This window comes from Prionailurus viverrinus, chromosome B1 (genome assembly GCF_022837055.1).
Source record: "Prionailurus viverrinus isolate Anna chromosome B1, UM_Priviv_1.0, whole genome shotgun sequence".
NCBI classification, from domain to species: Eukaryota; Metazoa; Chordata; class Mammalia; order Carnivora; family Felidae; genus Prionailurus; species Prionailurus viverrinus.
Window position 1 is genome coordinate 123,877,904 of NC_062564.1, and position 1,153,433 is coordinate 125,031,336.

The 1,153,433-nt window shown below is 35.5% G+C and overlaps 1 protein-coding gene, 3 non-coding genes and 6 pseudogenes across 4 annotated transcripts; 4 read left to right on the plus strand and 6 right to left on the minus strand.

Moving 5' to 3' along the window:
- Positions 1 to 60,144: 60,144 nt before the first annotated feature.
- On the minus strand, positions 60,145 to 60,933 carry LOC125164833 (cytochrome c oxidase assembly factor 8-like; annotated as a pseudogene).
- A 14,976-nt stretch (positions 60,934 to 75,909) lies between these two features.
- On the minus strand, positions 75,910 to 76,014 carry LOC125165033 (U6 spliceosomal RNA). The gene has a single exon (XR_007151940.1). It is a non-coding gene; the product is annotated as a U6 spliceosomal RNA (small nuclear RNA).
- An 11,116-nt stretch (positions 76,015 to 87,130) lies between these two features.
- Positions 87,131 to 636,530, plus strand: STPG2 (sperm tail PG-rich repeat containing 2). Its single transcript, XM_047857630.1, has 15 exons — positions 87,131 to 87,214; positions 87,340 to 87,486; positions 96,639 to 96,751; positions 102,788 to 102,946; positions 105,747 to 105,911; positions 118,052 to 118,164; positions 121,851 to 121,962; positions 216,423 to 216,530; positions 234,271 to 234,430; positions 242,616 to 242,776; positions 249,934 to 250,026; positions 318,564 to 318,723; positions 400,979 to 401,094; positions 632,219 to 632,367; positions 636,178 to 636,530. Coding segments are annotated over exons 2-15 (1,719 nt in total). The 5' UTR covers positions 87,131 to 87,214; positions 87,340 to 87,377; the 3' UTR covers positions 636,179 to 636,530.
- LOC125164927 (dnaJ homolog subfamily A member 1-like) lies at positions 93,744 to 95,244 on the minus strand (annotated as a pseudogene).
- Positions 126,076 to 126,369, minus strand: LOC125164928 (60S ribosomal protein L37-like; annotated as a pseudogene).
- Positions 245,606 to 245,705, minus strand: LOC125165052 (uncharacterized; annotated as a pseudogene).
- LOC125165003 (U6 spliceosomal RNA) lies at positions 251,850 to 251,957 on the plus strand. Its single transcript, XR_007151912.1, has one exon. It is a non-coding gene; the product is annotated as a U6 spliceosomal RNA (small nuclear RNA).
- LOC125163749 (60S ribosomal protein L7a-like) lies at positions 587,308 to 588,579 on the minus strand (annotated as a pseudogene).
- Positions 636,531 to 880,742: 244,212 nt separating the features above from the next.
- LOC125164834 (josephin-1-like) lies at positions 880,743 to 883,202 on the plus strand (annotated as a pseudogene).
- A 130,720-nt stretch (positions 883,203 to 1,013,922) lies between these two features.
- LOC125165046 (U6 spliceosomal RNA) lies at positions 1,013,923 to 1,014,027 on the plus strand. Its single transcript, XR_007151948.1, has one exon. It is a non-coding gene; the product is annotated as a U6 spliceosomal RNA (small nuclear RNA).
- The last annotated feature ends 139,406 nt before the right edge of the window (positions 1,014,028 to 1,153,433 follow it).

Below are 1,153,433 nucleotides of genomic sequence, written 5' to 3' on the forward strand. Positions count from 1 at the left end.
TAAAACCCAAGTGGAGTAACACAGCAGGGGATACCAATATAGAGGAGATAAGATTGTGGAAATGAGCCAATTCATTTGTTCAGCTGATTATGCTAGAAGGATTAGGAGAATAGTACACAGAGATAGTATTAAAATAGAAATTAAAGGAAAAATACAGGTTAGAGACTAATAGAATTCAAATCAATCACATAAGCAGAGATCAGTCCCTATAAACCTGATTCATGCCTTCAAAAACATTTATAAAATAAAGGTGGAAGCAAACAAATATGCAGTTAAATGGAATCCAAGGTCAGCTTGGACTTACCTCATGTACTCCTTCAGGCCAGGCCACTCAGTTTTAGCCCTTAAATAAATCCAACTGTGTAGAGTATTATTTAGAAAAATAGACTTAGTAAAGATTTAATGAGAAAACAGAGGAAGGAGTCATACAGCAAAACAGCTCAAAACCCTGCTCTTTCTGCAAAGTTTCTCTTTCTTATAATTGCCTTATTATTTCCTCAGAATCTCCTTGGTCCCCTTTGTACCCTTCCCTCTTCTTCAGCCAGCTTGCATTAGGTTCTTAGTAAACCAAAATGGAATTGTCAGCCAAACTACGACCACCTATTTTTTTCTCAAGTGCTTAGGAAAGTCTGTGAAGGAGTGTGGGTGGGAAGAATGGCTCAACTCTTATGCCACATATATTTGGAAAATGGAAAATAATCAAATGTTATTATACTTAAATTTAAGAGGGTATTTAAGTGGAAATAAATCTGACAAGACAGGACACTCAGGGCATAATCAACCTTGAATGCCACTCTAAAACTTTTGCTTTGGGAGTTATGGGGGGTGGATCTTGAAGGTTTTTGAACAGAGATGTTTCATGATCAGATTCATATTATAATAAGTCTGAGAATAATATGAGTGATCAATTAGAGAAATAGTCAATTGAAACCAGGAACATAGGTTGCTACTATTTTAAAGTTATTTGATGATGAGAATATAAAATAGGGTAATAAAAATGATATGGGGACACCTGGGTGGCTTAGTTGGTTGTGCATCTAACTCTTGATTTCAGCTGAGGTCATGACCTGGGGGTTGTGGGATTGAGCCCCGCGTTGGGTTCTGTGCAGACTGTGGAGGCTGCTTAAGATTCTCTCTGTCCCTTTGCCCCTCTCCAGCTTGCACTCTCTCTCTCTCTTTAAAAAATAAAATGTAAAGAATACAATTCCCGAATACATTTTAATTTCAAGACTCTTCAGAATTTTAGGTTTGGTTCGATGTAGATGGTTGAGAAGGTTCCCTTGTTTCTAGCTTTGGCAACCAGTAAGAGAGTGGTGCATTTAATTGCGTTAGGGAATGTAAACAATGAATAGCTGTGCTATTTTTGTGTGTATTTTATGATTTGTTTTTTTGTGCATAGAGACAATGATTTAGATGTCAAACCAGACAAGTGTGAGTAGGAAAGCAACACGCCCACATGAAGATGTACATTTGGAAATGCAGGTGTGAGGTTTAAAGGAAAGGTCAAAGCAAGAGGGAATTAAGCCATACAGAATGATGATGAAGTCTACGGAGACAGATAAATGATTCATGAACAAGTGTGGAGCTGGGAGAAAATGTTACTAAGAACATGTACATTAGGAAGTATTACATTTAAGATATTTGTGAAAAAATAAGAGCAGAGAAATAGATTGATGAAGGATTGTTAGAAGAAGGAGTATTAGCAAAAAGGAGACCATTATTTTTTTGCAAGTAAGAACAATGTGAAAGCTAGGAAAAATAATTAGGTGAATTAACAAGTGGACATGGAATTCTGATACACCATATGTTTTTAATCACAAATTTTAATTATGACAAACTGTTGATAGTTGTAAGCCCTAACTATAAGGAAAAGGTGAGATGGAGAGGGGAGGAGATGAGGGAGAAACTTTAGTTCTGACAATAGGATAGAAAGAATTCCCATTTTGGGGCGCCTGGGTGGCGCAGTCGGTTAAGCGTCCGACTTCAGCCAGGTCACGATCTCACAGTCCGTGAGTTCGAGCCCCGCGTCGGGCTCTGGGCTGATGGCTCAGAGCCTGGAGCCTGTTTCCGATTCTGTGTCTCTCTCTCTCTCTGCCCCTTCCCCCGTTCATGCTCTGTCTCTCTCTGTCCCCAAAATAAATAAATGTTGAAAAAAAAAAAAAAAAGAATTCCCATTTTCAAGGCTCCTTGTACAAGTTCAAAAATCTAAATTAGACCTGTCTGCTTTCTTCATATATTCATATATTCTTGATCAGGGATCAACAAACTTCTTCTGTAAAGATCCAGATAGTAAATATTTTAGGCTATTTGTGGGCCACATTACATCTATCTCAACTCAACTTCTCTATTATAGAGCAAATGCAGCCTTGGACAATACATTTACAAATGGGTACAACTGTGTTACAATAAAATTTTATTTCCAAAACAGATGAGAGGCTGGACTTGGTCCACAGACTAAAGTCTTCTGACCCCTATTCCTGGTCGATGAATGTCCATGAGATTGATATCTGATAGGTTGAGGCAAGTTTGATCTTGGTATAAATATTATTTAACTATAAACCTCCAGTGGAGCTGGGTTTGCTTTTGTATAGGTGAAAATTGCTTTCATCTTCAGATTTGATCTAGATGTGGTAATCAGTCTGTGATCTCTGAAGTTCCAAAAAATGAGATGGTATTGTTAAACCAGCAAGGTACTTTTGGTTTTGTTGAGGTAAAGACCTGTATGATTAACTGAATATCCACTGGACTTTTGATGTTCTTTGGGATCTTGACAACTGCATACAGTTTTTATAGTTCCTTCATTATCTTTTTACTCCCTAATTTAATTGATAAATCAACATATGTTAACAAATAGACCAACCCCATTGATACGTTTGCATTACTTTACAATTTGCTGACATGCCATTATTAATCACTATAATTACAATGGACTCAAAACAGTCAAAATGAATTACTGTTCTTTTTTCCCTATCAACCAAAATTTCCTGTGTGCTTTATTTGATTAGGTGCTCTCCTTTAGTGGTAGTTAAAAATAAAATATGTATTTATTCATTCATTGAAATCTCATTGAATGCCATTCTGCTTGCAGAATGCAATGTACTGGCAATACAAAGATTATCTGCTCAATCTCTGCCCTCAAAATTCTCTCTGTCAAGAGACTATAGAGCTTCAAGAAGGATGGAATTGTCAACAGTGTCAGATATAGCCAAAATATCAAACTTGAGAAGAAAATGCATTGGATATAACAGTAACAAAATCATAGGTGACCTCAGACAGAAGTTTCAGTAGAGTTTTAGTGGAATTTGGCATACTCTTAGATTCTTCAAACTTTGACCTAATGTCATGAGGCCCAGATTCCCAACAATACAGCCCAAGGGCACAGTCTTTGTTTCTCAACAGAGTTTATATGATGAACTCTTCCCTTACTTTCCAGGTAGATTGGACCTCAGAGCTGTATCAGTTTAGGTTTTCAGCTATAAGCAATAAAAACAGTTCTGCTAGGCATCAACAGAAAAGGATTATGGTAAAGACTACTGGATATTTCTCAGAATCTCTGGGAAGAAAGGGGAATCAATCTTGGAAGCTACACATATAGGAACTAAGTTGGAAGTCTGAAGCCAAGCTAGTCTTATAAAGACACCACTGCCCAAATAGTGCATCTTTTTTATTTTTAAAGACTTAATTTTTTAAGAGATGTTTCAGGTTTACAACAAAATTGAGAGGAAGGCATAGATATTTCTCATATTCCCTTTTCCCTTCATGTACATAGCCCCTCCCCCATCATCAGATCACTCACCAGAATACTTTTTTTTTTAACCAAAGATGAAACTTTGCATCACATCAAAATCACCCAAAGTCCCTAGTTTAACTTAAATGTCACTCTTGGTGTTGTAAATTCTGTGGGTTTGGACAAATGTATAATATATAATGTATAATAGACATATATTCATCATTATTAAATCATAGAGTATTTTCATTACCCTAAAATTTTTCTGTGCTCTGCTTCTTCACCTCTGCCTCCTCCGACTTCTGGCACTCACTGACCTTTTTATTGTCTCTATGTTTTTGCCTTTTTGAGAAAGTCATAAAACACTAACCATATAGTATGTAACGTTATTAGATTATTTTCTTTCACTTAGTAACATGAATTTAAGATTCCTCCATGTTTTTTCATAGCTTGATAGCTCATTTCTTTTTAGTGCTGAGTAATATTCCATTGTCTGGACATATCACAGTTTATCCATTTACCTACTGGGGAACATCTTTGTTCCAAAATTTGGCAATTATAAATAAATCTACTATAAGTATCTGTGTGTCAATTTTTGTGCGGTCATAAGTGTTTAACTTCTTTGGATAGATGCCGAAAAGCACAATGGCTGGGGCGTTAGGCAAGAATATGTATAGCCTCCTAAGAAATTGCCAAACTTCCAAAAGTCTTCCAGAGAGCTATACCATTTTGCATTCCCACTAGGGATGTATGCGAATGCCTGTTGCTTCACATCCCCTCCAGCATTTGGTGTTGTCACCGTTTTAGATTTTGGCCATTCTAATAGATATGTAATAGTATCTCATTATTGTTTTAATTTGTATTTCCTTAATAACATATGATATGGTACATCTTTATATATGCATATTTGTTATCTGTATATCTTCTTTGGTGAGATGTCTGTTGAAGTCTTTTGCCCATTGTTTTAATCAGGCTGTTTTCTTATTGTTGAGATTTATTTAAAACATTTTTTAAATGTTTATTCATTTTTGAGAGAGAGAGAGAGTAAGAGAGAATGAGAATGAGTGGGGGAGGGGTAGAGAGAGAAGGAGACACAATCTGAAGCAGGCTCCAGGCTCCAAGCTGTTAGCACAGAGCCCAACTTGGAACTTAAACTCATGAACCATGAGATCATGACCTAAGCCAAAGTTGGAGGCTTAACTCACTGAGTCACCCAGGTGCCCCTTATTGTTGAGTTTTAAGAGTTCTTTGTAAATTTTGGATAACAAACCTTGATCAGATGTGTCTTTTGCAAACATTTTCTCCTTGTCTATGATTTGTTATCTCATTCTTTTGAGTTAGTCTTTTTTATTGATCCCATGAACCCTAAGATCATGGCCTAGGCTGAAACCAAGAGTTGGGATGCTCAACCGACTGAGCCACTCGGGAACCCCTTTTTTAATTTGATTTTTTTCAAATATTATATTGCTAAAATAACTTTCTTTGGCTAGTATTTGCATAAGATATATTTTGTTTTTTATTTTCAGCTGTTGTGTGTGGTCTTTAGGTTTAGTGTATTGTTAGCAGCATACAGCAATTTTTTTGTTTTATCCAACATAATAATCTCAATTATTAATATTTCTGATATGGCTGCACTTATTTTTACTAAGTTATTTTATATTTTATGCCTACAATTCTTTTTTTGGTTACTTAAAAATTTTTTTCTGACTTATTACAAAAATTTTCTATTCTCCACTTTATATCTGCTGAGTCATTTATTGTTGATTTTATATTTTGTCTTTTAGTTGTAATCTTTATTTTTTTGGCATAATATTTAACTATAGATTTTTCTCACAGACTTTAAATTATTTGGTGTTTCCATTCTTTTTCAAACATAAAAATGATCTTAGCATGTTTTAATGATCCATTATTATCCTCTTAAGTCTTAGAATTGCTTGACTTTTTAAAATGTGAAAGCAGTGAATTGTCTTACCCTCAGTACTAATTAAATTTATTTTCGTTGAGTTTTATACACCATTAAAATAAAATCTTCATATGTCCCTACTGGTTTTATTTTAGTTACTGCTGAAAGACATTTTTTATTAGTTCTTTTCGTCAGAATCCATAAGCAGTAACTTCTTTTAGCTTTTATATATCTGAAAATATAATTGCCTAATTCTTTTTTTTTAAGTTTATTGATTTATTTTGAGAGAGAAAGAGAGCATGAGTGAGGTAGGGGCAGAGAGAGAATCCCAAGCAGACTCTGCACTAAGCTGGACACAGGGCTCCATCACAGGACTGTGAGATCGTGACCTGAGCTGAAATCAAGAGTCAGATGCTTAACCAACTGGGCTACCCTGGTGCCCCTGCCTCATTCTTGAATGATAGTTTGACTGGATATAAAAGATCAGGTTTATATATTTTTTTTTCCTCGTTGCTTTAAATCTAATAATTTATTGCCTTCTGTTGCCTTTTATTTTTCAAGGAGAAGTCTTAAAATGTGTTCCTTTTCTCTCTCTGATAGCTTTTAATATTTTTCTTCATTCTTTTTTTTTTTTCAACGTTTTTTATTTATTTTTGGGACAGAGAGAGACAGAGCATGAACGGGGGAGGGACAGAGAGAGAGGGAGACACAGAATCGGAAACAGGCTCCAGGCTCCGAGCCATCAGCCCAGAGCCTGACGCGGGGCTCAAACTCATGGACCGCGAGATCGTGACCTGGCTGAAGTCGGACACTTAACCGACTGTGCAACCCAGGCGCCCCTCATTCTTTCTTAAAAATTCAGGTTCATTGAGGTGTATTTTACATAAGTGAAATCCACTTTTTTCATGTGTATAGCTCAATATATAGAACATTGCCATCAACCCCCAAATTCTTTCATGTCCCTTGTTATTCAACCCTTCACCTATCTCCAGTCTCTGACAATGATCTTATTAATATTTCTATGGATTTGCCATTTTCAGAATGCTACATAAATGGGGTCATATAAGATTTTGTGTTTAATTTCTATCTTAGCTTTGGAGATTTATTAATATTTTTATATGCATTATACTTTGTGTCTTTTTATTGCTAAGTTGCATTCCACTGTACAGATGTTCCACAATTTTTTTTATCTACTCACTTTTCACCAGTTGATGAATTTTTGAGTTCCAGTTTGGAGGCTATTATAAATAGATCTTCTATAAACCTTCTCCTACAGATATTTTTATAGACATATGCTTTTGTTTCTCTTAGGTCAATACTAGGGATGTGATTTCTGGTTCATACAGAAGTTTATTTGTTTGTTTGTTTTTTATAAGAAATAACAAAGATATTTTTGAAAGTGGTTGTCTGATTTTATATTCCTACCAACAATGTAGGGAAGTTCTAGTTGCTCCTTGTGCTTTAGCTGTTCTAGTAGTGTGTAGATGTATCTCATCGTATTTTTAATCTTTATTCTTAATGTTATATACATTCAGTAGGATACACCTCATATGAATTTAGTTTCATTTTTTTACATGATGTTTAGAGTGTTCTTGATCTGAACATTTATGTCTGTCTTGAGTTTGGAAATTTCTCAGGTACTATTTTTTCAATAATTGTTTCTCTACTATTCCTCCATTATCTCCTGTTAGAATACTTATTGGACACATAATAAAGCTTTGCAGTCTGTCATCTGCTCTTTTTCAATAAATATCAACCCTTAAATCCTCTATTTATCTTCTTTATAATAAATCTCTGTTTCTAAGTTCTACTTTTGGGGTAAATTTCTTGATATTATCTTTAAGTGTACTAATTCTCTTTTTTGTATCTATTATGTCTTATTGTAAATTTTATTCAATTTATTGTGTTTTTAAAAATAACTTCGTTTTTAATTTCTGTAAGTTCTGTGATTCTCATATTTACCTGTTTTTTTTTCTTTTATTTCTGTCTCCTTTTGTTCAGATTTCTTTTTCTTTTCCTTTTTTATCTTTATCTTTTATTTGGCTACAGTGTTTACATATCAGAAGACATTAAAGGAACAGCAATTGTCAGCTTTATGACACAAAATTTAAGTACTGTATTACTGGGACAAATTTTTCTTTCTCTTTTTATGTTTACTACAAGCCCATAGAAAGTACAAACACCCAAAGATGGCAAAACCAGGTAGGTTTGCATAAGTTAATTTATGTATCAGTTAAGATATTTTCAAACAAGTACTTATTCTAGTATTAATGAAACTATACTGCTGAGGATATATGTACTTTAAGAAACTAAAAATGAACTTGATAATGACCATTGAAAATGGTCACTCCTGGGGCGCCTGGGTGGCGCAGTCGGTTAAGCGTCCGACTTCAGCCAGGTCACGATCTCGCGGTCCTTGAGTTCGAGCCCCGCGTCAGGCTCTGGGCTGATGGCTCGGAGCCTGGAGCCTGTTTCCGATTCTGTGTCTCCCTCTCTCTCTGCCCCTCCCCCATTCGTGCTCTGTCTCTCTCTGTCCCAAAAATAAATAAACATTGAAAAAAAAAATTAAAAAAAAGAAAATGGTCACTCCTATCCACTAGTCTAAATCAATATTTGAAAATTTTCAGCTCTTTTTCTTCTTTAAAGAAAACTATGTCTTCATTTATATCAATGAACTTGCTAAATACCTATCTAAATATCTTTGTTAGACTGTTCTCTAAGTTAATTTCATCTGGGATGGATTCGTTTAATTGTTGACTTTATTGTTGTTGTTCTTGGATACACACAGGCACACACACACACACACACACAAGTGTATGTATTTTGAAATTTTACTTTGCATTTCTATCTCACTCTACTTCTGTGCTCACCTCTGCTTAGCTGGTGGTCGTATGGTTGCCTCTTCCAAATCTCTAGGCTAAAATAGAGTTTTATAATAGAACTTGGAGTCATCAGTACATGTTGATTTGACGGTACTGCAGATCTGTTCCTCAAGCCACCTAATAACTTGCTTTTTTTCCACAGTCAAGGAGCTGTGCCTCTCTGCTTAGGCCTGAAGCTCCATATGCACTGTGACCAAAGCAGCAGATACAACAGTGTTTTTTCATTTTCCTTTTAGGAGGTGAGTTCCACCCCAGGCCCTAGCCTTGATCAGTGGATGTCATTTCAGTTCTCCATCTTGCGTGCCATATTGTTGTCTCTGTTAGCCTTCAGAAACAAAATCCTAGCTACTAGTGCTTACTTTTGGATTTAGAGTCTAGCAGAACTTCTGGCATTTCTCTTCTGTTTCTCATCCATGGAGACCTATCTCATGTTTGAGTTTGACTACATCTTTTTGGTTTTCTCTTCTAATGTTTTTACGTATTATTGATTCATTTTTGGTGCTACAGGGGTACACAAAAGCCTACATTTACAGTGTTACCTTGACTGTAAATCTCTGAACATTCTTTCAAAGCCTAGTGCTTCATGCTTGCTCTACACCTGAAAAATGCATGAGAAAGCACACTTGGAAAGATTGTCTCTGCTTACATGACACTTTCAACTAATAGGAAAAGTTTTTCTGTCCAACCTTTATGTGGAAAGGAGATCATACATTGAGTAGAAAGGTAAGGTTGCATAATATTTCAAAGTTTTCCTTGTTCTCAGTAAAAGTTTTATTTTATGGCATCATTATTGTGGCCATTCATTTGTGTAGCTCTGGAAATTCTAAAAATGTCAGGTATGTTCATAGAAAATTATACTCTAAAGTTAAAGGAACTGATTATCCAATCCTCAGGGTAATCTACTATAGGTCTCCATAGTAATGTTGAACTGCACAGTAGTTACCTCCTATTTTTTTTTTTCAGTATACTTATAGTTCAACCCTTCAATTATTTGTGCTATATTTTTAAGTTCTATTTTTTTCTCTTTCTTTTACTAATTTTTTATTATTTGTAAATATAAGAAGTTTAGCTTGTGGGCCTAAAAATAAGGATCCCTTTATATTAACCAAAATGTGCCATTAATTGGGAAATTAATGTCACTTTAATTCTCATTTTCTCATGCGTAAAATAAGACATACTGGTTTTCTATTACTGCTGTAACAAACTATCACAAACATACTGCCTTAAAACAACACAAATTTATTATTTTTACAGTTCTGGAAGTCTAAGTCCAAAATGGGTCTGACCGGGCTAAGGTGTTAGCATGACCATATTCCTTCTGGAGGCTCTACAGGACATTTTCTTGCCTTTCCATCTTCTAGAAGCTGCCTGCATTATTTGGAGTCCCTTCCTCCATTTTCAAAACCAGCAGCATAATATTTTCAAATCTTTCTGTGATTCCATCTTTTCTATCTCCCTCTTCCACTTACAAGCATTCTCATGATTACATTGGACCCACCTAGATCATGCAGGATAATCTCCACACCACAAGTTCATCTGAATAGTAACCTTAATTCCATCTGCAACCTTAATTCCTCTTAGCCACATAACCTAATTTATTCACAGGTTCTGAGGATTAGGATATGGAGTTCTTTGGGGAAGCATTATTTTGTTAATCACAGAAAGTATTATTTCAAGTCAGAGGGAAAATAAATTATAGATGATATTGAAATAAGTGGGCTAGCTACTTGAAAAATCAGAAATAGGGCTATTCATTTTACTCTTAAAATCAAAATAGCTAAATCAAAGGCTTAAGTTTTATTAAACAAAATCATAAGTGTATAAGAAGAAAACATGAGTGAGTGAGGTAGATATTTTAAAGAATATCATGAAAATTAGAAGTCACTAAATGAGCAAATTTAAAGTTACTGTATAAGCATGTATATAGAAAAATTGTCTTAGATACACTAAATAGTAGTAGGCAATATCTGGAAAAAATTTTGTGACACATTCTCTAACTGAAGGGCCAGTCTCTGATATAAAAAGAGCCCTTAAATCAATGGGAAAAGGGCAAACAACCCACAAAAAAAACAGAAGTGGACAAATACATAGAAGAATCAATAGAAATATGAATAGATACCAAACATATAATTTTTTCTTTTACATTGAATATGTTTGATTTTATAATTCAGAAACAAATTTTTAATGTAGGTTTTATACTAATCCTGTTCTATCAAAGATTCTAAATTTTGTAAGTGCTTTGTGAGATTGCTATTCATATCAGTATAAAACAATAGTATGTAAGTACTGAACAATGCATAAGAAGCTTAACTACAGGGGCGCCTGGGTGGCGCAGTCGGTTAAGCGTCCAACTTCAGCCAGGTCACGATCTAGGGTCCGTGAGTTCAAGCCCCACATCAGGCTCTGGGCTGATGGCTCAGAGCCTGGAGCCTGTTTCCGATTCTGTGTCTCCCTCTCTCTCTGCCCCTCCCCCATTCATGTGCTGTCTCTCTCTGTCCCAAAAATAAATAAACGTTGGAAAAAAAAAAATTAAAAAAAAAAAAGCTTAACTACAAAAATTATTGGAAGTTTTTGTATCTTGCCAAAGTTACAGAACTATTTTTTTTCCATTGGATACATTAAAATATAAAAACAACTATCCCAGTGATTACTTTCCACTAGTAATTCAGAAGGTAGCCTCATTATCATATATTAACATTTTAAACTGTAACCCAGGATTAGAGTGAGGCTTTTTTTATACTTTTAGAAAACTACTTAAAATTAAAAATTAATTTTTTTTTCCTTGTTAGCTAGTCAATGAGAATATTATCACAATGGTTTTGTAGGTACTCAATTGTTAACATTTGGTGAAATACTTTTGATTAAGTTCTCTGTACCTTATTTGCAATTTGCTTTGTTTTTTATGCAGTGAAAAAACACAAATGTTTCTCATGGGAACTTTCATATTCAAGGTCATAAAAATATTCTCAGATCCTATGAGATTTATTGTGAACATTAAACTTCTCTTAATTTTATCATGTTTGTGTGGTCAAAGTGGGATCTATTTAAATAATTCCATGCTTTTGACAAGGGAGTTTATAGTTTTATTACTTTTACCAAGTCAAATGCTATCATAAAAGTAATAGCTTTTTTTTTTTTTTAACCAAGACAGATAAAACAATAATAGCTTTCAGGTTTCCTATAAGGAATATATTCTTGAAAGTAATTACTTCAGTTCCAAAACAGAGAGAATGATCTAAAATGATAATGCAAAATAATTTTATTTTCATGATCCTATATTGCTCTTTTATCATTACCATTTTGGTTTAAATTCTTGAACACAATTCATTTGATATGCTTGTTTTGTAGATGTTTTTCCCTCTGGAGGATTTTTCAGAATATTGCATCAGCTTGTGTTTTGCAGTTCTCACATCTGAATTTGAAAAGAGGTTCCCAAAGAGATTATAGCTAAGGGACACCTCATTATTTATGCATACTTGGTTTGAATATATGCCCTAGGATTGAATGTATTTATCATCATCCCTTTTCTGACCCCTAGTTATTAAGATAGGTTGGTATTTTCCACAGTCATCATTTTTAGTTACTGAAAGAGAAATCATACATATATTTTTTAAAGGTACACCTATCATATCAGAAATGCAATTGATTCTATCTTCATTGAAACTGTAATTAAAAGAGAATAGTAGTGTGACTTGTGCTTACATATTTATACAATCACACACACACTATATTATTTCTTTTTTTTTTTTAATGTTTATCTTTATTTTTTGAGACAGAGAGAGACAGAGCATGAGCAGAGGAGAAGCAGAGAGAGAGGGAGACACAGAATCTGAAGCAGGCTCCAGGCTCTGAGCTGTCAGCACAGAGCCTGATGTGGGGCTCGAACTCCTCAACTGCGAGATCATGACCCGAACTGAAGTCAGACGCTCAACTGACTGAGCCACCCAGGCGCCCCTATATTATTTCTATTTCTTAAAAATAGCTGGAGTATTTTAGTACATAGCTTTTCACAATTTTCTAATTAGACATCAACACAGATGAATTACTCTTCTGTAGATGTTGCATAGATCCTATCTGCTCTACAAACAGATGTCTGTGTCTATAGTCTTCAAATTGTCAATGATAATAGTAAAATAGCATATTACAGATGCAAAACATATTACAGACGTCCTCTTTGCCTCTGGAAACACCTCATTTTTTTTTGTTTTCTTATAGTTTTTTTTTGAAACACCTCTTTTTTTAAAAGATTATTTTATTTTGTTTTTGAGAGAGAGAGAAAGAGAGCATGCACATGGGAGGGGGAGAGAGAGAGAAAATCGCAAGTAGGCTCCACACTGTCAGTGCGGAGCCAATGCAGGGCTTGAACTCATGAATCATGAGATCACGACCTGAGCCAAAATCAAGAGTTAGAGGCTTAAGTGACTGAGCCACCCAGGCACCCCCTGGAAACACCTCTATTTAATTATTTAATATTCCATAAACCTTCTAATCATCTAGGTTTTCTCAACTGATCTAAATGTGTTTGGAGGATGGTCGGGGCTTTACGAATTAATGATCTTTTAGGTGTTTTAAAAGCTGTTTCTATTTCTATTTAATAGATATTTCTGTTTTCACTGTAGCCTGGCTTATATTTTATATTTGTTCTATTAAAAAAAAAGTTGTGTGTGTGTGTGTGTGTGTGTGTGTGTGTGTGTGTGTTAGTGTTAACTATGGTTTAGGTCCAGAGGCAAAATTCAGAAGTTCACACAAATATTGATTTTTCAAACTATGAGTTACATTGTAGTAGTCACTTATTCATGAAAATTACATTTAAAAGAGTTTTGCAGTGAAAACTACAAAGTAGAAAATCTTCCACATTTTCCCTGGCCAGTTCAATACTGAGTGATTTGAACACAGATGTTTTAAATATCAGTTGGTCAGATTCTAATAGGGAACTTATTTCATCTACAGTCTTATAACTCACCAAAGTCCACTTTATATAACACTTTCCCCTCTTATTCTGATAATAACTAAAGCTTTCTCTCATTTGAGAAATTGCTGCACCAGTTTTTCTTCACAACGTGTAAGTAAGGAGGGATTCCTGTGGGACCAAGTCTCCTTTGGTATATGGGAAGTGTCAGGTAATTCTGGCTGAGGATCTGCTGATTTTGCTGGAACTGCTCTGCAGTTTTAGATTGGCTTTTTGCCTTACTAGTCTCCTCAAGACTGCTGGTCTAAGACAATTTTTGAAAGAACCAGCTTTCTTGTAGGCTGCCCATATAAATCAGGAAAGTGGAGGTGGAGTTTTATAGACATAGTGGGAGAAGTGACATTGAAAGACAAGTAGACATTTCCAGGTATACCTGAAAATTCTCTGGCATAGGGTCACCGGTATGAATATCTAGCTCTATGGATATATATGAGACTTCAAAAGGTCAGTTGCTGTCACAACTCTACCAAGAGGTAGAGGCGTTTGGTGAGAAAAAGTCTGGTTAGGGAAAAATGATTTATTTTATTTTTTTCCTAATGAATTCACTTTGTATCCATGAAAGATTTAACAGCTCTTTTGTCACTTGAAAGCCATGATAGATAATAAAGGTTGCAGGCCTGTCTCAGAGACCACAAAAAGATGATGGCTAAGGAAATTGAACAATAGGTCATCTCAATGATTCTCAACTAATGTGAAATCCTAGCAGTGCAGAGTGATGTAGAGAAGTATAGCTGAGAAACTGGGGGCCATAAATGTTCCTGGAGCCTCTCAGGCAGGACACATCTCCTTGCTGCCCAGACTAATTAGGCCAACTTTTCATTGGATGCCAAAGTCTTTACTGCATTTATCATAACTGTGCTAACTACTATTATAATTAAATAAATGCGATGCATTTCTTTCTTATTAGATAGTAAATTCCTTGAGGGCAGAGAATATGATTGTCTTACTGCTACAAACCCAGTGGCAGGCAAATAGTTGAGTCAATATATTCTTTTTTAATGAATTAGTCATAGTAAAATGGATGGAAACAAAACTGTCCTGCAGCTTCTTCAAGTCTTTCTTGAAGTGGAATATAACTTATTTTCTACCCTCTTGTCCTCCAAATCTGCTTTTCTTCTTATATTCATTAATACAGTGAATGACATTATCACTTCTCCCAAATTAGAAAATACAGAGCCATCTCACATTCCTCTCTCTTCCTGAATCTATGTATAATGGACTTTCTGATTTTTTCATTTTGTTAAGGCTGTGTCTAGATTATGATTCTCCTCCCTTCATAATGCCATGATCTTGATCTAGGTTTTTATTTTCTATTATCTGAAATATTGCAAAGACCACCTAATGGAACTCTAAGCCACTGATTTCCACCATTTAAATCTATACAATACCATTGGTGGTATCTTCCAAAACACCGGTGTGTGAACACCTTTCTGCTTATAATTTCTCATTGGCTCTATATTAACTAAAAAATTATCTGATGTTACTTAAAGAGAAGTCTTCAATGGGAGTAATACTACTCCCTATATCTGCAAACTTATGAATGCCTTTTTGGTTGTCACATGATTTGGGAGTAGTATTAACTTTTATCGGGCCAGGGAAGCTAAATGGCCTATAGTGCATGGACACTCTTGCTTAATGAAAAATTATTTCATATCTTGCACAGTGTTTCCAGAGAAATTCATGTAAGTACAAAGCCTGTTTAGGCATCTAAAAAGTGGTTTTACAGAAATGGAAGTATTGTGCAAATTGAGGGAAGTATGTACTTAGGTTTTGTTCAGAACCTTACAAAAGTTGTTTGCCATTTTGGAGAATCGTGTTATTGATGGCGGATGCTGTTTGGGTATTTGAGTTGCCAAAAATGCATCCACATTTCTGGCTGTCACATTTATGGTGAGTCTATATATAGATGCAAGCATCTGACTACTTCATATTTTCTAGTGTAGTCGTGTCTGAGCACTGACATATTGAAATACATATTATTTTATTATAAATTACTTTCCTTTTATTTCCTTTATATATGACATTAAAATATTATATTGACTTTTTTGAACTATGTGTAGGTTGGTAAGAATTATTTGGTTTAAAGTTATATATGAAGCAAGATCTCAGATTTATTCCCACTATGCTCAGGTAATCAAAGAAAATGGAATTTCTTTACTTTGTTTAGGGCTGATTTGATAAGCCCTCACTTACTGTGTGGTGGGTAAGAGAAAATCTAAATTTTAATCTAAACCTGTAAATGTAATCCAGCAAAATAATTTTAAACATCCCTTTGGATAAAATGTGTAGTGTTTTGTAGAGTGCTTCGTCTCTGAGATTTCTTCTCCCTCCACCATTACTCTCTAAGAGTATCTAGGCTGGGAAGAAAGGGTGGTGCAGCTCACAGGACTTCTCGGTGGTGAGGGGGGTTCCTTGTTCCCTATCTAGATGACCTCATCCTGCCTGTTGGCTTTTAATACGATCTATATGCGACAGATAATCTGTAGACTGACCTCTCATCTCCAACCCTATATTGTCCTGCTCTGAACTTGTATATCTATCTCCCAACTTTGTATCTCCACTTGGATGTCTAACTGGTATCTCAAACTTAACACTGCCAGGACAAGACTCTTGATTCCACCTCTCCCCAAATTCACTCATCTCCCACCAAATCTTCCCACCAAGTAATGGCCACTGTGCCTTAGTTGATCAATCCAACAGCCTCCATTCCTCTTTGCCTCACATCCTAGTCAGATTCATCAGCAAGACTTATTGGCTCTACTTCCAAAATCTATGCCAAATCCAACAATGTTTACTGTCTCTGCTGTTATAAGTATGCTTTTGTCATCTCTCACTTGAAATACTAAAATTGCTTCCTGACCCACCTCCCTGTTTTCACTTTTGTCCCTTACAGTCTGCCCTTTATATGGCACCCAGAATGATCTTTTTTTTTTAAGTTTATTTATTTTGAGAGAGACAGGGAGAGAAAGAGAGAGAGACAGACAGAGACAGAGAGAGACAGAGAGAGAGATTGAGAGATAGAGACAACAGGGGAAGGGCAGAGAGAGAGGGAAAGAGAGAATCCCAAGCAGGCTCTGCACTGTCACTGCGGGCTTGAATTCACTAACTGTGAGATCGTGATTTGAGCCGAAATCAAGAGTTGGATGCTTAATCCACTGAGCCACCCAGACACCCACAGAAGGATCTTTCTAATGGGTAAATCTGATCATGTCACTCCCCTTCATGCAACTCTTCATGATTCCCCACTGTAATCAGAATAAAATCCAAACTGTCTACCATGGCCGGCAAGGCTCTGTATCTTCTGCTTCTGCGCGTCTTTCTCTGACTCTAGCCTCTGCCATTGTCCTCCTCATTCACAGTGCCCTAGCTCACTTCAGATCTTCCCCCAGATCTGCATGTGCTGCCTTCTTCTCACCAATCAGGGCTCAAGTCAAATATCACTTCTTCACAAAGTTCTGCCTGTCTCCTTCATCTCTGTATCCCCACAGCAAAGAATACAGCTGCTCAAAAAATATATGTTACTTGGCTGATGGGCTAACCTTTACAGTGAAAAGGCTGAATGAGTATTCTCCTTGGACTGGTGAACATCGAGGTGCAGCTTTTGGGAGGATGGGATGGCACTCACTATTGAAGCCTGGCCATTTGCTCTGGGACTTTAAGTTCTCTCACAGAGTGTCCTTTCTATGACCCCAGGCTAGGCTGGTCTACTGGCATTCTCAGCACTTTCAGCTTCCCTCTCAAAAGCATTCAGGAACTTCTGAGATTCCTGTAGGACATGCATAAGCCATGAGCAGCCAGGAGATGTGCTGCAGGTCTGTTTATGTGGCCATCATTTATCCCCACCTCCACATCATGGTTCCTATGCCGTGTTGAACGTTGCACTGAGTGAAGGGTGGGGTTTGTCTAGGCCTATGGCCTCCCCAGCACTACTCTTAAGGAGTGAGTCCCTAGGTCCAAAGCCCTCCATCTTGCTAATTTCACTTTTTGACATTTCTAAATGTTTTTCCCTCTCATGCCTCACCCTCCACCTGCAACCCTACTGCTTTCAAAGCAGGAAGTAGGAGGAGAGAGGAAACATGACCCTGGTTTCACTCTTCCTGTCTCATCTTTCTGTTTAATGAACAAGACTGAAAGAAGCAGACTCTTCCCACATAACCTTCCTTTCTGGATTGCCTTTCCCTTATACAAACTATTTAGGCTAGCTTTTGAAATATTAGGGGGAGAGATCAAGGAATTTAGTAAATCCTTTTTCCTCCCTTCTAAAACCTGACTCTCTCAATTACTATCTTCCTAAAGAAGTCAAAAAAAAGTCTGCTTTGAGACTTAAAGCTAATCAAAGGCCGCCTTATCTTATGGTATCTCCCATACTTTGGTATGATAAGCCTCATGGCTTGACTTTGGAAGTGCAAGCATGCAAAGGAATATGCTTTAATGGAGACATTAAAGTGCACTGATGTAGTGTTTGTAAAATATTATACCTACCGCATGGACAAAGCACATCATAACCTGATCTTAATCTGCTTTATCATTTTATCCTTGTTTCCTGCCATGTTCCATCTGGCACACAAACCCTATTCTTTAGATACAATAATTGTCTTAACATTTTCTGAACACAATACAATTCACAAATTGGCATAGCTCTTTGTTTTGCCTAGAGCATCCTTCTCCAACTTATTCTCTGCCTGGCAAAGTCTTTCTTATCCTTCCAGATTTAGCTCAAATGCCATCTCCCGGGGAAGCCTTTTTCTGACCAACTTAACTCCTATAATGTCATAGCAATACGTAAATATCACCACTGAAGCATGTATCACATTATAATTATTTCTTTACCACTAATTTGTTTAGCACTTCAATAGCAGGGGCACAGTTTCACTCATCTCTTTATCATCAGCCTCTATTATTCTGGCTAGCCATATTTCTTCTGTTTTTATTTAATTCAGACAGGAGGACAAATTTAGTCTTATCTAGGAAAAGCTTACTGAATTCCTACAGTGAGGTAATTCTTCCTTTCATTTGCTGTATAAGAATGTGAAAGCAACAATAAGAAAGAAGATAGTTTTATAAATCTAATATCTTTTCTCATATTACCTCTTACTGATTTTTTATGCAAATTATATTCATGTTCAGAAAAAAAATTGTGATGAGTTTTTAAAAAGTCACAATTTTACACAAACTTCAAAAAGAATTACAAACTAGTATTTTTAAAAAATCCCACACATTCTATTCTACATGACTAAACAATCAGAGTGTTTTAGATAAAATAAAATATTACAATTGGGCTTCAATGGATGAATATGCTAAACTAGAGAATGAAAGGAAAGATGAAGATAGCATTAAATGTACAATTTAAACATCAATTGACAAAATAAAAGGGTTTTGTTTAATGAAAAGAAAGTCCGATAACAAGCCTGCGGAATATGTCCTATCTTCTTTCCTTCATTTCCTTCTTTCATAGTGAAATAAAGGCAGAATGTGTCTATCACAAGTAGGGAAAGGTGTGTGTATAAAAGCCAGCACTCATGGGAAGGCTGTGTTCTCAAGAATTTAAACCTGGAGTTTGGAAACTGTGCCTTTTCTTTAATGCCCTGTGTTGCTGTGTTCAATCAAAACATTTTTGCTTTAACCTACTCCCAATGTAGCCTTGTGGCTATTTTTTCCTTTGATCTTTAGATTCAGAACTTATTCCTTTTTTACCTTTGCATAACTCAGCAACTGTAAAAAGGCAACATTTTTCTTTACAAGATGTGGGAGCATGCCTGGGACATGTTTAGGTTTTTACTTAGGTATCTATAGTGGGTTAAACAGTGTTTCCCCAAAATCTCTGTCCACCCAGAACCTCAGAAATGTAACCTTATTCAGAAATAGAGTCTTTTCAGATGTAATTACTTAAGGGTCTTGAGACAAGGTTATATTGAATTAAAGCAGGCCCTAAATCCAATGACAGGTGTCTCCTTATATAAGAAGAGGTGAAGACACACAGATACGTGTAGAAAGCCGTGTGAAGACAGAAGCAGAGATTGGAATGAAGCAGGACTATGAACCAAGGAATACCAAGGATTACCAGGAGTCACCAGAATCTGGAATAGGCAAACAAGGATTCTTCCTCAGACCTTTCATGCTTCAGAGGGAGCATGACCCTATAAACACCATAAACAGTCTTCTGACCCCCAAACTGGTGAAAGATAAGATTTCTGTTATTTTAAGCCAGTAAATTTATGGTGATGTTTTTACAGCAGCCCTAGGAAACTAAGATTGTATGGTAGATAATTCTTAGTTCCCCTTCATCTAAGAAAGCAAGGACACCAGGGATTTGGTGGGGAGAAGAGTTCTTCCTTCTGTGAACTTTCTCATCACTGTTGGTAACAATGTAACACTCCTGTTTCTCTTCATCCAGTTGGTAGCCAATCTATGGATGACTGGCCTCTGGGGAATTAAGGAGTTCATGCAAAGCATCTTTGAAGCCATTCTGAGCTAGATAGTATCTGAGAACTGAATAAATAGGTTTCCTCATGTTTTGCTCAACTGCTTCCAAAGATTGTAGATGTTATAGTCACAGCCACTGGTAGGTAGCATTCATCTCAACATCAACGTTCAGAAGAACCCAACAGTGCACAATATGAACACACATATGGCTGTTGTGATTCATAAAATATAGTTTCATCTAAAAGCATTATGTGAGTTAATGGCACTTGTTTGTTAGTATGTGTTTCTCTCTTTGTCACTGGATTTTTATTTTTATTTATTTTTTAAAGACTTTATTTTTTTAATTTTTAAATTTTTATTTATTTTTGAAAAAGAGAAGGAAGGAGAGAGAACATGCAGGGGAGAGTCAGAGAGAGAGAGGGAGAGACAGAGAATCCCCAGCAGGGTTTGCACTGTCAGCACAGAGCCCAACGCGAGGCTCAAAACCATGAACTGTGAGATCATTACCTGAGCCAAAATCAAGAATCGGACACTTAACTGAATGAGCCAACCAAGCGCCCCAAAAGATTTTATTTTTTAAGCAATCTCTATACCCAATATGGGGCTCAAACTCACAACCCCAAGATCAAGAGTTGCATGCTTTACTGACTAAGCCAGGCAGGCATGCCTGTCATCGAATTTTTATTTTTATTTATTTTTAACTTTGTTATGTTTATTTTTTTACTTTTTGAGAGAGAGAAAGAGAGAGCGAGCGAGCGAGCCAGGGAGGGACAGAGAGAGAGAGAGAGGGAGAGAGAAATCCCAAGCAGGCTCTGCACTGTCAGCACAAAGCCCAATGAGGGGCTCAAACTCACAAACTGAGATCATGACCTGAGCCCAAAACAAGAGCCCGATGCTCAACCAACTGAGCCATCCAGGCGCCCCAGGATTTTTAAATTATAGCTGGTATCCTGTTGGTAGCTATGACAGTCTTCAAAAGATGTCCTTACCAAAACAAATAACTTTGCTGCAACATAAACGTATTGCCTGAGAGTTGCTTTTATCTTTCCCTCTCATTTGTTACCTATACCAATTAGTCCCAAAGCTCTACCCATTTCTTCTTCACAATATTTCTTATACACTCTCTGCCTCTGCATAAGAACTACTTTACTCCAGGCAGTCAGGACCTCTGTACTATAACAGATTCCTGTATCATTTTGTTTCTCTTCTTGTTAATTTGTTGCAGATTAATCTTTGCAAAGATAATTTTTATTATGTCAATACCCTGATCAGGAAATTTTACTGGCTTCTTTTCTCATCCATTCATCAAATCTCTGTTTACTTATTCTCTCTGATCTCTTTTCTCACCACTTCCTATCTGTTCTTTTAAAGTTGGTGAATTGACTTATAATATTAAATAACTGCAGTGAAATTTTGATTTCTCTTTATTGTTTCCCTCTTCCATCTTTTGGCCTGTCATCACTTCAAAAGAAGTTCTAGAAGGAGAATATACATGAGTCATATACAGGAAAAAGATCTGGGTCAAAATTATGTTTTTGCTTTTGTTTTGAACTTTAGAAACTCTGTTTCATAAAGGTACTTGAAAAGAAAAAACTAAATATAATAATTGTAAGTAATTATTCTTTGTGAGAGCTGGTAATACAATATAACTATTAAATAAGTAAAAATTGATGAGTTACCTATTTATTAGTAATCATCAGTTATTATATATGGTCACAAAACACACAAGTTTCAAAGCAGGTAATTAAAATTAGATTTCAAGAAACCTTCCATTCATATTGCAAATGCATGTATCTTAAATTTAAGAACCTATTTTTAAAACATTAAAACATTTTAATTTCTCATAAAATATATTTTTGAAAGACTTACACAACATTATTATCACTTCCCAATAATTATTATGATGGCAAGTAAAATTTCAGTTTTTTCCTTTTATATCTCAGATAAAATAGATATTCACATACAAAGTGGTAGCAGTTCTTTTGAGGCTGGTTGAATATAAATTAAAGTTCTATTGATTATATCTCATACTTTCTACATTAGTAGTGAGGTTTACTATGTGTATATATATATATATATATATATACATATGTATATATGTACATATATATGTGTATCTATGTGTATATATGTGTATATATGTATATATATGTATATATGTGTATATATGTGTATGTATATATATACTATGTATATGTATATGTTTACTATGTATATATATACACATGTATATATATACATATATATATAAGTATATATATATATAATTCATAGCAGATCTCAACCATTATTCAGTATGTAAAACTTAAAACTTACAAAATTGATACAATAGGGAATTAAACTAACATCATTTAAAGTTAAAAAATTTTCCCAAGGAATATACCATGTGCTAGTTATGTATCTGTGTAGGTCCATAAGCACATTTTAAAAACATAGGAGGTAGGAGAATTTTATGTAGAATGTGGACACGCCCTGGTAAAAGAGAAATTCCTAAGGTTTTGTAATGGAAGGAAAATGAAAGGTAGATCATGAAGGAGGGAAGGCACTGCTAAGATCTGTCCAAATGTCCAAAACCTGGAGGCAGAAAGAGCTGATCTCTAGGTGCAATGATAATCCGGAGTGCTATTATCTGACAGTGCCAGCAAACCACATTAATGACCACCACAGCAATCTTTTCTTTCCTGAAAGCTTTTCACTCGGCAATTGGAGAATTTGTTTTTCATGGTAATAATATCCCCAATACTGTAATTAAAATACCAAGTAGGATTTCATCAAATTAGTTTTTCAGACAGTTATATAGAATCTCATCTGTCCTTAAAGAGTAGGGTACCTGAATAATCATTTTAATACTGTCTTAATGTAATTCCTGGAAAAAATAATAACTGTTTTTTGGCTTCAGTAAACCACATTTATTAATTAGGATTGCAATACCACTACTGGCATTGGCAGAGTAGGAAAAAAAACATATGCTATTTACTCTGGTTCTGAGCATCTGTGTTTTTTCCCCCTTTAGTGTTTATTCACTTGGAGCTGAAGAAAGTTTAAAGGCCAAATGGGAATCTGACAGTTATTTAGCCAGAAGATGTCAACAAATCAGGAAGTTTTTAACTAGAAAACTCTGCTCAGAAATAGATGTTAGACACTAGGCAAAAAATAAAGGTTAGAAAAAGCATGAAATAAGTTTGGACAACAAAAAAGTGACATGTACACCTATGTACATTGTTTTATTCCTTGTGAAAATGTCAGGAACGCCATTATTTATTATTGGCTACATGTTAGCAACTCAGGGTAACCTGTCATAATAGCAGAGATGAAAAGTACTCAACCTACACGTGAGAAGTAGGAGTAATGGCCAGAAAGTGGTATTTAAGAATCTTGACAGGAAACTAACCATGGGGTGTGGGGTGGGTAACAGACAGATAAGTTTTCCCTTGCAAACTACATGTGGCCCCAAGGCAATCTGAAACAGTATTCCTACAGATTCTGTGGCCTGTGTGGCACCAAAAATGAGCCTGTTGAGTGCCAGTAAGAAAGCAATTACCCAACTTCGTCTACTATTTTGTAATGACTGTGTTTGTATATGGTGTGGGTACCACTTCTGAGCGAGGCATGCCCACAGCCCTAAACCATATAAGCCATTCATTATAACCTACAACTTTATAATAAAAGCATGGCAACAACGACCAGTTTTTATCTTCAACTTGAATACAATATAGTTAATGAGCACCTTTATGAAGTCAATTTGTATTAAATATCACTATTTCTTTGCAATCACTTTCCCTAAGTGATACTGTTGCTTGTACTTGGAAGTTAATGAAACTCTGGTCTGGCCCGCTTTCATGGAAGACCAGTGGGTGCCAGTTAAGCACACAGATGGATCACAGGTGAAATCACATGAGGTGGTTACCTGGAGCACTAGGAGGAATGGAAGCCAGACCAAATGCAAATGGAGTTCAGAGAATTGAGCATAAAAACCAGGAAAACCAAATTTGTTATTATTTCCAAGAAGTAATCCTAGACCAGGAATAAGAGGCCCAGAAGACAGGAGTTCAAAGCCACTGGTATAGAGACTGTTCATGGAATAGCACTAGTATTCCAGAAGATTGTTTTCTTTTAATTTGAAGTATTATTGATACTGTAGAAAATATGAGTATTTGGAGGTATAAAATGAAATATAAAATTTCCTACTCCATCCACTTCTGGTTCCATTCTCCAGAGATAATCATTGTTAACATTTCTCTATGTACCTCTCCAAGAATATTCTAACCATATACTAGTTCATCAGGTTTTAATTGTAGAATTATTATATTTACTATGAAATTATATTAAAATATAAATGTAAAAATGTAATACCTTAAAAAGCAGAGTCCCCCAAAATAAATCTACAAAGTAAACAAAATTCTAAAAATCAAGCGTGCAAACAAAAGGAACTATTCATTAGTAATCATCTTGTATTGTGTTTAATGAAAAGCATAGGGAACAAATCAGTTAATTGAAATCAGATATAAAGAAAATGAGTATCCTTAAGGCAAAACACATACACCTTTTTAATCCTTTTAAATAACAATGGAATTATACGATAAGCTGCTTTGTATTTAGCTTTATTTTTTTTTGAATGAGCAATATATTTTGAAGATCTTTCCATATCAGCCGATGTAGATTTACCTTAAACTTTTTGATTACTGCACAACTTCTATTATATAGATTTGCTGTAATTTATATAACCAGTCCAATATTAGTGAACACTGAGCAAAATGCTGAATTCCTAATATTTCAAACAATGCCCCTGAAATAATTTTATGTTTTTGTACATTTGTGGAGTACATCTGTATGTTAAGTTCCTTTTAAATGCAGTTACTGCATCAATTTTTAAATTTTAATAGGTGTTGACAAATTGTCCTCCAAAGAAGTTGTACCAGTTTACATCCATTAAAAGCAGAGGAATGTGCTTATTTCCCTAAAGATTCGGCATCACTGAATGTTTCAACTTTGTAATCTTTGCTAATATCCTAGGTGAAAAAAAATTATACATCAATTTTTTAAAGTCCTTTGAATTAATTACAACTGAAGTTGATTATTTTTTCATAGATTCATAGCTATTTTTACTCCTTTTTTTTCTGTTAAAATAAGATGGATCATATCAATCTTCTCTCAAAACTGTCCTGTGGTTTTCCATTTTATCCAAAGTAAAATTTGAGGTTCTTTCCCAAGCCTGGAATACCGTAAAAGATCTGACTCTTGGAGTCTTCTCTGACCTCATTTATCAATCCCTCTCTCACTCTGCTCCAACTAGTGTGGCTTTCTCACTATTCCTCAACCATGCCAGACCTGCTCATGTTTCAGTCTTTGCTCTTGCTCTTTCCTCTGCTTGGAATCCTCTTCCCTCTCTCACACTTAAAGGGAGTTCACTCACTTTAAAGTTGCTGCTCAAATGTCATCTTTTCATAGAGTGTTTACCTGACCGCCCTACTGAAAGTAGCATATGGCCTCCCTCCATTCTGTCACTCCCCACCCACCTTTATTTTCCTTTATAACACTTTATAATGCTCTACCTGGCATATTATATGTATTAGTCGTTCTCAACAGTGGGAGGGGCATTTGACAATGTTTAGAGACCATTTTGATTTTCCTGAGGTGGATGAGCTGCTACTACTGGCATGTAGTGAGTTAGAGGCCAGAGATGTTGTTAAACATCCTACAATGTACAGAACAGCCCCCAACATAAAGAACTATTCAGCTCAAAATATCAGTAGTGAAGAGGTTGAGAAACTCTGGTATATATATATTTTTGGTTTATTGTCTGTTAATCCTGTACTAGCAGGGATGATATTGAAAATATTTAACAACAGGGAAGGGTATGGGCACTAATCAATCGGATTGGGCATAAGTCATAATAGCAACTAGTGTGGTTGTACAAAACTTACCAGCTGATTATCAGCCCTGCCTACTAGAATTAAGACTCACGAAAGAGACTTTGTTTTGTGCCTGCATCATTTCTTTCTTAAAGAAAATATTTTAAGTGTATTTCCAAGTCTATATCCTAGGTCAATTTTTATCTATTCGGTTGCTTTTTTTCTTATTGATTAACAAATGTTGTTTGTATATTAAAAAAATTAGAACTTAATTGTCATGTGTTACAAATTGTTTTTTCTCCAGCTAGTTGGTTGGTTGTGTTTTGTCTTTATTTGTAATATTTATTGTTGTCTTGTAGGAGCTCTTAGTTTTTGTTTAGTCATATGTATGACTCTATTTCTTAATGACTTCTGGATTTTCAATCTTCCTATAAAAAGTCTCCTACTCTAAGATTGTAAAAAAAAAAAAAAAGGTCTCATCTTTTCTTTTAGTTCTTTTATGTTTTTATTTTCACAATTAAATATTACTTATCTGGAATTTATTGTGAGATCGTTCTTAAATTGCTACCCTGTTGTTCCAGTATCATTTATTGAATAATCCATTCACCCCTAAAAGACTCAAAAAGATATATTTACTATGTGGTAAATTCCTATATATTTGGGGGTTTATTTCTGAATTATCTTGTTTCACAGATTTGTCTGTTCTTTGCTAGTAATCATATTCTGTAATGTTGAAGATTTACATATAGTAACATCTGGTAGGTATTTTCCCTTCATATTAATATTCTTTTTCAGAAGTATTCTGGCTCTACACTAATACATTTATTTTTATAGGTGAACTCCAGAATTATTTTTGCAAGTCCAAAAAGAAAAAAGGAAGCTTTTTTGGAATTTTTTTTGGGATGACATTGATTTAACCCATTAAGCTTTGGGAAAATTCTCATGTTTATATTATTAAGTCATTCTATACAAAGTATATCTCCATTTCCCATTTTTTCCCAAGTAAATCTTATACTTTTATTTTTAAGATTATTACTAAGTACCTTATTTTTAAAATCTGATTTTATTTCTTTCATTAAAAAATTTTTTAAATATGTATTTATTTTTGAAGGAGAGAGAGAGACAGAGTGTGAGTGGGGGAGGGGCAGACAGAGAGGGAGACACAGAATCTGAAGCAGGCTCCAGGCTCTGAGCTGTCAGTACAGAGCCCCACGCGGGGCTGGAACTCACAAACCTGATCCATAAAATCATGACCTGACCCAAAGTTGGACACTTAACTGACTGAGCTACCCAGGTGCCTTAACCGACTGAGCCACCCAGGTACCCCTCTTTCATTTTGTTTTCTAACATATTTTTTTCCAAAGTTCTGTTTCTTTATTGGGTGCCAGCTATATAAGGAATGGGAGTGTGAATCGGGTTTTAAAGTACAGAGTTAAGACAAACAATGTAAATTTCTTGGCTATATTTGGTCTTGTTTTCATCTAGGTCTTCTACTTGCCACCTATTCATTCTAACACAGAATAGTCTTCTCTTATCATTCAATCAATCTGTATCTCAGGATCTTTCTCAGTTAGCCAGCTCCCTACTGTTCACTTAAATACTGAGATTTGTGAAAAAGTGTATTATAAATCTATACACTATTTTCTTGTTCTTAAAAATTTTCTTAACATTTTGACTTAAGTTGATATTTAAAAAGTAAATTTATCAACTATGTTTTCCTGCTCAGTTATTACACTCCCATTGAAGAAATAGAACTGTGATCTAAGTTTCACAATATATATGGCTTATACCCAAAGATATAAGAATAGAGGGAGGCTTCAAAACTCTAAAAGTAAATAGAGCTGGAAACCACAACTGAGTTTATCAGCCTGACATATCTCATTCTCAAATTTGCAGAAACACCAATGTCTGCCTACTGTGATCTTCCCATAACAAGTCGTTCACAATGGTCAGTTCAGCTTTCAGAAAGAAGCTAGAGGAGAGATCCAAAAAGTCTATCAGGTCTTTTAACACCAGAGGTGTTCCGCTTTTGTACTTGGTATCTCTACTAAGCACCTGTTCTACACAGTCTCAGGAACACTTATCCACTGCTACAAGGATATCCTTTACTTGGCCAGATCCCTTAGCCCTCTACAGTTATAGCATAGTTAATTTTCAAATTTATACTTGCACACATTCAGCCATTGGTCCCCAAAGAACCAATGCTAGGCCATTACCGGAAGCTACTGGAGTATTTTCATGCATCCCATGTGCTTATTTTAGACATCTAGGTCTTGAGTTGGCTGAGTCTTAAAGACAAATCACTGAGGGAGAGTTCTACTTCAGAGTCCTTGGTGCTACTTTCCGATGAAAAATCTTGGACTGAACCACCTCAATCTGTCAGAAAATTTCTAACAATGTTAAATATCAAAAAGGAAGTTGTTCAGATCTTGATTCATTTTTTTTTTCTCAAATGGCATCTTCATCAGTATGCAAATTTCCCCATACCTTCCACTAAAAGCATGCTCTGTATATCAAGAAGTCTTTAGGAAAAACATGAGGTTATGAGACTCGCCCCCATGAGAACAGGTGCCTGACCATCTTACATAAGTGAGAGCAAAACAGACATCTCCAAGGGGACTTGCTACAGGAAACTAACCCAAGAAATGTTGCCAGTTTGTCATTCAATATTTTTTTTAAGTTTATTTATTTATTTTGGGAGAGAGAGCACACACAGGGGAGTGGCAGAAAGAGAGAATCTCAAGTAGGCTCTGCACTGACAGTGTAGAGTCCTGAAGTGGGGCTCAAACTCACAAACCTTGAGATCATGGCCTGAGCTGAAATCAAGAGTAGGCCACTTAACTAACTGAGCCATCCAGCCACTGTTCTCAATTCAGCCCCACCTGAAACCTTATTACACATACAGGCTATCAAAAGCCAAAGCAGGCCAGAAGGAGGTATAAGTTTTGGGGGAGAGAAATGGGAAAGTGTGGAGGCAATTGCCTAAAACTTTCAGTGCTTTCAGTCTGTCTTTATGGTGTGTGGGTGGCTCAGCCAGGTGTAAAAGACTAGAGACAGAAGGGACACTATATAAATGTAATGAGTCTAGTATGCAAGTTGTTAAAACAGTCCACATAAGCTCTGTTATGCTTAGAATACAAATGCCACATCTTTTCAACATTAGCAGAATTCTATTCTATCCCCATACGTTGCTTTAGGCATCTTATTTGCCAACACATTTGGACATCAGATAGGTATAAATTAAAGTATATAATTTATAGTGCATAAAAATCACAGAAATGCTTATTGATTCCTAAATTAGGATAATATATTTTAGCTGGTGCAGTCTTTTATCAATAAATCTTAATTGAATTTTCAAGTTATAGCCTGCAGGGAAAATGTGCTCTAGTTTTCTTTTTAGGTTTCCAGAAACACTGAACTCAAACATTGTGAATGTTCCCTGACTAAATGTAACTAGATTGCTTTGCAACAAAGATGAATCAATTCTCTTAATTTGTTCAAATGAAAATCATTCACATATTCTAGGTCTAAGGTTTTCAACTATTCTGTGAAAGTAATTAGATTTCTTGTAAAATACATCCCAACCAGTAGAATATTACTGCATGTTAGTCTTCTTCTTTTAAGTACATTCTCAAATTTCAGCACTATTTTCAGTGCAAACACATATGAAACCTTTTACTTCTGGGATAAACACAGAGATAACTTGATATATTAAAAATACTATTCCCTTTAGAGAATTTTGTCAACATTTCTGTGGAAAATAAATAATCTATGCCAGATACCTTAATGGCATAGAAAGTCATGGGAATCATTCCAAAATTTTAAAAATAAAATTCCATGTTCAAGCAATTTGACTTGAAGAAAAGAATGATTGGGGCATTCACTTTGGAATTTTAGTTTCAAATGCCTCTTTTTATCTGAAATGTTCAAAGTCAATGTTTACTGTTTTCTTGGGATTGCGCTTCCTTTAACGTGGTCTGTCCTCCTTGGGTTCCCTCAAAAGCCGACCCTGAAACAAGAGCTTGGGCACAGATAGTGTATTTGGGAGATGATCCCAAGTGGCAGGCAAATTAAAGAAGCCCAATTATGTGACAATACTTTATTTTGTTTAATTATACACCAACCCTGAGGTAGATCTATCAGTCATCACTCTTAATTTCAAGCAACTGAAGCTAATTCTCTTTAGCTAATTAAGCAGAGAAGGGAGTTTATTACAAGGATATTCATTGGCTTGCAGAATTGTTAGAAGGCCTAGAGAACTGGACTTTCAACTTATACTCCTAGAAACAATTCTCAACACCATATGGTACAGTTGGACTAAAGAGGAAACCACTACTTCTCTTGCTGTCCTACAGAGCATTAGGGAAGGTGGTGCCAATTCCCAGCTCCTCCCCAAGCCCCCATGCCACTTATGTGCCAGGAAGTTGACCATCAAACCACTGAGAAACTGCATACACTATTGCTGCTACCATCAAAAGAAGCAGCAAAAATGCATTCAGACTGTAGATTCCTACTTGTTGCTCACTGATGCAAATTCCGGGGCATATAAGTCTGAATAGAGAAGCTGAGTCACGGTCATAGCCTCAGGTCTAGATGCAAGAGAGGCTGGGGATTTAATTTTCTTTTTTCTTTTTTTTTCTTGAGAGAGAGAGGGAGAGGGTGCAAGTGAGTGAGGGGCAGAGAGAGAGAGAGAGAGAGAGAGAGAGAGAGTGTGTGTGTGTGTGTGTGTGTGTGAGAGAGAGAGAGAGAGAGAGAGAGAGAAGTGGGGGTCAACTGAAGCAGGGCTCAAGCTCACCCAGTGTGGGACTTGAACTCACAAACCATGAGATCATGACCTGAGCTGAAGTCAGATGCTTAATTGACTGAGCCACCCATGCGCCCCAGGGAATTTAGTTTTCTGTATTCTACCCTGTGGAAGCAGCACTCTTAAGACTGAGAATATTCCACTATAAATATCTTTTTAAAAAAATGTTTATTCATTTTTGAGAGACAGAGAATGAGTGGGAAAGGGGCACAGAGACAGAGGGAGACACAGACTCTGCCCGACACGGGGCTCGAACTCACAAACTGTAAGATCATGACCTAAGCCGCAGTCAGATGCTTAACCAACTGAGCCACCCAGGTGCCCCAGGAATATTCCACTATAATAAAGATATTTTCAAATGTACTGGGTTGGAAACATGACAAATATCCATGTGCAATATAGTAAGCGACTTTATTTTACCTGTGAGGAAACTGAAAATCAAGAAATTTCAATAATATGTCAAATGTTATATGCAGCCAGAAAGGGTAGAGTCAAACTATAAATTCAGGTTGGTTTACCTCTAAATCCCATGCCCTTATTCAAGTCTTTTTTGTTGTTGTTGTTGTTCCAGACTGAAAACATACAGACAAGTGCACAGTCTCACACATAGAATTTTTAAATAAGAAGAGTTCTACTATTGTTGCCAAAGAGCATTCAGATATGTACTGGGCATCTGCTGGGGTTTTTTTGTTTGTTTGTTTTTGTCTAACCACCATCCCTCTTCTCTTCTGGTAACGCAACATTTCTTTTGGGGAGCCTTTCCACTCCAAATTCCTATAAACCTAATTGGACCATGGTTACAACATTTTCATTCCATCCCTCAGGACTAGGCATGCAAATTAGGCTGACTAATCCTTGACATTCCTTTGGCCATGATGTTTGACTTAGGGATGTACATGTTTCCTAAACTGGGCCAATTAGAGTTCTCCCTAGGATTTCTCTGCTAGAATTGGTGAACACGACATCCTCTCTGGTTGGATGAATAATGGCCCTCCAAAGATGTTGACATTTGAAACTCTAGAGAACCTGTGAATATGTTACAGGGTAAAAGAGATTTTAAAGATATGATTAAATTAATATTTGAGATGAGCAGATTATCCTGGATTATCTGGATATTTCATTTTGGGTGTGTTTGATGTAATCCCAAGAGTCCTTATAAGAGGGAGCAGGAAAGCAGAGTGAGGAGAAAACAAAATGACCATAAAGGCAGAGAGTTAGAGTGATGTGGCCACAAACCAGGAATGCTGGCAACTTCCAAAGGCTTGAGGAGGCAAGTACATTGGTTTGGGTTCTCCAGAGAAACAGAAAAAAAACCATAAAGAGATTTATTATAAGGTATTGGCTCATGTGGTTATGGAGGCTGAGAAGTCCCAAGATCTTTAGTCAGCAAGCTAGAGAGACCTAGGAGAACAATGGTGAAGTTCCAGTTTGAGTCTGAAGGCAGATAACTGATGTCCCATATCCAAAACAAGCAGAGAGAGCAAATTCTTCCTTACTCTGCCCTTTTTGTTCTATCCAGATCATCCATGGATTGGATGAGGCCCACACACAATCTGCTTTACTTAGCCTGCAGATTCAAATGTTTAGTATCACCCCAAAACACCCTCATAGACACACCCAGAATAATATTTAAACCAAATATCTGGATACCATGTGGCCCAGTCAAGTTGGCACATTAAAATTAACCATCATAGCAAGGGACAGATTCTATCCTGGAACTTCTGGAGAGAATGATTCCTGTCCACACCTTGATTTTAGCCCTACAAGACTTATTTTGGACTTCTTTCAGAACTTGAAGAGACTAAATCTTACATTGTTTTAAGCCATCAAGTTTGTGATAATTTGTTAAAGCAGCAAAAGAAAACCAATACACATATTTTTCCAGAGAGATAAGAGATATGAGAGAAATAGAGCAAGAGACATACAGACTTCAGTGAAGGCTTCAATAGTGATGAAGGTTGTGATGATGCAGTTTGAAACCCTTGATTTATTTATGTCTAAGCCAGCGCCATTCCTGTGCATTGCAGTTACTTGCCTACACATTTGTTTTGAGTACCAAATAATTTGTATTGTTTCTGCTACCTAAAGCTGAAAGACTCTTAAGAATACATTGTAGCTGCCTCATTTTTAACATTTCTGACTTGTAAAATATGGAAAATGAGAGAATAGAGTCAACAAGTTTCTTCTCTTCCATGCACCCAGGTAAAGTGGCTTTCTTGAAGAAAGAAGAATGTTTTCTTAATGCATTAGTGCATTTTAACTAAGCACATTCAAGTGGAGACAGTATTAGAGGTAAAAAAAAAATGTTGAAAAAAGATCTCTGAAGGCAAAAGAAAGTAAAGTCAATACAGTTAGTGCTGAATATAAATTTGCTTATTATCTTTGGATAAATAGCAAGTATTTAGCTTTCAATCATTAAAATTTGTTGGTTTCAAGAGTGAAGCTATCATCTTGGCCAAATACAAATTTTGTTCTTGGTTTAGGAGAAATAATTCCCGAGGAGAATTCCAATCACATGAAATTTTAACAGGAGCAGTAACTAGATCTTTTGACAGTATGATTGATTGAGGCCCAATACCTGATAAATATAGCATATACCTTTGCATGAGCCAATAACCCTTCCCTCTAGTTTGGAAGGCATATATTACAATTACCTCCATTACATATACAAAGGCAATTAAAGGAAGGAACATGGTCATTCACATGCTTTGACAAAAAGATGGTCATTCTATGTAGGAAGTTCATCTTTATTTTCATTTTAGGGGACAACATAGCAAAAAGGAAATATTCAAAGTTTGATTCGTTTTGGTAATCAAAGGGGTGAAAAACATTGCAATTAAGTTCCCCTGGCATTTGGACATAGGTAAAATGTGTTTTAAGCTTGAATCCAACCGTGGTGTAAATGTTCACACCAATTTTACCTTTATATAATTTAATTGGTCTGAAGTTATATACCTTCCCATATTTATGTATAGTTTATTATATACCTGACACTGTGCTAAACACTTTACACACATTCTTTCGTTTTGCTGTAATAGCAACCTAATGGGGTAAGTACTGCTATTATTTTTATTTCATCAATAAGAAAACTGAGGCTTTGAGAAATTAAGCATCTTTCCCAAAGTCACACAACTAGTAAGTGGAAGAGTCAGGATGCGAATTTGGCATTCCGATTTTACAACCTATAGTCTTACTTTAGAAAGTATTCTCTCTCTTTTTTAAGTTTATTTATTTTGATAGAGAGAGAGTGTGTGTGTGCAAGTGGGGGAGGGGCTGAGAGAGAGGGAGAGAGAATCCCAAGTAGGCTTCATGATGTCAGCATAGAGCCCAATATGGGGCTTGATCCCACAAACTGTGAGATCATGACCTGAGCTGGAATCAAGAGGTGGATACTTAACTGACTGAGCCACATAGGTGCCCCAAGAGCCTATTCTCTAAACCTGTAATACCAGATCAACCCCAGCTTGAATTTATTCATGTTACCTTTGTTTCCTTTATCATTCTGGTGTTTGTGTCTTGTTCCAGATTCATAAATCTTTATGGAAATACATGATAACAGTTTTACTATGGGCTTACTAAAATGCTAGCTTTGTTAACTTAGAACTACACAAAGATTTTTCACAGAATAACTGAAAAAAAGGGATTGATGGTTTTTGTTTAGACTGCTGAACTATTTTTGTATATAATTAATTGATATTGCTTCTAAACATTTATTTGCCTCCTTTATCTTTTTTTTTTCTCGTTTGTTTATTTTTTGGGGGACAGAGAGAGACAGAGCATGAACGGGGGAGGGGCAGAGAGAGAGGGAGACACAGAATCGGAAACAGGCTCCAGGCTCTGAGCCATCAGCCCAGAGCCTGACGCGGGGCTCGAACTCACGGACCGAGAGATCGTGACCTGGCTGAAGTCGGACGCTTAACCGACTGCGCCACCCAGGCGCCCCAGCATCCTTTATCTTAATTATCCAGGTTTTCCAGGGTTATGTCCTAAGCCTTGTTCACTTATTCTGCATATAGAACTTTACCTGCATAATTGCAGGCCCAACACCTGATAAATATAGCATATAGTTTTGCATGCATCATAATTTTAACCACCACTTATATTTCAGGTAACTACACATTTGTATCAATAGTCCAAACCTCTTTTCCCAAATCTAGCTGTTTAGTGGCTATTTCTGTTTAACACGTCCACACACACCTTGAACATAATCAAAGCAGAATTTATTATCTCTTCTTTTTGACCACATCCCTTTCCATTGTGACCCCCTCAATCCTGTTTTATCTCGTGTACCCTGTTCAGTTAGTGGCACCACTATCCATCATCTAAGCATGCTTGGTTCTTTTTGTCTCTTCTGAATCTTTTTTTTTTTACATATCTGATCACATCTGATCCCTAAATTCTAGTAATTTTCACTTTTCAATATACTTTTTGTCTCTTTGTCTTAATCTCAGATTGAAGTTCAATACTTCAGATTGTTATTATCTTCCTACTGGTCTTTCTCCTCCATTTTTTCTTTTTCACGGACATAATCCACAGAGACAGATTTAGACGATTTTTACTTCTGTATAGATGGACCGGCTTATATCATAATTACTTACTTTCCAACAACAACTTTAACAGAGCTGAATGAAGTAAAAAATTGGTTTTGAAGCAACTAGGAAAAGAAACCCTGAACCCAGGATTTTGGAAAAAGAGGTATATAAATTGAGATGATCCCAACAATCTGTGCTGCTTATCCCCTCCAGGCATGTACTAATTGTACACTAATTGTGTACAATTGTGGGGGATTAGCTATCAGATAGAAAGCAGTGGCCAAGAGGTTGATTAACTGCACAGGGGTTTCATTTCTCATGATGCTGGGGAGATAAAATTTGAGTTCAGAGACCATCAAAGGAAAGAGGATTTGGTAAACACTCTAGACTCTCAGTTGAGGCCCACTAGAAATGGTACAAATAAAAGATATAAAGTTATCACAAAGACCAAAACTTTGAATTGGTATAGCCCCAGAGCGTGTTCAGGTGATTATCCCTATTCTAACGTTTCAAAAATAAATACATAAATAAAGAAGTAAGTCTTCTCTGGAGAAAGAAAGCATCAGAGATTCAAGTTATCACTACAAATTTTTATACATAACTTCCAGTATTTTGTGGAAAGTTATAGATATTCCAGGATGAGACCACAACATGAGAGAAAAAAAACAAAACAGATAAAGTAAATAAATCCATAGAGATCCATATATTGTATTTATTGCACATGAAATTTAGAGTAATTGTCAATACATTCAAGGAAAAAGATAAAAGAAATTTCAACAGAAATTTTGACAAATTTTTGAAAATTAAAAAGCTTAAAATTATGGTAACTCAAATAAGAACTTAATGAGCTTAATAGCAGATTAGACATGACTGAAGAAAGGATTGATAAATGAGAAAAAAAAAGATTAGAAAAGATTATCCAGATTGAATTAGAATAAGAAAAAGAGATAGGAAATGGAAAAAAAAGCATAAGAGAATTTTGGGGCATGATGACATATTCTAAGGTACATGTAATTTGAGCTCTGGAAGGCGAGGAGAGAGAATGAGCAGAAGTAATATTTGAAGAGATGATGACCTAGATTTTCTAAAATTTACGAAAGATATCAAGTCATAGAATCTGGAAGCTTTATGAACTCCAAGCAGGATAATTAAAATCATATGTAGGTACATTAATAGCTGAACTGCTAAAAGTGATTACAAAGAGAACATTTTATAAGCAGCTGGAAGGAAAAAACTCTTTAAAGAAGTACGATGAGATTTCTCAACAGCAATGATGGAAATACCAAACAATACAATAATTTCTGTAATCAAATGAAAACAAATGCCTTATAATAACAAACCTGCAAATATATCCTTCAAAAGTTATAATAATTTGGGGTGCCTGGGTGGCTCAGTAGGTTGAGCATCCGACTCTTGATTTTAGCTCGTGTCGCGATTCCAGGGTTATGGGATTGAGCCCCATATTGGGCTCTGTGCTGAGCATGGAGCCTGGTTAAGATTCTCTCTCTTTCTCTCCTTGTGCCCCACACCCCAACTCATGTTTTTTCTCTCTCTCCAAAAACATTTATAATAATTTAAGATGGATCATAGAACTAGATGTGAATGTTAAATAATAAAACTTCTAGACTAAATAATAAGAAAGTATCTTCATATTTTTGGAATAAGCAATTATCCTTAAAATCAATCATAATAACCATCATAGAGAACAAAATTGGACTTCACTAAAACTAAAAATTTATGTCCATAGAAAGACATCATTAAGAGGCGAAAAGGGAAGCCAAAGGTCAGAATATATTCATAAGACTTCTGTATACTCAAAGCCCGATATCCACCAGAAAGGCTAAGAATAAAAAGATGAACTATACCAAGGGGTTAGTGAGGATGTGAAGAAATGAACTCTCATAGTGTTAATTGTTGATAGGAAGGATGATTGGTATAGCTACTTTGGAAATTTGTTTGGCAGTTATCTGTTAAACAGTCTACAATTTCATTCCTAGTACAGTGAATACTGTGTTTACCAAATACATGTACAAGGATGGTTATAGCAGCTTTATTCATAATCTCAATCATCTGGAAGCAACTCAAATCTACATCAATATAATAATGGATAAATCAACTATGGTATAGTCATGCAATGGAATATTATTCATAAAACTGCCACATGCAATCAAATAGATAAATCTCATGAATACAATTTTGTGCAAAAGAAACCAGGCCCAAAGTAGCACATATTGTGTAAGTCCAGTTATATGAAGTTCAAGAGCAGGCAAACTAATTTATAGTTGTAAAGGTCAGGATAGTATTACCTTTGGGGAAATATTGATTAGGAGAGGCATAATGGAACCTCCTAGACTGGTGGAAATGCTTCTAGAATGCTTGATCTAGGTTGTGGTGACATAAATGTACATATATATAATAATTCATTTACCTGAAATGAAAGACATTTTCAGAAAAACAAAAATTGAAAGAATTAATCAATAGTAGGTGTGCGTTAAAAGAAACAAAAAAGGGAGTGCATCAGCCAGAAAGAAATGATTCCAAATGGAAGCATGGAAATGCAGGAAGCAGCAAATAGTAACAGAAAGTGTCAAATGTGGGTTAGCATTAACTGTATAAGACAATAATAGTAATGGCAAATGACATTTATAATATCTTGAGTTAAAATACTTGACAGCAATAACACAAAAGGAGAGAAGGAGTAATTAATAGTGTGAAAGTGTTCTAAAGTCACAGGACGGCAGAATAAGAGGATCCTAAACTCATCTTATACAACTAGATCTTATACAACTGGATAACACTCACATCAGTGAAATAACCCAGAAAATGGCCCAAAGATGGGCAGAACAAACTCCACAACTAAAGATAGAGAAGAGGGTAGGAAGGTTGGAGATACGGTGGGGAGGAAAACCATGGCCATCTATGGAGGGGTGGTTAGGAAGCCATGGGCATGAAGGGCAAGAAATAGACTGTCACACCAGGGAGTCTGCATGGGGAAGACAAATCCTCATAACATTTGGTTTTGTACACTAGAGGGGCCGAATTCTTACAACCAAGTCTTAAAAGACTTAAAGGCTGGAATTTTAAAAATCTGAGGGCTCGGCTCTGGGAAAACCTAGAGCAGATAGGAAGCCGAGTCCCTGCCCTTAAAGAGACAGTACAACAAACAGCCCAAGGAGTTACAACACAGAATCTGCAGTGTGTAAAATGCCTGGGGCAAATGGGAGGGAGAGTTACCTAGCATTTCAGAGTATATCCCAGAAGGGGCAGTGTTCCCAGAGGGACTTCTCCAGGAACAAAGAAGCCGGCAGGCATCTTCTACCTCCCTTGCTACCCAGCTAAAACAGATGGCAACCAGTGGGAACCAGCACACATTCACTACCAAACTTGCTTACACCAAGCCCTGTCCGCCTGTGCTTTAGGGAATCCACCCTTCCTAGTCACATTTGCCTCAATCTGGGCACTGTGGATCCCTACCCCAGAAGGCTGGCACAAACCTTCCTAACACTGTGTCTCCCATTTCCTGACCAGCATGCTTTGTGGGGCCTTGGTCCCAGTGGGTGGCAGCAGGTCTCATTTTGCAAATAGACGGGGCACACGTTGTTATAACTGTGTGCCCCACCATGGCTGGGGAGCAAACATTGCCCACAATGAGCAAAGAAAGCCTCTGCAGATAATGGAACTGAAGGAAAAGGTAGCCAACAGGAAAAGGGCACAACAGCTGGGCACACAGAACACACATAGCGGACATCCCTGAAGTGCCAGATACTGGTGAACCAGGGAGAAACTTCACTGCAGGGTACTATAGGAAGTTTTCTTCATGAGGCCATTTCTTTTAAGCGCAGGAGATGTATCTCACCTCCTTGACACACAGAAATAGACAGAGAGGCAGATAAATTGAGGAGAGAGAGGAATATGTTCTAAATGAAAGAAATGGACAAAATCACAGCAAGATACCAAAGTGAAACATATATAAGTAATATGTCTGATAGAGAATTTAAAGTAATGGTAATAAAGGCACTCGCTGGATTTGAGAAAACAGTGGAGGACATCAGTGAGACCCTTACTAAAGAGACAGAAGCCACAGAAAAGAGCCAATCAGAGATGAAGAACACAATAGATGAAATTAAAAATAACTAATGAAATAAACAGCAGGCTATAGAAAGAGAAGAATGAAATAGAAACTCAGAGGACACAGTATTGGAAAGTAATCAAGCTGAGCAGGTGAGAAAAAAAAATTGTGCAAAATGATAATAGACTGAGGGAACTCAGTGACTCTATCAAGTATAATAACATTTCTCATTGTTGGAATCCCAGAAAAAGAGAGATAAAAGGGGGCAGAGATGTATTTGAAGAAATAATAGCTGAAAATTTCCTGAATCTGAGGAAGGAAACAAATATCCAGATAAAGAAGGCACAGAGATTCCCCAACAAAATCAACCAAGGAGGTCCACACCAAGTCACATAGTAATTAAAATGGCAAAAAGTTGTGATAGAGAATTTTATAAGCAGCACAAGAAAAGAAGACAATTACATATGAAGGAAACCCCCATTAGGCTATCACAAGTTTTTCAGCAGAATCATTGCAGGCCAGAAGGGAGTGGCATGATACGTTCAAAGTGCTTAAAGAAAAAAAAAATCTGTAGCCAACAATACTCTATCGAGCAAAGCTATCACTCAGAATAAAAGGAGAGATAGAATTTCCCAGACCAACAAAAGCTAAAGTAGTTCATGATTGTGAGACCAGCCCTACAAGAAATGTTAAAGGGCACTGTGAGTGGAAAGGAAAAATTATAAGAGTAAGAAAAATACAAAGCACAAAGGCAGTAAAATAGGTACATCTGTAAAAATCAGTGCGAGGACTCGCAAAATAAAAGGGTGTAAAGTATGACAGCATACACCTGCAATGTGGAGACAGAGGAGTACAGAACAGACTCAAACTTAAGTGACCGTCAACTCAATATAGATTGCTATACACAGAAGATGTTAAATACGAACCTAATAGTAACCACAAATCAAAAACTAGTAATAGATACACAAAAAATAAAGAAAAAGGAATCGAAGTATATCACTAAAGTAAGCCAGCAAACCATGAGAGAAGAGAGCAAGAGAAGAAACAATCATGGAAGAACTACAAAAACAACCACAAAACAAGTAACAAAATGACAAGAAATACATACTTACCAATGATTTCTTTAAATGTAAATGGAATAAGGGCTCCAATCAAAAGACATAGGGAGACAGAATGGATTAAAAAACAAACAAACAAAAAAAAGACTCATCTATATGCTGCCTATAAGAGACTCATTGCAGACCTAAAGACACCTGCAGATTGAAAGTGAGGGGATGGAAAAACATTGTCATGCAAATGGGTGTCAAAAGAAGGCCAGAGTAACAATACTTACATAGGACAAAATAGACTAACACAAAGACTGTAAAAAAGAGATGAAAAAGGACACTATATAACAATAAAGGGGACAATCCAACAAGAAAGTATAACACTTGTAGATATTTATGCACCCAACATGAAACACCCAAATACATAAAACAGTTAATAACAAAGAAATTAATCAGTAGTAATACAGTAACAGTAGGGGCTATAACACCCCACTTACATCATTGGACAGATCATCCAAATAGAAAATCAATAAGGAAACTGACTTTCAATGACACACTAGACCAGATAGATCTAACACATAAATTCAGAGCATTCCATCCTAAAAGAAGAGAATATACATGTTTTTTTCTCAAGCACACAGGGAACACTTTCCAGAATAGATCACATATTAGGCCACAAGTTCAAAAAGAGTGAAGTCAAACCATGAATCTTTTCTGACCACAACGTTATGAAACTAGAAATAAATCACAAGAAAAAAATCTGGAAAGACCACAAATACATGGAGGTTAAATAACATGCTACTAAACAATGAATGGGTCAACCAAGAAATCAAAGAAGAAATCAAAAATTATGTGGAGAAAAATGAAAATGAAAATGAAGGGGCGCCTGGGTGGCGCAGTCGGTTAAGTGTCCGACTTCAGCCAGGTCACGATCTCGTGGTCCGTGAGTTCGAGCCCCGCGTCAGGCTCTGGGCTGATGGCTCAGAGCCTGGAGCCTGCTTCCGATTCTGTGTCTCCCTCTCTCTCTGCCCCTCCCCCATTCATGCTCTGTCTCTCTCTGTCTCAAAAATAAATAAAACGTTAAAAAAAAAATTTAGAAAATGAAAACACAACAGTGCAGAATCTTTGGGATTCAGCAAAAGCTGTTTTAAGAGGAAATTATAGCAATAGAGGCCTACATCAATGAGTAGGAAAAAATCTCAAACAACCTAACCTTACGCATAAAGGAGATACAAAAAAAAAAAAAAACAACATGAAAAAGAAAAATAAAAGAAAAAGAATATTTGGGTTCTTTCTCTCTTTCTCTTTTTTTTAAATGAGTCTGGCTAGAGGTTCATCAATTTTGTTGATCATTTCACATGCTCACATGTGGCCACTAGCTAACATATTGGACAGTCTGGGTCTAGAGCAGTGGTTCTCGTGAGGAGAGATTTTGCCTCACAGGAGATATTTGTCAATGTCTGAAAACAATATTTGATTGTCTTGTTTGTAAGAGGGTCATTGGTATTCTTGGTATGTAGGGGGTAGAAGTTATGTATGCTGCTAAACATCCTATAATATACACAGAACAGCACCTCACCTTCCCCATAAGGAATTATTCAATGCAAATGTTAGTCATAACATGGTTGAGAAACCTTGCTCTAGAGCAACTCCTAAAATAAAAGTTAAAATGTTTGTACTAATAAGCTAATGGTGGAGAGAAGGAGAATGAATGGTAAAAATTATTTGACTAATTCAAAAGAGTGAAAAAAAAAAGGAATATAAAACAGATGGGACAATTAGAAAGCAAATAGTTTTATTAGTAAAATTGTATTAAATATAAATGGGTTAATATTCTAAATAGTCTCAATAAAGACTATTGTCAAAGGGGGAGAAGTTCTTTCCTATATGTTCAAAGGAAACATTTTAAATAAAAGGATGCAGAAAATTTAAAGAATTAAAAATTCCAGACCATTCAAACTCTAACCAAAGTAAAACTGGTATAGATATACTAATATCAAAACAGTTTTATTTTAAGTTTATTTATTTTGAGAGAGAGCGAGAGAGAAAGGAGTGGGAGGGGCAGAGAGAGAGGGAGAGAGAATCTCAAGCAAGCCCCACACTGTCAGCACGGAGCCTGATGCAGGGCTCGAACCCACAAACCATGAGATCATGACCTGAGCTGAAACCAAGAGTCATATGCTCAACTGACTAAGCCACTCAGGCTCCCTTCAATACAGTTTTTAATGCAAGATATGGTTTTAGAAGCAAAGAGAGATGTTTCATGATACAAGAGTCTTCATGAAAGTGATGAAAGTGATTGATTTAAAACTCCAGATAACCATATTACCTCACTGATATAAATCTTTCAATGTTTCCCCAGTGACCTTGGATAAAGCTCAAACTACAATTAGGGCAGATAAGATCCTCCATTAATCACCTGCTTTATCATTAAATCTCATATTACTTTCCTAAAACTTCATGTTTAGGAGTGTTGAAAAGCATGCAATTACTCAAACTACCCTACTGTTTTATACACTCTGCTTTTGCTCATATTAGTCCTTCTGCCTGGAATGCTTTTCTTCATTGAAATCATCCAAAGAAGTTTTCTATTTATCTTTTAAAGATGCATTCTGTTATATTCTATCTGAAGCTTTTCTGACTGAGCTCCACGTAAAATCCTTTCCTCTTCTGTGAACCTCTGTGCTTCATAAGCACTTTAAAAAATCATTTCTTAGACTCTTCTGCCTTTTCTGGTAATCAGCAAGAAGATATTAGGCACTCATTAACTTTTACTGAACTTAATTTATTTGTGTTGGTAAATGCAGTTAGCCTTGTAGTGATAATACTAAAAAATTGTCTAAATTTTTTTACCAATGTATTTTGCTAATTAATATAGTCCTTTTAGATTCAGCTAAGATAATTTGTAAATTGTTTGTATAGTGATTTCACTTAGTATTTTTAAATATAATAATCCATTATTCTCTTCTCATTTTATTAATTTCATACTTATGAGTGGACTCTTTTTGGCAGTTAATACAATCAGTTATGTAAGTAAAATATCTGAAAAAGAATATCTATATTTATTACTCTTTGTTACAGATTGCTGATTCTTTTTCACAGTGTTGTTAGTCTTCCAGATTGATGTAGCCAAACTGTAAACCAGTACATGAATTATCTTGAAAATTTTACATTTTGATATATTTGGCTGAGAATTTATAGTAGAATTTTCAGAAATTATTCAATACAGCACTTTCAACCAGGGTGATATCATGAGGAAAAATTGCAATGACAAGTTTTAAATTTTTGAATATTATTCAAGATGTATTCAGTTGATTCTACAGTTCTTTTTGTTAGATTCAGAAATTAAAATAATGAGTAATATCTCAGAAGAATTGATTTATAACCAGGCTAATGATGTTTTTATAATTTTTAAATTGAGGCATTTTAGATTTGTGTTTTGGTAGACTATTTAAGGATGAACACTTTGGGTCATACCTCCTGGATCAAAATGTTTTGCCATATCCTAGCTATATAACCCTGGACAATTTCCTTAACTTCTCTAAGCTGCAGGGTTTTTTTTTTGTCTGTAAAATAAATAATAATCCTACCTACTTCATGAGTCATTTTGAGGTTGAAATGATTTAATATAGGCAAGACACTTAGCATGGTTCCTGTTACCTAGTAAATGCCTGGTAGAAATGAGCTAATGTAAAAGATATAGCTAAGTAAAATACATAAATTATATAGTTAATTAAAAGGGTTATTTTATATTATCTACCATTTATGCAAGCACTAATAAATAAAAGCTGTCATTTGGTGACAACTATGCTATATATTTTGTATACATTAATTATTTTATTAAAGTTTTTTATTACATTTTATTTATTTTTGATAGACATAGAGAGACAGAGCACATGTCGAGGAGGGGCAGAGAGAGAGAAGGAGACACAGAATCTGAAGCACGCTCCAGGCTCCAAGCTGTCAGCCCAGAGTCCCGTGCGGGGCTCAAATTCACAAACTGCGAGATCATGACCTGAGCCAAAGTTGGACGCTCAACCGACTGAGCCACCCAGGTGCCCCTATTTTGTATACATTATTTAATTTAAAATTTACAATAACTTTGAGAGTTGACTGTAGTGTCTTTATTTTATGGATAAGTTAACTAAGATTCAAAGAGTATAACCAAAGTTATATATTCAGTAAAAGTATTTTGTTTTTAAATTAGTTTAATATTTTATTTTATTTATCATGTAAAGTAAACTTTATTTGTAGCAAATAATGGAGGTCATGAGGAATAACTTCCAAAGCCATGACTCTCCATGAGAGGGGCAAGTAAAACTATTTTGACATGATTATTTGAAACAGACATTTTAATGTCAGGGGTATTTTGGTACAGCCTGCAAAAAAAAAATCTTCAAACTTTCTGTTTTCTCCTTCAGAATGAATATAGCTTTGTTGTGTTTTCTTTTCCAGTTAAAAGAAAACAACACCATGTTGAAAACAATTCAGGCAATACAAAAGGTATAGGACTCATCTATAATTTCACCACTCAAAGGTAGCCATTGTTAAAATATTTTGTGACCAAAATAGGAGACACGAGTAGCTGCCTGCAAAATATTCATTCTCCCCCTTATTTGTTAATAACAGATCCAAATTTTTGTTTGAATCAAGTGCAAATACTTATCTCCCCAGACAGTGGTGGACCTGTGAACCAGTTCTAGCCAAGAAGATAGAAGCAAAAATCACTTCGTAGACACTGTTTGAAAGGTGGCCAACTTGCCTGGCAATCATCTTCTGCGTTTTTCCCTTTTTCTCCCTCTTTTTCCTGCATAGAGTACAAACATGCTAGGAGAACAACAGACATTTTATGGTCCAAAGAAAGAAAGTTGCATGAGGTCTGGCAGAATAAAGCTTGAGTTTCTGGTGACATCATGAAACCATTTTATCAGTTTTTGAGACTGCCTATTTTGGGAATTCTTGTTACTAAAACAACAACAACAACAACAAAAAATGCAGCAAAAAACAACAACAAAAAAACCCTTTTTGGTAATCCATTTTAGTCTTGTTTCTGTTTCATTCAGCTAAAAGCAACATTAAGGGATACACCATCATTCTGGAATTTTTTTTTCCTATTCAGTTGCATTAAAATTTAAAAGGTAACCTTATTAATTTGCAGATGACATGATACTGTATATAAAAAACCCTAATGACTCCACCAAAAGCTACTAGAACTGATAAATGAGTTCAATAAAGATATAGAATACAAAATCAATATACAGAAAGTCATAGGATTTCTGTACACTAATAATGAAGCAGCAAAAAGAGAAATTGTGAAAACAATTCCATTTACAACTACACCAAAAATAATAAAATACCTAGGAATAAACTTAACAAAAATTAACAAACTATACTCTGAAAACTGTAAAATTGATGAAAGAAACTGAAGACGACACAAACAAATGGAAAGACATTCCATGCTCATGAATTGGAAGAACTAATATTGTTAAAATGTCTATACTACCCAAAGCAACCTGCATATTTAATGCAATCACTATCAAAATACCAATAGTATTTTTCACAGAACTAGAACAACCCTAATATTTGTATGAAACCACAAAAAACCCTGAATAGTCAAAGCAATCTTGAAAAAGAAAAGCAGAACTGGAGGTATCAAAATCCCAGACATTCAAGTTATATTACAAAGCTGTAGTAATCAAAATAGTATGGTACAGGCAAAAAAAAAAAAAAAAAAAAAAAAAAAAAAAAAAAGGAAAGAAAAGAAAAGAAAAGAAAGAAAGAAAGAAAGAAGGAAGGAAGGAAACATATAGATCAATGGAACATAATGAATAGCCCAGGAGTAAACCCATTAATATGGTCAATTAAACTTTGACAATGAGGCAAGAATATCCAATGGGAAATATAGTCTCTTCAACATGTGGTGTTGGGAAAACTGGACAGCTACATGCAAAAGAATGAAACTGGACCACTTTCTTTTACCATACACAAAAGTAAACTCAAACTTGAATAAAGATCTAAATGTGAGATCTGAAACCATAAAAATCCTAGAAGAGAGCATAGGTTGTAATTTCTTCGATTTCAGCCATAGAACATTTTTTTTTTTTTTAGATATGTCTCTTGAGGCATGGGAAACAAAAGCAAAAACAATCTATTGGGACTACATCAAAATAGAAATTTCTACACAGCAAAGGGAACCACCAACAAAACTAAAAGACATTCTACTGAATGGGAGATATGCAAAGGGCATATCTGATTAAGGGCTAGTATCCAAAATATATTAAGAACTTATACAACTCAATACCAAAAAAAACCCCAAATAATCCAATTTAAAAATGGGCAGAAGACATGAACAGACATTTCTCCAAAGAAGACATACAGATGTCCAACGGACACATGAAAAGATGCTCAACATCGTTCATCATCCGGGAAATGCAAATCAAAACCACAATGAGATATCATCTCACACCTGTCAGAAGGGCTAAAATCTAATACTCAAGTAACAAGTGTTACTAAGGATGTGGAGAAAAAGGAACCTCATTTATTGTTGGTAGGAATGCAAACTGGCATAGCCACTGTGGAAGACAGTATGGAAGTTTCTCAGAAAATTAAAATAGAAAACTACCACATGATCCAGTAATCGCACTATGGGCTATTTACTCAAAGAGTATGAAAACAATAATTTGAAGGGATATATGCACCCCTATGTTTATTGCAGCATTATTTACAATAGTCAATATATGAAAGCAGCCCAGGTTTCCACTGATATATAAATGGATTAAGAAGAAGTGGTATATATATATAATGGAATATTACTCAGCCACAAAAAAGAATGAAAATTTGAAATTTTGCCATTTGCAACAACATGGATGTCAGTGAAATATGCAAGTCAGGAAAAGACAAATACCATATGATTTCACTTGTATGTGAAATTTAAGAAACAAAACAAATGAATAAAGAAAAAAAGAGAAACAAAAAAATGAAGTCTTAAAATATAGAGAACAAACAGGTAGTTACCAAAGGGGAGATGGGTGGGGGAATGGGTGTAATAAGTAAAGGGGATTAAGAGTACACTTATCATGATGAGCACTGAATAATGTATAGAATTGTTGAATCACTGTATTGTACATTTGAAATTAATACAACACTGTAGGCTAATTATACTAGAATTAAAATGTTTAAAAAGGTAACCTTATTATAATGCTTACTATAGAAAGGTAAATTTACTATAATTATAAAAGGTGACCTTATTATTTATCATAAATTTACAATTAGGAATATTTATTTAACTATCAGGTAGGAAGACATCATGTCTCCTAATTCTTAGTTAAAAAAAATCCAATTTTGTTTAGATGGCATTGTGTCCAATCCCTGGCATAAACCTTGATTGGTACATATGCTTATTATGTTATTCATTCCCCTTTGCCAGTAATTTATGTAGAAATGACAGTGTGAAGCCATTCTGGCCAATGAGACCTCAGAAGAAGTCCACTGTAGACATTTGGGAAACAGTTAGCATCCTGAAAAAAAAAAACAAGTAAGAAGATATTCTTCTTCTGTTATAATTTCTTCTGCTTTCTATTGTATAAAGACATAATGTTTGCAGCTACAGCAACCAACTTGCTAAAATAGGGGAAGATATCATTGGCACCTTGATAATGACAATGCAGAGAATCGTGGCATGAACCAGGTTTTCCTATAATATAAACAATAAATGTATTTAGGCTTTAATCTACTGTTAATTGTTTTATTTGTAAACAAAAGCATTCCTAAATGTCACATTTATTCAACATTTATTGTGACATATTCCATATGTCCGGCACCACTTTATGCACGTGAGAATATATCAGTGAACAGAATAGATTCTTTTGCCTTCATAGAGCTGACTTTCAAAGGGAGAGCCATATTAAGTAAATAAAGTTGTGCTCATACATTTATAACAATATATGTGTAATTTTATTTTAAATGAAATTCATTTTATTTCTCTTCTGTATTATAGATAGGGCTTATATAGCCCTTTTTTTGGCCAAAATTATTTGTTTGTTGGTTATGTCACCAAATAATTACATTTTGGATGGTGAAGTGGTCATTTGAAAGTATTTGCTCTAAGAGAAAGTGTTGTATCTAACAGCCATAAAACCTACTGGTTTGAAGGAATGTTTTTCTTGTCTCCATCAAGAGTTCTCAATAGTCATAGTGTCAATTTTCAACCTACGATTACCTTATCACAGATGTAAGACATCTTAAGAAATTTCCAAGGTAAAACAAATACATGGAACATTAGAGAATAGTCAGACACTCATGATGAGATAGTGACCAATGCTTTCGTTGGTTTTGTTTTAAATACATGGGCAGATAACCCTGCAATCTGAACAACAAATGCCTACAACCAAGATTTCAGTACTAAGCATCATAAGCACATAAAATTTGCAAAAGGGTCCAGTCCAAGGTGGTGACACCTCATTTCACAGACATACTGAATCTATAGCTCCACACAAAGCAATTCCTTCCAGTAAAATCCAGAAAGTGTTTGAGTGACTCCTACACATTGGGTGAAGAAGAAAATACCCATGTGGAAATGGGTAGGAAGGGCTGTTAACCTCACCCCGGCATAGCAACATGCAATCCAGAGGGAACTTACAACTGCCAGCTTCTTCCTGTGGAGTGAAGGGTTTGGACCCAACATTTAGTGCCCCAAATTTTAAAACTTCCATCTGGGTGACAGTCCCTCAGAACACCTCGCTCTGAAAGCCAGTGGAGCTCGCATCCATGTGACCCATAGGGCTATAGCCAACCAAGAGATAGTTCTCGGCCTCCTCACAAAGACTCACAGTGGCTATCTGCCTAGAGTTCATTGCAGAAGAAACAAACAGAAATCCCTTTCTCCCAGTCTTTCCCTGTCCCTGAAAGAGGCCTTTTTGTATACTTTAAAAGCTGTTGTCTAAAGGTCAGCATTCTAAGTTAGCACACATCTGGGGTGACTATGATTCTTCCCAGGCCAGGAGGCCTGAAGGTGCTATCACTACATCCCTCTTGCTTGTTCCACGGGATCGTTGTCCACCTAGAAGAAGCTTATGCACACATCTGGCACCCTGGCTTTTGTGGATGCCACCTAGGGGACACATCCCTTGATCACCTGGCTCTGGTGGCCAGTGGGACTTATATTAGTGGGTACCCACAGGATTGTAGCAATCGAAGAAAAAGTTCGTAACTGGCTCTCCTCCCAGGGCCCAGCACAGAGAGCAAACAAAAATACCCATCTCCCAGGTTTTCCCAGAAAGAGGCCTATTTGGATACTTTAAAAAATCACAGGTGTAAGATATCTTAAGAAATTTCCAAGGTAATACAAATACATGGAACATTAGAGAACAGTTAGGTATTCATGATGAGATACTGATCAATGCTTTCTTTGTTTTTGTTTTTGTTTTTTTTATACATGGGCAGATGACCATGCAATATTAACAACAAATGCTGACAAACAAGATTTCAAAACTAAGCATCAGAAACACATAGAATTTGCAAAAGGGTCCAGTCCAAGACGGTGACACCTCATCTTGGGTTTGGCATCCAAACAGCCAGAGTCTAGGTGCTGACTGAGATCCTCCCCTTTGGGATACCAACAGATCTTGGTACATCTTCAGCTACTAGGAGTCGTTAAAAAAAAAAAAAAGAAGGTGGATTGTGCAATCATAGCAGTTTGAGAGACAAGTAAGAGCTCAGGGTGAGCTGAACGAATATGTTCATCATTTACATAAGAGTATTCCATGAAGACTGGGAGAGGTGGCTGTTTTATGTAATCCACAGATGTCAACACAGAGTCAATGAAGAAAAAGAGGAATGTGTTGCAAACAAAAGAACAAGATAAAACTCCAGAAATAGTTCTTAATGAAATGGACATGAGAATACTATGAACAATGGTATACCAACAAGTTGGATAGCATGGAAGAAATGGATAAATTCCTAGGAACATGGAACCTGCTAGAACTGAACCATGAAGAAATAGAAAATCTGAATGGGCCAATTACTGGTAGGAAGACTGAATCAGTAATCAAACACCTTCCAAAAAAGACCAGATGGCTTCACTGATGAGTTCTACCAAACACTGAAAGAAGAATTAATATCAGTCCTTATCAAACTCTTTCAAAAAACAGAGGAAGAGGAAACACTTCTGAGCTCATTTTATGAGGCTAGCATTATGGATAGCAGAAAAGGACAAGGACAAAAACCAGACAAAGACACCACAAGAAAGGAAAATTATAGGCCAATACCTCCTTGAGGGGTGGGGAAAGTGGATGAAGGTGATCAAAAGGTATAAGCTTCCAGTTATAAGATGAGTAAATCTTGGGGAAGTAATGTACAGCATGGTGATTATAGTTAACAATATTGTGTTGTATATTTGAAAGTTGAAAGTTGCTATGAGAGTAGATCTTTTTTTTTTTTTTTATTTTTTTTTTTAAATTTTTTTTTTTTTTTCAACGTTTATTTATTTTTGGGACAGAGAGAGACAGAGCATGAACGGGGGAGGGGCAGAGAGAGAGGGAGTCACAGAATCGGAAACAGGCTCCAGGCTCTGAGCCATCAACCCAGAGCCCGACGCGGGGCTCGAACTCACGGACCGCGAGATCGTGACCTGGCTGAAGTCGGACGCTTAACCGACTGCGCCACCCAGGCGCCCCGAGAGTAGTAGATCTTAAAAGTTCTCATCACAAGAAAAAAGACTAGTAACTGTGTAAGGTGATGGATGTTAACTAAACTATTGTTGTGATCATTTTGCAATACTGTTGAGCCTTGAACAATGTGGTGCCCCAACCCTTGCATAGTTGAAAATCTGCATATAACTTTTTACTCTCCCAAGCTTAGCTACACATAGCCTATTATTGATTGGAAGCCTTACTGATAGCATAAACAGTTGATTAACACATATTTTGTATAAGTATTATATACTGTATTCTTGTAATAAAGAAAGCTAGAAAAAAAGAAAATTTCATTAAGAAAATCCTAAGAAAGAGAAAATACATTTACAGTACTGTACTGTCATTTGTCGAAAAAAATCTGTCCTATAGTTCAAATTTGTGTTGTTCAAGGGTCAACTGTATATACATACAGCAAATCATTATATTGTACACCTTTAATACAATAGTATAGGTCAATTACATCTCAATAAAACTGGATAAATTTGCAAAATAAATTAAAACATAATTTAAAAAAAATTTTTTTTTCAACGTTTATTTATTTTTGGGACAGAGAGAGACAGAGCATGAACGGGGGAGGGGCAGAGAGAGAGGGAGACACAGAATCGGAAACAGGCTCCAGGCTCTGAGTCATCAGCCCGGAGCCCGACGCGGGGCTCGAACTCACAGACCGCGAGATCGTGACCTGGCTGAAGTCGGACGCTTAACCGCTGCGCCACCCAGGCACCCCGATACATAATTTTTAAAGTTTATTTATTTATTTATTGAGAGAGAGAGAGAGAGAGAGAGAGAGAGAGAGAGAGAGTAGGTGAGGGGCAGAGAGAGAGGGAGACAATCCCAAGCAGGCTCCACGCTGTCAGCACAGAGCCCGATGTGAGGCTCAAACTCACAAACTGTGAGTTCATGACCTGAGTTGAAACCAAGAGGCAGATGTTTAACCCACTGAGCCACCCAGGCACTCCAGTAAATTTGATACATAATTAATGATAATGCATAATTGTTATTGTCCTGAATGATAATTAGGAATCTGCTGTAAATAATTCTTTAATGAGTACAGTTATATTACTGTTAGGGTGTCAAACTGTTTCCCCTCTTTTTAAAAATTAATTTCCTTGATTTTTCTAAATAAAATGAGAACAATTTTTTCTCAATAAATATAATAATGATAAATATTAATATCTATTCTGATCCTATAGCAGTTTAAATTTATCACACTCATGCTGACTGATTTACATGTTTAAAGATCCAAAATCTTGGATATTCCTACTTCACAGACTTATGGGGATTAAATGGTTCAAGTTTATGTTGTTGAAGACAGATTGTATGCCTCAAACCCCTTCCCCTAATATCCAGTTAAGAGTCAGGGCAGATAAGACCACTCTTCTTACCTATATTCCCTGACCCTGATTACATGAAGGAAAGAAGTAAGGTGAACAAAGTGGGTAGTAGGAAAGGTCTAAGAAATAATGCATTCAGAATTTTCGTTCATTTTTTCATTCACAAATATTTGGGTCCCATTCTTCGGGCTAGTGTTCCAGCATTTGGACAACATGTCTGTTCTCTCTTTCCTTAAGGGCTTGCCTGAGAGTACAAGGCAGTACAGATGGGGCTCTGAAACAGTGGATATATGCCCAGAGTTGGGAAATAAATCTTACTCAACTTTTCACAAAATGCAAGAGGTAGCTACTGTTTATAGCTGCCAAGTACACCAGTCAGATCACTGACTTCTTCTAGTGATAAAGCTTCTATCTCTAGGTGTGTGGTTAAAACCAGGTCAGTCTGAATACTTCTCACTCTGTGAGGTAAGTCATATGATCCGAGTCACATTATCATGATCAGGATTGTTCTAGATAGAGATAGCAAGGAAGGAAGAAGGCCTTGCTTTTAAACAAGAGTTTAAAGTTAGAAGTCTTTGAAAGTCTGTGAAAGTCTGTGAAAACAGATGCCATTGGTCCTATTTCTTGTCTTATGGAGAATGGCTGTTTGCCGTAAGAGATAATGAAACCACTGGAGGGATAGCAGAGTTAGAGATGCAGAGAGAGAGGGGAGAGAGAGAGAGAGACAGAGAAGGAGACAGAGAGAGAGACAGAGAGAGAGACAGAGAGAGACCAGGAAACATTGAATGCTGTTTCCAGGTCTGAGATTCTAAAAGCTGACATTCCTCTGGGTGTTAGTTGATGAAAGATTCTGGGCAGAGGAGGCTGCCTCCTCAACTCTGTATCACATTTCACCATCTGGAGCTGAAAACTGCTGTTCCTGCCCAGGGCTCACAATGTGTCTTATATAAAGAGTTCCTTCAACCTCTGGCCCCCAGGTCCTTATCTTCTACCAATAATGTCCTCAACTCACATCTCCCAAGAAAAAGCAACCCTTTTCAGGTATAAAGGAATCTTAATCTCAGGGGAGACATTCACTCAAGGGAATCAAATCTGGAAATTCAACTCTTCTCTACCAAGTGAACAATCTTTTGCATAATTAAACAAAACCCTTCTTTTTTTTTTTTAAACTGTAGTCTTTGCTCTGTATTTACATAACAAAAAAAATTCAATAGGTTTAATCAGGACAAAGGGATTGTTTCTCCCAAATATGTCATCATATTTTTCTGAAACAAAAAACCATTGGCAGCTTTGAAATGGCGATTTTCTTCAGCTCCTAGTCATCTAAACCAAGGTGTCAAGATTCTGTGGAGCTTAGTTGCCCTACACCTTTCTTCCTCCTGGTAATCCATCCAAGAAACTTTTCACAGCTTATATCCTACAAATTGGAATTTAACCCACTGGGATGGGTAGTAGTGCAGGTGACTTTATTTTCCATTTTGCTTCAGATATCACTATAATGTTCTTGTGCACATTGTACACAACTGAGTAGGGTTATTCTGTGAGTAGTTAGAAATGTAGGACTGAAATAAAGTGAAATGCCAAGGAAATAAATAGAAATTTAGGAGAAACTATAGCGAAGGTATTTAGCTGAATTAATCTGCCCTATGGTGAGTTCAGAGTGATGTGGCATATTCTTGGGGGCAGGGCCAGAAGCCTTCAAAAGAGACCAGGTTAGAGTATAATGCAGTCCTCATAGCTTTATTTGGGTGTAGTGCAAGCCCTCCTGACTTCTTGCCCTGCCTCTTTACCTTGTTGCCAAATAACAGCTACAATCTTGATCACTTCCTTTCAGCTTAAATTTTCACACTAGCCCTCTCTTCAGTCTCGATGTTTTTGTCACTTGGCTGGGTTCCTGACCTGGCCCCACTCCTCTTTCTGCTTTTGCTATTCATATTAATAGCATCAAAGGAATTTTGACCTATATATGACATGAGATATGACACAAGACAGATTTGGTATTATTTTCAATCTCATGAAGAAAAGGGATGGCCATTTTAAAAGAAAGCCCACAATAACCACAACTAGGATTGTGTTTGAAAATTGGAGCTACAACAAGGGTCAGATTTCAACTGGAGAGTGAGAATAATTGTATTAGCCTCATTCTTCCTTCAGCATCATTCTGATGTTCAATAAGAGGCTAGAAGTACACACTGGGGAAGATTCAGGTTTGGGTGAGATACCATACGTCTAGAGTATTAAACTTCCGCTAGAGATGGTTATATTAAATATTGTCATCTTAGAAACTTGCTGTGTCAGTATGGAGGTTTCTCAAACAATTAAAAATAGAATTACCCTAGAAACTTGGTGTGTCAGATATTATAGATTGATGGGCTCACATAACACCCATTCCACCAACCTCCCCCCCTTTTTCTTATTTGACTCTATTACAGCAGCTGTAAAACCTAAAAATTCCATTCCTCAGACTCTATTGACACTAAAGTGTCCATGTGACTTGGTTCTGGCCAATGAGGTATAAGATGTGATCTGGTGTCACTACCCCCCCCCCCCTTTTCTTTTCTTCTTCTTCTTCTTCTTCTTCTTCTTCTTCTTCTTCTTTTATTTGTCCTGGTTTGTGGTTTTGAGGCCTGGAGGAACTGATGCCATGTGGTACTGTGAGGCAACAATTAAGAAGACAAATGAGGGGCGCCTGGGTGGCGCAGTCGGTTAAGCGTCCGACTTCAGCCGGGTCAAGATCTCGCAGTCCGTGAGTTCGAGCCCCGCGTCAGGCTCTGGGCTGATGGCTCGGAGCCTGGAGCCTGTTTCCGATTCTGTGTCTCCCTCTCTCTCTGCCCCTCCCCCGTTCATGCTCTGTCTCTCTCTGTCCCAAAAATAAATAAAAACGTTGAAAAAAAATTTTTTTTAAAAATAATTAAAAAAAAAAAAAAAAAAGAAGACAAATGATAGTATGATAAGGATGGTAGACCAAGAAAGTAGAAAGAGCCTGGGTGTCCAATGGCATTGTGGAACCACGGCACCACTCTGGAACTGCCTCTCCCAACATTCATGTCAGGTGAGACAGTAAACCTCTATTCCTTTAAGCCAGTCCTTCCCATCCATTTCCATGTCTTGGCACACAAAGAAATGAACATATTCATATGCTGCTACATGAAGGTAGATGGGCAAAGCTGCTTAGGAGATAATCTTTCACATCTTTGTCCACTCCAAAGATTAAATGACCACACTCAGCTTACTTTTAAACATTTGCAACTCTGAAAGAATTCTGATTCCAGCCACTTTTAGTTGTACTTTCTCTTCCCTAAAGCTGAACATATCCCTGAACACATTGAGTTTGAAGAGAGTCTTGGGAAGCAAGGAGGTCCTTTTTAACTTGAGAAAGACAGAATGGTTAGGTAACTGAAAGTCATAATGAAGGTACAAAGTAAGTTAGCTTCTATAACATGCAAACATAAATGTGACATTCAAAAAAGAAATTCTGTTACAAGAGAGGGATTTCTGATTTAAAGAATCTGAGGGTTCTCAGATTCTCAGATTTCTTGTGATGAGAAGATCAAAGTAAAGTTTCTGTAAATGCCTGGCTGATAGAATGGAGATGAGAGGTCTATAGAGTCAAGGAAAAAAAGAAATATGAACTAAAGGAACTGGAGCTGTTAAATTACCTTAGAATGTCAAGGATATTGGTGTAGAGGAAGGATGGATGGTTCTAGGCTGGAGGCACTGATGAAGGAAGATGTCTCTGCTAGATGAGAGCTGTGATGCTATGAAGTAGGGGTAGGGGATTTGGTCTGAGGATACACATTTCAAATGATGAGATTGGAAGGAAATTGCTCACTCTGTTGTCTAGAAGTAGGATTGGGAATCTAGGAGAATACCACTTCTTTTCTCAGTTTTGATATTTCCTCTGTACCTCCCCTCTTGACATTTTCCTGCTGTTCTTCTGGGAACTTTAGGTCAGATTGCCACACAGCAATACAATATATAGATGGGATTTTTTCCAGACCCCTTTCCTGATGCCAAAGATTTTTTTCCTTGATCAAACTCTACTTGAGTTCACTTGAACTCTTTTTCAACTAGGCTTGACTTTTGGACTCCAGTGACCCTCTCAGCATTGTTCACTTTTATTAAGAGTCTTGATAAGTTGCTGTAACTAAAATCTCCCATCTTCCATATCTGATCACCCTCAATATCTAATTGGGCTCCTCATCTGCCACCATTCCCCCAGGTGATGTCTGAACATCGTGGCCTGCCTTCAGCGAGAACCCTATTGGGTCGGTTTAGCCAGAATCCCATCCCTCCCCCTCTTACCCCTAATGTTTCCTCTTAGTAATGACCCCCATCCCAGTTGCCCATGCTATATTGGGAGTTGAGTCCAATCTCTCTCCCCTACTGTGAGACCCACTGCATTATCCCTATAACACTGCAATGGTCCACTTGGAATTAGGTCTGCCTTACTATCTTAAACAAGTATCATGAATAATTTTTCTTTAACAATTTGAAAAATAGTTTTTTGCTAACATTGATTAGGAATTAACATCAATTAAATAATGATGATAGTAATAGATAATACAGGTAATACAGATAATACAGGTAATACAGATAATACATTGTTGAACACATACTAGATTTCTGACATCATTTAAAATGTTACACAAATACTAAATCATTTAATTCTCATAAAAACCCAGTGAAGTTTGTGTTAAGGTAGCACTGAGCATTATGATTTGGTGTGTAAAATACAAATTTTACTGGACAGTTCAAGAGACGATTGCATATGCATGATTGCATTAGAGAGAAAATTTATTAATGACGAATATCTCAAAGAAAAAGGGGGAGTCTGGGGCTTTATAATGGTAGGTAAACAAATTAGTCATCTGCAATATGGGAGTTATGAGGAAGGATGAAGTCATCTTGGAATATGTGAGGCCAAGTTTGTGCTTTGAGGACAGTCATTTCCTGGAACACAAAAGGGTACAAGGATTTCTTAACCATCGCTGCTCAAAACACAGGGCTCAGGTGAAAGTTCCACACTGTCAGGTGAGGGAAGAATGAGAGAAGTATGTGAATGTAGCGAATAATTTAATGACAACTTTCAAATTCTATGCCCCTAATTCAAACTCTTTAACATGAATTAACGGCAATGCTTATTCTACACGTTATCTAAAGTTATCTACTGTTAAATTTAAGAAGAATAGAAAAGTTAGGATCATCCTCACTGCTATATTTTAAGAAAAGCCAATATATGATAGATAATTGGGAAGTTATTATTTATTATATTAAATGATTATTTAAAGTTTTAATAAACTTCCCAATGATCTATTTTTGGGAATAGTGACAACAGTGAGAAACTACCCAAGAACTTAACAATAAGAAAAAGTAAGATTGCTCCCTGGGAAAACTACTTTTATAGCATTTTTCAAAAAACAGAAATAGTGTCTGTCTAGGCCATAGGTTATTTCCAGAACATCAAAAAGTGCTTGGCATAGAATAGGTACTCAAACATTTGCTTAAATTAGTGACTTCGTAGTAAAAAACCTGGGGACTGTATAGAACTCTAGGACTAAAGGGTTTGGGAATACCTCCAACCCTAATCAAAATAATCTTGAGGAGCAAGTCTGGGAAGTGATTAAACTTTAATAAATAAAACCCTAAGCAGTGGTATTATACCTTTTTTAGAGAGATAATGTAAATGAAGGTTTTCAGAACATGCCATCCCAACATATGCTGACTTGGTATATTGACTATTTTGAGCTAAAGTTACTTGAAAAACAATAGGTGCAAGAAAGGCGCTATGACCTTTCCTTCTCTCCCCAAAAACAAGAGAGAAAACTCCCATGCAAAAGAAGCCCTTTCCTGCACCTGGAGGGAAAGAAAATTCTCATCTCCAGAGAGGGAGCTCAAGGCTGAGAAGAATCTGTACAAACAAATCTTGTTGAAATAACCCTCATCTTCCTTTAGTTTCCCCATATATTTTAGATAGTTTTCCATAATTACTATACAATAAAACCTTGGATTACAAGTAACTTGTTCTGTGAGTGTTCCACAAGACAAGCAAACATTTCTAATAAATTTTAACTTGAAAATAAGCAATGTCTTATAATACAAGTAGTATGTGATGCTGAGCATCACATGACCACAGCTGAGCCAATGGCTCTTGACATTGGCTTTGATCTATATGTGCTTTGGATTACAATCATGCTTCTGGAATGAATTATGCTCACAAACCAAGGTTTCACTGTACTTTGTTCAATCAACCTGGTATGTAAGCACCCAGGCTTAACAGCTTTTTGTGTTTTAATTTTCCAACGAAGACTAAGTACCATGTACATATGAAAATATGCATGAAATTTTGTATGCTTTTCTCTGTTAATCTGTCTTCTGTCAGTTTATGTCAGGCCCAGTTGGAGACCCTAAGAGGGTAGAGAAAAAGTTTTTCCTCCCCTACAAAAATAGAAAGGTAAGTTCTTTTTGGAGTACAAGATATGGAACCCCAAAATGAAAAGTTGCACATATCCCTATGAAGCACTGTCCAGGCAGAGAATCTCCTACTGATGAAAATGGCTAGAAAGGTGAAAGCTCCAAGCTTTTTAAACTTGTTTCCTTTAACCATTTGAATTGTACAACTCAGGTCCCTATTCTAATTCCAGGCTTACTATGCAAACATTATAATTCTAATTTGGCTTCCTGTGGGTATCAGAGGAACAAATCTTAGATTTAGTGAGTTTTTTATTGTCTGTACTAACCATGGCAAAATTGAACTGCAACCACACATTTAGCAATTTCTCTACAGATGCTGTACGTCATTAACTATTCCACCCTGGAAACTGAGAGGCTGAGAAACACATGCAATGATATGGTTAGATTTATATTTTAAATAGATTTATCAAGCTGCAGTGTGGAGCCTGGACTTAAGAAATCCAAGACTGGGATCAGGCAGACAATTTAGAAGGGAATTACTGAGATTGTTCCAGCAGGAGATAATGAGGACCTGAATTAGGAGGCCGTAGAGATGTGGAGCCAAAATAGGAAACATTTCTCTGTACTGTTACTGGTACTGAGCATTATTTTCTAAATCTGCTTACTTGATAGGTGAGCAAAATCATTTCATTGTTAATTGGATTTCAATGTCTTTCATTACTAATGAAGATGAAAATTTATCACTGGATTAATTCTTGTGTTTCACTCCTGTTTAATTTTTAAAATGTAATTTTTCTTTCATAAAATGTTTTATACATAAAATGTACAAGAGATTCAAGCTACCTAGAATTAAACAGTGGTAGTAGGGACATTTAAACACACAAAACCAAATGGCGTCAATTGAAATGCAAAGCAATCCTATTTTACTTTAATGTAATGCATTAATTTTGGTCTGACCTTCAGCTTTGATTTACACAAAGTTGCCTGGGAAACAGAATTTACTGATTCAGCATAGACCAAAAGATTTGCATTGTAAAAAGAGTCCAAAAAATTAATTCTAAGTAATGGAGTAAGTTTATTCAGAATTCAATTAGTTCCGAGGCTTAGGAAAATAATTTTTTTAATGAGGCTAGAAGAGCAATTCACAAGCAAATTCCATAGAAGTATTTTTCTCCCTGATGTTTATTTATTAAAAATAACCATGATAATAGCGACAAATTACTTTTATTTATTTACTTATTTATTTTTACACAGTGCTTGGGTTTTATTTGATATCATGTCTGTGACCCAGGACCAGCTTGGAATCCACAGTGGGGACAGAGTCACATGGCCCCCTGCTTACCAGGACTCCTCTTCCAGTCCACCCTGTGCTGACATAAGCCAAGGGGCCCCCATAAAAAAGGTGTAGGACTCAGTTCCCTAACAGGTTTTTAGAGCCCTTGTAAATGAACTCCCAAAATAGCTGCTTCTCCTGGAAACTTGGACACCGGTGGGTGGTTCAGGGTAGGCTTCTAAGTGCTGGTTTTCTTTTGTTTGGTGTAAGATTGTTCCAAACCCTCTCCAGGGCCACTTTTCCCATGAAGAAGGTGATAGCAAAATCATACTTCTACCAGTCTCTTTTTCCTGTGAACTGGTATTAAGTTTGGAGGTCTCACTAGATTTCACTCCATTTTTTTGGTAAGAATACCTCACAGGTGCTGTACAACTCAGCACCTCCTCCTGCATCTGGCAGAGGCACACAGTGACGGTTGCTCCACTGTTATAATACATGTGCTTCTGAAAATTTTTACTTAAAAATTCCTTGTAAAAGTCAGCCATTTTTTCTGGTCAAATGTTGCATTTTGACCTGATCTGGCTCTCAGTTCCAGGCCTTTAACTTTCAGTCTTGAGCAAATAAATTCTTCTGTTTCCTTACGAAATGTCAAATTCTGGTTTTCCCAGAACTCTTGGTTCCATTCTTGTGTTTCTTGTCTTAATTCTCTTAGCTTTTGTTCTAATGGTGATTCATTTTTGAAGACGTAATAGTGAACAGGTTGAAGGTTTGCAATGTTTACCCCAGGGGTCCTGTCCAATCATGGAAGGATTTTCTTGAAGGTCAGAATCCTGAGACCCAGCTTGGTGCCCCATCCCTGCACTCCACCTTGGGCTCGGTGGGGGGGGGGGGCGGGGGCGGGGGGGGGAGCTGACAGCTGAGGCCAGGGAAGGCTCCCAGAGCTGAGGGAGAAGAGGCCTCCTTCCACCGCCACAAGGCCACCCTGACTTGCCTGATCGGCTGCCTGTGGCCCATGGCAGTGATTTTTATTTGTTAAAAGAAAGTGAAATCATACACAATCCCATTACTGTAGCACGTCTTATTTTAATTTTTGCATTCTTTTGTTTTTATATCTGTGTAGTTACTCCCAGTTTGATGAATTCCATCCCTGTTAAATGCCTTTACTGTAGAGAAGCTACTGAGTGTTCTACAGCAATAATAACTAGACATAACTATTAGTATTTAATAGCTATTAGTACTATTGCAGTGGTGTATGGAACAATTTCTTTTCATGAACTGAAAGTTCTTACAACCAAAACTCAAATTTAAAAGTTGTACAAAAAGCATTTTAAAGTCACTTTATAAATTATTTTGACCTCAGTCATTTCCTTTTCTTGGTTGTTCTCAAACAGATACCTGCTAGTATAAGAGTAATACATAAGCACTGTAGCACTGTGAAAAGGATTCTAGATTCAGAACTGGGCTTTTATCTTAGCCCTGTAACTTATAAGTCACTCAATCTTTTTGAACTTTAGTTTTCTCTTTTGTAAATAAAACCATACATGATTCTTCTAAAGATATATAGTGCTAACTCATAGATTATGCACTCTATGATTGTTAATTCTCATTCTACAAATTGTTTTTAAATATAATACTCCTTTATACTGGATTATGAGTTGACTTTATGGGTTTAGTCAAAAAGATCAATGCAGAAAACTCTTGCTTATTTGAGCTCTCCCGAGCACATGTGAGGGTGTCCTTTGATTGATGGCTCTGAACGATATCTGAAATACTTTACTTTTTTTACTCCCTAGCACTGCCTCCAACTCTTAAGAGTGCTTGACTAATGACAAGGTCTGAAAAACCAAACCAAAACAAAACAAGACAACCTAAGCCTTTTAATAAGCAATGAAGAATTTATGAAGTTATGAAACTTCTTTAAAACTTTGAGTTAATTGCATCAAAAATTTTAACCAGAGAAATTAGGCAAGAAAAAGTAATACAAGGCACCCAAATTGAAAAGGAAGAAGTAAAATTATCTCTGTTTGCAGATGATATGATCATATGTGTGGAAAACTCTAAAGATTCTACAAAAAAACCCGTTAGAACTAATAAATTCTACAAAGTAGCAGGATACAATGTCAACACATAAAAATAAGATGCATTTCTATACATTAACAATGAACAATCTGAAAAGGAAATTATGCAAGCAATTTCATTTATAATAACACCAAAAAGAATAAAACACTTAGGAATCAACCAAGAACATGAAAGATTTGTACAATGACAACTATAAAACATTGCCGAAAGAAATTAAGGAGACATAAATAAATGGAAACACATCCCATGTTCATGGATTGGAGGATTTATTTTGTTAAGATGTAAATACCACCCAAAGAAATCTACAGATTCAATGCAATCCCTATCAATATCCTAGCAATGTTTTTTTCAGAAATAGAAAAACCCATCCTAAAATTCATATCAAATCTCAAGGGATCCCAAGTAGCCAAAACAATCTTGAAAAAGGAGAACAAAGCTAGAGGACTCACATTTCTTGACTTCAACACTTATTATAAAGCAACAGTAATCCAAGCAGCATGGTACTGGCATAAAGACAGACATAATTATCAATGAAATAGAATTGATAGCCCAGAAATAAACCTTCTTATATATGGTTCACTGACTCTTGACAAGGGTACCAAGACCATTCAACGGAAGGACAATCTTTCCAACAAATGGTGTTGGTAAAACTGGATATCCGTATGCAAAAGAATGAAGTTGGACGCTTACCCAACCATATACAAAATGTAATTGAAAATGGATCAAAGATCTAAATGTAAAACTGAAAACTAAAAAACTTTCAGAAGAAAACAGGGCAAAAGCTTCGCGATATTAGATTTGGCAATGATTTCTTGGATATGACACCAAGATCACAAAACATAAAAAAAAAAAGACAAATTGAACTTTGTAAAATTTTTAAAAATAATGCATCAAAAGACAATATTAACAGAGTAAAAAGGCAACACACAGAATGGGAGAAAATATTTAGCAATCGTATCTGATAAACGATTAATATCCAGACGACACTGAGAACTCCTGAAACTCAGTAAATAGCAAACCAAACAATGCAATGCAAAAATGAGTGAAGAATTTGAATAGACATCTCTCCAAGAAAGATTACAAATGGACAATAAGCATATGAAAAGATGCTCAACATAATCAATCATTAGGTAAATGCAAATCAAAACTATAATGAAATCCTATCTCATATCCATTATGATGGCTGTTAAGATTTGAAGAAATTAGAACCCTGGTACATTATTGGTAGAAGTCTAAAATGGGACAACTTCTGTGGAAACAGTATGATGGTTTCTCAAAAAGTTAAAAATAGAATTACTATATGATCCAGCAATTCTACTTCTATGTATATATCCAAAAGAATTGGAAGCAGAATCTCAGAGATATTTGTATACCCATGTATGATGCAGCATTATTCGCAATAGCTAAAATGTGGAAGCAATCCACGTGCTCATCAACTGATGAATGGATAAGCAAAATGTTGTACACATATACAATGAAATATTATTCAGCCTTAAAAAGTAAGGAGATTTTGACACATGCTACAACATGGATTAACCTTGAGTACATTATACTAAATAAAATAGGCCAGTCACAAAAAGACAGTACTATATGATTTCACTTACATAAAATACTTAGAGTAGTCAAAGCCATTGTACAGAAAGTAGAATGGTGATTTCCAGCGGCTAGGGGAAGGGGCGAATGAAGAGTTTTGTTTTTGTTTGTTTGTTTGTTTGTGTTTGTTTTTGTTTTTAATGAGTATAGAGTTTCAGGTTTACAAAATAAAAAGAGTTATAGAGATAGTGGTGATGGCTGCACAACAAATATTTTGAATGTATCTAATACCATTGAACTGTACATTTAATAATTATCAAGATGGTAAATTTTACATCATATGTATTTTACCACAATAAAAACAAATCGAAAAAAATTGAATAATATTTATCCCTAAAATTTCTCAAGGTCATCTCATTTGTGTCAATCCTTTATAGTTTTCCAGCATCATGCTTTGCCTAAAATACTGGGTATGACCTGAAGAAGCCTTGTAGGCATGTTCTTTGCTACCCATCTCATGGAGGGAAAGAGTAAAGAACATCGAACTCTATTTGCAAAACTAGGTTCTGGCAGCTTGAGATGGATTCTCTTCCCACTACTGCAGGAACCAGTAGAATTCCTAGTCCCTTATAAATATTGAGGAGTATCCAAATATGCCACCACAAAATACACCTCTTTGGCATATGGATTATTTTGAAGTAAAGACCATTGAAAACTAGCAGATGCAGGAAAAGCCCTAAAAACAGGACACAAGTTTTATTATTGTAAAGGAAATTACATTGATAAAGGACATTCTTTTCTTTTAAGTTTTTATTTTAATTCCAGTTGGTTAACATACCATGCTATATAAAGGAAATGTTTATTTCTAGAGATGTCCTCAATCTCTCCTACCAGTAAGAGGAGGACCTTTAACAACTGGCCATTTGAGAAGGCACCAATTTTAATCTGCATAACAAATCTCATCCAACAATCCCTGTGTACCATACTTTTCTTAGTCACTTTCACATAACTGGCCTCCCCTTCTCAAATGCCCCAAACTCCTTTTTCTTGGGTGGTATTTAAACTCAAGTTCCAACCAATCATTTGGGGTTTACCCATCACTGAGTACTCCCCTGGGTATATGCACAATGCACATGTTAATAACCTTGTTTTTCTCTTATTAATCTGTTTTTGATCAGTCTAATTTGTAGGACCATAGCTAGAAAAACTAAGATGGGTAGAAGAAAAGATTTTCCCTCACCTACAACATCCTCCTTTTCTTTCTGAGCACAAACCATGGATAAGCCCCTTCTCAATCTGAGTTAAATTCATGCTGATCCTATAACTGTGTCACTTTGTTTTTGATAAAGTTTAAGACAAAAAGCATCTTAAGTTAAATGTTTGGTCCTAATATTTCTTTCTGTTTTCTTTGATTTGCCTGAGAAATCCACAAGTCAGGGATATATGCGTAAGTTTTCCTTTCAAGTAGAGCTTAACTATTTAATGAATCATTCTAAACTAGTATGCGGGCCTCTTCTCATTAATGGCTGTGATAGCTATAATAGCAGCAGGTTCTAATACATTTGACATATCTGCTTCCTTTTAAGTCTCCAACTTAATTCTCATTTTTGGTCTAAAAGGTACCTGAAGTTTTTAGTTCAACTGTCTGTCAGGGGCAGATGATACTATGAGTTTAAGGAGTCTGCCCATTGCCTTTTTGACTATTCCTCTCCAATGGGTAGTAAACAATCTATTATTAGGTGACAACTGATTCAGGTATGAATCAACAATGGGTACTGAAACTATCCCATTGATAAAGAATAGGATATCTACATGGTCTTAAAGTTTCTAATGACAAATTACTAATTAATAACAGAAAGAAAACTAGTATGTTTATAATGAAGAAACTTGGCAAACGTCACCTTAACTGAGCAATCAAAGTTAACATTACCAGGGTGTCTGGGTGGCTCAGTCAGTTAAGTGTCTGACCGTGGCTCAGTCATGATCTCACAGTTTTTGGGTTCGAGCCCTGCATTGGGCTCTGTGTTGACAGCTCAGAGCCCAGAGCCTGCTTCAGATTCTATGTCTCCCTCTGTCTCTCTCTTCTCCTCTCTAGTTTGTGCTCTCTCAAAAATAAATAAACATTTAAAAAGTTAACATCATAAATAGTGGGAAAAGTCAACATCATGTGCCTTGTGATGTGAAATACTGGTAAGAACATAGGATCACATTCATAGTATTCCTGCCAAAAATGCATACCCTGAATCTAATCATTAGATGAACTGAAAGTGAGGATGTATAACTGGTCTATATACTCTTAAAAAAATATCAATATCATGAAAAACTAATGACTTATTTAAAAAACTTTAATATTTATTTATTTTTGAGAGAGAGAGAGAGAGAGAGAGAGAGAGAGAGAGAGAGAGTGAGTAGGAGAGGGGCAGAGAGAGATGGAGACATAGAATCTGTAGCCGGCTCCAGGCTCTGAGCTGTCAGCACAAAGCCTGATGTGGGGCTCAGACCCACAACCTGTGAGATCATGACCTGAGCTGAAGTTGGACACTTAACTGACTGAGCCACCCAGGCTCCCTGAGTAATGAATTATTTTAGGGTAAAGAAGAGACAAAAGAGACATAAACACTAAATGTAAAGTGTAATCCAGACTGGATTCTGCACCAGATTTTTTTTTTTATATATAAATGAAATAAGAACATAAGAACTGGTAAAATTTCAATTTAAATAATATTGTTCAAGGTTAAATGCCCTGATTTTGATCATTTTATTATGGTTATGTGAGTGAATTCCCTTGTTAGAAAATATATACTGAAGGATTTAGGGGTTAAGGGGAATGATGTCTGCAACTTCTTTCAAATAGTTTAGAAAAATTGTAATATATATATATATATATATATATATATATATATATATATATAGTTTTGAAGGCTATATGGCTTGTTTTTGCAACTATCTAGCTCTGTTGTAGCTGGAAAGCATTCATCAATAATATGAAAATGAATGTGTGACTGTTACAATAAAACTTTATTGTAAAAACAGGCAGTGAATGGAGTATGGAATATGGGCTGTAGTTCACTTATCTCTGCATTAGACTGTCATGTCCTTGACACTAAGGATAATGTGTTCTTATGTCTCTGTTTCTGTAGTGCCTAGATCAAGACCTAGCATTCAGCAGATCCGTAACAAATATTTGGTACATGAAGATTGTCCTGTCCTATCTTTGTGGTGGGTCTTTGATCTCACAGGTTGCATAACTTTGGCTTAATTACTTGCCACTTCTTTTCACGGCCTCAAGATATCAACTGTAAGTAGCTCTGTGTACTTTGTAAACCTGCTCTGGAAATCAGAAGTAAGCTTCTTCTCCTTCTCCTTCTCCTTCTCCTTCTTCTACTTTTTTTCCCAGTAAACTTTACATCCAATGTGGGGCTTGAACTCATAAACCTGAGATGAGAGTTACATACTCTACCCACTGGGCCAGCCAGCACCCCAGAAGTAAGAGCTTTGATACTATTCCATATGAGGTGCCAAGTTGACAGAAATTCCCATGAGGTCATTGGAAAGAGTATATTCTACATATTTGCTGGCAAACCTGTAGGAGTTTAGTTGTAATCCTACTCTAGAGCAAGTGGTGTTGAGATTTTGTTTTGTTTTGTTTTTTGTTTTTTGTTTTGCGATCTATGAGTCCCTGACCAGAACGAACTTGGTAACTTGGTTGAGAAAATAAAACACAGAAATGAAAAAATTATAGAACAATAGCAAATTCTTCCATATTCCTGACATTTCATTCTTCCCTGCTTCAGTCTTCATATATCACTGATCAATTAGAAGTCATCTCCTTTCCTCTTAATTACCATGGTACTCTATCTATAGGTTGAATTATAATAATTTTTGTGCATATATTTTCTCTATTGGTCTTCCCACCAGGAATAGCCTGGCCAGCAAGACAAAAATATTCATCTCTGTATTAGGGTGGCTTTGCCTGAGTGATTTGCTTTTTATTTCCTTCCATAGCCAATCAATACTTCCTTCCCTTTTTTATGGATACATTCTTTCATTAGTATGTTAATATATTCAATAAGTTACCTCAAATATTACAGGCTTGACTTGGCAAGGATTCTTTCAGGTGACTTTGCCTATAAATGAATTATATGTAAGTACATAGTTTTATTCTTTGAAGACAATCTTATTTAACTCATATCCAAATTCTTTAGAGAACACCCCCAGTAGCATTCTGTACTGACAATTGCAGAAAGTAAATTAATGTTTTACTTATAGCTACACTGAGGTTGGTATCATATTCTGGACATCGATAACTATTCTGATTGTGTAAGATGGTGTTTTAGGAAATCTTTTGAGCATTGTTCTCCTTGTAATTACTTCACTTGAGCTTAGGTACCCTGCTGTTGTATTATTTCCATGTGCCTTCATTTGCATATTTCCATTGTGATAAACATCTGCATTGATCCTTATTTCCTTCCCTCCAGTCTCAGGAGATGAAGTGTCCCTCCCACTGCTCAACTCACAGCAATCTGGCTTCTGCTTATCCCCCACCTTCTTCACCCCATGACTGAGATTATTTGTACTGAAATAAATAATGCATTAAAAATGCCAAATTCAGACAATCCACTTCAATCTTTATCTTACTGAATCTCTCTTCTACTTCTGATTGTTGGACAAACAGTTCTCAAAGCTCCATCCTCTATGCTTTTAGCTTTCCTGACATTATTTATTCTGATTCTAATCACATATGCCTAACCAATATTATTATTTTCATTCACAGGATCCTCCTCTTTTGCCTACAGGTCTTTAATCTTAGTTGTGTCTGAGGGTTCTTCCTATCTTCAGGCACTGTTTGTCTCTTTTTGTCTTATGTTGGGTGACCATTAATCTCTCTTCCCTTTTTTTTTAAAGTTTATTTTGAGGGAAAAAAAGCATGAGTGGGGAAGGGGCAGAGAGAGAGGTGAGAGAGAGAATCTCAAGCAGGCTCTGTGCTACCAGTGCAGAGGCTAACGTGTGGCTTGAACTCATAAACTGTGAGATCATGACCTGAGCCAAAGTCAGCCACTCAACTGACTGAGTCACCCAGGCACCTCTCATATGCTGACTTCCAAATCTCTATCCCAATCTCGATACCTCCTTTCATACTTAGATAACTAACTAGTTACAAATGTCTATGTATTGACAATGTTTTGGTATTTCACAACATGGAAATAAAGCATCACTTTTGTTGGCCAAACTTGAAATTTCTTAACAAGCTGTATTGATATTAGGTATAAATTTTTTATGTCATCACAGAAATCTCTTCCATATGATCTTCTTTTCAATGTTTTCTATTTCATTAGATATATAAATTAAAAAGGGGAGAAAATTAAATACTTTCATAAATGTATGAGAAATTAAATAAATACATAACTACAGCTGGATATATGTTATCTCAAGTCTCTCATTTCAGTGTTCTTTTACTTAACACTGGGTCTCCAGATGTAACTATACTAGTTTTATATCAATGTCTTATCAGTTAAAATATTTTGTCCCTAACAGAAATCTTCCCTCCAACTGGCTTAAACAACAAAAAGATTATCTCACATATCTGTTATTCCTGAAGTAGGGTCAGCTCCAAGGTTAGTCTCTTCAGTAGCATGAAGACATAGGTTTACTCTATTTTCTAATATGCTTATGTCCCATACGTTATTATCAAGTACATTTATTCTGTGATTTTAAGGGTGATTTAGTTTTAGGAATTTCAACAACATAATTCTATATATCCACAAGTTAGTTCTGCCCATTAGGTCTGGACATAGTAACATTCAAAAAAAGAAGAGACACCATTTTGTCCTGTGGCTCTCTTGTAGAAATACAATTTCCTCAGAATCACTAGTAGACTATATTTTACAATTCTTTGGCCACTGGATTAATTTGTTATTGCTGTCATAACAAATGGCCACAAACTTAGTAGCTTATAGCAACATTCATTTGTCATCTCATAGTTCTATAGGATAGAAATCTGGGTGGGCTCTACTGGGTTCTGTGTTTAGAAACTCACAAGGCTAATGTCCAGTTTGTAGAGGATGCTGGGCTTCTTTCTGGAAGAGTTGAGGAAAAACTCACTTCCAAGCTCATTCAGATTGTTCACAAAATCTAGTTCCCTGTGGTAATAAGACCAACATCCTCATTTCCTTGCTGGCTATTAGCTAAGGGGTGGATCTGAGTAATTTGGGGATGTCTGCATTCCTCGTCAAGTGGTTCTCTTCTATCCTATTGTTTTGAATCTCTGACTTTCTTTTTAAAAAATTTTTAAATGTTTATTCATTTTTGAGAGAGAGAGAGAGAGCGAGCAGGGAAGGGGCAGAGAGAGAGGGAGACACAGAATCTAAAAGCAGGCTCCAGGCTCTGAGCTGTCAGCATAGAGCCCGATGTGGGGCTTGAACTTGAGATCATGACCTGAACCAAAGTCGGACGCTCAACCAACTGAGCCACCCAGGTGCCCCATCTCTGACTTTTTTTGCTATCATCTGAAGAAACCCCTCTGCTTTTTAGAGCTTGTGTGACTAGATTTTAAGCTTGCCCAGATAATTTCTCTTCCTTAAGACTGTGCCAAAGAAGAGAACACAAGCATGAAAGTGACATCTTACCATGTTCATAGGCTTCAGGGATTAGGGTGAGAAATCTTTAAGGACTCATTTTAGAATTACGCCTACAATAGCCATAGTTGGGTCACAAACCCTTTCTGAATTAATCATTGTCAAAGGGAATGAATTACTATAGTTTACTCAGATAGTTTTCTGCAGTGGAATTGACATGTTGGGGAATAGACAATAATGTCCACTATGTACTCACAGTATAATGCTTCTCTTGAGAAGTGCTAAATGGGCTCATATATTCTCTCTAGTCTCCCTCTCTCTCTCTCCCCCTCTCTCTCTCCCTATATATATACATACATACACACATTTCTTACGAAGAACAGTATATCCTGTTATTACTCTATTTTCCTCCTTATTTATCACAGTGGGTAGTACACATTGGTTACAATATCAGTTAAACATTATTTTAAGGGAAGAGAAAAAAGACTTTTTGAAGTGAAGCCTAGCATTTGAGAACAAAAAGAACAGAATCTATCTTTCCTATCCTATCATGGTAACCGATCTTAAAAAAAGACAGCTGATTAACTTGTTGGGCTGATGGTTGGCAACAGTGTTATGGTTTCGAATTTGGAATTTCTTTCATATCTTTATGTGAAACATGTAGTAGAATTTGGCAGATACTGCTGATATTTGTTCAGCGGTTATAGGGTAAGTCATCTTTGATGTCTGGGAGCAACTTTCTATAAGAAATCATTGTCCACTTAGCATTACCATTGATGAGCTATTCATGGAATCATTAACTTTCAAGGATCTCCAGTATTGCTTCAAGAGGTCCTCTCTAGTAATTATCCAACTTCTTGTTCTCTTACTCCCTCAGGCCATTCACCACACTGCTTTGCCTGGTTTGTTCAAATGTAAGGGCAATTTGGCTATATTTACTCTGTTAATATTTAGAGTAGCCCAGTGTAGCTAACAATGTAGGTGTCATTTTCCCTACTCCTCTTTTCATATGTGATCCTCTAGAAGCTGTTTCTTTTGTCCATGATGATGACTTTCCTCTAAACAGGAGAACTTTTTCATTAGGCAAAAGTAGAGACATTTCCCTATTAGTCTCTTAAATAAGGATTTACCACAGTTGATTGTACCATCTGGTAGAAGTATACACTAGGTAATTAGGCAAGACTCCTCCAAGAACCTGAGCCAGGGTTGGGAGACTGTCCAGGTGAGGTGTACATTGTTTATTTGGCTGATGTGCTGTCCTGTATGTCAAGATACAGTTCAAGAACTGATAAACTTTGTGAAATATAAATAATTCCAGAAAATGAAGTGATAGTGAAAACATTAGGTAGATCTGGGACTTTTGTTCTAAATATGGTACTTTTAGCAGATAAAAGGTCAACTGGCTACTAAATTGAATAGACCTTAGTCATTTTCTATTGTTACTGGATGAATTTATTCATTTTTAACCATGAGGAGACAAGGTTCCTAACTGGATATAATGAGCTTAAGGCAAGCAGTGAAGTAAGAAACATTCACTAGCATCTGGTTTTAAGCATTCAAAGTCAGTGGAATCATCAGTCCACTTTACTATATTATAGTGTTTTATTATATATTAGTAATACTATAAAAATGTACATTTGATAGACATGAATGTTAAACATCCATAGGTTTTTGGTGTATTTCACTATAGAGATGGCTGTTCTCTCTGGGTTACTTAAATTATTCATCCAATGCTAGAATTCTGCTTGCTATGTTCATAAATAAGGCCATAAAACATGGTATATTGGAAATATTATATTGTCAAGAACTTTTCTCTTTATTGTTATACAGGTTTCCTATTATTTACATGTAACTATTTATAAAATGAAATTATTTTATTTGTGAATACGAGGATGAATGACTTTATTAGCATAAATTGGTAAAATTGTGCCATCTAGTGCCCTTTTTGAAAAAACTTGTTTTTAAAAAATTTTTCAGTTTCCAGAATCTTAAATATTACAGATTAAAAAATGAGTCTAGAAATCATTTTCCAACCCCTACATATTACAGATAAAAATGAGTGCAAAAATGAAAATAAATTTAGGACACATGTTACTGGAAGAGTGTACTCCGGGCACAGGAAAGAATTCTAGCAAATACCTAGGAATTGGTGTGGTCATTCCAAGGATTTCCTAAGATATGTTTACCACACCTATTATAACATTCTCTGTGAAGTGTATTAGTGGAGAGTAGGAATAAGAAGAATGACTAAAAGACCACTAGATAATGAGATTCTTGGTAGTTGGTGGCGAATGGGATGACCTTCAAGAATGGGGCCTGAAGATTCTTCTCTCCTTTACTTTTCCTATCTGATTATGTTGCCACCTCAGGCTCTATCCCAAGAACTGGGGTAAGCAGAGTTGTGTGTGGGTTTGTGTGCTTGTGTTTTGATAAGAGGGGAAAAGAGGTGCCTGAGGTATATTAGAATAAACAGGGGGAAATGTGAGGGAGAAGGCAGAAAAATGAAAGATTATATTTTAATGTCCTAGTAGCTGAAATTAATTTGACAGAAAGTTTTGGAGTCACATTTATCCAGGTTTGGGTTTGTGTGAGTTTGGAATTACTGGATTACTTTTGGAGACTTAATTTTCATATGCTAAAAAAAAAAAGTAGAGGAGGAAGCAAAGAAAGATAAATTCAGATACCTTATCAAATAGTTGTATAAAATATGACATAATGAATATTAGTTCCTTTTAACCACAAATATGTTAGGAAAAATGTCTTCAACTCTCTACTGTATATGTGGGACATATGCATATCACTTGTGTTAGTTATTCAGCCAGTTCAATTAGGCTAAAGATTTCTTTTATCTAGTAACCTTCCCTTAACTACTGATCATGCACCATCTTGTGACTTCTATTATTTTCTTGACATTTTTGTATCTTGAATTGCCACTTATTAACGTTTTTAGGATTTGCACCAACTACTGTACCTATATCTATATCCATATCTATATCATCTATCTATGTATCTACAAAAATGTGTTGTATACCTCTCAATATCTTGTTTATAACAAGGAATTAATAAATACTTGTTACCTTATTTACTGGGCTTTAGTAGAATTTTCCTTCACCCAGGTAAAGACATGTTACCAACAAATCCTTTATATTACAACCATGAGAAGAAAGTATATTTCATCAAACACATTTGAAATTTCATAAACACTTGTGTATTTTAAGATCATAACCTTATTTTTTATTTTTAATCATGGTAAAAAAAAACACATAAAAGTTACCATCTTAACTATTTTTTAGTGTTAAATAGTTTAAGTAATGAACTATTGTTCAGTATTAAGTGTATTCATGTTGTCGTGCAAGGTATCTCCAGAGCTTTTTCATCTTTCCAAATGGATCTCTGTATCCATTAAACAACTCCCCATTTCCTCCTTTACCAGCTCCTGGCAGCCACCATTCTTCTTTCTGTTTCTATGAATTTGACTACTTTAGATACCTCATATAAGTGGTATCATATAGTATTTGTCTTTTTGTGACTGTCTTATTTCACTTAGCATAACGTCCTCAAGTTTCATCCATGTCATAAGCGTGTGATAGGGTTTCCTTCCTTTTTAAGGCTGATAATATTTAAGGTAATTATTTTTAGAGTATGAGATTTTAGTCAGAAGACTTAATGAATGAGAACTGCAAATCAATTTAATATGGTCTACATAACAGAAGAATATAGATACATATATTTAGTAAAACACTGTACAATGCTGAAACAGAATTCTAATAATGGAGAATCTTCTAAAACTATAATAAGCTCCTTTGGGACTATTATGCAAGACAGTAGGCTTTTTAAAATGCCATGTAAATATATTCTTAAATTTTTTATCAACAATTTATAAGTTGAGCCAGATGAGATTTGTACCTCACTACCATGTAGTTTCCATTTTTAATGTACTGAATTTAAATGATGAGAAGTGTCAAATTTACTGATTTCTAATCTTTAAAAAGCACACATCACAGTTTAAAAGACTTTTCATTTTGTCTTCATTTTACTTTCTTGAAAAAAAAGTTAAATACCTTGCCATGTTACTCACACTTTTTTAAACAAAAGTATTGCATTTGTTATTTGTGTGCCTTATTTTCTCACCATTAAAAGCATATGATCAGTAAATTGTTAACTGGAACTATCCATTATAGGAGGACCCAACCCAGAGTAACCCATGATAAGGACAGGGAAAGCAATCTAAGGATCAGGTTGCAGCATCTGTCTGGATCTCAAACCCAATTTCCAGAGTAACAACAGAAGAATGAGCAAGCAGTTGCCACTGCTTTTCAGGCAGGTGATTTATTACGCAGACTGATTTTGGACAAAGTTGGTAATAGAAACATGTTATCTGTCCCTTCCTGAGAAACTCCTCAGTATGCAAACTTACTTAACCCATTTTTACATAACTTAATTTCCTTCATGACCCAACATTTTTGTGGTAAAACCTCTCCAACTGCCTCTCCACATCTTTCCCCATGATGGACCTCACAAGACCACATATGGCTCTGCCTCCGATTACTCTTTACCTCATTTGGCATTGGATTTTTCTCATCAAGGTATCATTTGAATCAAGTGGGAAGATACATATTTCTCAAATGAGCCCAAATGGTATATGCATGTGTGTTGCAACCTTTACTGGAAATATGACCTGATTTACCTTTCACCATGTTCTTGCTTTACCTCATTCATGGCATTAAAACAATGTAAACATTTCACAGTTCTGCCTGTTCCCCCCACCCCCTGTTTTGTCTCTTTCAACCAAAGTTTCACATATTAAATTTTATTAAATAATCCTGAAGCATTTCTCTTATTTTATAAACAATGAATAAATGTGATATTTATTCCTTCCTTATTCTTCCCCTCCTTGGCCCACATTTTCTCCCCAACTTAGGTAATCTATTCATGTCCAAATATGCATCCTTTCATATTTACTCCATGCTTAATCATATACATAAATATACAAGCACATATACATTTAACATGTACAGTGGTTTTGGGGGGCGGGGTAATTCTTGGTTTTAGAAAAATGATGTCTCACATTTGTCTGAATCTTGTTCTTCTTAACAATACCTGATGGAAATCATGCCAACTAACTGCAATGACTTTAATTCAATGTTTAAAATGTCTGCATAGTATTTTATGGTGACATGATTCAGTCATTCCCTTCATTAATAGGTATTTCATTTTTTATCGTTGTTTACTTTTTACACAGTACAAAGGTTGTTTAAATATATGGATAAATGTATGTATGTATATCATTTTATGATATAGTATTTAAGTTTTATGGGATATCTATGGCATATTCACAGATAGCTTTACAAAAAAGTAATAGTTCACATTTATCCATTATGAAATTATATTTTCTTGCATCTTCCCAGAAAATATTTCATTGGTCTTTTAAATCTTTGTCATTATGATGACTAAAAAAGTAGTATTTCACTTCATTCTGATATGCATCTCCTTTTAAATTTTGATATTGTCATATAAGGACTATCTTTTCTCTAAGTTTTTGTCTCTAGGGGTTAAGCTCTCCCTTGCCCATACATATAATTTTCTAGATTTTTACACATGAATTTTAATGTTCCATGTTTTACATTTACATCTTAAAAAATCTGGAAATTATTTTTATTTTTTTCTTCTAAGATCTATTTAAATTCAAGTTAGTTAACATATAGCGTGTAGTGTAGCATTGGTTTCAGCAGTAGTATTTAGTGATTTGTCACTTATGTATAACGCCCAGTGCTCATCATAATTAGTGCCCTCCTTAATGGCCCCAAATATGAAATGCTTCATGGATTGTTATGCCATCCTAGCACAGGGGCCATTCAAATCTTCTCTATATTGTTCCAACTGGAAACTATTTTTTAAATGTGAAATATAGGGGTAAATTCTACTGTCGTTTAAATTGGGTAGTCATTTGTGTCAGCAGAATTTATTAAGGAGTTGATTTGTTTCTCACTTAAAATACATTTGTCTTATATTAAATGGCTACATAAATTGGAAAACATTTCTGGAATTTTTCTTTAGTTCTTTTGATCTATTTGTCTATTTTTAGGCCAATAGCCTAATTGATATTTTTATGATATTGTCTTCCCATTTAACTTTGGTATCTTTCCATTGTTTACATCTTCTGTATTTAGGTTCTATGAGTTTCCTATTGCATAATTCTATGTATATAATTTTTTCATTATTGCAAATGATTTTTTTATAATTTCCTTTTTAGTTACTTATTAGTATAGATTAAAAAATTACTGGTTTTTATATATTTAACTTGAACCCGGTCACTTTACTTATTTCTCTTATTAATTCTAGGGTAATTTTAACACATTTTCCTGTGTCATTTTGTTATCTGATCACAACAAAGGCAAAAATATATTTTCCAATTTAATACATTATTTACTTTGTTTTATTGTATTATTAATGATTTTGATAGAAACATGTTTTTTAATTTCAACTGGAATAGTTCTAGTGTTTTGCTATTTAATATTTTCTGTTTCTAATTTTTTTAAGTATTCTTTATTATATTAAAATAATATCCTTCAATTTCCAATACATGAAGAATTTTTATTAGGAATTGTCCTTTGATTTTGTCAAATGCCTTTTTTGCATCTATTGATATGAGCATATACTAATTTCGCTGATAATTTTGCACTGTAAGTGCAGAGCCCGACTTGGGCTCAAATTTATGAACTGTGAGATCATGATGTGAGCTGATATCAAGAGTCAGACGCTTAACCAACTGATCCACCCAGGTGCCCCATTTGCTATTATTTCACTAAAATATTTACATATATATTATAGAGATTACCTATATTATTCTTTTTTTGGTAGAATCTTGATCACCTTTTGATATTAAAGTTATACTGGTTTCATGAAGTAAAATGAGAAGTTCTATCTTTATCTATAATATGGAACATTTTAAGTAATATTGGAATTATCATTTTTTAGGTTACATGAGACTTAGCTATCATTTTCATCTGGTATTTATGCCTGCTTTAAAAAAATATATTTGCTTGTTTGTTTGTTTATTTATTTATTTATTTATTTTTGAGAGAGAGAGAGAGAGAGAGAGAGAGAGAGAGAGAACAGGGGAGAGCAGAGAGAGAGGGAGAGAAATAATCCCAAGCAGACTCTGCACTGTCTGCAGAGTCTGACGTGGGACTTGATCTCATGAACCATGATCGTGACCTGTCTGAAATCAAGAGTCTGATACTTAACCTACTGAGCCACTCAGGTCTCCCGAATAATACTTTTTAAAAAGCAACAGAAACTATCAGCAAATGTGGTTGTCTGTGAAAACTTTTAGGAGATGAATACTTATGATAAACGTGGTCCATTCTTTTTCTCAAGGAGTAGCCATTAATCCTTCGTTGTTTCATAACATTTAAAAATTTTGGTTCTCATTATATTTAAAATACTAAGCTAGTATCAAAGCAATATTTCTTTGCTGGTGTTTCATTTTATATTTTACTATCCTTTTTAAAAAGTTCAACAAATATTAAAAATGTACTCTTTAAAATGTGTTATGTAGCCATGGAGGGTAGGGAGTTGTTTTTGCGGAAAGAGGACAGAGAAAGGGAAAGGGTGTTGAAGAAGGGTACAGATCATCTAAGCAGAAAATCAACAAGGATATAATAGTTGTAAATATTTATGCCCCCAACGTGGAAACGCCCAAATATATAAGTCAATTAATCACAAGAAAACCAGCCCTCAATAGGTACAAAAAGATCTAGATCATACTGTGCATATTTTCGGACAACAATGCTGTGAAACTCAAAATAAGCACAAGAAAACATTTAGAGAGACCATGAATACTTGGAGACTAAAGAACATCCTATTAAAGAATGAATGAGTTAGCCAAAATGTTAAAGGGGAAATTAAAAAGTACATGGCAGCCAATGAAAATGATAACACCACAGCCCCAAACCTCTGGGATGCAGCAAAAGTGGTCATAAGAGGGAAGTATATAGCAATCCAGGCCTTCCTAAAGAAGGAGGAAAGGTCTCAGATACACAACTTAACCTTACACCTTAAAAAGGTGGAAAAAGAACAGCAAATAAAATCCCAAACCAGCAGAAATCAATGCTATTGAAATTAAAAAAACAAAAAACAAAAACAACCCCCCCCCCCAAAAAAAAACCCAAAAAAACGAACAGTAGAACAGATCAATGAAACCAAGAGCTGGCCCTTTGAAAGAATTAACAAAATTTGATCTACCTAGACAGTATGATCAAAAAGAAAAAGTAAAGGACCCAAATAAATAAAATCACTAATGAAAGAGGAGATATCACAACCAACAAACAATAAGAGAATGTTATGAGCAATTATATGCCCACAAATTGGGCAATCTGGAAGAAATGGACACATTCCTAGAAATATATAGACTACCAAAACTGAAACAGGAAGAAATAGAAAATTTGAACACACCCATAACCAGTACAGAAACAGAATTAGTAATCAAAAATCTCGACAAACAAGAGTCCAGGGCCGATGGCTTTCCAGGGAGAATTCTACCAAATATTTAAAGAAGAGTTGACACCTATTTTTTGGAAGTTGTTCCAAAAGATAGAAATGGAAGTAAAACTTCCAAACCCATTCTATGAGGCCAGCATTTACCTTAATTACAAAACCAGACAAAGACCCCAATAAAAATTAAGAGAACAATAGACCAATTTCCCTGATAGAGATGGATGCAAATTCTCAACAAGATACTAGCAAACTGGATCTAACAATACATTAAAAGAATTATTCACCATGATCAAGTGGGATTTATTCCTGGGATGCAGGGCTGGCCCAATATCTGCATATCAATCAATGCGATACATCACAATAAGTATTTGACAAAATACAACATCCTTTCTGGATAAAAACCCTCAAGAAAGTAGGAATAGAAGGATCATACCTCAAGATCATAAAGATCATATATGAAAGACCAACTGCTAATATCATCCTCAATGGGGAAAACCTGAGAGCTTTCCCCCTAAGGTCAGGAACACAATAGGAATGTCCATTCTCACCATTGCTATTCAACATAGTGTTGGAAGTCCTAGCCCCAGCATTCAGACAACACAGAGAAATAAAAGGCATCCAAATCAGCAAGGAGGAAGTCAAACTTTCACTCTTCGCAGACGACATGATATTCCATATGGAAAACCCAAAAGACTCCACCAAAAAACTTTTAGAACTGAGACATGAATTCAGCAAAGTCGCAGGATATAAAATCAATGTACAGAAATTGGTTGCATTTCTATATACCAATAATGAAGCATGAGAAAAAAATTCAGATTTCAATTCCATTTACAATTGCACCAATAACCACAGAATAACTAGGAATAAAACTAAACAAAGAGGTGAAATATCTATATACTGAAAACTATAGAAAGCTTATGAAAGAAATTGAAGAAGCCACAAAGAAACGGAAAAACATTCCATGCTCATTGATTGGAAGAACAAATATTGTTAAAATGTCAATACTACCCAAAGCAATCTACATATTCACTGCAATCCCTATCAAAATAACACAAGCATTCTTCACAGAGTTAGAACAAACAATCCTAAAATTTGTATGGAACCAGAAATGACCTCGAATAGCCAAAGCAATCTTGAGAAAGAAAACCAAAGCTGGAAGCGTCACAATTCCGTACTTCAAGGTGTATTACAAAGCTGTAATCATCAAGACATTAAGGTACTGGCACAAAAGTGACACATAGATCAGTGGAACAGAACAGAGAACCCAGAAATGGACCTACAAACATATGGCCAACTAATCTTTGACAAAGCAGGAAAGAATATCCAATGGAATAAAGACAGTCTCTTCAGTAAATGGTGTTGGGAAAACTGAACAGCAACATGCAGAAGAATGAACCTGGACCACTTTCTTATACCATATACAAAATAAACTCAAAATGGATGAAAGGCCTAAAGGTAAGACAGGAAGCCGTCAAAATCCTAGAGGAGAAAACAGGTAACGACCTCTTTGACCTGGGCCACAGCAACTTCTTACTTGACATGTCTCCAGAGGGAAGGGAAACCAAAAGCAAAAATGAACTATTGGGACCTCATTAAGATAAAAAGCTTCTGCACAGTGAAGGAAACTATCAGCAAAACTAAAAGACAACTGATGGAATGGGAGAAGATATTTGCAAATGACATATCTGATAAAGGGTTAGTATCTAGAATCTATAAAGAACTTATCAAACTCAACACCCAAAAAGCAAATAATCCAGTGAAGAAATGGGCAAAAGACATGAATAGACACTTTTCCAAAGAAGACATCCAGATGGCTAACAGACACGTGAAAAACTGCTCAACATCACTCATCATCAGGGAAATACAAATCAAACCCACAATGAGATACCACCTCACACCTGTCAGAATGGTTAACATTAACAACTCAGGCAACAACAGATGTTGGCGAGGATGAGGAGAAAGAGGATCTCTTTTGCACTGCTTGTGGGAATGCAAACTGGTGCAGCCACTCTGGAAAACAGTATGGAGGGTCTTCAAAAAATTAAAAATATGGGAATGCAAGCTGGTGCAGCCACTCTGGAAAACAGTGTGGAGATTCCTCAAAAAACTAAAAATAGAACTACCCTACAACCCAGCAATTGCATTACTAGGTATTTATCCAAGGGATACAGGTGTGCTGTTTCGAAGGGACACATGCACCACAATGTTTATAGCGGTGCTATAGACAATAGTCAAAGTATGGAAAGAGCCCAAATTTCCATCGATGGATTAATGGATAAAGAAGATGTGGTATATACAGACAATGGAGTATTACTCAGCAATCAAAAAGAATGAAATCTTGCCATTTGCAACTACGTGGATGGAACTGGAGGGTATTATGCTAAGTGAACTTAGAGAAAGACAAATATCATATGACTTCACTCATATGAGGACTTTAAGACACAGAACAGATGAACATAAGGGAAAGGAAGCAAAAATAATATAAAAACAGGGAGGGGACAAAAACATAAGAGACTCATAAATATGGAGAACAAACTGAGGGTTACTGGAGGGGTTGTGGGAAGGGGGTGGGCTAAATAGGTAAGGGGCACTAAGGAATCTACTCCTGAAATCACTGTTGTACTATATGCTAATTTGGATATAAATTAAAAAAAAAATTAAAAATAGAATTACCCTATGAACCAGCAATTACACTACTAGGTATTTATCTAAAGGATACAGGAGTGCTGATTCAAAGGAGCACATGCACCCCAATGTTTACAGCAGCACTCTTGACAAAAGCCAAAGTATGGAAAGAGCCCAAATGTCCATCAACTGATGAATGGATAAAGAAGACGTGGTATATATATACATATACATATACCTATACATATACATATACGTATACGTATACGTATATGTATATATATACACACACATACAATGAAATATTACTCGGCAATCAAAAAGAATAAAATATTGCCATTTGCAACAATGTGGATGGAACTACAGTGTATTATGCTAAACAAAGTAAGTCAGTCAGAGAAAGACAAATCATATTATTTCACTCATATGTGGAATTTAAGATACAAAACAGATGAACATAAGGCAAAGGAAAAATCATATAAAAACAGAGAGGGAGACAAACCATAAGAGACTCTTAAATACAGAGAACAAACTGAGGGTTGCTGGGTAGGTGGAAGGGCTAAAGGGTGAGGGGCATTAAGGAGGACAGAAGTTGGGATGAGCACTGGGTGTTATATGTAAGTGATGAATCACTAAATTCTATTCCTGAAATTATTATTATAGTATATGTTAACTAACTTGGGTATAAATTTAACAAAAAAGAAAAAATGTGCTATCTAAATGTTGTAATTAAAAAGTGATGTTCTCTAGATTTTACCATTCATAGTAAGAAATGAAGGAAGGGCATTTCCAGGCAGGGATAAAGTCCTGAATAGAAGCACAGAGATGAAAAGGGCAAGGTTTGTTGAATATGTAACTTGTATGAATGGGGGATACTGGAAGATAGAGAAATTGAAAGTAGACTGGCTTGTCTGAAACACCCAATGCCAAGCTTACATCATAGCAATAGGAGAGTTTTGAGCATGAGAGTGACATTCTCAAAATTCTACTTAGGAAGATTAATCTAACTATATGTGTGGGATCAATTGCAACAGAGAAATTAGAAAAGGATTCCAGTTGAAATGTTAGAATACAACAAATAAGTAAGAGAGCCTATCAACAAAATAACAGTGAGAATTCAGTGAGGGGTGGATTTCAGAAAGATCACAGAGATGAAAACAATACAACTGGTACTTGTTTGGATGTGGGAGCACAAAGAGAAGTAGTCTAAGAAGTAGTTTAAGGCTCATATGTGGGAAGATACTGCTCTTCTGAGAAAAGAGATTAGGAGGATGATCTGGCATTCCAGAGAAAAAAATGAGTTAAGATTTGAGAAAATTTGAAGTGACGGTGGATCACTTATATTTAAATGTTAAGCAGGCACCTGAAACGCATGAATCTCAAAGAGGATACGTGGTTTGAGAATGGATCATTACCAAGGGAAAAAGAAAAGGATGGGAGAGAAAGAAAGACGAGAGAAAAACAAAAATTAGAGGAGACAGTAGGTGCTCTTACAATAAAGTATAATGAGAACTTGGAAGGTAGGGTACCATGGACATCAAAGGAGGGGAAAGTTCCCCAAGAGGGTGATTGTGGAAAAAACTGAGGCGTTTCTTTTTACATTGACTCCTTTCTCCTGAGAAATACAACCTGGTACCCAGAAATAGGCTACATTTCCCTGTCTCTTTTATATCTACATATGCCTGTTGACATAGTTTGGGCCAGTGAAATGTAAGCACATATTTTCTGCGTTTCTTCTAGGAGGCCTCCTTGAAAGGGAGGGATGTATACTTTTATTTTTTCTTCCTGCTGCTTATAATGGTTGGAACTCCAGCAAATAATTTTTAGACCATGAGCTCATGTCAGACTGGGAGGCATACATCAAGATATGGAACAGCATAATAGAGCATCCTGTTTCCCTGCCATGAAGGAGCCACTATATCACTCCTGATATATCACTATATCATTCTGGACTTTCCTTTTTCAGATTAATAAATAAACATACAGCCAATCTCAAATAAGAATTGAGAAAAAAATTATTGCGTGTGACAGTAGAGCACAGTTGGGGACATTTCCCTCATAATGGCTATGAAAACAGGTCTAGAGTCAAACTCGCTTTAAATCTAGCTCTGTTATCCATTAACCATGTGACATTGGGTGAAAAATGTAATGGTTGTCACCATATTAACAGAGATATTAATAGAACCTACCTCAAGAGTTATATGAGAAATTATTTAGATTGTTTATATCAGGTTCTTCACACAGTGCATGCACATAGTAGGTGCTCAATAAATGTAAGTGAAAAAAATCATGTGATCACTGATAACGTGCTGTAATTTTTAAAACATATTTCATGAAATGTTGTAATTTCAGAATCATATTAAGTCTGCAGTTTAGGGGCACCTGGGTGGCTCAGCTGGTTGAGTGGCTGACTTTGGCTGAGGTCATGATCTCGATGTTCATGAATTCAGCCTCACATTGGACTCACTGCTGTCAGCCTGTCAAGGCAGAGCCCACTTCTGGATCCTCTGTCCCCCTCTTTCTCTGCCCCTCCCCTGCTTGTGCTCTCTCCCCCCGTGCCTCCCCCCAAAGTCTGTAGTTTAGAGAAACACATTTATATTAAAATACTGAACATAAAATATACTTTGTAAGCTTCAGCTTATTATATAAATAAAAAATTTTACCATTTTAACCTGAATGCATACCATTTTACAGCGTGACCTCTCATAACACTGACAAATACATTCAGTTGTATAATACATGCTAAGTGATTATCATTTGATTTTTATTTTTACAAAAAGCAAAACAATGGAAACTAAGTCATAATGGGTTTAAGAAATCAGTTTCAGTTCAGCTTGATAATATTTATAAGGTATTTAAGACTATTTAAGGCAGAATTCCCACACCTATACTCCAGATGTCACCTGTTATCTACTTAATCCTCAAAATCTTATAAGGAAAAATTGGTGACTATGAAGTTCTTCACTGCAGTTAAGATATTTGATAAAGAGTCAACTTTATTTAATAAAGCTTCATTTTAAAGTTTATTCTAGTGGTAGCCAATGTGGAGGAATGGAAAGTCTCCAGATTTTGTAGTCAAGTAAATCTTAGTTCAAATATAGGTTCCATTTCTCATGAACACCATAGAAATAGTTGTATAGGGTAGTAAATTAGCATTAAAAGTATTTTTGCAGAAATTGAGAAATGCTGAGCCAAATTCTTTATTTTGAATTTATATGCAATTATAATTCTGTGTTAATATATTTCTTTTTTGCTGTAGCATATTCATTCTAAACTATTCAGGAAATATTTACCACAATGAGAGATAATGAAAAATATTTACTGTTCTCAATTAAAGATGATTTTCCGTTTTTTAAAAGTTAAAAAAAAATATTTACTTATTCTTGAGAGAGAGAGAGAGAGCTCATGAGCAGGGGATGGATGGGCAGAGACAGAGGGAGAGAACCCCAAGGAGGCTCTGCCTGTCAGCACAGAGCCTGATGCGGTGTTTGAACTCACAAACTGTGAGATCTTGACCTGAGCCAAAATCAAGAGTTGGACGTTTAACCTACTTAGCCACCCAGGCTCTAAAAAGATCTTCCAGTTCTGAAATATGGTGTATCATTTTTGTTATTGAACCATAAGAGGGAAATAATGGCTGGGAAAGGTTGAGAGAACAGCCACAGTGATCAAGGAAATACAGGAAGGATTTTCACACTAAAAAGTTTTTAAAGAAAGACTATGTTAAGAATGTAGATTCTGAGAAACTCCAAGTATTACAAAATTATAAAGAGTGTAGAGGTTGTACCTGCATTTAGATACAGAGGTGTGTTATTTTATAGGATTTGGCCACAAGACCCAGTAACATTAGAGTCGTGCCATTGATCAGCTATCCTTCTATGAGGTCCTTGAGGAACTAACGTATAGTGAGGAGGCAGGAAAGATAGAAAAACACTGTATTCTTAGCTGGTACAAAGGCCTTAAGGTCACAAACTCTCCTTTAGAGATCTGTGAATGAGCTAGGATAGATTCTATGAACTCCTTTTGTCTAAATTAGGTTAGACTCAACTGGCAAAAATCAAATTAGATAGAAAGGAAATAAACCCTGCTTTATCACTTCCATTCCCAATCTCAAACCCAAATCAGTCCAAGGAAAGAGTAAGCTAGGTGATGGTAGACGTGAACAGCCAGAAAGAGGTTGCCAGTCTGCACCATGTCTATGCAAAGATGGCCTAAAATTGAATTTGCTTTCTGGGTTTATATTCTTGTTTGGGTCAAGGGAAAATGATGTCCTTAAGGAATGTCCACCAATAGAAGGCTAATGTAAAAGCACCACTGGATTATCCTCCAAAGCATATAGGTTTTTCTCTTTTTACCTCTGTGACTTTTTTCTTCATACTGTATCATAAAATCTAATAGTAAGTGTATTCTAGATCTCAGTGGGTATCTGGGGAACCTTGGGAAAATAAGGTTTAAATAACTTTTAAAAAACTATGAGGGGGTCTGTAAGCATGCAAGGAGAAAAATGAAGTCAGTGAGAAAGGATCACTGACCAGTATCTAGCTTCTTAGTAGAGAGAGGTGGTTTCCAAAGACCTGCAATATTTTCTTTTTCTGATTTTATACATCTCATCACCTCATATTATGGCTAATACACATCCCTACTCCATTCCATACAGAATCCCAGAGGCTGAACTTTCCTGCATCTTTGTATCCCCAGAGTCCAGCAGAGTACTGAACCTATAGTACATGCCAGTATGTGTTTTTTTTTTTAAGTAAATAAATAATTATTCAGCTAGCTGAGTAGGAAAAAAAAAAAAGAGGTATTACAGATACATCCTTGGGAAGCATCTATCCTTTTATGGAGAGCATTTTGATCTTTCTGGAACAACTGTCATACTAAATGACCCACTGAATTGAACATCAGATCGTGCTCCACAGAATCTAAATACTGTAAAAATTTGTAGTAGGTACAAATTAAAGTTCTGTGTCTCATTTGGGGGCAAGGCGTAGTCAAAGCAGAACTTATTTCAGCCTTTAAGGGTGATCAGAATCTGGAAAGGATTCTTGCTGGGAAAAACGAAAAACAAAAAGCAAAAAACAAACCAAAAACCCCCCAAACCCAGCCTGGGACACCTTATAAGGTGGATTCTGACATAGATTTCTTAAGACATCTGCAGAAGCCAGGTTCTTTCTGCCTAAGCTTAAGCGACTCATTGGTTCAGAGAGGATGGACTGTTTTCTCAAGCCTTTGCTTTACAAATAAGAGTAAGGAGTCAATGTTGCCCTTGCCTGGCACGTGACAACAAAAGCAGCTTTCAGTTACCTGAACTTTGCATTGCTTCAGTTGGTGAGCTTTTCGTTTCCTCCCTGGGTTCCAACCGTTTCTTTTCACCACCACTTCCTGAATATCTCTTCATTGTTTGGATTATCTGTGTGGTAAAGTCAGAGGTGTTTTCCCTCTGCGGGTGCGAATGTATTTGGAATGGGAGTGGGGGCTGAGCGTGCAGAACCCAGGCTCTGCTTCGAGAGAATGGTTTTTTCTTTCATAGTTTTTGGTAGTCTTTTCCCAGACGCCCTAACTGGTTTATAGCGGAAAGGGATCATGGTCAAGTGAGCTCTAACCTAGTCTAACGTGTTTTCCAGAGGACCTGAAACACTTGGCGCCTCAAAAGGAGATCCAAGGTTCCCCCAGCCCTCCGGCTGAGTAGGCGGTGAGCTCCGACGTGAAGGATTGTGGGAGGAGGGGCTCGCGTCTCAGTACGCATGCTTGGAGAGTTCGGCCGCGGAGTTGGAGGAGCGCTTCAACCTCTCTCTCCCAAAGACTTCCGGGGCGGAGAGAAGGCCGGAAGCACACCGAGTGGCGCGTACTTAATCTCCTTTCTTGGCGGAGCGCTTCACCTCTCGCCTGGTGAACTGAAAGATGTTTGTGTAGGATAGCTTATCTCTGGTCGCACTCCACGGGGCTAGAATTTGGCCTAGGGGAAATCTGACCCCAATGAGCAGGTGGGAGATAGCTCCCCACGGCAGCTCGTCCATTTACTCAAGCTCTTCTGTTCCCTCTACAGACTGTCGTAACCTTCCTTTTACTGCACACCTTCTCTAGTCGCCTTGTTTTTATCCCTTTTCAGAGGCAGTTCCTCCCGCCCCGCCCCTCCCTCCTGCAATTATGTATGATCGGGCTCCCCGCTTGCTCAGATTGTCTGAAGGTGGCAGCACTGAGGAGCATGTGGGTCCTGGGTCCTACCAGATACCTTTCCTGAAGCGACAGGCAACAGGTAAGAGGTAGGGAAAGGCAAGCATTCTGTGACAGGCACCTCACTTTCGGCCTGCCCTGCTTCTGTGTGCCTGTTAAACATAATGGTATCACTTCATAAATATAACAAAACATGAACTAGGCAGAGAAAATACTCTCCTTATTTTATAGGCAGTAACTGGTAAAATCATTTATCTTATTTCACAAAGTCAGTAATTGTATGGCTAGGACATAAGATGGTACAATGGTTGTCTCCATCAAACTTTAAATTGTACACGTTAGATCTGGGATTTTGATTTCCTGACTCTTGATGACTATGTGAGTCTCTAAATTCTGTGTTTCTTAATGCCTACTGTTTCTTTTCCTTGTAATCCTGTCTGCCTGACACACATTTGCTACCATTAACCAGAGATACTTTATTTAGTAAGATTTAACTTTTATATTTCTATTTAGCAATATGATTTAAAGTCACCTTTACACCCATCGTGGGGCTGGAACTCAGGACCCTGAGATCAAGAGTTGCATGCTCTTCCAACTGAGCCAGGCAGGAGCCCCCATAACAAATATTCCTAATTTGTTTTCTGCTTTTTTCTAATCTGATGATTTTGCGGAGTTTACTACCATTCAAGCTGTAGTTTTTCCCTTGTTAATCTGCATTTTCTCTGTTGTTGCACTATACATTTTTAAACGAATCTATTACTCTATATGACCGATCAGATTGGGATATTAGGTTGATTTAGGTTTCTTTGGGTGGAGTGCAGGTTTCTCATTTGTCCTTGTTTTAATTTTGAATTTTACTACTTTTCAGCATCTGATACTGTATCAGTCTTCTTGGAGCCTATGTCTGTATTTAATACAGTGGAGTTGTTCTAAGCATTAACTCCCTAGCAATATATTAGCTACCAACCACCACCCAAAACACTTATACCTGTGATGCTTTTCAATCCTTATTTTGACTGTCTTTAAACAGTGCCTGATTCATGGTTAGGACCTAATAAACATTTGTTACACACTGAATCAGGGAATCATTCCCCCCCTCCCCCCCTTGGCAACCAATCCTCCATTGCCCTCTTTAAAGGTTTTTATTTTTCTCAATGCTTTTAAATGTTTATATGGTGTATTTTCCATCCTTTGCTGGTTGCTTTTCTCATGTATACTTTCTCATTCAGATCCATAGCTTGAACTGTCCATATTCTGATTCTGAAGACTTCCAGAAGAAAGTCTTTAGAGATATAGGTGATTTATATCTCTAAGATGAACGTTCTTCTGATCTTAGGGCCTTCTTACTGCTACTAATTTTTTGGACATCTTTATCTGGGTGGTCTGTGATATCTGAAGCTCCACATATTCATCATTTTCTCCGTCGTTTCTAGCGTCTTTGAAAATTTACCTGTCAATAAGTCATAAACCTTAAACTTTGAAATTATTCTAGACTTCTTTGACTGATCATACCCATTGCTCATTAAGGTCTATTGATTCTATCTTCTTGTTGTCTCTCAAGTTAGTCTCCTTTCTTCATTTGACTGCCCTTGACTTTGTTCAGGCCTCATTATTTCTATTTTGAATTAAACCAATAAAATATTGCTGTTTTTTGCTTTATTTCAGTCTCCAACTTTTCTCTTATGGCTAAAATGATCTTTCTAAGATATAGTTATGTTATTTGATAAAAAAAAAAAAAGTTAACACTAAGGTTAAAATCTGATGTACTTAACGTAGTGCATAAGATTCTTCATGGTCTCATCTCTGACCTGGCCTCCCACATTATCTCTCCAGGCACCCACACCCAACACTTGACCTGTATACATATCAGCAGTTCCAACTTTGCATTTTCTATAAATTCATGCTTACTCACCTGCGTGTTTTTGCAGCTGCTGATACCTTTGCCCACTATGCTGTTTCTTCCTTTTTCATTTGACTGAGTCCTACTTTTTCTTTCAGACTCAGGTGAAATGAAATTGTTCTCTGATTACGATTTCTCAGGTCATTCTTTGACTCCTTAATGTCTCCTTCATAGCACTTTGATACTGTATCTTAATTATCTGTTAATTTATGTGGCTGCCACACTAAAATGTGAGCTTCTTGGGGGGCAATAACCATGATCTTTACTGGTACCTCTCAGTTTTTAGCTCAATAGCATAACACATAAAGGCTTAATTAAAAAAAAAAACAATAATTCTTGCAATAAAGTTAGAAAAAAGGTTTAATGAACTACACATAGGAGAGTTAACTCATTACATGACTTGTGTGAACTCTGCTTAGCAGTAAGTGCGGTGTTGCAACAAGGGTCTTCCTTTACTGTTTTGTAGAATTGTGCCTTTCTGACTTGTAAAATAAACTAAGAAATTCTGTGCTTGGCAACTCCGAGCAGCTGCATCCTATTGAGCCCTGTTTTAGCAATACTCAGTGACCACATGCTGATAATCAGTAGGAGGTACAGATATCATTTCTGTACTGGATAATTTCAAAGTAGCTATTATAGGGGTATCTGGGTGGCTCAGTTGGTTAAGCATCTGACTCTTGATTTTGGCTCAGGTCTCACAGATGGGATTGAGCCCTGAGTTGGGCTCTGCACTGACAGTGTGGAACCTGTTTGGGATTCTCTCTCTCTCTCTCTCTCTCTCTCTCTCTCTCTCTCTCCCCTCCCCCCTCCCTCCCCCTTTAAAATAAATAAATAAATGTAAAAAAAAAAGGGGCTATTATCCCTTTCCAAGGTTTATTCTGCCTTACCCCTCTGGGGTAATGCACTGGACTATGCAGAAATATACACAGTTATTTCAATTAAGGGTCATGTAGATTTTATAGAATATTATGTAGGAATATTAGATGTTGGGACTTTATATAACTTGTTACCTTGAATCATAGAAGAGCAGAGGATCTTAGAGTCTTAGATCTTCAAAAGAAAGATGCAAATGCTCTTTATTCCTAACCTTTCTTTCTTCTCTTTAACCCTTCCTCTTACCATAGCCTGCTTGGTCAATGCTCTTGTGTATTATCTTCACGTTTTCCTCAGGAAATTCTTTTCACCCCAGTCTGCAAACTTCATTGCCCCAGCTTTTGGCCATTGAATCAGAAAGACTCTTTCAACCCAGGCTTTACAGCCTAAAAGGGACAGGACTGAGCTGCTCTGATTTCATGAATATGAGAGATAATGGATATTCCAATTCCAGATTAGAGCTATTCCTGATTTTCTCTCATTTCTCTAAGTAGGAAGCATATTTTGTCTCATCAAAGCAAATTTTCCTCAGAGACAACCACCCTAGTAAAATATGATAAAAACATAGTTCTTTTAGTAATGTGACTGCTCCTGGCATTATTGTGTTAAGGAGGATTTAACTGCTTTTTGAACCTGATTTATATAATAAGGGCACCATACGTTAGCTGTGTATTAATTATCTATATTGGTTCTATATCAGTTATCTAAGCTGGATAACGCTGGCTCCCAGATTTCTTCTTTGATGGAGGAGTGGTTAGCTTTACCTGCCACAGAAGCATGAGCTGTGTATGGTTTTGTGCTTATAACTATGTGCTTCTGCCACCAATAATGAGTTATTAGCCAATCAGAATTTAGGGAGACCACCTCAGGAAATGCGATCTGTATTTAAGTTTAAATAAACAATAGGTATACGTTTACTGGATATGTTGATGTTCCTGAAGATGAGTATGTTTCAAAGATCTAGTTATTGCTTGCTTGCTTATTTATTTATTCATTTATTTATTATTTTAGAGAGAGAGAGAGAGCATAAGGAGAGGGATAGAGGGATGGGTGGAGGGAGGGAGGGGGAGAGAGAGAGAGAGAGAGAGAGAGAGAGAGAGAGAGAGAGAGAAAGAAACAGAATTTTAAGCAGGCTGCATGCTCAGCATAGAGCCCAAAGCTGGGCTTGATCCCACGGCCCTGGGATTATGACCTGAGCTGAAATCGAGTCAGGAGTTACTGCTTTTGTGTGAAGAATGACCTTTTGGTTTTGTGGCTGTAGCTGTGGCTATAGAATTTGTCCTTTAATCACATGCTGCCCACCTTATTTCTCAGAACGTACTGACTTTTATTGCTTCATGCCAGTTTGATTTATATTCTGCTGTTGGTGCCTCAAACTCCGTATTTCCCAAACTGAACTTATTTCTTTCTTCTCAAATCTTTCCTTCTTCTATATTCCTAATTTCTTCTTTGTACCTGACAGTTTGATTTATTATTCATAATTGGCACTTCATATGCCAATATATCCATGTCACAAATCAAACCTGTTATCTCACACTCCATCAGCCCTAATTCCCCAGAATCTTCTCCTATATTTTTATATCTTAATTATTGGCAACACTCTTTGTAGTGTAATTATTTATTTGTCTGGCTTTCCTACTTCTTGAGGCCAGGGATTTAATTTATTTGTTATTGTACCCTCACTGCCTCTCCCTGCACACAATAAAGTGTTCACTGTTGAATGAATGAGTAATGGTGTAGTTTAGAATATCACCTATTGAATTCTATATTTATTGATTAATATGCAGGGTGCTATGATAGGGAGACCAACCATCCTGATTTATATGGGAATGTTCTGGTTTTAGCACTAAAAGTCCTATGTCTTGTAAATGTTAAACATTAGGTATATGTAAAAATTAGGTATATAGTTATGAATAAAACAGGAAAGTCCTTTCTTTCATGGAGCTAATTAATATAAACATTTTAATTTTCTTGTGGTTTTACTTGAGCTCAATATTTCATACAAACTTTTAGCCTACTGATTAAAGATTCTATATAATTAATTTTGGAAAACTTCCATGAAGATTTTATGAGTACTGGCTTTCTTCAATATGTGGGGCTATTGTGTGTTTTTTCCCATTTTTATATGAATTTCAATATTTTGCAATTAATTTCACACTTGTTTAGGTAGATTCAGTTAGAATCTCTGCCATGGTGTTAGGACAGCTGCCTCAGAACTAGTCTGAACTTAGCTTTTGTTTTCATACCTATCTCACATTACCGCATGTTTGCATGGAGCTAAGTTAAAAAAAAAAAAAAACAACTTGTGAGATTAAATACTTATGCTGAAAATTGCATAAAAAGTATGGCACAAAAAGTGAATACTCAAGAGATGTAACATTGCCAAATTTCCCTTTCAATTTTATCTCTTTTCCTCTCCCCTACAGGTAAGCACTATTCTGATTTTTATGGCAATCACTTCCTTGCCTTTCTTACAGATTATTAAATCCTGTTGATGAAATGACCCCTTTGTCAGAAAGCAGCATCTCTCTGTAGTTTTCCTTGTTCTAAAATCTGCTCTGTCTGATGTTAATATAGTCCCTCCAGCTTCCTTTGATTCATGGATGCATGGTATATATTTTCCATTTTATTTTTAACTTCTTTACGTTTTTATATTTTATGTTTTATGACTTCTTTATGTTTTATGAGGGTTTTTCGTAGACAGCATGGAGTTAGGTCTTGCTTTTTTATCCAGCTGGCAATCTCTGCCTTTTAAATTGGGGTGTTTAGAACTTTTCTATTTAATTTAATTGTCAACATTATTGTGTTTATATTCATTCTCTTGGTATTTGTTTTCTATTTATCTCATCTGCTCTTTGTTTCTCTTTTCTTTTTTCCCTACCTTCATTGAATGAGTTTATTTTTTAAAAAATAATTTTGTTTTTATCTCCACTATTGCTTTACTAGCTACACTTCTTCTTCTTCTTCTCTTTAAACATTTATTTTTGAGAGAGAGAGAGAGAGAGAGCACAAGCAGAGGAGGGGCAGAGAGAGAGGGAGACACAGAATCCAAAGCAGGCTCCAGGCATTGAGGTGTCAGCACAGAGCCTGACACGGGGCTCGAACCCATGAAACAGAGATTATGACCTAAGCCAAAGTCGGATACTTAACCGACTGAGTCACCCAGGTGCCCCTACTAGCTACACTTCTTTATTTTGTGGCGGTTGCTCTGAGGTTTAAATATATATCTCTAACCTATCACAGTCTACCTTCAAATAATAATGTACCACTTCACATATAGTATATGAATCTTACAACAGTGTGCTTCCATTTCTGCCATCTCATCTTTTGTGCCATTGTGGCCATATATTTTACTTCTATATATATGCTATGTCACAGTAACTTAAATTATTTTTGCTTTATTTATTTTTTTTTAAATTTTTTTCAGAGCTTTTATATTTTTTATTCTTCATTTAACGTTTAAAACACTACTATAGTTGAATATTAAAACAAAAACAATAGCAAGTAGTGAGCTATGATTATAGTCCTTCACTCGTTCACTACAGCATATAAAATGCCAGCAGTGTTATTCACTGGCCCCATTAAGAGGTCTGACACTGAACAGCTCCCCTAGGGTGATGTTCATCATCCTGATATGTTTCTCCATTGTAATGGCACCATCTTTCCTGGTTTGGATCAAAGTCCACCAGTTCTACCTGGTCCATTTCATCAGTCTCTTCTACTTCCTTCTTCTCAGGTAGGAGTTTTTCCATCAAAGAGAGTTTATCAGGAGAGAGAAAGCCATTCTCAGGAAAGTTTACCTTAAATTTGATGATTAAGCAACCTTTTTCATATGGTCTATGATAAATTGGCATGCCTTCATTCAGCACACACTTGATATCTCCATGCTTGACAATCTGACCTGGATGAGAGGTAGTGACAATGGTTCTGTTGTCAAGTGTATATATTGGCTTTTGAAAGCCGCACAGTGCTTCAACCAGCTGTATGTGCATACACATGAAAAGATCCTCTCCTCGCCTAGTAAAAACAGCATGGTCCTTCTGATCTAAAACAATGATAATATCTCCTGGTTCCAGTCCAGGTTCTTGGTCTCCTTCATCATGGAATGTTATCTTCTGGCCATCTTTCATGCCTTTGTCAATATGAACTTCTAGAATCTTCTTTTCTCAAACTATCTTCCTTCCATTGCAGCTTTTACATCTGTCTTTAGGACTGATCCGTTCCCCATGGCCCTGGCACTCCATGCACACAGACTGAATTTGTTGAACCATTCCAGGTCCTATCTGATGAATTCTTATTTGCATTCCAGTACCCGGGCAATTGGGACAACATTCTACCGCTCCTTTCTTACCACCTTGGCTTTCACATTTATTGCAAATCACATTCTTTTGCAGAGCTAGTTTTCTTGTTGCACCATTATATAAATCTTCTAAGGTTATATAAGAGAGCTGATGCACAACATTTTTACCTCTCCTTTCTCTCTGCATCCTTCCTCCTCCTCCAAAAAACATATCAAAGATGTCCGTGGGGGAGCCAAAACCACCACCTGCTCCACCTTCTTTAGTTGCCTGTTCTCCTCCTTTGTCATATAATTCCCTTCTCTTCGCATCAGAGCGCACTTCATAAGCTTGAGAAATCTGTTTAAGCTTCTCTCTTTTATTTGGCTTCTTGTCAGGGTTGTACTTCAAAGCCAATTTCCTGTAAGCCTTTTTTGATTCTTCCTGGGTGGCATTGAGTTTGACCCCCAAAACATCATAGTAAGTAGTTTCTTTTACCTTTTTCTACATCCGGTGAGGGGGCCGAGGCTGGTGTGGGGGAGCGGGAAGGAACGTGTTGCTGGGCGCAGCTGGGCAGCCGCCACTTCTCCGCTTTTCAGTGAGCGTTCTGGAAAGTTCCAAATTATTTTTGCTTTAAATGGTTATTTTTAGGGGCACCTTGGTGGCTTGATGTGTTGAGCATCTGACTTTGGCTTAGGTCATGATCCCACATCTTGGGTTTGAGCCCCCCCATCGGGGTCTGTGCTGACAGCTGGTATTCTGTGTCTCCCTTTTTCTCTGCCCCTCCTCTGCTCACGTTCTCTCTCCAAAAATAAAATAAAACATTAATTTTTTTATTTTTAAAGAGATTAAGAATTGAGAAGAAATGTTGAGAAGAAAATTTGTTGTTAATCCTATGAATGCACTTTTCATTTCAGAAGTTTGATTTGGGTCTTGTTATATCTTCTCTCTTCATCATGTTCATCTTTCTTCTACCTTGTTGAACATATGAAGAATATTTATAATAGATACTTTAATGTTCTTGTGTGTTAATTCCATCTTCTCACGGATAGATCTGTTTCTTTTCAGTGGTTTTCCTCCTGTTTATGGGACTTGTTTTTCTGCCTTTTGGAAGAAATTTTCTGGTATGTGCACTGTTCATGTTTTTATAATCTGTGGCTTGGTTTGTGCGTGCTTATGTGTGTGTTTTGAAGGAAATTTGTATCTTGTTCTCTTTCATGGTTTGCTGCTTTTCTTTAGTGATATAACAAATAATTCTTGATTTCGGTTGCATTTTAATAAATGTGGGCTTTAAAGTAAACACATTATTTCTTGTTTTAAAAATATTTTTCCTTAATCAAGATTAACAAGATTTGAAACTACACTAATTAATACCATGTATTCTCACAGTATTGTACATCTTCCTTTAGTGTTTAAGATTCACACAAATATGAGGCCTCACTTTCATTCTTTTATTACCTGTTGAAGATAGTTGCTCTGTTCTCTTCCATCACTTCTTTAATGTGTGTTGCTTACACTATACTCATTTTCCATTTCTTAAAATTTTTTTATAAATCTTTCGCAGACTATGTGTGTCTACTAAATTTATTAATTTTGTCTAATTTTATGATTGCTTGTTCCAATGAAGTTTGTATCTTAGATTTGTAAATCTTTATTTGGGGTCAGGTAATCAAGAAATATTTACCAAGTACCAACTATGTACCAAAGTAAAGAGACATTATTAATTACTTGCTGTAAACTCACTTTAAATTATTTCGATCTAAGCTGTCTCTGCAACTTTATATATGCTATTTTCTACAAATAGTAGGTGCTATTCCAGAATATGAAACACTGGTCTTCTGTGGATAAAAACATTTTATTAGCTAAGCATAACTGACATTTTCATCTCAACCAGATATACCTAAAAGAAAAAGGACTTTTGTTTTTTATTTCTTTAAGTATTTTTTTCTGTTGTTTAGGAATTCCAGTTCTGTAGGTTCTTTTATTTAATATATATTAATAAACATTCTGCTGTTACACCAGATTTTTAAAAAAATGCAACAACTTCTGAGGGTACCCATTGGTTCTGAAAATGTAGTCTCAACAACTGAAGTTACTAAATGATTTTATATATTTTGGATGTTTTTTCTGTGAAGTCACTGGGACCCTATCTTATCTGCCAGTGATATGATTTTACTTTTATAGGTGGCTATGCACCATTCCTTTCTTTGGCTGCCAGAGACAGTACTTTTAGTGTTGCTTCTAACACTGAGAAAGCTGTTCCAGGTCCAGGACACTATAATGTTTCAGAAGCACAGGTAAATTTGTAATAGTTATAATTGTCTGAGTTAATAAGAATCATACTTTCTTCCTCTAATAGACTAATATGTCATTTATCATATTTTATTTTTCCTTCATATCATCTTCTTTCTCCTTTTAATCTATATTTTGTTATTAGAATAAGAGAAAATAAATGTGTTTAATATTGATTGCCTGGTTGGGTGTTCTCCATTATTCTATATATTCTATAAGACATAAAACATTGTTACATGCTTCATGGTTCTTGAGACTCTTCAATGGGAGAATAAGACTATTGAATGAATTATGGTATGTGAAAGTGGTGTAAATGATCAAGATCTGTAGAAGGAGGGTGGCAGTAGAGTGAAAGAATTAGTTTTGGTGTCATACTCTTAAGCTATAGTATTGCCATTGTCTCATCTTGCACCTATACAGTCTCAAGAGTCTATGACCAGAATATTTTTGATGACCCATTCATGTTCAAAAGCCATGGATGTAACTCCAATATCTTCATAATCATGAATATCATCTTTTACCCTTTTCACATACATTTTGTGTTCATATATAATGACTCCTAGTTGAGCCCAGCAGATCTTTATCTCCTCTGTTGGAGGCCCAGGTGCAGTCATTGATGCCTTAATTGTTGAATTAGACTTCCTAAATTAATAATAGCAACTATTCTATCAGGATTTTTTTGTTGGAAGCAATAAAATAGATTTCTAAGACAGATACTGGATTTACAATAATATTTATAGGAAGAGTATTTGGGTGGCTTATGGACCTGAAGGATGAATTGAACAGTGAGGTCTGAAGGAGGGACAGGACTAAGACGATTCCAGGTATGTCAGAAGTAAGAACTGCAATAGGGAACTGCTATTAGATAACTTAATTCTAGAACTCCGTCTGTTTTTTATGTGTGACTCCACTCAGTGTTAAAATTCCCAGTAGGGAGAACCTGATTGGCCCAATGGTTCCTGGGATAGAGGATCCTGTGTTTGGAACCTCCTTTAAAACCACAAAGTATAGGGAAGATTTCTATCTGCTGGACAGATAGAAAACAATAGATTTACATTACATTTTACCCCTTGACTGTCCAGTTCTCTTCGTTCTAATGTGCACTACACATACACACAATTCTTCTTTCCATATATATAATTTTAAAAATGAAATTATTTTATGTGTAATTTTCAAGTATAACTTCTCTGAAGGAGCCAAACTAGTGTCTAGCTATTGCATTCAGAGATGGTATTACAGTGTGACTATCGAATGGATCTCTATATTAAGGCCATTTTTGCTCTGTTTTTTCATATTCCTTTTCCATTATTCTGCAACTTATAGATTAAATGGTAAGTAAATAGAACATGAGATACTATAAAGAAGTGGTTAGTAGTGTGGACTCTGGAATTAGACTGCCTACATTTGTTTTTCATTTTGTTTTTTAAAAAAAATTTTAATGTTTATTCATTTTAGAGAGAAAGAAACAGAGAGAGCATGATAGGGGGAAGAGCAGATAGAGAGGGAGACACAGAATCTGAAGCAGGCTCCAGGCTCTCAGCTGTCAGCACAGAGCTGCCGCAGGGCTCGAACTGACAAACCACAAGATCATGACCTGAGCTGATGTCAGACGCTTAACCAATAAGCTGCCCAGGTGCCCCTAGACTACCTACGTTTGAAATCTGTCTCTGCCACTTACTAACTGTAAGACTTAATCTTCACTACTTAATCTCTGGGCTTTAGTGTCCTCATCTGTTTAATAGGGATACTAAATTTGTAGGATTTTTCTAAGAATTAAATGTTAGTAAGCATTTAAAAATAGTGCTTGATTATAGGTAGCATTCGATAAATTTTATCCATTATTAGTGCTGCCATTTTACAACAGAAGAGGGAAAGAGAGAGGGGGAAAATGAAAACAAAGTGATGTGGGAAGCAAGGAAATGCAGATGGGATCTGTTAGTTTCTGTAACTGATCATGAAGCTGTAGGTGGCTTAAGATTTTTCCATTACTCATTCTGTGTTCCCTGTCTCTTTAACAGGGACTTTATCTGGTGGAGTTTTTAGCTTGATGTGGTGACTACAGTCTTTTGTTCTAAGAAGTCTGTGCTCTGTTCACAGGCGTCCTTCTCAAATCTTTAAATAAACTTGCTGTTAGCATTTTCACTGGGCATTATAGTTCGAGGAAGCTCTGCAAAGTGTGTCTCTGTGTTCTTCCCACCACAGTGCTGTGGCCCTCATTAGTCCTGTTTTTCAGTCCTGGCCAGTGTTAATCACTTCAGCCAATACACTGACTTCCTTATTTTGTTTTCTGCTTTCTAGCATAAGGAAGCTGGAATGGCCAGGCATGGTTTCAACTTCCAATTCAGTGGGACATTTATGGCTCTTTCCTGTTTTCTTAAAACTTCTAGAATACTAATGCCTAGAGGACAAAAAGCAAAAAAATAGTAGTGGGTCATTACAGTTAATTGGAAATGTCACTCCTATTTCCACTCCATGGCCTATGGCCAGCGTGTTATGGGTCTATTGGTTTGCTAGTTCTACCAGTAGTACTTTATAAAGACCGTAACTCCACTCTTCGAAGAGGGGAATGGAATAAAATATACAATAGATAGATTTCAAACTTGTTAAATATGACAAATATGAGGGTGTTGGGATATTTTATTAATACTGATTTTAGTGAATTCCACATGTAAAATAATGCAAAATGCAATTTAGATCAGACTTTATTTTATTCCAATTTATTTCTTGGATTTCAAGAATAAGGAATTAGAAAACGTAATTTTTTTAATGTAATAGTTGACCTAAAAAAAAAAAGTTCTAGTATTCTCTATTTTTGTTCTTAAAACTGTAAACAAATGCCAAGAGAAGATTGATTTCCTTCATTTAAAAGATGACTATGACTTATTTACTCAATTGTTGTTGATTTTTTTTTTTTTTGGTAGTTTTAGGCTAAATTCCTACAGAACTTTTAGAACTTCAAGAGATGTGAATTTATCACACTGTTTAAAACATAAAGTTCATTATTTTAAATGACTGAATTAGGAAATACGTTTGTGATGTGGCATAGTTAGCATACTAATTCTGTAAATAATTAATATACTGAATAATAATTAAAGGGATAATCTTATTAGAGATTAATGCAAATGATTAATAATTTATTTTAATGCTTTTATTTTGGAAGCATAGGTTGAAATGTTGCTTTCTATTAGCAATTACTTAGTAAATATTATTTGGAGACTTCAAATGAAATTTAATTTAAGTTACTTTATTTTATTAGCCTATTAAGTCATATACCTTATTCTGTTCAGATCCTGTTTCCTAGAATGAAAACCACTCCAAAGGGTCACTTCAGATTTCACTTATGTTTTCCTGGTTCTAATTCTGTTCTAGTTTGTGAGCTGTCTCTGCATGGCAGATACCATCTTGTTTCTTGCTACGTAAGATTGGTTCTAGATGTGGAGATCTCTTCTGTGGATGTAAATAAATAGTTATATTTCATATTTCTCGCTACCTAGGCCTAGTAATAGATGTCCAAATTGTTTTACTTAAAAAAATTTTTTTTAAATGTTTATTCATTTTTGAGAGACAGAGACAGAGTGTGAGGGGGGAGGGGCAAAGAGAGAGAGAGACACGCAGAATCCGAAGTAGGCTGCAGGTTCTGAGCTGTCAGCACAGAGCCCGATGCGGGGCTTGAGCCCGCGAATTGTGAGACCATGACCTGAGGTGAAGTCAGATGCTTAACCGACTGAGTCTCCCAGGCCCCCCTGTTTTACTTTTGATCTGAGAAATACATCTCACTAGAGTTGAATGATAGGATATTGTATGTGATACAGTGCATGGCCTCACCCTTCAGATGAGACTCTGCCTCCTTTATTGTTGGGAGTTTGGTGGCAATATAGTCATTCATCAAGTAACCATAGCATGTAGACAAAAGCACAGTACCCAAGAAGTAGTAAGGCTATTTTTCTCACAGATTTTCATATAAAATATATAGTTACCTCATAATATAATTTTTGGGTTATTTATCTGACATGTAGTTCCTTTTATAAACTCTTGTAAAATCAGTAGAATTGGTAATTATGAAATATGAATAATTGGAAAAAAATTCTTGGTTAATTTCTACCAGTTAAAAAATCAGATTAATTTTACTGTCTTCTGTTGAAGTTCAATATAAATTCAAACTGCAGTGTGAAATGTAAGATCATAGAGACTATAGTAATGGCTTTCAAATAATCAAGTTTTGAGGAGATGGTCTCCTTTCACATGATTTTACTTTTTATCTAACTTGTAATGTTAATGTTTTTGCAAAATCATTAAATTTTATTATAGGTCCAAGCTCTTTTCAACATAGGGATTATGATCTCATTAAAACAGTTATTAAGTAGTGAATTGGTGACCTAAAAATATAATTTTGATTCATTTTTTTAACATAAGATGTCTTTTGTGTATTTCTTTTTTTTTATTTTTTAAGTGTTTATTTATTTTTGAGAGAGACAGACAGACACACAGACACAGACACACACACACACACACACACACACACACACACACACACACACACACAGGGTGAGCAAGGGAGGTGTAGAAGAGAGGGAGACACAGAATCTGAAGCAGGCTCCAGGCTCTGAGCTGTCAGCACAGAGCCTGACACGGGGGTGGAACTCACAAACTGGGAGCTCATGATCTGAGCCGAAGTTGGAGGCTTAACTGACTGAGCCACCCAGGTGCCCCTCTTTTGTGTATTTCTTAAAAGCTCAGGGGCGTTTGGGTAGCTCAGTTGGTTAAGCGTCTGACTGCAGCTCAAGTCATGATCTAGGGGTAGGTGAGTTTGAGCCCCGCATGGGGCTCTGTGCTGACAGCTCAGAACCTGGAGTCTACTTCTGAGTATGTCTCCCACTCTATCTGCCTCTCCCCCACTCATCCCCTCTCTCATTCTTAAAAATGAAAAAAAAATGTTAAAAAAAAAAGCTGAAAGCAGCTGAATAAGATGCAGACTAGAGATAGACTCAATTAATAGTGATTATGAACAACTGACATTTATATACCATGAGTATGTATTGGTAAGTGAATAACTTAAAAAAATCTGATTAATCAAATGCCACTGTTACTATGAACCATTTTTAAATGATTACACTATGACTGTTAATTGAAACTAATATGATGGAATTTTATCTGAATTCACTGACTATTACCGAGTTGATAATTTTCTGATTCCAGAGAATCCAGACATGTGGCATGGAGAGCTGTGGGAGATTCCTCCCTGTACCTATTCTGCAAAAAACAATGTGTAAAACTAATTTGAGATAAAACCAAGCTGTTAAAAAACACAAAAAAACAATCAATCAAACAAAAACCCATGCTGTTGCCAGTAAGCCTACATAAACGTCCCTAGATGTAGCCAAAAAATAATTCATGAAAATAATTAATCCTAAACAAGCTTGGAAGGTTTGATTTTTCCCTGCAGTGTGAATACCAGTTTAAAAAAAAATTTTTTTTAATGTTTATTTATTTTTGAGACAATGCAAGAGACAGAGTGCAAGCAGCAGAGGGGCAGACAGAGGTAGACACAGAATCTGAAGCGGGCTCCAGGCTCTGAGCTGTCAGCCCAGAGCGCAACACGGGGCTCGAACTGATGAACCATGAGATCATGACCTGAGCTGAAATCTGATGCTTAACCGACTGAGCCACTCAGGTGCCCCTGAATACCAGTTTTTTTAAGCTCATTTCAGAGGTGCATATTCTCCAGAGGGCTGTTAGTACATACTCTTCATTCCTGCTGTACAACTTTGAAGATTCCTTTGTCTTGATTCCTGTTATAAAACTGAGTTTTGTATTCTCTTAGAGTGTCCTAAGTAAATTTTAGTTTGAGGTCAGAATTAAAACTATAATTGTCATCCTCTCTTGTTATCCCCTTTTACTAGAACTGTGTCTTTAGTTAAGAGGCTTAACTTTCTCAGGTTGGGTTTTAAAACTGTTCATATTAATATGTAAAATTTACCAAATAGGTATTAATTATAAAATGTTTTTTTTTAAATTATGTCATATTTTTCTCTCTAATTTAGTATAATATAAAAGGAGGCCATAGTCTACAAAACCGGGAAGAGCGTTTTAAGAAGTTTGTTTCAGATAGTCCAGGACCAGCAAGCTATGATCAGTTTTATCATGAAGCATCAGATATCATGAATAGAAAAGCACTACAGGTTAAAGAGCATCTTCAATCAGTATGTTCTATTTTAAATTATGCTTCTGATATTTCTTTTAGTTAAAATAGAAAAGATTTAATGTTTTATGTAGTAAGTGGAGTAAAAAATTTGTGTAGGAGACTAGCGGGTGATATGTTTGAAAAGGTACATTGGTGTTCTGTAATAATTTTTACACCAAAGTCCTACCCCTTTAAAATAAATAATCTAGAAGATTTTGGTCATGGTTTATTTACAGTGGTTGTCTTTCTTCTTTCTCTAACTCCTTCACATAGCTCATATTAATTAAATTTTAATCAGCTTTGTTTAGGGGAACATATTTTAGGGCTAACTATTCAGTTGAATAATGTCAGTGCAATGACAATGATGTTAAAGTTTATATTTATTTATTTATTAAAAATTTTTAACATTTACTTATTTTTGAGAGACAGAGAGAGACAGAGCATGAGCAGAGGAGGGGCAGAGAGAGAGGGAGACACAGAATCCAAAGCAGGCTCCAGGTTCTGAGCTGTCAGCACAGCGCCTAACACGGGGCTTGAACTTACCAACTATGAGATCATGACCTGAGCAGAAGTCGGAAGCTTAACTGACTGAGCCACCCAGGCGCCCCTTTAGGTATATTTAAATATCAGCTATTTTGTGTGTGGGGACAAAGTAAATGTTCATTTACTTATGTAAGGATTTATCATACATTTTTTTTGGGTTTTTTTTTTTGTCTTTTTAAGAAGGAAGTACTTGTCTTATTAGACATTAATCTTTTGCATTTTCTTTGTGACGCTGTGTGATATTTTCTTTTGAAAAGTAGTAAGTCGTTTTTTTCAGACTTATGAATGCTTTTTAACTGACACATTAGGAATTTCTTTCTCTTCTTTTTTGAATCCTTGCAGTTATGAAATAAATAAATCATGGAGATGAAAAGTACAGCATAGGGAATATAGTCAATAACATTGTATAACTTTGTATGGGGACATTTGGTAACTGTACTTATTGTGGTGAGCATTGTGTAATGTATAGAATTGTCAATCAGTGTATTGTGCATTTGAAACTAATATCAGACATTTTTTTCAGTACTATGAATACTAGATATAATGCTAGGCACTGATAATACATAGAAGACAAATCACTGCTCTCTGGGATCTATATTTTAATAGGGAAATAATGAATGTAATTCAGTACAAAACAGTTCATGCATTGCTATTTTAATAAACATATAATAAAATGTCTACTAGTAGCCCAACGTAGAGAGTTTTCGGAGGGAGTAGTCATAGCACAATCTAACTGGATCTTGAAGAATGATTCACTAAATAGGTAAGAAGAATGGGAAAAAACACTCCAGGTAGAGAAAACCACCTGAATAAAGACATTGAGGTATTTAATGGCAAGGTATGTTTGGAAAAGAACAAAGTTCTTTGGAATATTTGTAGTACAGGATATAAGGGAGAATAGTAGGAATAGAGGATGGAGAAGGAGGTAGGGGATACATTTTGGAAAGTCTTGACGTTATGCAAATAATTTTTGAAAGTAGCAGAAGCCATTCAATACCTCCTGTTTTAATTTGATAATCAGTCTCATGAGTGTCACTGAAACTACTTAATAGTTGTCTCTAGCAATAAAAAAAAAAGTAAAATTCTGCCAGTGATAGTATGTTTATAGCATAATTGTCTGTTGGGCATGCATGTACTCAACTATAGCATTTATTTATTCAGAAACAACAAAGGATCAATATATTCTTTAAAAAGTTTTTTTATTATGTTTATTTAGTTTTAAGAGAGAGAGGCAGCAGGGGAGGGGCAGAGAGAGAGAGAGGGAGATAGAGAATCCTAAGCAGGGTCGTCACTGTCAGTACAGAGCCCAGTGTGGTGCTCAAATCCTCGAACCACGAGATCATGCATGACCTGAGCCAAAATCAAGAGTTGGGCACTTAACTGACTGAGCTTCCCAGGTGCCCTATCAATATATTCTTAATAAGTAATTTTCCAGATAACTAAATCATTTAAATGCCAGTATTTTATTTGCTATATTTTATACTAGTATTTCTACTATATGTTACTTCTTTTTGTTTTTATTTAAATTATAAATATACATTATAGGAATTATAAATTTACATTAAAGGAAATTTTGAAAAAAGGATAATCACCCTAAAACTTCTGGCTCTAACTTTGAGAATTCTGTTAATTTTTACATAGCTCCTTTCAGTTTATCATTAAATGCCTTATGTATATTACTATATATACTTATGTATAATTCATATATCATATGTACCTATAGTCATCAAGTCTACTTTCTATTTCCATTTAGTATTATGTCATAGACATTTTCCTTGCTATCTAGTCAGCATAATTAGGATATTTATACAAGGCATAGGTAATATGGAGATAAGTCTGGAACTGGGAAGGAATGAAGCCAGGAAATGTTACAGAAAACTATGAAGTTCATTTTTGCCTGGCAGCTGTTATGATAGCATGGCATAAGTAACCTCTTGGAACTGGTGATTGGGAATGTGACTGTAGGAGTGAATGCCTATTCTAAGCATCAGAAATACTTGTTTACTAAGCAAGATAAATAACTGAGCCGAGTTAGAGGGACTCCTTACCTCTTAACGTGGCTTTAATAGTAATATTATATATTATCTTAATTTGTATGATTAGGTGAAACTTGAATTTACTCCTTTAAATTACTTCCATAGAACAAACCTTTTTGGTTTATATTATGAAACTTATTAAGTCAATATTTAATAATTGCATTTTAGTAATTTTAATATTTGGTTCTTCATTCTTTCTCTTGCTTCCAAGCAAATAATAGAAAATGTTTTTTCTTAAAGAAGTTTTCAAGGTCACCTACAGTTTCCAGAAGTGTTGATGTTCCTTCGATTCCTTCTTGTGGACGGTCATATGGATATGATATTAATGAGGATGGCAGTATTATGAAACATTTTCCACCTACTAGTGACAGCACACTAGGTCCAGCATACTATAAACCTCAATTTGTAAGTATAATGCATTTCCTATTAAAAATTGGAAGGTTGTTTATAATTATGCATCTGTTAATGTAACACTAACTGCAGTAATAAATAGACCCTCAAATGTCAATGGCTTAACTTAACAGAAATTCTTTTTTTCCTCACTCACATGAGTGTTCCTTGTGGACAAGAGACTTTCCTCTATGTAGAGATTCAGGGATGCATGCTTATTCCATTTGTTACTTTCATCATCAAAGGGCTTCGGTTCATCTGTATCCAGCTGGCAGAGGGGAAAATCCCACTGCTAGTGGGAGGATTTTGTGGCCAAATCTGGGTATTAAAGTTCAGTTACATGGCCATACTTAACTTCCAAGGAGGCTGGGATATATAGTCTAACTATATCTAGGAAGAAGAGGAAACAGGTTTCACTTACTAGAAGTCTCTGCTACAATGTATAATCATATGTGATACATAGATATTCTTTTCCTGAATTTGAAAGGGAAATGAGAATTTTTATACTAAAGGAATTTGAATCTGATAGTGTAATCATTATTTATTCCACAAATGGTTGTTAAAAAAGATAAGGAACTTTTCTTTAATTACAAGACTGAAGTACATAGTGCTTTGGACCTGCTGTATTTTTATACTTTTATGAAATCTGTAAGAATAATCCTTATGAGGAAAATGACCAAAATTAAGCATAGACTTGAGGAGAGGCTGAAGAGAGAGACACCTTGGGTGAAGAACGGGTATTCTCAGATTTGGCTTGACTCTTACTCTCAATTCTCTATAGTTTTTTGTTTGTATATGTCTCCATCTTTGGGCTTAGGGCCAAATACATTTAGAAACCATTTGGTTTGTGGCTATACTGGGGCATTTTGGGTCTTAGATACTTTGAATTGTGAAAAGTTTTTTAAAAATATATTAATTATAATTTATATAATTACACACAGAATAGTACAAACATAATAACAGATACCCATGAATGCAAACTGGTGCAGCCACTGTGGAAAACAGTATAGAGGTTCCTCAAAAAGTTAAAAGTAGAATCACCCTATGATCCAGTAATTGCATTAGTAGGTATTTACCCCCAAAATACAAAAACACTAATTCAAAGGGATACATGCACCTCATGTTTATAGCAGCATTACTTACAATAGCCAAATTATGTAAGCAGCCCAAGTATCCATTGACAGATGAATAGATAAAGAAGATATATATATATATATACATATATATATGTATATATATATATATATATATATATATATATATGCAATAGAATAGTATTCAGCTATAAAAAAGAATGTAATCTTGTCATTTGCTGTAACATGGATGGAACTAGAGAGTATAATGCTACATTAAGTAAGCCAGAGAAAGGCAAATACCATATGATTTCACTTGTGGAATTTAAGAAACAAAAAATGAGTGAAGGGGAAAAAAAGAGAGTGATAAACTAAGAAACTGACTCTGCACTTGATCTTAGCCCAAAGACTGAGAAGCAGTGAGAAACAGACTCTGAACTGTAGAGAACAAACTGGTGGTTACCAGAGGGGAGGAGGTCAGTGGGATGATGGGTGAAATTGACAATGGGGATTAAGGAGTGTGCTTGTCACCCTCCTGGGTTGTTTAGTCAGTTAAGCGGCTGACTTCAGTTCAGGTCATGATCTCATGGTTCGTGGGTTCGAGCCCTGTATCAGGCTCTGTGCTGACAGCTCAGAGACTGGAGCCTGCTTCGGATTCTGTGTCTCCCTCTCTCTCTGTCCCTCCCCTTCTCATGCTCTGTCTCTCTCTGTGTCTCAAAAATAAATAAATGTTAAAAAAATTAAAAAAAAAAGGAGTGTACTTGCCATGATGAACAGTGGGTGATGTATGGAATTGTGGAATCACTGTACACCTGAAACTAATATAACACTGTATGTTAATTTTACTGAAACTAAAATGAAGTAAACAAATATAACAGATACTCATGGACCCACCATCACATATAACATAGTAACATTAAACATAATTACCCAGTTTCCCTCCTTCCATTCTTTTTCCTTTGCCAAAGTAAACACTGAATCTATATTACATACATGAATAACAATATATATTGTGTGATTTAAAAATTTTAAGTAAATGGTATCATCTGGTATGTAGGCTGCTTGTTTTTTGACTTAATGTTATTAACCGTGTGGATCTAATTCATTTATTGTTCTCAGTTAGTACTTTTTAAAATGTTTTATTTGGGGGTGGGTAGAGAAGGGCAGAGGGAGAGAGAGAGAGAATGTTAAGCAGTTCCCATGCTCAGTGTGGAGCCTGACATGGGGCTCAATCCCACGACTGTGGGATCATGACTGACCCCAAATCTAGTGTTGAATGCTCAATCAACTGAGCCACCCAGGTGCCCCATTACTTTTCTTTAAAAAAAAAATTAAATTTTGAAATATTTTCAGACTGATAGAAAAGTTACAAGAATAATCCAGAGAATTACCATATAACTTGCTCAGATTCTACAGTTAACATTTTTTTTTTTCAACGTTTATTTATTTTTGGGACAGAGAGAGACAGAGCATGAATGGGGGAGGGGCAGAGAGAGAGGGAGACACAGAATCGGAAACAGGCTCCAGGCTCTGAGCCATCAGCCCAGAGCCTGACGCGGGGCTCGAACTCACGGACCGCGAGATCGTGACCTGGCTGAAGTCGGACGCTTAACCGACTGCGCCACTCAGGCGCCCCATCTGCAGTTAACATTTTATCACATTTGCTTTATCAGTTTTTCTTCCTATATATTTATATTATTATTTTTATCAAAGAATTGGAGGGCACATTTAAGACATGATGTCCCTTTACTCTTAAATACGTCAATGTATATTTCCCAAGAAGAAGACATTCTCTTTTATAACCACAATGTAATTATCAAAAGCAGGAAGTTTTCATTCATATAATACTAATATCTGATCTACAGATTTAAAATAAATGCTAATGATCTCAATGATATCTTTTTTTTTTTAAATAATTTTATTCTGGAGTCAAATCTGGTATTACACATTGCAATTAGTTGTCGTGTCTCTTCAGATTCCTTTAATTTAGCACAGTTCTTTAGTCTTTCTTTGTCAGTTGTAACCTTGAGTTTTTGTAGAGTACAGCCTAGTTATTTTGTAGAATATTTCTTAATTTGGGATTTGTGCATATTCACATGATTAGAGTAAGTTTATATTTTAGAGGAGTACTACAAAAGTGATGTTTCCTTCTCAGGCACAGGATGTCTGCTTATCCCAAGATTGGTGATGTTAACTTGAGGTGATGTCTTTCAGTTTTATCTACTGTAAAGTTACCATTTTTTTTTAAATTATAGATGTTTTGTGGGAGTTACTTTAAGGATAGATATTATTTTCTTCATCACACTCACTAGTTTAATATCCTTTGATGGTGCCTAAATTAATTTTACTTGTGTTTATCAAATGGTGTTTTTTTTTTTTTTTAGTGTTTATTTATTTTTGAGAGAGATGAGAGACAGAGTGTGAGTGGGGGAGGGACAAAGAGAGAGGGAGACACAGAATCTGAAGCAGGCTCCAGGCTCTGAGCTGTCAGCACACAGCTCCATGGGGGGCTGACTCACAAACTGGGAGATCATGACCTGAGCTGAATTTGGATGCTTAACTGACTGAGCCACCCAGGCGCTCTTCAAATCGTGGTTTTATAACTCCATCTTTCCTTTAACATTTATTTGTTGGCACTTTATTATGAAGAAGAGCTTTATCTTTCCCATTTATATTGGTATAGATTAATGAATTCCTGTTTTATTCAAAGAGTTACAATTTATTACTGTCATTATTTATTTTGAGGTTTAAATTACCTCAGATTTGATCCTTAGGAGTCCTTTTAAGCTATTCCTAGTGACTTTTTGACATGTCCTTATCATTCTTTTAGCATTTCTTTACCTTCTGGCACAATAAGACGTTTCAGGTACACTTATTTTTTTTTCCCTGCCCCAGCTTTGGAATCAGACATTTCTTTAAGGAACCCTCGTACTTCCGTAGAGAATGGTATTTCAAAACAAGATCAGTATACTATGTACATGCATTGCTAATGAGGTGTCACTGCTCCAGGCCATCAGTCGATGAGTTAGAGCTTCATACTTACTTTTTATTGATCTTTATATTAAAAACTTTGAGTTTATGCTGATACCTGATTTTGATAACTATGTTGTGGTTATAAAAGAGAATGTTTTGTTCTTAGGAAATTCCAGTCTAGTACCACAGATTTGTTCTAGGCTTTCCTTTTCCATATTTGAGAAACTTATCATTCCATTATTCTCAATATATTTATTTGCTTAATCCTGTAAAACACTCAAAAGAATTTCATAGTTAACCCATCACTGCAAAAACAGAGTTGACAAAGTACAAAGCTCTTACCTGTAGGTGACCTTGAGGCTCTATACAGGCAGGAAGTGAAGACTAAGGCAGACTTGTAAACTGTCTACTTGAACATTGAAGGTGTGCCCCAATGCATGCAAAGAGTACCTCTGCAGAGGTTGGAGACTTATTGGTTCAAGGCATTTAAAGAAATGCCTTGTCCAACCTTGGTCCAACCATTACCTGACCACTCAGCTAACCAGGCTGGGACTTCAGTAGACACATTATGACAAAGAATACAGAATCTGTAGATAGTCTAGGAAAATCACTAGCCAAACAACAACAAACCTTTAGGTGGCAGGGAGAGATTCTGATTTTCAGTGTTGCAATGTTTTATTATCTAAAACATGCAATTTTCAACAAAAAATTCTGAGAGATACAAAGAACAAAAAAATATGGCCCATATGTAGGAAAAGAAGCAATGGATAGAAACTGTTCTTGAGGAAGCCAGTATGTTGGACTTAGTAGACGAAGTTGTTAAATCAGCTATTTTAAATATATTCAAAGAAGTAAAGGAAGGTATGTCTAAAGAACTAAGAACTAAAGGAAAATATAAGAACAGTGTTTCACCAAGTAGAATATATCAATAAAAAGTTAGAAATTATAGAAAGAAATCAAATAGAAATTCTAGAATTGAAAAAGACAGTTACGAAAATGAATATTTGCTAGAGGGATTCAGTAATGGATTTGAACTGACAGAAGAAGGAATTAGCAAACCTGAGGACAAGTCAATTGATACTGTGCAGTCTGACAAGAAAAGAATGAAGAAAGATTAACATAGCCTTAGAGACTTTGGAACACCATCAAGCATAGCAACATATGCCTAATGGAAGTCTCAGGATGAAAGAAGAAAAAGGAGTGGAGAGAATATTTGAAGAAGTAATGACTAAAAACACCCCAAATTCGATGAAAAATATTTATCTACACATACAAGAAGCTCAATGAATTCCAAACAGGATAAATGTAAAGAGATATATTACAGTCTAACTGTTGAAAGCCAAAGACAAAGAGAAATAGTCAAAGGAACAAGAGAAGGGACAAGGAATTCCCCAATAAAATTAACAACTGACTTACTAGAGACTATGGAGGCCAGAAGGCAATGGGATGATAGCCTTAAAGTGCTGAAAAAAAAATCAAGAATTCTATTCTTTGAAACTGAAGGTGAAATTAGGACATTCCCAGACCAACAGGAACTGATAGAATTTCTCTCTGGTATTTCTCCTAAAGAAAATACTAGAGGCAGTCCTTCAGGCTGAAATGAAAGGTTATTAGAGAGTAATTTAAGTCCACACAAAGAAATAACAATGATAATGGTAAATGCATAAGCCAGTATTATTTAATTTTTAGCTTGTGACTCCTCTGATTCCTACTGATTATGGAACATAGTAAAAATGATAACATTTTATATTCAAATATAGATGTTTTAAGACCTCATGGACGGCTTCATGCTTTGGAATGAGGCTACCTCTGGAAATATGGAGAATAAGGACATTGTGAGTTAAAGATGTGTCTCTTATTCTCACCTTGAGATTTCCCATTTATTTCTGACTATGGGTCTTTTGTCCCATGAGTATTTTGCTCTCTCAATGCCACACCTGGTTTTTTAGGCCTTCACTATCCCATCATCCTGTTAATAATGTCAAAATAAGTAGTCTTCATCAACAGGGAGTACCAGTATCTTAGATATTTGAGGAAGATGCTTAGAAGAACAATGGAGATAAATTTTGTAAAAATTGCTGTGAAATTAATGGAAGTCCTGTGGTTTAATAGCAGTATATGCTGTCCAAGGTAAAAAGTTATGAGAGGTAGTGTAATGGAGTATACTGCCTGGGTTTGTTTCTTCACTTTACCACTTAAGAGTTATTTGTTCTTGGCCAGGTTACTTAAACTTTTTTTCACAATAATGATAGATCCTTGGCCTTAGCTTAAACAGTTCTCTGATTTCTGATTACATCTTAAAATGGTTATTCTTTTTTAAAAATTATACTATATATATATATGTATACTATATATATAGTATGTGTATATATATATGATATGTATATATATGGTATGTATACATATATGGTATATATATACGGTATATAGATATATATGGTATGTGTATACACACACACACACACACACACACACACACACACACACTATTTCTTTGTTTTGGAATAATATATCATCTATTCGAAGACCAAAATCATGCCTCCAAGCTTACCTAGATGTACAAAACCTTTTCCACATATGACTAAACATTACTTTTACATGTAAAATTTATTTCTTATTTTTCCTTCAGAAAAAAAAACCCAACATGTTCCTATAGACTACTATGAAATTGATACTGTAGTAATGTTCATTTAGGTCTTACCCGATTTCTGTTAATTCTATATATCTCCTTAGCTACTTTTTGAGATAATATAATATATGGACTCAGTTTCTAGATGTATTAATAGAAAATTAAGAAAATAATCCAATTGATGTGTAATTATTGTGATTCTTCCCTGATGTGGTGAATAACATCTGCTGAAGATATTTTACATAGCATTTAAATAGAGAAGAAACTCTGAAATTAAGAGTTATATAAGATTCTAGCCAACAAATGATACATTTTAGCTGCATATATAATCAGTAAAGAAAAATTCTATGTATAAATTACTTTGTGTAATATTTGAATTATAAAATTTAGGTTCTCTCTCTCTGTCTCTCTCTAACATTTCAATTATAAAATATAGGTTCTCTATTTCTCTCTCCCTTTTTAAGAAAAGTCCAGGTAACCATTAGAAGTCTACTTTCCAGAAGTGGATTTCACAAGCTTGAAATTTCAAACGTTTGTGGTTGGAATTATGGCATTGACATTTGCTAATGATAACATGCTGGGAAATACCTATGTGCTGCCATGCTGGAGAGCAGTCCATTAGTGTTTGAATTGATGCACTTTGGGACTTTTAATTCTTCACAAATCCTATTTCCATACTTAATTATGGAAAAGATGTGGTGGAAAAGTTGCATAGCCCCTTCTTCATACATTTTATTGTCAATGGGAGTGGCAGTTAGTAATTCTTCTTCAAGTTATATTACAACATTCACTTAAAATAATGCAGCTCCATGCTGAGTTTGCTTCAATTAAGTCATATTTTATTTGCTAATGATTTTCCAAGTTGACAATGACCTTGAAATTGGTATTGTCAACACTTCTTGATATAAAGAGAGTATGATTTAGAGTTAAGAGTGCATCAATTTATTTTTCATTTTCTGTGTTGCATTTTTAAGAGGCTTTTAAATTAAATTTCAGATTGAACATTTACCTGAGTAACCTCCACAGTCAGGGGTTAGTGAATTAAGTAGTTGTCAATTCACATGGTTTAGGTGAAATGAATGTTAGTATATACACAGGAGAAGGATTTTGCTAATGTGTTGAATGGTGAATATGCACATGTGTGCATAATCTTCCCTTCTACTGGACAAAATCAGAACAGTGGAAATTAACCTGAAGAAAGCTTCTTAGACATAATTCTGCTCAAGGTTTTGAAGTGCCATGTTAAAAGAATTAATATAAAACTCTAACATGTATTTTTTAGGTTTTAAAAATGTGATGTAAGATGATTTATCAAAATGCTGTCTTACAATATTGATATTTAAAAAATCTATAGGCTTGGGGTGACTCAGTCAGTTAAGCATCCGACTTCGGCTCACGTCATGATCTCGCGGTTTGTGAGTTCGAGCCCTGTGTTGGGCTCTGTGCTGACAGCTCTCTGTGCCTTTGATTCTGTGCCTCCCTCTCTCTCTTTCTGCCCCTCCCCTGCTCATACTCTGTCTCTCTCTGTCTCTCAAAAATGAATAAAAAAAATCTATAGGCTATAGTAAATAAAAATGGATATGCTCCTGCCTGAAATATATAAAACATCTAACATACCTAAAATGGCTATATTATATTAGAACAGAATTCTACATTTGTGTGCTTCACTTCTTATTATGCCAAAAATCTGCACAATTATGAAATTTGACTTAATTTCTAAGTAGAAATAAAGTACAGAACAAATGGAGAAATTACACTTTTTCTGTCTGCAAAACCATATATGTACTTTGAAATTTATGGCAATATTAGGTAATTGCATGTGAAAGATGGTCTAGAACACGTACTTTAGCAAAAGAAAGTGTTGTGTGGCTTGCCATTCTTCCTTTTCCTGAAGCTCTGTAGGGTGCAGCAGTCTTTGGAGTTGTCACTGGCCTGAAGGAACAGGCTGCTTTTCAGTTCCTCTAGGGGATGCCGCAGTTTCTTCCAGCATTCCTCTACTACCATCTGTGGCTCTGCTGGACGTGTTAGTCTGTGCCGTTTTTCTATGCTGTTCTGCTAGGTATTATAGCATTTGTGTCTGCAGCCAGATCCAAAGCCTTTGCATGGTCTGACTGCCTTATTCCCTTTTGTGTTACACTCAGGAGTGCCAAATCAGTGTATACTCTATGTGTTACAGAGATTGGTGGGATAGCTCTTCCCATTTTTATTCATATCTCTGTTCCTTCTAGTACTGACAAAGATCTGGGCTTGAGAATTATGGATCGGCTAGAAAGCATACTTATGACTGTAATAATAGTAATAATATCATCTTACTTTGATTTAGTGCTTTATAGTGTTATAGCTTCATAGCGTGTTAAAGCTGAACATCCATAGTGAAGATGGGAAATCTTTGGATGGTCTGACTGCCTTATTCCCTTTTGTGTTATACTCAGGAGTGCCAAAGCAATATATACTTTCTATATATGTATGTATGTATGTACCCTGTATGTATACCCTCTTCTATTTGTGTTGTAATTCATTAGAAGGGATCTATGCATTAATAATCTAAGTACATTGAGATCAGAATATTTCTTGTGGAAATAAGGATTAATCCTTTTTTATTTATACAACCAGTTTTTCCAGACTTCATTGGATTGTGAATACTAAAGAGAGTCACAGCTTTGCTAATAGCTCAAATATAAGTATGTTGTCTCCTCCTAATGATGGTAGAGGTCCTCTAGCCTTCTGCAAACTTCTCCTTTCCCGGTGTTTCTGGGAGTCCTCAGGAGGCTGTCTGGACCATGCTCCCTGACAAGTCTATTTCCACGGAGACGGCTGCTGTTCCACCAGGCTCTTCAGTCTCTTGCCAGATGGTGCTCTCTGCTGGGCGTTTCTACCATTGTACTTGATCACAGCTAAAGTGCGTGATGAGCTGGGGTGAGGTTGGGGGGATAATGGTTCTTCTGTCTTTGTGTTATACTGTGTTAGAGGGGTCTAAAAGTACCGCTCAGTTTTACCAGTGTTTAATGAAAGAGGTCTTTTAGATTTTTATCATAGCCTCTTTGTACCCCACAGGACACTTGCATAAATCAAGTGGGGACTGTTAGGTGGTGAATTCAGTCAACAGAAAATATTCAGTATTTAGCATTGCTACTCTTTTGACAGTATGAATTTCTTACTGGGTGAGAGTCATTATGATTAGTTACTTCCTATAGGATTTGTTTTCACATTTGCCTTCTGGTTGGTTTGCCCATTCAGTTCACCAGACATTTCAAGACATGTCTGAATCCTACTTAGAAATAATTATTAACTCTGTTTCTTTACCCTTGGCTCCAACATCCTCTACTACCCCCAAGCAAGGAACAGACAAGGGAAATCAAGCAAGGGAAACCTGTAGAGAAACTGTAGTTCAATTTCTCTTTGTGATTGCATCTATAAAAAGAATCAGCAAAGGTCCCATTTCACTTTATAGAAGCATCAAAATTCTGTCAGAGATTGTCTTGGCCCCTATTTTTTAATTCTTGAAGATCTGGTGGGTGTGGAAGGGACAGTTTAGTTTTATTGTGTTTGTATTATACAACATGTGAGGGTTAGTGATTAATGGTAAGTCCTAGGGAGTAAAAGGCATTTTGACATAGTAGGGAATTTTAGTGCTGTACTAGGTTCTTTTTGGATTTTGTTGTGGTGTCCTGAAGCTTTCTGGAGTGGTGCCTCTGTAAATAGAAAGTGTGTCCTCCTTGGAGGCAATGGCTGTGCTTCCAATTTATTTTCAACATGTATGCCAAGAATAGAGTGGGTGTTAACATTGTCTTTCATCACTTCATGTAATGGCCCTGGCACAAATCTCAAAGGGTGCAAGGAATTTTGAGACTTGCTCCCACCACCCAAGTCCATCCTTGTCTCTAGTTTCTGTCTCTTTGGGATCATCAAAAGCCTCAGAGGAGGTTCTTTTCATATACAATAAGTTCCTTTTCTAGTTATAGTCTCTGCTGTGCTATATTTCCCAGAAATTCATTGAAATTTTGGCATGTGAATAACACTTTCTCTTAGTTTCTAGCATTGATAATTTGTGTCTATTTTATGCACTCCTTTTGAAGTTTTACTAGGAGTTGGGCAGATGTGGGGTTTGATTCACCATTTTGAACTGGAATTACACTTTCTATCACTAATAGTGCTATTTATTTCATTAATGATTATTTATGATAATTGACAGAGGTTGGTCTCACTATTCTAGAAGAGTAATAGTCACGTAGAAGGGGTGACACAGTTTTATGCAGTTAACCTACAAGTTTATTATGGGGATTTTATTTTTTTATGTGTATATAAGTTAGAGTATTTATCCAAGCTTATTTTAAAGCTATGTTTTTACAAATATGAATTAAAAAATAGAGTTTACCTTTTACCATTGGTTAAAAAATGATTTAAAAAATTCTTAAGTGATTGCTCAATTTAGAATATATTAGGTCAACAAAAAAGAATTTCTGTAAGAGAGATTACTGTTCTTATGTTATATTTTATTATTTTATTAATTTCTAATGAAAGCAGGTCCTTTAACTTCTCTGAAGTGAACTTTTCAGGGTCATGCTTAATTTTGACATTTATTGGGGCACCTGGTAGCTCACTCGGTTAAGCGTCCGACTTCGGCTCAGGTCATGATCTCCCATTCTTGAGTTCAAGCCCTCTGTAGGGCTCTGTGCTGACAGCTCAGAGCCTGGAGCCTGCTTCAGATTCTGTGTCTCCCTCTCTCTGACCCTCCCCCGCTATGCTCTGTCTCTCTCTGTGTCTCAAAAATAAATAAAAACATTTAAAAAATAAAAAAAATAAAAGTGGCTGTTCGTCAGCTTGATTTTAAAAAATTGACATTACAGGGGATGCAAAGGAAACATGATGGTTGATTTCTCATATCACAAATAATTTCTGTAGTGTTAAAGAACTGATTTGGACCTCAAGCATTGTGAAAATGAACCAGGGGTAGTGTTTAATTTGTTTGTCATGTATTTGTTACTTTATGAAAAGTTTACATGAATAGATTATAGTTTTAAATACCAGGTAATTAGAAGTTCTCTAATATCTGTGATATTTGAATTTGAATTTACTTTCTTGAAATTAATTTCTATTTAATTAAGATCGTTTTTAACAGACTTTCTATTCCCTAAATCATACAGTTCTGCCCCATCCTCACTTTGTTAAACAATGAGAAGCTCATCTTTATTGCCCTTAAGGTTTTAGATTGCTTCCTGCACTGCCAAGACAAAGCCGTTCATATTGATTGAAGATATACTAAAGCTAGACATACTTTTCCCCTAGGGTCTTGGCTGAGTCAGGAGTGGGATGGGGCACAGCGGCAATAACTTAGGTTGAAGGAGACTTTAGCATTTGTTAGTGGAACCCCCTTGACTAAGGCTGTCCTTGTTTTAGATTTAGACCCAAATAAAATGAAACATTGTTTCATGACTCTTTTAAACTATGTCTCATGTTCACCTTTTTAATTTTTTTTTAAGGATTTTTCCAATGCAACTTTGAAATATAAGGGGATACATTTTGGCAACTCTTTGGGAAGACTCCAGTTTCCTATGAAGTCAGGGCCTGGTCCTGGGCAGTATGATATAGTCCAGTAAGTAAAAGAAATATGCTTTTAATGTAGTTCTTGACTGGAAAGTATTCTAATAATTTAGGACAGGCTGTTATGAAAGGACAAATCAGTATGAAAAACTTCAAGAAGTATTATATTTTGGAATAGGCTATATGAAAACTATTGCTTTTTTTGTGAGCCAGATCCTGTGTTACCTGCTTTACATGTATTACCTCATTTAATCATTGCAAGTCTCTGTGTAGTCACTATTGTTATACATATTTATCACTGAAAAATGCAAGGGTCAAAAAATAATTAACATTTAAGATCATGAGGCTGTTAAGTGACAGAGCTAGACTTTAACTGAGGTCTGTTTGTAATTGTACAGCCCATGTGTCTGAGTACTAAAATATGCACAGAAGATCAGAGAAAATATAAAAGAAGATGACTCAGTATTTATCTTGTCCCTGGCTCTGGTGTCCATTCTTCTGACTAAATGATAGATTTATAAACCATTCTCATTGGAGGTGGGGGGTGGCAGGGTCAGAGCCATAGCATCAGATTGAAAGTTATATTTATGAAGTTTAAGAAATGCATTTCCAGACAAATAACTCTTTCTATCTTTATTCTCTCCTCCTACAGTAAGGCCTTAGACATGTGTACATGGAAGGGAAAATTGAGAAACAATACTATGTTGTTCTCAGAACCTGTCACCTGCTTTCATCGTTAAAAACTTTAAACAGGATTCAGCTTATCTGCCTGATTCTTTCTCTAATAGAATGAGTTTTCTTCTAAGAAGTCCCACAGTGATTACCTATCTAATTAGTTTCCTACACAGATTTAGACTCATCTATATGCCAGTGGTGGATGTAGCTTAGGCTCTCTTGCTTGGACTCCCTTGCTAATGTTCATTCATTGAACAGACATTGTTTGAATTCTTGCTATGTGCTAGTACTAAACATAGTAACTGAGAATTAAAAGAATAAAACATGGTTCTTGTTTTGGGGAATTTATACCTGTTCTCTTTTCTTTTTCATTTTTTTCACTCCTAATATAGGAGGTACATCTTGTACTTTTATTCTTTTAGTAGTTACATGAGAACTTTAATATGTACATTTAGCTTAATGGGGTCTAAACTTAATATCTTTGTCATTCTTCCAAACAAAACAAAGTCTGTGAAATGGTTTTACTAACTGTGCTCATCCCCTTGACATATGCTTTTGTTATTCAGTATCCTAATCTTGTCTTTTTTCTTCCATTTTGGCTGATTTGCTTATCTGTCTGTCTGTTTAATCTGTCTGTCTGCCTGCTTGCCTTGCCTACCTTCTCATCAGTTTTATTGAGGTTTAATTAACATGAAGCAAAATTAACTTTTCAAAGGTATGTGTTCTCTGATGATTGCTTTCTTTCCATTTCACTACACTTCTGACTAAATACTTCAGGCATAACCAGGACTCCGTCTAACCGTGTTGCTCTGATTTTGCTTGGTAGTTTTTCCTAAGTTTCTTTTGTTTCTTGAATAATCGCCCACTCCCATTCTAATTACTGGCTTTGTAATGTTACTTTCTCTTTGAGCTTTTTTTATTTCCTGCATTTCTTCTTCCATTCACATTTTTCACTTTTGCTTGTAGGAATGTACTATAGATTGCATTCCAGACTGCTTCAGTTATGTCACCATTTCCATAATTTGTCTGCTCTTTGGTGTTGCTGCCTTCACTGTACCTTTTAGTTGGAATTGTCTTGGTTCCTTCTGATAACTGACATTTCTACCCTTTTTTAACTTTTTTTTTTTTTTTTTACTTTTTTGCTTTATTGATCAAGTGAGAATTGTTCTGGGAGATCTGATATAGTATAAAAGTGGAGATACTTGGTCATTGAATTGTAAATGGAAAGACAAACTTCTAGGTCTCTTTTTGGGAAAGACACCAACCTAAATGATATGTGATCTTTCTGATCTCCCAAATATAAATTTGATTATCCATACAACTATTTGAGGTTTTGAAAACAAGTTAATTTGTTGAATTTCATGTGAAAAGAATCAACAAAGTGAGCATTTACCAGTGAACTGAGATGTTAAATGTATATTTAAATCATAGCAATGTCAAAGAAAATAATTGCAATTATGTGAATTAAACATTTGTTTTTATGTTTTTCTATTAATCTGTTTTTGAAAATGCTTATGTTCAGTATAGTTCATTAGAAATGTTTAATATGAGGTTTTTTGGATGTTCTGTTTAAGAAATGGAGAAAACAGTATAGTCAGTATAGCCTATTAAATAATAATTCTTGTAATAATAATAGCTAATGGCTACTGTGTACTTATGGGCCATGTATGGTATTAAACACTTCACCTATATTATCCACTTTAATCATTACAATCTTGAGAATTGGTTGTTACTATTTCCAATTAGGTGAAGAATCTATTTTGAAGATTAGAAAAGTAAGATGATTTGTGTAAGGTCACACAGCTAATAGATAACAATGCTAGGATTCACATCAGGATGTCTGATTCTGAAGCTTGTGGGCTCCTAATCACTGTTTACTTAGTTTCTTATTCTTTCTTGAGCTTGTGGTTTCAGAGAAAAATCTTCAGAGAAAAATAAAGCTTTCTCTTTTGCTTTCAAAGGTCTTTATGCCTTTTTTTTTGTCTGTGTGTGCTATAAATAGCATAGAACTTTACCCTCTCATTTTAGTTGAGATATCAGGGGATTTGAAATTTGAAAGGTGTTTTCTGTTAAATAGAAATCACAGGAAAAAATTTTTGGTAACTTTTTATTTAAGCTCTGGATAAAAATGAGCAAACAAACCCTAAACCAAACAAACCTCTGGACATAAATCCTACATCCTATTTTTTTATTTGGAGTAATTATTAGTATAGGTTTATTATAATGCTCTGAATTGGAAAATGCGAACTAACCAACATAACCAGATTATCTTTTTTTTTTTTTTTTTTTTTTTTTTTTGAGAGAGAGAGAGAGAGAATGAGCAGGGGAGGGCTAGAGAAAGGAGAGAGAGAATCTCTCCAGGGCTCCATCTCACAACCCTGAGATCATGACCTGAGCTGAAATCAGGAGTCGGACACCTAACTGACTGAGCCACCCAGGCACCCCAATACCCAGATAATCTTATTGCTGCATATGATTTTTAAAAAAATGTTTTTAATGCTTATTTATTTTTGAGAGAGAGAGAGAGAGAGAGACAGAGAGAGAGACAGAGAGAGAGACAGAGAGAGAGAGAGGCGTGAGTGGGAGACGGGCAGAGAGAGAGGGAGACACAGAATCCAAAGTAGGCTCCAGGCTCTGAGCTGTCAGCACAGAGCCTGACTCAGGGCTTGAACTCACAAACCATGAGATCACGACCTGAGCCAAAGTCAGTCGCTTAACTGACTGAGCCACCCAGGCTCCCCCTACGTTTTTAAAAAATGTTTATTTTATTTTTTGAGAGAGAGTGAGAGAGAAAGGGGGAGGGACACAGAGAGAGAGGGACAGGCGGTCTGAAGCGGGTTCTGTGCTGGCAGCAGAGAGCCTGATGCAGGACTTGAACTCATGAACTGCAAGGTCATAATCTGAGTTGAAATTGGGCGCTTAACTGACTGAGCCACCCAGGCTCCTCATTATTGCATACGTTTTAAGCAGGAAACATTAGTGTAAAAGTATTCTCTTTGCTTAAGTAAATAATTATGTATTTGAAATTGAGAGTTCCTCAATTTCTTTTTGACTTTCCTAAAGGAAAAAGACACCTCATTATGAAAATATTAATATCAAGAAAGACCAACAGCAAAATCATTGCTCATATCTCCCACGATTTTATGAAGTAATAATACAGCAGGAGGAAAAAAAGGTAAGTTGAAATGTAGCTAGTTCATCTACTTTCTATGTTTTAACATCATTGACTGTGATAATTACAAGGTTAGAGTAGTCTTTGGATTTATCATGCCTGGTAGTTAGTTGTTATTCAGTGAATATTGCTGAAGGAACTATACTTAAAATCTCCAAGTGATTACCATCTCTGCTTGATCACCTCTTGTGATAAAGAACTCACTAGCCCTAAGGTTTATTGTTTCACTAGTGGACAACTCTGTTTCTTACAATTTCCTTCTTAAACTGACCTAAACTTGCCTGCTTTCTGCCTACTTTTTCTCCCTCTTCCTATGCTTTCTTTTTAGTCTTTTTCTAGTAAGGATAAAAGTTCTAACTACTTTTGACTATTCTTACTATTTAACTTCATGATAGTTTATTTTCCTTTGAAGTTGTCTAGGGATCTTCTTAAAGTAGTTTGTAAGTCTCCTCTCTGTCTCTCTTTTTAATCTGATACTAGAACTAAGCATAATATTCTTGGTATGGTCTGATTTGTACATGGGATTTTCATCCTCCTTCTGGATAGTATATATTTATTAATATAAAACCCAAAATTCCATTAAATTTTTTTTGTAGCTATGCTTCAGTTTACTTATTTAGAAATTGTAGGCAAATAAAGCCCTGGAACTTTTTTTTTCCTCTTCAGTATATTTTTTATATTTAAACATAAAAACTTGAATGATGGACTATTACATAGACATAAAAAAGGATCAGATCTTGCTATTTGCAGCAACCTGGTTGGACATAGAGAATATTCTACTAAGTGAAATAAATCAGACTGAGAGAGAGAAATATTGTGTAATTTCACTCATATGTGAAGTTTAAAAGAACAGAACAAGTGGATAGACAAATAAGCAGAAAGCAGAATCAGACCTATAAATGTGTAGAACAAACTGATGGTTGCCAGAGGAAAGGAGTGGAGGGGGTTGACAGGGAGTGGGAGATACAGGTTTATAGTTATGGAATGAATAAGTCATGAGAATAAAGGGGACAGAAAGGGAGTATAGTTAGTGATATTGTAATAGTGTTGTATGGTGACACATGGTAGCTACACTTGTAGCAAGCATAGCATAAGTATCGAGCAATTGAATCACTATGGTGTACATCTGAAACTAATGTAACATTATGTATTAACTATACTCAAGTAAAAAATTAAAAAAAAAACTTTGAAGAGTATAGAATAAAAATTTTTAAATGAACCCATTTAGAATAAGGATAAATAAATGATTCACAGCTGAAAAATCAATAGCTATTTCAATAAGAATTTTCTCTGCATTTGATTTCCTTAGTCTTCCCCTGAATATCAATCAGCAATGAAAAGTATTGTTTCTAGAAATGAAAAGACACGATAATAGAATAATATAATTGTTTTTATAGGATTACAATTATAAGTCTCTAACAGGATAAAAAGTGTATAATTTGGAATCATGAGAGATAATGGTCTGTAGTTTTCTATATTTGTAATTTTTTTTCTGGTTTTGGTATTAGGGTTATGGTGGTTTCATAGAATGAGAGGAAGTATTCCCTCTGCTTCTATCCTCTGAAAGAGTTTGTGGAGAATTGATCTAAGTTGTTCCTTTAATGTTTGGTAAAATTCACCAGTGAATCCATCTGGGCTTGGTGCTTTCTTTTTTTAGGAAGGTTATTAATTATGGATTCAATTTTTAAAATAGATATACGCCTATTCAGATCATCTATTTTTTCTTGTGTGAGTTTGAAAGCTTGAGTCTTTTCAAGGAATTGGTCCATTTTATCAGGCTTATCAAATGTATGAGCATAGAGTTCATAATGTTCCTTTATTCTTTTAATGTTTGTGAGATCTGTAGTGATGTTCTTTCCTTCATTTCTGATATCAGTAATTTGTGCCCTCTCTCTTTTTTTCTTAGTTTGTCTGGCTAGAGACTTATAGATTTGATTGATATTTTTAAAGACCAACTTTTGTTTTCATTATTTTTCATTTATTTTTAATATTATTGATTTCTGCTCTAATTCTACTTATTTATTTCCTTTTACCTACTTTCAATTTAATTTGTTTTTTTAAGTTTTCCTAAGATGGGAACTTAGATTTCCATATATGCTTTCATTGCTATTAATGATGTCAATTATATCTAGTTTATTGATATTGATGATATTATTGATTGCAACTTATTGATTTTATGCCTGCCTGAGAAAGGGGTGTTGAAGTCTTGAACTGTGATATTTCTATTTGCAGATCTATTGGTTTTTGCCCCATTTAGTTTGCTGCGTTGTTGTTAGACAAATACACGTTAAAAATTGTCTTCTTGGAGAAGTGGCCTCTTTATAATTATGTAATGATCTTCTTTAGCCCTGATAACCTTCCTTGCTTTGAAATCTGTACTGTCTGAAATTACACCTAGTCATGCTTTCCTTTGATTAGTGTTAGCATGGTGTGTTTTTCTCCATTTGGTTTTAATTTATAGATATAGATATAGATATAGATATAGATATATAATATCTGTCTTTTAATTGGTAAATTTAGACCATTGACATTCAAGGATCTTTGATATAGTTGGATTAATATCTACCACATTTGTTACTGTTTTCTATTTGATGCCCTTTTTTTTTGCTCCTATTTTTCTCATTCATTCTTTTTCTGCCTTTTGTGGTTCTCATCTCTTCTTGCCTTCTGTTTTCTTTATTCATTAGAGCCCTTAGCCTAGTAATCCTACTTGTTTTAAGTTTCACATCTGATGATGGTACTCTTCCTGCCATGTCTGGCTCTGATGCTTGCCCTGTTTCTTCTAATTTTTTTTTTTATATTTGTTGTAATTTATTCTTAATAACTAGATGTCTTAGTCTGTTTGGGTTGCTATAATAGAATATCACAGATGGGGTAGCTTATAAATAAGAGAAATTTATTCCTTATAGCTCTGGGAGTCTGGGAAGTCCCAAGATGAAGGTGGCAACAGATTCAGTTCTGTTGAGAGCTCACTTATGGTTCATAGGTCATCTTTTTGCTGTGTCTTTACATGGTGGAAGGGGCAAGGGAGGTATCTTGGGTGACTTTGCTGTTGTTGTTGTTCAAATAAGGACACTAATCTCATTTATCAGAGCTCTGTGCTCATGAGTTAATCACTTCCCAAAGGTGCCACCTCCAAATAACATCACATAGGGGATTAGGTTTAACATGAATTTTGGGGGGATACAAAAATTCTATCTGTATAACTTGACATGATGTATTAGGCAAAGAAACTAAATATGACTTTAGTATGTGAATAGTATTTAGTATTGTAAATTGTAAATTTAGTATTGTAAATATGACTTTAGTAATGTGGTGGTAAGGTATGGGGGAGGGGAAGAGTTTTTAGTTCTGTGATTAGCTCTTAGTATTTTAGTGAGCCCATGCCTCTGCACTGGACTGAATTTCACAAGTCTTTCTCAGTTTTTTCCCCCTCTTAGATGGGTTAGAATGGCTAGTGTGGGTTGGAGTTAGGTATTTCCTTTATCTTGTGTGGAAGGCTAGAGGTAACTGGAGTTGTGCATTTGCATTCTGTAGGTCAATTATGTGCTGATAATGCGCCAGCAAGTTGGGCTCTGGTTAGTTTGATTTTCCAGAGAGCTTATCTTGTTAAGAAAAACAGAATGTTCTGGTATATTTCAAAATGCTGCTTTTCCCTCTTCCCCTGCCAGATGCACAAAAGGGTTTTTCTCCAGTATTTACTATGAGAACCTAGTTGAGTTCCTGGAAGTAAACTAGATTGTGGGGTCCTCCCCTATGACTTGGCCCATGGTGTTTTTACCTCTCAGATTTGTCTTCACTGGGCCTCCAGCAATTCTTCAATTACAGTTTAGGTATTCCTATACAGAGGAAATCTCTGCTCTGGTAAGCTGTGACTCCCTGTATTTGCTTGTCTGTCTCTCCGATCTTGTGGGCAGTGGTTTGCCCTGTGTTTTTTGCTCTTTCATGGATCTAAGAAGAATTTGAGTTTACATTCTGTTCAGGTTTCTACTTGTTGTTAGGGAGGAATGATGATATCCAAGTTCTTATGTGCAGAAATGGAAACTGGAATACAGGAAATTAGTTTTCTTTTTTTTTAAACCAGAACATTTATTGTATGATTACTCACTGAAATCCTTAAGATGAACTGGATGGTGCAACAGTTGCCTTTTTGGGTTTAGGTGTTGTTTCTTCATGAAATCCATGCCTTAATCTGTGGTATACAATTTTTAGAGGCCTCATTAGATCAGTCCCAGTGGTATTTCACCTTTTAGCCTTGGCACTCCAGTTATTCTCTCTTCTGCTTGGCAGGATAGCTACATTTGCCATAGGTCAACTTCTGAAGATGTGGTAGGGCTGAGAGCCATAGTAGTGACATAATGTGTGGTTCTTATTATGATACTTTCCAAATGATGACGTCCCTTTTGTCATCTTGTTTTTGTGGTTGAGACCAAAGAGAGGAAATGAGTCTTTTAAACATAAAATATTTTCTGGAAGTCACATCAAGAAGATGGTGTACTAGGAGTCCCGACACTCATTCCGCTCCCCTCCGCCCCCCAAAAGAAACAAACTATAAACAACTACATACTGATGAAAATAGCTATGGGAGAGCTTAGAGTACAATGAAGAAGCTACATAAACCCTTAGGAGCTCAAACTCAGGATGGCCACATAGAAAAGTATAAGAGGCATTTTATCTGCTTCACACCATCCCTCAGTCCATCATAGTTTGATGCCAAGAAGGATCTCAGTAGTGTAACTTGCTACCATGTGTGAACACAGCAGGAGGACCCTTGCAGCCCTTGTTACCACTATGGATATCTGAAACTTTTGCTACTGAGGATCCCTGCAGTCTTCACTGATGCTTAACCCAGCAGATGGAGCTGTCTGGAGTCCATCCCATTGTGCCTCCATTGGAGAAGGAGACACCAGGGCTGGAGCTGCCATTCATGTCTCATAACCATGTACAAACCCAAGACCCTGACTGGACCCAGCTCTAGGAGGATCCCTTTGGCCATGACTTCCTCCTGTGGGGAAAAGGAGAACAGGGGAATTGCAGTGGCTTTTGACACTGACGACCCAGTAGCCTTCGGTGCTGCCACAGAACCCTGTGGTTTTTGACCATGTTGACCTCAGGTGTCCTAGCTTCATAGAGTGTATACTGCTGCACCCTCCCTGAAGTCAAAACCTCCTTGGTGGTTCCCCTTTCCTTTGGAGTTAGAGCCATTGTGCCCTACTCAGCTGGTGGCCTGACAATAACTCATAGGTCTTTTCCCACTGAAGATAGTCCATAAAATCTAGAAGAGGTTACTGCTCCCTCAAATGTGCAGACATCAATGCAAGGCTATAAGAACCACATAAAAAAAATCAAGGGAACAGGGCACCACTAAAAGAACACTGTATTATAGTAACTGGCTCCGAAGAAAGGGAGATCTGTCAATAAATTCAAAATTATTGTTTTAAGAAAGCTCATTTAGCTACAGGAGAAGAAAGACAACTCAGTGAAATCAAGATAATAATTGAAGAAAATATGAAGTTTAACAGAGAAAGAAATCACAAAAGATAACCAGACAAATTCTGGAGCTAAAGAATACAGTGAATAAAATGAAAAAATGCAATAAAGAGCTTCAATAATAGACTCAATCATGTGAAGAGAGAATCTGTCAACTCAAAGAAAGTTCATTTGAAATTATCCAGTCAAAGGAAAGAAAAAGTAAAAGAATGAAAAAGAGTGAGGAAATCTTACAGGCTTTATAGGACATCATGTGAGAATCAATATATGCACTTTGGGAATCTCAGTAGGAGAAGAGAGAAAAAGGGGCAGAAAGAAATAATGGCTGAAAACTTCCCAAATCTTTGGAAGGACATGGTCATTAGTATTCATGCAGCTCAAAAGTCTTGAAATAGGATCAACCCAAAGGAGATTACACTGAGACACATTATACTTAAATTATGAAAAGTCAACAGCAAAGACGGAATTTTTAATGCAGTAAGAGAAAACTGATTCATCACATATTAGACTCCTCTCCCCCAAACTGTTCCCTAAGAATATACGTTTATTTTTCAGTAGAAACCTTGAGGCCAGTTGAGAGTGAGAGGGTATATTCAAAGTGCTAAGGGAAAAAAACACAGCCAAATAAGAATACTATACCCAGAAACATTCCTTAAAAATAGGGAGGGGCGCCTGGGTGGCGCAGTCGGTTGAGCGTCCGACTTCAGCCAGGTCACGATCTCACGGTTCGTGAGTTCGAGCCCCGTGTCAGGCTCTGGGCTGATGGCTCAGAGCCTGGAGCCTGTTTCCGATTCTGTGTCTCCCTCTCTCTCTGCCCCTCCCCCGTTCATGCTCTGTCTCTCTCTGTCCCAAAAATAAATAAACATTGAAAAAAAAAATAGGGAGATAATGTATTTCCCAGACAAACAATAACTAAGAGAATTTGTCACCCTTAGACCTACTTCATAAGATATGCTTAAGGGATTTCTTAAAACTGAAAACATGCTAAACAGCAGCATGAAAATATAGGACAACATAAATTCCATAGATAAAGGTACATACATAAACACATACAGATTACTATAGTAGTAAAGATAGTACGTAAATTTCTTGAACTCTAAAAATATATATATTTTTAGCTAAAAATATATATTAAAAAAAATTTTTTTTTTTGAGAGAGAGACAGAGACAGAGTTTGAGCCAGGGAGGGGCAGAGAGAGAGACAGAATCCGAAGTAGGTTCTAGGTTCTGAGTTATCAGCACTGAACCTGACACGGGGCTCGAATCCACAAACTGCAAGATCATGACCTGAGCTGAAGTTGGGCACCCAACCGACTGAGCCAGCCAAGCGTCCTGATAAATATATTTTTTAATGGCACGCAATTTAAAAAGAAGCAAAATGTCTATAAGAGCACAAACTATATGCATGTGGAGGTAATAAAAGGTTAGTATTTTTGTATGTGATTAAAGTTAAATTAAAATGGAAGGTCATAATTATAAGATATTTTGTATAACTCTTGAGCTAACCATGAAAAAAACCTATAACAGGTACACAAAATATGAGAAAACAAACAAACAAACAAATCACTACAAAAAATTATCCAGTAAGAAAGGAGCACAAGAAGAGAAAGATAAAACCATTATAAGGCACAAAGAAAATAATTTTTAAAAATGGCAATAATACATTTCTCACTTATCAATAATTACCTTAAATGTAAATACATCAAATTCACCAATTAAAAGGCCTGTAGTGCCTGAATATATTTAAAAAAAAACAAGCAAGATCCAGTGATATGCTGTCTATGAGACACACTTTAGAATTAAAGATACACATAGGCCAAAAGTAAAGGGATGATAAAAGATGTTTCATGCATATAATGATCAAAAGAAAGGGGGGTTCGTTATATGTACGTCAGAAAAAAATAGAATTCAAGTTTCAAACTATCTCTAGTGACAAAGAAGGTCGGTATATAATGATCAAAAGGTCATCTCAACAGGAAGGTATAACGATTATATATGTACTCAATATCAGTGTACCTAAACATATAAAACAAATATTGACATATTTTAAGACAAAAATTGACAGCTATACAAAATAGTAGGAATGAATACAGAAATATTTGACTTGAACAACATTATAGACCAAATAGATTCAACTGACCTATGTAGAAATGTCTACCCAAGAACAGAATATACATTCTACTTAAAGGCACACTGAACATTCTCCAGGATACATATCTTGAAAGGTCACAAAATAAGTCTTAACAAGTTTAAGAACATCAAAATAATTCCAACTATCTTTTCTGACCACAATGGAATAAAAATAGAAATCAACAATAGCAAGAAAATGTATAAATACATTAAAACTAAACAACATTCTCTTAAAAATCATTGGGTCAAACAAGTCTCTGTTGATAGATGAATGGCTAAAAGATAATGTGTTGTGTATATACAATGGAATATTACTCACCCATAAAAAAGAATGAAATCTTGCCATTTGCAAGAGCATAGGTGGAGGTAGAAGGTATATTGCAAGTGAAATTAAGTCAGAGAAAGATAAATACCATATGATTTCAGTTATATGTGGAATTTAAGAAACAAAACAAAAAAAGACAAACAAAAACATACACTCACACTCATATACAGAGAACAAACTGGTGGTTGCCAGAGAGGAGGTGAGTGGGGGAATGGGTGACATGGATAAAGGTGATTAGTAGTACACTTATCTTTAAAATTTTTTAAATGTTTATTTATATTAGACAGAGAGAGAGAGAGAGAGAGAGAGAGAGAGAGAGAGAGAGAAAGAGAGAGAACAAGTGGAGAAGGGCAGAGAGAGAGACAGAGACAGTATCTGAAGCAGACTCCAGTCTCTGAGCCTTCAGCACAGAGCCTGATGTGGGGCTTGAACCCACGAGCTGTGAGATCATGACCTGAGCCGAAGTTGGATGCTTAACTGACCGAGCCACCTAGGCACCCCAGGAGTACACTTATCTTGATGAATGTTGAAAAATGTATAGAATTGTTGGATTACATTGTATCCCTGAAAGTAATTATAACACTGTATGTTAATTATACTTGAATAAAAAAATAGTCATTTAAAAAAATGAGAAGGAAAAATAATAAAAGAAAAAATCATTGGGTTAAAGATGAAATCAAAAGGAAAATTTAAAAGGTATTTTGAAACAAATGAAAACCAAACACCAAAACTATGGGCTGCAGCAAAAGCAGTTCTCAAAGGGATGTTTTAGTGAATAATACTTATATGAGAACAGAAGAAAAATCTCAACCTAACTTTACACCACAGGGAACTAAAAAAATAAGAACAAACTAAGCCAAATTAGCTGAAGGGAGGAAATGATAAAGGTTAGAGCAGAAATGGGTCAAATGGAGAACAACAAACAACAAAAAAGAACAAAACTAAGAGTTGGTGTTTTAAAAGATAAAATTGACGAACTGTTAGAGTAAGAAAAAGACAGAAAAGACTCAAATAAAATCAGTTGAAAGAGTAGATACTACAATAGATGCCTGAGAAATAAAGTGAATTGTAAGGGACTGTTATGAACAACTGTATACCAACAAACTGTACAGCCTAAAAGAAATGAATAAATTCCTAGAAACATACAACCTAGCAAAACTGAATCAGGAGAAAGTAGAAAGTCTGAACAGACCAATAACAAGGAGACTTACTTGGTAATAAAAAAATTTCCCAACAAAGAAAAGCCCAGGACCCATTATCTTGGGTAAATTCTACTACACATTCAAAGAAGAATTAATACCAATCCTTAAAATTTTCCAGAAAATAGAAGTGGGAACATTTCCAAACTCATTTTATGAGGTTAGCATCACTCTGATACCCTAACCAGGAAGACACTCCCAAGAAAAGAAAACTACAAGCCAATATTCCTGATGAACATTGTTGTAAAAATCCTTAATAAAATATCAGCAGTTAAATAAAAAAATTGACAGCACATTTAAAGGATCATATACCATGGCTGAATGTGATTTATCCCAGGGATGCAAAGATGGTTCAACATACACAACATGATAGAACAACTTAAGAAAATGGAAGGAAAAAAACCCATGCGATCATTTCAATAGATATGGAAAAAGCATTTGATAAAGTTCAACACTCATTCATGGTTGAAACTGAACAAAAGCAGTATGGAAGGATCTAACATCAATAGAAAAAATGAAAATGGTAACTATCTTAGATGATGGATATAGATTAATTAGCTTGAATATGGTGATTATTTCACTATATTTATATATCAAATGATCAAATGGTACACCTTAAATATATACCACTATCATTTTTGCTCTTATCTTGTATTTTTCATTTACATGTATTGTAAATTAAATGCCAAAATATTATGTCAGTATTATCCTGTGATACATCACTGTTATTTGCTATACATGGAAAAACTGTAAAAGATAAGGAATGGTTATAGCACAAGTCTTGGTGAGTTGGGGGAGTAGATGGTAGAAGATGTGAACACTATAAAGAGCTGAAGATTTGATTGCTGCTTAGTGTGTCCTTTTCTAGTGAAATCTAATGTATAGTTTAATTTGACCATATTTAAGGGGAAGCTAATTCTAATTATATATACTTGTAAGTACAAATTTTAAACAAAATATTGTGTTCACCTAGGGGCTTATCTGTTCTAACTATATGCAGTTAGCTTCTTTTTCCTTTCAAAATAAACTCTGAAAACAATTTTGATAAAGTAAGAATATTGAGGTATCAAGGGGTATTTATAATGAAAGCAGATAATATGAATGTATTGATATATTCTACATATGTAATATAAAACTAATAAATGTTTTGTTCAAAATAAAGATTTTTTTCTCACAACTTTTTCCATGATAGTATATTGACCTAGATAATAATAATAAAATAATAAAATCTTAAGAATAGCTTTTAATTTATTTGTCCTATAATGGTAAAAAGAATAAGGAATTAAGTTGAAGTAGTTGAAAATAGGATCATAATTGTACTTGACATTTCTCAATGCTTTTTTTTTGTCATAGCAAGTATTTGTTTATGAGATTTGAAAAATATTGTTTCTAAAAAATTTTTAATTTAAGTTATGAGGTAACAAGAGAAGATGGAGTCTTTTCCACTTTTTGAACTCCAATTTTTTTGGCTTACGTAATGCTAAATGGTAATTTTTCAATGATTATTAGGCTGGATTGGGCTCATAGACCATAGTTTGCTGACTCCTGAAAGAAAGATATTGAGGTGCATAGCATATAGACTTACGATTTTATTTAGATGGCTTATATCATTTTGGTGACATATGTAAAACACTCTTTAAAAAAAGTGAGGGAGGTGGGTCTTCAGCACTTGAGAAGAATGAATGCACACTATGGGGGACGTGATAAGGAGTTAAACTGAGGTAAATAAAATAGTTCCAGGTCAACAGAAAAAGATCCCATTTGATACTGGTCAACAAAAGCTTGTTTCTATGGAGGCAAGGGTGGGGATTTGTATTATATGGCTATATGTTGTTGGAGACTATAAATATAGTGACGTGGGGAGAATTTGAGAGAATAAAGATTTTCAAGGCCAGAATGGTTAACCATGGAATCAAGCCTATGTGGAGGGAATAAAAGAAATCAGAAGGGGCTTGATGGACTGTAATAATAAGGCAAAGTTGAGAATTTGGAGATAAAAATGAGGGTAAACAGGAAGTAGGTAGGATAGAGGGAATAGAAGTGAAATGGTAGTTGCCACTGAGGATACAAGAATTCAGTTTTATGGGGAAGAAAACTGACAAAACCTTGAGTGTGTTGTGCTTTTGTGATCTTGTTAAATTACCATTTGTTAAGTAGAGACCTGGGGTGTTGGATGGTGAGCCTGGTTCAACAGAAGACCACAAGGGAACTAAAATCTAACTCTATTACTCACAGGTGGTGGAGGAGTTACAGGGCATGATCTTGTGGGGAGGTCAAGGCAGGGTGCAGGCAGAGAGTGCGGTAGAACTTCTGGGGCATATACCCTTATTAGGGTCCATGTGTGGAGTGCTTTGGGGTTCCTGGGCTACATATGGATTGGTCAATTCAAACCTTAAAAAGTGGAGTTTTAGTAAGCTTCAAGGGAATCTCATCTAAGGGGTAGGCAAAGGGAAGGTATGAGTGAGTGAGTGCTTTTCACAAAGGCTGTTGGGGGAATCATGCCTGGAATTTAAATTTACTTGTGACTCTACAGTCTTTTATCTAGGGCAAGCCCTCAAGGGATGGGCTGGTGTCAGTTCAAAGCCCCTGCAGACTGGCCACAAAAAAATGGATGCTGAATTAGCCATATGGAGTAGTTTAGCTAAACTGTCAATATGTGGATGAAGGTTGGATGAACCCTATGGTTTACCACTTTTTCTAGCTGCCCTCCAGGAAATGATGCATAGGTTTTCTTTGAGTCACAGACCCACCTGGGATTTCTCAGACCTTCCTGCCCTTCAGTTTAGCACTTAGGATGGGGAAGTATAGGGCTTAGGGCCCATTCTCAAGCACACGTATCCACGGTCTTTTGCTTTTCTTTCTATTCCCTTACTCATGAGATCTTTCTCTTAGGCAAGGAGAGAAAAAGCATGGAAAAACAGCCTCTCTGGTTTTTCTTTTTTTGTCTTAATGCTTGATCTCTAACATTAGTTAATTACAGGGAAATGAGTTTTATTCTGTATATGCTTTATAGTCTTAGCTGCCCAAATGCAGATGAATAGAAATGAGAATATGGAGAAGGATTTCAGTAGTGGAGTGCTGCAGGATTTTCAATAGACTGGAGAAATATCTTCATTTTGGGGGCGCAGGGATGGGAAAAAGAACAAGGAGGAGTGACCAGCTTTAAAGATGCTAGGAAATAACAGTTTGGAATACTTCTCCCACATAATAAGAGCAGTTGCAGCAAGTGTAGTATGACTCGGGAAAGTTGGTAAACTTGGTGTGGAATAGGCCGACTAGCTTCATTCCATTTTTTCCTTCTTTAAATTCAGCTGATGCACTGACTCCTACAATAGATGGTACCTACAAATTAATTGTAGGTAGTGATTCCTCAAAACTCTCTCAGAATGCTCTTACATGGAGCCAATTGATCCTTCTCTTGTTCCCCTGGATCTCACTCAGATTTCAGGCTTGTATTTACACATTCATACTCTTCTTTTTGCTTATTAGACTTTGACTTCCCTCTAAGGTTTTTATGTTTTCACATCTTTACAAACTTCTTCCTCTGAACTCTCTGGGTCTGGCTAATCCAGGGCCTTCCCTTCCCTTTACTTCCATGTAAGGGGAAATTAACACACATTCTAGAAGAGGGGTGTAGTCTTATTATATTTGTTTCTCAACATGTTCATCTTTTTCCCCCCATGCTATGTAAAGTTTATTTCAAAATGCATTTCTTTTTAAATTTAGAAGTTTGTTTTGTAGAGACCACTCTTTTGAGACATAATTCATATATCACAATTCATCCATTTAAAGTACATAGTTGAATGGTTTAGTGTATACACAGAGTTGTGCAACCATCATCACAATCAATTTTAGAGTATTTAACTCATCCCAGTTAGCAGTCATTACCATTTTACCGCCGTCCTCCCAGTTGTGGGCAATCTATTTCTGTCTCTGTAGATTTGCCTATCTGGACATTTAATGTAAATAGAATCATACATTATTTGTCCTTTTGTGACTGGTTTCTTGGCATAGTATTTTCCATGTCATAGCATGTATCAATATTTCATTTTTTATAGCTGAATAATATCCCATTACATGGATATACCACATTTTGTTGATGTATTTATCAGCTAATAGACATTTCGGTTGTTTATACTTTTTGGTTAAGAATGGAAATAATAAGTATAATACTATGCTAAATAAAATCATAAGAATGAGCATAAGAAGGATTCTGCTATGAACATTTGTATATAAGTCTTTATGTGGGCATATGTTTTCATTTCTCTGGGATATACACCTGGAAGTGGAATTGTTGGATAATAGCATAATTCTTATGTTTTAGCTTTTTGTGGAACTGTTTTACAAGCAGCAGTACTATTTTACATTAGGGTAAAACTGAAGGTTCAATTTCAACATGTCTTTGCAACACTTGCTTTTGTTTGTCTTTCTGATTGTAGCCATCCTTGTTGGTGTGAAGTGATATATCATTGTGGTTTTGGTTTGCATTTCCCTAAAGACTATTGATGTTGAGTATCTTTTCATGTACTTGTTGGCCATTCATATATCTTCTTCAGAGAAATGTCTCATTAGAGTCTGTGCCCATTTTAAAATGGATTGTCTGTTTTTATTACTGACTTGTAAGAGTTCTGTAAATTTGATTTGCTTTTTTCTGGATTTATGATTAATTTCTTTTTTTCTAATTAAAAATTTTTAACATTTATTTATTTTTGAGACAGAGAGAGACAGAGCATGAACGGGGGAGGGGCAGAGAGAGAGGGAGACACAGAATCTGAAACAGGCTCCAGGCTCTGAGCAGTCAGCACAGAGCCCGATGCGGGGCTCAAACTCACAGACCGTGAGATCGTGACCTGAGCCGGTCAGACGCTTAACCAACTGAGCCACCCAGGCGCCCCATGATTAATTTCAATAACATTATTTCTTATATGTGAAATTGTTAAAAAATGTTTATCTTATGTCCACAATTAAACCATTATTTCTGGAAGATGATAATCTTTCATTCTGCTTGTTTTTTGATATAACTATAGTTAGTGGAGTGAGGTTAATGTTTATTAACACATTTTGAATAAATTGATTACAGATTTGAAAAATGAACAGTTTTATTTAGTTTTAAAAATGTTTGTTTCGGGGCGCCTGGGTGGCTCAGTCGGTTGAGCGTCCAACTTTGGCTCAGGTCATGGTCTCACAGTTTGTGAGTTCGAGCCCCACATCAGGCTCTGTGCTGACCGCTTGCTCAGAGCCTGGAACCTGCTTCAGATTCTGTGTCTCCTTCTCTCTCTGCCCCTCCCCAGTTCAGGCTTTGTCTCACTCTGTTTCTCAAAAAAAATAAATCAATGTAAAAAAAGAAGTTTGTTTCTTTATTTTGAGAGAGTGAGCATGTGCACGTGCATGAGTGGGGAGGGGGGACATAGAGAGAGGGAGAGAGAGAGTCCCAAGCAGGCTTTGCACTGTCAGTGTGGGACTTGGTCCCACTAACCGGGAGATCATGACCTGAGCTAAAATCAAGAGTCAGACTCTCAACCGACTGAGCTACCTAGATGCCCCAAGCAGTTTTATTTAAAATTTGAATTTAGGGAAAGAATTCTTAGGTTTTATCTTTCCTTCCATTTATCCTAATGTTCTGGAAGAATAAATTTAAAGCAATAAAATAATTAAATACTCTAGTGTCTTTGGATTTAAGCATTTTCTTATGGTGCCACAAAATATAATATGAATATAATATTTTAATGAATGATTTGTGAGTTTTTAAAAATTTATCATATCCCTGAGATGTGTTTAATTCTGCTATGTATACAGTGTTGTTTCAGTACATCTTTTGAATATATTATGGTGTCCTACTCTACTGAGAACTTCTGTTAAAAAACACAATATTACCTTTTATTCAACCTGAACATTTTCCACAAGAATCTTTCTTGCTTTTGGCCATGCATCTTCATTAACATCCTTAATGAAGTCCTTGATATAGAAAGACATTAAATAATAGTTTCTATTGACGTTCTTTGATTTGGTAATGCAAAATTTATGAGGTTGCTATAATAACTTCTTATCTGTTAAAAAACTGAGCAAAATTTCACTAGGTGGCGCCAATATTTTGGATTTTATGGACATAAAACTACTTATTCATTTCCCATATTCATTAAAACAAATGTTTAAACAGTATGTGGCAAGATATGAAAATATGCTTTGTAGTTCTCCTGAGCAAACCTAAATTGGAAATTTTAGTTTTTTGTCTGTTCTGCCAAATGGAAATAACTTAGCAGTATGTATTTAAAAATGTTATTTCAATTCTGGTTGCAAAATAAGTTATAGAGCTATCATTCCATTTATCTATATAAAGTTATGAAAACAGAATTTTATTTGTTAAAAATTTTTTTTAATGTTTATTTATTTTTAAGACAGGGAGACAGAGCACGAGTGGGGTAGGGGCAGAGAGAGAGGGAGACACAGAATCTGAAACAGGCTCCGATGAAGGGCTCGAACCCACGAACCGTGAGATCATGACCTGAGCCGAAGTCAGATGCTTAACCGAGTGAGCCACCCAGGTGCCCCAAAACTGTTAGAATTTTAAAAGTTACATTTAAAAGGTATAATTTATAAACTAGGTTTTCCTCTGAATTAATAGATTATTTACGATAATTTATTAATTTTAAGTAAGATCTTAAGTAGATTTCAAGTAGAAAGGTGTAGTTTCAAGTAAGTAAAAATATGCTTATAAACATTAATGATGATGATGATTATTTTTTTTAATTTTTTTTAACGTTTATTTACTTTTGAGACAGAGAGAGACAGATCATGAACAGGGGAGGGTCAGAGAGAGAGAGGGAGACACAGAATCTGAAACAGGCTCCAGGCTCTGATCTGTCAGCACAGAGCCCGATGCGGGGCTCGAACTCACGAGCCGTGAGATCATGACCCGAGCTGAAGTCGGATGCTTAACCGACTGAGCCACCCAGGCGCCCCAATGATAATTATTTTTTGAAGCCTGTCATTATTACTAATGGCTCTCTCTTATGGGTGGATTGTTCCATTGTTTATGATGGAAAGGTTTTACCTTTTCACTTATCATTGCTAGTCTTTAATATTTATTAAATTACCTGATTACTTAGCATTATTAACAGGTATTTGGTATTTTATTGCAGTTAGTAATATGTAGTGGTGGCCTTGAAATAACTTAAATTTGAGGATAAACAAAGATTTAGGAGGACTAAAACACAATTAAATGTGTTTTTCTTTCCTAAACACAAATTAGTGGTTTGTGTAATGGCTGCTGTGTCTAAAAGTTGGAGTGCAAACTTTTTTTATTTTCTAAGTTTTCCAATTTTTAAATCAGGGTTTCAAAGAGGAAAGGAAAGGTGTCAAGATGGGAGAAAAAATTATGTGTGAGAAATGGAGTGAGGAAGAAGTTTGGAAACATTTATTGGTCAGACAGTGGTTATTTATCCTTTGGAAGAGCATCTGATATTTTGAAGCCTAATCATAAAATGATTGGTATTGTTACTCATGACTTTTATATACTGAAGTCATGCTCATTCATGGTAAAATTTTAAGAACTATATAAAATAAATAAAACATTATTGATTTAGTGGTGAAGAGTTCAGGCTTTAGACTCACACTCCAAATTCTTACTCTAGCATATACTAGTTGTATGATCTTGGGCAAGTTATTTTGCCATTTTAAGTCTAAACAGTTTTCCATCTAAATTTCTAAAGTATAAATAATAGTATCTGCAAAAAGGTTGTGAGAATCCAATGAGATGTAATTATATATACACACACACGAATTGCTTAACACAGTGTCTGACATTTGTTAACATGATAAGTGATACATATTACTATTACTCATTTAATGAATATTTTTTGAATAACTACTCCATGTTGTGAATAGAAAGATGATGAATAATACTGAGGCTCTTAAATCAAGGAGTTCACACTTCAATAGAAGCTACAAATATGTACAAAAGTTTTCAATAATATTCAAATCAGTTACAATGGGACTTCAGAAGAGAAACTCATTGGTTCTTCTTGGAGGATGGCAGAAGTCAGGAAAGGATTTCAAAATATGTTTGGGTTGTGTTTTGAAGGATGGGTAGTTATTTGGATGAAATATAACATTGCAGGTAAAGAGAATGTGCAAAGCCATGAACATTTGAGAAAAGCAATCTTTTTTTTATCTAGAGGTGATGATGAACCAGTAAATATTTTAAAGCAGGAAATTCACAACAGCTTTGTGATTTTAGAAAAGTAGGACAGTTAACTGTGAGTCAAATGTATGGGGTGTACATAGTGATTCACGTAGTGAATTCCTTTATTAAGATAGTGAAATGAGGAGCACCTTGTGGCTCAGTCAGTTGAGCATCTGACTCTTGATTTTGGCTCAGGTTGTAATCCGGGGTCTTGGGATCAAGCCCCATGTTGGGCTCTGTGCTAAGCATGGAACCTGCTTAAGATTTCTCTCTCTTTCTTTCTCTCTCTCTCTCTCTCCCTCTCTCCCTCTCTCCCTGATTGCTGTCTCTAAAAAGAAAAAAAAATAAAGATAGTGAGGTAACCCTAGAAATGATGGGAAAGTGACATATATTTGTATGCTAATATTGGTTTTTATCTAGTGATTAATTTGATGTAGGAGGATGAGTGGGAAGTATTGAGGATGACTGCTAGATTTCTCACTTAGAGTACTGTGTGGATACTAGAGAAAGTTGGAGAGAGAGCATACAGAAAGCATGTCATTGTGTGTGTGTGTGTGTGTGTGATGTGTAGTTTTGGGAAATCAGATTATTTTAAGCATCTGTTTGTTATATAGGTAGAAATGTCTTGAAGGTTGTCAGAAAATTGAGAAAAATCTGGATTGGAGATTTAGGAATTAGTCTTAGGGCTAAGTTATATAGTCCATAAGGAATGAGCATTGAACCTGGAGGTTGACAACCTTTAATGAGTAAGTGGAGGATCAGGGGAATCTAAGAAAGAAGCAAAGAAGGAGGATTAAAAATGGTATGAGTAGAATGAGGAAGAAATGATCTCATAGGAGCCAGAGGAGGATTGCGTGTCAAGAAAGTGGTTGCCGTCTGTGTTACATACTTTGGATAGATTAATAAACATAACCCAAGTGGTGCCTGGGTGGCTCAGTTGGTTAAGCATCCAACTCTTGATTTCGGCTCAGGTCACGATCTCACAGTTTGTGAGTTCGAGCCCTGCATTGGGCTCTGCGCTGGCAGTATGAAGCCTGCTTGGGATTCTCTCTCTCCCTCTCTCTCTGCTCCTCCCCTGCTTGCTCTCCTGCTCTCTCTCAAAATAAGTAAATAAAATTAAAAAAAAAAAAACCAAAACATCGTTTAAAAAAATAAAGATAACTGAAAAGAATCCATTGAATGTTGCAGAATTTTAAAATAAATGGTAATTTTAGCAAAACACTCTGATGGACCAGGTTGCAGGCAGCAGATGACAATGGACTTAAGAGTGGATAGACTTGGATTGTGATGCCTCCCACTTTGGTCTTCTTCAATATTACTTTGGCTATTCGGGGTCTTTTGTGGTTCCATACAAAGTTTAGCATTGCTTGTTCTAGCTTTGAGAAGAATGCTGGTACAATTTTGATTGGGATTGCATTGAATGTGTAGATTGCTTTGGGTAGTATTGACATTTTAACAATATTTATTCTTCCAATCCATGAGCATGGAATGTTTTTCCATTTCTTTGTATCTTCTACAATTTCCTTCATAAGCTTTCTGTAGTTTTCAGCATACATATATTTTACATCTTTGGTTAGGTTTATTCCTAGGTATTTTATGCTTCTTGGTGCAGTTGTGAATGGGATCAGTTTCTTTATTTGTCTTTCTGTGGCTTCATTATTAGTGTATAAGAATGCAACTGATTTCTGTACATTAATTTTATATCCTGTGACTTTGCTGAATTCATGTATCAGTTCTAGCAGACTTTTGGTGGAGTCTATCGGGTTGTCCATGTATAATATAATGTCATCTGCAAAAAAGTGAGACCTTGACTTCATCTTTGCCAGTTTTGATGCTTTTGATTTCCTTTTGTTGTCTGATTGCTGATTCTAGCACTTCCAACACTATGTTAAACAACAGTGGTGAGAGTGGATGTCCTTGTCCTGTTCCTGATCTCAGGGGGAAAGCTCTGTTTTTCCCCATTGAGAATGATATTAGCTGTGGGCTTTCATAAATTGCTTTTATGATGTTTAAGTATGTTCCTTCTATCCCAACTTTCTCAAGGGTTTTTATTAAGAAAGGATGCTGAATTTTGTCAAATGCTTTTTCTACAATGATTGACATGATCATATGGTTCTTATCTTTTCTTTTATTAATGTGATGTATCACATTGATCCCAGACTTTAGCCTCTACTACAAAACTGTAATCATCAAGACAGCATGGTATTGGCACAAAAATAGACACACAGACCAATGGAATAGAATAGAGACTCCAGAATTGGACCCAAAAATGTATGGCCAACTAATCTTTGACAAAGCAGGAAAGAATATCCAATGGAAAAAAGTCTCTTTAACAAATGGCTGGGAAAACTGGACAGAAACATGCCGAAGAATGAAACTAGACCACTTTCTTACACCATTCACAAAAATAAACTCAAAATGGATAAAGGACCTGAATGTGAGATAGGAAACCATCAAAACCCTAGAGGAGAAAGCAGGAAAAAAAACCTCTCTGACCTCAGCCACAGCAATTTCTTACTTGACACATCTCCAAAGGCAAAGGAATTAAAAGCAAAAATGAACTATTAGGACCTCATGAGGATAAAAAGCTTCTGCACAGCAAAGGAAACAATCAACAAAACTAAAAGGCAATAGATGGAATTGAAAGAGATATTTGCAAATGACATATTGGACAAAAGGCTAGTATCCAAAATCTATGAAGAACTCACCAAACTCCACACCTGAAAAACAAATGATCCAGTGAAGAAATGGGCAGAAAACATGAATAGACACTTCTCTAAAGAAAACATCCATATGGCCAACAGGCACATGAAAAGATGCTCAACGTCGCTCCTCATCAGGGAAATGCAATCAAAACCACACTGAGATATCACTTCATGCCAGTCAGAGTGGCTAAAATGAACAAATCAGGAGACTATAGATGCTGGCGAGGATGTGAGAAACGGGAACCCTCTTGCACTGTTGGTCGGAATGCAAACTGGTGCAGCCGCTCTGGAAAACAGTTTGGAGGTTCCTCAAAAAATTAAAAATAGATCTACCCTATGACCCAACAATAGCACTGCTAGGAATTTACCCAAGGGATACAGGAGTACTGATGCACAGGGGCACTTGTACCCCAATGTTTATAGCAGCATTTTCAACAGTAGCCAAATTATGGAAAGAGCCTAAATGTCCATCAACTGATGAATGGATAAAGAAACTGTGGTTTATATATACAATGGAATACTACTTGGCAATGAGAAAGAATGAAATATGGCCATTTGTAGCAACGTGGATGGAACTGGAGAGTGTTATGCTAAGTGAAATAAGTCTTACAGAGAAAGGCAGATACCATATGGTTTCACTCTTATGTGGATCCTGAGAAACTTAACAGAAGACCATGGGGGATGGGAAGGGAAAAGAAAAAAACATTAGAGAGGGAGGAAGCCAAAGCATAAGAGACTCTTAAAAACTGAGAATAAACTGAAGGTTGATGGAGGTGGGAGGGAGGGGAAAGTGGGTGATGGGCATTGAGGAGGGCACGTGTTGGGATGAGCACTGGGTGTTATATGGAAACCAATTTGACAATAAATTTCATATTAAAAAAATAAAGCATTAAAAAAAAGAACAGATAGACTTAAGAAAATCTTGTGAATATAGATTGGTTACTCTTTCAGGGAGTTTGCCTAGCATGGAAGGCCGAGAGATAAGCTCTTATTGAATAGCTATAGGTTTTTTTTTTTTTTTCTTTTCTAGACTTTATAGTTCTTGCCACTATAAATCTCTGCATGTGTTATTTACCTTTTGCTAATTTAGGATTATTGCCAAAATAAAAGCTAGGTTAATGATTTTAAATAACCTGATAATTAAGTTATTAATATTTCAATTCAAAAAGCTTTTATTGAAGTGAGTAATGTTTGGTTAGCATTACACTAGTTGCCATAGGACTTCAGATATTAAAAAAAAAACTTCTTTTCCTTCTAATTGGAGACACAGATCACATATATGAAACAGAAAATACATGGTGTTGCCCCTGACATTTACTGAATGAATGAATGAATGAATGAACAAATGAATGACATAGATCTATGAGGATTAAAAATAGAGTATATGTGCAATATAGGGATATGCTGAATGAAATGGGCTTTAGTAATTCTTATGACATACAAAGCTGTTATAATCTGACCTTTAACTACTTCAAATGCACATTTCACATTTTTTCTCTATGTATCCTATATTTTAGTCATAGTGAACTCCTTTCAGTTTCTTGAGCTTACCATTCTTGTGCCTCATTCCACACCTCTCTTCCTCTGCATAAGCTAGTCTTCCCCTGGAAAGACTTTTTCTTCTTTTTCTTCATGTGGCTGACTTGCACTCATTCTTTGAGATTTAACACCTGATAGTCTACACATACCTCAATCATGGCATTTATCATGCTTTATAATATCATTGTGTATTTCTGCCACCAGACCATGCCATTCTTGAGGTCAGAGATTATGTCTTATTGATTTTAAATCTTTTAAATCCCTAACACATGGTAGATGAAAGGAATTATTGAGTGAAGGAATAAAATCACATTGAGTTTGGCTCTTACAGGAAATGTTGGGCAGAAGATTGGTGGGCAATAGCAAATGAGGACATTTTGGGTAGAAGTAGAAAACATGGCCTGTGTGTAGCTGGCAGAGTAATCTAGCTAGCCAATGAGATTATTTTAGTACTGAGAGAACCCTAAAGATCGAAATAATGAAGGGCTTTTAATGCAAGCTGGAAATGTTCAGATTCCAATGTAAATTGGAATAGTCATTTTTAAGCAGGAGGACGTGGAAACATTTTTCAGGTTGTTTATTTTGATGGTTGTTTATTTTACAGAACTCCCTTGTTTAAATCTCATTCATTCCTGAAAGCATATTGGATAACAAATTTTTGGGTAGCAGGAACCTGTATTCTGTTATTTTAAGGACAAAAAATAATACATCTCTTCTGTGTCTCCCTCTCTCTCTCCCCCTCCCCTGCTCATGTTCTGTCTTCTCTGTCTCCCTCAAAAATAAACATAAAAAAAACTAAAAAAGATAATACATCTGGTTCATGCAAAATGCTACATCGGTTTCCTAAATAAAACACACTTAAACACTTATATAACAATCACACAAGGATTTCTATAAGGCATTTAAAACACCAGTTACTTGGGGCGCCTGGGTGGCGCAGTCGGTTAAGCGTCTGACTTCAGCCAGGTCACGATCTCTCAGTCTGTGAGTTCGAGCCCCGCGTCAGGCTCTGGGCTGATGGCTCAGAGCCTGGAGCCTGTTTCCGATTCTGTGTCTCCCTCTCTCTCTGCCCCTCCCCCGTTCATGCTCTGTCTCTCTCTGTCCAAAAATAAATAAACGTTGAAAAAAAAATTTTAAAAAATAAAACACCAGTTACTTAATTTAAAAAATATATGTATTGAGCTCATTAGTAAGGTTTTATGTAGTCAATAATGATACTGCTGTATATCACATAACTGTTTATTTTGCAAAAAACATGTTCTGTAATGTCAATAAACAGTGAAATAGTATGTTATAGATACTAAAAGTATATAAATTTTCTGGGTTGATTATGTCCTCAGCCAAGTGACAGAAGCAAAATCTGAGATCAGTGAAGTACTAAGCCTGGGCAGCAAGGAAGGCATGGGAGGAAGTGGGAAGATAAGATCATTGCAGTAACGCACTGCACTTTAAACAAAATCAGGAGTGGTCTCATGAGGACAACAGCTGAGATAAAACTGTGGCCCACCCTAAATTCTCTGAACAGATTTGTGCAGGTCACATGTTTTGCTTGTATGCACCTGCAGATTCATTATAGTAAGTTTCTATTTAAGTATTGAATTTTGGGTAAGATGTTTGGCAGGTCATTATTTAAATATTTGGATTCAAGTAATGAGAGCTTGGACAGTGATGCAGATCCATATTTAATTATGTTCTTTTAAAAATGATTGAAATATATTACTTTTATGTGGACTTACAGGTTTTTTGATTTGTTAAATGTGTATATATATATGTATACACACATATACACATAATGTGTATATATGTATACACATATATATGTGTATACACACACACACACACACACACACATACATATGAGTTCTTCCTTGATATTGTGTATTTTTAAAACATGCTTTTTCTGCCCTTTTTTTGGTTTAAAGGAACAAGCACTGAAAAACAATAGCATGGACTTTATGGAAGTCAGACATGATTTGAGTTCTTCTCCAGCGTTTGCTAGTTGTAGACTGTTGAACAAATTGTTTGTTTCAAGGCTTTTATTTAAAATTAAGAGTATCTCAGGGCACGTGGGTAGCTTAGGCGGTTAAGTGTCTGACTTCAGCTCAGGTCATGATGTCATGATTTGTTGGTTTGAGCCCTGCTTCGGGCCCTGTGTTGACAACTGAGTCTGGAGCCTACTTTGGATTCTGTGTCTCCCTCTCTGCTTTTCCCCCACTCGCGCTCTGTCTCTGTCTCTCTCTCTCAAAAATAAACATTAAAAAAATACAATGAAGAGTATCTCATGGTTTGTTGTGAGAATTAATTTCAACAGTGCAGGAGATGTGTTTACTGTAGTGTTTATTATACTGATAAATACATGACACTCAATAATTTATTATTTTCTATGATACTAAAAATATAACAAGTTTAAAGTCACAGTATGTGTAGAATTTTTGTTTTGTTATAGCCTACGAATATACATTCATTTATCTCAAAGTGATATACTTCTGTTCCAACAGTTTTTAAGTTTATTTGTGTTACTTTAAGACATTGCTTACCCTTGCCCCCAAATTATTTTGTCTTTATTTTTTCAAATAATTTTGTCTTTATGCTAAAACAATATATATAAGAGGAACATGAGAACTGTGGTAACCATTGATGATTGGTCCATTTGTGTTGATTTGATAATTTTAATACCTTTATTGAACCCAGGTACAGAATCCTCTTGTTTTCCCCTTTCTTTAATGAAATAAAACATTATGAGTGTCTACAACAAAGCTACTAGAACTAGTGAATGTGCAAGATCATATGATAGAGTCAATATACAAAGATAAATTACATTTCAAATATTAACACATAAAAATTAAAAATTTAGCAGCTCCACATCTAGATATTTACATAATACAAATGAACATATACGCTCAAATACTTACACACATATTTTCATAGCAGATTTATTCATTATTATGAATATTCCCCAAAGTGGAAACAACTCAAATGTTCATCAATAGGTGAATGGAAAATAGGTGGATATTCATGCAATGTAATGCCATTTAGCCATAGAGAGAACAACCTGTAGAATGACTCATTCACAAAACCTCATGGGAAATCTCAGAAACATTCTTCTGAGTGGAAGAAACCCACTATTAATAAAATATTACTGTATGCTTCCATTTATATAAAACTCTAGAAAAGACAAATCCAGTCTGTAATAACTGAAAATAAACTAGCTGTTGCCTGTGGCTTGTGATAGAAAGATTGTTTGGAAAGTAGTGCAAGGAAATTTTGGGGAAACATTCTACATCTTGATTATGGCTTTATGGTTTAATTGTTATAGAATTTTTGGATCTGTAAAAACTCATTAGAATGTATATTTAAAGTGGGTATATTATATTGCTTGTAAATTACTTTGTAGTATATGTAAATTGTATGATATATAGTTTACTGGAAGGTAAGCTGTGAGAGGGCAAGGATTTTTGTTTTTATTGTTCATTGTCTTTTTTTTCAAATTATTTTGTCTATACTGAAACAATATATATAAGGAACATGAGAACTGTGATAACCAGTGATAATGATTGGAACATTTGTGTTGATTTGATTATTTTAATATCTCCACTTCTTGGAACTGTATATGTGATGAATGATTGAAAACTCTGATAGATATTTGAATTAAGCATACTACAAGACATTTGCTTTTCAGTATTATTTTTCCACAATCTTTTTCTACTTGTCAACGTTGGATTTTTTTTTTATAATAAGTGTTATTTCATATTTTCTAAGAATTTATATGAATAAAAAGATTAAACTCCACTAAAGATCATCTGGGCCTGTTTACAGTAAAATGAAAGTTTTATCAGTGTAATATTTACATCAGTGATTTGGAAAAGAATGATTGTGATAGTCTTAAATATTCTGAAATAGTTAATTCTAAAGTATCCTTATACCAGGATTTAAATTCACAGTTTTACTATTTTCCAGTTTTCAGTGTTTAAGAATCACTATTGCATGTGTGAGTTTTCTGAGAAGGGAATGAGAGGAACTTGAAGAAGGCCAGTGGAGTTGGGGTTCAGTGAGAAAGGAGAATGGATGGTACAAGATGTTATTTGGGAGATCCAGAGAGGCCAGATTAGGCAAGTCTTTATAGGCCTTGGTAGGAAGTTTAGATTTTGTTCTTAGGGCAACAAAGTGTTTCATATAGGGGACTAACATGGTATTTCTTCTGGAAGGACCCTAGAAAGGAGAGGGCAAGAGTAGAAGATTATGGTAATAGTGGCTATAGAGATGGAATAGATTTATTCAGGGTACAGTTTAGACTGAGATAGGAGAAAGGCTTTGTAATACCAATCTATGAACTCTGCACTTTTCTATATAGCCAAAAGAAGTCAATGAAGAGCTTATCAGGGAGTTACCTGATTAGATTTGTTATTTAGGAAATGTTTGGCAGTATTAAGGATGGACTTGAATAGGGGACAGATGGGCAGAAGGGAAACCAAGTATAAATTTCTTTAATATACCAGATCGGAAATGCTGGAGTTCTGGGTCTGTGGTAGCAGTTTTCTGATCTTTCCTCTAGGATAAATCATATCTGGAGGCAATCCATCTGCGCAGGAGTTACAAGATGCGGTAGGACTAAATTGAGACTAAATTTGACTTGAGTGCTTACGTTGGGGAGGTTGTTCCTTAACATAAAAAGTGGGTTCAAATTGGAGGGTAGGAAGTAGAAGCTGGAGAAATTTCTGGAGGCACTAGAGTACAATGTAGTTACAGGGATTTAACATTAGGCTCTGGTGGCCTCCTTGGTGGGTGGGAAGTATACTGATAAGGATAGCATAGTTGTCCCTATAATTTTCTCACAGTCTTGTCTCCTCCTATTTGACAGTTCCTTTCAGTTCTTAATGCTTGACTATCTCCCTAGGTAATGGCTTTTTGTACTTACTCTACCAAACTCTTACCATGGCCTCTACTGAACTAAGCTATTTGCTGTGACCCTGCTTGTCAAGTCTTGAACTGAATTAATAACTTCTTTTTACTTCCTACCCTAACCCAATAAAACCCAAGGTATATGCATATTATTAAATATGGGTAGAGTTGACACACAGTGTTACATTAGTTTCAGGTGTGCAACATAGTGATGTCACAAGTTTATACACTGTGCTGTGCTCACTACAAGTGCATCTACCATCTGTCTTCATACAATCCTAATAGAATATCATTGACTATATTCTCTGTGCTGTGCCTCTCCCTGCTCACCCTGTGACTTATTTATTCCATAGCTGGAAGCCTGTATTTGCCTCTCCCATTCACCCATTTTACCCATCACCCCGGACCTTTTTCTTCTCTGGCAACCATCAGTTTGTTCTCTATGTATAGTTCTGATTCTGTATAAAGCCCAAGTTTTGATCCCTACTCAGCCTCCCTTATTTTAATAAATGCTTGTAGCATTTTAGCCATCCTCAAGATTGAAATGTTTTCAAGAACTGAAAACACCAACTTCCAGATGGAGAATGTGGTTCTGTTGGAAATGGGAACACAAGACATGCCCCATGAACACAAGTCATATCCCTAAACAGAATTAAGTGTTTAGGCACATCTTTAGCTTTAGCTTTTAATAAAATGTGATGCCTTGTCAGAGTAATAGACTCCATGAAACTAAGTCAAGTCTATCCAGAAATTCTCATGGTTATTTCCAGTGCTTTGTTCTGAATTTTCATAAATATGGCCTTCCTTCAGATTTTTGTTTTTGAAGAAAGATTGACCAAGTTTTCACAAGAGAACCCTATTACCTTATTGCTCTTATTTTCCCTTGCCTCATGCATATAGTTCTCAAGGAAAGGAAACTAAGTGGATGATAACTATCTCATACTACGAAAAAAGGCTATATCTTCCGGCTTTGAAGAAGTTGTAGTCCTGAGATCACTATCAGAGAAAGGTTCAGTGTATACTGATATTTGAAACTGATCCCACAGGTAAAAGTATAACCAAGAGACTTATAATTTGATCAATATGGTAGTTCCTCCATTTTTTTTTTTAATTTAGTGCCTTTAGTTTTAAATTTGGAAACCCTAATTCCATGTCAACACTTTATCTCAGCAGCCGGAATACCTGAGCATCATTACAGGACACCATCACTTCCATGCATTCTCTGCTTTGAGGACTTTTTAACCACTTAGAACCGAGCTAGAGGGAGCATCTGAAATATAGATAAGGGGGACAGGGAAGGTTCAAAGCTAGCTGATTATCAGGTCTGAAGAGTGGGGTTAGATTATAAGTAGAAGAGAGAGGAAAGAGTCCAGAATCTAGGAAGATCAATATTAGATTAGTAAACATAATAAGAGGCAGCTGATGCAGGGTCAGAACAGAAATCGTGAATAGTGTGAACACATTGAGGCCCATTTTTATGCACTGCTGGCTGCATTTTTAAAAAGTTTATTATTTATTTTAAAAAAGTTTATTTTTGAGAGAGAGAGAGAGCGAGAGAGCACGAGTGGGGGAGGGGCAGAGAGAGAGAGAGAGAGGGAAACAGAGGATCCGAAGTAGATTCCATGCTGACAGCAGAGAGCCCCAAGCAGGGCTCGAACTGCTGAACTGCAAGATCATGACCTGAACTGAAGTTGGATGCTTAACAGACTGAGCCACCCAGGCACCCCAGTTTATTTATGTATTGAAATATATATATAGAGAGAGCGAGAGCAAGCAAGCTTGGGCAGGGGAGGGGCAGAGAGAGGGAGAGGGAGAATCCCAAACAGGTTCTACACTGTCAGCACAGAGCCCAATGTAGGACTCAATCTCATGAATCATGAGATCATGACCTGAGCCAAAATCAAGAGTCAGGTTCTTAACCAACTGAGTCACCCAGGCCCCCCTGGCTTCATGTTTTAAAGATGTGCTGGACTATGTATAGTCTTTCAAGTTAGACTATATATCATTCCGCTGAACTTGTACTTCACCTCCTTTTTTGTACATTGTGTAAACACACTAATGTACTTTATAATGTTTTTAACTCCTGTTTATAATTTGGAATGGGCCTTTGTTTGTTGATAGCCTGGTATACATGCATACATTAGTATTTGTGTACACCTCTGTGCATAAAATCTCTCGGCCGTGATACATCCCTCCTCTTCAGTGAGTAACTGGAAGGTATTTAAGATCTCCTGGGTCCTTTGGGGTTGAAGACAGTCCTAAACTTAGATCCACTGACTTGTCTAGAAATAATGTAACTTATAATGACTTGGGCTTTCTATGGATCATTCTAAGGTTTTCCTAGGAAAACAAAAGGTTTCAATTTTGTTCTGACATTATAGAAGCAAAACGAAAATATCTGCAACTCTTCTGTGTCATTAATGGCTTTGTATTGGCAGTTCCAAGAGAGTATACTTTCCTGGTCTGCAAATCCATCAAATACTCTATTACCCTAAGTCAATTATAGCAGAAATTAATCAGAATATCTGATTGTAATTAAACTGGAATCCCACATCATCAGGATGGACCTTCATTCCTGGTGCACTCTTGATGTTGTATGCACATTCTATCACTAAACCTCATGGAGCTCATGCCCTAGGTAGAGAAGAGGGCAGAGGTTGGTGGTGGCAGAGGGCTGTGGTGTCTAGAGTTAGGAGGCACCTTGCAGTTATTGTAGAGCAAGAGCCAAGACAAGTGTAAGTGGGCCATTCAAAGCAGTTTTAGACCAGAAAGAGACTTTTGTCAGGACTAGATTGCTCTTAGATCTATTCCATTGTGCTGATCTTCAAATACTTTGACTGTTTCTGATACCATCCCCTCTCTACACTTTCTGCATCTACAACATTCTCAACCCTGTCAGTTAGATCACACACTAAACCTGCCAGTAAATTTGTGATTTTTACTAGAGACCCTGCAGGTTCTTGGTTTTCATTCTTTTGAAAGGATTATATATGGTTTAGGTTATTAAAACATTGTTAGGTTAGGAAATACAATATAGATCTCTACTTGCCTGTGAAAAAAACCCGCAATCTTAAATTTTTGCCTGTGAGATATTTCTTATACTTACTCATGGATATATTTTGATTTTCTCTGGTGTTAGACTTTGTTTCATGTATCTGTTATAGTTGAATACAAACCCCTTAGGTAAATGATGTGTTGCTGTAAAACAAGATATGGTTACACTGTAAATCAAGTAGACCTCGTTTTCAACTTTAAAGTGTGGGGAAAAAAAGACGGGATTATGAATTAGAGCATATGAATGTGAAATTTTGCTCCATCTCTCAAGTAACTTAAATTTTCTGAGCCCTTTATTTATAAAATGGGAGTTATGATAATTCCTACTTCACAGGTTATATAAGAAATGAGATAATGCATGTGAAAGCACTTACTGCATTTAAGGTGTTAGATATATTAATTGTTGCTTTTTGAAAAAAAATTCATATTTACTTTTCTAATATAACACTCTTAAGGTTACTTGAGTGAATGAAGCAGCTGTGTGTAATTCATTGTATACTGTTTTGAGGATAGAAATTGTGATAGCTGTCTTTCTCTGTTGTATGGAAACCAATTTGACAATAAACTTCATATTTAAAAAAGAAAAGATTTTCTAATCCTGAGAAACTTAACAGGAGACGATGAGGGAGGGGAAGGAAAAAAAAAGTTAGAGAGGGAGGAAGCCAAACCATAAGAGACTCTTAAAAACTGAGAACAAACTGAGGGTTGATGGGGGTGGGAGGGCGGGGGGTGGGGTGGGTGATGGGTACTGAGGAGGGCACCTGTTGGGATGAGCACTGGGTGTTGTATGGAAACCAATTTGACAATAAATTTCATATTAAAAAAAGAAATTGTGATAGCTATATCACTGCCTTTATATGAATAAAGCTGCTGTATTTCATAATGTGATTATGCTGTTGTATTTAGAATTGTACTTTGACATTGCCTAATTTTACATGTTTGAGTAGTCCTATTATTTTTATTAAAAAACTTCCATTGGATGTTTTACTGAATAATTTAGATTTGTCAGCCTAAAAGGAACACCTCTTCACTCCCAAAGTAGTTATCTGGGTGGTATGTTTGTGTGTATGTATATGTTGTGTGTAGGTGTTCACATTTGAATTGTAATTGAAGAATTGCTAGGTAATCTCAATGAAGCTCAATCATGGTTCTGATACTAGTAAACTGATTTGCTGTAAGAGTAAGTCATCCACTTGTGACTTAAGCAACAACAGATTGTTTTAAACCTCTCTATATAAAGTGAAACAACAATATAGCTTATAAACTATAGGAACTCCGTCAAACTTAAATTTAAACAATTACTTTACACTAAATACTTCTCATAGTTTTATTTATACATAAAATGTACATTTTTAAAAATGGTATGTTTTCACTTTTCGATTGTATATGTTTACTTTTTATATGTAAGAATTTTTCTAACAACCAAGTTATGGATATATTAGATTTTTTAAAAATTAATTCTTTATTTTAGAATAGAATTAGATTTAGAAAAGAGTTGCAAGGATAGTACAGTTTCCCCTCACCCAGTTTCTCCTGTTAACATTTCACATTCCTATGGTGTTTTCAGAACATACACTTTTGATCTTTTCTCTGTTTTCAGAATTTGTAGCAGAGCATCATCATTAACAGTCATTTTTGTTTATTCTTTTTTAAATTAAATGTTTTAATTTCATTCCAGTATAGTTAATATACAGTTATATTAGTTTCAGATGTACAATATAGTGATTCATCAATTCTATACATTACTCAGAGCTCATCATGATAAGCATACCCTTAATCCCTTTTACCTATTTCACCCATCCTGCAACCACCTCTCCTCTGGTAACCATCAGTTTGTTCTCTACAGTTAAGAGTTTATTTCTTTGTTTCTCTCTTTTTTCCTTTAGTCATTTGTTTTATTTCTTAAATTCCATATGAGTGAAATCATATGGTATTTGCCTTTCTTTGGCTGACATATCACTTCGCATTATATTGTCTAGCTCCATCCATGTTTTTGCAGATGGCAAGATTTTATTCTTTTTTATGACTTAATAATAATCCAGAGTATATATTTGCCACATCTTCTTTATCCATTCATCTATTGATGGATACTGGGATTGCTTCCATAATTTGGCTGTTGTAAATAATGCTACAATAAACACATGTATCCCTTTGATTAGTGTTTTTTTGTATTTTGGGGGTAAATACGCGGTAGTGCAATTACTGCATTGAAGGGTGATTCTGTTTTTAACTTTTTGAGGAACCTCCATACTGTTTTCCAGAGTGGCTGCAGCAGTTTGAAATCCCACCAACTGTGCATGAGTGTTCCTTTTTCTCCATATCCTCACCAACACCTGTTGGTTCTTGTGTTGTTGATTTTAGCCATTCTGGCAGCTGTAAGGTGATAATCTCATTGTAGGTTTGATTTGCATTTCCCTGCTGATGAGTGATGTTGAGCATCTTTTCATGTGTCTGTTGGCCATCTGTTTATGTTCTTTGGAGAAATGTCTGTTCATGTCTTCTGCTCATTTTTAAATTGGGTTATTTGTTTTTTGGGTGTTGAGTGTCAGTTTCTTATATATTTTGTAAATGTCTTCTCCCATTCTATAGGTTGCTTTTGAGTTTTGTTGATTATTTCCTGTGCTGTGCAGAAGCTTTTTATTTTGATGAAGTCCCAATAGTTTTTTTTTTTTTTTTTGCTTTTGTTTCCCTTGCCTCAAGAGACATATCTAGAAAAATGTTGCTACAACTGATGTCGGAGAAATCACTGCCTATGTTCTTGTCTAGGATTTTTATGGTTTAGGTCTCACATTTAGGTCTTTAATCCGTTTTCAGTTTATTTTTGTGTGTGGTGTAAGACAGTGGTCCAGTTTCTTTTCTTTCTTTTTTTCTTCTTCCTTTCTTCTTTCCCTCTTTCCTTTCTTCCTTTTATCTTTGACCCTGGATTTATCTTTATTTTTTTTTTCTATTTTGATTTCAAGCATTTAAGTTCAGTTAGTTAAAATATATGGTAAAATTGGTTTCAGATATAGAATTTATTGGTTCATCGCTTACATGTAACAACCAGTGCTCATCACCACAAGTGCCCTCCTTAATACCCATCTCCTATTTAGTCTATCCCCTGCCCACCTCCTTCCATCAACCCTCAGGTTGTTCTCTATAGTTAAGTGTCTTTTACGGTTTACTTCCTTCTCTGTCTTTTTTTTTTACCCTTTCCTTATGTTTATCTGTTTCGTTTCTTAAATTCCACTTATGAGCAAAATCATATGGTATTTGTCTTTGACTGACTTATTTCACTCAGCTTAATACACTCTAGCTCCTTTTTCATTCTTTTTTTGTGGCTGAATAATATTCCATTGCATATATATATATATATATATATATATATTCCATTGCACATGCATATATATATATATATATATATATATATATATCACATCTTCTTTATCCACTTATCAGTAGCATTGTAGACAATGCTGCTATAAACATCAGGGTGCATGTATCCCTTCAAATTAGTATTTTTGTATCCTTTGGGTAAATACCTAGTAGTGCAATTGCTGGATCGTAGGGTAGTTCTATTTTTAACTTTTTGAGGAAGCTCCATACTGTTTTCCAGTGTGGCTGCACCAGTTTGCATTCCCACCAACAGTGTAAGTGGGTTCCCAAAAGAGGTCCAGTTTCATTTTTTACATATAGCTGTCCAGCTTTTCCAACACTATTTGTTGAAGACACTTTTTACCATTGTATATTCTATTCCGCTTTGTCAAAGATTAATTGACTGTATAATTTTTGGTTTATTTCTGGGCTCTCTATTCTGTTCCATTGATGTGTGTGTGTGTGTGTGTGTGTGTGTGTGTGTGTGTGTGTGTGTTTGCCAGTACCGTACTGTTTTGATTACTACAGATTTGTAATACATCTTAAAGTCTGGGATTGTGATACCTCCAGTTTTCTTTTTTTCCCCAAGATTACTTTTGCTATTTGGGTCTTTTGTAGTCTTTTCCATACAAAATTTAGGGTTGTTTGTTTTAGTTCTGTGAAAAATGCTGTTTGTATTTTGGTTGCGATTGCATTAAATCTGTAGGTTGCTTTAGGTAGTATAGACATTTTAAAAATATTTGTTCTTCCAACCCATGAGCATGGAACGTCTTTCCATTTCTTTGTGTCATCTTCAGTTTCTTTCACCAGTGTTTTGTAGTTTTCAGATTATAGGTCTTTACTTCTGTGGTTAAGGTTATTCTTAGGTATCTTATTATTTTGGGTGCTATTGTAAATGGGATTGTTTATTAATTTCTCTGTTTGCTGCTTCTTTATTAGTATATAGAACTGTAACAAATTTCTGTACATTGATTTTATAGTTGGTGAATTTTCTGAATTCATTTATCAGTTCTAATAGTTTTTTGGTATGGAATCTTTAGAATTTTCTATATAGAGTATCATGTCATCTGCAAACAGTGAAAGTTTTACTTTTTTACTTATTTGGATGCATTTTATTTCATTTTGTTTTCTGATTGCTGTGGCTAGGACTTCCACTACTATGTTGGATAAAAATTCTGAGAGTGGATATCCTTGTCTTGTTCTTGACCATAGAGGAAAAGCTCTCAATTTTTCCCCATTGAGTATGATGTTAGTTGTGGGTTGTTCATATAAGGCCTTTATTATGTCTAGATCTGTTTCCTCTACCCCTACTTTGTTGAAGGTTTTTATAATGAATGGATGTTGTACTTTGTCAAATGGTTTTTATGGATCTATTGAATTGATCATTTGGTTTTTATTCTTCTCTTAATGATATAGGTATCACGTTGACTGACACCTAAATATTGAACCACAATTGCATCCTGGGGATAAATCCTACTTGATCGTGGTGAATGATTTTTGTAATGTATTCTTGGATTCAGTGTGCTTGTATTTTTTGAGGAATTTTCCATCTGTGTTCATTGGAGTTATTAGCCTGTAGTTCTCTTTTTGTGATGTCCTTATCTGGTCTTGGAATCAGGGTAATACTGGCCTTATAGAATGGCTGTATTGAATTTTATTTAAGAGTTTAGGTATAATGTAATTCAAATTTTCTTATGAAAAACAATTCCATAAATTATGATTTTTAAATTTCATCCACAGCATCTTTCAGAAAGTGAAATGCCATGTCTACACATTTTTAATGGGTATATAAATCAGGAATTTGTCTCTATAAGTGAACATTCTTCTTGGGATCTGGAATGAAATAATAATTTTATTTCCAAACATATAATGACAGCAGTATTTCTTAAAGTAACATTTTAGAGAAATTGACATTGATGATAAAGTTATATGTAAATTTACCTAAACAGTTTTATGACATAGGAAAATAGTAACTTTTTTGTTTCATATTTTTAGGGTTGTTGTATCACAATATGGAATTAATATTTTGTGAGTTTGTCAGTAGAGAAATTGAGGAGGAATTAACTTTTTAAAAGTGCTAGCAAGGTTATTTTAAAATGTGGGGCCTAATAAATAATAGTAATATTTTGTAAGAATTGATAAAAGAAAATTAGTGAAGAGTGAGTATGTAAGAGAAAGTGAAGGCAGTGTCCTGATCAGACTAATGAGTATGTGAAATATTCCTCTTTGCTTTTCAAACTAAACCTTCTGGGTCATCAATCAGTGAAGAGTGGCAGGTAGTGACCATTAGGTGGATTCATTAACACCCTGCAGCCTGCTTGTACAGGGTGACCCACATCTGTCTTCATTAGAAGTTTTCTAGTTGCCAGTAGTGAACAGATGGGTCATTATTGCCAACATTGCCCTCTGGGCCTACCTGGAGGACATGCAAAGTCATCCTGTACAGGATACATATCCACGTTTACGTAATAGGGTGTGAGCAAAATATTTTGAATAATGGTGATGTAGTAAGATATTTTTAACCAAAAAGCTGCCTGTATTGATTCATATCTGTAAACAGTTTATGCAAAAATGTTATTTTGGAGGAGAGAGAAATTATTTAAATGTGTAATTAAAATATAACTCTTGTGAACATCTGTAAAAGCTAGGATACAATTGAATTGTAAATTAAGCATAAATTGATAAATTTTCATTCATATTATTTGAATCTAATAGTATATTGAAAGACATTAAGAGAAACATAATACATAATAGATACAGTTATTATTGATTGATGCTTTTACATCATGAAGATTTCCTTCCATTTATCTAATAGAATTCAAATAAGATTATACTTGATTACATATAATACTAAATTCCAAATTTAAGATATTAAAATCTTAGAGATCTATATGTTTATCTACCGGTTTAAATAACAGGAAAATAATGTTCATAGCCTTAAAATATGAAGTTTTAGCATTTAACATGTCTTTAAAGAGACGGTTTCCTTCAGTGGCTGCAACACTTTTGTAATGGCAGATTAATTACATTCATTGTAACGTCCTGCGTGTAAATGATGGGAAGATATTGACTGTGCACATTTGTCTTTGTACTCTTGCTTCTCTTTTTTATCTACTGAGATGCCTTTGTTCATTAACATTCAGGGTCACTGCAAATGCAGGCAATCTGTATATACTTAGAACAGTGAATTAGGAAAACTATTTTGTGAAGTGGTTACTCTTCATATAATACTGTGAAGTGGTATTTTAAATCTGGTAGTATTTATTTAGAAATCTGGAAGCTAGGGATTTGGAATACTTACCCATTCTAGGAATTAACTTTTTCCCTAAATCTGAATGGCTAGCTCATGATGACTTGGGTTTCTTTTATGTAAATCTCTAAGAGAAATATATTATGAGAGCTTCTAAGTAATAGTAGTAGTAGTAATAAATTCTGGGCTAGCTTTCCCTTTAGAAGGAAATTCTTAGAAGATATTCTCTGTCTAGGGAGTCAAATGAGGATATACTTAGAAACACAGTGCCCCGCTTTTTGTTAAAAATTAGGCTTTCTTCATGAGTTTTTTTTTTTCTTCACAGTAATTAACTTGCTTTACAATTGGAGAGAGAAACAAAGATTTTTAAGGGTCATATTTGAGATGACCTTTAAGCTCTGCATACGAGATAAAATTTATTTTAGGAAAACTATCATATTAAGTTTTAAATTTTGAAGGGATCAGACAATAAAAGAATTAGGAACACATTGTGGGGTACTTGGACACTGTCTTTCTTCTGCCCTTGTGATTCTCACTGAAATAGCTAAAAGTTACAGAAGGTCACTAGATAATATGAAAAGTTTTAGTCTTGTGTGTTAGTTTGCTAGAGCTGCCATGACAAAATAGTAGAGTGGTTGGCTTAAACAACAGAAATTTATTTCCTCACAGTTTTGGAGACTAGAAGTTGAAAATCAAGGTTTGCTGTCTTCTGAGAGCTCTATCCTTAGCTTATGGATGTTCACGTTCTTGCTGTTGTCCTCACAGAATCTTTTCTTTGTGCATGTTCATCCCTGGTATCTCTTCTTCTTCTTCTAAGGACACCAGTCCTATTGGACTCCCCACTCTTATGACCTTAATTACCTCTTTAAAGTCCCTGTCTCCAAATACAGTCACACTGAGTGTAGGGTTTCAACAAATGAAGTTTGGGGAGGGATATAGTTCATTCTATAACATCCTGTGAGAGTAGGAATATTTAGTTTTGGTGAATTTTGCTGTTTGACTTAAGTTTTATTGTATTTCATTAGTACTCTTCAACGTTGAGGATTTATCAGTACAGCATATAAAATTATTTTTGTACTATTTTTATCTTGTGTGATATTTAAAAAAAGATTCTATAGATATAGCAACACTTTTTTTTCTGATTATTTTCTTTTTTAATTTATCATTTAGGTTGTGGGGCACTGGTTCTCAAACTTTTTGACCTTAGGATCTCTTTATACTCTTAAAATGATTGAGAACTCCGAAGAACTTTATATGAATACATACAATATTATATTAGTTTCAGGTATACAACATAGTAGTTTGACAATAATATACATTATGCAGTGCTCACCATAGTAAGTGTTGTTACCATACAAAGTTACGACAAAATTGTTGACTATATTCCTTATGCTGTACTTTTCATTCTCATGACTTACTCATTTTAAAATTGGAAGTTTGTACCTTTTAATCCCCTTTACCTATTTCATCCAGCCCTCTACCTTCCTCCCTTCTGGCAGCCACCAGTTTGTTCTCTGTATTTATGTGATTGTGTGTGTGTGTGTGTGTGTGTGTGTGTGTGTGTGTGTGTGTGTATGTGTGTTTGCTTGTTTGTTTTGGTTTTTAGATTCCACATATAAGTGAAATCATACAGTGTTTGTCTTTCTCTGTATGAATTATTTCCCTTAGCATAATACCCTCTACGTCTATCCATGTTGTTGCAAATGGCAAAATTTCATTCTTTTTTATGGTTGAGTAATATGCCATTGTGTGTGTGTTATTTATATATACATGCAAATACACTACATCTTCTTTATCCATTCATCTATTGATGAATACTTAGGTTGCTTCCATGTCTTGGCTATTGTAAATAATGATGCAGTAAGCATAGAGGTACATATTATCTTTTGAGTTTTTTTTTCTTTTCTTTTTGGTAAATACCCAGCAGTGGAATTACTAGATTGTATGATATTTCTGTTTTTAATTTTTCAAGGAACCTCTATATACTGTTTTCCACAGTGGCTGCACCAATTTATATGCTTACCAACAGTTGTTGTTTCTTGCGTTTTTGATACTAGCCATTATGACTGGTGTGAGGTGATATCTCATTGTGGTTTTGATTTGATTTTCCCTGATGATTAGTGTTGAGCATCTTTTCATGTGTCTGTTGGCCATCTGTATGTCTTCTTTGGAGAAATATCTGTTCATGTCCTTGGTCCATTTTTTAATTAGGTTATTTGGGGGTGTTTTTGGTGTTGAGTTGTATGAGTTATTTATATGTTTTGGATATTATCCTTATTGGATATATCATTTTCAAATATTTTCTTTCATTCACTAGGTTGCCTTTTTGTTTTGTTGATGGTCTCCTTCACTGTGCAAAAGTACTCCCAATACTTTATTTTTGCTTGTGTTTCCCTTGCCTGCAGAGATACATTCAGAAAAAGTTGCTAAGGCTGATGTCCAAGAAATTACTGCCTATCTTTTCTTTTGCAGGCCTTCTGGCTTCAGGTCTTACATATAAGTCTTTAATCTATTTTGAGTTTGTTTTTGTGTATCATACAGGAAATGGTCCAATTTCATTTTTGCATGTAGGTGTCCAGTTTTCCCAGCACCATTTGTTGAAGAGACTGTATTTTCTCTGTTGATATTTTTGCCTTTTTTTGCAGTAGATTAATTGACTCTCTAAGTGTGGTTTTATTACTGGGCTCTCTATGCCATTCATCTACATGTCTATTTTTGTGTTAGTACCATACTGTTTTGATTACTATAGCTTTGTAGTATATCTTGAAATCAGGAATTGTGATACTTCCAGCTTTTTTCTTTCTGAAGATTGCTTTGGCTATTCAGGGTCTTTTATGGTTCCATACAGATTTTAGGATTATTTGCTAAAGAACTTTTATTTAGGTGGGTTATATTTTTGATACTCATTGTATTTGAAGTTGAACCTGAGAATTATTTAAAACACATATACAAGTGTTCATGAGAGAACAAGAGTCAAATAGGCAAATATAATTTTAATATTTCTAGTATGAATGTGTCTCCCCAATATTCATGTTGATAGATGAAGGTATTTGGAAGGTACCCAACATGAAGGTATTTGGAAGTAGGTCCTGTGGAAGGTGATGAGGATATGAGGGTAGAGTCCTCATGAATGGGATTTGTGACCTTATAAAAGAGACCACGGATAGCTCCTTTGTCCCTTTCACTAAGTGTAGACACAGGGAGAAGATGGTTGTCTATGAACCAGGAAGTCGGCCTTTGCCATACACCAGATCTTGGACTTTTCAGCCTGCAGAACTGTGAGAAATACATTTCTGTTGTTTAAGCTTTCTCCAGTTTATGGTAATTTGTTGCAGTAGCCCAAACAGACTAAGGCAGAATTACTATGAAAACATTTTTGATCTTGAGGATTCCCTGAAAAGATGTGGACTCTCAGGGGTCACAGGAACAAACGAGAACCATATGCTCATGAGAACCATAACTGTAGGGTCTTTGCTGTTATTAATAGCATTATTTTGTTAGTTGATTAACAGCCTAGGTCAGAGACTCTTTAACATGTTAGGAAATGGTTAGTAGCAAAAATTCTATGACTATGTATATTACAAAGTTGTATATTTTAATGTATATGCAGATTTTACTATAAATATTTCTAGCTAATAAAGTACAATTGTATTCTTTCTTTAAACACATAGTGACGTTGTAATTGGGGATGAGAGTAGATTTTCTAACTATACCTGTTAAAATTATAGTGACCTTTTGAGATAATACTGGCATTTGCAACTCTTAAATCAAATGTCTTTCAACATTATACTGCCTATCAGTGAACATGAGGATTGACTAGTTTGAAATGGCAGGCTTGGGCAAAGACATAAACTTTAAAATACCCATAACTCCTTTTAATGTCAAAAATCACACATAGTCAATCTCAACATTTGTTATAGTGGATCTGAAATCTCTACAAATTTTTAAAATTACATTTAAGATTCATCTTCTTACTTGAATTTGCATCAAATATTCATATGAAACAACCCCCCCCCCAACATTTTCAATTGTGATTAAAGGTATGAACTAGAAAACAGTAGCTATTTATGAGATTAAGGTTATATAATTTTAATAAAAATTTTAAAGACCTCTATTTTAGAGATTAAATTCTCTTTTGAGTTTTTCATTCTTACTTTCAATTTTTCATGTTGGATTCTTTGGATGCTTTACTATTCATTTGTTTCTTTAATACCTTTTAAAATTGTGTGGTTTTTCTTATTTGAAGATTTTACAGGTGCCCTCAAGGGTTCCAAACTTTAAACTCTCAAGAAAAATATAAAACTTTATGTGATGTTCTGAAGGATAGAGGGACTTCTTTTCATAATCTACAGAATACATTCCTATTATTGAGGTTGGGTTTTATTATTACATGACTCATTTTTCCTTCTCATTTGATTTTATTCAATCACATACTTCAGTATCTTAAAAAGCATAGTTAAAACTTCTGTTTCTGGCTATACTGCAGTATCTTGTTATCAGACCGAATATCCTGCTGAGAACAATTACAAACTAGATAAATTATATGATTGCCAAATAGCTGAAGGCAGCAGAAAACAACCAAAGGAGGTGGAACTTAAAGGATAAAGATTTCAGAGAGAAAGAGAAATGCATTGAGGTTAACCTGACATTTTCTGGAACTTTTTCCATCAAGGCATCTTTTGATTTGTAAGTGGCATAGGAAGAAAGGCTGAGACATTAAGCAGAAATGGCTGATAAAAATCTTTTATCAGTCTCAAAGGTTGGGGGAATGAAAAATTGAAATTTAGGAATACTAAGGTAGTCAAGACTTGAGAAGCCCAGAATATTGAGCAAAGGGAACTGCAGATAAGCAGTCCTGGCATTCTGTGCTGCTTTTCTCTCTGAGGCATTTGTTGATTTCTAACATGTACAGGCAGGAAACCAAGAATCCATGTAGGAAGTGGCACCTAAAAGGGTAGCCTAGATTTGACATTCTCATGTGCTAGGGAGACAGAAAATAGCAATAAGGCATGTATACTCAGAAGGATTAGTAAGAGGGCTCTGGTAAACACTACAGATTTTCAGAAATAGGGCAAATAGGAGGAAATAGATCAGCTTCCACAAAGATTTAAACACAGCATCAAAATCTCTCAGTCCCTGATTGGCCAAGATGATCTGCCTATTTAACTGCAAGACCCAAGAATAGTAAATCCTCTCTAGCAGAAGATAACATCGTTCAGTTTATACATTTTCCCATAAATAATGACTAGCATTCAATTACAGTCCAACAGGACGTTAGATCCTTTGGTTAATCAAGATATTTGAGTTTTCAGCCTTTGAAATAATTGTGATTAATATGATAAAGAATAAGGAATGAGGTGGAGAATTTAACAGAGAACCAGGTTTGTTAAAAAAAATGGTGATTTTTGTGCTAAATGTACAATACATGAAATTAAGAACTCAATCGATAGGTTTAACAGAAGATTAGAACTGATACCTGTCATTTTATTAATTCTAGAGCAGAAGAGAGGATTAGGAAACTTGGGGGCTAGTTCAGTAGAAAATGTTAAGACTGAAATCAGAATAAAAGGATAGAAGGTACAGAAAAGAGTACAAGAGAAATATGAAACATATGTGTACTTGGAGTTCCAGCAGAGAAAAAGAGAATGGGCAGACCCATTATGTAAAGAGGTATTGCATGAGTATTTTCCAAAAGTGACAAAAGACACCTACAGATTAAAGAATCTCTTCAAACTACAGGGAGGATAAACACAAAGTAAATCACATCAAGGCCAAGTATGTTAAAATTGCTGAAAACTAAATACAAAAGAGGAATTCTTCAAAGTGGTCAGAGAAAAAGACACAGTGCTTTCAAAGGAGCAAAAATAATCTGCAGATGATTATTACAGAAATGATGGCAAGTTAGAAGAAAATGGAATGGTATATTTAAAGTTTGAAAGAAAATAGCTGCCAAGTTAGCAGTTTATACCCACAGAAAATATCCTTCAAAGAATGAAGTTGAAATAAAGATATTTTCATCATCAATTACATTTTATTTTATTTACTTTTAAAAATCGATTACATTTTAATAAAATCTAAAAAGTTATAACAGGCAAAGCTACATCTATGAGTAGGTTACCTTTTGAGTCAGTGATGTTTAGTGGGAGGTGGGAGAAATGAATATTCAGAATACACATACACAGAGTCCTCACACCTGGAAAATAAAAATAAAAATTGTGTAGGTAAGCATATATCTGAGGAGCGGGGATTTACATGGTTTGAAGGAGCTTTGCCATTGATTCTCATATTCCTCTCCTTTGCTTCTACTCTAGGAGTTGATATTCTCTTTTTAGGAAGTGATTTATGTGGTCTCCTTTCAAATTTTATTTGAAATATATTTGCAATGTGCCTATAACAAAGTAACAATGCTTTAGGCTATGCATCTTTGAGTTTTTGTTTTCTATTTTATTCTTAATTTCATTGTTATTTTTATATCATCCAAATTATTGAATTATCAGTGTTAGGAATGTTGCTAGGGTATTTTCAATGAGTACTAAGTATACATTGATACTGTAAAATACGAAAATTCTGGTATAGTGGCTGTCGTGTATGCATGCTCAATACATATGAGTTGAATTCGAATTTGGTATTATATTTTTAATGTATAAGAAAAGACAAATAGAAAAAATTCTACTGCTCCTTGTATCCATCCAATTGTATTAACTGTGGAACATAAAAAGAAATCTGGAAATAAGTATAAAAAGTTTTTTACACAGTACAAATAAGTGAATGAATGAATGAGTAAGTAATGTATATAAAAGTATCAATAGTAACCATCTTTTTTATTTTTTCATTTTTTCTGGCATGGTGACTACCTTCTTTTCATACAGCATTCACTTCACAACAGTCTTTTGAGGTAATCGTTATTATATACACTTTACAAATGAGATCACTTGAGATAGAGAGACATGAATTAGCTTGTCACCATCACGATACTAACAGGGGAACTACTGTCAAGTGATCAAGCAGTTTCTAGGCAGTAGTGTGGTGGCAGCTGCTAGGTTGGCTTGCTACTCCTCCATAGATTAGGCTTCCACAGTGATGAGTAAATGGGTTTACTTTCAATACTTATAGCAATGGTGACATTCTGGCTCTGGTCCCTGATCTCCTGTCCACACAGAATAAAGCTAATATGGCCAAGTGCTGCCTGCACACACAGTGGGGGTTCATTACCCTCTAAAAGTCAGGACAGAAACCCTGACACTGGTAGGCTCTGATCTTATATGAGAGGTGCTGGTAAACCTGCCCCATCCTTACTTCCAGAGGAGACATTGTAGCAGTTCTACCCCAGAAAGGGGAGGTAGGCATTTTGTCTTTATTACCTTGACTATCTCTAGTCAAGTCGGGGGTGTGGGGGGGGGGCAAGGATGTCTCTATATTTAGTATCTGGAAATGTAAATAAGTTTTCTCCAGAAGTTACTGTCTTCATCTTTCCAGGGCTATCTGTGTATGGACGTATGAGAGATTCATGGAGATTCTACCAACAGCTAGAACTCAAACTCTGCTAAACACCAAAATTTTCAGCCACTAAATTCATTGTTGTTGTTTTGGCAAAGAGAGACCCTTAGAACTTACTGCTCTTGCTTTAGGCATCTGCTCACAAACCTTCTGTTACTTTATCCTAGCCCATAGCAAATTGAAAGAACTGATTAGAGGCAAACTGACTAAAGCAAGTCATGATGACAGATAAGAAGGCAAAACTTAATAAATAACATACACAAGAATTATAATAGTTTCGTAGAGCTGTTTATTGTGGCAGGAGCACTGACCTATCAGTTGTTTCTGAATTACTATTCAATAGTTAAAAATACTTAAATTTAAAAAGTTAACTTATTTAAAGAATAATTTTGAATTTTCTGAAAAATTTATATATGTAGGACACTAAATTCTCCTATTATATATTACAATTATTTCAAAAAATGGTGATTGATATACTTACATAAATGACCAGTTACAGTAGAAAGAGCAAATGTTCATATCTTTATACATACGTTCTTTAAAAGTTTAAAAATTTAAAAAAATTAAAAAAAATTACAAGTTTAAATATGTTTGCTGCCTGCTCATATTCTGAAATGTAGTAGCACGCTGAGGTTGTTACTATGCTTAAACACTCTCACACATAATGTTTGGAACTTCTTGTTTGAGTCTGGATCCACAAAACACATACATATTTTAAAGGGAAAAAATGGGTACTTTTCCTTTCTTGACTTTGGCTGGCTTTCATATTACCATGAAACTTAGGAGCCTTTCAGATTAATGGCCATTTCTACATACTTGTGATTCATTTAATAATTTATTCAACATATATTGATTAAGCTTCTACCATATGCTATGTACTTTGCTAACCTCTGAAGATAACAGTCATAAACAAAAGTATGTGTAGTCTGTCTCCTCAAGGATTTTATAGTCAGTCTAGCAAAAAAAGCATCACAGAAACAATGTTAGGGACGAGCAGTACTCAGGATTTTCAGCGTTTAAATGAAGAAATTTGACCTAGTCATTGAAGAAATCAGGAAAGAAGAGCTTTCCTTTAGACACAAGGTTTGAGGTGAGATCTGAAGGAAAACATAAATTAGAGGAGGACGTAAGGGAAGTACATTCTTGCAAAAGGAACATCAAAGGCTCTGTGGTGGTTATGGGCAGAAGTTAGTCAAAGGAGCCCAGCCTAGGTATTTCTTGACATATATACATGCAAGGAAATGTACAAAAGATTATGAGTTACTTTGTAAATTCAGCACATTATTGTGGAATTAAGATTAAATTTAGACAACCTGGGTCTTTTAGAGCATGCCATCAAGAAAATTTTATCAGAGAAGTGAAAATTTTAAAAACACCTTTTGTTTTCTTCTAACTTCAATAATAGATGGCAGATGGGATTTTGGATGTTGATATAAATATAACATCCAAAATCTCATCTGCCATTTATTATTGAAGTATTGAAGTATTTATTTCTTAGTATGTATACATATATACATACATGCATGCATACATAATGGGGTTAGGAACAGAAGGATTCTTTTCTGTAATACCCAATAGAGCATTATTAGCAAGGCTTCAATCTGGAAAACTAAATTGAAAGGTACAGGTTTATCAAGAAACCACTTTTGTTTCAGTGCTCACTGTTGAAAATCTTTCAAAAATGTATTAGCCTTATCTCTCATTTCTTACAGCTTTATGCCTAAATAATGTAGTACAAATAATACATTATCTGGATATGAGTGCTTTCAATATATAAAATAAGTTGTTGAATGCATTTGTTTTATATATTAATAATGCCTCCTTTCTTGCTCCCAAATCTTCATGAAGCAGCTGAATCTTTTCAGTATTACTTAGTGAAAGACAATTTAAGACATTAACTTACTGGGGTGCCCAGGTGCCTCAGTTGGTTAAGCTCTTGACTTCGGCTCAGGTCACTATCTCACAGTTCTTGGGTTGAGCTCTGAGTCAGGCTCTGTGCTGACAGCTCAGAGCCTGGAGCCTGCTTCACTTCTGTGTCTCCCTGTCTCTCTGTCCCTCCCCTGCTCACGCTCTGTCTCTCTCTCTTCTCTCTCTCAAAAATAAATAAACATTAAAAAAAAAAGACATTAACCTCCATTAATAACCAAAGTATAGGCTCTCTGGTTTTAAATGTGTGATAATAAACAACACTATTCAAAGTTTAATAGCTAAATTATTGTGTTTAATCCAATTATTCATTGGATTAAAAATTTCTTTAAAATTGAATATTATAGGAGCAATACCAATAATTCTGCTAAGCTTATTTCAGGTCAAAGCAATTTCTTTAAGTGTTTTCATTGTGGAATTCAGACTTTATGACACATTTGTCTGAGATAGAGTTCCAGACTGCCTTCTGAAAAACCAAACCAAAACAAAACAAAAAACCTAACCCCTCCCTATATGATAATCAAACGAATAATTTTAATGTATTTTATGGGGATTTTTTTTTTTTTTTTTAAATTTTTTTTTTCAATGTTTATTTATTTTTGGGACAGAGAGAGACAGAGCACGAACGGGGGAGGGGCAGAGAGAGAGGGAGACACAGAATCGGAAACAGGCTCCAGGCTCTGAGGCATCAGCCCAGAGCCCGACGCGGGGCTCGAACTCAACGGACCGCGAGATCGTGACCTGGCTGAAGTCGGACGCTTAACCGACTGCGCCACCCAGGCGCCCCCATGGGGATTTTTATATGAGGAGAATGTTTGACTCCACGAAATAGACTGATTGTTTAGGTTCCTAAAATAGAAAGAGGTGAAAAGGAAGCATTTCCTCAATGTGTTGCCATAATTGATGAGGCCATGTTTGAAACTTGAGCCTTCTGACATCCATAAATACTAAATGGTAAAAAAAAGAATGTAATTTCTTCATGTTTCTGAATATATATTATACATTTAATAAAAAGAACCATAACTGATATTGGTTGTCAGAAATAATAAACTTCTGAATAAATAAAGCACTCACTTGTACAGTTAAAGGTAGAGAGAATGAGTTAGGCAATTTGAGTACATGTTATTCACTTAATAGTGAAGGTGATTTATGGATATTACCTCTTCCTGACTCATGAATGGTAACATTAATAGTTGGTTTAGTAGAAAGGGGATATATCTGCTGCCATTTCTGTTGTATTTTATCAGTGTTCCTACAGATTAAGATATATTTTCGTATTAGATATGGATAAAGGAATGTGACATAGCTCTTTTTCAAACAGGGTAAATATTCAAGTGTGGCTTTCTCTTTAAATTTTGACAAATAACTTCTGTATTAAGACATACTATGTATCCATACCCAATTTGCCTTTTGTGAGAGTCAGGTTGGATTACATTTCCCACCAAATTGTGTAAAATTGTTAGCCACTAAAGTCATTTAAATATTTACATAGGTGATGTTTGATTATATTATAAATAATATATTTTTGGTACACAAAACAAACTTTCCTCAGTTTTGATAAATGCATTCAAATCCTCAGACAAATCCATTCAAATGCATATTGTTTTACTTCTAAGTAGTTCAAGACTCTGAGGCATCAAATTTTTAAATTATGTTTTAGTTATAGCATAATCCAGTACAAACATTAAATAAAATGGAAGATATATCCATTTCTCTTTATTCACAAAACATACTATAGTACAGTACTTTTCTAAACTGCAGATAAATATCCAGATTAAAACATTGTTACATGTATTTGTAAATTCACTCATACTGATAATGTTGTAGCTATAAAAAATATACAACTTAAACATATTATCTTGCAGTATAAGTCAATGTCATAACTAATAGTGGTCTTTTTAGTGCATCTGTATTTAAACTCTATTGCCTCATTTTGATTCAGTAGCAGAAATAGCCTAGATAATGGGGGGGGCAGTTGTTTAGGTAAAGTAGCTCAGTGTTGTCAAAATGAAAGATTGATGATGAGTGAGTCTCTTTCTTGTCTATATTGTTAAATGGAATTATTCAAATATATATTTGTTTACTTTGCATAGTCCTTATACATATATGTTTTTATTTTTTTATGTAATTTATTTTTTTAAAAAAAAATTTATTTATTTGTTTTAGAGGGAGAGAGAGTGCAAGCAGGGGAGAGGGGCAGAGGGAGAGAGAGAATCTTAAGCAGCCTCCATGCTCAGCATGAAACTCATGTGGAGCTCATGTGGAGCTCAATCCCACTCCTGGAATCATGACCTTAGCTGAAATCAAGAGTCCGATGTTCAAGTGACTGAGCCTCCCAGGCACCCCAGGTATATACTTTCCCTGAGGTGTATCAGGTGCCAGTGAACTGAGCTCAGTCTGTATTAATTTAAATATAAAGGGAATTTCTTGGTACATTTTGGAGTAGGTGTGTACTGTTTTAGGCTCCAGTGATGTCACCAGCACCTGGTTTCTCTGTTTTACTTCTGGGAGCCTCTTCTGTACTTGTTTTGTTCACAGATAAGATTTTTACTAATAGTGGAAAGATGGCTGTTGCACTAAATAGCCTCACAGTCTCTTGTTCAAGTATAGTGAGAAAAGAGTATCTCTGCTCTTGGATAATTCAAACAAAAGTCCATTTTGAATAATGTACTGGTTTGTGATGTTTATTTATCATTTATTAAAATTTTATATATATTTACAATCAGTTTCTGGGCTATTTATTTTTTAAAGTTTATTTTGAGAGAGAGACAGAGGGAGTGTGCAAATGTGCATGTGCAAGGAGCGGGGAGGGTTAGAGAGAGAGAGAGAGAGAGAGAAAGAATCCCAAGCAGGCTCCATGCTGTCAGCAAGGAGCCTGATACAGGGCTGGAACTCCCCAACCATGAGATCATGGCCTGAGCCAAAACCAAGAGCTGGAATCTTAACTGACTAAGCCGCCCAGGTGCCCCAAATTTCTGGGCTATTTAGATTGTTCATACAGCTAATATAGGGCAGGGATATTGTGGAATAAATATTTTTTCTATTATTATTAGAAATTCTAACTCTGAGAAGAATGTTATTACAGAGATTGAATGTGATAGCTCTTTTGTAATGTCATTAGAGAATCTTTCTTTTATAAACACATGTAGTACTGATGTTTATAAGATTTGTATCTTCTTGGTTTAAATAAAACAGAGCTTCTTTTTTGTTTTTTGTTTTTTTAAGAACTGACTATAACTAGTATAGACAAAAGATTTTATTAAAATAGTTATTCAGTAACTGGACTCCTTACAAAACTTTTTTTCCCATAGTTATAAGAGATTTTTATTTATTTATTTTTATTTTTATTAAAATTTTTTTTAATGTTTATTGCTTTTTGAGAGATAGAAAGAAACAAAGCTTGAGCGGGGAGGGGAAGAGAGCGAGGGAGACACAGAATCCGAAGCAGGCTCCAGGCTCTGAGCCACCAGCACAGAGCTCGACACCTGGCTCGAACCCACCAGCCATGAGATCATGACCTGAGCTGAAGTCAGATGCTTAACCAACAGCCACTCAGTCACCCCTATTTATGTATTTATTTTTTAAAGTTTTATTTACTTATTTTTTTGAGAGAGAGGGAGAGAGAGAGAGAGCATGCAAGTGGCGAAGGGGCAGAAAGGGAGAGGGAGAGGGAGAGGGAGAGAGAGAGAGAGAGAGAGAGAGAGAGAGAGAGAGAGAGAGAATTACAAGCAAGCTCTGCACTCAGTGTGGAGCCCAAAGTGGGGCTCCAACCCACAAACGGAACTGTGCGATCATGACCTGAGCTGATATCGAGAGTTGGATGCAACATCCAACTGAGCCATCCAGGCACCCTAGTTCTAAAAGGTTTTTAAATAATTCTGTTAGCTTTTACACACTTACACACACACACACATACACACACACACACACACACACACACACACACACACACACTTGTCATCAGAATGGTAATTTGGCTTCCACCTTTCTCATCCTTATTTTTGGCTTGCTAGTTTGCTGCTTTGGACAGAAATTATAAGGCAATATTAAATGATAAGGATGGTATGTGGTATCCTATTCTGTTTTTAATGGTAATGCCTTTAGTTTTTTTCCTTTTGCATGGCATCAGCTTCTAGTTTAAAATGAATACTCTTTACCGTTTAAAAAATATCTTTTATTTTTGGTTTTGTAACATTTTTCCATCTGGAAAGTGTGTTTAGTGCTGTTTTTGTGATCTAATGAGGTCATTGTGTGGTGAATCTCACTAAATCTACTGACTTGATAGATCTTTTGAGAGATTTTCTTATATTAAACCACTCTTCAGTTTTGAGTAGACGATTTCCTTAATATAGAGTTGAATCAATTTTGCAAGTATTCGACTATCCCACAGAACATCTCCCTGGTTAATGTTTCCCCAGTAGAGACTGTCCCTTGTTTATGTATATAGTAATGCCATAGGACGCACACCCTTTAAACCCAATACAAAATTTTTAACAAAATGATGTTCAGGAAAAGTCTCTGGGGACATTTTAAACACAATTTTGAAAGAACATAAAATCCATCTGTAGATGTTTTGTAAAGTGCGCTGAGTTATCAGTGAAGGCATAATTCATCTCCAATGTTGCTGGGTTAAGAGAGGCATCATTGTATTTATTCACATGTGTAAAGCAACATTTTGTTAATAGCTAGGTGGATTTTTTGATTATTAGGAAGTTATATTTTAATATTTTACATCTTAAACATTGTTACATATGTAAATATTTTATAGGGTTTTAGTTACTACATAAAACATTGTTAGAGATTTTAGGTTGATGTATAATGCATTGTAATTATTATTTTAGCACAGAAAATTTTATTTTTAAGAAGAAATGATGTTATGCAGTTGATGACTGTGTTTTATCGGGTTTTATTTGGGTTTATTTGGTGAGGTCAGTTGTGATAACAAATATGTCAGATTGTGATATTAGAATTATTTCTCTCATAACACAAATTACATGATTTAATCTTGACATTTTAAAGATCTTGGTAGCAGAATTTTCTAGTCTGGATCATTTTTGAAATAGTAATTAGCTTTTATAATTAAACTTTTATAATTTTTTAAATTAGATTTTTCTACTTAATTTTCAATCAATCGGCTTGAGTCTTTACTATGGTTAGTAGTTCCTACATGCAGATAGGATTTGAAACTCCTGCAGGTACTAAAGGAGGGAGCACCCAGCCATTCTTATCAGTTTGCCAGATGTAGGCAGAAGGGAAGAGGGCGGGGTGAGGTTTTCAAAGCTATCAGCAGTCAAATATCAGACTCTATTTCAGTTGATGTCACAAGAAAGGGTATAATATTAAGTGATCAAATATTAGTTTGTGAAACGTTTACAGTTGAGGAGTGAAGCAGGTGATTTTGGATGGTGTCCTTACAGAAGAAGCCAAAGTCATCTGGCTCTTTATGATATTGCGTCTGATTTGGAACATAGCTGGAACAAGATTTGATAGCAACTACATTTCTACATGCTGGGTTGATTATGATTCTTTTTTCCAGGCAGGATGATTCTAAATGTAGGAAATTTAATTTTTATAATTTTTGTGCGGAATGAAAACTTTCAGCCTACCATTGGACTCTTCAGCCACATTCAAAGTGAGAAAAAGGACATTTTTTGCTATGGTACAGACTTGAATTGAGTATAGATGGGACATGGATAACAGAATCCATTTGTTCTGTTATGTAAATACATTTATATAGTTTAAACCCTCCTATGAAAGGCAACAACTTTGGATTATAATAAAAAACAACATTTTATTTATAAGGGACACACATACACAAAAATATATGAATGACTAAAAGTGAAAGGACAGAGAAGGATATTTCAGACAAATGGAAGTAGAAAATGTGACTTACCAAATTCATTTTGTACAAAGTAATATTCAAGACAAAACATTCAGTGTGGTTATTGAAGCAGATACTTTTCTCTCTGTGGCTGAATCAACAGTAGGGAGTGACAATTGTTATAGTGATTTGAGATTGTATTTGCAGGAAAAGATAGAACTACCTCTCTATGAATGCCAGGAATTTTTTTTTCCATACTGATATCTCCTTTTGTTGTTTGGCTTATAATCAGTTAACTTGGTGGAAAGTTTAAAGGATTTACTTAGGTATATTCTATATGTGAAGAGAAAGAATTTCTTCAGTCAAATATATACATTTGTTATTTTTAATTCTATTCATAATTGCTTTCAGGTTTAAAAAATTTGGAGTCATTTCTCTGATTATCCAATTTTAAGTGTGAAATGGCATTTTTTATTCTATCCAGGAATGAAGAAAATTTAATAACAGTTTTATTAATGTATAAAATATAATGTATGGAATATATGTCAAATGGCAATTTCTGGCATCTATATTTGACAGGGCCTTTAAAACATCTTTACTTGAAGGACCTTTACATCTCAGGATATACCATTCTCTATCCCTGTAATGTACCCTTTTTGATATTTGTTCTCAATGCACAGGGAAAGAGATGTGTAAATGAGCAGGAGAGATGAGGTGGAGTATTTCTCTAGGTTCCTTAAAAAGTAGCACATACTCAGTAGGATTGTTACCTACATTGGCTTATGATTTTTTTGCAAGGGAGGCATAATATTGAAGTCATCCTTTTATTTCTTTCAGGTTTGTTCTGTCTGTGCCTGCAACATGTGGAAATTCCTTATAGATTCTGATTATATATTTTCTCTGAATCCCTACTTTTTTTAAAGATTTTATTTAAATTCCAATTACTTAACATACAATGTAATACTAGTTTCAGATGCACAATTTAGTGATTCGGTACTTACATATAACATCCACTACTCATCACAACAACTCCACTCCTTAATCCCCATCACCTATTTAACCCATCCCCGGCCCCCCTCATAACCATCAGTTTGTTCTCTATAGTTAAGAGTCTGTTTCTTGGTTTGTCTCTCTCTCTTTTTCCCCCTGTGATCTTTTGTTTTATATCCTAAATTCCACATATGAGTGAAATCTTATGGTATTTGTCTTTCTCTGACTGACTTATTTTGCTTAGCATAATCTCTAGCTCCATCCATATCATTGAAATGGCAAGGTTTCATTCTTTTGAAGGGGTGTGTGTGTGTGTGTGTGTGTGTGTGTGTGTGTGTGTGTATGAAGGTGTGTATGTATATGTGTGTGTGTGTGTGTGTATACATACACACACAACTTTATCTATTCATCAGTTGATGGACATTTTGACTGTTTCCGTAAATTGACTATGGTAGGTAATGCTGCTATAAACATCAGAGTGCATGTATCCCTTTAAATTAGTATTTTTGTATTCTTTGGGTAAATACCTAGTAGTTCAATTGCTGGATCATAGGGTAGTTCTATTTTTAACTTTCTGAGGAAACTCCATACTGTTTTCCAGAGTGACTGCTTCAGTCTGCATTCCTGCCAACAGTGTAAGAGGGTTCCCCTTACCCCACATCCTTGCCAACACCTGTTGTTTCTTGTGTTGTTAAGTGTAGCCATTCAGACAGGTGTGAGGTGATAATCTCATTGTAGTTTTGATTTATAGTCCCTGATGATGAGTGATGTTGAGCATTTTGTCATGTGTCTGTTAGCTATCTGTATGTCTTCTTTGGAGAAATGTCTGTTCATGTCTACTGCCCATTTTTAATTGGGTTATTTGTGTTTTGGGTGCTGAATTTTAGAAATTCTTTGTATATTTTGGATGCTAACCCTTTATCAGATATATCATTTGCAAATATCTTCTCCCATTCTATAGGTTGCCTTTAATTTTGTTGATTGTTTCCTTTGCTGTGCAGAAACTATTTATTTATTTATTTATTTATTTATTTATTTAACTTTTAAAATTTATTTTTACTTTTATGTCCCTTGCCTCAGGAGACGTGTCTAATAAGAAGTTTCTATGATGATGTCAAAGAGGTTACTGCCTGTGTTCTCTAGGATTTTAATAGTTTCCTGTCTCACATGAATCCTACTTCTTGATGATGATTTGTTTCCCCCCCTTTTTTTTTGTTTTAATTTGCTTTAGGAAGTATATTATTGTGATGTTATTGGTAACTTTGTTAGGACTAGTAGACAGAGGTAACTTTTTACCCTATGAAGTCTCTGTTTAAATTATCAAAATTAAATGGTTGTGGATACTATTATAATGACTTAATCAGGTTTTAATGGAAGCAGCAAGGTTGTACCTTAATTCTGGTTACTCAAGATGTGAAAAAAGACCCTCTCACCTCTGCCCATTAGTTTTATTTCATTCATTCAAAAGAGAAACAGATATATTTAACCTTTCTTTTTATTAGGGAAGAATTTTTCACAGAAGATTTGTGAATGATAATTTTCCTGTATATAAAATTTTCATATGAACTGTTCCCCACTAAATGGAACATTCCATATAAGATTTAGGCTATTTGTTATAAAAGTATTGCTTGAAATATGGAGGCAACTCTGAAGAATATACCTTGGCAAAATTGTGATAGAAAGTAAACCTGTATTATATAAAATGGTTTGGTTTTTCCATCATTTGAAGATTGTATACATTTCAGTCATTCACATCTGGTGGGTCAAGGATTTTTATCATATGTCCTCCCAAGCCATTTCTGTTTGGGATTTCTTCTTTATGGAGAATTTTGTGGTCCCACAGTGTACCATATTTCTTTAGCAAACAAAGGGGTGAAGGTAAGAGACTGGTAGTGGTGGCATATACTGTTTAACATAGCTATTTATCCTTAGTGAGAGAAATCAGACCCAGTGTCTATTCGCCTATACCTTGGCACTGCCATAGTAGATCATTTGATCTCTTTGAAATACTTACTGTGATAAGCTGAGGCATTTGGTAACTCTGTACCCATGCCACATCTTTAAATATACAGAAATATATGGGATATGTTAGCAATAAAGCAGACATAGAGTTTATAACATCAGAATTTTCTTGGGTTTCTTTTCCATCAGAGTTGTGATTTTAATCTTGTTCTCTAGTGTATGACCTAATAAAGATTATTTATTTACTTCTCTATCTCATCCAGCTCTAGCTTTAGCTATTACTGCCCTGTTATTTTTTTTCATAGCATCTCCAAACATATATCGGATCAAAGGCCTTATGTTGTATCCTAGTTTTGGAGCATTCTCTTTTAGATTCTTCTGATAGAAATCTGTTGTTTGTATACCTCTTGAAGATTGATGGCCCATTAGAGTGGTATCTTGGGCTTTGACTCAACTGCCTTGGTTCAGCTAAACATTTGGACTCCTAAAATTGTCATAGACCATATTTGGAACAGTCTTTTTTGGGTGACATAGGATAGGAAACACAGTTTCCCCATCAAAAGTATCAGGAATTCTTCTACAGGAGTCCTTTTAGTAGTTACACAGAATTATAGCTCACGTGCAAGATTTGATACATGTCAAAAGAGTGTGATATTTTCCCAGGATTGAAAGTCTCATGCCCCATAGCATCCAATATCTCTGGTAACTACTTCATAGGACATAGCTTCCAGGATCCTTCCAGGGACATGCCAGCTACAAATGATAAACAACCAAAGGTATGGTGTCCTATCATGTATTTATAGGTCTCCAGGTACAGTTATATCTTACCAATCAGGAAAATACAACCAAACCAAAGTTTGGTTAACTTTGTTGTCCTTTGTTTAACAACATTCATGTAGAAAAAAGACAATCAGCATGTTTTGTGAACACCAGTATTTGCATTATTCAGTGAGTGGGGCATTGATGTTTGCTTTCTAGTTGATTGGAATAGAATTTTGGCCAATTAGTTTTATATGGCCCACCATATCTTTTAATGCTGTAAATCACAGGTAAATTTACAACAGAAAAACATGACAGTGTTTAGTAAACCAAGAAGTATAGTGATTTTTTAAGTATCCTTTTAATCAAATATGTCTCTTTCATTTTTGGTGGTATATTTAAAAAAATACCACCGGTAAATCTGGAGATCTACACAGTCTGAAATCATAATCAAGATTTTACTTTATTCCCTGGGCTTGGGCTTTTAAAATGCCCAGTTATCATATAAGGGAGTTTATTTTTATTGGTACTTATAACAAGGCAGCAGGAAATGTTGGTCAAGTGTTGCCACCCTTTGATCCTGCCTGGTTTTGCTGGCTAACACAGGCATTTCTTGAGTGTGACACTCTTTCATCAGAGTGGTCACAAAAATGGGTTCATTAGGCTTGTGTGCCCACCTTAGCTCCCTAGCCAGGCATCAGAGTTTAATTTGGTCAGTAGGCATCATTACTTCATGCCCACTTGGGTTTCTGAGTAGTCTGGGAGTGAGCAGTTTTTCCTCTTAGCACAAACCTGAATTTACTCTGACCTGTATTCACTCCCACAAGCACAGAAAATCTTCTATTATGTTTCTTAGAACTTTGCTATGAGTAAGGGTAAATAAGATCCCCTATTCAGGCATCAGTATCTCATTAGCATCTCCCTCCTCCTCCTCCTCCTTCTCCTCCTTCTCCTTCTTCTCCTCTTTCTTCTTCTTTCTCCTTTTTCCTTGTTTCTCCTTCTTCTTCCTTCTTCCTTCTTTTTTTTTTTTTAAAGATCTCTTCTACCTTCCAATCCTGTTCCTCTCATAGTACCTTGGACACTGGGTCAAAGTTCAGAAAAGTCTAGCCCATACTGTCATGCTTTAAATCAGTCTACTTAGACCTAATTATGTCAAGCCATCACTGGTGAACTGAGAAAGATATGAAGTAGCTCAAGCCTTATGTTAGGTATTGTTGTTAAGATGTTAGAATCAAAATCATTTAATGTGTTATAGAAATGTTATTCTGAAAATTCTTGGTCATGCCAGTCCATCATTGTCAAGTTAACTAAAAGTGTGCTCCTCAAATCCCAATTTGATTTATGTAAAAATGCAAACATCTTGAAGTTTCACTTTCTGGTAAATACTTGTAATAATATATAATAAAACAAGCAGGTCATTTTACAAAAATCAGTCTACTTGGAAGAATATAGGACAGAAACCTTAGCTTAGCAGTAGGGCAGCACCAAACATTTGCCTTCTGAGGGAGTTGTGGCAGTCTCCTAACAGTGTAGCTCAGGTGCAGGAGAAGACGCATATAGGGTAGGTGGAGGATACTTTCTGGTTTAAAAGCCTCATGTCGCATTGGAGCTAATATCTCTTGTAACAACTTCATAGCCATGGCTTCCAGAGTCTTCCTGAGAAATACGAAGTTACAGTAGTCATTTAGGGAAGCTCAAAGGAATGGCACCCCCATTAGGTATTTATAGTTCTCTCATTCCAAATACAATGTACCATAAAGTGTAATGTGGCCTACAACAAAGTTGAACTACCCTTACCATGTTACCAGAGCAGTAGAGCCTGGCTTCTGCCATATTTGTACACACCAACAACTCTGTGGTATAGTTCACTTATTCTTACATCCCAGAACCTGTTACACTACCAGTCATAAAGTAAGTACTTTTTGGGGGGGGGGTGTTAAATAGACTTAAAATAAATTTTATTTATTTAAAACAATTTTTTATTGAAGTATAGTTGACATAAAATATTAATTAGTCTCAGGTGAACAACATAGTAATTCAACATTTATATACATTACAAAATGATCACCATGATAAGTCCAGTTACCTCCTGTCACCGTTAAAATCATTATAATATTATTGGCTTTATTTCCTGTGTTGTAGTTTACATCCTTGTGACTTTAAATTTAAAGAGGATATCCTGGCTCATTCTGAATTACTGTAATGATTGTGCAATACATCACCATTTATTTCTGCTCCTTTATCTATTCATACCCACTCTTCCCTTTCTGTGCTCAGCTTGCTTAGTTTGTGCCTTTCCTCTATACCTCTTTCTTAGAAAAGATCTCATTTGGTTTCCTGGTTTTAGATACCATTTATGTGCTGATTACTTGCAAATTTATATGTCAGGTCTCTCACCCATACTGGAGATGTTTTTATTTAACTGCATATTCAACATCTCTACTTGAATAGTTGATAGGCATCTCAAATCACCCATGTGCAAAACAAGACTTTTGATTTCCTCCACTTGCCCTTCCCCTTCATTCGACCTAGCCAGTCATTAAATAGTATCATTTTTTCCAAAAAGACTTACGAGTTTTAATCTCTCTTCATAATCTATCTATAGTCTGTTCTACACATATCATTCAGAGATGATTCTCTAAAATAAAATCAGGTCAAGTACTTCCCTTTCTCAAAACCCTCCATTGGTTTCCACCACCTTAAGAATAAAATTCATGCATTTAATAATACTGTATAAAGTCTTTAATGATAGAGACTCAGCCTACTGCTTCATTTTTATTTTCTGCCACATTTCCCTCTACTTATATATTCTACTATCCTTTTTCAGTTTCTTTGAACATGCCAAACCGGTTCCTATTTTCAACTATTTTGCATTTATTATTCTTTTTGCCTGGAATGTCTTTTCCCTCATTTCATTCAAATTTCTTGTTCAATATACTTCTTCAATATGGTTGTAAGGGCATTCATGTAAATTTAGGTCCCAGAGGAAAAATGATTGGATTATATTGGAATATTCTAAAGGTAGAGCCACAGCAGATGACCCTTTGCTACATAACTGGTATCACATAAAAGCAGGCCTTCAGCTTTCACTTGTCCTTCTTAGCACTTTCTTGTCCTTCATGGACTTAGTCCCATACAATTTACCTGCCCTAACTTGTTGCATGTAATGAACTCTGAGCTGGTCACTGCTTTCAGACTATAATCTTGGCTCTAGGATTCTGCCACCGACTCTTTTAGGTTTCCATGATCTAGTTTTCTCCTGGATCCTTTGTGACGCAGAACAGTCTCAGCTTCTTCTATCCTGACAGAACTCCCGGGAGCAACACTCCCATTAGCCTTGCCCTAGCCCTAGACTCCAGGATTTTTTTTACTGTAGAAAATTTTATGCAGTTATTATAGAATGTATTTATTAAACACTTGCCATGTGTCGGTTACTATCATTGTTAATTCCTTTTGTTATGACTAAATTTTAACTTTATTGAAACATTGTGAAAACAACATCACCAAGGGAAAATTGCAACAGAGTCACTTAATGGTATGTACGAAAGTGTCATTATTTTAATTATTTTCAGAGTTAATGGTTTGGTAATATTTTCAATAATTAGTAGCTTCTGGATAAGCTCCAAAATGGATCTTAGTTTTAAGAATTTCATTTTATAGTAAATGTAAGAGTTATTTTTTTATTTTTATTTTTTTTTATGACATTTATTGACAAATTGGTTTCCATACAACACCCAGTGCTCATCCCAAAAGGTGCCCTCCTCAATACCCATCACCCACCCTCTCCTCCCTCCCACCCCCCATCAACCCTCAGTTTGTTCTCAGTTTTTAACAGTCTCTTATGCTTTGGCTCTCTCCCATTCTAACCTCTTTTTTTTTTTTTCTTTCCCCTCCCCCATGGGTTCCTGTTAAGTTTCTCAGGATCCACATAAGAGTGAAACCATATGGTATCTGTCTTTCTCTGTATGGCTTATTTCACTTAGCATCACACTCTCCAGTTCCATCCACGTTGCTACAAAAGGCCATATTTCATTTTTTCTCATTGCCACGTAATATTCCATTGTGTATATAAACCACAATTTCTTTACCCATTCATCAGTTGATGGACATTTAGGCTCTTTCCATAATTTGGCTATTGTTGAGAGTGCTGCTATGAACATTGGGGTACAAGTGGCCCTATGCATCAGTACTCCTGTATCCCTTGGATAAATTCCTAGCAGTGCTATTGCTGGGTCATAGGGTAGGTCTATTTTTAATTTTCTGAGGAACCTCCACACTGCTTTCCAGAGCGGCTGCACCAATTTGCATTCCCACCAACAGTGCAAGAGGGTTCCCGTTTCTCCACCTCCTCTCCAGCATCTATAGTCTCCTGATTTGTTCATTTTGGCCACTCTGACTGGCGTGAGGTGATACCTGAGTGTGGTTTTGATTTGTATTTCCCTGATAAGGAGCGACACTGAACATCTTTTCATGTGCCTGTTGGCCATCCGGATGTCTTCTTTAGAGAAGTGTCTATTCATGTTTTCTGCCCATTTCTTCACTGGGTTATTTGTTTTTCGGGTGTGGAGTTTGGTGAGCTCTTTATAGATTTTGGATACTAGCCCTTTGTCCGATATGTCATTTGCGAATATCTTTTCCCATTCCGTTGGTTGCCTTTTAGTTTTGTTGGTTGTTTCCTTTGCTGTGCAGAAGCTTTTTATCTTCATAAGGTCCCAGTAATTCACTTTTGCTTTTAATTCTCTTGCCTTTGGGGATGTGTCGAGTAAGAGATTGCTACGGCTGAGGTCAGAGAGGTCTTTTCCTGCTTTCTCCTCTAAGGTTTTGATGGTTTCCTGTCTCACATTTAGGTCCTTTATCCATTTTGAGTTTATTTTTGTGAATGGTGTGAGAAAGTGGTCTAGTTTCAACCTTCTGCATGTTGCTGTCCAGTTCTCCCAGCACCATTTGTTAAAGAGACTGTCTTTTTTCCATTGGATGTTCTTTCCTGCTTTGTCAAAGATGAGTTGGCCATACGTTTGTGGGTCTAGTTCTGGGGTTTCTATTCTATTCCATTGGTCTATGTGTCTGTTTTGGTGCCAATACCATGCTGTCTTGATGATGACAGCTTTGTAGTAGAGGCTAAAGTCTGGGATTGTGATGCCTCCTGCTTTGGTCTTCTTCTTCAAAATTCCTTTGGCTATTCGGGGCCTTTGGTGGTTCCATATGAATTTTAGGATTGCTTGTTCTAGTTTCGAGAAGAATGCTGGTGCAATTTTGATTGGGATTGCATTGAATGTGTAGATAGCTTTGGGTAGTATTGACATTTTGACAATATTTATTTTTCCAATCCATGAGCAGGGAATGTCTTTCCATTTCTTTAAATCTTCTTCAATTTCCTTCATAAGCTTTCTATACTTTTCAGCATACAGATCCTTTACATCTTTGGTTAGATTTATTCCTAGGTATTTTATGCTTCTTGGTGCAATTGTGAATGGGATCAGTTTCTTTATTTGTCTTTCTGTTGCTTCATTGTTAGTGTATAAGAATGCAACTGATTTCTGTACATTGATTTTGTATCCTGCAACTTTGCTGAATTCCTGTATCAGTTCTAGCAGACTTCTGGTGGAGTCTATCGGATTTTCCATGTATAATATCATGTCATCTGCAAAAAGCGAAAGCTTGACTTCATCTTTGCCAATTTTGATGCCTTTGATTTCCTTTTGTTGTCTGATTGCTGATGCTAGAACTTCCAGCACTATGTTAAACAGCAGCAGTGAGAGTGGGCATCCCTGTCGTGTTCCTGATCTCAGGGAAAAAGCTCTCAGTTTTTCCCCGTTGAGGATGATGTTAGCTGTGGGCTTTTCATAAATGGCTTTTATGATCTTTAAGTATGTTCCTTCTATCCCGACTTTCTCAAGGGTTTTTATTAAGAAAGGGTGCTGGATTTTGTCGAAGGCCTTTTCTGCATCGATTGACAGGATCATATGGTTCTTCTCTTTTTTTTTGTTAATGTGATGTATCACGTTGATAGATTTGCGAATGTTGAACCAGCCCTGCATCCCAGGAATGAATCCCACTTGATCATGGTGAATAATTCTTTTTATATGCCGTTGAATTCGATTTGCTAGTATCTTATTGAGAATTTTTGCATCCATATTCATCAGGGATATTGGCCTGTAGTTCTCTTTTTTTACTGGGTCTCTGTCTGGTTTAGGAATCAAAGTAATACTGGCTTCATAGAATGAGTCTGGAAGTTTTCCTTCCCTTTCTATTTCTTGGAATAGCTTGAGAAGGATAGGTATTATCTCTGCTTTAAACGTCTGGTAGAACTCCCCTGGGAAGCCATCTGGTCCTGGACTCTTATTTGTTGGGAGATTTTTGATAACCGATTCAATTTCTTCACTGGTTATGGGTCTGTTCAAGCTTTCTATTTCCTCCTGATTGAGTTTTGGAAGAGTGTGGGTGTTCAGGAATTTTTCCATTTCTTCCAGGTTGTCCAATTTGTTGGCATATAAGTTTTCATAGTATTCCCTGATAATTGTTTGTATCTCTGAGGGATTGGTTGTAATAATTCCATTTTCATTCATGATTTTATCTATTTGGGTCATCTCCCTTTTCTTTTTGAGAAGCCTGGCTAGAGGTTTGTCAATTTTGTTTATTTTTTCAAAAAACCAACTCTTGGTTTCGTTGATCTGCTCTACAGTTTTTTTAGATTCTATATTGTTTATTTCTGCTCTGATCTTTATTATTTCTCTTCTTCTGCTGGGTTTAGGCTGCCTTTGCTGTTCTGCTTCTAGTTCCTTTAGGTGTGCTGTTAGTTTTTGTATTTGGGATTTTTCTTGTTTCTTGAGATAGGCCTGGATTGCAATGTATTTTCCTCTCAGGACTGCCTTTGCTGCGTCCCAAAGCGTTTGGATTGTTGTATTTTCTTTTTCGTTTGTTTCCATATATTTTTTAATTTCTTCTCTAATTGCCTGGTTGACCCACTCATTCGTTAGTAGGGTGTTCTTTAACCTCCATGCTTTTGGAGGTTTTCCAGACTTTTTTCTGTGGTTGATTTCAAGCTTCATAGCATTGTGGTCTGAAAGTAAGCATGGTATAATTTCAATTCTTGTAAACTTATGAAGGGCTGTTTTGTGACCCAGTATATGATCTATCTTGGAGAATGTTCCATGTGCACTCGAGAAGAAAGTATATTCTGTTGCTTTGGGATGCAGAGTTCTAAATATATCTGTCAAGTCCATCTGATCCAATGTCTCATTCAGGGCCCTTGTTTCTTTATTGACCATGTGTCTAGATGATCTATCCATTTCTGTAAGTGGGGTGTTAAAGTCCCCTGCAATTACCACATTCTTATCAATAAGATTGCTTATGTTTATGAGTAATTGTTTTATATATTTGGGGGCTCCAGTATTCGGCGCATAGACATTTATAATTGTTAGCTCTTCCTGATGGATAGACCCTGTAACTATTATATAATGTCCTTCTTCATCTCTTGTTACAGCCTTTAATTTAAAGTCTAGTTTGTCTGATATAAGTATGGTACTCCAGCTTTCTTTTGGCTTCCAGTCGCATGGTAAATAGTTCTCCATCCCCTCACTCTCAATCTAAAGGTGTCCTCAGGTCTAAAATGAGTCTCTTGTAGACAGCAAATAGATGGGTCTTGTTTTTTTATCCATTCTGATACCTTATGTCTTTTGGTTGGCGCATTTAATCCATTTACATTCAGTGTTATTATAGAAAGATACGGGTTTAGAGTCATTGTGATGTCTGTGTGTTTTATGCTTGTAGTGATGTCTCTGGGACTTTGTCTCACAGGGTCCCCCTTAGGATCTCTTGTAGGGCTGGTTTAGTGGTGACAAATTCCTTCACTTTTTGTTTGTTTGGGAAGACCTTTATCTCTCCTTCTATTCTAAATGACAGACTTGCTGGATAAAGGATTCTCGGCTGCATATTTTTTCTGTCTAGCACCCTGAAAATCTCGTGCCAATTCTTTCTGGCCTGCCAAGTTTCAAAAGAGAGATCAGTCACGAGTCTTATAGGTCTCCCTTTATATGTGAGGGCACGTTTACCCCTTGCTGCCTTCAGAATTTTCTCTTTATCCTTGTATTTTGCCAGTTTCACTATGATATGTCGTGCAGAAGATCGATTCAAGTTACGTCTGAAGGGAGTTCTCTGTGCCTCTTGGATTTCAATGCCTTTTTCCTTCCCCAGTTCAGGGAAGTTCTCAGCTATTATTTCTTCAAGTACCCCTTCAGCACCTTTCCCTCTCTCTTCCTCCTCTGGGATACCAATTATGCGTATATTATTTCTTTTTAGTGTATCACTTAGTTCTCTAATTTTCCCCTCATACTCCTGGATTTTTTTATCTCTCTTTTTCTCAGCTTCCTCTTTTTCCATAACTTTATCTTCTAGTTCACCTATTCTCTCCTCTGCCTCTTCAAGCCGAGCTGTGGTGGTTTCCATTTTGTTATGCATTTCGTTTAAAGCATTTTTAGCTCCTTGTGACTGTTCCTTAGTCCCTTGATCTCTGTAGCAAGAGATTCTCTGCTGTCCTGTATACTGTTTTCAAGCCCAGCGATTAATTTTATGACTATTATTCTAAATTCACTTTCTGTTATATTATTTAAATCCTTTTTGATCAGCTCATTAGCTGTTGTTATTTCCTGGAGATTCTTCTGAGGGGAATTCTTCTGCTTGGTCATTTTGGATAGTCCCTGGCATGGTGAGGACCTGCAGGGCACTTCCCCTGTGCTGTGGTGTATAACTGGAGTTGGTGGGCGGGGCCGCAGTCAGACCTGATGTCTGCCCCCAGCCCACCGCTGGGGCCACAGTCAGACTGGTGTGTGCCTTCTCTTCCCCTCTCCTAGGGGCGGGATTCACTGTGGGGTGGTGTGGCCCGTCTGGGCTACTTGCACCCTGCCAGGCTTGTGATGCTGGGGATCTGGCGTATTAGCTGGGGTGGGTAGGCAAGGTGCACGGGGGCAGGAGGGGCAGGCTTAGATTGCTTCTCCTTAGGTGATCCACTTCAGGAGGGGCCCTGTGGCAGCGGGAGGGAGTCAGATCCGCTGCGGAGGTTTGGCTCCGCAGAAGCGCAGAGTTGGGTGTTTGCGCGGAGCGAGCAAGTTCCCTGGCAGGAACTGGTTCTCTTTGGGATTTCGGCTGGGGGATGGGCGGGGGAGATGGCGCTGGCGAGCGCCTTTGTTCCCCACCAAACGGAGCTCTGTCGTCAGGGGGCTCAGCAGCTCTCCTTCCCTTTGTCCTCCAGCCTTCCCGCTTTCCGAGCAGAGCTGTTAATTTATGACCTCCCAGACGCGCTAAGTCGCGCTTGCTGTCGGAACACAGTCCGTCTGGCCCCTCCGCTTTTGCAAGCCAGACTCGGGGGCTCTGCTTGGCCGTGGAGCCGCCCCTCCGCCCCAGCTCCCTCCCGCCAGTCCGTGGTGCGGGAGCGCGCACCGCCTCGGCCGCCCTTCCTACCCTCTTCTGTGGGCCTCTCGTCTGCGTTTGGCTCCGGCGACTCCGTTCTGCTAATCCTCTGGCAGTTTTCTGGGTTATTTAGGCAGGTGTAGATGGAATCTAAGTGATCAGCAGGACGTGTGGTGAGCCCAGCGTCCTCCTAAGCCGCCGTCTTGCCTGTCAATGTAAGAGTTATTAAGATTAGTGAAAAGTTTTAATAAAAATATTGAGTTAAAACTTTTGTTTTAGCTGGTAAAATAAAGATGATTTACTATAAAGAATTTTGAACTCTAAGCATCTAGAGAGATCACATTTAATAATCTTTAATAAAATAAACCCTATGCTGATTAATTTTGCTTGCAATTGTAATCCAAATTGTAGTAATGCAAAGGTTATTTGTTTTCATGTTCATAGTTTTTTAGGGTGTTCCTTTTGAAGAACAATTTTTCTCATTTGTATTTTGGTTCTTTAAATTGTATAAAAATAGGAAGTGCAAAATTAAATATTTTGTAAGTAATACCTGTGCTTTTTATACTCTGTTAAATGGGGTTATGCATTTTGATTTGATTTCCTGCTAAATATCAGCTGTTTTACATGAAACATATGAAAACATAGTGATCATGAAGGAATGGTGAAAAGTAAAAACAGGAACATAACCTAAGCTATTGTCATCTTAAAATTTTATGTCTGGAACTGTGATATATTTTTTTATAGGGAATAAATTTACTTTATAAGGAATATATTAAGATCAGAGAAAGTATTTAGCTACAGGTTAAGAAGCTTCAAGATAAACTAAACAAACGGATAATACATTTTACCCAAAATGAACTTCCTAAATAATTAGCAAAATTGTAAATCATAAGAATGAATGTATACAATCATGATCAAAGCTCAAAATAGAGCTACAAAATTTAGAACTGATTATAAAGTCTTCAGTAGTTCATCTATTGAAGGCATATGAATTTTCAGAGTAAAGAATCTGAAAAATCAGGTATATAGCTATCCTTGCTTACTTTGTAAAATAAGATATATCTAAGATTCGAGTATCTTTACTTTTTGGGGAATGAATAGTGTATTTATCACAAAATGTTGCCCAAAGAAACCAATCAATGCTTCCATGATTATGTCTCAAGAGAATCCATAAAGTTCATGTAAAGGGTAAAGATAAAATTGTTGGTTGTCTAAATTGATATGTAGAAAAAAGTGGGAGGAGAGAGTACATTATGACACAGGTACCCAAGAAAAGCCTAAAGTCATTAAGCGCTTATATTAAATTTACTCCAATTTAGATTTTGTTGTGTTTGCTTTTGTAAATGTCTTAGGGATTGATTCTTAGAGGTTTTATATAACTCTAGTTAATGGCTCATGTAGAGTCAAGTCCCTGCTAGAGGTATCTATGGAAACCAGGATATTAAAGGATTTGGGATGCTGTGTACCTATACTCTAAGCAGAGGATACTCGAAGTGTGATTACACAATGGGTTCTTATGAAGGCTTAAAAGCTGATCTCCAATTGCATGTTCTCATTTGCTTCTCATTAAAATTAGTGACATTTTTGGTACCTATTCCAGTGATATTTAGGTGAACAGAGAATAAGTCCTTTTAATTCTATTAACATACCTGAGTTTTCATACTACTTTAATTACTTTTTCCCAATTCTTTGTTATCATTTTGTATTAAGAAATTAGGAATTTTTGGTATAAATAGGCCTTAGGTCTTTTGTCAGGGAAACTTATCAACCAACTAGCCTTTGAGAACTGATATTTCATTAGTCCTTTTGTATTTCTGAAATCTTGGAAGGTTAAGTATATGTTGGAGAAATCTTTTTCTGATAATAAGACTATGTTGCCCTCCCTCAGTGAAGTTAGGGAGGGTAAAGATTGAATTTAGTCACTAAATATACTAGCTGTCTCCTAATAGGTGTGCCTAGTTATGAGTGTATCAACATAAGATAAAGATTCTTCTCCATAATGTGTTCAACAGTTCAGTGTCTGCTAAGTAATAGTCACTGTGTTAGGTATTTCAAATATGTGATATTATTTAGTTTTTTCTAGTTACCAAATACTTTATTAATTCTCCTAATAACTATATAAGTATAAATTGTTGGCATTTCTTATTTAACTATGTATAAAGATTTATATTTATTAAAATGGAATGCTTGATGTCAAGAACATGTTATTGATTTCTAAAATGCATTAATGAGGGGCGCCTGGGTGGCGCAGTCGGTTAGGCGTCCGACTTCAGCCAGGTCACGATCTCGCGGTCCGTGAGTTCGAGCCCCGCGTCGGGCTCTGGGCTGATGGCTCAGAGCCTGGAGCCTGTTTCCGATTCTGTGTCTCCCTCTCTCTCTGCCCCTCCCCTGTTCATGCTCTGTCTCTCTCTGTCCCAAAAATAAATAAACGTTGAAAAAAAAAATTTAAAATGCATTAATGAAACAGTGAAGCCCATTTAACTTAAAATTGTATTATACATATATATGCTTGGATAGAGGTCTTAAAGGATGTTTACCAAAATGTTAACAGTGGTTACTTATCATTGTGGCTAGGAAGAAGGAGGTGTGAGGATTCATGAATACATACTATTTTTCAAAATTAAAAAAAAAAAAAAGGAAGCACAAAAGACTAAGGCCACTGGACCCATCTTTGACTTGACAAGTTCAAGTATGCTTAAATTCCTTTCCATCAATAGATAAAGAAATAGGAACAGTAAGAAGGTTCTTTTCAAAAAATATACTAAGCAATAAATCACATACCTGTCCAAACAAAGAGCTGCTGGGGGGTGGAGCATCTCAGTCTTTATCAGATACTTGTCTCCTACCTAAGGAGTTTCTGGGAAAGAATAATTTTATAGACCATCCTGCTGGTCACATGTGAATTTGTTTTTCATGTGTACATAATAGCCTGGGTTTCTGTAGCTTTGTGATACTATCAAGCCTCTTGTCCTTTCTTTCTTCTTTTCCTTGACAATCTGCATAACTTCCAAAACCTTTTACCTGGAGATGATTTTCTTCTGTGCTAGAAAATTTTTTTCCCCAAAGAATAATAAGGTAGCATCAACATAGATCAGTTCGATACTCCAGTTTTTGATAGAATCAAATTTAACTTTGGCAGTTTAAAGGGAACTTCCTCCACATGTCTAGCCAGGTGTTTTTGGTGGGATATTTTGTTGATTAGGCAGAGACCTGAGAAGGATTCATTAGTTTCTTCAATCTTCTAAGTAACTGCATACCTTTATTTGTTTTTCTCTGTGAATTGACAAACACCTACAGTGAGCTTTGCAAAAAGGAGGACATGGGGCCAACACTTTACACAGACCAAGAGATACTTGGTCAGTAATGATTCTTTACATGATGCAGTACAGCTTATCATACACGTGGCACTCACAGGGAAGTTTCGTTCACCTAATGGCAAGGGATGGCTAACCTAACTACATCCTTGATGCACTTCCTCCCAATCATTTCCTTTGTGGTCCATTTGCAGTTATAGGTTGTTTAAACTGTGGGCTTTAAACTTACATACTTTATAAGATAATCCTTATGGACTGGTGAATTATGGACATGAACCTAACCATGGCCTATGGGACTGTTACTCTTTTTGTATGGGCCCTTGAGCTTACAATGGGTTTTACATTTTTTATAGGATTGTAAAATAAAACAAAGAGAATAGCAAGAAAGACCGTATATGGTCTGTAAAGCCTAAAATAATCCCTGCCTGGCCCTTTACAGAAAAATTTTGCCAACTACTGATCTATGTGATGTGACCCTGGATTAAACCTCTTAACACAAATTACAATTACATTGGTCTAGCATGTGATCAGGGATACCATCACTGGGAAATGGTACATGTCGTGCTGTGTAGGCTCAAATTATTCCCCATTTTGAATGTTTTTCGATCTTTCAGGCTAGTCCCTGCTTTCTTTTCTTCTGCTATCAGTACATAAGATGAGCTTTCCACATGATGTTGGATTCAACCATATTAGCATCTGTCAGAGCCACCTCATCAAAAACAATTGCCTTTGCATTTTTTTTCATAGTATAATAGTAGTCTCCAAGGCTTAAAGTACATCCCACCTCATTTTTAAAATGTTGCTATGGATTTTTCTGTTTCGTTAGCTTCACTTTTTTGATGATTATCTTTTAGCAGATTTGGCCCAAGATGGAAAGCTTACAGATGAGCTTCTGCAGGAACCCAGGCTCTGCTTTCGGCTCACTGCCTTTTGACTCCTCTGAGGTTGCTGGGAGCTGCAGTGAACTCAGTTGAGGGGTGGTTCCCTGCCAGTAGGCAATTTGGCTAGTGTGAGCAAGGCTTGCCAAGGAAGGGGAGACATAATTCTATTTTTTATTCTAAGAAACTTAATATGAACAATTTCTTTTTCTTTTTTTTTTTTGTTTATTTTCAGAGGGGGGGAGACTGAGAGAGACAGCAAGAGAGAGACAGCAAGACTTGTGTGCAAGTGGGGGAAGGGCAGAGAGAGAGAGAGAGAGAGAGAAGGAGAGAGAGAATCTCAAGCAGGCTCCATGCTAGCCTGATGCAGGACTTGAACTCATGAACCTGTGAGATCATGACTTGAGCCAAAATCCAAAGTCAGATGCTGGGACGCCTGGGTGGCTCAGTTGGTTAAGCATCTGACTTTGGCTCAGGTCCTGATTTCATGGCCCTTGGGTTCAAGCCGCACGTCAGGCTTTGTGCTGACAGCTCAGAGCCTGGACCCTGCCTCGGACTCTGTGTCTCCCTCTCTCTCTGCATCTTCCCTGCTCGCACTCTATCTCTCTCTATCAAAAATAAACATTAAAAAAAATGTCAGATGCTTAATTGATTGAGCCACCCAGGCACCTGTAATATAAACAATTTAAAACCTACTCAAAAGTGGAGAGACTATTATCAGTTCCCATGTACTCATCATCCAGCTTCAGTAATTTTCAGCTCACAATCATGTTTCTCTTTATTCTCTTTCTTGAACTATTTTGTTGCACATCCTAGATATTACATATTTTAATCTGTAAACATTTCAATATGTTTATCTAAAACATAAGCATTATACCTACAAAATGAAAATAGTTTAGTATCCTCAAGTTGCTATTTGCTGTTCAAATTTTCCCAGTTGCCTCATGTTTCTAAAAAATTGTGTTTCAATAAGAATCCAAGTAAGATTCATACATTTGTAATTGGTTGATGTGGCTCTTAGCTTTCTTTTAATACATAGACTTTCTTTCCATCTCTTTATATATTTATTGAAATAAAAACGTTATTGTTCTCTTAAATTTCCCGTGCCTGGCCTTGCTGAGTATTTCCCAGTGGTGTCCTTTAGTATGTTCCTTTGTCTCTTTTACTTCCTGCAAATCACTATATAGATCTAGAGGCTTAATCAGATTAATGTTCCATCTTTTCAGCAAGACCACTTCATACGTGGGATTGTATACTTCCATCAGGAAGTACATGATGTCTGTTTGCTATCTTTTTGTGATATTGGTGGCCATTGATGGTCAGAGTCCACACCCAGTTATTTATTAGGAGTTGAAAAATGATGAACTCCTATAATTTTCCACCTCATTTTTAAGTTGAAATACATACAACTATTTGGTTACACTGTGGTATAGTTCATATAGAAAAATCAAGATAAATGCTCGATTCATTCCTTTTACTTTCCACTTTTCAAAATAATACATTGTTGTTTAGCATTCTCCAGTGGTGACCGATGAGCTTTTAAAAATATTGTTATGAATTAATGGAGTTAAACATATAATTTGTGTTTCAATGAATATTCTTATTACTGTCCTGTCTTCCATTTTTGGCAGTTGGGAGCTTAATTTGACTTAGCGCCTGAGTTCTTTTTATTCAAACCTGGCAGCCTTGATCCCTTTTGTGTTTTCTAGTATAATAAAATGTTCTTAGCTCATCTTTATTAGACACGTATTTAATCATTTCTTAATGGAGCCCTGGTTCCTTTTGTTGTTATTCTTATTTTAATTATTATTATTATTATTTTTTGAGACAGAGAGAGAAGGTGGGGAGGGAGAGAGAGAGAGAGAATGCATGTGTGCACACACTGGGGAGGGGCAGAGGCAGAGGGAGAGTGAGAATCTTAAGCAGGCCCTGTGCTGGGTGTGGAGCTTGATTAAGCCTGATTTGCAGCTTGATTTCACGACTGTGAGATCGTGATCTGAGCCGAAATCAAGAGTCAGACATTTAACCGACTGAACCACACAGGCACCCCATGGTGTTACCTTTATTTTAAAACCAGAGAAACTGAAATGTGGCCAAGGTTTACAGCTAGTAAATGAAGGGCCTGACATTCTGACCCAGAACCATTTTATTCTAAAACTAGTTCAGTATCCGTTGGAGATTCTTCTATGAACTCAATTCTTATTTAGTATTGTTTAGCTAATTTAAGTTTCCATAAATTCTTCTGTAAGAGAAAAAAGAACTCAAAACTTTTTATGTACTCTTTCTTGTGCTTTATATATCAAAAAACCTACATATAACTCTACTTGCTCTTTTCATTTCAAGTTTAAGAGAAAATTTGTTCTTTAGCCAGGATTAATTGCCTTACTGCTATTTCTAATTATATGAACTCTTATCTAAGATATAGTCTTATTATTCTCAAGAATCTAGAGTTCCTCTGTACAATCTTGTACCTATTTTATCTTCTTTTATCTTGTGAGTTAAAAGAGAAAACCAAGAGAAACCAGGCCAGACTATAATATATTGCCTTATACTTTCCAACCTTGAGAGTTACTCCTTTGGTCTGCTTGTTCCCTACATTCCTCAGTGCAGTTCTTAAAGTGGGATGTTTGTTTGAATCCTGCTTTAAAAAAAAAACAAACAAAAAACAAAACATACTTTTATTTCTAGTTTGTGAGTTAATGGGGTTGGTAGAGGGCCTCACTTGTATATTCTTGGAGAGTTTTTCTGGTGAGTCTGATACTACATTTAATTGAGTACTACTGTTTCAGGGACTCTATAACTCTGAGAGAATTTCCTCCTCATCAGGAAAAACATTATCAGCCATATTTACGTATCACTTATACATTTACCTTTAAGGTCAGGCTTAATTTGCACTTCATTAATGTTTTTAAATCTCTGAATGTACTTTTGAAAAGTTTGCGATGAATAAAAATATAAACAATAATGTAACAAATACTTGTGTATTTAAAATATAGAATTTGGTTTTGGTTATTTTAAAAAATATAGGACATAAAGCTGAAGTCCCTATTGTTTTCCATTTCATACCCACTTTTTCCCTTTTTTTATGAAGGCGACTCTCATCATGAATTTAGTGTATATCGTCAGTACTTGTTTTTAGGTTTTTTGGGGGGTATATATTGATCTATAAATGATCTATTTAGAAAATTACATAAATACTATCCTACTTTACACATTTTTCAATACTTTTTCACCCAAATCTTGGAAGATTTACTCACATTTATACAAGGAGATCTGTTTAATTACTTCTACTCTAGTATAGTATTCCATTGTGTGACTAGTAGTTTATTTACCAATGTACATATTGATACATTTAGTTTGATTCTAATTTTTTGCTATTACAAATAATGTTGCACTAAATGTGTTTGCTGATGTGTGTTGGTACACATGGGTGTATAACCAGAGACTGCAGTTTTGATTTATAAAGTATTTTCAACTTTATTGGACATTACCAAATTTCTTTCCAAATGACTATAGTGATTTATCCTTTTAGCTTTGGGATAAGAATTCCTTTTTCACCATTTTCTCACTAATACTTGTATTTTCTGAACTCATTGTGATGGGGATATGAGTCTTTTTAAGTTCTGTTTAAATGGACATATATTCCTATGTTTATTTGTTGTTCCTGTTTACTCTTCTATCAATTTCCTGTTCATATTTTTTGTAGGCTGTTGTTATACATTCTGAACACCAATCCCAATGTGTTTTAGATGTGCTGCAAATATCTTCTAGTCCTTAGCTAGTCCTTTTACCTTGTTCATAGACTTTTCCCATACAGTTACTATTTTTTTCTTTGCTATAGTCATATTTATCAATCTTTTAATTCATACATTGTGGTATTTTGGGTACCTTTTCTAAGAAAACTTTTTCCTATCCTGTTGAAATGGGCTATTGCATATTGTCTTCTGTTACTGTTAAGTCTGCATATTGAGATTTTTAGTTTATTTGTGTGAGGTATCCTTTTTTCATATTTAAAGGTATCTATCAAAATATTGCTGAATTATATGCTCTTTTCTCCATTAGTTTGTATCTGTAGTAGTATGTATATGTTTACTACAGCATATACACATACAAATAAGATCTTCCTTACTGCTCTCACCTTGAATTCTTACATATTAGATTTTCTTTGGATATTTGATTTTCCATACAAATTTGTAATCTATTAAATTCAGACTATTACAACCAAAACAAAACCAAATCTTTATTGGGATCCTAGTTGCACTTAACATTGTGAATAACTGAAGCAGAAAGAAATAAAATATTTGAACATACCAATTACCAGTGATGATATTGAACCAGTAATCAAAAAACTCCAAACAAACAAAAGTCCAGGACCAGATGGCTTCACAGCCAAATATTTAAAGAACAGTTAATACCCAGTCTTCTCAAACTCTTCCAAAAAATAGAAGAGGAAGGAAAAGTCCCAAATTCATTCTATGGGGCCAGCGTTATACTGATACCAAAACTAGGTAAAGATACCACACAAAGAGAGAACTATAGGCTAATATTTCTGAGAACTATAGGCTAATATTTCTAATAAAGATACCACACAAAAAGAGAAATATAGGCAAAAATCCTCAACAAAATACTAGCAAACTGAATCTAAGAATATGTTGAAAAAAATCATTCACCACAATCTAGTGGTATTTATTCCCAGGATGCAACAGTGGTTAAAAATTCAGAAGTCAATCACTGTGATACATCACATCAGTAAGAGAAACTTTATTATGTATCTTTCCATCTAAAACCATGGTACATATTTCCATTTATTTAGTACTACTTTTATGTCCTTTGATAATATTTATTAATTTCTCCATAAACGTCTTCTACATATTTGTTAAATTTATTCCTAGACATCACATAGGCCTTTATTTTATTTGCTATTGCAAATTACATCTTTTTTTTTTTTACTGTGTTTTCTAATGATTTATTGTTGGCATATAGGAGTAATGTTGATTTGTATATTTTATTCTTGGATCAAGCAGCTCTGTTTAATTTGCTTATGTTTTTTCTATGGATAGATTCTCTTCAGTTTTAAAAATACTAACATTGACATATTTTTTCCAGTCCTCCCTCCTTACTCTTTCCCTCCCTACCTCTTTCCTTCCCTCTATTCTTTCCTTCCTTCCTTCCTTCATTTTTTCTTTTTCTTTTATCACATTCACCAAGACATACTATACTGATTAGCATCAGTGAAAGATATCTTCATCTTCCTAATAAATAGAAATGCTTATATAATTTTACTTTTAAGTATGATGTTTGCTGTAGGTTTTGGGAGATAGTTTTTATTAGCTTAGAGTAATATGCTTCTATTCTTATTTTGCTAACTTTATAAAAGATCATGAATGGATATTGAAGTTTATTATATATTATTAGTTTTAAATTTTACTGATATGTTTACTTCTGTGTCATAAGTAGGATTGTTACATGCTTTTCTTTTGCTTTCCTTTTTTGGTTTTTCTATGAAGAATCTACAAGTCCTCTTTTTCTACTCTTTAAAAAAGTTAGCATAAAAAAAAGAAATTTTTCTTCCTTGAGAAGAATCTACAAGTCCTCTTTTTCTACTATTTAAAAAAGTTAGCATAAAAAAAAGAAATTTTTCTTCCTTGAGAGCTTAGTAGAAATTATTTATAAAACAACCTTGGTTTGAGTGTCTCTTTGTAGGGGGAAATTTTTGTATATTAATTGAGTTTCTTTAATCAATATTAACTCATTCAGGTTTTCTAATGTTGAATTAATTATTTTTAATTCCATTTTACATAAAACTGTCTGTTTTAGCTAAATATAAAAACATTTTGCCCTGAAGTTTGCTATCTTCTTTTATGGCTATGGAAACAGTATATTTTTTTATTGCATTGCTTTTTTTATTCTTAAAGTTGTTTATTTCTACCCTTATTCTTTTTTCTTAAGTTATTAAAAGTCAGTCCATTAATATTTCCAAAGAACCAGGTTTTAGGTTTTGAATATCTGAAGTATTTTCTGTTACTTTAATTTCCTTTCTTTTAAACTTTAGGTTCATTATATTATTAATTTTCCTTCTGACTTTTTAATAAAAATAATTGAAGTTAAAAAAATGTTTGAATAAGCAACACGTTTCACATGGTTTAAAATCAGTACATACTTAAAAATTCACGTAGGGAAATGTCTGCTTCCCACCACTTTTCCCTGTGTATCCATATCTCAATATCCACCCCAGCAAATAAATTACATTCATTTATATTACTTCTTGAAACATTTTATGCACATACTAGTAATATACATTTTTACTTTTTTTGTGTTTTTACAGAAAATGGTAGTAGACTCTAGATGCTCTTCTGAAGCTTTTCTTAAAAAGTTAACAGTAAATGTGGATATTTTCATATCTGTTCACAAAGAATATCCCTTTTAAAAAGGGTATATAGCATTGCATCATAGTTATGTATCATGATTTACTTTGACAGTTCCATATGGATGCAAAATCATGTTGTTTGCAGTCTTTTGCTATTTTTCAAACTGTGCTGAAATAAATAGCCTTGTATTTATTCCTTTACACATATGTAATTCTATCCATAGGATGATTCCTAAATTTAGAATTGATGTTTGAAATAATGTGTGCATTTGAAATTGTGCTAGATGTTTCCAACTTACCCTTTCATCATAAACATATGAGTGTTCGTAATTCCCCTATGGTCAGTAAAGTGGTCTGTATCCAAATTTTGGATCTTTTAAAATCTTATATGTGAAAATGGCATCTAGTGCATTTTTCTTATTCTGAGAAATTATGCAGCTTTTCATATGGCTAACAACCATTTGTGCATATTTTTTGGTATTCTGTCTATTTAAAATTAGGTTTCTTCTTTTTACAGTTTTATAGGAACTTTGTATATATTAAAGTTTACCTTTTTGTGATTGGGTTGCAAGTATTAGCTCCCAGTTTGTTATTTGACTTTAGGCTTTGGTTATGGTAATTTTTTTAATACAGAAGTTTTGGATATTTTCATGGTCAAATTTATCAGTGTTCCCTTTTATGACTTTTGAGTTTTACATCATAATTAAAAATTCTATACCATAAGAGACTCTATATACAGCTATATACAGCAACTGAGGGTTGCTGGAGGGGAGGTGGGTAAAGGGGTGGGCTAAATGGGTGATGGGTATTAAGGAGGGCACCTGTTGGGATGAGCACTGGGTGTTACGTGTAAGTGATGAATCACTGGGTTCTACTCCTGAAACCAATACTACACTGTATGTTAACTGACTTGAATTTAAATAAATAAATTAAAAAAAAATGCCTTCTATACTTTCCTGTTCTAAAATACTTCTCACATGGTTTCCTCCAGTATATTTGACTTTATTGAAAAATACATTTTTATTTATTTACAGAAAGACCTACCTTTTTCCTGGAAGGCCACTGATGTACCAACAACAGACATACATTAATCCAATTTTACTCACTATTTTAGATACTACTTTAACATATATTAAATTATTGTAGGCTTTTGGTCTATTTCTAGCATGACCATGAGTCCTGTTTTGCACAGTCCTACTTTGCAAGTGTAATTATGTGTCCTATATATTAATATGAATTTTTTTTAAAGTTTATTTTTGAGAGAGAGCAAGAGTCGGGGAGGGGCAGAGAGAGAGGGGGACAGAGAATCTGAAGTGGCTCTGCACTGACAGCAGCGAGCCCGATGCCAGGCTCAAACCCATAAACTGTGAGATTGGACGCTCAATCAAATGAGCCACCCAGGCGCCCCTTAATATGAGATTTTAAGATTGCATTTTCTTCTAGTTCGGCTTAGCTCTGTACCATAGGTTCTGACAAAAGGTGTTTCATCTCTTGAAGGGAGAATGGTGAATCAAAATATCGTACTACGTTATGATTTGTCTTTGTATCCCAGTAGTTTAGCTCCAAAATAAGGGGTATTCATCAGGCCCCCCATCTTGGCTCCATGTGCTAATCAGTTATTTATTGCCCCATAGCTCCAAATATACCTTTCTCTGCACTGCTTTGTGATACTAGAGTTGGATATGTAAGCATTTCTCCTTTGCCAGCTAGCATAATGTTAGATTGTGTCAATAGATGGTACTAGAGGGACAGAGCAGGAATAGTGGAGGAAGGGGCTTGTCTTCTGGTTCTAGTATGCCTTTTCTTCCTTCTATGTATGGTTTCCAACAGTGTTCAGACTAGTGTCAATTGCTAGCTTCTCAGGCACCTATCAGGCTGAGAACCAGTCTTAGCCTGCTACTGCTATAGGAGACAGCTTCCTGCAGATAACCTTTAGCCCACCCATGCCATGGAGAGTGCTTTCTGGAGGACCATTTCTGGCACACTAGTGCCCTAGTGGTCAACTTCTTATGAATCAGGTCATGCCTTTTGGCACAGCAGCAGACTTCTCCTATCCCCTGAAGTTTGTAGCAGCCACATGGTCTCCAATTAGGTCAGAATTTCAGCCTTAGTTTGTGGGAGTTGCCTTCTTTCATATTCTTCTTTTTAATGTTTATTTATTTATTTATTTATTTATTTATTTATTTATTTATTTAAATTTTTAAAAAAATTTTTTTTTCAACGTTTATTTATTTTTGGGACAGAGAGAGACAGAGCATGAACGGGGGAGGGGCAGAGAGAGAGGGAGACACAGAATCGGAAGCAGGCTCCAGGCTCTGAGCCATCAGCCCAGAGCCTGACGTGGGGCTCGAACTCCCGGACCGCGAGATCGTGACCTGGCTGAAGTCGGACGCTTAACCGACTACGCCACCCAGGCGCCCCTATTTATTTATTTATTTTTGAGAGAGAGAGGGAGCACAAGCAGGAGAGGGGGAGAGACAGAGAGAGAGAGAGAGAGAGAGAGAGAGAGAGAGAGAGAGATACAGAATCTGAAGCAGGATCCAGGTTCTGAGCTATCCAGTGCAGAGCTTGATGCGGGGCTCGAACCCACGAACCACGAGATCATGACCTGAGCCAGTCCAATGCTCAACTGATTGAGCCATCCAGGTGTCCTACCTTCTTCCATATTCTTAGTTTCTTCCATGTTTATCCTCTTTAAGTTCTAGAGGTAGTAAATGTTTCTTCCATTAGCAATTAATGTATTTCTTAGAGTCTTCTTTTACTACTTATAGAGGGTTATTACCTTTTATCTGTTAATAATTCTTTATACTGAGTATTCCCTGTTCAAATTACTATCTTGGCTTCTTTGTCTCAGTTGGCCTCTGACCAATCCAGAAGTTTACTAGGAGGGGAGTCCAAAAAGCTGTACAGTCAAAGATGAGATTTTGGAATTGGTTTGGCCATACTATAAGGTTTGAGCACAAGGTTGATTTCCTTGCAATGGGAAATAGTATACTAGTAATTCATGGCATGAAGTAGTATCACAGTTGAGCTATCACTTGTGGAGGATTATGATGCAGTGTCAACTGAAGCAGAGTTGCCTTTGAGGACCCAGCAATATTGCCACATGTATATTCTATAAATACTTCTTCAAGCCTTCTACAATGGGATCTAGGTTCAATTACTTGAGTAGTCTAGGGCAAAGGAAATTGTGGAGAATACCAGTTGCTGACTTTGAGTTGATACTGATTCTTGGAGACTTAAAATGCCACTGTGGTCCAATAGTCAAAGTGGGGATTATGGTAGTCACTTGATAGATGGGGTCTTAGCTGAAGTTAGACTCGTAGAGGGAAAAGTTTGTCCATAGATTTAGTTTGTATGTAACTCTTGTTCCTGAAAGTGTAACTGGAATAGATATACCTAGAACTGTCAATATCGCCAGAGTGACTCTCTGACATATAGGATGTGGGCCATTATGGTAGAAGGAGTTAAGTGGAAGCCCTTGGAAATTCTCTTACCTGCCAAGGTATTAAGCCTGATGCAGTATTGAAATCTTAGGGAATTACAGATATTAGGGCCACCATCAAAGGACTTTAAAGACTGAGTAGTGCTGATACCTATTACATTTCTATTAACTATCCAGTTTTATTTGTGGAGAAGTCAGATGAATTTTGGGGAATGATTGTGTATCATCATAAACTTAACCAGGTTGTGGTGCAGATTGCAGCTGCTATCCTGGACACAGTCTGTGTAAAATATGTTGTAAAACAACATGGCCCACTATATTGATGGGATTAGGATGATTAGATTTGATGAGCAGGAGGTAGCAAGAACTTTATATGCCTTAGGAAGACATATGCAAGCCAGACAGCAGGAGATAAACCCTATAAAATTTCAGGGGGCTCCTATCTCAGTGAAGTTTCTGGGGTCTAGTGGCTCAGATTATGTCAGGATATCCCCTCCAAAGTGAAAGGCAAGTTCCTAGTCCTTCCACATCCCTACTATGAAAAAAAGTACACTTCTTGGCACACCTTTATGGTTTTTAGGGGGAAATGTATATGACATTTGAGTGTGTTATTGGCTCATCTACTGAGATACAGATAAGTTGGCCAGTTTTTAACTAGAGCAAGAGAAAGTTCTATAGCAAGTCCAGGCTGCATTTCAAGCTACTCTTTCACTTGGGCCTTATAATTCAGAAGATTTGATCATACTTGAAGTGTCTGTTGCAAATTAGAATAGAGTAGAAAGATTCTGGCAAGTACTAATATGAAAATAAGAGTATAAACCTCTAGGATTTTGGAGTACTTCTATGTCCTCTTCTGCAAATAACTGTTTTCTTTGTGAGAAACGGCTCTGATTTGCTACTGGGCCTTGATAGAAACTGAGTATCTAATCATAGCACATCACAGATGACCATTGTAGCCTAAGCTTGCCATCATGAACTAGGTTTTTCTAACCAAATGGCCATAGGGTTTGGAGTGTACAACAATAATGTACAATGAAATGGAAATGGCATATAAAAGATCAGACCCAGGCATGTCCAGAAGATACAATAAATTTACACGTATGCAGACTCCTTTGACACTGACTCCTACTGTACCAGAAATGGTAAATACATAAACCAATATGAATGATGTTTTTAATTTTTTATCTCTTTACAAGATAATTTGTTGTCTAAAGTATAATTAATATATTAATGTCTGGGGGTTTATGACACATGTAGAAGCAAAATGTGAGACAGCAATACCTCAAGGTAAGGTCTGAAGAAAATTGAATACTGATAGAAAATTCTTACACTATACATACGGAAGCATACTATTATTTGAAGGTAGACTGTGATGTTAAAGATATCTAGAGAGGCCACTAAAAAGGAATTAAAAGGAAATTACTAATAAGATAGTAGTGGAGATAAATAAAATCATTAAAAAATATTCAGTTAATCCAAAAGAAGGCTATGACAGAAGAAAAAACCCAAAGGACAGATGGTACAAATGGAGAGTATAAAAAAACTATGCATCTATCAATAATATGTCAACATATCAATAATTACTTTAAATCCAAATTGCCTAAACACTTCAATCAAAATGCAGAGATTATCATGTGGGATTTATTTATTTATTTAAATTAATTTTTTTTAATGTTTATTTTTGAGATAGCGTGAGTGGGGGAGGGGCAGAGAGAGAGAGAGAGACACACACACAGAATCTGAAGCAGGCTCTAGGCTCTGAGCTGTCAACACAGAGCCTGACTCAGGGCTCAAACTCAACGAACTGTGAGATCATGACCTGAGCCAAAGTTTGATGCTTAACCTACTGAGCCACCCAGGCTCCCCTACTAGCTACACTTCTTTATTTTGTAGTGGTTGCTTCGGGGTTTACAATATACATCTCTGGATTTTTAAAGACAATGAAGCTGCAATACAATCGCTTGAGTCTGACATCTGGACTTTTTCCCAGCTCAATGTCTTTTTTAGTTTTTGGAGAAAGAAACTGATGACATATTATTTAACTAATATATAAACCACATCCAAATGCTGCAACAGAGCATGAAGAAATAATTTCCAGAACTGAAAATAAGAGTGAATTAGAAATACATTTACTGTTGTCTTCCAAGTTGAAACATCCAACCTTCCAGCATTTGGCTGTAAAATGTTAGAATTTATCATCTATTAGAGTGCTGAAAGTAGTCTGCAGTGAGCCATCTCTCCATAATTTCTGGGCCATTTGTGTTTAATATGAATATCCAGACTTATCTGGCAAGCACGAAACACTTGGTGACATTTACAATGATCTATGATTGTGAATTTAAGATTTCTAATTTAGTAGAAGCTAGCATGAGAAATCAATTGCAAATGTAACCTAAATTATAAATTAAACTATCTCCCATTGAGTTGCATAGTGCTACTTTGGTGAAAGACTGCAAACAATATTATCCTTCTCATCGAAATAAAACCTATTTTATTGTTAATTTAAAAACATTATGGTTATTTTTTATCAATAAAATTAAGAAACATATTTTCTAAAATTTACCTTAAATTGATGTTATTCATTTACACTAATTGCCCATTAAGGAGTACATAGGTTCCAAACTTTATGAACACTGCAGTTGAAGATATAGGCAAATAATCTCCTTAATCTTGGGTATTAAATGTCTTGTTTCAGTGCTCTTGGGTAATCACAACTATCCTCAATTTAGGAAATTAGAATTACCCTATCGTCTTCTTGACCTTCCCATCCCTATGAAATCCATATTGACATTCCATGACACAGAGTCAGTGCAAGTTCTTATTCTGGTACTTTCATTACTTGATGACTTGATCTACAACCTTATCTGTGCAGGGGGTCTATAAATCTGTCCAACTGAGTCTACTTTCACACTTCATTTTTTGGTTGCCACCAACATATCCCCATACACTTCTTAGAGGAGTATGGAAAGTTCTGATTTATTGTGTTCACTAACTTGTGAATGTCACAGGAAGTTAGATCAACTCTCTCATAGCAATAAGAATTGTGAAGACGAAACAGACTCTTCATGGTATCAGGCAGTGCCTTGATGTGATTCAGTAGTCTGATCACTGCACAGTAATCTAGTGAAAGTAAGTATGAGTAATTGGGTCCCTTCCCTCCACAGCATTTCAGAGATTACTTCAGACCAAGACAATCCTAGTTTCAGAACTATCAATGTGTATAAAGATCCAGTCTCTGCTAATCACTTGTGATTATGAACATTATAATTTCATCCTGATACTGCAACAAGGCATGGAAAAATCCAACTCATTTATCAAACCTTTGATTTTGTGATATTTCAAGGTATATGTAGGAATTTATATAAGGAGGTATATTTTTAATATGTTTAAACTAAGACTAAGCAGAGTGGAATCTAGTAGTCAATGGGTTGAACTTTATTAAGTGGACTGTGGCCAACTTGTAGTTATAAAACAATGGAATTGATTGCCAACATTTGTAACTTGTAGCATTTCATATACAAATCCAGATTTTCAGCTTTTCTTAAAAACAAAAACAAAAACAACCAACAACATCCTAACATCCTAACAACAATCAATTGGAGCTGATTAAATGCTGCCCCTGGGAGTGAGGGTGAGTGATCTCCAGTGTACTATTTTCCATGCAACTCTTATTTGCCTGCCTGGCTCCAAGTAGACATTTGAATTCTTCATCCTTGTTAATGTAATATCAATTAATCTTATGTGGTCCTTTAGTTCCATTTAAGATTTGGAACTTTTAACATTATTTTATTTGGATGTGTTCAGTTTTCTATGTATTATTCATTAAGTGTTATTGTTTCTTTTACCTTTAAAATGAGGAATTTGGGTTTGCAAAGAGCAGGAAGAATATACTCATAATAAGTAACTATTCAGAAGTTCATGTTGCATTGCACTGCAGTAAATGTTAATGAATTCTGAACATTTATATGGCACTAATTTACTAACATAGGCATTATAAATCTTGACTACTACTAGATAATCCATCATATAAGATATAGTAATTATGGGAAAACTATATAATCTATTTGTATATGTTTTCTCTTGGTCAAAGATACTTGAGCACGGCACTCTTACATAATTGTTGGTCATTGTGTAATATTTTTCAGGATAGCCACATTTAGTCACCTTTACTCTAGTTTAGAACTTGGCAGGATAGCTTCAGATTTACCATATTTTGGTAAACACCAAACACCAGTATTGATAGGAACTATTATTTCAGCAGATATATTAAGGAATCTAAGTAGCTTTTCATCAGCCTTGCTCAATTTCATGTTGGAATAATTGAAACTGCATAAAATACCCCATCCTCCAAAGCAACAATATATAGTCAAACCTAGCAGCTTATATTTGAATTCTGCCTCTCCTGATATGCTTTCTAGATATACATGGAAAAGCTATTTTGTTTTTATTTCTGTTACTGAACATATGGTAAGCTAACTAGTTTATGATTTATCCTACAATGTATTTCCTGTCACTTACTTAATTTTCTAATTTCAGTGATGTATAACCAAAGTGTTGTATCTGAGACTCAGTGACACTTACAGTGCTGTTACTGATTAATACAGTTACTTTTCAAATCTATTTTGTTCACTTAGAGTTTTTCATACCATGTTTATTTGATTTGGTTCTGTTTAATTTGTTCTTAAAAATAATCACACATGGGGTGTTTGTTTCCTGATATCAGAAAGAAGGTATTATGCTGTCTAAATGAACCAAAATTTATGTTGCAGTTATGAAAATGGAAATAATAGACACATGTTCCTTTCTATACTCTCAAGTCAGAATTATATATTTCTCTGGCCAATCAGTCATTATAATTAGTCACTTCAAGAGTTAACTATGTCTGGAACATATTTATTCAATATATTTAAATGAAGAGGCTATTTTCTTTTATTTATTTATTTATTTATTTATTTATTTATTAAAAAATTTTTTTTAACGTTTATTTATTTTTGAGACAGAGAGAGACAGAGCATGAACGGGGGAGGGTCAGAGAGAGAGGGAGACACAGAATCTGAAACAGGCTCCAGGCTCTGAGCAGTCAGCACAGAGCCCGACGCGGGGCTCGAACTCACATACTGCGAGATCGTGACCTGAGCCGAAGTCAGACGCTTAACCGACTGAGCCACCCAGGCGCCCCTATTTTCTTTTATTAAGAATATAATGCTAAGTATAATTATATAGCAAAAATGATTGTGATATAAGCATACTGAAAATATTTTAAGTTGCAAACTTTCACTTTAAGTTGCTTATAAATTTGTTTCTCCTTATTATATTGTGTCAAAAATAGAAAAAGGAAACAGAATATAATCTTGTTTTTAGGAATTAGAATAGATACATTTAATTAGCTTTGGAAAATGGGGTAATCATCAATCTTGTCAAAATATTTAGTCTAGTTATTAGCTGAAGAATATGGTAAGTGATTGAAAAATTATCAGAATGAAGTCTGAAGATTAGAATGATTCATTAATTCATATACACCATTAAAAAAGATTAATGGTATTAAGAATATAATATAAAATTTATATAAAATAATAAATGATATAAAATATATAATATAAAATAATCACAAATATTACATAATATTCTTTGCCCTTTCTTTATACAATGTTCCCAGAAGCCACATTTAGTTTCATGGCTTCAGGTACCACATCTACTGATCATTTCCAAATATACAGATTCTTCCAGTATGTATTTATACCCTGAACTCTGCACTGAGCTCTAGTCTTCCATGAATTACTGTATGTATGCATCTCTACCTTGAAGTTTTATAACAACAAGAAAACTAACATTTCAGTATTGAACTTGTCTTTATTCCAGTCCTGCGCTGGCTTCTGTTTTCTCTATTGGACAAGTGCTTACAGTTATTAGCCAGGACTGTGTTGCATGGCCCCATTATCTGGCAGAAGGCTGTGGAAAGGGAGGTTGGAAATTGGGATTGTGGTAGCAACCAATAAGATCTGTCTCAAGTACATAGAAACTCTGTTGCTTTTGGAATTAATTTAATTTCTTTGTGACAGTTTCTGTATCTGTGAATTGAAATAATGCTGGGCAAATAGTAAGTGTTTAGTAAATATTAGTAACATTTCTGTAATTTCTTGCTGCATAACCAGTCACCCTAAAATGTAGTGTCTTAAAATAATAACAATATAACAACAAAAACAATTTATTTTTCATGATTGCACTAATAGTGACACATAGGGTTTGAGTGCTAAAGACTTAGGGCCCAAAATGACAGTGCTTAAAGGTGAAGTCCATTGCAGGAAAAAAATACAAATATCAACAACTTTAAAGTAAGAATATTCTTCATAGTTAAAGGCTGCAAGGGTTCCAGAGAAGTCAAGAGTGAGCTCTAATTATCTTCCTTCTCTAATGCCATATCAGGACATGCATTATGAACGCATTCATGAACAGCTCAGAATCTGGGAGCCCAAAACAGAACCTTTCCACAGTTTCTTATACTCTGTTGGCCACATGGGATATTTTGCTGCATAACCAGTACCAATAGTAAAGCCCTCCAGGAGTCTCACCAAGGCCAGGGGCAAATCATCAATCTCACTGCTATTAATAAACAATGCTAACAAGCTGGTACAAGCCACTCTGAAACTTATGGGAGCCATAATTGCAAAGCAAGACTATTAGTCAGTAGTTTCATATCTTTACCAAAGATCAGTGCCTTGTAGATAATTTAACAAAACAACTCACACTAATTCCAGGTCTACTGGAATTAACCTTCACAAGTACAATGATTCTCTGGTTTTGCTGGACTCAATTGCCTCATTTTTCTAATCCATATGGTATCAGCTGGGATCACTTATCTGGCTGCATTCCAGAATAAATAAAACAGGGCATGTTACTAAATAATATGTTAATAAATATTTTTCAATCATTGTTTTCAATCATTTTTGTCATGATGTCTGCAATATTGCATTTTTGTAATATTTCTTGGGGGAAAAAAAAGAGGGGCTTGTAGTTACTCAGACCTTAGTTTCGTTTGTGTCCCTACTGGTTGTATTTGAAGCTAAGTTATTTAATCTCTCTGGATCTCATTTTTCCTATTGGGCAAACTTGAATTGTGTCTATCTTTCAGGATATTTAAGGATTAAAGGTAACTCAGGAATATATTGGAATAGGAATATATTGGAATACAGCATAGGAATATATATATAGGAATATAACACAGGAATATAGCGCCTGCCACACAGTGGTGCTCAGTAAACATAGGGAATTAAAGTTTCTTCATTTTTTTGTAAGAAGGATCAAAGATAGGGAGAGCTAAAAGCATTAAGAAAATATTGATTGCAGAAGTGAGAGTTTTATAGTCTAAGAAAAGCCTCTAAACTAATAAAACCTTTTTGTGATACCTAGATGGATGCTAGTAAAAAGACATTCAATCCCCCCACCCCACACACCTTTTCTGCAATGTCATGGCATTATAGCAAGGGTATCGGATATGTGATGATAAAACTTTAGAATGAGGCCATTTTCAAAATGGAAGAACAAGCAACAATTAAATTAGATATGAAACTATAGTGTATAGAAACAAATGAAAATATTTAAAAACACTTTTTATGTTTATTTTTGAGAGAGAGAGAGAAAGGAAGAGAGAGAGAGAGAATGAGTAGGGAAGGGCAGAGAGAGAGGAGACACAAAATCCGAAGCAGCCTCCAGGCTCTGAGTTGTCAGCGCAGAGCCTGATGTGGGGCTTGAACTCACAAACTGCGAGATCATGACCTGAGCTGAAGTTGAACACTCAACCGACTAAGCCACCCAGGCTCCCTGAAACAAAGAAAATCTTAAAAATAGAGTTCTCTCTGGATCTTACTGCACCAAAGCTCATTTGGTAATCATAATATTGTCAGTTTGAGTATTTTTTATTTTGAGTTCTATACTGGCATAATTAGTTTAAGTCCATGACATAAGTTCAGACACTACATGCATGCTACTATGTTCTGTGCAAATATCAGAGATCTTGCAAACTATCTTCTGTATTTCAAAGGGAGATGCAGAAAAGTCAAAAGTTATGGATGGTATTCATCCATCTGTAGTTCCATCTATTCAATTAATATTATTGAACTATTAGGTGTCAAAAATTGTAAAGCTAACTTTTTCCTTCTAAGAATTACCATCACCACAACGCTTAGACTTGGCTGGTACCAGTGTTATATTTTCTGCTATATTTCTGGCTTCATGAAATCCTTTATATGTTTAGTTTTTGTGGAATGGGACAGACAGACTTCTGGTTGAACAAGATAGATTGAATCCATGCTTATATCTTAGCTTCCTCTTGTGGTAGCATCCCCTCCCTAAAGGAGAAAAACAAAAATAAAAACAAAAACAAAAGAAAAGCCTCAAGGCAACCTGGCTAAACATGTATGTAACAACATCCCTCGTGACCTTGTGACATGAGACCACTTAATCAGACTTCATGTTTGTGGGTTACCATATATAGGAGACAAAAATATATATATAAAAAACTACACCCCATGGCGATCGGGGCATGGTTCTTTGGGTATAAACCCAGCTGAGTGGTGCCAGCACAAATAAAGTTGCTTCCTGGAAAGAAAATCCTCAGTGTCACCGTCTCTGTGTGAGAATCCTGCTACATTCCCTCTACTAGTTTGGTAGGACTATTATAACTGAGTACCACAGACTGGGAGGCTTAAACAGAAGAAATTTATTTTCTCACAGATCTGGGGGCTAGAAGTGTGAAATCAGGGTGTTGTCAGTGACTTCTGAGATCTCTGCCCTTGGCTTATAAATAGCTATTTTCTTTTTGCATCTTCACGTGATCTTTCCACTGTGCACAGTCATGTCTATATTCAGAATTCCTTTTCTTATGAAGATACCAGTCATATAAGATTAGGGCCAACCCTAAAAAACTTATCTTAACTTATTATATATTTAAAGTCCTTATCTCCAAATACAGTTATATTCTGAAGTACTGGGTGTTAAGACTTCAACATATGAATTTTGGAGGGACAACAGTTTAGCCCATAATACTCCCAAAGCACCATTAAATTAATAAGTAAAAGAATTATGAAAGGTGCAATACTACAAACACAAAAAAAATGAGAGAAGAGATGATAATAGATAAAAGATATGTTCAGTTTTCAAAACTGTAAAGTGGGTGGGCAAATGGTAAATGTAAAAGTTGATGGGTAAATGTAAAATGGTAGAATGGAGGAAGCTACTATGTAAATACCTTCAGAGAGGAATGCCACCACGAAAGCCAATTTACCTTATAGTACCTTTAAAAAGCCCAGGGATATTAATTACATTGGAAGGTGGCAGGTGGGACTGAAAACAGCAGGATTGGTGATAATCTGGATACAAAGCACAATCTCCTATAGCTGGGCAACTTTCTCACCCCCACTGCAGGAGAAGATGTGAGGTCTGTTGGCGGAGAAATCAAATGAGAGCCTCTGGATTTAGGGATATTGAGATAAAAGAGGAAAGGCGTGAGATGATGTAACAAAAATGGAGGGTATTTCTAGACTCCAGATAAAAAGAATGAAAGCTCCTTGGAGAAATGGCTGATTCCAGGTTTGGAGCAGGAATTGTATCTGAAGAACCTAAAGCATATTGTTATACCAGAAAGCAGGGGGGCTATGATAGATTACCCAGGGTCATATCAAAAGGACTCAGGGGCTCATTTAAATAGGTTCCCACCAACCAAATATAGGATGACTTCAGTCTCAACGAGCAATACAACTCCAATGAGTTAAGATAATTCAAATCTTTTTAAATCCATGAGTTTAAAATTAGAATTTTAAAAACTCATTGATTATTATTTGAAGGTGCAAGAGTCTAACTTGGTATTTTGAAACTGGTAAGTAGAAGGAAAGAAAAAAAACAACCAAGCATTTATCTTGCTTTTCCTATATGAACTGTATCTTAGGGTAACTAAATAATTCATGAGAGAAGTCTCTTTTTATAGAAGTATTTCAGGTAAAAAATAAGAAGGAATTATAGAATTATATTATCATTTTAGAATTCCTACTGAATGACTAGATCTAGTCAGTTATCATTAATGGCTGCTAATATTGTAGAATAGATAGAATCAGTTATAATATGTGCCTCCTGGTGGAAGTATACAGGGCTACCAATGAAGTAATCTTGACAAAATATTGAATTCGAATCTGATCAAGCCCTTACAACAAACTGCCAGTTTACAGGAAGTACAAGGGACAGGAGACACATAGATAGTCAAGAAAATACAAACTGTGGGGAATTCTCAGAAATTGGACAAAAACTTAGCTTTTTCACCAAATAAGTTGAAAGAGAATAAAATAAAGTGATGGAGAAGAACCTATAGATTATAAGATGATAAGAGACTTAAAAAAATTGGCCCCTTGTAAGTGTGGACTCTAATTGGGTTCTGATTAAGAGAAACATAAACTTATTTTTATTATTGTTCACATAAATTTGAGGCAGTCACAAAAATTAGAACTCTGAATAAATAATCAAATAATTGTTTTAAGTTGGAAAAATGGTTTTGTGTTTATGTTAAAACGAGTCCCTTATCTTTTAGAAATACATGCTGAAGTATGTATTGATAACATTATATTTTGCATTCTCCTCTACAACATTGGAGTTAGAATTGGGGAAGCTGATAGGATTAAGAAACAAATTTGGACATGAGTTGAGAATATTTATTGACCCTGGGTGAAGGGTATGTAGGAGTTTCTTCAACTGTGCTTTATGTTTTTTTGCATGTTTTTAATTTTGCATAATTATAAGTAAGACAAGAAGAAAATGGAGGGTTTAAGTGGAAGTTTATATGCAGAATGCGAGAGAGTTCCAGGTACCATTCCCACTCACCCAAATTGTCATCAGACTGGAGAAAAGACTGATATTTGGGGACCTGCTAATGAATTATGATTCCATCACAGCATAATGAAGTCCAATAGCTTTCAAGGCAAATCTATCCACATATGAATTTTTCAATCATCTCTTTTAGTGGCTCACTCTTAAATCTGAATGGGGAGCAAGGGATCACCAGACATTTGAGGAAATCCTCCAATGCAAAACACAAGGACAAACAAAAATGCAACATCAATAAAACTCCAAGGAAACAGACAATGAAGAAAGCAGAACTATAAATAAAATTATAATTAATATCCTTGTAAATATGGAGGATAATGCAAGCATGAACAAAGATTTAGAGAATTAGCGAACTTGAGAATTAAAAATATGACTGCAGAAGTTAAAATTATAGAATGCAAGCTGAAAGAAATACCTGGTTACCTGGTCTTACTGTAGTCCTTAATTTACATGAAGGTGCTCTGAAACTCTAGGAAACAGTGGTGGTTACAGAACCATTGGAAAGTGATTGTACCTGGATGAGGCCTACCAATGTGATTTTTAAACTGATTTAGGTCTCCATTCTGGCTGCACATTAGAATCAAATAGATAAACATAGGGGAAGGGAAGGAAAAATAAGATTAAAACAGAGAGGAGGCAACCAGAAGAGACTCTTAAATACAGAGAACAAACTGAGGGTTGCTGGAGGAGTGTCGGGTGGGGATATGGACTAATGGGTGATGGGCATTGAGGAGGGCATTTGTGATAAATCAATCACTAAATTCTACTCCTGAAACCATTATTACACTATATGTTAGATAACTTGGATTTAAATAAAATTAAAAAAGAACATAGGATTCAAGAAAGATTCAAAAAGATTCAAGAAAGATTCAAAATTTAGATTTTAGAAAGATTTAATGGACATTAGAGATTTAGGGTCATTTGTTGTTTTTAATAAAAATCCTTATGTAAGTTGATTTTGCTTATAACAACAACAATAACAAATAAAGTGAAATTTCTGGAGAGACAAGATAAAATAATTCTGTGAAAGCAGAGTCCCAGATTCCCCAAGTCTCTGTAGTAGATGTAGGAGTTGTGTAAAACCATAGAAATAAAGATTTACTTGCAGGGGAAACAAAACAAAACAAAAACAAGACAAAACAAACAAACAAACGAACGAAGGAACAAACAAATGAACCAGAAAGCTTTAAATTAAAAAAAAATGTCTGGGTCTCATTTCGATTGTTTTTAATTTGAATAAAGTGGACTGGGTCGTTATTTTTACAAATCCCCAAAAGATCATCTTGTGCAGCCTAGTTTTAGAGCCATTAACCTAGTGTGAGCTTCTCAAAAGTAGACCCCATGCTTCATTTATTACTATATACCAGTGCTTTTCACATAGTAAACATTTAATGTTTAAAAAAATTTTTTTAATGTTTATTTATTTTTGAAAGAGACAGTGTGAGTGGGGGAGGGGCAGAGAGAGATGGTGACTCAGAATATGAAACAGGCTCCAGGCTCTGAGCTGTCAGCACAGAGCCCAACATGGGGCTCGAACTCATGAACCACGAGGTCATGACCTGATCTAAAGTTGGACACTTAACTGACTGAGCAATCCAGGCGCCCCTAAACTTTTAGGATTTTTAATTAAAAGAATACTCATCTCTGATGGTGACTCCCAAGGTAAAGGAGTAAAGGTAGAAACCGTATGGTTTCTCCCTGTCCCCCTAATCCCTGCATGCCATCTGATTAAATGGATGATTATACTTTATTTAAAAGAAGAGGCCCATTTTTATTAGGTTACACATGAAAAGATGCCATAAACAACCTGCCTTAATAATCTTTAGCTTCCGTTTCCAAGGCAGAATACTCCTTAGATCTAGGACCTCTACCTTGGGATGTATGTGTTTAGCAGAAGATGCTGTAATCCCCTTTTGGACAGAGCTGTGGTTCTTTATTGTACATGAGGATCATCTGTGAGGCTTGTTAGAAGTGTGGATTCCTCTACTCAGTGAGATTCTGCTCACTAGACCTCAGATGAGACACTGTGGTGAAGGGAACTATGTATTTAATAGGTTGATAAAGGGGCGCCTGGGTGGCGCAGTCGGTTAAGCGTCCGACTTCAGCCAGGTCACGATCTCGCGGTCCGTGAGTTCGAGCCCCGCGTCAGGCTCTGGGCTGATGGCTTAGAGCCTGGAGCCTATTTCCGATTCTGTGTCTCCCTCTCTCTCTGCCCCTCCCCCGTTCATGCTCTGTCTCTCTCTGTCCCAAAAATAAATAAACGTTGAAAAAAAAATTTAATAGGTTGATACTAATGTGGGTAGTCTGTTGATAGCATTTTTAAAAAGCAGGATAAATATTACAGCATTTTCAGCCAGTGCCTAGGGTTTGGTCTTCTCAAAGTCTTTTCACCTTTATATTGTCATAAACGGAGGCTTGTCCTGAGTGGCCAGTGTCTCATAGTCCTCTATTTAAAAATTTTTTTAATTGTCCTAAGCCTAGCTTTTTAGAAGCAAGAGCTAATTTTACTACTATATCTTATTTTCATGAAATAAAGTTCAGTAACATTAGGAACTTTATGAAAAAACAGTAAAAAAGGAAAAAGATATTCACTGAAGAGGTCAAGATTTCATTTCTGCTTTTATGCAAAATAAACCCAAGACTAAGTATATTCATTTATCTCATTATTCACACTTAGTCTTTTCCCTGTGATCCATAGTAATGAGCACTTACACAATGTTTATAACAGTAGGAAGGTAATCCCAATTTGTCAGTAGCTGATTATTTTATACTAAGCCTGCCTATATGTAGAAGATGGATATAGCATAATGGTAAAAGTTAAGAAAATAGGTTAATATGGTATATTTCAAGTTATGTTCTCTATATTTCTATATTTGATATGTATCTCATAGGTTTGTATAAACAGAATTATGTAGAAGTTTTTTTTAATTCTAAACTTAACTTCCTATAAGTTTGTAGATATAAAAACAATCTTATTCCATAGCCAAAGTGCATCTTTTCTAGCAGCCACCAAATAATGGCATAGACTTGTTCATTTGAGACAAGATAACATGGACCTTCATACACATTTTTAGATTCAAACTTATTAATAAGAATAGGTACTTGTGTATAAGAATTTATCCTCAATAAAAATTTCCCAGGTGTTATTGTTATTATTTAATATGTAGGCTTTAAGATATTTTACTATGGTTAGAACTAGCTATTGCTCTAATTTGGAGTCACATTATTTCCCAGAGGAACCTATCTCCAAATCCATTATATGATCAGTGAAAATGTAGGATTCAATGCATACATTTATCCTTTCATCCATTCTTCGGGCAAATATTAACTGAGCACCTACTATGCTCCACATAGTCTTCTGTACTCTAAAGATACAGGAGCAAACAAAACAAAAAATAACTGCCCTCTTGGAGCTTACAATATAGCAGAAAATTGTATTTTGGATAGTAAAACATGATAAGGCTAAAAAATAGGTAGGAAAGGGGGTAGGAGTTACTTAGGGGAGGCAATTAAATTGAGATTGGGTGGCCTAGAAATGACTCATTGAGAAGGTAACATTGAATAGTGTTATGATTGAAATGAAGGAGTGAGCCCTCGAGTTATCTAGGAGAACATCTCAAACAGAGTGCAAAGGTCCTGAGATCTTATTGATAAACAGAGTGAATGGAAATGAGAAATAGGGTGCCTGGGTGGTTCAGTTGGTTAAGTGCCTGACTCTTGATTTCAGCTCAAGTCATGATCTCACAGTTTGTGGGACTGAGCCCCAGGTGGGTCTCTGTGATGACAGTATGGAGCCTGCTTGTGATTCTCTTCTTCTGTCTCTGCTTCTCCCCTGCTTGTGCTTGATTTCTCCCTCTCTCTGTCAAAATAAATACAATGAAACGAACAAAAAAAAAAAACAAAAAAAAAAGGGAAATGGGAAAGTAATAGGAGATTAGGTTAGAGTGCTGATAGTGAGTCTGGGGGGTGAAATTCATATCATATTAAGACCTTGATTTTTGCTCAACATGAGATTGGAAGCCACTGGATGGATTCAGGAAGAGGAGTGGTACAGTATGACTCAGGACCTTAACTGGATCCATCACTAGCTGCCATGTTGAGAAATAGACTGAAGGAGGATAAGGGTGGAAGCAGAGGGGGAGTTAGGAAGATTTCACAATAATCCAGGTAAGAGATGGAGGCTTGGATCAGAGTGATGTCTTTGGAGATGGAGAGAAGTGGGGTTGATTTTAGACATATAATGATAGAGATGACAGGATTTCCTGATAGAGTTTTATTATATATCCAAGTATGTAATTCATAAATTAAGGAATAATTCTTTACATTGTAAAAAAGTAGAGGAGGTATATATGAAACAGAAGATTTGAAACTTTTTAATAGTATGAAAAGTATTGTATAAGATTACTAAAATCTTTGATGATTAATATATACTACTTTTTGATATATATTTAAATAACACTTGTATATATTTTATAAATATATATAGTACTGTGTTTAAATTCTTGATATCTATATCATCTATCTATATATATATATATATATCTCAAGTTAAATGTGTTTAAGATAATAGAAAAGTCAGTATGAGTATTTGCTGAATTAAGTTTTATCTATTATAAAGTATCTGGCTAAAACTTAATTTCTTACGTTTTCTAACATTTGTATTTGAAATAAAATATATCCTGAAGCTTATTTGTTGGAAACAAGGTAGTTTATTGATTAATAGAAACTTGAAAATATAGTAAAAATATTTTCTTAGATAAGATTTGGTTGTATACTTTTAAATAGAAGAAATATAGAAACCACTTTTATTCATTGTAATTTTTAATTATGTGAAGTAGATAATTTTTTTCTGAGCTCTATCAGTAGAGGGCAGCAAAGTTTCAAGTAGTATGTTTTCAGGTTTCTAGGGAACTTTGCTAAGGAAAATTTTTTGTTGTTTCTCTTAAGTTTGTTCTGGCTTGCCTTTTAATGAAGTGCTTTAGTAATTTCGTGTAGGAATTTGCTTAAAAACCCTGTAACTTTGGTTCATATATTTAGCCAACTGTTCCCTTAGGTACTATAGACGCTTTCTTAATGAGAACATGTATTTTTTCTTTTGTAATTTAGGGAGTACCGGGGCCTGGAAAATATGACATTAAAAGTCAATTTCAGAAGACTCAAAGTATGATACCAAGCGTAAATGATGCATCACCTGCTTTTCTTTCTCAGTCCCAGGTAATGTTCTACAGTCATTTTCATACATAGAGCATAATAGATACAAGTGAAGCCAGAAACAAATCTGATGGTGTTTTGGGAGATTATAAAAAGAAAAGTTAGAGATGCCTGGGTAGCTGAGGCAGTTAAGTGTCCGACTCTTGATTTTGGCTCAGGTCATGATCTCATGCTTTGTGGGATCAAGCCCTCATTGGGATTCATGCTGACAGTGACAGCATGGAGCCTGCTTGATTTTCTCTCTCTCTTTCTCTCTCTCTTTCTCTCTCTGCTTCTCTCCCCCCCCCCCACCTCTCTGTGTCTTTCTCAAAAACAAATAAATAAAACTTTAAAAAATTATATTCAAGAGGATTTTTTGGGAGTGCTATAATGATTCCAGGAGTAGATTCCAGTGATTCATCTCCTACATATAACACCCAGTACTCATCCCAACAAGTATCCTCCTTAATGCCTCTTGCCCATTTAGCCCATCCCCTTCACAAAACCCCTCCAGCAACCCTCAGTTTGTTCTCTGTATTTAACAGTCTCTTATGTTTTGTCTCCCTCCCTGTTTTTATATTAATTTTTCTTCCTTCCCTTATGTTCATCTGTTTTGTATCTTAAATTCCACATATGAGTGAGGTTACGTGATATTTATCTTTCTCTAATTGACTAATTTGCTTAGCATAATACACTCTTATTCCATCCACATTGTTGCAAATAGCAAGATTTCATTCTTTTTGATTGCTGAGTAGTATTCCATTGTATATATATACCACATATTCTTTATCCATTCATCTGTCAATGGACATTTGGGCCCTTTCCATACTTTGGCTATTGTTGATAGCTCTGCTATAAGCATTGAGGTATATGTGCCCCTTTGAAACAGAACTCCTGTATCCTTAATATAAATACCTGGTAGTGCAATTGCTGGGTCGAAGGGTAGTTATATTTTTAATTTTTTGAAGAACCCCCATACTGTTTTTTAGAGTGGCTGCACCAGTTTGCATTCCCACAAGCAGTGCAAAAGAGATCCTCTTTCTCCTCATCCTCGCCAACATCTGTTGTTGCCTGAGTTGTTCATGTTAGCCATTCTGACAGGTGTGAGGTGGTATCTCATTATGGTTTTGATTTGTCTTTGCTTGATGATGAATGATGTTGAGCATATTTTCATGTGTCTGTTAGCCATCGGATGTCTTCTTTGGAAAACTGTCTATTCATGTGTCTTGCCCATTTCTTCACTGGATTATTTGCTTTTTGGGTGTTGAGTTTGATAAGTTCTTTATAGATTTTGGATGCTGACCCTTTATCTCATATGTCATTTGCAAATATCTTCTCCCATTCTGTCAGTTGCCTTTTAGTTTTACTGATTGTTTCCTTCACTGTACAGAAGCTTTTTATCTTGATGAGGTCCCAATAATTCATTTTTGCTTTTGTTTCCCTTCCCTCTGGAGACATGTCAACTAAGAAGTTGCTGTGGCCCAGGTCAAAGAGGTTGTTACCTGTTTTCTCCTCTAGGACTTTGATGGCTTCCTGTCTTACAGTTAGGTCTTTCATCCATTTTGAGTTTATTTTTGGGTATGGTGTAAGAAAGTGGTCCAGGTTCATTCTTCTGCATGTCGCTGTCCAGTTTTCCCAGCACCACTTGCTGAAGAGACTGTCTTTATTCCGTTGGATATTCTTTTCTAATTTGTCAAAGATTAGTTGGCCATATGTTCGTGGGGCCATTTCTGGGTTCTCTACTCTGTTCCATTGATTTATGTGTCTGTTTTTCTGCCAATACCATACCATCTTGATGATTACAGATTTGTAATACAACTTGAAGTCGGAATTGTAATGCCTTCAGCTTTGGTTTTCTTTTTCTGGATTGCTTTGGCTATTTGGGCCAAATTTTAGAATTGTTTGTTCTGGCTCTGTGAAAAATGCTGGTGTTATTTTGATAGGCATTGCATTTAATATGTAGATTGCTTTAGGTAGTATCAACATTTTAACAATATTTGTTCTTCCAATCCATGAACATGGAATGTTTTTCCATTTTTTTGTGTCTTCTTCAATTTCTTTCATAAACTCTCTATAGTTTTTAGGGTATAGATTTTTCACCTCTTTGGTTAAGTTTATTCCTGGGCATTTTATGTTTCTTGCTGCAGTTGTAAATGGGGTTGATTCCTTGATTTTTCTTTCTGCTGCTTCATTATTGGTGTATAGAAATGCAATGGATTTTTGTGCATTGATTTTATATCCTGTGACTTTGCTGAATTCATGTATCAGTTCTAGCAGTTTTTTGGTAGAATCTTTTGGGTTTCCACATAGATTATCCTGTAGTCTGTGAAGAGTGAGAGTTCGACTTTCTCCTTGCTGATTTGGATGGCTTTTCTTTCTTTGTGTTTTCTGAATGCTGAGTCTAGGACTTCTAACACTATGCTGAATAACAGTGGTGAGAGTGGACATCCTTGTCATGTTCCTGACCTTGGGAGGAATGCTCTCAGTTTTTCCCCATTAAAGATAATATTAGTGGTGGGTATTTTTCTTGAGGATTTTATCAAGAAAGGATGCTGTATTTTGTCAATTGCTATCTCTGCATCTATTGAGAGGTTCATGTGGTTCTTATTCTTTCTTTTTAATGTGATGTATGGTATCGATTGATTTGTGGATATTGAACCAGGCCTGCATCCCAGGAATAAATCCCACTTGGTTGTGGTGAATACTTCTTTTACTGTATTGTTAGATTCAGTTTGCTAGTATCCTGGTGAGAATTTTTGCATCCATGTTCATCAGGAAAATTGGTCTATAGTTATTCTTTTTATTGTGATCTTTGTCTGCTTTTGGAATCAAGGTAATGCTGGACTCATAGCATGATTTTGGAAGTTTTCCTGCCATTTCTATTCTTTGGAACAGCTTCCAAAGAATAAGTATTAACTCTTCTTTAAAATTTTGTAGAATTCCCCTGGAAAGCCATCTGGCCCTGGACTCTTTTTGTTGAAAAATTTTTGATTATGATTATTAATTCAATTAATTTATTGGTTATAGATTTGTTCAAATTTTCTATGACTTCTTGTTTCAGTTTTGGTAGTTTATATGTTTCTAAGAATTTGTCCATTCTTCCAGATTGCCCAATTTATTGGCATATAACTTCTCATAATATTCTCTTATTATTGTTTGTATTTCTGCTCTCTAATCTTTATTATTTCCTGTCTTCTTCTGGTTTTGGGCTTTATTTGCTATTCTTTTTCTAGCTCTTTATGGTGTAAGGTCAGATTGTGTATCTGAGAAATTTCTTCCTTCTTTAGGAAGGCCTGGATTGCTATATACTTCCCTCTTATTACCGTCTTTGCTGCATCCCAGTTGGGACTGTCATGTTTTCATTTTCATTGGCTTCCATGTACTTTTTAACTTACTCTTTAATTTCTTGGTTAACCCATTCATTTTTTAGAAGGATGTTCTTTAATTTCCAAGTGTTCATGGCACTTCCAAAGTTTTTTTTTTGTGGTTGATTTTGAGTATCATAGTGCTGTGGTCTGAAGATATGCAAAGTATGATCTTGATCTTTTTGTACTTGTTGAGGGCTGATTTGTGTCCCAGTATGTGATCTACTCTAGAGAATGTTCCATGTGCACAGGAGAATAATGTGTATTCTGCTGCTTTAAGTTGAAATGTTCTGAATATATCTGTTATGTCCATCCTGTCTAGTGTGTCATTCAAAGCCATTGTTTCCTGGTCAATTTTCTGTTTAGATGATCTGTCCATTGTTGTAAGCGGGGTGTTGAAGTCCCCTACTATTATGGTATTATTATCAATGAACTTCTGTATGTTTGTGATCAATTGATTTATATATTGGTTTCCTTCATGTTGGGGGCATAAATATTTACAATTGTTAGATCTTCTTGGTGGATAGACCCCTTTGATTGTGATATAATGCTCTTCTTCATCTCTTGTTACAGTCTTTATTTTAAAATCTAGACTCACTTCATGCTGATGTAGTTTCATTTCAGGATGAGGGAAGCTGAGAACTTCCATGCTACTCTGTCATCTTGGCCATTTGTCTCTAATTTTTTTTAATGCTTATTTATTTTTTGAGAGAGAGAGAGAGAGAGAGAGCAATAAGGGAAGGGGAAGAGAGAGAGGGAGACACAGAATCTGAAGTAGGCTCCAGGCTCTGAGCTGCCAGCACAGAGCCTGAGGTGGGGCTTGAACCCCCAAACCATGAGAAATGACCTGAAGTTGGACGTTTAACTGATTGAGCCACCCAGATGCCCCAAGAGACTCACTTTAGACCTAAAGACACCTACAGATTGAAAATGAGAGAATGAACCATTTATCATGCTAATGGATGTGAAAAAAACCAGAGTAGCCATATATATATCAGACAAACTAGATTTTAACCCGAAAACAGAGCAAGAGATGAAGAAGGACACTATATCATAAAAAAAGGGTCTATCCAACAAGAAGACCTAACAAATATAATTATTTATGCTTCCATGTGGAAGCAGCCAAATATATAAATCAATTAATAACAAACATAAATTCATCGATTACAATACAATAACAGTAGAGAACATTAACACCCCACTTACACCAATAGACAATTCATCTAAGCATAAAATCAAGGAGGAAACAATGGCTTTGAATGACACACTGTACCCAATGGACTTGATAGATATATTCAGAATATTTCATCATAGAGCAGCAGAATACACATTTAGTTTGAGTCCACAAAGATATTCTGCAGAAAATATCACATATGGGGACAGATTCAGGCTTCAGTATGCACAAAAAGATAGAGATCATAGTATGCATATTTTTCAACCACAAAGCTATGAAAAATGAAGTCAATCACAAGAAAAATAACTGTTAAAACAACAAATACATGGAGGTTAAACACTATCCTACTAAAGAATGAATGAGTTAATCATGAAATTAAAGAGAAATACAAAATATATGGAAGCAAATGAAATTGAAAACGTGACAGTCCAAAACCTTTGGGATGCATCAAAATGGTCATAAGAGGTAAGTATATAGCAATACAGGCTTATCTCAAGAAGCACAACCTCACAACCTCAAATACGCAACCTCACCTTATACCTAAAAAAGCTAGAAAAGGAGCAAAAAATGAAGCCTAAAGCCAGCAGAAGAAGGGAAATAATAAAGATTATAGCAGAAATAAATGATATAGAAACAAACAAACAAAAAACCCCCACCAGTTAACAGATCAATGAAATTAGGAGATGGTTCTTTGAAGAATTAATAAAATTTATAAACACCTAGACAGACTTATCACAAAGAAATGAGAAAGGACCCAAATAAATAAAATCACAAATGAGAGAGGAGAGATCACAACTAACACCCACAGAAATACAAACAGTTATAAGAGAATATTATGAAAAATTATATGCCAACAAATTGAGCAATCTAGAAGAAATGGACAAATCTTAGAAACATATAACCTGCTGAAACTGAAACAGGGAGAAATAGAAAATTTGAACAGACCAATAACAAACAAAAAAATTGAATCAGTAATCAAAAATCTCCCAACAAACAAAAGTCCAGGGCTAGATGACTTCCCAGGTGAATTCTACCAAACATTAAGGAAGATTTAATACCTATTCTCAAATTATTCCAAAAAATATAAATAGAAGGAAAACTTCCAAACTCATTCTATGAGGCCAGCATTACCTTGATTCCAAAACCAGATAAAAACCTCACTAAAGTGAAGAATTATAGGCCAACATCCTTGAGAAAATGGATGTAAAATTCTGAACAAGATACTGGGAAATCAATCCAACGGTATATTAAAAAAGTCATTCACCATGATCAAGTGGGGTTTACTCTGGGGCTGCAATGGTGGTTCAGTATTAACAAATTAATCAACATGATACACTGCATAATTAAAAAAAGGGTAAGAACCATATGATCCTCTCAATAAATGCAGAAATAACATTTGACAGAATACAGTATCCATTCATGATAAAAACCCTCAACAAAGTAGGGATAGAGGGAACATACCTCAACATCATAAAGACAATATACAAAAGACCCATTGCTGATATCATCTTCATTGGGGAAAAACTGAGAGTTCCACGGTTATTCACATAGTACTGGAAGTTCTAGCATCAGCAATCAGACAACACAAAGAAATAAAAGTTATCTGAATCAGCAAGAAAGAATTCAAACTTTCACTGTTTTTAGACAACATGATATTCTATATAGAAAACCTGACAGATTCCACCAAAAAATTGCTAGACCTGATACACGAAATCACTAATGTTGCAGGATAAAAAATCAACATACAGAAATCAGATGCATTTCTTTATACCAATGAGCAGCAGAAAGAGAAATCAATGAATCAGTCATATTTGCAGTTGCACCAAAATCATAAGATACTTTGGAATAAACCTAACCAAAGAGGTAAAAGATCTGTACTCTGAAAACTATAAAACACTTGTGAAACAAATTGACGAGGACACACACACAAAAAAAGAAAAAACATTCCATGCTCATGGATGAGAAGAACAAATATTGTGAAAATGTCTATACTAACCAAAGCAATCTATACATTTAATGCAATTCTTATCAAAATACCACCAACATTTTTCACAGAACTTGAACAAACAATCCTAAAATTTGTATGAAACCACAAAAAATCCTGAATACTCAAAGCAATCTTGAAAAAGAAAACCAAACTGGAGGTGTCACAATTTTGGACTTCAAGCTGTATTATAAAGGTGTAATTAGCAAGACAGTATGGTACTGGCACAAGAACAGACACATATATCAGTGGAACAGAATAGGAAACCCAGAAATGGACCCACAACTATAAGGTCAACTAATCTTCGACAAAGCAGGGAAAAATGTCCAATGGAAAAAAGAGTCTCTTTAACAAGTGGTATTGGGAAAACTGGACAACAACATGCAGAAGAATGAAACTGGACCTCACTCTTACACCATACACAAAAATAAATTCAGCTGGGGGGTGGGAGAGGGAGATGGTGCTTGCCAGCGCCATTGTTCCCTGCCTAGCTGAGCTCTGTCTTACAGGGCTCAACACCTCTCCCTCCCAGTGTCCTCTCGCCCTCCTGCTCTCCAAGCAGAGCTGTTGACTTTTAACTTTCCAGATGTTAAGTTCCGCTGGCTGTCAGAACTCACTGAGTCCGGACCCTCTGCTTTTGCAAGCCAGACTCATGGACTCTACCTTGCCAGGCAGGCTGCCCCTCCACCGCCCTGGCTCCCTCTTGCCAGTCTGTGTAGCGTGCACCGCCTCTCCGACCTTCCTACGCTCTTCCGTGGGCCTCTTGTCTACACTTGGCTCTGGAGAGTCCATTCTACTAGTCTTCTGGCAGTTTTCTGGGTTATTTAGGCAGGTGTGGGTGGAATCTAAGTGATCAGCAGGACGAGGCGAGCCCAGCGCCCTCCTATGCTGCCATCTTCTCCCCCAAAGGGAAGCAGTACCCATCACCAAACTTGCTTGTGCTGCACAAACACCCAACGCTGTGCTTCTGTGGATCCATCCCTCCGACTGGTCTGCCTCCCTCCCGGTGCTGCAGGGCCCCTCCCACAGGGGACCACCAATGGCAAAATGAACTAGGCCTGCCCCTCCCGCCCCTGTGCACCTTGCAGATCCACCCGGGCCGATATACCAGATCCCATCGAAGCAGCACCACAAGCCTGGCAGTGTGCAAGTAATCCAGACAGGGGCCACACCACTCCACAGTGAGTCCTACCCTTGGGAGAGGGGAAGATAAGGTACACCCAGTCTGACTGTGGCCTCAGCGGTGGGCTGGGGGCAGACATGGGGTCTGACTGCAGCCCCACCCACCAACACAAGTTACTCCAGACAGCACAGGGGGGGGTGCCCTGCAGTTTGGCCACCCCAGGGACTATCCAAAATGACAAAATGGAAGAACTCTCCTCAAAAGAAACTTCAGGAAGTAGCCACAGCTAACGAATTGATCAAAAACGACTTAAGCAATATAATGGAACAAGAATCTAGAATAATAGTCATAAAATTAATCGCTGGGCTTGAAAAAAGTAGAGAGGACAGCAGAGAATCTATTGCTCCAGAGATCAAGGGACTAAGAAATAGTCATGAGGAGCTAAAAAATGCTAAAAATGAGGTGCAAAATAAAATGGAGGCGACCACAGCTCAGATTGAAGAGGCAGAGGAGAGAATAGGTGAATTAGAAGATTAAAATATGGAAAAAGAAGAAGCTGAGAAAAAGAGAGATAAAAAAATCCAGGAGTATGAGGGGAGAAATAGACAACTAAGTGATGCAATCAAATGGAACAATATCCGTATAATAGGAATTCCAGAAGAGAAAGAGAGAGAGAAAGGGGCTGAAGGTGTACTTGAACAAATCATAGCTGAGAATTTCCCTGAACTGGGGAAGTAAAAAGGCATTGAAATCCAAGAGACACAAGAACTCCCTTCAGACGTAACTTGAATCGATCTTCTGCATGACATATCATAGTGAAACTGGCAAAATACAAGGATAAAGAGAAAATTCTGAAAGCAGCTAGGGATAAACATGCTCTAACCTATAAAGGGAGACCCATAAGAGTAGTGACAGACCTATCTACTGAAACTTGGCAGGCCAGAAAGGAATGGCAGGAAATCTTCAATGTGATGAACAGAAAAAATATGCAGCCGAGAATACTTTATCCAGCAAGTCTGTCATTCAGAATAGGAGAGATAAAGGTCTTCCAAAACAAACAAAAACTGAAGGAATTCATCACCACTAAACCAGCCCTACAAGATATCCTAAGGGGGATTCTGTGAATAAAATGTTGCATGGACCACAAAGCACCAGAGACATCACTACAAGCATGAAACCTACAGACATCACAATGACTCTAAACCCATATCTTTCTATAATAACACTGAATGTAAATGGACTAAATGCTCCAACCAAAAGACATAGGGTATCAGAATGGATAAAAAAACAAGACCCACCTATTTGCTGTCTACAGGAGACTCATTTTAGACCTGAGGACACCTTCAGATTGAAAGTGAGGGGTTGGAGAACTACCTATCATGCTACTGGAGGTCAAAAGAAAGCTGGAGTAGCCATACTTACATCAGATAAACTAGACTTTAAATTAAATGCTGTAACAAGAGATGAAGAAGGGCATTATATAATAATCACAGGGTCTATCCATCAGGAAGAGCTAACAATTATAAATGTCTATGTGCCAAATACGGGAGCCCCCAAATATATAAAACAATTACTCACAAACATAAGCAACCTTATTGATAAGACTGTGGTAATTGCAGGGGACTTTAATACTCCACTTACAACAATGGATAGATCACCTAGACACAGGATCAATAAAGGAACAAGGGCCCTGAATAATACATTGGATCAGATGGACTTGACAGATATATTTAGAACTCTGCATCCCAAGCAACAGAATATACTTTCTTCTTGAGTGCACATGGAACATTCTCCAAGATAGATCACATACTGGGTCACAAAACAGCCCTTCATAAGTATACAAGAATTGAGATCATACCATGCACACTTTCAGACCACAGTGCTATGAAACTTGAAATCAACCATAGGAAAAAGTCTGGAAAACCTCCAAAAGCATGGAGGTTAAAGAACACCCTACTAACGAATGAGTGGGTCAACCAGGCAATTAGAGAAGAAATTAAAAAATATATGGAAACAAATGAAGATGAAAATACCCCAATGCAAATGCTTTGGGATGCAGCGAAGTCAGTCCTGAGAGGAAAATACATTGCAGTCCAGGACTATCTCAAGAAACAAGAAAAATCCCAAATACAAAATCTAACAGCACACCTAAAGGAAATAGAAGCCGAACAGCAAAGACACCCCAAATCCAGCAGAAGAAGAGAAATTATAAAGACAGAGCAGAAATAAACAATATAGAATCTAAAAAAACTGTAAGGCAGATCAATGAAACTAAGAATTGGTTTTTTGAAAAAATAAACGAAATTGATAAACCTCCAGCCAGGCTTCTCAAAAAGAAAAGGGAGATGACCCAAATAGATAAAATCATGAATGAAAATGTACTTATTACAACCAATCCCTCAGAAATACAAGCAATTATCGAGGAATACTATGAAAGATTATATGCCAACAGACTGGACAACCTGGAAGAAATGGACAAATTCCTAAACACCCACACACTTCCAAAACTCAAACAGGAGGAAGTGGAAAGCTTGAACAGACCCATAACCAGCGAAGAAACTGAATCAGTTATCAAAAATCTCCCAACAAATAGGAGTCCAGGACCAGATGGCTTCCCTGGGGAATTCTACCGGACATTTAAAGCAGAGATAATACCTATCCTTCTCAAGCTATTCCAAAAAATAGAAAGGGAAGGAAAACTTCCAGATTCATTCTATGAAGCCAGTATTACTTTGATTCCTAAACCAGACAGAGACCCAGTAAAAAAAGAGAACTACAGGCCAATATCCCTGATGAATATGGATGCAAAAATTCTCAATAAGATACTAGCAAATAGAATTCAACAGCTTATAAAAATAATTATTTACCATGATCAAGTGGGATTCATTCCTGGGATGCAGGGCTGTTTCAACATTTGCAAATCAATCAACGTGATACATCACATTAATAAAAGAAAAGAACCTTATGATCCTGTCAATTGATGCAGAAAAAGCATTTGACAAAATTCAGCATCCTTTCTTAATAAAAACCCTCGAGAAAGTCCGGTTAGAAGGAACATACTTAAAGATCATAAAAGCCATTTATGAAAAGCCCACAGCTAATATCCTCCTCAATGGGGAAAAACTGAGAGCTTTTTCCCTGAGATCAGGAGCACGACAGGGATGTCCACTCTCACCACTGTTGTTTAACATAGTGTTGGAAGTGCTAGCATCAGCAATCAGACAACAAAAGGAAATCAAAGGCATCAAAATTGGCAAAGATGAAGTCAAGCTTTCGCTTTTTGCAGATGACATGATATTATACATGGACAACCCGATAGACTCCACCAAAAGTCTGCTAGAACTAATACATGAATTCAGCAAAGTCGCAGGATGCAAAATTAATGTACAGAGTCAGTTGCATTCTTATACAGTAACAACGAAGCAACAGAAAAACAAAGAAACTGATCCCATTGACAACTGCACCAGGAAGCATAGAATACCTAGGAATAAACCTAACCAAAGATGTAAAAGATCTGTATGCTGAAAACTACAGAAAGCTTATGAAGGAAATTGAAGAAGATATAAAGAAATGGAAAAACACTCCATGCTCATGGGTTGGAAGAATAAATATTGTCAAAATGTCAATACTACCCAAAGCTATCTACATATTCAATACAATCCCAATCAAAATTGCACCAGCATTCTTCTTGAAGCTAGAATAAGCAAACCTAAAATTTTTATGGAACCACAAAAGGCCCTGAATAGCCGAAGTAATTATGAAGAAGAAGACCAAAGCAGGAGGCATCACAATCCCAGACTTTAGCCTCTGCTACAAAGCTGTAATCATCAAGACAGCATGGTATTGGCACAAAAACAGACACATAGACCAATGGAATAGAATAGAAACTCCAGAACTAGACCCACAAATGTATGGCCAACTAATCTTTGGCAAAGCAGGAAAGAATACTGAATGGAAAAAAGGCAGTCTCTTTAACAAATGATGCTGGGAGAACTGGACAGCAACACGCAGAAGGTTGAAACTAGAACACTTTTTCACACCATTCACAAAAATAAACTCAAAATGGATAAGGGACCTGAATGTGAGACAGGAAACCATCAAAACCCTAGAGGAGTAAGCAGGAAAAAAACCTCTCTGACCTCAGTCAGAGCAATTTCTTACTTGACACATCCCCAAAGGCAAGGAAATTAAAAGCAAAAATGAACAATTGGGTCCTCATAAAGATAAAAAAAGCTTCTGCACTATAAAGGAAACAATCAACATAACTAAAAGGCAGCCAACGGAATGGGAAAAGATATTTGTAAATGACATTTTGGACAAAGGGCTAGTATCCAAAATCAGTAAAGAGCTCACCAAACTCCACACTCAAAAAACAAATAATCCAGTGAAGAATTGGGCAGAAAACATGAATAGACACTTCTCTAAAGAAGACATCCAGATGGCCAATAGGCACATGAAAAGATGCTCAACATCGCTCCTCATTAGGGAAATATAAATCAAAACCACACTGAGATACCACTTCATGCCAGTCAGAGTGGCTAAAATGAACAAGTCAGGAGACTATAGACGCTGGTGAGGATGTGGAGAAATGGGAACCCTCTTGCACTGTTGGTGGGAATGCAAACTGGCGCAGCTGCTCTGGAAAACATTGTGGAGGTTCCTCAAAAAATTAAAAATAGACCTACCCTATGACCCAGCAATAGCACTGCTATAAATTTACCCAAGGGATACAGGAGTACTGATGCATAGGGGCACTTGTACCCCAATGTTTATAGCAGCACTTTCAACAATAGCCAAGTTATGGAAAGAGTCTAAATGTCCATAAACTGATGGATAAAGAAATTATAGTTTATATACACAATGGAATACTACGTGGCAATGAGAAAGAATGAAATATGGCCTTTTGTAGCAACGTGGATGGAACTGGAGAGTGTTATGCTAAGTGAAATAAGCCATACAGAGAAAGACAGATACCATATGCTTTCACTCCTATGTGGATCCTGAGAAATTTAACAGAAGACCATGGAGGAGGGGAAGGAAGAAAGAAAAAGGTTAGAGAGGCAGGGAGCCAAAATGTAAGAGACTGTTAAAAACTGAGAACAAACTGAGGGTTGATGGGGGGTGGGAGGGAGGGGAGGGTGGGTGAAGGGTATTGAGGAGGGCACCTGTTGGGATGAGCACTGGGTGTTGTATGGAAACCAATTTGACAATAAATTTCATATTAAAGAAATAAATTCGAAACAGATAAAAGACCTATATATGAAACAATAAACCACCAAAATCCTGTAGGAGAACATAAGTTTCAAGCTCTGACCTGGAGATTAGGGAGATAAGGGAAACAAAATAAAAAATGAACTATTGGGACTTCATCAATATAAAACTTTCTGCAGTGAAGGAAACAATCAAGAAAACTAAAAGGCAACCTAGAGAATGGGAGAAGACATTTGAAAGTGACATATCAGATAAAGGGTTAGTATCCAAAATCTATAAAAAAATTTCTCAAACTCAACACTCCAAAAATAAATAATTTATTTAAGAAATGGTCAGAAATGAATAGACATTTTTTCCCTAAGAAGACATATGGATAGTTAACAGACACATGAAAAAATACTCAACATCACTCATCATCGAGGAAATACAAAACAAAACTATGAGATATCGCCTCACACCTCTCTTAATGGCTAATACTAACAACACAGGAAACAATAGATGTTGAGGATGTGGAAAAAGGGAAGCCCTCTTACACTGTCGATGGCAATGCAAACTGGTATAGCCACTCTGGAAAATGATATGGAGGTTCCTCCAAATAGAACTACCCTATGATCCAGCAATTGCACTTCTAGGTATTTACCCAAATGATACAAAAGAACTGATTCGAAAGGCGCATACACCCTGATGTTTATAGCAGCATTATCATTAATAGCCACATTATGGAAAGATCCCAAATTTCCATTGACTGATGAATAAAGAATACACACACACACACACACACACACACACACACATACACACATACACACAATGGAATATTACTTAGCCATCACGAAAGTGAAATCTTGAGGCGCCTGAGTGGATCAGTTGGTTGGGCGTCCTACGTCGGCTCAGGTCATGATCTCGCAGTTCATGAGCTCCAGCCCCATGTCGGGCTCTGTGCAGACGGCTCAGAACCTGGAGCCCACTTAGGATTCTGTGACTCCCTCTCTCTGCCCCTCCTCTGCTTGCACTCTGTCTGTCTGTCTGTCTCTCTCTCTCAAAAATAAATGAAACATAAAAAAGTTAAAAAAAAGAAAATAAAATCTTGCCATTTGCAATGATGTGGATGGAGCTAGAGTGTATTATGCTAAGCAAAACAAGTCAGTCAGAGAAAGTCAAATGCCATGTGATTTCACTCATGTGGAATGTAAGAAGCAAAAGAAATAAACATTGGGGAAGTGGGAAAAAAGAAGAGAGAGAGGAAGGCAAACCATAAGAGACTCTTAACTATAGAGAACAAACTGAGGGTTGGTAGAAGGGAGGTGGGTGGAGGACGCACTAGATGGGTAATGGATATTAAGGAGAGCACTTGCTGTGATGAGCACTGGGTGTTATAGGTGATGAATCAATAAATTCTACTCCTGAAACCAATGTTACATAATATGTTAACTAATTAGATTAAATTAAAACTTGAAACAAACAAATAAATAAAGTAGACAAATGGCCAAAAATACCCTGATATCAGATATATAATCCATTTTTATTTTTATAAATCAAAAATTTTGTGTTTTAAGTGTACCTTGTTAATTGCATTATTGCTTTTCCTATCAGTCATTAATGTACCTGTTCATAGTTAACTAAACACTAACACTACCTCTAGCAGTCATTCCTGCTGGTTTTAACTCTTCCATATCTTTCACCCTGGAATGATTATTGCTTTCTTCATCATCCCCTTAAACAAAACAGATATCATATTCTTTTCCATTTCTGAAAATATATTTAAAATATTATGATTGGTGCCAAGTGATATCAAATCAGGGCTACATATTAGAGGAACAGAAATAGCATAAGAACTGAGAATCTAGTTGTAATAATGATATTAAAAAAAAATCAAAGGTACACACACACACACCCACACACAAAGTATCCTGTTCTTACACAATCATTTTGTGTAGTACCTTAAGTGCTATCAAGTTGCTCAAAGGAGAAATCTGGTATTCATTCTTGATTCTTCCTTGCCCCTCACCACAACATTAATTTATTAGAAAGTTGTAATTTATTAAAATTTATTAAAAAGTTGTAATTTATTAAAAAGTTGTGTTAATTGTGTCTCCAAAATATACCTAGAATCCATCTAATTGTCTCTAAGGAGATGCCTCTTAAGTTCCAAAGTAGTAACCTGTAGTCATCTGAAGGTTAATAACATTCCTGAGTTAAGAGAAAATAAATAGAGCTGTACATAATGCAGTTGGATAATTATTACAACTACTTTGATCTGGAAGCTGCCACATTATAAAAGTTTGATAGTATTAAATTGCCATAGAAATATATTAGATATCTTCAAGTTGCCTTAGTGCATACCCTGGAGAATGTGATATGATTACTGTGAAATACACTCTTGCATCACAAATAAAGACCCTAGTGGCAGTGGTAGATATGATCTATCCCCACCCTCCACAGAGAGCGTTCAGAACCTTCTCTGAAAGATATGTGTGTCCTCAAAGATTACATTTTAACACTCCACATATTCATTGGCAAAGTATTATTTATTTATTTACTTATTTATTTTTTTAATTTTTCAATTTTTTAAAGTTTATTTATTTTGAGAGTGTGAGCAGGGTAGGGGCAGAGAGAGAGGGAGGAGGGAGAGAATCCTAAGCAGGCTTCATGCTGTCAGTGCAGAGCCTGATGCGGGCCTTGCACTCAAGAACCCAGATCATGAGCTGAGCTGAAGTCAAAAGAGTTGGACGCTTCACTGACTGACCCACCCAGGCGCCCCGGAAAAATATTTTTTAAAATTCAGACTAAACTGAACTTTCACATATATAAATTTAATAGAAAAATTTTAATGTATGGTTTCAATTCAAATATACACCTTTGGGTGAAGCAGTCATGAAACTTGTTGTATTACAGAGTTGAGCAGAAAAGTCAGTATCGTGAACCAGGGTTTTCAGTTGGAAGAAGGTACATACAAATATGGATTGGGGGAGGTGAGAAAGGACAGATTTTACTTGAAGGTTTAATGTGAACTCATGATTTGTAATACATATATATGTATATGTATGTGCATATATGTGCACATATATGTATATGGGTATATGTATCCCTGAGTATGTGTGTGTGTATAGATCTAGAAATAGGTATAGATAGATATAGATATATAGATATATATTCTAGCTTTGTCTGTTAAATAAGCCAAGAAGCAGGGATTGTGCAAAGTAGGTAGAAGATGAACCTGTAACATCTTCTTATGTCATGAAATTAAAAAAAAGTCTCAAAAGAAAAAAAGATGACGACTTATCATAAGGATGTGTGAGCCAACTTTAATGGCTCCCTACTGGTTAAAAAAACAACAAAACAAAACAAAACAAAACAAAACAAAACAAAAAACAACACCACAGTAGTGAATCGCAATAGTTTTAACTGACATTTATATTTCCACATGGATAGTAAATACATAAATAGATAAAAATAAATGAATAATTGGGGGAGAAGAGAGAGCTCTTGCTTATAGTAGAATGCTGAGTGCTTACTGATAAGTATAGAGAGAGTATTCAATTTTATGAAATTAAAATCACCATTGGCATTCAAGGACATCGTGTACCTCTGGATATGATACTCTCAGAAAGCTACAACATCACCTATTTAGTATGCTATCCAGAAATGTATAACCTGAATATAATCATGAGGAAGCATCACAAAAGCCCCAACTAAGGAAGGTTCTTTTATACAAAAGAGGGGTGCTATATTCTTCCAAAGTCACAAAACACAAGGGAAGGTTTTAGAAATGTTCCTACATTAAAAGAGGCTAAAAGTAATATCTGAACCTAGACTAGATTATATACTGAAGTAGAAAAATGTACTAGAGGTATTATTAGATCAACTGACAGTTTTGAATATTGATAGTTGATTAGATAATAGTATTATATAATTGTACCTATACTGAAGTTGATAATTATACTTCAGATATGTAAAAAAAATCCATATTTGTGGTAAATACATACCAAAGTATTTAGGGGTAAAGGGCCATGACATATATAACTTTCCATTGACTGGTTCTATATATATATATATATATACTGCATGTGTGTGTGTATGTGTGTGCATGCACATAGAGAGACACACAGGGAGACACATAGGGGAAGGAATGGGTGTAGTGAAATAAAGAGAGAGAAACAGAGAGTGTGGGCAAATGAAAACAAATGGCATAACATGTTAACAACGGGTGAATCTGGGTAAACATACATACATGTATTTTCTGCCTTATTTTTATTCATACAATTTTTTTCTGTAAATTTGAAATTTATTTCAAATATTTTGTTAAAAAATAAGATTATACAATGCTATATTTCTTAAGAGTTCAGTTATACATATAGATACATATTATTAAGAAGTTAAATATTATAACTTTATAATAAACTTTTTATGTTTGTAATATAATTTAAAATTATAAGCTAAATTGGATTTATATATCACTTATATTTGAGATTTTTTAAAAAGATATTTAATGATATTGTGTAGTTAAGTGAATATATATGTTGAGGAACTTTGTCAATTGTATAATTTTATTACATAAAATAAATCATGTTAGATCAGATAGATTTTTATTTTTTATCTTATAAATGTGAAGATTGTCCATACATTATCATCTAGAATCTCATGTTGAGATAATTTCCTTCAAAAAAGTCTATTTGGCTTAGTAAAGTACATAATGCATTACTATGTTAATATATATATGATTTTACTAAGAGCTATATATTTTATGCTTTAATAGTTACAAGATCTTAATTAATCTATATTTTCTTCACTCCTTTAAGAATTAATTAAACTCCAGATGTTATATTACTAAGATGGCAGCTTTTAATTTATGAAATATTGAAATATACTATAGTTGCTCATTGGCATATTTTCCTGTTCTTTACCAGAGATTTGTACCTATGAAATCAATCACCCCAGCTCCTGGCACATATAATGAATCTCGAACTGCTTTCAATTCCTTGAAGAAAACACCAGGACTGAAAAATACCCCATTTGGTCAGAGTGCTCCTCGATTCACACAGGACTCCAGGACAGAGGAAATGCCAGGTTAGCAATTAATCCGTGTATTTATATAACTTAATATTCTTAACAAGATGGACGTAACAAGAGAGTACATTTTTTTTGTTCTGTGGTTTGTGCTGTCATTTTAAATCACATTTTTAAAGTATTGGCTATATACTAAACACAGATGAAAAAAAATGTACAATTTTAGTAAGATTTCAATTTAACATGTTACATATCATTATTGTAATTTTCTATGGTTTTTCTTTATTCAGTAAATTTCCTAATTTCTCTTGATGGATGTGCATATATGTCAACTATGTGGTCACTGCCAATAATTTAACTTATGATATGCACTTTTGTTAAAATTTTATTTTAAGGATATTCCATCACATATTCTAGTATTCTCACTGGGTATTCTAGTATACAGAATTAAGAATACAGTACAAAAATAACTTATATAAATGTTAAGATATAATTATGTGTTGCTGCATAACAAACTTAGTGGCTTAAAAACACAGAGTTTTCAATTATATATTATTATTTTGTGGGATGCCTGGGAGGCAGAGCTCAGATGAGACTCATTCAGAGTGCATGCATAACTTCAGCATTGCTGCCCCAGGATAGTTGGTATTTTAATTTGGTAGCTAAGGGCTCCATAGGACCTGGCAGCATTGTACAATGCTTCTTATGACCTAATGTCAGAGAGAGCACATTCTGTTAGTTAATCAAATTACTCAGAGCAACAGAAGAACCTGAAACTTCATCTCTCAATGACAGGAGCAGCAAAGAATTTGTGGCCATCTTTAATTTACTGTAGACTACCCTATGGCCACAAAATATTTACAGTTGTCCTACATGCCTTCTCAAGGCCTCCAAAGTCTCATGAAATTATGAATGTAATCTTGAAGTTCAGGTTTTTGTTATCTAAGGTCCAGTATAGTTATAGGTGAGAATTTGTGGGTTTAGTACTTTATATTAGCTTTTGAGTATGACTTTTCTTTGTGAGAAGAGCTGTGAACTAAAGATACACATTATCTGTCCCACACATTCCAAAACACAGTGATGGGAGAAAGAGGATAATCATACTGGATGCTTCTATTCAGAAAAGAGAAAACTGGAAGCCTATAGTAGTCATAGCCCTATAGCAATTCCAAAATCCAACCAAGTACATTTGTCGTTTTCTTGATTAGAGCCCAGTTTGGCTCAATGGTAATGATTTTCCAAGGTCCTTTGTTTTACCTTTTGGGCTCTTGGTTCTATCTTTCGAATCATACTTTAAAAAAAGTGCTTTTTTATTTATTTTCGAGACAGAGCATGAGTTGGGGAGGGGCAGAGAGAGAGGGAGACACAGAATCCAAAGCAGGGCCCAGGCTCTGAGCTGTCAGCCCAGAGCCCAATATGGGGCTTGAACTCATGAACTGTGAGATCATGACCTGAGCTGATGTCAGACACTCAACCAACTGAGCCACCCAGTTGCTCCACATCCTTTCTCTTCTTTAAGAAATAGGCTGTATTTCTGGCTGCCTAACTTGTTTACACCAAGCCCCACCCCTCATGCTCTGGAGGGACTGCCCTTCTCAGTAAAGGTTGCCTCAGTCCCAGTGTGGCAAGCCCTTCCCTAAGAAGACTAGCAGATGCCCCTGCCCGTACCATGTCTCCTGACTAGAAAGTTCTGCAAGGCCTTAGTTCTGGTGGAGTCGGTGTCAGATCTCATTTCACAATCAGATCAGAGCACACCTAGTTAAAACTCGCCACATTCATACAGGGATCAAATACTGCCCACAGCAGGCAAAGAAAGCCTCTCCAGATGACTGGCCTGAAGGACAGAGCAGCCAAAATGGAATAATAGATCACACACAGGACACACCAGAGACATTCACTGAAGTGCCATGCCACGGACACTACATACCTCTTTTTCATAAGGCTATTACTTTCAGGAGCAGGAGACATAACTGTCTTTTCTAACAGAGAAAAAGGCAGAGACTTATACAAGATGCCAAGATGGAGGAATTATTCCAAATGAAAGAACAAGATAAGGCCACAGCCGGAGATCTAACATATATGTCACACACACACACACACACACACACACACACACACGCCTGATGGAGATTTTAAAGCAACAATTATAAAGATACTCACTGGGCTTGAGAAAAGAATAGAAGACATTAGATAGACCCTTATTACAGTAATAAAAGACTTAAAAAAAGAATGAATACAATAAATGAGATTGGAAATGAGCTTGATGTAATGAATAGCAAGCTGGAAGAAGTAGAAGAATGAATTAGTGACCTAGAAGACAAAATAATAAAAAATAATGAAGCTGAACAAAAGAGAGAAGAATTATGCAACATGAGAATAGACTTAGGGAACTCAGCGACTCCAACAAATATAATAACATTTATATTATAGGAGTCCCAGAAGAAGAAGAAGAGAGAAAAGGGGCCAGAAAATTTATTTCAAGAAATAATCACAGAAAATTTCCCTAATCTGAGGAAGGAAACAGACATCCAGATCCAGAGGGAACAGAAAACCCCCATCAAGATCAACAAAAGCATGCCCACACCAAGATATATTGTGATTAAATTTGCAAAATATAGTGATAAAGAAAAAAAATCTTAAAAGTAGCAAGACAAAAAAAGTCCTTAACCCAAAAGGCTAGCTGGAGATTTCTCAACAGAAATGTGTCAGTCCAAAAGGGAGTGGTATGATACATTCACCGTGCTGAATGGGAAAAATATCCAGCCAGGAATATTCTATCTGGCAAGGCTATCATTCAGAATAGAAGTAGAGATAAAGAGTTTTGCAGACAAACAAAACTAAAGGAATTAATGACCACTAAATCAGCCATATAAGAAATATTAAAGGGAAATTTTTGAGTGCAAAGGAGAGACCAAAAGTGACAAAGACAAGAAAGGATCAGAGAAGATCTCCAGAAACAATGACAAAACAAGTAATAAAATGGCAATAAATACATATCTATCAATAGTTACTTTGAATATAAATGGATTAAATGCTCCAATCAAAGCCATAGGGTGTCAGAATGGATTAAAAAAAAAAAAGTCCCAGGGGCGCCTGGGTGGCTCAGACGGTTAAGCATCTAACTTCAGCTCAGGTCATGATCTTGTGGTCTGTGTATTTCAGCCCCGTGTCAGGCTCTGTGCTGGCAGCTCAGAGCCTGGAGCCTGCTTCTGATTCTGTGTCTCCCTTTCTCTCTGCCCCTCCCCTGCTTGCTCTCTGTCTCTCTCTCTCTCAAATAAACATTAAACAAAAGTCCCATCTATATATGACCTATAAGAGACTCATTTTAGCTCTAAAGACACCTGCAGATTGAAAGTTACAGGGTGAAGAAATATTTACCACACAAATGAATGTCAAAAGAAAGCCAGAATAGCAATACCTGTATCAGACAAACTAGACTTTAAAACAAAGACTTTAGAAAGAGACAAAGAAAGACACTACATAATCATTAGGGGGACAATCCAACAAGAAGATATAACAATTGTAAATGTTCCATGCATCCAACATGGAAGCATCCAAATATATAAAACAATAATAAACAAAAGGAACTAATTTATAATAACCCAATAATAGTAGGGGACTTCAACACCCCATTGACATCAATGGACAGATATCTAAACAGAACATCAACAAGGAAACAATGGCTTTGAATGGCACACTAGATCAGATGGGCTTAACAGATGCATTCAGAACATTCTTTCCTAAAACAGCAGAATACACATTTTTTTCAAGTGCACATGTAACATTATCCAGAATAGATTACATATTAGGTTACAAAACAGGCCTCAACAAATACAAAAATATTGAAATCATACCATGCATTTTTTCTGACCACAACATTATGAAACTCCAAGTCAACCACAAGAAGAAATTTGGGAAGACCATATGGAGGTTAAAACAACATGAATGAATGAACAACATAAAGAATGAATGGGTTAATCAGGAAATCAAAGAAATAAAAAACATGAAAACAAATGAAAATGAAAACACAATGGTCCAAAACCTTTGGGATGCAGCAAAATTGTTCCTAAGAGGGAAGTATATTGCAATACAGGTCTACTTCAAGAAGCAAGAAAAAAAATCCCAAAGAAATAGGCTGTGTTTGTAGTTTGAGCTTTCTCAACCTGCTTCCTGCCTGTAGAAGATTGGGGGTCTATAGCCACTTTTCATTTTGCACTATTGTCTTTTTTTTTCCAAGTTTGTACAATTCCTTATAAAAACTTTGTGAGTATATTATTGAATTGACTTCTAATAAAGTACACTAGACAGAAGCCACATTCAGATGTACTTTTTAGAAAAACCCTTCTCTACTTTGGGTCACCTTTGGTACTGCTCTGTTTCCATTTTCTTAGATTCTTAGGAGCACTATTATTTTAGCCAAGAGGGTCTGTGACATATGGCCTTAAGATTCATAGAAGTCCTTTTCTTTAATTGAGAAATTCTGTGAGGTACCATCTGAAATCTTTCTGAGGTCTTTGCTCTCAGGCCATTTCTTGCTTTGAGAGCTTTTTGCTGTATGGAGAGATGGATGAAGAAGAGTTTTACTTTTAAATCCAGAAAATTTTGATTTATTTTCATTTTCTGTAAATTCCCTTTGAAAACAACAGTTTTAGCCCATCTCTTTCTTTCCATACCTTCTCACACATGGCTGAAAATTGTTACTTGGCACTTGTGATGATATTCAGCCTTCAAACTTTCTTAGCCAGAAACCCCTTATTTACTAGGTATTTTCTTTATTGTCTCAAGCATTAGTATTGTTAAAATCTCTGCCATTACATTATATGCTTTCTTTTTTTCCAGCCTGCAATAACATTTTCCTCCTGTCTTTTAAGCCATCACCAAGTCCTTTGATGGCCCTGTCTCTATGTCTTGAGTTGTTTCAGCTTCTGACCCATCGCCCCTTCCCAAACCATTGCTACAAGTTTTGTTATGGCAATTTGTTATGGTAAGTTTATAGGGGTACAAAATTATTTACTACTCATGCCATTGAGAGGTTGAGTCTCATTCTTCTCCCTTCCAATCTTGGCTAATCTGGTGTCTTTTTTGACAAATGGTATGTGGTAGAAGTGATATCCCAGCACTTCTTTTTTTTTTAATATAATTTATTGTCAAATTGGTTTCCATAGAACACCCAGTGCTCATCCCAATAAGTGCCCTTCTCAATTCCCATCACCCACTTTCTTCTCTCTCCACCCCCATCAACCCTCAGTTTGTTCTCAGTATTTAAGAGTCTCTTAAGGTTTCCAGCACTTCTTAGGCAAAGTTATAAGCTTTACACCATACACTTAGCCCTGTTGAGACAATTGCCCAAAGCCTCTATAAAGTCTGACTGTTCCAAGACTGTAGTTCTGGAGAGGTCATGTGTAAGTGTTCGACACTTCCCCACCTGAGGCTAGCCCAGTGTGTTTATCATCAATTTGAAATCCAAATTATTTCTATAAATGAACTTACTGATTGACCCAACTGCCTTAAGATTGGGTCTTGTTTTCAATTTGATGGCCTAGTATATTATGAATAAAATATAAATTTCCCAAAGGTTAGTTAATTTTTAAAGGATTACATGCAATTTTGATGACCCCCTCCAATCCAATCCCAAGTCTTACATGTTTTAAGAATCAGTGAGAATGGCCTCATGGAACTTTGAGTTTATTTATTTATCTATTTTATTAAAAATTTTTTTTATTGCATGTAGAGATTAGGTACAGTAATGAATTGGACCCATCAGTCATTGGACAGATTTACAGATTACTGTTAGAAGGTAACCCTAAACTAACGTTGGGGTTCCTTGGCATTTCTACACCTACTGAGTGGAAAATGAATATGAAAAACCTCTAATGTGAGTGAATTACATGATCAGGATGGCTTTTCAAATCAGAAGCTTAACAAGGCAGTACTTGTGATGTATACACTGTGAGGTCCCTGTATTTAAGCACTTAAGTTGTAATGTGTTTTATTGTATTCTCATGCCAGAAAAGAGTCAGATCTGACATACTTGTCTTTTAATTACCTGAAATGGTGGTCTAAATAGTTTTTATCACACTTTCCATGTACCTTTCTCCTAAACATTACTAGTGGAGGGAATTATGAAGATGGCAGGAATAAACCATAGTAGCATTTAGGTTTTCTGAGAGTTGGCACAAGAGACTCTTTGGTAGAGACTTTTTAAAAAGTTGTTTGTTTATTTATTTATTTATTTGGAAGAGAGGGAGAGAGAGAGAGAAAGAAAGAGAGAGAGAGAGAGAGAGAGAGAGAGAGAGAGAGAGAGTGAGCGTGAGCAGGGGGGAGGCAGAGAGAGAGGGAGAGAAAGAGAATCCCAAGCAGGCTCTGCACTGTCGGCACAGAGCCTGACATGGAATTCGACCTCACAAACCATGAGATTGTGACCTGAGTAGAAATCAAGACTCAGTTGCTTAACCAGCTGAGCCCCCCAGGCGCTCCTGGGAGAGACTTTTGAGGAAAAGATGTTGGAATTGGAATATTTGAAAAATTGGGAAGATTTTAGGTAGCTTGTTTTAGAAAAATCTTCTATTTTACAATGTATAATGATTTAATCATTTTTAGTCCAGAAAGGACCTAAAGTATCATTAGCCTCATAGTATTCAAAGTGCTCACTTGTCAGCAACTTGTTTCCTACGTACAATGAGAAAGGAGATTGCACCAAAATGTAAATCAACACAGTGCTTCCTTTATGGAGAAAGACTAGTTATAAAATACCTAGGGAATAGTCAATTTACATTTAATTATAAGCTCCTTTTCTGGTAGATTGTTTTTGGATTAGCAACATCCCATAGACCACATTTTGAGTAGTACTGATCTAGTCAGTTTCTGTATCTTCAGACAAAGAACTTGAAGCCCAGAAAAACAAATGAGATTGAAATTACATTTTATATCTATTTAGTTGCAGAGCTAATTTAGAAGAATTCAGGTAACATGAATACAACCAGGTTAAATGTCCTTTCAAGTATATATTGCATTTTATGGATATTGCTGCTTCCTGGAACTGATGTTTTAAAATCACTGAATTATAAAACATATACAAATATTTTTTTCAAATATTTTAATGTTTTGATAAAGCTTTTTCCAATGACATAGAAAGTTTGTATTATTTTGATTGAAAAAGATGTTATTTACTCAGATTTCCACTGTAGAAAATATTTCTGGCTATAAATATGTCCTGAAAGGTAAAAGGCAAAAATAAAATAACTGCTGTGATAGGAATACTGGATGATAGGTGATTTTTTCTCCCAAATTGATTTTTAATGTTGCTACATCAACTTTTCAATATTTTTTGGCATCAAGAATTCCTTTCTTTCGTTTGTTCTTTCTCCTTTCCTTTCCTTTCCTTCCTTTCTCCTTTATTGAGATATAATTTACACATAAAATAATTCATTAAAAAAATTTTTTTTTAACGTTTATTTATTTTGGGGACAGAGAGAGACAGAGCATGAATGGGGGAGGGGCAGAGAGAGAGGGAGACACAGAATTGGAAGCAGGCTCCAGGCTCTGAGCCATCAGCCCAGAGCCTGACGCGGGCTCGAACTTACGGACCGCGAGATCGTGACCTGAGCTGAAGTCGGGCGCTTAACCGACTGAGCCATCCAGGCACCCCTAAAATAATTCATTTTAAGTGTAAAGTATGATGCGGTTTGGTAAATGTATGTGGTCGGGTAATCACCACTACAATTAAGTTTTATAACATTTCCATCATTTTAAAAATGTTTTCTCTTTCCCCTCTGCAGTTAATCTCCACCTTCTCCAGGCTACTGTTACTGTCACTATGATATTGCATTTTCTGGAATTTCATATAAATGGAACATACGTTATTCAGGATTTTGTGTCTATCTTCTTTGACTTGGGATCGTGTTTTTAATGTCCATTCATATTGTTGTATTTATATTTGTTTTTATTGCTGGGTAGTATTTTATTGTTTGAGTATAGAACTTTTTTTTTTCGCTAGCTGATGGACATTTGGGTTGTTTTCATTTTTCTTGGGAAAATACCTGAGGTTAGAAATTCTGGATCATATATTAAGTACATGTTTGGTTTTATGAGAACTTGAAAAATTGTTTCTCAAAATGTCATACCATTTTACATTCTTGCTAGTAATATGTGAGTTCTTTCAAAAAATTACTTTATTTAAAGTTATTCAGTTTAAAAGAATTAAAAGCATATTTATTCTTACATATGATATTCCTCATGATTTTAGGTCCTGGGTTTTATAACATCCTAAACAATACTATGATTGACAACATTAGCAATACCTACTTGAAGAAAAAAAAGAAAAGTGCATTTGGTTCTTCTGTTCCTCGGACTCTCTTGCTGGTTCAGAAAGAAGCTTTTACTTCTCCTGGTCCTGCCGATTATCAGGTAATTTGTGAATACCAAAATAATATTCTTTATATCTAATGCCAAGACTTAGGGTTTATAACAATTACATGTGACATATTTTCCCCATTATTTTAAGCTATACTATTATTATTGAAATCATTTTTATATGGTAACTTATGACATAAGAATAAACATTAATTCGGTTTGCAACTATGTTTGTAATTTCTTTTTTAAAAATGGATCATATTCTTTATTTCTTTATGGATGTAATGTGTATTTGTTTAAATATTTATCTTCATTTTAAAATTGCTCCACTATTTTCGGAGAGTAATTTAAGTTTCCTTTACATGCTCTTTGTGGCTTTATGATTTTTGTGTACAAGTTTTACCCATCTTTATTAGATTTCTTCCTTTGTATTTAGTGTTTCATGTTTTTAAATTCTATTGTAAATGGTACCTTTTAAATATTTTCATTGTTTAGCTTTCTGTTATAGGTATAAAAAATATTATAATCTTTATTGAAGATTGCTTTACCAATGACCCATGTGGCTTGCTAAATTAAATTATTAATTCTACTAATTTATTATTAGTTTTGAAAAAAGTTTCCTCAAGCACATTATGCCACCTGTGAATGATAGTTTATATTTTTTCTCCAAGTGTTTCATCTTTTATATATATTTATTCCTTACTGGACATCTGTATCCCAAAACAAATCTCAAGGAAATTCATAGGAATTAAAAAATATTCAGTGTCCAAGAAAATAAAATTCACAGAGTGTGATATCCAATAAAAAAAATAGGTATGCAAGTAAGCAGGAAAACATAACCTAGAATCAGGGAACAAACCAATAGTAAAAGACAAGAAGTTACACAGATGGTAGAAATAGTAGACAAAGAAATTAAACAGTTATTATAACTACATTTCACATTCAAAAGGTAGAAGAAAGATTGAGTAAATTGAGTAGAGAAATGGCACAAATAAAAAGACACAAATTGAAGTTCCAGAGATGGCAAGTATAATATTTTTAAAAAGTACACTCTCATTAACAACAGTATAGGAGGTTTAGAAGAAAAGATTAGTGAACCTGAAGACACTGATAGAAACTGTCTGAAATGAAACACAGTGAGAAAAAAGACAAAAGTAGTGAATAAAGTATTAGTAAACTATGAGACAATTTGAAGTGGCTTAATATTTGTGTAATTAGAGTCCTTGAAGGAAGGGAAGGAGTATGGGGTCATACAATAATATTTTAAGGAATGATGACTGAAAATTTCCAAATGTTGATTGGAGCTTTATAAAAACTGACATATCCATGAAGCTCAACAAACTTGCAGCAGAAGACATTAAGGAAACTATGCAAAGGCATATTATCACCAAATTGACTAGAATGGTTAAAAAAAATTCTTAAAAGCAGCCGGAGAAAAAGGATATATAGTATTGAGGGGCAAAGTTATCAATGGGAGCATATGTCTTGTGGGAAATGATGTAAGTCAGAAGACATAGTGCAACATTTTTAAGTATTAAAAGAAAACAGTTGTCAAACTATAATTCTATAGCAGGTTAAAACATCTTTCAAAAATTAAAACACTTGGAATATGTGAAATATATGAAATATATGTGTGTGTGTGTGTGTGTGTGTGTGTGTGTGTGTGTGTGAATACATATATATGTATCTATACACAAGCTGAAATAGTCATCCTTCAAAGACCTGCAGTATAAGAAATGTTAAAGTCTTCCAGGCAGAGGAAAATATTACCAGATGGAAGATGGAATCTGGGTCTATATAAAGTAATACAGAGTATCAAAGATGATAACTATGTGAGTAAATATAAAAGGCTATTGTTGTATTTCTCATCTTACTGAAAGCAGACCATCTTACATGTTTTTGATTTACTGATAATTTACTTTCACATAAGGTAGAGGAAGCTATGGGAAGAACACATACTCTAGTTTAATTTTGACTAAATAAAGGAGAACTAATTGAATAGAAGGGAAGAATCATTTCACAAATAGTGATCATATTATTTTACAGTTTAGAATTGTCAAACAAGAGATTCTGGACATTGTTAGGTATGTACAAGGAATTTAGATTATCCCTGTTTCAAAATGATCATCAGGAAACAAGAAATATTCTTAAGATCAGAGACTCTTAAGAGTAAAACTAGCCTGTAAGGATTGACAGGAAGAAAATCTCATGAGTAAAATTCTGACAATGCAGTTTTGATTCACATTAAAATTTTACGAGTACATTTTAAAAGGACATTTTAATATATGTGTATATATTTATTATTTATTCTTTCTCTTTCCTAAAGAATTTGAGAAAGTTTAAAAGAATGTACATATGGAAAAGTAAAAATAGCTAACATTTAGGGTACAAAATATAGAGATAGAACAAATAGATATTTTACAGATAGAAAGTAAATAGAAGTTAAACATTGGGGAAGTTAGAACATAGTTGTCAAATCATAAAAGGACATGTACAGAACACAGGAAACATGGTGTCTGTCCTATAGTTGACACTCAGGAAATTATAATTGAATAAATGAATAAAAGAGGCATAGAACTATAATTAAAGAAGCTTAAAGAGAAAGACAATTTATTGTAAAAAATACTATGGAAAATTAAAATTAGTTTGTATAAGTTTATAAGTGTATAAGTTTGGCCAAAAAGAGTAGCTAGAAAGATAAGAACTCTGTAGGGATAATATACGGATAGTAGAGCCACTGAACTGCTGAATTGGATTTGTCGTTCCTATCAGGAAAAGTATTTTTATTCCAGAAAGAGTGGAACACACATGGTTTATAGGAATGAATCCTAAGATATTTATGGTGGTAATGTAAGAATATCCTAGTGCTTTACAACACTTTTTAAAAATGAAGTGAAATTAAATTTGCATGTCATTTTTGCACAGGGTGCTAATCTTCTCTGTGATGTTCCAGTTTTAGTGTATGTGCTGCCAAAGTTATCACTCTAGTGCCTTAAATTAGTTAAAAGCTTCAGATGTAGCTGAAATAGATCTCATTGTAATGAAAGAACAGCTGTAAATCATTACGGTAATCTCCAAGAGATGCTGAAGATTTGTAGGCATTAAAGAAAAATAAAAGTGAATGAAGGTTTTTCTTATTTAAACAAAAATTAAAGTTTTACAAAGTGAGAAGTTCATGAATTATTACAAAATTTTATTTTATATATATTCTAATGTAAAAAACGTATAACATTAAATTTACTATCTTAACCATGTTTAGCTGCTGATTTAAGTGTATTTTTAGTGCCTTATGAACATTAGTAGTTTTTAGAATATTTTTGTTGTATTTTATTTAAAATGTACTAGAAGTTCATTATTCTAAGTAATCTGACATTTAGATTTAAGAGTTATGAAAATTATTACTTGCAAGAAATTTTTAAAAGGCTCTCATTATAATCTTTATTCTCCACTGCATATGCTGAGACAGTATAGCGCAGTGATTATGAGCATGATCTCTGGTGTCAGAGTACTCAAGACTACTTGGGTATATTTTCTTCTGTCACTGACTTTGTGCAAGTTGTTTAAATTCTTAGTAAGATGGAGATCATAATAGTACACACCTTAAAGCATTATTATGAATACTAAATGAATAAATACTTGTAAAATACTTTAAATAAGTCCTGGCACATAGTAAGAACTTAATAACTTTTGTTACTGTTACTGACGATTAAAAACTACCTATAGGTATAACCCAAACTGTTTTAGTTTACATAAAATTTAATAAACTATAGTCAAGAGTGAAAAATACACCCTAAACCTGAGTTTTAAAAATCCAGTCTGATAAACTGTGTTTAACTGCACAATTAATTCACTTAATATGATTGCTGATAGATTTGTGTGTATAGAAACCAAACTGTTTCATATATTCTATTGGCTCACTTGTTTTAGGATTTTTTCTTACCTCACCTCTTTTGAATTAATCAAATATTTTGTATTATTCGATTTCATCTATTTCCATAACATTTTTAGTTATGTATTGTTTTATAGTGTTTTAGTGGTTGCCACCAAAATTACAATATGCATCTTTTACTTTTTGTACTTTAATAAAAAGGATTATTTTTACCACTTTTCCAATAATGCTATCTTAGAACATTTTAGCTCCATTTTCCTACCTCCTATTTTTGTTTAATTATTGTCATACATTTTAAGTTTACATATATTTTAAATTCTTTGAATATTATTGTTCTGTACAGTTAATATTTATTCATATTTACCCAAATATTTACCCTCTCTGTTGTGTTTTGTTTCTTTCTACATTTCTGTTTTTCTATATCACATTATTTTTCTTCTTCCTGAAAAACTCTCTCTATTGCTTCTTTTGGTCAAGGTCTGTTGATGAATTATTGTATACTTTTGTCTGAACATGTCTTTATTTTGCCATTTTTAATTTTGGGGGGTTGGATTTTTAGGTTGGTAGTTATTTTCTCCCAGCACTTTAAATATGTTATTCCATTGTTTTAGGTCTTTTGTAATTTCTGTTGAAAAGTACATTGTCAAACTTATTGTTCCCCCTTGAAAGCAATTGATCCCCCTCCCCCCCTTTTTTTTGGCCTATGTCTTTGATGTGTCAAAAGTGTGATTTTCTTTATATTTATTTGCCTGAAGTTTGCAGAGCCTCTGGGTTGATGTCTTTAATCACTTTTAAATAATTTTTGATTGTTATATCTTTATATATTTCTTCTGTCACATTCTTTCCTACCTATATTTTTGGGGCTCTAATTAATATATATGTTACACCTATTCATTATGCCTCAAACATCTCTTATAATCCCTATGTATTATTCTCCATTTTTTCTCTTAGTGCTTCAGTTTAGATATGTTCTGCAGACATATCTTTCAATTCATTAATCTTTCTTTAAAAAAACTGTGTTTCAAATGTTATTAAATTGACCTAAATTCTTAATTTCAGATATTCTATTTTTCAGTTCTAGAGTGAATTATATTTAAACCATTCTAAAGATTTCACTTTTAGGAGAAATTCTTCATGTTTTAACTATTATTTTCCATTTTTTTTTCTGTTTTCTTGAACACATTAATTATAGCTATTTTAAAGTTTTGTGTACTAACTCCAACATCTGGATCATCTATTGTCTGTTGTTATTTTCTGTTATTTTTTTGTCTTGAGTTTTGATCATAAATGTCGGTCTTTTGGCATGCTCACGAAGTGTTAATAAAATGCCAGATATTGTATACAATATAGAGACTTTAAATGGTGTTACCTTCTATTTGAGAGAGTTTATACTTTCTTTTGCAAGTCAGGTAGAAGTCAGAGGAGATCACCTTAAAGCAATAATGAATTCTAGTGATTATAGTTTTTTTAGGGCTTAGTTTATTTACCTCTGGTTTGTTCATTTCCTTAAGTGTAGTCTCTCTGGGGATTTCAGTTGTGAGCCTGATGTGTTCAAGACCCCTTGCTTTGTCAGATTCTGAATTGCAATCTTTAATGAATATGTTTTTTAGTATTTTGGTTCAGATTTTTAGCATCACCCCTATCCCTTATCCCCTGGCAAACGTCTTCATGGGGAAAGAGATCATGTGTTTGAAGCTTCTTAAATCTGCAATTTTGCCATTCTGGCTTCACAAGACCAAAATAAGCTTGTTTCTCAATGTTTTAACAGCATCTCTCTGCCAGATCTAAACTCAAATTCTCTGTTGCCTGTTGTGAGCAAATGCTACCAGGGAGAAAGCACCTACAAGGCAATAGCTCACTTTTCAGAGGTTCTACCCTCTTTAGACTCTTTGCCCCTCTTGTCTATGCTGACAACTCAAAGTTAGAATTATCCATGACTCTATTAGGCCTTTAAAAATAGGATTTTCTTATATTTTATCTGGATTTAAATTATTTTTGTGAAAATATGGCCTTCTGCAAACTTATCATTCCCTCTAAAGCCAAAGTCATCCAATGACTGATTCATTTTCTGAACTTCTACCCATAAACAGTAAAAATTGCAAAATACTTTTGACCTTCTTTATGCTATAATTTCTAGCACTATATACATGATAATAATAAAATTATTATAAAAGTAAATTATTTTTTAACTTTAATAAATATAAAACCACACAAAATAATAATGCTGGGTCTGATGTCCTAGATTTGAAGGATTTCACAATTTGTGACTGATTTTTCTGTTTGAAAATGATAAAAATCTATTTTCTTTTGAATGACTAGGTAGGAATAATATTAGGAAAGGAATGGAGAAGCACCAGCTTCAGCATTTAGGGTAAAGAGGCACATAGTTTAAAAGATACATCTTTTAAGGGATAGATTTTATAGTAGATTAATGTTCCTCATAAAGTGTACAGAGAGATCTATTCTAGTAGGTATCAAATTCTGAAGTATTAAACGAGTATATCAGATTCTGAAATAAAAACAGTAAAGTATATAAAAATGGGAAAATGAGAATATTCTCATCCCTTTGTATATACAAAGAATGTTACTATTGGTTAACAGTTTAAAATATTAAATGGATACAAATGGCTAAATTATATGATGAATCAGAAAGAATATAATATCAAAAAGATTAATTAATTGCTAATTAAATTTTTAGGTTACCAGCTTTATGTAACCTATTAATTTACATACTCAATGCATATTAGGAATTGTAGTATTTAAGAGAGTGTAGATGATTTTGCTCAGAAAATTTATTCATCCAGGATTTTCACATAATCAGTGTAAATAGTTATTGTTCATATATTGTTATTTCATGTATTAATAATTAAGTACTAACAAATAATACTATATAATTGGCCAAATATCTTTATATATGTGTGTATGTGTATGTGATGTATGTGTATATATACATGTATATTACTTATATATATATATAATGAAACAACAAGAATTGATGTTTGAATTTGACATTATGGTATAGATAATAACTCACTTGTAATGTATTTAAATGATGTATGTAGATCTATCTTGTTTTTCTAGAGGTCCATATAATCAACTCTTTTTTTCTTCCATTTAATATCTCATTGACTTAAAGTCTTTTGCTTCTATATCACATTTAAAATTAATTTTTAATGAATATGTATCTGTCTCTATTTAGTGACAGAGCAACATTGATGGGCTTCCTTGAAAATTTATTACTTATAGGGCCACTTGAATTGATAAATAGCATTGATACACTCTTTTTTATTTCTTTTTTCAACATGCTTTTTGGAATTCACAGGTTGGTGGAGTTTCTGATGAATTACCTAACTTGACTAACCGATATGCTGCTATTTTGTCAAGACCAGAAAAACCTACTAAACTGTCAGATATGGTAAGAAGACCCCTTTATAACAAAAGTTATTTGTAATCTGGGAATCATGGAGGGACTGTATAACATGAACAGCATATTAGGATATGAGAGAGGTACATGGTAGGCTGTTGGTAACATCTTGGACTAGTATGATACTTCCTTTTTTTTTTTTTTTTTAAGAGAGCATGAATGGGGGAGAGAGGCAGAGGGAGAGAGAGAGACTCATAAGCAGGGTTCATGCCCAGTGCTGTGGGGCACTGTCCTACTACCCTGGAATTGTGACCTGAGCTGAAATCAAGAGTCAGATGCTCAACTGACTGAGCCAACAAGGTACCCCGATACTTCCATTTTTTTAAGTTCACCAAAAGTCTTGAAGCTAAGCAGAGTCCAGCATTGCTCTGTGAGAGGTGATTATATGGAACATCTCCTGTAGGGTCAGAGAACATTTGTTTTTAGAATGTGTAGGAAAACATAATCATGTTGTATATGAAGTGGAAGGCCTACTTAAGGTTCAAAACAGTTTACTTATAAGTGCAAATTTTTTCTTTTAAATTTGAGTCAGTCTTGAAACTTAAGACTCTATAGTGATTTTTTAAATCCATGTTAATCTGTATTTTAAATTGTGTTTTATGATTTTTTTCTAACTAAATTTCCATTTTTTATAAAAAGCTAGTATTGAGTAAATTGAAATACATAAAGCAGATGACATTTAAACATGAATACTTGACTGTTTCATCCAGATTGATTTTACTAAAAGTACATTTTGAAATTTGCAGTTAAAAAGTTAGACTTCTATGTATAGATATTGCTAAAATAAATCTATATAGAAATTAGACTGTCATTATAAGATATTCTTAATAACAAATTATCGAAACAAGCTCATCAACCAGGTTTTAAAACTTGAGAAATAGTATTGCTTGCTGAAATAAAATTATAGTAGGTTCACAGTGCCAAGAGTTGATTAACTCATTAAATTAATACAGTTATAAAGTCTAAAAAATCATACAAATTAGACTAATTTGGTGAGAGGCATCAGGAATAGACTTATTTTTTTCTGAGACATTGGTTGACTGAATGTAGGAGATCAGGTCAAAATTGGCATCAGGTTCTATGACGTTTTTGTACCTATAAGTTCAAAAGACAGTTTAAAATCATCCATCAGTTTTCTTGACATGTAAGAGATTCTCATAATTGTTAAATAAATGTGTTGTTTTAATAGATCATTTCTTTATCTTGAGCAATTTTATGGTTGTGTTGTTTCTCAAGTGAGTCATTGTACACATTGTAGGATCCACTGTGAGGTATGTCAGAAGTAATTTATTACTAGTTTAAAGCTTTCAAGCATAGGAATATTTAGTGGATTCATAGTTATTTCTATCATAATATTATAGTTACTAGGAAAAAAATTCAAATCTCTGAAGGTGCCCCTAGGAATGCATATGTATGTGCTAAATTTGCTTGTAGTAAAAAAAGATGGTGATGTGCCCTAAAGAAAGATTAGTTACTTACCAATTGCTGTTATCTAATTTACATTTTTCTCTTTTACCTTGGTCTCTCACTGGATCTTGAAACTTCTGTTTTTATATTTTTATTTTTTGAGATGACATACTTGCAATGGAAAGTATTGGGTGGGACTTTGCTTACCCAAGTAGCAGAATAGTTTAATCACATAGAATATTTTAGCTTTTGAAACTCTTCTGCAAATGAGATACTCTTCAAACCTGTGGGTGTATAATATATATGTAATGAGAATCCAAATTATTAATTTCATATCAAAATTGATCTTAAATTTATGAAATAATGGGATTAGTTTTATAATTTTCCTTTCAAATAAAAATATTACAGTGCTCACTTCGGCAGTATAACAATTAAAATTGGAATGACACAGAGAAGATTAGCATGGCCCCCTGCACAAGACTGACATGCAAATATGTGAAGTGTTCCATATTTTATTTATTATTTATTTATTTAAGTTTATTTTTATTTATTTTTGAGAGAGAGAGAACACAAGTGGGAGAGGGGCAGATTGGGGGTGGGGTGGGGCAGAAGACATAGAATCTGAAGCAGGCTCCAGGCTCTGAGCTGTCAGCACAGAGCCCAATGTGGGTCTCAAACCCACGGACTATGAGATCATGACCTGAGCCAAAGTTGAACGCTTAACTGACTTAGTTACCCAGGCATCCCTGAAGCATTCCATATTTAAAAAAAAATTAGACAATTTACCTCCTACATATTTAAAATTTATATATAAGGATATACTGCAATCTTAAAGGACACATTGTTTGATTTTCAAAATTTTATATAAGTTTCACATAAAAATATTTAAAAACTCAGGCTTCTGCTTTCATATGAAAGGCATGAACATATATCTCTTTTCTTTTTACATGGTCGCAGTAAAATAAGTTATTTTTAACTACAACATAATATTAGTTTAATATAAAAAGACAGAGTGAATATATGATAAATGGAAGCTAGAAACAAACCAAACATCTGTTTATTAGGCATTCCAAAAGTGGAATGCTAAGATAGTAGTTAGGACCATTTGATGGTAAAAACAAAAAAACAAAAAAACAAAAAACAAAAAAACAAAACAAAAAAAAAACAACAACAACAGAAGGTTTTCCTAAGCTGAATAAAGACACCAGTCTTCAATAAGGAGAAGTCAACAAAATACCAGGAAGGATGAATTTTAAAAGTCAAAAATCATTTTCACATGGTTTTGCATTTTCAGAAGACTAGAAATAAAATACCTTGGAATCTTCCACAGAGAAAAGTAAGTGGGTCACCTACAGAGGGATGAGAAACATACTGATATCAAACACTATCCCAGTAGTATTAGCAATATTTCAGAGCTAGAAAATGATGGATTTCTGAGAGGAAATAATTTTGGATGTAGAATTCTGACTTTATCCAATATAAATCCAATTAAATGAATCAAGAAAATAATGTTCTGACACACAAGAGCCTGGAAAGTGTAGTACCTCTACATTTCCATGTATAAAGATGTTCCAGGAAAATATAAGGAGAGAAATGAGAGAAGAGTGATCTAAACCTAGAGAAGAATAGAAACTAAGCAATTCCTGGATGAAATAAAGTGAAAACAAATTAATAAAGAAGGCATTTTTAGCTCATTCATGGATCATCTTCAAGAGTCAGGGGTTTGGTGACAGAATTTTATTTGCTTCTTTTTGTGTTTGGCCATACTAGTTGGTTTGATAAGCAATAAATATGATATTCTAATTTCTGTTTTAATACTGATTGGTTTTAGATCAATCTATACAAATTGCAGAGATCTTAGTTATAATATAAAATGTAAATATTAGAAAACTTAATATCAATTAAATTTTAATATCAATAAAAATAAAAGACTAAATATTAGAAAACTTAATATAAATAATAATAAAAGAAAGAGGTAAAAGTTTGGGAGGCAGTAAAATATGCTAAATTTCTTATAGTGTGCAGAGTCAACAGATGTCAAAAGTTGACAAATTTCAGTATAAGTCCTTATATTAAGTTTGTAGTGGTAAATAATAATAAAAAATCCCAATCTCTAAGAAACCCAATTACTGTTAAATTATTTCTGGGAATAGAACAGGGAGAGGTCAAGGAGGACAATTTTACTGTTTATTTTAGACTCATCCATGATTTGATTTTTATTATGCTGTGAATGTATTATTTTAAAATAATAATAAAATAAAAATAAAAATAGTACTCATGAGTTAATGGTGAGTATGTGTTTGGAATAGCATTATGATGTACTGGTTCCTGGACTGACCTATTCTCTGCAAACAAGCAAAATTCTAGATAAAATAGAAACAGAATGTTTTCATGAGTGCTTCCAAGAATTAGAAAGAAATGAGTACACAGGCTAAAGACTAAATTTAGGAGGGACCCAGAGTGGCAGTGAAGTTCACTTTTACCCTGAGGACATTTGCCAAACAACTAGATGACTTTGAATTTTAATTGTTACAGCCTTAGAGGCCTCTAGGGAATGAAACAAAGCCTAAGACTCTCTCATAGTGGGTCCTCTCAAAGAAGAGTCATTAATACAGTTACAGCTCCAAAGGGCAAAAAACTATGCAGGTTAGGAGTGAAATGCAGAATGAAATCACCAGAGGATTTGTGAGAAGTTACCAGTGTTGGACTTTTTGGTTTTGAGTGTATGTTAGGGGAATCACCACTGAGAATCTGTTACGTTTTATATTCATTTAATGACATGAATTGTTAAAAACAACAACAACAACAACAAAAGAAATCTGTCACAGATGTTAACTAAATTAATTTTATTAATAAAAATAAGTGCTAATGCTTCTTCTGTACTAGGCACCATTCCAAATGTATAGTAACTCATTTGAGCACTATAATTATGGTCATTTTGAAAAATGAGGAAACTGAGGCACAAGTTTAAAGTTTAAATGACAGAGTCAGAATTCAAATGGAGGCAGTTTAGTAATAGAGTTCAGTCTTTTTGCGCTACTCTTCTCTGGCTTAAAGAATTAGGCTTACATGAAATAAATATGACAGTATAATAAATTACTTTTATGATTTAAAACAAAAGAGATGAGACTGTAAAGATCTCAGACATTATTATAAGGAATAGAAATTTTTCTAAAAAAAAATGTAATTTCTGCCTTCCAGAAACTGATAGAGAATTCAGTATTATGAACAATATTGAAGTTAATAACTTTCCTCTGGTTATTGAGAGACTAAAAATTAACTATGACTATCATTTAGTGGGAAAGTCATTGGAAGAATTTGATATGCTTTCTTAGATCTCTTCATGCCCCATAAAGGGGCATCCTTTGCCTAATGACAACTGGTATCAAAGAGTCACAAAAAATTAGAGCAACTTTTTCTAAAAATTAAGAAATGACCTGAATTTATTACAATTATTTGGTGAGCAGTTTGCACTATAGCTTTAATTACTTGATAAACAGACCTAGAATACAGAGAGTTGAGAATGAAGAGAATATTAAAAATAAATTGTGATTTATATATTTTTTAATTTATAATAATTTAAGTTGTTAAATATTTTGATTACCGTCCCTAAACAGGTTAAAGTTTAAGAGCAAAAGCTTTGGAATCAGAGAAATGCTTTTAAAAATTTTTACTCCCCCTTGTAGATGAATGAGCTTAGGCAACTTCTTTAAATCTCAGTTTCCTCAAACATTAAATAAGGATAGTAAATTAAATAGGGATAGCCCAATAGGATCAAAGTAAGAAGTAAGTGTATTATTGCTTCTAACACTTATTTCATTGCGTTAGTAACCTATGAATAAGTTAGTTATAAAGATTGTAAATGGCAGGGTTATGGCTCAAAGCTAAGTCAGTCCTATTCCAAAGCCTATGCTCTCTTTTCATCATTCTGTAATATTAATGAAGAGTATATATTGAAATATGGTAATGTCTTTTTCTTTTTAACACTTTTTTGAAAGTGAAATTTGCCTTCTTCCACCTGAGGCACCTCTGTCTTGCATGGTATTACTATGTCAGGAATGAAAAGGGAATAAATGTTGAGTTTTTGACTTAGGAAACATTTCTTGAAGTTTACTTCAGAGACAGCAATTGTGGGGACCATGGCTTAATAAAATGAAAAGAAGTTTCTATGTTATTTCTAAAGTGTTTCCTAATTTCAACTTTCCTTTAAATATTGTAGAACTAGAGGTTGGCCAAGAGTTCCAACTTCTGTATTAATTAGCTATTTCTAAATAATATACTCAAAATCTTAGTAGCATAACATGAAAGACATTTATTACGTGCAAGTTTGCAGTTCAGGTAGGGAAGCTTACTTCAGGCTGCAGGTTTTCTGGGGGAAAGTCTACTGCATGCTGCCATTTGACTGGGACCATATTCTCCTCTGGGGCATATGCCCCTCTGGGGCATATTCTCCTCATGGTGATAGCAGAAATCCAATAATTTTACTACAGGAAAGATAATAGGAAAGTTGTAGAATAAGGGAAGCTTCTTGCTATACTGAATGAGAAAGCCTCCCCTGAATTGGAAGAATATGCAAGAATCGAGAAAGACAGCAAAGCAATGGAGTTGATATTTGAATGTGAGGCTTGTTTTATGCTCCTCCACATTCTTTGTGAACTCTGGTAAGATTGAGGGTTGGGTAGTAATGGTGGATAAATGGAGACTGAAGTTAAGAAATCCCAGAGATGAGGGGCACCTGGGTAGTTCAGTCAGCTAAGCCTCTGACTCTTGATTTTGGCTCAGGTCATGATTTTACAGGTTGCAGCCCCTCACTGGGCTCTGCGCTAACAGCACAGCATGGAGCCTGCTTGGAATTCTCTCTCTCCTCTGTCTCTCTGCACCGCCCCCCCCCCCCACATGTCCCCTCGCTCTTTCTCTCACTCAGAGTGAATAAATAAATAAAAAGTTATTAAAAAAGAAATCCAAGAGATGATAAAGCATGAATTCCTCTTAATATCTCAGAGTCTGGAAATGTGCTAGAGTAACACCCTCCTTCCCTCACACTGGGTGGCTGCTGCAGATAGAAAAGTTGTAAAGGTGTATTTAGGCAGAGAGGGGCTATATCAGTCAGGCCATGGTCAGAACATTGAACCTCACTAGTTATTTTGAGATAGAGAATATAAGGAATCGTGTATATTGGAGAACTAAAAAGACAAAGAGGGAATGCTAAAGTATCTTGGACATAGTAACACAGGCAATCAGTGCCACCATGTTTAGGCCTTGGGGGACAAAGGGAATGGGTAGAATTATTAAAACTTGAAAACTCGGAGAGACCTTTAGTTGCTGGGATTTAGCCCTCTGAAGAGGAGGCATAGCTTAGCTGGTGCTAGTGTTTCAGGAACTCACAAGTAAAATCAGACCTGTGGGACCCTAAAGATAGTAAAAATATATCAGAAGTGATTTCAGCTGAACTATTTCACAAGAATTAAAGTTCTTCTGACTAAATCTGTATTACTCTCAGGCTGTTTTGTAATTTCTCATTGGAATATATATAGAAAGTGTTTTAATTTTTGCATAGTTTTTAGACTTTATTTTGTTGGTTAGTTTGCTTATTGGTATCTTATCATTCACCTAACCATTGGTGAAGGAAAGCACATGAAAATGAATTTTCTGAATATAGGCCCATTAATGCAAACAAAGGATTTTAGGCGCATGATTTCTGAAATCATGGAAAGTGAGTTGGTCAGAGTACACTTAGATACTTCCTTGAGTTACATTACATTTTGAAGTCTTTATAACTTTCACTTAATTGTGTAACTTCATTAGTTCAGAAAATGGGTTTGATATGCAAACAGCAAGAACAAGTGCTGCTGGATGCCATCTTCATCAAAGCAGAGAAAGGATAGCGAAGGCAACTGCCGAGCCAGATTCGCTGGGATAAGCCAGATTCTAGTGGCCTGCATTTTGATTGGGTGCAGTTACCTACCAGTACTTACACAGATTATGAGAAGAATGCTTTTCTATAGTTTTAGCTATTTTTGATTGCCCTACCTAGATCTCAGAAGTAAATAATAGCTTCCTGAAGAAAGGATTTTATCTTTACTCTTCAGTTGCTAAAAAATTTTTGCACTTTCATGTGTTTTGAGAATGAAATCTGTCCTAACTTTGAAGGTGTCACGTTTATTTTAAATGAACAATAGTTGGGGTGCTGGGTGGCTCCGGTGCATGGGTGCATCTTGATTCAGGTCTTAATCTCAGAGTCATGAGTTCAAGCCCTGCGTTGGAGCCTACTTAATAAATAAATAAAATGAACAACAGAGGGGTGCCTGGGTGGCTCAGTCGGTTAAGCTCCCAACTTCGGCTGGGGTCATGGTCTCACCGTTTGTGGGTTCGAGCCCCGCTCTGAGCTCCAACACAGAGCCTGGAGCCTGCTTTGGATTCTGTGTCTCTCTTTCTCTGTCCTCTGTCCCTTGCTTACACTCTATCTCTGTCTCTCTCTCTCTCTCTGAAAAATAAACATTAAAAAAATTAACAAAAAAATAAAATGAACAGAAAAATGACTCATATTTTATATATTTTCGGAGGTTTAAATTTTGTGACATTTGTGGCATCCATCCCAATATGATTCTTACATTTTATATCAACCAGTCATTGTTTTACAGCTTATTTGGTTATTAAACAAGAGGAAGTATGTTAACAGTGATATGGAAATGTTTACTCAAGACTATAACTCCATCATTTAAGTCCTAGAAGCCAATATAACCACATGTGCAACCCTACAAATGGTATAACAATGATGGCATTAATACCATTAAGACCTCTTTATAATAAATTCATGACTAATGAAACATGGCATTATGGCATTTAGAAATTGACTTCAAATTTCTAATTATCTTACTTAGGATGCATATATTCATGAGGAGTAAACCTTGTTTCAGTGTGTTTAAATATGTAGGAACTCATATGTCTTTTCAAAATTACCTCCACTGATGAAAAAAGCTATAGCTTGAAATGCTGGATTCATTTACAGATATCTCACTGACATGGTTATCACAGACATCTTTTGGCCATTTGAAAACATTAAACTTTTGGGTACATGGTCATCATTATATACAAAAGTGTGTACTAATTGTCCTTCTGTTGGCACTTTTAGGGACAAACAGTAGTCCCTTTGTATTATTATACAAATTATTATAGATGTCTAAGGGAAAAGGTATTTTTCCATCACATAAGTTTAAAATGTAGTTACTAAGTAAGTTTTATATCATCGTCACAAGTACATAGGGAACAGATATGGAAAACTGTAACAGGTTTATATAAGTTAAAATGACATTGATAGAAAAATAGAAAAAGAGGGTAAAGGGAAGAGTCAGAGCTAAGAGGAGGATAAAGAAAGGATATAATGGGAAGAAGTACTTACATTATAAAGTTTGAGGGGGTACAGAATGACATAAGGAAAACCAAAGCAGGAACTTGTAGGAAAAATTGTAGCTACGTAAATTCAGTTGCTACTATAGGAAGAAATTGCTTTCAAATGAAGAAGCAGATGCATAGGAAGAAATCCCTTCTTTCGTCAGCCTTTCCAGTATCCTCTAGTACTTCCTGTTGGCAAACCCAGCAAAGAGCCATCTGACAAAGCACAAATATGGTTTGAAGATTCTCAGGTTTTGAGTTGAGATAATAAATTGCTTAAAATCTGGTACCTTTCACCCCTTAGACCACTTAGCATCCATATGTGTCTTTCTACTCATGTTTGAATTTCCGCATGATATTCCAAACAACTCTGTGTTTCTGCCTAATACAAACAACTATGCTTTGTATAACATAAGTTTTCTCACTCTCCAACATGAGGAGATACAAGTTTCCAACTGTGTTTATCTTCATTTTTTACCAAATTTAGTCATAGTCCATCTAAATATTTTGTTATCTAAATGCTGTTATACAGTGTTAATGTGCAGTTTGATTGTTACATAAATACTAAATCATACTTTGTTAACTTATAAAACTTTTAGAAAATAAAAAGGAGAAAGAGAAGAAGGAAGATTAAAATAGTTAACACATAGACACATACAAGGGAGAGAAGCGGAGAGAGTGAAGGAAATTTATCTGAAGAGCTGCCACAGTCCTTATTTTTTAAATAGTCCCAAGGCTGTAGATGATATTTCTGACTTCCTTCTATTACTCTCTGCCTTTTTCCTTTGCTCTCAAGAAGAGTGTCAGTTGTTTAGGTAGGGTTCTTTACCTAATAGAAGACCAAACTTTCATTTTTGAAGGATGTGAATCCTTAACAACTCTTCCTTTTTTTGGTTGATGTGCTTTCTAACAATCTTACATTGGAGATAGAAGTATTAGAAGAATTGCAGAGAATGCCCTGATAAAGTTTTTCCTGTCCTCACTGTGTATTAGCAACCCAGATTCCATTTGTTAATTGTGACAAATCACTCCAGTCAGTAAACTCTACCTTGTTTCAGTAGCATCAGTATCCCCAAATGCTAGTTGACACTGAGCTTTCAATTTGTACAATCACAGTTGTGTCTCTAATGGAAACATTCCTCTCTTGAGAAGCAAGACTTATAAATAAGTAGAGCTCAAAGTTATGGAGACAGGAGGCAAACATTTTGCATGTTATTATTGAAATAATGAGAAGAGTTACTTGATATATATTGTATCTTAGCACCATGTATGTTAAAAAAAATTTTTTTTAACATTTATTTATTTTTGAGAGACAGAGAGAGATAAAGCACAAGGGTGGGGGGAGGGCAAAGAATAAAGGAGATGCAGAATCTGAAGCAGGCTCCAGGCTCTGAGCTGTCAGCACACAGCCCGACTCGGGGCTCAAACGCAGAAACCGCGAGATCACGACCTGAGCCGAAGTAGGACGCTCAACTGACTGAGCCACCCTGGCACCCCCACCATGTGTGCTCTCAAGGTCTTCTCTCTCAACTGGCAGGTACCTTAATTGAGTTTTCAACAAGCCCTTCTGATGTTCTTTTAGGTCAGATGATTTTAAGTGCTGAGAGTATGTTAGACCTAGTGAATTGTGTGAGCACAAGCCCGATGCTACGTTTCTTTTACTGCGAAATGAGTTCCTTGATCATGAATAATGTCTAGAATACCATAACAGTAAATAAGCCATTCTCTAAGTCTAAGGAGGGCAGTATTGGTGAAAGAATTATTGGCAGGGAAGACAATTTCTTGTAATGACCTTAAGGATTTTGAGTCAAGCTTATACTGGATTCTTCAAAGAGAGTAAGTGTTCTTTTTCTTCCTAGTCTCTCAAAGAGAATAGTTTATTTTTTGCAAGATTGACTTACTCTTTCTTAAATGTAAGGATTCCCTGTTAAAGCCTTCTAGACCTGAGATTTTACTTGTGGGAAGGTTTTAAAGAAAGGATTCAATTCCCTTATCTATTAACCCTGTGTTTCTGATGATTTGGCCTCTGGGGACCTTGGAGAAACTGCCCCTTCCAGGATTAGCCCGAATGACTCTCCTCCAAATTTCCTTTCTTATGCAAATTTACCAATCCAGAGCTCACCACCAACCCCCTTCTTTATGGAGGCCAATAGGGGCCATTATTCTCCTGCTTTAATCACCCAGGGACAGGTACCAGACAATAAGGGACAGCCCCCTAAGCCCCTGAGCCTTCTGAAATTACTCAAACTAGCCAATCCTAAACCTGCATATCCTTTGTCACCATTCCTACTAGTGGAAACCACAGTAAAAACTCTCATCCATATTTTCCCCTTCCTGCCTCCCCACCAACCTTGGTGCTTCTTTGTGTGACCTCCTGTGGAATTGGGATCTGTGCTTATAACAGACTTTGTTTTCAATGGTGGTCGGCTCTCAATCTGTTTACCTTGACATACCTGAATAATAATAATCGTATTTTTAAACACCTTAATAGATTTTGGACTATGTATATTTTATATTTCTTCTTTTGGTTACTTTTATTAATTCAACTTTTAGAGAAATATATCCATTTCTTCCATATTGTCAAATATATTTGCTTAATCATAATATTGCCTTCTTTTTTATCTGTAGGATTTATAATGATGCTCCTTCCTTTCCCCTTGATATTGGTAATTTGTATTTTCCCCTCTCGCTTCCTTCTTTTCTGTAATAAATCCTATTAAAGGTTTATCAATATTTGTAATCATTTTTTTAAAGAAAAACTTCTGACTTTGTTGATTTTCTCTGTTCTAATACTCTGTTCTCTGTATTTTCTATTTCATTGATTATCTTTATAATTTTTCTTTGTGCTTTCCTTAGGTTTGATTTGTATTTCTTTTTCTAGTGTCTTGAAATGGAAGCTCAGTGATTTTCAGTTACTTTTTGATTATATATATATATGTGTGTGTGTATATATATATATATATATATATATATATAGGCAATAAATTTCCTTCATATACTGCTTAGTTATATGTCACACATTTTATATTGTTTTTAATTTTCACTTAGCTTAAAGTATTAATTCATATTTTAAATTTGATCTGTTTAGAAGAGTACTAATTTCTAATTACTTGTTATTATTTTAAACTTGCTTCCATTATGAAAAATAGAATATACTCAATTATTTCAAAATTAAACATACAAAGGCTTTCTCTATGGATCAGCATGTGATCAACTTTTTGTGTGTGTATGTGGAAGGAATGACACATCATCACTTTGTGATATCTCTAGAGTTCTCCTGAATGCATTAATAATACACACTATTTTATCTGCAGGCTCTCTCAATATCATGAGATAGAATTCATCAGGAGTTGCAGATTTAACTTTATTTGGAACATACTGATTATCTCTGATAATTACTTTTAAGCATTTTGAAATCTATTCTTATGAACCAATATACGAATTTTTAGTTTCAGTAGGAAAGCTATTTTTTGACAGAAAATATGGACATAAAATAGGAGGTTGGTAATTTTTTTCTCAGAGTTCTTTATAGTAAGCCTTTTATGAATATCATTAGTCAAGAATACTTTTTTAAAATCTTAATTTTAATTTGGACCAGTGTCACACATTTATTTAAGACCATTACTATGAGGTTGGTTTTCATTTATCTTAACTTTAAACAGATTATTAATTTCTTAAAGGTAGATATTGTTTCATTGTTGTCCTTCCTGGTTTTATATCATACTGGGTACATACTAGGTTCTCAGCATATAGACATTTAAGGAAGAATATAAATGAGAAGATCTCTTTTCTCTTATGAGCAGTACTTACCTCAAGGGAAGAATAATGTAATTATGAAAAATCTAATGAACCTAAAAAGGAAATGAAATCCTTATCAAAATGATACATAGTCTAAAAGAAACATTTGGTATTGTCTGCATAAAAGTTGAAAAAAGAGAAAGGTGAGAAAATGTACTTATCTTTTATGTTATACCTTGCATGTAGTTTAGTTGTGTTTTTGTGCCTCTGTTTTCTGAAAGCCAAGGCTATTGGAGGTTATTTTATCCTCTGTATCAATATACCTTGTATGAATATAATTTTATTTATTTTATTTTTTAAAGGTTTATTGTTTAACAATTTAAAAAAAAAATTTTTTTTTTCAATGTTTTTTATTTATTTTTGGGACAGAGAGAGACAGAGCATGAACGGGGGAGGGGCAGAGAGAGAGGGAGACACAGAATCGGAAACAGGCTCCAGGCTCCGAGCCATCAGCCCAGAGCCTGACGCGGGCCTCGAACTCACGGACCGCGAGATCGTGACCTGGCTGAAGTCGGACGCTTAACCGACTGCGCCACCCAGGCGCCCCAACAATTTTTTTTTTAAGTAGGCTTCATGCCTAACGTGAGACTTGAACTCATGATGCTGAGACCAAGAGTTGCGTACTCCATTGACTGAGCCTGCCAGGCACCCTAGAATATACTTTATAAATATTAAATTTATTTTATTTATTTTCAAATGCTGCCATGTATCTAAACTTTTCACTCACTACGTTTTGAATTTTTCTTAGTTGGGTGAAATAAGTTAAGTTTACATAAAAATAGAATATATGAAAGTCATTGTTTTCCAGTGTTCATTGTGTGTTCAGATTTTCTCAATTTGTTCTACTTACAAAATCCTTACTTGACCTAGCACTTTATTTTCTTGGTAACCTATCCAATTTTACTTTCTTTAACTTAGTATAGGGTGCTAATTTTTTTTCATAGGGTTGGTGAACCACCATTTCAGTGGTTCTAATTGGGCTTCAGAGAATCATCAGTTTAGTAGTGTTTGCCCTAAATATAATTTCAAGGAATATATGATGAGCATCAGTTTAGCTTGAGATAAGAATTTGCTCTCAGATAGAGATTACTGTGAAAATAACCATATAGGGGGAGGTTTTCTTGTTTGTTGGTATCAATTATTATTTATATTTAGGTTTAGATAATAAATCATTTCAATGAATTATCTTTCATGTGTAGATCCAGATGTTATAACTGTTATAAATTTGGGGGATTTATTTTTAGTAACTGTTCTAAAGTATAGTTGATTTGAGCTTCAATATCCTCAGGATTTGCAATTATAATTTTGTTATTTTTTTTTTAATTTTTTTTTTTTAACGTTTATTTATTTTTGGGACAGAGAGAGACAGAGCAGGAATGGGGGAGGGGCAGAGAGAGAGGGAGACACAGAATCGGAAACAGGCTCCAGGCTCTGAGCCATCAGCCCAGAGCCTGACGCCGGGCTCAAACTCAGGACCGCAAGATCGTGACCTGGCTGAAGCCGGACGCTTAACCGACTGCGCCACCCAGGCGCCCCACAATTTTGTTATTTTTGATTAAAATAAACACAAATCAGGAAGCAAACCTAAAAATTATATTATTGTAAATGTTAAAATTTGTGTTCAACTTGTTCTTTTAAATTTGCCTATTAAATTTAAAATATTCAGACTTAAATTTCAAACTTAGCATGAAATTGTATAGAAAAATTTGGGGTTTGTGTATGCACTAAACATTTTAAAGTTTGAAATCCATTGATTCTGTCTGGTATTTGTTACATTTAAAAACACGATGATGCACCTATATTGAATGAGGATTATTATTTAATCCATCATGTGTAGGTTTATGGTCCAATATTAGTTATGCTTGAGAATAGTAAACACTTGGAATTACCTTTTATATGCATTATAATCTTAATTGAGAGTTTAAAACTATAGTCCCATCATTACAAATATCAAAGAGTAGTAGCTGTTCTATAATTCAAGGACACAGTAGGTCACTTATGTCTGCCTTGACCTCAGATATATGTTCAACTGCCTGTCTGACATTTCCACTTAGATTCTAATTGGTGTTTTTTTATTTTAATGCATCCAAATACAATTAATTCTTGTAACTTCTTCATTTTGCTCTAATTACAGACAGATAGTATATTAAGTATGGTAAAACACAACTCAAGTGATGAAGTTAGGCAGACAAAATTTTTGAAGGAAGTAAACTTTCAGTGGGCTCTTAAAGTTAATTAATTTAGTGGATGAGAGAGATGAAGAAGAAAAGACAAATTTGTTAACTTCCCAGGGCAGCTATTTATTCTCTTTCATTTCGTGTTTCTGTTTTTGTCATGACTATCTGGATTTTCACTGAAGCTTAAATTGCTCAAATTCTCTTAGGATGAAGGTTATTTTTAACATCATTTAAAAATATCTGTTGTGTTGCCAATATTCTTGGAAGGTACATACTAGTGCGAATTTATTTTGCCAAAACAGTTATTATTGGAAGCTATTAGGTCTTTCAAACTTTATTATAAAGGTACCCCTTTCCTCTTTACAATTGTTGGATCATTATTATAACTAGATTTATTCATTTGCTAGTAGATCCAAAATTATGTGCCAACTAGTAAGACCAGTGTTTTTCAGTCCTGGCTTGGAAAGCTTCATAGAATCAGCTAGAGAGCTTTAAAAAAATGCCCATGTCAAGTCCTTGTTTCTAGATATTATGAATTAATAATAATAATTAATTATTAATTGTGGAGTGGGGTTCATGTATCTATATTTTTTAAAGTTCTCAGACAATGTTAAGACAATTACATGTTTGAAAACTGAGTTAGAATGTCCTATAATTAATTTATACTAAGTTTTACTCAATATTAGCTCTCTCTTTCTTTCTAATTAGTTTAATTTCAAGCACTTATCCAGTTGTTCTTTCATTCGTTCATTCATTCATTCATTTAGCATATGCTTACTACGGTTTAACATGTGCAGTTCTAGGTGCTAGGAACATAGTGGTGGAAAAGACATGCAAAATCTTTGTCTTCATAGAAATACTATTTTAGTGCAGAGGGGAAAGGAGGCCATAAGTAAAAAAATTAAATAAACATGACTTTTTTTTCTGTTGGTGTTATGAGTCAGGAAGGAAATATACAAGTTCTGTGAAAGAGAGAAATGACAGAGATATGGGGTGGGTTGATGCTCCCAGAAGTTTACCCTGATAAAATGGCATTAAGATTCTAAATGACAAACCAATGGTGAGAAGAGGCTAAGTAAGATTGATTCAGACAGGAGGAGCTTATAGCACCAGAGCCCTGAGGAGGAAAAGACTTGATGTATTTGAGGAACAGAAAGGAAATGAGATGGATGACTTTCAGATGAGAAAAATCAGTTCTTATTTGAATTGATGTTCCTCTGACGGTAATGTATATTTCTCTCTGATTTATTTCAAGATTTTTTTTGGTTTGTTTTACTTCTCAGCAATTTGATTTTGATGTTTCTGGGTATAGATTTACTTAGGTTTGTCTTGTCTGAGGTTCTTGAATCTGTGGGGTTTATATCTTGTGTCAAATTGGGGGAATTTTTAGCCATTATTTCTTCAAATATATATACATTTTAACCCTATACTCTTTCTTCTTTCCTTTTGAATCGATATAAATTTTAGACTTTTTGGTTTTTTCCCACAGATCCCTAAGGCTCTGTTAATTCTTTTAAAATCTCTTTCCTGTCTGTTCTCATTTGGATAATTTCTACTGATCTATCTTTAAGTTGACTGATTCTTTCTTTTGTCATCTCCATTCTGCCATTTAGCTCATCTAGTGAAATTAAAAAAATTGTTAATTGTATTTTCCATTCTAAAGTTGTCATTTAGTTTTTCTTTGTATACTCTAGATACTAAGAATTTTTAATTTCCATTTGTTTAATAAGACTGTTATAATTGTTTGTTGGTACTTTTGTATGATGTCTGTTTTTAGGTCCCTGTCAGATAATTCCAGCATTTGTTTCATTTTGGTGTTGTCCTCTCTTGATTATTTTTTCTCATTTGAGTTGAGATTTTCTTTTCCTTCATACGATGAGTAATGTTGGATTGTGTCCCGGACATTTGCAGTATTATGTTATGAAATTCTGGTTCCTACTTAAATCTATTTTAACAGATAGTCAATTTATTTGGGTTTAGGGCACACATCCTGGACCATTTTTGTGGGCTATAGTTCAAATGTCAATTTAGTACTTAAAATCTTTGCACTGCTATTTTGTTCTATCTTGTTTGTATGCTACCCAGTGGCCAGTTTGAAACTTGGACAGTATTTCACATGACATTTCAGTTCTCAGAGCTTTTACTTTGTTAATTTGATTCTGGTTTCACCCATGAGCAAGTTGGAGGTATACCAAAAACTTCATATACAGATATAAATAATTCCTTTATTCAGCTTCCTCTTTTCTATAATCTACTCCTCTCCTGACACTCTCTAGCTGGAAGGAGGTAAGGTGCTACCTTTTTGTTGTCATGCTTAGTATAGAGTAGAATTGGGTCAAGGCTCTGCCCTGTAGTTTCTGCATCATCAGGTGGGGAGTGGGAGAGTGCACTTCATTAGTACAGCACATACATGGTTAAGGCTCTGCTCCATAGTGTCCACAACACCTGGTGGTGGAGGAGCAGGGTGCAGGCTTTTTAGCAGTGTTTCTATGGAGTAGGATGACTATAGTCAAAAGTCCTACAGGGATTTCTTCCTGGTTCTTTGGCTAGACAGAACAGGCATTTCTTGAGACTGGTTTTCTTTTCTTTTCTTTTCTTTTCTTTTCTTTTCTTTTCTTTTCTTTTCTTTTCTTTCTTTTCTTCTTTCTCTTCCCTTCCCTTCCCTTCCCCTCCCTTCCCTTCCCTTCCCTTCCCTTCCCTTCCCTTTTATTTTCCTTTCCCTTTTCTTTTTCCTTTTCTCTTTTTCTCCTTTTCCCTTTCCCTTTGCTTTCCTTTGCTTTCCTTTGCTTTCCTTTGCTTTGCTTTGCTTTGCTTTCCTTTGCTTTCCTTTGCTTTCCTTTGCTTTCCTTTGCTTTGCTTTGCTTTCCTTTCCTTTCCTTTCCTTTCCTTTCCTTTCCTTTCCTTTCCTTTCCTTTCCTTTCCTTTCCTTTCCTTTTTCCTGTTTCAATTGCCATTTCCAGGGTGTGGGCTACTCTTGTGTCTAGGCTAGGATGTATAGGAGGAAAAAAAATTTAGGGAGTTAAGTGAATTAATTGTCAGGTCTTCCCTTGAGTCCTGAGGATCTTAGTCTACTCTATTTTCTCTGCTCTTCAGGGGCTTCTGATAGCTATATTTGTTCCAGGATTTTAGTTGAAACTTACAGGATTAGGGTAGAATGTGCTTATGCCATTTTGTCTGGAACTGGAAGTCGCCTACTTAGTTTTCATAGCTTTTAGTTACCTGCTCTATGTATTCTGTCTAGGGTTTTTATTTATTTTTGAAAAAAAATTTTTAACATTTATTCATTTTTGATAGAGACAGAGTGCAAACAGGGGAGAGGCAGAGAGAGAGGGAAACACAGAATCTGAAGCAGACTCCAGGCTCTGAGCTGTTAGCACAGAGCCCAATGTGGGGCCTGAACTCACGAACCATGAGATCATGACCTGAATCCAAGTTGGATGCCTGACCAACTGAACTACCCAGACGCCCCTGTCTAGGGTCTTTAGATGGATTCAGCAGGAGAGGCAGGATGGATTATGTGTTTTCTATTTTTACTGGAGCTAAAACTCCTGTTTTTTTTTTTTAGTGCTAAAATATGTCTCTTTAAAAAATTTATTTTCCAATGATTTGTTCTAATATTTAGAATATATAATGCATACATTGACCTTATATACACTGATTTTGAGAAATTCGCCCATTTATCCTAATAGTTTATAGTATACTTCAGATTATTTACATGCAAAACCATATAATCTATGGAAAATGACTTTGCAATCACTGATGGTGATGATGATAATGATGAAGATGATTATCATGTTTTAGTGACTGGCACTGGTGCCAGCAAATGTTGAATAAAACTGGTGAGAATGAACATCTTTATTTTGTTTCTGGGAGAACATTTCAGTATTTCACTATGTTGTGTAATGTGAACAGTAATTAAAAAATAGTCTTCATCATTTAAAGAAGTCCTGTTTCTGTTTGCTAAGAGTTTATATTGGGAATATGTACTGAATATTATTTTTTACATATATTGGCATATTTATGATATTTCTTCTTTATTCTCTTATTTAGTAAATTACATTGATTACTTTTTGAATATGAAATTAATTTTTGCATATATTGAATTGCTCCATCTGTTTATGATGTAATATCCTTTTTATATGTTATAACACGTTACTTGCTAATATATTTTTTTAGGACTTATGCTTCTGTATCCATGGCTTAAATTAGTATTTGTTTTATTTTTAATGATTTTATTAGGCTTTAATATCATGGTTATGGTTACCTCATAAATTAATTTGGTAACGATTGCCTCATTTCTTATTTCCCAGTTGAATTTGTGTAGGATTGGTATTTTTGCTTAAATATTTCTTGGAATTCAGTGGTGAAACCATCTCAGATTAGAATTTTTTGAGATAGTTTTTAATAACATATTAAATTCCTGTAGTATATTTAGGGACTAGTTTTCTATTTTTTTCCTGCACTGTTTTTTTTCCCCATTATATTGGTTGGTCAGTCTTGCTAGATTTTTAAAATCAATTTTATTGATCTTTTCAAATAACCATTTTGTGACTTTGTTGATTTTCTATTTTGTATTTATTACTCTTGCTGTCTTTTAAAAAACTTTCCACTTTAGGTTTAATTAAGCTGTTTTTTTCCTAGAATTTTAATTGGATGCTTAGATTTTTGATTTTGGTTATTCTCCATAAAGTTCCCTGTAAGCCCCATGTTAGCTGCATTCCACAGATTTTGATACATCATATTTTCATTACCATTTATTTTAAAATATTTTCTTACTTCCATTATAATTTGTTCTTTGACATGTCAACTTGGAAATAAAGAGCCACAAAGAGAGGCAAATGAGCATTTATTTGGTATTAAAGAATTTGAATTTGGGGAGCACATATTTTGATAAAAAACCCAAGTAGTATTTTCTCTTGTAGGGCAAAAGCAAGGGTTTTTTTTTATGAGAAAAAAGAAGGGGAGCCATTACATGGTTTGAAGCAAAGAAAAAAACTTTTTCTATGGGTGTTAAGAAGCTAAACTAGTCTGGGTTATAGATTGGTTGACTAACTGATTGTATCTTCAGAGAGTCCACAACTACCAGTATTGTAATCAGGATGTCCATTATCCTGCTGACTTCTTACAACTGCTTATAACAACTGATGTTTTGACCAATCCAAGGGTTTTGGCCCAATTCAAACAGAGATGAGTGAGGCAGTTTCTCTGCAGTCGTCACTCTGTATCCATTTTAAAATGGCTCCAGTCATGTCAATTTTTCACATATCCAGTGGATTTTTAGAATTGTATTGTTTAATTTCCAAACACTTATGGATTTACTAGATATTATCTTTTTCTGGATTCCTGGCTTATTTCACTGTAGTCAAAAATACAATCTATATAATTTAAATCCTGAAAAAAATTTGACTTGTTTTATAGAATATCATATGGCATATTTTGGTAGCTGTTCCACGTATATTTGAAAAGAATGTATATTCTGCTGTTATTAGGTAAGTGTTCTAGATATGTCAATCACTTGACATTTGTTAATTGTGCTATTCAGCTCTTCCATATTTTTAAGTTTTTTTTCCTGCTTGTTCTATATATACTTATTTAAAACAAAGACAGTTATTTTAAAATCTTGAACTTGCAATGTGGATATTTATTGTTTCTTTTAATATTGCTTGTTTTTGCAGAATCACAGCAAGATGAAGATTATTTTTAATTCTTGATTCATCCTTTAAAAAGTAATTCTCTCCTTTCCTCTTATTTCCCATTACATGAATAATATGTAAAAATGTAATTTGGTTATAAAAATGCCAGCTTTTGCTCACCATTTCTCTTCTACCCCATACTTTTTCTGAACTTTAAAATTTCCATTTATCTGGGGATGCCTGGGTGGCTCAGTTGGTTAAGCATCGGATTCCTGGTTTCAGCTCAGGTCATGATCTCATGGTTTTGTGGGTTCAGCCCACTTCAGGCTCTGAGCTGGCAGCAGGGAACCTGCGAGGGATTCTGTCTTTCCTTCTCGCTCTCTGCCCCTCCCCCACTCATGCAGTTTCTGTCTCTCTTAAAATAAAGTTTAAAAAAATTAAAATTTGCAATTATCTGCATCTTGATAAGTAAAGAATACAGATCATTGCATTCAAGTTGTTCTCAATTTAATAATTGAAGAATTTCATCTGTAACTTAAATTCATGAGTCTCATGAATTCATTAGTCTCATGAAAAACTAAATGCCTTGCCATGGAGATTATATTAAGCAAGGGATAAATGATGGTTTCTATTATTCCTACCTAGTTATGTAATTCTTTTTTGTGAATCAAACAACTGTGGTAGTGTTACCTTATATGAAAACATATCAGTATGTATTGTAAACATTAGAATACAATACTGTTGACATTTACCCAAAGAACATTCACAAAGATTTAGTGATTAAACATTGAATTTTTGGAAAAGAGAAATGTAGAAGTTTAAGTTTTTGAATGAAGTGAAGGATTTTTTTTTGACAGTGAGTTAACAAAACGTACTTTCTTTCTTTTTTCCAAGTTCTTATTTATATTCCAGTTAGTTAACATACAGTGTAATATTAATTTCAGGTATAGAATTTCATGATTCATTACTTATATACAACAAATACCCAGTGCTCATCATAAGTGCCCACCTTAATACCCATCACCTATTTAACCCATCCCTCCTCCTACCTCTCCTCCAGTAACCATCAGTTTGTTCTCTATAGTTAAGTGTCTGTTTCCTGGTTTCTCTCTCTCTCTTTCTCCTTCCCCTATGTTCATTTTTTTGTTTCCTAAATTCCACATGTGAACAAAATCATCTGGTATTTGTCTTTATCTTACTTATTTTGGTTAGTATGATACTCTCTAGCTCCATCCATGTCGTGAAGGATTTGTTTCAAGTTTTCATTTCTCTTAGTATTTCTATTAATTCTGTAATTGAGACAACTTGTTGGTCTAATAATTTTTTTTATTTATAAGAGAAATACATAATTGAAAAAGTTTTTGAAAACAAAAATGGAGAAAAAAGAAAAGTTTATGCAGTCTACCATCTAACAATAGCAACTGTTAATGGTTTGTTGAACTTTTCTTTCATTGTAATAATAATAAAATGATTTTTTTGCAGTTTTCTTCAAGACTATTATAAATATTTTATGATTTAAAGCATTTTGACTACCATTACTTAATGAATAGAAAATGTAGACTCTTTCACTTGTTGTGAGGAATGCATTGCTAAGGATGCCCTATAATTTAAGTCTCATTCAATTAACGATTTTCACATAGGAATAAATATACAGTTATGGGTACATATTCAGGGACCATCCACTGTAACTTAAGAACAGATTACGGGCACTGATTTTGTAGTCATATCACCCACAGGTGGTTGTTTTTGTTTTGTTTTTTAAAATGTTCCATTATTCCTACCTAGTTATGTAACTCTTTTTTGCAGATCAAACATCTACAACATTTGTCTTTGTTTACTTTTGACACTATTTATTTGTGATTTTTCTCTTGTTTTCCATTTGTGTTCTGAGTTATATAGGCATTTGTAAGAGATAATTGACACTTTTGCTTCAATTAGAATGTTCTAGGTTTCATTAGTTCCAGACATAAATTTTTGCATTAATTTTATGTTGCTTGATTTAGGTTAATTATAATTTGCATAATCCTCTCTCTTGTCACAGTGAATAGGTGCTAAGATGGACAAGAGAATAGTCTAGGATTATGTTCTCTGGTTGAAGAAAAAAGAAGCTTTCTCTTCTTCAACTGAATTGTTTAACAGATGGATATAAGGCTGCAGCCATTATTCTATCAAGAAGAAAGCCTGCCTACAGAAGGAATTGACACATAGAAGAGAATAGGGCTTAGAGAATCAAAGAGAAATAGAATTGAAATCCTGTGTAAATGATGTCTGAAACTCACCCTTCTTCTAAAGCAGTGGTGTTTAACCCTGTGCACACGTTGGAAGTTATCTGAGAACATTTTAAAATATTTATAATATATATATAATATATAATATAATAAAATACATATAACATTATATATATACATATATAATATATATTGGTAACTGGTATCATGTATATATGATGGTAATTCATATATATATATATATATATATATATATATATATATATAAAATACGTGTGGGGTACCCAAAATTACTTGTAGCATCATCTCTGGAGAGGAAGCATTGGGATATAGGCAAGGATATTTTTAAAAAGCCTCCCTAGGTTATTTTAAAGTGCTGACAGGGTTGAGAACTATTGCTGTAGAGTTTTCAGTAATATGAGCCAATAATTTTCTTTATTATTTAAGGTAATTTGTGTTTCTTTTTCTGTTATATGCAACTAAAATCGACCTCACTGATAAACCAGGAAAGGAGATTTCATTAGAAAAAAATTTAGGAAGGAAAGTTGGCATGAAAAGCATCAGTACAGAATTTATATGCTAGCATCCTAGAGTCTAGGCTTAGCACTTATTAAAACAATCTAACAACTATTAAGTTCAATTTGTTAGGAAAGTTGGAAAAAAGGGAATGGTGCAAACCACTGCAATGAGGTAAGAACATGTTAAGCCATACTAAGTAGATAGAATTATGGCTTCATGAAAACACTCTATTTCATATTGGATAGTTAATAGAATATAATACAGAATCAGACATATCTGCTCCAATATTTTTTCATTTAGATAGCAAAAAGATACTTTGTCATAAATTTGACTACATCTCTTGAAAGATTGTGTAATCTGGGACACCGGGGTGGCTCAGTTGGTTAAGTGTCTCACTCTTGATTTCTGCTCAGGTCATAAACTTACAGTTTGTGAGTTTGAGCCCATAATGGGCTCCATGCTGATAGTGCAGAGCCTGCTTGGGATTCTCTCTCTCCCTCTCTCTCTGCCCCTCCCCTGCATGCTCTCTCTCTCTCTCTCTCTCTCTCTCTCTCAAAATAAATAAATGAACTTAAAAAAGGAAAGATTGTGTAATCTTAGATTTGATTTATGGTTTTTTCTTTCTATGTTACAGATAAACATTGCATTTTTATTTCTTTGGAGTATTTTAGGTGTAAATTAGGCACTTCAAGGAAGCTATTTTAGTAACAAACTATCTTTCACATTTTACTAGCAGAATGGTACAGCATCTTACTTGTTACTGAGTCATCATTATCAGACTCATTTCAGTTGCTTGACCATGTGTTATAATGTCGTTTTCTTTTGGGATTATACCATGAGCCCAATTTTGATCTGATTTTTAAATAAATAATATATTCTTTTATTTATTTATTTATTTATTTATTTTTGGGACAGAGAGAGACAGAGCATGAACGGGGGAGGGGCAGAGAGAGAGGGAGACACAGAATCGGAAACAGGCTCCAGGCTCCGAGCCATCAGCCTAGAGCCTGATGCGGGGTTCGAACTTGTGGACCGCGAGATCGTGACCTGGCTGAAGTCGGACGCTTAACCGACTGCGCCACCCAGGCGCCCCAATAAATAATATATTCTTATCTTCTGTCTGAGTTAGAGAATTTTCTTTTAGCATTTAGTCGTATTTATTTAAAAAATTCACAGGATGGCTGAAAAACATAAAATTGAGAAATAAAATTGGGAGTGCAAATGACATCAAATATTCTTATTACTTTTTGGATTTTTTTGGCCAGTTGAACTGCAATTATTTTTTTTAAATTAAAAAAATTTTTTTTTTCTTTTGCCAATTTTGAGATCCACTTCTTACTCTTTGTCTGAGCTACTTTTGTTCACCAGCCCCAGGCTGATGGTTACTGTTGAGATGCAGCCTTCTGAGCAGGAATACCAATATTGGAAAATCTGTGCAAGTTTCCTGAATTGGCATTAATTTAGATCAAGGAAGACTTCAGTTCAGACATATAACTTATAGGCATAGAGATAACTAAGGATCACACTGAGCATTAGTTAATGTAAGCTGATAGCTGAACAGTATGGTTAAGACTTGAGTGAAGCAGTTAACTGGGAATCCTGAGGTAAATTAACTCAGGAGAGACATGCCAAGCCCTTTGGAGATGATCAAAAGAAAAGAGGTGCTGCGAGTCAAAATTACAAGCCAAAGTAGACAGGAGGTAATCCTATCTTAGGAAGTAATTATTTTAGAAAATAAGTTTTATTTTTGAAACTAGGAACCAGAAGCAGTTGCTTTGATTTGAATGAGCTGTTTTCTAAATAGTGCAATGAGCAATTATACTAAATTTTATTTTACATTTTATTAACATTCCATGGATGAGTGTTCTGAGAAAAAATGATAATATTTTAGTGAAGGAATTTACCATCTTAAATTCCTTTTTCAAACAAGATGATATAAATATTACAGTAGGTAATTTGTGAATCACTTATATTACAGAAAAGATATATGGAAGGAAATTTAAAACTAAAATAATATTTAAAACTGGATTTATTCATAAAATAACCCTCCTAGAATGTGCTTCATCTTTTATAATTATATAGGCAGGACTTTTAGGAACTCTTGGTTGTCTGCCTTGATCTATTTTACTCATATTTATTTAGATTACCCACATTTTATCCAACTGTATCAATCATTTGTATTTTATCTTACTCCCACTCTAACCGTAACCCTGCTGCTGCTATGGCCTTATGCTGGGGTTTTGTTCACTTATGTCTTCACACACTTTTGTTTTGTTGGTGATAAACTTATAAGCCTTGTCTTCTCATAACCTTTCCTCTTTAGCTCTTCAGAGATGACATATTTCCCAATAAAATTTTCATTGGCTATCTCTCTTTTCCTGATCTTCTCTTTCATGGTCCTTATATCCCTGGGCCTTTGGGATTATTTTTATTTTCAGATCTTTGCTTCGTCACTTCGTATACATTAGGAAAGAAACTATTGTCCACTTGAAATAATTGTTACCCCTATCTTTAACTTCTTATCCTTTCTCTCCAAACAAATGATTTTGATATCCAAGATATATTGTATAGACTTCAGTTGCTGACAGTAAGAAACTACTTTAACTATTTTAAGAAGAAAGGGATTTATGAGGTAGATTAAGTGTCTGAAAATTTACTGGAGGGATTGGAGAAATCACAGATATAACTACCCACTTATTAAGTTGGCTAAAATGAAAAATATTGATTAAGCCAAGTGGTGAGGGTGTGAAGGAGCTGGAAATCCCATATGCTGCTGGTCAGAGTGTAAAATTGTACAACCACTTTGGAAAACAGTTTTGGAGTTCATTAAAAATTGTAATGTGTGATACCGTATCATCCAGCCTTTCCATGTCTGAGTATTTACCCAAGAGAAAAGAAAGCATATATCCATTCAAAGACTTGTACATGAATATATCAATGTTACTTACTAGTCAATCAAAACTTGTAAGCAAACTGAATGTCTATCATTGGTGAGTGGATAAAAACATTGTGGTATATTTATATAATGGAAACATAAATACAGACCAATTTTCCTCAACAATACAAAGGAATGAATTGATACACAAAATAACCTGGATGAATACAATATTTATGCTGAGTGAAAGAATCCAGACAAAAAAATAGTAGTTATTTTACTATGTATACTGTTTGCTTCCATTGATATAAAATTCTAGAAAATGCAAATTAATCTATAATGACAGAAAGTAGATCAGTGGTTGCCCACAGATGAAGACAGTAAGGAAGGATAGGAGGCAAGGATTACAAAGGGCACAGCACAACTTTTGGGGGTGATAGTTATATTTGTTATCTTGATTACTATGATGGTTTCATGAGTGTGTATACATATGTCAAAATTTTCAAGTTGTATTTTTAAAATATGTGCAGTTATTGTATGTCAGTTATACCTCACAACAATTGTGAAAGTAAAAAAAAAGTCCATAAATGAGGTTTCTTTACTTATTCTAAAACTATCACTGAAATCATGTCTGTTTTATCACCTTGTTTTACTCTATCTGATTACCTAAGGGAGACATTTTTTTCTCAAAATCTTTCAGATACTTCCATGGGGATTTCATCCTTTTCTGAAAGGAAAAAAAGAGTATGCTATCTAAGTCAGTAAACTCAGCTCCAGGTTTTACGTGTATTTTAGGTTAATGTTTTTATTTACATTAACCTTGTATTATCCCCTTTTATATTTTTGTTGTTGATTCAATCAGTTTTTCTTAAATGTGTATAGTATCAAAGTATACTATACAGAGACAAACTATTAAAAAATTTAACTTGTGTCTAACAGTTATTTTATATTTTTTATTCTATCTTTTTAAAAATCAGGTTACTTTAAAAACTACTCTTTAAATTAAAAATTTATGTTCCTTCAATATAGCCTAGTTTTACAGGAGAACATACCTATTATTGACCCTCTACTTTTTTTTCTTAAGTTTATTGATTTATTTTGAGAGAGAGTGCATGTACGTACACACAAGTGGCTGAAGGGCAAAGAGAGAATTCCAAGCCCCAATTCAGGCTCCATCCCATGAACTATGAGACCATAACCTGAGCCTAAATCAAGAGTCAGCTGCCCAACCAACTGAGCCACTCAGGTGACCCTCTACTGATTTTTTGAATATAGTTGAATTGGGTGAGAGAATTTAAAGGAAATTGAGTAGAGGGGTGCCTGGGTGGCTCAGTCAGTTAAGTGTCCAACTTAGGCCCGGGTTATGATCTCACAGTTTGTGAGTTTAAGCCCCGCATAGTGCTCTCTGCTATCAGCACAGAGTCTGCTTCAGATCCTTTGTCTCTCTCTTTTTCTCCCCACCCTCAAAAATAAGTAAACATTAAAAAAAATGAATTGAGGGGCGCCTGGGTGGCGCAGTCGGTTAAGCGTCCGACTTCAGCCAGGTCACGATCTCGCGGTCCGTGAGTTCGAGCCCCGCGTCAGGCTCTGGGCTGATGGCTCAGAGCCTGGAGCCTGTTTCCGATTCTGTGTCTCCCTCTCTCTCTGCCCCTCCCCCGTTCATGCTCTGTCTCTCTCTGTCCCAAAAATAAATAAAAAAACGTTGAAAAAAAAATGAATTGAGTAGAGAATGGGAAGGCAAAAATCAGCTTTTTAACTAATACTTAAGTTTTAAATAATTTTAAACATGTTCTTTAGAAATAAGAATTAGTTTTGCCTGTTAACCTTATAGTAGACCCTTAGTTTATGGTAGAGTTGAGATAAAAACTAGTCACAGGCTTTCAAATTTCTTTTCTCAGTATTAGAAAGAGAGGAAATTTGGGGGCTATCATCCTTTCCCCAAACTGCTGCTATAACTCTCTTAGTGCTTCTTAAAATATCCCAAAGTTAGCATGCACTGGCATTTTTTAAAATACAGGAATTGGGGGTGCCTTGGTGGCTCAGTTGGTTAGGCAGTGGTGAGATCAAGCCCCATATCTGGCTGTGCTTAGAGTGGAGCCTGATTAAGATTATCTCTGTCTCTCCCTCTGCCCCTCCCCTGCATGCCTGGGAGTGCATGCCTGCACTCTCTCTTTCAAAAAACAAAACAAAACAAAACAAAATAAAACAAAACATGAACTGTTGTTATCAGTGCTACTACATGTGTTTGCAGGATGTTGCTACTGCAATCACATATTTCCTACACCTCAGTGAGGAGCTGGAGTGGCCTGTTTACCGTCAAGAGGCTCATGTTGCAACTACCAAGGTCAGGCTGATGTTTCTCCATTTGGATGATGACTTTTAACAGTGTACCCCATTGTTATTTTTGAGGAAAGTAGTCTGCATTTGGTCAAGGACTAGATCCTGGGATGTTTTGGTACCTGCACACCCCCAGTTCTACTTTTGTGACTCCGTTATTTTTATCCCATGAGGTAATACATTCCCAGTGAATTTATTCAGTACCTGGATGCAAGATTCTGCTTCCTCCTACCACTCACTTCTGTTGAGTAACCTTTTACTAAGTTCCTCCGGTGGAGTCCATCTTTTATTTTGTGCTTCTATTCTGTGCTTTTTCTGTAATATATTTGGTAAAAGGATATTCTGGGCTTAAAAGTGCTCATCAAGGGGCACCTGGATGACTCAGTTGGTTAAGCATCCAGTTCTTGATCTCAGGTGGGGTTTTGATCTCAGTGTTGTGAGTTCAAGCCCTGCACTGGGTGTGGAGCTTACTTTAAAAAAAAAAAAAGTGCTCATCAAATTATTATTAAATTAAGCAGCTAAAGCTTTTTTTAAAAAAGTTTTTATTTATTTATTAATTTTGAGAGAGAGAGGGAGAGAAAATGGGAGAGGGGCAGAGAGAGAGGTAGAATTGCAAGTAGGTTCTGCACTGTCAATGCAGAACCCCATACAGGGCTCAAACTCACGCACCATGAGATCATGATGCCAAAGTTGGATGCTTTACTGACTGAGCCACCCAGGTGTGTCTAAGCAGCTAAAGCTCTTAATCATGATTTTATAGATTTGACCCAGTTTTTTTTTTTTAAATACAGGTTAATAGCATGCCCATTCATTCATTCATTTATTTGTTTTAGCAAGAGATGTGATGGTAGTTCTATTAAATTAAGTCAATTTCTCAAGCAGGAACTATTTGTCTAATAGTGAGGGTGAAGTTTTAATTTGTTACAACTCATAATATTTGGATATTCCTTTCATGTTGGAAAGAAAGACAAATGTACAGAAAACTGCAATTTTATAGCTGAAAGAAGTTGCATTAAAGAGTTGTGTGAAATATAAATCAACTGAAACAAAAGATACTGTGGAAAAAATTTGTAGGTTGAAATCTAATTGTACTGCACAATTTTCTGTGCAGTTTAAAACTACTTTTTATAGATTGTTCCAACATTTTATATACTTATAATAATATACATACTGTGATTCTAGGTGGTAGGGCACATTTCTGAGATTGAGTGTTAACTTAGATTTTTTTCTTTTTTTGTTTTTACTTTTACTTATGGTGTTTTCATTTGAAATGTGAAAGCATTCTGAACTGAGCTCTTGTTATTCTATTAGTCTATTAGACTATTCTATTAGTCTGTTGGTCATTTAGGCCAATATAAAATGTAGCAAAAATCTTTTATATTAACAGAATAGCATTATATTACTGCTTCTAAGGAATTACCTTTTCAGATAGTTATAATGTAAGACAATCACAGTTTTTAAAAAGTTTAGTTTTGAGAGAGAGAGAGAGAGAGAGAGAGAGAGAGAGAGAGAGAGAGAGAGCACGTGCGTGCACAAGCAGGGGAGGGGCAGAGAGAGAGGGAGCATCTGCAGGCTTCGCACTTTGAGCTCAGAGCCCAATGTGGGGCTTGGATCCACAAACCGTGAAATCATGACCTAAACCAAAACCAAGAGTCGGATGCCTAACCGACTGAGCCACCCAGGTGCCCCAAGATAATAACAGTTTTTGTTACTTCATATTAGGATCTGGAGGAGCCTTGGGGGCTCTCATATTTTATCAATCCACAGAAGCAAACAAGAAAATAGTCAGTATAACACAATGACAAATTTTGGGAATCTTGGGTTTTGAACTTTGTCATCCTGCTTAACTTATTTAACCTCCTACATTATAATTCTGTAATGTTCAAATCATGATCAGCAAAATGTATGTGTTTCTGCTAGTTGAGTTTTGTTACTAAAGCAACATTACAGGCATACCACAAGAGGAACATAGTATATACAATCTGAATTTTTTGAAATGAGAAATTTGGAAACTGAATTTTTCTTACGTTTATCTGCTATTCTGTCATCTTATTTAGTTATGATACTGTACCAATAATACTGCTGATAATAATAGTAATAATAAATACTGTGAAATCTAAAATATTTATACTATATGAAAAGTAATGTAGCATTCAAAAAAAACTATTGTGTTGTTTTTGTTATTATTACTGTTACTTACAGCAACTTGTATAGAACCTTTTTGAGTTAATGTATTGTTTTCAATAGCATATGGTCATAGTTGCTGCCTCTCCTTTCACTGGCTACCTCCAGTGGCCTTAGGTCTTTTGAAGTTATGTTGTTGCAGTTAGTTGTATGCAGTATTAAATAAGAGAAAAACTCTCAGTTCTAAATAATTCCCCAGAACGACCACCACTGTTATCACCTGGCATTACAGATTTATTTTCCTTTGTTCAAACTAAGCTTCTGACTCATATACTACAGGGTACTGAGTACATGCCACCCTCTCTCAAAGTAATGCTACCAAGGTTGCAAGGAATCTCAGTGTCATATAGTTATGATTTCCAGGAAGAGCATTTGATCTCCTTTGGGCTATAGTTCCAGATGTAGGACATTTGCAGAGGTCAAAAGAGCTGGCATTGTAGGGGAAGAATATCTGTCTCCATAAAACTAGGAATTGGTTTTGACAATACAGGGCCAATCTATGTTTGAAGTAGGCAACAATTAGCCAAAACTAATTGAAATAATTTTGAAATTCATTGATTGACCTGGGAGACCTTTCACACACAAACCATAAACATCTAGGATCTCTTGTCCAGAGAAAATATAGCCCAGAATCTCAAAATACATTTGCCATCATTGCCTTGGACCCAGAGCCAGTGCTGCAGCTAGAAATTGAGGGCTAACTTGAGTTATAGATTGTATAAAGTCAGATTGGGCCAGTACATTATTGATTTACCCGTGAAACCACAACCTCTCAGGCTAGAAGTTCAGGAAAGAATGCTGTCATATGCACTTGATGGGAATTAAAATGTTTCCCAGGCCAAATGGCATCATCATGTACTTAAATTGGCCAAGTCTTTATTTAGATGTCTGTCTTCTATTCATTACCTTCTTGGTAGAGGCTGAGTTTGCAAGTATAACTTTATAAAGTGTCAACTAAATAATTTAGATTATGAAAACAGTTTTCTCCTTTTGAGTTTGTGTTGTCTATATTATGTTTCAGTTTTTTATTTTATCAGACCCAGTGTGGATATCAGGTAACTAATCTCCACACTAATTTAGGAAATCTTTAAGGGCTATTCATAAGAAATTGAGATGTCTCACAGTTTGAAAGATGGATAATAGTTTTAACAGATGTCAACTTGTATATGAATTAAATCTCACAGCATTAATAGAGACTTTGTCCAAGTAGTTTTTAAGTTTTGCTGTATTGTTTTAGTTTTCTGAGTCCTCTCAACCAGCTCAACATCGATAAACTTAGTAAAGGTGAAACGGTGCTCTTTGTAAATTAGAAAATTAGGGAACTTTGGGAGTTTGGAAGATTTTGGGATCCATTGTATAATACAGATGAAGAAATTTGACTTCTATAGGTGATTATTTTTGAGTTATCAAATAATACAATCTTGTTTATATGATTAATGTTCTTTAAAAATTGCTTTATTTATAATATTGGTGAAACTATAAACAATTTTCTATTTTATGTAACACATTATCTAAGTTCAAGTATTTTTATGAAAGTATCTTTTTATCATTTTGGGATGAACATTTGCAAAAAAGTATTTTGTACTAGAATCATTGGGTGAGTTTAATTACCTAGACTTTGATTAGTGTCAGTATTAGAAAATAAAAATTAAACATAATGGCTATAAATAGAAGAATCTTTTTAGTCAAATGATTTGAAAGTAGTTTAATATTTCCATGCTGGGCACCCTTTTGCCAAATTTAATGAAAATCAGCATGATAATTAGCAGCTAGTGTTTGAATTCTGCTATTATGTTCACGAGTACTGAAATGACAGAGATTCAACTTGCAACTAACAAGCTAGTCTTATTTGTATCACATTCCTCATGTGAATCAGAAACTGGAATGGGCCTTCAGTAAAACTTCTCTCTTCCTTTGTTTTCTCTGTTCTCTGTGAGAGCACATTGAATTAGAATTGCTAGCTAACAGTTTAGTAGCCTTCTTCCCAATTCAGTGAATATTCAATTCAGTGAATATTAGTGTATAATATTACTCATAGAGATTCAAGACAGAACTCCATGTTTGACTTGCAGCTTTCTGTGATGAGTCTGTGAAGATAGATGTGCCTATATCAATGTTTTTATTCATTGATCTCCATGAATACAATGAAGACAGGGCAATATTAATTTGTTTTTGTATCTTTACATAAGATATTATTTGCCCTTTAAGCTAATTTTATTATTCCTGTTTTAGATTTCTTTATGATATTTAAGGTCAAATATTTTTTCTTTTTTTTTTTTTTTTTTTTAATTTTTTTTTTTCAACGTTTATTTATTTTTGGGACAGAGAGAGAGAGACAGAGCATGAATGGGGGAGGGGCAGAGAGAGAGAGGGAGACACAGAATCAGAAACAGGCTCCAGGCTCTGAGCCATCAGCCCAGAGCCTGACGTGGGGCTCGAACTCACGGACCGCGAGATCGTGACCTGGCTGAAGTCGGACGCTTAACCGACTGCGCCACCCAGGCGCCCCTAAGGTCAAATATTTTTGTTGGCATAGTGTTTGAGAAGACTTGACCTCCAAGAGAATCATAAGGACTTGATCTTTTGCTAGTATGCTTTTTCCTGTTTCAAAAAATAATTAATATATTTTAAAAATTTAGTGTTGACTAATCTTCTGAATGGTAACACTCTATATTGTTCTCTAGTTTTCAGTTATGATAGCATTTTTGCAGACCCTTTTGCAGTGGGTTTACCCATTAATCACTCTCTCAGTGGTCTTGTCATAGCAGTCAGGATGGAGTTTATCTATAGCATGGTGGGAGACATTTAAAGTTACCATGGTGACTCACTGGGAGCACTATGACAGGTTCTTGGGTTGAGAGGCTTTAGAAAAAAATTTAGCTAGAAACAGACTACTCCTTTGAGTAAAATGAAATTTGGTATTTCTGTACTTAGAAAATAATGTCTAACCAAAAAATGATAAATATTTTCTCAGAGATACTCCTAGGGGAAAACAATTTGAAAATAAATTCAAATTTAAAGTAAATTCAGGGACTCCTGGCTGGTTCAATTGGAGGAGCATGCGACTCTTGATCTCAGAACTCATGGGTTTGAGCACCACATTGTGTATAGACATTACTTAAAAAAATAAAATCTTTAGGGGTGCCTGGGTGGTTCAGTAGGATAAAACATCTGACTTCAGCTCAGGTCATGATCTCACGGTTCGCGAGTTCGAGCCCCGTGGTTAGGCTCTGTTCTGACAGCTCAGAGCCTGGATCCTGCTTCGGATTCCGTGTCTCCCTCTCTTTGCCACTCCCCGCTCATGCTCTCTTTCTGTCTCTCAAAAATAAACATTAAAAAAAAATAAAAAATAATAAAGGAGTCACAAGTCATTTTCTAAATAAAAGAAAATAAAATCTTTAAAAAATACAGTAAATTCAAAGTAATTTCAAATTATTAAAAATATGGTATTCCTTTTTCTAATGTTTATTTATTTATTTTGAGAGAGAAAGAGAGAATGTGCATACGAGCAGGGGAGGGGTAGAGAGAGAAAGGGAGAGACAGATAGAATCCCAAAGCAGGCTCTGCCACTGTCAGCACAGAGCCCAACTGGGGCCTCAATCTCACTAACTGTGAGATCATGACCTGAGCTGAAATGAAGAGTCAGCTGTTTTACTGACTGAGCCACCCAGGCACCACCCCCCAAAATATGGTACTCTTAAATGTTACAAAGACAGTAGAAATTATGTCACTAATCTAGAAAAACTAACATTCTGTTTGATAGTTGTTTATTACTTCAACTTTCCTCTTTTAGTCTATTTCAAATCAATAGATTCTTTAACATTCTACCTTCCATTTTTTTTTTTTCATGGCCATCATTACTGAAACTACTTTGAAGAATAAAACATCAAATCTCCTATCTCATACCTTGAAGGTTAGTGAGGGAAATAGAAAGATGAAGGCATTTTTTCGATAAATAATGAGAGACACTCTGATAGGAGTAAATATAGGCAGACTACTTAACCCAGCCTGAGGAGTCAGCTAAGGAGGTTTAGTAATATTTAACCTGAGTCCTTCAGGCTAGAGAGCTGAATGAAAGGAGGGTCTTCCATGTAGTGTTCAGCATGTACAAAGGCTCCTTTGCTCTGCAATTTTTAGGGACAAAATAACTCAGAATATTTACAGCACAGAGTGTGAGGAGATTAGGGTGAGTGAATAGGCTGAAGGAGTAAACAGTTACTGTATCAAACAAGGTTCTCCTATGGCCAAGCACAGGAGTTCGAACTTTATTTAGAAGGCAGTGAGGTTTTAAGTGGTGGTTTTCAGCAGGAGCAAAACAAAAATAGATACAAATTTTAGAAAGATTACTCTGGCAGTCATGTAGAGAATGAATTGGAGTGGGATATATAGGAATCAACAAGACTAGTAAAGAAATGTATTAATTTTCTATAACTGCTATAACAAATTACCTCAAATTCTGCAGCTTAAAACAACATGCATTTATGATCTCACAGTTCGTGTGGATTAGAAGTCCAGCGGCAGTTCAGCTCAGCTGGTTCTTTGTTTAAGGGTCTCATGAGGCCAAAATCAAGCTGTTGGCAGAGTCATGTTCCTTTAGGGGGTTCTGGGGAAGAATCTGTTTCCAAGCTTATTCAGGTTGTTGACAGAATTCAGTTCCTTGCAGGTGTAGGGTGAAGTCCCCATTTCCTTGCTGGCTATTAGCCAGAAGAATCTCTCACAGCTGCTTAAGATCAGCTACATTCCTTCTCATGTGGCCTACTCCATTTTTAAATCAGCAATAGTGTGTTGAATCCTTCTCACGTTTCAAATCTCTGACTTCTGACATCACCCAGAGAAAGGTCTCTGCTTCTAAGAGTTCATGTTATTAGATTAGCCCACTCAATAGTTCAGGATAATGTCCTCATTTTAAAATACATAACCTTAATGAAATCTGCAAAGTCTCTTTTGCTATGTAAGTGACATATTCACAAATTCCAGGGATTAGGGCATGGATATCTTTGGGAAACAATTCTGCCTACCGTAAGAGGTCATTGCTCTAATCCCAGAAAATGATTGTGACCTAAGCCAAATTGTTGGCAGTGGAGGAGGAGAAAAGTAATTAATCTCTCCACTAAAATTATCTTTTAGTTTTCCTTCTTCCAGGAGTATATATTTACAAGTCCCCACCTGTCCATATGTCAATGCCTCTCCATTCATTTTGGCTTTTTGAAGCTCATTTTTCAGTAGATTCATCAGAAAGTGCTCATGGGAACATTATGCCTTTACTTTTCCCTGCTGATAACAAATTTTATGTTACCTTTATACTTGAAAATTGCCTTGGCTACATTTAAAATCTTTTACTCACAAGCTCATTCTTTGACGATCTTAAATATATTACTGTTTTCTGTTGGCATAAAGCACTACTGTTGAAAAGTCTGATAAAAGTCGTATTTTCATTCCCTTTAAAGTTCTTTGTTTTTTTGCCTGGATGCCTAAGGTGTGTGTGTGTGTGTGTGTGTGTGTGTGTGTGTGTGTGTTTAAATAAAATTTAGTAATTTTACTTGATATACTTTGATTTTGTCCCCTCTGGAAAGTGTTTCCCAAGGTAAGTACTGTGCTTTTCATATATGTAGTTTTAAATCTTTTTTTCTCTAAGAAGTTTTTCTTGAATTATAGGCATTAGTGTGTAGTTCTATTCCATTTCTTTGATTGTTTTCTTTATATAATCACATTGATCTTTGACTACTCTATATTTTTGTCATTCTGCGTTGAATACTTTTCTTTTTTCATTTCTTTTTAATTTTTGAAAATCAATCTTATTTTCGTCTTAGGACATCATATATGGTGTTTATTCTCCTGTTCCTTTAAATTTATTCTTCACTTGAGAAATAGCTTTTGATTCTTTTCTATGCTTTCCTGAGGTCTATAACTTCATTTATGAATTTTTTCTAATTATAATTCATATTGTTGTTTAATATCATGACATTTTCTTAATTTTTGGCTTGTTTTGAAATACTACGTGTTCTGGATTTTATGTGGTCAACTGGGTACCACCAATACTTTCTACTAAAGCTGGAAAATACATTTTCCAGAATTCTGTTCTCTGTATGGCTGGCTCCAGGGTAGAGTTTGACAATAAGAGAATCTCACATGATATTTGGAATGTGGAATAAAGCAGAAGTCATTTTTTTTTGGGGATGTCATGATGCCCAGTTGTAGCAGCTTTAGAGATCTTTGCACACATTCCTGTTTTATAGTTGTGGTCCCTGGATGCAGCAGTTTATCAGACTTTTCTGTGAGTGTTGGCTTCTTTGCCAACTCCAGTGTTCTGGGCTAACATTGTGCCTCTTTCTTCAATTCTCTGACTACAGCCTTCCAGATATTTACTCTCTAGGTTCTCTCACATTGATGTAAGCCCCGATTTTCTTATTAAACTTTGTATTTCTGTAATGGTTTTCATAGCTCTCTTTTGTTTACCAAATCCAGAGAGATACGTACTAGACTACAGTTTTTAATTATTTTGTACACATCTCTCTGAGAGTGCTGTCTTGTCTGCTGTCAAATGCTGCTGTGTTCGAGTCCACAGTTTTTCTGTTCTCTTTTGCTTCTTTCCAGACTAAGAGAGCATTGGAATCTCTTTGCAGGAAGCAAATACATTCATAATTCTCATCTGTGTAAAATACAAACTTTTGTGAAATATTATTTAATTAGTAATAATTGAAAGGCAAAATTAGATTTTATGCATTTTATTGTTTTATCTTCTCTTAAAAATCTTTCAAAACTTAAAAAAATAATTACATGTAACTTAAAAGTAACTTTCATACAGTAACGTATCATTAACTTTTAAATATATGTAATGATTAGTATGGAAAAGATGTTCAAAGAAAAGTAAAACATTTCCCTACACAGTGGAAAATAAAGAAAGCAGCATGTAATTTAGTGATAAATATCTCTGAGGACTTTCTAATTTCTTTCTAATATGGCACTTATATTTAGAAAATTAATTTACCTATTTTTATGGTCCCATATCCAATTCTAGAAATATGCTTTTAAGACATCATTGCTTAATTATAAAAGAAGCATTAACAGACTAGATTTTTAAAATTGGAATTTGCACATTTGAGAATTTCACTAGGGTTTAAGACCTTTCCTAGACCTTTGATTTGCTGTATATAAAGAAAAAAATTACATATTAAACATTTGCCAACAATTTCCTAATGTGCATTGTAAATACATGATCACATCTGTTTCTTCATATGAGTCTCACAGTGCACACTTAGGGGGCTTTTCTTCTACTGGAATTCAATTGATTTAATTAGGCAGGTCCCACCAATGTGCTAATTGGAAGACAGATTTTTTAGCATTCGCCTGAGATTAGATTGCATTCACTGAATCATAATTATTTTGATGGCCTGACACAGTGAAGTAGATGAACTATGTACCAACTAAATTTTTAATGAAGTTAACTTTTACTTTTATTCTTATGTAATTTTTCTCTTTCTCTTGTATACAAGGTCATTTCTCAAAGTACCCTTTGTTTTATTTTTTTTCAGTTGTCACTGTCTTTCTAATATGCCACGTCTCAAATATTTTAGTAATGTTTTGTTGTACATTTACAAGACTGTGAAATGAAAGAGGCAAAACAATGTAGATTTGAAAACTTAGTGCTGGGAAATAGCAGTATGAAAAATTATATATTAGAACCCAATTGTGACATAACATTTTATCTTAAGTTATTAATATTTTATATACTTAATATATATATATTATAATGTCTGCTCATTTTCTCTCCTATATTAACTCATCTGAATTCATGATTTTGATTCTGATAAAACACTATTATAACCTTGCTATGTACTATGATAGCAATTGGGATACAAAGATAACTGTGACTTTCCTTTGGAATAATTTCATCCAAAAGTAAGATTAATGCCTTTAAAGAAAAGTTCTGAGGCAATAAGGTTTTTAATGTACTATTTAGATGATTCCTTGTTCCATTAATATGTACATTCAACCTGTAATTTAATGTTATGATGGATTCTCAACTTTTTCTTCATTTTTTTTCTTTAAAATCATTAGGTTCTGATCTTTTTTTCTTAGCCTGGTATTTTGGAGATTTTTAGCATTTAGAGAAAAGTACATAAAGAGATTGATATAATTGAAATATCAGTAAGTATGTGAAGAGAGAATATATATATAACCACTTTGGAAAGCAGTTTGGCAGTTTCTTCAAAAGTTCAAAAGTTTCATGGTACCTAGGTGGCTCAGTTGGCTAAGCTTCCAACTTTCGTCTCAGGTTATGATCTTGCAGTTTTTGAGTTTGAGCCCCGTGTTGGACTCTGGGCTGACAGTTTGGATCACAGGCCTGGAGCCTGTTTGGGATTCTGTGTCTCTTTCTCTCTGCCCCTCCCCCCTCACATTCTGTCTGTCTCTGTCTAAAAAATAAATAAACTTAAAAAAAATTTTTTTAAGTTCAAAAGTTTAAAATTCACCTGCCATTGGCCCTGACATTGCACCCCCAGGTATTTATTCAAGAGAAATGAGAGGCATGTATGTGAATGTTTATGACAGTGTTATTAACCAAAACTACTTATTATTAAACCCAAACTGGAAGCCACCCAAATCTTCATCAGCTAGTGAATAATTAACAGAATAGGATATCCATACAATAGAATGTTACTCAGCAATTTAAATAAATGAAATAGATATACACAAGAATATGGTGAACCTTAAAATCATTGTGCTGAGTGAAGTTAGGAACAAAATATCATGTAATATGTGGTTGCGTTTATGTAAAACTTTAGAAGTGGAAACTAGTGTGTAGTCACAGAAAGAAGATTGGTGTTTACATGTGAAAGTGGGCGGAAGATGGGATGACTTAAAAGGAACACACATACACACACACACGCGCACGCACACACACACAAATTTTGAGAGGGGAAAAATGCTTATTACGTAAGAGTAAAAAAAAATGTTTATTACCTTCATTGGTAATGATTGTTTCATGTGGGTGACATACCAAAACTTACCAAATTGTGCACTTCAAATATGTGAAGTTTACTGTATGTCAAATATATAATAACAAAGTTGCAAAAAAGTTACTTGGGATAAGATGACTTTATATATGTCATAAAAATACAGAGAACACGTTAATGACAAATAAAAATAAGTCATTAAGATGATCATTGTGTGAATTGGTAACCCCAGGGAATAATGGGTTTCATAAAGCATTTCCAATGGAGTTTTGAATAACTAATTTTCATTTTAAAGTTCAAAGTTTTAAAATGATCCTTTATTTTGATTGATGAGAAAATATTTCCTTTTAATATCTTTTACTCTGTTTATGAGGTAAATTTCTTCACTGCAGAACATGTTGGCTACTTCAATATTTAAACTTTTCTTTTGTTATCTACATTTTTGATTATCCATGATTTAATTTTAATTATGTAATTAAAGAAAAATAATTTAGGAAAAAAAGTTGCATTATTATTATTAATTATGATTTTCTTGGCATCCTTCACTAATAGAAACTTTCAGAGACACTGTGAACTTAGTAGAGTCCAAGGTTATTTCTAGACTCAAAGCATCAATGTGTTTAATAGAATTAATGTGTTAAGTTAGTACCTGAAACTTTAATTTTGTAAGAGATGAAAATACCTCTAATTCAATCAAACATGTAATGATATTAGAATTGAATGATTTTATTTTTGTTTTTTGTCCCTGGGAAAATAAATTGGATATAATAATAATAGAATTCTAGTAGTAGGGTGATTTTGAGCAGTTTGAAATGAAAGAAAAGGTATGACAAATTTTTCCTTCTATAGGGTATTGTATTTTTTAGTGTAGTATAACATTATTCCTTAAAAAGAGAGGACACATGTAGAGAAAAATATTCATGTTCAGTAGTGCTTTTTGTTGTTAATTTCTTTGCTTTAAAAAATATTAGTGGGGCACCTGGATGGCTCAGTTAGTTAAGCGTCTGACTCTTACTTTCAGCTCAGGTCATGATCTCTTGGTAGCGGGATCAATCCCCACATTGGACTCTGCACTGAGCATGGAGCCTGCTTGGGATTCTCTCTTCCTCTGTCTCTGTCCCTCTTCCCTGCTTGTGCTTTCTCTCTCTCTCTCTCTCTCTCTCTCTCTCTGTCAATAAATAAATGAACATTTAAGAGATATTATTAGTAATCTAAGTAATTTTTTAAAATTTGATAAGTTCATTTTATTGTTGATGATTTTTCCCCCTTTATTTAGCCCATCTCTCATCCACCTTCTCTCCATTAACCCTCAATTTGTTCCTTACGGTTAATAGTCTCTTATGGTTTGCCTCCTTCTATTTTTTTCCCCCTACTTCTATGTTCACCTGTTTAGTTTCTTAAACCTCACATGAGTAAAATCATATGGTATCTTTCTCTGACTGACTAGTTTTGCTTAGCATAATACACTGTAGCTCCATCCATGTCATTGCAAGATTTAATTCTTTTTTGATGGCTGAGTAATAGTCTATTACACACACACACACACACACACACACACACACACACACACACACAGCTTTATCCATTCAAAGGGCATGTGACCCTTCAAAGCAGTATTTTTGTATCATTTGGGTAAATACTTAATAGTGTAGTTGCTGGATCATAGGGTAGATTTATTTTTAACTTTTTGATACATCTCCATACTGTTTTCCAGAGTGGCTACACCAATTTGCATTCCTACCAACAGTGTAAGAGGGTTACCCTTTATCCACATCCTTGTCAACATCTATTGTTTTTTGTGTTAATTTTAGCCATTCTGACAGGTGTGAGGTGGTATCTCATTGCAGTTTTGATTTGTATTTCTTTGATGATGAGTGATGTTGAGCATCTTTTCAAGTGTCTGTTAGCCATCTGGATGTCTTTGGGAAAAGGTCTATTCATGTCTTCTGCCCATTTCTTCACTAGATTATTTGTTTTTTGGATGTTGAGTTTGATAATGTCTTTATAGAACTTATAACCCTTTATCCAATATATCATTTGCAAATATCTCTTCCCATTCTGTGGGTTGCCTTTTATTTTTGTGATTGTTTCCTTTGCTGTTCAGAAGTTTTCTTTGTGAAGTCCCAGTAATTCATTTTTGCTTTTGTTTCCCTTGCCTCTGGAGAAGTGTCTAGTAAGAAGTTGCTATGGCTGATGTCAAAGAGGTTGCTGGTGTAGAATCTCTATGTTTTTCTGGAAGATTTTGATGGCTTCTTGTCTCACATTGAGGTCTTGTATCCACTTGAATTTATTTTTGTGTATGGTGTAAGAGTATGGTCCAGTTTCATTCTTCTGCTGTCCACTTTTCCCAACACCATTTGTTGAAGAAATTGTCTTTTTTCCATTGGATATTCTTTCCTTCTTTGTTGAAGATTAGTTGACCATATAGTTGTGGCCCATTTCTGGGTTTACTGTTCTGTTCCATTGATCTATGTGTCTGTTTTTGTGCCAGTACCATATTATCTTGATGACTACAACTTTGTAGTAAAGCTGGAAGTCCAGAATTGTGATGCCTCCAGCTTTGTTGTTTTTTTTCCCCCCAAGATTGCTTTGGTTATTTGAGGTCTTTATGGTTCCATACGAATTTTATTCTAGCTCTGTGAAAAATGCTGGTGGTATTTTGATGGGGGTTGCATTAAATGTGTAGATTGCTTTGGGTAGCATTGACATTTTAACAATATATATATTTTTTTCACTCCATAAGTGTGGAATGTTTTCCCATTGTTTGCATCCTCTACAGTTTCTTTCATAAGTGTTCTATAATTTTTAGAGTACGGATCTTTTACGTCTTTGGATAGGTTTATTCCTAGCTATCTTGGTTCTTGGGGAAATTGTAAATGGGATCAATTCCTTGATTTCTCTTCCTGCTGCTTCATTATTAGTGTATAGAAATGCAGCAGATTTCTGTACATTGGTTTCGTATCCTGTGACTTTATTGAATTAGTGTGTCAGTTCTAGAAATTTTTTGGTGAAGTCTTTCAGGTTTTCTACATAGAGTTTCATGTTATCTGGAAAGAGTGAAAGTTTGACTTCTTCCTTGCCAATTTGGATGCCTTTTATTTCTTTTGTTATCTGACTGCTGAGGCTAGGACTTGCAGTACTTGTTGAACAACAGTTGTGAGAGTGGACATCCATGTTGTGTTCCTGATCTTAAGGGGAAAGCTCTCAGTTTTTCCCCATTGAGGATGATATTAGCTGTGGGTCTTTCATGTACAACCTTTATGATGTTGAGGTATGTTACCTCTATCCCTACTTTGTTGAGGATTTTTATCAAGAATGGATGCTGTACTTTGTCAAATGCCTTTACTGCACCTATTGAGAGGATTATATGGCTCTTATCCTTCCTTTTATTAATGGTTAATGATTTATGATTAATGATTTAAAAATTGATTAATTTGTGAATATTGAACCATCATTGCAAGAATAAATCCCACCTGATTGTGGTGAATGATTCTTTCAACGTACTGTTGGATTCAATTTCCTAGTATCTTATTGAGAATTTTTGCATCCGTGTTCATCAGGGATATTAGGCTGTAATTCTTCCTTAGTGGGGTCTTTGTCTGGTTTTGGAATCAAGGTAATGCTGGCTTCAAAGAATGAGTTTGAAAGTTTTCCTACTATTTCCTTTTTTGGGAACAGTTTGAGGGAACTCTTCTTTAAATGTTTGGTAGAATTGTTCTGGGAAGTCATCTGGCCCCAGACTTTTGTTTGTTGGGAGATTTTTGATTACTAATCTAATTTCTTTTCTGGTTATTGGTCTGTCCATATTTTCTATTTCTTCCTGTTTCAGTTTTGGTAGTTTATATGTTTCTAGGAATTTATCTGGTGGCATATAATTCTCGTGGCAAATAAATTCTAGGAATTTATTTGGTGGCATATAATTATTCATAATATTATCTTCTAATTGTTTTTATTTCTGTGGTATTGGTTATGATCTCTCCTCTTTCATTCATTGTTTTATTTATTTTGGGTCCTTTTCTCTTTCCTTTGTAGTAAGTCTGGCTAGGGGTTTATGAATTTTATTAATTCTTTCAAAGAATTTCTAGTTTAGAATCTAGTTTGTCTGATTTAAGTATGGCTACTCTGGCTTTTCTTTTGTCATCCATTAGCATGATTTATGGTTCTCCATCCCCTCACTTTCAGTCTGCACACATCTTTAGGTGTCAAGTGAGTCTCTGGTAGGCAGTGTACAGATGGGTCTTGTTTGTTTTTTTTTCCCCCCCTCCATTCTGTTACCTTATATCTTTTGATTAGAGCATTTCATCCATTTACATACAGAGTGATTATTGATAGATATGAACTTAGTGCCATTGTATTATCTGTAAAGTTGTTGTTTCTGGAGATTTTCTCTGTTCCTTTCTGGTCTCTATTGCTTTGGGTCTTTCTTTCCCACGATCCCCTTTAATATTTCTTGAAGGGTTGGTTTAATGGTCACAAACTCCTTCAGTTTTTATATGTCTCAGAAACTATTTTTCCTATTCTGAATGACAGCCTTGCTTGAGAAAGTATTCTTGGCTGTATATTTTTCTCACTGAGCACATTGAATATATCATGCCACTCCCTTCTCAACTGCAGAGTTTCTGTGGACAGATCTACTGCTAACCTTATTTAACTTTCCCTGTTAGTTAGGCATTTCTTTTCCCTTGCTGCTTTCAGGATTCTTTTCTTATCTCTGTATTTTGCAAATTTATTACCATATTGTCTTACAGTTAATTTTGTTGATTTTGTTGGAAATTCCCTCTGCCTCCTGGATTTATATGTCTATTTCCTTCTCCAGATTAGGGAAGTTTTAGCTATAATTTGCTCAGCTAAACTTTCTGCACCCTTTTCCTTCTTTTCTTCTTCTGAGACTCCTATGATATGGAGGTTATTATGACCATGGATTAGCTGAGTTCCCTAAGTTTGTGTTTGTGATCTATGATTTTTCTTTCCCCTTGTTTTCAGCTTCATTATTTTCCATAATTTTCTTATATATCATGTATTCATTTCTTTGTTTTTTTCCATCATTGTGTTCATACATCCAGTTGGTTTTGCATCTCAGTTATAGATTTTTTTTTCAGCCTGACTAGTTTTTAGGTCTTTTATCTGTGCCTTAAGGGACTCCCTAGTATCTTTTAAGGTTTTGTTAATCCCATCTAGTATTCTTATGATGGTTGTTTTAAATTTTAGATGAGGTATATTACTTGTATCTGTTTCAGTTTGATCCTTGGCCATGACCTTGTTCTTTCTTTTGAGATGAATTCCTCTATCCTGGCATTTTGTCTAGGTCTCTGTCTTCTTCTTTGTGTTAGGAAAGCCTGTTTTGTTTCCTGCCCCCGAAAGTAATGGGTTTATTAAGAAGAGGTCCTATACTGTCCAGGACCTGGTGCCTCATGAAGTGTCTGGTGTATTTTGTGGAGTCTGCTGCTATGTTTTCGTTGCTTTAAGGAAGTGTTTTCCTTGTGCAATCCCCTGTTTGATCCAATCTCTTTTTCTGTCTCTCTAACTGCTCTTTGTGATTAGGGCTCCCCCTTCTCTGTAGCACCTGTGATTCTTTTCTCCCCCAGATCACATCTCTGCCCCTCCTACGTTTCACTATATGGCCCATTCTCTTCCTGTAGTAGTGCAGTGTGTTCTGTCAGTCCTCAGAATGATTTCTTGGGTGTTCAGAATGAGTTGATATTTATCTAGCTGTGTTTGAGGGATGCAGCAAGTATAGAGGCCTTCTACCACTCCACCATCTAAGCTAACCACCCAATTTTCTGCCCTTATGTTAATGCCCTTAACATTGTTTTTTCCTCTGGCCTCTCATGATGTCAATTTATTTATTTAGGAATATTTGTATTTTTGCTATCGTTGTTATTTTTGTACTTAATCATTTTGGAAATTCTCTTAGTCCCATTTCCTTATTTATCCTGTTACCTTCTGATTTATCAGTTTTTAATGGTATCCTTTGATTACCATATACAACTTACATAGCAATTAAGAGCTTTTAAATTATTTCCTGTTCCTCTCTCTTCTCCTGCCATTATTCATTTGCATTATTTTTACTTTGTTTTAGTCTTAGATCTATTATTGCATATACTAAGCATGTTTATAAGTCATTTTGTTAAAGTTTTGCCTATAATATCTTGGTTAGTTGACACCTTTCTTTGTGTAGATTTTTCATAAATATAGTATTACCTGAATTCCTATGCATTTGAATTTTTTCCCCCGAAGTCTTGATACTAATTTAAGGTGGCTTGACTAGATTTATTGTTTCATATTTTCTTTTGTGTGTATTTATTAAAAATAATAGTCTTGTTAGAGCACCTGTATGGCTCAGTCAGTTAAGAATCCAACCCTTGAGGGGCACCTAGGTGGCTCAGTCGGTTAAATGTCCGACTTTGGCTCAGGTCATGATCTCCCAGTTCATAGGTTCAAGCCCCCTATCAGGCTCTGTGCTGACAACTCAGAGCCTGGAGCCTGCTTTGGATTCTGTGTCTTCCTCTCTTTCTGCCCCTCCCCCATTCATGCTCTTTCTCCATCTCTCGCTCAAAAAATGAATGCACAATAATTTTTTTTTTTAGATAAAAAAATAAAAAAAACCAAGAAACCAGCTCTTGATTTTGGCTCAGGTCATGACCTCAGAGTTTGTAAGATCAGGCCATGTGTTGAGCTGACAGCAGGGAGACTGCTTGGGATTCTCTTTCTCCATATCTTTCTGCCCATCCTTCCCACTCTCTCTCTCAAAATAAATAAATAAACATTAGAAATAATAATAGTCTTGTTACCCAACTTGGTATGTTATTTTTGAGAAGTCTGCAGCCTGCATAATTTAATTGCCTTTGCAAGTTTGTTGGTCTTTTGCTTAGAGGTCTTGAAGACTAAGAAAAAAAAATTAAATTCCAGTAGATTTACTGGCACATTTCCAGAATTGAACATTTAAGTTTCAGTTTTCTGAGATATAAATTCATTCCTTTCACTATGTATACTCAAATAGATTTTTTTTCTCAACTTACACAAGTTTGTCCGATGTTATTACTTTAAATATTAGTTCTGTTAAAATTAAATATAAAATAGAGACTGCACTTAAGAATTCTCTGAGTAGAAAAAAATTTACACATGTAAACAGATTAAATCTATCTTATTTTATGAATATAAGTGAAACTTAGATTATTTCTTGTAAATGCCTTTGACAGTCATAAAGAAACTGAAGTCATATTCCTAAAAATGGTATGAGATAATCACTTTTAACCAATTGCCTGCCTTCCAGAAATCCCCATTCTAATAACCAATCATCATAAAGATCAACAGTTTCCTTATTTTTACATTATATGCATCCTGTACCATCATGCCTTTAAGCTTTATACCAGTTTTTATTGTTGGAGACAACTAGTTTGCAACCATCTGTTTATTTTTTTTATTTATTATATTTTAATGTTTATTCATTTTTGAGAGAGAGAGAGAGAGAGAGCTCAAGTGGGGGAAGAGCAGAGAGAGAGAGAGAGAGAATCTGAAACAGGCTCCAGGCTCTGAGCTGTCAGTACAGAGCCTGTCATGGGGCTCGAACTCACGAACTGCAAGATCATGACCTGAGCTGAAGTGGGTCACTTAAGGACTGAGCCACCCAGGCACATCCAGTTGGATGCTTAACCGACTGAGCCACTCAGGTGCCCCATTTTATGAAATTTTTATGTGAACTTATTGTTCCCTGGTTGCCTTGTAACTTAGTCTTGTTTTAGATGATTATATGTTTTTAGTATAAGACAAACTTTTATTTCTTTTATTTTTTGTTCATTTCTGTTTCTAATTTTTAAATTGTATTTAATAATTTTTTTTAATCTCCAAAAGTTTTATTGAAGAAATTTAAGTTGGTTTGTATTTTTGTCTTACAGTTTTCTTCTGGGGTGTGTGTGTGTGTGTGTGTGTGTGTGTGTGTGTGAGAATATGTGTTTGACGTGGGGAGCAAATTAGCTACTGCTTTGATGGTTTTCTCTTCTTTCTGTAGAGATGTAGAGTGATATTCCTTAAGCTGTGAACATTTAATCAAGAACATACATAGTAGTCAATTTTGTGGGGAAAGTCATTCTAATCTTTTAGGATACAGCATGATGATCATAAGAGAATGTGGGACAGAAGATCTTATATTTGATAGATGATAGAATAAATCAGATCACTATGATAATGTAAGTTGGCACAATGAGGAGAAATTATTTTATTCTGGTTGGTTGAGAGAACTTTTAAATGATTGAGGAAGATGTAGTTTATACAGCACTGAACTATATGTGAAAGCTCTGAGTTCTTGTCCTGACTCTGTCACTGATAAACAGCAATGTGAAACAAAAGGATCTTGTTTGTGGACAGGATGACCTATATAACTCAGAGATAAATATCCCAGGGCTTTAGACTATTATTGGATATGAAAAGAAACTAAATACTATATTTATCTGAAATCCTCTGAGGAAATTACTGAATGCTGGTTAATTAGCTTTTTCGTGTTGGAGAGCAAGTCAATACTTCTAAGGGTTATGCTTCTAATAAGAGATGATGACAAAATTGCTTTCTAATATGGCAAGGGCTGATTAACTGTAAGAATTTGGCCTCTGTGTAGAGTTTTGTGAAATTAGAGCCACAGATGAGACATGAAGGCTGAACTGCTAATCAAGTGTTGCCTGTTCCATTCATCTCACAGACTGTGTTCAAACCCTAATCTAAATAATTTTTTAATAATATCTAAATGTATTAAAAATACCTATCTAAATGCCTTAAAATATCTAAACTTGTCTGTTTAAAAATGCATCACAGTGTTTGTCTTCTTGGATCACTAAGTAATTAGTTTATCTGGGCTCCACACAACTCCCTGGACTTTGTAGATATGATGAATGATCACTCCCATGATTAAATTATGATATATGACACTGTAGAACTTAAAATAGGGAGATTCTTCTGAATTATCTAGGTGGACTCAGTGTAATCACATGAGCCCTTAAGTGTGGGGAACTTTCTCTACCTGGGAACAGAAGGGGAGGCCAGAGAAATTAGAATCTGAGAGAGACTGAATAGGTTGTTGCTGCTTTGAAGATAGCAACAGCCACCTGAAAAGAATGTGGACAGTCTTTAGGAACAGAGAGAAGCTCCCAGTCTGCATGGAAATAGGGACTTCAGACCTTAAGCTGCAAGGAACTGGAATTTGCTAACAACCTTCATTAGCTTGGTAGCGTATTCTTCCTCTGACCCTTCAGGTTAAGAGCTCAGCCTGTCTGGTCACCTTGATTTTGGACTTGTGATACCCTGAGAATAGAATCCAGCCATATCCTCTCCAGATTTCTGACCTACAGAACTGTAGGCTAATAAACAAGTATGGTTTTAAGCCACTAAGCTTGTGGCAATTTGTTATACAGCATTAGAAAACTAATACATTAGCAAAGTGAGACCCCTATTTTTTCATACTAAATTCGCTTAATGTCCCTAAGAAATAATTTGACTTAGTCTGTTCATATTAATAAATGTTTTAAATTTAAAAGAGAAAAAGGAGCATGCTTTTTGATTCCAATTCATACTTAATACTTCCCTGATTATCTAAAATGTAATCTGATTTTCTTCTGTATTTCACATATGAATAAAAACGCTGTACATTTATGAGTATTTTTGATGCTTAGGAACATTATTAAATGATGATGTAAGTACTGATTAATGCAACAGCACCATTTGCACTAGATGAATCCTGAAAATGCAGAAATGATCATGAAATGCAGATACTGACAAGCAAATGTATTAATTTTGATTTGAAAAAATCAAAGTGAGAACAATTTTTCAGACTTAATTAAATAGAATAAAGCACATTTATAAAATCAAGAGTAGGAAATATAGTATATTAATTATTAGACTTTTTTAGTAAAATTGTGGGTACTATTTAAGGATGTCACGTTGTGCTTTGTTTGATTAGAGCTTTCTTGAATTTTTAAGTGGCACTGTACATCAACTTTAATTTATATTGTTTATGTTTTAATGGTATACATTAAAAATGGTTAGTATGAAAACATTATTTAATTTGCCTCAAATAATCAAATTTCCATAGATCTTAGATAATATTATATTGTTTGGTCTAAAAGCCTTTCTGAGAGCAGTATGTTTTGTAATATTAGATTAAATATGTTGCTTGGAAAAAGGGAAAGGCAAAGACAGTTTTACTGACTTTTGGAAGAAAGGAGGGGAAGAGTAAAGGAGTAATACAGATATTAAGAGTATTAAAAATTGAGTACCTTCCTTTTGTTTTGAGATAAAATTACATTAGTATACCAAAATTAAGGCTTTAGAAATGTTTTGAAAGCATATCCTCTAAATCCAATGTATTGTTTATAAATATGTTAGTTTTATCAGATACTGTTAGAATCAGACCTATACTCAAAGATCTTTAAAATTCATATTTAATTTTAATAATGAAATCTGATAATAGAATGACCAAGAGTTTCAGAATACATAATTTCTATTTTGAAATGATATTAAATAATAATTTTAAAAAAGCAATTCACTTTGAGTTTTAGTGTTATGTGATGAAATAAAGAATGCAAAATAATGTTTTGTACCCTCACATCTATAGGAATATATTTATACTAGGAATGTGGAGTGGCCTGAAGAGAGAATGTCGGAGAGGTACCCACTCTCTTCCCTGGTTCTGGGGGTAGAATCACAGCCAGTCCCTAATGTCTACTCAATTAGAATCTTGGCTTAATAATGCTCTTCCATGAAAAGATTGGGAGATGGTCAATTTTGCCTACTCCCTCTGTGATGAGTCCTTGATGGCTAGCTGTGGTGAGTTCAATACAGCTGTTAAAAATTGCAGGGTGCCTGGGTGGCTTGGGTCAGTTGAGCATTGGACTTCAGCTCAGGTCATGCTCTCACAGTTTGTGAGTTCAAGCCTCGCGTCAGGCTCTGTGCTGACAGCTCAGAGCCTGGAGCCTGCTTCAGATTCTGTGTCTCCCTCTCTCTCTGCCCTCCCCCACCCCTCAAAAAAATAAATGAACATTAATTTTTTTTAATTGCCTCTTTTTTTCTCTAGTCTTATGGGCCTTGTGGGTACAATCCTATTGTTTTTTAGAGCTAGGCATTTTGGAGCTCTTTCCTCTGGTGGGAATCTATCATTTGGGATGCTACATTTGGGATGTGGAGTGCCAAACCTTTCATTCCTCAGGGAGTGGATAGGAGTTGGGGGTTTCCTCCCGATTGTTTGGCGCTGTGTCAGGAGTGGGGTTTATGGTGAGAGTGTGTCTCAGCCTTTCCTAACCAATTTTGATGTGAGTATTTCTCATTCATCCAATGTGTAAGAGTCACTCAGCTAGTTTCTGTACCTAGTTAAAGGGTCACAGGGAATTGTTGCACGTGTAGCTGTATGTTTAGTACATTTGTGGGAGGAGGGAAGCTCAGGATCCTTCCATGTTGCTTTGTTGGCTGATTCCCAGTAAATATTCAATTTTCATTATTTTGATTATTAGTCATTGATTTTTATTTATTAGCTGACTTTATTTATTAATTTGAAAATCTAACAATCATGTCTTTTTCTATTTTATGTTATAAAATTTATATTTTTCTTATTACTAAGAGATATTCATGTATTATAGAAAAGAACCCATTAGCAACAAGAACTATTACTAGTTATAGTTAATTACTAATTGGAATTTATTTTCTGTAAATTTTTTGCAATAATCTTAAAAATCTTAATTTTTTCACACTTTTATTGATTTTTTTCCTTTGGGTTATTTGTTTTGCAATTATAAGACCCATATCATCTTGAAACGAGCCAAAGAAATTTATATTAATTCTTGTTACGTCCTTTTTTCACACACCATTTTAAATCTTTGGTTTCGGAAATATTTCAAACCTATGGAAAAGGATAGAGAATAACACAACAAAGGTTATCACATTCATTATCCTGCTCTATCAAACTCACATGCTGCCATACATTTTAAACATGCTCAAATAATGATAAGACTATGTAAACCCAGTATTTATCAACATTTGGTGTTTGTGGTTTTCTTCTTAAACCTACTCACTATTGAGTTGAATGATAGTTTATCATCTAATCTACAGCTGCTGTTTAAGTTGATTTGTATATTTTTGATCAATTTTCATTATCTAGTAGGCATTCACCTAGAGCAACTCTGTGGGATTGAGTTTTGCCACCTTCCCCCATCCTCTAAGTTTATTTTCAGCTCTTTTAACCTATGGAGTAAATGGAAAAGTACACTGCAAAGTACTGCTAGCATATCATTTTCTGTCTATCCCTGACTATAATGTTTTGCTTTTTGATGGGTCTTCCTACAATGCTATCTTCTGTGACTAGTTCTCCTATTCTGTGCTGGTAATATTTATATTCTGAGAGTGACAAATTTCAAGTAGCTACAGAAACATAAATTGAATGCTTTTTCTATAAAGCAGATTTTAAATTGAGTAAATATTTAAATGTTAAAGAAAAATTATCCAAAGTAAGAAACTATAAAGGAAACCTCAGGAAAATGTGACTTCATAAAGTTTAACACTTTTCTGTAGCAAAACTAAATAAAGATTACTACAAAATGCCTTATTAAAAATAAACAAAACTGAAAACTTCCAGACCTTAAGACAAATGCCATATATAAAGTCAAAGGAAAAATTATAAACTGGGAATAATATTTTAAATGCATATGAAGACAAAGACTATTTCCTTAGTATATGCAAAGAGATTACAAAACTAGAAAGAAAAAAGATGAACTTAATTAGAAAATGATCCATACAAACCTAGTAAACATGTGAAAAGATGCTTAAATCCACTTGAAATTAAAGAAATGTAGATTTTTAAAAAAGAAAATTTTCTCATTTGGGAGATTTAAACAAGATAATAGTGTTGGCAAAGGTAGGGGAAATAGATATACAGTTGGCCCTCGAACAATGCATGGGCAGAGGACAGCAACTCCTCGCACAGGTGAAAATGTGTGGTGTAGTGGTGCCTGAGTGGCTCACTCAGTTGAGCACTAGACTCGATGCTCATCGAAACTCTGCATTGGGTTCTGTGATGAGTGTGAAGCCTGCTTACGATTCTCTCTCTGTCTTTCTGCCCCCCTCCCCAACTTGCATGCGTACTCTCTCTCTCTCTCTCTAAAAATAAAAAATAAAAAAGAGAAAATCTGTGTATAGCTTTTGAGGTCACCACTTAACTGCTAATAGCCTACTATTGACCAGAAGCCTTACTGATAACATAAGCTCTCAGTTAACACATATTTTGCATTTTATATATATATTATATACTGTATTTTTACAATAATATAAGCTAGAGGAAAGAAAATGTCTAGAAACTCATAAGGAAGAAGAAATATATATACAGTACTGTGCTGTATTTATTGATACTGTTAAGTTTACATTGTTTATAAAAGTGAAGTGTCTGTGCATACATCAATGCTGTCTTATATGATACAAAAATACTATAGCTATTATATGTATTACACTAGATATCAAAAATGAAAAGATAATTTGAAAAACAAATTTATATTTATTTACAGGTATGATAATTCATGCATTGATAATGAAGAAGCAGCAATATGATTGCCTTATGGTAGCCTAGCCACTAATGAATGAATCATAAAATTTTTATGGCATAAAGTATTACAATAATATTCATAATGCAGTATCGGACACATTGTTATTGTTTTAAAAGCCACTTACCTGTGATGATAGTCAGTTTCTCCAGTGATGAGAGAGAGAGAGGCACACTGTACAGTAATGTAATCCTTTGAAAGCAAAGTTATAAGGCAGTGAGAAAATGAGCACCTTACTACTTTTATATTAAATATCACTCATTTTATGCCTATGTGAGGATAGGCTACCACTTCCATACAGGTTTGTGCATGATGTCCCACATGATTAATACTTAACCACTGATGATGATGATGATGACACAAAACCATCTCATATGGTTCTTGTACAGTTATTAGATTTTCACACAAAGACACACAACGCTAAGTTTATTGGCTATATTGATTGGCTATGATGATTATTTACTACTTGTTAAGTGGAAGTGGATCATCATAAAGGCCTTATCCTCATCATTTTCACATGGAGTAGGCTGAGGAGGAGGAGGAAGAATAGAGGTTGGTCTTGATGTCGCAGGGGTGGCAGAGGTAGAAGAGGTGGGGGAGTTGGAAGGAGAGGCAAAAGAGGCAGGCATGCTTGGTGCAACTTTACAGAATATACACATAATTTCTTTCTGACTTTTCTGCTGTTTTCATTTTTCTAACAATGTTGCTGTATGATACCAGTCAGTCCTTCTTCCACCATTTGTTTTAGTTTCAGTGCTGGGTCCATGTCATGAGGGAAGTCAAAAGCAGTCTTAAGTAATTAGAACCCTTCTGTCACATTGACTAATGTCAGTTTATTTTCTGGCACTGCTTCTTCTGTATCTTCTTCCTCATCATCTGGTACTGGTTCAGAAGTACTCCTCTCCATAAAGCTGTCATCTGTTCATTCTTTTGGTGTGGTGTCTATTAGATCTTGAATGTTTCCAAAATACTTATCTTGAAACTGTCTCCTCCCACCTCTTCTGCTGTATCTCCAGTCTTTTGCATGATTTTTTTAAAAAATTACATTTGTTGTAAGTCATATGAAGTAATGCAAAACATTTAGACACATGAATAGACATTTTTACAAAGAGCACAGATGGCCAACAGATGCATGAAAAGATGCTCAACAGCACTGACCATCAGGGAAATACAAATCAAAACTACAATATTGCTGCACACCTGTCAGAGTGGCTAACATTAACAACACAAGAAACAACAGATGTTGGCACAGATGTGGAGAAGGGGGAACCCTCTTGCATTTTTGGTGGGAATGCAAACTGGAGCAGTCCCTATAGAAAACAGGGTGGAGGTTCCTCAAAAAGTTAAAAAGAAAACTATCCAGCAATTGCACTACTAGATATTTACCCAAAGAATACAAAAACACTAATTCGAAGGGATGCATGGACCCTCATGTTTATAGCAGCATTATCTACAGTAGCCAAATTATGGAAATAGCCCAAATGTCCATCAACTGAGGAATGAATAAAGAAGGTGTGATCTATCTTATCAGTTAATCTTAACAATATATTAATCATTGATCAATAGATAGATCACATCTTTATTGATCAATAGGTAGATAGATATAATGGAATATATTACTCAGCCATCAAAAAGAATGAAATCTTGCCATTTTCAATGATGTGGATGTAGCTAGAGAGTATTATGCTAAGTGAAATAAGTCAGAGAAAGAAAAATACCATATGATTTCATTCACATGTGGAATTTAAGAAACAAACAAATATAGGGGGAAAAAAGAGAGGCAAACCAAGAAACAGACTCTTAACTATAGAGAACAAACTGAGGGAAGGTAGGTAGGGGGATGGAGTAATTAGGTGATGGGGATTAAGGCAGGTACTTATGATGAGCGCCGGGTGTTGTATGTAAGTGTTGAATTACTAAATTGTACACTTGAAACTAATATTACACTGTATATTAACTAGAATTTAAGTAAAAACTTAAAAAAGAAAAAAAACTATCTGGACACAGTTTTCTCCAGCAGGAATTTATTGTTTCATACTTGCTGGCTTTCATGGCTGTTTCTATAGCAATGATGGCATCTTCAGTGGTGTAATCCTTCCAGACTTTAATGATGTTCTCTCTGTTGGGGTTTTTTCCATAGGATTGACGGTGCTTTCCATAGAGTACCATGTGTAAGGAGCCTTAAAGGTGTTTTTGATCCCCTGATCTGAAGGCTGAATTAGAGATGTGTTTGAAGGTAGACCATTTTTATGCCTTTGTTGTTGAACTCATGGGGTGGATGGGGGCATTGTCCAGTATCAAAAGAAGGATGCTTTTCTTTTCTCCTTGAGGTACTGATATTGAGCTGAAAAAAAATGGATTTTTGAATGTGGTTTTAATTGCTTTCTACAGTTTTTTTAATTTGGTTTATGGGCTGTTGTAACTGTAATTTTTAATTGCCTTCAAAGAACAAGATTTAAAATAATATTTGCTCTCACTGAACAGGTTAGATATCTCGGTTGCTCTTGGGTCAACTGGCTTATAGACTTTCACACACACACACACACACACACACACACACACACACACACACACACAAGTTTCTTATTAGATTTTGAAATTCTTAACTCGATTCAGCTAATTATGCTTAATACCCAAGATTCATGTTACTGTACTACAGATTTTTTTTCATAGCAATAAATCTTCAGTTCATTATGATTCCACCCAACAAAAGGCCTGCAGAAGTGATTTATTATTTGGGTATTTGGAGATGATACATTTGATGGTTTTTTGGAAAACTTTTTTTTTTCACTCCATACTCAAATGTGCTTTATTGTCAAGTGCATATTTAGATTATCCTCTTGAATTGTAGTGGTGATCTGTTTTTATTGTGTTTAATAAAATTTGACTCAAAATCTTTATTTGGCATTTTTTTAATGAGTTAGCCAGAGAAGTGCTGCTCCTTTTCCATATTAGTCCTTCATTTCTTACCTAAATTGCATTTAGATTAAATTGTTTTTTTTCTCTGATTTATAATACCACAAAAATAACTTCAGAATTGATTAAAGTTGAGTACAACAATTAATGTTTTAATTTCACAGAAGATCTCATTGTGACATTTTTCCTGGTATGTAAAGCAATGCTTTGGTAAAAATGCATATATTTTCCTTCTTATTTGTAAGATTATATTTAGTGATATTATTTTCTTTGATTATCAAAGACTCTCACTGTAGGCAGTGCTATTTCTTATGCCTAAAAATGTTTCTGAAAGTTGCATCATTACTGCTACTTGCCCAGTTGAATGTACAGAAAGTTTCTAGTCTCCTATTCAAGTTAACCTGTATCAAGCACATGTGGATGCTTACTGGTAAGACTGTAGTACAGAATGCATAAAATTTTTCCCCAGGAAATTTGCAGTGAAGCAGATGCTGTATGGATTTTTTTTCTCCCTACTCCATGAGCTCTGTTAATTCTGTCTTCAGTAGGCCTAATGTTTGAATAAACCAGATGTCTACTAAATCATTTTCATGCCAAGAATTTTAGGATTTTGTACCCTAGTATAGCTTGGTCTTATTCCTTACTATAAGGAAGCTTAATAGTACTGTAATTTAAGGTTTTGGTTTTTAAGATAGAATTTGAGTGATTTAATGCATGGGTACCTTTAGAACCTGATAGATAATCCCATTGCCTTTCTTTTTATAATTAAAGAATTCCTAAACACTTTGAAAGAAAGAAAAAAAAAAGGCAGTCCCCTTACTGTCAAGGTACTTCGTGACTTCAGGGACAAAGCACAGATAAAACCAATCCAGAAAAAGGGGTTTTGTCCAAGCCTTCTTGTATAACCACAAGACCGGTAACTGATGTTTTCTCATTTCCCTTCAAGGCTTGGGGGTTAGCAGCTTTATAGGTAATTAGCAGCTTTAGACGTAAGGGCAGTCCTGATCATAAAAGTGACTGCATTTGTACAAACCAGTAGAATTAGCCTATCTCTTCCTGCCTTAAGTCCTGGTGCTTGCTTCTCTTTCTTACCAATAATGTCCTTTGGCATTTTTGTTTTCAGAATGGGGCACTTCCATCTGCATTAAAAACCTATTCAGACAGATATCCTTTCTTTTCAGTGATTTTCTTGGTGGTGTCTGGGAACTTGTCTGCTGCCTGTTGGTTGGGCAGAAGCTGCTTTTCCTGTTATCTTGACATTTTTTAAAGCCACACCTCTTTTGAAAAGCCTCAAATCATCCTTTGCTGGCATTACATTCTCCAGCGTTAGATCCTTTACCTTCTTTTTGGTTTAGGTTGTCCTATAATGACTTCAGATTTCCTTCAATCATATTAGAGTCTATAGGTATGTCTTTTATAGCAATCCTGCACCCACACAAAAAGCTGCATTTTTAATACAAGATAAAAAAGTAGTTCAAAAAAAGTGCAGGGTTTTTGTGCCTGCTGGTGTAGCTACAGTGATGGCTTCCCAAATTGTCTTTTCTTTTTTTACATTGGCCCTTAATGCTGGATTCATTTATTTTGGAATGGCAGGCTGTAGACCTCAATCTATAGTACATTTCAAGCAATTCAACTTTTTCTTACACGGACATGACTTTTTTTCTGTTTCTTAGGAGCACTGCCAGCATCACTAGTGGCACTTTGTATGGGTCCTATGGTGTTATTGAGGGCTAACAGTATTGTATTCAACATGTTGAAAAATATGTGAGCACCACAAGAGATCACTTTTTGCTGTGGTAGGCAATTTAGTGGAGAGAGAAACTGTTCATGAGGAGGAATTAGTGTCACACAGTGTTTGAAGCAGATATTCGCAACACTTGAGCTCACTGCAGCAGTAACAGGAGATGGCTACGAAATTATCACAGTAGTACTGTACATGCTACAGTGAATTTTATACAGTTACGATTCAGAACTACATTTTTATGTGTGTTTACATTTCTCTCATCTGCAAATGGTGCCATGTGCTATCTGTAAGTGTGTGTGTGTGTGTGTGTGTGTGTGTGTGTGTACATTTTGATACATTTTAACTTTGTAAATATTTTATTGTAGTGAATAAAATACTGGCTACATATGTTTTATTCACTCATGATATACCTAACTTTTTCCTAAATTTTTCCATACTTCTAGGCCACACGGTACATATGTGTATTTTTTTCAAATTGCTGCAAATCTCCAAAAAAATTTCCAATATAATTATTAAAAAAATCTGCATGTAAGTGGACCCATGTAATTCAAATTCATGTTGTTCAAGGGCCCCTGTACTATTGGGGGAGTTTACATTGCTAAAACTTTTCTGAGACTACTTGATAATTTCAACCAAAACTTAAATTGCACATATCCCTTGCCTTAACAATTTCATTTTCTAGGAATTTATCTTGGCATTTGCCCAGAAGTACATAGACATATGTGTATATGTTTTAATTTATTATGTAATTGTTTATAACAATGCAAAAGTGGAAATGAGTTAAATGTTCACTAGTGAAGGCTGGTTAAAGTAATAGAGTAGAATAATATTGTACAGTACAATATTGTACAGTAATATTGTACTCAGTGAGTCCAACTGTGCAGGTTGGTAAAAGAGGGATTTTCTTTTTTACTTTGTGTTTTAAATATTTACAGTGAGAATGTAGTGTAGTAATGGGAAGGAAAAATAGAACAATATGTGGTTACATCAAAGGTGATCTATACTGGGCCAGTAATCTATGTGATATAGATCCTAGATCTCTAAGCCAGCAATAGACAGTGGAGACAGGATGCAGTATCTCTTTTTATGCTAATTGATATTATATTTCAGCTAAACAAACAAAATAAATGTTTTATACCAATTTTTGCTTGCCAATCAGGACTATATGATTTAAGTTAGATATCCCTTTTTACTTCTGGTTTGTTAGCTTTTTTTTGTTCATTTCGTTTTGCTGTGTGTGTGTGTGTGTGTGTGTGTGTGTGCGCATGTGCATGTTTCTTTTTAATTTTTCCTATGAGTTCTCTGGCAAATTTGGAGTGAATCCATGAGAGATGTGAATTAGATGCTTTTCTAAGCTGAAACCATGAACTTTCTTTTTTTCTTTCTCTTGCACTTGTCTTTTTTTCCCACATGCTTCTGTGCATGTGAAATTGACTTTGCCTTTTATTATATAGGCATTAATATGGAATATCTTTATAAAGAAATTCACTTTTCTTATGATAGTTGTATCTTTAAGGTGACAAAAGTATCTGTATTCTACAAAACCAGAACCTGGGACTAGAAAATTTACATTTTATTTAATATATTGAAATGTAGATTTCCAATAACTCTAACAAAGTCATTTGAAATTGTTCAGTAAATACTACTTTTTAAAAAGAGTTGATTAATCTTCCTGAAATGTATGGAGAAAAGAGTTTTTTTTTTTTTGGTTTGTTTTTTAGAGCATGACATTTATTTAATAATGTTAGTAAATGATAGAGGACTCTATTCTAAGTTTTGTTTTTTTTTTAATATCTAATGAAGATATTTGTTAAATTATATTTGGCCCATAACCAAGTTACAATTTTATGTCAGTCTTTGTGCTTTTTGTCATTTGAAACAGATATACTGATTTTTTTTTTAAACTGCATTCTCAAAAAAAAAACCTCATGTTTTAAATTAATTTATTTCTGACATTGAAGAATATATTACTTTCAAATAGTACTTGTAGTAGTTATTTGGGGAAAAATCAAGTATCACCCAAATATCAGTATTTATGAGGCATATTAATAACTAAAATTTACACGGTTCTCATAGTGTCACCTAGTACTCTGTGTTGCACATATATTAACTCATTTAATCCTTACAACACACCTCCAAGGTAGGAACTATTATTATTCCCATTTTATAGATGAGGAAATTGAGACATAAGATTTACCCATGGTCATGTGATTAGCAGAAATACTGAGCCAGACCTTGAACCCAGACAACATAGTTTCAGAGTCCACAGTCTTCACTATGGATGGTTACTAGCATCAGTGCTTAGTAAAGAGTCAGTAAATTTTTGTTAGACCAAAACTAAAAGAGTGTAGCATTTAAAAACAGGATCACTTAAGCAGCATTTTGTTTACAGTACAGGGGAAACAATATACCAAACTTTTCAAAAAAAGGGAAAGGAAGAAGTAGGATATTTGCATTATTCTAGATTATCGTTTTCTTGATTCTTTATGAAGTTAAAAGATATTTTGGATGCTTTTAGATGGCTATAACCTTTATATGTATGACACTTAGACACAGTGATAGAACCCTTGAAGCTTTTTCATCTAATGTTTTATTCTGCCTGTTTTGTTTCTTTATCTATTCAATCAAGAAACATTTAGTGTCATTAAAAAATATGCTATTAAATTTGACACCAAGTATAAACTGACTTGAACAATTCTTTAGTGCTATGTGAAACACTATAAATCTGGAAGGAAATGGGATATTTAAAATATATTTCATTCATTAGAAAAGATATTAAGAGGAACATTCAGGGAGAATAATTTGGTTTCCTTCATTTCAAATGTACAGTTTGCCTTTTGCTATTGAGATCTATAAACTATGTGTCATAACATGGAAGACATTATTTGAGTGTATGGTTAACATTACCAGGGATCTTTACCTCTGTGTGTAGGTAGCCTTTGGTTCCTGTTCCCTATCTCCTTTGTCTTAATTACCTTGTTTTCTCTCCTTTTTCATAGTTTATTCCTGTCTGTCATCACCTTTACTCTTCTCTGTCTAGATATAACCATAATTATTTTTATTTCACTTTCTTAAGTTTATTTATTTGTTTTGAGAGAGAGAGAGAGAGAGAGAGAGAGAGAGAGAGAGGCACAGAGAGGGAGAGAGAAAGAATCCCAAGCAGGCCCCACACTGGCACTGCAGAGCCCGACATGGGGCTTGAACTCATAAACTGGGATATCATGACCTGAGCCAATACCAAGAGTAGGACACTTAACCTACTGAGCCACCCAGGCATCCCAGCCATAATTAATTTTTGATGCAGGTAATGGAATGCTAAGATATTTATACCTCACAGAAAGGAAGTCCGGATTATCCTGCCCACTCATAGCTTACTGTGGGAGAGGCAACTTCCAAATATAAATAGTTCTATGACTCATCTCACTACCAATGTCATAGGAAGAAGAGAAGGGAGAAAACACATCCCCTGCACAGTGACCCACAAAATATTTCTGAACATGACCTTCTGCATCATCAGGGTGAGAGGGGCTTGGATGAGTGAGGTTCTTGAAGGCCTGCATGAATGATGCTAATAACAAGGCTATGAATATAACCCAGCAATTCTGACTCTAGGTTCCATGGTATTTCAGTAGCACTACCTTAAAATGATCCTTCTTTTTATATAAGAGGTAATTCTTGCCATACTGAACATAATAGATGACAATAGGGGGTCATTTGATTTCATCCCTCACGAATCACATTCAAAATTTAACTCTATTAAGTTTTCCAAGTTTATCAAGATAATTTTTAGTGCCTTATCTAAATCTGTCCTACTGGTTCTAGGAACAGTTATGGTCTTTAAAAAAATCACTTACATTAACTCTTTGCACTTTCAACTTACAAAAGAATTAACTTCCGGATTTGTATTGAGTTGATGAAACTCTGAAGAAATGTTATCATGTCAGTTAGAACTATCAGGACTGGCAATAATCTATGCTTTTTTTTTTCCTGCCTCAGTAACATTAGCATTTACAGGAAAAGAAAGGTTATATAGGCCATTTCTGTTCATATGTTTTACTTCAATCTGCTGAGATACACATTTTTTTTCTATAAAACCAATGTCAAAGGTGGTCATGAAAAGCTCAAGCCTCAAAAGTAAAAGTCTACTTTTTTGATAGAAAAGAGAAGGAAATGCATCTCACATAAAATATTAATTAACTACCTAACGATTTTGTGGAAGTCAGTCCTTGGTCAGTATGAATAGATGTATGCATATTTCTACATCATTGCTGAGATTGTAAGTTATACCTTTTTTTTTTTTTTTTTTTTTTTTTTTTTTTAGAAACAGGAACATCCCTAACATCTTTAGGGAAAACAGTACTTGAACAATCTTTACATAGCACACATTTAATATAAACTGTTTATATGTGAGACAAATTTAGGCACTCTAGGGGTGAAAATACTTTCAAGGCATTATGGCAACCCTGCTGTTAGGGGGGCGCTCAGTGATAAGGCCACACATGGATGAATGACTTCAAGGTAGATACTAACATTTTCATTCACTCTTTCATTAGCTCGTATAGTTTCTCATTGATTAAAAAATATTCATTGATCACTTAGTGACTGCAAGGCACTTGCCATCACTGAAGATACAATGATCAACAAAATACTTTCTGAACCTTTAAAAGTTTACATATACCTATGCGGATTAATGATATTAAACAAGTAATTGAAGATTTATTTAATGGCAAGTGTAACAACTGTGACAAAGTTAAGAGCGGTGTGTCCTAAACGTGTATCACTGGAGACCTGACAGCTAATGGATTCAGGAAAGGTTGAGACCCACAGGATGAGCAAGAATTAGAGAACAAAGCCCACAAACCTCTAGTCAAAATAGCTCTTGAGTGAGATAGTCTAATATCCTGGATAGTACTCTAGAAGTGAGTTATAGTTTATAATTCTAGTGCCCTCAAAGGCAGAGAGTATTATGACTGAGATAACTAGTTGCCAACCACATATAGATATAAAGATATATTTATCTTTTTCTTCCTTACCAAGAGAATCCAATTTTATTTGAAGAGCAATGTGCCCAGCTAAAACAATTCCTTTTTTCAAGTTCTATTATAGTTATAGGGTAGTTATTTGACATACTTTTAACTAATGCAAAGAAAGCAAAAGTTATGGGACTGGGAAAGTTCTTCAGAGAAAGCTGTTGTGTTATTAAACATATTTTTGCCTTTTGTCCTTTACTTTCATTTCTGAAATGAGAATGTTATGGTTTGGGCTATGGTCAGTATCTTGAGAACATAAGGATGAGCTAGTCTAAGAATAATACAGGAGAGAAATGCCTCGGTGGCTCAGTTGGTTGAATGACTGACTTCCGCTCAGGTCGTGATCTCATGGTTCATGAGTTTGAGCCTCATGTCAGGCTTGCTGCCGTCAGCGCGGGTCCCAGTCAGATCCTTTGTCCCCCTCTTTCTGCCCCTCCCATGCTTGCACTCCCTAAAAAATAAATAAACACTAAAAAAAAAGAATGGTACAGGAGGAAGCATGAAAGGGCCTAAATGTCCAATGCTATTGTGGTGTCCCTATGCTCCTGGATTTTTAATGTCAGCTTTCTTTGAGAGAGTAAAAGGAAAATTAATCTGCAAATATATAAGGTAAATAGAATCTTCTTTGAGGAAGCATCAGATAGCTATATACCTTCTTCCTGCTTTTACATTGATGAAAAAAGAAATATATATTCAAATAAATATATTTGTTTAATGAACTCTTTGTATGTTTATATGTTTACAGATAAGTATACAGTATACTTATATTTATGTGTTTATATAGATAAGTATATTTATATGATAAGGAACAGAAGAATTGAAAAGTGAAGGCTGTCACTTCTAGCTAGGGTGATCAAGAATGGAAGAGGACCTACTTGAACTGGGTTTTACAATTGTAAATTTGCCTTCAAATTTAAGAAGACTTTTACTGCCAAAGATAATTTTCCGAAAAATTTCACATTGCACTCAGGAACCAATGCATGTTTCCCGCAGAATTGTGTCATGTTTTAGTACAATAACTTATTTGCAACTGTGATGCAGATGGTTTGAGACAGAAGACCTAACGTTTAAAGAGACAGTACAGTTGTCAGGTATATTTTAGAGCCCTTAGCAAGATTGTTTTGGTAGTAAAGAAAATAAAAGAAAAGGATAAAGGGAGAGATGTTACAATGGTTATAACTGATGATTTTTAGATATGGGAGAGGAAGGTGAAGAAAAGTAAATGCCAGCTTTCTATTTGCAGACCTGGTTAAATAAGGAGTTATTATAGGTAGGTAAGAAGGATAGAAGGTTGGGTAGTTGGGAAAGGGAAGATAATGAGTTTTACTTTAAGGCTATCTGGGGCTAATGAAGTGGAAATGTCAGCAAACAACTGCAAAATTGTGATTCAAGTATGAATTGTATAATATTACATTAGAGAAAGTAGGTGCAATCAGTGGTTTTATTGTCTACATGATTTTGTCCATCAGCACTTTTTGTTATTCTTTACTGAGCCTGAAGTACCATGGTGTAGCTTACAATTTTAGTTCCTTTCATAAACCAGCATTAGGGTAAAAAGTCTTTTCTGGTGTGCCAGGAGATTATGGCAAATAAAATCAATTTTTTCTATTTTTGCGTATCACAAAACAGTATAATTTCCTATCTATATGAATATTATATATTATTATTTTTTTGTTCTAAAATAACACTTATTCTTTCCTAAGTCAGATATTTAAAGAGGCATGTGTTCAGGATGACAAATGTTAGGAAAGCTGAAAAATGGCAAGGGTAATGTGATTGTAATTATAATTGGCAATACGCAAAACAAAGATAATTTGATTATTATCTGAAATGCCTTTATTCTCTACAAAGCCAAAATGAAGCAACTTGAATAAGCATATTGGTAAATTGCTTTAATCAAAGTTTTCTGCATATTGAGGCAAACTTCACTACATTTATGACCCATATATATATATGTATATACATATATATACACACATATATATATACATATATATATACTATATATACATTTGATTAAAGATTGTGATTCAAAGCTTTGTTTGAAAGTTTCATTGAAGTCTGCTTAAGTCGCTTAACTGATAGGACAAGCTTCATTAGAAAATACATTCTAGTGATTTTTTTAATAATTATATATTTGGGATTTTAAAATAAATTTTTAGACTGGAATACACTCAGGTAGGTAGGAAATAACAGCCAGAACAATCTACCCAAAAGGTGTAATGAAAGCTTATTTCAGCCAAAGCATAGTGATAATTCTTATATTATGCTACCTACCATTGTATTGATATGTTTGTCCCTAGAAACAGAAAAGAAATGAAAATAGATATGAAAGAGCACTTACTGTATAACTTGAAAGGAGTAGTCGTGGTTCAGTTACCCACAGTGTTAAGTCTAGTGCACGGATTTCTGTCATATGGCTCTTGCTGTCAGGTCTGTTGTAGACTGCTGGGGTTCGTCCTTCTAGTGACGCTTTACCTGAGAAGTGCCACAAGACTAAGATTCCATTCTGTCTTTGTGGCTCTGCCCTTGTCACCCTTTTGAGTTTCCGGTTGAAACCCTGAGGGTCTCATTTCTTCCTGCATGTTCTACCCTCTACTCTCAAGTTTCAGCTTTACTCTTCAGCTTTCTACTCTTCCAAGTTCAAAATTTGTCAAATACCTTGAAGAAGAAGCTTGTATTTGGGCATGGAGAATTTTACAGGGGCTTCAACTTGCTTGACAGAATTGAATAAGGTCACAAAGTATGTGAAATAGTTTTTCCAAAACATAAGTGCGGCAACCTGCTTTCCCTTGAAGCTGGTTGAAACTAGTGATGTTTTTTTTAAAACTGCCTGGGACATTGTCTTCTTGTGATTCTCAACAACTTGACTACTTTTCAGTTTTGTTATTGTTGTTTGTTTGGTTCTTAACATACTAGCAGCTTTCCCTTTAAATATCCAGTTGACATCTCTCCAGGCAAGGAAGGTATCTTTGAGGGTTACATGCAGTGTCACACCTAATAGGAATAATAATGCTAATGACAACGATGATGGCAATAGAAGGAAGTTCTAGTGCTTGTTATGTATCGGATACCATTCTAAGATTTTTACATCAATTATTTTAATTCTGTGATTATGTCATTTTTAGATAGGGCCTGAGTTTTCTAGATAAAGTCAGGATACCTTAGATTTACCTCTAATTTGCACTGAGGCATAGCTTTTATTTCATCAGAAATTTTGTGGCATTTTCCCTCAGTCTGTACTTTTGTTGCCTCTGTGAGCTGGACATAGCTTCTAGCATTGCCAGCCCCTCACTAGAATGGAATTTTTAGTGCTGTCTGTTTCTTTGAATAATTGGCTGCCAGTTCAAAGTTTGTCATTTAAGCCTAGGACCTAGATTCATGTCCTAGCTAAAAAATTAGACCAGGAATATGCGAATCAGGCATTTTTAGTTTTTGGACCAGGACTCAGATTCTGCTGGGAAGTATTTTGAATTTTCCAAATACAGGAACAGGATACAAATAACTGGGGTAAAAAAAAAAAGCCATGAGAAATGTTTTTCATATCCACTCACCGTGTGCCTTTCCTATTTTCTGTGATGTATAAAGGATCACCCAGAAAGATTTGATGATCTTAGCTACACATACTGTTTTATCCTGAAATGCTGTTTAGGGTACCATATATACATATTGTTTAAATTATTGCTATTAGACATTGTTTCAGATTTATCTTACCAATCATTTGCCTAGGAAATGGACTTGAAAAATCAGTCTCTTGGTCAGACAAAATGAGAATTGAAGATGAGTAAGAAGAACTTAGAAGCACTGATAAAGGATAAAAGAAGGTAGTATGTTTTCAGAGAAGCGTAAATACGCTGTAAGAACAGGTGATCATGAGCAAGGGTAATATATTTTCACTTAATAAAAGACCCAGTGAATCTATTGAAATTTAGGATAACTAGTGTGATGAATTTTCCTGGGTGGGAACACAGTATTTCTGAAGAAAACTGATCATGGATGCAGTTTCTTATTGTTGCTTCAAGACATTAAAAAAAAAAAAAAAGATTCCTATGTGGCAGGAGCCATAGCCATCAATCATATAGAGGCTGGGCACTGGAAAAAGGAATAGGTGGTGACACCAGGCACGGTGTTCAGGAAGCAGTAACCATAATAATGTCAGATAAGAAAAATAAAGTGTATAGTAGGGACAGTCAAGATCTTTGCAAAGCTTTCCTAAATACCCTTGAGTATGTTGTGTGTATTCACGATTTCTTCGTGCTTTGGCACTCTCTCCCACTTTCCTTCCACATACTACTGAAGCAGCCCCAAAAGATCCAGAAGTCATCTTTGGAGCTACTGCTATTATTGCTTCTCTTCAGCCCACTCTTACTAAATATTCTGTTGATATAGGCCAGAAGAAAACAACTGTTGACCTTTCTTAGTTGACTTTCCGATGTGGCATTTGGTGTTTGACACAGGACTTAAACCAGAAATGTGAGGTTTCGTGTAAGCATCTCTCCCCTAGTCATGTTGAGTACCCTTACCATATTTCGTGATTCTTTGGAAGTAGAAAATAATGTCGTTGGCATGTGCTTGGAGGTGATAACAAGGGTATGAGAAACCAGAGAAAGTATGTTTTATAAAACATAGACTTTAAAAGTCTGATTTTTTTCAATATCCAGATTTGTTTGACTTATTTGAAACATTATAATACTCCCCTATTAGCCCAAACTCTGGTAGTTCTGTCTTGTTTGTGTTGCAATTGGCTTTTGTAGAATAGTTAAGATTAGCTAATGCTTTTATAGAATTAGGTACCAATCTAAGTATTTTACCTGTTTTAATTCATTTAATCCTCACAACAACCCTATGATTTATGATGTAAATATTATTATCTTTCCCACTTACAAATGAGGAAACTGAGAATCACAGAGGTTAAGTGGCTTGCTTAGGGTCTCTAAAGAAGTAAGGCACCGATATTTGAAACCCAAGAAGTCTAGTGCTAGAGTGTACACCATTAGCCACAAGAGTCACCTGTGTACCAGAAAATCATTAAAACTTGAAAAGTTCCATCTTTCTACATCATAGAGATGAACAGATATGTTACATATAACATTTTCTATTTTAAAATAATTTGAGGAAAAGGAGTTACATTTTTTTCATTAAAATAATTAGCTAATAGTTTATAGGCATTAATTGTGCAATGATATTTTATATTTAATTGAGTTTAGAATTATTATTGTAGTTATTAATTTCCATGTGGTTTATGTTGATTAAAAATGTTAATATAACTGTAGAGCATATAAACAGCCGTAAATGATGAAGGGGGAAGGCTTTTAACTTAATTGGAATCTTAAAAATGAAATAAGCAGTCTCATTCATAGAAGAAGTGAAGTATGGTCATGTAGAACAGATATAGCAGGGATAGTTCTGCTGCTTATGTAAACAAAAAAATATTGTTCTCATTCCTGTATGTAATTTGATTTTCAATGTGAAATTTGAAAATGAAAGTTTGATCTATATTATAAAGGCTATTTTTTTTTAAAGAATATGGATCTAAGTTTCTTAATTCTATTTATTTAACCTTAAATTTTGACAAGCAATTTACACTTTTATTAGGAGAGCATAAATTTAGGGATACTCTTTTAAATTTCTTTTTTTAAAAAGTGATTAAGAAAATTTTCATATTTTTCTACTTATGCCATTGTTTAGTGTGAACATCTATGCTACCTAGTCTTAGATATATTCCATATAAGATATGTTTATGCTCATCCATTGAAATCTTTCTAGGACATTCCAGCACCTGGCAGCTATGATGTTCAAAAATCATATGAGATGTCCCAAGTTCAACATAAATACATGCCACCTCGTAGTTTTGCGGCTAAGCTGAAACATACCTCCTTTCTTAGCACAGCTCCTCGGTGCCTGGAGAAAATGACTGATGGGCCAGGTAAGTACAGACTGTGTTTTTAAAGCTATGAGGAAAAAAAAAATTAAGGTTTCCATACTAAAATAGAATATTATAAACATACCTTTATATTTACCATACCCCTCTTTTAAATGTATAAGATGAAAAAAAATCTGCTTTATTCAGTGAAAGATTTTAGATTTTTTTCAGCCATAAGATTTTTTTGAGTTTTATGTCCCTTAATTTTACCAAAGACAATGTTACTCATTTGAACTTAAAACTAATAAAGTCATTTTCTACTAGGGAATAACCCAAAATTCTTAGTATGGTAGAGTTGTTAGAGGAGAAAGGAATTTAACTATGTATAAGACACACATCATGTTAGTGTCATGGAATTATTTTAATTTTTCTCAAGTATCAAGAAAACATCCATATAAAAAGATAAACATTTATTTGGGAAGGTTAAAATTCCCAAAGTAATTTTGATTTTAAAAATTAGGATTAGTTCAGCTACTAATAATAGTTTTCTTAGACTAAAAATGAATACAATAACTTTTCCTGGTAATGAGGATAAATCAGTTAAGTGTGTTATTTCACACAGGAAAACTAGATAGAAAATAGGAACAATCATTTCCAGCAGTAATTTAGAAATGTATTACCACTAAACAACCAAACTGTTGTAGTGACTACTTATGAGAATATGAAGAGAAAAAAAATGAAACAGAATGGAGAAACTCTTTCAAGGGTTTTTGATAAAGAACCAAATTAGGAGACTACAACCTGTCAGCCAATGAGAATACTTAGAGAGCCTACAATCCATAGAGGCTTGCTTTGTTTTTCACCGTTCTTTCAAGAATCAAGTATTTTGCCAACGTAAAGGTCCATTGTAAGTCAAATTTTAACTTTGTGTATTTTCTTTTTTTTTCCTCTGGAGTTTGCTGTACCATTGTTGATTTTGTCAGGTTTCAGCTTTGTTATGAAGTAGAATTCAAACACTGTTAGTGTCCCTGACCACACTCATTATGTGGTCACCCAGAAGTGGAACAGGGGAATTAGTTCTTTGAAATTCTAGTACTATCACGGTCACCATCACCAAGCACAATCAAATAATAAATAAATATCCAGGGGCACCTCGGTGGCTCAGTTGGTTGAGTGTCCGACTTCAGCTCAGGTCATGATCTCACAGTTTGTGGGTTTGAGCCCCATGTTGGGCTCTGTGCTGACAGCCCAGAACCTGGAGCCTGCTTCAGATTCTGTGTGTCCTTCTTTCTCTGCCCCTCCCCTGCTCACACTGTCTCTCTCTCAAAAATCAACATTAAAAAAAAAAATTAAAAATATCTATTTCAGGGTTTCTTGAAGTAAATTATGTTGAACTTCATATTTTCTGAAGATTATTTTTTCTCTCAGCCTTTACTGTTCTCTCCATAAAAATTATTGTAGATGGAATGTATAAGTTTCAATTAAGTGTCAGGATTGGCACTGTGATTTTTCATTGTTTCAGTATTTAGCCTAGGGCAAGTAAATTCACTAATTGTTTTATTAGTTTTATTTTACAAAATTCAGATAATACTTGCTGTCTACTTGGCTCTCATGAGAATATTAAAGATTAATAAGACAATTTCAAAGTCATCTCCAGAAGCTCTGAAGCTCCTTAGAAGTATAAAGCCTTATTATAATATGAAATATATTTCTTCTTGTTGTCAAGCCAGCACTAGCTTCTGAAACAATTTGGGAGAGGGGAGTATCTTCATTATAAAGACAGTTATTATTTGAATTCAAAGACATAATGACTGTCAAAGTCACTACACAACTGTAGAGTAGCCAGCTTGCTAAGTGAAACGAGTTTATCACACTGGTTAAACTAATAATCCATCAAGATTGCCATCCTGCATCTTAAAAGTAGCCTATAATTCAAAGAAATTACAGCAGAAATCCCACATGCCTCTATAATAAACACATTAGAAAAAATGGATTTCTGAAGCTATTACCTGATATCATGATGTATAAAATTTGATTTCCTCTAAAATGTGCAAATATTGTAGTAATTAGAATTGTTCATTGTTTTAAATTTAATCTAGTATTTAAGGTGTACCATCCAAAACATGTTTCTAACATAGATTCAATAGGTGACTGGGGCCAATTCAATTAATATCTGTGCTTCGTTTTGGTAATTGAAAATTAACTTCCATATGTCCTATTCTCTTACATTGATTTAATCAAGGAAAAGATATTCAGGCATCATATTATCAACTCTCTAAATAGATTCCTCATTTTTATTGATTTTTCAGTTAGGCTAGGTTTTTTTTGATGAATATGACAGAGAATTCTTGATTCTTTTTAATATATATATAGTAATATGGTTTTCTGGTCTAAAATGAGAATAGCCCATATCTGTTTATAATTCTTAATACCGTTTAACTTTTCCTGGGAATACCATCTAACTAAATATGTTAAGTCTTGTGATTTATAAAAGGAAAATCATTGTTATAAAATAAGATACAGTGGTAATAGTTCTGTTGGTTATATGCTTTGTGTCAATTTTTATCCTATAGATAATATCATTTCATATCATATCTTAGAATTAGTTAAGAGTGGAATGTTTTTTCAAGAAACAACAGGTGTTGGTGACGATGTGGAGAAAGGAAGCCCTCTTATATTGTTGGTGAGAAGGCAAACTGATGAAGCAACTCTGGGAAACAATATGGGTATTTCCCAAAAAGTCAAAATAGAACTACCTTATGATCCAGTAATTTACCCAAAGAATACAAAAATACGAATTCAAAGGGATACATGAACCCCCATGTTTAATAGCAGCATTATCTGCATTAGCCATATTATGGAAAGAGCCAAAATGTCCATAAACTGATGTATGGATAAATAAGATGTGATATATGTATGTATGTGTATAATGGAATATTCCATAAGTATAATGGAATACTACTCAGCCATCAAAAAGAATAAAATTTTGCCATTTTCAATGACGTAGATGGAGCTAGAGAGTATTATGCTAAGCAAAATAAGTCAGTTGGAGAAATACAATATGATTTCACTCGTCTGTGAAATTTAAAAAACAAAACAAATAATCATAGGGGAAAAAAGAGATAAACCAGAAAACAGTCTCTTAACTATAGAGAACAAACTGATGGTTACCAGAAGGGCGGGGGATGGGTTAAATAGGTGATGGGGATTAAGGAGGGCACTTGTTGTGATGAGCACCAGGTGTATGTAAGTGTCTAATTACTAAATTGTACACCTGAAACTAATATTACACTATATATTAACTAACTGAAATGTAAATAAACACTTTAAAAAAATAAGTATTTTTTAATCCTATTATTTTTCATTTAAACATTGGTATTTTTTCTTTACCTTATTATTAATAGGAAGGACCTATTGTACGTCAAATTCTTTATAAGCCAGATAAAATAATTTTGTGTTGTTATGTGTGTATATACATATACACATAAATGAAACTATAAAATTGAATTTATAGAGCATCTTATCCATATTTGTTCCTTGAGTCATGACATTACTAAGAATTGAGTGGTTTGCCTTACAAAACTTAAAGAATATGCATATTGTTAACTTTCTACCTATAAATAGAATAATTGGCAAATTAAAACTGATTACTGAATATTTTACATTTGTAGTTAAATTGTTAAGAACTGAGGTTGATACATGATATGAGTTATGAGTTTGGTTGATAAATGAATGATATTCTTATGTTATTTACCAACTTACAGGACATTCATTCATTCACTCAGCATTTTATAGTGATGTATTTATTTCAAATTATTTTAGAACTCTTTTTTTTAATGTTTATTTATTTTTGAGACAGAGAGAGACAGAGCATGAGCAGGGAAGGGGCAGAGAGAGAGGGAGACACAGAATGTGAAGCAGGCTCCAGGCTCTGAGCTGTCGGCACATAGCCCGACGCGGGGCTCGAACTCACGAACTGTGAGATCATGACCTGAGCCGAAGTCGGATGCTTAACCAACTGAGTCACCCAGGCGCCCCTATTTTAGAACTCTTATTAACAGCATGGAAGTGGTTTTGTTATATTCATAAATCAAGTTTTTGCATATATTTAAGAGAGATAAAATTTATTTTCATTAGTCTAAATTAAAGAGGGAAGTAGTATATTTGCAATCAGTATAAGACCATTAAATGTTGTGTAACCCATAAAAACACATTACAGAAATTTAATGAAATTATTAAATGAAGTGCATCACATTATAAAGCAACCTACTCTTATTGCATCAAGGTTTAATTCATAGACATGTGAATGGTTTTGTGATTTATCCAGCTCAGGTAAAGTAAAATTTTTGTTAAGTGAAAAAGGGCTTAAACATTACTTTATCACTCTTATTGACCTGGTTTTGGACATTTTTAGAAGAGGGAAAGACTCAGCAAGTTTATTTTTTTTTTTGTTTTTATTAAAATTTTTTTAAATGTTTATTTGTTTTTGAGCAAGCAAGAGAGACAGAGTGCAAGCAGGGTAGGGGCAGAGAGGGAGAGGGAGACACAGAATCTGAAGCAGGCTCCAAGCTGTCAGCACAGAGCCCGACATGGGGCTTGAAACCACAGACTGTGAGATCATGACCTGAGCTGAAGTTGGATGCTTAACCAACTGAGCCACCCAGGTACGCTAACAGCAAGTTTAAAAAGAAAATGAATGAGGGCATCTGGGTGGCTCAGTCGGTTAAGCGCTTGACTTTGGCTTAGGTCATGATTCCCCGGGTACGTGAGTTCAAGTCCTGCATTGGGCTCTGTGCTGACAGTTCAGAGCCTTGAGCCTGCTTTGGATTTTGTGTCTCCCTCTCTCTCTGTTCCTCCCCTGCTCGCTCTCTCTCTCTCTCTCTCTCTCTCTAAAAAATAAGCAAACATTAAAAAAAAAAAGAAAATAAATGAAAATATTGAGTGTGAGAAACTGGGGACTCTTACACAACATGATGGGAGTGTAAATTGATAGCAGTGATTCTCAAAGGCAGGCTGGCACAATGTTTCAAATATATGCCATTTAACCCCAAAATCCTACTTCTGGGATTACCCTAGGGAAATAATAAATGATATGCCCAAAATTTAAGCATCAAGGAGATTCATTAAAGAACACTAGTAATGAAAAGTTTAAAATGTTCTAAAGAAACAAAAATGGGGTTTAGTTAATTCTTATACATCAACTGGATAGAGTCCTATGAAAATTTTTCAAATGGTATATGTATTTAAACCTGGTAACAAGATAAGATTCATTTGATTAATCATTAACAAATATACACTGAGGGACTCTTGTGTATTAACCACTGTTCCAGGGCCTTATGATACAGCAGTGAACAAAATAGAAACATTGTTTCATAGAGTGTAATATGAGATGTAAGAGACATTTAATGGATTAGACATTTAAGAGAATAAATAGATCAATAAATTGATAGATGAAAGAAAGCAAGGAAAAAAACAAAAGAAGAAAGAAAAAAGAATGAATACCAAATCATTATAAATGCTTTGAAGAAAAACAAGAGAGGGAAGGACGAGTAGGAGTTCAGAGTGGGTTAAGCACAGTTTCAAATAATGTTGTCAGGGAAGGCCTTACTTACTGAGAAAACAATATATAAGTAACTACCTTAGATTCACAGAAGATTTTGTTTTGCTTTTCAGTTGTTTCCTCTAATAAAGCACATACATTGCTTTATAGTAAGTAAAACTTATTTTAAGATTTTAGGTGAAAAACAATTGAAGTTTAAAGCACAATGTTTATTAAAATCAAATAGTTAAATAAATGAAAGATTCTGCAACATATGCAGCATAGAACACATTTGAAGGCTGATAGTAACAGGTGCTGAGACTTATTTTATGTAGAAAGTATAGATCATTTCTCATGAAAATAACATTGTGATTTCTGCATCACACTCCCATAGGAAATTATTTCAGAAAAAAACTATAATTTATCTTAGAAGTTAATTGAACATATACCATGTTGGTAGTTTTGTTCACTTTTTCAATAAACATAAGTAATACCTTTGATATAAAAGTCAGTGTAGTGTGAAAACTAATTATTTATTCTATTTTCTCAGTGGTTTGTAATATTACAGCTTTAGAAATGCTATAGGGTTTATCAAAATGCAGTTTATCCCTCTTGGTGAATACTTAACCTACTGCAATAAATATGTAATTTTTGCTGTTGTTTTTCTATAGCTTCCAGAATGCTTCTGGGATGTTAAAATGCAAGGTAATTCTAAGTGTGGGCAAAAATAGATCAGATCAGTATTGAGGATTTGTTGATTCTATATCTTTGTTAAAAATGGTGGAAATATTATTGAAAATGAGCTAATTTTATTCATTTCAACCTCAAGTTAACTTTATTTCATTGGGCAGTTTATATATATTTCAAGTAAGCTATTTATATACAATTTGAACATGATCATATTTATTAATAAGCATATATTATAGGCAAAATTATCCTATGCCTGGTATACTGAGTTTTCAGAGTTATTCACTTTTTTTTGGAGACTTTGGGAAAAGCTTCATTTGAGAAGTAGAGAATAAGTATGTGGGAGTGGGGGTTGGAAGGAACTTGTATACAGTATTTTAGAATATAAAGGATAATATAATCAAAGTCTGACATAGAGTTATAGCCTTAAAGTAGAAAATGATGTAAAAATGTAAGAAATATTTGACACATGTGTATTTTATATAGACAGGTAATATATAGAAGAGATCTGATACATTTTGTGGGTATAGAATTATATAATGGAGTGAATTATAAATCAATAAAACAAAGAGGCCACACTTTAAAAAATTACATTGGCTTGGAACTAAGAAGGATAGACATAGTATATAGAATAAAAAGAAGACTTTGGACTCTCAAATTTCTACAGATAGGAAGTTGGCTAAAAACCACCTCGTTCCAAACATGGGCTACTTCTTGTATAAAAAGAAAGATAACTTAGAAGACAGAACCAGAAGCCCACAGAATGCAGTAATGAAACATACTGAACAACTCCTAGGAATTAGGATTGGAACCCTAATTTAGGAACTGGCAATATGAACTCCACTGGATTTGAAATGCCTTGAGCCTATGACTGCTGTGTCCCTCCTGTTTTTCTACCTTTGAGTAGCTGTATTGATAGCCTTTATCTTATGTCTGTTCTACCATTAGGCTATAGGTTATCTGTGAGCCAGATAAATTGTCTCTTTAGTTCAAGGCCTTTAGATGGAGAGGAACGGTATTCAAAGAGTTGTACGGAAGTACTAAAACAGAGGAGTCTCATCCGCATCTGAATCAGAATTAGATGACAAAATCCTGAGATTCAAGTTAATGCCACAACAGGTTGAAATTTGGGAGTCCTTCACAGGGTGGCCTGTATTTTACATATAGGAGATACAAAATGTAGCCAGAGAATGGACTATGGAAGATTGTGCTTTCCACATTTTTGCCACAATATCTTCTATCCTACATGTTCCTCACACAGTGCAGTGTTGACACTGCTCTCATTGAGTATTGGAGTTTATTTCCAATTCCATGGTGGACTTTTGGTATTTCTTCTATAGAATATGGCAAGAGAATTGCTATGTGACTGCCAAGGCTAAATCATAATAATTTCGTGCACTTCTGGATGGTCCTCTCAGAATGCCTACTCTTGAAACTAGCCATCCTGCAGTGCCTTAACCAAGCGCCTATAAAGAGGTCTGTGAAGAGAAAATGAGGCCCCCAGTTCTAGCTCAGGGACAACCTCTAGCACGGACTAGCCAGCTTTGTAAATGAATGAAAGTACAAGAACCTCCACCCACCAGTCAAGCTGCCCCAGCTGACACCATACCCTGTACTGCTGAGATGAATCTTCTCTTCTGAGTCATGCTTAAATGCATGAATTTTGATCGAAACAAATGATTGTTGTTTAAGCCACTAGTTTTGAGGGGGTAGTTTTTAATGCAGCACTAGATAACAAATTATAAGCAAAGAAAGGGGACAAATGAAGGCAGATAAAGTTAGTTCTAAGTAAAAATATGGAATAATTGATGGATGGGCAAGACAAGGCTTCATTATAGGTCTCAAAGGTGATGTGGTTTAAGAATAAGAAGTTGGTATTCTATGTCATTGTTAAGTTGAAGGTGTGTTCATGCCTACAATTAAAGTTGGATCAAGATTAAGGTTAGAAAGTCCAGGATTGTAAAGGCTATTAATAGTAATATTAAACTATTTTAGAAATATTTAATAGGGTAATGTAATAAGATGATTCATGTTCTGAAATCATCTAAGAAGGTGGGAGAGAACATTAGAGTTGGGTAGATAAAAGCCACAAAGAGGAAGGTGGCTCAGTTAGATAAATTAATGATTAAAATAGACATGTATTATATTTGAATGAAAGTTTTAAGTTTCCCAGGCATTTCACATTCATTACTGGATTATCACAACTACCTTATGAGTTATGATCACCATCCTTATTTATAAAGGAGAAAACTAAAAGGCAGGCAATTAAAAAAAGGAGAAAATTTGGTCATATTAATACAGATAGAAAATAATATAAGCAGAAATAAGACCCAGATAGTTAAATTGTTTTGTTCATTCATTATTTATTAAAAAAATGTTTTTTGAGCACATACTATGTTTCAGGCACTGTGCTATGAATAAAGGAAAATTATTCAATCCTTGTCTTCAAATTCCTGGTATCTAGCAAGGGAGAAAAATGTCCACAGATGATTATAATAAAAGTCAATTTTAGTGTCCCCTATATAACAGTTGTTTCCAAAATCACATATAAATTTACTGCAAATGGATGAGCAGGTCTGTTAAAAATTTTTTTCCCTGAGATATATTTGACATATAACATTATATAAGTTTAAGGTATACAACATAAGGTTGATTTGATACTTTTATATATTGCTATATGATTGCCATTGTAGCATTAACTACCAGCTTTATCAGGTCACATAATCATTTCTTTTTTGTGATGAGAATTATTAAGATCTAGTCACTAAGCAAGTTTCATGTTTATAATACAATATTGTTGCCTATAATCATTATGCTGTGTTATGTCTCCAGGACTTACTTACCTACTAATTATAAGTTTGTACCCATAAACAACATCTCTCCTATCCCCCAGTCTTCAGCCCCTGGCAACCACAATTTTACTCTCTCTCTCTTTTTTTTTATAAGTTCAGCTTTCTTTATATTTTACATGTAATTGATATCATGCAGTATTTATCTTTCTTTTTCTGACTTATCTCACTTAGTATAATGCCTTTTTAAAAAAAGTTTATTTTAAGAGAGAGAGAGGCAGAGAGACAGAGAGACAGAGAGAATCCTAAGCAGACTCTGCACTGTCAGTACAGAGCTCTATGCAGGGCTTGAGTTCATGAACCATAAGATCAAGACCTGAGCAGAAGTCAAGAGTCGAATGCTTAACTTACTGAGCCACCTAAGTGCCCCAGTATAATGTCTTTAAGGTCCATCCATGTTGTTGCAAATGGCAGGATTTCCTTCTTTCTCATGACTGAAAAATATCCCATGTCTCTACATACCACATCTTCTTTATTCATTCATCTGTTGTTGGGCACTTAGGCTTCCATATCTTGGCTCTTGTTAATAATGTTGCAATAAACATGGGTGTGCAGATATCTCCTTGGTAGAGGAACAGCTGTTAATATAAGTTTCTTAAACATAGAAAGAGTAAGGTTACAAACAGTTTATAGTATATTAGTAAGCCAGGAAGGTACACAGTGGCAAATCCTCATTGATTTGTCAAATGATTATGACATATCATGTGAATTTATAATTACATATAAATTTGTAGTAGTTCAAAGTGCTATATCTTTTAAAATTTTTTGACATTTTACCTATGAAAATAATGTTAAAAATAATATTTGCTTATTAAATTTTATGGTAATTTTTCAAAGAGAAAACTGTTTTACAAATGTATGCATTTATAGAATTGACCCCTGAACAATGCAAACATTAGGGATGCTGACCCTCTGTATAGTTGAAAATCCATGCATAAATTTTACTCCCCCCAAACTTAGCTACTAATAGCCTACTGTTGACTGAAAGCTGTACTGGTAACAGACTGTTGATTAACACATATTTTTAATATTATATGTATTATATACTGCATTCTTACCATAAAGTAAGCTAGAGAAAAGAAAATGTTATTAAGTCATAAAGAGAAAATAACATTTATAGTTTTATACTGTAAAAAATCCATGTACAAGTGAACCCACACAGTTCAAACCTGTGTTGTTCAAGGGTAAACTATATAATCCTAGGTTCATTATATAATCCTATAATTCATAAAGAGTACTCTTTGCTTTGATACTGACCTTCAAATGTGAATGAAGCTAATCAAATTAAGTCTTAGCAGGGCACCTGGCTGACTCAGTTGGTAGATCATGCAACTCTTGATCTCAAGGTCATGACTTCAAGCCCCAAGTCATGCATAGACTCTACTTAAAAAAGCGCACACACCAAAAAACAAACAAACAAACAAACAACAAACAAAACACCCAAATTAAGTTTTGTCTAAAATGTATGAAAATTTTGGGAATATAAGAACAACTTAATTGCCTCTTAATGGAGGAACTTGCTTCAAGAGTTAGGAAACTTCTTCAAATATATGAGGTGTAAGTACTATATTTTCACCTGGTCAGGGCTAAATGAATTAAGGGAAATAACTTTTATTGAAATGAGTCAGAAAGTATCAGTTAAACTAGAAACTAACACCTATGAAAGGGAATGATGTAATACATTCATTCCTTCAGCACATATCTCCTGAGCTCTGTACTTTTGTAGGGCAGTGTTAGGCTCATAAAAATATTGGTGACCATGGCAGATATGCTGTCTCATCATAAAGTTATAATTTACTGTGAGAGTCAGATATGAATCTATTACACAAGAACCTTGAACAACAGGTGTTTTGCACATGCATTTAATTTAATATACCAAATTTAACCATATGCTTCAGGGAAACAGAAAAAACTATTTAATTCAAATCCCCTTAAGTTTCTCTTCCAGTAAATAGAAGTTTGGCCTACATGGTTCCAGAGACAGGAAGATCAAAACTCAAAGCCCTAGAGAAATAAAAGAAGTTGATATTTGGCTTCTGAGTGTCTATGTGCCAAGTCTTTGCAATTAATAGCTATTTAATGAATTTTCAATAATAATTTTAAAAGTGAGCCTTCTGTGTTACATCCATACATCAGTATGCAACTTTGAGGTAAGATAAAACACTCCATGATTATAGTTACGAAAGGTTCTTTGAAGAATAAGTCATAGAGAAGGTTATTATAAATGCAAAATGGGCTCATTTTCTGGAGGGGGTGTAGATGGGGATTAGGGAAGGTCTGATAATGTTTGTTGGGTACTAAGGGATGAGGACAGGGATAGGAAAGATATGAAGGACTTAAACATTTTGATGAAAACTTAAGGGACATGGATGTTGGTATACCCAGGAGGAAAAAAGAGAAAACAGAATAGCTGTTTGAACACTGGTTCTCAAAGTTTGGTCCAGGAATCTCTGGAGGTCCTAAAATTCTTACAGGAGTCTGGTAGGGCAAAATTATTTTCGTATGATGTTATTTGTTTTTTCACTCTCATTTACTTGCAATTGACAGTGTTGTTTACCAGAGGCTACTTGATTTACAGTATTGTAAGTGTGAATACAAAAATAAATGTGAAAATCCAGTTATATTTTGTTAAGCCAGATATTACAGGTCTTTGAAAAAATGTAAAACAAGGTCTTTTTTACTGTCCTTATTTTGTAAAATTTATTTTCATAAAACTTTATCACTCATTTTAAAAAATTAAAAAAAATGAATCATAAAAAAAAACAGGAGGCTTCTTGTTAATGGAGTTATGTAAGCATAAGCTGGATGATTTAACTGCTCATAATGCTTTGGGATAGATTTCTGCCAAGAGTGGGAAGCTGGGCTTGGGAAAGTTTAAGCCCTCTACCCATTCTCACCTTGTTAGTCTAATAATTCTCTAGACAATGAGGAGGCAGCCAGTATAAAATATAATGTAATTTGTAATACCACTAGAATGAGATAATTTTTCTATTTATGAAAGAGATTTAGATTTACAGAGAATAATTAAGGGCAAATGACACCATCTCTACTCATTATTCCAAATTTTAGGAACGTTTTTCCTAAACAAAAGCATTAATAATTCTTTTCTTTTTCTTTCTTTTTTTTTTTTTGATTCCACATGTAAATGATATCATATAGTACTTGTCTTTGTCTGACTTGTTTCACTTAACATAATGTCTTCAATGTTGTCACAAATGGTAGGAATTTCTCTTTTTTGTAGATGAATAACATTCTTTTTTTTAAAATTTTTTTAACGTTTATTTATTTTTGAGACAGAGAGACACAGAGCATGAACGGGGGAGGGTCAGAGAGAGGGAGACACAGAATCCAAAACAGGCTCCAAGCTGTCAGCACAGAGCCCGACGCGGGGCTCAGACTCACAGACCATGAGATCATGACCTGAGCCAAAGTCGGCCACTTAACCGACTGAGCCACCCAGGCGGCCCTAGCTGAATAACATTCTATTGCACCTTTACCTTCTGTGTTTATTCATCCATCCATGAATACTTAAGTTGTATCTAGATGTGCTTTTCTGTATATTTATCCTAATAGATTTATATACTGCTTCTTGAGTTTGCCTTGATGTCTTTTTTTTCTTCCCGTTTATGGAAAATTCTGTCATTACATCTTCAAAGATTGCATCTTTTCACTCTTCTTTCTTTTCTCCTTCATATTCCTCCTCCCCCTCGTCCTTCTTTTTCAACTCCAATTAAACATAGCTTCTTTTGTTTTCTTTTACAACCTCTTCTTCCTGTCCCATTCTTTTGTTTCCCCATGCATCATGTAGGTATTTTATTTAGCCTTCTCTTCCAGTTCATTAATTCTTTCTTCTGTGTATAATCTGCTTTTTGTATTTGGGGTGCCTGGGTGGCTCAGTTGGTTAAGCGTTGGACTTCAGTTCAGATCATGATCTCGTGGTCTGTGGGTTCAAGCCCTGCATCGGGCTCTCTGCTGACAGCTCAGAGCCTGGAGCCTGCTTTGGATTCTGTTGTCTCCCTCTCTGCCCCTCCCACACTCACACTCTGTCTCTGTCTCTGTCTTTAAAAAATAAACAGTAAAACAAATGAACAAACAAACAAAAACCCAAACACACACCCCTAACAAAACAAACAAACAAAATAAAAAACACCTCAAAACAAAACAAAAGAAAAACTTGGTTCATGAAATCTTCACCTCAGGTCAGATTTTTATTATTATTAGTTTTTAGAATTTATTATTGATGGAACTAGTTTTTATTAGGAGTGAATGCCCTCAAAGACCTAATCCTTGAGAATGAAAAGCATAATCTCTACAGTTAAAGGCTGCAAAGGATAGGATGACACTGATGCCAAGTGGAGATTTAATGTATTCTTTTTAATGGATTGGAATGTTATTAGTGTACTGGTGTCTAAGTTCTTTTTTGTGTGTAGTAAAATACACATAACATAAAATTGATCATCGTAACCATTTTAAGGGTGCAGTTCAGTCATATTAAATACATCATAATGTTCTGCCACCGTTACCACCATCTATCCTCAGAACTCTTTTCATCTTGTTTAATTGAAACTCTATGCTCATTAAGCAATAACTCCCCATTACCCCTTCACCCCAGACTCTACAAGCCTGGGAGGAATGAAGGGCCTACCATGCTGTGGACAATGTGAAAAAAGAATGAGACAGTCTTCATACTGCCTTCCCCAGTGTATAGTATGGGGAAATGAATCTTAAGGGAGAAAGCAAAAAGAAATTTTGTGGGGGTGGGAGGGTTGATATGAGCTTTATTCTGTTGTAATTTTAATTCTGAATAGCAGCCAGCTGTGTCACTGGCCAAACTTACTACTCTAGATTCCTATCTGGTTACATATTCACCATAGTTTCTAAATTGGTGGTTGAAAGAAATCTAAATGCACCAGGAGTAAGTTGTGCTAGTCCTTGAAATACTGCTCCAGCATTAAAACGTTTTATTGACCATAGCTGTGATATTAGCATTACAGTAGGGGGAGAGGTATAGGAAGAAAAGAAGGAAAGATGGGTGGGAAGGAGGAAGATAGATTTTCTTGACCTGGTTGAATGATAATAAAGTGTAGAAATGTGTGTGTTTGTTGGAGAGGAGATGTTTCTTTTAAGCCCAGGGAATATAATCATAGAAATCAGGAGACTCAAAGGATAAAATGTTATTAACTAAATGACAAGAAGGCAGGATTAAAGAAATAGAGGGAGATAGGAAAAGGGAAGATTGTGATATTCTTGAAGTGGTTCTACTTGTAAATTTTTATGGTTATTTGTTTATTTTTGAGAGAGACAGAGAGAGCATAAGTGGGGGAGGGACAGAGAGAGAGGGAGAGGGAGAATTCCAAGCAGGCTCTGTGCTGACAGCACAGAGCCCGATGCAGGGCATGAACTCAGGAAACCGTGAGAGCATGACCTGAGCCTAAAACTAAGAGTTGGTGCTTAACTGACTGAGTCACCCATACACCCTGAAGTAGTTCTACTTTTTATGTGTAATTATTACAGGTTTTTTTTTGTGGTCAGAAAGTATGGTTTTGCAACTGTTAATTTTACACCCCAGGAATTAGAAAATCTAGTGTCTAACTCTAAGTTTAATCATTTCCATGTAGGTTACAGTTGCAGCTAAATTCATAAAAATATATTTCAATCAGAATATTCTTTTCTAGCAAGCCATGTGTAGAGCCAATCCTCTTTGGAAATGCTACACAACTGTTCTAAAATTAAATTAGAATTCAGACACTTGGAACACAGAAAAACAACTCTTTCTGTAGTAGAAGATATAATAAAAGTTTTTAAATAGTTCAATGTAGGATAACTTTATGTAAAATGTATCTAGACAATGCTATAAATTTATTAAAACTCAACACTGTTATGATAGTTTTATACGGTAGCTTTACAGAAAAATTATATTATCCAATTTGTTATACTTACTAGAACTGCATTTCAATTAAAACACTTAGCAATTTCCTTTTCTTTTTGAAATATTTCGAAACCCATTAGTGTGTCAGTGACTTGGCATTGCTCTCTAATTGCAATAGATTTTCAAGTGATAAAAATTGATTTTTTTGTACCTTACTTTGAAGAGTCAGCATTGGTTACCTGAATACATTACAATTCTCTTAAAACATCATTCCATGTTGTTAAAAGTTTTCATTTCTGAGCTTGAGATTATATGTGCAGACTTTTTCTTTCACTACAGAATGATTTGCATTTTGAGGAAATGTAATGAAATGTGGAATTCTTAGAAATGTTACAGTGTTAAAATATATTTTTTAAAAGTCTACTTTTATATATAAAGCTAAATTATGCCAACATAGGTTCAGTGTATCTATCTCTTAGCATTTTGGGTATCATATGTAATTTTTATTGTAAATATATTACAAAGCAATAACAGAAATATAAAATTTATATTTTCAGGAGACAATGAAGCCTGTGACTTTTACCTCCCAATAAAAATCATTACATTAAAATATTATAGAAAAGTACACAAGTTATTAGTTTATATCTCAGTGCATTTTTATTAATTTAACTGCCCATGTAAGCATTGTCAAATGAAGAAACAAAATATCCTTAACCCCTCCCCCAATTCTCTCCTAGTCACTAACCATTATTCTGGCTTCTGTCACCAGTGGTTTATTTTCACTGTTTTCAACTTATGTGTAAATTGAGTAATAAGGTGTACACTATTTTGTATATGAATTCATTCTCAACTTTGAATGGGCTGTAAACCATATTGTTTCAGGTGGCAGTCATTAGTTCATTCTCATTATGACAATGTATCAGATTTTCTATATCCATCTTGCTATGATGGAAATTTGGGTTGTTTCTAGTTTAGGGCTTTCATGAAAAATGTTATAGTGAATATTCTTGTTGATATATTTTTGGTGTATATAAATATGCATTTCTCTTGATTCATATGCCTGGGAATGGAGTTTCTGGGTCATAGTGTCTGATGTATGTTCAGGTGGATGTTTTAGTTTTTCCAAGGGGATGTAGTGATTTATATTCCCACCAGTAATACATGAGATTTGCACTTGCTCCGCAATTGCACCAACTGTAGTGTTGTCAGTCTTTTTTCTTTTAGCCATTCTGGTTTAGGAGTATTTCACTGAGGCTTTATTCTGCATTTTCCTGATGACTAGTGAAATTTAATCATTTTTCATATGCTCTTTGGCCATTTGGATAATTTTTTTAAGTCCCTTTTCATATCTCTTTTCTATTAATTATTTTTATTATTGATTAGTAGTTCTTAATATATTATGGTTATATTTATTGGTTATACATACTATAAATACTGTGATTTGTTTTCCAGTTTCTTAATGATTTCTATTGATGAACACAACTTCTCAGTTTTAATATTGAATTTATTCATCTTTTCCTTAAAGTCATTGCTTTTGTATCTTGATTAAAAATTATTTCCCTTTTGAGGCACCTGAGTGGCTAAGTTGGTTGAGTGACTCTTGGTCTTGGCTCAGGTCATCATCTCACAGTTCATGAGTTGGAGCTCTGCATTGGGCTCTGTGCTGATGGCACAGAGCCTGCTTGGGATTCTGTCTCTCTTCTCACTGCACCTCCGCCTCTTGTGCTCTCTCTCTCTCTCTGTTTCAAAATAAATAAATAAACCTTAAAAAAAAGAATTATTTTCCTATCATAGTTCTTAAATAATTTTATAGACATTTTGTTGCTTTGTTTTTCACAATTAGATCTACAATATTATCTCAAGGATTGTTGTACATATATTTAGGAATGAGGTTAGCCTATAATACTACTTTCTTGAAATTTTTTTTATCAATCATTGTTACCAGATTTTTTTGCTCCTTTCTAGCTTCAGGAAGAAAGATTTGGGAAGTTTTTAATTAGCTATTGGTCTATTTGTAAGCAGACAATTTCAAAATCTCTCTGGCTTAAAGCAACCACATTTATTTACTTTTTGCTACTTCCTTTTGCTTACAGTGTTTTAAGTGCCATTCAGTTCTAAATTTATACTAATGTACGTTATCGTATCTCCTTTGACCTATGTTATTTAAAATTGCATTTAAATTTTTCAAATGTTTATAGCCTTATTAAAAACATTTTTGTAATTGTGTGTTAACTAAATTATAAATTTTATAGTCAAGAAATGTTATTTACATATTGTCGGTATTTTGAAATCTCTTAAGACTTGTTCTATAGCCTAATACATAGTATTTTAGTAAATATTTCATTTACAATTGAAAATAATGTGTATTTCCCAGTCATTGGATATAATGCTATAGATGTCAGCTAGATTAAGCTTATTAATTGAATTTTTCATATCTTCTATATCTTTAAAATTTTTTAAGTTTATTTATTTATTTGTTCATTTATTTATTTTTTAAGAGACAGAGTGAGGAAGCAGGTGAGGGGCAGAGAGAGAGAGAGAGAGAGAGAGAGAGAATCCTAAGCAGGCTCTGCAGTGTCAACACGGAACCTGATGTGGGTCTTGAACTCACGAACCATGAGGTCATGACCTGAGGCAAAATCAAGAGTCAGATGCTTAACTGATTGAACCACCCAGGCACCTCAATATATCTTCTATATCTTGCTTAATGTATTAATTACCCTGAGTGGTGTGTCAAAAAACTCCATTATAATGATATATTTTACAATTACTCCTAATGGTCTGTTTAATTTTCAGTTACTAATTTTTGAATCAATACTATTAGGTGACTACACATTATAGCCTTCTGTTGAGCTGAACGTTTTATCATGTTATATTGCCCCTCTTTATCTTTACTCATACTTTTAGCTATATCAGCCTTTTGTTTTTGTTAGAATTTGTCTAGCATATTATTCTTCATCCTTTTACTTCCAACTATTTTTTTAGTGAGAACCCTTTCCTATTCAGGAAAGAGGTAGATTTTGTTTTGATAACCAGGTGACAAAATCTCTATTTTTCTGTTCTCTACTTTCTGTATTTCTTGTCTTTTTTTTTCTTTGAAATGATTTAGGGCCTCCACCATCCTCTACCACCACCCTGTTTCATTTGTTTTTCCTACTAATTTGGAACCATATACCCTTAATTTCTCTTTTTTAGTAAATGTCCTTGGTATTGCTACATGCACACTTAATAAAGTTTACGTGTCATCAAGATCTTTGTTTTCTTTAACGTGACGAATTGTTTTCTGCAATAAAGTGCTATTCAGATTCACCCATATTTATAATTTTTTTTTCATCTCCTTTTAATTTCAGACATTCCTTATACGGTCATTTTTCTTCTTCTTGGAGTATATCTTTTAGAAATTCCTTTAGTTATAGACTTTAGTGATAAGTGCTTCCATTCATTCATTTGTTCATTCAGTTCAGTACATATTGTGTAGTTGGCATAAAGTATATACATACAAAAATCCCTGCTCTCATGACACTAAAATTCTAGGGAGGAAGACAGGCAATAAGCATGATAAAATATAAAATATATAGTTGTGTTTTATCTTATATTCTGACGCAGAAAAAATAAAGCAAAAATATATGACATAAAATTTTAGATCAGGTAAAGGAATCCTTACTGGGAAGGTGACTTTTGAATCAAGACCAGAAAGAACTGATGGAATATGAAAGTGTCTAATGAAAATGCATTGAAGATAAATGGAATATATTTTACAGGAGGGACTAGCAAGTTCAAGATACAGCAAGGAAGCCAGTAAGGCTATAGCAGAAAGAATTATTTGGAGATTAGTAGATGTACCCAGAGATGTCATGTATATCCAGATGATACATGGTTTGGTAGGTCATGCTTCATGGTGAGATGGAAGGCTATTAGAGGGTTTTGAATGGACTGTTGATGTGATTTGTTTTAACAAGTCTACTCTGTATATTATAGACTGGAGGGGAGCAAGAGAGGAAGCAGTTAATAGGCTATTGCTGTATCAATGAGAGATGATAGTGGCTTGGAGCAGAGTACTGGCTGTCATGGTGGTGCTAAGTGTCACAGTCTAGATATTTTTTGAAGGCAAACATGATAGAATATGCCACTGGTTCTGATATAGGCTGTGAGACAAAGAGAAGCCAAAGGTGACTTAGAGGTTTAGGTCTAAGCAACTATCGGGAGATTTTCCATTAACTGAGATGGAGACAAATCTAAGAGGTGATGATTTTGGAAAGACCATCAGGAGTTTAATTTTGAACAAATTAACTTTAAAAATATAAAAATGTCTTAATGTCATCCTTATTTTTTTAATATTGCCCTACTGGCTGTATCATTCTGCTTGATATCTAATTTCCTTAGCACTTGAAAGTGTCATTCCACCGAATTCAAACTTCCATTGTCACTGCTGACAGTTCAGTCCTCAAATTGTTATCTCTTTATTGGGAATCTGTCATCTCTACCTGTTTATGAGATCTCTTTGTGTCTCATATTATTTAGTGGTCTTCTTGTGTCTCATACTGGTACTGAACATTCTTTTGTCAATGTAATTTTCTTCCTTTTGTTCCAATCATATGGGAGTTGAGTTTTTTTTTCTTTTTTTTTTGGTCTTTAATTGTCATTAACTTGGATAGATATAAGAGTTTTATTTGTTTGTTTGTTTTATTTATTCTGCTTGGATCTAGCTGAACCCTCTCAGTCTGAGCTCATATGATTTCTTCTCATTCTCAGAAACTACAAGTAATTATTTCTTCTCATATTGTCTCACCAACCTTCTTTAGTATTTTATTTACTTTATTATATCTTGAATTTTCTAGCATTTTACATGTGTTCATTTACCTGTCTTAAGGCATTAAATATTCTGATATAAAATTATGATTCTGAATGACCTTTCACTTTGTTTCTTTGGTTATGAGTTTTTTTTTAATGTTTATTTATTTTTGAGAGACAGAGAGAGACAGAGTGTGAGCCAGAGGGGTGGGGTTCAGAGAGAGAGAGAAAGACACAGAATCTGAAGAGGCTCCAGGCTCTGAGCTGTCAGCACAGAGCCTGACGCAGGGCTCCATCTCACAAGCCGTGAGATCATGACCTGAGCTGAAATCGGATGTTTAACCGACTGAGCCACCCAGGTGCCCTGAGGTTATGAGGTTTTTTAAAAATATCCCTTTAATTGAGTTGTCTTTCCTTAAATGTTTGTCAGTACTTGGTTTTGTGCTCATCTTCAAAGTTGAGATTACTTGCTAGATAGTTTACATGATATTATGCTCAAATTTGGCTGCTGTTTTCAAAATAAATGCTGAATTGAATGAGACACAAGAACTATAGGCATAGACCAAAGTCCTGGGAAAACCAGAGCATATGGTCACATAATTGTTAGAGTCTAGAATGCATGTGTTGGTGTAGCCCACTTGGGGCAGGGGAAGTTGCTGTTAGGGTTTGCTCTCTAAACTGTTTCCAGTAAGAAGAAAAGATAGCTAATCTGTAACAATCAATGGGAGTACTTTAACATTTCTTCAGGTACTGTGTTTCACTGGCCATCTGAGACACTCCCCTTATGTCCCTGTCCTGGCTGTTCCACTTAATCTCTCTGTTCTAGGCACCTTTCCACATCTGCCTCTGGCTAAATACAGGACAGAGACTTATGTGGCTTCTTGGAAGAGGTACGTGATAGTGCCTAATTGTTCTTGCTCAAGTACCTCAAGTGACCCTGGCCTTTCTCTCTAAGTTCTGTCCTGCATGCTTCTTTCTCCTTCAGTGCATGCCCTGGACTGAAGTTTTCTTCAATGTTACCTACTTTCAGTCTCTCAGAAATTTTTCATGGTCCCTGATTTGTGATGGTTTGACTTAACGATTTTTTGACTTTACAGTGGTGTGAAAGTGTTACACATTTGATAGAAAATGTACTTTGAATTTTGAATTTTGATCTTTCCCCAGGCTAGCGATATGCCTTAGGAAACTCTCTCGTGATGCTGGGTGGTGGCAGCAGCTATAGCTCCCAGTCAACTTACGCCATCACAAGGGTAAACAACTGATATTCTTACAACCACTTTGTTCCCTTGCAGCCATTCTGTTTTTCACTTTCAGTACAGTATTCAATAAATTACATCAGATAATCAATACTTTTATAAAATAAGCTTTGTGTTAGATGATTTTACCCAACTGTAGGCTAATGAAAATGTCCTGAGTGCATTTACGGTAGGCTAGGCTAAGGTATGATGTTCATAGGCTACATGTATTAAATGCATTTGCAACTTAATATTTTCAACTTAGATGGGTTGATCAAGATAGAAACCCTTGTAAGTCAAGGAAGATCTATATATATACCTTTCATTTCTAGAGTCTACATGTTAAACCTGAAAGTCACTAAATCCGTTGTTACTGTTGTTTAGGATAGTCCCAGCTTTTAGTAACCCTATCGTTTGATACCCTATCCTTTCTCACTATGAGAGTACAGAAGTGGCTGCCTCCCATCTGCAGTTTCCCTTTCCAAGATTTCCATTACTGGCTGTCAGCTGTGGTTGGGAAGCAGATGGTCCTCCTTTCGATGTATAGTTACAAGGTCAGTGTTAAACTAATGTTACATCAATGCTCATCACTCACCTCACTTTAGATCTCACCACATAGGCATTTTATCATCTTATATCATCACAAGAATAAGAAAAGTGAATACAGTACAATAATGTGTGTAATAATATACTATATATACATATGAGTTTTTATTTAAATTCCAGTTAGTTAACATACAGTGTAGTATTAGTTTCAAATGTACAATTAGTGATTCAACACTTCCATACAACACCCAGTACTCATCGCAAGTGCACTTCTTATTCCCCATCATGTATTTAACCCATCCCCCTGCCCACCTCCGGTCCAGTTTGTTCACTATACTTAAGAGTCTGTTTTATGGTTTTCCTTTCTCTTTAATGTATTTTGAGAGAGAGAGAGAGAGAGAGAGAGAGAGAGAGAGATCACATTTATGTAACTTTTATTAAGTATATATTTTTAATTTTACTATTAGTTATTATTAATCTCTTACTGTGCCTAATTTATAAATTAAACTTTATCGTATGTATGTCTGTTATGTATAGGGAAAAACATGGTATATATAAGGTTCAGTATTATCTGTACTTTCAGGCATCTGTTGGAGGTATTGGAATGTACCCCCAACAGACAAGTGAGAGGACTACTATATTGTGAGCTATTCATTACTGCTATAATGTTTCTGGACTAGTTGAATTTTATGACTTACACATTTCACACAATTAGCAAAGTAATCTTCTTCCTAGAAGTGTGCAGTATGAATTTAGTTTTATTTTTAAAGATTAGTATCACTAAACAAAGTTGTAGATTTGGTATATATGTATATTTATATCTTAAAAAGTAATTCATACTATTATTTGTAAGGTGTATCACAATATGCATATTTGAAGAAAAAGAGAACAGGTTGCTGCATATTGAGGTCACCTTGCAAAAATAGTTTTTTATGTGATTACTGTCTTGATAATGTCACATCAGTTCTATTTATGTGACTCATAATCCTGATAATAGTAGAGGTATTGAAGTTTGACTAATCTTTCCTAATTGACTATAATAAAAAATAAGACTGTAGGTTTGTAAAATTATTAGAAGGAAAATATCATCTTGAGATTCAGTGTGATATAAACTATTTCATAGAGATTATTTGTATTCTAAAGTATTTTTGACTTTGACAACTTTAAAATTGCATTCAGTGCTAGGCAGAAAAATGGAGTTACATAAAATCATAACATCAGTGTAGTGTATGGAGTAGAGATAATAGTTGTACTCTTAGCCATTTTATTTTGCTATAAATGAAATTCATTGTTCAGCATGGCCTTCTGAACTGTGTTTTCCAGTCAAGTTATTTTGTAAAGATTAAATTAAATTCATTGCAGGGTACATGCTTTCAGAGATTGTAACAATTCCTATCTGTTTGAACTATACTGTGATTTTTTTTTTAGTGTAGGAAAAAGTTCAGAAAGACAGTTTTCCATCTCACTGCACTTTTTCAGAATGGTTCTCATATCTCAACTGCAAGGTTTTATTAAATACAAATTGAAGTGAACTTATATCAGTAAGAAATAATGAAAACACACCTTCCAACGGTCTCCTTTGCTTTTACAGAGTACAAGCATAAATTGTACTTCAGGTTATTTAGAAATTATGCAAAAGTTTGGTGGAATTTGAGTAACCGCTATGTTTAGGATGTTATGAATGCTAAATAACTAATTGTCATAATTGTAGGCTTAGTGAACAGAATAATGCCATCCTACCTCACCCTCCCCTTCAAGATACCTATGCCTTAATCTCCAGAGCCTTTGAATATATGTTTATGTTACATGGCAAAGGGATTTTACAGATGGAAGTAAATGCTGTTCCTCAGGTGGGTCCAATCTAATCACGTTGGCCTTTAAAATTGGAAAAAGAAGGCATAAGAGTCAGTGAGAGATGCAGCAGAAGAAAGAGGAAGAAGAGTGATTTAAAATGTGAGAAGGATTCTACTTTTCCCTACTTGCATTGAAGATGGAGGAGGAGGGCTTTGAGTGAAGCAATACGTGCAGGTTCAGGAAGCTGAGAATAGTCACCAGCCAGCAGGGAAATGGGGCTCTTACATTTGTATGGAACTTAATTCTGGCAAAAATCTGAATGTTTTCTGAAACAGATTCTCCTCTAGAGACTTCAGAAAGTACTGCATCTCTGCAGGCACTTTTATTCTGGTCTTTGTGAGGTAGATGCAATGAAATAATCCAACCCCACCAGACTGATCTAAAGAAGTGTGAGATAATATTTTTGTATTATTTTAAACCACCAAATTTGTGGTAACTTCGTACAGCAGCGATAGAAAACTAATACAATTGGCAATATTTTTATTCTAAAATAGGAGACCTCTCACAGAAATCTCATCATATAAAATACGTTGAAATGATAGGGGAAATATCTTCCTCTTTCTGAATTTTATGACTGTATCCCTTTCTATTTCTTTACATTCATTATATTTGTAACTTTTTCTTTCTTTCTTAAAACAATGACTGCGGTTGAAGAAGGTCATAGTCTAGGATGCGTAGTGAACTTACAAGCACTGGAAAACTTGGTTTAAAAAATTAAACAAAGTCTTATCCAAAAAAGAAATCAAGAAAACAATCTCATTTACAATAGCATAAACAAAATCCTAAGGAATTAATTTAACCAAGAAGGTGAAAAATATATACACTGAAAACTGTAAGACACTGATGAATTAAATGGAAGAAAACAGAAATAAGTGGAAAGATATGGAAGAATGATATGATAGCCAAAACAATTTTGAGAACAAAATGGAGGCATCACACGTCTTGGTCTCAAACCATTCCAAAGCTACAGTAATAAGAAGAGTATGGTACTGGCATAAAAACAGATATATAGTCCAAAGGAACAGAATAGAGGGCCCATAAATAAACCCACATACAAATAGTCAACTAATCTATGACAGGGGTACCAAGAATACCCAATGGAGAAAAGAAAGCCTCTGTAGTAAATGGTGCTGGGAAAATTGGATATCTAAATGCAAAAGAATGAAATTTGATCACTATCTTATACCATACACAAAAATTAACTCAGAATGGATTAAAGACTTGATTGTAAGACCTAAAACCATAAAATATTAGACGAAAACATAGGTAAGGATCTCCTTGACATTCATCTTGGCAATGATTTTTTGGATATGACACCAAAAGCACAGGCAACAAAAACAAAAATAAACAAGTTGGTACTACCTCAAACAAAGATGCTTTATTCAGCACAGCAGAAACCAATCCACAAAATGAAAAGGCAGGCTATGGAATTGGGAGTCAATATTTGAGAACAATGTATCTGATAAGAGGTTAACATTTAAAATATATAAGGACCTTTTTTTCCTACAACTCATCAGCAAAAAACTAATAACCCAAAGAACCTGAATGGCCAAAGAACCTAAACAGACATTTTTCCAAAGAAGATATACAAATGGTCAACACACACATGAAAACATGCTCAACATCACTAATCACTAGGGAAATGCAAATCAAACCACAATGAGATATTACTTTGTACCTGTTAGGATGCTTTTTATCAAAAAGACAAGAAGATAACAAATGTTAGCAAGGGTTTAGAGAAAAGGAACCCTGTTTACTGCTGGTGGGACTGTAAATTTAACTATGATGGAAAAACAGTGTAGAGGTTTCTAAAAAAAATTAAAAATAGAACTGTAGTATCATCCAGCAATCTCACTGCTGGATATGTATCTAAAGGAAATGAAATTAGTGTCTCAAAGAGATATGTATACTCCCATGTCAATCAGCATTATTCACAATAACCAAGATAATGGAAACAACCTAAATAAATGTCCATTGACAGATGAATGGGTAAAGAATATGTGGGATACATATATAATAGGATATTATTCAGCTATTAAGAAAGAAGTAAATCCTGACATTTGCAATGACATAGATGAACTTTGAGGACATTATGCAAGTGAACTAAGCCAGACAGTGAAAGAAAAAACTATATGATGTTGCTTATATGTGAAATCCTAAAAAGTCAAACTCATAGAACCAGATTATAGAATGATGGTTGTTAGGTGCTGGAGGGCGGGGCAAAATGGGAGAGGCTGGTCAAAAGGTATGAACTTTTGGTTATAAGATGAATAAGTTCTGGGAATCTAATGTACAGCATGGTGACTATATTTAATAATATTGTATTGTATACTTGATATTTGCTAAGAGTGAATCTTAAATGTTCTTATCATACCAAAAAAAAAAGTAACTATGTGAGGTGATGTATGTGTTAATTAGCTTGATTATGGTAGTCCTTTCACAATACATACATGTATCTAACCATCATGTTGTACCTTAATTATATATAATTTTTATTTGTTGATTATACCTCAATAAAGCAAAAAAAAAATAGATAATACAATTTCTGCAGCAATAAGCCTGAGGGAATCTAACTGCTGAGGAAACATAGCACATTTGATTGAAGTCTGGTGCTAATGAGCCCCAAGTCACCTGCTAAATTCTTTTGAAGTTCAGTTCCTTTTTTCATAGATGAAAATTTAGTTCCTTGAATACAATAGATCCTATCTCTGCTTCCACTAAACTTTCTCTGGGTATAAAAATTGAGTATCTAGGGGGCTGGGTACCTAATACTGGGCTGGAATCTGGGGAAAGCAATGTAAACCATCAGTTTTTGAAAGCCAGCAAAAAATATACCCTACTGCAGAGAGGTTAGTGATACTCTTACCTAAGTGAAACTTCATGGGGCATTCACAGTATGGAGTGCCACACACTAGCACAGAATGTATTTAGAAATATATGTAGAAACAAAGCAAACTTGGAAGTTTTAATTCATTAAGAATCTTCATTCCCTAATGTCTTGGCTCACTTTGTCACTTCAGTTTTTATGCTGTACAGATTAAAATTACAGCCATATTCTCCAAAGTTTAAAACATCCTCTTAACTCCAGTTATGATCTGTCATGTTATATATCAGGAGTATCAGAGAGAGAAGTTTACTTAATCTAATTGCTAGTTACATAGCACTGTGCATCTTGAGACCTGCATCTCTGAGGATATCCAGTATTCAGTCCTCTTTGTGTATTTCTATAGTTACCTGTCCTCTACCCTTTGCTGTGGAATAGTTTACATACCTAGTCAGAAAACTGTAGGAGTTAGAGATAAGAAAACAAAAAATGGGATCTTTTTATACCTTGTTACATCATAAGAATTTCTTATTAGCTACATGTTTTGTCGAAGTCTGCAAAGTAGCTTAATCAAACTACCTGGATGAAAAGTTCTGTTTTTGTTGTTGTTTGTTTGTTTTGTTTTTATCTATTTATTTTTGAAGAGGCTTCTCAGTTTTCCTAGAGAAAAGTGAATTTAGAGGAGATTTTACTTTTTTTTCCTCCCATAATTGCTTATATTGGGGAGAGAGGGAGAGAGAGTCATACTCATTAATTTTAGTTGATTAATCAATTCATTTATCTTACAAATGCATTGAACACTTTGTTCTTGGTGAGCTTTGTTAGGTACTAGAATATAATGATGAGCAAAAGTAGACAAAATTCCTGCCTACATGGGGTTTAAATTCTAGTGGGAGCAATAGAAACTAAACAAATCATCAAAGAAATAAATGTAAAGTCATAAGTTATTATAAAGCCTGACAACTTTTTTCTTTTCTTTCTTTTTTTTTTTAATTTTCCTTTTTAAACTTTTCACTTAAGCCTGACTTTCATGGTTAGGATTCTGTTACTTAAGTGGGTGATCACTCATTTCTTAGAGGTCTGAAATTTTTACATATTTGGAATTAAGAGAAGACTACCTAAAAGAAAACTGAAAGAAAGGAATGAGAAGAAAATAGTCTGTTGTCCTTGCAAAGTCCATTGTCTCAGTGTAATGGGCATAGACTCAGCCTGTTTCACCCAGGTAGTCATAGATTGGCTAACAATTTAGGCATTAATCTTGTTTAGTAGGGGTTCAAAAGAAAAACATGTTTGGGATACAGTTAAAATCCTTTGAAAAATTACATAAAACTTTTTATTAATTCACCAGAAAATTGTGAGACTTAGTTTTATTTTTGTATTATAGTTCTTATATAATTATCCATACTTTGAGAATTTGAAAATGGATAAAATTTGAATAGGGCGATTATATAGTGCTTATATTTGATCCTGACAGATGTAGTGATAGCATGGACTGTGGATTAAATAAAAGAGTATAACCATCGTATAATGATTTTAACTAGCTAATGGAAAACCATAGTCTTAAAAGAGGAGACTGAAATTATCCTTAATTTTTTTTAATGCTTTGGAAAATTTTATGCTTTAGTTGATGAAACACTTGTATATTGGGAATGCTATATGAGTTATTATATATTTTTTCATTATGTTTTAGTTACCATAAAATTAAGATAATTGATACATGAATATTTTAGTTTTAGGTGTGACATTTTATTTGTACAACATAATAAAAATATCTAAGAAGTTGGGTATGCATATTTTCTCTTAATTCTCTCCCTTACTCTGTGAAACAGGTATCATTTTCTCCATTTTAGTAACAAAATAAAAAAATAGTAGCATGGCTAGTGACTAGCAGCATCGAGATTAGAACCCAGGTCTACCTTGACTCCAAAATCAGTGATTTTTCTCATATGCCATACTGCACTGAGCTGTTCTTAATGTTTATATTAGAGAAGAAAGTTTTGAAACTTAAATGAAGCAAAATATAATGGATAATGAAAAAAAAACTTGTTATTCTAAAAATGCCAATAAGATCAGGAGTGGCTGGGGGGCTCAGTTGATTAAGCATCCAACTCTTGGTTTGGCTGACAGCATGAAGCCTGCTTGGGATTCTCTCTCTCCCTCTCTCTCTGCCCCTCTCCCCTCTCAAAATAAATAAATAAACTTAAAAAAAGTTAATCAGATTGGTAAACCATTAAGTAGACTAACCAGATAAAGATGATATACATTAGAAAGATATAAGGGATATATACAACAAAATCTAACCACCTATATACTTGCAATAAAAATGTTTTAATTGAATTCTCTGTGCAACGTGAGAGATTAAAAAGTGGCCATTTTACATATTCTCCACACATTAAAGGAATAATAATAAAACATTATGGAAAACACTGTGCCAAAGAACTTGACATTATAGATGAAATGGACAAATTTCTGAAAAGACAGAAATTACCAAAATTGTCTCAAGAAAAAGGAATCTGAATAGTTCAGTTCTGTTTACTAAAGAAATTTAATTTTTAATTAAAAATTTTTGACAAGAAAATTTAAGGCACAAACATTTAAGGAACAAAAAATTGTGATCCTACAGAAACTTTCCTAGAAAATGGAAAAGGTAGGAATATTATTTATCTTTTCTATGAGGCCAGCATATCCTGGATAACAAAGGCATACAGATACATTTCAATAAGAAAACAACAAATCAGTATCCCTCATGAATACAGACACGGAAACATTTAAGAAAATATTATTAAATTACATTTTGCTGTGTGTTTTATTATCTTCATAAAGACTATGTCCCTTGAATTTTCTCTTCCCGTCTCCAATCAGCTAATCAAGGTATTTTTCCAGTCTAAACCATTTCTTTTCCTAAGAGAAGTTGGTGCCAGGTGGGGAAAAATGCTTTTTTTTTTTTTTTTTGCTGTTGTGTTTTATTTTTCTCTTAACCCTGATGCATATATTTTGCTTTTGCCCTTCTCCCATTTTCTCCTTCACATTTATCTTTCTGTCACAACCACCATAACATCTGAACACAGATTTTATTTTTTTTTTTTATTTTTTTAAAAATATTTATTTATTTTTGAGACAGAGAGAGACAGAGCATGAACGGGGGAGGGGCAGAGAGAGAGGGAGACACAGAATCGGAAACAGGCTCCAGGCTCTGAGCCATCAGCCCAGAGCCCGACGCGGGGCTCGAACTCACAGACCGCGAGATCGTGACCTGGCTGAAGTCGGACGCTTAACCGACTGCGCCACCCAGGCGCCCCCTGAACACAGATTTTAAAAAAGAGATCTATTTTCTTATTCTAGTCATCAATTATTCATTTGAATGAACGCAAACCTATAAAAATAATATTTATTATAAATTATATTATTACTTGAAATGGAAAATGCTTGGAAAACCTTACACAATGACTTAAAATCATTCTTTTCATGGTGGTAAGAGTAATCTGTAGTTGTATACTTCAAGGAGAAACTTTTTCATCATTTACATGATGTTTTAATGTATTAAATGTTTATATTTAAGATAAGATATAAATGGCTTGGAATTGCCTTTCACAATAGCTTTTGTTTAGGGTGGTATACACTTCTAGATGAACAGTTTTTGAATATATGCTAAGTTTTGTTTTCATCAAATTACCATTAATTTAAAAAAACTCTTGGAAAAATATTATAGGATTTAACACAACAATTATAATTTAAAGACTAGTAAAATTATGCTGCTTGTATTTATTTTAAAATATATGTATATATATTTGTTATCTAGGCCAGTTACAGCAGAATATAAGACCTTTGTAGTGCCTTTATTATTTTTTTCATGCAAAATATTTTTTTGATCTTTGATCAGAAAATTCAAAAGCATTTCAGGCAGAGTTCATTGAAAAACACTTTTACAGATGATTATCCTTTTGAAGTGATATAGAAAAATTACATTAGAATAATTTTGTCAGAATTTATAGATGTAATTCACATAAGACTTCTCATTCATTTCCCCTTTGTTGTTTAGCAATGATATTTATGGGTTTAAAAAATAGCATATTATTCTCCCTGATAATGTTATCTTATGTTTCAGTAGTTTTTTTAACTGATTGAATGAAATGACGTGATGAAGAGCACAATTTCCCTATCTTGCATATCTTTTTGTTATTTATAGAGATAAATACTGTAAATATCATCATTGAACTATCTTCACTGTTTTCTGTGGGGGGGAGTAAAGTCAACTATAAGCATCTAGGGAGAAGAAGAAAGTTAATCATTCCTGTTTGGAAAATAGTTTTCTAGTGTACGACTGAGAGAAAAGTTGGTTGAGTGCATTCCTTCAAATGTGTTATTAGAAATATTTATAAAATTAGCTCACATATTATAGGACAATATTTCTAAGGCCCATATATATTATTGAGTTAAAATTATGAACAGAGATGGGGTAGAATGAACTATAACAAAATTTCATTCATGAGAACTTGATGATAGTTAAGAATGCAACTGGTGAACTGTTAAATCAGAAGTTGTATTTGATAGGCACCTAGGTCAGAGTTGATGGAATGCCTTGTCATGAGGAAGAATTGAACAAATTGCTTTTATCAGTTTTAGTCACCTTTGATCCAAGTGAAAGAAAAAGAGAGCTGATTCTTGTGAATTTTATCTATGCAGGATAAAGGCTTTGGACACATCTTGAAATTATATTTCATGGAATTGTAGAATCCTTAAGGTAGACAGGACTGTATATATCATCTGATCCAATCTCTGCTTACAAATCAGGAATGTGAGGCCAAGAGTTAAGGGATGTTCAACCATTAAAAAGCCTATGAGAAAAAGAGCCAAGACTAAAATGTAGGTTTCTCAGTATTTAGTCTAATGGCATTTCTTCCCACTATGGACTTTCTGGGGGAAAAATTATATTTATAAAATAATAAACATGTTAATATATATTCTCCTCTTTCTCAGTAGCTATATTATGGATATAGATACAAACAATATAGTAGGATATATAATTATTTAATTTTTACTCTAAGGAAATATAATTAAATAATCATATACATGAAGCAATCAACAAGGATACATTTATAGATTATTTGTGGACTCATTGTATAATTCTCTTTAATTCCTGCCAATTAATTATATAAGTCCAAATTACTTGAGCTAGAGAAAATGTTATTTCCTGTGTTAATTTTTAGTATTTTTTCTTTAAAACATCAATATAATGTTAAGTAACATAAATCATTGAATAATAAGGCAAGAAGAGATTGTAGGGCCAAGATTCTGCTATATTCCTACTGATTCAATATAGAACTGCATTTAAATTATTTGTAGTTGGTTTATACGGGGCAGAAAAATATTTAGTGATTGTAACTTAAAACTTTATTGGCAATGCATTTTGATGTCTTAATTTCTCTAGTGATTTTTTCTTATATTCAATATCACATCCCTGTAGCAACATAAACATCATTATTTAAATCCCTAGTAGTGAAATGTTATTATCAGACATAATTGGCAGAGGCAATTTGATAGTGAATCAAGAAAATTTGGTTCAGAAAAGTAGCAGATAGTACTTTAGTAAAAAATGGAATTTCTGGCACAGAAAATTACCCAAACTATTGAGGTATTCTACCATGATTTTATGCAATTAAATTTTAATTTTACAAATAAGGAATAGACCATAGAGAGAGCATATAATTAATCCTCATCTTTGATAGCTTCTAAAAGTAGAAAATTGATAGATTGAGGCTGAATATCAGAGGCATAATATGAGAAATAAGGAGAATGGTTAATCCACCATGAATAACAATTGAAGAGAGATAATTTCTATTCTAGTTAAAGCAAGTGTTAGGGTCAATATTATTTAGTCCAAAATAATGAAAGGTAGAGTAGCGAAATTAACTAATATCTCTTTTTAGTTAACAAAATGGTAGGGGTTAACATTATATTTTATATTTGACTGTGAAACCTTCCACGGAGTAGGTGTTACATACAGAATTTAAGAAACTGAAAACTTTTCATTGATTTTACAATCCTTTCTGTGGGTCCCTCTCCCTCTGTCTCTCCCCTGCTTATATTCTCTCCTTCTCAAAGTAAGTAATTAACTAAGCAAGGAAGGAAGGAAGGAAAGAAAGAAAGAAAGAAAGAAAGAAAGAAAGAAAGAAAAGAAAAGAAAGAAAAGAAAAGAAGTGACTAGTTTGTGATAAAATTTTGGCTAAAAATTGTCAGGGAGAAAAACTGACAAACTATATAGGCAGTTGTTGAAACTTAAATGTAAACTGAAGTTGACAATATTTCCCCTTTGACTAAATGGGAACATGTATTTCTGCATTTTTTGTGAAGTTATTACTGGATCAGTTCTCTTGTGTGAAGTGCGTTGTGATCATCCTCTAAGTTTTATTTACTGAGCTCTGTATAATGATGGTGATTAAGCATAATGACCTAACCTATTTTTAACAATACTTAATAGTTTTTAAAGCACTGAAGAAAAGCCCTTATAATTCTTAAACTTGTGAGGTAGGCAGCATAGATTGAACACTATTCTCTTATTATTCTGAAAATTAACAAACTGAAAGCACCAGCACCAAATTCTAGGATTTTTGGCATGCACTCCAGTGATTTTTTTTTGTCTCACAATGTTGCCTCTCCAAATCCCACTACTCTGAAAAATAGCAATAATAAATAACATATCTTTTAGAGATATTTCAGAGATCATCTTTTTATGATTGATTGGCCTATTTAATTTTATTAAACTAGTAGATAATGAAGGCTTTAATACTTTTATTATTTATTTTTATTGAAATACAGTTGATACACAATGTTATATCAGTTTCAGGTTTATGGCTTTAATGCTTAAATATACTCTTCTTCCCTATAGGGAAAGTCTTTCTGCCCATATTTCCAACTGAAAATTCTACTCATTATTCCAATAATATATTAAACGCCACTTCTTCTACACACTTGGCAGATCTTGTCTTTGTTCTCCTTGTTCCTCTCTCTAATCCATTCATCTCCCTAAATATTTTGTTCATAAATCAACCTCTTACTGTTGCTGGGGTTAAGGAAAATTTAATGATAACAAAATTAAGATTAATGGGAACAGAAAATAAGGTTAGGTAGACTGAATGAATAAAAATGGAGAGGAAACAATGAATTGGCTAAGGGAACAGATTTTGGAACCAGACTTCCAGAATTGAATCTCAGCTCTGTCACTTACAAGTTATGTGACCATGGGCAGGTTATTGCCCAATAAATTGTTACTCAATTTTCTTATCTGTAAAATGGGATGATAATAATCCTACCAAGTTAACAATTAAACTTAACAATGCTCATAGTAAATAAATTGTATATATACATGTAAAAACACACACATATAAAATATATATGGATGAATGCACACACATACAATATGAATGTATATAATGAAAATCCTTAATTTTTTATTTTTACTTAAATAATAAATGCAGCATCCCTAAATTGAAAACATTAGTGACATTTTGTATATCTTAAAATAGTAATTATCAATACCGATTCCTTTACCATATTGTGCTCATTCGCAATTTTAAACTTCCCTAAAAGTTTAGTGAGACCTTGAGAATTCATTTTGCTTTGTTGTAGATAATATGAATATCAAGGGCCACTTTATTCTTTGTTTGGTCTCCAACCTACTATTTAGAGTCTCTGTGATTTTATTGCTCCCGTAATATCCACTAGAATATGAATTCCATCAAGGCAAGGATTTTATCTCTCTTGTTTGCTATTGTATTCGCAGTATCCCAGTGTAGTTCCTGATATATAACAGGCGAATAAATAAATGATTGCCTTTTGCTTCTGTTTTGTTTTCCTGACTTCATCTCTGTCAATTTCTCTTTAACACTGAAGTGCTGTTCTCCAAGGACCACATTAACTTTACTTCATCCCTTTTTGTTCCCAATAATTCTTCCAGTTTTTTCCTCTATCACATGCTTTATATCCTTTCTATTTATCAGCTTTTCTATTATAGGATGGTAGATAGGATGGACTAGTTACATTTCAGTATTATTTGGAATCTAATTCAATTCAGAACAGTAATGTATCCAGATAAAATACTACAAACCTAGTAGTCCGTTCCAGCTAGGTGTAATCATAAGTTTGGACATCATTGTGTGGGACACGTGGGAAGAGTAGGTAAAGTGGAGACAGACAGGTGATGTCTTTTGCCCCTTCCATTTCATTTTCTCCCTCAGAGCTCTGGTAGCCATTTTCCTCTCTGGAGCAGTATGTAACTTTGAGGTTAAACAATAGGTTCCACGTAGAGTGGGAGAGGATGATAGAAGGAGCTGGGTTCCTCACTAGTGTTGAGTCAACCGTGTGATGATAGCTTGCTGATTTTTCTTTTTTGTGAGAAAGAGATAAAACTCACCTTTCTTTTGGGTTTTCAGTGTATTTAAGAAGAATTACCAAATAGAATTTTTTTCTTTTGAGGTTTATGTCCTGAGTAAAAATTAAATGACTACAAAATACATATATGCAGAAATGGTTATTTTATTTAATGTATGGAGCTAGTATATCAACTATTTTACAAAAGTTATCATTATGATGTAAGCTAATACTCAAAAACTCTTTTCTGATGATTTATTTAAGTTTCTATAAGCATTTATTATTAAAAAGGGATCTATTTTTCCTAACGTTATGTAGCTAACATGTTCTCTGATAAAAGGGATGTTAACTGTCAATCTATTTGCTATTTATTTAGATAGCTGAGAATTATTAATAAGTGTTTTATGTATAACATTTCAAATTACACAATCATCGTTTCCTCCTGCAGCAGCAAACATGCAATTACAACTGAATGATAGATTTGAACATTTAATACACATAGGGAATTTTACTTAAAGTTATTTTTGGAATGCTTGCCTATATTTGAGAGTGACTATCAAGATATTAATAATAAATCTTAATGACATATATGCCAGTTATCTATTTATTGCCTCTCAGCCTCAAATTCACTCTGTAACACTTGCTGCAGCAAATGAATAGAGGAGAATTGCTTTAAGCATTTCTCCTTTTCATTGAATATGATGTTGAACTTTCTCAGTAGAGGGTGCTAAAGGGACATTGTAGGAGGCAGGGGCTCCCCTGCTCTTTCTGGCCACTGCATGCTGAGTCAGCAGTATGGGAGGAAAGCCATCTGGTTATATGCTGCTGCAGCCATCCATCTAGAATGCACAGACCCTCAGTAACTTTGCAGCCCTTGTCCTGGTGACTACTTTCCCATAACCCTCTCAACATGGATACCACATCCTCAAGTTTTCCTGTTCACACTGTCATCCCTATTCCTGCTTGCTCATCATAACCCACCCAGGATTGTTTTTCCATGGTTCTTATGCTATGGCCCTCCAGACATGGACACTCTGTGCCCAGGCCTCCTGCTGGACCAGGGCTCCTGCTCTCTCTGCATGTTCATATGCCCAGCTCCCTGGCTGCAGTTAGTTTCCACCCCTGTCTCTACTCTGCATGTCTGCATGCTGCCTACTGGCAATGGCTCACATATACACTGTGTGCTTCAAGCCCTCTGCTGCATCAGAACCCCAGTTCCCTCTACATGCTCACATGCTTAGCTGTGTTCATCTGTGTCCCACCTGTTCCTCCCTTACTGCCCCATCCTGCCCTCCAGAGGGATGCTTCCTGCTTGTTCATCAACTACAGACCAGCTCTGAGCTGTGAAAACCAGAAGACTTCTTTGTCTCCCAGTAGGTTTCAAAATACTTTGAAATCCAACCTGAGGAAGGAATGGCACCTTTCTATCTTTGTCCTTCCTTAGGCACTCTCCTTTAGCCCTAGGGAAAAATATAGAGTTTTTTTTATATCCTAGTTATAACTCTTTTATCATAGTTAAATAATTCTTTATATTAAACTTTCTCTGTTTAAACCACTGTGTGCTTTCAATCACTCCCGAATGGCCTGACATCGATACAGCATGCTTTGTTCCTATAATAGTTGTGATGCTGGCAGGATCTGATGGTAACAGCCATGATCACAAGTACCAGAAATAACGCCCACAGGCAATATATTCACTTTTCCAAAGTGGAATAACAGAATTTATCTCAAAACCCAACCTAAATCTGAACTTTAGGGCACTCCTACTGTTAGCGTTCAACATTTCTCTCCTGAACTCCATCCAGACTTGCATATCCAAGTGCCTATTAAACATTTCTACTTGGACAGCTAAACAGACTTCTCAAAAACAAATCAAAACACAAACAAAAAGAAGAAATATTGTCCAAAATCAAATGCCTGATCCATCCCACCCCTACCTCCTATAACCTGCTCTTTAACTGCTCTCCCAATCTCAAGAAAGGCAGTTCCATTTTCATGTTTCTTAGACTAGAACCTTATCATTGATTCTTCTGTGCTCTCAATCCCAAATCCAATCTATCAGCAAGTCTTACAGGTTCCGTCTTCAAAATATATCCAAATTCCAATAGCTTCTCCTCTCCTTTAATGCTAATGCTTTGGTTCAAGCTATCTTAGCTGGATCTTTGCAGAAATTTTCCTAACTAATCTTGTTTCTTCTCTTGCCCATACAGTCTATCTTCATGTTGCTCCTCTGTTCAAAATGTCTAGTAGCTGCCAGTATTAATTTGAATAAAAAACAAAGTCCTTATTATGACCTGTAAGAATCTGTAGAATCTGGCTTCCTCTGCCTCTCTGAACTCATCTTCTTCTCTGTCCATTGCTCACCTGTACTCTAGGTATATGACAGTTTTTTGAACTTACCAAGTGAGCTCCATCCTATATTGTTCTTCCTCCCAACACTCACGTGGCTCATTTCTTCACCTTCTTTTGGTCTCTGTTAAGAACTCAGTTTACAATAGGGGCACCTGGGTGGCTCAGTTGGTTAAGCGTCTGACTTAGGCTCAGGTCATGGTCTCGCGGTCTGTCAGTTTGAGCCCTGCCTGGGGCTCTGTGCTAACAGCTGAGCCTGGAGCCTGCTTTGGATTCTGTGTCTCCCTCTCTCTCTGCCCCTTTCCCACTTGTGCTCTCTCTCTCTCTCTCTCTCAAAAATAAATAAACATTAAAAAAAATTAAAAGAATAAAGATCTCAACTTACAATAAAAGTCTTCCTCAACAACCCCACTTAGCACTCATAGGCCCTTTTACCTCATTTTATTTTATCTGTAGTACTTTTTTCATGTCACAAATTCAATTAATATTTACATGTTCATTCCTTATTGTTAGTATGCTACCCCAGAACATCAATTTGCCCAGTTAGTGCCCTGCCATATCCTCGCACCTAAAATGGTGCCTGGCATGTGGTAGATGCTCTGTAACTATTTGTTGAATGAATGAAACAATGAAATAATTAGTGAATAAGTTTGTTCCCTGTAATAGTTCTTTAGTCATCACTATTAATTTTATGGAGTAATATCAAATCCCACTTTATAGATGAAAACTGTACCACAAAAAATTACATTATTTTCCCATGGCAATAATGAATAAACAGCTTATAAAAAATAATAATAATAAATAAGATAGTAATAAATGGTGGAGACAGGATTTGAATCCAAGCCTATTTGTAACCAATGCCCGTACATGATTTTCATATCATCTCTCAGAATTTCTAATATGTATTACAAATAGATATGATCAAATGTATAACAATATAAGAATTTTTTAAAGTATATTTGAAATAAGATTATTTTCTTAGCTGCTTATTTTGTGACAGTAGGCTCCTTTAGTGTTTAAGTGTTATATTAGGTCTCTTTTATTCCATTTAGGGTAACAATTGTCAGAATGTCCAAAATTTGCACCTAATAATTGCAAACTATTTGGTATTATTATTTGTTTTTTACTTTTACTATGTAACAAAGGACCCTAAAATTGGGTGGCAACTGTTTGCTCCTCCAGGAGCATCTAGGGATGACAAGGAGGCTTAACTGATCTTGGCTGGGCTTGTTAGCTACATGTCTGGGAGTCAGATGATTATTGATCTAGAGTGACTTGATCTAGAGTGGCCATTGTTGGGACAACTGGGGCAACTTCGATGTACCCCATGTGACTCTCATTGTCCAGCAGGTTAATCTCGGCATGTTCTGTCACTGGCAAAGTTTGAAGAGAGCAAACCTCATTGTGCACACCCGCTCATTTCAAGCTTCAGTTTGCATTGTGTCTTTAAAACTGTCATTGTGTTAGCGGGTCATCTGTATGTGCCTGGAATCAAAGGGTTGCTTCTATATTTTCCCTTCATTATTTCTGATTTTCTCTTCTCACCACCTGACTCTTTCTTACTCTCTGTTAAATTTCAATCACTTCCTGTTTTCTCTAAAATGCCAGTTTTCTAGGAAAAGGCCAAAGCAAACTAGCTCTTTTGTGGATGTATTATGATAAGGAAAAATGCATATTATGTAAAGCGATTTCCTAATTTTGTAGACAAAGCCAATAATTTTGGGGGGAATTTGATTCAAAAATTGTAATTTTATAAATGTTAAATATGAAAACAAATTGCATGGAAACAAATTATGTAAGGTTTAATTCCTTTTGTAATCCAGTATAGTAAATGCGGTGAAATTCAAACTCTAATAGAAGCTATAGTTTGTTATTGAAACATGCTGTCATGTTTAATTGTCAGAGATACTCAGGATCTTCTAAATTTTTTTTTTCTACCAAATGAATCATTGAGACTGATGATAAAATGATAAATGACAAATGATAAAACTTAAAAAATAACTAGGAGAAAGGAAAATAAAACCAAACTTTCCCTGGTTCATTGCACCCCTTTGTAGTTTTTTATAGGTTAAAAAATGGAAAGACTGATTAAAAGAATGCAAGGTACTTTGTATTTAGTCAAAATTTTAATAGAATAAAAAGGCAAACATAATTGGTAATGGATTAAACACTTTAAAGCCTTTCTCAAATTATCAACAGCTGAGTTTCATTTACATTTTAAGTCATAAAAATCACTGAGCTTCTAAATTTGAGGCTAAAGAAATTTAATGTGTCCAAAAATGTATTACAGTTACTCATGCTAAATATTTTGAGATTTTGGATGTGATAGTGAGATATTTTTTATACTGTTAAAATATTGATTTTATAGTTATTTTGAATTTATTATTGACATTTAATGAATATTAAGTGACTGTGTAGTACCTATTTGAAAAAAATTACAATGTATGATAAAATTGAACATTCCTCTATGATAACTAAAATTAAATATAAGAGAACTAATTAGAAGGAATAGAAGAAACAGATGTTGGCAGCCACAATTTAACATGTTAATTATTTAAGATGGCATTGACTTTATTTGTATGCCAAAAATAAGTACTAAAAGAGAACTTACTTGATAGTTATTTTTCTTGTAAAAGCAAGCATGAACATTCTTCTGAAGATGTAATTCATTAATTTTTAAATATAAAGTTGATTGGTTCATTTCGATATTACATTCTTTCATTCAACAAATTCTATATTGGATGGGTAAATTAAAATAATCAAATGTCCTATTAGTTGTCACACTAATGATTATAAATACACCATAGACTCATAAATGAAGGAGAAAGCATATTCTGCGTATAGAAAATGGAGCATTATTTTATAAATCTCTGTGCACTCATTAGTTAGTCTTATTTTTGAATAATATTTAGAACCAAAAGCAATTTTGTATTTGTAGTTTCCTATTTTAATTTAAAATTCAGTTACTTTATTTTAAATATTTAAATCTTTGTGAATGGTATTACTGTCTCATATATGACTGCTATATCCGATCTTAGACTGTTAAGTTTGGAAGCATATGATTTATTTAAAAGAAATCTTTTCTTCTTTACCAATTATTGTTTATAATGTTTAAACAAGAACAGAATGAAAGGAAGAAAGCCAATGTATACTGGACAATGAATGTTTGGAGAAAAGTGGGTTCAAGTCTTCTGTATTTTGTTATAAATTTTGCATTTTGGTTTATGAAGAGTCTATATAGTCTATGGAGCCAACCAACATTTGAATCTTTTTAAAATACCCCAACTAAATGTACTGAGCTATTTGAACTTCCCAATGCCAGGAAACTTTACAAGCATTCTAAAACTGCCAATTTCGTTTTTGACTACCTGTGCAAGTAGGAAATTCTAATACTGAGCTGAAATGGGTTTCCCTAAAGCTCCCAGTTATTGGTCCTAACTTGACCCATGAAGAATACTCAGACCAGTTCTACTACGCTCGTATTTGACCACTCATTAAAAGTGCTCCCTCATCTATAGTGCTACAATGTCCCTATACATTTTTTTTTTCTTCAATAAATGGAACATCTCAGTGTCTTGAACTATTCCTTATATGAAATGGTCTCACAGTTTTTAATTATTTTGTTTGACACTGTTAATTAACTTTCTCTGGGCTTTGCTGTGGTAAAAAACAATCCTATGATTTTAGTGGTTACAACAATGTTTATTACTCACTCACATAATAGGTCAGCTATGTATTTGCTGAAGTTCTTCTTCATTTTAGAACCTTGGGTGAGGGAGCAGCCTCTAAGTTTTGCCAATCTTTTAATAGAGGAAAAAGGTGCAATGTTTACTCAGAAGTGGCATATATCTTTTTATTCATATTTTACATATACAGTTTACTTTTACTCATTTTTTTAAATTTTAGCTAAAGCAAGTCACACATCCAATTGTAACATTAATGGGGTAGGAAATTTTATATCTCTCACTGGGAGACACTTTAAGTCACGTAGCAAAGGGCAGGGATTTACAAGCCTCTTACAGGAAGGACAACAAACAGTTAAGAATGATAACACAATCATGAACAGTCTCAAACCATGTCCTGTCTTTCTCAGTATGTCACTTAAAGTGAAGTTCCCAAGATTAGACAGTATACCAGGAGTATTCTGAGCAGTTTTGAATAGTCTTATTGTTGTCCTTACTGTAGATTCTACATTGTTAATTCCGTCCCATATTGCAACATCTGTTTAGCAATCTTATTTTTTTTTTTTTTTTTTAATTTTTTTTTTTTCAACGTTTATTTATTTTTGGGACAGAGAGAGACAGAGCATGAACGGGGGAGGGTCAGAGAGAGAGGGAGACACAGAATCGGAAACAGGCTCCAGGCTCTGAGCCATCAGCCCAGAGCCCGACGCGGGGCTCGAACTCACGGGCCGCGAGATCGTGACCTGGCTGAAGTCGGACGCTTAACCGACTGCGCCACCCAGGCGCCCCTTAGCAATCTTATTGAGTAGACTTCTGTTATTTATTTATCATGACTAGTTCTTATGACCATTCTAAAAAATTCCTGGGCTATGTACCATGTGACTAAATGTTAACTATATTCTCTATGCTTACTCAATTGAACACAAATGTAGGATGAAATCTAAGAATTATAACAGAGTATCAGCACTTAAAATAATAAAACTAATTTGGAGACTGTGACAAGGTCCTTCATAGGCTTACTGTGTGGAGGATAGGTGATATATTTAAATTTATCATTTACTACTTATCATCTAGCACCCCTGGGTCTGACTGTCGCTTACCTTTCCAGTTTGCCAAGATTATTTTGGGTACTGATTCTCTCCTTTAACGTATTCTTTATCTTTCCAGCCTTGTATTCTTTAATCTATAAAAGAACAATTATTTATGTTGTGTTTTCTCTGTAGTAGGCCACTGTGCTGAATATGGCAGATCCAATAGGGTATAAAATTCATACCGCATAATATGTCTTAAAATCTGGAGGCGGGAGATCATCAGCTATTATACAAATACTTTATAATTGCAAACTGAAGTAAATGCTACAAAATAAAGGATTCTGTGGGAGTGTATAAAGAAGGGTTCTGTTCTACAGATTAAGGACGGCCACCACCAGGTAAGTACCAATTAAGCTGAGGTCTATAAAAGTTTAATCTAAGTGTATGTGTGCAATATGTTTTGGAGGCTGAATTTGAAGGGTGTCCCAGGAAGAGGTACCATTATGTTCTATGACTCCTAGCATAGCACATTCAAAGAACTGAAAAAAAAAAAAAAGGAAAAGAAAAAAAGGAAAAAAAAGGGAAGTATAGCTAAAGGGAGAGTAGATAAGTGTTGTACAAATTAAGGGTTGGTCAGTGGGCTTGGGCCAAATCATGTAGGCCTTGCAGACCATCTTAAAAATGTTTAATCTCAATTATTATGCAATGAAAAATGTGACTTCATCTTCATGAAAAATGTATCATCATCTAAGATAAAGATAAAAACAGGGTTGAACACAATTTTAAGAAAGTCAACAGAACTATCCATTCTGATTGATGCTGATAATGGATCAGTAACATTTATGTAATATCATACAGAACAAATACCCTGTTCCGGTTGGGTTGGTCTTGAGTTTATTCCGTGGGACTAGAGGTGGTAGAGGGAGTGGCTCTCTCTAGAATGTTAGAAATAACTATATTAGGGGAAACAAGACCATGAAATGAGTTTTGAGGCTGATTTCAATAAGCCGTAAAAGTAAAGATCAAATGAACCTAAAGAAATTTTGATTCCTAAGGACATTAAAAAACAAACAAACAAAACAACAACTGAGGTCAGAGTGAGGGCTGACTGTTGAATATAAAGCGATTGTGTGGAATGATATGCTTTTGTCTGCTTTGATTCTTATAGGAGGTACAGTGTAGTATATAGAGTAGCTGAATGTGAAGTAGGTATATTCAGATAAAAAAATATACTTTTTGTGCATTTATATAATGAAAGACATTATTAAATACCTTGATAAAGTCTAGATAGGCTATATTTATGGCTCACTGTTCTACAGAGTAGCAAAACTGAAGAACACTGATCTGTTGTTTATAGAATTTACCCTCTTCCAACTAGAAAAAAAAAGGGAATTGCTTTAAACCTTCCTTCTCCTCCAACTCTCACACTCTTTACATTTCCTCATAAAGGTAAGGTAGGTGCATCACAATGTGGATTTCTATTCCACTTCTAAGCAGGTAGGTGCATCACAATGTGGATTTCTATTCCACTTATTATCAACCCTTTCTTGCCTTTCAATTACCTGAAATATACCAGGCTGAGATAAGAAAGCTAGCTTCGAGTTGGAGCCAACTTCCTGAAGAGGACTCTGCTACTATTTCGTTGTAATATATTAGCAATAAATTACTAGATGAAGGGGCACCTGGGTGACTCTGTTGGTTAAGTGTATGACTTCAGCTTAGGTCATGATCTCACAGTTTGTGAGTTTGAGCCCTGCCTCAGGCTCTGTGCTGACAGCTTGGAGTCTGGAGCCTGCTTCAGATTCTGTTTCCCTTTCTCTCTGCCCCTCCCCCGCTCATGCTCTGTCTCTCTCTCTCTCTCTCCCTCTCCCTCTCAAAAATAAATAAACATTAAAAAAAGTTAAATAAATTACTAGATGTAAATAATGTGTCTATAGTATATATATATTTTTAATTTTTAAATTATAAACATAATTTAAAACATTTTTACAAGGTACAACTTTAGAAGATAATTACAGGCTTAGTCATCCTGATTTAATTGTTTGGGTAGAGTGATCTACTAAGAGGACTTTGAGAGTGAAAAGGGCTCTTTTTTTTTTTTTTTTTTTGGTTTGCATCTACATGGAATACTTTATTTATATCTTGTATTTTTAAATTTAAATTTAATTTAAAAGTTAATTTTTAAATTTAAATTTAGATTTAATTTTTTTTTTAATTTTTAAAATTAAGTAAATATAGTGTAGTATTAGTTTCGGGTGTATAATATAGAACTTCAGCAATTCCGTATATTACTCAGTGCTCATCAAGAGAAGTATACTCTTAATCCCCTTCACTTGCTTCACCCATCCACCCACCCTCCTCCTCTCTGATATCCCTTCGTTTGTTCTCTATAGTTAAGACTGTTTTTTTGTTTGGGTGTCTCTCTTTTCCTTGGTTCATTTGTTTTGTTTCTTAAATTCTACATATGAGTGAGATCATACAGTATTTTTCTTAATCTGACTGGTTTATTTTGCTTAACATTGTACTCTCTAGATCCATTCATGTCTTTGCAAATGGAAGGATTTGTCATTGTATATATTCCATTGTATATGTTTGTGTGTGTGTGTGTGTGTTTGTGTGTGTGTGTGTGTGTGTGTGTGTGTATTTCCTTGATGATGAATGGTATTGAGCATCTTTTTATGTGTCTGTTGGCCATATGTATATCTTCATTTGAACAATATGTCTTCTTCCTATTTTTTAATTGAATTATTTGTTTTTTGGGTTGTTAACTTGTATCAGTTCTTTATATATTTTGGATACTAAACCTTTATCAGATGTGTCATTTGCAAATATCTTCTCCCATTCAGAGGTTGTCTTTTAGTTTTATTGATTATTTCCTCTGCTGTGCAGAAGCTTTTTATCTTGATGTAGTCCCAATAGTTTTTTTTGTTTGTTTGTTTCCCTTGTCTCAAGAGACATAGCTAGAAAAACATCACTATGACTGATGCCAGAGACACTGCCTGTGTTCTTTCACAGGATTTTTATGGTTTCAGGTCTCCTATTTAGGCCCTTAATCTCTTTTGAGTTTATTTTTGAATATAGTATAAAGAAAGTGGTCTAGTTTCATTCTTTTGCATGTAGCTGTCCAGTTTTTTCAGCACTATTTGTTGAAGAGACTTTCTTTTTCCCATTGCATATTCTTGCCTCCTTCATTGAAGATTAATTGACTATATTATTGTAGGTTTATTTCTGGGCTTTCTATTCTGTTTCATTCACCTATGTATCTGTTTTTGTGTCAGTACCATACTGTTTTGATTACTATAGCTTTGTAATATAACTTGAAGTCGGGAATTGTGATGTCTCCAGTTTTGTTTTTCTTTTTCAAGATTTCTTTGGCTATTTGGGGTCTTTTGTGGTTCATAAAAATTTTAGGATTATTTTTTCTAGTTCTATGAAAAATTCTGTTGGTATTTGATAGGGATTGCATTAAATGTGTAGATTGCTTTGGGTAGTATAGACACATTAGTAATATTTGCTTTTACAATCTATGAGCATGGGATTTCTTTCCATTTGTTGGTGTCATCTTCAATTTCTTTCATCATCTTTTATGATTTTCAGAGTATTAGTCTTTCACATCTATAGTTAAGTTTATTCCTAGTATTTTATTATTATTGGTACAGTTGTAAATGGGATTGTTTTCTTAATTCCTTTTCCTGCTGCTTCATTATTAGTGTATCGAAATGTAGCAGATTTTTGTACATTAATTTTTGTATCCTGTGACAAAAAGGATTCAATTAAAAATGTTCAGGGGTGCCTGGGTAGCTCAGTCTGTTAAGTGTCAGACTTCGGCTCAGGTCATGATCTTGCGGTTCATGAGTTCAAGCCCCGTGTTGGGCTCCATGCTGACAGCTCAGAGCCTGGAGCCTGCTTTGGATTCTGTGTCTCCCTCTCTCTCTGCCCCTCCTCTACTCATGCTCTGTCTCTGTCTCTTGAAAACGAATAAATGTTAAAAAATTAAAAAAAATATTCAGACAACAGGCATAAAATAAGATTGTCCTGGTAAACAGGGACGTTTGGTCAACCTACTTATAGGGTCCCTATTTATCCTTAGTTCATTCCATCTCATAAAAGCTTTTGCCTAAAATCCAATAAACTGTATAATAGAAATATGTAGAATTAATTGAAACTTAAATATACTTGAAAGCTTTACCTTAAAATCCTTGCCATTGGACTTAAATCATTCTTTGTTTTTGCAGAATTGTAGCCTATCTTTGCACATAAAAGCATTAGTCTCTTGCCTTCTAAAATCCAGGATTCAGGTAATTTAGGGTCCCATGTTTAAATTTCTCACTTAACATCTATATGCTATACAAGTAACTAATAGTATACAGATAACTACATACTGACCTTTATTTTCTTCTTGTGATAGAGGGCTCTTATTTTCTTTTTCTTTAAATTTTTTTTAATGTTCATTTATTTTTTGAGAAAGAGATACAGTGCAAGCAGGGGAGGGGCAGAGAGAGAGGGAGACACAGAAGCCGAAGCAGGCTCCAGGCTCTGAGCTGTCGACACAGAGTCTGATGTGGGGCTCGAACTCACAAACTGAGATCATGACCTGAGCTGAAGTCAGACCCTTAACTGACTGAGCCACACAGATGCCCCTTATTATTTTCTAGTGTTAAGATTTTTGTCCAATATTTCTTTTTAAAAATATTACATACATTATTATATTTGTAGTTAGGTCCTCTGAGAGTCAGAATTGAAAGAATGTTAGCAAGATTTAACCAGGATGCTTTGACTATGAGAGAAAGGAAATTATTAACATTTATGCAGAAGCTGGAATGCATTGTTCTTTTTTAGCCATATGATTTTAGGAATAATATATTTTCATAATCTAATAATGAAAGCTAAGGAAATGAAAATATTTCCTAAGAAATTGAAGAGTTCTTGAATGACTTGTTCTGTTGTAGGTTTTTTTGTTTGTTTTTTCTTGGGGTATTTTTTGTTTTCAATTTGGAATACTTCAAATACGTATTTGGTCTTGTATTTAATATAAAATATTTTTCAAATAAGAGAGAGACAGTACCTTTGATTTTTTTTCCCATTGCTCTTGTAAATTAAGATTTTCTTTCCATACTTTTTCTTCCCCTCGGGCATTTTAGCTACATGCTCCTCACAATTGAAATAAGTGTTCATATTTGTTAATGGTATGCAAATCTGTAAGGCAAATGAGATTCATTTTTTTTAGGGAGAAAGCTTTCTATTAGGCCAAAAGCTCTCATTCTTTTACCTGTCCCCATTCACATTCTCCTGTCCCTCCTGTTATTAGCCTCTAGTTATATGGGCAAAATAGGTCTGAACCTGATGTTCCTATAAAGATTGGTCACTAGGGAAGAGCACAGAATGTGTCTTATCTCAAAAGACAAATGTGTTAATCCTACTCTATTAAGGAGAAAGATGAATCTTACAGAATGAAAAAATGCAAAGTATGTCATTTTGCTTTCGTGGGGTTAAAAGATCTTTGGAAATATATACATTTCCAATATAAATATATATATATATATATATATATATATATATATATATATATATATTTATACATTTAAAAATAAGAAAAAAGAATGCAGTCTTATCACCTTCAAAAGGGTTGTTAGATACAAGCTGTGCTGAATACAGATTTAAATGTCTTTAAAAGCCCCAAAGCTCCTGCACACAAAGGAACGGTGAAAAGTCAACCCATGGAATAGGGGAAAATATTTGCAAAGCATATATCTGATAAGATATTAAGTCTCTAAAATATATAAGGAACTCCTACAACTCAATGGCATAAATAAATAAATAAATAAATAGTCTGATTAAAAGTGGGTTAAGGGCTTGAATATACATTGTCCCAAAGAAGACATGCAAATGGCCAATTGTTATATGAAAAAATGTTTAACATCACTAATCATCAAAGAAATGAAAATCAAAACCATAACAAGATACCAACTCATGCCTGTCAGGATGGCTATTATCAAAAAAACTAAGACAACAAATGTTGGTAAGGATGTGGCAAAATCATAACTCTTGCACACTCTTGGTGGGAATGCAAAATGGTATAGCTACTATGTAAAATAATATAGAAATTCCTCAAAAATTAATAATAGAACTACCCTGTGATCCATTAATTCTACTTCTGGGTATTTATCTAAAAAATCTGAAATTGGAATCTTGAAGAGATACTAGAACTTCCATGTTTATTGCATAACTATTCACAACAGCCAAGATGTAGAATCAACCTAAATGTCCAATGACAGATGAATGGATAATGAAAATGTGGTATATACATACAATGGAATACTATTCAGCCTTAAGAAATAAGTTCTGCAATGTGAGACAACATGGATGAACATTGATGGCATTATACTAAGTGAAATAAGCCAGTCACAGAAAGACAGGTACTGAATGTTCTCATTTATATGAGGTATCTCAAATTGCTAAATTCATAGGCTCAGCATGGAATGGTGGTTTCCAGGAAGTGGGGGGGAGGGAAAATGGAGAGTTACTAATCAGTGGCATAAAGTTTCAGTTGAGCAAGATGAATAAGCTCTAGGGATCTCATGTACAACATTGTACCTACTGTCAACAATAACGTACACTTAAAAAAATTTAAGAGAGTAGATGTCATGTTAAGTGTTCTTACCATAATAGAATAGAATTTAAAAAATAACCTCTAAAAATTTAGAGTGGAAACTTTTTTTTTCCTTTTTTTTAAAATAAAACTCGGGGACACTGAGCAGTTACAGATTTTTTTTTCCCCTAGTTTATTTAATCTCTGTCATGGTGACTAGTCTATGTTTTGGCTATTAATTTTTTCTTAAATTTTTTTAATGTTTTTATTTATTTTTGAGACAGAGAAAGACAGAGCATGAGCAGGGTAGGGGCAGAGAGAGGGGGAGACACAGAATCTGAAGCGGGCTCCAGGCTTTGAGCTGTTAGCACAGAGCCCTATGCGGGGCTCGAACTCACAGAGTGTGAGATCATGACCTAAGCTAAAGTCGGACGCTTAACCAACTGAGCCACCCAGGCATCCCATTGGCTATTAATTTTTTATTTAAATTATATGTTTTCCTAAACTGAACCTGAAGTAGCCATTATATTAGAAAAGCACTTAATTCACTTAATACTGAAATCAATAGAAAAAGCAGTGGTTAAAAATTGTTGCTAAGTGACCTGTAATTCTTAATAGAAGTTCCAAGTAGATAAAAGCCTTAGGATACTATGTAAAATAGAAGGGAAAAAAAAGATGATTATTTCCATTTTCCAAAAAGAGATTTATCTTGTTCTTTCTTGATTAGAGGGCAAATGTATTCTATTTTTTATCATTTTCGCACTGACTATGGTTGGCAGAATAATGGCCCCATAAAGATGTCCATGTCCTAATCCTAAGAACCTGTGAATATGTTCTGTTATACAATGCATTACTTTGCTAGGGTTGCCATAACAAAGTACCACAAACTGGCTGGCTTTAAACAACAGAAATGTATTGTTTCACAGCTCTGGAGACAAGGAGTTCCTATGAAGGGAGCAGGGGGCCATGTTCCATTTGAAACCTGTAGAAGAGAATCCTTCTTTGCCTCTTCTAGCTTCTGGTGTTTGCTGGCAATACTTAGCATTCCTTGGCTTGTAGATGAGTCACTCCAATCTCTGCCTATATCATTATATGGCCATTTTCTCTTCATGTGTCTGTCTCCTTTTGTTTATAACAGCTGTCATAATGGATTAAGAGCTCACAGTACTTTAATATGAACTCATTTTAAGTAATCTGCAACAACCCTACTCCCAAATAAGGTCACAATGTGATGTATTGGAAGTTGAAACATCAATATATCTGTTAGGGGGCACAATTCAACCCATAGTATATGGGAGGGGTAATTAGGTGAACATTGCTAACCAATGATTTTGAGATAGGGAGATTATTCTGGATTTTTCAAGAAGGTTCTATGTTCAAAGAATCCTTATAAGTGAAAGAGAAAAAGAGAGTCAGAGTGATGTATTGTGAGAAAGACTCAACCTGCCATTGCTGGCTTTGAAGGTGGAAAGTGTCATGAAGCAAGGAATGTGGGTGACCTCAAATAGCTGGAAAAGGTGATACAATATATTCTCCCCTCATGCCTCCAGACAGGAATGCAGCTCTGCAAACACCTTGGGTTTATACCAGTGAGACACATTTTCAGCTTCTAATCTCCAGAGTTGTAAGAAAATAAATTTGTGTTGTTTTAAGTCACCATGTTCATGGTAGTTTGTTACAATAGTAATAGGAAACTAACAGAGATCCTTGCTAATGAGGTACACACAGAGACACTGAGGACCTGAAGTAGAGTATTTTCTCTTCCAGTATGACCATCTACAGATGCTTAGCATTATATTTTCTTTCTGAATTTCTTTTTCTTCCATTCACGATATATTAATCATAAAATTGTTGACCCACAGGGTTGTAAGAAACTTTGAAGACCATATAGTTCAACTCACTGTTTCAAGCTTGTGTCTTCTTTCCATCATCCTTGAAATGTCATCATATTTTGACATATGTACCATGTAAAATGAAATCACCACCTCCTGAATAATACATGTATTCAGACATGTATACATGTATACTTGCTTTGGCTCATTTACTTTCCAGGGTAGATACTTATAGCACCTTGGTCATTAATTTAAAACCATTTATTGAACACCCATTAGAACTAGGGCTTGGGCAGGTTATAGAGTGTGAGACATAAATCCCAAACCTTAGTTCCTGTCCTTAAGATTTTAGCATGGTGAATGAGTTCAAACTTCAGTAGCTAGGATTTTATTATGGTAAGTTCTTTAATAGAATACATTGGAAACAAAGACTTAGGAATAGTCAATTCTGTTAAGGTATATGAAGGTCAATAGATGAACTTGAAAACAAGTAATATAATGTGGCTGGTGATGGTGAGAGTAGCAGAACTTGAGAATGTAACTATGTTGAGTTAAATCACGAACAATCTTGGTGTGCCATCAGGAGCTGTTAAATAGGGAAGTAACACATCAGATTCATACTTGAGAAAACTTGTGCTAGTGTTGAGAATGGATTGGAAAGAAGAGCAGTGGAAGCAGACTGACAAGTTAAGAGGCTCTTGCAATAGTTCAGATATTTATAATTCCTAGAATATCTGGCATCTCTAAAAACTTTCTGGCTTATTACCTACATAGATAAAGGATTGCAGCATCCCTTCTTGTGACTCATATTTAGATCTCATCTGAAACTCCAGGAAAGAAGTTCCTGAAACTTCAGCAAAACAAATATTTTGCTGGCACCTTAAATATTTTTATATTTTGTTATGGGCACCTGATTTTTCTGGTTTTATTTGAATAGCCCAAATATTAACTACCTAGGAATCAGCAAATTCTCTGATCTTCTTATCCACATGCATTAAAAATACAACCCCTTACTCCCTGACCACGCAGTAGTGCTGAAAATTCTTGGTGACTTCTTTCTGACTACCTCTTGTTTTTATTTCCTCTTTCCACCCAATACTTGATCATGACTTTACATCTCGCCACCTTTCTTCTTCTTTTTTTGCTTCTACTCCATTAATCTAAAACAAAATTCAACTCTTTCCTTCAATTCCCACAAAGTACCGCACTATCTCTTTAACTGTCCAATGTATTTTGTTTGTCTCATCAGTAAACAGTTTAAATGTAAATATAACATACCCATTTTTCTTAAGTCTTTTATAACATCTTTTTCTTATAGGTATATGATTGCCAGCTTTCTGACATCTTGCTAAATCCTTTCCTTGGTTTTCCATCTACAACTTCCTTGTCTCCTTAATTTACTGGGTCCTTCATCTCTTTCCTGTCTAAAATGCCAGAGCAAAATAAAACCAAATATCTTTCATTGTCTCATAGAGTCTTTTAGATCCTTTTTTTTTTTTTTTGTACTTTCTTTGCAGATAGCCCTCTAGGGCCTCCCTATTCTGACACAAATGGCCTTCTAAGAAACTTTGATAAACTAAAGCCATTCTTCCCTGGAAAATATGCCATGCCTGTTAATATACCATTTTAGTTCTCATTAAAAAGATGAAAGGCCAGTAACTCAGAACCCCTAAAGTCTAGACTGACACCATCAGTGTGAAAATAATGACTATAATAATTTTAATTAAAATTATTTAAATATTTACCATTTATCGTGTTTAGCAACATTTACCAACAACTTACAGAATTTTTTTCTTCACTGAAGTATCAGAGAAAATTGTTTCTTGGTCTTAATTTCATATGGTAAGTTGGGTTAGTATAAGACTATTGATGTAGTTGTTAATCTCATAATTTATTAAACTTACTGACTTCTATCTACACCCATATTGAATGTGTACAAGAAAATGACAAGGAAAACACACTGTACTGAAATAGGATGAACTCACTCACCACTAATAATACATTTGTTTGGAAACTTGATAGTTTTGAGTTAGTGGAAATTTCAGTCTCAGTGTGCGTATTGTTAATATTAATCAGAATGCCATCTATTGTTTTGTGTTAGGTATCTATCTATCTATCTATCTATCTATCTATCTATCTATCTAGTTTAGGAGTGAAAACAGAAAAAGAACTCACTGAATGCTGGAAGGTGTTGAGTGTCATGAAGAATATTTCCAGAACTTATTTTGCTAAATGTTAACTTTCTTGTGACCACAAACCTGAGTTAAGCCCATATTACACTTGGGAGTCAATCTCATGGAGCAGAGTATTTACCAACCAGAGGACCTTATTCTAGTGTTAGTGATAATGAGAAAATGCATTTGTGATAGATTAAACTTAATTAGGAGCAGAGCTGCTTGTGATATAATTAAATTCATTTTAGGGGGAGGTCTGGGAGTTTTCAAAGAATATTTTTTTAAGAAGAAAAGATGAAAGGATGAGATAATGAAGAGATGGATTTGAATTATAAATAAAAGAGCTTGTATCAAGTTTTCAACTTCATGGATACTCCATGTGATGTGGCTGTAGTCAGTGTAAATAAAGAAAATATCTGTGAAGTCATGTTTTCTCATATTTTTGATTTGGTGTTTCCACTTCTTGGAGGAAGGTCCAACAGCTTTGAAATGGTAGGGTACATTCTCATAACTTATAAGGCTCTTACAAATCATTGGTTTGGGTTACAGTCAATAGTAATAAGCTTGCTGCTTTGATTATTTTCTAGTCCCTTGCTAGAACAAAGAGGAGTGCATCTACCCAAAGCAGATAGGATAATAGAAGTGGGGGGCAATGTGATAAGCACATTGAAATGTAATCAGATATATGTAAATTTAAAAATATATTTTTAACTTTTTCCTGATGGTCTGCTATGAGTTTTCTTCTACTGAAATTAAAAGGGGGAAAAAAGAAATAGTGGAAATGGTCCTGTGCTTCTTGGTACGAATGGAGGGAACTGGAACAATCTATAAAGAATATAGGAGGGAATACTTCTTTTGTGCTTTTAATAATTTTGTCTATCTAATGATTTCTCAATAATAAAACATCGGAGTATGATAAGGCAGAACGTGAAATCATGTGATTGATTCTAGTGCTTCAACAAGTGGGGAGATTTGAAATAGCTCTTGTGGGGAGAGCAGAATGAGAGAAAGAGCAATTTATTTTATTTTTTAAACAGGGAGAGAAGATAAAGTGAAGAGGCAAAGAGGGAAAAAATGATGATTAGAAGAAATCAGAAATAAACTCAGGCAATGTTGATTGGTTCAATAGGAACCATACATTTGAAGGGCAAACTAATGTCACGGTCAAAGTTTTTATTGTTCATGTGAATTCTGCACCAGGTGTCATGAGTATTTTATATTTGCAGTTATCTCTCACCAAGCTGTGTTCCCTAAGACTTTTATCCAAGGAGTTTATAACATTTAAAACCAAAGAACATAGCATGGAATAGAGATAGGAACCTATAAAAATAGGATGGATATTATACATCTTTCATAGAGAATCATTTTCTAAGAATACAAACTTTAGAGCTTTTGACCAGTCTGCAGCATTTTCAGGCAGCCAGTAAATATAAATTAATATAAAGTTTTAGCTGATCTCTTTGTTTAAGAAAGTATTGGACAGATTTACGTACACATACAGTACCAGTATATTCTTGAAAGCCAAATATTTTATAAACATATCAAATAAAGATGAAGAGAAATGAAGGCAATATAAAGTATATTTATTTTTTTAAGGAAGTAGATAATTTATATTCCTAGAGAAAAGAAAAGGCAGTATGTCTGTGGAAAATAGGCTTATGTCAGAATAAATAAAGATAACTCACTTGTAGAGCAGATATTGATAAATCTTTACAAAAGAAAAGAATAGTAGAGTATGCAATATGAGCACAATTCTCTCCCTTTTAACTCTTAGGTTGCTTTCCACAAACCAGTAATTCAGGTAGAATGTATTTCAGAATTTTATACTTTAAACTGAGTGTAGTTATAAGTATATTGTTAGAGGACATGCTTAAATCACTAATGGACATGGTGTGCCATTTTTTGTTAAATTTTAAGTATATATATGTAGGTAAAGACTTTTTTATTTTACAAATAAAAATTAAAAAAGTTAAATAGTATACCTTTCCCCCTAAAACTTGCCAAAAAAAGAGTATTTTTTGTTTTTGAAGTTTGAAAATAAGCAAAACCTTTAATTAACCTCCCCTCCTTTTTTTCTTTTTTTAACTTGACCTCCTTAACTTTAGTCACCCATTCACCCAGAATGGTGTTTCAAAACTACTGTCAGCAAAACTTGCCACAGGATATTCCTGTGTTATGAATGTGGTAAGTAGATTTCTAAGATGGCCTCAATGATTCTCGCTCTCATGGCTTTCAGTATGGATCTATGGTAACAGACAGGGGAGAGTAGGATGTATATGCAAGATGCTGGTAATTGGGCAGAGAGTAATGGGAGTCCGTGGAAGTCTCCTCTGATTGCTTTGATTTTCTCAGTGAGGTATGGAAAGTACTGTAATTGGCTGAGAGTGAAGATTGAGTGACTAAAAAGAGAGAAGTTATGAAATAGTCATTTTGGAGTGGGAGACTACATAGATCAAACTGAAATATTATGATTGAGTAGTAGCATTAGGAGTCCATAGAGGTTGGAATTATATGCCTAAATCTGGGTGTTGGGAGAGAAGTTGGGATAGATACATAAATTAGGGGATTAAGAACCCATCTGGTAAGGAGTAAAGTCAGGGAAGATAGCAGAGTGCAAAAGGCCAGGGATTTGTCTCTCCTCCTAGAAAACAATTGTACTGGCACAAACTGAAGTGCTTGTTTTGGAACTCTGGAGCCTGTCTGAATACTTCACCAGCTAGTAGAAAGTTTAGCTGGTGAGTTGTTACTATCTGTCCATTTCAACCTTCAGTGTGGTAGTGACTACCCAACCCTCACACCCACCCCGTGGCAGGCAGTTGTGGAAATGGCAACCCCTGTTTCTGGCTTGAGTTGCTGGAACCAGGGTGGGCAATAAGGACCTTGTATTTCAAATGCTGGGGCTCTGTGTTCTAATTGCATATTGCTCTTCCTGATCATTTTGGTGCAAAAGGCAAGTCACAGTTGTTTTAACCTCTACTGGCTACAGCACCTTCCAAGAGATTTAAAAAGACAGTACCTGGTTATCTTTTTAACATTCAAAATTAACCACACATACAGGGAATTTAGTAGGCCACTGGGCATGCCCAGGGAAAGTTTCAGGCTCAGAAAAGACCTGAGAAGACCTTAAGCTTTCACCTGTGTTCATGAATAGGAAGTCCTAATATTGTTATGATGTCAATACTATTAAAAATCATCTATAGACTTGGGGAGCCTCGGTGGCTGAGTTGGTTAAGTGTCTGACTCTTGATTTTGGCTCAGGTCATGATCTTGGTTTGTGAGATCCAGCCCCACATCAGGCTCTGCACTGACAGTATGGAGCCTGTTCGGGATTGTCACTCCCTCTCTTTCTGCCCCTTCCATGCTTGCACTCTCTCTCAAAATAAATAAACATTAAAAATTTTTTAAAAAAACACATACAGACTTAACACAATCTGAATCAAAATTATAACAGCTTTGTCTGCAGAAATGATAAGGCCAATTCTCAAATTCACAAGGAATTTCAAGGGGCCCCAAATAGACAAAACAACCTTGAAAAAGAATAATGTTGGATAATTCACATATCTTCACTTCAAAACTTACAACAAAGCTACAGCAATTAGGGTAGTATGGTACTGGCATATGGAAAGATATTTAGACCAGTGAAATAGCTCAGAAATAAATTCTCACATATATGATTAATTGCTTTTCAACAAGAGTACCAAGACTGTTCAATGAAGGGAAAGGTAGACTTTGCAACAAACAGTGCTAGAATAACTGGACATCCACATGCAAAAGAATGAAATTGGACCCTTACCTTTTGCCATATACAAAAATTAGTTTATAAAATATTAAAGAAGAGCTAAAATTTTATAGAACTCTTGGAAGAAAATTTTAAGAAAAATCTTCATGATGTCAGACCCGGTGATGATGTTATAGATATGACACCAAAAGCACAAATGGTAACAACAAAAAGTAGATAAATAGATTTCATTAAAATTAAGAACTTTTGCGTATCAAAGGATATTATCAAGATGGCAAAAACCCTACTGAATGGAAGAAAATATTTGCAAATCATATATATATATATATATATATACATATGTATATACATATATACATATGTGTGTATATATATATATATATATATGATTTGCAAATCACATATATTATACATAATTTAAAAACTCAACACCAACAAAAATAAGCCACTTTAAAAAATGGGCAAAGTTTTTAGATAGACATTTCTCCAATATAGATATGTAAATGGCCAATAAGCACAAGAAAAGATACTCAACATCGTTCACTAGAGAAATGAAAATCAAAAACACAATGAAATACCACTTCATACCTTCTAGCTTGGCTGTAATCCAAAAAAACAGCTAATACCAAGTGTTGGCAAAGATGTACAGAAATTGGAATCCTGTGTATTAAATGGGAATATAAAATGGTGCAGCTGCTATGGAAAACAGTTTGGTAGTTTTTCAAATGATGAAACATAAAACTAATGTATGACTCAGTAACTTCATTCTTAGGTATATATACAAAATAATTGAACACAGAGACTCGAATGGATATTTGTACACCAATGTTCATAGCCAAAAAGGTGGAAACAACTCAAGTGTCTATCAACAGATGAATAGATAAACAGAATGTGTTATATACATACAATGAAATATAATCCAGCCATAAAAGGGAATGAAATTTTGATGTATGCTACAATATGAATGGACCTTGAAAACATTACATTTTATAAAAAATAAGCCAGACACAGAGGGACAAATACTGTACAATTTCACTTATGTGAAGTACTTAGAATATGCAAATTCACAAAAAATAGAATAGAGATGACCAAAGATGGGGAGATGGGGAAGGGAGAATTATCATGTAATGGATACAGAGTTTTGTTGGGGATGCTGAAAAGTTTTGGTCATATATCATGGTGATGGTTGTACAACATTGTGAATGCATTTAGTGATGCCGAATTGTGCTGTTTCAAACGGTTAAAATTGTTAATATTATGCTATGTATATTTTACTACAATAGAACTTTTTGAAAAAAGGAATCCATCTGAAGTTTGCATTCATGAATTTAAAGCAAGTCTACTCGGTATAGTTGAGTATTTTTCTTTAACATTGCAGGGGTGATTGACATGCCAATGAATAACTGAGATAATTTATATCTAATTGGAGGACAGTCTATTCATATAAAAATAATGTAGAGGACTAAAAATTTAGAGTAAATTATAGTGGTTTGAAAAAGTTTTGTGAAGGGTACAGGATTTGAATAGCGCCCTGCAGGATTTTAGTATTTGGATATGTGAGATAAAAGAAAATTACATCTTGGTGAGGGAAACAAGGTACATAAGTCTTGGATTCTGTGGCTGACATTAACAACTCAGGCAACAACAGATGTTGGTGAAGATGCAGAGAAAGAGGATCTCTTTTGCATTGTTGGTGGCAATGCAAGCTGGTGCAGCTACTCTGGAAAACAGTATGGAGCCTCCTCAAAAAACTAAAAATAGAACTACCCTATGACCCAGCAATTGCACTACTAGGAATTTATCCATGGGATACAGGTGTGCTGTTTTGAAGGGACACATGCACCTCCATGTTTATAGCAGCACTATCAACAATAGCCAAAGTATGGAAAGAGCCCAAATGTCCATCGATGGATGAATAGATAAATAAGATGTGGTATACACACACACACACACGCACACACACACACACAGTGGAGTATTATGCGACAATCAAAAAGAATGAAATGTTGCCATTTGCAACTACGTGGATGGAACTAGAGGGTATTATGCTAAGCAAAATTAGTCAGTTGGAGAAAGACAAATATCATATGACTTCACTCATATGAGGGCTTTAAGACACAGAGCAGATTAACACAAGGGAAGGGAAGCAAAAATAATATAAAAACAGGGAGGGGGACAAAACATAAGAGACTCTTACATATGGAGAACAAACAGAGGGTTACTGGAGGGATTGTGGGAGAGGGGATGGGCTAAATGGATAAGGGGCATTAAGGAATCTACCCCTGAAATCATTATTGCACTATATGCTCACTAACTTGGATGTAAATTAAAAAAAAAAAAAGTCTTGGATCCTGTAATTAGTATGCTATATTCTAGGGTAATATTACAGGTTAAATTTGAGCAGATGTTTAATATAAAGTAGTTTGGGATAGGGAAAATGAAAGTAGTACAAAGCTAGATTTTAAATAATCTAGAAACTAGGGTAAGAGTTTGGATATTTTCCCCTGTGGAGTTGGGAGCCAATGCTATAAAGGAGAGGGGTGATATGATTTAGTCAATATTTTAGGAAGATTAAATGGTCAGCACTATGTTGGGCAGGTTAAAATGAAGTCAGAAAATATTAAACAAGAAATCTGGAGAAATTATTTTTTTTTCCTAAATTTAATGTGACTAACTCTGTGACTTTGGAGAAGTCCCTTAACCTCTCAAAGCTTCAAATTTCTCATCTGAAAAAATGAAGAGATAGACGGTTTCATTGGGATGGAATCTAATAAAGTCATTTAAAGGATATACTTTTACAGCACACCTGGGTGCTTCAATCAGTTAAGTGTCTGGCTCTTGATTCCAGCTGGGGTCATAATCTCATGGTTCATGGTTTTGAGCCTTGCATTGGGCTCTGTGCTGACAGCATGGCACCTGATTGGGATTCTCTCTCTCCCTCACTCTCTCTCTCTGCCTCACCCCCACTTGTGCTCTCTCTCTCCCTCTCTGTCAAAATAAATAAACTTTAAGGAACAAAAAGCACACAGGATCTGCTAAGATACTTTTAGTTAAATATCAATTGGAGAAAAGGAGCATTTAAAAATTTCTATAGGATATGAACTCATTAAAAAAATAAAAACAAAACTGTGTTAATGATGAATGGTATTTACATTAAAATAAATGGAAATAAATGCAGCAAAATAATGAGTTGTGTATAAGAAGTGATTCATTCATTTTATATATATATATATATATATATATATATATATATATATAAAAGTTTGTAGATATAATGAAAGCATGTGCTACTTTTTAGTTAAAATAAGTAATAAAATAGTTCTGATTCTAGATTAGAACTTGGACTTGTAGAGTATTATGCCAATAGTATTATTGGTAAGCTGTTAGGGACCCAAAATGAGAAGACACAATATGCACACCTAGAGAAAAAAATCTGAGGGGATTGGCAGGATTTAGTATTTGAGTGAGAATTTAAAGCCATCCTCAAAATCTGCTTTGTTTTTTTTCAATTTCTTTACTGAGGGCCTCTGGAATAAATTTCCATTTATTGGGCATGTGTGACCCACTCCAAACTGATGCTCATAAATACAATGAAGTCTTGACAGCTATTTGGCATTTCAGTGGAATGTATCTATTTGACTCAATGAATACTCTTCACAGTGGCTGTTCCAAAGTTTTGACTCTCTCCTCAAGGTGTCTAATTCCCTACTGATTTTTGTTCCTCTGTTTTCTCTTATGATAAAAAGTTCTTAATAGAAATGTGCTTGATTTGACCCTTATCATCCATCTTGTACTGTCTGTAACTGTTAACAGTGCCTCATTTCACTGAAAAGTATATCCATTTGGAAACGAGCTTCATGTTCATCATAACTTTTGGAAACATATGAAACTACTTTGTAGTTGTGTTCAAGATCCTTGAGATCACTCACAGGGTTGATGACTCACTAGAACTCCCAAGAATCAGAAAAACTGTTATACTCACAATTACAATTTATTACAATGAAATTATACAGAATAAAGTCAGCAAAGGAAAAAGTTACATGAGATGGAGTCCATGAGAAATCAGACACAAGGTTTCAGGTATCCTATCCCAGTGGGATTGCATGGAATCACCTAATTTTCCCACAGTCATGTGTGGCAGTATGTGAAAAATGTGGACAATCAAGGAAGCTCACCTGAGCATTGGTGTCCAGAGTTTTTATTTGGGGTCATTCACATAAGACAGGCCTTTCTTGGAGATGTGCTGGTTTCATCAACGGAGGCCTGCTGAGTGAACCCTTTCCTGCATGGGAGTTTATATCTGAGAATTCTATTTTCTAAGGTTCTTGCCTTATAGCATCTGACAGTATCTGTATAATTTTCTCATGGAAGAAGGGAAAGGAGTAGAGAAAGTAACTATGATTATTTAGTGTCTACAGAGCACCATGCTTAGGATTACTGTATAAAATTTTAAATCTGTACAATAATTTCATTAATGAAGTATATCCAGCCTTAGGAGGCTACTCTGTGTCTCTGCTTCCAGCTAATTTCTTCAAATAAATAAGGGTATCTTTTTCAGGTGTCACCACCTGAAATGCTACTCTGAACTTACAATCTTAAATTCCTAGCAGACTTATATAAAGCTAATGTCCTTTTTTCTCATGTTTCATCTTATGTTGCTATATCAGTTGGCTGATCAGGTCTTTTTTGAAAATCTCCCCCATTAACTGTGTTCATTCTCTACATTTTCTTCCGACCTCTTTAACTTATTATTTGCTAGTTTTACTCTTTTCTTTCCCACTCACCATTCTATTTGGTTTCCAGAAATATGGAAGATTAGATATTTTGAAAATCCCTACACTGTAAAGAAATGCTGGATAAAATATGGCAAACGTGCTTTAAAATGCAGAGCTAAACTTGAGGAACTCAAGAGCTTTCAAGAGATATTGTTTCTTGAGTAATAAGTTATTACTAATGCTTTTATTGTCTTGCAGAAGGAGAAGAATTAGTATTTTGATACCTACATAGAGGAAAGGATTTAGGTTCAGAACTAGTGAGTAGAAACTTACATCTATATGAAGCCAGGATTTTGTAAAGGCTACACTATCAGGTAAAGAATGGGCTAGAAAAACATATCTAATATCAGCAAAACAAACAAACCTGTAAGAAAGCATTTTGTTCTGGCCTGAATTAAAAAAGTTCTTCCCTGAGACTTAATAATCATAAATTTTTACTCACTTAAGTTTAGTATTTGCTTTATACTACTTTCATAAGTTTGAGAGACTTCAACCTGAGATAGTAACATATAAAGTAGTCTTATGGTGGTACCATCAATAGGGTGCTTGGCAGAGCAGAAACCTCTCTCCTAGTCCTCATGAGATTCTCAGAAATAAATCCTGCCAAACATGAGTTCACAATACACAATTAAAAATTGCACAAATAAATAATATATCATTTTTAAGAAGGAATAAACATCAGAATTAGACCTCTTCCAAGAACTTTAGAAAATAGAATTATCAGATATAGACTACAAAATAGGCTCATGTGTTTCTAAAGTTATGGAAACCATATAATTTCTTTTCCATTTGGATATGCTTTTCAGAATGAAATAGACCACTGTGAATAATTACACACAGGACAAGGGTGCTAATTTGGCACTATTCTGGGCTGAGATGTATGGTCATGCTATTTACAATGAATCACCCCCGAAGGTTTTTACCTAGGCCTACCTATACATCAATGAAATAATAAAATACATTCATTTAAATTATTCTATTTCCTTTATAATTTCATTAATCAGACTGAACTATTTCTTAATTTAAGTTGGTAAATTCTTTTGATATTGCTATTACTCCTGTGGCATAGATATTTTTACTACGATGTTACTTAGGAAAAGACACAAAATGATGAATAATGGGTGAATAGGAGCCACTCATGTAGTGATACTGAATAAGAAATAATGGGAATTTGTATTCTATAACCAGTAAAATAAATAAATACATAAAAGGTAAAGTGGTCCATCTCTTTCAGCTTTACTATGGCTTAAATTTCCAGATTTTTAGGTTTGAGTAAAGTAAGAAAAGATTAGTCTTGGTAAAAAGTATGGAACACCTTTGATTTTCTTTCCATGTGAATATGTGAATCATTTTATTTTTTTTGTTCATAGACACTGATGCACACATTGATTTGAAGTCCCTTGTAAGCAATCTCTGGCAGCTAATTGGGAATGCTTCTTTATATAAGATTCTTCCCTGGAGAACAGAGTAGACACCCAAAATAGAATTTCCTAAAGCCCTGGGAATATGAGAATATATGGGATATATGGAATTAGACTTGTTTCATAATTAGACCATTAGAATTCTTTTTCTTGGGGCGCCTGGGTGGTGCAGTCGGTTAAGCATCCGACTTCAGCCAGGTCACGATCTCGCGGTCCGTGAGTTCGAGCCCCGCGTCGGGTTCTGGGCTGATGGCTCGGAGCCTGGAGCCTGTTTCCGATTCTGTGTCTCCCTCTCTCTCTGCCCCTCCCCCGTTCATGCTCTGTCTCTCTCTGTCCCAAAAATAAATAAAACGTTGAAAAAAAAAGAATTCTTTTTCTTTAGGGTTTGGCAAACTAAGGCCTACAAATGAAATCCAGCTATTTTTGTATGGCCATGATCTTAAAGTCATTTCACATTTTTAGATACTTAAAAAAGAAAAAAGAAAATAAAAATAAGAACACCATTTTGTGCCAAATTATATGAAATTCAAATCTCAGTGTACATAAATAAAAGTTTTATTGGAGCACAGTCATGCTCCTTTGTTTATAAATTGTCTATGGCTAGTTTTGTGCTGCAATGGCTGTGTTGAGTAGCTGCAACAGAGGCCATATATTTAACTTCTAGCCCTTTACAGTAAAAGCTTGTTGCCCCTTGCTTTATGTGATCAGGAAAATAATATGTCCCTCCCCATCCTTCCTTTTTGTTCTCTGACTTTTGTAATCAGAAGTTCTCCAAATTAGTCTTGTGAGAAAAGTGTTAAGTCAGTATTGTAAGTCACTGAGCAATTCAATTTTCTTTCAATGCACTAACCTTTCTATTCTTTCTGTCTTATATCTGACATCCATAGTGTACTTTCATAACTTAATTTCTCACTGAATTGTATGAACAATGGCCAAATAATAGCATTCACATTAAAACTATGAGATATATGTAAACATTTCACATTTGAGAATTTATCTCCCCCCATAATACTCTACGTTTGTGCTTCCAGTTTCAGATAATTTAACAATAAGAATCAAAGATGTAGGTGCTTTCCTTCTTTCTGATCTGTGAATCTCAGAAGCCTTGTACTTCATGGTAGCAAGAGGCTGCAGCAACTCCAAATGTCATGCCCTCACATGACAATGAACCAATGTAGGAATGAAGGACCTAAATGTGAGACAGGAAATATCAAAATCCTAGAGGAGAACACAGGCAGCAACCTCTTCGACATTGGCTATAGCAAAATCTTACTAGATACGTCTCCAGATGGAAGTGAAACAAAAGAAAAAATGAACTATTGGGACCTCATCAAGATAAAAAGCTCCTCACAGTGTAGGAAACAATCAACAAAACTAAAAGGAAGCCTTCAGAATGGGAGAAGCTATTTGCAATCAATGTATCTGATACAGGGTTAGTATCGAAAATCTATAAAGAATTTCTCAAACTCAACACCCAAAAAACAAATGATCCAGTTAAAAAATGGTCAGAAGACATGAATAGACATTTTTCCAAAGAAGACATAGACATGGCTAAGAGACACATGAAAACGTGTGCGACATCACTCATCACCAGGGAAATGCAAATCAAAACTATAATGAGATACTACCTCACACCTGTCAGGATGGCTAAAATTAACAACATAAGAAACAACAGATGTTAGCAAGGATGTGGAGAAAGGGGAACTCTCTTACAATGTTGGTGGGAATGCAAGCTGGTGCAGCCACTCTGGAAAACAGTATGGAGTTTACTCAAAAATTTAAAAATAGAACTACCCTACAATCCAGAAATTGCACTGCTAGAAAATATGGAGTCGAAGGAATACATGCACCCTGATGTTTATAGCAGCACTATCAACAATAATAATCAAATTATGAAAAGAGCCCAAACATCCATTGACTGATGAATGGAAAAGAAGACGTAGGGGTGCCTGGGTGGCTCAGTCGGTTAAGCGCCAGACTTTGGCTCAGGTCATGATCTCACGGTTTGTGGGTTTGAGTCCCACGTTAGGCTCTGTGCTGACAGCTCAGAACCTGGAGCCTGCTTCAGATTCTGTGTCTCCCTCTCTTTCTGCCCCTCCCCTGCTTGCGCTCTGTCTCTCTCTCAAAAAATAAACATTAAAAAAATGAAAAAAATAAAAAAGAAGATGTATATGTATGTATACACATACATACATACTCTGGAGTATTTCTCAGCTATAAAAAAGAATGAAATTTTGCCATTTGCAATGACATGGGTGGAACTAGAGTATTATACTAAGCAAAATAAGTCAGTCAGAGAAAGGCAAATATATGATTTCACCCATATGTGTAATTTAAGAAACGAAACAGATGAACATAGGGAGCAAAAAGAGGGAGAAAGAGGCAAACCATAAAACCGACTCTTAACTATATAGAACAAACTGAGGGTTGCTGGAGGGGAGGGCCGTGGGGGATGGGCTAGATGGGTGATGGGCATTAAGGAGGACATTTGTTGTGATGAGCATTGGGTGTTGTGTGTAAGTGATGAATCACTGAATCCAACTCCTGAAATTAATATTACACTGTATGTAAAACAACTGGAATTTAAATAAAAATGTGAAACTACAAAAAAAAAGTATCTAGTTAGGGATTTGGCAGCATCGATTAAAACTCCAACTTTGCTACTCTTAATAATTATGGGACCTTGAGCAAGTCTCTCAATAACTTTTTGATTTACTCATTCAATAATGGATATAATAAAAGTACCTACTGTGAGGTTTGGAAACTTAGCTGAAATGATGTATTGCAGTGCATCCGAGACTGTTGGTTGGGGTATTTTAGAGCTTATGAATTCTCTATTACTGTGATGATTTGTGAGATGTCTTAGAAGTGTGCAGAAAGTTCGAGTCTGCTGTGCTCATTGCCATGTAAGGGAAACAAATGTTTAAAAAAGATGGCAACAATGCTGTCAGTATAATTTGTTTAGGCTGTTTAAAACCTTTTTTTTTAAATCCCACTACTAGTCATCGATAGCTTTATAATATAGCTGACTAGATTTTGAGTATAATATTATATTACAATATTATCCACTATCTGTTAAATCCTGACACAATCATGAGCCAGGACTTTGGTCTTTTGTATGTGCTATATGCTGAAATAAAGTTACTTTCCAGTAGTTTTCTTTATCAGTAAAGTCTTCTTCCTTCTGTTTATGCCAGTAAGAATTTACTAGAGAAGTTCAGCTAAGTTGGATAACCACATTGCAAGTATACTGCAGAAAGCATTCCATTGGGTAAAGCCTGGAACAAATAATTTCTTAGTACTTTTAGCTTTAAAATCTATGGATTAAAGCATGAATATCATTTCAGCTAAGTTATGATATATAGCATTTCTTTAAAACTGTTTTTATGATGGCCTTTAATTTAGTAAGCTAAAGATGCAAATTGATATGGCTTTATGTGTGTACATTGTAACAGAATATTTTGAAGGCTCAACAATAAATTATTGGTACTGTCTGTAATTCTCATGAGTATATCTGTTTCATAACTTTTTATTCAGCCACACTTCATCTTTCATTATCAAATGACCATCTTTATAAAGAAAATAAAACTAGATATGAAGGTTACAACATTATGCAGAAATGGACAACTAGAACATCCAAGAACTTTTAGAGAAAAAATATGAAGCACTTAAAACCAAAGGATAAGTTATCTCAAATGACTGTCATCTTCTCATACTACATTTTATAATGAAGATTAGAAATCCAGATGTTAAGATTAACTCTTTATTTTTCAAACAAGTATTGAATTGCAATGTAATTTTGAGAACCTTCATTTTGTTACTCTTAACTGCTCTTTAATTGACTCAGAGAAATATTTTGTAAAGATAAAATCATATGCACATATGGTATAAGCTTTTCCCAAGTTTTCATAGCTGCTTTTAATCTAGGTTCACTGAACAACATAGTTCCATATAAATTAGCATAAAATTGTTTTATTCATTCAATTTTTGCTAGGCTCTCATAGCATACATTGTGTTTTCCCATAGATATTAAACAGCTTTTCCTACATTTTATTTATGACAGTCTTAATTCCACTAAAAATCTTTCATGGTAAAAGTGTTTAATGAGATATATCAAACTATGATATTTATAATTATAGCACAGTTTATGGCCTTGTGAGTATATGGGATGATTTCATGAAATCAATGGACTAAAGGGGAAAATGAAGAAGAAAAAATATCTTTAGTTTTTTAAAACATCTTTTGTACAGAGACTAACACATACTTTTATAGATTGATTTAAAAAGGAATAAAATTAAATATGCCATAATTGCTCTTTATTGATGTGAATTTGATATATTGAACCAATTAATGACACTTTTCTATACAATTTTATTCTTATTTTTGTTCAGAGTGCTCTGAAAGAGCAGGTAAGGATGACTTAAATGAGACTGAAAGCAGTTCTGGCATAGGCCCTAGTTTGGAAGTGTCAATATAAGTTCATAAATTACACCATATTGTAGGTACATTTCTTAAACCTCTTCTTAAACCATTGGTTGGTAGTGTGTTTTTAGGTTGAGTGAATAGGCTATTTTATAAGGAACTATTTCTAGAAATACCAGCTCAGCATAACTAAGGGGAGTAGAAATTTCATTGGTAATTGGAGTAACACTTTTAAAAGCGTTGTGTTTGCTCTTTTATGTGAAAAACAGATGGCAAAGAGAAAGGAATTTACTGGAGTCTCCCATTTAAAACTTTGATTTAATTTTCTGAACATAGTAATAATCAGCTCGAAGAATCAAAACTATTATTAAAATTTAAAAATAAACTCCTCTGGTAAATGTTTAATAAAATTAAAACAACATTTGTGGAAATTTAATATACAATAATAAGGAGATAATATTGATCTTCTCAACTCTACTCCCCCAACCTCCAACATTAAAGACCCATTTGATAAGGCCACACAGTAATTACCTAGGTGCTTATTCTTGTCACAGCTATTCTACACTATTTGGAATAGTGAATATTACATAATCTGAGTAGTATAGATAAGATGTTTAGTTTATGGTATAGGAAATAATGTTATGGAAAAAGAAAAAAAAGAATACCATTTTAGAAGTAATTTTCTTTATTATCGTATATATTGGAAAATGAGTGGTTCAAGGTCTCCTAGTATGCAGCTCTGAATTTACCATTTCCAACTTCACCAACAATTCATTGCTGTTGACCATTATATAAGTGCAAAGGCTTCAACTTCTATATTATGATCCCAGACTTTCCATTCTAGTTCTATCTTCTCTATTCTCACCCTCCCACTGTGTTCTTCTACTATATAATCTAGTGAAATTATACTGTTTAGTTTCCAAGCCATGCCTCATGCTCTGCTATATAAAGATTTTGCTTATGCTGTTTCCTTCACCTGGGAATAGCTTGTTACCGTTTAACAAAATTCTACGCATTTTCCAGGCCTATCTCAAGTGTCCCCTTTTATGAAATCTTTCCTGATTCTGCCAACCAGATGAAATCTCTCTCTTTTAGAGCCCTGTAGAACTGATAATACTAATCTTATTCTATTTTACGGTATAGGCATATGTGCATTTGTCTCATCTCCCCTTTCCACTGTACTGGTATATCCTTGAGGTAGGACTTTATTATTTTTCCCCTTTGGATCCCTGAGCACCAAGATGCTAAGTGAATTAGGACGTTATTGAACAGAAGATTTAATAAAATGAGAATCTTTGTTAACATCATTTTGTACAGATCAGAAATGTAAAATGAAATATCACATTATAAAATGAAATATCAACTTTAATAGGTGATTCAAACTCTGAGTAGTTTGGAAACAAATGATCATATCTTTGGTTTACCATAATCTTCCAGAATAATGATGTAAAATTTAGATTTGCTTAGTTGTGTATATAAGATGAAGTCCATGTAAATGAGACAATGGTCAAGATGTAAACATTTCTCTAAAGCTTGGAACTAGGTGTATTTAATCTGATCTCAAAAACAACCACTTTGTGCAATTGCACAATTCTAGATGTGGAAGATAATAAACTAACCTTTTGGGCAGCATCAATCTAAAAGTATGGTTATTGTTCTTAATGCAACCAAAATAGAGTTCTTAGCTCTTGATACTCTTCAATGCATATCTTAAAAATAAATAAAACAATAATACTATACTTTAAAAAAGGGAGTAGCTTTTCTTACTATCTCTCTTTCAATTCATGCCTGAAACAAAAGCCCCTTTAAAAAGAATTGACTTTATGAAGGATGTGTTTCTGGACACTTGTGATAAATCTTATCAGTTTTGGCTGGTCTCTTTCGTACTTTTTACTGTGGCCTTTTACCTAAATTCTTTCTCTGCCATACTCCTTGCAACTGTTTATGATGGTGGAGGCAGCCTGATTTCGAGTCTTCCATCTATGGGCTAAGTCCAGTTTACCTTACCCACCTGTTCAGTATTTCAAGTTCTGGGTTATATAAGAGAGGAAAGGACTTCTCCCCCCAAAATCAGGTTTTGTAAAGTCACAGTATTATCACAAAAAATATATCTAATATCAGTTTCTGACACATTTCTCTTTCAATAATCATTGATAACATTAATCTAATATCGAAATTCCAACTGAATCACCCATCCAGGTAGCATCATCAAGACAAAAGGAACTATAGTCACACAGATTATATTCCATTCTCCAAATTTGCAAAGTAACCAAAGTCATTTATTTTCCCCCATAGTCTACTAGCATCCATCAAATCTTCCTCTGATCTTGGTAACAGGTGCTTTCTTTCCATAAATTAGTCAAAGGCACAAGTCCTTAGAAATGAAATGAGGATTTTAAGGTCTAAAGTCATACACTATTTTCTCTCTGTCTTGGTCTGTCTGTCTGTTTCTCTCTCTCTCTCTCTCTCTCTCTCTCTCTCTCTCACACACACACACACACACACACACACACACACTCACATACACCTTCAACAGATTTCTTTAACACATTCTCCAGAAGATATTTATAGGGATAAGGTATTTTTTTCCTTGCTTGCTTACATTTTGGATATTTTTCTGTAACCTAGCACTGCTGTAATCTTTCCATAGGGTCTGCTGAGAGATTTACTCAGTTTGGTCAAACAGGTTATATCAATCCAATTGAGCTTTTCTCTCATGCAGGTTTCCCCCCTCAGTTCTGGGTGGCTGCTTCAGCAGGTATCCTTAGATTTTCATGTGACTCTGTTTCCTGGGTCAGGTAAGCCTTTCACCAAGATTAGATCCTGAATTTTTCTCTGAGAGGTTCATGAATAAATTACTTTGGCCATATACAAGAGAAAATGAATAAATTGTCAAGATAATGGCAACTTGGAAAATACTTCCACACATAAATTTCTTGAACCTAAAAGCAAATAATTTCTACCTCCTATTTAGGTGACTTTTTTGTGTGTGTATGCCTCTTATGAAATTAAAAAAAATACTAATTAAAGTTAAAATATCACTGATGGACTGGAAGGCCATTTTTAAACCAATATTTATAAATAAGTTAACTTCTTGACCTCAAAGTAGCTCATTTTTCTCATTGTTCATATTTGTGTTTTCTATACCACATAATAATTCTATTGCACAAATTTCAGATAGACTATAGATACTATGTTTCTAATTTTTTTTTTTGATTAGAGGATAGAGAGGTTGAAGAGAATATAAATGAATATATTTCTTGCAGCTGTGGCCAATCATAGAAAATAACCATTCACTATTGATGGAATTCTTTGGTTTATACTCTGTGGTTATCTGAAGATACTACATGCTGAAACTGATGAAGCTATTGTTTGGCTAGATAATACTATGCATTGCTAAAGATGACTGATTATGCAAGCTGAGAAACACAGTTCTGTAATACCCAAAACCAAAGATGATATAAATGGCTTTTAAATGTGAACTATTTAACTGTAATTTACTTTGAATTTTTAATAACAATAGAAAAAAAACGCCCTCAGTGTAATTTTGTCTCGGCTTTCATTTGTGCTTTTAACCAACACTATAGATAAGGTTTAAATTACAGTCTCAGAATTAGTACATTGAAAATGACACTAGAGGGGCGTTGGTTAATCATCCTACTCTTGATTTCGGTTCATGTCATGATATCGCCATTCATGTGTTTGAGCCCCTCATGGGGTCTCTCTCTCTCTCTCTCAAAAATAATAAACTTAAAAACTATTAGACACTATAGACACTAGAAATTTGGAAACCAAGGTGGCTTCCCAGAAATTAAAGTTTTTCTAAGTATGTTTTGCAAACATTAACTCTCTAAGAAGATTGGGAAAAAGAGGGAAATCCATGAGCAAACATATGTGGTAGAAAATGCACACATTATATTGGTCCTTTGTTATGTGTGAATTAGAATATCATAGTCTCTGTCATGACCTGAGATAAAGAAAACTGTTTTAACTTTGTTCAATCCAACTTTCCCCAAATTTATTTGACTAAGGAACACTTTATATGTGCGACATTAACTAAAATTCTGTGAAAACTTTAATTCTGCAGAAAAAAACTGGGGGAATATTTCTCTAATGCTTAGAAAAGCAAGAGTTTCACTAGTTTATTTATTTATTTTAAGGGAGAGAGAGAGAGAGAGAGAGAGAGAGAGAGAGAGAGAGAGAGAGAGACACTGAAACAGCATGAGCGGGGAAGGGCAGAGAAAGGGGGAGAAAGAGAATCTCAAGCGGGCTTTGTATTGTCAGTGCATAGCCTAATGCAAGGCTCCAACTCACAACCCTGAGATAACTATCCAAGCCAAAATGTAGAGTCAGATGCTTAACCAACTGAGGCCCCCAGGTGCCCCAATGGGGGTCCTCTTTCTTTTAGCTCTGCTGATCTATTTTTGTGTGCATTGGTTTTCCTATAAGAAGGATGTATATTATTAGCTCTGGACTTTCATTTTATTGAAATGGTGGCAGGACATTGTATTTCAAAATGTCTTCAGTTTTCTCATACATTGTCTTATTTTGCTTCATTATCTTCTAATATCCAGTTTTGCTGATACAGATAAGGCAAGATGGCATTTTGAGTATTCTTCTCTTTGTAGGGGACTATCTTTTTGTTGAAACATTGAGGATTTTTTTTTAAATCCTCAATGTTTTCTATTTTCTCTTTCTGGAAACTCTGGATGTAGACCTACCAGATTTTTTTAAAATGTCTCTTTAGCTTTCTATCATATTCTCTCTCTCTCTCTTTTTGTCCTTTAGCTCTGTATTCTGCATTGTGTGTTTTTCCCTTTGGCTATTTTCTTATTTCATTGAGTTTTCTATACTAACAGTTATGTGTTCTTAGAATACTTTCTTTTTCTTTGATTGTTCTTTGTTTTATAGATGCAATATCATTATAAATGTGTTTTATCTATTATTTATTGAATTTTTAAAGTTCTATTTTTTCCTAAACAATCTCTTTCTCCTCTAGGGCCTATTATAAAGTTTATTTTGATTTTTGTCTTTCATGCTGCTAGCTCCTGTCATATGCCTGGTGAACTTTGCTGTCCAGTCATACATTACAAAAAAAAAAAAAAAGACTATTTTGGGTATTCTTTGGGTACAGCAGTATAAGTAGTACTATTCTCTTCTTCTCTCTTTTAACAACATTCCTGATTTGAAACTTTGTCTTGTTTGTTAAAGGCAGCAGTATGTTGAATCGTGGGCTTTGCTTTAGGATGAATAAGTAGAACAGCTGACTTCCTTACTACAATAATACCACATCCTCACTGTCATGTGCTCTTGTCTCCTAAATGCCAGCATGAGGCATGGTAGAGGGTAATGGGCAGAACATTTCATCTTAAACTGCTTAGTCATCTAAGAGCAAAGATAAATTAACAAGGCCAGAGACAAGAGAGTTAGCAGTGCATTTCAGGGTGTTTTCATTTTTCTGTATTGTAACATTAAAAAAATACTTTAATAAAGAACCGTAGAACTGATACCTTAGTTAAATTTGCTTAGTGTGCTTATAAAACAAAAACTCAGAAAACTATCATTACAAGTAAGTTTTTTAACTTGATAAAGGTTATAAACTTAAAACCCACACTGTGCATTATTTTAAAGGAAGAAAAGGATACCCACTATTACCAAACTTTCTTAACAAAGTAGGTGGTTCAGACCAATACCTAAGGAGAGAATACCTGAGAACACAGAAGAACTACAGGGATTAAAATAAATAAAATTATCTTTAATTTCAGATTATAGCATCATATAGCAAAACAACTTTTGAAAATACAGAAGCTATTAAAACTAATAAGAAATTTTAGCACACTTGCTTGATATAAGAATGACATAAAAATCAGTAACATTTTTCTATACCAGTAGTGATCATGTATAAAAAAAAATAATAAAAGTAATTACATCTCCCAAAAGGAATAGTTTTGAGGAATTAACTTAGAAGGCAAAAGTTTTCCATAAAGAGGATTTTTAAATTCTGATAATGGACAGAGATAGTGGTCTGAATAAATGAGGAACTAATTCTACTAACTCAAGAGGGTAGCCTCTTGAATGGGATGATTTTATATGATGAAGATACCAGTTTTCTCTATTCTAATGTATTAATGTAATACCATTTAACATTCTATTTGGACTTTTTGAAGAAATGGATAAACACAATAAAGTTTACATAAAAAATAAAATAAGAAACCCATAGAGAAAATAGGCAAAGCATATGAAATTATTTTATAGTCTGCATTGATTATTGCTTGTTTTATTCTTCTCTATAGAAATTCAACTTATTCCAGAAAGACTCATGTTCCTTCTTCTTAAAACTCATTTATTTTTATGTTACTACCATAAGAGTATAAAAATGAATGTTAATGTTTTTAAACCTCAGGGAATAACAATTATTGTAACAGAGCAAAAATAAACTCCCCTAAAAAGTCTGGCAGTTATATGATAAACACATAGGACTTTAACTTCAATGATAAAGTTCTCTTAAAAAGACTCATTGGAGTTACAATTATCAAGTCATTTCTAGGGAAAGAATAAATGCATTTTACAAAACAAATTGGCATGGGAAATAATATAGTATCAGGTTTCATCTAAGTGTAGAACTCACTATTTCCCCTCGAGGCTTAAACAAATATTACATGAATGAGGGCTCTTGTAAAATGTTATGTTTTGAAATAGATTTCATTAATGGTTTCTAGTGATAATTTATTTCTCCCTTTATGCACAAGTCTCTTCTCATACTAATAATGGATAGCTTATTTGCATATAAATAGATTTCAGTATTTGCAGAGGCAGAGACCAAATATGTTTCTTTTTCTCCCTCTGGACATTGTTAAACAGATTTAAAAAAAAGAAGAAGAAGAGGGGAAGGAGGTATTACAATAATTAGCAATGAGGAATTATAATAATTTTCTTGACTAAAATTTTTTTCAGGCAACTTTCTTTGGCACTTTTATTGGTATACTTCATGCCAAAGGTTTAGACCTCCATTAAAATGCAAAAAAAAAGAATCTGCAGAGTTTTTTCTCAGTGATGCTTTTTGGTATACCTATGCCTTGAATGAAAACAACAAAGCAGCTTGATATCGGTTATTGAAATGTTTACTATGGCCCTCTGGGTATCTTCTTCTAATTAGTTTTTACTGTTTCTGATGAGGGAGTATGTTCCATTCTAGATAAGGTAAATGTCACTTCTGTGATAATATTGCTTAATTAAGTAAATTCTTTATTTTTGAGATATAACAAGTTGCATGCTTGTGATTGAGAGATATTTTGTTCCTTTCTGTTAAAAAAATGCACACATGCTAATTTTTTCACTTATCATATGGTTAAAAGTACCAAGTCTTAAAAAAATTCATTGTATAACATATGTCCTTCCTAAATATAATAAGAAGGTCTTTTAAGCCTACTTTCATTACGACTAACAGTAGTCATTAATGAAGAGAGAACAATTAAATCAGTGCTTTTCAAAGATATCCACTTGATATTTGCTTCTTGGCTTTCAGTGTTTGAAATAGGATATGTTCCCATATCATTGTTCTTTAAGTGAGTAAGAAGCATCATCTTATGGTACACTTAGTATTTTTAAGTAATTCCTTCAGGAAATTAAGATAACAGCTGCTTTCTGATAGGCTCGATATCTGTTAATAAGTATGTCTTTCTGACCAGCAGAGGTCACTCAGTTTAAGTGAATAATGACTTTAACTTTCAAAAAAGACAGCAAACATGACCATTCTATTTGAGCAATTGTATTTTACTTGATTTCTGTTACTTGCATAAATAATTATTTTCATCCCTTGTTCTACATGCTTGTGAGTGAGGCAGTTCCTCAGGGTCCAAGACCTTTCCAAACCTGAATCCAAGAATATTCTGAAAGAAGTAGTAAAAATACTGTATTTAAATTTATGAATTTTATACAGATCTTTTCTACTGGTTTAAAAAAAATAAGAGAAAATTGTCCTTCAGAGAACATGACACATTGTATTCTGCCACAGAGAGGCAGCCTTCACCAAAAGATGGCACCGAGGCCTGTTTGATTCTAAGACAACATCATTTAACTCTTGATCTTTAAAAAATTATTGTTTATAACAGGTTTTGAAAGTAGCAGTATGTGGCATCCTTGGCAACTAGCAGTGTCAAGATTGTGGATATATGAAGACAATTTGATTTTTAGAATTGTGATATTTTTGTTTATCTTAAATGTGTGTGTACTTATTATAAGTTTAAAAGTATAGGTGCAAATCAGAATTACACCCACTTGTGGTATGCGAATAATAATCCAGGAGCAAAAATTTCTAAATTTATTATATAAACCTCAATTTGTTCCATCTCCTAGACCTTATTCACCTGTTTGAGAAATACCATGTTCTGGTGAAAGCATATCTTCATTTAATTAAGATGATATTTGTTTGGCAATTTTGATATTTTTGGCAAGTGCTAGAGACAGCTAAAGATTAAGAAGGGAGTGTAAAGTAGTAAAGGAGTTGTTAAAATCATAGAGCCCGTCATAGCTCAGCTATTAAATCAGTTTTCTGTAAAATTTAAATAATTTTATTTTCCTTTCTTTGGGGGAGGTTCCCAAGGACTTAAAGCGGTTGAATGATGTGTCCTTACTTACTGTGTAGCTTTGAGGAATTTTTCTGGACCATTTCAACCCCCTTTTATAAAGGAGGAAACTGAAACTTAAAAAGGTTTAAAGAATTTATTAAGGTCACATGGCTAGTATAAGAAATCTTGAATTAAAATTTAGGTTTGAGATTTATTCCAGAGAATGATAGATTAAAATAGAGATGAGAATATACTTACACTTCACAGAATTTCATCTTCCATGATCATGAAATAAGTTTTGCACACTTGGCCCCAAATTGAAATAGTGTGACATGGCCATAACTGAATTCATAATGTGTTGAAGGATATACACTATAAAGTAAGTTTCTTTTCTATCTTAATACTGCCAGTCTCCTGCTAATCTCTCAGGCAATGATTATTCTGAATGTATTTACAAACATTTATGTGATCTATCATCTAAATGTCATTTTCACAGTATAAATAGAAATAGGATTTTAAGGTATCCATTTTTCCATAGACAATTACTGAAGAAGAAATTAAAATGAAAAGAAAATAATTAGAATGCTTAAAGTCTCAGGAGTAGATTCTGGTTGGCTTATAAACAGACTCTTTCTTTGGCTTGGCCTAATTCAGCTCAGTAGGCCCTGATTGAAGCTCTACCATAAACAGGCGCTGGGCATAAGATTCTGGAGAAAAGATAGTCTCATCCATAATTTCAGAAAGTTTTTGCTCTGGATAACGAATTCTTGAGATTTTTTGAGGGGAAAAAAGAGTTAATGTGTAGATATATTTACTAATAGCAACATATTAAATTATAGTTAAAAGGTCTAAAGCAATGGGCTTTGTTAAAGTTGTGTTTTCTTGGTTCCACTTTCAGAGAGTATGATTTTATGATTTATGAATCTAAGGGAATCTACAGTCTGACACTAATCTGGGTTATTTTGATGGCTGTGGTCCATGAACTACACTTTGGAAAAGATTAATTTAAAATATATAGTGCTGAATATGATTCTCTTTGTTTTTCAGTCTTGTTATTTCAAGCTATAGAACAAGTTCAGCCAGAGGCCAGAGGAGAAACACATCCGAAGCTAGGGAAGGGCTGTGAACAGGTCTGGTGGGTCATGGGCATTGAAGCCAGATGAGGAAACCATTTACTGTTTGGACATAAGTACTGTTAAGATAAACCAATCCCCCTGTTATTTGTCTTGTTTAAAATTAACTAGTGGTAGTTGATGAGAAGGTTTGCAAGGGAAGAATTCTGCTGAATTCTTAGCCTGCTATTATTATTCCATGAAGTTATAGGAACAGCATTAGAGAGTATGTACATTATATCCTGTGATCACAGGAGCGGAGTGAGCAGACAACACTGGTAAGGAGAAGAAAAAAATCTTTTCTAGATTTATATCTAGACATAGATTTAAGTTTATGGAAAAGGAGCAAGAAGTTTTCTAGGATATTCGATGGTTAACCTAATGGTTTTTGTTTAATCTTTGGCGAATGTAACATTTATGCATCAAAGCATGAGAACCATTTTATCTTTTACTTAATCTATAAAATATGTTTGTTTTAAGGTGCAAAAATTTCTTCATTTAGGGTGCCAATGAATATATTAACCTTTGTTTAATTCGCTTGTCTCTATATTAATCATGTAGGCTCTTCTTTCAGAAAATGCTAAACTCTGAGTCTAGCTTTATCATAGCAGAGCTATTCAGAGAAAGTTTCAAATCCAAACACTTAAGAATATAACAATTTTTAGTAAGTTAAAGAAATGTCAAATAGTTACATTTTAAAATGGTAATTATTAGCCATTAAAATGTTTTAAATCATTACGTATTTATTATTTCTTTCTTAAAGAATTTAGCTTGTTTAATATTAATCAAATGTTCAAAATAAATTTAGTGTTTATATTTAAAGAACTCCTCATCACTTAATCTATGACCTAATGTACTTAACAAAGATACATAGCATTATCCTGAGTTTTACATATAATATTCACAGAGATAAGTGCCAGTCTCTGGGGGAATACCTTCCTAATTCAGCTTTAAGTGAGAGTTAAAATAATGATAGTGATATAAAGGGACTTTAAATACATATTGAGACTTTATGTTTTTGCTTAGATAATTTTCTTGGCATTCCTGCTCCAAATGTTTAAATATGAACAGCGGGATATAAAAACCAAAATTCAGTTATGAAAGGAAAATTTGCTACTCTGCCGTGGCAGTTGTGAGATATTTTATTTACTTTGAAAATAACTTTATATTTCATTGATTATTTGATAACTTTGTTCATTTATCATTAAGAATCACTCATGTGTTACATTTTCATATACCACCTACTCAAAGTGGTAGAAGATGAAAGATTATCATCCTTCCTACCAGTTGGCTCCTATAATGCATACAGAAAGTGTATTATACCTACATATTCAAGACTGATGAAAGTCATTCAAATTTGTATAATGTACTTACATTATCAGAGAGTGAAATATTTTTTACAGGATCAGTTCAAAGACTTCATTTGATAGGGCTTATGGATGCACATTTTGGTAAGAATTTTATAAGAATGTATATAGAGATACATGGATAAACAGACTTTTTTTGTCTGAAGATATATTTCAGTCAATCCAAATCTGTCTGATCTTGTATTTACATGCCATAACAGTGACAGTCCTACTGCTTACTCAATGCTAGGAACACATATTTTAACAGGTGGATGATTTAGGTAGACTCCAGTTGATGCAGTACTCAGTCTACTTAGGTTGGAGTTCATTATAAGAGACCATTTCTTAGGGACTGTATTGGCAATAATTCTTAGATACTCTATAGTAATTTTAGAGTATCATTCTTAAGTATTTAAGGTCTTATTTCTGTTTAAAAAATGTTTTTTAACATTTATATATTTTTAAGAGACAGACAGAGCACGAGCCAGGGAAGGGCAGAGAGAAAGAGAGAGGGACACAGAATCTGAAGCAGGCTCCAGGATCTGAGCTGTCAGCACAGAGCCTGACACAGGGCTGAGCCATGGATGCTTAAGTGACTGAGCCAAGCATCCCAAGATCTTATTTCTTAAAGCACATAGTTCCCATTTTGTTTTTGAACAGCGATATTAACAGGATGGTAAAACATACATGGAACTTTGGTTAAAAGTTTATGCATTATTGAGACTCTTATCTGTTTTTTCTCATCACCTATAAGCTCAGTTTAATAGACCACAGTTGTTTGGTAATAATCTGAAGTGCCGTTTAATCAAATCGAGTCTTAGGAAGCAGGAGAAGAGCTTGGTACCTAAATGTGGCTTTGACATTGATGATAATAGTTCCTTGTGTACTAATCTCTTGTTTTAGCTATTATTTCATTTGTAGAGCTAGAGAATAAAATCAGCATGAGAAAACGTGTTCCATAAAACTAAACTCTCTAAATGACATTTTAAAGTCATGTGGTCCATTGTAATGAATAGTTTCCTAGATGCTTTTTAATTCCTAAAGATATGCTCACACATGGATTATTTACTTTTCAGTAGTTTCTTTCAGCTTCATGTGAAAAAACGACTTAGTATTCATAAACAAATTTGAGTGCACGATTTATAAATTTTAGCTTGTTATGAAGACAGCCATTTTTAATCTGAGGTTTGTAGCTTTATTTATAGAAGTAGTTATTTCTGAGTCCACTCTAATGTACCAAAATTATTTTTATTTTAAATTACTCATTGTTCCTGTTCTCTCCCATTTTTGCCCTGTAGCATTGGTTGACATTTCATAGAGACTAAGCTGGCATAGGGCTGGAAAATATGTAATTATAAGAATCACCTGCTCTTGAATTTCCCATTATATAATAGTCATGACTCAGGCAGACTTTTCATAGGTGTTTGATTTGGAATGAGAAGTTTTCTTCTTCCATGACCTGTGATTAAAATGTGGCATTTTGATAAATAAATAGAAGATAATTTCTGCATAATCCAGCCATGAATCAGAGCTGGTGAAGCAATGTAAATCTTTGACCTGTATCACATAAGCAGTAACATATGTAATTGGAAATATATTTTAAGATCAAGTAAAATAGACCCCTTTTTTTTTTAATGCTCTGTAGCTTAAAGCAAGCTAAGTGCTACAATGCAGTAAGATGCATATTGAGAGTTTGACTTTACTTAATGCTTCTCAAAGGAATTCCAATAAGAGGAAATCCACTAAAACTACATTTGAATATTTTATTTTCTTTTAATGAGTTATAACCATAAAGGTAAATATTTATCAGTTGTTGTAGCATGCTGGTAAGGACCGGGAATAGACTATTTCATTTCGTAGTTGAAAATGAAATTTACTGATACAACAGTAAACCAGTGTTTGCTTTATAGTCTTATCTATTGCATTAAACTTTATACATCTTTATGGTTAAAGTTGTAATTTTTAATTAATCAACTGTAGAATCATGCACCCAGTTCCTGATAATAGGTTTGTGTTCTTTTCTTGATACTGCAGTAACTGACACATTTTCCCAGTGTAGTTTAGTTTGTATTTATCTATTTTTAAAGATATTATGTATGTCTATGTACATTGTTTTTCTGCACTATGAATAGAAATTTATTATTCCAAAGTCATGGATGCAAGATGGCACTTGCTACAACACTTTACTTGTCTTTTGGCAGATCAATACACTTTAGCTTCTGTCTTAGTCAATTCTGAGTGCTATAAAAAAAATACCATAGACTGAGTAGTTTAAATAGTACAAGTTTATTTCTCACAGTTGCTGGAGTCTGGGAAATCCAAAATCATAATGCCCAAAGTGACATTTCATTCCTAGTGAGAGCTTTCCTTCTGGTTTGCAGATAGACATCTGCATACACAGCAGAAACAGAGAGAGAAAATAAATTCTCTCATGTCTCTTTTCATAAAACCAGTAATCCCATCATGAGGGCTCCACTCTTGTGACCTAATTACTTTCTGAAGGCCTCATCTCCAAACACCATCACATTGGAGATTGGGGTTTTAACATATGAATGGGGCAGGGAGGCCACAATCATTCAGTTCATACCAGCTTCCCACAAGGACTTTATAATTTTGGATATTTATCCTATGAATTGAATTGACTTTAGAATGATTGAACTAGAGTCAAATGTCATCTCTTATTGTAAATTTTGACGTGTCCTAGTTAATGAAGCTAAAGCCTTAAAAATGTTTCATATGAATTTGTCAATTCTAAAAATATTTTAGATTTGAAAACATCTGGAGGAATCTATTCTTCAAAGTAGGTGATTTTCAGTTGCATGTGTAGTAGGGAGACAGAGGTATTAATTTTGTATTCTATTAATATCTTTATATGTATTTCATTGTTTATGTTCAGTGAACATAATATTCAGTGCTCACGTTTTTGTTTCCTCTCCCCACATTATCTGTTTAATGCCCTCTAATTTGGTTTCATTCATCACCACTTTTCTATATGCTCCACTGTGACCTCTCTTTGAAGTCTCCTCTTAAAACTTTGATGTAGTAGACCTCTAGCACTCTTGGAAATACAGGCTTGACAAATGGCAGACAGTACGTTTTTGTTAACATGTGGATGGAGAAAAGAAAAACTTCTCCCTATGATGTTGTGCTAGCCATATTCTACTCACTAGACTATTTCCTTCTTTGATTCTCCTCCTCTTTTCCTATATGCAGCATCCCCTTGTTTCAGTCCTCAATTATTTAGTTTTCTCTCTCCACGCTCTTTCATTTAGAGATACCTCAACTATTGCCTCTATGTGAATAACTCCTTTCCTTTTCTCCAGGACAGCTTTCTCATGAGCTTCAATTGTGTATCTTCACTTGTCTTCTGAACATTTCTATTGGATATCCTGCTGTCTTTTCAAACATAACTGGTTCAAAACCAAACACATGATGTTCCTCTTCAATGGTATCTTTCTACTGTGTGTTTTTTTTTTTTTTGGTCACAGTATTGCCTTTTTTTTTTTTTTTTTTTTTTTTGCGAGAGAGAGAAAGAAGCAGGGAGAGGGGGATGAAAAGAGGATCCAAAGCGGGCTTTGCATTGACAGCAGAGAACCTGATGTGGAGCTCAAAACCACGAACTGTGAGATCATGACTAGAGCTGAGATCAAGAGTTGAATGCTTAAGCGACTGAGCTACCTAGGTGCCCCACAGTATTGCCTTTTCATTAGCAATTTTTTATTTTTATCTTCTTCCAGCCACTAAACATACTAAATATTTGTTGCATCTATTAGAAAATATTGGAGTTGTTCTTCCTTTCCTTTACCAATGTTAGTAAACTCCTTATTAGTGTCCTTAAAACAAAGCAAGTCGTGTCATCCTATAAAGTACTGCTGAAGTTTATTTGTTAAACTACTTCTTTCTTTATGAATCTCCTTTAGTCTAAAACCTTCAAGAGCTATCCACTACCTGTGGAAGTAGTTTCCAAATGCTTATTTAAAAATATATATATCAGACAATTTTAGTTAATTTTTTTTTTTTAACCTGTGACCCAAACAAAGAAAAGTAAATCTAGAGATGTTTTGAATGAAAATAATTCAGCCTTCTTCTACTTGGACTTCACCTATACAGTGTTCCCTAGGCACTTCTCTGGAATTCTGGGACACTTTGTAATACAGTCTGAAACCTATTGGCTCTAGTACAAAATTCTCATTTAGGATTAGGCCCTATTCCATTCAACCAGTCTGTTTATTATATCTAATTGTTTCATGTGAATTCTGTCTTTGTATCTTGGCTTCCATCATGTTTAGTGCCCAGAATGCTGTTAAACTACCTTTTTGCTTCTTTGAGTCTTATTCATATTTCCAAATGCACTTCAAGCCCTACATCTTCACTGGATGCATTTTTAGAAAATAAAGAAGTCAGGTATTTCTTTTTCATGATGTATATTTATCATGATTTATCATTTTCATGATGTATATTAGGGGGTACTATTTGCTTTTTTGGGAAAATACTTCTATATTACGTTTAATTATTAGATAAGCAAATATCACTTTTTTGTGCTTATTGCATTTCAAAGCCCTAAACTGAATGATTTTAAGCATTCAAAAAGAACGAGTCCAAGATTGTTTGATGCTAAAATTACGTATTAAGAGCATGAATCTAAGAATAGTAATTATATGACCCAAATCAATAATTTTAAAATATTTTATTATTTTCTATACTTGTTTTCTTTTAGGACCTGCAGCATACAATCCTGTTTTAAGGAAATCTTGCTCCATACCCTTATTTGTTAAGGCATCAAAGCGTTTTAAAGATTCCAAAGAGATTACTCCTGGTCCAGCTACATATGAGGTTTGTCAATGATAATTTTCTTTTATCAGTAACAAAAGAATAGAATAATTTCCAGAAAGTACTGAACATGTCTACATTAAAGTCCTTTACATATGTTTTATTCATATTACTAGCTATTAAAATCGAAGGAGGCATTTTTTAAAATACAGTCTGACAGTTTTTAAAGACTGAATTAAGAATTATTTGTCAATTTATCTATAAATGTCCACTAAGCACTGTTATATATATAATTTTTTACATCCCTGAAACTTAAAGACTTAGTTGTTTACATACACAAATGGAAATTTCCAAATATTTATTGCAATCATGGATTTATTAGAAGGCTCAGAAGATAGCCCTGTTGCTCCAGTAAAATCAGGTTTGGATCTTTTATCTTTTTTTAATAAGTATAGATGCTGTAGTCTAGATTCATAATAAATAAAGGACTCTTAAGCTGTGGGCCTTCTGATTACAAGAAGAATGCTTAAGTAAACCTTCAAGTTTTAAAAATTGTGTTCACGATTGGCCTTAATTCCCAATCTAGGATGAATAGGTCCCCCATTTGTACTCTACTCACTATTAAAAGTGAAATATTTTATAGTGGCTTATAGCAAGTAATTTAAGAGTTAATACTTGGGCCAAACCATAGTGAATGTTGTTTTTTGGGTTAGTTAATGACAAGTTCACTTTTATTGAATGTATGCTTTCTACTTATTTAAAATGTCATGATCTAAATAATTTTTAGGCATTCTGTCAAAGCAGATTCATAATGCAACATCAGGGAAAAAAGAAAAAGAAAAGAAAATGAATAATGAAAGAGTTGTTATTTTATTTGTTGGCTGTTGATTCCCCCAGAAGACCACTGCTAATTCCTACTGATTAAGCAATGCTAATTCTATTTACTTTGGAAAGGGAGAATCTGCTAAGCAGTCTTAATAGTGTTTCAGGAGATGCAAATCAAAGGACTTCTGGCGTTTTAGGACCTGAGCTCTGTGACGTAAGACAGGTCTTACAAACGGGAAACTGGCTGGGATTGGGCAAAGTTTATGACTTGTTTACTTTGGGTTATTAGGCACAGTGAGGAAGGGTCTTAAAGTAAGTGTTGATCAGTAAGCTATCAGTCTTGATAAGTTAGATGGTATAGCTGTTCATAGTTTGATATATTATCATATTAAATCTTTAGCTGAATCCTTTTCCCCTACTTTTTAAAACTGATTTTAGTGGTATTTACAAATAATAATGTCAGTAAATGTAATGATACCCTTTTATTTTGTGATGCATTTATCATAGAAAATGTATCTACTAATCTTTCTAGTATTTAAAAATCTTTCTTTTTCTTTCATTAAGATTTTATAAATTATATTTATACTTCTTCATAGTATTTTCTATGCCAAATGAAAACATTTATGGGTTTGATAATGATGTTTTTTCAGGTATTGTTTGAATGTATATATATGTATATATATATACACACACATACTGCACTTCAGGGTAACTTTTCTGTTGAGAACTGAGTGTATAATATTTTTTTGTCTTCCTATTGTTTTCTTTAATAGTTGAAAAGTTTTTTGAAAAAGTATTTTCTTTCAAAGTTTTCCTTCTTTAAAGGAAAAGTTATTTTTAATCTGATAGACCAGTAAATTATAGGTCTATTTATTATTATTTGCTCTTAGTTTTTAATTTGGTACTTCTTTCTTTCTCTATTGACTTTAATAAGTTTCAGTTGGTAACTCTTGAGAACATGTTTGCCTAAATATTTTACTTTTATTTTTTACAGAAAAAGATGATTTTAGAAATTTATAACATTGTTTTAAGATTGCAATATTATGTTATATTTAAAAAACACTTAAATGTGTATGATTTGTGCCATCATTAGTTATAGGTTTTCAGTGTCACATGTTCATGGATCTAACCTATCCAATATAGGTGGTACTAACAATAATATCTATTACAATAGCTCTCTTAAGTTACACAGCCATATTTGCAAAGTCTGCTCACTATTTTTATTCTTGTGTAAACAGTCTCCTGAGTGTCCCAGGCACAATTAGTGTTCTCTCTCTATTTTATTTGCTTATTTTTTGGATGGGGTGTGGTCAGAATTGTCATTGGAACATTACTCACTATATTTCAATTACAAACTAATCTGTGTCATTTTTACTCCTTCTAGTTGTTGATATTTATTGGTTCACTGTCACTGATCCTTTTAAAGATATAATGAAAGCTAGGGACCCTAAAGGGGAAAATTGTGCACGTATGTTCATGTAAAAAAAAATGTATACAATTTTAAATGGTTTGTTAATCCACAAAAACTCACTTATGGCTTCAATCAAGAACTCCCAGTAGCAGATTCTGAACTCTATAAGGACGAGACTTATTTACTTTTATATTATATATATATATATATATATATATATATATATATATATATTATTATATATATACTTTTATATAATACTTTTATATTATATATATATATATATTATTAGGGCTTCAACAACAGAATCTGGCATATAGGAGCATATTAATAAATGCTTATTGTATAAATCAACAAAATGGATAATTCTAAGATTTTCTTCCCATGATTAGATCACTAATCTTTATCCATGAATAAAGACATACTTATTAACTTAGTTTAGTGAGAAGAACATGTACATGCCCTTTCAAAATAGCAGGTTTTATTGACTGATTAATGTTCTCTCGTTGAGTAAGTCTGCTCAGTAAACACGAAAATTTTTAAGGTTTACATGAAGCAACACATTATTTTCTGGAATTTAAAATTGAGACTTATATGAGAATATTTTAAAATAGGATAGAAGAAACTTCAATAAATTTAACTTTTAAAAAATCCTTTATTTAAATATTACAGAAAAATTTAAATATACCTCTCTTTAAAAAAGCAAATTCTACTGAAATTAATTGAAATTTAATAATACAAGTATTTTTAATATGATTTTCTGCTTTGTTCATATATCATTGACATATGTACGTATTATAAGTGATTGCCACAATGAGGTGGCAATAAATGATGCCATTACCTCATGTAGTTACCATTTTTGTGTGTGTGATGATTATGGTTAAGATTTACTCTCTTAGCAGCCTTCAAGTAATCATACTGTATTGTTAACTATAGTCACCATGCAGTATATAAGCTCTCCAGAATTTTTTTCATTTTTTAATAGAAGGTTTATACCTTTTACCCAATTTCTTTCTATGTCTTCTATTCCCCTCTCCCCCCCCACCAAGCCCCTGGCAACCATCATTTTACTCTATCTCAATCAGTTCAGCTGTTTATGATTCCACATGTAAGTGAGAACATACAGTATATATCTTTCTCTGTCTGACTTATTACACTTAACATAATGCTTTCAGGGTCTATCCATGTTTTCAGAAATGGCAGGATTTCCTTCTTTTTTTTAATGGTGGAATAATATTTCATTGTTATGCACACAAACCACAACTTTATCTGTTCTTCCTTTGATAGATACTTGGGTTGTCCTATGTCCTGACTACTGTGAATGATGCCATAGAGACAGTGGAGTACAGATGTCTCTTCAAAGTAGTAATCCATTTCCTTCAGATCTATACCCAGAAGTGGAATTGCTAGATATGGTAGTTCGATTTTTAGTTTTTGAGGAATGTCCATACTCTCTTCCATAAGGCTGTACCAAATTATACCCCCACCAACAGTGCACAGTAATTCCCTTTTATCCACATCTTTACCAACATTTGTTATCTCTTGTCTTTTTGATGTTAGCCATTCTAAGGGATGTGAGGTGATATCTCATTGTGGTTTTGATTTGCATTTCCCTGATAGGGGGGATTGTTGAGCACCTTTTCTACTTGTTCACCATTTGTGTATCTTTTTTGAGAAAATGTGTATTCAAGTCCTCTGCCCATTTTTTACTCAACTTTTTTTTTTCTATTGAGTTGTATGAGTTCCTTATATATTTTTTATATTATCCACTTATTAGATAGATGGTTTGCACATATTTTCTCCCATTCCATTAATTGCCTTTTCATTTTTCTATTGTTTCTTCTCCTGTAAAGAAGCTCTTCAGTTTGATATAGTTCCACTAGTTTATTTTGGTTACATGTGGTGTCATATCTAAAAGAACCATTGCAAAGACTAGTGTCAGAGAGCATGTTCCCTATGATTTAGGAGTTTCATGGTTTTAGGTGTTAGTTTTAAGTCTTCATTTTTGTGTGTGTGTGAGTAGGGTAAGATATGGCTGCAGTTTAATTCTTTTGTATGTACCTATCCAGTTTTCCTAAAATATTTATTAGAAGACAATATGCTTTCCCCATTAAGTGTTGTTGGTGTCCTTATCAAGGATTAGTTGATCATATATGCAAAAGTTCATTACTGGGCTTGCTTTTCTGTTGCCTTTGTCTATATGTCTGTTTGTATACTATAACCATACTGTTCTGATTACTATAGCTTTGTAATATCTTTTGAAATTAGGAAATGTGATGCCTCTAGCTTTGTTGTTCTTTCTCAGGATTTCTTTGGCTACTTGGGGTCTTCCATGGTTCCATGCAAATTTAAGGACTAATTTTTCTATTTTGTGAAAAATGCCTTTGGGATTTGATAAGGATTACATTGAATCAATAGATCACTTTAGGTATAATAGACATTTAAACATTATTAATTTTTCCAATTCATAAACATGGGATATCTTGCTATTTGTTCGTATCTTCTTCAAGTTTTTACATCATTGTCTTATAATTTTCCATGTACAGATCTTTAAACTCCTTGGTTACATTATTCCTAAGTATTTTATTACTTTTTATGCTATTACAAATGGTATTTTTGTGATAGTTTGTTGTTAGTGTGTAAAAACATAACTGATTTTTATATGTTCATTTTTATCCTGTAACTTCACTGAGTTAATTTATTATTTCTAACAGTTTATTTGTGGCGTCTTTAGGACTTTCTATATATAAGATTATATCATCTGCAAACATAATTTTACTGCTTCCTTTCCAATTTGGGTAACATTTATTACTTTTTCTTGCCTGATTGATCTTGATAGGACTTACAGTACTGTTAAATAGGTGTGGGTAGAGTGACACCCTTATCTTGTTCTTGATTTTAGCAAGAAAGCTTTTAACTTTTTATTATTGATTAGGATATTAACTGTGGGCCTGCCACATATACTCTTTATTATATTGAGGTATGTTCAGTCGATACTCAATTTGTTGAGAGTTTTTATCATGAAAGGATGTTGGATTTTGTCAAATGTGGGGTTTTTTTAATGTATTGAGATGATCATATGATTTTTATCTTTTATTCTATTAATGTGTTACATCACATTTATTGATTTGTATATGTTGGACCATCTTTGTATCTCAGTGATAAATCTCACTTGATCATGATGTAAGATCCTTTTTAGGTGCTGTTGAATTTATTGTGCTAGTATTTTGTTGTGCTAGTATTTTGTTGGCCTGTAGTTTTCTCCTCTTGTAGCATCCTTATCTAGCTTTGGTATCAGGATAATACTTGTAAAATGAGTTTGAGAGTGTTATCTGTTCTTCAAAATTTTGGAAGACTCTGAGAAGGATTGGCATTGATTCGTTAAATTTTAAGTAGAATTAACCAAGGAAACAATCTGTACTTTCCTTTGTCGGGAGGTTTTTGATAACTGATCCAATCTTCTTTCTAGTTGTAGATCTACTCAGATTTTCTATTTTTTTAATAATTTGCTGTTGGTAGATTGTATGTTTTAGGAACTTATCCATTTTTTCTAGGTTATGTAGTTTTTGGTGTATAGTTGTTCATAATAGTCTCTCTGATCCTTTGTGTTTCTGTGATGTCAGTTGTAATGTCTTCTTTTTGATCTTTGATTTTAGTTGATGTCTCTTGTTCCTCAGTCTAGCTAAAGATTTGTTAATTTTCTTTATTCCTTTTTGAAAAAAAAACAAATTTGTTGTTTCATTCATTTTTTGTTGTTCTGGTCCTCATATTTATTTCTGTTTGATCTTTGTTACCTTCTTTCTTGTGCTAACTTTGGACTTAATTTGTTCTTTTTTAGTTCCATGAGATGAAAAGTTAGTTTTTTTTTATTTGTGATTATTTTGTTTCTTGATGTAGGCATTTAATGTATAAAATTTCCTCTTAGAACTGTTTCTACTACATCTCATAAGTTTTGGTATGTTGTGTTTCCATTTTTATTTGTTTCAAAATAGTTTTTAACTTCTCATTGGATATCTTCTTTGACCCATTGGTTATTCAAGAGTATGTTGTTTAATTTCTACATATTGTGTAATTTTCAGTTTTTTCCCTTTTATTGATTTCTAGTTTCATACCATTGGGGTTGGAAAAATATCTTTGTGATATTTCAATATCCTTACATTTGTTAAGGCTTGTTTTGTGATCTTTTTATCTGGATAATCTATCCATTTTTAAAAGTGATGATTGAAGTCCTCTGCTATCATTGTATTACCTATTTTTCCCTTCAGATATGTTACTATTTGCTTAATACATTTAAGTACTCTGGTGTTGTGTACATACGTTTTTACAATTGTTATATCCTCTTGATGAATTGACCCTTTATGATTATAAAATGGATTTCTTTGTTTATACAATTTTTGGCTTAAAGTCTATTTTTTATGATATAAGTATACCTATCCTTGCTGTCTTAGTTTCCATCTCCATAGAATATCTTTTTCTGTCCCTTCCCTTTGAATTTGTGTGAATCCTTAGGCCTGAAATACCTATATAGTTGTGTATTTTAAAAAAAAGTCCCTGTAGCCATTCTACTCCTTTAGATGGAAAATTAATCCATTTACTTATACTATAGTTAGTGATAGAGAAGGACTTACAAATGCCACTTTATTAATTATTTTATGGATGTTTTATAGTTTCCTGTTGCCTAGGCGGACATCTTGTTTTTGTGCAGCTGCATAATCCAGAGATGGCTATGGTCCTGTCTCCTAGGGTCTGAAGGTGGCAGGGAGGGATTCAAGTGGCTTGTATCTTACACTTGTCCAACCATAGTACCTTGGATGGTTGCTAGCGTGGTCCTAGACTCTAACAGGGGTGTTTGGGGGAGTGGAGGGAGTGAGAAGAGACTCAAGTGGCTGGCATCAGTGAATTCAAATACCTGTGGCAAGAAAGCTGGTGAGATCTATTGGAGATCCACAGCAAATGTGCTGGCCTTTGGCTTTGCCAGTGGTACAATCTACTGAGTTTATCTGCAGAGTAAGACTTGTGAACTGCAATTGCTTATGCTTATCCTGCATCTATGCTAATAGCCTCTGCTTTTCTTTCTTGTTTCAAGTCAGCACTAGATGTTTTAGTTTTGCTGGTCTGGGTGGGGTGAAACCAAAGCAGGACCCTCCCACAGTACTCCAGGAGGCTGGCAAAGCTGGTCACCCACTCTGCTTGTTCTTGGCAAGTGAAACTCTTTCTTTCTGGGAAGCTGCTTCTTGGAATTGAAAAATGCCACTTGGGGGATATGAAAACTCAGGCAAAATTCAATTGTCTTCTTTCTCTTCTTGTGCTATTATTCTGGTTTTTTTTATTATAATGTTTTGCTAAATTTTCCTAAGTGGACTCTAGACGTTTTTGTTCATGGATAGCTGTCCAATCGTTGATTTTTGTGAGAAAACAGGGAAGCTGTCTTCTCCTACATCACCATTTTCTTCTACTGAAATATCAATAATTTTTTTCTCCTAGCACTTTGAATTTATCATCCCACTCCCTTCTGGCTTGTAAGGTTTCTGTTGAAAAACCTGCTGACAGTTTTGTGAGGGTTCACTTGTATGTGTGACAAGTCATTTTTCTCTTACTGCTTTCAAAATTCTCTTTGTGTTTGACTTTTGACAGTTTGATTATGATGTGTCTTGTGAATGTTTTGGATCCATTTTTTTGGAAGGATCTTTTGGGCTTCCTTAATATGATTTCCATTTCCTTCCCCAGTCTGAGACCTTTTTAGCCACTATTTCTTTGAATAATTATCTGGTCCTTTCTCTGTGTCTTGTGGAACTTTTGTAATGCCTATATTGACTCATTTGCAGATGTTTCATGAGGCCCTTAAACTATCTTCATTATTTTTCCTTTTTCTTTTGCTTCTCTGACTGAATAACTGCCAATGAACTGTCTTTGAGTTTGTATTTCTATCTTCTGCTTGATCTAGTATGATGCTGAAGCCCTCTAATGCATTTTTCAGTTCAATTGTACCTTGAGCCTTTTGATTTCTGTTTGGTGATTTTTAATATTTTCTCTTTGTTGAAATTTTCACTTTGTTCATGCATTGTTTCAACCTTGACGATCATCTTTATGTTGGTTATTTTGAATAGTGTGAAAGGTAAATCATATATCTCTCTTTAATTAGGGTCGGTTTCTGGAGACTTATTTTGTTCCTTTGCTTAGAACATGTTTCTCTGTTTCTTCATTTTCCTTGATTCTCTATTTTGGTGTCTGTACGTTAAACAAAACAGCCATCTCCTAGTCCTCATGCCTGGCCTCATACAGGAGAAGACTCTCACCAATAAATGCAACCAGAGATTCTGAACCTCTTAATTAAACCTCTGTGCTGGTTCAACCTGCTTCCTTTTTCTTAGCAGCCTGCAAACATCTAGAGTATTCTGGATCCTATCAGTGCTCATAGATAAATGAGGCAGATAAAAGTTCCTCAGGCAGCCCCCAGAGAAGTTGAATCATTAGATGTTTGGTCTAACTCTTTCCTTCCTCAGTGATAAATTGGGATCTGAGGTTTTTAGCCTGTTTGCTCTGCACTGAGCTTGGAAGAGAGGCAAGTAGTTGTGTTCTAGATTGAAAGCTGTCTTTGTTTTCAGTAGCTCCTAGGCTTTTTGTATTTTAGTGTCTGTTTGTTTTCATTTACTAATGTAATAAAGAAGAGCAGTTCTCTGGATTTTTCAAAAGGAAGATCAGTACATTGGAAGGGAGATTCAGAAATTTGCCATTTGAGTCTTATAATCATAAGCTGAGCAAGAAGAAATGAAATTTGAGGAAAGATAAATATCTCCAAGTCACTGGATTTTGTTCATTATTACTTGAAAAAATATATGTTAGATATCAATTGTTAGTCTCAGATGAGCTCCATTCAACTTGATAGTAGTATATTTTTTTCTCAGATTCTAACAAATGAGGCTTTTATTGTTATCAGAAATTTCTCAAGTTTTGGTGGGACTTTGTAGATATTATAGAAGAAAATTGAGAAGAAAAGCTTAAATACTGCAATACAGATTATTTTTTAATATTGAAAATTTCCTATACATAATCTTTACAGTAAGTAAAATGGAGTAGGTAGTATAAGATCAGAAATGTTGAAAACAAATTTTCTAGAGCATTAGAGTTTCTATATTCATTCCAAAGGGCCACTTACAACAGATAAAAGGATTCCTAATATATAAGTGTCTAGATCTCCATTATCTGCTTCAATTGGAGTAACTCCATTTTCTATGCTCCATATATTATATATTTGTATAAATTTACATTAGAGAAAGAGTTCCTTCTACTGTCTGAATTTAAGAAAATTTACAGTCACAGTTGTAGAGAAAAGGTAGGTTAATTGTGTTAAGAGGAAACTTGTTCTAAATCTTACTTTAGGGGCACCTGGGTGGTGCAGTTGGTTAAGCTGAGGGTAATGATCAGGTCATGATCTCATGGTTTGTGGGTTTGAGTTCCACATCTGGCTCTGTGCTGACATCTCAGAGCCTGGAGCCTGCTTCACATTCTGTGTCTTCCTCTCTCTCTGCCTCTCCCCTGCTAGTGCTCTTTCATTCTCTCTCAAAAATAAATAAACATTAAAAAAATTTTAAATCTATCTTCAGCCATTTAATAACTCAGATAGAAGGCTAAAAAATCTGCTACAAATACAGTAAAAAATGTGCCAAAAAATGTTTTGATTTTCTTTTTTTTTTGCAGTACTTGACAAACAGCTGGATCCATAAATTGTAGTTATTGTTATATTACTCTCATTTTGTGGTTATACTCATTTATACTTAGTTTGCAAAAATGAACTCAGTATGGTGTAGGCTCTGAGAATACAAAAGTTAAAAAAAAATCTTTGTTCCCAAATACCTAGGAATCTTGAAAGGAGAAAAATATATAACTATTTTAATTACAATAAAATATTTTTTTATTGAAAATAAGTAAAAGATACAAAAATGTGGGGTAAGAAATCTCTAAGTCAACCAAATGAGTCAGGCAAATCTTCAGACAGCATTTTATGTGAACTATGAGAATAATAGAAATTTTCTACTTGGACAATCCTTGCAATATATGCAGACTCCAAGAGACACTGGAGAATAAAATATCCTTGGAAAGCTTTTATTGAGTCAGTTCTGCTATAACATAAAATAGATGGTATGACATTAGACATGTAGACAATGTTAGATTACAAAGTATATTAAATAAAACACAGAGTTTTTGTTTTCTACTCTTTTTTTTTAAATTTTTTTTTCAACGTTTATTTATTTTTGGGACAGAGAGAGACAGAGCATGAATGGGGGAGGGGCAGAGAGAGAGGGAGACACAGAATCGGAAACAGGCTCCAGGCTCCGAGCCATCAGCCCAGAGCCTGACGCGGGGCTCGAACTCACAGACCGCGAGATCGTGACCTGGCTGAAGTCGGACGCTTAACCGACTGCGCCACCCAGGCGCCCCATGTTTTCTACTCTTAACTACAGGTAGATACTAAAGATTCTGTAGACACTAAGATTCTGAGTAGAGGTATACCATTATATATTAATATAAATTAAGCAAAACCCATTTTAAATTTTTTAATACTTCAAAAATATTATTTTTCCCTTTGTTTATGAATAAATTACTAATAAAGGATGGTGAGAGTTGAGTAAATTACATAGTTTTTGGATGAAGTTAGTTCCTAAATTTATTTCCAAATGCTCATATTGTCTTTGTAGAAAATGTTTGTTTATAGTTATAAATTATATTTATTTTAAACTTCTTTTAAAAACCCACTTTTATACTTTAGTTTCAAAGTTTGTAGGATAGTATTTTATATCCTTTGGAAATGTGTTTTGAATTTTTTGCTTTTAGAAGTCAGTTTGCACTTCAATTCTAAAGGTCATGGCACATTATTTAAAACCTCAAAATGAATGCTGAAAAGCTACCTGTCATTTGCCATTCCCAACAAAATTCTCTGATTCTCCATGGACCACATCCTTTGTTTAATTTTCTCCTTTCATTTCTGCTTACAGAACTCTTGATAGTCCTTGGAACTTCCTAACTTAGTAAGTTTGGAGAGACTTGTTAAGGTCTTTCCTGGAAAATCTATTTTAAGTTTATCATATTAGGCCTTGAGATGCCTGTCAGAAGTATGGTCTGCTCTATTATATCTTGATAGAATTCCAGGTTAATTATGTTACTAGTTATTGTATTGGAATCAAGATAAATCTTTGGACTTTAAGGACTGGTTTCAACCTATAAAAATTGTCTGGGTGATTATATACTATGAATCATTTTCATGGAGTTCATAATCCCTTTATTTTTATTTATTAAAAAAATTTTTTTAATGTTTATTTTTGAGTGAGAGGGAGACAGAGAGACAGCATGAGTGGGGGAGGAGCAGAGAGAGAGGGAGACACAGAATCTGAGGCAGGCACCAGGCTCTGAGCTGTCAGCATGGAGCCCAATGCAGGGCTCGAACTCACAAACCGTGAGATCATGACCTCAGCCAAAGTCGTACACTTAACCCACTGAGCCACCCAGGCGCCCCATCCATAATGCCTTTAAGAGAAGCAAAATATTGTGTGCTCTTACATTTGTGTATTTTTCTGTGGATAGTTTCCATAATACTTTCAAAGTAAACTAACTTCCCTCCATCCCCACCAAAAAAAAAAAAAAAAAAGTTTAAGAATCACTGTTTTTTAACAAAAGAATACATTTAGCTATCTATAATTCGGCTAAAGAGCAGAGAATCACAGTTTCTATCCCCTCTAGGGTGATATTGTGAAGAAAAGAATCAAGCTCTGGCTTTACTAATCGCCATGGCTGCAAACCTCTTAGGTACTAAGTCATTTCTTTCCTGTGTATGCAAATTTTATTTAACACAGAAATTACTTATAGAATTACCTATGTAAAATGTTTTTAAAACCAGGAAAATTACATGTGATATTTTACATAGAAAATTGAGTACTATGGTTAAAAAGATGAGTGAAAAATAGGATTTTCACAATGGCATTTGGTGATGATGTGAACATAACAATATAAAAAATAGAGTGGAAAGAAACCAGTTTCATATGCATGTAACCTATTTTTAACTTGAAATAGTGTTATTTTTTGGTGTGTTTCAATATGCTAAAAATTATCTAAGCCATCACTATTTTTATTACCAAAAAGTACTTTTGCCTGAGACATAATTTAAGTTTGATATATAAAGGCAGGAAAAAATCTTGCCAAAATGAAAGTTTTGTATTTTTCTATTCTGTTTTTCTGACTGCAATGTAGAAGTTTTATTATTTGTTCAATGTACTATTTCAACTTTAACTTCTTGATAATTAACCATGTTTATAACCAAGGAAAGGATATTTTATAAATAGTTACCAAACTTTTATTTCTGGTTATCATAATAAATCATATTTTTATTTCCATATTTTCCTAAAATATAAATTTTAGTTTACCAGCCATAGTGTCTTGTTTTTAAGTTGAGGTTTAGTTACAGATTAGAATCATTGTTAGAGGAGAATCAGTAAATTAATATGGAAAGCAGACTTTGAATTCTCAACAATAAAATCATTAGAAATATCAACTGTTTTCTTCTCCAAGAAAGAAACAGTCTCATGATCTCTTTGACAGTCAAAAAGTTTACTGTCAAATGCCAAAGTATACACCCTCTGGCCCTCTTTTTCTCCTGATATCACTCAGTTCCAAGGATGATGCCCCTCAAGGCTCAGTGTGTTCCTTTCCTTGGCCTTGTTGCACTAATTACAGTCTGAGTGGATATTGGCACTTGGTGCGGTAATGTCTTATCTTCACTCATTCTGTCATTGATGTTGACCTAGTCATTCCTGAGGCAATTGATATTGACCTGTTTACGCTCTTGTTCAGTAGTTCTACTCTTGAAAAACAGAGAGTATGACTACAAAAATGTATATCTTTTATTCACAGTTTTCAGAGTCCCAAGTTACATTATTTTCCTTGATGTTTCTTCTTCCTTCTTAGCACCTTTTTTCCTTAGTTCTAGAAGAAGTTGGAAGAAAGAAATATTAAATGAATCATATAAATTAATAGCCACATGTATGAACTAATGCCACCTGTTTATCCAGGGTTGCTTAAACAAGTTGGGGTACCCTAAACTCACTCCTACCTCACTGTGGGTTTTCTGCTCACCAGGTATTTTATGGAGGGATACATGAAATGATTGGTTTCCTCACATAGAATAAAAATGTTGGACCTTCAAACAAACCATTCCTATTAATTTGTATTCTAATTACACATCAGGAATCAAGAATTCTCTTTGATTTTTATATAAATAGGACCACCTATGGACTACTCTTGATGCATCATATATAGTTCTGACTTGCCCAAATAGATTCATATTTTTGCCATGAGGACTAGAATAGGCCACTTTGTGGCTACTTCCTCTATCAATGGTCTTAAAATCTTGTAAAATAGTCCATTTTGTGTCCTGGAAAACATTAATTCCTTTATAATGAGATCTGATGTGGTAGCTCAAACTTAACTACCATGAGTCTGAAATATATTTCTGAGTAGCTGTTGTCTGTAAAATGTAAAAAAAAAAAATCTATAACTCTAATTTACTAGGGAAAAAGGTGATGATAGTATTGACCTTGTAAAAATAAAGTGCTATTTTTGTATTCTTTAATATTGTAAGCTATATTTATAAAATGCTATTCAAGGGGCAGCTGAGTGGCTCAGTCAGCTGAGCATCTGACTTCGGCTCAGGTCATGATCTCACAGCTCGTGGGTTCTAGCCCTGCATTGGGTTCTTTGCTGACGGCTCGCAGCCTGGAGACTGCTTCGGATTCTGTGTCTTCCTCTCTCTCTGCCCCTAACCCACTCGCATTCTGTCTCTGTCTCTCTCAAAAATAAACATTAAAAAAATATTTAAAAATGCTATTCAATATATTGCTTCAGTAACTGCTTTATAGATTTAAATATCCTTGAAGTGTAAAATTAGTTTTAAGCTCCCTCATATCCTGAAATGTTAGTGAAGATTGTAGAGAAAATATTCCTAATTATAAGACAACAGAAAAATTGGAAATTTCTTGTGGGTATTATTTTATGCAAAATAAAAAAAAATTAAGGAGAAAGAAGACATACATAATTTTGGAGTTTTTTTCTCCATGTGAAATTTTAAGGCATTGAAATTGACAATACAAATTCTCTTTTTAATTTATTTTCATGAAAACTGAAGAATTCCTAAGTAAGACTTCCTGAGAGACTTGTGCCTTAAATGGAATTAAATGGTTATAAACTAAACACAGTTCTTTTTTTTTTTTTTTTAATTTTTTTTTCAACGTTTATTTATTTTTGGGACAGAGAGAGACAGAGCATGAACGGGGGAGGGGCAGAGAGAGAGGGAGACACAGAATCGGAAACAGGCTCCAGGCTCTGAGCCATCAGCCCAGAGCCTGACGCGGGGCTCGAACTCACGGACCGCGAGATCGTGACCTGGCTGAAGTCGGACGCTTAACCGACTGCGCCACCCAGGCGCCCCTAAACACAGTTCTTAAAGGTCACTTTGATTAATATTATGAATACTCTTGTTCCATATATTTCTACAATTAAATTATGTTATGATTTAATGTCTGTAATTATGCCATGTATTATTATATTTTCATTTTTTGTTATAAAAAATAAAAAAAAGTATTCCTAAACTTTTCTAACAGATGCACTGTTTATGATTCATATAAACTATTCACTTTTCTGTTTGAAAGTTATGAATTGTTTTTGTACACAAAATAACAAGTATCACTAGCACCTTCAATTATTGCAACACTTTCCCCTTGTAGTAATAAACATATATTTATATTCATATGTAACTGACAGTTTTAAATAGCATATTTTTCTGTCTGATACATACTGCTTTATATTTGCTCAAAATATTTATCAGTTTCTTGATGATAAGAAGATAGGCACGTAACTTGTATGAATACAAAAGTGTCATGTCATTTATCTTAAATTCTCAGATGCTTAGCTCTCAATCTTGTATTATTTCCTTTGTGGTGGCCAAAAGGTCAACTAGGTAAAGTAAAATCAACATTGGGGAGCATATTTAGCTCCCTTTGTGAGTATAGTGTTCAGTGCTGGATGAATAATCAGCCAAGCTTTAAAAACATGTTTTATGGGGCACCTGGGTGGCTCAGTTGCTTAAGCATCAGATTTTGGCTCTGGTTATGGTCTTACAGTTGGCGAGTTTGAGCCCCACACCAGGCTCTGTACTGTCAGTATGGAACCTGCTTTGCATCCTCTGTCCGCCCCTCACTCTGCTCCTTTCCTGCTTGTATTCTCTTGCTTTCTCTTTCTCAAAGTTAAATAAACAGTTTTTAAAAAATAAAATAACATTTTATTTCTGTAGCAGAAAATAGATGAGTTGATAAGATTGATTTCCTTTTCATCAGTCTCTAGGATCTATGTATATTATTTCTGATTTCTGTCCTAAGTAAATGAAAGATCTTAGAGTAGTTTTCCTGGTGTATAATAAATAATTATTATTTGTTAAATTAGTAAATGTGGTTCTAACTTATCCTGTCATATTACATCCTTATTATTTTCACTAATCTATAAGAATATTACTACCTTAATTTCCATATATTTAATAATTTCAATTGACTGCTGAAGATCAGGGACATATGTGACCTGCTTTTTAAAATAATCTGATACCTGTTAGACATACATAAGATCTAATTTTGTCTTATTAAAAACTTAGCATTTTCAAGAAACACTGAATGGTTGTATTTAGAGATTTAGTATTTTTCTATTTATACATGTATTTTCTTAATGTGCACTTGTTCTTTTTTTTGTGATTATTATTTTTTTTTATGAAATTTATTGACAAATTGGTTTCCATACAACACCCAGTGCTCATCCCAAAAGGTGCCCTCCTCAATACCCATCACCCACCCTCTCCTCCCTCCCACCCCCCATCAACCCTCAGTTTGTTCTCAGTTTTTAACAGTCTCTTATGCTTTGGTTCTCTCCCATTCTAACCTCTTTTTTTTTTTTCCTTCCCCTCCCCCATGGGTTCCTGTTAAGTTTCTCAGGGTCCACATAAGAGTGAAACCATATGGTATCTGTCTTTCTCTGTATGGCTTATTTCACTTAGCATCACACTCTCCAGTTCCATCCACGTTGCTACAAAAGGCCATATTTCATTCTTTCTCATTGCCACGTAATATTCCATTGTGTATATAAACCACAATTTCTTTATCCATTCATCAGTTGATGGACATTTAGGCTCTTTCCATAATTTGGCTATTGTTGAGAGTGCTGCTATGAACATTGGGGTACAAGTGGCCCTATGCATCAGTGCTCCTGTATCCCTTGGATAAATTCCTAACAGTGCTATTGCTGGGTCATAGGGTAGGTCTATTTTTAATTTTCTGAGGAACCTCCACACTGCTTTCCAGAGCAGCTGCACCAATTTGCATTCCCACCAATAGTGCAAGAGGGTTCCCATTTCTCCACATCCTCTCCAGCATCTATAGTCTCCTGATTTGTTCATTTTGGCCATTCTGACTGGCGTGAGGTGATACCTGAGTGTGGTTTTGATTTGTATTTCCCTGATAAGGAGCGACGCTGAACATCTTTTCATGTGCCTGTTAGCCATCCGGATGTCTTCTTTAGAGAAGTGTCTATTCATGTTTTCTGCCCATTTCTTCACTGGGTTATTTGTTTTTCGGGTGTGGAGTTTGGTGAGCTCTTTATAGATTTTGGATACTAGCCCTTTGTCCGATATGTCATTTGCGAATATCTTTTCCCATTCCGTTGGTTGCCTTTTAGTTTTGTTGGTTGTTTCCTTGGCTGTGCAGAAGCTTTTTATCTTCATAAGGTCCCAGTGATTCACTTTTGCTTTTAATTCCCTTGCCTTTGGGATGTGTCGAGTAAGAGATTGCTACGGCTGAGGTCAGAGAGGTCTTTTCCTGCTTTCTCCTGTAAGGTTTTGATGGTTTCCTGTCTCACATTTAGGTCCTTTATCCATTTTGAGTTTATTTTTGTGAATGGTGTGAGAAAGTGGTCTAGTTTCAACCTTCTGCATGTTGCTGTCCAGTTCTCCCAGCACCATTTGTTAAAGAGGCTGTCTTTTTTCCATTGGATGTTCTTTCCTGCTTTGTCAAAGATGAGTTGGCCATACGTTTGTGGGTCTAGTTCTGGGGTTTCTATTCTATTCCATTGGTCTATGTGTCTGTTTTGGTGCCAATACCATGCTGTCTTGATGATGACAGCTTTGTAGTAGAGGCTAAAGTCTGGGATTGTGATGCCTCCTGCTTTGGTCTTCTTCTTCAAAATTCCTTTGGCTATTCGGGGCCTTTTGTGGTTCCATATGAATTTTAGGATTGCTTGTTCTAGTTTCGAGAAGAATGCTGGTGCAATTTTGATTGGGATTGCATTGAATGTGTAGATAGCTTTGGGTAGTATTGACATTTTGACAATATTTATTTTTCCAATCCATGAGCAGGGAATGTCTTTCCATTTCTTTAAATCTTCTTCAATTTCCTTCAGAAGCTTTCTATAGTTTTCAGCATACAGATCCTTTACATCTTTGGATAGATTTATTCCTAGGTATTTTATGCTTCTTGGTGCAATTGTGAATGGAATCAGTTTCTTTATTTGTCTTTCTGTTGCTTCATTGTTAGTGTATAGGAATGCAACTGATTTCTGTACATTGATTTTGTATCCTGCAACTTTGCTGAATTCATGTATCAGTTCTAGCAGACTTTTGGTGGAGTCTATCAGATTTTCCATGTATAATATCATGTCATCTGCAAAAAGCGAAAGCTTGACTTCATCTTTGCCAATTTTGATGCCTTTGATTTCCTTTTGTTGTCTGATTGCTGATGCTAGAACTTCCAGCACTATGTTAAACAGCAGCGGTGAGAGTGGGCATCCCTGTCGTGTTCCTGATCTCAGGGAAAAAGCTCTCAGTTTTTCCCCGTTGAGGATGATGTTAGCTGTGGGCTTTTCACAAATGGCTTTTATGATCTTTAAGTATGTTCCTTCTATCCTGACTTTCTCAAGGGTTTTTATTAAGAAAGGGTGCTGGATTTTGTCGAAGGCCTTTTCTGCATCGATTGACAGGATCATATGGTTCTTCTCTTTTTTTTTGTTAATGTGATGTATCACGTTGATTGATTTGCGAATGTTGAACCAGCCCTGCCTCCCAGGAATGAATCCCACTTGATCATGATGAATAATTCTTTTTATATGCCGTTGAATTCGATTTGCTAGTACCTTATTGAGAATTTTTGCATCCATATTCATCAGGGATATTAGCCTGTAGTTCTCTTTTTTTACTGGGTCTCTGTCTGGTTTAGGAATCAAAGTAATACTGGCTTCATAGAATGAGTCTGGAAGTTTTCCTTCCCTTTCTATTTCTTGGAATAGCTTGAGAAGGATAGGTATTATCTCTGCTTTAAACGTCTGGTAGAACTCCCCTGGGAAGCCATCTGGTCCTGGACTCTCATTTGTTGGGAGATTTTTGATAACCGATTCAATTTCTTCACTGGTTATGGGTCTGTTCAAGCTTTCTATTTCCTCCTGATTGAGTTTTGGAAGAGTGTGGTTGTTCAGGAATTTGTCCATTTCTTCCAGGTTGTCCAATTTGTTGGCATATAATTTTTCATAGTATTCCCTGATAATTGTTTGTATCTCTGAGGGATTGGTTGTAATAATTCCATTTTCATTCATGATTTTATCTATTTGGGTCATCTCCCTTTTCTTTTTGAGAAGCCTGGCTAGAGGTTTGTCAATTTTGTTTATTTTTTCAAAAAACCAACTCTTGGTTTCGTTGATCTGCTCTACAGTTTTTTTAGATTCTATATTGTTTATTTCTGCTCTGATCTTTATTATTTCTCTTCTTCTGCTGGGCTTAGGCTGCCTTTGCTGTTCTGCTTCTAGTTCCTTTAGGTGTGCTGTTAGATTTTGTATTTGGGATTTTTCTTGTTTCTTGAGATAGGACTGGATGGCAATGTATTTTCCTCTCAGGACTGCCTTTGCTGCGTCCCAAAGCGTTTGGATTGTTGTATTTTCATTTTCGTTTGTTTCCATATATTTTTTAATTTCTTCTCTAATTGTCTGGTTGACCCACTCATTCGTTTGTAGGGTGTTCTTTAACCTCCATGCTTTTGGAGGTTTTCCAGACTTTTTTCTGTGGTTGATTTCAAGCTTCATAGCATTGTGGTCTGAAAGTAAGCATGGTATAATTTCAATTCTTGTAAACTTATGAAGGGCTGTTTTGTGACCCAGTATATGATCTATCTTGGAGAATGTTCCATGTGCACTCGAGAAGAAAGTATATTCTGTTGCTTTGGGATGCAGAGTTCTAAATATATCTGTCAAGTCCATCTGATCCAATGTCTCATTCAGGACCCTTGTTTCTTTATTGACCGTGTGTCTAGATGATCTATCCTTTTCTGTAAGTGGTGTATTAAAGTCCCCTGCAATTACCACATTCTTATCAATAAGGTTGCTTATGTTTATGAGTAATTGTTTTATATATTTGGGGGCTCCGGTATTCGGCGCATAGACATTTATAATTGTTAGCTCTTCCTGATGGATAGACCCTGTAACTATTATATAATGTCCTTCTTCATCTCTTGTTACAGCCTTTAATTTAAAGTCTAGTTTGTCTGATATAAGTATGGCTACTCCAGCTTTCTTTTGGCTTCCAGTCGCATGATAAATAGTTCTCCATCCCCTCACTCTCAATCTAAAGGTGTCCTCAGGTCTAAAATGAGTCTCTTGTAGACAGCAAATAGATGGGTCTTGTTTTTTTATCCATTCTGATACCCTATGTCTTTTGGTTGGCGCATTTAATCCATTTACATTCAGTGTTATTATAGAAAGATACGGGTTTAGAGTCATTGTGATGTCTGTATGTTTTATGCTTATAGTGATGTCTCTGGGACTTTGTCTCACAGGGTCCCCCTTAGGATCTCTTGTAGGGCTGGTTTAGTGGTGACAAATTCCTTCAGTTTTTGTTTGTTTGGGAAGACCTTTATCTCTCCTTCTATTCTAAATGACAGACTTGCTGGATAAAGGATTCTCAGCTGCATATTTTTTCTGTCTAGCACCCTGAAAATCTCGTGCCAATTCTTTCTGGCCTGCCAAGTTTCAAAAGAGAGATCAGTCACGAGTCTTATAGGTCTCCCTTTATATGTGAGGGCACGTTTACCCCTTGCTGCTTTCAGAATTTTCTCTTTATCCTTGTATTTTGCCAGTTTCACTATGATATGTCGTGCAGAAGATCGATTCAAGTTACGTCTGAAGGGAGTTCTCTGTGCCTCTTGGATTTCAATGCCTTTTTCCTTCCCCAGTTCAGGGAAGTTCTCAGCTATTATTTCTTCAAGTACCCCTTCAGCACCTTTCCCTCTCTCTTCCTCCTCTGGGATACCAATTATGCGTATATTATTTCTTTTTAGTGTATCACTTAATTCTCTAATTTTCCCCTCATACTCCTGGATTTTTTTATCTCTCTTTTTCTCAGCTTCCTCTTTTTCCATAACTTTATCTTCTAGTTCACCAATTCTCTCCTCTGCCTCTTCAAGCCGAGCTGTGGTGGTTTCCATTTTGTTATGCGTTTCGTTTAAAGCGTTTTTCAGCTCCTCGTGACTGTTCCTTAGTCCCTTGATCTCTGTAGCAAGATCTTCTCTGCTGTCCTGTATACTGTTTTCAAGCCCAGCAATTAATTTTATGACTATTATTCTAAATTCACTTTCTGTTATGTTATTTAAGTCCTTTTTGATCAGCTCATTAGCTGTTGTTATTTCCTGGAGATTCTTCTGAGGGGAATTCTTCCGCTTGGTCATTTTGGATAGTCCCTGGCATGGTGAGGACCTGCAGGGCACTTCCCCTGTGCTGTGGTGTATAAGTGGAGTTGGTGGGCGGGGCCGCAGTCAGACCTGATGTCTGCCCCCAGCCCACCGCTGGGGCCACAGTCAGACTGGTGTGTGCCTTCTCTTCCCCTCTCCTAGGGGCTGGATTCACTGTGGGGTGGTGTGGCTCGTCTGGGCTACTTGCACCCTGCCAGGCTTGTGATGCTGGGGATCTGGCGTATTAGCTGGGGTGGGTAGGCAAGGTGCTCGGGGGCAGGAGGGGCAGGCTTAGATCGCTTCTCCTTAGGTGATCCACTTCAGGAGGGGCCCTGTGGCAGCCGGAGGGAGTCAGATCCGCTGCCGGAGGTTTGGCTCCGCAGAAGCGCAGAGTTGGGTGTTTGTGCGGAGCGAGCAAGTTCCCTGGCAGGAAGCAATTCCCTTTGGGATTTCGGCTGGGGGATGGGCGGGGGAGATGGCGCTGGCGAGCGCCTTTGTTCCCCACCAAACTGAGCTCTGTTGTCAGGGGGCTCAGCAGCTCTCCCTCCCTTTGTCCTCCAGCCTTCCCGCTTTCCGAGCAGAGCTGTTAACTTATGACCTCCCAGACGCTAAGTCGCGCTTGTTGTGGGAACACAGTCCGTCAGGCCCCTCCGCTTTTGCAAGCCAGACTCGGGGGCTCTGCTTGGCCGGCGAGCCGCCCCTCCGCCCCGGCTCCCTCCCGCCAGTCCGTGGAGCGCGCACCGCCTCGCCGCCCTTCCTACCCTCTTCTGTGGGCCTCTCGTCTGCGTTTGGCTCCGGCGACTCCGTTCTGCTAATCCTCTGGCGGTTTTCTGGGTTATTTAGGCAGGTGTAGATGGAATCTAAGTGATCAGCAGGACGTGCGGTGAGCCCAGCGTCCTCCTAAGCCGCCATCTTGCCGCTCCCCCCCAATTTGCACTTGTTCTAATTGAACTTAATTATATTTAAGATCTTTTATGACTATTTATAATTCCAATTATATTTTATATATCTTTCTCAATAATTTGGTATAAGTAGCAGATAAGCAAGCAGATTTTCAAAGTTCATAATTATCATAACTTGGCTAAACTAACACTTAGAAATTTATTAAAATTTGTCTTCATTTGGCTCTTAAATGAATATTTGTCCAAATTATATCCTAATATTTGAATAAAAGATTAGAAGTTAAACCAAGAAGGGGCGCCTGGGTGGCACAGTCGGTTAAGCGTCCGACTTCAGCCAGGTCACGATCTCGTGAGTTCGAGCCCTGTGTCGGGGTCTGGGCTGATGGCTCAGAGCCTGGAGCCTGTTTCCGATTCTGTGTCTCCCTCTCTCTCTGCCCCTCCCCCGTTCATGCTCTGTCTCTCTCTCTGTCCCAAAAATAAATAAAACGTTGAAAAAAAAAATTCAAAGTAGCTTTCACAAAGCAGAATTTTAAAATTAATGAAGTCCAGTTTAGAAATTTTTTTCTCATGAATTATTCTATTGATGTTATATCTAAAATCATTGCTGATTCTCTGATTTCTCTTCAGATTGTATAATTCTTTACCTTTTAAAATCATTGCCAAATGTCGGGTCACCTAGATTTTTCTCCTGTATTACCTCCAGAAGTTGTGTGGTTTTGCGTTTTACATGAAGTCTGAGATCGACTTTGAGTTAGTTTTTGTACAAGTTGTAAGACCTCTGTGTGTGTGTATGTACACACACACACACACACACAAATATATTTCAATACATAACATGTATTTATATATTATATATAATATCATATATGTATAGTTTTTTGCATGTTGATGCCCACTTGTTTCAGTATGATTTGGATTGCCTTTGCTCTTTTATCCAAGGTCAATAGACCATATTTGTCTATTTTGAGGCTATGTATTCTGTTTCATTGATCTATTGATTATTTTGCTAATATCATACTGTCTTGATTACTGTAGCATTATAGTTAGTCTTGAAGTCAAGTAGTGCTAATCCTATGATTTTTTTCTTCCATGTTAGATGTATTCTTGATCTTTTGCCTTTCCAAATAAACTTTATCAGTTTTTTGATATCCACAGAGTAACTTTCTGAGATTTGATTGAGAATACATTGAAAATATAAATCATTTTTGGAAGAATTGACATTTTAATAATATCAGGACCTTCTTTTCATTACCTTGGAATATTTCTCCATTTATTTGTATTAATTTTGATTTCTGTCATCACAATTTTATAGTTTTCCTTGTATAGATCTTATACATATATGTTAGATTTATACCTAAGAATTTCATATTTTAAAAATAATTTTTATTGTTTTATTCTTTTAAATGTTTATTTATTTATTTTGAGAGAGAGAGAAAGCAAGTGGGGAAGGGGCAGAGCGAGAGGGAGAGAATCCCAAGCAGGGTCCATGTTGTCAGCGCAGAGCCCAACATGGGGCTCCATCTCATAACTGAGATCATGACCTGAGCTGAAATCAAGAGTTGGATGCTTAACTGACTGAGCCACTCAGGTGCTCCCTAAGTATTTTGTATTTTGGGATGTTTATGTAAATAGGAATGTATCTTTAATTTTTAATTCCAGTTGTTCACTCTTTGTATATAGGAAAGCAATTGGCTTTTGTCTACAAATTTTGTATCTTGCAACTTTGCTATAATCATTTACTAGTTTCAAAAGATTTTTTTTGTTGGTCGTTTTGGATTTTCTACGTAGATAATTTTATTATGTTCCAATACAGACAATGTTGTTCTTTCCTTGCCAGTTGGTATACCTTTATTACTTTTCTTTTTTATTGCATTAGCTAGGACTTCCAGTATAATAATAAGTAAGGGTGGTGAGTGGGGACATTCATGTGTTGCTTCTGATCTTAAGGAAAGTATCTAGTTTCTCACCATTAAGTATGATGTTAACTGTAGGTTTTTTGTAGATGTTCTTTATAAGTTAAGGAATTTCCTATTTATTCCTCATTTGTCAAGAGTTTTTATCATGAATGGATGTTATATTTCATTAAATGTTTTTTCTGTATCTATTAATTATGATGTTAAGATTTTTCTACCGGTCAAATCTCCTTATAAGACATCCTTGCAGTCACACTAGTGGTATTTACCACTGGCAGAGTCTTATCTATGGAATGCTTTTATATAGCAGGATGTACCTGTTCTGTTGAAGTTGCTAATTGCAAATAAGTCTGAAATGTATTGATTTATGAGGCACAATTCTCTGGAAAATGTCACTTAATCTATGCAATTATAAGAGCATAAAATAGAGATCTGTAGTGACTGAATAGGTCCTTTTGTGTAAATAATGTTTTGCATACATCATTTAGAAACCATACATGTTAAATCTGGACCAAAACCGAAAGGGGAAGGACGCAAATATGCTAATGATCTTGCTGCTTGTGCCTCCTTGAGTAGCAAAGTTGTTTTTTTCTGACCCTGAAATCTCATTGCCAACATCATGAAATAGTATATAGTAACTGACTAAGTTTTTAGCTTGTAAGTAGCGTGAGATGAAATCCCAACCTAGTATGTTTCTTCATGGCAGTAGTTGGCTGAATCTACTTAGCAGCTTCCTCTTTCAATGAATCTTTTTCTTTGGTTTGCCATGGTCCCCAGTACTATGGTCACTGTCAGTGCCTCTTTTTATAATTGAGGGTTTTTTTAATTATAAAATTAAGAGATATTATGGAGTCATGATTATCACCAGGGACTCAAACTGATTCCTGTATGCAAATCTGAATGTTTCACTACATAAACCTATATGACTTTAGGCAAATTAGTTTAAGTTTCTGTGCCTCTGTTTTCTCATTTGCTAATGATGATGGACACAATAATAGTGTTGTCTCTATGTTTGTTGTGAAGATTCACTGACATAGTTACTAAATTCTGCAATCTCATTTCACTGAGTTAATATGCTTAAAGTACTTAGGATTGTGCTGAACATTTAAGTGTTAGTACTACTACTAAAAACTATTAAAAGTGAGGTAGTAGAAGAGATATTTGGACCAAAATTGAGAACAGTATATTATTTGTGGAATTTTTCTGTGTGCTTATGCAAAATATATCTGCATTGGACAGTAAGTTTAGTAATACTCTAGGCAGTTATAGGAATCTGGAAGTATTACATGGTTATTTTTGTGATCTAATCTTTGTAATTATTTTAGGTTTTATGGAAGTTTGCATTAAAAATTTTAATTTGGAAGAAACTTAAAGTGTTAGAAACTTAAATCTCAACAATAAGAAAGGTGCATCTTATAGGACATTCTAAGCTTTCTTTGTATAAAAGAGTATCTCTAAATATTATCAGAACATCTGTTGATAATTAAATGATATAAGAATAGTACCAATGTGGGCCATCTAGGTGGCTCAGTCAGTTGAGGGTCCGACTCCTGATTTCAGCTCAGGTCATGATCCCAGGGTCATGGGATCGAGCCTCGCATTGGGCTCCATGCTGAGCATGCAGTGTGCCTAAAATTCTCTCCCTCTTTCCCTTTGCCCCTCTCCCCAGCTTGTGTGCTCTCTCCCTCTCTCTCTTTTAAAAAATAAAAGAATAGTAACAATGCTCAATTACTTGAATTCAGAGTTTAAAATAGAAAATCTAACTATTGTTTGATATTTTATCATGAAAATGATGCTCAAGATAGTTTCCAAGTTTCCATCTGTCACTTCATGGTGATGATAGAGTAAATTAATCATTCAGTTTTTGAGATTATAATCTTGACTCTCTTAGCCACATTCTTTTATAAATGACATATTTTTGAAATTATAGTTCTTTTGAACACCCTGTAGAGATCTCTAGTATGACTTAAATAATTTGTGAAATGTGATAAAATGAACTTTCCTGCATTTAATACTAACCTATAGGAAAAATCCATAAACAGATTATCTACATTAGAAAGATATGGGGGATTTGATCCTGAACATTATGTGTAATATTGTATGAACGAGTTATTTAGAGCAATATTATTTGACTCAAATGGTTCTTGACTCAGTAGTTTGTTGGTTTAAATTAGAAAGTTGAGGGGCGCCTGGGTGGCTTGGTCGGTTAAGCGTTGGACTTCCGCTCAGGTCATGATCTCAGGGTCCATGAGTTTGAGCCCCGCGTCCGGCTCTGTGCAGACTGCTCAGAGCCGGGAGCCTGTTTCAGATTCTGTGTGTCTCTCTCTCTCTGCTCCTCCCCTGTTCATGCTCTGTCTCTCTCTGTCTCAAAAATAAATAAACGTTAAAAAAATTAAAAAAAAAAGAAAGTTGATTTTTATCAGTGCAACCAACACTCTGTAAATGCTAAATTGGTAAAGGTGCTGAAGATCACTATCAGATTGTATTGTTATTTCACAAAAGGAATTAATTAGGGATGTGACCAGAACAAATACATTCAGTAAATAATTTTAGAGCAACTCTACCACACTTAGAATCTCTGTTGAATAATTCTCATATAAGGCTGTTTGAACATGTAGGTTGATTTTCTAAAATGAACATGATAACTAGTAAAGGTCTGGCTTCTGATTTGATTTTTAAAAAGTTATGCCTTTTGTAAAGTGCTGAATTGCTTACACAGTCAGTTGCAATTCACTAGAAACGAAGCAAAGGGATATGTGCTATCATTTTCCATAAAAAGAGGCTAAAAATTTAATGCTAAACTTAGAATGCCAATTTATGAAAATCCAAAGAAACAAGTGACATCAGTCACTTCATTCAAAAAAAGAAAATGTACTGTATTCTGGGCAGCTAAAATGGATATAAAATCAAGCTTCACTGATTCCCAACATAGCATATAATTTCTCCCATAAATGCTATTTTTTCACTGACTAGAATACTTCCTAAAACGTTTTAATACAGTTTTTTGTCTTGTCTCTGTATAAAACATAAACGAACCTATTCACATTAGAATTGAGAACCGTTGCTCTATTCAACATTCTACATATTATCTGAAATTATATTCTTAGTTAAGAATCATTATGTTTTAGACATTTTCACTTCCTTTTTACTTCTGTCTGCATTCATGGGTTTTTCTCGGAGTCTGTATTTCTCCAGGAAATGCAATTATAATAGTTACTGTAGCATTACTGCATATGCAGAGGCAAATAGAAAATAACCAGTTTGAATTGAAATGCAGATGCCAACATCCCAATAATGAGTAATGTAAATATATGTTTGAGCAAAATCACAAATCATAGATTTTTACACATTCTTAAAGTAATTGGAACTTTATATGGTAAATCCATTAAAGCCACATTCCTATTATGTTTTTTTAATTAATTTTTGTAAGTTTATTCATTTATTTTGAGAAAGAGAGAGAGTGCACAAGCTGGGAAGGGGCAGAGAGAGGGAGAGAATCCCAAGCAGGCTCCATGCTGTCAGCGCAGAGCCTGCAGAGATCATGACCTGAGCTGAAATCAAGAGTCGAACACTTAACCAACTGAGCCACCCAGGCATCTCTCTGTTAGTTTTGATTACAGGTACTGTCTATTGGCTAAGTGCAAGATGATCTTGGAGGTGAGGAAGGCATAAAGGGAAAACTGGGAAAACTGTATATATCTTGTTATTGTTGAGGTCTTTGTAGATAGCATAGTTCAGTCATTAGGAGCTCACTTTTCGGATAAGACAGACATAGGAGTTCCACTGGCTCATCTACTCACTCCCTATTTCACTTATCTCCAGAGAATTTGAGAGCTGAGCCACAGATTCACCCTTAAAATGGGGATTATAATAGTATCTATTTGATAAGATATTAAAAGGGTTAAGAAAAAAGTATGTATACTGCCTGGCACACAGTATGTGCTGATTTCATTATTTGTACTTAAAAAATTATTAATAGGTGCCATTAAAAATATTTCTATATATATGACCTAATTGGTTAATAGATAATTTAGTTTGAATTCTTTTTCACTTGCGAATAGATCATTTCAAAATGTTTTTGTGCCAGGGCGCTCAATCGGTTAAGAGTCCAACTTTGGCTCAGGTCATGATCTCACAGTTTGTGAGTTTGAGCCCCACCTCGGGCTCTGTGCTGACAGTTCAGAGCCTGGAGCCTGCTTCAGATTCTGTGTCTCCTCTCTCTCTGCCCCTCCCCTGCTTGTGTTCTCTCTCTCTATGTCTCTCAAAAATAAACAAACATTAAAAAATCTTTTTCAAAATGTTTGTGTGTTGACTTTAATCCTCTTTAGGGGATCTTTCTTTAGTTTTCTCATCTGTAGGTTAGCAGAGGAATCTGTAATGTACAGTCGTTAGTTAGCTCTATATGTTTATTACTGGCATGATTTAATAGTGGTTCCAGTTAGAAAATCGAAAAAAAAGTAATTCATTTTAAGTATGAGGTCCAAACTAGATGTTAAAATATGTAATTAAAATGAACTTTGGATATTTTTGTTGAGGTATATACTTACTGCAATATCTTGCATTTCCATTTCCTTTTTATTTCTCTTAGTATATCTGCGCATAAATCATAATACCCACAAAAATTTAAAGAAGCAGTTATATAGTTTTCCAAGAAACAATATCTAATGGCATATATGTTGATATTTTGTGATTCTTTAAGAAATCTGTGGGTACAATTTTAATGAGAACTAAAATAACCTCCTAATCTTAAAAATACTGATGTTGGTTAGGAGTAGGTTCAGCTGCCTATAAAAGAAAACTCAAAATGATGATAGAAATTTCTTCCTCTCTCATGTAAGAAATAGGCAGTCTGGGTCTCATATAGAGGCTCCATGAGGTTGCCAGGAACATGAACTTCAACCAACTTACCCTTAGCAACCCCTGGCCATGTGGTCTTTACCCTCTGGTTTGAGACAATCATTCCAGATACCACATCCAAGTTCCACATACTGGAGGGAAGAGAAAAGTTTTGAAGGAAATATCCCCACATTTGCCACAAAAGTTACTTTTTGTAATCAGATAGCAATTCTCTTTACTTGGTTAATAGCCAGTACTTACAGATACATGGCCACATCCTGCAGTGAGGGACCCAGCTAAACACTGGGATGTTAAAACCAATTAGCGGCCTCTGCCACACTGTCTTTTGAAGACTATCGGTACACACTCAAAAATGTTAAAGACAACTGTTAAATCTGGCTTTGTAAACTATAGCAAATCGGTCAGGCTATTACAATCTAGTCATCATTTGTTTTTTTCATAATTAAATTGTTATAATAGCTACAATTGGTTCTGCATCATCTGCTAAGAAAACAGTAAAGTTATTAAAAACCAGTGAATGCCATGTCATACTACAACTCTTCAATACATCAAACCATTTTAGAGTTCCTTTAAAGCATTTTCACTAAGTAGGTAACAATCTTCAGTTGCAGAGTGCATTTTATAGTTTATGAGCAGATAGTGCCTGAATGTCTGTTAGGAGTATTGCTTTAGGACATATTTCTATTGACTAAAATGCTTCAGTAATTGACTTCTAGAAAAATAATTTAACTCATACTTTTAATTTTGAAAAAGAACTGCAAAACTAATCTAATTTTTTTAAGGATTTAAATTGAAATAGCTATCACATTCAGAAAGTTGTTCATAGGAGTAATTATCTCTATTCAAAGTATCACTGACTGTTCCTGCTTTCTGATGAAACTACTAAGATATGACAGAAATCATCAGAGAGTTAAAAAATGCAGTTTCTTGTCTATTCTGGTTATAATGGAAGCAAGTCATTTGTTTTAGGATTCAAGATCCTTGTGGCAACACAGCAATTGATTTAACTTTAATTAATTTATCAGGCATAGAATTTTAGAATTTGCAGAAACCTTTTGAGAATAAATCTTTCAGTGCTGTCATTTTATAGTTGAGGCACTAAGGTCTGGAAAGTGTGAGGTCACACTAATGAGCTAGTGGGAGTGCTGAAATCAGGACTCGGGTTTGACTGCGTTTTAAGCTAATGTATTCTATCTCCCTTCTACTTCCCCCCCTCCCTCCTTCTCCTCTTTACTTCCTTCCTTTGTCTCTGTGCTATATATTATTAGTATTAGCATTAAAGTGTTGGTGTATCATACCAGTTCAGTTGTAGAAAAGGGAATCAATTTGTTTTGTCAAAAAAAAATTGATACAGAAAATAAGGTGCTTGTAATGTTGTTGGAAAAGTTGGTGGAGTAAACTCCAATCTGGGCTTCCAGAAATAATTGCAGAAGACCATGGTGCATTCCACCAGATGAGCTGAGACTGCTGCCCTACATTTCTTTCTATATCCATAAAACTAATGACTGGAATCTGTAACGCTGGTAGGTAAACTGCACTAACTCCATAACTGCCACTTGACACATGGAATTGTAGGAATTGTATGAATTGGAATATTGCAGCAGAAAACTTTATATATTAACTGCGTTTTCCAGCAGAGCTAAGGATAAAATAATGGCCTCCACTTGAGTATACCTACCATGTCACATGTGTACTTTTAATTGCTAGGACCCAATCTGTATCCAGAATCCCACTGTAAAGAATTCTGAGAAGTTTGCAGCCTCTATAATACAAAGAAGATATAAGAGGGGTACTTAGAAGGAAACTGTAGATCTATCTATCTATCTATCTATCTATATCCTACTCAAATATAAACAAACAAAACAAAGAAGAAAATTCTACTGTGGCATCAGCTGGAGAGCCTTCCCTTATTTGTAACAAACTCAAGGAGATAGAGCTTTATAAGCCATGTAGGGAAGCACATTCAAATGTAACATAAGTTGCTCCAAAGTCCAAAGAGGCCCACCATGAATGCAAATTGGTGCAGCCACTCTGGAAAACAGTGTGGAGGTTCCTCAAAAAATTAAAAATAGACCTACCCTATGACCCAGCAATAGCACTGCTAGGAATTTACCCAAGGGATACAGGAGTACTGATGCATAGGGGCACTTGTACCCCAATGTTTATAGCAGCACTCTCAACAATAGCCAAATTATGGAAAGAGCCTAAATGTCCATCAACTGATGAATGGATAAAGAAATTGTGATTTATATACACAATGGAGTACTACATGGCAATGAGAAAGAATGAAATATGGCCCTTTGTAGCAACATGGATGGAACTGGAGAGTGTTATGCTAAGTGAAATAAGCCATACAGAGAAAGACAGATACCATATGGTTTCACTCTTATGTGGATCCTGAGAAACTTAACAGAAACCCATAGGGGAGGGGAAGGAAAAAAAAAGAGGTTAGAGTGGAAGAGAGCCAAAGTATAAGAGACTCTTAAAAACTGAAAACAAACTGAGGGTTGATGGGGGGTGGGAGGGAGGGGAGGGTGGGTGATGGGTATTGAGGAGGGCACCATTTGGGATGAGCATTGGGTGTTGTATGGAAACCAATTTGACAATAAACTTCATATACTGAAAAAAAAAAAAAAACAAGAGGCCCACCATAATGTGTATCTCTTTACTAATGACCAAAAGTGTAGAGTTTTAAACTTTTGTTTGACTGTATCGGATCAGTGAAGACCTAGAACTTTTATAAAAGTGGCAGATCTTGAATGTTTGCCAAGTTGCTCCTGGGCTTGTAAATATAATTAATTCATAAAATCATAAACATAGATTTCATAGACCTTGGAGAATGTATACTTGATTGCTATCAATATATAGTTGGAGCAGTTGAGGTCGAAGAGATTGAGTGACTTTACCTTAGATTGTAATGTTTAGTGTCAGTGCTGAGAGTAAAGCTAAAATCTCTTCTGTTTCATGCTATTTTCCCTAAGTGTATTAATTACTATTAATATACTGATAATTTTGTTTTATGTAACATTTTAATTTCAGAATTTAGATTAAAATTATTGGAAAAATGTGTTTTAAACATGAGAGTGAATGAATACCTATTTGGTTAATCTCTCCAAAACTGGCAACAATGGCATTAATAACAACGTGGTGCTTTTCACTTTAAGGCAGACTGTGTTAAAGGGACAGAAATGATCATTTGGAGTTAGGAGAAATTGAGTGTTCACTCATTCTAGAACTCTGGATAGTTTAAGGGATTAATTGCAGAGGATTCAGCACCATCCTTTTCATTATGCTACTCTGTTTAAAGTTTGAAAATCTAAGTTTGGGTCTAGAAAATTGTATGTGGAATAAATATATCCAAGTAAAAAAGCTACTGCTTTAGCAGTTGAGCTATTTTGACCAATTTGCTGCTATATTAATTATACCAGCTCTCCAAAATAACCAGCTAGAGTCCTACTTTCTCACCTTCTAAATATTATGAATCATTTTGAATTTTCAAATCCCAATAATACATTTCTTAAATTTCTGCTTCTGCCCCTCCCTTCTGCTCCTCTTTCTTCTTTTTTTCATTATCATCATTTCTTAAAAATAACATTTCATGAATCTGTTATGTGAATGACCTATTACTGTCTACAACTGGGGATATGAAAAGGTAAGGAACTTTTGCCCACAAAGAACTTACAGTCTGGTTAGCGGGATGAGACCTTTTCTAGCAAAGACTAGTTAACATTAAAGAAAAAAAAAAAGCATTATGATGAGCATTAGAGAAGATCAGGGAAAGGAGAGATCATGAGTGCATGGTTAACTCAATTAACGGAAACTTCAGACAGAAATATTACAATATATATAAATATATATATGCTAAACCCTGTGGGCCAATGTTAGACCCTGATAGACTTTTTGAGTAAATTTGTGATAAACTGCTTGACATTTTTAATTTATGATGAACTAAATCATCTTTCCAATCAAATTTAAATTTCAAATACAAAATGAGAATTTCAATCACATGATAAATCAATTACAAAAAAATATACACTTACATATATGTATGTGTGTGTGTGTGTGTGCGTATATATATATATATATATATATATATATAAAACAACATGCCAGAAATGTTTTATACACTATAGTAAAGAGATAGAATATGATAGAAAAATCATGTATGTTTCTGCATTTTAATTATTTTCATTATAGTTATGGGACCCTGCTAATGTGGAAGGAAAGCAATATAAAGCCTCATATTCTTTAATTTAATTCTGATAGAAAATATAACTGAAACCAGAGGCTATAAGTCTTAGTTGACAGTTTAATGAAGACTCTTGAAAGAATGGGAGACTCCGGGTACTTTAAGACGAGCCCTGAGCAAGTCATTACATCTGTTTAGACAAAGAAAAGATTAGTGAATATTTATATATCAGTTACTAAAATATTGAAATTAAGTATATATTTATTTTTTCTAGTTACCATAAATTTGAATTTTTCTTTAAATCTACTGGCTATGGAGGCCAAAAACCTTTCCAGTAACTGTGAATCATTTATTTCTAAAGTCCCAAGGGCTGTTGACTTATGACTGTGAAGCTATAAATATTCATTATAGAAGACTACATGTTAAAATGTTTATGCTGAAATACCTGCCTTTTTATTTAAAATTGTAAATTCTATTGTTCATTGGAAGCTGACTTTACCCAAGCACACTTGTCATATCAACTGTGAACTCACTGACTTTTTTTCCTATAACTTTCTTATGTAAATAACTTGAGTTTGCTTGTGAGACAGAATGCATTCAGGATTGGTTTTTTCCCCCTACAGGCTTACTTACAATACACCTCTAATCCACTCATTTCTGAAAAGCATCACAAATGTGAGTTTTTCTCAGACATTAGGATGTATTTGTACACAGTGTAGGGTTTTGCTTAGGTTCACGTTCAGGAACTGCTGCAAATATAGAGGTAATAGGGAAGTTCAAAAAGGCAGTGATTTCCTGGATTCAAACACCAGCACATAGAACCCTATTAACAAGCACCGCCCCCACCAATGGATTTTAACATGAATTTTACAGCTTTTTGGTGTCTTACACACACCATTATGTGTGACTAATGAAGAGAGCTCTCTTCACACTCTAGTTGGTGTAAGTGCATACTGACCTCCAACAGAAAAGCTATGTTCTCATGAGATCCACCACTAAAATTCCTTTCCTTTGACTCTGTAAATCTTTGTACCCCTCTTGAAACTTTCATTAAATTATTTCATTGAATTATTATAGTGTCAGAGCTATTTGTGGACATACTTTGTATTGCTTACTCCCTTTTACTATAACGTTCTTACTTGTTAGCAACAGGTTGTATTAATGTTTATATACCCTAGTGTTCGTAATACTGATGCAAAGAGAAGACTTTAGAATTACTAGTTGTGCAAAGAATTTAACTTCTTTGAGTTTCAGGTTCTTACTCTGTAATGTGGAGATAACCATAACCTACTGTTTTCTGTGGCAATTAAAATAATTTAAAGTACCTTCCAGCACCTGGCATGTGGCTATAGAAGTGGCAATGATAGTGGAGGCAGTATGAGCAGCAGCAGTAACTGTTGGAGAGAGTTTTTCTTTTCCCGTGTTATAAAGAATTTCTTTTTCACATTGTTTTCTTTGTTTACAAACATGATTGCTTTAATATTAGGAAGCACTGGTAACATGCACCTCAAAATAAAAAGTGCTACTGATAAATATAAAGCCCACGTATCTAAATTTCTAAGCATATAGAGTGTGTATTTACCATATACCGCTGTTTGCATAATCCACACAACAAATTCAATTTCGTTACTTTTTAGTCACGCTTCCTGTCTAAATATTGGTAGAGACATATGCCATCAACTAGAGGAGCAAATTAAGTGAGATGATATAGAAATCTTTGCCTTTCCAGTGCAATCATTTTGATTGTTTTTCGTCTCAATTGAGCCCATTTTCAGAGCAGCTGAATATAAGAGCTTGGGGGTATGGTGTCTATTGTTTGGTCTTATTACAGTCATTAACTGCAGTCAAGGTGCCTTTCAGGAAGAAAGGATGATAGATAGGCTGCACTGTCACGACCACATTCACTGTCATGGAGAACAAAAGTCAGGAAGGCAGGAGGTAGCAGAAGACAGAGTGCAGTGGGATACAGGTGCACCTTTTCCAGGGAAGAACAAGATGAATGTTCCCATTGTCACTGCTCCCTGCATTTCCTTAGTCATTAGTGTGACAGGTCTATAATTGATGGCATGACATGGGACCTGTTGTGAAGCTTCTTTCCCCTCCTTTGAAACTACTTCTGTGTCCTTTAAACAGTATATGGTTATCTAATGTGTCAGTGCATCTGCCTTTATATCTCAATCTAAGCTATCTCGGTAATGACAGAAAATCACACCACTTGTAACAGGGGAAGATGATATTAAAGTTTCATAGCTGTGTTAACTGCAATTCTCAGCAGTGGTTTCTTATGTAATAATAGGCAAGGTCAAGAATAAATTTATCAGAGTAAGGGAAAATAGCATAATGTGAGCTCTTAATCTGCTGCAGAAGAAAGCGCTGTGGTCTAAAGCTCATTGTTTTACTTGCACGCTTTCTCTAGTTGCACTATTTAAATTAAGAAAGAGCTTAAAAGTTCTGCTTCAAGAAATACTACATTATATGGATCATTCAAATGAATTATTTAAATTAAATACTTGAACAAAACAACTATGTACAAATCATGACTAACCACTTTGATTCCTTTTTAATATTTGTTTGAAAAATACTGAATCTTTCAGGAACTGCTGGGAAACATTTGATTTTAATTATACATTTAGGTTTATTTTATAATTAGTTATTAATCAATACTGTCCATCTGGGAATTTGTTGAGAAAATCACTGTAAAAAACCACAGAGGTGGAACATATGTATGCTTTTAATAAATACATGTTAAAAATGCTCTAAAATGAAGGATCCTTAAGATTAGAACTGTGTTATTCATCAAAAATGTTACCAACAATTTAATGAAGTTTTTTTTGGGGGGGGATGGGTTTGTTTTTTAATATTATAAAGGATATCTGTTTCCCTCTAATTTTTTAGGAATATAGCAATAATAAAAAAGTACTTTCATAGTACTTATCTATGGTGAGTAGCCCTCCACATTGGGAATAAATCTATTTTTTTATATATTAAATTTGGCTACTGCATATGTAGAGTTGCTTTACTATACCTCTTTTAATATTCATGATGTCATCAGCATTATAATGATTTAAGCTTTTAAAGGAAAAGATACAGTGAAAATTAAATCAGTGATGATGCAGGTTAAAACTACATTTTATCAGTACATTTCTGGTTTCTTTATTATTCTCCAAACTATACTCCCTTGTCTGATTCTACAAGTTATATCTTTCAAAAAGCGTTATTAGTCCTAACTTTTAATACATTGCACATGAGACCGTAACCTATGACAATCCTGATGACCGTTAAGAATTCATGAATCAACATACATGTATGTATTTTTGTTAGATGAGAGTTTGTGAAATATTTCTTAACAAAAATCCACTTATATAGCTATCAAAATGTCTGAAAAGATCCTTAAATTACATTTAGCTAGTGTCTTCTATATTTGGCAAACTTACATTTTCTTCCCTTTTTTCTGAATTGACATCCTCCCGGTTTCCTTTCGCCTAGGTAATCTTGCTTTCTTGATTTCTGTCCTTCATGATGTCTCTTCTTCCTTTGCCTGCTGCATAAATGTCAGCCTGCAGATGTTTGCCAGAGTTCTGTCCTATCCTGTTTTCTTCTCAGGTACCATAACTTCATTCTCAAATTTATATCACTTAATTTGTTAGAATCCTTTTTTTCCTATGAGTTTTGGATACATTTATTTCTAATCATCTACTGAGATCAGCTCCTGAAAGATCTTCTGATAATGCAAATTCTGCTTCCCCCGTCAAATCCCTCCCATTATTTCAAAGTAGAAATGTTGATGTTATCTTTTAACCTTTCTTCCTTTCTCATTCTTCAGTTCTGTGAATTTGTAAGCCTATGAATTTGATTTCCACAACTGCTCTGAAATACATGCCACTCTTTCTATTCTCAGAGAGAGTTGCTGATTATCTTTCAAAGTCACCATTATCTTCCTAAAGCATGGATCTGATCATTTCACCCTCCCATTAAGAGGGTGAGAGAGAGAGAGAGAGAGAGAGAGAGCACGCGTACACACATGTGAGCAGGGTGTGGAGCAGAGAGAGAGGGAGAGAGAGAATCCCAAGAAGGCTTGACAGCACAGAACCCAACATTGAGGCTCAATCTCACAAAATGTGAGATCATGACCTGAGGCGAAATCAAGAGTTGATGCTTAACTGGCTGAGTCACCCAGGTGCCCTTCAAGTTTTTATTTAAATTCTACTTAGTTAACATGCAATGTAGCATTGGTTTCAGGAGTAGAATTTAGTGATTCATCACTTACATATTAACACTGAGTGCTCATCACAAGTGCCCTCCTAATACCCATCTGGTCCTCCATTTCTAACATGGTAAAGTCCAAATTCCTTGCCAAGCAGGAAGAATGTTTCACAGTGTGGCCACTGTCTATCTTTCCAGCCTCATTTCCTGATAGTTTCTGATGGAGGACTACTGTCTATCCCCGGAATATGGTAGATATCTTGTGTCTCTCTTCCTTTACTTTGGTTTTGACTGCTGTTTTGAATGCCTTACTCACTTTTTTCTCTTGGTACCCTCTTCCTAATTCTTAAATTCAGTCCCCAAATATTCATTATATGTTGCTCTTTTATATATTTAAATTTTTACATAAATTGACTCAGAGTATGTATAAATATTTGCAGCTGACTGACTCAAATTTTTTGAGATGTGTCAAATGTCAAAAGATGTAGATTTTGTTTATTACTTTTGATTGCTGATAACGTTCTGTTGTGCAAATAAACCACTGTTTTCTTTTAGTAAGGGACAAATAAGTTGTTCTTACCTTTTTTTCCTCTTGGCATAAAAAAATTCTACAGTGAACAATCTTGCCATTGTATCTTTGAACATATGTGCACAATTCATTAAGTAATTAATGAATTAGTTTCAAATGGCTAATCTGGGGACCTGTGGAGAGTAATGAGAGGATAGTGAAATGTAGACACCTGCCATCATTTTCCAAATTTTCTTTACTTGAAATGTCCTTGTATGAAGTATGATAGTGTCAAAATTCCCATGTTATGCTTGGTTTGGCATGTAGTTATATGATGCAAATAAATGTAAGGAATGGAAGGCTTGAAAACAAAATCTATTAGTTCACATTTTTTTTTTCTGTGCCATGTCAAAGTGTGTTCTCTCATTAACATGTCTTAACTGCAAGTGCAAATACAAAATTTTGAAAGTGAGTTTATATTGCCTTGCTTTCTTTTTCCTAAATTATGGAAACATATCAGTACTTTGGCAATCATTTATTCCTTATAAACCTAATTGCTTTCCATACTGTATACTTGCTTGAAAATTATACGAGGTCGTCGTGTACTGTTTCAAATGTCACACAACACAAAAAGGTAAGCAACTGTATCTATGCTTAAAATATTATCTCATTTACACTTCTATTTATATTTTTCCCAGCCTTAAAAATGTGTGTTGACGTATTTTAATAATTGTAATGCTCATAGAAATGGAAGCACTGTTGCATCTTATAGTGGTCCTTTCCTTTTACTTTGTGTAAGAATTACCTGGGGACAGCATCCATATGCACTTTTCCACTATGGGAGATTCTGATTCAGTATATCTGGACTGTCCATTTTGAATTTTAACTCCCTATCCTGATCACAAATACCACCACTCCAACTGTTCTCTGGAAATTGACTTCTTCAGTAACACAGACTGAGGCAAAAGGTGGGGTGGTGGTGGTCGTGGTGATGGTTTGGCGATGGTAGTAGTGATCCAGTGGTGATAACGGTGGTAGGAGTAGTCAGTGGTGGTGGTGATGTTGGAGGTGGTAGTTGGGCTGGGAGTGATGGAATGGAGCTGGCACAATTGAGGCCTTTGCCATCAATAGTCTTGAGTTTGAGTCCCAGCTCTAGACTTACTATTTTTATCATCTTGTTCAGGTCAGTTAACCTCTCTAAATCTCAGGATTCTCATGTATAAAACAGAGATAATAACTTACCTAATTCATCACTTGGTGTGATGAGCAGTGGATGTCATATGGGAGTGTTGAATTACTAAATTCTACCCCTGAAACTAATATTACACTGTATGTTAACTAACTGGAATTTCAATAAAAACATTAAAAAATGAAAAACAAAACAAAACTATAATAATTTACCCAATTCACAAGGCTTAGCACAATGTCTGGCCTGCAGTACTTAGTAAATGCCAACTGTTATATATCCTAAAGTGGCTTTGTTTTATTTCTGATTTTGTGCACAACTTTGTAAGGGTAGATTTTCAATGGAAGAGTAGAAATATATCTAAAATTCAAGATCTCTGAGATTTCTAAACCAAAAGTGGAGGAATATATGGATATCCTATTATTCTCATTTCTGTAAATATTACTTAGTAACATTTTAACAACAGAAAAGTTAAAAGGCATCTCCTCAGGAGATATAATTTAAGTATCCACTTTTTGTCCTGAATGAGAATCAATGAAATGGTCACATGTTAACCTTGAATATTTTGGAGACCAAATTCCTCCCTTCCTTTTCTCTTTTCTTTTCTTTTCTTTTCTTTTCTTTTCTTTTCTTTTCTTTTCCTTTCCTTTCCTTTCCTTTCCTTTCCTTTCCTTTCCTTTCCTTTCTTTTCTCTTTCCTTTCCTTTTCTTCCTTCCTTTCCTTCCTTCTTTCTCTTTCTTTCTTTCTTTCTTTCTTTCTTTCTTTCTTTCTTTCTTTTTTTTTTTTTTTTTGCCAGTCCATGAATATCTCATTTTCTCATGGCAGATACTTAAGTGAAAAACTAGAAACCTTAGAAACCTTCTCATTAGAAATACACACACACAATCTCTGGAGTAAATCACAGGGAAACTTGTTAAAAGTGCCTTGCTACAGATGTATCAAATCTGTATCTCTGGAACTAAAGCTCAAGAATCTACCTTTTTTTTTTAATATTTTTTTTAACATTTATTTATTTTTGAGACAGAGAGAGACAGAGCATGAACGGGGGAGGGTCAGAGAGAGAGGGAGACACAGAATCTGAAACAGGCTCCAGGCTCTGGGAGGTCAGCACAGAGCCTGACGTGGGGCTCGAACTCACGGACCGCGAGATCATGACCTGAGCCGAAGTCGGACGCTCAACCGACTGAGCCACCTAGGCGCCCCAAGAATCTACCTTTTAAAATAGCATCTGGGTGTGGTGCCTGGGTGGTTCGATCAGTTAAGTGACCAACTTCAGCTCAGGTGCAGTTTGTGAGTTTGAGTCCTGTATGGGACTCTGTGCTGACAGTTCAGAGCCTGAAGCCTGCTTCAATTCTGTGTCCCCCTCTCTCCTGCCCCTTCCCCACTTGCACTCCTATACTCTCTCTCTCTCTCTCTGTCTCTCTCTCAAAAATAAAAATGATAAATAAACATAAAAAAATAAAATAGCATCTGGTTACTTTGATGTGGGTGGTCCATAGAATATACTTTGAGAAACACTGGGAAATAGGGAAAGAACTCCGGTACTTTAACACGTAAAAGTAACAACCTCTGTGAATTTCTTCATCTGTAAAAATGAGAAAATCTATGAAGTGCCTGGTACATATTAGATTGTCATTAATTTCATTCTTGTGGAAGGCGACATGGTTAGTGGTTAAAAGTGTGAGCTTTGGAATCAGACCTCAGGGTCAAATCCTAGTTCTTCCGCTGCTTTAGCTGAGTGACTTTAAACAATACTTAAGCTTTCTACATTCAGGTTTCTTATTTGTGAAATGAGAATAATAATTGTAGTCACATTTTAGGGTTTTTATGAGGATTAAATGAGATAAAGGAGGCAAAACAGTTGGAAAAATGACTGCTATAAAGTAGTGCTTAATAAATTATATATATACATATATATAAGTACTATTATTTCCAATTCTCCATCTGAACACACTAAGCCATATGTATATTTACTTACTGTCACATCAAGTATACCTACACATGTACATGTTTATTCAGTTCATGGTATGCTAGTTTAATAACCTCAGGGAATTTTACGTGCAAGATATATTACATTATCAGTAATTAAGACTAGTAATAATATAATGATTTGATTATTAACTTTGGGATTACTGGCAAATTTTAAGAGTACAATTTACCATAGTTCAAAGGTTTCCTTACTGTTTCAGTTTTGTGTCCTTTGGCTGCTGTTTGGAATAGCATCAAATGATACATTCCAGGAATCAGCAGGTTTCCGGGTAAGAAGACTAACACCACTCAGATATAATGAATAGTTTCCAGAAAAGGGCCAATAATACAGAACTGTCTTTGGCATTGACAGGATTTGTATTTTCTTAATGGTGATTATTTTCAATATTAGATTTAAAGACATCATAAGCTTTTTAGCATATTTTCTTTTCTGGAGTTTTTAGTCAGCAATAAAAAGGTCACTTGTAATGGTTGGAGGAAAAAAAGTCCTTCTATGCAATAAAAAGTTTACTTTTCTCATAAAAATGTAATATTTAAAATAGTGACACCATTATTTGCTCTTCCTTCTTATGAAAAATTGAAGGATACATTTGTTGAGTGAACTAATGATTTAAAGTCCAATATTTTAGTTTATTAATATCTGTAATGCTTTCTATATTTTAAGTTTGTTTACTTTTGTGGCTTTTCTTTTTCTTTCTCTGGTATACTATCTCAGATTTTAAAGCCTGGGTTTTTACTTTCAACATGAGCTCATGGTAATGGTAACAATTATGATAATGGATAAAATATACTGAGTATTAAATATTCTTAGACATTAAGCTAAACACTTGAACTACCTTATCTCAGTTTATTCTCCCAATAGTACTATGAGAGTGACACATTTACGATCCATTTGCTATGATTTACAATGGCAGCACATTTATATGAATGCATTCTAAAAATATGACTACATGAAAAGTTAGTAAACCAGAATAGTTTCACTTCCCTGAAGACTTGCACTTTTTATTTTTTTAGTATTTAAAATCTAAACAAGTGGCACCTGGGTGGCTCAGTTGGTTAAGTGTCGGACTCTTGGTTTCTACTCAGCTTATGATCTCACGGTTTGTGAGTTTGAGCCCCACGTTGGACTCTGCACTGACAGCACAGAGCCTGCTTGGGATTCTCTCACTCTGCTCCTCCCATGCTCATGTGCTCTCTCTTTCTCTCCAAATAAATAAATAAACTTTAAAAACCAAATCTAAGCCAAAAATATAAAATAAAATAAAATCTAAATACCGTTCCACTAAAAAGAAAGTAACAATTCAGAATTTGAAAATTAAATGATTATTTAACTTATAAAAAGAAACATTTTTTTTTTTTTTTGCAAATTCATCAAGCATTCTTGATCAGTGATCTGTGAACTTTTCGGAGTCTGAAGTTAAACATGAATGTTACATATTTGAATTTATATTTAGCTTTTATCAAGCTCTAAAATAAACCTATGGACTCAAAATTGTTAAATACTGTTAAGGTAGTAAAATATTTTCCTTGGGGCAGATTTTTTTAAAACTTTTTAATGCTTATTTATTTTTTGAAAGAGACAGAGACAAAGCATGAACAGGGGAGGGGAAGAAAGTGGTGGGGACACAGAATCCGAAGCAGGCTCCAGGCTCTGAGCTGTCAGCACAGAGCCTGACGTGGGGCTCGAACTCACAAGCTGTGAGATCATGACCTGAGCCAGAGTTGGACACTTAACCAACTGACCCACCCAGGCACCCAGGGAAGATATTTTTTTTTAATGAAAATGAAGAAAATCCATTATTCCAATGTTATTATCAGTTTGTTCTTATAAGCTTATCCTATAAAATGATTTTCATTCATTTTCACTGGGGTAATAATTTAAAATCTGTTTTTTTCTTTTATTGGTCATTAGTTAATTTACTTTCTCCTCAGATGTACTGCCTCCTGAAGTTATATTTAGAAATTTTTTTTTATGTTTTTTTTTTTTTTGAGAGACAGAGAAGAGAGAAAGACCACGAAGCGGGGGAGGGGCAGGGAGCCAGGGAGACACAGAATCCGAAGAGAGGCTCCAGACTCTGCCCTGTCAGCACAGAGTCCCGGGGTGGAGTTTGAACTCACCAACCTTGAGATCCTGACCTGGGGTGAAGTCTGACGCTTAAACGACGGAGGCACCCAGGTGCCCCAAAGAAATTTGATAGCTATGTCTTTATTCCTAGATAATTACTTTCTCAATTTTTTAAATGGTTACTTTCTAGTACACCTGGGCTGTGGAATTTCGAAGCCAAGTATTAAGACATATCTTTGACGGCATGCTGGAAGTTAGAGAATCCCTGGGCACGTGGGTGGCTCAGTCAGTTTAGCATCCGACTTTGGCTCAGGTCATGATCTTGTGGTTTGTGGGTTCCAGCCCCTCCCTGTGGGGCTCTGTGTTGACAACTCAGAGCCTGGAGCCTGCTTTGCATACTGTGTCTCTCTTTCTCTCTGTCTCCCCCACCCCCACTCATGTTCACTTGCTCGTGTGCTGCCTCTCAAAAATAAATAAAAGCTTTAAAAAATTAAAAAAAAAAAAAAAAGAGAGAATCCCTGCAATGAGACTATAGAACACTCCTTTTGAAATCATGGTGTGAGGACTCATGGTGGTATGTTAACTAACTTTATTGCCAGTCTGTGACTAGATGAGACCAGAATTTAAGAGCAATTATTTAGAAATTTTAATAGCAATTTGCATTACTTTGAGATCCAAGGGAATTATCATTTTTCTATTAATTCACTTATGTTTTTTGTAAGAATTTTAGTCTGCAAAAGGACTAGAGATTTTAAAACAAGACTCTTCAACCACTGATTGAGGAACAGTGGTGTAGACCTCTTGGCTCACAAACTTCATTTGTCCTGTTACATCAATTAACAGAAGAATAGAAAAGAAGTCATAATTTTCTTCCAGAATTTTAAGTTTTGAAATTTATGAAACTGGGGATGATGTTTTATATTTTCTTATATATTTTGAATTGTTGTAGTGCTTTGCTGGGCAAATTTAGGGTACTGTTAAATTACCAACGTTTAGATAGAGAAAGTATTCTTTTCTTTCTCATTACAAAAACAAACATGCATATAAATTAAGAGCATTAACTTCTCTGAAATATTCTATGGAGAGATGGAGAGAGTTGTGACATGGAAGTGGTAGTCTGAGAATGCATGAGAACATACGAGAAGGAAAGGAAGGCTGACAGCTGAGTTCTGCACGTCATGTCAAGTCCACCAGAGTAAGGATGGGAGAAGTTAAGTCAAGTGAGAAATTTGGAATGCAATAGAATAATTAAAATATTATTTAAATATCTTTATTAATTATAAAAATATTATATTAATATGTTTCATGGAGTGGGAAGGAGAAAAGCAGTATTAAGATGATGGGGTAGTGATCTAAGTAATCAGTGTAGGCCCTTAGGTGAGAATGTAGTGGAAGTTAGTGGAGACACCAAGGCCAATCAAAGTAGAGAACATAAAAAGATGACAGAAAAGTGGGGTTAAAATGCTTAAATTACCTCAGGAAAAATAATAGTTTCCTGAGAAAAAGTAGGCAACGAGCACATCTGGAAGTAATGGTTACTTTTTTCATGATTATGGTAGTGCTTTAGATGTGGTAGAAATTAAGAATTGCCACAGACTCTCTCACATTTATTCAATATGTGAATTTCACATTTATTCAATAAACAGTGACAACTATACTCTTCCCAGTTTGGTGGGTTTACACATTGTTTATGGCCAATAGAATATGGCAGAAACAAAGGTGTGTTACTTCAGAGGCCAAGTCCTCAAAGGTAACCCAGTTTCTACTTTGTTCTCTGGGATATTTGTGTTTGGAGCCCAAAGATTCCATGTAAGAAGTTTGGCTACCTTGAGGCCAACATTCTAGGAGGAAGCCAAACCACATGGAGGAGCCACAAATTGGTGCTCCAGTAAGCAGTCCCAGTTTTTGAGTTGTTCCTATCCAGGTACCAGCTATGAAATGATTTTACATGATACTGCCCTCTGGCTGACACATGAGTCCCAGCTTCAGAATTAACTAGTTGAGCTATGATAGAGACAAATCATCCAGGCCTATATTTGGATCCATAGAACACAGGGAATGAATATTTTATTTTAAATCCCTAAGTTTTGGGTTAATTTGTTACATAGTATTAGAAACTGGAGTAGATGTTAAGTTACATTGGATCCAACTTTTGAGCCAAAGTTAGAGTGAATTTTAGAGAGAGTATTTGTAGTTTATATATTTTAAAATTGACATTATTAATGTATATTATCTAGGTAATTTAAAACAATATTAGGTAGAGAGTACTATGGAATCAATTTGTATAGCTATAAAGAGAGCATTTTAGTATAATACTTTTACATGAGCATTTAATGCATTCCACTTTGTTTTTATTTATGTATTCAGTTTAGATTTCATTCATAGCTCATATTTATCAGCTTTTAAGAAGTATCTACCTTATATGGATAAGAATATCTTAGAATGATGAGAAAACCATGGCTTCTATTCCAAATTTCTAAAATTTTCCTGTTTTTAGTCCTGCATGTCTTGGATCTTCTTCCAAAGGTTTCATTTTTTAGAGCAGCTTTAGGTTCACAGCAAAATTGAGCAGAAAGTTGATATATCTTCCATAGATCTCCTGTCCCCACACATGTATAGCCTCCCTTACTATCAACATACCCCACCAAAGTGGTATACTTTTTTTAATAATTGATGGACTTACATATATTCACATCATTATCACCTGACTCCATAATTTGCATCGGTTCACTTCTGGTGTTGTACTTTCCATGGGTTTGGACAAATTTATCATTAGATGTACCCACCAGTATAGAGTATACTCCTACAGAGTAGTTTCACTGCCCTAAAAATCCTCTGTGGTCTGCCTATTCATTCCTCCTTCCCTCCTAACTCCTGTCAGCTACTGATCTTTTTACTGTTTCTGGAGTTTTGCTTTTACCAGTATGTCAAATGGTTGGAATTGTATAGTATGTAGCCTTTTCAGATTCCCTCTACATTTTTTTTTTTTGGCAGCATCCCATTCACAGTTCTTAAATTAAATATAAGTCCTTTCCTCAAAAAAAGCCCTCCTAAATTTACAATCTGAATCAGATTTTATGTTAATTTTTCACATCGAAGCTTTAATTTTCCTTTGCAGTACTGATATAATTAATATCTATCCCCATGAAATGTGAAATATTTAATCATTGATATCATTCTTCTAACTAACTTAGTGTCTGGTATATTTAGGTACTGAGCAAATATTTGTGGAATTTTTGAAATAAATTAACGAAACTTAGTTGTCACGTGCCAAAATGCATTAAGCATATGAATATAAACCTATGAAGCTGATTCTATAAGCTATGACATGAATTCAAATTTCAATTTCATTGGTTTATCACAACTCGTATATGTCATCTAACAATATATAATTTTGTCTTAATATTTTATTTTGAATCTAGTATAGTTTATTGTATTTTATTTTACAGTTACCTGAAAATTGTTATGAATAAGTGGGTTTGATTTCTATATGCCAAATAATATACTTGTTTGTGGAGAATGTTTTGGAATTCCCTTAAAATGTCTCAGAAATCACTGTTTATCTCCTACTGAAGCCTGTTTGGTGACAGTTACTAAAATTTGTAGTAGTTAATGGATTTCATTTCTAGTAGAGACTGTAGAACTAGTGCAAATAGCCCAAACGCTCATTTTATAAATGAAGAATAATCTCAGAATCCATTGATTTGTCTGGGATTACAGAACTAATCAGGGCTGGAACTTCCTAAACCAACTTTGAATTCAAGGTGTTTTAGTCCCCTACTCTGGGCCACTGCTTCTAAAACTCTTTCTTGGTAGATCAGGGCTAGGAAAACTAGCAGATGATTGGGAAAAACAAAGTCTAGAGCTTAAGCCTAGAATTTAGAAGTTTGGTTTTTTTTCTTTCTTATCCATGTTTTTTTTTAGGCCCCCTATAACATTTTTTCCCATTAGAAGTACATATTATACATACCATTTCTCTCTTAGATATTGAGATTGTGAGAGGTATAGAGAACTTAGCCTTCACTCCTTTCATCTCTGTTATAAAGAACATTTGATAACAGGTACCCTGTGTCTTCTAATTCAGTGTTCTCAAATTATTAAAATCCTGGCTTTTTTATTTTCCTTGCATACAAATTCTCAGCTCCAGACAGTAAATGCCTTACTTGGATATAAGTCACTCTAGGAAATGATACAATGAATAGAGATCGAGGAGTACTCACCATGTCACAGTGGGCTTAGTACATAATCACTAATCCTAATAGCAACCGTACCATTTGGGTACTGGGGTTCTCATTTTATTGATGAGAAAACTAGCCCAGAGAGGTTAAGTAACTTGCCCAAATTTACACAGGTCATAAGCAGCAAAGCCAGGTCTAGCTAGTCTAAGGCCTGTGTTTCTGTTTGTTCTGTCTTGCTTTCACTATACTAAACTCACTCTATTATTATAAATTGCTTTTCTGGTTTGTCAAGGATGAATCCATATTAACTGTGGAATCATTGCTGTATTTGTGCTAGCTATAAGTAGATTTCATCTAGGATTTCTTTTATCATTTTAACAATATCTCGGCATGTTAGTCATTTTTACCTTAATAAAAATATTTTGTAAGTATCAGTTTCAGAGACTAATCTTACCATACAAATGTGTATATTCTTATTTTAAGTAGTTTGGCCAAGTGTGTTTCATATAAACCCCTCCCAACAAATCTCACCAGTTGGAATACAGTTAGTGAATTAATATGTACATTGGTTAATCTATGAAATGATTGTAATTGGAAAAAGTTAATCTAGCTTCTTCCATTTACTAACTTTGTGATCTAGGGAATTTATTTAACCTTTTTGAACCTCCATTTCCTCTCTATAAAATTGAGATGGTGACACTAACCTCCTTACAAGGTTTTTCTGGGGATCACATGAGAAAATGCATGTAAAACACTTGGCATCACGCCAGACCCTGAATAAGTGTACAATAAATCTTTTAACCAGATATTACTTGTCCTGTCTGCAGATTGAACAATTAGACCAGTATCCCCAGATCTGGGAATGTTGCCATTATTTAGTAGATGTATTTCATGAAAAGTATGAATAAAGCACACACTTTTCATCCATGCTGGCGGGTGTTTAAGAAATCCCCGATACCATGTGTCACATTCCTCTTTCATCCCGGTAGGATTGTTGCAGTATTCTAGTTCTGGTAGTTGTATGTGATGAAGTACACAAAGGGTCTCGTCAGGGGTAGGGGGGGTAGGGGGATGGAATCTCAACTATTGCTCAATAGCTACAAGGCAAAATCTAATTTAACAGATCCATCAATATAATATGAAGCCTCATCTACAAATGTTCCTCTCCCTTAGGAGGATCAACTCCAAATTACTGGTCAGAGGCCTAAAGGAACCATATTATGATGAATCGTTGTTGGAATATGATAGATGTGTTCTGTCTCAACAGAACACGCACTAGTATATTTTAGCTTACTTTCCCCATTCTTTTATATGTGTGTCCACTAGTTCAGATAAGCTTTGGTGATTTTCCCTCGACTTACTGTTTATTATGTAACAAAAAGGAGACATGCCCAGTACAGTAGGTAAACTATTCAGAAACCTAAAATAGTTATTGTTATATTACTGAACTGGCATTGAAACCTGTGAGGCACATGTAGTAGGCCAAAGCATTTTTCTTTTTCTCTCCTTGTGGTGCAGATAAAGCTTTGTCTGAAATAGCTACTTCAAAAATAAAAAGGTCATTCATTCCCAAGCTTTCCAGCAAGCTTCATGAACTGACATAAAGCCTGAGAATGTATAAGAACTCACTGTCATGTGAGAGTCATCATATAAAAGGCAACTTTGCTTCTTTTTATGTAGTGTACCCTCTTTAGTTCTGTATGGATCTAAAGTCTACCTTTGTAAATGAAGTAATAAAATCCTTGCATCAAGTTCTAATTCTGTCTTTAAATGGTTTTCAGTAGCTACTTCAGAGCCTGCAGATGTTCAATCCAAACTAAATACCAATTAAAATGTCACATGTATATTGAAGTTATTTTGTTGTTTGTTACACATATATAAATGGTTAGTGAATTTACATTTTTTTGAAGTAACCTCTCTCACAGACCCTTTTCATTCTACCTAAGTGGAGATCTGGAACCAGCTTGGTTACTAGCTGTGATTCTCAAACATTTTGCTCACAGAACCACTTTTCACTCTTAAAAGCTACTGAGGACTTCAAAGAGATTTTATTTTTGTGGGTTATATCTATCAGTACTTACTAGAGAAATTAAAACAGATAACTTTCTTCAGTATTTATCAATTCATTGTTTTACTACTGGGTTGTTCCCCCCGCCCCCCAAGGAACACAGAATATCTAGCCAAATGAGTAAAAGAGCATATGGGACAGAAGACTATAATAGGGAGAGAAAACTGTAGAGTTTGTATTTTTAAAATGTTATTCCTTCAGCATATGTATTTGTTTGTGGATGTTTGTGTATATTCCTTATTACTTCCATTGGCTACAATAGTCCCTGCTATTTTAAAGTTTAAATGTAGTACATATTTCCATACATATATGCTTATTCAATAATATCTGGTCTTGTGATTTTTTAAAGACAGTTTCTTAGGAAAAGCAATTCTCAACACAGTCTACTGTGCAAGTTCTCCTTCAATGCAAGTGTCCCATTAATGTCCATATTCTCTTAGTCAAGCCTGGTAGCCAGGCTCTGTTGGCATTGCTCTTTTTACCCAGGAAATACAACCACTGCTGAGATAATCTTTACTATTGGCCAGTAGTTTTCTCATTGTGTCTTTGATAATAGGGAAATGATAGTCTCTTCAATAAATAGTGGTGGGAAAATATGTACATATGTGACCTAACGTGTGCAGCATGAAATTATTTCTTAAATTTGGCAACTAGATGGACACTGATGCTAGAATTATATAGTTTCATTTTTATAAAAATATTTTAAAATGTTTATTTGATTTTCAGATTATTACATAAAAAGTTTAGCTCTATATATTAAACTTAAAATTTTGGTATTCACTAGTAATGTTGTATTTGTCCTTTAATTTTAATAAATACTATAAATTTTATACAAAAGACAATTATTAATTTTAATAACTTACAAATTTTAGAAGAGACTTTTTTGAAAATATACATAAAAATAATTTTAATCATTTAACCCTTAGTTTAAAATTTTCAACAATTTTTGATATGCTTTTTAATGCAGTTACCATTGTTTTATAATCCTAACTTAAATCATTACTGTCAATAGAGCAAAATTATGTGAAAGATCTTGATTTTCACAACCTAATTAGTAATCTTGCCGAAATGAAAACAAGAAAAACTTAATGGAATAAAGGTGTAGTGATTTTGAATTACATATGTATTTTGTTATTCATGCAGACTCTGCTGGCCAATCATCAGTTCATTCAGATAGGTACCATAATTAAATTATGTTCAGTCACTCTTGTTATATGCCAACTCCAAAATATGAAACAATGTACTTTTCTTAATCTTATGGTTATAAAACTTTCTCTTTTAAGGCAGGATAATAGAACATATTATATTTAAAAGTTTATTAGCCTGATGTATAACTTTAAAATATTTCAAAGTATGGAACTTGGACTTCCATTTGTAGTGTTGCCCTAGGTCCACCTTGAGGAGGTCCCAGGTGGTAAATTTCCTTTGGCTTCATCTCATTCTGTGTTTGCTCAAGAGTCAAAATATGTCTGTGGCCGATGTTGATAGGAGCACATACTGCAAACTTTCATGACATTTGGATGGAGTCACTTTTTATTTTTGAGAACATAGAAAAAGATATGAAATGTTTCCCTGGGGTAAACAGTAGTAGGTCATAAAAGTGGATTTGTAATGTTTGGGTTATAGTGTGCCTGTACTGAGCATTGCATCCCAAGTGACCAGGACATCCATTCATTCTTAAATACATTTATCTTGTGGGTTTGTGAAATACAGGTCCTCAAGGCACAGGGCTTTAGGCAGAGAGCCTTCTTGCTGATTCTATAGGTAGACCTGAGGATTTGTAATACGCAGTTACTGCAATCACCACCTAAAGACAGCTGATGTTATAGTATAATTTAAGATTACATCTGTATAGCTTTTGTGATTGCCACCAAATGAGTCATATGAAAAATACAGAATAAAAATAATTGTTCCTTTATAACTAAAGGAAAGAGTGTATCCTAAATTAAGTTCTAGCTTTGTATAACTACTTGGTCTTAAAACTGTATTGTTTAACTTATTTTTATAAAAACATGACCAGATATTAAGAGACTACATTGACATGAAAAATAAAATAATTTCTGTTTTTTTAAAAAAATCAAAACTATTTTGCAGTATTGCAGCAACATCAGTGATAGATATGCTGTTAAAACCGAAGTAGGAAATAAATAATTCTGCTAGCTGTTTCAAGTGAATACCTAAAATTTCTTGTTTGGTGCTCTAGGCATTACTTAAATACAGTTATAGAGGGCTTTATACATTTTTTTATCTTGATAAACAAAAATAGAAATGTCTTCTTCTCTTGAGATTTTATTTTCCCTATAGCATACAAAATATTAATATAAGAAGTTGACATTAGTGTGAATCAAGATGCTAACTGAAGTAAAAAGTTATGTTTTGGTTCAATAGTTCTATCAGCTCCTCGAAATGGTAAAAGAAAACTTTAATTTGGTGTGTTTTTTTCTACAAAATACACATAAATATATCCCATTAAAGAGCTCTACTTAGGAAAACTAGTTTAGTTCTCATGTTCAGTTCCGCAACTCTCCAATACTAGTCTAGATCCTAGACCAACATGGCAGAGAAGTAGGGGATCCGTACTTCCCGCGTCCCTCAAACAAAGATGTGGAGAAGCCAAAGGACTTGGAACACCAGAGCCTGGGAGGCAAAGAGACTGAATCTACTAGGAAGAAAATGGGAAAGCTGGAAAAAAGATAGGTGGGTAACTGTGAACCAGGAGAGATAAAAACAAAGCCATGTGGGCACAGAGGGGAGGGACCCCCTTCTGCTGAGAGACAAAAGGAAGAGAAAGAACAACTAGGGAAGTGCAGGAACATAGCTAGACTGGAAAAAGACCTCGGACTGAGACCTCGGACTGAGACTGAGAGGGATTCGATCTCTAACTGTGGGGCTTTCTTCTGGGGCCAGCTCCCTATTCCCGCACCTGGGGAGGAGGGGAGCCAGCCCTGGGTGCGGTGGTAGGTCAGAGGCTCAGTCTGCAGCTGGAGAAAGTGGTTCCCTTCCTCCAGCCCTGGAGGGCTGCACAATAGTACAGAACCTGGCAGGATCCACCCCCCCATCCGCCCCCCCAAGCCTGCGAGGTGGCTGGACCAAGGGCGCAGTCTGCAGGAGGAAAAGGCCACTGTTTCCCTGCAGTGCTGTGGGAAAAGACAAAGCCTGCCTGTGTCCACCACCTCGGGGGCTCCAAGTGAGGGTGGAGGCTCAGTCTGCAGTAGGAGAAGGTAGTCCTCCCTGAAGTGAAGGGGCACAGACAAAGCCAGCCAGGAACATGTATCTCCAGACTGAGAGGTGCTTCCCCAGCACCAGAGCCTACAGAGCAGAACTTTGAATCCTAACCAAGTCAAAAGAAAGCTGAAGTAGCCATACTTATATCAGACAAACTAGACTTTAAATTAAAGGCTGTAACAAGAGATGTAGAAGGACATTATATAATAATTATAGGGTCTATCCATCAGGAAGAGCTAATAATTATAAATGTCTATGCACTGAATACGGGAGCCCCCACATATATAAAACAATCACAAACATAAGCAACCTTATTGATAAGACTGTGGTAATTGCAGGGGACTCCACTTACAGCAATGGATAGAACATCTAGACACAGGATCAGTAAAGAAACAAGGGCCATGAATGATACATTGGATCAGATGGACTTGACATATATTTAGAACTCTGCATCCCAAAGCAACAGAATATACTTTCTTCTCACGTGCACATGGAACATGGGTCACAAAACAGCCCTTAATAAGTATAAAAATTGAGATCATACCTTGCACACTTTCAGACCACAATGCTATGAAACTTGAAATCAACCACAGGAAAAAGTCTGGAAAGCCTCCAAAAGCATGGAGTTAAAGAACATCCTACTAAAGAATGAATGGGTCAACCAGGCAATTAGAGAAGAAATTTAAAAATATATGAAAACAAATGAAGATGAAAATACAACAATCCAAACGCTTTGGGATGCAGCACAGGCAGTCCTGAGAGGAAAATACATTGCAATCTAGGCCTATCTCAAGAAATAAGAAAAATCCCAAATACAAAATCTAACAGCACACTTAAAGGAAATAGAAGCAGAACAGCAAAGACACCCCAACCCAACAGAAGAAGAGAAATAATAAAGATCAGAGCAGAAATAAACAATATAGAATCTAAAAAAAATTTTAGAGCAGATCAATGAAACCAAGAGTTGGTTTTTTGAAAAAATAAACAAAATTGATAAACCTCTAGCCAGGCTTCTCAAAAAGAAAAGGGAGAGTACAGAAAGATAAAATGATGAATGAAAATGGAATTATTACAAACAATCCCTCAGAAATACAAGCAATTATCAGGGAATACTATGAAAAATTATATGCCAACAAACTGGACAACCTGGAATAAATGGACAATTCCTAAACACCCACACACTATCAAAACTCAAAAGGGAAAAAATAGAAAATTTTAACAGACCCATAACTAGTGAAGAAATTAAATCAGTCATCAAAAATCTCCCAACAAATAAGAGTCCTGGACCAGATGGTTTCCCTGGGGAAATCGACCAGACATTTAAAGCAGAGATAATACCTATCGTTCTCAAGCTGTTTCAAAAAATAGAAAAGGAAGGAAAACTTCCAGACTTATTCTATGAAGCCAGCATTACTTTGATTCCCAAACCAGACAGAGAACCAGCAAGAAAAGAAAACTACAAGCCAATATCCCTGATGAATATGGATGCAACAAACAGTTCTCAACAAGATACTAGCAAATCGAATTCAACAGCATATGAAAAGAATTGTTCACCATGATCAAGTGGGATTCACTCCTGGGCTGCAGGCCTGCTTCAATATTCGCAAATCAGTGTGATACATCACATTAATAAAAGAAAAGATAAGAACCATATGATCCTGTCAATTGATGTAGAAAAAGCATTTGACAAAATTCAGCATCCTTTCTTAATAAAAGCTCTCGAGAAAGTCGGCATAGAAGGAATATACTTAAACATCATAAAGCCATTTATGAGAAGCCTACAGCTAATATCATCCTCAATGGGGAAAAACTGAGACCTTTTGCCCTGAGATCAGGAACACGACAGGGATGTCCACTCTCACCGCTGTTGTTTAACATAGTGTTGGAAGTTCTAGCATCAGCAATCAGACAACAAAAGGAAATCAAAGGCATCAAAATTGACAAAGATGAAGTCAAGCTTTCACTTTTTGCAGATGACATGATATTATACGTGGACAACCCGACAGACTCCACCAAAAGTCTGCTAGAACTGATACATGCAATCAGCATGTTGCAGGATACAAAATTAATGTACAGAAGTCAGTTGCATTCCTATACAGTAATAATGAAGCAACAGAAAAATAAATAAAAAAACTGATCCCATTCACAATTGCACCAAGAATCATAAAATACCTAGGAATAAACCTAACCAAAGATGTAAAAGATCTGTATGCTGAAAACTATAGAAAGCTTATGAAGAAAATTGAAGAAGATACAAAGAAATGGAAAAACATTCTGTGCTCATGGGTTGGAAGAATAAATATTGTTAAAATGTCAATACTACCCAAAGCTATCTACACATTCAATGCAACCCCAGTCAAAATTGCACCAGCATTCTTCTTGAAGCAAGCAATCCTAAAATTTGTATGGAGCCACAAAAGACCCCGAATAGCTAAATAACGGGAGATATCACAATCCCAGACTTCAACCTCTACTACAAAGCTGTAATCATCAAGGCAGCATGGTATTGACACAAAAACAGACACAGAGACCAATGGAATAGAATAGAGACTCCAGAATTGTACCCACATATGAATGGCCAACTAATCTTTGACAAAGCAGGAAAGAATATCCAATGGAAAAAAGACAAGTCTTTTTAACAAATGGTGCTAGGAGAACTGGACAGCAACATTGCAGAAGAATGAAACTAGACCACTTTCTTACACCATTCACAAAGATCAACTCAAAATGGATGAAGGACCTGAATGTGAGACAGGAAACCATCAAAACCCTAGAGGAGAAAGCAGGAAAAAACATCTCTGACCTCAGCCACAGCAATTTCTTACTTGACACCTCTCCAAAGACAATGGAATTAAAAGCAAAAATGAACTATTGGGATCTCATGAAGATAAAAAGCTTCTGCACTGCAAAGGAAACAGTCAACAAAACTAAAAGGCAATCAACAGAATGGGAAAAGATATTTGCAAATGACATATCGGATAAAGGGCTAGTATCCAAAATCTATAAAGAACTCACCAAACTCCACACCCAAAAAGCAAATAATCCAGTGAAGAAATGGGCAGAACGTGAATAGACACTTCTCCAAAGAAGACATCCAGATGGCCAACAGACACATGAAAAGATGCTCAATGTCCCTACTCATCAGGGAGATACAAATCAAAACCACACTGAGATACCACCTCACTCCGGTCAGAGTGGCTAAAATGAACAAATCAGGACACTATAGATGCTGGAGAGGATATGGAGAAATGGGAACTCTCTTGCACTGTTGGTGGGAAGGCAAACTGGTGCAGCCACTCTGGAAAACAGTGTGGAGGTTCCTCAAAAAATTAAAAATAGACCTACCCTATGACCCAGCAATAGCACTGCTAGGAATTTACCCAAGGGATACAGGAGTGCTGATGTTAGGGGCACTTATACCCCAATGTTTATAGCAGCACTTTCAACAATAGCCAAATTATGGAAAGAGCCTAAATGTCCATCAACTGATGAGTGGATAAAGAAGATGTGGTTTATATATACAATGGATTACTACTTGGCAATGAGAAAGAATGAAATCTGGCCATTTGTAGCAACGTGGATGGAACTAGAGAGTGTTATGCTAAGTGAAATAAGCCATACAGAGAAAGACAGATACCATATGTTTTCACTCATATGTGGATACTGAGCAACTCAACAGAAGACTGGGGTGGGGGGCAAGGGGGAAAAAAGTTACAGAGAGGGAAGGAGGCAAACCATAAGAGACTCTTAAACATTGATAACAGACTGAGGGTCATGGGGGGTGGGGGAAGGGGAAAGTGGGTGATGGGCATTGAGGAGGGCACCTGTTGGGATGAGCACTGGGTGTTTTATGGAAACCAATTTGACAATAAAGTTCATATTAAAAAATTTAAAAAAAAATACTAGTCTAAGTCTAAGTCACATTAAAGAATTTTCAAGTTAGTATCATAAAACAATATGCACAAATGTTTTCGTCATTTTCAAATGCTTGTCTGATGATGGTCAGTTCACAGCACTGAAAGAAATTAAAGATGCAACCGTTTAGCCACTAGAGGCTGTCTATATTAGATTCAATATATTTTTACAATAAAAATATGTTTATAATTCATTATAAGCACATACTATATAAAATTCACAGTATAAAATATTGAAAATCACCAGTGAATGATGAATCAACTTGTGAATTCTATCAGCCAGAGATGAGTTAATATCTTTCTGCATATTATTCCAGATTAGATGTATACTAAATATATATGTTTAGCCAAAATCAAGTCATATTGAATATGCTGTTTGGTAAACTCTTTTGTTACCTTAATGATGTAGAATGCCTATTTTTTCATATCAGAAATACACAGATGCATATTATCATTTTTAACCCATGTAGTATACACATATATTATGTAAAGAGTACCTTCGTTTGGTCACTATGTTATTTCTATTTTTTCACTATTACAAAACAGCATTAAGATAAACTTTATTTGAATGTATTAGTGGTCACTTTTTCCATTGTTGCCTAATGATATATTTATGGAAAATCATTCAACAGATTTTATTGGCTATCTATTTAGTGATAGCTACTCTTCTCAAGTCTAGGTGGCAATGAGTAAAGCAGATAAAATACCCTGTTTTCATGTGGCATATAGTCTAGTGAAGGGAACAAATAATAAAACTAATTTGATAAGTAAAAAAAAATGTCGTTATTAGGTGGTGATAATATACTGTGGAGAAAGCAAAAGCATGAAAGTGCTGAAGTGTCAAAGGATAGAGTTGCAGTTGTAAATAGACTGGCCAGGAAGTGAACTCTTGGATCAATGTACATAAAATATATTGGCTGATTATTTTCCATAAAACTTTTGTCAGTTGCATTCCACCAACATATGAGCAAGTGTTTTTCTGACATTATTTTTTAAAATCTATCTTTTAAAAATATTACTTTAGTTTTTTACATTTGTTCCAGTTTTATTGAGATATAATTGACATATAGCATGGTATAAGTTTAAGATGAACAGCATAATGACTTGATTTACATAAAAATAAAATTTTAATATGCAAAATCCAAATATTATATAATTTGCATTACTTGATTACTAATGAAATTTATCTTTTTCATGATCTTCAAACATTTATGTCTTTTTAATGCAAACTATCAGTTAATTTTACTTATGGAGTTACTGTTATTTGCTTCTCATAGCAGAGGCCCTACAATCTCAGCTATTTCTCTTGAGATTAACAGTTTCAGTGAGTGCCAGCCAAACTTCCACCTGCAGGCATCTGCATCTGTTTTCTTCAGGGAGTTCTCTGAAGTCACAAAGGCCACTTTGACCTCCAACATCTCAACTACAAGTCCCAGAGAATTAATACTTTTTAAGGCAGATTTGTATCAATAGTTGGCGGGAGTTGTTGATATATAACCCACCTTCCTCACCTCTTGCGTTTATAACTATGAGGCCTGTGTTCTACAGTTTCCTCGAGTTTCCCCATAGTTTTCAAACAATTGTTTCCCATAGTGGTAGCTGCTATGATAATGTTCCCCGAACTAGCTGTCTTCTCTTCCCTGTCTCCCTTCTCTCTCCATTGCTGCAGCTTCCAGCACCTCCCACATAACTTACACGTGGCTTTTATTCTTAAAGCCATCTTGGGGACACTGAACAGCATTCTCAGACAAAAGTTGTTCTACTTATCCCTAATTGCTACAGACTTTTTAATTATCATTAATACAAGCATTTTTCAGTTACATAGCTTACAGACGTTTTTCTAGTTTGTACTTTTTTGGTAGTGTTTTCTAAGAAGTTTTGTCTTTTTGTGAGATGAGATGGATCCATTTTTTTCCTTTATGCTCTAATGCTCTCTAGCATTAGCACCATATTTCCCTTTTTTAAGACTTAATTCCAAAGTATAAGACAAAAAAACAAACAACAACAAAAACTCTTGATGCTTTGTTGGCACTCTTAATTAATTAATTAATTTTCATTTGGAATTTTGATAGAAAATGAGAAAGGTGGAGAATCAGAGTTACTTCTTTTTTTTTTTTTTTCGTATCAGTAACTATTTTTCCAGTACTGTTCATTGAGACATTAGATTATTTGAAATCACAACTTGCCTTTAGCTATGTTGTTAAGTAACAAAATTAGATTGTCAAACTTTCTTTTCTTTTCCCATTCTGTGCTACTGTGTGGTTCCCTAATACCTGAGTCAAAGCCTGAATTTAGGGGTGAATCCAATATTAAATACATATATACCACATTGTGATTTAAAATTACTGTATTACCAAGGTCACCACTTTTGCTTACATATTTAAATTTAACTCTTACTATGAAAAACTTTTGGTCTTCTACTAAAGGTATGTGAGGTATCATTGTATATAGTTTGGACAAAAAGTCCTCCCTTAGCACCCAATAAATCATAGCAAGTGATGATCATTTTAGTCCTTCCTGGTTTAAGGACAACCTTAGTAACATCAGTAAAATGAGTTGTTGAATTTTCTGCTTAATTATGACTGATCTCATCTTTGATAATTTTTTTTTTTGCTTTTAAAGTTCTTATGCTCTTATGAAACTTCATTTATTGTCTATATAATTCATTAAAGTTTTAATGATGGAATAATTTCTACCATTATATTTTATTATTTTATATGTACATGCATTATCTTTTCCATAGCCTTCTACTACCCTTTAAGGCATAAATTTAATTTTATTTCTGATTATCTCCCCAATGTACAGAACTGAGAATGAAGTAGGGAAATTAAACTATAATTTTTGGATAAAAGATGTAAATTTAAGAGATTTAAAAGCATTATGTCATTTTAAAAAATATCATACATTCTAATATAATTAGCTTATGGAGAAATATGAAACTATAGCATTTTTTTCTTGTAAGAACATGTATTACTAATTTCTATACTTTTCTCTTTATTTTTTTAATCTTTCAGTGGTCAGAGACAAGTAAAGCTCATGCTGGGGGTACACTCTATATGGAAAAAGACATGGTTTATTTTGTTTATAGTTTCATCAAATTTTTGATTTTCTCCCTTCAAGTTAGAAAATAAATATAAAATGGAATAAGAAAGTTCTACATCCTTTTCTTTTTAAATTTAACTGTAATTCTATCAGTAAGAGACTGATAAATTCACATTTTGTGGGACATGGCAAAGGACATGCTAACAATTTTAAGTCTTTTCTATGCTTTGCTTTCCATTACAATGTGTAAATGGAAATATTTGTCATAAACCCTATAAAACATTTATCATAAATGATATATCGAGCCTTTAGATAAAAACTCTTTCAGCTTGTGCAAATTTGTGATAGTAACCACCATCAGAATATCCATTTATCTGTTCAAGATTATATACTTGTTTTTATTATATATCAGACAATGAAATTCATATTAATAACCATTACCAAAAATTTCATTTGATATTTTTACCATAACTATATTCATAAAATGTGTGCCCTTTCATATGGCAAGAATAATTTCCTATGAATTTACTAGGAGTTAGTGAAGAAACTTCAAAGTATTTCACATTATGTAATTGACCAATGTTTTTAAAATGTGGAGAATTCTTTTCAATGACTTGAACCTGTTTTTAATTTCTTTTTTATTTACTTTTCAGATTCAAATGACTCTTGTAGTTCATGCAGCTTTATCAGTTTCTTGTAATTCTATCTCATCCTTCACTGTTTTATCACCTATCTTCTTTGCTTTCAAGCATTCCCTATAAAATAATAAAAGAGAGAAAAGTGTGCCTTTTTTGCTAGTTAGAAAATAAGGAACTCACCACTAAAATCTAAAATATAAGTTTATCTGATCCAAATGTATTATCATTTGAATTTTTTAAATATTTTTTCATATATTTTTGTATGTAATTTAGGAATCTATATTCAATTCAAATTTTACATTGATGGCTTTAAGTGTTCCAGGAACCCTAATGACATAAATTATAGCAACATAATTTCTGAAAAGTTGCCTCATGATATTAGGTTTGGAGCTATTTTATACACAAGATTGATTTTATAATAGTGATTTCAGCATCTTCTAATAATGCATTATTTTTCATTGATGAGTTTTCTTCACATTAAAAAAAATTAATGTTTATTTTTGAGAAAGACAGAGAGAGAGGGAACATGGGTGGGGGAGGGGCAGAGAAAGAGAGGGGGACACAAAATCTGAAACAGAGACCAGGCTCTGAGCTGTCAGCACAGAGACCCACATGGAGCTTGAATTTAGGAACAGGGAGAGCATGACCTGAGCTGAAGTCAGCCACTTAACGAACTGAGCCACCCAGGCACCCCTATTCACATTTTTAGATTTAGAAATCTTTTTTTTTTTTAATAACTAAGGAGATTTAAACAATAATTTCTACCCTGTATCGGGAAACTGTACTTATGTAACAGCAATCACACATATAGAAGAAAGTTATTGACTTATTCAGGATTTAAAAATCAGAATGGTTCTAAGGTTTCTGAAACTTTACTTTCATTCTTAGGAGGAAACGATGTAAGCATCTAGTGCTTTTTAAATCTTTTTAAACATGTACCATACATACATGGTTTATTTTATTTTCCTTGGTTCTCTAGAAAGGGCATATGACACTGGAATATAACTGAACTGTGCTTTTATAATCATTTGTAATTTCAAATGGTTACCTTGGTTAAGTCCCTATCTTATGACAGAGAACTGAATGTCTCTTTCAAATTATGTACAGAAACATCTACATTACGCTTCTTCACCTCACACTGGTAGCCCATTTGTCTGCAGGCAAAGCCCCCCGACTCCTGCTACTTCCAGCTCCTGCTGGCTAGAAACCAACCTTCTTACTTTGATAACATGTCCCTTTTACGTACCCACAAAGCCCTTAGTCAAATCAAGTTGAATCAAATAAAAAATAAAAAAATTTAAACTATTACTTTTTCCTAAAAGTAGCTTGTGGTAGTTAAGACCTTTTAAAGTTAAAACCAAGGCCAGATCTGGACATAGAGAAATGCTTTACAAACAGTGTTAGAATATCTGTTTTTCTTTTTCCAGCAAGTGTTAATATGATTATAGAACAAAATAACCTTTACCTGAACCTTTTAACCTGGAAACTGGGTTCTCAGGTCCATGGAGTAAAATAATTATCTGAGTTCTAGAGAAATGCTAAGCATAGTTATAAGATGAAAAGTATTAATGCTCTGGTAATAAGAATGGGCAGGATGCTTGACACATCAGCAGGGTATATACCAGAAAGCATATTTTTCCTGTGTATCTAGTCTTTCCTCAAAGCATTTCCTGACAATTAGTGGAGAATTCTTTAATTACATATAGATTTTAGTTAAAAAATAAGTTTGTCAAGTAATGCGTACTGAATTATTGTTGGACCAACAGGCTTGGATTCTAAGTATGCAACAAATTTATAACCTGGATGTGTAAGGTAGAAGAGAAACCAGAATTTAGTTCATTGAAGTCATGAGAGATTGAATGAATATTAAAACTTCCATTCCCAGACAAGGGAAGGCTAACAGTCTAATGCAATATGTTAATAGCAACACCAATGTACAATAGGTACTAGTTATTATTATTTTTGGGGGGCACTAGGTATATTTACTTTATATACATTTCCTTAATTTCCTAATGGCCTTGTAAAGTATATATTATTTATTTTTAATAATGAGAAAATTAGTCTTTTTGTCTCATAATCTCAGAAAGCAGAAATGATTTGTCCATGATCATTAAAGATGGTATAAAACGAAACTGAGATTTGATTATGATGTATTTGACTTCAAGGCCAATGCTCATTTCACTAGTCCTCTATTCACTGTGGATAAGAAAGCATTCGACATACCTCAAACATAAGGTATATTCAAGTAATCTCTGATAGTAAGTGGTTCAAACTTTTCCGAAAGGTAAGACAAGAAAAGATTTCTTTCTATAAGTACATTAATTCATCCAGTCCCTCATTCACTAAATATCTTCTAAAACCAAGTTATATTTGAAAACAGATGCTAGCATTGTGATTCTGTGAGGTTCCAATATGCACTAGAATACTAGCCTATGTCTGAAGGATAGAGGAATCATGGAAATTCCCTTGTTAGTCTAGACTGGACTGATTTTTAGCCAACACACATTGGGGTGGAGTTTTCTGTTGTTGAAACTTGTCTCTTATCTGTTGACAAATAGCCTTTATCTCAAACTCTTCCCTGTCCCAGGGCCTTTGCCATCCAGCTGCACTAGCTCTCTTGGGACCATTTCAGACTTCTCTAGAAACTAAACAATTAAGGTCTGTTTCCATGGAGAGCCTTTAGGACTCTGCTTCTTCTTTAGGGTTGCAGCTGTTATGATTAGTAAGTGCCAATTCTGGCCAAACTCTCAGATCAGCCCTTAGGCAACAATATGGGCTCCACACCTAGTAATGCCCAAGGGACTTCTTTTATCCCATGTCCATCCTGTGTCCCAATGTACAAGGACCTCAAGGTAGGTAACATTTAGAGCCACACTGTCCCCAGTCTGCTAGACTGACAGATGGTTCACTTCACTTACTGCAGCTCTTGAACTGTTTCCCTCTGCCTACAAATACCAAATATCAAAAACTAAGGTGGCATCCTGAGAAGTAGTGCAAGCATCTTGGAGGACAAATGCTTAGAGTCCATCTGTCCCCATGAGGTTGTGGCTATCCAGCACTGGGTCCTACCCCAGCTGTTGCCAAATAGTGCTTGGGTACACTGTAGCCTCCGTAGGACTTTAAGAAGGAAGACAGAGATGGAGAGAGCTGATAAATAGGGAGTAATTGGGCAGCCTCAGGCAAAAACCAGGGGCTTCTGATTCTTCTAGGAGGAAGAAGCAGAAGATGTACAGAGCCTACGGGAGTGCCAAGAGTGCAAATCTTTGTGTTCAGCCTTCTCAGTTAAATATCACCTCTCTTTACTTCACTTCAGAGAGCTAGTCACAAGCATTATCATCAATGTTAAAAATAAATTAGGGCCAGACACCATTCCAACACAATTGAGTCTTACTCATTCAATAGGAAAGGAAACTGAGGCACTAAGAGCTTATTTAGAACTGAAACAGAAGTGCCAGGATTTTAACTCAAGCAGCCTGGCAACGTGCCCATGCTCTTAACCACCACTTTATACCACCTCTCATTTGACCTGAAGGATCAGTTTAATCCTATTAAATATGAGATTCAGATTTATTGTTGTCATGTGTTAGTTGATAATAGAAAACTGAATCTATAAATGTCTCAGACATGGATTAGAAGGTATTTAAATGCATTTACTGTTAATTTAACAGAAGCTGAGGGGAGAGGAAGCACTATAAACAATGTTGATCTGAAGAGAAATTACTTATTAAGATACCTAATGACTGTCAATTAAATGGAAGAAAGTATTATAAAAGTATTAAATGTAGTTCTCTATGCCAAATCATTACATAGAAGCATTACTTAATGATAGTAATATCAAACAGAAGATTGCATCAAACATTTCTAAAATTCAACAAATGATTTTTAAATTATTAGAATAATTTGTACTGTAATATATATCACTTATTAAACAGTTTTATAATGTATATAATTATGTTAATTTAGAGAATAAAAATGTATTTTAAACACTATATGCACATATTGATTTACATAAAGCATCAAAGCCTTTGGAATCTGTGATTGTTTAGGGTGGAAAAATTAGGAAATGCTGATATGAATTGAAATTATGGAGGCATATAGGACATTTCTAAAGGTCCTTACAGTTTTCATTTCCATCGTAGAGCTATGTTTAGGTGATTTTGATATATAATTCAAATTTCATAAGAAGACTAAATTTTCAAATTAATAGAATATATTGCATTACCAACTTCCCCCCATAGAAAAAGACAAAATATAAAAAAAACAAAGTGATCCTTTTGGAACCTTGCTGAGGCTGCTAACAAGAAGATGACATAGACTTTGTTGAGATACAAACGGTAGGTAAAGGGCTAAATATTGTTATAATAAATCTGACTCTTTCCTGCATATAGCCTTGCACTGTGTGCAAATAAAATTTGTTTCTCAGCAAAATTAAAAAATTGCTACTTGTCATGGAACCTCAAGGACTCTCACAAATCTTCAAACCATGCATTTTAATTTGTGAAAACCAAGCAAGGGTCTGCTTCAAGCAGCATAAAGTTTGTGATTGATTACACATAGCAAGACCCACAGAACCATGGATTTTCCAGTGAGAAAGGATCAGATCATTCAGCCCAATGTCTTATTACAAAGGTGAAGCAACTCAGACCCAGGGAGAGTGAAATACATCCCTGGTTCAAGAAGTCTGTTTGTGGCAGGGCTTGGACTGGAATTTATATATAATAGAAACACTTCCCAGTATCCCCTGTTGCCTCCTAACTAAGCCAAATATAGGAGAAAAAAAAGTGATGGTAATTATTTACAGTAATAATTTTTATCTCAATGAAGTTTTCATCAAAATCTAGAAACATTCTATGTACCTATAGCAAATTAAGTAAAACTTCAACTAATTGAACTTCTGCAGGAGTCATGAAGTTGGCCAGAAAGGATTTGAAAGTGTCCTAAAAGGGATGTCTTCCACATAGCAGTTTGGTAGTAGGACATAGCATCTGGCCAGTTTCTCAGAGCCTGGAATGAAAGCAACAAAAGGTTGCCAATGCCCCCCATGATCAGAAATGAGAGTCCCTGACACTGCCTATTAATTATGTCTTAAACCTAACTAAACAAGCCACATTCACATGCCACATGGCAGAGGTTAAAATGCAGCTAGTGAAGCCTAAAGGTTCCAGAGTATTTGAAACTTTGATAGCTGCAGCCCGGTTGGAAATCAGTAGCAAAATTAAAAAAAAAAAAAAGGCTTCTGGATATTATTTTATAAACTGTCTTTAAAACCCAAGTTTCGAGTCCTTCATCTGAAGAAGGCTATAGAGCTGAGCTATTTACATTGTGGTGCTGGTTTCTTTGTTTTTCTAGCAAGATGCTTTTCACTCTCTATTCAACAGCTGCCATCTAGCAGAGGCTTTTTCTTCTGAGTAGGGATTTTTTTTTTAAAAAACCATAGCTATATAAAACAATAGGCCACATTCAGTTCCCCATCTGTCTTTTATGTCTTTCTGGATTGTTTAAAGTGGCAACAGTTTATTTATAAGCCCCATATTATACTCAAAATAATATTTGATGAAAGCTAGTTTTTAAAGTTAGCAGAGAAGTTACATAATTGTACCTTTAGGATATGAGAAAAAGCACAAGGCAGTTCCTTGTAACTTTCCTGACCCTGCTGAGCCATGCAATTTGCTTGTACACTTTATCCAATTTTGAACATGACATGTGGGGAACAAAAGATGACAACAGTTCATCCAAAATCTAGCGTTGTCATTGACAAAACTTTAATACATCTGAATCCGTGCTTGAGAGGAAGGAAGCAAAGTAAATTTATCTATCTTGACCAAAGTTTCAAAATAAACAGGCTTTGGAAAACTAGCATGCTAAAAAATGTATTACTGATCTGTTAATTTTACTCTAGTAAATCACTTTGGTGGCTCTTCTAGTGAGAGGGTATTGAACATCATTGCTCTCTTCCAAGTGAGATCTGCTTAATTGAAAAACAGATCATTGGGGCGCCTGGGTGGCGCAGTCGGTTAAGCGTCCAACTTCAGCCAGGTCACGATCTCGCAGTCCGTGAGTTCGAGCCCCGCGTCGGGCTCTGGGCTGATGGCTCAGAGCCTGGAGCCTGTTTCCGATTCTGTGTCTCCCTCTCTCTCTGCCCCTCCCCCATTCATGCTCTGTCTCTCTCTGTCCCAAAAATAAATAAACGTTGAAAAAAAAATTTTTAAAGAAAAACAGATCATTTTATGCAAAGGGTTCCCAACCTGCTAAGTGTCGCATTTAACCTAGAATATCTCAGGAGTGATTAGAACCATTTGATGTTTGCTTGCTTTCTGATTCTCTTAATTTGGTTTTAAAAGGTAGGTCATATAAAATAATACACATTCCTCCAGCAGACTGTTCAGACAATTCATCAGGGAAAATTATTTGCAGAATGTTCATTTGTTCCTTTTAAAAAGGTGCTTATTTGCTTGGCTGAGGACTAAGGAAAGGTAGTTCTTTTGTCAAAAGCAGTAATGCAGGACAGCCAGAATGCTTATTCATGAATTCTTGTGACAATTTGTGTTTTATTTTCTTTGCAAGGGAAAGGAACTAATGTATCCTGATTCCTTCTATGTTCTAGAAGCTTTAAAAGCATTCTGTCATTTTATTGTCAAGAAAAATATGAGGCAAATACGTCTTTTAAATAATATATACATATACATACCATGTTAAAATGAAAGATTCTATGAAAGTTGTGTTTATTTTTCAAAGGTTTTAGAAAATCCAAAGATCAAAGTTCACATCAAATAAACATTGCATCTTCTTTAAATTTCATTCTCTTAAGTTACAGGATGGCAGGGCATAAACTTTGACATTCCAGCTTGAGTCTAGATTATCAGATTTTAATATTCTTTGAGAAAAATCAAAAACCACTTTTTAAAGATATTCTTCTACAATTTTTGAGGTTAATTCAGTATGTCTCATTTTCAGCCTACAGGTATTGATAGAAAAGTAAATATGGCTGCAAATAAGGAGCTATCTTTGGAATGTAGGAATTCATCTCAGATTCTCTTACACTTTCAGACACTCTTGAAACAAAGTCCCATTGGAAAAGACACATTTTTTTTTATTTAACTTTATTTTTTATTTTTTAAAATTTACATCCAAATTAGTATATAGTGAAGCAATGATTTCAGTAGATTTCTTAATTCCCCTTACCCATTTAGCCCATCCCCCCTCCCACAACCCCTCCAGTAACCTTCAGTTTGTTCTCCATATTTATGAGTCTCTTGTTTTGTCCTCCTCCCTGTTTTTATATTTTTGTTTCCCTTCCCTTATGTTCATCTGTTTTGTCTCTTAAATTACTCATATGAGTGAAGTCATATGATTGTTCTCTTTTTCTGACTAATTTCACTTAGCGTAATACCCTCCAGTTCCATCCACGTGGTTGCAAATGGCAAGATTTCATTCTTTTTGATTGCTGAGTAATATTCCATTGTATATATATACCACTTCTTCTTTATCCATTCATACATCGATGGGCATTTGGGCTCTTTCCATACTTTGGCTATTGTTGATAGTGCTGCTATAAACATGGGGGTGCATGTGTCCCTTCGAAACAGCACACCTGTATCCCTTGGATAAATGCCTAGTAGTGCAATTGCTGGGTCGTAGGGTAGGTCTATTTTTAGTTTTTTGAGGAGGCTCCACACTGTTTTCCAGAGTAGCTGCACCAGCTTGCATTCCCACCAGTAATGCAAAAAGAGATCCTCTTTCTCTGCATCCTCGCCAACATCTGTTGTTGCCTGAGTTGTTAATGTTAGCCATCTGACAGGTGTGAGGTGGTATCTCATTGTGGTTTTGATTTGTATTTCCCTGACGATGAGTGATGTTGAGCATTTTTTCATGTGTCGGTTGATCATCTGGATGTCTTCTTTGGAGAAGTGTCTATTCATGTCTTTTGCCCATTTCTTCACTGGATTATTTGTTTTTTGGGTGTTGAGTTTGATAAGTTCTTTGTAGATTTTGGATACTAACCCTTTATCTGATAGGTCATTTGCAAATATCTATTCCCATTCTGTCGGTTGCCTTTTAGTTTTGCCGATTGTTTCCTTCACTGTGCAGAAGCTTTTTATTTTGATGAGGTCCCAGTAATTCATTTTTGCTTTTGTTTCCCTTGCCTCCGGAGACGTGTTGAGTAAGAAATTGCTGAGGGAAAGTTCAAAGAGGTTTTTGCTTGCTTTCTCCTCGAGGATTTTGATGGTTTCCTGAAAAGACACATTAATCTAATACAGCTTTAATCACTGCTAGATATGTGTGTTCATGGAAGTCAACTGAAAAAGTTTCATAGAAGAAAAGAGGAAAAGAGATTTTACATTAACTAAGTAAATATATCTGGGTATACAGCCTCATAATTATGCATAATGTGGTTGCACACAAACCATTTAAAGTATGAAACTGTTAAAGATAGTTTTATTATTGAGATTAATTTGTAAAGTTCAGAATGAATAAAGAAAGCACTAGTATTTTACTGTGATATACAGATAAGTACATGTGGTTTCAGATAAAATTTGCCATGATAGTATCAAAATTTGATTCAAAAATTGCTGTATTTGAAATTATTTAGGTGGACGTGAGGATAATATGCTCCAGGAAACTTCTGTGACTAAAAATGTGGCTATGCAATGAGAAAGCTACTAATGTCTTGAATGCATGTAAAGAGTTTTAATAAAACTGTTTCATAAAATGTGAGAGCAGAACCAAAGAAATTCTCCATTAATAATTCAAATAACCTTAGTAGAGAATTGAGATAATTTTTGCAATGTCTTTAAAAGCTTAAGTATTGGGGCGCCTGGGTGGCGCAGTCGGTTAAGCGTCCGACTTCAGCCAGGTCACGATCTCGCGGTCCGTGAGTTCTAGCCCCGCGTCAGGCTCTGGGCTGATGGCTCAGAGCCTGGAGCTTGTTTCGGATTCTGTGTCTCCCTCTCTCTCTGCCCCTCCCCCGTTCATGCTCTGTCTCTCTCTCTGTCCCAAAAATAAATAAACGTTGAAAAAAAAAATAAATAAATAAATAAAAAATAAATAAAAGCTTAAGTATTAAAATCAAACTTTCTCTTTTAAAATTTCTAAGAAATAAATATACTAGTATATTTATTATAAAATATGTGACATTAAATATTTTTAATTTTTCATAAGTATTTTTATGGTATATCTTAGATATTAAATATATGAATTATCAAGAATTAGTGTATTACTCTAGAGCATCTCATTCTTATTTTTATTCTGAATTACAGTTTACATTTTTCTAAAAATACTCTAAACAAGTAGATACCAGTTTAAAATCTATGGATCTATTTATGTTGAGCAGTAAAAGTCACAGACATGTCATGTTCATTTGTCAATATTGCCAGTAAAATAATTTGGAGAAAAAACAAGATTGTGGATTATTGACTATAGCATAAATAAATTAAACACCAAATAAAATCTCTTTAAGTTAAATAGTAAGTAAAATGAAAGAGGAAGAATAGGTATTATTATCTTATGAACATAATCATGCCTTGTTTTAAAAGACTATACCTATAACTTTCCTGTGTCATATTAACTCCTACAGGGGTGAAAGTGAATTATAACTAAAGATTTAAAAGAAAGATATGTAGTAGTCATCATTTCATACTTTAACAAACATTGTTGATTTGTGAGGAAAATAAGAAATGAAGCGATATGCATTGTTTAGACGTGAGTTTCGTTTGTTATTATAGTGCTAAATGATATCTGTGTTTGTATTCAAAATCTTTTTCCTTTTTTCTTTTTTTTGTTTTCATTTGGACATATAAAAGAAAGAAGTGAACTTTAGATTTAAAAAAATCTCTTTATGTAACCATTTTGTTATCATAGTGTATCGTAACATGAAATGGATAATAGTAAAAGTTGTAATGAATTAGAAAATTAGCCAAAATTATTTCCTATGTCTTTCCTTCATATTAGTTCCAAGACACTCTGTTCCACACACATAATAGAAATACTAAACTGGAACTGACAGATGATGAACATACATGAATATTAATATGTGTCTGTGTTTATATGTGTGTATATAAACATTCATGTGCAATGATGCATCATGAATATTGAAAAATTGATTCACATAATTAATGTCAATTAGAAGTAGAATTATTTTATTTTTAATTCCTTTCTGATAATACATACAAATATAATCTGTATATGCTTGCAATCTTACTAAATTAACTTACTAGTTCTAGCAGTTGCCTTGTATATTCCTTCGATTTTTATACAATGATAATATTTGCTTAAAAGAGAATTAATTCTTACTTCTCACTTTGAATACATAGCCCTGCCTTTTATTTCTTTTTTTCTTCCATTATTACATTAACTATCACCTCCAGTAGAATATTAAATAGAATGGTGAGAGCTAATATTCTTATCTTTTTCCCAATTTTCCCATCCATCCCAAGGGAAGGATGCCACTTCACTTTATTTATGTATTTTACTTTATTATGATGTAAGTTTTCATAGATGTAGGTTTCACATAGATGTCATATATTCATTATAGGATTATCTCTCTTACAAAACTGAGCTCCTTCGTACTTTAAAATGCCCGTTGCATTACATGATACTTGATCTGGTATTTACACTTGACTTTGTTTTTAAACTATTCTTTCGCTTGTTGCTTCTGCCCAACTTTTACTGTTTATTCTCCCTGTTATTTACTTTACGTATGATCATCTTCACAGGCACAGGGGAAGCATTTGATAAAATTCAACACTTTAATGGTAGAAACTCTCAACAAATTAGATAAAGAAGGAATATACCTCAGCATGATAAAAGCCATATGTAACAACCCTACAGCTAACATCATATTCAATGGTGAAAAGTTAAATGCTTTTCTTCTATGTCTGTTTGCAGATGACGTGATATTATACATAGAAAACCCAACAGACTGCCCAAAAAACTATTAGAACTAATAAACAAATTTGGTAAAGTTGTAGGATACAAAATCAACATTCAAAAATCAGTTGTATTTCTATATACTAACAATGAACTCTCCAAAAAGAAATTAGGAAAATTATCCCATTTACAGTAGCATCCAAAAGAATAAACTTAGGAATAAATTTTTTTTTAATTTTTTTCAATGTTTATTTATTTTTGGGACAGAGAGAGACAGAGCATGAATGGGGGAGGGGCAGAGAGAGAGGGAGACACAGAATTGGAAACAGGCTCCAGGCTCCAAGCCATCAGCCCAGAGCCCGACGCGGGGCTCGAACTCACGGACTGCGAGATCGTGACCTGGCTGAAGTCAGACGCTTAACCGACTGCGCCACCCAGGTGCCCCTGACTTAGGAATAAATTTAATGAAGGAAGTGAAAGATCTGTACACTGAGAACTGTGAGACATTGAGGAAAGAAATTGAAGAAGACACATATAGATGGAGAGATATTCTGTGTTTATGGGTCAGAAGAATTAATAATCCTAAAGTGTCCATAATACAAAAAATGAACTATTGATTCAATGCAATCCCTATCAAAATTCCAATGACATTTGTCAGGGAAATAGAGAAAACAATCTAAAATTTTGTCTGGAGCCACAAAAGACCCCAAACAGCCAAAGCAGTCTTGAGAAAGAGGAACAAAGCTTCAGGCATCACACCACCTGAATTCAAAATATACTACAAAACTGTAACAATCACAACAGTGTTGTACTGGAATAAAAAGAGATTCATAGAACATAATTTACATCCCAGAAATAAATTCCCTCATATGTGAACTAATCTTTGATAAGGGGGTCAAGTATACACAATAGAGAAAAGATAGGTTCTTCAGTAAACGGTGCTGGGGGGGACACAATATTCACATGCAAGAGAATGAAATTGGACTCTTATGTTACACAAGAAAAACAATGAACCCAAATGGGTTAAAAGCTTAAATATAAGACCTGAAACTTATAGTTCCAGGAGTTTACTCCTGGAAAAAAAAAAAAAACAGAGAAAAAAATCTTGTCATTGCCCTTAGCAATGAATTTTTGAACATGACACCAAAAGAAAGCATTGGGAACAAAAGCAAAAATAAATAAGTGAAACTACATCAAACTAAAAAGCTTCTATACAACAAAGGAAACAAAAAGAAAACCCACAGAATGGAAGAAATATTTGTGAACCATATATTTGATGAAAGGTTAATATTAAAAATAGCAAAATACAAAACAACCCAACTTAAAAATTGCCAAAGGACTTGTTTAGACATTTTCCCAAAGAAGGCATACAAATGACAAATAGGTATATGAAAATATACTCAATGTCACCAGTCACCAGAGAAATACAAATCAAAGCCACAAGGAGATACCTGCCACCTCGCACCTATTAGAATGGCTTTTATCAAAAGGCAAGAAATAATGAGTGCTGGCAAAGATGTGGGAAAAGAGAACTCTTACACGTTTTTGGTAGGGATGTAAACTGGCATAGCCATTCTGTAATAATAAAAATAGAGCTATTACATGATCCAGCAATCCAACTTCTGGATACTTATTGAAAGGAAATGAAATCGGGATCTTCAAAAGGTATGTGCACACCCATGCAGAATTAGTTGGGTTCAATTACAGCTTTTTACCCAATGTTGCACACCTTAATTAAGTACAAATAAACATTTTTCACAACACTGCACAGCTTAAATAAGTACAATTGTTATTTGTCATTTATACTTCAATAAATTGGGGGCGGGGAATAAAGAAAAATAAGAGAATGTTTTAAGAAGCAAATATCATGTATTGTGAAGAACTTATAGGGGAAAAGCAGCATGATTTTCCTCAGATATAAAATAGAAAGTTAAATAGCTATTTTGGACTATAAGTGGTCTCTAAATTTTAACACTGATGATTATTCTTGAAATCATACATTGACATTCCATAATTAAAATTCTCAATGTGATAACTAGATAATAATCTAGAAAAGTGATGGTAACACAAACCTTGAAAGGGTTTGTGAGATCACTGACTAATTTATAAAACACAAAAACTAAGGAGGTGAATTTTTTACCTCATATTCTAAATGAAACTTCAAAGTTACAATAAAAAATGTAGGATTGTGTCTTGAGGATTAAGAGATCACAGAAATTGCTTAATAACTGAAAGGAATATAATAAAATCTGTACTTGGTAAAAAAAAAATCCCTCATCTCACATTACAAATCCATATGTATGTAACATGATTTAAAGATTGTGAGATATCTCTATATAAAATTAAAACACTGTTAATAATATTTCCTTAAGTATTTGGGATAAATATCTGTATTATGTGTCTGTCTGCTTACATACTTTCCATCTAACTATCTATCCATATCCTTTTAAATATAATTAAACAGTAGCTGGCATATAGTAAACATCCAACAAATTGTTCTTTAATGAATAATTGATAATTCCTTTTTCTTACTCCGGCATTTTAGCACTATATTATTGATATAGGCATTGGTCCTATTTCCACCTTCCTTCCTAGACTTGGGCAGACTGAGCACAAGCTCTCTGCGTCTTTATACTGTCATTCTTTAGCACAGTGAGTAATATAGCATTTTTTGTTGGCTCATATTAGTTATTATATGAATTTATAAAAGATAGTGGTTTCTATGAATCAGTATATGTGTAACATTCTGTCCTTGAAAACTGATTTTTTTTTTTTTGTATGCATTGCATTTCTGAGCAAGGACTCAGGATCACAAAATGTCATTTTATTGACACATGTTAGTAAGGCATAGAGTCATATTAGGTAACTTGATTTCACCCTTAAATTGTGAGTAAATATCAATACTAATTTATGATTTTATTAGTTTTTTTTACTCTTATTAAAACATTAACTGGTATTTAGTCTTTATTATATTTTGGTAGTTGATCTTTCTAGCATGGCCATCATCTATCTATTTTATTTTTCCCATGCCAATGGGAAACTCAGAAATAAAAAACAAACTTTCTGTGAAATTTTAGTAAACCTAGAAACAAAATATGCCATTATTGTTTGTATATTTTAAGCTTAACAGTGATTTTAAGAGTGGAATGGGATTTATTGTCATAAAAATGAGGACTTGGTTTTAATTACCTTTTTTGATAGGACTACAAGTCAAGGTATCAATAAGGAAAGATGAATTTTGTTGTTCTTAAATGGCTAAAGTAAGGACTATTTTAATGTTTATCTCCTTAGACAATGTGATAGATTTATGTGATATATTTATTAATATATTTTTATTTGGGGATATGCTTTTACATATAATGGAAAGAATCTATTCAAGATAGGCTTTTCTGATATGTTTCTGTCTTTCATTAAAACATTTCATCTATCTTTTCTTATTTCTATTATAAATTGAGGAACAGCAAAGAAAAAAGTCTACTTTTCTCATAGCACATAGCCTTGCACTGTCAGAAATGTCACAGGTTAATGGTACAGCTCAGCTCCATTTATCTTACGCTGACAACTCAACCAGCCTAGCACAATCTAGCAAAAACATTCTTCCTGGACCAGGTGACATTCTCGGCCTTTGTTCCTTTGATATGGTGGCCGTGAGAGCATTTAGTGTGCGATAACTTTGTATGAAAACTTTTTGCTTTAGATTTTTTCAGTATTTTCAATAGACAAGAAATTTTAGAATTTAGAAATAATCTCTCAAATGTAAATACAGAGTTCTCTTTCACTTTCAGATAACCTGAAGATTGTCTATAAACCACAAAGATTATTAAAATTTTTATCATTTGGAAACTGTAAAAAAACCCCCACAGAATACGTTTTTAATTTTCTAACTTTTTGATTATATCAACTTAGTTATTTTTAATGCTGAAAAGCTAAATTTAACATCAGGATTGATATGAGGTCTTATAAGCGTTGTCCAGGTCAATTGGTAAATCAGTCCGAGTATCTTTGAGGAATAATTCTCACTGTGTTGATGGAAATTTAAGCAATTTATGACACTGAAATATTTCTAAATATATTTCTTTGTTCTGAATTTGATATTGAATAATATCTTACCTTCTCTATCAAGGAAATAATCATATTAAAATAGTGATTATAATACTTTTTTTCTTTAGTTTTGATTGCTCAGATTTAATAAGACGTGTTTTTTTCCTCTGTGATAGAAAATCAATTTTTAAAATGGCAAGCAATGTTTTGGTTTTAAGAACAGTATATACACAAGTATATGTCTAGATATGTTGCTGTCATTTTCAGAGTAGTTTTTCCATTTTTTCAATAAATTAAGAATGTAGTCGAGAGGGTCTATCTCTTGCAGGATCACAAAACCATGAATATTTGTCACATTCTGCCTTCATTGTTTTTATATAGCCAATTTTATATATTTTCCTATTTAATTTTCATTTTTATACTGATAATGTAGTCTGTTAACTCTAAAGACACTGAATTTTTTAAAATCAATTTCATAACTTTTTTTGTGTTTTGTAAGACATTTTAGGATTAATAAGACAGAAATGATTAGCCATCTTTGATTTTGACTAAGACTTCCTCTAATAGAGCATTCTCTCATAACTGTAATATTTTTATAATATACTTATTTTTATATTTTGCTTTCAACCAATTATTTTACAGAGAAAGCTAATATTTATTTTTGTGAAGGACAAATGTGTTTTACTTATATCTGACTTTCAGATTGATGTTCTAATAAAATCTGTGAGCAAGATGTAATTGTGATTTAAATGTATACATAAATAAGAGATGCTAGATAAGTTATTTTCTGTGATTAATGAAAAATCAGAAGCGTATAACATTGGGCCAAGCAGTAGTTTCAGTTTTCAAATACATTATGGTAATTTATGTCATTAAAAAAAAAAGCAACTGCTTTTGTACTTGCTGAATTGTAGCTAATAGTTCTTTAACACAATGAAAGTTGTATACAGTAGCTAAAGTTGTTCAGATATTCTCTTGAGACAGATTGTTGTATAGTAAGATAACCACAAATTATTTTATTTCAAGATAAGTAGTAACTGTAAGAGCTGAATCAGTTCAAGATAGAGCCCTTGGCTTTTTGTGTTTTGGGTGAATCTAAGCATTATTTCATAGTTCGACAGCAAAATTTGCAGATCACGCTGGATCATCATTTTGTGTTTCTGAAACTAGCTAATGAATTTCATTATTATTTTGCATTGATAAGTTGAATTAGTTTTGTCTGGAAAATGTTTGCATATTTATATGAATTATAGACTAACATCTGGTGCTTAACATGTAGAGAATTATTAATTTATTTCACAACAACTCAATTAATGTCAAGGAAGATTGATTCACTGGCTGATTAACAGTTTGATATTGTCTATGGATTAATAGGCACATCAGCTTCACATAGAGCTTTTCAAAGTTTCTGTGCTTTTACAAATTCTATTTCGCTTACAAAATTTCCTTTTGTTTTGGCCATGTTAATGATTATTTCCATCTTGTTTATTTGGCCATCCTAAATCCTTTCATTCTGTTACTCCTGTCATTTCAAAATGTTGATGCTATATCTTACAGATGAATTTGTATTATTTTATAACCAAATGTATCTGTATTCTTTTCAAGATTACTGCATCTTGTAACCATTCTACTTTTTCAGATATTCATTCAACCAAAATTTATGAAATACCTAGTTGGTGCAAATTAATGTGCTCATGAACTCACTCATGAACTCACTGTATTGGCGTAAATCATCCTTGAAAATGTTTTCTGTTGTTACCATTCTTAAAGTGTATGTTCAAGATTTACAGTTAAATAAGTGATGGAACAAAGCCACTCTTTACTATTATCTTCAATTTGTTTTTCTTCTTAAGGACTCTACACCTCTTTGTTGAACTTTCTGTATGGAATGTGGTTTTTTTAATCCAGTTTTTTTATCTCAACAATTACCAACAATATATTCAAATAGCAAAAATGGTAAACAAACCAAACAAAAAACTCCAACACTTTCCTTGTTGCATTATTAATGAGAATCATTGATTGTATGTGCCCTTTGCTCAGATTTATTACCGATGCTATTTTCATATAATAGCTTGCTTTCTTATATAAAATTTGCATTTTAAATAATTACCTGGCTCTTTCAATAACACCTTACTGATGGATTTCAAGGATTATTATTACTATTACTATTACTATTACTATTACTATTACTATTACTGATCTTCTGACTCTAAGTTTATTTTTTAATCCCTTTGCACTCTATACTATACATAGTGAAGATGGTTAATGTACTGAATTGAAGTTTATACATAAATGTGGGAAATCAAAATCAGCTAATACTCTGATATTTAAAGATATAAATGTCTACTTAGAGACAAAATATTTCCAAAGACTTTGCTTTGGATGAGCAACTGGGATTGCTGTCTTTTAGGATACAGTACAGACTCCGATTTTCCAGCAAAAAATTAATCTAGAGACAACTTGGCCATTAGTGAGAGAACTGTAAAATGCACCATTATTTTATGTACTAAGAACCAAAAATATCAGTTTAACTATGGTCCTTAGATGATTTATTGACTGAGAAATTTTACTTATCTAGTCATGCCACTGGGAATAATAGCCAAGTTAATTTATGCACATACAGTAATAATTGAATCCTGATATGTGTCTAACATGGTTGTAATATAAATCCATATTTCAGAGATGTTAAAATGTGAAAAATAAGTTTCTTAGAATTGATTAGATATAGTAATGCGTATGAAGTGCCAAGCACAGTGCCTGGACAAACAGTTAGTAACACATTAGAGTGTTATTGAAAAATAAGAAATAAATGTATGTTTGATTTTTCTTGTTGTAAACTTTAAATTTACTTTTGGTATTATTTACTAAGAATACTTGGAAAAATCTAGACTTGTCAACCAGAACTATGTAATTTAAGTTATTCAATCTAGCACAGCTTTATTTTTGAGTTGCTAAGATACCTAGTGAAAAATAGACCAATGAATGCAATTTATCAGCTAGCTTAAAAAGGGGATTTAAAAATGTCTTATTGAAACTCACCAGGTTCTTATTGATAATCCTGCTAAAATCAGGAGCATTATCTCTTAATATAATGTTCTCAAAGAAATGTGTTTCTCTGACTATACTACACACTGTAGAAAACAAAATTGATATATGTATAAATAATTCTGTCCTTGCAGAAACCTATTTTTGTAAATATTTGTAATTTTTGTAAATATTTGGCTAATTTTTGTAAATAATATTTTGTAAATAATTTTTGTAAATATTTGGCTAATTACAGAATGTCCATCAGTATGTATGTACAACAAAATCTTTCAAGATACTTTATATTATAATCTTCCAAAAATTTTTTTTTAATGTTTATTTATTTTTGAGACAGAGAGAGACAGAGTGCAAGTGGGGGAGGGGCAGAGAGAGAGGGAGACAGAGAATCTGAAACAGGCTCCAGGCTCTCAGCTGTCAGCATAGAGCCCGATGCGGGGCTCGAACCCACCAACGTGAGATCATGACCTTGGTGAGATCATGACCTGAGCCGAAGTCGGACGCTTAACCAACTGAGCCACCCACACGCCCCTATTATATTCCATCCTGTATCTTACATAAGAGTTTCAGACATGCACAAGTCTTTTCAGATCAATACTTTTCTTTCTAAATTAGCTCAAGTGGGTTAAGTATCCTAGTTTAAATAAGTGGGTTAACATAGGAAAATTACTTTCTAATTCATTTTTTAAAACATTTGGTTTTAAGAAACCAAATGCCTTACTAAAAAATATTTTTCATATTTTTAGAATTTCATATTGAACAGGGCTGTGCAATGAATCTCAAGGGGATGAAACTTTAACACCTAGAAAGAATATTGAATTGTTCCTTTCGTGTTTTGACTCAGTAGTATATGCCCTTATATGTTCTTAAATTCCTCACATGTGGGCTTTTCAATTTAGCAGATACCCATTTTTTTAACTTTACAAATTTGGTGAATATAAAGCTATGAGGTCAAATAAAATGAAGAAAGAACAGGAGGAAGAACTCACCATTTCCAAATAATTTATTCTTTTTGTTTAATTTTTTTTTAATTATTCATTTTTAATCGAGATGTTGGATTTCTCCTCCTCTTTTTGAGATGGAGATGTTGGAGAAAGGGTAGTATAAAGAGGAAGATGAGGAGGAGAAATCCAACATCTTTGATTAAAAATGAATAAATTATTTGGAAATGGTGAGATCTTTACTGGATATTACAATATTTTAGGAAATTCCAAATTCTAAAATGAATGAGAAACAGACATTGGTGTCCTGACTATTCACCAGCATCCATTATGACATAGCAGAGGTGTGTACAAAGGGGTGAGGAGTGCCCAGATTTGGAAGATAACAATTCTGTTTTGCTGAAAGCACAAAAGAGTTAAGGAAGACTCCACAAAAGGAGGTGATAGTTTCTGAATCTTGAAGAATAAGTAAGAGTTTGTGACAATGACAAAGAGGGAGAATATAATTTAGATAGGAATAGAAAATATAAAGTGTGAAGGAGCATGGCACATGTTGTTGGGAACTGCAAGTAAATTAATAATAGGGCCATATAGGGCCAGGATCATTAGGCATATCTGAATTAATTTTACTTAAATATTTTTGGAAAAATAAGGTTGATAATAATTTTTCTGATAGTGATGGAAAACATTATTTCATTTTAATCCAGAGATAAATATATCATGGAGTAGAGAATAGCATTTAAGAGATCTCAAATAAATTGTGCATTTGGGAAGGACCTCTTTGTTCATATGATTAACCTCAGATCCTGCAAGTAAAGTTGAACTTTTCTCAGCAGTTATGGATACTTTGCCATCAAACTGTAAGAGTGTAAATATAGGTGATAAGAAGTTCAAAGTGTTATAAAAATCATCATTTTACCCAGGATCAATAATATCTATGGGACAGATTTTGGAAAAGGGTATCTAGAAGGTGTCTGCAAGTGGCTTAAAGGTTAATGTTTCAGGCCACTTTCAGGCTTGCTCCGTGAAACCACAGAGGGTCATGATTCTAGTCTTTTTCATTCTAGAAGGGGAACAGAAATCCAGAGCCAGAGATTCCTAACACATCCCTGCCATTTATCTTTCATCTGAGAGTATATAACTATGTGGACCACATTTATCCACAAGAGGGGCCAGGAAATACAGTCATAACTTTGTGCCTAAGAAAAAAGGAAGAACAAATTTGAGTTGGTAGCTTGCATGCATTCACCTCTAAACAATGCAATGACAGAAATAGGGAGGATCTTTCTGGAAATGGAATGAGAAAGCAAAATATTGGGGCATTGTCTTTTCTCATTAAGGTTTTTTAATAAGCTTATTTATTTATTTTGAGAGAGACAGAACATGAACTAAGGAGGGGCAGAAAGAGAGAGAGAGGGAGAGGCAAAGAGAGAGGGAGAGGGAGAGGGTGAGGGAGAGGGAGAGGGAGAGGGAGAGGGCGAGAGAATCCTAAGTAGGCCCTGCACTGTTAGCAGGGAGCCCGATGCAGGGCACCAACCCATGAGCCTATGAGATCATGACTGGACCTGAAACCAAAAGTCAGACACTTAACTGACTAAGCCACCCAGGTGTCCCTCTCATTATGTTTTTATAGCACTGCATAAATATAGATTAGTGTTCAAAAATAATTAAAAATTCAGCCATGCATACCACAAAGAAGGGAATTTTCCTGCAACTTCTACAACTCTTATTTCAACAAATATACATTGATAATTTTTTATGCCACTTAATAATCTCAAGTATTGAGAATATAACTTTAAAACCTGCCTCTACTGAGCTTGAAGTCTAGTGGGCAAAATGGAATGTGAACAGAAAATTACAATCATGTGATAAGGACTGATGTGAAAAGTACAAGGCACATTTGGAGTACTTAGAAAGGACAAAAGAGCAGAACTTGAGGGGCTAAGGGAAGGCTTCTTGGAATGGTTGACAGCTCCTGAAGGAGAATTATCTAGCCATAGTACACATGGAAATTGTATACGCATGTGTAGAAGCGTGCATTTCGAATATTGGGAAGAAGATGGTGAGGTAACATTGTTCCATCCAGAGAAACAGTATATGGAAAGGTCCTGGGAGTGAGGATGAGCCATGGAAATCATGCCAAAATACCATCTTCCTATCAGCTCTCAAGCCAAAACATGTAATTGCTCTCCAGTGATTGTCACATCATGTATAAATTCTTCAAAATTTTAAAATTCTCTGTAATCTTAAGAACTGTGAACAGTTTGGTATTTTATTCTATTGCATGCTGACAAGTTAGTCTGCCGCTGTTCATGGATGCTGGAAGAAGATATGAGATACCTGCATCTGAGACATAGATCTTTTATTACTTGCAGCAATAGCAGTAGCAAGTGTATCAGCTTTTGCATCATTTTCCCAAGACCGGATTCCTTTAGAGTAGTATGAAGAAGACCAGGTCGTACCTGCACGCTCTGTATAGGATTACATAAGGGGAATATGAAATTTAGAGAATTTGAATATAAGGTGCAGTAAGCCTGCTTGAACTTTGCGCAAGAAGGAAACATTATCTTTATTTCACTGAATAGTAAACAAACTTGCCCTTTGCTCTGGAAGGAATATACTGTCTCATTCAAAGCTGTTCACTCTACAAACATCCTTCAAAAGTTAGTTAAAACAAAAACAATGAGTATCTCTGCATGTAAGAAATGCAAGGGACCCATGAAGAATTGTTTCTAACCTTTTTTTTTTAAGTATGCAACTTTATTATTATTTTTTTTATTCTCCAAAAAGTGTTCTGTTTGGGTTCCATTTCCCCTGCCTAGAACATCCCCTCTGCTTCTACTTAGCTATAAACTGCCACAGTGGACAGATACAAACAAAGGTCCTCTTTTCTGTGTCAGGAATTGTGCAGAATCTGAGTCTTCCATACTTGCAGGATAATATGTTAGCCTGTTACTATTATCTTGGATGTTGGAGGAAAAACATGAGACTCCTGTATCAGTGACAAAGGAGTTTATTACTCCCAGCAAAATCAGTAACCAGAGCCTCATATTCATTTTTGTTCGTTCTTATGTTCCCCTTGTAGCATGAAGATAGGCTTGCCAAATTTACCAATAAAAAGTACAGAATGCCCAATTAAATTTGAATTTTAGTTAAATGTTTTTCATTATATATGTGTCGTGCAATATTTGAGTCACACTTACATGAGAAACATCCATTTTTATACAAAATTCAAATTTAATTGGACATTCTATATTTTATCTGGTAATTATACAGGGGGGCTGCAAGGGGCCCATGATGGATGCCTGCATACACCGTTGGCTGTGTTACACGTGAGAAAGCCAGAGCTTGGAAGATCACTGTTTTGGTTTCATAGTGAATGCAAGCATGGCTGTTTTTGGGAAGAGATGTAACTTCATTCCTCAACCCTGCTCCCCACAAAAAGACAAAAACAAAATAAACACAAAAAGACCTGGAAAATGGACCAAGTAAAGAGTGATCAAGGCCTTGCATTCTTTGTATACTCAGCAAGAGTGTGCAGGAATTCTCAGGGCTCACAGGGGATTGTCTCCTCCACAGTTCTGAGGCCTGTAACTGAAACCAGCCTTATTTCCAGTCTAAAAGACTTTCCTTGGATATAGCACTATCGCTTTTTATATTTGTATCTTTAGTATTTAGTCCAACCTAGCTTTGTCTTTTGATTTGCTCTATAATCTTAGTGAGGCCAGAGTCATGTCCTACTTTTTCTTTTTTAATATTCCACATCTTTTTTATAATATTCATAAATAGATACTACTTAACAAAGTCTTTTCAGATAGTTGAAGATAATTGATGCCTTTGGGATGAATAGCTTTTAGCTTTTACATTTTTAGGGATCATAGTAAACAGAATAAATTCTTTGGGAAAATATTTATCTGAACCAATGTGGAAAAAGAGTTTCTTCGCCAGAAGCAAGCTGTCTTAATCTATGCTCTAAAATAGATAGCAAATTACCCTTTTGCTCTCCTTAACTCCTAATTACCTAATATATTTTTGTATTATCTATTATATATCTTGGCATTTGCGTATGAGCAAGCAGAATTTCTCATATCTAAGGTTGTATAACTTTATGAATTTTGTCAGTTTACCATAATGCTAAAGCTTGTAGGTAGAATTTCAAAATGGTGTCCAGGCACTATTTCTCTATATGTCCTCCTAGACAAAATGAGAGGGTTTTCCATTTGAATTTTGAGATAATCAGATGCTATTTGATCCTTAGATCAAATACACATGTAAAAATACGCTCACACACACACACACGCACACACACACACACACACACACATTCATTTTTTTCCCTTATCCCATCATTGACCACTATTTGAATAGACATAGCATTGAGGTAATCAGTACTTTTTAATCCTCCCTAGAAGGGATATGTGCAGTTTTGGCTCAGGTGAGAAGGAACATTTGTGATAAGGGGGAGAAATAAGAAAATAAGAACAGATGGTTCCCTAGTTATGTCCTGTGTGCAGTTATGTGACACATTTCAATTGATTATTGTAAATAATGTAGTAATGAATCATTATGCTCTGTCCTACATCTCTCATATGTATGAAGATAGATATTTAGGGCCCATTTATATATATATAACACCACTCTGTTGATGGATGTCAACAACTCATAATTATAAAAAGCTTACTAGTGAGAGAGCTATGGCTGCTATCCCACTTACCTAACAATAAATGGGAATGTAAAATACAGAGTAAAACAACTACCACAGCACGAGTCCTCAAATTGATTTTAGCAAGAAAGCTCCTTATAGTGAATGCAAACCACTTGATTAACAAGAAAATAGCATTTTATTTAAAAACACAGTGCATCCTGTAATCATGTGTTTATACTCAGGTCACCCATTTGGATGATATTAAAATTTTATGGTTGAGCTGTTCTCTGAATGAGCTGATACCCTGAAAGCACTCATTTAGTCCAGCTTTTTCATACCCTGACATATTTTACATTCTTAATGAGTTAAAAGCACTTTGTTCCTATATGTATTACCTATTGCTATGTATTGAAAGACCCACATGTTTAATGGCTTAAAACAAAAAAAAAAAAATTATCTCTAATGATTTTGTGGGCTGACTGGGTTTGGCTGGGCAGTTCTCAGTTGGGGTCTCTCATTGAGATGAAATAACACGTGAACCAGAGCCAACATCATCTAAAGGCTTGACTGAGCTAGATGTCCAAGAAGGATCACTCTCATGATGGAAGTTCTTGCTGGCTTCTCACAGCATGGCAATTGGGTGCCCCAAAACAAGCCCTCTAAGAGGTGAAAGCAGAACCTGTAGGCTTATGACCTAGCTTTGGAAGTCCCAAAGTATCCCTTCAGCTACATTCTGTTTGTTAGGCAAGTCACAAATTCCAGCCTCGGTTCAAAGGCCAGGGGGATTAGACTCCAACTCCTGATGGAGGAAGAGCAAGATTACACTGCAGAAGAATGCATTAGATACTCTTTGGGAAGTATTTTCTGCTACAGTTCTTAGAGAGTTACTTACTTGGGTTTTGGGCTTGGTGAGCAAGTCTGGATTTTGGTACTAAAAATTACTTGCCAGAAATACTAATTAGACAAAACTGAATAATAATAAAGACCTGCCTAACCACCATTCTTGTAAACTATGATATAGTACCATCATAGTCTAATGCAGATTTCCAGTTTCCAGAATGCATGTCTCTCTTTGTTACTCTGGCACTCTTTCTTAATACTACCTGGACTATATCCATTGTTGGTATGTAATTCACACTTCTTTCTTAGGCAAACTTGCTACTATATCACTTTCTTCAAAGCTTAAAGGGATTTTCATGGAGTGGAAAGGAGCAGCCTATGTATTTTGTTATTCCTACCAAAGTATATGTTATTCCTACCAGAGTATATACTCACTCTGTCTGGTTTCCCAGTTAAAGGAAAAGAGAGTGTCAAAAGGTTTTGGTTGGGGTGGGGAGGGTTATCTCTGTTTTACCCCTAAATAATCTCCATCAAGCCTATTAAAGCCAATTATCTTTAACAAATTTTTGCAATGCAAATGAATCTTCCAGAAAAGTACCCTTGCAACTTCTGTCAAACACTAATCCCTTTTATGTATTATGGAGATATCACTGATTCTAATTCCTAATCTTAAACTTGGTCACAAAAATAAATAATTTCTAATCTGAACCTCATGTTTTTCATATGAGATCAGAAGTTAGACACTTAAAATCCTAATCATGAATCAATTAATATATATGTACTTATTTTCATTTCTGAGATGGGGCTAATGAAACTTCTTTCTACATTTGTGTACCAATTTAATGCCAGGTATTAGGGATACAGCTATGAACAAAATGGACAAAAATCTGTCTTCATGAATCTTACATTCTAAAGCCTAAGATAACATATATTATATATTATTGTGTGTTAATATATTATATATTAACATTATATATTAAATTTAACCTCACTTAGCAAGGAAAAGTATGGCATCAATCTCACTAAAAGGATTAGGGAATAACAGAATGTTTCCATATTTGGAATATTTCCAAAAATAAAACATTGAGTGGACATTTTAATCATCAGGACTTTTTAAGGTACCTTCATATTTCTCTATTGTGTTTAAGTTATATATATGTGTGTATATATGTATATGTGTATATGTATATGTATATATATGTGTGTGTGTGTGTATACATTATATAATGCATATATATTGCATATATTTTATCTAAATAATCTCTCTATCCTACACATTCTATTATAATGTGAACATGAAGTAATTTGTCTAGTGAAGTTACAAACCAAAATATTAAAATAGTATATAGTATTTAAAATTTGTTGTAAATCTGAGGAAGTTTGGTAGGATTTATTAACTGTATTTATAACATTTTCAAGCTTGTACACTTAAAGTAGTATGCCCCTTCTTCACTGCAAACAAGTCACTCTTACCTCTTGATCATTTTATAATTTAATAAATCTTCAGAGGGCACATATGAATTGGCATAAACTGGTCAACCTTTTGAAATGAAATAATTCTCTAAAAAGCAACCTCTGCTATTGTACAAATTTAGCCTTTTTTTTTTAAAGGAATTGAGTGGTAACACATAGTTGAGCCTAAGTTAGCAAATGCTATTCCCCAAGACTTGCTGATACCACCACTAGTGATGTTTTTGACAAACAACAAATTAAACAATCAGTCCTCATGCAGTCTCTGCTCAGGAATAAATGGAGTAGAAACAAATCAATAATGCCATATAGAGAAAGACAAAAGCAATAATAAAATAAAATTGATTTCCTAGTCTCCAAGAGAATATTACAAATAATGAAAAGGAAACTTAAAAGTATGATCCTAAAGACTTCTTTTACTAGATAGGTGGAAAATTATGTTATTTCTCAAAATTTGTCATGAATAGTTACTGTTCTATTGCTACTTTGCTTGTGAAAATAGGACTATAAAAAAAGGTGATGGGGATTAAGAAGTGCATTTATTGTGTTGAGAACTGGTGCTGTATGGAAGTGTTGAGTCCCTATATTGTACACCTGAAACTAATATTATACTGTATGTTAACAATACTGGAATTTAAATAAAAACTTAAAAAAATCAGAATCTTAGTAAGAAAGAAAATAAAAAGACAGGAAAGTATTGATTCCCTTGCTTTCCTTGCTAATTGAGTATACATTACTTATTGTTTTATTTCTGCTCTCACTAAAAGGATATAGGAAATAATATGGAATTTTCCCCAAAACAAAACATCAAATGAGTATTCTAATCATCATAACTTTTTAAGGTACCTTAATATTTCTCTGTGGTTTTCTAAAACTTCTCATCTTTAGTCAAAACTGCACATAAAATGGGCTAATATTATGTTACTTTTTTTTTGGCCAGCTCAGTGGTATAAAGTATGTCATTATGTAACTCATTAGCTATTCCAACGTTTCCTTAATATTTAGCCACAAGCAGTTGGATCCATGGTCTCTATACACACAGGATTATAAACTCCATGAGGACAGAGACCATGATTTTCTTGCCCACCACTTTATTTTTAGCTCCTAGCATCCATTAGCACATAATAGATAATAGTGGGTAAATAAATCTGAGTTTTTAGTTTTTCTGTTATTTGAAAGAATAAAAACATTCATGGTTAAATGAATGAACCTGAGCTATGAACCTCCTAACGGCAGAAATTCTATGACAATTTTTTTTAAATTCCTTCATAAATTTTAGAACTGTCTCTAAGAATTTGATCATTTTTCCTTAGATAATATTCTACTTAATTCAAATTTTAAAATGTATTAGTATAGATTTATAAATAGTATTATCATATAAATGTAGAAAAATTTCACCTGATATTTGAAATTTACTATAGTTCATATTATTCAAGAATATTTTTATTTCTACAATATTTTATTCCAGCTGCATTGTTCTCCTTTTTTGTATAATTGACATGTTACTATTTTGTGTTCGCCATTTAATGAAAAGAGTCATACTTGCCTATCATCAATATATTGATCTTTCTTGCTCTACTTCACTAATACCTGCCTGTTATTAGAATATTTCTTCCAGGTCTACAGTTAAAAGACTCTTTGCTATTTAGTCATTAATTTGGTGAGCTATGCTGAACTGAGACTCCTACTCTCACTGGATGGTCAGCTATGTCATTATGTAGATAGGAATTAATTTTAGGATAATTTGAAGCAATCATGAAGACTATGTAGCCCAGAGAGTATGCACTTTGCCCATGGTTATTCTTGCTTTCATCTCCCTCTGCTACTGACTTCGTTCTGGGGTTTGATTTGTTATTTCCAGGAAAATTTTGTCTTGGGATCTGCTGATTATTAGATTTGTAGTCCTGAGTGTAGTATTAGAAGGCAACAGAGAATGGCTTTGAGTTGCTTAGAAAACCATTCCTAGTCAGTAAAATAATGAATTTTTTTTTCTTTACTTAGTGATGGTACCATGTCTCTGAGGTAAGAATGTGAATTAAATTTTGATGGACATAATTTATTACCTTCTCCTAAATGATTTTGCTTAATGGCTCCATCTAACCTTTAGTTATCAGAAATTCCTTCTGGTCTCAGGCATATGCCTGGCCATTTATCCTGATTCTCCCTGCTTTGGTGGCTTTGTTTTCTTTCCTAGTTTTAATATTTTTCTGTGGGAAAATTAGGGAATAAAAATAAAGACCTTCTAGCTAGCCAATATTTTAACCTGAATATCATCAGGAAATTATGTTCTCACTTGAAAGAAATTTTCTTGGTGACATGTAAGAAGTCCTACTATATGTACATAGTATATGTATATTGATAATATGTATATTATCAATATATAACATTGATAATGCATATGAATGTTTTGCATATACATTTTCTAGTGATAAAGAAAGATGGGAAAAGATATTTATGATCTTTAATGTAAACTCACGTAGGGACAGAGGACAAACATTTGATTATGATATGAAGTCAAGGTATATGTAAGATTAATTCAAATATAAACTCTAACGTGATATAATCTGAATTATAATTTTGATCCCTTGAATTCTTAGAGATCCCTTGATGGTAGGGAGAATTTTAATTTTAATTTAGGAAAATATGGAAATTATAAGCAATTCTATTAAATGTACTTTTTATATAAATCATTACAAACATTTCACTAGATAGATGCCATGTAGAAGACCACAGTAGCAGGGCATAATAATGTCCTTTCTTTTATGTGCTTACTGTAGGACATTTGAGCATCTAGTTACTCACTGATACACTCAGGATATTATGATGATACTTATTCTCATGGACATTTGCTGTTTTTGTCATCTTTCTTTTCTTTCCACCTTTCTTACGGCAACAGATTGTTTTTTTCCTGAATAAATGGAAAATTTATCCATACCTGATGAGAGTACTACCTTGGCCAGAGTGATTGATTAAGGGATAACTAAATGACTCAGAAGGGGGGGATTTTCTTTCTAAGATATTAAGGAACACTGCCTATTTTCGCTGGCTACTAGGTAAAGTAAGATGTACATATAGCTAATATGCTGAGTACGTACAATGTGTGGAGTTTGCCTTTTACCATCCCTTTAAACTTTACTCAAGGGCAACGTTCCCTTACCCTTGGGTTAAAAACTCAAGGCAGGCTCATGACTTTTCTGCCCACCTTTAGAAAAAAGACACAATGTTATACTATAGTCATTTTATCCTGAAACAAATCTCAAATAAGAAATTAAATTGTCCCAGTCAGTACTGCTTATAATCTCCAAACTGTGAAATTCACTTGGTTGCAATTGTTTTTCCTTCTTTCCTGCAACTTGAACCTACAGTGTGAAAGAGGACATTGTGTGATTGACATCTCTTTTCCTTTGTTTAGAACTTTTCTTTCCTTGTTATCTCCCTACCTTCCTGCTGTGGTTTTGAATTTCACAGGGAGGGAAATATGGAAAAGGAGAAGAGATTGAATTAGAAAATACTTAGCCAAACTGGATAATAAATTGGCTTCAAACCCTTTAAGCTGACAGATATGTAAAACTAAATATATTTATGCTTCTGTGGAATCTAGGCATTCTCTCCTGGATCTCTTTTTCTTGATCTAGGCAGATACCTATCTATTCCAAATGGTCCACCGATTCTCCTGCAACCACTGAGAAACCTTTTAGACTCTTTCTGCTGATGTTCCCTTGGATTTATTAGACAAGACTCAACACAACTTCAATCTGTTTTTTTCTCTTTTCTAACACAAACCTGATTTATGAGAAAAACTTTCTCATTTCTAATCTCTTCTAAGTCTAGCAGTATCGGCTAATCCCATTATCCTAAGCAGATGTCAAACTAGTTCAGGGAATACATTTCAAAAACAGTGTTTTTTAATGCCTCTTTTCTAAAGACTTACTAAAAGAACATGCCCTACCCACCCACCCATCCACTCCTACATGGGTGGGATGAGGAATTCAACAGCATATTGACAACTCCTGCCTCCAAATTTCTCTTCTCTGTGATACCTTTCTGATTTGAGTGATGAATCCAAGAGTCATGGAAAATTCTTCATCAGTGTTTCTACAAATTCTTCTACAATATAGTGCCAGTAAGAGCCTCTCGTTATATCATCTGAGCTGCTAGGAAGAGAAGCAGACTGACAGAGACAGAGAGAGAGGAAGGGAGGGAAGGAAAGGAGGGGGAATGGAACATGCCAGGGTAAAGTGTTTTGAGACACTGGATTTTGCAGTAGCAGCAGCAGCAGCAGCCGACCTCGCCATTGCTGCTGTTCCTGGTGCTGCTACTATCACAGCTGAAATAAATTTGTTATATATGTGTATCAAATTGTGCGCAAGATCAGTACTTGAAGATCTCAAGTTATTTAGTATAGATTTCTTTCTCTTGGAAGCAAAACCAATGTCCATAATTTTTTTTTTGCTATAATTACTTCTTTGTTTTGTTTTTATTATTTTATCATATAGAAGAGAAATAACTGCAGTTCTGTATCATTGTTTGGAATATCACCTGTAGCTCATAAGTGCCAGTACTCTTGAATTTTTATTTTGACAGTTGTGTAACAGTTTTATATTTCTCTTAGAACGATCTTTGTAAACTACATTTCTGGAATTATAGGCATAACTGAAAAGATGGAAGCATCTAATAAAATGCAAGAACTTAAAAACATTTTCAGAAGTGAAAGACAACATAAGGACTTTTAAAGTGTCACGATGTTTATTTAATCATTAATTTGGACTCAGTATTATAAATAATACAAGTAGATTGTGATTTCAAGAATAAGTTTCAGCAAAAAAGAATAAATATTACAAAAATTGCTCCGCTACAAATAAAATCAGCCAGTGGATGAATCAAACATGTACTATATTTAATCATCTCTCTTGTTGAAACACATCTATAAGAGAAAATAACCAAAGAATTTGTGTGTAATTTCTGAACTTGGCCTATATATTTATGTTTTTTGCCTTTTCCCAATAAAATATTTTTATACACTTCCTATTTGGGGGGCAGTGAAAAAGCTCTTTGGTAGAGTTCCACTTGTGGGACTTGCAGACAATGTGCAGCCTGGACAGCAGACCTCCTAAGTGCTCACTGGTTATATTCATATATATTCAGCAAGGGTATCAGTTAAGAACTAAAATAAAACAAACAAAACTAACTTGAAAATAAAGATATTTAGCAATCTTTGTCCAGAGAATAGTGTCCATCTTGAAAGCTACTCTAAAGACACATACCAGGATGTGATCGAATGTCATGCACTAAAATTATGAGCACAGAGTACCTTAATGCCTCAGATGATGGAATGAGCAAACATTTAGAAGTAGACATCATCAACATCCTGTACTCTGGAATGTCCTAGACCATTTCAAATCATTTTGAAGGTGAATAGAGCTGAGCTGCTGCTTGAAAGTAATTTGTCTTTCAGTTATTATCTAGGAATGAAAATTAGAGATCTAAAAATTTCGTAACAGGAGGCTTTATGACACATAAAACACAGCAATGGAATTGCCATGGCTTTGAAGTTGTTTTTCAAGTGATTCTTTGTGAAACATTTTGAGATGAGATTGAAGAGCTTATACTGGAGTCTGTCTTTCTGTTTTCTTTTTTTTTTTTTTTTAACATGAGCTTTCATTTTGTTTTTGTTTTTGTTTTATAATCATAAAATGCCTGATTATAGTGTAGAATCTTGATGACTCTATTATATGTACACATATTGTGGTTGCTTTTTAGTTTTCATATTTATATGAAATATAGTTGTTTCATATAGTTCTATTAAATATGAATATATTTTCCGTATTTATATTCATATTTCATATTTATTAGTTGCTTATTAGCTTTCATATTATCATCAGTGATTTAATGTAAAAAAAAAGTACCTCTATACAATACTTCCAAATCATAGCTCATTTCCAAAACTTAATTTAATTGTTAACAATTGGTGGCAATATATTCTATTCAATACAAAGAGTTTAGGTTTTAGAATCACAAACTGAGTTTTAGTCCCAGGCCCATTTATCAGTATTTTTGCATCTTTGCAAAACTAGCATAACATAAACTCTTTAGGTCTCTGATATATACTTGTTAAAAGGTTTCATGGAGATATTTACATTGAAAGAGATAATATATCAAATATATACTCTATGAGCAATTATATGGCACCAAACTGGGGAAGCTGGAAGAAATGGATAAATTCCTAGAGACATATGAACTGCCAAAACTGAAACAGGAAGAAATAGAAAATTTGAACAGACCCATAAGCAGTAAAGAAATTGAATCAGTGATCAAAAATCTCCCAACAAACAAGAGTCCAGGGCTGGATGGCTTCTCAGGGGAATTCCACCAAATATTTAAAGAAGAGTTAATACATGTTCTTTTGAAGCTGTTACAAAATATAGAAATGAAAGGAAGAATTCCAAATTTATTCTATGAGGCCAGCATTACCTTGATTCCAAAACCAGACAAAGACCCCACTAAAAAAGAGAATTACAGACCAATTTCATTGATGAATATGGATGCAAAAATTCTCAGCAAGATACTAGTAAATCGAATCCAACAATGTATTAAAATAATTATTCACCATGATCAAGTGAGATTTATTACGAGGTTGCAGGACTGGTTCAATATCCACAAACCAATCAGTGTGATGCATCACATTAATAAAAGAGAGGACAAGGACCACATGATCCTCTCAATAGATGCAGAAAAAGCATTAAACAAAATACAGCATTCTTTCCTAATAAAAACCCTCAAGAAAGTAGAGATAGAAGGAGCATACCTCAACATTATAAAGGCCATATATGAAAGGCCCACAGCTAATGTCATCATCAATGGGGAAAAACTGAAAGCTTTCCCCCTAAGGTCAGGAACATGACAGGGATATCCTCTCTCATCAATGTTGTTCAACATAGTACTAGAAGTCCTAGCCACAGCAATCAGACAACAAAAAGAAATAAGAGGTGTACAAATTGGCAAGGAAAAAGTAAAACTTCACTATTTGCAGATGACATAATCCTCCACACAGAAAACCCAAAAGACTCCACCAAAAAAACTGCTAAAGCTGATACATGAATTCAGCAAAGTCACAGGATAAAAAGTCAATGTACAGAAATCAGTTGCATTTCTATACACCAATAATTAAGCACCAGAAAGAAAAATCAAGAAATTGATCCTGTTTACAATTGCAACAAAACCCAAAAAAATCCACAAATACCTAGGAATAAACCTGTTTGGTGATAAGAGGTAAAAGATCTGTATGATGAAAACTATAAAGCTTATGAAAGAAATGAAGAAGATAGAAATGAAAAACATTACATGCTCTTGGATTAGAAGAAAAAATATTGTTAAAATGTCAATACTACCCAAAGCAATCTACACATTCAGTACAATCCCTATCAAAATAATACCAGCATTCTTCACAGAGCTAGAACAGACAATTCTAAAATTTGTATGGAACCAGAAAAGACCCTGAATAGTCAAAGTAATGTTGAAAAAGAAAGTCAAAGTTGGAGCCAAAGTTGTAATCACCAAGACAGCATGGTACTGGCACAAAAAACAGACACATAGATCAGTGAAGCAGAAGAGAGAACCCAGAAATGGACCCAGAAATGTATGGCCAACTAATCTTTGATAAAGTAGAAAAGAATATCCAATGGAAAAAAGACAGTCTCTTCAGCAAATGGTGTTGGGAAAACTAGATAGCAACATTCAGAAAAATGAACCTGGACCAATTTCTTACACCATACAGAAAAATAAACTTAAAATGGATGAAAGACCTAATAATAAGACAGGAAACCATCAAAATCCTACAGGAGAAAACAAGCACACTTCTTTGAGCTCAGCTGCAGCAACTTCTTACTAGACATGTCACATGAGGCAAGGAGACAAAACCAAAAATGAACTATTGGGACCTCATCAAGATAAAAATCTTCTGCACTGCAAAGGAAACAGTCAGCAAAACTAAAATGCAACAGACAGAATTGGAGAAGATATTTGCAAATGATATATTAGATAAAAGGTTAGTATCCAAAATCTATAAAACTTATCAAACAACACCCTATAAACAAATAATCCAGTGAAGAAATGGGCAAAAGACATGAACAGAAGGTGTATAGATGGCTAACAGACACAGGAAAAAATGCTCAACATCACTCATCATCAGGGAAATGCAAATCAAAACCACAATGAGATACCACCTTACACCTGTCAGAATGGCTCAAATTATCACCTAAAGAAGCAACAGATGTTGCTGAGGATATGGAGAAAGGAGAACACTTTTGCCCTGTTGGTGGGAATGCAAACTGATGTAGCCACTCTGGAGAAAAGTTCGGAGGTTCCTCAAAAAATTAAAAATAGAGATACCCTATGACTCACCAATTGCACTACTAGGTATTTATCCAAAGGATACAAAAATGCTGATTCAAAAAGGCACATTCACCTCAGTGTTTATAGCAGTGCTATCAACAATAACCAAATATGGAAAGAGCTCATATGTCCATTGACTGACGAATAAAGAAGATGTGGTATGTATAACAATGGAATATTACTTAGTGATCAAAAAGAATGAAATCTTGCCATTTGCCACAATGTGGATGAAACTAGAATGTATTTTGCTAAGTGAAATAAGTCACAGAAAGACAAACATCATATGATTTTACTCATGTGGAATTTAAGAAGCAAAACAGATGAACATAGGGGAAGAGAACCAAAAGTAACATAAAAAGAGAGAGGGAAGCAAACCATAAGAGATTCTTAAATACAGAGAACAAACTGAGGGGTTTTGAAGGGTATTGGGTGTGGGCATGGGCTAAATGGGTGATGGACGTTAAAGTGGGCACTTGTGGGGATGAGTTCTGGGTGTTGTATGTAAGTGATGAATCATTAAATTCCTCTCCTGAAACCATTATTACACTATATGTTAACTAACGTGGATTTATATTAAAAAAAAAAAAAAGAAAACACAAAAGAACAGTGCAACAACAACCAAATATATGTATGTTCTAAATTCTGATCTAAACACTTTCAGCACTATCAGGTATATTGTGTATCAAGGTAATATATGTAGATTTTTCACTGGGTTGAATTTTTTTATGATTTTGGAAATTCTTTATTTAAAAATAAGTGTATCTGATATAGAAGTTCACATCTCTGTGTCTTTATCAGTAGTAGAATCTAAAAAGGTAATGAAATATTATAGGCCAGAGCTGGATGATTTATATCTGTGTGTATCATGAAAGATAGGAAGCAATGGGTATAACTGTAGAACTAAGTAAATCACCAATGCATACATTATACATATTTAAATATCTATTCAGACTTATATTCTCTTTTTAAAATGCCAACTATTGAGTTGTCAAATAAGTTCAATGTGGATGAGCTATAAAAGATTTTTGATGTCATTTTCCTCTGGCCACAGCTCAGAGAACTTTCAAGATATGGAGCTAAACTTTCAGAATATAGATTACTAGATTACCATTTAAATATGAAACTACCTTTAGTGCAAAATTGAGTACAGAGATCAATATAAGAACAAAACCAGATTCTCAGCTTCAGCACTGGATCTTTTCTAGTATGACAAAGATTTTCCTATTTAAAGTATCCAGGGACCAATAGTATCTTTTAAGATTAATTTTAAAAATTTTAGTTGTGGCAAAATATACACAAACATGAAATTTATCATCTTAGCCATTTTTAAGTGTACAATTCCATAGTGTTAAATATATTCACATTATGGTGGCACTAATCTCCAGAATGCGTTTCGTCTTGCAAAACCCAGTCAACAATTCTCCATTTTCTCTCCCCCCAGTCCCTGGCGGTCACCATTGTACTTTCTGTCTGTATGAACTTGACTATTCTAAGCACCTCATAGGTGGAATCATACAGTATTTTGTGTGTGTGTATGTGACTGGCTTATTAACTTAACATAATATTCTCAAAATTTAATAGTATGTGCCACAATTTCCTTTTTTAAGGCTGAATAATAATACATTGTACACATATAACACATTTTACTTATCCATTTATCCACTAATGGATCATTAGGTTGCCTATACCTTTCGTTATTGTGAATATGTTATAAACATGGGTCTCCTCAAGACTCTGCTTTCAATGCTTTTGGGTATTACCCAGAAGTGGAACTACTGGATCATATGGTCATTTTATTTTCAAGTTTTTAAGGAACCATCATACAGTTTTGCCTACTGATTACACAATTCTACTTCCTACCACAGTGGTATTCCAATTTTTCCATATCCTTGCCAGCATTTGTTATTTTCTATTTTTTTAATGCTTATTTATTTTTGAGAGAGAGAGAGAGAGAGAGAGAGGGAGAAAGAGAGAGAGAGAGAGAGAGAGAGAGAGAGAGCGAGCATGTGGGGGGGAGGGGCAGAGAGAGGGGAAGACACAGAGTCCAAAGCAGGCTCCAGGCTCCGAGCTGTCAGCACAGAGCCCTATGTGGGAATCAAACTCGTGACCACAAGATCATGACCTGAGCTGAAGTCAGATGCTAAACCGACTGAGCCACCCAAGCGCTCCTATTTTCTATTTTTAAATAATAGTCATCTTCTTGGGTGTGACATAATATTTCATTCTGGTTTTGATGTGCTGTGCATTTCCCTAATGATTAGCAATGTTGAACATCTTTTCACATGCCTGTTGGTCTTTGTATATCTTCCTTGGAGAAATTCAAGTTCTTTGCTTTTTTTTTTTTAATCAGATTATTTGTTTTTGTTGAATTATAGAAGTTCTTCATGTGTTCCAGATATTAATCTCTTCTCAGATATATGGTTTGCAAATATTTTCTTCCATTCCATAGGTTGCTTTTATTTTTTAAATATACAATTTAATTTTTAGAGCAGTTTTAGATTTTAGAGCAATATTGAACAGAAGATAGAGATTTGACATATATCCTCTGTAGGATAGCCCTTTTCATTATCAACACCCCCAGCTACGGTGGTACATTTGTTACCAAGGATGAACCTACATTGATAGGTATCATCCAAAGTCCATAGTTTACCTCAGGGTTCACTTATGGTGTTGTATATCCTATGGGGTTAAATGAATAATGACATATATTTGTCATATAATATCATACAGAGTATTTTCACTGCCCTAAAAATCCTTTGTGCTCTGCTTATTTATCCCTTCTGCTCCTGTCACCCCTGGCAACCACTGATCTTTTATTGTCTCCATAGTTTTGCCTTTTCCAGAATTTCATGTAATTGAAATCATGCAGTATGTAGCCTTTTCACTAACAGTATGTATAAACATTTTCCCTTAATATTGCATAACTGCATAGTAGTAACATATAGCATTCATAGAATAGATATTCCAAATACATTATATTGTTTCCTTGTTTTGGGTTATTCAGATTGCCTTTCTATCTTTGTTATTGATAATGATAACAAAAACTTTGGTTGTACCAAGAACACCCAACTTACATGCTAGAGTTTAATCTTAATGGGTTAGTTTCCAAAATGGGACCATTGGCTGAATGTATGCACATTTTTAATTTCAATTGAAATGGCTACGTCACTTTTCAATCAAGTGGTATAAATTCATATATCTACCAAGAATGCATGAAAATTCCCATTTCCCCACAATAATACAAGCATTAGATATTACCAATTTTTAAATTTTGTCCTATCAGTTAAAAAGAGGAAAGTCCTTGCTTTAATTTCCACTTTTCTGAACGTTTGTATATTTTCTGTTACCTGTTTGTATTTCTTCTTCCACAAAGTTGCATGCAATCTTTGCCCATTCTTATTTCTTTAATTGTTTTTGACTATGCAAATGATAAGAAGCTTATCATATAGTAGAGATATATAACATTTATTCTTAAGACTGCATTTTGACTACTTGTCTTCCTTGTTAGCTTATGGTATCTTTTGCATTCATAAATTTTGTAATTTTATATACTTGAATCTAGTTATCTATTACTTCATGGTTCATTTTTTTTTCCTTAAGGCCTCTTTCATTCTAAAAGTATAACAATATTTTCCTACTTTTTAAAAAAATTAACAGATTATTATATCTTTGCTTATAGGAAGATAATTTTGTGTGCGTGTAGCTTGAGGTAAAAATATTTTTCTCTTTGGGATATATAGACAATTATGCCAAGAACAGTATTTTTTAATTTTTTTAATTTTTTTTTAGTTTTGAGAGAGAGAGAGAGAGAGAGAGAGAGAGAGAGAGAGAGAATGAGCGGGGGAGGAGCAGAGAGAGGGAGACACAGAATCCAAAGCAGGCTCCAGGCTCCATGCTGTCAGCACAGAGCTCAACACAGGGCTTGACCCCACGAACCATGAGATCATGATCTGAGCTGAAGTCAGCTGCTTAACCAACTGAGCCACCCACTTACCCCTGCCAAGAACACTATTAAACAGCCATTCTCACCACCCTCCCCATTTTTCTTATTATATGATTACTATATTTACGTCAGTCCATTTCTGGAATCTATTTTGTGTCATTTCTATACCTATGTCAAAGTTTACTCAAATCTACTCCTCTATCACTCAAGTCTTTTGAGTAGAAATACTACTGAGGTTTGACCTTGCTCAAAAGAAATAGAATATAATTTTAACATTCCCTTATTCAAAATGTGAAAATAAAAGAGAAGGAAGAAACAGACACACACAGACACCCACACTCAGAGACAAAGGAAAGGGAGGAAGAATGCTTCAACCTGTCTTCCCTACCTATGCTTTGGTTTTTCAGATCTTGTAGTGTATGCACTAATAAAAGGAGTAAATACATGTCATTCTTCCTTCCATACCCTCAGTGAACATGAAGCATGAGTTTTGGGAAAATTAAAAAAAAAAATTTTTAATGTTCTATTTGTTTTTGAGAGAGAGAGAGAGAGAGAGAGAGAGAGAGAGAGAGAGAGAAAGTGTGAGTGGGAGAGGGGCAGAGAGAGAGGGAGACACAGAATCCAAACAGGCTCCAGGCTCTGAGCTGTCAGCACAGAGCCCGACTTGGGGCTTGAACTCACGGACCACGAGATGGTGACCTGAGCCGAAGGTGGATGCTTAACCGACAGCCACCCAGGTGCCCCTTGGGAAGTTTAATGAAAACAAAAACAAAAACTTGTCTTAAGACCTTGTTGCTTTTTTTTTTTCTATTTGTCCTTTGCTTGTTCATTTATGTGTCAGTTTTGTTCCTTTGTCCCTTGTGTGTAGTAATTCCTGTTACAAAATGAAAATATCAAGTCTTGTTACCCAATATATCTGCTACACAAGAACTTTTTATGTCGTACTTATAACTAGGATGGATTGCTGTAAAGAGATTTATGGATACTATAGTCACACTTAAAAACAGGCTGCTGCTCTATATTTTATATATTGAGAGTAGAAGATTGTTTTGGTATTCAAGTTTTGATATTTAAAACAGTCACTCAGATGTGTGCTTAGGTTAGAACTCCTAACTCTTTACTAGTCAGGAAGCATCCCTTCTCTTTAGGCTTTTAAAAATTAGAGCAAACCATGTGGCTGGCTTTATATTTTTCCAGGTTGTAGAAGAACTTTGATGCTGCTTTGCTCATTCTAACACAGTAAACCTCCTATCCTAAGAATTAAATGGGAATGATAATTTCATCATACAAAAACACAAACTTTCTTAAGATCCATTACCTGTGGTACAGTTGACTTTGTCTTTATCTTCAGATTTTCTTTGTCTTTATTTTCAGATCTTCTTTATCGTTATTTTCAGATGTTTTTTTTTTCTAGTGTTTTTTTAAATTCTAGACTAACATCTAAATCAAAATTCACAAAAAATATCATCTTCTATTACTTTATTTTCATTCTTGTGATCAGATAATTTATAGAATTTCCAAGTCATTGCTAAGATATTTGAAGTTTTATTAAGCATTCTTAGAAGCCAGTTTCTTCAAGGTAATACATATAACAAAAGGAATGTTTGCCATTTCATGGTCAAGAGTTGACTCATTTTGAATATATAAGTTTAATAGGTTATGGATAGCCTAATTATAAAGTTATGACTTTATTCCATCTAATAATGCTGTAATAACATATCAGTCATCATTAGTGGTTGGTTAGAGTGGACAAACTCACTTTTTTTTATTTAGCATTAACAGGACTCTGACCCTTCCCCAGCCAATCAGCTGAGGCCACAGCCATTACCTCACCAACTGCCCCTAGGGCCCAATAAAACCTTTGTCCTTTTGAAACTCCCTCTCTCTCCCCAGTATCTCACTGCTGTGTCTGTGCAGGTAGGGGATTGAGCTTGAGCTAGCTCGGATAAAGGCTCTTTTGCTTTTGCATTGGACTCGGCTCCCTAGTGGTCTTTGGGGATCATGAATTCTGGGCATAACAACATTTTAAAGATAGAGGTTATTTCATCAGCACTTTTTACTGGCTAGCTTTTTCAGACATTTTCCGAATGAAGTGCCTTCCCAGGCACTAATATGGTCATTTGACACTTAATATAGTAACAATTACATATTAAATTATGTTGATTCCCCTAGAAACTTAAAATGTATATGCTCTTTCACTCTGAAATATAAAATGGGCTTGCTTACTGCTCGATAAGACTTGTGTATTTTTAAGTTTATTTTATAATTAGAAAATAATATTCACTTCATATAGACTTTTTCAGGAAGACAATCATATAGGAAAAAAGAACAAATACTCTATTATCACTCAGAGGCAAAGAGTGCTATATTTCAATGTATATTCTCCTCTTTTTTTCCAAATTCTTATGAGTTAAGAGCATATTATTTCCAGCTCCTTTAAATATAAAAAATATAGTGTATATGGATAGATAGATAGGTAGATAGATGTTAAGAAATATATCTTCCTATGTATACTTAATGACTTCATTATGTGAGGAAGACTATTTCTAATCTTTCAAATGAATAGTCCCCAACATTACTAAAACAACCCCACACTGTTCAATATTTCTTGTATTCTTTGATTTGCTACCTACATTTACCTTCTATCAATGTTGAACATTTAATTTGCTACCAATATTTGATACTGTAATACTGCATTGAACATCTTTGTACATAAAACTTTTCCTATTGTTCAAATTGATTCCTTTGCTTGATTTTAGAATTGCAATGACAAGCTTAGATATTTACTGACAATTAGGCTTTCAGAAAGATTATGTCAGTTTACCTCTCCACTCATAGTAGGTGTGTATGGTACTACATTATCTGTATATCTTCTACTGTTTAAAAAAATCTAATTTGATACTTTAAAAATTCCATTTTCAACAATCATTTTATTAATATTCATTTTTAAAATAGCTGTGAAGTTAAACTTTCTCTGCATGTTTGCTAGTCTCTTGTAAACCATCTATACTGACAAGTATCCAGGTAATTAAGGTCTTAGTATTTTATTATTGGTTTATCTGAAACCTTATCATTTAATAAATATTAACCCTGAGTTTTTGGTTGACAATGTCAAATTGATTGTGCACTCAACTTATCTCCCTTCCCCAATTCTCCCTGTAAGAACTAAGATAATGGAGAATTAGAAAATACATTAATATAATTTATATGTTAACATGTGAAGGGAGAAAGACATACAGTAGTATCATTAAGTGTAAAACAAATTAACAATAACAAAAGCATTTCCTAAAACTCAACACTCATTGTGATATTGTGACATAATAAATATATATATTTGGTCTCTCACTCTATTCTTGACAGGGGTTCCTACAACCCTTGGAGTTTCCTAAGTGATAAAAGCTATCAAGGAGCCTTTTGTTATGTTAATGAAGTTACTTTTGGAAAACAACTAAGGGGGCTGGTTGCCTGGAGATCCAACCACGTGATTAGAGGGTTGGAACTTTTCAGTCCCACTCCCTAGCTTCTGGGGAAGGGTGAGGGGCTGGAGATTGAGTTCAGTCATCAGTGACCAATGATTTAGTCATTTGTGCCTTTGTAATGAAGCCTCCATAAACACCCAAAAGGACAGAATTTGGAGAGCTTCCAAGTTGACAAGCCCATGGAGATTTGAGGAGAGTGGAATGCAAAGAGGGGACATGGAATCTCTGCACACTTTTCTCATTTCTTCCATCTGTCTCTCCTTGTGTTACATCCTTTTACAATATATTGTTCATCTAGTGAGTAAAATGTTTCTGAGTTTTCTGAGCTGCTCAAGCAAATTAATTGAACCCAAGGAGGGGTCACTGGAACCTCTTTTCTATACCCACTCAGTCAGAAGCACAGGTGACAACCTTGACTTGAATTTGGTATCTGAAGTGTACAGGGGAGGCAGTATAGCACTGAGCCCTTACCATGTGGGATCTGACACTACCACCTGATAGATAATGTCAGAGTTGATATGAATTGTAGGATACCCAGCTGGTATTGGAAAATTGCTTGGATGTGCAGGGGAAAAACCTACACGTTGGAATTGGGCACAGAGTCTTACTCATTCTCAATAAAAGTTGCTAAGAACCTAACAATAGTAGGAGACTTCATTAATCTAATTTAAGAGTATTTACTCAAAATATAGGACAAACATTGCATTCAATGTTATCATCTTAGAAACATTTCAACCAAATTCAGGGAAAAGACAAGGACATCTCATATTTCCACTCCTATTTAAGGGCAAAAGGGAACAAAGGTAGATAAAGTTTGGTGTGGCATGGATTGATAAAGATTGGAAGAGGAGGATGGATGGAGTTTTAAAGAACAAAAACTATGATAATAAACCTATCATATGCACTTCTAAATTTGAAAACTGAAGTGATTAGGCATTGGATTTGATGGGACATGTGAGAAACATTAGTGATAGAAAATTAATAAAATGAAAAAATGTCAACGACTGGTATTATTTGATGATGACATTAACATACAAAAAAAAATCTATAGGCAAATAATAAAATTTAGATTTTGACTACCTACTGTTGGAAGATCATTATATTAAAAGTGATTGCATTTCTATGTGCCAGCAGTGATTAGAAAATGTAAAATTATTTATAAGTTACTATATAATTGACAATAAAATATGAGATACATAGAGATAAATCTAATAAAAGAAGTATAAATAAAAGTACAGTAAAACTTTGGTTTGCAAGCATAATTCTTTCCAGAAACATGCTTGTAATCCAAAGCACTTGTATATCAAAGTGAATTTCCCCATAAGAAATAATGGAAACTCAGATGATTTCTTCCACAACCCCAAAATATTCATATAAAAGTGATTACAATACTGTAATATAATACAAAATAATAAAGAAAATACAAAATATAAAGAAAAATAAACAAATTACCCTGCACTTACCTTTGAAAAGCTTCGTGACTGGTGTGAAGGAGACAAGAAAGAAGAGGGTTATTTGTGTAGGACAACTCTCACCATCACTAGTGGAATCACTGCTATCTATTGGCCCAATGGAATCTTTTTCTTTCTGTGCAGCTTTAACAAGGAACCTATCCAGTGACACTTGCTTTTATCTCCTTTTGAGGATCTTGCCGAGATGTGACATTGCACTATCATTAAAGAGATTCATCACTCTCACTGCAGCAGCCTTATTCCTGTGGTGCTTTTCTACAAAATTTTGCACAGTTTCCCACATTTTACACATCTCTCTAATCTCATTTGAAGTGAGGGGTTCCTCCATCCTCCATCCTCATTAGCACAAAACAAGAGGGTGAGACAGTCTTTCATAGGCTTGTGAGCGGGCATTGCAATCTCTTCTTCTGTAACGTAGGTCCTCTTTGGCATCTCTTTCAAAAAAAGTCTCGTCTTGCGGGGCGCCTGGGTGGCGCAGTCGGTTGGGCGTCCGACTTCAGCCAGGTCACGATCTCGCGGTCCGTGAGTTCGAGCCCCGCGTCAGGCTCTGGGCTGATGGCTCAGAGCCTGGAGCCTGTTTCCGATTCTGTGTCTCCCTCTCTCTCTGCCCCTCCCCCGTTCATGCTCTGTCTCTCTCTGTCCCAAAAATAAATAAACGTTGAAAAAAAAAAAAAGTCTCGTCTCATCACAGTTAAAAACTTGCTCTGGCAGGCAACACTCAGAAATCATGAGCTTCTGGAACTCGGTAGTCAATGCCTCAGCTGCCTTAGCATCTGAACTCGTAGCCTTTTCCTGCCTCACAACACAGTGGATGCCACTTCTCTTCTTAAGGTTATCAAACCGTCCCATGCTTGCCGTGAAGCCTTCTTCATTTTCTGTTCATGTACCTGACAGTTTAGTTAAAAGATTGGTGTGCAAGGCCTTTGCCTTCTCTCAGATAGAGTTCTCAGTCACAATATTAGCTGCTGGTTGCTTCTTATTTATCCAAGCCAAAAGCAATTTTTCTACATCTTCCAGAACACGTGGACATTGCTTTGATATGCTTGTGACTCCTTTTTCTGCATCTAGCCTCCTTCTTTCTTCTTTTTTCTTTAATATTGTGCAAATGGTTGATGTAGACTTCTTATAAAATCTTGTAATTTTGGCCACTCACATACCTCATTTGTACTTTTTGATGATTTCCTTCTTAACTTCCACTGTAATCATCTCCTTCTTTCCACCTTTCTTTTCAAACTTTTTCTACAATGGGGGCCATATACAATGGGGGCCATTGTATATGCTTGCACGGATGTTGACTACAGTACAGTATTAAAAAAACCCTTGTCATATACTGTACTTAATGTAACTGGCAATAAGGCAGCAGAGGAAAGGGTCCATATCTGCAGGTAGCCTGACCTAGAATGAAGCAAAGCATTCCTAAACCTACTCTTGTATGGAAAAGCAAAGGACTGTCCATAGGTGATTTGAAGTGACAAAAAATACACTAGTACCAGTTGTGAGCACCTTCCAACGTTCTGAAAAATCACCAATTTCTGCCAGACACCCAGCCTGAGACCTAGCATCCAAGCATCAGAGGTGACCACTCACAGTCCTGCAGAGAGAGAGAGAGAGAGGGAGAAGAACCATCGGCTCTTATAAATATTGCTTATTTATCAAGTTAAAATTTATTAGAAATTCTTGCTCGTCTTGTGGAACATTCCCAGAACAAGTTACTCGCAATCCAAGGTTTTGCCATATATGGAAAGTCGTTACAAAACCTAAGTAAATGGAAAAATGTACTATGTTGATGAATAGGAAGCTTCTCAAGTCTGTATTCTCCCAACTTCATCTGTAAATTTAATGACAAGGAACTTGACAAGATTGTTTAAAATGTATTTGAAATACATTTCAAAGGAATATATAAGACACTCCTAAGGAAGAACATCACAGTACCTGTATCACATACATTCCTATACCTGTATAAGAAGTACTGAGCCACATAACAAGATTTTGTAGTGCTATAATAATTAACTCAGTGGGATATCAGTGTAGGGATAAATGCACAGATCAATAGATTAGAATAGCTCAAAATAGACTTCTATACAATAAACTTGATATTTGAGAGGGGTGGCTTGAAGACCATCAGGAGAAAGATGGATTTTTTTTTTTAAGACCTGTTGCAAAAAAATTAATCATCCTTATGGGGAAAAATTGGATCATTACAGCACATTGATGCAAAACTCATTTCTGGGTAGGTGAAATATTTGATTTGAAAACACAATTTAAAAGCTTTTAGAAGTGGGGTGCCTGGGTGGCTCAGTCATTAAGTGCCCAACTTCGGCTCAGGTCATGATCTCAGGGTCCGTGAGTTCGAGCCCCGTGTCGGGCTCTGTGCTGATAGCTCAGAGCCTAGAGCCTGGTTCAGATTCTGTGTCTCCCTTTCTGTCTGCCCCTCCCCTGCTCATGCTCTCTGTCTGTCTCAAATATAAATAAACGTTAATAAATAAATAAATAAAAGCTTTTAGAAGAAAACATAGAAGCTATCTTTGTAAGAGTTTTTATTTTATTTTATTTTTTTTATTTTTAAAAATTTTTTTTTCAATGTTTATTTATTTTTGGGACAGAGAGAGACAGAGCATGAACGGGGGAGGGGCAGAGAGAGAGGGAAACACAGAATCAGAAACAGGCTCCAGGCTCTGAGCCATCAGCCCAGAGCCCGACGCGGGGCTCGAACTCACGGACCGCGAGATCGTGACCTGGCTGAAGTCGGACGCTCAACCGACTGCGCCACCCAGGCGCCCCAAGAGTTTTTATTTTAAAAAATTCACAAAAAGCACATAGTGTAAGGAAACCTGGGAAACAGAATATCTAACTAATAGCAATTCCAGAAAGAGAGAACAGTGGAAATTAAGATAAGAAATTAATCAAAATATGAAAATTTCTCCCTGGATTTAAAGCCATGAATCTCCAGATTGAAAAGGCCTACTAATGTCCTGGTACAATGTAAGGAAGAGCAAACAAAAACAAATGAATAAAAGAAGCAAAGGCATAGTATTTTGAAATTCCCCAGAAAACTAGAATAATGATACCACCAAAAATCTTAAGGTCAGTTTGGCTTCATCTCATCCATTCCATGCCCATCCCTAATCGAATTGGCTGCTAAGTGTGCTAGATTCTACTTTTACCACATTTCTCACGTCATTCCTTCCATTTCTTCTACAACCATGTAGTTCAGGTCATCATCCTCACTTTTCTTGATTATTTTAATAACCTCCAAATTAATCTTTGCCTAAAATCTCTCTGCATTCTAATCTATATGCCTAGACAGGTTAACTGTGTTCAGAATTACCTGCTGCTTCCTATTGCTCCTTAAACAAAGTCCAATGCCTCATCTTGGGTTTTAAGAATATGTATAAAAATATTACAACACTAATTTTTGAATTTTTGCCCACTATGCAAATGCATACCCCATGCTTTAGCTTTTGTGTATGTGTATGAATGAATATATCTTCTAGTCACTGCCTTATCACTTTGTCATTTGCTCATACTGTGTCATCCACAGAGTGTTCTCTCTATACATCTCCTTCTGTAGAAATCCCATCCAGCCTTCAAAACCCAAATCAAATGCTTACTTCCTTTATGACTCCTTTTTGAAACCTCAACAATGTGAAATTGGCACATATCTCACTGAAGATCCAAATTTACTTGAACAATTTCAAAATATTTGCCTTTTTTTTTTGCTTTACATTATAACTATTTGTATGCTGATTTTAGACTTTTTAATTTTAAGCCCTTTGAAGAAAGGACTTCATTTTATACATGTTTATATTCCAACATCTGTCATGTGCCTTGCACATAGGGAGCATTTAATAAACATATGTTGTATTGGATTTAATTCTTAACTTTGTTCATTTAGTATACACCTTTAATATCAAAAAAAGAAAGATTTGATTAAAAATTCCAGGGGCGCCTGGGTGGCTCAGTCGGTTGGGCGGCTGATTTCGGCTCAGGTCATGATCTCATAGCTCGTGAGTTCAAGCCCCGTGTCGGGCTCTGTGCTGACAGCTCAGAGCCCGGAGCCTGCTTCATATTCTGTGTCTCCCTCTCTCTCTACCCCTCCCATGCTCATGCTCTGTCTCTCTCTCTCTCAAAAATAAACTTTAAAAAAAAAATTAAAAAAAATTCCAAATTTTATCCACAATAAAATTTTATGTGTGTGTATTAATTTCTTGAGCTTGATAAATTGAAACCTCATAAATATTTTGGCATGGACCTATGTATAAAAACATACGTATATAATAATTTTGTTATTCTATTAAATAATTAACTTTAATAAAACAAGTCTTCTAAATAAGCATTCTAATATTTTGTTTTTCATTTGCTAGATTCTAGAAGCAGATAAATATATTCTCCTAAGTAATAAATCAAAAAGAACTACTGATATCAATTTGGGTTTTCAGATCCCAATATAGTAATAAAATTTTTATCTATTTTTTCTTATCATTTAAGGATTAATTATACTTACTAGAATGATTATTATTTTTCTATTGCCCTTTTCAATTATTATTTCTTCTGTGATTTTAGTCAATGTGATTTATTTAATAGAATAATCTATTTTAAGGTATTTCCCTTATACTCAGTTCACATGTTTGAGTTTTAGATATTTTATTTAATCACAAAAAATGATTTAAAGACATTCAGGTATTTCTCTAAATTTTTTATCAAAGGAATACTATGCTTAAAGAATTATTAAAAAGTATAAGTATATATCATCTAGATAAAAGCATATTTTAGAGAATTTCATATTACTTATAACAAATTACATTCTGGAAATATTAATATACATCTTACGAGAAGGCAACATGGATTAGCTATCAACATTCTGACTGGTGACATTCACAGGATTAATGAGAAGGTTAGTTTATGCCTTCTGAGAGAACCATGATTTGGATATTGATACAAAAAGAGAAAACCAATTTGGTTGCAGTGAACCATGGCAGTCTGGGGTACAACATGTGCTTGAAAGAAATAAAAGATACATTGTTCAGAATTTTATCTTCTTATCTCTTATTTCACATCATTTTTCATCTTCAAGTGTGATGATCTGTGGAAGAATCAGGTTATCCAAAAAGTGTACCACTTATTTATAAGTACAAAATTTTTCCAAACTGCTGTAACTTTCTTTCCTTTTATTTTAAAAATTGAGCAAGTCAACCTTTGGGCTGATTCACGTGGGGATAAGATTATATAACTTGGGTTTCATGATTATGTAAACTAATTAATGTCAGAGAAAATGGAGCAGCAAATGATCTTTTCCTGCCACAGGAGTACCCTTTCTGTTATGTATTTCTGGTCTAATTCCAAATTCCAAATTAGTGAAAATTGACTTGTAAAATATAAAAGTTACAATTTGATTTAAATTATTTAAAAATATTCTGATAAATGGATCTGTTGTCTTTCTAGTTTTAGGTTTCTTTGTTGTCATACAGCTATTAGATGCATATTTATCATTTCATCAATTGAAATCAATTTCTTCTGTCTTTGAGCTATGTTTAATGTTATGTTATGAATGGCTTATAGGGTTATTCTGTATGTTTCTGATACTGAAGTATGTAACTAAAATAAGTATTCCAGATACAGATTCAATATAATTGTGTGGTGAAGAATTTTACCTCCTTATTTTCATATGGGATGTCTTGTACTTATCCCAAAATAGCAGTGACCTATTTTCTTGATGCATAAATGTAAATCCAAACAGCAATTAGTTTGCTTTTTAGTTCACTCTCTTTCTTTATTCAAAATCTGAGAATAAAGCTGCATCATGTTTTCTCCTCTAAATTCTTATCTTTTAGTAACATGTTTGGTATCACCCAAGTATATAATTACTATCAATTTTTATAACATTCCATGATATTACATCTGCATCTTATAGTTGAGTCAGGCATAATCTTTTTGTTGGTTCTTTCACTGTGTAGTGTCTATGGATGTGTGCTAGTGTGGGCTATAAGCATATGTGAATTATATGGGTGTGTATTTATTGTAAGTATACGTTTGTGGTATTTGTAATCTAAAGACACCTAGATAGACTAAATATAATCACCTGGAACAAAATTGGTAAACTATAGTCCATGGAACAAATCTGGTCTGATAGATGTTTGTGTAAATGAAGTTTTATTAAAACACAACCACAGTAATTTTTTATATATATTATTTATTGTAAATTTGCATTGTAATGGCAGGGTTCAGTAGTTGTGACCAATATTTTATTATCCACAAAACCTAACATATTTTCTATATAGATTTTAGAGAAAAAGTTTAACTCCTGACTTAAAAAAAATAGTTTATATGGTTAATTGCTTAATAAATATTTGTTTAATGAATAAATTATTAAATTAACAAATAATTTAATGAATTTCATGATTGTTAGGTTAAAAATTACTGATTCATGGGTTATTATTTATATTGCTTTCACTACTTTAAAATCATACTGGGGTGCCTGGGTGACTCAGTTAAGTGTCTGACTCTTGATTTCGGCTCAGGTCATGATCAGGGTCATGAGACCAAGCCCTGCATGAGGTTCCATGCTCAGCATTGGGATTCTCTCTCCCACTCTCTTTATGCCCCTCCCCAACTCATGTAAATACATGCTCTCTCTCAAAAAGTAAGTAAGTAAGTAAATAAATAAATAAATAATTTGTGTGTTTTAATATATACGATCTTGCAGTCTCTCTCTTTCTCAAGATAAATAAATAAACTTAAAAAATACCTAATGGTGAATGGGAATATGAAATTCATTTTTATTTAGTTTTACATATCCCTATAAATAAATGTGCTGATGCACACAGCCATCAGGAATCCATTCAGCATTAAGGATGGTTGGGATAAGTCCTCCTATGTAATTATTGAAGATCCTTAAGAAAGTCTTTTAGAAAATGAACACCTACTGCATTTTATATTCTGCAATGTGTTCAGGCTGGAGATACAGGAATAAAGGTAGGGACTTAGGTTGGATGTGGGAAGTTTGAAACAGAAGCTTATGACATTTTAGGGCTACAAAGACTATCAGATATGTCTCAAATCTTCAGATCTAAGAATAGAAACTTGGAACACTGACCTCCTTCAAAAACACCATAAGTTAAAAATAGGATCACAGAACTTGCGTACTAAGTTATGCTACTCACATTAGCTCTTAATGTTACCTGTATTATTGAACTTGGCTATGAATGAAGTGTCCCTATGCAATAAAATGAAGGTTCTTATTATTTTAAAAATTTGAATATTTTTGTAATTTCTTTAATATCCTTCTTGTACTTCTTCTTCCCATGAAGTTATAAAGTTATATGTCAATGAAAAAATTGTTGAATATTGTCTTAAGAATAGCATAACACAAAGATGCCTGTTGGTTAAAAATATGTGACTGAAAATAATACCTAATTACAGATTGTGGTATTTCTTAGTAAATTATCAGGTATGTTTAATACTTTTGATAATAATCATTTTAATACTTGAGGCATTTACTTAGTATTTAGAAGAGAGTGATAAGTATAAATTTTATTCATTTCATTCATCCATTTATTATTTACTGAATACTAATATGTGCTAATCATTCTGAAATAGTGATATTAAGAAAAGTGAATTATAAAGCCATTTCTTTAGACACTTGTGTTTTACCATAGAGAAGAAAATAAACATTACCTATATTGCCATGTTGATAAGTGCCATACATAAGAAGGGTGAAAAATCTGTATTTTATCTGTTACAATTTTTTGTTTCAATCATCAATGTAATTTATAATACTCATGAGGAAAAGGGGAGTTTGTGGCTTGTATCCATGAGTCTCCTTTTTCTGTGGTTTCTTCTTCTTTTCTAATGCTCCAAGAGTTTTTATTTTTTTATTTATTTGTTTTAGAATTTTCTTTACCAGATGATTAAAGGTAAGTTGTCCAGCAGCAAATTCTTTTAGTCTTCCTCATCTGAGAATGTCTTTATTTCCCATTTCCCTTTTGTTCCTGGAGGATAGTTTTGCTAGGTATAAAATTCATATCCACAGTTCTTTTCTTTTAGCACTTGAAAAACATTGTGCCACTTCTTTCTTGCCTCCATGTTTTTATATGATAATTCTGTTGCTTTCCTTCTGGGACTCAGTTAATATGAATGCTAGTATTTTCATATTGTCTCTCAGGTTCCTTAGACCCTCCTAGCTCTGTTTTTTTTTAGTGTATATTTCTTGGATTAGATTAGTTGTATTGATCTGCCCTCAGTTTGACTTATTCTATCCTACATCATCTCAACTCAACTATTGAGTCTATCCAGTGAATTTTCTCTTACTGAACTTTTCAGTTCTACAACTTCCATTTTGTCCTCTTTAATAATTTATTTGGTGAGATTTTCTTTTAATTGTTTTAAGAGAGTTTGTAATTGATTGTTGAATAATATTTATGATGGCTCCCTTAAAATACTTGTCAGACAATTCCAACATCTAATTCATGTCAATTTGGCATGAGTCTTTTCTCTTTCTGGTTGTCATTATCTTGGTTTCTGGTGTGATGAATGCTTTTTTATTGTATCCCAGAGATTTAGTTTATTATTACATTTTTTTTCTATTTTGTCTGGGTCATAGTCAAATATTTTATTTTTGCAGGAAGTGACCCTGTTTATATCTAGCTCATAGTTCCTGACCTACTTTTAAGGGACGATGGTTCTTAAGATTGTTTAAATTTTAGAGACTTTGCAGTGTCATTTTGATATGTTTTGACTTATCTGGTACCACTGGGACTCCTACTGGTCCCTTCTGATGCGACCTGAGTAGGCAGAAGGCATTTCCTTGACTGAGCCATAGTTTTCTCTGAAGGGGAAGGAGTGACTGACTTCAGACATGTGTAACTAAAGAGGCTCCCTTGTTGTGGCAAGGTTAACTACTGTTCGTGAGAAATCTAGAATACTTCCCTTAGTACTTGTTGTGACAGGGTCTTCCCACCATTGGCCCTTGGCCACATTAGTATTTTGAAGTGTGCCAGCAAGGAGAGTCTCAGGTCACAGGGTAAAAGATGCTTTTTGTGGTGGGCTCCTCTTAGTGGCTAGATCCCTCTCACTGGTGCTATTCCAACTACTGTGGTATTTCTCTCTGGCTGAGATGAATCTCCTACCTGGTGGTGAAGGAGAGCACTTCCTCTGGTTGCTTAATGTTAGTGGAGCTCTTGATTGATTTTCTCAATGGTGTTCACTATCCTCTGTATCTTAGAGAGAGAAGAGTTTCAAACCATGAACAACAAAGAGGCTTCCTAGTTTGGTGTGATCTGGTCTGGTCTATGTATTGTGGTTGGTTCATTCTAGCTGTTTCAACCTGTCCACTCTGGTGTCAGGGGTAGGAGAGGAAGGGTCAGGCTCACTGGGGCAAAGAGACTTCTACTATTGAGTTTTTAGAGTTTATTTTACATTCTAGATAAGAGTAGTTTATCAGATATGTTTTGTGAATTTTTGGGTCTTGTCTTTTTAATTCTTAATAACGACATTCAGAAAAGAAGTTCTTAAATGTGTTGAAGTCTAATTTGTCCATTTTTCTTTTTATAGACTATAATTTTGGTGTTATATCTAAGAAATGTTTGTTTAACCCAAGGACACAAAAACGTTCTATGTTATCTTCTAGAAGTTTTAGAGTTTTAGGTTTTACATTTATGTTTTGGATATTTTTAACTTGATTTTTTAATGTGGTGTGAACTTTGAGCTGTAGTTTTTTGTATTTTATATGGTAATCCAATTGTTTTAGCATTGTGCATCAGAAGATCGTCCTTTCTCCACTGAACTGCCTTTTTATCTTTGACAAAATCAGTAGTGAGTCTATTTCTAGGCTTACTATAGCTATTTTTTCTTTTTTCTAAATTCCAGTATAATTATCAAACAATGTTATGTTAGTTTCAGGTGTACAATATAGTGATTGAACAATTCTATACATTATTCTGTTGTTTTGATTTATTTGACTATGTGCAGCCAATGCCACACTGTCTTAATTATTGTAGCTTTATTACATATTTTGAAATCAAATCATTCTTCAAATTTTTTTCTTTCACAAAGTTATGTTGAAATTTTACATCACATATAATTTTAAATATTTTACATCACATATAAATTTTAAAATCACCTTCTCAACTTTTGTTTTATTTTTTAAAAACTTTGTTTGGTTTTTTATTTAGATGGTATTGAATCTGTAGTTCTGTTTGGGAAGAAATACCATCCTAACAATTTTTATTCTTTCAACTGATGAACATGATATGACTCCACTACTTATGTTCACTCTATTTTCTCTCAACAGTGTTCACAAAACATTATAATTTACAGATATTACACATATTTTCTCATAGTTTTCCCTCAGTATTCATATTTTTTGTGAATGGCATTTAAAAAGTTTTTAATTTATTTTTTAAGGTTTATTTATTTATGTTGAGAGAGGGAGAGAGAGAGAGCACAAGTGGGGCACAGAGAGGAGAGAGAGAGCATCCCAGTTAGGTGCTGTGCTCCACACTGGGCTGTATAGGGGGCTTGATCTAACAACCCTGAGATCATGAGCTGAGCCAAAATCAAGACGTAAACACTTACCTGACTGAGCCACCAGGTGCCGTTAAAAATGTTTAATTTCTGGTTGTTCATTACTCATATATAGGAAGGCAGTTGAATTTTGTATATTGATCTTATATCCTGCAATTCTATTAAACTCATTTATTATTTCCCATAGCTTTCTTCTAGATTTCACAAGAAGATTTTCTACATACATGATTATGCCTTCTGTGAACAAAGAAAATTCTACCTGTTCTTTTCCATTATGTGTGCCTTTCAGGCCTTATTGCAGTAGCTAAATTTTTGTCCATTTTTTTTAAATTTGTTTACTTATTTTGCTTAAGCAGAACACTTCCCAAATTTGTAAAATGAAGGGTTAATGTTGTTTTTTTTAATTTTAATTTATTTATTTATTTGTTTGTTTATTTATTTATTTATTTATTTAATTTTAGAAAGAGAGAGAGAGATCAAATCAGGGGAGAAGGGCTCCACACTCAGCATGGAGCCTGACACAGGGCTCAATCCCATGATACTGGGATCATGACCTGAGGTGAAATCAAGAGTCAGACATTCAACCAACTGAGCCACCCAGGTGCCCCAATATTGTTTTTTTCTCTTTAAAGCAACTTAATCTCTGTTAACACCTGTATTATGACTAGACTAGTTCTGTACTTGAGCATTATAAAGGGCCTACCAACTGACCAATAATATACAGTAGTATGGCTTCAAACTTTTCTCAGTGACCCTAATTAGACTTCTTTCTATTTTTACTTTAAAATTTTTTATAGCTGATAATAGGATGCAGCAAAGACCTGGCCACTATGAAACTGGTGTTTCGGACCCTGAATCTCTTCTTCTAGTGGAAGAAATTCCTCGTAACTATGTTTGTAGTCTTGGCAAGAAACCATCATAGCATAGATCATCAAATCTATATTTGCTTATAAATTGGCAAATGATAAAGGCTTAAAAAGTACTATCAGAATAAAAAAGTAAGGGAATTTTCATCAGTAATGTCAAGAAATCTATGTTTATGCAATAAATATATCCCCAGGAATGTTTCACTGATAAATGTGCTATAATGTCGTAGAAACATCAGGAGATTGTCACAGTCTTGATAATATTTGTCACTTTTTAGGCCTTCTTTTCTCCCAGTTTATGACAGCAGTTTGCATAGCACTGACCTCATTTATCTCTGTGCTGCAGTGTAAATAATACAAAGCTTCTTAGTGATCCAGTTAACCTAAAATTTATTTTTGGATAGCTTTTAGGGTTATTATTGGCATTTGGATGCATTCAGCAAATACAACAGTTAAACTAATAATTGTGCCATCAATCAATTTATCATTCTAGAATATATCTTTTCCTCAGCTATAAAAACTATGTTTTGATTTGGATTTTTTCTTCCCTAAAATATATCTAAAACATTCTTTTTTGAGGAATTAAATTTAATTTTTGTTAACAAAATTGATCTATTGATGGTTGATGAGAATATAAATTAATGACAGAAAGGACACCTGGTGACTCAGTGGTTAAGCACCTGATTTTGGCTCAGGTTATGATCTCATGGTTTGTGAGTTCAAGTCCGTCCCACATTGGGTAAGCTCAAGCCCCACGTTGGGTGAACACAAGTTCCGCTTCGGGTGAGCCCTGCTTCTCTCTCTCTCCCTCCCTCTCTCTCCCCTCCCCCTGCTCCCCTTCCCCCCCCCCCCCCGGGATTCTCTCTCTCTCTGCCCCTCGCTTACTTGCACCGTTTCTCTCTCAACAACAACAACAACAAAAAAAAACAGAGAAAAAGACAATGATATGTATAATTAGCAGGTAAAAGAAAATTAAATGGTGTAAACAAGTGAATTTTGATTTTAACACGAAACAATATTCTTTATTTATTACTGGATTGGTTCACTTTGTCTTTATTCACTATCGTTTGCTATGAAATTTGTAACTGAAACAAAATTATTGTGTGTTGCATTATGATGCTTACTATTTCTGAAGCTTATCTATTCTCTAAATTGATTTTCTAATCCATTAAACTGATTCAACTCACAATTTGAAAAATGCACTGAGTAGGTGCATGCACATTCTATAAGTCTTAGTAACTTATGTTTCAAGAAACATTTAGAAAGTGTTGGTTTTAAAGTCAATGTCTGACTTCTTACACAATGAGGGAGAACCCTGGGGCAGAAATAAGAGAGGGGTTGGGATAGGCTACGGTTTCAGGAGTCAGTGTTGATTATAGCTACAGATCCTAGGCAAATTACTTTATGGTATAAAGTTCTACTTAAAAACAGCTAGTTTTGGCCAAATAATAATGCCAAAAAAGAAATAATTATAAATGATATAGTTATCTTCTATTATAGTATATGGATAATTTCCTAGAGCTACTAGATATAAGGAGTTGGCACTCATGGATGCACTGGAAAGGTAATATGAAGAGTTCCAGATAAAATCAATCACAATACACTTATAATTCCTTGGAATTTTGGCTTTTTCAAAATATTCTTAGTTTAGAAAATAATCCTGTTTTCTGAATATCTTTCTTTACACATTAGAGCTATTTTTATTTTATTTTATTTTATTTTACTTTGCTTTATTTTATTTTATTTTAACATTTATTTATTATTGAGAGACAGAGAGAGAGAGAGAGAGAGAGCATGAGCATGGGAGAGGCAGAGAGAGGGGGAGACACAGAATCTGACACAGAGAGACAGGGAGACCCAGAATCTGTCAGCACAGAGCCCAATGCAGGGCTCTAACCCACAAACCGCAGGATCATGACCTGAGCCAAAGTCAGACGTTTAACCAACTGAGCCACCCAAGTGCCCAGTATTAAAACTATTTTTAAAAGAATTGCAAAGATCTGGTATCAGGGCATACAGTTCTCCTTTCCTGCAACATCCTTTCCTCAATGCTTGTATCTTCACAAAATTCATATATTGAAACCCTAATCCCCAATTTGATGGCATTCAGATGAAGGATTGATGGAAGTACCATCAATTTTGGAATTTTGGAAGGCAATTAGGACATGAGGGTAGAACCTTTATGAATGAGAATAGTGCCCTTTTAAAAGAGGATGTGAGGGTACAGCAGGAAGGTGTCTCTCTGCAAACCATGAAGAGGACTCTCAACATGAACCAAAAGGCTGACACCTTGATCTTCTACTTCCTACTCCCCAGAGCTTTGAGAAATACATGTTTGTTGTTTGAGGCACCAATCTATGCTATTTTTGTTATAGCTTCCCGAATTAAGATATTTCCAGGGTGCCTGTGTTGCTCAGTCAGTTAAGCATATGACTTCGGTTCAGGTCATGATCTCGCGGTTTGTGAGCTCAAGCCCCGCGACCGGCTCTGTGCTGACAGCTCAGTGCCTGGGGCCTGCTTCGGATTCTGCGTCTCCATCTCTCTCTGCCCCTCCCCCATTTGTGCTCTCTCTCTATCAAAAATAAATAAAATGCAAAAAAAAAAAAAATTTTTTTAAGATATTTCCCATTTGTCTTTGAATAATATTACAACAGTCATTTTCCACTTGGTCAACTGAAGAATGAAATTAATAAGCCAATTCATGAGTTAAATTATAAGGTTTTAATAAAGTGCCAGATATTTAGACTTTCTAACATAAATAATTCCATATTATTTTTGAAAGTAGGCTGAGTCCAGACTCATATGAACCCATCACTTTTTAGTTAAATTTTTTTAATGTTTATTTTTGAGAGAGAGAGAAGGAGAGAGGGAGAGGCAGAGCACGAGCAGGGAAAGGGCAAAGAAAGAGGGAGACACAGAATCTGAAGCAGGCTCTAGGCTCTGCACTGTCAGCACAGAACCTGACGTGGGGCTTGAACTCATGAACGGTGAGATCATTACCTGAGCCGAAGTCAGGCGCTTAACTAACTGAGCACCCAGGTACCCCAAACCTATAATTTTTATTAGTTAAGTGTATATTAATCTATTTTTATATTTCCTGATATGCTTTTGAAAAATGTCTGCAGTGTTCTCTATAGCTAGGGAGTTGGGCTTAAATATAATTTTTACCTAACTCTCTGTAACTGCTGTACATTTATAAATTGTGCTGAAACTGTATTGTTGACCAGAGTATCTTTGGTTGCTAAATGCCTAGTGCAGCGGGAAAAGCAGAGCCTCTGGAGATAGGAGTGGGTTTGAATGTTGGCTACATTACTTAAGTGTGCTGTCTGGAAAAAAACAAAAACAAAAACAAAAGAGCACTGACTGCCCAAACTCATGATCTTTCATTCTTGGCAGGACTTCTAGAGCAGCATGGTGCAAAAGAACTCCCTGAGATAATGGAAATGTTTCATGTTATCCGTTACTTGATCAGTTAGCGTATGGTTAGTGTGACTGTGGAAATGAATTTTTAATATTATTAAATTTAAATAGTGGCTAGTGTTTACTCTGTTGGATAGCACAGCTCTAGAATGCAAAAGTAATAATCACCATGGCAATCATACCGTAGATAAATATATAAAATGAAGAATGAGAAAAGCTTAATTTTCAATCATTAACAGTCTCTTTTTTTTTTAATTTATTTATTTTGTACTCATGAGCGGAGAAGGGGCAGAGAGAGAGGGAGAGAGAGAATCCCAAGCAGGCTCTGTACTGGCAGCACCGAGCCTGATGCAGGGCTCAATCCCACAAACTGTGAGATCATGACCTGCGCTGAAATCAAGAGTCAGATGCTTGACCCATTGAGACACCCAGGCACCCCTCAACCATTAACAGTTTTTAATCAAAACTGTTTATGATTTTATTTTTTTCTGATTTGAAAAATAACAATGATATTGACAAATAACAATGATAGGAAAATGCTAAGGAAAGCACATCTTTACAACGTAAACATGGAAATGATCTTTGATGCTTACTAGAAATAACCATATCTCCTTGAAAATCCAATTATATTTCATGTAATGAATCAGACTCTACACCAGCATATATGAAAAATTAGTGACAATAAAGTATTTATTAATTGGCTCAACCTACATCAAATTATGATTTTCTTACACTTAAATATTTACCCAATATGGAGTAGGTTTACTTTCATAAACTTTCTTTTTCCCTTAAGGATGTTTGTAGGTATCTGGCAGTTGAAAGCCCCTACACTTGATTAGTGATTAAAATAGAATTTAAGGAATTTAAATGACTCTGTTTATGTGTGTGTCAGAGAGAGGGGGTGGGGAGAGAGAGAGAGAGAGGGAGAGAGAGAAGAGACAGAAATAGAGAGAGAGACACAGAGAAAGAGACAGAAATTTTTAACGTGGTTTCTAACTATCTATGTAGGAAACCAATGACTGGTCCTTCTCAAACTGTCATGTAAAAAGAATATTGTAAATTTCATTTAGTGATAGGTACACAAGATCTATTCTAAGCAATGGTCTATCTGATAATCTTTATAGCTTGTTCTGCACCAGTAATTACATTAATTATATATTGATCATATTAGATAATCATTATAGTTTGTACTATATAAATTGCATTTGTGTGTCTCTTAGGGATTCTGATATGGAGTCATCTAGAATGAATGAGTAGGGGTGCCTGGGTGGCTCAGTCAGTTGAGCATCTGACTTGATTTCACTGAGGTCATGATCCCTAGGTCGTGGGATCAAGCCTTGTATTGGGCTACAGCTGAGTGTGGAGCCTGCTTAAGTTTCTCTTACTTCCTCTACTCTTCCCCTGCTCTTTCTCTCTCCCTCTGTGTCTATCTAAAAATAAATAATAAATAAACAGATAAATAAATAAATAATATTGTCTTGTAACTTTATTGCAGACTAGACATAGGTAATGAGTGTCTTCATTTGGCAGCTGCTGAACACTTGCATAATTCTTATAATATTTTATGGGGCAGTCATTTGCTATGTGTAACAGTATTATTTGGACTTTAGTTATTTGTATAGTTTGTTATACCCCAGTGTACTAAATACCCATTGACAAGTTAATATGCTTACTAGAGTGATAAAAGTCATGAATGTGCAGTAAATCCAAACTTTCTTTCACTCTATTTGCTCATTCTAACTGACTGGACATTTATAATAGATGGTAGATAAATAAAGCATTCATATATAATACTCAATTTTGATGACTGCATATTTGTAAATCTACAATGATTATGGGGAATAGTGGTTTTGATTAAAAAAAAAACTTGGTCAATTATAAAATATAATTGTTTTTTTAATTAGGCAGTTTACCCCATTAGTTTGGAAAATTGTATAAATCTGATTAAATGAGAGAAAATCAAGCTCCATTATTGAAGACCAAAGCATGAACTTAATGACTATAGATCTCCTTAGTGTGGTGCACTTGAGAGCACAAAGTGTGATCTATATATGTAAATAGATGAACTAAAGTAAGTTAAAAGTTTCTTTTATAAAGGCAGCAGCGGTTGGGTCACAACTTGCTACTTAGAAAATGAAAGGCCATACTTTTGCAATTTTCCCAGATATATTCAACTTTAATCCCTTCTTAAATTTGTAATTACTTAAAATTTTTTTTTTCAACGTTTATTTTTGGGACAGAGAGAGACAGAGCATGAACGGGGGAGGGGCAGAGAGAGAGAGGGAGACACAGAATCGGAAACAGGCTCCAGGCTCTGAGCCATCAGCCCAGAGCCCGATGCAGGGCTCGAACTCATGGACCGCGAGATCGTGACCTGGCTGAAGTCGGACGCTTAACCGACTGCGCCACCCAGGTGCCCCAAATTTGTAATTACTTTACAATGGAGTTTAAATAAAAGCAGAACTTATAAAATGAAGTAATACATTTAGTAGCACAAATAGCTTTCAAAGAAAAGAGAAAGATAAACATTTTATTCACCCCCAAACTGCTATTTGGACATATTTCAAATTCTAGGATCAAATCTTTTCTAAGGTGTTAGGACTAAACATTTTTTACCTTAATTATAGTATTTTACTTTGAATTGTTAAGAGCCATATATTGGTACATAAAAGAAAAAATGTATTAGTTGGTATTGTTTCCTTCAGTTTTCCCAAATAAGATAGTAAAAATAGTTAATATTTTCACTCAGATAGGTAGTCTTTTGTATCTTCTGAGTTTGTATGCATGTGTACATTTGTGTATATAATATACATGTATATTTATGTATATTATATGAAACTCTTGAGTATCTTAATATATACTTTACTATTAATAGGAGAGTAACGTTGGATACATTCAAATACCATTTAATAGCTCTAACTAACAATCATTATTATCAACTTATTAAAAATGCATGAAAATTCTTGGCAGAAGTAGATAACTTTTTTGTCTAAAAGACAGATGCACTTTAAAGATTATAGAGTGATCATTTATTGTAGATATTCTCTCATTTTCTCACTTAATCCCGAGTTCTTGGCTGAAAACAGATGGATATTTTATTTCTATGATAACACAGATACTGTTCATTTGATGCTAAATGAATAGGAACCTTGTAAATTCTTAAATCTGAACAAGTTCTGTTTCCCCAAGTTTTTCATGTTCAGTTCCTACCTAGTGGAGGCCACAGCTGTATCATAGCCAGGAACCTAGTACCTAAGTAGCTGGGTGCTTAATAGAGGTAAGTTCAATTTTTGTATTGCTATAGGAAAAGGGCTGCTTTCATTATTAGGATTTCTGGTTAAGTAAATACTTACTAGAAGCTCTTTTTTGTTTTAACCCTAGTTGAAAATTGGAGGAAATTGGCTTTCCATTCTGTGGGGAAACTGGAAGCTGAGATATGCGTGCACAGATGAGGATATGGCTTTTCTGAGGATGAATTTGATTCACATTTCAGAAGAGTCTAAAGTTTGCTTAATGAAAAGACTTTTGAAGGAGTGAGATTTAAGTTAGTCTTTTGTCTTTCAAGTTTTGATCTTGGCAGACAGGGTCACTAAGTGACTTTGAGACTAAAAGAATAGAGGCTAAGGAAGTACCTCACAAGGTACACTGGATCTATTGCCCCCATATAGTCCCCTTGCTTGCTTTACATTCCCTTTGACAAACTAACTTGAGGGATTAATCTAAGTCACAGCAGATGTGGTATATCCATGATATTTCTTGCCAATCTTAACTCTAATGAATTACTACAAAATCGACACATATCTATAGTTGTACACATATTACCTCTTTTTTGAGTGTTTTTAGCATCTTTCTCATCATGATTTTGAATATCCATAATTATTGTTGAGTTCAGATATCACAGACTATTTTTGCTAAAACAAAGTATTGTAATTAAGCATTTCACAACTGGTGTTAAGAGAAAATCTTCCCAGACTAGTGGGTGTGAAATATAGAAAAAGATAATTAAGCAAAAATTTTTCAATACTATGAAGACTTTTTTAAATTCTTAAAAAAGCCGTGTATACTTTGACTCTCCAAAAGTGATATTTTTAAAAGGAAATTTCGCAAGCTTATTGATCATGCAGTTCTTCATTCTTAGAGATTAATAATTCTGGTACTAAACTGCAGTCCCATGAAATACTATGTGATAGGCAGAATAATGGCCCCTCATCTGTCCATGAACTAATCTCCCCAAATTGTAAATATGTAACCCTACATGCCAAAATAATGAAGGTTAAAGGTCTTGAGGTGGAGAGATTACTCTGTATTATTTGGGTAGGTCAAAATAATCACATGACTTTTTTTTTTTTTACATTTTATTTATTTTTGATAGACAGAGAGAGACAGAGCACAAGTTGGGGAGGGGCAGAGAGAGATGGAGACACAGAATCTGTAGCAGGCTCCAGGCTCCAAGCTGTCAGCACAGAGTCTGACGCAGGGCTCAGGCTCACAAACTGCGAGATCATGACCTGAGCCAAAGTTGGACGCCTAACCAACTGAGCCACCCAGGCGCCCCAATCACATGACTTTTTAAAAACAGAAAACCTTTCCCAGAGTTGGTCAAATAGAGACATACAAAGATGGAAGAAGAGAAATTTAACATTAATGGCTTTGAAGGTGGAGGAAAGGGACCATGAGCCAAGGGATACAAGTATCCTGTGGGAGCTAGAAACACATCACTAGACCTCCAGAAAAGAACACATCCATGCTGACACTTTATTTTTAGCCCATTGAGACCTATGTTGGACTTTGGACCGACAGAACTATAAGACAAATTGTGTTGTTTACAGCAACTAAATGTGTAGTAATTTGGAAATGATGGTTTAAGTCTAACATCTTTTCTTTAAAATTTTTTTTTAATTTTTAATTTTAATTTTAATTAATTTATTTTTAATTAACTTATTGTTTAATTTACATCCAAGTTAGCATATAGTGCAACAATGATTTCAGGAGTAGATTCCTTAATGCCCCTTAACCATTTAGCCCATCCCCCTCTCCCACAACCCCTCCAGCAACCCTCTGTTCTCTATAGTTAATAGGCTCTTATGTTTTGCCTTCTCCCTGTTTTTATATTCTTTTTGCTTCCTTTCCCTTATGTTCATCTGTTTTGTCTCTTTAAGCCCTCATATGAGTGAAGTCATATGGTATTTGTCTTTCTCTGACTGACTGATCTCACTTAGCATAATACCCTCTAGTTCCATCCACATAGTTGCAAATGGCAAGATTTCATTCTTTTTGATGGCCGAGTAATACTCCATTGTATATATATACCACATCTTCATTATTCATTCATCCATCGATGGAAATTTGGGCTCTTTCCATACTTTGACTATTTTTTATAGTGCTTCTATCAGTACACCTGTGTCCCTTGGATAGATACCTAGTAGTGCAATTGCTGGGTCATAGGATAGTTCTATTTTAAATTTTTTGAGGAACCTCCATACTGTTTTCCAGAGTGGCTGCACCAGTTTGTATTCTTACCAGCAATGCAAAAGAAATCCTCTTTCTTGCATCCTCGCCAACATCTTTTATGGCCTCAGTTGTTAAGGTTAGCCATTCTGACAGGTGTAAAGTGGTATCTCATTGTGGTTTTGATTTGTATTTCCCTGATGATGAGTGATGTTGAGCATTTTTTCATGTGTCGGTTGGCCATCTGGATGTGTTCTTTGGCAAAGTGTCTATTCATGTCTTTTGCCCATTTCTTCACTGGATTATTTGTTTTTTGGGTGTTGAGTTTGATGAGATCTTTAAAGATTTTGGATATTAATTCTTTATGTGATTTGCAAATACCTCCTTCCATTCTGGTGGTTGCCTTTTAGTTTTGCGGATTGTTTCCTTTGCCGTGCAGAAGCTTTTTATTTTGATGAGGTACCAATAGTTCATTTTTGCTTTTGTTTCCCTTTCCTCTGGAGATGTGTTGAGTAAGAAGTTGCTGTGGCCAAAGTCAAGGAGGTTTTTGCCTGCTTTCTCCTCTAGGATTTTGATAGCTTCCTGTCTTACATTTAGGTCTTCCACCTGTTTTTATTTTTCTTTTGTTTATGGTGTAAGAAAGTGGTCCAGGTTTATTCTTCTTCATGTTGCTGTCCAGTTTTCCCAGCACCATTTGCTGAAGAGACTGTCTTTATTCCATTGGATATTCTTTCCTGCTTTGTCAAAGATTAGTTGGCCATATGTTTGTGGGTCCATTTCTGGGTTCTCTATTGTGTTCCATTGATCTATGTGTCTGTTTTTGTTCCATAACGTCTTTTATTTATGAAAAAAGGTGAGACCAGTGATGTTAAAGGTGTTTGACAAGCTGAAAAAGTAATTACATATCTTAAACTTATGATGAAGTTACAACCCAATAAACCCATTATAAATTGAAAATATCATGTCATAATTTCATTTAATACACCTAACCCAGTAAACATGATAGCTTAGCCCAGCCTACCTTAAATGTGCTTGGAACACTTCCAGTACTTTAGTGTTGGACAAAATCATCTAAAAATAAAGTCTATTTTATAATAAATGTTGGATATCTCATTTAGTTTTTTGAACACTATGCTGAAAGTGAAAAATGGAATAGTTCTAAGTGCTTTGGTTGTTTGCCCTCATAATTACGTGGCTGACCGGGAGCCGTGATTCACTTCCACTGCCCAACATCATAAGAGAGTATTGTACTACATAGCACTAGCCTAGGAAATGAGCAAAATTCAAAATTCAAAGTATAGTCTGCATGCTTTGGAATGCATATCACTTTTGCATCATCATAAAGCTGAAAAGTCCTAAGTTGAACCATTATAAGTTAGGGACCTTCTTTCTGTACTTGCATAGAGGAGGCAAAACTTTTCCTTTATCCTCTTGGGGTCTCCAGCTAGACCTGCATATTAGGTTGACCTAAGACAGATTAATCAGAGAAAAGCATAGAAATTTTATTTAATTAATATGTTTTACATGTACATGGGAGCCATCACAGAAAAATTAAGACCCAAAAAGCAGTTAAGTCTAGGTGTTTATGTTGAACATGAAGTCATAATTGTGAAAAAGTAGCTAAAGTATATGGGGAGATTAAAAAAAGATAGGGGTTATTTCAACAAAGCTTGGTTGTACAGTTTTCTTTTGACCTTAACTCCCCATCTTATATAATAAGAATGTTCTTTTCCTGCTGGCTTAGCTAGGGCATCTCTCATATGGGAGTTTTATCTCCTGTTTAGGAAGAATAGAGGAGTTAGACTGCCCTTCTTGTATCTGTTATTTTACAAGTGCCTTTGGCTCAAATTAATCCTTATGCCCAAGTGGCATTTTTGAGGGGACATATTCTGCTACCCTTCACTTGTTAGGATTAAAACCAAAACACAGTTGGCTTAGCTCATAATGCCATACAGTTTCCGCCAAGCTATGCTTCTTGTAGATGAAAATAATGATGGATATGTACGGGCATAGGGAATATTGAATACATTTAAAAAATAGTTTATTTAAGTTTTGAGTATCATTTGTTTTAAATTACTTTTGTCTTTTTTGTAGAGTGTACAAAAGTTTCAATTAATTGAAAGTTCAGAACTTTGAGTTTTGTTTGTATTTAAATCTTTTTCTTATAATTTTAAAATAATTATTATCCTGTTAATAAATCCATAATAAAGTCTTGTTTCTGCCATGTATCCCTCATAACTAGCACTCTGACTTTTATTCCTTTCCTCTTCTGATTTCCTACATGATGATTAAAGCTATCTTATGTTTTATTTGATGTCAGGCATCTGATAGAATTACCAGTATTGATCTAATGATTACTTGTACAGCTTGGATGAATGAATATGCTATTAAGTTGTAGAGAATATTTTGAAAATTATATTAGCTACTGTTTTTATTTTCAAATATATAGAACAATTTATATTTTGTCAAAATAGTTTTTATATAATATGTATGTGTTTGTTCCAATTATAAAAGCAATTTGCCATGAAATTAGGAAGAATTATAGATATATAAGGAATTCAAAAACTCCAAGTAAATAAGGAAATTAAATTCATTCGCATAGAGAAAGCGATTTCACATTGTATTTAGGCTTAGCAAATGTCTGAGGCATTTTTACTGAATCACTGCAAAAGGGAGATAACAAACTAGACTTCTGGTTTAACAACTCCTGATTACCCTGAGGATTTTTATAGTGTTAAAGATCAAATACGTCACTCTATGTGGGACAAAACGTGTTAAAAGCTCATTGAACTCATTTTAAATTCATTTACGTATGAATTTGATTAATAGTAGTTGAAATTTATGAACAGTTACTATCTCTAACACTAACCATGTTTTCTCATTTCCCACATTGATTTAAAGTATGTGCCTAGGGGCGCCTGGGTGGCGCAGTCGGTTAAGCGTCCGACATCAGCCAGGTCACGATCTCGCGGTCTGTGAGTTCGAGCCCCGCGTCGGTCGGGCTCTGGGCTAATGGCTCAGAGCCTGGAGCCTGTTTCCGATTCTGTGTCTCCCTCTCTCTCTGCCCCTCCCCCGTTCATGCTCTGTCTCTCTCTGTCCCAAAAATAAATAAACGTTGAAAAAAAAAAATTAAAAAAAAAAAATAAAGTATGTGCCTCAAAACTTTGACATCCATATACACTACACATGAATGGAAGTTTGGATTCTGTTTTGGAATAGAACCAAAATATGCTTCAACTTCAGGTCTGAAACTTTGGGAGATAGAATGGGAAAATACTTATTTCAAAATAATTTCTGACATCCTTGAACATGTCTGTGACTGGTAGTCATAGGATCATGAAGGCTTCCAAAGCATATAGTCCTTAGTACAAATGAGGCATGACATTTGCCTTTATGTTAATTTCCAAAGATTCATCTCCAAATAGAGATAAACCTAAAGACATAATTTATAATATGTTCATCTTTTGAAATTTTGGCTGGAGTTAAAAGACTTTGGATACTGTTCTCTTTTGAGATGTTCAACCATGATATAATAACAGTTATTGCATGTAAAATAAAACAAAACAAAATATTGCCAAACTATTGCTTGAAAAAAAATCTTATCAAACCAAGAATAACAGGAATGACTAACAAGCAGTAGTTTAGCAGAGAAAATAGCATTCTGGGAACCGTGGACAAGGTAACCAACTGTCTGTGCATTGAGAGTACAGGTAATTGTTACGCATACACCCTCTACAACCTTCCTGCCACTGGATTCCAGCGTCATACTGAAAATGTGCATGTAATGAAAACTAAAACGAAGACACGTGATTGTACAAAAAAAAAAAAAAGGAAGCAAATGCAAAAGTATTAGGAATAAAATAATTAAAGACAGCAATCTGACAATAGCCTTGAAAATGTTTAGGAAGCATTTTATTCAAGCAATACACAAAACTTCAGTTTAATGGATTATTTCACTTAACTTGCCTTACTACTGTGGAGCAGATGTCAAAATCAGGAGTTGAAAAGAACAAAGGTGTACACCTTGGCCAGTTACTAGTCATGTAAGAACCTGAGGACAAAATCATACATATACTTGCAGAATGAGCCAAAAGATACTTCCTCTTCCACCAGCTTTAAGTGAAAGCTATAATTTATTGTTTTATATATGTACAGTAACAAAACTCACAGCTGATATTAGTAAGAAATTATTGTCCCTGCACCATTATGTCAAACTTTTTTTTTTTTAATTTTTTTTTTCAACGTTTATTTATTTTTTTGGGACAGAGAGAGACAGAGCATGAACGGGGGAGGGGCAGAGAGAGAGGGAGACACAGAATCGGAAACAGGCTCCAGGCTCTGAGCCATCAGCCCAGAGCCGACGCGGGGCTCGAACTCCCAGACCGCGAGATCGTGACCTGGCTGAAGTCGGACACTTAACTGACTGCGCCACCCAGGCGCCCCATAAACTTTAATAAATATACTAATATTGTTGGTTATAAAAATATTTAAAATTGTTTTAGTTACATTTCAAATATATCCTACCACTGTGGATGTTCATTTTATGTTTTTGATATGTGATTTTGGCCTCAGCTGTAATTTTAATGTCATAATGAATTTTTTAGCCTTTTATCTTGAAATATTTCTATACTTACGGTAAAATTACAGTAGTACAGGATTTTCTGTTACATGTACAAAGTTATACATCATACTTCCCCTTAGTCCTTATGAAAGGGTGGGCCTATGCCGCCCAACTCCATCTTGTTCTGTGTCCTTCACCTTGACCACCTCCTCCCCTTGAGTAACCTCCCGCTCACCTGCCTAACAGGACTCAGACCCTTCCCCAGCCAATCGGCTGAGGCTACAGCCATTACCTCACCAACTGCCCCTAGGCCCCAATAAAACCTTTGTCCTTTTGAAACTCCCTCTCTCTCCCAGGTATCTCAGTATCTCACTGCTGCATTGGTGCAGGTAGGGGATTGAGCTTGAGCTAGCTCGAATAAAGGCTCTTTTGCTTTTACATCGGACTCGGCTCCCTGGTGGTCTTTGGGGATCACAAATTCTGGGCATAACACTTAAAATTTTAGTGTGACTTTCAAAGAATAAGGATATCATTTATAGAACCCAGTAGCTATTGAATTTAGAAATTTTGATACATTACAAATTTAGAAATTAGATACAATAACTTTATCTCCTTAATAGCCCACATCTTACTTTTGTCCTTTATTCCAGTAATATCCTTGGTAACATTTTTGGGAGATACAGAATCCAATCCAGGATCATGTTTGACATTTAGTTGTTGTATTTTGTATTTTATCTGGAATTGGCCATGGGGGATGGGAAGGAAAAAGAAAAAGTTAGAGAGGGAGAGAGCCAAACCATAAAACACTTAAAAACTGAGAATAAACTGAGGGTTGATGGGGAGTGGGAGGGAGAGGGAGGTGGGTGATGGGCATTGAGGAGGGCACCTGTTGGGAGGAGCACTGGGTGTTGTATGGAAACCAATTTGACAATAAATTTCATATTAAAAAAAAACAAAAAAAAACAAAAAAAATCTAGAATGGGCTTTGTCTTTCATGATGGTTGATATTTTTGAAGAAATTGAGGAATTTCCCTAAATTTTGCCTTGTTTAGTGTTTCCTCATGATTAGGATTGCATTATGCATTTATGGTTGGAATGCTACATATGTGATATGTGTACTCTTCAGGGTATCACATTTAAAGACACAGAGTGACTATTTGTCCCTCCTTGGTAAGGTCATTTGGCTACAGTTTTGTCCATTTTCTTCACTATAAAGATACTATGTTTCTTTTTTTATAGTTAATTAATAATTTATAGGGAGATACTTTGAGACTACGTAAATATTCTCTTTTTCATCATCCTTTTTCTTGTATTTAGCATCAGTTGGTGATTCTCAACTTTATTAATTAATAGACTATGAATATTTGTTGAAATCACCTGTACTCATACCAGGAAATGACAGTGAATATGACACTGTATGGATTTTGTCACGTAGCAACCTTAGGCACAGGTATATGTAGCCAACTCTAAAATATAACATAAAGTTCTAATGTAAAGTGACAATTATTCCTTGCTAAGAAAAATGTAAGAAAGACTTAGCTTGGTTTAGGAAGTAAATTGTATTCCACTTTAGTCTAGAGTCTTCTTTTGCGTATGTCACTTTGCTCTTGTTTCTATGCCTTTTTTCCTTGGTGTTGATATCACTTATTTCAGGATCCTTACTCTCTTTGCAAGAAATTCTCAGTCCCTGCTAATGCAATTGCTCAAAGGTCACTTTAAGTACAGTCTTTATAAATGGATTTGTACAGAGTCTTTGCTTCCTTTGCTCCAAATGCCTAGCAAAATGCTTACTGCCTATGTTAGTTGTTAACCTCAGGAATGACTTTTGTGTATTTGTTTGGCCCTGTAGCTCCTTCTCTTGCCTGAGAAATTTGTGTCTGCCTTTGTGTCTCTTCTGCCATCTTACTTCTCTTTCTTGTGCTGAGGTCAAAGTGATGTTTTATATTCCCTCCCCTTTGGCAAGATGAGTCAGGTTTTGGGTGTCTAAGTTGAAATGTGAGCCTGCTATGTTTGCAGTAAGATGACATCAGAAGAATCTCAGGAGTAGTCATCTTTACAGCATTTTATTGTCACTGTTTTATATGCCACATCAGATGATGAAAAGATAGAAATGATAGCCACTCAGTTCATCTCATTTGACAAGTTCTGAAAGCTGGTGTTCTTTATGATAATTCCAAATATCAACTGCTTCATTTATTTTGACCACCCCCCCTACCCCTCTTTCAGATAGCTGACTAGGGAATTACAAAACAGGAGGCCTTCCTTATAAGATTAGCTTTCTAAATGAATAACTTTATCCAGTTTATATAATTTAGTTTTATACTGGCATGAACCTAATAAAGTATGAGTCTATTTTTTAAAGGGAAATTAATGTACTCTATTGATACATAGATCTTTTCTCTTTGGTTCTTTTACTCAGCAACCTTTGATTCAATAGAGTATGAACATTAATACAATACATACACACATTTTTTCAGTCCCTGTTTTAACCTTTTATTCTTTCAGTCTTATAAAAAAATTATAGAGACAAGAAGAGATTTGTAATTTTATTTCAAAAGTGGGGGAGAAATGATTGTAGTGTTTTTATAGTTACTGTTTGTTTCTCAAATAGAGCTAGATGTCTTCTCTTTATGTTTTAGTTTAATGCAGTAACATCTTCAAGTTAGTGTTCTGGATTATTAAAGACTTGGTATTTTGTTGAGGGAATAGCATAAAAATATGTAGATTGTGTGAATTCAGGTGTGTGATGTTTTCAACAGCCTACAAATCATAAAATGCAATTTTCTCCTTTTAGTGCCAAGTTCATGATACTAAATGGCTTAGAAAATTGTATTAGGTAATTTTCTCTAGTGCATTTGATGCAAATTGCACTAATATTGTGAAGTGCCTTTGTTTAACACATTTTCTTATAAGTTAGATAAATTAAAATTTCTGAAGGATGGAATTGGATCAAGATGACTATGATTAGGGAGATGGCTTATTCCTCTCCAATAACATTAAATATGGTTAATTCCATGCATTACTGATGTGGACCTAAGTAACTTCACCATTTACTCTAATGACCACTTTCTTGCTTATCTTTTAGTAGATGAAGAGTGCTTTGTCTAATAGTTGTCCAATAAAATCTCTGTGTTTCTGCAGATGTATCCTGGAGACATTACCAGTTTCGATAAATGTATTTTAATCACTCAGAGTAGCTATTTTTCAGACACACCTAAGAATGACTGTGTTCATTTTAGGGGTTTTTAAAAATCATACTGAAATCTGATGCAAGATAAGACTCTATCATGCTTTCTAATGCTCAGGAAAAGGATGTGTGTTATCTTAAAAAAATACGGAACCATAAAGACCTTTGTGGAATGAGAAATAGATAGAGCTGATGGGGTGAAACAGGCAGATAAGAATGACTTACCGAGAGCAAGAGTTTGTCTTTGAAGTCTCCCGTCTTTAATGTTAAGTTTCTATCTCACCCACCCATTTCTAGGAGATTGTTTTTTTCATGCTGCTCCTAATCCTTCCTGTACCACCTCTTTTGTGGTAAGAAATTAAATACAGACCTTAGAACTGCTAGGAAGTAGGGAGTCGAGGTTGAACTTGAATGTCTGAAATGTCTTCTACCACAAGGTTCTTAATTATCTATGCCTTAAAGTTGCTCCATAATGAGATGGAGCCAGTACTGAGGAAAATGGTATTTTATTGTCATGAAGCGTGGTTTGCAAATGCTGTGTAACAGACTAATTCAAAAAGAGAATTGACTAGATTCAAGAAAGGGAGAGTATGGCCACAGTTGATCCTAGGGGACTGCTATTGACCAAGGAGGCTTGGGGCTGGGACAAAATAGTCTTATAGAGATGAGAGAGTCACGAGAAGATATCTTCCCAAAGATATCACAAAACTTGAATAGCAGATTAAATTTGAAACCAGTTATCTGAAAGCCAGTCTAGTGTCCTTTCAAATATACCCAGAATCCTTTTTACCAAAAATATAAGTAAATGCTGAGCATTTGTTATTGAAGAGGTGATCTAGCAATGGTATTTAAATAAAAGAGGTCCTGGAATGAATTAACAATTTGAATAGTTTACAGCCTACATTCACAAAACTGTATAGCCTATATCCCAGGTTCAGATGAAAAGATTTAGTAATATTTGCTAATGATGAGAAAGGAATGACTGGTTCCCACTGCATCTACATTAGTCTGGTGATTTCTTTCTCTGGCGGTAGCTTTCCCAAGGTTTGCAGCAATATATTATTCTGTAACAAAAACGATATGGCCGTGATACCCTAATACTACAAAAAGTGGTAAAAAAGCAAAAACAGTTTCATTTTATGTCATGATTTGGAATGTTTCCAACAAAACTACTCATTTAGGATTTAGTCACTTATCTCACAGATCCTTGCTATTAACATTCATGTCATAAAGAAAGAGAAAATAAGCCATTAACTGCTTCCACAATGGAGAAAATTAGAGATGTACTTGAGAAGTATAAAGAGGAGCATTGTCATCTACTTCTATAATGGAGGTAGATTATTCAGAAAAAAGCTCCATGGAAAAGAGCCTTATGATTGCAAGTTATTACTCTAATGGAAAGTGATTAAGAGTTAAGAGTATCAGTCTGGTTTGATTTGCTTTAAAACATTACTCATAGCATGACTTGACCTTTCTCAAGACTCAGGGTCCAGATATTAGTTATAGTGAATAAAATGATTTCACTTTTATGGAAAGTAACTGCTGACATGTTTTAGAGGATTTGAAAAAAGTATGTTCTCATATTTGCTCCAATGCTACTATTAATGTCTGAAAACTCAAAACATTTCATTTTTCTTCTTTACATTACAGTTTGTCTCTCAAAGTACAATGTTTCTTTGTATGGTTTTCATGGATTTTTTTAAACTTTAAATTCTAAAAATATTCCAAATATTAACAGATAACTTTTTTTTCTAGTCTATATGTTAAATTTATTTTATAGCATTATACTTTAAAAAAGAACTCAGTAGCAGAAAAATCACATTTTGATAACTTAATAGTTTTTTTCTTTGATATGACACCCAGTTACAGAATAGCAGGATTATAGAAAGGCAGAAAATAAAAATCAGATCTGGCCAAAATTGGACAAGGAAGGGACAGAAGTAAGCCTCATTTGTCTAGGAAAATTACTGTCCCATCAATTTCTAGATCTACCAAGATTTTTAAAGGCTAATGTATTTCTTTATTTTATAAATACTTTTAGCTTTAATTCTATGCAAGAACTAATCTAACTGCTTCTCATATATTTGTTCACTTCTTAAAATAACTATATATGGTGAGTGCTTTTATTATACATATTTTACAGATAAACTGAAATCAAGAGAGCTGAAATAATTTACCCCAGTTTACCCTGATATGTCTGAGCTATGCAAAAAGAATGGAATGCTTATTAGTCTTGATTTAAATACTTGCTGCACAATATGTTTCTTTTATTTATATGGACCTAACTCAGATTCTCTTTTTTGCAATCCCTTTACAACCCCAATAGGGCTTACAGACAAATGACCCAAATCTTTTTGACACACACTAAACTAATTTACATATTATATATATATATATATATATTTTTTTTTTTTTTTTCTTTAAAAACATGTCTTGGGGCACTTGGGTGGCTCAGTTAGTGAAGTGTCTGACTCTTGATTTTGGCTTAGGTCATGATCTCATTGTTCATGAGATCGAGCCCTGTGTCACACTCTTCACTGACAGTGTGTAGCTGGCTTGGGATTCTCTCTCTCCCTCTCTCTCTGCATATTCAATCACTCTCTAAATAAACAAACAAACAAACAAACATATACAAAAAATGTTTTTATATATATCCCCATTGAATTTTACCTTATTTATATCCTCTCATCATCCTAGTTATTAAGGGAATCTAAGAATCTAGATAGTATCACATAACATTGATTAGGTCTTAAAGCTTTTAATCATTTCTTAAATTCATTTACTGGGCACAGCAAGAGTTACCTCAATCTCTGACTAGGAGTGAAAGTGTCCATAAGTAAGAAACTGTGAGGGACCCACCAAACCTTCCTAACAGCTTGAATGTTTCCCTGAACTTATTATCTACATATTTGACATCTGTCAAAGACTGCTAAATCAAGAATTTTTATAGTGATAATAAGTGTTATTTTGTCTAGGTACATGAGTAGGAGCTCCTCATTTTGAAATTATAATTAGCGTATTAGTAACTATAGTCACACAGCTATTATTAAGAGAGCAGAGACTAGAATTTAGATCTCCTATGGAGATATTCAATAGAGATTGAAATTTGTTTTGTTCTAATGCAAACTGAAAAAATCAACAGCAGATCTTGATCAAAAGTGATTATGAAGCCATATTCTAAGAAGAAATTATAAGTGAAAAATTCTCAGAAATGGCCGTGTTGTATTTAGTTGTGTGGATGGTATGAGCAAATTGAAAGCCCTATTCCACAAAGACAGAGCTCAGCACAGGTGATTCTGTTTAAAAATAGCTCCATTCACTACTTTCATTCTACAATCATAGAATATTCAGAGATTTATTAATTTTAAAGTGAACTGACTTCTCTTTTAGAAATCATAAGGGACACATGATTCTTCTCTATATTCATTGCAGTGAGTAGCACTAACAACACAGGCAATTGTAATTATTTGTGTTATAACATTTTGTTTGTGGTGGTAAATGAACATAGAACTAGCATAAGATTTTCCTAAATTAGGCTATTCCATAGTATAAGCCACTCTCCTCTGTAAGCTTTTTTCTTTTAATTTATTTACAATAATTTTAATTAGCTCTTTTGGCTCGTTTTGTTTTGAATACATTTTATTTTTAGAGAAGTGTTAGGTTCATAGCACTATTGGGCAGAAGTTACAGAAATTTCCCTTATATTTCCCTGCCCCCACACATACATAGCCTCTCCCATTATCAACATCCCTACCAGAGTGCCACATTTGTTTCCAAGGATAACCAGCATTGACATAACATGGTGGCCCAAAGTCCATAGTTTACATTATGGTATACTCTTGGTATTGTGCATTCTGTAGGTTTGGATAAGTTTGTAATGACAAGAATCCACCATTATAGTATCATAATAAGTAGTTTCATTGCCCTAAAAATCCTCTGTACTACACTATTCATTTCTCTCTTCCCTCTAATCTCTGTCAACCACTGATCTTTTTATTGTCTCCATAATTTTGCCTTTCCCAGAATGTCAAATGATTGGAATCATACAGTATGTAGCCTTTCCTGATTGGTTTCTTTCACTTACTAATATGCAATGAAGTTTTCCCCATTTCTTTTTCATATCTTAATAGCTTATTTCTTTAATGTTGAATGATACTTCATTGTCTGGATACCACAGTTTATTCATCTAGTCACATACTGAAGGACATCTTGGTTGGTCTGTAACCTTTTTTACTCCACATATGCCACTGGTTTTATTTATAAGATTAAACTTTTCATGTTTCCTTATTCTTTTTCTTTACTTATTTTTTAGGCATATGATTTAGACATGATAAACATTAAATATACTATTCTTTCTTCTGTCTTCTTGTAACATCCTTCAAAACAAAACATTTATTAAAAACCTCATACCACAGATTATAAAACATAATAAGCATTTAGACCTGAGTAGTACTTCATAGTTTAAAAATACTTTTATATACATCATTCAATTTAATCAATACAGCAACCCTATGTGACAGGCATAATTTTACTAGTTTATTGAGAAGGAAATAGAAGTTCATATAGGTTAAACCATTTGTTCAAAGCCAAAAATATACTGCATTAGCTTTCAAGGGCTGCCATAATAAATTACCACATACTTCATGGCTTAAAACAACAGAAATTTATTTTTTCACAGTTCTAGAGACCAAAAATCTAAACTCAAGGTGTCAATAGGGCCATCCTTTCTCTGAGAGCTCTAGATCAGAATCCTTCCATGTTTCTAGCTTCTGCTATCTCTAGGAAGCATAACTCCAATCTCTGCTTCTATCTTCACATAACCCTTTAGTTTCTACATGGACTTCTCTTATAAGGGCACTTATCATTGGATTTAGGGCTTACCCTAATACAGGATGGTCTCATCTCAATACCCTTAAAGTAATTATTATCAGAAAAGACTTTTTTCCCAAATACATTTCATTCACAGGTTCTGGGTGGTCATATCTTTTTTGGGGGATGGGGCACACAATTCAGTCCAATATATCTACATACACTAATAAGAGACATGCTAAGTCTTGAACCTAGTTATTCACTCTCCAAATCCAATGCCATCTTTACTTCCAGACCTCAAAAGCTATTTATGAAAAGATAAATCAGGATGGTTTAAACTGGCTTTAAATTTCACTTAGACATAATGAAATTAAATTTTAGCAAGTCAGATAAAAATTGCATTGCCATTCTCACTATGATTTAGTTTTACTATGTCTAGGCATTGTGCTAGTGAATTGAATGTATATAATAAATATATTATTTCATTTAGTTTTTATAACAGGTGTAATGTATACCTTCTTTTAACTTTATAGAGATATTACTTAGCTCTGCTAACTAATATGCCAAGGCCACAAGTTGATAAACAGAGTGATGATCTGCTCTGGTCTGTTCACTACAAAAGTGATTCATAATACCATATCAGAACTCATCTTATTCCAGTTCATATATTGAGTATAGTCATATGTTAAATGTCTAATGAGCTCACAAAGTCAATTTTTCCATAGTGTTAATTCTCTTAAAACCAACTCAATGTTTTCTAGTGGTTCCTAGCTCACCTTTACTCCCTCCATCCTCCTGTTTTCTACACCCCATCCATACAAGCTCTCTTTCAGTTTCTTGAAACACATTATGCTCCTTCTTGCCACGGGTGCTTTTTGTATGCTTTTTCACCAACCTGACTCTTTTGTGTGCTGTTTCTAATAAAAGTAGAGGTTTTTCAGAATATGACAGTAGAAGTGGAGTACAATACTAGTATTTCATTCAACATTATAGTGATGAACATATTACAACTGCAGTAAAATCTCACAATCAAAAAGACAATTTTTTTTTAAATTTTTTTTCAACGTTTTTTATTTATTTTTGGGACAGAGAGAGACAGAGCATGAACGGGGGAGGGGCAGAGAGAGAGGGAGACACAGAATCGGAAACAGGCTCCAGGCTCCCAGCCATCAGCCCAGAGCCCGACGCGGGGCTCGAACTCCCGGACCGCGAGATCGTGACCTGGCTGAAGTCGGACGCTTAACCGACTGCGCCACCCAGGCGCCCCAAAAGACAATTTTTAAATTGAAATACTTTTTATAATCTGGCATAGTGGGGGAAATTTTAATACATGATTATTTTTCAATAAAATTGTCCATATTTATGTACAGCATGGTATCATATTATAAACAAAGAAGAATGATGAAATTATATCTAACATATCTTGTGTTACTTTTAATATCAACAAATTTGTAAAGTTTTTTTTCTATTTATATTTAGAAAGGAAAAGGTGTCTTGAAATTCTAAACAAATGCATACATCATTTTCTTTCGTAAAAGTTTCACTACTATCATCTCCCATTCAGTCACCTAGGAACTTGTGGATTCTACCCACTAAACATTTCTCGAATTTGTCTGCTTCTATTCATTCTCAGTATCAATATCTTACCCATAATCATCTACTCCATAGATACTGTATAAACTCTCCGGCTTCAGTCTTTTCCCCAATCCCTGCCCCCCAATCTGTGCTCCGCATTGCAGCCAGAGTACTTTCTAAAATGAAATTGTATTTATATATTTCTACTGCTTTAAAATCATTCAAGAGTTTCTCATCTCTCAGGATAAAGTTCAGCCCCTTATCATGGCATGCATGACTAGGCCTTCACCTGTCTCCTGCACCTCTTGTCCCACCTCTTGTTTAGTTTGGATAAATGGAACGTCTTTCATTTGCAAAAATGTACCATGTAATTGACTGTATTGAACAATCTAACCTGCTACCTTTCACTTGAAAAATATTTTCAGAGTTCCTCATATCAGGAATCAAGTATTCCAGAAAGCTTTATCTGATGCCCTATATCTGGATTATGTGTCTATTATATATGTTCCTATATCATCATAAATTCATATACTTCCTCTGTTGTACCACTTCTCACACTGAAATACAACTGCCTGGGTTTGCTTGATGAAGTTAGGTACAATGTCTTTCCCGTTGATTAGTTTATTTCCAGCATCTAGCACAATTCCTGTTATAGTATGTATTATTTAATGAATTAATGATTATAATCTCTTAGGTTTTTTTTTTTCAATGACATCTACTTAATTTTAAATTTATTTCTTTATAAGAATTAATAAATGAATTTTTTTACAGTTGTGTATTTTCAGAATCACCAAGTGCACATGATTTAGAGCCACCTTGCTCATCAGGTTAAACAGGAATCTTTTTAAAATTCCATTTTTCTCCCTCTCTATCCTGCAAAGTATAGGAACAGTCAAAGGAAAAATTACTTTTCTACCTCCACTGGTTATGTTATTTAGTATACTGCATATCGTCTGCAGATATACTCATAATCCATTATTTTTAAACAATGTCTCCTAATCTTATTCTGTCATCTTATTTACCTGGATAATACAATACCCTTTACAATGGATTTTTCATAGGAGGACATTGTTAAGAACCAATATACCCTTTATTGGTAATATTTGTCTACCTTCTAATATAATTGGATTATATTTTTTCTGTTACTAGCAAATGGTCTTTGGAAATATAGATTAATAAATTAGAGTGCTCAATTGGTTTTGCCATTAGTATTCATTATTTTATATACTATTACATATCCTTTTAATTTTCCCTTTCTCAACTAAATGTATCCTTTAATCTTTTATGATAAAGAGTGCCTCATTTTCCTTGTAAGTATAATAGTTTCTCATTGCTTTCTGGTTCCTTTTTTTTTTTTTTTTCATATAACCTCCTAAAGATGATGTGACTAAGATGACTACTATACTACTATAGATAAGATAAAGAGATATTATTGATTCATAAATTGAGGTATTATAATATGTGTGTCCTATTTCTGGCCTCTTTTAATATGGTTTAATACCTCATTCCATTTTTATTGCCTCTAGGTAGTGAACAAATGTCTTCATTGAATTGCACAAAGAGATACATAAATCTTATTCCTGAGAAAATTACATTTAGTTCAGAGCTCATCAATGTGTATGAGTAATTTGAATTTATTTTTTAAATGTGCTTTGCCTTTACATATTTTAAATGGATTTTATCAACCTTTGTGTTTCTTAATTACCTTATATTGTTAGGTCATTTGGAATTCAGCTGATTGCCTTAATCTCAAAAAAATTAAAATAATTTTTTTCTGCAAATTTTAAAACTTCACCTTCTTTTCCAGATCATTAACAAAAGTATTGAATAGAGACACAGCTCTGGATCCAAGACTAACCCTGCTAATTAACCTCTTTGCTTCCTGAGGGTTTAGAACTTATTTCCACTCAATTTCTACCACTTAACTTGTTTTTAATGGCTTAGGGCCATCCCCAGGGAGGTAGAGGGCCCCAACCAAATCATTTTGCAATCTCATTGCTTAATATTTTTGTTCTTATGATATCCTGTGAAAGTTACCATCAAGGACATTCTTAAAGTGTAAAGCTTCTGGGAGCTGTGTGAGGAGAAAGCTATAGTTTATATGTAGGAAACCCATTCCCAAATCCTCTTCCAGCCCTTTTTATGAGCCAGCCCTTCTCAAATTTTAGAATTCATAGAGAATCACTTGGGGGAGAATGTTAAAAATGTAGATTCCTATCACTTCCCTTGGATCTGCTGAATCAGAGTCTGGCATGGTTTGGTTCACTCACTTATCCTCTTAAGAAAAAAGCCCAATGAATCCCACTTGTCTATGCTTTGCTTCTCAAAGTCTTGTCCAAGGATTAGAAGAATCAGCATCACCTGGAAGTTTGTTAGACAAGCAGAATCTCCGACCTCTTCCCAGGACACTGAATCAGAATCTGACTTTTTTTTTTTTTTTTTTTTTTGAGTATAGCTGACACACTGTGTTACATTAGTTTCAGATGTACAGCATATTGATTCAAAGTTTACACATTATTCTGTGTTTATCAAAAGTGTAGCTACCATCTATCTGCATATATCCCTATTACAATATCATTTGCTATATTCCCTATGCTGTGCCGTTTATTCCCGTAACTTGTTCATTCAGTAACTAGAAGCCTGTATCTCTCACTCCCTTTTACCCATTTTACCCAACCCCCCACCCTTCTCCCCTCTGGCATCCATCGATTTGTTTTCAGTGTTTATAGGTCTAATTCTGATTTCATTTTGTTTATTCATTTTGTTTTGTTTTGTTTTATATTCCACTTAGGAGTGATATATAGTATTTTTCTTTCTCAGTCTGACTTATTTCACTTAGCATAATACCCTCTAGATCTATCCATATTGCCTCAAATGGCATTATCTCATGGGTTTTTGTTTGGTTGGTTTTGGCTGCATAATATTCCATTGTATATGTATACCACATTTTCCTTGTTCATTTAGTCTATTGATAGACACTTAGGTTGCTTCCACGTCTTGACTATGGTAAATAATGGCGCAATAAGCATAGAGCTGCACATATGTTTTTGAATTTTTGTGGTTTTCAAACCTGAGCTTTTAACAATACTCTTAGATGTTCTTTGCCCATTAAAATTTGAGAAGCTCTCAATAGACCACACTTCGAGAGACACTGTAGTATAAGAAAACAGTCCCATGTCACTTATAGTACCAGCTACAGATTTAATTTCTTCCTCCTCAATTCTAGGCCTTGCAGTACCTATGGAGAATATGGATTTGTTTTTTTTTTTTTGTTTGTTTTGTTTTGTTTTATTTGGTTTGGTTTTTTACTGGACACTAAATTGTATGCTACATAAATGATTCTTGTCAGAACTTGTTATGTAGGACATTATGTTAAACTTTCCATTATATTTTTTTTGAAATATTTAAGTAAAGATTAGGCACTGTGTCTCCTTTATCCTACTGTGTTAAAGAAAATAAATTATTCATTACTGTTGTTAAAAATGATAAGAAGACTTTATTCAAAAGGGACTACTGCAGTGGGGTTTTACAATAGGGGAGAAAGACTGAGATTAAGTACAAATAGAGCAAGGACAAGTAGAGTAGTGATTCATAGCCAAGAAAAAGGATAAGGGTCAATGGATAGTAAATTACTAGGAGGAAACATCATGGCTAGGAGAATTTTTCCTAGACCGACTTAATAGGATTCTTGCTGAAGGCAGGCTGCAGTGGTAAGATAGTGAGCATGGTGGATGAGAAACGTAATCAGGTATCCAGAGTGATAATATACCAAGGTAAGGAATTTAACTAAACTGACCCAGCAGGTTTCTTGCTAACACTGAACTAAAGGCTAAGGACAGAGGCCAAGGTTGGGAGCAGGTCAAAAAGATGACTCAGAGGAGACTGACTCAAGTTTGGTCAAGGAAGGAATCTTTGGCAGATGTTGCATATATGTTTTAAAGTCTTTGATATGTTGAGGAATTTTAAAAGCCATGCCAATTTCCTGATTTCATAATATTCTGGCTTCTTGGAAATCCTCTGGTCTTTATTTTTCTTATAATTATTTTTTAGAACAGCGTAGTTTTTGTTTGTTTGTTTTGCTTTATTTTATAACAGCTTAGTTTTAACCTTTATTGTGGAAAAACTCAGATTAAAGTATTATCTTTTAAAATTATCTTTAAATTTTAAGTTTACATTTTAAGTAAAATTGTGATTCCACAATATATACGATAACTATCCCCCTCTCTTAAAAACAAAATATCTACATATGTGTTTTTAATCATGTACTATAAATTTTAGTTAGTAAATTTATTAGCAATCCCTACTTATATTGTGTCATTTATTGTCTATTTCAAAAGAACTATTAAAGAGGAAATACTTTACCTGTAGTAGTTCTTTTGGATGGTTTAAGAATTAAGTTGACATAAGACACAATAACAGGAGAAAATTAAATTTAATTACCTATGTGCAGGGAATCCACAGAAACATAAGAGATTCAAAAGAGAGTCAGGCAAAATTATATATATATATATATATATATATATATATATATATATATATATCCTGAACTAAGAAGATATATATATATATATATACATATATATATATATATATATTTTATATATATGCACACACACACACACACACACACACATCCTTAACTAAGAAGAAGGAGGTAGTAGGCTTGGACTTCAAAGGAAAGAAAAGCAATTCACAGGAGGGTGAAAATGAAAAAGAGTAAATGTTTGGTAAGAAAATGTTCTACTCCTGAAATCATTGTTGCACTATATTCTAACTTATTTGGATGTAAATTTTAAAAAATAAAAAATAAAACAAGTTAAAATAAACAAAAAAATGTTTGATGAACCATACAGAAACAATGGAACATAGAGAGGAATTTTAACAGACTTTGCTAAGTTTCTCCCTGTGTGCCAGAGCTAGTTTATATTAAACTATATTTATCTATGGTGATAGCTCCCTTTCTGGAACAGGTCCTTTATCTAAAATTTTTAGGCAGTTAGTGGGAATGTCAAAGGTTCTTCTTGAGCCTTCTGTTCCAATCAAGGGAATAGGAGAAGATAATTGCAAATGACATATCAGATAAGTGGTTAGTATCCAAAATCTATAAAGAACTTAATCAAACTCAACACCCAAAAAACAAATAATTCAGTGAAGAAATGGGCGAAAGACATGAAGAGACACTTTTCCAAAGAAGACATCCAGTTGGCTATCAGACACATGAAAAGATGCTCAACATCACTCACCATCAGGGGAATACAAATCAAAACCACACTGAGATACGACCTCACACTGGTCATAGTGGCTAAAATTAACAACTCAGGAAACAACAGATGTTAGTGAGGATGTGGAGAAAGAAATGTGGAGAAAGAAACTCTCTTGCACTGTTGATGGGAATGCAAACTGGTGTAGCTACTCTGGAAAACAGTGTGGAGGTTCCTCAAAAAATTAAAAATAGAATTACCCTACAACCCAGCAATAACTACTAGAAATTTATCAAAAGGATACAAGAGTACTGATTCATAGGGGCACATGTACCCCGATGCTTATAGCAGCACTATCAACAGTAGCCAAATTATGGAAAGAGGCCAAATGTCCGTCAACTGATGAATGGATAAAGAAGATGTGGTGTATATATATACATATACATATATATATATATATGTATATATATATATATATAATGGAATACTACTCAGCAATGAAAAAGAATGAAACCTTGCCCTTTGCAACAATGTGGATGTTTAGTGAAATAAGTCAGTCAGAGAAAAGCATACATCATATATTTTCACTCATATGTGGAATTTTAGAAATTTAACAGAAGACCATGGGGGAAAGGAGGGGGAAAAAATAGTTACAAACAGAGAGGGAGGCAACCATAAGACTCTTAAATACATAGAACAAACTGAAGGTTGATGGGGGTGGAGGGTCAGGGGGACAGGGAAAATGGGTGATAGCATTGAGAAGGGCACTTTTTGGGATGAGCACTGGGTGTTGTATGTACATGATGACTCATGGGAATCTACTCCCAAAGTAAATAGTACACTGTATACACTGTATGTTAGCAAATTTGACAATAAATTATATAAAAATAATAATAATAAGCCTAAAGTAATCCACATGCCAAAGAGACACATTCTGGAGTGGCAAATTTTGCTTCCCGATAGTACCAATCCAAATGAATATGTGTATTTTGACTTAAAACCAAAAGCTTAAGGGGAAGCCTACACTTAACTAGAGATGTATTATATGAAAAAAAAATTAAATATTTTTAAAAAGTGAACTTGCATTTAATACATGCCATAATTTGGCTTGAGAATGAAAAAAAAATAAAGTGAAGCAGGATAAGGTATTTGATAATTTACAAGTCACCCTGAGGATTTTTGATACAGAATCATCCTGTATTCATTGGCCTTTCATATACATTAGAATGATACTAAATAATAATTTGGAGGATGCAACATCAAGGGATTTAGGATTTAGCTAAATAGTTCATCACTGAAATCCAAACAACATAGAGAGGTGTAAAGTAGATGGAGGGAGAGACTCAAGCCTGAGAAATTTTTAGAAGCTGCTAAGAAGGGTGGAAAGAAAGAGGTATGGAAGCTGAGAGTAAAGAGAGATTTTTTTGGCTAGAGGAGAAATGTCATTAATTATCACTAAATTAATCTGTACTAGATTATGTACCTTCTCTTTTATAACTGGGAAAATATTCCATGAAAACTGCATTGCTGCCTCTTCAAGTTTTGTAGAGATTTGTATTTTGGAGATGTGAGGATGTGTTGAGTTCTGTTTTAAGATATGTACTAGGGAGGATATCGACCTTCCTTAGATATTGTTCCTTCCATAACCTCACGTGGGTTTAGCCCATGTGAGATTTTAAAATATGACTATGAAATTCAGTTCTCCTTTAACCAAAAGAGTATGTCTATTATTTTTATGTTGCTACTTTGCAAAGGATACTAGTCTATTTTTGCTATATTATTTTAGTTTGTTGATTGGAAATCATCATGAAATGATAAATTCAATAGGGAAAATGAAGGTCATCAAGTGTAACGTCTGCCTGGGTCAGGAACCCCTCTCCTGAGAGTTTGAACTCCACCTTCTGTTTAATTCTTGATATTTCACTGGATGGCTGTACTTTCTGCAGGCTGTTTCTATTCACTCTTCAATTTTTCTAGTTCTCTTCAGCAGTTTATATGGCTCCTGTGTTTCCTTTGTGAATGTCATTTGAGTGTTGGAAGATAACTCTCCTATCCCCTTTGTCCTTTTAAAAATTACTTAATCTATGTGTCCTGACTTTCTTTCAATCTGTGAATCCTATAATAAAGCACAATAATACACAGATATCATCTGAAAAGTTCTACTACTCTGTGGTACTGTTATCTGAATCTGAGTTGTACGCTTTTTTGTAGATTCCATTAACTTCAAGATCACACATTCTGAGATACTGATTCGTAATGTAATTCATTGGATTTGTATCTTTGTAATTTTATATGGATAGAGTTCTGTTTGTTAATTTATGTTCTGATGAAGTATATTTGTTTAGTTAAATTTGTTAGGAAGTTCTTTTACAAATATGTTTAAGTTAAACTTCCTGTGACCCCTTTGACAGAGTTCTTTTTAGATAAAATTTTGTTATGCTTGGGGAAAAAAGGCTTTTTAATTTTTGTCTTTTGGAAATGTTTCTCATAAACTAATATGTGGACAGTAGATCACATGTGTCAAGGGCACTACCAATCATGTAAACATGCAAGTCCTACCAGGATCTACTGATATCAATCATCTATGTGTTTAATAAGTTCCCCTGGTGATTTTTTTCCTAAAATTTGATAACCTTTAAAAAGAGACTTTACTTATTATCTCAAAAAATCAGATCAAGATTAAAGGTCATATTCTAAATCAGTTATATTACAAAATTAAATTATATAAATCCAAACCATGAAAGACATGTTGATTTTGTAAATCATGTAGAATTTTGATTATCACATAAATCAAGGCAAGGCATTTTCTCTCATAGGAGTTTTGCCAACCAGTATAGCAACCTAAATAAAAAAGACAAGAATACCAGACAAAATGAGAGCTTATACAATTATCTTGAATTCATAAATTATACATTTATTAATAATTAGTAGTATATGATTTCTAAAAATAAGCTTTACATTTTACTGCTACGTAAAACTATACTCTCAGAATTAAAGCAAAAGCTGCTTTAGGTAGAAAAATTGACTTCATAGACTTACATGCCTTTCTCTTCTCACAAATCCCTTTTTAAGCTATAAGCAATCAGTCTCTCTCTTTATTAAGTCAGAAAAAGAAATGACATTTCTTTCTATGTCTTTCTGCCAAAGGGAATTTCTTCTTTATATACTAAATTTGTTTGCAGACAATTATGCTTGAAGGGGTGTAAGAAGAAAGCCCTACACCTTTGATATAGGATTTATTAGTGTCTATTAATGAAAAGTCCTAAACCTGTGAACTTGTTTTCTAGAATGAACTCCTAGGAAATAAATTTACATGAGAACTCAACTGGACTCCTAGGAAAACAAAGGACAGGCACTGATGCTTATGTATGAAACACTAGAACTAATGCTCCCAGAATAGAAGGTGTAAAGGGGCACCCTTTATTCTTTCCAGGAGTATTCTGGGTGGACAGATAATTCATATGAAGTTAGGAGACATTTAAGACATTTGGATATTGTGATGGGAAACTTCCTGGATTATCTATCAGTGAGGAGAGAGGATGTTAGGTGTGCCTTTTGATTTAGCCACAGGGCTATGTCAGCTCATGTTCTCTTATGTTTTCACTAAAATAGAAAGCTGCAAATTAGAATAATACTCAATCTTCTCAACATGTCCATCAAACCTCTACATAATATGGCTCCTACCTAGCTTTGGACTATTCTTTTTTTCTTTCTTTCTTTCTTTCTTTCTTTCTTTCTTTCTTTCTTTCTTTCTTTTTTTTACTTACTATGTTTCAGCCACACTGACTCAGCAATGGCTTTCTTCTAGTTATTTCTGATCCCCTGTATTCTCATCCTAGGAACTTTACAGATTGGCTCCTTCATGTCTTTTTTTTTTTTTAACTTCCCTTTCTCTACTCCCATCCCCCACATTTTATAGAGATAAAATTTTATTGACATAAAACACTGTGTGAGTAAAAGGTGTACCCTGTATTTGTGAGAAATAAGCCCACCAGCCCAAACAGAGGAGGGATGCAGAGATTTGGAGCCCAGTGAAGCAAGGCTTTAATCAACGTTCTTCCATGAGCAAGTGTCTGATGGGCAGGCACACTCAGGGCAGTTATAGCAGACAATTTATTTCCTAGCATGCAAGTCCTTCCCCTGCTTCCTCATTGGCTGAGTACTACAGAGGTTACAGGCTTACCCTGAGATTGCCTATGTCCATGCAAGGCAAAAAGTAGTCTGATTGGAACAAATGTACATTCCCTGAGGTGACATAGAGGCTTTTAGTCCCTCCTCCCTTTGTTCTTTGATGCATGCTCATTGCAAAGCCCATCAAAATAAGCCCGTGAAATGGAAAGGGGAAGCAGGACCAGGAAGTGAAGTGTCTAAGGGTTTGGGACTCCATCATGTGTGGGGTGGGGGGTTCATATATATTTCCAGTAGATTGTAAACCTACTGTTAACTAGACAACACAGCTTTTATTTGGTATTCTGAAAATGAATTGTCTACCTTACTTCTCACATACTGATTTGATACATGTGTATATTACAAAATTATTACCACACTAGCATTAGCTAACCTCCATCATGACACGAGTACCATTTATTTTTTGTGGTGAGAACATTTAAGATCTACTCTCTTAGCAACTTTCCAGTACATAATACTGTATTACTATAATCATCCTGCTATATATTGCATACCTAGAACTTATTCAACTTTCAACTAGAAGATTGTAGTCTTTGTTCAAAGTCTCCCCATTGCTTCCACCCTCACCTCCTGGTAACCACCATTCTAGTCTCAGTTACTAGATATTCAGTATTTGTCTTATTTTATTTATCATTAGGCCTTCAAGATCCATCTTTGTTATCATAAATGGCAGGATGTCCTTTCTGAAGGCTGAATAATATTCCATTATATATATATGTATATATGTATATATATATATATATATATATATATATGTGTGTGTGTGTGTGTGTGTGTGTATACACACACACACACATATAACATACATATATATATAACATATATATATATAACACTATATATATATATATATATATATATATATATATATATATATATAACACTATATATATATAGTGTTTTTATTTCCTTTGGATATATTCCCAGAAGCAAAATTGCTGGATCATATGATAGTTTTATTTTTAGTTTTTTAAGAACCTCCATACTGTTGCATAGTGACTATACCAATTTCTAATTCCAACGACAGTATATAAGGGTTCCCTTTCCTCTACATCCTCATGAGGATTTGTTATCTTTTGTCTTTTTGATGATAGCCATCCTAACCAGCATGACATAATATCTCACTTATTTTGAGATATGGTTTTGATTTGCAATTCTCTAATGATTAGTGATGTTGAGCACCCTCTCAGGTACATGTTGGCCATCTGTTAATTTTCTTTGGTAAGCTGTTTATTTAGGTCCTTTGTCTATTTTTTAATCAGATTTTTTTTCTATTCAGTTGTATGAGTTCTTTATATATTTTGGATATCAGTCTTTTATCAAATACATAATATAAAAATAGTTTCTCCCATTCTGTAGGTTGTCTTTTCATTTTGTTGATGGTTGTGCTTAGCTTTTTAGTTTGATATAGTCCCACTTTCTTATTTTTGCTTTTCTTGTCTTTGCTTTTTAGTGTTAAATCCAAAAATTCATTACCAAGACCAGTGTCAAGGAGCTTATTTACTATGGGTTTTTTTTTTGGAATTTTATTGTTTCAGGTCTTACATTAAAGTGTTTAATCCATTTTGAGTTGAATTTTGTGTATGGTGTAAGATGGGAGCCCAGACTCTGTCTTTTGCATGTGGCTGTCCAGATGGTCCCAACACCATTTATTGAAAAGACTATCTGTTTTCCATTATCTATTATTGTTTTTGTTGTTGTTGTTGGTGGTGGTGGTGTTGCAAATTAATTGATCATATATACATCGTTTTAATTCTGGGCACCCTATTGTGTTTCATTGGTCTTATGTGTCTGTTTTTATGCCAATACCGTACTATTTTGATCACTATAACTTTGTAATATAGATTAAAATCAGTAAGTATATGCCTCCAGCTTTGCTCTTTATCAAGATTGTTTTGGTTATTTGGAGGTCTTTTGTGGTTTCATACAAAAGGATCTGACTGTCTGTTTCTTTCTCCAGCTTAGGGAAGTTTTCAGCCGTTGTTTCTCTGAGTGAGCTTTCCGACCCTTTTTCTTCCTTTTCTCCTTCTGGGACCCCTTTTGTGTACATAATAATGATGTCCCAGAAGTCCCTTAGACTATCACTCTTTCAGTCTTTTTAATTTATGCTTCTCTGATTGGATGGATTTCTCTGCTCTGTTTTTGAGTTTGCTAATTCTTTTTTCTGTTTCATGTTTTCTGCTATTGAACCCCTCTATTGAATTTCTAGTTTGCTTATTGAACTTTTTTTTTAAGTTTATTTATTTTGAGAGAAAGAGAGCATGAGCAGGGGAGGGGCAGAGAGAGAGAGAGAAAGAGAGAGAGACAGAGAGAATCCCAAGCAGGCTCCATGCTGTCAGCACAGAGCCAGATGTGGGGGTTGATCTCACAAATGATGAGATCATGACCTAAGCTGAAATCAAGAGTTGCATGCTCAACCAACTGAGCCACACAGGCACTCTGTTTATTTAACTTTTTATCTCTGTGATTTCTGTTTGATACTTTTTAATATTTTATATCTCCTTGTCAAATTCTCACTTTGTGCATGCATTCTTCTTCTGACTTTGGTGAGCAACTTTATGACCATTATTTTAATTCTTTATGATTCTGTTTTGGTAAGGTCTGTTTCTGTAGTTTAATCTTGGTTTTTGTTTGTTTGGAACATATTCCTCTGTTTCTTCATTGTCCTTGATTCTTTATGTTCGTTTCTGTGTACTAAATGAGACAGCCACCTCTCCCAGTCTTGAGAGATGGTGTCGTGTAGGAGATAAACCTTATTGATAGCCACAGCTCTGGTTGCCTCTCAAACCATTATGATTGTCCAAGACTTCTTCTTGATCTTACTGTTTCTCAGTAGTTTTAGGGTCTGCCAAAAGGTAGCAGTAACCCAAAAGGATGGATGCACTCAGTACCTCTGCAAGTAAACTGGAAGCTGGATCCTCAGAAAACAGCTAGGAAAGTATGTCGTTAGCCCTCTTTCTGAGGGAAACTGAAGTTAAGTATTTTTGCCTTCTCCCACTGTTCTGGACTTGGGTATATAGCTGTTTGTAGGGGCGGAGCTATGCTTCTGGACCCATTGAGAACTTTGTTTGCTACAGTCTTATGGGATTACTGAATAGAAACCCTATTGGCTATCAGAGCCAGACTACTTGGAGACTCTTAGCTGGGGTAGCAACTGCTAAAGCTGGGTGCAGAAGTGTGCAAAATATTTTTCTAGAGAGATACTAGTGACTTGTGGCAGGCAAGAGAGAGAGGGAGGGAGGTGTCCACCAAATTCCCCATTCTCACACTCAGGTGAGGCTCACAGTTAGATGCATGCTAAATTAGAAGCCTAACCTCTGGTAACAGCTTTTATTTATTTTTTAAATATTTATTTATTTAGTTTGAGATGGGGGTAGGGACAGAGAGATTGAGAAAGAGGGAATCCCAAGCAGGCTGTGTGCTATTAGCACAGAGCCCAAGGCAGGGCTTGATCTCAGAAATGGTGACATCATGACCTGAGCTGAAATCAAATCAGGCACTTCACCAACTGAGTCACCCAGGTGCCCCATGGTAACAGCTTTCGAACTATGAAGATAGACCTTATTTAGGGAAAGGCTGGAAATTGGGCATTTTTTACTCGCTTCCTTTGCACTGAACCCTGGGGTGACAGCTGCAGATAGTATTTGCTCCTATTAACTACTTCTTTATTTGCTATGGGTTTATGGGCCTCATGGACTTAAGCCCCATTGGCTTTCACAGCTGGGTGTTTTAGGGGCCTATTCCTCAAATGAGAATCTTTAAAGTTGGGGTGCTAGATGTGAAGTCCAAACCCTTTACTCTTCAGGGAGAAGCTGGGAGTTGGGAGTTCCCTCCCAATTGTATGTTACTATGCTGGGGATGGTGTTTATGGCAAGAATGTTGAAATGGCTTGGTTCAAAATATATAAATATAAAAAAAAGTTTTTAATGTTTATTTTATTTTTGAGAGAGAGAGAGAGCACAAGTGGGAGAGAGGCTGAGGTGGGGGGGTGGGGACAGAGGATCTGAAGTGGGCTCTGTGCTGACAGCAGAGAACCTTGAATTAGGTGAGTTTGAACTCACAAATCGTAAGGTCATGACCTGAGCTGATGCCGGACACTTAACCGACTAGGCCATCCAGGTGCCCCCAAAAATATATTTTTAAATATTGTCAGAATCCTTAAATTTTCAGCATATCTATATTTACAGTTAAGATTTATATGCCTCAAAAAAAATTTGAAATGCAATAATTTATTTGATTATTTTATTACCAACTAAATCAACATTGTAATCCTTTTAGTTCAAAGAAATTTTTCATATATTTTTAGATGTCATGACTGTATTCTTTCAAAATAAAACAAAGCAGAAGTATTTCTCTTTATTTGATGAATTAAAGAAGTATTCAAAAGAAAATGACATAAACTGCTTTGTTACCAGACACATAACCAAAATCAAAGTTTGCTTTCATCAAATTTGAAAGATATGTTAAAATATATAGATTATTTGTACTCATTTTAGTGTAGGAGAAAAATGGACTGTATCTTAAAGGAGTGATAGAAATTATTTGCTGTACAAAAAGTGTTCTTGTACTAGGTTAGATTTGATTTGATATGCTTGTTACTAAAACAATTGTTAAAAAAATAAATTCAATTTTCATATAAAAGGTATACATTTAAGTATGCTTTATGTAGTGAAAAGAAATGTATGTGTGACAAAGTTCAAGAACTGTTTGAATTTTTTTACAACTATTCATCTTACTGAGCATATTTTCTTACAGAATTTAGCAATATAGATAATCACAGAGAGTCAGAAAAGTGCATATTAAGGACTTAAAACACTATTTATAGAATTAATAAATAAAATAATGAGTAGGAGAATAAGCTTATATCTTCAACTTAATATCTATGCCCTCTTAGACTATTAAATTTTTGTGAATGGAAATACATTTCTTTATCAAATTATATTTTTCTGTTATCTTTATTATTTTTAAATTAATTTCATCAAGATATAATTTATATATAATGAAAAAAATTTTAGAAATACAGTGTTATAAATTTGACAAATGTAAACACCCATGTAACCATCATTCTAATAAAAATAATTAGCATTTCCTTCATGCCAGAATATTCCCTATGTTCCTTTGCAGTCTTCTCCCTTTTCTTGCCCCAAACATAGGAAACTTCTGATACTTGACATTGTAAAGATGCAGTTAATGATCTCTAGCTCCTTTGTTTCTTTTCTGAAGTTGACAGTTACCCTTGTTCTGATGTATACAATGTGCCCTTTTTTCTCTGATACCAGATACTCTTTTTTTATATTGTTTATACAATTATTATTATGAATGTTGGTGATGTTTGATATTTATCTTGCTTTAGATTTGTTGAACTTTTTGGTTAACATTTATATTTCATTTAAATTGTAAAAATTCAGCTTTTATTTATTCAAATATTTTTATGTTCCACTCTACTTTTCCACTTGAGATTATAATTACACATATATTAGACTGCTAGATATTGCTCTAGATGTCATTGGGACTCCATTATTTTTCATCTTCTTTTTTTTTTTCCTCTTTGGGCTTTATTTGAACAATTTTTATTGCCCTGTCTTGAATGTCACCAATCTTTTCTTTTCAGCAATCTTTGTATTGAAACTGTTTATGATTTCTTGAGTTCTTTTATCTGAGAGCTTATATTTTATAGTTGTTAAGTCAAAATTAGGGAAAAGTTGACTATTATTTAAATCTTATCTCACTTTTTTTCTTGGGCTCCTCATTATCTTTACATTTCCTTTAAATCCTTGAATATACTTATAATGACTCTTTAAATGTCCTTTGTTTAGACATTTCTGGGTTTATTTCTATTGGCTAATCCCCCCTGTCCCCTGCCATGTAATGGATCACATTTTTTTTTTTGCTTATTCATATGTATAGTATTTTTTTTTAATTTTTTAATGTCTTATTTATTTTTTAGAGAGAGACAGAGTGTGAGTGGGGGAGTGGCAGAGAGAGAGGAAGACACAGAATCTGAAGCAGACTCCAGGCTCTGAGCCATTAGGACAGAGCCCGACATGGGGCTCAAACTTGCAAACTGAGAGATCATGACCTGAGCCAAAGTCAGACTCTCAACCACCTGAGCCACCCAGGAACCCCACATGTATAGTAATTTTTATCTGGATACTGAACATTTTGACTATTATGGTGTTTAATAACTTGATATTATTGTTTTTCTTCAGAAAGCTGTTGAAGTTTATACTGACAAACAGCTAATTTACTTGTGGATCATATATAAAATATATATAATTTTTGAGGATGTTTAAAGCCCTTTCTAGCTTAGAATAGCCTTTCAAGTTTCTATTCCTATTACTGAAGCAAGACTTATGTATTCTCCCAGATGCCCCAAGTGTTCAACAAAATTCCTGCTCTATGGTTTGTCTGAACTTGAACTTCTCTCCTGTGTAATCTTTGGGAACTATTCAAGCTACAGCACCCCAGTAATTATTTTTCTTTGTACATGTTTATGGAGTTATACCATATGCATGCACAGATTACTATTTAGAAAAAGACTCAAGGGATGTCTTTTGCAGAATTTTGGAGCTATGTTACTCTCCATGGGTCTCTCCTCTCTAATTCTCTGACTTGCAAATTCTAGCTGCCTCCGACTTTCTAACTGCACTGTCAATGTTCTCAGCTCAGTGAGCCCACCATGCTCTAATTGGGTTTTTCCTCCTTGTGCTGGAGTTCAGTAAATGCCTCCAGATAGAAAATTAGTAACTTACAAGGTTAAATTTGTTTGGTTCCCATCACTCAAGTATCACACTCATGTTTTGGCTATTTTTCAGTGAATGTAAACAGTAGTTTGACCTATTTTGGAACTAGTCTGTTACCAGTTGCTAACCATTCACTTTATTTTTATTGAAGTATGTTCACACAAAACCTGAGGTTTTATTTTTTTGTATATTTTTATCATAAATCAAATACCAGCTTTATAATTAAATTTTGTTTCAGTTATTTATATCTATGTCATAGTCACCAAAACGTACACATTATTTTTAGAACAACTGTGTATGAATATAACCATTCTATTGCAACAGAAAATAATTATAGATAAGTTGGCTGTTGAAAACTTCCATCTTTAAAAATTTTTTTAATGTTTATTTATTTCTTGAGAGAGAGAGACAGAGTGTGAGTGGGGGAGAGGAAGAGAGAGAGGGAGACACAGAAATCAAAACAGACTCCAGGCTCCAAGCTGTCAGCACAGAGCCTGACGTGAAAAACAGGCTCCAGGCTCCAAGCTGTCAGCACAGAGCCTGACGTGGAGAACTCAGGAACCGCGAGATCATGACCTGAGCCAAAGTTGGACACTGAACCGACTGAGCCACCCAGGTGCCCCCAAAAACTTCCATCGTTAAAATACTTATAACTCTTCCAGTAGATATAAGTGATAATCCTTTACCTAAAATATTTGCAATGTTTAAATTTTATTGCAGTTGCAACTTTTGAGAAACACAAGTGAAAATGGACATTTTCAAGTGGCAGTAAATTATATTAGATGATAATAAATATGTCACATAAATGCATAAATGAATTTAATATTTATGGTTGGGTTTTCTAAAGCACGTCACAGTACAAATCAGTGCAAATGTTCATCCTTTGGTAAATAATATCTTCAAAGAGTCATGCTCATAACTTAGAAATGAATCATTTCAATAATGTTGTTTTAGAAAATATAGAAAGATCTCTAATGAAATATAGTTTGTTTTTAATTGTTAAATATTTTTATATAATGTACATGTTCTATATAAAGTCAACTCTATAATTTGAAGTCAACATGCTGTTCCACTCAACTTTTTAGTGACTGAAGTTTAATTCTTAAAAAGGACAAACATGAACACAGGCCTCTGTTTAGGAAGAACAAAAAAAAAAAGTTCTCAGTGTGAAGATTCAGTTTATGATTCTCAGAATGTTAGCTTGCATCAGCTCAGATATTCAGTGATTAGTTGTACAAAACTTTTCCAGAGAGAAGCTCAGAAGTGGAAACAAGATGGCCCTTAGTAGGAAGAATCTCAGAAGATAATGCTCCAAAAGAGAAAGTGTTGTTGAATGAAGGACATGTTAGTTCTCCCATTTAAAAAAAGTGATAATCAACTAGCTTTTTTGAATCCCATTAAAATAAAATGCGTAAGAAAAGAGTATTGCTGATCTTTAGAGTTTCAACAAAACAGTGAGTGAGAAGCAAGGCATCATTAATGTGAACAGAAGGCAATAATAAATTAAGGAAGATTAAACAGGAAACTGCCTGTAAATTGCAAAAAAAAGACTCACACCAATACAACACCAAATGGATCTTGCTTATCACAGAAATTTTGAAATTTGCTCTCAAAAAAATTAGATAACACTGCAAAAATATGGAGATTTGTTTATTCGGTGTTGTAAAGACCACCAACCAGAAAGGAACAAGTCTGCCACAACTTGCTACAACTGACACATTCAACACTTGACGGCCAAGTTTATCTCAATTTTATTTCACTTTTTACTTGTTTTTATATTATAAAATAAATAGATCTGTTACATATTTTGCTACAGTTTAACTTTTCTAGTATGCTGTGCTATTTACCTGGAGTCTCCACTGTCTACTCCTGTCACCAAAACTTTATTACTTTGTTGGATGTGGGATCAGCAAAGGCCTCTTCATTCAGAAAGTCTTCCCTGTCCCCTGAACCCAAGTCTGATTCTTCCTCTGGAGACTGAGATGTCTTATCTGAATTTAATTATATGCTTCATTATGTGATTATTTTAATATTGTTTGTCTCCCTCATTTTATTGTGAGTCCCATGCCCTCAGGATCTATATCTGTGTTTGTCACTGCATTGTCAATATCTAGTGCAGTGACTAGTGTTGAATGAATGGCCATAATTTGTTGTTGGATATAAAGTAAGACAACTACTTCAGCCAAGAAAGGACACACTCACTAACCAATAATTTTTTTTTCTGTTATGTTAAACCATATTTTCCCAACCTCTCCAGGTTTGCAATGGAATCTTGAGGAAAATGAAATAATTACATAGTAAACTATATCGTTACATTTTTTCTAATAAATAATCATTCCTTTGAAGACTGTGAAGTCTAATAAACAATTTTTTGACTGTCCAGTCACCCTTTACTATTACTAATTTGCTTATATTCACCAATTCTATTTTACATAGCACCTTCTTGAAGGGATAATGGGAAGTATATTAAAATAAAAGAACCCCCCCAAAAAATAATAAAAGAACCCATATTCATTGAGGATCTATCATGTGCTTCCTAGATTTTTATATAGTAATTGTTTTACTTAATCTTTATAATTACCCTAGGAAGTATATAGATATGGCCTCTGTTTTCATAGATGATGAAAATGAGACTAGGTATTTAAAACATTTACCTAGCTGGTAAGTAACAGATTCAATATTACAATCCAAATCTATCTTATACCACAGCTCCTGCATACTCTTGCCACTCTTCTAGAATATTGAACTAAATTTTTTGTCCTAAAAATTTTAGATTACGAATCTGAAGCCATAAAACAGTAGGAAAATGTCAAATACCATGTGCTATTTATATAGTGGATAAAAATGCTTTGCATTACATTAAAGTTGTAACTTTAAAGCAGATGACATTTAAATTGTTTGACTAGCTTGCTTCTTTAAGTAACTGCTTCACTATGGTGGAGAAACTCTTCCATTCACGTGCGACAAACATCTTAGGTGGTATAAGAGTATATGGTATTTCAAGAGATTAATATTGTAATACCATAGCTGAGATAAATTATGAATCATTATTCTTTCCAAGCTTCTGTCTTGAATCCTCAGATAGTTGACATTTTTCAGTATAGACGGGTCAACAGCTTCCTTAAACTTAAAACTCCTGTAGACCATACTAGTATTTCATTCATTTTTCAACTTTCCAACCAAAATTTCTGCCAGTATAATTTAAACCTTTTAATTATCAATATGTAATATAAGCCACCAGCTACTGCATGTGTGTGTTTAAATCATCCCTCTTCTCCGAGCTAGTATTACTTAAGATAAGACAAAGACTGCATGTCACCTGCAGGATGGTTTGTCAAGTTTCTTTACTAAAATTTATGTCATTATAAATGACTCAAGTGTCAGTAGTGACCCCTAAGGTAAGTATATCTATAGCTTTTATGGTAACATATTAAATTCAAGTAGCTAAATAATATGACTTGCATAGAGAAAAAAATCACTCCAACAAAGTTTACTATGCAACTGTTTGATTTTCCACCAGATTCCATTGTAAAACTGGAGGCTATGAAAAATGTTTAGTTACTTGAAATTATAAAAGTTTGAAAACCTATAAAAGAAACATCCTAAAAAAATAAATTATATACTAAACAAAAACTAGTAATGCTTATGGCAAAGTAGCAATATATTTTTTTCAGTGCAAGAGAAACATGGAATTTTAATTATACTACTAGTGATTCAGTATGTGTTTTAACACTGATAATCTTTTCCTAATTTAGCAGTAGCATCAAATTATTTAATGAATACAATGCATCAAACTACTTGTTTGTGTAAACACTACTCAATTTGGTATTCATAAGTATTAAGTTTTACTATTATTCACCTCCCCCCCTCCCATGGATGTAAGAAGAGTCAGGTTTTTTAAAAAAAAAAGATCATATTTTTCTTTATCATAGGAGATAGCACAGTTCAGGATTTAAATTGAAAGGGTAACTAACTCCCATGTTTACCAATACTGGTCGATATTCCAACAAACATTTTTAATAAGATATATAGAGAACAGATATTTTGTTTTGACTTCCCTTTTTAAATGACAAATTAAATATGAATATGGAAGAATTTTTAAAATGAATCTCAATCATTCTATTTTTAACTTCAGGATTTTTTCTAGCCTACTTATGCATGCCTGTTAATATAAGCTCACTTTTTAAATATAATATTTGGTATACATTATTTATGAACAAATTAGATCATATGAATATTTCTGTTGAAGATAAAATTTTAGTTTAATTTTTCAAGAGCGCTTTCAAAGATATTGAAATAACATTAAATAATAGGTCCTGGTTATTGTTGTTAACACCAATTTCACTTTTGTTCATCTCATGTCCTGTGTCCAGAATGTATTTCCAAATATTGATTTACTTGTTTATCAGTTCTAGATAATGATTCTGAGTGGTGTAACAAAGGAGCATTAGGAAACTTGGCTTTTAATCCTAGCTCTGTCTGTAACGGTGTCAAACTGGTCAATTTACGTCACTGTATATGGTTGGTTTTCAATCAAATAAGTTAGTAGATTGGCCTAGCCAACGTCTCAAGTTTCCTTAATCCCTAAAGTTCTTTGACATGCCTGGTGATTTGTTTTATGTCCTGTGGTAAGTCATTCATTATTTCTTTAAGCAAAAATTAATGATCATCTAGAGATGAAAAAGACTATTTCAAATTCCCCAGTGGTTAGCAAATATATTGGAGAAATGATATACTTAGTTTTATTCTTTTCAATATACTGTTTAATAATGCACAATAGTAACAGTGAACTTTATATGTCTCTTTATCAGAATGCAAATATTGAAGTATTACATGTGAAATATAAAAAATAAGTTCTAATGACATAACTCTAAAAATTCTGGAATTCATTTTCAGAAATCCTAACTGGTTCTTTGTTATAAATTAAAATTTGACCCACACTTATCTGTCTATTCAGACCAAGATCAATTTTATTATTTCTATTATTTCATATTTGCCCATACTCTTAAAAACTTTGTTAAAACCTCTGGTACTTGAAATAAAAGTTTACCCTTTAAATTTAAATAAAGGTGATTTATTATTGACATTTTAATCCGTGTATAAGATAAACTCTTAAAAGGAAGTGTAACAATTTTGTATTTCTTATAGGTATCCATAAAGATTAATTATACTTTATGATACATCCGTGAAGTGTAAATGTTGTAATCACTTTTTCTGAAATACTGTCCTCTTAAGAGCACAAAGCAAAAACTGTCTTGGAGAGTTTAAGTATCATTCTTTAAAATGCTAGACCAGGAACTAAAAAATATTCTGTAATGAATATATACACAGAGGAAATTTTTAAGAGTCTAACTTAATAACATGTAACTAGATAGTATGGTAAAGTCTCAACATTTTTTCTAAATTCCTGTAGGATGATCAAAGGTAGTTTGAATGGAGTTTTTCTGACTCGCATACTTAATCATGCAGAGTTCACAAACATTTTAGAACAAAGTATCATACTATGGACTTGGGGACTGGCCAAGGCTAGTCCATAGTATACAATTTATAGGGGTATTTTAAATCTTTCTATAAATGGGAAACGATCTTTTTAAATTTATTTTTATTATTTTTATTTTTTTTAATGTTTATTTATTTTTGAGAGAGAGAGAAAGAGACAGAGTGCGAGCAGGGGAGGGGCAGAAAGAGAAGGAGACACAGAATCTGAAGTAGGCTCCAGGATCTTAGCTGTCAGCACAGAGCCTAATGCGGGGTTCGAACCCACAGGCTGTGAGATCATGACCTGAGCCAAAGTCAGATGTTTAACCAACCGAGCCACCCAGGTGCCCCAAAAGTATCTTAAAAAAATTTTTTTAATGTTTATTCATTTTTGAGAGACAGAGGGAGACAGAGTGCGAGTGGGGGAGGAACAAAGAGAGAGGGAGACACAGAAACAAAAGCAGGCTCCAGGCTCTGAGCTGTTAGCACAGAGCCGGATGCGGGCTCTACACACAAACCAGTAGATGATGACCTGAGCTGAAGTTGGACGCTCAACTGACTGAGCACCCAAGTGCCCTGAAAAAAAAAAAAACTGTCTTCAGTGTTGTTTAAAATATTTCTTTCATTTTCCTTTATTCTCTTTCTTTTTAGTTATGGAATTCACAGCATTTGAGGGTAAATGATTTTCACAGTTCTTTTTGCTGTATTTATTTATTTTTGCTTTATATGTATTTTTAAGTTTATTTATTTTGAGAGAGAGAGAGAGCAGGAGAGGAGCAGAGAGAGAGGGAAAGAGGGAGAATTCCAAGCAGGCTCCTCACTGTCAGCATGGAGCCAGTCATGGGGCTAGAACTCATAAACCGCAAGATCATGACGTGAGCTGAAACCAAGAGTCTGACACTTAACCAACTAAGCCACCTAGGTGCCCCTCTGCTTTATATTTCTAATGATAAATTCCCTTTAATTTTCAGTATCACTGTTCTCATCAACATTCTTGGCAAATTATTATAAAAATATGTGCATGTTCTATTATACTTCTTTCAAACTCATCTCTTATTCTCAATCTAACTTTGCAAGATTATTCTTTCAAAATCTTGTGCTTTATATATAAATCCTTTTTAAACATCTTCACGGCTGTTCATGTTCATTTGTTCATACACTGATCACATACCTACTTATACTAGACCCTTTTGCATGTAGATCACAGGATGTAGACTGGACCCAAGTCATTGTTCTGTCCTTTTATACTTTGTTCCTATCTAGTATATTCTATACTCAGTTTCCTTTCCTTTATATATAATATTTCTACTTTACCCAACTGTCTTTTACTTATTACCTGGATATGCCATGATCATTGTATTGTTGTTGTTGGTTGGTTTTTTTTTTTTCCAGAATTGCTGAAGAGCTTTACCTTTATCAATTTGAAGTTCTTCTTATGTATTTATTAATTCATTCATTTAATTTTATACCATCCCTATGAGGGGTAAGCACTATTTTATCTCTATTTTACAGATAAGGACACTGTGACACAGAAAAATTAGGTAACTTGCTCAAAGATATACAGAAAATACAATAGACCTGGGATAGAACTCTGACATTCTTTACTCAAGAGTTTGATTTCTTAACTAGTTTGTTACAAGATTTACCTGTCCTTCTCTCCCATTCTCCCTTTGTCTTTTCTCATTCTTTCTGGAATAATATGTTTCTGTTTGTGTAGTGTCCTGACTAGAGATGCAAAGTGAAATTTGCTTTAAGGACATTTTCTGTTCTGATCTATCATCTTCTGAGTTAGTACAGTTATGCCTGGGATCGTGATCCTCTGTGCTGGCATTTGTAGAGTTGTTTGCTTCTCCATTTGATTCCACTTTCCATGCATCATCCCTCATTATGACCACAAGGGCCCATCAGGGTCTGCTGGCCGTATGTTTCTTCTTTATTCTTTTCTTTTTAATCCTTTTTCCAATAGAGGAAATTTGACAGCTCTTCTGTACCTTGCTGGCATTCTGGGAGTGCCAGTGTGGCTTTTCTACACCAATCTCTTTACATAGCTATTTCAATTCTATTTTCCTTTGACATGGAATTCTGGATAACTTTTTGGACCTGATACCTTCCAGGACAACAAGGGAGGAGAGCAATTATGTCCTCTATTCTAGATCCAGTTCTAAACCTCTCATTTCTCCATCTCTACCGTATAATTTCTTATCTCTTCTGTATTGACAGAATAGCACATATGATTTTTAATCCTGTTTTAAGCCTGAATCACCATTTTTACTTCTTGTTTTTTTATGTTTTAAGTCAAGAACTTGATGTCTTGATTTTGGATTCTGCTGTCCCTTGGGGCAGCAAATTTCTTCAAATAGCTGGGCCATTCACAGGACAAGAGGGAAGTGAGGATGAAAAGCAATTCTATTAAAAGGGTTTGATATCATTCCCTCACATTAGCATCAAATTAGGGGTGAAAAATAATGTTTCTGATAAAGAGCTGGGAAGGAGCCAGGATAGTGAACATTTTGTTTTAATGTGATAAGATAGACAATAGGAAGGCATTTAATATTTTTGACAGAAGCAATCTAACATGAGGGCTATATGGAAGAATTTTGTTCTTCTAGCCTGGGATAGGATAAAAGGAAAGAGGGAAACTACAGAAGGCTGATTATTAAGTACTTTATTGCCTATAACCAAGTTGTTCCTCCAGTGAATATCATATTTACTAATTTATATTAATGCTTTTTCCCCCACAAAAAAATGTTGTCTACTTTCCCACTAAAAGTGAAATGATTTTTGATGATAACTCCATTTTTACTATATTACACGCTCCTTAAATGTGTACTCACTTAATAGAACTACCTACCAATAATTCAGAGCATTTTAATATGTGATATGTGTTATCATGTCATAACGTTTTCTTGTTTTGTAAAAAGCAAATGAGTACTTAAGTGTACCTGCTTTCATTTCTAAGTGGCTGTCTCTTTTATTCACTGTTTGTTTCCTCTGGTGAGGTTCTCGGCAGACAGTTCTTATCTTGGTGTTTTTATAGTTTCTTAATTATTCACTGTCATTTTTAAATGAATGCTCCAGGAATACTTGAGTATTTACATACTCTTTGTCACCTTGCTTAACTTTGCATGTCTCATAGAAGGGTCTTGATAATTATTGTAATAGAACTTGAGAGAAGTTATGTCAGCTTGCACATACCATTAGTGCATTAATGTGTCAAAATAGCAGTGAATGACACAGCTCTAGGCAGTCTTAAAAGCTACTAATGGCAGACCAACTCTAAGAAATTGATTTGTAAGCAATACTGAAGCTATAAAACTTTCTCCTTGATATATAGTTTCAGAAAGCCTTGTTCTATTTTTCATTTTATTTTTAGTAAATGAGTAATAGCTATTTGAATAAGAGAGCAATCTATAAAGATTACATAGTTGATGTTCTTTTTGTTGAAGTAGCAATACAAAAGTTCAAATGGGAAAACTAACAAGGTATCAGCATGTTAAAATTAATTCAGCTGCTAACATTTAAACTGTAGTTTAATCATGGGTTGGCTCTTAGAAGTTATTGTTTTGTGGGTAATAGAAATGGCTGTGGCAATGTGGTTTGTTAAACTAATAGATTTTTGACACCTAGAAGAGTTGAAGAGAAATTTGAAAAGTGAAATAAACTTCATAAATAGAAATTTATGAGAAATAATGGAATAAATATAAACATAGTTATACATTGGTTTTAAAAACTGGAAAAATAAAATAAAACTAAGAGCACACAGAGTTCCAAGGCTAAGTGTCCTGGTACATTTTATGTTGAGTTTTATGTTAAAAAAAAATACTTGTATTGTTCTCCTTTCAGCAGTCAGAGATCCTAATAACACTCTCTTGTTTTTTGGACCAAGTCTGTCTCTCTCTTAGGGAGCTCCAGAAGAACAGGGGCCATCCCCTCATGCTTATCAGTGTGGCTTCCAGGATTAAGCCCAATGTGTAGCACAAATTCAGAGCCTGATTAATACCATTAGAGAAAAGACTGTGTCTTCTCACGAGGGCCAAACCATATAATTTTCATACGAGGAAGTGTTTTTAGAAGTGACGTAAGAATGGCACAAAGTTTAATCCAAGTAAGATGGATATCTATCTCAGATTTCCTAAAACTTGCTGCATATAGCCAGCTGTTGAAAGAAAAAAAAAAGTAGTATGTACACTGTATTGGAACTGACATCCAAATCTGCACATAGAACAAATGAGTTTGATTAGAGTATTTGAAAGCTTCCATTTAACCCTAAACTCTGTGACTGTGACTCAGGTCCAAGTTCATTGTTAAATCACAAAGAAGCGACTGCAAATAGATTGCTATTTTGTATGAATGCAGAAATGCTTTTTTTCCAGAGGAGAATGAACTCAGCTCAGAAATAGGCAGCTTCATAGCTCAAGAATTTTATTCCATTGTGAATGACAAGGAAGAGGGAGTATCCTAGGGAGACCCTAAAGAGCTATGAAATTTACCACGGTGTCCCTGGGGACAGTGTTGGGGAAAAAGATGCATTGCTTCAGGTATGTTTTATTTATTCCCTTCAGTCTTCAGTCCATCTTCATGTGTTCATTGTTTTCATCAAGTAGTTGAAAATATACTGACTTCTTGAAGTGATTTCTTTAATCAGGCTGAAAATACCATATTACGATATCAGAACAAAATATGAGACACACTCACTCAATGTTTTTTTTTACTACTTAATTTTATTTACTTATTTTTTTTTTAATTTACATCCAAATTTGTTAGCATATAGTGCAACAGTGATTTCAGGAATAGATTCCTTAATGCCCCTTACCCATTTAGCCCATCCCCCCTCCCACAACCCCTCCAGTAACCCTGTTTGTTCTCCACATTTAAGACTCTCTTATGTTTTGTCCCCCTCCCTGTTTTTATACTATTTTTGCTTCGCTTCCCTTATGTTCATCTGTTTTGTATCTTAAAGTCCTCACATGAGTTAAGTCATATGATATTTGTCTTTCTCTGACTCACTAACTTCACTTAGCATAATACCCTCCAGCTCCATCCACGTAGTTGCAACTCAATGTAAGTTTTAAAGTTAGATTTCAACAAAAACTATATACATTTATATGTATGTATTTATATATATACACATATATATCCCTTATGTATACATAAATACATACATATATACATATATACATACATATACATATACATACATATATGTGTAATATTTCATGTATATAAAGTGTTATATTTATATGTAAAGTTTGCCTCTGTAAAGGAAAGAAAAGTACTTCCTGACATATAACTATAGGCTAAATTCATAGAGAATTTTATACTCAGTATTACAGTACATTTTTTAGAAGTATATGAAAAAAATAATATGGCATAGGCCCAAAATTTCTTCATACATTAAAATTACTTTAAAATTCCTTACTCCAACTTTACAGTATTTTAACTTTACAAATTGTGCATTCTCTCCTAACTTCCTGTTTCAAATTGCTCCCTCAACTTATAATTTACTACTCTAGAGACAGTGGTTGACTTTTTATGGGGTGATTATTTTCCAGTTGTTCCTTCTTTCAATTCCCTTTTCTGCTTTTCCCCTCTAAGCACCCACAAACACATGTATGTGTCTTTTCTCATTTACTTGATATGTGGTCTTTACAATGAGACTGTCTTTCTATGAAAATGAAACTTTATATCTTGTTAAAAATTCCAGAATGCTATGTCCCAAATGGGTATACATTTCTGAATATGGGATCCTAAATCTGAAAAACCAGAAGGAAAAATGACTTGCTTGTAATATCCATAACTACTTATAATAATACAATCTTATAGATTTACTAAGGCCATGATTTATGGTCACACACATTCCTATAAGTAAGGTTTTCATCTCTGAAAGTGTTCCACACCACAACAAAACAGATTTGTGGTTCACTTAATTATAACTGTATATCTTCATAACACTTATTAGTTATGCCTTACATTCACCTTAGGGAGATCATGTTCCAGATACATTTTTGATTTTGTCCAAAAGCCTGATAATTTTGCAGAGTTAGATTTCACTAATACTTCAGTCTTAAAGACCCATACATGTTTCAGAAAATCATCCTCAGTGTTTCTATTTATAACATTTATGAAATTTCACATAAGATATTCCAGTTAGTGACCACTTTTCCCAGCCTTGCTTCATCACCAGTTTCCCGATGAAAGAGAATACATTGATTAAAATGAACATAGGTAACTATATATATCATTATACTTACATACATATTATAGTATAGTATAGTATAGTATAGTATAGTATAGTATAGTATATTTGTAATGTCTCTTAATGCGACCTTACAAGGTAATGAAACATTCAGGAGAGGGGAGTTACCCTTAAAGAAATTCACACTTGATTGTATGTGTAATTTTTGGTAGTTATAAAGAATATAAAGTACAAACTAATTAAGGGTTTACAATTTTTTGAACCAACTGGCACAATGAACTGGAACTTTAACTTTTACTTAAGTATATCCAAATAGCATTTTCAAGTCTATAAAAGCCTGTACTCTTGAAGATGAAAAATTATAAGGAGAAATATGAATGATTCAGAGTTGTATTTACTCTTAGTTTAAGTCATACTAAATGATATGCTGTATGAAAAATATTTTTATTGCGAATAAAATGCAACTCACTTTTTTATCCTTTATAAGAAAATAGAAGTCTCAGAAAGAACTTCAACTCCTTCCTTTGTAGACTCTTGAGCATTGACTTTCTTAGTGGAAAGAAAACCCCTCCTTGGATTGGAAGACAATTTTCACCTTATTCCTCTTGGCACAATCCCCCAGGGCTCTCAAACTTTCATCAGTCTCTTCCCTGCCCTGTTCCTTCAGACTACTCTCTCATTCAGTTATCTGCCTTCTCTATTCCTTTAACCTCTCCAGCTGCTGGCACTTCCTTCAGCATACTTCAGCATATTCATGATTCCAGGATATTTGGAACAAAGACAAAACCTCTGTCCATGACACATTAACCATTCTCAATTGTTCTTTCTTCATGACCACCCTCTAGAGAAGGGTCCAGAGTCCAGATATATTATTGTCTTTATCTGTCTACCTTCTATGAATGCCTCCACCTACTGTAGTCTGTCTTCTACCACTCAGTGGCAACTATTTTTGTCAAGAGCAGCAGTGACCTCTTGAAAGCAAAATCCAAAGAACATGTTTTTAAGCATTGTCAATTATGTTTTTTGGTCATTTTGTTTTCCACAGCAGTGGTCAATTGTGACCACTTCCTCAGTGTTGGGACTCTTCCTACTTTGAATTAGCTTTGTGACATAGACTATGGATGAGGTAGGAGGGAAGGGAGACTCTGGAGACAAATTGACCAATTGACTCTGGAGACAAAGTAAAGTCATTTTGGTTTTTAAGCTGAACTTTAACCTAAATGTCAGTAGGTCATAAAAAGAGTAATGAGATCTGACTCATGGAAGAACACAAGACCACACTCCCCCTAGCCGTGAAAGTAATAAAGCCTGGACATTCTTAAAATTGCTCCCTGTGGGTAATTCCACAACCCTAAGACAATGGAAAAACTAACTTCCCAATATAAGTGATAAATCCAAAGTTAAAGAGTAAGCCTTCCCTATATGGTTAGCTAGTTTTTAAAAACTTATAAAACCTTTCGTTAGAGGCAAAGAGGGACCCATTTCCCATGTGGGAGGAAAGGTCACTACTTTGTCTATGAAGTATCTCCTTTATTACTTCTATACTTAATAAATCTTTGTCCCTTTCTCCAAATTATCTTACTCTTGAATTTCTCACACAAAACCAAGAACTCTCTTGTTGAGGGGACTGAGGCCCTTCTCAGGGGCACTAAAGCATGTGTTTGATTTCATGAAACCTGTCAGAAATATCTAGATTTACTATTTTTATTTTGCTGTTTAATATCTGGATTACTTTGGAAATATTACCTAATCTCTTTAAACTCACGGGTTTTTTGTTTGCTTGTGTGCTTGTTTTTGTTTTTTGCTTTTTGGTTTTTTTTTTTTGTTATGTTTTGTTTTGTTTTGTTTTTGCTTTGAAGTGGAGATGGTAATCATATCTACCTCACAGGGCTATAGAACCAAATTTTTGAAAAAAATTATTAAAGGGCCTATTATGATGTCTGGTATTTATGAGCCCTCAATAAGTTATAGCATTATTAATATTTTAAACCTTGAGGACACTCTTCCTTCTTCCTGCCTTACTCTTCCTTCTCCATATCCATTTCTCTATCTGTCCCTTCTTTTTTCCTTCCCCTTCCCTTCTTTTCCTTTTTCTTTTTTCTTCCCTTTCCTCCTCCCTCCCCTCTCTCCCATCTTCCCTCTTCTTACCTTCCTCCTCTCTTCTTCTCAGGCTTTTTCTTTAGAGCTCTCCTCCAGTCACTATAGTGGCTGCTGCCACTGATAATCCCCAACACATTTATCCAGTCTACATCTTCCCCAAGTGCTTCAAAACTGCATATTGCATTTCATGCTACAGATTTCCAACTGGGGATTTCCTAAGCACGTCAAAGACAGCATGTTCCAACCAGAGTCTATCCAAGTTAGTGTCCTAGAGTCTATCTAAGTTAGTGTATTAGCATTTTATAAGCCATCCTAGAACCACACAACACTTTACCTTTATTTAGTCCCCTCTTAACTTTTGAACTATTGTTATCAGACATTTTTCTTTCTATGATGTATGTCCACAAGACACAGTAATACTGTTCTTTTAAACAGTCAATATTTTTTTCTATGTATCAACATAGTCATCATTTCTACTGCTCTTCATTTCTTCCTTTAGTTTTATCTTTTCTTCTAGGGTCATTTTCCTTTCATCCTGACAAACTTCCTGTGTTTTATATATACATGTACATGTATATATATGTATATGTATGTATGCATGTATGTATATTGCAACCCATTATCTCAGCAGCTGACTAATTCTTTTATTTTTTATTTGTCTGAAAATATTTTATTGCACCCTTACCTTTAAAGAATATTTTCACTGGATTAAAATCTAGTTTGGAATTTTTTTTAATCTTTGGGGGCTCAGCATAGTTTCTACTGACTTCCACATTTCTATTGATAAGTCTGCTATCAGTTTTACTGTTACTGCTTTTATAATTTATTTTAGTCTTCAGATTTCAATAGCTAGTGGCTAGTTATGTTCTTCATTTTATTTATCCTATTTACAATTAGCTAATATTGTTGAATATGTGTGTTGATATCTTTGATCAGTTTTGGAAATTCTTTGGTCATTATCTGTTCAAATATTACTTTTGCCACAATCTCCTTGTCATCTCTATTGGAGAGTCTAGTGACAGGTATGTTAAACCTTCACTGTGTCCCTTATGTCTCTTGCACTTTATTTTGTTCTTTCCATGCTTTTTTGCCTTCCGTGTTTTGGTTTACAAATTTTTTATTGACCTCTTTTATAGTTTACGAATTGTGTCTTCTTCTCTGCCCAGTTTACTATTAACCTCATTTAGTGGGCTTGAAGTTTCAGACCTTGTGCTTGGTCAATTTTTAAATACCAACTTGATGTTTGCTTTGTGGATTCTAATTCTTTATAGAAATTTTTCATCTTTCCATCAAATTTTTCAAACTTTTCCTTAATTGTTGATAACATATTGGTATTTTAATGGTTTTCTTGGATAATTCCAATATCTGGATCATTTATTCATATGTTTTTTATTGCTTACCTTTTGTCCTAATTGGTTGTCTCATTTTCCTGCCTTCTTGCATGACAAGTAATTTTTTATTGTATGTCAGACCTTGTGTATAAAATATTTGTAAAATCTTTAGCTCTACAGTTAATTTGCCAACAGGGAGGATTTATCCATGAGAGGCTAGTCACTTCAATCCAACCCAGGACAGAATAGGATCATGTTTGGGTTGCAATTTTAGTTAAGATTCAGTTCACCGTTGGTTCAGCCCATTTCCCTGGACATGACCCTTATGAACTTTTGATTGAAAGCATGGTAGATTTTTGTCTCCTTAGCCTTGAAAGACTGAGGGAGTTTTAGCTTTCATGCTTTGCCCCAGAAAGTTTCAAAATATGTCAGATGTGTATGTGATGCATTCCACAGTTCTCAGTATTTGCCTCACAACTATAGCAAGATGGAAAGATTTCACTCTTCCCTTCAGGTCCAGTGCCATCCTTGTCCATTTACCCAAATAAATTTGATATGGAAAACTAACCACTTGTCTGTCATAGACTCTGGGTCTGGAGTTCTCTCTTGTCCAGCAAGATAGTGGACACAGGATTGAAATGCAAGAGAGGCTAATGTCCGGGAGGAGACAAGAGCCCTGAGTAAGGGTCCTTGCTCCATTTTTATTAAGATCAGAAGGCTTACAAGCCTGATGGACATGAACAAAGAGACAGTGAATCCATGAACATTAACTCATGGGTGTGATGGAAAGGGGGTTTCAAAGATATGCGGTGTTAGGGGTTTGGGTCAATACAAAACAAAGTCCGAGTGCTAGGCAGCTGGTTGTTTACTGCAAGCATGAGGCGCCAAGTCTGTTTATCTTAGCTAGCCTACAGGACAAGACAGAGCATGCTATCTCAGGGCCAACAAGTCATCTTTCTTTAGCTAATTAGCTCCTCTCTGGGCAACTTCGCCCTGCTGTGGTCCATAGCCCTGTTTACCTGTTTACCTATTTTGGTCCTTCCTTCCTGTGAAAGCAGCTTTCTGCTACTGTACTAAGTTGTTGTTGTTGTTGTTGTTGTTGTTGTTGTTGTTGTTGTTGTTTTGGGGGGGGGGTTCTGCCCTGAATACCTAATCTTTTTACCTCATTTTTGATGCTTTCATTCTGAGACTTTTCTATTCCTATATTTTTTGTCCTATACTGGGGCCTTTGTCCTATTTACCTAATCTGTTTTACCTAATCTTAGATGCATACATGCTGTGGCTTTCTATTTCTTTATGCCTTGTTAACCCACCAGTGCAAGCTCAGGGAATTCCTAAGCTTATTCCCCACACTTGCCTGTAGTTTATCTAGTTTCCCACAGTCACACTGGCTCTTTATGCTCACCAAATATTCTTCTGGTGTCTCCTTATTCCAGTGAAGTCACTTTCTGTGATCCTGCACTGATCCTCAGACCACACCGAAAATCAAATGCCCCTAGAGAAGAAAACAGATGGTGATTATCTGTTGAGGAAAGGTTCATCCCTTTGGTATTTTTAGCTTTTATACTCTTAATAGCTTCCTCAGTACTCTGATATTTAAAAAAAGTATGTAACTTTTTAAAGTTATCCACTTTACTGGCTTTACTAGTTGTTGCAGTGTGACAACTGACCTGATTGCACTGACCTGCAATTTACTAGATTGTGTTTAGATCTGAACATTGATCAAAAGCCTGTTCTTGCCTAGGGTTCTCATAACATAGTAATACTCTTTCCTTATCTTTGTCATAATACTTTTCTCATTTGATAATAATGACTCTTTGTGTGTATATATGGATGTGTGTGTACAGAGGGCAGGAGATAATTGGTTGTGTTTGCTCGTTCTGTTTATCTGTCTCTGCCTCTGCATTGTAGAATTTCTAGACTCCCTGCCCCCGGCATTATGTCTGTGATATGTGGAAGGTGAACAATACATGTAGAATGAATCAATGATTGGCAGATACCTACATGCTAGGACACAGAGTATTAGAAGTCTAAACTCATGTTTCACACTTTACTCCTTTCAGTCTTTGTGGTTCCAATACTGACAGAGACAATGAAATACTGTTGTTGCCTGAAATATTTTATATAGCTTATGGTAAAGGATTCTAGTATCAATAGTTTCTCTATACCTATGTATAATTTAGTGCTACAGATGCAATTTTGACCCTGACAAGAGTTTCTCAGCTTACTCTGGTAACTACAATACTTCTACTTTGTGTTTTTTATAGGGCTTAGCAGAGTGCTTTGTTCTTAGTAGATACTTAATGTTCTTCGTAAAGCTATTGCTAAGGTTTCAACTTTCTTAAATTTTCAGTCAGATAGCATTTATACCTGGGCTACACTACTGTGTTGTTATTATAATTCTAAAGCACAAACTACCATTTTCCCTCTTCAAAGTAAATGCCTTCTTTCATCTGTGTAATGTGTAGCAAAAGTAGGGAAAACAATGGTAGCATTTTATATTTTATTTGGCCTTATATTACATAATGTTAAAAGTACAGATTTATCTTGATTTAAAATCAAGTAGTATGAGAACTTTCTAGTGTTAACACTTAAATAAGGCTTTGTTTTTAGTGTTTTGTTTTTTCATATTGTATGACACAAATCCTCATTAAGTTATTCTTTATCACACTTTTCTTTCTCATTTGGAAACTCTCTATGATTCCCTTAACAATGTGCTAATGAAACTTCACTGTTCTTTACAGTTTATTTTAGGGAAGGACACTATTACAATTTCTTCCCAGATTTTTTGGAAACTAATTAAAATTTAGTGCATCAATTCTAATTTTTATGGATTGGATGTCTAAAGCTCATAAAGAGGAATAAAGTTTCTTCTTAAAAACATAAATGGAAACTTCTGTATTATGTAAATTTGCATCTGAAGCTTCCTAAAATTTTCTCATGAATTGGAATTAATTGGTGGATTTCTTTTAGCTTCATATCCTTCATGTAGTCAAATTATACTTACTGAACTTTTTTCTACTAAAACCCTTTGTTAATTTAAATAACAAAACTCCTCACTGGTTATTTAGGAAAAGACAGCTAATCAGAAGGGGTTGTGAGTAATAATACGATATTGCAAATATATCAGGAGGACTTTCTGTAAATCTTCTTACTTTCTTGTAAACCCATTATTATCTGAAGTAAATAATTTATTAATAGGCTATAAAATATGATTTTAATTTTTAAAATATTTAGAATATAAATACTTGATAAATGAAAAATAGAAGTTAATAAAGTGGGAAACTGAACTATTTAGAATAACACAATAATACTGAGTTAATCTTTTATTGATATGTTGTAGTTTTATTATTCAATTTAAAGTGTTATCTAATATGCATTGTGATTTTTTTGACCCATGAATTACTTAAAAATATTCTGCCTATTTTATAGTTTCTATTTTTCTGCTAAAATTCTCCATCTTGTCATTTTTTTATTGGACATATGCAGCATCTTTATTTCAAAGTTTCTGTCTGATAACCTCCATGTCCTGATCAGCTGCAAGTCTGTCTTTATTGTATCTTTTTTTTCTATTGATCCCACTTCTTGACCTACCTAGTAACTTTTGATTAATGCCAGATTTGCACATGAAAGTTTGTAGAGTCTCTGGATAAAAATGTCCTTTCTCCAGAGAAAACTCACTCTATCTTAATTCAGTCAGTAAAGTAGGGCAGATTACCTCAACCAGATCAGTGACTAAGCTGTCTTGAGGTGAGTTTGCAGTCTTTGTAAATATAAGGCTATATTTGGTCCACACTCACTCTTACATTTCCACAGAATTTAATTGAGAACAAGTCTTTTCTAAGTCTCCTTCTCTTGCTGATCCTGAAATCTTGCTCGCCCTTAGAATTTGAAACAGCTAAAACTTTTCTCTGGATTACAGCGCCTTTCTGTTTAGCTCAGAACTCACTTTTCTCAACAGCTTTCAAGTTTATTAATTGCCACAGAACAAAACTTTCAAACATTGAGCTAAATTTCTGTGCCTCTGTTCTTTCAGGAATTTTGGCTCTTCAAGCACTGGCTACCTTTCTAGCCCCACCTTCTATGTTTTCTTCAGCTCTTTGATACTGCTGAAAGCTGTCTGGCTCCTGGCCTCTTAGCAGCTCTCTGCTGCCTGGCTTCTAAGCCTCTTTGCACTAAGAATGAGCAAATGCTTTGAAAGGAGAAAAGAAGTGAGGAGAAAGTTGGTGTCACTTCATTTGACTTCTTTGTCTTAGTATATTGTGTCATCAAGACTTTGGTGCCTCAGCAGCTCTTTATTAAATTATCTGCCTTTTTTGGTTGTTTTCTGTGGAAGTTTTGATGAGCTATATGCCATTCCATCCTGGCAGAAAACAGAAATATGTGTAGTTGGTTTAAAAGAAATACCATATTTGATATGTTTTAGGAACATGCTTTCTTTCCTTAATATTTTTAGGACTCTTTTTATGACTAAATCTGGATGGATATACTGGTAGATAAATAACTTCCTTATTCTGGTTTATTTATGGAATAGTATAATTATATTGTAGTGAATTTAGTCATTAGCCTATTGTTAGATGTATAGGTTAGATGTATAGATGTGTGTGTGTGTGTGTGTGTGTGTGTGTGTGTGTGTGTACAATTATAAATGATGCCTTGTAAACCATGAATATTGTGTTTATAAGATAACTAGAAATGGCATTACTGGGTTAGATATGCACATTTTCAGTTTTTGTTAGATACAACCAAATTATTTTCTGTAAATGGTTTAGTATTTTACAAGTTTTGTCACATCCAATCACTATGAAGTATCAATCTATTGAGGATTTCAAAATATGAGAAAAATATGGTACCTTTAAAAACTTTTTGTTTAGAATTTCCATAATTACCAGTGAAGTTGAGTATCTATTTGCATGTCTGTTAGTCATTTGTATTTCTTTTTTCAAGAATGCTTTTTATAAAACCACATTAGTAAAAGAAAGGATAAGAATCATATGATCCTCTCAACAGATTCAGAAAAAGTGTTTGACAAAATACAGCATCCTTTCTTGATAAAAACCCACAACAAAGTAGGTATAGAGGGAACATACATCAACATTATAAAGACTGTATATGAAAGACCCACAGCTAATATTATCCTCAATGGGGAAAAACAGATCTTTCCCTGTACAATCGGGAACAAGACAAGGATGTCCACTCTCACCAATGTTGTTCAACCTGGTACTGGAAGTCTTAACCTCAGCAATCAGACAACAAAAAGAAATTAAAGGCAACCAAATCGGAAAGGAAAAAGTCAAACGTTCACTATTTACAGATGACATGATACTCTATGTAGAAGACCTGAAAGACTCCACCAAAAAATTCCTAGGACTGATACACAAATTCAATAAAGTCACAGGATACAAAATCAACATACAGAAATCTGTTGCATTTCTATATACTAATAATGAAGAGGCAGAAAGAGAAATCAAGGAATCAATCCCATTTATAATTGCACCAAAAAACCTAAGATACCTAGGAATAAACCTAACCAAAGAGGCAAAAGATCTGTTCTCTAAAGACTATAGAATACTGATGAAAGAAATTGAAGATGACACAAAGAAATGGAAAGACATCCCATGCTCATGGATTGGAAGAATAAATATTGTTAAAATGTCTATACTACCTAAAGCAACCTACACATTTAATGCTATCCCTACCAAAATATCACCAGCATTTTAAATAGAGCTAGAAGAGACAATTCTAAAATTTGTACAAAACCAAAAAGGACCCCAAATAGCCAAAGAAATCTTGAAAAAGAAAAGCAAAGCAGAGGGATCACAATTCTGGGCTTTAAGTTATAGTGATAAGACAGAATGGTACTGGCACAAAAACAGACACGTAGATCAATGGAACAGAATAGAAAATCTAGAAATGGACCCAAAGCTATATATATGGTAAACTAAGGAAGAATATCCAATGGAAAAAATATATAGTCTCTTCAACAAATGGTATTGGGAAAACTGGACAGCAACATGCAAAAGAATGAAACTGGGCCACTTTCTTATACCATCCACAAAAATCTGTGAAAGACCTAAATGTGAGACAGGAAACCATCAAAATCCTGGAGGAGAACACAGGCACCAACCTCTTTGACATCAGCTGTAGCAACTTCTTACTGGATACATCTCTGGAGTCACAGGAAACAAAAGCAAAAATGAACTCTTGGGGCTTCTTTAGGATAAAAAGTTTCTACACAGGAAGGAAACAATCAACAAAATTAAAAGGCAGCCTTCACAATGAGCGAAGATATCTGCAAATGACATATCTGACAAAGAGTTAGTATCCAAAATATATAAAGAATCCCCAAACCAAGTAACCCAGTTAAAAAATGGGCAGAAGAGATGAACAGACATTTTTTCAAAGAAGATTTACAGATGGCTAACAGATACATGAAAAGATGACCAAACATCACTCATCATCAAGGAAATGCAAATCCAAACTACAATGAGATACCACCTCATACCTGTCAGAATAGCTGAAATTGACACCTCAGGAAACAACAGATGTTGGTGAGGGTGTGGAGAGAGGGAAACCCTCTTACACTATTGGTGGCAATGCAAGCTGGTGCAGCCCCTCTGGAAAATAGAATGGAGGTTCCTCAAAAAGTTAAAAATAAAACTACCCTACAACCCAGCAATTGCACTGGTAGGTATTTACCCAAAGGATACAAACAATGATTTGAAGGAGCACATGCATTCTGATGTTTATAGCATCATCATCAACAATAGACAAATTGTGGAAAGAGACCAGATGTTCATTCACAGATGAATAGGTAAAGAAGTGGTGATATATACATATACATATACATATACGTATACACGTATATGTATATATATATATTTATGGCTGAGTAATTTTCTTTTGTGTGTATATATATATATACACATATACACATACATATATACATACACATATATACATACATATAAATATATACATATATATATACATATATCCATACACACACACACACACACACACACACACACACACACACAAGAAAATTACTCAGCCGTAAAAAAAAGAATGAACTCTTGCTATTTGCAAGGACATGGATGGAGCTAGAGACTATTATGCTAAGCAAAATAAGTCAGTCAAAGAAAGACAAATATCGTATGATTTCATTCATATGCGGAATTTGAGAAACAAAACAAATGAACATGCAGAGGAAAGAAAGAGGCAACCATAAAGCAAACTCTTAACTATAGACAACAAACTGAAGGTTGCTGCAGGGGAGGGGGTGTGTGGGATAAATAGGTGATGGGAATTAAGGAGGGCACTTGTGATGAGCACCAGGTGTTATATGTAAGTGATGAATCACTGAATTCTACTCGTGAAATTAATGTAACACTTTATGTTGACTAACAGGAATTACAATAAAAAAATAAAACAAGCAGGGGCGCCTGGGTGGCTCAGTCGGTTAAGCGTCTGACTTCAACCAAGTCACGATCTCGCGGTCCGTGAGTTTGAGCCCCGCATCGGGCTCTGGGCTGATGGCTCAGAGCCTGGAGCCTGTTTCCGATTCTGTGTCTCCCTCTCTCTCTGCCCCTCCCCCGTTCATGCTCTGTCTCTCTCTGTCCCAAAAATAAATAAACGTTGAAAAAAAAAAATAAAACAAGCAAAAAAAAAAGCCCTTTATATACTTTTCCCAATTTTCCAATGTGTAATTTTTTTCCAGTTGACTCAAAGCCATTATGTGTATATTTTTGATATTACCTATTTTCTTGTTATGCATTCACAAATATTTTCTTCTTGTCTGTTCTTAATGTTTTCTTCTGGTGTTTCATATCGTGATCACATCGCTCATTTTGGTTGTTAATTCATAAACTTCTTTCAATACAGTTAAACATATGGCCTACATGATTGCTCCATTTTATTTACAAATTATCTGGATTTTTATGTGTATTTCCTAACGTATTGTTATCTTTAATGAATTTTCAGAGGTTGTCTATAAATAATGTATTTTTTTTCCTGTTTGTTGGAGATAAAGCTTATTTTTTTCTATCTCCATCCCTACTTTTCAATCTTCTCCTGCCTCTAACTCTTTTCTAGATAATCATCTCCCTTCTCCTCTTCCCAGTCCTAAGGCCCTGCTGTGAGTGTATATGTATGTTAACAATATAAGGAAGCCATCGATTATATTAATTTATTGTTATAGTCCATTAGATTTAGTCAAAATTTCCTTTCACTATCTCTTAATGTACAAAGACTATATGCTAATTAACTTTCTTAACTGATATCATCAATTTCTTTCCAAATGTATTTTAATTTCTGCCCAGTTTGGGGAGATAATGTGATCTCCAATTAATGAAAGTAGACTCTCACATTTCTCCTTGCATTTCTAACTTTTCTTTTTCCTGCTGCATATATTTTGAAACACTATTGTTAGGCCACTCTACTTTAGTATATTTTATTTTTGTTGATTTGATATTTTATAAAAATGAAGTATAATTTTTAATTTAATGCCTCCTGCCTTGAAATCTGTCCATTAATTTTGTCATTTCTACTTTTTTATCTTGCCTCCTTATTTTTATTTTTTGCACTTTATTATTTTTTTAATTTTTCTTTTACTGTTTATTTATTTTTGAGAGACAGAGAGAGACAGAGCATGAGTGGGGGAGGGACAGAGAGAGACACACACACAGAATCTGAAGCAGGCTCCAGGCTCTGAGCTGTCAGCACAGAGCCAGATGCGGGGCTCAAACCCACGGACTGTGAGATCATGACCTGAGCCAAAGTCATACATTCAACCGACTGAGCCACCCAGGTGCCCCATTTTGCACTTTATTTTTAATGCTGCCTCATGTAAACGGTCTTTATCCGAATTATTTTTTAATGTAATATGAAATGTATATACTATTAAGAAAGGTTGTGTTAACAAATAATTTTCATATTTTATTAGCTTATAACCACAGTTTATATTTGGTACATTTTAGATGTACATAAAAGGTTAGCGGGGGGGCCTCTTTTCATTGTAAATATTCAGGGCCCCAGACTAAAAGACCCACTGTCTCATTGCTAGTCACTGTGCCAGAGGGAAAATAATGCTCTGGAGGGTCTTACATCATCCGTTAAATGCTTAATAAACATCCCTTCCACTTAAAACCATTGGCAAGAGCTAATTATATGACTCCATTAATCCAAAGTGGGGATGAAGGAGTCAGGTAATGAAATCCTACTATGTGTTTGGAAGGCAGAGAACTGGAAGTATTAGATTGGCTACATAAATGTCTTCCAGAGAGGGTCTCTGCTTTAGTTCAAAAACTTAGCTCATTCAACAATGGTAGTCATTAATGATATTTTTGACACTGTTCCTATAACCTTACTTTATGTTTATTATTGAGCACATTTTTTTTATAATTTGTTTCTACCTCCAATTCAATTGATTACATTAGGGTTGTTAATATCAGTGATGGTAATCACTGCTGACAAAGGTAGGTTGAAAATTTTTGACTTTCCTACTCACAAATGTGTTTTATTTTTTTAAATTGTTTTTAATGTTTATTTATTTTGAGAGAATAAGATAGAGAGTGAATGGGGAGGAGCAGAGACAGAGGAAAACAGAGAATTCCAAGCAGGCTCCATGCTGTCAGTGCAGCCCAATGTGAGGCTCAAACTCATGGAACCATGAGATCATGACCTGAGGTGAAATTAAAAGTTGTATGTTTAACCGACTGAACCACCCAGGCGCCCGTCAAATTTTAAATAGTAGTTTGTAATCCAAGTTTTTGCCATCATAACTTATTAGTAAGCAGTTTTTAAAAACTAGTATAAATTGGAATTTAACTTTTTTTGCATTTAAGATTATAGTTAGTAGGCCTAAGGACTGTAGATGGTATGGTAGGAAGAAGCAGTCCGCTAAATGTGCTTTAAGTATACACTTATTCAAAAGAAATATACAGATTTAAGAGGAAATACATCAAGTTTGGAGCTATAATTTTGTATACAGAAATTATAATTGGTTCAGGAACTCCAGTATTTAACCTAGTATTTTATTTACTGTCAAATATTAAATTGGTTCACTGATCTAAAGGAAGAGGTAGATTACCTAGAGAAGCTTAGGTTGGTAACTCCAAAGAGGTTTTATTTTTATTATCATTATGTTTTTAATGGTCACTTATTTTTGAGAGAGAGAGAGAGAGAGAGAGAGAGAGAGAGAGAGAGAGAAAGTACAAGCAGGAGAGGGGCAGACAGAGGGGAGACACAGAATCCAAAGCAGGCTCCAGGCTCCTAGCTGTCACTACACAGCCCATCGTAGGGCTTGAACTCACAAACCATGAGATCATGACCTGAGCCAAAGTCGGACACCTAACCAACTGAGCTACTCAGTGTCCCCACTGCCAAGAGGTTTTAAAATGTGGCATTAGTAAATTTACCATTACCCACAAGCTATTTTATTTCAGAAATTTTATTTTCTAGTATGCCCATCCCATGGCAGATAAAATTCATGGACAGGGTCATGTTAACCAAGCTCAGGAGAAATATATAAAATTCAAATATCAATTTACAATAAGGCCTATAATTACTTAAAGTACTACATAAAGGAAGCTACATGGGAAACCTAATTATAACTAAGATGCCAGTATAAATTTATAATAAGAAATACAGGTATCTAGGAGACCAGGTACTTAAGTCTCATAGTAAGCACATTTTCTTCCTAGGTGCCATGTGAGAAACTACGTTACAAAAATTGAAAGATGGTTTGGGGAGCATATAATCAGAAAAGGCAAGTCAGTTATGTGATTTGAAGTTTGATAGCCTCAAATTAAGATGTTTCTTGAGGACCATGAGAGTGTCTTATTCATTTTTGTAATCTGATTGTGTGGAACATACTAGAGATTAAAAAAAAATCTGTTGAATGAATGAGCACTCTATACAGAAGAACATATATATTTCAGTTGCTAAGAAATATTTTATTTGCTGTATTGAACATATGGCCTTAAAAGCGTATTATTGCTAACAGTGATAGTAAGGGGAAAACATCTATAAAAATAGTAGCTAATCAACTTTCTATAAAAAGCCTCTTCAAAATGAACATAAATATCTAAGGTAGGACTGCCCATTGCATGAATGTAGGGGCCCCATTTGGTTAAAATACAGCATGCCCCCTGGAGTTGCACAATACAGTAGAACTGAACCGTATTCAGGTTATTTTTACATTTAGAAATGAGAAATAAGAAAGGTAAAGTGGATTATTAAAAACATGCACCATTCACATAGACTAGTTGCTGAAATTGCATATTCATAATAGATAACTCATTATTAGAACAATATCAGTGCACAGTTTCAATGCACAGTTATTGAAATAATGCCATCGAGAACCCAGGATCTTTTCATTTTTTAGCATGTAACTGGTAAAACCTGGTTTTCTCAACCTACACCCCTTTGTACCTGAAACTCTCTTCTTCATTTTTTTTGGTTGCTGTTGTTGTAATTGTCCTTTCTTTTTAACTACTATCATTTCAATAACCATTATCCGCAGAACTTATCTTCCACTGAGTGTTTTCAACTTCTATTTTCATTTTCTCAATTAGATAAATTAAGTGTCTTAAAGATTACATATTTGCTGATGCTGTTCATTGTAGGAGTGATAGATCGTGAGCAAAAAGCACCTGAGATTAATCATTTTAAAAGCAGGAAAAATGCTGCTTGAGGGGAGGTGAGTCATTTAAAATACTCCCAAGGATATTGCAAAGTGTGACAAACCAAAAGTATAAAGAAGAATAAAGTTTTAGGCCCTTTTCATGTCTTTGGGTTCATCCTGAGTAAATGCTTTGATATCTGGTTGGATTGGTACTTTAGTATAGTCTTATTTGATTAGCTATTGTAGGCTGAAGATCCAACTCAGATTACTTAAATGAAGAAATACCTCTGTAATATATTACCATTTGTGACTGACCTTTTGTGCTTGGGCTTCAGACTTGTTTTTAGCTCTGTTAAAAAAGGGCAAGCCTAATTCCCATGAACATTGGACTTGCCTTGTTTTAACATGGTGACAATAATTTCCTTTCAGAATTGTGAAAAGCAAAACACATTATATTACAGTTGCCATTGAATAGTCCATAGGACATATAGGTTTTTCTTTTGGCATTTGACTACAGCTAGTCCCCAACTTAAGATGGCTGGGCTTAGGATTTTTGGACTTCATAGTAGTGTGAAAATGATGTGCATTCAGTAAAAACCATACTTCTTACTTTGATTTTGGACATTTCCTAAGCTAGTAATATGCGGTAGGATGCTTCATGATGCTAGACAGTGGCAGCAGCCACAGCTCCCAGCCAGCCACGCAATCCTGAGGGTAAATAACTGATATACTTACGACCATTTTTTACCATACAACCATTATGTGTTTCATTTTCAGTGCAGTAGTCACTAAATTACATGAGATACTCAACACTTTATTATAAAACAGGCTTTGTGTTACGTGACTTTGCCTAACTATAGGTTAATGTAAGTGATCTGAGCACGTTTTAGCAGGCGAGCCTAAGCCATAATATTTGGTAGGTTAAATGTATTAAATGCATTTTTGACTTACAATATTTTCAGCTTATGATGGTTTGTAGGGACATAATGATCCCATCATAAATTGGGGGAGATCTGTATTAGTAAAGCAAAAGGATTTTTCTCTAGCTAAAAATTCAAACACATTTTTTTCCTTTTTTCTTTCTTTTTTTTTTTGTTTTGCTTTCTGTTTATTTTAACAGTCCCCTAAGATATTTCATATAAGCCCTTTCATTTCTAATCTGCTGCATTGTATATGATGTTGGCTGTTTTCCTATTTTTCAAATGGCAGTATAGGTTGATAAAAATAACACTCAGACTTTAAGTTCCTAGAGAGTAAAAAGTTTAACAAAGAAGCTATTTTTTCTACTGGATATAATAATTGGTTATATGGAACATAGCTTAGAACTTAAAACCTATAGGATATTTTGTTTGCTAAACATTATTTTCACGGGTGCTTTTAAAATTTTTCTCATTATTTTTTAATGATGTTCGTTTTTCCCCACATTCTTTCCCCTCACCAAATTCTATAAACTTGCCAAGGTCTAAAAATGCTGAAGTATGAGAAAGAATGATACCTGGCCATTTGCAGCAACATGGAATGAACTGGAAGGTATTATGCTAAGTGAAATAAGTCAGTCATAAAAAGACAGATACCATATGTGTTCACTCATATGTGGATCTTGAAAAACTTAACAGAAGACCATGGGGGAAGGGAAGGAGAAAAAATAGTTACAAACAGAGAGGGAGGGAGGCAAACCAGAAGAGACTCAAATACATTGAACAAACTGAGGGTTGATGGGGGTGAGGGAGAGCAGAAAGTGGGTGATAGGCATTGAGGAGGGCACTTGTTGGGATGAGTATTGGGTGTTGTATGGAAGCCAGTTTGACAATAAATTATATTTAAAAAATGCCAAAGTGTGGTTTTGGTATAAAAATCAGAATCCACTGAGTATAAGCTGTAGATAGGTTTTAGTTATATTTATTAAAGAGTCTTGAAGAAGTTAATATTCTTTTCCTATATAACCCAAATTCTAGGATACATTTAAGAAAGTAACCAGAAAGTAAGGGAAAAGTGCACAGAAACATCCCTCATATAATTTTTGTGTAATTGTGAATATTTTGAAAATATGTAAATATTCAATAAATTCAAGATAATTACATATCGTGGATTAGTTTATTAAAATGTTGTTTATTGAATACCTAAACATGGGAGATACTTATATTACAGTGTACGGTATGGAAAATAGAATTATAAGTTGCATTTTAATTTTCAAAAACATGCATACTAAAATCTTATAAAATACACAAGGATATTATATATTCAATAATTATGATTAGGTAAGCAGTACACTTTGAAATATCCTTTCTTTTTTCTTGCTGTTCTAAAATGTTTTCAAATGAATATTTTTTGAAAGTAAGCATTACTGAAAAATATGAAGTCTCCTCATTGCAAACAAATCTAAATTATAAGATAAATATATTATCTATAACTCCTGCTGTAGCATCTATTTCTGTGGGATAAATACTTCCACCATGGCTGATTATAGAAACAAGTCATTGGTGGAAATTATGAAAATTTAACAGTTGTTCTTTGAGCTAGTGTGACCCATTCTAACATTTCAGAGACCTGATTACTCATCCTGAAAACTACGTACTGTATGTAGTAGTACTTCTTTCCTAGTAGAAGGCCTTGAGCTCATGAGCTCGGCCAGGAGGAGGGGGGGAGGTGGGGCATGTGGTTGCCGCAGGCAGCCACTGTGCCGCCTGGTCTTCTTCGGGGCCACCCACCCACTGGCTCCACAGCAAATCTCTGAGTAAGGAAGCAAACTTGAAACTGCTTGGGAAATGCAACAATCCAAATGGCCAAAGGTACAATTATAAAGACTAATACTGTTACAGGAGTGGTTATGAATATGACCTACCTCAAAAAGAATATGGAGGAAGCAATTATGAAACCCCATGATCATAAGAATCTGGATCTGGATGTGCCATACTTTGCAGATGTTACAAGCACAACAGAAAATGTAGCTGTATATATCTGGGAAAACCTCCAGAAATTTCTTCCTCTGGGAGTTCTTTATAAAGTAAAAGTATATGAAACTGACATTACTATTGTAGTCTATAACGGAGAATAGCTTTCAGGGGTTAATACTATAAAAAAAATTAATTTTCCCCACATTTGAAAAAGGTCTTTATCCCCTTGGACTATTAAGGAGTCATCACGTAATTGTCATCCACATTGTGCTCTGGCGTGACTGATATATTGAAATCATTGTGTGTTAAGACCTGTTGTGAATTCAAATCTATTTTAAAATTAAACTCGTAAAACTTTCTGAGTATCATTCAGAGAGCCTTTTATCTATAAATTAAAAATCACATCATTTTCAGTAAAAAAATATATACAAATAAAACAATAGAATATACTATTTATAATCCTTTTATAATTGAATTATCCCCTGGGTAACCAAATGGTATATAAGAACATCTCCTTGTAAATAATTATTTCAGCTATAAATGAATATTCAATGATAGAATGAACTGTCACAACTTTTCTGTCTTCAGTGAATTCTTGGATCTAGACTTTAAGCATCAATGGTAGGGGAGAGGGGGCCGTTCACACTGGGGAGTAAAATAGACATGGTCCCTACTATCAATTGTATAGTGGGGAGAAAATAGCCATTAAAGAAATGTTTTTAATTGTGTTTCAATTTAATCTGCATGTAGTGACCCCCTGCTCTAGAAGTTAAAGTTACACATTTTACCATTCCTTACACTTATTCTGTTGCTAGATCTAGTTTACTTTATCAGGGTTTATATTATAGAGTTTCCTGCAACCCTAATTTTTCTAGATGGTTTTCCTAGTTCCCTAAAAGAATTCAATATTTACCATCATCCCTTTACTAACCATGTTCATATCATTAAAAAACTGTTTTTGAATTCTCAGTTTTTGAGTCATCTTTTGGTTATCTGGATTTGAATACTGAGTAGTTAATTTTTTAACCATCCTTGAACTCATGGGCACTCAACATGTGTTGTCTCATTTATGTGAATGTTTGACATTTGCCTTTAGATCCAAAGGTAACTTTCTAATCTTCACTCGTACATTTTTTTTTCTCATCAGAAATTTGAAGACACTGTTCCTCTGTATTGTGGCATTTAATGTTACTTGATGAAATTTGAGGCGAGCTGATTTTTTTCTTCTTGAAGAAATTGACTTGCATTTTCTGCCTCTATCTAAGTAATTCTTTATCATGGACACAGAACAGTTTAACCAGAATCTGTGTCATTTGTTAATATTCTGTTAAAGTTCTTTCTGATCTATAGTGTAATATCTTTAGATTATTTTCTTCCTTCATGTCAGAGACTGTGATTGTATTATATTTCTTAAGTTTTTTTTATTCCATTTGCCAGATTTCTGATAAATAGTTTTCACATATTTGATCATGTCAGTGTGCCTACTTACCATCATCTTGCAATGTGAATCTTTAATATCTGTTCTATTTTCTCTTAATTTCTTATAATTGCCTCCATTATTCTCTTTTTATCACTTATTTGACTTTTTATCATGTTTATTCTGATTCTTGCTGTTTCTAATCTATACATTCCATTTGAATATTTTGCCTCTCAATTATTGTCCTTAGCTGTGAAATCTTATGTTTCAACTCATTTTGTTTTCTTTCCTATTATCTGTGTGATCCATTTCAGCTCCTAATTTCTCTAAATTCTTCTATCTCTCCAAATATTCTCGAGAATAGGTGTTGAGTCCTTGGATTCTGTTTCATGTAAATTCTTTGTGTTATTTTGCATATGATGTTTCATTCTCTGTTTTATCTTTTGCTTCTCTCCACTTCAAACCTTTTCTTTCTTTTCTTTTTTCCCTATTATAATATGTTTAAATAGTTTACATATGCAAATTATTTTCCGTTTTTAAAAAATCTTAAAATGGACAGCTTTGTTCAGATCTTAAATTTCTCTGATTTATGTGACTGAATCGTCCTTGACTCATTTTTGACTTTCAAAAGACTATTTTCTCTGTTACTACATATAAAGGCTAAATACTATGATCTGCACACTTTCTCCACTTGCACATTTGGAAGTGCTTGTGACAGTTTCCTGGACTGTTTCCTGGACCACCTAAGGCCTCCTCCTTCAGTGTGTGCTAGATCAGGATTCCTCTCACTCAAAGACATCTCTTCAGCAGTTTCCCCCACCTCCCTCATCATCAACATTAGTTTTTCTTCTAGATAATCCCAGCTGCAGACAGACAGGCTTATATATCACATTAAAAAAAAAAAACTGTTTCCTTAATCCCTCGTCTCCTCTGATCACTGCTAAATGTCTTGGTCTCCATTTACTGCAAACTTTCTCATAGTTTCTATACCCATTTTCCCCAACTCTTCTCTTATTCTTCCTTGAGCCTAGCTGGTTTTCAGTCTCCACATTTGCACAGGAATGGCCAACAGTAACTTCAGTGTGGCTAAATCCAATGGTGAATTCTCAGTCCTCATCTTACCTATTAGCAGCATTATTTATTTTGGAGAGAGAGAGAGAGAGAGAGGGCAAGCAGGGGAGGGGCAGAGAGAGAGGGAGACACAAAATTCGAAACAGATTCCAGGCTCTGAGCTGTCAGCACACAGCCTGATGGCGGGCCCAAACCCACGATCTGTGAGATTGTGACCTGAGCCAAAGTTGTACACTTAACAAACTGAGCCACCCAGGCGTCCCAAGCAGCATTTAACTTAGCACCTGACACCGTTTCTTGAAACTTCTGTGCATAACATCTGGGACACCATCCTGCTTCATTGACCATATATGTTTAATTTCCTTTTTTGGTTTCTTCTGATTTCCCTTATTGGAATTCTCTTAGGCTCTGATTTTCAATTTCCTGTACTTCCTGTTTTCTTTATCTCAAAACCTTGACGTCAGCTTTATATACTATCTTTATGTTGACGAAGTCACATGTTTTACCTCCAGTAAGGATCTTTTTGTTTGTTTGTTTGTTTTTTGTTTTTTTGGTGGGGGGAAGAGGACTACTTTTTATTACTTTTATGTACAGAAAATTCAACAGCATACACTTACCCCAGTTTGGTGGTCAGTTTTTTGGCCTTTGCCTTTTCCAACTTGGCAATGCAAGCCACCCGCTTTGGACCCAGAACGTTGCCTCTGCAATGACAGTGGATCTCATCATATCTATCATTGTCATTAGTCCTGATGGTTTCTACCAGCTTAACCAGAGCTCCTTTGTCTTCTGAGTTAACCTGTGTGAAGGTGACAGTGGTGAAGGTCCTCTGTGGACTAGATGCCCCAACCTGGCCTTCCTCTTGGTAATGCAGAAGGGAACTCTCATCTGATGACACAGGGCAGGCGGGAAGACAACCAGTTTAATGGGATCCACATCAGGTGCAATCACTACCAGCTAAGCCTTCTTGTTTTCCACCAAGGTGGTGACAGTATTAACCTCAGCTTGAAGGACAGGAGGCCTCTTAGTGGAGACAGTCCCTTTGCCAGCAGCTTTCTTCTCAGCCTGGACTAACAATCTCTGCTTCTTCTCTTGCTTTGTCTCTAGTCTATATTTGTGGGTCAGCCTAAGCAGTTGAGTAGCTGTTTGGTGGTCCAAGGACTGGGTGAACTGGTTTATTGCAGGAGGTACTGTTAGATGGTTAGCCTCAATAGCCCTTTGCTGCTGCTGACCAATATAGCAGGGCTATTTGACAAAGAGGGTGAGGTTCCTTTTGGGCTGGTGTCCTATCTGATGCCAAGATTCTTGGGTCTTTTCTCACTGAGCGCCAATCATCAAATCTCCATTTGGGTGTCTAAGTGGGCATTTCAAAATTTACATATCCACAGCCAAACTTCTGGCTTGACTCCTCTCTTTCACATCCTTATCTAATCAGTCAGAAAATTCTATTGGCTCTAGTTTCCAAATATATCCAAATTTTAACCTCTTTTTTAAATCTACTGCTAGCACTAGCATTCTCTTTTCTCTGAATTAGTCATATAATTCCCTAATGGGTCTCCTGGCTTCTACGCTTGTTCTTCCTAGTGTCTATTCTCAGGACCATGGTCAGAATGTGCCAATTTAATTATATGTTAGATTAAGTCTCTCCTCTGTTCAAAGCACTCAGTGGCTTCACTTCTCATTCCATATAGAAACCAAAATACATACAATGGTATAAGACCCTATGCCATGTACCTGCCTCCACTTCCACTCCAATTACCCTTTTATCTCACTTTCTAATCTCCACTTAGCTCACTCCGTGTAAATACCACTTCGAGCTGGCTGTTTCTTACACTTGCCTTTGCACCTGCTGTCTGTACTGCCTAGAATCTCACCTTTGCCTGTACATGGTTCATCCCCTTTCTTCCAGTCGTTACTTATTTGTCATCTTCTCTCTCTTCTCTCCTTTAATTCTTCCACTCAATTTATCTTATTCTAATAGGCTGTAGACTTATTTGAGTTTTGTTTGTTTTTAAAAGCTGTGTCTAACTATTAGAATGTAAACTCTGTCATACTAAGATATTTTTGTCTGATTTTTTACTGTCATTTTTTTCGCTGCCTAGAACAGTGCCAGATACATCATAGATTCTCACTAAAAAGTGGTTAAAGGAATGAATACAAGAATAAGTAGTGAAAGGTCTAGGCCTCAGCTGCGGCTCTATGGAATCTGAGCTGGGTTCTTTTTCTTATTGTTTTATTAAATTCTGTGTCAGGGCCACTAATGCCAGCTAAAACTGTGGCACTCCAATAGCTTTTAGATCTTTTACATAACTCAGTATAATATCCTGGAATATGGAAAATCCTGGTGATACTTTCTCACTCTACTGATGTTTCCCTGTATCATGTAAGTTATTTTTACTTTCTTGGAGTCATCCTGATTTGCCCAGGGCTGATGAATCACTCCAGTTAGCTTCGCTCAAAATTAGAAAGTGTTGAGAATTTACATAATTTTGTCTCATAATTTCCTAAGTATTGCTTTTTGGGGGGGAGATGGGGCAGGGATGATACCTTTTTTTTTAAAACTAAGATCACTTGTGTTTTGTTAGCTACTACATTTTTGGGTTGGGCTTTTCATTTTATCTCTGTCATAGTTTGGCTCCTGCTGGTGAATTTTGTTATTTTTACTATTTTTCTTCATTTTGTTAAATATCAAAGGGGGGAGATTTTTCAATACTGTTTTAGTCTTCTATTTTTGCAGGAAGTTCATGAATTATATTTTATGTTTAGAAGTACAGTAATATTGGGGTGCCTGGGTGGCTCAGTCTGTTAAGTATCCAACTTCGGCTCAGGTCATGATCTCACAGTTCATGAGTTTGAGCCTCACATCAGGCTCTGTGCTGACAGCACAGAGCGTGGAGGCTACTTCGGATTCTGTGTCTGCTTTCTGTGCCTCTCCCCTGCTCACACTCTGTTTCTCTCTTTCTCTCAAAAATAAACAAACATTAAAAAAAATCAGAAAAAAAGAAGTACAGCAATATTTAAAAATAAGCCAAAAATCCGTGCTATTGGCATGTTTTTGTGTCTTTGTTTCTTATTTTAGTTAAAGCATGCAGTTATTTGTTGCAAGTTTCGATACCATTATGATAATTTTTTCAGGCTGCTTTTTATTTTTCCAGCTATAGATTTTACTGCAAGAATTTCTATAACATTTTCCTGAACTGTATGATTATGAATTTTTCTTTTGTTTCACACATGAAAGCAATTGTTTTGTGATTTGTAAAAGCTTTATAGTTAAATAACAGAAATGTTCAGCAGTGTTAAATATAATAAAAAACAAAAAAGGTTTCCCAAATGTTAAAGAGATCTTTATAAGGAGGTTTTCTTGAAATTAATAATATAAAAATTGAAGCAAGTGAACTTTTTATTAAAAATTTGTTAATACCTTACATGCAAATGACACAAATTGAAAAACACTTCACCTGTTTAAGCAACATTACTCCTCGTGAACACGTTCTCTGCTATTAAGTCTACCATTTAAAGATGGGCAATATGATTTGCTTCAGGAATGAAAACTGAGTAATAGTTTGAAAATGCCTATCCTATAATCGACCCACAAGACTAAGTTGAATATTTCTTTTAAAATCACTTCACTGAAGGGAATTAAGAGTACACTTAATGTGATGAGCACTGAGTAATGTATGGAATTGTTGAATCACTATATTGTACACCTGAAACTAATATAACATAGTAGGTTTATTATACTAGAATGAAAATAAAATGAATTTAGGGGCGCCTGGGTGGCTCAGTCGGTTGAGCGCTGACTTCAGCTCGGGTCATGATCTCATGGTTCGTGGGTTTGAGCCCCGCGTCAGGCTCTGTGCTGACAGCTCAGAGCCTGGAGCTTGTTTCGGATTCTGTGTCTCTTTCTCTCTGCCCCTCCCCCACTCATGCTCTGTCTTTCTCTGTCTCAAAAATAAATAAACATTAAAAAGAAATTTTTAAATAAACTGAATTTAAATATAAACAAAATCCTTTCACCTAATAAACAAATGCCTTAATTACATACCTCCATCTCCAGAAACAGAAAAGGTCAGTGGGATTCTGAATTTTCCCCATGGTTTGTTTTGCCAAGACTATCTATAACTGCTTCTCTCTACTCCCCTTCCTGCACGTGGTTAGGGGAACTGATTCTCAGGCTGTTACCATTAAAATTTGTTAAGCTCCAGCATCTATAAGTAACACTGAGGCAACAAAAGAAATGGAACAAATAACAGAAGACATAGAGACCATAAAAAAGAGGAATCAGGAAAATACGTATATGAATAGAGAAAGAATAGAAAAATTCATAGTGATAGGTTGCTACTTTGTTTTCCTTATTAATATTTTGAAATCATATGCATTTCTCAGACAGAAATACTAAACAATAGCTCTGTAAGAGTGTAGCAAAAAGAAGGCAAAGTATGTGGCATAGATACATGGAATATTACTATTTACATTGCTAATTTTTTAAGTTCTAACTTAGCACAGCAATATTTTAATTATAGTTTCTAAGTAGTAATTTTATATTGAGTATAGATAATTAAAAATAATTTAATTAATAGAAATGAACAGAGATGTATGTTTAAATGTTTAAATTCTTCAATTTAAATAAACTAAGTATAGCTTTCTCTGTTAATGGGATTTATTTTGGCAGGTAATTCCTTAAAATTTGAAAAATAATTTGGAAAACATGATAGGGTGGAAAAGTATTGCCTTTTCCAACTATATTAGAACTTATATAGAACATTTATATCAATGTTACATGTTTTATGTAACCTAATCAATAACGTTAAATAACTGACATGTATTAAATTACTGGTTCTTTTAGATGCTATAGTAAAATGACTATAATTAGACATATAAAGGACTTGTTTATCAACAGCTTTATAGACTGAATTCTAGCTTTTTTCAGGTTGAATTGGGAACCTCTGTGCATGTACGCTATGTGCATGTGTTTTCTGTCTTGTTATCTTTAATACTTGGGAAGTAATGGAAATAAGTAATATTTCAAAAATATTTCATCATTTTTATTTTAAATAATACTTATTTGTCTTGTATAAACCACTTTGTATAATGCTTCTTTCATCCTATGTAAAACAGAAGAATTCCTGCTTTTTTAAAAAGCGATGGAATTAAACATGAGAAGCTTACTTTATTTTTCTTAGCATTTGAATATGAATGTTGCTTTCTCTTCTCTCATGGAGTCATGAGCTCCCATCTCAGGTATAACAGCATAAAAGCAAACAGCTTCTGAAAAAATATTTGGCAGACAAAATGAATGCCTGTGGTGAGTCTCACCTTTAGGAAAGTCAAAGAACAACCAAAGGTATATTTGTAAGAGATTATTAGATAAGAGAAGTGATTTGCACACTGCTGGGATTCACATACTTCTCTGTGGGAACTTCCTTCATAGTTAAGATGTTTCTGAGAGAATGTGGTAAACTGCTTAGGTATCTACACATGCATGGGGGGCATATGGATGATTTTCCAACAGAAAGATCATTTTATTTTCCAAACCTAATGTTTTCTTGCTACCTTGTAGATTATGCAATATATTTCACTGAGTAACCATGGTGGTGCAGTAATTCTCAGGTTAAAGCTTTTTCATGAAACAAAGCTTACATATTTTTTTTTGTAACAGCAGGAAACATTGTGCTGCAAAGCAAATCACAATCTTTTGAGACTAGGGCCATGCTGTGTAATTCTGAGTTCAGTGTGTGTCTTGGGGGGAGGTGTGTTTAATAATTTTTTTTTTCCTAAGGCAGTTCTATTTTGTCTGCCTTGAGATACAGAAAACATTCTGTTCAACTGTGAAAACTCTATATTGGTAAAAGCAGAAATTTGTAATTGTTAAAATGAAACAAAAAATTGCTAACTTTTTTGCTTTGTCTTTACAATGTGTTGCTGATTGAAAACACCTTCTTCCTTTTTCGGGCACATAAGTAGGTTCTTTTAGTGCACTTTCATGTTTAGGGTAAAAAAAAAAACAGAAAATGACAGTACTGAACAAATTGGCCTTTGTTAATTTAGTCATGTAGAATTTATAAAACACATTTGCTCTTTGTGAGTTTTCAACATATATATGTGTGTCTGTGTGTGTAAATTATTTTTTGAATATTTATTTAACAGGTCCATGAAATCTATAGAGAACATAAAAAATAGTTCTCTCACTTCTATCATATGACTGAAACTTAAGGAAAATAAGCCTACAAATATTTAGGCTCATGTGGACAATAGCTACTTACAGATACATCCAGATGTTAATAAGCTCAATAAAGTAAATTTATCTTCATATATAGCTTATATATCCATTATTTTTTAAGTTTATTTATTTATTTTGAGAGAGGGAGAGAGTGTGCAAGTGGGAGAGGGGCAGAGAAACAGGAGAGAGAGAATCCCCAAGCAGTCTCTTCACTGACAAAGGGGCTTGATCTAACGAACTGTGAAATCATGACCTGAGCTGATATTGAGTTGGACACTTAACTGACTGAGCCACCCAGGTGCTCCTATATATCCATTATTATATATTTGTAAATAAACAATTATTCTCTGAAAATAACACTAAAAATACAAGTACTAAAAATTTGTTATCAAGATTAACTGAAACACTTTTCAGCTAAAGCTCTGTCATTCGTTAACTATGTCAAAAATATTTGCTTTGATATTTGTTTTATATTCTTTTTTCTCATTTATATTGTCTACAATGGGTATAGCTTAATTTTGGATTTAGGATGTCTGAGTACATATTGACATATATTTTTTTCTTAATTTTGTATCATTCTGTACATTTATTATGATGGAAGACTATTAATGTCACATTGCAGACAAGCTTGTGGAATAAGCGATATATAGCTATCTTTGCAGCTACCACTCTCTGTTCTCTGACCATAAATATTCAAATTCTGCCCATATGAAAAATTCTCTCTTCTTTCCCAAAAGTCTCATCCCATTATAGCATTAGCTTGAAGTCTATCATCTCATCATCTAAATCTTATCAATTTGTGATGGTGCTTCTCAGGGCTGTTACCTAAGTGGTAGCTCCTTAAATATAGCTTTACTTAATACAAGACTTATAAACTAGAAAGGGAATTTTTCCTGTCTTTATCCAACATACAGTGGGGGAGAACAAGATAGGATGACCTCAGTAAATACACATAAGGAGGGAGAGAGAAGGACAGAAGACACATAGGAATCATCGGTCCATAACAATTCTGAAATCCAGCTAGGCAAATTTTGTGAGTTTCTGACTAAACTTAGGGCTCAACTAAGATGAGGTTAACACACCACCATAAATTTAGAATGAATTAACAGTGACAATAACTTCAACTGTCAAAAAAAATTCTAAAAATTTTTAAGTTAGTGAAACAGAAAGAGAATCAAAAATACATTTGCCAAGCCAGTTGAGGTTATATTAACTAAGTTCTCAACTCTATACATAGTCATATACATATTTACTCATATACATATTTACTTGCTTTTTAGTGCATTTGTTTGTGTGCTTTTTGCCAATTATTAGTGTTCAGGAAAAAGGAGAGTTAATATCAGAAAAAAGAAAACTGAGAGGTCATAAATCTGAGCTCCTGACGGAAGTTCTCATATGGTTACTGTGGCCAAATAACTGAATTTTAGTCATTGGAATGTGCGTAGATATGATATCTACCACTTCCAGGCCTGGCTCTTACACATTGTTTGTCCTCTATGCTATTTTGTCCTCTATACTATTTTTCTTTCTGTTCAATGGGGATTGCCAGAGTCCTCTAGGAAGCCAGGTTTTGAAGATGGTGGGTTTGCTCTAAGTCTGGGTTCCAGAGAGACTGAATACCTTATACACTGCCCTCACCCCATCCACCTTGCTGACCTGAAGCATTTGTTCTCAATCTTATCTGAATAAGACATATTTATTGTGACTGTCTATTTATTATAGCAATGTAGGTCAATACTATATTTACACATATTAGAGTGGCTAAGAGCTCAGATTCTGGGGACAGACAAACTAAGAGTAAATTAATTATTAGCTGTTTAATCTTCAGCAAAACACTTAATCCATCTATACCTCACTTTCCTCATATGTAAACTGGGATGATGATAATGTGAGAGCTTTTCTCAGGATTAAATGAGTTTATATGTGTATTTTTAATATATGTAGCAAGCTTAGAACAGTGCCTAGCACATAGAAAACAGCCTAAAGTATTTTGGTATTATAATTATCATACACTTATTATTTGATTTTTCTCCTAATTTAAGTTCTCAAGATTGATCTCTGTTGATACATGTCAATTTAATTCATTTATTTTGACTGTTAGATAGTATTCTATTATGTTGAGGCCCACAACTTCGTTATTTCTTGCTATGAATACAAAATATAATAATATGGGTATAAAGAACATGTGACATATTCAGGAGTATAGTTATTTCTATGGTAAGAAAAGGAAAGGGGAGAAGGGATGAACGGTATGCTTTTCTTGTAAATGGAAATTTTAATAATTATGGATGGTAAATACATAGGTTTCTATTATATTCTATATTTTCTCTAATTTTGAAAAAAATAATTAAAAAGCAGATTACTCGTGATATATCTATATGTATGTGTGTGTTTTCCTGAAACACACATAGCATAAACATAAATGGTAGAATTAGCTTAATTCAACCTTTTAGTATTACCATATTTCATTGAATCTAATATGCCATCCAGTGTTAGATGCCTCATTACTTCATATAATACTAAGAAAGAAAAAATATTTCCCATTTTGACTTTAAGAAACCATACATTGGGGCATCTGTGTGGCTCAGTCGGTTAGGTGTCCAACTCTTGATTTTGGCTCAGGTCATGATCTTATGGTTGTGAGATCCAGTCCTGCTGGATCTATGCACAGCATGGATCCAGCTTAAGATTCTATCTCTCCCTCTCCTTTTGCCCCTCTCTTCCATTGCCTCTCTCAAAAGAAAGAAAGAAAGAAAGAAAGAAAGAAAGAAAGAAAGAAAGAAAGAAAGAAAAAGAGAAAGAGGGAAAGAAAGAAAAAGGGAAGGGAAGGGAAGGAAAGGGAAGGGAAGGGAAGGGAAGGGAAGGGAAGGGAAGGGAAGGGAAGGGAAGGGAAGGAAAAAAAGGGAAGGAAAAGAAAAAAAACCGATGCATTGTAAGATGTGTTGTAGTTTTAAAGATATTGAAAAATGGGTGTCTTGCAATCAATAAAATGTGGGGTTTTTTCTAGTGGCATTTTTTATTCTTTCAATAGACATAAGTATCAAGAAATGATTAATTTATTAATTAGGTTTATTTATATTCTTTTTTTAAATTTTTTTAACGTTTATTTATTTTTGAGACACAGAGAGACAAAGCATGAACGGGGGAGGGTCAGGGAGAGGGAGACACGGAATCTGAAACAGGCTTCAGGCTCTGAGCTGTCAGCACAGAGCCCGACGCGGGGCTCGAACTCAGGGACTGCGAGATCATGACCTGAGCCGAAGTCGGCCGTTTAACCAACTGAGCCACCCAGGCGCCCCGGTTTATTGATATTCTATTCATATAACATTTTAAAATTAAATTTAAAGGTTTGATTCGATGATCTTTAATAGTTCTATAGCCACCACCAAAATCATATAATAGAACATTTCCATCGCTTATTTATTTGTTTTTATTGAGGTACAATTGACATACATTATATCAGTTTCAGATGTACAAAATAATTTTTCGATATTTATATATATTGTGAAATGACCACCACAATAAGTCTAGTTAGCATTTGTCACCATACATTGTTACAGAATTTTTTTGTAATGAGACTTTTTTTTAACCTTTTTTAAAATTTTTTATTTTAATTTTTAAGAAACAGAGAAAAACAGAGCACAAGCAGGGGAGGCGTAGAGAGAGAGGGAGACACAGAATCCAAAGCAGGCTCCAAGCTCTGAGCTGTCATCACAGAGCCTGATATGGGGCTCAAACCCACAAACATGATATCATGACCTGAGCCAAAGTTGGATGCTCACCTGACTGAGCCACCCACGTGCCTCAGTGAGAGGTTTTCAGATGTACTCTCTTAGCAACTTTCAAATATGCAGCACAATATTAACTATAGTTGTCATGCTGTACATTGTATCCCCATGACTTTATTTTATAACTGGAAGTTTGTACCTTTTGACTCCCTTCACCCATTTGCCCACTTTCCACCCCACCTTCCAACACTTCCTTACAGTGAGTTTTCTTTCAATGACCTATCGCCTTTAGCAGCCACTGTTCTACTTTCTGTGATTATTATTATCTTTTAGAAATTCATGTAGATTGAATCATAGCATATGTGGACTTTTGCCTCTTTTTTTCACTTAGTATAATAGTTTTTGGATTTCTCTGTTGTTCAATGAGTCAATAGCTTGTTCTTTTTTTATTGTTCAATCGCATTTCAGTAATAACTATACAATGTATTGTTTATACATTCAAAAGTTGATGAGGTATTAGAGTTGCTTCAAGTTTTAAGCTACTGTGACTGAAACAGTTATGGACATTTGAGTTCAACTTATTATGTGAACATATGTTTTCATTTCTCTTGGGTAAATGGGTAGAGTGATATCAGTGAGCATGTATTTAACTTCACAAAAGACTGCCAAAGAAGTTTCCACAGTGGCTGAAAAATTGTGCATTCCCACTAGAGATGTATGACAGTGTCAGCTGCTCCTTGTCATGATCAACATTTGATACTTTCTTTTTAATTTTAGCCATTGCAGTAGGTGTGTAGCTTGAATTTCCATTTTCCATATGATTAACAATATTGAGCACCTTTCCATCTGTTTATTTGTTGTTTATAATCTTCTGTGAAATGCCTATTCATATATTTTGCCTAATGTCAAAGGCAAACAAAGGCAGACAGCAAAGTGGTAAGGACAGATTTTAATCAGTAATATGTTATTACACTAGGGAAAAGAGTCCAGTGTGAAGTGAACTCAACTTTGATTGTACAGAAGTAACTGGGTGTTTTAAGGGGAGAACAGAGGAATATGGAGGGAGATGAATAGGGGCCGAGTAGAGTCAGGGAAATGAAAAATTGCAAAAAATGGGAAGAGAGACTGGTCCTGTGAAACCCGCATTGGTTTATTAACTGGCACACTTATCAAAGCTAGGCTGCCACCCTCCCACAGAAGCTGGGAGACAGGGACTCCATCTGCAAGTGTTGACACGTACCAACAAGAAACTCTTGGTGGCATAGTCTGAAAAATGGGTAACTGTTTTGTCAGTTTTCTCAGGCAGACACTTTAAGGGGAGCTACAGTCACTTTTAGTGGCTTTGACCTATTTTATTCAGGGATTTATAAGCCAAGGTTGAGGCCTAGACAATAAAGGGCTCAGAAGAGCCTGACTAGAGTTTGGACAGGAGAGAATATTTGTCACTACTTCATTGATTTTTGCCTTCTTATTATTGACTATAGGATTTTTTTAACATATATATATACTCTGGTTATAATTCTTACTAAGATACTATGTTTTTAAAATATTTTTTTCCCAGGCTGTGGCTTGGTTTTTAATTTTCCAGATCTGTAGTTTCTTTTGAAGAACATTTAAACAAATTTTGATGGAGTCCAAATTAACAGTTTTTGTATTGTATGGTACATAATTTTGTATCGTATATAAGACATTTTTGCTTTACTCAAGGACACAAAGATTTTCTACTAGTTTTTTTCCCCAAGAATTTCTGTAGCTGTAGTACTTATATTTATATCTAAGAACCATTTCAAATTTAATTTTCGTATATGGCATGACCTACAGAAAGAAAACCTTTTGTTGGCATTGGATATAAAAAATTGTTCCAGAAATGTTTGTTGAAACTATTTTTCTTTCTACATCGAACAACCTTGGCACCTACATAAAATATGAACACATCATATATGTTGTCGGTTTGTGAATTCTGTTCTGCTCTACTTATCTATGTCTGTCCTTATACAAACTCCAAACTATTTTGATTACTGTAGTTATAGACTAAATCTTGAAATCAGGTAGTGTCAGCTTCCCTTATTCACAATTGTTTTTGTCATTTTAGGTCATTTGAATTTCTATATAAATTTTAGAAACAGTGTATCAAGTCTAAAAAGAAGCCTGCTGATATTTGTACTGTGTTTCATCTATAGATCATTTTAGAGAGAACATTTTAGCATCTTCCACTCTATGAATGACATATAAATCTCTATTTATTAGAAATTTTTAAAGTTTTTCTCATCAGTGTTTTATATTTTCAGTGTATAAGTCTAATACATATTTTGTTAAATGCTTTATTCTGACTTCATGTTCCAGTATTTCTGCTTAATATTTAAACACAATTGATCTTGACCTTCTATTTTGTGACATTGCTAAACTCATTTATTAATTCTAGTGTCTGTTTTGTAAATTTCTTTGATTTTCCACATGGACTTTCAATTTTGTCTATGAATTAAAGACAGTTAAAGGCAATCTTTTCCAATCAATATGCCTATTATTATTATTATTTATTGTTTTGTCTTATTACAATGCCTAGGAACTCTAATGTCATGTTGAATAGAAGATGTGAAAACAGACATCCTTCCCTACTTTCTCATTTTATGGGAAAAGCATTCAGTCTTTTATAAATAAATATGTTAGTTTTAAGTTTTTCATAGATGCTGTTTATCAGGTTGAAAACAATTTCTTCTGTTTCTAGTTGGCTGAGAATTTTTACCATGAATATTTATTAAAATTTGCCAAATGCTTTTTGGTTTCTTCCCCAGATCAGGGAAGTTCTAGCTATGATTTGTTCAAGTATACCTTCAGCCCCTTTCTCTCTCTCTTCCTCTTCTGGAATTCCTATTATATGGATGTTGTTGCATTTGATTGCATCACTTAGTTCTCTAATTCTTCCCTCATACTCCTGGATTTTTTTATCTCTCCTTCTCTCAGCTTCCTCTTTTTCCATAATTTTATCTTCCAATTCACCTATTCTCTCCTCTGTCTCTTCAATCCGAGCTGTGGTTGCCTCCATTTTATTTTGCACCTCATTTATAGCATTTTAGCTCCTCATGACTATTTCTTAGTCCCTTGATCTCTGTAGCAATAGATTCTCTGCTGTCCTCCCTACTTTTTTCAAGCCGAGCAGCAATTAATTTTATGACTATTATTCTAAATTCTTGTTCCATTATATTGCTTTAATCATTTTTGATCAATTCATTAGCTGTCGCTACTTCCTGGAGTTTCTTTTGAGGAGAATTCTTCCGTTTCGTCATTTTGGATAGTCTCTGGGGTGGTGCGGAACTGCAGGGCACCTCCCCTGTGCTGTCTGGAGTAACTTGTGTTGGTAGGTGTGGCCACAGTCATACCTGATGTCTGTCCCCAGCCCACCGCTGGGGCCACAGTCAGACTGGTGTGTACCTTTTCCCCTCTCCCAGGGGCAGGGCTCACTGTGGAGTGGTGTGGCTCCCTGTCTTGGCTACTTGCACAGTGCCAGGCTTGTGGTGCTGCTTTGATGGCATCTGGTGTATTAGCTGGGGTTGACCAGCAATGTGCACAGGGGCGGGAGGGGCAGGCTCAGCTTGCTTTGCCCTCAGTGGTCCCCTGCAGGAGGGCCCTGCAGCACTGGGAGGGAGGCCAACCGGGTCGGAGGGATGGATCCACAGAAGCACAGCATTGGGTGTTTGTGGGATGCAAGCAAGTTTGGTGAACTGGTTCCCTTTGGGGTTTCGGCTAGGGGATGGGAGAGGGAGATGGCGCTGGCCAGCGCCTTTGTTCCCTGCCGAGCTGAGCTCTGTCTTCTGGGGATCAACGCCTCTCCCTCCCAGTGTCCTCTTGCCCTCCCTCTCTCCGAGCAGAGCTGTTGATTTATAACATTCCAGATGTTAAGTCCCGCTGGCTGTCAGAACTCACACAGTCTGGTGCCTCTGCTTTTGCAAACCAGACTCCGGGATTCCGCCTTGCCAGGCAACTGCCCCTCCACTGCCCCAGCTCCGTCCTGCCAGTCCATGTAGCATGCACCTCCTCTCTGCCCTTCCTAGCCTCTTCTGTGGGCCTCTTGTCTATGCTTGGCTCTGGAGAGTCTGTTCTGCTAGTCTTCTGGCAGTTTTCTGGGTTGTTTAGGCAGGTGTGGGTGGAATCTAAGTGATCAGCAGGAAGAGGTGAACCCCGCATCCTGCTACGCCACCATCTTCTTCTCCTCCTCCATCACCCATTTAACCCATCCCCCTGCCCACCTACTTTCCAGCAATCCTCAGTTTGTTCTCTTTAGTTACAAGTCTTTTTTATGGTTTGCCTCTCTCTCCTTTTTCCCCTGTGTTCAACCATTTCATCTCTTAAAACCCACATATGAGTGAAATCATATGGTATTTGGCTTTCTCTTACTGCCTTATTTTGCTTAGCATAATACACTTTAGCTCCATCCATGTCATTGCAAATGGCAAGATTTCATTCATTCTTTTTATGGCTGAGTAATATTCCATTATACACACACACACACACACACACACACACACACACACACACCACCTCTTCTTTTTCCATTCATCAGTATATGGGCATTTGGGTTCTTTCCATAATTTGGCTATTGTTGATAATGCTGCTATAAACATCAGGTGCATGTATCCCTTCAAATCTGTATTTTTGTATTATAGGATAATACCTAGTAGTGCAATTGCTGGATTGTAGGGTAGTCCTATTTTTAACTTTTTGAAGAACATTCATACTGTTTTCCAGAATGGCTGCATCAGTGCATTCCAGCCAAAAGTGTAAGAGTTTTGCCGTTTCTCCACATCCTTACCAACACCTGTTATTTCTTGTGCTGTTGATTTTAGCTATTCTGACAGGTGTGGGGTGATATCTTATTGTAGTTTTAATTTGTGTTTCCCTGATGATGAGTGATGTTGAGCATCTTTTCATGTATCTGTTAGACATCTGTATGTCTTCTTTGGAAAATGTTTATTCATGTCTTCTACTCATTTATTAACTGGATTATTTTGTATTTTGGTATTGAGTTTAATACATTATAGATTTTGGATACTAACCCTTTATCAGATATGTCATTTGCAAAATTTATGGTATGCCTTTAGGACTTCTATTTTTGAAATATTGATGCTGCTCAATTCTGTAGCTGTTTCAATTATTCAGCTACAATGTAGTAAATTTAGCACTTAATATCAGAATGCCAGAGTCTAAAGAGCATTCATAGTCTACCAAGTTATTCGTCTTGAGGTAGTACACTGTAGAATTTATTTTTAATCAAGGGTTTTGAGTAAACTGAGAATTTATTTTGCTATATCTATCATACAGATTTCGCACTTTATTCTATTTATGGTCTGATGCATTTTGATGAGGATAAAGTGGTCACGCTAAGGTACTCTGACATATATTCATAATAATAGCTTTGTCCCTTAACTTTAGAGTTGACAAAAATCTCTAGACTTACATGCCATCAGCACTTCAAAATTGGCAACCTTTTTATTCATTTTACTTCTTGCTTGTTGTTTAAGTAATCATTTCCTATCCCTAAGTGTCTTTTATATATATTTCTTATACGTATATATTTACATACATACATATATATATGTATACATATGTGTATATATGTACACACACACATATGTATGGACATATACATATATCCAAAGGCTTGGGTGAGCCTTTCTATCCTTCTAATAGTTTCAAAGTATTTGTTTTTATATTTAGATATTTGACAAATCTTGTATCTGTGGGAGTGTGTTTGTTTGTAGGCTGGTGTTTAGGGATCCAATTACTTTTAAAGTGGATAAACCGTTGTCTTAACATTCATTCTCTATTTATAATGCCTTGTTTTTCATATACCAAGCTTCCACATATATACGGCTTGGTTTCAGGGCTCCATTTTATGCTTACCATTGGGATAGTTGTCAGTCAATTTAATAAATTAGTGATTTTAATTATTCTAGAGATCTAGTATGGCAAGCTTTTCCTTAATCATTTTGTTGCGGTTATCTCAGTGGTTATCAGCTCTTTGAATTACTAGGTAATAATAATAACAGCATAATTAAATTGAATATCTTAGTAGGAGAGAAAACCTAATAAATTTATCACAATATTATTTAACTTTACTAAAATTAATCTGTACCAAAATTAGTGCAAAAATAATGAAAAGTGACATTTAACAAACAAATAATCTACATACTTTGGACTTAGTAGGACTCAGGACAAAATGGGATCCAAGATAAAAATAGATTCTACCTTGCTAATTGAAAGTCATTAAAATTATCATGGGAAAATTACAGCAATCCTCTGCCATTAATTTTTCCAATTCATATCTCAAATACATGTCATTCTAATCTACCTGAAGCAAAAATGTGACCAGATCACCATAAAAAATAAAGTCTTCACTTATTCTAGAGCTTTCCATTTCCTGATCTTAATGAACTTTTCAAAAATTACTTCTATTAGTTTATTTCATATTCATGAATTTTAGCTTAAGAAAAGTACTTGCTATTCTCCATATAACTTGACCCAATATTCCCATTTTGTTTACTCATTCTGTTCACTTTCCTTTGAGTATCACTTAATCATCTTTACATTTACAAAATCAATTTATGTTTCAAAAATCAGTTTAAATGCTGACTTGTTAGCCACTTGAAGCAGAAATATTGACCTCTTCCTCTGAATTTTGTTCATCTTTACTCTTTATATCAGAAACATATTAATTCCTACCTTGTGTTAATATCGGTTATGTGATAACTCCATCTTTTATTAGACTGTATATTCTTTAAAAAAATTTTTTTAATGTTCTTTTATTTTTGAGAGTGAGAGAGAGAAAGAGAGAGAGAGAGAGAGAGAGCACAAGCAGAGGAGGGGCAGAGAGAGAGGGAGACACAGAATCTGAAGCAGGCTCCCAACTCTGAGCTGTCAGCACAGAGCCTGACGTGGGGCTCAAACCCATGAACCATGAGATCATGACTTGAGCTGCTCAGGCACTTAACTGACTGAGCCACCCAGGAGCCCCTAGACCATATGTTCCTTATAAACATATCTTGTCTGATTACCTTTATTTACTGAAAGTATCTGTTCTTACAAGATAGTAAGTGATTTAAAAATATCTATTGGATTAATACACACTAGGGATAAGATTTTTCAAAAGGATGTAGAGAGCCAATAGCAAATGATGCCAATAATAAAGGAGGAGTTTATGAGCATTAAAAAAGAGAAAACAAACAGAATCATAAAGAATAACTGATGGTTGAGGGTAGATTAAAATGATACAAAAAATTGTGTTATATATATTTCTAGGAAGATCATGATAGGGTAGTTCCTAGAACTGATGACATCCAGCAGGCAATTAAGAGTTCAGAGCGGAAAACGTTACCCAAAATAAGTCATCATTATAAATGACCCACATGTCAGAGAACAAATGTGACTTGCATAAGTAAACTGAAATAGTAGCAATTTAAGTTAAAATAAAACGAAAATAACAATAACAAAACAATGATAGTTAATATATGTTGTGGGCTTTAGACTATGTCTAAAAGAATCAGAAGGGTGAAATATCTGCTTATGGAATGATATGAACCAAAAGGTTAACTGACATTGGTTGTGCTTTGAAGAGAGAATTAGAGATTTTATAAACTTTCATGCGTGTATTCCTTTTTTATGAACATATATTTCTATTTGACAACAGTAGATTTAACAAAGAAAAATGTAGTTCATTAATTGCCGCCCCTAAAAAACACACACGCACACTCTGTTGATAACAAAGAGTGAACTAGAGAAAGACTTGCCTAAAACTGAGACAAGATAGACACTATTGAGATAGGTTGCTAATGAGGTTCCCCACACAAAAATTTCCTTTTAATTGAGATATAGTTGGCATGTAAAATTATATTAGCTTCGTTTCTTAACTAATGGTAGAACATGGAAAAATGGTGGTTGGAATGGATAGTGGACACCGGGTACCGAGGGGCCTTTTACCACTAACATGTTCAGCATTGCTAGCTCATAGTGATAAAAAAATTCAACTGAATTTTAGTGGGTTAGAATGTTTCTTTTAAACGAATCACTCTGGTGACATGTACCATTCTGAAGAATATTTGAGAAACATTGATAATAGGAATAGCATGTTATTTTAATATTATGAATATTATTATTTATCCTTATTGTTCTAACTAGGACTGTGGTCAGAGACATTTACTCAGACGAAGAGACTAAAGTTTAAACTATGGATAATCAAGATATCTTATATGATATAATAGTGTATAACAATTTTATAAAGACTCATTTTATGACATAAATCAAGTATATTAAGAATTACATGTTTCAAAGTATATACTGATAAATATTATATTAAAGGAAAGATATATAACATACCAAATTCTTCTTTGCAAAATAGTGAAAAAACAGTTTTCCACATTATAAATCACAGAGAATGTTTAGTGAAAAACCTCAACAAAGTAGCACAAATCAGCAAAGCAAAGGTGCCTCAGATCTTGATCAGCCAGGTTTTAAAATCACAGAACTCTCACTAAGAGACTTCATCCACAATATTTTCTAAATCTCATTACCTCCATATTTTATCTCATTTTATTGTTAATTTTCTACCTCCTGAGAGAGAAGATTTGAATCCAATTTGCAAAATGATTGTCTCAAATCTTACTTTTATTTTCTTTTATAAAATGAAAATATATATTTTATAAACTGGAATCTCACACAATCATAGCTTATAAATAAATAATAAAATCCACTATTATAGTAGGGTATTTTTTACTAACATGTTAGTTTCTATTTTTTTATATACCCACAGCTCTTAGAAATCAGGCATACTCAAAGTAGAATCTCCTTAATTTGTCTGTCCTTTCAATTACTGATCATCTAAATTCTTCTTCTTTTATTTTTTTATTTTTTATTTTTTTTTCAATATATGAAATTTATTGTCAAATGGGTTTCCATACAACACCCAGTGCTCATCCCAAAAGGTGCCCTCCTCAATACCCATCACCCATCCTCCCCTCCCTCCCACCCCCCCCCCCCCCCATCAACCCTCAGTTTGTTCTAAGTTTTTAAGTCTCTTATGCTTTGGCTCTCTCCCACTCTAACCTCTTTTTTTTTTCCTTCCCCTCCTCCATGGGTTTCTGTTAAGTTTCTCAGGATCCACATAAGAGTGAAACCATATGGTATCTGTCTTTCTCTGTATGGCTTATTTCACTTAGCATCACACTCTCCAGTTCCATCCACGTTGCTACAAAAGGCCATATTTCGTTCTTTCTCATTGCCCTGTAGTACTCCATTGTGTATATAAACCACAATTTCTTTATCCATTCATCAGTTGATGGACATTTAGGCTCTTTCCATAATTTGGCTATTGTTGAGAGTGCTGCTATAAACATTGGGGTACAAGTGCTCCTATGCATCAGTACTCCTGTATCCCTTGGATAAATTCCTAGCAGTGCTATTGCTGGGTCATAGGGTAAGTCTATTTTTCATTTTCTGAGGAACCTCCACACTGCTTTCCAGAGTGGCTGCACCAATTTGCATTCCCACCAACAGTGCAAGAGGGTTGCGGTTTCTCCACCTCCTCTCCAGCATCTATAGTCTCCTGATTTGTTCATTTTGGCCACTCTGACTGGCGTGAGGTGATACCTGAGTGTGGTTTTGATTTGTATTTCCCTGATAAGGAGCGACGTTGAGCATCTTTTCATGTGCCTGTTGGCCATCCGGATGTCTTCTTTAGAGAAGTGTCTATTCACGTTTTCTGCCCATTTCTTCACTGGGTTATTTGTTTTTCGGGTGTGGAGTTTGGTGAGCTCTTTATAGATTTTGGATACTAGCCTTTTGTCCGATATGTCATTTGCAAATATCTTTTCCCATTCCATTGGTTGCCTTTTGTTTTGTTGGTTGTTTCCTTTGCTGTGCAGAAGCTTTTTATCTTCATAAGGTCCCAGTAATTCATTTTTGCTTTTAATTCCCTTGCCTTTGGGGATGTGTCAAGTAAGAGATTGCTACGACTGAGCTCAGAGAGGTCTTTTCCTGCTTTCTCCTCTAGGGTTTTGATGGTTTCCTGTCTCACATTCAGGTCCTTTATCCATTTTGAGTTTATTTTTGTGAATGGTGTGAGAAAGTGTTCTAGTTTCAACCTTCTGCATGTTGCTGTCCAGTTCTCCCAGCACCATTTGTTAAAGAGACTGTCTTTTTTCTATTGGATGTTCTTTCCTGCTTTGTCAAAGATTAGTTGGCCATACGTTTGTGGGTCTAGTTCTGGGGTTTCTATTCTATTCCATTGGTCTATGTGTCTGTTTTTGTGCCAATACCATGCTGTCTTGATGATGACAGCTTTGTAGTAGAGGCTAAAGTCTGGGATTGTGATGCCTCCTGCTTTGGTCTTCTTCTTCAAAATTCCTTTGGCTATTCGGGGCCTTTTGTGGTTCCATATGAATTTTAGAATTGCTTGTTCTAGTTTCGAAAAGAATGTTGGTGCAATTTTGATTGGGATTGCATTGAATGTGTAGATAGCTTTGAGTAGTATTGACATTTTGACAATATTTATTCTTCCAATCCATGAACAGGAATGTCTTTCAATTTCTTTTTATCTTCTTCAATTTCCTTCATAAGCTTTCTATAGTTTTCAGCATACAGATCTTTTACATCTTTGGTTAGATTTATTCCTAGGTATTTTATGCTTCTTGGTGCAATTGTGAATGGGATCAGTTTCTTTATTTGTCTTTCTGTTGCTTCATTGTTAGTGTATAAGAATGCAACTGATTTCTGTACATTGATTTTGTATCCTGCAACTTTGCTGAATTCCTGTATCAGTTCTAGCAGACTCTTGGTGGAGTCTTTCGGATTATCCATGTATAGTATCATGTCATCTGCAAAAAGCGAAAGCTTGACTTCATCTTTGCCAATTTGGATGCCTTTGATTTCCTTTGTTGTCTGATTGCTGATGCTAGAACTTTCAACACTATGTTAAACAACAGCGGTGAGAGTGGGCATCCCTGTCGTGTTCCTGATCTCAGGGAAAAAGCTTTCAGTTTTTCCCCATTGAGGATGATGTTAGCTGTGGGCTTTTCATAAATGGCTTTGATGATTTTTAAGTATGTTCCTTCTATCCCGACTTTCTCAAGGGTTTTTATTAAGAAAGGGTGCTGGATTTTGTCAAAGGCCTTTTCTGCATCGATTGACAGGATCATATGGTTCTTCTCTCTTTTTTTGTTAATGTGATGTATCACGTTGATTGATTTGCGAATGTTGAACCAGCCCTGCATCCCAGAAATGAATCCCACTTGATCATGGTGAATAATTCTTTTTATATGCTGTTGAATTTGATTTGCTAGTATCTTATTGAGAACTTTTGCATCCATATTCATCAGGGATATTGGCCTGTAGTTCTCTTTTTTTACTGGGTCTCTGTCTGGTTTAGGAATCAAAGTAATACTGGCTTCATAGAATGAGTCTGGAAGTTTTCCTTCCCTTTCTATTTCTTGGAATAGCTTGAGAAGGATAGGTATTATCTCTGCTTGAAACGTCTGGTAGAACTCCCCTGGGAAGCCATCTGGTCCTGGACTCTTATTTGTTGGGAGATTTTTGATAACCGATTCAATTTCTTCGCTGGTTATGGGTCTGTTCAAGCTTTATGTTTCCTCCTGTTTTGGAAGCGTGTGGGTGTTTAGGAATTTGTCCATTTCTTCCAGGTTGTCCAGTTTGTTGGCATATAATTTTTCATAGTATTCCCTGATAATTGCTTGTATCTCTGAGGGATTGGTTGTAATAATTCCATTTTCACTCATGATTTTATCTATTTGGGTCATCTCCCTTTTTTTTGAGAAGCTTGGCTAGAGGTTTGTCAATTTTGTTAATTTTTTCAAAAAACCAGCTCTTGGTTTCGTTGATCTGCTCTACAGGTTTTTTAGATTCTATATTGTTTATTTCTGCTCCCATATTTATTATTTCTCTTCTTCTGCTGGGTTTAGGCTGCCTTTGCTGTTCTGCTTCTAGTTCCTTTAGGTGTGCTGTTAGATTTTGTATTTGGGATTTTTCTTGTTTCTTGAGATAGGCCTGGATTGCAATGTATTTTCCTCTCAGGACTGCCTTCGCTGCATCCCAAAGCGTTTGAATTGTTGTATTTTCATTTTAATTTGTTTCCATATATTTTTAAATTTCTTCTCTAATTGCCTGGTTGACCCACTCATTCTTTAGTAGGGTGTTCTTTAACCACCATGCTTTTGGAGGTTTTCCAGAATTTTTCCTGTGGTTGATTTCAAGCTTCATAGTATTGTGGTCTGAAAGTATGCATGGTATAATTTCAATTCTTGTATACTTATGAAGGGCTCTTTTGTGAACCAGTATATGATCTATCTTGGAGAATGTTCCATGTGCACTCGAGAAGAAAGTATATTCTGTTGCTTTGGGATGCAGAGTTCTAAATGTATCTGTCAAGTCCATCTGATCCAATGTGTCATTCAAGGCCCTTGTTTCTTTATTGACCATGTGTCTAGATGATCTATCCATTTCTGTAAGTGGAGTGTTAAAGTCCCCTGCAATTACCACATTCTTATCAATAAGGTTGCTTATGTTTATGAGTAATTGTTTTATGTATTTGGGAGCTCCGGTATTCGGCACATAGACATTTATAATTGTTAGTTCTTCCTGGTGGATAGACCCTGTAACTATTATATAATGCCCTTCTTCATCTCTTGTTACAGCCTTTAATTTAAAGTCTAGTTTGTCTGATATAAGTATGGCTACTCCAGCTTTCTTTTGGCTTCCAGTAGCATGATAAATAGTTCTCCATCCCCTCACTCTCAATCTGAAGGTGTCCTCAGATCTAAAATGAGTCTCTTGTAGACAGCAAATAGATGGGTCTTGTTTTTTTATCCATTCTGATACCCTATGTCTTTTGGTTGGCACATTTAATCCATTTACATTCAGTGTTATTATAGAAAGATATGGGTTTAGAGTCATTGTGATGTCTGTTGATTTATGCTTGTAGTGATGTCTCTGGTACTTTGTCTCACAGGATCCCCCTTAGGATCTCTTGTAGGGCTGGTTTAGTGCTGACAAATTCCTTCAGTTTTTGTTTGTTTGGGAAGACCTTTATCTCTCCTTCTATTCTAAATGACAGACTTGCTGGATAAAGGATTCTCGGCTGCGTATTTTTTCTGTTCAGCAAATTAAAGATCTTGTGCCAATCCTTTCTGGCCTGCCAAGTTTCAAAAGAGAGATCAGTCACGAGTCTTATAGGTCTCCCTTTATATGTGAGGGCACGTTTACCCCTTGCTGCTTTCAGAATTTTCTCTTTATCCTTGTATTTTGCCAGTTTCACTATGATATGTCGTGCAGAAGATCGATTCAAGTTACGTCTGAAGGGAGTTCTCTGTGCCTCTTGGATTTCAATGCCTTTTTCCTTCCCCAGTTCAGGGAAGTTCTCAGCTATTATTTCTTCAAGTACCCCTTCAGCACCTCTCCCTCTCTCTTCCTTCTCTGGGATACCTATTATGCATATATTATTTCTTTTTAGTGTATCACTTCGTTCTCTAATTTTCCCCTCATACTCCTGGATTTTTTTTATCTCTCTTTCTCTCAGCTTCCTCTTTTTCCATAACTTTATCTTCTAGTTCACCTATTCTCTCCTCTGCCTCTTCAATCCGAGCCATCGTGGTTTCTATTTTGTTTTGCATTTCATTTAAGGTGTTTTTCAGCTCCTCGTGACTGTTCCTTAGTCCCTTGATCTCTGTAGCAAGAGATTCTCTGCTGTCCTCTATACTGTTTTCAAGCCCAGTGATTAATTTTATGACTATTATTCTAAATTCACTTTCTGTTATATTATTTAAATCCTTTTTGATCAGTTCATTAGCTGTTGTTATTTCCTGGAGATTCTTCTGAGGGCAATTCTTCCGTTTGGTCATTTTGGATAGTCCCTGGCGTGGTGAGGACCTGCAGGGCACTTCCCCTGTGCTGTGGTGTGTAACTGGAGTTGGTGGGCGGGGCCGCAGTCAGACCTGATGTCTGCCCCCAGCCCACCACTGGGGCCACAGTCAGACTGGTGTGTGCCTTCTCTTCCCCTCTCCTAGGGGCGGGATTCACTGTGGGGTGGCGTGCCCCGTCTGGGCTACTTGCACACTGCCAGGCTTGTGGTGCTGGGGATCTGGCGTATTAGCTGGTGTGGGTAGGCAAGGTGCACGGAGGCAGAAGTGGCAGGCTTAGCTCGCTTCTCCTTAGGTGATCCACCTCAGGAGGGACCCTGTGGCAGCCGGAGGGAGTCAGACCCGCTGCTGGAGGGGTGGCTCCGCAGAAGCACAGTGTTGGGTATTTGCCTGGAGAGAGCAAGTTCCCTGGCAGGAACTGGTTCCCTTTGGGATTTTGGCTGGGGGATGGGCGAGGGAGATGGTGCTGGCGAGCGCCTTTGTTCCCCATCAAACTGAGCTCTGTCGTCCTGGGGCTCAGCAGCTCTCCCTCCCTTTGTCCTCCAGCCTTCCCGCTTTCAGAGCAGAGTTGTTAACTTATGACCTCCCAGATGCTAAGTCCCGCTTGCTGTCGGAACACACTCCGTCCGGCCCCTTCGCTTTTGCAATCCAGACTTGGGGGCTCTGCTTTGCCAGCGGACTGCCCCTCCATCCCGGCTCCCTCCTGCCAGTCCGTGGAGCGTGCACCGCCTCTCCGCCCTTCCCTCCCTCTTCTGTGAGCCTCTCCTCTGTGCTTGGCTCCGGAGACTCCATTCTGCTAGTCTTCTGGCGGTTTCTGGGTTAGTTAGGCAGGTGTAGGTGGAATCTAAGTGATCAGCAGGACACGCGGTGAGCCCAGCATCCTCCTACGCCGCCATGTCTCCTCTTTTGTAAATTCTTCTTCTTTTAATATATACATATTTTTGACAGAGAGAGAGAGAGAGAGAGAGAGAGAGAGAGACAGAGCATGAGCGGGGGAGGGGCAGAGAGAGAGGGAGACACAGAATCTGCAGCAGGCTCCAGGTTCCAAGATGTCAGCACAGAGCCCAATGTGGGGCTCCCACCCATAGACCGCGAGATCATGACGTGAGCCAAAGTCAGATGCTCAACCGATTGAGCCACCCAGGTGCACCACTGATCATCTAAATTCTATCAGATCATTCCCTCACAATGCCCTGACTGGCACATACAAGTAGGCAAGGAATAACAAAAGCTTTTCTAGGTATTTGCAACTCCCTCTTGCCCTCCTGACTTCCCTGGCATATAGATTATTGCCTCACTGTTTTAGCTTTTGTATTTTCTCTGTCTGTGTCTTTATGTGATATTTTTCCAGATTCCCTTTCTGATTCTTTAAGCTTGTTCTTTCCCTTTGGTGTTGCTTCTGTCTCTGTTTTTTGTTTGTTTGTTTGTTTTTATTTATTTATTTTAAAAATTTTTTTTCAACGTTTATTTATTTTTGGGACAGAGAGAGACAGAGCATGAACGGGGGAGGGGCAGAGAGAGACGGAGACACAGAATCGGAAACAGGCTCCAGGCTCTGAGCCATCAGCCCAGAGCCTGACGCAGGGCTCGAACTCCCAGACCGCGAGATCGTGACCTGGCTGAAGTCGGACGCTTAACCGACTGCGCCACCCAGGCGCCCCTGTTTGTTTTTATTTTTGGGGTGTGTGCAGTTTGGTCTTCTTCATAATCATGGGTCAGAAGCAACTAATTTTACCTTTCCTACCCTGTGAATTCTAGATTCAAATATACAACTGCCTGCTGTCTTCATTGTCTTAGCTGTCCCTCAGATATCTCAGATTCAAAATGTCCATAACTAAACCTAGTATCTTCCGGTCGGAATAGGTTCTCCCACTGTACTCACTCTGTTGTTGAATTCTAGCAACATCCTATGAGTTACATCTGATTTTTTCCTGTACATCACTGCCACATCTAGTTGGACAAACCCAATGTTTTCCTCCACATTCTCTTCCAGATATAACAGACTATCCTGAGTCAATATTACATCATTTCAGGTTTTGGTTCATTTTTATTCCAAAAGAAGACAAAGTGACCACAGTGATTCTAAATCCAAATTCTTAAGTGTGAACTCAGCTCCTTACTATATTAATGTGCATTAAATTTTTTTTTAAACGTTATTGGGTTGTTATTATACAAAATTGAGCACTCTGTTAAGCCAATAAGAAGGTGGATGTTTAATAATACTTCATGAATATCATAATCATATATGTTTGCCTGATATAAAAAAAAATCCTTCTAGCTGTGTGGGAGTATTTCCCACCTTTGTTTTTCTGACCCACGTTTCCTAAACAATTGGCAGCTAGTTTAATTATCTCGCCAGCATACTACAATGTTTTGAAGGTATTAAACTTCGGTTGTATGTGGTTTTGTTTGGGTTCTGTTATAGTTTTTGCTTCAGTGTGGAAAAACAAGCCAGATGGAAGAGAGAAGGGAGTTCATGGTGTTTAGTTATCTTATGGGAAATCTGAAAGCAGCTTGACCAAATAAAACACTTTTCTCAAATATCTTTTTCTTCATTTGCCAATTCTACTGGTTAGGCAAAATTACCATAGGCTATTTGACACATGGAAGAACTTTTTCTGCCTAAGGAGGGGGAAATGGGATTCAGTTGGACCAGCAAGGAGTTGATTTGCTGCCCTATAGACTTTATAGGGCAGAGGAAAAAACAATAGTAGTCTAGGGATGAGGTTTATAACGACCACTTCCAGAGAAACTGTTGGAACTATACACTATCACTTTTAAATATCTTTTATTCTAAAGATCTCACTGTCTCTAGATACTGAAACTGATATGGTAGCAAATGTTATGTATTTAGGAATTTGAGAAAAAAAAACAGAAGGATAGAAGACTGATTTTTTTTAGGACCTTGCATCTTAAATGACATCAGTTTTAGCAACCTATCCAGTGAAATTCTCATTTCCAGACAGCACAGTGCTCACTGGAGTTTTTCATTTTTTCCCAATTGTCAATCAGAAAAGAAAAGAGAGCGTTTACCCTCGATTAATTAAAAAAAAAAAAAAAACAACAACAGACATTTGGTGGTACATAAACATGAATTTTTTACACCCAAAGAAATTAGTTTCCATTATTGTTTTCAAATATTGATAAAATTAAATACACAAGTTTTCACTGTCGAATATATTTTTAAAGTAAGCTCTGTACTCAATGTGGGGCTCAAACTCACTACACTGAGATCAGGAGTCACATGCTCTACATACTGAGCCAGCCATGTTCCCCTCACTGTCACAGATTTTTTAAGTAATCATTAAATGGCAAAAAACAAATAAACCAAACCAAAACAAAACAAAAAAACAGCAACAAACCTAAAAATTTTGCAGAAATATTTTATATACTACTTTCTTAGAGTCTTATAAACATTTACCTAGATATAGTGGCTTTACTTTTAGTTTACCTTGTTTTTAAGATATTAAGGATAGGCTGTTAAAGTAGAATTTAATCATGAGATTAATGTTTAAGAGAATTTATAGAATAATCATTTAAATGTGCTGTACCTCCTTTTCCTATCACCTTACTTTCAACTTTTAGAGAGAATATAATGGCTATTCTCTGTTGTCCGCAGTATTCCAGATGCCTTACCAAGCAGAGAATCTATTTGTACTACAGTAAACAAAGTTCTATCGTAAAAAAGATTACAAAGCAGTTTCAATAACAGCATCAGTCATATTCTTATTTGAACCATGGGATGTCTTTTATTTAGTATAGAGTTCCTGGCAGTGTTCCTTGATCACGATCTGATTATTTTACATTTGTCTACTCTGAGTTTACACTGATCTCCTGCCCTAGTCACCACAAGAGCCTAAATTTTTCAACCTATTTACCAGTTTTCTTGTTTTTTCTCCAATTCCATTTTTTAAATGTTTATTTGTTTATTTTGAGAGAGAGAGAGAGAACAAGTGTGAGTGGGGGAGGGGCAGAGAGAGAGAGAGGGAGACAGAGAATCCCAAGCAGGCTCCACGCTGTCAGTGCCTAGCCCAACTTGGGGCTTGATCTCATGAACCTGTGAGATCATGGACCTGGGCCGAAACCAAGAGTTGGAAGCCTAACCAACTGAGCCACACGGGTGCCCCTTCCAATTCCATTTTTAATATAATCAATCAATTAACAGACTGGTCTCCCTTTCAATAGATTTTAAAAATTACTTTATTATTAATATGTGCTATTCATATAAGATGAATACTATATGAATGTAAAATGATTTCTTAATCCCATTATTCATGTGATTTATTTTAAAGTTGAAAATGTCTTTTAGTGGATCATCCATCTAGTGAATATGTTCTATTTTTGCAATTAGTAAACTAATGATGATAGTTTTAGAGTTTTTTCTATATGAAAAAGAAGAATATTTGGTTATAGTGATATATAACTATGAATGTGTGTACCTGTCTTTTAGTGAATCATCCATTTAGTGAATCTGTTCTATTTTTGCCATTAGTAAACTAATGATGATAGCTTTGGAATTTTTTCTATATGAAAAAGAAGAATATTCGGTTATAGTGATATGTAACTATGAATGTGTATACCTTTATACAACTTAAAGTATTTTATATTCTTTTAATCATATACTTTTTATCATTATAATTTTAAAAATGAAAAATTTCTTTTATAGTTGCTATTAAAACTAAAAATGATTATATTGGTAGAGTTTAAACATTGTCAGTGACTCTGGCTTGTAATTTCTATCTGTAATAATGTCAAAGCACTGTCTGGTTAAGGTTTCCCCATAAGATGGGGTTAGATTCAGTGGCTACACAATTCTTATGACCTTTTTCAGTTACTGGAGATAACTTAGTCATTTTCCGTTTTTCAGCTATAATATTTCTTTTGAATGTTGTGAACTTTTAAAAAATGTCACTAAAATGTTAACTATTTTTTTTCTTCACACATTTGTGGGTTTTGACTATACCAGCATGGGTGCTAAAAAGTCTATTGCAAATATCTTTAACAAACTCTATAACTACTTCTCAACTTATAGGTAATCCTATTTCACAGTTGAATGCATGATTTATGGCATTGAATAATCTATGATCTAGTCTTCTGAAAGGACATGAGAAAAGATCACTGGTTTCCTTTTTTATTCATTATTATTTATTTTAAGTAGCTCACTTTTATTCTAACATTTTTACTATGGTGTTTATATACTTTTGGATGATTTTGTTAAACTCTCAGAGGGTGTGAAAAATATAACCATAAAAGCAGTGGAAGAACCCTACAAAAGACAAATGTGACAGACTTATCCATCTCAAAAGTAAAAACTTTTGTATGAAAAGTAAACAAACACATTTAAAATCTTTAAACAGAAATAGAAAAATATTATTAGCAAATACCACAGATAACTAGCAGATGTGGATCATTAGGAAGTCAGGGGTTTATTCCCATTCATAAAACTATTAAGAAGCAGTGCTTAGTTCTAAATCTAGAAAATGTGGTTCAAGAGAACATGCTCTTAACCTTTCCACTAAGGGTTAAAAGAAATATAAAATTATTTCCATTAGGTGTGAAGGACTTCTGAAACATGCCAATCCAAAATTATTCCACTCTGGCAGTTTGACTATTTTTAATTAAATGCTCTTAAAAAATGGCAAATACAAGAAAACCACTGTAACTTTCCTTTCTTATAAAAGCAGGAGATGAAATCCCATTTGAAAGATGGTCCTCCTGTACCAAAAAGAAAGTAACATTCTTGTCATCAAGGATAAAAAATTGACACTAAAAGAATACTATATAAACAGACCTTGTTAAAATAATTCTTACCCTCCTTTAGCCTCTCCATATATTTTAGTTACTTTTCCGCAATTGCCTCGCTGTTCTACCCAGTGTAAAAGACTGTAGGTTTCTCCAGTTTGGGGGTCTTCACTTATTATTATGGCCTCCATTTCATGAAAAACTTGTATTAAATAAATTTATATGCTTTTCTTCTGTTAATCTGTCTTAGATCAATTTAATTCTAAGGCCCAGCCAAAAGAAACTACAGTCAGATAAAGGTAAAATTTAGGCTTCCTTATACTAGTAATCAAAGCAAAATCATTAAAAGAACTAGATGACACTACAATTAGCAAAAATTTTTGTTCAGAAAAATGCATAATGACAGAAGCATATGATGAGGAAGATAGCAGTATGAATCAGGCCTCAAAAAACTCAAAATATGGTTCCCTCTGGCTCAGTAAGTTTATGTCTAATCATCTATTTTAAAAGTGAAAAACTGAAAGCAATATAAATTACATGTTGACCTAACCACAGTGGCATATGATGCAGCCCTAAAATATGTTTGTGAAAGGTTTCAATAGCCTTGGGGAAATCCTTGCATTATATAATCCGTGTAACCATTTGTACGTAACACAAAAACAAGCAAGTGGCAGAAGGACAATATATACACAAAGGAATGCACAGCACAATGATTAGGAAATAAACAGATATTTCAAAACTAAACTGATGTTGGTGAGACCCAACTTCTGTCAATTATATACTCAGAATGGCTGTGTAGACTTGCAAAAGTTTCAACCCCGGAGATAGGCTTTCCAACTTTGGGGCTGGAGGTTGCTATGGCTGAGTATTTAATAGGAGAAATATAAATCATAGGCCTCCCATAAACAATAGGTGTGGGCCTACTTTTTATTAACTTCTGGTATAATAATAAATAGATATAAATAATTATTTTTAAACCTTGTGTCTCATAAACCTAGAATCCTGTAGAAGCAACCACAAAACTTTTCTGTCGGATTATTTTCAGTTTTGAACAGATTTTTCTTAACTTCTGAAAATTCGTTCACAATAAAACATCACAAACCACTATGAGGGAGAATAAACATATGTAAACAACAGGAGAATTAGCAAACTCAAGAATATATGATAAAGCAATCTGATAACAGACTATCAAATACACATGAATAATATGATTTAATAAAAACCAAGATGAAAAATTTGGGAAGCACACACACACAAAGATTTTAAAGATTTTGAAAATACCCATGGACTTCTGGTTTCGGCTCTAATACATGCAGCACATGTGAACCATTGGTCCTGTGTTTTCAAGAAAAGGATGAACCAAGTGAAAACCAGTGGCTTTTCTTAGATCCATCTGAAAACCAAAGTTGCAGAGACAACCACCACTCTGATATCTAAAGGGACGGACACATCCAGAGATACACAGCAACTGAGATTTACTAACCTGGAGCAGAAGCCACTGGAGCCATAAACTGGTGGGAATACTTACACGGTAAGTGCAACAAATTGCTGGAGGTGGAGCGTGCACTAGCCTGAAAGTGAGAAAGTCCTGGGGATACAAGCTTAAGGGGGTGCCACACTTTCATGGGCTTCCTCTTCAGTTACTTCACCACCTGAGTCTTCTTATGACGATCTTAGAAAGATCCCTTTAGAAATCTAGTAAGGGGAGAAACCATTGCGAAACAATCCCAGAGCTTTTTCCACAGTAAAAGGTCTACTCACCAGGGACAGGACCTTGCCTGATGCAATTCTAAAACATTATCACAGCTGAAGAAAAATGAGGCACAGAAAAATATAGGTGACTTTTTTTAAGGGTGCATGTGTTAAGAAGGCTATAGTTATTATAGAGTTATAGAGTGGGCGTAAACATGACCTTTTATGACTATTAATATATGCCTATGTGATAATGTATTTATTCCTTACAGTTATTCTCTGAAATAATTCTATTCATCCACTATTTATTACCACTACTATGTAGTAATGCATACCAGGCACAGTGGCAGAGCAAATAAACATAAAAATATGCTCAATATTATTTGTAATTAGGGAAATGCAAATCAGGACAGCAATAAGATACACTATACACCTATTAAAACGACTGAAATTTAAACAACTGGCAATGCAGATTGCTGGCGAGGATATGGAGCAACATGGACAGGAACAGAATTTATTCCTGGTGGGGAGGCAGAGTGGTCCAGCTACTTTGGAAGATAACTTGACAGTTCCTTACCAAGCTAAACTTTGTCTTACCATACAGTCCAGAAATCTTGCTCCTAGGTGTTTACCCAACTGATCTGAAACCAATGTCTACACAAAAACCTGCACACAAATGTTTAAACCAACTTTATGCATAAATGCCAAATTGTGGAAGAAACCAAGATGTCATTCAATAGGTGAATGGAAAAACAAACTGATGTATCTATATACTTGAATAATATTTATGACAGAGAGGAAGGAGCTGTGAAGCCACACAAAGACATGGCTAGTAAATATAATGTGATAGTCTAGATGGGATTCGAGAATAGAAAAAGTATAATTTGGTGAAAATTAAGGGAAAATGAATAAATATGGTCTTAGTAGATAAATAACGCATCAATATTGGTTTATTAATGGTAGCAAATATATTAATGTAAGATAATAGCGATAGGGAGAAGTAGATGTGGTTTATGTGGGAACTGTTTGTGTTATCTTTGGCAACTTTTCTGTAAACCTAAAATTACTCTTAACTAAAGTGTTTACGAAACATCAATAATATTTCTGGAATTTATATATGCACATATACATAAATTTATTTAAATAAAAAATTGTAATGGTTAGACACAACTGAGGAACGAAGGGAGTAATGAGTTAATGTGAGGAATCAGAATACAATTCAAAGAGATGAATGGATGGAAAATATTTTTAAAAACTTTTGAAAACATGGAGAATATTCCAGAAAAACAAGAGTAACAAGACTAAAATATGAGAATTGTAGTTTACCATTTAAAAGTAGGAAAAGGTGAAAAAATATGTGATCATCTTAATAGACTGAGAAAAAGTGGATACAATTCATGTGTATTTATCATAAACACTCTCAATAAATTGAGATAAAAGTAAACTTCCATAATCCAATAAAGAATATTTTTTTAAAAGCCATACTTACAGCTGAACTATTGAAAGATATCCATCCATGATTGAGAATGATGCAAGTGGTCTACTCCTCTAGTAAAGGAGACTTTTCCTCTATCCTCTGATATACTTGCTGGAGCCTGTGAATTAAACTGACAAAAGATAGATTAATAAGACAAAAAGCATACACATTTTATTTGATGTTAATATTTATATGTGACATAGGTGGGGGAGTTTCGTGGAAGGAAATGAATACCCCAAAGAAAGGATTCTTATATATCATTTTAACAAAGAGTGATAAATCATGAAGATATGACAAGACAAAAGAAAAAGGAGTTTGGGCTAGGCACAGTAAATTGTGGGAAAGTGACTAGGAAATATATTGAGAAAACTAATGGAAGATAAGGTTATTTTAGTAAGGTTTGTTTCTACAGATTCATTTCTGTCACTGATAAAAAGGATATTCCTCTCTTCCTGGTACAGGGAGGACACCTTTCTCATGGGAAATTTATAACCTGATTTTAGGTAAAAAGGGAGAAGGCAGAGAGCCCTTCCTCAATCTGCTCTTCCTAATCAATATGCCAAAGTGACATATTTTGGGGTGGTATGTTCTGATTCCTTATTTATAACCAGTGTTAAGACCACTGCTATTTAACCTAGTACTGGAATTCTTAGTCAATACAATAAGGGACAGAATAAAAAAGAAATTAAGAGTACAAATATTAGAAAGAAGAAATAAAATTGCAACCATATGAAGATAGCATGCATTTAAAAAGTCCAAAATGATCTATAGATAAGCCACATTAATAAATAAATAATTTAGCAAAGTTAATGAACAAAAATAAATTATATTATAGATATCAGCAACAGATGGTTAGAAAACAAAAATTTTGAACAAAACTTCGGTGACATGAGAAATTATAGGGTACATTAAATAAAAACTTAAAACGTATATAAAAAATATAAAAAATCTCTAAAGAGATAACTACAAAAATTATTGAGAAAAAATAGGAATGAATCAAATAAATTGAAACATATGTTTACAAAGTGGAAGTCTAAATATTTTGAGTCAGTTTTCTCCCAATTGCTCTTTAAAGTCAAAGTAATCCCAATTAAAAATCTCAGGAGTTTGTGTGTGAAATTGACATGCTGACTTGAAAATGTATATGGAAATTGATAGCCAACACAATTAGGAATAAGAATGTAGCTAGCTATTGTAGGTAAGGTAGTATGGAAAATAAAGAGACAAATGAAAGAGAAGACATATCTTACAAATAGACTTCTCTTTAAGATAATGTAGTACAGTGGGAAAAGTTGGTCTTATCAATAAACAATGCTCATTCAACTGGTTTCCCATATAGGAAAAAAAGAATCTTGACTGCTGTCTTACATCGCATATGAGGTCTATTTCAGATGTACTGTAGATCTAAGAAAAGATTCTAGAAAAGAAGATACAGGACTATCTTCATGAGCTTGAGCTAGTCAAATAGTTCTTTAACAAGACTTACAAATGCTAACTAATAATGGGAAGTGATAAACTGGATAACGTTAACATTTAGAACTTATTTTTGAAGGATATCACTAAAAGAATGAAAAGGTATGTCACAGAGAGGGATGAAGATACTTGCAACACATACATCTGGAAATGAAATTCTACACATCCATGAAAATGAGGCAGATAACCCAATTTAAAATGGAGAGAAGACTTGAAACAGGCACATTAATTTTTTTTAACATTTTTATGTAGACAGAGAAGGAATAGGAGAGGAGCAGATTGAGAGGGAGACACAGAATCTGAAGCAGGCTCCAGGCTCTGAGGTGTCAGCACAGAGCCTGACGGCGGAGCTCGAACCCATGAACTGTGACATCATGACCTGAGCTGAAGTCAGACGCTTAACCCATTGAGCCACCCAGGTTCCCTGAAACATGCACATTTTTAAAAAGAGAGGATATCCAAATGGTCATAAACATATGAACAAATATTCCATTTCATCATAAGTGATAACCAAATTAAAATCACAATATTATACTACTTCATTCCCATTAAGATGTATAAGGTGGGTAGGGGGAAAGACAATCATATCTTGGAAAAGATGTGGTAAAAAATGAACCTCTCATATGCTTTGGAAACTATTTGGTATATTCTGTAAAAATAAAGTACAGATAGTTTATGATTCAGCAGTTACTCTTCTAGGCATATAACTAACAGAAATACATACATATGTGTACCAAATGACATGCACACTGATGGATAGCAGCATTATTTATAATTGCTAAAATCTGGAAACAACTCATAAATGGCCATCAAAAATAGAATGGATAAAATACATTGTGGTATATTTTTTAAAATGGAATGTAAAAGAGAATCAGAATGAATGTCATACCAACCGCATTAAGCATAATGCTGAATGAATGAAGCTAGACACAGAAGGGGATCCTCTATGTGATTCCATTTATGTAAAGTTTAGAATCAGGCAAAGATGATCTTATAACGGTCTTAGAAGTCAGGGTACTTGTGACCTGTAGACTCTGCAGTGAATATGGGGAATTGTGACTGGGCAGGGGCATGCACGAGCCTTCCGGCGGACTGGGCATGTTTTATTTCTTGATCTGGGTGCTTTTTAAACAGCAATGTTCACTTTTTTGAAGATACATTACATTATACTTATTTGTGCATTTTTCTCCATGCTTTAATAAACATTTACTTAAACACATAGAGAATATTTAAGATTAAACACATGTCTCATATGAATTCCAGAAAAAAGGAAATAAAGAAAATGGAGAAGAGATACCCAAATAATCTTACCTGAGAATTTTCCAGAAATGAATGAGGACCTGAAGTCCTCAGAATTTTAAAACAAACAAAAAGAAGACCTCTCAGTTTTCCGTGTCAGGCATAGTTGTAAGTACTACAGAACAAAACAGACAAAAACTACTTCTACTAATCTAGATAAGAAATAAAGCAAGGTACAAAATAAAATATATAATATCAAATTTAATAAGTAGAAAAAGCAGAGAGAGAGACTATGAAATACTGGGTTTGGGAGCAATGCGGAAATCCTAAATGGGGTTCCTCTTACTCAAGGTGGAGATATCAGAGGTACAGATGCAGGGAGGGGGTAGATGTGATAGTGTGGTTGACAAAAGAGGAGAAAATAAGACTTCCTTCTACAAATACTGTAGCTAATTTTCTGTGGTAAGTGTGTAATTCAGTTACCTGTTACCCGACCGTGAGGTGCTTTGCCATGGAAGATGTAGAATGACTATATACATCAACTGTTAGCATATGTCATTCATACTCTCCTTCTCTCTTTTTTGGTCTCATTGTCATTCTCCCTCTTGCTCCTCTCTTTCACCCCTCATTCCTCCCTATACACTTAGTAAATGAAACTTGCTTTATTTTTTAATTAGTGTTTCTTTAATCTTCATTCTCTAATTATTTGAAAGAGAAAAAATACCAGAGGACCGTGCTATTTAACAAGACCAACAGGCAATAGAAATCACAAACTTCTCTCCAGTACTTACAAGGGTGTTGGATGAAGTTAATTCAAATAGACCTGAAGGTTAGGAGGACCCAACGAGCCCAATAATAGAGTTTTTACAAATCTCTAGGAGAAAGATAAATCTGAACCACCATTGAAGCTGATACTGTGAAAAAGAGGCACATGGTGTAGGATTGAGTAGAGGACAGAGGACTCCTGATTGCAGGGGAGGTGGCATTATAACCAGGATATTAGCAAAAGGACAGTTGAACACTGGGAGTCATAGAAAAGAGAGTATGTTTTGAGTTTGAATTTTGTTTCAACATTTATTTTGAAAAAATTCCAACTCCAAATGTCAATTGTTAGCGTATTGTATCATTTGTTCTCTTCCTCTTTTTATCTTTCTCTCTGTTTCTCACTCTCTTATACACTCACTCTCACACATGTATATACATACATATTTACTGATGATGATGATGATGATGATGATGATGATGATGGAGTTACATATTGTGTAACCGGTTATCACAATCTTTTACCTTTAAATACTTCAGCACATATCTTCTGACAACAAAGTTATTAACAATAAAACAATGATCAATTCCTGCAAAATTTACATTGTGACAATACCATTATCTGTAATGCAGTCCTTATTCTAATTTTTCTACATCCAGAATCATCTATTATCTCTAATTACCATGCTTGTTTAGTCTCCTTTAATCTATACTAGTTCCTCAGTCTTTCAGGACATTGACCTTTTCGAAGCTATGATTCAGTAGACTTAGTTTCAATACTTGCTTATTCTTTATTCTAAATGCATACCTCTAATCACTATTACAAAAGTTATCAGGTCATTGTCATCTCATCACCCTCTGGCAGGAAACAATGTAATGCATTTTGTGTTTTTAATATCCCACTGTGGCTTGGAAAGACATTAAGCACCCCAGAAAAAATACAACAGTTGCTATCCTACCAAACATAAGAATAAAAATACCCTAATGACTGTTTGTGACTAAAATGTCCTAAGAAATGTGTTTTACTTTACATAATGAATATATACCATATTATTTATAATTTCATGAAAACTATGGACAAATTAGAATAGAGCCATTTTAACTTTTATTTCATTATGAGTTTGAGAAAGAAAACACAGCTTTTAACATTGTATTGACTTTATCTCAATTGTAATTCAAATTTCAAACACATTCATCATAATTCCAAGGAAATGGCATATATAAATTGTTCTTTAGTTCAGATTAATTTTAAATCAGCTTTGCAAACCATACAACACAGAATATAAAAGTCTAAGTGGACATTAGGTGACTCTGTTGCAGAGGAGTAGTTTCAGATATTTTTGTATTCTGAAAGCCACGATCTGAACATGGTTTCAATGCAGATCAAATACACTTAAGAGCCATCTCATATTCATTCTATCTTTAGGTGGAAAATGCTTGGAATACTAAATAACTTTTCATTTCTATATAGCAAGGATGGCAATCTTCTTACTTCTGCTTGCATAGGATTCAAAAGAAAGCAAGTTGTTAATTAGAAGATGTTATGCACAGTTAAGAACGTATGATTACGTGCTTCATTCTTTCACCCAACAGTGTAATGACTGCAGAAGTTTAGCTCTTTGATCATTGTCACCTCTTCAACGTGGTTATTTGAGCCATTAAATTTTGTGTCTCTCTAGATTCCTGTTAACATCACCCCATTTCTCAAATGTCACAGTTTAAGATTTAATGTTTAATTTAGGGTCCAGCTTTTTAGTCTTTTCCAGACCTAATTTGTCTCTCTTCATGTACTTGTTTATCATTCTCCTTCTGCAAATTATTTGCAGTATTAGTGATTTTTAACCATTTATTTTATGTTCATACCATCCTCAGTGATAATAATGTATAGATCCATTCTTGAACAATTTACCATAAATGTCTTATTTTTTATTTAATGTATATTAAAGAGGTGAAATAAAATTACATGTACAAATGTTTGGTAACTTAGAATTTAGAATGGAAACATATAAGACATGGCTACATTTGAGTTTAACAAAAAGTTTCCATCCAAACATTTGTCAAACAGCATACCAGTATATCTCTATTTTAATCATTATGGCTATTTGAATTATTTAATTTGTAACAGGCAAGCTTATTATTGTTATTATTAAAAATTTACCAATCTATTCTTTTTTGTCTACTCTTTCCGATGAGTTTTGGAATCACTCCACATATTTTAAGAGACTTTTTTAGAGCAGTGTTCTGTTCATAGCAAAATCAAGTGGAAAATACAGAGAGGCCCCATATACTCCCTGCCCCACCGCAGCCTCCCTCACTATCAACATCCTGCAGCACAGGATACATTTATTACAATTAGTGAACCTATACTGGCACATCATTATCACCCAAAGTTCATAGGTCACATTACGGTTCACTTTTGATGCTGTAAATTCTATGGGTTTGGACAAATGTTAATGACATGTATTTACCATTACAGTATCACACAGAATGGTTTCACTGCTCTAAAAATTTCTTTGTGTTCTACTTATTCATCCGTACTTCCCACTAACTCCTGGTAACCAGTTATCTAGTTACTGTCTCCATAGTTTTGTTTTTCAGAATCTCATACAGTTGTAGTCACACATTATGCAGTCTTTTAAGCTCGACTTCTGTCAGCTAGTATGCATCTAAGGTTCCTTCATGGCTTTTCATGGCTTGTTAGTTCATTCTTTTTGGCACCAAATAATATCCCATTGCTAGATGTACTAGTTTATTTATTCATTCACCTACTGAAGGTATTTTTGTTTTCTCCAAGGTTTGAGAATTATGTACCAAGCTGCTCTAAACATCTGTGTGCAGGTCTTTTGTAGACGTAAGTTTTCAACTCATTTGGGCAAATACCAAAGAGTGTAGACTGTATGGTAAGAATATGTTTAGTTTTGTACAAAACCACCAAACTCTCTCCCAAGGCGGCTACACCATTTTACATTCTGACCAACAACGAGTGAGTTCCAGTTGCACCACATCCTTACCAACATTTGGTGACATCAGTATTTTGAATTTTGGCCATCTGAATAGGTATGTAATGACATCTTGTTTTAATTTACAGTTCCCTAATGACAAATGGTGTTGAACATCTTTCACATGCTTATATACCATCTGTACATCTTATTTGCTGAGGTGTCTGTTCAGATCTTTTGCCCATTTTTAAATCAGAACGTTCAGTCTCAAGAGCTCTTTGTATGTTTTAGATAATAGTTCTTTATCATATATGGCTTTTGCAAATATTTCCTCCCAATCTGTGGTTTGTCTTCTCATTTTCTTGACAGCATCTTTGACAGAGCAGAAGGGTTTTTTTGTTTGTTTATTTTTTTGTTTTTTGTTTTTTAATTTTAATACAGTCTTGCTTATCAAGTATTTCTTTCATGGGTCATGCTTTTGATGTTGTATCTAAACAGTTACTGCCAAACTCAATGTCACCTAGATTTTTTTCCTATGTTATCCTCTAGGAATTTTGTATTTTTGCATTTTACCTTTAGGTCTATGATCCATTTTTAGTTAATTTTTTGTGAAGGGTGTAAAGTCTGTGTTTAGATTTATTTTTGAGCACTTGGATATCCACTTGTTCCAGCACCATTTGTTGAAAAGGCAATCTTTTCTCCATTGTACTGTCCTTGCTACTTTGTCAAAGATCAGTTGACTATATTTGTGTGGATTGTTTTCTGGGCTCTTTATTTTGTTCCATCTATCTCTTTATCTGTTCTTTCACCAATATCACATTATCTTGATTATTGTAGCTCTATGGGAACTCTTGATGTTGGATAGTGCACATATTTTTTGATAGTGAACAGTAGCCATGTTTTAGAATCATATATTTAACTTTATATAAATGACCATGGCAGCATTCTATGTTTTTTCCTATATTGAAATTAATTTACAAAACATTATCAGAAGTTCTTTCTAGAAATCTGAAGAGTTTTTAGCATTCTCATATAAAACAATACAATAAAAAATCATCTCAGGTACCAATTTATGAAGAATAAGAATAATTTCCTAAAAATAAAATCCTAGGCCTGATGTAACTTGTCTTTTCTTCTGTTTATTCTAATTCTCTACTTTAAAAACAACATTTAAACATTTAAATTTGCATGAGCCCATAATGTGAAGATATGATATTTCATATATTCATATTTTTGATACTCATTTTATTTTTACAAATCGAATTATTCCAGTACGAATAACCCTTGAGTGCATCCTTTTCCTGTTGACTTGAAATGCCAATTTTACCATATGGTAAATGCCTATGTTTATTTTAAGCCTAGCAAGCTACTTTTCCGCTGAATTTACCACCTGTTTTTGGGCTTCAGCCACATTGTTTTAAATATATAGATTTATATTATTTTATAATATCTGGTGCTATACCACCTCCCTAAATATTTTTTAGGTGGACCTTCAATTTTGGGGTCCAGAAACCTTTGGGGAAAGGTATAGAAAGAACTAGTGGGGTGAATAGCCATGGGAAGAGTTTCAGTTATTTTGTCTGCTATAGATAAAGCTTGATACCTCTACTCTACTTCTACTTCCCAAATGCAGGCATAGTGGAATCTTGGCTTTTGTCTGACTTCTAAAGTCAGAAATAAAATTGGCCATGCTCATTTCTAAGTTTGTTCTATGTACTGTGCCAGGATTGAAACTTGGGGCCTTTCAAAACTACTGATTCCAGTATTTCATTCCCAATGATACCATACTACTTCCTCATTTCTAGATCAAGAATGACAAAACGCTGGAAGTCAGTATTTTTTCTTGGAACTTGGCTGAAGATGGGAGATAGGAGGCTTAAATCAGCAGCCCTCTAAAGCCCCCTTCAGTCCATTCCTATCACTATTATATCTATCAGTAATTCTTTCATCAGATAAATGTCCTATCCCTGTTTTTCAACACTAACACATGATTTTCTGTACTCGTATATTTCCTTAGTCATTTCCATGAGAATATGAGTAAGAGGAACATTTGAAGCCACTTATAGAGAAAAACAAAAAAATATCAGATGGAATTTCCCTCAATTACATTTTATATAATTTATAAATTTATATGCATCTGGATTTATCTTTTAATCCTTTTCAACTATTACAATAGAAGATTACTCCTTTTTTCCTTCTAATACCAATACCTCCATGTATCTTTTTTTTAATATGAAATTTATTGCCAAATTGGTTTCCATACAACACCCAGTGCTCATTCCAACAGGTGCCCTCCTCAATACCCATCACCCACCCTCCCCTCCCTCCCTCCTCCATCAACCCTCAGTTTATTCTCAGTTTTTAAGAGTCTGTTATGATTTGGCTCCCTCCCTCTCTTTTTTTTTTTCCTCCACGTATCTTAAGCTATGGATTTTATTGCTGCTGTATTTTCTGGAACATTTCACCATCCGTTATCCCCTCTCACTCTCAATTATGGGATGATTTCCATTGTCTCTTAAATACTTTCAAATCTCTTCTGCTAAATATATATGTATATACACATATATATGTGTATGTGTATATATATATATATATATATATATACCAATATTTCCAGAGCCTTCATTTACCTTTAGCTATTTCTTTCTCTTTTCTATTTTTGAAGCTATATCTTAAAAAAAATTTCTCCTTAATGCTGTACTTCCTTACCTCTTCTCAATTTCCTCCAATCTAGCGTATAACCACTTTAGTTTACCTCAACTAAGTTAATCAATATGCTTCTTTTCTCTCAATATGAAGAACATTTGTCAGTTTTATTTAAAACATTTTTAGTGTTTATTTATTTTTGAGAGAGAGAGAGAGAGAGAGAGAGAGAGAGTGAGCGGGGAGAGGCAGAGAGAGCAGGAGACATAGAATCCGAAATAGGCTCCAGGCTCTGAGCTACCAACACAGAGCCCAACACGGGGCTCAAACTCACAAATTGTGAGATCATGACCTGAGCTGAAGTTGGACGCCCAACCGACTGTACCCAGGTGCCCCTGTCAGTCTACTTATTATTAGACTTCTCAGCAGGGTTGAAATCTCAGTACATTCTCTTGTGCACTCTTCTCTTGGCTTCCCTGACTGATAACTACTCCAATCTCTCCACCTGCTCCATTTCTCTATCTTTTATAGGCTCCTTCCCCATACATGGCAATGAATTTTAGAGTTCTTAGTGGCTTGACCCTCGATCCTTCTCTTGTGCCATAATCTCCCAATAGTCTATTTGTACAAAACCTTGTCATTTTCATCTTTAACCCATTCTTCTCTGAGCAGTAGGCTTGTAGAGTCTTCCCTGCTTCTGGAAGGTAATTTAATCTGAAAGCCTCTTGCTGAGTAATTCTTATTTAAAAAAACAAACAAAAATAAATAATTCCCATTGGAATTAGTGATACAAAATCATTTCAATAATTAGATAAGTATACATATGATACTCAGTATCTGTACAATAAAAACATTAATGCAAAATATATTAATGAATAACTTTTCCAAAAAACAAATCAGAAAATCATCTCTCATCCTCTTTTTAGGAGGCTTCAATGGTCTCTCATCACTTTTAGCACAAAGACTAAAATTCTTAACATGGCCTACTTACCTCTACATTATCACCTTACATGATGCCTCCCTTCCTCTATGCCACTCAAGGCCCATTAGTCTTCTTTCAGTGTCTAGAATGTGCAGTAGGTCTTTGCTTATGTTGGTCTCTGAACCTGGACTACCTCACTCCATCTTCCTCTTCATCGTAGCCTAACTAGGGTCTGTCCTTCCTTCAGATTTCCATTCTATCATCACTCCCTTAATGAAGCCTCTGATTGCCTTTACTTAGTCAGGTCTTCCTATTTCTTTCTGGGTAGCTTTCCTTGAGAGTTCTTATCACTGTTTGATTTTACATTTATATATTCGATCATTCGATTATTGGCAGTAGATTTCACAAGGCCTGGAATTTTGTCTTGTTTGTTGGCAGTTTTATCATTAGACCCTAGTACAGTGCCTGGCATGTTGTAGCCACTTGATATTCACTTGTGGAATGAATGAAAGAAAGGAGGAATAAGTGGAATTTCCCCAGTTTTCCTTTTTTAAATTATGAAACATTTGGATTATGACTGTAATTCTGTGAATGTTGATGTTATTCTTTTGTATTATTTTCTAAAATAGTTATATTTTCTTTAATTTACTAGTTATTTTAAAATGCTCTTTTAAAATTTTGGAATGATTGACATTTAAACTCAGCTTTATTTAGCGGCACCTGGGTGGCTCAGTCGGTTGAGCGTCCGACTTCGGCTCAGGTCATGATCTCGCGGTTCATGAGTTCAAGACCTGCATCGGGCTCTGTGCTGACAGCTCAGAGCCTGGAGCCTGTTTCCGATTCTGTGTCTCCCTTTCTCTCTCTCTGACCCTCCCCTGCTCATGCCCTGTCTCTCTCTGTCTCAAAAATAAATAAACGTTTTAAAAAAGTATTTAAATAAAAAAAATTAAAAAAAATAAACTCAGCTTTATTTAGTTCTAATTTTATTACATTTTTCCTGAAATGTATTTATTGTTTTATGTTATAAATAAATACTAGCACTTTTCCCTTATGTTATTATTCAAATTAATGTTATTTTCCGTATGCTGCTTTATATTTATTGGAAATGTATAAATATATTTCTGTTTACTAATGCGTTTAAAAGAGGATATCTATGAAAAATTTATATTTTCTGACAACAAGGTGTGGGGATTGCCAGACTCTGTTCTCTGTTTTCTGATCATGAAAATGATCTTCCTTTTAATTTTGTCCTGCTGGAATAATATATCCCAGTGAATTTTCAGTGTTTTTTCAGACCAGTACTAGACTGCGGGCTAATTTCACAATTCTTTAGCTATAAGAATGAAAATTTATTTTTATGTAACTTGCTTTAAATATTTACTTTTGGGGAGATACTATACAAGATAATGATAATAATAATACTTGAAACATACATGATGTTTTAGTATGGCAGGCTTGATACATTTAAACCATATTAACTAATTTAATTCTCAAAACAATACTCCAAAATAGTTACTATTTTATCATCTTTGTTTTTTAAATGTGCAAAACAAAGCACAGGGAGAATGGTTAAGTTACTTAAGGACACGCAGAAAGCAGATAGCAAGGATAGGGTTACAACCAAAAGCCCATGCTTTTAACCACTAAGTGTATTGCTTCTCTAGAACAAAGATTACTTTACATACTTTAATTCAGTTAATATACCCAGAAAGTAGGTATTGGGTAGATGACATTAACTCCATTTGAAAATGAGGAAACTGAAGTTCAGAGAAGGGGAATAACCTTCCAAAGGTCACAGACATTTGAAGTGTCCAAGTTCAAAAATGCACTGAGTTCTATTAATTATCCTCTACATGAAGCTGACTCTAAACTTGTAACTCTCATCCTATCACATGCAGACAATGAAAATTATAAATCTGAGAATGCAGTATTCTCAACAATTCGTACTTAACTACTCATCTCAATTCTCAATTTCTTTATGTATCCTTTTGTACTGTGTTCTTGGAGAGAGGGGCATGAGAACAAACAAAAGTTAAGTGTCAATAGCACTATGTTAGGACTGGTACCTACTTTATAGGAAGCACCTCAATGAATATGAGTTGAATGAATATTCTATAATTTTGTTTTTAGTGATCTTTTTGCAAGTGATTTAGTAGACACCCCTTACAACAAATGAAAATCAGACACTATTTCTTGATTTTTTTTTTTTTTTTTGATTTTTAGATTTTTGCCTTCTCAATGTTTTCATTGGTAAGTGAATGGTGAATGTAAATGGACTTTATCCCGTTACTGCATGTTCATAGTACCAAATATAATTTTGGGCAGGTTATATATATTTAATCACTATTTGTTGAAATGATAAATGTTAAGAGAAGGAACATCTGAAAAGTCAATATCTACCTTCATTGGTAGCAAAATTTATTTTGGGAATAAAGATTATTTGATATTAATATATACAAAAAACTATATATTTATTTTAAAAACATGTTCAAAGTTTCACAAAAGATATTTGTCTCTCTCAAATATGTGTACCCTTTGGCAAAACTATTAAACATGCTTTAGTTAACCTGATGACTGGTAATTATTTTTTACTTTAAAGCACATTTATAGATATTAACCTTAGGAATCTAAATGCGTATGATATTAATGAGTGGTATTGATAAATTGTAAGTTATTTACATTAATGAGTTGCTTATAGAGTTATAAAAATAATTTTTCAAAGTTTATCAATGATATAATTAAAATATGCTATTCTTTTGTTTGAATATCTGTAGCTCAGTCCATTTTTAAGACATTCTGTTCTGAAGAGGACATTCAATGTCACTCTACCAAATCCTTCCCTGATCAAGAGAGAAAACACTTTTACTACAGGACAAAAAGCCAAACAAAAACGCTCAGGAAGCAAAGTAAAATCTTCTAAATGGTAAGTGTGCTGGTTCTCACTGAGTCATAGGGTTGCCACATTTTTACAATCCATAAGTTAACTGTCATATGGAATCTCTGAGACAAATATTTTTTTTTATCTTCAAAGCAATGCATTTGTATCCCTGTTCTAGAGATTGGTTATGTTTATAACTACAGAGAGTAATTAATATATCTAGTAGGGACCACTCTGTATGCTGTTAGAAGTAAATGTTGACTGGTCAAAAATAGCCATTATATTTTCCTTTTTAGAAGTCTACTCTTCATTTGTCTTTAATGCTAAGGTAGAAGAGTTACCTTAATAAGGTGAAGCTGACAGCCTTTGTTAAATTAACCTATCTTTTAAAACAAAGGAATCTAAAAAATAATGCCATGTTCTACTCACTTATTATGAGATCACAGCTCAGTGAAACATTTTGGCTTTTTCAAACAAATTGTATAATCAAGCAAGCTTGGACTAAGAATATTCTTATGTAAATAGTTAATAGATATGGGTTAAACACAGAGTGTATGGTAATGACCAACAGTGGTTTAGACTTTTCAGTGTTTGCATGTGTGTGTGTGCATATGTGTGTGTAAAGTAGGCCTGGGCTTGAATAATTTGATGTTATTATATTCCAGACAAAGACTGCTTTTTATTTCAGTATCCACACCACAAAATGCCATTGTATTTCAGGAACATACTGAGATTATATTAATTTCTAACGAATTATAAACAAAATAGTACTTATTAAAATAATAAAGTGTAGAGTTTAATATCTGATATATTCTTAGACTACTTGTTGGAGCAGTAGATCAAATTTATCTAGATGCCATCAGAGTCTATTCTTTCAGCCTAGACTTCTGCCGTGCATAATGTTAGCCACTAGTCACATGTGACTATTGAGCATTTATAATATGGCTGTTTCAAATTGATATATGCTTTAAGTCTAAAAGGCACACCAGATTTTGAAGACTTAGTTTGACAAAAAAAAAGGGTATAAAATATCTGATTAATAATATTTTTTTAAATGTAATACATTTAATACAGGTATTTCAGGTATACTGGGTTAAATAAAATATACCATGATGATTATTTTCATCTGTTTATTTTTACATTTTAATATGGTCATAGGCTCATATTATATTTCTATTGGACAGTGCTAGTCTAGGATATCCATATTTTGGAGTAGTGATTTCGTCAGCAAATATATTGGAAAACAATGTCTACAATAATGTTTTATTTTCAATTCCATTTCACACATTGTACTTTCACTTCTATTACACATTTTGTTATGACAGGGAGCAATAGCCCATTAACTACTCATTGTCATCATTAGTTATTAATATGTAGTACTTCTTTAAAATGCAAAGATATGAAAGCTATTTCATGTCATTTGAAACTATTGCCTTGACTTTTGTGCCACAATGTCATCATTTTCAATTCTAGATCTAGTTTTTTGAGCCCATAAGAGGTTGTTATTGTCATTTCTCAGGTCATATTTATTTAGATTTACCCATATACTTATCTGTTCCATTGCTCTTTCTTCCTTCTTGCATTTCTGTGCTCCTCTTTGGGATCATTATTCTTTCTAATGAATTTCTTTTCATATGTGTGTTCATGCACGTTTACTGTTGATGAGTTCTCTCCTTTTTTGTTTGTTTGGAAACATTTTTATTTCATCCTCATTTTTGAAGAATATTTTTACTGGGTGAAGAATTAGAGGTTCACACATACATTCTTTTGGCACTTTAAAAATGTCATTGCATTGTATAATGCCTTCTATGGTTTCTGATGAAATGTTTTCCCTTTGAAAATAATGTGCCTTTTATTTATCTGGCTGCTTTTTCAAATTTTCCTTATGCATTTTAAAAGATTATTTCTAATGTCCCTAGGTTTTCCTGCCCCCACCTCGTTTCTATAGAACCTAAGAAAGACAAAAATCTCAGCTTAGATTTCTTTAACAAATTTATTTTAATGTTTTTATTTTATTTTTGAGAGAGAGACAGAGTGTGAGCAAGGGAGGGGCAGAGAGAAAGGGATACACCGAATCTGAAACAGGCTCCAGGTTCTGAGCTGTCAGCACAGAGCCCAACATGGGGCTTGAACTCACGGAGTACGAGATCATGACCTGAGCCGAAGTCGGACGCCCAACCGACTGAGCCGCCCAGGCACCCCTCAGTTTAGATCTCTATCCAGTTTGTGGTTGTCTTCTGTGTGCCTAAAAACTAAATTCCTCCAAGGGAATGTGAGGGAATGTCCTCCAATGCTATTCCCTGCTCACCCTTCTCACCAGGTTTCTGAGCCTTACAAGACCTGAGGTTGTCTGTGTAGCTCTCCATTCTCTTATATAAAGAAACAGAAGTAAATTCTCTAATTTTTCTAAGAGACTTGTTCTGAGAACAAGTTACTCTGCCATATCTGAAAACTCTTCCTTTACTATAGTTTGCCTGCTGTCCCCTTTACCTCTAAAACAATTCCAGAAATCCTATATCTTTTATGAATATTTATAACTGAAAAGATATATTAGATATCATATATCTTGACACATTTATTCAATATCCTACTAAAAAGTTCATATTCTTTTTTAAGGAAATGTATTTCCCTATTAAATTTACTTGCAAATCTATTTCTTTGAAGATTATTATTGTCATATTACAAACTATTTATATTTACATGGTGTCACACAAAAATAAGTACTTCAAAAATATTTTAGTATCCCAGATATGCCCACCCACATCCCAAACCTTTTGTGACGTAAACCTCCAGAAGATAAAATCAGACCAGCTCCTTGTTCAACATTACCATTACAGAGAAACAAAAGACAGTCTATCTTTTCTGTTTATATACGCCTATCATTCCCACCAGACAACCTCAAAACATGACATTATATTTCCATTCAGAATTATTCTGCATTTCAATCAGTATAGTGTCATTTGGAGGCTCCCTTCTTTAATTAACTTTCAGGAAAAAAGTTTTATTTCACAATTATAGAGAAACTTAATGCTTGGCTGAACTAGTACACTAACACTAAAGAGAAATGAGTGAGTTACCATATGCAAAGAGCTTCTATCAGCTCCACTCAAGTTTGGGTGAAGGGGAACAAGCTAGATAACAGAAGTCTGTTGGATGATTGAAAGTGGGGAAAGAATTGCCATCTGAATGTTAAATAGCAGGAGTGATGTCACCAGAACAAAGTTCTGAACTTCACAGGTTTACCCTAGATCAACCAAGCCACATTCTGTTCACTGTTCTTGGTCATCATGGAAATGAACATAAAATATTTTTGTTGCATGGAGGCTCACGTACGTAAGACTTAGTGAAAGAATTGATATTTCTTCTGAGATGAAATCCGGTATAGTCTCTTCTGTGTTACAAGTACATTTTGTAATCGTTTAATTATAAAAAATCTTAATCCAAGAATATTAATCAATGAAAAAATTAGTGTATTAAATTATATTTTGAAATTTTGAATGGCTTATTTGGTTGCCATTTCTTTCCTGTTTTCTCAGTTGGGTTAAATTCACTATTATTATAATGTAATATCCAAACAACTGAAGGTATAATATGTATTGAATATACACTTTAACTACTTTAACTCTCCTGCAGAGTCATTAGGACAATCTAAAAGCTAGGACTATCACATAATATGAGCTACTTGATATAAATGATACTTAGTCAATCTGGTTATAAAAAAAGTATTTTGTGAATTTTTTTATCATTTTTATTTGAGGTAATGAACTAGAGGAGCAATCTGAAAGAATATTTTGGCTTCAGTTGAGAAGTACAATAGAGACACCACTTACTGAAACAGCTTTTCTTTCCCCACAGATATATTCTAAAGGTATTATCTATTAATATAAAGGTAAGCTGACAGTTCTCTCACAAAGAAGTAATTCCATTTTGATGATGCCCTCCATCAGCTACTCAAAGGAACATAATTGCTCTTCTAACCTCAAGAGATAGAAAAATCTGTTCTTGCAAGACATTTAATTCTCTATTTTTTTTCTCAAAATTTTCATATTACAATAGTGGTATATATATTCACTGAATTCTTTCTCAATATATATTACTAGTGCTTCCGTATAAAATACAATGCTGTATTTTATAAAGACATCTGAAAACCCTTTCTTTTTAACTTTAGAATCTCATTCTCTAACCAGAGAATGCAATTATTTTCCAGATACTAGGTGTGCTGAAAATAAGTACATGATGTTATTATGTGTGTGTTATCCACTTGACTTATTTTCTTACTCGTCAGTTCTCTGAAATTATAAAAGTGGAGAATAAAAATCACAAAAAAAATGACTTACTTTGTGTATGCTTTAGTTGGTGTGAATTTCATGTACAGATAGGAGATCAAGAAAAATTGATTAAATTGTGGTGATACATTTACTTCTCTTAAACAGCCTACATATTTGGGGAAAATGGGTAACCTTAAATATTAAGTCCCAAAATTTGGGGGTTCGTGGTCTGCTTCTAACATGGTCTTGAAAAACAAGTGAGAGATAAGAATTAGATCAATGATTTTTAATTTGGGAGGGAGGGTAGCATAAGCTTCTTTGGAATTTTGATAAAAGCTATGGAAACATCTTTGATAAAAATAACCTAAATTTAGCATAATTTCAAGGGATTCAAGCACGCTTGGACTCTTTCAACGCATTCTGGTTTAAGAAGACTTCATCTAAAATGTCTCCATTAATGTACTTAAGATCAATCTTTCAAGATTAGAACGATAAAACAGAAAAACAAAGATCAATGAATACTTGCTCTCCCATTGGACTGGATGAATTGAATTGAGAAAAGAGCACAGAAATGATGGTGGATGGAAACTCTGAGCTCATGTCCTAGCTATGTAACCCTAACTAAAGTACGTAATCTTTGTTCTATGGCTGTAAAAGCAGTCGGTGTGTTGGGTCAGTAGTTTTCAAACATAGCCACTGCTTCACAATTGCCAAATGAGTTGGTAAAATACCACAACTTCCCAGTATCTAACAACTCCCCAGCTACTATAGTCTGTACTCTGGGATGAAGCCCTCCAACCTGTATTTCCCTCTAGGTGTTTATGTGGTGAGATTAAACCCTAGCTACATAATTCCCAAAGTCTTTGTCATCTCTATAGTATTTTTTTCACCAGTACCTTTTCATATGTCGTGCGAACCATGTAAACTATAGTTCTGGTCAAAGTAGATCTTATTGATTCAGATAACCAAGAGCATTTGGAGTATATATTACATATTTTGCAACAACCTCACTTGTATTATTTTCAGATAATACTTTATGGAATTATTTTTATTGTCTTCCTCTTACTTATTATTCCTCTGGAATATATTACATAATATGAAAATCTGTTCATGAAAGAAAAATACAAAGATGAGTATTTAGAATGCAGCAGAGTTCACCAATCACTACTCTTAAGATAATGCATTAATTATTCAGTAGAACAACTCTTATGTCCGTAATCCTAAAATTGTTTAAAAACTTTCTAGACCAGAACTATTTGGAAGAATGGAACTAGTTAGAAAAAACTTCCCCTACCACCAACTGATCGTTTCTAGTAATTTTATCCAATAACTCTCTTATTTGCTTTAGTTAGTTAGTTTTCATCTCTTTCACTTGAAACATCACTATCACTTAATATTAGCTTTCCTTGAGATAACTGTCTCTTATTTGATAATTATAGAGCTCATTTTGAGGTTGCAATTTTTTGTTTAGAAGTATTTTTAAATCGTCTCTTGTTCTTAATGTTAGTATCCAATTTAACCTTTGCTTAATGTGTTAATGTTCAGGATAGTAAATGTTATTACAGAAGAGATTTCATGAGCAGGACAACCCATCGTGTGCACACTCTCAAGATGTATGCTGTTACTGTTACACCGTCAGTTCTTTCTGATGTTGCCTAGGTTTTTCATTAACCACGGTAACATGGATGAATCCCTGCTCTAACTCACACTAGGGTGTGCTGCCTACAGTTCTCCATGTGAGGAATATCTACATGGCAAACAGGATTTATGATTTGAATGATCTTCCCTTGTGACTTCTAATTGTATATCTGATTTTAAAGTTATTATTTGTTCTCTTGCTTTCTGGTATATTAATTAATACTATAAAGTATATTTCTTCCAATCAGCAGCTATTTAAAAACTAGCACTGTACCTCATTTTTAACAGCTCTGCAAAATTATTATCTACCTCTTTATCTCCAAGGTTGCTGGAAATGTATTTTACGTGCCCTATTTTTCATTATTTTAAATCAGGCCTTACCATGGTTATCCCTAAATTTGGAGGAAATGGATGAAACAGTTTTCATGAGATTTAATACTAAACACTTATAAATTAAAATTTTATCTATACAGGTAAATTATACATTATATTTAACAGAGACTATTTAGAAATTATATATATATATATATACATACATGTATATATATACTATTTAAACTATATATACTCTAAACTACAAATTTTAAAACTATAATTTACTTTTATAGTAAATATATATATACTTTAAAAGCTGAGTCTTACCTATAAAACTCAAGATAGCAAAGCTTTTATTTGTAATCTCGCACTCATAACTACTGAACATAAATTTGTTTATGTAGGATTCCTAATATTACTTATACCTAGAATTCTAATAAATGTCAAGCACTAAGAAAATCTTGGAGTCTCATCTGCAGAATTATCTCGTGTGTGTGTGTGTGTGTGTGTGTGTGTGTGTGTAAAACTTACAGTAAGCTACTTATCCAAAAATTTTTAACTAATTCTTGAAAAGATGTGGAGTGTTTTCTCTATGCTTTTTTGAAAGTAAGGTACTTAACATAGAAGAAAGGATATAAAATTTTTGGAAATGGTTTTGAGCCTGTGATGTTCAAAGACAAAACTTTGAGTGATATTAACTAACACAATAAGGATTACAATTTTCTGAACAGTAAGATAGCACATAGAACAAGATGACATCAATCCATGAGATACCTTTTAATATTTCACAAGGCAGCTTCTATATAAGGCAACGGATAATTAAAAAACAAACTGACATCAGAAAAGAAAATTCAGAACCCTTGTCTTGGTCAGGGCCATTTCAGGACTATAAGTCTTCTCATTATACATCTACGTCTAAAATCATATTTTGCCACATTAAGTAAGAAATATTATATAATGATGACTAAGGTCTCAAGAAAGTTTCATTAAACTCCTACTTAACATGACAGTGAAGCACATAGCCAATTTAAGAAATGTGTCCATTAAAAATAATTAAAATTTGGGGGCACCTGGGTGACTCAGTTAGTTGAGTGTCCGACTCCTGCTTTCTGCTCAGGTCATGATCTCACGGTTTGTCGGATTGAGCCCTGCATTGGGCTCTGCACTGACAATGTGGAGCTTGCTTGAGATTTTCTCTCTCTCCTTCTCTCTCTGTCTCTGTCTCTCTCTCTCAAAATAAATAAATAAACATTTTAAAAAATAATTAAAAATTTTTATTGATAGTATTTAAAGGGTTACTTCTAGCTCAGCTGTATAGATAATTCAGATATCCAGAATGATATATACTCTGAGGATTATGATTTTATCTTCACATGATGTAGATTTTGTTGATGAACTGCCTTCAGTTTGCCTTAGTGCCTCTACATATAATTTTCTCTACAGTCAAATAATAAAAGATCTGAAGTGGGATTTAAAATTATTCTTAGTAGATAACATCATAGGGGAGGCATAAATTCATTACTAAAGCTTATCTTCTCTTCCCATGGCTAAATATGTCTTAAATCTTGTTGCAAAATGATCTATAAAAAGAAAGACACTGCTCTAAAAATACAAATTGCCTCATTTTGAACTTCATCTTGTAAATTGCTTCAAAAGTGAATAGGGATCTATGTAATCTGTAGGATTACGTGGAACATTACACTTAAACCCACCTTCTTAGAGAGTGTTTCTTACTTATGTTAATTCTTATTCTTTTCTTAAACAATAGTGAGACAAGCAGGGCACGTGGCTGGCTTATTCTGTGGAGTGTGCAACTCTTGATCTCACGGTTGTGAGTTCAGGCCCCACGTTGGGTGTAGAGATTAATTTAAATCAAAATGTTTAAAAAATTTAAAAAAAGTGAGACAAGCAATTTGAATACAGCATTAATCACTCTGGTTCTTATGTAAAAATGATAATGTATTGCAGGCTGTTTGCTAAGGGGTCACAGAACAAATTTTTAGGAAAGGAAACGGTACTTTCCCAAATCCTGTGTATAAAGCTCTTCATCCCCAATTAAAGTTATGAAATTAATTCCTAAGGATAACTTTCCATGTATGTCAAATAAATGTAAACTGCTGATCCTAGAAAGGAAGTTAGCTACCATTTGAAAATTTTGTGTAATACATCATTGTTTTATTCAGCAATAAAAATGCTTTACACTTTCTTTAACAATTGATAAGTCCTATTCTATTACATTCTCAATGCAGTTAGTGGTATAAATTCATATAATTACAAGATTCAAGGACTTTTCATAACTTCCAGCTCACAGAGTACAAACCCAACTCTGCAATGAAGAAATGTGTATAAAATGGAAGAACACTAGTATAACATTTTCCTTAAGTTGCAGAAAGTAGACTTAAATGTCTTTGTATTCTTAATGTTTTGATCTTCTTATAAATATGATAGAAACTCTTCAAAGTCTTCAACTTATATATCTTCATATCATCCAAAATGCATAGGAAAATACTTTTTTTTTTCTTTAGAGAAAGAGAGAGAAGAAGGGGGAGGGTCAGAATGAGAGGGAGAGAGAGAGAATCTTAAGCAGGCTCCACATGCAGTCTAGAGCCTGGGCTCAAAGCTCAATCTCAGGGCTGTCAGATCAAGACCTGAGCTGAAATCAAGAGTTAGACACTGAACCGTTGAGCCACCTAGGCACCCCCGTAGCAAAATATTTTGCATGTAATAGTCAAATAGTCAGTACATGTTAATTCTGCCTATCCCAGATCGGCAATAAAATAAAAGATGCAGCAAAACAAAGTAAGGTGTTTTTTCTTCTCCTTTTGTTTAGGCTACATATTACTGCCATGTTGTCAAAAATATTAGGCCACCTTCATTGTTCATATTTTACTAGGACTTGTTGTAACTTGTACAGATAAAAAGAATCTTCCATATGTGTATGGTTGAATTATGTTCTTCAAAAAGATGTTGAAGTCCTCATTCCCAGTACCTGTGAATGTGACTTTATTTGGAAATGGAACAGCTATAGATGATCAAGTTAAAACAGATTATTTGGGTGTGCCCTAATCCAATATGACTCCATACCTGTAAAAGGGAGAAAATTTCTCTCATTATGGATGCACACAGAGAGAACTCCATGTGTAGATTACCTCTTTAAACTATCTCAAACTTCAAGCCTCCAGGACTGAGTCAGTATTCTATTGTTTAAGCCAGTCAGTTTGTAGTACTTTGTTCCTGCAGGCCTAACAAAGTAACACAATATGCATGAGTCACAAACAATGTAAAATTTAGATGTATCTTTTGAGGCAATATAAGAATATATTTAATGTTTAACCTTTTTATTATTAGTTAAAATGTGCTTTGGGGGGCAATAACGAATGTTTGTGATGGGAAGTCAACAAAAATCTGTAAGCAATATCAAATTTTACTTGGTGAAATTTAAAAAAAAGTCTGTGTATAGATCAATATTGGAAGTGAAAATAAAATTTAAAAAAATAGATGAATGAATACTGTAAAATGATCAATGACTTTTTTCTTTTCCTGTTACAATTTCCATTCTTTTTTGCCTTTTTTCAATTTTATTAATTTTATTTATTTTTCACATCAACAGAAAATGTAGGCAAATTATACTTTATTATGGATGAGAAGAAAGAAGGGGAACACCTTTTTTAACTTCTAGTGATAGTCATTAAAAAAAATGGAGGGGCCCTGGGTGGCTTAGTTGGTTGAGTGCCTTACACTTGATTTTGGCTCTGGTAATGATCCCATGGTTCTGAGATCCGCGAGGGGCTCTGCTCTGAGAGTGTGGGCCTGCTTGGGCTTCTCTCTCTCTCTCTCTCTCTCTGCCCATACACTGCCTTGCTTTCTCTCTCTCTCAAAATAAATAAACATTTTTAATGGAATGTCATATCATTCAGAATATATGCCCACACATTCCTATTAACCGCTATTTTTAACTATATTTATGTTAGTTTCAACCTTAATTCTCCACTTCATGTCATCAAAGCTGTTCCATTTTTTATCATTTCCCCCTCATTTCTCTATAATCTCTGAAAATATGTGTATGATTCAACCATCTAGATATATTTTCTTTACATATTTTATTTGGAATATGTACATTTTTACAATCTGGATGCATTTTGTATATATATATATATATATATATATATATATATATATATATATATATGTTTGATGTGTTTTGTATCATGTTAGAAATTGGACTCCTTTGGGAGCAGTCTCCAGTATGGAGGCAATTTAACATGCAGAATGTTTTTTAAGGATACTGAGATCAACAGTTACAGAAGAGGGGGCGAGGAGCAGGACTGAGCAGAGGGAGAAGTGGTCCCATCCAAGCTCAGCAGCAGCCCTAGTCAACCCAGTGTGGTGCTCTACAGATAAAGTGGAACTTTCAGAGTTGGGCTCCTTTGTGTTAAAATGGGTGGCCTTTATACTCCTGCATATATCAGTTATTAGGTGTGGGCCGCCTCAGGAATGAGTGTGACCTTGTGTAAGGTAGCTCTCTGTAGGTGAATCAATCCCTAGAAGGGGTGGACAGTTCAAAGCTATCTGGCAACAGTACTCCCCAGCAGCTGAGGCAGTAAGTCCTTCACCAAAAGGAGCCTGGGTATTGTATTTCAGGGTCCACTACATGGAAGAATGAATATTTTCCATGAGTCTTTCTTACCTTAATGTAAAAGATACTCTCCTAATACTCTAGGGATTCATTTTTCTTTTTAAATTGGAACCATTTTGATTATGAGATCAGAGATGTCATATTTAAAACTTCTGTAAATGAAGAATAATTTATTTCATGAAGGAAATAATCACCCACTAACTTAGATGTTTAGCTTTAAGACAACCAGTGTATTCACATGTTGACCTTGCTGGAAGAAAGGCTTATCTCTGTATGTGAACACCCTCTAAAATTGGGAATGCTAAGTGATGGATTCTGGCCTGAACTTTCAGACACCATCAGGTCAGCATGACAAAGCTGACTTAGAGCAAATACTAAAGAGCGACTCCTGTTAATTTGTCACTGGTCACCTCTTACTGCCATCACTCCAGGGAATTTAAGCTAGGGCTTTAAAACAAGATTATTCTAAATGCCTTGACCTTGATGCCATAAACTGTATCCTATTTACTTGCCCTAAAATATTTTCAGCCAGTTGTTTCATACTTCTGTCTAGAGAGCTCAGGTTCCACCACTACCACAGATAGCTATTGCACAGTTTCACAATTCTGTAGTTTAATTTCCCCGCACACTGCTAACTTTGCTCATTAAGCTCTTAATTTGGAATCTGATTCTTCCCCAAGTAGGCTTTCCCCTGATTCTTCCCCTGTATTTGGCCATGAACCATTCAGCTCCTTCAGATTTTCTTTGTGATCAATCTCATCCCTGAGACAACCTATTTCTGCTTCAGCTCTTTTTCTTTATTGCTAGAAAATTAAGTTTTCATTCCCACCTTTTTTAATCATATAATTCTCTCAGAGCTAGATTCTTTCTGCTGGCCCATGGTCACTTCTCTTTTATCATCACTAAACTTTTTAGTTTTGTATAAGTCCTTTCTGCTTACTGATAAAATTTACTCAACATTTTATGGCATAAATTTTATATATTTTTTAAAAGTTTTTAATGTTTATTTATTTGGGAGAGAGAGACAGAGCCCAACAGAGCAGGGGAGGGGCAGAGAGAGAGGGAGACACAGAATCGGAAGCAGGCTCCAGGCTCTGAGCTGACAGCACAGACCCTGATGCGGAGCTCGAACCCACGAAATGTGAGATCGTGACCTGAGCCAAAGTCGGGCGCTCAACTGACTGAACCACCCAGGTGGCCCTGTATTTTTTTTTTTTTCTGGTGGCAGACTTTCTGGTGCTCTGGTTTAAACTTTGTCTGTAAATACTATGAAGTTTCTACCAATAGATAAAGAGGACCAATGACCTCACCAGAACCAAAGTGCTATTTAAGATACAAATTTTCACAAAAAATATATGCAACTCTTAAATGTTAAATAGGTCTTTATATCTTTTCACCATGTCTTCTTATTAAAAATTCTATTTTGCTTAACTACTAGGTTCCTTTTTGCTTTTTCTAATGATTCATAGGTCTTGGGCAGGAAGCTTTATTATTTATCCATGAAACAAACAACATTTTGTAAGCATAAATAATAGTCATTCTGGGGGTGCCTGGCTGGCTCAGTCGGTTAAGCATCCGACTTCCACTCAGGTTGTGATCTCACTGTTTGTGGGTTCAAGCCCCGCGTCTGGCTCTGTGCTGACAGCTCAGAGCCTGGAGCCTGCTTCAGATTCTGTGTCTCCCCCTCTGTCTGCCCCTCCCCCACTTGTTCTGTCTCTCTCTCTGTCTCTCTCTCTCAAAAATAAACATTAAAAAATTTTTTAAAAAGTCATTCTGAAAGCCAGTATATATTATGATTGTTTCAGTCACATCCAGAAGGGTATATCTTAAAGTCACTATTAATTTATGAAATAAGTATGTGATAATAGCCATAATATCAACTAAAATAGAAACATGATTAAAAAACTCATCCTATTGATTTCTTTAAAGCATAATGGTTACTCTGTGGTAACCCATTGTACCCATTATCCAGGCATTCTCTAGTCTGTTTTTGACTAGTTACTATAATATAAAACAGTTTTATGAAATAAATTAAGCAAAGTTGGAGGATACAAGAGCAATATGCAAAAATAAGTTGTATTTCTATACACCAGCAAAGAACAGTTCAAAAGGGAAATCAAGAGAACAATTTCATTATAATAGCATAAAAAGAATGAAATACTTAGGGATACCTTTAACCAAGGAGGTACAAGTCTGGTACACTGAAAACTATGAAACATTGCTAAAAATATTATAGAAGACCTAAATAGATGGAAAGACATCTCATGTTCATGGATCAGAAGACACAATATTGTTAAAATGGAATTATTCTCTAAAGCAACATACTGATTAATGAAGTCCCCATCAAAGTCTTAATGTCCTTTTTTTAATTTATTTTTTTAAGAAATGGAAGAGCTGATTCTAAAACTCATATAGAATTTCAAGGGACCACAAATAGCCAAAAAAATCTTCGAAAAGAACAAGGTTGGAGTACTCATATTTCTTAATACCAAAACTTACTACAAAGCTATAGTGATCAAAAGAGTGTAGTACTAACATAAGGATAGAGACATAGATTAATGGAATAGAATTGAGAATCTAGAAATAAACTAATACATTTGTGATCAATTTATTTCAACAAGGGTGGCCAAACCATTCAATGGGAAAGAATATTGTCTTTAACAAATGATGCTAGGACAGTTGGCTATCCACATGCAAAAGAATGAAATTGTACCCTTTCCTCAGACTATATACAAAAATTAAATAAATGAATAAATAACTAAATGTCAGAGCTAAAAGTACAAAATTCTTAGAAAACAGAGGTGCAGCGCCTGGGTGGCTCAGTTGGTTGTGTCTGACTCTGGATTTCAGCTCAGAACATGATCTCACGGTTCATGAGGTCAAGCCCTGCATCAGGCTCTGTGCTGGCAGTGGGAAGCCTGCTTCGAAATATCTGTCTCTCTCTCTCTCTCTCTCTTCCCCCTCCACCTCCGCTTACCATCTCTCTCCCTCTCTTTCAAAAATAAATAAATGAACATTTAAAAAAAGAAAACAGAAGTAAATCTTCATGACCTTGGATTTGGCAATGGTTTCTTAGATACAACACCAAAAACACAAGCAATAAAGGAAAAAATAGATGAATGGGACCTCATCAAAATTAAAAACATTTGTGAATCAAAGGACACTATGAAGAAAGTGAAAATGAAACCCACATAATGGGACAAAATATTGGCAAATCATATGAAAAGAATCCAGTATCCAGAATATGTAAAGAATCTGTACTACCAAGAACAAAAAGACAAATAGTCCAATTAAAAATTGGGTGAAGTCCTTGAATAGAAATTTCTCCAAAGGAAAAAAAAAAAAAAGAAAAAATTTTGAAAAAAGGAAATCTCTCCACAGAAGATATACTAATGATCAATAAGCACATGAAAAGTTGCCCATGATTTATCATTTGATCAATGTAAATCAAAACACAATGAGATACCAATTAACACCCAGTAAGATGAAAATAATAATAATAATAATAATAATAATAATAATAAATGACAAATATTTCAAAGAGATGGAGAAATTGGAACACCCATATATTGCTGCTATGTTAAATAGTACAGTTACTGTGAAAAACAGTTTGTCAGTGTTTCAGTTAATTAAACATAGAATCACCATGTGATCCAGTTATTCTATTCCTAGGTGTATACTCCAAAGATTTTAAAATTGATATTCAAGCTAAATCTTATAGTTGGATGTTCATAACAGCACTATTTAGAGTAGTCAAAAGATGGAAACAACACAGATATTGATAAACTGTTGAGTGGATAAACAAAATGTGGTGTATCTGTACAATAGAATATTATCCAGCCATGAAGAGTAATGAAGCACTGATACATGCTATAGCATGGATAACTTTGAAAACATTATGCTTCGTAAAAGTTTAAGTCAGACACAAAGAACATATATTGTATGATTCTGTTTATATAAAATACCCAGAGCAGGCAAATTTGTAGAGTTAGGAAATGGATGAGTGGTTGCCAGAGTTTGTGGGTAAGGAGAAATGGGTAGTGACTTTTTAATGAGTATGGAGGTTCCTTTTGGACTGATGAAAGTATTCTTACGTTAGGTAGAGGTGATGGTTGCACAAGATTGTGAATATACTAAATCCTACCAAATTGCACACTTAAGATATTTGCAAATGACATATCAGATACAGAGTTAATATCCAAAATCTATAACGAACTTATCAAACTCAACACCCAAAAACCAAATAAGCCAGTGAAGAAATGGGCAAAAGACATGAATAGACATTTCTCCAAAGAAGATATCCAGATGGCCAACCAACACATGAAAAAATGCTCAACATCACTTATCATCAGGGAAATACAAACCAAAACCACAATGAGATACCACCTCACACCTGTCAGAATGGCTAACATTAACAACTCAGGCATTAACAGATGTTGTCGAGGATGCGGAGAAAGAGGATCTCTTTTGCACTGCTGGTGGGAATACAAACTGGTGCAGCCACTCTGGAAAACAGTCTGGAGGTTCCTAAAAAAGTTAAAAATAGAAATACCCTATGACCCAGCAATTGTACTAATAGGTATTTATCCACGGGATACAGGTGTGCTGTTTCAACGGGGCACATGCACCCCAATGTTTATAGCAGCACTGTCGATGATAGCCAAAGAATGGAAAGACCCCAAATGTCCATCAATGGATGAATGGATAAAGAAGATGTGGTATAAATATGGTATACAATGGAGTATTACTCAGCCATCAAAAAGAATGAAATCTTGCCATTTGCAACTACATGGATGGAACTGAAGGGTAGTATGCTAAGCAAAATTAGAGAAAGACAAATATCATATGACTTCACTCATATGAGGACATTAAGGTACAAAACAGATGAACATAAGGGAAGGGAAGCAAAAATAATATAAAAACAGGGACAGGGACAAAACATAAGAGACTCTTAAATATGGAGAACAGAGGGTTACTAAAGGGGTTGTGGGGGTGGGTGGGCTAAATGGTTAAGGGACGTGAAGGAATCTACTCCTGAAATCATTGTTGCACTATATGTTAACTAACTTAGATGTAAATTTAAAAATAACTTAAATCGGGGCACCTGGGTGGCTCAGTTGGTTAAGCATCCAACTTCAGCTCAGGTCATGATCTCACAGCTTGTGAGTTCAAGCCCCACATCAGGTTCTGTGCCGACAGCTCAGAGCCTGGAGCCTGCTTCAGATTCTGTGTCTCGCTCTTTCTCTCTCCCTTCCCCCGCTCATGCTCTCTCTCTTCTCAAAAATAAATTAAAACATTTAAAAAATTAATTAAAAAAATTAAAAAATAACAAATAAAAATTAAAAAAATAAATAATAGTTAAAATGGTGAACTTTATGTTATGTGATTTTTACCACCACCACAACAAAAAAATGATTTGTGAAAAAAAAAGATGCCCCCACTAAATGTACATTCTTTTGAAGTTTAAGTTCTCACTAAAGTAGAAACTTCTTTCCAAATATTTGTAATGGGTAGAATTTTATCTTAAAGTCCAAGTGAAGGATATCTGAAGACACTTCCCATTATTACATGTGATAGCATATAATAATAATAAATTTGCCTGGTCTGTTAAGAAAGGTATTTAGCTTAGTAGATACTATAGTCTTGCCACCAAACAAGAAATTCTATAATTGTATTAAAGAGTGTGATTTGTATCCTACAATTAAGTCTAATTATGTGTCCATTTTACTAAATTGTGAAATCACTAGAAAAGCTTTGACGTGCTCTGTCATAGATTTGTGACAGCTGTTTCCACACTTGTCATCCCCCAGATTGTAATTCCCATCTGTAAGTCTCTGTGCCCAGAAGAGCCCTGGACCTGAGTGACATCAATATAAATAGGTCATCACACTGATTCTTAACTCTTCTGCCTCATTGTGGGAAAATTGATCAAACTCAGAAGGGCCCTCTCTAGCCAGCCTCTTGCTTTGAAAGAGCAATCATGTTCTCTTAAGCAGTGGCAGCACAGGCATTGATTTTGGAATCAATGAGACATTCAGGGCAGCACTAGATCTCTGATTGGCAGCAGGAAAATGGGTAAGAACATTTCAAACTTTATAAAATAAAAGCCAGTAAACATTAAATTACATGAAATCACATCTTCTCTGGCTGCTGGTATTTTAGGATTTACCTCGACACAGACATGAAACGTCCAACATTCAACTTCAGAAATTTGAAAATGAACCAGCCACCCTGACCTTGCAGTCCAATACCCAAGATTCCAGCTGAGACTTGAATGTTGACTTAAGGGCTCTTTTAGATATTTCATTTTAAAACTTCTAACAGTTTTCAAGAAACTGGATCCTAGGTTGTGGGCTTGGATATAAAAATACGCCCCCAGAACAATAACAACAAAAAGCCCAGTGTTGCTTTACTGGCGATGCTTGGACAAAAGCTGAGTTTACATGCTGCAAGTGTAGGTAAGACAGGCTCATTGAAATAAATGCCATGTCACGCTTTGATCTCATAATGAAGCAACAAAGTAGAAATAGTGATTCTTTTCTCAAATTAATATGGATTTTCAGATGAAAAATATGTTAAGTAATTGAATTTTTTGTATTTTTCCTAAAGCTTTGTCCCTTCTGGCCCCTGCACATACCTCCACTAATGTTTTCGACTGGATTCACCTGTCAAAATAGTGTCACATAGGAGTGTTTGTCCTTAGTCCTCCTGATACTCTTTTAGGAAGTTGATTTTAAGTTACAGTGTTTCATTTTGACTTTGCAGACATCTCTAATCCTGAAATTCTAACATGCTGTACACAATTTGTACTTAACTTGCTTCATACCTTTTGTTCCTTTGACAGATGGCTGCTGCCCAAAATCAGCTTGGGTGGGGAGCTGAAGTTTCAAGAAATGTAAGAATTACATGCATAGTTAATATCCCTTAGGTTTATTCGTGCACTCCACATGATAGAGACCCGAGCCAGAGCTCCTGTCTTCTGGGATGGCCCTTACCAATGACGGCTTTGTCTCCTGCTTGCGTCCCAGCTCCCTTGTCTGTAAATCAAACATAATTGTGTTTGTCATCCCCTTTACTTCACCAGGGGATTTTAAGGATTGTGAAACCACATAGCACATGACAATATAAAATGCTATGGTAATGGTTAAAATGAAGAATGACCTTGTCCCGCCGTTGAGTAATTTGCTCGCAGGGAGTAAGTTAGGCATCTGGGATGTGAATTAACTCTCTCTGGCTGCTTTCAGCTGAATGCTAGAGCACATGAAAGAATATACTGTTTCCAGGGGAGACACGGTACTTCTGTCCTTCCCACTATGCCTACATTTTTTGAGGTAACTAAGATGTTTCAAGGAGATATTAGGCACTCTTGGGAAATACTAAAAATTAAATCGGGAAAATTATCCCAGTCTGATTGAAATAACCATAATTATTGAAGTAACCTCGAATGTCTATCCCTTTCATCTCATAAACTAAAATTTTTTCATGCCATCAGGTTCTCTCCCTCAAGTCAGCCTCAAAGACTAGAAGCATGAACATGTCATAATGGTTCTCCATAGCTCATTATTGCTTTATGAATTATGAATTTATACATGCTTCTTTTTATTATATTGATAAATTGATTATTATCCCATTGTAATGAAGTATGTTCTTGAAGTTTACAACTTATTTTCTAAGTTAGTAATCCTTTCGTATTAGTTTACTAGGGCTGCTAGGGTGACAAAGTACCACCAACTGGGTTGCCTAAATAACAGAAAGGTGTTGTCTCTTGTTTCCTGGAGACTGGAAAACCCATGGTGAGACTGGCTCCTTCTGATGGCTGCGAGGGAGAAATCTTTTCTATTCCTCTTTCCTAGCTTCTTCTGGTGGTTGGATAGCAATCTTCAGCTTCTCCTTCATCACCTTGATCTGTGCCTTGATCTTCACTTGGCATTTACTTATGTGCATGTCTGTGTTCAAATTTCCCCTTTTTATAAAGATGCCTGTCATATTGGATTTAGAAGCCCATCTTAATCCAATATGACCTCATCTTAATTTAACTAATTACATCTGCAAAAACTCTATTTCAAAATAAGGTCATACTCTGAGGTAGTAGGGGTTAAGACTTCAACAGATGAATGGGGGACACAGGATTCAACCCATAATACAATTTTATTAAATCTAAATTAAATGTATTCAAGCAAAATAAGAAATAACTCATTATAGTTTGAAATTTATATCTGAAGTCATATCCATTTATTTCACACTCTTCATAGCTTTTTAGATTTCAGTTGCATCTTGAAACTTTTATTTTCAACATCTATAGTGTGTCAGTTGCTTTTATTCAGATGCTTTACAGGTGCTCTTTCTTACCCTTTCTAGAGTAATTTCTACCTTTTCGGGGTTTTCAATTCCATTACCCTTGTTTGGATTACCACTTCATGCGTGGGTTATATATCACCTGTTCACTCCAAAAGGAATAAATGTTTGAAAGCCAGGCACTTGAAGCCAGGTTTTAATGAGCGTGCATGGTAGTAGACCTGTGACTTTGGGCAAGTGAGTTTCCCTACCAGTAAAGGGATTCATTTGCAATAGGGTTTTAGCGAGGACTAACTAGGATACTGAAAATAACGTTGTTCAAGCTGGGGGCATAATGCTTGAGACATAGCAAATGTTCAGGTAATTTACCTGTTTTCATTTAATTATTCAAAATGACTCTTTGTTAAAAAATTATTCTGTGTCATTTCCCTTCTGCAATTTGAAGGGAAAACAAAGTAGGCTTTTCTCCAAGTCACTCAACAAAATTTACATAAGATTATGCATATATAATTATTCAACTCTTTACATAAGATTTCATCAATTTTTTTTTCTAGGTCACATTGCCATTACCACTGACCTTCCCAAAAGTCTCAAGTAGTTTATAAGAATTAAAGGTTGGTTCTTTTGTGGTTTGGTTTTGCCTTTTTCCTTGTTCCTATTTTGTATTAGCTACTTGTCACAGTAGTTCTGCTCCTGCCCCACATTTCTGCCTTATTCCAGAATGCAGGCTAAAAATAAAGCCTCAAGGTCGTATCTAGAACATGCTATTCTTCTAAGAGAGGAAAGGAGACCAAACTAAAGCATGCAATGGCTCTCAAAGCTTCTGCTAACCTTTGGCATATTCTCACTTCTAGCCAAACTTCATTGCCCAAGGCAAATCACTTGGACCAGCATGGTACCACTGAGGTTGGAAAGTATACTCCTTCCACAGAAAGTTACACGATAAAAGATAGAAATGTATAATCTTATAATAGGGAAGAGAGAGAAAATAATTTAGAACATAATACAATCTGTCACTGAGAGCAATCCTAGTTCCGATACCTGAAAAACACCAGGATTATTAGCATTGTTCCCTCGTAGATGTGCCCTTTTAGATCTACTTATTGTTGTCGTTCTTCTTTTCCTTTCAAATCTGCTGGAAAAACATAATGATTATTACCTTGAAATGATTGATACCCCTCATCAAAGACTTTTTGAAAAACATCTAATTGGCATACTTTTACCCACATGCATGATTAATCCATTCAAACTTCCCAAATCATTATAATGTTTCCTCCTATGCAGATTCATACCAGCTTTCCATAATTTATACCTAAGTATTTAGTGATTAGGTAGACATCTTTTGTTTCTGCCTAACTTAGGAATATTTCCCAGGTCACCACTACATCTCTTCGTAATAATACTTTTTTTTTTTCCTTAAATCACCCTTTAACTATTTTCAGTCTCCTGTCTCAATTGGTTATTCTGTGCTTTAAAGTAACATGAAATTAAAGAGGGAGGATCATTATGCACTACAGTTTTCTCAGAAAAATAGTTTAAGAATAAATTCTACAAAGCATGGGTAGAATTTGGATAAGTGGATGGGAAGAATTCCGGACCAAAGAATTGGAGTGAAATACAAAATAGATGGGCAAGGCCAGGAGTAAGTTCAGTGGGACTGGAAGGTAGCATGCTCTGGGGGAGAAAAAGACAAAGAAATAAGAGACAAGCTTGGGGTGAGCTAAAAATGGCTTTTGGTGACAAGTGAAGGTAATTAGACTTCATCTTGTCAGCAGCAAGGAATTTACAAGGAGAGAATAGAACAGGGAAAGTACACACTCTTCCTACCATAGTATTTCAAATCATGGTTTCAGACAGTTTTCCCTGGATTGGAATCCCAAACACTTACTTACTCATCTGTATAAACTTAACAGACATTTAACTACTCTCTTTCTAATGTCCAGTGGGAATATATTTACATATAGAGTCTAGTACCCATTTGCAGTTACCATAATCCTCTCTGACTAGTTTAAGCACGTAGAGAGTCACTACAGGATATTACGCGCCTTTTGGAAGCATTGACTGAAGAAAGCAGTATTTATGCTAAGATTTGAAAGTGATGCCCAAAGCCACACTGTGGGACTGGACCACCACAGAAACTCCTGCTTTTGTCATGATCAGGATGCCACTGCTATATTGAAATGTCACCACTACATCTCTTAGGTGCAGTCATGGCATCTCTGCTACAGTTTCTAACAGAAAACGGACACCTCCAGTTCTGTATCTTTCTCAACTTCACTCAGTTCCAGTTCGAATTTTGCATGAATGCATATGAATGATGCCCTGATTTCCCTCGTCTAGAAATGAGTCTCGGAAATGTGGCACTGAGCGTTCCCACCTCTGAACCCAGGAAGGGACACTGGGAAGAAGTTAGATTCAATGTTGAAAGAACCAACCCACATTATCACCTCCTAACTCAGGGTGACTGGGAGGATTAGGTGAGATTCTATGTGTCAGACCTTCACCATGACATCTGACATATGGTAAGTGCTCACAAAAGATTTTAAGATCATAGATTTGAATAAAGAAAAAAAACCAGAGGCAATGGAGTCATTTATGAAATAATTGCTGTAATTTAGAGTCGAAGAAATAATGGCACAAAATGAAAATGAAAATTGTAAATATGAACAAGAGAATAGATGTGAGCTATTTCAAAGGCATCATGGAAAGGATTTGATGATAGAAAGTAACTGCTAGTTTCTAAGTTTATTGTTCAGATTGCTAGTGGGTTTTGGCATAAGACTACTTGATTTATTCCCACATACATATTAGAAAGGGGATCACATCTGTGTCAGATAGCAGAATTGGTTGTCCATAGTCCTCTTGTGTTCTCAGACCCAAATATTGTTAGGGTAGATACCTGAAAGAGTATATCTCAATAAATATGCTTTGATAGCTCTTATGCAATGTGGAGAATTTAAGTAGGTATTCATCTGAAATTAGAAGTGAAATTAATATGCCATTTTTATTTTTTAAGTCAAAATATCTCCATTTATAGATAGAAGTCCTTAGTGGAGAAAAAGGCCATTTTATGTGAGACATTTATTTCCCTGAAAAATTATTTCTAGCAAGGCCAAAGAACACGTTAATTCCCAATGCTCAATAGGATGTCCAGCTTAACTAGGTTATATACTCTTCCAGGAAGCCAGGAATAGGATTCTCTGGGTTTTCACACAGTTTATAAGGGGGGGGGGCAGGTATTCACTTAGCACTTTATTCATGTACTTAGTACATGAATAATGGCCCTTGTTTTTTGATCTTCAGTTAAGGTCTTTGGTTTTCAATCTTCTAGCTTCTCTCTTTCTCTCTCTCCTGCTTACATACAAACAATACTGGCTAGTTAGTTTAACTAGTATCTTTTACTGGTCACTGATTTTTACCTGCTTAAGGTGATTGTTTAGCTAGTATAGAGTGACATTTAGTACATTTGGTTACCCAGATCAATCCCCTTAATGACGCTGATTCTGTACCCAGTATATTCAAGACTTATTTGAGGTTTTCTAACCTTTAAACCCCTGAGTATGTGAGCCAGATTGGAGGAGTGTTGCATCTTTGCTCTTATGAACACTCACATTAAAAAAATGAGAAATGAATGGTCTACTTCTGTACATGTTTTTCTCTTGTTACATAGGAAAATGCAGTCAGAATTAGTTTAATGGAGGACACCTGTGTGGCTCAGTCAGTTAAGCATCCAACTGCAGTTAAGGTCATGATCTCATGGTCCATGAGTTCAAGCTCCACATCAGGCTCTGTGCTGACAGCTCAGAGCCTGGAGCCTACTTTGGATTCCGTGTCTCCCTCTCTCTCTGCCCCTCCCCCGTTTGTATGTGCTGTCTCTCTCTCTTGCTCTCTCTCTCTCTCTCTCTCTCAAAAATAAATAAGTAAACTTAAAAAAAACAATTAGTTTAATGACAAAATTTTAGATATGATATGAAATATTAGAACATGTTTACATTGCATCAATAAATCAGTATACAATGTAGCAATAGAAAAACATTAAAAATATGAATAAGAAAATTATCATTTATTGAGCACTTCCTATGTACCAGGGATTGTGAGAGTACTTTACATATATTCTCCCAATTATTTCTTTTAACAATCAAATGTGCTAAATACTATTATCCACTTTACAGACAAGCAAATTGAAGTTCAGAGAAATCAAGAAATGAGTCTATGTCACACACATGCAGCCCAGAAGAGCAGTGCAGGTATTCAAACCAGGAAGACTGATTCCATACTCAGGGGAAATTACATGCATGTGAACTAAGATCTTAATTTCTTAAAGCTAATATGAAGTTGATTCACTAAGCAGTTTCTCAGAAAAAGCAAATACTAAATGTCACAACAGATGGAATGCTAGTTTGTTGTCTTACTCTGCCCTTTGGACGTTTCAAGCTGCTGCTTCTGGCTTTAGAATTTCAGTTGGGAAAGTCAAAATTAGAAAAAGTGAATGAGAAAGAATAGAACCACAAGAGGCAACTCTTTCAGATGGACACATTCAGAGTATATTTCAGTAAGGAAATAAAAAGGGAATATTGTTTGCCTTTAAAATACTTTTTAAAGAATACTGGTTGTATGGGGAAAATATTTGTTCATTCTATTCCTTATGTAGAATTTTTGTTAATATATATTGTGATAGCTTCATGTAGCATGTATTAGTATTGCTTTCATCTGCAGAACCCAGAGACTTGACTATCATTTTGTTGCTTTTCTCTCTTTATTTTCATATTTAATCCCACATGGTAAGGAAGTCTGTGGCCAATGAAATGCCTCCTCCAAGACCTATGGCCAAGTGGTGGGGATTTCCCACTTGCTCAGCACTCCTAGAGGTCATATAGGTACCTCAAGGAAAAAAGAGACATCCAGGCTACCAGCCTGCATCTTAGGCTGTATCCCACCAAATTATCATCATAAATTCTAGTAGTCATTATTGGAGAAGGTGTCTATGCAACTTTGATTCCTTGCCATTTCCAGGTTTTGCAGTAGCTTATGGCTTCAGTTGATTAAATCCTAGGCTCCCTTTTGTCTTTCTTTGGTCTACCTTATGACAGTGAAACCAGCTTGAAGGACCCAGCCTGGCAAGGTAAATTCCCAATGATTTATACAATGTCACTTTCTTGATGATTAACCTGAATAAATAATGGTGGTATTTTCAGTGGTTATACAGCTTCCCTTCATATTCTTATCAATTTTCAGGGTGAGAAGAAATTAGCCCAGTCCTCCAATTGATCTTGTGAAGAAAATTGTACCTTACAGCAGGGGTTCTACTGATAAACAATGAACACTACAAATCACTTATCAGTTTACTTTTAATCAATAAAACTTCTCGCAATACATTATTCCAGCAATTGGTCTAAATCACTGTGCCTATAACTGTTGTTTTCAAAACCTTTTAAACTAATTGGAAAATCTTCCTTTGTACTAGTAATAAACACTCACTAAACTGTCTGCACCTAATTGAGCTATAGTAATTTATGGTCCCTCCCTACTGTTTTTCCCCTCTTTAATCAGTCAGACTGTTTTATGTCTTTAACTAATGAAATCTAAAAATCCACCCAATAGATCTGATCAAATGTCACTAGTGAGTAAATCTTCATTAACACTGGCAGGTTCCAAACCTGCTGTCCATCTTGATTTAATTATTGTCTCACAACTGTACTCTTGTCAGGTGGCAAACACCCTTTTTCCATTTCTTCAAATAGCATGCCTTCTTCACCAGATCTACTAAAGATCTACAGGGATAAAGCACAGCCTTCTGGCAGCAGGTCTATGCCAGTGCTAGGGATGGAAGCAGAATCCTCTCATGTATAATCAATTCCAAGTCTCCTGGTCATGGGCACTGCCTCTGTTTCAGTTTCCTCTACAACGTTTCTACTTCTTATCTTTGTCAGTGTAAAAACACGTTTCTATCAATTCACTCAAGGTGGTCAAACCCTGATAAATTAATTTGCGCTATCCAAAGTCAGAAAAGAACAAAAGATAAACCAAAGTACTATTAAGAGGAATAGACTATTTCCACAATAGCTGTTTATTACAGGAAGAAAGTTTTCTTGGGAAACTAAGATCAGAGCAAATGGAATTACATACTAAGCTTGGAGGAGTGTCACAATGCTGGCAACTACAATCAACCAACCAGATCCACTGGGACATCTTCATTAACTATATTCACACTAAACTGACCAAGTACTTATCTCCCTGAACTGTTCTCAGAAACACTGACTGATCAGGTTTATTTTGAAAGTTCCCTTTTTGTCCCATCAGCTTCATTTTGAAACATGCCCTCATATCATTTATATAATTCCAAAAAAAGTATGCCACCCACAAGTCACTTGGGTACTTTAAAATTAACAAAAGAGATATAGATGCTGACAAGCAGGAGCTGGGTCAAAAGAGAAAGGAACAATGATATTAGCCATGAGAGCTAGTTCAATTGCCACTTAACAAATGTTTGTGTAGTTGTTACCATATTCCAGGCACTTTCCTAAGTCCTTCACAAATTTTATTCATAAAAACAATTCCAAGAGGTTGGTCTTGCTTTAAAAAAAATAATTTTCCTACTGAGGGAATGGAGACACAGTTTAAGCATCTTGGTAGGGTCGCACAGCTAGTGAGTGGTGGAACTGGGATGTGTCCAGATAGATAGGCTTTGGAGTTAATGCCTTTTTCTCTACATTATGCTATCATTTTTCACAAGTGAATATCTGACTTGATTCTGAGTTCCAGAATGTAGGGCAAAAATAGAGCATAATAATTCCTCCAGGAAGACATTTCTCCTGGTATTTAATTACAAAAATGCATCCTAGCACATATTCCACAGAACTCTAGTCTCAACAGTGGTCATCCAGAAAAGGATTCCATGGTTCATTGAATTGGGAAATGTTACCCATGTCTTAATTTCCTTGGAAATTCACAAACACATTGGCATGCTAAAGGCTTTGAGAAGATGTACAATGAAGACATAAGGATAACTAAATATAATCTAGTATTTTGCAGACCTACTCAATAGCAGAAAAAGTCTTCTGGAAGACTCACTAAATAAAATCTTGCAGAACCAATGATTCACCATGAATCACCTTTGGAAAAGTCATGTTAAAGTCTTGTTTAATGTGAGTCCTTCAAAGGGCAATGAATAATATGTTAAAAATTTTCTTAACGTATATCCAAAAAACAAATACAAACTGATTTTTACATGCTTCCATCAACTTTTTTTAAAAAAATTGAATGTCTAGCACTGAAATACAATGTGTTGAAGATGATCTTGAAGGAAGCTAACCTACTTATAACCTTCCTGTAGTCACTAGATAGAATGAAAATGGAATGCAAGAGCCACTTTCCACAACACCCAGGACTATAACTTATATTATCTACATTTCAGATCAGTTGCTTCCCAACTGAGATTTTGGAAAATACTTATTAACATGACCTTAAATCATGTTTTAAAATGGGGTACAGATATTTTGTTCCACAATACAGAAGGTTTTATGTCTATAAGGGAGGTCATTTTTTCTCCAGACTCAGTCAATTGCTGACCCCCAGAGCCTTGTGTTTTTAAAAAGTTTATGTAACCTTTTCTATTTGGGGCCTACAGTTGGCTTTTCTATAGTGCTTACAGTGTATCTTTGCACAAAATTGGGGAAGTTATTTTCTGTTTCTGCTTAGATGTTCTTCAGTGGTTAGGAGTATGAGCTTAGACTGGTCAGAATGTGGTTAGAAATCTAGCTCCCACTTGTTAGCTCTGGAACTTTGACCATGTTACTTTATACTGGCTAGTCTTTGATTGTTGACCAACAGAAAGGGAGTAATGATAAAACTTGTTTCACATGGCAATTGTCATGATTAACTGGCATAATGTTTTTAAAGTATATGGTATAGTACAGGCCATCACTAACTGGTGTCTGTTCCTAAGATCATAGCTTCAAACTTTAGTTTGCCTTAGAAATACTGGGGGGCTTGTTCAAACACAAATTTCTGATTTCTGAGCACCCCCCACCCCCCAGAGCTTCTGATTCAGTGGATCTGGGGTTAGACCTGAGAATCTGCATTACTAACAAATTTCCAGGTGTTGCTGATGCTATGGGTATGAAAACCACACTTTGCGAATCATTGTCATAGAATAACTGACAAGTGTTCTATAAAAAGAGAAGCTATCAAAGTGATCATGTTGTATCAGGTGCATTTATCAGAGTAATTTACAGACACACATACCAGAGACATTTAAGAAAACTGCGCATTTAGGCAGAGTTATTATCTTAACCTAGAGTCTGCCAAGAACAGGATTTGTAAAGAAGTATACAAACATCTCCAACTGGTCTGCACTCAACTTGTGCTGGTCTGGGATGGTTTTCCTTTTTCAAAACAGTATTGCTTTTGAGGTGAATGGTAAAGTAGCAATGTTTTGTTTCATTGTTGTTTTGTATCAAATTCCCTTGCTGTGACATAATGACAATCTGACATATTAGAGCCCATTTTAGATTCTCCAGGTCTGTCTCAATGATAGGGTTATCCAGTGAGAAGTAACACTCATGAGTCATTGGGGACCTCTGAGTGTGCAGCTTGGACAAGAATCATTGAAAAGTTCATCTTTTCACCTTAGAACAGATGGGAGCAGCTAGAGTAAATGATAGACAGAAGGGGAACAGACTTCATTACACCTTCTGAGTTAATATTGACCTGGGAAAAATACAATGATTTCAAAGTTTGTCCTGATAACTGAGAAAGCCTTCTTAATTAGAGGTAATGTCAAAAAGGTGGCTATTCCCCAAAATTCCTGCTCACCTACCATCTGCTACTGATAAAGGTTGGCAATTAAGAAATGTTAAGAGTAGGTTCTAATTACCTTCCTACCCTTGCATCTTGTTCCCTGGTTGCTCTTTGATATCCTTAATTGAAGCCCACATGTGAATCACATCTTCTGCTGCATGCTGGCTCCTTCTGCCTGAATATGCAGAAATCATCATAAATCCTAAGTTGCCCTCTGGTAAGTGTCTGATGTTAGAAATAGAATCTTATACTTCTCAACTTTTCTGTGTATATTCACCTTATTTTACAGTCTTGCTCTGCATGTGGCAATGATAGCAGTTCTAAATTTAATTCCCCAAGAATGGCATTTATCAATTGGCCTCATCCTTCTCCTTGATAAATTTGACTGGCAGCCCTTTCTCACCAGGCCCTCACCAAGTGTCCTGAGATGCATGTGGTAATAGCCTATTGGTATCACCTCTTCTTTTATAAGTCATAGAAACAAATTTTAGAATCTCTATTTTCAGTAGAGAAATCGTATTTTCTGTGCTTTGGGTACTGCCAGTGGAGAACAGAAAAAGAAGAGCAGTATGATTTTGGAGGTAATTTATGACTGCTGAGTCTCTGGTTATATAGGAATATGAGCTTCTTTGCCCTTCTGCTGCCAGATAAAAACTATGACATTCTGACACCGTGTTGGCTCTGGTATTTGGGGGAGAGATTCACCTCACTGCACTGACCTGGAAAAGTACAAAATAATTGTTTCATTGAAGCCATCATAAATATATTTCTACAAGTAGTGCCCAGAATCCACAGAAGATCTCCAATATCTGAGTTTATGAAATTTATTTATAGCTAGCATCTGTTCATTTTTCTCAGTAATTATTTTAGCAAAAACTGAAGAGCCAGATCCTGATAATTTTCTACTTTATCACACAATTCAAAAATGCAGCAAAATACAGGCAGTTATTCTTTGTGGAGCAAAACCATATGCTGTTCTTGTTTAGAATAATCATAAATCTTTACACATTTAAATGCACTTGTCTTTGAAACTGGCATTAACTCCAAAACAAACAATTTAATGTAAACAACTCAACACCTAGAATGTCTACGTACCAAACAGTTAATTAAGTCTATGTATGTATCCACACAAACAATTGCAAATGGCTTTCATGTGTTTGCATGAATAACCAAAGTAGCCTATAAATTAATATCTTTCTTATTTTCAAATACTCCATCGGGACTTGTAGCCATCGAATTGTCAAGTTAAGACTTCAAAATCATCTAGCTCCGTGATTTTCAAGCTTGACTATGCATCATAATAAAATAAGCTTTAGGAGTTAAAACACATATACCTGAGTCTCAGGTATTTATGAATAAGAATCAGAATTTGAGATCCTTACTCACTATGTCTTCAATGGGAAACTGGCATGTCCATTTTTAGATATTTCATAGATAATTCTGTTGAGCATCTGTTAGTTTCCTAGAGCTTCCATAAAAAATTACCACAAACTGGGTGGCTTAATACAACTGAAATTTATTCTCTTATAGTTCAGGAGGCTAGAAGCCAAAAGTCAATGTGTTGGCAGAGCCCTGCTCCCTCTGAAAGCTTTGAAAGGAAAGCATCCTTCCTTGCCTCTTTCTTGCTTCTACTGATTGCTGGCAATCCTTGGCATTCCTTGGCTTACAGCGGCATTTCTCCATTCTCTGCCTCTGTTGGCATCACATGGTCTTCTTCCCTGTGTGTCTGTGTCTCTATGTCTCTCCATATAAGGACATCAGTCATTGGACTTAGAGCCCACCCTAATCCAGAATGATCTCATGTTAACTTTATTACATCTGCAAAAACCCTATTTTGAAATAAGGTAATATTCACAGGGATTAGGGATTAGGAACTGAACATACTTGGGGGGAGAAGGGAAGGTGATATAATTCAATCACTAAGGCACCCAGAGTGAAAAGTATTGATCTGGTTTCTCTAAAATCCACTAACACTATTGAATTGAAAATGGAAAAGTTAAGGGGTGCCTGGGTGGCTCGGTCAGTTAAATGTCCAACTCTTGGCTTTGACTCAGGTCATGACCTCACAGTTCTTGAGATTGAGCCCTGCATTGCGCTCTATGCTAAGTATGGAGCCTGCTTGGGATTCTCTCTCTCTCTCTCTCTCTCTCTCTCTCTCTCTCTCTTTCTCTTTCTCTCTCAAAATAAATAAATAAACATTAATTAATAACAATATATAGAGCTTAAGCAACTTGTATTAGTTATCTACTACTCCATAAGAAATTAGTCCCTGAATTAAAATAACAAACCTTTGTTATTTAACAGTTTTTGAGGGTCAGGAATCCAGAAGCAGATTAGTTGGGTGGTTCTAACTCAGAGTCTCTTTCAAGGTTGTAGTCAAACTGGCCTCTGAGATTATAGTCATCTGATGGCTTAAATAGGCTTGAAGGATCCACTTTGAATCTCAGTTTGTCACTGTCAGTTGGCTTTAGGCCATAGTTCGTAATTAAATCAGCCTCTCCATAGGGATGTCCATGATATGGCAGTTAGTGTTCACCAAAGTAAGTGATATGAGGCCCAGAGAAAAGAGGTGAACCAAAGACAGAAACCACAGTGACTTTGGTAACCTAATCATGGAAGTGACAGACCATCATTTCTTCCATAGTTAACTGGTCACACAGACAAATCCTAATACAATGTGGGAGACGACAATACAAGGGTTAATATGAGCAGGTGTAGATCATTAAGAACCATTTTGGAATACTGTTAGTGAGGACTCAGACATTTTGATTTCAGGGCCAGGTGACTAAACCATAGCTATTCAAGGTTTAATCTGAGGGTTGGCATCATTTGGGAGATGATTTAGAAATGCTGAATCTCAAATCTCACTTCAAATTTATTGAATTAGAACTTAAATTTTAGCAAGATCTCCAAGTGATTTGAATTGACACCATATTCTGACAAACACTAGGCTAGAAAAAATTACTGATTTAGTTAGAGACTGCCCTTTTAAAAATAATTACCTTGGTAGTACACCTAGTCCAAAGAGACTATCATTGTTTCAAATCTGCTATGAACTTTGCATTGGCAAGATCTTAAGATATCATGAGTATCTTCCCATTGTGGCCACTACCTTACTGTAATCATAACAACATTTTACCCTTTTGTCACACAAATTTTATTTAACCTAGTTGACTCAAAGATATTTCATTTATTTTTATATACCAAATGTCTATTTAAAGAATAAAAATCTATCTACAGTATGGATATTAAAACTATATTGCATCCTCTAAGGATCATTCCCAAATCATAATGCTGTTTTCAGGAATAGCTCAATGCATTTCTAGCCTCTCAACTTTTTCTAAGGGAAAGCTTATGGTCTTCCCCTCCAATAATTTGAAGCCAGTGGTGAATTGAATCTAACTATAAGTACAACAAAGCTCAGACCTAAATAAAATATAGATTGCATTAACTCAGGCCCTTATACCAACAGACTGAGAGAATAAGAGACATAATGTCTGGTAAAACAGTGTGCACTGATCCCCAATCCCAAGAGAAGATTCCAACTATGTGGAGAATAGCAAAGATCATCATTATGCCAACCAGAAGAATTAGAAGTCTAAACATTTCCACCCACTGAATCTGGATATCAGAATCATGAAGGAAAACACCAGGCACTCAAACACCAGATGGAATAATGCTTTACTTACACAGAGAAGAGACAGAGCAAGGTTAGCTTCTGTAGTGGCTGTTGGTTCCTATGGCCAGCAGGTCTCTCCTGAGAGCCAACCCATCAAGTCTCCTATATATACCCTTCTCTTGCTGCAATGGAAGGATGCTGTCCCCTCTGCATGGAGGACAGTGGTGAGTTTGGTCAAGTACCTTGTAACACACACACTTAAGCAGAATGAAAGTGCACTCATTGAGGCTGAAACAGGGAAAGATATTCCCATATAAGGAGATAACCTGACACAGGTTGTGTGGGCTCTTTATCTCTTAGTAAGGAAGTGTTCCAGGCCCAAGGAGTGTTCCCATGAGGCCAAGCAGGGGTCAGAAGACTGTGAGCATTAGATCGCCTTACCCAACATAAATTTTTCTAGGTGGTATATAATATTTATTAAGATCCTACTGTTTTTTTTTCTTTTTTTCATATGGTAACTGTAAAGTGATGAAAACTTGTAAGACGCATAAAGAAGTAAACAAAAAAATGCATATACTCAAAAGAGGAAACACTTCATAAAATCAGACGCAGAGATGGTCCAGATGTTAGAATTTTCAGACAGAATCTTTAAATAACTATGAGAAGTATGTTAAATATTCTAGGAGAAAATTTAGCAACTTAAGGGAACAATAGGAGAGAGAAACTAAAAAGAATCAAATGGGATTCCTAAGGATAAAGAATATGTGAAATCGTTAAGAATTTATTTAATAAGCTAATGTGGTCTGGGCACAGATGGGAAAGGATTCAGTGAACCTGAATCAATGTCAAAAGAACTTATCAAATCTGAAACCTATGAACACAGACACAAAATATTAATGGATGAAATCAAGCAATACATAAAAAGGATAATACATCATAATCAAACAGAGTTTATCTCAGAAAAGCTAAATTTGTTCAGCACTAACATTTTTACTAATTTAATTACCACATTTAGAAGAAAATAGTATGAAATAACCTCCATAGAATCAAAAGAGGCATTTGACAAATTTGATGAAATAGTCATCATTTTGCCTTGAGATTCAGAGTAATGCAAGGATGTCAACTCTGACCAGTATGTTATAACGTGATGTTGTTATAGAAACTGGAACCACATGTCCTCACCAAGTAAGCTGAAGCATTCTTATCCAGGAAAATGTTGTCCTCTACTTGCAGGTTTTGTACTTTTTGTTTTTCTCTAACAATTTGAATATAGTGAAGTGATAGTCTCAAACTTCGGTATTCTTCAAGGTCTCAGGACTTCCTTTTATTAATTCAAAATGCATTATGTGTCAGGTACTGTGCTAGGTGATGGGATATCATTCATAGTCCTTGTCATTAAAGAACATACAGACAGGTGGAGGAGGTAAAATAATAAACAGGTATTTACAACCAATAGAGGTTGGCACATGCTATTACAGAGGTAAGCACAGGCTACCGCAGACACACAGCAGGCCATTGGCCCAGTGTGGAAAGGAGAGGCCAGGGAGAAGTAAGGAAAGTCATCCAGAAGCAGGGAAATATTAATCCTCAAGTTTGACTGCTGGCCAGTAGTTTCACGCTATCAGATTCTAAGTCATTAGCACCAGATTCAATGTAGTCAGAAGAATTTCTTAGTGACCCAGGTACATTTGGCCTTCTCTATCAGCAATAAGCCAGAGACAACACACATTCAGTTATTCCCATCTGAGAGCAAGGGAGTGTGTATCCAGCCTTGGCCTTGCCAAGAGCCAATGGTCCAGTGTGATATACTGCTGGACCTTCTTTTAACCTGGGTAATGCGTATGACCACGCATGCTGATCAGTCCATCCTGGTCTTGATGCTATTCCTACTTTGTCTCAAACCATCTGACTTACGCATAATTTTCTATATTCACAATTCCCACTTCATGTGCATAGAAAGGACTAGATAATGGACAGATATTAACACCTTCATGTATTCCTACAGAAGAAAGGAAACAGGTATTTTGACAGAAGGAATTACAAGTGCAAACACTCAAAAGTAAGAAAAACATGGTTCTTTTCAAGGAACTGCAAGTGCTTCCGAATGAGTGGATTTTGAATGGGGAGTGTGAGAGGGAACGGTACAGGGTGGAGTTGAAGAGGGAAGCAGGGGCCAGGCCATAAAAGGACCTAGTTGTCACACTGGGGATTTTCATCTTTCCTTTTCCTTAGGCCAAAGGAGAGCTATGGAAAGGTTTTAAGAAAGGAATTGTGTCACTGCATGACTGAGTTTTGTTTCAAGAAATATTACCCTGACAATGTGAAAAGTGAACTTAGAGGGGCAAGATAGGAGTGTTGGAAGCCATTTAGAAAATTGTTACCTTAGTGGACTGCAAAATGATGACGCCATAATTCAAGTTGCTGGTACTGGGGTGGAAAGAAAAGGACAGATTCAAGAGATTGAGTAGATAGCACTTAGTGGTTAATTAGACACAAGGAGTGACATAGGATAATTATGTTTTAGCCCTTCCTCCTACATCATTCATCAAAGGACATTTTTGCAACACTGTATGTTTTATCCTTCTTCACCAAAGCATGCGTTTCTCAATCACCTTGTTAAAAGCCTGAAAATTTTCATCCATTTGTAATGCTTTTTATTGCCAGTTTGTAAGATAGCAAAAATAAAATGTATCTTTGAATAAACTATCACATCACTTCTCAGCAAAAAACCCTGAACATAATACTCAAGTATACATAAATATGAGATGCAATTTTTATCTATTGTGATGTAACTTTACATGTTTGTTTCAGTAGAAACTGGAACTTAAAGAAATCTAAAGAAAGAAGTATTTCAAATCGTTTTCTGGTTAACTCTAAATTAACCATAATCCTCTCTTTATATTAATATTCATTATTGAAAATCTTATTAAAATACAATTGTTAAAACCTTGTTTGGGGCTCAGTCTGTTGAGTCCAACTTGATTTCAGCTCAGGTCATGATCTCATGGAATTGAGCCCTACATCAGGCTCTGCACTGACAGCATGGAACCTGCTTGGGATTCTCTCTCTCCCTTTTTCTCTCTGCCCTCTTCCCTGTGCTCTCTCTCTCTCTCTCTCTCTCTCTCAATAAATAAACAACCAGCCAACCATAACAAACCTTGTTTTACTAACTATATCTTGCCAACTATACTTTTTTGGCGAGTCAAGTTTATTTGTGTACTCTTAAGTCTTCATTATAAATATCAATGATTAATCACCCTTTCACCCACTCTGTATTCAGTAATAACTGAATTCATTAAGCATACCAAAGGAAAAGTAAGATCAAGTTCCTATAAGAAATGAACAACCTAGTATAGAAAGTAGCATACTTTCAAGGAAGGAATTTTAGATCTGACTTTCAGGAACACTATTGAAGTTAGACAGTGTTGGGGGCGGGGAGAGGAGACAGGAGATGGTTCATTTGTGGACACAGAGGGAGCACTAGTACAAAGGCCTTAAGAAGGGAGTCCACCTGATGTGTTCAAGGAAAAACAAGGAGGTGAGTATGCCTAGAAATGAGTCAACACGAAGAGGTATACAAGGTAAGGTCTGAGAAGTAATCAGCTTTTTTTTTTTAAACATAACTCCCAAATGTTTTGACATTCCTCCCATCAAGAGGTGGGGCCTAGGTCCCTTCCCTTTAAATCTAGGCCTGGTGATTAGTTGGCCAAGATATTATAGTTGAAGTTATGCTGTGCCAGTTTCTAGCTGCAAAACTTAAGAAATTGACACCTTCTACCTTCCGTTCCTTGGGATACTTGTTCTTAGAGCACAGCTGTCAGGCCACAAGAACAGGCCACCAACTAACAGACCACTTACAGACAGCATCAGTTGTCAGACTTGTAACTTAAAAGGCCTGTCAGATGATTCCAGCCCAGCCACCATTGGACTCCAAGTGCATGAGAGAACCCAAGAAAGTACCACCAGCCAAGCTTAATCAACTCCAGATATAATAATAAAATATAGTTTTATCTGATTTAATAATGAGGAGATATATAACATAATCAGTGTTTCTTTATCCACTAACTTTTAAGGTGATCTGTTACAAAGAAATAAGAAAATGCTCAGAACACCAGGTTCTATATTCAGTAAGGCTTTTTAGGTCACTGTAAGGCTTCCATCCTGAATGAAAGAGACCACCAAATTTAAACTGAATATTGATACAAACTGCCATATATATATATATATATATATATATATATATTTACATTTACATTTATTTATTTTTGAGAGACAGAGACAGAATGTGAGTGGGGAAGGGGCAGAGAGAGAGACACGGAGACAACAGATTCCCAAGCAGGCTCCAGGCTGGGAGCTGTCAGCACAGAGCCCGACCTGGAGCTCCAACCCACGAACTGTGACATCATGACCTGAGCGGAAGTCGGATGCTCAATCCACTGAGCCACCCAGGTGCCCCAACCTACCTTATATTTTTAAAGGATCACTGTGAGTGCTGATTTGATAAAGCACTGTAAAGAGTAAGGGTAGGAAGTAAGGACATTAGGCCACTGATGTAACTGAGGTGTGAGCTCACGGTGTTTGGGATCAAGGTTGGCAGCAATGAAGTGAGTAAAAACTGCTCACTGTCAGGATGCATTTAAAGGAAGACTGGGGCGCCTGGGAGGCTCAGTTGGGTGAGCATCGGACTCTTGATTCCGGCTCAGGTCGCAGTCTTGCAGCTCGTGAGATAGAGCCCCACGTAGAGTGCTGTTTGCGCTGACAGTGTGGAGCCTGCTGAGGATTCTCTCTCTCCCTTGCTCTCTGCCCCTCCACCCTCAAAATAAATAAATAAACATTTTAAAAAATAAAGGAAGACAGGACAATATTTCCTGAAAATATTGATATGGGCATAGTCATAGTCTACTTTTATATATACATTCTCCCAGGAGTCATTCTTATTTATAAACATTTTCCTCTTAGTACAGAGCAGAGGATATACATAAGTTTTGTCTTGTTTCAGTGTATTCATTAGCATATTTGAAGGGAGCGGCAGGCACTTGCTGTTTCTATACATTCTATTTCATTCTATGGAACATTTTTCACCTCATCACTAGTGGCCATTTCTACAGCTCTCTTTAAGCTTTCCCAAATAAGTACTCCCTCATCCCTCTTTATTTAAAGTAAGATAAATGAAAGTTAGAGAAAGAATGGACTAGATGTTACATGGAGCCCACCTAGATATTTTTATCTGATTTCTCTCACCTAGGGAACAACTTAATTAGATGGCTACCGTTCTCACTACTTTGCTGTGAAAATTTTTATTTCAGTGAATTACCTTGTCTGATAGAAATATATAATTAAGGCCTATGGGAAACCATCTCACTCTGTAGCAGCCTCTGCCTTTGCTACACTCTTGTAAAATTACAGTGTGCCAAGTCAACTATGCATTAAAACAAAGTTTGCTTTCTGTGACTACTTTGTTCAGAAATGATGAAAAAAAGAATGAGTTTAGGGCGATTTTAAAGATGACAAAGGAAATAATATAAACATAATACAAAATAACAGAGAAATGAAGGATTCTGGGATTCTGGATATGAATGTGTTTAGGAGAGAAATGCAGATGAAATTATGAGTTGTCATTGAAAATATAAATAACTAAGCCCTGTGAGACCAAATGCTCACAAGTTGCCCTCTAACACTGAAGCATGTCACATCAGATTGAAGCGTGGTTTGTCTCATCCAGCTTGTAAGTCTGAACCAGTAATCGCACAACTTTGAAGCACAATTTGCCAATGAAGAGAACCACCAGTCTATAGATAATGCTTAATTTTGCTGGATGATGCCTCATAATTCAACTCATAAAACACCAAATACGAGCCAAATGGAAAGTGCCCTTCACAACTTGACTCTGCAAGCATTGGTTTTGGAAGATGAAGTAATATTTTTTCTTTGACTTTGCATTTAAAGAGTGACGGGGGCACCTGGGTGGCTCAGTCAGTTGAGCGTCTGACTCTTGATTTCGGCTCAGGCCATGATCTCATGGTTTGTAAGTTCAAACCATGCATCAGGCTCTGTGCTGACAACATGGAGCCTGCTTGCGATTCTCTCTCACCCTCTCTCTCTGTTTCTCCCCCACTTGTGCTCTCTTTTTATCTCAAAATAAAAAAAAAAAAAAAGATAAAAGTGACCATATCAGGACTTCTACAAAATTATTAGTAAAAGGAAAATTTGATGCCTGGTTACAACAGCTGCTGGACCATGTGCAACAGCGTTTCAGGGGAGGGTGAGAAATGAAGCATGAAACTGTAGTAGTGGCACCATCAGAGAGCCACATGAAGCATCTTTTGAAATTATAACCTAATTAGGCCTCTGGGAAGAGAATGCCTTGCCAAATGCAGGTATTCATTTATCATCTTCTGAAATAGCATTTCTTCCCTTTATTATTCAAATATATTTATTAAGAATAAGTTTTGTAGGGGCGCCTGGGTGGCTCAGTCGGTTGAGCGGCCGACTTCAGCTCAGGTCATGATCTTGCGGTCCGTGAGTTCGAGCCCCACGTCGGGCTCTGTGCTGACAGCTGAGAGCCTGGAGCCTGTTTCAGATTCTGTGTCTCCCTCTCTCTGACCCTCCCCTGTTCATGCTCTGTCTCTCCCTGTCTCAAAAATAAATAAAAACGTTAAAAAAAATTTAAAAAAAGAATAAGTTTTGTAATGTTTATTGTCAATTATGAAAAAAAAGTGAAACACTATGTAATGGAATAATTATCAAGAGTTCTACCCTCTCTCTGTCATTAACATGTAAACCTGGGCAAATCATGACCTGTAGGGTCACAGTTTACCCATCAGTAAAACTTCAGTTTAAATATGTCTTCTCGGGGCGCCTGGGTGGCGTAGTCGGTTAAGCGTCCGACTTCAGCCAGGTCACGATCTTGCGGTCTGTGAGTTCGAGCCCCGCGTCGGGCTCTGGGCTGACGGCTCGGAGCCTGGAGCGTGTTTCCGATTCTGTGTCTCCCTCTCTCTCTGCCCCTCGCCCGTTCATGCTCTGTATCTCTCTGTCCCAAAAATAAATAAAAACGTTGAAAAAAAAAATTTAAATATGTCTTCTCACACTCCTCCTCAAGCCCCTGCCAGTCAGGCTGGCTCATCCTAGACTATGGTGGGGAAACAAAGGTGTTGGTTCTTGGTTGCTTTTGATATGTACATGTGCTCGGCATTTCTGGGACCACCTCCAGGAACTCCTCCTTTCTCTGGGGTACAGGCTGCTGTGTACAGGAGCTAGTGGAGAGGTGGAGGTCCTCAAATAAAATCAAGACCCTAACAACAAGACAGCAGAGCCAAAGGGACTTTCTAGTGAAAGACTGGATCCATTAAAAGGGAAATTATGGTGGAAGAGGCAGAAATCAACATAATGCACTAAATATTAGCTTTTCCAGAGAAAGTATTGCACAAGGAGAGAGTATGTGAGGTTGTGGAGTGCATCTCCCTTCTTCGTCCATTTTCGCAGCTGTCAGGTCCTACAGGGCAGTGGAGATGACGACTAAGAACTGCTTGAGTTTCAGGTCCCTCAGCAAGAGTGGAGATGAGTCGTGCAGGCCCGTTGCTTGTGTAGAAGTATAAACTGCAATAATGTTCATCCTGGAGCTTTTACTTCTAAATTTTTAATGGTTATATATGGTGAATTATCACATATGCTCAATATCTCCCCAAAACATTTCATTCATTCATTCACACATTCATTTTTCAAGTATTAAATTAATGCATATTCTCTGCCAAGTTAATAGTAAAATAGTAAACAAGTCTTTTAAGGAAGAAAATCTTGGACTGTGCTTATTGCTCTTAAAATATTAATCAGAGAGATGATTCAGAATTGCAATAGAATGGGTGTTATTTTAGGTAAGATGATCAGGATGGTCTCTGAGGAAGTAATACCCAAGCTGAGATTTTATCTATAAAATTAAGACATAATTATAGTTTTTTTTTTTATTTATGAAATTTATTGTCAAATTGGTTTCCATACAACACCCAGTGCTCACCCCAACAGGTGCCCTCCTCAATGCCCATCACCCACCCTCCCCTCCCTCCCACCCCCTATCAACCTTCAGTTTGTTCTCAGTATTTAAGAGTCTCTTATGTTTTGCCTCCTTCCCTCTCTGTAACTTTTTTTTCACCCCTTCCCTTTCCCCCTGGTCTTCAGTTGAGTTTCTCAGGATCCACATATGAGTGAAAACACATGGTATCTGTCTTTCTCTGCCTGACTTATTTCACTTCGCATAACAATCTTCAGTTCCATCCACATTGCTACAAATGTTCAGATTTCATTCTTTCTTTTTGCCAAGTAGTAATCCATTGTATATATAAACCACATCTTCTTTATCCGTTCATCAGTTGATGGACATTTAGGCTCTTTCCATAATTTGGCTATTGTTGAAAGTGGTGCTATAAACATTGGGGTACAAGTGCCCCTATGCATCAGCACTCCTGTATCCCTTGGGTAAATTCCTAGCAGTGCTATTGCTGGGTTATAGGGTAGATCTATTTTTAATTTTTTGAGGAACCTCCACACTGTTTTCTAGAGCAGCTGCACCCGTTTGCATTCCCACCAACAGTGCAAGAGGGTTCCCGTTTCTCCACACCCTCTCCAGCTTCTATAGTCTCCTGATTTGTTCATTTTATCCACTCTGACCAGTGTGAGGTGGTATCTGAGTGTGGTTTTGATTTGTATTTCCCTGATGAGGAGTGACATTGAGCATCTTTTCATGATAATTGTTTATTTATTTTTGAGAGACAGTGAGACACAGAGTGTGAGTAGGGGAGGGACAGAGAGAGAGGGAGACATAGAATCTGAAGAAGGCTCTAGGTTCTGAGCTATCAGAACAGAGCCCGATGTGGAGCTTGAACCCACAAACTGTGAGATCACGACCTGAGCCAAGGTTGGCTGCTTAACTGACTGAGCCACCCAAGTGCCCCGTAAGATATAATTGTATCTATTTCAAAGGTCTTTGGTGAAGATTAAATGAGATAATGCATGCAAAGTGATTACCACTGCATGGTTCAGTTAGCACTCAATGTGTAGTAGAAAGCAGGCCATTATTCATGATATTTTTATCATTAATTTTCATAATGTCAAATGTGCAAAAAAGATATTACTGATTCTATTTTATAAATGAGGACACTGTAACCCAAAAAGGTTGAAAGATTTTCTGTGGCCACACAACTAGTAAATGATAGAGCCAGGACCCCAGTCTTTGACTCTAATTACAATGTACTTTCAGCACACACTCTCAAATCAGTTGGAGGCAGCACCTCTTTATCTACCTATTTCTCGATCCATATCCATGCAACTACCTACCTATCTATTTATATTAGGGTTCTCCAGAGAGGGGAGAGGGGAAAAAACAATAGAAGATACATATTTGTATCCCTTTTTATCACCTGTCCTACATAGTTATCCTACCTAATATATGTCATAAACGAGAAAGTTATTTATTTTAAAGAATTGGTTCATATTGTTGTGATCGTGGGGCTGACAAGTCTGAAACTTGTAAGGCAGATGAGCAGTCTGGAAATTCCAGCAAGAGTTGATGTTGTGTCTTGAATCTGCAGGCAGTCTGGAGGCAGAATGCCTTCCTTCTCAGGGACCTCCGTCTGTTCTCTTAGGGCCTTCAACTGGCCATATGAGGCCCACCCACAACATGGAGAGTAATCTGCTTTACTCAAAGTCTGCTCATTGAAATGTTAATCATATCTAAAAAATACCTTCACAGTAGTATCTGCACTGATACTGCCAAACAACTGGGTATCTTAGTCCAGTAAAGTTGACGTATAAAATTATCTGTCTACCTACCTACCAGTTTACCTAAGAGTTCATACTATATTTTGTCATGGGATTTACATTAAGCTATTGAATAAAAGGAAGCTCTCTATTAGTTTCAGCGGTGGGTTGCATGCAGAAACTCTGGAAAACAGTATGGAGGTTCCTCAAAAAATTAAAAATAGAACTACCCTATGACCCAGTAATAGCACTACTAGGAATTTACCCAAGGGATACAGTAGTGCTAACGCATATGGGCACGTGTACCCCACAGTGCATATAGCAGTGCTTTCAACAATAGCCAAATTATGGAAAGAGCCTAAATGTCCATCAGCTGGGTAAAGAAGATGTGGTTTATATATTCAATGGAATACTACTTGGCAATGAGAAAGAATGAAGTCCTGCCATTTGCAGTAACATGGATGGAACTGGAAGGTATTATGCTGAGTGAAATAAGTCAGTCAGATAGACAGATATCATATGTTTTCATTTGTGGACTTTGAGAAACTGAACTGGGGGAAGGGAAGGGCAAAAAATAGATACAAACAGAGAGGGAGGAGGCAAACCACAAGAGACTCTTAAACACGGAGAAGAAACTGAGGGTGGATGGGGGTGGTTAGGGGAGAGAAAAAATGGGTGATGGGCATTGAGGAGGACACTTGTTGGGATGAGCACTGGGTGTTGTATGTAAGCCAATTTGACAATAAATTATATTCATAAAAAAAAGAAATACACGTAAACTCATATTTCTAACAAACTTTCTTCCATGAATGTTCCTTGTAATAGTGATTCTTGTTCTAAGTACTGTTATAAATCATATTTTATTTTAGTTATATGCATTACAGTAGATATGCACCACTGTTCCAGGTATATAACTATTTTATTTCTCTTCCTTCAACTTAGCTAAACAAACCAAGTGCTTCCACCAAATAGTTTCCCACAAACTTATTCTAATATTACAATATCAAAGACCCCAAGAGGAGAAAACTACCCTTCCCTTTGTATGTGAAGGCATGGGTTTAATTCTTGGTCATTCATTAAATTACATAAAACAAATATTTTGTGAGTTTGATAAAAATATCAGTTGAGGAAATAAGATATCTCAGTTCCACCCATTGTTTTCATAATAGAATGTCTAATATTTATTATAAGATGATAACCTGCAATGTATACAATGATATATGCACATAAGTATTATTTAGAATTGTGAAAATAAACCCAAACTAAATATTTAATAATAAGCAAATGGCTAAACATATTAGAACATGCTTTGTAGACCTTCAAAATGTTTTACAAGGCTTTTTTCAAGACATGGAAAATTGCTTATAAATGTATGAAATTAAAGTTATATTCTCTCTATTTGCAGTGTATCAATTATGTAACAAATGCATAGACCAGAAGGGTATTTACCTAAAAATATATAGTTATTATCTATAATGACTATCATCTCTGGATGGAAGCAGGATGAATGATTTTACTTCACTTCTTTATATTATCTTTATTAAGATTAGCTTTTATGCCACATTTGCACACTTTCAGAACAAAAAAAAAAACACAACCAAACAAACAAATCTTGCCTACAAGTAAAAATAAACGAGAAGGAATAAAACCCCTAGGTATTCTAGTTCCACATGGTGAGCTTAAGTGGTATATTTTGTGGTATATGATTTTTTTCTGGCTCTCATTCTTTTACAACAAAATTAAAACATGGTGATATGCCTCAGCCCATTCCATTGACTATCAAACATTTATAGCTCAATTTAGGGAAGAAATTCTAGAAACTATAAAACTTCTCAGTTTCAATTTGTAACTCTAGATCCTCACACCATGAAGCTTCTCCTAAAATTGACGAGCAGTTTGATGAACAGTTTGTGTGACTATGTTTCTCTGCCCCAAGTGCTCACATCTTCTCTCCCGTTAACTTGGGTCAGCCTTCAAGGTCCTGCACAAGCCCTGACAGCTCCAAGTCTCTCAAATACTTCAAGCCCAGAATAATCTTTCTTTCTCATATTCAGCATATCATGTGTTTATGTTAATTTTAAGGCACAATCCTCCCCTGAACTCAAGTCCACCTCCTCTCTCTCTGATTAATTGTCCTTTATTTCCATTAATCTGTTCTTCTGATTTATCAATGAATCCTATTGTTTAGTGTATACGCATGTGCAAGTCTCTCACTGTGTGCGTTTCACCAAGCTGCCCTGCTTCTCCTGGTCAAGCTTGACCTTCCTGATTTAAAGGAGGAGGAAGTGGAGATAACCCTCAGATTCAGTATGACTGAATCTGTATCACAGACGGTTCCTCACAACCTTGTAATTCTCAAATCCAGTTGGCTATTCTCAACATTGTTCTCCTGTGCTCTTCATGTGGTAGCTGAAATCGTGGGCCACTGCCCCTTTGTGAAAAGCTTTTCCTTTGGCTGCCACCCCCACTCTCTTCTTCTTTTCCTTCTACTTCCCAGATTATTCTATATTATTCTTTTTACTGCATTCTGTGTCTTTCTATCTCATTTGGGGTTAGTGTTCCCCAGGATCATGGTTTATATTTCTTTCCTTATATTCTTTAGTTGCATCTACTTTCTCTGAGCAATTTCATTCACTCCAGGGGCTTCAACTAGAATCAATACAATAATAACTCTCAGTGGTGTAAATTAGAATGCATTTTTTTTTTCTCCTGAGTTCTATGCTTATATCTCTATCTATCCTTGGCTTTTCACAGATACCTAAAACACTACATGTTAAAACCAAACTAATTCAAGACCATTCTTATCCCTTCACCCCCAGTAACAATGGTTGGTGGCAATCCTTGTATATCTTCAGTTTCTCTATTTTTCTCCTACTGCACCTCACCCTACCCATAATATAGTATTAAGTACTCCTTATAATTTAGCAAGGTTATTGAAATACCCCCCTAACTTTTCTACCTGCCTGTTTTCCAGTCCTGTCTAATTCTCTTCACACTAAAGCCAGGGTTCTGTTTTATTTTTCAGTGTAATCACTATTCCTGATAACCCTTCACTTGACTTCACTACTCAATAAAGCATAGGCTCCTTAGGAGGACACAGGAGAACTTTCTTGATTGAACCTCTCTGTTCCTCCACAAAGTTCCTTGGGTTTAGCTGTTGGTTTATGGCTAAACTGTCCTACCTTTTATATTTATTTTACTTTCTCTTTAAATCTGTCCTTCTATTACTTTCTGTTTTTCATACATATTTTATTCTGTCTACCCAAAATACACATCCTGCCACAATCTGCCTATAAAATTGCTATTTATTTGTAAACTCCTTCTAAGAAATAACCTTATGTAAATTTTTTTTTCTGAAACACTCACCCAGGAATAACCAGTGACTTTTGTGTGTTTCTAGACTTATTTATCTTTTTCAGAATGAATTATTTTTTACTACATTTTGTGTAACACTAAAATGTGAAATGTTTCCCCAGCATAATGATACAATTCCTGAAGATAATCTGATTCTGATTTTTCTTTTGAATATCCTATAAAACTTACTACAAGGGTGAACTACAGGTACTGCTTAATAAATATTTAATGCATAGATTTCACAACGCAGAAGTCTCTTTGGTGAATCACATGAATCTGCTTCACAGTTATTCAGTTCACTTGTCTACAATTCTGCAAGTATCTACAACAACAAATAAAGGTCACTGGATTTCATTGTTGGTTTATGGCTTGGGACTGCCCTGGTGCTTTCTTGTTATCTGTATTAAGGGGGATGAGCTTAGGAAAGCTTTTGTTTGTTTGTTTGTTTGTTTTACAAAAGGAAAACAAATATGCATTGTTTTTTATTTATTTAAAAAATTTTTAATGTTTATTTATTATCGAGAGACAGAGAGAGAGAGAGCATGAGCATGGAAGGGGCTAAGAGACAGGGAGACACAGAATCTGAAGCAGGCTCCAGGCTCTGAGCCCGACATGGGGCTTGAACTCATGAGATCATGAGCCAAAATGGGATGCTTAACCAACTGAGCCACCCAGGCACCCCACACATATGCACTGTATCTTCTGTGGATTTTGAGATTAATAATTTTTATTTCAAAATGTATGCTTAGCCTTAGGCTATGTTAACGGTTGTTAATGGTTTAATGAAATTAATGGTTTGCACTGGGGACATTCTCACCCTGTTCTTAGAGTATCTTGCCCCTTCTCTCTACGCTCTCTTTTCCTGCTTACATCTCCAGAGGACGTGGTGTTCTCTGGTAGTCCACATGAAAACACAGACTTGAAATTTTCTCAGGTTACTATCCTTTCTTGAAACTCTTATTCCTTCATACATCATGACAGGTTGTTTTTACTACTCTAATAGATTAAGTGGCCTTAGATATGAGTGATTAAAAACACTTTGATATGCTACCAATCACAGATACTTTTGAATTTTAAAAGACATCTCTGAGGATACATGGTTTTTAATTGTATCTTTCTAAGTACGAAGTTTCAGTTGCTTTGGGGCAACTGGGGAGGTGGCACTAAGGTATCCTAACACAAAGGAAGCTGACTATTCCCTTCACCATACAGCATTTATTCGAATAGATATTAGGAGGTGGCAAAATTTGAGATAAAGTGTATACTCCTCCATAAGACTGTCCTCACTTCAGATACCAGCTCCAAGTTTGGGAGTCACCAGAACCACCTTCAATTCTGACCAGCTGGCCACAAATTCAGGGGTTCCATGATACCTCTGAAGTTCAATAACTTGCAGAAAAGCTCAAAGAACTTACTGAAAGCACCATACTTATAATTAGTTTTATTATAGCAACAGGATACAAATCACCCAAAAGGAGAGGTACCCAGGGCAAAGTTTGGGAGAGTTTCAAATGCAGAATTTTCAGGGATTTATGACCCTTTCAGAATCAAAGGGTGAGGTAGTTCACCCAAGCTGTGGTGCCCAAAGTTTTACTGAGGCTTCATTATGTGGGCATAACTGAATAAAATATTGGCCCTATGGTTAAACTCAATCTCCAGATTCCCTATCCTCCTCAGAGGTAGGGTAGATATCACCTGGTTTAAAGCCCAAACACTCTAATCACATGACTGGTCTTTCTGGCATGGCCAGCCCCTATTCTGGGTCATTTCATTAGCACAAATTAGGGACCCACCAGAGTCACCTCATTAACATAAAGTATCAAATGTGATCCAGGGGTCCACACTAGATAACAAAGATACCCCTATCACTTGGGAAATTCCAAAGGTTAAGAGGTTGTTTCCTAAGAACTGTATACAAAAGCGAGCCAAGTCCTTTACTACACAATAGTAAATACACAAATTTAATAACTTTCTTCCCAAGCAGAAGAAACCTTAGTTCCTTAGATTTCCATGTGTACATTTTTAAACTGTATGAGAAAAAGGTTGGTGGATATAGTATATAAAGTATTTATACCTTCATTCTCTATTATATTTATTAAAACAAATAAAACACAATACCAAGCAATCAGAGACTGTTCATTTTAGATTTCCAGTTGAAACAGAAGGGAAAATCTTTTTTGCCACTAATCCAAAAAAGAAAGAAAGAAAACAAAATGAACAGCACTTTTTGTATCTGAATTGAAATCTTGAAAATGGAAGAATAAACTGTAAGTTTAAGAGTCAGTAAAAACTTAAAACAGATCAAAGACGTAAATATAAGGACTAAAACCATAAAGATGTTAGACAAAAACATAGAAGAAAATCTTTACAACCTTGAATTTAGCAATGATTTTTCAGCCATGATACCAAAAGCACAAGCATCAGCAGCAAAAAAGAACAAAAAGGTACATTGGACTTCATCAAAATTAAAAACTTGTGCATCAAAGATCAAAGGACACTATCAAGAGAGTGAAAAGACGACCCAAAGAATGGGAGAACATGTTTGCAACTTGTATGTCTGATGTGGGTTATTTTTGATATTGAGAATAAAGAATTCCTACAACTTAACAACAAAACGACAACAAACAAATTATAAGACGGGCCAAGGGTTTGAGTGGATATTTCTCTAAAGAAGATATGCAAATGGTCAACAGGCTCATGAAAAGACGCTCAACATCACTGATAATTAGGAAAATGCAAATCAAAACCACAATTAAATCCCACTACACACCCAGTAGGGTAGTTGCTGTCAAAAAACACACAAAACAACAACAGAAAATAACAAGTATTGGCAAGGATGTGGAGAAATTGGAATCCACACTGTTGGTGGGGATTTAGAATGGTGCATCTGCTACAGAAAACAGTACGGCAGTTCCTCAAAAAGTAAAAAACAGAATTGTCACATGATCCAGTGATTTCACTTCTGCATATACACCTGAAAAAAGTTAAGCAGGGTCTCCAAGAGATACTTATACACCCATGTTCTTAACATCATTATTCACAAAAGGAGAAATGCAGAAGAAACCCAAGTGTCCGCCGACATACGACTGGATAAGCAAAATGTAGTACATATATACAATGGAATGTCGTTCAACAATCAAAATGAATAAAGTTCTCATACATTCTACAACATGGATGGACCTTGAAAACATGCTAACTGAAATAAGGCAGACACAAAAGGAAAACAATTGTATGATTACACATATGTAAGGTATCTAGAATAGGCAAATTAAAAAAAAATTAATGTTTATTTATTTTTCAGAGAGTGAGAGAGAAAGAGAGAATGAGTGGGGGAGGGGCAGAGAGCCAGGGAGACCCAGAATCTGAAGCAGGCTCCAGGCACCGAGCTGTCAGCACAGAGCCTGACGTGGGACTCAAACTCACAAACTGTGAGATCATGCCCTGAGTTGAAGTCAGCTGCTTAACTGACTGAGCCACTTAGGTGCCCCAAGAATAGAACAATTTTTAGGGACAGATAGTAGAATAGAAGCTATCAGAAGCTGGGAGGAGAAGGGTGTTGGGGAATTACTACTCAATGGGTATAGAATTTCTACTTGAGATGATGAAAAAGTCTGGAAATAGTGGTGATGGTTATATAACACTGTGGATGTACTTTAAGACAGTGAATTACACTTAAAAAGGGTTAAAATTTTAAACTCTATGTACATTTTATAATAATTAAAAAAAGTCAGTGAAGAAACTTTCAGAATAAAGAGTGAAAAATAGAAATATATATCATTTTTAGACAATTAGGTAGCAAAAACATAAAATAAGAGTTTACGAAGTTTGGTAACTACAAATAGGCTTTGAAATGAGCTTCTGTAAATGGAAGAAAAGAAAATGATATAAGAAATTGTACGCTTTTCTGCTTTGAACTTTTTTTTAATATGTAATCAAGATTGTGTGCCCTATTCCAGGCTGATTGGAGTAATTCTAAATTTTTTTTTAATGTTTATTTATCTTTGAGAGAGAGAGAGAGAGAGAGAGAGAGAGCATGAACAAGGGAAAGGCAGAGAGAGAGGGAGACACAGAATCTGAAGCAGGCTCCAGGCTCTGAGCTGTTAGCACAGAGCCCGATACAGGGCTCGAACTCACGAGCAATGAGATCATGACCTGCACAGAAATCAGACACTTAACCAACTGAGCCATCCAGGCACCCCCTGATTGGAGTAATTCTAAATAAAGATCACAGAATGACACAACTGAAAACTCTGTTGAGACACTGTTTTGCCCAATTTAAAGATGTTTTTGGCTCTATACAGTCATCTATTATTAAATTATAACTTAATTTATCTGAAGAATAGTGTGGTAGACAGAATAAATCTCCTCCCCAAGAGGCCCACTCCTTGATTCCCAGATTCTATGAATATATTATGGTTATATATTAAAGGGACTTTGCAGATGTGAGTACAGTATTTGAGATGAGGAGATTAGCCTGGGTTATCTAGCTGTGCTCAGTTTAACCATATGAACTCTTAAAAAGAGAGAAATTTCTCTGGCTACAGTTGGAGACATGCAGCAGAAGAGAAAGGAAGCAGCTAGATGAGGCAGAAACATTTGAAACATGAGAAGAATTTGAGCCCCGATTACTGACTTTGAAGATGGAGGGAGGTGTCCATGAGCCAAGGAATATGGTCACTTCAAGAAGCTAAGAACAACCTTCTGCCAACATCCAGCAAGGAAATAGGTCCTCAGTAGGACCCCCTGCAATTGAACTCTGCCAATGGATGGATTCTTAAAGAGTCTGGAAATGGATTCTCTCCTAGAACCTCCAAAAAAAGCACAGACCTTATGATACACTGTTTTGGCTTTGTGGGACCCAGAGTAAAGAAACCAGCCAAGCCTACTAGAGTTTTGACCTACAGAACTGTGAGATAGTAACTTTGTGTTGTCAAACTGCAAAGTTTGTGGTAATTTTCATTGTAGTGATAGAAACTATGCAAATAATAAATCAAGAAACGCTTCAATGCTTGTAAATACATCTAAATTTCTTCCAAACACTATTCACAATTTAACAATGATCAAACAAATATCATTTCCAAACATTTTCACCTTTCTTCAGATGGTTTCCTGACATTTAATAGTCTTTGAAATTAAGCAACATTACTCCAAGTTTCTAAAATTCAGTTCTTTTTCCCTGGGTACGCCTTGACTTTTTATAAAGGGCACTCAAGAAAATCAAGGGACAACAAGAAAAATAAAAGACAATTGTTATTTTTTTTTTGCCTGGTGCATTAACAAAATCTCAATTCAAATACTGCATATTTGATGCTGAATAATAATGACTCAGGAGATAATTTCTCACTTACAGAATAAAAATACTTTGAGAAAAAGCAAAACTTCTGTCCACTTTACATGATAGCAGTCAAGGTCAAGACCATTGAGGTAACTCCAAAAGTCTATAGTGGGTATTTCAAGGATGGAGGAGGCACACGGATATGCTTCAGATGCAACGTAGTCAAATAGAGATGTCCTTTTTCCTTTCTGAAGCATTCCTGCCAACCTTGCTTCTCATTCAGAGCATTAGTATCACATTGCTCCATAAAAAGTTGCCATAAACTTATGGCTAAAACAACACGTTTATTACCTCAGTCTCTCTAGGTCAGGAGTCCTGCCACACCCTAACTGGGTTCTCTTTTCAAGGTTAAGCAGGTCCACAATCAAGGCGTTGGCTGAACTGTACTTTCAACTCACCCAGGGAGGAATGTACCTGCTTTTAAACTCATCCAGATTGTTGCAGAATTTACTTCTTTGTGGCTGTGTGACTGAAGGCCCTGACTTTTACTGGCTGTCAGCTCTCACTTGAGACTTCCCTCAGGTCCCACAGACCACCAATGATTCCTTGCCATGTGGGCTTTCTCAACATTGCTGACTGCATCAAGCCAGCAAGGAGAAGCTCTCAAGCACATTGGCTGGCTAGACTCATAAACTGTGATGTCATCACAGGAGTGACATCCCATCAGTTCTTACATATTCTGTTATTTACAAAGTACTCACAGGCCCCACTCACACCCCAGGGAAGGTGATTATGCAAGGGTGTGAATGCCAATAGGCAGAGATCATTGTAGTCACCTTTGGGATTGTCATATCCAGTTAAAGATTTCATGATTTTATGTAGTTTTTCTACGCTTAGAAAATGAAAAGATACCCTGACTTGGGTTTATTTTTTAAAGATTCTTGTATTCATTTAGAGGCAAATATATGGTATTTATTACTAAAAAAAATCAACTTTGGAGTAGTTACATAGATCTGGTATCAAATACAGTTTTTTTTTAAAAAAATTTTTAATTCCAGTGTGGCTAACATACAGTGTTATATTAGTTTCAGATGTACAACATAGTGATTCAACATAGTGCTCGTCATGATAAGTGTACTCTTAATCCCCTTCACCTCTCACATCCCAGTTTTAATGTGAGATTCAGGGATAGTTGTTTAACTGCTCTGAACCATGACTTAACTCTTATAGAAAATGCAGATAAAATTACCTAACAGTTTTTTGTGAGAATTAGGTGACAGAATACATGTAACAGATTTGGTAAAGTGAGACAATACAGATGATTGCTTGTTTCTATTTTTCAATTTTATAAAAAAAAATCTTCTTGATCCTCAGGTAAGAGTCAAGGTTAGTATCTGGGAAAAATAACATCTGTTTCACATGATAACTAACTGTAGCATAACCCAATCTGTCAAACAGATGCAATATATGAAAAGGGATTTTACTGATTATACATTTCATTTGAAGTCGTTCCTTATTAATCCATAACATCAGCTTTTGGAAATTTGAATTTCACAGATTTCTATCTATTATAAGAAATACCAAACCTCAAACTCACATTTTAAATAATTCCCTCTCTAAAACTAGATTGGACTGGATCTATTCATTTATTTATGTGTTTAGTAGACATGCAAAATAATTGAACTTCCCAACAATTTTTTCACTTTTGGTAATGACTTAGTCTGCATGAAGTACCAAACCATGGAGTACTTAAATATACAAATCAAGTGGTCATGGAGGGGGTAATTTTTCTAACAACCATTGTTTTGTTATGCCATGTGGGCCCCATTCAGTTTCACATAAATTGTTGGAGTATAAAACATGGTTCATGGTATGAGTTCATGTACCAGCTGAATTTATTTTTGTCAATTAACAGCTGCTTATGCTGCTGAGATCCTTTGACTAATATACTGCATTTAGTTCATATTACAGCATCCAATACAGATCACACCAGGCCATGGCTGTCATGCAGAGAACAATTTTATTGTAGTCATTATTGTGGTCAGGGAATATTTCCTTCTATGTTTTTATTATTTTCATTTAACTCAGCACCGACTTATAGATAACTGGATAGGTTAGTAGCTAGCTAGCTGGATACTTCTTATGGGTGACTCGTGCTACATCATTTTGAAAATTGAGCCATACTAGAAGTGCCATATGGATGAAATGTATTGAATAGAGTTTGTATAAATCAGAGAAAGTATATATCAGAATTGAAGAAGAAAGCTAATTCCTGATTTGATGGTTTGGGTCTATTCTTATTAATATTTTAACTACCTTTTTTCTTAACAGTTCTTTGTCCTCCTCCACTGTTATTAAAATGAGCATGAAATTCAGGAAGGAAATTTAGACTTATATAGGTCAGCAACTGGGAACTGGGTTTCATACTTAATAATTCATCATTTTGGCTAATCATGGAATTCTTTATAGTCTCGGAGTCCTTGTCTATAAAATGGGATTGTTAAACTTCTGCCCTACCTGTCACATACAGTTGTTAGAGTGATTAAAACAATATAAATAATGTATTTGGTGTCTCTCACAGGTTCTGCATGGGTATATCTTAAGGTCCTAGGGGTATAGATATGTAATCCTGGGACTATATAAAATTTCTTTATTTTACTAGGTATTTTATAAAAATGCATATAACTAGGACACCCAACTGGTTCAGTCAGCAAAACATGTGACTCTTGATCTCAGGGTTGTGAGTTCTAGTCCCAAGTTGGGTGTAGAGTTTACTTTAAAAAATAATAATAATAAACATATTTGCTCTCTTGCAATCTAAAAAACATGCATATGGCTTTTTCATCCTACTTCTTTAATTTTTTTTATTGTTTATTTATTTTTGAGAGAGAGAGAAAGAGAGATACAGCACAAGCAGGGAAGGGGCAAAGAGAGAGAGAGGGAGACACAGAATCCAAAGCAGGCTCTGAGCTGTCAGCACCAAGCCCGATGCAGGGCTCAAACTCACAAACCATGAGATCATGAGCCAAAGTTGGGCGCTTAACAGAATGAGCCACCCAGACGCCCCTAATTCTACTTCTTAATGTATTGCATTAGCTTCAATAAAATTTTGTTTTGTATTTACTCCTGAGTAAAACTGATGCCATATGAACTTGTACTTTGGCTTTAAGACTTTCATGGCATATGGCTGTTGTGTAAATACAAGTGCTTTATAAATTGTAAACATCTTATACACCTGAATTATTATTATAAATAAAGACTCTGTCTTTGAAATAATATAATAATAATTTATACTTGTCTAATAAAAGAATAGGCTTGGATGAGATTGAAGAAAGCCCAGATTACGTGACAAAAGGATAAACATGAATATTCTATAATGGTTATTCAAAGTATACTCAAAGTAGTTATTAGCAACAGACAGAAGAATATCTTAAAAATTATATATCAAATCTTTATAAAATAAGTGTCTTTTAAACAGTGTAATAACTAAATGCTTCAGACATCACATCATGAACAACGGCTTTAGGTATCACCTTACAAAATGCAGTGAACCACTTATTGATCATGGCAAAGTTATTGAAGGTGGCAACTTAGTGGCAATTTAAATATTGCAGTCTTATCAAGAGTTATCAAGCTATTTCTAGGACAATGGATATATTAACCACTTTAATTTGACACTCAAGGTAAAGAATTGGTTTAAGGTACAACACGATTTGCTTTTGTGTTGGCGATCACCACATTATTCATGGATCATACCAGCTCTTTCTCAGGGCTGCGTGGCAGAAGCTAGGACTACATTGCTTTCCAAATGTGCACATTTATCCAGACGTCTTCTTCACCCAAGAAAACCCTAGATAGGTGAACATTTAAATGCCACCATTTGACTGATGTCCCTAGAGCTTCTTTGCATTTCAAAATGATTGAAGAAATCATACAAGGCCATCTGGAGTGTATAGGAGGTCATGTATCTTTAAGTTCTTACTCCAGATTTACCATGGCTGTATCACTGGGGCTATTCTCATAAAAATAGGTTTCCTAGAAAGTAGAATCATTTGATATATGATACAATAAATAGAGGAGAGAGAGCATAAATATGAAATGGAGAAAATTTATAAGGTGACTATACTCTTTCAATTTTTATGCTTCTACATTATATCATTACAATTCCATTCAGCTGTTCATTCTTTTAAAGTTGGTTAAACTGCTCCATTTAAGGATTTATGTACTAGATTCCTTACAAATATGGAACATAATTATCTGTGAGTTATATACTGAATGTGGCATATCTGAATCATTGTTACTTGTGTCTCAGCAATAGAAATAGGTCATATTTATGTTTGCTTGAGCTTATCTATTAAATGATTTTTTTACAAAACATGGCAAAAAAATCCTACCAAGTGATTTCATTGAAATATAAAACTAAGTGTAACTTCTTTATCTAATTTTCTAATCATTTGTTTCCATATGTAGTCAATTACTGAAATGTTAGATACCTCAACACTGAATATACTCTTTTCCAAAAGCATTTCCAGCTCATTGAAAGTAACTGCAAATGTACATGGTTCCAATGATTGTATTTACTCTGTTGAGCAATTCAACTCTCTCTTATGTAAATGGAAAGACATTGAAAAATGCACCCTGCGTGTTCCGGTATTATTGAAGAACTCCCTCTCTAACTTAGCTGGGAGTTTGGACTGTGAGAGCAATTTGGTTGTGGTATAATTGCCAGAAACTGACCAGTCTAAAGCCATTCCATCTCTGAAGATATGAGCCAGCTTTTACAATGAGGCTGGTTGGTAGACAAAGTGAAACAATAAAAATTGACCAATACTGATTTACTTTCACCATCTATTTATCTGTTTGATGAGAGAAATAATTCAGCTATATTCCCCAGATGTTCTTAAACAAGTGTGTTTCCTTTTTTAGTCCCTTTTTTTTTAATTCTACTCATATTTCTACCCAAATTACAACCCTAACCCCATGGATCATTCATTCATTAATTAAACAAATGTTTGTTGTGTATCAACCACACGCAAAACATCTCTCTTAGAAACTGGAGGAAATCTAGCAATTAACAAAGGACACAAAAAATACCTGCCTTCATGAAGTTTACATTGGGGAGGGTTGGGTGTATGATATTAAAGAGATAAATAAAAGTGTTAGGTAGGAAAATACAGCAGGGAGGGGGGTTAGGGAATCTTCCTGTGGGAGGTGGTGTTGCAATTTTGGCCAGGGTGTCCAAGATGTTGCCAAGAGAACTAGGCAGACTCCTGGGCTCTGAGACCCCTGCCCAGCCTGTCCCTGGGATGTCACCAGAGGCTCTTATTTTCTTAGCAAGAAAAGAACTCAAGGATGCCCCAGACAGTGGTGGAATGGTACAAGTGAAGAGTTTATTAAGAAGAGAGCACACTCTTGAGAAGTGAGAGCAAGCAAATTCAAGGGAGAGCTGGACCCGGTCTCTATCTTTCATTGACAGTTGTTAACTAAGGAGTGGAATATTTCATATTTGGGGAGGGAATTTCTTTGGGAGCAGTGTTTCATGTCTTTTTTTCCTTATTTGGTCAGTCTCTCCAGACTTTTTTTTTTTTTTTTTTGTCTTTTGCCTGTCTGGTTTGATCCATCTTTTTTGTGGCTTTGTTTTTGGAATGCTGCCAGGACAGGTCTCTAACTTTCCTGATAACAAGCCGGGACTCTCCTTTTGCTGGCTTCCAGGCATCCTGCTAAAGCCTAACTGCCTACTCTAATAAGGGAAGTTCTCATTGAGAAGGGGGCATTTGAGGGAAGATCAAAGGGAAGAGCAGGAGTGATTCTTGCGGCTAGTGAGAAAAAAATCCGGGCACAGGTACAAATGCTCTGAAGTGAGAGCTTGTTGTTTAAGGAATAGTAATTACATTAGTGTGTTAGAGCAGAGTGAACTAGAATGAGGTGATGAAATCAGAGGCCATGGGAGAGAGGCAAATCACAGTGCTCCTTCAAAGGCCTTGTAGGGACTTTGGCTTTTACTCTGAGTGAGACGGGAAATCACTGGAGAGTTATGAGCAGTGATGAGGCACTTGCCTTAGATTTTGACAAGATTACGCGGTGTCTGTTTTGAAAAGAGAATGAGGAGATATGAAGGATAGAAACAGAGATCATGATTCAGATGTGAGATGGGTGGTAGCAGGGGAGGTAGAGAGGAATTGACCAGATTCTGGAAATATTTTGGTAGAGCCCACAGTATTTGCTGATGGATCAAATATGAGTGTGAAGAAAGGGAAAAGAAAAGATAAAGGAGGCGCTCAAGAGTTTGGTCTGAGCCTCAGGTAAAATAAAACTAAAAACTGGAAGAGACACAGATTTGGGGGAAACTCTCAGTATTCCAGTTTTTAAAATGAGATTTCTGTTAGATATCCAAGGGAATAGAATTAGGAGCTAGTTGGATATATGATCAATTTGACAATAAATTTCATATTAAAAAATAAAATAAAATTATGATGAAATTCAAGGGAGTAATCTAGACAAGATATGTAAGACTTGGAGACGTGAACCTAAACATGGTATGTAATACACTGAACGATATGAGGTCACCTAAAGAGTGACATTGAAAAATGCACCCTGTGCATTATCTACACCTGTGTAGACTGACAGAAGTCCATGGATGGTTTAAACTCCCTGGTTGATTTTATTGTGTTGTCTTATTTGTTTCTTAGAAATGTCTTTTATTTTGATTCTTTTTTTGGGGTTTGAAAGAGTGAAATAAGCATGCTTTTTATTACTTATTTTTAAGCTGATTTACTTCTAAGATGTCATTTGGAAATTAACTGTGACTAATATATTTTATTGATTTTTTTGGAGGTGAGTTTTGCCTATTTTTTTAAATTCCCAACATACGCAAAAAGATAATACACATTTTAACACCCTAGTAAAAATTCCCATAATGTATCTGATTTTTTGACTTATGGCAAGTCACTTTTCACTGTTTAAAAAGTAAGAAAGGAAAGATTCCTGATTTAAAGCTTGGCATTTCGTGTCCCCAGCATGTAACATACTGTCTCATCTATAGAGTGCTCTCAATACATGTTGATTGAATGAGTAGATGTGCATGCCAATTTTGGGGGCATATGAGAAATCTGAAGAAGGAATTTTATTTATAGAATTGAAGATAAAAATCTTAATAATAAGACTTTTAAAGTTATTTTTTATTTTGAAAGTTATACAATTATAGGAAGGCAGTCAATGCACAAATGTAAAAGGAAATAAAAATTAACCGGTTTCAATAACACTTAAAAGCCACTATGAGCATTCTACTGCATTACTTTTTAATAATTTTCTATCTATATTTTAAAATTAGATTGTGTATATGTACATATAGTAGTTTAATCTTACCTTTTTCAGCAATACCATAACTAAAAATATTTTCTAGCTATTTTGTTTTAAGGTTATACCAATTTAACAAAACCATTATTCTCTTTTTAGGATATCTTGGATATTTCCAATTTTTCATTATCTAAAAACAATACTCGATATCTTTGGACCTAAATTTGATTTATGAATTAAAAATAATATTTTCTTAAGTGGTATTCTAGACTTAGAATACAATAGAACTTAAAAATATATTTTAAAGTATTTTAGATCCCCAGTATCAGGATTGGTATATTACATCTTTATTCAACCAGTAGCTGCCAAATAGTTCAACTTCAGAGGTAGACAGTAGGTTTTCTCAGGCAAAAAAATCACCACATCCTTCTAATATTTCTAAGAATAAGGTCTAATATTCTGCTTGCATACGTTTAAACTTCTATGTTGACTATACCCATGCTTACATCTATGTCTGTATGCACACATGGATACATATGTTCAAGGTAACACAAACAGTAATGCTTTCAAAGAAAGTGATAACTAAATTGTTGTAATAGAAAAATTAGCATTTGGAAACACCAATGTAGAATCGTAGAAAATGTTGAAGTAATCATGCAACCATTCAATAATGACGATAAATCAATGATGGTAGAAGGTAGATGGTAGATGGTAAGAAGGTGAAAATCTGGAACAGAAGCAATAAACTGACTATTATATTATAAATCCTGAGACACTGGGATTCCACATCGGCACCATCATATTTAGAGATGCAACAGACAACAACTGATGTTAGAGAAAGGAAGTTCATTCTTTACTCACGTCTCCTGAAGAACCCAGGGCAAATGTTTCAAATAACCCATTCATTTGCCATAACTGATTGGAATCTCTCACACCTCCTGCCAATCATTCTTTCCAACGCAAATTTTCTTTTTCCCAGTTTTGCCCTCCACTTCCAGGTCTTCATTGCAGTAATTGATTTAGCCACCGAAATTAAGTCTCACACTCTTACCTCCACTCTGTCCCAGTATCCTGTTTCTTCGTTTACAAAATAGGAAGAAGAAGTCATGTCTTTCCCTTGGAAAAGAGAGGGGAGTAAAGGCAGGCAAAGGGGAAGAAACATGCACATGATAATGAATCTAGTCCCTCTCACTGTTTTCTCTCATTATTTGAATATGTATGCGAAGAGATGCCCAATATTAAATTGTGCCACTAAAAAGCACCTTTCTTCTGGAGTGAGTGTAATTTCATGGGGTCATTTCTGGAGGTACTGCCAAACCTGGACTATTTTTGGCACTCAAGGTCCCTTTTCTAGGATTTTGGCAAGTGATTTTGGGTGGGAGGTTAGGAGGTATTTGAATATGAGGGTTTGAGTATTGGAGTTCTTACAGAGGGCACCCTATCACTGTAGGCCCCTCTTAATCAAAAAACAAACGTGTAGCTTCCCTTGGTGTGGATTTGGGATTTGCCACATTCCCAGCCCTGACAGCAGCCCAGTTTTCTAAGCCACTCTGCTTCAGAGCAGCAAGTAAACAGGCAAAGCTCTCAATGGGTGTCTCTGAGAACCTCCTATTGAAATTACTTTTCATGCTTTTCACCACCCATGGGTACCTCACTTAACATAAGTCCAATTTCATGTTCCAGATCTGAACTATCCAAGCATCCTATGTCAGTAGTTTCTTCACTAATGATTAGGATTCAGAATCACATAAACATTGGTGTTACAAAACTAGGTATAAAAAAAGAGCATGGATTCCTGTTTTTTCTTGCTTTTTCTGCTGTAAGAATTTATCTACCAAGACTATATATACACTGCTTAAGTTCTAGATGCTTACACTTTGTTCATAGCAAAAGAACTATGGAAGAATTTTAAAAGTAGACTTAAGAGACTACTGAACAGAGGCACAGGTGTGTGAAATATATTATAGTAATCTGTGAGAAGTATAAAGGAAATTCAGTAATAAAAAAATAGAAATTGGCAGCTAAATGGTAGGCTTAATGGTTTTGGGCCATCTGAAGAGATATTAAGTGGCTTGCTACAGAATTCAATAAATAATACTTTACTGAATAAATTAATCTGTCACAGCTTAACACACACACACACACACACACACACACACCCCATCTCACTCTGGAGTTTTGCATGAATGGAACAGCCAAATCTGTGAAGGATTTGATAAGGTTTCTCTGAGAGGACAAAAAATAAAGACACTTATCCTGAAGTCTCATTTAGCCTCATGGTTTTACATATAGCTTTATCGTTTTTTTATTTATTAGCATGTCTGAGAAACTTTCTAGGAGCAGATGTTGACTTATCAGGATTTTAGTAAAATCTCAAAATAATTGCAAACTTGATTTTCTTATACATTTGTTATCAAGTGTGAGTATTCCATTTTTGGTTTTAAGGCACAATTTTCTAATGAATAGAAAATTCATTACAAAAGAAATTGTTACAAAAAATATGAGTTATGAGTACAGAGAATAATATTTGTTTATCTTTCTGTATAGTTCCTTTATAAATTCACAGGATTTTAATGTTAATTATCTCAGAACGCCACCCAATCACACATATAATAATGGAAGCATTGCAAATGTTGTTAATTAATAAGCACCCAAACCATTATGAATCAATTACTTTAGCACAAAGTTTGATACCCAGTGGGTATTCAATAAACATTTGTTGAATTTAAATGAATTGACTCAACAAACTTGAATTGAGCCTCCTGTGGTTGTTCATTTCTCTTCACAATCTGCATTTTATAAAGAAAGCAACAAATTCACTAATGAAAGTCAATGTCATTTAATTGACAGAGTCTAGCTTAGCCAGTCATGATTAAAGAGGATGGTATTGTCTTGTATTAGTGAAATTACACATAAACCCCTTAGAAAGGGATTCTGATGTATATAAAGTATTTCAGCTAGTATTCACCAAGTATTAGGATAGTCCCATCCTCACTTTTGCTATTTCTTTCTCTCTGATCTGTATATGAGTAATGGAAATGTTATCATTGTAACCTTTTTAATAGTAGTCAAATCAAATCTAGTAGTCAAAGGTTTACCAGTTGGAAATAAAGGCCGACATAGGAAAAGAAAAAAAAAACAAACATTAAATGAGTTTAGACATATATCAATCACAGCTTAAAACTGTATCAATGTAGGGGTACCTGGGTGGTGCAGTCGGTTAAGTGTACAACTCTTGATCTGGCTCAGGGCCCAATCTCATGGTGCACGAGTTAAAGACCCACATTGGGCTCTGTGCTTATGATGTGGAGCCTACTTGGGATTCTGTCTCTCCTTCTCTCTGCCCCTCCCCTGCTTGTGCTCATGCTCTCTCTCAAAAATAAATAAATAAACTTAAAAACATTTTTAAACTATATCAATATAGCTTAAAGCTATATCAATCCTTGGATAAAATTATTATTATTTTCCTTTGAGTTGCTTCCGTTATATTATCCTCTATTACTGATTGGGGGAGAAAAGAAATGCAACTAGCCTCTCTTTCTTTCAGTACTAGGTTCCTTTAAGTCTTTTAGTAACCCTTTTATTTTAGATATCAACAGACACATCTAGCCATCTTTTACACATAGGCTTCCACTCTAGGACTATACCTGATACATAATAGTCCATAAATATTTTTGGATCAATAAATGGAAAATAGGGGTGCCTGGGTTGAGCAGTGAACTCTTGATTTTGTCTCAGATTGTGTTCTCGGGTTGTGAAATTGAGCCCTGGGTTGGGCTCCTCACTAGGCATGAAGACTGCTTGGGATTCTCTCTCCCTCCCTTTCTGCCCTTCTCCTGCTCACACATGCATGCATGCATGCATGTGTTCTCTTTCTATAAGTAAATAATGGAAGAGTAATTTAGCCTTGATAGATATGGTTTCTGGGTAAAAAATGAGTTAGAAAATCTTAGCAAAATTACTCTTTCCAACTTGACCAATGTGTTATTCAACACATCAAAATATGAGAAATGCCCAGATTTTTCCACACAGGGAAAGAAGAACTAAAAAGAGAAGCTCAGATTAAAAAAAATTTTTTTTTCTCCACCTTTGCAATAGCTCACTCTACAAAGGGTGGGAGAATAGAAATTAAGAACGTATTAATAAATAATAGTCCACTAAGTTTTCATTTATCTGCTATTGTTAGGGAATTGTGTGATTCATGGAAATAACCATTAATATGTACTGCTTTACATGGCTAAACGTGTTATTACTATAGTCAAAAACTATATAATATTCCCCTTCCATCTATACTTCTAATATACTATTCTAAAGTATATAAATAAATGCATTGATTATTGAACAATTAGAAAATGTAATGATACATCAACTTAAATTTCACTATCTATAAATAATTGACAAAATATTTCATAACATATTCTTCTATACTTAAAAATGTATACATTTTAAAACTTAGAAAATAGGGCCATTTTATGGGAATTATTAACCTTTTCATTTTATTGGATAATATAACCATCTTTTCATGTAATTATATCAATCCACATTAATTTTATTCTGCCACATTATTTTCAATGACTGTGTTACAGTCCATTATATACATGTAAGAGATATATCCCTGAATTTCATACTCTTGGAATTATTTTTTGCTACAATCAACAAATTTTTAGCAAACAATCCTACACATTTGTTTTTAGAATTTGTTTATTATGTATTGTACATATAGAATTACTCACCTTCTTGATTCATATTGCCAAGTTTCCTTCCATTGTGGCAAGATGCTTCAGTTTGGACTTATAATATGTTATGTTTGTTTCTCAAAATCATGCAAACATCAAATGGCGCCACTTAATATTTTGACTAAATAAATGAAGAAAGTAATCACATTATTACCCACCAATGTATTCTCTTTCTTTAATTCTCACAGAACATTATGAGGTAAGAACTAATACTATTGTCCTTTTATAAATAAAGACACTGAGATTCAGCATGCCTTAAGGATCTTACTATGGATTGCAAAGCTAGAATCTAAGTCCTCCTCACTCATGAGCTAGTGCTCCCACCACTTTATCATTCAAAATTTCCTACTGAAAAAAAAGAAACATTTTAAAATCTCTTGTCCTGGCTACTCTCATTTTATAAAGTCTATTCCCTACTTGTATTTTTTGCTCACTATTCTTTTCTTGGACTACAATTTTCCTCATTACTGATTTGCAAGAAGTCTTTAAACATAAGGCTACAACTCTGGTATAATAATACATTTTGCTTTGCATTTGGATCTATTCAACTCTGTGCATTAACTTAATATGTCCAAAGGATTCTGCAAAGTTTCCACATGTTGGAAATCATTAGTTTAGACTGTTCAAAATTTGTGACACCCAAATAAATAAAATGCTGCTTAAGTTGACATGGTTTAACACATGAATTCTTCTGAAGGATCTCTTCCAACTAGGTCCTGTTTTTCAGGGTATTCCAAATGATAACCCATACATTAAACAACTTGCTTATTTTCTCTTCCACAGTTTTCCTTTCATGAATAATAAAGATCCTTACTGGCCTCCCAAGTCTTTCAGATAAAATGCATGTTATTCTTTATGTAAGGTGCTTTCACACACACACACACACACACACACACACACACACACACACACAGAGTAAAAGTAACATTTTAGTTTGAAAAAGTAATTTCAAGGAATTCATTTTTAGATACAGGAATAATGATCTTTAAACACTTCTGCATGAAGCTGAAAAATAGATAATTGGTATATATCTTGAACAAGCAAAGAGATCTGCATCATTACCTGGTTAGAAGTTGCTTTAATGAAATGGTCCAAATGAAGGGAAAATGAAGAATGTTAAAGGTCATAAAAACAGCTTAGCCTTTTCATGAGGTCTTGAAAGCAATTTCTAAGTAGAATTAAGGTTTTCCTTTATTGACTACCACCTTAAATTTATTGAAAAGCTTCCTGAAGTTGTTCAGCAGGAGTTCTATAAAATGTATCTTTAACCCTATTTTTCCTTCTTTTCTCTCATCTAGAAAACTGCTTGAGGATACTTGCCCAGTTGGTTGCCATTTCAAGAGGGTCTTTTAGTAAACACATTCTGAGCAGGAACTCGCTGGCTCTGTAAGAGACAGCTGGCTCTTATTAACAAACTTTACATTACAAATAGAGGCAGGCACATTGCACGTGGGGGCTTTTGCATCTATTTTTCTTGCAATTCCAGGCAGGTGTTCTTCCCACAGAGGCCAATGCTCAGGCACTTTTATTTTAACTATAGATGAGTTATAGGGAACATGTGCTTGCCTTTTGAGAGCACTGAGTACCCTAGAAGTGTAGTTACCCAACTTCAACCACAAATATGGAACAACAGTCTCCCAGAGCAGGGGTAAGCTCAGGATCAAAATTCTTGGGAAAAAAAACAAAAACGAAAAACAAAAACCAAAACCAAGTAACGAATAAGTTTTATGAAAAGATACATAATATCACTTATAATAAAAGAAATACAATTTGTTTTGCAAAGATTATTGATAAGGGCATGCATGAAGAAATATGCACTTTGATATAAAATGTCATGGTTATATACATCATATATATGTATATGTGAGACATGCACATGATACATATATACAATACATATATGATACTGTATAAAATATATTTGTAAAAATATATATACAGATATGTCATACATATGAAATTATCACTGAAGAATATATTTCTCCAGACATACTGTTACTAATAATCTTTCAAAAAACAAAAATTATTTTTTTCGGGGCGCCTGGGTGGCGCAGTCGGTTAAGCGTCCGACTTCAGCCAGGTCACGATCTCGCGGTCCGTGAGTTCGAGCCCCGCGTCGGGCTCTGGGCTGATGGCTCAGAGCCTGGAGCCTGTTTCCGATTCTGTGTCTCCCTCTCTCTCTGCCCCTCCCCTGTTCATGCTCTGTCTCTCTCTGTCCCCCAAAAAATAAATAAACGTTGAAAAAAAATTTTTTTTTAAAAATTATTTTTTTCTATTTATTATGTAGATACATGCACATATATACATATCTACATACCTCTTTCTCTCTCTCTAATCTAGAACCCAGCTAATCTATTTACCCTAGGAAATTATCCTTTGGAAATGATTGGATAACAATAGAAAAAAAATATATATATATAAGAATTAGAACTATAGTAGAAGTAGCTTAAACGTTAATCCATATGGAATGAATTAAGTGAACCAAGGGGCATCTATACATTGGCCTACTAGGCAACTGTTAAAGGGGATGAATCCTCTGTTATTCTACTTCTCAGCGATGTAACCTTGGACAATTTCTTAACTTCTTTGCACTTCATTTTTCTGAACTGTAAATGAGGATAATTATTGCATCTAATATACTGGTTATTATAAGGTTAAAATGAGTTAATTTATGTCAAGTACTGAGGAAGACGTCTAGCATAAAGCTATTATACATGCTGGATTTTATTATCCATAGTACATAATGAAATATAGTCACATTGCATTATTTGTTATATGAATACATCAGGTTACAGGATAATATGTATGTATATATATGTTTATAATTATATGCACATTTAATAAATGTTTTATACACACATGTATATACATACATCTCTCCAATTTTTATATACATAAGCAAGTCTGAATGAATATTTGCTGAGTGTTAAACAATGATGATCTCTATGGTGATTTAAGGAACAACTTCATTTTTTCCTTTATGTATTCCTTCAGTTTAGACATTTCTATATATTATATATTTAATAATATCCATGCATTACTTTTATAAAATAGAACAGCAAGGTAACATTGATTATAGAAACAATCTGAAGAGCAAATCATCTTCCAAATAAGGGACAAAAATATAATTACACATGCAAAATAGGCCCAAATACTTACTAGTAATTTAACAGAAAATATTTGTGAAGTATTTTTTTAAGTTTATTTATTTTGAGGGAGAGAGCATGTGCAGGGGAGGGACAAAGGGGGGGGGGTTGCAGAGGATCTGAAGCAGGCTCTTTGCTGACAGCAGAGAGCCCAGTATGGTGCTTGAACTCATGAACCATGAAAGCATGACCTGAGCCAAAGTGGGATATTCAACTGACTGAGCCACACAGGTGTCCTGTGAAGTAAAATATTTTTATGCACACTCATTTCATGCAACTGCATTTACTTACTGAACAATGCTTACGGCTTTTATGTTCTATTTTTGCATAATATTCCATTCTTTACATTTGTTTTTCTTGCTTGGTTATAACATGATTAATTAATATTAGAGAATTAATTTTTTAATTATTTCAACATTTTGTTATTTAAATTACAACTGTGATTATGAGTTGATACGTTAATAACATACATTCCTGGATCCTAACCTTCCATTATATTTTTGTTGGAGTAACTTTAACATTGTGGACTCCTGGGGTAACTAAATGTATTTACCACCTCTGACTCCTGCACTATTCTAGTAATGCTATAAACTCTGTTTTACTGAGGATGAAGAATAAAATGGGGACTTGGGGAGAAATTGTAAAAGAATTTTTCAGATATTTCAGACAAAAATGAATGAATGACAGAGGTGATCAAGGCTCCAAGGAGTAGGAATTAGCTATCAGTGATCATGAAACACAAAAGGACATTTCTCTATCACATTAGAAGGAATAATCATTTATTATGCTCTTACAGGAAAGTTCATCTGACCATATAGCTATATATTCATAATCTTCTTTCCTGATAACATCTGAAAGTTTGCCAGACTGACCCCATTTTACATCTTTACAACAGGCCATTTAAAAGGTGTTTTTATGTCCAAATATTTTCTGATGTTCTTGATATCTTGTTAATTTCTAATTACTGTTGTGGTCAGAAATGCTACTCTATATTATTTTGATCTTTTGAAATTTATTGAAACTAATTTTATGCCCCCACCATATTGACCTTTTTATAGCTTCTACCCACCTCCCCCAACACCCTCCCCCCCCACACACACACACAAAAGTGTATTTCTATAGCTATTGGGTTAGTATTCTACAAATATCAATCAGGCCAACTTAGTTGATGTGATTGTTCAAGTCTTTTACAATGATGCTGATATTTTTGTCCCTTTCAGTTACTGAGAAAAGATTCTTGAAATGTCTAACTACATGTGAGTTCTATTTGTTCTTTTAGTGTTTAAGTTGTCCTTCATGTACTTGAAAGCTTTGTTTTTATGTACTTAAAATGTAAAATTGTTAGGTCTTCTAAATGAATTCACTCTTTTATTGTTATGAGATGCTTTATTTCTGGTAAAGACCATTATCTTGAAATTTATAGCCTTGTGCTTAGTGTTTGCATGATGCATCTTTACATACTTTCATTTTCAACATATTAATATTTAAACTGTGTTTCTTGAGAACAGCATATAATCAAATACTTTTTAAAAAAATCTAGTTTAACAATCTCTGCCTGTGGAATGATAGTCCATTTTATTTATTTTTTATAAGTTTATTTATTTTGAGAGAGAGAGAGAGAGAGAGAGAGCACACACATGGGACGAGCAGAGAGAGAGGGAGAGAGAGAGAATCCCAAGCAGAATTCTTGCACTGTCAGTGTGGAGTCTGGTGTGGGGCTTGATTTCACCAACTGTGAGATCATGACCTGAGCTGAAATCAAAAGTCGGACTTTTGACCTATTGAACCACCCAGGAACCCCATGATTATTAGTCCATTTTAATGTTATATATTATGATTGAGTTTGTCTATCATCTTCACATTTGTTCCTATTTATACTATGTCATTAACAATGTTTAAAAAATACAGCAGTGTAATTCTATGTTCTTATTGTAATATATTTTCCTTCTATATGTGGCAAAAGCATATTACTTTATTAAATTATTTTTAAAAACGTTTACAGATAAATTAGTACGTGTATATGTAAATAAAGTAAAAATGTATTTGATGTCTACCCATATTTTTACCTTATAAGGTCCCCTTATTTGTTTCTGTATATCTGACTTCCATATGGTATTAATTCCTAGAGAACACCTACTAGCATTCCATCCAATATAGATGTACTAGTGATGAATTTGCCTAGTTTCTGTCTTTCTGAAAACGTCTTTCTTTTGTTTTTATTTTTGTTTTTAATTTTTTTTTCAACGTTTATTTATTTTTCGGACAGAGAGAGACAGAGCATGAACGGGGGAGGGGCAGAGAGAGAGGGAGACACAGAATCGGAAACAGGCTCCAGGCTCTGAGCCATCAGCCCAGAGCCTGACACGGGGCTCGAACTCACGGACCACGAGATCGTGGCCTGGCTGAAGTCGGACGCTTAACCGACTGCGCCACCCAGGCGCCCCTCTTTTGTTTTTATTTTTGAAGAATAATTTCCCTCAATATGAAATTCCACTTTGGCAGTCCTTTTTTGTGTTTTCTTTCAGCACTTGGAAGATATCATTCAATTGTATTTGATCCTCATTGTTTTTGATAAATCAGCTACAATATATTTCTATGTATAGTTGTTTTTTTCTTAACATAATACTTGCTTTTTCTTTAGCTGTTTTTTAATATTTGGTTTTCATCAGTTTATGATGAAACCAATTATAGTTTTCTTTGCATTTTGTTTGAGTTTTGTTGAAAATTTTCAGTCTATAGGTTGACATGGTTTATCAATCAGGAAAAAATCTCAGCCATTATGTCTTCAGATAGTTCTTCTAGTCCATTTTCTCTTTTCTCTTGGGAACTCCATTACACTGAAATTACACCATTTGACAGTATTCCACAGATCTGAGGTGTTTAATCCCATAGGAAAAAAATCTGATATTGTATTTTTCATTTTCTTCATTTTTATAGTGTCTACCTCTCTGCTAAAATTCCTTATCTAAACGTGTCTATTGTCCACCTTTTCGACTAGGCATATTTCTCCAAGTTACTTTAAAGTCTGTGATAATTCCAGGATTGAGGCCAATTCTAGTTCTGTTTCCCTTGATTCTTTTCTCTCTACACCAAAGGTCATATTGCTTATTTTGTTGTGACTTTTATTATTATCACTGTTATTATTGTTGTTTTGTTTATGACAGACTTTATACATAAGAGACCAAGTATATAATATTTATCTCCATAAAAAGGCTGCCCTTCTTATGTCAAGCATTAGTGCCATGGGCTAAATCAGCCTAATCTATGTTTGATTCTCATCTGAGTTTTCTTGCCCCTTTGGTTAAATTCAGTTCATCACTAACTTAAAGTACTTTAAAGCATTGACTTAAAACCTTCCCTTTAGCAAGGTTTGGGATCTGAGCATTAGCAAGAGTCTGGTAATCTCTTTTTCACTCACATCCAGCTTCTCGTTTTCTGAGTCATTTGGGTGTTTTCTTTGCTCTCTTGTCCTGCTCTCTTTTCCTGCTCCCTGGGAAATGTCTTCCTATCCTGCAGCCCACCCCTTAGGGTTTGGAGGCCTGCTGTAGAACCCTTGGTGAAGAGCCACAGTTTCTCAGAGGGATTTCTCTTTATTCTCCTGCCCTGTCCCCAGCCTTTGGCATGTAGCTGTAATGCAGTCAGCAAAGGCTCAGAGTACTTCTATGGATTTCTCTTATTGCTCTCTCTCTAGTTCCAGCTTTTGGTGGATAGTTATTTTGCCCTTGGAAAAGGCCCATGTACCTTAGGGGTATCTCTCTCAACTTCCCTGCTTTGTCCCCAGGCTTCAGTGTACCCCCATCATGGTAAATACTTGGGGAAAGACAGGGCAAGTGGGTACAGACCAGACTCTGGCTGAGGTGTCATGTGATTTTCATCCTTCGAACTCGTCTGCGTAGTGCTGCGAAAGTTCATTAAAAGTCGGTCAGGTTTCTACATGCCTGGCCCTTATCTCTGAAAGATTTCTCCTCTCCTCATCCCTGTTAGTGGCAAAAGCAGCTTCCTAAGTGCTCATAATGTAATGCCCCCGATTTTGAATCCGAGAGACCACCAAGGAGCCGATACCGATGCAAACACGCAAGGGTTTATTTGCAAGCTCGAGCTTGGGCCCAAGTATACCTGACACAGCAGAGCAGGGACTTGGACCCCTAGGTTAAGAGGTGTAGCAGTTTTATAGGGGCCAGTGGCCAATGAGATTGTAACACACACAGAAAGTTGCATAGTCATGTCAGTCCACACGCAGGTGGCCAATTGAATTACAATTTACCCTATAGTAACTGTTTGAACTAGCCTATCAGTCTGGTCAGAATTGGCGTGCAAGGTTGGTGGGCAAAAGGCGGGGTTTACATTCTTTGGTGGTTAGGGGTTCCGCATTCTTATATGGGCCGGTTTCCAGTAAGGGTGTGCTCAGCGGCTTGACTAGGGTGGGGGAGTGTCTTAAGCAATAAGTAGGTCATGTGGGGGTGATACATGAGATGGTGGGTGTAGCACAAAATGGAGTTAGTCTTGCTCTGCTTGTGCAGGGGTAGGGGATTTTTGTTAAATTCCTTGGGTCCCACAATAACTTGTGGGATTTTAGTTTATTTTAATTTCTTTGCATATTCAATTCCCTGATTTTTTTTTTAAACTCCGATTTTGTTGCTTACCCAGGTTGTTCTAGTAGTTTGAGCAGAGTGCCACTCACTTGTAACTTTCTACATACTAACTCCATTTGGTGACTAAAAATTAGTACTATTAATCTGAGCTCATGTTCTGGAACGTTATCAACTTCTCAGCCAACCTTAGAAAATTTTAAGGAAAAAAAACTGTTAAAATGTGTCTATTTCTAATCTCCTCCTTTGTTTCATACCGTGTTCTTCTTTCAAGCTGTTTGCCTTGAATGTTCTAATTCATATCTTCAGTACTTTTCTTTGTGCTGATATCCTCAACTGATTTGAATGTACCATTTCTCTCTGTAGGCCAACTTTTCTTTATTTAGAGACATATGACTCTTCTGATATTAAATCTAGGTCTATGGTAATTATCTTTTAAAACTCTTCCCATTTCCTGGCAACTTCATGCAATTAGATACTCTGCACAGTTTTTACTGATATTTTTTCGTAAATCATGTTTTAGATCATGTATGACTCCTTGAATCTATCATATAAGTATGTTGCTATGATTAATCAACACATATTTTATCAACTGTTTTTACTTGATTAAATTTCTTCAAATCCATTTACTGAGAATAACACCAAAAATAATTGATCTGCTCTAGGGAGTGTCTATATATCTTATTATTATGTTTTTATATAACTCTGAATTTCAGAGTTTTACTCTGAATTTCATAAACATACTATATGGCTTAACACTGGGTATTTGATAATCTGTGCTAAGGAATTTGTTATTCTCAGCTTTATTGAGGTGACTAAATATTTGATTCAATACTTCAAGCACAGGGATTCAATTCAATCATTACACATAGTTTAAGTGTGGAATTGTCAAAATGAATATGAGAAGATGAAGTCTTCTCACTAAGGCTAAAATGTAGCTATGCTGGACATTAAAAAAAGGAGGGAAGGGTGCCTGGGTGGCTCAGTTGGTTGAGAGTCTGACTTTGGCGCAGGTCATGATCTCACAGTTAGTAAGTTCGAGCCCCGTGTGGGGCTCTGTGCTGACAGCTCAGAGCCTGGAGCCTGCTTTGGATTCTGTGTCTCCCTCTCTCTCTGCCCCTTCCCCGCTCATGCTCTGTCTCACTCTGTCTCTCAAAAATGAATAAATATTTAAAAAAAAAAAAAGGAGGGAGGTGTGGCGTCTGAGTGTCTCAGCAAGTTAAGAGTCCAATTACAACTCCCATCATGACTTCATGGTTCAGGTTCAAGCCCTGCATCGGTGTCTGTGCTAACAGCTCAGAGCCTGGAGCCTGCTTCAGATGCTGTGTCTCCTTCTCTCTCTGCCCCTCCCTGCTCATACTCTGTCTCTCTCTCTCTCTCTCTCAAAAATAAGTAAATATTAAAAAAAAAAATGTAGCCTGCTGGAGAATTCACCCATCCTGTAGAAAGTCTATATTCTAAAATATAGTAGCAGGAATTAGAGATTAAACTGCACATAGTCAGTAGCAGTGCCTAAATATGTGATGTACTTATACATATTTTAGAATGAAATAAAAATGGGGGGTTGATTAGGAGAAAAATACCATATAATTTTATTCAATAAAATACTGCTTAGCTAATTTTTAATCTAATTAAATACTGAAATTTAAATATCCAGTTCTCCCACAGCCCATTATTAGTCATTTTCAGGAAGTAAATTATTCAGAAATATTTAAGATTTGAAAAATATGTGATAAAAATGTGAAATTTGCCTGAATTCCACATGTCTGAGCCTCACTACTTACTATTCACATAGGTGTTTGAATGTGTGTGTATGTGTGTGTATGTGTTTTAATCACAATAAACACACACACAAGTCCTGAGTTCATCAGAGTAGGATGTCTAGTATAGTTACTATAACATATTTAATTCAACAGCTTTCAGAAGAGGGGAGAAAAATCACATCCCCTTATAGCACATAGTATTTTGAGATGAACAGCTCTTTAATGAAGAGTAGAATGAGAATTATGATAAGCTGTTATCTAGGGAAATGTCCTAGCAGGGAAAACAGGAGTTGTAGAAACATCTGGGTTGAATTTTTGGCATAAGCAACCAAACGTTGTCCTCATGAGAAGCAAACCTTCCCAAAGAAAACACACTGAATCTGTCTGCTTTTATTAATGTGCCTCACTGGTGAATCTCCAGTGGTGATGGATCACCCTCATTTAAGGAATGATGTGCCGGAAAAATGCATTATTTTCAAGAGTAACAGAGTGGATTAATGCAAGTGTGTACTGAAAAAAAAAGTCAAAACTCTCTCATGATATATGCTGATTTTCGGGTGTTCCCCATTTGCACGGCTGTTTAAGCAAGCACTCTAAATGGAAATGCACTTGACATTTTTGTAACTGGATGTGATCAAACAACATTAGAATTTAGCTGATTTCTCAGAAAATTATTAAACGAATTTCTTCCTCATTTCTTCCTCATTTCCAATACTTGCATGGGGAAAAAGAGAAATAAGAGACATTTAATAAAAATTGACACTCAGAAGGAAAGCTGCCTGGGAACAATGTAAGGAGGTTCGTATCTTTTTTTTTTTTTCTCTTTCCTTTTTTTTTCTCTCCCTTCCTTCTTCCGTCACAATAGTCCTGGGCTGCATACATCATCAGAGGAGAATTTCGATCACCTGTTTCCAGGCCTTGGTAAAGCAATTCAGGATAAATGTTCCATAAGGTACCTTGAGACTGAGTTATGCTTTCCATTAATGTTTATATGACAAGGACTTGTTAATACAGAAATATTCTTAAACTCTCTGTAATAAATGATTCTGGCCTTGCAGCGTCTGGTAGCAGACAACTGAGCATTAAATCCTGCCAGGGAGGTAAGAGATAACATGGTAAGATGACTACATCTACTGGACAAGATCACCAGGCACAAGCAGTTATTATCGTATCTGGTACAAGTTAGGGCAGCATAGGAAACAGGATGATGGCAGGAAACATAATTGTTAGACTCTTCGTAGCTTGGACCTGGTAGAGGATTCCTGTTGTTTCACTGAAAACCAATTTAGTTATCTACTGCTACATAATAAGTGATCACAAACTTAGTAGCTTGAAATAACACATAATTATGCCCTGTTTCCATGGTCAGAAATCAGGGCATAGCTTAGCTGGGCTTCTGCTTTAGGGTTTCTTGAGGCTGTAATCAAGGCGTCCAAGGGTTGGGTTCTTGTCTGAAGCTTGACTAAGGAAGGATTCACTTTCAAGCTCACATTGTTGTTGGCAGGATCTAGTTCCTTGCTGGCTGTTCGCTGGAGATCTCCCCCTGTTCCTTGCCATGTAGGCCTGTTCATATGGCAGTTTGTTTCATCAAAGCCAGCAAGAGACAGAACTAATAATGAGAGTCTTCTACAATCCTATGTAACATAATGACAGAAGTGACATCCATCACCTTCGCCAGATTTTGTTGGCTAGGAGTAAGTCACCAGTCCTGCTCACACTCAGAGGTAAATGACTACACAAAGGCATGAATACCAGGAGGCAGAAATCACAGGGGGTGTCTTAGAGTCTGCACATCACAATCAGCAAGCCCAAGTATTTCTCTAATTTTTGATCCCATTACATCTAATAGCTTCATACTCCTATAAAATTCTGAGAAAATATTTCTGTGAAGGAGAATTTGTAAGGAATTCTAAGTGATTTATTACAAAGTCAGTCTAGAAATTAGAGAACATACATTTTGTAATCCTTCTCCACCCCTTGATAGCTATATAACATAGGATCATTCCTAGCCTTCTATGTCTCCATTTCCTACACATGAAATAGAAATATTATGGTTATCCTGCCTATCTCATGAACATATTCTTATAATAAAAAGACATAAGCAAAAAAATGTTTTGAACAAATAAGTTTCCTATAAGCATAAGATGTACGTGCAGGTAGTTTAACTTTCCACAGATTTCACAAGTCTGAGATCCCATATATAAGAATGACTTGACATATTTTGATTCCATAGTTCACTACAAGTGATTCCAAGTTCACTACACCTCCTTTAAATTACCCCTGCCCCCGAAGTGTTTTTGGGAGCTTCCAAAGAATACCTTTCATATTCTTATAACTATTCTCAATCAGAAGCCAGATGCCATCCACAATTTCTTACTTTTTCTCCTGCTCTAGGCTGCCTGTGTGGGATCCTGGGAATCTGGTGGGGCCATTGTCTTCTCTGGGAACATTGCCCTAGAGCATTGGAGGTGGTAGATCTATGAGATGAAGGTTTCAATAGGGCCAATATAGTACATATTTCTCCTTCCCCTCAAGTTTAGAGCCAGTTAAAAAAACAGACACAGGAGCTTGATAAATATAGACTAAAGCATCAGCTTTACTATCGGTAGAGGTGGATTAGAAAACACCTTGGGTTTGTGACTGTATGTGGATTTCCTAATAGCCATTGCCTGAGTTCTGATCTTGGAAAACTCCTTTCAACAATACACAATGTGCAGGCTGTTGACACAGGTAAGCTGCAAGAGGAAACCAGACTCTGCTCAGACACTGAGCCCCGATAGCAGGGACAGAGAGCAAGGCCCTGGGACAGGGGCTACTTTCTCACCAACTGAGGAATAGGAGCCAGTAGGCACTAGATCCTGCTTATCGTATCGGTCAAATCAGTCAATCCTTTTTCTGTGGAGAGGAGGGACTAAGGGGGAGGACAGAGAAGCTGGAGGAAGAAATTCACATAAACATGAGAAAAATGGAATAGGCTACCTCCCCCCACCCCCAACATTGTGTATTGCTCTAAGGGAAAGTTGGAGACCAATCCGTCTCTCACTGAGAAAGGTCGCTTTGAGATAGAAGGTATCAAGCCGTGCTAATTTTGTCCTGGTGAAGAGTCTGAGAAAAGAGTGGGTCAGCCAGGGCACAGCTCTGCTACTCAGTGTAGTAGAAATGAAACATTACTGAAATACCATGGTGTTTACTTCCTGTGAGATGGACTGAGCCATGGGCTGGAAGTTGATAAAACTAAACCAAATGGCACATATACATATAGCAACAGCAGCAGCTCCTCACTAACATAGTTCTACTTCTGTCAATTCTTTTTGCAAGGTCACGGACTTTGGTTAGTTGAAAGTCAGTGATCACAGTTAGCTAAAAACCTGAAAATAATAATACATGGCATGATGCTGTTTATGGAGATTGTTTTTCTTCTTTTATTATCTAAGTTGTAAATAGCTTACTGTGCCTCCCAAGAAGTTTTGGAAAATCACAAGAGTGTTAAAGAACAAGTACCAAAGAGAAATGGTTTGCAAACTATCTTCAGAACATCAGGTCTGATTCAGACAATGGAAATGAAATAGTAAGTGAATCTGTTTCTTAAACAATATTAAGGAGAACATCAATTCCTTCATGACTTCGTTAAATATACACTGAATACAAAAATGTTTTAGACCTGTTTAAGGAAGTAACACATAAAACCAGTCCAGGGGACTCTTAGGTCCCCTCTGGTTTGCCTGTGAGTTACCAAGTTCTTAGGAAAGCCAAATTTTTGTTTTTATTTATGGGACACTCCCCTTAGGTACATATCCACCAGGACAATCTTCATGACAGACTCTCTTTGCTCTTGCCCTCCAAAGAGTATGGGTTGGTTAGTGTCCCTAAGCCTGAGTATTTTCCAGGAAATTTTTCATCCTTCATAGAATTAGACTTCTGTACTCTTTAAATTCCTCAGTCATGTCTCAGAGTACCCTCAGCTTAAGTTCAAGTCAGCACCTCTCTTACGCCCACTACTCTTCTCTACTTCCGGTCAATAATATCTTGGAAGTGAGTTGATGGAAACTGAAATTAGGTGACAGGAATAAAATATGCTCACTCAGCACTTTTTATATATTTGCTGTTGAGGGAGAAGTCAAGTTCTGCCATTTGGTGAGATCATTTAACCTGTTTAGGTAAACAAGTTGGGATTACCAGATACTAGGAATTTGTCGTAATTTGATGTATTTTCTTCTTGTGATGCCCAGCCCCCTGTGTTTGTTAATTAATTGTATAATTACAAGGGTTTCACAAAGCTGAAGGTGGAATCTGATAGAACATTTTTCTCTCAAGCAGGGTGAGCTCAGATTTGAGATTTAAAATGCATTATATTGCAGGTGTTGACCCAATCCTTTCTAATGCAGAGGAAAGTGCACCCCCATGACAGGAAAGGGAGCTAAAAATGTTTCCTGCTGTGCTTATAGCTCTGTCATCACTGTCCATTATTCTTTGTAGATGGTTTTATTGGCTGCTTTGGTCCATAACTCTTCCGCTAAGCAGTTCTTATCTCAAAAACAACTCAATCATCCACCTGTCCATCACCCATCATGAGTCACTAGATGGAAAATTGCTGAATAAAATACCTCACTTTTTTTTTTTTTTTTTTTTTTAAATTTTTTTTTCAACGTTAATTTATTTTTGGGACAGAGAGAGACAGAGCATGAACGGGGGAGGGGCAGAGAGAGAGGGAGACACAGAATCGGAAAGAGGCTCCAGGCTCTGAGCCATCAGCCCAGAGCCCGACGCGGGGCTCGAACTCCCGGACCGCGAGATCATGACCTGGCTGAAGTCGGATGCTTAACCGACTGCGCCACCCAGGCGCCCCAAATACCTCACTTTTAATATAGAGCCAAAGCAAGACAACAAAGACTGTGCTTTGATCTTTCTCTAAAACTAATCGTGTTGATTCTAACTAGCCTCTGCAATAGATGTTGCAGAAGCTAAGGATAGTTATACTAATAGTATAATTCTTTAGATGATAGTCCTAACTTGCACCTGTTCTCCCAATGCTGAGGAAAGTTAGGGCTAGAGGAAGTTCATACATAGAGGAAATAAGAGGTTTGGGTTTGGGATTACAGAGTTTTCACTGATTTCTTGTCTCCTAAAATCATACCTTCCAAACATTATATGGGCCAGGATAACATAAGGGACTGGGCCAAAGATCATTTTTATAAAGTCACTCATGCTGTGTCATTTTGAGCGAATAAATGTAAATTGGACATTCAGAGGAGATCGCTGAGAAAGGAAGTGGATTACCAATAGAACATTTTTCTTCTGAAAAACAAACAAAATGCTTTATTTTTAATCTAGAGGATAAGCTAAATAATTATATTTAATATGTGTTATATAATCTCATTTCGCAAAGCCCAATTTTCTGAAAAAGCCTCAAATGAAGACTGCAATAATCAGAGTTTTATAACTTGTGACAACAGGCAGGATATCCGTGCTTGCTTACCCTCAAGTAATTCTTAACTTTTTAGTCACTGCTCTCCTATTTCAATGGTAGTCATAGAAACTTGCTGGATATGCTGGATAATGCAATCAGAGCACAAGTCTGATTAGTCACGGGCTCTGTGAGGTTATTTATTTATTTGTTCCAAATGGAGATATTTTAATTGAACTAGATTTATAAATTCTGGGTCACTATGAATCATATATGAGAAATATGTTCATATTTCTTTTGTTGCCATTAGGAACCTGAGAGCCCATATTTAGTATGTGAAAAATCCTTATAATGTGTGTTTCTTAGATTCACCTTAACATGGCTCTATTGTGTATGATCTGGTGTTTGCCCTGCTTTACAGACAGGTGTATGTATTCACACACAAATGCGTATACACATAAGTGCACACGTGTACGTTATATTTTTTTATATTTTGCATACAAGAAGTGTGATTTGAGTTTGAACTGGGCAATAATTAATAAATTTAATTCTTAAATTAAAGGCTTCGAGGCATACTGACAATTTAACTCAGATCACCTTTCCATTTGGATTAAGTCTGTGTTACTGCCATTGTTTGAAGTCTCCTGATAGATGGTGCTGGTGGTTTATTTTAGCATGCTAAAAATGGGTCAGATATTTCTTTCTTTTTTCCCCCCCAAATCTCATGGGTTTTGTTTTGTTTAATAGATTCTTTCAAAAAGGTGGGATCTTGCCCTTCATTTCTAACGGAGCCTTTTGTTAAGTTCAAGCCCGGTAATCACAAACAATGTAGAAGGTAATGGTGTGTGATAGACATAGTTTGCTCTTCTAAGGATTTCAGCTACACTTCAGTTTTTATATTCAGCAAATGAGAATGCCTTTAAAATCTCTCATCTGTATATAAAAGTGAGTAAAAAAAAATAGAAAAGAATAGAAGCTATAACCACAGAATTTATGAGAGAAATAGAGCAAGATGGCATTGGTCCTCGGAAGAAAGGGAAATACATTTTTAATATTTTTACAGCAAGAAACACCCCTTCAGGTTACATTTTGCATCACATGTGTTAAGCACAGATAATTTTAAGAAATGTTTGATGGTAGTGGTGTCATAATCAGCCTGTGAGGAGGGAGTGTAATGACCGAACTGCACAGCCCCCTTCACCCTCCCCATGGCCCCACACCATCTCTATAGCCACTGTTGGAAGGTGCCTCCCCCTGCAAGTGCCAGAAATACAGGCAGCCTTCTCCAGGTGAGCTCTTTGTGTTTCATACTCTCCCTGATCTAATATTCCCAGGCTCACTGCAGACACCCTGGATGCTCCTGGGTCTCCTTAGTTACTAAGCACACACAGGGCTGTACTGCCTTTGGATTTCAAAGTCCTAATTAAAATTCTTCCACTATCCGGAGTGGCTTTTTTTTTTTTAACCGCAAATCTAGTTCTAGAAAATAACTGAGGCAGAGAGAATTTTGGCTAATTTAAACTATTTATTATTCTTCCCTATGAAAAGGAGGAGAGGGACAGGAGCAAAAGCTGCTAGCTCATGATTCTCTGAGTTGAAACTTGGAGGCCAAATGTATTGATCCTTAAACACTCCCTTGGGTGTGGCAGCCACCAGTTACTAGTGAGAGCACAGAAGGATTACATTTTTATTCTTAGCCTTAGGGTGGTTGGAAGAGAGGCAGGATCCTATTGTCTCCACTTTTCTATTGAGACCCTGTGCCCATCCTTCAGTTCTCATGAAGGGATCTCAAATATGCCACTGTGGCATAACAATTATTTTAAGCTGAAGGCATTTGAGTTTCTGAAATCCCTTATCTGCCTAAAAGCAGAACCTCCAGAAAGAACTCAATTGTCATAAATCCCCTCCCAGAGAGCAGCCAGGAAAGACTGATTCTTATCACCAGAGACCAAAAAAGAAGTCAGCAGCACACCAAAAAGACCTTGTTACAAAACTATCATCTTGCCCATCTGTTCTCCTAAGGGCCTATTCATTTTAACAAGAAGTCATTTGTTTTCTCTTAAGTGTCTTTCTCTGCACACCCCTTTCTCAGAATTAATCTCCCCCTCTCCCCCAACCGTAAGTGTCCTTCTTCCTATCCCCTTAAGTCTATGAACCCTAAATTCTAACTACCGCAATGAAATCACCTTTCTTGGTGAACTACCTGATGTTCCCCTTTATGCATTAAAATCAGGCTTTTCTCTTCCTAATCTGTCTTCTGTCAGTTTAATTCACGGGTCCCCAAGAATTAACTAAGAGGGTAGAGGAAAAGTATTTCCTTGGAAATAGGGCTTTATGCTCATGCTTAACAATTTTAGAAGTTCTCTCTGTCATTGTTCTTTAGGTGGCTTCCAGACGCCAACGTATTATAGAATTTCATGTATGTGCATTTAAAAAGGTGAAGTTATAACATGTATACTCATGTATACATAAATTAATTCCTTATAATTTTCACATATGTCTATATTGTTATTTCTGAGATACCCTTAAAACAAAGGTAATCATGAGAAAATGTGTTTAGTAAAAACTGTGGACTCTGGTTAATGAAGATTTTTCTCAAATCCTTTCTTACTGTAGAATGCAGTGATTCAAAAGGAGATTAAATTTTTAATAATGCTCAGAAAAACTTTAAATTCAAGTTCATACTACCAAAGACTTATTGGTTTGGTACTTGCCTTCTCTTTCCATATGTTCATAGCTTAATGTCCAAGAGAAAGATAGAAATTTGGCTCCCATTTTTATTGCTTTCTTATTATCTTTTTGTTTTAGACCCTGGGTGGCTAATTCATGGATGGTGATAAAAAAAACACAACATCCAAGCAACACCTAGCAAAGGGCATATGGGTATGAATATATGAGATTCTGGACTTAAAATGAAATACAAACAAGATTGACACTGCACTGTCTGAAGTATTCTTCATGCTGCAGTAGGATCCTTTATAGGAGTCTTTTTTTTTCTTTTTAGCAAAATGTCTAATCATGTGACTCTCCTATATAATACTCTTTATGAAATTGCCGAATCATTTAACATGGCATTCAAATCTAATTATCTCTCTTCCTCTACTCCTTTATAGCCCCACCATAGTGTCTACCACATTCTATCATGATTTTCTGTTTATTTTTCTGTCTTCCCCACTAAATTAATATTCTGTCAAGACAAAAGCATTTAATGTCTCTATCCCCAGAAACAAACACAAATTATAGCTGTTTGCCAGCATCCAACTTGTATGTTTAGCACACAGCAGGTGCTTTATATATGTGCATTGAATGGACTCATCCGGAATGCCTCTTCTGATCTTTCTGCCTGCTTAGTTCTTATACTTCTATTAATATTAACTTCAAAAAATTATCTTTGTAATTGCTAGTCTGGTCTCACAGGCAGAATTAATCACACACTAATCTATGCCTCTGTGGCACTCTGGTCATACCACCAGTATTGCATTTAAGCATCATATTTTAATTGTTTGTTTCTGTATTTCCTTTTATATAAGAAATAGGTCTAATTCATTTTTACTGCTTTGAATCTAGCATTGCGTGTAACAAAAAAGAATTGCTGAATAAATGTCTGTGAAACGAATAAAGGAACATCATCCATGGGAAGGAAATATACGAGGTTTTGTTTTCCTCATGCAGTGGGGTGGATTTGTGACCCACAAAATAATATGTTGATGTCCTGACTCCCAGCACCTCAGAAGGTGATTTTATTTGGAAATAGAGTTATTGCAGAAGTAACTAGTTATAAGTGAGTTCATGCTGAGTAAGGTGGGCCCATAATCCAATACAACTGGTATCCTCATACAAATAGGTGAGACAGACACAGGGAAAATGGTCACCAAGACCATTTCAGCAAAGACTGAAGTTTGGTGTTACAAACTGAGTAAAACCAAGGGATCAGAAACTGAAAGATCCAAAAAAAAAAAAAAAAAAAAAAAAGATCCTCCTCTAGGAGCTCTGAAGGGAGTATGGCACTGTCAACACCTTGGTTTTAGATTTTTAACCCCTGGAACTGTGAGAGAATATATTTCTCTTGTTTTAAACTACCCAGTTTGTGAATCTTTGTTAGGGCAGTGCTAGGAAACTAATACACCTAGTATATTTAAACTGTCATGTTTCCCCCCAAAATAAGATATGGAATTATCCCTAAAGTGGAATCGGTTTAGGCAAGAGGATAAAAGCAAATGTGGATTTGAAGATTGTCTCTGTTCCGTAAGGCACTAAATGGTGTTGATGATCCCCCAACATGGCATCCACCTGAAATGTTAGCTCTTTGAAGTAAACAAATGAATGAACATGAATTTACAAGTTACTGGGTACAAGTAGACTTATGAAATACAATGCCCTTTGTTTCCAAATATCTCAAAGTTGGGAAAAGACTGTCTTGAGAAACATAAAAAAGTGATGAAACATTTTTACTTGGAATTTTTGTTAACTGGAGGACACAAAATAGAAGACCATAGAATCATCTATTGCCTATTCACTCATTGTCCCCTGTTTCAGGGACATAGCAGTGAACAATACAGTGAAGATCCCCACTCCTGGAGATGGAATTCTATTGGGGGTACAATAGAGAGAAACCCAAATATATGACACGATGGATAATTCTTTGAAAGAAAATGAAGTAGGTTAAGAAGATGGACAATATTGGAACAGGGCTGCTCTTTTAGTTAGGTTGTCAGATGAGGTGTCTTTCATAAGGTTGCATTTCAATGGAATGAGGGAATGAGCCATATATATGGATCTAGATGGATCTATATGTTTATATATATATGAATATATACATATATATTATATAATTTATACATGTTCTTTTGAGTGAGTTTGTTGATGGGTTGGTTGTAAACAGAGGAATAATATAATCTGACATAGGATTTCAGTGTCCTGGCTGAGTAGGGGAACATCATGGTATAAGCAATGGTAGAAGTCAATGGAGATTGCACTAATCTATTTGAAGGTCAGGTCATGCTGATTTGAACTAGTGTGAGAAGTGTTTGGAATCGGGATGTATTATGAAAATGGAATCCAAGATTTGCAGATGAGATGTGCATGTAGCCATGAACTGAGTTTCGTCAGATGAGTAAACATTGTGATGAACAGGGGAATGATGAAAGGGAACTCTAGGCTGCTCCCTAGGAATTAAAAGCAGGAGAGGACTAATTAGAATTGTTCCTTCATCCACACAAAAGCTGGGAGGTTAAAGTGAGAATATGATAATGTGACACATGGTGAGTATTTCATCATTGCTGGTTCTCTTCTACTTTGAATATTCTGAAAAAGATATAAGAATATGAGACACCAAAATGTGTCACAATTAGAGAGCTTATTACCAGCTCTAAGAAAACTTGTGTTGAATGGAATACTATGGAAGCTGGGCAGAAAAGTCTTAAAAAGACAAATCGTTAATTTAGAATCTCTTCTTGCACCTTAATTAACAAAGGAAGGGGTTTTGAGAAAATCTGTGGCACACTGGCACATGATTCAGAAAGCCTGTGAAGAGTCCCTGAAATGCACTTCTGAGCTATCCTTCAATAGATTCTATCAACGCTAGAGTCTTAGGAGCAAAAGCAGTACTAGAAACATATCTAGTGATCTCTGAGACAAATGGAGCAGACCAGCTCTGTGAATGATTTCACTCTTACTCCTATTTCAAGGCAAATGCTACTAAGTGTTGGCCTGTTCCATCAATAACGAGTTCCTATGATCATGTATGTATTTTAACATATGCTTTATTTTTTTCACTTATCTTTACTTTTCATTTTTCATTTTTTCCTCTATACTTTTTTCACAAAGAGTTGAAGAATCAGCCTTTGTTGAAAATAATCTAGATTTCAAATAATCCCCCTCTATCCTCCTTCAGTTCAGTATTACTTTCCTTTCTTTGACTGTCCTGTCCCAGAGCTCTAGATGACTTGTCTCATTTCAGACAGTGAATTTTGCCCTTTGCACCTTTCAGGCGATCATTAGTCATTTCAAAGATTTTATAGAGAATGATAAAGGAAACTGTTATTGAAGGACTTGGGGCTGTGCATTATTATTTTGGCCTTGACAAATACCCATTGGTAATGAAGACTTCAAAGAGCCTTCATTATGGCCTCAGAAAGGAACAGCGGGAAAGTTAATTACCTGGAGCCAAAAATCCTATTTTCCCTTTAACAACCCAGGGCTGCACTTTAAAGGCAATCAAATGGAGTGCTGTTTGGCAAATAGTCAGCCTTTCTTGAAATGCTGAGGGTAATTAGATGCTCTCCTGTCTGTCATTAAAGACAAATTGTTTGTAAATGGTTAACATTTGAGGACTGCACTGTGTCTTCAACCTTTATCATAATTATATTGCCAATATTGACCAGAATATTCTAAACCGAGAAATGGGAGCTTATTGCAAGGCTAATTACTTGATAATGAATTACTGCTGCTCTTAAAAAAAAAAACCCTCACTATTTATGTATGAATGTATGTATGTATGTATGTATGTATTTTGCCTTCATTTTCTTTAGGGGTTTTGACATTTGCAATTCAAATTTACTAGGAGGAAGTCTTCTGTGAAAAGAATCATCCATCCCCTGATAATGGCTAATTTTATTCCTAATTGGGGCTATGAACCATTCAAAGAAAAAACTTTCAACCCTTTCCAAAATCCACTGGCTTGAAAGAAACCCAGATGTCATTAGTGTGTCAGTGTTCCCTGATGAGAGCTAAGGATGAATAAAGCATTTTTGACTTTTAGAGGAGCTTTTGAGACTGTGATGTCATCAGCTTCTCCCAGGCTTGAGAGCAATTTACTTCATTGTATTGTAATTTAATGCAGTACTCTTATTCAGTTACTAGTCACCCTACATAAAACTAGAAAGCTCAGAAGAAAGGACACAAGATCCATGCTCCTGACCTTAGGCTAACTGATTTAAACTTTTCTTCACCTTTCAAATGGTAAGTTTTTAAACTGCCACTTGTGTCTATTTCATTAGTGTTGCAGGATTTTTTTTTTTTTTTACCTCAATACCCGGGATTGGTTGTCTTGCTGTTTCAAAGAATGAAGAGGTGAACACAAAATAAAATAAGCAGCAGGCAAGAGTTTATTACAGTATAAGATCAGAAAGTAAGAATACAATGAAATATTACTCGGCAATCAAAAAGAAGGAAATCTTGCCATTTGCAACAATGTGGATAGGGTATTGTACTAAGTGAAATAAGTCAGAGAAAGACAAATAAATGATTTCACTCATATGTGGAATTTAAGAAGCAAAACAGATGAACATAGGGGAAGGGAAGCAAAAATAAGATAAAAACAGAGACAAACCATAAGAGACTCTTAAATACAGAGAACAAATTGAGGGTTGTTGAGGGGTGTTGGGTGTGGCAGATGGGCTAAATGGGTGATGGGCATTAAGGAGGGCACTTGTTGGGATGAGCACTGAGTGTTATATATGTGATGCATCACTCAATTCTACTCTTGAAACCATTATTACACTGTATGTTAACTAACCTGGATTTAAATAAAATTTAAAAGTAAATAAAAAATAAATAAAAAGCTCTTGAAAAAGAAAAAAATAATAAAATGATCAAAGCTAAAAAAAAATTAAAGAGTAGCATGAAAACTCTCTTTACAGAGAGGGGACATTCAAAAGAGAATGCCTGCGACTATAGGCAAGGGTTTTTGATAAGGTTCTGGTTGGCCCTCCCTTCCCTTCCCCCTTGTTCCTTCTCCTTGTTTCTTCTCAGGTCTTACCCTTATTGGCTTGATCACTCTAAGTGCTGCGTTGTTCATTCCTGATTGGCTCAATTCCAATGTGTGAGGAATCAGATGGCAGTCCTACTGTCCCTCATATAACGTAAGTTTTATGATTTACTGATTTTACTTAGGTATTGTGATTGTCAAATTCCTGAGGGGAACCTGATGGGCAGTGGGTGGTGTCTGTTACATTCTTAAGAGGAACCTTAAACCTAAGGGAGTTTACTCATGGTCACAATATGTGTTTTTCCCCAACCGGGGACCTCAGGTCCTAACCTTTCCCCTCTGCCTATTTTACCCTACCTTTCCCTATCATGTTAGGACTAGTCCAGTGCTTTTTTTCATCTAAGTACTGAACTGCAGGGGCTTTAGGACAGACTTTTTTTTCCCTCAGAATTCTAAACAAAATAATATGGGATGGTCCTGGTTATAAAATTTGGACCACATTGTTTTAAGTGGTAATTATCATCATTAAACTGAATGCTTCAAAGTGCAGATATCAAATCTATTACAGGGATAATAGCATAACCCAAATGCTCATTTCTCCATTATCTGTCCAGTGAAACTTCTACTTAATAAATAATAAGCTATAAACAGTAACAGCCATTAGTCATTTAAGAGGTTACTACATGCTATGGAGTGTGCTAACCCTTTTATGATATTTTCCAGGTAATATTCATAATAACCCTATGAAATAGGTATTATTATTTATCTTTTATAAATGAAGAAACAAAGGCTTGCAAACATTTTTTTCCTTGGACCTACAATTAGCAAATGGCAGAGCCAGAAATATGAGCTATGTTTGTGTGTTTCCAAAATCATGTTCTTTCATATAGACACTTATTATCTAATTCTTTAAACATTATATGCTATTATTTCTGCTATTTCAAAAATTATAAATACTATGGAAATATACTATTAGAGGCTTTGACAAACTGTTACAGGAAATTAAGTTACTTTCTTTGCTTACAAAATTAATCTTTACTACTATTATTAATTAAACTACTTAACTATTATCTATATTTAATGTGTGTGCTCTGAAATTATAAAGAAAGTCTTGAGTAGAGATCTGCAAACCACCACCCCCTGTTTTTGTAAGTAAAGGTCTATTAGAACATGGCCATCCCCATTCATTTACATATGGTCTATGGCTGCTTTCATAATAAAATTGTGAAGGGCTCCAGAATATACTACTCTGATATAAGGATTATTTTGAGGTGAAGATATTTGTGAATTAAGAGATGTAAAAAGGCTTTGTCTCAACTCCCCTTACCTGCCTAAAAGCAGAGCCTCCCCAAGGAGTTCAACTGTCATAAATCCTTTCGCCAGAATTTCATAACCAGGGAAGATGACTCCTATCAACAAGATGAGAAGCCAGCACTGGGATAAGAAATTGTCCAAGAAATTGTTACAAAACTATCATATCTCCCATCTGTTTTCCTAAGTGCCCCTTTATCTTTCCTAAGTGGTCCTTTCTCCTCCAACTTTTCCCACACTAATGTGGTATATAAGTCCCAAATTCCAACCCCCTCTTTATGCCACATTTTCTGTGAGCTGTCCTATAAACAAATAAGAATAAACATTGTCTTTTCTATTGTAAATCTTCCTTTTGTCAGTTTAATTGGCAGGCCCTTAAGAACAAACTTAATTTTTGCTCCCTGACAAAGGCAATGCCAAATTGTTGCAACAGAGATCCTATGGCCTACAAAGGCTAAGATATTTTGCTATTTGGCATTTCAGAGAAAGTTTACTGACCTCCAGGAGGCTGAAAGATTATTCAGAAATGAATATAAATCTTCACTACTTTTTAGCTTACTTCACAATAAATATGAATTTATATGAAAGGGCACAAACAGGGATGCCTGGTTGTTTAAGCATCCAACTCTTGATGTCGCTCAGGTTGTGATCTCACAGTTTGTGGGATAGAGCCCTGCGTTGGCCTCTGTGCTGCCAGTGTGGAGCCTGCATGGTATTCTCTTCCTCCCTCTCTCTTTGCCCCGCCCCTGTTTGTGCTCTCTCTCCAAATAAATACATAAACTTAAAAAAACGAAAGAAAGGGCACAACCATATTATCTACTTGCAAATAATCATGTAGATGATGGAGGAAATATAGAAGCTTGTTTACTACCATGTTGGCAATGTGGTCCTTGGCAGTAAGAACTTAGACAGCTATGTTTGTCTTAAAGGAAGTTACTGTATCATTGTAAAATTTATATCAAACATGCCTAATTTAAGTTCCAATCAGATATATGATATGCAGTACTATAAATACAATAAATATTCAAAGACACATCATCTAGAAAACTATTGTTGTTTAATTTCTATTTTTAAATTGTTATAAACTTTAATTATTTAATAATTACATATGCATGCTTCCTCTTCTGTGAATTGTCTGTTCAAATCTTACTGACCTCCTTATAAATATTTATAAACACTCTATGTACATGACTATGTATTTTTAATACTGTGTGCTTCTTTTGTAGAAAAAGTTTTCTAATGTTAGTAATATTTGTCTGCATTTCTGTTTCTGACTTTTTTCAATCACTTCTACTTCTAGAAGTTCTTAATCTATCCTGTAATTTTCAGTTAAATTATATTTCCTTATGATATGCTATTGTTTGGTTACTTTCCTATTAGTTCTTTATTCATACATATGAAATTTACATAGGAATTTATTAAGTGGTATGACCCAACACACACACACACACACACACACACACACACACACACATTTTACTTTCTCCTTATGTTAATTGCCACCATTTCCACCACCACCACAACCAAATAGCTAACCAGATGCCTTGATAAAACAAGGCTTCATCTTCCTCTTCTGAAAGAAGGTTGACGGGCTAGGGACTCAGTACCTGAGGGGGAAGCAGTGGTGAGTTCCTCCGGTTTTCTTTTTGTCTCTTGTATCCCAGAAGCAAGAGCAGAAGGCATCCTCAACCCAGAAACACACTTCATTAGAGTTAAAAGAATTGAATCATGCAGAATGTGTTCTCTGATGGAGAACACAACTAGATGTTCTCCAAACTAGATGGAATCAAACTAGAAATGAGTAACAGAAAGAAAATAGGAAAACCTCTAATCACTAGGAAACAACATATTTGTAAATAATCCATGAGTCAAAGAAGTTGGTTCAAAAAATATCTGAAGCTGAATGAAAATAAAAATACAGCATATTAAAATTTGTGTGATACAGCTAAAGCAGTATAGCCATATAGCCAATAAGAAAATGTAATTCATTATTTTAAAATAACCCAAATAGAAATCTTCATGCCCAGATGGATTCACTGGAAAATCCTACCAAAGTTTAAAGAGGCAATAACACCAATTTTGCACAGTCTTTTCCAGAAAATAGAAAAGGAATTCATTTTATAAAGCCTTACCCTGATACCAAAATCAACTGATGACAATATAAGAAAGAAAACTGCAGACCAATATTCCTCATGAAAATCAATGCAAAAATTCTTTAAAATATTTGCAAATAGAATTCAGCAATATATAAAGAATTCTACATCATGAACAAGCAGAGTTTATTCCAGAGATGCAATGATGGTTCACAAGAAAACGTCAGGGGCACCTGGGTGGCTCAGTTGGTTAGGCATCCAACTTCGGCCTAGGTCATGATCTTGGGATTCATGAGTTCAAGCCCCACATTGGGCTCTGTGCTGACAGTTCAGAGCCTGGAGCCTGCTTCAGATTCTGTGTCTACCTCTCTCTCTGACCTTGCCCCACTTGTGCTCTGTCTCACTCTCTCTCAAAAAATAAACATTAAAAAAAAAGTGTAATAGCTCAGCATACTAGAGCACAAAAACTTTTTTAAAAAAGCAAAAATTAAATATTATCTACCATATTAAGGCTAAGAAGAAAAATCATATGAGAAATTAATACAGAAAAATAATTAGACAAAATTCAATACCAATTCATGATAAAACTCTCAGAAAAGTAACTATGTAGAGAAACTCCCTCAACTTGATCATGACCATTTGCAAAACAACAAGGAAACAAACTTAACATGGCTAACCTTATACTTAATGGTGAAAGACTGAATGCTTTTCCACTAAGATCAGGAAGAAAGCAAAGATGACCACTCTCACAACACTTATCTAACATAATGCTGGGTGTTCTAGCTAGTATAAGAAAGCAAAAAAGGAAAAGAAAAACAATACAGCACGGAAATGAATACAACAGTCCCTATATTCAGATGACATGACTGTCTGTATAGAAAACAAGAAATCTATAAAAAAAAAAAACTCCTAGAAATAAAAAGAATGGTATTCAATAGGATTATAGTAAATAAGATAAATATCAGTTCTATTTCCATGTACTAGAAATGAGCATATGGATACCAAAATTAATGCTATAATTCCATTGACACCCCCAAAAAAGTATATTTATGTATGTATCTAAAAAAAAGGCCCATAGAGTGGAAACTATACAAGGCTGATGAAAGAAATCAAAGAAAATCTAAGCAGAGACATAATGTATTTGTAGATTGGAAGACTTAACATAGTAAGTGTGTCAATTCTCCCCAAATTGTTGTAAGTTTTAATGTAATTCCTATCAAAATTCCAGCAAGGTTGTTTTTTGTAGCTATTGGCAATATCACTCTACCATTTATATGGAAAATCAAGAACTAGAGTAAAGAGTTTTTTTCAAGTTGATATTTTATTAACAGGGTCAAACATAGAAAATAAAGTTGTTTCTTGTAAGAAATTCCAGATATTGCCATGAAAGTAATCTTTGTTCATCCTTTCAATCTCAATGCCACTTAAAAAAAAATGTTGGTTTCTAAAGAGAACTCAGTTCAAGTCAAATAATACTTTCATTTAGGGAAATTTATTTCAGGAATTATCAAAAGATCATGGACAAATGATTTTTTACTAGTCTAAGATTTGAACACATACTTAGCAATATATTATAGGAAAATTGTCTTTATATGCTCCTACCTCTGATTCATCCCTTTTTTTAAAGTTTTTATTTAAATTCCGGTTACTTAACATACTATTAGTTTTAGGTGTATTATATAGTGATTCAAAACTTCCATACATCACCTGGTGCTCATCACAAGTGCACTTCTTAGTCCCCATCACCTATTCCACTCATCCCCCCACTCATCTCCTCTCTGGTAACCATCAATTTGTTGTACACAGTTAAGACCCTATTTCTTGGGTTGCCTCTCTTTTTTATTCCCTCTTTGCTCGTATGAGTTAAATCATATCATATTTGTCTTTCTCTGACTGCCCTATTTCCTTAACATTATAAACTATAGCTCCACCCACATCGTTGCAAATGGCAAGATTTCATTCTTTTTTATGACTAATATTTCACTCTGTGTGTGTGTGTGTGTGTATGTGTGTGTTTATCACTTATTTTTCATTCATCTATCAATGGACACTTGGGCTATTTCCATAATTTGGATATTTTAGCCAATGCTGCTATAAACATCAGCATGCATATATCCCTTTGAATTAGTATTTTTGTGTTCTTTGGGTAAATACCCAGTAGTGCCATTGCTGAATCATACGATAGTTATATTTTTAACTTTTTGAGAAATCTCCATATTGTTTTCTACAGTGGCTGTACCAGTTTGCAATCCCACCAACAGTGCAGGAGGGTTCCTTTTTTACCCACATCCTCAACAACACTTGCTGTTTCTTGCATTTTTCATTTTAGACACTCTGACAGCTATGAAATAATATCTCATTGTAGTTTTGATTTATATTTCCCTGATGATGAGTGATGTAGAACATCTTTTCATGTGTCTATTGGCCATCTGTGTCTTCTTTGGAAAAAATATCTATTTGTGTCTTCCCATTTTTAATTGGATTATTTTGTTTTTGAGTGTTGAGTTTGATAAATTCTTTATAGATTTTGGATACTAACCCCTTAGCCGATATGTCATTTGCAAATATCTTTTCCATCCTAAAGTTTGCCTTTTAGTTTTGTTGATTTTTTTTTCTTTTGCTGTGCAGAAGCTTAATGTCTTATTGAAGTCCTAACACTTTATTTTTGCTTTTATTTTCTTGCCTCCAGAGACATACCTAGAAAGAAGTTGCTACAGCCGATGTCAAAGAAGTTACTTTCTGTGTTCCCCTCTGGATTTTTATGGTTTCAGTTCTCACATTTAGGTCTTTAATCCACTTTGTGTACAGTATAGGAAAGTGGTCCAGTTTCATTCTTTTGCATGTTGCTGTTCAGTTTTCCCAACACCATTTGTTGAAGATACTGTTTTTCCCATTGGATATTCTTTCCTGCTATATTGAAGATTGATCATGTAGTTGTGGTTTCCTTTCTGGGTTTCCGGGTTTCCTATTCAGTTCTATTGATCAGAATGGAATGTCTTTCCATTTCTTTGTGTCCTCTTCAATTTCTTTCATTAGTGTTTTATAGTTTTCAGAGTGTAAGTTTTTCACCTCTTCGATTAAGTTTATTCCTAGTTATCTTATTGTTCATGGTGAAATTGTAAATGGAATTGATTCCTTAATTATTCTTTCTGCTGTTTCATTATTGCTATATAGAAATGCAACAGATTTCTATATGTTGATTTTGTATCCTAAGACTTTGTTGAATTTGTGTATCATTCTAGCATTTTTTTTTGGTGGAGTATTTTGGGTTTTCTACATAAAGTATCATGTCACCTACAAATCATGAAAGTTTGACTTCTTCCTTGTTGATTTGGATGCCTTTTATTTCTTTGTGTTTTTGATTGCTGTGGCTAGGACTTCTAGTACTATGTTAAAAACAGTGGTAAGAGTGGATATCCCTGTGTTGTTCCTGATCATAGAAGAAAATCTGTCAGTTTTATCCCATTGAGGATATTAGCTATGGGTTTTTCATATATGGCCTTTATTATGTTCAGGTATGTTCCCTCGAAACCTACTTTGTTGAGGTTTTTTATCCTACTTTGTTGAGGGTTTTTATGGATAGATATTGTATTTTGTCAAACGCTTTTTCTGCATCTATTGAAATAATCATATGGTTCTTATCATTTCTTTTGTTAATGTGGTATATCACATTGATTGATTTGCCAATATCGAACCAGTTTTGTAACCGAGGAACAAATCCCACTTGATATTGGTGAATGGTTCTTTTAATATGCTGTTGGATTCAGTTTGGTAGTATTTTATTGAGAATTTTTGCATCCATGTTCATCAGAGATATTGGCCTATAGTTCTCTTTTTTAGTGGAATCTTTATCTGGTTTTGGTAATGCTGGCTTCATAGAATGAATTTGCAATATTTCCTTCCTTTTCTACTTTTGAAATAGTTTCAGAAGAATAGGTATTAAATATTTTTTAGATGTTTGGTAGAATTCACCTATGAAGACTGGACTTTTTGTTTTTAGGAATTTTTTTGATTGGTCATTCAATTTCTTTGCTGGTTATTGGTCTGATCAAATTTTCTATTTCTTCTTTTTCAGTTTTGATAGTTAATATGTTTCTAGAAATTTGTCCATTTCTTCTTAGTTGTTCAATTTGTTGGCATATAGCCTTTCATAATATTCTTTTATAATTATTTGTGTTTATGTGAAATTGGTTGTTATTTCTCCTCTCTCATTTGTGATTTTATTTATTTGAGTCCTTTCTCTTTTATTTTTGGTAAGTCTGGCTAGAGGTTTATCAATTTTATTAATTTTTTCAAAGAACTACCTCCTGATTTCATTAATCTGTTCTATTGTGGTTTTTTTTGTTGTTGTTGTTGGTTTGTTTTTTAGTTTTTATTTCATTTATTTCTGTTCTAATCTTTATTATTTCCTTTGTTCTGCTGGCTTTAGGTTTTGTTTGTTGTTCTTTTCCTAGCTCCTTTAGGTCTAAGGGTAGGTGGTTTATTTGAGATTTTTCTTGCTTCTTGATGTAAGCCTGTATTGCTGTATACTTCCCTCTTGGGACTGCTTTTGCTGCATCTCAAAGGTTTTGGATTGTTGCATTTTCATTTTCATTTTTTTCCATGTATTTTTTAAATTTCTTCTTTGATTTCTTGGTTGACCTATTCAGTATTAAGTTGCATATTGTTTAGCTTCCATGTGTTTGTTGTCTTTCCAAAGTTTTTCTTGTAGTTGACTTAGTTTCATAGCATTATGTTCAGAAAAGGTGCATGGTATGACTTTGATCTTTTTGTACTTGTTGAGACCTGATTTTTTACATAATATGTGCTCTATTCTGGAGAATGTCCCATGTACACTTAAAAAGAATGTGTATGCTGCTGTTGTGGGATGGAATATTCTGAATATATCTGTTAAGTCCATCTGTCCCCAGTGTATCATTCAAAGCTCTTGTTTCCTTGTTGATGTTCTGTTTAGATGATCTGTCCATTGATGTAAGTAGGGTGTTAAAGTCCCGTACTATTACTGTGTTTTTATTATTTAGTTTCTTTATGTTTATTATTAACCATTTTATGTATTTGGGTGCTTCTTTTGGATGCATAAATATTTACAATTGTTATATCTTCTTGTTGGATTGTTGGATTCTTTATGATTATATACTGTCCTTCTTTGTCTCTTTTTACAGCCTTTGTCTTGAAGTCTAGTTTGTCCAATAGAAGTATTGCTACTCCAGATTTCTTTTGACATCCATTTGTGTGATAAATGTTTCTCCATTCCCTCACTTTCAATCTGCATGTGTCTTTAGGTCTAAAATGAGTCTCTTATAGGCAGCCTACAGATGGGTCTTGGTTTTTAATCCATTCTGACATAGTACGGCTCTGATTGGAACATTTAGTCCATTTACATTCAGAGTAATTATTATTTAAAGAAAAAATTTTTTAATGTTTATTTAATTTTGAGAGAGACAGAGCATGAGCAGGGAAAGGGCAGAGAGAGAGGGAAACACAGAATCTGAAGCAGGCTCCAGGCTCTGAGCTGTCAGCACAGAGTGCGACGTGGGGCTCAAACTCATGAACTGTGAGATCATGACCTGTGCTGAAGTTGGACGCTTAGCTGACTGAGCCACTGAGGCACCCCCAGAGTACTTATTGATAGATATGTATTAATTGCTATTTTATTATTTGTTTTGTCATCGTTTCTGGAGATTTTCTCTGATCCTTTCTTGTCTTTGCCACTTCTGGTCTCTCCTATGTGCTCAAAGAGTCTCCTTTAATATTTCTTTGCTGGTTTAGTGGTCACAAATTCCTTTAGTTTTTGTTTGTCTAGGAAACTGTTTATCTCTTTTTCTATTTTGAATGATAGACTTGCTGGATAATAAATTATTGGCTGCATATTTTTCCTATTCAGCATTTTGAATATATCATTCCACTCCCTTCTGACTTGCCAAGTTTCTGTTGAGAAGTCTCCAGCTAGCTTTATGGGTCTTTCCTTATAAGAATAAAAACTTGTCTTTTTGCTTTTAATTTTTTTCTTTATCATTATATTTTGCAAATTTAATTACAACAAGTAATTAAAGTATGTGTTGGCCTGCTTTTGTTGATTTTAATGGGAGATCTCTGTGCCCCCTGGATCTGGATATCTGTCTCCTTCCCCAGATTAAGGAAGTTTTCTGCTATTATTTCTTAAAATAGATTTTCTGCTCTTTTTTCGCTTTCTTCTTTTTCTGGGACTCCTATAATAATAATGTTATTATGTTTGATGGAGCACTGAGTTCCCTAATTCTATTCTTGTGTTGCATAATTTTTCTTTTTCTCCTTTGTTCAGCTTCATTATTTTCCATTTTTTTGTCATCTAGGTCACTAATTCATTCCTCTTTTTCTTCCAGCCTTCTATTCTTTGTTTCAAGCCTGTTTCCGAACTCATTCATGACATTCTTCATCTCTGATTGTTTCTTTTTTAACTCTTTTATCTTTCTTTTGTCTTCCTGATGTCTTATTCTTTTCTCAAGCCCAGTCAATATCCTTATGATTGTTGCTTTAAATTCTCCATCAGGCATGTTACTTGTATCTGTTTTGCTTAGATCTCTGGCCATGGACTTATCTCGTTCTTTCATATGGGATAAATTTCTCCGTCTTGGCATTTTGTCTAAGTCTCTGCCTTCTAGCATGTTAGAAAAACCAATATGTCTCCTGCTCCTGCAAGTAATGGCCTTATGAAGAAGAGCCCATGTAGGGTGCAGGGACTGGCACTTCAGGGAATGTCTCTGGTGTTTGATGTGTGAACTCTGCTGTTGTGTTTTGACTGCTCTATTTTTCCGGCTAGTCATCTTCAAAAGCTCTCCTTGCCAGCTCTGGGCAGTGTTTGGTCCCTGAACTGAATGTATTGAGTTTTAACTAAGTGTGCTATGGTCTGCTTGTGAAGTGAGACCTGACACCAACTCCACCAGAACTGAGGCCCTGCAGAATTCTCTGGTCAGGAGAGATGGTGTCTGCAGGGTTTATGCTGATCTTCTGGGAGGCGGGGGAAGGGCTGTCATGCTGGGACTGAGCAAGTTTGGCTGAGAAGGGCAGTCCTGCCAGAGCACAGTGGGTGTGGGCTTGGTGTAAGCAAGTTAGGCATCCAGTGTCCACGCTTAGCTGCTTTCTTACGTGGAAAGGGTTTATGCTGAGGGCTGGGGAGGGAAATGGAACCTGCCAGTTCCTTTGTTCCCAGAGAGGCTTCTCCTTGAACTGCTGCCTCTCAGGAACTCCTCCTGAGAAGAGTGAATAATCTCTCCACTTTGTGCCTGAAGTTTTCTTCAAATTGCTATTTCCACGCTGTCTGCCCCTGGGTTATTTACCTGCCTACTCTCCAGGAGCAGGGAAGTGCCTTCAGGGCTCTATCCCAGCCAAGCCCCTGAGCTTTAAAACTCTAGGCTTTAAGACCAGCTGATTGCAAGAACTCACAAAATGCAGCTCCTCTTGTTTTCCAAGCCAATCGCTTTGGGGAAATGTTCTCCATGTGTCTTCCCCTGTGTGTTCTTCTCTCTCTTTCCCTACTCTAAAACCACAGCTGCCTCCCCTCCAGAGCACCCACCATCCATTTTTCTCCTAGACCTTTCTCTGCACTCCCCACCTTCTTCAATGTGGCCTCTTCTACCTTTAGGTGTGGAGTTTTGTTTGTTTGTTTGTTTTGTTTTGTTTGTCTAGTAATCAAGACTGCATTATATTAGCAGAAGAATGGACACATTGAGCAATGAAAAAGAACAATAAATCTAGGAGTAGCCCCACACATATATGCCCAACTGAATTTTGGCAATGATGCAAATACCATTCATTGAAGAAAAGATGAGCTTTCAATACATGGTGCTGGAGCAATTGGACATTCATAGGTTAAATAAATATGTAAATAAATAAGGGAATCTTGACTAACATGTCACATATTATGCCAAAAATTCACCCAAAGTGGGTCATGGGCCTAACTTTAAAACATAAAACAATAAAACATAAATGAATTGGAGAACATCTTTACAATCTAGGGCTAGACTAGACAAAAAAAAAAATGGGTATCAAAAGCACAATCCATAATGCGAAAAAATGATAAATTGGATGCCAAAATTAAAAACCTTGCTCTTGAAAAGATCTTGCTGAGACAATGAAAGGGCAAGCTACAGACTGGGAGAAAACATTTGCAAATCACACATTTAACAAAGGACTATCACCCAGAATATATAAGGAATTCTCAAATCTCATTAGTAAAAAACGAACAAAAACAAACAATTCAATTAGGAAATGGGCAAAAGACATGATGAGATATTTTGTCAATGAGTATACACAAAAGGCAAATAAGCACATGAAAAGATGTTCAACATCATTAGCCATTAGGGAAGGAAAATGGAAATTAAAACCACAATGAGATATCACTAACACCTACCAAAATGGCTATAATTAAAAATAAATATCAATGACACCAAATTCTGGCAAGGTTTGGAGGAACTGGATGACTTATACATTGCTAGTGGAAATGTAAAATGGTACACCCTTTCTGGAAAGTAGTTTGACAGTTTCTTAATACCCTAAAACATACATCTACCACATGACCCAACAATTGTTGAGTCTGGTTACTTATCCCAGAGAAATAAATATGTTCACACAAAAAATTATACATGAATATTTAGAGCAGTTTTATTCTTAAAAACCAGACCTGGGAACAGTCCAGATGTCTTTCAATAGATGAATGGTTAAAGATACCATATATAGAATTCTACTCAGCAATATAAAGGAAAAACTACTGAAACATACAACAGCCTGCATGGATCTCCAGAGAAGTATACTGACTGAAAAAAAAGCATATCCCGAAAGTTACATACAAACCCAAAATTATTCCTTCATTTGTCTAACATTCTTGACATAGTTATGGAAATTGAAAACAGATTACCAGTTAGGGGATAAGCAGGTAGTGGAGGTGGGAGGGTAGTGGGTATGGTTACAGAAGAGCAACAAGAAGAACCCTGGTGACAACACTGTTTTGTACCTTGAATATATCCATCTTGAAATCCTGGTTGGTGGGTTGTACTGTAGTTTTGCAAGTGGTGCCATTGAAGGACACTGGATAAAGGGTACATAGGATACCTCTGTATTATTTGCTTACAATTGTATGTGAATGTATCTCAAAATAAAACTATCTCAAAATAAGAAGTAAAATTGAAAAAAACAAACTAGCCTTAACTGGCTATTCCACCAGTAGAACTTCCTGGATGAGGCTTACCTTTTAAAGCTACATAGTGATGAAGTTCTCTCACAATTTTCAAATCCAAATTAGCAATTCAACTTAAATATTTGTTGAGTGTTAAATTTTTTTTTAATGTTTATTTATTTTTGAGGGAGAGGAAGACAGGGCATGAGCAAGGGAGGGGCAGAGACAGAGAGGAAAGCACAGACTCTGAAGCAGGATCCAGGCTCTGAACTGTCAGCACAAAGCCTGATGTGGGGCTCGAAACCACAAATTGTGTGATCATAACCTGAGCCAAAGTCAGATGCTTAACTGACTGAGCCATCCAGGTGTTCCTGTTGAGTGTTTACCACAGTCAAAACAGTGCTAATTAAAATGGTTTGGGTGTGATAATGGATGCGAGGTGGTATGCCAGAGGCTTACAATGTACGGAGGGAGACATAGGCATGCACAAGTAACTGATTCTAAGGAAACTAGTAGCAAAGCAAATGTGACGGTTGAAATCTGAGGAAAATACAATAAAATAACATGAGAGGGATAGATTATCTATATCTGTCGGTTAGAAATGTCATAGGAATTGATGTAGAGGAAATTGGATTGTATGATATGAACAGGGCTTAACAAGATCAGAAGTATTTCCTTAATTAATTATATAAATGTTTTCATTTTAGTATGCTGTTTGGCTAGTAGATGTTTCTGAGAAAATCCGGATTGTGCTAGTTCTTGTATGATGTTTTATGTTTCTTAACTGTCATTCATAGCAACAAGTAACATGTGCCATGAGGCAATGTTATAATTCCCCTTGTAATTCTTGCAAAAGTGATGCTGGCAGTCTTTTTTCATGCCCAACTTTCAAAGTAGGCGTGGTGTCTGAAAACCATTTAGTGGTTGCCATGCAATCAGGTGTCAGTGTGTCAATTAGGACAATGAGCCAAAATGAAAGTAACAACCAAGCCTTTGTTCAGTTACTGTGACAGTGCAAACAAAGGCAAGAAAACAGGCACCACTCCCAGCTCCTGGGTGTTTCATTTCTTCTGCAGAACATCATAGGGAGAGGCTCAGGTGGATGCAATGAAAATGGGAGGAATTGTTTCCCTGATGAGGAGTCCCAGACAAAAACTTCTGTCTTTTAGGGACCTGTAGGCCAGGGGAGAAATGGGAGAAAAGATAGAAGTGAAGAAGTGCTGAGTCAAAGTGGATAAAAGTGCCTCAGCTGAGACCCTCCACATCCAAATGGAGGAGCCTGGGTTAGGACTGCCATTATGCATATGAGAGTAGAAGCCTGATTGGGCCATGGAAATGGTGGGGCTGAGTCATATTCCCATATCCCCACCCATGAGAGGCCTGTCAGCAAAATCTTGAAATCAGTTGCCTGTGGTTGGGCTTGAAAGCTCAAGAGCACACATAGGACTTGGGCTGGAGCTGGACTTCTCAGTGTCCACAGAGCCTTTTGACTTTGGAGAAATCTTTTTGAGGCCTACAGACACATCTGTAACTTTTAGTGAACCATTCAGGAAGTAAAATGTTTTCTCCTACTTATTTTTTTCTATTTATTCTTGCTATAATGTCAAGAAATATCTTAGGTATGAGCATGATTAAGAATTTAGCAATATTTGGGCACCTGGTGGCTCAGTTGGTTAACCATCCAATTCTTGATTTTGCCTCAGGTCATGATCCCAGGGTCATGGGATCAAGCCCTCCACACTCAACGTGGAGACTGCTTGGGCTTTTCTCTCTTCTCTCTCTGCCCCTCCTGCTCACACACACACATACACACACTCTCAAAATAAATAAATAAACATTAAAAATAAAAAAAAAGAATTTAGCAAGCATGACTAGCTCATTGATTTTATTTTTCCAGAAATTTATTAAGTCATTTAGAATTTAATTTAGATAAATAAGTAAGCATTGAGTCATACCAGAAATTCTAATTTACCAAGCCATCGTGGTTGAAAAAGAATGGTCATTAGAAAGTGCCACATCCAGGAACACTCAGGCGCCTCCTGCCCTTTCTCTGACATGTTTCATTCTGGTACTTTAAAAGGAGACATTTCTAATGTAGGCAATGTAACAGTTGCAGGTGATGTGCATTATTTCTTTGTTTTTGCCTTCGAGAAAGTAAATTTATAGCAGGGAGCTTATATTAAACTGGTCATAAAAGTATATACATCTGTACCACCCACCACCTAATAATTATGGCTAGTACTAGATGTTTATTGTCAACAAAGAACTTAATTTTAGAAATAAGAATTAGATAATACTCAAATGTGAGAATATTAATATTTTCAAATCCTTGATATTTAGGGTGAAATACATGCTTATTCTTGCTACTCCTACCAGTTTAGGCTTAGGTCTCTTGATCCTTAATTTCTCTTCCAGGATAATACATAATCAGTCCAACCACTTTCCCATAAGTAGTCCTTCATATAGTTCTTTTTACATGTTTATTTATTTTGAGAGAGAGAGAGTGAGAGAGAGAATGAGAGCACGAGCTGGGGAGGGGAAGAGAGAGTCTTACAGCATGGAGCCCAACATGGGGCTCCAGATCAGGAACTGTGAGATCATGACCTGAGCCGAAATCAAGAGTTGGACACTTAATTGACCGAGCCACCCAAGTATCCCAGTTCAAGAGTTTTAATTTCCTATGGAAGACCATCCTAATTTCTTAATATATAAGCTCTGTGGGAATAGTATTGAATTTACTAAGCATGAAAACTAAAATGTCTGATATGTGAGATGCTGAACAATTTAAAGGATGAATTTTAGGTACTCATTATATTTCCAGTATATTACATACTGTATTTTCACTATTTCAAATCTTATATTTTTAAAATTCCATGCAAGTACATTTTTTTTTTCTGAATGTTCATGCTCCTCTTAAAGTGTAGTATTTTATGTATGTTATGTAATATTTTACATATATGTTATATAACAATGCTTTAAAAATATGTATGTGTATATGTATGTATATCTCTATATCAATACCAATATCTATCACACTACTTTTCTCAAAAAAAAAGTTTAAAAGAACTTGAAAATTGAAAAAAATCTCCTTTGGCTGGCAAATATTCTGCTTTGTAAACTGTTGGTCTTTATGTCCAGTCCTTGGGCAAGTGTGGTGTCAACCTTTAAACTGGCTTCAGATCATGCAGGACTTTTCTGTGTATAGATTGAAGAAAACTGGGAAATAAACCATGAACACACATGAAGGGACACGGTGAAAGTTTAATCAATCACTCTTATTTATATAGGCCTACTTCCCAAGTACATTACAAACATTAACAGTAAAATAATGACAATGAAAGAAACGTAATAATAAGAGGTATCTTTTCAATTTTTTAAAATTTGTTTTTTATTTTTTTTTATTTTTACTTTTTTGCCGGTTTAGAATACATAGCTAGATAATTACCAGAGGGGTTTATGAAGATCATAGGAAAAGATGATAAAAAAATATATTGTTCTCAATTAAAAGAGTTGCCTTAAGACAATAGATTGTAATGAGTGAAAGCAATTTTCTGATTTCTGAGCTTAATAAATAAAAGAGTGAAATTAATATTCAAAATTAAAAAAAAATTTTAAAGTTTATTTTCAGAGGGAGAGAGAAAGAGAAAGAGTAAATGCACAAGTGGGGGAGGGGAAGAGAGAGAGGGAGAGAGAGAGAATCCCAAGCAGGCTCCACTCCACACTGTCAGCACAGAATCTGATGTGAGGCTGGAACTCACAAACCATGAAATCATGACGTGTGTTGAATCCAAGAATTGGATGCTTAACCACCAACCATCTGGGTACCCCAATATTCAAAATTTCTAATATTGCTCCACAAATTGCTGCAATTATCTCAGATTTATAATCAGAGTGACCACATCATCTCTGCTTGAAACCAGAACATTTGAAGAGTGAATAGGTGAGCTATGGGTAATTATTCCTGGGCAATAGACATACACAGACTGCTCCAGGCAAACAGACACATATGGTCATGCCCTGACAGTGTTTTGTAACTGAGATAATTATTGAATTCAATCAAGTTTCAAGTTTTTGTTTAATTGTTTGCTTTGTTTGATTTTTTTCTCTTTTGTTCCTGTCTTTCGTACTGTTTGAGATGTTACTCCCTCAGATCTTCACATGGATAACTCCTTCTAATCATTAAAATTTTTGCTGTAATATCTTGTTTTTAGAGAGTTCTTTCCTAGAGTACCTTCTCTGATTCCACCCACCCACTGTCCACCCACCCTAATACATCATTTTTTGTCTTCTTCTCTTCATAGTGAAGATCATGACCTGAATTTAGCTTGCTTATTTATTTACTTGCTAATTGTCTGCCTCTCCCATTAAATGTAAGCTCTCTGAGAAAGGGAACTTCTAACTATGTTGTACACTTCCAAATCTTTAGAACTTGGAAGAATTTCTGGCCCAATAAAAATGTGTAGATTTTATGAACAACTAACAAAGCAGTACTATCAGCAGTATTATATTAATGTTTATATTTGGAACTATAAGGAATGGGGAATATTTTTAATTTAATGTGTAGATTATTGACATTTCTATGTTTTTATAATTTCATGGTTTTGGAAAATGTATAGATTGGTTCTATGCTAACTAGATTTAAGAATTTTGGGGTAGAAGGAAGATGGCGGCATAGGAGAGTGCTGGGCTCACGTTGTACTGCTGATCACTTAGGTTCTACCGAAACCTGCCTAAATAACCCAGAAAACTGCCAGAAGACTAGCAGAACGGACTCTCCAGAGCCAAGTGTAGACAAGAGGCCCACGGAAGAGGATTCACTCCAGCTAATACTCCAGATCCCATCAAAGCAGCACCACAAGCCTGCAGTGTGCAAGTAACCCAGACAGGGGCCACACCACTCCACAGTCAGTCCTGACCCTGGGAGAGGGGAAGATAAGGTACACACCACTCTGACTGTGGCCCCAGTGGTGGGCTGGGACAGACATCAGGTATGACTGTGGCCACGCCCACCAACATAAGTTACCCCAGACAGCACAGGGGAAGTGCCCTGCAGTTCTGAGACACCCAAGGGACTATCCAAAATGACGAAATGGAAGAATTCTCCTCAAAAGAAACTCCAGGAAGTAGCGACAGCTAATGAATTGATCAAAAACAGTTTAAACAATATAATGGAACAAGAATTTAGAATAATAGTCATAAAAGTAATCACTGGGCCAGAAAAAAGTATAGAGGACAATAATCTATTGCTACAGATTTCAAGGGACTAAGAAACAGGAGGAGCTAAAAATTCTATAAATGAGGTGCAAAATAAAATGGAGGCAACCACAGCTCGGTTTTAAGAGGCAGAAGAGAGAATAGGTGAATTGGAAGATAAAATTATGGAAAAAGAAGAAGCTGAGAAAAAGAGAGATAGTAGGAGTATGAGGGGAGAATTAGAGAACTAAGTGATGCAATCAAACATAATAATATACATATAATAGGGATTCCAGAGGAGGAAAAGAGGGAGAAAGATGCTGAAGGTGTATTTGAAGAATTCATAGCTGAGAACTTCCCTGATCTGGGGAAGGAAAAAGGCATTGAAATCCAAGAGGCACAGAGAACTCCCTTCAGATGTAACTTGAATCGAACTTATGCATGACATATCATAGTGAAACTGGCAAAATACAAGGATAAAGAGAAAATTCTGAAAGCATCTAGAGATAAACAAGCTCTAACATATAAAGGGAGATTGATAAGACTAGTGACGGATCTATCTACTGAAACTTGGCAGGCCAGAAAGAAATGGCAGGAAATCTTCAATGTGATGAACAGAAAAAATATGCAGCTGAGAATCCTTTATCCAGCAAGTCTGTCATTTAGAATAGAAGGAGAGATAAAGGTCTTCCCAAACAAACAAAAACTGAAGGAATTTGTCACCACTAAACCAGCCCTACAAGAGATCCTAAGGGAGATCCTGTGAGACAAAGTACCAGAGACATCACTACAAGCATGAAACCTATGGACATCACAATGACTCTAAACCCCTATCTTTCTATAATAACACTGAATGTAAATTGACTAAATGCTCCAACCAAAAGACACAGGGTATCAGAATAGATTAAAAAAAAAAAAGAACCATCTATTTGCTGTCTACAAGAGACACATTTTAGACCTGAGGACACCTTCGGATTGAAAGTGAGGGGATGGAGAACTCTCTATCATGCTATTGGATGTCAAAAGAAATCTGGAGTAGCCACACTGATATTAGACAAAGTAGACTTTATTTTTTTTCAATATATGAAATTTATTGTCAAATTGGTTTCCATACAACATCCATGCTCATCCCAAAAGTTGCCCTCCTCAATACCCATCACCCACCCTCGCCTCCGTCCCACCCCCATCAACCCTCAGTTTGTTCTCAGTTTTTAAGAGTCTCTTATGCTTTGGCTCTCTCCCACTCTAACCTCTTTTTTTTCCCTTCCTCTCCCCCATGGTCTTCTGTTAAGTTTCTCATATCCACATAAGAGTGAAAACATATGGTATCTGTCTTTCTCTGTATGGCTTATTTCACTTAGCATCACACTCTCCAGTTCCATCCACATTGCTACAAAGGGCCATATTTCATTCTTTGTCATTGCCACGTAATACTCCATTGTGTATATGAACCACAACTTCTTTATCCATTCGTCAGTTGATGGACATTTAGGCTCTTTCTATATTTGGCTATTGTTCAAAGTGCTGCTATAAACATTGGGGTACAAGTACCCCTACGCATCAGCACTCCTATATCCCTTGGGTAAATTCCTAGCAGTGCTATTGCTGGGTCATAGGGTAGGTCTATTTTTAATTTTCTGAGGAAACTCCACACTGGTTTCTAGAGAGGCTGCACCAATTTATATTCCCACCAACAATGCACGAAGGTTCCCATTTCTCCACATCCTCTCCAGCATCTATAGTCTCCTGATTTGTTCATTTTGGCCACTCTGACTGGTGTGAGGTGATATCTGAGTGTGGTTTTGATTTGTATTTCCCTGATGAGGAGAGACGTTGAGTATCTTTTCATGTGCCTGTTGGCCATCTGGATGTATTCTTTAGACAAGTGTCTATTCATGTTTTCTGCCCATTTCTTCACTGGGTTATTTGTTTTTCGGATGTGGAGTTGGGTGAGCTCTTTATAGTATTTGGATAATAGCCCTTAGACAAACTAGAATTTAAATTAAAAGCTGTAACAAGAGATGAAGAAGGGCATTATATAATAATCACAGGGTCTATCCATCAGGAAGAGCTAACAATTATAAATGTATATGCACCGAATACTGAACCCCTAATATATAAAACAATTACTCACAAACATAAGCAACCTTATTGATAAGACTGTGCTAATTGCAGGGGACTTTAATACTCTACTTACAGGAATGGATAGATCATCTAGACACACGGTCAATAAAGAAACAAGGGCCCTGAATGATACATTGGATCAGATGGACTTGACAGATATATTTAGAACTCTGCATCCCAAAGCAACAGAATATACTTTCTTCTCGAGTGCACATGGAACATTCTCCAAGATAGATCACATACTGGGTCACATAACAGCCCTTCATAAGTATACAAGAATTGAGATCATACCATGCATACTTTCAGACCACAATGCTATGAAGCTTGAAATCAACCACAGGAAAAAGTCTGGAAAACCTCCAAAAGCAGGGAGGTTAAAGAACACCCTACTAAAGAATGAATGGGTCAACCAGGCAATTAGAGAAGAAATTAAAAAATATATGGAAACAAACGAAAATGAAAATACAACAATCCAAACACTTTGGGATGCAGCGAAGGCAGTCCTGAGAGGAAAATACATTGAAATCCAGGCCTATCTCAAGAAACAAGAAAAATCCCAAATACAAAATCTAGCAGCACACCTAAAGGAAATAGAAGCAGAGCAGCAAATACATCCTATATCCAGCAGAAGAAGAGAAATAATAAAGATCAGAGCAGAAATAAACAATATCGAATCTAAAAAAAGTGTAGAGCAGATCAACAAAACCAAGAGTTGGTTTTTTGAAAAAATAAACAAAATTGATAAACCAGGCTTCTCAAAAGGAAAAGGCAGAGGACCCAAATAGATAAAATCATGAATGAAAATGGAATTATTACAACCAATACCTCAGAAATACAAGCAATTATCAGGGAATACTATGAAAAATTATATGCCAACAAACTGGACAACCTGGAAGAAATGGACAAATTCCAAAGCACCCACACACTCCCAACACTCAAACAGGGAGAAACAGAAAGCTTGAACAGACCCATAAACAGCGAAGAAATTGAATCAGTTATCAAAAATCTCCCAACAAATAAGAGTCCAGGACCGGATGGCTTCCCAGGGGAAATCTACCAGACATTTAAAGCAAAGATAATACCTATCCTTCTCAAGCTGTTCCAAAAAATAGGGGAGGAAATCTTCCAAAATCATTCTATGAAGCAGCATTACTTTGATTCCTAAACCAGAAAGAGAACCAGCAACAAAAGAGAACTACAGAAAAAAAGAGAACTACAGGCCAATGTCCCTGATGAATATGGATGCAAAAATTCTCAACAAGATACTAGCAAATTGATTCAACAGCAAATAAAAAGAATTATTCACCATGATCAAGTGGGATTCATTGCTGGGCTGCAGGGCTTGTTCAACATTCGCAAATCAAACAATGTGATACATCACATTAACAAAGGAAAAGATAAGAACCATATGATCCTGTCAATTGATGCAGAAAAGGCCTTTGACAGAATTCAGCATCCTTTCTTAATAAAAACACTCGAGAAAGTCGGGATAGAAGGAACACACTTAAACATCATAAAAGCCATTTATGAAAAGCCCACAGCTAATATCATCCTCAATGGGGAAAAACTGAGAGCTTTCCCCCTGAGATCAGGAACACGACGGGGATGTCCACTCTCACCGCTGTTGTTTAACATAGTGTTGGAAATGCTAGCATCAGCAATCAGACAACAAAAGGAAATCAAAGGCATCAAAATTGGCAAAGATGAAATCAAGCTTTCACTTTTTGCAGATGACATGATATTATACAGGGAAAACCTGACAGACTCCACCAGAAGTCTGTGAGAACTGATACATGAATTCAGCAAAGTCACAGGTAAAAAAATCAATGTACAGAAGTCAGTTGCACTCTTATACACTATTATGAAGCAACAGAAAGACAAATAAAGAAACTGATCCCATTCATAATTGCACCAAGCATCATAAAATACCTAGGAATAAACCTAACCAAAGATGTAAAAGATCTGTATGCTGAAAACTATAAAAAGCTTATGAAGGAAAATGAAGAAAATACAAAGAAATGGAAAAACATTCCATGCTCATGGATTGGAAGAATAAATATTGTCAAAATGTCAATACTACCCAAAGCTATCTACACATTCAATGCAATCCCAATCAAAATTGCACCAGCATTCTTCTCGAAGCTAGAACAAGCAATCCTAAAATTTGTATGGAACCACAAAAGACCCCAAAGCCAAAGTAATTTTGAAAAATACCAAAGCAGGAGGCATCACAATCCCAGACTTTAGCCTCTACTACAAAGCTGTAATCATCAAGACAGCATGGTATTGGCACAAAAACAGACACATAGACCAATGGAATAGAATAGAAACCCCAGAACAAGACCCAAAAAAGTATGGCCAACTAATCTTTGACAAAGCAGGAAAGAATATCCTTGGAAAAAAGACAGTCTGTTTAACAAATGGTGCTGGGAGAACTGGACAGCAACATGCAGAAGGATGAAATTGGACCACTTTCTTACACTATTCACAAAAATAAACTCAAAATGGATAAAAGACCTGAATATGAGACAGGAAACCATCAAAACCCTAGAGGATAAAGTAGGAAAAGACCTCTCTGACCTCAGCCGCAGCAATCTCTTACTTGACACATCCCCAAAGGCAAGGGAATTAAAAGCAAAAATGAACTATTGGGACATCAGATAAAAAGTTTTTGAACTGCAAAGGAAACAATCAACAAAACTAAAAGGCAACCAACAGAATGGGAAAAGATATTTGCAAATGACATATGGGACAAAGGGCTAGTATCCAAAATCTATAAAGAGCTCACCAAACTCCACACCTGAGAAACAAATAATCCAGTGAAGAAATGGGCAGAAAACATGAATAGACACTTCTCTAAAGAAGACATCCAGATGACCAACAGGCACATGAAAAAATGCTCAATGTCGCTCCTCCACAGGGAAATACAAATCAAAACCACACTCAGATATCACCTCACGCCTGTCAGAGTGGCTAAAATGAACAAGTCAGGAAACTATAGATGCTGGAGAGGATGTGGAGAAATGGGAACCCTCTTGCATTGTTGGTGGGAATGCAAACTGGTGCAGCCACTCTGGAAAACAGTGTGGAGGTTCCTCAAAAAATTAAAAATAGATCTACCTTATGACCTAGCAATGGCACTGCTAGGAATTTACCCAAGGGATACAGGAATGCTGATGTATAGGGGCACTTGTACCCCAATGTTTATAGAAGCACTCTCAACAATAGCCAAATTATGGAAAGAGCCTAAATGTCCATCAATTGATGAATGGATAAAAAAATTGGGGTTTATATACGCAATGGAATACTACGTGGCAATGAGAAAGAATGAAATACGGCCCTTCGTAGCAACGTGGATGGAACTGGAGAGTGTTATGCTAGGTGAAATAAGCCGTACAGAGAAAGACAGATACCATATATTTTCACTCTTATGTGGATCATGAGAAACTTAACAGAAGACCATGGGGGAGGGGAAGGAAAAAAAAAAAGAGGTTAGAGAGGGAGGGAGCCAAAACATAGGAGAGACTTGTAAAAACTGAGAACAAACTGAGGGTTGATGGGGGGTAGGAGGGAGAAAGGTTGGGTGAGGGGCATTGAGGAGGGCACTTGTTGGCATGAGCATGGATGTTGTATGGAAACCAATTTGACAATAAATTTAATATTAAAAAAAAAGTTTGGGTCATTTGAGTGAATGACACAGATTGTGGTTTAAGGTGGATTATCCTAATGGTTTCCATTTTTAATCTGTTCAGATTATAATTTAGTTCAGATTCTTAGTTCATTATGGCCGATGAAAATAAACACAGAAATAATATGTGAGGGATTTAAAGATGAATACCTTCCACGTGCAGGTTTTTCCAATGAACAGCAATCAGTCTGCCTTGTTAGAGAGGTACAGAAATAGCCAAATATGCTTTGTACCAAGGGAGAGATTTAACTCTGGTCTGCAGACCTTGGGATATATCTAAGACAGTTTTATCGATATGCAATGACAACTCTGAAACTCATCTGTCATCTACTGTAGTGGGAGACATCCTGAAATTCCAACTGGCAGATCCTTCTCCTTTCTTGTTGAATATTGTCTGTAAATAATGCTACAGTACTATCACTGTTATTTCAATATTAGTGTCATCAAAATTCTTTGATAAATATGTTATATGCTGTTAAAAGAAGTCAGGGAGATAACCTCTTTGAGATGACTGCTTTTTCTGGAGACTTTGCATCATTGTCAAATTAAAAAACATATTAGAAAAAATAAACTTTTAAGGTATACTACTTATAACTACAATGAGGAGATGGCTATTCTGCAACTGAAACATTTTCTTTTACAGACTATAGATTTCTTAACACAGCTACCAAAGAAAAATTATTAGAAATAAGCTTCATTATTTTTTTTTTACATTTCATAATTGTCTAGCTTGGTCTGAATGCAGTATCAAAATTACAATTCTACATAAACAAAGTAGGCAAAATTTAACATTTTAAGGACATTAAAAGGGCAACCTATCTAAAATTCTTTCATGCCCTGTTGTCCTTACTTCCTCAATTTTTCTTTGTGCCCCAAATATTACCTTTATTTAAAATTTTATTCATAATATATCTTTTATAAAATATTTTTCTATCTTTCTACACTTTGCTCTCAAACCCTTTTTTTTCCATGCCTTCTCTTTTTCCTGCATTATTAATAAAAGCATTTTAAGTTACAAGTGTTCAGTGAACCCCTGGTGACATCTTTATAAACAGTATTTTAAAGGTTATTTCTAGATCTTAGTTAAATGTTATTCAGCCTTTAGGGGAAGTGGCAAGGATACTCCATGATACCCTTTTAGAATCTTTTAAGTATAAGGAAATTTCCAGTTACAAATAATTAACAGGAAAAAAAATGTTTCTGATTCCAGACAAGATGATCTTGCGTGGCTGCTGGCTTACCCCTTAAACCTAAAACCAAAAACGGAAAAGAGAATGACACTAGTGGGCTCAATAACCTAGACAAATGGTAAAAAAAAAAAAAAAAGGAAAAAAAAGAAAAACTCTTGGGGAAAGAGGTCATTTGGGGTCACATCTGCAATGGGGACACTGAGAGTTCAGATCAGAGCAAAAGTGGATTCCTCAAAGTGGGTGAGAGCTTCATAGTTGTGCCTTTCTCTCTTCACTACTTAATCATGGTGTCAGTGGGGGGATAATTGCCTGTCTCTGCACTATTGTGGGACAGAAAAAAGTGGTACTACAGAATCAGCCAAAGGTGACAGAGTAACATCGGGACGGTGTTGGGGGACAACTGAGGTGAAGAGCAGATAGTATATTTAACAAATAAGTGGGCCAGCTCCTAATTATTTCTTCTCCCACTCTTTGTCTGAGGGATTACGTTTGAGAAGGAGATCAGAGAAAAGAATGATGCCAGGGACCAAAATCTATACTGGAAAATATCAATTCAAAGAAGGGCTGTGAAGTTGATTTTAAATGTAACCAAAATAGAATCTAAAAGAATGTCATGTTGGTCAAGGTATGGGAATTTTTGCTTGAGACAGGGTAAACTTGTGAGGCTGGCATGTGGGGAGGGAGCGGATTGTAGGTGGTTGAGCAGATTGTAATAGTAGACACCTTCTTCCTTGAGATGGACCCTATGTATCCACATCCTGAATCACCAAAGGGGCAAAATCTCTGTGCCATGTTTGGCTCCTCCCCTAAGTGATTAACAACCAGTCAATGTAGCTGATCCATCCAGAGGAATATAAGCCCACAAGAAAGTAGTAGCTTATAATTGAAGAATGTATTAATTGAAATGAAGAAATAATTAGGTGACTCATACAACTCACTAACAAAGAAACAAATAATCCTATTAAAAATGGGCATAGGAACTGAACTGACATTTTTCTAAGAAGACATAAACATGGCCAAGAGGTCCATGAAAAGATGCTCAATATTCCTAATCATCAGGGAAGGCAAATGAAGACCATAATGTGACAGCAGCTCACACCTGTTAGAATGGATATCATCAAGAAGACAAGAGACAGCAAGTTTTTATGAGGTTGTGGAGAAAAAGGAACACTTGTGCAATTTTGGTGGAATGTACATTGGTTTAGCCACTATGGGACAGAGTATGGAGTACCTCAAAAAAAAATAGAACTACTATATGATCCAGGAGTCCCACTGCTGAGTGATCTTGCATGGCTACTGGAAATGAAAACAGGATATTGAAAAGATGTCTGCACTGCTATGTTTACTGCAGCATTATTCACAATAGCCAAGATATGGAAACAACCCAAGTGTTGGTCAGAAAATGAGGTATATATATGTACACACACACACACACACACACACACACAGGAATATTATTAAGCCACAAGGAAGAAGGAAATCCTGCCATTTGCACCATGAATGGACCTTATGGGCATTATATTACATGAGATAAGTCACACAGAAAAAGACAAGAACTGTATGACATCGCTTACATGTGGACTCTAAACAAACTGAAGTCATAAAAACAGAGAGTAGAATGATGGTACCAAGGGCTGGGGAGAGGTGAGGGTGAGGAGATATTATTTAAGGGTACAAACTTGCAACTTACAGATAAATAAGTTCTAATGGACAGCACAGTGATAAATTTCAGCAATACTATAAACGTCAAAGTGGCTAAGAGACTAGATCTTAATTATTCTTATAAGAAACAAATGATGATTATATGACATGGGAAATGTGTTAGCTAATGCTACAGTGGTAATCATATTGTAATATATAAATGTATCAAATCAACATGTACACTTTAAATTTATACAATGTTATATGCCAATTATATCTCAGTTGAAAAAACTCACTGAACTATTAAAAAATACTAGTTTGCTTAAGACAGTGGAAAATAACGTCTAATTCTGGAATCATAACTCCTATATCTTTATTCTAGCTCCCTCAATTATAAAATTTAAACAAGTTGTATTTAAACTCTCTGAATCTCATTTTTCTTATCTATATATTGGTGACAGTCAAATTAAAATCATACAGAATTTACTCAGGAATTTAGTAAGATAGTGTTTTTCAATGTTTGGCATATAATTTAACTATGTAAGTTTCCTTCTACATTAAGTGTAGAATTGTGCCTTACATGGATAAGGACTCAAATAATGGTTTGTGAACAAAATGAAAGGGAAAAAATTTGAAACATAGACTGATCATTTGGCTTTTAATGTCCAGAATTAAGCACTAAATTAAACTGGTTATTTAATTTTAGAGAACATAAATACATTTTTGGTTTAATATTAAAAAAATAAATAATTAGATGGATTTAGGAGTTAATGAACCTAGCCAATAAATATGTATTCATTTTTATCATGTTAAAGTACAGCACCAAAAAAGTGAAAAGACAATCCACAGGATGGGGCAAAATTTCTACAATAACTATACCTAATTATTAAATCATACATATGACAGAATATATTAAAAAAAACTCTTAAAACTCAATAGCCAAGGAAAAATAACACAATTTAAAAATGGGCAAAGGATCTAAACAGACATTTTTTTCAAAGAAGATACACAAATGGCTAACAAGTACTTGAGTAATGCTCAACATCATTAGACATCAGGAAGCTGCAAGTGAAATCACAAGATAGCACTTCATAGACACTCGGGTGGTTATAATCAAAAAGGCAGAAAATGGTTAAGTGTTCATAAGGATGTGGAGAAATGGACTCATCCTAAATAGCTGGTGGGGATGTAAAAGGTTTAGTCACTTCAGAAACTAGTGGCAGACTATTTAAACAGAGAGTGGGTATATAACACAGAAATTCTGCTCCTAGGTATATATCCAAGAAAAATAAAGACATATGTCCACACAAAACTTTGTACATTAATACTCATAGCAGCACTATTCATACTAGCCCCCAAGTGGAAGCAACACAACGGTCATCAGCTGATGAATGGAGAAATATAATGTGGTACACCCACACGATGGCATATTATTCAGCACTAGAAAAATATGGAATACTAAGGTATATTACAACATGGGTAAGCCTTGCAAACATTATACTAATTAAAGGATGCCAGTTATAATAGACCACACGTTGTAAGATTCATTTTCTGTGAAATGCCAGAAAAGGAAAATCTACAGAGGCAGAAGAAGGAAAATGGGAGTGACTGTTAATGGAAACAAAAATTAATCACTGAGAAAATATCAGAGATCTGGAAATGGAAAAAAATTCTAATAACTTTGGGGTTAAAGAAAATGGTAAATTAAAACTATGGAAATTGAGTAATATTGAAAGCACCATATGTCAAGTGTTATAAGACAAAAATAAAACAGGATGTAGCTTTAGCTAGATTGTAGCTTTAGCATTCAGAGCCTTTAGCTTTAGAAAGGCAGAAAACAAAAAGAGCCAAATGTTTAACCGCAGGAATAAGAAAATGGCAACCAAAGAAACAAAAAAAATTAAAATGGAGAAAAATGTGAAACAGACAGAAAATCGGCAATCTGTTTTTTGAAGAGTCATAGGCTAGGCAACCCCATGGCAAGACAGATAAAGAAAAATGAAGGATGCAAGTAAACAAAATACAGAATGTTAAAAGAACTAACATAGTAGGGTTAAAACAAACATGATAAAAATATTGAGAACAGCAACAAATTTCAAAACTAGATAAAATGGAAGCATTATTTCCAAAATACATGTCAAAATTAGTATAAGGAGAAATAAAATGTTGAATATATCAAAACCATTAATGAAGCTGAAATAATAAGAATATAATTTAAGGAGCCAATCTCATGAGAGATATCCTGTGCAAAAAGACATCAGATTCAGACAGCTTTATATATAATCTTTAATGTGCAGTATCAGTCAACCAAACTTTCCAGCAAACCGCTGTCCCTGTCTTCTACGAGTTGTTCCACAAAAGAGAAGTGAGGGTGCTCTAAACTTAGTTGATGATGCTAGTAAAACTCTGATTCCCAAAGTCGTTAAGCACAGTGGATCAGACAAGTGCGTTCAGCTTCATATAACAGAAAAACCCACATACTAACTGAGGAAATGAGACTCAGGCCACTTTTCTGTCTCCACTCTTGCCTTTACAGCAGGCTGGTGTTCATCCTCACACTTGTGATTTCATGGCTGGAAGTGGGCTGTTGCCAGCTCCACATATCATAACCCCTTTCAGGTCAATAACAAGAGAGAAATGGACAGCCAGGTACACTCCTCTCCTCTATCACTCAAATAAGAGTTCTTCTGGAAACCTCCTCAGGTGAGTTCTGCTTCAGTACAAATGGCTAGAATCCAATCATGGGGTATACAGCAAGCTAGAAGGAGATGAGGAACCTGAGGAATATGACTATTTTTATTTTCTCTGATCAGCAGTCCTCAAAGTGTGATCTGGGAACCTGAAAGGTCAATGTAATTTTCATAACAACACTGAGATGCTATTTGCCTTCTTTGTTCTCATTTTTCCACACGTGTACAGTGGAATTTCCCAGAGACTACATGATGTGATAATTATGTTAGTGATCTGGGGGCTATGGGTTGTATTTTCCCGCACTTTTTTGTTTTAAATGTCTCAGTTTTAATTTCTACTATAGTCAATATCAATCAGTTTAACCAACATGAATGAAAGTTCTTCGGCTTCCTTAAAACTTTGAAACGTGTAATAGGGCTTGAGAAAAAACGTTTCAAAACTGCTGGCTTAGAAACTAATCAGGACCTTAAACTGCTGGGAAGATCACTGTAATGAACAAACTGGAGTTTCATTAGCAAAGAAGACATAGGGTTTGGAGTTGAGTAGGAAGCTACTGATCAGTCTATATAAGAAAACATAATTATAGGATGACTCAACTTACAAGTAGTTAATTTCTAAATGAATTATTAGATAAATGACCACCATATCACCTTAAAAATTGATATATCATGAGGAAGTAGGATTTTATTCTGGAATGCATAGATAGTTCATCATCGGAAAATGTATTAATGTAATTTGGCACATAAATGGCCAAAATTATTAAAAGTGTATGGTTACCTCAGTCTATGATAAAGCTCAAAGTCAATTCTGCAATAGTAATTATCAGAAAACTATGAGCTAAAGGGACATTTCACCTGATAAAGAGTAATTACGAGGGACTCCTGGATGGCTGAGTGGGTTAAGTGTCTGACTTTGGCCCAGATCATGATCTCATGGTTTGTGAGTTCAAGCCCCACGTTGGGCTCTGTGCTGACAGCTCAGAACCTGGAGCCTGCTTCAGATTCTGTGTCTCCTTCTCTCTCCACCCCTCCCCCACTTACACTCTGTCTCTCTTTCTCCCTCTCAAAAATGAATAAACATTAAAAAAAAATTTTTAAAGAGTATTTACTAAAGCATTTGGAGCAAATACCAGACTAGAAACATTTTTCATGATCAGAAGCAATACAATATCATTTATTGTGGCACCTGTATTGTATGATACCAGTTTGGAGATGCATATTTGTATTTATTTGGATGATCCATATTTATTTGTATGAACTTAAAAGTATTTCTTATTTTCAGATGATTATGGTTATCTAATATAAAGCCCAACAGAATCAACAAATTAGTAAAGGTAAAAAGAGCTTGCTAAATACAAAAATACTTTACAAAATACCATTGCGATTTTTCTGATTTAACAGTAAGTTAACCAGAAGCTAAAATTAAGTAAATTAAGTTAAGTAGCCAGAAACTAAAATTGGGGACACAAAAACTGGCCCCTGTAAACGTAGAAACTTACACATTTGATCTTTTGTTCTTGTGACTGTTAAGAGAACTGATATATCGCTCCATAAACATTTATTGATAAATACTGCAAAGCAGCATCCTTGGTGATTGGCATACAACACTGTCAAAAAGACAAAATATCGGCCTTGCTTCAAGGCTCGTAAAAATGAGGATGATATGTACTAAAGAGGGTATGTCTGTATGATTATATCTAACACATTAATAAAGCACGTTTTTCTTACCATTATTGCTTTGGAAACTAAGTGTTGGATTCAAATAAAGGGAATAAAACTATTATATTTGTTTTCCTCTTGAGAATATTAGTAACTGTTTTTCAAAAATATGTCACTAGTTATCTGACATCACTCAAGTATTCAACGTAATCTCAAAGCTAATAGCGTACTCAGGTCTTTTAGACAGAAATAGAAAACAGGAACTACAGTTTTTGACTCTGAGGTCCTTAGAAACTAGCTGAGGAAAGAAAACATAGGCACATGCAACAGTGTGATAACAATTACAAAACTACTAAAAACCCATGCAGTAAAACCTCTGTAATGAGAAATATCAAAAAGCCAGTCTAAATGAGTTAAATGTATCCTTTTTTTTCAATATATGAAGTTTATTGTCAAATTGGTTTGCATACAACACCCAGTGCTCATCCCAAAAGGTGCCCTCCTCAATACCCATCACCCAGCCTCCCCTCCCTCCCACCCCCCATCAACCCTCAGTTTGTTCTCAGTTTTTACGAGTCTCTTATGCTTTGGCTCTCTCCCACTCTAACCTCTTTTTTTTTCCCTTCCTCTCCCCCATGGGTTTCTGTTAAGTTTCTCAGGATCCACATAAGAGTGAAAACATATGGTATCTGTCTTTCTCTGTATGGCTTATTTCACTTAGCATAACACTCTCCAGTTCCATCCATGTTGCTACAAAGGGCCATATTTCATTCTTTCTCATTGCCAAGTAATACTCCATTGTGTATATAAACCACAATTTCTTTATCCATTTGTCAGTTGATGGACATTTAGGCTCTTTCCAAATTTGGCTATTGTTGAGAGTGCTGCTATAAACATTGGGGTACAAGTGCCCCTGTGCATCAGTACTCCTGTATCCCTTGGGTAAACCCCTAGCAGTGCTGCTGCTGGGTCATAGGGAAGGTCCATTTTTAATTTTTTGAGGAACCTCCACACTGTTTTCCAGAGTGGCTGCACCACTTTGCATTCCACCAACAGTGCAAGAGGGTTCCTGTTTCTCCACCTCCTCTCCAGCATCTATAGTCTCCTGATTTGTTCATTTTGGCCACTCTGACTGGTGTGAGGTGATATCTGAGTGTGGTTTTGATTTCTTTTTCCCTGATGAGGAGTGACGTTGAGCATCTTTTCTTGTGCCTGTTGGCCATCCGGATGTCTTCTTTAGAGAAGTGTCTCTTCATGTTTTCTGCCCATTTCTTCACTGGATTATTGGTTTTCGGGTGTGGAGTTTGGTGAGCTCTTTATAGATTTTGGATACTAGCCCTTTGTCCCATATGTGATTTGCAAATATCTTTTCCCATTCCGTTGGTTGCCTTTTAGTTTTGTTGGTTGTTTCCTTTGCAGTTCAGAAGCTTTTTATCTTCATGATGTCCCAGTAGTTCATTTTTGCTTTTAATTCCCTTGCCTTTGGGGATGTGTCAAGTAAGAAATTGCTGTGGCTGAGGTCAGAGAGGTCTTTTCCTGCTTTCTCCTCTAGGGTTTTGATGGTTTCCTATCTCACATTCAGGTCCTTTATCCATTTTGAGTTTATTTTTGTGAATGGTGTGAGAAAGTGGTCTAGTTTCAATCTTCTGCACATTGCTGTGCAGTTCTCCCAGCACCATTTGTTAAACAGACGGTCTTTTTTCCTTTGGATGTCCTTTCCTGCTTTGTCAAAGATTAGTTGGCCATACGTTTGTGGGTCTAGTTCTGGGGTTTCTATTCTATTCCATTGGTCTATGTGTCTGTTTTTGTGCCAATACCATGCTGTCTTGATGATTACAGCTTTGTAGTAGAGGCTAAAGTCTGGGATTGTGATGCCTCCTGCTTTGGTCTTCTTCTTCAAAATTACTTTGGCTATTCGGGGCCTTTTTTGGTTTCATATGAATTTTAGGATTGCTTGTTCTAGTTTCGAGAAGAATGCTGGTGCAATTTTGATTGGGATTGCATTGAATGTGTAGATAGCTTTGGGTAGTATTGACATTTTGACAATATTTATTCTTCCAATCCATGAGCATGGAATGTTTTTCCATTTCTTTATATCTTCTTCATTTCCTTCATAAGCTTTCAATAGTTTTCAGCATGCAGATCTTTTACATCTTTGGTTAGGTTTATTCCTAGGTATTTTAGGCTTGGTGCAATTGTGAATGGGATCAGTTTCTTTATTTGTTTTTCTGTTGCTTTATTATTAGTGTATAAGAATGCAACTGATTTTTGTACATTGATTTTGTATCCTGCAACTTTGCTGAATTCATGTATCAGTTGTCACAGACTTCTGGTGGAATCTATCAGATTTTCCATGTATAATATCATGTCATCTGCAAAAAGTGAAAGCTTAACTTCATCTTTGCCAATTTTGATGCCTTTGTTTTCCTTTTGTTGTCTGATTGCTGATGTTAGAACTTCCAACACTATGTTAAACAACAGCGGTGAGAGTGGACATCCCTGTCGTGTTCCTGATCTCAGGGAAAAAGCTCTCAGTTTTCCCCCATTGAGGATGATGTTAGCTGTGGGCTTCTCATAAATGGCTTTTATGATGTTTAAGTGTGTTCCTTCTATCCCAACCTTCTCGAGTGTTTTTATTAAGAAAGGGTGCTGAATTTTGTCAAAGCCTTTTCTGCATTGATTGACAGGATCATATGGTTCTTATCTTTTCTTTTATTAATGTGATGTGTCACATTGATTGATTTGCGAATGTTGAACAAGCCCTGCAGCCCAGGAATGAATCCCACTTGATCATGGAGAATAATTGTTTTTATATGCTGTTGAATTCGATTTGCTAGTATCTTATTGAGAACTTCTGCATCCATATTCATCAGGGATATTGGCCTGTAGTTGTCTTTTTTTACTGGGTCTCTGTCTGGTTTAGGAATCAAAGTAATACTGGCTTCATAGAATGATTCTGGAAGATTTCCTTCCCTTTCTATTTTTTGGAATAGCTTGAGAAGGATAGGTATTATCTCTGCTTGAAACGTCTGGTAGAACTCCCTTGGGAAGCCATCTGGTCCTACCTCTAATTTGTTGGGAGATTTTTGATGACCGATTCAATTTCTTTGCTGGCTATGGGTCCGTTCAAGCTTTCTGTTTCCTCCTGATTGAGTTTTGGAAGCGTGTGGGTGTTTAGGAATTTGTCCATTTCTTCCAGGTTGTCCAGTTTGTTGGCATATAATTTTTCATAGTATTCCCTGATAATTGCTTGTATTTCTGAGGTATTGGTTGTAATAATTCCATTTTCATTCATGATTTTATCTATTTGGGTCCTCTCCCTTTTCCTTTTGAGAAGTCTGGTTTATCAATTTTGTTTATTTTTTCAAAAAAACAACTCTTGGTTTTGTTGATCTGCTCTACACTTTTTTTAGATTCGATATTGTTTATTTCTGCTCTGATCTTTATTATTTCTCTTCTTCTGCTGGATATAGGATGTATTTGCTGCTCTGCTTCTATTTCCTTTAGGTGTGTTGTTAGATTTTCTATTTGGGATTTTTTCTTGTTTCTTGAGATAGGCCTGTATTGCAATATATTTTCCTCTCAGGACTGCCTTTGCTGCATCCCAAAGCGTTTGGATTGTTGTATTTTCATTTTCGTTTGTTTCCATATATTTTTTAATTTCTTCTCTAATTGCCTGGTTGACCCATTCATTCGTTAGTAGGGTGTTCTTTAACCTCCCCGCTTTTGGAGGTTTTCCAGACTTTTTCCTGTGGTTGATTTCAAGCTTCATAGCATTGTGGTCTGAAAGTATGCATGGTATAATTTCAATTCTTGTATACTTATGAAGGGCTGTTTTGTGACCCAGTATGTGATCTATCTTGGAGAATGTTCCATGTGCACTCGAGAAGAAAGTATATTCTGTTGCTTTGGGATGCAGAGTTCTAAATATATCTGTCAAGTCCATCTGATCCAATGTATCATTCAGGGCCCTTGTTTCTTTATTGACCGTGTATCTAGATGATCTATCCATTTCTGTAAGTGGAGTGTTAAAGTCCCCTGCCATTACCACTTTCTTATCAATAAGGTTGCTTATGTTTGTGAGTAATTGTTTTATATATTTGGGGGCTCCTGTATTCGGTGCATAGACATTTATAATTGTTAGCTCTTCCTGATGGATAGACCCTGTGATTATTATATAATGCCCTTGTTCATCTCTTGTTACAGCCTTTAATTTAAAGTCTAGTTTGTCTGATATAAGTATGGCTACTCCAGCTTTCTTTTGACTTCCAGTGGCATGATAAATAGTTCTCCATCCCCTCACTCTCAATCTGAAGGTGTCCTCAGGTCTACAATGAGTCTCTTGTAGACAGCAAATAGATGGATCTTGTTTTTTATCCATTCTGATACCCTATGTCTTTTGGTTGGCGCATTTAGTCAATTTACATTCAGTGTTATTATAGAAATATATGGGTTAGAGTCATTGTGATGTCCATATGTTTCATGCTTGTAGCGATGTCTCTGGTACTTTGTCTCACAGGATCCCTCTTAGGATCTCTTGTAGGGCTGGTTTAGTGGTGACAAATTCCTTCAGTTTTTGTTTGGGAAGACCTTTATCTCTCCTTCTATTCTAAATGACAGACTTGCTGGATAAAATATTCTTGGCTGCATATTTTTCCTGTTCAGCAAATTAAAGATCTTGTGCCATTCCTTTCTGGCCTGCCAAGTTTCAGTAGAGAGATCGGTCATGAGTCTTATAGGTCTCCCTTTATATGTTAGAGCGTGTTTATCCCTAGATGCTTTCAGAATTTTATCTTTTCCTTGTATTTTGCCAGTTTCACTATGATATGTCGTGCAGAAGATCGATTCAAGTTATGTCTGAAGTGAGTTCTCTGTGCCTCTTGGATTTCAATGCCTTTTTCCTTCCCCAGTTCTGGGAAGTCGTCAGCTATTATTTCTTCAAGTACACCTTCAGCACCTTTCCCTCTCTCTTCCTCCTCTGGAATACCAATTATGCGTATATTATTTCTCTTTAGTGCATCACTTAAAATTCTCTAATTTTCCCCTCATACTCCTGGATTTTTTTTATCTCTCTCTTTCTCAGCTTCTTCTTTTTCCATAATTTTATCATCTGGTTCACCTATTCTCTCCTCTGCCTCTTCAATCTGAGCCGTCGTTGTCTCCATATTATTTTGCAGTTCATTGATAGCATTTTTTAGCTCCTCCTAGCTGTTCCTTAGTCCCTTGATCTCTGTAGCAAGAGATTCTCTGCTGTCCTCTATACTGTTTTCAAGCCCAGCTATTAATTTTATGACTATTATTCTAAATTCACTTTCTGTTATATTATTTAATTCCTTTTTGATCAGTTCATTAGCTGTTGTTATTTCCTGGAGATTCTTTTGAGGGGAATTCTTCTGTTTTGTCATTTTGGATAGTCCCTGGAGTGGTGGGGACCTGCAGGGCACTTCCCCTGTGCTGTGGTGTATAATTGGAGTTTGTGGGCGGGGCCACAGTCAGACCTGATGTCTTCCCCCAGCCCACCGCTGGGGCCACAGTCAGACTGGTGTGTGCCTTCTCTTCCCCTCTCCTAGGGGTGGGATTCACTGTGGGGTAGCATGGCTCGTCTGGGCTACTTGCACACTGCCAGGCTTGCGGTGCTGGGGATCTGGCGTATTAGCTGGCGTGGGTAGGCAAGGTGCACAGAGGTGGGAGGGGCAGGCTCAGCTCGCTTTTCCTTCGGAGATCTGCTTCGGGAGGGGCCCTGGGGCCCCAGGAGGGAGTCAGACCTGCCGGAGGGTCGGACCGGCAGAAGCACAGTGTTGGGTGTTTGTGTGGTGCAAGCAAGTTCCCTGGCAGGAACTGGTTCCCTTTGGGATTTGGGCTGGGTGATGGGCGAGGGAGGTGGTGCTGGCAGGCGCCTTTGTTCCCTGCCAAGCTGCGCTCTGTTGTCCGGGGCTCAACAACTCTCCCTCCCGTTGTCCTCCAGCCCTCCTGTTCTCGGAGCAGAGCTGTTAGCTTATAACCTTTCAGATGTCAAGTTCCGCTTGCTGTCAGAACACAGTCCATCCGGCCCCTCCACTTTTGCAAGCCAGACTGGGGGCTTTGCTTTGCTGGCAGGTTGCCCCTCCACCCCAGCTCCGTCCACCAGTCTGTGTAGTGCGCACAGCCTCTCCGCCCTTCCTACCCTCTTCCGTGGGCCTGTCGTCTGCGCTTGGCTCTGGAGACTCCGTTCTGCTAGTCTTCTGGCAGTTTTCTGGGATATTTAGGCAGGTGTAGGTGGAATCTAAGTGATCAGCAGGACGCACGCAACGTGAGCCCAGCATCCTCCTACCCCGTCATCTTCGAGAAAAAGCCTAAATGTATCCTTTCTTTTTCAACTATGCAAAAGAAACCACACTAGGCTAAATAATGCTTCACAAATTAGTGTGTGCTGGATAATTACTGATAAATAATATCCATGTTTTTAGACACCTCCATTGTAGATGGTTTCAGACTACCAATGATGTATCAGAATTCCGTAATAATTCCACAATGACCTTAATACTCGCCAATCAGTATGAGTTGGCTCCAGCATACAGCCCACATTTTAAAGGCATCCTCTCTTTCATTTTCTTTAAAAGTTACTACTTCCTTTCCCACTCTGATCACCGGAGAGAGATGTAAAGGTGTTTTTTCCTTCCAGACAATTCAAGTCTCACCATGTCTTACTTCTCATGTTTTGTTAGAAAAAAATCTACAAATGTCACACGAAGTATGTGAATCCTTACAGTCTGTGATACCATATCACTAACCACTGTGTGTATTTAAAACAAATTTTGTGACAAGATATATGTATAGGTTTTCTATTTGTTAATGATCTGTTTTGTGCATTTCACTGAGACTATTTTTCTTTCTTCAGAAAGTAGCTTCATCTGAGAGAAAACATTTTCTTCTTATCCATATCCTCCAGTCAAATTCATTTTTCTCAAAGTCTTTTCATGCTAGCTTTAAAAAACTCCTTTTTTATTTCCTAAAAACTTAGCAGTTACGTGTGAAACATCTTGGACTTGGTTTATCCAAGATACTGTCATGTGTATTATTTGCGATAGAAATGTTAGAGAGTCGAGCCGGATACTTTTCTTCAAGACAGACTCTGTTGATGTTTTTGCATCAGACTCAGGAAAAGCTGAAGTTCCCTGGGGCCTTTTGATGTAGTTATGTTAGTACCACAAGAGGTAGTAGTGTCACTGGCTTTGAGCTTGGGGTGTCTTGAGAACAGGGGGAGGGGGATGCAGTTTGTCTGAAATTCCAGCTGTCTGTCTCCTTTGTACATGGAGACATAAAGTTGATGCCCAGATTATTTTAGCATCCAGGAAAGACTGTGGGAGACATACTCTTAAATTGCAAAGGCAGTTTCACATCACATCTTTTATTAAAGTCATTACCATTTAGTCTCCATAAATCTCAATAGGTCACTTAGCTGCAGAAAATAAGGATGTGACATGTGGTAATATAATGTGGGCAAGGGTAAGGTGAGGATTTAGAGAGATAAAAAGGAGGAAGGAAAATGTTTTGAAAATGTATGAAAATGCATTTACATCAAAGAGACCCATTTAAACTGTTCAGTTTTGATAAGGGAAGGGAAAAATAACTCATTTATAGCCAGGGTCATGAACAAGTGCATGTAATATATATTGAGATCTCCAAGAATTAGTTTCCTACAGGAAATTTCTTCGTTTGATGCATTATAGTATAAAATAGTAAAGGTAATGAGATAAAGGTATGATCTTACATTTTACAGGTTTTAAAGCAAATGTAAAGATGTTTGACATTTTCATACTTTTACAAACATGAATTGATAGAAGTGAAATAGGTAATGATGGGATAGTGCTTTCAACTTAAATTGAACAATGATTTATGATCATGTAACATGAAAATTATTCTGTAGGTCCTATGGTGACCACAGTTAAGAATAAACTATATGCCTCTAATCATTAAGAGCTTATAGCTTAGCAGAGGAAATAAAATCATGTATAATTAGATTTAATATGTGGCATACAATGATAGGCCATTAGAACTTAAAGAAGAAGGAATTTCATGGTTTTTTTTGGGGGGGGTACCTAGTAAAATTTTGGTAAACATATGGCTTTGAAACAGAATATTAATAGACATGTAGGAGTTATATAGGATATATCTGAGAAGTAGGGACATGCAAAATGCATACCTTTTCTTTATAGCATTCATGTATTAATCAAATACTATTGATTGTTCTGTTTTATGCCAGACGCTGTGTTAGATGCTGGGAGGAAGGATAAATAAAATGTGGTCTCTGCCCTCAAAGAAATTAACAGTGACTGTTCATATTATGGAAGCAATTTATCTTTTTCCCTTTTCTTCCTGCAGTATGTTGATACAAATTTTTAAACAATTGTGTTTAACCAGTCAGTTAGGGTCATAAGTGGAGAGGATGATAAAGGGGGAGCAGAGGTTGAAAATTAAATCAGAGCAGATACCATAGAGATGTGAGTGGACAGGGAAGAGCTGACAGAATTCTTGGGCTTCATCACCAGTGCCATTACTGACATATTTAGCGTACTTGACACCTTTTCTTTAACGTCTCTCTCTTCTCTATGACAAAATTATTTTGGGGAACAATTATATAGTAACATAATCATGATTTTATTGATTAGTTCTTTATTAATACAATTAACAATTTAAACAGATAATTACTTTCAATTTTAAAGGTACTAAAAAGTGAGGCACCTGTGTGGGGTGGCTCCATTGGTTAAGGGTCCGTCTTCAGCTCAGGTCATGATCTTGCTGTTTTTGAGTTCGATCCCCATGTCGGGCTCTGTGCTGACAGCTCAGAGCCTGGAGCCTGCTCCGGATTCTGCGTCTCCCTCTGTCTCCACCCCTCCCCCATTCACGCTTGCGCTCTCTCTGTCTCTCTGTCTCAAAAATAAATAAGCATTAAACAAATTTTTAAAGGTACTAAAATGTATTAAAATATTTCATGTGTGCACTAAAATCGCACTTAACCAATTGTATTAGTTTCTTAGCTACTATAACGAAATACCACAAACTCAGTGAGTTTAAACAACACAAATTTATTGCCTTACAATTCAGGAAGTCAGAAGTATGAATTGGGTCTTGTGGGACTAAAATCAAGCTGCTGGCAGGGCTGAGTTCCTTCCCAAGGCTCAAGAGGAGATGCTCTCTCCTTATCTTTTCCTGTTCCTTCCCTTGTCTCATCTCTTCTCAGTCTCCTGCCTCCCTCTCTCACTTATATTAACTCTCGTGATCACCTTGATTGAGCCCATCCAGATAATCCGTCATCATCTCCCCATCCCAGCATCCTTAATTTTATCACCTCTGCAAGTCCTTTCTGCTGATGTAAGGTGACATATTGATAGATTCAGGGACTCCTTTGGGTGTGTGTGTGGGGTAATTATTCTGCCTAACATGCCAATCAAAAGTATTATGTCTTATAGTTTGCCCTTTGTTTTATTGTTTTACATTTTAAACCCTCACACACAAAACTCCAAGTGCTCACATGGACTGACAGAATTGAAGGAACTCAATTCTGTTTTTCTTTGTCTTCACAATCACTGTGTTCTATTCATTCATTTCTAACAAATCGATCACAAAAAATATGGTTATTTCCAATCTAATTTATTAAACACAGGGTTTTTCACAGACATTAGAGAAATGAACTTCTCCAAAATGAGCTTGAAAAATTCTGCACTGATGAATTTATTCTTGAAATGAATTTGTATAGTTGAGCCCACATGGGTCAGGGCCAATTTTATATTAGAAGTGGCCTGAAATAACTTTAATATAGAAAACAATATTTATTAAAGGTCATGCCATAAAAATGTGCTAATGTTAAACTTCTTTGTCAATTAGTGAAACTTAACAGTAACTGCAGCAATTGTTGAAAATTTTAGCCACCAAAAGATTTTTTCATAGAGGAGAAATTTACCACTGATGTTGTTTAGGCTCACTGGAGCATGGTAATAAGAAAAAGCAGAGAGATTTGCATCCCTGCATAACCTGTCCGCAGGGGTGACTGTTCCTGCTGCCCTACCTTTGATTTGCCACTGAATCAATTAGGTTCTTCCCAGGTATATTTTATTTTAAATGCCTGTTTATCAAAGTCTAATCTGATTATTTCAGGTACAATAAGTGCTGCTATAATGAGACATGAGTGTTCTAAAAATCACTATACTAATTCACTCTGTTGTGACTTTGTGAAAATAACACTTGTTAAGTAGAGCTCAGAGGTATGAGAGGATGAGCTGTGTTTAACAAAAGACCACAGAGCATTGAAGTTGAGACGTTTATTACTCACGGGTCCTAAAAGAGGTTTTACGGTGCATCTTGAAAGGCCACTTGGGAAAGTCAAGGCAGGGTACAGGCAGAGAGGGTGGCAGGATCTGGGGCACATGCCTTTACTAGGGTCCATGGGCAGAGGATTTTGGGGTTCTGGGCTAAAGCCAGATGGTCAATTCAAACCAAAGAGTGGGGTTTTAGTCAATTTTGCAAGAATTTTATCTAAGGGGAGCACAAGGGGAAGGCCCCAGGAGGAGTGGGGACGGTGCTTATCACATGAGCTTGCATGGGGGGGCTAGTGCCAGTTCAAGGCCCCTGTAGGCCACTTGGCCACACAAAACGGATGCCAGGGAGCAACGTCATACAGTGGTTTAGCTAACCTCGCACACACAAATTAAGATCACCAAGCTTATGGCAAAAATGGAATTAGAGGCACAAACACTTGAATAGTATTATCTTCTTTTAATTTTTTAAATGTTTATTTATTCTTAGAGAGAGTGCGTGGTGGAAGAGGGGCAGAGGGAGACCCAGAATCTGAAGCAGGCTCCAGGCTCTGAGCTGTCAGCACAGAGCCCCATGTGGGGCTCAAACCCACAAGCAATGAGATTGTGACCTGAGCCCAAGTCAGAAGCTCAACCGACTGAGCCACCCAGGCATCCCAAACACTTGAACACTTTAATGACACATTAGAAAAAGATAGGAAGCTGATAAAAACTGTAGTATACTTACACACTTTCTAAGTGTTTAGGAAATAGATAAATAATACAGTATGAAACTTTACCTTGACAGAGATCTGAAGCTCACTTGGGAGGGGGCCTCAGAATTACAGCCCGAAGGTTAGTGAAGTGGTGAAGTGAGAGTGATCTGAAATCTGTCGGAGAGTTGCAGTGCCAGCTGTGGATAGGGGTGGCTCACAGCACAGCTGGGATAGCTGGTAGATATTTGAGGTGTGCACATGTATGCCTTTGCCTTCCTATGCATCTTGGTTTGGAAGGGTGCAGCTTTCTGCTGTCATGTGGTTTTTGTCATTAATGAAATTGCGCATAAGCAACTGTGAAATTTGTATCACGCTCAATCTGTTCCTTAACTATAAATCTCATTGCAACAGATTTCTGTTTTCAGAGGAGGCATCATAGTAGGGCTTACCACGATGATACTTCAACCCTGAGTGGCAACATGAAGACATACAAAAGCCTGTTTTCCAACTTGCAGATCAGAGAACAGACCTGGTCCTGGGAGACCAAATGGTTTCATGTCAAGTACACAGCACCTGTGACAAAGCTCCTCCCTCCCCCACTTTCTCAGGTAAGACTAACAGAACACAGGACATTTCTCTTTTGGGTCTTGACCTCAGAATCTTTCTAAGGACAAATTTACAAAGAGCTGCTGCCAATCAGTTGGAGTTGACATCAAGAGACGAAAAACTGCTTTGCCATCATTGATAGTAGAAAAAAGCATGGGTTCTGAAGTCATGTAGACCTGGGTTCAAATATTGACTCTTATCTCTTAATTGTAAGTCTTGAAGAGTTAACTAAGCTCCGTTGGCCTCTGTTCTCTGAACTATAAAACCGAGCTAATACTATCTCCTTCACATGGTTGTTGTGAGAACGAAGTAACGCCATACAGTGTCTGTACCTGTCTGCCTTGAGTAGTCTTTTTAACTTCCCCTTGGGCAAAAAAAAAGAGGCAAAGAAATAAATCTTGACTGAGTGTAGAGGGTAAGGTGGAGGTATTTCGGTTAACTCACAAACCAAAATAACCATCTTCCTTTCATGGCTGGATATTTTCTCTGCCCTGTGCATGCAGACAGACAAATTTGAGTGGAATTTTACCAAACCACAGATGCAGGGCACAGGTTGCCTGGGTTCACAAAAACAATCCTGGGTGAGACACAGATCCACTGAAATTTTCCTTGTCATCGCTTCTTGTCATCTGCGCTAGCCACCAGGCAATGCTCTATAGCACTGATCTTTGAACAGAATATTTTGGCTGATCCTCACAGAAAGCAGGTGTTTGTGAGATGGATTTTAAAGCTAAACCCAAAGACAAAGATGCCAATAGAGAATGCTTCTTTTTTTCAATGTTGATGATTTGTGATATGAACTTAGGCATGCTGGACTGAAGATTAAAAAAAAAGCCCCAATTCGCAATCATTTCTTAATACAAGAAATTAAGCATAGAAAACAGGAAACCTTTGCTTATTTTCTTCAAAAAATAATGAAATAGGCATTAAAATAATTTTAAAAGTTGTTGAAAGGCAATCTGCATATTTTTTTCAGCTGGTAAGATAGAGACCGAATTGAAACTGATTACAATCTGGCAAAAAGGTGGGTCCTATTGCTCTGAGATGTAAATTTCCCAATGACAATTTTTGCTATCAAAGGCGCCACATTCTAAAGCTTTAGTCCTCATTTCAGAGGCAGAGATCTGCTTCTTTTGTATTGTAATCTTCAGACAAGAAGATTCATGCTCATAAACATGCACAACAATAAAGCTACCCAGGGTAGATGAAATGGGAATGTTGGCAGAAGGCAGTGCTGTTTCTGCTGTAGCTATGCCAGTTACATGATCCCTACTGGAAGCCGCTCGTTAGCTGAGACATTATTTCAATTCAGGGGAACTGAATACCAGTGAGGGTTCATGTTCTGGTATAAAATGGAAATGCTGAGCTAAAGTCAAATAGAAGTCAGAGCTCCAGGAATGGAGGAGAAGAAATTATTTCTGTTCCAAGCTCATGCTAAGGATGTACAAATTCATGCCAAATTTAACCTGGCTTTAGACTGAATAGGGTGACAGATATTTTCATTTAGTAAGAATATAATAATAGGGATTTTATACGCTATTAGTATTTTTACTGCTTTACTGTGAAAGTGCTGTTTTTCAATTATTCTAGGCAACTAGATTGCAGGGGATAAAGGGACTGTAATATCACTGTTTGTTTGTTTTTTTTTTCAGCCAGACAAAAAGTTGTGTGTTTGATACTATAGGGAAGGTGCATTCTACTCTTTTAAACCACTAGGTCTTTCAGAATGTGGACTAGAACCACACTCCCTTCTCTGTTTGAACAGTTAAAGGGCAGAAATTCACCTGGAAGCTGGGGCGTTTTTGTAAGAGATTTCCAAGAGTGCACTGGAGATCTATCCCAATGACTGCCCAAGATTCTCTATTTTCATGTGACAGTGGCAACAGGTCTGATGGAAGGCAGCAGATAGCCTTGTGATGTGTCAAGGTGGCACCAGTGTCCAATGAAATTGATTCCTGCTGGAAGATGTCACTTAATATGGCATCATCTAGACTACCCTCCTAAACCCAGTTGACTTGCCATCTGTTCCACAGTGAAACTGGCACAGTCTCTAAGAGGAAACATACTGCCATCCTATATAATGGCCATTGGGATGGAAAGCCAATTGACCATGATAAGTTCTGTTGATTAATTGTTGATGTTAAAATAAAGATTGCAAGCCAAAAAAAAAATTGTAAGATTGGTTCATCCTGAATTCTGTTTATTCAAAGTGAATTTTTATGCCAACAATGATTTCTGGTTGTCTCATAAATTGCTGTATTTTACATTTATAGTTGGGACATGATATTTACAGATATTTGAGACTAATACATCAGGTTTATGAAATCATTAATTGCATGCTGCCAGGTCTTAAGATAAATGCTAATTTTGTAGTTTTTTACATATTTCACACACATATAGACACGTGCACACCTATTTGTGCACTTACCATACGACTCATCTGAACATTCTAAGTTATTGTCTTCATAGGCAATTATTTCTCTAGTAAGAAAAAATGACCACTGTAGCTTTGCCCATTAATTCACTTCAGTGTATTCCTCTCAGAAGAGTTCCCTGTCAGAGAGGTTGCCATATCTGAACTAGCTGAGCACCACGAATACTAGTGACTATGATTTTTTTTGATATTGCAAAAATTATCTTCATGAACTTCTAAGCCTATAAACGGATGACCCTTGAATTCTGCAGCCACTAGAGGTATAGTTTCTCTCGATGTATGTTCCTTAACTGCCTCTCCATGATGGGCTGTTGCATTAAGTTGACACCTACCTTATAGTGTATGGTTAGTTGGTAGTTATTCCCATCTTATAGTTTAATCATACGCACATTTTATAGTTTAAGTCTATGCCTGTCTTATAGTTCATATACAAAAAGAATCAGTTTTTCTTTTGCCCATATTATGTTTAAAATTAGTCATACTTGTTCATTTATAAATTTGGTAATGAACCCATATTTCCTCTAAATGATAAATGTGAATCCATGTTCAGGGTAGGAGGCAGCTCTACTCTGTACGAGCAGAAGAGAGACAAAAAAACAAATCTGACTGGCCCTTGGTCAGACACGGGCAGGTGCACCAATCAGCCCCACAGTGAGAAAGCTATAATGATGAGATATGTTATGGACTTGTTGGCTTCAACTCTATCAATCGTGGGAAACACTGAGAGCAATTAGATTTGACATTGATAGACCCTCATACTCAAAACTCTAGGGGGTGGGATCTCCTCTGCCAACTGCTTGCCAAACAGGACTTTTTAACTAGTTGTATAAAATGTCTGGCTCCTTAAAGAAGGAAGGTATCCAAATTAATCCTAAGCGAGGGGGCTGTGTTAATTTTGAACTGAAGCTTTATTTTAGGCAAGAAGGCAAATGACATTTGGAAAGGATTGTAAGATGATCCTTGAAAACCCTTCTGCACTTTATCTTTCCAGATATGCACAAAGGATTTTATAAAACTTAAGGGAGACAAACCATGTTGGCAACTTATCAAATTGCTTTTCTGGTTTAACAGTGCCTCTGAACTTTGTGTTTCTGACATTTGTGGAGTGTGTGATGTCCTAAGCTTATTTTATATTTATAAGTGTACAGTAGTTTTTTATTCCTTTTTATCACAGAAGATTTTGTAAACACATATTTGTAATATTTATATTTTGACAATATAAATATGTTGTGGAATGAAGGCAAAACAGAACAGGAAAACATTTTTGGTGATTCCTGAAGTTATGCATAGTATTTGAATTTAAGCATCACTGTGAAGATAGTGTAAAATACTTCACGCATTGAAAATATATTTCAATAATTCTGGCTCTTAAACATTTAAGGAACATCTATTGCAAAAAAGCAAATTAAAAAAAAATAAAACAAGCTAATCCTAAGAATCATTTGCTTAAGATTCTCTATGTAAGTGGAGATGATTGAATTGAAAGATGATTCTAATTGTTTTTAAAATATGCTTTTGCCTTACTAATCTTTTCAAAAAAAGTTTTGCCATTTCTATTGGTCAAATGCTTTGAATATGCAAATTTTTCCCTATATATTTCTATTTTCTATATGTCTCTGTTTTATTAAGTAAAATCCAATGCAAAGGTATTTGTTGACTTTTTTGGATACACTTGAAAAAAGTACCTAATGATGAAAATTCTTTAAGATCACGTGATCTGTGCTTCAGAACAAACCGACATATGTGAAATTGGCCTCTAGCTTTTCAATCAAAAGAACTCAAGTCAATACAAGTTATTGCACATTCAAGATCAATTTAGGAAAAGATACCAAGACAAGAAGCAATATTTTTGTTCAGCATATTTCTCTTCTTTAGGGTAAAATCCCTGAAAGCAGATATGGTCTCTTTAACATGTTCCCCAAGGCAGCCAATACAAAGAAAACTTATTGGTGCCCCAGGCAGGGACACTTACCTTCTCTATTATATTAGTTGGTTTAGATTTGGCTGCATACTTTTAAAATGACAGTAATATAAGCAAGTTGGGACTTCTTTCTAATACAAAAGAATCCTTCTTTGATTCTAACTTTCAGCTCCTAGGATGATGACACAATCTTAGCATCATCACATTTAAATTTCAGCCTCAAAGAGAGCGAAAACAAATGGGAGAAAGGGAGTCTCTTCAAGAAAAAATCATGTCTTTATTAAGCACTTTCATGGAAGTTCTATAATCTTCGACTTCATCTTATATCTGATAGGCCAGAACTTAGTCACATGACCACATCTTGCCAAGGCAAAAGCTGGGAAATGTATTCTCTTATTCTAGGTGGTAACGTGTTCTAAAAATTTGTGTAACCTTACTGAGGAGTAAAAGGGAAGGGGAGGTAAGTACCTAACAGTCTGTATCACAGGTGTTAATCCTAAGCAATTCTGCCTCCTTAAGAAAAGCTTTCTAATTTTTCTCACGTTGATAATATTCTCTTTGACTTTCTATAACATCTATAATTGGAACCCATTATTTTGCATGTAATCAAATACAAACATTGCTGTTCATATGCTTTATGAATTCCTTATCTACTCACAGTGACCTGTTTAATTCTTTGAAAGGAAGTTCATATCTTAAGCTCCTTGTTACGATCCAGAAAATCCTCTTTTGTAAGTAGTACTATTTACTTTAAATTAGGTACCCATTGGGGCACCGGGGTGGCTCAGTGAAGCATCTGACTCTTGATTTTGGCTCAGATCATGATCTCACAGTTTGTAGGATCAAGCCCCACATCAGACTCTGCGCTGACAGTGTGGAGCCTGCTTGGGATTCTCTGTCTCTCTCTCTCTGCCCCATCCCCACATTCTCTCTCTCTCTCTTTCAAAAATAAATAACCCTTAAAAAAATTAAATAAGTAAATAAATAAATAAATAAATAGATAAAGCACCCATTAATATTGGTTGGGTCAATTCATTTCACAATTCAATTTCTATTCTTAACTGTGTAGTTGAATAAGGTTCTTTGCCTTATGACTTCATAAGGACAACAGGAGCTATCTGAAAAGATCTGAAATCATATTAGGAAAAGAGACATAGTTCACTAAGATTAACTTTATGTCTAAAGATATGTTATATGCTACATATTAACCCCTTTCACTATAATATTTATGAAAATGTTTATTAATATATACTAAGGTGATTTTGTAGAACTTAACAGGGTCTATTTATTCTTTTTCTTTTCTAGATTTATTAAAATTTTGTGGTATGAATATAATAGTTATACTTTTCTATAAAAGTTATACTTTTCATATAGTTATGGCTTTGTGACATAAAATGAAAATAACTGACCAATTCTTAAGTTTTGTTGTTGTTGTTGTTTCATTCCTCAAGTAAATAAGTTGAGAGAAGCCCTTCATGTAAATGTAAGATGGGGTGCTGTGGACTGGCTCACTGCCCTAGTGATCTGAGTAGACTGAGCAAGTAAACAGCACTCCTCAGTGATAGCTAAAGAAGTAAAACTCCTTTGCATTAGGTGCCCTCAAAAATGAAAGCATCCCCTCTCTTTTTTTTTCCCTTGCTTAATGCTGAAGCATGAAGTAGAAACCGAATCAGAATATATCTGTCTGTAACTTCAAAGACCTAGACAGAGTTAGATGTTCTGATAGCATATCTAAAGCTAGTGGACTGTCATAACATTTTCCTTGAGAAATCTGCTGAGAACCTGAGTTTACATGGAGAAACTTCTGAGGAGGGGGTCAAAACTAATATTTGCTTTTTTTTCTTTCTACGTCAGTTGTAAGAAATCCCAAGATGTGTTTATCTCTGTAGAATCTCAGAGTTATCTTTGACAATAGTACTCCTCCATTTGATCGAAATATACAAATGGAAAAGGTGACAACTATTCATATCAACAGACAAGTTTCTCAGAGACAAAAAGAACTTAGAGCTATTATAGTGTACAAAAAAATCTAACTACCTATACAAGCAACATGCAGATATTATAAAAAAGAGCTATTTTTATGCATATGTTTCAACCCAATTTATATGTTTAGGAATAAATATTATTACATATAAAGGAAATCCATAACTGCATAATATATTAGAATACTGAAATATACTTTTTGGACTTCTGATGTTCTTTGAATGATTAATTTCTGAGGTTTTAATGTGTAGCTGCACTGTGAATGCACTGTAAATACTACCACTTGTCCATTGTAATAATTTTGTAAAGTCAGAATTTCTGTCCTTTGTGAATTAGACAAGCTTAGAATCTCTGCAGAAGGATCAATTTTATCATATGCAGCTTTGAAAGTAGGCTTGGTGCACTTAATTACTTTATTTGTACCATGTTGTTGAACCAAATGGATGCTCATATTATTATTCCACTTTATTATTTCTGTAGATGTGCCTAGATCTGGGCTAAATTAAATGTGTAGCATACAGAGCAGATCTGTATACTTGAAAATGTAAATTCGTATTGTTTATCCAGAATGAGTTTGTTAATCTAAGAAGATATTTATCAGTTCAATAGGGATAAAATTTGTGTTTTCTCTTAATATAAATTATGAAAAGTCAAAATGGGTATAAGGCACTCATTACTGTGCTTGATTAGATATTTACCTTGTTTTACTTCTTTTCTTTTCTTCTCTTTCCTTTTTTTCTTTTCCTCTCCTCTCCTCTCTACTCTTCTTTTTCTTTCCTTTCCTTTTTTGAAATTCTAATATGTGTCAATAAAGGGAGATACAGTTTTAGTTGCCTATCTAGTATCTGTCTCTCACCTCTTTCTTTTCCATTACAGCACTCCATTTTTGTTCATGTATCTACTTCTCCACCATGTGACTGAGAGAAAGCTTATCTGGATACTAGAACCTGATTTATCTGAGCCAATAAATGCATGGCATTGCCCTGGTGACATTACTCATTCAGAGTCGGGCATAAGGAACTAAATTTGCCCAATTATAGTCTATGATTGTGGGAGAGGTTTCTTCAGCTCTTTCACAAGATCTGAACAAAAGGCAATGATTCACTTAATATGTCAACAAACTTGGGACCATGAGGTCCCAAATCAAGGAGAAGCTGACAGATAAAAGACAACCAACAGAGAGATTTTTGAAACCTGAGTTCTTGATGACAGCACTGAGCTACTGAAAATATCAGTCTGAGAATCCTACTGACTTCTGAGCTTTTTAGTATGTGAGATGATAAATATTCCTATTAAGTTATTTTGAATCATTTTATTTAACTTGTCGTCAAAAGTAAGTTTCTTTTAAAATAATATAACATTAATAGGTGCTTATAATCATATGAAAACATATTGAAAAGAGAATCAAAGAAAATAAAAAGATCTATAGATATCTGGAGATGCCACTGTTGACATTAAGGTGTTAATTGAAATTTTTTTAGCTTTTGCAGATATAGGTTGTATCTTTTATAAATGTTATTTGAAGGGCTACATTTATGTATTTATCAATAAATTACACTGTTTATGTCTTTTTATGTCTTTTCTCTCTTATCTATGAGTATTTTAGTATTTCTATTTTTTAACTGCAGATTTTTGAAATATTCTGAAAATATGTATTCAATAGATATTTATTAATCACTACTGTATGCAGGACACTTTTCTGGGCCTAATGGGAAAGATGGTAAAATAGTAAGTGAAAACAGGTGATGTCCTTGACTTCACAGAGTTTCATTGAGCTTAGAGTCAAAGAAGAGCCATATTTATAAAATCGTTACTAAAACAAATCCATTGCTACAAGCTAAGTGTCCTGAAAGAAAGACCTAAGATGCTATAAGTGCTTCCAGTAAGGGAACACACCTTACTGACCAGCCATAGAGTGTTTTGGTGAAGTAACCAGTGAACCAGAATCTGAAGAATGCAGCTAGGTGGGAGTATCTTCCCTTCTCTGGTTGAAGGGTGTGTGGTACTCTGAGCAATTGAAATGAGGTCACACTATGATTAGATCAGGAAGAAGAATGCTTCACAAAGGGAAGCTGACAGGTTTTGATCATACAGGGCTCAGAAGAAGGCCTGGTTCTATTTTATGATCATGGGAGAACAACTAAAAGTTCGAGATTAGAGGTGGGGGTGGGAATAAAATCATATTTTCAAAAAATGATTCTGACTTTGATGTAGCAGCTCTGTTGGAAGAAAGGTAATGCAGGTGGGAAGGAAACTAAAGATGAAAAAAAAGTTGGTTTTGATAAATAATTGGGGGTTAAAATTGATCCTAAATTGGTAGAAGGGGATTACAGATAATTCCTAGGTTTTGTCTTATGGAAAAGGAAAATGATGCATTTTCTCAAATGGTGAAATGTATCGCTTTTTTCCTTTTTATCCTTTTATATTACTTCTGTGCTTCACAAACATAATAGCATAGATATTCCCTATATATTCTTCTTATATGTCATTTTCACGTACAATATCTTAAACTTTTGATAAGTCTCAAAAGTACTCAGGTTTATAATAAGAAGCAAGGTTTTCCTTCAAAAAAGTTATAGTCATTTTACCTGGTTATACTAACTGTAGGAGTTTTTGAAATTTTAAAAAGCATAAAAAAGAGAATAATTATATAAGTTATTAATACATCCCTCACCTAAAAGATTACTACTGTGCTGTTTCTTTTGAATCTATTTCTACAATATAGAATATATTTTTGAAAATTAAATCCTGTAATATATACTTTTTAAGTTATTATTTTTACTTAACTTTAAGTTGTAAGTGATTTTCCATACGATTGCTCTTTAAAGTGTGATATTTATTATTTGTATACTCCCAGTGTAAGAATATACCATAAATCATTACTTTACTTAGCCAATGTCATTATATCTTTTAAGCAACATCTTTAAGTATTGGACATCTTTGAACAACAATATTTCAATACTTCTTTTGAGTGGATTTTTGAAGTTACTGGGTTGAGAGAGGTTTTATGTGTCTAGCATAAAATGCTCAAACACACATTTTTATTCTTTACCCGTAAGAAATCTTGTAGTGTACAAACACATGTACCTATTATGTAGTGACTGATTTAATGTGAAGCTTTCTTGCATTTTCTGAATTTAAACATTTTAGAAAGTCAAAAGGGTCTGACTCTTGTCCTTAAGTTCACTATATAACTTGACGGTGAACAATTTGATCATGATTTGCTTCTGTTTATTTTACCAACTGTCTTGGTCTCTCAGGCTGTCTTAACAAAGTACTACAATCTGGGTGGCTTAAACAACAGACATTTATTTTCTCACAGTCTGGAGACTAAGAGTCCAAGACCAAGGTGCCAGCAGGGTAGATTTCATTTTGATGCCTCTTCTTTGGCTTGTAAGTGGTCACCATCTTGCTGTGCACTCACATGCTCTTTCTTTGATGCATGTATGAGGAGACAGAGTGAGCCCTTTGGTATCTCTCTTGGTAAGGATACTAATCCTATTGGATCAGGGTCCCACCCTAGTGACCTCCTTTAACCTTAGTTACTTCCTTAGAAGGCCCATCTCCAAATACAGCCATGCCAAGGGTTAGGGTTTCATCATATTTGGGAAAGTGGGTGTATTCAGTCCATTGCACCAATCAAGTGTAAAGCAAATCTCTGTACCAACCAAGAGGTACAGCGTATCTCTGTCAGACAGAAATGCTGTACACACCTGCCACACGGTTATAAAAAACAAACAGGAAATCATTGTAGATAAGATAAAAAACAATAAAACAAAAGAGAATAAAAATAAACAAACAAACAAAAATTCCAGTAATTGCTCTACTTCTTAAACATTCCACTTTGGAAAATCCACTGTAGGTGTAATTTCTATGAATCTTTTCTTCTATAAATATGTACTTTGATTTTTTTTCCCTCTGAAACATTAAAGTCATGTACACTATATAGTGTTTTATATATCAATAAAATTTTATTTAAAATATGGTGTGGGCTGTTGATTTGGCCCAATTGCTCTTGATGATGATAAGACATCATTAGATTCATCATGGTGCATACAGAGTTTGAATTCACGACTTGGTTTAGCTAACATTTATTGGACATCCAGCATATGCCATGTATTGTTCTATTGAGGCAGGCAGAAAAATTATACATAAACATAAAATATGATTTCCCATGGATACATGTTATAAAGAAAGTAAAACAAGGTTGGAAAGTAACTTGATATGGGGACAAAGAAAGAAAACTATTTCCCACAGGGAGGTTTCTCTAAAGAGTGTTAACCTGAGCAAAATTTGGATGAAGTGAGGAGACAAAATTACATGAAAATATAATGAAAAAGGTTTTCAGTAGAAAAACTTCAATTACAGAGTTCCCCAAGGTGAGTACATTTAGTTTCTTAGGAAACAGATGGGAAAAAAATAAGGTGAAAAGTGGCTTAAAGATGAAATCAGGGAGATGATTTGGAGCCAGACAATATAAAATCGTTCAGGAAATTGTAAGAACTTCGAAATGTTTTCAAAGAGTGTGGGAAGTCATTGGAGAATTTTGAAGAAAAAAATGATATAATAAGTTTTATGTTTATTTTATTTTTTAAAGTTTATTTTGAGAGCAAGTGGGGTGGGGAGGGGTAGAAAGAGAGGGAGAGAGAGAAAATCTCAAGCAGGCTCTTCACTGTCAGTGCAGAGCCCGATGCAGGGCTTGAAATCACAAATTGTGAGATCATGACCTGAGCAGAAATCAAGTCAGATGCTTAACCAACTGAGTGACCCAGGCACCCCAAGCTTTGTGTTTTAAAATGATGTATCTGGCTGCTGTGTGAGGCGGGAATAAATGGTAAATGCTTGAAAAACTGCCTTTTACTGCCTATGAATGCACTTTTTTCTTTTTTTAACTTAATAATGTGATTAATTGTACTGATAAATTGCACTGATATTAAACTATCTGTGCATTCCTGGAGTAAACTGTGCTTAATTATATAGGGTATCACATGCAGTTGACTTTAAGTTGTAATTATTTTCTCTAGGATATTTACATTAGTGGAGGAAGTTGCTTTTCCAAGCTTTATTGGGGAGTTGGGAGAAACTGATGCAGGTGCTGTTAAATTGAACCACAATTTAAAGTGAGTATCTTATTGCTATATCTTTGAAAGTTTCATACTGTTTTAATTATTTGTCTGGGAAACATACAAAATGATCAGACAAGAGTTGGCAAATGTAAAACTACTTTTGGATTAGCAAAGTGTAATTTAAACACGAATGGGTTGTAATCAGTGTTTTTGACCCTTTATTGCTGGATAGGAAGTAGGAAGTCAGTCTACCATCTGAAACAATAAAACATTTCACTGACTTTGATACTTTCATTGTTTAGTAGAACAAAGCAGTCAATGAATGAAGGAGGGATGGATGAATAAATCACCACTATTTGCATGGCACTTTCCACAAGACAAAACTCTTTCACCAACATTACTCACAACAATTTTTGCAATAATACCCCCCAAGAAGTGAGCTATTCCAAGGTTGTAAAAGAGGCAGTACATTAAAATGATTAAGAATACTTAGATTGTCTGGGAACAAGTCTTGTGTGTGCCTCTTATCCCATGTGTAATATCTGGTTGAACAACCTTTTTGCTCCCAGTTTTCTCACCTGTAAGATGGTAATGATAATATTTCATGGGTTTATTGTGAATGTTGAATGAGTAAGACATTTAGAACAATGCCTGTAGAATAGTATGTGCTCAATAAATATTTGCTTAGAAAGATGGTGGGGGTAGTATTAATTGTATGGAGCAGTAGCCTTAAATTTAGAAGTTGTCTCATAGAAGTGCTCTTTCCATTAAATAAATCTAATAAAAATACAATTAAAAGGGCATACTAAATAATTTATTCTATCAGCTCAGTGTTCTCATACAAAAGAGAGATAATGAAGCCGGGGCGGAGGGGCGGCTCACCGGCCAAGCAGAGCCCCCCAGTCGGGCTTGCAAAAGCGGAGGGGCCGGGCGGACTGTGTTCCGACAGCAAGCGCGACTTAGCGTCTGGGAGGTCATAAGTTAACAGCTCTGCTCGGAAAGCGGGAAGGCTGGAGGACAAAGGGAGGGAGAGCTGCTGAGCCCCCTGACAACAGAGCTCAGTTTGGTGGGGAACAAAGGTGCTCGCCAGCGCCATTTCCCCCGCCCATCCCCCAGCCGAAATCCCAAAGGGAACCGGTTCCTGCCAGGGAACTTGCTCGCTCCGTGCAAACACCCAACTCTGCGCTTCTGCGGAGCCAAACCTCCGGCAGCGGATCTGACTCCCTCCCGCTGCCACAGGGCCCCTCCTGAAGTGGATCACCTAAGGAGAAGCGATCTAAGCCTGCCCCTCCTGCCCCCGAGCACCTTGCCTACCCACCCCAGCTAATACGCCAGATCCCCAGCATCACAAGCCTGGCAGGGTGCAAGTAGCCCAGACGAGCCACACCACCCCACAGTGAATCCCGCCCCTAGGAGAGGGGAAGAGAAGGCACACACCAGTCTGACTGTGGCCCCAGCGGTGGGCTGGGGGCAGACATCAGGTCTGACTGCGGCCCCGCCCACCAACTCCAGGTATACACCACAGCACAGGGGAAGTGCCCTGCAGGTCCTCACCACGCCAGGGACTATCCAAAATGACCAAGCGGAAGAACTCCCCTCAGAAGAATCTCCAGGAAATAACAACAGCTAATGAGCTGATCAAAAAGGATTTAAATAATATAACAGAAAGTGAATTTAGAATAATAGTCATAAAATTAATCGCTGGGCTTGAAAACAGTATACAGGACAGCAGAGAATCTCTTGCTACAGAGATCAAGGGACTAAGGAACAGTCACGAGGAGCTGAAAAACGCTTTAAACGAAATGCATAACAAAATGGAAACCACCACAGCTCGGCTTGAAGAGGCAGAGGAGAGAATAGGTGAACTAGAAGATAAAGTTATGGAAAAAGAGGAAGCTGAGAAAAAGAGAGATAAAAAAATCCAGGAGTATGAGGGGAAAATTAGAGAATTAAGTGATACACTAAAAAGAAATAATATACGCATAATTGGTATCCCAGAGGAGGAAGAGAGAGGGAAAGGTGCTGAAGGGGTACTTGAAGAAATCATAGCTGAGAACTTCCCTGAACTGGGGAAGGAAAAAGGCATTGAAATCCAAGAGGCACAGAGAACTCCCTTCAGACGGAACTTGAATCGATCTTCTGCACGACATATCATAGTGAAACTGGCAAAATACAAGGATAAAGAGAAAATTCTGAAAGCAGCAAGGGGTAAACGTGCCCTCACATATAAAGGGAGACCTATAAGACTCGTGACTGATCTCTCTTTTGAAACTTGGCAGGCCAGAAAGAATTGGCAAGAGATTTTCAGGGTGCTAGACAGAAAAAATATGCAGCCAAGAATCCTTTATCCAGCAAGTCTGTCATTTAGAATAGAAGGAGAGATAAAGGTCTTCCCAAACAAACAAAAACTGAAGGAATTTGTCACCACTAAACCAGCCCTACAAGAGATCCTAAGGGGGACCCTGTGAGACAAAGTCCCAGAGACATCACTATAAGCATAAAACATACAGACATCACAATGACTCTAAACCCGTATCTTTCTATAATAACACTGAATGTAAATGGATTAAATGCGCCAACCAAAAGACATAGGGTATCAGAATGGATAAAAAAACAAGACCCATCTATTTGCTGTCTACAAGAGACTCATTTTAGACCTGAGGACACCTTTAGATTGAGAGTGAGGGGATGGAGAACTATTTATCATGCGAATGGAAGCCAAAAGAAAGCTGGAGTAGCCATACTTATATCAGACAAACTAGACTTTAAATTAAAGGCTGTAACAAGAGATGAAGAAGGACATTATATAATAGTTACAGGGTCTATCCATCAGGAAGAGCTAACAATTATCAATGTCTATGCACCGAATACCGGAGCCCCCAAATATATAAAACAATTACTCATAAACATAAGCAACCTTATTGATAAGAATGTGGTAATTGCAGGGGACTTTAATACACCACTTACAGAAATGGATAGATCAACTAGACACACAGTCAATAAAGAAACAAGGGCCCTGAATGAGACATTGGATGAGATGGACTTGACAGATATATTTAGAACTCTGCATCCCAAAGCAACAGAATATACTTTCTTCTCGAGTGCACATGGAACATTCTCCAAGATAGATCATATACTGGGTCACAAAACAGCCCTTCATAAGTTTACAAGAATTGAAATTATACCATGCTTACTTTCAGACCACAATGCCATGAAGCTTGAAATCAACCACAGGAAAAAGTCTGGAAAACCTCCAAAAGCATGGAGGTTAAAGAACACCCTACTAACGAATGAGTGGGTCAACCAGGCAATTAGAGAAGAAATTAAAAAATATATGGAAACAAACGAAAATGAAAATACAACAATCCAAACGCTTTGGGACGCAGCAAAGGCAGTCCTGAGAGGAAAATACATTGCAATCCAGGCCTATCTCAAGAAACAAGAAAAATCCCAAATACAAAATCTAACAGCACACCTAAAGGAACTAGAAGCAGAACAGCAAAGGCAGCCTAAGCCCAGCAGAAGAAGAGAAATAATAAAGATCAGAGCAGAAATAAACAATATAGAAACTAAAAAAACTGTAGAGCAGATCAACGAAACCAAGAGTTGGTTTTTTGAAAAAATAAACAAAATTGACAAACCTCTAGCCAGGCTTCTCAAAAAGAAAAGGGAGATGACCCAAATAGATAAAATCATGAATGAAAATGGAACTATTACAACCAATCCCTCAGAGATACAAACAATTATCAGGGAATACTATGAAAACTTATATGCCAACAAATTGGACAACCTGGAAGAAATGGACGAATTCCTGAACACCCACACGCTTCCAAAACTCAATCAGGAGGAAATAGAAAGCTTGAACAGACCCATAACCAGCGAAGAAATTGAATCGGTTATCAAAAATCTCCCAACAAATAAGAGTCCAGGACCAGATGGCTTCCCAGGGGAGTTCTACCAGACGTTTAAAGCAGAGATAATACCTATCCTTCTCAAGCTATTCCAAGAAATAGAAAGGGAAGGAAAACTTCCAGACTCATTCTATGAAGCCAGTATTACTTTGATTCCTAAACCAGACAGAGACCCAGTAAAAAAAGAGAACTACAGGCCAATATCCCTGATGAATATGGATGCAAAAATTCTCAATAAGATACTAGCAAATCGAATTCAACGGCATATAAAAAGAATTATTCACCATGATCAAGTGGGATTCATTCCTGGGATGCAGGGCTGGTTCAACATTCGCAAATCAATCAACGTGATACATCACATTAACAAAAAAAGAGAGAAGAACCATATGATCCTGTCAATCGATGCAAAAAAGGCCTTCGACAAAATCCAGCACCCTTTCTTAATAAAAACCCTTGAGAAAGTCGGGATAGAAGGAACATACTTAAAGATCATAAAAGCCATTTATGAAAAGCCCACAGCTAACATCATCCTCAACGGGGAAAAACTGAAAGCTTTTTCCCTGAGATCAGGAACACGACAAGGATGCCCACTCTCACCGCTGCTGTTTAACATAGTGCTGGAAGTTCTAGCATCAGCAATCAGACAACAAAAGGAAATCAAAGGCATCAAAATTGGCAAAGATGAAGTCAAGCTTTCGCTTTTTGCAGATGACATGATATTATACATGGAAAATCCGATAGACTCCACCAAAAGTCTGCTAGAACTGATACAGGAATTCAGCAAAGTTGCAGGCTACAAAATCAATGTACAGAAATCAGTTGCATTCTTATACACTAACAATGAAGCAACAGAAAGACAAATAAAGAAACTGATCCCATTCACAATTGCACCAAGAAGCATAAAATACCTAGGAATAAATCTAACCAAAGATGTAAAGGATCTGTATGCTGAAAACTATAGAAAGCTTCTGAAGGAAATTGAAGAAGATTTAAAGAAATGGAAAGACATTCCCTGCTCATGGATTGGAAAAATAAATATTGTCAAAATGTCAATACTACCCAAAGCTATCTACACATTCAATGCAATCCCAATCAAAATTGCACCAGCATTCTTCTCGAAACTAGAACAAGCAATCCTAAAATTCATATGGAACCACAAAAGGCCCCGAATAGCCAAAGGAATTTTGAAGAAGAAGACCAAAGCAGGAGGCATCACAATCCCAGACTTTAGCCTCTACTACAAAGCTGTCATCATCAAGACAGCATGGTATTGGCACCAAAACAGACACAGAGACCAATGGAATAGAATAGAAACCCCAGAACTAGACCCACAAACGTATGGCCAACTCATCTTTGACAAAGCAGGAAAGAACATCCAATGGAAAAAAGACAGCCTCTTTAACAAATGGTGCTGGGAGAACTGGACAGCAACATGCAGAAGGTTGAAACTAGACCACTTTCTCACACCATTCACAAAAATAAACTCAAAATGGATAAAGGACCTAAATGTGAGACAGGAAACCATCAAAACCTTAGAGGAGAAAGCAGGAAAAGACCTCTCTGACCTCAGCCGTAGCAATCTCTTACTCGACACATCCCCAAAGGCAAGGGAATTAAAAGCAAAAGTGAATTACTGGGACCTTATGAAGATAAAAAGCTTCTGCACAGCAAAGGAAACAACCAACAAAACTAAAAGGCAACCAACGGAATGGGAAAAGATATTTGCAAATGACATATCGGACAAAGGGCTAGTATCCAAAATCTATAAAGAGCTCACCAAACTCCACACCCGAAAAACAAATAACCCAGTGAAGAAATGGGCAGAAAACATGAATAGACACTTCTCTAAAGAAGACATCCAGATGGCCAACAGACACATGAAAAGATGTTCAGCGTCGCTCCTTATCAGGGAAATACAAATCAAAACCACACTCAGGTATCACCTCACGCCAGTCAGAGTGGCCAAAATGAACAAATCAGGAGACTATAGATGCTGGAGAGGATGTGGAGAAACGGGAACCCTCTTGCACTGTTGGTGGGAATGCAAATTGGTGCAGCCGCTCTGGAAAGCAGTGTGGAGGTTCCTCAGAAAATTAAAAATAGACCTACCCTATGACCCAGCAATAGCACTGCTAGGAATTTATCCAAGGGATACAGGAGTACTGATGCACAGGGGCACTTGTACCCCAATGTTTATAGCAGCACTCTCAACAATAGCCCAATTATGGAAAGAGCCTAAATGTCCATCAACTGATGAATGGATAAAGAAATTGTGGTTTATATACACAATGGAATACTACATGGCAATGAGAAAGAATGAAATATGGCCTTTTGTAGCAACGTGGATGGAACTGGAGAGTGTGATGCTAAGTGAAATAAGCCATACAGAGAAAGACAGATACCATATGGTTTCACTCTTATGTGGATCCTGAGAAACTTAACAGGAACCCATGGGGAAGGGGAAGGAAAAAAAAAAAAAGAGAGGTTAGAATGGGAGAGAGCCAAAGCATAAGAGACTGTTAAAAACTGAGAACAAACTGAGGGTTGATGGGGGGTGGGAGGGAGGAGAGGGTGGGTGATGGGTATTGAGGAGGGCACCTTTTGGGATGAGCACTGGGTGTTGTATGGAAACCAATTTGTCAATAAATTTCAGAAAAAAAAAAACAAAAAACAAAAAAAAAAAAAACAAAAGAGAGATAATGAGCATTTAGCATTTTGCACAGTAACTGGCACATAAATGTCATGGTTATTATGAAGGCATTTAGCTAACTTATGGACCTAATTATTTTAAGGCTAAAGCATTTATATAAATATAGTATGTTGTTAAAAAGACAGTATCAAGCTATACACTAGTCAGAGATTTGCTGCTTGCCTCTTTTGGTTGTGGATGGTTCTTTTCAAAGCACAGCTTGCTGTACCACCTTAAAAGCCATTCAACCCAATTTTACTCTATGTGTCCATATGGATGATGGTATTTTGCAATGTTAGTCATCTATTGGAAAACAATGTCATTTCAGAGATTGGAGATTACTATATTATCTGGCCAGGGTTGTTTGTCACTCCCCCACATACATCAATAAGCATGGCAACAAGGGATTCTGCATATAGCGGCACCTGTGTGTTCAAAGGCTTTTACTCTCTTTTGTTCTGAGTGTGCTCAGTTTGGAAGCATGACCAAGCTCTAAAAGTCATATACCAGCTGGATGGGAGGAGAAGCTAAAAACCGGGCCAGAAAAATTCATCCCAGACCACCTGAAGACGTATTTCTAAATGTATCATCTGATCAGAAAATGTCCTAGCTAAAATGAAAGCATGTACTACCTAACATGAGCGAATATATAATACCACACAATTTCTTTTCCTCGTGTAATGAAATAAAACACAAGAGTGTGAATAGCTAGTCCTGGTTATGCTATCTTCTCAAATATTTGGCAGTGACAATTATAAAACATGATACTGGCAAGTTTTTACCATAATAGTCATACAGTATCTTTGTGTGTGTGGTCAAAACATAGATGGCCATTTCAACTGAACATGTGGTCTCCAGAAGTTTGTCCTGTGTGTGTGTGTGTGTGTGTGTGTGTGTGTGTTGAGATGTTTTGTGTCTTTTACAGTACATGCTTTGCAATGTACTCTTGGAGCTGGGAGGCAGTGGCCACAATGGTCTCTTGGTGAGGGCTCAGGTCACCTCACTTCCACCTATAACCTTATTATGTATTATATACTCTGTTAATAATTGAAATATAATTAATGCATTTAATTTAATTTAATAAAAGTGGAAGCTCAAATAGAGAGAGGTTGAAGTCCTGCAATTTTTTTGAAATGCACAAGCTAACTTTTCTTGGAATTCATATCCTCATGAAATACCTCCATAATATATTCCCATTACTGTACCCTATGGAGTAATAATTCATCCAATAAACTCTTCTGCAACTACAAAGTCTGCCTCAACTACTTAGTGAGCTGGTTTTTAAATTTAGATACTCCTCATGTTCTTTTAAATGTCTTTTGTTAAAACAGTTTTAATCATAAGAAAATTGGGTGAACTCCTGACTAAAACCCTTTAGAGGATAGTCTTAAATGTCTGGCATCATATTTCCCAAGCAGTCTTTCTGCCTCAGAAAATGATTTATTAACCAGAGTTCAGCTGCTTTTTGCTTTTGTTGTCGATGACAAAAGGCATGTTTAAGCATGTTAAATTGGCTTAACGTAGTGGACAGAAATGATGGTTTACCATAGCTGAATTTGCTGCCAATGCATATTTCTTCTTTGTTACATATAAGGAATAGTTAATCTGACCTCAAAGAAAAGAAACATATGCTCCCCTAGATAAGGTTCTAGAGATGAATGAGTCTGTCTTCTATATAGCATTTGTTGGTCAGAGAGAAAGGAGAAAAAATGGAAGGTGGAAAATAAGCGGAAAATGAGACTCACCGAAAGCCTGGTTCTAAAGGGAAAAAGTCAAGTAAAACAGAGAAATGGCAGATAAAAATGGAATAAAAGTGGGGTGTGTGGAAAGAGAATATAAAATAAGCACAGGTATATTGGCAGTCAGCAGTCTCTCTGGGGTCAGATTTGTTATTTGTCCCTTAGCAAATGATTCTGGAATGTTAAACAGTCAATGTGCCTGTTCTAATGAATTAGGCTGTCAAAAATAAATAAATAAGCTCAATTTGGGGACTACAGCCCATCAATTATATAATTCCAACAGGCACAACCATCATCCAAATTCCATTTTGGGCTATGTCTATATGCCCTGAATGAATTACTACTGCAGAGTTCTTGGCCCAGTTCGGTATGGTTCATGTAGCTGGAAGCTGAAAGTGGTGGTTTCACCTCAATCATATCATTAGGACAATTCAGGATGGCTGTATTCGAGTTCCACTTTTGACCTCTATGAGACTGTCTCATTCTATGCCTGCACCTCTTCCTCACTATCCTTCTCTCTTTCTCTTCCATTCTACCCCATATTGTATATTTTGTTACATTTATTTTGTTGGAAATACTTATGTCGGTCAAGTCTTCCAATATTAGTTGATTTATTTTTTAAAATTTTTTTATTATACATTTATTTTTGAGAGAGAGAGAGCAAGAGACAGAGCATGAGTGGGAGAGGAGCAGAGAGAAAGAGAGGGAGACACAGAATCCGAAGCAGGCTCCAGGCTTTGAGCTGTCAGCACAGAGACCGATGCGGGGCTCAGACCCACAAACCGTGAGATCATGACCTAAGCTGAAGTCAGACGCTTAACTGACTGAGCCACCCAGGTGCCCCAATATTACTTGATTTATTAAGCACCACTTTATTCCTAAAACAGATCCCTTTATTTTCAAAACACTTAACATACTTGGTTCTCTTTCTACCTTTCTCATCACTTCTCATTTCTTTTCTCTCTCTCTTTCAAAATGTTTATAAGCCAATGATGGTCAGCCAAGAGAAATGCTCCTTTGTCAAATTAATTTGGTAAATACTACATATTATACTCTACTTGATGATTCATCATAGCATATTAGATTCTTTTTCAAGTTCTAGAATGAAAAGATTTGTGTTTAACTCAATATATAGCACCATTTTATTTTATTTTATTTTATTAAAAAAATTTTTTTTAATGTTTATTTATTTTTGAGACAGAGAGAGACAGAGCATGAACAGGGGAGGGTCAGAGAGAGGGAGACACAGAATCTGAAGCAGGCTCCAGGCTCTGAGCTGTCAGCACAGAGCCCAATGTGGGGCTCAGACTCACAGACCGTGAGATCATGACCTGAGCTGAAGTCAGACGCTTAACCGACTGAGCCACCCAGGCGCCCCTATAGCACCATTTTAAACTCTTGGTATCTTGTTTATTGCTATGCTTTAAAGGATTATGTGTCTGTAGATAACTGTATGTGATGGACCCCAGTTTCCATATCAAGCATTAATCCAACATTTCCAGTTACCTTTTAGATACATTGGTCTGAATATTATCCTAGAACTTTAAATTCAATATTACAAGACATAATTTTCCCCTTAATGAAACTATATGTCAGTTGGCTTCAATGAGGTAGGTACTGGTATGTGCTAAGAATAGAGTAACCAATAGCATATTGTCTCTGTGGTGGAGATAAGTAAACAGAAAGTAGGGTGGGGGTTGGGAGGGATAAGGACAAGTTGGGGGGAGACTTAGAGCTAACCAAGACCAAATCATGGAAAACACTGAATGTCATCTTATGGAGTTTGAAGTTTTCCTTGACAACAAAAGAAAATTTATTTATTTTGAGAGAGAAAGACAGCATGAGCAGGGGAGGTGTAGAAAGAAAGGGAGAGAGAATCCCAAGCCAGCCCTGCAGCACCAGTGCAGAGCCCAACATGGGCTCTGAACCCACGAACCATGAGACCATGACTCGAACCAAAACCAAGAGCCAGACACCCAACCGACTGAGCCACCTGGCCGCTCCTGGGTTTTTTTTAAATCAATTAATTAATTGATTTTTTATTAAGACCAGTATGACTCCAGGATGAGGTATATATACATTAAAGCAATGCAAGACTGGACACTGTGAAATCAGTTATCATAAGCCAATGAGGTGATAACTTGATGGAACTAATCAGAATCTGCCTTATGTTATTCTTTACTGTGAGCACTTTTTAATTTTTTCTACTAAATTTGAGGTCCTTAAGGACAGTAAATTTATCTTGTTTATCCTTGTATACTTGTCCATCCTTAGCACATTTCTTTGAATATACTGGATGCTTTCTTAATGACAGCTTGGTAAGTAAATAAATACGAACTTATTACTGTTTAAAACATGTTGCAGAGCACATTTCCTCAAAGGACTGATAAACAAAAAGATATAAAGAAAGCAGTTAATGAGAACCAAGAGAAATAGAAAATTAGTGATGGGTGAAATACAATCATAAAGAAAGGACATAAAATTTGATGATAGGAATTACCCATTTAGGAGACATATTAGTTCAAAGGCCTGGTAATTTAATACAAAGACTTTCACTGCTAAGTCACAGAACTCCAGTCTTTCCATCACCATTTTCTTTTCTTCCTTTCTTCCTTCCTTCCTTTCTTTCTTCCTTTTCCTTCTTGCTTCCTTCCTTCCTGTCCTTCCTGTCCTTCTTTCCTTCCTTCCTGTCCTTCCTTCCTTCCTTCCTTCCTTCCTTCCTTCCTCAACTTGGCCATTGTTCAGTAACCACACCTTAAGTAAAGCTCAGTCCAACGTGCAGGAGATGGGTTTAAGGGAAGCTTAAAATGCTGATGGCTCCCATTTACTCCTGTAAAAAATGTAAGGTTAAAGGAATGTTTTGAATGTCTATTGGTTATTGCACTTTTGACTGATTAGCCTTAGGCAAAGAGTCTCGAACTATTACCCGATTTCAGTGATACTTGGAGGGATTCTTCTATGCCCTTGGCAAATGCTAAGGAAATACAGGTTAGTATTAATAGTTTATTGATCATTTACTATGTGCTAGTTTATGTTATATAAACTCCACTTACCCTTTGTTCATCTCCACTTATCCTTTGTTATCCCTACTTTAGAGAGAGGAAATTTGAGGATCGTGGGGGTTAAATAACAGTTAATAACTGGTAAAGCCTAGCTGACTTCAAAGTTTGTGCTCTGAAACTCTGTATTTCATGCTTTTTGATTTTACTTTAAAGAAGAGAAAATGATTAGGTTTCTCATGAATTCAGTGGTGACTGTGAAGTCTCCTGGCCTCAGTTTGGATCAACTGTTAAAAAGCCATTTGCTTCAAACATGCTATACTAGTCAACATATTAATAGCAGTGGAAACTATAAGCTAACTTTAGAAAATACTTTTTCCTTTGGTTATGTGTTCACTTAGATCAAAAGTATCATCTTCCTAATGCCAGAAAGAATGACTCAGATATGCCCAACAAAAGCCCAGGTGCCCTGAAAATTCATGTTCTCTAATAGTAAAGATTGACAAGTTTGTGTGTGAGCATACTGTGTATATATATATATATATATATATATGTGTGTGTGTGTGTATGTATATATATATACATGTATATATAGTATATATAGTATATATATACACATATATATATTTATACATGTATGTATACATATACATATATATTGCTATTATCCAAATCACCAAAATAAATTAAAATCAAGGTGCATAAGCTCCAATGATGATAACGACAAAGGGCCAATATTGTTCCCCATATTTGAGGAGTATGCTAGGCAAAGTCAGAGTTAACAATTTGGTCTTGTAATAGATCTTCTTAAAATTCTTCTATTTTCAGCTTTTGCAATATTGTCTTGGTTTCTCGGTGGACAATGCTACTGCTGCACTCGGTTTTGTGTACTACGTTTAAAAGGAAACATATACACTATTTGAAACCAGGGATATATATAAAGATAGGAAGTGAATTACTCCCACAAAAAGTAGAAGAGTTACAGGCTTCAAATGGACTCATTAAGCCAATTTCATGTGGATCATAACCAGTAACCTGGGAAAATCTGTGAGGAAATGGCTATGTCAGGGCATCTGGGTGGCTCAGTCAGTTAAGCTTTGAACTTCAGCTCAGGTCATGATCTCATGGTTCATGAGTTTGAGCCCCACATCGGGTGAGCTCAAACCCCATTTCAAGTGAGCTCAAGTCCTGCTTCATGTGAGCCCTGCCTTTCCCTGTCTCCCTCTCGCTCTCTCCCTCTCTGTCCCTCATGGGATTCTCTCTCTTTCCCTCTGTCTCTGCCTCTTATTTACTTGTGTCCTCTCTTTTTCAAACAAACAAACCACCTATGTCATATGTTAAGGGAAAATCATTGATCTGTATTTTTTTCAAAAGTCCAATTCATAATAAAGTGCAGAAAAGAGAAAAGGAAGCTGTTCTGATTGTTTTATTCAGGACATGGGGTAGAAAGTCCTGGACCTAATAAATAGATTATTTTGGAACAGCTATGACTATATCAATTTCAAAGTAGTATGAATAGATGCTTAAATTTGAGCAGCTTGAAAAAAACACTTCAGAACTTCTAGATGCCCAGGGAGCACATATGGAAGATTCAATGACCAAGGCCTTTTAATACAGACAGCTCATACATTTTCTTTTAAGTTTTCTGCTGAAGCTAAAGGCTGAAGTAGAAAAGAAATAGACAATTCTCACCTTGGTGACATTTACTGACAGCAAAAACGATAGCCTGAGTAGAGCTCATTCAGAAACTATGAATGGGAAACATTTGCACAGGTAGGGATTATGTTGAATTAATACATAGAGCAAGGACTAAATCCTTTTCTAATAAAATCCTGGTCAGAATTGCACTTCTGTACAGAAGTGCTAGGGGACTTTGCTTCCCCAAGCCATTACGTTTTCTACCTTTACTGCATTCAATGAAGTTTATGTTCCTTTTAATGGGGTACCAGAAGTGTTTGTTTTGGTGATTAGGGGGATGGCCTAAGTATCTATGGAAGCATAATATATCAGCAAAACTCATTCATATTAACCTGAAGTTGATTCTTTTTTTTTTAATTGATTGAGGGAGATTAGATAAAAGGAGAGGCAACTTCTTAGGGTTCAGATGTTGAATGAAAGATGATAAGGAGTAGGAAAAAGCATGTGGAGAAGTTCAGTGACTTAATGTGGGGGCAGTATGTACTACTCTAATGCTTGCAGAGGCATTTCATCCTGGAAGTCTTACTTATGTGCCAAATATAGGGCTACTGGAATAGTTGAGTTGATGGAACAGCCAAAATTCAAACTCATCTCCCCTGACATTTATAGAGGTAAGGTTTTCTTCTTAAAATGGAGACATCTCTTAATAAGATTAGATAGTAGCAATATAGTCGTGTTACCTTAATCCCTAGGCAGAGTTTTGCCCATGGCAGTATCACCACGTCTTTCCTAAAAGAAGGGAGCCAATGCTGGTAGCCGTCTGAGAACATCTTGCCCTCATCCCCATACATAAAATACAAGTTACTCCATAAGTCACTGAGAAAAATCACCAATTCCCTTAAAATACTCAAATAGAATTCAGTGGAAAGCCAATATTTATACTCTGTTTTTAGATCAGCCAATTTAATATAGTTCGAGCTTTATTAAGAATGTACCACAGTCCAGGGGCAGCTGGGTGGCTCAGTCGGTTGAGTGCCTGACTTTGGCTCAGGTCATGATCTCACAGTTTGTGGGTTCGAGTCCCATCTCAGGCTCTGTGCTGACAGCTCAGAGCCTGGAGCCAGCTTTGGATTCTGTGTCTCCCTCTCTCTCTCTTCCCCCTTCCCCACCTCGTGCTCTGTCTCTCTCTCTTCCAAAAATAAATAAACATTAAAAAAGTTAAAAAAAAACAACTATGTACCAGTCTAAAAAAAAAGAATATAGCATTATAATAGTTTTGTTTTAATATTAAAATAAAAGTCACTTTTAATTTCTGTTTTAAAAGGAATCAGAAGAAGGTGTATATATATGAATGTCCTACAATCTTGTTATATTCAAAAGTGACCATGGAACAAGTTCTAAGTCATTTGCTTGGCTTAGATTTGAAAAAGGTTCTTTGTAATTCAAATTGATTGGTCCTCAAAAGAAAAAGCCAAGTTTTTAACCTTCAAGTTACCCTTTGCTGAAGCTTGTTGCTCACTAGGCTTCCCAGCTGGTGTATCTGGCTCCATGACAGGGCGTGTCAGGTTCTATTGGTCATGATTCTCCACATGACATCATGGATCAGAGAAAAGACCATTTAAAAAGATGGTGTCACCTTGCAATATGAGGTCTCAGCTGGGGAAAGTCTCAGAAACCCTCCAAACTATTATTAAAATTAACACAAATTGGAGATGAAAAGTTCAGCTTGCTTGGTTTGAATTTTATTTGGCTCAAAATTTTATCTCAGAAAAAGTTAAGAGTATGCGAGAGTAAACAAAGATTGCAAAGTTGGGTTCAGAGATCTTGTTTAGTTTGAGATAGATTTTAGAATTCTCCCACTACCTTAGCTCAGGTTTCATGTCATGGGACACTTGCTAAATTCTTTGATTTATTTGAACATTATTTTAAAAATATATTTAAGTTAGGAAAGCCTATCTCAGTTTTCCAACCGATGATACAATCTACTCTGATATTACTTAAATGTACATGGTACTTATTACCTGTTAGAAATAAATGCTTTTTTTTATGTTATTTTATTATTGGCACCCATTGATACCTATGACCTTCTTACAACCCTCTGTGTTTATGTGATATTATTTCACATGGAAAAAATGGGCACTGCTCTTGATTAAAAAGAGATCCAGAGAGGAAAAAGAAGAGAGATCCAGTTAGCAAAGTTTGGATTGAAACTACAAGATATTAGGATTTGAGGTTTTCTTAGAAATCACCTAATTATACTAAAGCATATGGACTTGGGATAGTACTTCCACAGGATGTTCTGAGAAAAAAGTAGTTCCATTGTCAAAAATGTTTGAGTCATGATGTATTCTACACCTTCAATTGGAGAGAGTCTTTGTGCATTAGTATATTAAATACCTGAGAATTTCTAAAAAATAATTCTACAAAAAAGCTGTGTTTAACTTGTTTCTTCATTTCCCCAGGATATTGTGATGTGGTGGTGACAATGCAAATGGATTTGGCTCAGAATCCTAACTTCATTCATTAACTGTGTGTACCTGGCAAATCAATTAGCAACCCTAAACCTCCATTTCCTCACCTAGGAAATGGGGAATAATATTATTTACCACCTAAGGTTGGGGGCAGGATGAAATGAGAAGATGATAGTAAAGCTCCTAGCTTTGCAGGGCCTCACACAAAGAGTGTCCCCTTCAAGTGGTAGCTTAATTATCTAAAATATAACACCTGTGATGGAAATATCACAGGAGAATGCCATTCTCATAGGAGTGAAAACAATGCATAATTTTGAAAAAGAAACTATAATCAATTATCAGTAAAAGTAAATGACCCTTGAAATACATAGAGTCACTAGAAAGATGTGCATTTTTGGATTCTAATATTGTCCTCTTTCCATAATAATTTAGTCATCTTTCATGCGTATGGATAGGTAATTACATTGAGCAAAGAAAACATCACACAATTTGCTACTACATCATCTAGATTCAAATTCTAACCTGCCAATTCCTAGTGGGTAAGCTTAGGCAAGTCACTGGACATTTTGAGCCAGTTTTCCTATTTGTAAGCCATGGATTAGAATATTATTCCTCTTTGTAAGAGTTGTTGAAGATAAACTATAGAAATTTGGCCAATGATTAAAGGCTGACCATATTCCAGCCACAAGTTTCAGGTAATCAGGTAATAAGTGTTTTACATACATTAAGTGAGCAACTGTTCCTAAAAAAAGTGCTGTACAAACTATAACACTATATGTAAGTATTAGTTTGAAGTAACAGGTAATACGGCTTGGCACCCTGTGGTTTCTGAGTAGTTAACTAAATATCTGCATGCCTTTAATCCTAGCAATTACATGGAGAATATACTCCATCTCCAAGTAATTGTGAATTCTTAAAGAGGTTTCCAAAATCTGTTTTGATATCAAATTCCAAACAATGCAAATATAGGTTTAATTTGCTATCTTGGATCTCTCTTTTCTTAGCTCAAACCTTCAAGGTAGCTGCCCTAAACAACTGTGGATGTGAACTTGGCAGGACTACATAAAACATATTATTATTCTGATTTTTCGTAAGAGGAAACTGAGTTCAGATAGGCCAACCAACAAACTCGGAGAACCAGGACATGAACCTAATTTTTCATTTCAAAGTCTAAGCCGCTTTCTACTGTGTTGGATGCATAACAAAGAAAGGATAATTTAACAGATGATTTCTAGAGCTCAAGCCCTATCAGATCAATTTTATTAAAGGATTAATCTAATTTACTAAAAAAATAATCCCTGGACATATATTATGGATTAACAAAATAAATTTGTTCCAGAAAAGTTTTATATAATTTAATCATTTAATATTCATAAGTGGTTATCAAAAACATTTGAAGACTCTTCGGTCTACACATTTTTGGGGGACAAAAATTATAATCTCCTACAGTCCCTCTATGGAGACAGAAAGTAAACTGGATAATCTTTGTTCAACTCTGATGATGTATTTCTTTTTCTTTGTTTTTGGTTTTCCTCCTTCAAATTTCATAGTATGCTCTCTAAAATAAGCCAGGTATTGGGTAGTTAGATATATAATTTCCTAATCAATCTCTACCATTCAAGATAAAAAAATCCCTTTGGGATGAAAAACCTTTTGGGAAACGGCTGATTGTATAATCTGCATAGAACTCTAAAACAGCAAACATTTCTATGTGTATCTCTGTAGTGAAGATGTTGTGCAAGGTAGTATAGTAGCCTTCCTACCATGAAGGAAGTAAATAGTCTGATGAGTGAGGTGGACAAAGAGAATATTGAACTCAGAGGGAACATAGGGTGCTAGCACGGATAATGGGTCCTTTGCCCTGCCTAGATGTGCAAACTAACCTTCTCCTAGCACTCTATCCATTCATTCATTCAAGGCATAGTCACTGAGAGTCTACTAGCCACCAGGAATTTTACTAGTCCCTAGCAATACCACCATAAACAAAATTAACAAACATTTATAAACCTTGTCTCAAGAAGTTTAGATCTAATTGACATTGGGAACTATGCAATTACAATGTAGACTGACATCATGATGTGGGCAGTAGAAGAAGCTATTGGAATATATAGGATGAATGCTTTGCCTGGACTTGGGAACTCAGGAAGTGCATTCTGAAAGAAGCCATGTCTGAACTGCTAATTGAAGGAAGAGAAAGCATACCCTAGCAAATTGGGGGAAATGGGAGAGACATTCTAGCCTAGACAAGAGCACATAGGAAGAGCGCTTTCAGCTTCATCTTATAGAACAAACAGAATTGAGCCAGTTGAATAAAATTTTGAGAGAGGAAAACCACAAGTTATAGAGGAATTAAATCACATCAGGTATATAAGGAAGCATTAGGATTTTGGTATAATCATTCACAACTCTACAGTCATGGCCATAGGACATGAACCCTGAGGAGAGAGAAGGGTCATGATTAAAATGAACCTTGATGTTATTAGGTAATAAGGGACCACTGACAGGCATCATAGAGAGTAATTGCTTAGACTGACTTCCTCAGGTTTCCAGGTAATGAAATGGGAGTCCAGAGAGGTTCTAAGACTTGCCCAAAGGCACACAGCTACTTAGAAAAAGAACTAGAAATACAATGAGGGTCTATAGAGACCTGCCACACATGCCTCACCTTTGGGCTTTTAAATTATTCAGGAAGTTTAAAATAATGATAAATTGATTGTCTATCAAGTAACTGATAGAAGTGACTCCTTCTCTCAGGAATACTCTTAAAGTATGATCTTTTCTAAGTAAATCCTAGGATGATGTCTAGATAAACACAAAAATAAGCAATGCTTATTTGATCTGTAATATATTTTGGTTTCTTCTTTTCTATCACTCCCTTTACACCTCACTTATTTTTGATTATTCATTGTCTCTCATCCTGAATATGAGTTTCAGAAGGGTCATTGTCATCTTGTCACTGACTGAGAGCTGTCTCCCCTGTGTTCCCCAGCACCTGCAGCACAGAGTTAACACTGATTCAGATTAGCTCTGGGTCAGCTGTGCTGCAAGGAGAAGGTTTTAACCCCTTGTAGACCTGGTTTCTTTCTTGGACTGAGTCTGCGGAAAACACATTCGCAGGCTTCCTCTTTCCTGGTCTTTCCGGCTCACTCCCTGCCCTCTCTCCAGAGCAGCCTGCATTTTCTCCCTCAGCCTGCAAGCTTCTGTTTTCTGCCTGGCTGCGCTCACCGCCTTCCTATGGCACCTCAGGGAATTGCCCTCTTATTACCACAATTACAATCTGTACACATTTCATTAAACTAATATCGCTTCGCACAGGCTTTCTCCACAGAACTGCACAGCTGGAGGCCCATTTCTTTTCCTCAGCTTAAACACTTTGACAGGTTAAGAAAGCTATTATGGCTGAATAACAGGTGTTGCAAAACAATGTGCATTTGATGTTTAAATGAGAGAGCTTCTTTATTGACTGCCTTTATTGCAGCTAAGGCTCTCCTTTTTCACAATGACTGGATTTTTATTGTTTTTACTGCTTTTTAAAGTGTATTCTGTTGTTTCAGAATAGGTCTGAAGTGACTGTGTGTGGTTATTTGTTATTCTGCTGTCCTTTCCTTCTTTTATGATTATTATTTGCGTTTCTTGCTTTACTTTCCAGGTGAAGAATAATTGCAGAAATAGAAGTGTTGTATTGGGTCTCTGTCTCTGCTAAAAGCACACCCGCTTCATGAACAATGCCCAGAGGGCCTCTAAGAGGGCCTTTTCCATTATTTTGCCTATTTATATTGCCTACGTCAGTCCACTCACCTACCTTCCAGTGACCCAGTGAATTGGATCCCAAATGAGAAAATATAAAACACAAATGGAGGGATAGTTTACTGTTATACTTATTTGAGTATCGCTGTCACATTCTTTGTTCAGGTCCTTGCTGCATAGAAGACACAAACGTGTGTGCGCGCGCACACACACACACACACATATGTAGGCATTTATATACACACACATACTTATATACATACATTTTGTCATTTATTCTCTATCTTTTGACATTTTTGTTTATTTTTCCTTACATTCATCAATGTTAAGCAAATCTTAATTCCTTTCCTCTATTTGCTCACACAATATCATGCTCAGCAGGATATAGTCTGTTTTATCATTTCAATAAGATGACTTTTGCTAAAGAGACAGTCAAGTGTTAAAATACCATTTTTCAGAGGCAAGTGCTCAGTGAGAGAGAACACATGATTATGAAAGCATAGAAATGGATGGAAATAAAAGCACTAAAATATTTAGATTTTTATCTTTACAGTATCTAGTGCAGTGCTCTTCATATTGTAGGCACTCAAAAATGCTTATTAACTCCACGGTAAGCCATAATGTACTTTTTTAAAGCAAAGCTTAGATTTCATGATTACCTACATTATAATAGGGCAGCAAAAAGCAGAAAGAAAAGAAAAAGTAAGGGGGGAAAAGCTCATTGTTTCCTTTAGCTCAATATTTTCAATTCTGTTACTGTATTCAAAATTGTAATCATCATAATTACTTTTTATTCATTTTTGTGAAGCCAACTGAAGCCATTTGTGTGATTCAGAGAGATATGTTTTATCCAAAATATGTGTATTCTAGGATTGTGACAGTGCCTCTTTCCCTGTGTGTCTTTAGCACCTAGGACATTTCTTTTAAAAAAGCAGGTGCTCAGTCAGTGATTGTTGAATGAATTAACCTTAGTCCCTTTGGAGATGAGGAATTCTTCATGTGGATTTCAGATGGTTAGAAGACCTCTTGACACTGTAAGTACAACTTTGTGTATACACACAGCAGTGGAGCAGTGAGAATTGGTTTTTATTTGATTCCCAAAGGAATGTGACCTCCCTAAATTTATGACCCCCCCTTCTTTAGAAAGAAGTTCTTTGAATGATACTTTAATAAACAGTTGGCAAATAAAGAAACGATTTATTGAGCCAGCAACTCAAGTAAATTTTTTCTATTATAAAGTTAAGCCTAATTAAACATGGAATTTAGGAAGCTGGGAAAGCTTCACTTGATCTTATAAAAAACTCTCTTCCATTGTTTAATTGTTGGTCCCCAGAGCCAGAGACTATGATCCTCAACCTGCATTGTGACACAGATGGATATTTTTAATGATGCCCAAACTCGTACTCTCTGTAAGTTCTTTATAGTTTTAAAAGTGCTTTCTCATTTAAAAGACAACCAAAGTCCATTTTACTAGAGTATTGATTCACCAATATCCCTGGGAATAGGTAAGGCCAGTTCTATTTTGGGGGATTTCCAAGTATAGCGTGTGTCTAAATCTCTGTGATGTCTAACTCAATTTTTAAAAAAAGTTAGTAATCCTACATTTATGAGGCACATACCTCCTAAGAATTTTAATGAGCTGCATGATATTCACACAAATTTTGTAGAAAAGACTTAACAGGTAAAGGAACTAAAATGCAGATATTATTCAATGTTTTTTTTCTCATTGGTTGCTTGCTTCTAAAATAATAAATACAATTTTTTTAAAAATTAAGTAGATATTTATAGTTTTAGAAATATCTTTGCAAAAAAAATCTAATATGTATTTCTTTCTCTGGTTTAAAACTGAGAAAAAATTTTACATCAGAAAATTGATTTTAAAATGAAAGAAAAAATAGTTTTTTACATGACTGAACCAATAAATCTAAATAAAATGTTACAAGTACCATCAATATATTAAGATCTTGTAAAAGAGTGCATGTTGCAGCCATTTATGGAAATCTGTTATAATCATTTTTTAGAATTAACTGCCCTCAGATAATTCCATAGATGTGGGTGATGCATGAATTTTCGGGAAGCAGTTTTGTTTGAAAGATTAATGAATGAAAGATAGCTATCAGATTGAGAGGATTTTACTTTTGATTTTTCCTCTAAGTGTCAACTACATTAATTAAATTATTTAACATCATATGGATTCTATTTTTCAGGCTTATACTTTAGGTCATTTTGAAACTTTGCATCTTTTGATATTTATGTGAAAGAATATGAAGAAGTTAAATTCTGTCTTTTTCTATACATTCCTCTCTTTTGAATATTATTACAAGGTATGACTGTGTTTCTACAGATTCTCTGATTCAGCCTGTTGAAAATAATAGAATCAGTTGTCCATAACAGTTCTGTCAATTAGATTGTATCTGTGCTGTCTCTTGTCCTGGAAATTCATCTTCTTGAAAGCATCTGTGTTATTGAAAGCAACGGACCCTGGTAATGCTGGCCATTACCTTTACTTCATTTGCATTTTCGTCCAATATTTTATCCTCACGTTCCATTCTCTCTCCTGAAGTCCCCATCACTCCACTGCATCTCATCAAGTGCCCTCTCAGCCACACAGAGGCAGCCTGCTGTGTGAAAAGGAACTGGGTACAGACCATAGGTTCCCATGTGCCTGGGTTTCTTGTGCTTCTTTCTTAAGCCAGCAGCAGCTGGGATGACCCAGATATGAAAACTGTTTTCCTTTCTCTGGGTTTCCCCATTTCCAGGAATGACCATTGTTGCATTACCTCTAGGATTTGAAAACACAGCATGATCCCTGTGGGGGGTACAATTTCCTCTGTTGGAAGAATGAAGGCACAATGGGAAACTTAAAGCCCCAAAGAGCAAGAGGGTGAGTGTAGCAAAGCAGAAACTATTAGCACGGTGTTCCATTTTGCCAGCAAATATTCCTTCCTCTGTGTATGGAAACAGTAAGAGAATTACACACTCACCTGCCTGGTTATGGGCAACAGCACCAAGAATAAATGTGGTTTTCAAACACAATAGGGAAACTGGGGAAATTATTCAGTTTGGGGATTAAATCTAAGAAGAAAAGGAAATGTCAGAAGAAAAAAAAATCCATGATTAATTGAATGAGATTCGTTTTTTATTCAGTAAATACTAAATAACATATTAAAAAAAGTCCCTGGTCATAGAATGAAATAAGTAAAATTCTAATTTATTTTTTGGCTTTTGTTGCAAAAGGACTTTAGCCATTAGTAAATATCCCAAAAAGATTTTCTTTACCTAAACCAGTGGTTCTTAAACTCGAGCATGTGTAAACTGAGAAACTTGATAAAATAGAGTCTCAGGTAGTTTTCTAGATGATTCTGCCACACACTCAAGTTTGATAACCACTGATCCAAACCATAAGGGGGAAGAAACAAGACTGTACATTGATCTATTTTTAAAATATTTGAACCATTTCAAAAAACGTCATGATAACTTTGAAGCCATCTTTGGCTTTGCCTGGATCACTCTCTCCTGAGGCAACCAGCTCAGTCACTAAGTTTGCCTCCTTCACAACCCTACTCAGATGGCTCCTTGTAGAGATGACTTCTTGACCACCCTTGGTAGAACACAACCCCAGACCATACTACCACACTGGTTTAATCTGTGTGTGTGTGTGTGTGTGTGTGTGTGTGTGTGTTAGATACTTGTTGTTTTCTGGCATATTTTATATTCATATAACTGTTCACCCTTAATAGAATGTGAGTTTTATCCAAGCAAAGACTTCATCCTTCTTTTTCTGAGTGGTGGTGTATTATTCAAGAAGGCCTTAGTGAATGAATGAATATATGATTTCCTTCCAAAACATCACAAATCACCAACCTAACAGTCTTCCTAAGAATTAGTTAAAATTGATGAGGCTCATTTTACTAGATGAGAAAACCAATGCCCAGAACCATATATTTACTTAAGGGAACTTGGCTAACTAGCATTTATCCAACTAGTATAGAAGTACATTTTCATTCCCCACACCCTAGCCTTGTGTCTGGAATTCAGACCTCTCATGACTTAAAAAATCTTATCACATAACTCTTTTTGGACTTCAAATTTTAATTTAAAAATGATTTTTGAAATATTGTTATCCATGTTAACAAGAAGATCTCTGTAGACACATAGAAAATGTATTCAATTGCTTAAAAGAAAATTGATGAGTATGATACTTGGACTACATTTTAGTTTGTTCAGAGTTCAAATTGAATCTGTTCTCAGGCAACATAAGTGTGAGTGTATTTTCTTGTACCATCCTTGCACACACTTTCCACCCAGCCTCTCCATTTACAAATGTGTTTACAGTTACTTCACATCCTTCACCATGTTTGTCCATATTCAACATCTCATTTCCACAAAGTCTTTGTTTCATAGTCAGAAACACCTAATTCCACATAAGACATTCATAACTGAAAGGTGTTAACATAACCAAGGGCCCACTTATATTCTGAATCAAACACCAGACCTGTTGTATGACATATTATTTTTGTGTTACCTGTGTACAGGAGGTGTTTTGTGAGCTTGATTTCAGGGTAAGTTTGTGTATTTATGACAATAATAAGGCAGACTAAACTATAGGCAGTTTCAGATAATATAAGGTCATAATTTCCCTGAATTATTTGATTTTTAACAATTTTAAGAATGATTATTTGAATTTCATTGTAGTATTTTAGATCCTTACCACTGGAAACTATTTTTTCAAGTAGAAACAGGGGTTCCTTCAAAATATCTCTCAAATTCCACAAAATAAAACGCTGTATAGTCCACTGATAGTGTTTTTAATACTACTTGAGGAATCAGTATACTAAGGCAGAATATTTAACTACAGCTTTGCCTATTTGGGAATATTCAATATAATCCCTAGATAAAATGCCATAGATATTTATGATAGTAAATATGAGCAACCAAAGAAAAATATTAAACAAATATGTCAGTGAAGTATTTACAGCTATTATATTTAAGAGCGAACAGATTAAAAAGCAATTTATTAATGGCAATTACCTAAGTGGGTAATAATTGATTTTTTCCCTCTAAAAGAGGTTTTCCACATAACGAGTCTTTGCTTTACAAGAGCTATTCATAACTCTTAATGTCCTACTGAATGCATTCAGAATGGTGAAATCTGGAGTGTGAGCCTCCAGCTGAGGCCATGCCTTGAGTATTGCAGGTGAGAACCAGGGAGACGGGCTGGGAACTGCACCATCAAACTAAGCATTGGGAATAAGAACTCCAGGACAGAGTGGCCTGCCCTCCACCACGAAAGTCAGAATTGGTTCCAACAGTCCTTATGTCCCCAGTTTCCTCTTTCAGAGGACTCTATGTACAGAATCCTTATGCACATTGAACCCAGGGAGAAGCCACAGCTATATTCTCAGAAGTAATAAGAGTTCAGTGAGATTCCTCAATGTAAATTAGTATATAAAAGCACATTCCTATACACCAAGAACAGTTATAAAATTTATTTTACTTAAAATTTATATTAAACATATCTACTATAGCAACAAAAACTCTAAAGCACTTAAAAAACTTAGTAGAAGACCTGTGTTAATAATAATTGTTTATTACTGTATGGCCTAATACTACTTTACCTAATCTTTTATCTACTTATAATGTATTTCTCAAATCATTAGTTAGAAAAAACAGATACATACACTACATGTCCTTTAGTGGAAACTTTTTAATTGTGTTGTTCCAATCTTCTGTATCCTTGTTATTTTATTAATGTTTAATTTTCAGTGATTTTTTTGGTAAATAATTGTGATCATTTTTAAGCTCATTTGAAGTACTTATAAGAAGTACACTCTAGTGGATGCTATGAGGGAGACACAAATTTCAACATAGTGCTGCTATCATTCGGATGACCTAAAATGAATCAAAACATGGTGGTCATCACCTACAGATGTTATCCCTTGGAGGAAGGCAAGCAAAGCAAAAACACATGAAGAAACAAAAAAACTAGTTTTTTTGGGTGCATTGCTAATAAAACCTCAGTATAATTGTATATTGACATTTTCCCCATTTACTAAGAAAAATGTGGCTTTGAAACTAAGTAAATACTTATTCCCTCATTGAACTTCAAATGTATAAGCGTTTTGTAGACTATCTCATGATCTGACCCAAGTTGTTTACTGGTCAGGGGTTTTTAAAAGCCAGAGCAAACTCCATGTAAGGCAATTATAAAATAGGCCTCATTTGTTTCCTACTTCAATGGCAATTTTTCAACTTCCACCTATCAATGAAGAAAGTACTGCTTCTGATAATAGGTAATTACTTTAGATAATAAGTTTTAGGTGGCCTAACAATTCTTGTAGTTCAAAAATTGATTTATCTTTTAAAAGAGAACTGGGTAAAGATACTTAAAGTAAGATAAGTAGGCAGAGTAGTCAAGTTTAAGTCATTATTTGTCAAATTGATAAGATGCTGGTGTTTTTTTGCTGCATTTCTGGTCCAAGGGTATGGCATATTGCATTTTTTAAAAAGAGGGCACAGCAGAATTTCCAGTTCTATAATTCTTTTCTAGAACATAGACACTTAATCAATTAAGAGGTAGAGTCTGTTTTCTGTCCACTTAAATTTAGGCAGGTCTTGGTGATTGCCTTGGCAGAATGCAATGTAAGTGATGCTGTATAACTTTCAAGGCCAGGTGATAATAGGTTATATGGCTTCTGCCTTGCTCTCTTCCCACCCCAACTTTCTCTGAATGCTCACCCTTGGAACCCAACAACCATACCATGAATTTTAGGCCATATATGGTGTCCACATACATGTGTTTTGACAAATACCTCAGCTAAGGTCTCAGTTGAGTGACAATAGCTGCCAAACATCAGCTTCCAAGACTTCAGGTGATCTCCAGCATTTAAGCCATCTCACATGAGGCTAAGTAGAACAGAGTCAAGCTATCCTTACTAAGCCTGCTCAAATCACAGATTCAAGAGAAAAATAAATGTTGGTTGCAACTGCTAAGATTTGAGTTGGTTTTTGCATAGCATTAGATAACTAAAAAAAGAAATAATTTAACATCAAGAACCAAAACTATAAATTCTTTACTATTTTCATATATTACATGAATTGACATATTGATTTCTCATAATTCTGTTAATTTTTGTTTTCTGTATTTTGAGGTGATGTTATTAGATTCATGCATATTTTGAATTAATATATATATGTATTATATGTGGTAAGTCAATTCATATTAGATACATGCATATTTAGAATTATTATATACTACATATGGCAGATCAATCAATATATAGTGTGTTAAAAGCATTGTATTTCTAATAATTTTTTTTTATCTTAGAGTATTATTTATTTGATGTTTATATATAGCCACACCAGCTATATCCTGGATAGTATCTGCCTAGTTGTCTTAGTATGTTTTATCCATTCTGTCATTGTGCTATAGGTATGTTTCTTATTTTATTTATTTAAGTTTATTTATTTATTTTGAGAGAGAGAGAGAGAGAGAGAGAGAGAGAGAGAGAAAAAGGGCATGAGTGGGAGAAGAGGGAAAGAGAGGGAGAGGAATCCCAAGCAAGCTGTCAGCATGGACCCTGACACTGGGCTCAGTCCCACCAACCATGAGATCATGACCAGAGCCAAAATCAAGAACTGGACACTCAACCAACTGAGTCACCTAGGCATCCCAGTATGTTTCTTATTTTAAAAAGCATATAACTGGATTGTTTAAAAAGGTCAATCTTTGAATTTCAAATGGTAAATTTAATCCACTTACACTTATTGTGATTATCAAGGTAGTTGTATTTATTACACCATTATTTTTGTTTATTTGAGTATAGTTGACACACAATGTTACATTACTTTTCAGATATTTGACATAGTGATTCAACTTCTCTATATGTTATGCTATGCTCACCACAAGTGTAGCTACCATCTGTCACCATACAACACTATTACAATATCATTGACTATAGTCCCTATGCTGTGACTTTTATTCTTGTGAATTATTCATTCCATAACTGGAAGCCTGTATCTCCCACTCTTTTTCACCCATTTTACCTGTTCCTCCTCCCCACTTCCAACTGGCATTTTATTTTGTACTTTCTTTTTAACCAGTTATATCCATACTTTTTTCTCCCTTTCTTCATTACTACAATTTTATTTTTCTTTCATTTATTGATTTTTTTCTGCTCTGGATTGGAATTTATACATTCTTTTTCTATTTTTTAGTGTATACTCACATTTTTAGTTTGCATACCTAACAAAGTCTGAAATGAATCCACATCTCAAACCTTCGCTTAAACAATACAAGATTTAAAATACTCTGACCCTGTTTATCTCTTGACACTTTCATGTCATTATTTTTCTGTATTTTAATTCCATCATTTAAAAACTTCTATAGACATCACTATTTTGTCATTGTTTTATGCAGTATTTATCATACGTTAACAAAAGTATTTGTCATTATTCCCTATTGTGTCTTAATCTATCTTTTGAGGTGTAATTTTTATTTTCCTATGATGGAGCTTTTGGAACACCCTCAGTAAATGTGATGATAATAAACACTCACTGTTTGTTAATTGGAAATTATGTTTACTTTGTATTCATTCTTGCATCATAGTGTGGCAGAGATTATTAATATTCTCTAAATATCAAAGTATTCATGGCCCCTTATCCTGTTCAGTAGTTAAAGCCATCAATCTATCTGAAACATTTATCTCAAATCTGTCCATTCTATTCCATTAAATTCCAACCCCTAGCCTAAATCCTTTCTCTTTATTTTCTGTATTACTACAGTACTCTCTTAACTAGTCATCTTTGTGTGCCTCTAATTCCTGAGAGTGATCTCTTTAAAAACAATGGTGTGTAATCTTTTGTTTAAATAATTCAATAACTTAGAGAAAAATAAACTTAGAGTAAAATCTAAATTCTTCACTCTGACTGATAAGGCCATTCGTGGTTTATTTGCTGCTCACCACTTCCAACATACTGTTAGGAGCCTCAAAATGAAAACTGAAGTGTTTTAAATACCCTAAAAAAACACACACAGCTAGAAAAGTGAATGTAATTGATTCTTTAACATTTTTCAGCTTGATGAACAAATGTACAACCTGATGCCTTCTTATATTTCTTTTTATTTCAAACTCAGTTTCCAATGCATTTCATTAAAGGTAGCAATGTAATAATTTACGTCTTAGATTGAACACAATTATATTTGGGACAGCAAACATTCCCACTGTTGATGAGCCTACTCTTTAAAGCTTAAAGAGTATCACTGTGATCCCCCAAACGTCTCTCTTCATCATGAATTCTGAAGGAGGATACAGTCCACATCTGGAGGAGACTAACTTCATTACCTCAGACAAACTTCAATTTAATTATTTTTGCCTTAGCATCTTTCTATTTAAAGTGTATTGAAAAATACTCAAGAAATTAAATGGCTAGGAAAGAGTGGGTTAAAAATTTATCAGTTTTAATATATCTTTTTAAACTCACATAAACAAATAACAAAAGCATCTTTTACATAGGGCTCCCCAAATTGCAATTATACTAAGATTACCTGGAAATTCATCATCTAAGTGCTATGTGATTAGGTGGCTATTGAATTCCTTTGGCTGGTTGGTTGTGTTCACACTTATTGTCAGTTGGCCTCTCCCACCTTGTGACTATGTACTTCCCAGTGGAGGTAATATCTTTTTTTGTTGTTGTTTTGTTATTTCATTTTATTTTTTGTGTTCCTTCATTCAGACACTTTATTTTTAACTTTATTTTTTAAATTTTATTGTTTTTTAATTTACATCCAAATTAGTTAGCATATAGTGCAACAATGATTTCAGGAGTAGATTCCTTAGTGCCCCTTACCCATTTAGCCCATCCCCCCTCCCACAATCCCTCCTGTAACCCTCAGTTTGTTCTCCATATTTATGAGTCTCTTATGTTTTGTCCCCCTTCCCTGTTTTCATATTATTTTTGTTTCCCTTCCCTTATGTTCATCTGTTTTGTCTCTTAAAGTCCTCATATGAGTGAAGTCATAGGATTTTTGTCTTTCTCTAATTTTGCTTAGCATACTACCCTTCAGTTCCATCCATGTAGTTGCAAATGGCAAGATTTCATTCTTTTTTGATGGCTGAGTAATACTCCATTGTATATATATATATATATATATATATATATATATATATATATAACTTCTTTATCCATTCATCCATTGATGGACATTTGGGGTCTTTCCATACTTTGGCTATCATCGACAGTGCTGCTATAAACATTGGGGTGATGTGCCCCTTTGAAACAGCACACCTGTATCCCTTGGATAAATACCTATTAGTGCAATTGTTGGGTTATAGGGTAGTTCTATTTTTAATTTTTTTAGGAACCTCCATACTGTTTTCCAGAGTGGCTGCACCAGTTTGTATTCCCACCAGCAGTGCAAAAGAGATCCTCTTTCTCTGCATCCTCGCCAACATCTGTTGTTGCCTGAGTTGTTAATGTTAGCCATTCTGACAGGTGTGAGGTGGTATCTCATTGTGGTTTTGATTTGTATTTCCCTGATGATGAGTGATGTGGAGTGTTTTTTCATATGTTGGTTGGCCATCTGGATGTCTTCCTTGGAGAACTGTCTATTCATGTCTTCTGCCCATTTCTTCACTGGATTATTTGTTTTTTGGGTGTTGAGTTTGATAAGTTCTTTATAAAATTTAGATACTAATCTTTTATCTGATAGGTCGTTTGTAAATATCTTCTCCCATTCTGTTGGTTGCCTTTTAGTTTTGCTGATTGTTTCCTTCGCTGTGCAGAAGCTTTTTATTTTGATGAGGTCCCAGTAGTTCGATTTTGCTTTTGTTTCCCTTGCCTCTGGAGACGTGTGGAGTAAGTTGCTGCTGCCAAGATCAAAGAGGTTTTTGCCTGCTTTCATCTCGAGGATTTTGATGGCTTCCTGTCTTACATTGAGATCTTTCATCCATTTTGAGTTTATTTTTATGTATGGGGTAAGAAGGTGGTCCAGGTTCATTCTTCTGCATGTCACTGTCCAGTTTTCCCAGCACCATTTTCTGAAGAGACTGTCTTTATTCCATTGGATATTTTTTCCTGCTTTTTCAAAGATTAGTTGTCCATACATTTGTGGGTCCATTTCTGGGTTCTCTGTTCCATTGATCTGAGTATCTGTCCCATTGATCTGAGTATCTGTTCTTGCACCAGTACCATACTGTCTTGATGATTACAGCTTTGTAGTGTAGATTGAAGTCCAGGATTGTGATGCCTCCTGCTTTGGTTTTCTTTTTCAGGATTGCTTTGGCTATTTGGGGTCTTTTCTGGTTCCATACAAATTTTAGGATTATTTGTTCTAGCTCTGTGAATAATGCTGGTGTTATTTGTTAGGGATTGCATTGAATATGTAGATTGCTTTGGGTAGTATCGACATTTTAACAATATTTGTTCTTCCTATCCAGGAGCATGGAATCTTTTTTCCATTTTTTTGTGTCTTCTTCAATTTGTTTCTTAAGGTTTCTATACTTTTCAGTGTATAGATTTTTCACCTCCTTGGTTAGATTTCTTCCTAGGTATTTTATGATTTTTGGTGCAATTATAAATGGGATAGATTCCCTGATTTCTCTTTCTGTTGTTTCATTGTTGGTGTATAGGAATGCAACCAATTTCTGTGCGTTGATTTTATATCCTGAAACTTTGCTGAATCATGAATCCGTTCTAGCAGCTTTTTTGGTGGAATCTTTATGGTTTTCCATATAGAGTACCATGTCATCTGAGAAGAGTGAAATTTGACCTCCTCCTGGCTTATTTGGATGCCTTTTATTCCTTTGTGTTGTTTGATTGCAGAGGCTGAGACTTTCAATACTATATTGAATAACAGTGGTGAGAGTGGACATCCTTGTCTTGTTCTTGACCTTAGGGGGAAAGCTCTCAGTTTTTCCCCATTGAGGATGATATTAGCATTGGGTCATTCATATATGGTCTTTGGGATATCGAGGTATGCTCCTTCTATCCCTACTTTCTTAAGGGTTTTTATCAAGACAGGATGCTATATTTTGTCAAAACCTTTCTCTGCATCTAGTGAGAGGATCATATGGTTCTTGTCCTTTCTTTTATTGATGTGATGAATCATGTTAATTGTTTTGCAGATATTGAATCAGCCCTGCATCCCAGGTATAAATCCCACTCGGTCATGGTGAATAATTGTTTTTAATGTATTGTTGGATCTGGTTGGCTAATATCTTGTTGGGGATTTTTGCATCCATGTTCATCAGGGAAATTTGTCTATAGTTCTCCTTTTTAGTGGGGTCTCTGTCTGGTTTTGGAATCAAGGTAATGCTGGCTCCATGGACAGGGTTTGGAAGTTTTCCTTCCATTTCTATTTTTTTGGAACAGCTTCAAGAGAATAGGAGTTAACTCTTCCTTAAATGTTTGGGAGAATTCCCCTGGAAAGCCATCTGGCCCTGGGCTCTTGTTTTTTTGGCAGATTTTTGATTACTAATTCGATTTCCTTACTGGTTATGGGTCTATTCAAATTTTCTATTTCTTCCTGTTTCAGTTTTGGTTTGGTTTGTTTCTAGGAATTTGTCCATTTTTTCCAGATTACCAATTTATTGGCATATAATTGCTCATAATATTCTCTTATTATTGTTTTTATTTCTGCTGTGTTGGTTGTGATCTCGTCTCTTAAATTCTTGATTTTATTTATTTGTGTCTTTTCCTTTTTCTTTTTGATCAAACTGGCCAGTGGTTTATCAATTTTGTTAATTCTTTCAAAGAACCAGCTTCTGGTTTCATTGATCTATTATACTGTTGTTGTTGTTGTTGTTGTTGTTGTTGTTGTTTTTGGTTTCAATAGCATAAATTTCCCCTCTATCTTTATTATTTCCTGTCTTCTGCTGGTTTGGGGGCTTATTTGTTGTTCTTTTTCCAGCTCTTTAAGGCGTAAGTTTAGGTTGTGTATCTGAGATCTTTCTTCCTTCTTTAGGAAGGCCTGGATTACTATATACTTTCTTCTTATGACCACCTTTGCTGCATCCCAGAGGTTTTGGGTTGTGGTGTTATCATTTTCATTGACTTCCATATACTTTTTAATTTCCTCTTTCTCTTCTTGGTTAGCCCATGCATTCTTTAGTAGGATGTTCTTCAGTCTCCAATTATTTGTTACCTTTCCAATTTTTTTCCTGTGGTTGATTTCAAGTTTCATAGCGTTGTGGTCTGAAAACATGTACAGTATGATCTCTATCTTTTTGTACTTGCTGAGGGCTGATTTGTGTCCCAGTATGTGGTCTATTCTGGAGAACGTTCCATGTGCACTGAAGAAGAATGTATATTCCACTGTTTAGGATGAAATGTTCTGAATATATCTGTTAAGTCCATCTGGTCCAGTGTGTCATTCAAAGTCATTGTTTCCTTGTTGATTTTTTGATTAGATGATGTGTCCATTGCTGTGAGTGAGGTGTTGAAGTCTCCTACTATTATGGTATTATATCAATGAGTTTCTTTATGTTTGTGATTAATTGATTTATATATTTGGGTGTTGTCACATTTGGTGCATAAATGTTTACAATTGTTAGATCTTTTTCTTGGATAGACCCTTGATTATGATATAATGCCCTTCTGCATCTCTTGATACAGTCTTTATTTTAAAGCCTAGATTGTCTGATATAAGTATGACTACTCCAGCTTTCTTTTGTTGACCATTAGCATGATAGATGGTTCTCCATCCCCTTAGTTTCAATCTGAAGGTGACTTTAGGTCTAAAGTGGTCTCTTGTAAACAGCATATAGATGGATCTTATTTTCTTATCCATTCTGTTACCCTATGTCTTTTGATTGGAGAATTGAGTCCATTGAGATTTAGAGTTGGTACTGAAAGGTGTGAATTTATTGCCATTATGTTGCTTGTGGAGTTGGAGTTTCTGGTGGTGTTCTCTGGTCCTTTCTAATCTTTGTTGCTTTTGGTATTTATGTCTATCTATCTTTTTATTTATTTATTTACATTTCATCTTTTCTACCCTCAGAGAGTCTTCCTTAAAATTTCTTGCAGGGCTGGTTTAGTGGTCACAAACTCCTTTAATTTTTTTTTTTTTTAATCTGGGAAACTTTTTATCTCTCCTTCTATTTCAAATGACAGCCTTGATGGAGAAAGAATTTTTGGCTGCATATTTTTCTGATTCAGTACATTGAATATATCCTGTCACTCTTTTCTGGCCTGCCAAGTTTCTGTGGATAGGTATGCTGCAAACCTGATCTGTCTTTCCTTGTAGGTTAAGGACATTTTTTCCCTTGCTGCTTTCATAATTCTCTCCTTGTCTGAGTATTTTGTGAATTTGACTATGATATACCTTGTTGATAAGCGGTTTTTGTTGAATCTAATGGGGGTCCTTTGTGCTTCCTGGATTTTGATGTCTGTGTCTTTCCCCAGGTTAGGAAAGTTTTCCGCTATGATTTGCTCACATAACCCTTCTACTCCTATTTCTCTCTCTTCCACTTCTGGGCCCCCTATGATTCTGATGTTGTTCCTTTTTAATGAGTCACTGATTTCTCTAATTCTTAAATCGTGCTCTTTTGGCTTAATCTCTCTCCTTTTTTTCTGGTTCATTATTCTCCATAAGTTTGTCCTGTATATCCCTGATTCTCTGTTCTGCTTCATCCATCCTTGCCGCTGCTGCATCCATTCATGATTGCCACTCAGTTATAGCATTTTTTTATTTAATTCTGACTAGTTTTTACTTCTTTTATCTCTGCAGAAAGGGATTCTAATCTATTTTCGACTCCAGCTAGTATTCTTATTATCATGATTCTAAATTCTGGCTCAGACATTTTGCTTGTATCTGTTGGTTAAATCCCTGGCTGTCGTTTCTTCCTGCTCTTTCTTTTAGGGTGAATTCCTTTGTTTTGTCATTTTAAGGGAGAAAAGGAATTAATGAGGTAGAAAAATTACAATTAAAAAAATTAAAATTAAAAAATGTTAAAATTAAAAAATTAAACACACACACACACACACACAGAATCAAATAAATGATACTAGATCCTAGGTGTGTTTTGGTCTGGGTGTTGAAAGTGGCTTGACAGATTAGAGAAAAAAAGGGGGAAAAAAGAAAAAAAAAGGAATCTTTTGAAAATTTGAAAAAATGAATATACTGAAGTAACTAAAATGAAATGATGGAAGTAAAATAGAATTTGAAAAAAAATTACACAAAAGTAAAAAATATAGTAAAAAAAATTAAAGAAAAATAGTTTTAATAAAAATTGAAAATAAAAGTGAATTTTTTCTCTTTCTGTATTCAAGAAAAAGAAAATAAATAAAAAAGAACAAAAGAAAGAAAGAAAGAAAATTGAATATGTGGACCTGCTAACAGACTGAAATTACTGAAACAAGACTGAAATTACTTTGTTTTCCCCTAGAAGTCAGACTATGAAGCACTTTATAGTCCATAAACTAAGCAGGCGGTTAGACTTCTGTTCTTGCATTGTGAGGTTGGCCCAGTTGGGTGGGGCTTAGTGTAACGGCTCCGTTCTTCACTAGATGGCGCTACTAGCCTACTGGCGTGTATTTTGTGGTGCTTGTAGGTGCATAAGCGCATGTGCAGGAGTGGTGAAAATGGCATCACCCAGCTACCCAGTCTCTAGTAGTGGAACTCTGTTCTCCGCAATCAGCAATTGCACACCCATCCTTTGTCTTCAGTTGTCCTCCAGTCTCCGCTTTTACACTGTCCATGACCAAGCCCCAGGTAGTAACTCTTTCCCGAGTTTTGTCTCAGATGCAGCTGTTTTTCCTGGCCCGTTACTTCTGAGGGACTGTGGCTTTGACCCGTTCTACCTCTCTGTGGAGTGTCTCACTGAACAATGACCAAATGCAAGCCGCACCCAGGAAAGTTCACGGGACTGTGCTGCTGCTGATGCCCAGAGACTGTGGCCAGGTGCCAGCCCACCCCAGAAAAAGTTCATGAGATAGTGTAGCAGCAGCATTTCAGGGATTATGGAAAATCACAACGCACATAGGGCACCAGGCTTCAGCCTTAATGACCTTGTTCCATCACCAGCGAGTGTGGCCATTCTCTGGGGTCTGCTGGGACCAGGTGGCCTCACAGTCTCTACCAAATGTCCTTCCAGCAGTGGAGCCACTTTTCCCTGTGTGGCCTGAGAACTTTCCTGACCCCATTCTGTTCCTGGGGATTCGCCCTTCCCACCAGAGCACCACCAGGTATCGAGCTGCAGAGCTGCAGACTCTGCATTCCCCCTGTTTACAGTCTTAATGGAATTTAAACCTTCTCCTTTCTCCTTTATCCATTTTTAGTTTAGTCCCTGAGGCTGTTTCTAATTTTCTACTTTCTCTCCAGCTGGTTTTGGGGAGGGGTGCTTTTCCTGTATTCTAACCCCGCCACACTCCCATATATGTCCTTTCTCTCATGCAAAATCAGCTCCCTGCCCTCTGCAGCTTCTCTCTCCCAAATTTCACCTCTCTGTGCCGCGTACCTGCTGAATTCTGCAGTTCAGGTTGTGCAGATTGTGTGTTAATCCTCAAATCAGTTTTCTGGGTGTGCAGGATGGTTTAGTGTTGGTTTGGCTGTATTTCATGGACGTGAGACACACAAAAAACTTCCATGCTGTTCCACCATCTTGGCTCCCTCTCTGGAGGTAATATCTTTATATTGGTCATTTGTAACATATGTCTAGCTTTCCATCAGTATGTCATAGAGTGGTATTGTGCAAACTTATTTGATCATATCAATTACATAACAATCTTATTAAAATATTAATCCCATTCTGCTCTTTTGGGGTGCCTGGGTGACCCAGTCATTTAAACATCCAGCTTTTTGTTTCGGCTCAGGTCATGACCTCACACTTTGTGAAGTTGAGCCCCGCATCAGGCTATGTGCTGACAGCATGAAGCCTGCTTGGGATTCTCTCTCCCTTTCTCTCTGCCACTCCCTAGCTCACTCTCTTTCTCTCTCAAATTAAAGAAACTTAAAAAAAGATACTTAAAAAATCTTAATTCCATTCTCCTCTTCTGGAAAGTCTCTTTGGCAAACACTGTCCCTCACCTACCCATATCCAATCTGGACTCACTATTCTGGCACATCTACTATAAGCACTTGCAGCTCTCCTCCCAGGGGCTCTTCTTTGATCATGTGGGACAGATAAAAAGTGATGAAGCACTAACGCTACTGGAAACAGATCTCAGCCAATGACTAATGGGGGTTTGAACTTCCTTGCCTCTTGGGTGAAATAACTATTTGTAACTATTTGCACGATCCCAGAATTCTCTAACAATACTTAATTCCAGCTATCCTCAATTGTAACCTGCTCAATGATCACTTTTTTCCTGTTTCATTTCCCTATGCCCTTACCATTGCTTCCTAGGATCTTCTTCCAACTACATTATTTGTATTCAAACACTTTTCTCAAGGTTTTCTTTTGGGGTCACCCAACTTAAGAGAATCTGATGGGTTTGGAATAAGACCAGATACCTGTGTTTATAACAAGCATTCTAATATGATTTTTGTGATAAATTAGAAGTAGTATTCTACTGCAAGATAACATTTTTTAAAAATAAACTGCAACTTTATTCTCTTTGAAACTTCTGTGTGGTACACAATGCCACTGTGAACTATTCTATATAAATATTTTCTTTGATCCCTTCTTATACTGCTTTCTAAAAGATTTTTATGTTTTTGAGCTCTAATCAACTTTCACCCTGATTATTGCAACCTCTGTGCTATTTTTGCTTATTTTGATGGCAATCTATGTAATTATGAGTTTATCATACATGTTAAAAATTTATGTCAACTCTTGACCTTATGTAACCTGTGATACATTGCTAAGAAATCAAATGGGGTTGTGTTTTCACAATTTCACTAAATTCTATGTTCTTTTATGTGATAGCTTAGATTTAGTTGCACTGAATAAATTATGTCATTATACAAAGTAAATGGTGGTATGGAAGGAAGGGAATTTTGTATAAAATGAATATATAAAATATTACATTTTTTTCAGAGTTCCTCATTAATGGATGTTCTAATACACTGCCCAGATACCTCTTTAAAACGTAAAGACACATTTTTCCAGATACTAGGAGTGATGCGGGCTTAAATCCCTCATTACCACATCTCCAGAAATTGCCTTCAGATAGAAGGAGCTTCTTTAACCCAGATCAAGTTCCTTTTTCAGAAGCAGACCACACTTAATGGCTGATATGTGAGTAAGTATGGAGATCTGGCCCTCTTGCCACAAGAAGGCTAAATCTAAACTCCCAGCTTCAGAGTTCCCTTAGGGGTCAGTGGAGTCTATTGTGGACTGTATAACAATATAACTTCTCCCTCCCTCAATCCTGCTTCCTTCCTTTCCTTGTACAGGTTTTAATCTCAAGAACACTCCCTAACCAATTTTTTCATGCTAATCTCCACCTCAAACTCTGCTTCCAGAAGAGCCCAACCTGCAGGAATTGGTTCCATGAGCAGCCTTAAGAAAGTAGATGCTAAGATAACAACCTGGAGCTTTTATCCTCCAGCTCTCTGGCACTGGGGACTCCATTACTGGTAGCAGGTGGAGCATATAGCTGCTGGTATAAAGGATCAAATGTAATCCTTAAAACTTCTACTGGCGGCAAACTGGGATGATATGACTGTGGGAGAGACTGCATTAATAGGGCTGGCATATCAGGTGTTTGAGAACAATGAGGAAATAATAACTACAGGACAATGGAATTGGATGTGTATTGCTAGGTATAATTGATGCTTTGGAAAAGGATAATAAAAGGCTGGGAGAATTAACTGGTATTTAGAACCATGAGTGGAAGTCAGGAGTCCTCCTATTAGAATATAAAGAGGCTCTCACTTCTTCAAGCTTGAGAACTATTCAGACTAGGTCTAGAATTTAATAATAAGCTCCTAAGAGAGTTACATGCCAAACCTAGTCATGTATCCTGTCCAAAGATCTGGGCCCTGAGTCATGGGGTGGGATGCCAGTGTTGCAGCATTCAAATATTGAATCACCAAATATTCCTGAATTCTCTAAGCCTGTGAGGGTGGCTATCTTTTCCTTATTAAGGGCTGTTGCTTTCTCTTGCTTAAGGGTGATGCACAGGCCTCCACCTGCAAGAAGATATGAACATCCCTGCCAGCCCCTTCAAATCCCCCCTCTTTCATTCCTGGACACAAAGATAATAATTAGCACTGAGTCCCAATATAATCAGATTAGGGAAGTGCTATGCCTGCAAATGGAGAAAAATAACTATACTTATAAGGAGATGTAGAACTTAGGCAATATATGCTTGTAGGAACTAGGAGGTGAGGTACTCATGAAATTGGATTCTTTTTTCTTTTTTTTTTTAATATATGAAATTTATTGTCAAATTGGTTTCCATACAACACCCAGTGCTCATCCCAAAAGGTGCCCTCCTCAATACCCATCCCCCACCCTCCCCTCCCTCCCACCCCCCATCAACCCTCAGTTTGTTCTCAGTTTTTAACAGTCTCTTATGTTTTGGCTCTCTCCCACTCTAACCTCTTTTTTTTTTCCTTCCCTTCCCCCATGGGTTTCTGTTAAGTTTCTTAGGATCCACATAACAGTGAAACCATCCTAAGAAACTTAACAGAAATTGGATTCTTAAAATGATATGTCAATGGCAGGAAAGAATATAAAGTTGGATAATTTATCAATTTTGGTGCATTGTCATGGAATGTTGGATTTAACAACCTAACAAGGTCTCAGCAACATACTTCTAGATCTTAAAAGCTGAAAAAAATCAACAAAAAATAAACAACACAAAGTGCGGTAGAAATGTCAAAACTGTTATAGCAGATAGAGAAGAGATTTAAACTTCCAGTCAAGAGAATGCTAGATATTACTATGTAAAGTCTGAAATACCACCAATGACTGCATTCCTTGGAACCACCCAGAGGGCTCATTCTACCAAAGCAAAAACAAATGTGTTGGTGATAATGGAATCAGTATCACTAAGAAGTTCAGTGATGCCTGTTCTCTATTAAGCCAAGGTGGATGGTAGACTATAGCATTACAGAACTGCATTCTCTGAGAGCAATGGAGATATCAGGAACTCAAAGCAATAAAATACAGGTAGGGAGACTTAAGCAACACAAACTAGGTAGACGGAATTATTGTAATTAGTGGCAAGGTCATAGCATAGAAGGGAGTAAGTGGATGGCTTGACACACAGAGTTATGGAGATGACTAATAGAATATGTCTCCCTTAGGAGAAAGACAGATGGTAGCCAATAAGGGTATGACTCAATCTAAATAACCAAAAGCAATGAAGGACCATCAGGAGTTTAGGACAGTTGTCCCATTAAAACTGGAGTTCTGGAAGACCTGTTCCAAGAACACATACAAATAACTAAATCTGAGAGGGACAAGGACTGGAATGGATACTAGAATGTTACCCATGTCTCCTTCCAGGACACAAAGACTGAGTGAGTCTCCCAACTGCCAGCCGAGTACCCCTAGCTGTCAGGGTTGTCTGGCAATTGCCCTCAGCCAGAACAACTGGTTTGTCCAAGATCACATCCCTTCCTGCCTGTATTCCATTGACAGGTCAGTTTAAGACTATAGATGCTCAATCCCCCCCTGCAACTCTGAAGGACTAGCCCAGTTTCAGAGTTTCCCCGTGGGTCATTTGAAGCTTTTGTTGAGATAGCCTCAGAGCCCAATTTCTCCTTGTGCTCAGTGCTACTTCTTTTTCTTTCATGGCACAGCTGTTGACCGTGGGACCACTCCCTAATGCATTTTCTGAGAGTCTCTTTCCTGGGGAAGTCAATGCCTTTAAATTTCCTTTGCTCTTTAACTAATCATCTCCCTCTGGTAAGATCTGTTTGCTTTCTATTTAAAAAAAAATATGCTGCTCTAATCTCCTAATTCAAAACCTTTGCTCAAGATGTTTGGCTTCAATGCTTTCTTCTTCTTTGGTGCCAATGTCCATTTACATTCCCTGTTTACAAAGCACAGTTAAAATCCCAATCCACATTGACATTTGTGTGCCCTGCTCATCTATAAGACTCTTTATACTCTTCATTTCCACTAAGCCACATAGTTTATATTTTCAGGTAAATATATTTTTTTGCCAAGTAACAGAATCGTTCCTTAAAACTTGAGATCATGTATTAGTTTTTTTGTGAATTCTCTATGAAACTTGTGTAAAACTAGGCACATTGTAAATGGGCAACAAATATTTGCTGATTTGTAGATTACCTAAATGAATGTAATTCACACCTTTCCTTCTCTGCCTCTTCCCCTATAGCTCACTACATTTGAGTTCTACATTTAGGTATAGCCGCCCTTTCTAAACTATCCACCCTAACACCCCCATCTTCAGCATCAGTTACTAAATCAATTATGGCAGGAAGAAGCCTCTGCATTGTGGTTTCTCCATACATGTTGGCATTTGGATGAATGAATGAATAAATGTTTAACCTGATTAATCAAGTTCCCCTAGACTTAGAATTCTGACTGAACTAGATTCTTGCATAAATCTATACACCTACATGAGCTCACTTTACCCCTCTATCAATGCTCCAATGTCCACATGTCTGGTCTATGCCATCTAGGTAAAAGATCTGGTATACTAGTACGGAGAATGGTAAAATGGAAGAAGCCAAATCTCATTCAGCTTCTGGATTATAGCATTTTCTCTCTTCACATGACACTGGTTTCTGCTATTCTCCATTTCACCCTATCTGGTAATTGAGGATGGCGGCCCTGCTCTAACCCTCAATCAGTGCCTAACGTATCTGGCACTTCACTAATTTCTGCCCATCCTCTTACCCTATATCTAAATCCTGCTTAGTTTACCTCTAGCCCCTATCAGAAGTTCTTGTCTATACATAAAAATTGCCTGACAGAACACCACCTGTCCTTATTTCAGAATGCATTTATTACCCAATCCTCCTTTATTGCTATATATCAGAATGCGGTTTGGAATTCTTGATATATAGCACTGTCTACTCTTATGCTTCTTGGACATAAGTCTTCAAATGCAAACTTTCTCTCCTGTGCTCTTTTAATTTTTTTTTTTAAATTTTATTTCTTTTGAGGGAGAAAGAGACAGAGAGAGAGAGAGAGAGAGAGAGAGAGAGATCATGCATATGGGTGAGAAACAGGGAGAGAGGGAAAGAGAGAATCCCATGGAGGTTCCACACTGCCAGTGCAAAGCCCTATACAGGGCTTGAACTCATGAACTGTGAGATCATGACCTGAGCCAAAATTGAGTCAATCACTTAACCTACTAAGCCACCAAGGCACTGCTGCTCTCTTGTGCTGTTACTTCTTTGGTAAATACATGGGGTAGGGGAAGCTTTTACTTTTTCAGTTCCATTCTTGATGCTATTGCACTGATTTCTAATGGGTCTTGGCCTTCCCTAGTATATTAGTTTGCTAAGGCGGCTGTAACAAAATACCGCAGAATGGGTGGGCTTAAACAACAGACATTTATTTTCTTATATTTCTGGAGGCTAGAAAGCCAAGATTAAGATGTTGCAAGGTTTGGTTTCTTCTAAGGCTTCTCTCTCTGGCTTTTAGATAGTCACCTTCTCATTGTGCCCTCACATGGTCTTTTCTCTGTGTTCACATCCCAGGTGTCTCTTTGTGTCCTAATTTCCTTAGGAGGACACTACTCAGGTTGGATTAGGGCTACTACAATGTTTCATTTAGACTTAATTGCTTTTTAAAGCCCTATCTCCAAATACTGTCACATTTTGAGATACTGGGTACTGGGATTTTGACATATGAATTTTGAGAAGACACAATTCTGTCCTCAACATGTAGTATGCATGATGCTCTACGTTGCCGAAGTCTTATCAGTTCTCATGTTCAAGCCATCTAATCTATCCATTAATCTCTTCCACAGCAGCTTATCACTATTGAGAAATAAACTCAATAGCTTCCCCAAATATTTTGAGTGCTGTTATTAATCCAGTTTAATTTTTCTAATAAATTAATTTGCTGACCTCCACTTCGATTTGTTAAGTAACAAGTTGTTAACAGTTAAAAAACAAACAAACTGTCGATCCCCTTGGATCCTAAGCATTTCTGTTTATTCCAAGGGAAAATATTAAATTTTGCTTAATTGGATACATATGTATCACAAAGACAGTAAATTCTTAACTGTTAAAATTTGTGGTTTGGTTAATTTTTCCACTTCAAAATATGTCCACTCATTCTCAGTATACTCTTTAGAAATTACGTTTTTCTGTGTCAGTGAATAAAAGTTTTATTGTTTACAGAGTCAAAATATGTTTAACAGATTTATAACAACATAATGAGAATTTGAGAGACCAGAGAGATCCGGAAGATAAGGAAATATTGGCTTAAGATATCATATATTCATACATTCTTTCATAAGTTTATCAAATCCATGGCTGAATTTCATTCCTATAGTACTCTAATACACAGACATAAGTAAGGTTATAAGAATACAGAGCCACAATAATATCTGTAAAGATGGTCTCTTTGTTCCAATGCTACTAGAAGTACTAGGATTTGTGCTGTTTTATCACTGCTCAGAGATTGACTACTCCTGATGGCAAATTTCAGATGATAGATTTGTCAGGAAATTAAAATGCCCAGGAGTGGATATCAAAGGGCTATCTGAAGAATCTCTATTATTGACCTCAGAAAAAAGAAAACTTGCAATGATATATAATTTTAATTGGACTCTGTCATGACAGGCTGACCACTTGCCAATAGTTATCCTAAGAAAAAATAACATGAAGGGGAGTAAAATTTGCTACATGTCTTCCCCAGGTTCCTTGGAACAGCTGTGACCATTTTAATTCACTTAAAACGCCCTTTGTCCTAGGCTTTCATTTTTAAAGTTTCTTTGACAAACAAGTAATGGAGGGAGGGTCTGTTCAGCCAGGGTGAAATTGTCTAGTGAGGAACCTGTACACTAGCTATGACATGGGCAGTGGAAACTGTTCTTAGACTATGTACTATAAAAATTGTACACTCCCTTATTTCATGCTTTAATATGTGATAAATGGAAATACTTTCAAATCTCCCTCCAAAAACTTGTTTCAATGGTGAAAAACAAAGGTGTAATGCAGTTAAATAAGTATCAGATTTACCATGATAACATCAATTTCACTGGGTCCTTTAAAGTTCTTACCCCTGGTGAATCTAAATATTTGTTTCTCTGGTAGTTGCTGGAGAACAGAGATGGTATATAGTCTGTGTCCATGGGGCCCCTCACTTTCAGGAGGTTTGACCTCCAAGATGTTGGCACTTGCAGTACTTAAAGAAATAAACTTTTAGCCAATTATTTTCAGATGGGGCCATTTTACTTTAAAGAGTAAATTGGAAGATCTGATAAAATTGCTTCCTCATTCCATCATGCTAATACATCACCTGTAAGTTTATTATTCTTATAAAATTTAAGGAGAAATGAGTTTTGCTTTCCTTTCCCAAATAGAGTCTCCCTTTTTGACTTTAAAATAAAGACTATTCATGATCAAATTTTAAGTTTTAATTTAATTCATTTTCCTAGATATGGTTATAAGTGAAAGCAAATAAAATGTTTATTACCTTTTGCCTTGAGAGCCTCAAAAGACATTCTATCTGAGATCAAGCAAGAGGCCATTAATGTAAGCTTGGAGTGATTATAATTATGGGTTTGATCATCACATTTCATACATTTTTCTTTTCACTTCAACATTTATTATTGAACACCTGTACTGAGGTCAAAACTGTACCATGGGCTTTGAGAGATACAGAAAGGGATATGTGACAGTATTTTCAAGTGAGCATATTAAAAGCTATTTGAAGAAATAAATGCATAAGTGAAATATACAAAAATAACATGAGACCATGCAAATTCAGAATCCAATGGGAATTGTGTGGATAATGTTATAACCTCAGGGAAGGGAGTTATCAATTCAAATCAGAGTGAATGAACAGACCTCAAGGAAGAGGTGACTCATAAATTGCATATGTTAGGCCCACAGTCTCAGAAAATAGGAAAGAATGTTAAAAATAGTAGAAATGTAAAAGATCCAAGGCGGCAATGATCTTGAAATCTCTACAAAGAGGCTAGTTTGGTATGAACAGTTTGAGGTAGTAATGAGATAAAAGGATAAATATACTAGCTATCAAAAAGGCATGATAAAATGCAGTAGTTACTGAGGCAAAGGAAAAAAGTCTTATTTCCACAGTCACTATTATTTCATTTTTATAGTCATTTTCAAATTTAGCATAAATCACTAGTGTTAATAGCCACTGCATCATTGGAAAATTCATAGCAAACTGAAGAAGTCTGCTGAAACTCTAAAACCTGTCTTAAGCCACTATGATCTTAAGTCATAGAGTGCAGAGGTATAGTATGACTCCATTCTTGGTCTCTGGCATCTAGAACCCAGGAGTGATGAAGAGAGACCTTCTTTTCACAAACCATTTAAGCTATGGTATAAAATCAAGATGGACATGTGTGTCAGTAACTGTACACATGTATTCACTCAAAGGTAGAGAAGGCATATCCTTACCTTCAAGGATTTTGCAATTGTCTAGGAGAGAGAACTAGACACATACATGTTAAAGTCCTCTGTATGTAAAAGGACTGTAATAGTTCTGTTATTTATAGTAACAGCACTATGTAAAGACAGGGGGCACTGTGAAGGGACCACTCACAGGGAGAGTTTGTAAAATGCTTCAAAGGAAAAGATGATTCCTAAGCAAGATTTAAACAGAAGAATAATTTTTTTTGCAACCTATATCGAGACTAAATGGGTATTCCAGGCAAATTAAATGACGTGGACAAAGGTATCCAATACCTATAATGTTAGGGAACCACAGGCATTTTGATATTATCGGATCCTGAAAAAAACAGGATAGTACTGAGAAGTAATCAAGGACCAGATCATTAAGGAATCACAGCTTCCTTGTAGGGCCACAGAGAGCCTCTGAAATGTTTGAGCTAGGAAGAAACATGATCCTATTTACATATTCAAAAGACCATTCTTCCTGCCACGAAGAAAATAGATTAAATATAGTCTAATTTAGAGGTGGGAAATTCAGGTGGCTCTTACAAGAATCCAAGTACAAGAAAATGAGGGATTGAACCAAGACACAACAGTGAGTAGAGATAGGTAAGTATGCATCTGAGAGCTATTAAGGAAATGAGATTTATAGGACTTGACTAATTACTAATAACAATGATCATGATAATAATCATAACAAAACCTAATGTTTATTGGGGCATATTATAGACCAGGCTTTGTACTGAATTCTTTCATTGTCACATTAAACCTTTGATTTAACTCCCCTAAGGGAATTAAACACACCTAAGGGTGTGTTTAATTCCCCTAAAACTTGTTTACCCCTGATGATCCCAGCTCAGTAGTTGGGGCCACCTCTCACCTAATAGCTTAGACTGGATGCCATCGCCCTCGATTAATCTTACCCTTCCACCCTCCATCCAATTCAGCAGTAAAGAATACAGTCACTCACCACCATGAGTGATGGCAACAGCCCTTGCTCAAGATGTGATCATCTCTCTCCAGATTATTTGAAACTGCTTCCTAAATGGTTTCTCTGTTCTTCCCTTGTTTCCCTACAGACTATTCTTCCAACAGTAGTTGCAATGATATTCTCCACGCCTCAGAGGCACCAATTGATTCCCATCACATTTAGATCTAAATCAGAAATCTTTTAAAAGGCCAGCATGCCCTACCTGAGTGACCACTGGTTACCTCCTTGACCTACTGCCTACCAGTTTCCTCCACTTCTCTCATTCTGCTTTTGGCATACTCTTCACTCTTCCATGAACACACACAGGCACATTCCTGCTCTAGGCTTGTGTACTTGTTCCCCTCTCTTCCTGCAGTTCTCTTCACAGGATTCCCTCCCACGGACAGATCTCCATTCAAATGCCATCTCCTAAAAGATGCCTTCCCTGATCATTCTATGTAAAATAGCACCTTGTCCCCTATTCTACCATCACTTTCTCTCTTCTACCCAACTTTCTCTTTCTTCATTACAGCTATTGCTGTGAGTATATCTACTATCTATTTATTAACTATCTTCTTTGGCTTGTTCCCAATTATATTCCTGGGGCCTGAGAATACTGTGCCACATACTGTGAGTGTGTAATACTGGCTGGATGAATGTAAGAATGAATCCTCTTTTTAGAGATGAAGAAACTGAGACATAAAGAAGTATGTAAATTTCCCAAGTTCATACAACTATAGATGTCAAGAGCTGGGTTTCAAGCCTATAAAATATTACTAAGAACATGCATGTTTAACCACTATAGTGGCTTTTTGTGCTTGGTGACTCATAGTGGAAACTCCAGTTCACAAAAGAAGGTATTAGAGAAAGGATAATTCTCTCTCTCTTATTATCATATTTTACTTAAAAATTTAGACTAGATATGATTTCACAGGAAGGACATATTCAGTATAGCAGAAATAGAAGAGGGTTGGAGACAGTCATTCATTGATGACTTGGAGTTAAAAATACTGCTTATGCTTTAATCTCTACTCCATGGTCATATAGGTGGGTTTTATCCTCCTATATATAAAATAGTTAAAGACAATTCCTGCTTCAAATACTGTGAGGCTCAAATGAGATATGTGAAATATTTTGTAAAATATTATACAGTGCTGGATTTCTTTATCATTATAATGGGACATGATCTTATCTAGAGTATATGAAGTGATTGAGGGTTAGAGCATATAATTTTTCTCTTTCTAATGTGCTATATATTCTGTGGTTGTACAGGTGTGTTATGTGGCTAAATGCCACTTGCTTAGATACTTTCGGCTTTTGCAGACCGAGTTGCCCTCCTAAGAAACCATGTATATATTGGGGAAAATGTGTCCCAATCTTTGCTAACTAGCTGGTGTAATTGGCCTTCTGTCTTACATTGTATAATTGCAGCCCTGTACCAGGACTTGTTAACAGTGAGATCTGAAAAAAGTTCAGAGACAAACCAACCCTCTGCACTTTTCTTCCCTATTAAATCCACTGCAAATTGCTGTGGCTAGATAATTCAAACAAGCTGAGAATGAGTCTCTTATGTTTGTAAAAAACATGGAAAGCAGAGTGGTGTCCCTAAACTTGTTCAACAGTTATTCAAACAGAGGTCTTGAAAGGACTCATTTCATGAGAAGTAAAGAGAAAAGTTCAAAAGCTTATTTGTGGCCATTACAGGGAGCATGTTTTCTGTCTCTTCTTGTACAAATGCGTGCCTTTTATCCTAAATGGCTGCCAGGCTTCTTGTCAACCAATTACTTTAAAACAATTGTTTCATTTGGAATAGATGCCATAGCCCAAGTGATTGTCCCTTGTCAGTGACACATTCAATTAAAACAGCCCTGAATAGGAGTTCTGGAGGGCCTACTGTGCCTTGTCCTATCTTATCAGTCAACAAAGAACAACCTCAGAGACCTCAGTGCTGACTGGTTCCACTGTCAGGTGGTTTGAACATGTTGCACCTTCCCAGGGTTCCTCAGAGTCTTTCGTCTCTGTGCCTTTTACAGCCAATGACAGGCGCCGTCTCAGCAGTGTCTGGGTCTACAATGCCAAGAAAGCTTATGGCAGTAAATAAGATGGCAGCTGTGACAGTCCTGACAGCTGGCTGGAGCTCAGGGTGGCAGGCTGAACCGGACTGTGAGCAGTTGGAGCAGCAGTGAGGTATGACCACCATTACTGGTTGGCAGATGTCAGTTTCCACACTACTAGTTACTACATGATGTGACGGACACACTCACATCATGAAACAGGCAGACAGAACTTTAAACAAACTCTGGGAACCTAGCATGTTCTATACCAAACTTGGGGTTCAGAAAAAAATTAAAAATCGTCGTCAAAACATAAATTCTTTGCCTTTGTAGTCCTTGTGCAATTGGAGAAGAGTTTTACGAAGTAGCAATGGTAGAGAATTGAGTCTTCCACATAAGAGCTGGAATCAATGAAAAGCAAAACTGATTTCAAATAAAGGTCTAGTATGTTGGCTGCCTTGATAAGAGGTACTGTGAGTTCACACACATCTCAGGATTCCTTTGTGTGCAAACTGTATGTTTCCTCATACCTTTTGAATATTCTTTCATACTTTCTTAGGCAAACTCCCCATACCTCTGCCTCTTAACTATCTTTTCCCATTTTCTTAATGAGAACTGAATACCTATTATCAGAGAAGATGGATGCTGTAACATATATATTATCAAAACAAGTAAAATGAAAAACTGTTATATTAAATTGTATGTACCATTGTGAGTTCATAGACAGGGCAAAATAGATTTCTGTAGCCACATCAAGTCTGTGCAGAATATAGATTTGCTACTTTGTCATAGGGTCAACCAAGGTGGGCGAGCAGGCTCTAGGTCTGGAAATTTGTCATGGATCTAAAGTTGAATGCTGTCAGGCTAGATGTGGGAGCAGGTCAAGACAGAGCTGAAGCTAGTCACAGAGATAAGTCACAAAAATGACAAGGGCACAAACCAGTGCTACTGCTCTCACATTCCGACCCTTTAAGGGATCTGAAGTCTGTTCACCTAAAATTAATTCTCCTAATGTCTAAGCCCCCAAAGCACCCATTAGCCTAATAATCATATTCCTAATAAAAATCTGTCATAGATACAGCATTGCACATATAAGAAGATGCCACTCTAATGATTTTTAAGATACTGTGTATTTTTAAACCTATTTTATAAAACTTTAAGCATTTTGTCTTAATTGAGTGAAATGTCTTGGAATGTTTGGAAACCCTCAGAAGTAGGCAAACAGTTACTATGAGAGTTTATAAAAACACCTCTGAGCTAACACTATGTTGGTACAAATGAAAAGTTGTATATTTGATAAATGAACATTTTAGATTAATGTGTCCTTAGGCAAATTGATTATTATGCCAATTGATTTTAAGTAAATTAGTTTTAAGCAATTTGACATTCTCCCCCTAAAGGAGCCTTCAAGCCACTCTGAAATTCTAGGATTTCTGATATGCACTGCCCAACACAGCCTTTGTCAAGAATGGCAGCTTTTGCTTGGTTCTATCTCCAAATAAACTCAAGATTTCTAATATAAGGTAAAAATTTAAAAAAGTACAAAATAAATGAGTATTTACTATAGGCCACGTGTACACCTTTACACTTTACATTTATTTATTCAATAAACTCTTACTGAGTATATACTGTATGCCAGGCACTGTTCTGAATGAACTCATGTAATCCTTACACTGACCTTGTGGGTAACCCCAAGTGTGGCAGGTGGGGGGATGGGAACTGAAACAAAGAAAAGTTAACTAATTGCCTAATTAAGTGGTGAAGGTGGGTTTTGAACCCAGGCACTCTGGGTCAATGCTTTACTGCCTCAGCAGATAGGCTCTGCTGCTAAGTCATTAACTATGCAGCTCTAGGTGATTTTTCAAGCTGGGTGACATACAAAAGCAGGTTGTGGGGATATAGATAACATCCCGTATATAATTAAAAAGAAAACATAAGGGCTGTGACTTCTCAGTCATAGCATTACTGGCAGATCAGAAACCACTGCTGGATATTATTCATTTGTTTTTAATGTATCTAATAATCTCCAGGTTCTAGACTGAAATGAAAGAGGACACCCACTAAAAGGAGCAAGTGATGAGCAAGAAATTCTAGGTAAATCCTACTGAAAGAACAACAGCATGGCATGCTAATGTTCATATTCTTTCTCTCTACCGTCTGGTTGTATTTGGAGCCCGAACTTGTGTTTTCTCACCTCCTTATGTGGGAATACTCCTGTAATGGACGGGAGTTCAATGTTTGGAAGGTATTACTCCACAGAAGATTTCAATGCCAGCACTGTGCTGCAGGAGCTGATGATGCGGGTCACATCTGTGTCTTTTATGCTGTTGAACAGGTGAATGATCAGAACCATCAGAAATCTACCACCCTAATGCGGGATCCAGGAGTCGGTGCTAAACATCACACACCATTCTGGGAAATAGAAACTGTTACATTCTAATATAACTACTGACAGTACTTATGGTGTCCTTAGTTAAATGAAATTTCCATTGTGAGATGATTATAATGAATTCTAATACATAGTTCTCATGTAAATTTGTTAGCAAATAAAACAAACCAAGAAAATATACATTACTAATTGGAAACGTGGGAAACAACAACAGAAAAAAGGAAAAGAAAAAAGAAAGCCTCAGACTGGAATTATTTAAAACCAGTAGTGCTTGATGATTTGAGCTTTAATTTGCAAGATAAAGAAAAAGATAAGAAAGACATTTTGGTACAGCTACAGAAATATCTGCAAAAGGTAAAATGTTCTTGCTCTGCAACTAACCCACTGGGGATAGTCTTTCCACAGAAGAAATGTCTTCCAGAGCTCAGCTGGTGATCAGTTTATACCCTGAAGCATGATTATAATGTTAACCTTGAAAGGTCCTAATGAAATGAGTTTGGTGGTCTCAGCCTATATATTTTTATATGCACTTGTGCGTGCCTTGGAACATATCTTGATACACTGTCTGCAGAATAGCACAGCATGTATCTGAGATTACAGTGTGACCCATAGTCTTCTCACTATAACTCCTACTTTTTTCCTACATGATGCACCTCTCAAAATTCAGCCCATAAGGGAGGAATGACTTCTTAATGACAGCCTGTACATTATTGATGGGGCAAATAGGGTGGTAAAGAGATAACCCTAGGTGTCTTGTTTTCCAGTTGATTAACTAGCGTGAGTACCTTCCCTAGGGAAAACAGGCTTTGCAGGAAACCAGTTATCCATTCAGTCTCTCACTAATGAGACAATATTGCAAAATTTGAGAACCCCCTTTCCTCAAAACCTTGGTTAAGTATGACCCTTTGAATCATACTGCAAATTAAGACAAAAATTAAAATTGAGTTGTATACAGGCCTTTTGAGTCAATGGGGTATCATTAAGGACTTAAGTTGAGGTAAATGACTAAGTTATATTATTTGCATTTCACACTAACGATGACAAGTCTCCTGGGAAATCTTTCCAAATGTTAAGGCAAGAAATTTTTTTTATGTCTGAAAGGGATATGAGATTGCTATTTCTATTACATTTGATTCAAGTAAAATATTTAGAAGTAAAGTAATCCCACGACAAGTTTAAGCCTTAGTATTTGAGGACTGACTAACAAGAGTTCTTATGCGATGGTGCCACCCTCATGAAAACAGAGGTCAAGTTGTAGCTGTCCAATCTTCCGTATCCACTCTGGAACCAGATCTGCGACATCAGCAGTTTCTTCTCAGTCTCTTGGAGGAAAAGACATTTAACTTCCCTTGAATCCACTGCTTCATGACATAAACCATCTCAGGATGCCCTCCCCTTGTATTATACAACACCAGAATGTTGGGCAAAACTCAGTAGCAAAACTTTTCTTCATAACTTAAAACTTCTCATGTCTTGCTCCTTTGAACGTGCATGTCAGGCTGATAAATAGCTTGCATTCTATATATTTAACTTTTCTGAGTAGAATTCAAGATTCTTTTTCTCTGAGGCCATCAGAAATTTATGAACCATTTTTTCTTTTCTCTAGTATTCAGAGAAGAATCTACTAGTACAAAAAGACTCCAAGGCATTTGTCATTTTATAGAGTGTACACATTAGCAGGTATTGGATGGGAGCCTAAGATTTTAGGAGTTCTGGAACTGTGGAACTGGGGCACATGTATTTAAAGAATATAGACTAAGCACAAACCTTTTATTCTCCCTCATTGAGCATCTTTTCTTCCGTGTCTTATAGAAGACTCAACTTATAACATTATTCAGATGTAGGCAATTTCTTTGAAAATTTCTGTTGGTTATCATGTATTAGTAGAGGCATCTCCACACACCACTGCTGTTTTCTCATTACTCTTAACATACTTAAGGAATATTGGGTTCAAAATCCCCTGTGCCTTTTCCTTTTGGCTAATTCAAGAAACTCAGACAATACTAAAATATAAAAAGGGAAATTAATTATTTAGCCTATAGAAGAGAAGGCTGAGTAGGTTTGAGGATCATGAAAGAAATTTAATAACAGTCTTCATGTACAGAACAGATAGTATACAGAGATTGATGGCTAGCTATTCTCTACATTTACTGAGATCATAGTAAGAGAAAATAAAATCAGAGAGACTAACATAGCAATGAGGAAACATTTCTTGATGTTGAATTTTGTTAGTTATGAATGTGTTCAGTTCATCATTCAATATTTATTGAGTTTCTATTATATGATGTCATAGTTGCCCAGGATGGAATTGTTTACTTAGGGTTATTTTTAGAATACATTTACATTTTGTCTGAAATGATTTAGTCAATCTTATTTAGAAATAGAGAAACAAGTAATTGGCTTTATGATTTTTGTGATTTCTTCAGAAGACTCACAGCAGAAAAAGTGAGATGCTGATACAAATGCTCATACTAACATAACATGGGTTTCCCCAACATCCCTCATTAGAAGCATAGGAAAGAACAATTAAACCTGAGGACCTATCACTGGAATCACTGAGGCTCCAACATCTTAAGTTCCTCTTCTAAGTGGGGTGCAATTATGGCTGACTAACTTCCTCAAGTTCTATTAGTGTTCTTTTGCAGAACAAAACATATGAAGTCCCACTGTTTCAGTGGCCTTAGCTACTATTCTAGTGGCTCCCTGTACTGAATAAAATGCTAACCATTGACCTGGGCCAAGATATTTATCTCTGTTTTGTTACCAATACCACATTAACCTATTTGTTACTCAACTTCAGTTTCTGTTTGATAGGTATCACTCTTCTCTCCATGTAAGACATTTATTCTTCTGACCCCAAATCTATGTTATCACTAAGGGTAAAGAAGGTAATTTCCTCATTAGAAAATTGCTTATTTAAAATCTTGAATGGTGTGGGCTTGCTTTTAGGACAGATTCTACATTTTGCTGAGTTTGAGGAAAATTTGTGAGTGGTAATGTTTTATATGGACATATAACTGAAATCATAACTGATAATCTAGCAGTAATGATTGACTTCAAACAATTAAAACATTTATTTTAAGTGAGTTCCTGCCTCCCAAGTTATCCCTACCCATGTTTGCTATGTTTATGGTTGTCTTCATTGCTAAAAATCACAAGTCATGTACCCTGGAGCCGTCAGTTATAAAAGTATCGTATCATTTTCTAATTGAAAATAAGGTCATCTTGTAAATATAGCCCTAGGTCGCCAATTTTTTTAGCCATGCCTTTCCATAGTCTTACCTCTTTCATATAGTTAGGTAGAAGTACTAAATTTTAAAACCACCTGTTATAGTTACAAAGACAAAGATGTACATCTTAGCATTCATAGACCATCTGCTTTTCCATAACCCCTGTAGTAATCTGTAGCCAAGGTATAATTAATTAGTATATACATAGGCCAGGCCAGGGACAAAAAGGGGCCAATCGTCTAGCTTTTTAAAGATTACCCCAATTCATAAATAGGATTCTACTGTACTTGGAGAAAAATATGCAGGCTTATTTAGTCAAAGCTAAAATTAAACGCCTTCAAAAAATGAATACCTATTGAAAAATATTTTCATTGCTTATAGCCTGAAAATATAAAGCAAACTGACAAACAACTTCAGGGGAAGACCAGAGGATGTTCTTTTCTCGGGAATCTGCAGGATGAAGAAGGTATGCAACTTGCCCAAGGAACACCCTGGGTGACAGAGAGCATTTGCATTTATGTAAGCCTGAATCCCAAACACACTCTTTTCCCTCTACATTAATTAACTTTTACAGGGACTATAGAATGATCTCACTATAATTTTTAATACTTCAATTCAAAATTGTCGATAGCTTCTGTTGATGTTGATCATAACCCCTTCCCAAAGCCCTTTGTTCCTTTACTTGCTTTGTAGGACACCACTCCTCTGGATTTTTCTCTTGGCTGACTATTAACTCTTTCTGTCTTCCAAACTGTTTGTTCTTGGAAGGTCCCAGGCCTCGGTACAGTGACTGATTCCTATTAAACACATATTCCTTTGGAGCACCTCATGCAATCCTGTGGCTTTAAATATGATTTGTGTGCTAATGGCACCATGTTTATATATACATTTTGGAACTCTGCCCTGAACTCCAAACTTCTATATTCAACTGCATACTCAATATCTCTAGTTGGCTGTTTAAAGGATATCTCATATTCAACATGTCTAAAATTGAACTCCTAACTCTGCCCCCAACCTCCACAAAACTGCTCCATTTTAGTCTTTGTCATATTAATGACAATTTTGTCCTACAGTTGTTTAGACTCATGTCCTTAGAATCCTCTTACTTTTCTCTGTACCTCACATCTAATTTACTAGAAGATTGCTTTGGTTCTGCCTTCACAAATCTCCAGAACTAGACCATGCCCAAACATGTCTGCTACTCCTACAACTAGCTCCACAGCACCACCATCTCTTGCATGGGTTATTACTATTGACTCTGACAATCCTCTGGCTTCCACTCTTGCTTCCTATAGTCTATTCCCAGCACAACAGGAAGAATAATTCTGCTTTGCCATGGATTATGGAAGAGCTCTCCTCAATCTCTCTAAATTTACTCAATACTTCTCAGAGTTAAAGCTATAATCCTTACAATGCTCTTTAAGGATTCACCAGATTTGGCCCTCTGTGATCTTGCTGACGGTGTTGCCCATTATCCTTTTCCTTCCTCACTTTGCTACAGCTACCCGTGCCAGAATTCTTATCTATTTCTCACATACTCCAAGCAGCTCTTGCCTCAAAGCCTTTGCCCTGGTTCTTGCTTGCCTCTGCACAGAATGCTCTTTCACCAAATGGTACGTGGTTCACTCCTCGATTTCCTTTAGCTCTTCCCTCAAAAGCCCATTGAGGATGACTTTGACCACTACTTCCCTTCCAATCTTCCTTACCCTGAACTATTTTACTTCCTTTCATGGTATCTGTTACTTTCTAAAGTGCTGTGTAATTTAATTATTATGTTTATTTTTTACAGATTGTCTCTAGTCACTAAAACATGAGGCCTACAAAGTTAAGTTTTCTAGTGGTTTCTTGTTGGATAAATTTCCATAATAGTGCCTGTGTACCAGGTGGCAGTCAATAAACATTTTAGAAAGAAAGAAAGAAGAATGAAAGAAAGAAAGAAAGAAAGAGAATGAAAACAGGAAGAAAAGAGAGATGGAGAAGAGAAAAAGAAAAAAGAAGGAAAGGAGGAAAGAAGACTATTTTTAGAAATGGAATATGCAATACTGTATCTCTCAATTGGTGGGTTAGTTTATTCTCTGGATAAACTTGAAACTAAACACTTGAAGTAATCAATAATATTTATAAGTAACATTTTTGGGAGGCATTTTGAAAGTAATTAAGAGGAAAATTAGATGTTAGTAAAAAATAAAGATCATTTGTCACACATAGCCAAGGAGAACTTAAGGACACTTGAAAAATAAATGGGATTCTGAAACAACAACAACAACAAAAGGATATTTAGTAAAAACTACAGAAACCCAAAGTATGGGTTTTTGTTAATAAAGTGTCAATATTGTAACAAATATATCATGCTACTGTATATGTTAATAATCTGGAATACAGTGTGGGGTATATGGGAACTCTGAAATATTGTAGCAATTCTACGATACATTTAAAACTGTTCTATGACAATAAGTTTATTTTTTAAAAAATGGATGTTCAGAAAGGACTGATTAAAAATTTTATTTAGGAATTGATTTTTATTATTTTTTTATTTGTTTGTTTAGAATCTTATTTTCATCACTTGGATTTCTATGTGACATCAATGCAATTGGTTGAAAAGTTTCCCAATACAACTGGTTAAAAGCATTATGAAACGAACTTGATTTTACATGTATTCATATATATTTTAAGAATCCAAATAATTATAACATTTTAGGAATTGCCACTTTTAAGGGCCTCAGAAATCTTTAATTATCTCTAAATCCCTCTAAGAAAAGAAAATTTAACATTATTCTTGACAAATAACCATCAAGGAAAGTTCATCTGGCGAACTGGGGAAATTTGAAGATTTTTCTTTTTTCTTTTTTTTTTTTTAAGAGACTAGAAGGACCATTCTTTTTTTTAAATTTTTTTTTCAACGTTTTTTTTTAATTTATTTTTGGGACAGAGAGAGACAGAGCATGAACGGGGGAGGGGCAGAGAGAGAGGGAGACACAGAATCGGAAACAGGCTCCAGGCTCTGAGCCATCAGCCCAGAGCCCGACGCGGGGCTCGAACCCACGGACCGCGAGATCGTGACCTGGCTGAAGTCGGACGCTTAACCGACTGCGCCACCCAGGCGCCCCTAGAAGGACCATTCTTGAAGTTAGCCCCTATTTGTTTAGCTAGAATGAAAAATAAAATTCACAAGAAAATATATTAGTATATTAGAAAACATACATTTAGTCATGTGAGGAAAACTTTGAAACTGAAACAGGACAAAATGCAATGACACTGGAGAAACACTGAGATTAGTTTAACACCATTTGCTGTGTGCTGACTGTGAGATACACTGAAAAGCAATCAATAGTTTCTGAGTGTGTGATTTTGATCACAGATAATAATATATTTTGTACACACCTGCACCAAAGTTGTACACCAAACTGTACACGAGTTATTACCAAGGATACAGTGTGTAGGAAAGATAAAGGTGGGTTATAGCACTCTCCATATCATAAAGACATGGAGCTATAAGGTCATAGACTTGAAGTATAATTTGGACTCAAAATTAGATAACCCTTTGACACCATGGAAGAGCTGGTGTAGACCACATTGAGAGAGAGACAGAGATAGAGAGAAGTGATAGAGACCAACCTTAAGATGTGACACAGACCATCCCAGAAGTCCAGGAATGGAACTTTTACAAAAAAAGGCTAAAGAACGAGTGCTTTTTGAGTTTTCTTTAATGTGTAAATGCAAATATGCTTATTTGAGAATTTCTGGGTGCTGCATATGAGTTAATGAGTTGTTTTCCTTGCTGATTCTGGTCAGATCAGCATGGTTAATAAACCATATTGTTATATATTCATTTTGATTCATCTGTTCTAGTAATCCTTTACTGAGACTTGGAGGAAACCTCAGCCCCTATCAATATCTCCCCAGTCTGGGGACTTAGATAACTAAAGTGTTCTAGGCAGCTTGTCCTGTTACTTAGTTGTCACCCAGGAAGCAGTTGTGGGATTAGAAGACAGAAAAGTATGCCCATAGTGCATACACTAATTTTAAGGTGGTGGGAAGGGCTGAGGCTACACATGACCTGAAGACTTTTTCAACTCTACATGGCCAGTCCAGCAGTGGGGGTGGGAGGAGTTTAACTCACAGACAAATTCCATACACAGGATCATCTCCTGACTTGGTTACTTTTGTGAATGAGGTGGGTTATTTACTTTTTACTCTCAATAATTGCCCAGCTGAGAGTGAAAACTAATCAGATTGTTGACTATACGTTTTGTGGTTTCTGGTGTAGGACTTCAATATTGGGTAATTTCACTTTAAGATGCATTTTGTGGCCTCCAGATTTGTCATTCAGAGCAGGTTATTTTCAATTTAGGAAGAACATTTTACCCGATTCCAGTTTTATCTGGGTAGATTTTTGTTGTTGTTTTTACCCCAGCCGTCTGTTTTCACTGGTACATCTCTTAGATTAAGTAATCATTTATCGTGTATTTTCTCTTTGTCTTTCACTTTTAAATAGGTGGGGTCGATGCACTCAAAGGGAGTTTGCCAACAGGATAGACTAACCTCAGCCAGACAGACTGGATAATGTTTTTACAAACCCTTATGATGCTTAAACAGAAGTCCTGCACTTTAATCAATATATCCATATTCAATCTAGTAACATTCCTGAAATGTTACCAATCCAGGCAATTCAGTAGCTCCTAAGGGCTAAACTTCTCCCATAAAACTGCTCTTGGATGAGTCTAAAAGACATCCCTAGAAGACTTGTTGAAACAATAGTGTTACAATGTTTTTAGAATTTGTAAGGGGATTTGGGAGATAAATCAACAAATGAACTTTCCCTGCCACCCCCCACCATATCTGAAACTTATAAGGTTTGCTTGTCAGAATCAGAACCATAACTTCTCAGTTCTGGACATGTTTGTGTTCTAAAGAGCCGTTACCACTCCCACATGTCTATTTCTAGTCAGACTAAATTTTTTCACAATTATAGGTGGCTCATTCTTGTATGGGAAAAGTTCCAGATCTTCATCAGGCTATTTGTATGACTACTTCAGAGTTTACTGATATCAGTATATATCACATACTATGACATGTATCTATGATATATATATATATATATATACACACACACACATATATATATCTATGATATATATGATATATGATATATATATATATATACATATCATATATATATACCTTAGTAAGCAGTATTGCCCAGAATGAACATGCTACCTCATCTGCCTGATATCTAGGCCAAAGGCAGTAAAATTAATATTTCCCTTTAACTGCACCTCTTGACTTTCTCTGACACCTCACCACCACCCTATTCATCTGGAATCAAATTAATCAACTGTATGTTTTAACTTGTCTATATTTAATAATTTTCCTTCAAGGTAATATTTCTATCTAGCTTATTTACTGTCTCCTTTTCATTCCAAGCCACCATTCTGCTTCCAAATTCCCTCTTTTATTTTTGTCATCATCTATTATTTTCCCATTAAATTAGTAATACTGCGGACTAAGTTACTCCCAATGCCCAGAAAAGTTTCTGGCATTAATATACACTAAAACAATTGTTTGTTGTATGAATAAATAAGAAATATATTGATAATAGTCATTCTAAGATTATTATGTATCATATACTGTTCTAATAAAATTATTCTAAGGTTTGTTGAAAAATTAATGCTCTGGCATCAAAGGTATAAATACTGATTTATTCTCTTTGATTTTTCTCAATATAATTTATGACAATGCATACCAGAATACTAAAATGTGTTATGCATGATGTCTGTCACTATTTCCTTATTCTTGTGTCTATGACTGATTTCTTAAAATAAGGAAGTATTAATAAAGACTATATGTGTATGTATTTTTTCTTTTGCTTTCTCTTTTGAAGGTATCTATTTTTCTCTTTATTAATTTTCATTGATATTTTTTGTTTGTTTTATTAATTTTTGTGTTAAAATGACATTTGAAACTATCCATGATAGAATTTGGGGGTCTAGACAATAGTTTACAAGTCAGTAATAAGTAAAAAGTTACAGGATCTGATTGTGTTTTGGTTTCAGATTTGAGGAGATATTCTACCTGAAATTCTTTTGTTGGATTAAAATGTAAAAGTAAATGCCATGCGATTTCACTCGTATGTGGAATTTAGGAAACAAAACAAAGCAAAAAAAGAGACAAACCAAAAAAACAGACTTTTAACTATAGAGAACAGATGAATGGTTACCAGAGGTGAGGTGGAGGGGGTGGGTGGTGGGGGGAGATGGATGAAATAGGTGAAGGGAACTAAGAGGACACTTATCTTTTTTTTTAACATTTTTTTTTTCATTTATTTATTTTTGAGAGACAGAGAGAGCACAAGAGGGGGGGGCAGAGAGAAAAGGAGACAGAATCCAAAGCAGGCTCCAGGCTCTCAGCTGTCAGCACAGAGCCCAATGCGGGGCTCGAACTCACAAACAAAGATCATGACCTGAGCTGAAGTCGCATGCTTAACTGACTGAGCCACCCAGGCGCCCCAAGAGTACACTTATCTTGATGAGCACGGAGTAATATCTAGAATTGTTGAATCACTGTATTGTACAGCTTAACCTACTATAATTCTGTATGTTAACTATACTGGAATTACAATAAAAAATGAAACCCCTTCAAATTATAATGTCTATGCTCTATTTTGACATCTTGAGACTAACCACATCTACTTCTTGAACACAGACTATATTCAGGTCTCTCTCATCCTTCTGTTCTTTGTCAATACCTGCATGTTATTTGTGCACATTCCTGCCTCTCCTTAAAAGTGGAGAAAATATTACTTCTCCTGCCCAGTAACTAGCATAGTGTTTTGTATGAAATAGATGATGAATCAATATGATTAAATAAATTACAGATAATGTGTGAAATGAATAGAATTAACATTGTACTATTTCTATTAAATTTATAATTCTTTGGTATGCTGCCAAATGGCCAAGTCTATTCTTCATTGATTTCCTGTCAATCATTAAATACATATTTTATTGTTCTATTTTACTTCATTGTTCAGAATTACCCATTTCAGCCATAATTTATTACTTGTTCTATGCTATTTAGGGCTGCTTGCTGGTTCTAAATGACCACAATATCATTTTATAGGTATAATTCACACTAGATAGAAAGCTTAATACAGCTTCTCAACATTTGATCACTTCATAATGTCATGTTTTTGAATTAATGCTATACTGCATCCTATTTCACTAAGTTAAAATGAGAGTCTAATAATAATTATAGTGTCCAGAAAGTATAATTTTAGTATTTAAAATATCTAAGAGAATATATATCTAGAAGTCACATTTTTCCCTTAATTGATCACTGTAGGACATTCTCATAGATCTGTTGTTGAATGGATGTCACTGTCAAACAGCATGATTTAATATGATATTGTTGTGACTTATGGGGAGATAAAAGTCAAAATTGGCTTTTCCAGAACCTTCCTGTCTTATCTCTCTCCTCACAGAGAGGTAGAGGTACTGATTATACTTTTTTTTATTAAAAAAATTTTTTAAAGTGCATTTATTTATTTTTGAGAGAGAGAGAGACAGCACAAGTGGGAGAGGGGTAGGGAAAAAGAAGGAGGCACAGAATCTGAAGCAGGCTCCAGACTGAGCTGTCAGCACAGAGCCCGACATGGGGCTCGAACTCGGATGCAAGATCATGACCTGAGCTGAAGTCACTCAACCAACTGAACCACCCAGGTGCCCCACTGATTATACTTTTTAATTTCATATGAACTTTATTAATTTGTGATTAGATATTTGACAGAGACCACTGTCTTGAATAATATTCTTTCTATTTGGGTGGTCAAGAGGTTAGCTAAGTTACTTCATGGTACTGCAACCTCAGGATCCAATTTGTTTGGCCAAGTGGCCTGCAGGGACCTTAAACTAACTCTAGTCCTTCATGCAGCATACACCTTAGAGTCACAAGCAAATGCAAATTCTTGATATGACTTCCCCAACTGCCCAACTGTGACCAATTGTCTTCCCACCTGCCACTCTCCCACCCTTCCAAGGTCTTCCCCTCGTGCTTAGATTAGATTCCCATGGAATCTAATCAAAACCCTGCTTCTTTGGGTTTGAGTTGACCAATCTGGTTTCAGTCCAAGAACCCCAAAGCAACACACCCAGAGACTTAAGTAAAGGCAGGTTCCCCAGATCCTATGTATAGGTCTTTTTTGGCACTCTACCTTGACCTCCTCATATTGCCCCTGGAGGCATGCCATGTACTTTCTCCAGGACGTGTGAGTGATAAACTTCTCTATCTCAATTTCTCTTATGGTCTCATGTTGAACTGTGATTCATCTTCTGGCACTGTGTGCTCCTCTTTCTTAACAACTGTTAAGTTAACAAACTCAGAACACATGCAACTTCATTTGTTAAAATAAAAATAAATATCAAATTGAGAAAAATTCAGCCAAATATTGTCTTCTTATGGACAGACCTCAGTAGACATTAAGCCCTTGAAAGGAGAAATGTAACTCTAGTGAAGAAATACATTGGATTAATGATTGTGAAAGACAACGTGAGAACACTTAAGCAACTATAGAATGGTATGGAAAAAAATTTAGCATGGATTGATGAAAAGAAAGATGAGTGTCAGGCTTAACAAACCAATTAACTTCCATCAAGCAAGAGAGTCAATGAGTTCTTGACAGGGGTAAAGCAATAGACGTAATTTGTTTACAGATTAAAAAGCCTCTTTGACATGCTACCACATCATAGACAAGAACATGAAATTAGCACGTTATTTATGGAGAAATTATACATCGAAAGGGAAAAAAAGTGCACAATGGTAAAGAACATTGACAGGGATTCCAGATTACATAGAAAGAAGAAGTAAATAGGAGGGGCTGCAGCTGGGCTGACAAGCCATCTCTGCTCAAAGCAACATCTGCTAACGGGAACAGAATTGAAAGCTGGGAGAAAACTAGCATTGCCAATCAATAGTATTGATTCAAACAAATTAGGATAAAATTAAGCCTATTATTAGAAATTTATTTCCTTGGATTTCCACTGGCTTTGAATTCCTTAGAAAATATTAAAGAGTTTTTCATCCACAAGAGCTGTATTTTCCCTGCCAAGATGGATTTCACATGCTAATGGATGATTAGAAAATTCTGTCCAAAATTCTGTCCAAACACATACAAACAATGGCATATCAGATCTTTACTGCACTCTCTCAGTCATATATTTACATACATTTTCTCCTCTTTCTTCTTCACTTCAAGTTTTCCCAAACCTGCAAGCCTAGGCCGGGAGAGAATTATGTTACACATATTCTGTATACTCCAATGGAGTCATATGTTTTCATATTTGCACATCAGTATTGAGTCAGACTCCAATATTTTTATACCTCAGTTATTTTAATAATTTTCCAACATAAGCTAAATTCTTAAGTATCTATCTCCAAAATTGGCTCCTTTTCATACAATTCCAAATCAGATTAATGGCATAATTCCCCAGAAGGTTAATTTTGATGCCTGCTTTTCCTTCTATCCAGGAGCTTCCTAAACATATGTATACTTTTTCTTCACTATTCTCAAGCTGATTTTATTAGGTGTTTTATTCAAACTCTAATGTTTCTAACCTATATTATTACAATCAGTAATAAAGCATGTTTATTCTTTAAAAATAAACTGTGCTAATGGTTTTAGCTACATTAAGGAAGGTATCAATATATCAACTTTACAAATGAGGGGAAGGAGACAGAATGGCTAATAGACTTGCTGCAGGTCATGTACTTAGTAAGAGAAGGATCCAGGATTTAACCAGTTCTCCAGCACCACTTTCTTGTGGTATTTCCTATAGTTGTTTCCTATCTGTTGTCCTTGCTTTATTTAGTAGATCCCTTATATTACCATCAAAAGTTTGTTTTTAAAGAGATTATTTGACGTTGAATTTTAATCCCTTCAATGCAGCTCACTCCCCCTGTCCATTTTGCCTTCTGGATAAAGTCTCAACTCCTTAGTGTGTCATGCCAAGTTCTCTCCCACCCAGTCTCTTATGGCCCCTCCTTTCCCTCCCCACCTAACAGCTCCTGCGGTACTAAACTACTAACTTCCTTTATGGCAAGTTCTCCTGACCTTCCCTTAGAATCTTCTCCCTCATTATCCACTGAAGGACGTGTTATAATTTCATCTTTTCTGTCATATTCCATTGTTGGTCTGTAATTGTCTTTAAGTGGAAGGCTATCATTTACTTCTGCCACCCCAATGCCTAACACAGTGACCTTTCACATAAGAAATGCCCAATATGAGACTGCTGAATTAAGGTACAGATATATCCCAGTGATTTTCCTGTCTTATATGTATGGATTTTGAATAATTGAACTTTCATTCACATTCTGAGTTTTTAAAATGTTTTGAGTATGTGTGTTCATATTTAATTTCTGTTCTTAAGTATTCACATTTTTGTAGCTTGAATTTTTCACTTTATTTCACTTATTTAAAATATAGATATTTAGGTATTATTATATATTTTTCAAAATAACGTTTGGACAGTTGCATAATGTTACCTCTATTTAATAAGCTTGACTATTTCTTTATTGTTGAGCATTAAGGAAATTACAATTTTTTTGCCCATTATGGATAATATTTCAATGAACAACACTAGGGTGGAAATGTTTTTAAAATTGTAAATATCTTCCTTAATATACATACCTAGAAATAGGGTTAACAGGTCAAGCCAGGAACACTTCCATGGCTTAGAAAAGGGGTAAACAAACTGTAAGCTGTGGGTCAAGTCTGGCCCACTGCCTGTTTTTGTAAATAAAGTTTTATTGTGACATAATTACACTCATTCATTTAGATATTGTCTATGGCTGCTTTCACACTGCAAGGGCAGAGATGAATAGTTTAGTCCACAAAGCTGAAAATATTTACTCTCCAATCCTTTACAGAAAAATTGGCCAACTTCTGCCTAGAGACAGAGACAAAACATTCCTGAGAAGCAGTTTTCAGTACCAACAAAGTAAGAGTTGACTGATTTTGCCATACCTTCATCTGTGATGAGAATTATGATCCTAGTAAAACATTTATGAATTGCCTTTTCTCCATGATAGTCTCACACTTTGTTCTGAAAGGAAGATTGAGAGATCTAGACCCTGTATCAAGAGTCCTGGCAGCTTAGAAAATTGCCCTGAAGCCTTGGTTATATATGCTTCCAAAGAAAGTCTATTACTTCTGGATTTAGCATTAGCACATCAGTGGCCGCCAGGTGCTTCCTCTCTCGATCTAATGAGTTCTATGGAGAGCACACCCTCAGCTAGTTTGCAATGCCAACAAATTGAGGAGAAATATAAGAGCTCTAACCCATCAGACTTTTGTGATGTTGTCTACTTTAGCATACTGAACTGCTGCAGATGTTTTCCCTTCAAGAGCACAGTTTAATATACACAAAAGTGCCTTAAAGCAAAATTTAGGTTATTGCATAAAGGTCTGCTGACTTGCTTCAGTATAGCATTATGCTGAGATTGCATGCCAGGTGCAAAAGGGCTATCACATTTCATCATTTCTGTGTTGCAAAATCAGGTAACATGGGTATATTATAAGTCAGATTATCTTCTTGTAATACAATGTGACCCAATTTGCCAAATAAAAATGGAATGAAAACAGCAGCTTGTAGCAACACCTCAAATATCTTCTGAGTCATTATCTCTTTAATGAAAAGCAACACTGGACAATTTCAACGCAAATTGCGGTTTAGCATCTCATTATCTGAATAATGGCTTATACACACCATGCATTTCTAAGCACCTGAAGTATTATAAAAATGTTACACCAAATGAGTCAAGAGTCCATTCTTCTAACCATCCTCAGATGATAATTAAGATCTTTCTCTCCTTTATTATGTCACAATAATTTGTTTCTTCTTTTATCTTCCTCAGATATTAAGAAGAAATAGAGTAAGATTTCCAAGCAGCCTATTTGACATATTCGTAGGTATTTAAATAATTTTTCCCTCTCTGGATTATGTGGATGTTTGATTCCGACTTGCCATCTGACTGGCATATTTCTTTCCTTAGGAGCCTTAGGGGGTCTAAAAATAAAAGAGGCACTGACTTTGTGTATGAAAGGCCTCCCAGAACATAAATTACTACTGGGCATCTCCTGGTGCCAGTAAAACAAATCCTGCAACTTTTTAATTGAAGCCTACTGAGACCAGTATGTCTCTATTTTTCAGTTCATTTAAAACATCTCCCTTCAGAAGTGATATTTTCCTTTCAGTAATCAAGTAATTACTAGGCTGATTTCACTTCTTTTGCACAAACTTTGCCTTGTGTTCATCAGTCTGGTTCTTTCACCCTGATAAGCCCTGGCTACTGGGGCTGGAATAGCTGTTCCATACCAGGCCTGAATATCTGCAGGCATTTTCCTCCTGTTTCACACTGAGTTAGCAATCAATCCCATCTGTTCTTTATCATTAGAAATTCACAATGTGCTCAAAGCCATTCTTCAAGTAAGGTCTTAAACTTTCAAGGCAGGTTTCTAGATAGACACATGCATACATACACAGACACATACATTTACATATACATACACACAGAGAGTTTTTATACCCATAATCCTCACATAGACTTTGGGTAATAAGAATGTATAGGTATCTAGAAATAATTATTTGTGAACAAACCTCATTTGTATATGATGCCTACTTTATCATTTTCCATGAAATAGTATCAGATGGCTACCTGTTTGTTTGATATACCATCTCTATGCTATTACTAAAAAGCAAGTTGTTTTTCAAAACATTCATGGATCTAGGTGAGATAATCAATCAGGCATTAACATTTTTTTGATTTTTGCTTCAAGCAACTCTTCATTGACTTAGAAAGAATTCTTGCATTTGATGTGCTGTCAAAGTCAAGAATAATCAGTCCCAAATTCCTCACAGTCCATTTTGTTAGGGTATCAGTATTAAAATATAGCAGTATATAAATTAGCTAGTGTATGACATATGTTTCAAATAAATACAAGAAAACACTACATAAGAAAGCCGTACAAAATAGTCTTACTGATTTATAATTGAAAATAAATGAACTCTGCATAATATTTACTTTAAAATATGGACAAAGCTGACCTGTTATGAATCCTTATGAGTGCTGTCCCTTTGGTGAGATGTGAAGGCATTTTAATCTAAAACTTTGTTTCAACAGTGAAACCTGACTCTTTCCACAGGTTAGTATAAGTTCCAAGTAAATATAATTAATTAATCTCTTTACTTTATCTGAAAGACTATCTAACATTTGATTCTAATATTTGATTACCTTAAATCTATCTCCAGTCTTCAAAACTAAGTCTTTGATCAAACTACTAAATCTCTTTCCGTAAGAGATTTGATAATACTTTTATAGAAAATATTATTTATTTTTACTTTCAACATTTTTGTAAAACTATAAAAACTAATCATACCATGTACTTGAGCATATCAAGATGTCCTAAGCTTTTAGAAATAATTTTAAAGTGCTGCATAAGCTCATTGAAACCATGAACACTGAAATATGGAACAACCCAAAAAGTATCTACTCTATACAAGTTATATGTTCCATATTTGTTAAGATATTCCTAGGAAAAGCATCCTCTTTAATATATCAAGTTTGATATGCAAATTTTACGCAAAATACAGGAATTTACTAGGCAAATTTCCCATAATAATTGCCCATGTGACTCTCAAACAGGTCTTAGAGAATAAATTTAAAAGCCCTTGAAATAAGATCTATGACTTTTAAAACAATGTCTTTTGCATAATTTAAAAGCATTGCAATCTTTTAAAGTCAATTTAACTAAATAAAAAAAATTGTAACGGCATGAACAGAAATTAATTGTGAAATTTATACAGTCTCCGTTGGTGATTAAGCTGCAAGGTGCAAAGCAGATTTTGTGTACATTTTCTTTCATGTATCATATCCCTGCTCATTATATAATTTCTTTTGCATAAACTGTCTTCATTAATCTTCCAGATAGTTTAAAATATTGAACTGGGGGGAAACATGATATGAAAGTACCATGGGATCGGTGACACAAATGTCTATGAGAGGCAATTGGCACATCACATTTGTCTCAACATTCCATTAGAGAGGATCGACTAGACCAGAGAAAAATTGAAAGGAGTAATAGAAGGAGCATAGTAGTATGTTGTAAGTTTTGTTTGGATACCTGAAGACAGAAGAAAAACAGATTGAGTTGACATTTTCCTGATTTCTTCCAAATGCTAGTGGATAGGGAGTCAACATATTGTAAATTACTTTAGTCCTAGCTTGTGACATTTTAGTTAGCTATATTGAATGAAAAACTCTTATTTCTTAGTCTGGATTCAAGCTAGTCATTCAGTCTCCAAAATTTAAATGATATGCGACTCATCCCAATCCTTCTTTTTAAGATCCATTAGTCACCAAATTCTATGCAGTTTTCCTTTAAGACATCCCTTATCCAAGTTCTTTTCACTTTATTTTCATTGTCAACATCCTAATCCACACTTTGATCACCTCACTCAAAGACGAATGAAAAGTTTCATAGACGTTCTAACTTGTCTCTCCCATCTGCTTCATCCTACATACAAATGACAGATAAACCTTGCTTAAATCTTTTTAAAAAATATATATCATTATCTACTCATCCTTCACAATGAATTTCAACATTACATCCTGTAATGTTTCTCTTTCTCTATCCAAAGAACTGCATATCTTATGATATACATCTTATGATACATCTTTAACTTTAGCTTAAATTATATCAATCTCTACATTCCAGGGTATGGTCATCTACTGGGACTTGTTTGAGTTTGGCTTTGAATTGAGCTTTAAAGACTGAAATAATTAATACCATTATTAGTAAATGATTTTTCTAATTGTTTTAGGACTTTTTCAGTTCATCTTTTCTTGATAGGTATAGTGCCTACATTGATTGTTCCTGCAACTATGATTTAGCTTTTGATTTAGATCTAATAACTTATAATTCATCCATTTCTCACTCAACTGTTTTAAGATACAAGTATATATTAGTTTATTTTGCAAAGAACCAAATTAGAGATGGTTAAGTAGTTATTAATAGATCTAGATAGGGATTTTTGTTTCCCAACTATTCAAATGTTATAGTATTCTTCCTTTTATAGGTGATTTCACATTATAAGACAGGATTAAGTAGCTATTCCTTAGGCCCCAAAATAGGGGAAATCTGCATGTGTAATCAAATTCACTTGAGTTCAGACTTTTCTAGCTAAACAGATCCTGAGGATATTCTTCTCTTGGAATTTTAAGAAAGCAACTCAATTATTTGAGATAAAATATCACTGTGAATATGGGAATGCAAGCTGGTGCAGCCACTCTGGAAAACAGTATGGAGATTCCTCAAAAAACTAAAAATAGAACTACCCTACGACCCAGCAATTGCACTACTACTTATCCAAGGGATACAGGTGTGCTCTTTCAAAGGGACACATGCACCCCAATGTTTATAGCAGCACTACCAACAATAGCCAAAGTATGGAAAGACCCCACATTTCCATTGGTGGATGAATGGATAAAGAAGATGTGGTATATATATATATATATATATATATATATATATATATATAATGGAGTATTACTCAGCAATCAAAAAGAAGGAAACCTTGCCATTTGCAATTACGTGGAAGAACTGGAGGGTATTATGTTATGTGAGATTAGTCAGGCAGAGAAAGACAAATATCATATGACTTCACTCATATGAGAACTTTAAGACACAGAACAGATGAACACAAGGGAAGGGAAGCAAAAATAATATAAAAACAGGGAGGGGGCAAAACAGAAGAGACTCATAAATATGGAGAACAAACTGAGGGTTACATGGAGGGATTGTGGGAGGGGGGATGGGCTAAACGGGTAAGGGGCACTAAGGAATCTACTTCTGAAATCATTGTTGCACTATATGCTAACTAATTTGGATGTAAATTAAAAAAACATTAAAAATAAATACATAAATAAAAAAAATCACTGTGAATAATCAGTGTTAGTTTTTGTTGAAAGTCAATTTAAGCCTACTGAAATAGAGTTCCATTATAAGTTCCCTTGTGTTCACCAAAAAGATATATTGAAGTCCTAACTCCCAGTATTTGTAAATGTGACCTTATTTGGAAAGAGGGTCTCTGTAGATATAGTCAGGTTAAGGTGAGATTATATTGAATTAGATGGGGCTCTAATCCAACGGCTAATGTCCTTATAAGAAGAGGGAAATTTGGACACAGAGTAGACAGAAATACTGGGAAGAACTCCATGTGACAATGGAGGCAAAGATTGGAGTGATGCATTTAGAAGCCCAGAATGGCCAAAAATTAAAAGAAGGATTGCCAGAAATCACTAGAAGTCAGGAGATAAAAAGGAAGAAAATCCCCTTCAGTGCCCTCCAGAAGGAACCAATACTACCAACACCTTGATTTTGGACTTCCAGCCTCTAGAACTATCAGAGAATAAATTTTTGATATTTTATGCTACTCAATTTTTAGTACTTTGTTACAGTAGTCCTGGGAAATGAAAAAAAAATACTAAAGTGTATACTTTATCTATGTAAGTAGGCATCCATGTATCTCCAATCATCATCAATCTATTCAAATTCCATCCATCCATCCATCTACCCATGCATCTATCTTAATGAAGAATACAAATTATACAGTCAGTCAAAGCCAAACTGCAAGATTTTCAGCAAATTCTTAGATTTTCAAATCCTCAGTTTCCTCATCTGCAACATCAACGTGTTTTAGGATTAAATTAAAACAAACAAACAAACTTAGAATAGTACCAGAAACATTAGTGAGACATAAATAATTACACACACACACATATATGTACATATATGTATATACATACAAGTATATATGCATAAATGTATCTATACATATATATATACACTTCTATAAGTATGTATACACACATACATACACATATCACATATGATTTTGTAGCAGCAAATGTTAGTTGTCTGCCTATACCCATGTTCCTTTTATTTCTTAGTAATATGTGTTTGGCTAACTATGTATTTTTCTATATGCCTATAAATAAATATAAACATATAAGTGATTTTGTAGCAGAAAATTCTGGTAGTTCTCTGGTATCCATTCTTTCCTCCTTTCTTCATAGTTTCATGTGAGTACCTAGAAATCTGGAATAAAAGTTTATTTTCCAGCTGCCCAAATTCACGAGTTGTGACAACAGAACTATGTTCTAGCCATTAGAATATATGTGGAATGTTTGCATTAACTTCCCAGGTACAGTGCTTAAATAAGAGACTGTGCGCCTTCCTTTTCAGATAAGATTCTATTTGCTGGTATTCTATAATATGTGATTAGCTGGATTTCCAGTAGTCATTTTGACTTTCAGATGGAAACTGCATGTTGAGAATCACAGAGCAAAAGATAGAAGGAAGATGAGTTAATCATAGTTTCTGTAGTAGTCAACTAATTCTAACAGATGCCTGTACTAATAACTTGAGGATATTTAAATCTCAGCATAAAATTTTTATATAAACAATGAAACATGTGAATGGGTTGAGTACAGGAGCGTTCTATAAGTGTACTCATATTTAAAAACTTAGTCCTTTAAACTTATAACTAAGTCCCTGATGAGTGTGAAACCTTCAAACCAACCACAAATTGCAGGTCCTTAAACGTTCTGTAGGTAACAGAAATATGATTTTTCTTATTTTAGGTGACAGTTGTGCCAATCTCTATAATTTCTAACTTAAATGTTCCCAAGTAATTCATATAAAAGTAAGCAATAAAAATAAATAAAAATGAGGAATACGTACAGTCAACTTCAAGAAACTTCTACAAGTTTTCTGTTAACCAGCTAACAAACCCAGCTAACACTAGGAATGAGTACTGGCCCTTCAGTTGGCTGACTAGGGTAAGCTCTCAATGATACTGGAACAAGATGTATTTTTGCTTTGATTTGTGATGTGTTCTCTTGAAACCTACTATATAAATCTATATATCTGTACCTATAAAATATATGTATTAGTCCCATCCTGCTTATGAATCATTGGCATAAGACTATTGCTTTGTCTTCCTCTGTTTTGAAATGAAATTTGGGATTGTCTGCCATAAGTGCATAGCAACAACTTTGGCCTTGGCCTTGTGTGTTTTTTGTTTGTTTGGTTTTTGTTTTTTTCCTGTTTCTCTGTACTCATCCTTCTCTTCTTTGTCCTTTCTTTCTCTCTTTGTGCAAAATCATAAATTTTCTATAAGTCAGTTGATAAAGTTGTAGTTTCTAAGTGGGAGGCTATACTTGCTGACCTCAGAGGTTTAATATGAGAAAACCCTGTCCTGTAGAAAGCACTCATCTAAAACTACTCTGTCGCAAAAACATTTTCTGTATTGTGTTTCCTTACTCTTCCTATGACACATCCCTGTAGCAAATATAAAGAGCAAAAGCATTATGTGCCATTGTTGTTAAGGCATCGCCAGAACTCTAAGCCTTGGGTGTGTTTGTTCTCCGTTCTTTTCATTCATACTTGCTTACGTTTAGTCACATACTAGGTTAGGCAATGACATGACCAGTGTACATTGATAAATATCAATTCCAGCATTTCACCTTTGACCATTGTCAACTATCAGAAGGAAATGAACAACAAATGTATCCCTGTTACTGGATAATAATAAAATGAGTAAATAAATTTGGATTAAGTAGAAAGAAAATGCATTAACTGACCATCAAATGCCTAATCAAGAAACTATGCCCATCAATTATTACCTTTGTGCATATTGTCCATAGAAAAGGGAATTTACAAAACATTTCTTTGAATCGCCTTGATTTTGGAAAAAACAGTAATCACCACCAAATAACAATAATAATCTAAACTCTTTCTCTGAGATGATTTTCAGTCATAATTTCTACATATTAAAATCAGTCCAAAATGAATAATTTTTTACGTAGTCTTAAAAACTTAAAGATCCATTTAAAAAATGTTTAAATAGATATAGGAGATCACCTTAAAACTAGATAGTGCTTGGGGCGCCTGGGTGGCTCAGTCGGTTAAGCGTCCGACTTCAGCTCAGGTCACGATCTCGTGGTCCGTGAGTTCGAGCCTCGCGTCGGGCTATGTGCTGACAGCTCAGAGCCTGAAGCCTGCTTCGGATTCTGTGTCTCCCTCTTTCTCTGCCCCTCCCCCATTCATGCTCTCTCTCTCTCTCTCTCAAAAATAAATGTTACAAAAAAAAAAACTAGATAGTGCTTTAAAAATCTATGATTATGCTTAAAATTTATATATATAAATATATATGTAATTCACTTAATATTTAGCAAAAAATTGAAATACTTTATGATATTAAGAAAATATCCAACATTGATAATGATGATGAAAATGCTTATATTATAGTGAGGAAGTTGACCCTGCTTCTAAGGCCAAATCTGCTATTGGTTCCTAAACTTCTGCATAACCTGATCTTTTCAGAAGCTTTATCCCATCAGTTACATTTCCTTTTATATCATCATGTTTTCCCCTTTCTATTGATCAAGTTATGTTTAAAAATTTACCACTAAAAGCAAATGACAATGTCTGTGATCATGTGTTCCAACCAAGCTGGTTTACATTTCTATTTCTTCCTTGATAGTACAACTTTATCCAAGTGATAACTTCCTGAAAAAGATATATTACTAATGATATATCACCTTCTGTTCTCTCTTCTACTCACTGGTATCTGACATTTCTCTCATGACTTCATAGAAAAGTATTCTTCTTATGAACACCGGTGACCTTCATTTTGCCAAATGCTATATTCAATACTCTGTTCTCATTTTATTTCACTTGTCACAAATATTTAGCAAGGCTGACATGCTGCTTTATAGTCTCTCTTCCCTTGGTCGTCCTAACACAATCACAGTTTCTCCTGTATCATTTGCTGCTCGGTCTGTCTTCTTGGCTTATCTCTCTTTCCATGGATGTCCTCTAAATCTTGGTTGCCTCCAGTCATGTTTACTCTCTATACATGCCTTATTGATGATTTAAATCAGCTCCATGACTTCATGAGCATCTGACATGTTTCTGACTCCCCATTTCACAGTTTCAGTCCCATTTCTAATGGTTTACCTGCATAGTAGCTATCTCCTGGTTAGTTAGGATATCTGGTTAGTTTCTCAAAATTAGCAAAGTTCTAAAGAGCACTTTTGATTCCTCCATCCACACCCCATTTTGTTTCATTATTGAAGTATAATTGACATAATTTTCCATTAGTTTCAGGTGTACATTATAGCGATGTGATATCACACACCCCATTACTGAATGTCCCCTTTCTCTGTATCTCAGTAAATGCCAGAGTCACACCCTCTCCCCCAAACTGGTCAGGTCAAAATTTCAGAAATCATTCTTATTCCTGTCCTTGTCCACCCTCACTCACAATTCATCATCAAGTCCTGTTGGCTCTATTTGCAACTATATCTTGAATTTATCTATTTTTTATCATCTTCCCTATTACTACCCTAAATTTCCATCATCTCTTTCCTAACCATTGTAATTGGCCCCAAATTGTCTTTCTTCCTGCTTTCATTTTTGTGTTCCACCATGGTCTGTTATCTTCCTGGAAACTTGGGTTTTGTTTTTGTTTGTCTTTTAACAATGGATCAAATTATATATTTCCCCTACTCAAGACCCTCCAATGGCTGCAACTGCACCTACATTAGATTTCTTAAAATTTATGATAAAGTTCTTCCTAGTCTGACCTGGTTTTACTCTTAAATGGTTTCATACAATATTCTCCTTAAACCTTACATACATGTACTCACCCTAGATTTATTTCTATTTATCAAATATTTAAAGCTAATATCATATTATTTTTCTAAAGAGGAACACTTATCCAAAATTATTCCCTCTTATATACACACACCTAATCTCACTGTACTAGCAATCTCTATGCCAATACTATGTTTATATTTTGTATATTGTCTATTTCTATCCTGTCTAAAATGGTCTTGTATATGTATATTTGTGCACATGTATATATGTGATTATTTTCTATCACTCCTAATGAATACAACCTTTATGAAATCAGAAGCTCATCTATCTTAATTTTCTCTGTATTAAAGCCCCCAGAACAGTATCTAGCATGTACTAGATGCTCAGTAAATATTTGATTAATGGATGAAAAAAATAAAAAATAAGGCTTATAGAAACTACTTAAATGGGCTGCATATGGTTATTTCAAACAAAGAAAATTCCAGAGAGGACATATGAGTAGCTGTCATTAAAATAATCTAAAGATATTTCAAAAGAAAAAATAATTGTATTTATTTTTGTATGGCTTTAAGACTGGGATATATATTTTGTTTTGATTTTGCTTGTTTTTTTAAAGTGGGAATCTTTTCAATTCCATGCATTCTTTTTTTTTTAAAGTTTATTTATTTTGAGAGAGACAGAGACAGCATGACTGGGAGGGGCAGAGAGAGAGAGAAGTGAGAGAGAGAATCCCAAGCAGGCTCTGCACTGTCAGCGCAGAGCCTGATGCAGGTCTCAAACCTACAAAGCCATAAGATCATGACCTGAGCTGAAACCAAGATTCAGACACTTAAACAACTGAGCCACCCAGACACCCCTGGGATATATATATTTTGATTGAAGAGAGAAAACCATTCTAAAAGTCAAAACCGTGGACAGATAAATTGGTTGTTTGGGGAGGTTTTGTGGGTTTTTTTTAGTAAAATCTGGATGACCATAAGGAGTGTTCTATAGCAAATACTGAAGCTTAGGGTAGATAATTTAACTGTGTGATATACACGGCATCCTCTTATGCCAGGAGCTCCCTTCTCTTTAATTATCATAACCCATTGTGGCATTAAGTTACATTAAACAATGATACAAATCACATAATTGAATAGCTTTTATTTTCCTCATCAAATTGCTCAGGATACTGGAAACATCATGATTTAGACCTGTCTTAATGGTGTACCAAGATTTATATAGGTTCCAAGAAATCCATTTCCTCAAAAAAAATTATATTCTGTTTCCACTTTCTGTTATCTCTCAACCTAATACCAGAATCACTGAAACATTTTAATTTTTTTAAATGTTATTTTTATTTTACTTTTGAGAGAGAGAGAAAGAGAGAACATGAGTGGGGAGAGGCAGAGAGAGAGAAAGACAGGGAATCCCAAGCAGGCTCTATGTTATCATCACAGAGCCCATTGCGGGGCTCGAACTCAGGAACTGTGACATCATGACCTGAGCTGAAATCAAGAGTCAGAGTCTTAACAGACTGAGCCACCCAGGTGCCCCTGAAACATTTTTTAAAGAATATTGAAGGAATATTATAGGGAGAGGCAGTATAAATTATTTTGCACTGGGACTGTTACCTTTTTTTCCAAGATCCTTTCCATTTCTTGATATGGATGCCTTATCATCTTCATCACATGACCCTGCACACTGGGGAGTACAGGATCTAGTAGACATTTTGGCCCCTTAGTCTTATTCATAATCAGTATTAATTGCCCAATAGTCAAATTGTGAGCATAGCATAGAATCTGCATACTATATGATTGAAAGAAAGGTGAAAATCACTGATAACAATGGGTATGGAGATTGTCCTGAATAGCAAGGTCTGAGGATACAAGATAAGGAGTACTCTAACAGTGCTGAGTACAAATGAGAAGGAACAGAAAAGCTGACTAGTCTCCCAGTTATCCTGATATCATCTAAATTAGACAGAGTAGTTAGAGCTAAGGACCTGCGATCAACCTGAGAGAGTCTGAATCCCTGTTTAATCACTTAACTTAGTGTATGACTTTGGGCAAGTCACTTAACTTCTCATGTATTTCACTGTATAAAATAATGACATGCACATGAAATGGTTTGGACCATAGAAACAAACAACTTAATTCATGTAAAGCACTTATCAAGGTCCTCGATGCATTATAAATGGCCCATAAATGTTAACACTCAAATTACTATCCCACGCCTTATATGTGTTACAGAGGCTTTCCTAAGCCTACCACTTATACCCTTTCTCTAAGTGGATGTTTGTACGTTTGTTTGTTTTAGTCAGTTGAGAATAAAGACAAAATGACAGACCTTAACATAAAAAATTAGGATAGAGAGAGGGAGAAGAAGAGAGAATAGAGGTTCAGGATTAAGAAGCGTGTCCTGCAACTATAACTAATGAGATCAACAATTTTCTTCCACAGTAAATTCTGAAGAAAAATTATTTTATATATATTTTTTAGGTTTATTTATGGAGAGAGAGAGCAAGAGTGAGCAAAGGCGGGATGCCTGGGTGGCTCAGTTGGTTAAGCGTATGACTTCGGCTCAGGTCATGCATGAACTCACGGTTTGTGAGTTTGAGCCCTGCGTTGGGCTATGTGCTGACAGCTCAGAGCCTGGAGCCTGTTTCAGATTCTGTGTCTCCCTCTCTCCCTGGCCCTTCCCCACTCACACTCTGTCTCTGTCTCTCTCTCTCTCAAAAATAAAGATTAAAAAAAATTTTTTTTTTGAAGAGTGAGCAGAGGAGGGGCAGAAAGAGAGGGAGATTCCCAAACAGGCTCTGCACTGTAAGCACAGAGCACGTCCTGGGGCTTGATCTCATGAACTGTGAGATCAGGACCTGAGCCAAAATTGGATTCTTAACCAACTGAGCCACCCAGATGCCCCTGAAGGCAAACTCTTAAGAAAAATTCCACTCCAGAAATGTGCTGAGCAAAGACAGTGATTTTATCCCCTATAAAATTTACTTAAAACAAAAAAGTTTGTAGACAACCTGTTTAATGCTTAATATTGCAGTAGAATAATTCATAATTTTAGAAAAAAAACAACACGTGCACAAACAGCACGTATGTGCACACTCACATACACAGATGCTCTTCTCTCATAACTACAGAAATTCCAATCATGAGGCGAGTTCAGAGTTCGGATGGAAGCACCTTTGATGTTATGGATCAAGATCCTTTCAGCTCTTGAGTTTGGCCACATTCAAACAGCAGCTTTGATACTTCCGATCAGTTTAACAAACATTTACTGAGTTTCTTCTCTGTGAAGACATTGCAGGAGGAGAGTCCCTTTATGATCCAGTGAGTAGATCAGACCCATAAACCACTAAAACAACGTTGCTGCAGGTTTCATGACGCAAACGGCAAATGTTTGATAAGACAGTACAGAGGAGGGTGACAATGATTATGCTAATAAAGAAGGATTTGAGGTTTCCTTCAGGAAGTGTAATTTGAGCTATGCCTTGCAGAATGCACAAAATTTTAGTGCTGGAAAGTGAGAGAATGGCCTCTGAAACAGGATTTAAAAGATGTTTCCATTAAGGCCTTTCTCACTAGACAACCTTAATTCTTCTCTCTGATGCCTTCTGTTGCTCAGTCCAATTTTCTGTTGCCCCGATATAGGAAATTTACCCAACAACTGACTCCATCACTCCCAAATGTTTGTTAGTGAGCAGGTGGTCAGAGGCCATTCTGAGAGGCCAACTTTCAGTTTTGAAGAGCTCTGTAGCTGATATGAACAGAAATAAGCATAAAAGATACTAGTGAGGTGCCTGGGTGGCTCAGTTGGTTAAGTGTCTGACTTCAGCTCAGGTCATGATTTCATAGTTGATGAGTTTGAGCCCCGCGTCAGGCTCTGTGCTGACAGCTCAGACCTGGAGCCTGCTTTGGATTCTGTCTCCCTCTCCCTCTCTGCCCCTCCCTCCACTCGCACTCTGTCTCTCTCTCTCTCAAAAATAAAGAAATATTTAATTTTTTTTTTAAAGATAATAGCAAGATCTCTCCAAGATCAGAGGAGATAGAGATCTGTATATCATCTCACATTTTCTGCACAAGCCACCAAATTCTTTCTAATACTTTATTTCAGAGCCTGGATGCTGCATCATCATTGACTGTACAGTAAAGCCAAGCAAATTCTCTGATACTTCATCAGTGCAGTCCTAAACTTAGAACCAATTCTGCCCAATGTATATGCTATTTCTTCTATGCCATGATTTGTTCTAATTAAAAATAATAAATCTTCTATTTTAAATGATAGACGATTTTGGGGGCGCCTGGGTGGCGCAGTCGGTTAAGTGTCCGACTTCAGCCAGGTCACGATCTAGCGGTCCGTGAGTTCGAGCCCCGCGTCAGGCTCTGGGCTGATGGCTCGGAGCCTGGAGCCTGTTTCCCATTCTGTGTCTCCCTCTCTCTCTGCCCCTCCCCAGTTCATGTTCTGTCTCTCTCTGTCCCAAAAATAAATAAAAAAACGTTGAAAAAAAATTAAAAAAAAATAAATGATAGACGATTTTGTTTATTTTTGCTTTGGGTAAACTATACAGAGGAAAACTCATGTGGTCTGGGCCCATAAACATGGAATATAGAGGTGATGAGACATTTCCCTCCTTTAGGAATGACTAGAAAAGACATAAAAGATCAATTAAAAGGTTTGATGAGACCAAAAAAAGAAAGCTTTGGTGAGAAGAAAAGAGCTCAACCAATCAGGAAATAATTCATCATTTGGATGAGCCTAATGAGAAAAGCAGTGTGCTGGTTGATGTGACAATATTAAGAAAAGAAAACAGAGATTAATTAAGGAGTAACAAATTCAGGGAGGGAAAATGCTACAAAAAGAATTGGACAAACTCTTCTAAGAAAATAATCAATTTTTTCCCTCTAGTTTAGTTAGATGATTTAAAATAAGAGGAATTATTCTATTTTTAAAAATTCTCTGTGAAATAAAAGTTTTATATAATTTTAGTAAATCACAATTACAAATATATTTAAAGGATTTTGGGCTTCTACTATTCTAAATTTTATGAAAATTGTGCTATATTTATTAAAGTACATTAAAAGTAGAAGAAAAGATGATAAATATAACTATAATAAAATAATTGTACTTACTAAAATGGCAACTTAATGAAATATATTTTTACACTAAATATAGTTAGAAAATTTTAGATAATATGTTTTATAAACTTTATATGTATTATTTGACCACAAATTCAGAGCATTTTAAAACCCTCTTCCCCCTTACTTCTTTTAAACAGAAAATTATGTGTAATATGTCTTATTGACTTAGATAGTAATGGTAGAGTATCATGGAAGGGATATTGGTCTTAGAATAGTTGGCATGGATTTAAATGCTAAACACTATTATTTTCTAACTATGTAGGCTTAAGGAAGTTTCTTAGTTTTCTGAGCTTCCTGAGACTCAGTTTCCTTATTTTCAAACTTGACCTAACACACCGTATATGCCAGAATTATTGAGAAGAATTAGTGAGATGTTGTCTGGGGCAGAATCAAACAAAAATTCAAAGCACCGTACCTGCCACAGAACACACATCCACAATATTAATTTCCTCCTGCCATTCCATGACATAGTTGTAATAAAAATTTAAAAATCTGAACTCATCCAAGATCTAATTAATAAGAGAGAGAAGTCAGAGAAATTTGTTTCCTGGGACTCCAAGTACAAAGCTAATTGTATGCTCCTGGGACTGACATGATGAAGACCAGATTTAGAGGGAGTTTGCCCAGTACAAATAGGATAATATCCTTTTCCTTGAGGATGTTCACATTTAGTAAATGTTAATGATAAAACAAGTGTGATATATCTAGTCATGTGCCACAAATGCCTAATCTGGAGTAATCTAGAAATAGGAGCGGTTTAAATAGTAAATGCATATTTTGGCTTCCTATTTGTAACATGTAATGGTAAGAATTTGTTCACTTCTGTTAAACTTCATGTCTTTTGAAATACCTTTATGTGTGAAAACTTATGACTTTATGACTGAAAACTGAGAAATACATGTGAAGTTTGATGACTAGAAAAAAATCTCAAGTGGCTTAATTTATAAAAACAATGTATCCAATGATAATAAAAATATGGCTCATATTAATTTGTTAATGTGATTAGCCCTAGTCAGAAATTTCCTCCAAGGGTAGAGTTCAAGCTCTTTTTTTTTTTTTTGCTATGAATACTTAAGGACACTCTTTTAGAAAATGTTATTTTCATTAATAAATGGCTATTTTAAGGCCTAAAACTCTAACAATGAATATCCTCAATATTTTTGAAATAAAATAACAAATAGGATTAAGAATTAAAAAATGGAATAAAAGTTGAAGGATAAGTGTGGGATCAGAGATAGGATAAGAAAAAGGATTTTGGGGGAGGAAACTGAATAATCTAGGGACTAGGTCACTTGACTCCTGACCTTATTATTTTCCATATATTTAAAGTTTATATCATAAGCAGGGAAAGTTGCTATGTATGTATGTATGTGTTGTATTTTAGATAGGAAAAATTTTCTGAACTCTAATACACACTCTTTTGGGTAAATTATTATCGATATTAGTGAATTCTCCAAGTTGGGCACTTGAGCTGTGTTGTAAAGTTTTTCTTCAAACACAAATGGTCCCAGGCTATTATTTTGTTCTCAGTGTTTAATCCTGCAGTTGTGGCTTCAGTGTTTAATCCCGCAGTTTTTTGCTTCTCTTTTGATGTCAAGCTTTCAGGAGTCATGCTGTGGTCCGTGTAGCTATGGCAGTAGTCCCTTTACTGCCCAGGGGAAACGAAGTCATACCCTCATAGTGAAAACAGAAAGAGCCTCAGAAGCAGACAGACTTGAGCTGTACCCTGGATCTCTCAGGTTGGGCAGATTACTCAAATTAAATGAGACTCACTATATTCTCACCTGTAAAATGAAGGTAGTGAGACCTGTCTGTTGTGCGAACTAAATGAACAAACGTCATCTATAAACTATGTAACAGCATTCCTGGTACCTATAAAGTACTCAATAGATGGTTTTTCCCTTCCACTTTCTTCCATGTTGTTGAAAGTATGCCTTTTAGGGGTGCCTGGGTGGCTCAGTCAGTTAAGCAGCTGACTTCGCCTCAGGTCATGATCTCATGGTTTCCTGAGTTCCAGCCTCACGTCGGGCTCTGTTCGGACAGCTCAGAGCCTGAAGCCTGCTTCGGATTCTGTGTCTCCCTCTTTCTCTGCCTCTCCCCCACTCATGCTCTGTCTCTCTCTCTCTCTTTCTCTCTGTCAAAAATAAATAAACATTAAAAAAAAAAGGAAGTATGCCTTTTATTGTTGTTGATTTTGGAAAGCATTAATCTAGATTGATACATTGCCTGAAATTATGGTAAATTGTCTCTGATTAAATCCCTGAGAGACTCTCTTATGGGTTTACATTTGTCTATTTTGGCTGCCTACTTCTAGGTTCTTGGATGTATTCCAAAGAACTGAGATTTTTTTTGAGGAAGTGAACCGTCACCAAAGTATTACAAAATTCTAACATTCAGTGTTCGTTATGTTCCTGTGTTAAGACAGCCCAAGTGCTAAATTGAGAACCTGTTTTCCTATTCACATATGAATAAGGAAATAAGTGGAAAAATGAAATATATCAGTGATTCATCATGCAGACTATAAAATTTCCCAGATTGGTTATCGTACTGAATATTTTAATATTTAATATTTAAATTAAATTAAATTAAATTACTGAATAATTTAATATTTAAAACACATTTTAATTTAGCCACACTGGTTTCAAGTATATTTTACTACACACTAGTTGGTGTTGGTACTAGTTTAACATTTTTAATTTATTTTTAATATTATGAAAATAAGTGTGATACCCTTTGTTACTGAGTTCTATGTTTTTAATAAATTTTAAAAATTCTTAAAATTAGAATTTAAACAAACAAATTCTAAATTTGTTTTGAAAGTAAGAGCTCATTTTGGGGAGGTCAATTATAATCTGGCTCTTTTAATTATAAACTATCTCTTTACAGGTATAATCAAATACCTGATGATAGGGATATTCAGACAATAATAATAAAAACCTTTACATTCTGTCTATTGAAATATAGATATCTTCCTACCCTCTCTTCTTGTTTATTTGTTTCAGGGCAATAAATTCTTACTTTTCTCCTCCTGACAATGAAAAATTTGTCTTCCTTTAACATAAATTGTATTTATGGTTAATATTTTTTCCATTTATGATTTTGGTTATTCTGTTCAGTAACAGAAAAAATTCCCCATGCTTAATCAATGGTAAATTCTTTTAAATACTGCAGGAAGAAAATATACAGAAATCACAGTATAGATACATAAAATAAAAAAATGGAAACATACAAAAAAAGAAGAAAAATGTTTTACTTGATTTTATTTGTACCTAAATTTTATGTTTTCTTATAATGATCTACTCAAATGAATGGCCCTGAGGAAATTTGATTGCTTAATTCTTTTATATATTCAGATTTATTTTGTTTATTGAGGTTTTTTTTTGTTTTGAATATTTTGTTTATTGTTTTGTATATCTTTGTTGAGTATATTTTGTTTATTTAGATCTCATAAAGAAGATTATTTTGTTCAAGTAATTGGTATTTCATAGCAATAGATGACAGGAGAGAAAGATTGGAGACATAAACATCAACAGATGCATTTTCAAACTAAAATTTCTGTTCAGTCTTATAGATGTGAAACCAAGGCTATTAATGAGATTATTTTGATAACATGAGTCATAGAACTTTCCCCAAATAGCAAGAACAATATCACTCATTCCATATTCTATTTTTACAGTGTGACTTTAACATTCCTTCCATTAAGAGGTAAGGTCTACATTCCCTCTCCTTGAATCTGGATGTAATGATGTATATAGCAGAAGTAAGGCTATATGACTTCTGAGTCTAGGTTACAAAGTGATGCAATTTCTTACTGATTTTCTTGAATACTTGTTCTTGGAAACCAGTCACTATGCTGTGAGGAAGCACAAGCAGCTAATGGAGTATCTACATACAGAAGAACCAAGACCTCCTGGAACATAGTCTTAGCTGAGTTCCCTGTTGATAGCCAGCACTAGCTTGGCAGCCATGTATGTGAGTCATCATGAAAGTGGATTCTCCAGCTTCTAGTTAAGCCATCACTGCTGATGTTGAAGAGAGCAATGATGAACCATCACTCTGACATTTGCCACAATTGCAGATTTGTGAGCAAAGTAAATGACTTTGTTATTTTAACTCTGCTATATTAAGCCATTAAGTTTTGGGTAGTATGTCACATAGAGATAGAAAACTGATACCAATAATTTCCTAAAACGTCTTACCAATCATTCTACTAACGTTGCAAGAGTTATAAGTGATCACTGTCTACTTTGCTAGTTGTAGGTCAAATAATTTGGTTTTATCACCTTTAATAAGGGAGAATGGATTTTCATATATATGAAAAAATATATATGCATATGTATTTGTATATATATTTTATGTCAATATTGAAAGATTTGTTTTTATTCATGCAAACATCTAATAAAGTCTCATTACCTTATTGAATAATAGTTTTGCTTTAAGCTCTCAAGATGAATTATGTATTATGTAAGAATTGTCAAAGCCAGTTTTGTTTGTTTTGTTGCAGCTCAGTTTGAGAAATAAACTTTAGAATTGGCCATCCTCAAGAAAGAATCTCCTAAGAGCCATTTTCTGCAAGTACTGCTCAACAGCAGCAAATATAAAGGGAATTTGATAAAGAAAGAGTATAGATGACCATTAAAATGACATGGGTCTTCTCTCACCAAAATAGCTTTAATACATTAAGTGACAGAACAAATGTAATCACTGACCAAAGGGGTAAGTTACCCTAATTTAACTTAACATTACTTTCCCAAATGCAGTGGGCTCAACAAATGTAGAAAGTCAGAGCAACCCCAATATTATTCATTGTCCCATCTTCCTAAGGCAACTTAAAGACAGAACTAATCAGATAAAGCCTGAAAAAGCTGAATGGACTAACACCAAATACACAAATAATGTGACTAGGTAAAATTGCAAATACAGATGAGCAATAAACAATACGGATTTCAAACCCAAAAAATTAAACAATTTGTTTTAATTAAACAAAAAATTAAACAAAAATTAAAATAAGTTACAAAAATTATAAAATTGCATATTTTACGTTCTAGAATGACAGTTATTAAGACATTGGTAATGCTATGGTTTACGGGATTCTGGGAATTTGGGGATTCTCATAGAGTGCTGATGGGAAGGCAATCTGGTATAAGCCCAAGGGACAATGCAGTAACAAATATCAAAAAGTACTTTCTCAAGGCTTCTATGTGCTCCTAAACACTTACTTCTCTTTTCCCCTTTGGCCCACAGTTGGATGAGATTTCCTATTAAATGTTAGACCTGCTGTTACATGGTTGTAAGTTTGGCCCATGGAGATGGGTTAGAAGTGATGGATACCACTGAAAATCCTGACCACTAAAACATATCACATGTAATCTTTCATGCACTCTCTATAAAATATTTATCAGTTAAATTCTGATAACCCAGCAAAGAACCTGAAGGCCCTAAGAAATGGAAGAGCTATGATTTGGTAGGTATCTGAGTGTCTGATTCACTTCATGGAAAAGAGCCACTCAGGACAACTGGCAACCACAAACCCATGTGTTGTTGTGCAGTTGCAAAATGAAAATAATATTTGTGTTAATCCACCAAAATTTGGGAGTTATTGGTAACAAACACAGACTTACAAATGAATTGGTATCTTAATGTATTGTGCTGGCACAGCAATACCCTAATATATGAGGCATTACGTTAAGTGCTCAGGTGGATCAAAGCAAGAAAACTGATTTCGGAGGCTGAGAAGATGGTAATCCAGGTTATTCAGTGGTGAAATATTTGTTAAAACTCTTATCTATGATCATTTGGAAGGCACAACACAATCCTTACTGATCTTGTAGCTGTAGAGAAATTGGTTTGAAAGAATCAGAGTGTGTGTTGGCTCTTTTTAATTGATAAGCTCAAGAAAGTCTTGGCTTTCTATATATGAAACTATATGTGAAAAGGAATTTTGAGAGCACAGAGATTTGGAGTAATAAAAGTTTATAAAAACCTTATCATTTCTAAAACCTAAACAGTGAAGGATAAGATTGAAAAGTGCTTTTGAATATATTGTAAAGCTTCTAACTGAAAAAGAATGAATCATGTCTGTTTTACAGACCTAAAGAGTATTATGCTAAGTGAAATAAGTCAGACTGAAAATGACAAACACCATGTGATTTCGCTCATCTGTGGAATCTAAAAAAACAAAACAAATAAATAAACAAAAAGCAGAATCATACCTGAAAATACAGAGAACAAACTGATTGCCAGAGGTAAGAGGGGTAGGTATGGACAAAATGGGTGAAGGGGAGTGGGAGATACAGGCTTCCAGTTATGAACTGAATAAGTCACGGGAATAAAAGGCACAACACAGAAAATGCAGTTAATATTGTAATAGTGATATATGGTGACAGATGATAACTACATTTGTGGTGAGCATAGCATAATGTATAGAGAAGTTGAATAAGGATATTATACATCTGAAACTAATGTAACATCATGTGTCAAATATACTAAAAATATTTAAAAAAATTTTTTTACATTTATTTATTTTTGAGAAACAGAGTGAGACAAAGTGTGAGCGGGGGAAGGGCAGAGAGAGAAGGAGACACAGACTCCAAAGCAGGCTCCAGGCTCTGAGCAAGTAGTCAGCACAGAGCCTGATGCGGGGCTCAAACCCACGAACTTCAAGATCATGAACTGAGCTGAAGTCGGACGCCCAACCGACCAAGCCACCGAGGCGCCCCTCAAAATATTTTAAAAATCAGATTAAACATATGGACTTCACATCCATTGTTTAGGCTAGCCAAAGCAATTGCCATTATGTTGAGAAAGTAGCATGTGTTTGAAGCAACAAAGAAATAAGTCTTAAGTTTTTTTTTGTTTTTTTGTTTTTTTTTGTTTTTTCCTAAACGATGGCTTTGGTTGTGGTGAGTGGCACATGAGACTCACCACAAGCAAATAGAACAGACATCTAAATTTATAAGAGAGTTTTATTGCCAAAGTAAACATGAGCCTAAACTTAAAAGCCATTGACCACTGAAATGATAATGTTCAGGATACAGTATTTGTACTAAGAGGAACAGGCTATGAAACTAGGGGAGACTTAAGAAGTATATATTCCTCATTGTTTACCTCAGTCTACCTTGGTTATTAATATGTAGGATAGGAAGATAATAACTTCTCAGTAGGTAGAACTATTAAACAAAGCAGTTCCACACAAAGACCAAATCATAGTCTCAAAAAGGAATATCCTATGCCCTCTGTTAAGGAGTCTTTATAAGGCCTTCCTAGTGAGATACCTAGATGTCTGCATACAAATGACCGATATGCAGCTCCCATCCTGCCCTTTTCCAATAGGATTTTCTGTTGTGTCTATCCTATCCCGACTACACTAGCATATATTGAGTGTAGGGGAAGCCAGTGCTAATTGGCTCTACTTCAAGGTCATCAGATGAGAGTAGCTATATCTGGATCCAATAAAGAGGACCACACTCATATCACATTAATATTCTGGACTTCAAGTCGGAAGTAGTGACCAGATGAGTCTTCAGAATGTATCTCTTCAGAACAGAGGTGAGTAGGAAAAAATGTAAAACTAGTATTTGGGGACCAGATGGATACGTGGTATCAGAGGCTACCGTGGTTCACTGAAATCTCTAATCCTTTTTCTCTGGGGCACACTTTTAGACCACATTCTTCATGTAGGTCTACCCATGTGACTGAGTTACAGCCAGTGGAATGTGGGTAAAAGTGATGTGTGATATCTCTAGGCCTTACTCCTAAAACTCCTCAAGTGATCCTTCATACTTCCTTTGCAAAATATCCATCAAAGGACTCTGAATACTTACGGGATGCAGAATGATGAGATAGGAGAAGCCTTAATATTGAAAACACCATTGAGGATCTGCTTTACTGAGCAGTTTCATAGACTGTTTCCTAGTTTCATAGACTGTTGGATGACCCAGAAAAAACTTATGAATTTTGGGGCTGTTACAACAGTTAGTACATTCTAACATACCCTCTGAGTCAATAATTCTATTTCATTGATTTTTTTCCCTAAGGCTGTAGTCAAGTAAACATATATACCTGCAAAAATATATACACAGGATGTTAATTGAAGTTATGATTATAATAGTACTTAGAAAAACAATATTTCAGGGCACTAATTTCATTGATTATATTTCTTTATCTAACTGAATATGATTTGTCAATTAAAATGATAAAAAAGTATCAATATAAAAATATATTTAAGCCATATTACTCATGGAGAAACTTTTATAATAAAGTTACAATATTTATTTACATTTAAAATAAATATGTGAAATTATTTGATATTGTACATAATAAACTTTTTAATTTTTTAAAAAAATATTTCTATTTATTTTTGAAAGAGAGACAGAGCATGAGCAGGGGAGGCACAGAGAGAGAGAGGGAGACATTGAATCTGAAGCAGGCTCTAGGCTTTGAGCTGACAGCACAGAGACCAACGCAGGGCTCAAACTCGTGAACCGTGAGATCATGACCTGAGCCAAAGTCACCCGCTTAATGGATTAAGCCCCCAGGTGCCCCACAACAAACTGTTAATAGTGGCTGTATCTAGGTAGTAAAATTATGAGTGAAATATCGCTTTCCTCTTTATTGTTTTTAGTACTGTCTGAATCTTTTACCATTTTATCATGTACTACTTTAATTATCAGAAGTTTTAAAAAATCATTTTCTTTTTTTAAAAAAGTAAAATTTATCTCACCAGGCACATGAGATTTAATCTGCACATTAAATTTAATATAGATTGTGCCTTTCCCAAATCAATTTTAGTGAATATGAATTTTTTCAGAGAGGTAGAGGACTTCTTCTAATCATCTTAGCTTGCTTTTCCTTAAATAGAAGCAGAATTTGGGGGGAAATGAGTATTATCACTGTCCTGCTGCATTGGGTGAAGGTTTTTTTAGAACAATATTCATGTTGTGAATGTTAGAACATGTTAGAATAATTCATCATGTCAAGCCATGATGAATTCCTCAGTGAATTTTTAGAGACTCCCAACCTATGTGTTGATGCGATTAGTTATTTTGAAAACCCATGTCCAACTTCTCCAACCTTAGTTTCTTTAGTAAATCACCAAGGTCTAAGCATTAGTCTATATTTATGCTACTGATCAGCAGTCCTCAGCTTTGAGTCAAACTCACAATTCTCTTCTCCATCTCAATCCTGCCATTGTATTGAGTAACGTTTATATCTGTATAGGTTGTGTATCTGTTTCCTAGGAGTGCCATAGCAAATTCCACAAACTGAGTGGCTTAAAACAATAGAACCATATTCTCTCAAAGTCCTGGAGTATAGAAGTCAAAAATCAAAGAGTCAGGAGAGCTATGCTCCATCAGAGATTCGTGGGAAGAATCCTTCTTCATCTCTGCTAGGATCTAGTGGCTTCCAGCAGTCTTTGGCACGAGGACTTGGCATCACTATGACTGATCCATCTTCACATGCCTTTTCCCATGTCTGTGTCTTCATGTGCAAATTTGTGTCTTTTTCTTTTTTTTGTATAAAGACACCAGTCATTCTGGATGTAGGGACCACTCTAGTCCAATACAGCTTTATCTTAACTTGATTATATCTGCAAAGATCCTATTTCCAAATAAGGTTACATTCATAGGCACCAGATAGAAATGGATTTTGAGGGGACATTACTCAACTCAGTATAGATGATCCACCCCAAAACCATTTTATGACTTTTTCGTTTTCAACAAGATTATACTAGTCCTCAGTTACACTCTCTTTTCATCATACCCTGGTACTTGTCACAACCTGAAACTGCTTCACTTCTGAAATATTAAATTCAAAGTTTCCATTCTGTGACCAAACTTTTTGTCTTCTTGCTTACTTGCTTTTCTCTGTTCCTACTATATCTATACTGCAAATTTTTTGAGGCTCCTAAGTCAAATTATCCCTCCAATTCTCCTGATGCATCAAGCTCTTCTCATCTTTGCCTACATTCATATTCTGTGTTAGATACTATGGTCTGTATCTTGGAAACGTCTTCACCATCTCCCTACCTCACTCCTGTCTTTTTGTCAAGCACATCTAATGAAACTCTAAGCCCTGGATGAACAGGAACATCTATCTCTGTATCTGTATTTAGGAACCTCAGCCCATACGCAAAATAATTCATATAATCAATTAGACTACTATCATCATGGATTTGGTGTAAAAAATATGAATTCAACTTTCAACATTCCTGAGTAATTTCTCTGGGTATCTATTCAGATCACTTTCTCACTTTCCTCAACTATAATTTTCAATCTTTCTGTGACTTATCCTTTCAGTAGCTGACACTGACACAGCTTCTTTTTAGAAATGATTTTTTTGGCTTCCATAACTCCTCCTCTTTGGTACCTCTTCCTTAGTCTTCTCTGCAGGACCATCACATTTTTACATATTTTTAAATATGGATTTATTAGTGAAATTCAAGTATTTTGTTCTCATTCTATATGCATACTAGGAAAGCAATATTACCTTTTTTACTGTTTTCCATTATAATTTGTATACTGAAGATTTCCTTTTTTGTTTGGAAAACATTTCTAATTATGTCTGTCTTCTAAGCATCAGGCTACATATCCAAATGTTTACTGGATATCTTCACTTGGATGCTATATTGATCAGTTCAGGCTGCCATAGCAAAATACCAAAAACTGGGTGACTTAAACAAAAGACACTTATTTCTCACAGTTCTGTTGCTGGGAAGTCCAAGATCAGGACTGGTTAGGCTCTGGTGAGAGCTCTCTTCCTGGCTTGCAGATGGCTGCCTTCTCACTGTGTCCTCACATGGCAGGACAGAGAGAGAGGACAGGTTCTTTGTTGTATCTTCATATAAAAGCACTAATCCCATCAGAAGTGTACCACCTTCATGATCTCCTATATTCTTAATTACTACAGAAAAGCCCATCTCCAAACACCACCACTGTGAGGGTTAAGTCTTCAACATATGAATTTGGAGGGAGACACAATTTAGTCCATAGTAGATGTCTAGAGGTAGATCAGCTACATCATGTTGCAAGATTAATCACACCCTGACATACATAATTACCCTAACATCTATCCCAAGTTGAAAATCTTATCATCATATTTGACCTTTCCTCTTCCTGCAAACACCAAGCTTTGGCATCTAGTCATTTAAAAAATACTTATTGAACACCAATAGTATATAAGGCACTGTGCTAAGCACTGTGTCAACCATGGGGAGAAAGAATAGGTGTAATTCACATCCCTAATAGCACTAAGATTCTGGTGTTGGACACAAATCACAAACATTAGTCCTGTAACCATGCAAATATATAAAATGTTACAAGTATGATGAGTATTATGAACGGTAGGGACATAGCACTATAATAGCACAACTTCACTTCAGAATGTCAGAGAAAGACACCCTAAATGAAGATTGGGCTGAGATGCAAAACAAAGGTAAAGATTTATCAGGTGGAAAGGAAAGAAGGGGCACAGGATTAGCAAAAGCCCCATGGCAAGAAGAAATATTGTTGGGACAGAGCCTGTAAGCCAGTAGGGTAGTGTGCCAAAAACTTGGCAGTATATGTAGAGTCAGAATGAGTAAGGCCTAGTAAGTCTTGTTAAATGAATTTTATTTTCATTTTAGCAGACAGGGAGCTTTTGAAGCATTTTAAGGGGGATTGTGACATGATTAGATTTACACTTCAAAAGGACTCATTTGTCTGCAGTGAGGAGAGCAGGTTACAGAGGAACCAAAATCTAGATGCTAGTTAGAAGACTATCAGTCTTCCACAGAAGAGAAAATGGTAAGGGACCAGAGTGATATCACTGTGAAATGGAGCAAAACACAGAGACTTAATAGATATTCAGATAGTGACTTAGTCTGCTTGGGCTGCCATAACAAAATACCATAGACTGGATGGCTTAAACAACAGAAATGTATTTTGTGAAGTCCTAGAGCCCAAGAAGTCCAACATCAATGTGCTGGCAAAGTAGACTTCATTCTAATACCTCTTTTCTTTGGCGTGTAGGTGGCAGCCATCTCACTGTGTGCTTACATGATTTCTTCTTTGTGTTTGCAAAGACAGGAGGGAGAGGCAGCAAGATTTCTGGTGTGCTTTCTTATAAAGGCACTAATCCCATTATGAGGGTTCTATTACCATTACCTCATCCAACACTAGTCACTTCACAAAAGCCTCATCTCCCATACCATCACATTGGGATTAGGACTCCAACATATGAAGTTGGGGAGGAGGGGGCACAATTCAGTCCAGAGCAGGAAGAAAAATTGACAAGGCCTATTGATGACTTGGATATGGGGTAGGAAGGTGGAAGATGAAAGTGCCAGGAGGAATTTGAGCTTTCTGATTTGCATATCTGGGCTCACAGTGAACTGACCTCTTAAAATACTCATGAGCCAGTCTCCTTCATTATCTCTCACTTAGTTGTCTACAGTAGTTTTCTCACTGGTCTCTAAGTTTCTCTGTCACTCCCCACCAGTTTCTTTTCTTCATTTTGGTCAGTATGCCCTTTCTAAACTGAAAATCTAATTTGTTTATGCTTCTGAATGATACTCAGGATAAACATCAAATCTATGATGCTTTCCTCATTTTAAAGAAATCCAATCATCTGAACTTTTCAGATCTTCTAAGACCCGTTTCTTGCCTTGTTCTACTGGTGTCACTCTAAGCAATAATTGTTTTGGAATTATTTTCAGTTTTGTAAATGTTCCATGTTCCTTCTAGATCTTGGAATTTGCACATGCTATCCCATCTAATGAGAAGGTGTTTCCACTTCTCATCCTCCTTCTCGTGGCTAATTCTTACTCATTTTTCAAGAGTTGGTTTAGATGTCACTTCTCTAGGAAGTCTTCTCTTAAAGCTCCTCATTCTGAATACCTAATATGGTCCTTGACTTGTATCTTCCTAGTACCCTGTATTTATTTTGATTGCAGTATTCCCTAACCATTTTTACTTGTTTGGTTTGGTGATTATTTATTTATTTATGTCTTCCTGGACTATGAACACTTTGAATGTAGGAGCCATATTTTGGTCATTGCATTGCTAGAATCTAATATTGTAGACCCTCAATAAACAATTTGCTTGTTCATTTATTTTTTTAAAGTTTATTTATTTTGAGAAATAGAGAGAGAGAGTGAGGGAGGGGAAGAGAGAGAGGGAGAGAGAGAAAGAATCCCAAGCAGGTTCCACACTGTCAGCACAGAGCCTGATGTGGGGCTCAATCTCATAAACTCTGAGATATGACCTGAGCCAAGATCAAGAGTCAGATGCTTGACAGACTGAACCACTGTGCCCCTTGACCCTCAATAAACAATTGTTGAGGAATAAATTGTATGTATGAATACATAGATTAATGGAAAATTTAAATTGTATAATAGGTAATTTGGATTTAATTTGCATGCTCCATTGCATAATTATGCCTGTGCTACTTCAGAAGAATTCCTTAATAAGAGACAAATGTGATAATATTTTTAAAACTTCCTTTTCTTTTTATATCCTGAATTAAGTCATCTAATTGACTAGTTTTCCAGAGAACATTCTGTATTTTCAGCAGATTGTAAGTTTATAGTGCTTCTTTTATGTGAATAAAGTTTGCATTTTATTACTAATAGCTAACATCTATTGATTAGGTATTACATATATTTTAGGCATTGTTCCAGGTTTTTATACATTAATGTAATTCTAATTTATGTAATGTAATTGTATATAATAATGCTACATAAGAGATATTGTTAGTATTATTTTGTATATGAGGAAAATTAGAGGTTAAGTAACTTGTGCATGGTCACACATCTAGTAAGGGCCAGAGTCAGGATGTGAATCCAGCCATGCTATCTCAAGTCTGTGCTTTCATTCCTTATACTGTATCACCTCCCAGTCTCACATATAACATGAAATAAACAGAAAACTTTTTTAAAAACCATGTTAGGCTCAAAAGAAATACCAGAGACTCCACAGAGTATTAGAAACAGTGCATATTTTCCCCAAAATGATACTTAATGTTTTCCCTCTGTAATTACATGTGCTTCAAACATTTCCAGAGCTTCTAAAATATAGTTAAGTACAAAAACAAAAAGGAATTTTTCTCAGGACCTAGCTGAAGAAAAAATGAGTACAGCTCATATGAAAATTAAAGGAAGAAAAATAACAAAAAAATAAAAATAAAAATCTTTGGACCATGTCCAAATTCCAGACACCAGTAAATGCACTAAGAGGAATTGTGTGAAGTTAACCTCTATTTGAGATAGTACTTGATGGAGATACACTGATAACTTTTGATGGGACAATTATCATTTGAGGAATATGCCAAGGCCTATAGTTTCAGACCTATTTTTTATTCTATACAAAATGGGTAGAAGGAGTGGTTGAGTGATGGCTTTTTCTTTGGAATATAATTATTATCTGTTCACAGTTTTGGAGGTCAATTATATGCAAATATTATATTATAACAATAGCTTTGGCAATGAAAAGCAGTTAACTAGCAATAATTATTATTCCAATTTTTAGTTGTTCTACAAATACTAGAGGAATAAAAGAGGTCTATTTCCTACTTCCCTTTCCTTATTCTTCTCTATGGGAGAAGAGCCTAATTTCACACTAACTAGACAGGTTTTACCTTTCATGATGGATGCTTCAAGTAATGGGAAACACAATAATACCACAATTAAAAATTATTTACAAGAAAATATAGACTGTGTCTTTCACTAGATTTACTTATTTCTTTAACAACTTGTTTGCCAAAGTCATTAAAACATTCTGATGTTTTATTATATTAATCAATCAATTAATTCATATATTCCTTTGATAGATATTGCTGAACCTTCTCTATACATGGTAATCTTTCCAGTGATGTGTGTCCAGTAGTTCATAAAATAGATATAAATACTTACTTTCATGAAGCTTACATTCTTGTGAAAAAGACCAACAATAAAATAATTAAGGAAATATATAGTATGTTAGATAGAGATAACTTATATGGAGAAAAATAAAGTGAAGAAAAAGGATAAAAATGCTAATTGGAGGGTAACTAAAAGGATATAGATGAAAACTTAAAAAAGAAAGCCAACAGCATGAGTATATGGGGAAAAAAAACTTTGTAGGCAAAACAAAGGGCAAATAGTAGTCTGCTGTATGAGTGCAACAAGGATGCTCATATTCCTGGAGCAGAAAGAAATAGGGAACGAGCAACAAGAGACAGGTAAAGAAGTAATAACCATCCAGGTCTAAGACATTTTATCATGAGTGACATTGTATGCCATTGGAGAGTTTTGAGTAGCGGAATGATATCACCTGCTATATCTTAACAGGATCACCTTGGTTGCTATGTTTGGAAATAAATAATAAAGAGGCAGGGAGATTAATTGGCAAGCTAGAACATCAGTACCAGCAAGAAATGATAGTGTCCGAACTTGGGTTGGTGAGAAGTGTTCAGATGCTGGGAAATATTTTGAATGTAAAGCCAACAAGATTAAACGTTGACTGTGTGAGCAAAAGCAAATCAAGAATGACTCAAGATTTTGGGGTTGTATGTTTGGAATCATTACTGTTGCTATTAACTGAGATGGGAAAAAATACAAGATGAAGGTGTGTTTGTTTGTTTGTTTTTGGATGTGTGTGTTAAGCCTGAGATGAGTATTGGGCATTCAAGAGGATATTTCATGTAGGTCATTGTGCCTAAAAGTGTGAACTTTCAAGGAGAGATCTTCCCTTGTAATACAAATTTGGAACTCATCATCATATAGATGATATTTAGCACTATGAAACAAGAAGGAAACATCAATGGAGTAGAGATATAGACCTGTACTGTCTAATGTGGTAGCCACAACCATATATGGCTATTGAACATTTGAAATATAGCTACCATCAATTGAGATGTGCTGTAAGTGTGAAATATACATCAGATTTCAAAAACTTAGTGTGCAAAAGAGAATGTAAAATATTTCACTAAAACTTCTATATAGTTAAATATTAAATAATATCTAGAGATATTTGAGTAAATATATTAAAATTAATTTCACTTATTTCTTTGGTGGTTCATATTTCCATTGGACAGTGTAGATATAGAGAAAAATGAACTCTAAGAATGGGGCTCTAGGGAATTCCTAGATTAAGATATTTGGAAAATAAGAAGAAACTAAAACAGATTGAGAAGGGCAGTTACATGGAACACAGATACCAGGAAATGCTTGCATCCAGAAAGTCAAATGAAGAAAATATCTCAAGAAGGACGAAGTAGATATGGAGTTTGATCTACCATGTCCAATTTTTTTTTTACCATGTCCAATTTTTAACTGACTGTGATACTTGAAATAAAACTAGGGTTGAGGATTGACGTTGAAATAGCAATATGAAGATCACTGTTTTTGGGCAAGAGTAATTTCTGTGAAGCTGTAGGGTGAGAGCCTAATTCAAATGTTTACAAGAGAGAAATAGAGGAAAGAGAATGGAAGACATTAACATAGAAAGGTCTTTCGAAGTGTATTGTGGTTAAGGGAAGACAATCAATGAAATGCTAGTTGGAGAGGGCAGTACAGTGAGGTTGAGAGACATCTTTTTAGGAAGGGAAATACAGCAGCATAATTTTTAGGCCGATATGAGTGATTCAGTACTGGAAGAGAAATGTTCATGTAGGAGAACCGTTTTGGTGACTTCCTTATTAGTCTACAAGTGTTGGAATCTAGAGCAAAATGCAGGTGACTATATGCAGCTGATTTGCTCACAGAATACTTAAAATCTAGCGGGGATTGTGACAAAGCATATCTGCATGGAAGGGAATTTGGTACTTAAGAATAAACACAGGTGAGGGCACTTGTGTGGCTCAGTCAGTTAAGCGTCTGACTCTTGATTTCAGCTCAGGTCATGATCTCATGGTTTGTGAGTTTGAGCCCCTCCTCAGGCTCTGTGCAGACAGCATGGAGCATGCTTAGGATTTTCTCTCTCTGCCCCTCCCCTACTCTCTCTCTCTCTCTCTCTCTTTCTCTCTCCAAATAAATAAATATACAACAACAAAAAAAGAATAAACACAGGTGAGGGTAAGAGCTGGAAGCTTACTCTTTAAAAATGTAAAGAGATAAGATATAGAAGAGAGGTATATAATAGTAAAACAAAAACAAAAAAAAAACATAGCTTTTACATAAAAATCTGCCTTTAATTCACAAACACTAAAAAAATTAAAAAAAAAAACATTCTTGGGAATTACCAAGTAGTGTGCTCCACAGTATTATTTATTTTATTTCAGGAAGTGGTGAACTCTAGGGGAGAGAGGGATTAAAGAGAACAACAGATTTGTTCCAATAATGGACAATACTTTGGCTGTGCTTTACTTTCATGAGCATACTTTGAAGGTCTTGTTTTCACTACTGATTGTAGTTACATTAAGTAATTAATAATGAGCATATGTTAACATTAAAACTAGCATAAATCCTATGGTTGCTTGAAAGATGAAGGAAATAGAACAGCTGCATTGCAAAATTAAAACTTTCAACTTTTATATGAAGAAATAGATTCCAGGTTTTGCTTCCTGAATGCCTATTAAATAAATAAGAATCCAAAGCACTGAATGTTTCTAAATACTTGCTTTTAAAAGAAGTAGTAAATATAATACATGTAATTTCCATTACTTAATTAATTTTAAATTCAACATTTATTATTGAATACTATATGTCAAATACTGTGATACAGAAGTGGATGAAAACATTATCCTTGCCTTTGAGAATCATATACAGAAGCAGAAGAGTCACTTCTGTAGACAAATAATACAATAAACAATAACAGAGCATCAGTAGAGACTCTATTATTTGTGATAGTTCTCAGACCAATCATGAAAGACAGGTATCAAAATTAATCAATAAGGAAACTTATTGTAACTTGTCCAATCCATTGTTGACAATGTGGCAGAAGTAGAATTTGAACTCAGTGTGATTTAGTTCCAAAACTTACCTTATTTCATCTAATACATATTCCCTGTGACAAGCAAAATAATAATAATAATAATAATAATGCTGTGTATCACTGATCTATTGTTTAATAATAAATTACCTCAACATTTAGTGGCTTAAAGCAACATTTAATTGTCTCAAAGTTGCTGTGGGTCAGTAATCTGAGAATGGTTTTCCTGGGTCCCCTAATATTGGCAATATTGACAATCAAGTTTCAGCTGGAGCCACAGTCATCTCTAGGCTCAACTGGAGGTGAAACCACCTCCAGACTCACATGGTTGTTGGCAGGATTCAGTTCCTCTCTGGTTGTTGGCTCCTCGTGATTTGTTGGCCAGAAGCTTGCCTTGGATCTTTGCCACAAGAGCTTCTTCACATAGTATTTCACAACATGGCAGTTTTCTTCATTAGAGAAAACAAGAGAGGCCAAGTAAGATGGAAACTAGATTTTTTTAACCTAATTTTGGATGTGCCATTTCATCCCTTTGACTGTATTCTATTCAATAGAAGGAAATAATTAGGTGTGGATAACATTCAAAGGGAGAAGGGTATACAAGGATTTGAATACTAGGACTCACTGGGAGCCATTTTAGAAGCAGCCTACCAGGGGTGCCTGAGTGGCTCAGTTGGTTAAGTGGTTGACTCTTGATTTCAGCTCAGGTCAGGAATTCACTGTTCATGAGTTTGAGCCCTGTGTTGGGTTCTGTGCTCACTGTGCAGAGCCTGCTTTAGACCCTCTGTCTTCTTCTTTCTGGCTTTCTCCCCTTCCCCACCCCCCCCTTTCAGAAATAAATAAAAGTTAAAAAAAATTTTAAGAAAAGAAGCAGCTTACCATAAGGCATATATAAAAAATATAGTAGTAGCTCATAGAAGTTGTTAAATCTGTTAGAGTGGAAAAAAGAGCTGAAAAGAAGCATGATGTGGTTGAACTATGGGTTGAAGATTATATAGTGGTTAAAAAGTTATTTTGTTTTATGGGTTTATTTTTTATTTTTTTGCACAGGGAAAGTATGGTTAAAACATAGAGGGGGAAAGGAAAGGCACCTGGAAGCTGAAACAGTATGGGAAAATATGCTGAGTCATAAAATTATAAAGGAAAGTTAGAGATAAAATTATAGAATAATAGACTAAATTTTGAGAGGTCATGTATAAGTTTGAATAAATAATGAAAAATAATTATACTGCCCTCACAAGAAAATCGCACATAAATATAACATTTGTTATTTTTCTGAAATTATCTGTGGATCCAGGTTAAAAATAAATAAATGCTCCCCCCCACCCATCGCCCCCAGCAATGGTTAATTAGGCCCAGGGAAAATTTTGAAGGCCATTCTTACTAGGAAATTGAAATTGTATCCTACAAGTTTTCTGAAGAAACTTTAAGGAAGGCAATGAGTTGATGACATTCATTAACAATGGGTGCAATGTCACTAACTGATTAGAGAAAAGAGATAGGTTATGAAGCTATTGTTGTAACCTAGACAATAAGATAAAGATATCTGAATAGAGCAATGATGGCTAGATAGAGAGAAAGACTAATCTGTAGAAGATATAATCAATTGGATTTGTTGACTAATTTAAAGTTTGAGTGATACAGATGATTTTAGATTTCTGGTTTTACAAGCTGGGTGATAACATTTAGAGAGATATGAAATATTTGGGATGAAAAGACAAAAAAGTCATCAACAAATTATGTGTGCATATTAACAAATGCACCAATATTTTAGATACAGAGGAATAAATATAATATTGATGAAACATATATACTTATAATTGGCTATTTCATGAGTAACACTGTTTAAGTGCAACATCTGCCTGTAGTAGAAATATAAACCGTGGTCCACATGGTATTTGGAGGAAATAAGAGTTGACAGGGATCATCTCCAACAGAAATGAGATACAAAAATGCTGAGAATTCCCAGTGGTTCTCTTAGAATATTGTAGGCTAAATTAATTAATGGAATTGCACTTCTTAATTTAATTAATGAAGTTTGTAGCCAGAAAATGCTTCTCTCTATTATTACTCTGACATTCACTTGACTTCTGTAGGTCACAGAATATTTCAAATCCCCTTACATTCAGGGTTATTTTCCTTATTTCATTGTTTCCTTCTTGTTCCTTCTCCTCTTCCAACTCCCTTTGAAAAACCCACCTGGGCTAGGGACAAAAGGAATAGGAGGTAATAGAGGTATGAATTGCTTTCCTTCCCTTGGCAATGACAAACTGATGATATTTTAAGAATCATAGCCACAAAGATGACCAGAAGTATAGGTTTTAGAAATCAGTTCCCTGCCCTTGTGTTCTCCAGCCACCTCCCCTAACCTCTGACAGATTTAGGGGTTATAATCTAGAGAGAAATATTTTGACCCTTATAGAAGCACTTCATAGTGAAAAAATGCCATATGAATTCTGATGCTCTTTCATTTGAGCTTTGGCCCGATGAGGACTTCAATTTAATTCACTAGAAATGTTAGGGCCATTTGGCTGAACCATTAACAATAAAACATATGTTTACTGAGTTCTTGTGTTAGGAATACAGCAAGGAATAAAACATATTTATAAACTATAGCCATACTATTCAAAAAATATAAACCTAGTGAAGAGTTTATAAATAATTGTAAAGAAAATAAAATTTATAAACAGAACATCATTAATATAAAGTATTATGGAGGTCCAGAGAAAGGAGACATCATACATATCATTAGGAATCCAGACATGTTTCATTTAGTAGGTAGCATCTGAGGCCATCTGTGAGTGACAGGTAGGATTTTTGAGAAGTAGAAATACAGCAGAAGAAACAGAAGAAACCATAATCTTAAGACTTAGGGACATAACACTTTTTAGTAATTTTTCCAAGGAAAATGAAAGATGAGATTGGAAAGATAGAGTTGAAGTAAAATTTGTATATCTTAACAGCCTTATCATTAAAGCTAAAACAAAATATTTATTGATTTCTGTTGAAGAAACCAGCAGACTTTACCAAACTTGTTTATTCTTCCTCTTTTGCATACGGCTAACCTGTATTTATCAGCATCTCTTGCAGTTAGGTTTGGCCATGTGTCTGATTTTTGACAATGATGTAAGGTATGCTACCTCCAGAGCTGACCCCTAAAACTGAATGCCATCCTCCATGTTCTTTCCCCCTCAGAATAAATTTAGAAAGCCCACATTACCTGATTTCAAGATTTAGAACAAAGTTACAGCAATCAAAGCTGCAGTGATCAAGTTATTGGTTAAAGTATAGAATCATCATCAATGGAATAAAACAAATAGTCCAGAAGGTAACCCAAAAAATGACTGATTTATGACAAAGGTGCAAAGGCAATTCAATGGAAAAATAATAGTCTTTTTGATAAATGGTAGTAAACAATTCGAAAACTGTGTGCCAAAAAAAAAAGAGGACATCAACATATACCTTACATCTTTTATTAAAGTTGAGTTAAAATGAATGCAGAACTAAATGTAAAGTGTAAAACTATTAAAGTTCAGAAGAAATCATAGGTGAAAATATTTATGATCTTGGGTTAGTCAAAGTTAGTCTCTCAGGAGATTAGTCTCAGAGTTAGTCTTGCAGGAAACTGAGAACATATCACAAAAGAAAAATTGACAAATTAGACTTCATCAAATTAAGACCTTTTGTTTTATGAAAGAATTGAGAGAAAAAAGAGATCAACCACAGAGCTGGAGAAAATATCTACAGAACACGTTTCTGACAAAGGACTTATATCTGGAACACATAAAGATTTCCAAAAATCAAACGATAAAACTTGATGGGGCAACTTGATGGCTCAGTTGGTTAAGCATCCAACTTTGGTTTGGGCTCAGGTCATGATCTCATGATTCATGATACTGAGCCCCACACTGGGCTCTGTGTAGTCAGCAGACTGGAATTCTTGGACTTCTCTCTCTTCCTCTCTCTCTCTGCTTCTCCCCTGCTCACTCTCTCTTTCTCTCTCTGAAAAGAAACACACACACACACACACACACAAACACACATACACACACACAAACAAAAAAGGCAGAAAAAGAGTTGAAGACAAAAATAGAAACAAAGAACAAGGGCAAGAAATAGAATACAGTAACAAATAGAGCAGGTATTAACACAACTATACAAATAGTCGCTTTGAATATCAATAGTCTAAATGCACCAATTAAAAGACAGAGACTGAGAGACTGAGTAAATAAAAATAAACAAAACAAAACAAAAGAAAAAAGTGACCCAACTATTTGCTGTCATAAGAAAAACACATTGTAAAACACACACACACACACACACACACACACACACACTTTATATATATATATATATATATATATATATATATATATATATATAAAACTGCCTGGGTGGCTCAGTTTTAAGCATCCAACTCTTGATTTCGGCTCAGGTCATGATCTCTTGGTTTGTTAGATAGAACTCCATGTCAGGCTCTGTGCTGGCAGCATACAGCCTGCTTGGTATTTTCTCTGTCCCTCTCTCTCTGCTTCCCCCTTCCTTCTCTCTCTAAATAAATAAATAAATAAATAAATAAATAAACTTAAAAAATACATATATATTAAAAGTATATTATATATATTGAATATATTGAGTATATATTATATATATACATACATACTGCATATATTAAAAGTAAATGCATGGAGAAAATTATACCATGCTAACACAAATCAAACAGAAAACAGGAGAAGCTATGTTCATTTTATACAGAGCAGACTACAAAGGAAGAGAAGTTATCAGGATAAGGAAAGATAATACAAAAAGATAAAAAGGTCAATTCTCCAAAAAGACAAACAATTCTTAAAGCATCAAGCTCCAAAGGGAAAAACAGAACTGCAAGGAAAAATAGATGAATATAGTATTATAGTTGGAGACTTCAAAGCCCTTTTCGGAAATGAACAGATCCAGCAGGAAGAAATTAGTAAGGACATAATTGAACTCAACTATATTATCAATAAACCGGATATAATTAGCACCTGTATGCTACTTCAGCCAATAATAACAGAATATACATTTTCTCAAGCTCACAGAGAACATTCACCAAGATTCCACATTCTGGGCTATAAAACACACCTTTACAAATTTAGAAGAATAGAAATCATACAATGTCTGCTCTCAGACCAAATGGAATAAAGGTAGAAATTGATAATAGAAAGATGACTAGAAAATCCTAAAATACACAGAGATTAAACAACTCACTTCTGACTTACACATGGGTCAAGGAAGAAATCTCAAGAGAAAAATATTTTGAACTAAATAAAAATGAAAACGGTTATCGAAATTTGTGGGGTGCTGTGAAAGCTGTGCTTATAGAGTAATTTACAACATTGAATGCATATGTTAGAAAAGAAGATGTAAAATCAATAAACTAAATTTTCACTACGAAACTAGAAAAAGAAGAGCAAATTAAGTCTAAAGTAAGCAGAACAAAAGAAATAATAAGCATACAGCAGCAATCAATAACATTGAAAACAGGAATGTTTTTTGTAAAAAGAGCAAATCACTAAAACCAAGAGCTGGTGCTTCAAAAAGCTCAATAAAATTGATAAGCTTCAGCTAGGTGAAGAAAAAGAGAGAAAAGTTACAAATTACTAATATTATAAATGAAAGAGGGGACATCTATCACTACAGATCTCATGGAAATTAAAAGGATAATAAAAGAATAATATGAACATCTCTATGCCCACAAATTTGAGAACCTACATGAAATAGGTCAATTCCTTGAAAGATACAACCTGTCAAAACTCATACAAAAAGAAATAGATGATCTAAGCAGACCTGTATCTATTAAAGAAATTGAATTGATCATTAATAACCTTCCAACCAGAAAGCATCAGACCCCGATAGACTCACTGATGAATTCTATCAAACTTTTAGGGAAGAGTTTATACCAATTCTCTATAATCTCTTTCAAAGTATAGAAGCAGAGGGGATGCTTGTTATCTCACTATATGAGGCCAAAACCAGACAAAAACATTACAAGAAAAGAAAACTATAGACCAGTATCTCTCATGAACATATAGGTGCAGAAATCCTCAACATTAACAAATAGAATACAAAAAAGTATAATAAGAATTGTAAACTGTGACCAAATGGATTTTATACCAGATATCCGAGGGGGTTTCAACACACAAAAAAATCAATTCATGTGATCTATCACATCAACAGATTTAAAAATTTCATATGATCATTTCAATAGATGCAGAAAGAGCATTTGACAAAATCCAACACCAATTAAGAACTCAGTAAACTATGAATAAAGGGGAAAATTCTCAATTCGATAAAGGAACATTCTTAATGTAATGCAGCCTAGCTACAATCTACAGAAAACATCATTCTTAATGGTGAGAACTTCAAAATTTTCCCACTATAATCAGGTATAAGACAAGGATGCCTTCCCGAATCATTCCTTTTGGATATTGTACAGGAAGTGCTTGCTAATTCAAAATGGCAAGAAAAGGAAATAAAAGATAACACAGATTGGGAAAGAAATAATAGACCTGACTTTATTCATGGGACTGAGTGCTAGATTCTAGGAAGATGTGGATTCAAAGCCCTATCTCGAAACAATCTCCATGTGACCTGAGCAAGATTCTCAAGTCTGTTTTACCACTTATAAAATGGAGTTATACAGTCCTCAGAAAGTTTTCTTGAGGGCTACACCAAGTTCTTGCACTTGCAGATATTAGCAGAGTGCAGGCATATGAAGCTTATCAATGTTAGGTGAAAGTGAATCTGAGAGTGTTTAAGAATGATATAGCTCCAGGGGCACCTGGGTGGCACAGTTGGTTAAGCGTCCGACTTCAGCCAGGTCACCGTCTTGCGGTCCGTGAGTTCTAGCCCCGCGTCGGGCTCTGGGCTGATGGCTCAGAGCCTGGAGCCTGCTTCAGATTCTGTGTCTCCCTCTCTCTCTGCCCCTCCCCCGTTCATGCTCTGTCTCTCTCTGTCCCAAAAATAAATAAAAAACGTTGAAAAAAAAATTAAAAAAAAAAAAGAATGATATAGCTCCATTGAGGGTGATAGTCAGTAAGGGAGAGGATAGCCTTGTAAATTTAATCTACTTTTCCTCATGACACGGACTTTCTTTTTTAAATTAAAACAATAAAACTTATCTTTCCTAATAAACCCATTTGCCTTTCCATTCTGTGATTTGCTCTGGTCTTCGACCATAAACACCGTACAAGATTAAATGAGAAACAGTGAATAAAATAATGTGGTTCAAATACATTGAAGGAGAGTAATTCTACTAGTATAATAACTTTTTATTAATAGTATTTTCATGTTACTGAGCTTAATTATGCGTCACTATATTTTTCTACACCCTACAAAATAACATTGGAAAAAAAATTTAAATAATATTTTCAACTGTTTTTTTCTGTAATATTGGAATATTCAAATAACTGTCTTTATCTTTCACCCAATGGTAAAAGGTGAGTTTGCAAGTAGATAATTGGAAAGTACAGTAGTTTATATGCATTAGGTAAGGGAATTAATCTTTTATTTGTGAACTAGCCATAAAATTGCAAGTTTGGGATGTTTGTGTTTGTGTGTGTGTGTGTGTGTGTGTGTGTGTGTGTGTGTGTGTATTTGTTTTAAGTAGGCTTTATGTCCAGTGCAGAGTCAAAAATAGGGCATGAATGCACAGCCCTAAGATCAAGACCTGAGCTGAGATCAAAAGTCAGATGCTTAACTTATTGAGCCACCCAGGCAGCCCAGAATGTTGTAATCTTGGTAATAACAGTAGTACTCTTATTTGCATTCACATATTTTTGCAGCTAGGCACTTCTACATTGATTGAGCATTGTGAGTGATGACATTTTTGGAATACTTTGGTCATAATGAATCTTCTATCAAAGTTTAATATTCAAATGATACTCTGGTGACTCTCTAGATACTAACCTAAACAAGTAACAAGATCTAAAAGAATAGCCAAGCTTTGTTAGTAAAAATGCTCTCCGGCATACATTTGTCTTTCTCTTCCTAAAATGAATATGCATTTTAAATCTATTTCCTGGGAAAAAAAAAACACGTTTGTATTAATTTCATGCATAATTCAGCAAGGTCATTTCTGACATTTTAAAAACCTTACAGTAGGTGCTAAAATAAGTTTTTAGGAAATGATATTCAAGATTTAGGAAAAATATAGTAATCATTTACTAGTAACCATTCTGCATGTTCCACATTTTACCTGAGCAGAAGACATATACAAATGAACTGATAATTGTGTATTCTGCAATTTCTTTATTTGCTATTCCCATTCACATAGACTAATATGTATAGATGTTTTTCACTGTTTAGAAATACTGAAATAGTAAATATGAGAGGAAAAAAACCCTCTGTTTTTACTTATAGTCCTTCTGTACTATTCATCTGATTTAATAAAGAAGAGAGAGAGAGGGAAAGGGAGTGGAGAGGAAGAAACGTTGAGAGGAGCTGGGGAAGGAGAAAAAATAAAAGAAAGAACTACAATGTTAAAGTAAAACTTTAACATTCAACTCTGAGTTTTGATTTAATGTACTAACGTCTTGATTGAAACTCAAATGCCCATCACAAATATGAATGTCTTTTGTTCCCAACAATTTACAGCATTTTATGGCCTATTTCATTGCATCATAAATGTCATAATGACCAAATGTTCCATGAAATGTCATAAAATGACATGAATTACAGCTATCATCCAGGTCTACGTCTGGAAAACTGAGTTTCTGGCTCATGCTCAGCTAACGGGCTTTTTGTGTTTGAAATCTCTGTGTACTGTGACACTGAGTTAATTAGTTTTACTTTATCGTCCAAATGTACTATGGTTCTCTCTCAAAAAGTAATTCATTTGTCTGGAGAGTACATACGTAACTGAATTAAGTATCTCCCAATTATAATGCTGTTATTTCTTTAAATATCAGCTATTTAAAGATTCTTAAAATCTCATCTTAACAAAGCTCTCTGGCATGATAATGCTTTACAACTAACGTTTCATTTTCAGTATTAGGACATGTGCTGCTCTGGGATTTATTAAGGTGTGTGAGACTTTATCATACTGCTCAAATTCAGTACTGACTGCCATGTTCTTCGGCCACCCCATTCTCCCATTAATTCTGTGCATGCCAGAATCTAATCTCATAGTTTCCTAAACGTGAGTAAGAAAAAAGGGAAAAGGTCATAATACTGCTATTCACACCACTGGACTGCCTATACTTGGATTACTAACCCTGTTTTCACAAACTGATTTCACTACTTTGCTATGATTCAGCTGGAAGATTTAGCATGGTAGCTAAAAACAGTTTTTAAATGTTAATTTCCAATTTACATCAGCATTTTCTAGCATTTTGCTTCTCATTTTTTTTTTTCTTAATTCCAAGAAATGCTACAACTCATAGACAGGATTTTAATGCATCTATTTATTCAAGCATTGATTGAGACCCTTCTGAATCTGGGCACTGTGACTTGGAAGAAGTAAACATGGCAATTGCTGTTTCAGTTTTTATGACATTTATCAAGATCTCAGAAAACAAATATGTAATCCTAAATCCAGTTCTGAGTGTCCAACATTGGTAAGCGAGGACATTTGCTACAGAATGCCATTACTACAGAGAAATAACAATTGAAGTATTTAAACCAGCATTTTCAATTCTGCAAGCTACTCCTATTCCTTTTTATTTCCTAGTGAATTTTCCCTACACTTTGCCACTGAATAAATTTCAAGCAACCTAATTTAATCACATCCTTCTCAGTAGGAGTGCATCTTTGTGCACTGTAACAGTGAACACTTTGTTACTCTCAATTTTCCAGTCTCACTCAGTATATTCTTTCTGATAGAGGAGAGCAAGGAGTGACTGAATGTCCTGAGTAATGTACATCTTGGGTCTCTGCACTCAACCTAATTTTCTCTCTCACTCCTATCTTCCTCACCAAAACATTTGTCTCCTATCTTTCAACACCCAGTTAATTACTCACAACCTGGTTTACTGCCAATCCCTAGCCTGACATACAATAATCATCCAATAAATAACTGAGACAACCCCCAAACTAAGCTACAGAAAGTTAAAAAAAAATATTTACAGAAAGAAGGTTCATTCCATTTGGTATGACACTTTACCTATAAAAACTGTTGTGTTCTCCTAAAATATTTACTTCTATGTAGAAAAGGCTGAAATGAATTTCTTAATTTTTGTTAGAATTAGACAAAAGAGCCATAAAATAATGGGTTTTGTCACACTGGAGGCTTATGTAGTTGGACAATGAATTTTAAGACAAATATAGGTGCTTAACTTATTATAATGCCCCAAGAGAAAATCCTAAAGCCCAACTCAGCAACAATAGTCAGAGTTTATATAAGGCAATTTATATATTCCAAGGGGGTAATTACCACAATGCTTGGGGCACTTTATAATGTGGAAAAATACAGTGAGAAAGGTTGTCAGCTTAATGCTTCAATAGTACTAAGCATAGATGTGAATAATTTCCTTGACTTCAATCTTTATAAAATGGATCTTAATCACCAAAGAAAAGACTGGAAGAAAAATGTCTGTTTAAGGGTTTTGTAAAGTTCTGAAACTTCCCATCTGTGTCCATTTACCTAGAATCTGCTGGTCATGCCAATGCAATTTATAATTTTTTTCTCAAGGATTTTTTTAATGTTTAGCATTTCATGAAAAATTCTTCCATTTAAGTAAACCTAAACTTTGAACTCCTTGTGGTTTTATAATTAGTAATTCCAATTGTCAGAACTTCTGATTCAGGAAAAAAAATCTATAAAAGAAATATTTAAGTGCTTGAAGAAAAATATTTGACAATAATAAATGAGATATTTGGCCTCATACAAACAAGCCAATGAGGAACATTTACATTATAGAGAGAACAATATATTACTTAAAATGTGCACAATCATGTTTTCTATATAATTTGTTAGGTTCTAGTATATCTTTTACATACTGTTTAATGTGGTCTTTAATGTCATAGTTTTACATTCACATTTTTTATAATTTTTAAAAAGAAATTCATATACATTTACAGAATGTTTTAGTTCATGAATACCATTATACTAGGGATATTTAAGGAAATAAAGATAAAGAAGACATAGTCTATTTCACAAAAGAGCTTAAGTGGTCTACAAGGAGGGAGAGCTCAGCACGTTTAATATAGAGATGAAAAATTCAGAGAGGAATATGGTAGGAGCTGTTCTGAATGTTAAGTACATTTTATTTTCAAGTATGCTAAGGCTTTCAACTGTTAACAATAGAAGAAAAAAAAACATTAAGGGTTCATCTCCAAAACCTGGATAATAAATACCTGTGCATTCATTATAGTCCTACTCTTTCTCAGCCCCTTTATTTTGAAAGAGCAGAGCACAGGTAGAGATTTTCAGACCTTTGAAAACACCTTTTTGTGTATGCAAAATTTGGTTGTCTTCTCTATTTTAATGTTCCTTTTAAAGTCTATCATTTCTTCAAAGGCAAAATTAACATTTTAATGTTTATTGTGTGGCTGTACCCTGTGATATTCAAGATTCATGAAAACTGAATAAAAGTAAAATTGGACTTCAATGAGTTCAAGGAATATCATCCAGATAATATTACTGTTAGATGAAAAAATTTTCCTTATGCTCATTTATCTTAAAGTAGAGGGATTATTTATTGTTTGGGAGAAAGCTTACAGTTTGGAGAATTGTGTAAAGAAAGCTCTTCCTTTCATTATTTATGCCTGGCTAGATCCAAAGACTTCTCCAACTGCACCGCTTTGTTAATGTCTGAACATTAATTCACAGAATATCTGTTATGTGGCAAAGCTGACACTAAGTATTGGATGTTCAGAGGTACAGGACCTGGTCTCTACACTGAAAGAACTTACAGATGAGGCTGGGGGGAAACACAAGGAAAAAGATAATTAAATGTAACATGGAAACTGTAAATTTTACCAACCCTTCAAGGAAGCTACAATTCTTATTTTAAATTTTCTAGATCTTCCAACAAATTCTACCAGTTGAGCAAAACCCTGATAGCAAACAACAGAAAGAATGCAAAAAAAGAACATTTTTCACATTTAAGCAAAGATGTGAGAGACTCAAAGTATTAGTAAGTACAACCTATCATTGTATTAAAGACTCATGAAGGAGTCTAATGACTTCAAAACTTAGTTGAGATAAGGAAATCTATTAATGTAATTTACTACAAAAACAAGTTAAAGAAGAAATAAAATAGTATCATGATATTGGTAGCTATACCAAATCATGTTATGAAGTTTAATACCTATTAACTAAAAAAAAATCTGCAAACAATACGATAATGAGCACCTCTCGGAAAACCATTACAAAACATATCTTCTGTACATACATTAAGAGTTTTTTATTACAGCCAGGAACAATACATGTGTGGTTACTCATATCTCCTCTTCAGTGTTGTACTATATCTGCCTAAACATAAATAAACATGGTTGATAAATTAACCCCTCCCCAAACTATTATTTAAATCTCTTTAATAATCCATTATGTGTTCTTAATACTTGGATTCATCTTGAGCTCCTTTATGGAGAAGACTTGATTGGATTTCTTATCACTTCCCCCCAAAGAATCCTCAAATATGGGATTTGCAATACAAAAGACTTAATAAGTTAATTGCTTATAATTTGGAATGCATTTTCCCACGGAAAACTATGTGTCTGTACTAGTATACAAAACCTATTAATATTAGAGAATGAACATAATGAGAAAACAAAATCAAACTGCATTCTGTATAAGTGAAATACAGAATACTGAAATACTGAAATAAAATGCTGTTGTGGTACAAGCCATAAATATAAAATATATAAATAACACATAAAATGAAAACATTTCAATTTTCCTTAGAGCTTGTATTTGAAGCAAGTAAGGTGAGTTTCTAGACCCTCACATGGACATTAAAAATCAACCTCACGTCTTTTGTTTTGTTTTGTTTTTCATGTATGATTTCACTTCAAAAGTGAATTTTTTAAATTATTGAAACATTATTTTAATTATTTGAAAAGAAGTTTGCCTTTATCAATTATGATGCCGGTATTCCATGGGCTTACAACAGATTTATCCAAAACCAAGCAAATGATTTGGTTTATGGAACTGAGAAAAAGAGGACAGACAACAGAGACTATTCTTGAATGAGATTGTTTCTTACAATACTGAAGGAAGGAGGACCCTGATGGAAAACATTTGTAGCACTGCCTTGAGGGAGAGGAAGGATGATGAGTCAGTTGGTTCTTTAGCCAGGCATGAGGTTGTGTCTGCATATGTCACCGGGGTTATTACCCAAAGCAGGTGTGAAAAGTCAGGATAAGCGTGCAGATATGCAAACAGTCATTTGAAACTACAGAGCATTAACCAGAAGGACATTTGCAAAGTTTTGACAACTGCATAACTAAATGGACTAATATTTCTAACAATTTTGCTAAAATTAAAATGTATTTGGCATGCTGCTGCCAAAATTTAGTGGTCTGTTAAGCAGCCTTAGGCTAACGTGCCAGACAATGGTGATTTGCTATTTTGGAGTAAAAGCTAACTTAAATACAATGAATTTCATCTTTCCTTTTAATTGAGTTGTGCAGGACTACCCTTATTAAAAAAAAATTATAATCTGTTCAATGTGCCATTTTTAGAGGATCTATTATTGGTATTAGACAAAGTACACGTAGTTTTTTCTGTCTTGGAATGACATTACACAAACAAGCAAGAATGAATCCATAGTTGAAATCTGTGCAAAATGCAATGAAGGAAAAGAATAGGATGCAGTAACACACACTAACAGGGAGAACAACTTTTAGGGGAGGTGGTTATAGAAGGTCTTGTTCAAATGGCATTTAAGCTGCTGTCTGAAAGGTGTCTAGGAGTTATCCATGTGCAGAACGAGGTGATGTACATTTCAGGCAAAATGAATAGTGCATTAATATCAACAGTAGTAATAATAACAACAACAGTAACAATAACAATAATCCATTTAGATGAAGGAAGAGCTAATGAAAAAGTACCAGGTTGGCTGGAAAGTATTTAAGCAATCTGTGTAGTGACAAGCATTGAAGTTGAAGCCAAATCATGAAGCTTTTACATTATTATGTATATAATGAGGAGGGCAACGCTGTGATAATCTTATAGCTGTGGCCCAGCCACTCCCACCTAGGCCTTGTCTCCTGAGTCAGTGGCGTTGCGCTTGGAAAGAAATGTCAGAAAAGGAGTGAAGTGACCAATTCTTTTGTGTCCCCCGGCTTTGAGGCCTAGTTGGCATTTGCAGAAAGGAAAATACAGCAAGAAAATTGTGATATTTTTGAAAGGCAGAGTGGGAGAAGGGAAACAAGGTCTTAGATTTTCTATGATTTTTTAATGTTTTAAGCATTTTAATTTTTTTCATGTTTATTTATTTTTGAGAGAGAGGGAGGGAGAGTGAGAACATGAGGGGCAGAGAGACAGGGGGACGTGGAATCCGAAGCAGGGTCTGTGCTGACAGCAATGAGCCCAATGTGAGGTTCAAACTCACAACCCATGAGATCATGACTGGAGCCACCCAGGAGCCCACAGATTTTCTTTAATTTTTTTTTTTTTTTTTAAATCTGCAGTTTGACATTGGTGGCAAAGCATACCAATCCAATAGTGATCTTTCTATTAAAAAGAGAAGTTGATTTTTTTTGTGTGTTCTTTTTGATTCCAGCCTTTTCTCCCCGTGACAAAGCATAAATCATGGACGCCAGAAAATAAGGTAGATCTCAGGAATCCTGAAAAGGCTGAGAAGCTTACATTCTTCCTCTGGAGGAAAGGGCAGGGGTTTTCAGCCCTCTCTGGAAACAAAAGTGAAAACATGAGTTACACGAGCCATGGAAAGGAGACGATCTGAATCCGAATCTGAATCTTCGGAGCTGCCCCAAGCAGCATCCCCACAAATCTACCGTGAAAACACAGCACAGGGACCTTCGTGCCTTGCATGCCTTCTGTAACAACTTCAAGGAAAGCAATGCCTTTGCCCAGGAAATGCTGCAAGAGATTCTCCAGAGGTTGTCTCTGAACACCACAGTGATGCCCCCGCCACGAGCAGAACATGCTGGGAAATGGGAACTAGGACGTGAACGTCATTATGGCGGCAGTTCAAGCCAAAGCCTATGATGCTGTCCGGTGGGACGAGCGCAGTGACGTCAGTGCCATTGCTCTCGCTAAAATCATGGGATTCATTGTGCATCTGCCCTCCTGCAGGTGCTTCTCACTGAAGTTGCCTCTCAACAGGCAGCACTGGATCTGTGTTTGAGAGGTGTTTGAGAGGTGAGAGGTGCCTATTATAACCTCAAGTCCAAACTGAAGATGCCCAAGTGGACTGGAGGCAAGAGCGAGCTCGGGACATTTCTAAAATATCACTTGTGAATAAAGAACTGTGAACTCCTGCTGGTGGTGCCAGAGGAGGTGGGGGCCCATTAGAGTTGGAGGAGGGCTGATGTGGAAAGCAGTTCTACCCAACCTGCCCTCACCTCAGCCCCCTAAATCCCCTGTGATGTGCCCTGTTCTATACAGTGGGTCTGCCCTTGCCATGTTCCCAAACACAGAAAATGTGGGAGGAAAAACACAAGAGCTTACAGGTGAGGCAGTCATATGCCAGGGAACTAGGATTACAGAATTTGTCATTATAAATAATGGAAACAAAACAAAGGGAATATGAACAAACGGAACAGAAAAAGTTAGTGTCTTGACTAGCTTCAGACACAAATCCAGGTGCTGAAACAGTGGCTGCAGAAAAAGCTATGTTTTATCACCTCTAAGCTGTTATAGTGTGTGTGATTTTACTTTTCATACAGAGTAATACGTATGGCCAACAGCACCTCCAAGGTTATATTCTTCCAGCCAAGTGACCACAACAACACTGATTCTTGCTCAGTAATTCCCATAATAAAAGTCTCCTTTAAATGCACACCATCTAGCAACTGAACCAATTGCTATGGTCTGGGAAACAGAATACTTGTCCAGTTGTGGCTCACATGCCCAACCCTCAAATAGACATGGGGTCAAGCTTTTCTGAATCACACTGGCTCAACATGACTGAGGCTGCAGAAGTTATTCACTAAGAGAAAATCAGGATGATATTATGGGAAGAAGTAGAATGTATGCTAGGTGGGCTACAGATACGGAAGTGGGGATTCCAGAGACAATCAGGATACTGAGAATGAGGAAAGGACCAGAGGAATTTGAAGAATGAGAGATGGATCCTTCTGGGATTTCTGAATATAAGTCTGAAAGTAAGATAAAATTACACATTCCTGATCTCCACCCAAGGTCTACTGAATCTGAACCAGGAATGCTAGGGGTGTATCCTGTCAATGTGTGTTTAAAGATAAAGTGATTTTTTTTTCCAGCACCATAAAGTTTGAGAACCACTGGGTTAAAATTACAGCCATGAGAAGGCCTCAGTCTCTCAGTAATTCAGTGTGTAGAATTTCCCTGAGCTGTGAATTTGTATGGTTTGTTTTTTATGTTGCTTATTATCTGGAAGGAAAAAAAAGAGGACAAAACAGACCTACTACATAATACTGAAAGGTTTTTAAATATTGGTACTTCTATTAATGCTTTTGTATGTAGAGAAAAAGCAACCAAAATCTATTGAATATCAGAAATACATCTTAGATATTTTGTTTGCACCTCCAACCTCTCAGAAGATTTTCCCCACAGAGTAGCTTCCAGCAGATGAATTGAGTTTTTGAAATAGGGGTAAAAATTTAAAAATGAATACCCATGAGTGTCTTTGAACATGAATAAATTGCAAGATTTTGCTTTAACTCTGAATTTCTTACTCTGCTTAGACTGGAGTTAAGTGTTTAGTGCTCCCTCAGTGTCAAGTGTGTTGCAAATCCTAGATGTTTTATTGCAAAAGCAGCTCATCACTGGTTACTGCGAAATCTGTTGAGATTTAGCCACCAGGTGTCAGTAAGACTTGCAAAACAATAGGTTTTTGCAAAGTTCAGGGATTTTGTGCATTCAGTCTCTAGGAACAAATTAATACAGTCTTTGGTTATATCTTTTTTTTTTTCTTTCCAGGGAAAGAGATGCAATCCATTGACAGACCCACCGAACACAGCCAGAGTTTAAGTCTTTTATTCCCCTCCGATATGTCAAGGTCTTGCTTCACCACACTTTCCGAATATGGGCTGGGCTTTAAATTTCCAAGAACTGAGTACTTCAAGACCCAAAGTGAGTGAGGTAGTTTAGCCCAACCAGAAGGAAAAGGATACATCTGAGGAAGGTGATAAGTAGACAAGGTATCTTGCCAGTTAGATACTGTAAACTCCATGAAATATCAGTTAACAAGGAAGCTCTGAAAAAGGTGAGTACTCTTAGACTATTTATAATATTGACAAAAGCAATATGCTAGGACAGTTGTGAAACTTAAATAAAATGAAGTCTTTTTAAAACTATTCATCCAAACTTTTGTATTAGCATTCTCACTTATTAATATTGTTATAGTTGCTATTATTATTGTCTTTGGCACTATTTTTCCTTTTCTGTTATTGCTTATAAAACTTAAATATAGGGGCTCCTGGATGGCTCAGTCAGTTAAGTGTCCGACTTAGGCTCAGATCATGATCTCTCAGTCCGTGGGTTCGAGCCCTGCGTGGGCCTCTGTGCTGTCAGTTCAGATCCTGGAGCCTGCTTTGGATTCTGTGTCTCCCTCTCTCTCTTCCCCTCCTCCATTCATGCTCTATCTGTCTCTCTCTCTCTCAAAAAATGAATAAAAGTTAAAAAAAAACTTAAATGCAAATTCATTTGTCCCTTGTGCCAAGCAACCTGAACACCTGACTTTATTTTTCCTATTTCATATAGACCTTGAATTAAAATTGAAATGAAAATTTTCACAGTATATCATATCAGTGATACCATTCCCAAGATGTATTCTATTTCCTATTGTTCTGGGTAGAGATGAGATTTTTCTGAAATGTATTTGCTGTCACCTTCTTGAGAATTACTCTAATAGTCACTGTGTTCTGGTAAATCCTTTGGTTTAATTCCAATTTCACTCTGTTTCCTCAGAGGCAGACATTTCAAGCACTTGGTGTAGCCAGCCTATCTAGTTAAAGTCTGAGCAAGGTCACATAGTCTGTTGACTCATATGGCAATTCCTGTGTAGAACACAAAATTCTACATCATCTTTGAATCAAATCCAATAGAGCAAGATCCCAGCTGTCCTAGTATCTGTTGAAAGCATGAGACTGACCTAGTTTAAATTATTTCACCGAGTTATTTTAGAGAGTCTTTTAAGACTGCAAGAATAATACAAATTTATTTTAGAAAATTTGACAGATGAAAATACTGAAATGAAAAAGAAAAGCAACTATTAATATTTTGATCTACAAGTCTCAAGATTTTGTTTTGTTATCTTGTTTCACTGTCTATAGTATTTAAAAAAGCCGGAGAATAAACTGCTAATTTTGTACCAGAAATTACCTATTTCTGAATGAATGGAAAGACTTTATAGAGTGTCTTTTCTCCAGATAATAAATGGTAAGCTACAATGGCCAGATTGCATTGTTCCTATGCCTTGGCAGGGTGAAGCCCCTGACAGCTACTGGCAGACATAAAGCACTAACATACATCTTTTTTCCTCCTTCAAATACAACACATTTCTAGAAATTGAAGTAGGAAAGAATTATTGCATAAAAAGTGGTTATGTGGCTGGGAGAAGGATTTAAACAGCTTTGAATGCTCTATAAACTAGGTTTGGTATTATAAGGGTGTGACTTATTTCTCTCTGCTTACAAAAAAGTCTGGGTCTGTAGGGAGTGAGTGATTACAATACTGCTGAGCATCATGCTTTTTCTTCGTGTGCACCTGCTGTTTTGCCTGAAGCCTTCATCAGAATTTTGGTTGGTGGACATTCTATTGATATTTGACAAATTAAAAAAAATAGTTCCAGTATTTTTAAATCTCTCCACATCACCTTTTATTTTGTGTTGTGTTTCAGTGAGAATGTGAAGAGAGGTTAATCAGGCATCACTAACTTTCTGCCATTTAACTTGGAAGGCCCTCTTTACCGTCACTGTAGATGTTCCCATTCTGAGTCATTAGTGGGAACTTTTCCTTTTATTGTTTTTCAGTATGAGTCAGTGAGATGCATTTCTAGTGCCTATCACTGGGCCCAGGACAGAGCAGATACTGAAAAAATATTGAAAGAGGCAATAAAATATTTTTTTAGGAGATAGCAATCTGTTGCCAGATATTAATAATACAAAAGAAGTCATATTTTTCATCTGTCATGTTTCATCAATTTAGTTGGGACATCTGGTAGATATAATCCAAGGCAGACACTGTTAATATAGATAAGTGGCAAGACGCATGGACAAATCTGAATGATAAATATTGGACAGATTTGTAACAAGACAATATGGAACATTTAGATTATATACAACATAAATACAGTTCCATTTGGGGCAATGAATAATAATAGAACAAGAACTCAATGTTTGGTAGGAGTGGGTGAACAGAACCTCAGTTGACAAAAAGTGATATTGTCAAGAAGGAAACCAAACTTTGATAGTGTGTAGAGGAGAAATTGGATCACAAATTGAACTTTGGTTATACTCAAACTGTGAAGTTGGAACATGACCTGGGAATATCACTAGATTTATCACTTTTGATGGTTTTCAGATTGCTTAGGCAGCCAGGATGCCCTTTTAAACTCTCCATCTGACTGACTGTCTGCATCCTTTCCTACAGAGCACAGGACTCTGCTACAGTGATCCCTGCATTTATCATGTTCAGATGTGTCTATTTCAATGTGTTTTTCTGAAACTAGAGCAGAAAACCACGTGGAGATTGCAGCTGGTACCTGATGCAGTACCTCATCTCATGGTATAAGATAATCTTCAAGAGAACATTGCTCAGACTCCCATGTACACAAAGAGAAAACATTCCCCAGGGAGGATTATCTAGCTCATTGCATGACTATCTAGTTGAATATTTTTCCAACGTGATGATATGTAACTTCTAAAAAGCCCCACAAATATCATAAAATATTACAAATAGCACACAAGTCACTTTCAAGAGAACTTGTAACTTATTAGGACATTTTGTTATTAAAAACAGTTAGATTTGAAATATTATTTCAGAAGGAATTAGTTTGTGTGTTAACATCTTCCGTAGCTACAGGCATGATAGAAACACGTTTCTATCCTAATGTGTTTGGGTTCTAAAATGTATTTGTGACTTTGGCTCTATAGAATATAATTGTGACTTACTGTTTTTCTCATTCATTTGCTAAATATTTGCTCAGCACTTCTACCTTTAAACAAGTCTACTATACTCCATAGAAGATACAAAAATGTTTAACCCACAAAAATGAATACACCCTCTAGGTGCTTACAAGACCAAGAGAGAAAACAAAAAAATCACAAAAATCTTCATTTTTTTCTGTTGATTTATTTATTTATTTATTTATTTATTTATTTATTTAGAGAGAGAGCACGAGCAGGGGAGAGCAGAGAGAGAGGGAGAGAAAGAATCCCAAGCAGGCTCTGCACTATCAGCGCAAAGCCCGACATGGAGCTCAAACTCATGAACTATGAAATCATGACCTGAGCCAAAATCAAGAGTCAGACACTTAACCAACCGAGCCATCCAGATTCCCCACAAATCTTTATAATATAAGATATAAAAAAGCAGTATGTTCCCTGAGGAAAGTGCAAATCAGTTATTCTCAGTTGGGACAGAAGAATTGGTGGAACTTTCTAAATACTTTTCTTGTAAAATCAGATTAAATTCCTTAAAATATGATGAATTTGAAATCAAGCCAAGAATTAATTGAAGTTGAATACCAGTAAACATAGAAGTTCTAAGTAGTGAAGCATATGCATGTATATTTAATTGGCAAAAGTTACCTGATTAAAAATCTGTCAATCATGGTAATATGAATGGCTGACTCAGTCACCTGAGTGATTGATATGGCATTCAATGAAAAGTATTGTTATTAAAATGACTGGTAAAAGAATCAACTATAAATAAATCAATTTGTTGGCTGGGGATAGACTGTCTCAAATTTATATAAGTAAGAATCTCTGTTTTATAAGTTTATTTTGTATAACAACTAAATTTCTGCCAATGTGGTAGAAACATAATTTTATTTAAGATATAACCTACCCTTCCTATTTTTCCAAGTTACTGCTAAGTTCTGGGAATCTCACATAGCACAAAGCATTGGAGAGATTCATTAGGTCCTCAGTATCCCCATTCTGTATGGGCCAGATCCATTGTTTTGTCCACACCCATTTACCAATCCATATATGTTTCCACAAAGGGACTTTTCATTCCTCTCTGCCTTACCCTGTGGCTCTGCCTCCTATAGTCCCATGCCATATTGCTAAGAACAAGTATCATGCTGCTATTTCCATTCAAAAATAAGGTACAGAAATCCCTGGAAGGCTATCTAAGGGCTTGCCTTTTCTCTCCACTTCCATGGTGTTATCTGGAAAACAAGGCTCAGGTTCTCTTTGTCTGCTAGGGAACCACCCATTTACTATCCTGACCTCATCATGTGCCATCACCAACTTGCCTCTTTTCCAATAGAACATTTTCTATTTGGAGTGAGAGTGAAGATTCTCTTCTTCAATCTACCCCTTTTAAATATTAATTGTAGGGGCGCCTGGGTGGCTCAGGTGGTTAAGCGTCAGACTCTTGATTTCAGCTCAGACCATGATCTCATGGTTTGTGGGATCAAGCCCTGTGTCAGGCTCTGGGATGACAGCACAGAGCCTGCTTGAGATTCTCTCTCTTCCTCTCTGACTCTGTCCCTTCCCTGCTCTCTATCTCTCTCACTCAAAATAAATAAGGAAATATTTTGCATACTAATTGTATACATAGCATTTCTCCATTTACTGAGGGAATTATGCTGTTAGAAAATAGGTAGAGCAAGTCTTCCTTCTGCCTTATTGAGGTGTTGAGTACAAAAGGTCTAACTGCTTGAAATGAAGGACAAAACAAAGTAAAAGGGAGAATATACAAAAAAAGTGGGTATTTCAAATGTTTATTTCTACATTTATGTATATTATGACCACTTTATGATTTTTTGATCAAATACAAATCAAATATATAATAAGCAAAGCTATATAAATGGAATAACATATCAGAAAACCTATTCATTACTTTGATATCAGTCTTTAAATGGACTGTTTCTAGGGGCTCTGTATGCAAAAACAAATTTTCTCTCTTTTTTTAGATGTTTATGACCTAGATGGGCATGATAATACATAAGTAAGTACACAAAAATATTACAGATTATGAAAATATAGAAAGTAAACTGTAGATAGAGGTCAATTCTATTTGGATGTGGAAGAACTAAGGAAGTTTTCATAAAAATGCCAAACCTTGAGTTGAGTGATGAAAGACGGCCAGATGTTCTCTAGCTGGTCAGAACAGTGAAGGTCTCCCAGGAAGTCCAAGCAGGAGTAGAAGAGCTGCAGAGGAGTGGTGTAACCAGGTATGATATAGACTGGAATGAGGGGGTGTGACAAAGAAATCTGAGCAGTTTGACAGGGCAATGGCACACAGTGGGCTATGTTAGGAAAAACAAAACAAAACAAAACAAAAAGCAAAACAGCTGTAGACAGAATTCTGCAGTACTCTGTGTCATTCCGTGGGACTCTGCATGTCATTCTGAAAGGTTGGAACTTTGGTCAAAATGTATTAAAGAACATTGCGTGGTTTTAGAGGAGAGGGTTAATAATACTAAAGTCGATACTAGGTATATCATGTTGGCTTCGATTGTCGAGAACAAGTGTGAGGGGAGCACAGATAGAAGCAGAGACAATTTTGGAGACTATTTCAGAAGCGTAGGCAAGCTATATTTAAAAGGAATCTGCACCAGTGATGGGGAAGCAGTAGTGTCACAGTGTTATAAGGAGGCTGAATCAACAAGACCCTGAAATCCAATGCATATACTGGCTAAATATGAATGATTCTAAATTTTTAACTTGGGTCTCTGGTGCATGGTGATGTATTTCACAAAGACAAAAAAAAATTAAAAAGAAGAAAGCAGGTCTATTTGGGGAAAAATTAACTCAATATGTAAGTGAATTCTACATTGATAACATGAATTTGATCTTTTTAATACTGAGAAGAATGTTGACTTTTTCATATCCTTCTATTAAATGAAGGGGTTGAAATGCAAGGTTTAGTGCACATAATACCAGACTGACCATATATACTTATCTCAGTAATCCGTTGTGGATAATTTCAGTGTTCTATATCAAAATTCTAGCTGCTACTTGGAAGTTATATGTCTGATCAGATATATCTAGAATCACTCAACATCTCAAATCACTGTTTTCCTCTTAAACTGTAACATACTAATAAATACTTTGTGTAAGCTGGTGAACAAGATTGCAAAACTACCATACTTCTACTTCTTTTAAAGATTTATTATCTTTAATATAAGGATTTATTTCAGCTGGGGTATTGTCCTGTGTCTTGTTCTGGACTGTTTTCTTCATCTAATGTCCCATTAATATTAAACCGAGGCCAATGATAACAAAATCTTAGAAGGTAGTGAAATCTTTGGGGGAGGCAACTATTTTACACATATAATAGTACACTGCCTTTTATGATATTTTCAAATTGACAGGATTTCATCTTAACTCACCAACTAAATGGTATTGACCAATGGAAATCTATTTAGTAAATTAAATCATTTTTAAAATGGTGTCTATAGAAAGGTGACTATGGCATTTATGAAAGCTGTTCTGACTCCAGGTCTGTTAAAAGATGGAGGAGGGAACAGTAGCATGTGGAATTAGTGTCAAGTTTGCTTTAGCTCTCACTTTAATGTCAGGACCAAAAAATACTTTTTTTGGCCTCTCTCTCACCTTACCATTCTCTCTTACGTTTTCCCTTTCTGATGTTTGTCCCTTTCCGGACATCTCTGCCATAAATGAAACCAATCATTTGACCCCGTCACTTATTTCACTCTTCAAAAAGCATTCATTGAGCCAGTTAGTAAGGATACAAAAGCAAATATAAATTGGTTTATAAACTACAAGGACTCTGATTTGAGTAACAACTTCCTACTGGCCATTGTTACTTGACTGATAGATTAATTAATTTTCTTTGCCCTTTTTAAAAATTTTTTCTTCTTAACAGAACAATGTGATCGGCCGATTATAATGTATTTCTACTTTTCTTGAGTGTGTGCTGTGGAGTGAGTGAGTCAGTGAGAAAGAAGTAATTGCTGCTGGTAGACAGTCCCAGGAGAAGTGACCCAGTGAAGAACAGGAGATGACAAAGCCATTCAAGGGGTTGTATGTAATCAAGGTGTGGGATCATACAATTTTGGGTCCCCATAACTTCAGAAAGGCACACGAACCTTGCTGATTTCTCCTGTGAGGAGGAACAAGTTGCAGTTCTAGAAAGTGTGTATTACATCCACTTCCAGAGAGAACACCCAGGTTTTGGGAGTATCACAACCTGAACCAGAGATAAGAGATAAGTAGGGAAAAGCTTACTGGGGCCAATAGATCACTACTATAGTGGCACTGTAGCCAATATATATACATCCTATTACTATTTGTATTAGTTATCTATTGCTATATAGCAAATTATCATAAATTTAGTGGCTAAAAAGTCACATATTTATTTTATCATATTTTCTGTGTTTCAGGAATAGACATAGCTAGTGGGTAACTCTACTTCAAAAGGCTGACTTCAAAAGGCTGAAATCAAGGTGTTGACCAGGGCAAGGGACTCATCTGAAAGTCAAATGGAAAAGGATCCACTTTCAAGCTCAAATAGCTATTGACAGGATTCTATTGCTTTTTGACTATCAGGCAGTGGGGCTCAGCCCCCGGCTGATTGTTGGCCATAGGCCATTCTTAGTTCCTTGCCATGTAGGCTTTTGAATAGCTAGCTTCACTAAAATCAGCAAGGGGAAGAGTCAATACACAGTGCCTCCTAACAAGATAGAAATCAGAATCTTAGAAGTTACATCACAACCTTTGGCCTTATCCTCTTATTTACAATCAAATAATAGGTTCCTTCTATACTGAAGGTGAAGGGATTACACCAGGGTGTGAATGCAGAGGTAGGATAATATGAAGAAGTCATTTAGAAGTATGTCTCCCACGGTACTTACATTCACATTTTTTTATTACAAAGTATTCCAGATACAGAGCAGACTAGAAGAAGCATCAATGATGTAGCATAAACTTTAGAGCAGAAAACCTGGGTTCAAATCCCAGCTCTTCTACTCTCTAGTTGTGTACTTGGCATTCAGTTCATTACTTCTTTGTGTCTCAATTTCCCTATCTATAAAATAGGAAAAATAATCCTGCTCATCTCTTAGGATTTTTATGAGGATTAAATGAGTTCAGTTGTTTAAGTAGTAGGGCAGTCTCACTAAGCTTTTGTTATTATCTTTTGTGGATAATACGGCAGAACCAGATGTATTCATCACCCAGCTATACCCTGGATGATCCACTCAAGGGCATGTTTGGTTTGCAGAGAGACAAGAATATCCAGATTTACAAATCTGTCTCTAGAAAGCAGGCCTGGGCTTTGGCTTTCCTTATGGAGAACAAGGCATGGAAGGAATTATACCCATCCTGAGTGCCCTTAAGCCAAAATGAGGATGCAGAAGGAACTGAGTCACACATACTCTACTTCCCTGAAGTAAAGGGGTAAGGGTCTTCATAGTTTGTTTCCCTACTTGGAAATGGAAATTCTCACCTCTCTGTGGAGCCACAAGAAATATGAATCAGGTGGTATTCTCAATGCCAAACTCAATACTTACCATGACCTAGAAGGCACTGCATAAATCTGGTTCTATCCACTCTCCATCATCATGACGATACCCCAGTAACTTCACTTACTGTCCCCAGTAACTGACTTCCTTTCTGTTCTCCACAGGAACCAGGAGCTTTCTTACCTCACAGACCTTGAATATGCTCTTTATTCTGACTGAATGCTTTCCCCAAATCTCTCCACACTGTCATTTCAGTCTCAACTTCAGCAGGAAGGACTCAACCCTCCCACAGAGGTCTAGCATGTAAATTCTCCTTCTCCAATTTCTTTATTTTACTCTCTCCCCTTGTTAGAATGTAAGCTCTATGAGTCCCAAAGTCTTTTCTATCTAGTTTTCTGCCGTATCGGCAACACCTAGCAGACTCTCTGATAGTAAACATTTGTTGAATGAATTAGTTAATGAGACAGATGCAAAGATATGACTGTTGAATACAACTACGTCTTTACAAAGGAGAAAAACTAGCCATTTTAAACTCTCAAGATTTTCAAATAAGTGGTCCCATGAAGGTAGAGTTAATTATTTTTCCCTAACAATGATCTAAAACTGTATCTTATTCTTCATGTGGAAAGCATTTTAATAAGTGATAAGTTAATTAAATTAATAATTTTAATCAGGAGCTTAGAAGAGACAATTTATCAATTTGTGTTCATAAATTAACTAGGAGGCAGAACTTAACAATTAGCTGTTAATCATGTGCTGATTGGTTTTGAAATAACTAGTTGCTTGATCTGATTATTTCCATGTGGAATATCTATTGGAGTTCTGTATTCTGCATGCCCAGCATTGGACTGCCAATAAAAAATGTGTTTCCAATATCATGGGAAAGTCCTCAAAATGCATTGTTAAGTACAAAGAGTTCACTCTGTGAATTCAATTTTTTTTATAAGGAAAGATTCTTTGGAAATATAACCAACTATTAAAAGTGGCTATTTCTAGAAGGTGGTTGGTTTGCAGGTGATTTTAATTTTATTCAGTCGGCTTTTATGCTTTTTCATAATCTTTGTACTTCAGATTATTTTAATAAGGGGTTTCTAATGCAACTGCAAGAACTTTCTCTGTGTGTGGATATCTTAATAGCTGAAAATCAATGAATAGTTGAGGTCAATACGGATTTAAGTATTAAAGTCTTTTTAAAATGAAAAAAGGATATGAACCAGCTGCATTCAGTAAAGTCCTGGACAGAGACAAATGGACTAACAATGGTTAAACAAAGTTTAGGCAATAATCTCAAGGAAGTGTTTTCAACCAGTGGGCGGTGCTTGAGAAAAAAACACCCTGCCAGGAGGAGCAGTAGAGCAGTCCCCTGGTGCCACTTCAGGAGAACAGAAAGAGCACTTAACAGGAGAGACCCCTGAGGACTATTACTATATTAATGGCTAAACCCACTACTGAAGTCAGGTGGGAAGTTGGCCAGGCCTCTGCTAAGTCTCAGGTGCTTGATGTAGCTGCCTTTAGACAATGACACGTTTGCATTTTCTGGAGACTGTGCAGGCCAAGTTCACAGAATTTGGTGGATAACTTTTTTTTTTTAAGACTTGTCCATTCTAGAGACTTAGTCCCACACATTAATTCAGAATTATTTCTGAGCCTTCATAGTTGCTAATTAATTTTCTAACATGTAGCACAAAGAAAGACAAAAGCCCTTCTTTTTTTTTATAGCTCATTCATTTTTACATTTCTTTCTCTACCCTACCCCTTCTCTATTAGCACAAAGACTCCTTCAATTTTATATAGCTGTAAAAACCAGCAGGCTTCTCTCTTAATCAGTGTTGTCTGGGTTCGTTGCCTGAGGGTCTAGGTCGTTAGTAATAAAGGTCATTAGTTGATGTTTCCAACATACAGAGACTGTCAAATGATCCCCTCATTTAATCTCCCCGTGATTAGAAACAGGCCCAAGCTTGTAGTATTTAGTCATTTTATTTTCTTGTGGGAGAGGTAAAAGGCTACCTCTTGGAAACAAAAGCTTTTAAAAACTAATAGCTTCTTCATAGTAGACCTGAAGGAATAACAGACTATATAAAGGCACTCAGAGCCGAAACAAGGAAGAAAATGCAAAGAATTGGTATCTGCTGCACCCCAGGCTTCTTCAAGGAGCTGAATTAAACGTGAAAGGAAAAGTCCCATCGAGCGGTAGGCAGCCCTAACTTGCCCGCCCTTGTTACCTTACATCTTAGCACTGTCTGATTTCCACCATTCTAATTGAAAAGACACTTTGTAGTAAAAAGCTCTGTTTGAGTCACTTTGAAATCATGGTCCTCAGGTTTTCTTTCTGGCAAATGTTTCTTAGAGATCACTGAGCTTATTAAACAGTTCTGTGTTCGGAAGCTTCTAATGTTGGAACAGGCATAATCCAGACACCTTGGTCTAGGACAAATAGCAGCCAATTCCCCATGGACTCTTTGGAGAGAGGCTGTGTGCTGGTTTCCCTCCCTTGACCTGTATCTTTAGAAGCTCAACGCCATGTACACAGGAAGCACCTGGTAAATATCTGCGATGGCAGATCATAATTATATAATTATCATTAATCATAAAACAAATTAATTTCTGTTCATCTAACTTCCTCTGTGCACCCAAAGGAAGAATGAGGATTTATACAATATTAAAGATTTTGTAAAGAAGGAAAAATAGTTGTATTTGAGTGGAATTTAATAATATTTAGGGAGATAAAAGCATTTATGAAGTTTGGACACCTAACAATTTTTCACAATTCATTTTGAAATGTTGAAAATAAGATTAATGAATGCAATTATAGATGTGTTTCTCTTTTCTTCCAAACTTTCCTCAGCATTATGTTACACAATGAGTACTGTGATATAATAATTGTCCTAAGAAAATGATTTTTTAAGGAAAAGTCTTTGTTTTCATAGTTATTTTGCAGTACAGAAAAACTGCCTTTTTTAATTTTTAAAGTTCATTGAGACAGGAAATACATAATCTGGTTAAAAAGAAAATGGCAAAATTAGAGTATTTAAAGCTCAGTCTAATAAAATGCATAATCGTTTTCATCATAGGTGACCACCTTTGATCAAATACTGATAATTTATCACAGTTGAACTAGCCTTTCCTGGAAATCTGCTTCCACTCTGTATAGTTGGCATATCTGTGAGCATTCAAGGCCTCACTGACTCCAAACTGAGGCAGAGAATTCCAGTCACCTGTTCATTGATTCACACTATTTTTTAACAAAGAGGATTTGTGAAAAAGGAAATGAAGGGAAAATACCATTTTGAGCTTCTGCATACCAGGCAGTTTTCCAGATTTCTCTCTTTTAATCCTAACAAGAATTTTACCCTACAGGGTGCACATAATTATTTCCATTTTACAAATAAAGACATTCAGACTGAAGAGAAGCTATGACTTTCCCAAGATTATAAATTTGGATAGGATGGGAAACAAATTTCAAGCCCACAATGACTGCCTCTAAAGCTTACACCCTTTCTTATATTCCATACTGGTGAAATAGCTTTTAAAAAGACACATCTACTGCATTTATTCTCCCTACCCCATTCAGAAATTTATATTGCCTATTTACTTTTCTAACTATTTATATACATTATTAATTTTAGTAATTAAGTATATATTGATTTTTTGATGCAAGTTTTCCCTTTGTCCTACTTTATTTTTGCTATTTATTTCCTTTTTCTTTTTCCTTTGCACTATTTCTTTTCTTTTTTCTTTGCACTATTTCTTCCCTTCTCTTTCTTATCCTTTTCCTTTACAAAAGCAGTTGACAGGAAGGAGGAAATAAAGCAAAAAAAAAAAAAGTCCCAGTAGCCCAAGTGAAGAAAGAAAGAAATATGAGGCTCAGTATGTAATTCTGGGAGATTAACCAATAAGATGATACATGTGCCCAGGCCAATGACCATTCATTAAACTTGTGTATTGAGTTCCTAGTATGTGCCTTCCATTGTATTGGTCATAGACTTTAACATCAGGAAATATAGAATTTAATTGACAATATTTAAGCATGATGAAGGCAATGAGAACGAGGATGATATGGCCAAGGTGTTGAGGAGAGACATTGACTGGGCCCTTAACCAAATTGGTGGCAGAAAACCAAGAGCTCCATAAAGAGTTGAAGCTTCAGATAAGTCCCAGAGTTTCAAAAGAAGTATTTGAATCCATGGTCCACTATCTAAGGAAGATTTATCTGTGGTTCTAGACTAAAATGATAACAGCATCTAAAGACTGTGATTCATGGAAATCAGGGTCTAGAGAAGAAAATATGTTTCAAGCATAATGGTTGTGGTTTTGGGTTTTGTGTTCTTTACCAGACCGCAGGCTTGGAGTAATAAGACTGAAACACATTTCACTTTGCTAACTGCACCTAATCAACACAAAGTCACACTCTCAAGTTCTGAATTATGCTTTAGTAGTCATAGACAGAAAAACAAAAAACAAAAACAAAAACAAAAACAGCTCTGGTCTTTTGCATTTACCTATTTATATTGACTCTTTACATTTTTTTTTTTTTGGATATCATGCTAGGTGACTAAACAATGTAATGGTTAATCATGGGACATTCAAATAGAATTCCACTGTCTGAATGAAAGCTGTGAAATTAGTAGTTTTATCCCAAAGGTATTCTAGGAAGAAAAATTTCAATATAGTTTTAAAATTAGAAATTTTTATCTAAGTAGAATTTATAACTGTAGTTTCCATTATTTATGACATTATGTTGGAAAGTTGATAACAACAAAATAAAAATTGAAAGGAAGTAAATCAAATGTAGTTTTATTATATGTCTGAGAATCACTGAAGTTTGAAAAGCACTCAACAATTAAAATAAATGTGTCACTGTTACTTTTCTTGAATTACTGTTTATGGGTCTACTAAAAAAAACCCTATAGACTTTGTTCTTGAAGGTGATTTGGGAAATAAAGCTTGAAGATACAGTTTAACTTAATACTTTAGCCAATAAAAATGGAGTACGTGTTTAAAAAAAAATATTCAGTATTGGTACCCAACTTCCATCTCTAAACCTGTTAGAAACAGAAAATGTACATTTTATAAGCAGAACAGAATATAATTTCCAGCATTTCTTTTTTTCTCTTCTCCTTTTCCCTTCCCTTGTTTCCTCTTCCCCTTCCTTCTCCTTTTTCAATTTCAAGCTGGGTATCTGTCTACTAGATATATGCTGTTAGGGCTTTAAGAAAGTTTTGGTTTAATCTATTCAGCCTCTCATCCTTCCAACACAATTGAAATTTCTAATAGCCCATAAATCCCACATATAGAATTTCTTATTCAAAATAAATTTACAATGATAAAATTGGCATTTTCACCTCGTAAATCAGAAATAAGTTCAAATTTGCCCTTAAATAGCATTGTATAGATGAGCCAAACCGAGCCAGCTATCAATTCTGTTTTAGTTCCATCTTAGAACCAAAGATGCCTCACCCTAAAGTCTTCCTCAGCTGAGTTAAGTACTGGTATGAGAGGAGAAAGCCTCAGCAAGAGGAGGCCAGTAGTAAGGGAGGTCTTTGATAGTGTTTGAAGTAGCAGCAGAAACCAGGAGTACTAAGGCAAGAAAGAATGAAGAAGTGAAGAAAAGCAGCTGAACAGAGGCAAAAGAAAGTTTGGGCAGGCATATACTAATCAATAGGTTACTTTATAATTAATGAAGTTGTTGTTTATCAGTATTTACATCTGATCTGCTTTTGAACACTCATGAACACATGCATTAAAAAATACATACTCCTCTTCTACTCTAGGAGGCACCATTTATAGGGAACAGAATGGGAATGATGCTTCTGGAATTGTACATCATGGTAACCTTCTTGAAAATTTACAGATTTGCAGATTTTCTGCATTATTTACAGAAGTTTTTTGACACATAGATATTATCAGTACAAAAACTCTAGAAAAGAGCTAACTTAAAAAAAATCCTATGTAATTATTAGACAATCAGGATGCTGATTACACAGAACTGATAACCAGATTTCTAGTTATATGGAACTGTTTAATATAACCAAAAATTTTTATGAACCTTTCCATAGATTTAGAACTAATGTTTTATATAACTTGATGAAAGGTATATTGTTATGGATGAAAAACCCCATATCTGAAAGTCAACATGTTAAAACCTAAGCTCTTGATCATCTCCCAGAAATCTTGGTCTATTTTAAAATCTCCTGGGGGTGCCTGGGTGGCTCAGTCTGTTAAGCATCCGACTTCAGCTCAGGTCATGATCTCGTGGTATGTGGGTTGGAGCCCTGCATAGGCTCTGTGCTGACTGACAGCTCAGAGCCTGGAGCCTGCTTCAGATTCTGTGTCTCTCCATCTCTCGGCCCCTCCCCTGCTCACGCTCTGTGTCTCTATGTCTCTCAATAATAAATAAATGTCAAAAAAATTAAATAAATAAAATAAATAAAATAAAATAAAATAAAATAAAATAAAATAAAATAAAATCTTCTCCATATATATTAAGGAAACTGCATCCTTTCAGTTTGTCAGACCAAAAAACTTGGGAGTCATCCTTAGCACCTAGAAAATCCTGTTAGTTCTTTCAAATTGGTTTAAGATCTGACCACTTCTTGCCACCTCTATGGTTACAAGTTTGGTGCTAGTCAACAACAACAAAAAAAAATGAGGCAGCCCTGTTAATAATATTATGGAAATATAAACTTGATATTTTAAGTGAAATAATGAAGTTCCAAATTAATTTTCTTTTATACTGCCATTTGTGTTTTGTGATTTCTCACTACATATAGTAATGTAATATATTTATATGTGTATTTATTTTACTTGTGTAGAGAATAGGTAAGAAGGAAAACCTTTGCAAGAATGCTGGAGAGGGGTACCTGAGTGGCTCAGTCAGTTAAGCATCTGACTCTTGATTTTGGCTCATGTCATGATCTCATGGTTTGTGAGACTGAGCCTCATGTTGGGCTCTGTGTTGACAGCATGAAGCCTTGGGATTCTCTCTCTCCCTCTCTCTCTGCCCCTACCTGCCTCCCTCAAAATAAATAAATAAACATTAAAGAAAAAAAAAAGACTGCTGGAAAAACTGACTGCAATAAAGAATGCTTAAGTGGAAAAGTATGGGAGAGCTTTTTCTTTTGATCATATAATTTCTGCTACCTTCTGAATTTTATAGCAAGTGAATATATTGCCAACTTTTTTAAGTTTAGAAGACCATAATTACCCAAGAAAACATTTCATTTATTTTACTTTCAAGGGTTACTTAACTAATGGTTACTTTAAAAAGATAAATATCTTAAGATATAGTTCCATTTTTCACAATAGGTGAAAAATCAATTTAATATTATGTGGTTAGTATAAAATTACACTATGACCATTTTATATCACTATCTTATGGAGAGAATATAGTTGGAAAGTGGAGATAAATTACTTACACCATTATGAGGTCTCTTACCTAGTGAAAATTAGGTGAAATTAAGAAAATCAAATGTATGTTTTGTGTATAAAAGAAAAATCATCATAAAATCCATTAAATTAATAAAGGGTCAAATGATCTTTCAGGGAAAATGATAGAAATCATGTCTCTGGAGACAACTGTAACCAAATTGGACAAAATACTAGAAGTATCCTCATGGGAATAATCCTGTTATCTGCCAGGGAAGTACATGACATCAGAGAGTGGCTTCTTTCTTCTTCTTCAATGATCCAGTACTATGATTATGAACAATAATTAACTCTAACACAACAGGGAAGTTGGATGGGAAGAACCATACCTAAAATGTTGGATAATTAAAGTGAATGAAACAGGAAGCATGCACTGGGGACATAAAACGTGCTACTCCAGAAAAGCTATTAGCTATTGCATTAGAGCCTCTAAATCATATGCACTTTTTACCTTCATTGACTTAGGTCAGACTGGATCTTTCCACTAAAGGAGCCAAATGAGCTTAATGTTTTAGCTGGCTGATGCCAATGGCAAAGAGACCTTAAGATGCACTTCAAGAAAGATGTATGATCAAGGAGGCATATGCTTTTCTCCATTAGTGTAACAAGTCAAGATATCATTTATTTCTGAAAGTGTTTTTTATTGTAACGGATATGGCTCATCATTTAACTCAGTTCACTAAACATCATACACTAGTATTTTATTATAGTTTTAGGAAGAGAAAGGGGAGATCTTTCAGGGGTAATTCGCTGACATTTCTGAAAAGTAGTATCATTGCTACAGAATTCTTAAAATGCTAAGTATAGGTTTGAATGCAGAACATGTGGGCACTGAAATTAAGGGTTTCTGTTGCTGTTTTGACTGCATATCATACACTAAATTCTTATAGAATCCATATAAAACATTGTGGGATTTCAAAGAAGAGACAGAAAGTATCATCATTCCTACCATTAACACCAAAGGGAAGAATGAAATTGGAGTAAAATACCACTAAATACTAATATAACACTACTAAGTACACTATGACTGTCAGAGCTGTATTTTATTTAGGGCCATTATCTCATGCCACAGATTTTCCACATGAGAAAAAGTATTCACTTGCTATAATTCCTAATCTCTGGATATTTGGTTTCATACAGAAGAAAGAAAAACTTTTTGAGAGTTCAAGTTTTCAATTGTCTCTTTTATATTTTAATGACATGTAGATAATATAGATACTATGAAAATATCGATATACAAGAAGTTTTGGGACATAGATAACTGACACAATTTAGTGTGACTACAGATATGAGCAGTCATATTATGAATCTAGAAAGTAAAATGGGCATTTATATACATATTATAATAATGCATAAACATGGAAATTATCAGCTATCAATGAAGTATTTTGGGGATGCAATTTACTGTAGAAATAAGAACTGCAGGAAAGAATACTTAAATCATTTTTTTTTTTTACTTTGGAAATTGAAAAAGTCATTAAACATCTCTGAACCTCTATTTACTTAGTAGGAAGTTAGAAATAATACTAGGAATAATAATTCCTACATTGTAGGGATATTATGGATAAATTAAAATTTAACAGGCAGCACTTGGCATAAAATAAATGCTCAATAAATTATAGCCATTATTCTGTGCAAATTTTGCTATGTTAAGCATTTTTTTTTGTAAATGTAATTGTTAATGCATTTTGTTTCTTTTGACAGTTAGTGACCTAACTATCACTATTAATCAGGTGTTAGCCTGGTAATGTATAAGTATGGGGTAGGCTTGTCTTCAAGAGAGTGAATGGTCATTAAGTTGCATAAAGAAGTGGTTCTGGCTCTGGCCTGACTGTGAGATTGACCTTTTTTCTATCATGCTTTTTGCAATATTTTACAGTTCTATCTTGTAGATGCACCCTATCAGTCACCTGGTAGGTGTTCCCTCAGGGCAATGTCAAACAATGGTTAGAGGAGGGACTCAGGTCAGAGTTCTGGCTGTGAATCTCATCGTTTTTTATCTACATACTTTTGTTTATATGATAATTGTATAATTTTTTTCTTCACTTTGCTTGTACCTAAATAGTCCTCAAATTCTAGAGAAATAAAACAAGATTTCTCCTCCATCTTGCATAAATATGTTAAGTATACATATTTAAAATCAAAGTAAAGTAAAATAGAATTCGTTTAAGAAAGGCAAAATGTTTACACACAAACATGTTATATGAAAAAATACATATAGTTTAAAAAAGAACTTGGAAACCCAAATAAAACAAACTGTTTCAATGTATTTAGTTCAAAGTTGGATACAAATACTTGTTTTTGCTTTTTAAATTTATGTATTTATTTTGAGAGAGACAGAGCATGCGCAAGCATGAGCCATCAGGTAAGGAGCATGGAAAGGGAGAGAGAATACCAAGCAGGCTCTGGGCTATCAGCGCAGAGCCCAGTGGGGGGCTAGATTTCATGAACCAAACTGTGAGATCATGACCTGGGCCAAAATCAAGAATTGGATGCTTCAACAACTGGGCCCCAGGCGTCTCTAGATATAAATCCTTGTAAATGCATTACAGAAAATTATGTGACAAAACTTACTAGACATTATGGCTACACAGTTAGAATGCTAGCTTCCTTTTTCTTGTGTCAGGCCTAATTGACCATATAGGCTGAAAATAATGATGATGGGCCCAATTAATTATGCTTTCAGAATGTTAAACTTGTATTTAAATATTATTTTCAGGGTGCCTGGGTGGCTCAGTCGCTTAAGTGCTGGACTTCAGCTCAGGTCATGATCTCACAATTGTGAGTTCGAGCCCCACATGGGGCTCTGTGCCGACAGTTCAGAGCCTGGAGCCTGCTTGGGATTCTGTGTCTCCCTTGCTCTCTGCCCTTCCCCCTCTTGCACTCTGTCTCTCTTTCAAAAATAAATAAACATTAAAAAATTTTTAAATATTATTTTCATTATCCTTGTGACTCTTTGACTCACATTAAAACAAACACTATTTTCAGATATAGAAATCTACTTTAATAGAACAAATGAAACTAAGTTTTTAGATCTAGGCTTATGTTAACAGAACATATGAACAACTGGATATATGTTTTGAACCAGATTTAATATCAACCTCTGGTTATTTCTGGATTGTAGAAAATGTATACTTCTTCTATAGTACACTAATTTTTCAAACCACATGATATAAATATATGTTTGTGTTATACCTACCAATGTATTTTAGGTTGTATGATGTATTCTAATTATGAGTTAAACTGAGATTCCATATATGAGGGATATATTCATTAATTCTATGTTCTATATAGTAATGTCTTCAATTCTCACTACCAGGTGATAACTTTCTTTTTAACAACTATCATTTAGAAGGGACACTGGCGGGGCGCCTGGGCGGCTCAGTCAGTTGAGTGTCTGACTTTGGCTCAAGTCATGATATCGTGGTTAGTGGTTTTGAGTCATGGTCTCATGGTTTGTGGGTTCGAGTTCTGCATCAGGCTCTGTGCTGACAGGTTGGAGCCAGGAGCCTGCTTCAGATTCTGTGTCCCCCTCTCTATCTGCTCCTCCCAGGCTTGTATGTGCACATTCTCTCTTTCTCTTAAAAATAAATAAATATACATTTAAAAAAATGGACATTGGCAAACAATAACTGAATTAAAATAAAAAGTTTGGTTTTACAAAGGAAATGCTTTTGTTGTGATTTTTTTAAATAAAAAAGTCACTGATACTGAAAATCAAGTCAAATCATTACTTTTAATTATGGTTTGATAAAGTTGTCTACTATAGTCATAATCCTAAACATGATTATCACACACTAGCTGCCCCCTCCATTTGAATATAAACCCAAAATTCACTCAGCGATCATCCACATTGTGAATTACTCTATACTCTTTAGATGTGTCATTTGGGAACATTTAAGTATTTGAAAATGATAGCTTCCCAGGACGGAGCTTCAAACCTTGAGTGACTGGCTATGAGAAGTACCTCCAAGATTCATCTTACTATAGCTCCTTTTGTTGAAGAATTAGGTGATCCATCCATATGTGCAATATTTTGAGCCAATGACCTTGCTTGACTGGTTCCCTGTCTCTGGGTATGTATCCATAGCCCTTGAAAAGCCTCCTCCTCCCTTTAAGTTCTAGGCACCAGACTTAAATCCTAGCTCCTATTACAGCCATGGTTAAAACTATAATAAATGCAGATATGTTCATATACATAGTAACAGTTATATATATATATATATATGTATTTATATGTATTTGTGTATATATATATATATGTGTGTGTATGTGTGTGTGTGTGTGTATTTTAAAGCGAACAAAAGAAATCCCAGTTTTGAAAAAATGTTTATTAGAATAGTTACCAGTTATATATGGTTACTGTATTCTCCCATCCTATCATATTAAACTCTTACTTTATTTTCTCAAATGTTTGTGTATTACATTGTAAACATGGGTTTAATGAACCTTCATTAAATAAACAAAACACTTCCTTCAGGCCAGTAGAACCCTGTCTAGCGTGTATATAATTATCCATGTGTATTTTCTGAATCTTAATACATTCTAAGTGAGAATTCATTTCTCTCTCTTTCTCTTAAAACAGGCAACAGTGATATTTCAGGAACCTATGCTTACCTTAAAGATTCTCAAGTTGCCCTTTGCTATTTTTATACAGGTCAAGACATAGCTTCCATTCTAGCTTAATAAAAGAGGAAATGATTTTCTTTCCTTTCCATTCTCATATATTTTATCTTGAGTGAGAGAGTTGTCTTCAGCACATCTGGTTGCAAGACAGAACAATGAGATGTTTATAACAAAATAATGTTGCATAATGAAGTATTTGAGGTATATGAAGAGTGAATCTCTAAAGAGATTAGAGCTGTAATTTGTATTTTGTTATGAAGATGAACACCTGTAATAGTCATTTTTCCCTATGGTAGAGATCTTTATAAAGTTAACAGTGATTTATATTTATACTGGAGGATTAATCCATATTAAATTCAGATGCTAAGGCAATTTCAAATGAGTAAAAATGCTTTTTCTCTGGGTCAAAAGCAGGTATTGTGAGGGTGTAAAACTGCCTTTACAAATGAAAGGCAAGTGTTAGAAAAGTGACATCCATTTCTTTGTCTAACAAGTTTCTCTTTGAATATGCAAATGGATATAAAGAAAGGAGACAAGTGGTGAGTGGTTATTTGTCATTAACATCTTATTGTGTCTGTTCAATCAAATCCTTTCTTGTGAACACCTAACTTAAATGTCATGGAAGAATACTCATAATATATCCTTGCTTTTTTTTTTTTTACAAAAATATTTCTCTTGAAGTTGGCACTCAATGTATAAATAAATAGCAATCCCTCCCTAAATTGACACATACTTGAAATTTGATTACTGTAAATGATGACTATTCAGACCATTCCTAAATAGTTGTTAGGTAAACAAAACTTGGAGTGGTCTTGATGAGGGACCATAAGGCAAGCTGAGGGTCAAACACAAGCTAGCATTACCTGCCCCCCACAGGTAGGATATGTGTGATATTCCTCAGGCACTCCTGGCTGCCCAAGAACAAAAGAAAGGACAGAAAACAAATGGTTAAACTTATAGGGTTTCCATCGGTTTACAAATATCTTAGTAAATTACAAGAAAAAGGCACTATTATCATTAGCTTAATCTCTAGAAACCCATAGACTCTTCCCTGGAGCCCCAACATCACCCTCCCCTCAACAGTGATTTGAGGAACAAAGGCAGAAGGAAATGGCAGATAAAATTGGATTTCCTTACAACCTGCAGCCCATTGACAAATACTTGAGGCAGGCAGAGCAAAATGGTTCTCCAGGAACTCCCTACTGTCTTAATGTTAATGCTTTACTAGAGGGAAAAGCAACCTTAGTTTGGCAATAGCTAGGCCTCCAGTAATCTGTGAGTCTTTAGCATATGGAAAATCCCTTTAAGAAACTTCCTTTTGACTTTACCTCCTGCAACCTCATAGTATATAAGGAACCACTCTTCACAATCCCAGTGCGGCTTGGCTCTTTCTGACCACGGGTCATGTCCCCATGCTTCAATAAAATCACCTTTTTGCACCAAAGATGTCTTCAAGAATTCTTTCTTGGCCATCATGCTGAACCCCACCATCACCACAAAAACCCAACATTATCTGCTAAATTTGTGAATTAAAATAATTCAATAGAAACAATTCATTTCGGGGCCTGCATTTGCACAACCCCATATATGATCACTGTGAAGCAAAATAGCTTGGTAGTTAGAAGCCCTGGCTCTAAAGCCCATTTGTGTGTATTTCTGCATCTCTTCCCGTTGCTGGTTGTGTGACCCAGGGCAATAGCCTGCGTTCTGTGAGTCTCACTTTTCTCATTTCTGGAAGAGGGATGAACGTAGCTAGCTTCTACTTAGGAGGGCTGTGATTGGAATTCAATGCATCAATACATGCAAAGTTCTCAAGAATAATGCCCAGTTAATAATACAGTAGTTATTATGATTGCAAGCTCAGACACAGTATATAAGAAAAATTTAGTGAGAAGTCATATTTTTTATCTGAACTAAATGATTTTAAAAGTGAGTACAATCGGGACTTAACTTTTAAGGTACTACAACGTATTTAAAATATCCAGGTACTATGGGCTGAATGTTTGCCTCCCCCCACCCCCATTGATATACTAAAATCCTAACCTTCAAAGTGAAGGTATTGGAAAGTGGGGCCTTTGAGAGGTGATTAGGTCATGAAGGTGGAGCTGTTATGAACGTGAATAGTGACCTTATAAAACAGACCCCAGAGAGTTCTCTAGCCTCTTCTACCATATAAGGATCCAGCAAGAAGACAACTATCTAAGAACCTGAAAGTGGGCTCTCACTAGACACCGAATCTATAGAGGCCTTGATCTTGGACTTCCTAACCTCCAGAACTGCAAGAAATAAGTTTCTATTTTTAATAAGCTGCCAAGTTTATGGTAGTCTGTTATAGCATCCTAAAGATATGAAGACACCAGGTTTAGACCCTGACCTAATATTAAATGCAAATCTCGGGGCGCCTGGGTGGCACAGTCGGTTAAGCGTCCGACTTCAGCCAGGTCACGATCTCGTGGTCCGTGAGTTCGAGCCCCGCGTCAGGCTCTGGGCTGATGGCTCAGAGCCTGGAGCCTGTTTCCGATTCTGTGTCTCCCTCTCTCTCTGCCCTTCCCCCGTTCATGCTCTGTCTCTCTCTGTCCCCAAAATAAATAAACGTTGAAAAAAAAATTAAAAAAAAAATAAAAATAAATGCAAATCTCTCCTTCCCCCTCCCTCCTTTCCTTCCTTCTTTCTTATGGAAGCTTAACCTCTAAAAACATAGACAAGTAATCTTGGCAACAACCTCAACAAAATTAAACAAAATCATGGAAGGTATTGGTAGTTATGACTCTGTCTCTGCTTATTGAGTAAAAAAGAAGTGTTCTTTCATTATTCCTGACTTTTCTCCTGTTTTGATAGGATTATTTAACTGGAATAAGATAGGGCCCCAGACATCTAGATTTCAACAAGGCTGCTGAAAATGTCTCTCATTATGTTTTTGTGAGAACTGACTTAATTAAATTTTAAACAAGAGTGACCTAGTGATTTTAATTGACTATAAGCTCATACTGAGACAACACCAAGCTGCAGCTGCAAACAGAGATAAATGACTTTAGGCTGTATTGGAAATGCAGTATCTGAAGCAAGGGAGGTGAAAGTTTTCAGCCATATCTTGATTTCTGTGTTTGTTATAGAAGCACACTTTAATATGAACGTGGCAAAAGAAAAATTTATTATAAGGCCAGAAAACTGGAAAGAGCTGGTTAACAGCCTGAAAGCTCTGTTACATGAAAGAAAACAGATAGGGATCGTCAGCTTGAGAGAAATAGGAAAGGTATGTTTATTGGTTCCCAATGTGTTAAGGACAGTCATATGGAGGGATGCTTAGACTGATTCAGTGTCATCCTACATCATGAAGTTAAGGCAGTATGTGGGAGCACATAGGGTGTATTCAGCCCGAAGGAGAGCAAAGTATGCCACTCCAAATCATGCCATTTTAGCATACTGATTATTTTGAATTAAAGTTACCTAAGTAACAGCAAGTACAAGAAAGACACTCTGACCCTCATTTATCCTGCTGAAAGCAGGAAGCAGATGTCCCATGTGAAGGTACTCTCCCTATACCAGGAGAATAGAAGCATCCTTATTGCCAGAGATAGGGAATTCAGGGCTGCAAAGGCTGTACCAACATCACTACTTCCTCACTAATTTGCTACCCCAAGCTCAGACTTATCTGTCTTGTCAATTCTTCACAAATTTATTATTTTTTTCTGTAAAAGGTATATAAAATCAGCCTGCTTTGGTTATTGCTTTGAGCCTCATATCTTTGCGGCTCCTGTACATACAAAATTAAATTTGTTTTTCTCCTGTTAATCTGTCAGTTATTAGAGCAGCCAAAGAATCTAGAAGGGGAGAAGGGAAAAGTTTTACTCCCCTACAACCTCACACTAAGGAAAAAAAATTGTTTCTTCAAGAAATGCCAGCTTTTTAAAAAATATAAAGAAAGAAATGTTCTTAGAAATATTTACACAACACTGGATGATGATCTGTCAAAAGTGATAGGAGTAATTTCTTCATTAGGTGGTAAATTGAGCTAACTAACCTTCTCATTCTCAGTTTTCATGATGGTCTCCTGTCTAATTTATCCTGAAAATAAGTGGGATTTGAATTCCAAGTGCTAGTATCCTATATGCAATCCTCATGTGTTGTGGAAATTACACTGAGATATTTTAGACAAGTTTTTGAGATATACCAGCTTTTTTAGATATAAACTGCTTTAAGACCATGCTCTGTATGAAAAGGTTTACAGATAAAGAAAAAAAAAACACAAAAAAATTGCTATAATGCAATCAACTGAGTAGACTAGTGCTTATCCTATTAAACAAGTCTTTCGGTTATACTCTATAGCTGAAAGGAAAAATTGCTAAATATAGCAATAACGACAAAACTTCCTAGTAGTTTAGCAATGTAGTGAACTAACCACCAACATCATATTCTAATCACTACATATAATTTACCAAATATATAATAATTGGTATTGTACATTATTTTAGATTAATCTACAGATACCATTTAGTTTCTTAATGACCTTGTATTTCATTTAAAAGGTATTATTTTGTGCTTTTCATTTGAGAAGTAAACCTTTATACCATGCTTTACATTTATTGAATTGAAATAAAGTCAAATATGAAGTCACACTTTCTTTTGTTCTTTTAGTTTATTTATTTATTTATTTATTTATTTATTTATTTATTTATTTTTGAGAGAGAGTGCATGAGCAGGGATGGGGCAGAAAGGGAGAGAGAGAAAATCCCAAGAAGATTCTTGGGATTCATGTGGAGCTGGATGTGGGGCTCAAACTCACTAACTGCGAGATCATGATGCAAGCCAAAACCAAGAGTTGGAGTCTTAACCGACTGAGCTACCCAGGAACCCCTACACTTTCTTACATAATGAAGAATCCTATAAGGATAAAATGTCATAACAGATATTTCATTTATTTATAAAATCACTGAGCTGGAGGGGCACCTGGGTGGCTCAGTCAGTTAAGCATCTGACTTCGGCTTGGGTCATGATCTGTGGTTCATGAGCTTGAGCCCCGCATTGGGCTCTGTGATGACAGCTCAGAGCCTGGAGCCTGCTTTGGATTCTGTGTGTGTCTCTCTCTCACAAAAATAAATAACATTAATTTTTTTTAATTACTTAACTGGAGCCTATTCTTTCTATAATTCATAATATTATTGTCAGAGTTTTAATGTTATACTATCAGTCTGTTCAAAATATGAATTAGGATTTCCTCAAGAAGATTTTAGCTTTATGCCTATATCAAATTGGCTAAACAACATGTTCAAAGTTTACAGAATTCTTCTTTTAAATTACTTTAACATAATGTCAAATAAATTAAACTTGCCTTAGCTCATCTTTAAATACACACACACACACACACACACACACACACACACACACACATTTAGTAATACTTTTCTACCCATCATTGAACCTATCTATGGCATTCTATGAACCAAGCTGTCTGTCCAAGAGCATGCATAGTTAGGAAGCAGTAAAATTCAGGGATTACACATAATCAAAATAGGAAGCCATTAACAAAATAATTAAACACTTGATCACATGCAGTCCACTGTGCCCTAAATTGCTAGTTACTAGTTGATATCCTTTCTCTCCTTCTTCTCTTTTCTTAAGAAAAGATACTCCCCACCTCCATCCTCCATTTTATTCAAGTGGCCCTGTGGTACAGCTAAAAGATTACATTTACAACTTCTTTCTTTACTAGTTGTAAAGGTGTGTAAATTTACTAGGTGTCAGGTGTGTAAATTTTCATTGATAAGGTATAGATACAAACTATTCATGGTGTTTCTGGAAAGGCTCCTTAATTAGAGCTAAATTAGTTGGGAGAAGTCCTTTGCCCTTTCCTCCCCCTTTCCCTTCTTCCTGCTACAATATGTACATGGAATTTGGAGTTCTGGTACCATCCTCTCACTTTGTGGACAGACATAGAAAGAAAAGCATGCAGCAGATAAATAGAAGGAGTCTGAGTTGCTTAATGACATTATGAAGTCCTTTCACCCACCAATCTAGTAATGCCTACTGATGTTCTTTTGTGAGAAGATAAACACTAGTTAATTTTAGCTGCTGGAGTCTGGTCTTGTTATAAGCAAAAAAAAAAAAAAAACACAACTTCTAACTAATAAAGAAACTCAGTGACATAAAATGTGATTGGATGCAACTTTCATGTCCAGAAGAGTGGCAAAATGATTTGTTTTATTTTGCATGAGGTCATAATGTGGAAAATACTGGGGGAGGGCATATGTGTATTATTATCTTAGTATGATTTAATAGATCAACCATCATAGAAATATACATAGAAATTTGTGATTTAATAACTATTTTTCCTTAAGTAAAATATCCACCATACCTTGGATTAAAAACAACTGGGTCAAGGATGGGATTCTAGAATATTTGTGAACAAGTTCTTAAATATTTGTGCCAAGAAAATTATGGCAAGAATGGACTACCTCCATAACACAGATGATCCTGGATTATCACACAGAAAAATTAATTTAGCATTGGGAAACCACCCACCATGCTTCTCAGAACAGTGTCCAATAGACACTAATGTCTCTAATGGATTCTCTGTTGCTTCTTGGCATGAGAATTGATTATACTTGGATAGTAATAGAAAATATTCTAACAAAAAAGTGAGGTCATTGGAAAACAACTGTATCTAATTCAATATTTGACACAGCAAAAATGCCTTGCTGACGCTCAAAGATAAAATGCTAATAAATATACTAATTTCCACTACCAAACTCAGCTTCACTTCTTCCCACCTCACTTCCAAAAAAAACTAATCATAAATAAAACAGATTTTTATTTTTTTTCAACGTTTTTTATTTTATTTTTGGGACAGAGAGAGACAGAGCATGAACGGGGGAGGGGCAGAGAGAGAGGGAGACACAGAATCGGAAACAGGCTCCAGGCTCTGAGCCATCAGCCCAGAGCCTGACGCGGGGCTCGAACTCCCGGACGGAGAGATCGTGACCTGGCTGAAGTCGGACGCTTAACCGACTGCGCCACCCAGGCGCCCCAAACAGATTTTTAAAAAATCTGCCAAATCACATGTGTCCTCTGTAAGCAAGAATTCTAAAATTTATCATTTTGACCTCTGATATACATTAGGTCTTTCCCTTTTATTCTTTATCCAGCTTCTAGGTGTTTATCCTATAAAATAAATGAATACAGAGCGGGTCCTATGTGATACCAGTTGCATTTGATGGCAGAGATACCAAAAGTTGTGACTGGTGAGCCAGCAGCTTCCCCTTTCATCTTCAAGTGTGAGCATTGCGCCTTTGCTATGTTACCTGCAAGGGCTTTAAGACGGGGCTTTCTCCTGGCTGCTATGTGGGGGGTAGGATTTTGTACAAAATATGGAGAATGTGAGAGTTGGAGAGGCAGACCATTCTTTTAACCCCTGAGAGACCATAAATAACTGTCTCTCATTCATATCATATAACTTAAGAATTGAAATATAATTTAGTTCTGTAGTTTAAAAAATAGCGTAAGTTTCCAAAAGAAAGCAAATTATAGAATTCTAGTATCTGAGAGTGATAACCCCAATAAAAATGGAGCTCCTCTGGTTAAGGCTTAAAGGGAATAACAAAGCCCCACCCTACTTGATCTTCCACACTCTCCCGTAAACAGCTCTTATGATTGTCCAAGAAAGTTCTGAGTTCTATAGGACCCTCAGAATGGACAGAACATAGTTAGAAAACTTCTTGTCTAACTTCCTTCTTTCCATCTCCTACCATTTTACAACTTGGGTGCTGGATGAGCAAATTGAGATCAGAGAGTTTCAGGAATTTCTCCACGCTTGTACTATCAGAGGGAGAAGTGAATCTAGACCACTGGTCTATGGGGTGCTTATTTTTCATTATACAACATTGTCTGGATATAAAGGGAATAATTCTTAATATCATTTCAAACTGTTTTTTGAATAATTTCCCATATGAATATATTAAACTGCAGAGAGGATAGAATTTGTCACATGTTTTGGATTCCTTCAGAAACTGAAGACAGTTAACAATGGCTAAGAGGGAATAATTCATGGACATGGTCTTCGATTGTATCAAAATTTAAGGCAACCATAGACAGTTCAACCAATCAGAATATGATTTATTCATTATTAACCATGTGCCCAGGATTCTGGAACATATAAAAGAAGCCTAAAAAATTGTACCTGACCTTAAGAAATGGACTATTTTATTAGGTAGACAGTGTGTGTGTGTGTGTGTGTGTGTGTGTATTTAGAAGATAGGTATCAATTGATCTGTGCAGAATTTAATAAAAACTTTATTATAGTTAATGAAAGGGAGGAAGACAATCAGATTCTCTTACTTATCAAATAACAAATGAGTGAAAGAGAGAGAGAGAGAGAAGTTCAGAAATTTGGTTTTTGGTCTTTGAAGTGATCAGAGGTTAATGGGTCTATGGTTGTTCAAAGTCTCCTGGCCTGTCAAACTCCTGGAAGGCAGAAGCTAACAATTTTGAAAAGAATGATGGTTAGCATTGTGTAAAATAGATTACAAATGGAAAGAGAAACAAAAATAGAGAATTTAGAAATGGAACTGGTAGCTTAAAACATTCTAACGAGTATATTTCCTGAAGTTAGACTGTGAAATTTCCTTCAAAACTTTAGACTCATGAATCATTCTCTAAGCTTGTGTGAAGCTTTGAGTTGTATTCAATCAAACTTTTCTTGACTAATTCAGAATAAATGGATATAAACTACCTAGTAGAGTGTGTAGTACACGGTAGGCAAAACATGATCTATATCATTATTAGGTTGAAATACTGTAATTCCCGGTACCCAGGATTCCACATGGTTGATGTTATAAAAACAAACATGCAAAGCTGCTCCACTTCTCAATGTGTTGTGTAAAGGAAAACACTGAGTGGAATTTAAGAGCTGGGAGTTTTAGTTCTGTTTCTTCTACCAAATGTCCAGTTGTCTTTGGTTAAGAAGGATGTAAAGAAGCCTCAATTTTTTTTTTCGCTTTTTTAAAGTTTTTTTTAATGTTTATTTATTTTTGAGACAGAGAGACAGAGTGTGAGTGGGGGAGGAGCAGAGAGAGAGGGAGAGACACAGAATCCAAAGCAGGCTCCAGACTCCAAGATGTCAGCACACAGCCTGATGCAGGGCTCCAACTCACAAACTGCAAGTTCATGACCTGAGGGGAGGTTGGTCACTGAATGGACTCAGCCACCCAGATGCCCCAAGAAGCCTCAATTTTCTAATGACAAAGGAGAAGATGAGTGATTTCAAAGATACCTTCCATCTTTAAATTTATGTAAAACTGGGGTTGAATCAAAGGCCTGGTGTAATCTACAAGTATTTCTTAAATTTTTCCTGTGAAATCTTCCATGCATAAACTTATATGACTTCCAAAAAAGGGAAGACATGTTTTTTTGTTTTGTTTTCTAATTTTTTTCAAGTATTTTATTTAAGTGTTCTCTATGCCAATATGGGACTCAAACTCAAAACCCCAAGATCAAGAGTTTCATGCTCCTCCAACTGAGCCAGACAGGCATCCCTCAGAAGAAATGTATTTTTTTTACATGAACTTTTTAATATTAGCTTTCCAGATTTGCACTGTATGCATAAACTCATTTCAGATAATTATTTAATTATCACTCATTAAGAGACAGGGGAATTTTAGTTTCTAAATCCTAACATGTGGGAAGTATACACTTGTTTTCCTTGACATTAATAAGATCTTAATTCCTTTCGAAAAACTGACTTAACACAGGTTTAATCTTGTATATGTGTTATTATTGAGAATGGATCTGCTTTTACATTTGATAGAAACCATGACTGTGTTCTTATGAGAGTGACATTTAAAATTAGTTTCCCAAACCTGGTGTGCCCATTGAAACCTTGCCAATGGAAGATGAGAAAAATGTCAGAGAAGCTCATACACTTGGATTTCTTTCTGCTGTCTACACTTTTCTCCTGATATCTGCTCCTTGGCATTGCCTCTAGTGCCTCAAAGAGAAAACATGCTGCAAAATGATATATTAGAGTGTTGTACACTATTTTAATACATTTTTAAAGGGAACAACTTTCTCTGCTCTCCTATTGCTGACCTCTCCACTCCTGTATTCATCTTCGTCCCTTCCCTTGATTCCTCGGGACACTGGAGTGTTTTTCCGGGGGATGAAACCAAAAAGAAACTCTTGGTGCTTTAACAGGCTTAGAGACTGCAGGGAATTCTCATTTCTCACAGTGCCCTGTCTGATAGCAATTCAAGGATTCACTGTTGCAAAGACTGATGTATGTATTTTGAGCAGAAACAACAAGGAAAAGCAAGATGCTTTTCTATATGTTACAGTGTTTTTAAAATTGCCCATCACTTGGTAACCATGTCTTCCTCTCTAAGGCAAAATATTAGAGGTTCATCTTCTAGTATAAGCCCATAACAAGTGACCATGGTATAAGTGGTTGAAATTGTTATAGCTTGTAAATCACATAGCATAAGGGGAAAATCTGACCCTGAAATTAAAACACACACACACACACGCACATGCACACACACACACACACACACACACACACACACATTTTATGTGCTAGACAACTTTTGTTTAGAAGAAAAATTTTTAATGAAACAAGCTAATTTAATCTGGCAAAATTATGGTTCCTCATGGATTCATGTATTTGTAAGTAATGATTTCATGCCTCCTTTCTTGTTCTCCATTGTGATGGTTAATTTTTATGTGAAAACTTGACAGAGCTAAGGTATGTCTGTATAGCTGGTGAAAGCTATTTCTGGGTATGTCTGTGAGGATGTTTCCAGAAGAAATTAGCATTTGAATCAGTAGACTTAGTCAAGAAGATCTACCCTCACCAGTGTGGGAGAGTACTATCTAATCCTTAAAAGGCTCGAAAAGAAGAGAAAGGCAAAGCAAGATGAATCGCCTCTCTCTCTTCTTGAGCTGGGACTGCCATTTTCCCTTGCCCTATTTCTCAGGTCTTTAACTCTGGAACTTGCATCAGTGACCCCTCTTTCTTGCATTTCTTACGTCTTCAGACTTAGGCTGATTTATACCACTGGATTTCCTGGTTCTCCAGCTCACAGAGAGTAGATTGTGTGACTTTGGCGTCCACAACTGCATAAGCCATTGCTATAACAAGTATCCTCTTATAAATATCCATATATATCCTATTGGTTCTGTTTCTCTGGAGAACCCTGATCATAAACTACCATTCTCCCTTTTCTGTGTCTTAGATATAAAAATCCATGTATATTTATCTGTTTTCAATGACACTGCTCTCAAACAATTTTATGTTTGTCTTCTGTGGGATATTAATCTCATCCAAACTTCAGTACAAAATACAAGGGTCAACATTAAAATTGCTAGGACATCTTATCTTTCTCTGTAATAGAAAAATTATTATTAATGTTCTAGGTCCACTTTAGTAAAAATGCAAATGTGTTCATCTCTCTCAATTTTCTAGCATCCTTAAAGTTGTGACTTGGCCTAGTAGCCTGAAACTATGTTGGTTTTAACAGTAGTTCTGAACTAAATGCCTTAGGTAGCAGAAATCAGAGGAATAATATTATAGTGACAAAGTCCCTTAACAAAGCAGTAGCACTCAACATGAGGAGATTCCAGTCTGGGCACTGAAACTGAAGAAAAATTGCCACTGTTACAATTGTGAAAAAGGAGAAGACAAGGGGTTAAAAGTTAAATTAGGAAAATCATTCCAACACTGAAAAGAAGTCTATCCAAATGACAAACCGAATGGAGTTTTTTACAAAACTGTGGCCTCCCCATAACTGGAAGTGTTCAGACAACAGATGGATGCTAATCTAGGGGAATCCTGCAACGGATGGGGGTTGCACCAAGTGAGCTACAAGCCTCTTTTAATGCTGAGATTCCATGGTTCTAGGAACCATATGGTGAGGGCATTTGAAACAGGACCGAGAGAAAAAAGACAGTTAATCCCTCAGTGTTCTTCCATGTTCTCTCCACTTGCTGCACCCTTGGAAATGCAGCCTCTCCTTTACAGCAGACATACTAAATATATAACTATATAAGCCTAACCTCCTAGCCTATTTTAATCTCCTAGCCTATTTTCCAAGTTTGTTTCTATACAATTATAGACATAATTTAAAAATGATTAATAATTGTGTCCATTAACTGTTTTCACATGTTCTGAGACTCAGGTTCAGAGATGAGGCATGAGAGGTGGCTGGAGTCTAGAATAGAGAAGAATATGAATTGCATTCAGTCTGTGGCAGAAGGGAAGAACATAGGAGACTATTCCCCAGTTCACTTGATTTTTACCTGATGATTTACAAGGTATGTAAATTAGGAGACAACCACAGAAGGTACATTTAATGACATCTTAATGCATCACAGAATTTACGACAAGGCATGAATAGCTTGTGCACTCAACCATTGGAAGCAGATGCTGCAATAATTCTACTTAATACTTAGAAGCAAAGTAAAGCATATTGTTTTTTGTACAAATGTTTATGAAACATTAATAAGAATAATATGCACCATTCAATGGTGAACATATAATCTGAAATCCTTTCCTATAAATATTTATAAAGGAGACATTTTGGTTCTCAACATAAATTGATTTTAAGCCCAGATTCTGAAATGCTGCATGGTTTTCTTTCTCTGGGTATATATTTAACTAGAGTAAGACTAACTGACTCACAAGACAGCACTACTTTTTACTGTACCTGCTTACTGAGAGCCTACAGAGATTGCTTTGAATCAATTCATAAAATATACGCTCCTCTACAATAGCTCAGCTAGTGGCTTGGAAATGGAACTTTCACTATTGTGTTAGCTAGTAAATACTTACTGTGTTAGGAAGAATTAATGAGCTTCATTAAGTTCAAGAAAGTACACAGTTTCTAAATGATGTGGTAATACTTGATATGTATAATATAAATAATTTAAAAAATGCCTTTTCCATCAATGCCTCAAATGTTGGCTTGGTTATTCACAATGACCAATTATGGGTATTAAAGGAGCTAGAATATATTTGAGAAAAAACATTTTACATTTCCTTATTACAGTAAATGTGATTTACCATTCAAAGTGCTGTAGTTCTTCACTGCTAACTACAGTTGCAGGGCTCTTAGTCACACCATTTTCTTTCTGGCAGTATCTTTTCCATTTTCAGTTGTATTATGTTTCTTTTAATGACTTTTACTAGCCAATGCCAGCTTTTGTTTTGTTTTTCCCCTCCCCTTAATGGGGAGCCATTTTAGAGAAAAAGGATACTCTGTGATTTTCTTCCAGTTAAAGTGATCCTAATTGCTAATTGCCATTCAACATTGCAGTGTTATCTATCCTTAGCTTCCTGAGTTTGGTCAAAAATGTCAAGATTATGAAATGAATCATTTTTGTAACTTTATTTGTCTACGTATTTAAATATGGACTAAGTTTAACAGCAAATTTAGCTTTCTCAAGAAATACAGTGAATTTATTGAAAAGCATCAGATGAAATGCGAGTCTTGGGAAAAGTAAAAGAACTTTATGGTCTAAATATCCCATAGAAACACAGCATAGGAAGGACAGATTGAGAAGGAGCTTTGTATAGGAGTGATTTTAAAATTAATTCTGAATTTGCTGCATTAATACCACTTAAATCTGTTTAACCCATTTGCACATAATAAGACTGGTCATTTGAATCAGCTTTGAGACATTTGATCATAGCATAATGACATCTGCCCTCTCCAATCCATTGGCTCATGTCGTATCATTTAAAGATTCTAGGATTTGTGACATCTTCTCTGACCTTTGTATTCATCTTGGATTTCCAAATACAGATATGCACACTACATGTCCAAATTCAGAGATCTATATCAAGCATCATAAAACTATGCCACATATTAAAATATTCAAAAAGGTATTTTGGCACAGTCTTGTTCTACTACCAGAAATTGAGATAGTATAAAACAGAATTGGTGAAAAATTTCTTCTTTTCTATTGCCATGTACCCCACTGTATGTTATGAAATTGTTCAACATTGAAAGCTTTTAACAAATTTTATCTCAATTTTATCTAGAATACCCCCATGAAATAAATTTTAACACTAAAGTAAGTGTTTATAAAATTATATCACTAATATTTTTCGAAGTCATTGGTACTTAGGTAGAACTTTGTTTTAATTGGAATAAATTAGGGGAAATTGAATTTGTATTAGAAAATATCAATGGTTATTTTAAAGTACTAATTGATGTTGTAAAATAAAGGCTTCACAAATATTTAAGCTTTATCCATATCACAAAACTTGCCATGCAGTGGTAAAGAATGAAGAGAAAGAATGGAAAATAATGAATATAGTCCACAGCCCATTTTAAAATAGCTAGAGGCAGAGATTATAGCTTAAATAAACTTTAGAGTAAGCCTAGGATAATAGTATTCCTGAGCCCAATTGTGGTCTAGGCTTACCTAATAAAATTGTAAATGTCCTTCTTTTAAGGCCATGCTCTTAATTCCTTCATTAGACTCTACATTCACAACATTACAGGAGGCTAGGCCTGGTTTATTGCCTGGGTTCAAACCCCATGCCAGGCCCTGCTTATTCACACATACTGGATCATGTGGCTCCAATAGTCACTACAAAACTAGCTTCCTCTTCTCTACTACCTTCATCATCACCTTGATCTAAGATGAGAGACCTCCTGTTCTCTAGTTATTATTCCCATCCCTTTCTGAGACTGTCCCCTCTCATATTCTCACTTGGAGTCTGGTTGAGATCAGTGTGGCAATGGTAGCAGTGGCAAGGAAACACACAATTTTATATATTCTATTGCATTTAATACTAATCATAACTCCATTTGGAGAGATCAGGGAAAAAACTTAAAGAGGTTATGTACCCTTGCCCAAAGTCAAATACCAGTGATATGGCTGGAATTTCTGATTTCAAAACCTCCTTTCTCCCTACTGGACCATCCTGCTGCCAGCATGAATGCCTGGTGATTATGTGCTTTTATATCCAAACTAATATTTTCCCAAGGCCAGTACCATATCTACCATGATTCCTGGTTCCATCTAGGGTGGGTCAAAAATTATCAGGACAATATGCCATTTAGTTTGGTCATAGACTATGAACTAAGCCTAACATCTTCAATTAGTTTACAAAGTAGATTATTTGAAGGGAAATGTAACTCTTTTTCAAAGCTAGTTTTAAATGCATATTTTAAGTAGAAAAAATACATGATCAGAGTACTGTGGCAAAATTCTTAATTGCTTTTCTAAGAGTTTTTTTTTTTTTCTGAAAACTTACCTTCATACTTGACATTTGGCATGTGAATAGGAGTTTGAAAGAGAGAATAAGCCAGGGGTAATAAAGAAATAAATGATTCTAGGTAAAGGCTTGAAGAAATGTCAAACTGAGATTATGGATGACTAGGACTGCTCTTCTTGTAACTTATTTTCCTGGATATACCCTTTGACATATTTTCATAAATATTTCCTTTGTCTCCACAAATGAAATTCAAACTTCTGAAGCTTGTAGGGCAGATAAAGTGCTTTATTAACATTAATTCCTCCATGTCTCACATTTAGTTGCTGCTTAATAAATATTTATAGAATAAATGAATACAAATGAAAGGGTAAACTTTACCTCTTGTACGTTGTATGTTATACCATATTTGATTGATTCTAAACTGTCAATTGTTTTGAATCATAAGGTACAATAATAAAACTTATGGAATAAAGATATGAATCAGAACAAAGTCTTTTAAAAATGTTTGTAAGTTTGCATGCATGTGTGCAAGAGTATGTGATTTACAAGTATGTGTGTGTGTTCAGTGTTTGTAGTCACCTCTCTTACACAGTGTGCACATGTGTTGGAAGTCATTTGATTGATCAACATTCATACTGTCCTTTTACTATAGGTAATCTAGAACTAACTCTGTACCTTAGCAACTTGGGAAGATAGCTCTTGGATGCTATTTCATCACACCAATAGCTGATAAAAGAGACAAAGTTGATAAGAAGGTGCCAGAAACTCTGGGCTCTGACATTGCTGATGGTGATAGAAACAAGGCCATTGCTCCTGAGTAGGGATTAGATGCCTTAAGTACTAGATTTGCCCAGAGATGCTTACATTTTATTTTTTGCTTGTATCATAATTAAACAACTTTTATTGTTGAAATTCTAACCACTAATTACTGTTTTATATTCAAACAACACCTTTTAAATTATGATAAACACAGTATTAATTAGAAATGCATTATACTTTTAAAATCAATCAGGCTCAGGACCTATATATATATATTAAATATATATAAGAAATATATATAAGAAATATATATATATGAAATATATATATGAAATATAAATATAAATATAAATATAAATATATATGTATATGTATATATGAAAACTCTGATAGGTATGGAGAAGAGGACAGACCAACTAGGAACTTTGGGGCCCAAGGGATGATTTGGTGAAATTTCTCCGGTTCATATATTTGGGACTCAGAAATGAAAATGCAACCAACTTGAAAACAACAAAAGATGCATAGCCAACAAAGAAGTTAAAAAAATACTTATACAATAAATACCACTTTGTTCTAGCCAAAGGACCATAAATGGGTTAGCAGGAAGAAATCTGTTAGACAACATCTCCCCTATCCTAGCCAAATACCATGGATAAGAAACCATGCTCCAACTCACCCCTGTTAGCAAACACTGGGTAAGGAGTACAGACACACATGATTACTGTCTATAATGAGCACCACCTCTCTTCCTCCTCCTCACCCTCCCCACTAAAGTGAGATCCAAGAAGAATGAGTGGAAAGCTGGGACTTTCACGCCTAGTATTAATGACACCACCTCTTTCATGGTATCAGTGTAGGCTTCATGAGGAACATAGACTTCCACACTCATTCCAGGCTGTGGTCCCCTTCCCCTGCTGGGACAGGATCAGAAGAAGCCTGCTAAATCAGAAGATTTAAATGAATTCCGAACACTATCAATATAATACCCCAAATGTCTAGGATACAAGAGAAACTCACTTGTCATAACAAGAACCAGGAAAATATCGGCTTGAATGAAAAAGCCATCAACAGATGCCATTGTGGAAATGACACATGCTGGCATTATCTAACAAAGATCTTAAAGTAGCTGTTATTAAAAAAAAGGCTTCAAAGAGAAATAATAAACTTGTTTTAAATGCATTAAAAAATAGAAAGTAGAAACAAAAAAACCAAAAAATACAAATAATAAGCAAATGGGAAGTTTAGAACAAAAAATATGTCTAACAAAAACCCTCAGTGAATAAGCTCAACAACATAATGTAAAGAACAGAAGAAAGAATTAGTAAACATGAAGATAGAACAATAGAAATTACTTAGTATGAACAAGAGAGAAAGAATAAACTAAAAAATATAAACAGAGCCTCTGAGATGTGTGGGGTTATAAGAAAATAACTGACATTCATGTTATTGGATTCCCAGAAAAAGAGTAGAGAAAAGAGTGTGGCTAAAGAATCATTCAAAGATACAATGGCTAAAAATTTTCTAAAACTATTAGAAGTAGAAACCTACAGCTTCAAGAAGCTGAGTGAACCACAAACAATATAGACCCAAAGAAAGTCATGTTAAAATATATCATAAGTAACTTTCCGAAAACCGAAGACAAAGAACAAATCTTGAAAGAAGCACAAGAGAAACACCTTACATATAGTAGAAAAACAATTAGAATTCTCTACACTTCTATATCTAGTGAAATATCCTGTAGGAATCATAGGGAAATCAAAATATTCTCAAGTGAAGCAAAAGTATGAGAATTTGTCATCAGTACATCTGCCCTAAAAGAATGACTAAAAAAGTTCTTGAAACAAAATGGGCATGATTAAAAACAACAACAAATCTCAGAGCATGAGGAAAGAAAGAACTGAAAAAGTAAAAATATGAGCAAATACAGTAAATGTTCCTTCTCATGAGTTTCTAAATTGTGTTTGATAATGAAGCAAAAATTATTACATTTGTGTGATGTGGTTTTCTATACAGAGGAAACATTTAAGACTATTATAAAATATTATAAAACAGAAAAAAGCAAAGGATTTAAAGAAAAGAAGATTTCTTTGTGGTGATGAAGCTTTTGTATCTTGAGTTTGGTGGTTATGTCATGAATCTACACAAGTGATAAAACGACATGAACTTGACATGAATACCAATCTTAATTTCTTGGCTTTGATATTATGCTATAGTTATATAAAATGTAACCATTTGGGAAAGATGGGTGCAGGGTACATGGAAACTTTCTGTACAATTTTGCAACTTACTACAAATCTATAGGTAAAAAGTTAAAAAAAAGGCTCAAAGGCTCTACATGTATTTAGGTATATATATTTGCTATATATTCTTTTCTTTGAAGAATAAATATATTCCATACATTATTACAAATATCTGTTCAGGACTGCTCATTCCAGCTCACATTCAAACTTGTTCCCAATCTAGCACTGAATCTTTGGAAATCACAGCATGTAGACATGTTACAGGATATTTTTATCATCATTCAACCTGATCTTTATCTATATGAGATGTCAGGATGAAATTCAATAATTAAGTAAAATTTCTAAATGAGATTGATAATTTCCACACCAGTATTTAATCAACTGAACTTTCTTTTTGTCACTTCACTTCATGCAAAGTATTAACTTTGTTAACTTTACTATTTTATATGCATTATCAATCTATTAGCTATAAAGAAAACTGCTTTCTCTACAGCTATAGAAATAGCTATTGTAAATATACTTTCTACTAATAATAGTTTTTGAATATCTATTATGTGCCATGTTCATTAAGTATACCATCTTATTAAAGCTCACAACAGTCCTGAAATGCAGATACTAATTTTTCCATCTTTTTATCAGAGATAAAGATCAACCTCAGAATATTTAAATAACAAACCCAGGCCAAATAACAAACCTAGTGACCAAAGGCAGCATTCAAACCTACATTTGTATCAGACAGCCTATAATCAGGAAAACAGAAACCACAATAGGGATCTCAAACAGAAAAGATTTAACACAGGGAATTGCTTATGCAGGTTTTTGAAATGGAAAAAGCAAAAATTGGAATGTGTGTTAACCCAGAAATGAGAAACTGTGAGAAGCAGCTGCTACCTGAAGGGCTGGGGGAACACAAAGAAAGAACTGTTAGGACCAGAATATGGAAGCACAGAGGTAAGGCCTCCACCACAGTGGCCAATACTCCAGAAGTAATGTCAGAATAAGAAGAAAGGGAGCTTGGGTGAGAGTGTGGAAGGGTGAGAAAGATGACCATGTTCCTCTCTTCCTGATTTGTCTCTCAGTTCTCGGTACTTCCTCCTACTGATCACACTCAAAGAGTAGCTAACTGGAAAAATACTCTGGGAAACAGTTTGCAGATTCCCAGTGTAAACAAGGGTAAGCGAATGGGAATTAAAAAATTGATTTACACTGATTTCTTTTGGTCATGCTATTTATATTGGAACACGGTGTCTTCAAACCAGGGACTATACACTAGTACTTGAAAGTTGAATTCTAAAGGCTAAATTTCTTCATTATATTTTCTAGTTTCTAAGAATTCTAAAACTATGTAATATACACTTTAGTTTTTTTTTCTTATTTCCCCTCAGCCTTCCAGAAATGCACAGATAGGCAATTTTACTTTCATATTTAAGCAGTTGTGTAAAAATCTTTAACATTAAGAAATAATTCTAACCTTTGACATGATCCAAAGACAAAAAATGCTGACCTGTTTCACTGTCTTTTCATAGATGCCTGGTTAGCATTCAAGGTGTTAATAAGGCCAAGGTCTCAGGTATATTTCCATAATGGGCCTGTTAGCATCACTGCCCTCATGTCCGCAGATGATTTTTTTTTAAGTTAGTTAGACGTGTTAACAGATGCTGTTGTTCACTTAAAATACCTTGGTGGCTGATGCATCACTGCAAAACTCACTGATAGCATTGGTACAGGCAGAAGAAAAAGCTTCTCTCTGACTTTTGCTTTTAAAACTATGTTACTTAGATGATTCTAATTATGTCTATCTTGTATGTATTATTACATACAAGAACCTGAACAACCTCTGACCAGCAATTTTGAGTAGGTCAGTCATTTCCAAACAGTATAAATTAGTGGGTGATAAAATAAATGTAATGATTTTAAATCATTATTGAGATTAAATCAAAATGAAATTAAACAGAATAAGACAATAGAATAGAATAGAATAGAATAGAATAGAATAGAATAGAGACAATGGAATAGGAGAGAAGAGTATTAAATCAGAATAGATTAAGAGGTGAATAATACTTGATGTTTACTCTGGTTGCATATCTGCTTGTCTCTGTGTGTATGGGTTCTGTGTCTTAATATAAAAATGTGCTTCTCACTATAAACTGTCAAAAAATGTTTGAATTTGAAAAAATAAAGTGAAAAAGACCTAACTGAAAGAAATGCACGTCTTGTTGCCTATGTAACTAAAACTACTGTGGCTAATTTTCTCCCTCTCCTGGTTGAAAGGAAAAGGGTAGAAGACTTGATGCCTTAAAATACTAATTCTTCATAAAAACATCCATTTGACTTAGTCAATTCCTTCCATCCTCACTGTGCTATAGATAAAAGTAATATTTTTGAACCTGTTTTAAAGTCAATAGCCAGTAGGACTACTGCCACTCCAAATCATATAGATTTATCTTGTATGTCTGAAACTTATTTTATGTGGTGGTTAGTTTTTAGACTATCTTTATATCTTACTTGTATAGTGTATACCTTCCTGGTCACTTAGGATGGATGGAGGGCATTTGTGATTGTTCTAGAAAGCAGAATACTGAATAATATCGGCAGAGTTTATGAGCTGTCAGGTTTTTCCCACCTGATTGTGGTAAGCAGATTCTCAGATGGCCCCGAAATATTTTCCACGTTCTAGTATTCATGGCCTTATGTTATTCAATCCCCTTTTATAATTTGATTCTTACTAATAAAATATAACAACATTGAGGGATGTCACTTCTATGATTAAATTAAAAAAGATTTGACTTCTGTCTTGCTTGCAGATTTTTAGTATTGCCTTCTCAACTTGCACAGTTTGATGAGCAAAGCTTCCTTGTGGAAGAGATCCACATGGGATGGCCTCCAGCCAATAGCCATCTGGGAACTGAGGCCTTCCATCTCTCCAGGAAACAGTGTACAGGAACTGAACGCTGCCAATAACCAAATCAGCTAAGATCTTTCTCCAGTTGAACCTTCAGATGAGACCCCCACCTCTTGCTGACAACTTGATTCCAGTCTTTCGAGAGATTCTTAAGGAGAGAACCGATTTATGCCATCTCCAAATTCTTGATCCACAGAAATAGTGAGATAATAAATATTGTGTTGTTTTAAGCAGATAATTTTGGGTGTAATTTGTCACACAGAGCCATGAATAACCAATGCATTGGTATATACTCAGTTATCAAACAGGGACATTTGCCACTGTCTGGCAGTATTTTCGGTCTTTGTAACTTCAGAGTTGCTACTGGAATCTAGCGGGTAGAGGTCAAAAATGCTATTAAACATTCTAAAATACACAAGGCAGTCTTCCAACAACAAAGAGTTGAGAAACCCTGGTCTAAAGCAAATTACAGTACCGTTAGATCTCATTCCACACAGATTTTAGATCTCGTTCCACACACTACTTCTAATATCCGCTGCCAAAAGGAAAATTATTTTTAAATCTATTCTTGGGAATGTTATTTTAAAATAAATGATAATTCATTTATTTTTTAAGGATAGCAACATCTTTGTTCTTAGAAATATTTTGGCAAGAAAATATGAAACATATCTCCATTAAAAAACTTTAAGTTTATTAATTCTAGACATATGTCCACTCTGAAATATATAGGTAAGCTAGAAGCTGATAATAAAACATCCAAATGAGATAGAGAAAATTTTAATCTCACAATGGTAATACCTCAACAGCCAAATTTATTTTTCTCTATATTTGGTAGACTATGCTCCCCCTCAGGCTAAGGCTCATTATGCCAACTTATATCTTACACTGAGATGGTTGACATATAATGCAAGAAGATCCTAAAATCCTGGTGGGTGTGTCTGTAACTTTTCACATTCAAACAAATTCTGTGGCATTGCCACACAAAGAAGGTATACATTTACCCACAAATGGAACTATAAGCAACCAGTGCACATTGTGAATAGCCAGTATGTTTCATTCATGACCTGTCCCGACAGAGAAACAGAATAATTTGTATTGTTCACAAATTGATATATTTCTGGTACATAAAAACAGCCTGAATGATAAGAAAAAACTACTGATATGATTGTGTGTCTGCCTTATTCAGAACAATAATATTATTACTGATTTTTTTAAGGAAATGAGTGACAGCTGATATTCCATTAAAGAAATAGCTTGTCACACTAAAACCAAGCATAATCATACTCAGAGTTACCATAAACACACAGTCTCACATAGCTATTTCCTTCACCAAATAAACTATATAGTCCCTTAGTCTTAACTGCACAACGTTGCACTTCACTTTGACCCACACAGACAAGGGAATACAGGTTAAGGACACAGCTGTCAGTGTTTGTTGCCCTTCAAGCATATTCCTATCCTACATTTATTATCTAGACTAAAGACTACTGAAAGGCTGATTTAAATTCAGATTGTTATTTTTCTCTGACCATGATCATGAGAAAGGATCAGCATAAACTTAAAAAGAAGTTAAAGTGTACAACATGTAAAGTAAATGTATTGGCTTATTGGCTCACTATGGTCCCTTCTGCTCACTATTCAAATCTTCAATGCCTTCTTTTTCTCTACAAAAATTTTAGTCCCTCCATGTCCCATTTAATGATTTCCCTCCAATTTCTTTTTCTAAAAAATTATTCCTCAGTACTTCCTATCATGAATTCTTATTTCAGTCAAATTCAATCAGATTCTTTTCTCCTTCTTATATCTGTGTCACAGCTCATGAGGTTCCCTCCACCTGAACTAACCTTTTCTCTTCCTGCACAAATTGGAACCATTCTCAAAAGTCCAGGTAATATTTTAGTCTTCATGATGCTTTCTTTAAGCCTCAGCAAGAAGACAGTTCTTTCCCTCCTCTAAAAATGCAAAATGTGGTTTATTGTATGTTTCAGTTCCCATTTTATATTTAATTGCATGTCTGAATTATCTTTGCATTTCTCGAATGCACAAAGTCTACTATATTAAACACACATGTAATCACCTGACCTAGACCCTAATTAAAAGCAAAGAACTGGCCTAAATTCACAATTTCGAATCTTTGTTGTCCAATCATTGAATCTGTATTTCTTGTTTGGTTTGACTTGACTATTGCCAGTGTATTATTCACTTTATAGAAAAATAATACAAAACTGACAGATAGCAGCACTTACATGGCAATTAAATACTTAATAGTGCTCTGTACAAAGCTCTATAATATCATGTTTCAACCCTTAGTCTGGCACTATCAAATAAACATATTGATCTTCCTTATTTCTTTCCTTGGTAATGAAAGATGATATAATTAATCACAAAGATACTCTTGAAAGTCTAAACTATCGACTTGCTCTGGAATAAAGCTTTCTTTTCTAGGACAGGAAAGACGATATGGTTAGTGTGCAACTTCTATAATGTAGGGGAAATACGATTAAATTTAATTAAGCAGTTTTAATGACCAAAGTGTTAATACAGTTCTAGTTCATAATATCTGGCCTTAATGTGTGTTTAGTCTGATAAATTCATAGTGCCTCCCAACATTCATTTGGCTTGATTCTGTAGCCTGTCACAAAAGGAAGTTGAATGGTTCAGAGAGAAGAATAAACAATTCTCCTTCTTGTATAACATGTTTATTTATGGCATATTTAGGTTATAATAAAATAGAACATTTAGACAGACTAGCATCTATCCTGAAGAATAATACATGAAGAAGTTAAAAATGAAAGGAGAAGAAGGGAATATAAACACAGATCAGATAATTATGCTTTCTCATTAACTCTGATTGCAATCTTGTAAATGAAACTAAATATCCTGGCATATTTAGCAGACTGAATATATTCCATTACAAGGATTTACCTGCTAATAAAATAAATATATTCTTCCTTTTAGATTGAAATTTGGGTTAATTCCATTCTCTTGCCATCATATCATAATGGTACCAGGCAATTAATACCTACTAATGGCATCAGAATTTTCTTCTAAGAGTAAGTACAAAGTCATGAATCCTTATAATTTGCAGTGCCAGGGATTTTGTGTGTACTTATTTTGTGAATTTGCTTTTTATAATGAGCAGTTTAAACATGTGATTCTTTAAAGATATATTCACAAGTTTCCTTTTGTCTTCAGGAGAAATATCTAATAATAAAGGTGATAAAATATTTTCTTCTATTGTTTTTCTTTTCAGAGAACAACAGTCTCTGATATATATAACCCTTCACTCATTTGAATAACTTCAATTTAAATAAAATATATTCCAGGGGTGCCTGGGTGGCTCAGTAGGTTAGGCCTCCGACTTCGGCTCAGGTCATGATCTCGCAGTTTGTGAGTTTGAGCCCCGCATTGGGCTCTATGCTGACAGCTCCGAGCCTGGAGCCTGCTTCAGATTCCGTGTCTCCCTCTCTCTCTGCCCCTCTCCTGCTCATGCTCTCTAAAAAATAAATAAATGTCTCTGTCTCTAAAAAGTAAATGTTAAAAAATTTTAAATAAAATGTATTCCAGTACTATTTTGTCTTTTGGGAATTTAGGTATATGGTTGATAGGTGACTAGATAGAGGAGATATAAAGAAATAATTTTGGGGGCGCCTGGGTGGCGCAGTCGGTTAAGCGTCCGACTTCAGCCAGGTCACGATCTCGCGGCCTGTGAGTTCGAGCCCCGCGTCAGGCTCTGGGCTGATGGCTCAGAGCCTGGAGCCTGTTTCCAATCCTGTGTCTCCCTCTCTCTCTGCCCCTCCCCCGTTCATGCTGTCTCTCTCTGTCCCAAAAATAAATAAACGTTTTAAAAAAAAAAAAAAAAAAAAAGAAATAATTTTGTACTTGCTTCACATAATATTTTATGTGGTATATCTACATAGCACTTAATAAGGAGATTTGTTTCTTGCAAAGCAGGTAGATGATGATGATGTTGGGAAAGAAGCCTGGAAAAAAAGGAGTCCAGAGGAAGTACTAAAGAGGGAACACGACACAATGCAGCACTTTCCAAACAGTGGTTCTCATACACTTGCAGGATTAACTGGAATACTTGATAAATAAGTAAATTCCCAGGCCTACTCAAAATATATTGAGTCAAAATCTTTAAGGGTTGGACAAAAGCATCTGAATTTTTAACAGACATTTTTAGTGATTCTGAGGCACATTAAAAATTGAGAACCACTGCTAAAAAGAAAAGTACATTTAAAAATTTTTGTAAGTATAATGAAAACTTTTAAAAAGCATCAGGGCACTCATGTTTCATATTTTCTCCATATATTTCTACCTTTTTAATTCAGTATCTCTACTTCATGGTTCTCTGTAGACTTTGTCTATACATAGTATACCAGGTAGAAGATGATCACATCACAAAGCCCATATCCTTACATTGCTGTTCTAGAAACCAGCCAAATCTGAGACTATATTCATCTGGCCTCAATTCCAAATCTCTAGGGAAGGGATTCTCACTGGCTCAGACTGGACTAAATGCCTATCATCTGCCCAGTAATCTATGGCCAGCAAGACAAGGCCATGAAATAAAACATAGTTACATGGCGCTATCCCAACTACCTATGAATTCATTTATAAAACATTTTGAGCATATCTTATTTTACAGAGACAGGACACCACATCTAAGATACAATAGTACACAGTTAGGAGGGAGAAATGTCCCCAGAGATGAACAAATTATTATATTCTGGGCAGAGAACTTAAGAACTTAAAACATGTCAGCCAAGAGTAGCAAAATAGTGGTAAGACTCTAAGTGTCTAAATAAGAAGGTTTAGTTAAAAGATAAGACACATCCATGAAGTAGAAGAGTAAAATCCACTCTTTTTTTTAATCATTAGAGTTTTTTTCTTTTTAATATTTATTTATTTTTGAGAGAGAGACAGACAAAGCACAAGTGGGGGAGTGGCAGAGAGAGAGAGAGACACAGAATCTGAAGCAGGCGTCAGGCTCTGAGCTGCCAGCACAGAGCCTGACGCAGGGCTCAAACTTATGAACCTCCAGATCATGACCTGAGCCTAAGTCAGATGCTTAACTGACAAAACCACCCAGATGCCCTGAGTAAAATACATTCTTAGAAGAATATATAGAATGAAAGAAAACTGTTTGAGATATATTGATATGCCAAAACACATACAAATTTTAAGGTAATAAATCGGTGTTGCTTTAATCCACTGTATTTATGGTAATTTATTATGGCAGGAATAGAAAACTAATGCAATATGCAAAAGGAAACAGGTATACAGGTATACACATATAATGCTGCAGTCATCATACACATGTGTGATAATAATAGCATTACTTCAAATGCCCATCATAGGGAAATTGATAAATAAATTATAGTATGTTTATATTTCAAATGCCATAAATTAGTTAAAACAGAATAAGCCAAATATGCATGTATCAATGTATTAAATCCTCAAAATAAATCGAATGATCAAAACAACTTATACAATAAGAAATTTTTCATATGATTTATGATTTTTTATTAAACTGGAAACACTGTATTTTATGTGGATTCTTAGACTTAGTAAAAGTTGGAAGGTTATACATCAATTCAGTATAGTGGTTTCCATTGTAAAAGTAGGAAATGGGACTGAAGAAAATTCCAAAGATAATTCCAAATATATATGAAATGTTTCAGGCTTTTATTTTTAAAATGCTAAGATGAATACACATGAAAAATAAAGATAGAAAGGAAATAGAAATAAGAGAAGGAAGAAGAGAGGAAGGACAGGAATCATAATATGTGGAGATCAGATGCTCTGAAATTAAGCTGAAACCGTACTGTGTGCTGTGTAAATTTAGGCATATTACTTGAGTTCTCTAAGCCTTAGTTTTGATCACTTGAGGAAAAAAAAGAAAGATATAATATTTTTTTTCAGTCTGTTGGACGAGTTAGAAAAGATAATTTATGTAAAGTGGATAATAAAAATAAAAGCCTTGCACATGGTAAGGACTGAATAGAAACTAGTTATTTCTTCTTTCCCAACATTATCTCTGAGGTGGTTATTTCCCTCAGAAATGTCTGTCAGATGGAAAGGGAAGGATGGAGTCTAAAACTAGGCAAGAACTTGTTACCGTTACTCACAGAGGCATCTGGGTAACTGAACTTCATTTTAGTTCTATGACAATACATTCAGGAAGGTACTGGCCCAAGTTGTATAAGCTTAGGGATATTGAGAGTGAAAGATGAAAATTTTGTTCAGCTCTATCTGTTCTGTGTACCATTCCTTAACAATCATATTGTGCATTGCATTATAGATAAGATGCACCTGGTCCAGGTATTGGGCTTTCTGGCATGATCTAGGCAAGACTGCATCATGAAATCTTTTACCTATGTTGGGCTTGAAGAGGTTCCAAATTCTAATCTTTATTTTTTTCACCCTTATTATCCACATATGTTACTGTACTGTTCAGCCCCTTTTTGGTGGATTAAAATGCTTAAATCTTCATATGTCATTATAGAATGTTGATGAACTTTACTATATATCCTATCCAGTGCTGGAGGAAAAATTGTTTTCATTACTATTTTGTCTTCTTGCTCTTCCTAGTGATGCCCAAAGATATAGGATGCTATTGTGATGCTCACTAAATGGGGTTAATAGCTTTAATCTTTTACCTATCATATGCCTCAGCATCTCTAAGCATACCATTTTCCCCCTGGCTACACTGATTAATTCAGAGATGAGGATGTTGAGATGTTAGTTAGACTTTTGAAAAAGAAGACCTTACTCATTTATACTGGACCCAACCCTGAAAGAATAAAGCCATGATACTTATGGAAGCCATCTGGCTAGTAAGAAGAGTTTATAATTAAGCCAAAATGGAAGAGAGAAGAGTCAACAAGTGGCAATAGACCTAGTCTAAATACCCTTTAGTCCTTTGTACCAAGCTATGTTGACTAGATTTTTTCCTGGACTTTTTAGTTATGTAACACAAAAAAAATTACCCTTTGTATTTAAAACAGTTTTAATAGAATTTTCTGTAACTTGGAAAGGAAAAGGAGATGCATTTCCTTCCCTATGGAATATGGCACCCAGAGGAATTAGCCTGGTAGCTCCAGGTTGAAACAGTTCCTATTGGTGTTTATGGATCCTTCCCAGTAGTACTGAATAATGTTCTAATTAACACTCACATTCTCATTTAGGATCTAAATATGCATCCTCTCTTAGCTCATTCCAACTCCTGATCCTTTTCTGGGGCTACATCTTGCGTTTTACAATCTCCAATCCCCAGAGAGTTGGAAATAGAGGTTTGTTGAATATAGACACACTTTGTTTCCAAATCAATAATCTATGTAAGATTCCTTAGTGCTGTGCTTTGTTTGGCATAGGGAGCTTTGTGGTATCTCTAATTGCCTGAAGCTTTCCTAACTTCCATCATTCTGAGACTTGTTCTTTGGAGCATATGCTGATTTTTTCCCAACTAACAGACTGGCTTGAGGACATTTCTGGGCATAGCTGGGTTTTAAGACTGAAGTGTATGAATATAGGAAAAACCAGATGCATAACTGAAAAATACACAGACTAAGAGCAAGTTATTGGAGGAGGCACCCTAGTACCCTGAAATTTGACTGAAAAGAAAAACAAAGGTTGAAATAATCATGAAAATAAATGAATCTAGAAGGAACAGCCACAAAACAAACTGGCCAAAGTTAATGAAACATCTGTCGGCATACAGAAATCCAAGAAAATTTAGAAATGAATATTAGACAAAATATAACAAGCAGAACAGAAATAAAACAAGCAAACTCATACATTGCTTCTTCTATGTATGGAAATTTGCTCTCCTTCACACAGACTTTTTAGCCTCTGAAGGACCTTTTTCTATATTCCAATCATCATGCGATTTTTCTACCAGACACATGATGACTTCCCTCACAGTTACTTTGCCTCCACTAGGAGCTCCTAATCCAGATAATGCCTAGTGTACTTTGGCTTCAGGGAAAATTGCGACTAAACTTTTCTTGCTGTTTTCTGGATCTAGAGCTGTCTTTTTCCCACAGTTCAGTAACAATTGATTGTCTAATAATTCTTTTCAATACTGATGCTAACTACCCTGAGTTAGCACAGATCCCAATGGTTAAGGATTCAGGCCCACAAGATCACTTCCAGTCAGATTTCAGGAACCAGAAAAATTGGGATCCTCAGGTTATCTGCACTTCTGCCAGCCAACCTGGTTACAAATTCATGTGTTCTCTCAACTTCCCACTTAATGTTGATAATTCACTAGAACAACTCACAGAACTCAGGAGTGCACTATACTAATGATTAGTTTTATTACAAAAGATAAAACTCAGGAAAAAACAAATAGAAAAGATGCATAGGGCAAGTTATGCAGGGGTGGGGAGTACGGGGTGGGGTGACACGTGCTTCCATGCCCTATATAAGAACATCACCCTCTCAGGACCTCAATGTGTTCACCATTCCAGAAGCCCCCAGAAACCTTGTTATTGAGTTTTTAATTGAGGTTTCATTACATAGGCACAATTGATTAAGTCATAAGCCATTGAAAATTGAGCTCAATGTCCAGACACTCTCTCAGGAGATTCAGGGTCTGGGCTAAAAGTTCCAACCCTATGATCATGTGGTTGGTGCCTCTGTTGACCAGCCATCATCCTGAAGCTATATAGGGGCCTATGAGTAGCCAACTCATAACTCCGGCAGGGTCCAAAGGGGCTTCTTAAGAATAACAAACAACTCTTATTACAGAGGAAATTCCAAGGGTTTTAGGACCTCCATGCCAGGAATCTGGAATAAATATAATACACTTTGCCCTTGAACAACCAGGGTGTTGAAGGCCCTGACCCCATGCAGTCAAAAATCCAAATATAACTTTTGATTCCCACCCCCCCCAAACTTAATTACTAATAGCCTGTGTTGACCAGAAGCCTTACCAAAAACATAGAGTCAATTAACACATTTGTATGTTACATATATTATAAACTGTATTCTTATAATAAAGTAAGCTGGAGAAAAGAAAATGTCTTATGAAAATCCCTCCTGTACTCTATTGATTGAAAAAAATTCACTCAAACCCATGTTGTTCAAGGATCAACTGTATATAATTTGTACTATACCATAGAGTTTTCCCCTGAAATTCCAGAGGTGACCTGTAGACTAAACAGAATTTTCCTATCAGCCTTATAAACCCCTGTTCTCTATTCTTGGATCTTTATAATTTTCTGGACAGATCAAAATGGTGTCTGAAAATTATTTAAAATTGCTATTGGATGATTTTGTACTTTTTGATTTAAAAACCCTAAACTTATTCATACATATTTTAAAAAGTTGAAATGTAAAATTCTTCACAATCTTTAAAGTAATTCTCTCTCTTTCTCTCTCTTTTTCCCTAACTAACCATATGCTCCGAAGGGCTTGAATGAGCATAAAGGTTTGTACCAGTCATTTCATCTTGACTGTAGTTCATGGTTTTTCTTATTGTATATTACTTGCCTGTTATGGTGTCACTTGTTCAGATTGCATTTCCATAGTTACTACTGTATTGCATAATGTCTTCAATTCTAGAAGTTGATTACTGGCTTGTAATATTCAAGATATGTTAGATAATGATAAATGACCACACAACTCAGTGGCTTAATAGAACCAAATGTGGTCTCTTACTCTTGCTTCATGTCTAAAATACCAGTAGGGGGCTCTCTTCGCTATACTTACCAGGGTCAAAGGCCTTCAGAGGCTTCATCTTGACACCTGTCTCTTAGATTGCCACAGCAGAGAAGAGAACCTGGCAACTCATGCACTGGCCCTAAGACCTATGCTCAGAATGAATGGGTGTCATCTGCTCACAGTTTATTGACTAAAGCCCCATCAGTCTCTCTCTTAGCATAATTGCAGGTACCACAATCTGATCAGGTTTTGGTAGGAAATCTAAACATTTAATCTATTTTCCCAGAGAGATTTTGATTAAATGAACGTATTTTTCTTCATGTGTTGCTGTAAGCCATTCAGAGGTTTTAACAATGAGTTTAACGGCCATGCCATTAAATGGCCATGCTTGCCAAGAGTCTGAGTTTTAATTGGCCTTTTTAATGCAAAGAATTTCTCCACTTTATTTATTTATTTTTTTTTACTATTTGGAACTGAGAAGCAATTCTATTTTCAAAGCAAAATGTCCTTGAATTTGCAGGCTCCTCCTATTTTCTTTAAAGTCTGTTTTCTTCAGTGCATCTTGCTCTACTGATACCTTGCCAAATGCAGCCAATAACAACCACTATACACCATTAATGTTGTATTTTCCCATCACTTCTAGGAACACAAATTTACCTTCAGAGCTGCCTTCTGAGCAAGGGTGGAAATGTTACCAAATGTTTGGACCCTGCATAACTTGGATCATCCTTTCAGACTCCTATGTCATGCTTCCCTACTCGTTACCTAGCCCTTATATCAATCCCACATATTTTAGCCTTATTGTCACAGTAGTATCCAGTAACAGTTTCTATATCAATTAGGATAGGTTACATTGGTGGACATTTCCATTTGGCCTTCTAGATCTATCTTTACACTTCATTACTTTGTGCCCCTTTCTGGGGCATCTGATGTTATTATCAGCATTGATATACTTCCTTTTCTTCCAGCCTCTGAGAGTGTCCATCAGTAGAAGTTACTGGAAAAAGATGGAGGGGGGTGCCTGGGTGGCTCAGTCAGTTAAGCATTCGACTCTTGATTTTGGCTGGGGACATGATCTGATAGTTTATGGGTTTGAGCCCTGCATCAAACAGCACAGAACTTACTTGGGATTCTCTCTCTTCCTCTCTCTCTTCAACCCCTTTCCTCTCCCCCCACAAATACTCTCTCTTTCTCTTTCTCAAAATAAATAAATAAATTTAAAAAGAGAAAGAGAAGGAGAAAAATTGGGTAGTAAAAGGAGAACAGAGTCAGGGTATTTATTCTCCTTCAGGTCACTCTGGGTTGGCTACATTCCTCTACTGAAGGCTATAGCTATTGTCAGGCCCTATCCACACAACTAGACTATCCAGATTCCTGGATATTAACTAATTCTCCCTCTTCTTGCCCTTTCTGGACTAGGCATTATAGCATCTCTCCAATGTTACCAGCCTCACATACTACATCATTCCTGGTCACTTTTCCTGACCTCTGATGACCATAGCTTCATAAAATACACCTTTCATTTAAATCTCCTCAATCATTTGGTTTAAGGAGTTCCTTTTAGGATTCTGATTGGTTAGGTTGTGGTTCAGTAGCAAACAATCCCTGAAACTTTGTGGCTTAACATGATAAAAGTTTCTTTCTGAGACTACCTATCCCACTTGCATGGGTAGGGAGCCCTGATTACTTTACTCAGCCTCACAAGCTCCAGCTTAGCTCCTGCTTCTGTGATCAATGGAACCATAGGAAGATTATACAGGTACTCATGTAAGGGCCTTTCTACTTCTGCCTGAATGTGACACCTGCCACCCTTGCTTACATTTCTAACTTCAAAGGAGTAAAAGTACCACCCTGACATGCAACCCAAAAGAGGAAAACTGGAAGAATTTAATGATTCCTTTATAAATGGTTCAAAAGTGTTTTTTAAGCATAAAGTTATGATGAAATTAAGCAAATATTGAAGCTCATGTTAACTTCATACATGTACATAGCAAGAATGATGACAGTGCATGTTTAGAATATAATTGTTTGTGCTCAAACAAATAAATATATTAGAGTATTGATGCCATACAATTAGTCAAACAGAAAGTGTGAAGCTCACAGACAACTGAAAATTGAATTGTATTCAGGCCCGTTTATGAGCCTTCCAGATCTGCTTAGCTCCACTCTAGCCCTAGGATGTTTCCCACAGAGAGTGACGGCTTTCACTGTTCCCATGGCCTCCAAGCCAAACTTTATTACCACTGCATTTGCCTCATCTTTTAACATTTTAAATGATCTTACCACCCCAAGAGTGAGAGCAGGGCTTCAGCAAGAATTCTATTGCACCTTCACAGTATGAGATGAAGCAATCCCAGTTCTTCAGTATGACTTAACTGGACTCCTGGAAGTGCTGGATTCCCCAGGAGCTACCCAAAGGGGACAATTAGCAAAATCCAGCAGAATGAGAGAGGAAATTTAAAAACGAAGTATTTTTTTTTATTAAAAAAATGTTTATTGATTTTTGAGAGAGAGAGAGAGAGAGAGAGAGAGAGAGAGAGAGAGAGAGCGTGAGAGGGGGAAGGGAAGAGAGAGAGAGACACACACAGAATCCGAAGTAGGCTCCAGGCTTGGAGCTGTCTGCACAGAGCCTGATGCAGGGCTTGAACTCATGAACCATGAGATCATAACCTGAGTCACCCAGGTGCCCCCAAAATGAAATAATCTTTGACCAAAGAAAGATAAAAGACTGGAAAAAGTATACTAAAAGATTGCTTTTGCTTCCTCTCCTGGCAGTTTGAGAGGGTGGGATCTTACAGGCTCTGCGGATATTCCACAAGACTAAGCAGCTATTTCCTGTGAAGCTGGCACAGTTCAATAGTATACAACTTTAAACTTGCTTGCCTTTCTTCACTGCCTCACTTCCCTTCATCCTCACTCTTGTTTCTCTGTGATTGTACTGCCTCTCTCAATGCAGTGTTTACACATAAGATTTGTCTTAGAAAATATTTGCTAAGGAATCTAGGCTTAGAAAAATAGTCTAGGATGGTCATAGAGAATAGACCTTCAGGGGGAAATTTGGAGTTACTCTCCTGTCTGAATGCAGTAAAGACCTAATTGTTTGGAATAATAAATAGAATGATTAAAAAACCCTAGAATGTAATAGCAGTACCATCATTAAAAATTTTAGCCATAATTAACAGAATTTAAGAATATTTGTTTTTGTTTTCTGGCTCATCATTCTAATTTAAAATTCCTTTTGACCTTTATTACACTCATGACCTGTTAAAATTTTGTTTTTCCCTCTGCTACTTATATTTTTGTGTACCTCTATTAAAATCTTTGCTTGTGGCACAAAAACAGACACATAGACCAATGGAATAGAATAGAAACCCCAGAACTAGACCCACAAACGTATGGCCAACTCATCTTTGACAAAGCAGGAAAGAACATCCAATGGAAAAAAGACAGCCTCTTTAACAAATGGTGCTGGGAGAACTGGACAGCAACATGCAGAAGGTTGAAACTAGACCACTTTCTCACACCATTCACAAAAATAAACTCAAAATGGATAAAGGACCTAAATGTGAGACAGGAAACCATCAAAACCTTAGAGGAGAAAGCAGGAAAAGACCTCTCTGAGCTCAGCCGTAGCAATCTCTTACTCGACACATCCCCAAAGGCAAGGGAATTAAAAGCAAAAGTGAATTACTGGGACCTTATGAAGATAAAAAGCTTCTGCACAGCCAAGGAAACAACCAACAAAACTAAAAGGCAACCAACGGAATGGGAAAAGATATTTGCAAATGATATATCGGACAAAGGGCTAGTATCCAAAATCTATAAAGAGCTCACCAAACTCCACACCCGAAAAACAAATAACCCAGTGAAGAAATGGGCAGAAAACATAAATAGACACTTCTCTAAAGAAGACATCCGGATGGCCAACAGGCACATGAAAAGATGTTCAGCGTCGCTCCTTATCAGGGAAATACAAATCAAAACCACACTCAGGTATCATCTCACGCCAGTCAGAGTGGCCAAAATGAACAAATCAGGAGACTATAGATGCTGGAGAGGATGTGGAGAAACGGGAACCCTCTTGCACTGTTGGTGGGAATGCAAATTGGTGCAGCCGCTCTGGAAAGCAGTGTGGAGGTTCCTCAGAAAATTAAAAATAGACCTACCCTATGACCCAGCAATAGCACTGCTAGGAATTTATCCAAGGGATACAGGAGTACTGATGCATAGGGCCACTTGTACCCCAATGTTTATAGCAGCACTCTCAACAATAGCCAAATTATGGAAAGAGCCTAAATGTCCATCAACTGATGAATGGATAAAGAAATTGTGGTTTATATACACAATGGAATATTACGTGGCAATGAGAAAAAATGAAATATGGCCTTTTGTAGCAACGTGGATGGAACTGGAGAGTGTGATGCTAAGTGAAATAAGCCATACAGAGAAAGACAGATACCATATGGTTTCACTCTTATGTGGATCCTGAGAAACTTAACAGGAACCCATGGAGGAGGGGAAGGAAAAAAAAAAAGAGGTTAGAATGGGAGAGAGCCAAAGCATAAGAGACTGTTAAAAACTGAAAACAAACTGAGGGTTGATGGGGGGTGGGAGGGAGGAGAGGGTGGGTGATGGGTATTGAGGAGGGCACCTTTTGGGATGAGCACTGGGTGTTGTATGGAAACCAATTTGTCAAAAAATTTCATAAAAAAAAATCTTTGCTTGGATTGTTTTTTTTTCTTTTTTTCTCTTTTAATAACCAGCATATAATCTTTATTAAAAGCTCTAAAAATATTGAAATGTTGGGATATTTTACAGATAAGGCCCCATTTAATCACATTCTCAAAGAGAATGTCAGTTGTTAGCAGACTCATTTAAGGAAAATCTACTGAATTTAATTTAAATTAGTTATTATCCTTATACTGATTTTGCAGCTGTCATTTGACTTTTCTGACCCCAGTCTGGCTAGTTTACTATTTCTGGACAGTTAGGTAAACAAACTGATATAAGTTTTAGGAATAGGATACTTCTCATGCCAAACTTGAGAGAGTATAAAAAAAGGAAGAATGTTCTAGAGGTAGCACCTGAAGTTAAATTCTGACTTAAAATGGCTCAAACAAGTAGAAGTTATTTATCTCACATAAGTCTAAAGTTAGGTAGTTATTGGATTTTGGTTTCCCTATCCAAGCCCTGTTGTATCACCTTCACATGTTGGCTTGGGTCCATGAATTCATTTGTTTGCTGGAGTTGCCATAACAAAGCATCACAAACTAGGTGGCTTAAATGACAAAAATTTATTTTCTCATAATTCTGGAGGCTAAAAATCTGAGGTCAAGGTGTTGACACAGAGTTGGGTTTATTGTGAAGTCTCTCTCCTTGGCTTGTAGATGGTCCTCTTTTTCCTGTGTCTTCATATGGTCTTCCCTATATGCCTGTGTTTGTCACTATCCCCTCTTCTTATAAGACACCAGTCATATTAGATTGGGGACCACACCAATGGTTTGATTTTACCTTAATTACCTCTGTAAGGATTCTGTCTCCATTAAAGTCACATTCTGAGGTACTTAAGTTTAGGGCATCAACATATAGCTTTGGGTGGGAGGACACAATACCCATAACCACTGTGGTTACCAGATTGTGGTCTTAAGATTGTACTGCTCTACAATAGATATAGGCTATAAGGAGAGAAAGAAATGGGATCTGTTATATTTATCCTTTTTTTTTTTTAAAGAAAAACAAAAGCTTCACATACCATCACACTTCTTTCACGTAGTTCATTCATTTATAGCTTAGTGGCTAGAACTGTGTCACATGGCAAGAGAGGCTGGGCAAGTGACAGGATTTTTCAGGATTTATAGCAAAGGGGACAAAGAAAAGAATAGTTAAAAATAAGTTTTGGGCCACTCAATCTACAGTCTGTCACAGAGAATCTCATAGAATATTTAACAAGCATGTATTTATTGACCCACTACTAATGACAAAGACCATGACAGGCCCCTGAGATTTATGAGTGAATAAAACACAGACACTGCATTCACAGAACTTATATTATGATGTGGAAGGCAGACAATTAAAAAGGCAATTATTATGCTGCATGGCAACTGAGAAGATGGGGATCAACAGAGTATACTATAGAAACTCAAAGGAGATGCAACAAGCCTCGTTATAGAAAATCATCAAAAGTTCCACAAAAATGTGACATCTATGCTTTTTCCATCTTTAATAAGAACATAATTTAATATGAGTTTGTGGAGGTATTTTGAACAGTAAGTAAAGAACAAGTACAAGGCTTGGTACAAAGTAATTAAAATGTATGTGCCCATTTATTTATAATTTTTTGTGAGTTTATGTACTGTTATCATAGCAAACGCTTTGTACTTCAAATTCATTCAACATAATCTGAAGGGTTCCCTTTTACTCAGTTATTCCTCACAGTGATTAAAGGATGCAGCTACTATTATTGTCCTCATTCTACAGATGAATCGAGACATTGAAAAATTAAATGATTTGCTCAAGATCATGTAATTATCAAAAGGCAAGACTGGGATCTGAATGTAGTCAGTTCAGCTCCAAAGATCATGCTCTTAACTATCCTGTCATCAAGACTCTCCTCATTATTTTCTGCCTCTGATACTTATCAAGTTGTGTGAAGAACGTACTCATACTAAAACCATAATCTTTTCTAACGTCTGACTTTCTATCTCTGGCAATGACCTGCTCCTGTCCTACTTTAAAAAAAAAAAAAGTCGGTACTTCCAAGTAAGACAGTGGTGTAATTATTTGCTACTGAAATTGCAAAACTGGGGGGAAGCTCTATAAATTCCGTCAGTACACAAAATGTCTTAGTTTTCCTAAGGCTATTCATTTCTTCCACTAATGTTTTCTTTTCCCCTGGGATATGCTATAAACTGAGTATTGTTAATTTTGCATTTGCAATATGGATACCAGATTTCAGAAATTGTTTTTGGTTCTTTCTGGGCAATGAAATATAGATGTTTTGTTTTCATGTAGCAAATATCTCTTTTCTTGATTCATCTTTTTGTTTATTTTTATTGTTTTGTTTTCACATTTTATTTTGATCCAAACAATATGGTTTCTATTTAGTCTTTTGTTTCAAGACATAATTAAAAGCAATTTATTCACTAACTTTAATATAGTTTTTACTTTTGTTTTTTAGTGGTACACATTTCAGAGTTAGCAATTTTGCTTTACTTTCTTCTGGTTGGGAAAGGCCCGCTAAAGTATCATGTGCAACAATAGGAATTAAAGAGTTCACTGGGGAAAAAATACAAGAGAATTTGTCGTTACTTTTCATTTCTAGCATCAGCCACTAAATGTCTACATATAACTGGCAATTATTCATACTGAAATTATATGCTTTCAAAGTCAGAAAACCCACAATCTTAAAAAGCTGATTATTTTTATGCAAATATGTGCTGTGTGTAAACAATTGTGACTCAAGAAACTACATTTTTCTTTGTAGTCAAAGAGTGATAGCAAGTTTTTAACCCCAGATTTTAGAACCTACTCCCCATTTTTCCACAGTGATCTCTTTCATGTAGGTATTTTGAAAAACTGTATTTTTAAATTTCCAATTGATAGAGAAAACTTTCATGTCTCACCATTTATCCTATTTGGAGTTACATGGAACTAATAAAATTTTAAAAATGTGTCAAGAATTATCAAAGTCTCAATATTCCCAGGGATGTGCTATTTTATGTGTTATGATGCTACTATTTCCATTTTACCTTGATGCAGCAGCATGTAATTCTTATGTTGCTTGTGATAAAGTATTATTTCTATTAAAATTGCAATTGATTCTGTATAATAACTACATTTTGAAATAGGCCTTCTCAGCTTTCTCCTGGCAATGCCTATTTATATTTTAGTCTATATGGATTTAATACTTGAAGCCAACTGAATTTCATTACATTTTATTTTCCCAATACTGTGATGTATAAATCACCTAACCTTTGCCATATTACAGCTTTGCCATTAAGATCTGACAAACAAAAACTTTATTGTATTTATGATGGTCCCATAGGTCCAGATCTGTTCATCTCCAGGAACAAACTTAGGGATCTCCTGGTCTTGCTACGTCCCAGGTCTCTCTTCTCTATCACGGTAGTGGCCCTCCCTGGCATGGCTCTTTGGGTGATAGCTGAGAGGGTCAGATGGCTTGTAAAATTGGGGACAGGGATTCCCAGGATTACTCCCAGGAAGTAATCAGGAGGTACAAGATTCTCAGAATAAAGATGGTACATCATCCAATAGAAAGAATTTCACTAGAAAATTTTAGGGAGAGAAGTGAAATGATTTTATATTAAAACCACCACAAATATATTATGACATGGAATTCAAAACCTACATGAATGTTTAGTATAACTATTCAAAAGTAATAGTAAGGAGTGCCTCTGCTGGCACTGAAATTCCCTTCTGTCACTCTTCTCTTTTTGTCTCAATCACCTATCAAACTTTAATGTATTATTCTTTACTGTTAAGGGGACTTGACTTGAAAAATAAGCAATATAAATGTGTTTAAATATGCATAAAATGACATTAAAATATGACATATTAATATTACCTTTAGTCTTTCTGAAATTATGTGAAGTATTTTGAAAATTCTTCTACATTTCTACAGCTTACCATTTAATTCAATTGCCATCTTTACTTTTGTGGATCATTGCAACTGCCTTGCAACTGACCTACTATGTCCATTCTGGTCTTTCTCAAAGTTATTCTATAATCCTCAAGTAAAATGGTGCTGCTGAAACTAATCCAGTCATGGCACCTTCTCCCTTAAAACCCAGCTGTGACTTCCCATTGTTCTTAAGAAAAATACCAAAGACTTTAACATGTCTTCTTGAGCCCTTCACAGCTGATCTCCCACATTCCTCCTAGCTGTCCCCATTCCTAGTGTTCTCATTCTTCTTTCAACCCCTAGTTGAGTTCAAGGTCTGTCTTGTCACAGGATCTTTGCACATACTATCCTCTTACTGAAATGTGGTCTTCCTTCCTCTCTTCATTTAGTGACTCCCCGTCTCATTAGAGATCTTCCATGACAAAGCAAACTTCCTAGATAAAACATTCCCTCCTCTGTAGTTAGGTAAAGCTCCCATTATAAGGCTCCATAGTACCTTATATATCTCATTTATGGCAACTGCAACCAAACATTTGTGAAATAATTTCATTAAGATATTTCTTTATTACTTCTTTACTTAAACTCCATCAGTCTGGGGGTGCCTGAATGGCTCAATTGGTTAAGTGTCAGATTCTTGATTTTGGCTCAGGTCATGATCTCATAGTTCATGAGATTGAGCCCCATGTTGGTCTCCATGCAAATAGCTTAAAGCCTGCTTGGGATTATCTCTTTCCCTCTCTCTCTGCCCCTCCCCTGCTCATGCTCTCTCTCTCTCTCTCTCTCAAAATAAATAAATTAATAAAAAAAAAACCTCTCTCCATCAGTCTACTTTGTTCACTAGCAGCACATAAGAAATCCTTCATACACATTTGATAAATGAATGAATGGCTACCACTGCACTTTGCATAACAATTTTCATCACTGAAATTGAAAATCATCAATTTTAATCAATAAAATTTTTATTGAAATGGGTTGAATGATACAGATTATAGGAAAATGAAGAGCATCTGTAAATTTTATTTTAAGTACCTTGTTGCTGTTATTTGATTGAGATAGAACTATGAGTACACCACTTAGAGTATACTTCATCATCATCTAATCTCTATACACCATCACAGACAAAGGTAGAATGATCCCAGATAGAATGTATTAATGAGGTGTGGAAATGTAGAAAAATTATTAGCATTTAATACCAGATGGGTAATTACTTTTTTTTTTTAGAAATTAGATAGTGACATTTAAAAAATGGATTGTCAAAATTATCATTTAATTATTTATGTGTTAAGAATTTATTATAAGCAAGACAGTGATAGACATTTCTAGGATACCAATTTGAATAAGCAGCATCTCTGCCCTCAAGGAGGTTAGGATCCCATGATAGAGAGAATAAATTCAAAATAGACTCAGACTGCTATTATAAATGCTACAGTACAGTATTATGGGCTCAATTTGTCTCCCTACCCCCCAACTCAATTCATGGGTTGAGCCTAACCCTTAGAAGGGTAAAGAAATAAATTTCTGTTGTTTAAGCTACTTGATCTGTGGTACTTTGTTATGGCATCCCTACCTAATACATACAGTCATAATCAAAGTATTGTAGGATCACAGAAAAGAAAAAAAAAAACTGTTTTGCTGTAGCTTTATAGCGGAGGTAGCATCTCTGACTTACTGATTAAAGTTTGTATAAGATTTTCACAGTAAGATCACATTCTTCTCTATTTCCATGGATCAGTTAGTAAATCTCTCAACTTCAAGTCTTGCAATTCACTGCCAATTTATTTTTGTCACTCACACTTTAACTTTAAACCTTGTAACCAGGAGTCCTCTGTATTAGTTCTCTATGGTGCCACAAACTTAGTGGCTTAAAAAAACACAAATTTATTTTCTTATAGTTGGGGGGGGGGTGGAACACAAGTCCAAAATGAGTCTTAAAGGACTAAAATTGAGGTGTTGGCAGAGCTTGATACTTCTGAAGGCTCCAGAAAGGGAATTTGTTACATCTCTCTTATAGTTTCTAGAGGCTGCTAGCATTTCTTGGTTCCTGGTCTCTTCCTTGTATTATTCCACTTGCTTCCATTGGTACATCTCTTACTACTGCTTGGATCTTTGTTTTCCTTTTATAAGGACTATTGTGATTACATTGGTTCACTTGAATAATACAGGATAATCTTCCCAAGATCATGTCTTGGGAAGTCTTATACAAACTTTAATAAATAAGCATTAAGATCCTTAACTTCATCATATTCATAAAGTCCCTTTTGCCATATAATTTATCCACAGATTGTGGGGATGATGATGTGGCATCTTTAAGGCCTTTACTCTTCTTACCACCCCGTACACAGCAGATCTCTTATATTCCAGTATACCACTCTCTAATCTTCCATTTTCTCTTTCCTATTAAATCTGCTTATTGAACTCCAAGCAATATCCAGTGTTGGATATTTTTTAATTTATTTTCTGGATTTGCTTCTGTCATTATTCTATCCTGACTGCAATTTGATCTTCTGAACCACTCTTTCCCCTGATTCTTCAGTTCCCTTACTTTACTGTCATAAGGTTGTTCATCTGAAGCCTAGACTGGATCAGACCCCCACCCTTCCTCTCCCATACTCTGCTGCTTCTGCAGGGTAGAAGACCACACAAAAAATGGTCTCCGATCTAACTCAGTCTGCAATGAGGGAAGTCTAACCATACTTTTCCTTTTTTAGTGTCAGTATCTATTAAAACAAAGCAAAACAAAAACAAGAGGAACACTTTTTACTCTTCACCTCATTCTCAGCCTTACCATTTCTCAGTAGATGATCTAATTTCCTATTTCCGTAAAATAATTAAGTCCAACAGCACAATATACCTGTTTCTTGCTCTCCATTCACAAAATCCAAGAAAGGTGTTTGGCACCTTTTTTCAGTCAAAAAGTAACTGGAAAACTGAACTGAACTAGGTTTTACAATAGGGGTTTGCAGATAAAATTGTGGGGACAGTGACCAATTTCCACTCTCCTGAGAACACCTTAGAAGATGTACAGGTTTAGTTGTGTCATAGTGCCTGCTGTTGAAAAATCTTTGTTAGTCCCCAGTATTTTCAGAGAAATTCTAGCTTAGCTTAGCGAGGAAATGTGTTCCAAACCTTTCACAGAATGTGCCATTTTTCGTCTCTATCTCATACCTACCTATACCACACTTCTCAGTACTATCTAGATATGTAACTCTACACCACTGGAATGCTTGTCCAACTTTTTCCTCTGCCTGTAAAACTCTTACAGTATGTCCTAAAGTAGCAGGAGAAGTGAATAGATTCTCTTCTTAACATCTGTCTTAATTAAATACTACTTAGTACTACTAGTACTGCCATTTTTACTTTTATAAATAACATAATAATCAGCTACCATTTACCGAATACATTAGTTAACCCAGCATAGGTATAGTTTCTTCTGACTTCCCCAATCACTTCTGAGTTTAATAGAATTATTATCCCTTTTCACACAGATGCAGGATTTGCACTCTGGTCTGTCTGATCCAAAGCTTTTATCAAATGCTAAACTCCATTGGCTTCTTTGCAAATTTATCACATTTAACTGCAAGGCTACATAAGCTATACTACAGACTACCTACTCTGAAGATGATAAGCAATTCTGTAGAGCAATCTGTGTAACACTGATAAATCAAACTCTTATTATCCCCACTTGACTGCCAAACTAATGTAGTACTCAATAGCAACATGGGAGAAAAGAGTTGCTGTTACTTAAGACATAAGCTTTCTTATGTAAATTAAGGTGTTTAAAAACTCACAAAAGCCTGTGTAATCCACAATCTCATTTATGTATCTTTCAAATTCCTATTGGTAGAAAAAATGCTTTCATAAATGTTTATAATATCATATACCCTTTTGTGTAAATTATATACATTTGATTAGGAATAGCTAAGATTAAAAATACCTAATCGGCTTTATTCTGATAAAACAAACCTTGGACAATTATAGTACCCAAAGTTAGGATTTTTTTATTTTATTTTCATTTTTTACTATTTTTAACTTCTCATGAAACACATGCCATGTAATATACAACGCACAGTACCATTTCAGGAAGATTTATGTGTATAGAAAGTATTTCCAACCAGTGCCCGGAGTATCATATTAAAGGAAGTTAAATCTCTTGTCTGTGACACCTTAGTCTGACTAATGCTAATCTTGCAGGTTGCATTACTGTACATTTATGTTTTAAAAAAAGTGATCACCTTCTAAATTATCTTTAAATTTACAACCTATAGAGGGGGTAACAGGAGATGGACTGCCAGATTTTGAAGGCTCCCCAGAGGATATAGTCTACCAATTACATTACAGCCCACAGCACTCCAGAATAGCAGACAACAGGATGCGGAGCACTCTCTCTCTGCCAACAGTCACCACCACTCAGCAAATCCTGGTGCAATTGGCTTTTTATGGATAATATTTCCCAAAAGAGCCAGAGTTTAAAATTTCCTAAAGCCAAGCCCACTGTGTATCTATTTCAATATATGACAGATTCAACTGAGGGTCTAACCAATAAAGTCTCAACCAACTGGCATTATATTAGAAGCCATATATCAGTAGCATAGCTGACTGTGCTCATCTCACCCTGAATGAATGAAAATGCATCACTACAGGGTTGGCTAGCTAAATAAATACTATGGAGTTTGAAACTATTACTGCTTTATTCATGCCTGTAATTAAATTTTGAGAGTTTATGTACCAGAAACCTTGAACAGACTCCTAACGACCCCTGGAAGTCAGGTCTTTTAAAGTGAATGTGCAGATGTACTGTGACTGATCCCAAATTTGACCCATAGGTCTTTGTGGTTTACTTTGAGGATGAAACTGATAAATTACTTGTCTTGATTCCTGAAAGATCTTTCTTTTATGTCCTGCATTGAATGTAATGCGGTTCATTTTCATTAGGGGAAAGCACAGAGCTTCAGGCAGAACAACTGAGACACTGTAAAAAAATACATACAGCACACACAGTAGAGCATATATTGAGAGAACATACTTAGTATGGATATCCTTTCCTATAAATCAAAGGATTGGAAACTCTAAAGGGCTACATTAATTTTTTACCTTTAGAAAACTATACTGTTTTGAAGCCATTTGTATGTGTGACTAAAAGAAATGGGAAGTTAGGCAGTAGAAATAATGTTACTTCTTTCATAAATTTAGACAAATTATCTGACTTAATCCCCAAGAGCTTTGTATCTACTTTGAAATTATTTCTGTTGTTATTCCCCCCAGACTGTGAGGCGTGAATACATAGATGTTTCTAGCTATACAATCTGCCCTTTTGGTAGCTGCTTGGACGATTCTGAGGGCTTTATAAGAACATTTAGGAAGGCATGAATAATCCTGATTGCTATGCATAAAAAGGAGAGTATGCATTATATGGGAAAAGATTATGAGTTTTTATTATCCACTTCTCTGAGCTCCATTTTTCAAACCTATATGGAGTCAGCAGAGCTCGGTGGAAGGAACTTTTGACCAGGAGTAGCAGGGCTGGATATTCCACACCCAGTTCTGACATAAGCACTTAGCACCTCAGAGTTTGAGCTAATGAACTTTCATCTTGGTTCAGGTTTAACCTTTTATTATTCCATTTTGTAATTTTTTTCACAGCATATCATCTACCTGCCTACATAAGTACCTATCTATCTATCTTGTATCTCAGTTTTCAGGAAATACTTTCTAAATAGAATTTATTTTATATTGATTTAGCAGCACCAATTTCCAAAATGTAATGGTATGCTGGCTAATATGCTGGCTAATGTGTGGTTAAAAAAGGCTCTTTGCTGCTGGCAAAAGAATTTCCAAAATTGTAATATACTGCGTAATGAAAAAAATGTCCCAACTTGTGACAGTTATCAAGTATAACCAGTTGATGCTTACTGGGTAGAACAACTGTTTATAAATTTAATAAGCTTATCATGGAGCAAAGAGGAAGGATTTACACAGGATATACAGAGGGGTCAGAGACTGAATAGATTAATTTAAGAAATGATTGCGCATTAAGAAGAAATTATTTTTTTCAGAGATTATGGGTTTATCTGATTGGGAAGTAAATCTCTTATTATGCTTTCTCTTGTGATCTTTTTTCTGAAGACTTATTGTGTGTACATTGATAGGATAAAAAGAGAAGAATATTTTATTTTTTCATCTATAGTATTTACTTCTACATTAAACATTCTAATTCTCATATCTCTACCTACCAAATTCTCTTAAAAAAGCCACTCTCACAAAACAGAAAAATGATAGAATAATTATGGAAACAGGATGCATATGCACAGAAATAAGGGGATTAGGGGCGCCTGGGTGGCACAGTCGGTTAAACGTCCAACTTCAGCCAGGTCACGATCTCGCAGTCCGTGAGTTCGAGCCCCGCGTCGGGCTCTGGGCTGATGGCTCGGAGCCTGGAGCCTGTTTCCGATTCTGTGTCTCCCTCTCTCTCTGCCCCTCGCCCGTTCATGCTCTGTCTCTCTCTGTCCCAAAAATAAATAAACGTTGAAAAAAAAAAGAATAAAAAAAAAGAAATAAGGGGATTATTTGTAGTGTTTTCCCTTCAGTTTCCCCACTTCATTATTATTACTATTTTTGAGATCATCATTCAAATTATTATCTTCAGATCTCTACACGCTTTTCTTCTGATATGTTAGAAAAGTGGAGGAAAAGTGCTGAGGAAACAGCCAGCGGGAGAAAACGCTAAGTCTTTGAATATGAGCAGAAAGGAAAATGTTCAGAGCACTACTAATTGCTTGCACTCTACAGTGAGAGGCTGTCAAGACAGCCATGTGATGAGCCCCAAGCTGAAGCAGCTGCAGCCCTTAGTGCACAGAACATTCTGTGTGCTCTATTCCCTATGGAAACTCTTCCCTGTGGTCTTTCGGGAGTCTTTGCTTTTATTTCCATTGGATGCATTCATAGTTTTCACTCCCAAATTGAAATTATTTTTCAGTAAAACACAGCTAAGAGGGGTCATCCTCTCAGCTGTCTATGGAAAGGACATCCTTAAATAAAGTCATGTTTAAGGAAATAAAAGAAAAGAACATTTACTAAAATACTACTATGAAGGAAAAAACATTTATTGAATGTCTACCATGAGACAGAGCCTATGTTAAGCTCTTCAGATAGATTATATTCAATAAAAGTGTGAACATAATTTTTGGACATTAAACCACAGAATGGGAAGGGACTTTTTAGACATGCCATTAAAGCCTTGTGGTTCTTTGCCTTTTAAAGTTATAATTCATTAACAGAACTAATAAAATAGTTACTACATGCCAGACCTTCATTTATGTTACCTCTTCAAGGCATGTGTTAGGTCTGTTTGAGGTAAGGAAGTTAAGAATGCATAGTGCTAAACAATTTGCTTCAGGTCACACTGCGGATTCTCAGATAGTTTCCCATGATCAGCACCTTTTAGAGTTCACAACTTTTGCATAATCCCTTTATCTTGAGAAAGAGCAGCACATGTTACCTTTCTAGTAGAGGTGCATATTCCATATTCTAGTAGAATATGAAAAAAGTGGTAAAATGTCCCATCTGAGCTTATGTTACATTATGTAAGACTCCATCTTGCCCGCGGATTTCTGCTAGAGATTCACTTTGCACAGTTCCTGAAGTAAGCAGCAATGTTGGAAATGCTCATGTGTCAAGGAACAATGGGCAGCCTCTAGGAGTGGCCTCTGGCTAACAGTCACCAAACTTCTGAGTCCTATAACCAAAAGGAAATGATTTCTGTCAACAAACTGAGGGAGCCTGGAAGTGGATTGTTCCATAGTTGAGCTTCTAAAGGTGAATTTCACTCTGGTCAGCACCTTAGTTCCAACCTTATGAAACCATAAGTAGAGGACCCAGATAGGAAGGTTCCAACTCCTGACTCACAGAATTTATGAAGTAATAGAGGTGCATTTCTTAAAGCCATTGAGTTTTATTTATATCATATATAGCAATATATAACTAACACACATAGTACTTGAGATAGAGGCAGAATTAATTAATTAACTAATTTTAAATTTTTAAAAATGTTTGTATTTATTTTTGAGAGAGAGAGAGACAGAGCATGAGCAGGGGAGGGGCAGAGAGAGGGAGACACAGAATCTGAAGCAGGCTCCAGGCTCCGAGCTGTCAGCACAAAGCAGAACACAGAGCTCAAACTCACAGACTGTGAGATCATGACCTGAGCTGGTCGGACGCCGGACCGACTGAGCCACCCACGTGCCCCAAGATAGAGGTAGAATTTAAATCCAGGTATGCCTGCCTGACACTTAAACTAATTCTTTTTTTTCTATAAAACTAGTATTCTGAAAATTTGGGTCCCAGTATCCCTTTCATAATAATCATATGGAGGTCTTCTAAAAATATTGTTTTGAGATTCCACACCATCCTACTGAAACAGTACATCTGGGATAAACCTGAGGATTTGTATTTTTTATGAACTCCTGAAGTGATGCTTGTACATTTTAATACTGCAAATGTTTCATTATACCTTGTTGCTTTTATAAGCTGGAGTTATTTATTTCAATTACGTATAACGAATTTAGATCAGAACATCCTTTTATCCTTTGAGAAAGGATTGTTTTTGGATAGTTGATATTTCCAAGGTTTTTATTATGACAAAACTATCAACTGATGGTAGGGAAAGAATCCTATCTTTTCAACTTAGTTTGTATATTTTCAGTTGCATTATCATGCAAAAATAAACACAGTATATATTTATTTTATGGCTCAAAATAAAATGGAAAAAAAAACATGGATTCTTCATAAATTAAGAATTTGTGAGCAGATCTTGACAGCTTTAAGAACTTTTCTCATTTTGGGGCACCTGGGTGGCTTACTCGGTTAAGTGCCCAACTTTGGCTCAGGTCATGATCTCATGGTTCGTGGGTTTGAGCCTTGCATTGGGCTCTGTGCTGACAGCTCAGAGTCTGAAGCCTACTTCGTATTCTGTGTCTCCCTTTCTCTTTGCCCCTCCCCTGCCTATGCTCTGTCTCTGTCTCTCAAAAATAAATAAATGTTAAAAACATTTTTAAAAAATAACTTTTCTCATTTTTAACATGAGTAACTCTCTTATTTGAAAGGTCTCAAAGTATCTATTTTAAATTGCATTACAACTATGAAGAGCTCTTAATAACAGCTAAGCAATATGGGAGTCATAAAAAAAATATATGTGAAATATTTGCAAACCCCAGATAACCTGGACCCACATTGAAAACTGTTGATTACCAAGTGATTCAAGAAGTCTCCTTACTTTTCAGAGATGGCCACATAAATTTCATTTAATTGAAAATGAAAGCTCATTTTAAAATGTTTGACAAATAAGAACTATATCTATAATGTTACTCTCCACTGTGTGTACCCAGTGGCTAACAAAGTGCTCAATACACATAGAGTGTTCAATGAATGGTTTCCAATGATTGACTAAAGTATAAAGAAGGCAAAAGCTTATCAGCTTTTTCCAAGACTTGACCCTTTAAGACAGAACTTCTTGGGGCACCTGGGTGACTCAGTTCAGCGTCTGACTCTTGATTTCAACTCAGGTCACAATCACAAGGTTCCTGGGATACAGCCATGTGTGTCTGCGTTGACAGCGTGGAGCCTGCTTAGGATTCTCTCTCTCTCTCTCTCTCTCTCTGCCCCTTCCCTCCTGTCAAAAATAAATAAATAATCTTTTTTAAAAAAAGGACAAATCCTCTAACCTGAGTTACAGGTATATCAATATAGAGCCTTCCCCATGTTGCCTGACAGGTCCTAGGGGGACTAGAGCACCCAAATTGATTACTGCTAGACATGATATACATGACATTGTCCTTACCTCACTGTGCTTATTGCTACTTGCTCTGTGTGCCACAACTTTAAACAAAATTGGAAATTTCTGCATTAGGGTTTATATGACATAAAGGCTACACAAACTTTTACTAAAAATGTATTCTAATTTATGAGAAATGTGGGAATTTTACTCCTTTAATTTTGTTTATCTGTTTGGCTCTGAATGTGACAGCCAGGTTTCCCAGAAACCACCAGAAATGCCTTTGCATAACCAAGTAGATAAAATCATCCCGCTTCTTATGATCTGCAACAAACCAAGTGTGAATTAAACAGTAAGGCACTCAGGTATTAAGACTAACATCATAATGTGGTAGTCTGTGAAAGAGTCCTTATTTTTTATCTTATAAAAGACTAAACTTGGATCAAAAGAGTGAAGAGTCATATCCAGGATGAGAACCTGTTTTTTAAATCCTCTTCTGATGCTTATTCTTTAATACCAGTTTCAAGTTTTAAGCAGTAAGCCTCACTGAGTTTTGGAAGTAAACATGAGACACAGCAGGGTTGTGTTAGCTCCTGAGGAAACAAAGAAAACCAAGTTCCTCAGTACAGATCTTCCTTCACTTGTGACAAGGTTACAATTCAATAAACCCGCTGTAAATTGAAAACACTATAAGTTGAAAATGCATTTAATACACCTAACCTACTGAACATCATAGCTTAGACTGGCCTATCTTAACCGCACTCCGAACACTTGCATTAGCTCACAGTTGGGCAAAATCACCCAACATAAAGTCTATTTTATAATGAAGTGTTGAGTATCTTATACAATGTATTGAATACTGTACTGAATGTGAAAAACCAAATGGTTGTTAGAGTATTGGTTATTTACCCTTGTGACCATGTGACTGATACCACTGCCCAGAATCATGAGAGTATCATACCATATGTTGCTAGCTCAGGAAAAGATCAAAAGTGCATATCACTTTTTATTTTAAGTTTATTTATTTATTTTGAGAGAGAGAGAGCGTGAGAGTGGGTGAGGGGCAGAGAGAAAGAGGTAGGGAGAGAGAGAATCCCAGGTAAGCTCCATGCTGTCAGCACAGAGCCTGAGGGGGTCTATCTCAAGAAACATGAGATCATGATCTGACCCTAAATCAAGAGTCAGATGCTTAATCAACTCAGCCACTCAGGTGCCTGAAAGCATATCACTTTTGGACCACTGTAAAGTCGAAAAATTGTAAGTGAATCCATCATAGAGAGGCTGTCAGAACTAGGAATTTCCCAAGATAACAAGGGAGATATACACATATAGGGAACTATAAGCAAAGAGACCTTTAATGCATCACATAGATCCTCGTTAAAAATCTCTGGATGAATGTTGACTATACTTCCTATGTTTCTGTTTCTGTTCGGTTGCCCTGTCTTTTCCTCTCCCTTTCTGTCTCTCTAAATACACACACAAACACACCACCTCCTTCAAGCTACTCCTTTAGTTTGGGGCATATAAGAAGACTGCACTTCCTGGTCTCTCTTGACATTAGACACGACCAAGTGACATGTTCTGAGCAATAAAGTGAGAGCAGGCATAATGTGTCCTTCCCAAATGAAATCATTTAACTGCCAGAACTCAGATCTTTAGCCATCTTTCTTCCAGGACCAATGATAATAGCACAAATTGATGTGAAAATGCTCTTAAGTCAAAGCAGCCTAGAATTCTGAGCCAACATATGGAGAAAAGTTGGACTGAAGTTGTATTCAGATGCAGAGTACTGAATATGACAAATAAATACTTTTTATGTGTAGTTGAGTCACTAATCATTTGGGGTTGTCAGTAAGACACAACATAGTCCATTTTGGCTAAAGCATCTCCTGAGGATAGATATTAATACTCAGACAGAGTGGAATCTTAACTTAGAAGTTCGTGGTGAAACTGTTCCACAATTTTCAATGCCAATTTCATCTCCAAAAGAGAAAGAACTGCATTTTATTTAGGGAATTCTCTGTTTTCATTGATTCCATCCCCTGCTGGCCTCCCTCTCCACACACTATAAATTTATGTCTTCTCAGGTGGATTCAGAATAAGATAATTGAACTTTTCCCCTGCTTTATTGACATATAATTGACACATAACATTGTATAATTGTAATGTGTACAATGTGTTGATTTGATATCAATTATGAATTGGAAAATGATTATTCCCTTAGTATTAGCAACCACCTCCATCCCGCCACATAGCTACTATTACCTTTTTATGGTCAGAACATTGGAGATCTACTGTATTAGCACATTCAATAATATGATACAGTATTACTAGCTATAATCAACATTCTGAATATTACATCCCCAAACTTGTTAATCATATAGCTGGTAGTTAACACCCTCTGAGCAATATCACCCTTCTTCCCTCACTCTCACCTTGATACTGGAACATTTTAATTATAAATGGCTCTTTAACAATAAAAATCTGGCCTATACTTTGAAATTACTCTTTGTTCAAAATAGACTTATGTAGATCTTAGCATTATGTATAAATGTGACACAATTAGACAAATAATGACTGTAAGCTAAAATATACAAAGTTTTAATATAGCACAAAGGAAGAAATGAATTCTATCTCTGTGGAGTAGGACGAATTTTATAAAGGTGCATTTATTTATTTTATAGAGGTTCCATTTAAAAATGGCATTTAAAGCAAAGGTTGAAAGCAAAATGGGTAGTTAAGAATTATACATAGATAATTTTTATATATATACATATACATTATATATAGTTATGTTTGTGCATGTGTATAATACTGAATGTACATCATATATATACATATATATATATCCTATATACACATACACCCACACTTAAAGTCACACACATATATGTTTACATATATTTACATAATTATCTGTATATATTGTATATATATTATATATATATACACACACACACACACACACACACACATATACACCATGGAGAATGGAGAACACATAGCAACAGCAATTAGAAGCAATGGACCACTTGTATACTTAACAAGAAGGACAGACTTTTAAAGATAATAATGAAAAAAAAAGGAACAATATGATTTATACCACAAACCATCATGGAAAAAAATATGCATGCAAAACAATGTGCAATTTATAAAAACACAGTCAAAAGAATATATATCAAATGCATTAGAATGGTTATCTAATTAGAATGCATATCTAAGGAGTGGTAAATGGGCACAAAAACTAAAAATAAATAAACTGGACAAAAGGGAAGTCTTATAAAGACAAGGGATGATGTTGTACCATGAGTTAAGATTTTGATTTACTCAACCCTCAAGTTCTAGGTGCCCTCACCCTCCAATGATGTGCAGAGCATATATTCTTTTGGTAAGCCTGTTCGTAACATTTAGGAAAAACATATCCACATTAGTTATTGAATGAATGGGGCTGGTTGAGAGATAGGCCATAGAGGGCTTGGAGAATACAGGGAAGATCAAGAAGAGTTTTCCATATATAGGACACAAAAATTAAAAAAAAAAAAAAGAACTGGGTTTATTGGACAGATTTTGTTGTCACCAAAGGCTGGAATGCAGAAATCTGAACTATGGCTATCAGATTCCTATCTTGTGTTAATCACTATATATACTTATGAAATTCTTGCCATATCTAAAAAGCAATGATTGATTCACCTCATCCTTAACAGTATAAGGAGGATACATGGTGTGTGTGTGTGTGTGTGTGTGTGCGTGCGTGTGTGTATGTGTGTGTGTGTGTGTGAAAAATAAATAAATTCTTGGGCAGCTGAAGAAAAACTGTGAATAATAAGAGGTAAAGAAAGATTTTTCTTAAAGATAGAAATCCCTGAAATATAAGAAAAACTTGGAGGAGAAATGGATAAAAATAAAATTAAATTGAACATTGGTATTTCTTTTGATCTGTATAAATATTACATTAATAAGATAAAATAGATTAAATTAGATTAAATTATGATTTCATATTTTAAAGTTTAATTTGGAAACAGATGATACTCTAACCTCACTGGAAATATGTGTTGAGTGTATACATCCTTCAAATTATCCATTTCAAATTATTTACTGCAATACTAAACCATAGTATGTCAATAGAGAATACTATTTCCATATGGCATAATACTTTAATAGCAGTAGAACAAAAATAAAGGCTAATTTTACTTTTTTTCTGATCAAAAGAGATACTGTTTTATTGTATTTTTAAAACTTTTTATTGGGTTCTGGAAAGAGAATTTGTTTCAAATATATTTTGTAAATGCTACAAATTCTATATTTCTTTAAGAAAAAATATGGCAAAGTAGAAATTAAATATATATGTGTGTATATATGTATACACACACACATTACAGTAAAACTTTGGATTGCAAGCAACTTGTTCTGCGAGTGTTCTGCAAGATGAACAAACAATTCTAATAAATTTTAACTTGGTCAATGAGCAATGTCTTGCAATATGAGTATTACATGATACTGAATGTCACATGGTCGCACCTGAGCCAATGGTTATTCTCTCTCTCTCTCTCTCTCTCTCTCTCTCTCTCTCACTGTAGGATTGTGGGTGATAATCTCCCATGCATGGATGTTAGTCTCAGGCCACAGTGGGTGGCAGAAATCAGTGATTTTTCAGAATGTTGGAAGGTGCCAGCCACTAGCATTAGTGTATTTTTTGTCACTTCAAAGTACCCGTGTACAGTCCTTTGCTTTTCCATACAAGAGTAAACTTGGGAATGCTTTGTTTTATTCTAGGTCAAGCTGCCTACAGAGATAGACCCTTTCCTCCGCTGTCTTATTGTCAGTTACATTAAATAGAGTAATAACAAGAGTTTATTAATATTGCACTGTAGTCAACATCCGTGCAAGTGTATACAATGGCCTCCATGCAGAAAAAGGTTGAAAAGAAAGGTAGTAAGAAGAAGGAGATGATTTGGAAGTTAAGAAGGAAATCATCAAGAAAGTCAAATGAGGTATGCAAGTGGCCAAATCTGCAAGATTTTATGTCTACATCCACCATTTGCACAGTATTAAAGAAGAAAGAAGGGGGGTAGGTGCAGAAAGAGGAGTCATGAGAATATCAAAGCAATGGCCATGTGCTCTGGAAGATGTAGAAAAGTTGCCTCTGGTGTGGATAAATGAGAAGCAACTGGCAGGTGATACTGTGACTGAAAACTTTATCTGTGAGAAGGAAAAGGCCTTGTACCCTGACCTCATAAGTAAAGTGCTGGGTAAGCCAACAGAAAATAAAGAAGTTTACAAGGCAAGCAGGGGATGGTTTGATAACATTAAGAAGAGAAGTGGCATCCATAGTGTTGTGAGGCAGGGAGAGCCTGTGAGTTCAAACACTAAGGCAGCTGAGGCACTGGCTACTGAGTTCCAGAAGCTCATGATTTTTGAGTGTTACCTGCCAGAGCAAGTTTTTAACTGCAATGAGAGGGGGCATTTTGGAAAAAGATATTGAAGAGGACCTAGATTACAGAAGAAAATGCAATGCCCGGTCACCAGCCCAAGAAAGACCATCTCACACCCTTGTTTGGTACTAAAGCAAGCAGGGATTTCAAAGTCAAGCCCCCTCATGTATCATTCAGAGAACCCACAAGCCTTCAAGAAATTCAAGGCACAGAAGAGCCAGTTAAATGTTATGTGGAGGTCCAACAGCAAGACTTGGGTCACTTGTATCTTGTTTATTGAGTAAATCAATGAGGTTTTGGTCCTGCAGTGAAGAAATACCTTTTAGAAAAGAATCTGCCACGCCAAGCCTTGCTGGTTACGGAAAAATGCTCCTGCTCATCCTCCAGGCTTTGAGGATGACTTATTGGAGGAATTTGAGTTCATTAAGGTTAAGTTCCATCCTCCCAGTACCACTCCAATCCTCCAGTCCATGGATCAGCAAGTCATTTCAAACTTTAAAAAACTTTACACCAAAGCACTATTTCAGGGATGCTTCAAGGTGATTGAAGGAACAAACCTTACCCTCTGAGAGTTTTGGAAATATTATTTCCACATTGTGAACTGCCTCAAGATCATCGATAAGGCCTGGGATGGGTCAGCAAGAGAACCCTTAATTCTGCTTGGAAAAAACTGTGGCCCCATTGCATTTTTGGATATGATTGAGAGGGTCTTGCTCACGAACAGGAGCTCCCAATTGTCAATGAAATTGTGTCATTGGGGAAGACCATGGAACTGGAGGTGAATGAGGAAGACATTCAAGAGCTGGTGGGTGAGCAACAGCAAGAGGTTATGGAGGAGATCTCATTTCCAGAGGAGGAGGAGAAAAAGGTGGAGGAACAGCTCACTTCAAAGGAGATGAGGGAGGTGTGCAAAATGTGGGAAACAGTGCAAAATTTTGTAGGAAAGCACCACCCAAATAAGGCTGTAGTGTGAGCAATGAGTGTTTAACGACCGTGCAATGTCATATTTCCAAGAAACCCTCAAAGGAGGCAAAAGCAAGTGTCATTGGATAGGTTCCGTGTTAAAGCTGCACAAGAAGAAGATTTTATTGCGCTGACAGCACTGATTCCATTAGTGATAGTGAAAGTCGTCCTGACAATAGCCTTCTTCTCTCTTGTCTCCCTCACACCAGCCATGAATGTTTTCATAGATAAGTGCAGGTAGATTTGTTTTTCTTTGTATTTTGTATTTTCTTTATTATTTTGTGTTATATTACAGTATTGTAATCATTTTTATATGGATATCTTTGGGTTGTGGAACAAATCATGTGTTTCCATTATTTCTTATGGAGACATTCATTTTGATATACAAGTGCTTTGGATTACAAGCATGTTTCTGGAACAAATTATGCTGGCAAACCAAGGATTTACTGTATTTCTATACTAAATCTAGGAAAATCTTGTTACTATTTCTTGTGAAGATTTGCAGTAGAAAATAATATAGTATTTCATGAGATTTTATTACTAATATAAATTATGTATGTAAATTTCACATAAGATATGTATGCTTCAATCTGTTTATCTTATATAGGACTGGAAAAAATATTATTTATTTTGAGAGAAGCATTCCACCCATTAAATTAAAAAAGAATGAACCCAAAATGATGCACCCCAAAATATGTATGATTTACTTGCTCACAAATTTCAAGGTCTACATTACCTGCGTAATTTTAATAAAATATTAAATAACATTTATTTAACTCAAGCACTTATCACATTCTAGGCATAGTTCTAAGCAGCTGACACTTACTAAGTCTTTTAATTTTTACCACAAAGCCACAAGATACTTATCTAGGAGGAAGAAATTGAGGCACACAGCACTGAAGGTCAGTGCCTTGCCTAAGGTCAGAGTGAGAGTTAATAACCTGAGCTCCAAACATGTGGTCTGGCCCCAGAATTTATGTTCTTAACCACTTACTATCTTTTTTCCTCAGAGTGGCATTCATGGCTCTTATCATCTGATAGGAGGAACCCTTTCTCAAATCATTTCCTATTATTCTGATATATACATTCAACTTCATAGCCAATTTGACCCTCAAATCTATACCATGTATTCCTGTTCTTGTGGTTGTTTATGCTGTCCTTCCTTTGTCCTAATGCCTGTCTTTTTTTTAAATTCTTGTAAGTTTATTTATTTATTTTGAGAAAGACAGAACATGAGTGGGAGAGGGAGAGAGAACGAGAGAGAAACACAGAGAGACAGAGAGACAGATTCACAAGCATGCTCCATGCTGACAGCACAGAGCCTGACACAGGGCTTGAACTCAATAAACCATAAGATCATGACCTGACCCGAAACCAAGAGTTGGACACCCAACTGACTGAGCCAACCAGGCAGCCTAAATGCCTGTCATTTTTAAATAGCCAGGTGAAAAGTTAATGTCTCTGATATTTCCCCCCCTGGTCCTACCAACCAAAGTGGATTCTTCCTTCTCCTTTTCATGCCCTTATAATTATCTAGCACTTAGCTTAAACCACTCATAGATTTCTTCTCACTTACTACTTTCTACTCCGCCTTGAGGTTATGTGTACACATTTTTATATCCCTAAACAATCTTACAGTGTATGAAAACGGTCTGTTTCTTTATTTTTAATCAGAATACCCAGGCTTATCTTTGAAAGCATCTCTTGAATATATTGATAAATGAATAGATAATTTGTTTAAATGGAAAAAGAGATCAAAAGCAATAAAATGAATCAATATTGGAGAAGTAATTAATGTGTTCACTATGATAATGCAGTACATTATCAGGTTTTTCAGACTATCAGGACTATTTTATAAATAAATTCTAAGAGACAGTTAAAAACTCATTTCTTTAGGGTGCCTGGGTGGCTCTGTTGGTTGAGCATCTGACTCTTGATTTCCACTCAGGTCATGATCCCAGGATCATAGGATCAAGCCCCATATCAGGCTCCACCCTGAGTGGGGAGCTTACTTGGGATTCTCTCTCTTTCCCTCTCTCTCTCTCTGCCCCTCTCCCCTGCTCTCAAGTGCACTCTCTCTCTAAAATAAATAAACCAAAAACAAAACCCTCATTTCCTCATGAAGTGAAAAATTTACTTTCACATTGTAAGATTAGGAGTAAAAGACATGTAAAAATAAGATATAATGCCCAAATCCTTCATAAAAAATTTATAAAAATATAATATGTATAAGTATTAAAATATGATTTTTAACTTTAACAGAACACCTTGGTAGTGTTTCTCCTAAATATATTCTGGACTATTTGACCATAGAAGCTATGTATTTCCCTGTGTACTTACAACATTTCATAGCACAATTCCCTACAAGTTAATTTATATATTCTAGGTGAGTACAAAAAAATAAGGGAGAATACATAAATCAGTGAACCAATTAACGAATGATGAAAGAACTTCAAACTTCAAGAAATAACTAGAGCATATAAGTTTGTTTAAACTTTGACCCTAGAAAAAAGAACATTTTCTTTTCGTTAGAGAGCAAAGAAAGTTTACATTCATTAAAAGGATTTCAGGCTCTTTCTGTAATTCCAAATTGTTATGGTAATGGAAATTAAGACAATGTCTATGCCAAGAACAACACACTGAGTAGCCAGGTAAATATATCAACTGAGACTTGAAGTCAGTTTATCAGATTGTGGTAAAAATCCTAGCACTATGAAGTGGAAACAACAGACAAAAGTAGAATTTTGGAAGAGGGGTGAGGAATTAGGGAACATACTTCTGGTCTTTCATATATTGGGTATTATCCAGCACTGGATATATTCTATACTTTCCATTTCAGCCATTTTCGCATGTAATAGTATCATATTCTAGCTCTACAGAGTATTTTCCTTATGACTAAAGATTTAAGCAGGTTTCATATGATTAATTTCAATTTTATATCCTTTTTTTGGTAAAATATTTGTTTAAATTATTTGTTCAGAGAGATAATTGACTTGTCTCTTCTTTTTTATTAAATTTAGAATGCATCAATAAATAAATAAATAAAAATAAATTATAGGATGTCTTCTTCTTCTCCTCCTCCTCTTCCCTCTCCTCTACCTCCCCTCCCTCCCCTCCCCCTCCCGCTGCTGCTGCTTCTTCTTCTTCTTCTTCTTCTTCTTCTTCTTCTTCTTCTTCTTCTTAACTAGGCTTTGTACCCAGCACAGAGCCCAATGCAGGGCCTGAACTCATGACCTGAGATCAAGACCTGAGCTGTGATGAAGAGTTAGATGCTTAACCAACTAAGCCACCCCGGCACCTCGGTAAGATGTTTTATGATTTTTTGGGTGTAGGTGTCTTTTTTCTCAGATATATTTATGGCAAATATCTTCTTCATTTCTTTAGATTGTTCTTCATAGTTTAATGTATCCTTGACGAACAAGTTGTTAATACCATTATCATATAATTTATCATTTTTAAGACCTAGTGCTTTTGATCCCCATGTAAGAATGCTTTGCTTACTCTAATGTCAGGATTATGTTTTCCTATGCTTTTTTTCCCTTAAAACCCTCACTTTTCACCATTACATCTAGATTTGCAATCTGTATAGAGTGGATTTTTAGGAAAGATGTGAGATTTTTAGGAAGGGTATGATATTGGTAGGGGTGGCACTAAGTATATATTTTTCCTTATGAATATCTGATTGATCTAGCATTTTTTTATTGAAAACATCATCCTTAAAACATTAAAAAAAATTTTAAAAGGGGTGCCTTGGTGGCTCCATTGGTTGAGTCTGATTTCGGCTCAGGTCATGATCTCATGGTTCGTGAGTTTGGTTCATGAGTTCCAGCCCCACATCAGGCTCTGGGCTCACAGCTTGGAGCCCAGAGCCTACTTCAGATTCTGTGTCTCCCTCTCTCTCTGCCCCATCCCCTGCTCGCACTCTGTCTCTGTCTCTCTCAAAAGTAAATAATACGTTAAAATTTTTTTTTAAAAAAAGAAAACATCATCCTTCTCTACAGCATTTCTGATTCACTTCTATCAAACATCAAGACACTATATATGCATCTTTTTCTGGACTCTATATAACTCTAATACATGGATAGTTACATTGTAAGCTTGTACAAACATTTTGGAAAGCTGTTTGGAAATATCTGTTAAATTAGAGCACAAGCATATACCTTATGGCTCAGTAATTCTATTTTTATGTGTATAATCAAAATAAATTTGTGCAAAAGTTCACCAAAAGACATATACCTGAATGTTGAGAAAATTATTTGTAATAACTAAACACTGAAAACTACCATATTGTTCATGAATGTTGTAATGCATGATAACAGTATATCATGCAATAAAATATATTAAATAACAAAAATGAATCAACTCATCTATGTACAAAAGCATGGATGAATTTCACAAAGTTGAGGAATAAAAGCTAGCAAGAAAGTGGGAGAGGGAATCCTTATATAATAAGGTTTCACTACATATAAAACTAATCTATAATGCTAGAAGTAAGGATATTGTTAACCAGTGGGTGTAGTAGTATCTGAAAAGAGGGGATCTTCTAGGCTGCTGGTAAGGTTCCATTTCTTGATCTGGATAGTGTATTGAATTAATGAGCATCCATTGGATGGTATGTGTATGTGCACTTTTACGTGGAAGTTACATTTTAATAAATAAAATTTTAAAGGAAAATATTTAAATAATTTACCACTATCTCACCAATGGACTATTTAAATGACCCTCTCTAGCTTGTCTCCTTGCTCCCCCATCATATACCATTTTTCCTTGTAAACATAACTGTTTATACTTACATAAAGACCATATATGATCTATAAGGTCTTACATATTTTAATAATGGCTACTTTGTAAAAATTTAATACCCCCAAATATTCTTCCACTCCTTCATATAAATCCCACCAGACTAATCTCTCTACTTGTTTTTGAAAATGCAAGATATGTTTTAAACTAAGAATCAATATTAAAACAAACCCACACAATTTAAATAATTTACAGAAAAGAGTGTAAAAGCTACCAATCCTCTCAATATAAAATCGAAGAGTTAATTGATAGAAATCAATGACTACATATAGATGATGCAGAATATCCATTCTGTTTAGACAAACATAATCATTCCTAAGAAATATAATTAATAAGAGCAAACTCCTATATTAAAATAGGAAAATAAATTTACATAAAATTATATATCTTGTCTATATGCAATGTTTTCTACGTATACACTGTATTATACTTTGATATTTTTATTTTTAATTAAAACTGAATGCACTTTTTAAAAAAAAAAGTTTATTTATTTTGAGAGAGAAAGCATACGAGTAGAAGGAGGGGCAGAGAGAGGAGAGAGAGAATCCCAAGAGGTTTTGCACTGTAAGTGCAAGCTTGATGCAGGGCTCGATCTCACAAACCATGAGATCATGAGCTGAAATCAAGAGTTGGATGCTTAACTGGCTGAGCCATCCAGTTGCCCTGAATGCACTTTTAAAAGGCTTAAAAACATGTACAATGTCACTGTGGTTATCTCTGAAGGAGGACATAAACATGGGTGGTTTTTTGTGTAGTTTTTGTTCATCCATGCTTCCTAAATCTCTCAGTCTAATATTAAATTACTGACAATAACACAGTACACTTTCAGAATAGTTGTATTGCTGTGAATTTTTTTAAATCATACGATTGCCTACATACATATCAACACATAAATGCATTCACAGAATATATACAACTCCTTTTCCAAACATAGATGTTATGACAACATTTACCCAGGAAGATTTTAGAATTGCCATGGGCCAGTGACTATAGCACACCTCATTCTTTCTCACCTTGGGTGTCACTGACTCTTAGAGTTAATCTGTCTCTGTCCCTCCTTTGTAAGTTACATGTATGTATGGGGTCTGATAGTTTAGTTTTTAGTTCTTGGCTTTCCATGTAAAGAGCTATATATCATATAAATTTTATTATAAGAGTGACATCAAAACTTGAGGTGGATTGTGAGATCTTGTACTTGGAACAAAATGCCATAACTTGATCAGAATTTTGAGGCTCTTGAAATGGGATAGATGTAAACAATTGTGGTCAGGAAATAAACTGTGAAATATGATTTACAAAAATAGTTGCAATGAATCTTTTTTTTTCTATAACCATACCCTCTTTGTGATATAACATTGCAGGTCATACATCAAGCAGTAGCATTTATTTCTTGCCCCTTGAATCTAGGCTGTACTTGTAATACATGTTGACCAACAGAATGCAACACAAATCATATTGTATGAATTCTAAGCCTTACTTGCTTCTGTTCTCCTGCTTATGTAACCCTGAGACTGCCATGTGAACAAGATTAGCTAATGTGCAGAAGAAGGAGAGTCATATGGCCTACTTTTTCTTATTTCCAACCAATGAGAGCTAATCTTCAGACTCATGAGGCAATCAAACACCAGCCAGCCCCCAGGCAACCTACTGCAGACCTTACATGCACAAGCAAACTAAGTAACCCAGATTAGAACAACCCAGTTTATCTCCATACTCATGAATGATAATGAAATCGTTGTTTGTTTGTTTTTTGCCACTATATCTAGGTATCTAGGGAATGTATGCTATACAACAGTTCACTAATGTGGTTGAAGGGAATTTGCAATTAAAAAATCACAATAGTGGAGAATCTGAAAATTTGGAATAAATAACAAAGTTATGTAGATGCATTCTAGTACTGAAAATAGGAGCAAAATACTTCAGAGAATAGTGATAAACAAGAGTGGGATTCACTAGTCAAATGGTGAGTGATGCCCAGCAAATATGATTCAGGACTCTATAGTTTCTCAGTTCTATTATTTATTTCACTTGTGCAAAGTAACTTCAATATCTATAGCAGAATAACAGATTGTTATGACTGAAGCTACAAAAATAAATAAGCAATGCTTTTGTTTTAACCTATAAACTTCTCATATCCTTCTTGCCTCACCCTAACTGGTCTTCAAGGAGTAACAGTAATATAAATGATGGCTGCACTTACAGTATTTATTCTCCATAATATATTTTCATCTCAAATTAATTCAAGGTAATAATTTTCTGATTAGATAGACATAAACTCGATCAATGGTTTATACAGTGTGAAACAGAAGCTTGAAACATCTTGAATATAACATTAATACATAAATAGGTATAAACTTGGTGAGCAAATGAACTAGTTTTATCAACTGAGTGGAAATATACTAGGAATGAAGGAAAGGTAAAGACATGTTTTATAGAATTCAAATAAACCACATGTAAATGATGAAAAAACAGAGTAGAATAGCCAAGAGATGTTTTCTATTTGGAATTGTATAATATATAAATAGTCTCTTGGCACCATCATGGTCAAATTATCAATAGTGAGTTAAAGGTTATACAAACAGAAATGATAGCATTTCAAAAAATATCAACAAATGAGGAAATGCTAGATTTGCATCATAAAGGACACACCTTGCTGGGCTTTGAGTAGGGCTGAAGAAATGCATTTACATGAAAAATTGAAAGACATTCTGTCAATATGGGCAAAGTGATGTGGAAAATTGGAATAATTATCTGGATAATTTAGGCCCAAAATGCTAATGAGGTAAAAGAGTTCTTTATAATTTGATTTATCTAGGTCAGCTGTCTACATTTATTAAATTAACTGGACAATTATTCAAGTCTCCATTTTTCTAAGCTTGAAAAGACTGTTATTGATTCCTTGTTTGCAGGCTGAAACAGGAGAACCTTGGTGCATTATTGGCATTTCCATATTCGTTATAGATCATACCAATTTTTAAACTCACTATGCACTTACAGTTTAAAAATTATATTATTCTCAAATGTTTATACCATTTTTTTAATGTTTATTTATTTTTGAGAGAGACAGAGATAGAATGCAAGTGGGTTGGTGCAGAGGTAGAGGGAGGCACAGAATCTGAAGCAGGCTCCAGGCTCCAAGCCGTCAGCACAGAGCCTGACATGGGGCTCGAACTCACGAACTGTGAGATCATGACCTGAGCTGAAGTCAGACGCTCAACCGACTGAGCCACCCAGGCGCCCCTATACCATTCTTAAAGTAAGTTTTTTAAAAATAAATTTCCAATTTAGTCTCTACTAAAGCAATGAACTAAGGCACAAGCAAGCTGAGCAGCTGCATTTGAATGACTACAAACTCTGGATAGTTTCATGAGTCTTATAATGCTTGACAAAATCATTTAAGATGTAGTTCTGTGTGCTTCAAGTGACAATTTGACTCTAGCATTTTTATTCAATTAAAGTGGTATCAATTTAATAATTAATTATATCTTTCTACACAATGAAAACGTTGCCTTTTATCTTTTGACATTGGTTTTTTAGTGGTAAATGGAATATAATAGCATGTGATCTCTCCAGATATGTATAAGAATGAACTATAAAACTATTCCAAAAGAATCACTTAATATGTTTCAATTTCAAGTATTATGTCACAACTAACAGGCATATATTTTATCTTCAGCATTTGTGCACTGAAAGTGGAAGATGAAAAAGATATGTCTTAAACACAATCTAACAAAGGCCCTTGGACTTGAGAGTTCAACCAGACTACAAAAGGTTTCTATAAGTCTGTTCAGTTAATTAACAAAATACCGTAAATGCTTCCAAAGATTTTAAGTTTTGACACATATTGCAAAACAAACACATTCTTGAAGATATCATCTCTAAAGATCTTTCATCCAAGGTAAGGCCTGTATAACTTACTATTAGAAGATGCATAAATTGGAAAAATCTATCAAAAGTAAAGATGAATGAGCCCATGGAGCAGCAATTTGCAACCTTGGCAATGTTGATATTTTGGGCCAGATACTTCTTTGTGGTGGGAGGCTGTCTTATGCATTACGAGATATTTAGTAGTTGTGTGTCTGGTCTTTCCCCAGTAAATGCCAGTATTATTTTTCCCCCAGCCCCCAATGGCAACAATTAAAAACGTCTCCAGATGTTGATAAATGTACGCTAGGGAGCAAAATCAACCATGGTTGAGAATCACTGCCATATAGTGTACATCTGGTGTCTCAGTGCCATTACACTTGCACACTTTACTAGCTCTTTCCTGGTCAAGTTAGAGCATGCTGCTCTCAGAGCTTGCAGCTTTTCAGCCTTGTTCTAGCTTGAGGGTAGATTTAGAGACTGAAATGAAAAATGTGGTTAACAGTGACTTTGCTATGAAGAAACTAACTTGAACACCCTATAGGCAAAGCATAACTGATTAGCCCCTTCATTATCTTAAGCCCTCAAGAGATTTCCCAAAGAAAACAAATGCAAAGAACCCTGTACAGGAAGGTTTTAAAGCCATTCTGTGTGAAGGAACCCTCCTGCTTGGGAGAACTCTGGCCACACTGGGAATGTTACATGTGCTAGGGCGATGCAAAGAAAGTGTCTTGCCACCCACATTTGGATTTTCTGCTCAAGATCAAAAGCTTGAGCTCTGGAATTCTTAAAAAGAAATCACCAGAGACCAGTGCTAAATTGGAATAGAGTCATTAGGCATGCCTGATTTCCCTGAGTTTCTGTCATCCCTTGCTAAGGCTGCTGCTTTTTTCCAATAACAAAAGTCTTTAAACAAAAAACAAAAAATAAAACAACAAAAAAACCCAAACAAACAACAACAAAAAAACACCGCTGAACTGTTTAAGTGTTGCAGTTATAACTGGCCTGAAAGCTATCATTTGTTTTCCTGAAACCAATGAAATAAATGCTTTTGTTTGAAAATATCTGTCAGTTAAGCAGGGTTTTTGTTTGCCTATTTTGTTTTTGTTTTGTTTTGTTTTTCTGTTAGAATCCTGACTGAAAATGCCCATTACTGTAAAAACTCTCTTTGTTATTTAAGTTGCCCCTATCAAACAATATTAACAAGGATTTTTTTCTTTCTGATTAATTAGATAAATTTAAATAATTTTTAAACTGTCTGACATATGGAGGAAAAAAAATATCTGAACAAGGTTTCTCATCCTCAGCACTATTGACAATTTGGACTACATAAGTGTTGTGGGGGAAGCTGTCCTGTGAATTGTAAGATGTTCACCAGTATCTCTGGCCTCTACCTAGTAATGTCAGTGTTGGGAAAATGAATAAAAGTTTTACACCACAAAATGGGCGACAGGACTAAAACAAGCTCTGGTCTCTGGGCTTAGAAACCCCTCTTCTGCCGGGTTCTTCTTGCCCTGTTTGCCATGCATGCAAAACGCCCCCCCCCCCCCCCCCCGCAAATATGGAGGCTGACAACTATAAATTACCCTTCCCGCTTGCATTCCGTGCTCAGATCTTTGGAGAAATTTTCTCCTCTGAGCCCGCCAGTGTTAAATAAATCTCTGATCCACTAAGATCCGAGTGCCACTTGGTTTTTCAGCCAGCATTTCAGCCCGGTTTGGTAACGTCAGTAGCACTACAACCTCTGAACCTCAAGACACACAATCTCAAATTGTGGCAAATACAAATGACTCCAGACATTGCCAAATGTCTCCGATGGGGGCAAAATAGCCCAAGTTGAAAACCACTGATCTAGAAAAGTCTTCTTCTGAAATGATACGGGTGCCATTTGACAGTTTTACAAGGCAATTAACAAATCTTTTCATAAATAACCTTAGGCCACAAAGATTTTCTCCTATTTTTTCTAATTTTTTAAGTAATTTTACATTTGGAGCTATGATCCATTTTGAATTAGTATTTATATAAGATGTGAGGTTGGGGTCCATTTTTGGCATTTAGACATTGAATTATTCCACTTGTCAAAAGACTATGCTTTCTCTACTTTATTACCTTTACATGGGTCTCAAAAATCAATTGGTTATATTTGTGTGGATCTATTACTTAATTCTGCTCTGTTCCATAGATCTATATGTCTCTCTACAATAACACATTGCCAATAACACTGGGTATATACTATGTTTAAAAATTGGGTAGTGAGAATCCTTCAGTTATATTCTTTTTCAAAACTATTTTCAGGATCCTGGGAAGATGGCGGCGTAGGAGGACGCTGGGCTCACCATGCTTCCTGCTGATCACTCAGATTCCACCTACACCTACCTAAATAGCCCTGAAAACCACCAGAAGACTAGAAAAATGGAGTCTCTGGAGCCAAGTGCAGACGAGAGGCCCACGGAAGAGGGTAGAAAGGGCGGAGAGGCGGTGATGGCTGCACGGACTGGCGGGAGGGAGCCCGGGCAGAGGAGTGGCCCGCCGGCCAAGCAGAGCCCCTGAGTCTGGCTTGCAAAAGCGGAGGGGCTGGACTGTGTGTTCCGACAGCAAGCTGGAATTGACATCTGGAAGGTTATAAGCTAACAGCTCTGCTCAGAGAACGTGAGGCTGGAGGACAATGGGAGGGAGGGTTGTTGAGCCCCGGAGGACAGAACACAGCTTTGCGGGGAACGAAGGCTCTCACCAGCGCCATCTCCCTCGCCCATCCCCCAGCCAAAATCCCAAAGGGAACCAGTTGCTGCCAGGGAACTTGCCTGCACCCCGCAAACACCCAACGCTGTGCTTCTGCGGATCCATCCCTCCGGTGGTGGGTCTGACTCCCACCTGTTGCCACAGGGCCCCTCCGGAAGTGGATCTCCGAAGGAAAAGTGAGCTGAGCCTATCCCTCCCGCCCCTGTGCACCTTGCCGATCCACCCCAGCTAATACGCCAGATCCCCAGCACCACAAGCCTGGCAGTGTGCAAGTAGCCCAGATGGGCCATGCCACCCCACAGTGAATCCCACCCCTAGGAGAGGGGAAGAGAAGGCACACACCAGTCTGACTGTGGCCCCAGCGGTGGGCTGGGGGCAGACATCAGGTCTGACTGCGGCCCCGCCCACCAACCCAAGTTAGTCAAGACAGCACTGGGAAAGTGCCCCACAGTCCCTCACCAATCCAGGGACTATCCAAAATGACAAAACGGAAGAATTCCCCTCAGAAAAAACTCCAGGAAATAACAACAGCTAACGAACTGAGCAAAAATGATTTAAACAATATAACAGAAAGTGGATTTAGAATAATAGTCATAAAATTAATCGCTGGGCTTGAAAACAGTATAAAGGACAGCAGAGAATCTCTTGCTACAGAGATCAAGGGACTAAAAATGCCATCAACGAGTTGATAAAGGAGCTAAAAAATGCTATCAACGAGTTGCAGAAGAAAATGGAGACAACTACGGCTCGGATTGAAGAGGCAGAGGAGACAATAGGTGAACTAGAAAATAAAATTATGGAAAAAGAAGAAGCTGAGAAAAAGAGAGATAAAAAAATCCAGGAGTATGAGGGGAAATTAGAGAACTAAGTGATGCACTAAAGAGAAATAATCTACGCATAATTGGTATTCCAGAGGAGGAAGAGAGAGGGAAAGGTGCTGAAGGTGTACTTGAAGAAATCATAGCTGAGACCTTCCCTGATCTGGGGAAGGAAAAAGGCATTGAAATCCAAGAGGCACAGAGAACTCCCTTCGGACGTAACTTGAATCGATCTTCTGTGCCACATATCATAGTGAAACTGGCAAAATACAACGATAAAGAGAAAATTCTGAAAGCAGCTAGAGATAAACTTGCTCTAACATATAAAGGGAGACCTATAAGACTCGTGACCGATCTCTCTACTGAAACTTGGCAGGCCAGAAAGGAATGGCAGGAGATCTTCAATGTGATGAACAGAAAAAATATGCAGCCAAGAATCCTTTATCCAGCAAGTCTGTCATTTAGAATAGAAGGAGAGATAAAGGTCTTCCCAAACAAACAAAAACTGAAGGAATTCGTCACCACTAAACCAGCCCTACAAGAGATCGTAAGGGGGATCCTGTGAGACAAAGTACCAGAGACATCACTACAAGCATGAAACCTACGGACATCACACTGACTCTAAACCCATATCTTTCTATAATAACACAGAATGTAAATGGACTAAATGCGCCAACCAAAAGACATAGGGTATCAGAATGGATAAAAAACAAGACCCATCTATTTGCTGTCTACAAGAGACTCATTTTAGACCTGAGGACACCTTCAGATTGAGAGTGAGGGGATGGAGAACTATTTATCATGCCACTGGAAGTCAAAAGAAAGCTGGAGTAGCCATACTTATATCAGACAAACTAGACTTTAAATTAAAGGCTGTAACAAGAGATGAAGAAGGGCATTATATAATAATCACAGGGTCTATCCATCAGGAAGAGCTAACAATTATAAATGTCTATGCACTGAATACAGGAGCCCCCAAATATATAAAACAATTACTCACAAACATAAGCAACCTTATTGATAAGAAAGTGGTAATTGCAGGGGACTTTAACACTCCACTTACAGAAATGGATAGATCATCTAGACACACAGCCAATAAAGAAACAAGGGCCCTGAATGATACATTGGATCAGATGGACTTGACAGATATATTTAGAACTCTGCATCCCAAAGCAACAGAATATACTTTCTTCTCGAGTGCACATGGAACATTCCCCAAGATAGATCACATACTGGGTCACAAAACAGCCCTTGATAAGTATACAAGAATTGAAATCATACCATGCATACTTTCAGACCACAATGCTATGAAGCTTGAAATCAATCACAGGAAACAGTCTGGAAAACCCCCAAAAGCAGGGAGGTTAAACAACACCCTACTAAAGAATGAATGGGTCAACCAGGCAATTAGAGAAGAAATTAAAAAATATATGGAAACAAACGAAAATGAAAATACAACTATCCAAACGCTTTGGGATGCAGCAAAGGCAGTCCTGAGAGGAAAATACATTGCAATCCAGGCCTATCTCAAGAAACAAGAAAAATCCCAAATACAAAATCTAACAGCACACCTAAAGGAACTAGAAGCAGAACAGCGAAGACAGCCTAAACCCAGCAGAAAAAGAGAAATAATAAAGATCAGAGCAGAAATAAACAATATGGAATCTAATAAAACTGTAGAGCAGATCAACAAAACCAAGAGTTGGTTTTTTGAAAAAATAAACAAGATTGATAAACCTCTAGCCAGGCTTCTCAAAAAGAAAAGGGAGATGATGCAAATAGATGAAATCATGAATGAAAATGGAATTATTACAACCAATCCACCAGAGATACAAGCAATTATCAGGGAATACTATGAAAAATTATATGCCAACAAACTGGACAACCTGGAAGAAATGGACAAATTCCTAAACACCCACACGCTTCCAAAACTCAATCAGGAGGAAACAGAAAGCTTGAACAGACCCATAACCAGCGAAGAAATTGAATCAGTCATCAAAAAACTCCCAACAAATAAGAGTCCAGGACCAGATGGCTTCCCAGGGGAGTTCTACCAGACTCTGTTTAAGCAGAGATAATACCTATCCTTCTCAAGCCATTCCAAGAAATAGAAAGGGAAGGAAAACTTCCAGACTCATTCTATGAAGCCAGTATTACTTTGATTCCTAAACCAGACAGAGACCCAGTAAAAAAAGAGAACTACAGGCCAATATCCCTGATGAATATGGATGCAGAAATTCTCAATAAGATACTAGCAAATCGAATTCAACAGCATATAAAGACAATTATTCGCCATGATCAAGTGGGATTCATTCCTGGGATGCAGGGCTGGTTCAACATTCGCAAATCAATCAACGTGATACATCACATTAATAAAAGAAAAGATAAGAACCATATGATCCTGTCAATCGATGCAGAAAAGGCCTTTGACAAAATTCAGCAACTTTCTTAATAAAAACCCTCGAGAAAGTCGGGATAGAAGGAACATACTTAAAGATCATAAAAGCCATCTATGAAAAGCCCACAGCTAACATCATCCTCAATGGGGAAAACTGAGAGCTTTTTCCCTGAGATCAGGAACACGACAGGGATGCCCACTCTCACCGCTGTGGTTTAACATAGTGTTGGAAGTTCTAGCATCAGCAACCAAACAACAAAAGGAAATCAAAGGCATCAAAATTGGCAAAGATGAATTTAAGCTTTCACTTTTTGCAGATGACATGATATTATACATGGAAAACCCGATAGACTCCACCAAAAGTCTGCTAGAACTGATACACGAATTTAGCAAAGTCGCTGGATACAAAATCAATGTATAGAAATCAGTTGCCTTCTTATACACTAATAATGAAGCAACAGAAAGACAAATAAAGAAACTGATCCCATTCACAATTGCACCAAGAAGCATAAAATACCTAGGAATAAATCTAACCAAAAATGTAAAAGATCTGTATGCTGAAAACTATAGCAAGCTTATGAAGGAAACTGAAGAAGATATAAAGAAATGGAAAAACATTCCGTGCTCATGGATTGGAAGAATAAATATTGTCAAAATGTCAATACTACCCAAAGCTATCTACACATTCAATGCAATCCCAATCAAAATTGCACCAGCATTCTTCTCGAAGCTAGAACAAGCAATCCTAAAATTCATATGGAACCACAAAAGGCCCCGAATAGCCAAAGGAATTTTGAAGAAGAAGACCAAAGCAGGAGGCATCACAATCCCAGACTTTAGCCTCTACTACAAAGCTGTCATCATCAAGACAGCATGGTATTGGCACCAAAACAGACACATAGACCAGTGAAATAGAATAGAAACCCCAGAACTAGACCCACAAACGTATGGCCAACTAATCTTTGACAAAGCAGGAAAGAACATCCAATGGAAAAAAGACAGTCTCTTTAACAAATGGTGCTGGGACAACTGGACAGCAACATGCAGAAGGTTGAAACTAGACCACTTTCTCACACCATTCACAAAAATAAACTCAAAATGGATAAAGGACCTGAATGTGAGACGGGAAACCATCAAAACCCTAGAGGAGAAAGCAGGAAAAGACCTCTCTGACCTCAGCCGCAGCAATTTCTTACTTGACACATCCCCAAAGGCAAGGGAATTAAAAGCAAAATGAACCCTACTGGGACCTTATGAAGATAAAAAACTTCTGCACAGCAAAGGAAACAATCAACAAAACTAAAAGGCAACCAACGGAATGGGAAAAGATATTCGCAAATGACATATCGGACAAAGGGCTAGTATCCAAAATCTATAAAGAGCTCACCAAACTCCACACCCGAAAAACAAATAACCCAGTGAAGAAATGGGCAGAAAACATGAATAGACACTTCTCTAAAGAAGACATCCGGATGGCCAACAGGCACAAGAAAAGATGCTCAACGTCGCTCCTCATCAGGGAAATACAAATCAAAACCATACTCAGATATCACCTCATGCCAGTCAGAGTGGCCAAAATGAAGAAATCAGGAGACTATAGATGCTGGAGAGGAGGTGGAGAAACGGGAACGCTCTTGCTCTGTTGGTGGGAATGCAAAGTGGTGCAGCCACTCTGGAAAACAGTGTGGAGGTTCCTCAGAAAATTAAAAATAGACCTACTCTATGACCCAGCAATAGCACTGCTAGGAATTTACCCAAGGCATACAGGAGTACTGATGCATAGGGCACTTGTACCCCAATGTTTATAGCAGCACTCTCAACAATAGCCAAATTGTGGAAAGAGCCTAATTGTCCATCAACTGATGAATGGATAAAGAAATTGTGGTTTATATACACAATGGAATATTACGTGGCAATGAGAAAGAACGAAATATGGCCATTTGTAGCAACGTGGATGGAACTGGAGAGTGTGATGCTAAGTGAAATAAGCCATACAGAGAAAGACAGATACCATATGGTTTCACTCTTATGTGGATCCTGAGAAACTTACCAGAAACCCATGGGGGAGGGGAAGGAAAAAAAAAGAGGTTAGAGTGGGAGAGAGCCAAAGCATAAGAGACTCTTAAAAACTGAGAACAAACTGAGGGTTGATGGGGGGTGAGAGGGAGGGGAGGGTGGGTGATGGGTATTGAGGAGGGCACCTTTTGGGATGAGCATTGGGTGTTGTATGGAAACCAATTTGACAATAAACTTCATATGTTGAAAAAAAAGCATAGATTCCCTACCTGTGCACAGAAAAGAAATAAAATCTAATCAGGACATAATTGAAAATGCTATAACTGAGATGCAGTATCGAATAGATGCCATGGCGACAAGTATGGACAATGCGGATCAGTGAATCATCAATTTAGAAGATAACATTTTGGAGAATGATGAAGCAGAAAAAAAGAGTGGAAAAAAGGCAAAAGATCAATATAGAAGACTTAGGGAAGTCAATGACATGCTAAAAAGGAATAAAATATGAAGAAGAGCATTTATCATAATTATGAGATCTATCCACCAAGAAGTTCTAACAATTGTAAATATGCCCCCAACAAATATATAAATCAATAAATCACAAACATAAATAAACTCATTGATAATAACACCATAATAGTATGAAACTTCAACACCCAACTTATAGCCATGGACATATCATCTAAGCAGAAATTCAACAAGGAAACAATGGCTTTGAATGACACCCTGGACCAGATGGACTTGACAGATATATTCAGAACATTTCATACAAAAGAAGCAGAATACTCATTGTTCTTGAGTGTAATGGAATGTTCCCCAGAACAGATCACATACTGGATCACAAATCAGCCCTCAACAAGTACAAAAAGTTCGAAATCATGCCTTGCATATTTTCAGATCACAACGCTATGAAACTTGAAATCAACTGCAAGAAAAAAGTTGGAAAGACCAGGAATACTTGGAGATTAAATAACATCCCAGAAAAGGATGAATGGATTAACCAAGAAATTAAGGAGGAAATTAAAAAGTACATGGAAATCAAAGAAAATGAGAACATAACAACCCAAAACTTCTGGGCTTCAGCAAAGGCAGTCATAAAAGTGAAGTATATAGCAATCCAGTCCTTCCTAAAGAAGGACGAAAGGTCTCAGATGCACAACCTAACCTTACACCCAAAAGATCTGGAAAACGGACAGCAAATAAAGTCCAAAATCTACAGAAGAAGGTAAATAATAAGGATTAGAGCAGAAATCAATGACATCAAAAGCAAAAAACCCAACCAACCAAACAAACAAAATAACCCGGTAGAACAGATCAATGAAACCAGGAACTGGCTCTTTGAAAGAATTAACAAAATTGATAAACCCCTAGCCAGACTGGTCAAAAGAAAAAGGAAAGGACCCAAATAAATAAAATTATGAATGAAAGAGGAGAGATCACAACCAACACTGCAGAAATACAAACAATAATATGAGAATATCATGAGCAATTAATCTCCAGTAAAATGGGTAATCATAAGAAATAAATAAATTTTTCTAAACATATAAACTACCAAAACTGAAACAGGAAGAAATAGAATATTTTTATAAACCCATAAACAGTAAAGAAATTGAATCAGTAATCAAAAATCTCCCTATGAACAAGAGTCCAGGGTTGGATTGCTTTCTAGGGGGATTCTACCAAACATTTAGAGAAGAGTTAATATCTACTGTTTTGAAGCTATTCCACAAAATAGAAATGGAAGGAAAACTTCAAAACTCATTCTATGAGGCCAAAACTACCTTGATTCAAAACCAAAGACCCCACTAAAAAGGATAACTACAGACCAATTTTCCTAATGAACATGGATGCAAAAATTCTCGACAAGATACCAGCCAACAGGATCCAACAATACATTAAAAGAATTATTCACCATGATCAAGTGAGATTTATACCTGGGATGCAGGGCTAGTTCAATACCTGCAAATCAATCAATGTGATACATCACATAATAAAAGAAAGGATAAGAACCACACAATCCTCTCAATAGATGCAGAAAAACATTTGACAAAATACAGCATCCTTTCTTAACAAAAACTCTCAAGAAATTAGGAATAGATAGATCATACCTCAAGATCATAAATTTGTAGTGATCAAGACAGTATGGTACTGGTACAAAAATAGACACAGAGATCAATGGAACAGAATAGAAAACCCAGAAATGGACCCACAAATGTATGGCCAACTAATCTTTGACAAAGCAGGAAAGAATATCCAATGGAAAAAAGACAGTCTCGTCAGCAAATGGTGTTGAGATAATTGGACAGTGACATTCAGAAGTTGAACCTGAACCACTTTCTTACACCATACACAAAAATACACTCAAAATTATGAAAGACTTAAATGTAAGACAGGAAACCATCAAAACCCTAGAACAGAAAACAGGAAAAAACCTCTTTGACCTTGGCTGTAGCAACTCCTTATTCGACATATCTCCAGAGGCAAGGGAAACAAAAGTGAAAGTGAACCACTGAGACCTCATTAAGATAAAAACTTCTGCAAAGCAAACAATCAGCAAAACTAAAAGGCAACCATGGAATGGGAGAAGACATTTGCAAATGACATATCAGATAAAGGGTTAGTATCCAAAATCTATAAAGAACAAAATTCAACACCCAAAAAACAAATAATCCAGTGAAGCAGTGGACAAAAGACATGAATAGACACTTTTTCAAAGAGGACATCCAGATGGCTATCAGACAAATGAAAAAAGAAATTCTCAACACCACAATGAGATACCAACTCACACCTGTTAGAATGGCTAAAATTAACAACTCAGGCAACAACAGATGTTGGTGAGGATGCAGAGAAAGAGGAACCCTTTTGCACTGCTGGTGGGAATGCAAACTGATGCAGAAACTCTGCAAACAGTATGGAGGTTCCTCAAAAATTAAAAATAGAACTACCTTATGACCCAGGAACTGCACTACTAGGTATTTATCCAAAGGGTACAGGAGTGCTGATTCGAAGGGACACATACACCCCAATGTTTATAGCAGCTCTATCAACAATAGCCAAAGTATGGAAAGAGCCCAAATGTCCATCGACTGATGAATGAATAAAGAAGATGTGATACACACACAGACACACACACACACAGACACACACACAAACACTCACATAGTGGAATAATACTTGCCAATCAAAAAGAATGAAATCTTGCCATTTGCAACTACATGGCTGGAATTAGAGTGTATTATGCTAAGCGAAATAAGTTAGAGAAAGACAAATATCATATGATTTCACTCATATGTGAGATTTGAGATACAAAACAGAACAGCTCAAGGGAAGGGAAGAAAAAAATATAAAAAGAGAGGGAGACAAACCATAAGAGACTCTTAAATATAGAGAATGCTGAGGGTTGCTGGTGGGATGTTGGGTTGGGGAAGGGATAAAGGGGTGAGGGGCATTAAAGAGAGCACTTACTGGGATGATTACTTGGTGTTATATGTAAGTGATGAATCACTAAATTCTATTCCTGAAATTTTTATTATGCTATAAGTTAACTAACTTGTATTTGAATTACAAATAGATAAATAAATAAGTAAATAAATAAATAAATAAATAAATAAATAAATAAATAAATAAAATTTCGATAAAATAACCACTATTCAAATGATGAAAATCTAAAACCCTGACATCACCTTATACTTTTAGGGTTGTAGAGCAACAGGAACTTTCATTAATTGCTGGTAAGAATGCAAAATGGTACAGCCACTTTGGAAGATAGTTTGGCTATTCTTACAAAACTGAACATATTGCTATTTTGTGATCCAGAAATCAGACTCCTTGGCTTTACAGAAATGAGTTGAAAACTTATATCCATACAAAAATCTGCATATATATACGAATGTTTATAGCAGCTTTATTCATAATTACTAACACTGATAAGCAACCATGATGTCCTTCAAAGGGTGAATAGATATATTGTAGTGTATCCATTCAAAGGAATATTATTCAATGATGAAATAATGAGCTATCAAACCACACAAAGACATGGTGGAAACTTACATGTATATTACCAACTGGAAAAAATCAATATTAAAAGGCTACCCACTCTATGATTTACAACTACATGACAATCCAGAAAATACAAAATTATGGAGATCATGAAAAGATCAGTGTTTATCAGATATTTGAGGGTAGGGAGAGAAAGATGAATACATAGAATAGAGGATATTTTTAGGGCAGTGAAACTATTCTGTGTGATACTATAATGTAGGATACATGTCATATATCTATCAAAACCCATATAATGTACAGGTATACTTCATTTTATTGTGCTTTTTTTTTTTACTGTGCTTCACTTTATTGTACTTCACAGATACTGTAATCTTTGCAAATGTAAGGTTTGTGTCAACCTTATGTTAAGCAAATTTATTGGCACCAACAGCATATACTCACTTTGTATCTATGTCACATTTTGGTAATTCTTGCAATATTTCAAATGTTTTCATTATTATTATATTTGTTACGGTGATCTATGATCAATGTCTTTGGTGTTATTATTATAATTGTTTTGGAGCCCGACAAACAGTGTCCATATAAGACAGTAAACTTAATCCATATATGTTTTGTGTGTTGTGACTTCTCCACCAACCAACCATTCTGCCATCTCTCTCCCTCTCCTCAAGTTTTCCCTATTCCCTGAGATAAAGGAATATTGAAATTAGGCCAGTTAATAACCCTATAATGGCCTCTAAGTGTTCAAGTGAAAGGAAGAAACACCTTTTTTCCATTTTGAATCAAAAGCTAGAAATGATTAAGCTTAATGAAGAAGTTATGTCAAAAGTTGAGATAGGCTGAAAGCTAGGTCTCTTGCACCAAATAGTTAGCCAAGTTGTGAATGCAAAAGACAAGTTCTTTTTTTTTTTTTAATTTTTTTTTCAACATTTATTTATTTTTTTTGGGACAGAGAGAGACAGAGCATGAATGGGGGAGGGGCAGAGAGAGAGGGAGACACAGAATCAGAAACAGGCTCCAGGCTCTGAGCCATCAGCCCAGAGCCTGACGCGGGGCTCGAACTCCCAGACTGCGAGATCGTGACCTGGCTGAAGTCGGACGCTTAACCACCCAGGCGCCCCCAAAAGACAAGTTCTTGAAGGAAATTAAAAGTGCTACTCCACTGAACACATGAATGAAAAGAAAGTGAAACAGCCTTAGTGCTAATACAGAGAAAGTTTGAGTGGTTTGGATAGAAGATCAAACCAGGTTAGAGTGGGAGAGAGCCAAAGCATAAGAGACTCTTAAAAACTGAGGGGCGCCTGGGTGGCTCAGTCGGTTAAGCATCCGACTTCAGCTCAGGTCACGATCTCACGGTCCGTGAGTTCGAGCCTCGCGTCGGGCTCTGGGCTGATGGCTCAGAGCCTGGAGCCTGCTTCCGATTCTGTGTCTCCCTCTTTCTCTGCCTCTCCCCCGTTCATGCTGTGTCTCTCTCTGTCTCAAAAATAAATAAACGTTAAAAAAAATTTTTTTTAAATAAAATAAAATAAAAAAACTGAGAACAAACTGAGGGTTGATGGTGGGTGGGAGGGAGGGGAGGGTGGGTGATGGGTATTGAGGAGGGCACCTTTTGGGATGAGCACTGGGTGTTGTATGGAAACCAGTTTGACAATAAATTTCATATATTGAAAAAATATATATAAAAAAAAAGAAGACCAAACCAAACCCAAAATTCCCATAAGCCAAAATCTAAAACAGCAAGGCCCTAAATCTCTTCAATTCTGTGAAGGATGAGAGAGGTGAGAAACCTGCAGAAGAAAAAATTGAAGCCATCAGAGATTGGTTCTTGACGTTTAAGGAAAGAAGCCATCTCCGTAATATCAAAATGCAAGGTGAGGCAGCAAATACTGATGTAGAAGCTGGAGCAAATTATCCAGAAGATCTAGCTAAGACCATTCATGAAGGTGGCTACTTTAAACAACAGATTTTCAATGTGGCTGAAACAGCCTTTTAGTGGAAGAAGATGCCATCTATATGGGACTTTCATAGCTAGAGAGGAAAAGTCAATGCCTTGCTTCAAAGCTTTAATTGATTAATACAGCTGGGACTAATGTGAAACCAATGCTAATTTACCATTCCAAAAATCCCAGGGCTATTAAGAATTAAAGTAGTATTTAGAGTAAATATATTTTTCTTTCTTTTTTTTCTTTTTTTTATTGAAGCATAGTTGCCATATGATGTGGGGCACCTGGGTGGCAGTTAAGCATCCAACTTCAGCTCAGGTCATGATCTCATGGTTTGTGAGTTTGTGCCCTGTGTCGTGCTCTTTCCTGACAGCTCAGAGCCTGGAGCATGTTTGGGATTCTGTATCTCCCTCTCTCTCTAACCCTCTTCCACTTGTGCACTCTCTCTCTCTCTCTCTCTCTCTCTCTCTCTCTCTCTCTCAAAAATAAACATTAAAAAAATTTGAAGTAGAGTTGACACTTAATGTTACAGCAGTTTCAAGTATACAGTATGGTGATTCAGCAACTCTGTACATTATGCTATGTTCACGACAGTGTAGCTACCATTGATCACCATACAATGCTATTAGAGTGCCATTGACTATATTCTCCATGCTGTACTTTTCATCCCCATGATTTTTTCATTCCATAACTGGAAGCTTGTACCTTCCATCTTCTACTCTCCTTCACCAGTTTTGCCTATCCACCCCTCCCGCCCCCCCCGCCTCTCTTCTGACAGCCATCAGTTTGTTCTCTGTATTTATAGATCTGTTTCTGCTTTTGTTTGTTCATTTGGGTTCATTTGGGGTTTTTTGTTGTTTTGTTTGTTTTTTAAATTCCACATATAAGTGAAATGTAATCGCATTTGTCTTTTTCTGTCTGACTTATTTTTTCTATTTCATTTAGCATAATACCTTCTAGGTCCACCAATGTTGTTACAAATGGCAAGATTTTATTCTTTATTATAACTGAGTAATATTCCCATATATAGAGAGAGAGATGAGAAAGAAAGAAAGAAAGAAAGAAAGAAAGAAAGAAAGAAAGAAAAAAGAATGAAAGAAGGAAAGGAAAGAAAGACAAAAACATCTATATCACACCTTATTTATCCATTCATCTATGGAGGGCATTTGGATTGCTTCCATATACTGGCTATATAAATAATGCTGCAATAAACATAGGGGTATCTATATCTGTTTGAATTAATGTCTTCACTTTCTTGGTGTAAATACTCAGTAATAGAATTACTGGATTACACGGTATTTCTGTTTTTAATTTTTTGATGAACCTTCATATGGTTTTCCATGATGGCTGTACCAGTCTGCATTTCATGTCATCTGCAAAAAGCGAAAGCTTAAATTCATCTTTGCCAATTTTGATGCCTTTGATTTCCTTTTGTTGTTTGGTTGCTGATGCTAGAACTTCCAACACTATGTTAAACCACAGCGGTGAGAGTGGGCATCCCTGTCGTGTTCCTGATCTCAGGGAAAAAGCTCTCAGTTTTCCCCATTGAGGATGATGTTAGCTGTGGGCTTTTCATAGATGGCTTTTATGATCTTTAAGTATGTTCCTTCTATCCCGACTTTCTCGAGGGTTTTTATTAAGAAAGTTGCTGAATTTTGTCAAAGGCCTTTTCTGCATCGATTGACAGGATCATATGGTTCTTATCTTTTCTTTTATTAATGTGATGTATCACGTTGATTGATTTGCGAATGTTGAACCAGCCCTGCATCCCAGGAATGAATCCCACTTGATCATGGCGAATAATTGTCTTTATATGCTGTTGAATTCGATTTGCTAGTATCTTATTGAGAATTTCTGCATCCATATTCATCAGGGATATTGGCCTGTAGTTCTCTTTTTTTACTGGGTCTCTGTCTGGTTTAGGAATCAAAGTAATACTGGCTTCATAGAATGAGTCTGGAAGTTTTCCTTCCCTTTCTATTTCTTGGAATGGCTTGAGAAGGATAGGTATTATCTCTGCTTAAACAGAGTCTGGTAGAACTCCCCTGGGAAGCCATCTGGTCCTGGACTCTTATTTGTTGGGAGTTTTTTGATGACTGATTCAATTTCTTCGCTGGTTATGGGTCTGTTCAAGCTTTCTGTTTCCTCCTGATTGAGTTTTGGAAGCGTGTGGGTGTTTAGGAATTTGTCCATTTCTTCCAGGTTGTCCAGTTTGTTGGCATATAATTTTTCATAGTATTCCCTGATAATTGCTTGTATCTCTGGTGGATTGGTTGTAATAATTCCATTTTCATTCATGATTTCATCTATTTGCATCATCTCCCTTTTCTTTTTGAGAAGCCTGGCTAGAGGTTTATCAATCTTGTTTATTTTTTCAAAAAACCAACTCTTGGTTTTGTTGATCTGCTCTACAGTTTTATTAGATTCCATATTGTTTATTTCTGCTCTGATCTTTATTATTTCTCTTTTTCTGCTGGGTTTAGGCTGTCTTCGCTGTTCTGCTTCTATTTCCTTTAGGTGTGCTGTTAGATTTTGTATTTGGGATTTTTCTTGTTTCTTGAGATAGGCCTGGATTGCAATGTATTTTCCTCTCAGGACTGCCTTTGCTGCATCCCAAAGCGTTTGGATAGTTGTATTTTCATTTTCGTTTGTTTCCATATATTTTTTAATTTCTTCTCTAATTGCCTGGTTGACCCATTCATTCTTTAGTAGGGTGTTGTTTAACCTCCCTGCTTTTGGGGGTTTTCCAGACTGTTTCCTGCGATTGATTTCAAGCTTCATAGCATTGTGGTCTGAAAGTATGCATGGTATGATTTCAATTCTTGTATACTTATCAAGGGCTGTTTTGTGACCCAGTATGTGATCTATCTTGGGGAATGTTCCATGTGCACTCGAGAAGAAAGTATATTCTGTTGCTTTGGGATGCAGAGTTCTAAATATATCTGTCAAGTCCATCTGATCCAATGTATCATTCAGGGCCCTTGTTTCTTTATTGGCTGTGTGTCTAGATGATCTATCCATTTCTGTAAGTGGAGTGTTAAAGTCCCCTGCAATTACCACTTTCTTATCAATAAGGTTGCTTATGTTTGTGAGTAATTGTTTTATATATTTGGGGGCTCCTGTATTCAGTGCATAGACATTTATAATTGTTAGCTCTTCCTGATGGATAGACCCTGTGATTATTATATAATGCCCTTCTTCATCTCTTGTTACAGCCTTTAATTTAAAGTCTAGTTTGTCTGATATAAGTATGGCTACTCCAGCTTTCTTTTGACTTCCAGTGGCATGATAAATAGTTCTCCATCCCCTCACTCTCAATCTGAAGGTGTCCTCAGGTCTAAAATGAGTCTCTTGTAGACAGCAAATAGATGGGTCTTGTTTTTTATCCATTCTGATACCCTATGTCTTTTGGTTGGCGCATTTAGTCCATTTACATTCTGTGTTATTATAGAAAGATATGGGTTTAGAGTCAGTGTGATGTCCGTAGGTTTCATGCTTGTAGTGATGTCTCTGGTACTTTGTCTCACAGGATCCCCCTTACGATCTCTTGTAGGGCTGGTTTAGTGGTGACGAATTCCTTCAGTTTTTGTTTGTTTGGGAAGACCTTTATCTCTCCTTCTATTCTAAATGACAGACTTGCTGGATAAAGGATTCTTGGCTGCATATTTTTTCTGTTCATCACATTGAAGATCTCCTGCCATTCCTTTCTGGCCTGCCAAGTTTCAGTAGAGAGATCGGTCACGAGTCTTATAGGTCTCCCTTTATATGTTAGAGCAAGTTTATCTCTAGCTGCTTTCAGAATTTTCTCTTTATCGTTGTATTTTGCCAGTTTCACTATGATATGTGGCACAGAAGATCGATTCAAGTTACGTCCGAAGGGAGTTCTCTGTGCCTCTTGGATTTCAATGCCTTTTTCCTTCCCCAGATCAGGGAAGGTCTCAGCTATGATTTCTTCAAGTACACCTTCAGCACCTTTCCCTCTCTCTTCCTCCTCTGGAATACCAATTATGCGTAGATTATTTCTCTTTAGTGCATCACTTAGTTCTCTAATTTCCCCTCATACTCCTGGATTTTTTTATCTCTCTTTTTCTCAGCTTCTTCTTTTTCCATAATTTTATTTTCTAGTTCACCTATTGTCTCCTCTGCCTCTTCAATCCGAGCCGTAGTTGTCTCCATTTTCTTCTGCAACTCGTTGATAGCATTTTTTAGCTCCTTTATCAACTCGTTGATGGCATTTTTAGTCCCTTGATCTCTGTAGCAAGAGATTCTCTGCTGTCCTTTATACTGTTTTCAAGCCCAGCGATTAATTTTATGACTATTATTCTAAATCCACTTTCTGTTATATTGTTTAAATCATTTTTGCTCAGTTCGTTAGCTGTTGTTATTTCCTGGAGTTTTTTCTGAGGGGAATTCTTCCGTTTTGTCATTTTGGATAGTCCCTGGATTGGTGAGGGACTGTGGGGCACTTTCCCAGTGCTGTCTTGACTAACTTGGGTTGGTGGGCGGGGCCGCAGTCAGACCTGATGTCTGCCCCCAGCCCACCGCTGGGGCCACAGTCAGACTGGTGTGTGCCTTCTCTTCCCCTCTCCTAGGGGTGGGATTCACTGTGGGGTGGCATGGCCCATCTGGGCTACTTGCACACTGCCAGGCTTGTGGTGCTGGGGATCTGGCGTATTAGCTGGGGTGGATCGGCAAGGTGCACAGGGGCGGGAGGGATAGGCTCAGCTCACTTTTCCTTCGGAGATCCACTTCCGGAGGGGCCCTGTGGCAACAGGTGGGAGTCAGACCCACCACCGGAGGGATGGATCCGCAGAAGCACAGCGTTGGGTGTTTGCGGGGTGCAGGCAAGTTCCCTGGCAGCAACTGGTTCCCTTTGGGATTTTGGCTGGGGGATGGGCGAGGGAGATGGCGCTGGTGAGCGCCTTTGTTCCCCGCCACACTGAGCTCTGTCGTCAGGGGCTCAGCAACTCTCCCTCCCTTTGTCCTCCAGCCTTCCCGCTTTCTGAGCAGAGCTGTTAACTTATGACCTCCCAGATGCTAAGTCCAGCTTGCTGTCGGAACACACTCTGTCTGGCCCCTCCGCTTTTGCCTGCCAGACTCAGGGGCTCTGCTGGCCGGCGGGCCGCCCCTCCTCCCTGGCTCCCTCCCGCCAGTCTGTGGAGTGCGCACTGCCTTGCCGCCCTTTCTACCCTCTTCCGTGGGCCTCTCGTCTGCGCTTGGTTCCAGAGACTCCGTTCTGCTAGTCTTCTGGTGGTTTTCTGGGTTATTTAGGCAAGTGTAGGTGGAGTCTAAGTGATCAGCAGGTCGCGCGGTGAGCCCAGCATCCTCCTACGCTGCCATCTTCCCAGGATCCCCCTCTATGGTTTTTTTTTAAACATCCAGCTAGTATTCTCATTACCATGGTTCTAAATTCTAGTTCAGATTTATTGGTTATATCTGTGTTGATTAAGTCCCTGGCTGTCATTTCCTCTTCTTTCTTTTGGGGTAAATTCCTTTGTTTTGTCGTTTGGGAGCAAGAAAATAATAAATTAAAAAACAAAAATTAAAAACAAAACAAAAAATCAAGTAAAGGAAGCCAGGTCCTAGGTGGGTTTGGTCTGCTTGTTGAAAAAAGTTGACACAATAGAGAAAAAAAAGAAAAGGAAAGAAAAGAAAAAATATATATAAGCAAAAATTTAAAAATTAAAACAAATGTATAATAAATTAGAATAAAATGAAATGAAAATAAAATTGAATAAATCTTCAAAAAGTTAAAATAAAGTTAAAAATAAATAAAAAGCAAATTTTTCTCTTTCTGTATCCAGAATGAAGAAAAAAAGAAAAGGGCACTTGGGTGGCTTAGGCGGGTAAGTGTCCAACTTTGGCTCAGGTCATAATCTTGCTTTTTGTGGTTCGAGCCCTGTGTCAGACTGTGCTGACAGAACCTGGAGCCTACTTTGTATTCTGTGTCTCCCTCTCTCTTTGCTCCTCCCCTGCTCACACTCTGTCTCTGTGTCTCTCTCAAAAAACAAAAGTAATTAAAATTTAAAAAAAGAAGAAAAGAAAAAATAAAGGAAAAGGAAACGAAAAAAATAGAAAACAATTTAAGCAAAAACAGAAGCAAAGAAAAGAACAAATAAGTGAACCATCAAACAGAATGAAATTCAAATCAAGTAACATCCAGTTTCTCCTAGAACTGAAACTATGAACCCTTCTATAGTCCCTACACTAAGCAGGTGGAGTGACTAGTGCAGTTCTTCTAGGGGATGTGCTTGGAGACACATTTGGGCAGGGCTTGGTGTAATGGCTCTGTTCTCCACTAGGTGGCACTGCTTAGTTTACTGGGGTGGATCAGAAGGGCATGAAAGTGCCTGTGCAGAAGAGGAAATGGCTTCATCTAGCTCCCTAGTCTGGCACAGGAACTTTGCAATTGCCCTGACCTGCGATCAAGCACCCCTCCTTTGTCTCAGGCCTCTGTCTGCTTCTTGCCTTTACCCTGTTCGTGTCCAAGCTGTCTGCTTGCCAGGAAGCACCTCCCTCCAGAGTTTTATCTCAGATGGGGTTATGTTTCAAAACCCCATGCTTTAGAGATGTCTGAGGCTTAGACTTGTGCCAACTCTCTGGAGAGGGTCTTGCTGAGCAATGACCAGGTGCTGGCTTGCCTCAGAAAATGTTTGTGCAATCATGCAGTGGTAGAGGTTCAGAGATAATGGGAAATCAGAACACATAGCCAGCATCAGGTTTTACCACACTCTGGTGTCTTTGTCCCAACACCAGCAAATGTGGCTGCTCTCTGAGATCCGCTGGGATCTGTGCCTGTGGGGAGGCCATATGGCCTCTATCAAATGCACTCCAATGAGGTGAACCACTCCTCCCTGTGTGGCACAAGGACCCCTGAGACCCCACTGTCTGCTCCTGGGGATTCACCCTTTTTCCTCACCAGATCACCACCAGGCACTGAGCTCCTTCAGACTCTGTGCTCAACTGTTTATTGGAAACCTTCCCCTTTCTTCCTATCAATGGTTTGGGGGAACAGACTTCTTGTTCAGTTCCCTGTGAGTATTTTCATTATTTCTCTTTCTCTCCAGCTACTTTCAGGGGAGTGCTTTTCTTGCATGATCTCAATGTGCTGTCCCCCTCCTCTTTCCCTTTCTCTGTCCTCTCTCCACAAGAAACAACTCCATACTTTCCACGGCTTTTCTTTCCCCCAATTCACCTCTCCACACTGCACACCTGCCTAGTTCTGTAGCTCAAGTTATGTTCAAAATGGTTTGGTGCTGATATGGCTGCGTTTCAGGGAGGAGACAAGCTCAGGGTCTCCATGCTACTCCTGTTTTTGAATATTTTAAAGTAATATCACTTCTGTATCCTTTTTTTTTCTGCTAACTGTATCTGAGACAGATGTCACCACAGACAGCCCTGCCAAATAAAGGACGTCCCCTCCCACGATCCTTTTATTGCTATTTTAATTTGCAATTGGCTAATGACATAAAATGTTGAACATCTTTTCATATGCTTATTTGCCATCTGTGTATCTTTTTTGGTGAGATATCTATTCAGATCTTTTATCCACACTTTAATTGTTGTTTATTTTCTTATTATTGAGTTTTAAGAGTTTCTTTGTGTATTCTGGCTATCAGTTCTTTATAAGATGTGTATTTTGTGAACATATTCTCCCAGTCTATGGCTTCTCATTTCATTCTTAAAAGTGTGCTTTGCAGAGAAGTTTATAATTTTAATGAAGTCTGAAGTCTTTGTGTAATAATTTCAACATGTGTCATCTCAGTGTTGGTAACTGTCTTTCCCCATTCAAGGTGAATTTTTTTCAGTTATTCATATACTGAATAATTTGGATTATGGTCTGTACTTTGCTATAAGACTCTTAAGTCTTGTTTATCATCGATAGAGAATGTTCATATTTTTGTTTTGTAAGCAACCAATAAAAAACAATAAAAAATGGGATTTTTATTTTACAAACAATTGATTCAATTGGATTCAGGCTGTGATTTCTAACTAGCATCCCACAAGTTGCAATTCTAGTATCAGTTTAGTTTTCAAACACTTGTAGTGCTATTCTGATCTGTCCCACATATTCACCACCAAGTCTGAGACTTGAGTGATGTCTTATTCTTATCTTCTACTAGATTTTGAAAACTATGTATGCTGCTTAGAGGCAGATCCATTCACGTTAAGCTCAGAGCTGGGTTTATAAACAACTTTAGAAGATCAGTCTTCTGAGTTGGACCCTTTGCACCACTGCCCAGGCATATTCCAGTTTTCTGGGTCTCACTTTTTCTTGTCTTTGAGACAAAAGTTGAGTCTCAATTTATGCCATTCTGCTGAACACTTCCTGCAACATTACCCACATTTGAGACTAAGAAGTGGGAAATGAAAAGGGGGGAGGGAGCAAATCAGCATTTTCCTTATTCCCATGAGTCCAATTCCATGAACAGTGAGGAAGACCCCCTTTCCAGAGATGTATGCTCTTGCTCATCATTGTAGTCCATACAGTTACTGCTTCCTGGCCTACTTGGGCACTAGAACACAAAGAACAGTTACAAGGAAAATAATGAGAAAAAAATCGTGACTTTCCTTACTGTCTGAGCATTAGGGCATCTGTTTCTTGCTCTTCAAGCTAGACTGGTGGATTTTTCCTTGCTTTCTCTAGATAATAACTCTTCCAGATTTCAGGCTGCATTGAATTCATGCTGGGGACATCAGCAGGAAAAATAATGGTAGACCCACTGATGGTCAATAGTACTTGGAACACTGGTCTTCTTCCTCAATCCTCCAATCATTATTTATTTTTTAGAGTATTCAAACAGCTGTCTCTTGCATTCTTTCCAGGTCCAATAGCTGCATTCATTGGGTTATAGAGGGTTGATTATGTTTTTTCCATCCTAGAAGTGGGATCTTTAGTCTTATTTTAAAGTACATGTTATTGTACCTTAGTGGATATTGTGTCAAATCCTGGATTTTTACAGTAGTTGAATTAAATTTCTACCTCCCTTATCTTTAACATATTCTTACTTTATATGGGCAAACTGTTATTTTATAGAAGAAAATTAGAGAAGGACACAATCTCTTTTAAGCTTTTTAAATGTTTATTTATTCTTTAGAGAGAGACAGAGTATGAGCGGAGAAGGGGCAGAGAGCCAGAGACAGAACCTGAAGCAGGCTCCAGCCTCCAAGCTGTCAGCACAGAGACTGATAAGGGGCTCAACCCTCAAATCACAAGATCATGACCTAAGCTGAAGTCAGATGCTTAACCGACTGAGCCACCCAGGTACCCCCACAATCTCTTTTAGTAAAGGACAGATGATTTTACACATTTCTGCATGTCTTTATAAACTAAAGCTTAGATTATTTAGTAGGACCTCTCTACATATAATTAGGTGAGTTTGAATGTGACTGATATCTGCCAAAATCATAGCCCTATTGGTGAGTTTTCTGAGAAAACTGATGATTTTTTTAGGTGTACTATATGTTCAAGTGCTGGGATAGGCATTTTCGTATATTATCACTTAGTCAATTTAATATAATCTTACAATGAATTTTCAATGTACTTACTATTTTATTTTATACAAACAAAGAAAACAAGGATCTGAAGATTAAGAAATTTGTTTTGAGTTACAGTCTGAAAACAACATAGCAAGTTATGCTATTTTTCTTTTATTTTTGTTTTAGATCTTTGGATTCAAAGACTCCAAAAGCATGTGATATAGCAAATATTATTTGATTATTTGAAAATTCTATTCAAATGAGGATGAATATTATGAAAATACAAATTAGAAAGGAAACAACGAAAAAAAAAATAAACAGTGAATTGGATTTTAACATAGAAAAGGACCAAAATAACAGGCAGTAACTGCCTTAGTCATAGTTTACTATCTGTCATGAGCCATTTAGTATTTTCTAAATATTTCTCTAGAAGGCAGTTAAGGTTTTACAACACTGGAATTTTAACACATTACTCACAAGATTTACAAATAATAATTATAGAAATAACCATTTAGTTTTTAAATTCAAAAATATATGTTAATATATGCTTTAAAATGTTGAAATTATAAACACTCATTATTTAGCATAGGTAGATACAGAGACAGATCTTGGACTGATAGCAGAGGTGTATACAGGGAGATAAATTGTTCAGATAGCTCAAACCTACCCAATTCAAATATATTTATTCAGTACATAAATTGAGGTGATATAGTAGAGGAAAAATAATCTTTTACCTCTTCTTATCTTAGGTACTTTCATGGAGGTCCTGTAAATTAGACTAATAAAAGACAGATGAATAAGAAACATAGAAGTTTATTAACACATCCATCACATATATACATGGGAGAAGTTATTAATGAGTAACTTAAAGCAGTGGTTAAGGCTTCGGTTTATATAGCATTTTAACAAAGGAATAAGACAAGGAAAAATGGACTTTGAGTTTCTAGGGGCAATGAACTGTAGGGAGGCAAATATATGGGGGGAATAAATGGGAAATAAAGCCTAGTTTTAGCAAGATTTGTTCTATAGATACCTCTGGTGACTTCTCTTGACTAATAAGGGTAAAGAGTCTTCTCTAATGACTAACTTCTCTCCTTCCTGGTGGAGAGAAAGGAAGATGTCATTATAAATTTGTGTCCTGCCTTTAGAAAATTAGGGAAAACAGAGGTGTCTAGCTGGCTCAGTCAGTAGAGCATGCAACTCTTGATCTCAGGGTTGTGTGTTTAAGCCCCATGTAAGGCACAGGGTTTATTTATTATTATTATTTTTTTTTAATTAGGGGGAACATAGATTGCTTTTATTGTATTTCCCCCTGCTCATTTGCCTTTGGTTCAAAATAATCCTTAGGCCAATATAACATATTTTAGAATGACATATAATGCTAAAGTTCATGAGTTTGGGAGTATTTTTTTTTTCTTTATACCAGGATACTGTTAAGGAGAACTGCTTCTTAGATTCCTTGCGAGACATTAATCTTTGAAACTTTATTATCACCAATCTGTTTGTATTCATAACTCTAAATTATTTTTATAGATCTGCAAAATATTCTATCTTAAAATGGTCCTTCCAGCAACACATCCAAGAACTCTTGTAGATTAGTGGCTATAACTCAGCATTTCAAATGACTTTCTGTGCTTCTTGCTAGATTCTGTACACTCACTGATGTCTATTGCTTGAAATTCAACCCAATGAGTGTGTACGGGTCACATGCCCAGGGCTTTGAGGATAAAGAAGAACTGTCCCTCCTTTGAAGGCAACTGTAATCTAATAATTTACACATCACATAAGAAGACTGTGACTGAGAGTAATCAGTGCCCTACTAGAAGAATAAAGACAGTCTATGAGCTGCTCAGATGAGGCTTTGATTTCAAGAAGATTAATGAGAATGCTAGATTTAGGATTTAATTAATGTATTTTCTTATCAAATAATTACTGAATACCTACTATGCATTTAGGTACTGAAATAAAGCAGTGGGCAAGATAGAAAAGGTCCTTGTTCATGGAATTTACATTCTACTAGGCAAGAGAAGACAATAAACATTAAAACCATGTCACAGTGATTTCAGGTTGGGATGAATGAGCACTGTAGTAAACTAAGACTAGAATATCATAACTAGGGGGATGGGTAGGAACAGTGTTTTATAACAGGGAGAGATCTTAATATTGAATAACTAAATAAAAAGTGTCTTTGAGGAGGTCATATTTGAATCATAAGAAGGAAGCCGCTTAGATTGGAAGAATGGAGAGAAATGAATTAATATTAAAAGTCAAATGTGGAAGATGCTTAACTTTCGATTGATGAGAAAGAAGATAGTATCAAATGGAATCAGAAAAATGAGTCTGGGATCACCAAGGGAATGGGAACCATGGTAAGGTGCTTGGACTTCATTCTGAGTGCTGTTGCTCTTGGATGCTTTCATTTATGTGTCTACACAGATGCATATGGATACATGAATCTCAGTCACTATCACCCAAACTTCGCTCACTTTTTTTTAATTTTCAAGCATTTGTTATACCTTTCTACCTTATTAATTTTGCTCTAATTATCTCTCCTTAGAGGAGGTCAAAGATAGCAAATTTAGAACTCTGGCTTTGGAATCAGATATTCCTGGGTTCGACCTTTGATTTTGTTGGCATTAAGATAATATGGGCTTTGGTCAAGGACCTTAACTCTTTAATATAATATTTCTCATCTGTAATATGAGAAAATTGATATTTAACTTGTCAATTTTTTTCAGAAACAAGTGTAATAATATTTACAGAGTACTTAAAAATAATATGTGTAAAATAAATGGCATTATTGTAAAATACTTTTCTTTTCATTACATATCCAAGGTTGTTCTTTATGATGTAGTCTGCAATTGAAATTAATATCCTCTCTACTTCCAATTTTTATTTAAAATGACTACATTAAATTATAGAATATATTGTGTGAATGGTTACTTGTCACACTGCAACTTAACCTTCTTAATGGTGACCATATATCACATCATCATTAGAATCTCCATAACACCTGCACCAAATATTAAACAGGTACACTTAGCAAAGAAAGAAAGAAAGAAAGAAAGAAAGAAAGAAAGAAATGAATGAATGAATAAATAAATAATTTATATTTATATTTTTGGTGAACAAGGAATCCATGCAGATATATAGTTAGTATATATTTTTATTCTATCTACTTAAACTTGTTCAGACAACAATAGATGGAAATACAGGCTGTGCTTATTACCAAAGTTGCCACTCATTTAGCTGTTTCATTCTTAACAAATGCATTCAATATAAGAGTCCTTTAAGCAGTGAGCTCATCATGACATGTATACTTTTGTCGTGATCACATAATTTTTTTATATCACCTTTGATTCGATCAGAAATACTCTCTTGTAATCAACTATATTGATAAAATGAGGTGTGTTGAGGCAAGTCTCAGTGACATAATAACATATTTATAAAAAGATGCTTTTGTCTAGAAACGCTTGTGTGTGTGGAAACCCTTTGAAAAATTAGAATGCAAATGTCGACCTACCTCTGAGGAAGATAAAATAAAAAATGAACTGTTTAGGTACTTAAGAAAGAAGCAGACTTGGTGAATCTTTCTGAGATAATGATAAAATCTATATGGTTGCTTTATTTGTTTTTATTTAAGCTATTTTAAATGTCAAAAATCTCTTCAAGGGCGTGATTTCAAAAGGCTACAGAAGCAATCTTCTCTTTAAAAGTGAATATCCCTTTTGTCAAGAGAAGGTTCAATTTAAGTCTTTATACCACTAAGTGCCCAGACTAATGGTTTAAGTTCTAGAAAACCTGATACTTGTATGAAACTTAAGCTTGAAAAATCAAAAGGTACATTTTATGTAATCTATACTTCAAAGACATAAATTTAAAATTGATACTTGCATGGCTTTATATCCCATATAGTAAATTTCTACCAGAGATAGGACAGAATAATAGTCTTGATGCAAAATGCAAATAATGAAAGAGGTGGTGAGTTTGCAGCTTCTTAGTTCAAAAGAACTAGTTTCTAGTTAATGCCAGTCTTAACTGCAAAAACAAGACTGTAAGCCTAAAATGAACTGAGTAAATTATTGACTGTACCTTCACTCATACTTAGCCTTTGCTTACTCTTTCAAAGCTTATCTCCTTAAATATCAGCATTTTAACAATTGCTTTTGAAGGCTAAATTTACTTCTACACAGAATGCAGAAGCCCTCTGTCTTTCTGGAATCTGTATCTGTGTTTTTTGTTTTTTGTTTTTTTTGTCAATTCATTCTCTCTGCAGACATTAGCATGCTTATTATTACTTTGTGTTGATAGAGGGAGACGTTTTGGACTGGCTTTCTACTTGGAAATCTTGCATGAAACAGAGTCACCTAGTTTGCCTCGTAATTCCATTTCCTGATGTGTAGGAATGTCAAATATGACCAAGTAGTACTAGCACTTTTCATCAAACCATATCCAATATCTCTTGAGCTATAAAGATGATTCAACTCAGTTTAGGGCAAAACTAGACAGAACTTAAATATAAATAAATAAATAAATAAATAAATAAATAAATGAATAAAGCAGTCTGAGAGGATCTGAAATCTGGAATTAGATGACTATTGTAGAGAAAGATTAAAGTTTAGTTTAAAGATTAAAGTTTTTCTCTTTTAGAGAAAAGCCATACCCAGAAGTGCACCAAAAGGCTATGTTTCAAACAGTGAGTGCCAGCCACTGGATTAGTCCAAGGCAGCAATAGGTAGGTGGAGCATCCAAAGGTGAAGACCTGGAGGAAGAGTAGGCAGCTGGTCTGTTAGGAAATGTGTCAGAGAGAAATACGCCTCCAGCCATGAATCACTACTTGTTCATGAATTCACTACTTGCATACTACTGAATATCTGCGATGTTGTCAGACCTTATGCTACTGACTCAAAATAAGAGTCATGAACAAGGTAGACATATTTTCCTTAATGGAGCCAAGAGTTAAGTGAGGGAGATAAACAAATAGTAATTATACATACATGATTATATAAATATTATTGGTGTAAGAATATTTTGAATAAATGCCATTCTGTGCTATAGGACCATATGGCAAAAATATAACCCAGTCAATAGAATTGTAGAAGGTTCTCTGAGATGATATTTAAACAGCTCTGATCAGTTAGGAAAGAGGCTGTCAAAAGTAAAGCAGGGACAATTCCATAGGGATTAAAACACTGAATCATTGCTAATGCACAGATTCAAAAACGGGGTAGGCAGAAGCCAAGTTTTTAAAAATTGAAGCAGAAAGGAAAAGTTACTACAGTTGGAAGGATGATTTGATGACAAACCAGAGAACAATTAGTACAATTTAGATTCCTTTGTCCTTGCACTTCTGCCTTTCTACAATCACCATAAGCTCCATCTCTGACCAGTTTAAGCTGAGGACTGATCTTAGACAGTGAAGGAAAGACTGAATTAAATATCTTCAGCTATAGGAAGAGGAGTACAAGGATTTTGAATCTCCTGGGATCTAAGAAGAATGGAAAAAAGTTAAAGGATATTATCTTTTGGGGCACATGAGTGGCTCAGTCTGTTGAGCAACCGACTCGGCTCAGGTAATGATTTCACAGTTCATGAGTTTGAGCCCTCCATCGGGCTCTGTGCTGACAGCTCAGAGCCTGGAGCCTGCTTCAGATTCTGTGTCTCGCTCTCTCTCTGCTCTTCTCCTGCTTGTGCTCTGTCTCTCTTTCTCTCTCAAAAATAAATAAACATTAAAAAAATTAAAAGAAAAAGATATTATCTCTCTACAACCTATGGTATAAGGATAGAGAGATATTGAAGGCGTCCCACTATTTTAATTAATTTTTTTAAAAAATCAGTGTATGTTTATTGAGTAGCCAATACATGCCTAACACTGCTATTCTTGGAGATGCAAAAGTGAATATAATTAGTTTTTATACTGGGATGTTCATCATTTAGTACGGAAGACAGTAACTACACTAGAGTCTGATAAATGATATTATAAGGTTGAGTTCTAAAACATCACACAAAAGGGCAGATAATCTAGACCTAAAGAGTTGAGAAAAATTTCCTGGAGAAAGTAACATTTAAACTGAGATGATTAGGGGCCCCTGGGTGGCTCAGTTAAGCGTCTGACTTCAATGCAGGTTATGATGTCACAGTTTGTGACTTTGAGCCCAGCATCGGGTTCTGTGCTGACAGCTCAGAGCCTGGAGCTGCCCCTCCCTCGCTCACACTCTGTCTCTCTCTCAAGTATAAATAAACATAAAAAAAGTAAAAATAAATAAATAAATAAATAATAAATTGAAATAATTAATGAGTAGAAAACAAGTCATTATTGAAAACATAGGATCACCAAAGAGAAAATGTGAAGTGAAAAGGAAACAACACCAAGGAGAGTTAGAGGAAGGACGAATAGCTTTTTACAAAATGGGTAGAGGAAGGAAAGCCCCAAAAGAAGAGTATGAAGGATTATCCACAGAACAGAAGGAAAAAGACTCATACACACACTCAGAATGCAAGGAAAGAGAAAATTTCAAGAAAAAGGATCTACAGACCATGCCAAAAAGTAGCAATTCAAAGAATCCTTTAATATCTTTTAGTTTCAGCAACAGAGAGTTTGTTGGCCATCTTAGCTAAAGCAGTGGTAATGAGAGGATGAAGTCAGGAGCCCAGCTGCAGTTTGTTGAGGATTGTTTGGGAGGCAAGAATATACTGATAAAAAGTATAGACAAATGAACAATGTTTCTTAGGTTCCTACAGGTTGCAGAACATTCAGGGAAGAGTCCTCTGGTTTTCAGTCTACTCTGGTCATAGTTGATGTACTCTGGGTCTAAACCAACTTAGTCTTAATAATGCAGATGCCAAGCTCAAGCACTGTTGACTTGCAAAGTGGTGATGTTTGGTTTCCCATGTCCAGCCTCTGTAAGTGTATCACAAAGCCATTCTCCACTGAGATCCTGCCATTTGCAAGATGCTATGGGCCTCATAAAACCTCTATTCCTTTTACAGTTTTGGAAAGGAGTTTCTCCCAACCTTTCTTCATTTAGTAACCTTTTCTTTCTACATCTCTCACTTTTGAGACAATTCCATGGAATTATATAACTGTTATAAACAAAACCTAGGAGAGCACTTAAATCCTTGTGCTTAGAAATAACCTCCTTTGGAACTGACTACTCTTCAGCCCTCAAGTGAAGGAAACATAACATGGACACCTTCTTGGAATCAGAAAGGGAAAATGTATATAGCAATCTGAGCAAAATCCAAGTTAATGTTTCAATAAATCATCCTGCTGCATCAGGTATTGTTTGTGAAAATTTCATCTTTCTCTATAGTTTACATTGCTGGACTTCTGTTTTTTCTGTGGAATTCAGAGACAATTTATTATTTCCATTAAACTACATTAAAGATACATTAAAGATCATTTGACCATTCAACCTTATATTTTCAAAATCCAATCTCTTTAAGGTTTACATTTCTGTAGTAAATTATTTTCTGAAATATCTCATTTTCTCCTCTTAAAATTAGATATGCATAGTTCTTATGTACTAAACTAATAAGTTTAAAGAATTAATGCATGGATTCATCAGTTTTATCTTTACCTAAATTAGTTAACTATATAGACATTTCAAATAAAAAGAATATAGACACTTGATATTTTTAACTATAATGGAAGGAGCAGCTGCCACCACCATAGGAAATTCATTTAAATGCATTATCTGAGGGAGTTAGATATACTCATTATCATATGGAAGTTTTTCTTGTGTGTACAGAAGTCTTTAAAGATCAGTCATCTTTTTTTTTTTTTCAATGTTTATTTATTTTTGGGACAGAGAGAGACAGAGCATGAACGGAGGAGGGGCAGAGAGAGAGGGAGACACAGAATCGGAAACAGGCTCCAGGCTCTGAGCCATCAGCCCAGAGCCCGACGCGGGGCTCGAACTCACGGACCGCGAGATCGTGACCTGGCTGAAGTCGGACGCTTAACCGACTGCGCCACCCAGGCGCCCCGAGATCAGTCATCTTTCATGAATGTTTTTATCCTTTTGTTTATTTGCTAATGATACCCTTCCCATCAATGGCTAAGTTTGTGGTATTTCTGAGGTTAATAATTTCCTTTCACTTTTTGGGTTCCAGAATACGACTAGAGGTTGTATATGTTCATGGGGTTATCTCTTTACTTGTATATATACATATGCATATATATGCACAGAGATTTTTATTCCTTTGTTGGGTTATTTATTTCCTACGATCCAAAGTGGATTTTGCTCTTCCAGCTCAATGGAATTGAGCTCATGTGTAATCCAGCTCATGTGGAACAGGGCTCCACAATTCAAAATACCAGCTTGGTCTAGTATGTGCAAGACAAACACATCTGTCTAAGGTCACTATAATGAGTTTACACTGAAAATCTAGATACCTGAAAAATGGAAAACAACTTACTGAGTCTTTTAATGCCCTGTGTTTTACTTCATGTTTCATAGATTGAAAGTATACATCAGTGTAACAATATTATAGCCCACAAACACGACTTTCATATTTTTTTCATTTTTGTCTTTTAAAATTCTCTTCACTTATTTTTAACTGATATAATGTGAGAGAGCTGTGCTTTCTATGTTTGTACTCTGAAACCCTGAATGAGAAAAGTTGTGAAGAATCTAACAATCTCATAAGTATATCACATAAGGATGTGCAGTTACCAGGTTTTGGCCTTTTTGTAACCTTGCAATATCTAAAATCTCTTTTTCTCCCTGCCTTTGGCCAAGAGAGCAGATGGATAATTACACTCCTCAAAAGATAAATTAAAGAAAGAATTTGGACCAACAGGGCTATTGAAATACAGTGCTAATGGAGGATTGTGGAGAAATGGCCAAATAAGAGTCTCGGATGACCTTATTTTCCTCCTGGTGACAGTGCTTTCCAGATTAAAAGCTGTTTTCTTTTATTGAAATAGAATAGTGGCAAACATTGAACCTGCTTTGTAAGACATACATCAAGAGAGAAAATATTTCACCACAATGACATGACCTGACATTTTAAAGCAGATAACAAATGACATCTTGTCAATGGCACCAATTTATTATTCTCTCTCTTGTACCTTGGTGCCACAGCAGGATACACATTCCTTTTAATCATGAGACTGTGTTAAACAAATTTTTACCAGCAGAGACTCTAAAATGCCCCTCATCGTTTCCAAGTATCCTGACCTCTCAGCTGTCCCCACTATAGCATATAAAGACAAAGGCTATGCTAAATTTTTCATCATTTTATTCCATTTCAGATCCAATTATGTGAGGGTCTTCCATCACTTACATGGGAGTATATGCTATAACATGAAGTGCCACACATTAATCAGACTCTTTCTATCCAGCAGGCACCAGTGCTAAATCACACTACTCTACAAAAAGGAACATGAAATGGATGCAAATGTACAAGGAGGGTGCTCTCTTCTGTGCAGTTACAATAGGAGGTGACTTGCATGGGTGGCCTCCCCATCAAGTCCTAGAGACTCTCAAAGTAAATTTTATTTTTCATGTTTTCTACTACATTCTTCCCCAAAAGGACCCTCTTCTGCTACTTGCTTTAATGTCCCTCTGCCAGTTTATATCATAGAATCCACCACTTTGAACACTGCCCTGGGCAATGACTTTCTAGTTGAACTCTTGTAACTAATCAGCCTGTAAGCTGAGAAATGACCAGCTTGACTCTCGCTCAGGCCTCTTTCTCAGCAATGAAAAATCTCCCTTTATTTCAACAGTATCCTACACGTTACAACAAGACTGTAGATGTGAAATATTTCTGACTAATGACATTAAAATTGTGGATCTGAGAGAAGCAGAACAACGTATGTTACTAAGTAATCGTAAAGATATTTAGGATTAATAGCATTTTCTTAATAACATTTTAAATTATATTTAGGTTGTAGTTTCAGACGCCATCATGAAGATGAGTAGCTTATAATTAGAAAGACATATATGAAAGGTACACTATAAAGTCAAGTAAACTTCATTTGAAAAACTGATGGGGAAGATAATTATCTTCTTTTGCACAAGATAGGATAAGGTTTATAGTTTAAGACACACATGGATTTAAGTACCACTTAAATATGTATGTTTGGCAAGTTATATAACTCTTTGAACTCTTGGTTTGTTCCTTTATGAAATAGGGATGATGTTATTATCTATTTCATAGAATCTGGAAGGATTTGATGAGCTAATATCTATAAAGCTTCAGGCACAATGGCTGACAACTCTAACCACTCAATAAATATCAGTTTGCATTATTATCATAATGAAATTCAAAGTATGCCTAAAACAAAACAAAACAAAACAAAACAAAACAAAACAAAACAAAACAAAATATAATTGTTTCTTTGAATATTTCCAAGGATTGATTGAGAGGAATAATCTCAATTGCTTTATATTTGAACTGTGGATTTGGAAGACTTATTGAAAAAACATTTTCCTTAAGAAAGACTTCCATAATAAAGTCTTAGCAGATAGCCTAAGAAACAAATTAAGATCAAAGTTCATAAAGATGTAAGGATAAAACAGTGATTAAGATAATTCCACAATATTAAAGGAGGGCACAATCACTCCACTTAAAAACAAAAAAAAATTAAATACTTTAGAATTCCATGCATTCCTAGGAATATTGGGCCAATCTTCTAGCTTCCACTCTAAACATAAATAAGAAATGCATATATCACAACTCACACCAATTGAGGCTCTGGGAGCAGTCAGATCTGATGGTTTCATTCATTCCAGATTTCTGTAATGATTTGAAATAATTCTAATTTCTTCATTTTCAATTAAAATTAAGGTATTCTGTTGTACAATGAACACATTTGGGGGGATTACATATAAAACAAGATAAGCAAATATTTCAGTGACTTCTGTAAAATAGTCATTTTCTAAATTAGTGTAATATATACTTATAGTCTAAAAGAAATGAAGATGTTCCACATTTATTATTTTGTGAATATAACACACACTCTTATCCTTTCACTTCTAGTTTTTAGAACAAAAGAGAAAATCTTTAAACCAAATAACTGGGGGCTGTGAACTAAAATAATTTCTTACCTTACATTATATAATTCAGAGTCAAGTGGTCATACATTAGTTAAATTTTTAGAAAGTTTCATTCTAACTTGTTGTTTAGGCTATTAATATATTGGAATTTTAAAATGTATTTTAAATTACCCATGGGCACCCTTAGCATATTTTGGATTCAAATGATTCTCCCACTAGGAATGTTTATATGAGCAGTATGTGTATGGAATATTTCAGGGTATCTTATTTGTTTTTATCAACTGTTGGTTTGGGATGGTGAGCATCAGTTACCACGGTTAATAAGAGCTCACAGATAATGAGGCAAGATAGACAAAGGATTAAGGGATAAGGGATATCACCGAATTTTAATCAAGGTACAGTTTTCATATTGCATCATCTTGCACATCACCCTGAATATAGAAAAAGAAAGCCAAAGTATTCACTTTTTTCTCCTATAATAAATCTTAACATCCTCTGTTTCAGTGATGCGACCATTTTTCCTTCTTAAATGGACTTTGTAACTTAGACTCATTTTTTTAATTTATCCTTATTCTTAAATTTTTTTAATGTTTATTTTTCTGAGAGAGAGAGACACACAGAGTGAGAGCAGGGAAGGGCAGAGAGAAGGAGACACAGACTCCGAAGCAGGCTACAGGCTCTGAGCTGTCAGCACAGAGACCGACATGGGGCTCAAACCCACGAACGGGGAGATCATGATCTGAGCCGAAGTCTGATGCTTAACCGACTGAGCCATCCAGTCACCCCCATCCTTATTCTTTAATTCTCTAATCTAATTCTATTTCCCTTCTTTCCTTTTATTCCTTTCTCTTCCTTCTCATTCCCACTGACACAAGGAGAGTTCAGCTCCACAAAACCTCAAATGTACATTTATTGCAACAATCTCTTAGTAGTATGCTTCACTGATTTGCTAGTTTTCACTTCAGTCCAATGTGACTTATTCTGGCTCTTTTAGTTTTACTTTTTTAAAAAAAATAATCAATAGATTTATATTAAATATGAGTTTCTATTTGGAACCATAAGATACATAAGATTCAGGTCGACTTCATACTGTTTAGACCATATGTGATAAAAAGATCAATACCAGTATGTGAGACTTCATGACAAATGGATACTACTTATTATTATAATAGCTGCCTCAAGGAGAGGAGAGTGAGTTGAGCTGGCACTACAGTAAACCTGGGGACTTTGATAATTAGAGTGGAGTTGGGAGCCCATTCTGGGGAAGATGGTAAGAAAAGCGCATGAGCTAAATAAGGGAGCAGATAAATACACACTGTGTAGCAAGAGCACAGTGAGCTGACTTCACTGACTGGCACAGTAAATTCGGAGTGACTGGCTGGCAGCAAAGCAAGTACAGCCTTAGATACTAAAGTCAGGAGATCCAGACTTTACTGTATAAGCAGTTGAAGTATTTTTGTTAGGGAAGTTACATATACAGAGGCTTGTGTTTGGTTGAATTTAAGGGAGAAGAGATGGAAGAAGGGACGGTAGATGGGAAAAAAAAGAAGTAGCATCTATTCAGCATCTTCTGTGGTTTCATTCAGTTCACTGAAAGGTACCAAGTTATGGAATGACAGTACAAACATTAATTTCTGATGGTCCTTTCTCTCCAGGAAATTACAGATTAATGGGCCAACAGATGCATCATGTTAATGTATAGGCATTTCTTTTACAATCATATATATGTTCCTGAAAAATACTTATGTGTTCAAAAACTGTACATTAAAAGTAACAGAGCTTAAAGGGAAAAAAAATAGGATTGGGCCGACTACTCAAAGCCTATGTAAGTTTGAAAACAGGGTACTAAGTAAAAGCAATAACAATCTTAACAAAAACAGAAGCACAGCTTTATCTCCACTAACATTTGCATCCATTAGCAAAGCCAGTTGACTTTGCTGATGTTTAACTCTTGCACTTATGCTTCCTTCTAAAGACTTTGAAAATATTCACCTATTACAGACCAGATACATCAAAATTTAAAAATCTAACCCAAAGTATTTAACACATGAGAAATATCTTCATAGATATGTCATCTCTACTTTCAAATTCCCTACATTAATGATTATTGTAGAAAGTGTAACAATATTTATTTATTCACTTATTCATTAAATTTTTTAAATGTTTGTTTATTTTAAATTTTTTTAACATTTATTTATTATTGAGAGACAGAGAGACACAGAGCATGAGCAGGGGAGGGGTAGAAAGAGGGAGGGGACACAGAATCCAAAGCAGGCTCCAGGCTCTGAGCTGTCAGCACAGAGCCTGACGCGGGGCCTGAACCCACAAACTGTGAGATCATGACCCGAGCTGAAGTCAGTTGCCCAACCAACTGAGCCACCCAGGAACCATGATGTTCATTTATTTTTGAGAGAGAGAGAGAGAGAGAGAGAGAGAGAGAGAGAGTCAAGAGACAGAGTGCGAACAGGGGAGGGACAGAGAGGGAGGGAGACACAGAATCCAAAGCAGTCTCCAGGCTCTGAGCTGTCACCACAGAGCCCGACATGGGGCTCGAACCCACAAACTGTGAGATCATGACCTGAGCCGAAGTTGGACACTTAACTGAATGAGCCATCCAGGCGCCTGGCAGCAATTTTTGAACCAACTAAACTTTTGCCTAAAGTAAGATTTTCAACTTTTTCCTTAGGGTTTTGATGTATTACTAACACATTGTTTGTAATTGTGAGAATGTTTGCTCATGATCTTTCAAAATAAAAACAGGCTTGGAAAAGTTATGAATGAACAAACATTATATTGACTCCTGCATTATATTATACCATTCCCCTACTTAATCATAAATAAGCTAATTTTCATTAAATAAACACATATTGGAGCAGAATACATTGAAATAATAATAAATTTTAAGTAGAGGTTACAAAGGATATCAAGATATCACAGAGAAGGGATTGTTTATCCCTGGGAAGGGATCCTTAAACAAGTGACATCTTAACTGAATTTTGAGGAATAAACAAGTAACCGCTGACTGGGTAAAGATGCTGCATTCTCCCTGACGGAGAGAGAATGAAGCACAGCAAGAGTGTATACATTCCTTACTAGCAGAGCTAGTAAGTTATTGGAGCTAGTATTTGAACACAAGCAATATAGTTCCTAGTGTTCACTCTATGCCACTATGCATATTAGTTTTTCTTATGCCTACTATTTAGAATGCATTTCCATAGGTCAAGTGAGAAATGTTAAAGGCCCAAATAATATCACTGATGATAGTAATGGAGAAGACACTATGAACTGAAGAATCATTTAGTAACTTAGTTCACTGATTTGATGTAGGGGTGAAAAGAGAAAAACTCGTTTCTGGCAAGGGCAACTGACTATTGCAATGATAGTATCAGTAACTGAATTTTGGAATGAAAGAGGAGGAACAGGCCTTGAGAAAAGATGCTAAGTTCTCTTTTGAGTATGTTGAAGTTGATGTGCCTATGGAAGAGTCAAATAAAGAGGTACAGCTGAGTAATTGAGTCAAGAATTGTATGTGTAGGGCTGGAGCTCAGAGAGTAGCTCAAGACTGAAAACATAAATCTGTAATTGGTAGTTGTTTGCATACAAGTGATTGTTCAAAGTACAAACACACATGAGATTTCACTCCACAGTAGCTTAGGTCAACACCTAAGCACCAAGCAGAGGAGACTGAGTTCACATGAAAGACTATGAAGTGGGGCACGTGGGTAGCTCAGTTGGTTATGCATCCGACTCTTGATTTCAGCTCAGGGCATGGTCTCACCCTTGGTGAGAATGAGCCCTGTGTTGGGCTCTGTGATGGGTGTGAAGCATGCTTAAGATTCTTTCTTTCTTTCTTCCTCTGCCCTTTCCCTACAAATGCTCTAGAAAAGAAGGAAGGAAGGAAGGAAGGAAGGAAGGAAGGAAGGAAGGAAGGAAGGAAGGGAAAGAAAGAAAGAAAGAAAGAAAGAAAGAAAGAAAGAAAGAAGAAATCCTATAAAGAGACAGTTCTAGAAGTAGGAGAGAGTCATGGAAGCGAAAAGAGAGAATTCAAGAAGGGATGAGTGGCAAATGTAAATTCAGTAGAGGGGTCTATTTTAAAACAGGCAGGTAATTGAACACCTAAATTTAAGTTAAAGGATGGGTAGAGAAGCAAGTCTGATTCCAGTAAGCTAAGAAATACAGAATTGAATAAGTATATAGAGTGAAGAAAGAATCTCCTTCAAAAACATTTTTCTTGGAATAGCAAAAGAGGATCAGGATGGTGACTCAAGTTTAGATCTTAAGGATCAGAGAGGGACATTTAAGGATGAGAAGATTCAAATGTGTTTAATGATTAAGGAAAAGAGTAAGTAGATATGGATATTTAGGATATAGCAGAGAAGGGGTATTATTAATAGAACAAATTCCTGAATTTGATAGTATGGGAAGTGATCAAAAGAGGGAAGGGCTGACATTGAACAAAGGGAGGGAAAACTCTTGTTTCTAAAACTGGAAGCAAGGGAATAAGAAAGGGGCGTAGTTAGCTAAAGTTACTGGTGTGAAAGCAGGGAGATGAGATACCTGGCAGCCTCACTTGTGTATGAAAGGTTGAAGGCAAAAGTCATGTTTGAGATTAAATGGAACAAAAACAGGTACTATGGCTGATGGAGAATGGTGAAGGTTCAGAATTGCTCTGAAAGTAAAAGGGCAAGAAGCTGGTTAAAAAAAATAATGAATTATTATTGGGAATCTAGCCACCCCTTGCGGCTCCAAATTTACAGAATTGAATGATTTTCTTTAGTAACTCTCAACATTGAGATGATAGATTTTCCTCAGTGGGTACAGTAGGCCTATGCTAAGTCTTCAGATAAATGATTTCAGGTTATCCTCACATCAAACTTGTAAGGCAGCTATTTTTAATCTCCATTTTACAGATGATATGACTAAGTTTTGAGTAATTTGTTTAAAATTTGACAAGGTTGTCCAACCCAGGTTCATATCAATACCAAAATCTATGTTCTTTGTACCACAGCCAGGTAGGGAAATGGGAACAAATAAATGGAGGAACCGGAGGCTTACGTGTACTGGAGAAATGACAGTGGGAATGGAGTAAAGAGACTTGTACATAAAGCCAAAACACAAGAAAGTCTTTGACTTGTTTTACATGGTAGGTGAGAGAGAAAAACAGACAATGCTTCTATTTTTTTCAGGAGCTTGAAGCAATGGTAGTAACTTGATAGCAGTCAGAGGCATGGCAATGGAATTTGGCTTTAGGGAAAATGGATAATTTGATTCAGGATGTTGTGTTTGAGGCTATAAATGGGACATGTGGCTAGAAATATCCGGGTAGCAATTTAGAGTTTGGAACAGGAGTTTGAAAGAGATAGGGTTGGAAATAAGGATTTGTATCTCATTTTTCCTGAGAGAATGAATGCAAAGGAGAAGGAGAAAGGCTTGAATAAAGTATACATTTAAAGTTGAATGGCATACACACAAATTTATGACATACAGGAAAGGGACAGCCAGACTGGTAGGAGGAGAATTATGAGAAGGCTGTGCCATATGAACCAAAAGAAGTCTGGTGTTCATGAATTGCTCCTCAGAACCTAAGAACAGAAAATGGAAATGGTAATTTAGGTATCTCCATATTACACTATATATATGTTTTCAAATTTTTTAACATTTATTCACTCTTGAGAGACAGAGAGAGACAGAGTGTGAGCAGGGGAGGGGCAGAGAGAGAGGGAGACACAGAATCTGAAGCGGGCTCCAGGCTCTGAGCTGTCAGCACAGAGTCCAACACAGGGCTCAAACCCACAAACTGCGAGGTCATGATCTGAGCCAAAGTCAGACGCTTAACTGGCTGAGCCACCAAGGCGCCCCCATACTACACTGTATGATTATTGACATCAGAAAGAACAACTTCTAAAAAAAGAGGTAGAAGAGAATCTACTTTAGAATTATATGTGCATTCAAATATGAATGGCACTTATTTACTTAACAGACACATATTCTGATCACAAATTGAAAAATGTAACTTCCAAGTATCACCCTTTATAATTTCCTTTATAATTTCTGTACCAACCAGCCTGATGGCAAATTCACCTAGGTTCTGGATGGGTTTCCTTCATCAGCACAAGTATTTGTCATTCATTTTCTGTTTAACCCAGTCTCATTTTCATTCCCTTTTCTTGGGGCTCTCTTGATGTTTCTCATCCTTCTTCCATTTCTAAACTCCAAGGGACCTACCTGCCACCAGCAAAGTAGCTCGAAAGGAGTGATCCTGCCTCATTGTCTCCCAAAGTCCACACTAGTCTTTTTCTCACCATGTAGACTGCCCTGGGATATAGTTCTCAGTGTTGGCACCTCTGTGGCCTTTGTTCTGCTAACTCTCTTGCACTAACCCCACCAATACCATTGTCCTTTGATGTCCAGACTCTAAAGCTCTAAGAATATTTTTCTGGGCCTGGCTGCCAAAGAATGGTCTGTTCCCCTATGCCTTTCTGAGGACTGCAAGTATCAGGTGTTAATGGTTACTCTTACTGCTCTATAAGGTCCTCTTGATCACTTCTGTGGGGCTGCTGACGGCCAGAGCAGGAAAGGTATTAGTCTCTGTGAGCTGAGGATGTGAGCAGAGATAAGCCTTGCATCTCACTCTATTTTTTCTTTCTTTTTTCCCACTCCTCTTAGCTCTGAGAATTCTTTATGTGGTCTTGCAACCAGAAGAAAAAAAGACATAATCTCTATACTAATTTCATAGCCTCAATCTTTTTTTTTTACTTTACATTCACTGAATACTTTTACAATTAGAAGCTCAGGATAAGGGTGGGGGGTGTTTGTTTGTGTTTTGCTCCTGGGGTAAAATCTGGCTTCTTGCCTCTCAGTCATAAAGACTCAAATGGGAAAATGGAAAATACATGCTGCTTTTATCTCATGTCTTTAATCTTCCTTATTTATCACATCTTCTTCCAGAATAGAATTTAGACAGCTTTTATGTATTTAGATAAACTGAAATAAAAAACAATAGATAATGAGGGAGAAGAGAAAGAAGGAAAGTAGAAGAAGGAAACACGAGATGAATTTCAAGAGTGCCATGAAGGCTTCAAAATTTGCTTGAGGCAGGCCACATACTTGACTCTTCAGTTCTGAAACAAAGAAAAGAGGGCAACATTGGGGGAAACAAGTTACCCAATGCCCATAAAAAAGGAAACCCACCTGTTGCTTAGAAGAAGGCCAATTATTCCTGGCACAGAGTCCAGAGAAAAATTCCTCCTTTGAGTCCTCATAAAAAGGACACTGTGACATAGTGAACAGTGTCCTCAAGAAATTGTTGTAGAAACTACATGGAAGAGTTTTATGGGACTGTTTGTTACAGTCCTTCAGTGCAAGCACAGGGCACAATGCCAAGGCAAAAGCACAGCTTTCCAAAGGTGTTTCTGTGGGGAATAACATTTGGCCAACTAAGTGTGCATTTCTCTGTTCATCAGCCTTATCCATAGATTGGTTTTAATAGTTTCTCTAGGTGGATTGCATTGCATTTCAGGAAATCTTCCACAGATATTATTCTCTTAACTAAAGTTTTGATGGGTACTGAATGCCAATAATTTGTAGTTGGATTCCCTAACAAGTGATGGGGGCACAACTACTTTGTGTTATTGATGAAGAACAGAACCATACATTTTATTGTTATGTGGGCTGGGAGCAGATCAGCATTTCTAAGGCAGGAGGAGGAACCTTAGAAGGATCTGGGGGGGGGATAGCTATGCCATTTCTACTCAGAAATATCCACTGGGAAAAGTTGGTCCCAAATTTCCTCATCAGGCAGTTTGAAGTCTGCTTTAACTCAGAGATTAAAAAGGCCTCTTGATTCTGGCCACAGTAATTTCAGCCTGGAAAAAAAGAAAGTATATCGTGCATAATTTAAAAACTCAGAGCAATTACAAAACCCAGCATGGCCTCTATACACCATTTAACCTTGAGCATGGTAATTTCCAGGCATGGCCTGCAGGATAAATTGGTTGCAAATCATATATAGAAGTAAATAAATGAGTCAAAAATGTGTTTAAAATTAGGCTACAAGTCAAACAAGTGTTGCTTTGTATCTAACAAAAGCAATGAGGTTGTTTTTAGTGAAGTTGATTAGCACTTCTTTTTGGGCAGTGATTAAGTAGTAGACCAACCTGGAATTTTAGAATTATAAAAGTGAAATGTATTTTTAACCAATACATTTTGTTTTGCTATTTTCAAAATATAATCATTAAAAAATGGAATTCAATATGCTAAGATATTTTGTTTCTCTAGCACGGCAATAGAGTTAACATTGAAGACCAGCTGTGGTAAAGAAAGGTTTCCGTCCATCATTGTATATTTTTTATTTTTTATGTTTCTTTCTTTCTTTCTTTCTTTCTTTCTTTCTTTCTTTCTTTTCCTTTCCTTTTCTTTCTTTCTTTCTTTCTTTCTTTCTTTCTTTCTTTCTTTCTTTCTTGAGAGAGCATGAGCTGGGGAGAGGGGCAGAGGGAGAAAGAAAGAAAGAGAAAATCTTAATCAAGTTCCATGCTCAGAGCAGAGCTCAATGCGGGGTTCAATTCCACGACTCTGGGATCATGACCTGAGCTGAAATCAAGAGTTGGATGCTCAACTGACTGAGCCACTTAGTACCCCTACAGTTTTCTTAAACTAATGGTTAGACCTTAAACTTTGCCAAAGCAGAAAATACTTTGTTTTTGATTATTTTATCCCTGACCCTCAGTGCCATGCTTGGTACATAGTAGCTATTAATATCTGAAATAGCTGCTGTTATTACACTAAACATTGTTTTCTGGTATGACAAAAAAGGTAAAAATCTTTAAGAGATATTATAGTTTTTGTGTAAATGTTATACATTTAAAAATACAATATATATTTGTGTTAATATAGTATCTACTTTTAATGAGTAATACCTGATTCCTTCTTTAATTAAAAAAGAGGCTATCACATTTTAATCAATGGCCTATGATAGTAGGTAGAGGCATGATATTACCAACATGACATTTTTACAAGGCACATTTTCTTGATTTTTTCAAATGAGATATCTCTAACTATAAGGTATGAGCAAAATAAATAACCCAATTATGATATAACATAGAAACTAAAAAAAATACAGAAAAGTTTATTGCAATATATTTCAAAGCTTATTTAATATGATGAAACATAAGCAGCTCCCCAAATTTTGGGGACTGATGTTTCTACATTTGCAGGTCATTATGGTAATTAAAATGTAGTAAACGCCACTGTTTTCTCATGTTACCATGATGCTTTCGTAAAGCTGATTAAGTGCTGAGTATTAGACTAAATGTCTTAGCAGGCTTAAAAGACAAAATTAGAACTTGAATTTAAGTTTGAGTTAATCCACGTTGCTATTTGCTTAGGTTTTGATAATAGTCCACCTAAAATAGCATGACTAATGGAGATTTTTATCTCTGAATGATATTCCTGCCAGCACCAACTGTTGAATGTTAAATATGAGATTTGGCAGGTGCAGAGATTTTTAGTCACCTTCAAAAAGCAGTATGCAGACACCCAAGCCAAACAGCTTATACACGAACACAATCAACATCTAAACCATCTGCCAATAGAACAAACACGTCAGTCATCTTTCCATTTGATTGGCAGTATTCCTTGAAATGGATGCTTTTAAACATTATTTCTTATCCTAAAAACACACACGTGCACACACACAATTTCATTTACCTGGCAGTTAGGCGCTGGATTCTAGACAAAACTATGAGTATAAAAATGTCTTTATCTACTTCCCATTCCTCTTGTATTATGCTCACTTTGGCAGCACATATAGTAAAACTGGGATGCTACAGAGAAGATTAGCAATGCCCCTATGCAAGGATGACACCCATTGCTCTTGTATTACCTGCTCCTCCATTGCCACTTTAAACCCCACAAGCCCATCCTAGTACCCATTATTAACCTATTAACTCTTGCATGCTGCTGTAGCAGTGACCGGGACAAGTGAATTCTTGTACTGATTTATCTCCTGTTATCCAACTTATGCTTCTTAGGACTCTGCTTATAGGTGATGATATGTAGTCATTAAACCAGGTAAACAAATTCCTGATGGCTAACTACCCAGCAATGTAGAATTCCTAGATTAGAAATTATTTGCCTTTATAAAATATGACTTTTCCCTCTCAAAAGGCCTTTAGAGAGTAAGCATAATTTTTCTAAATGCTTGTTTCTCTTTAGTCTGCTTGGGAAATGTTTGGGAAATTATTAGCCTTGAAAATTACAGGTTTTAAGCCGCATCTCTTTGGCTAACCCCGTTTGGAAAACTACTGAAAAATAACTCTGCTATGATCTGGCATTGGTAGCAGGTGAGAGTCTCAGAGACTTAGCAGACTGAAATTTCAAGATCTAATTCCTCACTCAACAGACTGAAATTCTTATTCATTCAGTGAGATGCTAGACTGAATTTAACAATAGCAACAACAAAAAAATCAGATGCTGGTCTGAATGTTTATATTAGGGGCTACTTGAATCAGAGAAAAAACAAAATGGATGTTGACTTGTATCATTTTATATTTTATATTCCACTTTCATGTAAGCTGATACAATTTATTTCTACTTTTAAAAGGAGGGAAATCAGATATGCAGAGTTCTGTAATATTTATCCTGTCTTTCTTTCAGGATAGAGTATCCAATTATATCTTTTACATAATGCAAAATCTTCACCACCACAGAGAACACATTTTAAATTTATGGCTCAGAGGGATTTCAATCATCTTTGGCATTCAGCACTCAAGGCATTTCAGATATTTATTCAGAGCAGTATAACGGAAAGTACACAACAGATTGTAATTTAAATGCTGTACTTTTTGCAACATATATTTGCAGTAAAAGCTTGGAGAATATGTAAAAAATAAGAATGTATTATGAGCACTGCACATTTTGTCTACACACTTTCATATGGGAATTCTTGCATGCTTCTATTTAACAGACGTTTTCTCTGCACAGTTTTGTGCTAAGCGTGTAGAAGGACAAACATCTGATGTTCTGTTCATATAGCCATGTGCACTGTTTCCTGTCCACTTAGGGTATGTGCACCTCCATGTGGAAATGGTCCAGCTGAATTTGGAAATCAGGATTTCTTGTGAGGTTTGTGTCACTTTATTAGAATGGTGAAGATAGAGATCAAATTGTAATTGATTTAGGTGAGAGGGGATTGAGGAGATGGGGAAAGCAAGGGTGGACAATTTATTTTACACAATTTGGTGATTAAGAGAAGGAGGGAGACAGTCTCAACTTGAAAAATTTGAGAGATCAGAAAAAGTTCATTTTTAAAAATAAATATGGAAGGAGGAAAACTGAGTATATTTCTATGGTGAAAGGTAAGAGAGAGGTGGGGTTAGAATATCTGGAAAAGAGAGAAAATTGATAAAGCAATTCAGAAGGGGCAAAGTGTCCAAGTGAAAGTGAGATCTTTGGGAGTTGGAAGCATGGGTGCTCTCAAGGACAGACAAGAACTAGAGAAGTAGATGGCTAGGCACTTTTCCCATTGATAGATTCTATTTTATTTATGAAGTAATAAGAGATATGCTGATGGAGAGACAAAAAGAAATCCTTTAGGGAATTTGAGGAGAGAGAATACCAGAACTGAAATACCAGGCACTTTGAACACAGAAAGCACCTGCTTAAGGATAAATACTCTAGTCACTAAGAAATATCTGAGAATGGTGGCTATTTTTAATACTGCTCTCATTGGTACTTATCACCACACTCTTTATGAGTCCCACAAATATTTATTGAGCTCAATATCTGTTCCTGGAACTATATTAAGCCCTGGTAGGTTTCACAGGACAAGGAAAAGAGATGGCTCTTCAGCTTTCACTTCTGTTCTGTCAGGTAGCAATAGGCCAAGGAAAATTATTTATTCACCCCATTCTTTTCTTGTACTGAGCAATATTTCATTGTCACAATGTTCCATTTGCTATTTGTGTGACTGCTTCTAGGTTTCCTTATACTTTCCTGGGCATGTTGTCTGTATTTTGGGAATGGAGAAAGGATCCATAACGATAGCATTTGGTTCTTTCTCCTATGCTTTAAAGAGTGTCAGGCTGCTCATTTGTTAGTGCTGCCTGCTGTGAATAGCTCGGTCCCAATTTAGCATCATCAGTAATGATTATATTAAGATGATTGTCTCTGTGCAAGAATAGTAACCAGGGTACTAACCACAAAGTTCATTCCGCAAACTCATGAAAATAATATTCATTTATTTTTAACTTATCAGGTAATTTTCAAACTGCTTTTCCAGGAATATTTCCCAAAACTTTTCTTATATTTATAATTTTTCAACCTTCATATTTGTTTTACTTCAAGAATTTGGAAAATTTTAAGAAATTAAACTGCAAAAATTTAAACTTTGCTATTATGCTGATTTATTTGTTTGTTTATGGCACAAGAATACTAAATAATAATGGGAACAGAGTTAGCAACTTAAAAATAAAAGTATTTACCAAAATAAAAATCGTTATCTGACAGAAAGTTTTAAAAACAAATCATTTTTTTCTATTTAATTCACTCCACATTTACTAAAACTTGTAGTGGAAATTAGTGGTTTCCTTCTGTGCAAAGCATCCATTCCTTTCCTTTGCCACTAGGAAGCAGTTATTTAGTTTCTACCTCTGGCAGCAGGAAAGAAACACTAGATGGCTTTAGCCATTTAGCATAACTCACACTTCCCCACCTCAGTGACTGTCCAGTGCACTTGAAATGAGTTGGTCCAACCAGAATGAAATGCAGGGCTTTTATTCATTGGGTGACTTTTTTACCTGATGGTATGGTGCCTGGATGTGACACTTGACACTTTGTAGCCTGGTGGAGCATGAAGTGTGGGAAGAGGACAGGCAGAGCTGCCCCATAGAACAGAGTTCAACCCTCCACTGCAGTAAGCCAAGCCTGCCTTATCTCTGGTCATTTGAAGCATATGAGCCAATAAAAAAAACCCTTTACATTTTTGCATGACATATTCCTAATTATTACAAAACCCAGGTATGAAAAGGAGCATGGTAGCCTGGCTGGATAGAGTACTCTTGGCTGCAGATTTTTCCCACTGAGCACTTTGAACATATCATGCCGCTCCTTTCTGGTCTGCCAAGTTTCTGTTGAGAAATCTCCAGCTAGCCTTATGGGTTTTTCCTTGTAAGTGAAGGACTTCTTTTGTCTTGCTGCTTTTATGATTTTTTATTTATCACTATATTTTGCAAATGTAATTGCAATATGTCTTGGTGTTGGCCTACTTTTGTTGATTTTGATGAAAGTTCTCTCCCTCCTGGATCTAGATGTCTGTTTCCTTCTGCAGATAAGGGAAATATTCTGCAATTATTTTGAGAAATATATTTTCTGCTCCTTTTTCTCTCTCTTCTTCTTCTGGAACTCCTATAATATGAATGTTATTACATCTGATGGAGTCACTGAGTTCCCTAAGTCTATTCTTATGTGGCATAATTCATCTTTTCCTCCTTTGTTCAGCCTCATTATTTTCCATTAATTTGTCTTCCAGGTCACTAGTTTGTATGTATGCTTCTTTCAGCCTATTATTCTTTGCATCAAGCCTGTTTCCAATCTTGTTTATTGTGTTGTCCATCTATGATTCTTTTTTAACTCTTTTATCTCTGTGGTAAGGATCTCACTGATATCTTCATTCTTTTCTGAAGCCCAGTGAGTATCCTTATGATTGTTGCTTTAAATTCTCCATCAGGCATGTTACTTACATCTATTTTGCTTACATCTCTGGCTGTGGCCTTATCTTTTTCTTGCATATGAAAATAATTCCTTCAGGAATGCCTGGGTGGCTCAGTTTGTTAAGTGTCCAACTTCGGCTCAGGTCATGATCTCGTGGTTTGTGGGTTTAGACCCTGCATCGGGCTCTGTGCTGACAGCTCAGAACCTAGAGTCTGCTTCAAATTCTGTGTCTCTGTCTCTCTCTGCCCCCCCCCCCCAGCTCGTGCTCTGTCTCTCTCTCTCAAAAATAAATAAACATTAATAAAATAAAAGAAGAAAAAAGAATAAATTTCCTCCCTCTTGGCATTTGTCTAAGTCTCTGCCTCCTTTTCTGTGTTAGAAAAGCCAGTTCTGTCTCCTGCTTTTGAAAGTAATGGCCTTATGAAAAAGAGTCATGTAGTGCCCAGAGCCTGGTACTTCAGGGAGTGTCTCAGAACAGAAGGAGAGATAAAGAATTTCCCAGAAAATAAAACCTAAGGGAGTTTGTGACCACTAACCCAGCCCTGCAAGAAATATTAAAGGGGACTCTTAGAGTACAAAGGAAAGACAAACATGATGAAGACAAGAAAGGATCAGAGAAAATCTCCAGAAGCAATGACAAAACAAGTAATACAATGGCAATATATACATATCTATTAATAATTACTTCAAATGTAAATATATATTCCAATCAAAAGGCATATGGTCGCGGGGTGCCTGGGTGGCTCAGTCACTTGGGCATCTGGCTTCGGCTCAGATCATGATCTCGCGGTTCGTGAGTTCAAGCCCCATGTCAGGCTCTGTGGTGACAGCTCAGACCCTGCAGCCTGCTTCAGATTCTGTGTCTCCTCCTCTCTCTCTGCCCTTCCCCCCTTCCCCTGCTCATGCTCTGTCTCTCTCTATCTCTCAAGAATAAATAAACTTAAAAAAAAAGGCATATGGTCGGGCATCAGGGGGGCTCAGTTAGTTAAGCATCTGACTCTTGATTTCGAATCAGGTCATGATCCCAAGGTCATGAGATTGAGCCTCATGTGGGGTTCCATGCTGATTCTGGAGCCTGCTTAAGATTCTCTGTCTACCTCTGCCCCTCTCCCCTGCTTGCACTCTCTTTCTCTCTAAAACAAAAACTTGTTTTAAAAAGACAGGGTGTCAAATGGTTAAAGCCAAAAGATCCATATATCTACTGCCTCCAAGAGACTTATTTTAGACTTAAAGACACCTACAGATTGAAAGTGAGGGGTGGAGAAACACTTATCATGCAAATAGCTGTTAAAAGAAAGCCAGAGTAGCAATATTCATATTGGACAAACTAGACTTTAAAACAAAGACTGTGAAAAGAGACAAAGAAGGACATTCTATATTCATAAAGATAGAACAATTGTAAATATTTATGCACCCAACATGAAAGCACCTAAATATCTAACGCAATTAATAACGAACATAAAGGAACTAATTGATAATAACAAAAGTAACAGCAGGGGACTTTAACACCCCGCTGACATCAAAGAACAGGTCATCTAAACAGAATATCAAGGGCAAGATGGCGGCTTAGGAGGACGCTGGGCTCACCGCACGTCCTGCTGATCACTTAGATTCCATCTACACCTGCCTAAATAACCCAGAAAACCGCCAGAGGATTAGCAGAACAGAGTCGCCGGAGCCAAACGCAGACGAGAGGCCCACGGAAGAGGGTAGGAAGGGCAGCGAGGCGGTGCGCGCTCCACGGACTGGCGGGAGGGAGCCGGGGCGGAGGGGCGGCTCGCCGGCCAAGCAGAGCCCCCGAGTCGGGCTTGCAAAAGCGGAGGGGCCGGGCGGACTGTGTTCCGACAGCAGGCGCGACTTAGCATCTGGGAGGTCAGAAATTAACAGCTCTGCTCGGAAAGCGGGAAGGCTGGAGGACAAAGGGAGGGAGAGCTGCTGAGCCCCCTGACAACAGAGCTCAGTTTGGTGGGGAACAAAGGCGCTCGCCAGCGCCATTTCCCCCGCCCATCCCCCAGCCGAAATCCCAAAGGGAACTGGTTCCTGCCAGGGAACTTGCTCGCTCCGCGCAAACACCCAACTCTGCGCTTCTGCGGAACCAAACCTCCGGCAGCGGATCTGACTCCCTCCCGCTGCCACAGGGCCCCTCCTGAAGTGGATCACCTAAGGAGAAGCGATCTAAGCCTGCCCCTCCTGCCCCCGAGCACCTTGCCTACCCACCCCAGCTAATACGCCAGATCCCCAGCATCACAAGCCTGGCAGGGTGCAAGTAGCCCAGACGAGCCACACCACCCCACAGTGAATCCCGCCCCTAGGAGAGGGGAAGAGAAGGCACACACCAGTCTGACTGTGGCCCCAGCGGTGGGCTGGGGGCAGACATCAGGTCTGACTGCGGCCCCGCCCACCAACTCCAGGTATACACCACAGCACAGGGGAAGTGCCCTGCAGGTCCTCACCACGCCAGGGACTATCCAAAATGACCAAGCGGAAGAACTCCCCTCAGAAGAATCTCCAGGAAATAACAACAGCTAATGAGCTGATCAAAAAGGATTTAAATAATATAACAGAAAGTGAATTTAGAATAATAGTCATAAAATTAATCGCTGGGCTTGAAAACAGTATACAGGACAGCAGAGAATCTCTTGCTACAGAGATCAAGGGACTAAGGAACAGTCACGAGGAGCTGAAAAACGCTTTAAACGAAATGCATAACAAAATGGAAACCACCACAGCTCGGCTTGAAGAGGCAGAGGAGAGAATAGGTGAACTAGAAGATAAAGTTATGGAAAAAGAGGAAGCTGAGAAAAAGAGAGATAAAAAAATCCAGGAGTATGAGGGGAAAATTAGAGAATTAAGTGATACACTAAAAAGAAATAATATACGCATAATTGGTATCCCAGAGGAGGAAGAGAGAGGGAAAGGTGCTGAAGGGGTACTTGAAGAAATCATAGCTGAGAACTTCCCTGAACTGGGGAAGGAAAAAGGCATTGAAATCCAAGAGGCACAGAGAACTCCCTTCAGACGTAACTTGAATCGATCTTCTGCACGACATATCATAGTGAAACTGGCAAAATACAAGGATAAAGAGAAAATTCTGAAAGCAGCAAGGGGTAAACGTGCCCTCACATATAAAGGGAGACCTATAAGACTCGTGACTGATCTCTCTTTTGAAACTTGGCAGGCCAGAAAGAATTGGCAAGAGATTTTCAGGGTGCTAGACAGAAAAAATATGCAGCCAAGAATCCTTTATCCAGCAAGTCTGTCATTTAGAATAGAAGGAGAGATAAAGGTCTTCCCAAACAAACAAAAACTGAAGGAATTTGTCACCACTAAACCAGCCCTACAAGAGATCCTAAGGGGGACCCTGTGAGACAAAGTCCCAGAGACATCACTATAAGCATAAAACATACAGACATCACAATGACTCTAAACCCGTATCTTTCTATAATAACACTGAATGTAAATGGATTAAATGCGCCAACCAAAAGACATAGGGTATCAGAATGGATAAAAAAACAAGACCCATCTATTTGCTGTCTACAAGAGACTCATTTTAGACCTGAGGACACCTTTAGATTGAGAGTGAGGGGATGGAGAACTATTTATCATGCGACTGGAAGCCAAAAGAAAGCTGGAGTAGCCATACTTATATCAGACAAACTAGACTTTAAATTAAAGGCTGTAACAAGAGATGAAGAAGGACATTATATAATAGTTACAGGGTCTATCCATCAGGAAGAGCTAACAATTATCAATGTCTATGCACCGAATACCGGAGCCCCCAAATATATAAAACAATTACTCATAAACATAAGCAACCTTATTGATAAGAATGTGGTAATTGCAGGGGACTTTAATACACCACTTACAGAAATGGATAGATCAACTAGACACACGGTCAATAAAGAAACAAGGGCCCTGAATGAGACATTGGATCAGATGGACTTGACAGATATATTTAGAACTCTGCATCCCAAAGCAACAGAATATACTTTCTTCTCGAGTGCACATGGAACATTCTCAAAGATAGATCATATACTGGGTCACAAAACAGCCCTTCATAAGTTTACAAGAATTGAAATTATACCATGCTTACTTTCAGACCACAATGCCATGAAGCTTGAAATCAACCACAGAAAAAAGTCTGGAAAACCTCCAAAAGCATGGAGGTTAAAGAACACCCTACTAACGAATGAGTGGGTCAACCAGGCAATTAGAGAAGAAATTAAAAAATATATGGAAACAAACGAAAATGAAAATACAACAATCCAAACGCTTTGGGACGCAGCAAAGGCAGTCCTGAGAGGAAAATACATTGCAATCCAGGCCTATCTCAAGAAACAAGAAAAATCCCAAACACAAAATCTAACAGCACACCTAAAGGAACTAGAAGCAGAACAGCAAAGGCAGCCTAAGCCCAGCAGAAGAAGAGAAATAATAAAGATCAGAGCAGAAATAAACAATATAGAAACTAAAAAAACTGTAGAGCAGATCAACGAAACCAAGAGTTGGTTTTTTGAAAAAATAAACAAAATTGACAAACCTCTAGCCAGGCTTCTCAAAAAGAAAAGGGAGATGACCCAAATAGATAAAATCATGAATGAAAATGGAATTATTACAACCAATCCCTCAGAGATACAAACAATTATCAGGGAATACTATGAAAACTTATATGCCAACAAATTGGACAACCTGGAAGAAATGGACGAATTCCTGAACACCCACACGCTTCCAAAACTCAATCAGGAGGAAATAGAAAGCTTGAACAGACCCATAACCAGCGAAGAAATTGAATCGGTTATCAAAAATCTCCCAACAAATAAGAGTCCAGGACCAGATGGCTTCCCAGGGGAGTTCTACCAGACGTTTAAAGCAGAGATAATACCTATCCTTCTCAAGCTATTCCAAGAAATAGAAAGGGAAGGAAAACTTCCAGACTCATTCTATGAAGCCAGTATTACTTTGATTCCTAAACCAGACAGAGACCCAGTCAAAAAAGAGAACTACAGGCCAATATCCCTGATGAATATGGATGCAAAAATTCTCAATAAGATACTAGCAAATCGAATTCAACGGCATATAAAAAGAATTATTCACCATGATCAAGTGGGATTCATTCCTGGGATGCAGGGCTGGTTCAACATTCGCAAATCAATCAACGTGATACATCACATTAACAAAAAAAGAGAGAAGAACCATATGATCCTGTCAATCGATGCAGAAAAGGCCTTCGACAAAATCCAGCACCCTTTCTTAATAAAAACCCTTGAGAAAGTCGGGATAGAAGGAACATACTTAAAGATCATAAAAGCCATTTATGAAAAGCCCACAGCTAACATCATCCTCAACGGGGAAAAACTGAAAGCTTTTTCCCTGAGATCAGGAACACGACAAGGATGCCCACTCTCACCGCTGCTGTTTAACATAGTGCTGGAAGTTCTAGCATCAGCAATCAGACAACAAAAGGAAATCAAAGGCATCAAAATTGGCAAAGATGAAGTCAAGCTTTCGCTTTTTGCAGATGACATGATATTATACATGGAAAATCCGATAGACTCCACCAAAAGTCTGCTAGAACTGATACAGGAATTCAGCAAAGTTGCAGGCTACAAAATCAATGTACAGAAATCAGTTGCATTCTTATACACTAACAATGAAGCAACAGAAAGACAAATAAAGAAACTGATCCCATTCACAATTGCACCAAGAAGCATAAAATACCTAGGAATAAATCTAACCAAAGATGTAAAGGATCTGTATGCTGAAAACTATAGAAAGCTTCTGAAGGAAATTGAAGAAGATTTAAAGAAATGGAAAGACATTCCCTGCTCATGGATTGGAAAAATAAATATTGTCAAAATGTCAATACTACCCAAAGCTATCTACACATTCAATGCAATCCCAATCAAAATTGCACCAGCATTCTTCTCGAAACTAGAACAAGCAATCCTAAAATTCATATGGAACCACAAAAGGCCCCGAATAGCCAAAGGAATTTTGAAGAAGAAGACCAAAGCAGGAGGCATCACAATCCCAGACTTTAGCCTCTACTACAAAGCTGTCATCATCAAGACAGCATGGTATTGGCACCAAAACAGACACATAGACCAATGGAATAGAATAGAAACCCCAGAACTAGACCCACAAACGTATGGCCAACTCATCTTTGACAAAGCAGGAAAGAACATCCAATGGAAAAAAGACAGCCTCTTTCACAAATGGTGCTGGGAGAACTGGACAGCAACATGCAGAAGGTTGAAACTAGACCACTTTCTCACACCATTCACAAAAATAAACTCAAAATGGATAAAGGACCTAAATGTGAGACAGGAAACCATCAAAACCTTAGAGGAGAAAGCAGGAAAAGACCTCTCTGACCTCAGCCGTAGCAATCTCTTACTCGACACATCCCCAAAGGCAAGGGAATTAAAAGCAAAAGTGAATTACTGGGACCTTATGAAGATAAAAAGCTTCTGCACAGCAAAGGAAACAACCAACAAAACTAAAAGGCAACCAACGGAATGGGAAAAGATATTTGCAAATGACATATCGGACAAAGGGCTAGTATCCAAAATCTATAAAGAGCTCACCAAACTCCACACCCGAAAAACAAATAACCCAGTGAAGAAATGGGCAGAAAACATGAATAGACACTTCTCTAAAGAAGACATCCGGATGGCCAACAGGCACATGAAAAGATGTTCAGCGTCGCTCCTTATCAGGGAAATACAAATCAAAACCACATTCAGGTATCACCTCACGCCAGTCAGAGTGGCCAAAATGAACAAATCAGGAGACTATAGATGCTGGAGAGGATGTGGAGAAACGGGAACCCTCTTGCACTGTTGGTGGGAATGCAAATTGGTGCAGCCGCTCTGGAAAGCAGTGTGGAGGTTCCTCAGAAAATTAAAAATAGACCTACCCTATGACCCAGCAATAGCACTGCTAGGAATTTATCCAAGGGATACAGGAGCACTGATGCATAGGGCCACTTGTACCCCAATGTTCATAGCAGCACTCTCAACAATAGCCAAATTATGGAAAGAGCCTAAATGTCCATCAACTGATCAATGGATAAAGAAATTGTGGTTTATATACACAATGGAATATTACATGGCAATGAGAAAAAATGAAATATGGCCTTTTGTAGCAACGTGGATGGAACTGGAGAGTGTGATGCTAAGTGAAATAAGCCATACAGAGAAAGACAGATACCATATGGTCTCACTCTTATGTGGATCCTGAGAAACTTAACAGGAACCCATGGGGGAGGGGAAGGAAAAAAAAAAAAAAAGGTTAGAATGGGAGAGAGCCAAAGCATAAGAGACTGTTAAAAACTGAGAACAAACTGAGGGTTGATGGGGGGTGGGAGGGAGGAGAGGGTGGGTGATGGGTATTGAGGAGGGCACCTTTTGGGATGAGCACTGGGTGTTGTATGGAAACCAATTTGTCAATAAATTTCAGAAAAAAAAAAATAAAAAAAAATAAAAAAAGAAAAAAAAAAAGAAAAAAAAAAAAAGAAAAAAAAAAATAAACAGAATATCAACAAGGACGCAATGGCTTTGAATGACACACTAGACCAGATGGATTTAACAAACATACTTAAACATTTTATCCCAAGACAGCAGAATACATATTTTTTTCAAGTGTACATGGAACATTCTCCAGAATAGACCATATATTAGGTTAGCAAATACAAAAAGATTGAAATCATACCATGTACATTTTTAAAAATGTTTATTTATTTATTTAAGAGAGACAGAGTGTGAGTGGGGGAGGGGCAGAGAGAGAGAGAGAGAGAGAGAGAGAGACAGAGACAGAATCCGAAGCATGCTTTAGGCTCAGAGCTGTCAGCACAGAACCCAACGCGGGCCTCAAACTCACAGATGGAGAGATCATGACCCATGAGTCATAAGCCAAAGTCGGACGCTTAACTGACTGAGCCACCCAGGCACCCCATACCATGTACATTTTCTGATCACAATGCTATGAAACCAGAAGCCAAGCACAAGAAAAATTTTGGAAAGACCACAAATACATGGAGGTTAAACAATATGCTACTAAATATTAAATGGGTCAAGCAGAAATTAAAGAAGAAATTAAAAAATACATGGAAACAAATGAAAATGAAAATGCAATGTACAAAATCTTTGGGATGCAGCAAAAGCTGTTCTGAGATGGAAGTATACAGCAATGCAGGCTTACTCAAGGATCAAGAAAAATCTCAAATAAACAACCTAACCTTCCACCTAAAGGAGTTAGAACAAGAACGAGAAACAAATGTAAAGCCAGCAGAAGGAAGAAAATAATAAAGATTAGAGAAGAAATAAATGATACAGAAACTTAAAAAATCAATAGAACAGATCAATGAAACCAGGAGCTGGATCTTTGAAAAAAAATATTAAAATTGAGAAACGTTTAGCCAGACTCACCAAAAAGAAAAGAGAAAGGACTAAAATAAATAAAATCACAAATGAGAGAGGAGAAATAACAACCAACACCACAAAAATACAAATGATTATAAGAGAATATTATGAATTACATGCCAATAAATTGAACAACCTGGAAGATATGGACAAATTCCTACAAAAATATAAGCTACTAAAACAGAAGCAGGAGGAAATAGAAATTTGACCAGACTAATAACCAGAAAAGAAATTGAGTCAGTAATCACAAAACTCACAAAAAACAAAATTCCAGGACCATATGGCTTCATAGGCAAATTCTACCAAACATTTAAAGAAGAGTTAATACCTATTCTACATGTATGTGTACACACACACACACACACACACACACACACACACACACATCTCACTTCTTTATCCATTCGTTCATCTGTCCATGGACACTGGAGCTGTTTCCATAATTTGGCTATTGTAGATAATGCTGTTAAAAATATAGGGGTGCATGTATCCCTTTGAATTAGTATTTTGTACTCTTTCTGTAAATACCTAGTAGTACAAATGCTTGATCATAGGGTAGTACTATTTATAAGTTTTTGAGGAACTCCATATCATTTTCCAGAGTGGTGGCACAAGTTTGATTTCTACCAACAGTGAACAAGTATTCCTTTCTCCACATCCTCACCAACACCTCATGTTTCTTGTGTTGTTGATTTTAGTCATTCTGACAGGTGTGAAATGACATATTATTGTAGTTTTGATTTGTTTCCCTGATAATGAGTGATGTTGCACATCTTTTCATGTTTCCGTTGTCTTCTTTGGAAAAATGTCTGTTCATATCCTCTGCTGATTTTTTAATTGGATTATTTGTTTTTGGGTGTTAAGTTTTATAAGTTCTTTATATACTTTGGATACTAATGCTTTATTGGACACATCATTTGCCAATATTTTATATATACACAAGATATACATACATATACACACACATATATAAGATGCACATGTAGATATAAATATAAACATTCACACAATGGAATATTACTCAGCCACAAAAAGTGAAATTTTGCCAGTTGCAAAGAAATGGATGGAGCCAGAGAGTGTTATGCTAAGTAAAATAAGTCAGATAAAGACAAATATCATATGATTTAACCCATATGTGAAATTTAAGAAACACAACAAATGAGCAAAAGGAAAAAATGAGAGAGGCAAACCAAGAATCAGACTCTTAACTACAGAGAACAAACTGATAGTTAACAGAGGGGCAGTGAGTAGGGGATGGATTAAATAAATGATGGGGATTAAGAAGTGCACTCGTGATGAGTACCAGACGTTGTATACAAGTGCTGAATCAGTACACCTGAAACTAATATTGCTCTATATGTTAACTAACTGGAATTTAAATAAAAACTTAAAAAAAAGGAACAAAAAGCAGTGTAATAGAAACCACTTGAAGCTAAACACACCAATGAGTAATCCCAGCTCAATGAGATACTTATCCTTAAACATGTTTGAATCTCAGTTTTCTTGCATAAAACGGGGATAATTATGCTATATTGCAGTTACAAAAATTAAAATAACATTTGTGGAATAACTGCTACACAGCAGTAAATTTACTGTCACAATGTACAATTAAAAATGCAACATCAAATAAGAGAATTTTGGACACAATTGCCTCAGTGAAATACTCTTTAGGTGATTTTTTGAAGTCTCAACTCATTTAAAGTAAGAAGCAAATCTCTGCAGACAAGCAGAAGACACTTTGGTTGTATACCCATTGGCACTGGAACTAGTTTTTATAATTTTGAAATTGTAATTTCTGTGTCCTCTGAATGAAACCTTCTTCCTGCCTTCCATCACAATTCATTTCACTAGTTTCTCTGTATAGCATGTATCTCATTGTGCTCATTATATTGTAGGTTTTTTCAAAAGAAATTAAGACTTCTTCAGCCTAAATTTTTTCTTGACATACTAACTTTTAACTATCCCTAGTTACCAGGTGTTGGATCTGGCCCTCTAAACTCTTAGCTAGAGCTGTCGTTCTTCTACAAAGTGAATGGAGAGTCTGTGATGACCCTATTGCCTCCCTGCAGAATCAGGAGACTCCTGGAGTCTGGAGACCTGGAGACTTCTGCAGAATCTAGGCAACTCCTCTCCCATCAGACTCTGGCTACCAGCCTGGGATAAACTTGAATTTGACATCATCCTTTGCACATTACAAAAGAAACTGCAGACCACTTTCCCAATCCTTCCCCAGGACCTATGCTCACAGCACAGATTTTCAAGGCCAAGTACTACTATTCTTCATATCTCTTTTCCCTTAGGCATTCTATTGAGAGAACTTGGTGAACTGCATGTTTGAGTTTTTTCAGATTCAGAAAAAAAGTTAAATAAATATGAATGTTTTCAGAAAGCTTCAGAATCTTAAACAGATTGGAATACATTCCAATAATTTCTTTTATTTGATTGTTTTTATTTTACTTTCAACAATTTTGGCTAACTTGACCCTTAAATATATTCCAGTGATTAGGCTAAGAATTTTATACTCTTTTTCTTATTCCAAAGAAGGTATATACCTTGAGGACCCCTGTTTTCATTTCTTCTAGAATTACATTTGGGAAGGTGAGACTCCTCCAATATAGAATTTTACTAAATTAAAAAGTGGACAATATTAATATGAAAAAGTATGGCATTTTTATATTGCTCTTTACTTTGTAGGTGGACAAAATCAGAAGAGGAATAAAAAGTAGTGACCTAAATCTAAGAGTTATAATATCTTGACATTGTGGTCACAGAAATCTGGTCACAGATAAAAAGAAAAACTAAAGGAAAAATGCCCCACAGTTTTAAATATAGCAGTCTATACATTTTTCATACTGATTATCTTCCATTTTAACTTAGGGACTTGTACTGAATTGACAAAATTAATCAGAATTTTCTTCTTCGGTTGTAAATCATAAAGTATCCTTCTTTTGTCCAGTAATCAGCAAATTGTTTTAAGTACAAAATTGAAGGCTGACTCCAAATTTTCATATCATTTTTGTATCTGCACTTTCCTTGAATGACTAAAGTGTGTTATTTCTGTAGTAAGTCGGTTAGAAAGACTCTGATGATGCAATTAGAATCAGGATTTCTCTTTCTAGTTACTCTAGGAATTCAATTGAAACAGTCTTCTGTGTGAATAATTCTTTTTTCTTTTAAAGGCCTTGCATCTGGGTGATGCTTAGGAACTTAGGAAAATAGAATCCAATGAGAATTGCCTGTGTAATAATATAAGCTTCATAATGTTCTGAGCTGAGAAAACCAAGAAAATTCCATTTCCTGACCTATGGACTCATGGGATGTTCTGAAGATTAATGTGTCTCTTTCAGGGCACTAAGGTACATTTAGAGCACTAAAGAAGTCATTTACTAAATGGTGCCCTTGGGACTTGAAAGAGTTAATGTACCTCTCACAAGGTGAGCAATGTGCTCTCAAATGTATGCAAGGATCAGTACCAAGCTTATAAAGAATTGTGAGAATGTTGGTTAAAAGCAGCTGGTAGTCCATAACTCTATTATTTATTACTATAATCTTTAGTCAATATATTTGCTGGTATTCAGTGAGTACCTTAGGAACAACAGGCAGATGGGAATCTTCTTAGTTTTAAAACTGAAAATATGAGGTGCTATAAACATTGGCCCAGAAAAAATATTGTAAATATATAGATATTATCCAAATGGCTTGGATTTCAAAGGTGAGACAAATTATGGAAAACCAGACCTTCATTCAAAAGTGATTTTTTTTTCTCAAATTAAAATCAGAATGGTATTGAATCTTTTGCCAATTTTCTTCTGGGGAAAAAATGTATTACTTAAAGGTAATTCTGAGACATTTCACAATATGTAATGTTAAGTGATAGTAAACATAAAGCTGAATGTGGAATATAATCACATTTTTATTAAATATGTAACACATATGAGCCTAAAGAAATATGGCAAAATATTCAAATCTTTTACTCTCGGTGATGGGATTACAAGTTATAGCTTTATTTTAATTTTTTCTGTTTCCCTAACTGTCTGTAATGAACATGCCTTATAAAGACTTTTCTTGAGACTATTAAATGTTAAGAAAATGTGAAAACAGGTTAGTGGCAACATTAACATGTTAAATAGTGTTGCTATTTTGCTTTCTTTTCACCCTGAAGAAAGAATTTGAGGATTACTCTATGCATGGTCCTTGCCAAAAGGGAATGCTATGCTCTTCTTAGTGACTCTTATAATGAAATTAATTACTTTTCATGGCCTGATCCATGTTTCTCGGTTAGGAAATTGGACATTAATAAGAGAGGAAACTATGTACCTTGATTGATGATAGACCTCAGGATTCTTCCCCCACTTTTCTTCCCAACCTTCTTACTCTTACTGGATGATCAAATCTATATTCATGGTTTCAAATGCCAATTTACATGCTAAAAACTCTCAAATATCTATCTTTAGAACAGAGCTCTCTAGTTTTTCTTGTTCTAGTATACAGACATCTGTATATATGGATATACTTATGACTCAATACAAGATGAAAACAATTTCAACTAAACTCAGAAGCTTCTCTAAATCCTCTTTTCTTTTTGTTTCTTTAGAGAGTGACATTGCTGTCCTACAATTTCCCAAAGCAGAAATACTGAAGCCATGCTTGACTCATTCCATAAATGTTACTGGATCACTCATTCTAAAAATATTACTTCCCATGTATTTCTTGTGTTTTTTATTTCTTTTGAACTCGCTCTTACAACACTGATCAAGGTTCTCAATCTATCCCACATGAGGTCATGCAATAACCTCTGAAATCATCTCCCATCATTTGGTCTGTTTCCATATCTGTCATCCACATTAAAGTTGGAGTCACATGCAGTCATATTCAAGCCCATATTTATTTCTGATTCCAAAGCCTGAGATCTTTACATTATAATTTTTGTTCCCTATGATAAGGAATTCAGGGGAAGCTTTAAGCTTCTGTTTAGAAAAAAGATAAAAGTCACTATCTTCTTGTTAAAGATGGTGGGTTGAATTCAGGCATTAGCTTTCATTCCTTCCCCAAAACCCACAAAAATAATGTAATAGATATTTATCTTTTGGACATAAACTTAAAAGTCCAAAAAAATTCAAATATATATATCTGGAAGTTGGAAAATAATAGCTGATTAAATAGAACCGAGAATATAGAATCCCATGGCAGCAAAATTTGACAAGCAAAAATACACACACAATCCCCCAAATGATTAGGATAATCAGCACCAGGTACTTCTGGAAGTAAGGGTAAAGATGGAACCATAATCTAGAGAATTTTGGGAAAGTCTACTTGGGAAAGAGTTAAATGATCTTTTCGTTCGTTCTGTATGCACCCCCCCCACCCCGCCCATGCAGGAATTGTCCCTCAGGAAATGCTAGATGTTTGTATTAGTTTTCCCAACAACAAAGGATGTATTTCTTGATGTGGGTCCTCAATGAAAAGCAATATATTTGACTCTTAAAGAAACAATAAATTTAGAAATGCAAAAATAAATAATTTCCCCTTACCATGAACAATATTCAAAAACAGTAGAAATAACTAACCATAATATAATGTGACAAATTCTGTTATATATTTAGTAATTAAACACAATCAATCTGTATGTTAGGGACCACAGGAAGAGGATTTTTGATTATATATTTAGTAATTAAACACAATCAATCTGTATGTTAGGGACCACAGGAAGAGGATTTTTGAGTTCAGTCTTAAAGGGTATCTCTCTTTGTAGAATTTTTATGAAAGGTCACTAAGCAACCAATATTTAAATTTGAACTAGACTTTTGTAAATAATATTTGCACCCATAATAAAGATCCTGGCTGGTAGATAGCAGAAACAAATAAACCACCCACCAAAAACACTTGTGCCTTTGGTATAAAGCACATAGAAAACTCTGGAGAAGGGATATTGTAATGATTTTCTGATGCAGACATTCACTAACTTCATTCAATTCCAATGATCACAATTTAGCCCAAACAATGAAGTTGTTCTAGCCAAAGAAGATGTAAGGAGTTCCAGAAAGTGTTCTAATGGTTCAGTACAACTTCATTGCTGACAATTGGAAACAATACACATATACAATGTCTTGCCACATCGAATTCATCAGTGTATCTGGAATTATTTTACTTATTATTAATCATTTCTATTTTATGTCACTATGGCAGATTTTTTAATGACATTTTTATGACTTCCTCCCAGATAGACTGCAAGCTCTTCAACAGGAAAGCCAGGAATCATTTATTCTTGTGCCCTCTGCACCTACCAAAATGATTAAACATATGGTACTTTATAAATGGTGAATGACTAATTTGACACTAATTCCAATACAAATTTTATTTCATTCTTCCTTGTGACCAGAAGTCTTTCTTGTCAATCAGATGAGCAACTAAATGCCTTTATTGAGGAGTGCTGTGCTGGGGTTCCTGTTCTAAATATCCCAGGTCCCCAGGGTCTCAGACTCTTGCCCTGCTCTCTTTTCTTCTCTGGGAAACTAGAAGAGAGATTTGGAATTTTAGCCTTCAAAACTGCTATTAAACTTTTACAACAACACTTAATATACTACTGCATCCTTCCATTTATTTCTTGTGTTTACATGAGGATGTAATTGAGGCACTGGCATTAGTTGAATCCCCATCATGTGCTAGTCACTCTTAGGAACTGTGTTTGCTAGGTCTGCAGTGACAAAATACTACAAAGAGGTAGGATTAAACACAGAAATATATTGTCTCATGGTTTTGGAGGCTAGAAGTCTAAGATCAAGGTGTTGCAGGATTGGTTCCTTCTTATGGCTAAGAGGGAAGGATCTCTCCTAGCTTGTCATGGTTTGCCAGCAATCTTTGGTATTCCTTGGCTTATAGATGTATTACCCCAATCTCTGTTTTCATTTTCTTATGACATTCTCCCTGTGCCTTCACAATGTCTTTGTGCTTTTCTCTGTGTCCAAAATTCCCTTTTTTTTTTCTTTTTTATGAAATTTATTGACAAATTGGTTTCCATACAACACCCAGTGCTCATCCCAAAAGGTGCCCTCCTCAATACCCATCACCCACCCTCTCCTCCCTCCCACCCCCTATCAACCCTCAGTTTGTTCTCAGTTTTTAACAGTCTCTTATGCTTTGGCTCTCTCCCATTCTAACCTCTTTTTTTTTTTTCCTTCCCCTCCCCCATGGGTTCCTGTTAAGTTTCTCAGGATCCACATAAGAGTGAAACCATATGGTATCTGTCTTTCTCTGTATGGCTTATTTCACTTAGCATCACACTCTCCAGTTCCATCCACGTTGCTACAAAAGGCCATATTTCATTTTTCCTCATTGCCACGTAATATTCCATTGTGTATATAAACCACAATTTCTTTATCCATTGATCAGTTGATGGACATTTAGGCTCTTTCCATAATTTGGCTATTGTTGAGAGTGCTGCTATGAACATTGGGGTACAAGTGGCCCTATGCATCAGTGCTCCTGTATCCCTTGGATAAATTCCTAGCAGTGCTATTGCTGGGTCATAGGGTAGGTCTATTTTTAATTTTCTGAGGAACCTCCACACCGCTTTCCAGAGCGGCTGCACCAATTTGCATTCCCACCAACAGTGCAAGAGGGTTCCCGTTTCTCCACATCCTCTCCAGCATCTATAGTCTCCTGATTTGTTCATTTTGGCCACTCTGACTGGCGTGAGGTGATACCTGAATGTGGTTTTGATTTGTATTTCCCTGATAAGGAGCGACGCTGAACATCTTTTCATGTGCCTGTTGGCCATCCGGATGTCTTCTTTAGAGAAGTGTCTATTCATGTTTTCTGCCCATTTCTTCACTGGGTTATTTGTTTTTCGGGTGTGGAGTTTGGTGAGCTCTTTATAGATTTTGGATACTAGCCCTTTGTCCGATATGTCATTTGCGAATATCTTTTCCCATTCCGTTGGTTGCCTTTTAGTTTTGTTGGTTGTTTCCTTGGCTGTGCAGAAGCTTTTTATCTTCATAAGGTCCCAGTAATTCACTTTTGCTTTTAATTCCCTTGCCTTTGGGGATGTGTCGAGTAAGAGGTTGCTACGGCTGAGGTCAGAGAGGTCTTTTCCTGCTTTCTCCTCTAAGGTTTTGATGGTTTCCTGTCTCACATTTAGGTCCTTTATCCATTTTGAGTTTATTTTTGTGAATGGTGTGAGAAAGTGGTCTAGTTTCAACCTTCTGCATGTTGCTGTCCAGTTCTCCCAGCACCATTTGTGAAAGAGGCTGTCTTTTTTCCATTGGATGTTCTTTCCTGCTTTGTCAAAGATGAGTTGGCCATACGTTTGTGGGTCTAGTTCTGGGGTTTCTATTCTATTCCATTGGTCTATGTGTCTGTTTTGGTGCCAATACCATGCTGTCTTGATGATGACAGCTTTGTAGTAGAGGCTAAAGTCTGGGATTGTGATGCCTCCTGCTTTGGTCTTCTTCAAAATTCCTTTGGCTATTCGGGGCCTTTTGTGGTTCCATATGAATTTTAGGATTGCTTGTTTTAGTTTCGAGAAGAATGCTGGTGCAATTTTGATTGGGATTGCATTGAATGTGTAGATAGCTTTGGGTAGTATTGACATTTTGACAATATTTATTTTTCCAATCCATGAGCAGGGAATGTCTTTCCATTTCTTTAAATCTTCTTCAATTTCCTTCAGAAGCTTTCTATAGTTTTCAGCATACAGATCCTTTACATCTTTGGTTAGATTTATTCCTAGGTATTTTATGCTTCTTGGTGCAATTGTGAATGGGATCAATTTCTTTATTTGTCTTTCTGTTGCTTCATTGTTAGTGTATAAGAATGCAACTGATTTCTGTACATTGATTTTGTATCCTGCAACTTTGCTGAATTCATGTATCAGTTCTAGCAGACTTTTGGTGGAGTCTATCGGATTTTCCATGTATAATATCATGTCATCTGCAAAAAGCGAAAGCTTGACTTCATCTTTGCCAATTTTGATGCCTTTGATTTCCTTTTGTTGTCTGATTGCTGATGCTAGAACTTCCAGCACTATGTTAAACAGCAGCGGTGAGAGTGGGCATCCTTGTTGTGTTCCTGATCTCAGGGAAAAAGTTCTCAGTTTTTCCCCTTTGAGGATGATGTTAGCTGTGGGCTTTTCATAAATGGCTTTTATGATCTTTAAGTATGTTCCTTCTATCCCAACTTTCTCAAGGGTTTTTATTAAGAAAGGGTGCTGGATTTTGTCGAAGGCCTTTTCTGCATCGATTGACAGGATCATATGGTTCTTCTCTTTTTTTTTGTTAATGTGATGTATCACGTTGATTGATTTGCGAATGTTGAACCAGCCCTGCATCCCAGGAATGAATCCCACTTGATCATGGTGAATAATTCTTTTTATATGCCATTGAATTCGATTTGCTAGTATCTTATTGAGAATTTTTGCATCCATATTCATCAGGGATATTGGCCTGTAGTTCTCTTTTTTGACTGGGTCTCTGTCTGGTTTAGGAATCAAAGTAATACTGGCTTCATAGAATGAGTCTGGAAGTTTTCCTTCCCTTTCTATTTCTTGGAATAGCTTGAGAAGGATAGGTATTATCTCGGCTTTAAACGTCTGGTAGAACTCCCCTGGGAAGCCATCTGGTCCTGGACTCTTATTTGTTGGGAGATTTTTGATAACCGATTCAATTTCTTCGCTGGTTATGGGTCTGTTCAAGCTTTCTATTTCCTCCTGATTGAGTTTTGGAAGAGTGTGGGTGTTCAGGAATTTGTCCATTTCTTCCAGGTTGTCCAATTTGTTGGCATATAATTTTTCATAGTATTCCCTGATAATTGTTTGTATCTCTGAGGGATTGGTTGTAATAATTCCATTTTCATTCATGATTTTATCTATTTGGGTCATCTCCCTTTTCTTTTTGAGAAGCCCGGCTAGAGGTTTGTCAATTTTGTTTATTTTTTCAAAAAACAACTCTTGGTTTCGTTGATCTGCTCTACAGTTTTTTTAGATTCTATATTGTTTATTTCTGCTCTGATCTTTATTATTTCTCTTCTTCTGCTGGGCTTAGGCTGCCTTTGCTGTTCTGCTTCTGTTTCCTTTAGGTGTGCTGTTAGATTTTGTATTTGGGATTTTTCTTGTTTCTTGAGATAGGCCTGGATTGCAATGTATTTTCCTCTCAGGACTGCCTTTGCTGCGTCCCAAAGTGTTTGGATAGTTGTATTTTCATTTTCGTTTGTTTCCATATATTTTTTAATTTCTTCTCTAATTGTCTGGTTGACCCACTCATTCGTTAGTAGGATGTTCTTTAACCTCCATGCTTTTGGAGGTTTTCCAGACTTTTTACTGTGGTTGATTTCAAGCTTCATAGCATTGTGGTCTGAAAGTAAGCATGGTATAATTTCAATTCTTGTAAACTTATGAAGGGCTGTTTTGTGACCCAGTATATGATCTATCTTGGAGAATGTTCCATGTGCACTCGAGAAGAAAGTATATTCTGTTGCTTTGGGATGCAGAGTTCTAAATATATCTGTCAAGTCCATCTGATCCAATGTCTCATTCAGGGCCCTTGTTTCTTTATTGACCATGTGTCTAGATGATCTATCCATTTCTGTAAGTGGTGTATTAAAGTCCCCTGCAATTACCACATTCTTATCAATAAGGTTGCTTATGTTTATGAGTAATTGTTTTATATATTTGGGGGCTCCGGTATTCGGTGCATAGACATTGATAATTGTTAGCTCTTCCTGATGGATAGACCCTGTAACTATTATATAATGTCCTTCTTCATCTCTTGTTACAGCCTTTAATTTAAAGTCTAGTTTGTCTGATATAAGTATGGCTACTCCAGCTTTCTTTTGGCTTCCAGTCGCATGATAAATAGTTCTCCATCCCCTCACTCTCAATCTAAAGGTGTCCTCATGTCTAAAATGAGTCTCTTGTAGACAGCAAATAGATGGGTCTTGTTTTTTTATCCATTCTGATACCCTATGTCTTTTGGTTGGCGCATTTAATCCATTTACATTCAGTGTTATTATAGAAAGATACGGGTTTAGAGTCATTGTGATGTCTGTATGTTTTATGCTTATAGTGATATCTCTGGGACTTTGTCTCACAGGGTCCCCCTTAGGATCTCTTGTAGGGCTGGTTTAGTGGTGACAAATTCCTTCAGTTTTTTTTGTTTGGGAAGACCTTTATCTCTCCTTCTATTCTAAATGACAGACTTGCTGGATAAAGGATTCTCGGCTGCATATTTTTTCTGTCTAGCACCCTGAAAATCTCGTGCCAATTCTTTCTGGCCTGCCAAGTTTCAAAAGAGAGATCAGTCACGAGTCTTATAGGTCTCCCTTTATATGTGAGGGCACGTTTACCCCTTGTTGCTTTCAGAATTTTCTCCTTATCCTTGTATTTTGCCAGTTTCACTATGATATGTCGTGCAGAAGATCGATTCAAGTTACGTCTGAAGGGAGTTCTCTGTGCCTCTTGGATTTCAATGCCTTTTTCCTTCTCCAGTTCAGGGAAGTTCTCAGCTATTATTTCTTCAAGTACCCCTTCAGCACCTTTCCCTCTCTCTTCCTCCTCTGGGATACCAATTATGCGTATATTATTTCTTTTTAGTGTATCACTTAGTTCTCTAATTTTCCCCTCATACTCCTGGATTTTTTTATCTCTCTTTTTCTCAGCTTCCTCTTTTTCCATAACTTTATCTTCTAGTTCACCTATTCTCTCCTCTGCCTCTTCAAGCCAAGCTGTGGTGGTTTCCATTTTGTTATGCATTTCGTTTAAAGCGTTTTTCAGCTCCTCGTGACTGTTCCTTAGTCCCTTGATCTCTGTAGCAAGAGATTCTCTGCTGTCCTGTATACTGTTTTCAAGCCCAGCTATTAATTTTATGACTATTATTCTAAATTCACTTTCTGTTATGTTATTTAAGTCCTTTTTGATCAGCTCATTAGCTGTTGTTATTTCCTGGAGATTCTTCTGAGGGGAATTCTTCCGCTTGGTCATTTTGGATAGTCCCTGGCGTGGTGAGGACCTGCAGGGCCCTTCCCCTGTGCTGTGGTGTATAACTGGAGTTGGTGGGCGGGGCCGCAGTCAGACCTGATGTCTGCCCCCAGCCCACCGCTGGGGCCACAGTCAGACTGGTGTGTGCCTTCTCTTCCCCTGTCCTAGGGGCTGGATTCACTGTGGGGTGGTGTGGCTCGTCTGGGCTACTTGCACCCTGCCAGGCTTGTGATGCTGGGGATCTGGCGTATTAGCTGGGTTGGGTAGGCAAGGTGCTCGGGGGCAGGAGGGGCAGGCTTAGATTGCTTCTCCTTAGGTGATCCACTTCAGGAGGGGCCCTGTGGCAGTGGGAGGGAGTCAGATCAGCTGCCGGAGGTTTGGCTCCGCAGAAGCGCAGAGTTGGGTGTTTGCGCGGAGCGAGCAAGTTCCCTGGCAGGAACCGGTTCCCTTTGGGATTTCGGCTGGGGGATGGGCGGGGGAGATGGCGCTGGCGAGCGCCTTTGTTCCCCACCAAACTGAGCTCTGTTGTCAGGGGGCTCAGCAGCTCTCCCTCCCTTTGTCCTCCAGCCTTCCCGCTTTCCGAGCAGAGCTGTTAACTTATGACCTCCCAGACGCTAAGTCGCGCTTGTTTTGGGAACACAGTCTGTCAGTCCCCTCCGCTTTTGCCAGCCAGACTCAGGGGCTCTGCTTGGCCGGAGAGCCGCCCCTCTGCCCTGGCTCCCTCCCGCCAGTCCGTGGAGTGCGCACCGCCTCGCTGCCCTTCCTACCCTCTTCCGTGGGCCTCTCGTCTGCGTTTGGCTCCGGCGACTCCGTTCTGCTAATCCTCTGGCGGTTTTCTGGGTTATTTAGGCAGGTGTAGATGGAATCTAAGTGATCAGCAGGACGTGCGGTGAGCCCAGCGTCCTCCTAAGCCGCCATCTTGCAGCGACCCCCAAAATTCCCTTTTTTAAAAAATGTTTTTATATTTATTTTTGAGAGAGAGAAAGAAACAGAGTGCGAGTGGGGGAGGGGCAGAGAGAGAGGGAGACACAGAATCTGAAGCAGGGTCCAGGCTCTGAGCTGTCAGTATAGAGCTCGAGGTGGGGCTTGAACTCAGGAGCCATGAAATCATGATTTGAGCTGAAGTCAGATGCTTAACCAACTGAGCCACTCAGGCATCCCCCAATTTTCCTTTTATAAGATCAGTTACACCAAGATTAGGGCCCAACCTAATGATCTCATGTTTTCTTGATGACCTCTGTAAAGATCATATATCTCCAAATAAGGTCACATTCTATGGTGTAGGAAATACAATAGCTATGTCTTGGTTAAGGAGATTATAAGGAACACATTACACTGCTTTCTGGCCCTGCTGAAAATAGTGGACCAGTATCTAGTTAATATGTATATAGGGTTGGATCCTGCCTGTGCTCAGGAATGTCTTAGACCATATTATCTATGGAATATCTTATCTTGTTCTCCACCCTGCTTAAGGCATCTGCTCTTTTGTAGTTTTGGGAATGCTTTGGTTTTCTTTCTTTCTTTCTTTCTTTCTTTCTTTCTTTCTTTCTTTGCATGTTTTCTGTGAGTTCTTACTGGCACATAACCACTGACATATTCTGCAATGTTTCTCCTGTAATGTATGCCTAGTAAATACTGGAGCTTGAGAGCAGCTTGGGAGACTTCTCTTAGCCTCCCTCTCACACCTGTTGACTTTTGGAGTCCTGAGTAATCCTTTCTGCCACTCTTGGCTTTGCTGGACAAAACTGAAAGCCAAACTTACAATTGGTGACCCCAATGTGATAAGCTGAAACCACAATTGGTGACCCCAATATAATAAGCTGAACCGACACTGTAGGACTTCAACATATGAATTTTGAGGTGACACAATTCAACCCATAACAAAATGCATTGTCTGAAGAAGATTACATTGAAAGTCTCTGGTGTGGGGGCATCACAGGTACAGTTGAGATTGGGATTTTCATTCTGAAATTTTGGAATAATTTAAGTGCTATCTTATATGTCCATGACTCCTTACACATTCATCTCCACCAGATTCCAGAAATTTTATGGTTACAGATAGGATTAGGCCTTCTCATCAGGAATTTGCAAGAAAATATACTAACACCACGGGTTCTCTTAAGTAAATGGCCCAAAGAATCACCCTACTCTGAAGCCACCCAGTTTACTGGCATCACTCAATATTACAAAGACTGAGGTTCTAATCAGCATTTGGTTTCCCAACTCTTAAATGTGAACAGATAGCCAAAGGTCACTGCACTTTGGGAAATCCTTTAATATCAAAGACAGCAGATAAAACAAATAAAAAGAAACCCAAACCAAAGAAAAATTAAAAATAAAACCTTGGAAGAAAGAGAACATATAGGGGAAATAAAACTTCAAAAAGTTGTTAGTGGCAGGAGTTGACGGGAACTACAAAAGGGTACTAGGGGGCAAATTGGCCATCAGTAGAATTGTTCCGTACCACAACTATGGTGGTATATGCATTTGCAAAACCCACATAACTGCACATCACAAGCAATAAAGTTTATTGTACAAATACTTAAAAAAGTCACCAGAAGGTAGTTAGAATCCATAAGAAAATATAAACTGTAACAAATGAATCTAAATGTATTACATATGAATAATATCATCATAGTAAAGGACTTGAATTGTGTCTCCTAAAAAAGATATGTTGAAGTCTTAGCCTCTAGCCTATGAATGTGACCTTATTTGAAATGGAGTCTTTACAGAAATAATCAGGTTACAATGAGCTCATTAGGGTAAGGCCTAATCCAGCGACTAGTGTTCTCATTAAAGGGGAGAATTTGGACACACAGACACACACACACACAGAGAAAACAATTTGAAGATACACTGTGAGGTGGCCATATAACCAGAATGATGCATCTACCAGTCAAGGAACACCAAAGATTGCTTGCAAATACCAAAAACTAGATGAGGCAGAAAGAATTCCCCCCTAGCACCATCACAGGGAGCACGGCACCTCAGCCACGTTGACTTCAGACTTCTAACCTCGAGAACTGTGGGAATTCTCTGCGGGAATTTTTGTTGTTTTCAGTCATCCAGTTTTTGGCACTTTGTTAGGGTAGCCCTAGAGACCTAATACCATAAATTACTTTGCAAAATAGCATTTTGACTGGACTCTATAAGGCTAATAACAAAACAAAACAAAACAATAGTGCACAAATGCATTCTAATTAACAAATTTGAATATCACAGGAGTATGGTTTTGAATTTTTGAACTATTTTACATGTATAGTATGGCTGAACAAATAAATGAATATATTGTAAATAATGTACAGAGATTTCTGTTTTGGACAATGATGTCACAGATATAGAAAGAAGAAAGGCTAGATGAACTTGGTGGTGTTGGATTAGAATTGGGAGCTATCAATATACATTAATGCATATATATATATATATATATATATAATACATACGTATATGTGTGTATATTCACATGCAATTGGACATGAGAATATAAATGTATGTTTGTGTGTGCATGTATGTGCATGCTTTACTGTTTATACATATATATTCAAGGTCTACCCACTGAGTGGTCCTAGAAAAAATGGTAAACTTAGAGCCAAGATATAGTTTCTAAATGCTATTATTCAATAAATAAAACCAGGCCTCCTCAGAAAAGTGGGAGATTCCAAGTCTGAGAGAGGGTAACCACAAGATGAGGCTAGACCATCTTGTACTTTTTGTGTATTTCGTGTAATTTCTGAACTAAGGAAGTATTCAACAATAGATGTGCATTGAAAGGTCACCAAAACCAATATGAAAAAATGGCCAAGACCAAAGCTAGAACTATTAAAGCAAGAACTTAAATAATGATAGTACTGGATTAAACTGAAAGAAAAAAAAATATCCTTGAGTCTATGCTTACATAAATAAATAATTAATAAGAAGTAGAAGACACAACTCTTCCTTAAAAATAACTTCAATTAACAGATGTAGAGGGCATGTGAAAAATTGAAATCAGAAGTAGACACAACAATAAGAATTATTGTGAGCAATATGCACCAATGCCAATGGATGCTAAAATGAAGGTGCAAAGGAGATGAAACAGGATATTGCAGTCTCAAGAACCTCCTCTAAAATAATTATTAATTACAAAGGTTAAAAAGGAAAACAGTACTTTTATAGTGGATAAAACACAGACATCACACTATCTAAGTGATCAAGGTAAACATCATCAGTAGTAAGACATATACCCACATCATGTATCTCTGATACAGTAAACTGAGAAGCACAAATTACCTTGACAGTTTTCTTCAAAATCTACAACCTCAATCCAATCATGAGAAAACACCACACAAACCCATATTGAATGAAATATTACAAAACAATTGATCAGTATTTAAAAAAAAATTTTTAACATTGATTTATTTTTGAGAGACAGAGAGAGATAGAGCACAAGCAGGGGAGGAGCAGAGAGAGAGGGAGAATCCAAAGCAGAATCCAGGCTCCAAGCTGCCAGGACAGAGCCTGATGCAGGGCTCAAACTCATGAACCATAAGATCATGACCTGAGCTGAAGTCAGCCACTCAACCAACTGAGCTACCCAGATGCCCCATTGGTCAATAAATACTTTTTGAAAGTAAGGTCATGAAAGACAAGGATAGACTAAGTAGCTGTCACAGACTGAAAGAAACTAAGCAGACATGATGATCAATTGAAAATCCTGGAAGAGACAAAGGCATTAGAGAAAAAAAAACAGGTAAAATGTGAAGTCTATAGTTTGCTTATAATATTTTATCAAGGTTAATATTTTTTGTTTTTGCTTTGATTATTGTGCAACGTTTATGCAAGATGTTAGCATTTGAGGCGAGTAAGTGTGGGTATATGAGAACATGACTATTATCGTAAACTTTTTGTAAATTTACACGAAAAAAAAACTTAAAAAAGAAAAGGAATGCTAATGATATTCTTAGGTAAGAAAATACATTGATCCATGAAACAAGGGCATAATGCTATAAGAATAGCACTTATGGAACAACAACAAAAAATACCTGTTGCAAATTAAAATGATGAGAATAGAAAGACTCAGTAAATGTGTTTATAGATTAAGTTGAAGAATTCTCCTATATGATAAAAAGTTAATCAAAAAGAAAATAGTAGAGAGAGGATAAGAAAATTGGAAAAGGACTTCAAAATATCAGCCATACAAGAAGGAAGACAGAGTAAGAAGTTATTAACAAAATAATTTGAGTACACTTCCTAATTGAAAGACCCATAAACACCTTTATTTGTTTATATCAGTATGGTTTCATAGATATTTATTTTATGTATTGAGTTATCTAATGCTAATGTTTAGATGAAAATAGATTTAAAAAGATACACTTGTGTGAAATTTCAGAACAAAGACAATAAAAGGTTTTCAGAGAGAGAAAAAAAGGATCTTATTATAAAAGTCAAAGATATAAGAACTTTTTATTCTTAGTGAACTATTTTTTAGCAACATTGAAAGATAATAATATTTTTTAGCATAAAGTATGTTTCAAATTAGAATCTAAACAAGCTAAACTATCATTCAAATGTGAAGGCAAAGTACAGATATTTTTATATAGGTAATGTCTCAAATATGTACCTCCAATGTACTTGTTTAGAAAGCCATGAGAGGATACAGATTTTCAAATCAAGGGAGTAAACCTGGAAGTGGAAGTCATGGGTGTAAGCACAAAGCAGCAGCAAAGAAAAACTGAGGATGAAAAAGTGTATTCCTTTCCTACCCTCAAAAAAAGGAGGCTTTGGAATATGAAAATTCATAGAATACTGAATGCATTTAGTATATGAATAAAAGAATTGTCCAACTGGAAAAGAATAGGAGGATAAATTAGTGACAAGTATATGGAAAATCAAGCAGAAAAATAGAGGTAATCATTAACTCTGAAGAAAACAAAAGTTTTGCAGTAAAGGAAGAGTTCTTCATAGCTTACTATATGACTCAGCTGTGAATAGCAGTGGTTTATATAAAGTTGAATATCGAATAGACCAAAAATTACTCTCTATATATTGGGAAATTAGAAGCATGAATACGTGATGTAGATATAGCTGTATGACAGAAAGCTAAATCCTAATTTTCCATTATGACAGTCCAATGACAATTTCTACAATGTTAAAATATAGAAATAAAAATAGTGAGTTATATAAAAATATGAAAGAAAATACCAAAAGAATAAATTCTAAAAGTCAAAATGAGCAGTCTCTAAGGTACAATAAGACAATACATTTGTAGAGTTTCATGAATCTTTAAACAACGTTTATGAATAATATTCATAAATATTAAAAAATATAAAATAGAAACAAAGAAGAAATAACTAATTGATTCCCCTACCCCCCAAAGAAATTGTTCAAAGAATTTAAGAAATTAAGCTATGTTCAAAGAAATTTCAAAGAAATTAAGAAATTCAAAGAAATTAAGCTATGTTCCCAAAGCTACCTGCAATGAAATGGCAGTGACAGAGTCTGAGTCCAGTCAGTTAATCTCTGGAGCATTGTTTTTATTTGTTTTGTTTTGTTTTAATGTTTATTTATTTATTTATTTATTTATTTATTTATTTATTTGAGAGACAGAGCATGAGTGGGGAAGGAGCAGAGAGAGAGGGAGACACAGAATCTGAAGCAGGCTCCAGGCTGAGATGTCAGCACAGAGCCCTATGCGGGGCCCCAGCTCATGAACCTCGATGTCATGACCTGAGAGTGGAAGTCAGAGCTTAACTGATGGAGCCACCCAGGTGCCTCTCTGGAGCATGCGTTTTTAACAGCAATGCCCCAAGATCTCACACATGATAAAAAACTTATGAAGGGAATATGCAATCATGTGGACAGATCCCTGGAGGTGATGGCAGAACATCTGGGTCTACATTTTGACTGTGCCACTTACCAACTATGAAGCTTTTGACAAGTTAGTTAATTTCTGTAGATTTTAGCTTTCTCATCTGTATTTAGAATAACTTCTGAGTGCTAATGTCAACATGTAATAAGGTGAGGTAGAGTCAAGAATAGGAAACAACTGACATAAAGCCTACATAGGGAATTGCATATAATAGGCACTCAGTAAATACTGATTTGAATTAAACAGGCTACTGAAATGGATATGAAGGTCAATATTATGTTAGTTCACCTATGATTCTTAATTCTACTTATAGCTTCTTCAGAATTTCTAAGGAAAAGCCACAGATACTCTAAGGATAGCTAAACCACACATATATTTTGATGATTATGAGTCTAAATTTCCTTGTACATATATTATTTTTCCAGAATCAAGCCAGGATAATTATTAGTTAAACCATCATGATATCCTTGACATTTTTTTTTCAAAATGCTCCTTTTCCAAAAATAGTTTGTTATTTGAAATTAATTCATGCATCTGACTTAATTGCACTTGTTAAGATTATTCTCTTGGGTTGTTCTGCATGAATAATAAGTTCAGTCAATACTTTTACACTTCAGAGATGAAATTTTGACAACTTTAAAATAAATTTGCTTCTAAATAATCAGAATCTACAAAACTATTGTAAAAGAGCAGGTTTAAAGCATCAAGGCTAAGACATTTTCATTGTCTCTGAAAATTTCCCAAGTGTCCGCAGAAACATTTGGCCTCAGGATATTAATAGTTGTTATGAGAAAAAGGTGTTCTGTGATGATAAAATATTTAGAAAATGATGAGTTAAAGTAAGATAGGTTTCTTTTCTGAGAAACTTTTCAGAGTCTCTAATGTGGTAGCTTGTGCTTGAATCTCTAATGAGAAATAAAATGTGCACTGTTTTCCAAAATTGATTCAACCATAGTATTTTTTTTAATGTTCTTTTGGTCTTTCTTTGTTGTTTCTGAAGCTTCCATGAGACACAATTTTCTCTCAGAAGAAACTTCAGAAACTAAAGGTCTAACTAGTAGAAGTAAGAAGGTTGATGCTGGTGCCTTACTTTATAATTTTATGTTTTATTTTCAGTCCTTTCTTATCTACTTCCTATTCCATAAAGTGGATGTTTCTCTCCAGAAGTCAAGTGAATAAGGTATTTTCCCTAATTACTCCTCATAACTTATTTTTAGTATTTTATACCAACAGAAAGAAAAAAATAAATTCAGAAACCTAATGTGTAAATGAGTTGACATACAGTTCTATCTAAAACTCAATTAATATGAAACAGCAACTTTTACCAAGAAAAATTATTCTTACTTTTGAAATTAGAAATATAAACAAAGTTAGTATTGAATAGTGGTTTAAACTGTAGGTACTGAAGTTTGGGGTGGAATCATATCTGAGCACATAGTTCTCCAAGATTTAGTTTTGCAAGTGTTATAAAAGAGAGATGCAAGTCTGGCACGTTTTCTAATTTGGGTAGAGGAAGTTTGGGGGATTTTTCCTAGGAATATTTTATTCTTAGAGAATAAAGTGAACAGTAGCCATACAATTAGTTTCTAGAAAAACAAATTTGTACAAAACTATTGTATTTCATATATTAAATAAAAAAGTTAATATGAGAAACTTGATTTAAAAATTTAGTAATGAATTTCTAACTTTACATACTTGAACTAATCACTTTCCAACTTCTGAAATATGGAGAGCAAGGAAAAATAATCAAGTTTGTGTTTTCTAGATCAACTGCCATAACAAATTATTATTATATTTAGAAATATATTTGATTCTAAACATATACAAGAGGATAATCTGGATCATTTATGGTAAGAAAAATATTTTAAATGGACTATCCAGGTAAGTGAATTAAATTATACACTATGTATAAAATGGGCACTAAATCTGCTCCAAACATCTATCAACTCCAGAGACATCCTGAAAAGAATCACTAGGTTAAGAGTCACCCCACATGTCTAGCCTAGTCTCTGTTCCTTCTTAGATCCCTTTCTGCAGTATCAAAGGTTGACATCAGTTATTGAGAGCAATGTTTTCCTTTGTCTTAGTGATACTATAACCTACTCCACAGACCCTCTACTTTTTTCTCTCTGGGTGAAGTAGAAATAAGCTTGACCATCAAAGTTTGCAGACAAGTCTGTCTTTCTCATGCCAAGAGTAGCCACAGATGTATCCTGTTCTATGGTGAAGCTAGAACAGAAATCCCTTGGGAAGGTGCTAGGTTTCAAGAACCTGCTAGACATATTGGTTGTTGGGCCACTGTGATACATGTAGCAACAACAATATTTATATTTCACATTTTCTTCATAAAAATTCCCTTTGTGGAAAAAAGGGAACATTTTATAATTTCTATTTTAATTCTTTCCAATATATATTATTAATGGAAATGAAAATTTTAATGACTCTGATTTTATCTAACCTCATGCATATAAGCATCTTGACAATTTTCCTCTATGAAGAAAATGTATCCGTCAACAAGTACTGTGCATGCATCTTATTTCTTCACAATTAAAGTTTAACTAAAAGCAAAAGCTACTAATGCATGGCTAATTTTACAACGCAAGCAGATGTTGTTGTTAGAAGAACATCTTCCATTGTTAGCCTCTGGCTCCAGTGACTGCCATCCAAAGAATGCAGAGGAAGAAACAATTTGGAGAGCAAGAGATGCCGTTTGCTAGGGGCACAGAACACGACAGCCAGTTGGAAGTCATTAAATTATAAGTGCCTGTAAGTGTGACACATAATCTATCTTTTCAGGGTGTCTCAATTACAGATTACCTTTTATAAACATCATTTCTCATCATGAAATTACTTCAAATATTTAGGAAATTTTAAAAATTTTTTTCACATTTTTTAAAATGTGATAATCTTAACTGATATAATTTAACCTAAATTTATAGTTTTATTTAAAGTCTTTGGTTGGGATTTTTTCCATGTAACTGGAAAGCAGAAAGACTGGTAGGTAGGGTCATAAATGTAAAATAATGAACACCAATCTTGGATTTGTTTTACTTTGTATATGAGAGAACAGAAAAGTCTTGAATATATGTCCACCTGTATATATAAAAGACCAAAAATTCAGTCCTATAACTGGGTATTATTCAGGACCATTCATACTTTATTGACTTAAAAATCCTATTTAATTATGCATAAAATAAGGAAAATATCTGATTTATATATATCTGTGGTCCATTGCAAAAGATGGCCACAGCTCATTCCTATATCTGTGCATGTTTCCTTGCAATGTGACTAGTACTTTTCCATCAAATGATAGAGTCTATTTCCACTCCTTTTGAATCTTTGCTCACCCTGAGATATTCTTTGGCCAACAAAATGTGGTGGAATTGATACTGTGCAACTTCTGGGTCCAGGCCTCAAGATTACTTTCAGAACCTTCTCTATCCCTTTTAGAACATCCTGTAACCCTGTAAAGAAGCTTGAGATAGCTTCCTTGAGGGCAAGAGACCACTGGAAAGAGACACCCAAACAAGAAGGCATCAGATGCCCAGTGTGTGTGTAGGGTTTTGGATGGACCATCTGGCCTGCCTTACTAGAGGCACCAGATAACTGCAGCTAAGTATATGACTCAGGTGAGACTAACAGAAGTACCACCAACTTAACCCAACCCAACTGCCAATTCACAGAATCATGAACAAATAAAGAGTTGTCACTTTAAGCTACTGCATTCTGGGATGGTTTGTTTTGTAACAATAGATTACTGAGACAACAGCATTTTACCAAGGAATTAATATATAGAATCGCTTATAATTGCTTGAAGGGAAGATATTATCCTTACTACTCTTTACATAATTTATAAACTATATTTATGACACTCTACAATGCATTAAAAATATTGCATCAGCTAATATCATGTGTTGGATATCATTCTAAAATCATTTTCTGGATGGTTCTCATTACTAACTCTTTTTCTGGTTTCTTTTTCTACAAGAAAGTTTTATTCATATTGAATTTGTGCAGTTTGATTTTCTTCTGGCTAAATATATCGTCCTGAGCTCTACTTAATGGTTTTCATGTTATTTTTGCAGAATGTGTTTTAGGGTCATTTGGGACAGTCTTGTTTTCTTTGGATGTGCTACTTACACTTCTTAGTTCAGTGTCATTGACATTCTGTCATCAACTTTATTGTTTAAAATGTGAAATCTCATTAAGTACAGGATCAAACACAGAAGAATACACCTTGGTCCTCTCTCTTCAGCAGATGCAGCTGCATTTCTGACAAGAGTTCTTGGCCACCCCTGCTCTGTCTCCATCCAGAATAGTTCTTGTGGGGCACACTGCTCAGATATGATATAAAGGTATTGTTCTATAACTATTGTGCCTTGGGTAAACACAGCCTCACATCAATATGGATATTTATACAAACACCTTACCTAATCCTTTTTAGCGGTCTTCAAATTATCTTGGATGGACCTCTTGATCTACAACATGGGTACCTTTTACTCTAATAAAAGTTCTATCTCTCAGATAACCCTCTACTAAGCCAAATCTAAGTCTCCATGAATCACATCTCTTAGCTAGAGATGATGACTACAATCATATTCTTAAATTGATGATTTATATTGCTAGATCCTTCCCAGAACTCTCTTGTATATACAGACAAGATTTCTATTTGTTCTTTCTTTGCAGCATGACTATAGCAGCTAAATCAAATAACCACTCCCTAGGAAGAAGCTCTCTGATTTACTCTCAAGGATTATATATTAATTAGGATCCCAAAAGGAGATAGACACCCAAAGGGATAACTGGAAAGAATTTAATAAAAGATGCTTTTCAGAGCTGGGGATAAGATAAGGCTATTTCTATCCCTGGTCTGAAGTGACTGGTGGAGGGTGTGGCCTTATGTAACTGGACAAGAGCTCCAGTCATAGAAAGTGAGCTACTGACAAAACAGTAGTCTTTCACAAAGAAGGAATGAGTTTTAATAAATATCCCAGATACTCCTTCCTCCAGAATTCTCACCTCCAACTGATTCCTTCGGTTTTCCAAATCCAACTAGAAGACAGAGGGAAAAGCAGCCCTGGACTGGAACACAAAGCAGAGCAGATAAGGATGGAATGGATATGGGGAAACAGGGAAAAGGGGCACTCAAGTGCTACTGAAGAACAAGATGTCTATTCTGTGTACCAAATATGAAGTGTTAGCAGGGAAGTTAACTTTATTGTACACACACACAATAAATACATCAAAATAAAACCCTCGCTAGACTTGCTTTTCCTTAACCAGAGAAAAGTGTGGGGATAAAGCACGGGCTCTGAATGTCAGTCGGATTTGCTTTAAATCTTGAATTCATCACTTCTTAGACACATAACCTGGAGAAAAAACTTAAATTTCTGTTTCTTTGTTTCTTTACCTATAAATGGCTATATCTAGGGGTGCCTGGGTGGCTCAGTTAGTTAAGGGTCCAACTTAGGCTCAGGTCATTATCTCATGGTTCGTGGGTTTCAGCCCGGGATCAGGCTCTGTGCTGACAGCTCAGAGCCTAGAGCCTGCTTCAGATTCTGTGTCTCCCTTTCTCTCTGCCCCTTTCCCACTCATGCTGTCTCTCACTATCTCTCAAAAATAAATAAATGTTAAAAAAGAGAAATTGAAATGGAGATATCTATACCTACTGTATAGAATTATTATAAAGATTAAACAAAAGGATAACTGTAAAAACTTTAGAATATATTCAGGGTTTAGTAAACTATAAATCTATGAGCTTTTTTTTTCAGTGAAAGTTATTAGAGTTGGTAATCTTAATTATTACTACTTTTTTTTCTCATTTAATGACCAGGATTTTTCCTGAGTGTATGGGTCTCTGGACTCCTGCATCTACTGATAACGTTCTTTCAAAAGCTTATTTCATTTTTAAAAATTAATAAATAATTGATAATACAGTTAACAGCAATTTAAAGACAAAATTAGTTTTAACCTATTATTAATTGAATAATATTATGATTACGATTATAATTATCTATGACTAATAAGATAGAGTATCAGGAACATTGATTGTCAGTTTATAGAAAAGCTTATGACTTGGGTCCTAGGTCAATATAGATGAGATTCTTCCACTCATGAGAATTACTCAGTGTGTTTAATTAAAACTCTTATTGCTGAGTCCATAAGCTGAGTTGATTGGAGCAATCCACATATTAGAGAATACATATATGGGAACTGGAGATGTACCAGAAACACTACCAAGAAACTGACCTAAAGCATTTATTGTACTGAAAATTTTTACATTTGAATTTTTAATAAAATGAATTCACATTAGTATGGACAGTGTTTCTATAGTCACAATTTCAATTGGCTATTGCTTTCTTTTTTTTCTCTTTTGAAGATTTTGGGATAAAATACAGTTTTGAAAATCTTTCCTATAGGTTTCACATGCTCCATTTTATGATAAGCTCTCATGGGTGTTATTTAATAAGGAAAAAATGATATAGGATACAAGCCATTAGATAAGTACTAGAACAAAAGAACTGATGGTCCAAAATGTTAACTTCAAAAGTCACTAGAGTGTTAAATGATGATTTATAAATGCAGCCAAACTTCCACCCTCTAAGAAAATCTGGGAAACATTTATCAAAACCAATAAATAGTAATTTCTTCAGGGTACTTTTCAAATGGTATTTCATCACTAGTTTTATTTTGATCTATTTTTTTAAAACTCTAATTCCTCGTGAAAACAAATTGTATAGCCTATGGTATTACTCTAGCAAAATGATTTCCATAAATAAAGCAAGATGCAATGGAAAATAACATATATAAAGATTAATGCACCAGATTTTTAGGCTTAGAGTGTCTAACTATAATTTCTAACCCTGAAGGTATTGGAAAGAAAACCTCTCTTATGGAAACAGCAACAAATTCCAAACTATCTGGGTAGCACAAGCAATTTACTCTCCTTCAAATTAAAGAATTGTTGCTTTATGGCCATTTTCCTTGAGTTTATTGATTTCATATGCAGTTTTTTTTACAATGACATAATGCATCTGGGCTTCATGCACAGAGACAGAAAGGATAACTAACATTGGTGTCATCTGTCAACCCAAAGTAATCAATGGCACCTGGTCTCTACTTAGAAGTGCAAAGCATCAAGGAGCAAAGTCTCTTCAATCAAAGTGCCTCAAGGACAAGAAAGGTAAGGATGTTGCAGAAGAGAAAACAACAAAAATAAGAAAAAAATCCTAATGTTAAATGTTTGTTAGAAAGTATCATGTTTAAGTTTTACGGCATCTTTTGTCAAATGCCACTTTAGTGGCATTGTAAATGCTTAGTCATTTGTGTGTCAATGTTTGCTCTATCCACTAAGAAAAGGTGTGGGTTGCTTAATAATTTCCAAAGGTTATTAATATGTGTATTCAAGGAATATGGATCCACTTTAACAGAACATAATTAGGAAGGAAATTTGCTGCCACATCGAAGTCCTATAATACTTTATTAATATACAAAAACTTAAATAGAATCTTGTTTCACTTACATATATCTGTGTACCCATTCATTACTGTCAGCAAAAAACAAATAATGAAATACTGAGTAGAAATTTATAATACTCAGAGGCAGACCCAAGCAAAATTCTGGAGTGGATGAAACCATTCTTTCTTCTTTCTAACCTTTCAAGGCCTGTGTTTTTATTCCACAGATACAACAACTATGCCCACTAATGAGTGGTCTCATGTAATTCCATTGTTGCCCTCTTGTTATGGACTGATTATTTGTGTCATCCCAAAATTCACTTGCTGAAGTCCTTACCTCCAATGTGATGATATTAGGGGGTGGGGCCTTTGGAGGTGATCAGGTCATGAAGGTGGAGCCCTCATGAATGGGATTAGTACCCTTATAAAATAGAACCCACACAACCATTTATGAGGAAGCTGGTCCTCACCAAACTCCAAATCTGCCTGCACCTTGTACCTCCCAGTCTCTAGAGCTTTGAGAAATACTTATTGTTTAAGCCACCTGGTCTATGGTACTTTTATTATAGCCGCCCAGACAGACTAAGATACCCTTCACAAATTGAACTAGCACAGGATTTTTTACAGCATTGTAAACAGCTTGCTCTACCCCAACCTCTTCTCAAATAACTTGATTCTCCTTTAGCCACCACGAGTAGGCAGGGAACATCTTGACCACATTGCTCCAGCCTTAGACAATGGGACCACTGAGGAACTTTGCTTTAATCAGACCTAATGGACACAGAGTTACTGGTAACTCATGATTTATGTAGCCTTCTTTATCACAAAGAGCAGGTTCAGTCAGGTCCCTATCTAAGAAATTTGAAGCAATAATACAGTTACAGTGAAAGGTATATGTTTGAGTTAAAGAAAAAAAAAAGGAGGGATAAGGTAGAGTAAGAACTGCAGTGGCAAATACGAGTCATTGTACATGAGAGGTTATGAGGGAGAAAAACCTCAGAGGAAAACAGTTAAGAGAGAGATGAATGAGATACACTCATGGAAAGTGGAGCACTAAGAGAAATCCTGTGACCCCAGAGAAGTGGGAGAAGAGCTTTAATCCTTCATGTTTCCATTTGTAGTTCCTATTCACATGAGGCCTGGCTCTGATTATTGCCTTGCCCTTGAGATCCATGAACTTGCTGTATTCAGAAAATGTCATTCCATTTTTCTGAAGTTAGTTTGATTGAATCTTTGTTACTTGTTAACCAATTTATTCAATATGTTATTCACCAAATTAATATGGAAAACAATAATTCTTGCACTTGTAAAGCATTTTCTAATTCATCAAGATTTTCATAAGCATTATCTTTTTTTATCCTTATAGCAAGCATGTGAGGTAAGCAGGACAGGTATTGATATCTTCAATTAAAATGAGAAAATGGAATTTCTGCAAGCTGTAGTAATTATACAGACTCCCAAAACTTATAGGAGTAAAAATAGGACTGGAACCTTGAATTTGCTGTCAGTTTTGTCACTGAATTATATCTGAACACACACACACACACACACACACACACACACACACACACACACACCAGGATTTCTAGGTCATTTCATCTCTTATTTTTAAAATACAAAATTTGATCACAATTATAAGCATAAAACATAAAACTGCTTTCTAGCTCTTCTGTCGTCTTCTCTGAAAAAAAAAACCCTCAGATTCCTCTTAAAACCTCTGATAATATCCGCATACCATTATTCTGGTCTTTACATTACTTCTCAGTTTTCTCTCTTCCTATTCTAACTTGACTTGCAGGCACACACTGTGAGACACTGCTAATGAAAGCAGCAACTTCACTGGCAATGGTTACTAAGAGTGCTGCTGTGATATGGAAACCTTATCAATATAGTTGCACCCACATTGCTGATGCCCTATGGAAATGCCAATGTCCATAGTCATTCTATAGATAATCTCATGGTAGCTGAATATGCCAGAGTCCCAAGAAGTAAACATCTGCCAAGGTCAAAATGCTGTGAAGATGCCAATGCCAGTGACCAATACAAACACCACTGTCTGTGCCATTTTTAGTTTCTGTTGAAGACTCTATCACAGCAAGACTTCTGGTTCTTCTTCAGCATCTTAAAGAAAGTTTTAGTGAAATGACCCATGAGGAGCACATCCCAGGCTCAAGCAAAGAACACTGTGACACAAGGGAACTCCTTCACCTCTAAAAAAAGCCTTATATCATTCAGGTGCGATTTGAGCAAATCATACATTACTGTCATTCACTCATTCATTCATTCATTCATTCATTCATTCAACAAATACTTATCAAGCACTTATATGTTGCTCTTGATATGTAAAGCAACAAACCAGACAGATCCATTCCTTGAATCTGTTGCATTTAAATTCTAGAATAACAAATTCTGGTAGCTCATTACTCCTTTTGTTGGAACAGAACTGTTTGTATCCAACATCTGGATGTTCCTGGTAGCAGAAGCACTTTCTCCCTTCCTTTTCAAACACTGGAAATAAACTATGTCATAGAAACTTCTCATACAAATCATATAAGCCATAAATTCAGTGGTACATCTTTTGGGGTGGATAAAGGACTTGCAGTTATCAAGTTCTCTTCGGAGTAGACACAGTTAGGAAGATGCCTCATAGTGCATGAAGAGAGTTAGTGAATAGTCTGAGTGGAGGTCTTGACTAAGGAGTTTGCTAGAGAAGACACAATGTGAACTGAAGCTGTGGGCTGTACAGCAGACAGCCTGGGTCAGACACATGTGGAGATCATAGATCAATATCAGGGGTCCACAGCCCAGGGGGATCACAGTCCTGGACATTCCCTACTGACAGAGACTACAATCAGTCTCTGAGATATATATCCTGGATGTTATACCAACAAACCCTTGCAGAATGCTGAAGGGCAGCAGTGCCCTTCATTTGTCACTAGTCTGGTTTTCAGCATCGACCAATCACACTTAAGTGGACACCAGTGAGGAACCTGAGAACCTGCCTTGGTTGAAGGACTTCCAGAGACCTACCTGTCACATATGGTGCCACATGTCCTTCACATCCAGACTACATCCTAGAAAGAAACAAAAAGAACTTGGAGGTAGGGGGAGAGTGGAGAACTTGTAAAGTTTTACAGTTCATCTAAAAGAGAATGAGTCAACTAAAGATACCATTTAAATTTTTGGATAAGCAACATATATTATCCTAAGCTTAGTTTTTTTTTGCTCATGTGTACTACCATACTGTGTGTGGGATCGGGGAGAGGAGATTCTGAGAAGATCAGATAATTTAATAGAAAAGAAGTTATACATTTTGTACATAACTTAGTACAGTGAAAACAAATTTATAAACCTGTATATTATTTTCAACTCACAAGAATGAAAATATACTTGTGAAATATGGATCACCACTTTTTATCAGGTATTGACTTTTGCTTCAAGTACATTTAAAAATTATTGGTTCATTGGGGCGCCTGGGTGGCTCAGTCGGTTAAGCGTCCAACTTCAGCTCAGGTCACGATCTCGCGGTCTGTGGGTTTGAGTCCCGCATCAGGCTCTGGGCTGATGGCTCAGAGCCTGCAGCCTGCTTCCGATTCTGTGTCTCCCTCTCTCTGCCCCTCCCCCATTCATGCTCTCTCTCTGTCCCAAAAATAAAATTAAAAAAAAAAAACGTTAAAAAAATTAAAAAAAAATTATTGGTTCATTAAAATAAAATTGGCATCTAAATCATATTAGCTAAACCACAAAGTAATTAAAACTTCCAACCAAACCATTTCAATGTATGCCTATTTAGGCACTGTTATCATTATTATATAGTGTCTATAAGGTACATAGAGATTGCTTACGATTCCAGGTTTCAGGTGATTTTTATGGGAGGTTAATTCTGAAATATTATTTCGAATTTTCCCTTTTGGTGTCTAGTGGGCCCACCTGCCACTCAGCTAGCTGGGCCACTCCAATGGCCCGTCTCAGATAATGGAGATCACAGCAGAATCTGAGCCCCAGGAGAATGTTTCTTGGTGCTTTTATTTTCCAAATACTGGTACGAAGTTAAAGTCTTGAATTTGCAAGTCTTGGATTTGTACTGGGTGAGGCCCAAAGGTCTGACCCCTAAAATCTCTACGGATGACATTTGAACCACAAGAAAAGAGTGGAAAGAGGAGCACTGGTGCCAGACTCCCTCCTTTCTCTGGCCCACAAGAAATAAAAAGTCCAAAATGAAGAGAATAATAGCAAGGGATTTGGGCTATTCTGCAGGAGACAGAAGAGGGATGGTCATGTGGACATGACTGAAGTCTGCAGTGGCAGGCATCCATACTTCACCCACAACACAACCACCCATTCGCTGGCTTCCAGGGAGCATCTAAATCACATCACCAGTGCTAAGGAAGCACATTAGCAGTTATTTTCAATATTATTAAAAAAAAAAGACTTCCCTTTCACAGCATTCAGAATATCTCCAATTGTTCACACAGTAGCACTGACATAGCATGAGCCCTGAAACTCTATTTGACCATATCTGAACTGTACTTCCAGAACAAACAGCCCTACCTATTCAATGGTCCAAGGAGCCTCTTAAACTCCAAAGATAGGGAATGGAAGCCCTGGATATCTGTACTTGTGTATGCTGTTGTAAATCACTTCAAACCTCCCCTGAGCCTAAAGGCATATATCTTTACAAAATGAACTGACTTTGAAAATAGAGCTTGACAGCTTGGCAATGGTATTTAGTGAACAACAAACATCGTGCCTCTAATATATGTAGAAAAGAAGAAAGTGTTAAAGAGAATTTTCTCTTTAGGGAGGAGTTCTTACCCATAAAAACTGTAAATAGATAGAGATAATTACATTGGGGAAATGAGAGCTTGTAACCCTCTTTTATAGCAACTGCTGAGTACTCTCAATTTTGTAAAATACAATCTATCTAGATAGTGGTCTCCTTTGTACTGCTCTCCCTTGCTTTAAGGTTTTTCATATGCATTATAAGTGACCCTGTGGGAACTCCTCTTATATCCCTCAGCCCACTTCTGAAGTCAGATTCTACTGTGGCATATTCTATTCATACCGATAGCTCTCTGCTCCCCTTTTCCTGGGTCCAGTCTTTGCACCTGAACTGTGCTTGGCATGGAGTTAATGCCACCAGGAGTGCTTCTCAATCAATGAATAGTAGTGGGTACACAGCTTGTTGTTTTCCTCCCTCGGTGAAATAATTCTACAAAATCTCTTAGAGCGTCCACGGCAGGATTGAACTCCAGTTTCCCACAGCAGTAATCCACTCACTAATAAAACTTTATTGGTTCCCCTTTTATTTCTCACTCTTTCACTCCTTCACTGTGTTCCCTACGATCACCTTCCAAATACACTACTTGTTTCCAAATATTTGCTTTGGCATCTGCTTTTGAAAGACCCAACCTAATAAATGTACAATAAGGGTTGATAAACCCATAAATGACACTCCCAAATAATTTTAGTTGTAAGAAATATGATGGGGGTGGGGGAGAGAGGAAAGCGGGTGATAGGCATTGAGGAGGGCACTTGTTAGGATGAGCACTGGAGGTTGTATGTAAGCCAATTTGACAATAAATTACATTAAAAAAAGAAATATGTGTTGATAAAAATTTCCCTAAAACACTGTTTTTGTATCTTCATCTTTATAGATTTGATTATGAGATGTCTTTTATAAAACTTCATAAGGAAATTGCAAATAATGGCAACTATAGGAACTGTGAAAACAAGAAACCTCAAAAACTAAGATTTAGTGCAAGCCATGTGCCTCCATATACTATTCTTTAGTGTTTATACTGTCCATACCATTTCCTCTAAACATATTTGTTTTAGCTTAAGGTTTCTCTCTAAGCTGGGAGCCTATCATTTTCTATAAATAGCTAGCATACTTGGCCTCCAAATCCCTTTCCAGCACTCCAAAGTTATGAAGTTCTCATCAGGGTAAAGCACAAGGGAATGGGGGTTTGATTTTGTTGAGTTAGAGAAATCTGTCCTTGGGAAATGTTTGTTATGTTTAATTATGTACCAGTGTGTCTTCATGAAGCACTTTCTCTGTTAAAGCGATATTGATCTACTTCCCTTTCTATCTAGGCATTCTATTTTACAGATCACTGTAGACATGCCAGGCATTCCAAGAAATGTAAGTCTACAGAAAAACATATACAGCCAAAAGAAAAAAGAACTCCAATTTCTATTATATTTTTGCATTAACCTGTTGAAAAAAATATGAAGGAACAAGGGTGATTTTTTTTTTACATCGCATGCTACAAAGCTCTGTGAGGCTGTGAAGTGAAAATGAAAAGAATATATATATCAAATAAAAGCAGTGAGCACATTTTTGGAACAATTTACATAGCTCTACTCCTGGGGCTAGCTTGCCCAGGTTATGATGGACAGGTGTCTGGTGGCTCCTTCTTGAATTCACCTTCGCTTATGGAGCTGAAATGGCACTTGTCATTCCAACCACATCTAATGCCATTTAGAGACTATAACAGAGAATAAAAGAAGAACAAATGCTGAAATAGGACGGCGGCTGGCATAATTCAAGGTGAATCTCACACTTGGGGATAGTCTGTCTTTACAAGAAGGTAGTGTAAACAATAGCTATAATTTGTGTCAGGGCACATTCTTGAGATCTTTCAAATTGATGATAAAAATGGGAATGCTGCTAATAAAAATGATTAAGGGAAAAAAAAACAGGGTAACAGACTGGCGAAGACATTTAGTAATGGAATACGACACTCTTTGCTTCTAGGTCACTGGTTCCAATTCAGCCTAAATCAAAAGAAGCTGAAAACTGTGATCATGTAATGTGTGCTTAGTGGCCTATTTGAAATTGTGTGATGGTCTTAGTTCAGGGAAGACATGTCCATTGCAGCAATAAATATATCACAGTATCATTCATAGCCTTTTAACATTTTTAATTGGTTTGCAATTATTATAAATAGACTAGATATTTCTTACAATTAGATTCTGTTCTGCTATCTTTTACCAAAATTTTAGCATTGTCAAAAGGGACCCCTCAAAAATTGAGTGACAGTCTTTCACCCCATGGATTTGGGGGATTAATTGGTGACTCTGTTCTGTATGGCAACTACTAGCTTCCTAAACTTTTTACTTAAAAAAAATGGCTCTCTGTCAGTTTGAAGTTGATATTTGCATTAAGTAAGGGGCATCTTTTTTTTTTCTTTTCTTTCCTCTCCCCTAGCCCCCACAATTCTATAAAAAAGAATGGCTTCGGTTTCTGAATAATTTTAGAAATATGGCCAAAAATATTTTTTAAACATCTAGATTCCCTCTATGCCTGGCTCAACATTCAATTCATCCAGAAAAGTATCAGACTTGAAAGAGATTGACTGGTAGCCACATGAATGGGCAATTATACTACAGGAAGTCTGGTACTTTATGTAACACATACACACAATAGCAATATGGTGTTTACTTTACCAAACTCTGGGGCAATAGTATTTCTTAAAAGTAAATGGGTATTTATTCCAGCCCAACAAATGGAGGTTAAACTTAAAAGGTAGTAAACCATTGTAAAGACTATTTTTCAGCTGTGAATGAAAGCCTTCCAGATAGTTATCAACCCTAAATATACTCTATATATGATGTTCCAGATGAGATTTGCATTTTGAAGGTTTGGCAATTAACGTCACTGTAAATTAAAGTATTAAAAAATAATAATAGATAAAATGAAGCCCAGGGCATTAAGGTAATGTTGCAGAGTCTTTGTCCACAAAGCTTGGAATACAGACTCCATCATTTATTACTGTATGCTCCTTAGGAAAAAAGTAATCGTTCTACCCTCAATCTTTTTTTTTCTTTCAACGTTTATTTATTTTTGGGACAGAGAGAGACAGAGCATGAACGGGGGAGGGGCAGAGAGAGAGGGAGACACAGAATCGGAAACAGGCTCCAGGCTCTGAGCCATCAGCCCAGAGCCTGACGCGGGGCTCGAACTCGCGGACCGCGAGATCGTGACCTGGCTGAAGTCGGACGCTTAACCGACTGCGCCACCCAGGCGCCCCTACTGTCAATCTTTAACACCTAATTTCCAATGCATAATCTACAAAACTGGCTATAACAATGTAAACATTATTTGGCTATTATGGTTATGTAGAGAATATGGACATGATATGGACATGATTAATATTAGCTTGCTTCCATTTAAGGTTTGAATTTAAACATATATGCCTTTTATATATATAATATATTAGATTTTACACACACATGCGCGCGCGTGCGCGCACACACACACACACACACACACACACTGCAAATTCTCTTTAGTATGCAAAACTTAAACTCAAGATACTAATCTCCTCTGACCATTCTGGATGGTATATAGAAATTTAGAGTTTATCATAAATTAAATGAACACTACCTAAATAAAAATAAACAAAAAATCCCCCCAAAAAACAACAAAGAAAAATAAGACCTAGGTCAGATGGAAACCTATACACTACTATCAAATTAATAGTCACTTTATAATCAATGCACAAATGTACATTATTTGTAATTTTCTCTGCATGTTATGATATGTATGTAGATCTATGTATGTGTGTGTGTGTGTGTGTGTGTGTGTGTGTATGTGTATTTAAGATAAGTCTAAAAAAACTGTTTCTACCTCATTAAGTTCATTCTTCTCATCTAATTTGTTGGTAACTGGAGGGCGCTGTCAAACACTCCTCCTCTCCTGGGTCTTTCAAACAAAGGGAGAGACACAAGGTACCAAAAAGGATTTCAATATTGGTTTTATTCCTGGTGGGGAGGTAACTCCTAGTAATGCTGTATTGTAGAAGATGACTACATAGTAAGACAAAAATAGAGACATTTCCTTCCTCCTCAAATCCATTGGTACAGCTGGGGCTGCAAAGTAGTTTACAAGTACATCGATCAGCAAGTTTTCTGAAGGATCCAAGCATTTCACAAAACAGGTCACTTGATGAGTGAAGAAAGGTGGGGTCCCTGATCCAGGTGTAGTTTCTGCCTTCAGTATCTACTAGCTATGAGACTGTGTGAAAGTCACTTAACATCTCTATCTCTCAGTTTCCTCCTCTATAAAATGGAGATGATTAAAGACCTATTCCATAGGGCTGTTGGAAAAATTAAATGAGTTAACATAGGTATAAACCCTAAGAAGTAAAGTCATTGCCTTCCTACTTACACATGAGAAGTGTGGGGATGGAACAAGTTCCTCTGTTTTGAGGCCTCAGATACAATACTTGTACCAACATATATTAATAACCTTAGATACAATGTTAAAGATTAAGTTGTGAAGAGAGAAGCTACACGTGCTCACTCCCTATTGTCTTTTCCCTAGAGTAAAGCGGAACCCCTGCCCTCTATTGTAAGAGGAGGAATGAGGGACAATGCTGCCCTCCGGCCTCAAATAATCATTTCATTAGCTTTCTGAAGTTCCACAGTAAAAGCGTCTCTTCAGTATTGTGAAATATAGCACCCTGAAACGTGCATTTGTCTTATTTATCTCTCTGTCCAGGGTAGAATGGGTAAGTGTACACTTCACAGAAAGCAGATCAGAGCCTAAAAAGGAACTGCTCCTGTCTGGCTATTTCATTCTTTGCTGAAAACCAAAACAAAACAAAACAGACAAAAAAATCAACCCTTCATATGAGGTATTAAAATCCATGAACTCGGTGAGGAACCCTGCTGAAGTGCTACATAGCTATGTGTTATTTTATTTTTATATTTTTTTAAGTTTTATTTATTTTGAGAGAGAGCTAGCGAGCATGAGCAGGGGAGGAGCAGAGAGAGATGGAGAGAGAAAATCCCAAGCAGGCTCTGCACAGAGCCTGCCACAGGGCTCTATCTCATGGATAGTGAGATCATGATGGCCTGACCCAACATCAAGAGTCAGATGATTAATTGACTGAGCAACACAGGCACGTCAGCTACATGTTATTTTAAAATGTATGCTTTTTAAAATTCATAAAAGATTAAGTGGATTGAATTGACAAGTATTTCAATCACTTCCTCTAGGATTTACAGGGAAAAGTCAAGTTCAAATAGGTTTCCTATAGGCAAAGCAGAATTCTTCTTTTGGTAGTAAAAATTAACAGCAGTGGCTGAGTTCAGATTTTTTTTTTGTAAGAATTGTCTTTTTATTATTTTTTTTTAATATTTATACAGTTTTGAGAGACAGAGCACTAGTAGGGGAAGGGCAGAGAGAGGGAGACAGAATCTGAAGGAGGCTCCAGGCTCTGAGCCGTTAGCATAGAGTGATGCGGAACTTGAAGTCAGTGAGATCATGCCCTGAGGCGAAGTCAACTGCTTAACGGACTGAGCCCCACAGGTGCCCCTTGTATGAATTGTCTTAACTGATCATTCTAACAGCATTGAGAGTTTAGGATGCTATTGGTGTTTTTTCTTGTGTGCATGAGAAAATTCAGTCTCAGTTTGTTATGGTTGGTCTGGTCACCCAGCTAGAAAGTGAAAGAGGCAGGAATCAAACCATTGGCTTCACATCTCTTTCTGTGTCACCACACTGCCACTAATAAGTTACGATTTCATTGTTCTTTTTATTGGGCATTGGGTTAGATGTTTTATTCTGTAAATATCTCTCAGAAATTATAGTGCAAACAAATTGAGGGTCATTCAATTCAACACATATTTATGGTATACCTATTATGCTATCTGGCAATCCACTCTTTTTATAGTTCTCAGGTACACAAAATGAGATCAGCCTACACTATATACTTGCCTTGGTAAAGAACTGTTTGTTTAGCATTTCAACTATTGCTGCTCTCATAGCAGGGATCTAAGGCTAAATGTCTTCTAAATAGAAAACCGAACCCACAAGGTTGTATACTAAAACACTAGTGAGCCAAGTAATAGACCTTCTTAACATAGCTGCAGGTTATTCCAACAATATCGAAACCCCTTTGAGTTTAGAAAGATATGTCACCATTTTAAAGGTATTTCTATTTTGTCACAGATTTGAGAGATTGAATAGTAGACTCAAACCTTGGGGCCCTTAGCACAGATCATATACTGACTGGCATTGATGTTGAAGGATGCCCTAGTGGAAATCTCCTGGCTTATTGCATTCCTCCACACTCCCCACAGTTATAAAACTGAACTAGCCTATCTTTTTGAGAAATATTTGTAAATATGTGTTCAGTGTTCACTGCTAAAGTAGAGCAATCTTGATAAATATTTTCATTTTAGGATCTTTGTATTTTATAATTGTTCAGATCATAAATGAGTCATATAATTAATTATAATTGTCAGAATGCTAATAATGAAAATATAGGTATTACAGAAGTAGGCATAACCTTATGTCTTCCATTCTAAGATATTTGTTGTTCATTAATCCTACACCATCATCTTTCACACACACTTTTGTAGTGGCCTTCTAACAGATCAACTTCTTCCACTTTTGCTCCTTTCCAGTCTGTTCTCATGGCTATCTACCATCACCTTTAAAAAACATGTACCAGCTCTTCTTGTTTCTATTGTATAAATTCTCCAATGATTGCCAATCATAAGCACAAAACCCAAACTCCTTAGCATGACTACAAGGTTTTCCATGATCTGGTTCTTGCCTGGAATGCCAATCGCACTGCATATCACTCTCCTTTTTTCATACTACATGCCAGATGTAGTTTTTAGCTTGACAAATCTACCAAGATTTCTTCTACCTCAGGGTCTTTGTACAGGCTGATCCTTCAGCCATGCTCATGAGGTTCATTCATGAATACCTTTTAGGTTTCATCTCCATTGGCTAGCCTTTACTGAGCTAAAGTGGACTATATCCTACCAACCTCCATTCCCAATTACAACAAGAACAAAATAATTTATTTCAACTTTGCTTTGTGAATCTAGCTGCTATAATACTTTATCCTTTAAAATACTTAAGCCACACTTCTCACATGCTACTTAAAAAAAGCTTTTTTAAATATATATTAATGAAAGCATTTGAACTCACATAATAGAGAAATATATAGAAAAAAAACATTGTATTCAAAGATTTGGAAATTTTTTAGCTTTTTATTAAAGTACAAGATACATATAGACACAAATCAGAAGCATACAAATTGACCAACTTTTACGAACTGAACACACCCTTATAATCAGTACCCAGAACAAGAAACAGAACATTACAACTAGAAATTGTACCACCATGAGTCCAATCAAGTCCCTTCCCAATCATTATTCACCCCCTGTTACAACAGCTCCATGTAACACTATACATTAATTTTGACTGATTTTGAAATTTTTATAAATAGAAACTCTGGTCTATCTTCTTCAACATTATGTTTATGAGATTTTTAAAATGCTTTTATTTATTTTTGAGACAGAGAGACACAGAGTATGAGTAGGAGAGGGGCAAAGAGAGACAGAATCAGAAACAGGCCCGGGCTCTGAGTTGTAAACATGCCCAACGTGGGGCTTGAATTGTGAGATCATAACATGAGCTGAAGTTGGCCGCCTAACCAAATGAGTCACCCAGGCGCCCACCTTTGTGAGATGAATCCCTATCTTTGGCTGGGGTTATAGTTTGTTCATTTTCATTCTATACAGACAGTATTCCATTGTGCAACTGGTATAATTTATGTATTCATTTTATCATTTGTAGAGTGTGGTTTTCAGCTTTTGTCTATTACAAATATTGGTACTATTAATATTTTCTTATATATCTTTCAGCCAATATATATCTATACCTAAGAGTGGAATGTTGGGATATAGAGCATGAATTTGTTAAAGTTTTATTAATACTGACAAATATTTTCCCAAAGTGACTTCATCAATTTCATTGCAATGTGTAAGAGTTCCCATTGCTATACATCCTTTCCTAAACTTGATATTTTTCCTCCTTCTTCATTATAGCCTTTCTGATGGCTGTGCAGTGGTATTATACTGTTATTTTAGTTTGTAGTTTCTTAGTTACTAATAAAAAGAACAATCTTTACATAAATTTATCAGCCATTTAGATATGCATCTCTGTGAAGTATCCCTTCAAGTCCCTTACCTATTCTTTAATATTGGTTTTCTTGTCTTTCCCTAATTTTATGTAGTTCTTTATATATTCTCATTAAAAGCTACTTGTAGAATATTGTATCTTCTCCCTCCCTGTGGCTTCCATTATTTATTTATTTATTTATTTATTTATTTATTTATTTATTTATTTATTTATTTTAATGCTTTATTTATTTTTGAGACAGAGAGAGACAGAGCATAAGCAGGGAAGGGGCAGAGAGAGAGTGAGACACAGAATCCGAAGCAGGCTCCAGGCTCTGAGCTGTCAGTACAGAGCCTAATGCAAGGCTTGAACTCACAAACCGTGAGATCATGACTTGGGCCGAAGTCGGACGCTTAACCGACTGAGCCACCCAGGCGCCCCAGGAGCTGCCCAGGCTCCCCTATTTTTTTCTTTTCATTTTTCTTTATTTCTAGCACTATTTTATATAAGAGATTTTAACGTGATTTTTGTTTTAGTTTTTATTTTAATTCCAGTTAGTTAACATACAATGTTATAGTGGTTTCAGGTGTACAATACAGTTATTCAACACTTCTGTAAATCATCCTGTGCCCATCATGACAAGTGAACTCCTATTTAAAGCATTCCTCTACCCACGTCCCCTCTGGCAACCATTAGACTGTTCTCTGTAATTAAGAGTCTGTTTCCTGCTTTCTCTCCCTCTCTCTCGTATTTTTTTTCCCTTTACATGTTTGTTTTGTTTCTTAAGTTCCACATATGAGTGAAATCATATGCTATTTGTCTTTCTCTGGCTGACTTATTTTGCTTAACATTATATTCTCCAGCTCCATTTCATGTTGTTGCAAACAACATTCTTTTTTATGGTTTAATGTATTCATTCTTTTTTATGGTTGAATAATATTTCACGGTGTATATATATATATATATATATATATGTATATATATATACATACATATATATATGTATATATATATATATATATATATATATTGCTTCTTTATTCATCAATTGATGGATCAATGGACATAGGCTGCTTTCATATCTTGGCTATCATTGACAATGCTGCTATAAATACAGGGATGCATGTATCCTTTTGAATTAGTGTTCTTGTATTCTTTGGATAAATATCCAGCAGTGCAATTGCTAGATGATAAGATAGTTCTATTTTAAACTTTTTGAGGAACCTCCATACTGTTTTCCATAAAGGCTCCACCAGTTTGCATGCTCACCAACAGTGAGCTGTTCCTCAACCCTAAGAGGGTTCCGCTTTCTTCACACCCTTGCCAACACTTTTCCTTGTCTTGTTGATTTTAGCCATTCTGACAGGTGTGAGGTGATACCTCATTGTAGTTTTAATTTGTATTTTCCTGATGATGAGTTATGTTGAACATCTTTTCATGTGTCTGTTTGCCATCTATGTTTTCTTTAAAGAAATGTCTGCTCATGTATTCTGCCCATTTTTAATGGATTATTTGATTTTGGGATGTTGACTGTTACAAGTTTTTTAGTCCAAAATATTTTGGATACTGGTCCTTTATCAGACATGTCATTTGTAAATATCTTCTCCCATTATGTTGCTTTTTAGTTTTTGTTTAGTTTTTGTTGTTTCCTTCCTTGTCCAGGAGATTTTTTATTTTGATGAAGTCTGAATAGTTTATTTTGCTTATATTACCTTTGTCTCAGGAGACATATCTGAAAGAAGCTGCTATAGCCCATTTCAAAGAGGTTACTGCCTATGTTCTCTTCTAGGATTTTTATGGTTTCAGGTCTCTCATTTATGGCTTTAATCCATTTTGAATTTATTTTTGTGTCTGGTATAAGAAAATGGTCCAGTTTTCCCAACATCATTTGTTGAAGAGATTGTCTTTTCCCATTAGATATTCTTTCTTGCTTTGTCAAAGATTAATTGCCCAGAGGCGCCTGGGTGGCTCAGTCAGTTCAGCGTCTGACTTCGGCTCAGGTCATGATCTCACAGTTCGTGAGTTCGAGCCCTGTGTCGGGCTCTGTGCTGACAGCTCGGAGCCTGGAGCCTGCTTCAGATTCTGTGCCTCCCTCTCTCTCTGCCCCTAACCCACTCGCATTCTGTCTCTGTCTGTCTCAAAAATAAATAAACATTAAAAAAATTTAAGAAAAAAAGATTAATTGATCATATAACTGTGGGTCTATTTCCGAATTTTCTATTCTCTTCTATTAGTTGATGTGTCTATTTTTGTGCCAATACTCTACTGTTTTGATTACTACAGTTTTGTCATATAACTTTAGTCCAGTATTTTCCTGTCTCCAGCTCTACCTCTCTTTTTCAAGGTTGATTTGGCTATTTGGAGTCTTGTGTTTCCATACAAATTTTAAGATTGCTCTAGCTCTGTAAAATATGCTGTTAATATTTTGATGAGGATTGCATTAAATGTATAGATTGCTTTGTGTAGTATAGACATTTTAACAATATTTGTTCTCCCAATCCATGAGCATAGAATAGAATGTCTTCCCATTTTTTTGTGTCATTTTCAATTTCTTTCATCAGTGTTTTATAGTTTTCAGAGCAGAGTTCTTTTATCTCTTTGGTTAGGTTTATTCCTAGGTATCTTATTGTTTTGGGTGCAATTGTAAACAGGGTTGATTCCCTAATTTCACTTTCTGCTGCTTCATGATTGGTGTATAAAAATGCAGGAGATTTCTGCACATCAATTTGGTATCCTGAGACTTTACTAAATTTGCTTATCAGTTCTAGCCGTTTTTTTTGGTGGAGTCTTTCAGATTTCCTATATAAAATATCATGTCATCTGGAAATAGTGAAAGCTTTACTTCATCCTTGCCGATTGGGATACTTTTTATTGCTTTTTGTTGTTTCATTGCAGTACTATGTTGAAAAAAAGGGGTGAGACTGGACATCCTTGTCTTGTTCCTGACTTTAGGGAAAATATCTCAGTTTTTCCTCATTGAGAATGATGTTAGCTGTGGATTTTTCATAGTTTGCCTTTATTATATTGACATATGTTCTCTTTATCTATTTTGTAGAGGGTTTTTACCATGAATGGATGCTGAATTTTGTCAAATACTTTTTTTGCGTGTATTGAAATGATCATATGGTCTTGTTCTTTCTCTTATTGATGTTATGCATCACATTGATTTATGAATATTTAATCATCCTTGCAACCCAGGAATAAACCTCACTTGATCGTGGTGAATAATTTTAATGTATTGTTTAATTTGGTTTGCCAGTATCTTACTGAGAATTTTTGTATTTCATCAGGGATATTACATCTCATCAGGGATATTGGCCTGTAGGCCTCTTTTTTAGTGGTATCTTTATCTGGTTTGTATCAGGGTAATGCTGGCCTCACAGAATAAATTTGGAAGTGTTCCTTTTTTATTTTTTGGAATAGTTTAAGAAAAATAGGTATTAAGTCTTCTTTAAATGTTTGGTAGAATTTGCCTGTGAAGTCATGTCGTCCTGGACTTTTGTTTGTTGGGAGTTCTTTCATTACTGACTCAATTTCTTTGCTGGTTATTGGTCTGGTAAAATTTTCTATGTCCTCCTGTTTCAGTTTTGGTAATTTACATGTTTCTAAGGATTTATCCATTTCTTCTAGGTTGTTCAATTTGTTGGCATGTAGTTTCTCATAATATTCTCCTATTTGTGATTTTATTTGAATTCTCTCTTTTTTTCCTTGATAAGTTAGTTAGAGATTTATCAATTTTATTAAGTTTTTCAAAGAACCTGTTCCTGGTTTCATTGATCTTTTTTTTTTTTTTTTTTTTTTTTAGTTTCTATATCATTTATTTCTGCTCTAATCTTTATTATTTCCTTCCTTATGTTGGTTTTAGTGTCTCTGTGTTGTTCTTTTTCTAAGTTCTTTAGGTGGAAAGTTAGGCTATTTATTTGAGGGTTTTGTGGTTTTTTTTGCTTCTTGAGGTAGACCTCTATTGTTATAGTCTGCCTTCTTAGAACCTCTTTTGTTGCATTGCAAAGGTTTTGGACTGTTGTGTTTTCATTTTCATATACTCTTTTATTTCTTCTTTGATTTTCTGGTTGACCCATTCATTGTTTAGTAGTTTATTATTTAACCTCCATGTATTTGTGGTCTTTCCAGATTTTTTTCTTATGGTTGACTTTTAGTTTCATAGCGCTGTGGTCAGAAAATATGCATGGGGGGGTGCCTGGGTGGCTTAATCAGTTGAGCATCTGACTCTTGATTTTGGCTCAGGTCATGGTCTTAGGGTCATGGATCTTAGGGTCATGGAATCGAGCTCAGCATGGAGCCTGCCTGGGATTTTCTTTTACTCTCCCTCTCTCCCTCTCCCTGCTCACTCTACTAGAGCAAAAAAATTTGATTGTATTACCATTAGTGTCCAAATCTAATTCTATCATTACCCACTCTGATGAGGAGGACCTCAATCTCTCTGCAGGTCTATTGCACATGCCTTCATGCTATATGAGATCCAACTTGGGCTTACCTCTGTTCTTTGCTTCTCCCACCTCAGCTCATGTTTATCAACTCCAGGTATTTATTCACTGTACCTTATTTACAACATGCCACTCAGGCCATGATTTGACACTGTTTCACTATGGTTCCAGGAGATGTTTTCCACTGGAGATAATGGCCACCCTACTCCTCTGAACTAGCAAAATCACCTTCCCCTGCTACCCATATGACAGGACTCAAGACTCCAAACATGCCCCATGAATAAATGTTCTCAAACACCCAGGGGTAAGGACAGCTCAGCCATCTGATGGAGAACAAGACAAAGAAAGGCCCTTTTCCCTCTCTGTTATGCTATTTTAATCTATACCATGGTGATGTGTAGGATTTTCATCTATTGTGAATAAAGCTAATATGAACATTGGTGTACAAATCTGGGTGGAAGTATGCTTTTATTTCTCTTAGGTAAATTCTTGGAAGTACAATAACTGTGGTGTATTGAAGATATATATTTCACATTTTAAGAAACTGCCAAAAAGTTTTACAAAGTGGTTTTTCCACATTTATATTTTGAAGAGTAGTAAAAGAGATTTCCTATTGTTTCTCATTCACTCTAATACTTGGTACTGTCATTTTATTTTAGCCATTCTAATGAATGTACAGTGGTAACTCATTATGATTTATATTTCCCTTATGAACTTATGTTCAGTATCTTTTCATGAGCTTAGTGGTCATTCAATTATTTTCTTTTGTGAAGTGTATGTTCAAATCTTTATGCTCATTTTAATTGGCTTATTTGTTATTAATGAATTATAAATTATCTTTATTATTCTTTTAAAAAAATTTTTTTTTCAACGTTTATTTATTTTTGGGACACAGAGAGACAGAGCATGAAAGGGGGAGGGGCAGAGAGAGAGGGAGACACAGAATCAGAAACAGGCTCCAGGCTCTGAGCCATCAGCCCAGAGCCTGACGCGGGGCTCGAACTCCCGGACCGCGAGATCGTGACCTGGCTGAAGTCAGACGCTTAACCGACTGCGCCACCCAGGCGCCCCCTTTTTTTTTTTAATTTTTTTTTATTATTCTTAATAATACATAGTTATCCTAAGTATATTACGTTTTGTGCTATTGTAAATCATTTCCTAATTACTTGCTGCTACGTATATCTATATTCATATTATAAGGCTTGCCTTTTAGTTTTCTTAATGGTGTCTTGAAAAACTAAATATCTTAACTTTCAAGAAGTCTAATTTTTCATCTTTTTCTTCTGTGATTTATGCCTTTTGTGTTCTATCCAAGATAATATTGCCTAATCCAAGTTTTCAAAGATTTTTCCTGCTCTAGGTTTTATATTTTTACCACATACAATTAAGTATATAATGCATTTTGAGTTAATTTTTGTGTGTTCTGTTTGTTAAGGTTTCATGTTTATCTTTTCCACACGATTATCCAGTTGTTGCGACTATATTTCTTAAAGACTTTCTCTCTCCCAATGAATTGCTTTGGTATCTGTGACAAATATCAACTGACCATGTCTGTACAGGTTTTTCTCTGGATTCACTATTCTGTTCTGTTGACCATTTGATATGTCTATTTATTTATTTATTTTTACCAGTGCCATGCTGTCTTGATTACTGTAGTTTCATAGCAAGTCTTTTTTTTTCTTATTTAAAAAAGCTTATTGTTTTATTTTGAGAGAGAGAGAGCACAGGCACATGAGCAGAGGAGGGGGAGAGATGGAAGGAGAGACAGAATCCCACTCCATGCTGTCAGCACCAAGCCTGACATGGGGCTTGAACCCACAAACTGTGAGATCATGACCTGAGCAGAAGTCACAAGTTGGACGCTTAACCGAGTGAGCCACCCAGGCATCCCTATAGCAGGTCTTAAAATCAGGTAACGTATGTCCTATAACTTTGTTCTTTTTAATAAATCACTTTGCGTTTTCTGAGTTGTTTGTATTTTCACATAACTTTTAGAATCAACTTACTGATTTTTACAGATAAAGCTGCTAGGATTTTGATTGAGATTGTCCATACATCAATTTAAGAAAAAAATAAACATGTTAACAAGGTTTATTCTTCCAATCCATGAACATTGCACATATCTCCATTTATTTAGGTTTTACATTTTATCAATAATGTGTTATAGTTTTCAATGTATAGCCTTGCTTATCTTTTGTTAAACTGATTACTAGTTATTTTATATTTTGGACCTATTATAAATGGAATATTCTTTATTTTATTTTCTAATTATTTTTGTTAATATATAAATGCAAAGAGTTTTATGTATTAACTTGTATCCTGCAACTCTGAGAAATTAAACTATTATTTTTAATACATTTGACCTTGGAACAACATGAGTTTGAACTCTGTGGGTCCACTTATATATGATTATTATTATTTTTTTGCTACAGTATGGTAAATATATTTTATGATTTTTGTAATAATACTTTCTTTTCTCTATTTTATTGTAAGAACACAGTATATAACATATATAATATATGTTAATAAAATGTTTATGTTATAACTAAGACTTTTGGTCAATACTAGGCTTTAATGAGCTGTTTTGGGGAGTCAAAAGTTATATGTGGATCTTGGACTATGGTAGGTGTCAGTGCCCAAATCCCTGTATTTTTCAAGGGTCAAGTGTAGTTGTTTGGTGGCATCCTTAAAAATTTGCTATGTAAACATCATATATTATACAAATATTTTTACTTATTTTTTTCAATCATTATACATTTTATATCATTCATTTCCTTTTGCAATACCAATACAAGGTTGAATGGGAATAGTGAGGGCAGACATCTTTGCTTCATTCCTAATCCTAGAGAGAAAGTTTCAGATAGTCTTCTTTAAGTATAAGAGCAGCTGTACGTTTCTCATAAATGGTCCTTATCAGTTTGTGGAACTTCTTTTCTATTGTGTCTGAATTTTAAAAATTACTTACTGCTGGGAGTGCCTGGGTGGCTCAATTGGTTAAGTGTTCAACTCTTGGTTTTGGCTCAGGTCATGATCTCGTGCTTTGTTTGTGAGATCTAGCCCCATGGTGGACTCTGCCCTGATGACACGGAGCTTGCTTGGGATTTTCTCTCCCTGCCCCTCCCTCACTCATACTTTCTCTCTCTCAAAATAAATACATAAACATTAAAAAAATACATAGTGCTGAATTTTGTTAAATGCACTTCACGTCTATTGAAATGATCATGTTTTCTTTCTTCATCTTGTGAATATTGGGAATTACATTGAATTTTGAATGTTAAACCAATCTTGCATTACTGAGATAAGTCCAGCTTGGTTATGATATTTTGGCTTTGTTACATATTGATGACTTTGATTTGCTAATATTTTGTTGTGGATTTTTGTGGACAGATTCATGAAATATACTTATCTGTAGTGTTTATTTCCTCTAATGTATTTCTAGTTTTGGTATCAGGTTAACAGTGACTTCATCAAATGACTTTATCTATTTTCTGAAAGAGGTTGTACAGAATCGGTATTTTTTTCCTTAAATGTTAGGGAGAATTCACTAGGGAAGCCATTTTGGACTGGACGGTTCTTTGTTGGAGCATTTTAAACTACTTTTATATTTTCTAAAAATGATACACTTATAATGTTCTCTCTTTCATGTTAATATATATTTTAAAGCAAAGAACATTTTTACTTTATTGTAATTATGAACACCCCTCCTTTTTTATGATTTAAAGTCACAACAGTATTTCCCATAGAGACATTTTCCACATGAATTTGCTCTTTTTCTTCTAGGAACAGATAGTATTCCTGAGGGCAGGGACAGTGACATATTTGTATTTGTTCTCTAATGCTTTCCATAGTGTCCTGTGCAATAGTGTTCAGTAAATTTTTATTTAAATGAGTGAATAAGTTGGGGCGCCTGGGTGGCGCAGTCTGTTAAGCGTCCGACTTCAGCCAGGTCACGATCTCGCGGTCCGGGAGTTCGAGCCCCGCGTCAGGCTCTGGGCTGATGGCTCAGAGCCTGGAGCCTGTTTCTGATTCTGTGTCTCCCTCTCTCTCTGCCCCTCCCCCATTCATGCTCTGTCTCTCTCTGTCCCAAAAATAAATAAACGTTGAAAAAAAAATTAAAAAAAATAAATGAGTGAATAAGTGAACTAATAAAAAGGTCTGTGAAAAAACTTTAATCCATTTATCCTCCCTATGTCAGAGTTTTTTTTTCATCTATAACATAAATGATTGCATATGAATATTATTTAGGTTCCAGTTAATTTTGAAATCCCATGAAATGTATTTGGATGTAAGAAAAGAAGAATTCAACAAGAACTTTTTCATTCACACCTTAAAGTCTCTCATCCACACAGATTTCAGTCTTTCTCTCCTTTTTTATTCTTTCCAGGTAAGTGTATTAATATCTGCATGTGTCTCTATTCTGGATCTGTGGTAATTTTTATTCTATATTTTAATGATAAAGTTTAGAGATAAAAGGGACTAAGAGGAGATATAATTAAAGCTCATCACTGTGCAAAACAATTAATTGGGTCTCAGAGAAAGTGTTTACCCACTTCTGTCAAGTGACCTCTTGCTAAATGCAAAAGACTCTGAGAAACAGAATAGAAAGGTTACTATGGGTGACAGTACAGCTAAGGTATTTGAAGTTTTTCCCTTCCTCCCTCATGTTCACTTACCTTTTACAGCAGAAATATTTAGACTAAATAAGATTTATTATATAACTATGTATGGAAGCCATTAGGGTAAAAATATGTTAAAATAAACATAAAACATCTAAAATTATGTACAGTTTCTTCTACCCTCACATCATGGTTTTTCTACAGTGTAGAATCAAAAAGTATTTTCTCATTGTTTCTCCTTTAACATGTTATTTATTTCAATGCCAGTCAGAGGACTTAAAGACCCACATTTTTTACAACTAAGTCCCACAATGAAGTTGTAATTATTTAATATTGTGATTTTATAAATATTTATAAATATACGTGTACATGTTTACACCCACACACATGTCCAATTTTTATTCAATGCAATAATTGTTTTCTCTCTGTAGAACAAAAATAACATTCCTTCCTGAAGCCATAGATATTTACAATTAATACACCTATTTATGTTTGTTTCTCTCATTGCTGTAAAAGAAGGCAAGTAGATAAGCATACTTCTATACAGCTAACCTGAGTACCTGTCTATACCCTGCAACATTAAATCATTTTCTAAAATAAACTGATTTTACTTAAATCCTTCTATGATTAATTAAATAATCCCTTTAGGGTTTGCCTCATAAAGTAAACTAGAAAAAGAGTCTATCTCAAGTTGTCCAGTAACCATGTTGTGATAAAATGAGGTCTTGAGTTTCCACAAATGGGGAAGAATAATTGGTCAGGCAGCTGTTTCCTATGACGAGAAGCACAACAGAGGCACACTGATCGTACTGGTGGCAGATAATTAAATTGCTCAATTTGTGTCCATTTAGAGTCTTGCTTATCTTTAATATCATCTGACAGCACTGTTAGTTGTGTCACATGCTAATTGAGAGTGCTTGGCGAAAAATAAAAACTGACAAAACATCTTTTTAGTTTAATAGAAGTACTATGTGTAAGAGAGATGCAAATAGAAAGAGTAGAGGAAAATAAGAAAAAGGATGCATTCAGTCTTTTATTGTACATTCATTTTGTATATAATTCTAATATTTCTGACTTTTATTATATGAAGGAAAGAAAAACAGAATAGCCTTTGGTTTCTATAGTTGAGGTATTTTTCTTAATCTTCTAATTTATAATGTTCACAGGACTTAGATTATTTCTAGGAAATGTTCTAGGAGTATGTAGTTTCATTCTGTCCTGCATCTGTGTCACATTAAAGGTAAAAGAGAGAGGAAAAAGTTGTAAAAGAAAAGGACGAATTTTGAAGAATAAAAATAAGAAATGTTGAATACATAAATTACTGCAGACTAATACTAATAGTCTAAAAACTGGAAATTATTTGTACATACTTTGAAACATTTAGCTATCCTTTATTAGTTGAACTCAATTCCCCTTGGGTTTAAATTGGGCTCTTATTAATAAAATGGGCCCCTTTGATAGTTACATTAAAGTTGTAAGTCAGTGGTATAGTAATAGTAATTAAGTTCAATATGGTAATGTTCCACGTTTATAGGGAGGTACTTACTTGCCTACAGACACACAGATGGTGAGTGGATCCCAGCTTTGTCTCAGGGAGTCTTATTCTGAGTCTGTACTCCTCATTAGAACACTATTCTGCCTGTCATATTACAGAAATATTTAACATTCATTACAAATCTTTGGTTATATTGCCATCAATTCCTTTCATAAAGCCTTATCTTGGGTTCTGCATGTGTTTGTGGTTCTAATGTCATGCCTGTATCTAAAATATACCTTTGGGGGCGCCTGGGTGGCGCAGTCGGTTAAGCATCCAACTTCAGCCAGGTCACGATCTCGCGGTCCGGGAGTTCGAGCCCCGCGTCGGGCTCTGGGCTGATGGCTCAGAGCCTGGAGCCTGTTTCCGATTCTGTGTCTCCCTCTCTCTCTGCCCCTCTCCCGTTCATGCTCTGTCTCTCTCTGTCCCAAAAATAAATAAACATTGAAAAAAAAAATAAAATAAAATATACCTTTGGGAACTTAGAAGAGAGAAAAAATAAGCAGTTTGGATGTTCAACCATCTTGTTGCTCCCTAATCACCTAGAGTAGGGGAATGCTGTATACTGATTATAGTAAACTGATATAATCAATTGATTCCATCTTAATAATTACCAAATTTATAATTGTTCCTTAAAAATCATATTCAAAACATATTTTCCATATTGAGTATATGTACCCTCTATTTAGAAAATTAACCCTGGGTGAAATATGTATATAAAATTAATACTGAGTCAAAACTAATATATTTCTATGGCCATGGAGCCTTGGAGATAGCAGTTAATTAGGAAAATTATTGTAATTATTTTTAGTGGCATTAAGGAGGACATTAAAAATTATATTTCTATTCCTGTGAAAAATACCTCCTGGAATTTTAATGACAAAAATAGATAGATTCTGCTTTAATATAATCTGAAATATAGCCTCTTGAAAAATATATCCCCTGAAGTTCTATGACAGAAAAAAAAAAGAAAGAAAGAAAACCCACAAACAATCAATATTGAAACAAGATATACACTACTAATCCCTAAAGAAATAACACCAAGAGAATATATGTTGGAGATCTTTCTGGAAATGATCAAATTGCCTGTTTGGAATTTTAACTAAAAAATAATTTTAAAAATGCTTAAAGAATGGCTTACAACAATAAATAATATTGTGCGGGAAGTTATTTATAAACAGCTTGCTTGTTATGCTTCCTTTATTCATAGTTTCCCTGCCTTTCTTATACATGAGATAATGTGCATAAAATGTGTCACATCTGATACTAAATTGAATTAGCTTTTACAGTTGACGGTCTCATCATTTTCAGAGTCCTCTACTGTTTTTACTTAAAATAACAACTTTTTAAGCCCTAGCTTATTTGCAGTTCACTGAAAAGTGTGCATTGATTGGTTTATTCTGGTTGTTAACTGAGAAAAGAGAATTTCAATTCAATTTTGAAATTTTAGAATTACATTTTACAAACAGTATAATTTGCTCAATACATCAAAATATTTATTTTTCTAACAATTTCTGAAAAAAACATAAACAACAGCTATCTGAATTATTTTGAAAAGTTATACACTGCTGTTAAACCATGATTTTATTACAATAATAATTTTAATATTAAATTATAATTTTGATATTCTGTTCAATATAATCTCTAAATATTTTGAAAACTGTTTCAAGTCCTAGGTCAAATTTACTATCCCCAGAAATAAATTTACTGGAAAGTGAGTTTGAATAGTAGTTAAATTTCAATCAGACAAGCTACAGAGATAAGGAGATTATATTCCTCCTCCTTCCTATCCACTTCAACCACTGTGAAATCATAGCTCTTATTTTTAGTTATAATTTATCTGCTTGATGATACATATTATTGTAATTCACTAGGTCATTTCTCATCCTCATTTGTGTATTAGCACAATGCCTGGGATAGTGGTGGGGGACAGCCGGGGTAATGTCTGCTACTTAAGAGCAAGGAGGGGTGTGCCTGGGTGGCTCAGTTAGTTGAGTGTCAGACTTTGACTCAGGTCATGATCTCACAGCCCATGAGTTCAAGCCCCATGTCGCACTCTTTACTGACAGCTCAGAGCCTGGAGCCTGCTTCGGATTCTGTGTCTCCCTCTCTCTCTGCCTCTCCCCCACTCATGCTCTGTCTCTCTCTCTCTCAAAAATAAGTAAACATTAAAAATTAAAAAAAAAAAGAGCAAGGGGGATTCCTGAGATTGGTAGGGTTTCTTTCCACTAATTTCTTTCTTATTGTTAAATTGTGAGCTAGCAGCTGCATGTTTGAGCACAAATTCCTTGGTTTACAGTGAAATAGCACATCCTTTAGGATAATACTGCTTTGAAAAGGAGATGACAGAAGTCCTGTTGGTATGGCCTTGATGGAAATTGCATCCCTGTATCCTTCAGTTCATGCCACATCTGTGAGTTGCCTGAATACATTTTCCCCAGAATATGGAAGAAAACTTATTTGAACCCCAAAGGAAAAATTAAAATACTAAGCTTAGTAAATGCTTTTTTTCCCCATACATACCTTTTTCTACTGCTATACTGAATATTGCCAAAGACTTCTGATTCTGGGTGTCATGACAATGACCAAGAAAAATGTAAGGAAAAAAAAAAGAAAAAAAAACATAAGGAAAAGTTAAGATTTAGCTTTTAGGCTTTTCCTTAAGAATTGGAAACAATATTACAGATTTTGCATCTCTTTATGGAATTTAATAGAGTCCCTGGCAGAGTAACTGGGAGGCATTTTAGATGATCAGTAAAGTGAATGACAAAGGTCACATCCACTCCCAACCACCTTTCCCTTTTATTTGTCCAGTGCAGAGACAGGATATACTAACTACTCACCTTTCCAACTTCTAGCTAGATCTAGTCATGGTTAACTTTCCAATAAGTGAAGCAAAATCTACTCAATCGTTTCTAGGAAAGCTTTTGATTTCTTGATGAAGGAGATAGATACTACTGCTTCTTTTCTTCCTTGGTACGTTGAACAGCATGTAGTACTTTCAACTGCAAGAGCCATTTTCTGAACAGGAAAAAGGCTAAGAGAATCACAGAGGATTTGTTTTGATATGTGTGATAAACATAAAATGTACCGCCCACAACCCGCCTTAAGGAAGAACTGGCTGCTAGCTGTTGAGAGGTTTCAGCAGACAGCTTGCAAACATCAGCTTTTCAGGGTCTAACTCAGCTGCTGAGGGCCACCTGGCCATGGCCACACTCTTCCAATGACAGAATGAGATGGTTTATACCCTGAGGCAAACCCAGACATTTCAGGCCAACACAAGACCCCCTGATATGGTGTTGACTCTAGGGCTCCCTGACAGAATGTCTGGGGTTCTGTTGGGTGTGCATTACAGTTTTTATTTGCCCAGTCCTGCTTCCTCTCACTCAAACTAGGTGTTGATCCCTACAAAACATCTGACACCCCAAATAATATCTTGGCCTCTCTTCCAGAAAACCCAACCAGCAATAATAAAAACAAAAATGATAGTTATCTACTTTCAGATATTTTTCGTGTGAAAAAAACAAAACTTATTTAAACTATAGTTACTACAGCAAAGTTCAGTTACCTGCTGTGAAATCATTCCCAGCTGTTACAGGGAGATCATTACAGAATTTTTTTTCCTGTTTTTTTTTTTAATTTTCTAATTTCTTTTTTTTTCTTTTTTAATTTACATCCGAGTTAGTTAGCATATAGTGCAATAATTATTTCAGAAGTAGAATCCAGTGATTCATCCTCTACATATAACACCCAGGGATTATCACAACAAGTGTCTTCCCAATGTCCCTTGCCCATTTGGCCCATCCCCCTACCCACAATCCCTCCATCAGCCTTCAGTGTGTTCTCTATATTTAAGAGTCTCTTAAGTTTTACCCCCTCTCTGTTTTTATATATTTTTTGCTTCCTTTCCCTTATGTTCATCTGTTTTGTATAATAAATTCCACATATGAGTGCAATCATATATTTGTCTTTCTCTAATTTCGCTTAGCATAATACTCTCTAGTTCCATCCACGTTGTTGCAAATGACAAGACTTCATTCTTTTTGGTTGCCAAGTAATACTCCATCGTGTGTGTGTGTGTGTGTGTGTGTGTGTGTGTGTGTGTGTGTGTGTATGTGTGTGTGAGAGTGTATGCGTGCCACATCTTCTTTATCCATTCATCCATCGATGGACATTTGGACTCTTTCCTACTTTGGCTATTGTCAAAAGCATTGCTATAAACATTAGGGTGCACGCATCCCTTCAAAATAGCACACTGTATCCTTTGGATTAATACCTAATAGTGCAATTGCTGGGCCATAGGGTAGTTCTATTTTCGTTTTTTGAGGAATCTCCATACTGATTTCCAGACTGGCTACACCAGTATGCATTCCCACCAACAGAGCAAAAGGGTTCCTCTTTCTCTGCATCCTCGCCAACATCTATTGTTGCCTGACTTGTTAATTTTAGTAATTCTGACTGGTGTGAGGTGGTATCTCATTATGGTTTTGATTTGTATTTCCTTGATGATGAGTGATGTTAAGCATTTTTTCATGTGTCTGTTGGCCATCTGGATGTCTTCTTGGAGATCTATTCATGTCTTTTGCCCATTCCTTCACTGTTATTATTTGTTATTTGGGTGTTGAGTGTGATACGTTCTTTATAGATTTTGGATACCAACTCTTTATCTGATATATCATTTGCAAATAGATTCTCCCATTCCATGGTTGCCTTTTAGTTTTGCTGATTGTTTCCTTTGCTGTGCAGAAGCTTTTTATCTTGGTAAGGTCCCAATAGTTCATTTTTGCTTTTGTTTCCCTTGCATCCAGAGACGTGTTGAGTAAGAAGTTGCTGCAGCCAAGGTCAAAGAGGTTTTTGCCTAATTTCTCCTCTAGGATTTTGATGACTTCCTGTCTTACGTTTAAGTCTTTCATCCATTTGGAGTTTATTTTTGTGTATGGTGTAAGAAAGTGGTCCAAGTTCATTCTTTTGAATGTCGCTGTCTGGTTTTCCCAACACCATTTGCTAAAGAGATTGTCTTTATTCCATTGGATATTCTTTCCTGCTTTGTCAAAGACTAGTTGGCCATACATCTTTGGGTCCATTTCTGGATTCTTTATTCTCTTCCATTGATTGAAGTGTCTGTTTATTTGCCAGTAGAATACTGTGTTGATGATTACAGCTTTATAATACATCTTGAAGTCCGGGATTGTGACACTTTAGCTTTGTTTTGTTTTGTTTTCTTTTCTTTTCAGGATTTCTTTGGCTATTTAGGGCCTTTTCTGGTTCCATACAAATTTTAAGATTGTTTGTTCTAGCTCTGTGAAGAATTATGGTGTTATTTTGATAGGGATTCCATTGAATATGTAGATTGCTTTAGGTAGTATTGACATTTTAACAATATTCTTCCAATCCATGAGCTTGGAATATTTTTCTATTTTGTGTGTGTGTGTGTGTGTGTGTGTGTGTGTTCAATTTATTTAATAAGATTTCTATCGTTTTCAGTGTATAGATTGTTCACCTCTTTGGTTAGGTTTATTCCCGGGTATTTTATGGGTTTTGGTGCAATTGTAAATGGGATCGATTCCTTGATTACTTTTTCTGGCTGCTTCATTATTGGGCAATAGAAATGCAACCAATTTCTGTGCATTGATTTTATATCCTGCAACTTTGCCAAATTCATGTATGAGTTCTAGCAGTGTTTTGGTGGAATCTTTTGGGTTTTCCCTATAGAGTATCATGTCATCTGCAAAGAGTGAAAGTTTGACTTCCTCCTTGCTGATTTGGATGCCTTTTATTTCTTTCTGTTGTCTGACTGCTGAGGTTAGAACTTGCAAGACTATGTTGAATAACAGTGGTGAGAGTGGACATCCCTGTCATGTTCCTGACCTTAGGGGTAAACTCAATTTTTTCCCATTCAGGATGATATTAGCAGTGGGTCTTTCATAAATGGCTTTTATAATCTTGTGGTATGGTCCTTCTACCCCTACTTTCTTGAGGGTTTTTATCAAGAAAGGATGCTGTATTTTGTCAAATGCTTTCTCTGCATCTATTGAGAGGATCATGCAGTTCTTGTCCTTTCTTTTATTAATGTGATATATCACATTGACTAATTTACAGATATTGAGCATCTTGGCTATAAATCCCACGTGATCATGGTGAGTAATTCTTTAAATGTATTGTTGGCTAGTATCTTGTTGAGAATTTTTGCATTCATGTTCATTAGGAAAATTGATCTGTAGTTCTACTTTTTAGAGGGGTCTTTGCTTGATTTTGGAATCAAGGTACTGCTGGCCTTGTAGAGTGAGACTGAAGGTTTTTCTTCCATTTCTATTTTTTGAAACAGCTTCAAAAGAATAGGTGTTAACTCTTCTTTAAATGTTCAGTACAACTCCCCTGAAAGCCATCTGGCCCCGGACTCTTGTTTTCTGGGAGATTTTTGATTACTAATTGAATTTCTTTACTGGTTATAGGTCTGTTCAAATTTTCTCTTTCTTCCTGTTTCAGTTTTCATAGTTTATGTGTTTCTAGGAATTTTATATTTCTTCCAGATTGCCCAATTTACTGGCATATAATTGCTCATAATATTTTCTTACTATTGTTTGTATTTCTGCAGTGTTGGTTTTGATCTCTCCTCTTTAACTCTTGATTTTATTTATTTGGGTCTTTTTTTTTTTTTACTTTTTGATCATACTGGCTAGGGGGGTTATCAATATTATTAATTCTTTCAAAGACCCAGCTCTTGATTTCATTGATCTGTTCTACTGTTTTGTTTTTTTTATTTTGATAGCATTGTTCTCTAATATTTATTGTTTCCCACCTTCTGCTGGTTTTGGATTTATTTGTTGTTATTTTTCCAGCTCTTCAAAGTGTAAGGTTAGGTTGTATATCTGAGACCTTCTTCATTCTTTAGGAAGGCCTGGATTGCTATATACTTCCCTCTTATGACTGTCTTTGCTGCATCCCAGAAGTTTTGTGCTATGGTGTTATCATTTTCATTGGCTTCCATGTAAATTTTATTTATTTGTTTATTTTTAATGTTCATTTTTGAGAGAGAGACAAACAGAGAGCAAGCAGGGAAGGGGCAGAGGGAGAGGGAAACACAGAATCTGAGGCAGGCTCCAGGTGCTGAGCTGTCAGCACAGAGTTTGATGCGGGGCTTGAACCCATGAACTGTGAGATCCTGACCTAAGCTGAAGTCAGATGTTTAACTGATTGAGCCACCCAGGTGTCCCTTCCATGTACATTTTAATTTCCTCTAACTTTTTGGTTAACCTACTCATTCTTTAGTAGGATGTTCTTTAGTCAGCAAGTATTCATGGTCTTTTCAATTTTTTTCTTGTGGTTGATTTCGAGTTTCATAGTGTTGTGGTCTGAAGATATGCATGGGATGATCTGGATCTTTTTGTACTTATTGCAGGATTATTTGTGTCCCAGTATGTGATCTAGTCTGGAGAATGTTCTATGTGCACTTGAGAAGAATGTGCGTTCTGCTCCTTTAGGATGAAATGTTCTGAATATGTCTGTGAAGTCCATCTGGTCCAGTATGTCATTGTTTCCTTCTTGAGTTTCTGCTTAAATGATCTGTCCATTGCTCTTAAGTGGGGTATTGAACTACTTAATACCCTCTACTACTAGGGGTATCTTCTACTATTAAGGTTTTATTTTCAATGAGATTCTTTATGTTTGTGATTAACAAATTTACATATTTGGGTGCCATTTATATATGTAGGGGGCATAATGTTTATAATTGTTAGATCCTCCTGGTGGGTATACCCCTTAATTATGATATAATGCCCTTCTTAATTTGTTGCAGTCTTTATTTTAAAATCTAGATTGTCTGATAGAAGTATGGCTACTCTGGCTTTCTTTTGGCAGCCAGATACCATGAGAGATGGTTCTTCATCCCCTTACTTACAATCTTAAGGTGCCTTTAGGTCTAAAATGGGTCTCTTGTAAACAGCATATAGATGGACCTTATTTTATTATCCATTCTGTTACCCTAAATCTTTTGAGTGGAGTGTTTAGTCCACTGACATTTAGAGTGAGTACTAAAGGTATGAATTTATTGTCATTGTGTTGCCTGTAAGTTAAAGTTTCTGGTGGTGTTTTCTGGTCCTTTCTAGTCTTTGTTGCTTTTGGTCCTTTTTGTTTTGTTTTGTCTTTTCTCCACTCAAAGGGTCCCCCTTAAAATTTCTTGCAGGGCTCTTTTAGTGGTCATAAACTCCTTTAGTTTTTATTTGGAAAACTCTCTCTTTCTATTTTGAATGACAGCCTTGCTGGATAAAGAATTCTTGGCTGCATATTTTTCTGATTCATCACATTGAATATATCCTGTCCCTCTTTTCTGGCCTGGCAAGTTTCTGTTAGGTCTTCTGCAAACCTGATCTGTATTCCCTTATAGGTTAAGGACTTTTCCCCCCTTGCTGCTTTCATCATTCTTTCCTTCTCTGTGTATTTTTTGAATTTGACTATGATATGCCTTGCTGATGGTAGGTTTGTTGAATCTAATGGGAGTTCTCTGTGTTTCCTGGTATTTGATGACTGTGTTTTCCCCCAGGTTAGGAAAGCTTTCTCATATAATTTGCTCACATAAATCTTCTACCTCTTTTTTCTCTCTCTTCATCTTCTGGGATCCCTATGATTTGGATGTTGTTCCTTTTTAATGAGCCACTGAGTTCTCTAATTCTTATATTGTGGTGTTTTTTTTTAACCTTAGTTTCCCTCATTTATTTTGCTTCATTATTCTGCATAAGTTTGTCGTCTATATCGCTAATTTGTTGCTCTGCTTTATCCATCCTTGCCACTGTGGCAATCTTTTGAGATTGCAGCTCAGTTATTGCATTTTTAATTTTGTCCTGATTAGATTTTACTTCTTTTATCCCCACAGAAAGGGATTCTACGCATTTTTCAGCCCCAGCTAGTATTCTTATAATTGTGATTTCAAATTCTGGTTCAGACATCTTGCTTAGATCTGTGTTAAGTCCCTGGCTGTCATTATTTCCTTTTCTTTCTTTTGGGGTGAATTCCTTTGTTTCATCATTTTGGAGGAAGAAAGAACATTTAAAAAAAATAAATTAAAAAATTAAAACAACATAAAAAAATTGAATAAAGGAAGTTAGATTCTAGTTGTGTTGGTCTGGTTGTTGAAAGAAGCTTGATAAAAAAGAGAAAATTGGGAAAGAAAAGTAAAAAAAAGAAAAAAAAGTAAAAAAAAGTTTAAAAAATTTTAAAATGTATACAATGAAATAGAATAAAATGAAAAACATAAAATAGATTTAAAAATTTACAAAGATATAAAAATATAGTAGCGAAAAAATTAAAGAAAATATTTTTATAAAACTGAAAATTAAAATTTTCCTCTTTCTGTATCCAAGAATAAGAAAAAAAATCAATAAATGGGCCAGTAAACAGAATGAAACTGGATGAAATTACATCCAGTTTCCCCTCGAAGTCAAACTATGAAGCACTAAGTAGGGGGAGAGACCTATTGTCATCCTCTAGGGCTTGGTTGGTGCAGTTGGATGAGGCTTGGTGTAATGGTCTGTTCTCCACTAGATGGCACTGCTTTGCTTACTGGGGTGGATGGGTATGACCTCCATATGCATGTATACATGCATAGGAGGGGTGAAAATGGCATTACTCAGCTTCCCAGTCTTTAGTATCAGAACTCTGCTCTTGCTGACTGGCAATCAAACACCTTTCCTTTGTCTCTGGCTTCCATTCACTCCCCACTTCTACACTGTACATGTCTAAGCTGTCAGTCTGCCAAGTGGCACCTCCCTCCTGAATTTTATCTCAGTTGGGGCTGTGTTTCCAAACCCCTCACTTCTGAGGGCCCTGCGGTTTGGACTTGCTCTGAGTCTCTGGGGGAGGGTCTCACCAAGCAATGGATGGATGCTGACCTTCCCCCCGGAGGACATGTTTATGACCTTGCCACTGAAGAGGCCCAGAGACTGTAGCCAGATGTCAGCCCATCCCTGAAAAAGTTCGCACGATCCTGTAGCAGCAGTGGTTCAGGGACTACGGCAAATCACAACATGCATCTTGTGCCATGCTTTACTGCACCCTAGCACCCTTGTTCCAACACCAGCAAATGTGGCTGTTCTCTGGGGTCTGCTGAGACCTTTGCCTGTTGAGAGGTCACACAGCCTCTACCAAATGTCCTCCCAGCAGGGGAACCTCCTCTCCCAGTGTGGCCCGAGGACCCCCTTGGATCTCCCTGTCTGCTCCTGGAGATTTGCCCTTCCCACCAGAGCACCTCCAAGTATCAAGCTGCGGAGTTTCCCACTCTGCACTCCCCTGTTTTTTTTTTAATTTTTTTAACGTTTATTTATTTTTGAGACAGAGAGAGACAGAGCATGAACAGGGGAGGAGCAGAAAGAGAGGGAGACACAGAATCTGAAACAGGCTCCAGGCTCTGAGCTGTCAGCACAGAGCCCGACGCGGGGCTCGAACTCACGGACCATGAGATCATGACCTGAGCCGAAGTCGGACGCTTAACCAACCAAGCCACCCAGGCGCCCCTGCACTCCCCTGTTTATAGAGTCCAAATAGTAGTTAACCCTCTCCTTTCTCCTTTCTTCCTTTATTATTCAGTCCCCTGTGGGTATTTCCACTCTTTCTCTTTCTCTACAGCTGCTTTCAGGGGGAATGCTTTTCCTGTACTTCCCCTGCCACCCTGTCTCTGTCCTCTGTCTGCAAACATAAACAGCTCCCTACCATCAATGGCTTCTGTCTCCCCCAGTTCACCTCTCTGCCCCACATACCTGCCAAGTTCTGTGGCTCAAGTTATGCAGATTGTTGTGTTAATCCTCAGATCAGTTTTCTATGTGTGCAAAATTGTTTGGCGGTGATGTAGCTGCATTTCAGGGATGAGGGAAACAGATAACTTCCTTACTGCTCTACCATCTTGACCATTCCTCCAGAATTTTTTTTCTTAAGTATTTTCTTTAATGCTCACAAGAAAGTACTGGTATTTAAAATATCCTACAAGTTATTATAACTATCATTTGCTCCAAAGTCCTTATTTTATTAATAAGACAACTGAGGCCCAAGAATATGGATGAGAATTTCAGTAGGTACCCGTAAAAAAACTAAGAAAGAGGCAACATCAAATAATTTATTTAATGATTTCTTTCTTTTTAGTGCACTGAAGCTCCTTCACTGCTTCCCCACATTTTACATGGCAATCTAGAGTAGCGGTTCTCAAGTGTGGTGTTTAAACTAGCAGGGTCAGCATCACATGGAAACTCACTGGATATTAAATGCAAATTTCAGTGTCTTACCTTGAACATAGTGAATCAGAAATTCTAGCAGGGAAGAAGCGAACCCTAGTAATCTGTGTTATAACAAGAGCTCCAGGTGATACTGATGCATGCTAAAATCAGCAACAGCTTAGAGAAAGATTTTCTATTGACAGGAGAAATCACAGCTTCTGTCCTGAATCATCTACAAAATGGTAGTATGATCTTGAGACTGTTACTCTATGCACTTTAGTTTACTCATTGGAAAAGCAGAGGATTGAACCAAATCAACATATTTAACAATGGATTTATATCAACAAGGGTTCTGTAGAGAAACAGAACCAATAAGGTATGTGTATGTGTTTGTGTGTGTATTTACATGGGTGCACATGCAGAGATACCTGTATCCGTGTGTGTATGTGGATAGAAACAGAAATAGATATTGAGATTTATTTTACAGAATCAGTTCACATGACTGTGGAGACCAGCAAATCCACAATCTGATGAACAGGCCAGCAGACAGGAGACCCAAAGAAGAGATGATGTTGCAGCTCAAGTCCAAAGGCAGACTGAAGGCAAAATTCATCCTCAGAGCTCTCAATCTGCTTTTAAGGCCTTTAACTGATTGGATAAGGCACACCCACATTATTGACAATAATAATCTACTGATTTAGGTGTTAATCTCACCTAAAAAATACTTTCACAGCAATATCCAGGTGGGTGTTTGACCAAATACGGGTACTGAGACCTAGACAAAGTGACACATTAACGACCACAAGACCTTTTCTTTGAATGAATGCAACATTATATAGAAGTCCATATGTAACAAAAATAAAAGTTCAATCGTTAAAGCAGGGCAAGTCCCCGAAATTCTTTACAGTTAACACCTTTCTATGCCACCACTTTCCATCACTAAGGGACCTTTCAGAATCTGCAAGGGTTTATTGATGCACCATATAAAAATTACATAAATAATGGGGCTATTTCCAACTATCAGACACAAATTGATATTAAGAAGATATGGTCAGACAAGGTCCTGAAGAACTTTCCTTAACTCTAAATATTCAGAAATCTGTAATTTATTGTCACTTGCCTAAATGTATGACAAATCTGCTTATCAAATGCTTCTCTCACCCAGGAGCATGTTTATTAAATACAGCAATTATTTATTGACTACCTCCTTTAGGCAGGGTTCTCTATTAAATTTTGCTTTGACAAAGTTTTAGGAAGTTCATTTCAAAAAGGATAGCAAAGACAAATTTATACTCAATCTATGTGTAAATTCTTAGATATTTCAAATGAATGGAGTAAGAATCAGTAAAATTTTAATGTAATAATATGGCATTTCTTAACAGTATGAAAAACATCAAAGTTACAAACCTTTAAATTAAATCAAGCTCTCTGAATATAGGAATCCATCACTGTATAATTAAACAGTAATGATTTCTGAAATGAAACCCTCTGGTATAGCATTTTAAAATCATTCTGCCTATTTTGTCTAAACTTACACAAATGCAGCACCAAAATATCTGGGAATGTTCATATGAAAAAGAAAATTCTTCTTCCCAGTCATGAGCTCTTAAATGAGAACTCAAGGCACTGTAGAGATTAACCAGGAATCAAAATATAGATCTGAATTGCATTCATTTTGAAACAATTTAAATGTAGCAATAATTGCTTTATGCATAGATAATTTTTTAAAATGAAAAGTAGTTTGAAGTTCATTAGATAATGAAGCTAATAACATTTTGCCACAGTCTTTCCTGTATTTCCCATAATTATGATGTGATGACCTGGATTCTAAAAGCCATGTTTAGATTGACATTTTATGTTATCTCTAACTGTAGCAACACATGTTAAGTGTTCTTTCCTTTTACTACAGATGAAGAAACAAAAATTCAAAGAACCTATGTGATGTTAAGGTCAAACGACTAGGAAGTACAGAAGCCTGGATCTGAAACCAAGTTTACTTATAGAATTTTTGCACCTGGTTGTATCAAATGCCAGTGATATAACTACACAAATTATTTTTTTTATACCTGGGAACAGCGGAGTCCTAGAGAGAAGAGATAAACTCTTAAAAAAAAAGTCAAAGTGATAAGATCAAGACGACAAGTTGAGCATATTTGTCCATCTCACATCTTACCTTATATTCCCTTGGAATAATATAAAATAAAAATTTAAAGAATAAACTTATAGGGGGCTCCATGTCCAGGATAACAATGTGAAGAGCTCTACTGACCCACTCCTCAGTGAAATAAGCAAAGCTAATGAAAATTACAAAAAAAAAAAAAAGTCTCCAGAAATGGTTCTAAGAGAATACAACAAATTAAAACATTTACTCAAGAATAAAAGTAGTTCCTACTTCTGTCAGTCAGAAGAGTGAAAGACTATGACATTTAATCCGTGACTCACTGCTTCTCTCCACCCACCAAACTCAGCTTGATGAGAACTCTACTACAGGTAGGTGGACAGGAGGTTAGGGTTCCCTCTTTCCTCAGTCCCCAATCAAGTGATACCATATATCACCAGAAAGCATCAGAATTTCTCATCCACCCCAAGTGCAAGTTGAACAGGCTAAATTTCTGGTGCGTGTCTGCTAACAGTTGGGCTGTTTTTTCCACCCAGTCCCTACTCATAGGACAGAGGCTCCACCCCATGTACATCAGACAGAATATTGAGGTCCCCATGGTCCTCATACCAGCTCATTCTTAGAGCAGAGATTCCATTTTAGGAGAGGCAAGCCAAGAAAGCCAGAGGACACTGCCCAACTCAGAGTTTAGAGTTTACCAGGGGAAGAGGCAATACATAAGAAAAGAGAACTCTGAAGCTCTACCTGAAGCATGTGTCTTTATTTGAAATAAAGTTCAAGATGAAGAGTGCTCCCCGAAACAATACCTCCTCCTAATTAAGAGCAACAAGCTAAACCATTTTCCATCCAATTTTCCAGAGACAATCAAGGAAAGAGACAGCTGAAAGGATGCCTCCTGGGGAAAGGAAAAACTTTAGAAAGCGGCTTCAAAAACTACCGCTATCTGAATTTAATTGGACCAGACTGCTAAACAATTTATGCTCCAGAGTCGTGGTGAAAACAATAGAGAAATCAGCCAGTAACTAATAAAGCCTAAATGAGTAAGGTATAAGACTAAAGGAAGCAGATAAGTTAACAGAGAGATTGGAGAAAGAGACAGTCAAGAGAGCCCTGGTAAAATCAATGTCATTCCAGGGTGACTGTAGACATGCCCAAGGTTACATCTTCAGATGAGTGCCACCAAAGGTTTTACACTACAATGGAAATGGGACTTTACCAAGTAGCCTAGTCAAGTCAGAAAACAAGCACAGAAACAATAAAAACAACCCCAGAGACTGGGGAATCACCATCCATAGTTCCTGTAAGATAGTGTGTAAAATGGCTGGCATTTTACAAAATAGCGAGATACGCTACATGTGACCCAGACATAGGAAAAAGAGCAGGTAACAGAGATTGTGAGATAGACAAGATTTCAGATTTAGCAGACAAAGCCTTGAAAGTAGCCATTACAAATATGTTCAAAGAACTAAAGGAAACCATGCTCATGGAATAGAGAAAGGTATGAAACATGAAGACAGTATCTCATCAAATAGAGAGTATCAATAAAGATATAGAAATCATTAAAAGATCTAGATGAAAATTCTGTATTTGAAAACTATAATAACAAATGAAAATTTCACTAGAGGGCTCAACAACAAATTTTAATTGGAGGAGGAATCAATGAACTCAAAAGTAAATTGATAGGGATTATGCAATCCAAACACAGAGAGAAAATAGAGTGAAGAAAAATAACAGATCTTTGGAGAAATGTGGGGCATCTTTAAATGTATCAACACATGTGTATTTTAAATGCCAGGAGGAAAGGAAGAAAGAAAGGAGCCAAATATAGCTATAGCTATAGATATTTCCATATATATTAATTAATTAATTAATTAATGTATTAATTAATTTAATGTATTAAAGAAATGCAGCTGAGGATTTCACAAGTTGCCAAAAGACATTAATATATACATCCAGGAAGCTAAATTAATTCCAAGTAGGATAAATACAAAAAAAAAGCATACCAGATACATCAAAGTAAAAATGCTGAAAGCTAAGAACAAAAAGAAAATGTGAACACAGCAAGATAAAAATGACTTATCACATACAAGGCAACTCCAATAGGACTTAGTTAACTTCTCATCAGATGTAATGGAGGTCATAGGTAGAGGATGACATTGGAAATGCTCAAAAACAAACAAAAAAAGATTGTTAACCAAGAATCTTCTATCCAACAAAACTATCTCTCTAAATGAAGTCAACAAGAAGACAATACCAGATAAAAACTGAAAGAATCTGTTACCAGCAGACAAACTTTGCAAGAAGTACTAGAAGAAATCCTTTAGGTGACAGCCAAATAAATAGAAATTGGAATCCACAGAGAAAAACAAAAGACAACAATAAAGTTAATTATACAATTATAAAAGACAGTATAAATGCATATTTTTTTCTTAACTAAGTTAAAAAGCATGTGTATAAAACCATATATGTATTATTGAGCCAATAACACATAGAAATACAATGTATTTGACAACAACAGCACAAAGGAGGTGGGTGGGAGTGGAGTTGTGTTGAAGTAAGGTAATGACATGAGATCATTACAGGAACAGGTGACTACAACCAGAAATGTCAGATAAGAAGGTAAATAGGATATACTCTAAAGTATACACTTGCTCTCCTTTCTTTCCTCAGCTTTTTTAACAGACATAAAATTTTATAAAGTGATTATATATATGTAATATATATGATTTTGCATGCATATAATGGCACAAAAATGGGGAAGGAATAGTTACATAGAATATAAAATATAGATATATTTTATATATATCTATATATATAGATATATATAGATCTATATATAGATTACCTATATATCTATATATATAGATATATATAGATCTATATATAGATTACCTATATATCTATATCTATATCTCAGTGGAATTAAGTTAGTATAAATCTGAAGTAGGTTATGAAAAGTTAAGATGTATACAATAAGCCCTATGGCAACTACTGAGAAACTGCTCAAAAATACAGGAAACAATCACTAAAGGAATTATTATTATTATTATATTATATACTATTATATTAATGTTATGCTGAAATATATTCACTTAATTCAAAAGAAAGCAGTAAAGGAGGAATAGAGAAAAAAAATTGAACACAGAGGTAGAAACATGAAAATAGAACCAAAATATAAAATGACAGATGTATACCCACCTTTATCAATAAGAATATTAAATATGAGTGGATTAACCAGTTCAACCAAAAGACTGTCAGATTGGAATAAAAAAACAAGATCCAACTTATTTGCTATCTACAAGAGACTGACTTTAAATTCAGTGATAAAATAGGGGAAAGTAAAAGGATGGAAAAGATATTGAGAAAATAACTGTAAGAAAAGTGGAATGAATATTGTAATATTGAATAGAATTTAAAATAAATCAACTTTTTCTAAGGCTCAAGATTTTCTTTCTTTTTTTTTTTTAATTTTTTTTTTTCACCGTTTATTTATTTTTGGGACAGAGAGAGACAGAGCATGAACGGGGGAGGGGCAGAGAGAGAGGGAGACACGGAATCGGAAACAGGCTCCATGCTCCGAGCCATCCGCCCAGAGCCTGACGCCGGGCTCGAACTCACGAACCGCGAGATCGTGACCTGGCTGAAGTCGGACGCTCAACCGACGGTGCCACCCAGGCGCCCCCTCAAGATTTTCTTTTTAAAGTAGCCTGCAGTAGGGGCAGGACAACCAATGAGAATCTGTGTTCTACAGATGTTACAGAATAATTATGAGAATCACAGGGTTAACATAAAAAGAAGTAAGGCAATTATGTTCATCATATTGATAAAGTATATAACTTAAAACCTTTCAATGACCTGATATTTGTGAAAAATAGCTTTTTTTCAATTCTCCACCCTAATAAGGCAAACCTGATTTCCATTTCCTTTGTCTGGAGAAATGCTGACAAAATATATGCCTCCTTACATAATTTAAAACTGATTCAGAATGTGTAGAGTTATGGAGTCTCTGAATCAATACCTCTCAGGTTTGCAGGGAAACTGAGTGAAAAATTATTAAGCTAGTTTAAGGTTTAATAATACAATAATCACCTTGAGGTTTTATGTTGGTACTAATGTAGTTTTGAAGCTTACCAGTTAACTTACGGATAAACATAATAGTTTTGAAGTCTAATATAACAAATAATATTGAGAGAGATTGCTAAATTAGCTTGAAACCTTGCTTTTGCTGCACACTAAAATAGCACACTGTTTTAAATTTTTTCTTAATGTTTATTTATTTGAGAGAGAGAGAGAGAGAGAGAGAGAGAGAGAGAGATGGGGGGAGGGGCAGAGAGAGAGAGAGACAGGCTCCAAAGCAGGCTCTACACAGAGAAGAACATCTGGAAGACTCTCCCTTAGTATATATGGCAACTGCAGAATCTGCCTCAACCTGACTGCTAGCACTGAGCTCTTGTCCCTTCAAACTTCTTAGGAGATGTAATCACGGACAGAATCAGAGATCCTATTCAATATTTGCATCTCCACCCCTCTGCATCACATCTGTCTACTTGGTCCCTTCTGCTACTTTGACTCATATTCAATACTTGGACCCTCTCCTCCCATCAACAAAATAGTATTTTTGTGTCTCCCCAGAGATTAAGGAGCCTGAGGCTATTTACTTTAGCTTTGTCTTTCCATTGATTATTAACCAGAATCTCATCGCACTCCTACCCACATTCCTATTTCTAGCCTCTCTGTCCATTCTCTTCTCTAGAAAGTTTTACATCAAAATTTATACCCTTACTCACATGAGTAATTGACAAAATGGTTAGCTTATTTGAAAATATTTAAGTATTGATGTCATCAGATATATATATATTTTGTATTAAGTCTGAGGAAGTAAAACAATTTGTCTGAAGCCCTTGCATAAAATTTTATAATAAGATTCAGCCCTAGAAAGGGAAAGAAAAGTTTTTTTATTATTATTTTTTTTTAATCTTTATTTATTTTTGAGAGAGAGACAGAGTGTGAGCAGGGGAGGAGCAGAGAGAGAGAGAGGGAGACACAGAACCCGAAGCAGGCTCCAGGCCCTGAGCTGTCAGCACAGAGCCCGATGAGGGGCTCGAACTCATGAACCATGAGACCATGACCTGAGGTGAAGTCAGATACTCAACCAACTGAGCCACCCAGGTGCCCCGGGAAAGAAAGGTTTTTAATCATTGATTTAATAGGCTTTAGACTGCGTAATTTATAGACGAATTATTAGGAAATACTAAATGCATCTGTGTATAAGCACAAACAAATATAAAAACATTAAAAGTCTATTAAAATTTGGGATTAAAAATCTTTCTTTTAAATGTTTTTAAATGTTTATTTGGGAGAGAGAGAGAGAGAGAGAGAGAGAGAGAGAGAGAGGAAGAGAGATGGGGGAGGGGCAGAGAGAGACAGAGGATCCAAAGCAGGCTCTATGCTGACAGCAGAGAGCAGAGATCTTAACCAACTGAGCCACCCAGGCGTCCTTAAAAAAAAATTCTTAGAATTAAATACTATATTATTCTAAACTACAAACTCCAAAATGTGCAAGATTTCACATTATTTGTTCATTCACTCATTAATTCATTCAAATATTGATTAAAATCTTATATGGTTGGAAAGTATAAAGCCATATTAAATGGGATCCTTGTTGTAGAGGAGTTCTGATATGAGCCCCACACACTATATTATAGTTACGTTGTGTAAGCATGTGTGTCATAGAAATCTTCCCTTCTAGTTAAGAGTACTATTTTTCACTTTTAGTAATATTATAATAAATATTGAGTTAAAAAGAACAACAGAATGTCATACCAAGAATGGAGTTACCTCTTAAAATTATTAAAGGAGTTTTTTCTCAAAGATTCGTAAGTATCTTTAGTTGCTTCATTATGTTATTTCATAATTCCAATGATGTTCTTAAGAGATTTGATTAACCATAAATGTCCATATTCATTTTTTATGTTCTCTATTTAAAGTGTTAATTATAATGGTATAGTTTTGCATATAGGCCATATATAAAAGAAGCAAAGTATATATGTAGAAACCGAGACCTCCTTTTTTGTCACAACAAATTTAGGACCTGTACAACCTTGAGAATCGAAGTAGACGAGAGAATTATCTGCAACAGCAATTAATTAGCAGGGTAAATTGGATTCCAATGTTGTTCCAATGAAATACTTAAAAACAATGCAGACTGTCTCTTTCCTCACTATTTTCCTTACAAATGCATAATATGTATTGGGGTGTCTCGGTGTCTCAGTGGGGTAAGCATCCATCTCTTGATTTTGGCTCAGGTCATGATCTCGTGGTCCTGAGATGGAGCCCTGCGCTGGGCTCTGCGTTGTGCTCTGTGTTGGGTTCTGCAAAGGGCATGAAGCCTGCTTAAGATTATCTTTCTCCTGGGGTGCCTGAATGGCTCTGTCGTTAACTGTGCAACCCTTAATTTTGTTAAATGTGCAACCCTTAATTTTGGCCCAGGCCATGACCTCATGGTTTGTGGGATCAAGTCCCACGCCGCTAGCATTATGGAGCCTGCTTGGGATTTTCTCTGTCTGTCTCTCTCTCTCTCTCTGCCTCTCCCGGCTTTGTGCTCTTTCTCTTATTCAAAATAAATAAATGAACATTAAGAGAATAAAAAGACTCTCCCTCTCCCTTCCCCTCTTGAGCTCATGCTCTCTCAAAAACAAACAAAACAAAACAAACAAACAAACAAACAAACAAACAAACAACCTATCCATTTATTGTTAGGCCAAAGATTTACTCAAACTACATTTAGATGTCCAAAGAAAATGTAGTTTGTGTACTACCGATATAAATTTCTTTACAATTCCACACTTTTCAGTGTAGTGGCAAAAACATCTAAATTTTAGTCCAGTTGGGTAAGTATTGTAGATGTAATAATTTAAAAATTTTTAAATGGTTATTTTTGAGAGGGAAAGAGAGATAGAGCATGAGCGGGGGAGGGGCAGAGAGAGAGGGAGACAGAATCTGAAGCAGGCTCCAGGCTCCTAGCTGCTAGCACAGAGCCTGACTCCAGGCTTGAACCCACGAACTGTGAGATCATGACCTGAGCCAAATTCAGATGCTTAACTGATTGAGCCACCCAGGCACCCCAATGTGGATGTAATAATTTAAACTTTCCTGTTAGGTAAATGCTTAGCCTTTTTAATTAAAAGTACTCAAAGCTCTACCCTACTTCTTTCCAAGGTAAAATCTAAGTGTTTTGTAGGGTAATAGAGTAATAAGGGGAGTTAGTAACAATATACAGATTGGCCATTCTCTACATAATCTTTGGATTTTGCCAAGGTGTGGCTGGTCTGGCTACTCACTGACCTTCCAGGGAAATGTGGCTGGCATCTCTGAGGACTGTGGCTGGTAGGGTTTATGGTCTTTTTTTCCCCATTGTTGTGACAAGGCCTAACGGTTCTCTCTGGTAGATCTGGTCTCATCTAGTTCTTTCTGCTGATAGGGAGTGTCCTGACACTTGGCACAGTCCACTGTGAGTCATTTGCTATAAGAAGACTTTGGCCGTGATGTGGGGACCCAACTCTGAAAAACTCCTCAGCTCTTAAAACTTATTTTTGTTTTTATTTTTAACTATAACAATTTACAGAAATGTGTATAAAACTTAAATAAGTTGTGTGAGTAATGGTTGTAAAGCAAACAGCAATGTAACCACCATCCAGGTCAAAAATTAAAATGTGGGGTGCCTGGGTGGCTCAGTCAGTTAAGCATCTGATTCGTGGTTTAGGCTCAGGTCATAATCCACAGTTCCTGAGTTCGGGCTCTGCATCAGCAAGCCCAACAGTGCTGAGCATGTTTGGGATTCTCCTTCTCTCCCTCTCTCTCTGCTCCTCCCCTGCTCATGCTCTGTCTCTCAAAATAAATAAACTTAAAAAAAAAGAACATTTTAACACTCTTGATGTCTCTGTGCACCCCTACAAACCACCCTCTACTTCCAACTCTCAGAGGTAACCACTGTCATGAAAACTGCACTTAATTTATTGTTTTCCTGTACAGATATAACACCAAAATATACATACCTAAATGACGTAACTTACAGTTTAGATTTTTTCTCCCTTTGCAATTTACACAAATAAATCATATTTTAAGTAAACATCTGTCTTGTGTTTTGCACTTAATATTATGTTTTCAAAATTAATCCATACAGCAGCAACATGGATGGAACTGGAAGGTATTATGCTGAATGAAATAAGTCATTCAGAGAAAGATATCATATGTTTTCACTCATATGTGGATCTTGAGAAACTTAACAGAAGACCACAGGGGAAGGGAAGGGGAAAAAATAGTTACAAACAGAGAGGGAGGGAGGCAAACCATAACAGACTCTTAAATACAGAGAACAAAGTGAGGGTGGATGGAGGAGTGGGGGAGAGGGGAAAATGGGTGATGGGCATTGAAGAGGGCACCTGTTGCGATGAGCACTGGGTGTTGTATGTAAGCGATGAACCACAGGAATCTACCCCAAAAACCAAGAGCACACTCTACACACTGTATGTTGGTCAATTTGACAATAAATTATATTAAAAAAATTAATCCCTACAAAGCACATAGCTCTAGTTTTGTTTTTTTTTTTTTACTGAATTATATACCATTGTGTGAACATACCAAATATAGCTTTATAGTAAATTGTAGTATATTCTGTCACATGAACATGTCAAACTTAATTTTAACTTTTGAAGGGCAATGTTTTTCCAGTGTTGGATTATTATAAACACCACTGCTAGAAATATTCTTTGAATTATAATCTGGTACACTTACTGCTTGGGACAGGGACACACACCTTTTCAACTTCAGTAACTATTACAAACTGTTTTCCAAAGTGATTTTGCCAATTTAAACCCCTACCAGCAGGCTATGAATGCTTCAGAAACTTCCAGAGACGTATGACCTTATGACCGGACATGAGACAGCATGAGGCAACACTTGTAAGCTTTACAACATATATATGCGGCTACAGTTGAGGTGAACATAGTATAATGTATAAACTTGTTGAATCACTATGTTGTACACCTAACGTAACGTGTCAACTTCACACACATAACATATATACGTATGCATGTCTGCATTCTGACTGCGGCCCAAAAGAAGATTTTAATATATGCGTCTATACGTCTGTATATGTGTATATAAATGAAAACATATATGAATACACTTACATCTATGCATCCTCGCAGTTCCTCTCCCCTGCTAGTCCCTGTCTCAGACGACAGCGACGCCTGCTGGGCCACGGAGCCTGCCCTACTCAGAAGAGGTGCGCACAGGCTCCACGTGCTGAGCCGCCTGCGCTGAGGAGTGTGGGGCACACGCTGCAAGACGGCAGGGGCTGCCCAGGTGTGGAGCAGTGTCTCCTGGAGGTGCTGTGCCAAACTTGCTCGCCCGCTGGTGTGCACTGTGCCGGAGCTGCAACTGAACGACCAGCGGCTGCAGAAGCAGCTCCCAGGGAGGCACTGGGCTCAGCCTCCTGGCTCTCTGGCACCAGCCCCGCCTGGCGTGCCGGAACCCTTGCTGGCTCCCAGAATGTCCCGGATGGCGCGCCCCGCCTGAGTACCGCCCACCTCGCTAGCCACGCCAGGCTCTCCCTGTTGGGCAGAGCCAGAGTGTGCATTACGACAAAGACAGGTAGTCCTGACGAAGCTGGTAAGAAGATGAGAAGGACCTCAAACTCGTGCCACATTGAAACTGGGAATTAGCCCCGGGGCAAGACAACTTCATGGCTCCCCTGAGGCCATCTGAACCTTCCAGTCACCAGAGCTCCCCAAGCCTCACCTGGTGAGCCTCACTGGCCGATCACGCCAGTCACCGGAGTATCTGAGTTCTTTGGGGACAGCGTAGCCACCCAAGTCGGCTGCCACCTGGAGGTGGGGGTGGGGACTCTGCGCCAGCCCCATTGAGGCCGTGGTACCCTGGACTCCCATTCCCAGAATTCTTTTTCTCTCGCGCAGTCTTTGTCGAGCTCTAGTTCCGGGGCCGTGCAGGCAGGAGTAAGGACAGCCCATCTCTGGTAACACCACCTGTGTCGCCTCCACCTCTGCAGCAGCCAGCCACAGCTCAGGCCCATGTGGCCCCTGAGAACATCATATATGAAGCTTAGGTGAACAGATTGAGCTCGCTCCTGTGTCTGTCCATGTTTGAGACCTGGCCTCATCACAAACAAAGTAAATGGACAGGAAAGACTGAACCCTGGCCCTTCCTCTTCATAATGTTGAGCTGCTGTTACTTCACTGTGGACAAGCCTCAGAAGCTAGTTCCAGGATAGTCTTGGAGATGACCTCCTGAACTGCTAGAGCTTAAGGTGGGCCTCGTGACCTTGACATATATCTTTATAAAAATATCTCCTCTCCTGAGTAACTGTCTCACTGCTTGCTTCCCTTCTCTCATCCTCCTTATGCAAATAATGCTGCACAATCACCCATAACAGCCCGACAGTGGCCATATGCAGGTCTTCTGATAGGAGCTTACAGTCTGCTCCTCCTCCTTCTCTAACAGACCCCACTGGGGCCCCTCCTCCGCCCCCCCCCCCCGAAGTGTATGCCTCTAAGTCCTGTTCTAGCAGAGCTATCTGGATGTTTCTAAAGGCCCCCTCCCTATCCCCACATGCTTGAGATGAGAGAGTAAAGTGGGGGTGCCAGGAACAAGTGTCCGGGTAGCTGACGTACTTATTTTCCTTTGTTTTCCTTCTCCCCTCCATCCTTCATGTATTTCAGGACCGGAAAGGCTGGCCACACAAAGGCTTTGTGCTTTTCCTTCCTGTGGTTCCTGTCCTTCAATCCCTAAGGCAGAGACATTACAACCTAAGTGGAAGTGCATTTTTCCCATACTCAAAATTATGATCTAAATCCTCCAGGCTAAAAGGATTTAGAATCCCCCACCCTCCATCCCTTAACAAAGCCTGCTTATAGAGCCTATATTGTCTTCCTACAAAATCTAGTCAGACAGTGAAAGCTGAGATAGAACTACTTTGTTCTAGCACTCATTTGCCTTTCCCTGAAATATCAGATCCCATTGCTTTCAATGGGTGAGAAATTCAAATGGCATCAAGACTTACAAAATATTCAAATTTGAGTGAATATGTTTTAAAAAGTATTTTTCTCTTCCAGTTTTAGGATGTTAGGGGAGGAGGGAGGTAGAGAAGAGAGACTACTATATTTTATATTACCGCTGCTGCACCTGTTTTTTTGCTGAGATGATGATGATGATGATGTTGGTGATGATGATGATGTGTAAACTGAGAGGTCCTGTATAAAGTAATTAACTGCTTTAGATGAAAAGTTCTTCTGAAGGCCATACAAATTCCATGTAAATTTTCAAAAGCTTAGTATACTAGAACTCAGAAATGAAAACAGTGTGAATTTATAACTAACTATTAACAAATAAATAACCAATATATTTTGATGCATTGGGGACAGCATTAGAATTAGGCATGCAGAATTAGAGTATCCTGTAACACACCATGTGAGACTTAGGGAATTTCCCTAAGGTTTCCCAAATCTAGAGAGTGATAAATAAAATTTATTCTCTCAGGGTTTTTTTTTTTTCCCCTCTGTTGCAAACTGTAACAGAGCTACAACTACCAGGCTTTGTAAATTCCTGAATTGTTTTTTTTTTTCCTGTATCTCAAACCAAGTTTTATTATAAGTTGCTGCTCTGGAGTTTGGACTAGTTGGAGATGAAGGTGCATAGAGAAAAAAGTCCAGATGGATCTGAGATGCAGCTACCAACTTGAAGTGCGGAGTTCAAGGTGGACAAAATGCCCTTCCTCATCAGCCAAGCCCAGGGGAACACTGATCTACTTTGCATAAAAGAGGAAATGTCTGAGTTTTCTACTTTCCTAAAGAGTGCAAATAAAATAGAATACATATATATATATATATATATAATATTATAGCATGGGAAAAGAAAATTAGACATAGTTTCTGCCTCCACAATAGACTGAGCACACAACTAATCATCGATATAATTAAAAAGATAAATTAAATTAGAGCATGTAATAGCATTTGAGATCACAGGCTAGGAAGCCTTTAGTGAACATAAAGAATTTAATAATTGATAACATAGAGGAATTATAAAATGTGTGCAGCTTTCAAAAAATAAATCACTATTTTGGCAATATTCTGCTCATATTTAACAATGTTGCCTTTAATAAAATAACAAGAGTTGCCAACATGGAGCAATTAGGTCAGACAAAGTAGGAATTAATTACTGTAGACAGGCCCATATGTCACAAAAGCATTGCACATGTTCTCCAAGCCTTGCCTGGAAAGGGAAAGATTTATTCTGGGAAAGCTCTTGAGATAGTAAAAGGGACATTGCAGAAAAAGTTTGAATTGAAAGTGACTTTGCACAATTCAAATAGTGAAGGCACAAAGTTGGATTAAGTACAAAGTGGGTGAGTTTTCTTCAGCACTTCTTCATTACTTAAAGTAAATCAAGCATTGGAGCACCTGGCTGCCTCAGTCAGTTAAATGTCCAACTCGTAATTTCAGCTCAGGTCATGATCTCATGGATTGTGGGATCGAGCTCCCTGTAAGGCTCTACCCTGATAGCACAGAGCCAGCTTGGGATTCTCCCTCCCCCTCTCTGCCCCTCCCCAACTCGTGTGCTCTCTCTCTCTCTCAAAATAAATACATAAAATATTTATGAATAAATAACTAAATCAAGCATGCTATGACTAAACGGTATGACTTCAACAACCATAACATTTCTGCATTCAACAATGCAGTAGCCACTGATTCTACTCATTTACGTATTCTTCTCATTTACCGGTTCAAGCTGGTAGAGAAGAATGATTAGCCAATCACAGTTCTTATGGTGCATGTACATGGCCTAGATTCAAGATATGACCCAAAATTTAGTTTTATTTATTTATTTATTTATTTATTTATTTATTTATTTTTAATATTTTTTAACGTTTATTTATTTTTGAGACAGGGAGAGACAGCGTGAACGGGGGAGGGTCAGAGAGAGAGGGAGACACAGAATCTGAAACAGGCTCCAGGCTCTGAGCTGTCAACACAGAGCCTGACGCGGGGCTCCAACTCACGGACCGCGAGATCATGACCTGAGCCGAAGTCGGAGGCCTAACCGACTGGGCCACCCAGGCGCCCCCAAAATTTAGTTCTGGTATGAAGTGTCAGAAAACGCCCTCTGTTTTGGTTCCTAAATATTCTCCAATGTTAACATTTTAGCCCTTAAAAATGATTGTTAATTTTTATATTTATATTCTTTTCATCACCAGAACATACCAAATTTTGAATATGCATTTTCACTAAGATAATCAATCATAATAGTTTCAATTTTAATAAACTAATGAAAGAAGCCTAATATATATATTTTTAAATGACCCATATGTAATTCAAGTTTTGTTGTTCTCTGCTGGACTCTATCACAACCTTGATTTCTAATTCTAATAACTTATTTTCTGGGAGATGTAGCCAATGACATAATACACATTTCCCTTGTGAGATCTTTTAATATTTCATATTGCAAAAGGTCCACATGTGGAGGGAAACCTTTATTTTTGTATTATTTAAAAATTTAAAAAATATTTTGTTAATTTTGAGAGAGAGACACAGAGAGAGAGAGAGAGAGAGAGAGAGAGAGAGAGAAAGAGAGAATAAATGGGGGAGGAGCAGAGAGAGAGAGAGGGAGAAACAGAATCTGAAGAAGGCTCCAGGATCTGAGCTGTCAGCACAGAGCTGGATGCAGGGCTCAAACCTGTGAACCATGAGATCATGACCTGAGCCAAAATTGGATGCTTAACCGACTGAGCCATACAGATGCCCCTTAAAAGTTTTTTTAATGTTTATTTATTTTTGAGAGAGAGAGAGAGACAGAGTGTGAGTGGGGGAGGGGCAGAGAGAGAGGGAGACACAGAATCTGAAGCAGGCTCCAGACTCTGAGCTGTCAGTGCAAAGCCTAACGTGGGGCTCAAACTCAGAAATGGAGAGATCATGACCTGAGCAGGAGTCAGAGGCTTAAACCACCGTGCCATCCAGGCGCCCCTGGAAGGACACCTGTAAAGAAGCAGTTGAAAATTTATATATTTACGATGACATAGGGAAATTGAAGATATAAATGGCAGGCAAAACCCAAATTCATGGGAGAGACACAATAGGGGGCATGGAGATTGTGAAACTTTGGACCCTACTTGCCTATTGTCCCATTTGTTGCTGTCCTGATATGTGATTCAGAGCATCATTTTATGTGATATTTCACATTTTAAATATTGTAATTAATTCAAACATCAAAACACAAAAAACAAAACCAGATATATTGGGCCAAACCAAAATATTTTAGAACCAAATTCAACATGCTACGAGACAGATGCACCAGATTATTAATGCTTCCAGCATTATCTATTCTATGGACATAAGAGATAATATATTTTTTAAATGTTGTTAATTTTACCCTGAAATTCTCAAATTTTAATTTGCTTTAGAGTCACCTTATTATGGTTCACATAATACAGGATGCCCTATTAAATTTTAATTTCAGATAAACAATGTGTGTTTTTAGTAGAAGTGTATATACCAAATATTGCATGGAACATACTAAAGAGTTATTCATTATTTATCTGAAATTCAACTTAACTGTGCATACCATACTTTCATTTGCTGTATCTGGCAATTCTATACCTGGAGGTCTCGTTAAAACACAGAATCCTGCTCCCACTCTAAGAGTTTCTTATTCAGTAGATCTGGGTAGGTCCCAAAAATTTGCATTTCTGATACATTTCCTAGGGGATCTTGGTTCGTCTGGCTCCAGGAACACTTTGAGAACCACTCCCCTACGATAAACTAATATTGGATAAAAATATTTTAATCAGCTTAAACTGTTTACATCTTCTTTTTTTTAAATCAAACATGTGCTTATTATTTCAAATATGTACAGATTCTCTGGTTTTCCTAAAGACTCAAGGGTAGTTCTAAATCTATATTCATGGTTCTATCTTACTTTAGACTCAGAGGGATCATTTGCCTTCTTATTCTTCCAGTATTATCTGCCAGGATCTTTGCCCAGTAACTTTTGTTTCCTCGGACATTTTAGTGCTTGACTATAAAGTTTTAGTAGCTGAATTTAGCCCAAAAAGAGAATGATTTTTTGAGACACTTAGGTATGACATCTGCTTTCCTGGCACCATCATCTTTTTTTTACTATAAAATGTAAATGACATGTTAGCTATAATTAAAGGGGTAGTAGTACCCTTACATACATGAATCATGGTTATATTAAATTAGCTAAAACTTTTCAGATGCTTACCAAAATTCCATCATTCAAATTCAACTTACAAACTATATGTTACTCCCGTCTTTCTAGATATGTACACGTTTCATCATAAACGGCCTTGTCTTTGGCAACCTTGCACCTCTTCTAAGCAGGTGTTTTTGCTGATACCTATTCTGTTGATGCCATATTAGACTCTTTTGTCATCACCTTTGCCATCATGTTGCCTTGTTGTATATTGTTCCGAACATGTTGCCAGCTTTCCCACCTGGATCCTGGCCTCTAGGGAGGATCTAGACTATATCTTGTGCTCTTTGTATCTAGTCCTTGTGGAGTCTGAGTCTTTGCCCTTGTTTCCTGGTCCATGATATCATCCGCCTGCCCCTACGAGCCCCCCCTCCCCCAAGTCTCCACAGCTGGAGTCATTTTGTCACCACCTGCAGCATATCTCAGGTTCTCATCACATGGCCCAGAACCAGAGTTCTGTCCCTGAACTTCCAGCCTCAAACTTGTTGCCAAGCCCACCACCCCACCTTCACTTGTGTGCAGAACCTCTGAACTGTGTAGTCTGCTAGACTTGTTCATTTATGCCATGTCAACATGCAGTTCCATTTCCTACCAAGTGCAGGCAGGTAGCCTGCCTTTCTGGGCAGCTGCTTGGTGATTTCTCCTGATACAGCCCTTGGCTGCCTTGATTTTGTCTTATTCTAATATCATTTCCAAACAATAAAAGGATGTACTTCACGACGTGGGCCCTTCACACAAAGCAGTATATTGGACTATAATATATTTTAAAAGTATAATTGTATTATACATTAAATATATATATTGGTATATATAATATATGTATACTACATATAAATAATTTTTTTCTAGTGGTTCTTTATGATGTAGATTGGAGCAATTGTTACAAGGTAGAAGAGTGACATATTACACGATTATTATTTATACAAGTTTAGAACAAAACACTGCACAGGGAGAGGTCAACTCTCAGGGCCAACTAGCAAGTAAATCACAATAATTTAACTTTGGAAACTATTTAGTTTTAGCTGTGACACAGCTTTTACAATACGCAGTAACACAAACAGAATTACCCAAGATGTTTTGTTACATTCTTTCTTTAAAAAAAAATAATGTTTATTTTTGAGTGACAACGACAGAGACAGAGCATGAGCAGGGGAAGGGAAGAGAGAGAGGGAGACACAGAATCTGAAGCAGGTTCCACAGAGCCTGATGTGGGGCTCAAACACACAGACTGTGAGATCATGACCTGAGCTGATGCTGGACACTTAACCAACTGAGCCACCCAGGTGCTTCCTTGTCACATTTTTCCTACATTGAATTTGGGAACATCTTATATTAAATTGATTCAGATTATACTAATGTTTAAACAAATGGAAGATTGTACCAAGATATAGATACATCCATATATTTCAGAGCTTTAAAATACCACTTTTCTATCACTCTTAAAGAGATAACATATTTAGGAGCACCTGGGTGGCTCGGTTGGTTAAGTGTCTCTCTTAGGCCTGGGTCATGATCTCCCTGTTCCCAGGTTCAAGCCCCGTGTCAGGCTCTGTGCTGACATCTCAGAGCCTGGAGCTTGTTTAGAGTTCTGTGTCTCCCTCTCTTTCTCTGCCCCTCCCTCCCTCCCTCCCTCCCTCCCTCCCTCTCTCTCTCTCTCTCTCAAAAATAAACATTAAAAAAAAACTGAAAAAGAGGTAACACATTTAGAAATGCAAATGTAAATTGTTTCCCCTCATCATATACAAAGTTTAAATAAAAGGATTAGAACTAACTAACCATAATATAATATGACAAATTCTAATGTAGAGCTGCAAATTAAATGCAGCTAATGTCTACGATATGGACCACAGGAAGAGGATATTTGAATTCAGCCTTGAAGGATATCTTTGTAGAATGTTTAAGAAAGTCCACTGAGAAGCAAAAATAGTCATATTTTAAGTAGGGCTGGGTAAATAATGTTTGTGCTTATAATAAAGATGCTGGTGGATAGCAGAAACAAATAAGTCAGCCTGAAAAACACTTTATGCCTTAAGTGTCAGGCACATAGAAAACTCTGGAGAAGGCATGTTGTAATGATTTAATTATTCAGGCATTCACTGATTTTACTCAGTCCTAATGATAACGATTTAGCCCAAATAATGAAGTTGCTCTAGCCAAAGAAGATGTAAGGAGCTCCCGAAAATGTTCTAATTTTCAGGACAACTTCATGTTGACAGTTGGGAACAGCACACACACATACACACACACACACACACACACACACACACACACACACAGAGAATTTCCGGCCATACCTAAATCCTCAGTGTATTCAGAATTACTTATTTCCAATCATTTCTACTTCATACCCCTATGAAAATTTTTTACTGACACTGTTATGACTTCTTCCCCAGATAGACTGTTAGCTCTTAGGTAGGAAAGCCAGGAACCGTTTACTCTTACGCCCTCTGCACCTACCAAAATGAATGAGCATGAGGTGAATATGCTATAAATGCTGAATAGCTAATTTTACCTTGATTCCTATACCAACATTTTCATTCTTCCTTGTGACCAAAGGTCCTTTCTTGTCAATTTGATGAACTGCTGAATTCCTGTATTGATTAGTGCTGTGCTGGGGCCCCTGCTAAATATCTCAGTTCCCTTGGGTCTCAGATTTCTGTCTTGCTCTCCTCTGTCCTCTAGGAAACTAGGGTAGAGGTTTGAAATTCTAGCTCTCAAAGCTGTTATTATATTTTTACTGTGGCACTAAATGCAGTACTACATCCCTTTATTTACATGAATGTGCTCATGTGAGAATGTCACTTGAGGCACTGGCATCAGCTGAATCTCCACTAGGTGCTAGTCACTCTTGGGTACTGTATTTATTTGCCAGTGCTGCTGTAACATAATACCATGGAGTGGGAGGCTTAAACGATGGAAATGTGTATATTGTCTCACAGTTCTGGAGGTTAGAAGTCCAAGATTAAGGTGCTGCAGGGTTGGTACCTGCTGAGGGCTGTGAGGGCCCGTTGGTTCCATGCTTATCTCCTAGCTTCTCATAGTTTACTGGCAATCTTTGGTTTTCCTTGGCTTGTAGAAGATAAAGACACGTTCTGTCTTTGTCTGCCTTTTTTTTTAAGGACATCAATCATATTGGATTAGGGGTCCACCCTATTCCAGTAGGGCCTCATCTTTTTTTAACTGGTTAACATCTGCAAGAACTCTTGTTACCAAGTAAGATCACATTATGAGGTATTGGGTGTTAGGACTTCAGTATGAATTTCAGGGGATACAATTTAACCCACAACAGGTATTGTATGTTCTGTTTCTTATTTAATCTCACAACAACCATATGAGATAAGGATACTTATCTCCATTAGATAAAAATCGTTTCTGAGTTCTATCTAGCCAAAATGTCTAGGTGACATTGCCATGGCTGTGTTTGGAAAATGTATTTTCTCTCATTCACAGAGCATCATAAAATCAGCTTCCTTAATAGAAATCCTTTTGACTGGGAACTCCAGCTATGAACTCTTGTGGTTATATTTTTATTTGTTATTGGTTTTCTTGGCTGCATAATTACTTTGTGGGCATCTGGGTAGACAATTGGGTGACAAGATATCTGAGATACAATATTTCTTTCCTGGGAAATGATGCCAGCTGAACTCTACTTCTAGGTTATTTTCTCTTGTTTGAGGGCCTATTTTATTTTTTATAAAGCCAGTTTCCAACTGTTGAGATATTTTGTATGTAACATAACTGTTTATCTTGTATTTGAGTAAGAAGAAAATCACTAAGTTTATATTTTAATGCATATATGCTATTGATTTTGAATATCCTTTTTTTTTTTTTTTTTTTAAATTTTTTTTTTCAACGTTTATTTATTTTTGGGACAGAGAGAGACAGAGCATGAACGGGGGAGGGGCAGAGAGAGAGGGAGACACAGAATGGGAAACAGGCTCCAGGCTCTGAGCCATCAGCCCAGAGCCTGACGCGGGGCTCGAACTCATGGACCGCAAGATCGTGAGATCGTGACCTGGCTGAAGTCTGACGCCCAACCGACTGCGCCACCCAGGCGCCCCTTGAATATCCTTTTTAATAGGGCCAGATTTAGTGGTGAATTTGTTCAAGTAGTGTTTTTTAGAGAACATATAAGACATTCTTATACCTATGTGGTTTTTTTTTTTTGTGTGTGACTGAGCTCTGTAATCTTTCGTAAGCAGATCCCACTTCAATTTTATTTTGCTTCTTTATTTAATATTGAAAATATATGGAATCAATTTATAGTAAGCAAAGACCTAGTGAGACCGTTTTATTACGGAGCAGGACATTTTATCTCTCGCAGCTCAGACTAATAACTGTGGTATAGAGACAGGAAACCATTGGAAAAAGGCATTGTATATCAAGAAATGTTCTTCATGGACTACTCCAGGAGATGTTCTGCTGACAGAGAGGAGCAGTTGAAATCCCGTGCAACACAGAAGACAAGATGACTGGCACAGCACATTCACGTACTGCCCAGTCACACTAGAAGCCCGGAAGAGTTTCGTCCCGACAAATCTATGTAACAGGATTAGGCAATGACAAATCTATGTGGCTAAGGAAGAGATTACCTATGAACTCAAATGAAGAAAACTGCCAGCAAATGAACTGTCATAATAAAACGTGGTCCTTCCAACAGAGTTATAAAAGCAGTCCATAGGATAGTTGTCTCAGTTCCCAGAAGCAGAAACGGTACGCAGAAGTAAACAATAGAGATTGATGAGGACAGAGATACCACCCACCTTCATTGTGCCTGAGGAAATAATAATTAAATAATTAAAGCCCAAAACATACTGTCTTTTATTTGTAGTTTGGGGTATACATTGTATTTAAAATAATTATCTGTGAACTATGTACTTTTTTCCAAGACTGTGATATTAGTTTTTATTTAGCTGACTTTTTTGATGTTTTCCCACAAATGAGTCCATGTTCAAATGAGAAGTGTGCCTTTATTATTAAAAGAGGTATCTGGGGCACCTGGGTGACATGGTTGGTTAAGCATCCAACTCTTGATTTCTGCTCAGGTCATGATTTCATGGTTCTTGAGATGAAGCCCTGTGCCATCAGCACAGAGCCTGTTTGGGATTCTCTTTCTCCCCCTCTCTCTGCCCCTTCCCTGCTCTCTTGCTCTCTCTCTCTCTCTCTCTCTCTCTCTCCCCCCCCCCCCAAAAAAAAACAAATAAACTTAAAAAAAGAGGTATCTAAATCAGATTTTAATAAATTTTTCTAATAATTTCCCAGGTAAAGATGGTCTTTTCTGATTACTCCTTGCAGAATTATTTCCAAATTAAGCTATTTTTCAATTTAAAAAATATCCTAATTCTTTTTTTTTCTAACATATAACTTACTCCTCCTATAAACTCATACCTAGATTTCTACTATAGTCTATTAGCCAAGCTCCTGGCTTCTTGTGTCCTTCTTCATATATTTCATGTAGTGTGATGTGTACTGCCTCAATGAATGAGTAAGCGATTTATGTTAAGGGTAGTGGTGAAATAGGCAGCCCTAAAGTCCTAAGGTAGCAATTACACATTTGGGTATCATGGGAAATGGGAACAATGTAGTTTATCTTTCAAAATCTAAGAACAATGAGGCCGTAACTGCAATTCTTGTGGTTGACCTGAGCAGAGACCTGCCCTACTCCCGTTTAGCCACTGCCCTTCCCTGACTCACATGCTTTCAATTGTTGATTCACACACTCATTTGATACTTTTTGAGCAACTCCTATGTGTCATGGTGACCACTAAGTACTGGGTCCCTTCCCTACTCTCATAGAATTTATAAACTGGCTCAAGATACAAACAAGCAAATTGGGAACTATAATCTATTTTTTATTGTTTTTATTTTTGTTAATCATGCTGCAATGGGGATTTAAAGGTTTTTAAAACCTCGTATGCTAAAACCCAAAGCTCTGTTAGGGGGATATTCAGGCAAGTGAGAGAGGGCAAAAGTGTGGCCTCAGTTATGGCCCCCCTAATTTGGGGTTTACACACACAGAGAGAGCAAAGAGCATATGCTGAGGAACTGAAATGAGGTTGCTGGGGTAAAGTAAGAACATATAAGAGACAGAACAGTGTAAAGAGCTGGGGCTAAAAAGATAAGCAGGGCCAGAATATGAAGTCTGCGCACACTCACTTCCTAACCTTCTTGTGTTCTGAAACGTACATCATTCGGGCTTCCTTGCCCTGTTGGCTTTCAGATAACCTAAGTGATAGAAGGCACTAGAGTACAGGGTAGGAGAAGAGGAGCAAGGGTGTTTTTTCCTCTTTTTCTCTGAAAAGGCTGCATCTTCTCATGATTCAAGCCCCCAACAGATCCTCCTCCCCCTTGGTCCCAGCTCCTGTCAGACAAGTTCCTGCAGGAGTTCTGGCTTTTTCAGGGAATCTGATTCTAAATTCTGGTAACACTACTTACTGTTTGTTCACAGCTCCTGGAGTAGTAGTGACTTCCCACTGTTGCCAATTTCTACTTGTCTCAGCATCCCTTCCGTTTCTTTTCATTTTTTTTTTTTGTAGTGCTTTGTAATTGTTTATTGTATTCACTTAACTCTTTTGAATGAACTTGTGTGGATTCTGGTTTCCTAACCTGACTGATAAAAGGGCTTTGCAGGCCACATGGTGGAAAATGAGAGTTATTCTGGAAGCAATGGCAAAAATGTATTTTAAGCAAGACATGTGACCTAGTTATAAATCTATTATAGAGTGATCACACTGGAAGATGTGTGAGGAATAAATAAAGGGGCAAGACTGGTGGCAGGAGGAATAGCAAGAAGGTTCCTGTGAAAATCTGGGTGAAGGAGAATGACTTGGGCTATCAAACCTGCAGTGAGCCTAGAGTTGTATGGAAGGAGGTAAGCTCCAGTCGTGATCAATTTTGTGAGGAGTGAGAAAGAGAGAGGATTCAGGAGTGATTCCCAAGTTTCCCATCTGAGCATCCACATGAATGGCAGTGCTATTTACTGAGATGCAAAAAATACAAGAGGAGAAGGCTGGAGGAGAATAAGTGATGGATTCAGTGTGGAATGCTGAGTTGTTTGGGATACAAGATATAGTGGAGCTGCTGTGTACTACTAAGTGTGCTGGGTTAGAGCTCAAGAGAGAGGTCTGTCCTGGAGAAATAAGTGGGGAAGTCATCACCATGAAAAGTGTAATTGAAGCCACAAAAGTAGACAGTGTTACTTGTGGAGTTGAAAGTGGTAGTTCCTAAGCGTGCTCAAGTCATAAGATTCTTGCGTAATTTCTCCCAGATTAATGCATATAAGCACATATGAATTTAAGCAAAGAGGCTAGGAGAATATCTTTCAAACACCAATTTATAGAGGCTGGACTGAGAAGCCTAGGTCACCATTTCTTTGTCTTTGCTGCTTAAGCAAATGTCCAGTTCTAACCCACTCACAACTGTCCATCTCTCCACCTCTCAGGTTGTTTGCTGAGGTTCTCCTTACTGGACAAAGAAGACTAGTAGTCTTCCAAAAGTCCCTCACTTGATATACAGGTGTCCCAAGCACAGTACCTTTTTCCAGGACCCTGTTTCCCTCCTTGTTTCTAAATATCTCCTGTGATTAATCCTTATCCATGGAAAGTGAAAGGAAATGATGTGAGCCATTCCTGGCTAAGACTTTTAAGAAAAACTTTATGGTTCCTCCAGTGTCTTATCAATCCATCCTGCTGGCTGGGTAAATGGTAATCTACAACTTGGGGACAAGGGAGCCATAAACTGGGGAAGTCCTGCTCTCAGAATCATTGTGTAAAGGGAGCTTCCCAATGACTGGGAACACTTGCTTTTCACAGTCACAAGAATGAGATATAACTTTTGTTGGTTGAGACACATATATTTGGTTCTATCTTTTATAGAACTGTAGCCTACACCAATTAATACACTGCATTATCTGTGAGTTTATTTTAAATTCTGCTTAATCCTGACTAGTCTTACTCTGTGTATTTTGCATCTGAAATTTCTCAAGGGAGAGGATCCAGTTGGCTTTGTAGATTACCATCTGATCAAGTATTCCATTCTGGCACAGATTTTCCTGCCAATAACCTGGTCTCTCTTATGTTCAGTTATAGGTGACTGCCGTAAGGTTAGTCACAGATTCTTGGAATTGATTCTGGCTATGATAACAGAGTCAAATATTACTACATGTGGAACATGAGTGTGGCCTATTCTTTCTGACCACTTTGCTCAGAAGAGTGACCATTTGCCCCAGTTTTCTGGGGAAAAGCCAGTATAAGCCTCCTATTCTGATATAGTCATTAAGACTATTTCCCTTTACTCTCAAAAGTGTCCCAGCTTGGAATATAAATTATATGAGCTCCCTGTTCAGAATAGTATAACTTTTCACAGATATTCATCCAATGCTAAACAGATTGCTATATGTAAACTCCGTTTGTATGTGTAATACACTGATGTTCAAATACCTCACACTTAGCACCACTCCATAGTTTTTTGAACCTGTTCCCCTAATTTATCCAACATTATTTTTTATGCTATCACTCCTTTATCATCTAGCTAGTCAATTACTGTCTTCTTTGGACATTGGATATTTACCTATCCATCACCTATTTTCCTGTTTCTAGTCATGGCTCTGCCCACTTCCTTGGGCAACCACCTATCAATGTGTTTGTTCAGATGGTACTGCCTCAGCCTTCATCTCTGGGTGATACTCATCAGAATTTCATACTTTTCTGGTCAGTCAGATCCAGTGAAGTTTGGACCCATGACCTAAGCTGTGTTGGTTATAACTACTCCTAAATCTTTTGATAGAATAACAGAAAGGGTATTGTTCCTTATACGAGAGAGAGAGAGAGAGAGAGAGAGAGAGAGAGAGAGAGAGAGACATCGTGAGAAAGTGCGAGCCCTATCAATCATATGTAAATATGAATCAAGATGATTCTGATTCCAGATTACCCATGCAGATTTTCAGTATTGAGCTAGTAAATTCATTCATTTGGAACTGTCAGCTGAGAAAGTCAGAGCTAAAATAAAACAAAAAGCATTTATTTGGAGCCTTAAGATTACAGTTTGGGGAACACAGATTTGGGCAGCAACCCAAATATTGTTACCTCCCCAACAGGGAGTAAAAGTCAAGGGTTTTTAAAGGCAAAAGGAAATGCTGGTATATGCGTTCACAAAGAATTTGACTGGTATTAAGGATAGAAAACTAATCTTGACTGAATGTGATTGGTTGCTAAGGCTGTCACTAAGCAAATTCTCCCACTGTAGCCAAGTTGCAGGTGTTTGGGCTGAGTCAAGTCCTTAGAATATTTGCCTTTTGGCCCAGTTCAAAAATTCATGGTTCTAACCATGAGGGTGTTCATCAAGCACATCCCCTTAATGTCCTCCCGGTTCCATTTTAAAAATCTTTGACATAACTGACTGCATTTCATTTCATCTTTCACAGAACTTAAAAATCATATGTCTCTAACTTGTTCTTTGTGACTTTTTTCGTGATATTTCTTCAAACTGAAATGTTCCATTTCACTTTTTTGCCAATCCAGCTCCATTACATTGGGATTAGGCAAAGCACTCATCTATCTTCGGAGGTCCTTTCCTGACCATCTTCGTCGCACTATAATCCATCATTTACTCTGAAAGCATCAGCCTTTATATACAGGTTCAAACTGCAAAGCAACAGATGCTTATTATTGCATAGTGACCCATAGCCCTGCTATCAGGGAACCATTAGCAGCATTCCACTATGCGAAACATCCTTTCTAGCTAATAGCAACAATGGAACTAATCACTGTACCACAGGTGTGTATCAGACCTTTTTCATGTGAATATGACAGAAACACAACTTGCACCAAGTGAATTTAGTAGAATCCGTTGCCTACTCTTACTGGGAGATGCTAGTAGATATTCCAGTGAGGGCTGGAACCAGAGGTTCAAACCAGAACTTGTTCTCTCTTTTTCCATCTCTCAGCTCTCCTTCTTGCTTTGTATTTGCTTAATACTTAAAATAGACTCTCCATGTAGTGAAGGATATGACTGTGATCATTCTTTTGGCTTAGCAACTCTTGCCATTACATGCAATATTTTAAGCTAACTGTCATACAAAAGTCCAGGGGAGAACTCTAATCGACCAGATTTGAGCTCAAGTCCATCCATGAAACAATCACTGAGGCTAAGGATGTGGAGTTCTCTCTTTGGCAGGACCTCTGCTAGTCCATATGGCTCCATAGCCTTTGTACAAATGAGCAAATAATTTCCCCACTAGGTAGAGGCAGCCCTGCAGGTGAACAGCTTGGCAAGCAGATGGAGCCTTTATGAGAATTAGAAAAAGGTGACCTTTCTCTGGGTCTGTACACCCCATGCCAAGGTACACAGCTTGGGGAGAAAAGCATGGCTAGATTTCAGGCCCCACTTATTCCCTTGGCCAGACATCTTTAGACACCACAAACTGCACAAGGCAGCCCAACTCATTGGCCATTGTGGATCACATGATCACCATTTGCCGGAGTAGGTAATAAAGGTGGGAATGAGATATAGGCAGGGAAAGTCTGAGTACAGGGCCCAGGTCCAGCCACATACAGAGATGAAGTGGCCCCTTAAAGGAGAAATATTTGAAAGACATACATATACTCGCTTCGCCTATTGTAAAACCATTTTTTAACCTTAAAGTAGAAATCAGAGCACTGATGTTTTTATTAGCTATATAAATAAGAGAAATATAAGTGGAAAATTTTTCAGAAAGCAAAATGTGCAGATAGACAACTCTTATCTTTTCAACTTCTTTTTTCTTTTTTTTTAAAGAAAAGTAAAATTACTATTACTATAAAATTACTATTTTATTACAAATAAAATAATCTTGGATTCTCCTTTTCAGGTGTAATGTGAGAAATTAAGTGCAATGTACAGTAATAGCCCTCCTCTGCTCCTTGCTTGCTTGCTTGCTCTATTTATTTATTTGTTTATTTATTTATTGGTTTTGAAGTAGTCTCAGTGTAAACCTGATGCTGGGTTAATTACTTAACTAAAAGAGGAGCTCCTAATGCTTACTCTCTCAGGATACCTCTGCCTCTCACCTTAGCTCTCTTATTTTTATTGAAATCTTATGCTTTCAAAAACTACATTCTTATGAAGGCCATTGTCTTCTATAGAAAAAGTGCAATAATAATAATAAAAGAATACTTTAGCTGCAGTGTCCCCCATCACCAGTTGTGTGACTTTCACATGTCACATAGAGTGATGTTGACCAAATATTCAAGTTTACCCCCACTGGAGAATCTGATTCCCTCCTTGTGTTTCACAGGCTGTTTTGTTTTATTTTCCTTCTGTTCTAATGAATATATCATTAACCATCCCCTCTTTCCCCTCTATTGTTCTTTCAGAGGCAAAGTTCTTCTCAGAGTGCTCCATATTTTTTATTGCTATATTTTTCTTGAATTTTAAAGTATGAACACCAAAGAAAAATATCATTCCAATATAGCTACACGTTAGTTTCCTGAGAATACAGGTATTTTGCACTTTTTTTCCCCAATTGGAATATTTTCAACTTTCTATCACATTTTGATTATTTACAATGTATGCATTTTTATATCATCTCAGATCATGCTTTGCATTTTTATGATTTCACAATCTCTGAAATGATTGTAGGTATATAACACCAGCTTGATAAATATTAATATATTATGTAAAATTTTCTAAGTTAATTTTAAAACCCTTTCAAAGATTCATTGCATGGTCATAAAATTATGTGAAGCTTATTGCAAAATAATATATCTGAGAGAGGCAACAATTCTTCCACTGTTTAGAAAATGTGCATAAAATAATAGAAATAATAGAAATAAGAAGTGCGGTAAAATGGACAAATTTTTATATTCTCAGTGTGTTATCCACCAAAAACAAAAGACACTTCAGTTGAAGATTAATAAAGGTGATTTGCTTAATTCAGACCTGCTTATATAATGGTGTGTTCACTATTGTGAGTGATAATGCAGGGTGGGGCTTTAGACTTAAATTTAGGATTGGTACAGAAATAATGGGTCCAGTGTCTGTGCCACAGAAAATAGGACAGGATGAGAGCACTGGGAAGCTATTGGAGGAACATTAATGGAATCGGGGAAAGCTCTGAAAAGGGCAGAGTACAAAACCAAACCATTTGCCTGAAATATTTCTCAGAGCCAACTCTAGATATAATGTTAAAATGAAGCTAAAATAGGTAATTGTACCTTTCTAATTATCTGCTTGCCATTGTTCGGGTGTGGGGCTTTTTGGGGGGGGGGAAGCTTCGAACAATGCCATTTCTCAATGTTCATCTATGCAGGAATCTTTATTTTAATTTTAATTCCCTGTGTAAAATATGTTCAAAAATATGTCACTGAGAATATTTGATGCTCTGTTTGAGAATTCTTAGAACCTGTACTCTTAGTTCTTCTCTCCCTATCTTCAATAAATATACTTCCACTCAGGTATAACCTCCCATTGGGTATATGGTTTTATATACCATATATATCTGATACATATGGAATGGAATGTGTGTGGGGTGGAATATTTGTGTGTTCAAGTATTAACCATGACTGTTCTGATGCTCTTTTATTTGTTTCTCCCTTTTCAAACTTTATTTGTAAAGTAGGACCAATTCATTTATTTTAGTTGATCTATTTTAAACCTATCATCTTCCCTAATGTACAGCATTTTATAAGACCTTGATAGAATTTTGTTGGGCACAATATTAAAATAATGAATTGAATTGCAATATTTCAGCAATCTATTGATTATAAAGTAAGGGAATCCTGACTCCAAGTAGGTTAGACGAAAAAAAAAAAAGGAATTTATCAGTCTAAAAAACAAGGAAAGATTAGACATTTCATGTGTGAGTAGATCAAAAGCGGCGGTTAGACCATAGAAATAATTAGAACAGAGCCTCGGATGCCTCCATAATCATTACTGAAATCCAGTTAGCTCCAGAAAGTGAGAAATTTGATCAATTATGGATTCTGAATTTTATATGAGAAAGTTTAGTGTAACTGATTTCTCTCAGATTTGATATAAGTTACCAGTGGACAATTCTATTTGGCTTAACTTGGATCAGACACACATCCTGGGACAGTCAAAGGCACTGAAGAACAGAGTCCTAGAAGATCATGGTTGAGATAAGGGGAGAAATTCCAGGAAGAATGGGGTTGCTGTTGCAGTTCCTAGAAGAATTGACACATTAGATTAAAAAGTATAATTATTAATGGGGTACCTGGGTGGGTCAGTCAGTTAAACATCTGACTTTGGCTCAGGTCATGATCTCATGGTTCATGAGTTTCAGCCCCACATTGGGCTCTCTGCTGTCAGCATGGAGCCTGGTTGGGATCATTTGTCCCCCTTTCTCTCTGCTCCTCCCCTGCTCGCACACACATGCTCGTGCTCTGTCTCTCCCTGTCTCAAAAATAAACATTTAAAATATATAATTATTTTGTAAATTGCAAACTCTATAAGTTAAAGTTTAATACATAAATATAAAAATAGAAATAAAAATGAAATATAAATATAAATATATAAAATTATTATTACAGTCAAAGGCTATCATCGAAGTAAATGGTCATGCTCTGTGATTTTAAAATACATGAAGTTAAATCTATAAGGCATTAAAATAGGAAAATTTTAGAGGATTTTTAAAATATCTCATAGTGATACATTATATCACATTTATAACACACAAATCTAAACTTAAAGTTTAGGCACTGACATAAGATAGATTTCTGATACTTAATGAGTTGTGAAATATACCATAATGCATTAGTCAGAGAAATATCTAAGAACTGTATTTACTTGTTAGGGATATAGGTTGACTAAGAGGGGCAATTGAAAGGAGAATTGGAAAGGAGACGCTGGGGAGAGGTGCTGTTAAGTCCTACTCAACAATGAGGGAAGAGTCGATAAAGCAATCAGATAAAATACAGGAGGCTCAATAAAATTTGAAATTCAGAGAAACAATGAGTGTTTTTTTTATCTAAAATATTGCATGGTTACTTATTTGAAACTCAGATTTGGCTAGGCATCTTCTATTTTATTTAAGCATTTGGGGAGTCTGTACTATAACCCACAGAAAACAGAGAAATCCCAACGGGACCACCCACAGAGTATGCCCATCTTGGGAACTCAGAAGATATGCCTGACCCTGCTTAAGAAAACCAATGATATTAGCAGCATTGTGGTGGGTGCTTCTTTCCACCAAAAAGTACTATAAGACTTGTCCACGAAGAAAAAGTGGGCCACACAGAAGTGATTGCAGAAGTGGAGTGAAGCCCTTTAAATCCCTGTTCAAGAGACTGTGTGAGTAACTAGACAGCTAGTGGTGGATGCGTAGGGGATGATGGGAGTGGAGAAAGGGGTCAGCTAGGGCAGGATGGGTATAGTATAGATTGTGTGGTCCCCATATCAGTAATGGCTCAGAGGGTTCCTGTAAACAGTCATGGAGGTTTCCACAAAGCCAACTATGAGACAAAGATTTGATTCTTCACTTATGCCAAACCCAAAGGTTATAGCAATTAAATTAGGACAAATTCAACCCAAGACGGGCTAAAAGCTTGAGGTGGAATTATTAACAAAATAAAGGAAAAAAAAAAGTCAAATGTTAAATCAAACCTTTCCAGGCAGTAGTCTTCCTACTGGGACTGTTTCAATTCCAAGAGTAAGTATTGCAGAAATGTGATTAAACAGACATCTAGTGCTGGTTAAGGCTCCTCTGTGATGTGTTATAGGCCTGAATTCCATTCTATGTTATATCATCATAACAATTACATGGCATTAAGTTAAACTTGAGAATGTACTTTATGCAAAAGTGTGGAAATAAAATTTTCCCATTTATTTATTTATTTTTTAAATTTTCTTTTGACATTTATTCATTTTTTGAGAGACAGAGAGTATGAGCAGAGGAGGGGCAGAGAGAGAGAAAGAGAGAATCGGAAGCAGGCTCCAGGCTCTGAGCTTTTTAGCACAGAGTCGGATGTGGGGCTTGAACTCATGAGCTGCGAGATCATGACCTGAGCTGAAGTCAGATGCTTGACCAACTGAGCCACCCAGGCGCCCCTAAAATTTTCCCATTTTAAAGGAATACTGATGGTATCCCCCCCATTGTTAAGTGATTAACTAAATTTAATCTAAGATATGGTATATATGTTCTAAGAATTTTACATGACCTTAGGGGAAGAAAACTTGACTACCCATAGAGACTGACATGATATTAAGCTTATAGTACAGTTTCTCTAATGTTTCTTCTCAGAAAATAACAGTAAAGTCTTTGAATCCAAGAAATGAGAAAAAAATTCTCTACTTGTTTTCATGTAGGGGGGGAGTCAAAATGCTTCTCCCATGGTAGAGTCCAAAGTCTGCCCTTCTGGGTAGGATACTTTCTGCAGTAGGTAATGCATTTAAAAATAGGAACTTACAGTTGGCTTTAAAACAAAGAAGGTAAATTAGTTGACTCATAATTTCCTAATTTCTGTCTGCCTAGTACACAGTATTCATGTTCAAGAGTAAGAGGATTTATCAATACATCAAATATTAAAGTTAGCAGCAATGACTTTATTTCCTTTACAGATATGGGAATCTGTAGCTCTACTTAATTGATTTTCACAATCTTGACAAAATGCTTTTGAGTCCCAAGTTTCCTACCAAATTCAAAATATTGCCTTATTACCCTAGAATTTGTTTTCCTTTTACAGTCATGAGATAACGGCATGACTACACCGGAAAATATTTATTAGTCTAATACCCTTATTTGTTGATGAGTTAAGCGAGGTTTAGAGAGAGTGAGTACATAGTTAGATACTAGAATTATGTAGATTATCTTTAGTTTATATTTTCAATTATGATAGAAGGTAGAATGTAATCTTTCTGCCATTTATTTATCACCAGTGTAGTATCTATCTCTGCAGAACATGTCTTCCATGTATTCCTGGGCTTTAATTCTGTATAATACTGAGAATACATTACTAAAACTTTTCTAGAAATAGGACACTTGGTTGCTGGCATTATTTGCAATGATGTGTGGATTCTTTTTCCAGCCCTTGAAATGGCTCATTTTGTGACATCAGGGAAGCTTTTGTGTTTCTCTGTACCTCACATTTATGGAATCATATAATCAAGTAATTTTCATAACGTTTAATATTTATCAGATGTTAAATGTGACTCATGCACTCTTTTACACACATTATATACTCTACTATAGTCAAAACAATCTTGTGAAGTAGAAGTCATAATCCTCGTTTTATAGAGGAAGAAGCTAAAGGTTAGGGAAGGTGAATGGCTTGCCACAATCAAGCAACAAACAACTGGCAGGGTCGATTTGAACTTATGCCTTCCTGCCCATAAAGACCATGCCTTTTTAATTGTATTAAAGTGCCCCCAATTTATATCAGGTGCCATTATGATGAGTCATCTTTTTTTAGAGAAGTAAATATTGTGTTTTGCCCATATTATTTCTATTCATTGCTAGGTAGGAACAGCAGTAGCAGATATAGTAGACTTAGTATAGCCCAAAGGCTTTAAGTGGCATTTAGAACTTGGGTTAATAACAAAAAAAGAGTAAAATAGAACTGTAAGATGAATTTCTCCCATGGTGAGCTTTATTTTGCTGCATTAAAACAAAGAATCATGAAGTGTCTGGTGTTCAATAAAGATTACATGTGACTTGAGGTGGGGGGGGGTCAGTCAATTAAGCATCTGACTCTTGATCCTAGATCATGTCATGATCTCAAAGTTTGTGAGATCAAGCCCCATGTCAGGGTTTGCAGTGGCCATGCAGAGCTGCTTGGGATTCTCTCCCTCCCTCTGTCTCTCTGCCCCTTTCCCCCCTCTCAAAACAAATAGATAGGCTTTAAAAAAAAGATTACACATGGCAAAGGCATGGTAACATGGGAAACACATTCTGGATGTGGATTCACAGTCTGGTCCTCATCTTGGCTCCTCCCAGTCACCAGCAGAGCCATCTCCAAAACATCCCCCAGGCCTTGGTGTCCTCATAGAGATACACTTGCCCAGCTTTCCACACAGAGTGATTATGAAGACCCAGTGTTTATAATATATGTGAAAGTAAAACCTAAACAAAAAGTGAAAGTAGGTAGTAAACAATGTAATGTTTAAACTTTTAGTGACTCTTAGGAAAAACATTGGGGCACATTAATGCTACTCTAAGGGTTATGCAAACTGATGAGTTCTTCCTATCTAATGAGTGAGGATTTTTATTTCTAGGTAGCACATTAACTACTTAGGTGTTTTGCTCATCCAGCAAATAGCTTTGATTTTGGCAAAAAGCCAAGGTAATAAAAATCCCTCCCATTTTCATGTTGACACAGAGTCAAGATTATAGTCTTGAATTCTGATCCAAGAGATACTGTGCAGAAATGCAGTACCTTGCATATAAAGGGACTAGTCATTTCCTGGGTTGTATCTTGTGTAATAAGGGATAAACATCTGTAGGCAGCATTTTAAAGAGAAAACACTGAAGAAGAGAAAAATTGTCTTAAATTCTAGCACTGCACAAAGCAGTTATTGAAGAAGCAGTGTCTAAAGAATCCCAGGAATTCGTATTATAAGTTCTAACTCTGCATTGAATACATAGCAGAGTTATTTGGGACAACACAGAAATCAAAATGAAAGACGGGGATATAAATGTAACCAGGAGAGAGATGTACAGAGATTTCTGGCTAAAAGGTCCTGCTAATTTAAGAAAGGGGAAACAGAAAATCAATATAAGTGCCAAATTAAATACTATTTGCGGCTTGTTGAAATATATATTTACATTCGAGTTAATAGTTGTCTAGTAAACAGTGTGTAGTTTATTCTGCAATGTGGCTTCAGCTATAACTGAGTGTTTATGAGGTCCTGGATTGAAAGAAAATCAAACACCATGAAAATAGTCATGTATATTGGGCATGGCCCAATAAATAATTTTAGTCAAGAGTCTGGTACCCATATCAATAAGCAGTAAGTTTCCCATTACAGGATGATAATTCGATTACTTATTCTATGTTTCATATTAAGGAAGTACTTTTGAAAATTGTTGCTATTGATCATATACAATTGTGAAGCCTTCAAATTCTGATTTTATCGTCAAAACATCTCTTATCCACAAAACATCTATGTGGGGAGGGGCATTCAATTATTTAAACCCATTTGCTGAGGAGGAAGCTGAGACTTTGTGTGATTCTATCACGTGTCTGAGCATGTCTGACTAACAAGAAGCACACTAGGGACTTGAAACAGGTGTTCCGATCCAGAATGTGAACTACTGATACTGCATGGTTGGATTATTCTTACTCTTCCTCATCTTGCACATGAAAAAGAGTAAGTGCAGTTTTTTATATGCACATAGAGTTCTGGGCACAGCGCCAGGGCTTTGGTTTGCAGCACAGCCTCCATTCCCCTTATCCAGACAGTTTCTTTTTCTTTCTGCAGAGCTATTGATGAGGGAGAACATTGTCTTTGGTTTTATAGCTGGTGAACATTGAATAAGACAGTCCCAGATATAGACTTGTGCTTTATCACCGACTGAAAATGATTGCAGCCACAGCAGTCAAGTACATGAACACTGTTTCCGAGTCCTGTCATCTATCAACTCAAGTAGTGATTTTTCAGTGTCATTAGTATTTCCATAAGAGTAGGCCAGAAAATTCACAGTTTGACTGTTATCAGTCAATAAAAGATTGCCAGAGAGAAACATCCTGAGTGTGTGTGTGTGTGTGTGTGTGTGTGTGTGTGTGTGTGTGCTTGTACCTATATGTTCATATAGTACTTCCATAATTATGTACCTTTTCTGAAATTTAAAATACACTGAGATTTGCATCAGGTCACACTTTCATTACTAACTCTGCCTCTTCTAATGCTGTTCAATTCCCAAAGCAATGACTTTTAAGAGAACAATTAAAGTTATGTAATTTAGACATACTAATTATTTTTCTTAGAAGCAGGTTGATTTGTCCAGTGAACATAAATGCCTAAGTGGATAACTTAAAATGTGGATACCTTTTTAGGAGGGAAGTTAATTCTTTAAGGAGCATTCATTCATTAATAAATATTCTTAATAGGCAAGGCCTCATTTTGGGACTTTGTTTTCTACCCCCTTTTCCATGGCAGGCACCTGTCATTTAATGTTATCTTTCCAGAAATTCTTCACCACACATGACTGTAGATTGGGATCTGGTCTCCTATAACAATTCCCTTATTCCTTTCACAATATACACGTACCGACTTCCTGTGCTGCTCCCAAGATAAGAGGCCCTCTTCATTTTGAGGGACTTGTCATTAAGCACAGGGATAACACATGAAATTGGCAGAAGGGACCAAGGTGTTGCTCACTACAGATGGAGAGAAATAAAAACATTAAAAGAGGTTCTCTTAGTTGGAGCCAAACATTCATAGTACCAAGAATATTGTGCTGAAAGTTTTGCAAAAATTTTAATTTTAAATCCTCATCAAAAGCCTTCTCCCATCAGATTTACTTGTGCCTGACTTACTGTCATTTCGTAGCTCAGTTTGCTAAATATTGCCACCCCAAACACTAGTCTGTCTTGATTATCCTGCTGTGTTTTCTTCACAGCACACATCACAGTCTGAATCCACCTTGTCTGTTGGTTCTTGAATTTTCTCTCTTATCAGAGTTCCTAAACTACGAGACTTCAGTCAGAAATGGCTTATGCTCTGCAGCAGTGTGAATTTAGCAGTTTTCTAGCATGATTAAGCCTCTTTTTGCACATCTGCAAAATTAGACTAATGATAACTTAATGATTGTTGTGAAGATTAAAAACGATAATGTGCATAGGGGCGCCTGGGGAGCTGAGTCAGTTAAGCATCTGACTTCGGCTCAGATCATGATCTCATGGTTCTTGAGTTCAAGCCCTTCATAGAGCTCTCTGCTGTCAGCACAGAGCCCACTTTGGATCCTCTGTCCCTCTCTGTCTCTCTGCCCCTCCCTCACTCTCTCTCAAAAATAAACATTTAAAAATTGATAATATGCATAAAGCTGTGAACTGACCAGTGTATATTAAGGATCATTTTCACTTTATTTTCATTACAGTGATCTAATTGAAACCACTATAATCTCTTTCCTACCCCCTCTGAAATAGCCTCCTGCCACATTTCCCTGCCCCCTGTCTCATTTTCATAGAAGGCATGTTTCGAAATGTTAATGAAATGCCTCATCTTAAAGCACTGGTTTCACATACTTGGAATGAAATCCAAATTCCTTAAAATGACCTATATAACCCTCACAATCTGTTTATGACCTACCTCCTGGATCTCATGTTATAGCATCTTCTCCCTCTCATGCCATCCTCTCTTCTGTTATTCATATATAACAAACTCTTCTCTCATACTTTTACATGTTTTATTATTGCTTACTGTTTAAGGAAATATGATAATGGAATAGATGAATCTGTAAAATATCAAGCATATACTCTTAACAGGAAATGAATTTCTAGAGAGAAATATTTAACAGTGGATAAATCAGAGTAGAGGCCAAGAGAGGGAGAGTAAATGGGTTAGAAGAAAGATCTGGGAAATATAGCATGAAAGGGAAAATAAATTGAAAATATGAAGGAGCAGTTGAAGTATGGTACATAGAATGAGAAACCCCAAAGAGTTCTCTAGAACATCTGAGAAGTAAGAAGAGGGTGGAGGCACATTGATTATTTCAAGAAGCAATGACACAGAGTTTACCAGATTGGAGGAACACACAAAATCCTGGACAGGACACATAAAAGCAACTATCCATTTATAGATGTTAAAATCAAACTATACAACCTGGAAGACAAACAGAAATTTTGAAGTCACTAGAGGAAATAAACAAATTCCTTTTCAGAACTAACAGACAGAAAGCAGATATTTCATTTCCAACAGCAGATGCCAGAAGACAATAGAGTGGTCATTTCTCAGTGATGCATATATACGCAGGATATTATTGAAAGAACTACTAAAGGATTTACTTCACTTCGTTGAGAGAAAAGACCTGGTCCACTTTGATCTCTGTTTTTCTACTGCCACTGTCTAGAATGGACAGTAGGAACTCGAGTGCCACTGTCTGAATGAATGAATAAATGAACAAGGGAATCAAAGAGCTGAAAATTGTTGTAAGTGTAAATAAAAATAATGAACAAGTAAATTTCACAAAATATACAACGTTCTGTTGGTGCTTTCTCCATCTCCCTTTTGGGATGGTACATTTATAACTTTATAGTTACTTCTGAACAAGTGGCTCACAAAACTTCCTCCTTCTGTCCCATCATGAGTGAAGAACAAAGACATCCCTTTCACCCAGTGTGAGGATGCAGCAAAGCAGGCAATAAATAGTTTCTCTTTGCCTATATAGAGTACAATTTGCATTTCTAAAAACCTTTCACTGAGTCCACTGTAGTTCAGTTCATCACTCAAGATACGGATTTCTTTTCTGTTAAGAATCCAAATGTTATATTTTCTCATCATTCTACTTTTATGTTACTCTTAGGAGTTGAAATAATTCATTTTCATGCTGTATACGAGTTGTAGAGTATAAATGTATTCCTTTTTAAAGATCTCACTCATGGAATTATAGTCGTTTATTTCTTCTCTACCCCATGGTTTTTGTTCTATTAAGTTTATGGGTTGACATTCCATAGTGTTGTGTTTTCTAGTAATATATGCATATGTATATGAGGGGTATAAAAGAAATGGCTACCTTTTATGTTCAGCATTTTCATTATAAAATAAAAACTTTTTATTTTCTATACATTCTATATTGATGTTGCCTATTTTTTTAAATTAATAGACTATTTATTGGAGCAATTTTAGGCTTACACGAAATTAAACAGAAAATACAGGGAGTTCCTACATATTCCCTCTCCTACCCTTATTATTTACATCTTACATACATGCGGTACACTTGTTACAACTGAGGAACGTTGATACATCATTATTAATAATAAAGTCCATAGTTTATATTACATTAGGGTTCAGTCTTCATATTGTATTGTCCTTTTGGTTTTGACAAATGACCATTACACTATCATACCATTTTAGAATAATACTCAATAGCTTCACTGGCCTAAAAATCCCCTATGCTCTACCTGTTCATTTCCCTCAAACCACTGTAACCACTGATTTTTTTTGAAATGCCTCTCTATCTTTGCCTGCTCTAGAATGTCATATAGTTGGAACCATACAGTATGCAGCCTTTTCATGCTGGCTTCTTTCATGTAAAGTTCCTTCATGTCTTTTCTGGATTGATAGATCATTTCCTTTTTCAGCACTGAATAATATTCCATTGAATGGATATAGCACAGTTTGTTTATCCATTTACCTGTTGAAGGACATGTTGGTTGTTTTCAGGTTTCGGTATTTATGAACAAAGTTGCTGTAGATATTTATATAGAGGTTTTTGTGTGGACATATGTTTTCACCTCATTTTGGCAAATGCTAAGGAGTATGCTTGCTGGGTTGTATGGTAAAACTGTGTTTAACTTTGTAAAAAAACTTCCAAACTGTCCTCCAAAGTGGTGGTATGAGTTTTCATTCCTACAAGGAGTGAATGAGAGTTTTTGTTGCTCCATATCTTCCTTCAGCACTTGTCAGTGTTTAGATTTTAGCCATTCTAATAGGTATATAGTGATAGATCATTGTTGTTTTAATTTTTGATTCCCTAATGACACACGATGTTAAACATATTTGTATATGCTTATTTGCTTCTTTTAATTTTCTTTGGTGAAGTGTCTATTCAGATCTTTTACCCACACTTTAATTTTTTTTCTTACTGTTAATTTTTGGAAGTATATATATATATATATATATGTATATATGTGTATATATATGTATGTGTGTGTATATATATATATATATATATATATATATATACACACACATACATATATATATGTTTGGATACGGACCTTCATTTTATACAAGTAAATATTTTTCTTGCAGTATATGACTTATTGTTTTATTCTGAGAACAATATGTTTTGCATAGAAGTTTTTAATTGTAATGAAGTCCAATCTATCAATCTTTCCTTTCATGAATCATGCCTTTGGAGTTATTTCTAAGAAATCATTGCTAAACTAAAGATTAGCTTTTCTCCGCTATTGTCTTGTAGAAGTTTCATAGCTTTGCATTTTACATGTAGGTCTCTGATCCATTTTGAGTTGTTTTTTTTGAAGGTTTAAGTTCAGTGTGTAATTTATGTTTTTGCAGTGGATATTCCCTCCTGTTTTATTAATTAGAAATTTCTTTATTTCTGTTGGAGAAAGTTACATGTGCAGATACTGGGATTAATTTTATCAGGTTCACTGAAGCCATTTTATAAATTAAATGCTATATAGCTTGTTTGAGCTACCATAACAAAATACTATATACTAGGTGGCTTAAACAACAGAAGTCTATTTTTTCAGTTATGGAAGCTTGAAGGTCCAGGACCACATTTTTAGCAGGGTTTGGATTTTGGTGAAAGTTCTCTTCTTCGCTTGTAAATGGCTGTCTTCTTACTATGTCCTAATATGGAAGAAAGGGAGAGAAACCCTCTTCTTAGAACCCACAGTCCAATCAGTTTATGGCCCCACCCTTTTGACCTCATTTAACCTTAATTACCCCATAAAGGCCCTATCTCTGGGTATAGCCACATTGGGGGTAGGGCTTTAACATATGAATTGGGGGGAACACAATGCAATCCATACCAAATGTGAACATTATTTGCTTCCATATATTATGGGATTTTAAATTCAGAGTGTGTTTGTATGAAGACTTTATACTTTTTAATTGAACCAGGGCTCTATGTTCTCAAGTCAAATGAGATCATCTTTTATCTTCTAGATCACTTAGAAAATCAATTCTGTCTTTTGTATTGTGGAAAATTAGAAAGTGTGTGTGTGTGTGTGTGTGTGTGTGTGTGTGTGTGTGTGTGTGTGTTTTGCTTTGTTTTGTTTTGCTTGTTTTACCTTGTAGTCCAACTACAAATTCCTGAAGAATTGGTGCTTAACCTCAGTGGTATTTAAATATTGACCCAGAAAATTCTTTAATACCAGTCACATTTCAGTGACCCTGCTGTAAAGAAACCAAAGAATCTGCAGTGGGCATGGATAGTTAGTAAGTTTTGTTTTGTTTTGTTTTGTTTTTTTGATTTTTAATGTTGGATATCACTAAAATATTGGCAGAGAATAGAGAGGACTTCAGCAAGACTTCGTTATAGTACATTACTTTGAAATTAACACATGGTAAAAAAAACAGTACTACAAAACGATAAGAATTTAAAGGAACAAAACTTATAATATTGAATCATGGTATTCTTTAGTATTTAGAATATTCTTTATATTCTCTTGTCAAGTTTGTTTTTTTTCAGAATGATGTATGAAAGTGGTTATGAAAAAGGTAAATCATGGGAAATATATACCCATGTACAATGTCCTTGTCTGTTATCTAATGGTTATTAAAATAGCATTATTTATAAGCATTTAAGGGTCTATGAGATCCTGAATGCTTCTCTTACTCCATGTCACCTTAGGTGTTCACTGATCTTTCTGATACTCAATTTGGGTAAAAAAAAAGATAGAACGTAGTTTCTTGAAACTAAAACCATGTCTGCCTAAAAAGAAATATGTAAGAAATATGCTGATTGCTGTATATTCTGCACTGTGAACATGATAGGAAAAGAGTGAGAAGACACGAGATAAAGCAGAAAGTCTTCTATCAGGAAGTTTAAAATAACCAAAGCCCATTTAAAACGATTTGAAAAAGGCAGTAAAAGGGGCACCTGAGTGGCTCAGATGGTTAAGCATCTGACTTTGGCTCACGACATGATCTCATGTTCATGGGTTTGGGCCCCACATCAGGTTCTGCACTGACAGCACTGAGCCTGGAGCCTGCTTTGGACTCTGTGCCTCCCTCTTGTCTCTGCCCTTCCTCTACTTGTCCTCTCTTTCTCTCTCTCTCTCTCTCTCTCTCTCTCTCTCTCTCTCTCTCAAAAATAAATAAAACATTAAATATAAAAAGCAAAAGCAGTAATGAGTGAATTACTTAATAATCAGGGACAAAGACACTGATAGTGTAAGGCACAATTTAATAAGTGAGGACTAGAATGGTTATGGGAAGTGTTATAGAGGAGATGACAGGCAGAATAATATTCTCTTGCCTAACAGACATCTCTGTTCTAATCCTTGGAGCCTATGAATATCTCACTTTACATGCCATGATGGTTAATTTTCTGTCAACTTGTCTAGTCAACAATACCCAGATATTTGATCAAACACCAGTCTAGATGTTGTTGTGAAGGTACTTTTTAGTTGAGATTCACATTCAAATCAGTGGACTCTTAGTAAAGTAGATTAATCTCCATAAGTAGGTGGACCTCATCTAATCAGGCTTGCCTGCATGGAGGATCAGTTCTCATGTAGGCATAATCCCTCCTATCATGGCAGCAAATACTGAGCAGCTGACACACCAATCAGGGTGAGGTAGCACCACTCCGGAAGCTGCTGTGGGGGCCAAAGGGCAGTGGATGAGAACAGCAGTTTTGCCACTTAACTACTTTGGAGCCCACTCATCTGAAATTGCAACTTTTTACATTTAATCTTAGATCATGATATTTAAGGCTATAAAAGATAAGAAGTCAGTTGGTCCAAGCCTACGTGTTCATGTAACCATGTTCGTGATTAGCATCCTTGCCAACAAAATGTGTAACTGAGACCTGGAGACCCATTGCATGTCTAAGGTAGTGCTGCCAGTCATGAACAGAGTGGATGCTAAAATGCTGCACATCTGTGTGAGAAACTTCAAAAAAGGAGAAATTCACATTTACTGAATATATCAGTTTAAGAAGTGATTTGGTATCCATTCCTCTAATATAAAGCACTTCAAGACATCACTTTAATATTTAAATAGCTCATTGTACATACTGAGCGAGGGCTTAGTTTTTCTTTGCAAGTAGAACTCCCAAATCCCAGAAAATGTGAACTTGAGCTTCATGACTGACTTTTCTTCTTATCTGAATTTTTGACCTGTGATTTTTTAATGGTATTTATTGTTTGCTAGAGAATTATCTCTTGAATAAATGAGTTAAAGGGATTAATCCCATATATCAATGTTTGTCAATGTTGTAAGAACAATCTTTAACAGCAAAAGAATGACAACCCTAGCCGTGCATATCATGTTGAAAAAGGATGACTAAAATATGCTAATACAAGCTTGTAGTTACACTGTTATTTATGGCAGAACATGCTGATCTTAAGTATGATTATAAACACCATTATGTATTAGGTGCAATTCATTTTTTTTTCCTCAGTCTGGTTTGAGGACCCATGAGATTATATATCATCTCAGCATGCAGCCAATACAATATCTGAGCTAGTTGGAACACTGAACACATGCCCAAAGAGAGAATTATTCTTCTTAAGAATAAGAATATGATCATTCAAGAGTACCTCCTTCCTGAGTAATAAGATTTCAGAAGTCATTAAAACCCAGCTATAATATACAACTAGGAAACATAGATTGGTAAGAGTACCCATTCAGACCTCAATTTAAGTTTCTTTCCTTCCTTCCTCTCTCCTATCCTTCCTTCCTTCCTTCCTTCCTTCCTTCCTTCCTTCCTTCCTTCCTTTTCCTTCCACAAATATTTACAATGTGCCAAGGTGTTATTAAGCTACTTTTATTAAATAGTTATTAAGGTATAATTTCTGCATTGAAAGATCATGTAGTCTAGTTATACACCACTGCTGGCTGGGTGACCTTCCTTAAGTTGCTCAACTTCTCTGAGTACATTGTACTGAGTGTGGCATTGATTAGAGGTGAACTAAAGGGAAATATCCTCTTCCTTGATCCCAAGGTGATACCTCATGTACAACTCCTACTTCTCTCTGTTTTCTTACACCAATAATTCTGAGTGATTGTGGGATAGGGTGGGGAAGGATGAGCTTTCTCTACTCTTGAAGTTTCCTTGCTGTAGAGGGAAGTTCCTTTAGCATGACATTCTGGGACTTTCTGTGCCTCATCATCCATTTATCCCCAGTGAAGAGGAGGGACTTACACAATGGGTGAATTTAGGAGGATAAGCTGGGTGTGAGGGGTCTCTCTCTCTCTCTCTTTCTCTCTCTCTCTCTGTCTCTCCTTTCAGGAAGTATATATCCTATCTAAATCCCCCATGCTCTAAGTTATCAAGGGCCTCGTTCTCAGACAGAAGTATGTAGTGATCCCTTTTTCCTTTGTCATGGTGGGTAAGTCTGTTTTATTGTGGTGTTCTTTCTAAGAAAGCCCACTTATTCTCCAATAAAAGCCACATTCCCCATAATCAGTAATAAAGAAGACATTTTGGTGCCCATCTGCCTTTCTCAATTGGTTTAGAACTCAGGTGGGGAAGAGCAGTGATATTTATTGTGCCACTGTGAATCCCATTAAAAGATAATTATTGTTTCCTTGGGACTCTTTTGCAGAAAATAATTTTTTTAAATGCCACTTGAACCTAATGATTGCAGATGCTAGCATAATAGAAACAGGCTGGGGTCACATGCCTCTCTCTGTTTTCCTCTGTGAGAGAATAACTGTTGCATGATTCCTTCTTCCCCAAAGAGAGGTTATAAAAGATCATGATGAGGCTGTTCCTTTATGTTTCTTTTTTCCTTATTTAAAAATTAATGGCTTGGCTCCAAAGGAGTTGTCATAGTTTCCTACTAATTTTCTTAATTTCTGTTTTTAATGGTGCAGTTGCATTTTGGATATGTAATATTTTTTAATTTGCTATACGTTACTACACCCTTGTGAGGTAGGACATCCACATTTTGTAGATTAAGAAACTGCCGGGAAAAGGAAGTGACTTGCCTAATGCCACACAATAAAACTGTGAATTTGTTGGTGAATATGGAATTAGGTATAATTAGAATTCATCCGTAAAGCTCTCTCTTAGGAAATTCACCTGGAGACTCATCAGCAGGCACAGCTGAAACTTTTCAAAATGTAGAGGAGGAAAGTTGGCTTCTTGTTCTGCTTATTATAGTTGAGTTATTGGGACCTTTAATACAGAGCTTAGTGTTTTTCTTTGGAGCCAGCCCTGAATGGGAGTTGTATCAACAGTCCTGGCAAAGACTGAATGAAGACTTTCAAATGCATTTGCTCTGACTAAAAGTGCTAACCTTTGATTAATTTCAGTGTAACTGATCTAAAGATTTGAAAATGTTTCTTCTGATTCTTCCTGATCATGTTACACTGCAGTATGTTGAAACCAGCTCATAATAATTTGTAGGAGACAACTTAAATTTTCAGGACTATTGCAAACCAGTTGTTAAATATGGCCATTATTGAAAATTAAATTATGTAAACTTAAAATTTAAAAACTATATTGAAAGAACAAATATGAAAGTTTATAACTTCTTAATTATTTTAGTGTACTGTACTATTATGTATACTCGAGGTTATTTACTTTGTGGTATCTAAATGGTGGAAATAATGTATAATTATGTTCTACTGAATATCTCTTCCCAACTTAACTTTTAGTGATTTCAAATTATTAGTTTGAATTTGGTCACAGTAGGAGAATTTACACCCAAGATTTAAATATTTAAATTGAAAATCAGTAAAAATGCTACAAATCAGGACTTGATTTATTGTTTTGTTGATTGCCTGGACTTAAGAAGGTGATGGAGAAAATGTTAATAATGCAGATTAAACTTCCCAGTATATGCTGTCTGTAGCTGTTACATTGTGACGAGCATAAAAATATTTGAGGAATACTAAAACCCTTTTAGAATTAAAAATCTGTTAGTTCAGCAAAAATTTGCTCACTGCATTAGTGAATGAGTAAAGTTCTCACATTTGTCTTATTTCACTGTCGTTATTAATATAAATGAAAATGTTAACCAACACTCTGTGGATTGAAACTGTAGTTTGGCTATGGATACAAGAGTTCAGCAAAAATTATACATTTATGTAACCATAAATTATGGTTACTTGCCCTGTATATTATATATATACGTATTATATATTAAATATATTATATATACACACCATATGCATTATATATATATATGTATTATATATATATATATATACATTTTTTTTCAGAAAGCTGGTATGTAATAGGTTGAAAAGTAGTTTCCCCAAAAGATATGTCCTAATTCCCATAATTTATGAGAATCACACATGTAATATGGCAAAAGAATGAGTATTTCTTAGTATTGCTTGAGAGAAGGAGATTATCCTGGATAATCTGTGTGGGCCCTAAATGCAATCACATGTATCCTTAATAAAGCAGACACACAGAGAAGACACAGACAAGGAGAAGGCAATAGGATCCTGGAGGCAAGGATTGGAGTGATGTGGCCACAAGCCAGAGAATGCCTGCAGTCACCAGAAACTGGATGTGACAAGAAACATAATCTGCCCTGGAGCCTATGGAGGGAGGGTCATCCTGCCAACAACTTAATTTTGTGCTTCAGGACTCCAGAACTGTGAGAAAATAAATTTCTCTTGTTTGAAGTCACCCAGTTCTTGGTAATTATGACAGCCCTACGAAACTGTTACAGTGTGTAATGAAAAACTGTTTTATGGCTGCCTTTGACATCAGGTAGGGAAGATAGTGTTGAAATGATCCATATTTTGGTCTCCCAGCTTCTGGCTACTTACATGTTTTCTTTGCTTATGCTCCTAGGCAGTTCACTTTTATATGTTTCAATGGTAAAAATAAAACTCACTTCAGAATCCTGATCAACTCTAACCCTCCGCTAATGCACATGTGTGCCCCACCCCCGGTATTCCTGAAAAGTGGTGCCCAGACTGACATCCTTTACTCTTTTCCCAAACTTTCCATTCCCTTGCCTTCTGGGCAACCTTCTATCAGATTTTGTATCTCCACTTCTTTGCTATTTCCTGTGCTTTAAGAATTCCACTGCCATTTATTACCAAGATCTCCCAACTTCTCATCTAATCAGTTTTAACTCTTGCATTATTCCCTTGCCTCTGGATTATTGCTATTCTCAGTAGTGTAACACCTTGAAATTATGAAGTTCTTTGAATCTTTTTGCTGAATGATTTATTAATTTGGAGGTTATTTGCCCTCTCTATGTATGATTCTATTGCTTTTCTGTCATGCTTTAACTGTAAACTGGTTAGCCTCTGTCATAATGAACCTCTCTATTCTGGTTGTCTTGGTGATATCTCTATTGTATTTGTTTTCTCTTGTGTTGTCCTGTATTTACTTTATTACTCTCATTTATGGAAAAGCAGAAATATGCTGCCAGAGAAGAGACAGTTTTTAAAAATTATTGTTATTATAACAATATTGCCTATTATAAGACCTTGATATGCTTAAAAGTACCCTCTGTAATGATTTGCAAAATAAAAATAAACCACATAGTTTAGCCAAGATTTGTTGAGTACCACCAGTATATCTGTGTTTGGCATTGGTAAAACAAAACAAAACAAAAAACAAAACAAAACAAGTGAGTAAGACCTCTTTCTCCAAGCCCCTGGCTTCTAGCACTTTATAAGTACTTTATAAACTCATCTAGGTTATTTGTAGCAATTCCAGGGTGTCTTCCATTAGTTTCCTTAGGAATAATCTTCATTTTGTTGCACAGAAATTGACTAATGGTCAAGGAAGTTTCCTTCACTACTGGACATTTATGCTTGGAGCTTTTTAGGACCTTGGATTTGCTATTTATAGAGACCCATCTGAACAGGTTCAAGCATTTGATTTCTTTCCAACCCTTTCCTTAGCTACTTCTAAATGACTATGTTTAAGTTTTCCCAGCAGTAGAAAATATGTTTTTTTTTTCAGTTTGTACTTAGGCAATCTTCACTTCAAAAGCAGAGAAAAGCAACATGTTAAGAAATTTACCATTTCCTGATTTTGCTTTTCTATTCACCGATCAATTTGCAGTTAGATTTAATGTTTCTCTCTTATATTATTTCTTGTGATTTTGAACTCAGTAATATGCTAGGAACTACTGTTCTGTTGTTTAGTGTTTGTGGTTTATTTCAAGAGCAAAAAAAATATTATTTTAAACTACATCCTTTGATTTTCTGCCACATAATTTTATTCTTAATTCGTTCTTTTCTGTAAGTTTGAAGGGAACATGAGCTATGCAGCAGGATGCTTTCATAGGAAATTCTTCAGGTTAACGTAATAATCTCACTGAACCTGGAAGTATGTTTTTTACAACAGTTTTATTGAGGTGTAATCCATACACAATAAACTTCACATGTTTTTTTTTTTTTTAATTTTTTTTTCAACGTTTTTATTTATTTTTGGGACAGAGAGAGACAGAGCATGAACGGGGGAGGGGCAGAGAGAGAGGGAGACACAGAATCGGAAACAGGCTCCAGGCTCCGAGCCATCAGCCCAGAGCCCGACGCGGGGCTCGAACTCACGGACCGCGAGATCGTGACCTGGCTGAAGTCGGACGCTTAACCGACTGCGCCACCCAGGCGCCCCTAAACTTCACATGTTTTAATGGTACAATACGTGTGTGTATAAAACCACAATCAAAATAATGAATATATTCACCATTCTGCCCCCAGATTTCCTCATGCTGCTCTGTGATCTCCTTTTCTAACTTTTCCAACATTCCTCATCCCCTGGCAATGATTGATCTGCTTTTTTAACATATAGATTAGCTTTTATTTCTAGAATTTTGGAAAAAATACAGTAGTACTGCTTTTTTTCTGCCTTCTTCCACTCAGCTAATTTTTTTGTAATCATCTTGTTGCTTCTATGAATTGTTTATTCCATTTTATTGCTGAATAGATTTCCATTGAAGTAATATACAACAATTTTTTTATTGATTTACCTGTTGATGGATATTTGGGTCATTTCCAGTTTGAGCATATTATAAATAACTTGTTATGACATTTATGTACACATCTTTGTGTGGAAATATATTTCATTTGTCTGGAAAACACCTAGGGCTGATGGCTGGGTCATGCCAGTAATCTCCTTGTGGCTTTAATTTTTCATTTCCTTAATGGCTATTAATGTTAAACATCTATTCATATGCTAATTTGATACACTCACGTATCTTCTTTCATCAAGTCTTCTGTGTATTTTTAATTGGACTTTTTTTGTTATTATTAAATTTTTTTAATGTTTTTATTTATTTTTGAAGGAGAGAGAGAGAGAGAGAGAGAGAGAGAGAGAGAGAGAGAGAGCATGAGTGGGGGAGGAGCAGAGAGAGAGGGAGACACAGAATCCAAAGCAGGCTCCAGGCTCTGAGCCATCAGCACAGAGCCCAATGCGGGGCTCAAACCCACAAACTGTGAGATCATGACCTGAGCCGTAGCCAGATGCCCAACCCACTGAGCCACCCAGGAGCCCCTGGACTTTTTTTTATTATTAAGCCACAAGTATTATTTATACATTCTGTACACAAATCTTTTATCAGATACATTCTTTGCAAGTATGTTTCTCTCAGTCTGTAGCTCTTCTTTTCATTATTCTCACAGCATCCTTTACACAGTTCTTACATTTATGTAGACCAACATATCAATAATTTTTTATGAGTTATGCTTTTGTTGCTGTGTTGAAATATTTAAGAAGTCATTTCTGAATCATGATCACTGAGAGTTTTTTCTATGTTTACTTCTGTAAGTTTTAGATTTTACATTAAGTTTATGAAGTACTTTTATTACAAGGAATGCAACTCTTTTCTTTTTTTTTTTTTAGGGCTATCCAATTTTCAGCACCATTTCCTGTTGGAAAAACTATTATTTTTCTACTGAATTGCTTTTGTACCTTTATCAAAAACCAGTTGTTCATATATTTTAGAAACCTATTTCCAGACTCTCTCTTCTGTTCTATTGATTTACTTGGTGTATCGTGATGCCAGTGCCACACTACCTGGATTATAACTATTTATAGCATTATAATAATTTTGGAAATCAGAGAGTCTTTCAGCATTCTTTTTCCCCAATATTTATTTGTTTTTATTTTGGCTGCTATGTTAGGAACTTTGTACTCTTAGGTGCTTCTTCCTTCCATATATATTTTACAAGGAACTTGTCAACTTATCCAACACTATTATGGGATTTCAATTGAAATTAACTTAGAATCTATAGATTAAATTGCAGAGGATAAGCATCTTAACAATATCAATTCTTCTGATGCATGAATATCTATCTCAGTTTATTTAAATCTTCTTGATTTCTCTCAGTAATATTTTGTATTTTCAGTGCACAGGCCTTATACACCTTTTGTCAGATTTATTGTCAAGAATTTCATATTTTCTAATGCTACTGTAGATCCGATTGTTTTATTTATTTTTGATTTCTAATTGTGACTGATATTTAGAAATACAATTAAATTTATTGAACTCTATTGAATTCTCTTGAAATTGATCCTGTATCCTACAATCTTCTGAAACTCACTAATGGATTTTTTGTTTATTCCATCTCTTTTTTTTTTTACATTGACTATCATACTATATGCAAATAAAACATTTTACCTCTCTTTATCAAATCTGAATGGTAACCTTTTCTTGTTTGTGCTTTATTACACTGATTAGAATTTCCAATAAAATTTTAAATAAAGGTAGAGAGAGTTTGTTCTTTTTTTTTTTAGAGTTGTTTTAATGTTTATTTATTTTTGAGAGAAAGACAGAATGTGAGTGGAGGAGGGGCAGAGAGAGAGGGAGACACAGAATCTGAAGCAGGCTCCAGGCTCTGAGCTGCCTGCACAGAGCCCAATGTGGGGATCAACTCACAAATCTTGAGATCATGACCTGGGCTGAATCCAGACGATTAACCATCTGAGCCACCCAGGCACCCCGAGAGAGTTTGTCCTTTGTTGTAGGGATAAATAATTTAATTTTTTACCATTAAGTATGATATTAACTATAGAGGTAAATACTCTTTATCAGTTGGGAAAATTCTCTTGTGCTCCTAGTTTGCTTGGATTTTTTTTTTAAATTTGGAATGGATGTTTGATATTTTTTTTTATTCTTTTTAACAATATGGTGACTTACTTACTTTAATATGGTGACTTACACTGACTGATTTTCAAATGTTTAACCAATGTTCCATTCCTAGTGGAAATACCATTTGTTCATTATGCATTATCCTTCTTATATGTTTTTTCTTTCTTTTTGAAATTATTGACTTCTTTCGGAATAATTGAGAATTTTTTTATGATTACAGTTGATCTCGAATGATGTTAACACAAACTCATTGTTTTCTTATTTAAAGTAAACTATTTTTTAAATTTTAAAAAACTCTTTAAAATAAACTCTTGTTGTTTTATTGGTTCTTGAGAATTTAGAGTATACATCTTTATATGTACTTTCAATGCATGCCCCACTGTGCATTGATATTATTTTTTCTTAAATAGTTGATTTTCTGTTAAGGAAACTTAAATAGATTTTTTAAATGCAGTAACCCATTTAGTTTCTATTAAAAATATTCTTCAATCCTTATTCAGGTTTCCATCTGGTAACATTGTTAATATGCTTGTATGACTTTAATGTTACTGGTGGTATAGTTCTGGAAGATTCTTTAAGCTTTTGTGTGTCTGAAATAGCCTTTATTTCACCCTCAATTTTAAAAGTTATGTTCTCGGGGTAAAATTCTAGGTGGACCATATTTTTCTTTTAGTACTTTAAATGTGTTTTTCTACTGTCTTCTATTTTATATTCATGATGGGAACTCTTCTATCATCCTTATCTTGGTTCTTTTGTATAAAATGGATATTTTTCCCTGGCTGCTTTTAAAATTTCTCTCTTTATCATTGGTTTTAAGCAATTCAGTGATGATATGCCTTAGTGTCACTTTCTTTTTATTTCTTGTGCTTGGGGTTTGTTGAGATTTTTGGATATATGGGGTTTTATTTATGATTTTGTTTATTTATTAAAGTTTATTTATTTATTTTGAGAGAGAGAAATATCAAGTGCGAATGGGGGATGGGCAGAGAGAGAGGGAAAGAGAGAATCCCAAGCAGGCTCAATGCTAAGAGCATGGAGCCAGATGCGGTGTGGGGCTGATCCCATGAACTGTGAGATCATGACCTGAGCCAAAACCAAGAGTTAAACACTTAACTGACTGAGCCACCCAGGGGCCCTTATTTTTCATCAGATTTTGAAACACATTGACCATTATTTTTTCCATTTTTTTTTCTGTTCTCACAGTGTCTTCTGTCCTTTGGATTCTCCAATTAAACAAATATTTAGCCTCTTAAAATTTTCCCATAGTTTAATTCATGTTCTCTTCATTTTTTAAAGTCAATTTTCTCTGTGTGTTTCATTTCCAGTGGGTTTTATTACAAAGTCTTCAACTTTTTTCTCCTATAAGGTCTGATTTTAATCCCTTCCAGTATAAATTTTATATCAAGTTGTTATTCTCATTTCTAGAAGTTCAGTTTGGGCCTTTAATTTTTTTGTTTCCTTGTAATTTTTTTTTTATTTTGTTTTACATCATTCATGCTTACTTAATATGTTCAGTTTTTCTTCTAGTTTCTTGGACATATGGAATTCAGTTATAATAATTGTTTTAATGCCTGGACTGCAAATTCCATCATCTATGTCATTTCTGGGCTATATTTGATTATATTTTTTTTTGTTTTGTTTTCTTCATGAGTCATATATTTGTATTTCTTTAAATGCTTGGTAATTTTTCTTTTGGACCCAGATATGATACATTTTATCTCATTGTGTACAGGATGTTTTGTATGCTTGAAAATATTATATTATTTGTTTTATAATGTGGTTAAGTTACTTGGAAATTGTTTAATCTTTTTGTTAGTGGGTGCTTTATGTTTTGTTAGGTGAAACTTGGCCAGCATTTGATCTTGGGTACATTTTTCCCATTGCTTACCATTCTACTTTGTGCTCTGTGGAGAATGAGGTTTTCTACTGAAGATGTATGGGGATGTTCTAGCCCTCTGTGAGACGTCCATACTGTTTTCTTTAATATGGGATTTCTGAACCTGGGTGCTATTGATAGTTTAGACTGGATAATTCACTGTTGTGAGGGGCTCTCCCATGCATTGTAGCATGTTCAGCCACCATCCCTAGCCCCTATCTACTTGATGGTAGTAGCACCCTCCCCATAGGTTATGACAACAACGTCTCAAGATATTGTCAAATGTATCCTCAGGGGCAAAACTTCCCTGGTTGAGAATTTACTACTGTATTGTTTGGGGCAGTCCTTTCCTTGGCATCAGGTAGTTTCTTTGCATTTCTGTACCGATCAGTGGTCAGCTGATACTTGAGGGGGATCCTCTGAAGATATCTGGAGCTCTCTGTCTACCTCCCTTGTGTGTTCCTTTGCCCCATGACTCCTAACCACATTTCTATTCCTCAACTTAGGGAGTCTGCTAAGCACTTTTTGGGTTCCTCCAGTCTGTGCTGCAGCCCAGAAACTTTCCCAGGCAGTAGCCTGAGCAATTTTAGGACTCAACTTGTATGTTTTTCATCTTTCAGAGATCACTGTTTTTACTGAAGTATCTTATGTTTTTAATTATTTAAATATGCTATTAATCGTAAAATTATAATATATGTATATATAACACGTATACACATACATATATGCATATATTCTTTTTTTGCTTATATTTACAGTATTCTGGCCTGTTTAAATACCCTTGTTTTTGAAATATATCCTCTATTTGCTCTATAGTTAGGAGGAAAAAAAGATCCCATCTCTATAATATTTGTCTTTACTGAGTGAGTGTCTATCTTGTCAAAGTTTTTATCCTAGAAGTACAGATATTAAAGTTTTTCTTATCTTTATATAAAATCCAGGAACTGACTTGCCAGATCCTACTTGCAAAAGTTAACTATGACTTTTGAACTGAATTACTATATTCCTATCAATAAAGATGTAAAAGATAAATATAAATTAATGGCTAAAAGTGAATTTATATTAACTTTCAATAACTAACTAGAATTGGAATATTTTTAAAATAATTAAGAAGACTAGGGTGCCTGAGTGGCTCAATTGGTTAAGCATGACTCTTGATTCCAGCTCATGATCTCACAGTTTGTGAGATTGAGTCCTGCTTCAGACTCTGCACTGACAAGGCAGAGCCTGCTTGGAATTCTCTCTCCCTCTCTCTGCCTCTCTTCTCTTGCTCTCTCTCTCTATCAAAATAAATATATAAACATTTAAAAAATAATGAAAGTAATTAGGAGAACTTAAGGAAGTTGGTTGCCAGTAATGCATTTTATTTTATTTCCTTCTATTAGTTAAGAGTTAAGAAATAAAGATATGTAAGCATTTGCAATGTTTTCTAGTATTGTGATAATTTAAAGTTTGGTACTAGTAAATTTGGGTCATATGCATTAACTTTTTGGCAGTTCCTTTACTCCACCTGCCCAGTTTTCGACCCCTAGATAATTGTTCAAGGTTCAGACATACTCCAACTTGCTTTTCTTTTCTTGAAGCTAGTTGTCCTAAGAAGAAACTGTTGCTAATGCAACAAATTAATCTGTATTGATTTGTAAATAGTAGCTAATTATCTTTTACCCTACTTCTTGCTCTAATATGTATGTTTAAATTCAACATGATTCATTGATGCTTACTATGGCCCAGGCAAAATTTTATATGTTGAACTATAGCTTCAACTAATTTCTTCATGTCAAAACATAATAATAATGTTAAGTAATTTAGAAATGCTTTGCATGTGCAAGAGGGGTTTTTCATGTCATTGGAATCATGTCATATAAGTAGTTTTTATGCTCCTTACCATGGAGCAAATCTATGGGGAAAAACCTCATTATGTGAGGAGTATATAGAGTGAGCTACATTATACCTTCTTGTTTTTCTAAATATACAATTGTCTGTTTTTTTGTTTGTTTGTTTTGTTTTGTTTTTTAAGAAAATATTTCAATCCAAAATTCGCTTCCTGTTCCTTGGGGAAGATAGAGAGTAATTTTCAGAATGGACTAAACTATGCCAGAAATGGCAAAACATAAAATTGTCCTTTATTAAAACAAACTGAGTACACACTGCACCTACGTACAATCTGTTGCCCTACCATAGCATTTTATATAGAACAGGATGTGCAGCTGTGTTTTTATAACACAATACATTTGCCATCATCCCACACAATGTTAGATATTCTTCCAGAAGACCTGTAATATGTCTCTAGATAAACCACTGGAAATCTTAAATTCTACCTTTCTTTTTTCTGACCTAATTATTTTCCTGTGTAATTATTTTATTATTTCAGTTCCACTTTCTTACTAATTCTTATTATTTTAATCAAAATTACTAAATAAAATTTGAGATACATATGTTTTGCATTTAATATAATGTCTTTGTTTGACATTACTGAATAAAATTAATTTCTTAAATTGGAAAGTTTAATGAGATCTGAGGTTAAATTTCTTTTGTATAAAACTTACAGAGACTTTGAAATCAGTCTTTCCCAAATGTTTCTGTTCCCACATATAACTAGTTCACCATCTTTCCTTCACATAAATATTATTGATGTGTTTTCAAAATTGGCCTTACATCTGTAATCAGTTGCATGCTGACGCAAGCCAATTTGGCCATTCACAATTATCAAGGTTTCTTCGGTTTGTTTGGTTTTGATTTTAAAAATAGATATCAGTTATTTCTAATAGTTAAGTGAGATTCACAAGTTAGCTTTCTTAAAATGCTACTACCTGCTAGTAAATATGATACAGATAAGTTTCAGATTACTGCTACTTATGGAAAAATATGTGAGGAAAAATGCCAAAAATAGTCTTAATTTTTTCTTATAAATTCAGTGAAGTGTAGCTCATCATTTTAGGCATTCTGGTTAGAATGAACACGAAAGGTTAATTCAAGGCTTATGTTACAATATTCTAGCTGTAGAATTTAGTTGTCCTGGTTGGAAACAGGGATGGAATTCTTCATTAAATGTCTGAACCAAGGGTTGAATCAACAGTATTGGGCCTAAAGGGCTATTCTGCAAGGTATAATCTAGTGGACAAATCAGGATACTTTGAATAACACATATCACCAATGAAAAAGTATTTCTAACATCTGACATCTTTTGTATTAGTCAAAAAACCCACTACAGTATTTGGAGCTAAAGATAATGGAAGATATTATAGTTAATTCTGGGATTTGAACTCTAGCTAGCTGCCCAACAAGTTCTGGAGTAGGTATCTCTGATTAGGATCATTCAAATTAACCAACTGTTCTTAAAATATAGACTAAAGTTAACTTATACACACATAAATATGCACAACACACTCAGCTGAAGAATTTTAGGGTACATTAGATAGCTATTATAAGGAAGTCTGCATGTATAAAATGCACACTACAATGCCTTCCAGATTAATCTCTCTTAAACAAAGCTTTGTATTTCTTATACTCCCTTCTTGTTCAAAAGGTTCAACTGTAATCCATTATCTATAGATTTAAACCTTAGCCTTGCAGTGATGGGGAACCAAGTTCTGGTGCCATATACCTCACCGAGATTAACTGCCACCATTTCTTAAAGATGATTTTCCCAGGGCACCTGGGTGGCTCAGTCGGTTAAGCGTCCGACTTCAGCCAGGTCATGATCTCGCAGTCCGTGAGTTCCAGCCCCGCATCGGGCTCTGTGCTGACAGCTCAGAGCCTGGAGCCTGTTTCAGATTCTGTGTCTCCCTCTCTCTGACCCTCCCCCGTTCATGCTCTGTCTCTCTCTGTCTCAAAAATAAATAAACGTTAAAAAAAATTTAAAGGTGATTTTCCCTTGGCTACACGACTCTTCCCACTTTTATTTTCCTCTCATTTTCATTATTATTTCTTCTCCATCTCCATGAGTAACCTCCTTTGTTCTTTTTTTAATGTTTATTCATTTTTGAGAAAGAGAGAGAGAGAGCATGAGTGGGGGAGCAGCAGAAAGAGAGGGAGACAGAATTCAAAGCAGGCTCCAGACTGAGCTATCAGTACAGTGCCCAATGTGGGCTCAAACCCACAAACCGTGAGATCATGACCCGAGCTTAAGTTGGACACTTAACCGACTGAACCACCCTGGCACCCCATACACTCCTTTATTCTTTGTTTTTAATGTTTATTCATTTTTGAGACAGACAGAAACAGAACATGAGCAAGGGAGGGGCAGAGAGAGAGGGAGACACAGAATCCAAAGCAGGCTCCAGGCTCTAAGCTGTCAACACAGAGCCCGATGTGGGGCTGGAACTCACAGTTGTGAGATCATGACCTGAGCTGAAGTCAGACGCTTGACTGACTGAGCCACCCAGAGGCCCCTAAACTCCTTTATTCTTAATGCATGCTAATTACTCCAATTTTACTTCTGTTTTCTACTACACATTTTCCTGTGCCTAACTACATGCTCATTGGACTTTAACAACCACCCTTGTGTTGTATTGAAAAGAGGAAATAAAGTGAGCTAAGCAGGGGAAATAGCAGGTGTTTTCAGAGGAGGAAGGGCAAGGTCAAGATGGATAGGGACAGAGATCTTCAAACTAAATTACAGTCACAAAATTCATCAGATTCTCTTAAGAATTGGAGGTTTAAATTATTGGACAAATAAAAATTTGGAGAAACACCACAAACCAACCCTAAAAAATAAAACCTAAGAAAAGGAAAGTTTTGGAGAGTTCCTCAAGTATTAAGACAAAATATTCACCTTGCATCAATGACCATATAGATAATTATTGGAAAACTTGGGCACTGTCTCCAAATGTGTCTTGAAATTCCATAATCCTAATCACATAATGATTTTTCCTTTTTTTATGGGGATAGAGGATGCTAACATTACAAACATCTCTCTTAAGTAAGATATTTGAAAGTTAACTGCAGCCTTTCCCCTAAGACATTTACATGTTTTCAGTGAGGGAGAGTAAATAACATATGCAGATTCCATATTTAAAATTCATTTGTGTAGAAACCCAGATGGCTTGCCCTTTTTATGTATGTATTCCTCCCCACTAGATAAGGAGAAAATAGTCACACATAATGCAAAATAGGAATTTGCAAGGATATAACTGAGTGATTGGGAGGTAGATGGAGGCCCAAACCCTTGTCCCAGCAAAACCTAAAAGGTTTAGATTACTGCTTTCCCACTTGTTGCACCTTCTCTCAGCCCCTTTTTGCCTTCTTTCTAATCAGCATTATCAAGCAACTATTGCTCAGGGTACAGGATCCCTTGACAAAACTGAAGTTCCCCCTTTTCAGGCAGAGAACTGAAATATGTGCAGGTAACATTAGGATGTTGTTTGAGTTTTGACAGGGAATACATAGTAATGTGATACCCTTTGATCAGTTTTGCCTGTTGATGCTATGAAGTGTTTTGTTCATTGTGCATAGATGAATCAAAGTACTGTCTATCCCAGAAAGAATAATGTCTAGATTTTGGCAGATTTTAGAACAAAGACTTAAAAAAGAAGTAGAAACTATAATGATTTAGAAGGAAACTTTTTTTTTTCCCTGCAGAGTCTTCCCAAGTGGAAGAGAGAGATATAGAGTGAAAACTTGCAACAAGCAACCAACCATCACTATTGACACTTATATACCCTCAGAGCTTCCGATAAGCCATTCCCAAAGGGAGATTCCATACTCTAGCTCGTTCTTCAGTGAGGAGGACAGTCATTCCCAGCCTATTTTTATTCTATGTTTGGGACCTTATATCAGCCAGCCAAAATGTATTGCAATACATATGATTCTGTTTGTATACAATTCTTCAACAGGCGGAGATAATGTATACTGGCAAAAATCTACAGTGATAGCCTGGAGCCCGTCGTGGTATAGTAGGGCAAGTTTGGCTAAGGATATAAGGGAACTTTTTTGAGGTGATAGAAATGTTCTATATCTTGACTGTGGTGGTAGTTATGGGAATGCATTTGTCAAAACTTGTCAAACTGTGCATTCAAAATGAGTATATTTAATTGAATATCCATTATACCTCAATAAAATGTATTTACATTTAAAAATATATATGAATAATACCTATACAGATATACTTGAACATATGGAGAATTTCCTGAATTTTCTTATTTCTAGAGTTATAATCTCTGTATGAGGCTTTTTTTTTTTTTTTTTTTAATTTTTTTTTTTCAACGTTTATTTATTTTTGGGACAGAGAGAGACAGAGCATGAACGGGGGAGGGGCAGAGAGAGAGGGAGACACAGAATCGGAAGCAGGCTCCAGGCTCTGAGCCGTCAGCCCAGAGCCTGATGCGGGGCTCGAACTCACGGACCGTGAGATCGTGACCTGGCTGAAGTCGGACGCTTAACCGACTGCGCCACCCAGGCGCCCCGAGGCTTTTTATTTTATTAGGAAACATTCATAGCATCAGTATGATTTCAAGCATTTTGATTAAAAATTTGTAGCATTTTAGCTTAACTTATTTCAAGTAAAATTATCATAGGAAGTGTGCTTACACAATTTCTAGTTGTTATTATGTGATCTTAAGTATTAACGCCTGGGGGCACCTGGGTGGCTCAGTTGGTTGAGAGTCCAACTTCAGCTCAGGTCATGATCTCGTGGTCTGTGAGTTGGAGCCCCGCGTCTGGCTCTGTGCTGACAGCTCAGAGTCTGGAGCCTGCTTCGGATTCTGTGTCTCCCTCGCTCTTTGCCCCTCCCCCGCTCCTGCTCTGTCTCTCTCTCTGTCAAAAATAAACATTAACATTTAAAAGAAGTTTTATAGCCTGAAGTCAATAGGAGCATAATTCAGGAAGGCATGGAAATTTCAGTAACTTTCATTGTTAATATCAAATCAGAAAATGCCCTAACTACTAATAAATGGCTTACCCAATACGAATCTCTAATTGTTTGTTTTGTCCTGACTTTTTTGCAAATATTACAAATATTATACAAGTATTGATGCTTATGAAGGCTTTTAAAACTATAAAAGAGGGGCACCTGGGTGGCGCAGTCGGTTGGGCGTCCGACTTCAGCCAGGTCACGATCTCGCGGTCCGTGAGTTCGAGCCCCGCGTCGGGCTCTGGGCTGATGGCTCAGAGTCTGGAGCCTGTTTCTGATTCTGTGTCTCCCTCTCTCTCTTCCCCTCCCCCGTTCATGCTCTGTCTCTCTCTGTCCCAAAAATAAATAAATGTTGAAAAAAAAATTAAAAAAAAAACTATAAAAGAAAATGGAATATTTTAAATAAAAAGATAAGTTTCTACAATGCAACTTTCTTTTGAAACTAAACTTTATTCTGTACAAATTTTAAGTTAAACATTAAACTATTTTATCTTTAATATGTACTGCTATAAAAATGTAGTAAGTTCTTATATTTCTCTTCAGACTTATTTATATTTATCTTTGTCTACTGCCCAAACGAAATTGTCACCCTGTTGTGTATGTTAAAGGTAATTTAGTCTGTGAGGTATTAGACATTTGTAGTGGTAACATTTATTAGAACTTCTAATTAAATATAGTGATGAAACATATTTATATCTAAATGTAATAATTTTATCTTTTTTTTACTCATTTTCATTCTTGCTTTATGAATAATTCTATTTACCACTCAAGCCAGAAATCAAATCTCTTGGAAACTGCACATTGTTTTTAAGAGATGGATGCTGAACTCTAGTTAATAAGGAGAAAAAATATGTTATCTGTTTTCTGTGAGAGGTGATACAGACTTTTCCATTGTTCTTTCTCTCTGTTGTTACCAGGTCCACATCAGATCTCAGAGCAATGATAACACATTGATTTTAATGTCAGTCCGTTTTGGGAATGACTGTAGCAGACATAGTTGGTGCCCTTTGCTAGGTCCCAGGATCCTGCCTCTGACTCCTGCTGCACCTGTGAGGGCAGCTGTGAGCATGCTGAGGTTTTCCCAACTCTGCCTCAGGTCTTTCTCTAGGCAGCAGGGACAAGCACTCTTGGCCCACATGAAGGTGTGGCCTCAAGGAGCTGTTGGGAGTGCTCATGCCTGGAGCGGGGTGGCCACGACAAACAGTAGAAATGGAGAGTTGGTGGATAAAAGCTGTAGCTTCCAATCACCCAGGTTAAAGTTTTGCATATGCACAAGAAGATTTATCAGATGGTCCCAAGTGGGGTTTAGTATCAGATGCACACACTGAGGACAAGCACAGTGATTTTTCCTTTGTTGTTTTTCCTTCCTTGTCTCTTTTTCTCCATTCCTTCACTCTAGCACTCTGGGATCACCTCCCCAATAAAATACCTGCAGTCAAGTCTTTTCTCAGGCTCTGCTTCCAATTGAACTCAGACCAAGGTAACTAGGATGACTTCTCCTCTATAATTGTTTTCTGAGGTGAAAGTAAACTTTCTTGACCATTTATTATTATGTTTAACTTAGAGTTCACACTTCTCAGCTCTAAGATGAACATTTTGTATTCCCACAGTGGAAATGAGGTGGCTTGAATTATTGTTCAATTTCTTATTACATGACCTTGAACAAATCATTTTCTTCTGTGAACCATAAGTTTGCTTCTTGTAGAGTGTGATGATAATAACTGTTATATGGTTATACTAAAGTTAAATTGAATAATTTATAGGAAAAATTTTAAGTACAACGGACTGTATAAATAAAGACATTTTAAGTCCTGCCTGACACAAGGAACTTCTTAAAATATTGATTTTTATTTATTTAAAAAAAATTTAATGTTTATTTTTGAGAGAAACACAAAGTATGAGCAGGGAAGGGGCAGAAAGACAGGGAGACACAGAATCTGAAGCAGGCTCCAGGCTCTGAACTGTCAGCACAGAGCCCAACATGGGTCTTGAAACCATGAGTGGCAAGATCATGACCTGAGTCAGAGTCCTATGCTCAGCCTACTGAGCCACCCAGGCACCCCTTAAATATTGATTTTTAAAATTTTGTTTTTCTGTTTCACTATTTGTATTTATGTACATATTTCTCTTGTAAACTTTAGAAGTTTTATTCTTCTTTTAAAAGTGTATTTATTTATCTTGAGAGAAAGAGAGAGAGAGAGAGAGAGAGAGAGAGAGAGAGAGAGAGCGCAAGTGGGGCAGGGACATAGAGAGGGAGGGAGGAAGAGAATCCAAAGCAGACTCCACACTGTCAGTACAGAGCCTAACGTGGGGCTCAGTCCCCACAAACCATGAGATCATGACCTGAGCCGAAGTTGGGAGTCAGACACTTAACCAACTGAGCCACCCAGGTGCCTCTAAAAATTTTATTCTAAAATATATGGTATCTATCATATCACATATATATCTATCATATATCATATATATATATGTGTGTATATATATATATATATATATACATATATATATATATATATACATATATATATATATATATATATATATATATAGTCCTTTAGGTGAATTGCTGAAGTAGCATAGTGTAGGAATTTATTATTTAAGTAGCTGAAATGTTTAGAAATTGCTTGAATCATGGCAGAATACAGGATTCAGGTTTTTTCTCTCTCTCTGTCTCCTCTCCCTTCTTCTTTTTGTCCATCTTTCAGCTATTTTATTTACCTTTGTTGAATTCATTCTTAAGTTTTCTGTGTATCATAGAACAAGAGCCTTATTTACCTACTTCTTATATTATCCTGGGTTGGCAAACTGAGAAAGATTATGTCTTTCTTGATAGTTTCAGAAAATTTCTCGGCATAACCCAGATTGGCCTGTTTGGATAAAATGTTCATCTGTTATTCAATTACTGTGGGGATAGAGTTGTCTGATCTTCTAAACCAGCCAGCTCTTTCCCTCTCTCTCTTCCTCCCTCTCTTCTTCCCTCCTTCTCTCTCAGTAAAACATACTAATACATTTACATGTTTGTTTACTATCTCTCTTCCTTCTAAAGGTGAAATATCTGGTAATTATATCAGGCTTTTTTGTTTCTGGATAAAATGATGGCCCTAAGTATTCAGATTTATGAATGCATTGTCCTGAAGGTAAATATTTTTGTATAATAATGATTTGAGGACTATGGGAGGGCTAGATGCAAGAAATAAGCAGTAGGTAGCAAAACTGAGTGCAGGTTGGAGACATATTTTGAAGAATCCTAAGGAAGATATCCAGTTATTTATCATGGTGTATGTTCATCCATGAAATAATCAGGTAATTCTACATCAGATGGCCTCTTGGTAAGTCTTAAGAGAGGGAAAATTAGCATATAGAATGGTACAGGGACACAGAGCCTAACAGATTTACAGAAAGCATATACAGAGAGAAAGTGTATATATATATATAGAGAGAGAGATAAAGAGAGAGAGGGAGCAAGAGAGGCACTATATATAAACTCTTACTGCTGATACTTGATAAGACCAATTTTTTATGTTAATAGTACTCTCCTCTCATAAAGACTATCTCATCACCCATTGTTCAGACACTGCTCTGGTCAGGTATCTTTAATTTTTTATTTAATTTTTATTTTAGAGAGAGAGAGCACACATGTAGGGGAGAGAGGCAGAGGGAGAGAGAGAGAATCCCAAGTAGGCTCCATGCTCAGTGTGGAACCCGATGCAGGGTTGGATCCCACTACCCTGGGATCATGACCTGAGCCTAAATCAAGAGTAGGATGCTCAACTCACTGAGCCACCCAGGTGCCCCATGGGATCTTTTAGATTCATAGCGAAGACACTAGTGATTAATTGTCCCAGTTTGTCCCATTCCTCGGTTTTCCCTTTGAGTCACAAGTAGTGAAAGCAGAATGTGCTCCAGGCATAAATGTATGTATTGTTTCTTGTGTCTTAATATTATATATATTGACAGAACTGACGCTGTTTGTCACTTGACTTTATTCTCATCCTGGGAACATAGGAAAAGTCTGTATTTTCTTGCTGTTAGGTTGTGTCACTGAGATTGAGTTTTGGCCAGTAAGATGTGGACAGTTATTATGTGTATTATTTCTTGGCCTGGATTTAAAAAAAGTCTGCATAAATCCCCAGATCATACTTTCCCTATAGTGGTGACTCTGGAGGCCAAGTATTACAGATGGTATAACTACAGAGAGGAAAGTTGACTGAACCATGTTAGATTGCATGTGTAAGATATAAATTTTTATTGGCTAATAAGCCTTTGAAATTTCAGGGTTTATTTGTTGCAACAGTTAGAGTTGCTTACTCTAACAAATACATTATGCCATTAGCCTAATCACTGTGTATGTATGACTGAAAATAAATAAAATTCAATTTGATAATAGACTTTAGGATTTCATCAGTGGTTATTATTATCAATTTGCCAATAAATGTCCTTACAGGGTCAAAAAAGCATCCATTCCTCTCATGAAAGTTCCTTGATTCCTCTAAACTTTCTCTTCCCATACATTACATTCCAGCTATATTCTCTTGTGTATACCCCCAGGCTTTCAAAGAGCATCAGATCCATTTCCTTATTTATTGGGAAATAAATCATTATATCTCAATTCCATCATTTCTTTTATGAGTTAATTTCTTCCTCAAAATGACACCATGGGTCCTGATTTCTTTCTTCATCTTCTGAATGCCTAGTATCTCTTTAATCATTCCATCCACATGGACATAAATTAGGAAACTGATCTTATAATTCTTTAAATTCAATCATTTTGTTATTTTAATTAAAATTAAAGTTATATTTAGTCCAAGCAATAATCAAAGGTAATTTAATGTTGAGATATAGTTTTTTCATTAGTGTTACTCTACAATATTCTTTTTCACTGAATATAAATCATGTTTTTTGTTTGTCTACACTGAGAGATTCTGTGCTTGTGGCCCAGTTGCCTTAGCCTACTGAAAGAAATACTGTCACCTCTTGAATTTCTAATTTAAAAATTTTCTCTTGTATCCTCAGTTTTGTATCATAGTTACAGCTCTGCTTTCTTCTTACATCATACACCTCTCTTTTTCAATCATTCGAGATTCTGCATTATGTTTCCTTCATTCCTTATCTACTCCAGATTTTTTTCTTTTTTCTTCAGTATCAAGTTTTCCTGGAAGGTCTTTTGATTATCATCATTATGTATTTTATTCACCTTTATATAACTCTATAATAGCATATTATATCAAAGGGCTGTTTTATTTATCATTCATTTTTCTAATGCCTAATTATTTTGTCTTGTGTTTTTTTTCTACAGCAATCTTTATGGATTGCACATTAATTTAATATGGTCTATTCCATGAACTTTCCTGGAGGAAGCACTTCATTGTATTTTAACTTGTTCCAATCTACAAATGTTTCAGGTGTGTAAGTGCTGGCTCTCAACTTCCATTGTAATGAAGTCTGATGCAGATATCATGTTACTGTTAATACTGCTTTTCTGTTTTCCATAATTCTCAATAGAGTGTGTAGTTTCTAGTAAATTCTTCTTTTTAATTTTTTTAAGTTCATGTATTTATTATGAGAGAGACTGACAGAGAGAGAGGGAAAGAGAGAATCCCAAGCAGGCTCCACATTGTCAGTGTGGAGACCAACTTGGGGCTTGAACTCATGAACTGTGAGATCATGACCTGAGAAAAAATCAAGAGTCAGAAACTTAACCAATTGAGCCACCCAGGTGCCCCAGTTTCTAGTATATTCTTAACTGTTAATTAAATCAACCTGAATTAGAGTAAATTCACATTTATACAGGTGACTACCATAATTGTAGAAATTGATGAAAATGTCAAAATATTTATATATAAACTAACATTCTTTATACATAAGAAAGAAAAAAAAATAATGCACATTGCATTCTAGTAAAAGGAACAACTGAATCAAACATTCTTAGAAATTCTGAATGTCACAAAAATCATGATTCATGAAGAGCATTGGTGTAATAGTTAAACTCTTACCCTTTGGAGCCACACAATGGCTCCATAGCTTATTCTGAACTCATAGCTTATTCCAGATTTACTGCTTTGAGATATTAGCAAGGTAATTAAGCTCCCTGTGACTCAGGTTTTCATTTTGTTTTTATTTTTGTTTTTATTTTTTATCTGTAAAATGGCAGTAGTTACTTCACAGGGTC

Excerpts from the sequence above, each read along its gene's own strand:
- STPG2 (XM_047857630.1), top strand. The coding sequence starts at position 87,378 with ATGTATGATCGGGCTCCCCGCTTGCTCAGATTGTCTGAAGGTGGCAGC. Across the intron at positions 102,947-105,746 it reads TTAAAGAGCATCTTCAATCA|AAGTTTTCAAGGTCACCTAC; the intron begins GTATGTTCTATT and ends TTTTTCTTAAAG. Across the intron at positions 216,531-234,270 it reads CTTTTCTTTCTCAGTCCCAG|AGATTTGTACCTATGAAATC; the intron begins GTAATGTTCTAC and ends GTTCTTTACCAG.